At 42.8% G+C, this 1,092,897-nt stretch overlaps 3 protein-coding genes, 2 long non-coding RNA genes and 1 pseudogene across 23 annotated transcripts; 2 read left to right on the top strand and 4 right to left on the bottom strand.

Annotated features, from left to right (window-relative positions):
* Positions 1–91,895: 91,895 nt before the first annotated feature.
* LOC128341324 (uncharacterized) lies at positions 91,896–91,975 on the top strand (annotated as a pseudogene).
* Positions 91,976–143,453: 51,478 nt separating this feature from the next.
* LOC128340726 (vesicular inhibitory amino acid transporter-like) lies at positions 143,454–183,708 on the bottom strand. The gene is made up of 2 exons (XM_053286239.1): positions 183,379–183,708; positions 143,454–145,955 (listed from the first exon to the last, which is right to left on the bottom strand). The coding sequence occupies exons 1-2, from the start codon at positions 183,706–183,708 to the stop codon at positions 144,810–144,812; spliced, it is 1,476 nt and encodes a 491-aa protein (XP_053142214.1). The 3' UTR covers positions 143,454–144,809.
* LAMA2 (laminin subunit alpha 2) lies at positions 147,755–907,451 on the top strand. Of its 12 annotated transcripts, none has more exons than XM_053286200.1 (64): positions 147,755–147,772; positions 433,208–433,378; positions 443,620–443,732; positions 483,463–483,705; positions 517,258–517,437; positions 520,800–520,889; positions 524,994–525,111; positions 526,010–526,188; positions 526,636–526,735; positions 542,961–543,121; positions 547,598–547,738; positions 552,926–553,099; positions 617,795–617,896; positions 622,853–623,064; positions 641,401–641,512; positions 647,237–647,350; positions 654,498–654,625; positions 659,930–660,016; positions 671,262–671,473; positions 682,423–682,529; positions 689,552–689,732; positions 698,960–699,096; positions 709,094–709,330; positions 710,723–710,866; positions 717,436–717,615; positions 718,734–718,922; positions 719,007–719,140; positions 727,103–727,220; positions 744,013–744,147; positions 746,354–746,478; positions 754,732–754,818; positions 756,431–756,624; positions 761,794–761,936; positions 762,379–762,477; positions 770,188–770,299; positions 774,384–774,546; positions 781,886–782,096; positions 787,513–787,629; positions 789,438–789,601; positions 790,067–790,205; positions 800,497–800,599; positions 812,761–812,877; positions 814,727–814,909; positions 819,475–819,629; positions 825,676–825,819; positions 827,197–827,330; positions 837,902–838,061; positions 845,226–845,350; positions 846,510–846,672; positions 848,958–849,102; positions 850,244–850,382; positions 869,120–869,240; positions 872,017–872,193; positions 874,351–874,499; positions 879,401–879,577; positions 882,811–883,015; positions 888,408–888,467; positions 890,253–890,365; positions 893,673–893,862; positions 896,681–896,836; positions 900,380–900,533; positions 901,679–901,809; positions 903,488–903,710; positions 904,677–907,451. In XM_053286200.1, the coding sequence occupies exons 2-64, from the start codon at positions 433,288–433,290 to the stop codon at positions 904,832–904,834; spliced, it is 9,255 nt and encodes a 3,084-aa protein (XP_053142175.1). In that variant the 5' UTR covers positions 147,755–147,772; positions 433,208–433,287; the 3' UTR covers positions 904,835–907,451. The 12 variants fall into 12 exon arrangements, 11 of the variants coding, with proteins under 11 accessions (XP_053142175.1, XP_053142197.1, XP_053142132.1 ...); XM_053286157.1 differs by lacking the exon at positions 147,755–147,772 and adding an exon at positions 252,460–252,840; XM_053286175.1 differs by lacking the exon at positions 147,755–147,772 and adding an exon at positions 252,460–252,840 and having other exon boundaries at positions 756,431–756,486.
* LOC128340732 (uncharacterized) lies at positions 309,463–318,348 on the bottom strand. The gene is made up of 2 exons (XR_008313927.1): positions 318,227–318,348; positions 309,463–309,605 (listed from the first exon to the last, which is right to left on the bottom strand). It is a non-coding gene; the product is annotated as an uncharacterized LOC128340732 (long non-coding RNA).
* LOC128340727 (uncharacterized) lies at positions 584,997–697,249 on the bottom strand. Of its 3 annotated transcripts, none has more exons than XR_008313925.1 (6): positions 697,141–697,249; positions 667,225–667,378; positions 632,401–632,537; positions 623,493–623,800; positions 621,679–621,902; positions 584,997–585,176 (listed from the first exon to the last, which is right to left on the bottom strand). It is a non-coding gene; the product is annotated as an uncharacterized LOC128340727 (long non-coding RNA). The 3 variants fall into 3 exon arrangements; XR_008313924.1 differs by having other exon boundaries at positions 623,493–623,828; XR_008313926.1 differs by lacking the exon at positions 584,997–585,176 and adding an exon at positions 616,873–617,680 and having other exon boundaries at positions 623,493–623,828.
* A 53,456-nt stretch (positions 907,452–960,907) lies between the features above and the next one.
* On the bottom strand, positions 960,908–1,091,023 carry ARHGAP18 (Rho GTPase activating protein 18). Of its 6 annotated transcripts, none has more exons than XM_053286305.1 (15): positions 1,090,598–1,091,023; positions 1,027,086–1,027,288; positions 1,023,302–1,023,537; positions 1,014,476–1,014,548; positions 1,001,846–1,002,006; positions 999,452–999,617; positions 993,554–993,645; positions 991,574–991,651; positions 985,256–985,415; positions 982,134–982,216; positions 981,082–981,288; positions 976,157–976,321; positions 968,391–968,515; positions 965,006–965,067; positions 960,908–964,446 (listed from the first exon to the last, which is right to left on the bottom strand). In XM_053286305.1, exons 1-15 carry the CDS (start codon positions 1,090,639–1,090,641, stop codon positions 964,355–964,357), a joined length of 1,947 nt encoding a protein of 648 aa, XP_053142280.1. In that variant the 5' UTR covers positions 1,090,642–1,091,023; the 3' UTR covers positions 960,908–964,354. The 6 variants fall into 6 exon arrangements, with proteins under 6 accessions (XP_053142280.1, XP_053142307.1, XP_053142269.1 ...); XM_053286332.1 differs by lacking the exon at positions 1,090,598–1,091,023 and adding an exon at positions 1,071,596–1,071,679; XM_053286294.1 differs by lacking the exon at positions 1,090,598–1,091,023 and adding an exon at positions 1,066,344–1,066,637.
* Positions 1,091,024–1,092,897: the final 1,874 nt, after the last annotated feature.

Consider the following 1,092,897-nt stretch of genomic DNA (forward strand, 5'->3'; position numbering starts at 1 on the left):
GGGGGGGATGGGGCGTACAAAGGCACTTACAGAGATAGTCTGGAATGAAATCTGTAGCTTCAGACTGCACAACTGCTATTTTCAGAATATTATTTCTACATTTCGATCTTAGGTCTGTTTATTCTGAAGTAGTGGTTGGGACTTGCTCCCTAAAAACTGAATTTAACTAATCCAAAGTAGTGTAACACCTTCAATTAGTGCTAACTAATAATGTACAAAATACTGAGTAAATTGAGACCAGCGAGCATTGTAAGATAGTCCCCTCAGAGGATGGGGTCACTCTGGGAAGAGCATCTGCATGTTTGCATGCAGAAGGTTCCAAGTTCCCTCCCTGGCATCTCCAAGATGGGGCTGAGAAAGACACTTGCAGGGACGGAGTCACCATTGGGTGAACGGGTTAGGAACAACATAGGAAGAACATGGGAAGCTGCCATATACTGAATCAGACCATTGGTCTATCTAGCTCATCATTGTCTTCACAGACTGGCAGTGGCTTCTCCCGGGCCACACCAAATCAGGGGGTGTGAATGCAGTCCCAGTCACGCCCCCTGCATCTTACATCAGACATGGGGGCATTATTTTGGTCCCAAACGGGGCCGCACGGCCCCGTTTGGAGCCAAAATCGGTCCGCACTGCACTGGCAGCGCAGCCGGAGCAAATCTCCCTGCCCTTAAGGCAAGGGCAGGTCTCTACGCAGAAACCTGCCTGTCAAGTGTCATGCAATGGAAAGCAAAGAGCAGCAGCAGAGTCGCAGGACTTTTATGGTGTGGGTTCCACACCATAACTGCATGTAGCTGCATTTGGCTTTGCCCCCACCACCGCCCCGCTTTTTATGGGGAAGTATCAGCAGGAAAAAGGCAAGGTTGCTTGTGGCGGGGTGCAGCGCAGGCTGATCATCTTTCCTTTTTCCATAGCTAGCCGGGCGCGTCTGATGGCATATACAGGGGGTGGGGCCAGGGGGCCATGGTGGCAGCCGCACACAGGCCGCCACCAGCCTGGCTGTGCTCCTGGACACTCGACTGCAACCTTGGAGAAACCGCTATGAAGACGTTATAAGCTAGATAGACCAATGGTATAAGGCAGCTTCCTATGCTCCTATGAGGGTTATAGGGAAGCCCCAAACATACTAACCTATTTAGAGAACAGGTAGAGGCTAACTGATTTTGCATGGTGTCTTAATCTCGAGCCTCCCCATTACAAAGACCAACATGTTGTCTCTCTACCTTTTCCTGCCACAAGGAAAATGTTCCACCAAGAGTTGGAGACACATCCTGCAGACGTCTAGAGCAGGGCTGCACAACTTTGGCCCTCCAGCAGTTTTTTGGACTGCAACTCCCATAATCCTCAACCACAGTGGGCAGCAGTCAGGGATAATGGGAGCTGTAGTCCAACATCTCCAGGAGGGCTGAAGCTGAGCAGCACTGGTCTAGAGAAACCGCTAGATAGTGGTGTGCACGGAATTGTTCTTGGCGGTTCAGTTTGAATTCAAACCAAACTGCCAGTCTGGGAGTCAATTCATTAGAACTGACCAGCGGTTCAGTTCATCTGGTCAAACCCATTTGGCCCAGTTTGACCCAGCCTGAGGAGCTAGGCATGTAAAGGGGAATCCTGTGAGAAGGGGATTCCTACCACCCAAAGGGTTCCGGGGTGTGTGTGTGTGAGAGGGCACTTTACCACTGGTGGCAGACCAGCAGCGGTGGGTCCTCGGCGGTGGCAGCAGCTCCTCTAGGCCCCACTGATGCTCCACTGCAGCAATGTGGGCCAGTGGCAACCTAGTTCTGGTCTCCATGCATGCATGGAGGCCAGAACGAGGCAGCTGACAGCCTGAGCTACTAAGATGGAGCTCGGCGGGAACTAGAGGAGTTGCCGGTGGTAAGGTGCCCTCTCATCCACCCACTCCACCTACCCTTTGAACCTTTTTAGAGGCAGGAATCCCCTTTACAAGCATAGTCCCTCAGATCGGGCTGTGCTGGTTTGATCCAAACCGGACCCAGTTTGCTTTGAACTCAGACTGGCCCCCTTTTGGAGGGGGAGCTGAACCAATCGAACCAGGCTGGTTTGAATCGAACCTGGTTCGATTCGAACCCCTACTGCTAGACTCCACATTTTTAAAGGGCGTCACACGTGCTTCTCTTTCTCAATTGCCCCTATGACTTCATATATTATATAACTATAGCCTGATCCCATCCGTGTTTACTCAGCTAATAATGCCCTGGTCACACATTATTTTCAACACGTGTACAAAGGTGCTTCATTAAGATGTTTAAAAGCTCCGCTGTAGTCATGTGCAGCAGGGTGAAGGAGGAGGAAGTGCCGCCTCTGCCATGTCCCTCACCTGCATACCTCACCACTCATAATTTGAGCCGGGCTTGTCTAAAGAGGAAAGGGCCCTCCCTGTGCTGATGCACACATCTGTGATTGTGAGGATGGTCCACCCTCACAATCATGGATGTGTCTGCCGGTGTGGTGTGGTGTGATTAGAGTAAACCATCACACCGGGGAGACCTGAGTTCAAATCCCCACTCAGCCATGAAACTCAGTGGGTGACACTGGGCCAGCCACTTATATCTCAGCCTGACCTATCTCACAGGGTTGTTGTGAGGATAAACATAACCATGTACACCACCCTGGATTCCTCAGAGAAAAAGCAGGATATAAATATAATAAATAAAAAAATAAATCATGGAGAAGGCACCTTTACGCTCGTACAACATAATGTCTGAATACAGCTTACATGTTTCACTATTCTAGTGCTAACTTCAAAAGAAGTAGCCATGTTCATCTATTGTAGTAAAACAGCAAAGTGACACTTTAAGATTAACATGTTTATTGTAGCATAAGCCTTTATTATTACTACACTGAGTGCAGTCCACTTCATATGATGCTACCTTATACTGAGTCAGACCATTGTTCTATATAGGTATACACTGAACTGACAGGAGCTTTCCAGGAATTCAGACAAGGATCTTTCCTAGCCCTATTGGAGATGCCAGGGATTGAACCTGAGACTTTCTGTTTGTGTAGCATATGCGGTACCACTGAGCTACAGCCTTTCACCACTCGTCTGCTGCACTTTTATAGGTACTCGCAGCAAAGATGTACATCGTCTAACAGACTGGTCCTATGCAAGTTTACTTGCAATTAAGATTTGCTGCATAGTAGCAGATACTTCCATATGCCAAGAGCTCTTAATTGACAGTCAGCGTTGTGTAGTATGAAATGCTGAATTAGACAGACAACACATTCCCCACTCATCTGTGAATCTTGTTAGATGTGAGCAAATAATCTAGGTTAACCTATGTCCCTTGTTTGTGAGAGTAAATTGTTCTACACTTACACTTACTGTTATACACTGAAAGTTGCAGTAGATATGATGAATAATGCAATTGAACTCATGTCTTATTTTTAGTGGAACATCAATATTTTCGGCATCTGGCCTCATCTGCAATAATCCATGTTTATATATATATCCCTGATCTGAATGATATTACTTTACAAAATCCAGTAAGACTACTCTGGAGTCAGTAGGTTGAGGATGGTTACTGCCTCAATCATGTGGAAATCAGTCCCTTTAGACTCAGTGGGGCAGGTTTCTAGGTAAGGTGCTTGGATTGCACCTGAAGGTTGCAATTCTAGGCATGCCTACCAGAGAGCAAGTTGCATTGAACTTAGTAGGACTTAATTCTGAGTAAATGTGTTTAAATGGCTTTCAGCACTGGACCCCTGCAGTACAACTTCAACATCAATAACCACTGACTTATTTATATATTGCCCTGTCACTTAGTCTTGTAGACATTCTGCCATTTTGTATTTGAAAAAAATGATCTGTGGACAACCATATTCAGGGAGTGGCTTGTCATTTACTATAATATACATTTTAATGTATGCAAATGTACATATACATAGTATACATATACAACCCTATAAATATTTCTTAAAATGATACATGTCCTGTGCATTCAAAGCCAGGAAAGTCTCCTTGTCCTTTGATTCAGAGTATTTAAAAAACACAGTCAACCAGATGAATTGCTTTGAGTGTCCATATCAGTGCCCTGTCATCAAATGAATGGGTATGGGGACTAGTGTTCCCTCTAACAGGGATTCCCAGATGTTGTGGACTACAACTTCCATAATCCCTGAGCAAAAGCCATTGCAGCTGGAGATTCTGGGAGTTGTAGTCAACAACATCTGGGAATCCCTGTGAGAAGGAACACTGATGTTCCCCCACCTCTTCCAGTCCCTGTCACTTGGAAAGAAGCTTCACCCTCCACAGTCTTCCCACAGTTCGGAAACCCAACAAAAGATCTGCCCCCCCCCCCCCGCCCCACAACTCCAGTCAGTGCTGAAGACTCTGGATAATCACTGAATGCTCTGGTTGATGCTTTAAGTTTTGGGCAATGCTTAAAGCTCTTACAGATCCATGGGTTCATCAACTCATGCTGCTAACTACTGCCCAAGAGCTAACCCTTTCCCCATTTTGAGCTGTACTCATAAAGCAGCTGAACCATTGTTGGAACCCTGGTTTACCGGCTCCAGAATCACAAGAATCACATGTCCTGTGTGGGGCACCTTGGTTGTTCTTGGCACCCTGAGTTGGCATGAACTCTCTCAGTAGCACTCTTACACAAGATCTAATGTTGTGTTTTGACTAGCTAAGAGTCCAGCACTCCCTGAACAGAAAACCCAGAGAGAATCTTTCTGCGGCTGTGGTTCTTCCAAAGTGGGCTGGCTATGAGTCTTGCTCATGGGCCTGACCGCTGATGACCCTCAGTGCTTCTCCAGAGTTCTGTGAGCTCGTGTAGTTTTGGATGCTTGTGCAGTTTTGGGGGCCTACTGCCTGTTTGTGCCCTCTGCTAGGAAGACCTGAAGAAGGACTTTCAGCACACCTAGATGCCTCAAACAAAATGTATAGATTTCAAGAGAAATTATACAGGTTCATCTCTCCTCTTCTACCTTTTTGTGCTCTGTATTCTATCTCACACACACACACACACACACACACACACACACACTTCTCCCTTCTTTGTCCTTGTAATTGCTCCTCCTCCCTTTTAGTTTGAATTGTATCTCTTTATTCAACATATTTATATACTGCCACAAACTTACATCTCTGGGAGGTTTACAAAAAAACAACACACATTAAAACAGTAAAACAATTACAATGTTAAATGCTATGTCTAATTAAAAGCCTGGATGAACAAATATGTCTTAACAGCCTTTTAAAAAGTTGTCAGAGATGGCAGAGAATTGTATTTGAGTCCCTATACAAATACACAACAAAAGTCCATGAATTTGAAAATGGTAATTATCAATTAAAATAATAATGAAAGGAAAGCAGGCGGATTAGTTATTACCCAAAGTTCTTGTTGTATTGTGCTTCTGCTATTTTAATAAACTTCATTTCTGAAGCCTTGTCTCAGAGTTCTTTGCTTCTCTTGGGGTACTCTAATGCTGACATTGTTCATTCCCAAACTATGATCCTTGGTTATTGTGCATGTGCAGATTGGTTTCAGAGCTAATTGACTTAACTCAAGTAAAAGCTTAGTGATAGCTGACATATGTCTGATTAAGTGTGGTAATGACTAATTCAACAATATCCGTTTTTTAAAATCTTAAAGCATTCACCCCTTCCCTTGCAACCCATGCTTTTTAATTTAACTCTCTGTTCTCCTCACCCTTGCAAAGAAAGAAAGAGATTGAAGTGGGTCTCATGATCCATGAGACCCACTTTTGTAAGGACTGCAGGGAGAGCGGGCTGAGCCCGCTCTCCCCGCAGACGAGCGGGCAGGGAGCCCTGGGTGGCCAGATCGGCTGCCCACACAGTTGCTGGCTCTGTGACGGAGCCGGCGGGGGGGGGAGCGGGGGCTGAACAGCCCCCATGCGGCCCCCACAAGCCCCAGTATGCCCTGCGCGAGTGCGCAGGGCATACTGGGGAGACCCCCAGAGCTGGGAGGCAGCTTTTTGCCTCCCGGTCGGGGGTCTACTCATGAGTAGGTGCGGCGCGAAGGCGCACAGCGGCTACTCATGATCCTAAAAAGCAGGTTTGCTGGAGCGCCCCATTGTGTGTCTGTAATAGTTGTGTAGAGCCACCTAATGGCGCAGTGGGGAAATGACTTGCCTAGCAAGCAAGAGGTTGCTGATTTGAATCCCCACTGGTAAGGTTCCCACTAACTATGGGAACTATGGGAAACACCTATATCGGGCAGTAGTGATACAGGAAGATGCTGAAAGGCATCATCTCACACTGTGTGGGAGGAGGAAATAGTAAACACCTCCGATATTCTACTAAAGAAAACCACATGGCTCTCTGGTTGCCAGGAGTCAACACCGACTCAAGGGCACAACTTTAATAGTTGTGTAGTGTAAAGAATTTCAGTAGTGCTGCTTTTCTCCTATCTGCATGAAGAGCTTTAGTACTAAAAATAAAACGTTTGAGTATTAATGTGGAGTATGTATGTTTTGAATTATTATAGCAATGGTTTATATGTATAGTTCACATGAACCGCGCAGACAGGTAAGCAGGAAGTCAATATTTACTTAATCAAATAAATGAATGTAGTTGGATTGTAAAACTATTGTAAAAGCCAATAAAATTATAAAATGAAAAAAGAAAAGAAAAAAGAAATTAAAACTTTTGCAGTTTCCACGTGCTCACTCTCCAGCAAGAGGGCTTTCATCAATAGTTCAAATTTATTAATCTATTTTTATTCATTTATTGCACATTATAATTAGAACTGTTTCATAATAATAGCAGATGAGTTAAAATAATGCAATCACAGGAAACCTCGTATGAGATCATCAAAAGGTTGTGCTGTGACTCAAACCTGTAAGTGACAATATACTGGGTTTTGAGGGGTGGACTATGAATAATACCACAGCCTGCATCATCAATCATCATCATCATCATCTCATTAAAAAGTGGTTCTAGGTTGCAGTTCTGTTACTGTCACAGATATTTATTGTGAGTGGGTTTTTAATGACCACTCTTTCAAAGCTACTTTTTTCTTTCATCTTTAATTCCCCCTGTTTGGAGACCATATGCATCATATCTTCAGTAATTTATGTATTTATGTGATATTATACCCACCTTTCAATCAAATTATCTTCCAGTCAGCTTGCACTGGATTTCAAATAGTGATGGACTATATATCTCTGTACATCTACTTGCAGCAATGAAGCTCCTAGAACAGAGGTTCTCAACGTTGGGTCTCCAGATGTTATTGGACTTCAACTCCCATAACCCCCTGCCCCACTGGCCTTTGGTTGGGGATTATGGGGAAGTCCAATAACATCTGGAGACCCAAGGTTGAGAATCTCTGTCCTAGAACAGTGGTTCCCAACCAGGGTTCCTCCAGATGTTGCTGTACTACAACTCCCATAATTCCCATCTACAATTACTGTGGCTGGGGATGCTGGGAGTCATAGTTCAGCAACATCTGGAGGAACTCTGGTTGAGAACCACTGCCCTAGAAGCAAAGCTACATGTTTCCCTTCTTTGGTGAGGGGACGGAGATTTAGCACCACTGACATATCCAAAAACAAGCCATTTTCATGGTCTCCTGGAAGGGCTCAAAGCAGAGCGAGTCCATTCTATTATGCTACCCGTCAATTGCAGTTCAGTCATAAAAACTTTTACAGCCTATTTCAACATTATGTTGAACACTTGTACAATGAGTTCATGGTGTACACACAGGTACAAATCTGTACGCAGGTACAGCTGTTCACTGGTTATGCTGCATGCAGGTACAGTAGTACATTTCCTATCTGAACCATATATTTGAGAGGCCTGTACCTGGGTTAACTTTTAACATGAATGCAGGTACAATCATTCACATAAAAACATGCGCCAGTGTACAGACAGTATAGACAACATAATGTCTGAACAAGGCTTTGGACTTTTGCTGATATAATGACTGCATGGCTTAATTTGAATTAGAATAGGATCCTGGAAACTCTTGTTGACATCTACGCTCAGGTTGGGAACATAAAGAAAGCACAAAGGTTGCCTCAAAGTAGAGATGCACACAGAGGCCTTTTAAGGGCCTCTGAACTGGTTCAAAAGACCAGATGTTTGGCCTGTTCAGAGGTGGGGGGCCATACCTTTAAGGGTGGGGGAGGGTGCCCTTACCCCTCCAGCTGTGTCCCCCCCCCGGCCGAAGCTCCATTTTAAAAGTGTCGGGGCGGCAGCGTACCTCCCTGTCGCCCCATGTCCTCTTCGGCCGAAAATAACAGGAAGTACCCAGTGCACACGCACACATCGAACGTGTGTGTATGCATGTCACACTTGTGCACACAGTGGGCACACGAGCAAGCAAGGGTGACATGTGCGCACACGCACCTGGTCTGCGCATGTGTGCAGCATACTTCCTGTTACTTCCGGCTGAAGAGGGCACGGGGCAGCAGGGAGGTACGCTGCCATCCTGAAATTCACTTTTAAAATGGAGCACCGGTAGGGGAAATCCGGCAAGAGAGGTAAGGGCACCCTCCCCCACCCTTAAAGGTATGCCCCCCACCTCCGAGCCACCTGTCGCAGTTCCATGTACATCCCTACCTCAAAACATGCAAAGAATATATGCCCATCATCACTAAGTAACCACAGACTCCAATTGCCTAGATTTAGGTTCCTTGTTTCCAGTCAGACTTGAGTTCCGACACCCCTCTTATTAGAAAGCAACCACCCACTACTGTCTTATTTGGCCCAACTACTTTTAGGATTTCTTGGTACCCTTGATTTTTACTGCCTCTGCACTTTTAAGAGAAGCCTGATGCAGAAATTTAGCAGGTGACCACATCGCATGTCTATCTGCATGTCAGGAAAAGCTTTACCTTCTAAATGTCATGTATTAGACTGTCCTTTAAGGCATAGGAATGGGGCCAATAAAAAGGTCACAGTTCTGCTAATGTGTAGTTTATTTTAGCAAACATTAGCAAAAAGTGTAGTATCTTTTTTGTTTAACTCCTAAAAACTACAGTGACAACCCCCTGAATTTAGGAACTGAGGTGGGGGGCTCTGGTAATTTAATGGACTAACTGCTCTTCTACATGAAAAAAGCTACTAGGTAGCAGTAGTAAATACCCAGCACAGCACAGAATCTTTTCTTTGTCGTGAAGATGGTAGCATTTTACAAAGATCTTTGCTGTAAAGAGAAGCTTGAATGTTGTCCTGGACGATTTTACTTGAATGGAATGACTGAAAACTAACCCCAATATAGCTGGGAAACAGAAGCAGCTGTGGTTGGAGAAACACTGATTCTTTATCTGACAGAGCCAAGGAAATGCCAAGTTATATTTGGGTAGCAAGTGAACTCCTGATCTCACCCCACTTCTGCTTCCTGTGTTTCAGAACAATAGAGCATGTACTGATCTCAAATCAAGATACCAAAGTTCAAGCAGTTTGTATGAAAGCCACTTTATTTATTATTGTGAATTATTTTTCTCCCTCCCCCCACCCCATTTACGTCACAATATGCAGGACTAGACATATCCCCTCAGGTACATCTATAAAGAGAGTAATTAGGTCATTCCCTTCATTTTTTTGACTCCCTGGGACTTTTCTGTCTGACATGACACCGCTGAACACATGGCCACAGCTATAGCATTTGTTCCACACACTTCCCACCTTTGCTTTTGTGCTTTGTTGGTGAAACTGGTTGGATTGCTATGATGTTTGAGGGTTCTCAGTGCAGTGGTGACCGACGATATTTTGCTGCCTGAGGTAAAGAAGGATATCTTAGATTTTGCCTAGGGTAGAAACAGGGTCTTTTAAGACTATGAGAGGCCTGGGGCAGAATAGTCATTTGGCAGGCTGGGACCCTTCTCTCTGGCTAACATACAGTGGAACAAAAGCACAAAATTTTCACAGTTGTACAACAGCCATTATATATTCAATTAAAGCCCCCCCCCAAAAAAAACCCTTTGGTTTACAGGATAATGATGGGTGTGACTGCTCCAACTGAGCTCCAAAAAGTAAGGAGATCCGATGGAGCATGATGTTCATGCCATTGAGGCATGAGTCCTGATGTGAGTCCAAGATACTGTACTGGCTTATAAAATCATACCCATGGAAACACAATTTGGCTTGGTTCTCCATACTCCAATCCAGTACCTGCGTAGTAACATCACTCACCATATGCTCAGAGGTACATGTTACCAGTTTCTTCTTAAACACTGCTGCCACACCCATCCCACCACCATCGACAGGCACAATGCCACAGCACCCCACCCACACCACAGAACACTTGGCACCACTTCCAACTCCCCAACCTGCACCGCTTACCACCATCCACAGGCACCACAAAACCCCACCCCTAAGCCACAACCCCAGAGCACCATGCCACCCATTGTAGGAAACCTTTTCACTCACCTGGGCAATCTGGCACCAGGGGCGTAGCTATAATTGAGCGAAAGGGTTCAAAGAACACGGACCCCCAGCTCCTGAGGGCCTTCCAGCTCCATCCATCCCTATTTTCTTCATTATCTCCTACATTCTGGGGGGCCGCCAGAGAGAGGGATGACCACAGGCCCCCTCTCCCCTAGCTACGCCCCTGTCTGGCACAACATGACCTTGGTACCCAAGGGTGTGCTTGTGGGGACCTGCACCTTCAGATGCTGCCCCACACCCTGTCGGTACCGAGGCTACAGTGGCGACACGGACACCCGGACACGACACTAGGTGGTGTGTGGTGGAACATCTTCTCAGAGATTCTTCTAACAGGCCTTGGTGCCCGGGGCTTCCAAACCCAAGTCCTGCCCCCTCAAGGATCCAATGCTCGAGCAAGGCCACCTGGATGTCCTCCTCAGTGGTTGCAGGTCCCCTATCTGGGTCTTGTTGTTGTCCTCTCCTGATTCAATAGTGTATGTGCTAGTTTGGAAGTGCTGTCCAGCAGGATCCACAAATTGGACAAGCACTGGTTTGCCCTGGTCCCTGGTATCCCTGGAGGATTTCCCCACACTTTGCAGTCCTTCAGTTGTTGGGCGGCTGATGGAGTTTGCTGAGTCCTCCATGGCCCTTAAGAATGCAGCAGACATGTAGGGCTGGCAGTCACCATGGTTGTTGCCACTGGACCACCAGACCGGCCAGAGGTGGATGGAGCCCCATTCTCCACGTGCAGCCAGATACTTCCCTGGCAAGAGCTTGGAGAGTGGGAACTGGCGCACGGAAGGAAATGGGTGTGCCGGTTGTTACTAGGACATGGCAGTGGTTGTTGCTGGGGTGGCAGTGGCTGGTGGTGCTCGGCTTCAGACTGTGGTAGCAGATGGTGGTGTTGGCCTGCTTACCCCCTGCATGGCTGTAAGGGCAGGCAGCCATCTGACTGGCTCTTGGCCGATAACACGAGCTCTCATAAACCTCCTCTCATGACAGTCTGAGATGTGACTGGTCCAGAGTGAGTTTCATGGCTGCATGTGGATTTAAACTTGGATCTTTTCAGTCCAACACTCTAACTGCTGCACCATGTTAGCTCTCTTTGGTCAGGGTCCAACAGAATCTCTCACCTGCTCATAACCCCAACCCACCAAAAACCACTAAACCAACAAATAAAACCCCAGAACAATTCCCAAGTAAACCATGCTGCTCTGACCTCAGGAACAGAAAACTACCAACACCCTGCTGGAATCCTAGTAGCAAGGTAAGATAAGTCTAGGGCCAAGGATGAATAGTCAGAAGCTTACTCAGCAGTGGGGGAGCTTTCCTTTCTTAGGAGCTTTGCTTTACTGCATGTTTGGGGCATATCAGATACTCCAATACAAAAAGTGGATCCACCCCGACCCCGGACATAAATTGGGCTAGGTTCCAGTATGCAGGGGGGGAACCCAAATTATGTATGGAGTGATTTCTGATATGTTGCGCAGACTTCGGGGTAAATCTGACCAGTTTGTGAATGCACGCTCTCCATTCTGGTGGAGTTGCAAGCCCTGTCTGGGAATGTTGCAAGTTGCAAGCCCCGTCTGGGAATGCTCCAGGTGAATTTTCTACTGTCAGTTTCCTGATCCTTCTGGCCATGTAACCAATGTGAGAGCCGGTTTATCAGGCATTACATGCCAAGATTCACTGCTGACCCTGCTCCTATGGCAAGCCTTTGGTTCCTGTAGTGAACAAGGATCATTCCTGAATCACAAACTCAGATATTTGTGCATAACAGGGCTTTTCTAGATTTCCCAGATATGCAACTCTCAAGTGCTGTTATATAACTTCAGCAAGAGATCTTTGAAGCTGCCACAAGGCTGCAGTCAACATTTTTGCAACAATTTTGTCCAAGTCTTGGAAGTGACTGCCAATTCACGATTACGAAGATGCAATTCTACACATTTTAGCAGGGGGTGGGTGGGGAAATAGGCTTATGCCAAATGTTTCTAACCAGAATTCAAAAGCTCTTATTTTTCCTTAAGGCACGTAAATGAAGTAGCTACTTTTTCTTTTTCTTTTTTTCTTTTTTGCAAGGACATAGCAACTGCTACTGGAAACACTTACAAACTCAAGGATGCACTCAGAGTTTCAAATGTTGAGAAGAAGCTATAGACTTAAAAGATGCCATTATTTATTAACACAAAACTAGATGTTAACAGAGCACTTTTGAAAATCTGGGCACCATTTTAAGTTGCTGAATGGAAGTGATTTGAACTGAAAAACCTTTTAAGGCCTCCCCCACACAATGCATTTCGCTACATCTACGTGTGTGTGTGTGTGTGTGTGTGTGTGTGTGTGTGTGTGTGTGTGATGAGTTTTACTAAAAAGGCAGGTTCCAATTGTATAAATAACTGAATAGACATACAAATACTTGCATAGGCTGAATGTGTAAATGCAGAATACAGGAACACTCAGCTTGGTCAAATGCATGTTTAAATCGGTTTCTATAGTTTTAAGGGTCAAGAAGGTGCCTTGCCTCTCCTGCTTCTTTCCTCCTTAGTAACCAATTCAGACAATCCTTTGATCAAGGGCCCTCCTCCTATGATAAGGACGTGAGTGCATTAAGTATGCACATTTCTCGCTCCCAGCATGCGGGGGGCGGGCAGCATGTTTAATCATGTATGCAGGTGGGCTTTTTCATTTGAACTGCTCCTCTTTACACACTACACAGACTCCTTTAAGGTATTATTTGGAGCATGTGTAGAGTATGGATCATCCAAACAATGGTGGATTACTGAAGAGGCAGAAGAGGCATCTGCCTATGGTGGCAAAATTTGAGGAGCGGCAACTTTTGCCACTCCTCAAATTTTGCCATGTCACTCTGGGGGTGGCAGTAGCTGCATGGAAGCGAGGGGAAATCTCCTCCTTTTCACTCTAAAAAACATCACCACTGACAACACACAAAGGGGTGTGACTCGGGCTCCAAAGCCCAGCAAACTCCTCTCCCCCTCGCATTTCAGGCAGCTGATGTTGCCTGAACAGTTCCCTTGGAGGGAGAGAAAGGGAAATAAAAGACTGTTCAGGCAGCAATGGCTGCCTAAATATACTGAGGGAGAGGAGCTCCTTGGGCTTCGGAGGTGGAGCCCAAGCAAGCCGAAGGCATGATACGCTTCCTGGAGGGCGATGGGGCAGCAGTCAGGCCACCGCTGCTCCTGGCAGCATTTTTAAAGGGTAAGCTAAAAGGGGGCATGCCTTCCCTCCTTGCCCCCCACTCTCCCTGTAGCCAGCTGCAGCAGCGGTGATGTTTTTTAGAGCAAAAAGGGGGAGATTCCCCCTTGCCCCCCCCTGCAGCAACACAATCATCTTTGCCTATGGGCGGCAAAGAGGAGAATCTACCCTGTATCCAAACCACCCCACACAATTTAGGAACAACATCTTCACATGCTAGGAGGGGTGGAAATGAAGGATGTGTGTCCTTGTGGTGCATACATATGTTCTTATCACACAAGAAGCACAAGTCATATCAGATGCATAGTGGTCTGGTTCAGAGACAGGCCACTATAGGCTGCCGCCTACCATACACCCACCGGGCTGAACCACGCCCAGGCATAAGACACACACCAAGACAGGTGTGGTCAGCACCAGGTGGAGAGACAGGTGGGGGTCCTTCAGTCCTTGCCAATTGGCTGGGGAGTAGGGGTGTGCACGGAACCACACAGCTGCGGTCCGGCACTGTGGAGGGGGTTCCTTTAAGGTCGGGGAGGGTTTACTTACCCCTCCCGCTGCTTTGCCCCCTCCAGCGCTCGTATTTACTGTAGAAATTGGGGCGGCAGGATACCTCCCTGCCGCCCCTTGCCCCTCCGCAATGCAAAAGGCTCCGGCAAGCCTTTTGCGCACGCGCACGTTGCGCGCAAGCTGTACATCTCCTCAACGCCGGAGGCCCGGTCTACCTGGCCTCGGCCCCTGCCGGCAAGGGAGAGAAAGCAAGCACACAGCTAGCAAGCAAAGCACTCACTGGCTTGAAAGGACCAATGAGCCACACTCGTCAATCGCAGCTGTGAGCACTTTGTTCACTGGATGGGTGCTGAGAAAATACCCAGCTTGCAACAAAGTACTCATTGAGTGGGGCTAGGTAAGGAGCTGATTGTTTTGTTCCCAGCCGGCAAGTGCTGAGGGAGCAACCCAGGGGCTTTTGTCTCTCTTTGTCCAATAGTGGCTATGCCTCTGGATCAGATGAAATTTTGTCCAGACTGGCCCTAGAGTACCTAAAGAGCCCTTGCTCCGCTGTTTCTACCATAGAAAAGGCAATACCATAGAAAATAGCAGAACCAGCATTTAAGAGCAGTTGTATACATACCTGTCTGGAGATATAGATGTTTTGAAAATCCAAGCCCTCCCCGTCCCCCATATAATATAAAATAATATAATCAGAATTTTAAAAGAGAAAAAAGAAAAAGCTTAAGTAAGACAATAAGGTTGTTCGCACACACATCCACTTCCTCCTCCAGATTCCTGCTCTGTCATTCATTGCCCCAGCACTCATGTGGGTGCACAAGCTGCAGAGGGACGAGGGGCGACAGGATCGTCTGCCAGGCAGCAGGTAGGAGCCTGCCTCCCCACCAGCCCACCCAGCGCCAAATGAAATGGTCGTGTGCACAACCTTAATATATGAAATAATTATGTACAATACAGTTCCAACACAAAGCCCCTGGTGGCGCAGTGGTAAAACTGCCGCCCTGTAACCAGAAGGTTACAAGTTCGATCCTGACCAGGGGCTCAAGGTTGACTCAGCCTTCCATCCTTCCGAGGTCGGTAAAATGAGTACCCAGAATGTTGGGGGCAATATGCTAAATCATTGTAAACCGCTTAGAGCTCCGGCTATAGAGCGGTATATAAATGTAAGTGCTATTGCTATTGCTATTAATCAATGGCATTATATACACTGTAACATCATAAATAATAGTTAACTTTCTTTGTTGTATTTTCTCTTTGTCTTATATTTAATGTTAGTCTCTCAAGTTTCACCACAAACCAAACCTTATTTAGTCATTCTAGAATAGTGGGCATTCCTGAAGGTTTCCACTCAGCAATTATTAAAATACAAGCTTCCAGTAAAAAACTGTTAATATCCTAGTCTGATCATCCTTCATTTCATACACATCTCCTAACAGTATCACTCTTTCATCTAAAGTTTGACAACCACTTATATAACCAACAACATTTCCCCAAGATAGCTTTATGTTTGAATCATATTCAGTCTCACACATCCAACATTGTGAATCTGGTAGATCATATATGTCATTGGCCTAGATGGCATCAAATAGAATCAATAAAACATGTTGAAGGTTTTCCTTAATGTTAACACAAGGTGACGCTGCCCAAGAATGATTGACATCCTGGCTAATGCTGTCCAGATGCTCCTAACCACAACACATGTGCAGTACTAGCCCTTGGCACTTCCAAAGCACAAGCAGATTTGTGCAACGACACAATAGTTTTTGCTGTGTTCTCCAGAAATGCTGTCTGACAACAAAAACATGTCTTGGAGAGTTGCACTGTCCTCAGATGTGTGTTTCTGAGGCCCAACCAGGACAATGGAGAAAGGAGAGCAACTGTCCATCACCAACAAGTTCTGGAGGTGTGCCAAGGCACCCCCTGGCCCTTAGCCAGTGTACCCCCTTGCTCACTTCTGCACCCAGTCGGTGAACGAAGTGCTCGCTGTCTGGGAGTGTGAGGCATGCCCCTCTCCTCCCCAGCTAGTGTTTCATTGAAATGGTTGCTGGGCTGGGGGGGAAAGACCAGCCAGTCAGCATTTCAATGAATTTCAATGAAATGCTGACTGGGGAGGATGGGAAGAGGATCTGAACTAACCCTCTCCTGGGTGGTAGCCATGCCTTCTCCATCAGACATCACATGTAGGAGCCATGGCCCGTACAGCAGCTTGTTGAATCACTGACTGGGAGCAATTTTCCCTGCCTGCTTCACGCGGTGGTAGGGAAAGGAGCTCGCAGTCAGCAGTTCAATGAACCGATGACTGGGGATGCTCTGCAGGGATGCTCTGCCCTGCTGTTAGGAATACATGTGCAGTATTAATCAAAGAGGCTGTTCACACGAGCAGGCTTGCACAGCCCTACCTGAATAGAGCTGCTCATGTGTAGCACCCACAACTCGCCATCTGCCGCTGCTGCTGCTGCCACCGCCACCACCAGATAAGCTTTTTTACACCAGAACATGCTCAGGGAAAGGTGGATTGATTCATTTTTTGTATTTATAGAAGGGGTTTTGAACAAGAAACTTCACACTGACTGACGACCTGCACATACACCATATTTTGCATGGAAGCAGTTTTTCCAGGCTCCCACTCTCTCCTCTTCTTCCTTCGGCTCCACTCCAGCAAAGGTGGCCGCGGGGCGGGTGGGGGGACGGGTTGCAGAGTAAAGAAGCTCTTTACAAGGCAGGGGCAGTGGGGGAAGTGGTGAGAACTGACTTTGGCCAGAGTGCATTTGTTAAAAAACAAAACGAAAGAAAACAACACTGTGCAACCTCCAATGGATTCTTGATCATTCACAAACTAACTGAGGCACAGCAAGTGTCCCTTGCTCCACAGTTCACACACAGACCTGGATCACAAGCCAGCTTGTGATGCATATAGTGCATTTGTAAGGGAGCAAGTTAGAACACATGCCCCTTGCTTTACAGTTCTGACTCAGATCTTTGGGATTGCAAACCAACTTCAGCATAGAGCATTTATTAAAAAAACATTGTTTATTTGGATGTTAACAGCCCCACTTTCACTAGGTGTGAAATACTCTGTGGATAGAGATAACTCTTTCTGCCAGCTTTACTGCAGTAGGAAAAAATTGATTAAAAACCAATGGATTGGCCAATCCACTTCAAATTAAATATTCAGAACCTGCCTTCCCTGCACTAAATCTATGCTCAAGATCAAAGCACTATAACATGCCATTGCAGGAGATCTAAAGTGTGGGACAAAGAAGGGGATGCATTACCCTTCCTTTTAAACAAAGGCAAGAGGCAGGTTCCTCCATATGGAGGTGGAGTGGTGGTCGGGGGGCAGGGGGGGCTTCAGTTCCAGAGGTTTTTGTAATTTTCTTCCATAAAACAAACCAATTATAGGACTTTTTATTTTTAATTTTTTTTAAAAAAAAATTAAAAATCAACAAATTGTCTGTCCACGTTATACTCTGCCCTTCATCTGTGCCTAGTGGCCCTATGGCAAGCCATTCCATAAATATACGAGGGTGGGGGGCAGGATAACCACAAAAAGGAAATCACATATTTTCCCCTGAGAATGTTTTGGAGGGCCCTCAAGACTGCGGCGGGGGGGGGGGGGCAGTGAGGCCATGGACCAGTGCTCCCTAGTTCAGGGGAAAGAGTGCCTCTGACTTTAATGTGTCAGCTTGTGTCAGCAACTGAAACGCTATCATTCTTTCCTGCTTCACTTTAAATTGATTACCAAGTTATTTGCCAACAATTGTAGTATTCTATAAATCTTGGATATAAACTCTTTAGCATTAATGCTTTTCTAGATAGTTTCTTGAAGCATAATAAATTAACCTATTTCCTCCATTGATTGATATGGTTTATTTTACTTCTCACCTGGAAAGTCAAAACTGGGTTGGGGGGTTGTTGGGCACTCAGCTTTTTGAAAATTTCTGCACTACTCAAAATGGTTCCATCTTTAATGGCATCATAATATCTAGTGCATTTATGTTCAACTTCTTCATCAGCTGAGCCTGATTGAGTTACCAGGCCAATGAAAGTCAATGAAATTTTTATTATATCATTTCTGATCTTTTAAATAATGACCAATATATTTAAGGTAGGAAGGTTTAAACTCATCATTTCTGTCTGTTTTGTATGGATTTTTTAGAGCAATTGACTCATTCTGTGTGTATGTAGGTGGTGGTGGTAGGTGGGGGGAGTGGATTAAGTGAAATTGGATATCCCAAACATAGTTCAGCTTCTATAATTGACTGTGGGTCTCCAACATGAAACACAAATTTTGGAAGTGAAAATAAGCACATAACCATTTGACAAGCCTTTCTAGGGTGGGGTGACCAGTGTGATCACCTCGGGCCCCGCACTTGGACGGGCCCTGTGGTCAGTGGTGGCAGCAGTGCCTGCGAGTGGCGAACAACTGCTCACTCAGCAGCCTCGCATCATGGTACCTGCTTCAGCTCGTGGCAGCGTGGCAACCACCTGCCATGTGTGCTTGGCGGGGAGAAGTGGCAGTGCACACAGCACAACAGCAGTGGCTGAGCAAGCGGCGAGCGGCCTGCCTCTCTGCTTGCGCGGCAGCTTTGCGCCACCATGCGCCCGCCTCAGCTCCTGGCTGTGCAGCAGGCAGCCATGTGTACTGGCTAGGGGCAGGGGAGCAGTGGTGGCTGAGTGAGTGGCAAGCAGTCCCGGCAGCACGGCAGGCAGCAGGCGACAGCAGGCAGGCAGCCATGTGCGTAGGCTGGGGCAGGGGGAGAGCAGCTATGGCCGAGCAAGCAGTATGTCTGCCTCAGCTCCATCCTGAAGGTGTGGCAGGTGGCAGCAGGCAGCCATCCATGTGTGCTGGCTGGGGGGGGAGCGCCGGTGGCCGAGTAAGCAACGAGCGGCCTGCCTCTCTGCTCGCTCAGCAGCCTTGTGCCGTGAGCCCACTTTGGCTCTCGGCAGTGCGGCAGCAGCCATGTGTGCTGACCCTTTCTGCTTCATAATCTGCCCAAGTAAACTTGCCTATGGGCGGCTGCAACTCTGTGCACACTTACACGAGAGGAAAGCAGCCCCATGGGTTACACCTAGTAGCTAGTGAGCGAGTGGTGGTGGCCGAGCAAGCGGCAACTAAATCAAAATTGTAAGGGGCCCCTGCACATGCTAATTCGCCCCGGCCTTGTGCCCCCCTAGGGTTGGCCCTGCCATTTGGTGAGCAGAAAGCCAGAGGAGGAATGACTGTCTGGTTTATCTTCAGGAGGATACATGCTTCCCTGGTCTGAGGCCATGCTCTGCTCCAGCTGACATTTCCAGTGCATTACAAATATATTTACTAGGGAGTGAGTCCAAATGAACTCTGGAAAAGTAAGTTGTACTAACTGTTTAGTATTGTTACTAACTGAGACTGAGCTGCCTTTGCTCTTTCTAGTGAGTCTTTTGCATTTTGTATTTGTTTCTGGCTGATTGAATTACCGGGACAATGAGGTTGTGATTCAAACCCATTTCCATACCCAGCTATCTATACAAATGGCCTCCACTTAACCCACACCTTATCTGAGAGCTGAATTTGAGTTGATAATCCTGGAGGGCTTTTTCAGAGAGGAAAGAATGTTCTCCAATCAGTAATCTGAGCAGCTATGGCTCAACCCTTTGACCATTTCTATAGCCTTTAGGCTAGAGAACACTTTGTAGTTTCTTTTGTGTCTTCGACTGTTACCACTGCCAGGGGTGTAACATAATCTCAGGAATAATTGTGCAAGAGTTCTTATTCTAAATAGCCTGTGTTCACTTGCACATTTTCTTAAACATTCACCAGTAGGACAGTACTTTTCCATGCTTGGCTTTTGACGCAAGGTGTTCCTCCAGTGTCCTCCTTGAGTTTAATACTTGAGAAAACGTGACTTCTATCACTTTTAAGCAACAGAAAATTGCCCAGTATTTCCTTAAGTAACCCAAAACCTATTATTTAAGGCTGAAACCATTGAAACAGCTCCCACAAACAACTAGTGGAAGAAGAAGAAGAAGAAGAAGAAGAAGAAGAAGAGGAAGAGTGTATGTGTGTGTGTGTGTTTTAAATGCTGTTGAATTAGATCTGGAATTGTTGCTTAAAAGCTCAAGCTACCAAGAATTTTAGCAATCTAGACATAGAGGGCATGCACACCAACAGCTCCTAAGCTTGCACAGCCCTACCTGGGTAGGGCTGCTCGTGTGCAGTGCCGGGGCAGGTTCATGATGCCATGCACATGTGGGTATGGCCCAGTCTCTGAAGGGCCCACGCGAGCCCTCCAGAGCTCATTCCCAGCCAGCATTTGCTGGCTGGGTGCATTTATTTTCCTTTCTCTTTCTCCAGCAAGGGAGAGAAAGGGAAATAAATGCACCAAGCCAGCAAATGCTGGCTGGGAATGTGCTCTAGAGGGCTTGTGCGGGCCCTCCAGTAATTGGACCATGCCCACATGCATGTGACATCACGTGCAAGAGGTGTGACTGGTGTGTGTGGCGCACGCATGATGAGGCCACTGGGGATGAGGCAGAACCCAGGCCTCTGTTCTCTGGCTCTACCACTGAACAGTGATAATTATGGACATGTGTTTCTCTCACACACAGTCTTGCAGTTGGGGAACTAAGCTCCAAATCATCTGAATGTGTATGCTTAGGTTAGATTGGGCCTAAATGCAATTATTTACCTGGGAAGAGAGCTGGTCTTGTGGAAGCAAGCATGACTTGTCCCCTTAAGCTAAGCCCTGATTGCATAAGAAAGGGAGACTAGAAGTGTGAGCGCTGTAAGATATTCCCCTTAGGGGACGAAGTCCCTCTGGGAAGCAGTGGCGTAACTAGGGAAAACGGTGCCCAGGGCAAGCACTGAAATTGCGCCCCCTGCCGCTGCAACCCCCCCCCGCCACATACATCTGACTGACACACATGTTTCAGAAAACTTTTATTTTAAAAATTTTAAAAATTACAAAAATTACCAATATCATACATGTGGTCAAGCTCCTATCTACCACTTCAGATTTATTTTTTAAAACTATCCAAATTGTGGGGCTATCATTAATTTGTTTGGATAGCTCAGGTTAAAATGCTGGAAAACGACAAATTTCAATATGCTGGGGCTCATGAAATACCCAAATATTATGCGGAGTTGTACTTGGAAAAACTAAAAGAAGTGCCTGTCTAATTCTCTGCTATGCATTGTAGCATCACGATTACACAAGGTTTAAAAATAAATGGAGAATTTTACTTTTCCCAGATACTCTGAAAATAATTAAATAATATGCAGAGTAAACTGTGTCACTGCTTGGAATATATTCTAGTATTTCAGAAAGACAGTAAAAATGAGAGAAAGAGCAAGAAACTCCCAGTGGGCCTTAATACTAAGGATTTCACATTGATTCAAAGACAAACTGACCATTAATAGCCATATTATTAAGATATCACATTTAACTCACTTATCACAAGAAGCAAAGTAAGAGCAAATGGATACAATCTTAGCTCATAAACTTCAGCTCAGTATTCACAAGCCCTTATTCTCTGTACATAGTGCCAATCTGAATATGTGTACAGTGACATATTATATTAATTTTAAAAAAATTACCTGTAGCCCCTTCGGGAGACATCTTAAAGGCTGTGGGGGGTCTGCAAAGTTTCCCCCTCCTCCCACTGGCCTCTAGGGCCTCACAGGCATCATTTGAGCATGTGCGGTGGTCATTTTTTAATTTTTTTTAAAAAAATGGCCGCTGAAAACAAAATGGCCTCTGTGCATGCTCAAATGGCCTCTGCGAGGCGTGGCATGCCCTAGGGCCTCACAGAGGCCATTTGAGCATACCCAGTGGCCATTTTGTTTTTGGTGGCCATTTTTTAAAATTATTTAATTTTAAGAAATTGCGCCCCCCCTTCAAGTGGCGCCCGGGGCACGTGCGCCCCTGCCCCCCTATAGATACGCCCCTGCTGGGAAGAGCATCTAGGCTCCAGGTTCCTTCCCTGATATCTCCAAGATAGGCCTGAGAGAGATTCCTGCCTGCAACCTTGGAGAAGCCGCTGCCAGTCTGTGTGGACAATACTGAGCTAGATGGACCTATGGTCTGACTCAGTATATGGTAGCTTCCTATGTTCCTATGTACCTGATAACTTCACCATATTGAGCCATCATTGAACTTAGTGGGATTTATTTCTAAGAAAACATGCATAGGATCAGCCTGCAATGACATTAATGTGCAATGTCTTCTTATGCATGTTTCTTCCGAAATAACTTGCACTGAGTTCAGTGGAGCTTATTCTTAAGTAAAGAATTGCACTTTGCATATGATTACACTGTTAGTGGTATAAAATGAAAAAGAGCCAGGTTGGTTCATTAAGCTGTGTGAAGCTTCAGGGCCAAATGGAAAAGGATGGATTTGGCCCAATTAGACCCAAATCAAACTATTTCATTTGACCTCAATTCAGGCGAAACCCCCTACCATACTTACTGAACATTTAAAAACAGGAAGACATTTTTTTCCTCTGTTGCTCCCACGATAAGGGAACAGCTGTTCAGCAGTTTATTTTAAAATTACTCCCAGAAGAAGCACTTTTTCTTCCTGCACTCCTGGAAAACACTGGTATTTTGGGCACCATAGTATTTTCATTGGCTGTTGCAATAGCCACAGTTCCTGAAAAGACTACAGTTCCCAGGAGATCTTGTGGCTATTCTCATGATGGGGGGAAACCAGATGAAAGGAGCCCAGCCTGGTTTTACCGCATTGTGAGAACCACCGGGCTCGCAGGCAAGCCCAGTGGTTCTCTGGTGGCTAGCCCACCAAAGAAGCCCAATGGGGTTAGTGAAGCGAGTATTCTGCTAAACCCATTTTCCCAACTGTGAGTCACCATGGCACGGCTCTGAGCCATGGTGACTCGTGAGGAGACCCCAGCCGGGAGGCTAAAACGAACCTCCCTATGCACTCACATGGGGCATCCTGGGACTTCCGAGGGAAGGCGGCCCCTGATTCCTGCAGTCCCTACCAGCTCTGTGACGGAGCTGGTAGTTGTGCAGGTGGCCAATCTGGCCACCTAGCAACAAGTGGCTAAGCCCGCTCTCCCCACAGAACCCTTCCAGGCCCTAAACACGGATCATGTGTAGAGCCTCCATATGTTTTTCAAAGAACTACAGGGAGAGGAAAAGCCCTCTTCACGGGAGTTATTTTCAAAAGTGAAGCCATCAAAGAAACCGTTCCCTTGCCACTGGCTACAATGGAGAGTTAAGGAATATAATGTCTCCCATCTCCTTTACGCTCAGGGGGTAGTGTGGGTTCAGGTGACCAGTCCTAGTCTAATAGGGCCAAATCAAGCTGGAATGGCCACCTGAATAACATTTGAATTGGGGGTGTACTGGTGCAATGGGGGGGGTGCAGTGGTGCACTGAGGCAGTGTCCAATGCAAATAATGACTGCTTTGCACAGCTCTACCATTTGCATGATTCATAGGTTGATGTCTCACTGAGCATTCTGAGGCATTTTTGAAATTATTCATTTTAGAATAATTTTGGACATAATTTTGTGAAGCAAATTATGCATATTTCATTTATTTATTTGATTTATCACAAGGAAGTTTACAAACGTTAATACAATAAAATTCCATAAAATCACAATATAAAAATCAATTAAGACCATAAAAACTTATGTCAGTATAGGGATATACACCATTAATGTGTGGAACATTCATGGCAAGAGAGACTGCTTGTGGATACAGTAACTGGATGACAGCTTGAAAAAAGTACTCAGAAAAAATTGAAGCTGAAGTTAAGTATTGTTATAAATAACATTGTGCATAACATTCCACAACCATTTGAGCCAGTTGATAGCTTGCAGAGAGGCAAACAACTAACTATGAACAAGATATTCCAAGACTCTCCATAGGTGTTTTAGGTGAAGATAGAAATGTCCTTTCATAGAGTTTTTCTTTCTTTCACAAAATGCTGATGTACTACATTAATGTACTATATGTACTACAATTACATATGGGTGAAATTCACCAACCACCAAATAAATTAGCCTAAATTAGCTTTGCCCAGGGTCTTCATGATGACTGATTTCATGATACATTAAATGGGAAAACATGGTATTGTAATCTTGAAGAATGCAGCCAGTTAAAAACACTTTATTAACTAAAGAGCTAGAGAAACAAGAACTCACAGGCTTAGATCTGGGTGAGATTTGCTGTTCTCTGTCAGCCTTTTGAGTGAATCACTAGCTTTCAGTAAGCCTACTGAAATGAGTCACCCTAGTTACTTTGTGTGGTACAAACACAATAGAACAAAAGTAGGCCAAGAAGGTGTCATGAATAGATCCACATGACTTCTGAAGGTGAATTGGCTGTCCCTTCTCAGTAGGTATCTCTGTGGATCCTCATATTTAAATGGTTCATGTCATTATGGGGTGCGGGGAGTTGTAGCTTATTGCTACGATACCATTCAGATCCTTTGGCATAAGCCATGTCTGACTTTGTTATGGCAGGCATAAGTACATTATTGAATGTGTTAAATTAATTTTCACAGACACACTAGTTCTAGGTTCAGTTCTTGGCATCTCCAGGGAGAGCTGAGAGAGACTCTTGCCTGAAACCTTGGAGAGCTACCCTCAGTCAGTGTAGAAAATATGAGATAGATGCAGGGGCGTAACTACTATTAGGCAAAGGGAGACAGTCATTTTGGGGCCCCACTGCCTCGAAGGGGCCCCCAGAGGCATGTCACATGACTCCCCACCTGCCCGTGTTGCACCCGCTATGAATTATGTTGAGTCTCTTGGAGATCGTCAGTAGCAGAGAGTAAAAAAACTAAATTCAATGTGAACTAGATATTCACCGTATTCATAATGGGAATGTGAGTGTGAGTACACTATATATTGTGAAGTGTGTTTGTGTGTGTATATCAGCAAGGGGCCCATTTTAAAATCTAGTCTCCGGGCCCACTCCAACCTTGCTACGCCCCTGGATAGATGGACCAATGATCTGATGCAATAGAAGGCAGCTATATTTCATTGACAAAACATCTTCCTCAAATAACCATAATTTCCTTGCTAACAGGTCCATCCAAGGAGGACAGATGTGCACACCCACTCCCACCCCAATTAAGCACAGTTGAGAGGATTTTAAGAAGGATTAAACAAAAAAGACCAAATTTGCTAGTTCCAGTGTTCCACTTCTACACACACACACACACACACACACACACACACACACACACACACACACACACACACACACACTTTGAAGCTGCAGGGGAAAGAGTTTTAAAGTGATACCAGAGCAGCAGACCACTTTACCATATGAACCTAAGGATTTTCAGTCTCTCTTTCCTCTCTGCAGATGAGGAGCCAGAACCTCACTCCCCACTCTCTATACTGCAAAAAAAGAATACCTAGGATAGGAATAAAGTAAAGTTGTGCTGTTGAGCTTGTGTCGACTCCTGGCAACCACAGAGCCATGTGGTTTTCTTTGGTAGAATACAGGAGGGGTTGACCATTGCCATCTCCTGCGCAGTATGAGATGATGGCTTTCAGCCTCTTCCTTTATCATTGCTGCCCAATAGAGGTGTTTCCCATAGTCTGGGAAACATACCAGTGGGGATTTGAACCAGCAACCTCTTGCTCCCTAGGCAAGTTACTTCCCCGCTATGCCTAGGATAGAACAACCCCACCCCTACCCCCACAAAACCCAACAACCAGGGCAGCCACTGACTGGGAGTCAAATTAACATCCAAATTCAGGTATTAATTGATCAACATTAAGGACCATTAAAAGATATTAGCCTAACACAATGGAAATCTTTTAGGCTAATCTTGTCCAATTGGTTTTACCACTAGTTTTGTTCTCCTTTTTATAATCTCAGAAGAACCACTGAGCTATAGAACCCCGAGAGGCCTATCAGTCCAAACCCCACCTCTCAAGTACCATATGTCCCCTAATCAAAGAGGACTCTGAATTTAAGTTAACCCTCTTGAAAAGTAGAGGCTAAATACAGGTTATACATGTATTTACTCAAAAGGAAAAGGACTCTAAATTTAAGACAACCTCCCAATTTCTAGTATCAAAAAATTGTGGGGGGGGGGGACCTAGTCTTGGATCCTTGTAAATAAAGTATCACAATATCATTTGTAAATGTTTTTTCTCATAGTGCCTCAAACTAACTGATATCAAATAGAATGAAAATAAGGATTAGAATTTTTAAAAATAATAATAAAAAACCATGTTCTCAAATAAGGGTCAGGTTGGTTAGTGGGCTATAATTGTGCTCAGAGTATAATTGTGCTCAGGGAGGTGTTCAGAGTATTTCTGCTTCCAGTGAGTTTTCCTGCAACTTTAACAGTTTTTCTGGGAAGCAACATGGAGTCAGAGAAAGTGATAGTAAATTGTCTGGATGGTTAAGACCTTATGCACACTTATTTAAGTAATTATTTATTTAGAAACTATATCCTCCCCTTCACCACTATACTTTCAGGGCACATACTTGTTTGGAATTACATTGCAGAAAAATCATTCATAGATGGATTCCGCCCCACTCCGGTTGCCTAAAAGCTTGCCTATGAGAAGTCGGGGGAAACAGCCACAGATCAGCCCAGCAGGCAAAGAATCTATATCAAAGCAAAGCATTTCATCACATTCTAGTATGGTCACAAAGCAGAACTTCAGTTATGAGCCTGTAGAGCAAGCATTAGGGGTCGGCCAAGTCACGTACTCGTTCCGAGGGCCTCAAACAGATAAAAAGGCCCATAGCCAACTCCTACCTTTCTGTGATGGCAACAGCAGCATGACTTTGTTTCTGGGCTGAGAAAGTTGCTTCCTCCTTCTTTCTCTCACCCTCCCATCTGCAAATTGATTTTCTCCAGAAATGTCTGTAATGATGCATGGGCAACTTGAGGAAGCCTATTTGCTGATGGAAGGTAGAGATGACAGGATGGGGTTCAAGTCACTTTGCCATAGCATGATTTAAAACGCTGCTCCAGTTCAGGGCCGGCGCCGGACTGGGGTCATTGAGAGGGTGGTGGAATGTATGTGGGGAGGGTGCCAGGTTTTGAGCAGAATTGATACTTAAGGGTGGGAGTATTCACTGCTGCTGAGTGAGGCAGGGCACAGGGGCGCCCCACAGGTGGGACACACTGGGAATATGCCCTGTTGCCCTGTGGGCCAGTCCAAGCCTACTCCAGTTGCACACTGAGGAGGAGCTTCTGATTCTGCTGCCCACTGCCCCTTGAAAAAGCAAGCTTTCTGACAAGCTTTTTGGGAAGCAGTGGTGGACTGTAGTGACAGGTCCTCCTCACCATGACTGCCTGTGGCAAGAGCAGTAGCAACATCTTAGATTTTCCAGATGCTGCTCCACCCACATGCAGTGGAGAAAGAGGACCTGCCAGCACCGCCACTGCTGTCCAGTACGCTTGCCATGGGGTAGTATTCAGTGCAGGGGGTGCTTTGCTCCAAGGCCAGGCAGAGCAGTTTTGATTTTTCATGACTCGGGTCACCAGGAGCAGAAAGCAGCTTTATTCCCCTGATAGGAGCGTTTCGTGCACCTTTCCATGAGAATGATTACCATTCATTCCTATGGAGAAAGTAGAGTATCAGTATACCACACCTGAGGAACAAGCTGGTGGTGAGAGGAATGCCTTTTTTCACATCTGACACTGGGTAACCTGGTTCTCATTGAGAAAGGTCCTACACTGCACCATCACCTCCACTGTGGGTATTCATGCAGCATACATGCCCACAAAGACACCTACCACAATAGTGGTGCACATTTTACTAGTTATAAGACAAAATCAAGGTATTCACAAATCCTTAACTGTACATGCACAATGTCTTGTGTTCCGGGCTTGATTTAGCTAAGCTCAGTCCCAGGAATTTAAATGGGAGAGATGAGCAGCCCAGTCCTATGTGTGTTTACTGAAAATGAATCAGAGCTTCCAGGTTTGAAGGGGCCCTTGAGGAAGCGTTTTCCAGTAAGTCCCCTCCTACTTTTGGTGCTCCACTCCAAAGGTTTGGTAGGGCTTACCTGGTGGTCTTATTTTATTTTTGTAGTGGCTGCAGCTGGGCTGCTTGTGTTTTTGGAAGCAACATTAGTGACTGTCATCTTTTATATCCACAATGACCCTGATATGGTGCAGATCTGGAGCAATTTGTGGGTAAAAGCAATGATGGCTGACTGCTGAAAAGAACTCTGGGCATAAACCGTCCTGGTGGGCATTAGGCCTGGCATCTGCAGTGGGCTGTGTCAGGCACTGTGTGATTACCTTGAGCCTGTAAGTAAGTCTCACAGAGTTCATTGGATCATATTCTCATATAAGCACACAAGGACTCAGGAGCAGAGCCAGCTGAGCGGTGGCCTGCATCCAGCCCCGCTCGGCGGCCCCAATATGCCCATGCGCGTTACATCACGCACATGGGGCATGGCTCGGGCTCCATAGGAGCCGAGAGTCAACTCACCCCTCCCATGCCCAGGCCGCCAAGAGCCTGGGCAAACTCCTTGGCAGTTATTTCAGGCAGCTCCGACTGCCCAATGGAACGTATTTCCCTTCCTCTCTCTCTCTGGAGGGATGGAAAGGGGAAGACGTCCTATTAGGCAGCCGACCCCGCCTGAAATGAAGAGCTGAGAGCTCGTCTGGGCTCTCAGCAGCCCAGGCCATGCTCCCTCACACATGACAAGGCACATGACAAGGGGGCATGGCCTGGGCTGCCGAGAGCCAGAACAGGCTCTCAGCTCTTCATTTCAGGCAGGGTTGGCTGCCTAACAGGACGTCTTCGCTTTTCTCTCCCTCCAGAGAGGGAGAGGAGGGGAAATACGTTCTATTGGGCAGTAGGACTTGCCTGAAATAACCAGCAAAGAGTTCGCCCGGGCTCTCAGCAGCCCAGGCGTGGGAGGGGGGAGTTAACTCTGGGCTCCTATGGAGCCCGAGCCACGGCCTTTCCTCATTGGTGGCCTGGGTTCTTTGAAGCCTTTTGCCCAATGGTGGCTCCACCCCTGTGAAGGTCTACTGCTTAGAGCAGAGTTCTCAAACTTGGGTCCGCAGCTGCTGTTGGACAGTGCCTTTGGCCATCATGGCTGGGGATGGTGCCATCAGAGGACTAAAGTTTGAGAACCCTGGCTTAGAGAATGAGCTTATCTCTCCCAGAGAGATAACTGGAACCAAAGTGCTTAACTTTTTGGTTGGATCATTTCCTTTGGTTTTTATGCTTTTCTAAGCAAAGAACCTTTGAGTGTTGCTTAGTATTTACATATATTTTAGTGTGGGCCTCAAGTATATGGGAGAATCAATCAGTAAAAACTGATTGGGAACAAGAGAAATGGTATTTAGTTAAGGAACATCTATCCAGTTGGAAGTTCTTTTCATCACAACATTTGCCCCCTTTCATGGGGCAAGGTGAGGCAGTTGCCTCAGATGACATATTTTTGGGGCACCACAGGGCAGCATGATACCCCTTGTGGTAGCCATCAGAGTAGCTATTTGGGACTGGTCTGACCTTTGCAAACTTTGCAAAGAGGTTGCCCCCCACCAAGGTAAAGGGGCAGGCAGTGAGGCAAGTCTCATGATCAGTGAGACTTGCCAGAAGCAGGGTCAGCCGCCCACACGACTGCCGGCTCCATCATGAAGCCAGCGGGGGCTGCAGGGATTGGGGGCCGCTTGGCCCCCAGAAGGTCCAGGATGCTTGTTTCAGCCCCCCAGTGGGGGTCTCCTCATGTGTTGCCATGGCACAAAGCCACACCGCAGCAATACACGATTTAAAAAACCGGGGTTAGTAGAGCGTGAGCCCGGTGTTTCTCACGATCAGCCGAAATCAGGCTAGGTTCCCTTAGCCCGATTTTGGCTGATCGTGAAAATCACCTCAGTATGTTGCTGCTCGCCTCAGGCACTGCAATAATTTGGGCTGCCCCTGTTGTTCCCCATTCTAAAACATAGCACCAGCACTAGCATAGGTACTAGTAGAAAATCTGGAGTATTTTAGGAAAGAGAGTAATGACAGCCAAGTGTTCTGTAGCCTCAAGACTCCTCACACTTCTATTATGTCCAGTAGTATTATTTCCAGCAAAGTCATTTATTAAGGACCCAAAGGCCATATCAATTATTTATCAGTATAATAAATTGAGCAGTCAGTTCTTCAATGCAGATAGGCTTCTTGTGATTATTGTTCAGTTCTCAGCAGCATCAGATTTTGTAGATTTCTTTTACCAAAATGAAGGCTCTTTCAGAGGCATATCTAGGGAAAATAGCACCCAGGGCAAGCACTGAAATTGCGCCCCCTGTCCAAACATCTGACACCCATCTTTCAGATAAGTTTACCATATTATCAGCTCAAAAATACAAGTCAAGCTAGTTAATCTTTTAATCTTTCAAAAACTATTTAGCAGTGGATGTAGCCAGACCAAAAAAAAATGCTGGAAAACTACAAATTTCAGTACGCTGGGGCTCATGAAATACCCAAATACTATGTGGAGGTGTACTTGGAAAACTAAACAGAAGTGCCTGCCTAATTGTCTACTGTGCATTGTAGCATCACTATTACACAAGTTTTAAAAATAAATGGAGAATTTGACTTTTCTCAGATACTCTGAAAATGCAGAGTAAATTGTGTCACTGCTTGGAATATATTCTAATATTTCAGAAAGATCGTTAAAATGAGAGAAAGAGAGCAAAAAACTCCCAGTGGGCCTTAATACTAAGGATTTCACACTGATTCAAATACAAACTCACCATTAATAGCTATCACATTTAACTCACTTATCACAAGAAGCAAAGTAAGAGCAAATGAATACAAGCCTAGCTCATAAGCTTCAGGTCAGTATTCACAAGCCCTGATTCTCTGTACATAGTGCCAAACCGAATATGTGTACAGTTACTTATATTATATTAAATTAATTTTTTTAACCTGTAGCCCCTTCAGAGGGCTTCCTAAAGGCCATGGCAGGAGTTTGCAAAGGTTCCCTCTCCCCCCGCTGGCCTCTAGGGCCTTGTAGGGACCATTTGAGCATGGGCAGTGGCCATTTTTAAAAATATTTTTTTTAAAAATGGCCACTGAAAACAAAATGGCCACCATGCATGCTCAAATGTCCTCTGAGAGGCCTGGAATGGCCTAGGGCCTCACAGAGGCCATTTGAGCATGTGCTGTGGCCATTTTGTTTTCAGTGGCCATTTTCTTTTTAAAAAGTTAATTTTTAAAAATGGCACCCCCCTTCAAGTGGCGCCTGGGGCACATGCCCTGCCTGCCCCACCCTAGATACGCCCCTGGGCTCTTTAGAATAGATCCTAAAGTGCAAGCTTTTTAAAACTAACATAACTGGGTCACATCTATTCATTGGCATTATGCTAACTGTAACTTATGAGAGTCTCCTTCAGGTTGCTTCACAATCTGTTTCTCAAAACAAGAGACAGAGCTGTGATTATTCCTGTTATCTTGATAAAAGTGAATGCACTGGATTCAGTAATTAGATTCATATTTGCACATTCTTTCTTTTAACTGGAAACAGGTACAACTGAGGATAGCTTTCTAAAGATAAAATGATCTTAACACACCCAAACAACAAAGTAGAATGATCATTGCAATACAGCAGAAGGAATGCTACTTATTTGTCTGGCATGTTTACCTGTCTAGAGGGAATATACTAGTAAAGTAAATTTATCCAAGAAATGGGTCTGATTTGAATTAATAATAAAAAAGAGTTTGAAACATCTAATGGTGTCACAAATTCTGATACTGCATCTGACTTCTAACTAACAAAACAAGTCTTTATTCTAATGTTAAAGACACAGAGCTGTTCCACATAGTGTTTAGATGTACACCTAAATAAACACTGAATGTTCACATGCTACAAGTATGTATTTATAGACACGTGTCTTACAGGTATGTATCATATAGATATATTCATGAGGAAGCCAGAAGTGATGGCAGTTACTATCAAGTATCTTCTCGGTGCCAACCCTGGTTTCCCACTTCGTTGTGTGAAACTGCCCTCAGGGATGGACTTATAACTGCCAGTATGCTGAATGTTTTAGTAGTATCAAAAACTATATCACAAAACCCATGAACAAGGACAAAGGCAATGATAAAAGAGGCACAACGCAGGTAGTGACCCAATTAAACATGTAATAACAAATACCCACAGGCACCCATATTATGACAATAAATGAATACAGTGATAAGGGCTAAACAAGCCCCACATGATAAAGAATGTTGAACTGGCAACAGTCACTGGAATGCTGGTATATATACGATGATATAAATGGTGCTGCTGTGCTGAAAGACAGTCCTCAAAAATGCGAAGTGCTGCACTCTGCACAAAAACCTTCGCCTGAAAGGCTAGGCACAGAAATCTTGAAAGTAGAAACTGGAATCTTGACAGACTTCCTAGGTTGTGGTCTGTTTCATAAATATCTTCATCAGAAGTATAGTAATCTGTGCATCAATGATCATAATAATGAAGCCCCTATCACACAAAATACATGGTGAAAACATGTAATAAATACAAACACACCATCCTTAAATCTGGAAGAGCCTTGTCACTAAAAGCAGCATCTCACCACCGTGCCTGCTCGGACATGCTATGCTCCTTAATGAATGATGCTTAAACTTAGAGTTAAAAACTCTCCCCAACCATCAATCAATTATATAATGAGTGGGAATATTGGACCAGCTGTGCTGATTTTAATATCCCTTTCTTTGTAATTTAATTATTTAAAGAAAACAGGAGAAGTCACAATTAATATTTAACCCACTGGGTATACATGTATTGAACTTGTGAATAAAAAATGATTCTTTTTGAAGAAGGATCCTCTGCTTATCTTGTTTGTCGAAGGACCTTGGTGTAAATTTTAACAGCACAAAAAACTTGAAATCATCGGGTGAGTGAGATTTCTCAACAAAATGTGGCACTAGTGGGGCATCTAATATACTATGCTTGAGCCTAGATCTGTGTTCAAGAACACAGGTCTTAACAGGTCTTATAGTGCTCCCAATATACCACAGATTACATGGACACACTATGACATAAACAGTCCCTTTCGTCTTACAGCTAGCAAAATTTTTTAAGCTAACATGTTTCTTCAGACCCGGGTCCCAATATTCAGTGGTGGGAAGGCTGAACGAACAAGCTGCACAACTCCCACAGGGGTGGAAATCTTGTGCAGCCCTACTCACTGGTGGTCTTACTGTAAAGTCTGAGTGAGTCAAAAAATTTCTTAGACTCTTGGTTTTTCTAAAGGCCACCACAGGGGTTTTTTTTTACAACCAGGGATATCAGAAACAAGATGCCAATGTCTATAGATAATCTTTTTGATCTGGTAAGATAATGGAGTATAATCTATAGACCAGATCAAATGGTCCAGCTGTTTGTTCGGGGCATCCTGCAATAACTCACTTCGTCTAGTGGTATCTGCTCTAATCTTTGCTCTATGTATAACTTCCTTCGGATATCCCCTATTAACCAATTGTGAGGATAGCAAATCAGCTTCCGTATGGTAATGTATAATATCTGTTGAATTTCTTTTGACCCGTAAAAACTGGCCAAAGGGAAGATTGTCCTTTGAATGTCCAGGGTGCCAGGAGTCATAGTGAAGAAATGTGTTCCTATCTATAGATTTCCTGTATAAAGAGAAACTCAATTTATGTTCTTTATTCACCCAAATATTGGTATCCAAGAATGGAACGATGTGCTGGCTGGAATTATTGGTAAATTTGATATTGGTGTGAAGTTCATTGATCCACCCCAGAAATGACTGAAACAGTGTGGCATCAGTAAATATTATTAAGATGTCATCAATGAAACGCTTATACATAAAAATTTCAGAAAATAATGGATTAGCTGTCTCATTCCAAATGAATGCATCTTCCAAAGAGGACATGAACAAATTGGCCACACTGGGGGCTACAGAACTACCCATAGCAACACCCTTGATTTGGAAATAAAATTGGTCATCAAACCGAAAATAGTTCTTATCAAAAATGAGGTCCACTAATTCTAACAAAAAATATGTGGGAGAATCCTCATTGTACCTCATTTCCAATACTCTCTCTATGACCATTCCGGCCTCCTCTAAAGGTATACTGGTATATAGAGAAGAAACATCCAGCATTGCTATAAGGGATCCTTTAGGAATGCTGACCCCTTCCAACTGTCTAATGAGGTCCTTGGTGTCCCGAATATACGATTTTGTTTTAAACACAAAAAGGTTTCAAAAATGAATCCACATAGATGGCAAGGGGTTCTAGAATCGAATTAGAACTGGATACAATAGGTCTCCCTGGAGCTGGAAAACCATCCTTATGTATCTTCGGAAGGATGTAGAAAACTGGCACCCTAGGGTACTGATTGAATAAACCTTTTGCTAAGTTATCGGTGATAATCCCTAAGACTAGTGCTTCATTAATGACTATTCTCACAAGAGACATAATGTTGGAGGTGGGGTCATAGTAAATAGGACTATAGCTGTCTCTGTCATTCAATAGCCTTCTGACCTCACTCAGATAGTCCCCCTTGTCTAGAATTACAATCACTCCCCCTTTGTCAGCTTGTTTAATGATGATATTGGAATCTTCCACTAATTTATGAAGCGTGTGCCAGTCCTCTGTAGAGAAATTGGACACCCGAGCTCTAATTATTCATCTCCAGATTTTTAATGTCTCTCTCCACTACTTTTTGGAACACCTGAACTGCAGGATACTCTCCACTGGGTATGAACCTGGATTTGGGTTTCACTACATCAGGAATGACAGAGGGTGAATCCCCCCAAAAACATTTTAATTTCAAAAGTCTAACCAATTTGAATAAATCTACCTGGGTATCAAAAACATTGTATCTAGGTCTAGGTACATTGTATCTAGGTCTAGGTATTTGTTATTACATGTTTAATTGGGTCACTACCTGCGTTGTGCCTCTGTTATCATTGCCTTTGTCCTTGTTCATGGGTTTTGTGATATAGTTTTTGCCTCTATTACCTGTGTTCCCCCAGTTTTTTTCTTGTTTTAGTAGTATGACAGTGTAGGAGAAGAATAGCAGTTCAACTCCCATTAACAGAGTAAAGTCAGTTTGGGGAGAATTCAACTGAGCAAGAGGTCTGGAAACAGTTCTTTAAGTTTGAAGAACAACAAGGATATATTTAGAAGTTACAAACAGATGTGAAAAAGCCTGCAGCTTAATTTCAGCTGTAGCTCATGGATGAAGACAGAGACCAAAACAAACAGCCATCTCTAGAGATACAAAATGGAGACTAACACTGGAAGAACAAAGAGGGGAGGAGTCCAACACTCTTATCCATGACTCTAAAAAACCCCAGTGGTCACTATGATACATTGCAGCTGAGAGCTGATGCTGCCATGGTCCTAGCTCCAACAGATAGCTGGGACAAAAGCAGGGCTGCTTCTACTATGAAACAGGTGAAGCAGGCCACTGTGCATCTGTTCTCAAGGGCAGCACCCCCAAATGGCCTTCAGAGGAAGGAAAACAAAATGGAAGGAAGGAAAGATTTTTCTTTCCTTCTCAATTGAAATTGAAGGGGAAGATATTTGAAAAAAGGAAGGAATTTGGGGTATGATTGCAACAAAAGGTGACACAGGTCAAAATTACTATTTGGGAGAGATATTTACTGAAAAGTGTGATTGAGAATAACTTATTTTTAAAAGTGTTTGCTATGGTTTATTTCCCTGTATGTGCTTCAGTGCAATTTCCCCCCCTGATTAGGACCTTTTCCTTCCTAGAGTAATCCTACCCTCTCAGAGATCACATAGTGAACTCAATGACATGACATTATATAGTTAATCTGACTGTAAGCTGCCTTGAGCTTGATGGGTGGGACAGAAATATTTTAAATGATAGATAGATAGATAGATAGATAGATAGATAGATAGATAGATAGATAGATAGATAAGATTAGATAAAATAAAATAAAATAAAATAAAATAAAATAAAATAAAATAAAATAAAATAAAATAGAAATTGGCTTTGGGTTGATGTTACTGAGACCTTCAACTGAAGCACATTCAGAGTAAAGGCATTGTTCCTATATAGCATTTTGTATTTTTTCAAAACAATCCAGGCTGATGAAAATGTGCATGAACATCTTTCCTCCACCCACCTCTGCTGCACTCAACTCAACCATAGTTCCACTACGTTACATTTTCCATACAACTTGTTCAAAGATAAGGCTAGAAACATATATTGAGCCAAGTGGTATATGTTCTCACCTACCTTCCAAAATATATTTCAGCTGAAATGTATCTGCTTAACTTAAGCTTTTGAAGTCATCACCTTCATCAGAACCATACTTCTACCCAAATGAACTGTTCTGTTTCATTTCACTGGAGAGGACAATCCTAGTCTTGGTGTATTGAAGAGAATGTGGAGGGTCATTGTGGATGAATGAGCTCTATGTATCCATCAGACCAAAGAAATTCTGGGTCACAGTGCCTCTTTCACAAATAACAATAATGAGCTTTTGTCCCAGTTTTTTCAGGTTTTTCCAAGCTGACAAAGATTTTACACCTTGTTCTAAAAACCTAAACCTTGTTTAAATCCTTATTCTAAAACACCCTCATTCTATCCACCCTTAATGTAAAGGTGCTACAGACTGTATAATAAAGTTTTAGGTTTAGATTTTGTTGAGCTTGAGGATCTGAGTAAAATATTATTTCATCTGTTTTTGAAAATACAGGTTTTTTGGTTTTTTTAATGACATTTTCCATTGTTGTGCATGTGAAAGAAACAGAATTCATGTACATTTTTTTTGTCAGAAAACTGCTCAATTTTGCTATTACATTCTTTGTTCTGAATTGGCAAGTGACTCACAGTCAATCACAACACATCATCTCATCATAGGCATATTTAAAGATGTGTATTCATTTTTAACACTTAACAAAATGCAATAATAAAGTGTGTGTGTGTGTGTGTGTGTGTGTGTGTGTGTGTGTGTGAGTGATTTGGCAGCTTTCCTTTTTGCTTTCATTACTAGATTTTCCATGTTTTAAAGAGTAACCTGACAAACACTTTCAGTAATAAGGATGAAAACAGCACAGCCAAGGTCAATACTATTGGAGACTGAGTAATAAAACTGTCTTTAGCAAAGGTAGAATAAAAGTAACTATGCTGAAAAGTGAAATCCTGCTGAGAAAGATCAGTGGGGTTCTCTTGGGACATTTCCTCTAAAATCTTGTTTGTTTTCTACTCAAGACGATTAAAGTTACAAAAATAACTTTTTCACTAGTCACCTATACCTATGCAAGTATCAAACTTGCAAACATTTATGTGCACAAAGGCACATTAAATTGAGCACTGTACATATACAAATCAACACATCAACACCTTAAGGTAGTTCTCTTGCTCTCCATCCATGTACTTGTCAAATCAATTGGGTTAACTGATTCCCCTCAGAAATATTGTAGCATAAATAATGTTTAATTTAACTACCCATATTTCCAGTATGAGCTACAGTGACTCATGAGGAGACCCCTGACTGAGGGGCTCCAACAAGCCCCCCAGCCTCAGGGTTTTCCTCAGGATGACCCGTGCACATCCTGGCCCCCAATCTCCGCCACCCCTACCGGCTCCTTGATGGAGCCAGTAATCATGTGGGCAGCTGATCTGGCCACCCAGGGACAGCTCCCTGCTCGTCTGCAGGCTCTACACACTGATCGTGTGTAGACCCTCCTTATGTTTTTTTACTATCTTATTATGTCATCTGCTTTTCTTTAAGCATGATATATTAGCTACTGTTCATACACACACATGAAACTGAAAGCCCAGCCCAATTGTGTGTGTGTGTGTGTGTGTGTGTGTGTGTGTGTGTGTGTGTGTGTGTGTACCGTGGGGATTGGGCCTGATTCAGTGGCAAACCCAACTGGGTAGCCACCCACCAAAATTAGGTTAGGAGAACAAGTACTATCCTAACCCTGTTTCTGTGATTGTCTGCCAGCCTTGGCTGGCAGACTGAGGAGATCCCAGACAGCTTCGGGGAGGATCCCCATAATGTACCACACACTCCTGCATGCATTATTGGAGCTCTGGGGAGCGGGGTGACATGTCCTGGCACCACAGCCCTCCCATCTACTAGCAGCAGCTGGTTGTCTGGGCGGGCAATCCACTCACCGAAGAGGACACCATCAATCATCTGTAGGGAGGTAAGCTCTTTAGGGCTTCCTCCTGCTAACCCTTTTACCCTTTCTCACTGCTCATGAGAAAGGGCTCATTATGTTTTATGCTATTTTATTATGTTTTTATATGTTTTATGACCTGTGGTTACTCAATAAACATACTTACAGTGCTTTGAGTACATACAGTGGGAATCAAGTGGAATTAGTTTGTCTGGAGATGTCTATTATTTGATAATTTCCACAGCCAACAATCAATAAATGAAGCACAACAAATTGTTTTTGTGAAGTATAAAATAATTATATTAATCCATTCACCCAGAGGATGAGTGCATAAGATGAGTGGGTGGGGCCGTTATGAAGAAGGAAAGGTATATTTATCACATATCTGAGCACACACAGTTGCCCCATAGGTTGTTTATTCATTATGTCCTTATCTTGCACTCTCCCCAAGAAACTAAGGATGGCATACATGGTCCCCCTAATTTTATCCTCACAACAACCTGTGAGGTAAGATAATTCCTCACACCCAATCACAAAAGCAAGTACTGGTGTTAATTTTATGGTAAAGCCATTGGAAACCAGATCTAGAAGAAAGGTTCAGTCTTTGTGATAGAATAAGTAGTTTTAAGTAGAACTAATGGATCCTACTTTCTGCTTCTTTTAACATGGTGACTCTTAGCTAGGACTCTCTCCCACGAACTGTGAATCTGATTTATGTAGGACTGTAAACACAAAAGTTATTAGAGGGATATACACATGCATGATGATCTCATAAGCCGCTTTCTCTTCGGAAAGCAGACTAAAAATGTTTGTGTGAATCAGCCCCCAAATAAACAATTTGGCTCTTATGATTCATATGTGGTGCAGAACAAATGAAACTAAGTTACCTGAAGGATTCCAGTGCATGATACTCTTTGTAGCCAAAACCCACAGGGCAAATGGTCCAAATGTAGGTTATCCATTGAATGTTGGCTGTGGGAATGATAAAAGGAGATCTTCAGATAAATTAGTTCCAATGGATTCCCACCACATAGTAGCTTCTGAAAACAATACCTACTGGATAAAAATGACTGCCTAAATGCACAATTAACATTCATTAATTCAGTAGTAATTAGTTTCATTTTGGAATTATCAAAGAATTGTGCTTTTCTTTTTTTGCTTTGCTAAACAGTAGGAAGAGTGACTAGCAATGTGAATGATTTGCACAGAGAGAGGCTTCTGTGATCTTCTAATCCAGCTGTGTTCAAAGTTCCAATGATTGTCACAAAGTGAGCATTTGATGGATTGTGCATAAGGCTGGACTACAGTGCTTTGTGAATTCTGTCAGTCGTTACGGCAGCAATGTACTGAAGCTTGCCTCAATCATTATATCCCCTATACAGGTCTAAATATTTCATATTCCATTCTCCTATAACAAACCTTTCTGTCTTCCCCTGCTTCCCAAATCAGCTTTTATAGTCTTCATTCATGGCCTCTGAATTGAAAAAGAATTCTAAATATGAATATGGTAATTTAACACGGCTTCTCTACCCTTTTATATAGAAAAATAAGCTGAGATTTACAACCCATTTCAAATCACAGTGGTCCCTTTTTATAAGGCAATACCTGTTCACTGTGTGGATAAAAAAACGACAGATTGACATCCCTAAGAAACAGAAGCCCCTCCGTTTATTCAGAGAACAGATATTGAATAGGTTGTGAAAAATCAAGCTTTCCCAAACTGGGAAATGTTTTGTCCTGTTCTAGACTGCTTGAAGGTTGAATCCAATGACTCTTCTGGTTGCTGAAGAAACCAACTAGAAATATTTTAATTGTTCCACAATCTTGTTGATTGATGTGCTCCAAAGGGAGCATTGAAATAACTTAGATATGAATTTCACAGAAAAAGTAGGTATTTACAAATGGCTACAGTGCTACAGATGTATGAGGGCAATTTTTGGGAGAGTTAGATCTACAGGTATTTCAGATAATAAACCATGAGATGGAAACCCCAGCAACCTGATTAGTAGTAATTGTTGTGTGTGTTTTTTATTGTCTGAAAGGTAGAAACCCCATCCCTTCAGCAAGCTGCAATAAAACAAGAAAATGCAATAAAAATCAATAATTAAAATAAATGTTGACAAAAAATAAAAGCAACAACACAATGGGTAAATTTGATTAAATCTGGAAAAAAGCTTAAAAACAGATTTAAAATGTCTCTCAGAACAGGAAAATTTTCATGCTTTCTTTAAAACTCACCTGGAAGACTGACAAAGCTCCTTTGGGACGGCTTTGTAAAGATGGGGGGACACTACTGAAAAGGTCCTATCCCTGGTCCCCACCAACCAAATCGATGTCATTAGCAGACAAGGAACAGGACCTGTGAAGAAGAGTGACAGACCCTGGCAATTCATGTGGGCAAATATGGCCCGACAGTTACCTTGGTACCAAACTGCTTTGGGCTTTGAAGGTCAGAACCAGCACTTTTAATCTGGCTCAGAAGCAAACAAACAACCAATGAAATTGGTTCAACTAGTGGGCCCGGGCACAGAGCATCTGTGCCTCTAGTGCGGCCGGGCCCACCGCCGCCTGCGCTGCAGCCGGGCCCGCCGCCTTACCTCCGCGGCCGCTGGGCCCGAGGGTGCCGCCGCCGCGGCCGCCGGGCCCGAGGGTGCTGCTGCCGCGGCCGCCAGGCCGGAGAGTGCTGCTGCCGCCGCCGGGCCCATCGCCGTGGCCGGGCACAGGAGTGCCGCCGCTGCCGGGCCCAGCCAGGCCCGCCGCCTCGACTCCGTGGCCGGGCCCGCCTGGTTCCCCAGCCATGGCCGCCGCTGTTTTCCTGGGTGCGCCAGGACCAATCAGGCGCCCCCGCAGCCCAGCCAATCAGCTGGGCTGCCGGGACGCATTTCTCCTGGGCACACCCAGGAGAAATATATATATAGATGCTTGTGTCATGACTTATACCCACAAGCATCTTGCAGCAGTATTATGAACTACCTGAGGTTTCCAAACTGTCTTCAAAGGTAGCCCACAAAGGTAACAGTAATCCAATCTGGATGTGACCATTACAGGAGTAAACAAGGTTAGATCAGATTCTCCAGAGACAGAGGGGTACCTCAATTAAAGCTAATAAAAAGCACTTGTGGACACCATTGCAACCTGGGCCTCCAGAGACAGCACTGGGTTCAGGAGAACCCTCAAGCTATAAACTTGTTTTTTGAGGATGAAAGACCAGATTTACCTCACTGTTTCAAACTGGTTTTACTGATCCAGAGCACCTCCGTCATATCTAGATTAAAACCTCATCAAGAACAGCCTCCAGGCACCATTTCAGTTCATCCACTGTCTCTCTGGTATCAGCTGATTTAAAAGATACTGTGACACCTGAGGCTGTTCATGCAGATGACCTTTTCTAGAAGTTTCATGTTTATGCTGAATAGCACAGACAGAATAAAACCCTGTAACATCCCATAGATCAATGGTCAACCAGAAGAGAAGATGTTTCCCAGCAGCACTTTCTGGATGCCCCAGAAAGACTCACCCCCAAGACTCACCCCAGACAGGTCACCCAGAAGGAAACCATGGTCAGTGGTATCAAAAGCAAGAAGAGACCCAGAATCAACAGGGCCATATTCCCCATTGCTATTCTCCTGGCATAGATCATCCATCAAAGTGACCATATCTGGGCTAGTAGCCAGACTGGATAGGATCTAAATAATCAGTTTCCTCCAGAACCACCTGGAGCTGACATGCCACTACACCCTCCACACCTTGCCCAGGAATTACTGAAAACTATTCATGATGACTGGACATGATGCACAGCACCTCAGAGAGGTTGCAAACCATTTGGGGCTGCTGCAGATGTGTAAGATGTGTTTGCTGTTGAGAATGAGTGGTTGCACAATAAGTTGCTGAAGCTATTTTCATTGTGGCAAATGGGAGTAACTGTGGCAATACTGGCCTGACATGGTTCACATTGCCAAGATGCTGGACATCATGTCAGCCAGTTTTTTTTCCCAGAAGGGGCCTAATGACCACCTTCTTCAGTTGGGAATAGCTTCTTCTGTTCCAGGGAGGCATTTGCCAACCTTACAACCTTGGACCTCACCTCAGCACATCCCAGGCCTCCCTCAACAGCCACAAGAGGCAAGCATGCAAGTAGATCTCAGGCTTCCAAGCAATCTGTCTATCTCTCAGGCAATACAATCAAACGATCCAATCTAAGGACCAGATGACACACTGAGAGCATTCCATCCTGGTTCTGCAAAAATCTTAGTGTCCAAGTCAGTGTGGATATGAGCAATATTATTTACAAAATGTGAAACAGCTTTGCTGGACAACACTTAGCGGATATAATGGTGGCAGATTTTTCACTGCCATCACTGCCACAGAATAGGCCTAATATAGGTTCTAGTATGTGTACAATCATTTTCACTATGTGTGTTCTGCCAATGACACTCAAGCCATCTACCAGTCTGTTTGATTTCCCAGCCCATTTCCTCATTCCAAATAGAGACTGGTGATCGGATTGTCTGCTCTCTCAACAGGAATAATCAGGAATAGATTAGGATCCATATGTCTCCAGGGGCAGATCATCCTAACTGGTCCATTACCCTTGCAGAGGTGTACTAGGTCGACCCTCAGTCCAGTTTTCACCAGGAGTGGTGCAGCGGGGAAATGCTTGACTAACAAGCAGAAGATTGCTGGTTTAAATCGCCGCTGCTACTATATCGGGCAGCTGCGATATAGGAAGATGCTGAAAGGCATCATCTCACACTGCATGGGAGGAGGCAATGGTAAACCCCTGCTGAATTCTACCAAAGAAAAACCACAGGGCTCTATGGGTGCCAGGAGCTGAAATCGACTTGATGGCACACTTTACCTTACTTTAGTGGTCCATCTATGACAATGGTACTAAGACCTCCTGAGCAACCCAGGTTTTATTCTAAGGTGCAGCTGGACACATTTTGTGCAGTGAGTGGAAACATTGCACAGTGGGAACTAGGTTTTTGTGCAGCTGGGAATAAGTAAGTAAAGTAAATTTCGATTTTGACTCCTGGCGCCCACAGAGCCCTGTGGTTTTCTTTAGCAGATCGACCGCCCACATGATTACTGGCTCCGTCATGGAGCCATTTGGGGTGGTGGGGTTCAGGGGCATCTCAGCCCCTGGAAGTCCCAGAATGGCCCGCAAGAGTGCACGGAGCCCCCTGATGCCAGGAGGCTTGTTGTAGGGTCTCCGTCGGGGGTTTATTCATGAGTTGCCACACTGCGACCACACACAACCAAAAAACTGCACTCTGATAACCTTGTTTAATGGGGTGGGCATTTAAGAGGGCTGGCTGCCAGGAGCCATGCAGCTCCTGTTGCAGCACACAAGCAGCAGAAACTGGTCTGGGCTTCCTTAGCCCGGTTTCTGCTGTGCGTGAGAATAGCGTGTGTATGTGTAGATGATGCTGAACTTGCAGCAGGGGGGATGGGGGCCTTAAGTCCAGGCTCCAAAATTACCTAGGTGTACCTCTGAGGATGTCACACACTGAAGCTATTCCCACTATCTTTTTTTTTTTTTGCAAAGTCAATTTTTATTAATTTTAAGAATAACAATATTATCATTCATTAAAAATACACACAAAAAGGGAGAACTTCCCGCTCACATTTCTTCATGAATCAACAACTATAAAATTTACCCTTGCTATGATAATAAATCAAAACATAAGTTCAAACCCTTACAAACATAGTTAATCTAACCAACCTGCGATTTATACTAGATTTCAAACCCTGCTGTCAAGTCCATAGTAGGAAAGTAATTCTTTAGATACAACAAAAATGGTTTCCAATCTTCTTTAAAACATTCCAAGTTTTGATCTCTCAACAGTGCTGTAAGTTTTGCCATCTCCGCATATTCCAAAATTTTTATTAGCCAGTCTTCTTTTGAAGGCAGTTCACTAGACTTCCATTTCTGTGCATATATAATTCTAGCCGCCGTGGAGGCATACATAAAAAATATTAAATTGGTTGTAGAGATTGCACCTTGTGTTACTCCTAGCAGGAAGGATTCTGGCTTCTTAGGAAATGTCATTTTAAATATTTTCTTTAATTCATTATATATCATATCCCAATAGGCTTTAGCCTTCCCACAGGTCCACCACATATGAAAAAATGTGCCTTCAAAATGTCCATACTTCCAACATATGTTTGAAACATTTTTATACATTAATGCCAGGTTTTTTTGGTGTCAGATACCATCTATACATCATTTTATAATAATTTTCTTTGATAGCATAACATGCAGTAAATTTTAAGTCATTTTTCCATAACTTAAGCTATTCCCACTATCAGTAGAAAGTGGGCTAAGGGAGCCTAGCCCACTTTCTACTGATTGTGGGAACCACCAGGATTGGGGGCGAGCCCGGTGGTTCCAAGGTGGCTAGCCCACTTAATTCCCCCTCCCCTCAAATGAGGTTAATGGAATGAGCGCTATTCTCCCATCCAAAAGGAAGTGCTGGCACTAATTTGGGCTCTGGACATCTTCAAGCCATACATTTTTGGACAGTATTTTACTTTATGGACAGATCACCATCCCCTGCAATGGATACAAACTATGTGGAACTCTAATTCTAAACTGCAGAGGCGGTCTTAGGAACTGCAAGCGTTTAATGCAGGTAGAACACATACCTGGCAAAGAGAATATCACTGCAGATGCCCTCTTGAGGCAAACCACTGGACACTAAAGTCAAACCTACAAGCTAAACACTGCAACCTTATCCTTTGTTAGGAAACGTGTTCCACTTTAGAAGCGGGGAGATGTGAAGGAATGACTCCTTCCCATTATGTTTTGTGGATGGTTTTATTTGGTTTGTTCTCTGTTCCCTTCCCTCTAAGCCCTGAAGGGGTTAAAAGATTGTAACCTCTGAATGACAGTCAAGTCTGAGGCAGTAAGTTGTATACTGCAGAGTTTTGGAGGGAATGTAACTAAGTGTGCGGATTGGATGTCTCCAGGCCGAGCAGGGATGTCATTAGGGCAGGGCAACCAAGGCGATCACCTCCAGCCCTATGCTCCTGCAAGCCCCATAACTGCTTCCCTACCCTGCAGCTGGTGTGGGCTCTGAGATGACTCCTCGGCACCCCAGGCACCAGTAGCATGGGGCTCACCAGGATCAGAAGGCTTGCGTGCTGTTGAAAGGCTCTCAGCAGGCTGCTACAGATCCCTCTCCACCACCCATCAGCTGTTCAGTTGGTGGGTGGGGCTTCCAGAGGCCTCTCTGCCACCCTCTCTGAAACTCTCCTGTGTGGGCTGGCAGGCTGTCTGCAGACAGCAGAGAAAAAAGGTGGCAGAGTGGCCACCCCTGCAATGCCTTGTAGCCCTATGCCAGGTCTGTGCCTTCTTCCTCCTCAGACCAGCAATGTAAAGTATGGGATTTCCCTTTTGTGGTTATCATCCCATGTATATTTATGGAATGGCTTGGTATAGGCACAGATGTAGGACACAGATGTAGGGCAGGGTGGGAGGGCTCTGTATATTTAATTTGAAATGGATTGCACATTCTGATAATTTTTAGTTTTTTAAAACTTTTCTAAAACATGAAAGAAGTTCTATAAGTCACTTCTTTCATGGGAGGAAATTACAAAAACTTCTGGAACTGAAGGCCCCCCCCCCCCCAATCATTCCACCCCATGTAGAAGATCCTGCCCTTTGGCTTCATAAAAATGGTAAAGCACTCCCCTTTTTTGTCCCACTCTTTAGATCTCCTGGAATGGCTTGGCATAGAGCTTTGATATTGCACACAGATGTAGGGCAGGGTGGGAGAGCTCTGTGTATTTAATATGAAGTGGATTGGGCAATCCATTGATTTTTAGCCTGCTTTCCAGGAGGCTTATGAGATCACCCAACATTCTGTGCGTGTGTCCATGTGTCCCCCACCCCAACGCATCTACTTCGCAATGCCTGGACCAATATGAACCAAATAGGGTACAGTTGTAGGGACACACAGGGATACCTCAAAGGCATAGTTTGTGATGGTTTCATCCTTCCTGATCCAAGATGGTGGACACATAAACCTTTGAGGCACAAGTGGGCTAACTTGTGAACCGCCTAACTGATTTGAACCAAATTTGCTACAGCTGTAGGGACACATAGTGATGCCCAAATGGCATGGTGTGTGATGATGTCATCCACTCCAATTCAAGATGGTGGCCACGTGAACATCTGAGGTGCAAGTGGGCTAATTTGTGGACTGTCTAACCAATTTAAACCAAATTAGGTACAGTTGCAGTGAGTGACACTGCAGGGACACCTCAATGGCATAGTTTGTGATGATGTCATCCACACAGATATGTAAACTTTTGAGGTGCAAGTGGGCTAATTTGTGAACCACTTTACCGATTTGATCCAAAACTGCTACAGCTGTAGGGATGCATAGGAACACCTCAAAGGTGAAGATTAAGATGATGTCATCCACCCCAATTCAAGATGGGGGACATGTAAACATTTGAGGCACAAGTGGGCTAACTTGTAAACCACTTAACCCAAATTTGGTACAGCTGGAGGGACACATAGGGACACCTTAATGGCCTGGTTTGTGATTATGTCATCCACCTCCATCTAAGATGGTGGATGTGTGAACTTTTGAGGTGCAAGTGCACTTTAGGACTGTCTAACCAATTTGAACCAAATTTGATAGAGTTGTAGTGAGTGACACACAGGGACAACTCAATGGTGTAGTTTGTAATGATGTCATCCACCCCAATCCAAGTTGGTGGATGCATGGGCATTTGAGGTGCAAGAGATCTAACTTGTGGACCTCAATTTGAACTAAATTTAGTCATAGAGACCGTGAAAGGAAAGTTGGCTGATTAGTTCTTACTAGAACAACTTGTTAATAATTTCCCCCCTACTGCAGTAAAGCTGCCAGAAAGAGTTTTTCCTATCCACAGAGTACTTCACACCTAGTAAAAGTGGAGCTAGCTGTAAACAGCTGAATAAACAAACATTTATTTATTTATTGTAAATGCACTATGCTCAAGTTGGTTTGCAGTCCAGAAGGTCTGAGTGAGAACTGTGAAGCAAGCGGCATGTGTTGTGCTTTTAACCTTTTCCCTTACAGATGCACTATATATCCAAGCTGGTTGGATATCTCCAAACAAATTCACACACACACACACACACAATTAACACAGTATGTCATCAGTCAGTATGATTCTGTAATCAAATGAAACTAGCTGACCAAGATGCAGAGCATTTGCAACAACTTCCACTAGCTCAAGAACTAATTGGGAACAGAGACTACTTTATTTACACAACTTCCTTGTGCTCCATCCTTATGCTGGTGCAACATCATTGCACAAGTTCTGCAAAAGTCTGCATGCTGCCATTTGTAATTAAAGACATATATTTCCTTTCTGGCTGCAGTTTGCTACCCACTGCACTGAATGCTGCTCTGGAGGGTCTTGCAACCTCCAGGAGCAGAGAGTGGGATGGGCTGCTGTGGAAAAGGGGTTCTACAAGAGCTCTGGTGTGCACATGGTGAGTCTTTGTTGATGTATAGTAACAAAATACACACATTTTAAAGTTTAAAAGAAATCTGCAGAAATCTTAAGGGGTACCAAGTAATGAAGATCCAAGCTTCATACGAGGAATGTCCAGCGCTGCTGACCCACACTTCCCTCATAGTTCTATAGCATTTTGCTCAAGACGTTGTATGCTATGATGTCATTTCCTCAATCCCACAAGCAGCAGCCAATGAGGTAGAGTGGAGTAAGAAAACTCTGGCCACATTGATGCCACATCATCACATACCTTCTTATACTAAATATAAATAACACAGGAGAGACAGGAAGGAGATTGCATCAGGAGGAGTCATGCATTTCTTACAAAGTGTAGTTTGGTTTTAAGAATTCTGAATTATCTACAGATCTGTTGAAAACAATACTGTAGCATCTGACAATTTTTGTTATTTGAAAAACATTTCAGTATACCTAAAGATGTGCAAGACCCACATATTGAAAGAGAAATGTCACCCTGCCAACACTTAAAAGTGTTAATGGCTTCAAAAACTAAACCTGGATGTGTTTGTTCGGGCAAAAAAACCATAAAAATCGAATACCACTATCTTGGAAGACTTCAGCTTTAATCTTAAGAAGAGTCTTTCTATTACAAAGCACTTTTTAAAAGCTGAAAAAACCCTTTATATTTCTATAACATATACAAAAACTGAATAGTTGAATCTGTTTTCATATTGAACAATCTGAAGTGTCACTTTAATCTTTCTAGTGAAAACCTTTCTTTCTTTCTTTTCAAGTCTATCACAGACACACTCATTATGAAAGCATTTTAATTATCCCAGCCTTCTGAACATATGAAGTTGCCTGAGAGAAGGAAGAAAGAAAAGAAAAGAAAAGAAAAGAAAAGAAAAGAAAAGAAAAGAAAGAAAAGTCAAATTATTTATCGATCTGGTTTAATACCGGCTACATTGATGGGATACACTGTCCAGGGTTTAGTACCAGGAGTGGGGGAGGTCTTTCCCTGCTCAACTGTCAGGGTTGGAACTTTTTGTATACAAAGGATGTGCCACTGAGCTACAGCCCCGGGCCCAATACCCACTAATTCTTCAGCCAACCTCTGCATCTGATAATACCACTGTCCTAATTATGGAACTCAGCAGGACCTTTCTAGCCTGAGATCTTCTCAGTCCAATGGAAATGTTCTCATATTCTTCCCTTCTGGGCATGGTGATGACAATGAAAGGAACCAGGATGGCAAATCCAGTTTCCTTCATCCTATCAACTGCTTCAGCCTGGGCAAGCACTGCTGAGTCTTCCAGTAATCAGCTCAGGTGCTAACAGATTGAATATACTCCTATAATTCAAAATTGAGTGAGCTTCCCGATGCTCATAATACAACATGTGATGCCAGGACTTCATGGAGATGGCTATTCTTGTGAAGAGCAAATTGTACAGGCTGTCTTCTGACCTGCACCTCCAGTCATGAGACTGAGGCCACAATCCTTATGCACATCATACTGTGTGGGAGATAAGGGTAAACCCCTCCTGTATCCTACCAAAGACAACCACAGGGCTCTGTGGTCACCAGGAGTTGAAACCGACTTGAAGGCACATTTTACCTTTGCTTGGGAATATACACCAGAGAATTCACATCTTATGTATTTTCTGAATAAACATGTGTTGTAGACTACACCTGGTTTTGCACTCTGTATATGCTCAGAGGGAAAGAGGCAGTCACATCATACATAAACTGAACTAATTCTTGGAGATGGTGACCATGTAGTATCTGGGCACGCAAACAGAGACAGAGGGAAACACACTCAGAAAGTTCAATGGGCTTTATTATAGGAAGTTGCTCATCAAGAAAAAGATCATCCAAAGTAAACATGTTTCCCATTCAAAGTATAGTGCGATGTAAGGATGTGCAGACCGGTCCGGGGGTTCAGTTTCGGGGTCAAACCGAACCCACTCCCTGGTTCCATCAGGACCTGAACTGAATCCCTGGATAACTCCGCAAATGTTGGCCTCTGAGAGGCCATGCCAGGTCTCACAGACGCCATTTGCGCATGTGCGGAAGCCTCCAAAGTGGCCACCATGCCGATTTACAGAGGCCAAAATGGGCCAGTAAACTGATTAAATTCGGGCCGCAGCGGTGATGTGAGAGGCCAGTGGGGGGAGGGGAACCTTGGCAGACCCTCCCATGGCCTACAGGAAGCCCCCCCCCCCCCGAAGCGGCTGAAGGTAAATTAATATTGTTTTTAAAAAATAAAAAATAATTCACAAACCCCACCCCCTGGATCGGACCAGGGGGTTTGGAGGGGGTGCCGGACTGAACTAGTGCAATGTGCCTGACTAGTGCAATGTGTTGGCATGCATGGGCAGTCAGTAATTACAGCTGTCTAGCAAATCATAATAAAAACATTTTAGAGAGAAACAGAGAGAGAAGAAAGAAGGGAGGACTTAGGAAAGGGGATGGCAGTGATTAGTAGGGAGCAGGGAACAGGCTGAGCTGTTGAATAGGCATCTCACCAGTCATAGAGAAGGCTTCAAAGGACTTTTATTTATTTATTTATTTATTTATTTATTTATTTATTTCAATTTCTATACCACCCTTCCAAAAATGGCTCAGGGCGATTTACACAGAGAAATAACAAATAAATAAGATGGATCCCTGTCCCCAAAGGGCTCACAATCTAAAAAGAAACATAAGATAGACACCAGCAACAGTTACTGAAAGTACAGTGCTGGGGGTGAATAGGGCCAGTTAATCTCCCCCTGCTAAATAAAGAGAATCACCACGTTAAAAAGTGCCTCTTAGCAGACTTGTTAGTTGCTAGGCTTGGGAACAATGCAGGCTTCAAACAGTCAAGCAGGCTGGTGGTAAATACTCAGAGCAAGAGAGAGAGGAGAGAGAGAGCGCGTAAACACAAGCCATGGCTGGGTAGTCTTGACATCTCACTACGCAGCAGAAGTAAAAGACAGTCCCTTGTCCATGTCCAATTCCTGCTTTAGCCCCGCGGCTTGAGCAGCTAACTCTGGGGATTACTCTTAAGCAATGATCTGCTGGTTAGGCAAAGCTTGCTGATTTGCCATGTCCAGAAACCCCTTTTTATAGCAGCGGGATCCTACAGATCTGCATTAGGAGTTCTTTCTAGATAGCAATTTCTGTCATGGATCTCAAAAGTGTCAGTCACTCTTATCATAAAACTTCCCTCTCATGACAAAACTGTTTCTTTGTTAGGCTTCAGTTCAGAGCAGCATCCTCTGCATACTGTCTTTTTGTTGTCAGGAAACAATTTTCTTCCTCTGTTTGTTATCCAAACATCTGCATTTCTTAAGTTGTTGGTCTGTCTTTGCCTAAGAGGCAGCCTCCTAGCACCTCTTGCTCCAAAGAGTGTTAAAGTCAAAAGGGGTTGTTTAAGAAGGAAGAAGCTAAGCTATATGTGTGAGACAGCAATTAAATTACTTCTTGTGTACATCTACCTGGTGTGTAATTATAAAAAAGAATGTTCGAAGTAACAGCAAAACCGTACATGATAATCAAGGCATTTGTGAAGGCAAAACAATATAGATGACATCAACATGGTAAACATTCTGTTAGAGGGATTAAAGGATTAGCTTCCATCTTGTCTTAATCATTTCACTCAGAGTTGAGTGAGGCCCTGCCTTTCTCAGACTTTCTCTGAGCTGAACATAGCTATTGGAAATAGGCCTGAGTTCTGAACCAAATTCTGGTTCCAGTCCACTAACCTTGGCCACGCTGGCCATAACACATGCATAGGGTTATGTTCTTATATTCATGGACAGGCCTATCAATGGCTACTAGTCTGAGGCTATAGACCATCTCCAGCTTCAAGCAAGATGCTGCTAAATACCAGTGGCAGGAGAGTAGCAATAGGAGACAGGGCATGCCCTCAGCTCTTTCCTGTGGGTTTCCAAGAGGCATCTGGTGGACCACTGTGTGAAACAGGATGCTGGATATTTATTTATTTATCTATCAAATTTGTACACTGCCCCAAACTTTCATCTCTGGACAGTTAACAATAGATGGGTTTTCAGGTGTTGTTTTTTTTGAAAATTTCAAGAGATGGGGAGGATCGTATCTCAGCAGGGAGCACATTCCACAATCTCGGGGCAGCGACCGAGAAGGCCCGTCTCTGTGTAGGCACCAGATGAGTTGGTAGTAACTGGAGACGAACCTCATTAGATGACCTCAATAGGTGGCGTGGGTCATAGTGAAGAAGATGCTCCCTTAAATACCCAGGGCCTAAGCCGTTTAGGGCTTTATAAGTTAAAACTAGCACTTTGCATTTTGCCCAGAAACCTATTGGCAGCCACTGAAGCTCCATCAGCAGAGGAGTAATGTGGTCTCTCCGAGATGACCCAGAGACGAGCCTGGCTGCTGCATTCTGAACCGTACAAAGGCAGCCCCACGTAGAGCTCATTACAAAAGTCAAGTCTGGAGGTTACCAACAAATGTACCACTGTTTTGAGGTCATTGATTTCGAGAAATAGGCACAGCTCGTGTATCAGCCGAAGCTGATAGAAAGCACCTCTGGCCACCGCCTCAGCATGAGAAATCAAGGGAAGGTGTGGATCCAGAAGTACTCCCAGACTGCAAACATGTTTCTTTTGGGGAAGTGTTACCCCATCCAGAACAGGTAGATCAAAATAGTCTCTAGAGTTCTGACCCAGCACAATAAGTACCTCTGTCTAATCTGGATTCAGTTTCAGTTTATTCTCCCTCATCCAGCCCGTTACTGCTTCCAGGTAGGCATTTAGGGAGGATATGCCAGCTCCTGAAGAAGTTGACATGGAGAAGTAGATCTGGGTGTCATCAGCGTACTGGTAACACCCAGCTCCAAATCCCCTGATGATCTCTCCCAGCAGTTTCATGTAGATGTCAAAAAGCTTTGGAGAAAGTACAGAGCCTTGAGGGACACCATACTTAAGCTCAGATTTTGAAGAGCAACAGTCTCCAATCGACACCATCTGGAATCTATCCGAGAGGTAGGAGCAGAACCACTGTAAAACAGTGCCTCCCACCCCCAACACCCTCAGACGTTCCAGAAGGATACTATGGTCGAGAGTACTGAAAGCCGCCAAGAGATCCAAAAGGACCAACAGAGTCACACTTCCTCTGTCAATTCCCAATTTGAGATCATCCATCAGGCCGACCAAGGCGGTCTCCACCCCATAGCCCTCCTGAAAACCAGTTTGAAATTGGTCTAGATAATCAGTTTCCTTCAAGACTGACTGGAGCTGAGAGGCCACCACCCTCTCAGTTACCTTGCCCAGCCACAGAAGGTTGGAGACAGGCCTATAATTGCTCAACTGAGGGATCTAATGCAGGCTACTTTAGAAGTGGTCTAATGATTGCCTCCTTAAGACAAGGAGGCATCCTGCCCTCCCTCAGGGAAGCATTTATGATTTCCCCCAGGCCTCCTACAACAGCCTCCCTGCTAGATAGAACAGGCCATGTTGGACAAGGGTCAAGAGAACAAGTGGTAGACCTCACTGCTCCAAGCAGCTTGTCCACATTCTCAGAAGTCACAAACTGAAACTGATCCAGTCAAATCACATAAGAAGAATAGCTGGACACATCAGTTCAGACATCAAATTAAGTGTGGGGTCTCCATCTAAGTTGGCCCAAATCCGAGAGATTTTATCTGCGAAAAACTCTTTAAACACATCGCAGTGGGTAAATGATGACTCCAAATTCTGGTTCAAGGGAGGGGGAGCAGATACTAGTCCCCTCACAACCCTGCTGGACGTGAACTCGGAGAGGCAATATGGGCAGAAAAGAACCACCTCTTTGCCGCATGTATCGCCTGAGTATAGATCTTTAAATGTGCTCTATGTCGTAATCTATCAGATTAGAGTTGAGACTTTCTCCACTTGCGCTCCAGTCACCTACTTTGCCGCTTCAGCCCCCATAGATCTTCCATATACCAAGGGGCCAATTTTGAAGTGGGTCGGAGAAGACGCTTGGGAGCAATCGTGTCTACTGCCTTGGTGAGCAAGTTGTTCCAATTCTCAACCAGGGCATCAACAGGATCGCAAAGCCAACATTCAGTCCCTCCAAGGCTTCTTGGAATCTTACTGGATCCAATTACATCTTTGGGCAGACCATTCTAATAGGCCCCTTGGCCTGTAGAGGTGGGAAGCGGCTGTAAGTCCAACCTTAACCAGATGGTGGTCCGTCCATGACAATGGGGAAATCACAGGTGTTCCCATCCACAGAACACCACCCTGATCAGAGTAAAAGACCAAATCAAGTGTGTGACCTGCAATATGTGTTGGTCCAGAGATGGCTTGGGATAGGCCCATAGTGGACATGGGTGCTATGAACTCCTGAGCTACCTCAGACAGATTGGTCCTGAAATGAACAGAAGTCCCCCAGCACCAAAAGTCTAGGAGACTCCAATGCGAGTTCTGCAACCAAGTCCGTGAGCTCAGTAAGGGACTCGGTTGGGCAGCGGGGCGATCGGTACACCAACAGAAGTCCCAATCTATCCCTGGTCCCTAAACTCAAGTACACACATTCAGTATGGTTCAATACCCTAACAGGGACCCTGGTAAGGGAGATGTTATCCTTATAGACGACAGACACTCCACCTCCCCACCCACATCTCCTCACCTGCTCCTCTACAGAATATCCTGGAGGGAGAAGCTGGGACCAGACTGGACCACTAGCATCCCCCAACCAAGTCTCAGTAATACATACCAGGTCGGCCCCTTCATCCATGATCAAATCATGGATGAGTTCAGATTTATTTTGGACCAACCGGGCATTACAGAGGAGCAGAGTAAGGCTATGTGGGTTGTTGGCAGTGCTCCCCAAGGTCAAAGAGCTGGCAGGACAGCCAGAAGGCGAGACAGCTATTATGTTTCTGACTACCCTTCCCCTGGAACAGCCTGCTGATCTGCCAACATTACTTGTTCTATTCCCAACCACTACTGGGATTGCTGCCCCATATTCAACAAAGGCATCCCCTGTCCCCCCATCTCCAGATGAACCCAAACACATTACAACTTCAACCCAAGTCCACAACAGTTTAAAACTGATTAAACAGAAGCCCTCTAGCCCTTGCCCTCATTCTCCCCTGAAGTGGCTCCCCCAAAGGGGCAACCCCCTTTGGTGTCACCCATTCAGTGGTGACCCCACTGACACAAGGAGCCTTCCTATAAAGCCCAAAACTGAGCAGGTGACCTGAGGAACAGCTGAGTCACTCAGGGGCTGGTCCCAATCCTGCCCACACTTCCCACAGATGTTATCCTGAGGCTGCAGCCCTACAGGGGAAGCAGAAAGGCAACAGCAGAAGGAACCCCAGCAACCACCTGGTCTCTCATTCCAGGCAGTACTGGGTGAGAAGTGGATGGACTCTCTTCTTCTCTGCTGGGTTTCTAACACCCTGTAGTCACAAGGAGCCTTCCTTTAAAGCCCAAAACTGAGCAGGTGACCCAAGGAACAGCTGAGTTACTCAGGGCTGGTCCCAATCCTGCTCACACTTCCCACAGATGTTACCCTGAGGCTGATAGGCCTTGGGGCTGATCCAGCAGGGCTTTTCTTATGTTCTTATGGATTGGGCTGCATTTTGTATCTATTGGACACCTTAGAGAATAAGGGTGATTGCAGACATAGTTGGTGGGAACACTTACCCATATGGCTTGGTCTTGGCTTGTTATTATCTCATTGTGATTTGAATCCCACAACATAGTTAATGTGCTCTTTTGAATTACATCCCTAGTATAAAGAATTTATCATCAAGATTATTTATATCTTTTTTTAAAAAAAAGAGATAAGTATCTATATACTAAGGATATAATCCAAAAGAGCATGAATTTATCATCAAGATGATAAATATGGAATTCTGGAATTCTTCATCCAGAATTGTGGATTCTTCAAGCATGCAGAAGAGATGCTAAATGAATGATTGCTAAGTTGATTATTATGCAACATTGAAAGGACAAATGAACTCCTGACTTACAACTTTGGCTAACAAGATATGTGTTTACCATTTTGTCAGGGTGGTGGTGGGGAACAGTTCAAGTGTGGGCAGGAAGCACAAGAAAAGGAGTTTTCAGAAATTTGATCAAATTTCAACTGTGCTTTGAATAAATCTTCCTTAGAAGAAGCATTTTTTAAAAAATTGATGTATTATTCATATGTGATGTAAATGATTAAGATTTTTTCTTTCTTCTTTTCCTGTTTCCCCCCTCATCTTTATTTTTATGCTGTTACCTTTGTAGTTTGAAGCTGAATAATGACAGAACAAGGGATTGGGGTGCATTCTAACTCTGGACTTTCAACATTGGTGATTTTTCTATTGAGTTGAGACATGAATAAGAAAATTGATGAGATGGACTAATGCTTGCCATTTAGGGTTATAGCTCTAGCTAGGCTTAGGTAAGGTAGATTTTGTATTTTAAGCTTTTAGCAATTGTATGTAATTGTTTGGTTCACGAGGCCACCTCCCTGGGAAAAATGACACACCACTATAGTTATATTTTATGATTTAATAAAGCTGTCATTAACATATTAGGCTATTTGATGCTGAGGAGGCTCCTTATCAGCCCAGTGAAAGATTTAAAGCACAAATTTTTGTTTTAACTGGTATTATGTGATGTGCAAATACGTCATTTTTATATTCACTTTGTCAGGTATGGTACCCTCACTGAAAAGCAGACCTCTTGAGCTCTGTAATTGTTTTCATTCCCATTAAAAGAGAGAGACACAAATAATAGCAAGGGTGAAGGCATGCAATCTATAGCATGTCAGCAAATCCGTGATATCTATTAAACCCCTACCTAAACGTGCAATTCCATTGATGGAGCACGTAGGGAGGCTGTTCTCCATCTGCTGTTTTTGCAGATGAGATGCCAAATGTATTTTCAGTTGCTCATAGGAAGAGATAGGAATGCAATTACAGGACTTGTCACTTAAAAGCATAATTTAAGAAAAAGGTGAGTGGCTTTATAAGGATCAGATCACTGCGCAGGAATGATTGCAAATGATATTCATTAACGATAAAGGAGTACATTATTTAAGTTTTATATATTGGTTTATATCTAATAGATGAGGTACAAAATGCCTGTCATTTATCATTCACTAATAATTCAAGGATCTTTCAATCTTTTTTGGCTGACACCTGAACCCTGAAAATTGAGTCTCTTTGGTATTGCTTTTATCAAGTTAAAAACAAACTGTTGCATCTCCAACCAAATCATTAAAAGGCAAGTGTTTTCTATGCTATGGCTAAGACCTCTTAAATATTTTAAAAAGTAGTTGCTAGGATATTCCCCAGTGTTTGTTCATTCTCATTTAGAGCCATTTTATAAAGAAGCATTACATTATTTATTTGCATGTATTTATGTTCATGCACAAAACATCTGCAAAACATTAGAGATTATGCTACTCTGCTTTGCACGTTGCTGCTCCTCTTCTATGAAATTAATGTATTCCCTTGAATACTGCCACAATAATTATACCATGTTTCATGCAGAACAATTGTAGAATGAAATCCACTAAGGACAACTATAAAGTGCTAGGCATAGAGAAGGGAGAAATAACAAAGACATAAAAATGCGTTTGGAGACATTGCACTAGGCTTTAAAAGGCTCAGTGGTGGCCAGTGTATATGGATCCACAAGTTCCACAGTATTATACTGATGTCTAAAGGAGTGCTGGTGGTCTTGTGAAAGATTGCAAATGCACAAATATGTATAGTTGTGTGCTGACACTTTGGGAGCGCAGCCTACATTGGAAAGAATGTAAGTTGCATTCCCAAAGTGACACCAGCAGTGTGGGTCAATTGAAACATTGGCATGTTAACATGACAGAATATGTGGGCCAGTTCCACTGTCTCCCACTTTGGACTTGTTTGTGGCATACTTGCCAACTTCCTTGGCAAGTATTCCACAAGCCAAGTCCAAAGCAGGAGATAGTGTCATTTTAGTAAGTACCACAGCATTGTGCAGTCCCCTGTGACTTTGAGTTGTTTTGCTGCTAGTCCTTTGACCCAGGAAAAATGCAGTGATGCAATGTGGTATGGGTAGCCCTGGCTTTCTTCCAGGCCTATAGGCCCTCCCACGTCTCTCCAGAAGAGCCACAAACTCCTTCTGCTGCCTTCAACCATTTGTGATTTAGGAGATTGTCATGGAAAAAAGTGAGTATGTGTCAACTGCATAGTTCTCTAGCACTGCCATAAGAGGCTGTATTTTAAAAGCTATTTTCCAAGCCTGGCAACAGAGTCTGACTCAGCTTTCAATAAGCTAAAGCATTGCTCTGTGATGATTGTATCCCTTGACACACGTATTAAATGGTACACATATGTACATACATTACTATTTCTTAACCAAAACAAAACAAAACAAAAAACACCTTAAAGTGGATGCTCTTCCTTTCCTGCTCACCACTCAAACGTTTTAAAGGGAAAATTGGTGATGTAATAGGTGTATGTGTCATTCATAATGGAATCTATATGCAGGCATATACTTAGATAAACTGGTATACTTGTACCCAAGTAGAAGTAGTAGAGTATACTACCAGAGGCACACTTAGCCATGGACCATGGGGATTTAGTCCGTGGCCTCCTGTCTGCTGGGGGGCCTCCAAATGTTCTGGGGGGCCTCCCAGAGCACCTCCACACCCCATGCCCACCACGCAAGAAAAATATTTTTTTTAAATGTTTTTTAAAGCGCCGCTATGCAGCAAGAACAGGGGCTGCCAGCAGGTGTGCAGGCACTCGTGGGAGGAAGGCGGAGGCAGGAGCTCCTTCTCTGAGCCCACCTGCCTCCCAAATGACAGATTGAGCCATTTGGGGGCCATTTGGGGCCTTTGCGCGTGTGTGCGCGTACACACACACACACACACACACACAATCACATTCCATCTGATTAACCCCTAAAAACCCTCTAAGATGAAGTTATATCTTTATAATACTCAGTATATAATTAGTGGAGAGGGGAAGCCCTAGTGTTACAGCTGGCCAACTGTGCAGATGTTCCTTGGCTGAGTGCTGAGCATGGCCTAAGAAGGCAATGAGCTATTTTCACAAGCAGCCTCATTCAGGCTAGGGCATCCCAGCCTGGGTTAGGCTGCTCATGTGGAGTGCTGGGATTGCCCTCTACTTTTTACCCTGGCCTTTAGCCAGGGTTAAAGGTGCAAGTGTGTCCTTAATCCCAGCGACAGGAGCGATCCTCATTGAGGGTCATGTGTATGCATGCAGCCTGAGCATACCCCAAGCCAGCTGGCAAGAGTGCCCGGGTGAGAGAGGATCCCTCAATGAGGATCGCTCCTGTCGCGGTGCATTGAGGGATGCTGGAGGTCTTCCTCCTCCGACTCCCTGCGCTGCCACTTGCCATGGCACCACTCAGGAGCCTGCCTCCCCGCCAGCCAAGCTATATGGTCATGTGGTCATGTGCACAACCTTAATGTCTTCTCTCTTTCAATATTACCTGCAGGCCTATCACTGTGTGCGATGTGGTCAGCCAAATGCCTAGAAACGCCTCAGCTCATCTTTCACCCAAGGAAGCAAAAGTTATTCCTATGAGACTAGCTCTTAGGATCCTCCCAGTATGGTGTTCAGAATTCAGTTTAGATTATCTGTTGTGGCATTGGTGTGAATTATGACATCAGCAGCTTCTATTTCAGATAACGACTCTTAAGCTCTTGGGTTTATAGACCCACAATATTCCTGGATTTCATGTCTGCTTCACATTTCATTTGTATAGGTGCTACCTTAGGCTCGGACTGGCCCGCAGGGCAACAGGGGCCAGGTGCGGCCCACCACACTCGGCAGCAGCAGTGAATACTCCCACCCTTAAGTACCCATTCTGCTCAAAACCTGGTGCCCTCCCCACATGCATTCCACCACCCTTTCAGTGCTCCCAGTCCGGCCCTGTGCTACCTTGATAAAGCCTCTGGTAGATCTGCTTTGAGGCCTTATCCTCCTGAACCACATCCATTGCCTGCGAAGAAAGAATTCTTCAGATTTTGGGGATTGCCTTGAGGTATCCTGTTCCTTATCATTCATAGTTGCATCCTATGAGGTTTTATTCTGGGAAGGAGTGAAAACTGCAGATTCATGTCACCATTTATTATGTTGATGTGTGTCCAGCATACATCCATTATTAAATGCTGCTGAACAAGTGCCTAGACAAATAAAACTCTCTTTGTGGTCATGGGTGACACATTTTTAGTGTTTTCAAATATAAGTGCAAATGAAACAAAATAAAATGACAAAGACCAAAATAGGATACGAATTAAAATGCCATGCCTTTGTTGTTTCATTTCCTTTACTACAGAGTGTAATCAATACTTTACAACAGGGTTAATACGCTTTCTTCAAGCATGCTATTATTCTTTCAAAAGAGCACAATAACTTTATTAGTTATGCTGTCTGCAACCCTTCCAATGTGACAAGACTACGTGGGTGTTCAGATCACGAGCAATTCCTGGTGCCCTCTGTTGGAGTATTTCCATGCATGTTAACAATAGCAACTAACACTACACAGCTGCAGGAAATTTTAATGTTGGAAGCTCAAATTTTAATCAGTATAATTAACACAAACAAACAAAACCCACACAGAGATTTACTGTTTCTGCTTAGCAGCAGTTTACTATTCAGATTCCATATTTTGCCAGTCCTTTCCTATACAAATTAGTTTTGTATAATGTTCTTTTCTCCTCATACAAAGATCTTCATAATTAATTCTCTTAGCCAGCCAGCGTGGGGATGTGGCAAGGCAATGCATGCGGGCGAGGGAGGCACCTGATTGGCTGAGCTCCGTTTGGCCAGCAGAGGCATCTGATTGGCTGGGCGCCAGTTGGCCCGGCCATTGTGAGGAGGGGCCCTCTCGGCTGCAGCCTGGGCTGGGAGGCGGGAGTCAGTGGGATGGACTGGCCCTGGCCTGGTGCCAGAGGGGGTAAGTGGGCTTCTATATATTTAATTTTCTTGGGACATGAATGCCCAGGATTTGGCAGTGGAACTCTCGCGACACGCTGTGAGAGTTCTGAAGTGAGGAGGACTGAGGAGGAGAGGGGGGAAGAAAGTGCCGGTGGTGGCCAGCTGGTAGGCGGAGGAGGGGGAAAAGAAAAGCGGCGGCGAGCAGCGGGCGGAGGGAGAGAAAGGCAGCAGCGGGCAGCGGGCGGGGGGAGAGAAAGGTGGCGGCAGGCGCGGGAGAGAAAGGCAGTGGCAGGCAGCGAGTGGGGGGAGAGAAAGGTGGCGGCGGGCAGCAGACGGGGAGAAAAGGCGGTGGCGGGCAGCGGGCGGTGGGAGAGAAAGGCAGCGGGCAGCGGGGGGAGAGAAAGGCAGCGGTGGGCAGTGGGTGGAGGGGGGGAGAGAAAGGCAGCAGCGGGCAGCGGGTGGGCAGAGGGGGAGAGAGAAAAGCCGCCATGGCAGGCAGATGGGAGGGAGAAAAAACGGCAGCGGGGGGCCCTTCTTGGCCGCCCGCCGTGGCTCTGTGGAGGGGGAGGAACGGGAGGGGAGGAGGACTGGAGAGTGCTGGGCCGGAGGGTAGGGGAAGAGAGGAGAGACCAGGCCGGGAAGAAGAGGGAGGGGGAAACAGCCGGCCCCAAAGCGCCGCACAGATGCTCTGTGCGGGGTCGGCTAGTAATGATAATGGAATGAATACGGGTATTTAGAAACTTCTGTAAGGAATCTCTGAATTTAAAGCTCTTGTTAATGTCATTGTTCTATCTATCTATCTATCTGTCTATCTATCTATCTATCTATCTATCTATCTATATTCAAAATCATAAAGTGGTACTTAAAGAGATCTTACTGAGATTTGTTTGCTTATGGGAATCTTAATTCCTCAAATATGTGGAGTGCATTGTCAAATCTGGAAATATCTTTCCTGTAACTGCCATCAAATCATCTGAATGTGTAGGGTGTAATTTAAGACTGAGGTTCTCAAATGCTGTTCCCTGGTGTGTCTTCTGGCTCCATGTATTCCCCTCTATCTCATATGCACACTGTTCAAACACAAACATTCACTTAAAAACCACAGAGATGGAGAATTGGAGTACCTGAGTGAAGAAGAATCAATGGACCTGTGTCAATGTACAAACCAAAGAAGAGAAGCTGAGAGAATGGGAAGGAGCTGAGGGAATTAGGAGAGCTGGTCTTGTGGTAGCAGGCATGAATTCTCCCCTTTGCTAAGCAGGGTTCACCCTGTTCAAATTTGAATGGGAAACTACATGTGAATACAATAAGATATTCCCCTTAAGGGTGTGTGGCTGCTCTGGGAAGAGCATCTGCGTGCTTACCTGCAGAAGGTTCCAAGTTCCCTCCCTGGCATCTCCAAGATGGGGCTGAGAGAGACTCCTCCCTGCAAACATGGAGAAGCCACTGCCAGTCTGGGTGGACAATACTGAGCTAAATGGACCAATGGCCCAACTTGGTATAAGGCAGTTTCCTATGTTCCTATGATGGGAATTAATGGGAAATGGGGCAGGAAAGAAAAGCTAAAAGGACAAGAAGTCAGACAGAGATCAAGAAAGGAGTCAGGAAAGAGCTGTCAGGCAGAAAAAGAGGTGTGAGAGAAAGAAAAGGAAAATGGCATTTGGAGGCAGAAAAGTGCTCATTCAGAGGATGGTGTTTAGCATCTGACCCAGGGTTTGTGCTTTGACTGACTGTTGGCATATGTGGAAGGATTCCCAAATCCCCACACCATGTTTGAGAACACGGAGACTCACTTTATATATAATTGCTTTGGCAATGGAAGCATTTTCCAAGGCTTCATTCCAGTAATTGTGTGTGGAGGCATCAGGTGGGCAAGGCGAATGCCATGGTTCCATCCCATGAAAATACTGCCATATTCTTGGAGAGGTACAATATGGATAGCACTATACAAATTTTCCCAACCACATGGTCCCTCCCTCTAGTTGTTACTGGAGTTGTAATAACTTGAGGAAGGGGTTCCCCTTCTGCTGGGATTTTACAATTGGGCTAGATTTAGGATGTGCATGAACAGATGCACACACTGAGGCTGTGCATGCAAGCAGCTCAACCTGGGTTGGGCTGCTCATGTGCTGCACCAGGATAGAGGCCGATCCCAGCTCTGCCTCCCCTGGAAGTTTGGGTTTTTAACTCGGCCTTTAACCTGGGTGGATGCACCCCCTAACTCAGGTCCAGGATCATGTGTATGCAGCCCGAGCATACAGAGAGTTGGGCACCTAGAGTGACCAACTCATGGGGGAATCCCCCAATGCACTGCACTGCTTGTGCGATGCATTTTGGGATTCCTGGAGGCTGGGACCCATTTTCCCAGCCTCCAGAGATCCACGCTACTGGGAGCAGTGCGAATTGTGTGGGTGCACAAACAGTGCATCCCATATGTTGACTGGGATCATTTGTGAGGAAGGTAAGCTTGATCTTGCCTTACCCCCGCCTCATGCCATCCCCACCTTCAGCAAATGGTCATGTCATGACCGTGCAAAGATATTAGGAAGCATGTATCTCTTGATAAGAGTCTAGAAGATTAACAATTTTCTACCCAAATGTTTAGATTAACCATTTTCTTACTTAGCAAAGAAACTAGTGCAACTCAAGATCTGGAACACCATATCAATGATGCCATATCAAGTCAAACAAAAGATATGCAAGTGTACATGTGTTTAGCACTTCTGCACTTTCAGATTTCCTCTGCATAGTGCATTAAAAGAAGGCAGAAGACATTCCCATTTTTATCATTGCATCCAAATCCCTGGAGTCCAAACCTGATTTCCTATACAATGGCCTGGTATGTGGCTTGATTTTTATTTCTGTGAACCAATCTTGATACCAGAGGCACTCAGTTCTGGATTTTTGACCAAATATTTATGATGTTTTATTTATTTATTATTAAATATTGGTCACAGACTTGAATGTATAAGAGCAGTGAGCTTTTATGCCTGTGAAGATGAGACAAATAAAAATGTGTATCAATTCTGAGAAAATTAACTGATCAGAGAACCTGCCTAAGTTACAAATATGCACACAGTTCCTGTCTCAGTTCTTTCCAAAGTGGTGATTCTTGCTGAGAGTTAACATATTGCAAAGAAATAGCTTTTGAATTAAAAAAATACAGCTCTTTTCAGCAAATGGGTTTTGAGAAATCTCAGTTGAAAATGACTTTTGTATAGTCTTCTGGAAACTAAAGTTATGTGTGCCAGGAATTAGTCAGAGAATCCTGTGTCAGTTCATGCATCATGAACTTGGATTAAGTCTGAATGTAGTTTGACAGCCTCTGTGAATTCCATGCAGAAGAGAATATTTGGAAAGCTACCGCAAGTGTCAGCACGCTGTTCAACAACTTTTGAAGAAAATGGCAGAATTATGCAAAGAATTTCCCCATCAGCTCACAAGCTTATTGATCTTATAATCTACAGTAGGGATGTGCATGGAACCACAGAGGTTCCGTGGTCTGGTGCCAGCAGGGGTCTCCCTTTAAGGGCGGGGGGGTTGCACTTACCCCTTCCACCACTTTCCCCTCACTGGCGCTCCCTTTTTTGGAAACAATTTTGGGGTGGCAGTGTTCCTCCCTGTCACCCCTTCCCCTGTTGTTAGCCGGAAATAGCGGAAGTAACAAGCGTGCGTGTGCCTGCCACCGCCGCGCGCACGCATGCCGCACACCTCTAACATGGCGTCCGGACCGGTTCATGCACCTCCCTAACCTACAGCCAAAAGGAAATTGTGCTGTTGTGGTTTAATTAGGAACAACATAAAGATAACCTGTCCCATTTTTGCTTCTTTTTTTGTCAGGACCTGTTGGTACGTGGAACTTGGACCAGTTTTGGTTTTGCTCAACCCTCCCTTTGGTTTGGTTCGAATTTGAACCCAGCTCAAACCAGTTCTAAAAGGTTCTACATAGGGTATAATGGGGACTCAAACTGGCCCATTATTCTCTATGCAGAGTACATAGGGGCACAAAACCAGGGTGAGTGGTAGGCACCCAGGGGTGCCTGCCACCCCACCCAGTGGTGCCTACCACCCACTGAGTCCCAAAGCAATCAGATACTCCTCTGATTTTAAATGATTTTTAAAAGATTTTCCTTTTCCTTTTTTTGGCATTTTCCCATAGGGAATAATGAGGATTTGAGGATGCCCCAATAGTCCCCCTGGGGGTGTGCCTGGGCACCAAAGGGGGTTTGGATACAAGGCAGGTATGGCCACAACTCCCCCAGGGAGCCCCAAGACAGTGGAGTTCATGGTTTATTTTTTATATTTTAAAAAAGATTGTAGCCTGTTTCAATGCAATGAATAGGAATCCATCCCCCATTTTAAAAAGTGTGTGACCTTAATTGTGAACTCTGAGTAAACAGCAATTAAGGAGGTCAAGTCACACCTTAAATCCCCATTATACCCTATGAGAAAAATGCAAGAAAGAAAGAAAGAAAGAAAGATCTTCAAAAAAAACACCCATTAAACATCGCAGGAGGGTCCAGTTGTTTTGGGGTTTGGGTGGTAGTTGGCAACCATGGGTGCTTACCACCCCAGTCCAGTTTTGGAGACTCAAACCTTTGAACTGGTTCAAACCAGTTCAAATAGTACCAGGCTCTGTTTGTTTTGAACTCAGACCGGCATTGCCAGTTCAATGCCCTGTTTGGCTCGAGTTTGGACCTTTGAACTGAACCAGTTTGAATTCAAACCACTTAAAATTCAAAACTGCTTGCACATCCCTACAACTTGTTTGGTGGCAACTAGGGACTGACCTACTCTGTGGCTGCCCCAGGGCTTTGGAATGCGCTCCCTGCTGAAATAAGAGCATTTGTTTGTTTTTAGGATGACCCGGAAGATGTACCTATTTCCCCAGGCTTTTAACTGAAACCAAAACTTTAAATTTTAATGAGTGTCTATCTATTATGATATTTATTTATTTATTTATTAAAATTTTTATATCGCCCTTCCAAAAGGCTCAGGGCGGTTTACTTTAAAACACCATTAAAATCAATTAACAATTAAAACAGAAATTATAAAACTGCATAAAATAATAATTAACAATTAAAACATCATAAAACACCAATTAAATAGCCAAAACAATTTAAAAACAAGTTTTAAAAAGCTGAGAAAGCTTGGTTGAAGAGATGCGTTTTCAGAAGTTTTTTAAGAATTGCCAAAGATGGGGAGGCTCGTATCTTAGTAGGGAGCGCATTCCACAATCTTGGAAACATTTATGAATTTTAAATGTATTATATTTTATATTATGTTTTAATTCTGTACACCTCCTAGAGATTTCTATATTAGGTTATATAAAAATTAGATAGATAGATAGATAGATAGATGGTGAAAAACTTCTAAAGAGTAGCTGCATCTCTTCATACCTGGCCTTAATTTGAAAGTGAAAGCCCCCAGCAATTTCCGGAGACTTAATACTGCATCAGTCTAGTGCGAGGCCTAATGGCAGGGATACACACACACAGACACAGAAGCAATTAATATTCTGAAAAACAAAGAAGCCATTGCTCTATCAAATAATCCTACCCTTTCTGCAAGGATATGAAGCAAGTGCTCTCTTTCAGACCCTGCTTTCCTGCAGGGAAAGAGAGAGAGGCCACATGGGAAGGCCTCTGTCTCTGATGGTCTCCTCCCTCAAAGCTGTGTCTCAGACGCAAATGACTCTCTGAAGGGAGCAGGAAGGAGGGACGCAGTGGAAATTTTCCGTTTTTCCATTGCGGGATTTTCCATTGCATGGCCATGAGTCCCTAAATGTGCTTGCATTCTCATTGGGACTCCATCTATACCGCCCTTCCAGAAATGGCTCAGGGCGATTTACACAGAGAAATATAATTAAATTAGATGGCTCCCTGTCCCCAAAGGGCTCACAATCTAAAAAATTGTTGTTCTAAAATCTAAAATCTTGTTGTGAGCATGGTTAGTTGTAGTCTCTCACATGTGTTCCTGTACCCACAAGTACTAGTATGGTGTGCCTTCATGTTTGTGCTTAGTTTCAATAAAGAGATGCTGTTTTAAGAATCCCTTTCCCTTGCTGATGCTTGCCAAGGATAACAGAACATGCTGGGGCTCTGTGATCTGAGTGAGTACTCCCTTGGAACCCACTACTAAACAAAAGAATACTTTTAGCCTGCGATCCTATATACCTTTACTTGAGAATAAATTCTATTGAAATCAATGGGACTTGCTTCTGAATAGACAAGACTAATTGTGCTGTTAGCTATGACTTTAAACTGTATATTTGTATGGTTACCACTATGCCAATTGCATTATGTATCTGTGCTATTCTTAAGCTTTGATTTGAAAAACAAATGCTTGAACACCTTACTAAACAAAACTGATGTAAACCTCTTGCCTTATTAAATGCTGCAAGGTGATGTAACTTTTAAACTAGGTGCTGCCTCTTACATAGCTGTAAGGTTGCCATGGCAATATTGATGACTTTACGACAGCTGTATTAATATAGTTTTGATGATGACTGTTTTAAATAGAATGCTACAAACAGTTTCAACTCACATCCAAAGTTGTGTTAGATAGATTTGTCCCCGAATGCAGTGTGGCAAGGAGTTCGAGACAAAAGAGGCAGCACAATTGGTAGGGCTTTATGTGGAGGCTAATATTTCTACGCATTTTTAAAAATATATTGATGGGGTTTTGAGTGTGCCAAACTGGGCAATGGCTTTGCCAGTTTGCCAGGCTTGTAAGAAAAGAAAATGATTGTTATTAAAATGGTTGCCCTCAATTTTAAGACATAACAACTACATTCTTTTTTAAAAAATGGATTTTAGACATTCATAATAATTCATCAACAGTGGGTTGTTTCAACCATGCACCATTTCAACTTCTGCCAACAATTGCTTCAGACTGGTGCAGTCGTGCCTTACAATTCTGCAAGCTATGCTAATGAAACAGAAACACTTTTTAAGCCCCTTCAGTCATGAATGGGCAGACATCCATTTTTCCACGGCAACATGAGAGAAGATCTGCACCAGCTCATCTCTTTGCTTGAGAATTTTCTTCTTTCAGAAGAAGCATGATTCCCACATCTGCTCCCTATCCTGAGGTACAGTAGCCCATAGTATCTCTTAGTGCACATCCTTCTTCAATATGAAAACAGGAATCTTTGCTGTACGTGTTAGCAGTCTTCACCCTTTTGAGTCCTGTAAGGCACTTTTAGCCTGCATCACTGAACCTACTTTTAATTACACGTCTGTAATTATTTGCCTTCTCTCCCTCTTTCCCCCCTTCTCTCTTTCGTCTCTGCTGCTTCCATTTCTCCCTGGCATTTCTCCACTTTAAACAATCATGAACAAAAAAGAAAGTGCTGCTGCTGCTGCCACTGGTGTGACCCACCTTAGGTTAGGATGGACTGCCTAGTGTGTCCATTCTCACCAACAGAATATCAGTGTGGAAAGGAGCAGGTTTGTTCTGAACCCGCAAAATATCCCATCTAGTTCAGTATTATGAACACTTAGTTGATAATCATATCCAGTTATATATCCTTAAACCTATCCAGCTCTCTAACTTAGTTGGAGAGCCCTTCTGCCTGAGAATTTCTTACCCAAGGCTTCATTCATGCATGTAAAAGATATAAAATCATATGTGAAAAGGATATAATCAAGATTATCCTAAATTATTACCATTGGCGTATGTGGGGGAAATTGTTACTTACAGCCAACCTACACATTACAATAAATGTGTAAAGTGTGCCATCAAGTAAATTTTGACTTCTAGCGCCCACAGAACCCTGTAGTTTTCTTTGGCAGAATACAGGAGGGGTTTCCATTGCCTCCTCCTGCGCAGTGTGAGATGATGCCTTTCAGCATCTTCCTATATTGCAGCTGCCCGATATAGTAGCAGCGGGGATTCAAACCGGCAACCTTCTGCTAGTTAGTCAAACATTCCCCCGCTGCACCACTTTATGCTTGTTTCCTCTGCAAGTTTAAATAGGAGGCATGGAAGGTAGGAGTAGGATTCAGGCTGCTGAATCCTACTGGTAGGAGTAGGATTCAGGCTGCTATTCCCCTTAGCGGGGATGCTCCTATTAGTATCAATGATTGTAATCCTAATTTGGAGGATCTAATCCTGATTTGATGAGGGGCTATGCACCCTGATAGTCAGCAGAAGTGATTCTATGCTCTCATGTTCTACCTCCAAAAGCAGTTCTTAAAGGGACAGAACATGTCATTGAAAGACTTCACCAATTGTACCAGTTGAGTATAGTGTACCATAACATAGCTGAATGAAACCCAGTTTTATTCACATTCAAAATACTTAACTAGTTAGTTTCACTGCAAGCTACTTTTAATAAGCAAATTTGATCCACAACAAAGTACAGGAGCATTTGCTATTCTTTCTTCCAAATTGTGCTTGAATGTTTACCTCTCAAGTATAATTTTCAAGGCTTAACTAGTTTTCAAGGCCAAAGGCCTTGTTTTGATTAAGCTCTTGAGAGATGAGATGATCTTTGCCTATTTTTCTTTCTTTTCATAAGTGAAGAAGGTGAGGGAAGTTTAGAACTGTTCTACATTGCATTTCTCATTGTGATATATTAACTTATTTGTAACAAGGGGACTGCAAAATGAAAAAGAGTGAATAAATATTATTCAAACTTGCACCTTTTAGGATTATACTATTAGGTTTGTGCTCAAGATCACAGATCTCACAGGTTGTTCTCACACATTACACTAAAAACACTATTTAAAAAAACACAAAACACTTTTCACATTTGCAGTGAGAATATAAAAGCCTCTTTGAGAGAAAAAAAAGTTGCTTCCTTTTGTGGTTTATGCTGTAAATATTCCATGGCATAAGACTTTTTCTAAGCTATAAAAGATGCATGATTGCTTTCAGTGATTAATAAAATACATTTTAAAGAAGAGAATATAAGCCCCACATTGCTAGAATGCACCCTACAATTAATTCCACATTAGCAACATCCCACCATGCAGAAATAGTGCAAGGTGGAACAACTCAGGGAGGTCATTCACGTGACTGGGGATGAGTGGGGGGAAGGACTTGTTTCACTCACCTTCCCCCCCCCCAGACAATTGACAAAATGTTGCTGGAACGTTTGACAAAATGCTGTCATCCATGCTCCCATGCAATCCATCTCTGGAGAGCCAGGATGACGCATCCCAGCCTCCAGGTATTCCACAATGGAGAGATCGTATATGGAGGATTCCCCCAGGGGATGGGCACTCTGGGCGCTCATCTCTGTGTCTCCTCAAGTTGAACGTAGCCCGAGGAGACACACGAGCAGGAACCCTGGGTTAAGGGAGCACTCACTCCCTTAACCCAACTAGGGACTGGGCTAAAAAGCTGAGCTTGGTAGTGCTGCCCCACCAGGATCAGGCCCAATTTTGGCAGTTCTCACATGCAGCCCAACCCAGGCTGGGCTTCCCTAGCCTGGTTAGGCTGTGTGTGAGAACAGCCTCAGTGTGTGTAAGTGCTTTTATTCTCATGTAGCCCAAGGTGGGATTAATAGTGATTGCTGACGCTGTCCCACCTCTCTGGCATTTCGCTGAACAACAAAGGAGTGAGGATATAAGGTCTCTATTCCATCATCCTTCACTTCATAAGGATGGATTGAGGTGAAAAATCTTCTTGTCTGTAACTAAAGTCTTCATGCTCAGCCCAACGAATGGGAGAATGAAAACACACAGTGCTTTGCAACTTCTTGTTAGAGGAGCTTTGGAAGTTAAACAACTCTCATATTATGTATTCGAAGGAGAAGGAAGCTGCAGCACCCAGTAGCAAGGTCAGATTGTATGTGTAGATGCTAAGACACACATCAGTGTCAGGAAAACCTTATCATAGTTTCATCATTGACATTTATTCTTCTTATCTTTTTGGGATGAATATCTTTATTTTCTCTATCCTCACTAGGTTGCATGTAAGCTCTATGTTTGATCTGAGATCTCTGTGCACCTCTGGAAACAGAAGTTCCATCTATATGGAAATCTTGTACTTATGTATGCCTTCCATCACTTTACACGGTGAGGTTCACTTTTATGCCCCTTTCAGGCCAGGACTGCCTCTCTGAGATATTTTTTTTTCCTCACAAAGAAAGCTAGTATAGCTTATAGCTTTCCTGTTCAAGTACCAAAGAGCTCTTGAAACATGAAGAACAATTTCAGCAGAGTAGCCATGTTATCTGCTGCTGTCTTGTAGCATCTTAAAGACTAACAAATGTAAATGGTTGTCTTTAAGGTGCTACAAGACTCATAGTTGTTCATGAGGAACAATGTTCGTCTCCATTTACATGACTTTAGGCTGCTTTCCTATCCTGGACTAACTGTGTGCAATCTATTCTTTTCTGCCAGCTTTTGGAGTACATCATGTGAACTGCCCAATAACTTATTTTGTATACAGCAATAGATAAATGTATTTAATCATCATCATCTTTTCCAGGTGAGGAAATCGTCTAGGAAGAGCTGCTCTCGTCACATAGAGGGAAACGGCCAAAATGAAACCCTTGATCTATTCTTACTAAGTAAAGATCCATCTAGTCTGAAGGATAGCTAAAGGGCAGGATTAAGAGTTCTAGACATTCCCCAGCCCCACTGCCCTGATTTTCCTCTTTCATTTTCCATTGAATTATACATTATTGAGGTCGTTTCTCAAAAACAACAAGCAATGGAGCCAAGCCTGGTTGTCAAAAATGTTGGGAATTCTCTCTGGTACAAGAATCCCTTTTTCATTATAGCAGAGTGCACAGAGGCACAACACAGCAGAATTTGGTTAGGCATGTGTGTACACTGAGAATAAAGTAACTTGGAGACAGTTCATAGTTTCAAATCAATATATATGGCATTTATTAAAGAACTCTATTCTAGATAAGAAAGTGAGGAGTTAGGATCTCTAATCTAGCTAGCTAGCTGGATGCAGATGGATTCTGCATCTCAGCACACATGGTGCAGGGGAGAGGAGCTTGCATGTTGCAAGATAGAAGAAACAGGGAGAGAAAGGGAGAGAGGAAGGAAGTGGCTGGAAGGAAGGAACTCCCTAAGATTAGCAATCTACATTCCAAAGGGATAGTGTCAGAGCAGTAGAGAATGGATGACCACATCAATGGTCACATCAATATGTTTGGTACGCCTCTTTACATCTTCCTGTTTGAAGAGTTGAATAAAGCTTTGGTTGTCTTCATACAATGGTATGGGCTGTGGTACATCTATACCTAGATCTTTCAGTAGTTGACACAGTCGAGTGTGGTTGGATCTGGATCTGGTGTCTCCTCCTCCTCAATTTCGCTGAGATCAGGAAGCATAATCCAGTCGTCGGGGTGTTTGGTCTGGTTGCTTGCTTTGGTGTAGGCCCCTTCTGAAGACATAGCTCTTTCATTCTCATCAAAATACACCAATCTGCTTATGGTTATCTTGTTGGTGTCAGGATCCAGAATTCTGTAGCCTTTGGATTGCACTGAGTAGCCTACAAAAATCCCTTTTGTGGCCCTAGCCCCTAACTTAGTCCTTTTTTCCTTTGGGATGTATGAGTAAGCCGTACTTTCAAAGACACGCAAATGTGTCATAGACAGCTTATGACCATGCCAAAGTTCATATGGTGTTGTTCCTACAGGCTTTGTGTGCATTCTGTTTTGTATATATGTAGCAGTCATGATGCCTTCTCCCCAGAGTTTCTGTGGGAGGTGTGCGTCAGCAAGCATGCATCTTACCATGTCCAGGAGGCTTCTGTTCTCTGACACTTCATTCTGTGATGGGTTGTAAGCTACCTTGGTTTAATGCACGATTCCATGTTCTCTCAGGATCTGCTGTGTGGCGCTGGGCATATACTCTCCTCCATTGTCTGTGCGCAGGATCTTTGGCTTCCACCCAAATTTGTTGCTTGCCATGGCCACGTAGTCCTGGAGTTTCTCGAGCATCTGTGATTTCTCCTTTAGTAGAAATACATGCGTGTATCATGAGAAATCGTCTATGAATGTGAGAAAATATTTGAAATTACCTATGGTTGCCAGTAGTGGTCCAGATATATCGCTGTGGATCAGCTCCAGGGGTCTTCTGGTCTTCCTTTCACTCTGCTTAGGAAATGGCTGGTTAACTGCTTTGTACTCAAGACAACAAACACAGTTAGTCACAATGTCACATGGTACAAAATCAATGCCATCAACTAATCCCCTTTCCTTCATGTTCTGGATTGACTCATAGCTCCTGTGTCCTAGGCGTCTATGCCACAGTTGCAAGCAGTTTTCATGCAGGCATGACTGAGCAAGGTTCACTTCATTGGGCTGGTATGCTTCAGGTTTGGACCAGGCTGGTCTTTCTCTGTCTGTCTTTGATACCAGTTGCTCCTGCATGCTGTACAGGCCTTTGCATTCAGAGCCTACAAGGCAAACTTCTCCATTCTGGGTAACAACGCATTGTCCATTTCTAATATACAGTTCACAGCCTTGTTTCTCTAGCTTGGATATTGAAAGCAAGGAGCTTGAGAAGTCAGAGATATACAAAACATCTCTCACAAAAAACTCATTAATTGATCCATCCAATAACTTGCAATACAAAATTCCTTCACCTTTCTTCTTTGCTTTAATTGTAGTATTATTACCCAAATGAACCATCTCTTCAGGAATATCAAACAGTTCAGTATAGAAACTTAAATTATTCAAGATATGAACTATGGAACCTGTGTCCAGAATAAACTTTTCATCGCCTTGCATTAGGGAAACTTTGAAATTCTTATTTGAATCATCAGCACGCTTAAAGTCCTTATTTAAATTTCTCTCAGTAAAATCAACTCTTCTTGTCTGATTCTTGGGACAGTTCACCACCTTGTGGCCAGATTGGCTACACAGAAAATATCTAAAGGCATTAGTCCCAGTTGGCCTCATTCCAGGAGCAGTCTCCCTGCTGGCAGTCATGTGATCTCTCTCTCTGGACTGAGTTTCCTTGGCAATGAAGCCAGACCTCTTTGTATGCAAATGTGGGGGCCCATGCGGTTTCCTCTTGCAGCATTCCCTCCCCACCTTGGGTTTCCTCTGGAATGGCCAATTGTTGCTTTAAGAGCAGCAAAGTTACTTGCCAATTCACCTTCATAGCGAGAATTCAAAACTTTCCTTCTGTTTGCCTCAGAAGATATAGTTTCCACTGCTCTCTCAAAGGTTAGAGTGGTGTGGACTTCTAATTGGCCGATTATACTGCTATAGCTGGGAGGCATGCTTAGGAACAGAGCTTCCAGCTTCTGACTCTCTGTAAATTCCTCCCTTGCAGCTTTAAATTGTGCAAAAAAGTCCCAAAGCAATCCAACATGCATGGCAAAATAGTCCCCGTCTTTATACTGGAGATTCTGCATTTTCTTTTTCAAGTTAAAGGTGTATGCCCACGCCTTTTTCATATGCAAGAAATCTAGCTTGCTTAGCATTTCCTTTGAGGTCTCAAGATCACATATAGTAGTAAGATAGTTTTTACTCACAGAAGCAGCTATCAAAGCTTGAGTTTTCGCATCCTTGAGCAGCCATTTCTCTTTCGCAGTTTTCTCAGCAGCTGTAGTTCCATCTGCGGGGGCTTCCTCTTCAGTTATTTTCTGGAGTCCTCCTGCTCTCAATGCAAGCCTCAGTCGGGTTTTCCATTCCAAGTAATTGTCTGGGTTCAGGATAGCCTGAGCTTTCCCTCTAGGTAAGTAGCCATCCTCAATGAGCTCCATAAAAGGGCAGCTGCTGTAGATTAGCAATTCAATGTGTACATGCTAGATCTCACTGGATCTCCTGGAACAAACCTAACTCTTTAGTTGCAGTACATGCAGCTCAAAATAATGGGGCCATAACCTGTTGGGAATTCTCTCTGGTAAGAGAAACCCTTTTTCATTATAGCAGAGTGCACAGAGGCACAACACAGCGGAATTTGGTTAGGCATGTGTGTATGCTGAGAATAAAGAAACTTGGAGACAGTTCATAGTTTCAAATCAATATATATGACATTTATTAAAGAACTCCATTCTAGATAGGAAAGTAAGGAGTTAGGATCTCTAATCTAGCTAGCTAGCTGGATGCAGATGGATTCTGCATCTCTGCACACATGGTACAGGGGAGAGGAGCTTGCATGTTGCAAGGTAGAAGGAACAGGAGGAGAAAGGGAGAGAGGAAGGAAGTGGCTGGAAGGAAGGAACTCCCTAAGATTAGCAATCTACATTCCAAAGGGATAGAGCAGTAGAGAAGGGATGACCAATGTCTTGACCCTCTAGCCCTCTGACTCACTAGTCTGTCCTCCACTGTCTTTGAGACAAGAGACAGCGCAATGTCCTTCACTTCCAACAAAAACCTGGCCCAATCCCCTTGTCTCTCAAATCAAATATGGTCTCTAGACTTTGAGGAGAAAGTAAAGGGTGGCTTCATGAGACCACCGGAAAGTGGCAAGTGCACACTCGTGGCACAAGCCAGTATTTCCACCCCTTTCCATGTCATTGTGACATTCCACCAAAGTCAGTGTCTGGTTCCTTCTGCTGCCTGACCTTTTCCACCCAACTTCAAATTTTGGTTACAGAGGGATCCTGACATTGTCCACTTGACATTGGTGGGTTTCTCTGACATGGAAAGGGGTGGAGGTACAGCTCCAGCTCACTCCAGAAAAGTGCACTCTCCGGGACGCTCCTGCTTACTTCCTAGTGGTCATGTGAAGCCTCCCAAAGAATGGTTTGCCAATGAAGAAACTACTTTCAGCACAGAGAGAAGGTTAATGTTCATTTCCCCCTATTTCTTCTATTTCAAACACATCTTTGAGGGGGGTGGTGTTGGAGGGAACATATACAACACACAGAAAAGAACACCCTGAAAGATAAGTTTGAAATAGAGGAAAGAGGAGGAAAGGAACATTGGAAACACATTCCTCCTCCTGTATATCACTAGTGGAATAGCATTAAGGAGAGGAAGAGGGGCATTCCTCCATTTATGGAGTTTCTAATGGTGGGGTGTCAGTTTTATTCCAGTGTGGGGGAGCATAGGTAGCTTTTGCCCCCTCATTGTTGGCAAATGCAAAATTACTTTTCATTTTAGGAATAAATTACCTCTGTTCACTAGTAGGATAAGGGTTACATGTCTGTATTCTTAGACGCCATTGTCAAGTGCACATATCACATTCCCAAGGCCAGCCAAATCCATAGCCCCTGAGAATAGTGTTCTGAAGAGCTGGCTTCCTTTATTTTGATATTTTCAGGATTATACTTTGTTTTTGCATTTAAAAAAATAGGACTAAGTGGCTCACAATATTTAAAAAATGTATAATATACAATAATATATAAATCCATTTAAGATAAATATTAAACAAACAACAGAATAGCAGCAGAGTCGCTAAACCACAAAAAGAGAGCAAAACAATCATTCAAAAAAAGTGGGCCAAATATTGCATTAAAAGCAATGTCATTACATGATAGTAGATGCCCATCAAAGAAAGGGGAAGGCAGGCCCACATTTCAGGTGTTACCACCAAGAAGGCCCTTTCTCTTGTTCATACCAATCACACTTTGGTCAGCAGTCAGGCCCACGAAAGAGCCTTCTCAGCAGACCACAGAGGACAGGCAGGATCATATAATGTCTTTGAACTATCAACTATCCTAATCCCAAACTGCTTACTGGAACCCACAGTGAATCTACATTCATACATGCAGAAATTATTCTTCAATGCCATGGATATAAAAACTGTGTATGCTTGTGATATCTTTATTATGGTGATATTTAAACCTTTTTGAACCAAACAGTATTCTTAACCATCCAGTTAGTGAACGTATAGGTTAGAATATAACCCCCACAATACTGTGTGATCTAGAAAGAATTGTGCATGTTTGTATGGCTATGAAATGCATGCTGTGATCTGTGTACAACTATGAATAGAAAACACATAATGTAAAAATATACTGACCTTTATTTCAAGTTAACAATTAATTATCAGTAAAGTGCAAACAATGGAATGCAAATGGGCAAGTACCTTTCCCCCTGGGAAATCAGTTGTGTAGGACCAGAAACACACAGATGCATGTACATCATTGGGTGACTCATCACTTGATGACTTACAGATAACTGTGTGATCAGATAACTTTGAAAAACATTGTATTTGAGCTGATTTGAAAGTTCTGTCTGTGGTTCTAGATCCATTCACACATGCAAATAAACATAGGATAAGCATTCATTAAGTAATTGTCCACATGCTGTTGTTAAAGTGGAGTTGTTACTTCAACATTTTCCAAATTAACTAAATGAACAAGCTCTGAATTCTTGATGTGATACCTAACCTTTGGAATATCTTGATTTTCCTGCTTCTTGCTTAACACATTCCAGAAATATCTGTGTGCCTTGAGGAACATATGTTGCATCAGCCACCACCATTTTCCTCTTATCCTACACTCATCTCCTGAAGGATTACTTGATGCCAAGAGAATTTCTTGGGAATTAATTTATTAAAGCACTCTTTTAATTGGGATTGCTGTGTCAGAAGAGAGATTTTAAAAAGGGATCTTCCCTCAAAGGTATTCTGCCTGAGGCACTTTCTACAGTCAAAGAAGAGGTGACAGAGAATTTGCTTTTAATTAAGCCAAGTTAATTAGAAGAAACAGGAAGGTCAGAACCTTCTGTAAAGCAATTTGGTGAAAGAATTTAGCACTATTTTAAGGTTGTGAGGAACAAACGGCAAAAGGCCATATATTCTTTCTTAGAAAAGTGTTTTATCATGGGAACATGATTAAAACATAGGAAGCTGAACATAGGAAGCTGCCACATAATGAGTCAGACCATTGGTTTATCTAGCTCAGTATTGTCTACACAGACTGGCACCTTTGATGTGCCAATGCACCCTTGGGCTATCAAAATCAGGGAAGGCTCAGCCAGTGCATGTGTGAGGGGACACAAGGAATTAGACCAGGGGTGTCTGGCTTACTTGAAGAAATAGGTTTCAAGGATTACAATGAATGTTGTGTCCTGATAAGCAAAGATTAATCCTTCTAACCTATCTACAAAGCAAGTCTGTCTAGCAAGCGTGAGGGGAGAAGGGAAGAGGGGAAAGGGGGAGAGGAGGGGGAAAGTTTGTTACCAAAAGGGGCAGGGAAACTAATGAATAGCCAGTTCATTGGTTCTCCTGTCAACTGTGGTTGCTGGAGTTTGAAGAAAAGATGGATTGTATGAAGCTGGGGTAAGAAGAACTCTGCAGTATTGTAGAGGGTGAAGATGCACCTTCTGGACGTGCCCTCTGATGAATTGAACTAGATTCCAGGGTCTTATACTCCTACTGGCCTTTGATAGTTCGGGGGCGGGGCTCAGCCCTCCCATCCATAAGGTGTGTGATTATGCCATCTTCGACACCATCCTTCTGGGCCCTGATCTCAGACAAAATTCTTCTCTCACCCTCTGGTCCCGTCATCACAAATGGCTCCACATTTTAGTCTGCATCTCATGGCTTGTTACAGGAGGTTTCGTATGAGTTGTCATTCTCTCCCTCACTCTAGTCTTCTCCCTTTTTGATAAGCACTAGCTGTCAAACAACAATTGCTTTCCTTTCTTGTCCCTCTGGCCATCAAGTCTTTTATTAACACTTAATAAAAGTGTTAAGGGGTGAGGTCAAAACTAGGTTATTTTCCCACATAAGGCACATATGCCAGGCCTTTGGAGGAGTGATACAGCAGCACATATCAGAAATACCAATGTTACAGATTTGTACTCATTATTCCCTAAACTATGGCTCTAATACATAAATGTCCTATGAATGTGGGACTCGGGATTCTACTAATTTTGCTTTCAGAGCCATGGTTACAATCAGCAAGGCCGCTGCTAAATCTTTCAGCACGTTCATTATTCAGTGAAGGCAGAGAGTGCAGTGCTCCTGTGCTTGTGCAGGTCATGGATGCCCAGGGTCAGCCACTCAGTCTGCATTGTACTCCATGGGCTCTGAGGAGGAAGATGATGATGCACAAACTGAGGCCTGGAATACCTAATGCCCATGCAATATATGGAAGAGAACAGCCAAGGTTCCCTGCTGGAGCGGGAGTGTGTGCAGAGTGTACACTCTGTGAACAGAGTGTTGTGAAACTCCACAACCAGTGTCTTGGAGCAAGCACAGGACATATAACAGCCAGAGGAACTTTTCTCACATTCCCTAACTGATGTGTTCTCCACCAGTGAAAGAACTTTTTAGAGTTTTCCACCTACACCTTTGCTCAATGATACAGCAGCACAGTTGGTCAGTTGGAAGACTACTATGTGAAGAGCAGACACATCTTGGAGAGGTGAGCAAGCTTTTCTAAGCATCTAGCCCTTCCCCCCTTCAAACCAACAAACAGGAGGAGGGGAGATTTTCAGTGGCTGGTTTCTCTTTAAGGGATAAGTCCTAGTCTCTCTCTGTGTGTTTGTAATTGCAAGGGTTAGAATTTAAAAGGGTTAGATAACTCCAGTGTTTGTTGTTTGTCCCTGCAAGGGTTAGAATTTGCAAGAGTTAGCTAACTCCAGTGTTTGTTTGTCCCTGCAAGGGTTAGAATTTGAAAGGGTTAGCTAACTCTGGTGTTTGTCCCCGCAAGGGTTAGAATTTGAAAGGGTTAGCTAACTCCAGTGTTTGTTGTTTGTCCCTGCAAGGGTTAGAATTTGAAAGGGTTAGCTAACTCTGGTGTTTGTCCCTACAAGGATTAGAATTTGAAAGGGTTAGCTAACGCCAGTGTTTGTTGATTGTCCCTGCCTGGAGGAGGTGGAGTCAACTAGGGCTGTGGGAGGCCCCACATTCCTTTGACTCACATCCTGTGTCAGTTGGAAGACTACTCTCTACATAAGAGGTTTAGGGCCAAGAGCATAGCGAACAGGAATAGCAAACAGGACATAGGAGTTTAGCAGGAAGTGTGCGCAGGAGCCTGGAACAAGCCCCAGTGATCACAAGGAGACTGGTGGAGAAGAGAACGTAAGTACAAATCCCTGCCTAATGTTCTTGGGAAAGGCTGCTTGGACAGTAAATACCTGACCATTACAGCTGAGACCTATCCTTCTAATAAGCTATCTCTAAATACTGTAAACAGCCAACAAAAACAGCATGAAGATAGAAGGCCAGCAGGGGAGGGGGCACTTCCCAGTATATTGTACAGAGTATGACTATTTGCCTCATGGGCAGAAGTCATGGTTGTGTGCTTGGTGCAAGGAGCTCCTGGCTCTCAGGGAGCAAGTTCGTTCCCTTGAGACCAAGGTGGCAGATCTGGAGAAGCTCAGAGAGACAGAGAAGCATGTGGATGAGAGCTTCAGGGATGTGATAGAGACATCCCACTCCAGGGCTGATAGCTTCTCTGCTGTCAGGGAGAATGAGGGTCTCGGGCAAGGAGGAAATCGGTCTGAGGAAGAGGGAAATGCTCCTTTAGAAGGGACCCCTTCCATGGATGATGAACCCATATCCTCTCGCACAGGGGATATTCCTCTGGGGGGTGGGGGCCTTGTAGTGGGTGATTCGATCATTAGAGGTATAGAGAGATGGGTTTGTGACCCGTGTGTTGACTGCACAGTGACTTGCCTGCCTGGTGTGAAGGTTGCGGACATCACGCAGTGTCTAGATAGGCTCTTAGGCAGTGCTGGGGAGGAGACAGCTGTTGTGGTGCTTGTTGGCACCAATGATGTGGGGAAATGTATTCAGGAGGTCCTGGAAGCCAAATTTAGGCTGATAGGAGGTGTATTGAAGTTCAGGACCCCCAAGGTAGCATTCTCAGAAATGCTACCTATTCCACGCACAGGTACAGTGAGACAGGCAGAGCTGAGGGGTTTCAATGCGTGGATGAGACGTTGGTGCCGGGAGGAGGGGTTTAGATTTGTTAGGCACTGGGATACATTTTGGGGTAAGCAAGGCCTGTACAAAAGGGATGGGCTGCACTTGAACCAAGATGGAACCAGACTGCTGGCACTTAAATTCAAAAAGGTGCAGAGCTGCTTTTAAAATGATATCTGGGGAACAGCCGATGGGAGCTGGGGAGTATCTCGTTCAGCAAAAGCCATCCTTTAAAGTGCGAGGGTGCAAAGGTTTCAGATAAAACAGAAGGGGACAGAGCAGTACCACCTAAAGAGCAGACAGGAGACTGTGCCAGCTGGTCAAAGAGTCAAAAGTAAGCTAGCATACATCAGGTGAGAGATTCAGCGTATAGGGGCTTGTATGCCAATGGCAGAAGCCTCCGAACCAAGATGGGTGAGCTGGAGTGCTTGGTTGCTAACACAGAAATAGATATAGTGGGCATAACAGAAACATGGTGGAACAGTGAGAACCAGTGAGACACTGTTATCCCTGGATATACACTTTATAGAAAGGACAGGTAGGAGCGCCTTGGAAGTGGAGTAGCACTGTATGTTAAAGAAGGCATAGAATCTAACAAGCTAGACAACCTGGGTGGACTGGAGTCCTCCACAGAAACCCTGTGGATGACAATACAAGGCCTGAAAGGGAACGTGCTACTGGGGACGTGCTATCGCCCTCCGGATAAAAACGCAGATAGTGACTGGGAGTTGCAGCAGGAAATCAGGGAGGCGTCAAGGAGAGGCAGGGCTGTAATAATGGGTGACTTCAATTACCCACACATAGACTAGGTAAATTCACAGTCAGGTCATGACAAAGAGGTCAAATTTCTAGAAAGGCTGAATGACTGCCCTAGAACAGTTGGTCTTAGAACTGACCAGAGAGAAGGCAACCTTGGACTTAATTCTGAGTGGCACCCAGGATCTGGTGCGGAATGTCAGTGTCATCGACACTTTAGGGAACAGTGACCATAGTGCCATCAAATTCAGCATACATGTGCTGAGAGAATCACCAAGGAAATCTAACACAGATATTTTGAATTTCAGAAGAGGAAACTTCTCTAAAATGAGGAGTATGGTGAAAAGGAAGCTGAAAGGAAAAATCAGGAGAGTCACTTCGCTGCAGAGTGCATGGAGTTTACTCAAAACCACAGTACTAGAAGCCCAGTTAGATTGTATACCCCAAAAGAGGAAAGGTTCCACTAAGTCCAGGAAGATGCCAGCATGGCTAACGGGTACTGTCAAGGAAACCATATAAGGGAAGAAGACTTCCTTCCGTAATTGGAAGGCCTGTCCAAATGAAGAGAACAGAAAGGAACACAAACTCTGGCAAAAGAAATGCAAGGCAACAATAAGGGAGGCGAAAAGAGAGTTTGAGGAACATTTAGCTAAAAGCATCAAGGGGAATTAAAAAAACTTATTTAAATACATCCCAAGCAAGAAAACTGCCAGGGAGGCAGTTGGACCATTAGACAATGAGGGAGTGAAAGGGATTATTAAGGAGGATATGGCGGTTTCAGAGAAGCTCAATGAGTTCTTTGTGTCTGGCTTCATGGCAGAGGATACTGAGCATATATCTGTTCCTGAAGCAGGCTTTTTGGGGATGGTGGCTAAAGAACTGAGCCAGATAGAAGTGACGAGAGAGGATGTTCTAAACTGGAAAAATGGAAAACTAACAAATCACCAGGGCCGGATGGCATCCATCCAAGAGCCCTCAAAGAACTCAAATGTGAAATTGTTTACCTCCTTGCTAAAAAATATAACTTATCTCTGCAATCAGGTTCTGTACCAGAGGACTAGAGAGTAGCAAATGTAACACCGATTTTCAAGAAGAGATCCAGGGGCGATCCGGGAAATTACAGGCCAGTTAGCTTAATATCCATTCCAGGCAAATTGATGGAAAGCATCCTCAAGGATAGAATTGTAAAGCACATAGAAGAACAGGCCCTGCTGGGAGTAAACCAGCATGGCTTCCGCAAAGGTAAATCTTGCCTCACCAACCTTTTGGACTTCTTTGAGAGTGTCAACAAGTGTGTGGATCAAGGTGATCCGGTTGACATAGTATACTTGGACTTCCAAAAAGCTTTTGACAAAGTTCCTCATCAATGACTCCTGAGGAAACTTAGCTGTCATGGGATAAGGGGACAAGTACATGTGTGGATTACTAACTGGTTGAAAGACAGGAAACAGAGGGTAGGTATAAATGGAGAGTTTTTGCAATGGAGGGAAGTAAGAAGTGGGGTCCCCCAGGGATCTGTACTGGGACTGGTGCTTTTTAATTTATTCACAAATGATCTAGAAGCAGGGGTAAGCAGCGAGGTGGCCCAATTTGCAGATGATACCAAACTCTTTCGGGTAGTGAAATCGTAACTGATTGCGAGGAGCTCCAAAAGGATCTCTCCAAACTGGGGGAGTGGGCAACAAAGTGGCAAATGCGGTTCAATGTTGGCAAGTGTAAAGTGATGCACATTGGGACAAAAAATCCCATTTTCAAATATATGCTGATGGGATCTGAGCTGTTGGTGATTGACCAGGAGAGAGATCTTGGGGTCGTGGTGGACAGCTCGTTGAAAGTGTCGACTCACTGTGTGGCAGCTGTGAAAAAGGCCAATTCCATGCTAGAGATCATTAGGAAGGGGATTGAAAATAAAACTGATAATATTATAATGCCCTTATACAAAACTATGGTGCGGCCATACCTGGAGTACTGCATACAATTCTGGTCACCACATCTAAAAAAGGACATTGTAGAACTGGAAAAGGTACAGAAGAGGGCAACCAAGATGATCAAGGACCTAGAACACCTTTCTTATGAATCTAGGCTACAACATCTGGGGCTATTTAGTTTAGAAAAAAGACGACTGAGGGGAGACATGATAGAGGTCTATAAAATCATGCATGGTATGGAGAAAGTGGATCGAGAGAAATTCTTCTCCCTCTCCCATAACACTAGAATCAGGGGTCATCCCATGAAATTGATTGCCAGGAAATCTAGGACCAGCAAACGGAAGTACTTTTTCACACAATGCATAATCAACTTGTGGAATTCTCTGCCACAAGATGTGGTGACAGCCAGCAACCTGGATGGCTTTAAGAGGGGTTTGGATATCTTCATGAAGGAGAGGTCTATTGACAGCTACTAGTCGGATGTCCTAGCCTCAGGGGAGGGGTGCCTCTGAGAACCAGTTGCAGGGGAGTAATGGCAGGAGAGAGGGCACGCCCTCAACTCCTGTCTGTGGCTTCCAGCAGCATCTGGTGGGCCACTGTGTGAAACGGGATGCTGGACTAGATGGGCCTTGGGCCTGATCCAGCAGGGCTGTTCTTATGTTCTTATGTAATGAAGCAGCTTGGTGGTTCAGACAATGCTTCAGTGTCTTCCCAAGCTAAACAAGTTGCAGGGAGAACAGCTGTTGGACAGCTATGTCCAAGCTTTAATCTTATTTATTTATTTATTTATTTATTATTTTACACAGTCAGACAGGCGTTATTGACTCGTTTGTTTTATCCAGACACCGAGTCCTTCCCAAGGACCTGGGATGGCTGAATTTTATTGTCAATGTTGTTGCTGTTATAGATATCATCGCAGAATATAGGCTGTTCCCAGTAAAGTTGCTTTTTGTAATTGGCTTGTGGTGATTTCTGTGGCCCCTATGGTGTTGCAGTGCTCTTCAAGGTCTTTTGGAGCTGCACCCAGGGCGCCAATGACCACTGGGATTATTTTGGTCTTTTTCTGCCACAGCCTTTCAATTTCAATTTGTAGATCTTTGTATTTGGTGATTTTTTTCTCTTTTTCTTCTATTCTGCTATCCCCTGGTATTGCTATGTCGATTATTTTAACTTGTTTTTCTTTCTTCTCGACTACAGTTATATCTGGTGTATTGTGTGGCAGATGTTTGTCTGTTTGTAGTCGGAAGTCCCATAATATTTTTGCATCTTCATTTTCTTCAACTTTTTCAAGTTGATGGTCCCACCAATTTTTGGCTACAGGTAGCTTGTATTTTTTGCAGATGTTCCAGTGTATCATCCCTGCTACCTTGTCATGCCTTTGTTTGTAGTCAGTCTGTGCGATCTTTTTACAACAGCTGATTAGGTGGTCCACGGTTTCATCTGCTTCTTTACAAAGGCGGCACTTGCTGTTTGTGGTTGATTTTTCGACTTTTGCTCTTATTGCATTTGTTCTTAGTGCCTGTTCTTGTGCAGCCAGTATTAAACCCTCTGTTTCTTTCTTCAAGTGGCCATTCTTAAGCCATTGCCAGGTCTTGGTGATGTCTGATTTTCCACTTATATTGTGCAAATATTGACCATGCAGGGGCTTATTTTTCCATTTTTCTGCTCGGTTCTTGATTTGTTCTTTCTCGTAGGCCTGCTTTGTTTCATTGGTGTTGAATAGTTTCTCGTTATTGACCATTTGAAGTGCATCTTCTTTACTGTCCTTGATATATTCTTCAAGGCCTCTTTTCTCCTCCTCTACTGTTTGATGGACTTGCAGCATTCCTTTTCCACCTGAGCTGCGAGGGAGGTATAGCCTATCGACATCACTGTGGGGGTGCAGAGCATAATTGATGGTCATTATTTTCCTGGTCTTACAATCTAGAGTCTCTAGCTCTGCCTGGGTCCAGTCTATCATTCCTGCAGTGTATCTGATAACAGGTATAGCCCAGGTGTTTATGGCTTGTATGGTGTTCCTGCCATTGAGTTTGGACTTGAGGATTTTTCTAACTCTCCTGATATATTCACTTCCTATTTTTCTTTTAACTTCACTGTGTGCAATGTTATCAGCCTGGATAATGCCCAAGTTTTTGTAATGTTCTTTCTCTTCCAGGTTCTTGATGTTGCTTCCATTGGGTAGTTCTAGTCCTTCTGTTTTTCTTATTTTTCCTCTGTTCATTATTACTGCAGCACACTTGTCTAGTCCAAACTCCATTGCTATATCGCTACTGAATATACGGACAGTGTTTAGCAGTGAATTGATTTCTGACTGGGACTTTCCATACAACTTCAGATCGTCCATGTACAGCAGATGGTTGATTTTACTGGATGTTTTAGATGTTTGGTATCCGAGGCCTGTTTTGTTTAGTATTTGTGAAAGTGGGGTCATGGCGATTACAAACAACAGAGGGGATAGTGAGTCCCCTTGGAAAATGCCTCTTCTAATCCTAACCTGTCCAAGTGTCTCGCCATTGATTGTTAACTGTGTACTCCACATGCTCATTGCTTTTTTTATAAATATCGGAATGTTTTTGCTGACACCAGTTGTTTCTAAACATTTTAGTATCCATGTGTGAGGCAATGAGTCGAAGGCTTTCTTGTAATCAATCCATGCAACACTTAGATTGGTTTTTCTTCTCTTGCAATTTTCTAAAATCATTTTGTCAATCAGCAGCTGGTCTTTTGTGCCTCTGGTGTTCGGGCAATTTCCTTTCTGTTCAACTGGAAGCTGTTAGTTAGTTAATAAGTGTTGCATTACTTTATCTGCTATTATTCCAGTTAATAATTTGAACATGGTTGGCAGGCAGGTATCAGTCTATAATTACTTGGAACTGCACCTGTTGCTGGGTCTTTCATGATGAGATGAGTTTTCCCAGTTAGCCATTGTTCAATATCACCTCCTTGCAAAATGTGATTGAACTATTTTGATCAGGGGCGTAGCAAGGTTGGAATGGGCCCAGAGACAAGATTTTAAAATGGGCCCCCCCCACTGAAAGTCCAGGGCCTCCGCACACCCCAGGCCCCCAAGGATTTAAGTCTGATATTCCAAAATAAGTATGCTGCCTGCAAATACATTTCACTGAATACACACACGCACACGTCACAATATATAGTGATATACATTGAGTACTATACATTTGTTTTACTTTTAATGCCTAGAACACACTAGAAAGATGAATGATTAAAATGGATCCCTCGCTGCAGATTAGCCAAGGAGACTTTCAACCATGCAGGGTGAGCCTATGTTTGTTTTCTCAGAATTCTGAACAAATTCAGTCAAGTTTGATTGCAGGAGGTTTTTCACAGGAGGCTTTTAAAGCCCTTTAACACACCTCTCCTCTGGAATAGAGGTGCTGCATTCACATGTTGGCCAGATGTACCCTGAAGTCCCTGCAAGTTATTGGGGAGCAGTTCACACACAAGAAAAATAAAATAAAATAAAAGCACAAGCCATGCTTCACAGTTCTCACTCAGACCTTCTGGGTTGCAAAACAACTTGAACATAAGTGCATTTATAAATGAATGAATGAATGAATGAATAAAATAAAATAAATATAACAATGTTTCTTCCAGAAGTTTTTGTAATTTTCTGCCATGAAACAAGCCACTTATAGGCCTTGTTAGATTTTTTTTTAAGCCAGCAAATTTTCCAAGCTGTTTAAAAATAAATAGTCAGAGACTTCTCAGTCTCTCCCCCCCCCCATATCCAAGCCCTATGGCAAGCAGATCCCTATATATCCGGGTGGGGAAGGTAACCACAAAAAGGAGTTCACACTCTACCTGGCAGCAAGGGGTCTTCTGCTGCAGAGAACAGTGGTGGCCACTCTGGCTGCCTCCTCCTTCCTGGCTGGCTTGGGCCCTACTCGAGTTCAGGCTTCACAGAGGCCTACACCAGACCTCTGTGGAAGCCCCGCCCACCCGCCGATCAGCTGAGAGGCGGGAGAAAAGGAGCTCTTTGCAGCTTGTCTGCTGCTGGATTGCCGGCCAGGAGAACAAGCTGGAGAGACGGCGAACAGGGCAAGTGGCTGAGGAGCCTTGGGGCTGGGCAGGGGGCAATGGGGAGTCACGTGAGGTGCCTCTGGGGGGCCCCTCCAGGCAGTGGGGCCCCCAGACAACTGTCTCCCCTTGCCCGATCGTTGTTACGCGCCTGATTTTGATAGTTGTTTATGAAGGCTTGTTAGGTGTTTAAGCCAAAAGCCATGCAGTTCATCGTCGCCTGGTGCAGTCCAATTTTTAATTTTCTTTGCTCTTTCACTTATTAATTCTGGTGTTATTATTAGCTCTTGCATTTGTTGGTTACATTTTTTGACCTCTTTCACCCAGCCTGCTTTTTTAATTATAATCTATTGGATTGTCCCATAATTTCCCCCAGAATTGCACTGTTTCTTCATTTGGTGTTTCTAAGTTTCTTGCAGTTTCTCCTTCTATGCTTTAGTAGAAACGTCTCTGATTCGACTGGAATTGGAGATTCTGCCTGTGTTGTGTAATTCTGGCTTCGTATCTGCTAATCTTCTTTGACACTGCTGTTATTTGCTGCTTTATTATTTCCAGGACTTCTCTAATCTTCCTTGAATCTAGGTGGTATTTTTGGATCAGATACTGTTTGGTGTTTTCATTCTTCAGCTTCTTGTCTTTCATATCTTTCACTTTACTAGCATCTGATCTAAGCCTGGAGATTTTATTTTCTAATCTAATCTTCCATTTAGGCGATGTACTACATTCTTTTTTTTACAGGTCCATTGATCTTATATCCGAGCTCTTGTGTTGTTGTTGCTGCACTGTACATCAATTGGTTTGTTTTTTGCAAATTCTTGGTTGTTATTTCTGCAAGTGCAGCATTGACATCTTTTAATGCCTGAGCAAGCTGTTTTTTGGCAACTGTTTTTAGAGCTGGAAGTCGAACCCTGGTGGTTGTTTGGTTCATGTTCTCAGTTATTTCTTGCTTTATTTCTTGTTGATTTTCTGTTAAACGGCATTTGGGTTTTTGAGGTAAAGGCAAAGGAGAGGCTGCCTGGTTTTGATTTTGAAACAGTTCAGCAACAGTGGCATCCTCTATTTCCAACACCTCCTCCACCTGCGCCTGAGCAACTTCTTCAGTTGGTGGTAATTCTTCTTCCAGATCTTGAGCCTGTGTTGCTCTTTGCAGCTCAACTTCTGTGAATACTTTATTTCTTATTATGAATCTTCTCTGATCTGCTAGCCTTTGTTCTGTTATTTCTGTATCTGGATGCTTCTCTTTCCAAATTTGGTACATTCTTTTTAAATAACCTCTTCTAGTTGGACTAGACTTGTAATAGCAGATCATTATTTCTTTGTTGGCATTTTTCATATATATTTTTCCAGTTAAGCGATGTTTCTTCCAGTAACCTTGCAGTCTCCAGCCCTGGTTGCTCAACTGAAGATCCTGAGTCCTGTTGCCCACTTGCCACCAGATGTCCAGGGATGCCAGCTCCTGGTGCGGTCCTTGTTGACCCGGGCAACGACCGATCTGGTATAGATTTATTAAAGTTACGTCTCACCATATTGTTGATGGGAGAGGCACTCTTCGTCTGGCTCCACTGGTGAGACCTGCCCAGTATGGTTGGACCTCTGGCATAGCTCTCACCTTCCTCAGAGCATGCAAGCCCCACAACCACGCCAAGGTAGTGCCTCACTGGGGGATGATGATGTTGATGATGATGATTGTTATTATTTTTCTATTTCTATACCGCCCTTCCAAAAATGGCTCAGGGTGGTTTACACAGAGAAATAACAAATAAATAAAAAGGATTCCTGTCCCCAAAGGGCTCAGAATCTATAAAGAAACATAAGATAGACATCAGCAACAGTCACTGGAGGTATTGTGCTGGGGGTGGATAGGGCCAGTTACTCGGCCCCTGCTAAATAAAGCAGAGGAGAGCTGGTCTTGTCATAGCAAGCATGACTTGTCCCCATAGCTAAGCAGAGTCTGCCACCATGTTAAAAGGTGCCTCTTTGCCAAGTTAGCCAGGTATCTTCACAGAATACAATGCACAATAAGCATACAATCCATCTTGGCCACAAACTACTCTTGCATTCATTGTTACAATTAATAACAGTTGCAATTATATGCAAATTGTATACCTTGATACTACCTTGGGACAGACCTGGGCACACTTGAGCCAGCAGAAGTAATGGAATTTTGCTGGAATTCAACAGGAGCGCCCATAATTGGTCAAGACATAAGACGATAACAAACTCTTCAACCCAGCTGCTAAAATGCCCACCAGAAAGAGTTGCCTTAAAATCATTTCACTTCCTGCCAAGCTGTCAAAATTATAGACAAACTACAATGCAGACGCTGACTACATTTGAAAAAGCAATGCTTCTGTCCCAACTGGTGCCAATGGGTGAATTCCTTCTCTTGAATTATGGCATCAGAGTTTTTTCTGAACTCCTATTACAACCCCTCTTTCCTGGGAGGATGTTTAATGGCCTGGAGATAAGTCAAAACAAAGCTTTTGCCTTACAGTAAACTTTCTAGACACTCCAAGACCCTACAGATTAACCCTTTGCTACCAGAAAGGCCTGAGCTAAAATCCATACAGAATGAATTTGCTGATTTAGCCAGACATTTCACTGAAGTGCAGAAGCAAGTAAGGCCCCTCCTAAACCTCATCGATTGCCAGGAGGTGGACTATCTCAAACCAAAACCATCCAACTACCCAATCACAGAACCTCACTTCAACGCAGACACATGTCCCCTAACAACCAAAGAGCCACAACCCAGCAGAAGTTGTCAGTCCACACTAATGATTTTACTTCTGGCAGTGATAGTGACAGTGAGGGGGACATTCTGGAGGCCCTCCCCCCCCCGGGTTGCTCTACAAAATGTGTCCCTCCTCCTGAACTTGTCCTGGAGAAGCCACCCACCAAGGTCGAGGTATCCAAGGAGGGCCTTGCCACTATGAACCCGGAGAGTAAGGAGCTTCCCTCCAGCTTCCAGGAATTCCCTGGCTGGGTCATGACCTGGCCATGCAGAGGCCCACTGGGCATGTGCAGCAGCCTCCAAAATGGCCACTGTAATGGGGTTGAGGCCTAGAATGGGCCAAAGAACACCTGAATGGGGTGATCTGTGGTAGAAGGGATGCTGGCAGGCAGAGGGAAAACCTCTGCGGACCCCTCCCCCCACGCAGCCTTGGAGAAGCCCCTGGAGGGAATAATATCAAAAACATATTTTTAAAAATAGTTTACAGACCACAACCCCTGAATGGCTGGGGGTGGGGTTCAGTCCAGGGTCAAGCCGATCCGGGGGTGGTTGGGTTCAGCCCCCAACTGTTGAACCAAACCGAACACTTCCATACCTGCTTATAATTAAAACTTACCTTTCTCCATAACAGCTGAAACCCTGGGTCAGAACCTTGTGTGCATAGCATAGTCTTTATTTTGGTCTTTGACCAGCATAACAGCAAAATAGATAAAAACAGTTCCTTGTGGGCTGAACTGGAAACTTACACTGCCGACTTTATCCCTTCAAACTCTAATGTACTTGTGGTGATGTGAGGAGAGTTCAGTGTTAGGCTGGGTCCTGATGAGCACACCCTTTACACTCAACACCAGTGCCTCCCACCCAACTTTGAGGCTCACAGATGTCTCCTCACCTGTCTCTCAAAGGACAGGAGGTTAAATTTTGCAGGTTGCTTCTTAGCTCAAGCATCCACCATACTTAACCTTTTCATCTTAAATGGCACACTTGAAAGTGATCACCCAGGCAAATTCACCTACATGTCTGGCTCGAGGATGAATGTTATCAACTACATAATTGTCTCTGGTGACCTGCTCCCATTTGTCGAGAGCCTAGAGATTATACCCGAAGTGCTCACCCCCTGATCGTGACATATTTCCACCCTGCTATATGTAGATGATGCAGCAATATTGTCAAGGACTCCCACTGGACTCAAAAGAGCAGAGGGCCCTAGCACAGTATGGCAAGGAAGACCTGCTGGGACTTAAAACCAAGATCTTGGGCCTTTGCCCAAAGGCCCAAGACCCATTCTTGGTGCATAGATGGACACAAGATTGAACAGGTTCCTTGCTTCAAATACCTGGGGATAGTCCCTCACTCCAATGGCACGAGGAAAGCTCATGGGGATCACATTGCTCAAAATGCACAGAGGAGCTTATCTGCCATCCTTAAATTCCTTCGGACAAGAGGTGGCCATTATATGGTCACCAGCAGCACTCAAACTATTTGAAGCCGAGCCACTAGCACAGCTTATCTATGGCATCCAGCTGTGCCCTTTTCCAATTACGCCCCATTGGATCTCGTGCAATCAAAATTTCTAAGAGCAGCCCTTCAAGTCCCAAGATAAGTCTAATACCACCTTGCGACTGGAGACAGGCTTGATGAAAGTGAAGACTAGAGTGCAGATGGCCATATTCAGCTACTGGCTTTGACTGTCTCTCTGCCCCTTTGCTCTTGCCCCCCTAACCTTGAGCGATGACTTCCAATCCAACTGGAAACAGACAATCACAACTAAAATATCATCCCTGGGCCTCCCCCTCCCCCGCCACATTTGACATGGCTACAATCAGGCCAAAGCTCTCATCAAACAGCTCATAACAGACACAAAGTGCCAGTCTGACTTAGGCAGGTCCGTACTTCCTTGTTAGTGAAAGACCCAGGTATGCAGTATGCAGGTCACCTGCCAGGCACCTCCCCTGTTATGGAGGAGGGGATGGGCAGACATATAGACACACATATATTTCTATACTGCCCCATCCAAAGGCTCTGGGCGGTGCACAAGAGGTAAAATACTACAACAAACAGTATTTAAAATAAAAAGGTTTATACAATATAACAATATAAATACAAATCTAAAACAGTTCAGAGCCATTTAAAACCGATTAAGCAATTAATTGTTTCTCGGCCTTTTGGCTAAGATCAAGTGTAGTATGCAATTAAGCAATTTCACATTAGAGTTTCTTCAAAACTCTTGGATGGATGCCATCTGCACCTGGTGATCTGTTAATTTTTAGTTTTTCGAGACAGTTTAGAACATCCTATTTGGTCACCACAAATTAGCCCAGTTCTTCAGGCTCCAAACTTGAGAAGCTCAGTTCCAGAGTGGGTATTTGGTCAGTATCCTGTGCTATGAAGACAGATGTAATACAGATGAAAGCATATCCTCCTCAACAATCCCTTTCAAGCCCTCATCTTCTAAGGGTATAATGCCTCCCTGGCAGGTTTTCTGCTTCTGATATATTTAAAGAAGTTTTTGTTATTCCCCTTGACACTTCTAGGTATATGTTCCTCAGACTCTCTTTTTGCATCCCTTATTGTCTCTTTGCATTTATTTTTCCAGAGTTATGTTCCTTTCTGTTTTCTTCATTTGGGCAGGACTTCCATTTTCTGAAGAAAGTCTTCTTCCCTTTTATATCTTCCCTGTCTCAACTTTAGCCATGCTGGCATCCTCCTGAACTGTCTCCCATGCAGCTAGCAAACAACTGCCCCACCTCCTGCCCCAATTTCTTAGTTGCTGTTCTGTGTCTCTCCCCCAAGACCCCATTGCCATCTGGAAGTGCCCCTTGCCATTCTGGGGTATCAATAATTGTGCTTGTGCATCACCATGTAGCTTGAGAGTTCTTGCAAAGGCAATGCCGCAAGTGGTATGAGGAAAGGGTTAAAATATCTTTGCCCTACCAAAGGCAGGCGATCAATGCCGAAAAGGCACAATTGTACTGAGCATGACCCCTCTAACATCGTAGCCAATGGCTGACACTTTACGGACGTGCTGACACCCTACAACAGTCTGGCGACACAAGTGGAACAGAGCTTGTCAGGTTTTGGAACTCTGTCATGAACAAGCACCCAAGAGAGAATATTTTAAATGGGGGAAAGAAATGGTTAAGCACACCTCCCATCCATTATTTTTGATAATACTCCTCTCTAAATTGTCCTTTTTGTCCCCAAAGCTTCTTTTGATAAAACTGGCTATCTGGCTTTTGTTGCATGCATATGAGCATAACATATAGTTAGGCCCACAAAGCATGAAAACTTTTACAGTTGGGGGAAAAAACACAACCAGCCATGTTATTTAGTGCAGCAAATAATTTTCTGAAGGCATACAGTAACCATTAATGGGATTAAGTCTGCTGTCCTGCATGTATTCATCCAGAATCCAGAAATAAACAGTTTAGTAAATTACTAGATGCAAGGAGGGTAGCTGGATAACTTTGTTGTCACACATTGCTTTTTGTACCATCTAACAATGCTTTCCAAAACTATTAGTCTGAGAGATTTTGTAGAAATCTTTGGAGACAAATATCCTTTTCTTTTTCTTTCTTTTTTCTTTTTGCTTTCTGGAAATTAATATCAAGAGATTTTACAATATGGAGCCTAGACAGGAAATTGCTATGTCCTTTTGGTGAAAATGTATCATGTAGTTCATTACATCCATCATGTACAATGCCCAGTTCGTGGAAAATTTGTTTTCTGTAACTCTGATAAAGGCAAGATCTATAGGCCTTTTGTTGTGATGAGGTGAGCCATTTCAGCTAGGATGTTTCTCACACATTTTCTCTGGATAGGGGCTCTCTTATAACCCTGATAGAGTGAAAACACATTAAACCCATCAGGAGCTTGTCTGCAGCATGTCCAAGATAAGCATCATATAAAGGACTTTGCCAGTTCCTGGTCTGCTTCTTCTGCAAAACAATGCCTTCCTTTTATCCATTTGCTTCAATTGTTTGTTTTGCTTCCCTTTAAGAATCTTCTGTGTGGTACCTGCCGCTCCCCAAGGCATTTTCTTTCCATTAACTCCTTATTGATTTTCATTTATGTGTACAGATAACAGCATATACATTAACTGAAAGCATCAGCCGAGGAAAAGTTCAGACTTCAAATGAGTTCCATCTTGGTGACAGTGCATTAGCATCTGAATGTTAATCACAACCAGAGACCGGCATATTTACAGGCACACAGTGACATATGGTTTTGTATATCGTGCAGTGAAGTGTGTTAAGTCACATCCACTGTAGAAGGCTACTCATTCATTAGATGTCCAAAGTCTCTCTCTCTCTCACGCACATGCTGTAGCCATGTAAAACGGGTCAAAGGGAGAGGAACCACTGCTGCTGCATCCCTCACCTGTGTGCCACCTCTCACGCTTACAGCAGGGCTCCTCTGAAGAGGGCAGAGCCCTATCCATGATGGTGGGCACCCCCAGACATCACAGGTAGGGCTCTGCACTCTTCAGACGAGCCATGCTATAAGTGAGAATGGCAGGGCACTCAGGTGACTGATGTGGCAGGAGTGGAACTCCCCCCTTCACCCTGCTATACACAGCTACAGTGAGGCTTTTGGATAACTTATGAATCAGGCTTCACTCCCCTGCAAATATTAACGGGTTTTTGGAACTTCTTGTAGTGGGAGAAGTCTTTGAAAATGAAGATAGCATTCACAAGTTTCTTTGATCATGCTGACGGTTGAGTGGCCTCCATGTAGTGTCTTTGTTACAACACTCTGTAATGTGCAATGTGCTACTTTCCTTGTGGATATGCCCTGTCTTATGTGAACCTGCCAGTTGTTTATAAGGTCTCTGTGCCTACTGGCAAGTGTGGAAATAGAACATTCATTTGTGCTTCACATCCATATGCCCTCACCTTGGGCATATGAGAGACTAGTACTATTTCTATCGATCTATCACTTGTTGTTGATAAATAATCTGTACCCACTAGCTCAAAAATCAAAGCATTCATAGCTTAAATTGACTGTATATAGAGATCACAGCAGCCATTTCTGTGACAGCAGCTGCAATTTTGGCACCAAACAGCTTAAATCTGGTGTCATTTTCCAGGTGTAAGTCTGCTGGTGGACACATTGTGCGGCCCTGGAAGTTTCCCAGCCGAATACCTGCCTTTCTGCTCAACCGCTCCCCCTCTAAATCTGTGGCATCCTCTGTGAACATCTAATCTTGGGTGGAAGCACTGTTTCTGAGCTAGTCCAAAATGATGCACCACTATCTAGATTTGTTCTGAAAGACACTCCTGCTTGCTAGATTTGTGTTAGTCACTCTGGACTCCCTCTACTGGACATATAGTTGCCTGCTTCCCCAACTACTAGAGAAGGAAAGGCATCCCATGGCTTCATGGTAGAAGCATTTCCGCCATGCTTTCTGGCTGCCTGAAATCACAGGGAAGTGCTCGCTTGGGCTCTATGGAGCTTGAGGCCACGCCCCCTTTGCATGCATCAAAAAACGCTGCCTGAAAGATGGGCAGGTGCTCGCTCATGAGCAGGGAGGGGATTTCTCTTGTGTGTGCATGATGTCATGTGCACAGAATGTTGTCAGAGGGGCTGCAGGGCGGGGCCAGACCAAGGCTGCCTGAGCCTGAGTTACACTAACTTTCCCCCTTGTGAGTATAATCACATGAATGGCAGAGTTGAGACCATGGCTGCATTGTACCAGGTGTGTGTGTGTGTGTGTGTGTGTGTGTGTGTAATGTCTCCGAGGGAGGGGGCCCCTGCCAGCTGGATAAGAGCTAACTCTTTGTTCTTCCCCTAATGCTTATCTGAAGAAGAAGAAGATGGAGAGGACAGGGGCCCATAGTTGCTTTTTGTCCCAGGACCCACTCCAACTTTGCCATGTCCCTGGCTGAACATATGGGGAAACACTGTGCAAAATAGTGTGCTCTCACCATACAGACATAATGCTCTCACTGTACACATAGCACAGAGACTGTGGTGAAGAGGAAAGAGTTTATCTTATGAGCCATAGGGAAAGATATAGTTTCTAAGGTCTGATGTGCTCAATCCATTTAAAGAGTCAGAGCAGTATCTAGAACTGTACTCAAAATGCTGCAAAAAGCCAACGAGGCTGTTCTCGTGCACAGGCAAAATCGGGCTACTGAAACCAAGCCCTGTCTTGCCTGCAATTGAGAACCGGCGGGATCATGCCTGATCCTGGCAGTGCCTTGGTGGCAAACCTGCTATGTCAGCCACCCTCTTAAATGGGATTAAGAGAGCAAGCACTCTCTTAATCCCACTTTTCTGTTCGTCAGCCAGCCCCGGCTGCTTACAGCCAGGGCTGGGAGACTGCGGGGCTTCCAGCTGATGTCGGGGGAGTCCCCATAATACACCACGCACTTGTGCACGGTGCATTATGTGAGTTTGCGGGGGGGGGCAATGCCTCCTGGCACCCCAACCCTCCGCGCTGCCAGAGAAGGCAGCTGCACGCATGGTGCATGATCTCTGCACCCAGACCAACAGAGTGGATTGTCTGTGAGGGAAGTATGCTTTTTGAGGTTCCCTCCTGTGCCCCTTCAAGCCCTTTTTCACGGATCATGAGAAAGGAGGACTCAATGTGTATTTGTGAGCACTTGTGTGATATAATCCTAGGTACTCGGATCACACACTATAGACCTGATACACAGGGCCCCAAAACAAATTACTATTTAAACCGTAGCACACTTGCAAAGCTCATGCTTAAAGTAATGTCAAGTTTAACCCTTAAGGTCAAACCTGACATTACTTTAATTCATTTTACTTTACTTTACTTATTTCACTTTATTTATTTCAGTTTTTAGAACCTTTGCAAGAAGGATTTGTGATGAAAAATAGATGGAGCAGGAAGTGTAAAATGAAATTCAGACACATATGGTGTTTTCTAATACATTGTGTGGCAATTGTGTGTTAAAATTCACATATCCTAACAAATTCATAGCCATCCAGCACATGTGGAGGCTGCCTCTTGCCTACTGTGAGATTATTAAGAGGCTATGCAGGTACATTATTTGTGCTGTTTTAAGAAAATGGTGGACAGCAAGCAAAACGTTTTCCGTGCTCCTTGTACCTGTTAATAGTAATATAACTTAGATACTGTAGTAACTAAGGAAGATTCCATTTTGCAGTTATGTCAGCACAACCTGTTTCCTCTGAACTGTTTTTAGGGTGTTTTCTCTTTGAAGAATACACAGCAGCAACACTTCAATGGGGAACCACTTGTTTCAACCTGAAGTACATGAACCTGTATTTACTGGTTCTTGATTCGACCTCATAATTTTGTTCAATATAATCCAATACTCAGATAGGCATTCATGTGTTTGTAGGTCACCAGGGATAGTTTGTAGGGATACCAGGGTGATGCTTGGATCCAAGAGCACTCTCAAGCTGCATACTTGTTCGTTCTGGGGAAGTGCAACCCCATCCAGAGAGGAAGATCTATCACATCCCTCGAAGTATGACCACTTACCATGAGTACCTCCATCTTGTTTGGATTCAGTTTCAATTTATTATCCCTCATCCAGTCCATTACTTCCCATAGGCAGGCATTTAGGGGGTTTATGCCATTTCCTGATATTTATGTCATGGCTGTCATCAGCATATTGATAACACCCTGCTCCAAATCCCCTGATGATCTCACCCAGTGGTTTCATGTAGCAGTTAAAAAGCATCGGAGATAGGACGGAGCCATGAGAGACACCATACAATAGCTTTCATTTCAGAGAACAACTATCTTCTAGTGAAACCATCTAGGATCTACCCAAAAGATAGGAATGGAAACACTGGAAAACAGTACCACCTATTCCCAGATCCCTCAAATGATCCAAAAGGATACCATGGCAGGACGGTAGTACTGAAAGCTGCAGAAAGGTCCAAAAGAACCAACAGAGTTACACTTTTCCTTTTTCAGGCCGACCAAGGCTATCTCAGCTCCATAGCCTGCTCTAAAGCTGGTTTGAAATGGATATAGATAATCGATCTAGATAATCAGCAACTTTCAAAACTACTTGGAGTTGATCAGCCACCACCCTCTCAATTACCTTGCCCACCCAAGGGATATTGGAGATGGGTCTACAATTATCCATCTTTGAGGGCTCTAGCTCAGACTTCTTAAGCAAAGTTCTCACAGCTGCCTCCTTCAGACATGGAGGCATCCTGCCCTCCCTCAGTGAGGTATTTATGATGTCAGTTAGGCCATCTCTAACAACCTCACTGCTAAATGTTCTAAGCCATGTTGGGCATGGATTCAGAGGACAAGTCATAGGCCAAACACCTCCAAGGAGTTTGTCCATCCTCAGGAGTCACAAATTGAAACGGATCCAATCTAATTGAACCAGAGGAGTTACCGGACACCTCTTCAATTGACCCGCCATAACCATGGTGTCCAAGTCAGATTTTATTTGCAAAAAGTTGTTAAAAGCATCACAGCAGAATGATGAAAAATCCAAATCTAAGTTCAGAAAGGAGAAATTAGAATTTCAATTTCTAAAAATTCACACTTCTTCTGATAGCTACAGCTTCTGAAGCCTGGCGTTTGTTCTGTATGCTTTGCACCAAAATGCTTGCACATCTGGTTTGTTTGTATAAGTTTTGTGCACCTTTTCCTCTCCAGATATCATTGTCAGCATACAGTATTATTTCATCTAAATTGTGTGATCCTCAAAGAAAGAAACATTTCATATTGAAAGGCTTGCTCTGGGATTGAGATGAATTCCCTTTTCTCTGATTCATTGGAACTACACATACAATTGTGCATACAAACAAGGTCCAGATTGATTGTGAGCAGAGAAATTTAATGCAGCATGTTTGAAACAATATGATTCCTGATTTCATTTTGTCCTCCCTATTTTGGTATATATCCTTTACCACTTTCCTAGATTCTCTCATAGGTGTCTGTTTGGGAGAATTACCAATAAATCCTGTAGATTAAGTTGTTTTGCTTCCTGAAAAGACTAAAAAAAGGAACTGAAGTTCTTTTACATTGAAGCTGACATATGGATGTCTATGGGTGGGAGAAGGAAGAGGGAGTGTTTCATCCTTTGCATTTTATATTCCTAACAATTCTAAAATTGAAATTGAAATTTCTTGAAATGTCTTTGACAGGCATATGTTAATAAGAAGTCATGCCCGTTTCAAACTTGATACCTGGCATTCCACAGCTAAGCAAAATAATACATTCTGTGTAAAGGATCTGAAATTCAGGTTTGGGACATGGCTTACATCTGTTTTAATGTACAGTATACTCCTCTACAGCTTTATACATTAAAGCTTTGGAATTATTATATTGTTATAAACTTGTGGATCATTAGCTGGATGGCAAATTATTTTGTAAGTTCAGTACTAGCTGAGGGTCCAGGATGCCAGGAGATGTCTCTCAATCAAGTATTGATGGTTTTTCCTCTCAGAATAAGGCAAAGAGATATCAGTCATGCAGGTCTGAATGTGAGGTTACATAATCCACTCCTTTTACCCCTCTTGACTTCCCTGCCTCTTGTTCTGAGAAGTGAGTGGCAGTGAATAAATGGCAGGCAGGCAGACAAGGAAAGATTCAGAGACAGAGAGAGGGAGAAGGAGAGGGAGAAGATTTTAGGAACTAGAACGGGGTGGGGGATGCCAGGTAGAAACCTGAAGCAACTTAGGATGAAGAACTTTCTAATGTAACTTGTTCCTGACTTTTAGGAATGTTCTGCTATCTTCCAACTTCTTCCAATGTTCACCTTGTACATTTGTGTAAATAAACTAAATATTACAAAGAACTTTCCAGTGATTGCTTATTCCAAGGTAAACTGTATTCTAAGGTGTGCCACAAACTCCTGGAATTTCTTTCTCACTATTTGGAGAAGTGGGTCAACTGAGGCAGCATAACAATACTATAAAATGCAGTCAAGTACCCAAAAGGGCACAGCACAGGACACTGCAGCCCTCTTTTTACAACACAAGGTGTGGGGAGGTGGATGTGTCAATGATATTAAGATGAAGGAGAGTAACAGACCATCTCCCTACTCCCAAGAGATATTTCTGCAGATTCCCTTGCTTTGGCAAATTGTATTTTATTATGTGCCTCATTTGCTTTTTGAAATTGGCTATTAGGGAGAGTTGAGTTCATATCAAGTATCACAAGGATGTAAAAGTTAGCAAGATTTAGCATAGCAAATCTTGCCATTTCACTGGAACATCAGGCTGTCACAGTCTCCAGTTTCAAAATCTATATTCTTTCACCTTGCATGCAGTTACAGTTAACCCAATGATGTTAGTGCAGAATTCCAGAGTTCCAGCCAAGTGATAACCTTTCAAATTTCCAGGTATCTTGAGAGAAGGGGGAAATGTTCTCTGAATAGTGTCAACTATAAAAACCAAAATTGTAGCACTTGGGCCAATATGCAAGGTTTGCCCCGGAAGGCAACTCAGGTCTTAATTCTAAGTGTGTGCAAACTGACCACCCTTGCCTAGAAGTGTTCTGTGCATGCTCAATTCAAAGACACTTTCTATATATTACTTCATATACTTAGTTTTTTAAAAAGCATGTGGTCAAAGATGTGAGATGATGCCTTTCAGCACCTTCCTATATTGCTGCTGCCCGATATAGTACCAGCGGGGAATTGAACCGGAAACCTTCTGCTTGTTAGTCAAGCATTTCCCCACTGCACCACTGCTTTGTCCTTTCTCCATTGATTTAACCACTTACTGGGTTTGTATAATTTCCCCTTTTTCGCTAAGAGTACATTCTGTAGATGTTATCTCCCAAATGTTAAGGTGCTTCCAAATATCAAATAACATCTCCTCTAGATTCCAGGTATTATGCCTTGTTTGTAATTTGACATAACTATTTGGAACATGCAGACATTTAGTACATGTGCTCTGTTGAATGAGAGAACGTTGCCTCTTGTGATGGTCCTAAAGCAGAACAAGAGCTTTCACACATTGTACCTGCTACTGGGCCAGGGACAGCCTTGTGCCTGGAACACCAAATGTTGTCTTGGCTCACACACCTAGTGGAGGGGGTCAGCCCCCTTTTGAACCTTTGCAAGTTTTGAAAGAGGTACAGGGAGGCAAGGAGGAGAGAATCAGGAGCAAGACATAAGCCAGGGAGTCAGAGACATAGCCAAAGAGTCAAAGCAAAAGAAATAACTAGAAACTAGGACCGGAAGGCAAGCCAGGAATTAAAGCCAAAGCCAAGGGTAAAAAAAGACCAGATAACCAGGAACTGCATGTTAATAATTGACACCTTGATACATGCATATCACTGCCCCATGTGGCAGATTACTGAACTACAATAGCTTAGCATAGAGTTGTCAGCCCGTAAATTGACCCCACCCAGTCAGACTGACCATTGGATCCTCCCAGAACAGGAAGGTTATAAAGATTTCTTTTTGGGAGGAGAATTACAGTCCAGCAGCAGTCAGTGCTCCATCTTGTACTTTACAGTAGAAGGAACTGATGTATCAAAACTGTTCCTGCAGCACAGCAGTTGCTAGTCAGATTGTACTAGTCTTTAAACCTGTAAGTTAATTCCTCATCTGGTGTGACATTTACTTAGGGACAAAAGAGGTTACCTTCAAAAATAGGGCTAGGCAGTCTTCTGTATCCTAATTGATGGTTCACCAATTCCCTCCAAACCCCAGATCAATTTCTTATGGGCTTCCACTTCTTTTCTACTCAGTGTTCTACTCCATTAGAGAAAATGTTTATTGGCAAAGTTGGCTGAATCCAAAGGTGTGCATGGGTCCTTCATCTCTGATGCTTCTACTTAGAAGATATATCCCCCTGCTCTGATCTGGAGCATCAGTTTTAATGCATCCAGTTGCTGTACTACAGCCAAACTGAGTGCTTCTGTGACCAGTCCATACAAGGAGGACCATCATTTGCCCTATAGTCTGCAGAATACATCACTAGACACACAAAAGACTATAAGGCTATTCTCACTAGCAACCTAACCTAGGCTACGACAGCCTAGCCTGGATTAGGATGCTTGTGTGCAGTGGGATCAGGGCTGATCCCAGCACGGCTGCCAAGCCTAACCCTACTTTCAACTCTGGCCTTTAGCCAGGGTTAAGGGCGCAAGTGAACCCTTAACCCTGGCACCAGGGTAGTGTGTATGACGGGGCTGCACACAACCCAAGTACACACCAAGCCAGTCGGCAAGAGGGCCCAGCTGAGGGCGGACCCCTCAATGCACCGTGCTTCTAGAAAGGTGCATTGAAGGATGCTGGAGGACTGCCTCCTCCAGCTCCCCGCTCTGCCAATTGCCGCTGCAGCATCCATGTGCCATGGTGAGTGGCAGAACCTGAATGGGGATGGCAATTGTGGCAGGAGTGGAGGCAGGGAGGTCATGTGCACAAACTTTATGAGTCTTTTTCTGGATCACATCTGACACTTCTCAACATAAGCTATTGTACAGAACTAGAAGACACTGCCTTGTGAACATGGTGGAAGTCATCACAGATAGAATTTTCCATGGAAATCTACCAGTTTCAATCCCTCATGGAATTCTTGAGCAGCATATCTCTAACTGCACAAAAACATCTGCAGGTATTTTGCTTTCTAAAGACATTTCTGCACTTGATCATTGCAAATTTTTGTCATTTCCACTATATCTGATTTGCCTTTTCTGTCTACTAAGGGCTAAGCATGCACTTCAGGTTTCTTGCTGATAAATGCTGAGTTGAAGTTCATTTAGGCAGGAGGTGATCTGAAGGGTCTGCCCTCGGGATATGGTAATTATTGCCTCCACTGGAAGTTGTTTATATTGTTAAAGTTGCATTACAGGCTGGTGCCAAATAATAATTTAATACCATGTGCTCAAGGATAACACAAGACATGCTGATGGCTATTGCTTTGACTTTAATAGGAGATTAAATCAGTATATGGAGGATAGACCTATATTTATAGCTGTTTGCCACAATATCTCAGCATCTTAGGCAGTATACCTGTGACTAAAAGATAATAAGGACAACAAACAGGGGACAATTGTGGTCTTCATGTCTTGTTTGCAGTCTTCCTGGAAGCATCTGGCAGGTCACTGCTAGAAATAGGATGCTGGACTAGATAGATTTTTGGTGTGCTCCCTCCAACAGGTCTCTTCTAATATTCTCAAAATACAAGCCCCAAATGGAACTGAGGAGACCTGAACTGCAGATAAAGCCTATGCTCTGTGCATTCTTTTTGCTTCCTGTCTTTAACCCTTACTCGTTTAGGCACATTGTTCAGTTTTCCAGTCAACCTGATGCACTTTTGCTCCAAGATTCCAAATTCAGGCAGTCACTTCTTTGAAACTCCCAGTATGCTGTTTCCAGTGAAACTACCTCACTTCCTTCTGAGAGAGCAGTAGCTCAAGTGTGTTTTCTTATCCCTCACCATTTAATGCAATTTAAAAGCACAGAAGTGTGCTTTCTTGCTTTCCTGACCTCAGCCTAGAAGGATCCAATATAGATGAAGCACTCATCAGAATTTCAAATCAAGTCTGTTTATGTTGATTGGTAAAGGCATCTAGTTTCCCCCCATCCCCATGACTAACAAGGAAATTTCAAGACAGTGTAAGAAAACATGATGTTCTCGGATTGACAATTTAGCTTTAGGGCCCTGATTATCCCATCTACAGGATGGTGCACGGCAGGAGGAAAGTATGTAAATCCAGCACTCTCCAATCAAATAGATGGTAAAGCAAGCTGCCCTATGTATGAGCTACATACTTATGATTCTCTCATCAGGTCATCAAAGAAGCCTGACAAATACAGACGAGGGAAATGGATTCAGCTATAGGTTTCTGTATATGAAATATTTTCTTTTTTAAACTGAACTGAATTCATAATTACAACCCAGGGCAGAGTTCAGGGATTTGGCAAGTATTATCGAAGCTTCATAACTGTGATGTGATTCAATACCTTTCTTAGGCATCACAAAATCAGCTTGGAAGTGCCCAGTGAAGTCTCATTCATTTCGTTAGGATGTGATTGTGAGAAAAGTCACCATAAGGTTGCCTCCATAGGGATGGAAGCTCCAAATTAGGGCTGAGGTGAATGTTCATGTGCACCTTTAATGAGGTGGAATTTTTCAAAGAAAGGTTACATGGAACTCTAAGGGCTGGATTTCATTATTGATTGAGGCTATTCACACGTGCAGCAGAAACCAGGCTAAGGGAACCGAGCCTGGTTTCTGCTCTGCATGTGAACCACTGGGAGGCGCACACAGCAAGCCCTCTTAGGTAGCTTGCTGCTTAACCCAGGTTTTGGGTGTGAGCATGCCCAAACATTGGGTTCACTGATCGCTTGTCTGCTGTGGCTGCTTGCAGCCGTGGTAGACACACTCGAGGGGGAGAGGGGCTCACAGTAATGCCCCGTGCACTCGCACAGTACATTACTGGGGCTCCAGGAGGTGAGACACTACACAGTGATGCTTCCCTGCACCTGACACCCCTGAGGTTCCTGTGCCCAGCCCACAGAGCGTTCTGCCCGTCCGACGACAGGTAAGTGATCATTTGCAGGGAGAGAGGTCAAACCTACTCTCCCTGCAAACCTCCTCTCAGTGCTTCACACTGCTGCCTCATTGATTTTTACTATATTTATATACAGCTTTTCTGGCAAAGTGCTCAAGGCAGTTTAGAGTTTAAAATAATGGCTTACAAGCGGAAGGCCAAACTCGGACAAACTCGCATTGTATGAGATGCCATGTTCGTGTTAAAGACGTGCTCTCACCATTTATATATAAAGTAAAGATGATGATATGTGGTCTTTACACAAAAACAAGTATATGGGGGAGGGAAAGAAAACTCACCCATCTTTCCTCGGCTTTACCTCACTGTATTCTACTGCTTTTACGCAGTTCTTGCCAGCTGGCTCCAGTACAGGGAGTGAGCTAGGCAGGAAGACAAATGCTTAAAGCTACAGAGCAGTGAGGCGAAAAGGAGGAAAGGGAGATTGTCCTCCTTTCCCATGGACTTGTTATAAATAAGGAGTAGGTCACACCCCACCCCCACTTAATATGTGGACAAGCATATGTTTAACATACATGCAGTTGCTCTGCGCATCTAGTTTGGCCTTAATAAAGATGGCACAAAAGGAAAAAGAAAAAGGCATGTAGATGGGGAGGGGAGGGGGGGAATAAGCCAATGTTGATACCAGTTCTTACATAATGCTATATAAGAACCAAAGAACATCCCTGCTGGATCAGGCCCAAGGCCCATCTAGTCCAGCATCCTGTTTCACACAGTGGTCCACCAGATGCTGCTGGAAAGCCCACAGGCAGCAGCAGAGGGCATGCACTCTCTCCTGCTGTTACTCTCCTGCAATGCTCCTGCCTCTGAGGCTGGAGGTGGCCTATAGCCATCAGACTAGTAGCCATTGATGACCTCTTCTCCATGAAGTTATCCAAACCTCTCTTAAAGCCATCCAGGTTGTGGCATCTTGTGACAGAGAATTCCACAACTGGATAATGTGTACTGTGAAAAAGTGCTTCCTTTTGTCAGTCGGTCCTAAATTTCTTGGCAATCAGTTTCATGGGATGGCCCCCCTGTCCCAGTTATTCACAGACCCCCAACGCATGATGCCTTGATTGGGCTACTAATCCTGCTGTGCTTTATCCAATACATTATTCCTTCTCTTTCTCTCTGCCCCGTCGCCACAACAAAAATAAAAATAAACAAAATCTTCAAAAACTCATAGATGTTCGCTGAAGTTGAAACGCTAATATTTCTTACACCCTTCTTGATGGCCGTATCCCCCCCAGTACTGAAGAACAGAGATCCCATGGATCCGAGAGCAGTCACTTTATACACGTTTCTTTCTTTTCTTTTTTCCAACTTTTAGCTGGGTGAATTTTAGGGGCATATTACAAGCAGGTGGACAATGTGCTATGGTAGCTAAAGCAAGACCAATGTTGGAGTCGGCCAAGGGACAAAAAGTGAACGTGGGCCCTCTTGCTCCCTGTTTTCTTTGGTTCCTGCCCCCCATGTATTTGTTGCAGGAAAACTGTAAGGACATTATGAAAACAAGATCTATATATTTAATTCTTGTAGACGTGCTTCAGCCTCTGTGGGGATACATCCCGGCAACCCAGCTGATTGGCTGGGCAGCGGAGCGGAGGGATGCACCTGATTGGCTGAGGCGCGTCTCAGTGGTGGAGGACAGAGGCGGCGGTGGGCCTTGCCAGGCCATGGAGGCCAGGGTGGTGGTGGGCCTGGCCCAGCTGGAGAGGCCGGCGGTGGCGGGGGCCCTGGCCCGGCCGCGGAGGCCGGAGGCGTTGAGGCCGGCGGCGGCGCGCCTGGCCCGAATGCGGAGGCCGGCAGCTGCGGGCCCGGATGCCAGGCGGCGGCGGGCCTGGCCACAGCGGCGGCACTCGGCCAGGCCGGAGACTTGGGGGGAGAGAGGTGGCGGATCCGGCCCGGCAAGGAGGCAGTGGTGGCCCGGCCGGAGACTGGGGTGGGGGGAGAGAGGTTGCCGGCCCCAAAAAACGCACAGATGCTCTGTGTGGGGGTCGGCTTGTTCTTAGAATGCCTTGTTCTAAGAACAAGATTCTTAGAATCTAAGAAACAAGATTCTTAGAATTCTTTCCCTTCTATGCATATAATATTACAACCCTTCATATAGACATACACTTTCACACACTTACTTGTACATGCATATTCCCCTAGTTCAGGAACATTTTTAACATATATGCCTACTACTGTGACCTTATATATGCATACATACAACCATAGCAATGCTCCTATCCCTATTTGTGCTCTCTCTCTCTCTTTCTCTCTCTCTCACACATACATACACAAACCATTTATTCTCAAGCATGCAGTCTCAGGAGTTATAATTTAGAGCTACCACATCTCAGAAAGGGGGTCTGAAACGTATCAAAGTTGCTCCAAGGACTCTGTATACCACATGAGAAGAAGAAAGAAAGGACTTGAATTTTGAGGGCTGGCAAAATATGTATGTACTCCAAGGACAACAAAATGAGCCATGGCCAGAGGTAGCCCCATGCTTCCAGACATAAGAAATTAGATGCACTGAAAATAACTCAATGCATACTTCTGAGAGGTTTCTCACATGTTTTTATATGGCAGCTTGCACTAGAAAGAATGGGACAAGTGTAAAGACTCTGCTGGAAAATTGAACATGTACTGAAATAATGATAGGTCTGGGTTTACAGTCTAAAGTGACTGCAGTATATGTCAAGCAGAAGGAAAAGCCACAAGTTTGCTATCAATTTAGGTTTATATATCCACCAATCTGATTTCAAACAGGACAACAGAACAGAATACATGGAGTTACCCCTATTTTTTAGGATTTACAGATAAGCATTTCAAAGCCAAGAGAGCTTTTAAAGGGACTTGTCTGTGATCTGATATGCAAAGCCTTATTTTGAAGGAAGTGTATAAAAAAGATGTACTTTTGGTGATGGAGGAGGGGGAAATGTTTAATGTTCATTTTAGCAGTTTGTGAAGCTACTTCCAAGAAGTTGGGGTATGTTAGTCTATTACAAGCTTATAAAAGACACAGAAACTCTTCTCATGATATGAAGCTGGGGTATATTAGTTCATTACAAGCTTATAAAAGGCACAGTATGTAAGTTATTTATATACTGTAACATGCATCAAGCAAAATAATAGTAAATATTATAAGGAGAAACACAGGGATAAAAGAACAATTTTCTCATGTATTTTGCTATATAAGCCATTTTGAGAACTATGTTGCTAAACAAAGCAGTATATAAACATTTTAATAATACTGTATAAGGCAAAGACATAAGGAACACACACACACATACACACACCACAGACAGACAGACACACACACACACACACAATTAAGGCTATAAACAGTTTACTATCTTCAAAAACAAGCACATAATTAACCAAAAGGTGGAGGAGGAGACAGAAACAGCTCAATTTAGTTAGAACATTTCACCCTATTATCTATATATTTAATTCTCCTGGGTGTGCCAGGGAAAAATGCGTCCTGGCAGCCCAGCTGATTGGCTGGGCTGCGGGGACGCCTGATCGGCTGGCGCACCCAGGAGTGCCCGCTGGCGGCGGCACTCGGCCCACTAGCGGCGGCGGCGGGGGAATTTGGCCCGCTGGCGGCCGTGGCTGCGGCACTCGGCCCGCTAGCGGCGGCGGCGGGGGCATTCGGCCCGCTGGCGGCCACGGCGGCGGCACTCGGCCTGCTAGCGGTGGCAGCACGCGGTCGCGGTGCGGGCCCCAGCCCGGCTGCAGATGTGAGGCGGCGGGGGTGGCCCGGCCCGGCCCGGCAGCATGGAGTTGGTGGCGGCGGGACTCGGCCCGCCCGTGCAGATGTTCTGCGCCCGGGCCCACTAGTTATTTTAAAAGCTTTTAATACTTTTTCTAGTGATTAATTTCCTCACAAGAAGGTTGGGGGTGGGGAGGGTTTCCTACAATTTTGTATTAGAGTAGTTTTGGCTTACACTTAAAATATATTTTTTTAAAGTTTAAAAATCTCTCTCACACACACTCACACAGAGTAGACGGAATAGAAATTGTGTGTTGCAGCCGGGGTGTGGGGAGAATATCTCTCTCTCTCTCTCTCTCTCTCTCACACACACACACACACACACACACACACACGAGCAGTGCACTATACAGTATTTGGGGTGAGAGGTAGGTGGGGAAGAAACAACACACTCAAGAGTTCATACAGGGGGCAAAGAGGGAGAAACAAACTGATACACACACAAACCAGATATGTTTTTAATGCTTACTTGCTTTCAGGAGCAAACCTTTCCCTTGTGGCTGGCCTGCTTGGCATGCATTCACATTCAAATGCCAAGTGGGAGAGGAGCACAAGGACGGAAGGAACTGCAGGACAGGAGAGCCAATGAGGCAGCTGCTGCAGGTGCTGTGAGAAGGCAGGGGGCAAGGTTGGTTGACATTTCCATCTCCCTGCCAGGGCAAATAGGGCGGCGTGCCTCACTCAGGAGAGGGCAATGTGGGCGTGCTGTGGCTCTTTTTGATTCCCATTAACCCTTGATGCCCCTTGTTGAGGCCAGTCTGGCCAATGGCTTGAGCTGGCCCTGACCGCATTTGCCATTTTGTTGTCCACTCAAACAGTTTTTTGTTGTCCATCTCAAACAGAGATCCCTTTGGGCAACTCACACAATCTCTTTTGGATTTCACTACCCTAAATAGTTTGGTATCATTTGCAAATTGGGCCACCTTGCTGCTTACCCCTGCTTCTAGATCATTTACAAATAAATTAAAAAGCACCGGTCCCAGTACAGATCCCTGGGGGACCCCACTTCTTACTTCCCTCCATTGTGAAAACTCTCCATTTATACCTACCCTGTTTCCTCTCTTTCAACCAGTTAGCAATCCACCCATGTACTTGTCCCCTTATCCCATGACTGCTAAGTTTCCTCAGGAGTCTTTGATGAGTAACTTTGTCAAAAGCTTTTTGGAAGTCCAGGTCTACTATGTCAACTGGATCACCTTTATCCACACCCCTGTTAACCCTCTCAAAGAATTCCAAAAGGTTGGTGAGGCAAGCATTACCTTTGCAGAAGCCATGCTGATTCTCCTTCAGAAATACCTTTTCTTCTATATGCTTAACAATTTTAACCTTGAGAATGCTTTCCATCAATTTGAGGGGAACAGATGTTAAGCTAACTGGCCTCTAATTTCCCAGATAGCCCCTGTTTCCTTTTTGAAAATCAGTGCCACATTGGCTACTTTCCAGTTCTCTGGTACAAAACCTGATTGTAGGAACAAGTTATATATTTTTGTTAGAAGATGGGCAATTTCACATTTGAGTTCTTTAAGGACTCTTGGATGGATGCCATCTAGTCCTGACTTACCTGTTATCCATGCTGGCATCCTCCTGGACATAGTGAGAGCCAGCGTGGTGTAGTGGTTAGCGTGCTGGACTAGGACCAGGGAGACCCGAGTTCAAATCCCCATTCAGCCATGAAACTAGTTGGGTGACTCTGGGCCAGTCACTTCTCTCTCAGCCTAACCTACTTCACAGGGTTGTTGTGAAAGAGAAACTCAAGTATGTAGTACACCGCTCTGGGCTCCTTGGAGGAAGAGCAGGATATAAATGTTCAAAATAATAATAAATAAATAATAATAATTCCTTTCCTCCTTTTTGGTATACTGTCTAACTGGGCTTCTAATATTGTGGTTTTAAGTAAACTCCCTGCATCCTGGAGCAAAGTGACACTCCTGATTTTCCCTTTCAGTTTTCTTTTCACCAAACTTCTCATTTTAGAGAAATTTCCTCTTCTGAAATTCAAAGTGTCTGTGTTAGACTTCCTTGGTGATTCTCTCCCCGCATGAATGCTGAATTTGATTGCACTATGGTCACTGTTCCCTAAAGGGTCACTAAACAACAACAACAACAACAACAACAACAACAATTTATATACTGCTTTTCAACAAAAGTTTCCAAATAAAATTAATATATAAATAAGAGAATTAGAGAATTAATAGAGAATTAATAAATAAATAAGGTGGATTTCTGTCCCTAAAGGGCTCATAGTCTAAAAAGAAATGTAAGATAGACACCAGCAACAGACACTGGAGGTACTATGCTCGGGGTGGATAGGGCCTGTTACTCTCCCTCTGCTAAATAAAGAGAATCATCACTTTTAAAAGGTGCCTCATTGCTCAGTTAGCAGGGATAACTGAAACTGACATCATGCACCAGGTCCTGGGTGCCACTCAGGATTAAGTCCAAGGTTGCCTTCTCTCTGGTTGGTTCCATGACCAGCTGTTCTAGGACACAGTCATTCAGCGTATCTAGATTTTTGACTTCTTAATAATAATATTAATATTCTTATATTAATATACTATAATATTTATTATAACATTATTATTAATAATATTAATATTAGTAATAACACCACTCTGATAGCTGAGAATGCAGATGATCTGCAAGCTCTAGTAATGAAAGTCAAGAAGCACAGTGAAAAAAATGTTTTCCCCGTGACATTCCATGAATGCTAAAGCTGGACTACAGTTTTGTGTGGAATACTACAGTTAGCTTCATAGAAAAGGACTGCTGAGACTAACGATCTCAGAAAAATTACGTATCATCTGAAGATGGAACTTTACTACAGCTTCTATTGACTCTGTATCTGGTGAAACACTTACAGTTAATCTTCTGATTATAAAGGCAACCACATTTCTTTTTTCCTTCTGTTCTCTGACTTAAAAAGGCTCTGTGTGGTTCTGGAGACTGAAACAGACTAACTGCTAGATTATATATTTTCTATTAAGTATTTCTAAGTAGAACTAATTGAGTCTATTTTCTGTTCCTTTCAACATGATTCTTACCTAGGATCCCTTTCCATGTGCTGTGAATTTGTATCTGATGGTCAACCCATGGATTTCAAAGGGGTGTTGCCTATACTTTGAGTGGGTTCAGACAACTCTCCAAAAGTCTGGTTTCCAGGGAATGCATGCTCCCAGTGGGTGTGTCATCTGAACCCGTCAATCTCTGGTTGCGAAGGCTTCCACCTGACATTTGCCCAACATTCTTCACTCATGTGTAAACTAAATTTGAGATTGGGTGGAGAATGTTGGGTGAATGACAGGTGGGAAAATGTCAGGAGCTATAGGTTGGCAGGTTTGGACAATACACCCACCAGAACTATGCACTCCTCAGGAACTTGAGGTTCCCAGGAAGTGGACTTTCAGCATATCATCTGAACTTGCCCTTCAAGTGGCTGTCATCTTGAAACAAGATGGCTGATTGGAAAAAATTCTCCAGTCAGGACCCCTTAAGGATCACTTCCACATGTTGTTAATTTGGTTGTTAACCAACTGACAGGAGGAGTTATCTTCATTATTCCTCCTGGCATTCCAGACAAATGAAGGACAGCATCCCTTACAGCCAACTGCTCAGGATCAAACGTATTGCCACTAATCCTATGGAATTTGAAAAGGAAGCTAACATCATGCTGACCCAATTTGAACGCAGGGGGCATCCACATAGAATATTACATAAAGCTATTCAGAAAGCTAGATCTAAGAATAGATCTGAATTATTTACCCATTTTGAAAGATCCGCTAGACACTGTCTTACCTGGTCCCTGGAGTTCTCCACTCTAGGGTACCAGATTAAGAATATTATACGCCGTCACTGGCGCCTGGCTGCAGATATTCCAGGATGTGATTTACCACCTCGTATAGCTTTCCGTAATGCAAAAAATTGAGTAATGTTCTAATAAAAGCTGATTTAGATAGGACACAGTTTTACAGAGATGACCTTTATGGATCTTATTCCTGTGGTCATTGTAGGGTTTGCAACTTTGTGATTAATGATAAGCAGGTGTTTATTCCCACCATAGAAAGAACCATTACATTGGGATGTCTTGGCAATTGCAGCACCAGGAACATTGTTTATCTTATCTATTGTCCTTGCTCTGCTGTTTACGTTGGTATGAGCATCAGATCCTTGCGTACCAGAATACTGGAGCATTTATCCAGACTAAAAAATTGTGTTCTGGAAACTCCTTTGACCTCTCATTTCATAAATAAGGGACATTCCCCAGAAGATCTTTAAGTCTGTATTTTATTTAAATACAGATCTAAACCATCTAAAAGAGATGATGCACAAAAAATTTTACTACAAAAAGAAGCAGAATATATATAGATAGATAGATCAATGGGTAAGGGTGGTTTAAATACCCATTTGGACTTGTCTTGCTTTTTATAAGACACTTTGAATGTATCCAGCCTTAATCTATATCTGCACTGTCATTTTGCATCTAGTGTTATGACTGTACCCTAGGAATGGATGATAGATATGTGATGTTTTCCATCTGAAATTATTGACTATTTTTCATTATCTTGGCCATAGGTTTGTCTGAATCTGACAATGTTTGTTTATATATATGTCATTTCCTGAGTAGATTTATGGTTTGAATGTTGTAACATTCAACAATATCTAATAGTCTCCCCTTAAGTACTTGTTCACATGAACTCTATGATGAGAGTTTTATTGTCTCCTCATTAAGTATACTGTATCCCCATCTGGCGTGCATTAAGAGTTAGCTGGTCAAACCTTTATGGGCAGCTGTATATAAGAAGGTCATGCAGTTGGAATTCAGTAAAGATAAGGTTTCAACCTTGAGGAAAGCTTTGAAGAATTACCTTTCGGTGAGATTCAGTATTATATCATGGGAGTATGGAACTTGCTGTTAATTAGACACCATGTTGTCTTACATTTTAAAGCTACTGTGGTATGGTGTTAAACTTATTTATATTGTAGCAGACAGCGATGTGTTTCTATTTCCATAGTCCTTCGTGAGGAAGCAGTGGCGAAAAAAACTGATACCTAGGCAGTTTTCAAGGACTATTCTTATACATTCTGGAAATTTGAAAACACCCATCTCAGCCAGCTGTTTAAGTCTTTGGATCTGGAATTAAGCGTATTACAACTCTTTGTTACTTCACTGACCCATGAGGATCATCTTATCTCCTACGTCAGGCATCCTCAAACTGCGGCCCTCCAGTTGTTGCTGAACTACAACTCCCAGCATGCCTAGACACAATTTTTTTTGTGGCTGGGTATGCTGGAAGTTGTAGTTCAGCAACATCTGGAGGGCCGCAGTTTGGGGATGCCTGTTCTGCGTGAATGGGAATGACCTACTGAGAAAACATCAGAAACTTTACCCATTGGGTCCATATAGGAGCTTAGTTTCTCCTCCTTAAACATCTGCTTTTTCCAGCCTATATATGGCTTATGTATGATGGGTTATATTGACCACTATTTTTCCATATTATATGTATTTCTCCTACCCTATTCATATACTTACACTCTGTGATACTTTATGATTATTTGTGACTTTGTTAAATTAATATTAATATACGATTGTTCTAATCAGCCTTAACTAAGTGATATTGATAAATTAATATATGGATTGACTATATCTTTCATTGAGTATGTGCATTAGTCTTGTCCACTGCATTTGTTTATTCTATCAACACGGTTTTTCTTATTAAGGAGCTAAAGGTTGGCAGATTTGGACAATATACCCGCCAGAACAATGTACTCCTCAGGAACTTGAAATTCCCAGGAACTGGACTTTCAGCATATCATCTGAACCCTTCGAGTGGCTGTCATCTTGAAACAAGATGGCTGATTGGAAAAGATTCTCCAGTCAGGACCCCTTAAGGATCACTTCCACGTGTTGTTAATTTGGTTTGTATCATACTACAAACCCAAACATTATTAGGGGACAGGCACGGACAAACACATATACGTGTACTTATGGTGGACTCACAAAGACACAGATGGTAATCACATAAGCCTCATTCCCTTTGGAAAGTAGACTCAAAATGGGGGAACAGTCATTGTTCTTTTCAGGTTGCCGGCTTGGCTTGTGGGCAATCAATAGCTACAACTTTGTGAGGCTGTCCTGCATCTTAAGAACAGTACACTGCATGTTTTGGGCTCCCTCAGCATGCCCAGCTCTTCCACCCCCTTTTGCTTTGCTTAATACCTAGCCTGCTGAAGAGTTCTGGAAAACTCAAAACGGCTGAATATTTTGTGTGAGTTTGGTCCTAACAAAGGTATTACTATACTTTGGCTTTTGAATTTTATGACTTCAATGAGAATGACTTTATAGTGATTGCAGCTGTTATCCCTTTGCCTCACCTACATTGTTTCTTCTGGGTGCTGGGTACAGTTGCCAGCCACAGATGGTGATGACTGAGTGGTGCAGCTGTCCAAATGCAGTTTAGTTTCCCCGAGGCAGCTGTACTGGGAATCTAGGATATATAGTGTGCCTTATATATGCTGAGTAGACTCTTTGTCTCCTTCTGCTTCAGCTTGTTTCTTCCCATTTATATTACAGTTATAATTGTAAATTGTTATTATTATTATTTGCCAAGCACTAACCATGTGGAGCAACCTGCTAACACCACCATTCACCCATGTGTTGAGGGATTTCCTTGTGTGCTGAGCTCATACTGGACTTATAGTGCTAATTACAGCAGTTTTTTCTCTTCCGTTCTGACTTTCACAATGTGCTGAGTTACATTCTGTGGTGATATTTTCTATGGGTCAGCCAATGCATGCATACTTATGCTCAGTGTTTTAATTGTTGCTTGCACTAATACTCTTTTCCAAAGCATTGTCATGCATCCTTATTTTATACAGTCATCTGACAACTCTGCAAAGTTTCCCCCCACTTGACACAAGTGGTTCTTTTTGGGTAATACTGGGATTGTCTAAAGGAACCAGGCATGCACAAGGTCTATGAACTTTGAACTCAACTATGTATAAGCCTTCTTCTTGAGTTATCTCCCTGTGTTCGATGAATATGGGGAAAAGAAGAGTGTGCCAGCTAGCCACATATGGGCACACACCAGTGCAGTCCCTGGCCACACCCTGAATGTCCCTGCATTCAGTCCTACCTGCAGAGGCTAGTGCTGAGTGCAGTTATCTCACTTATTTTATTATATTTGACCTTTCCATATGATGTTTCCGTGTATTTGTAAAGCATACCACTTGCAGATGGTTTGTTGAGTCTCCTGCTTTCCACCTCAAGAATCTACACTATTAATTCTGTGATAATCTGGCATGCTAGACTTCTCTCGTGGCATTGTGTATTGTGATCATATGGGACTCTCTCAGGTGAACACCCATAGTCCGGCTGAGCCATTTGTTCAGCTGCCAGAGCGGCTAATCTTGTGGAGACTGCATAGGCGTATAAGCTTCTCCGGTTATCTCTTAAATTATTGGCACTCTGGCATCCTTCATATACCAGAGCAATTTTGAGCAACAACACAATTTTGGAAGAGGGCAAAGTAATTCTTCCTAAACAAAAACACGTGACAATATTCAATCTCAGTCACATCCACTCATATATCCATAGTTAAGTGTAACATCTGCATTGGTTATTTCCCCCTGTTTACAACCCCAGCCATTCTTCCTGCATGCAGTGCTTGCCTTTGCAGAGAAGTGTGAAATATGACACACGTAATCATGTCTGAACAGGGCTACTGGCTCTTTCTTTCTTTCTCTTTCTTAGGCTCGTGCAATTCTTCGAATGTTATTTAGTATATTTATGTCAGATATTTAGTGCTGTCTTAGAGTATTTTATTTATTTATTTATTTATTTATTTTTGCATTTATATACCGCCTTTCGTTAAAAAGATAACCCCAAGGCGTTAAACAACAGAGAATAAGTAAACAACAGAGAATGCTGTATTCTCTCAGTATACTGTTCTTAGGGAACATCCACAGAGCATTTGTTCCAAATGATGGTAGCTGCTGATTCAGGTTTTCCCTTTCAGGGAATCTGTTCATTTGGACTTTTAGTCCATCACTCCTCCCCTCAAAACAAGTCCAAATCAGATTAAAAAGTGGTGTTAAAATCAGGTGTCTGTTGTGTTGTGATGACATTTATATACATCACACTGAACATATTAAGGTCATCCACAACAGGTAATTCACACCTATTTTTAGCCAGACAGGGAGGGCTGTGTTGGGGAAAGCAGGAGCACTCCTACCTTCTCCTCAGATGATCTTAGTTTCTTCTGTTGGGAATTCTCTCTGGTAGGAGAAACTCTTTTTCATTATAGCAGAGTGCACAGAGGCACAACACAGCGGAATTTAGTTAGGCATGCGTGTATGCTGAGAGTAAAGTAACGGAGCCAGTTCATAGTTTCAAATCAATATATATGGTATTTATTAGAGAACTCCATTCTAGACAGGAAAGTGAGGAGTTAGGATCTCTAATCTAGCTAGCTAGCTGGATTCAGATGGATTCTGCATCTCTGCACACATGGTGCAGGGAGAGGAGCTTGCATGTTGCAAGGTAGAAGGAACAGGAAGAAAAGGGGAAGAGAAAGTGCAAAGCAGGAAGTAAGTAAGTTAGTCCCTAGGAGTAGCAATCTACATTCCAAAGGGATAGTGTCAGAGCAGTAGAGAAGGGATGACCAATGTCTTGACCCTCAAGCCCTCTGACTCACTAGTCTGTCCTCCGCTGTCATTGAGACAAGAGACAGCGCAAAGTCCTTCACTTCCAACATCTTCATGGGCCAGGCAGCTCCCAGCAGCACCTGTTCTATAGGCCAGCAAAATGCAGTCCTGCCCCCAAATATCCCTACCTGGGAGAGTGCCTTCTTCTGCATGATCTCCACCGCACATTAAGATCATCAAGAGAGGTTTGTCTCCGTACACTGCCAGCTCATCTGGTGGTGATTCGGGAGGGGGCCTTCTCTATAGTCGCTCCTGGGCTGTGGAATGCTCTCCCTATAGACATTTGTGGCTTAACAACTTTACTAGCCTTTAAAAGAGCCCTTAAAACACACTTTTTTTAGCCAGGCTTTTAGTAATCTCTGAATGTATTAAATTTTTAATTGTTGTAATCTTTTGAATGTTTAAAATTTTAATTGTTGTTTAATAGTTGGTTTTATTCTGTTTCTATTGTGTTTATTTTTGCAAACCGCCTAGAGCCTTTGAAGTCAGGCGGTAGATAGGATAGATGCACCATCCATTTCCCCCTCAGCCCGGCACTCTAGGTGCCTGTAGCCCTAGCAAACACATGACTGGGGACCCAAGGGAAAGGGTGTACTTGCGCCCTTCTACCCAGGTAAAAGCTCAGGTGAAAATCCTGGGCTACCTAGCGGAGTAGCTCTGTATTGCATTTTGACTATTCACACATGCAACAAAATGTTGCTTATAAAACACATCCCCCATATTCTTTGTTTTTCAGTGCATAGCATGAAATTTCAAGTTGTGAGAAAACAATCTCTGTGGAAATGCTAACAGAAGTTCTGTGTAGAAAAAACGGTTCCAATCCTAGACACACAGCAATAGCAATAGCAATAGCACTTACATTTATATACCGCTCTATAGCTGGAAGCTCTCTAAGCGGTTTACAATGATTTAGCATATTGCCCCCCAACATTCTGGGTACTCATTTTACCGACCTCGGAAGGATGGAAGGCTGAGTCAACCTTGAGCCCCTGGTCAGGATCGAACTTGTAACCTTCTGGTTACAGGGCGGCAGTTTTACCACTGCGCCACCAGGGGCTCTGTTAGGCCTACATCCAAACTAAGGGCAGACTCACACAACCACCTGTAAGTACTTTTCATGTAAGTATGAGAGGAACTGGAAATTGTGGGAATACACACTCTCACCAAGTGTGTCATGTGAAGCTGCTGGCATGCCCAGTTACTGACTTCTACCTTAGATTTTAGCACCTTTGGCAAGCCAACTTCAGCTCCTGGTTTCCTGGAGAATCTAAGGTGGAAATTGGTAACCAAGCTCATTGGGAGCTTCAGACAACATACCCAATGGAAGTGCATACTCTCTGCCATCCAGTTCCTTTCGTACCTACTTGTTAAGTACTTACAGGCAGTTGCGTCAATTCATTCTAAAAACTGCATGCTGGGAATGCTTCCACATGTGCAACCCTCAGGGACATATTTTTGGGAAGCATAGGTGGATGCACTGGAAAGAGGAGATGGCTAAAAATTGCCCCTCCCTTCCACGCAGAAGTGTTGCCTGTGCGCAACTCTTAGTTTGGATGTAAGTTACTGATTGCAAAATCCCACTGAAATCAGTCAAACTTACTTCCACATAAGCATGTGTAGGATTTGGCTTGGGTTTGCTCATGTTGTCATGAGCAACACATGACAGCTAGTCAAAAATGGCAAATGACAGTAAGCGAGATAGCACACACCAACTCCAGTTAAGAGACTTGGCATATAGGTGTTTATATACCAGTGCCAGACGCCTCTGAGCCAAGATGGGCAAGCTGGAGTGCTTGGTTGCTAACAAAAACAGATATAGTGGGCATAATGGAAACCTGGTGGAACGGTGACAACCAGTGAGACTCTGTCATTCCTGGATACAGATTCTACAGAAAGGACAGGGAGGGAGGGAGGGATTGCGGGTGGAGTAGCACTGTATATTAAAGAAGGAATAGAATCCAACAAGAAAACCTAGGAGGACCGGAGTCCTACACAGAATCATTATAGGTGACATTATGAGGACTGAAAGAAAATGTGTTACTAGGGACATGCCATTGCCCTCCAGATCAAAATGCTAAGAGTGACCTGGAGTTGGAGAAGCACATGAGAGAGACATCAAAGAGATACAATTGTAATAATGGGTGACTTCAGTTACCCTCACATAGAATGGGCAAATTCATCTGTGGGTATGTATGTATGGAATTTCTATACCACCTGATGTAGAAATCTCCAGGCAGTGTATAAATTAAGACTAAAGATATAAAACAGTTAAAATTAATACAATATAAAAATCTCAATAAATGAAAGCACATTAAAATTTCAATTTCAATTGAAAGACTGGGAAACCAGGTATGTCTTCAGGGACCTCCTAAAAACAAACAGAGATGGAGATGCTCTTATATCAGCAGGGAGCGCATTCCAAAGCCCAGGGGCAGCTACAGAAAAGGCCTGGTCCCGAGTTGCCACCAAATGAGTTGGCAGCAACTGTAATCAGACCTCTCCAGATGATCTTAATAGGAGGCAGAGTGCACAACAGAGAAAGCACTCTCTTAAGTACCCTGTACCTAAGCTGTTGAGGGTTTTATAGGTAATAACCAGCACTTTGTATTTCATTTGGAAACATATTAGCGGCCAGTGCAGTTCTTTTAGAATCAGTGTTCGGTTAAACCCAGAGATCAATCTGGCTGCCGTTTTCTGTACCAATTGTAGTTTCCAATCTATGTACAAAGGCTGCCCCACATCAAGTGCATTACAGTAGTCAAGCCTAGAGGTTACCAGCATATGTAGCACTGTTTTAAGGTCATTTGTCTCCAGAAATGGACATATCTGGCATATCAGCCATAGCTGATAAAAAGCACTCCTAGCCACTGCCTTAACCTGAGAAACCAGAGAGAGTTTGAGATCCAGAGCCCTCCCATACTATGGACCTGATCTTTTAGGGGGAGTGTAACCCCATCAAGAACAGGCAGATCTAAACGATTTCTCAGATCCCAACCCCTTACAGACAGTACCTCCATCTTGTTTGGATTCAACTTCAGCCTGTTATCCCTCATCCAGCCCATTATCACCTCCAGGCAGGCACTTAGGGGAGGTCATACATTTCCTGATGAAGTTGGTATGGAGAATAGATCTGGGTGTTCATGAACATATTGATAGCATCCCAGACCAAACCTCCTGACAATCTCTCCCAGCAGTTTCATGTAGATGTTAAAAAGCATTGGAGACAGTATGGAGCCTTGAAGAACTCCACACTTTAGCTCTCTCTTTGAAGAACAACAGTCTCCAAGCAACACCATCTGGAATCTGCCAGAGAGGTAGGAATGGAACCACTGTAAAACAGTGCCACCCAATCCCATCTCCTTCAAGCGACCCAGCAGGATACCATGGCCAATGGTATCGAAAGCTGCCAAGAGATCCAAAAGGATCAGCAGAGTCACACTCCCTCTGTTGGTTGCCAATTGAAGATCATCCATCAGGCCAACCAAGGCAGTCTCAACCCTATAGCCCACCCGAAGGCCAGTTTGGAACGGGTTTAGATACTCTGTGTCATCCAAAACTGCCTGGAGCTAAGAAGCAACCACTTGTTCAATTACCTTGCCCAACCAAGGAAGATTAGAGACAGGTCTGTAATTAGCCAACTCTGAGGGGGTTCAATGCTGGTTTCTTCAAAATAAGTTCTAATAATAGCCTCCTTAAGACAAGGAGGCATCCTGCCTTCCCTCAGAGAACATTTATGATATTTACCAGACCATCTCTAATAATGTGACTGCCAGATGAAATAAGCCAAGTTGCACAAGGGAGCAGGTGGTAGGGTGTACAGTCCAAAACAGTTTGCCCACATCCTCAGAAGTAACAAACTGAAAGTGATCCAATCCAATCTTACAAGTGGAATTGCTGGACACCTCTATGATAGACTCTGCAGTAACTGTGGAGCCTAGTTCAGCACGAATTCAAGAGATTTTATCCACAAAAAAGTTGTTAAAAACATCATAGTGAGTGACAGATGGTTCCAGGTTCAAATTCAAGGCAGAGGGGATGTGAACTAGCTCCTTCACAACTCAAGAAAACTCAGCTGAATATGAATTTGCAGAAGCAATGCGGGCAGAAAAGAATCGCTTCTTTGCCACCTGTACTGACAGAGCATAGAACTTCAAATGAGCTCCATGCTGCAATCTGTCAGATTTGCACTGTGTCTTCCTCCACTTGCGATCTAGCTGTCTACCTCACTGCTTCAGCTCCTGTAGTTCTTTTGAATACCATGGGGCTTACTTTAAAGCAGGTCAAAGAGGACGCTTAGGAGCGATTGTGTCTACTACTCTAGTAAGTTCATTATTCCATATTTGTACCAGAGCACCAAAAGAATCACTAGCAGAGCCAGCTTGAAACTCTTCCAAGGCTTCTTGGAATTCTATTGGATCCAGTAACCTTCAACCCACCTTGCAGAGATGGGCTGTAGTTGAAAGTCCTACCTCAACCAGATGGTGATCCATCCATGACAGTGGAGAGATGTCAGGAATCCCCACCCTGATCAGAGCAAAAGACCAAGTCAAGCATGTGACCTGCATCATGTGTTGGTCCAGAAACCACTTGGGATAGGCCCATCATCATCATGGACAATATGTACTCCTGATCCACCCCTGACAACCTAGTCCTGAAATGGTCATTGAAGTCCCTCAGCACTAACAACCTGGGCCACTCCAATGCCAACTCCGCAACCAGGTCTGTCAGTTCAGTTAGAGACTCTGTTGGATAGAGGGGTGATTGATACACCAACAGAAGTCCCAATTTATCCTTGGTCCTTAGACTTACAGTAGGTACACACACTCAATATAGGCCAGTTCCCTGAAAGGGATCCTGGTAAGGGAAATGCTATTCTTATAGACCACAGCCACCTTCCCTGCCCACATCATCTCACCTGCTCCACCACAGAGCAAGCCATTGGGAGGAGCTGGGACCAAACTGGGCCACTAGCCTCTCCCAACCAGGTTTCCATTATACACACCAGGTCAGCACCTTCATCCATGATCAAGTCATGGATGGTCTCAAGCTTATTTTGGACTGATCTAGCATTACAGATTAATAATGTGAGGTTCTGAGGGTTGTAGGCACTGCTCTACAAGGTCAAAGAGGTGGAAGCCTAATTGAGAGGGAAGCCACAATTAAATTTCTAAATTCCCTTCCCCTATTATGACTTGCTGAACTACCAGAGCCAAATCTTCATCAATTCCCCACTACCACTGGAATAGCTGCACCAGAGACACCCCCTGCCTCCCCATCTCTAGATGACCCAAGGCACATACCTGTACCAGGCTTAGGTAATTACAGGGCAGCAACAATGTAACTAGCAGGAGGCTCCCTTCATGCAACACAACACACTGCCACCAAAAGCTGGGCTACTTTGGCAGCTAGCTTCAGCAAAGCCAGGGGCTTCCTTCTTTTAAGGGCCATAGAATTGAGGGGGGGGGACCCAAACAGCTGACTCTCACTCAGCAAATGGGCAGGCTTGGCCTAGATGCTCAGTGTTAGAGCAATTAGAAGGGCAGGCAACTAGGGAGGTGGAGAGGGAGCCTTTAGCAGAGCCCCTGGAGCTAGCCTAACCAACCTAAACAGGGAAAAGGGGGAAGAAGGCAGATGGAATGCACACAAACCTCCTCCTGATCTCGCCTGCTAAGTGCTAACTCTGTGCAGGGGTGTATCTAGGGTGGGGCAGGCAGGGCACGTGCCCTGGGCACCACTTGAAGGGGCGCACAATTTCTTAAAATTATGATTTTTTAAACAAAATGGCCACCAAAACCAAAATGGCCACTGGGCATGCTCAAATGGCCTCTGTGAGGCCCTAAGGCATGCCACGCCTTGCAGAGGCCATTTGAGCATGCACAGTGGCCATTTTGTTTTCAGCGGCCATTTTTTTTAAAAAAAATTATTTTAAAAAATGACCACTGCACATGCTCAAATGGTGCCTGTGAGGCTCTAGAGGCCAGTGGGAGGAGGGGGAAACTTTGCAGACCCCCCCACAGCCTTTAGGAAGCCCCCTGAAGGGGCTACAGGTAATTTTTTTAAAATAATAATAATATAATATGTCACTGTACACATATTCAGATTGGCACTATGTACAGAGAATCAGGGCTTGTGAATACTGAGCTGAAGTTTATGAGCTAAGATTGTATCCATTTGCTCTTACTTTGCTTCTTGTGATAAGTGAGTTAAATATGATGTCTTAATAATATGGCTATTAATGGTGAGTTTGTCTTTGAATCAATGTGAAATCCTTAGTATTAAGGCCCACTGGGAGTTTCTTGCTCTTTCTCTCATTTTAACTGTCTTTCCGAAATACTAGAATATATTCCAAGCAGTGACACAGTTTACTCTGCATATCGTTAATTATTTTCAGAGTATCTGGGAAAAGTCAAATTCTCCATTTATTTTTAAAACTTATATAATGGTGATGCTACAATGCATAGCAGAGAATTAGACAGGCACTTCTATTTAGTTTTTCCAAGTACACCTCCGCATAATATTTGGGTATTTCATGAGCCCCAGCATACTGAAATTCGTAATTTTCCAGCATTTTCTTGGGCTGGCTACGTCCACTGCTAAATAGTTTTTGAAATATTAAAAGATTAACTAGCTTGACTTGTATTTTTCAGATGACATTAAGGTAAAGTTATCTGAAAGATCGGTGTCAGATGTTTGGAGAGGGGGTGCAATTTCAGTGTTTGCCCTAGGTGCTATTTTCCCTAGATACGCCTCTGACTCTGTGTATTGACAGAGAAGCCAAATGTCTAGACATTCTAAATGACTGTGCCTTAGAACAGTTAGTCGCAGAACCAACCAGAGAGAAGGTGACCTTGGACTTAATCCTGAGTGGTGCCCAGGATCAGTGTGAGATGTCAAAGTTGTAGAACCATTAGGGAACAGTGACTATAGTGTGATCCAATCCAACTTACATACGAGTACAGCATTGCCAAGGAAGCCCAACACAGATGCATTGGCCTTCAGAAGAGGAAACTTCTTAAAAATGAGGGGACTGGTAAAAAGGAAGCTGAAAGGGAAACTCAGGAGAGTCAAACCACTCCAGAGAGCATGGAACTTTCCAAAACCACTATAATAGAAGCTTAGTTGGAATGTACACCAAGAAGGAAGAAAGGTACCACCTAGTTCAGGAGGACACTAGCATGGCTAACAAGTAGAGTCAGTGAAGCTATAGAAGGGAAGAAGATTTCCTTCAGAAAATGGAAGTCCTGCCCAAATGAAAAGAACAGGAAGGAACGTAAACTCTGGCAAAAGAAATGCAAGGAGAGACTAAAGGATGCTTGAGGAGCATATAGCTAGAAGTGTCAAGGGGAATAACAAAAACTTCTTTAAATATATCAGAAGCAGAAAAACTGCCAGATAGGTGGTTAGACCCTTAGATAATGAGGGTGTGAAAAGGAATTTTAAGGAAGATAAGGAGATTACAGAGTGGCGGAATGAGTTCTTTGCATCTGGGATGTGGTGATGGCCACTAGCTTGGAACACTTAAACAGTCTTCTCTCTAATTCCCCCCCCCCCCCCATCTGTGTGAAGAATGGGTTTTGATCTGGACAGCAGTATCAGGGCAGTGTGTGAATTCAGATTGGGGCCTTCCTGATTCAACATGAGCAGGATCTAAAATTAACTGAGCAGACTTTAAAAAACTTGTGAGTGTGTGCACATGTGTACCACTTAGAGGGGAAACTGGCTTAGACAAAATCATGGTGGACAGGTCTATCAATGACTTCTAGTCTGGTGGCTATAGGCTACCGCCAGCCTCAGAGTCAAGTTGCCTCTAAATACCAGTTTCAGGGGAGCAAAAGCAGGAGAGAGGGCATTCTCTTACCTCTTGCTTGTGGGTTTCCCAGAGGCATCTGGTGTGTCACTGTGTGAAACTGGATGCTGCACTATATAGGCCTTGGGGTTGATCCAGCAGGGCTGTTCTTATGTTCTTATGAGAAGGGATGGTCCAGTGGAAAAATTGATGCCATTGTATCCGCACAGCTCAAACAAAATAGTAAGCAGGAGTGGCTGGGGGCGGGAGGGGGCATATCAAGAGGCACCTTTTAGCACAAATTAATAGGTGCTTACCTACACTCCGGCTGCAGCTGCAAACTACACCGAGCAGCAGCATCGTGCCCCACACATCCTGTGACAGCAGATCGGCTCCACCACTCACCCGGCCACTGCTGTGGGGTGGGCTCCATGGAAGCAAAGTGAATGGCGGAGCTGAACTGCTACCACAGGGAGTGCTATTCAGTGTGCTGCTGCTCAGAGTAGTTTTCAGCTGGAGCTGGATTAAGCACTTATTAATTTGTGCTTAAAGGTGCCTCTTGCTGCCCCCCCGCCCCGTGACGCCCACACTGGCTGCTCCTGATAGTAAGCTGGTCTTGTGGTAGCAAGCATGAATTGTTCCCTTTGCTAAGCAGGGTCTGCTTTGGTTAGCATTTGGATTGGTGACGACATGTGAGCGCTGTAAGATATTTTCCTTAGGGGATGGGGCCACATAGTTTGGTGTAAGAGCACCTGCTTTGCATGTAGATCTCAGGTTCACTCCCTGGTGCCTCCACATAGGACTGATAGAGACTCCTGCCTGAAACCCTGGAGAGCCAGTAATATAGACAATACTGAGTTAGATGGGCCAATGGCCTGACTTGGTAAAAGGTAGCTTTCTATGCTCCTATGTTATAAGAGCATATGTTATAACATATGCTATGCTAACCCCTGCTAACTTGGCAAAGAGGCGCCTTTTAATGTGGTGATTCTCTTTATTTAACAGGGGGAGAGTAACTGACCCTATCCACCGCCAGCACAGCATCCCTCCAGTGCTTGTTGCTGGTGTCTATCTTATGTTTTTTTTAAGAATGTGAACCCTTTGGGGACAGGGTTCCATCTTATTTGTTTGTTTCTCTGTGTAAATTGCCCTGAGCCATTTTTGGAAGGGCAGTATAGAAATCGAATTAATAACATCGAGAAGAACTGGGTTCTGATAATGGATATTGCAATCCCAGGGGATAGACAAGTTGGCGAAAAACAACTGGTGAAAACAACTAAATACAAGGACCTTCAGATTGAAATTGAGTGGCTCTGGAAAAAGAAAACAGTAGTGGTGCCAATAGTTGTTGGTGCCCTTGGTGCAGTACCAAAAGAACTTGAACCTCATCTTGACACCTTGGGCATCAATAAAATTACAACACATCACCTACAGAAAGCCACACTCCTCAGGACAGCATGAATACTACAATGCTATCTTTAAATTTTCTTTAATTATCCTAGACTCTTGGAAAGGGCCCGATAATTAAAGTACCAAATCCAGTCAATAACATCTGGCAGATTATGTGTAAATATCATCATCATCATCATCATCATCATCATCATCATCATCATCAGGCTTAGAATTGCTATCTCAGCTTGCTATCCTATGTACACTATCCTGTGCTATCCTTTGAACAAGTCCCATTCAATGCAGTGGGTAAATTTTACTTCTATCCAAACTTGTATAGGATTGGACCGTACAGAGTCACTCAATCGTGTACATAATTTGGCTTCTGATATCCCATTAAAATAAATGAAATTTAATCAGACAAACTGCTTAGGATTTCAGCCCAATTCTGTCCACAGTTTACCATATGCGGCAAAAGCAACAAGTTGTAAACTTTTCAGAGACCAGACCAAAAAACTTTCAAGGTTTTCCCTCTGCCTTCTCGAATACAATACAAATGACTAAAGAATGCAATAAATTTCCTATCATTTTATTTCCCACATAAGCTTCTCAGACCGTAAATCTTGAAATACCATCAGAATTTTTTTGAACTTCATTTCCTTTTCAACTGGAATTTTGAAAGATTAAAGTTTTTCTAACAGAGATAGATTATCCTGGTATTAATAGTAGTGCAAGAAAGCAGGATAAATGATTTTCAGCAGTCAGTTACAAGTTTTTAAAGTTTTATAGTTAATGAACAGGAATACCGAGAACTGAAACTTGATTTAGCGTTTTTGTAGATAGGCATCAGTCTATTATTTGCAGCATAGATAACGTACCTTATGGTTTCCATTTTCCCACTGCTCCCCCCCGCTTCAAAGTAGCTGCTTAGTATAAAATGAATTTTGGATGTACCATTCAGCATTCAATTCAAAGAGTGTATTGCATGGTAATCAGGGTGAACATTTAATAAAAAATGTTGGGGTCTTGAGAACTGCCTTTCAATATCCTCTCCTGATTTAGCTCTAAAGTCTGCTTATCAGCAACCTAGGGAGGAGGGATAGATAGATAGATAGATAGATAGATAGATAGATAGATAGATAGATAGATAGATAGATAGATGTGTGTGTGTGTGTGTGTGTGTGTGTGTGTGTGTGTGTATGTCTCCGGTGGCAGCTTGGAAAACAATTCTCAAATGAAGAGGGAGGGGATCCTATAACTTTCAAAGGATTGTTAATCTTGTGTAGGAAGAATACTAGTGCTATTCCAGAACCATGATGTGCAATAAGTTTCAATTGTACCATTTAAATACTGTATATGGTGCAATAAGAGGTCATTACATTTACAATATTTCTGATGTAGCAGCATCTTCCAGGACTGAATAATTAAAATACAGTTGGGTTGAACCCTGGTGAGCCCCACCTCAAATTAAGTGTACTTGTACTTTTTAAAAAAAATGTTTCCCATCTGTAGCATCCTTGGATGGGTCTAGGAATATTCATGCAAACATTAGACATTTTGTTTGCTAAATGAGTTGGGAGCTGTACTGTGAATTATCCTTGCTTCACAAGATTAATTATCCAGGCTACCTTAGAGAGTGCCTTCTTCAGTATGATCCCTATCACTCGTTGAGGTCATCTGGAGAGGTCCGTCTCCAGTTACTGCTGGTACGTCTGGTGGCAACTCGGAACCGGGCCTTTTCTGTAACTGCTCCTGGCCTATGGAATGCACTCCTGGTAGATATACACAGTTTAGGCTCGCTGTCAGCCTTTAAGAGAGTCCTAAAAACTTATTTGTTTGGCCTTCCAAGGTTTGTAAAGTGTTTTTAAAAGTATTTTAATTGGTTTTAAATGGTTTTAATTGTTTTTGAATTGTTTTAATATTGTTTTTAGTGCTGTGTTTTGAATTGTGTGTTTTTATGTCTTTTTAAAGTTGTTGTACACTGCCCAGAGCCTTTGGATGGGGCGGTTTCTAAATAAATAAATAAAATAGCAGTGCTGGCCTACCAACTTGCCTCTGAATGTTTAGGGATAGGGGAGAGTCATAATATTCTTCTGCTGATTGGATATGAACTTCATGGACATGTAAAAAGAGAGAGAAAGGAAAAGCAGACCATGGATTAAATAGCAGGTAGCATTGCAGGAGTGATAACATCAGAGCATCCCACTGACTAATTGACATGGCAAACCTTAGCTGTGACCCTTGGTGACTTATGCACTCTCCTAGGTCCATGACTCTTTATCTTCTTTCTTATTTTTGGTCAGAGCTAAACCATCAAGAAAGAGACAGTAAACACCACCATTGACCAGATAAAATCCCAAACTGAACAGGGAGGCTTTCTAGCCCTTCCAGGTGAGGATACCTTTGGCCAGTCTGTGTGGGTGGAGTTACTCCAGTATCTGCCAAGCAGGGCCGGATTAAGCTAGTGTGGGGCATATGTTATGAAGGGGCCCAAAATTTAAAAAATGCACATAAATATTGAAACATAAATTATTTACTTGCATAGTAAAGTAATTCAATTTTTTCATTTGCCTAGTTGCCCCCCCCCCACCAACCACTCCATGCCTCCACTCAGCTGAGCCAGCCAGTCAACAAACTTTGCAAAACACACATCCACCCACACCCACACACACACTTTTGTGACTCCTGACCATGGGTTTTCCTTTGGAGTTATTTTCAGGGCCGGGTTAACATAGTAGCAAATGTAGCTCCCCTCAACTGAGCCACTAAACTTTGAGACTCCTCTTGCCGTGCATCTGAGTTACTTCCGGCTTTCTTTTTCCTCTTAAAGGTACACGTTCTCATTGTTTATCTTTACCCTCTCCCAGTCAGTCGGAAAACACTGGCAAAAACACTGGAAAACATTCAACTAGCATCTTCTTTAGCTTCCTTTCTTCCGCCCGGCATTAATAGTTGGTTGTTTTTAAATCTAAACTGCTTTTATTTCTTTTACTCTCTCTGTGTATGTTTTTAAAAACTTTTACAGTTTAAACAAATAAGGACCAACTTCCTGGATTAAGTTAAATTATCTTTGATAAAGATTAAGTCATCTTTGAGACCCCTTTGCAAGCTATCTGTTCCTATTGTTGTTCTTACTACTCACTCCCTCCCTCCTGCTTAACATAATAGATAACCCAATCAACACCATGGTGCCAGGAAGACCTTGCTTAAATGCCCTCGAGTGAGGCAAGAGAATGGGCAGCAGCATGCAATGAGGAAAGTCAGCAGAGAGCACCAAATAGAGAGCAAAAGAAGGGGCAGACTTCAAGCCAGGCGTGCGGGGCCCTAGAAATCACGGGGCCCGTAGAAAATGCTACATTTGCTACTATGTTAATCCGGCCCTGCTGCCAAGGGAAATATTCTATCCTGTAGCCCTGGTGGCTCACCACACCACACAAGGGCAGCTGTGGGCAAAGCTATGGATTCTTTGTTGTAGCCCTTGCAGCTCCTTACATTTCCTTCCATGCCCTCTTCCTTTTGTATCCTTGCCTTAATGCTCTCTTATTTTTGTGTCTTTGCCTCTCTCTCTGGTAAGGCTGTCCTTCCCACCGCACCCCATGCTTTAGCACCCTTCATTCCTTTTCTCTTTGGAGCTGTGACGTGCAATCATTGCTGCAGTTACAATTCAGCTTTTTTACTGACTTAAGTAAGATATACAGGAATGAGTGATTTCCTGTATGTCTTACCTAGTTTCCTTAGAAAAGCCACATCTGTCTGGGCCATAACATCATGCAGAAAGGGATATCTGAAGTACACTTGCCAGCAGTAGTTATGTTTGACTCACACCCATAGCTTGACATGACATATAACAGAATGGTAGCTTTTAACAGCAGTGTTTCCATAAGAAACATTTCAACAAGACATTCACAGCTGTGGTGAATCAGGCTCATGCTGTATTATTATATTGATCTGAAAAGTTAACAATAATCTTAATTTTTACAGGGTTTTACATTCATTTCTAAAAGCCTCTTCAGCCAACCATAGAATAAAATTTTATATGGAAATATTTTGTAGCTGTTTTCATTAAAAATAATCCTATTAACTTCAGTTCACATTTATATAACATTATCCCATATTGAGCCATTATTTCCCTATATTGAGCCATATTGAGGTATTATTAATGTAGGCACATTACTATACTCTTGTAGCCTGCTGATCCTTAATTAGTGTTTTATTTATTGTATGTGCAGTTAGCCAAGTCCTCTTTTCTGCACATAAAAAGAAAAAGTGGACTTTAATAAATAAAAAGACACCCCCACCCCATTCTAGCCACTGAGGTGAAATTTTTGTTCTATTTTCAAGTCAGACTGGTGGGCCTCCTGTGAATTTTGGAAAGGCTGGTCTGGAGAAGATTAAAAGAGAGAGTGGCACTCAACTGACATTTTGCTGTAAGCCCTTGTGTCTTACTTTGAGTGTTTGTTCATTTCCCAGCTGTTGAGAGATCAGAAGGATGAAGATGCATGAGCACACATGGTTTTGCAAAGCCAATGAGGAAAAGCAGAACAATTTCAATGAGCAATACTTCAGACATATGACTGGGAATACAGCCTCTCTTTCTGTCACACAAGCAGAGCTGAGGAAAGGTAGCAGAAGGGACATGCAGTCCAGTACTACATCATGGTGGAAACCTAGGCTGTTGTGCACTTAGCATAATGTTTTATCTTGAAACAAATATATTTGCAAGCTATTAAACTGAATGATCTTGTTAGCAGTTGTTTGATCCTTTAATTAAAAAAAAATTTCAACCTGGAGAGGAGAGCTGGTCTTGTGGTAGCAAGCATGACTTGTCCCCATAGCTAAGCAGGGTCTGCCCTAATTGCATCTGAATGGGAGACTTGATGTGTGAGCAATGCAAGATATTCCCCTCAGGGGATGAAGCCGCTCTGGGAAGAGCAGAAGGTTTCAAGTTCCCTCCATGGCTTGCACCCAGACCCAAGGAGACATGGACACACACTGCTTTGGGTGAAATTGGCCACTTTATTTGGGGTTATAAATCAAACAGTGCCCGTCAGGCACTATAGCTGGGATTGGCGCTCCATCCAGCAACAGTGCGGACCCTAGCGGGTCGGCCAATCCCCTGGCTGCCCTGGCCTAAAAGCCATTGGTGCTAGCACCTTGGCTCCAGGGGGCCCACCACTCCCGAGTGGGGGTGCCCTTCTTCACTGACCTAAGGTCAGGTCTCTGTCATTAACGCCACCTCTCTGACGTTGTCTAGCCATACGGAAGGATGCCGTTTGCAGAGAGGTAGGAGCAAAGCAGCATCCTTGATCTGCCAAGCCTCAAGGGATCTGCCCTTCCTCCTTAAAGCCAAATGCTTACCTAAGGTGCTGCACCGCTTTTTCGCTGTTCCCTGCTGCATTGCGTCTGCCATGGTGGGTGTTAGCCTCACTTAACGCCCCGCACGCCCCACAGACCCTCCAAGACCAGAGCCAATCCCAGCCGTAGATCATCAACAAACAGCCTCATGCCCACGGGCCACGGTACAGGAGGGGCAGTGAGAACCGGATATCATCATGCGGTATGCAGCCGCCCCCTGCTGTGGCCAAAAAAAGTGCAATTGCTGCGTTGACCCCCCATCTGGCTCTGTCCACCTTGTTCTGTTTAATGCCCCCCCTCCATACTCTCTGCTGGGTGATATCAGACCAAATTAAGATCAGACCAGGGCACCAAGTTAACACGACCCCCAGGTCCTGTATTATCTGCTGGGAGAGTGAAATACCCGACTGGCTAACTAGGTCGTTCTCCCCGAAATGTAGTAGTAGGATATCCGGTGCCGGATTGTCCTCCAGGAATTCACGCAGCATTGGCAATAGCTGGGCTCTTCGCATGCCCCGCCATCCGAGCCAATCCACCGAGGCCCAATGCCCCAGCTGGGTTCCAGGCTCTGCACCCTGCACCCACTTGAGTGCCCAAAAAACAAAGAAGTGGCCCAGTATGAGGACTCTGGCACGTCCCGCCGTCGACTGTGGCCCTGCGCAAGAGAAGAAACGTGGTGAGGGAGGTGTAAGGAGGAATAATGATGAGGAAGAAATTACCAGGTCGCACCCCCCAAACCCCACTTAGCGCATGTATTTGCGGTAAACAGCAGACCGCCACCTGCCCAGATGTTGAATTGCAGCGCCCAAGTAGCCCATGTGTGCAGCCACTGAGGCTGCGTTGATGCATGAGTGGGAGGATAGATAATGTGTGGGCACACCAGCAACAACAAAAGCTTTCTTCATCACCACCCAGAATGGAAACTGGGTCATGTGGCGCCTATCGGCATGGACGAAGAGGCACGCCCTCGCCTCTCCCCTGACAGCCAGGTAGGTCCCCAGTGCATACACTGGGCACATACCCTTATCGTCCGCCCTATGCAAGGTCACTCTTTGGCCTCTGTCCCTCTGGTCCGTCTCAGAGAAGTGGAGGTGAAGGACCATGGAGGAAGGCCGCATGGTCAGGTCGCCCGACTGCAACGCCCTGTCCGTAAGACTGCGTGTGCCCTTGGGAAACATTTCACCCACCCTGAAGCCCCCCCAAAGGCTACCAGGGCCACAGCCCAAAACAGGGCCTCTTCGTAGGAGGATGAACAAACCCACCCCATTTGCTGTAGGGTGTGCTGCAGTGCCGCTGGGGTGATAGGCCTACGTTGGTCAGGCTGGGCTGGTGTCTCCCTTGCCCAGCCCTCCAGCATGTGTCTCACCCTGAAGTGAGCCCTCCAGCATGTGTCTCACCCTTGAGCTCTGCAAAACGTTCCGCAAAACCCTGCATTAGTTTTGCCTTTTTGGCTGCCCTGAATATTCTATGGTGGTGTGCCGGAACCCCGGATGGGCCACCCCCTGCCCCGTCCCCTACGGGGGCTGCGCATTTCTTCTCCAGGGTTTGGAGGCGCGCAATAAGTGCTCTGATGGCACCCAGCTCAAGGTCTCCCTCGTCATCAGAACATGAATCCACTGGGATGTGCGGCCTCTTAGGAAGCCTTACAGGCCTGCCGCCCTTCTTGCTTGGGGCCTTCTTTGGGCCCATTGTAGGTGCACCAGGAGCCCAGCCCGTGTACGGGCAAGAGTGGGGGGGGGGTGTTGATGCTGCCCAACGTTAGTCCCCGGGCCCCATCGATCCTAGGTCCCAGGCAGCTGTAGTTGTCAACCTGATGGCCCTCCCCCAACAAGTTCCTGTCTTCTCTCTTTCTCTCCTCCTTTTATTTTATTGATTGATTGATTGAAATTACTGCTTTTTATCCACGCCAGTGGCAATGCAAGCCGATGCCCTGACACTGAGCTATAATCCCTTCCAGCCCCATTTCCTTGCTGCGGCTCTCACCGCTTCCATCCCCCAATGGGCCAGCAATGCCCCCCACTCTAGCCCGTACACCAAACCTCTGGCTGGGCTACCGGCCTGCTGAGTTCTTTCAATGCGCTGCTCCAGTGAAGCACGTGGCTAGGGGGCAAGGGCGCTGCTGTATCCAGGCCAAGTCCAGGGGCCCCTAGCCCCCACATTGAGTGATTGCTGCTGCTACTGAGTGCTGCGTACCCGTGGGCCCCCAAGCAAACAGAGAAGAGAAGGGGGGTTGAGCTTCTTTGCACCCGGGGACCAGGCCTGCTTTGGGCCTGGCCATGAGGGCAGCAATGGAGCTGTGCCTGCAGCGGTGGCAGAGAGACTGTCGCGGGCCGGGCCCAGGAGCCCACCCACACAGAGGCCACAGTCTAATCGGGCCTTATCAGCCCATGCTCGCGTGGCATGTGCCACCCAGTGTGGCCGGCGGCTCCGCGAGGCCCGCTTGGGCCTAGCCAAAATGGCGCTGCATCCGCGGCAATGTTGGGGAGGTGGCTGAGGGCCGGGCTTAATAGCCCACCCTTGGAGCAGCCGACCATCCCGATGCCTCCTTCAGTGGTGGAGCACCAAAGCCTGCAGCTGCCACTACAGCTCCCGGCACAGTGTTCGTGTTCATGACTGGCCTGGGAGCTCACTGGCAGACATCCGCTCTCTGCACTTGTGAGAGATGGACTGAGCCAGCGCGCTGATGGCTCGTTCCCACAGGCCTCGCCCAGGAGGCACGTCAGGGCCAATGGGAGCAAGCCCCCAGCATCACGTGCTCTTCCCAGGTGGGGGCTGGGGCAAATGAGCTGCGCCACCTAGAAGGGCGGCAAGCGGCTGGCTTCTCCAAGATAGGGCTGAGAGAGATTCCTGCCTGCAACCTTGGAGAAGCCGCTGCCAGTCTGTAAAGACAATACTGAACTAGATAGACCAATGGTCTGACTCAGTATATGGCAGTTTCCTATGTTTCCTATGGGGAACAGGGTTTTAAAAAGCTCTATAGTAATAGGGATGGCATAGCACCAGCAATTTGTAATTGTTGCTCTAATTTGCATTTTTAGCCTACTTTCCAAAGGAATGAGATCACCATTCTATGTGTGTCTGACTAATAAATAATTAGATAGGGAGCCACAATCAGGGTCAATGGAAGCCACCAGGCATTGGCTCCTGGGTCTTGCAATGAAGAACATTGTCCTAGGACATCCTGATGCGGGTCTTTTCATACAATCCCCCAACATGAAAATAGATAGTGTTCATGCACATTATAAGCACCCTCTATACAACAGTTTTATATTAAGGAAAAACATGGTGGACAAACACACTGATTTTCAAGATAATCAAATACCATACAGATTCAGTTTTAAATCTTCAATGTATCTTGGATGTTGAAGGAAGCAGAATTTAGACTCTATTCGTTCTGCTTAGAGTTACTTGTTTTATCTGAAACAGACTTCATTCTCCTAAGCTAAGCTCAGATGCTTTAGCAATTCCAGCACACTTACTGTGTAATGGTGAGTATTGCCATATCAGTCTTTAAGTTGATCTCTGTGGCTATTGTCTCTGAATTTCCCAACTGGGGCTTCAGTGTTCCAAAATCATTGGCAAGTTTCTGTTGATGTTAAGCAGTGTATTGCCCATAGCTCTGCCTGGGTTTTTCATGCCTCATTATGTACCCATAGTAGGAATCTATTAGTTTTTAGAAGGTTATGCAGTGCCAGCAAATACAGAAAACTCTTGCTATCTTTGCATTTTCTGCTTTTAAAAATTCCTTTTTAAAATGTACCAACTCATGTACACCTCAGCTGTCGCTACTGGTTTCAACTCATTTTTGCTGTCTCTAGAGTTGCCATCTGGTCAGTTTTAAACATTTTGCCCTTTTTTCCCATGCTTTTCTAAGCTTAGCCACAATGCCATTTAAAGTGTGCATAAATAAACTACATTATGTTATGCAAATGAACGGCAGCAGAGGCATTCTTTGGAAAGCTGTTAAACTCGCCTTCCTCTTCATGTGAACAGCCTAGAGAGGGCTGCATTTACAAGGCTCACCTGAATGTACTGCCTTAGAAGACATTATGAAATGCATCAAGAAATAGACAAACCACATTTGGGTTGGGCTTTTTTATACCTGACCCTCCCCATGCATATCAGATCGGCATTCTGTATATCAGCTTTCTAGTTATTTTATTATGAATACAGATCATGTAAGAGCTTCTTGCTCAACCTATCTCCTTCTAGATGAAAACTAAGTTGCTTTTAGAAAAGGACATCATGCTCACCTGTATCTATATATCGCTATTCATTTTGGTACATTTGGGGCATCTAGTCCCCCCAAATCTTCCCTGTTAATACTGTCAGTCATGTTTTCCGATGGGAGTAATTTTCTACTTCGAAACATTTTTTCTCATCATGTCAGTCACTGCAAATTAATCCCAAGTCAGGGCTGATAATAAATCTTCCATTGTCAGCCTTTGATGATAGGTTGGTCCAAAATTATACATTACTTCACTGGTGTGGATGCATTCACACTACTCCATTAACATAAAACATTTGGAAATCATGTGGGAGACAGTGATCTAGCTGATACACCAGATACAACCATTTCTGGAGGTAAATGACCTTACAACAGTGGTGCATATACTGGTAACCTCTAGGCTTTACTACTATAGTACACTGTATATAGGTGTGTGTGTAGTTTGGAAACCACAATTGGTACAGAATGTGGTAGCCAGTCTGGTCTCTGAGTCAACCCGAAGGGACCATATAACACTTATTTTGAAAGAATTTCACTGGCTGCCAGCATGTTTCCAAATGAAATACAAAGTTCTGGTTTTTACCTATAAAACCCTCAATGGCTTGTGTCCAGGGTTCTTAAGAGCAGACTTTCTCTGTCACGAACCCTGTTGTCTGTTAAGATCATTTGGAGAGGTGCAGTTACGGCTGCCGCTGGCTCGTTTAGTGGTGACTCGGTACCGGATCTTCTCTGTGTCTGCCCCCGGCCTCTGGAATATGCTCCCTGCTTAAATAAGAGCATCTCCTTCTCTGTTTGTTTTTAGGAAGACCCTCAGGATGTACCTGTTTTCCTAGGCTTTTAACTGAAATTTAAATTTTAATATGTTTTTTACTCAGAGATAGTTTTTATCTGTTTTATGATCTGTTTTATATTGTTTTTATATTTGTTATGTTTTAACTTGTACACCACCTGGAGATTTCTATATCCAGTGGTATAGAAATATGATACATAAATAAAATAAATAAATGCCCTCCACTGCACGCCCTCCCCCCGCCAGACAGTGCTAGTAGTATTCATGTGGGAACTTCTCTTGTGATCTGCTCATACAGGTTACTTTAAAACACTTTTAAACACCTGGCTAGCATATTTTGTGACAACTAGTTCCGCTCTGCTGTATATATGAGACCTCAACATTTTTGAGGTCATTTTCTCAGCTACCCATCCTCTGCTCTGCTGCTTTCTTCCAGCTCCTAGAAAAATTTAGCCTAAGGATTCTGTGGAAAGATATTCTAGTCAGGTAGTCAGATCCATAAAAGCTGACCATAACTGGGGGAAAGTTCATCAAAAGACCTTTAAAAAAACCAAAAAATTGGCTGGGAATTACAAAGGAGAAGAAATTGGGGACCATTTTCCTTGATTTGCATGGTCTTGCTTAGTTACATGGTTGCTTTGCTTTATTCAAATCTTTATTCCAAACAGACGTCAAAGTAAATATTTAAGGAAGGAAAGAAACATACAGACCATTTTCTGCAGAAATAATGCTGAAGAATTTGTAGCTTGATTCTTTCCACGTTTCCTCAGGGTAAGTCCTATTGTTGCTAGTGGTACTTAACCAAAAAAAGGTATGTGCTTGTGTCTTCAAAGACTTGAAAGGAATAACACAATATCAATCCCGTGTGCATATTTACTTATTAATAGTGTTCTCCACACAAGAAAGTAAAGCTAATCTGTCACTGACGCTACTGGAGTGATGATTTGCCTCTATAATCCCTGTAACTGCAATCCTTCAAATGTGCCACACAATTCAATGACATACTCTTGCTGGCCACAAAAGTCCTTACAGCTGTCATTTTCAGGGTGTCACTCCTGGCACTGAATAAACTTTTCAGAGAGTCTGGTTTCCTTCCAAGCTGGACATCTCCCATTTCCATGTGTTCATCTTTCTCCTGATTTTTAACTGATCTCTTGACTAGAATTAATGTGTTTCTGAAATTTTCTACCTGTTTCTTCTCAGGCAAAGGGCCAGTTCAAACTATACAGCTCCAGCACACATGATTATGAAGGGGATGCACGGAGAGTGGACCCACTGGTATATTGTCTGGAGATGTGTTGATGCCATCCTGGTGATGGATGCACCAGGAGGATATTGGAGGATGTGTACTCTCAGCATATCACTTTTATAATAGTGTGTGATGGATATTGCACCATCTGAACTAGCCCATTATGAATCATTCATGTCTCTTCCAATGAAGAGGTTACTGAGAACAAGACCCTAAAAGGAACACAGCAAGAAAGGTACCTCATAGGTTGGCAGATTCTTCCAGCAGAAATGGTCTCACAGCATGGTCAAAGGCAGGGGTGTCAAACTGCTGGCCCCTCAAACTGAGGGGGAAGAAGAAACAGAGATGGAAGAAAGAGAAGGAAGACAGAATGAATATGGAGGGCAAGGGAGGGAGGAGGGAGAAAGGAAGGAAGAGAGTGAGAGCAAGGAGGAGGAGAACAAAAACAGAAGTTGGTGAGAGGTGCCTTTCCTTGCATGAGTAGTAGAGGGCATGGGAGTGGGGGAAGCAGGGAGGGGAAGGGAGGGCAGGGGAGCAAGCAAGGAAGGAAAGAATACCAAGATGACCAAAACAGAAGGTGGTAAGAGGCACTTTCCTCTGCATGAGTGGGGGGAGGGGTTGAGTGAGTGAGTGAGTGAAGGGAAAAGGCGGGGTGGGTAAGTCAGTGCATGAGTGAGTGAATGGGAAGGGGGAGGAAGAAAGGAAGAGAGTGAAAGAGAGAGGAGGTGGTAAAGTGGCATGAGGCAGGTGCGAGTAGGCGGCACGAGGTGGGTATGGCCCCCTGGAGGTGTATTGTAATCCGGTCCACCTCCCAATTGAATTTGACACCCCTGGTCTAGGGGCACATGATACAGCCATCTTGCTGAAGCTATGCAGGCTAGTGCTTGCATGGGACCCATGTATGCCACCTTTGCGGATGGGACCATAGCTCAGTGGTAGAGTATCTGCTTTCCATGCAGAAGCTCCTGTTGGAGATGAAGTTCCATTGCATCAACCTTTTGCACCAACTATCCTAATGACCACTAGCAGCATTGGGAGTAGAGATAGTGAGTAAGGGTCTCCCTAACTGTTCTACCTGTCTCTACTCTATGACCCCTGATCGGACTCTTCCGCACTTCCTGTGCTGAGTCACAATCCTTCCTTTCCTACTAGAGAGAAGATGGAAACATCTCTTTCTCTCCAATAAATACTTAGTATTTTGTTCTATACAGATCTCCATGAGCCGGGTCTCACGATCCGTGAGACCCGGTTTCTTTGGGTGAGCGGGGAGAGCGGGCTAAGCCTGCTTTCCCCACTCACGAGTGGAGAGGGAGCCCTGGGTGGCCGGATCAGCTGCCCACATGGTTGCCGGCTCCTAGATGGAGCTGTCGGGGGCTGGGGAGCTTGGGGGCCGCATGGCCCCCGGAAGCCCCAGTATGCCCTGCGCGAGCACGCAGGGCATACTGGGGAGACCCCCAGAGTCGGGAGGTGGCTTTTCGCCTCCCCTCCGGGGGTCTACTTGTGAGTAGGCACAGCGCGAAGCCACACTGCAGCTACTCATGATTTTGAAAAACAGGTTTGCGGAGCACTCACTCCGCAAACCTGGTTTTGGTCTTGAGCGGGTTACTTGCTCTAGAACCACCGGGCTCACAGCTGAGCCCGGTGCTTCTGACAATCTGCAAAAATCGGGCTAGGCTCTCCTAGCCTGATTTTTGCAGATTGTCAGAATAGCCCCCATGTGTTTTCTCTAAATAGCTGCAACAATGAAACCATCTTCTGCTACCTACTCTGTAACTGAAGTGTGTGCTCATTCCTTAGTGCTCTGCTGCTTTACCTACTGGGGGTAAAAATCAACAACGCCTAACAGCTCCCAGGTTCAATCTCTGATATTGCCAGGCAGGGCTGCAAAAGACTCCTTCCTGACAGCTTGGGGAAGTTCTGCCAGTCAGTGCAGATGATACTGATCCAGATGGACCAGCAGTCTGACTTGGTATAAGGCAGCTTCCTATATCCCTAAATTCATGCTATAATAGAAGGTACTTCAAAACGAGTTTGTTCTGGTGTGTTGCTGAACACTTTACACTGAGAATTAGCATTAGAATATGTAAATGATCATTGATCATATGTATCCTGCCTGTCCTCCAAAGACCAACCCAACCTAGCATCTGATGAAGTGGGTTGTCACCTACAGAATCTTATGCAGAATTAAGCCATTTTATGATCTTTTCAGTTAGTCTCTGTGTGCTGTCGATTTCTTTTCAGGTACTCTGTAACATCCTCTAAGGAGTAGAGATAATATTTGGCAGTTATCATATTCTATTCTCACAACAGCCATTTAAAATTGATTAAGCAAAGAGACAGGGACTACCTTATAGTCCACCCCAAAGCTTCATCACTGAACAGGGACCTGAACCCAGATCTTGGTCCAAGTCTAACACACAATTCACTACACAACACTGGCTCTCATAAGTTCTAAAGCTGGGAATTATATTTAGTGTTTCATTTATCTCAAATGCTTGTGCTTGCTTCTAATTTCTTCGCATGTCATTTTACAGCAAGAACAGCCCTTCTAGACTGGAAGGGCAGCTTATTATTTTGTCTTGTTCCAACAGAGTACTGAGAGGATTAGAGTTTAAATCTGACTAAACCTGAAGAGAAGGTTTATACATGCAAGACTGCAGATGGATCCAACATAGCAGGTGCTCTAAATAAAGAATTTCACACACTTGATCCAGGTACGTGCTGCCTGGTATAAGAATATTTGGCCTAAGTGGGAGTTCTCTTTCCACTGAAAAGACCATGAGGTCGTTCACATGACATGGCAGGCAGGGTGGTGGGTGGGCATGGGGGAAGGCTGATTAAGCTGATCTTCCCCCCAGACAAGAGATGGCTTGTTTCTGGGAGCGTGGAGCTCACTCCCAGATGAGCAGCGCTGTGTGCCTGCAGCAAACCGTACTGGAGGCCAGGATGATATGTCGCCTCTGGTGACCCCACAATGCACCATGCAACATGTGCAATGTGTTGGGGGATCCCCTCAGGAGATGGGTGCTCTAGGCACCTGTCTGTGTGTCTGCAGGAACTAAACATAGCCCGCCCCAGTGAACACACGATTCCAGAGCCTGGGTTGAGGGCTTGATCGAGCCCTTAAGAGCACATTTGAAAACAGGGCTAGGTGGCACTGCCTCGCAGGGATAGGGCCCAATCCCTGCGGTTCTCATGTGCAGCCTAACCTAGCCTGCGTTAGGCTGTGTGAAAGAATAGCCTCCACATTTGCATTCACAAAGAAATATTCATGCAGAACTTGTTTGTTGGAATGCATGGATCAACTATTTTGGATAAAGAAGCTGCTTGCCAGCATTAGAGCTCCCATATTTGGAGGGCATTTTTTAAAGACAGGAGACAATCTATGGGCTTGAATGTACATAACAGTTCGCATTGCTTGGAGGAAAAAATTTTTTTTTAATGCATGGAGTCCAGATGACCCCCACATTACATTAAAATTAGGCTGTAATTTCCATTTGGTATGTTTTTGCTTCACTCTTTTAAATAGCTGTAGTCAGTCTAAGCAATGGTACGTCAGCCTAGTAATGTTGCATGCAAACAACCTGCAGAAGTTACACAAGTTGCACACATACAAATTTTGCACAAATGAGGTTGAATCACAGTAATTCCCTTATTTCCAATGGGCTTACTCCTATGGAATGTCATTTGTGTAACTTCCACAACTTTCCCTCATGCAAAGTTTCTAAGCTGTATCATTGTGCAGTATGTCAGCCAGTGTTTAGAGATACATGTTGTCTTGGACCTCAGCACAGTAATTTTGTCTTTATGCAGAAGTCAAGGACTACGTGCAGCAAGAGGTATAATCTTGAGAAAGTTAAGTTCATAAGATGTAAGCATTCAACCACTTATCATGATATCGTCACCATGTGAAGGCCACATGAAGCTATCTCTGCTTATTGAGCTCCCCATACAGTAAACTGTCCTTATGTGCAGTTTGCTATGTGGCTCAGTCTCCACCACATGGTGTGTCCCCAAACTGTCACAAACTGACATTATTAATGAGACTAGCAGCATGGAAATAAATGAGTGTTTTAAGAGCATTTAACTTTAACTAGATCATCCCCTGAGTGTATATACAAGCCGAAGTACATCCAGTTCTAGAAATATGATAAAAGGAAAACCAAACAGATTTGTGCAGTTAACACCTTTGTTTAATTGTGCATTTGTTAGCATTCAACAGGCTAGTCTTGAGAAGTCACTGTTGCTCATGCAAACCAGAAGCATCTCTGCTGAGTAATACAAAGGCAAATACTGTCATTTGAAATTATTTGGCATTCAAGTCTGTTATCCAAACTCCATTTACACATTTTTATTATAACTCAGTGCCAGCTTGAGTGAAAGTGTTAGTAATGATAATTTAACTTTTTGTTTCCCAAATAATTATTCTAATTACCTAACCTAAGATAGATTTGGCATAATAAGATGCTAAGTAGTCATTAAAGTACTCTATCTAGATTGTTTCCCATCATAACGGATTATCACTAATGCAAAATACATTGTGATGCCTATTCTTTTAATAAGCTAATATCTTTTAAAAACTAAAGTCTATTGTAAGGATGTTAATTATGTGTCTGCTTATTGAAGCTGATTTACTTTATTTCAGCTTTTAATTTGCTCAAATAAAATATAAAAAGAAATCAAAGACATTCTTTGCATAAGAAAGAAAATTTATTGCATGTTAACTTCCTCATGACACTTGTGAGGTTTCTACCAAACTACAGGATAATTGCATTCCAGAAGCAAGAGTCTTACAAATGTAGGCACTGAAGGAAGCAACAGCAAAGAATTATTCACTCAGAATCTTTTTTGCCACATAACTCCATCCTGGTATCCTGGAGTTTCTCCTTTACTTTGAGCCATCAAAATATACTTTAAAGTGAACCAACATATTTTAGATCAATGGGCAAAGAAGTCTTGGTACATAGGTTTTGCTTTATGGTCCAGGTCCAATGAATCACTACATTTGAGGATCAGAAAGATTTATGCCCAATTCAGACTGCTAAATGGTCCATAGTATGTGGCTTGGCTCTCTAGGCTGAAACAGCTGGAAAACTGTGTGGCTATGGGACAATGTACACATTGCTTACCACTGTTCTTGAATTATGGCATACTGTAATGTAGATTATGTGAGTTAGTTCATAGGTAGGTTGGATATATGATGGGAAAGTTAATGTATGTCAGAACCCATTTTTAAAGGGGGCTGGATGAGTCAATGTTCAAGACCTCTAAATCTCCACATTAGTACTTGATTAATATTATGCATATTTAATCATTAAGTACCATTGTGAGGAATGGGGAGAAATTAGTGCAATTATGCTGTCTTTTGTTTAATGTCACTTGTCATCATGTATTTAGTCTGATGTTATTTGTGAGAAAAAATGAATTCATGCCAAATGTGATTTTCTATATTATCAGTTTCTAAATGATCAATTATCAAGGGTTAATGCTCATTCGTGTGTGTGTGTGTGTGTGTGTGTGTGTGTGTGTGTGTGTAAGTGTGTGTATGCACAAGCAATAATTTAAGAGCAAACAATAGAAAAGTTAGTTGAAAACCCATGATTCAGAGTATTTTCTGTGAATACTCTTAACAATCATCAGTTTGTCAGAATGACAGTATTTTGTCTGGCTAACAGAATTCCTGAGCAAGAATGACATATTTTTACTTTCAGTCTGCAACAGTTCCATTTAAAGCACTGCATTGATTCCAGATCACTCTAAATGTCCTGAAAAAAATGTTTTGCCCCACAAAGATGGGGTAAGAATTTAAGCCTAGAGGTAAAATACACAAATCTCTAATTATACACTGAGGTCATTCACACAGTCAAAAACTGGGTTCTACCTGGGTTTGGGAGCTGTGTGTGCTCCCAATTTTCAGTTGTGTGGAATCAAGGAGGCTCTACAGACAACCCATGTGTGGAACCTTACCAGGTTCTGTGGGGAAAGCGAGCCCGCTCTCCTCACGGACGATCCCCAGGCTAGCCCTGGGCAGCTGGATAGGCAGCCCATATGACTACCAGCTCCGTTATGGAGCAGGTAGGAGGAGTGGAGATCGGGGGCCACTTGGCCCCCAGAAGTCCTAGGATGCCCCGTGTGAGTGCAGGGACATCCCGGGGAGACCCCCGAGGCCGGGAGGCTTGTTGTAGCCTCCTGGCCGGGGGTCTACTCATGTGTCGCCATGGTGCAGAGCCACACAGCAGTGGCACATGATCAGTAAAAAGCGGTTAGCGGAGTGCGCGGAGCGCTCACTCTGCTAACCTTGTTTTAGGGGAGGGGTTGCTAGGTGGGCTAGCTGCCATTGAAGCTCCGGGCTCGCCTGTTGATCCACCGGGCTCCCTTAACCCCGTTCCTCTCCTTCATGAGAATCGCCTCAAGGTAAGAGGAAAACCTGGGTAGCTTTTCTTTCTACCTTGGTTCCACACAATCACGCCTACCCAGGTTTTCCTCTTACACTGATTTCACACAACTGAAAATTGGGAGCACACACAGCTCCCAAACCTGGGTAGAACACATTTTTTCAGTGTGTGAATGATCTCACTATATTCATAAGCAAAACTGACAAGTCTTTTCCTTACCCCTTCAGAAAAGCCCCTTTGGGATGGAGTAATTGGGAGCAGAGAAGTGGAATGTGTGTGCATGTGTGTACACACTTACCCCTTTCCTGACCACTGCTTGTCTACTCCAAATCAGCTCTCCCCAGCTGCTTTTTCTCCAGTGAACTTCAAAACATGTGATTGCCTCTTGGGTGGTAGATTGAATCTGGAGCGGATGCATGGAGGGTGGGGGAAAGAGCTAAACAGTCCTGCTACACTGATTCTCTCCTCAGAGCAGTTTATATGTCTCATTCTAGTAAGTGTATGGCATAGTTGAACAACCTGCAGCATGAGATGAGCACCACAAGTAGCATGGCAAGTGGGAGTCTTTGGGCCTTCTGGATTAGAGCTCATGGGCCTGCAGGCATGGCTATCACACAGAGCCAAGTATATTTTCTGCTGCTTCTCACCTGTGTTTCACTGCTGTCTTCTCTCTAGCAAAATACACTAGAGGCAAAACTAGCTCAAGATGTGGAAGGGTTACATAAGTACTGTATGGTGGCACTACTGGGATGTATTATCTCTGTATTCCTTTGGGGAATTAAATCACTTTCCATCTTATGAAGTGTGTTGTCCAAAAATCTGCATGCATGTATGGATACCCTGTTGTGAAGACAGCTCTGCAAATACTTAATTCTAAAGATTACAGTTTCCAAATATTACATGGTATTGATGAACCCTTGTTACTTTTATCCAAATGTTCTCAGCAGACCTTTTATGGAACACACAAGACCAGCTAGGCAGCAAAAGATGCCCAGGATAAACACACAAATGTCTGCACATTTTCCCAAGAACATTAGCTTTTCCCATTTAAGCTTCAAATGGAAAAGGGAAGGGAGAAGAAAGGTCACTGCAGCACCTGTTACACTACCTGTTAAACCCATAAGTAGGGCAAAATGTGGTATGAACATGGCCATCAGCAGAGTTAACAAGAGTAGGGAAATTTTTAAACCCACAGTAAGCAATGGTGATTTGTAACTGGATTTGTGGCTTTGAAAAATGTAACCATGCAAGATCTCTGCAATTGCAAAGAAAGGCAATGGATAAGACAGGAGAGCCTTGGTTAAGAGACACAAATTCACCACAGTCTGTAAAGATGATGGGAGGTTGTCCGTAATAACCTCCTTGGTTTCTTCACCCCACGTCAGGAATGCAGTCAGTGCAAAGACTGTCTTAAAGACACAAGCAAAGAAGTGAGTCCAGTTCAACATAGAGCTACATTCACCAGGACTTTTCATACTCCCTTCAAGGGTTGGAAGAAATATTTGTGATGTGTAACTGAAAATGATCACACCTACTGAAACGAGGAAGTTCTCAAATTCCATGGAAAGGCTGAATATTGACCAGGACCACCGGTGTATTTGAGTTAGGCAGTAAGTTATCACTACAAAGATAATAACAAAATGGACCAAGGAGCAGAGAAGGCTAAGTTTGGATACAATTTTGAGAGTTTTGATAAACACACAAGGCAGCAGGGCTGCAAATGCAATTACTGACCATGTTTTCTCAGTTATTGGTAAAGCTGGAAAGCTATGTGACAGCAAGTTCCCACTAACAACCAGATACAAAATGCATGTCATGATCAGTTCTATCACCTGGGTCACATTTACAATTCTGCCACCAAGTTTCGGAAATAGCTTTCTGCAGCAGGCATTCGCGATGTCTTCATATGTGCCTCTCACTCTTACGAGCTGCCCATCTTCATTTTCTTCATACAGGCAAGCGATTAGAATTTTGCCAGTGTAGCAGCAGAAAACTGCAGCCAGGATAATAAGAAACAGCCCACTGTATCCACTGTGGAGTAGAGCATATGGCAGACCTAGAACAAAAATCCCCTAGAGACAAAAACAGAGAGGACAAAAACCCTGAAGCAAAATGTTTACTAGAAACAACCCTTTCAAACCTGCAGCTGTCGACAGTTACTGTTTGCTAATTGCATGGAAGGATCACTGTTACATTAACCTGTCTCCGTAAATAAAAGTTGCCAGAAATGTGTATATTTATGATGAATGAAGTTAGCAGGAAAAATAACTGCTGGCAGAAGCACAGAGATCCAGATAAGCCAGGAAATTGAAGACAAGCAAACCATAGATACAAGCTCCTATTAAATATTAAGGGCTGATGTGATTGTGGGCATAATTTAAAAGGCTCCAAAGCAGTTATTTAGTTGACGTGCATATTAGTGGTTCAATAACTATAAAATCAAAGCGCTTTACCTGCCTCTACACATTTTTTATAAACAGGAAGATGGAACTTTTAGCAGCAATGAAGGATAAACAAATGTGGAGACCTACACATGCATCCACTCTTATTTCTTATCCTGACATATGTCTTCCTAATTCTACATTTGCACATATACCTACCTGGAACGAGGAACTTCATCATTAGGCAAAATGTGCATTCTTTCTGTTCTTTACGTTGTGCAGGCTATCAGTGTTTATATTTCCCCATAATTAGGAATCTGGACACTCCAAATGGAGTAGCAATAATTAAAGCTGTTGGAAATTTTAAATGAATTCTGGATAGAGAAAATGCCCACCATGGTTTTTTAAACGAACAAAAACAACATTGCAGTACATACCTCCATTTTGTTTGTAGGGGCCTCCATTTTGTTTGGCTCCACTTCTGTTGTCTAACTTTCAAAACTTTTAATCAAGCCATGCTCATCAAAGCCAATAATACTTTGATTCACAGAGCCCTAGCTAATAAACAAAAATGATTGGATGTGTTTTTTAAAAATTCTTGGTGACTAGACTAGAATTGCTCAAAAGAAAGGCAGAAACATTTATTCTAAATTTAAATGTATAGTTTTTATCTATCTATCTATCTATCTATCTATCTATCTATCCATCCATCCCTATACAATTTCTCTAAAGTACATACAAAAATTGCTGGGATACCATTCAAAGGAAAGGTTTACAAGTTTTACATCACATCACACATAGTGTGTTTCTCTTATTGCTATTTTATTCACGTTAAAATGGAAACCAGCAACCTGTTGAACTAAAACTATGCATTAAAAAATTCAATTTCAGATAAACAGTCCTCATCGACATTTTTCATTTATACATAACAAAGTCTGAAAATATACCATGAACATCAGTCATACTCCTGTCAGTATTTCTCATCTCATGAAAGATAATTGAAAGAAAGAAAAAGAAGAAAAAGAAAAAGGGACAATTATTTTTGTAGATAAGTTATCCTTAATAGATTAATATCCCAGCAGCAAGTGAACAGCTGTATTATCATACAGACCCCTGATCTTCCAGAGTCAGCTTCTATTCTTCCAAGAGCTTTGGTTGCAGAGCCACTGCCACAGCAAGGAAGGCTGACCCATAAGTTGAAGGTAGGAGCTGTAGAATCCAAGGGAAAGAGTTGTGGTATGCAAGGACAAGGCAGTGGTGTGGAATCAGGAATATAACCAGTTTAATTAAATAGCACAGAGTGGCAAGTGCAGACTGCTTTTCCCTGTTCTTGCTGCTGGCTGTTAGCCCCGCCTCTACTCCAGGAATACAAGTAACTAAAGCCCCATTCAAAAGCTGGCTTGGATCGAGGAATAGATTAATCAAAAACACATCACAGGAGCCTCTCTTCTTATCAATGCTAACACGAGACTGTTCAAGTAGCAATGGCAAGGAATAAACTGCAAGGGGTGAGTTACTTACCATTTTGTGCTTGCTTTGCAAGAGACTGCCTACAGCCTGCATTAAGAGACTCAGTTGGAGAGTGGAAGTGGGAAGAAGGGTCTTTACTCATGGCCCAGATATTCAAAACACCACAGACTGGTCTGGGGCAGGCACTTCTAGGGAAAGCTTATTTTTATTAGATAGATAGATAGAACCCTTTTACCATAATCCTACATAATACACAGCTAACTAAAAATTAAGGAGAGGTTTGTATTGTTACTTCCAGAGAATCATGTAACTGTTGGATTGTGGAATGTTCTAGGCAATATGGAGAAAATGGTAGTATTATTTCTTTTGATGCTCCAATGGATATGGGGCTGGGACAATTACTGCCCAATAAAATCACTCTCCCCCCAAGTCACGTCTCCATTCCCTTTATTCCCCTTCCAGTACATCAATGCCATGGCCAGAATCCGGCAGGACTTTTGAGTATTTTCTTGCTTTTCATGGGTTCTATTGAGCTGCACCCAGTTGCCTGTCTTAAAAGGCCCCAGAGACCCTTGTCTTGAAAATTCCCAGGCCTCTAGTATAAAGAAGGTTATGAAATAGGTGGGGAAACAACTGGAGTTCATGTGGCATAAGACTCATGCTACATCTTGTTGAGCATGCTTTGGAGTTACTTTACAGGCCTGTGATGAGGCAGCAATGGTAACAAAGAAAACTTCTTCCCCCATCCTCACCTTTGCATTAGCAGAATAATATTTAGCTAGTATTTTCCAGGGTGAGTGTTACCAGGGTCTGCTGGACACGTGCTCACTACCATAGTCCATTTCTTTGCTTAAAGTGGGGGAACTTAGCATTAAATGGGTGCAGACCCGTAAACAGCAAGAAAATACTTGTGGCCGTGGTGTTGACATACTGGAAGGGGAATAAAGAGAATGGAGATGTGACTGTGAATACAAATAGTTGTTTTAATAGTGTTATAGGAAATGAAGAAGTGGTTGGTTAGGCACATCAACACATTGCTGTACAAGGAAGGGAGTTAGAGGATTGAGGGTGAGAGAAAAGAGAAAGAGAAAGTCGTTTGTCATAGCTACCTAAATCTAGCCATGGGAATCCTTCTCTCTGGGGAGCTCAGTCATAAAGTAAGTTCATTGCAGTGAATCCAAGAAGTATAGGGTACAGCATCCAATGCTGAGTTGCGAATGCAAGGGCACACCACGCAGAGTGTGGACTTGCAAGAGCATGGTGGCAGTTGCAGGTGGCAAATGCAAAAGCAAAAGTGAGATCCCAGCAAAAGTGTGATCCCATGTTTGCGGGGGATTTTTAATAGGTAGTAACACACCCCAAGGCTTTAACTGACAACTAAAGGAGACTGGTAACTGGTAACTGATTGATTGATTATGAGCCATCAAGTCAGTGTCAACTTTTAGCGACCATATAGATGGATTCTCTCCAGGATGATCTGTCTTCCTTGGCCTTGTTCTCAGTGGTGCATTCATTGTTGTTGTAATCGATTCTGCCCACCTTGCTGCTGGTCATCCTCTTCTTCTCTTTCCTTCAACTTTCTCCAGCATTATGGACTTCTTAAAGGAACTGGGTTTTCTCATTATGTGTCTGAAGTATGATTGTTTGAGCCTGGTCATTTGTGCCTCGAGTGAAATTTCTGGACTGATTTGTTCTATGATCCATTTGTTTGTTTTCCTGGCTGTCCATGGTATCCTCAAAAGTCTTCTCCAGCACCAAAGTTCAAAAGCGTCAATACTTTTTCTATCTTGCTTCTTCAAAGTCCAGCTTAGAGTGCCACAGAAAAAACCATTGTCCAAACAATTCTAATCTTTGTAGGTATAGACACATCACGGCATCTGAATATCCTTTCCAAGGCCTTCATTGCAACCCGAGTGCTAGTCTGCAGTGTATTTCTTGAAAATGGTTTAGTGAATTAAAATGGAATTGCCCTTCAGGAAATTCCTGACTTCAGGAGTTTCTGCTCCTGATGAGGTGCATCCTTGGACTAGAGTTGCTGGAAATTCTTCATATTCTAGAGGCAGCCTGGACTTGAGTGCCAGAGGCTTCTCTTGGCACTCCCTACACCATCTGTACCTGGGGGTGTCAGAACCCATTCAGGCTCTGCCCTTGTCCACTCAACTGGGGTATATGGATGACCAACTCATCACTTACTATAACAACAGTACAAGGAGGGTTCAGCCTCACATCCCCTGGATGGAGATAGCCGAGGATGTCTAGTTCTGGGATTGGGAGGCCCATTTTGCTAGAGATGCTGAGTTTTCCCCGCAGATAGCTCTTCCACCCTGCAGTGTCGCTACAACCAGAGTGGAGGGCTTCATACCTGGCAGTGCCTGGTTGCCTGTGAAATGAGCAAAGACAGGAAGCAGAAAGGAAGGTCCATGCAGTGCGGCTACGATGGGAAGGCTACTACGTCAGCCTGGACAAGGAGACCTTTACCTGGACAGCAGCTGATGACACGGCCCAGCTGACCAAGAAGAAGTGGGAATGTGAATGGAATGTTGCCCAAGATTGGAGGCCCTACTTGGAGGAGAAATGCATTGAGAGGCTGAAAAACTACCTGCACTATGGGGAAGAGACTCTGCTGAGGAGAGAACCTCTGTTGGAGAAGGTGACATGCAAAGTGGGCCATGATGCCTGGGAAAACTACACCTGCCAAGCTTATGGCTTCTACCCCAAGCAAATCAACATCACCTGGAGGAAAGATGGCAAGATCTGGGAGTAGATCACATCCTGTGGACGTGTCACCCCCAGCTTGGATGGGACCTTCAAGTCATGGGTCTGCATTGAGATTGACCCCAAGGATAGAGACCGCTACCGGTGCCACGTGGAACATGTTGGCCTGCTAAAGCCTCTAGACTTGACCTGGGAGGATCCTGCCTTGCTGCCTGTGGAGGTCACTCAGGCAGTGATCATGATGATTGTGGCTGTTGCTTTGCAGCTGGCTGTGTCTTTCTTACACATTGCCTCTGTGCCAATGAAGTTCCTTGTGGTACCCTTCTTGGCGGTCTTTGTTCTCTGCATTGTGCTGCTGTTTTGGAGTGTCTTCAAAATCATTCCTTTGGCAGCCATTATGGAATGCATCTGGGGGTTAATGGTTGCCATGCCACTGGTGTCTGAGATTGGCCCATACATCATCGGGGAACTATGAAGAATTTTCAACATGTGACCAGTGGTCTGTCAGGTGTGCCACCAGGATATGGCTGCAAGAGTCTTCCAAAGCAACTTGGTCTTTCAGGTTTCCTGCTTCTGCTTGACTTTTTTAAAATGGTGATTTTTTGGTGTGTTGTTGTTTTTACTGTTTAACTGATTTTAAGGCATTTAAACATGATTTTTAAGGAGTCATATTGTATATTGATTTTTGCAAACCACCTTGGGATCTTTTATGGAAGGTGGTATAAAAATCGAACTATAAATAAATAAATAAAATATTGGTTATTGATTAGGTTATGTTGGGTCGCTCCCTATATACTCATAAGAACAGCCCTGCTGGATCAGGTCCAAGGCCCATCTAGCCCAGCATCCTGTTTCACACAGTGGCCCACCAGATGCTGCTAGAAGCCTATAGGCAGGAGTTGAGGGCATGCCCTCTCTCCTGCTATTACTCTCCTGCAACTGGTATTCAGAGGTATCCTGCCACTGAGGCTGGAAGTGGCCCATAGCCCTACTCCTTTAGACGAAGGAGGTTTTATGATAAGAGTAATCACCAAGACAATTACCTAAATAGGTTTTTGGAAGAGGGCATCATGCATTCTGGCATATACGGTGCTTAACTTTGACAACAGGAAGGAGGAAATGAGGCAAAAAGGCTTGCACGATCTTGAACTTTAAAAAGTTGGAAGAGGGCTTGCATTCCTTTCCTTTTATCTCTTTTCAACTTTAATTGGGTCTATTCTGCATCTCTCTCTGCCTGTGCTAGAGCAACCAGAGAGGGGCATTTCCTCTGGCCAGGGGTGTAGCTATAATTGAGCGAAGGTGTTCAAAGAACTTGGGGCCCCCCAGCTCCACCTCTTCCTATTTTCTTCATCTCCTTCACTCTGAGGGGCTGCTGGAGAGAGAGTTGAACACGGGCCCCCTCTCCCCTAGCGACACCCCTGCCTCTGGTTTGTTGCAGTCCTTTGCAAACAACCTGACAGGCACCTTTTAGGGAAAGTGCATCACGAGGATGACCCTTTGCCTGGAATGTAACCAGCTTTTCCCTTCCAAACAGACTAAGGGGAGAAAATGGCCGAAAGACTAAGTCTGCAAGGCACACTGAAGCACTCCCAAAATGGCATAGCAAGTGTGGCTAGTAACACGAGAGGACTCTTAACTTCTTAGGGAGGATCCATGCTTACTATGATAATTTTTGGTCAGTTTCTGTTGTGGAAAAAGTCATCACATAATGTGTGTAGTGTTTTGGGATGAATTGAACCAGATAGAAATGCGGCCTGTTTTAATCTGGTTCTGTTCATTCTAAAAATCATTGCATGGGTGCATGTGCCTAGTGGCTGCCAACTACCTTCTATGGAAATCCATATTCAATGAGGAAGATTTTGGATGAACCTTTGGAGAGACTTCTTAACTATAAGAGCAGTGTGACAATGTAATCTTGGGGTGGGTAGTCTCTCCCTTGCTGGAAAGACGAAGCTGGAAAGCCATGTGTTGGGGACTCTCCAGACCGGGATATATTGCATTGAGCCAATGCGGGGGTGCCCAATGTGCTATTTCAGATTCTGCCATCAGGTTTCCCCATACCGTAGTAGCAATGATTAAACAGAAGATTAGAGCTCAACAAACAGCTTAGGGGGAAATATGCAGTACGTTAAAGGTAGTACATTTACCAACTGTACAGGAGTAATTTAAGAACAGAGTGATACTGTTCTTAAATTACACACAGTGGTACAAAGGTTAGCTCCATTAAACTCCTCTCCCCCAACTTTCTACAGCTATTATATCGAGGCAATGTGTTGTAGTAATCCTAAATGCTTTGCAGCTAAGTACTTGAGCACTTTTATGGACCTGAATGAGATGAATAAAATGAATAAAAACTCTCAGGAGTCTCCATAGAGGGACAGAAGGGTCATTCTGTAAACTCTGAAGGGAATATGCTATTACAAAACATTACATTGTGTATAGGTGTCCTTTCAGATATACTATTTTGTGTGCTTGTAGAAAATGTATTGTCCTGGTACACACATAGACAAATAAATATTGGAATTCATGTGAAACACAGTGAGTGCCACCATTTCTCAGATCCCAACCATCATTTGTGTCCAGAATTATTTAATCACATTTCTGTTATTTTTCTTCTTGTGATTTATGTCCTGTCTCCCCCAACAAATAGTTGTATTGCAAAATGTTGCCTGAAGTTGTATTGTAAATGTTGCATGGGGTGGAGGAGTTGCATCACATAGTAGCACATCCGCTGCCTCTGAGAAGCCCACAGGGCAAGAGGTGAGGGCAAACCCTCTCTCCTGCTGTTGTTCCTCTGCAAATGGTATTTAGAGGCATCTTGACTCTGAGGTTGGAGGTGGCCTATAGCCACCAGACTAGTAACCACTGATAGACTTATCCACCATTAATTTGTCTGAGCCCCCCTTAAAGCCATCCAAGTGGCCATCACCACATCTGTGGCATAGAATTCCATAGATTAATTATGTGCTGCATGAAAAAGCACTTTCTTTTGTCAGTCCTAAATTTCCTGGCCATCAATTTCATAGGATGGTCCTTGGTTCTATGCTGTGGGAGAGGGAGAAAAATTTATCTCTGTCCACTCTCTCTACTCCATGTATAATGTTATACACCTCTACGATGTATCCCTGTAGTCACCTCTTTTACAAACTAAGCAGCCCCAGATGTTGTAGTCTTGTTTCATAAGGAAGTGCTCCAGCTACTGAGCATCTTGGTTGCCCTCTTCTGCACCTTTTCCAGTTCTTCAGTTAAGATACAGTGTCCAGAACTGCACACGGTAGTCCAAATGTGGCCACACTATAGATCTGTGCATATGTGAAATTGCCCCCCACTTCCAGTATGCATCTATTAAAACTTCCTTACACTGAACAGCATTTGTCATTTTGTTGCCCACTCAGACAGTTTGGAGAAATCCATTTGAAGCTTCTCGCCATCTGTTTTGGATTTCACTACCCTAAATAGTTTAGTGTCATCCACAGATTTGGCCACTTCGCTGGTTACCTCAACTTTAGATCATTTATGAACAAGTTAAAGAACACCGGTACAGATCCCTGGGGGACCCCACTTTTTATTTCCGTCCACTGTGAAAACTGTCCACTTATTCCTACCCTCTGTTTCCTGTCCTTCAACCAGTTACTAATCTATACATGAGCCTGTTCCTTTATCCCATGACTGCTAAATTTACTCAAGAGCCTTGGGTGGGGAACTTTGCCAAAAGCTTTTTGGAAGTACAAGTAAACAATTGTAGCAGATTAAAGCCTTTGTCTCAGAGCAAGCTCATGGGAGGGAAAGAAATGCTGAATCATTCCTGCTGAGCTGCCTGGCTAGGCTTCTCTTAAAACTATTCTGTATTATTGGTAGGTTCAGAATACTGCTACAGGGACTATAGACTGCTTCCATCTGAGGCTTTCTCAGCTTTTAGGTACAGTTAAGAATACTTAGTAGGATTACAAAATGCACAATTAACTGTTTAATGCACACGCAAACGTTTAATGCACACTTAAATGTTTACAGAGGCTTTTGCAACACCGTAGGTGTATTGAACATAGGCTAGTGTTTCTTATTTCATTTATGTTGCAGGTAAACTATAATAGAACAGTATCCAGAATATGCAGAGCACACAAACCAAAGAAATATAACATCCCGAATGTAAAATCTGACTAAAAAAATGTTTCCCTAGCCTAAACTTCCCTTTTCCTTGAACTCACCAAACTCCTGATGGGACTTCAAGCCTCCTATAATCCTGTCTTCCCAGGCTTTACAGTTATCCTCCTTCAGCCAACCTCCATGGCCACATGTCCTCCTGTGCACTTCCAGCCTAGCTTCTCCCAACAAAGAACTCCCTTCTTCCTGGCAACAGCTCCCTAGGTCCCACCCTCTTTGTATACTGATTCGCTGAGCCCTGAAGTTCACCAATCTGTCAGTCAAGACAAGGGATACATTCCAGTTAACTCTTTAGAGGGAGGGGAGGCTGATCACTAAAACTATGTCAAACAGATCACCTTTACCCACAAGCCTGTTGTCACTCTCAAAGAACTCTGAAAAGTTAGTGAGGCAAGACTTGCCCTTGCAGAAGCCATGCTGGTTCTCCTTCAGCAAGGTTTGTTCTTCTATATATTTAACAATTGTGTCCTTAAGGATGTTTTCCATCAATTCCATCAATTCACAGAAGTTAAGCCAACTAGCCTGTAAATTGCCCCCTGGATCTCTTTTTGAAAATTGGAGTTGCAGTAGCTACTTTCCAGTCCTCTGGTTCAGAGCAGGATCATAAAGACAAGTTGCATATTTTTGCTAGGAAATCAGCGATTTCAATTAGAGTTCCTTCAGAACTCTTGAGTGAATGCCATCTGGCTCTGGCAATTTGTTAATTTTTAGTTTTTCAAGGCAGTTTAGAACATCTACTTTTCACCTCAAATTGGCCCAGTTCATCAGGCTCCAAGCCTGAGAAGCAACGTTCCAGAGCGTGTATATGGTCAATATCCTCTGCTGTGAAGACAGATGCAAAAAAACCCAAAACCCATTCAGCTTCTCTGTAATCTCCTTATCCTCTTAATATTCCCTTTCATGCCCTCATCAGCTAAGGGTCCAACCGCTTCCCTGGCAGGTTTTCTGCTTCTGATATATTTAATGAAGTTTTTGTTATTCCCCTTGACACATCTAGCTATATGCTTCTCAAACTCTCTTTATTGTCTCCTTGCATTTCTTTTTATTTATTTGTTTATCATATTTTTATACCTCCTGATATGTACATCTCTAGTTTTTGCCAAAGTTTATGTCCCTTCTTGTTCTCTTAATTTGGGCAGGACTTCCATTTTCTGAAAGAAGCCTCCTTCCCTCCTATAGCTTCACAGACCCTACTTGTTAACCATGTTTGCATTCTCCTGAACGTGGTGGTACCTTTCCTTCTTCTCGGTATACATTCCAACTGAGCTTCTGTTACTTTGGTTTTGGATAGGTTCCATGCTTTCTGGAGTGATTTGACCCTCCTGACTTTCCCTTTCAGCTTTCTTTTTACTTTTTAAAGAGGTTTCCTCTTCTGAAGTCCAACATATATGTGTTGAACTTACTTGAATATGCCCTATTTGCATATAAACTGAATTGGATCTCACTGTGGTCACGATTCCCCAATGGTTCTACAACTCTGACATCTCGCACCAGGTCCTGGGCACCACTAAGGATTAAGTCCAAGCTCGCCTTCGCTCTGGTTGGTTCTGCAACCAACTGTTCTAAGGCACAGTCATTTAGCCTGTCTAGAAGTTCGGCCTCTCTGTCAATACCTGCATGTTAATTTGCCCAGTCTATGTGAGGGTAATTGAAGTCACCCATTATTACAGCTCTGTCTCTCTTTGATGCCTCTCTGATTTGCTTCTCCAACTCCAGGTCACTCTCAGCATTTTGATCCTGAAAGCAATAGCACTTCACTAGTAACACATTTCTTTTCATTACTCATATTGTCACCTATAATGATTTTGTGGAGGACTCTCATCCTCCTAGGTTTTCTAGCTAGTTGGATTCTATCCCTTATTTAATATATAGTGCTATTTCACCCTCAATCAATCCCTCCCTGCCTTTTCTGTAGAGATTGTATCCAGTAATAACAGTGTCCCACTGGTTCTCACTGTTCTACCAGGTTTCCATTATGCCCACTATATCTATGTTTTCATTAGCAGCCAAACACTCCAGCATGCCCATCTTGGCTCAGAGGCTTCTGGCATTGGTATATAAACACCTATATGCTGAGTGTCTTAGCTGGCATTGGTGTGTGCTATCTCTCTCACTGTCATTTGAGCTTTTTGACCAGCAGTCATGTGTTTCCATCTGCTCTTCTGGTTTATATAAAAAATTTGCACCCTCCTACCTTAGGATATTTTGCTTGCTGAACCAGATACTATCCAGTTCTTATCAGCTATCCCCCAGGCATCATTTTAAAAAACTGCTCTGTGACCTCTTTGATTTTAAATGCCAGCAGTGTGGCTCCATCTTGGTTCAAGTGGAGCCCATCCCTTTTGTAGAGGCTTTGCTTGCCCCAAAATGTATCCTAGTGCCTAACAAATCTAAACCCCTCCTCCCAGCACCACACATTGAGACTCCCTCAGCTCTGCCTGTCTTGCTGACCCTGTGCATGGAACAGAGAATGCTACCCTGGGGGTTCTGTACTTCAGTATGTCACCTAGAAACCTAAACTTTGCTTCCAGAACCTGCCAACTACATTTCCCAACATCGTTGGTGCCGTGCACCTCGACAGCTGACTTCACCCCAGCACTGCCTAACAGCCTATCTAGTTGCTGTGTGATGTCCATGACCCTCATAGCAGGCAGGCAAGTAACCATGCAGTCTGCATGTAGGTCACAAACCCATCTTTCTATGCCCCTAACAATTGAATCACCCTCTACTAAGAAGACCCCAAGCCCCGGAGGAGCATTCTCTGTGTGAGAAGATATGGGCACATCACCCAAGGATGGTTTAGGATTAGAGTTTGCATTAGGGCATCACCCAAGGAAGGGGTCCTTTCTAAGGGAGAACTCCTGTCTTCTTCAGATTGATGTGCTCCTTCTCCGAGACTGTCATTCTCCATGACAGCAGAGGAGCTATCAGCCTGGGAGTGGGATGTTTCTATCGTATCCCTGAGGGTCTGGTCCACATATCTTTCTGGCTCTCTGAGCCTCTCCAGGCTATGGCTACTTTCAAGGAGAAGGGATGTACTCTGTCTTGCCACTCACCACAACCTTCTCCTCGTTAAGAACATAAGAAAAGCCCATCTAGTCCAGCATCCTGTTTCACAAAGTAGACCACCAGATGCCTCTGGAAGCCACAGGCAGGAGTTAAGGGCGTGCCCTCTCTCCCACTGTCACTCCCTTGCAACTGGTACTCAGAGCCATCCTGCTTTAGAGGCTGGAGGTGGCCTATAGCCCGACTAGTAGCCATTGATAGACCTCTCCTCCATGAGGTTATCCAAACCCCTCTTAAAGCCATCCAGATTGTTGCCTGTCACATCTCATGGCAGAGAATTCCACAAGTTGATTATGTGTTGTATGAAAAAGTATCTCCGTTTGTTGGTCTTAAATTTCCTGGCAATCAATTTCATGGGATGACCCCTGGTTCTAGTGTTATGTGAGAGGGAGAAGAATTTTCACTTTCTCCACACCATGCATGATTGTATAGACCTCTATCATGGTTCCCTGCAGTTGTCTTTTTTCTAAACTAAAAAGCCCCAGGTATTGTAGCCTTGTCTCATAAGAAAGGTGCTCTAGGCCCTGATCATCTTGGTTGCCCTCTTCTGCACCTTGTCCAGTTCTACAATGTCCTTTTTTAGATGTGGTGACCAGAATTGTATGCAGTACTCCAGGTATGGCCACACCATAGTTTTGTATAAGTGCATTAGAATATTAGCAGTTTTATTTTCAATCCCCTTCCTACTGATCCCTAGCATGGAATTGGCCTTTTTCACAGCTGCCGCACATTGACTTGACACGTACAACGAGCTGTCCACCATGACCCCAAGATCCCTCTACTGGTCAGTCACCGACAGCTCAGATCCCATCAACGTATACTTGAAGTTGGGGTTTTTCGTCCCAAAGTGCATCACTTTACATTTGTCAACACTGAACTGCAACTGCCATTTTGTCGCCCATTCATCCAGTTTGGAGAGATCCATTTGGAGCTCCTCACAATCCGTATTGGATTTCACTACCCGAAAGAGTTTGGTATCATCTGTAAACTTGGCCGCCTTGCTGCTTACTTCTACTTCAAGATCATTTATGAATAAATTAAAAAGCACCGGTCCCAGTACAGATCCCTGGGTGACCCCACTTCTTACTCTTCTCCATTGTGAAAACTTTCCATTTATACCTACCCTCTGTTTCCTGTCCTTCAACCAGTTAGCAGTCCACACATGTACTTGTCCCCTTATCCCATGACTGCTAAGTTTCTTCAGGAGTCTTTGATGAGGAACTTTGTCAAAAGCTAAGACCAGGTATGCTATGTAAACTGTATCACCCTGATCCACACAATTGTTGACACTCTCAAAGAACTCCAAAAGGTTTGTGAGGCAAGATTTACCTTTGTGGAAGCCATGCTGGTTCTCTCCCAGCAGGGCCTGTTCTTCTGTGTGCTTTACAATTCTATCCTTGAGGATGCTTTCCATCAATTTGCCTGGAACAGATGTTAAGCTGTCTGGCCTGTAATTTCCCGGACCGGCCCTGCATCCCTTTTTGAAAATTGGTGTTCCATTTGCTACTTTCCAGTCCTCCGGTACAGAGCCCAATTATATATTTTAGCAAGGAGGTTGGCAATTTCACATTTGAGTTCTTTAAGGAAACTTGGATGGATGCCATCCGGCCTTGGTGATTTGTTAGTTTTTCCATACAGTTTAGAACATAACCTCTTGTCACTTCTATCTGACTCTGTTCTTCAGTCTCCATCCCCGAAAAGCCTGGTTCAGGAACAGGTATATGTTCAGTATACTCTGCTGTGAAGATGAATGCAAAGCACTCATTTAGTTTCTCTGCAACCTCCATATCCTCCTTAATAACCCCTTCCACTCCCTCATTGTCTAAGGGTCCAACTGCCTCCCTGGCAGGTTTCCTGCTTCTGATGTATTTAAAGAAGTTTTTGTTATTCCCCTTGATGCTTTTGGCTAAATGTTCCTCAAACTCTCTTTTTGCCTCCCTTATTGTCACCTTGCATTTCTTTTGGCAGAGTTTGTGTTTCTTTCTGTTCTCTTCATTTGGACAGGCCTTCTAATTTTGGAAGGAAGTCTTCTTCCCTTTTGTGGCTTCCTAGATGGTACCTGTTAGCCATGCTGGCATCCTCCTAGACTTAGTGGTACCTTTCCTCCTTTTGGGTATATGATTTCCTTCAAGAAAATTTGCTGCTGACTGGGGTCTTACGATGTTCACCTTTTGCAAAGCTAGCCACTAGTAAGCTTTGGTCAAAAAAGCCTCAGGCAAGGAAGGTGGAAGGGAAAGTGAAAGAGAAAGGGGAAAGGAAATAGGGCAGAAGGGGCAGAAATAAAAGCTCATACAGCATGGAAAGAAAGTGAGGGAACAAAGGAAGCATGTAAGAGACAATTACATGCTTTGTAAAGAGACAAGGGGAAAAAACATGCAAGAAAGAGAGGGAACAAACAACCATTATTATTACTAAAAATATGTTACAAGATTAACCATACAACTGCTAAGAGGAAATTTAGCTTAATGTCTGAATTGAAGTGGCTTCTAGGCTGGCCAGAGAAAGGAGGCTCAGAGAAACAGGCTCTTGGATTTAGGAGGGAAGAGACAGACATAGAAGGATCCTAGAGTGGGGCGCAGTGGTTATCATACAACCTTGTTTCTTCCTTTAGTTGTGGATGGACTCTTGTGGTTCGGGAGTGACCAGTGGACCTCTTTCCTCTGGGGTAGACCAGGGAATAGCAAGTAGTGAAGTATCAAGTCAATTAGATAGCAGGGATGGATCCAAAGGGTGTCTGTTCTCATGAAGCCTGCTCCAGGTGTTAGCAAGGAGGGGAGTGTGGACTGGATCCGGCAAGGGAAGTGGTCTGGGAGCTGAAATCAAAGGTGGTCCACAGAGCAAAACACAGCTAAGTGTATAGCAAGTGCTTGTTGCAGCATTAAAGTAATGGGTGACTTCATAAGGTGGTAACCAAGTGGGTAGCACTGGAGACCAAGGGGAGTACACTGGCTCAAGAATCCGGGGCAGTTAAAACCCAAAATGTATCCTGAGGGGACATTTCAATTGACCTTCTTTCTTGGCTAGGGATGTTCCAGGGAATCTCCAAAGATGCCATTGTTTGTGTCTGCTGTGCTGCACTACAACACAATGCGTGAATAGGATGATGCAAATGGAATGGTTGAACATGCAAACACGGGAACTCTTTTCTGTCAGAAACACCTAGTAAACTAATCAGTGTTATAATGGGCACATCTCTGAGTTTTTATGGTACATTTAGTCTCCTGCTGTTAGGATGGGAGTTGCATTCACAAAGCCTTATCTGACTTTCCCGCTGAGGTAATTGGTTTTTAGCTCATTTGAGGCATCTATAGAGAGGAGGTGAACCAAAGGAGGGTCAATCGTACAGAGAGACCTTGAACGGAGAGTTAACTGTTGCGGGTTAACTTTGGGAGTCTACATGGGTGTCCCAGCATGGGGAAGGTGCGAGACAAGTTCCTTTTCTATTTTGGCTGTTTTGCACATGCTAAATCTAGGGGTAACTTTCCCACTGCCTACTGAGTGACTGTTACCCAATATGCCAACAAACAGAGAGCTCGCAATGTTGTGAAACTCCTGAACATGCCAAAAATTGAGACCCATATGCCCACAGTTTCAAAAAGGCAGAGAGGTTTCTGGGAACTGGCAGAAAAGCAGTGCTAGCAACAATACTGAGCTAGATGGACTAATGGTCTGACTCAGTACAGGATCGCTTCCTAACGTTCTTATGTTCATTATTATCCTCAGTTGATAAAAATATATAGACGTGGATATAGAGGGGGGGAAATGTAAGCAATGCGGCCAATTGGCTATGAAATACAAGAGGTAGAGCTGTCCTCACTGTCTCTTTATCCATGCATATATTTCTGGCAACCAGGGATAATACTTCACAGTAGGTTCTAGTCCATAAAATCTTATGCCATAATATATTAACATGTATGTTCACTCTGCTATAAGTATTATTGTTAAAAATATTTATATACCACTTGTCAACAAAAACATCCTCTAAGTAATTTACATCTATCAATATAAATGATTGTTTTCAGTTCTTTACGATTTACTGGATCTCTGTCTGTTCCCCCAACCATGTTTGTAATAGTTATGATCATGGTATGTGACAGATTTCTAAAAGAGAAAGAGTGATTCAAACATAACTATATATTCTGTGTCAAGGATCAGGCTGGTGAGGACAGGTTGACCCATAGCAGTGCCTACAGTGGTAGTGTATTTTATTGATGCTGGGAAAACATGTGGATATGTCAGTAATATCTGCAGGAAGGCATGAGGATTTTATTTATTTATTTATTTATTTATTTATTTACTTACTTACTTACTTACTTACTTATTTAGCATATTTGTATACCACCCACTACTGAAATATCTAGGTGATTTACAACATTAGAACAAAACAATTTATTTTAACGGCAACTTAAAACATAGAAGTTCAAATTAAAATAGCTGAAAACCACTAAACAGCTAAAAAGCTTGGCTGAAGAGATGTGTCTTCATTTGTTTCATGAAGGTCAACAGGGATGGAGCAGCTCTAATCTCAGCAGGAAGTGCATTCCACAGCTCTGGGACAACTACAGAGAAGGCTCGCCTCTCAGTTGTCACCAGACGACCCAGTGGCACCCTCAGACGAACCTCCCCGAAGATCTTAATAGATGGTGGGGTTCATAACGAAGAAGGCATTCTCTTAAATACCCTGGCCCAAGCCTTAAATACCCTGGGCTTTATAGGTAATAACCAGCAAAAAATTTGTTTGGAACCTATTGGTAGTTCTTTTAAAACCAGATTAATATGGTCTCTTTGGGACAACGCAGAGACCAATCTGGCAACAGCATTCTGTACCAATTGCAGTTTCCGGACTATGTACAAAGGCAGCCCCACGTGGAGTGCATTGCAGTAGTCAAGCCTGGAGGTTACCAGCATGTGCACCACTGTCTTAAAGTGACTCACTTCCAGGAAAGGGCACAGTTGGTGAACCAGCCGAAGCTAATAGAAAGCATTCCTGGCCACCACCTACTCCTGAGGTATCAGAGAGAGGGTTGGGACCAGAAGTACTCCCAAACTGCAGACCTGTTCCTTCCGGGGGAGCCTAACCCCATTCAGAACTGGCAGATCTATCCCTTTTCCTGAATTGCAGCTTCCTACAATGAGCACCTCAGTCTTGTTTGGAGTCAGCCTCAGTTTGTTATCTCTCATCCAGCCCATTACTGCCTCAAGGCAAGCATTTAGGGAAGCTATGCCATCACCTGATGAAGCTGACATGGAGAAATATACTTGAGTGTCATAAGTGTACTGATAACACCCTGCACCAAATAACCTGATGATCCCTCCCAGTGGTTTCATGTAGATGTTAAAAAGCATTGGAGACAGAATGGAGCCCTGAGGGACACCATGCAAAAGCAACAGTCTCCAAGTAACAACTTCTGGAATCTGCCCAAGAGGTATGAGCAGAACCAGGCGCGTAACAATGATAGGGCAAGGGGAGACAGTTGTCTGGGGGCCCCACTGCCTGGAGGGGCACCCCAGAGGCACCTCATGTGACTCCCCATTGCCCCCTGCCCTGCCCCAAGGCTCCTCAGCCACTTGCCCTCTTCGCCGTCTCTCCTGCTTGTTCTGCTGGCCCGCAATCGAAGCAGCAGGCAAGCTGCAAAGAGCTCCTTTTCTCCCGCCTCTCAGCTGATCGGCGGGTGGGCGGGGCTTCCACGGAGGCCTCCGTGTAGGCCGCAGTGAAGCCTGAACTCGAGTAGGGCCCAAGCAAGCCAGGAAGGAGGAGGCAGCCAGAGTGTTCTCTGCAGCAGAAGACCCCTTGCTGCCCTGCTTAACCCAGACCAGCATTTGCCAGGTAGAGTGTGAACTCCTTTTTGTGGTTACCTTTCCCACCCCCCCACCCCCATATATAGGGATCTGCTTGCCATAGGGCTTGGATATGGTGGGGGGGAGGGACCGAGAAGTCTCTGAATATTTATTTTGAAACAGCTTGGAAAATTTGCTGACTTAAAAAAAACTATCTAAAAAGTCCTATAAGTGGCTTGTTTCATGGCAGAAAATTGCAAAAACTTCTGGAACAGTATTTTATTAATTTTATTTATTCATTCATTTATAAATGCACTTATGTTCAAGTTGTTTTGCAACCCAGACGGTCTGAGTGAGAACTGTGAAGCATGTGTGGTGCTTTTATTTTATTTTTCTTGTGTGTGAACTGCTCCCCAATAACTTGCAGGGACTTCAGGGTACATCTGGCCAACATGTGAATGCAGCACCTCTATTCCAGAGGAGATGTGTGTTAAAGTGCTTTAAAAGCCTCCTGTGAAAAACCTCCTGCAATCAAACTTGACTGAATTTGTTCAGAATTCTGAGAAAACAAACATAGGTTCACCCTGCATGGTTGAAAGTCTCCTTTGCTAATCTGCAGCAAGGGGCCCATTTTAATAATTCATCTTTCTAGTGTGTTCTAGGCATTAAAAGTAATACAAATGTATAGTACTCAATGTATATCACTATATATTGTGACGTGTGTGTGTGTATTCAGTGAAATGTATTTGCAGGCAGCATACTTATTTTGGAATATCAGACTTAAATCCTTGGGGGCCTGGGGTGTGCGGAGGCCCTGGACTTGGGGGGGGGCATTTTAAAATCTTGTCTCTGGGCCCACTCCAACCTTGCTACGCCCCTGAGCAGAACCACTGCAAAGCAGTACCCACTATGTCCAGTCCCCTCAGGCAATCCAGAAGGATACCATGACCGATGGTATAGAAAGCCACTGCGAGACCCAAAAGGACCAGCAGAGTCACACTGTCAATTCCCCTTTGGAGATCATCTATCAGGCTGACCACCCCAAAGCCCGCCCAAAAATCTGTTTGAAATAGGCCTCCAATTTCAGCCTGTATAGGTTCCCTCACCACCCTCAACAATTCTACTGGATGCAAATCTGCGGACACAATAGAATCACTTCTTTTGCATGTATTGCCAGAGCATAGCTCTTCAATTCTGCTCTGTGCTATCATCAGTCAGATCAAGTCAAGTCCTTCTTCATTTGAACTCTAGTCATCTACCTAGCCATTTCAACACCCATAGTTCTCCTTTGTATAAAGGAGCTACTTTAGAAGCGGGTTGGAGAGGACGCTTAGGAGCGATCAAGTCTACCACCCTAGTTAGCTCATTATTCCAATTTTTCACCAAGGTGTCAACAAGATCACTGGTGGAGCCAACAGTAAAACCCTCCAAGGTTTCTTGGAATCCTATTGGATCCAATAGCCTCCTCGGGTGGACCATCCTAATAGGCCCTTCACCCCTGCAGAGTTGACTAGCAGCTGCAAATTGAACCTTCACTAGCTGGTGGTGGTGGTTCATCCATGACAATGGGGAAACCATAGGAGTCCCCACCCATGGAACACTTCCCTGATCAGAGCAAAAAACAAACAAACCGAGCATGTGACCAGGAACATGTGTCGGACCTGAGACCACTTGGGAAAGGCCAATTGTTGTTATGGCCACTATGAACTCCCAAGCAGCTCCTGCCAATGCAGGCCCAAAGTGTACATTGAAGTCACTCATCACCATCAACCTGGGCATCTCCAATGCCAACTCCGCAACAAAATCCAACAGCTCGGTTAGGATTCTGTTGGGTAGCAGGGTGATCAGTACACCAACAGAAATCCCAATCTATCCCTAGTCCCAAGACTCAAGTACACACACTCAGTATAGGCAGATGCTCTGACAGGAATCCTGGTAAAGGACATAGTGTTCTTATAAACCACAACCACTCCACCTCCCTGGCCACAGCCTCTCATCTGCTCCACAACAGAGTATCCTGTAGGGAAAAGCTGGGGCCAAACTGGGCCACTAGCCTCTCCCAACCAGGTCTCTGTAATGCACGCCAGATTTCCCGGATGTTATGATGAATGTGCATAGAAAAGGGAGTGAGATCATGCTCATGGCCTTGGCACCCCCCCACCCCTGCACTTGGGGCATACTGTGTGCTTTCTGAGGGAGTTAAGTCTATGTCTGTACAAACTCTGCATGTATAGACTCACATGGCTGAGAACCCTAGAAAAAGCAGGAATCCTAAATGAGCATAGCAGACAGTACAGCAGGCTTGATCCAACTCCCCCCACCCCCCACAAGCAAAAAATCCTGGGTAAAAAATGCTGGTTTCGTTTGTGGAGGGGTTAGACTGGATTATTAGTTAAAACTGGAGACATAATGCATTTCAGTCCCATTGGTCTGAATAGCAAAGATTTAAGCAAGTGCATAACTTGCTTAATTCCCTCCCATTGAAATAAATGAACTTAAAAAGCACTTTTCTCTAAGTCATGTTGTGAATGTGGCCTGCAGCAAAGGTGATGTCACATTAGGCGGTATGTGTTTGTTTTCTGCATCTTCTCTTATAGCAAGAAATGTGGTGGAAGAAAAGGTTTATTTCTTCCATTTAACTCTAGCTACCCTCATTCCATACAGTTGACTACTCTCCCAGACGTAGGTTGTGATTTGTCATCCGCTGTACTCTGTGTAATCAGTGTTTAGAGTATTGTAATGTTCTGGAATAACTCTGTTTGTGCATCCAAGTGAATCACTGTGGTTTTTGTGAAGAGTGTGCCATTGTTGGATTTACATACCAAGTGGTGCACAACAGATAAACCATGAACTTAAGGGAAGATGATAATACTGGGTTGTTGTTTTTTAGAAAATCTGTCTGCTTGCCATAATAGTAATGTGTAATGTAAGAATTAATTACATGATTTTCAATTAACAACAAAAGTATTGGGATGTTCTTAGCAGGCAGGGCCGGATTTCTGAAACTATTTTTGTAAACACTAGGGGTCACTCTTCTTTGGTTTAAAAGTTTGGTCAAACTTTTGGCCACTGAGGGTTTTTATCTTAAGATAAATGTTCTGTGGAAGAATATTCTTGCCTAGAAAAATGTTAGCCTTTGGTCTGTCAGTCATGGGGGTCCAGCATCTAGATCCCTTTGGTTCCCCCCCCCCACAAAGTTTTGCTTTCAGTTTCTTAAAGGCTGAATTTGTTTATTCAAGCAAATTATTTACTACACACAGAACAAAGAGGAAAGGAGGGTTTAAGAATTTATGCTTCAGTCTCAGGCAATTGTATATGAAAATGTTTTTCTTCCCCCTCTCCACTTTCTTTAAATATATTGCAGAGTGTGTGGCTGCTGTAACTAGCTGAGATTACCCTCCACCCTTTTGCTTGAGGGCTATATGTGAGGAACAAGAACCTTGTAATTATGGCTTTCATTTGCAGACTACATGAAAATGTGTGTCTTAATAGGAAAGACAGTTCTTGAATGCCTCCTTTAAGCGGATATAATAAATGTAACCTACAGAAGTGCTAATATGTCTTAATATAGTATGTTTAAAAGTCAGGAATCAGTCAGAATGAAAGTCGGAAAAGGCATCAATTCATCTCTCTACATACATTGGAAAGCCCTGACATATGAGACAGAAGCAAGAGGAAGTGAAATATTTTCATTGCAGGCTTAATATAGAATGAATGCTGTTCTTGAAGTGGATATAGGACGTGAACATGTGAAAATACCAGCCCATGTTCAGACATAACACCAAACCATGGTTTTGTGCTATGTGAACAAGCTTTGAGCTCACATGTTTCATCCTTCCCTCTTCACCTTCTTTGATTTTTTAACCCCTTTATTCCAGGTTAGCAAATTATCATTTGCTGTAACATCTAAACTGGGAATGCAATGGGTTTGATTTTCTTCCTCTGGATGAAGACATAATTCATCCAGGGGAAGAAAACTGTAGAATACCACCAGTAGCTTCTGAAAACATATGAACCAAGTGCTTCAGGAGATTGTGTGTTGGCTTCTGTTATGTGAAAAAAAATATTTACATGGGTTCATAAGAGCGGAGAATGGTCTTAGGCAAGTCTTTCTCTTTAAGTCTAGTGGTGCCACAGACCAAGGATAGAAAGGATGATACTTCCCTTGCTGCCATCCTACAGACTACACAGGATTGTTTTCCAAAATAACTAATAATTCTGGTCAATGGTTTTGCACATTGGGGGCCTATATTGACGAGTTCATGTACTGAGCAAGTATAGCAAATGCCTTTGCAGTGTGTGTGTGTGTGTGTGTGTGTGTGTGTGTGTGTGTGTGTGTAATGGGACAGTTGCAACTGTTTTGCTTATAATCAACATTGTTATACTTAATATGAAGCATAAACATGTAACTACGAATAGTCTTAAAACACTCCCCCCATCTCCCACTAAATTGAATTTTGAATGTATCTATGAGCAATCCTTGGAACTTTACTGAAAAATCTTACTCTCCTCAAAATCTGAAATGATTCTCCTGTGATTTTCCTCCTTCTCCATCTTAGCCTGCAAACTGAAAACATTTACCTTCTTCATGGATGTAGGGAAAATAAGGTAAAGATTATCAAGCGTTTTAGAAGTACTATATGAATGATTTGCAACCCTTCATCCACATAAACAACAGAATAACTTTTGCCCCGACCCCAACACTGTCAGATACAACAATTATTTGTCTGGCACTGCACATGCTTATGTGCTGGATACAGTGCTGTGAACTTGCTCATTTTGCCTTTGTGTATGTGTATAGTTCACATTTCATCTGGGATGCACATGCAGAAGTCATGGGCATATTCCTTGCTGTATTAGCACTTACATTTATATACCATAGGTTATACTATAATCTTTATCACATTCATCTTCAAAATAACAGTTATGCTCATTTTACAAATGGAAAACTCAAAGATGACCGATATTTGCCTTGCTTTAAGCTAGTCAAATTTCACAGCTTAGCAAGAATCAGGTATTTCAGATCAAAATCTAGCAATTGGAGTTCAGCACTTTAAACCCTCTAGGCTACATTTTCTCTTAAATGCTGGATCACTGGGAGTCTCTTTGGTCATCCATATCGACAACATCCTTTCATCTAACCAACCTTAGCAAGTGGTCATAGATAGATGCATCTGAAGTAGAAATCTTCATGACAATCAAAATTCAAAGGAGGTGATGAAAAATTTATTTACCAATATTTCCTTTGCAAATTCAGAAAAAGGTAGCTGCTTTAGTATCCATGTACCTATTTCTTCCCCCCAAGTCCTGCTATGCTGCCTCATTGTGGCGGGGTGTGTGTGTGTGTGTGTTCCTGGGAGGGATGAGTGAAGTACGACGGAAGGTATACTCCCAGTAGGGTCATCCAAAGCACGAAGGTCATTTCAGCGGTCCAGCTAAAGCAAGCAGGCACCTTTACTGGGCAGCAATGATATAGGAAGGTGCTGGAGGCAGGTGATCACTTCAGTGACAACAACAAAGGCATCATTTCATATTGCGTGGGAGAAGGCAATGGTAAACTACTCCTGTATTTTACCAAGAAAAACACATGGATAGACAAAATGGAATTATTGTTGAGGTAGTGCCAGATGATGGGCCCCTCAGGTCAGATGGTACTCAACATGCTACTGAGGAAGAGCTGAGGATTTCTCAGAGTACCGATGGTGTTTAGTGTAACCAAGGCAGTTAGACTAAAGCCTTTTGGACGTCTAGCAGCTGATGTTGCCATGCGGGAAAAGAAAATCCAAAGCTGCAAAGACAGAATTACAATGGGAAAAGCTCGACACAGTGAAAGATGAAATGAATTGACTACAGATTGACATCTCGGGCATCAGGGAATTAAAATAGACTGGAATGGAACACTTTCCATCAGAATATCATACCGTTTACTACTCAGGACACAAAATCTAAAGAAGGAACAGTGTTGCTTTCATAGTCAGGAAGGATATAGTAGTAACAGTACTTGGGTACAATGCAGTCAGTGACTGACTAATATCAATTAGATTTCGTGGACAACCCTTTAACATGACAGTTCTTCAAGTCTATGCCCCAACGACTGAGGCAGAAGAAGAGGCAGTAGATGGGTTTTATGCTCAAGTTCAGTCTGAAATTGATAGAGCATACAAGCAAGATGTGATGCTGCTGGTTGGAAACTGGAATGCCAAAGTTGGAAAAGGTAAGGAGGAAAACACAGTTGCACTATATAGCCTAGGAAACAGCAACTAAGCAGGAGAACGACTTATTAGCTTCTGCCAAGCCAATGATCTCTTCATTGCTAATACATTCTTCAAACAACCAAAGCAGCACCTATACACACTCAAGGCACAAATGACCAGGCTCAAACTATCATACTTTGGATACATTATGCGAAGACCCAGCTCCCTTGAGAAGTCGATAATGCTGGGGAAAGTTGAAAGAGAGAGAAGAAGAGGACGACCAGCAGCAAGGTGGATGGACTCAGTTACGACAGCAATGAATGCACCACTGAGAGACCTTAAAGGCCAAGTTGAAGACAGATCATCCTGGAGATAATCTAAGTATGTGATTGCTAAGGAGCCATAGTCAACCACAGTCTGCATCCTAATGTCAAGCAGGTTGACTGGAGCCAGTCCAGGGCTGTGGAAAGCTAAAACTGAATCAAGACTATGAGCTAATATTCCCCAACCAAAGGTCCCCAAAGCCACCTGATGAAACTAGAGTGATGGATCTAGAGACTGGAGTGTACTACATACTGCTCTATGGCCTAAGTAATAGCAGAAGTTCTCCCTCTCCCTCTCCCCCACCCTCCACACACACAAAAGCATTTGACAGGCATGGTATATAATAATAATAATGCATCTGTCAGAAGTAACTGTGGATTATTGTGGACTTATTGACTTCCTGTCTGGATATTCAGTATAGTAAATGGCATTCTGAGGAAGCAGTGGGCATTGTAAAGATGCATCATGCAGAAATTCATCAGAGGCACCTCTAGCAAGTCACTGGGAAAGCGGTACTGTTGAATTTCTGCCCGGATACATCTCTCTCAGCCCCAATGCTGAGCTGAAAGACAAAGGCAGTGTGAGTGCAAGGAGCCTCATTTGTAAAGTAAGTATAATATATAAGATTGTGTTTATACGACACAGAAGTGAAGGTCGGCACCTTAACTTGCAATTTTCATGTTTTTTATAGGGCAAGTGAAAATTGTAGCACCTTAGCTATAATGTTAAACTGTTTTGTTTCTGAATACAGAAGGCAGGCTTAGCTCACACACACACACACACACACACACACACACACACACACACACACACACACGTTTCATATTGCCAGTCAATCACAGAGGATCATGTTTCTTCTTTATTCCCTTCTTTGCCTGAAGAAGGCTCTAAGGCTCGAGCACACATAGACCTGACCGCAGTAGTTCACACCAGGCTAAGTCCCAGCCTGATCCAAATCCTTGAGTCACTGATACAAATCACAAGTGGAGAAGTAAATCTGAATTAATGAGTGCAAACAGGTCATACAATTTTGCTTTTCTGATTTTAGCTTTCTGAGATATGTATCTCGCTGTGCAGTGCAATCGAGAACCAGTATTGAGATATAGCCTCTCGTTCTCTATTCACTCGCATATGATATCACACAATGTGAGCTATGGCAGAAATGGGAAATGCAGTAGTAACTATAGGAGTTCAAGATGTGCTTGTTATCAAGATTCTGCTACCTAAATTAATAACATCACCTTTAACAGATTCACACATAAGCCATTATTAAAGCAGGCTGCACTTGGATGCTAGAAAGATATTTACTTTGGTCTGTTTGTTGTTGTTTTTTAAACAGGTGAATTATTTAGTGTGTGTATACACCAATTAAATAAGCAACAAAATGAATCTCTCCTGCCAGTGAGCAAGACATTCACGGATATTATAAGAAATATCAAAAGCAAGTGAATTTTTGTTGCCATGCCAGAATGCACAGAAGTGACTTAGTTACTATTTCTGACCATAACTTCATAAATGCATGAACCCATATGTGAGATATTTACGATCTGTTTTTCAGAAGTACTAAGGAAACGTTATGGTTCTTCTTACAGAAACTCAGTAGCTCTATTCACACATTGAGGTCATTTTCACAATCAAAAACCTGGGTTTGGGAGCTGTGTGTATTCCCAATTTTTGATTGTGTGGAAGCAAGGTAAGAGGAAAACATGGGTAGAAGTGACTGTGTGGAAGCAAGGTAGGAGGGAAAGCCAAGGTTTCCTCCTACCTTGCTTCTATACAATCACTCCTACCCAGATTTTCCTCTTACCTTGCTTCCACACAACCAAAAATTGTGAACACACACAGCTTCCAAACCTGGGTAGAACACAGTTTTTGATTGTGTGAATGACCTCATTATGTCTAAGCCCAGCAGAGAGAGAAAGGGAGAGTCCATCTAGCTCCCAACCAGTGCTGCCTGGAGTGAGAGACCAGGTGGGTGCTGGGGTTCCTTCTGCTGTTGCCTGCCTGCTTTTGCTTCCCCTGTGAGGCTGCAGCCTCAGGTTAACATCTGTGGGAAGTGTGGGCAGGACTGGGACCAGCCCCTGAGTGACTCAGCTGTTCCTTGGGTCACCTGCTCAGTTTTGGGCTTTATAGGAAGGCTCCTTGTGGTGGAGTCTCCACGAAAGGGGCAACACCAAAGGGGGTTGCCCCTTTGGGGGAGAATGAGGGTGAGGGCTAGAGGGCTTCTGTTTAATTTGTTTTAAGCTGTTTTAGACTTGGGTTGAAATTACTGTAATGTGCTTGGGTTCATCTGAAGATGGGGGGACAGGGGGTGCTTTCGTTGACTATGGGGCAGCCATCCTGGTGGTGGTGGTGGGGAATAGAAGAAGTAATGTTGGCAGGTAAGTGGGCTGTTCCAGGGGAAGGGTAGTCAGAAATTTAATAGCAGTCTCCCCTTCCGGCTGTCCTGCCAGCTCTCTGACCTCGGGGAGCACTGCCAACAAACCACATAGCTTTTCCCTGCTCCTCTGTAATGCCAGGTTGGTCCAAAATAAATCTGAACTCATCCATGATTTGATCATGGATGAAGGGGCCGACCTGGTATGTATTACCAAGACTTGGTTGGGGGAGGCTAGTTGTCCAGTTTGGTCCCAGCTTCTCCCTCCAGGATATTCTGTAGAGAAGCAGGTGAGGGGTCATGGGTGGGGAGGTGGGGTGGCTGTGGTCTATAAGGATAACATCTTCCTTACCAGGGTCCCTGTTAGGGTATTGGACCATATTGAATGTGTGTACTTGAGTTTGGGGACCAGGGATAAATTGGGACTTCTGTTGGTGTACTGATAGCCCTGCTGCCCAGCGGAATCCCTTACTGAGCTCACGGACTTGGTCACAGAACTCGCGTTGGAGTCTCCCAGACTCTTGGTGCTGGGGGACTTCAATGTTCATTTTGGGACCAATCTGTCCGGGGCAGCTCAAGAGTTCACAGCGCCCATGACAACTATGGACCTATCCCAAGTCATCTCTGGACTGACGCATATTGCAGGTCACACACTTGATTTGGTATTTTACTCTGATCAGGGTGGTGTTCTGTGGGTGGGGACTCCTGAGATTTCCCCATTGTCATGGACGGACCACCATCTGGTTAAGGTTGGACTTACAACCACTTCCCACCTCCGCAGAGGCGAGGGGCCCATTAGAATGTTCCGCCCAAAGAGCTTATTGGATCCATTAAGATTTCATGAAGCCTTGGAGGGATTTAATGTTGGCTTTGCCTGATCCTGTTGATGCCCTGGTTAAGAATTGGAACAACTTTCTCACCAGGGCAGTAGACATGATTGCTCCCAAGCGTCCCCTCCAACCCACTTCAAAACTGGCCCCTTGGTATATGGAAGATCTATGGGGGCTGAAACGGCAAGGTAGGTGACTGGAGCACAAGTGGAGGAAGACTCAACTCGTATCTGACAGATTGTGACATAGCGCACAGCTAAAGATCTATACTCAGGCAATACGTGTGGCAAAGAGGCGGTTCTTTTCTGCCCGTATTTCCTCTGCGAATTCACGTCCAGCAGAGTTGTTCAGAGTTGTGAGGGGACTAATATCCACCCCACCCCTTGAACCAGAATTTGGAGTCATCAGTTACCCGCTGTGATATGTTTAAAGAGTTTTTCGCAGATAAAATCTCTCGGATTCGGGCTGACCTAGATGGAGACTCCACAATTAATTTGATGTCTGAGCTGGAGCTGCCCAACGACTCCTCTTATATGATTCAACTGGATCGGTTACAGTTTGTGACTCCTGAGGATGTGGACAAGCTGCTTGGATCAGTGAGGCCTACCACTTGTTCTCTTGACCCTTGTCCAACATGGCTTGTTTGATCTAGCAGGGAGGTTGTTGTAAACAGCCTGGTGGATATCATAAATGCTTCTCTGAGGGAGGGCAGGATGCCTTCTTGTCTTAAGGAGGCAATCATTAAACCTCTTTTAAAGAAGCCTGCATTAGATCCCTCTAAGTTGAGCAATTATAAGCCTGTTTCCAACATCCCATGGCTGGGCAAGGTCATTGAGAGGGTGGTGGCCTCTCAGCTCCAGGCAGTCTTGGAGGAAACTGATTATCTAGACCCATTTCAAATTGGTTTTCGGGCGAGCTATGGGGTGGAGACTGCCTTGGTTGGCTTGATGGATGATCTCCAATTGGGAATTGACAGAGGAAGTGTGACTCTGTTGGACCTTTTGGATCTCTCGGTGGCTTTCGATACTATTAACCATAGTATCCTTCTGGAACATCTGAGGGTGTTGGGGGTGGGAGCACTGTTTTACAGTGGCTCCGCTCCTACCTCTCGGATAGATTCCAGATGGTGTCAACTGGAGACTGTTGCTCTTCAAAATCTGAGCTTAAGTATGGTGTCCCTCAAGGCTCTGTACTTTCCCCAGTGCTTTTTAACATCTACATGAAACCGCTGGGAGAGATCATCAAGAGATTTGGAGCTGGGTGTTACCAGTACGCTGATGACACCCAGATCTACTTCTCCATGTCAACTTCTTCAGGAGCTGGCATATCCTCCCTAAATGCCTGTCTGGAAGCAGTAATGGGCTGGATGAGGGAGAATAAACTGAAGCTGAATCCAGATAAGATGGAGGTACTTATTGTGCGGGGTCAGAACTCTAGAGACAATTTTGATCTGCCTGTTCTAGATGGGGTCACACTTCCCCAAAAGGAACAGGTTCGCAGTCTGGGAGTACTTCTGGATTCACACCTTTCCCTGGTTTCTCAGGTTGAGGCGGTGGCCAGGGGTGCTTTCTATCAGCTCCGGCTGATACGCCAGCTGCGCCCGTTTCTCGAGATCAATGACCTCAAAACAGTGGTACATCTGTTGGTAACCTCCAGACTTGACTTTTGTAATGCGCTCTACGTGGGGCTGCCTTTGTACGTAGTCCAGAAACTTCAGTTGGTTCAGAACACGGCAGCCAGGTTGGTTTCTGGGTCCTCTCGGAGAGACCATGTTACTCCTTTACTGATGGAGTTACACTGGCTGCCAATAGGTTTCCGGGCAAAATACAAAGTTCTAGTTATAACTTACAAAGCCCTAAATGGCTTAGGCCCTGGGTATCTAGGAGAGCGTCTTCTTCAGTACGAACCCCACCACCCATTGAGGTCATCTGAGGAGGTCCATCTCCAATTACCGCCAACTCGTTTGGTGGCTACACAGAGACGGGCCTTCTCGGTCGCTGCCCCAAGATTGTAGAATGCTCTCCCTGCTGAGATACGATCCTCCCCATCTCTGGCAATTTTCAAAAAACACCTGAAAACCCTTCTTTTCACCCAAGCTTTTTCAGCTTCCTAAATTGTGGGGTTTTTAATTTTTGGTTTATTTTAAAATTCAAAACCCGATTTCAGGGGGTTTAGTTACTGTAATTGTTTAATTGTTGTTTTAAAATGTTTTAAAATTGTTAATTGTTATGTTGTTTTTAAATTTGTTTTAGCTCTTTACTGTTTTAGTGGTGTGTTTTGATTGTAAACTGCCCTGAGCCATTTTGGAAGGGTGGTACACAACTCAAATAAATAATAAATAACACTGGTACAATGAGTGTACAGTGAGCACAAGTACAGCAGTACACTTCCTATCTGTACATTAAATGAGCTTGGACCCAGTTTACTTTTAAAATAAATGCACCCCAAAATATGTACAAGTGCACAGACATCTGTACATTGTACAGCACAGTGTATGAATAGGGCTTGAGTACATAACTTTTCTAAGAACTTGGGAAGGAAATTGAAAATAAAAGGATTAAAAAGGAATTTCACCTCTGCTTAAATAATAGCAGTTTTCACTGTACTGCTACCACATGGATATTACTTTAGTTTTACCCATGTAAGTATATTCTGAACTAAAGAAGGGCTGCCATATAAACATGGGGGAAATGCTGATGTTGCATTTTTAATCTTGTGTTATGTGTTGAGTGCAGCAGTTTAAAGGGCCCCCTGACAGAGTACTGCCATCTGACTTTCCAAGATGTAGTCAAAACAATTGGAGCCTGTTGAGTACTTGCAGCCACTTTACAGTCCATTAGGCGGGCAGAGCTGATGGAAAGGAGCTTTGGGGCAGCAATGAACAGGTTTGACTATGTTTAACATGGCAATAAAAGCTGGTTTTCTTTCTCATTCACTCTCACATGGCCAAGCATGTTTTCCTCCATCTGTTTCTCTTTTCTCCTGATGTGAGAAGCTCACAAAAACCCACAAACCTCCTCCCTGAGCTCATGTCTTCGATAATAAGGCAACACCTTCAATGATTAGCAGCCCCTCACCCTCTTGACTCACCTCAAATTCCACTCCCTTTTGGGGAGCAATTTTTCCTGGCAAGCGTTCAGAAAAAGTAGAGTCTTTTTCAGACTTGCATGGAAGAGAGCAAAAAATGTGGATTAGGCAGATTCCTTCCGCATAGTTTCCTGTATGGATAACTACATTTTCCAGTGCTTGCTACACCTGGGATGTAGTTGTTGCAGCTACAGGTGCTAGGAAGAGGGCAATGTGGGGATGGAGGCAGAAGCCTCTAGGGAGAGTCGCTATGAGAACTTGCCAACCACTGACAGCCTATCCTACCAGTGGGTACGTTCAGAGGAGGAGGAAGAGGAGGAGGGGTGTGTAAGGAAGGACTGGCTGCATTGGGGTGATGGACAAACCCCAGTATGAGACACCCGTCAATCTGAAATGTTCTAGTTGCATCATAAAGTGGCGAGTATTTCAAACTGATGGCTTCCTTACTCCAAACTCCCTCAGTTTGAAGTTTGCCCCGTCACGAATAATGAACTTAAAAAAAAAAAATCTTCCACCCAGGGCACAGTTTGAAGGTACAAGACAAAGCCACCTGGAAGATGATAAGGAGGTCTGGGTTCAGTCGGTGCAGATGGGAGACTGCTGGAGATTCTGTACACCACCTTGAGTTGCATGGAAGAAAAGTGGGCTATACATGTAAGAAAACAATTGAATGAGAATTAATAATATCAGTGTCTTTCGTCTGGTGGTAATAAGAAGATTACAGATTCCTGGGGGTGATTTTCTAAATAACTTTCTGAGATCAGCTTCAAGCAGTCAGTTTCTGTACCATGGGAGCAGCTGTGACTGTTAGTTATATTGGAAGCTGCCTTAAACTAAGTCAGACCACTGATCCATCTAGCTCAGTATTGTCTGTAGTAAATGGTAGATCTCCAAGGTTTCAGGCAGGAGTCTCTCGCAGCCCTTTCTGTAGATGTCAGGGATTGAACTGGGGACATTCTGCATGCAGGCACTCTTCCACTAAGCTATAGCCCCATCCCCTAAGGGGAATATCTTACAGTGTTCACATGTAGTCACCCATGCAAATACAAACCAAGGCAGATCCTGCATAGCGAAGGGGACAATTCATGCTCACTACAGTGAGACCAGTTCTCTTCCTTGGGCATCTGCATTCCTGTTGCCATGAGATTGGATACAGATTCAGTCACATAACTTCCCATGATGACAGTGGCTAGAAAGAATTGGAGATCAGTACAGAATGTGGCTGTAATATGTAGTTCAAGGAATATTTGTATCCACACTGTCTGATATCCAGAGCAAAGAAGTGCTGGTGCAGCAAGAGGAGCAGCCTAACAGTACTTCTAGTCTAAATGCACCAGTGCATCGGGGAGGGACAATTTCTGAGTACTGTCACTTCCCCAAAAAGCCCTCTGTGCCACCCAGAAATATGTCCCTGAGGGCTGAGCAAGCACTCTTTCAAGAAATCCCAATCTCTTTCCATCCTCTTGTCATCAACCAAAGAATGGGCAGAACAAACTTGTCGGGAGTTAGATTTTCATCATTTACGCCCCATGTGTTCAGACCCCAGTGTCTACATAAGTAGGGCAACAAGCACTGTCCACGTGTGCTTTGCTACAAATTCTTAGATTAGCAGTGATTTGAAAAAGGAATTTCAGTGTACCGAAAAGGCTATTCCCAGCCATGAGATGGCATTTTTAGACCAGGCTGACTGATGAGCTACCTGTGGTAGAAATATAGCCAGAGACGGATGATGGGGTCCTTCACTTCAGATCCTGCTATGGAATGTTCTTTGTTGCATTCTGTTTGAGGATACTTTACTTCATGGATTCTTTTTCATCATTTACAGATAGTATCAGACATACACGTTTTGGTCCCCAATCCACAAAAGTTGATGGTGACTCAAGACATATGCAGAAAGTGAAACATCCCCCTTCCATGCACACCACACACATAGTTCAATGCCTGGTATCCACATATTCAGTCAAATGTTTAAGCGTCTTTGAGCACATGCATTGCATGCACATAGTCTTTCTACACACCTAAGAACTCTGTGTAGGGTTCCCAGATATATGGAAGGTCAGCACATGTACAAACTTATGTGTGCTGCTGCCTCTTTCATGCATTTGGCTGAATGCACCTTCAGTGGCAGAGCCGGTATATTTGGCCCCTTTCCTCCTCTGCACAGGCAGTGAACATGTAGAATGACATGTGTGCAGCTCCCTTGTCCCATTGAAACCAATTAGCTGTAGCAAATACAAATCCAGTTGCCTCCCATGGGACTTAGTCATGATCAGCTTTAGCTGCACAGGGGCCTTTGTCACTACTTGCATGCACAGGGCAAGAATATATAATGTTGACTTGGAACATTTAAATTCCTGGGGGGGAAATTACATAAACAATTCTGTCTTTCAGTGACATCCAACTCAGCTAAGGGGAAAAGGTATTTATTGGCTTATAATGGGGTTTTTAATGCTCATTGCAGAGCATAAATTGAACTACATTTTAATTCCACGTGGATCCAAAAGTGATGTATCCTTTCCCACCCTTAGTCCCTAAACAATCCAGGTTATAAAACTTTTCCATTTTGATGGGGTTTTTTTTATATTTACTGTTTTGAGAGATTTCAAATGTAACTTGGAAGAGCTACCTCTAATTGCCATGCAAAACACTGTTGCCCTTTCCTCCGGGTAGGGCAAAACAACTGTGTCACTCTCATTTGTTACATTCAGTCTCCACCAGTAAAGAGCAGTCTGATCGCTTTAATAATTCTTCTAAGGCCAACAAAGACTCCCCACCCCGCACGTTCAATTCATTATTATTTCATACAGGCTTCTCTGTCATCACCCCACACTGTCTATCTCTTATTGCTTTCAGAAGAAAAGGAGGATTCCCTAAACGAAGACCAAGGGGGAAACGATTTTTGTTTTGCAGGAAATGGCAATAAAATGCAAAGAAGGATAAGTGCTAATCCATGGGCACTTATATACGCAGACAGGTATTATTGTCCAACTTTACTACTCCCCTTCTTAGTACCACATTTGCTCAGATGCAAATGGAGAGGGGAGCTGGGCTTGTGGTAGCAAGCATGACTTGTCCCCTTAGCTAAGCAGGGTCCATCCTGGTTGCATATGAAAGTGAGACTAGAAGTGTGAGCACTGCAAGATATTCCCCTCAGGGGATGGAGCCGCTCTGGGAAGAGCAGAAGGTTCCAAGTTCCCTCCCTGGCATCTCCAAGATAGGGCTGAGAGAGATTCCTGCCTGCAACCTTGGAGAAGCCGCTACCAGTTCAGGTAGACAATACTGAGCTAGATGGACCAATGGTCTGACTCAGTATATGACAGCTTTCTATGTTCTATGTTCCCATGGTTGCTACCACACCATGTGACTGCTTTGGGATCTGTGTGGGTACAAACATGCATACAGCAAAGATGTCATGTAGGAGCAAAGGTAAAGATTAAGTTAATTTAATACAAAAGCACACAGGATGAGAAGGTAGTGGCAATCTCCAATGCCAGAGACTCTGAACTGCAAGATGCTTGTCTTTAAGCGGAGCACCACATTCCCAAGAATGCATGCTTGAGAGGATCTTAGCATAGAGGGGAGCTAGAGAGAGCTGAGGTGGAAGACAAAGTGAAGACAAATAGAGTCACAGTCTATATACCTGTCCTAAGTTCTGTGTAGCTTGTGAGCAACAATTTCAAAGCTTGTTGGTCATCTTTCTCTGGCTGGAGGGAGGAGGAAAAGCTTTCCTGTGGATTATGGTAGTGGATGAGGGGTCTGAGAAGTTCAGAACACAAGTCCCCAAAGACTCATGCTGATCCACTTCAGGAGGACCTTAGCTGCAAAAGGAGTTGTGGGAAGGGAAAGGGGGCCAAGTCAGCATGCTGTCTGATACAGCAGAAAGTCAGTGGAGGACCACCAGTCCCCCATCAGAAACAACCAGAGTTATTGGCTGGACTTGGGGCACATGGGAGAGGGGGAAAGCATGTATATTGCATATGCTGGCACACACACACACACACACACACACACACACACATACACACACACACACACACACACACGTGTCCAATGAGGGAAGTGCCAATATGCCTATCAGACCAGGATGGTTCTTAATCTTTGTTATTCAGCCAGCTGTTCCTTAGACTGCTGTCACCCTAGTATGGCCATTGCAATCCTTGCTCTTGCACCAGAGAGACCAACTCATACTGATGATTGCACTCCCATGCTCGGAGAGAGCTCTGAGGTTGTGGAGAGAGGGAAGGAGACCAGAGTGTGGTACAGGCTGGCTCCCTTTAACATTCTCTTACAAAAACTGATCACAAGTTTTGGATTTATTGGTTTTGGGATTGTTGGTGCTGTTGCTTTTCACAGTGACAGAATTTACTGCTACCTGCACTGGAATCCCATGTCACACACTGATTTCATAAAGTGAGGATAATCATCTATGCGCAGCTCTTTTGGAAATATACCTGGCTACAAAGGGGGCTTTTTTGGGCAGGGGAAATGTCCCATGCACTGCATTGCAAGTCAAATCTTGTGCAAGTTGGCTTGCTGGCTGTGAGTGAGGATGAAGCTCATGTTTTGTCCTTGTAAGCCTGCATGGTGTCGGCCCTTGTAAGATGTTAAATTAAAGTAGTTGGCCAGCAACAAAAGTAGTTTAACAATATAGTTTGAACTACATAAAGTAGTTTTCGTAAAGTAGCTCGAATTACCATTATATTTACTATATATATGAAACATGGTTTAGCTACTTGTAGCTGACCTACTGTCCATTCTTGCTTACTCTGTTGCCATTGTTTTAAGCAAAGAAAAGGGATTATCTACTCTAGCAAGGGCATCCCTGCTCACTTGGACCCCATACCACTCATCATATCCATAGGCTCTAAGCTAGCAATCATCAGAAGCTGTAGGAGTGCTGCTAGAAAGACTGAATGAGAACCCAATGTCCGAGCCTCCCATGGAAAAAAGGTCAGCCTGGCATATTTTAAGTGACAATAAAGATGCATACATTTAAACATGCACACCCTGAATTTTCCCTCAATATAGAGTCAGATCAACACACATCTAACCTAACCTGCCCACCACACTATGAGGGCCATGAACATATCCATCCCTCTCTCCCTCCTGGTGCAATGAGGCACCTGGTGTTGCCAGGTTGCCTCAGAACACTATCAGTGTTATACCCAAGCCTCCATAACTGGTGGGTACCCCAATCCTGTGCGTATTTGCTGGGAAGTAAATTCTGCTGTATTCTTTGGAACTCACTTCTGATAACACACATTGTCAGTTCTGATCACTTCAGACCACACATACATTTCATGTAACAGTGTTAGGCTTTGAAAACTGGTTAGCTATTTTGAGTCGTAGATTACACACACACATACACACAGACACAAACCATTCTCACCCACCTGCACAGTAACCTTCCCTTCCTCTTAACCACAAGTGGATATCCATGGTCATATTATTAAAATAAAATTGTAAAAATTAGGGGGGGGGATGAGTATCCTAAAAAATCAAGTTTATTGTTAGCTCCTGAGCGACAAGGTATTGAAAATGTCTAATGCGCTTATATGTTTATTCTGCATGTCAATTACATCTGATGGTCTGCCTGCAAGTGGCAGTTTCAAAGATGATGACATAACCCAGGTGACTGAGTTTTTTCTGGGACTTCTTTCTGGATATCAGAGCATGTATGCATTATGAACTGAGCATTTTCAGTTTGCAAGCTACTGGAATTCATATGAAATGTCATGCCCAGGTTGATAATGCAGATGTGGTTATAAAATAAAATTCTTGAATTACAGTTGCAGGTTTTTGTAGTCAGGCCATGGTTTGTTAATATTAACTATTTAAAAAATTACAGCAGTATTCTTTATATGAAATATGCAGTATTTTTTCAACTTCAGTGAAATATCAAAAGGAATCTGAAATGCCTTTGACTTCAAAAACGGGGGGGACAGAGTAAATTTGTCAGTGCCCATACAGTGCCCAAGTAAAGGAAATCGTAAATAACTTTATAGTTGTTTCCTATGATTAAGATGTCTTAAAAGCTGCCAGTGGTATATTCATATGAATTCAAATATTGGCAGAGGTAAATGATAATATTTGTAGGGGTATTCTCTTATGCTTTCCCGTTTCTGAAATTTGTAAGTGCAATGTTGTAAATATGTGCAAATACAAACAACACACTCCGTTCTTAACAACAATCCATATGAAATGTAGGTATATGCATTTATGAAAATAAATCATCATATTTTCTTTTTGCTTTTGGTATACTTCATAAATCCAGGGCTACTTACAGCTTCTATAGCAAAAGCAATCAAGCCAGAATATTTGGATTTAAATATGAGTCGACCCAATAACTATGTCCCATTAACTAAGCTGATTCAATACTCTGGACCAATCGTTTTGTGCACATGGCACAAATGAATGAAGTTAGGATGGCCACAGAACTCATCCTTTACTGGTTTTGTTTTCACTTTAACTTTACCTACTATGAATCAAGGTAACTTGCGTTTAAATAGTGTCATCAGTGTACACCAGGTTCCCAACCTTGGGTCCCCAGATGTTGATGGACTACAGCATCCATCATTCCCAGCCAAAGGCCACTGTGGCTGGGGATGAGCCATCATTCCTAGGCACAGTGGCCTTTGGCTGGGAATGATGGACATTGTAGTCCAACAGTATTCAACGAAACAGGACTGGGAACCCCAATGTATACATTGCTTTACAGATTGAAAGCAATGAAATAAATAAATAATAATTTAAAAAACCAAAGTAAAATATGAAAGCAAAATAAATCAGTCCCTGTTCCAAGGAGCTTACAATTTAAATTTTAACACTGGGAGAAGCAATTAAGGAAGGAGAATAAAAAGAGAGCAAAAAAACCCAAAAGAATGAATGTAAGCAAATACACCGTTTACCTTCTTCATATTCATATATTAAAACAAGTCTAACATATGTACAATATCAGCTTAAGTAAGAATTATTTTTACTTTTATTCAGTTAGTTCATTGTTTTGCATTTTGAATAGAAACTAGAAGTCTTCAGACAGCTCTGAACTAAAGACAAAATAAGAAAATGATGAAAGGGTGACTGAAGCAACAAATGATTGAGCATGGAGTTACCTGTATAGCATTAGTTACATTCCAGCCAGCTTCCCAGGTTGTAATCAATGTACCCTGAACATTCTGCATGTGAGCCTGGGTCTCATTGTCTGGGTCTTCAGAACATGAACCAAACTCCATGGAAGCTGTTCTAGTTGGCTCCAGTCTCATAGTTGGCTCCAGTCTCATAGTTGGCTCCAGTCCCTCTTCACTGTGAGCTTTGCTGAGTTCATCATGTCTGGCAAAATTCACATTTTCTTCATCACTGTATAGACACCCTTTCCATCTCACCATTTTCAAAAACTGGGACTGGGTCCCACTCCTGAAGTGGTTTGAAACAGATGAAAGCATTGGCTTCGGGTAAGCCTTCCTGAGTACCAGAGAGTTGAATGAAGACAATTGTCCTTCCTGAAGTTATATCGGCAGAAGTTATGTTTTGTTATATGATTAGGAATTTTGAAAGATGTGCATTTCACTGTTTTGAGAGCCAATGTGCTATATAAGGGGAAATGCTTCTCAGTCCTTTACTGTATCCACTCCAAATGCTATTCTAAAGAACCCTCTAGATTGGTCCTCCACATGCTGTTCAGAATCACACCTTCCATTCAAGCCCTTCCAGTTGTGGTCATTATGTCAATCACTCAATCATGAAGAAGCTACAAGTGGCTGCCAGAATATGTTCCTGAGTACTATGCAAGCATCTTTTTCAGTACAAGCAACGATGCCTCCATAAAATAATCACTCTCCTTAACAATGATGCTGACAAACACTGATGCTTGACTGAAGCTGACAAAATGAATCCTTAAAATATATTTTGGCTGCAAGAAAATAAATGAGGCACTAGGCAAGTCATGGTATATTAGAAACAGAGTTTCTTTAGACTCAAGCATACATTTACTAACTTATTTCCTCCACACAAAAATTAGGTATAGAACATTTTTAAAATGCAGAATTTCCTTTCTCAAAATGTGAGGTTTCTGTTATTTGAAATCTATGAAAGTCAGTAGGACATGAGAAGTTTCCGCTACATTTGACTTTCTCTGTGGAGTTTGTAAGGAGTTGGATAACACATAATGCTTTCCAAAAGTTGATATAATTTTCACATTATTTTCTATCTATCTATTGTAAGAAATTAAAAAAAAAACACCTATAAGAGCTAGTGTGCATACTAAAGATCATTAGTTGCCTCTTAAGGTTTAACCACCCTGCTCTACTTACAGTCAGGGTAGTTAGAGGGTAGTAGGAATATGTTACAGAGGAATGCTTTACTGGAGAATAGAGAACATAAGTCACTCTTCTCTCAACAATTCAAACTTGGTCCTTAAGTGTAACCTAAACCTCTCTAAAGTTCATAAGATAGATCATTTGGTACACTCTTTTGTTCTGATTCAGTTGTCTCTTTCAGCTGTGGGAGCTTCAGTACATGCATGAAGCCATTCTGCATGAGTATTCCTGGCATATAAAGATCCACTCTCTCCACTGAAATGAATGGGGCACCTCACATTTGCAAGGTTTATGCATTGTAGCACAGAGCCCTAGATCAGAGCATGTGCGGCATACACCACAATTGGTATAATGGTCTTTTTGAGTTCCCAACACGACACCTCCCTACATTTGTCTTTGGAACTCACCCACCAAAAGAACTGGTTCCTCTACTGAAGGATTATTTAATAAATATATTGTTATTTTTAATACATAGTATCCTCTGGCAAATGGGCAGTTCAAGTGGTAACAGTACAAAGTTCATAAAATACTGTTTTACAACCCTAAAATGCTTGCTTGACTAAAACAGTCTTCTGCTAAAACCATTACAAACCAGACACATCACCCAGAAAGAAATGCTGCAAAAAAGCACAGGGGTAGGGGATTTGTGACAAAATGACAGGAAGGAGAGAAGGACAGCAAAGATAGTGATTGCTGGTGTCACCTCACTAAAATATTGTATTCTGCCTCTTGCGGCAACTCTATTGGCAACTCTAATGTGGCGTACATTCCTGCTATCCATCCTTAGGATGACTTGATTTCACTTTTGTTTTAAGATCTTTAAATGGTTGATATTACAGAAACATAAAATATGATTATTCTGCACTTTTCAATTTTTATTACTAATAAAGCGCTGTCAACACTATAGACATTTATATTGCTTGGCAAAAAACATTTGGTTGATTCACTGAATAAACCCTATGTGGAAGGTATAATCTGGTGAGAAGTGTAATTAGCATTTTAAAGAGCCTTTTTATTAGATTGGAATACAGATAAGAATTATTTAAGCACTCTTGACTGAGAAACTAAATTACATCAAAAGCAAAACTTTCACAGTTGTTCATTTTATGTTTGATTTATTCCATACAAAAAAGGGTATTGTTTGCTTGCTACTTGCCAGTGGAACACTGTGTTGCTTTTGAAAGAAATAATTGAAGCAGCTATCTAAGTCCTTGTGAAGAATCTTTTCCCTGGAATACTTTGGATATTTGTCATTTTTACCTCCGCCGTTAAAGGAACCAAAAGTATCAAAATGATCCATATATCTCTAAACATGGATTCATTGTATAAATATATACTAAATATTTTGAGGTCTGATTAAAAAAAATTAATATTAATTTTAATAAAAAACAGGGGGCTGTATCCTACCCTTCTGCAGAACACTGCCCCAGAAATTCCTTGGATATTCATTCAATTCCTTTATATTTTGATTCAAATGACAAAAAGATGACTCCTGTCTCATATTTTAATTTAACAGGGGTTTTCCCCTTCACTATTAAAAGGATTTTCCTATATCACTTCATGGTGACCTAAGGAAACACAAGAGTTTATTAGATGACATGCATTTAAAAAAATTTTTTTAGTTCAGCCTAGTAGGTAGATACTTCAAATATTGTGTTTTTTTTTTGTAGTAAAAGAACTAGGAATTTATCACAAAATAATAGAGTTCAACATAGTGAAGTGATTTCATAGTTAACATTAAAAATGATGTGTTGAGGTAGCAATTAAGAGTAAGATTAATCTGTCAGTTTTTATTTTCACATTAAAAATTGCCCTTTCAGCAAGGTAGAACTTTTCAATGGAAAATTGGACAACTTATGAAAAAGTTAGGTTTTGGGGAGAAGTAAGCTTCTAATCTTGGAACTGTGATGTTCTAGAAAGGAAGTCTCTGGAAGACCTGCCATATCTTTGAAGATATGACATCACTGAAGTAAGGACTATTGTTAACTGCCCAGAGACGAAAGTTTGGGGCGGTGTACACATTTGATAAATAAATAATAAAATAACCCCAAAGTACCTAACTCAGGAGAGCTTCTGTATAAATCTCTCCCTGGTGTTTTCCAGTTTACGCGCTGCAACAGTCTCGTAATGTGTTCACTATTTGCCCCTCAATTTTGCCCATGTTATGACATCGGTGTCACTGTGTTGTCAGCAGAGTACCGTTCATATTTCCCATGCCCTGTTTCAGATTTTATTGTTTTGTTATGGCCCTATAACGTGGCAAAAGTGTTGCGGGAAAGTAGCTGTATTTTTCCATTGTAGGGAGGCTTGTCACGTAGTTTATGCATTGCAGTGTGTGGTGGTGTGAATGGTTATTTTCATTTCCAATATAATTTTTATTTGACTTGTAGGGGGTGGACGAATGCCTAGAAGTATCCAGATCCTCTCTTACAGAAGGGGGGTGGGGTTGGCTTTGAAGGAATTGAGTGGGGCGTACCTGCCCATTCCCGAGCCAGGGTGTGTCGCCCAGTAGGGTGATGGGTAGGACTTCAGAGTTCTGACCTGCTTCTATTGGCCTGCACTGTTCTCTAAGGGTGATTAATCACCTGGTGTTCCAGTCTGCCATGCCTGTGTAATAGTTAATAAAATTGTGGCCCTTTTCATCCATATTAAGTCTACGTGTCTTCTTGAGCTGGGGTCTGGGGACAATGTTTAATTCTTGTTTTAAAATGTTTTTAAATTGTTAATTGTTGTGTTATTGTTTTTAATTTGTTTTAGCTTTTCATTGTTTTACAAGTTTGTTTTAATTGTAAACTGCCCTGAGCCATTTTTGGAAGGGCGGTATATAAATCAAATAAATAAATAAATAATAGGGACCAGTGTTTTTCTGGATGGCCCCATTTTGCATTCAAATCAAGCAACGATGCTGCAAACGCTTTTTATTTTAAAAAGCGAGCTCCTGGAGAAAGCAGCCGTTGCTTTACAGTAAAAGGCAGGCAAAGGCAAGGGAGAGGAAGTTCATGGCCAGCAAGCCAGAGAGAGAGGGAGAAAGCGAGTGGGCAAGTGGGGGTGGCTTGGCCACAGGACCCAGCGGCGGTGTCTGCAGTGGTGAGGGAGAGGCTGGCGGGTGTGCAGTGACAGGGGAGGCTGCCCAGTGCTGCTTGGCTAGCAGGGCACTTCAGAGCGCCTGCTCATGGTCCTGCGATGCCTGCAGCGGTGAAGCTGGCATGCGTGCGTACAGTGGTTGTGGAGGCTGCTTGGCACTGCATGGCCGGCTCAGTGCTTCAGAGTGCCTGCTCGCAGTTCACTGCCTGGAGCTCCCTCCTCCTCCCTCGGCTCACTCGCTCCAGGCCAGCTGTCCCGCCAGCTGTAGGCTGGAGTTACTTGCACAAGGGTGAAATGAAGTGTTACTCCCTGCCCAGCAACTCCATTGGCCAAAGTGGAGCAGGAGGAGGGGCAGATAAATGTGTTACAAGGGAGAATATGGACACTTCCTGCTTTGAAAAAACGTTGCAATGGGCAGAAAATGTTAATGGCAAACAGCCTACCATTAAACATAGAACAATCCTTTACTCTTGGTTTCAAAACTTTTCACTATTCCGTGACACTTTAATTACGTGAGTATTACAAATCTCATAGTCTGGAAAACACCCCTGTGTGTACTCCTTTCTAGGCCTTCAGCGGTGTCTGAGAGTAGAGCAGAGGTACAGCTACTGGCATTAATATGAACTGGGGTATATAAAAGAAGACCACTGTACTCTTGCTCAAACAAAATTGATTAGCAGCTTTGGAAAATACCATTCATTTAGCTGTACTTGGTTTGCAATCTACACTGGAGTTGTTTGGATGTTCTACTTCCAGGAAATCTTTTTATTTTGGATCTAAATAAAAAATTGTGCAGTCTTCTTACAAAGTACTTTCAAGAAATATCCACCATAGTACAATAGGTTAGTAAAAACTCCACTGCACCAATTCATCACTTACAAATTATTGAGTTGAAAGGTGGGAATGAATCTCAGAGATGAAGGCATGAATATTTAAAATCAAACTCTTCTTTTCTTGCTACAATAAAACAATTTATTATTGCCTATTTTCTGTGCTATATCACAGAACCAATATTTGACACTCCCTCCCCCCTTCTCCCATTTTAAAAATCAGATTGCAAATCCTTGTTTGTTTTCATATGCGTACATTTCCAAATATATCCTTTTAAAATAGTAAATGATGTTGTTGGGCCAGGTGGTGATGAGCAGTAGGAAAAGCTTTGCTAGTTTGTATATTCCTGTGCTCTTGGTACATCGTATAGCCCTAAAACCATGTGCCTCAAAAGAAACGGCTCCTACACTTTACTAATTGCATAAGAAGGGACATTTCAACAGTTCTAGTTTTTCTCACTCCTAATGACAATCTTCACCTGTCAGAAATTCCCTCCTCTAAACAAGTAAAGGTTCAAAGGGCCTGTTCTTCTTTGCATCTGGACTATTCATCATCCAAAGGTGACGGCCCTCACACATCACCCCAGCCCCCCAGGAGATGCTATTCAGGTCTTTTTTTTTTTTAAAGGACTAGTATTTAATGTAATATGTAGATTGGCAAAGGAGTAAAACAAGGCTGTATATTTTCTCCTTCTTTATTCAATGTACTAGTATCTTTTAGCCCGTCAAAATAACGGGTGCTAGTCTCCCGAAAATTGATGCCCATTGCTGTGTTTGCCGCCCGCGCCGCCGCCGTCTTTTCCCTCCCCGCGGTCAGGCTGGACCTGCCGCCGCCGCCTCTGTCCTTCCTGCGGCCGGGCCAGAACCGACCCCGCCGTCTTTCCCCTCCCGGCAGTCAGGCCGGACCTGCCGTCGCCTTCTTCCCCCTTCCCGCGGCCGGGCCGTACTCGCCGCCACCGCCTCTGTTCTTCTCGCACTCGGGCCGGACCCGCCGCCGCCACCTCTGGCCTCGCCGCGGCCGGGCCGGTTCCGCCCCCGCCACCAAGAGTGCTGCCAGCCGCCGCCGCCTCTGCCCTCCCCGATGCCTGGCCAGTCCCATCGCCGCCGCCTCTGGCCTCCTTGGGGCTGGGCGGACCCGCCGCCGCCGCCTCTGCCCCCCCCGCGGCCGGGCCAGACCCGCCGCCGCCACCTCTGGTCTCCCCACGGCTGGGCTGACCAACCAGCCAGCGCCTGCATCCTTGTCTCCCTCGGCTCTTCTGCGCACGCGCACCACACATGCCCAGAACAGCCGAGGGAGACACGGACGCAGACACCATCCTTCGTCCGAGACACGGACGCACGCCAGGGATCTTATTATATAGGATATGCTGAACATATACTGAGAGAAGCTGGATTGGAAGAAGATGAGGGTGGTTTTAAAGTTGGTGGAAGAAACAACAATAACCTGCACTACGCTGATGACACCAATATGATAGCTGAGAAGGCGGATGATCTGCAAGCTCTAGTAATGAAAGTCAAGGAGCAGAGTGAAAACATGGGACTACGACTAAATGTAAAGAAGACTAAACTAATGACAACAGGCACAGCAACCAGCCACAGAATTGATAATGAAGACACTGAAGTGGTGGATAGCTTCTGCCTTTTAGGATCGACCATCAACAGTAAAGGATCCAGCAGTCAAGAAATACGCCGCAGACTAGCACTTGGTAAATATCCTTTGAAAGGATATTTAGATGCATGACGTGCCTATACCTACAAAGATTGGAATCGTTTGGACAGTGGTTTTCCCCGTGACACTCTATGGATGTGAAAGCTGGACTTTATTTATTTATTTATTTGATTTCTGTACCACCCTTCCAAAAATGGCTCAGGGTGGTTTGAAGAAGCAAGATAGAAAAAGTATTGAAACTTTTCAACATAGGTGCTGGAGAAGACTTTTGAGGATACCATAGACAGCCAGGAAAACAAACAAGTGAATCATAGAACAAATCAATCCAGAATTTTCACTTGAGACACAAATGCCCAGGCTCAAACTATCATACCTTAGACATATTATGCGAAAACCCAGCTCCCTTGAGAAATCCATAATGCTGGCAAAAGTTGAAGGAAAGGAAAGAAGTTAGGATGACCAGCAGCAAGTTGGACTCAATTAAGACAGCAATGAATGTACCACTGAGAGATCTTAAAGGCCAAATTGAAGACAGATAATCCTGGAGATTACCTATCTATGTGGTCGCTAAGAGCCAACACCGACTTGATGGCACTTAATCAATCAATCAAGATTGGCCATAAGAGGTAAGAATTAAGCACTCTGCTATCTTGTCAGCATGATATGATTTTTTGTCCCTTAGAGGTTTGTGTGTTCAAACCTGCTGGGGTTAAACATATTTGAAGAATAAATATTTATACTTTTCCAGTTAACTACTGGCCTTTACTGAATAACTGCATGACAAACTCTGTCTTCCCTCATTGCCTCTCTGTTGTCTTGTTTTCCCTTCACTGAATCTTATCTAAATGTCAGTTTCTAACTTTTCAGAGCAGGGAGTATGTCCAACTTCCCTCTGAATGACAAGCTTAGCATAATTTGATATGCTGCAAAATAACATACCATGATCCTCTTTTCAAGTCAGCCCTTGCAAAGTAAGACATCTGCAAACTAACAAACACTTGAGCGTATCACTTGACATTCTCGTCAGTTAGAGGGTTATGGCAAATGTGCACTCACGCTTGTTATTTATTGAAAATGACTTTTTTATTGGCCCTCCAATCTTACAGAACAAGAGATCCTTAAAATATATAAAGCTTAAGCAAATAATTTATGATTAATTATTTATCTACTCTATCTAACCTTTTAAAATGGAGGATTGATATTGCTTTAATGCTATCCCTTAATAAGTTCCACATTTAGCTGTGATGTCATTTAAGGAAGGTGTGCGTGTGTGGGTTGGGGCCATGCGTTGGTGTCACTTCTTGGTTTCAGATCACATCTGATTATTCTTCAGGGGCAAGGCAAGTCACCCCTAGATGGGTGGTTGCCCTGGGGGGTGCCATCTGTTAGGGCCCCTGAGCATGGTGGCTCACTGTTTGTTGAGTGTACGGTCTGAAATGAGCCAGAGAGGAACAAAAGTAGAACCAGGAAAGAGTTTTCTCTGTCCAATTTCTCTCTTATTGCAGGGATGGGAGGGAGGTTGGAAAATGATGGAGGGGGAGACCTGGAGAATGGGAAGAATGAAGAGAAGGCTGAATGAAGCTGAGAAGGCTGGTGAAACTTCAGTAGGATATCAGAACGGGGTCAGGAGAGTACTGGCATCAAAGCAACAAAATTATTGAGAGGTAGCTCTTGGTCCTTTTCATGGTTGTTGCTGAGAAAGTTTGGGAACAGCAGGGTTTGTTACACTACTAGGTTCTGCTATCCTGCGGAAGCCACACACAACTTGGCAACAGCGATAAACTAACCAGGAAGAAGCGATGGCACCGAAGACATTCCTCACCCAAGGTACTGTTAGCCCTGCTCAGGAGTGCCTCTACAAGACTGAAATTTCCAAACAAAGATCCTAAATGAAGAAAGCAGAAGTTGACTTTCATGAATCCAAGAAAACTTCATTGACATTCTGTATTTTCAGATGGAATACATGAGACAGAAGCTTGCATTCTTCAGATGTTTATGCCCATGAACTCTAATGTGGAAAAGAAACCAAAGGAAGCCAGGTCTCTGTCAAAGATAAAAATATGTGTTTAAAAATATGTTTGTCAAAAGGCTTGTGAAGCGAATGCTTCACAAGTTCATTTTCTTTGCTTTCATTAGAAATGCTGCCTACATTATAATTAGTTTCTTCTTGGGTTATTTTCCCACCAGCACTTACAGTCATTCTTCTGACATTATAATTTTTTTTAATCTTTGTAGAACACTGTAAATGTACATGGCATGTTAGAAGTACATAAGACAAAAAGTCCATGGCCTGAGGGACTTAAAGTCTAATTCTGAGAGATTGTTGTCAGATTGTTGTTAATTAAAAATTAATTAATAGGATGACAATTTAATTCATGGGGATGGGGGGGATGTCAACAATGAGATCAGTACTTGAAGGCGTCTGGAAAGAAGTGGATTTTAAGCAGGGATTTGTATGGAGGGGATGGCTTTTGTCAGACAAAAAGTGGGAAGCTGTTCAAAGCCTGAGGGACAATATGAAAGAACTGAGAATCAAAGTAGCAGAGACAAAGGAGACAGTAAGGAAAGAGGACTGTGAGGGGTACCGAGGAGAAATAGGAGCAGGCATCAATGGAGTTTTCTGGGATATCCACAGGACCAGGTAGCTGAAAGCATGACATTTAATTATGGTCATTAACTTTTATTTTAAGCGCATAATGTTATCTGAAAACTTAATAAAACCCAATACATTAAAAATGAATATTATTTTCTATAATAAGCAATACCGTTCTCAAAGCACAACAGTCTGGCTTATGGACCTGAACCTGCATCCTAATGAACCAGTCTCCTGGATGGTCATGAGAAGTCCCCTTTTGGGAAGAAGAAAGCTGGCCAACGGCTGTAATTTTTTTAAAAAAAGATTGATTGATTGGGAAGAAGAAAAGGCTGAGCTTCATAATTCAATCTGAAAGAACAGCAGAGACTCTAGTTTGTTTTTGTTTTTGTTTTGCTAATAAACTGGTATATTGCTGATCATGGAACTCTTCTAAAATGGCACCAAGTGAAGCCTTCATGTGTGTGATGAACTGAGATTTAATTTTATAAAAACCATGGGCTGGTTCAGACATCACGTGGAACCCTGGTTAGCCAGGCTACGCATGAAACATCTGGGCCTTGGGAGTGCATGCTCCCCTCTCCTATGCCTTCAAGAAAGTCCACTTCCACTTTAGGTTAAAGTAAGCCAATATCAGTTGTGAAGTCAGATCCCACAGATCTTCTAGCCTGCTTAATTCAAATAAGCTGAGATCTGTAGTCAAGTTTTGAAGTAAGTTACAGATCCCAGTTTATTTGAGTAAGTAAGTTATAATAACTAAGATTGTTGGGTAAAATGTCATGACCAATCTTGGTTAACTTTAAACTAGAGTGGAAGTGGATGCTCGTGGGGGGATGCAAGGGAGGGACTGTATGCCCTCATGGCTAAGAGGCACTGTGCAGAGCCCAGATATCTTGGTTGTGAAAATACAAAAGCCAAGGCAAAGCCAAGGCAAAGCTGAGCCATGAGCAGCAAGTGCACTATCAGCCCATCTTTCTCAGACAAATGGGCAACATTGTCATCTTTGATAGCTCTAGCCACCTCTTCAGGTAAGACTTGAATTTATTCTCTCCCCCTTCCAAAGATTATGATTGGTAATCTTGACAGTGCCAATTTTTTTTTAATGGATGATACAGTGGGTGACATGTTCCACAGCATAGTATTCTAAATCACCTGGTGATGGTGCTGCACAACCAGTACTGCTGCTGTTTGCATCATTGCATGTTGTGTTCAATTTTAACAAGGAATAATAGGAGCAGCATGCAGGAGCGTAATCAGGAGGGGCAGGCAGGGCACGTGCCCTGGGCACCACTCGAGGGGGGCGCAAAATGCCACTGACTGCCCCCCTCACGGTGCCGGGCACCCTCTCATCACCACAAAATTTTAGCTTGCCTGAGCCTGTCTTGATACTGCTTGGTGTGGCACTGCACCCGCGTGTCACTCGGGGCACTGCTGCACTGCCTGCCTCTCAGCCAGCTCCTAATTGTGCGTGCTCCTCCTCTCAGTGTGCTCCTCATTGGTCCGCCGACTGGTTCCTCCTCCTAGCTGGCTCCCCCCCCCCACCTTGCGCTTGTGCAGGGCAGCAGCAGACGACGAGATTGATCTCATTCTCTCACACGTGTTCTGCTGCTTCCTGCATGCTCTGCTGCTTCCTCCCCGGCCAGCTCTCTTCTTCAGTTGGGGCAGATCATTTGAGCAGCCAGGTTGGAGGAATAATAGGATCATCATCATCTCACTCCATTCACACACAACAACAATAAAGTGTGTGTGTAGCATCATCCAGGTGTGTGTGTGTGTTATTATTATTATTATTTATTTATTTTTAAATTATATTTACTGGGTGAGGGGTGGGGAGGGGGGAGGGGGGCGGCAACTGACCTCCTTTCCCAAGAGTTGAGGGCACTGCTAGTTCTCTTGTCTTTGTTGTCTATATTTGTTGTTGGGGCTCTCGGGGTGAGTCTCTCTCTCAGCTGGGGGGTGGGGGCAGCGGGGTAACATCCCCACCCCAACAGTACTGGTGGGACTGGACTGGGACTGGGAGTGTGAGGCAGGTGGTGGTGGGTGGTAGAGAGAGAGCCCTTAGTACTTTCCCCTCCCTCCTCCTTGAGAAGAAGAGCAACCACGGAGGGAGGCCAGGGCCCAGGCAGATTCCAGGCGGTGTGGCAGCTAGGTGGTGCAGGCAGGCAGTGGCAAGGCGGCAAGAAGCTCTCTTGGAGCTGCCTCCCTTCAAGTCTGCCCTCTGCTGCGCTCAGCGCTGCACAAGAGCTCCACGCCCGGGCCGCTCGCTCTGGCTTACCTGGGTAGCTGCCGCCCCGACTCCTCACACGTGTCCTGGCTGAGCTCCTCCCCAATATGGTGATGGGCAGCCAGGGCCTACTGCTGCTTGAGGGGGTGGAGGTGCAGAAATGCTTGCCTGCCTGCTGCTGCTGGGCAGGCGCCGGGCTGGGGAAGGGAAGGAGCTTCTCCACCCCACCCCCCATCAAGGCTCCCGACCTGGTCCCGCTAGCGGGCAAGTCGGCCGCAGCTGACTCCATCGCTCGCTCAGGAGTCGGGCACAAGGCACTCAATTCTCACCACTGCCAGCCTGCCCTGCCACCTGGTCTGCCCTCAGCGGTCCTGCATGTCCCCAAACCCCAGCCAGACCGCAGCCTTAGCCGGGCTTTTTTAAAACGCTGGGATGGGATCTTTCCCGACACCATGGAGCGGATGGGGGACTGGCGGTTGCCATAGAAACTGTGCACATGAGTAAAGGAAAAGTGAAGGGTAAGATCCTGTCCTGCTCCTTGCCTTTATCAGTGGATTTTATTGTGCATGTATGTAGCTTGCCCTATCCCCCTGGGTTATTGGCTTCTGGTTGCCCAAGAAACAAAACCATGCAAGCAGAGAAACTTGTTTTTAAAACGATAAGGAGGCACGCCTTTCATTGAATCCTAAATCACAATATTCTGAGGTTGAAGCTCATTTCCTCCTTTCTACTTAAAAATGTGTGGTAATAAGGATTAAGTACTGTATGGTAGCACACAGAAGGTGAGGTGAGGGCATATTAACCAGGAGGACATATTAACAAGAATGACAGGGGGAGGAATCTTGCTCCAATGTTCGAAGCTTTACTGTGAAATGGAACTATTATTGCAATCATTCTGGGGATTTTGAAAGCACTGCAAAATCCTGAGCAAATACGCTCTCCTTCTATTGCATTTTTTTGCTAATCACAGGAAAGGGAAGTGGCTCAAAGTGACATTAGATATAAGCACTACACATTAAACAATCATACATGCACGCCAAGTAGAAATGCAAAATGATGTTTTCAAACATTTTGCCTTCCACCTGAGGAAGATTTTCATAACAGTCTTTGAAAAACTGACTAGTGACTAATTAGATTGTATGGTGCAAAGGACATGGTTTTACTTCAGCCTGGTCGCGCGATTCTTTCTTCATTTACTTCAGTTCTTGCTGATTCAGCAAGAACTGAAGAAAGAAAGAAATGAAGAAAGAATCGCGACCAGAGGAAAAATAAACCTTACATTCGCAAGTAAAGTTTTATAGGCTACCTTAAGTGGCGCAGCAGGGAAATGTTTGACTAACAAGCAGAAGGTTGCCAGTTTGAATCCCTGCTGGTACTATATCGGGCTGCAGCGATATAGGAAGATGCTATAAGGCATCATCTCATAGTGCACGGGAGGCGGCAATGGTCAACCCCTTCTGTATTCTGCCAAAGACAACCACAGGGCTCTGTGGGCGCCAGGAGTCGGAATTGACTTGACAGCACACTTTACCTTACCCTTTCATTATTTCCTGAATACTTTTAATCTCTCATTTCCAACGTGTTGAAATTATGCAACAAAATATCATTTCCCCCCCTAAGGGTTTAATCCTATATAATAAAAGGCTTGAGTGTGATCCCGTGCGCCCGTGTCTTTTTCGGCAGTTCTGAGCATGCGTGGAGCGCATGCTCAGAACTGCTGAAAAAGATACGGCCGCCCAGACATGGGTGGCCATATTGGCTAAGTTTAAGGGCCAAATTGGCCCATGTATTGGCCCCCGCAGCGCCGCCCGCCCGCCCTCCCAGTTGATTTCTGAACCAAGGCCCCCCCCCTCGATTAAGGGCCAAATCAGCCCAGGCACTTGCCCCCGCAGCTTCCGCCGCCAACCGACCGACCGCCTTCCCAGCTGCCGATACCTCCTTACCCCCGGACCATGTCCTTTGCTTGATCGGAATATCTATTTACAAAAGGAGAGAGGTGCTCGCATGCAGAGCTCCACTCTCTTTAAAGTCTCTTCCCTAACTGGCGCTATGGACGCGAAGGACGCAATAGGCGTCCTTGGCGCCCAAAGCGCCAGTTCGGAAAGAGAGAGGAGCTCTACATGCGAGCTCCTCTCTCCTTCTGTAAATAGATATTCCGATCAAGCGAAGGATGTGGTCTGGGGGTAAGGAGGTATCGGCAGCTGGGAAGGCGGTCGGTCGGTAGGCGGTGGAAGCCGCGGGGGAAAAGTGCCTGGGCTGAATTGGCCCTTAATCGGGGGGGGGGGGCTTGGTTCAGAAATCAGCTGGGAGGGCGGGCAGCCAGTCGGCGGAGGGAGGGGGAATGGCGGCGGGGGGCCAGGAGCGCCGTTACTAGCGCCTGTTATTCAACGGGTCGAAATTCACTTGTAAAATAAATAAAAACACGGGAGAGAATAAAGCTAATTTTATATTTTTGAGGTAATATTATAGTAAAAGACAAGTTTTCTGAAAGATGTGTGTCAGATGTTGGAGGGGGGGGGCGCAATTTCAGTGCTTGCCCTAGGTGCCGTCTTCCCTAGTTACGCCTCTGGCAGCATGTGATGTGAGATCAGCAAGAGTGAGCATTACTGGTGCTGCCCTCCTGTGCAGAACCATCACAGGGTGATTTAAAGCCTTGCAGCAATGTAGGTGAGTCTGTATACCTGCATTACACTGTGGAACATGTCAGCCACTGTGTTTGTGGAACAGTTCAAAACATGCAACATGTCAGCCACTGTGTTTGTTTCCATGTGCAATACATGCAGCAGAATGCCTCTATAAAACAAAATCAAGAATGTATCCACTACTCAATCCATGGCAACTCACACAGGATAATGAGGAATCGTATAGGGACTAAACCTGCCAAGGTAGCATGTGATATCAGTATTACCATATGGTATTGCTGCAATGCAGACCAATACTATAGTGTGTGTAGCTAACCTACTTCCCCAGATTGGCTATCTGTATTTCAGTGCTGGTATAAATGTGTGATGCCACTAAGTCACATGAAATTTGTTCCATGCAGCACCCTTTTGCACATAGTTATTTCTGAATCATGTGTTTTAGATATTACAGAATGATATAGTATACTCGCAATATGCCACTGTAATAATATCCCCTCTTTCTGAATACATGAAGACCTGTCATATCATTTTAGTCAATCTGTTCTGACCGATTCATCCAAAGTGACCATCAAGTCCCACACATGTGACCTATGCATGTAACAGTTGTAAGGGATAGGTGAATGACAGCTCTGGATATGTGCAGAAATTTACAGTGGAGCTGCATTTTGTATGGCTGTGTGAATTAGTTGTTTACTTTGTAGGTTATTATTTGTTTGTTGCAACAGGAATGATGAAGGGTATGGAGGTCAGTTTTGTTTCTGGACTGATTAAATCTAATGGTTGCTTGGCATGATTAAAAACTGAAGTGTGCAAATATGTAATGCAGTTAAAACCAGATACAACACTGTGTAGATGGAAAGAGAACTAAAGATAGCAAGTTAGCAGTACAAGCAAATTATTTATAGGTTGCTCATATACAGATTAATGAATGCTTGTTGCTAGTGACAATTCCAAAGGTGTGTGGCTCCTTTATTGACTTCCTCCTCTATTAGGTAAACCATAAAAAGAACAAACCCAAGAGGCTGTTTGTACGAGCAGCCCTACCCAGGCGTAGGCAGCCCTACCTGGGTAGGGCTGTTCATGTGAAGGAACTGCCTCCCTGGTTAGCTGGGGAATTTAAACTGACCTTTTACCTGGGTAAAAAGCATGAGCCTCCATGCCCTCATGTCTTGCCTGTGGGCTTCTCAGAGGCATCTGGTGGGCCACTGTGTGAAACAGGATGCTGGGCTAGATAGGCCTTGGCCTGATCCATCAGGACTGTTCTTATGTACCCAGCCAGAACAGACACAGATCTGGGCACCTAGAGCACCTGACTCACAGGGGAATCCCTTAGTGCACTGCACTCGTTGCGTGGTGCATTGTGGGATATCTGAAAATGGGACACATTTTCCCAGCCCCCAGAATGTTGCATGGCTTGCAGCAGCACTGGTTGTGTGGGTGTGCAAGCCATGCAGCTGGGATCAACATTGTATCATCTCAGGGGGAAGTAAGATGCTATCCTGTATTCACCCTGCCCACCCTCTCTAGCCCAGCAGAGGGTCATGTGAATGACATAAGAATGTAAGAACAGCCCTGCTGGATCAGGCCCAAGGCCTATCAGGTCCAGCATCCTGTTTCATACAGTGGCCCACCAGATGCTTTTGGAAAGCTCACAAGCAAGAGGTGAGGACATGCCCTCTCTCTGTTGCTTGCCTGCAACTGGTATTTAGAGGCATTCTGCCTCTGCAGCTGGACTAGGAGCCATTGAGAGACCTGTCCTCCATGAAGTTGTCTAAGCCTCTTTTAAAGCCATTCAAGCTACTGCCATCACCACATCCCATGGCTGATAATCCCATAGATTAATTATGCACTGTGTGAAAAAGTACTTCCTTTTTGTTGGGGGTTGTTAATTTTACCCCCAGTAGGTAAACAGCAGAGCACTGAGAAAGAGAAAACACACTCCAGTTACAGAGTAAGTAGCAGAGGATGGTTTAGTTGTTGCAGCTATTTAGAGAAAACACATGGAGATCCTTGTATGACTAAACACTAAATATTTATTGGTTAAATACACTTAGATAGGAAACACTTTCTCTAATCTAAAGGACTACATAGTGGATAGGTAAGGAGAGAGAGAGATGTTTCCATCTGCTCTCTAAGACGAAAGGAAGGATTGTGACTCAGCACAGGAAGTGCTGCAGAGTCAGTTCAGGGGTCATAGAGTAGGGACAGATAGGGAGACCCTGACTCACTGTCTCTACTCCCAATGCCCCTAGTGGTCATTAGGACAGTTGGTGCAAAAGGTCGCTGCACTGGAACTCCATGTCCAATACTTTTGTCGGTCTTAAAATTCCCAGCCTTCAGTTTCATGGGATGACCGCTGGTTCTAGTATTGTGAGAGAGGGAGAAACATTTCTCTCTGTCCACTATCTCTACTCCATGCATAATTTTATACACCTTGATCATGTCTCCCCATAGTCACCTCTTTTGCTAACTAAACAGCCCCAGATGCTGTAGGGTTGCCTTTAAGAGTTGCTAATTAGTAGTGGTTATGTCCAGCTCAGACGTACACAGGTAATTTTGGAGCCTGGGCCTAAAGGCCTTTGGAGGCCACCCCCCTTGCTGGAGCCATGCCCTCCCCAATTAAGCATCATCCCCTTACACACACCATGACACACACACACACACAATATTTTTAATACATGGGTACTTGAGGGCACAAACAGTAACTGAACTCACAATAATTTAAGAATATAAAACAGGGGGACCATTTCAACACACAACTTAACATATTCCCATCCCACATATTTCTTTCCCCACTCCCCCCTCTGTCTCTAAAGCACCCAGAATAGATAATAATCACACTCGACTACCCGGCACAGCATGGGCCGTCAGAGCAGCATGGCGACCACATTGCCCAGGACAGACTAAAGAGGATTTGAGGGCTCTTAGGCAGTGTGGAGGCCCTGGACTTTGGCCCTGGACTTTGGCAACAAAGGTCCAGCTGAAACAATTTGTCACCATATACAGCATGAAATTGTTACACAACCATCATGCAGAGTCAAAATGAAGCGAGTTGAGTAAATGATTCAAACCTGGAGCTTGGGGTAAGAAAATATATGATTGATGTCATACTGCTCATCTGGATTTTGTCAAAGCATCCTTAACTCTCTCTTTTACTGCCTGTATCTGTTCTTTTCCAAACACGCTGAACGTGTGTCAGTGCTAGGTTACAGACAACCACTGGAGGATTTGTCTGAGCATGGGAAAGCCCTGCAGAGAACCAGGAGCGAGGAAAAGGTTTAGGAACTAAGGTCAGGGAGAAGCTGGGAGTCAACACCGAAAGCAAGGGTGAAGGCAGAACAGACAAACTTGAACCAGAAGCAGAAAAAAAGGACCAGAAACTAGGACCAGAAGCAGGGGTGTCTCATCAGTAAGGGCGGGAGGGGTTGCATCCCCCCTTCCACAAACAAAACAAAACAAAAAACAATAGAGAAACCCAAACTTACAAGTAAATCTTCCAAACCATATGCATCTTCCAGCTCTGCCTCCTCCCTCCCTGTAACCTGGTCTTATCCCTTATAACCTGGTCTGGAACAGCTGCTACTCAAGCTATTTCAGCCAGTCTGATTCCTAGGGGCTGCCTCCTGGCGGTGACACTCCAGGAACTAAAAAATAGGTATAAAATACAGGCCCTGAAGCCACCAGGAAGTGTAGTTTTAACCCATTGTTTATTCCCTGGCGTGTCCAATGCCTGTTGATGTCCCCTAGAAAGTAATCTGGCTGCCTAGTTTGAGTTTCTCTGTTAGCTTGTTTGTTTTGTTTTGTGGAGAGGATGGAAGTCCTGCCAGTTCTCCTTTTTGTCGGTCTTTCTCCATTCTCCTTGCCCCTCTTTTTCTGCTGTCTGCTTTCCCTTTCCCCTTCTGCCCCTGCTTTCTATTTTCTCTCCATTTTCTACTCTTTGCTCTTGAATGCTCCTTTCTCCCTGCTTTCTGCCTTGTCTGCTCCCCCACCTTCTGCCTTTTGCCCCTGCTTTCTGCTTTTGCCCCTTGTTCTAATGTCTTCTGTCTCTCTTACTTCTGCCTTTTGCTCCTGCTTTTTTGCCTCCCCCTGCTTTCCTCCATGCTGGCGGTGGTGCAGGGGAATTTATTTATTTATTTATAAATCATATTTTTATACCGCTTGATATGTATATCTCTGGGCAGTGATAAATGTGATAAAATTCGATTGTGAGCCCTTTGGGGACAGGGAGCCATTTTATTTAGTTATATCTATGTAAACTGCTTTGGGAACTTTTGTTGGAAAATGGTATATAAATGTTCACCGTATTTGTATTTGTATAAAATAAATAAATAATATCAGTGGGAGGAGATAGTTGCCCTCTCTTCCCTGCTTGCTTCCCAAATGTACCTGGTTGGCCCCTGCATGAGGCAGAATGCTAGACTGGATGGAGCTTTGGCCAGCTCCTCCAACAGAACTTTCCATATGGTCTTATGTAAGGAATAAGAGACAAGCTTAAAGTCTGAGCCAAAACCTGGGATCAAGCCAAGCACGAATCAGGAAGAACACTGCACCAGGACCAAGAAGAACTTGAAACCCAAGTGAAGTCTGAATCTGTGCCGGAAGCCTTTACTGTATATCCTTCCTATCCTGGAAAGACACAATGAACACCTGGCTGGACATGGTCAGTCCAGACCTGGAGAGCTCCAGCCTGGCAAGGCTTCTGTAGTTCAGCTGGCTGCCACAGGGCAACAGAATGCAAGTTCTCAGATTCCCAGTCAGTTTCTGCTGAACAAGATTTGAGAAGGGGCCAGATTGACCTAGGCGCTTTCCAGATTCAACCCTACAACAGTGTCACTATGGATCTGCTTCCGTACTTCCTGTGTTGTGACATTGCTGTGCTGTCAGCAAGGTGCTGTTCACATTTTCCATGCCTTATTTTGGATTTTATCCTTGCATTACAGTGCTACAGTGTTGCAAGTCCGTTGCAGAAAAATAGCTGTGTTTTCCCATTATAGGAGCTTGAGATTCTGGGGTTCGTTTTCGATATGAACTTGCCAAGTCGAAGCATGTTACCCCTGTTGTAGTGTGTAATCTGGAAAGCGTCTGGGTCCTCCTGACTAGGTGTAAGATACAGTAGCAAGAAGTGCAGAACAGTTTTTGCATAGCAGAGCAAGCTAAAGTCATCTGATTAGATTCATGTACCAAAAATCTCCAGAGCACTTTGAAGCTAAAAATAATATATACAATTATCTTTTAAAAATAAAAATATTGTATACGTCAGTAGACATAACATGAAATCACGAAAATAAAATTACATTATTTCAATATCATCATTTAAAACAATAATATGTTGGTGATCTCAACATCTACAAATATATTACTCAATTATACCCATAAACTATTATGATTACAAGATAGCCATAAACATTAACAAACATAACTTGCAATTGTTAAACATTGCTGAAAATCAGAACAGCTTTTTATCACAATCAAAACAGTATTTTATAAACTCACATGCTACAGACTCTAACATGGAACAACTTGCTGATAACTCACCTAGTAACTTTATATGCTGCTTTGGGTTTGGATTCCTGAGCTTTTTGATTAGGAATCAAATATCTGCAGTTGAATTTTCTTCTTTGTATTGGCTTTTGCAATCTTGGCTTTGTTTCTCCCTCTTTTTGGTATGATGCTTCCAATCTGTTTCTTTGTAACACAGATGTAGGTGTTTCAGGTCCAGAGAGGGTGGCCAGGAGCTCAGGAGATGATCCAATTAGGGCTACTTTTTACTGCCAGCTTCTCATGCCCATACTGATCAGCCACCACTGGGTCTTTCCATCCAATTGTTTATCTCCTCCTCGTAGGGTTTCAAATGCAATTGAGTGGCAAATACCCAAGATATCTAGGAACACAGGAAGCTACTTTGAACATTGGAAACACTCTTTATAATGAGTCAGACCACTGGTCCATCTAGCTCAGTATTGTCTACATAGACTGGCAGCAGCTTCTCCATGCTTGCAGGCAGGAGTCTCTCTCAGCCTTATCTTGGAGATGCCAGCAAGAGAACTGAGAGCCTTTTGCATGTAAGCATGCAGGAGTTCGTCCCAGAGTAGCCCCATCCCCTAAGCCAGAGTTTCTTAACTTTCGGTCCCCAGATGTTGTTGGACGACAGGTCCCATCATCCCCAGTCACAAAGACCATGGCTGGAGACGATGAGAGTTGTAGTCCAATAACATCTGGGGACCCAAGGTTAAGAAACCATGACCTGAGTGGAATATCTTAGTGCTCACATGTAATCTCCCATTCAAATACAAACCAGGATGGACCCTCTTTGGCAAAAGGGACAATTCATGCTTGCTACAACAAGACCAGCTGTCCGCCCATCTGCTCCTCCCACTTAGGTGTGGTATTCACACACATTCACTGTGCTACAGGGGAATGTCTCCAAAAGATCTACAGAGATTTCTGAAGAAAGGGGACTTAAATCTAAAGGCAGCAGTCCTTATATCCCAAATAATCACCTCCCCACCCCTCAAGTGCAGTTGCATGGGATTTAAAGGGCTCCTTCTCTGATTTGGAGCTGACTTGCCATTGACTGGCCTTGCCATTTTCTTCTGCCATTTCCAGTGGGAAGAGAGCCAACAGCCTTAAGAGCCAACAGAGGCCATTCAAACTTTTGCCCAACAGTCAAAGCAGTTGATCTGAAATTCAGAGTCTGGTTTTAGAAAATAAATAAATAAATCCACTTCTTCCATAATGACCTATATGACGTTACTTCTTTGAGGTCATCACAGGGAAAGCGAGGAAAGGTCAACATGGGAAGTGCAGTCTGCTCACAAGTCAAGTGAGCAGTGTAATGCTGAAAATAATACTTATGCAAGGTGCAGCAACAGCCTCCATCAGTTAGGTTTTTCACATTTTGAGAATGTTTTGATACAGTAGGCCAGTAACTGATATCGTTCTTTGTGCATGTGGGAAATGCAGACATGTTGTGGAAAAAAAGGAGAGAACATAGTTTGTCCTTCATTGTCTCAGAAAGACATTCTCTGGAGCCTAACACATCAGAAAACATTACCAGAAGAAAAGATATGATGCATGAGATTTTCTGCATCTTTCTCTTTCTACATCTGCTGGCCCCATTATTTCCTTTACCAGGGGATTAGTGTAGCATCATCATTGATGTTGTATGGAATGCAGAGAGTAGATATGCTACATCAGCACATCAGAAACTCAAAGGGGAAAAAGTCACCCAGATATGCCCTTAGGCAAACTCCAATAATATGAGGATGAAAATATGAGCCTCAATGCATTTGGTAGGCACCAAAGAATAGAGGAAATAACTGAATACAGAAAATGATGAAAAAGCACTTTTAGACATAGCACTAAACACTACTATTTTTGTCTAAAGTTAATACTTGGTTTATCCATAAATTGATTTTAAATCAAATGTGAAAATTGGGAGTATCACCAATAATATATTGATATATATAGTGAATGTTCACACTTTGGTGATTGTCAACATATATATGAGACTCCCAGAAGAATGTGTGTGACTGCTGAGAGGAACATAGGAACATAGAAAACTGCCATATACTGAGTCAGACCATTGGTCTATCTAGCTCAGTATTGTCTTCACAGACTGGCAGCGGCTTCTCCAAGGTTGCAGGCAGGAATCTCTCTCAGCCCTATCTTGGAGAAGCCAGGGAGGGAACTTGAAACCTTCTGCTCTTCCCAGAGCGGCTTCATCCCCTGAGGGGAACATCTTGCAGTGCTCACACATCAAGTCTCCCATTCATATGCAACCCGGTCAGACCCTGCTTAGCTATGGGGACAAGTCATGCTTGCTACCACAAGACCACCTCTCCAAGACCAGAGAGATTTCATGTACGTGACTGTCAATATTCACCAGTGTATCTTTGAGTTTTCAGAATTCATATACAGCAATTGTTTGGGATTACCTCATGAATGCTGACAGTCACAAAGTTTGGGACTTTTGCTTTATTAGACCATCATTGGAGAAATATTTATATTTTAACAAATTCCACACATCATTGTATTATTTATTATTTATTTAACATATTTCTATACCACCCAAACTCACGTCTCTGGTGGTTTACAACAGAAAGGTTAAAACATTAGTTAAAACAGAATAAATGATAACAGAAAAGAGTGACACATTACAACAATGTAAAATGTTAAAATAGTTTTAAAATAATGTTAAAACTATTAATACACTATTTAATTAAAAGAGGCATCTGGGTGAACAGATGCCTCTTTAAAGACTTTAAAAGTTGTCAGAGATGGGGAGGCTCTTATTTCAGCAGGGAGTGCATTCCAAAGCTTCAAGGCAGCAGCGGAGAAGGCCCATTCCCAAGTGGCCACCAGAAGAGCTGGTGGCAACTGCAGACGGACCTCTGCTGATGATGTCAATGGGTGGTGGGATTCATAACAAAGAAGATGTTTTCTTAAATACCCAGGGCCCAAGCCGTTCTTAATTTATATACAGTGAGCTATCCCAGTTTTCTCAGCAGAGGCAGACTAACATTGCTCCATCACAACAAGAAAAAATGTGCACATTGAAGAAAATAAAGAAAGAGTATTAAGAAACCAATCAAATAGTGATGTTACAAAAAGGAAGGAAAAAACTGCTAGTTAGATGGTATCTTTATTTCAGTAGTACTTGGATATACTGCTCTTCTTGTTCTCCTTCATCTTCTCCTTCTTCATATTTATATCCCAGTTTTCAACAAAAGTTCTGAAAGCAGTTTAGGTAGCAAAAGAAAACAAGAAAGCTTGCAATCTTCAACGCACACACGCACCATCAGGAAAGGCACAGAAGAAGCAGTTTGCTGAGTTGAATAGGGTCAGGTGCTCTCCAATAGCTGAGCCTTCTAGCTTAGAACTTTATCTTAGCTTCCAGGTAGTTATAGGGCTGGAATCAACATTTCTACAGAGCAAAATTCAACAGAATTTGAGCATTTCTCCAAAAAAGAACTGGAATTTGAAAAGGGGGCTTCACCCAAGGAAACATTTGAATTCCTTTCATTTCACCACCTTTGACTTATGATCTTCTTTGTTCTCAAGAGTTTACTAAGAAACAATATAATTTTATTTTCTCCTCTTCTTTTCTCCCCTAGAAACACTAAAAACATAATAAATATATTTTAAAATATTTTTCAATATTTTATTTCAATATTTTAAATTTTGTAAAGGACCTAGAGACGTACATATGAGGCGGTATAAAAATATGATAGATAAAGAAAATAAATAAATAATGAAACAAACAGGGAAAGAGACCTGGACTCTTGACCCCATCAAAACTAGGATCTCACTATAAGAGTGAGGCTACAGCCATTGGCACAAATCAATTTGAGCTTGAACTGGGGCAATGCGAGTGATTCAAACTTGAATTGAATCACGCTTAGAATAAAAGGCCTGTTCAAATCAAATTGATCCTGATTTGAGCTCGCATCCATTTGAATGATTTGAGTGCCATTTCGTCTCCATGTTCTTCCCTTGCTGATTGGCCTGGCTTCTGATTGGCCTGAGATCTTCTTGCGTCTTGGTTGGCTTGTTAGCATTCAAATTAAGTGTTAGCATGGGCAACTGTGACCACATTGGCCGCAGGGGGGAGCAGGGAGGGGATACCACAGGAGGGATTTTAAAAATGTATTTAAGGGACTGCTTGGAGGCAGAGAGATGGAGAGACATTTTGTGCCTCAGAGAAGCATCAGAGAGAGAATGTAGCAGCTGATGGTGGCCTGTGGCTGGCTTATCTGTTTTTTGTTTTTGTTGTTTGGCCTCGGACTTATCTGTTTTTTTTCTTCCCTTAACCAAACTGCTTATTTTATTTCTACTTTTTCCACCAGCAGCCCCAGTGGCTTTAGCTGGGTGATTCTGCTACTTTGAATTATTTTTTCTTATTTGGATTTTCTTCTTCATCTTGCTTATAGCCAGCCTGCAGTGGATTTAATAACTGGGGTGCTATGCTGTTTTTTAATTTTTTTTATTTTTCAGCCCCAAGCTACACATTTGCTGCTGCTGTGCCTGCATGGATTCATTTTTTGTTTTTGTAGGTTAACCTGTTTCTGGTGCCCAGCCTGCTAGGCTCTCTCTATTTCCCTACCCCCACCCCACCTGGCCACTGGTTATTTTATTTTTATTTATTTTTATTATTTTTTGGGGGGATGGGTGCCTAACTGGTGCCCACCTGCCTCCTCCGCCAGCTGTTGAGTCCTGGTATCTGCTCGGCCCAAGAATGCCTCCAAGAGCACCCACCTGGAAGATTCCAGCTGAAGATGCTGGAAGCCCCCGGTAGAGGACAGGACACCAGAAGGTAGGACCCCTCCCCCACCTTGGTCAGATTATAGAACCTAAATAGGGCCTAGTTTGGGGAAGGGAGGATCAAGTACTAGAAGGACTGAGCCACCTAATGGTGCAGCGGGGAAGTAACTTGCCTAAGGAGCAAGAGGTTGCTGGTTCAAATCCCCGCTGGTATGTTTCCCGAACTATGAGAAACACCTATATCAGGCAGCAGCAATATAGGAAGATGCTGAAAGGCATCATCTCCTACTGCAATATCCTTCTTAAGATACAGTAACCAAAGCTGTATGCAGTACTCCAGATGTGGCCTCACCATAGATTTGTATAAAAGCATTATAATATTAGCATTTTTATTTTCAATCCCCTTCCTAATGATTCCTAGCATGGAATTAGCTTTTTTCACAGCTGCCGCACACTGAGACACTTTCAATGAGCTGTTCACCACGACCCCAAGATGTCTCTCCTGGTCAGTCACCAACAGCTCAGATCCCATCAGCATATACTTGAAGTTGGGATTTTTTGTCCCAATGTGCATCACTTTACATTTGCTTACATTGTAAAACTGGAAAAGGTGCACAAGAGAGCAACCAAAATGATCAGGGGCTGGGTTGTGCCCCAGCCTCCTCTCGGTCACTCCACCTGGGCAGCTGGTTAGGGGTGACAGCTTTGCCCTTCATCCTTGGGTCACACAGGCAGGACAAATCATGTGCTGCCAATAAATCCAAGGGTGTCCTGAGGAGGAATGGACTCCTTTACAAATGAATCAGCCTGTGTTAGAAGAAAAGGGGGCAAAAATAGTCAGCTCTGGAAGATGACTCTGGGAAACCACACAGTCTCCCTGAGTTGGCCTACCCGATTGACATATGAGTATGACCTAAGTTTGGTACATCCAACAAAATGGATATTTAACTGGTCAGCCCAACTTAAATTCCCTCCCCCCCCCCAGTGAATGGGGAAATTTGTTGCGGGGGGGGGATCACCAAAAATCACTGGTTGGTTCTACAGCCTTGAAACTTGCCACACATGCAGGGATGGAAGTCAGGCCCCCCTGTATGAATCTGAAGAGAATTGGATGGTCTCCTAATTTTGAAAGTTTTGTCAAATGTTTTTTTTTAAAGGCTAAAAATGGTGAAATCTAGCTTGTTTCAAGCCAGAACTTTACAAAAGCTTCTGAAACTGAAGACCCTCCTTGGACCATCATTCCACCAGCATGTGGAGGACTCCTTTCACTTTTACTGTGTGCTTCTGCAATGGAGAAGACACGAATTAATATAAAAGAATGTGCTTTTCCTTTTACATAGGGATGGAATGATGGCCCTAGGGAGGACTTCAGATCCAGAACTTTTTGTAAAGTTCTAGCTTGAAACAAGCCAGCTTTAGCCCTTTTTTCTATTTTTAATTTCCCCCCACAAATTCACCAAAACCAGAGGAGTGACTCATATCTTGGTGGTGGGGGACACAGAGTCCTGCCAATGTGGACTTCATGTGTGCCAGATTTCATAACAATATATCCATCTATTCCAGAAACATAAGTGGGGGGGACAAAAGGGGTATGCTGTTACCCTTTATAGAGAAGCAAAGGGAAGATTCCTCCACAAGTTGGTGGAATGATGGTCCAAGGAGGGTCTTCAGTTTCAGAAGGTTTTTGTTTGTTTGTTTGTTTGTTTGGTAAAGTTCTGGCTTGAAAAAAGTCAGATTTTGCCATTTTTATCCATTTTAAAACAAAAATTTCAAAAAAACCGCACCAAAACCCATGGAATTGACCAATTCTCTTCAAATTCACGACAGTGGGCCTGGCTCTTCTTCCCCATATGTGTGGCAAGTTTCAAGGTTCTAGAAGCAACCAGTTAATTTTGGTGATGTTTTTCAAATTCCCCACTCACCTCTAGGGGGGAAAATAGTGCCATTTTGTGAATTCTGATGTATTTCTGGAATTAATTTTGATATTTCATAATTAATTCCAAGATTACCAATCCAATTTCAGGGGGGAAATTGGATTTGGATTTTACCTATTTTTAACTATTTTGGGCAATTTTGGATAACATCCGAATTTTCAAATCTGAATTTGCATTGGCCTAGTAATGATTATAATAAAATCTGTTCACTATAGTTTCTTAGCAGTCAAGAATAGCTCCTTATTCCATCCTGCCTTGCAACTTCACCTGAGGCCACTTGAGCTTCTGTGGTCGCAGAAGCCCTTAACAAAATTTATGAAGAAGAGGCTACTGGGAGGCTGGTTGACATCTCCTAATTAGGCCTCCATGGCTGCCCCTTGAATGCACTTTCTGTCTGTCTGTCTTGTTTGCTTTGCCTTGCCTCAGTCGGATTCTCTGCCTCTTGACCAGTCTGTTTGCTTCTTCCTTGTTTACTCTTAGATTTCCTACTGACGTAGTTATGTCATTCTTGTGTTCTAGCCTCTTGATGTTCCTCCCTTGCTAAACAGGAACAAAAGGATTTTCCTTTAAGCAGACAAGTACACATTGGTTTGGAAACACACAAAAATGGATTTAGATCAATTCTGTTCATGACTGTTTTTATAAAAAATGGCAACTTCATTTTCTTCTTGAAGACAAACCTTTTGTCCAATTGGCAAAATAAATTGGGCTACACATGATTTTAATTATCTGGTGGTACAACTGGAAATCTATTGTAAAAATCACTGGTACAAAATAATAAGATATTCACCAATACATTATGCTATGAGTTTAAAAAGGAATTGCAAGGCAGATGTACAGGCACTCAGTAAATAATGAGGCACTCCAAATATTACACGTCTACTATGAGAGCTTGTTTTGATTATTCAGAAGAGTTCAAATATCTCCAGTTAATTAAGCCAAAGCAATTAATTCTATATATTAATAACACACCACCTGGGTAACCTATCCAGAATTCCCTACAGAGTGCAACAACTGCTTTTCCTTTATGACATCAGTCACCAGTCATTTCTGTCCAAACAAGATATTTTATAACTTGCTTTGTGTACTATAGGACAAGTGTGGTCTTTTTCAGTGATTTGTCCTAAGGTGTGCCTAGTTAACTCACAGTAGTGGTAGGTAGGAATGTGCACAAACCTGTTCAGAGGCCCTTTTACAGGCCTCTGAACAGGTTCAAACACTGGGTGGGTTTGAGGTTCGAAGGTGTGGGATCTCCCTTTAAGGGCGGGAGAGGGTGCACTTACCCCTCCCCCTGCTTTCCCCCCACCTGTGCTTCGTTTTGGTAAAAATCTTTGGGGCGGCAGTGTACCTCCCTGCCGCCCTTCCTCCTCTTCAGACGGAAGTGGCCAGAAGTATTGGGCGTCCGTGTGCAGATCACGATTGCAGTTGTCTGATGTGTTAGAGGTTGTTGATTTTTACCCACAATAGGTAAAACAGCAGAGTACTAAGGAATGAGCATACACTCCAGTTACAGAGTAGGTAGCAGAGGATAGTTTGGATATTGCAGCTGTTTAGAGAAAACACATGGAGATCCTTGTATGACTAAACACTAAATATTTATTGGTTAAATACACTTAGATAGGAAAGACCTATCTCCAATCTAAAGGACTACATAGTGGATAGGTAAGGAGAGAGAGAGATGTTTCCAGCTGCTCTCTAGGAGGAAAGGAAGGATTGTGACGCAGCACAGGAAGTGCTGCAGAGTCAGTTCAGGGGTCATAGAGTAGGGACAGATAAGGAGACCCTGACTCACTGTCTCTACTCCCAATGCCCCTAGTGGTCATTAGGACAGTTGGTGCAAAAGGTTGATGCACTGGAAGTTCATCTCCAACACCTATTCTCATAGCCTGTTGCACCTGGTCACGACTCCCATCTTCTCACGAAGCATCTGGAATCTGTCTTTGCATAATGGCTTGGTTAATCCATCTGCCAGCATCTCTTCTGTGGGGCAGTACCTCAGCTGGACCACCCCTTTTTCTTGTAAGTCCCGAACATAGTGGTACTTTATGGGAATATGCTTAGTTCGAGATTTCATCTTCTCCATTTGGGAGATCTGGATACAACTTTGGTTGTCCTCAAACATCACTGTGGGCTTTGGTTCCTCGATGCCAAAGTCCAATAGTAGTTGGTGTATCCATACTGCTTCCCTGCATGCTTCACTTGCTGAAACATACTTCACTTCTGTGGATGATTGCCCAACGAGTGACTGCTTGCGGCTACTCCAAGTTATGGCTTCACCTCCATACAGGAACAGGTGTCCACTTGTGGACTTGAGGTCTGTTCTGTCCTCGCCCCAGTCTGCATCCACATATCCCACAAGTTTGGGATTGCTGCTTGCTGGGATCTCCAATACATAATGTGCAGTGCCTTTCAGGTACCTTCCCAGTCTTTTGACCGCTATCCAGTCCTTGTTCGTTGGCACACTCACTTTTCTGCTCAGGATTCCTACTGCTGAGGCAATGTCTGGCCTTGTCATTGTGGCTATGTACAAAAATTTTCCAATTGCCTTTCTGTATTGATTGTTGGCTGGTAGAGGCTGGCTGTCCTCATCTTGCTTTCAGAAATCAGCATCCATTGGCGTGCTGACTTCATTGGCATCTGTCAGTCCCAGGCATTCTAGAAGATCTTTTATCTTCTGTTTTTGGTTGAGAAGCAATGTTCATTTCTCTTCTCTTTCTATTTGGATGCCAAGGTAATATGAGATGCTTCCGAGTTCCTTCACCTCTATTTCCTTGTTCAGGTGTTGAACAATTTCATGACTGTCTTGCCTTTCCTCATGTGCAAGAATCAAATCATCAACGTAAGTCAGAATGTAAGTCCACCTATTGTCTCTGAGTCTAGAATATAGGCAGGGGTCAGCTTTTCCTTGCGTGAACCCCTCCTTAAGTAGTAATTGATTCAGTTTCTCATTCCATGCTCTGGCTGCCTGCTTTAAGCCATAGATGCTCTTTTGCAGTTTGCACATTAGCCCCTTCTTTCCAGGTTCCTCAAAGCCTGGTGGTTGTTGCATGTAGATGTCTTCCTCGATTTCCCCATGTAGGAAGGCAGTCTTTATATCCAAGTGTTCAACTTGCATCCCTTTGGCTGCTGCCACGCTGAGCAATATTCTAATTGATGTGTGTTTCACGACTGGTGCAAAAGTCTCATCATAGTCCTGACCATAGGTTTGGGAGTATCCTTTGGCTACTAGTCTGGCTTTGTAGTGCTGTACATCCCCTTCTACATCCTGCTTGACTCTGAAGACCCATTTGCATCCCACAGTCTTTCTTCCAGCGGGTAGTTCCACAAGTCTCCAAGTCTCATTTTTGTGCAAGGAATCAATTTCTTCCGTTGCTGCTTTTCTCCACTTCTCAGCTTCATCAGCCGGCAACCTTTATATATCTTGCCATGTAGTGGGTTCTTGCATCTCTCCTCCTTTAGCCATGAGTGAGAGTCTGTTAGGTGGAACCCCTTTGTTATGCCTCTGTGAGTGCTTCAGTTTGGGTTCTGGTTGTCCAGCCCCTTCTGAATCTGGCACTGAGTTCTCAGTTAGTTCCCTCATTTGGGAGTCAGTTTCAAAGTTTAGGCTTCGGTGGCCCAATTTTCTGTGCCATGAGAAATCACAATTTTTGTGTTGGCAACTACTTGCCACGTTTGCTTGTGCAGTAGCACAGTCTACTTCAAAAAGTCCATCATCCCGCATGTGGGAAGTCATGATTAACTCATCACCTTTAGAGATGTAGCATGCTTCATTTTCAAAAATTGCTTTACACCCCTTCTTGAGTCCATGCCCAATTGAAATCAAGTTGACTCGTATCTCTGGCACGAAAAGTGCATCAGTTATCTTAACCTCATAAGCTTCAGTAGCAGAGCCACAAAGTATCTTTGCTGTCCCCTTGCCAGCCACGGTTAGCTTCCTTGAATCTGCTAAGATCACAACAGATTTATGGCTTTTATGATGCACGAAAAGTGCATCAGTTATCTTAACTTCATAAGCTTCAGTAGCAGAGCCACAAAGTATCTTTGCTGTCCCCTTGCTAGCCATGGTTAGCTTCCTTGAATCTGCTAAGATCACAACAGATTTATGGCTTTTATCGAGTTTGATGAATAGATTGCAATCACAGATTATATTCTGGGATGCACCTGAGTCCAGGATGAAAGTGTGGCCCTTTGTTGGCTCTTTTAAGGTAATGTAGCTTTTGGCATTGCTCTCCCTTTCAGATAAGCCACCTTGTCCGTGCTTCTCCTCCTCCCCTCTTTGTTTGTCACCATGACTCATCCCTGTGTTTACTTCATTGCCATGGTGACCAGGTCTGTGCCCTCTGAGTTTCCCACTCTTTGAATTATATGCTGATGAGTCACTGAGGCTACTTCCCTTGCTAATACTGGAATTACTTTGCCTGCTGAAATGTGCCAGAGTGCCATCGCTTTCAAATTTCTCCTGCTGCAACTTTATATTAAAATTTCTCAGACTGGACACGACAGAATCAACCTTCAGTTCACAGTGAGACAGTTCAAGAGCGACAATTAGGGGTTCAAAACTTTTAGGCAGGGATTGTAGGATTGCCCCAATTAGAATAATTTCATTCAATTCACATTGGTTACTCTTCAAAAGCCTGTTAATTTCTAAGATATTTGCTATGTGGGCTTCAAAGTCTCCCCGTTCCTGTAGTTTGCTTTCACATAGCCTTTTATACAGGAGAAGAGCTGCGTTTGCAGAGACTTGGCCACATTGCTTTTTCAGTCTATCCCACGCTTCTGAGGCTAAATCAGTATCCCCCACATAGATCAATAAATCATCGCTTATACTCAAAATTAAAAGGCCATACGCGTGTTGGTTTTTCTTGTCCCACGAGGCTTGAGCAGCTTCATCTTGGGCTGGCCATCCCTCCTTGAGCACTTCAAAGATTCCTTTTGTCATGAAGATCTCTTTCATCTTGAGGGCCCAGGTTTCGTAGTTATTGCCATCCAGTTTGGGAAAAGAAGGAGCCATTCCTGAGTAGGCTGTAGTCACAGGATCCATGCTGCAGTTCCTAACTAACTCAGCTGCACTTTCAAAATGAAAAATAAAAAAATAAAATAAACTCTGCTTGTGCCTAGAAGCCTATTGCTCCTGCTGGGCCCATAACCCTGTTAGAGGTTGTTGATTTTTACCCACAATAGGTAAAACAGCAGAGCACTAAGGAATGAGCACACACTCCAGTTACAGAGTAGGTAGCAGAGGATGGTTTGGATATTGCAGCTGTTTAGAGAAAACACATGGAGATCCTTGTATGACTAGACACTAAATATTTATTGGTTAAATACTCTTAGATAGGAAAGGCCTGTCTCTAATCTAAAGGACTACATAGTGGATAGGTAAGGAGAGAGAGAGATGTTTCCATCTGCTCTCTAGGAGGAAAGGAAGGATTGTGACTCAGCACAGGAAGTGCTGCAGAGTCAGTTCAGGGGTCAAATAGTAGGGACAGATAGGGAGACCCTGACTCACTGTCTCTACTCCCAATGCCCCTAGTGGTCATTAGGACAGTTGGTGCAAAAGGTCGATGCACTGGAAGTTCATCTCCAACATGACATGCACAAGGGCATGTGCAATGTCACATATGTGCCCGATATTTCCGGCCACTTATGGCCGAAAAGGAGGAAGGGGTGGGGGTACACAGCTGCCCCGAAGGCTTTTACCAAAACCAAGCACTGGTGGGAGGGAAGCAGGGGGAGGGATCAGTGCACCCTCCCCTGCCCTTAAAGGGAGACACCCCCCCGAGCCACCCCCACCCAATTCTGTGCACATCCCTAATGGTAGGGAGATTATACTGGCTTCTAGCAAGAGAGCAACCACAATCTGTTTAAACACAAGACTAAAATGAAGGGGTTTCAGAAGCTTTAAACAAGAACAGCTGGAGTACAGACTATGTTGCAATAGTCTATGATTTCAATACAATGAATGCATTGTTTGTTGGGAAGGTGGTACATACAAAGTTATTAAATTTTAAAACATAGCTACAGAGATCTGTTTGAAATAACTGTAGACCCTAACGTATCTTCTGTATTCCAAATACTGCCTTTTCATATACATTTTGTTTTGCTTTGGTTACTATCTGTAAAATGACAAATAAATTGTCCAAACCCTCATCTTTTTCTGCAACAGCAAATAACCAACACTTGTTTGCATAAAACATCTTAAATAATGCAGGCTTCAGGGTTTGCTTTTTTCTTGTAAGTGGTGTTTCAGATGAGATGTATGTATACAGCATTGCATTCTTGATTTTCACAGAAAGGGGAAAAGGCTTGGGAATCCCTCCCCCCAGCTTGTTTTTGCAAAAGTCGTGTCTTGCTGAATATTCCTCTTAGCCAGAGAAACAGATTGTTTTTCGTTTTTCTTTCTCTTTTTGCTTTTTTGTAAACGTGACATCTTGGCAAGAAAGCTGTGTGGAAGAAACTAGGAAACACTAAGGGTTCTCTTTACATGTCGTATTCTTTAAGAGAGCAAATGAAGACATGAGGTCTATGAGTAAATATACCACTTAGTAATATCTGAAAACAACTGCAAGAGCCAGATAATGAACATAATGAGGCTATTCCCACGATCAGCCAAAATCGGGCTAGGGGAGCCTAGCCCAATTTTGGCTGATTGTGGGAGCCACTGGGCTCGCAGGTGAGCCCGGTTGCCTCCCGGCGGTTAACCCACCAAACAACCCCTCCCCTTAAACTGGGTTTGTGGAGCGAGTGCTCCGCAAACCCATTTTTAAAAATCATGAGTAGCCGCAGTGTGGCTCCGTGCTGTGGCTACTCACGAGTAGACCCCCTGAGGGGATGCGAAAAGCTGCCGTCTGGCTCCGGGGGTCTCTCCAGCACAGGACATACTGGACCTTCTGGGGGCTGCATCGCTCCCGATCCTCCAAGCCCCTGCCGGCTCCGTCACAGTGCCAGCAGTCATGTGGACAGCTGCGGCGGCCATCCAGAGCAGACTGGCTGGTCATCTGTGGGGAGAGCGGGCTTAGCCCACTCTCCTCGCAAACCCCATAGAGGCTTTTCTCCATGATCGTGAGAAGAGCCTCACAATGTTACAGAACACTTAAGTTACAAGGTCCCACCTCCCTGAACACACTTACTTTAATAGTCACTATAAATTATGAGCATGTTACATTGGGTTATCTGGTGGGATTCAACATGTAAGGCTGTCAAGATAATAGCCTAAAGCAGGTGACATGATAGAGGAAAAATGTTAGCTCTTTCTCCTAACTTGGTGGTCGCCCAAGATTAGAACTTGGGGTCACCTAATGAATTCAGTTGGCAGTAGGTTTAGGATCGACAGAAGGTCAGTTCATATGAGCATCCACCAGCACATATGTTCAGAGCAGGGACATCCCAAGAATAAGTCTGCCCTGATGTGAGTAAAGTATTCCTGATGCAGGATGTCCTTTAATCATATGAGAGTGGTGTTTATCCAGTCTCTCTTCTGCACATGCTACAAAGCCTTGTTTAAACATTTGGATGAATACACACCAGAGAGTGTGTAGGCATGCTCATTATTGATGTCAGAGTGGGGACATTATTGCTTGTAGAGGTGCATGTTCATCTGAACCAGCCTATTGGAAAAGTACGTTTATGGAATGCACTGTTGTAAGCTAAGGTCTTAGATGGATTTAAAGAGGGAACATGACAAATTCATGGAGTTTAGGTCTATCAGCAGGTATTAGCCATGATAGCTGAACCATTTCCCCACCAACGTTCTCAAAGTGGTTTGCACAGAAAAACCTCCAGGTTCAGGGGCACTATATCTCAGAGCAGCCACAGGCCATTGTGGCTGGGCATGATGGAGCTGTAGCCCAACAACATCTGGAGACCCAAGGTTGGGAATCCCTGCCTCGGAACACCAGATGCTGAAGACAAACAGCAAAAGTAGGCGCTTAGTTTCATTCCCTGCTTGTGAAATTCATAAAGGCATCTGGCTGATCTCTATTAGAAACAGGATTCTGAACTAGATAGTCTAATCCAGCACAACTCTTCTTAGGTGAAAATCTGCAGAATCCAGTTCCTAAATCAGGGAAGAGGCCATTTACAGGACAGCAGAATTCATAGTCAGAATCAAGCAAGAAAGCCAGCAGCTGAAGCCCAGCACAATTATGCCATGAATTGTGATCAGGGATTGGAAAGGATCTATATACTTATTTCTCTAAGATGGGCCATGCGTGCAGACATGGCAGAAAGGAGGCGATTGGCTGATGGGGGGGGAGGAAAGGAGGTGATTGGCAGACAGAGGGTGGGAGGCGATTGGCTTACAGTGCGCAAGAGTTCGGAAAGCGAGAAGGCATTAGAGAGGAGTGTGGGCGGCCACTTCGGATCGTGAAGCAGGGAGTGGGGGGGGGGGAAGAGAGTGGGGGGGAGAGAGCAAGAGAGTTGTTGGGGGGGGAGAGCGAGCAAGCAAGTGGGGGGAGAGCGAACAAGCTGTGGGGGGAGAAAGTGAGTGAGTGAATTTGCTGGCTGGGGTCGTGAAGCAGGGAATTTGGGGACTGGGGGTGGAGTTTGTGGAGGGCCAGGGAATTCTGCCTCGGAATTCAGCAGAAGGGGGTGGGTGGCGGTTTGCTGCCTCAAAACGCACCAGGGAGCTTGAGGCCACCTCAAAACATGTCAAGGAGCTTGAAGGCACTGCGGAAAGTGGTTGGGTGGCCATTGTTAGTGCCCGCCTGCCTCACCCGCCGTTGGAAGGGAGTTTGCCAGCTGGGGTTGGCTGCCCAAAGGTGCTGCAGAGAGCGGAGGGCTGGCAGGGCTGGCGTTGTTAGTGCCTGCCCGCCACACCTGCCGGCGGAGGAATGGAGACTGAATGACAGTTGGACAATGACAGGTTGATACAGGCGAGTGAGAGAGTTGGGGAGGGGAGAGCGAGAGAGGTGGAAGGGGAGAGACTGAGCAAGAGAGTTGTGGGGGGGAGAGCAAGCAATATAGTTGGGGGGGAGAGAGTGATGCCTGGGGATGTGGCAGAAAGGAGGTGATTGGCTGACGGGAGAGGGAAGGAGGCGATTGGCTGACAGAGTGGGGGGAGGCAATTGGCTGACAGTGTGCAAGAGTTTGGAAAGCGAGAAGGCAGTAGCCGGAGAGGAATGTGGGCGGCCACTTCGGATCCTGAAGCTGGGAGTGCAGGGGAGAGAACGAGAAAGAGTTGTGGGGGGAGAGTGAGCAAGAGAGTTGTGGGGGGGGGGAGAGCGAGTGAGCGAGTTGTGGGGGGAGGGAGAGAGAGAGCAAGTTGGGGGGGGAGTGAGCGGGTTGTGTGTGGGGGGCGAGCCAGCCAGCAAGTTGCGGGGGAGAAAGCAAGTGAGAGAGTTATGGGGGAGAAAGCGAGCGAGTTGTGGAAGGAGAGAGGGGGAGAAAGCGAGTGAGAGAGTTGTGGGGGAAGAGAGTGAGTGACAGAATTGTGGGGGGGAGAGCGCGAGCGAGATAGTTGTGTGGGGCATGCCACAGGCTCAGTGCTCAACTGCACAGATGCTCTGTGCAGGGTCCGCTAGTAACTTTTTAATGAACTATACACTCAAGTCTCTGTTGAGGCACATTCACAGCCTTGATAAGCCCAAGGACAGGTGGAATCAAAGTCTATACATAATAAAATAATAATAATAAAACTAGCTGAACTGGTGCTGGGCATCTGTGCCCCTAGTTCACCGCCTCCCTTCACCCCGCCGCAGCATTTTTGCATGGCTGCCCCAACCTGTCTCCTTCTCCCCCCGCCTGGCAACAGCTGCCACCTTCTTCTTGGTCCCTGTCCGCTGCCTGCCACCTCCTTTTACACTGCCTGCCCCCCGCTTTCTGGCTGCCCACCTGCCAGCCAGCCAGCCGCCGGTTGCAGCCACCGGTAGCTGCCTGCCTACCAGTCCCAGTTGCTCAGCCACCTGCCGCCAGCCGGCCTGGCTGCCGCTTCCCTCCCGCAGCCAGCCGGCCTGGCCTACCGGTCTCGGTCGCTCAGCCGACTGCGGCCGGCCAGCCTGGCCACCGCTTCCCCTCCACCACTGTCTCCTTCTGCCCACCTGCTGCTGTTTTCTCTGCCGGTCAGCCGGCCTCCGCCACCGTTTGCCACTGTTTTTTCCCCTAGCCAGCCGGCCGGCGCCACCATTTTCTTCCCTCCCACCTGTGGCTATCCAGCAGTTCTCTGAACTCTCACAAGAGCAGCCACACATTGAATTAACCACGGGTATGTCTTAGAGAATTAAATATGATGATGATGATGATGATGATGATGATGATGATGATGATGACGACAATGACTGAAGCTTGGAATAAACAACAGATGTTATATCGGCTAGGGCTAATTGGTGACAAACCTCTTTTTCAAGCAAGGGAAGTGTGGCAACCTCAATATTTACTGGATTTCATCCAGCTCTAATCACGTGATCCTGCTCTAGCATGCAAAACTGTTTGAAACGTGCATACACCTTCCCATATATCCAGAAATGTATCTGTTCTGTAACCACATTAGATGTCTGCTTTAGCATTTAGATCTCTGCTGCTGGTTTGTGGTAGATAAAGGGTACTTTTATAACTTTATAAAATATAATGGGTACTTTTTTCAAGTTTATTTTTCTGCTAATGTCACTGTTTCTTTATAAAGGAAACATATTCTCTTTTATCATAAAGAAATGAACACATGGCTCCCACATGTGACACTTGCACAATGTCTCTCTCCCACTCCTAAAATAAACCAGATCTTCAACACTTCCTAATAAAATGAAGGGAATGGTATCTAGAGAGGTATGCGCAGCATAGACTGACCTTGTAATACTTTAGTTTGCTACAGAGACTTTCCCCCCCTTTTAATGGTATCCATCACTGAAGTGTATCTCTAAGTGCTCAGCAAAATGCATTAGATCCACATGGAGGCATCAATAATACTAGATTTGTTAAAGAATTCTTTCCTGGGTTTTCAGAAGCTCTGCTGACTTTTAAATACCTTTAAAAAAATCATTTATAAACTAATGTCAGATGTAGGAGAAAAGCATTTAAGATTTCACACAGTTGTCACATTGAATAGAGCCGACAAGTGGGCTATGAAGAAGAATTTGGAAGCTAATGATTAATATAAATGGAAGTGATGAAAAGCAAAGCAAAAAATCCTGATGCAAAGCTTACCTTATTGTGCAGTTGCTGAAGCCTTCTTTCCGTCTCCAACTCCAGCATCTAGGGATCCTCAACTAAATATTATGATTCTATAACTCTCAGTGGATTCTGACGGGCAAGATAACTCTTTTTCTCTCAGCTCCTCCTAGCTTTTTCACTCAATTGCTGCCTAGCCTTGTCTCTAAATCTCTGAGGGGATCCAGTCACACATACCCTATACCACAACTATAGGCAGCCATCTCTCCCAGAGGCACCAATGATTTGATGCTGACCTAAGCACAGTACTTCAGTCCTAGACCCATTGGATTTGCTGGGCTGGTTCATACAACCGCTTGAATCTATGTTTAATGTGGGTTACTGATGTTAGCATGATTGTGTGAACCTTCATTCATTGGGTTTATGGCCCGATGAATCTGAGACTCCTGCCTTGGCTTGGGTTCATACAATCACGCCAATGTCAATAATTCCCATTAAAACTAGATTTGAATGATAGTATGAATCAGTCTGTCTCCCCAAATCATGAGCCAACAACATGCTGCACAATGTCACAAGTGGCACAGTCTGCAAGAATTAATGACATATTAATGTCATTAATTTGGAGAGGAATTTGAGGGCCCACAGTCTGGTTATGTCATTTAATCTGGCCTACAATTCTGCCTCCCTCTTCCATATTGTTCAGTTGTCTGCTCCTCATCTCAGTGGATTGCAGGCAAAATCACCTGCAAGTACAAAGAGGCACATGAACACACACTTGTGGCACTGTCTGCTCTGTCATGGTTTTGGACTTGGTTTGTGGCATGCTTGCCAAAAGAACTGGGTATTACTGCCTAAGAGCACTGGTCCCTATGATTCTCCTTACTCCCTGCTTTTTTTTAAAACAGTGCACTGAAGTGGTATTAGAATGGCAAGCCTTCACTATCAGTGGTTGCAGTATACATTCCATAAGCTGCAGTGTCCTACCTTTGGCCTTAGGTATTAACAGGTAGACACAGAAATCTGCACCTGAACATTCATGATCACAATGTGGGAATGGATGGAATTTTTTTAAAAACAAACTTTTTGATTGACTTAATGGTTGCTGTTGCTAAATTCTATGAAGCAGAGTATTTGGAATTATTTTCAGACTGACTTTGAGAGATTCGCTGAAGTTCATAGCAAGCTATATGCATACATGTAGATCTCCCTCTACGTGATTAGGAACCCTAAAAAGCTCCAGCATTCTCAGTTGCTTGGAAAGTGCCTTGTGCAAATACAGTTCTATACATGTAGGCAGTATTCCAGCCTTCAACATGGGGAAGTTGGGAGCATCGACGTCACACACAAGTCACAGACAATTTTATTTTAGCTTAATATTTTAATTGTGTCATTTTTATAGTGGTTTTTAATTTTTGTGTGAACCACCTTGGGATTGTTTTAATGAAAGGCAGTATACAAATTTAAAAATAAATAAATAGATTCCTTTCCCCTCTTCGCATATTCAGGAACATGTAAAAACACTTAGTGTACCACAAGAATAGTGATCATCTCATCCTTATACAATCCCTTGGGAAAAATAATAATTGGATATTAGGTATTGGATGGGAAACTGACTGGTCTAATGTCATAGTTTCTATCTGCCTTATCCCAACTGTATAACTGATTATTTTTCACTACCTTAACAGTGTTTGCAAAAATTTTGCCGTTATTTTTGACTACCAGTTGACAGAATGCCCTCTTTTTGGCAAAGTACTAAGATGCTCCACCTCTCTCTCTCTCTCTCTCTCTCTCTCTCTCTCTCTCTCTCATGCACAGACACAGACACACACAGACACTATTCCCACAATCAGTAGAAAGCAGGCTAAGGGAACCGAGCCTGCTTTCTACCAGTTGTGGGAACCACCAGACTTGCAGGCGAGCCCAGTGGTTCCAAGGTGGCTAGCCCGCCTAATTCCCCCTCCCCTTAAATGAGGTTAACGGACCAAGCGCTCTGTTAAACTTTTTTTTTTTGCTTGTGTGCTGCTGTGGTGCGTGGTGACACATGAGTAGACCCCCAACTGGGAGGCTGCAGCCAGCCTCCTGGCCTCAGGGGTCTCTCCAGAATGCTGCATGCGCTCGTGTGAGGCATCCTGGGACTTCCAGGGCTGCATGGCTCCCAATCCCCTTAGACCCCACCAGTTCCATGATGGAGGCAGTAGTTGTGTGGGCAGCCGAAATGCCCAGGGCCGCAGGCATGATCGTCTGTGGGGAAAGTGGGCTAAGCCTACTCTCCCCGCAGACCCGTCAGAAGCTCTTCTCACTGATTGTGAGAAGAGCTTCAGAGTCTTTTCTCTCTCTCTTCCCCTCTTCCTCTACAGAAACACAGTTAAGGACAAAGGATTGCTAATAAATGCCCCAACTTGTGTGTGGAGGTGGGGTGTGTGTGTGTGCTCCTGAGACTGAGAGATGGTACGCAAAGCTAAGTTTTAATCTTGGCTCCACATGAGGCCTGAACCAGCCCATCAGCTGTGCTGCATGGGGGCCCTGTCTCTGAAGGACTCCCAATTGCTGAGAAAGAGTCTGCTGCATACTACTTGTACTTGTACTACTTGTACTTGTGTCTCTGTTGTCCACACCTTCAAGTGAACATATGGAAGTTGGGAGTGAGGGCAGCAGGTGCAATCCCAGTCCTGTTTCCTTCAATGAACATGTGAAAAAATAGTGAAGAACAGAAGTCTATTCAACTACCAACTATTCCCACCCCCCAGTTATATCTATTCAACACATTTCTTCCAGAGTGATCAGAGCACCCAATGTATGGTCCCCAGGTGGCCTCCTTCCAGACATGTAAAAATATCTGTTTTCACTCCAATAGCAAAACTGTGCCTTTTGACAGTTTTCTGGGCCTAGTATCACCAGATATGCTATTGCATATTTTCTAGCTACACTAACTCACAGACCATATAAATAACTACCCAACACATTAAATTTAACTGCCTGAAACAAAGGAATTATTATAAGCTCTATTAACATCTGGAATGAAGTACAGAGTAAAAAAACAACACACTGCTGTCATGATCTCCTTCAGATAACAAAACATAAAAGCAAACACATACAATTGCTCATATAACAGGGACATTAAGGAACTCTTCAGCCTTCAGTAAGGAAATAATCACTCTAAGCAAAGTCCATCTACTCTCATAAACTACCAGCGACCAGCAGGCAAGCCCTAGAGGATGCTAAACGTGATTTATCCTGGAACAAAAGGGGGGGAAATATTTCCAGAGCTGAAGACCATGAATTCCCTATCAGCAGTTCCAGATGTTTAAGCTGATAATTGTTGATGACTTTGCTGATCACAACTGTCATATTAAAGGACTTGAGAGGAGAGGTGGTCTCAAGCACATTTAAATATGAACAGTGTCAGGAGATGTAAAGAAACCACTCTTGAGGTACCTTTAAGAAAAGCACAGAAGAGGCCATTTCAGCAGGTGCAGCTTTCCCCCTGCATAACAAGCTGCACTTGCTGAAATCTACACTCTTCTGTGCATCTCTTTTGTTCATTCTGCATAGGAAGGGAGGGACTGATTGTGTTGTTGGGACATGTGGGCTGGCTCTCTTCTGCTCCGGACCTCTTCTGCAGACCACGGTTGATTGGCAGCAGCAACAGGGAAGCCTCCAATGAGCCCTTCCCAGAGACCAGCCTGCTGCTGCCTCCCAGTCCTTGGCCTGGTGGGTAGTGGTGAGTGCTGTGTGAGCCCACGAGAGAGCAGGGGAGGGAAGTTCACACTCAGTACAGTCAGGAGGAGGAGGCAGTGCATGGCAGGGTGCACTGGGTGAAGGCATGCCGGGAATGTTCCCAGTGGCCCAGTCCGAGCCTGTCTACAGCCACAAACTCTAGCCTGTATTTCTTCTTTGTTTTTGGATTCTTATTTTGAGTTTACAATTGCCAACTTATTTCATGGTACTGTGTCTGTACACTGTTAACAAATTACTAGTCTCCTCCAGTGAACTGGGCTAACTGGGCAAAGAGGCACCTTTTACCGTGGTGATTCTCTTTATTTAGCAGGGGGAGAGTAACTGGCCCTATCCACCCTGAGCATAGTGACTCCAGTGACTGCTGCTGGTGTCTATCTTGTGTTTCTTTTTTTAGATTGTGAGCCCTTTGGGGACAGGGAGCCATCTTATTTATTTATTATTTCTCTGTGTAAACCGCCCTGAGCCATTTTTAGAAGGGCAGTATAGAAATCAAATTATTATTATTATTATTATTATTATTATTATTATTATTATTAATACCCACAGTGAGGCACTACCTTGGCGTGGTTGTGGGGCTTGTGTGCCCTGAGGAAGGTGAGAGCTATGCCAGAGGTCCAACCATACTGGACAGGTCTCACCAGAGGAGCCAGACAAAGAGTGCCTCTCCCATCAACAATATGGTGAGACGTAACTTTAATAAATCTATACCGGATCGGTCATCACCCGGGTCAACAAGGACCACACCAGGTGCTATAGTCCCTGGACATCTGGTGGCAAGTGGGCAACAGGACTCAGGATCTTCAGTTGAGCAACCAGGGCTGAAGACAGCTAAGTTACTGGAAGAAACGTCGCTTAACCGAAAAAAATATACAAAAAATGCCAACAAGGAAATAATGATCTGCTATTACAAGTCTAATAAAGGTTATTTAGCCTCAAGGTTATTTAAAAAGAATGTACCAAATTTGGAAAGAGAAGCATCCAGATACAGAAATAACAGAACAAAGGCTAGCAGACCAGAGAAGATTCATAATAAGAAATAAAGTATTCACAGGAGTTGAGCTGCAAAGAGCAACACAGGCTCAAGATCTGGAAGAAGAATTACCACCAACTGAAGAAGTTGCTCAGGCGCAGGTGGAGGAGGTGTCGGAAATCGAGGATGCCACTGTTGCTGAAATGTTTCAAAATCATAACCAGGCAACCGCCCCTTTGCCTTCACATCAAAAACCCAAATGCCATTTAACAGAAAAGCAACAAGAACTAAAGCAAAAAATAACTGAGCACATGAACCAAACAACCACCAGAGTTCGACTTCCAGCTCTAAAAACAGTTGCCAAAAAACAACTTGCTCAGGCATTAAAAGATGTCAATGCTGCACTTGCAGAAATAACAACCAAGAATTTGCAAGAAACAAACCAACTAATGTACGCTGCAGCAACAATAACAACACAAGAGCTCGGATATAAGATCAGTGGACCTGTAAAAAAAGAAAGCAGTACATCACCTAAATGGAAGATTAGATTAGAAAATAAAATCTCCAGGCTTAGATCAGATGCTAGTAAAGTGAAAGATATGAAAGACAAGAAGCTGAAGAATGAAAACACCAAACAGTATCTGATCCAAAAATACCACCTAGATTCAAGGAAAATTAGAGAAGTCCTGGAAATAATAAAGCAGCAAATAACAGCAGTGTCAAAGAAGATTAGCAGATATGAAGCCAGAATTACACAACACAGGCAGAATCTCCAGTTCCAGCCGAATCAGAGACGTTTCTACCAAAGTATAGAAGGAGAAACTGAAAGAAATGTAGAAACACCAAATAAAGAAGAAACAGTGAAATTCTGGGAGAAATTATTGGACAATCCAATAGATTATAATAAAAAAGCAGGCTGGATGAAAGAGGTCAAAAAATGTAACCAACAAATGCAAGATCTAATAATAACACCAGAATTAATAAGTGAAAGAGCAAAGAAAATTAAAAATTGGACTGCGCCAGGCGATGATGAACTGCATGGCTTTTGGCTTAAACACCTAACAAGCCTTCATAAACAACTATCAAAACAGTTCAATCACATTTTGCAAGGCGGTGATGTTGAACAATGGCTAACAACTGGGAAAACGCATCTCATAATGAAAGATCTAGCAAAAGGTGCAGTTCCAAGTAATTATAGACCGATCAACTGCCTGCCAACCATGTTCAAATTATTAACCGGAATAATAGCAGATGAAGTGATGCAACACTTATTAACTAACAAACAGCTTCCAGTTGAACAGAAAGGAAATTGCCCGAACACCAGAGGCACAAATGACCAGCTGCTGATTGACAAAATGATTTTAGAAAATTGCAAGAGAAGAAAAACAAATCTAAGTGTTGCATGGATTGACTACAAGAAAGCCTTCGATTCATTGCCTCACACATGGATACTAAAATGTTTAGAAACAACTGGTGTCAGCAAAAACATTCAGATATTTATTTAAAAAGCAATGAGCATGTGGAGTACACAGTTAACAATCAATGGTGAGACACTTGGACAGGTTAGGATTAGAAGAGGCATTTTACAAGGGGACTCACTATCCCCTCTGTTGTTTGTAATCGCCATGACCCCACTTTCACAAATACTAAACAAAACAGGCCTCAGATACCAAACATCTAAAACATCCAGTAAAATCAACCATCTGCTGTACATGGACGATCTGAAGTTGTATGGAAAGTCCCAGTCAGAAATCGAATCACTGCTAAACACTGTCCGTATATTCAGTAGCGATATAGCAATGGAGTTTGGACTAGACAAGTGTGCTGCATTAATAATGAACAGAGGGAAAATAAGAAAAACAGAAGGAACAGAACTGCCCAATGGAAGCAAGATCAAGAACCTGGAAGAGAAAGAACATTACAAATAAGTGGGCATTCTCCAGGCTGATAACATCACACACACTGAAGGTAAAAGAAAAATTGGAAGTGAATACATCAGGAGAGTTAGAAAAATCCTAAAGTCCAAACTCAATGGTGGGAACACCATACAAGCCATAAACACCTGGGCTATACCTGTTATCAGATACACTGCAGGAATAATAGACTGGAAACAGGCAGAGCTAGAGACGCTAGATCGTAAGACCAGGAAAATCATGACCATCAATCATGCTCTGCACCCCCGCAGTGATGTTGATAGGCTCTACCTCCCTCGCAGGTCAAGTGGAAGAGGAATGCTGCAAGTCCATCAAACAGTAGAGGAGGAGAAAAGAGGCCTTGAAGAATATATCAAGGACAGTGAAGAAGATGCACTTCAGATGGTCAATAATGAGAAAGTATTCAACACCAATGAAACAAAGCAGGCCTACAAGAAAGAACAAGTCAAGAACCGAGCAGAAAAATGGAAAAATAAGCCCCTGCATGGTCAATATTTGCACAATATAAGTGGAAAATCAGACATCACCAAGACCTGGCAATGGCTTAAGAATGGTTGCTTGAAGAAAGAAACAGAGGGTTTAATACTGGCTGCACAAGAACAGGCACTAAGAACAAATGCAATAAGAGCAAAAGCCAAAAAATCCACCACAAACAGCAAGTGCCGCCTTTGTAAAGAAGCAGATGAAACAGTGGACCACCTGATCAGCTGTTGTAAAAAGATCACACAGACTGACTACAAACAAAGGCATGACAAAATAGCAGTGATGATACACTGGAACATCTGCAAAAAATACAAACTATATGTAGCCAAGAATTGGTGGGACCATAAAATTGAAAAAGTGGTAGAAAATGAAGATGTAAAAATATTATGGGACTTCCGACTACAAACAGACAAACATCTGCCACACAACACACCAGATATAACTGTAGTCGAGAAGAAAGAAAAACAAGTTAAAATAATTGACATAGCAATACCTGGGGATAGCAGAATAGAAGAAAAAAAATAGAAAAAATCACCAAATACAAAGATCTACAAATTGAAATTGAAAGGCTGTGGCAGAAAAAGACCCAAATAATCCCAGTAGTAATTGGCGTCCTGGGTGCAGTTCCAAAAGACCTTGAAGAGCACCTCAACACCATATGGGCCACAGAAATCACCATCAGCCAATTACAAAAAGCAATTTTACTGGGAACAGCCTATATCCTGTGACGATATCTATAATAACAGCAACAACATTGATAATAAAATTCAGCCATCCCAGGCCCTTGGGAAGGACTTGATGTCTGGTTAAAACAAACCAGTCAATAACACCTGTCTGACTGTGTAAACAAGAAATAATAATAATGTTGCGTGTGGCTCTAATCCACAGTCCACAATCTAATAGGAATTGAAAGATTTTATCCCCTAGAAACAGGCTTGCAAATAATTGTTTTTGCTCTTCTTTTTCATTGTCTTGCACTGTGTTTACTACTTCATCGGATACCCACAGAATGTTTTCACATTCACTGTCACTTCCCATATTTACAGTGTGCACTCTAGGTTTGGGGCTTTTTTGTTTATTATTATCTCTTTTTTCTTTGCATGTTTCTCCTCACAATACTTACATTGCTCTGTGGTGTCCTCTGTTGCCTTTATATTTTGTTTCCACCTCTCTTTCTTGATGACTGTATGAACAGGTTCCACTGTCTGCCTTTCCAGTAGGGATGTGTGATCTGGCTGTGAAACATTGGCACTTCCTAGACTAGACCATACAATGGGGTCAGGACATATCTCGGAAGTGTGCTTCCACACTTCCTGTGTCATGACACAGCCGTCCCTACGGGGACAGCAGGGTGCCATTCACATTTCGAATGCCTTGTTGCAAATTGAATTGCTGTGATATAGAGCAAGGACGTTGTACATACGGCGTGAAAAGTTGCTGGTTTGGGAGGTTGTTAGTTTTTGTGAAACTGCTCCCCCTGCTGTTCACGTTCCAAATGCAACTTGCCCGAACAGAGGCATTTTGCTGCTGTTCCAGCAGCTAGTCTGGAAAGTGCCCTGTTTGGTTCAAATCTGGACCAAATTCAATCCAGTCTGGTCTGGGCTCAGGCTCATCCAACCTGGGTCTGGTTTGTTTGGACTATCGAACCAGGCCAAACCGGCTCATGGGCCAGCTTGGGAAATATATTTTTAGGGATGTATCTGGCAAGGATTCCTCTTTACAAGCAAAGGGCATTCCCTAGAGTAAATGCGGGGCGGGGGGAGAGAAAAGGTAGTTTTTTACCTTAAAATTCAGGCACCAGAGACATCAGAAGTGGTGGCGGGAGCGCCTCCAACCCCCCTGCCAGCCTCCCAAATGATATTCTGAGCTAGCTGTGGCCCAGATTGGGCCTCTGCACATGCACGGATGAAACCTTTGTGACCTCTTCACATGCACACAGGCCATTTGTGTCACCACATGATTTGCATGGTAATGCAAATGGCCTCTCCATATGTGTGGAGGTCACAAAATGGCTGCTGCACATGTGCAGTGGCCCAATCTGGGTCACAGCTAGCCTGGGCTCTCATTTGGAAGGCTGGTGAGGGTTGGAGGAGCCTCCCCGCCCCGCCTCCAATGTCTCTGCTGCGGCCACTTCCACCATCCCTGCTGCCTCAAAGGTAAAAACTACCTTTTCTCTCTCCCAACCCTGCATTGTACAGTGGAATCTTCTGGATTCCCCTTTATAAGTATACCCCCTGAGCCAGCCCGCAAGCTGGTTCTTGGAATTGGGGGTCAGTCTGGTTTGAACTCAGACTAGGATCCCCGTTTGGGGGATTGGTCTGGTTTGAACTCGGGCTTTTCGAACCAGGCTGGCTGGATGTTGAGCCTGGCTCAAAGTGGGCCAACTTGTACATCCCTATTTTCCAGGGCTCAAACCCTGCCCTTGCTTATATACACCCTGCATATTCCAGACATTTTTTAAAAGTCAAGTCCACTTCTTTCAGCAGTCTCTTCACCCAGTGTCCTGGATTCCACACACAATCCTGTCCCTAATCAATGAGTCTTTAATTACCCCAAAATTGCAACAAACTGCTAGGATCTTTAGATTGGTAGAGTACTCCTCAATGCTTTCCCCTCCCCTATTGCTTGATCTATGTTGAAAAAGCTGTACCTTTCCACTATGTCATTCTTTCTGGGATTTCAATGGGCTTCAAAACAGCCCATTATGGTAGCCAGATCCACTGTGCGTGGGGAATGTTTTCAAATGTCTCATTTATCTCTCCCTCCACTCCACTCTCCAATCAAGAATAGGAACAGATAATTTTCACAGGCTCCTCTTTATGTGTTAATATCCACATACAAACTGAACTCCTCTTTCCAGGTCTTCCAAGCCTGTGCTAAGTTCTGTGCTTGTAGGTTTAATATCCCTGGTGGCTTCAGGCCCTCCATGTTATCCCCTCCTTGTTTTGTCCAGTACATTCACTTTAATCTTTCTGATAACTCAAAGTTTATTATTTTTCTTCTTAGGATTCAGTCACCACTGCCACCATGTTTCAAATTGTCTGACTTTTTTCAAATAGCAGACAAGTTCTCTGTCTTTCAAACAAACCTTATCTTTTTATTTAAGGTAAACAGGTTCACAGACTTCTCTCAGTTTGTGTCCACTCTCCTCTACATAGGCAGGAAGTGGGTATTGCCCTTACCTTCTTCCTGGTTCCTCTCATATCCTGTACTTTAACTAGTCTGCTTGCAGTGGCTTTTTAAAATATTGCTACAATATGGATTGCGCCTGCAACACATATTTGCCACAGATGGGAAGTGCACGTTGGACATAGGAGCTTCCCTTCTGGACTAAAAGCAGCTGCAGCGGTCTCCATCAAAGGGTAGAGCAAAGGGTCAAAGCCCCCTCTTTTCTCCTGTACCTGATCCAGACCATCATCACCCTGAATACTGATTAGCAAAAACAAAGCAAATACCAATAAACACACAAGGACCAATTGCATGCTTCAAATTATATCCAGGTTAACCCTGAGTGTCTGGTTAACCCTGAATGTATTTTGCTCATTTCAGTGTTTTCAGAATTTGCATTGATTTGATTCAGTCTGCAGCCTGTAATTCATTTTATATGACCAGTCAGTTCTAAAATATGGACTGAGTTAAAACTACAGCTTGATTTAAATTGCAATGTTAAAGTTAGGAGTAATAATAATACATTCATATAAACTTATTAACCCTGATTCAGATGATCTGCTAGATTTGATTATTAAATAAAACGTTACATAACAGATTTTTGGCTGTGTATGTGTGGTATGGAAAAGAGAGACAGATGAATTCAATATTTAATAGTATCCCCCCAAAAGAGCAGAACACATACAGTCATATAAACAAAACAATTTTCCTTTATCGCTTACAAACACAGAACTAGGCAAATTAGTTTGTATGCTACAAAGGATAGTAGCAGTATTCAGCTGAATAATTAAAGATTCCAAGATTTCAAATCCTTGAGGTTGAAAAAAATGCTTTGACAAAGATGTGTCCTAACAAGATGTGTCTGGTAACCCATTTCACATGTCCCTTATTCAAGGGAAACCTTCCATATATCAACAGCCAAAACATTCCTGAGCAGCTAATTTTGTCCAAAATTTCACCTACTTTCTACTCCTTCCAAAACTCTAGAGACTGATTTCCCAATTAATATCAATTAGTTGTGTTTGTGTGTGTGCGCGCACATACACAAACACAACTAATGTGTGTGCGCGCACATAATATGTAAGAATGTGTGTGATGTTATATGCAAAATATTTTGATAAAAGGCAAAAAGGAGGGAAAGTATCTTCTTCTTTGAATGCTGCAAACCCTTCTAATGCTGCAAACCCTTCTAATGCTGCAAACCCTTCTAACTCTTTAAGGTCTTTGGCCTTAAGTAAAACAGCTATGCAGATGGTGTCCATTTATTACAGGACATACCTTCTTCTGTTTTGATGACTTCATTGCGTTTAAATGTAGGAATGTGTTCTGAGATGTAATTTAGTAACCTGATATTCCCTATTTTTCTATCCACTTTTGGGAATTTTTAAGATATCAGTTGTAATAACATGAGATGTCAATTGGAATAATCTTTAAAGAGCAAGATAAAAGAAGAATAAACTTTGTATAAAAATATTTCTCAAAGTGACCTTAATGTGATATGAATATATTTCCTTACAGAAAGGAATGAGAAGCACCTTTGTAGTGTGTAGATGGAGCATCATGGCCTCAGGAGGTTGCGAGAGACCTCTTATTTTAAGAAACACTTCAGAATTTTAAAATTCCTAAGAGCATAGTCCCTGGCTTAAGCTGGAGAATTGATTTATTGTTCATATGATATGGAATTGTTTAATCCAAGCTTATAAAAGTGTATCAAATAAGTGTATAAAATTAGTTTGGTTCATGTCCCTAACAGAATATAGAGCCACAAGGCTTGAAACAAAGAAAATTGTTCAGTCAGTAGAAGTGTTCAAACCAGGAATGTGGGGACCCTCTAAAGAATGTGAGATAGGAGACCAGAAATAACAAATAACAGAACCTGTCAGGAGATAGATAACATAGATATTCAACTAGTCCATTAGCCAAATCTCTCACTCAAGCAAAAATAAACATCCTGGCACCAGATATCTATAAGGTTATCAGAAAGGCCAAGTAGTAACTCATTTTCCAAGGCTCCAAGTGGCACCTCTGGAATGTGTATGTTTAATTACAAATGACATGTATTAATTGCTTTACTGATATGCTTCTTTGCTTGAAAGGCTTATATAAACTGTCCTATATAAACTGGCCAGCTTCAGTGCACAGTACCTGCCAGACATTCTGAACTGTGCTTTGCCTTTCGTGATCATGAAATAAAAGCTTATTTGAGCACAGCACCCTTGTTGCATTTTGACTTAAATTCAGTCAGGCAGCAAATCTATAGCAGGAAGCTTGTTCAATCCTCTTTGGTCCAGCAAGGTGCCCCATTCTCTATCGACTCAGATAGAAGGATGAAAGCAAGGGGCTGGATCAAACAGGAGGGCAAGATTCCAGAGGATTTTCCCCGCAACACATAGTGTGTGCTGTTAACTGCTATACCACTTCAGCTTCTAAAATACCAATCCTGCCTTCCTGAACAAGGAATTATTCAGCACTGTTGTTTGCTACATGACCTTGTTTATGATGGATAATTCAGATCATTATGGTTGTACATCATAATGGGTGCATTAGACCATATGTTTTCAAAAGTAGTTTACTCAGTAACACTTAACTGTTTTACTGTCCACAATGGCAATTGTTTTCTCATTGAATTAACAGTATTGATGGCATAGAAGTTTACTGCTTATTGCCAGTGTAGCTGTGAAAACCCTCCAAGTTTCTCTTTCCCACTGTGCATTTCACACACCAGGGACAACAATCCTGCTATTGTTTTGATGATCAAATGAAAGAGATGTGAGCATAAAGTCCCCTCTACTTACAGGGGATTGCTGACTTCCTTTCAACTCACTTCAACCTCTTATTCACCCTTTGAGAATATAAACAATTCTGGAATTGTTCAAAGGCTATTATGCTAGGATAGCATAGAATTCAATCAGCCCCAAGTTTATGTAATGGACATGACCAACAATTTGCTGTGTCTTATGTATGAAAGATTAATTTGATATGCCTAGACTAAGGTGAAAAAAGAACTCCTGAGGTGCTCAGAACTGGCCACACTCACTAGCCTAGACACAAAAGCCCTCTCTAGCACAGCCAAGGCATGGGAGAGCCTGTGCTCTCTCTTGCCCAAATACATTCACATTCATTCGTCCCCTTTTCAAAATGTGCTGCTTGGTTTAAGAGCCTAATAAAGTGTTAGAAAAAGGATTAGTTTGTTCAAATATTATGGAATGCGATTCTCCTGCATCCTTTCACTTTAGCTTTGCTACAAAGTTAAACACCATTTGGGGCTTAACCAGCATGTTTAGCCATTAATTAACCATTAATGTTTAATTATTAATGGTAAAACATGCTGATTAAGCCCCAAATGGTGTTTAACTCTGTAGAAAAGCTAAAGTGAAAGATAAAGGATGCAGGAGAATTCACATTAATCAACCAATTTAATTAATTAATTAATTAATCAGCCAACCAACCATTAATTAACCATTAATGATTAAGCAGCATGTTCCTGTTCTAGTTTCTACAATTCATGTGAGTGCCCATCATCTCTCTGTCTCTCTCTCTGTCTCTGTCTCTATCTGTGTATCGGCTTGAGAAATAACAAACCTATGCAGAGCAGCAACAACATGGAAACAACTGCAGGGAAAGCCCTCACACAGTTTATAGGGGACTCTAGGCCTTGTTGTAGCAGACAGTCTCCTGTCCTGGAGATGGAAACTACCTTAGCAAGCTACAGCAGTGTATGTGTTCAACTCCGATCCCTTTGCGTTTCTGATGCAGAACATTGATCCGCTTATCCATGGCAGTAAGAAGCCGCTGAATCAGCCCGGTATAATATAAATCTGGGAGTTTATAACCCCAACCCTATTGCCTGGCCAACATACCAGGACTTTCTGTTGGCTATATTTTGAGTACTAGCAGCAGCCAGCTCCCACCATGGAGAACCCTTTAAAAAACCTGAAATGTGGGAAGTGAAGCAGATGGGCAATATCTGGAAATTTAGATATAGCCCATCTGGTTTTCTCCCTAATTGCTAGGTTAGTTTGCAGTGCTATCAGTGTTCTAAAAAGCTGGTCAACAGAATTCAACAGTACTGATTTGTTGATGTGTTGATTAAGCCTCACAATTCCTAGGTCCATTGCATAGAAACGCTAAGATAGATAATGGGGTAAAATTAGTAGTCACTAACTCCCTCCATTAATCAGTTCTAGCCATTTTGGCAGCTTTCCCTGTGTAACAGACGTAGTGGTTAAATGAAGATGGTAAAGCTTATTTTTAAAAGCATTTTTTAAAAATTGAAAGCGTCAAATGTCATCCCAAGCTGGCTCTAGTTTCTCGTGGCTGCATCACTCTGTGAAAATCAAGAGGCATCCTTTAGCAAACATCTGATAGTCTGAAAATGAAGCAAAATAATTTTGAACAGTGTTTACATTTGCACAGAGGAAAAAATATGTATGGGGTACAATCAGGCAAAGGTAAACTCTTGCATGACTTTCAAGTAGAAGAGATTTAAAAATGGGCTTAGTTATCTTCCACTGAAATTCATAGAGCTTGAAAGGCCTTCGTTATTTGGACTGCGTGCCATAGCTAATATTTATTTAATATTTATTTATTTATTTATTTATTTTGTTTTGTAAGCAGTATTCTGGTTTGATAATTCCATTCCAGTCTTAAACTAGTTATTGGGCAAACTCAAAGGAAGCAGATTGCCTAAACAAAATAGAAGTCAAGGCAGCATGCCGTCTTCTAGGATGTCAGATGTGTCAATATTAAGGCCAAAATTAAATATTCCATGGAGATCTGTGTAATCTCCCCTCAACTTTTCAAAAATGAAGAGCAGCCAATAATTGCTGCAGTCTTGACTGAAGGACTGGCAGATGGAGAGAAGCAGTTCCCTCCAGTAGCTTTTCTGCTCACAATAAGATCTCCTCAGCTGTTTTTCCATCTGTGGTAGGGAAGATAGGAATACGAATATGAATATGAATACGAATATTTATATACCGCTTTTCAATCAAAGCCCCCAAATGATTTACATACAGAAATTAACAAATTAATTAAATTGCTGCCCATCCCCAACGGGCTCACAGTCTTAAAAAGAAACATAAGAAAGACACCAACAACAGCCACTGGAGGCATGCTGTGCTGGGGTTGGATACGGCCAGTTGCTCTCCCCCTGCTAATTAAAGAGAATCACCACTTTTAAAGGTGCCTCTTTGCTCAGTTAGCAGGATTTTTTTAAAAAAAGATACTGATCTTTTTTTCTGTGTGAGTGGAAAAGCTACTTGGGAAGTGATTTTGAGCTGAAAAATGACCCAAGGGGGAAGATGAACCACTCCAGCCTCCCATCCACCAATCTTGCAATCAAAATTGCAGCCTCCAACGATAATTTTTCATTTTTAAACATCCTCCGTCCTTATAACCTTTAGTTTGACCCAGGCAATTCTCCTAGGGAATGGGCTAGCAGCGGGAATGGACTTGCAGTGGTTCCTCTTGTCCCATGAATGGAGCATAGAATCCCAGGAGCTGAGTGAGAGCACCAGGGCGTTTTCCAGATTACACACTTCAACAGTTTTGCAACTTGTCCACTAAGTGTGCTTCTGTATTGCCTGTGTTCCAACATAGCAGTCCCTGCGCTGTCAGTAAGGTGCTGTACACATTTCTGATGCTCTCTTTTGGGTTTTATTGCTGAGCTTCAGCATAAAAAATGTTGCATGTGTGTTGCAAAAATGTAGCAGAATTTCTCCATTGTAGGAGGGTTGCAAAAATGTTTCTGCAGTGTAAGTGACATGGTGTGGATGGTTCATGGTGGGAGGGGGGGCATTTGTTGATATAGCACCTTCCCACTTCAGTTTTATTTTTATCCTTGTATTTCATCTTTTATTTCTTTTTTTCTCATTTTTTATTGTGCAAAGGGGGAACAGCAGGCAGGTGGCCCTTCTCGCTGCCCTCCAGAATGCTCTGTTGCCTCCTTGCCATTTGCCCCTTCCCTTCCTGGAAGTAAGAGCCCCATTCATTTCAGAATGAGCCCTGCTCCCCAGTTGAGATGCTTTTGTCTCGCCATGGCTGCTGCAGCAGCAGCAGCAGCAGCAGCAGCAGCAGAATACAACCACTCGGAGCGTGTGTCTCAGGAGTCCACACAGGGGAGCCGCTCAGTTGGCGGCATGTGTGTTGGAGGCTGGTGGCGGTAGCAGTGCAGAGGAAATGCGATGCTACTAGTGGTGCTGCCGCCACCCTCCCAACCATCAAGTGGCTGGAGAGCCCAGGGTCCCAACCCCAACAGATTTGGGCAACTTGCCCTCACTTGCTGCTGCTGCCACTGCCGCCACTGCCTAGGAACCTCCAGTTCTCTCCCTCTGACCCCTCAGCGGCCTCTTCCTCTTCCTCCTCTGCTACAACTCCAAACACCTCCTCAGCTATTTTGGCAGAGCTTAAGGAGCGGTCATGAAGGAGTGCTCGGCTCCCCTCCGTCTCCTCCCTCCTTCTATTATGGCCCTCTCTGCCATTGAATTTTTGTTTTGTTTTTTTCACTGGAGCACTTGTGCAAGGGTGCAATGGTGCAAGGCTTCAACTAGATTTTTGTTTTGGAATGGCACTTCCCCCGCTGGTGGCTTTACGCAAGGCAGCCCAGAATTTTTTTTAAAGGTCATCACGTTGCACACACTCACTCCCTCTGCAACCCCGTTGGCCCAAAATGGAGCAGAAAGAGGGAGCAGAAAAGGCGGTTCAAGGAGAATGTGGACACCTCCCCCCTGGAAACCACATTGCAGTGTACAGCAGTATGAACAGCCACCAGCCTTCCATGAAGCATTGAACAACCCTTTATCTGCTGTTTGAAACCACTGCACCATTCCATCACACCTTGCTACACTTTCTACTGGTGCAAAGCTCATAATCTGGAAAATGCCCTGAACTGCTGCAGTTGTTAATGGTCATCTCTGCCCCACTTAGAAAATGTAGGATATGCCGCTTCAGCCACTATGGAACAAACAATTGCTTGAGCCATGTATTTATGAATAATGCTTTTAGGCTTTCTTGTGCCGATCATACAGAGCTGGTGATTTGTTTGCTCTTTCTTTCCTGAAGCAAGCCTAATGGAATATATAAAACACTGATATATAATAGGTGAGATAGGGTGGAGTGTAGTAGAGTAGTGAGCTTATTATAACTTGAGGCTGTAGGGGTTATGGACATGAATGTTATGTGTGAGCAATATGGAGGAAAAATAGAACTGAAGCTGAGATGGGGACAGGAAAGAAAATCATCTGTATGCTAGAGAGCTATTTCTACTTGGTCAGACGGTGTCTCTCTACCCTTCGTTTCTCTTCTTGCTCACACACAAATGATCTCCAAGCTGACACTATATTACTTTTTCACAATGCTTTTTCTGATAAAACTATGCTCCTTCCTGGCTTCCCACACAGCACTATTCATGTGTCTCCAGCCTATGTTCTGCTCTGTGTTACTCCTTCTGAGCAGCCATGACCTGATGTTCCTGGCACATACTCCTTCAGCTGCAGTGTGTGCCAGGAACCCTTGAAACCAGTGAGACTCTCCAACAAACAACTCTGGGTTTCTTTCTTTAAAAGAAAAAAAGAAAAAGATGTAGATAGCTAACAACAACAACATTTTAGAAATAGTTAGGCAGAGGCATAATGTCACGAGCTCATTTTTATTTCTGTGTGCCGTGTTCAGGGAATAGGAATTGTCCACGTTATTTGTACCAAATTATGGTACAAATATGATTTCCCTCTTACTTGCTGCTGGTGGTCTACTCTGTGTGTGTGTGTGTGTGTGTGTGTGTGTGTGTGTGTGTGTAGGGTTAGTTAAAAAGTAACAAAGAAAAGGAAAAAGAAGGGCCCTGAGTTTTCAGCATTGGTCTAAAGCTCCTTAACAAATTTTATCTCCTTTCTCTTTCATTCTTGTTTTCCTCTTGCATTATTTGTCATCTCCATGTCCTTCTTTGTGATACCTGCTAGCTTTTATCACAAAACAATGTACTGTGCACAACTGTCTTGTGAGAGTCTAGTTGTTTGATATAACCTATATCAGAGTGGCAGCTGACCTTCATGCAGGACGAAAGGATTTTTAGCATTGCACAGAACTGTCTGAACTCAGGTTGGCTGATAACTCACGGTCAGGTTAGCAACACACCTATCATTGTACTCCCATATGTCTGCATGCTCTCTTTCAAGCTCCACACACAGTCTTTCCCTTTGGAGGGGCCCTGATCCAGGATGTTTCTTGCTTGGCATGATAAACTACTGAGGGAGAGCAAAATGTAGCTACATTTTGGCACTAAAACAGTTTGGGCAGATCTTTCTGACCTTCTCCTTGGAATAAAAGTCAGCCACAACTTAGCATGGAGAATTAACAGCCACCTCCTACATTGTGGAATTGGGATGCATGGCAAGTGTGCACAGTACTTACTAATAAAGAGTACAGCTGTAAACTTATGGCTAAGCAATTTGGAGAACTTTATTAAATCCTGAATGGAAGCCCTCGCATTATAATTTCACATTCCACATTTATTTATTTATTTTGGTGTACACCTGTCTATATAAAAATGCCTCATGTGGATGCTGCAAACCTCTTTGCAAATGTGTATGATACAGATTTACTAATCAGGGAGCCATGATTAGCTGCAGCATCCTGTGGATGTTGCCACACTCAATGGCAACATTCAAGTTTACCTCTGAGTATTATATTACATGTTATACTGTGAATGGATGACCAAAGCAACAGATAAGAGAATAATGGTAAGCGTGTATGATTAGTGTCATATGTGAACAGACTGTCCCAGGCTATGAATGGGAATTCCCAGGTTCAAATCCCCATTGAGCTATGAAGCTCACTGGAGGCCAGTCACTATTATTAGATAGATAGATATAGATATAGATATAGATATAGATATAGATATAGATATAGATATAGATATAGATATAGATATAGATACAATTAACCAAATTAAGAAAACAAGTTAAAAGTCCAGACTAAAACCTTAATCAGAATTAAAAAGTTATTTAAATTAAAAGTTATTTTAAAAGCTAAACATTAAGAAGAATAAAAACTAAAGAACCTACCAGATATAACCAAAGATGGAATATTAAAAGGCCTCTTTAAAACATGTGTTTTAGTTGTTTTTTAAAAACACTGAGGGATGGAGCATGGTGAAGCTCTTTGGGGAGGGTGTTCCAAAGCCGAAGGACCACAACCAAAAAGGCCCTGTCTCTAGTCCCCGCCAACTGGATCTCTGTTAGTGGCAGGGCCATGAGCAGGGCCTGAGATGATGAGTGGAGGGCCCTGGCAAGTTCATATGGGTGAATGTGATCTGACAGGTACCCAGGTTCCAAGTCGTGTAGAGCTTTAAAGGTCAAGACCAGCACCTTGAATCTAGCCCAGAAATGGACTGGTAAAAAATGAAGCTGCCGCGGGATGGGTGTGACACTCATGAAGTGACTTGTGCCCACAAGCATCCTTGCAGCAGTATTCTGGACCAGCTCAAGCTTTTGAACTTTCTTCAAGGGCAACTGCATGTACCGTGCAGTGCTGTAGTCCAATCTGGATGTTACCAAAACATGGGTGACTGAGGTCAGGTTCGACTTCTCCAAGTAGGGTTGTAGCTGGCATACCAGCCTAGCTGGTAAAAGGCATTTCTGCACACTGCCACCACCTATGCCTCCAAGGACAGTGTCCGGTCTAGAAGCATCCCCCAAGCTGTGGACTTTGACTTTCAGACTAGGGATGTGCACAAAACCAGTTTGCTTGGTTCGGTTCAAATTTGAACCGGGTTCGAACTAGGAGGGAGAGGTTTGGTTTTGGTTTTGCCCAAATCCTTCTGGTTTAGTTTGAATTTGAACTTTGAACCATTTCAAACTGGTTTGAACTGGTTTGAACCTCCAAACATGGGTGGGGTGGTAGCTGGCACCCATGGGTACCTACCACCCAACCCCCAAAGCAATTAGACACTTGAACAATTTTTTATGAATGTTGGGGTGGTATTTTTTCCTCATAGGGTATAATGGGATTCGAACCAGCCCATTATCCCCTATTGTGGAGCACCCAGGGGCACAAAAGTGGGGTCGGTGGTAGGCACTCAGGTATGCCTACCACCCTCAAAACCCCAAGGCAATCGGACATTCATCTGATTACTGGTGAATTTTTAAATTATTTTTAAATTCCTCATAGGGAATAATGAGGATTCCAGCAATGTATAGCTTCACGTCGGGTGGAAAGGGGTGGCCTAGAGCAGAGTGTGGTGGGTGGTAGTTCCCAAGGGGGGCAAGGAAGCTACCAGACTTATTTGAAAGGAATTGGGCAAAGGGTCAATTTGTTAACCTATGGGGTTGTTTCTGAAGTGTTCTGAATGTAGATTCTCTAGTTGAACATGAGATTTTCAAAGACAAACCATGAATCCACTCTCATTTGCTACCAGATAATCTACACTCAGAACACCTCAGAAACAACAAAACCCAGTACTCCATGGGTTAGCAACCCATGGAGGTAGTTGGCACCCTCTGTGCACTACACCACCACTCACTCTGGGCCACCCCAGCACCCCCCAAGTGCAGTTATGGGGCAGCTGAAACCTCCATTCTACCCTATGGAGAAAAACCTTAAAGAGGAGTAAACTTCAAAAATCACTTAAAAGTCAGCACTTTGCCCAATTCCTTTCAAATAATTCTGGTAGCTTCCTTGCCACCCTTGGGAACTACCACCCACCACACTCTGTTCCAGGCCACCCCCACCCCCCGACGTGTAGCTATTCATTTGCTGCAATCCTCATTATTCCCTATGAGGAATTCAAAAATAATTTTAAAATTCACCAATAATTTGAGGAGTGTCTGATTGCCTTGGGGTTTCGTGGGTGGTAGGTACCCCTGGGTGGCTACCACTCACCCGAATTTTGTGCCCCTAGGTGCTCCACAATAGGGGATAATGGGCTGGTTTGAGTCCCATTATACCCTATGAGAAAAATACTTAAAAATATTTCAAATATTCATAAAAAATCATAGGAGTGTCCAATTGCTTCTGGGTTTGGGTGCTTGTTGGCACCCATCAGTGCTCCACAATAGGGAATAATGGGCTTGTTTTGAGTCCCATTGTACCCTATGGGAAAAAATATCCCCCCCCAAAAAAAATTCATAAAAAATCATACGAGTGTCCAATTGCTTTGGGGGTTGGGTGGTAGTTACCCATGGGTGCCAGCTACCACCCCACCCACTTTTGGAGGTTCAAACCAGTTTTAACCAGTTTGAATCGAACTCTCCCAGTTTGGTTCAAATTCGAACCTGCAGTCAAACCTGATGGCTGGTTTGGTTCAAATTCAAACCATCGAACTGAACCAGTTCAAATTTTAACTGGTTTGCACATTCCTATCCAAGACCAGATTTACCTCATTATTTGGATGGTCAGTTCTACCAACCCAGAGTGCTTCCATCTTATCTGGATCAGCTTATTTGCCATACAGTCCAGAACAGCCTTCAAGCCCCAGTTCAGAGCATCCACTGCCTCCCTGGTATCCGCTGACTTAAAAGACAGGTAGAACTGGGTGTCATCAACATATTGATGGCACCACCGTATCACATACCTATGGATGGCCTCTCCCAGAGGTTTCATGTAGATGTTAAACAGCATGGGGGACAGAATAGGTATCTGTGGTACCCCATAGGCCAAAGGCAAATGAGTGGAACAGGCATCATGCAGCACCAGCTCCTGGGTATGACCCTCCAGGTAGGAGCAGAGCCATTTTATAACCGTGCCCCCAAGTCTCAAGCCAAAGAGTTTATATACCACCTTGAGATTTTATATTAGGCAGTATATAAATTCAATGAATGAATGAATGAATGAATGAATAAAAAGATGTCTCAGAAGGATACCATAGTTGATAGTATTGAAAGCGGCTGAGAGGTCCAGGAGAATCATCAGAGTCATACTCCCCTCTGGCAATCACCAGGGCGACAAAGGCAGTTTTCATCCCATATCCAGATTGGAAGCCAGACTGGAAAGAATCTAAGCAATCAGATTCATCTATAGCTGCCTGGAGCTGAGATGCCACAATGCTCTCCAACACCGTACTCAAGAAGGGGAGTTTTGAAACTGTTTGAAAGTTATTTGTCATATGGGTCCAATGAGGGCTTTTTTTAAGGAGGGGCCTATTGACTTCCTCCTTCAGACAAGGGGGTACCACCCCTGCTCTAGAGAGGCATTCACCACACCCACCACCTATGGACCCAGCCTCTTCCTAGAAGCCTTCACCAACAATGAGGGGCAAGGGTTGAGTATGCACATAGTAGGCCTCAGCCTTCCAAGCAGCCTGTCCAGCTCCTCAGGCAACAGAGTCTGAAAACCATCCAATATAACAAGACTACTATTACTACTACTACTACTACTACTACTACTACTACTAGGAATATTTATATACTGCTCTTCAACCAAAGTTCTCAAAATGGGTTTCATAGAAAAACAAATAATAAATACATAAGATGGTTTCCTGTCCCCAAAGGTCCCACAGTATAAAAGACCAGATGGTGCATTGGCAACATCCAGTTCCGGTGCCTCAAAAATCTTAGCATCCAAATCAGAATGGATACAAGCAATTTTATCCACAAAATGTAACACAAATTTATCACAGTGGGCTGCCGAGGATTCTGTTTGTTGGTCTTTGGAGTCCTCCCGTAGGAGGCCCTGAACCACTCAGAAAAGCTCCACTGGATGACATTGAGCAGATGTGATGTTGGCAGAAAAGTAGGATTTCTTTTCTGCCATTACTGCCATAGAGTAGGCCCTAACATGGACTCTAGCCTGTGTTTGGTCACATTCATTCTGAAATTTCCACCAACGATGCTCAAGCCATCTACCAGCCTGCTTCATTTCCCACAACTCACCTGTATACTAGGGAGTCCCTTGGACTTGGCGGGTTGGGAGAGGATGCCTAGGCGCAACCGTTCCAATCACCCGAGCCATCTTCTCATACCAGAGGGAGACTAGGATATCAACAGGATCATCCATTCTCTCAGCTTGATCCAACTCAAAGATTTGTTGTGAGCACAAAACGGTGTTGGGGGATCAATGTATGCTGATCCAAGCTTCTTGGAGGAAGGGTAGGATAAAAATGTAATAAATTAGTAAATTAATTAATACTAGCTGATCCGGTGTAGAGCATCTGTGCCCCTAGTTTACCACCATTGCATTCTCCCCCCACCCCACCCCACCCCCTGCAACGTTTTTGCCTGCCCACCCCTGCCCGTCTTCTTCTCCCCACCCCCACTCGTCTGCAGCCATCATTATTATTATTCCCCGCCTGCCGCCCACCCCCATCTCCTTCTTTTGTGCCACCTGGCCACCCCTGCTTTCTGGCTGCCCACCTGCTGGAACATGCCAGGTCTCAGCCACTCGGCCACCTGTCAGTCACCGCCGTTTTATTCAGCCAGCCAGCCGGCCACCACCACCACCGCCATATTTTCTCTCTGGCCCATTCCGTGGCTATCTGTCAGTTCTCTGAACTCTCGTGAGAGCTGCCACACATGGGATTAGCCACGGATATGTCTTAGAGAATTATATATAAAGATTAACTTGAATAAGGTTTGGATAAGGTTGCCAGGTGTTATCCTTGACATATAGCCTGTCCCTTGACAAATATAGCAGGTGTAAGAAAAGAGGCAACATCATCATGCTGTGACATCATGTAGTCTAACAAAGTGAGGAGTGAGTTCAGATTTCTAACAAGCAGCAGAATGGCATTTGGGACATGTGGTGCAGCACTTCAAAGTATTGAACTGCTACTTTGTTCCATGTTCATCTGAAGCTCCAGAGGAAATTAGCCCCACTTATTTCAGTGGGGTTTACTTTTGAGCAAATATGTTTAGGATTGGATGGAGCATATGTTACTGTAATTTGGTAATTTCTATAGCAGTTGCATGCTAGACAATGTGATTTATGATTAGTGAGTGTGTATCTTGCACATGATCACTAAGTGAGTTTCCTGATAGAGAAGGAAACTCTGTTTAACAAGGCTCACCTATATTTAAATTAAATACTCAATCTACTTCAGTATGCAAGTGTGCATCTGTGTATGATCACCTCCTATTTCTAGAGGTATATTTTGGTTGGGACACAGGCATCACAGTGGCATTCCCATCTAACTCATGCTGTGCCATCTAGATCTTTCTACATTTATATCCCCCCCCCTTCTTCTGCCATGGCTGTTTAAATATTTTTTAACACAGAACTTCTCAGTCCAAGTTTCACTCTAGCCGCATGCTACCCTAGTGGCTCATTACATTTTTTACTCTAGTGAATAGATATGGATAAACCTTTTTATCCACATTTGGTTTGGCCATCAACTTGCATTGTTTAGTAGACTAAACACAAATAATCTATTATTGAATTTTCAAAATGACCAGTAAGAACAGCTGCTGTTAGAGATCTTTATAGACCAGTCTTTGTCAGATTGTCCAAAACCTAGCTTTGCTAACTTTCAGAATAGTGAATGCTAATCTTGAATTTATGGTTTTCAATAAGACATTAAGAATTTCTCCCTGCATCATCACTGGGCAAGTGAAGTACAGAAGAATGTTTTCCATATACTTCATAATGACAAATAGTTAGGACAGCTATTGGGCATTATTGATGCCATCATTTTTGCGTTATGTGCGGGGAGATGCATACCAATTTCACGAGTGGATAGGAAGTAATGAGAGTTTGAAACAAAAGTGTAAGTAACCGCAGCAATGCTGTTTTGGTCCCAATCTCAATATTGTTTGTTATTACAAGAGAAAAGAGCTCTGTTCAACATGGATGACTAATGCAGGAAACTAATAGATTATACTAGCTTGACCCGCGCAGAGCATCTGCAGGCTAGTACTTAATTGTTCCCCTCACCCCCTGCCACAGCTCCCCTCACCTCAGAGATCTCTCCACCCTTACCTGAGCCACTCATGCTCCTCCTCCTCATCTCATTGCTTCCATCCCCCTCACCCTTATTGGTCACTCCTCCATCCCTTTACTGCATCCCCCTTTCCCTTCTTGGTCATGGCTGCAGCATTGCTGGTGCCTATTGGCCAAGCTGCAGCCCCCTATCCTCAGGGACCTCCCCACTGAGCCCCACTCCTGAGCCGCACTCCTGCTCCTCCCTACAGGAGGAGCAGCAGCGGCAGCAGTTGACTGGGCCCTTCCTCACCACTATGGCTGCTCGTTCTCCTCAGGCTGCTGACAGGCCCAGGCTCGCCCCTTGCCTGCCTGCCTCCCTCCACCAATGGCCTTGGCATCCCCCAAACATCAGCAGCAGTTGACTGGGCCCTTCCTTGCTGACAATAGGCATTGCCATGGCCACTCATTCCCCTCAGGCCGCTGACAGGCTCGGGCCCGTCCCGCGCCCTTTCTTCTTTCTCTCTTTCCCTCTCTTCTTTTTCTCTTTCCTCCACTCGCTCTTCCCCTCCATCTTTCTTCCCCTCCCTTTTTTCCTTTCTCTCTCTCTTTGTCCCTTTGTCTCTACCTTTCTGAGTTAATAGATCTTGCTTATCTGGTTTCCTCATCTAATTCACATATTGGCAGCCTCCTTCTCCTGAAGGGGCTCTTTCCTCCCTCATGACCCTTCTCTTTGCAGACCCCTGCCCACTATCCTTTTATACATATAGTTTTCTCTCTGCTACAATCAAGAACATGTTCCGACCAGTAACAGTTACATTCCAACTGATCTTAACCATCACAGGCTCCTCCTCCCTATCTGCATATGGAATCCCCACTGCCCAATCACCATGATGCTTCTGCTCTCAAAGGCTCCTCCTCCCTATCTGCATATGGAATCTCCACTGCCCAATCACCATGGTGCTTCTGTTCATAAACTCTTGCGAGATCTGCCAAGCATGGGATTAGCCACGGGCACACCTTAGAGAATTATATATATAGATGAGTCCTTACTCATGAGCAGTTTTGCAGGGAGGAAGCCCAAAAGTGCTTACCTCCTTGCAGATGATTGTTTTGCTGTCCCTGGGTGGGTGGATTGCCTGCCCAGACGACCACTGGCTGCTTCTGATAGCTCCGAGGGTCTGGGTGCCAGGACATGCTGCTCCACTCCGCTCTGCACTGCCCCACCCCCCAGAGCTTAAATAATGCACCATGCAAATGTGCGGTACATTATGGGGAACCCCCTCCCCTCCTCAAGTCTTCTAGCTGTGGTTGCTTGCAGCTGTGGCTGACACACAATTTAAAAACTGAGGTTAGGAAAGTGCTTGCTCTCCTAACCACATTTTGAAGGGTGGCTCTGTAGGTGGTTCCATAGGCAGTTCTGAAGGCTTCAATCCTGGTGGTTCACACGTGCATGCAAAATTGGGCTGGGCTCCCTTAGCCTAGTTTTGCATGTGTGTGTGAATAGCCTCAATCTTTATTTACATACAGCAGAATATTTTGTTATGCAGCACACATTTGAACCAAATTTTGGAACTGTACTAGTGCTGATTTATCCACCACTCCCTGCCTGTTGCCCAGGAGTGGGAGGGGGGGTCCCAAGATCACCATTCCTCAGAAAGCCCAATGTCATCCCTGAGGTCTGACTTGTAGGGGAAGAATGGCAGTTCAGTCCCCAAATAGCAAAACAAAAACAATTTGGTGAGAAAGCAGCAAAGCAAGAAGTCATTCATTCATTCATTGAATTTCTATACCGCCCTTCCAAAAATGGCTCAGGGCGGTTTACACAAAGATATAACAAACAAATAAGATGGAATCCTGTCCCCGAAGGGCTCACAATCTAAAAAGAAACAAGATAGACACCAGCAACAGTCACTGGAGGTACCGTGCTGGGGGTGGACAGGGCCAGTTACTCTCCCTCTGTTAAATAAAGAGAAGCACCACATTAAAAGGTGCCTCTTTGCCAAGTTAGCAGGGGTAAGTCTTGAAAGAGTTCTTTAGTATTGAAGAACTTCAAGGATTTATTTAAAGAAAAGGTTACAAATAAATGTGAAAAAGCCTGCAGCTTAATTTCAGCTGTAGCTCATGGCTGGAGAGAGAGACTAAAACAAACAGCCATCTCTGGAGATACAAAATGGAGACTAACACTGGAAGAACAAAGAGGGAAGGAGTCCAGCACTTTTATACATGACCCTAAAACCCCCCAGTGGTCACTATGAGACATTGCAGCTGAGAGCTGATGCTGCCAGCGTCCTAGTTCCAACACTGCTTCTCATCGGTTCATGCTGCTGTCTGTAAGTCCCAACTTCTCTCTCAAGGTTTTGAAATGATTCCTGGGCAACAGCTTAGTTAGCACAACTGCTACCATTTGTTAACCTGGACAATACATAAATTTTACAAGTCCTTTTTCTTGTGCATCCTGCACATAATGATATTTGGTTTCAATGTGTTTTGTTCTAAATTTAATTTTATCCATTTGTGAGATCTGTCTAGTGCACCCTAAAATGAAAAGCGTATCTTTTGTGGGAGGGATCTTAGCTCAAGAGTCCATATGGTGAAGTAGAAAAACCAAGAAAAAATGTATGTTCATGAAGACTAAGTTTTAAGCAAGTACAATGTGTAAGACTGTAGAATATGTTTCCTGCTTCCATGGTTCAGCAGAGGTCCTAACTTGCTTTTTCCATGTGTGAATACATTTTTAGAAATACTAATTTTTCTCTTAAAACAAAGGGGTTAAAAAACAAAACAAAACCCTGTTTAATGTATGTGATTATCTTTATCACATCTTTATTTTTGCTCTTGCCTGCAAAAACTCATACTATATTAAAATTAGCTTTAAACTGCCCCAGGCCTAACTATACTTACTCAGGAGTAAATCTCACTGAAATTAATAAGTTCCACTTCTAGGTAGCTATGTTTTGGATTGCATTAGGAGCTTTATCTTGCCCATATCTGCCAACATGTCCCTATTTTCCCATTCCCATTCCTACTGTTCCAGTAATTTCAACCCATAGAGGAAGAATGGCATGACAATTGAATCACAGATATTAATTTTAGTTTCTAATGAAATATCTTTTCCCATTAACTTGAATGGGAAAATAAGGACATGTATGTAGGTAGATATGCTAGTCTTGTGCTTCTGTTATCTTGTAGTGTGATGTGACACACCAAGTGAATTGTCCTCTGGGGTGCATTCTAGACACACAAACTATTGTAGCTCAATTTTTGGACCTTCTAATCAATGCAATTCTTTTTTGTGTCATCCTCTTTTTTTCAGTACATTTTTTTCTTTCTCACTTGCTTTTTTTTTTTTTTTTTTTAGTCTTGAAACTTGGCATGCTCCTCAGCTGTCTCAGTTCTGTCATCAAGATCTTTCACTGCCTGTCCTACTGTTCCCGTATTTTCAACCCATAGAGGAAGAATGGCATGACAATTGAATCATAGATATTGATTTTAGTTTCTTATGAAATATCTTTGGCCTTCCAAATCTTTACTAAGTTTTCTGCCCTTGGCAGCATGTAATCCAATCCTTTTAAATATAATCCTCACAGCCATTTGATGTCACCTTCACGACTCCAACTTTGTTACCAGCCTTCCAAAGAATATAAACTATTCTACTAGTTATATTGCCTGATCACTAATGACACACCATGCCCTTCTACACTGTTGAGATAAGACAGCTCTCACTTTTACATTCAATCATTAATGAGGTTTATAATCTGCATAAATAGTAGTAGTAGTTCAGAAATTTCAGTTGCTTCACCAATAAACTTAACTTGAAGGGTGAGAAAATATTCATAACTCTGAGAGTATAAAGGATGGTTAAGATGTGTTTGTGGTTAATGAATCTATTTTAAATTGTCTTGAACATTCATCACAACTCCTGCTTTTCCTATAGTCCCCCCCCCCCGTGCCACATAAGGGTTTCTTATTTCAAATAAGGGATGAACACCCACATGGAGTTTCTTTATGCTGAGTCAGTCCATTGATCCATGTAGCACAGCTTTGTCTAATGTGACTGGCAATGCTTTCAAAGACTGGAAAGATCTCATACAGAGACCTTTCCAGCCCACTACCTGAATTCCTTCTAAGTGGAGATGTGGAGAATGTAACTTGTGTGACCTTCTGTATGCAAAGCATGTGTTCTACCACTGACTTACAGCCCCCTCCTGAAAGCCTTGTCAGTTATTCTCTGTATGTTATTAATTATTATTGTTGTTATATTTTTATATTGCATTTCAACAAAAACATTCTCAAGCAGTTTACATAGCAAAAGAAATAAGATTATTCTCTATCCCAGCAGGGCTCACAATTTAAAAGAAACACACCAGAAAGAGCCACTGGAAAACACTGCTGGGTTTGGATGAAATGTACAGTAGTTCTTCCGTTGTTAAATAAAAGAGAGTCACTACTTTAAAAGATGCCTCTTGGCCCGGTAGAGTCATACCTTTAGTTCACTATATACCTCTACTAATTTCTTATCAGAAGTCCACCAAGTTTGACCATGGAGTCAATGCTGCTTCGTTGGTGAGAGTCTACATCTTTTCCATCTTACATTTTCACAGAAGGATATTGTCAACCCTTACTTATCTTTATTGCACTAACAGGTTTTTAAAAATGTTTTAAATTGATTAAGTCAATTATTTAAAGACTTTTCCAGTGATAAAATACCTGCCTCCATGTCGCCACAATACATTTTAATACATGTTATATCGTGGTCGTCAAATTATAATAGATTCAAGTTGATATTTGAATTAATATGAATCAATTTTGTATCAATTTGATACAAATTATATCAGTTTGATTGATTTTATATCAATTTGTGATTAATCACAAGGAGTGGATCGGAGTAAAGTAAAGTTTGCTGACAAGTTGGTGTTGACTCCTGGCGACCGTAGAGTCCTGTGGTTGTCTTTGGTAGAATACAGGAGGAGTTTACCATTGCCATCTCCCGCACAGTAAGAGATGACACCATTCAGCATCTTTCCTATATCGCTGCTGCCCGATATAGGTGTTTCCCATAGCAGGGGTAGCAGGGGATAAAGCAAGTTATAAAACACATGCTGGTAGTCGAAGACCATCTTATGGAAAAATCTCAGTGTGAAGAGATATATAAGGAAACTGAGAAAAAGGCATTGCGTGTCCTGTTAGACGGTGGAAACAAGCTTCTTCAAGGCCTTTTTGCATGACCAAACAAGTGTTTTGGGAGAGATGGGTTTATGGGATCCTTGTGGAATTCAGTATAATGAAACAGGCATAAGATTTGTTCAATACCCATTTAGTTTGCAATTCAGTTTACTTTTGCTCCACCATATAGGGTGAACACAGGCAACTATTTGCTTACAGAGTAGAGTTTTACAGCAGGGAACTGATAAAGGCAAAGAGGCACTTTTTTAAGTGATGACTCTAGGGGATAAATGCCCTTATTCAATCTCAACACAGCATTCTTCTACAGGCCCCTTTGTTTTTGTTTTTTAAATGGTTTTGAGAAATTTTCTATTAAAAGTGGAGTAGTAGTAAGAAGCACACTGTGAAACATTGCCATTGCCATGTGTATCCCCCTCACAAAGCTGTCTGAAATGGGTTAGAGCAGTGCAGTACTACTAAGAACTGAATATAAGCAACCACGGAAATTTTCAGCTTCACTATTTATCCTCAGCTTAATTCCATATAGATCCACCAAACCCATGTTCTCACCACCTTGATTTATTCATGTTAATAGTGAATTGATCACCAACTGCATCTTTATAGCACTTGGATGGCTGGAAGAAGAAACTAACTTATGTATGTTTCCTAGATCCCCAGGTCTTTCACTGTACTGTCTCAGGAAGCATCTCTTGGTCCCTCCCTTGCTGCCTGTTGACAGTCTTTAATTTGTTGTATAATTTCCACCTTTGCTCAAAATGTGGTGCTCTAATCTGTTCCAGGATCTGGCGTGTCCAGTAGTATATCTGCCACCCCACCTCACCCAGCCACCACCCCGCCTGCACACAAACACATCACACTTCCATCATCCTAATATTTTATTTATGGAAAGCCTTCAAATACTAGGCAGACTGGAAACGGCAAAAGAGGCATGTTTCTGCTTTCAATTGTGTACTCGACAAGTCATTGGGCTGATTTAGTGCCTAGAAACCTCAGAGCTGCAATGGAGTTCTAGATCATTCCATGCAAGCCTTCCACGAGCCAGACCTTTAGCATTCCCACACTTTGATGGCCAAGTTGTGCCCTCTCCCCCCACCCCCGTTTTTCTTGGGCGGGGTGGGGGCGGTCTGGGTGCCTTTTTAAGCACACTCTGACTTGCTGGGTATGACCTTGTCCCCTTAATTTCCACCCCTCAGGCACGCCTCACCCGCACCCCCGTCTCCTTTGAATTTGTGCTCAACACTTTGGAAGGCTTCCCTGATTGTTCATTGTCTCGTGACCCGCAGGCCCTTGGCCGGTGCCTGACTCTGGAGTGGGCCAGAGGGAGTGAGCGCAACACTAGCAGGACAGGGGAGTGTCCTTTCGCGGCCCCCTCCCTGTGGCAGCAGGGGCTTCGCCGTCTCCTCTTCTCAGAAGAAGGCAGCGTCTCTCCTCACTCATTTCATCAGCCAGGAGGGAAGAGAGGTATCGGCCGGCTGTTGCCGCTCTCAGCAATGACGAGGGCACGTTTGCCTCTCCCCTTGGTCCTCCTCACCGCGTTCCTACTAAGCCGGTGCAGCACGCAACGTCTGCAGCAGCAGCAGCAGGTAGCGCCGCAGCAACGAGGTACAGTAAGGGTTGGCGGCATGGGACTCGTTCCTTCCTGCTGTGCATCCTTCTCTCCCTGAGGGGCATCTTGCAAAAAACCCGCCCCCAAACCCAAACATGTCGATCGGTCCCGTATCCTTTGCTTCTTCCTTCTGCTCCTCTCTCCCTGTTTGTTCCGAGTCTTCTCCCTGCGACAGTAATGAAGAGAAGCAGCCAAGTTGGCAGCGAGGTCTCTTTTCTTGCCAGGCAGGGGTAGCATCTCGCAGATGGATTGAAGAGGCACTTTGGAGAGCTGTGAAAGTAAGACAGGCAGGATCCAAGTTTCTCTTCTAGCGAAGCTGCTAAAGAGGCTGCTGGGCTTCGACTCTGCATGAAGGGAAAAGTGCCAAGGTTCTAGCTTGCTTGTGCCGTTTGGAGGAAATTCGATTTCTCCTTCCTTTTGCAAAACAGCTTTCCATTTTCAAACAGAGCGAGTCCTAAGGGCTCTCTGCACACGTTAACAGATGCACATTCAAGCTCCCTGCCCCCACTCCACTTTAAAGTTAGTCGCAGGAATACCAACCCTTTCAGGCTGCTTTGAGCTTCTAAATATAAAGGGGGAGGTGTCAATCTCCACTAAGGAGAAAAAGCTAAAGTCTAAGTGGGGGTATTATTGATTAAAGTATGGTGGTTTATGAACCAGAGAACTTGAGTTCAGCATGCAACAAACAGGCAGTGCCCCACATATGCTGTCAGACCACCATCCTATTATTACTGACTTTGGAAAGTGCATCTTTCCAAAGGACTCTTGAGTCTTGGATTGCAGTCAAGTCTATAGCTCACAGTGGTAGCTCCAAGATGTAGCAATGTTGCAAAGCCTGAACATTATGAAAGATGTCAAATATGGGATACAAAAGCAGACTACTAAGTATCCATTTGTAGACATAATACTATAACTGCATTAAAAGAATGGTTTTGCTTTTTTAAATTAGTATTGATGATTCTACAAGATGATTAATAGGAAAAAAGAATATGAAGACAAGATTAATTTGGGGCAAAACAGCTTTGAAATATTCTTAAGACACATGCAGTTTGCAATGACTACTAAGTAAATACCACTAAGTCAGTTCAGTGGGACTTGCTCCTAGGTAACAGTGCACAAGTTGCAGCCTTAGCTTTGTGTGTGTGTGTGTGTTTAACGGAATAGCCCATGGTAATGAAATACTGGGCATGTTAAACAAATCTAATTAAAAATAGCTTGGATGAAGACAGACCATGATTTTAATATAGTAATCTGAAAGTAATCTAAAACCTCAGAATCATCTAAGGATTTTCTGTCCACCTCAGGTTTTGGTTGAGAGGATTAGACTCTCATAAGTTGTGTTATATTTTCCCTTCTAGAAAATCTTAAGCAGCTGGTTTCTTCTTAATGCTAATTTTAACTCTGTAGAAGATGAGTGGAGATTGTTTAAGGCTACAATCCTATACAAACATTTACCTGGAAGTAAGTTCCATTGAAATCAGTGGGATGACTTCCAAGTAAACTTACATAGGCTTGAGCTGCCCATGTCTTCATAGAATTTAAATACGGTTACAGAAAACTAAAGGAAGAATAACTCATCTAGACATCTTGACTACATTTGGAAATTGACTCACTGGAAAACAGGGAACAGCCAGTCATATTTTAAAATAGCACATTTAAAATACATCATGGCATATATTCACTCCTGGTGTCGTTTACTGCTTAGACAAGGACGTAATTTTCAGCTATAGTAATACTGAGTTCGGCATGATATCTTTAACATTGTTGTCACCTTTTCTTAGTAGGTGTTATTAGTTGTTGTTATTACTAGAGTACCATCAGTGTACATGACAATGAAAAAGTAACAAAAAAGCAAGATTAATGTCCCAAGGAACCTGTAATTTAACGGCGGGTTCTCACAATCAAAACAATTTCAGGTAAATTTTAAACTGGATATCTTGGCAGCATATGGGCTGCTGCCAAGCACTTTGTGAGAACTTTCGCCTGGTCTCTGATTGGCGTGGCTGATTTACCTGGGATCATTGAAGCGGTAAATCACATTTAGCTGGGATCATTCAGGCGGTGGCCAGAGGTGCTTTCTATCCGCTTTGGCTGTTATGCCAGCTGCGTCCATTTCTTGAGATGAACAACCTCAGAACAGTAGTATATATAGCAATAGCACTTACATTTATATACCGCTCTATAGCCAGAGCTCTCTAAGTGGTTTACAATGATTTTAGCATATTGCCCCCAACATTCTGGGTGCTCATTTTACTGACCTTGGAAGGATGGAAGGCTGAGTCAACCTTGAGCCCTTGGTCAGGATCGAACTTGTAACCTTCTGGTTACAAGGCGGCAGTTTTACCACTGCGCCACCAGGGGCTCATATATGTTGGTAACCTCCAGGCTGGACTACTGCAATGCGCTCTATGTGCGGCTGCCTTTGTACATAGTCTGGAAACGGCATTTGGTACAGAATGCGGTGGCCAGGTTGGTCTCTGTATCATCCTGGAGACACCATATTACTCCTGTGTTAAAAGAGCGACACTGGCTGCTGATAAGTTTCTAGGTGCTGGTTATCCTCTATAATAATATGGTAGAGTGTGATCCCATGCCGCCCGTGTCTTTCTCACCCATTCTGGGCATGCGCGGGCAAGAAAGATACGGCCGCCCAGACACGGCGGCCATGATGAGCAGGGAGAAGCGGCAGCCGAGGAGAAGCAGCCGCCGCAAAGCCGGGTGGGGGAAAGAGGCAGAGGGGGAAGCTGGCCGAGGCGGTGGCAAAGCCGCGGCCTCGAGCCAAAGCCGGATGGGGGGGGGAGGCTGACATGTGGGATCCGGGAGGGGGCCAGGAGGGGAAGTCGCCGGAGGCGAGCCGGCGACCGCTTCGGCGGCAGACACGAGCCGGCGGCCGCAGCGCCGATGGAGGCCAGCCGGGGAGGCGGAAAGCCAGAAAGGGGAGGCTGGTGGTGGAGGGGGGCCCTTGTCCAGCTAGGGAGACCGGCCGCGGCATGGAGGCTGGCAGCGGCGGGAGGGGGAATGACGACAGGGGGCCCGGAGCGCACAACTCCCCTAGCGCCCGTTAATTTAACGGGCCAAAAATAACTAGTTACTTATAAAGCCCTAAACAACTTAGACCCTGGGTATTTAAGAGAATGCCATCTTTGCCATGACCCCCATCGCCCATTGAGATCTTCTGGAGAGGTTTGTTTATGGTTGCCACCAGCTCATCTGGTCGCTACTTGGAGACAGGGCTTCACCGTTGCTGCTCCTGGGCTTTGGAATGCACTCCCTGTTGAAATAAGAGCCTCCTCATCTCTGTCAACTTTTAAAAAGGCACAAGACATATTTGTTCACCCAGGCTTTTAATTAGATTTATAGTTTTAATACTTTTAATGTTGGGTTTTAAATGATTTTATGTTAATGAGTTTAATGTTTAAATTATTTTAATTGTAAACTGCCCAGAGACGTAAGTTTTGGGCACGATAGAAATATGTTTAATCATCATCATCATCAATCTTAGATCTGAACTCTGGCTGTCGATCTGGTGGTGTGGCACCAACCAGAGATTGGGAAAAGGTCCTGGGTTTTCATGGCAAGCTAGGCAGGAGCACATGCGCAGCTGAGATATCCCATTTTCATTTATTGGACACTGTACTGGCATTGCAAGAATGTGCCCTAATTTTCAACAGTGGAAAATAAACAGTAAGATGCAAGGGATGACGGAGCAAATGCAATTACATGCACTTGGGCTTTGTTGCAATTGGGGAGGAGGATAAGTGATAGACTCCATAGAAAAAGTGAGTTTTGAAGATATTGAAGGAAAAATAGAGTGTGAGATGGCATTACATAGGTATCTGTGTGCTTTAGTGTCTGTGATGATGGCAGCCAAATGTTAAGCAGAAACCAGGCAGAGCTGATGTATTTCAGAACTGGAAGTGTTGCCACCACCATTATCAGTCTCATGGAAGCATATTTGGCTGTCACAGCTCTTACCATGTGTCATATCTGAAATGCTTGACTAGTCTTGAACCTGGGAAGTTGGGTAGAGATGGAAATATGTATCACATTTCAACCAATACCATTTCCCTCAGTCCACCGGCTGTCATACATAGCTACTGCTTTGCTGTCTTTCCCTCATCCTTGAAACATGGTAAACTTTGAATGACCTGATTGAAGAGGAGAACTGAAAGGCCAGCCAGGCCTTTTAAAATAAATGCACGAACACCTAATATGCAAGAAGTAATGTGGCAAGCCTGCCAGATAACTTCTTTGATCTGAGCAACACAAGGAAACAGTTAGCTGCTATTCCTTGTCATGTTCCCACCTATGCTATGCCTTGTCTCATTCCTTGGGCTTTGCCATTGATAAAAACACTTAACAGAGAGAATGAAATGGAGGGAGGATTTTGAGAAGTGCTAGATTGAGCAGGCTCAATATGGAATCTCTTCATACAGAGTCTCTGCATCTCTAAGATGCATTTGTGAACCTCTCTTTTGCCCCAAATAACTGTTGTGGTGCTCTAAACATGCTACTCCCTGCCATGTTTAATCACACATTCAAAATCTGGCATGATAAAGAAGACAGTTATTCTGCCCTTTCTCACTAGGGAGGTGTTGATCTTTAAACATGTTGTGCTGAGGAGCACTTGGAGATATTTTGATATATTATTGTGAAACATGTCTAAGGCATTTTGGGTCATGACATAGTTAAGACTTCATACAGGATTTCCAGATGGCTATTAAAATGTAGAATTCCAGCACATTATGCACCTCAGACAGTACTTTTGTCTGTAATTCTACTTTTTAACTTGTTTGGAGACTTTTGTGGTCAGGAACCTGGAGTTAATTTAATATTTAGCTCTTTGCCTCATATGTTACTTATTCTTCTGTTGACTGAAATATTTCCCCCTTAGAGTTCCTTCTGAATGTATCTGGGCTGCCTAAGGAAAACAGTGTTTTTAGAGTGTTGTATCTTATATGGTTGAATATTTTGAAGTTCAGAAAAATGTGCCCAAAAGATATATAGTAGTACTTAAAAACCCAGACTCTGCTTCTTCCAGAGTACTCAAATGAAATTTGTGAGAGTGGAGAAAATACTTTATGCAGTTCTATGAAATGATTTTTTAAAAAAGATCTCCAATGCTTAAAAGAGTTGTAAATTTTATGGCCACATTATAACATGCTTCCTATACTTGACTTGAATGTAAGTTTCAGATTCTACTTCTAGCAGATTTTGAAATTGAATGTGTAAATTTGAGCCAGTTTTGAAAATTAGATCATGATTTAGTCAGTACTTGAGCCACAGTATGGTATGTGAAAATCAGATCTGTATCATCTGGCAAAACCATTAGTCATGTACCAGGTTATTTTTTGCATATATTTAATACGGTGTTCCTGTCAAATTCTGGACCATCAATTAAAAATGCAAGAATCAGCACAGCTATGCAAGTGCTTAATGTCAGACCCCTGCTAACTGAGCAAAGAGGCACCTTTTAAAAGTGGTGATTCTCTTTATTTAGCAGGGGAGAGCAATTGGCCCTATCCAACCCGTGCACAGCATCCCTCCAGTGGCTGTTCTTGGTGTCTTTCTTATGTTTCTTTTTTAGACTGTGAGCCCTTTGGGGACAGGCAGCCATTTAATTAATTAATTAATTAATTAATTAATTAATTCTGTATGTAAACCGCTTTGGGAACTTTGGTTGAAAAGTGGTATATAAATACTCAACATATTTGTAATATCAATATTTATTGTTTTTTAAATGCTAGTGTTTTATTGTTTTTTGTTCTTAAATTATAGAAGGAAGGGGATAAAAATATTCTAAGTATATACTTGATTAATGAAACACATTTTCCACAGGGGACAGTGTTCACGTTTTAATATCTTTGTTACAGTATGTAACTCCATAGAACTACTGGGGACATTATATGTTTAAGGACTAAGGCTGTGCTTAGAAATGCTCATGGTAACATCCACATATGCATTGGGGTTTTGGTAAGATTAGCATGTACAACGAACACAGAACTGCAGTGGAAAGTGGCAGTCCTACATAGGACTATTTATGTATGCAGATACAAAAAGCATCAAAATCCACATACCTGCAGTTCCTAGGTGGCCAGAATGACCTCTGAGGTCATTTCTGGCCTCCATTTTGGTGAACAGATCTTCTTTTAAAAAACATTTTCCTCAATTTTTAATGGAAAAATGGCAGTATTGAGGAGGTTTGGGGGACATTGCTGAACACCTGGAGACTTGCAGAGCATGGCACAGTACATTATTTCTCTGACTTTTGCCTTTTTATTGCTTTTTTGCCCTGCAGGAACCTAACCTCCCAATTGCCATTGACTTAAGGTCTCATTATCCATGGAAATTGGCAGGAACCCCTGTGGATAATGAGGGCCATCTGTATATCCTAATACGGGCAACTGTGGCTTGTTCAAATCACAGTTGACTTTGAAACATGGCTTATAACCATACTTTGTGAACAATATCTAATTTAAACAATGACAATTACCTGTATTTGGGCGTAACAGGAAACTATAGTTTGCTAGAAATCACGAGAGGAAGCTTTCAGACTCTTCCCTTTGTGTGTTTGTATGAGAGAGAGAGGAAGGAAGGAGGAAGGCAAAGGCAAACAAAATAGTGAGGCGGATCTCACGATTGGTGACACCCGCCTCCAGAGAGTTTGCGGGGACAGCGGGCTAAGCCCTCCCTGGGTGACCGGATCGTCCGCCCACACGACTGCTGGCTCCATCACGAAGCTGGCGGGGGCTTGGGAGCTCAGGGCCGTGTGCTCCCAGGAAGTTCCAGCATGCTCTGCATGAGTGACCCCCGAGTGACCCCCCGACCTGGGAGAGAACCCCGAGCTGGGAGGCTGCTTTTTAGCTTCCCGGTCGGGGGTCTCCTCATGAGTTGCCACAGTGCAGAGCCCTGCCGCAGCAGCACACAATTGTAGAGCCCAGGTTAGCAGAGCGCTCACTCCGCTAACTTGGGCTTAGGGGAGAGCTTCACAAGCAGACTACCCGCTTTGTGGCAAACGGGCTTGCGTGCGAGTCTGGTGCTTCTCATGATTGGTTAAAATTAGGCTAGGCTCCCCTAGCCCAATTTTAGCCGATCTTGAGAACAGCCTCAGTGTATACCAGTAATCTGCAAAAGGAGAGAATGCTTTACCGTTCTTTAGAACCTTAACCTTTAAAGCCCTAATTGGCTTGGGACTGGGTTACTTAATAGAGTCTATTGCCCCATATGTCCCTATATCTTTTTCAGAGGCCCTCCTCTGGGTGCCCCTGCCAAATAAGGTGAGGTGGGTGGCTGCCAGGGAGAGGGCCTTTTCGGTGGCTGCACCCTGTTTATGGAATAGCCTTTCCAGTGAGGTTCACCTGGCTTTCTCACTTTGTTCTTTTAGATGCCAGGTAAAGACCATTTTGTTCATCCAGGCCTTTTAAATCTGGGGTTTTAAATTCAGCTTTTAAGATTTTATCTGATTTTAAACTAATTTTAAAATGAGTTTTTAATGCTGCTTTGTATTGTATTTTGTATTTTATTTTCACCTTTTTTGTCTGTTATGATTTAATGTGTTATGTGTTTTTGTTGTTTGTATTAATCTTCTGTTGTCCCAGAGAACAATTTGTTATGGGGCAGCTAACAAATAAAGTTTATTATTATTATAGCATCCGTCTCCCCGCCCCACTTTTTTTTTTTAGTAGGATATCACCAAGAAGAAATGTAGTAGTTTAAAACAGGATAGCTTCTTTCATTTTTTGAGCTGATTTATCTGTCTGAAAAGGAACGTTGATTCTATCTGACACAGGAAGTTTGACATTAAGTTACTGGAGAACCGAACTGGAGGGAAATATATGAACCCATTATAACTGTTATGTCACAATCTTAACATACTTCCATTCAAATTGGAAGTCAACAGAAGTTCTAAAACAAGTAAGTAGATCAGATTAGAACATGGACCATGACAACTTTTAAGGAGCCACTGGTAAATTGATTCACAGGCTATTAAGATATTTCTATAGATTATTACCACAGTGAGGTTCATTAGGTCTATGAATTGTGTTGCATCACAGTCCTGAAGTTAGCTACTTTTAACACCAGCTCTGAATAACAAATTCATATAATAAGTGTTGGGCTTTTATTGGAGAACATGAGCCTAGTACAAGTCACTATTGCTTGACTGAACCCATTTTACAGCCATTGTGATGTTACATACTCCATTTGGTGTACGTGTATACTGCTCTGAATTTTCTGTAGGAAGGGCAGATACAACTATGGGAATTACAAACAAGAGGGATCAATGAGCATTTAGAGACAAACTCAGAAACCAGCCCTGCATTTACAGCCTAACCTCTTTGTAGATCTTTTCAGTGCATACTTGATGCGAAATACATGGTTTCCATTTTCAATGGAGCATTATCAGTAGAAAAATGGTGAATGGGAAAGGGTAGTTAACCTTTGCACTTGTATATCTTCTCATAGATAATTTTTAAAAAATTCCTCCTGACTTGACTCCAAAATCAGAAATGAGTCTAAATGGTGGGGTGAGTGCTTCTGGCATAATTGATTCATATTAGGACTTTTTTCTTTTTATGTATTTATATTACCTCTGTATATTAAGGGTGCTCAGGATCATCCAACACAGATTACAGCCCTACGTGGAAAAGGACATGCCAGATGTTCAAGTTGGTTTCAGAAAAGGCCGTGGAACAAGAGACATCATTGCTGATGCATGCTGGATAATTGAGAAAGCCAAAGAATAGCGGGGGGAAGTCAATATGTGCTTTATTGACTACAGAAGAGCCTTCGATTGTGTCGACCATGTCAAGTTGTGGAATATCCTTAGGAAAATGGGCCTCCCAGAACATCTAATTGTTCTAATCAGAAACCTATACACAGAACAGGAAGCCACAGTCCAGTCAGAACATGGTGAAACAGACTGGTTCCAGATCGGCAAAGGAGTAAGATAAGGCTGTATACCTTCTCCTTATTTATTAACCGTATATGCTGAACATATGTTGAAAGAAGCTGGATTAGAAGAAGATGAGCGTAGTTTTAAAGTTGGAGGAAGAAACATCAATAACCTGTGCTATGCTGATTGCACCACTCTGATAGCTGAGAATGCGGATGATCTGCAAGCTCTAGTAATGAAAGTCAAGGAGCACAGTGAAAAAGTGGGAGTATGACTAGATGTCAGAAAACTAAACTAATGACAACGGGTACAGTAACCAGCCTCAGAATTGACAATGAAGACACTGAAGTGGTGGATAGCTTCTGCCTTTTAGGATCAACCATCAACTGTAAAGGATCCAGCAGTCAAGAAATACACCATAGACTAACACTTGGTAGGGTTGCAATGAAGGCCTTGGAAAGGATATTTAGATGCCGTGACGTGTCTACATCTACAAAGATTAGAATCATTTGGACAGTGGTTTTTCCCGTGACACTCTATGGATGTGAAAGCTGGACTTTGAAGAAGCAAGATAGAAAAAGTATTGACGCTTTTGAACTTTGGTGCTGGAGAAGACTTTTGAGGATACCATGGACAGCCAGGAAAACAAACAAATGGATCATAGAACAAATCAATCCAGAATTTGACTTGAGTCACAAATGACCAGGCTCTAACTATCATGCTTTGGGCACATTATGCGAAGACCCAGCTCCTTTGAGAAGTCTGTAATGCTGGGAAAGGTTGAAGGAAAGAGAAGAGGATGACCAGCTGCAAGGTGGATGGACTTGATCACAACAGCAATGAATGCACTGCTGTGAGACCTTAAAGGCCAAGTGGAAGACAGATCATCCTGGAGAGAATCAATCTATGTGGTCCCTAAGAGTCGACACTGACTTGACGGCACTTAATCAATCAATTAAGGGTGCAGTCTGAAATCAGTGAGGAATTGTTGATTTATGCACAGTTTACAAAGGCTGTGCTCTCTGCTAAAGTTTTGCAGTCACATATCCCTTTGAGTCAGAGCCTAATGTCATTACAAGACCTGCAGCAGCTGCAGCAATAATATGCCAGTGAACTATTGTGAAACCTTACCATGAATAATAAACATGCTCTCTCATTCCAGCCTAAGTACTGTTGCTACATCCAGTTCTGCTGTTTATGCATACTATTTTCATAGTTTTCAGGCATAGCTTGGTACTAAAAAGCAGCCAAATGCTTGCCTTTACTTTGTATTCATCGTACATGCCATCGTATTCTGCTGCCATAGTAGCAAGAACAATTCCTTGGATAGCTGCTGAAAAGTCCCATCACATAACATCACTTTTTGTATTACAAGGAAACTTCAGATGACTCTCATGAATTGATAAAATGTGCAAACTTTATAGTGGAAGTGGATAGTCTATGCAGCTGACTCTCCACTAGCTATGCCATCCGCCAAGCCCTTCTTAAAATTTTGAAAACAGACGGTTCAGTGAATGTTGAATAAAAGTACAAGAACCTGACAGATGAAAATACTAAGTATCCCAAATGCACTTGCATTTGGTTATACATACTTAACAAGTAAAAGTATTTTCTTGCAAATATATTCAAATGTCTAAATAATAACAGTACATGCAATTTGTCAAATGATAAGCTAGATAACTTAATAAGATGCATTTTGCCTCAGAGACCAAGCAAACATGGCAGAGCTGACATACAAGCAATTAGTTAGGAAACAGAACATTTTGTTTTGTTTTCTCACTGTTTTGGCTTCCAGTAGGATGTCCAGCTGTCCTCACAGCCATTGTAAATGAAAGTTTAAGTATTGTTTATAATATGCAGAATAACATAAGACACTCTTTGGACAAAACTGTCCCATTCCTCTCTCAAACTGTGACTGAAGGGCTTTGACCCGGACCTGAAGGGCTTTGAAGCCGCCCCCCGGCCACAGTTTTTTTTTTAAGTTAAAGGTTGTTTTTTTTAGTTTTAAAAAATGGAACCTGCATTTTTTGAAAGCTTCTCCCCAGAAGCATACTGCCGCTCCCAAGAGGTGCCGAACTGTGGTGCAATGAACTTCAGTAGTCCTAGCTGCTATGTGCACAGCTGCAGTGTGAGGTGTGTGAGCTGAGCAGGCCTCCTCCACCCCCATGGTGGTGGTGGCGGCAGCGGGCGGAGCGGGAGCGGCCACTGGGCCTGACTATTTGGCCCAGCAGCCCTTGAGAACTGCGAGGTGCTCTAGCGCATCTGCGCAATTGGAATAGAGTGTCACAGGCTTGAGACATTCTATTCTAACTGCGCAGGCACGCTGGAGCGCTTCACAGTTCTCAAGGGCCGATGGGCCAAACAGTCCGGCCCAGTGGCTGTGCCACCTGCCACCACCACCATGGGGGTGGGGGAGGCCTGGCTCAGCCAGCACACCCCTGGTCACGCTCATGGAGGCAAGAATTACTGAAGCTTTTGGCACTGCAGTACAGTGTCAGGGCGGGCATGGGGTGGTGTGGTGGCAGGAGGTCCCCCTGGGACTTTGTATGCCCCCCTGGACCTTGGAAACCACAGACCCCAAGGTCCGGGGTAAGAACGCCTCTGGGGAGAACACATAGGAACATGGGAAGCTGCCTTATACCTAGTTGGACCTTTGGTCCATCTAGCTCAGTATTGTCTACACAGACTGGCAGCAGCTTCTCCAAGGTTGCAGGCAGGAGTCTCTCTCATCTCTATCTCAGAGATGCTAGGGAGGGAATTTGGAATGTTCTGCATGCAAGCATGCATAAGCTCTTCCCAGAGTGTCCCCATCCCCTGAGGGGAATATCTTATAGTACTCACATATGTTTCCCATTCAAATGTAAACCAGGGTGGACCCTACTTTGAAAAGGGGACAATTCATGCTTGCTTTCACAAACCAGATCTCCTTCCTTAATCATTAGACAAAAATTAGTCATTGGAACATATGTGTGTGTGGTGAGTGTGTACACACACACACACACACACACACACACACACCTCCCCTCCCTCCATATATATACATAATGGAATGTGGCTCTTTCATTCTATCACAAGCAAAATAATATATCTTTGAGATAGATTCCTGCAGTTTGGAAACAAAGTCTTCTAAAATAGCACAATTGTCTCCATGATTGATTGACTGATTGATTGATTAAGTGCTGTCAAGTCAGTTTTGACTCTTAGCGACCGCATAGATACATAGATGAGCATAGATGAGCTCCCACCCTGCTTGTCTGCGGGGAGAGTGGTCTTAGCTTGCTCTCCCCACTTAGCTTTACAAACGAGGTCTCACTGATCGTGAGACCCGGCTCAGTGTCTTTTCAGCTGAAATGCTGGGAACTGAGATAGAGTCATCCCTTGCCAACCACGGTTTTAAGGTTTTAAGTGTATGTGAATGGGAAATTTGCATATTCTTGCCATTCTTGCAACCTGGGTATCTGTGGTTGGCGAGGTTTTTTAGTGATTTATTTGGAGAGTTCAGCTATTTTGGCGGTTCAGAGGTCTGATCTGCTCATTCCACTTGATGACCCTTGATGACATTGCTGTCCTTTGCCAGTTGTATTTATTTATTGTTAAATGTATATACTGCCTTTCATTAAAACAATCCCAGGGCAGTTTACAAAAAAATTAAAACAAACCTATTAAAAATACACAAATAAAATATAAAAACATAGATCTGATTAAAAAGGTTTAAAATACAAGCATAAAATAACCATACAAAATACAAAGAAGCAGCAGTAGAGACAATCATATAAAAGCCTGGGTAAAAAGCCAAGATTTCACACGCTCTCTAAAAACTGTGAAGGAGACCGAGGAGCGAATAGCCACCGGGAGAGCATTCCAGAGTCTGGGGGCAACAACAGAAAAGGCCCTGTTCCACATGCACAACAGTAGAGCCTCCCTCATTGTTGGCACCCAGAGCAGAGCCCCCTCAGATGGCCTCATCATGCAGGCAGCAACCCTTGGGAGCAGGCGGTCCCTTAGGTATCCAGGGTCCAAACTGGGCTTCAAAGGTCAAAAGCAGCACCTTGAATTGGACCCGGAAACAAACTGGTAACCAGTGCAGCTCTTTCCAAATGGGTGTGATGTGATCCCAGTGGGCAGCTCCAAATAAAATCATAGCTGCCACATTTTTGCACTAGCTGCAGTTTCTGGATATTCTTCAAGGGCAGCCTCACGTAGAGTGTGTTACAGTAATCCAGCCGTGATGTGACAAAGGCATGGGTAACTGTGGCCAGATCTGCCTTCTCAAGAAAGGGATGCAGCTGGCGCACTAGCCAAAGCCATGCAAATTTTCATGGCACCCCTGGCCACCACCTCCACCTGAGCTTCCAAAAAACAGAGCCGGGTCCAGCAATACCTCCAAGCTGTGTACTTGCTCCTTCAGGGGGAGTGCAACTCCTTCCAGAACTGGTAGAATCTCCTCATCCTGATTGGCTCTCCTACTGACCAACATTACCTCCACCTTATCTGGATTCAGTCTCAGTTTATTAGCCCACATCCATCCCATCACGGCCTCCAGCCCCCTATTCGGGACATCCACTGCCCCCCTAGGATTAGGTGACAAGGAGAGATAAAGCTTAGTGTCATCTGCATATTGCTGACAGCTCAGTTCAAGTCCCCGGATGACCTCTCCCAGTGGTTTAACATAGATGTTAAACAGCATGGGGGACAAAAACAAACCCTGAGGGACCCCATAGGCTAATAGCCATGGAGCAGAGCAATAGTCCCCTAGCACCACCTTCTGGACCCTCCTCTCAAGAAAGGACCGCAGTCACTCCAAAGCAGTACCTCTGATTCCCATACTCGAGAGGTGGTCCAGGATACCATGGTTGATGGTATGGAATGCCGCTGAGCGGTCCAGCAGAACCAACTAGACTCCTCCTGTCTAGTTCCCGGCATAGGTCATCCACTAGAGTGACCAAAGCAGTTTAAGTCCCATTTCTGGGGTGGTAGTCAGATTGAAAAGGGTCTAGATAATCTATATCATCCAAGACCCTCTGTAGCTGGGATGCCACCACATGCTACACCACCTTGCCCAAAAAGGGAAGGTTAGAGACAGGTCTATAGTTGTCCGGGTTGGAGGGATCAAGGGAGGGCTTTTTAAAAATAATGGTCTTACCATCGCCTCCTTGAGGCGTGATGGCATCCTGTCCTCCCTTAATGAAGCATCAATAATCACCTCCAACCATCTGCCTGTACCCTCCCTGGCAGCTTTTATTATCCATGAAGGGCAAGGGTCAAGAGCACACAATGTTGCCCGCACACTGCCCAGGATCTTGTCCACATCCTCAGGCTGCACCAACTGAAAAGAATCCAACACATTAGGACCAGACGGTACCAGAGGCATGTCTGCTGGAACTCTCAAACTCTGGATTCCAAATCAGCATGGATGTGGGCGACTTTATCTGCAAAATGACATGCAAACTGATCACAACGGGCTGTAGTTGTGAACAATTTAAAATGTCTTTGTGATGGGTGTGTGTGTGTGTGGGGGGGGTGTGTGTCAAAAAATTTCCAGTGGTTCGATCTGCTGATTCTTTTTGGTGACTCTTGGTGATATTACAGGATTTTTGTCTGATTTTAAAAAAAGCATTTTTGGGGTATTGTTTCCTTTATTTTTAGGTCTCTTTGTGGTCATGGTTCCCCAACCCCCTGTTTCCCATAGACTTTAATGACGCACCAACTGGGAATTTGCCAACGGCAAGGTTTTGCCAGAACAGAACCCTAGCAGTTGGCGAGGGATGACTGTGCTGAAGTTTGGATTGTCATTAGTGGAGTGTTCATTTTTCTTAGATAGTAACTCACATTCTCAGAAGTTGTGCAGTTACACAGGGCGTTATGCTTGGGGTTCAGGGGTCACTGCTGCACTCCCCTGAAGTAAGATAAAATTCTTTTAGATTCTGTGACCTGGAAAATGTTGTGGGGATCCAGTGTAACCAATGGAACTACTTAGCAATAAGAAATCCTCCTTTAAAAAAAAAAAATCATGACTCGGGAGGAGAGTTAACTCTGGTTATGTCTGAACTCAGCCCATGTGTGTACTTTTCCAAAAGTACTTATCAAGTAGTAGAAAATAATGTTGGAATTAGGTATAAATTTGCAGCACAAAATGTTTTGTCACTTTTTGATAGAATTATGGGATAAAATTGGTAAAGACAAAAAGACAGGCAAAAGAAAGCTACAATAACTCCTTCAAAAGAGTGATGGCTTTGTGCCCAGTAATTGGGACAAATTATTGTCATTCTAAATGAAGCTGAATACCTGGGTTAGGGGTGTTGCTGACCCACTGCTGACCACCCAATAGCCTCCGCACATGCGTGGAGGCCAGATGAGTGACGGAGCTGTGCTGCAGCCACTAATAGGATGCTGAGGGAAGTAGGGATGTGCTCAGAACTGGTTCAGAGGCTCTTTATGGGCCTCTGAACCGGTTTGAAGAACCAGCAGTTCGATGGTAGGGGGTGTCTATCTTTAAGAGTGGGGGAGGATGCACTTACCACTCCCACCACTTCCCCCTGCCACTTCCCCTCTGCCAGTTTTAAAAAAAGTTTTTTTAAAAGCTCATCAGGGCGGCAGTGTACCTCTCTGCCACCCCATTTTCTGGATATGATTTGAAATCTTTGACCTGCCTGTGTACATCGGCACAGAGACTTCTGGTCATATCTGGAAAACAGTGGCAACAGGGTGGCAAGGAGGTACACTGCCGCCCCAGTGGGCTTTTTAAAAAATGAACACAGGCGGGGGGAAAGTGGTGAGAGGGGTAAGTGCTCCCTCCCCCTCTCTTAAAGCTGCGGTTCCGTGCACATCCCTAAAGGGAAGTGCCACTGCAGCAGGAAGTCACGCTGGTAAGGACCTATGTCTTTACTTTTAAAGGTGCCACTCACCACCCCACCCCACCCCTGTCACCGCCTTGAACCGCCAGACCAGTTCATGTGAACTGCCAGACCAGTTCACGGTTGGGCAAACTGGTTTGCCAGAGTGCAGATCAGTCCAAATTCAGACCAGTACTCAAACTATGGCCCGTGCGCACCCCTGGTCTGGTTTGCTGATTTTGTAGGGAGAAATCCTGGATAGAAATAAACAACAAATTTGGGTATGTGGATTGTGACAAGATTGTCTTTGATGTGCAAACTGAATGCTTATTTAGCTGTGGAATGATGGATCACCAGGAGGCATTAAAATGAGATGAAGCTCATTAAACATAGCATTTTAAACATGAATCTTATTTCCAAGCATGCTGGTACCACAGAAGAAGCAGCTTCAAGTGTTTAATGGCCTATACTTACTCTCCCTTCTTGCTCTTCTATATTCTTCACTGTGGTAAACATTCCAGTTGTTGAACAGAAACTGCTGTAATGATCTTCTTTTAATATAAAGGCATTTCCAGTAGTAATGATGTATCAATTTGATAATTTAGGATAGAATTACACAACCGTTGGGGTAAATTGGAGGCCAGGTGAGCTTCTATCCCATCAGAAGCAAACAAGCAGCACCTTCATTTTGGTCTGCAAACCCAGAAAACAGACTATCAGGCTATTGGTTTTTTCAGGAGCTGAGGACAAGAACTCGCTCGCCTGGGTGCCTCCTTTCTTGCCTAGTTCTGAAGAAAAAAGCTTTTGGGTCACAGACAGATTAGTTAGTTATGTCAGTCATACCTAAGCACCTTTAAAATCAGTGGGTAGCCAGGAATAACTGGAGCCCATTAATTTCAATGGGACTTTGTTATGATAAATTTAATCAGATGTGACCCATTTGTTTTTACGTACCGACACATATGTCATACAAGGATGTCTTTAGAGGGGGCATTCTTTCCTCTGTGTATGAGAAGGGGGAATTGTTCTTCTAAGATGGCACCTGGAACTAGTGGCTTCTGCAACTATTATATTAAAATAATTAAAATTTTTAAATGAACTCTGATTAATTGGGAGTGTGTTTTTAATTGATGTAATTGTATTTAATAGACTAATCTAAATACAGATTAATCTAATTAAACAGATTAATCCCATTGATGGAATGTTGCAGCACATATTTATGGCTGGATATACATTTATAAACTTCTATACATGAGTGTAATCTGTGATATAAAATTCAGATCTGTAAAATAACATTCATGAATCTACATGAATGTACATGCAGATTTTTTTTTTAATTTATTCGATTTCTATACCGCCTCTCCAAAAGTGGCTCAGGGCGGATTTAGTAAAACACTTAGGGGAGCTTCTCACGGTCAGCAAAAACTGGGCTAGCAGAGGCTAGCCCGATTTTTGGTGACCGTAAGAACCACCGGGCTCGCAGCCGAGCCAGTGGTTCTTGAGCGGGTAACCCGCTTGAGAACCCCTGATAAAAAGCAGGTTTGCGGAGCAAGTGCTCCAGCAAACCTGCTTTTTATGATCGTGCGTAGCCGTGGCATGCCTTTGCGCCATGCCTACTCACGAGTAGACCCCGGTAGGGAGGCTTAAAAGCAGCCTCCCGGCTCGGGGGTCTCCCCAGTATGCCCTGCGCAGTCGTGCAGGGAATACTGGGGCTTGCTGGGGCTGCGCGGCCCCCGCTCCCCCCACCCCCGCTGGCTCCGTCTCGGGCCAGCTATCTTGTGGCCGGCCGATCCAGCCACCCAGGGCTCCTTGCCCGCTCGTGAGCGGGGAGAGTGGGGTTAGCCCGCTCTTCCTGCTTACCAGGAGAAACCGGGACTCACTGATTGTGAGACCCGGTCCTTACTATATACTAGCTTGATCAGCACAGAGCATCTGCACACTAGTTGCTCTCCTCACCCCCCGTACAGTCCCCTCACCCCAGAGACCTCCCCATTCTCCTGCGTTGCAGCAGCACCATGTTCCTCCCCTGCCTAACCTGCTCCTTGGGCCTCCCTCCTCCACCACCCTCCTGCTCCTCCTCCTCCTCAACTGCCCCGTTGGGCTCCTCTGGTTTCCAGGCTGCCCCCAAGCCACCTACTTCAGCCGCTGCCATCATGCTCTCTCTCACCACAAATGCACTTAGCATGCTGCATGGGCGGGGCTTGTCATGTACTACCTAAGGCTACACACACACACACACACACACTTCTGAGAATATCGTTTGTGGGCAGGCAGTCCTGTAGATTGCCTGTCTTTGAGAGAAGTGGATTAAATAATATAAATCAAGCTATGATGGGTTTCTTCCAGTCACTTTAATGTTATTCTAAATAATTTTAAATGTAACGGAACTCTGAAATGATTTAGTCAATCATACCAGATAATATAGAGGGGAATTAATTCTCAAAAAATGCTCAGAACTCATCAGAATAAAATCTGAGGAATTTGAAAACTTAAAACAAGACTTTAAAAATATTTTTCTCTTCCATACATGTTCATCTTATAATAGGAATGTCTGCTTCCAGGAAGGCTAATTTTAATGTATTAATGATGACATTCTCTGGTTAATGACCCAAGTTATTGCCAGGAGCCAAAAACCCTCCATAGCTGGCTATTAATCTTCAAAAAATGTTTTCTGACTTGGTTGTAATGGCTTAATTGTAGCCTAACTGTTTGAAAATAGAATAATTCCTTTGCATGCTGTCAATCATGTATTCCTGTTAGTGGTGGTAGTATTTTCTTCTTCAGTCAACATCACCTCTTTAAAGAAAAACAAAAGTCTGAAAATTGAAGAATGTGTTTTTAAAATCACTAGAGGACACCCAGATCGATAAAACGCCTGTCATTATATCTTTTCTAGTAAGGGAGATTATTGCCAGCAGTGATAGTGAAGTTGCAGAACTAATTTCCTGCTGTAATGACACTGTACACATCACTTATCATTTATTCATGACTATATTGCACAAAGATTTGTAAGGGACATTGAAAATAAGTCCTTCAGCTGGAACTTTCATTGCAGTGGTGTGACAAAAAACAAGTTCTAATATTGTTTCATATATTGAATGTAAAAGGTGGGAAGTGTTTTCAGCACGGCAGATTGTACTTATAATATACAATTCTAAAATACCATCTCTGATCACCAAACCTATACTGGAAGAAGGAAAAGAATTTTGTGGAATTCTTAATCACAGAATTTGAGGAATAACAAAACTACTGTTAACTGATAGAGGCAATTCTCACGATTGCCAAAAAGCGGCTAAGGGAGCCTAGCCCGTTTTCTGGCGACCGTGAGAACCACCGGGCTCGCAGGTGAGTCCGGTTGCTCTCAAGCGGGTCACCTGCTTAAATAACCCTCCCCTAAGCCCAGGTTAGCGGAGTGAGCACTCCGCTAACCGGGGTTCTATGATCGTGTGTTGCCACGGCGTGGCTCTGTGCCACGGCAACCCATGAGTAGACCCCTGACCAGGAGGCTAAAAAGCAGCCTTCCGGCTCGGGGGTCTCTCCAGCATTCCCTGTGCACTCGTTCCGTAACGGCATGCCCTGTGCACTGGCTCTGTAATGTAGCCAGCAGTCGTGTGGGTGGCCGGTTTGGCCACCCGGAACAGACTGACTGCTCGTCTGCAGGGAGAGCGGGCTAAGCCTGCTCTCTCTGCAAACCCCATTTCGGCGGTTCCCACTGATTGTGGGAACCACCTCATATAGTGCTATCCATGTACTTGGTGCATTACAAAGGAAGAAGTGACAGATTCCTGCTGTGAGGGGCTTACAATCAATATATCAACATAAGAGAAACTGGGGAAGGGAAGGGAAATGGAGGCAGGGACAAATGGGGGAAGAACATGAAAATGCTTATTAAATAGCATGGATTTCAGACTTAGCAACAGAGATCTGGGACAGGAGGAAAATTATCTGATTGAGATGTTCAGGTGGGCTAGAATGGATAACCAGTTGAGATACTCCGCCTGCTGCAGCTCCATTGCTGTAATGCTTAGCTGCTTAGACCATCCATCTACTTTCCCTTGCGGGGAGAATGGAGCAAAGGTAGCTTTCATTTTGGAGCCACTCACAACCCTATTAGTAATGTAGCTTAACAGTAGACATTAGGCTGGTTCACACAATCTTTAAAAGTTGGGCTACCCACATTTTAGTGCTTATGTGAACTCCCAAAAATCTTTCCAGCCTAGGCTCCATTAACGAGGATAATCCAGATTCTCTACCCTGCTCCAAACGAAGATACTCCTTAAGAGAGCCCTCCTACTTTGCTCTTCTGGTCATGTGAACCCACTCACCAACTATCGGCATAGCAGCCATGGCCAGTGGCGCTCTTTGGACCAGACTTCCAAGTGGAGATCCAGTCCTCAGCAGGCCTTGGGGGCCTCCAAATGCCAGCCTGGAGGGCCACTAAATGCCAAGTGGTCCGCTAATTTAAGTGGCAGGATTGTCCATGCAAAATGTGGTATCTATCTCCAAGTCAGTGGGAAGTATCCTATTCAAAATCTCTTCTAAAAATACAAAAAAGAAAAAGAGTTTCTAGCTTTCTCTGAGCATGCTCTAGTATAAAAAATAATAGTGCATTGCAGCTTCTCGGGTGGCAGTGGCAGGGATGGTGGGGGATGAAGTGGGCAAAAGGCTTTAGGTACAGGCTCCAAAATTACCTAGGTGCACCTCTGGCCAGGTGGATGGACTCGATTACAACAGCACTGAAAGACCTAAAAGGCCAAGTTGAAGACAGATTATCCTGGAGAGAATCTATCTATGTGGTCGCTAAGAGTCAACACCAACTTGACAGCACTTAATCAATCAATCACCTCTGGCCATGGCAAGAACAGAGAGCTGTGGCTCCAGGGTTTTCAGCCTTGGAAGTGCCACTCTACAAATAAGTTTGCACTTGTGCAACAAGATCTCCTGTGGCACGTCTTATATTTTTTCAAGATCACAGTTTCAAGCATTCCCATGACTTTGTGCAGCTACTAAATCGTTTTGCATTGGCGCAACTTTGTTGCACAAGCACTTCATTAGTTTGGATGTCAGCCATTATTTTTAACATGTTTAATTCAAGGATATTGTTGAAAAGCAAAGAAGTCCTTTCAAACCACTTAAAGGCTTTGAAGTATTTCTTTAAAAATCACAAATGATTTTAATCACCAGTCTAATTAAAATTGTGTTGCATGCCTTGTGTCCCCCCCCCCGCCTTTTCTTTTTGTGTGAAGGTTTTCATGAAGGCAAATTCAGAAACCAGATGACTACTTGCTTTGATGTAATTTGCAATATGATTCATAAAGAATTAGTATACTTGTGAGACGTGTAAAGCTTAAATGTCTTGTTTTGTAAACTGAATGTATGGTGTCAATAATCTGGAATAGCTGTAACCTATTAGACAGTGTCCGCTAATGTTAATTATATGGGGGTGGAAATATTTCCAGACATTCTGTTCTTTCTTTCATTAACTTGGTCTTTGCAGATAATACCAAAGTATTAAAAGTACTTTTTAGATAGTCTGTGTTCTTAGAGAAAGGTGACGACAATACATACAACTCGTAATGGTATTAGCAGAAAATAAGATTTCTTAACTATGCAAGCATATTTGTTCGTCAGAGTGAAGATATACACACCCAAATGGCAGAGTGGGGGAGCATTATAGCGGCATACCCCTCTCTGACCCTACACATGCCTTAATTCTTCTCTGCAGAACCAGCATAAAGGTTGCATCCGCATATGCTCTTCCTACACAGTTGGGAACCCTGGCCTGAAAAACATTGCCTAACCTGGCATATACTAGTTATATTAATGTAAACTCTGTGCAGAAGAGCTGGTGAGTGTATGGAGATAAGGGTCAAGGCCTGCTATTGTGACTCAACTTCCTTCACCCTCCACACATTTAGTATGTCCGTTGAAAGATACTGTAAAAGATTAACAGCCCTATGCATGCCCTACTTAGTCCAAGGGGTCTTATGTGTGTTTGTGTGTGTATGTTATGAGACATACCAAAATCAGATCCTGAGTAGCAATCCCAGTTAAATGCTGGGATTTAACTGGGATTTCCCGGAAATTCTGGGTTATAACAACACACTCTATTGGAGCAGGTGGGGCTTGTAGATCGTGGTTAATCCTTTAACTGTGATCACTTTCATAGTGAAAACATGGCCACAATAAAAATATAAGAAGGAGTATCAGATAAAAACTGCATTAAAACAATTCAGTAGAGAATTGGAAAGCCTGGGAAAATAAAAAGGTATTTGCCTGGCAACAAAGTTTCTTCATAGTGGGTGTCCGGTGAGTCTCTCTGGGGAAAACAGTCCACAAACAAGGGACCATAATCGAGAAGACAATCCTCTTCTAAGACAATCCTCTGCCCTCCTCAACTCAGGGGGTATTGGCACTCAGAGAAAGGCCTCTGAAGATTATCTTTGTACATAGGCAAGCTTGTGTTCAAGAAATATGTGATGTTATCAGTGGTGTTTGACACTGAAATGGAACTGTATGTTCTTACTTACTACAAAAGTAAGTACTTACTACAAAAACCAAACATGTACTTGGAGAATGTACAGATGTCCCCTGCTAACTGAGCAAAGAGGCACCTTTTAAAAGTGATGGTTCTTTTTATTTAATGGGGGAGAGCAACTGGCCCTATCCAACATCAGCACAGTATTTATCCAGTGGCTCTTGTTGGTGTCTATCATGTTTATCCAGTGGCTCTTGCTGGTGTCTATCATGGTGTGTTTTTAAAAGATTGTGAGCCCCTTAAGGACAGGGATCAATTTTATTTATTTCTCTATGTAAACTATTTTGGGAACTTGTTAAAAAGAGGTATATATATATTCATAATTGTAGTAGTTGGTAACTTGTAAGCTGGTGAACAAGATGATCTATAGAAGGACCATACGTTCTATAACTATTCCATTGTAGCTTTCTGTGAAGATCCGATATTAACTGTAGCTTGAAACTGGATTGTGTATCAGATTGATCTGGCAAAGCTGCTTTGGGCTTAATTCACATGATCATGTTGATCTGTTGATCTTCATTAAAGAGTTAACCTGGATTACTAAGAACATAAGAACAGCCCTGCTGGATCAGGCCCAAGGCCCATCTAGTCCAGCATCCTGTTTCACACAGTGGCCCACCAGATGCTGCTGGAAGCCACAGACAGGAGTTGAGGGTGTGCCCTCTCACCTGCCATTACTCCCCTGCAACTGGTACTCAGAGGCACCCTGCCTTTGAGGCTGGAAGTGGCCCACAGCCCTCCGACTAGTAGCCATTGATAGACCTCTCCTCCATGAAGTCATCCAAACCCCTCTTAAAGCCATCCAGGTTGTTGGCTGTCACCACATCCTGTGTCAGAGAGTTCCACAAGTGGATCACGCGTTGTGTGAAAAAGTACTTCCGTTTGTTGGTCCTAGACCTCCTGGCAATCAATTACATGGAGTGTCTCCTGGTTCTAGTGTTGTGTGAGAGGGAAAAGAATCTCTCTCTCTCCACTTTCTCCACGCCATGCATGATTTTATAGACCTCTATCATGTCTCCCCGCAGTTGTCTTTTTTCTAAACTAAAAAGCCCCAGGTGTTGTAGTCTCACCTCATAAGAAAGGTGCTCTAGGCCCCTGATCATCTTGGTTGCCCTCTTCTGTACCTTCTCCAGTTCAACAATGTCCTTTTTAAGATGTGTTGACCATAATTGTACGCAGTACTCCAAGTGTGGTCGCACCATAGTTTTGTATAAGGGCATTATAATGTTAGCCGTTTTATTTTCAATCCCCTTTCTAATGATCCCTAGCATGGAATTGGCCTTTTTCACAGCTGCCGCACATTGAGTCAACACTTTCAACGAGCTGTCCACCAGAACCCCAAGATCCCTCTCCTGGTCCGTCACCGACAGCTCGGATCCCATCAGCATATACTTGAAGTTGGGGTTTTTCGTCCCAATGTGCATCACTTTACATTTGCTAACATTGGACCACATTTGCCACTTTGTTGCCCACTCCCCCCAGTTTGGAGAGATCCTTTTGAAGCTGCTCACAATCCGTTTTGGATTTCACTACCCGGAAGAGTTTGGTATCATCTGCAAATTTGGCCACATCGCTGCTTACCCCTGCCTCTACATCATTTATGAATAAATTAAAAAGCACCGGTCCCAGTACAGATCCCTGGGGGACCCCACTTCTTACTTCCCTCCTTTGTGAAAACTCTCCATACCTACCCTCTGTTTCCTGTATTTCAACCAGTTAGCAATCCACACATGTACTTGTCCCCTTATCCCATGACCGCTAAGTTTCCTCAGGAGGCTTTGATGAGGAACTTTGTCAAAAGCTTTTTGGAAGTCCAGGTAGACTATGTCAACTGGATCACCTCGATCCACACACTCTTTGACACTCTCAAAGAAGTCCAAAAGGTTGGTGAGGCAAGATGTACCTTTGCGGAAGCCATGCTGGCTCACTCCCAGCAGGGCCTGTTCTTCTAGGTGCTTTACAATTTTATCCCTGAGGATGCTTTCCATCAATTTGCCTGGAACGGACGTTAGGATAACCGGCCTGTAATTTCCCGGATCGCCCTGGATCCCTTTTTGAAAATCGGTGTTACATTTGCTACTCTCCAGTCCTCTGGTACAGAGCCCGATTTCAGGGATAAGTTAAATATTTTAGCAAGGAGGTCAGCAATTTCACATTTGAGTTCTTTGAGGACTCTTGGATGGATGCCATCCGGCCCTGGTGATTTGTTAGCTTTCAGTTTTTCCAGACAGTTTAGAACATCATCCCTTGTCACTTCTATCTGACTCAGCTCTCTAGCCTCCATCCCTAAAAAGCCTGGTTCAGGAACAGGTATATGCTCAGAATCCTCTGCCGTGAAGACAGATGCAAAGAACTCATTCAGCTTCTCTGCAACCTCCATATCCTCCTTAATAATCCCTTTCACTCCCTCATTGTCTAATGGTCCAACTGCCTCCCTGGCAGGTTTCCTGCTTCTGATGTACTTAAAGATGTTTTTGTTATTCCTCTTGATACTTTTGGCTAAATGTTCCTCAAACTCTCTTTTTGCCTCCCTTATTGTCACCTTGTATTTCTTTTGCCAGAATTTGTGTTCCTTTGTTTTCTTCGTTTGGACAAGCCTTCCAATTTTGGAAGGAAGTCTTCTTCCCTTTTATGGCTTCCTTGACAGTACCCGTTAGCCATGCTGGCATCCTCCTGGACTTAGTGGTACCTTTCCTCCTTTTGGGTATACAATCTAACTGGGCTTCTAATATTGTGGTTTTGAGTAAACTCCATGTACTCTGGAGCAAAGTGACTCTCCTGATTTCCCCCCTCAGCTTTCTTTTCACCATACCCCTCATTTTGGAGAAGTTTCCTCTTCTGAAATTTAAAATGTCTGTGTTAGACATCCTTGGTGATTCCCTCCCCGCATGTATGCTGAATTTGATGGCACTGTGGTCACTGTTCCCTAAAGGGTTGATGACACTGACATCATGCACCAGGTCCTGGGTGTTACTCAGAATTAGATCCAAGGTCGCCTTCTCTCTGGTCGGCTCCATGACCAACTGTTCTAGGGCACAGTCATTTAGCGTATCTAGAAATTTGACCTCTTTGTCCTGACTTGAATGTGAATTTACCCAGTCTATGTGTGGGTAATTGAAGTCACCCATAATTACAGCCCTGCCTCTCCTTGACACCTCCCCGATTTCCTTCTGCAACTCCCAGTTACTGTCAGCATTTAGATCCGGAGGGCGATAGCATGTCCCCAGCAGCACATTTCCTTTCAGGCCTTGTATTGACACCCACAGGGTTTATGCGGAGGACTCTGGTCCTCCTTGGTTTTCTAACATGTTAGATTTTATCCCTTCTTTAACATACAGTGCTACTCCACCTCCAAGTTGCCCCTCCCTGTCCTTCCTATAGAGTTTATATCCAGGGATAACAGTGTCCCACTGGTTCTCACTGTTCCACCATGTTTCTGTTATGCCCACTATATCTATTTCTGTGTTAGCAACTAAGCACTCCAGCTCACCCATCTTGGCTCGGAGGCTTCTGGCATTGGCACATAAGCACCTATACACTGAGCCCTGCAGAGCTGATTGTGAGACCCAGAATTTCTGGGCAAACATAATCAAACTGGTGTGGTTAAACTGCATATAACCAGAATAGATAACCAGGTCTGATCCTAGTTAAATGCTGTTTAACCACACCAGTTTGATGAGGATTGCCTGGAAATTCTGGGTTCTCACAACCAGCTTTGTAGGGCTCAGTGATCTTGGTTAACTCTTTTACCAGGATCACCATTGTAGAACTGGGTCTCATGATCAGTGAGACCCAGTTTGGGGCAGTGAGCGGGAAGAGCGGGCTAAGCCCACTCTCCCTGCTCACGAGCGGGCAGGGAGGCCTGGGTGGCTGGATCAGCCACCCACACGATGGCCGGCTCTGTGACGGAGCCGGCGGGAGGTGAGGGGAGCGGGGGCCATGTGGCCCCCGCAAGCCCCAATATGCCTTGCGCGAGTGCGCAAGGCATACTGGGGAGACCCCCGGCTGGGGGTCTACTTGTGAGTAGGCGCGGCGTGAAGGCCCACCGCGGCTACTCACGATCCTAAAAAGCAGGTTTGCTTGAGTGCTCGCTCTGAGTTAGATAAGATGGCGCTGTCCTACCCAGCTCTGCCTCGCACACAGTCACTCCCCCCTCCTCCTACCTAGTTGTTTGCCCAAACACTATCAAAAATTGGAAGAGTGCAGAGCTCCCAAACCTGGGTAGGACATTTCTCCTACCCAGTTTTCAATTGTGTGAGCTGCCTTACTGAGTGACTCTGGGTCAGTTGCTTATCTCTTAGTATAACCTACTTCACAGGCTTGTTGTGAGGTTAAATATGGCCATGTGCATCACTCAGAGCTCCTTGGAGAAACGGCAGGATATAAATGTAAGTAAATAAATGTTATATTTTGACAAACAAAAACCATATACTTTAGAAGTGAAACAGAAGATCTCTTCTGATGATTCGTGAGAAGAGCTCGCTAGTGGTCTGTGGGGAAGAAGGGATTGACATACCTTCCTCGCAGATGATCGGCTTGAAGTCCCTGGGCAGGTGGATCGCCTGCCCAGATGAGCAGTGGCTCCTGCTGCAGCTCCCGGGGTTGGGGTGCTGGTACCTGCCGCTACACCTTACCCTGCCCCAGAGCCCCCAATAAGTGTGTGAGTGTGTTCTGCATTACTGGGGTCCCCCCCCAGGGTTCATGGGAAGCAGCCATGGCTGACACTTGATTTATTTATTTATTGTTTGTTTGTTTGTTGTTGTTAGATTTATATACCCCCTTTCATTAAAAACAAGGCGGTTTACAAAAGTTTTTTAAAAATGATATTGCGCTTGCTCCCTTAACCTCATTTAACTGGGTGGCTCAATAGGCCTGGTGGTTCACACGAGCGTGCAAAACCAGGCTGGGCTCCCTTAGCCCAGTTTTGCACACTCGTGTGAATAGCCTCATTCTGTTCAAATGATATATTAGCTCGAATTCCATAATGGAGACATGCATTGCTTTCATGAGCAATCAGTTTCTGGGAATCATCCCACATTTTGCTGGCTAAAATGAAAGATGTCAGCTGGACATATTGAACATCTGTTTTCAAAACTCTGAGGAACAAAATTGTTCAGAATGTTCTCAGGTTGTACAAAATTAAAATAGCTGGTTTATTTCAGTACATGTTGTCTCTCTGTTTGTCCTTCCATCTAAATTTCCTATTGGAATGAACTCAGCAATATTTCACTTTCTTAATAAAACCCATTTAGCGTCTCCCGCTTTTTTTAAACAAAGGAGATAGCTGTTTTATATATCAAAACATGGGGAATTGTCCACAGTCAGTTGTTAGCGGGCTGTGCATCTGGCTAGTTCAGTGACAGGCAACCGCTCTTCAGCCCTCACCAGACAGGCCGTCTTGCAAAGAGATGGGGAAATATGTGCTGTAGTTGCTAGGCAGCCATAGGATGTGCATCCCAATCATTTTAAGGATCATTTCATATCTAGTGGAAAAGAATTAGTGGGTACACAATATTCAGCATTGTATCGTTGATGTGTGCTGTATAACTGTAAGAGATAATACACACCTTTTAAAAAAAACTGACTACTCCTAATGTTCCAGTCCAGCCCCACATTCACAGCACCAACCTCCAGACCTCCCCACTCTTGAAGGATCTCCTGATTATTGACCCTGACCTTATAGAGCAAATGACTTCATTTTTTAAAAGGCTGACTGAGATGGTTAACATGCTGCATAGCTTCACAGGGGATGTCTCTGGGCTTTCTTTGGTTGTTGAATATAGGTTTCATACTTTGTGCTGTCTGTGGTGTCCAGTAAAACACACTGAAGCTCTTCTCATGATCGGTGAGAAGAGCTTCTCGGCGGTCTGCAGGAAGAGCGGGTTTCCCCTCCCCTCCCCTCGCCTGTTGCTGGGTGGGCGGATCAGCCGCCCAGATGAGCAGCGCTGTGCCTTGCCCAGCAGCATGCCTGGCAGCCCCACCACCCAGAGCCCCAGTAAGCACGAGTGCGCAGTGCATTTCTGGGATCCCCCCTTCTTCCCATGAGACGATGTCCAAAAAAGAGTATGTCCGAAAGACGAGGTTAATGGAGTGCTCGCTCCGTTAACCTCATTTAAGGGGGTAACTACTTAGGTGGGCTTGCCACCATGGAGCCACTGGGCTCGGCCTCAAGCCTGGTGGTTCTCACAAGCGAGCAAAATGGGTCTGGGCCCCCTTAGCCCAGTTTTGCTCGCTTGTGTGAATAGCCTCACTGAAAGTAATTTTCTCTGATCAGATGGGGAAGAAATGAGAGTTACTATAGAGCAGGGCAGCTCAACTTTGGCCCTCCTAAAGATGTTGGCCTGCAACTCCCGTAATGCCTGGTTATTGACCACTGTGACTGGGGATTATGGAACTGTAGAAGGGGGGGGGGGAACTAAGTTGAACAAGCATGCTGTAGAGCCTCTCATTGATTCTCAGTATTTCCTGAGCCTTGACATATGGGAGGAATCAGTTTGGTTTTTCCTCTTTGTTCCCCATTGGATTCTGTGCATAGTCCGCTAAAGGGAGAAGATCCTACTTCTTACTGGACCCACAGCTGTAAATATTCAGGTCCTGTTTTCTTGGCCTCAAAGTAGCATTAAGTATTGAAAAAGGAAATGAAGGAGGGACTGCTACTAACCTTATGAGTCAGCTCCCAGGGGTAGGTTGTTCTTTTAAGCTAATAAACAAATTGTAAATTTCAGCTCATTTTATATGTCCAGGAAATTATAAATAATTGTACAAGTGTTCTAGATATGCATCTGGATTTTGTTACTGCGCTCACATCTTACTAAGAGCAAGCACATCATGAGATATTGGAAATCTGATAACATTACAAGCCTTTGAGCACCCTGCATTCTCATCTGGAGCACAGATTCCTGTAGTATTGCTGATATGCCAGATAAAATAAATGGGTGTCCAAAATCAACCACTATTATTACTGATCTCTTTTAGTTCCTGTGTTGGTGCTGTGATTTGTTGTTAAATGTAACTATACATAAAACTGCAGAAGAATTGTAGGTTTCCCCCCTCACCTTAGAGATTTGCATTAACGTAGGGTTTACTTTTAGATGAAAGGCAAATGTAGCTTACATAGTTGCTTGGTAAAGATAATGTAGTTAATATTGCTTTTCTGCTATGGTTAGGTGTACAAATACTTTGATTCAATAGGACGGACTTCCAAGTAGCTGTTCACTTTCAAGTTTCTCCCTTGGGGATGACATTGTCATTTCTCTTTTCATCCTCCTGACATTAATATTTCTGTGACTAGGCTTCTACACAATCATAAGCTCACAGCTTTCCCCCCCGCCTTCTCTCCCATTTGGTTACAGAAATAAAAAAAGAAACTAGGGCAAACAATCTAGGCTGTAGAATTACACTTTAAATAGAAGATTATGTTACTCGCTCCATGTTCTAGTCTTATAGAAGTTATTCTGTTGTAACGATCAAAACCGGGGGGATACAAAATCCTCCTCTAGCTGTATGGAGTCGCAGGTAGGCTGACACCAACCACTTTTTATATGAGCAGAGTCATCCTTCCAGTGTAATATTCAGGGAGAGTAAAGTGGAAAACCCCTCTGTACAAGAAAGGCTTGAGCAATCTTAGGGCTTCAAGAGCATGTGACTAGGGCAGGACCCAATGAGGAGTGATACTCTGTAACAACAACAGCAACAACCATGATTTATTAATAATTGGATTGGATGATAAGAAAAATGATAGATGCATCAACAATCACTGCTTCCGTTCAAGCAAAACCCTTCCCCATGAACTACAAGAACCATACAGTCAGATCCAAGAACTTAAACAAAAATAAGTTCCCTGATGCACCAAGCTAAACTGGTCCCTATCTTCTCTTCCTACTTCCAGGTAAGGAACTTCCAGTTGATTCCAAGCCCAAGGCTGTTAGTCTCCCCTTTTCTTACAGTAATTGATGATCAGAGGCCTCCAGGGAAGAACTGAACTCTAAGGCTGGTTTTTCACATAACAGGGATCCAGAGACAGAGAATCCAGAGGTCCCCAGACCTAAACGTCCAAATGTGAGAAACCACAGTTCATACCCTAACTCAACCCAAGGGTTCACTCACCAAACTCCAATTTGAACCCTTCTTTTGAAGTGCGGTTCACTGCTCGGACCTCCAGTTTGTGGCTGCCTCCATTATGTCCAAATTCAGTAATGGAAGCAGCCTTCCCTGGGACTGGAGTTGAAGGAAGGAAGCTCTTCCCTATCTCTGTCTGATTGGTTGCCGCAGCTGTCGATCAATCAAAAGAGGAAGCCCAATAGCCAGTTCCCCCTTTTCTCTGCAGACACATAAAAATGCCCTGGATTGCTTTGGGCAACACCTCCTTCCTGTGAACCTCCTTGGCAATTAAGATCTGCAAATGAAGCCCTGCCATCATATGTCATCTTATGGGAAGGCTAGATTGGTCTCCCTGACAACTGCCTTTGCCATTGCAGCCTTAACATTGTGAAATGCCCTCATACGGGAGCCATGTCTGGCTCCTTCCTTACCGTGCTTTTGTAAATGGGTCAGGATTGTTTTTTTGTTTTTCGTTTTGCTTCAGAGTCTTTGATGACAGATTTAATTATTCTATGGCTATCTTTTTGATGTGGAGACCGGTTTCATTGGTGTTACCTTTTTTAAAAGACCTAACATTGTATACCACTTTTAAATACTTTTTTGAAAAGTGGCAGAGAATGAATCTCTAGTTATAAACTTTTCAAGGTTGATGAAAAGAAATGACAGTGCCCTTTCCCAGAGAGATTTTTCTATTGAATTTATTAGGATCCAAAAATAGACACCACGCTCTTTTTTTGTATGTGTTTGTGTTTGCACACACTATATATACCTATATATGCACACTGATTCATTCCAAATGTTTATGACATACAGTGGAGCTGAATGCTCAAGTGCTGCTGACAGTTTCTTTTAGGGTGGCTGCACACTTTTTGTGCTGTAGTTTGCTGTGAGTACAATATTGTTGCTCAAGACAACCTTATAAAACCTGAATGACAGACACCTATCTTTAAATACCACATAGGGTGAGTCTTATGGCACATCACTTATTGTGCCGTAAAAGCTATCTAGTAGGTAATACCAACCATCATTCAACCACATTCAGTACAACAACAAATGCTCTGTCTTGAAGAATATTGCATTTGCCCATGCATAAAATGTGAATTCTGAATTCTGAAACACAAATGGAGTTCTGCTTGTGCAGTTGGGCTTTACTGTCACTTCTTCATCTTGCTGCAGCCCCTTGCATTCCTGAAGAGATGCTTCTGATAGTCAGGGCCCCCCTCCAAAATACAATTTGATGTGGTGTAGGAGGTCACGCAGAAATCAGATACAGGCAAACTTCGGTATTCTCAGAAGTTCTGTTCCCCGCCATTACCGCGGGTAAGGAATCTACAAATATTGAGTTAGGTCCATGCTATCACAAGGGTTAGGTTCCTGGAGGCTGGGAAACTGTGATGAAAATGGGCCAAAACAGGGGTGTGGGCATGCGAAATAAAGTATCCTACCATGGTCCACAGGCCTCCAGAAATGCCCCCCACAGTGCTAAAATATGTTCCCCCCTATGAAAAATCGTGGTTTTAAAACCTTTTAAAAAACAAAACAAGCCACAAAATGGCCCCTAGTCACAAAATGGAGGGTAGAAATGACCTTGGGAGTCATTTCCACCCATCCCTGACCCACAGTTATGTGGTTCTTAAACATTTGTGTGCTGGTTTTATTGCATTTGCTGAGGTCAGGTGCTAATTACCTGACTGAAGATACACAAAACCACGGATAGTGAATCTGTGAATGCCATGGTTGGCCTGCACCCTCAAGATTTGGTGTGTTCCTGGATTCCGTTTGATGCAAACTGTTATGTCCTGAGCACAGGAAATGTGACATCTCCTCAGCAGAGATGTAATGTAACCTTGAGGGAAGATTGTGTGCAATATTCATTTATTCTGCAGAAAAATATTGAAAAATATTTGAAAAATAAATGAAAAATATTCATTTATTCTTCAGAAAAATGATTGTGCAGAAAGACATTCAGTTTGTCTTCAGCCCCCATAAATGTATGTAAAATGTATATACCATTTGAGAATGCTATAACAAAGCTATGCTAGTAACAAATGTAATTCTGTTCAGTTAAACAGAATTAGTAGAACTGGCTTGTTTTGCCCGGAAGAACAATGATGTCCTCGTATTTTTGTAGTTTGACTGTATCTTGTTTTGAAATGAAGCAGCAGCAGCAGCTGTAGCCTTGGGTATCTTTTGAGAGTAGGCGTGGTTCACACCCACCATCTCAGCAGGATAGTTTTGTTTTGTTTGGAAGGAATTTGGACGCCTTGTAACTGAACTCGATGAACACAGAAAAAGTACAAGTTTTCCTTAGAGATGTTCTCGTCCGTTTGTCCTAGAAATGTGAGCCAAAAAGGAAGGTCTTCAGTTTTAATAGTGTCAGACATTAAAAACAGCCCCCGTGAGGAGTTTCAAAACATTAGCTGTTCCTAATGCCACTGTTCTGAACAACATATGGACTGGAAAATCCTTAATGCAAGTGGCCATGTGAAATAATTTGATGGAGAAATTATTCAGGAAGCGTACTTGGACAACAGAATAGCTGGTTGATGAAGCAGAATGAGGGAAGAGCAATTCTTTACAACTTAGGCTGCAATCCTATGAACACTGAGATGGGAAAAGTCCCATTGAACTTAGTAAGACTTGAATCCGAGTTGACATGCTTGGAATTACACTGCACATGTTGCAGTGCTTCCAGGGCTAACTCAGTAGAACTTATATGTAACTTTATTCAGATGGGAAAGGCCTTTAAATCCAAAGAGGCTATTCACACGATGGAGCAAAATCAGGCTAGCGGAGGCTAGCCTGATTTTGCCCCATTGTGTGAACCACTGGGCTTGGCTGCGAGCCCGGTGGTTCCTAGGCGGGTAACCCGCCTAAGTATCCCTTCAAACCTGGTTTTAAAAATAGTGAGTAGCCGCAGCGTGGCTACTCATGAGGAGACCCCTGGAGGGGAGGTGAAAAGCTGCCTCCCGGCTCCAGGGGTCTCGCCAGCATGCTCTGTGTGCTCACGCAGGGCATGCTGGCACTTCCGGGGGCCAATTGGCCCCCACTCCTCCCAGCCCCCACTGGCTCCATCACGGAGCCGGCAATTGTGTGGGCGGCCGATTCGGCTGCCCAGGGCTCCCACCCAGATCGTCTGCGGGCAGAGCGGGCTTAGCCCGCTCAGCTCACCAAACCGGGTCTCACCGATTGTGAGACCCGGCTCAAAGTCTTTCAGAGGTTTGTATCCTAATCATGTGCTGCAGGTGGTAATTTTTGTGGTTTGCAGATAAGCAATGTGAAAAACAACATGGCCTGAAAGGAAGCAAAAACAAAGCATTTTCTGAAGTGTTTGTAAAAGCCAAAAGGAACTCAAAGTTCACTACATGTTATGAACTGGAAATTTTAAAGGAGTTCTATATAGCCTGTGAACCACCAAGCTCTATGCAACCATTGTGATTTATTTTGATCTGTTGATGCCAATACCACCTCACTTCTGCAACCAGTTTTTGCAGTCTCCGGTATTGTGCAAAAACAGAAGGCTTATCAAGCCCCTGATGAGCAACCATACAGGGCTGGTAGACTGTATTTTTCTTGGGTAGGTCACAACCTCTGTGGGTTTTATCTTCATTAATGGTTCTGTCCGTTGTTGGGGATAAGATCATCTGGTACACTTTCACTTCTCATTTGATGTGTTCCCTGCATCAATGAGCAAGTAGGGGTGTGCAAACAGGTTTGAATCCAAGCCGGTTAGACATCGAGATGGTTCAGTTTGAAGCTTCAGGGTCAAGGCAAACCAACCCTAGATCGGCTTGACCCCAGACCAAACACCCACCCACACAGACAGTTGGGGGTTTGCTGAGCCTTTTTAAAAAACAAACAAACTTTTTAAAAACTTACTCCCTTTGGGGGGCTTCCCCGAGGTGGCGGGGGTTGTCCCGTGATGGTTTCCACTCCCTCCACCAGCCTTCCTTTTTGTAAAAATCACCCGGTTCGGTGATTTGACCCTTTCCAGGCCTATTCCCCAGGGCAGTGGCCAGTTTGGAGGCTGCTGTGCCTGCACAGTGGTCTGTGTGGCCAGGTCATGACGAAAAAATGTTTGACGAACCCTCCACAAACCAAACCAAATGGGGTGGTTCAATGGGGGGACAAAACTAAACTGATCTAGTTCAGGACTGGTTCAAACTCGAACCGAATTGGGCCAGGTGGTTTTGTGCCAGAACCTAAGGGGTATACTCGTGGGTCAAATGGACCACAACCCAAAATTTGGCTTTAAAAAAGCCAAATCTGGCAATGGTTAGGGCTTCTTGTTGCTTAGTTCAACCTTGCCAACTGGGACTTGGGTCCAGCTGATGTTGGTGATGCTGACTTGCCTGGCTCTTTCCCATTGAGAGTTGAGTCCTGGCTGTTACTAAAGATTGGGCCATAAGACTGTGCTTTTGGTTGCACACCCAGTCCCCAATAACGCCAGACATGTCACTGGAGGAACTAGGTCCACTTTATTAATTCAATTTACAAATAACCTGCAATGAGGAACAAACTAAATAGAGTGCCAGTACCACACATGTGGGTCAACCTCATAAGGAGGACTGCCCACAGCAGTGTGAAGGACTGAGTGTTGATTCAGCCCAGCTCTAGTTCCAGACATAGTCAAAACTGTGAGGTTTTATCTCTGCTGAGGGAAGGCCAGCCTTCTCCACCCCACCCCCCCAGGCCGCAAAACACTGAGTGGTGGGCCCAGCCAGCCTCTGAGTAGAGCCAGATTGCAGCCCAAGTGCAGCAAAACCCACAAGGGCCTTTCTTCAGCTTCCTACTCACCTTAATTGGTCCTCCAGTCAAATACCAATACAAGACAACCTACCCAAACACACACTCACCTGCAAAGTGACACAAATTTCACCATTTTAAAAAAGTAAAATGGATGTATAGAGGCCAGAGACTAACATTTCATGCTCTTCTATTGTGTGTAGCAAGATAAAAAATTCCTTTTATGTTGAGAAGTTTGCTTCTATTGAGCTAAACTGAATATTTGCTAAGAAAAGTTCTCTGTGGTTCTGTCTACTGTAGGATTTAAAGGGGCAAATACACTTTGTATATGCTCAGGGGCTTTGCCATCAGTTAACTGGTTTTAAAATGTGCGACTTTGTAGACAGCAGCACAGAAAGAAATATATAGTCACTGTTAAGCAGATGACATTTATATCTTATCCTCCATATGGTATATTGGAGTGAAATGCACTTCATGTATGCTCAGAAGCCATGCCTTCTGTTGGCTATTCAAATATAGCAGTCTGAAGACAGGAGGGATACAAAGATACAGACAGCAATAAGTGTGAAAACACTTCAAACTTAGGATGCTAAGGCCAGTATGAAGAGAGTTCTTATCATTTCTTTGTAGTTCCTATCATTCTTTCTTAGCTGCTATAATTCATCCTTAAAAGGAATCTAATAACTCCACCACTCAACACCATAATAGCACCACAACCCACCCCATCTCCCTGTTAATTTTCCTGTGGGCTTTTTCTATGCCTTTGGATATGCTGAAACCTTGTGCTGTAAGAGCTTGGAATATATAACTGACCCCAGGCCATCTTTTCAGTAAGTGCATTATGTCAGCCTGGAGCTTGTGGTCCCTCAGACATTTGCCCCTCTTCTGCCCAGACCATCATTCTGCAGTTAAATTACAAGGATGTGTGATAGAGTGAGAATTCTCAGCAGTGGAAGAGAGCCAGGAGGAGATAATATAAAATGTCAATATTCCAACCTATGCTAGGCATGTCATTAAAAAACAAATTCTTAAATTGCAGCCAAAGTTTCAAAGTAGTCTGCAGCCCAAATAATGAATATGTTCTAACAGAATGTACATGGAGCAGCCAGAGTTGTGCATGCATAGCTCTTCTTTAAGAAAGCAAAAACCCAAATCAGGTGCTTGGATGGAAAGGAGAAGCAGCTGGTGTCTGAAAAGCCCATATGACTGGCCTGCAACCTATGTGACTTGGTCACTTAAATATTACCCCAGATGCATGGAAGCCATTCATAGAAAAACAGCTTTCACATGGCTAAGCTAATGTTTAAAGGGTCTTTCATTTCACACTCAGGAGGTCCATCAAACAATATACAGCCAGTTTGTCTCATTTGGTTTCCTGTTCTCTGCTGTTCCTAGTTCATTTCATTATTTCAGTGAATACTTTTCATGTACCCATACAATTTAAGTAGAACAGGTATGTTTTCAGGCTGGAGCCTAAATATCTGTCATATTCCAGTACAGTGAAGGTTACCTGCAGAGATATACACTTTAACTGCAGTTTCACAGCAGGTCAGTACTTACTGCTATTCAAATACAAGAGAAAATGAAAAAAAGTCAACTATATTTTAGTGACCTGTTGGCATTTAACTTCAGTGCTAGTTCAGATGTAATGTTCCATACATTATTGGCTGTAATTGCAGCTGTTCTATGTGTTTCAAAATGTAGTTTATAAAATACACCTCCCCTGACAAAAGTCTTACCATTGGCTTTATAGAGGATGTCTTCTCGTGAAGAAAAATTACTGTTGACATTTTTCACATAAAGCCACCTTTGCCCTTTACATTTTATCCATGAGAAGATAAGAGCTTTACCCTCAGAGTTAAAGCCCTACACATAAGTACAAATATAACAATGCTTTGGATAAAATAAGGAACAACTGTGAGCACAGGAGTCACTCCTGCAAACTTGCTTTCTATTCCAGTAATATACATTGAATAAACAACAACAACAACAACAACAACAACAACAACAGAATAACAGAACTCATTTGAAGGGCTCAACAAATGCCTAAAGAAGGAATTCTCAACTCTGTCATATTCCAGTACATCTTACTGCTACTTCCCACTTGATGACTTCAGAGCCTTTAAGTGGCTTGAAAGGCCTTTTATGTTTTCCCACAATGGTAATCTTGCATAGGAAAAGGAAAGATTGTGCCCTTGAGTCGGTATCAACTCTTGGCGACCACAGAGCCCTGTGGTTTTCTTAGTAGACTATAGGAGTGGTTTACCATTGCCTTCCTCCCGTGCAATGATGATGCCTTTGCCGTTGTCACTGAAGTGAGCATCTGCCTCCAGTATGATGCCTTTGCCGTTGTCACTGAAGTGAGCATCTGCCTCCAGCACCTTCTTATATTGTTGCTGCCCGATATAGGTGACCACAAATATATATTTACTAGGCACAGTCTGGGAAGCACACCGGCGAGCATTTGAACTAACAGCCTCCTGCTCCCTAGGCAAGCTGCTTCCCCACTATGCCACCACAGCTGATGTTCATGTGTGCATAGCATGATTTATTCTGGTTGCAACATGTCTTTAAAAAACAAACAAACGCTTTAATGTTGAGTTCTAGCCAAGGATGAATATTGGTAACAAATTCTGGTTTTGAACATATGAAACTACCTTGTACTCAGCCAGACCATTGGGCCAACTATTCCAATGTGATGACATTGACTGATAGCAGCTCTCGAAGGTTTTTTAGAAGTCTTTCCAGACTCTGTTACCTGGACTTTATGTACACCAAGTAAATGCTCTATCATTGAGCTGTACATCCTCATTGAATACAGCTTGGAATTATCCCTTGGAGAAGCAAGTTATTGTCACGGGCTGGGTAGGGATGTGAATCAGATCTGAGAAAGCAGTTCAATGATCCAACATTTGTATGCAATGTATCATCTTTTTAAATTGTGAGCCCTCTGAGGACAGGAAGCCATCTTTATTTTATTTTTATTTATTTAACATATTTGTATACCGTCCTAAACCAAGGTCTCAGGGCAGTTCACAACAAAACACTAAACAAAGCATTAAAATCAATTAAATGCTAAAAACAGTTTAAAACAAATCAATTAAAAAATCTAAAATCTAAAAAGTTAAAAAGCCTGGGTAAAAAGATGAGTCTTCAGACATTTTTAAAAAGCCGCTAGAGAGACTCTTATTCCCACGGGAAGTGCATTCCAAAGTCTCAGGGCGATAATAGAGAAGGCCAGTCCTGGGTGACCACCAAGCGACATGAAGGTAGCCACAGACGAGCCTCCCCTGATGTACGCAGTGAGCGATGGGGATCATGTAGAAGAAGATGCTCTCTTAGGTACTGTGGGCCTAAGCTGTTTAGGGCTTTATAGGTTATAACCAGCACTTTGTATTTTCCCCGGAAACTTATTGGCAGCCAGTGCAACTCCTGTAATATAGGAGTAATATGGTCTCTTCGAGATGACCAACCTGGCTGTCGCATTTTGTACTAATTGTAGTTTCTGGACTACGTACAAAGGCAGCCCCACATAGAGCGCATTATTATTTCTTGTTTACACAGTCAGATAGGTGTTACTGACTGGTTTGTTTTATCCAGACATCGAGTCCTTCCCAAGGACCTGGGATGCCAGAATTTTATTGTCAGTTATAGATATCGTCGCAGAATATAGGGTGTTCCCAGTAAGGCTGCTTTTTGTAATTGGCTGATGGTGATTTCTGTGGCCCCTATGGTGTTGAGCTGCTCTTCAAGGCCTTTTGGAACTGCACCCAGGGCGCCAATTACCACTGGGATTATTTTGGTCTTTTTCGGCCACAGCCTTTTAATTTCAATTTGTAGATCTTTGTATTTGGTGATTTTTTTCTATTTTTTTCCTTCTATTCTGCTATCCCCTGGTATTGCTGTGTCGATTATTTTCACTTGTTTTTCTTTCTTCTTGACTACAGTTATATCTGGTGTATTGTGTGGCAGATGTTTGTCTGTTTGTAGTCGGAAGTCCCATAATATTTTTACATCTTCATTTTCTACCACTTTTTCAATTTGATGGTCCCACCAATTCTTGGCTACAGGTAGCTTGTATTTTTTGCAGATGTTCCAGTGTATCATCCCTGCTACCTTGTCATGCCTTTGTTTGTAGTCAGTCTGTGCGATCTTCTTACAACAGCTGATCAGGTGGTCCACTGTTTCATCTGCTTCTTTACAAAGGCGGCACTTGCTGTTTGTGGTGGATTTTTCGACTTTTGCTCTTATTGCATTTGTTCTTAGTGCCTGTTCTTGTGCAGCCAGTATTAAACCCTCTGTTTCTTTCTTCAAGTTGCCATTCTTAAGCCATTGCCAGGTCTTGGTGATGTCTGATTTCCCACTTATATTGTGCAAATATTGACCATGCAGGGGTTATTTCTCCATTTTTCTGCTCGGTTCTTGATTTGTTCTTTCTCGTAGGCCTGCTTTGTTTCATTGGTGTTGAATAGTTTCTCGTTATTGACCATTTGAAGTGCATCTACTTCACTGTCCTTGATATATTCTTCAAGGCCTCTTTTCTCCTCCTCTACTGTTTGATGGACTTGCAGCATTCCTCTTCCACCTGAGCTGCGAGGGAGGTATAGCCTATCTACATCACTGCGGGGGTGCAGAGCATGATTGATGGTCATGATTTTCCTGGTCTTACGATCTAGCGTCTCTAGCTCTGCCTGGGTCCAGTCTATTATTCCTGTGATGGTCCCACCAATTTTTGGCTACAGGTAGCTTGTATTTTTTGCAGATGTTCCAGTGTATCATCCCTGCTACCTTGTCATGCCTTTGTTTGTAGTCAGTCTGTGTGATATTATTATTATTATTATTATTATTATTATTAATTTGATTTCTATACCGCCCTTCCAAAAATGGCATTGCAGTAATCAAGTATGTAGGTTACCAGCAAGTGTACTACTGTTCTGAGATCATGAACCTCAAGAAACGGATGCAGCTGGCGTATCAACTGAAGCTGATAGAAAGCGCTTCTGGCCACTGCCTCAAGCTGGGGAACTAGGGAAAGGTGTGGATCCAGAAGCAGTCCCAGACTGCATATCTATCTATCTATCTCAATAGCTTTGGGAACTTTAGTTGAACGTGGTATGTAAATATTTGTCATATTCATCTGTATTAATAGTAGTAATTACATAGGAGATGAAATGAAGACATAAGTCCAGGTTACCTGAGAGAGTGCTTCCCTACAAGATCCCCACCACTCACCAGAGGGATCCATCTTCAGGTGCCACGGGTTCATCTGGTGGTGACCTGGAATCAGGTGTCCTTCTCAGTTGACACCCCAAGATGTGGAATGCACTCCCCATGGATATGAGAAGGATTATCTTCCTTTCAGGAGACTTTAAAGACCCATCTTTTTAGCCTGGCATTTAATGATGTATAGTTGTTAAAATTTTAATACTAACCTGGTTTAAATTTTTAAAATTATTTTAATTGTTTTATTATGTGTTTTTGATTTCAATGTAAACCACCCTGCGCCACTTTAGGAAGGGCAGTATATAAATCAAACAAACAAACATACCAACCTCTAATGGAGGCGAGCCTTGCTGAATAGACTACTCACAAACCAATTGTTCTGGGTGGAGATCTTCCCACTTAGAGATAATGTTTGGAATGTTTCTCAGAAGTGGCTAATTCTCACATGCCCTTAAAACTGAGGACCATGCAGGAGACACTTATAAGTCAACAAGAGGTTGTGTATCTTTGCACCTGGAGACATCCTGGTCTCTGAGATAGTAAAGAAACATAGCCCATTCACCTTGCAAAGCTACATTTGCATACCTGGATCTTGCCTTTTGTCCAGAAGGACCCACCTAAAATGACTAAGTCCATGTAGCAATGGACTCTGTTGCTTTGCACAGCAACTCCTTGCCCTCCAGGGTGGGATAGCCACCTGGCTGAGTCAATAGTTGCCTTAGGGCACATTTTTAAAATATAAATACCCAGCCAGGTCACAATGGTCTCAGACTATGAGGTCATTCACTCAATCGAAAACTGTGTTCTACCTGGGTTTGGGAACTGTGTGTACTCCCAATTTTTGATTGTGTGAAGCACGGTTAGAGGAAAACCTGGGTAGAAGTGACTGTGTGGAAGCAAGGTTAGAGGAAAACCTGGGTAGCTTTTTCTCCTACCTTGCTTCCACACAATCACTTCTACCCAGGTTTTCCTTTAACCTTGCTTCCACACAATCAAAAATTGGGATTACACACAGCTCCCAAACCCAGGTAGAACACAGTTTTCAATTGTGTGAATGACCTCTCTGTTTGGATCCTGCAATCCTACAGACTCTCACATGTTGTGAGCTGTGGCTGCTGCCCTCTCGCTCTTCATCCCCACTTCTACCCTGTGCTTTACTCCAGAGAAGCCACATTTGCCCAGCCATTGTGCAGTCAACGTGCTCAGGAAGGATAGGTAATACTAACCTCTCCAGCCATCTGTCTCTAAGCCTCCTTGCCTCTTTCTTTGCTTCCTTCCCCGCTCTCCAGGCACTTGGTATTGCAAGCCTCTAAGTAGGTTCTTATTCTGGACTTAAGCCAAATTATCACACTCCTTTAACCAAGACTCTCATTTAGGACTCTAGCAAAATTATTGAATTGCCTAACCAAACCCTCTTTTTTGCCTTCTATAATTCCCCCTTTTTACTCTTAATAAAGCTTTGGAACTTCACCCACGTTTCCACATCTTTTCCAATACACCAAGACTGCTAAATTGATACTGTGTCAGAATTGCTCCCCCAATCCGAGCTATTTCCCCCACTTTAGCCTAAAAGCATAGCTGGAGTGCCTTAGACAATCACGCCGAGGAATTCAGCCTTAGCCAATCACTCCGAGGCACTCCAAGGCATCACTCTGTTTTGATAACAATGGGCTCTTTAAAAAAGAGGAGAGCAGTCCTTCCCTGCTCTCCGTCACCGCATATAGCTTTTTGCTGTCGTGATGCTCATCCCAAGAACCTGCATGTGCCAGCACAGGCACTTACATGGCTTGCGTGCATGCACGGAAGCCATGTGCTTGTTGGCGCCATGCGTGGGTTGTTGGGACAAGCACTTCCACAACAGGTGGCTGTATGCAGCGGCAGAGAGTAAGTGAGGACCTGCTGTCTCTTTTTTAAATATCCCACTCACCCCAACCTTCCCCATGGTGCTGAACCAGTTAGGACCTCGTCCAAACTGATTTGGTGCCAAACCCGTTCATGAACTTTGGTTCATGCACATCCCTAATAAAAGGTCTGTGGTTCCGTCTAGGGAAAACTAGTTGCTGTTTAAGTCCCACTGGAATCCATAGGATTTCACTTCCCACATTTGCCTCACTGATATCAATGGGCATCACAAGCAACCAAGTTTCTTGATTGGGACTGGTGTTGCCAGGCAGTTTAGGTGAGTATGTAATTAATAGCCCAGGCCTACTGTTTTTCTGATACAACCCTCAGAGCAATGTTACATACATGTTTAGAGGCCTGATTGTGATTCTTTAGACAAATAAGGTTCTGTATCTGGTGGTAACGATTTTATCCAAATATTTCATTTTAAGGAAGCATTTTATAAATCCTGAACGCATTGTCTGGTCTTGCTCATATTTTACACTTCAGTTAGTGGTGAGATAGGAATTAGTGAATAACATTCAACTGCCAGCTATGGCAACAGAAATTATAAAGAAAATATGAAGGAAGAAATGTGATCTCGAGAATGGCATAGCTATATGTTAGGGAAATGTTAGGGAAATTTATATCTTGACTGTACAGTGTGCAACAGATAGCATTTACTTTGCACAGTAAATTTTGAAGGGCTGTGTGTGCGTGTGCACGCGCGTGCGCTCGCATCTGTGTCAGAAGTAATGTGGGAAGGGAAAGACAGCAGTAAATTAGTTACTCTACATTTTATTCTATGGCAAAAGCCATCACACAGTGTTTGAATGCAATCAGTCAAAAGCATATCCACAAATCAAGGCAAAATGTATCTCTTTTTTTTTCAAAGAAGATGTGCATTTTTTCAAAATACTGGAAAGAGGCTTCATAGTCCCTTTTCTGAAACAGATGCATGTGTTGCCCTTTCTCATGTCAATTTCTAGGGATAAAAATGAAAATTCTCTGTGGTTCATCTTCATGAGGCAGCTGTCAAGAGTATAGCAGGTATTATTACACTTGAACTCTCAAAGAAAGGTGTCTACATTTATCTCATTGCCCTTAAAAAGAATTCAGCATTTAGGAGTGACAGTGCGTAATGATGTGTTGTTTGGCACTTTGGTACAAAGGGAAAGAAGCAGAGTGTAACATTACTGTTTTGGCTTGCATGGGCATACACACAAGCAATGAATATGAAGGCTTTGCTGGCAGTCAGGAATGGCCTTTCGGCTATTGTTGGCACTTATCATAGCAGGGGTTCATAAAAGCTGAGAAAATAATAGAAATTGTTTCTGCAGCACACCGAGTCTTCCAAGCATCTTCAACAACAATGTACAGTAAGTATAGAAAATAATTGCACTTTAGTTTAAAAATGTTTTCTAAAGCTAGGTCATTTCGCTTCTACTCCTTTACCACTGGCTATGTACCACTTCATACACAACAGAACAACAAAGGTTTGCTATCCTTTGCTAACACAGTTAAGAGTGTTTACAGGGCATTGAAACCTCACCAAATAAATCAATCTCACCAAAGAATTGCATTACATGTCCTAATAGTTGTCCACAAATCAGCTATGTGAGGCTAGGATTTCACTAATTATTTAATGTGCTCATTTATGTTTGTTGTTCAGAAATCAGAAATCAGAAATAAGCTATTTCTTAACCCTGTTTTCCATTCAAACCTATCTTCCCTATACATGATCCCCACCATGTGTTAAGTTCAGCAGGAAAGGTCCATCTTCAGGTGCCAGCAGTTTGTCTGTTGATGACTTGGGAATAGACCTTTTCCATAGCCACTCTTAGATTATGGAATGCAATCCCTGCAGAAATTTGAGGTTTAACAATGCTGATGGCCTCCAAGAGACCCCTTAAAACTCATTTTTAAAAATCTGACCTTCAGTGGTTTTAATTTTTTTTAAAGTTGTCTTAACTTATTTTAAACATTTAACTGTTTTGTTTTGTGGATTTTTTAAAAAAATTGCTTGTAAACCACCCAGGGCTAGCAGATGAGGCAGTATAGGTAAGTAATTAATTTTTAAATATCATTAAAAAAAATTCTGTGCAGTTGATTTTACATGCTGCACAAGTCACTAATTATTTCTTTCATTTTCTTTTTCTGCATGGAGCTGTGAAACTGCTTGGAAACTTACTGCTATACTCAGGCAGTTATTATGATGACAGAGCGATTTTAATTCCAAAAGCAAAAATCAGATTTTCATTGTAGTTCTAACTCCATCCACTTTTATTTATCCACAAAGGGATATCTCCCCACACCTACAATGGACGTAATAATATGTGGATTAGTGTGTGTCAGATATTCTAGTCATATTACTACAGACTCAGTAGTGTTACTCTGGAGTAAAGGGACTTGATAAAAGCATGCTTATTTTTTATATTTCAGCTTCTGAAATACGATATTTTACAACAGGCTGGTTGGATAATTTTGACATTTTGGCACTGAGATTGTTGGTGTGATGTGATGAAAATTGCTGGAATTTAGTTTTTTCTTGTTAATCTTTTTATGTTTGAAGTTCATAAGGATCTTTTCAGGATTCATGTTCTTGAGGTCACTGCTATGAGCAGCAACCAAGGGTTGTATTAATCAGGTCTTTGCCTGATTAGCGCTCATCTGCTAGATATTATATAACTTGGTTGCCTTAATTGTAGCCTAATTGGTTAGTTGGAAATGTAAAATGATCTGTTGCAGGACAAGCTGGCTTAGTTCATGTAAATATTTTAGTATGGACTGCTGCCTACTTGTCTCTATAATATTCCCTGTGCTTGTTCAGTGGGGGCGGGGAGAACCCTCCCTATATATATTGTCTTGATTGCCTTTTTGCTTTCATGCCTTGTCTGCCATGTTAGTGGTAACATTATGCCTGTCTGCTCTGTCTATTTGGTTAACTGTTGCCATACCGCTGAACCTGGTCTCCTTTTTAAAAAAGATCCCGCTTGCTGCTCCACCCCCTGCACCCCCATGGCACCGAACTTTGGTTTGTGCACATTCCTAGCCTTGAATTCATGATTGTTCCATGAACCATCAGCTTGAAGCTTCCATGAACTTATGCTCTTATTTTTGTCCTTCATTTTTAATCCCTTTCTCCCTTGTTTTCTAGGAATTTCGACTTAGCTATGAGCCCTTGCATTACTAGTTTTTTTTCTTTTAAAAAATTATAGTTTGTAGGGATTATATTAAGGCATTAGGAGCAGTCCTAGGCAAGGAAAGTGACATGCATGAGCCAGTTCCAGGAATAGCTGAATTATGCTGTGAGAACTGCAGAATTGCAGTACAGGAGGCCATCGTTATCCAGTTTCGGTCTTCGCAGTTTCATGTATCCATGTTTGGGCAATATATACCTGACGTCATTATAAGTACACAGTTTTCAGGGGTGCAGATTTGCCCTTTTATGGTTTGCCCATGCTCTTGATGCATGTGCTTGTTGGTTAAGAGAGGAGCTTGGAGGAGGATGGTGGAGAGTTTTAGTTTGGTTTGTTTTTTTGCAATTTTTATTTATTTTTCAAATTTCTGTCTCTAGGTGGTTTACAACAACATGGAACAGATTAAAATGAAAACCACTTAAAACAATTAAAAACCACAGTACAGTTTAAAACAGGGGTGGGGAACCTTGGCCCTCCAGCTGTTTTTGAACTACAACTCCCACCATCCCCAGCCACAATTGTGGCTGGGGATGATGGGAGTTGTAGTTCAAAAACAGCTGGAGGACCAAGGTTCCCCACCCCTGGTTTAAAAGCTTGGGTGGAAAAATAAGTCTTTAGAGACTTCTAAAAGATGTCAGAGATGGGGAGGCTCTTATTTCATCAAGGAGCACATTTCAGAGTCTTGGGGCAGCAACAGAAAAGGCCCGCCCTAGTGTAGCCATCAGATGAGTCAGTGGCAACTGCAGATACACCTTTCCAGATTATCTCAATGGGTGATGGGGCTCATGGCAAAGGAGACATTCTCTTAAATACCCAAGGCCTAAGCTGTTTAGGGCTTTACAGGTTATAACCAAGACCTTGTAATTTGCTCGGAAACTTATTGACAGCCAGTGTAGCTCTTTTAATATAGGAGTAATAATGTCTCTCCAAGATAAAGCAGAGACCAACTGGCTGCCACGTTCAGTACCAACTGCAGTTTCCAGACTATGTACAAAGGCAGCCCCACATAGAGTCATTGCAGTTGTCAAGTCTGGAGGTTACCAGCATATGTACCACTGTTCTGAGGTCGTTTATCTCAAGAAATGGATTCAGCTGGTGTATCAGCTGAAGCTGATAGAAGGCACTTCTGGCCACTGCCTCAACCAGGGACCCCAGGGAGAGGTTTGCATCCAGATGCATCCCCAGGCTGCACATCTGTTCCTCCTGGGGAAGTGTGACCCGATCCAGAACTGGCAGATAAAAACCATCTCCCAAGTTCTGATACCTCTGGGTCATGACACACAATAAGTACTTCTGTCTTATCTGGATTCATACTCGGTTTGTTATCTCTCATCCAGCCCATCACCACCTCCCCAGACAGGCATTTAGGGTGGTTATGCCTTCTCTTGATTTGGGTGTCAGCAGCATACTGATAACTCCCTGTACCAAATCCCCTGATGATATCTCCCTACGGTTTCATGTAGATGTTAAAAAGCATTGGAGACAATATGGAGCCCTGGGGGACACCATATAAAAGTCCAGATTTTGAAGAACAAGAGTCTTCAAAGGATGCCATCTAGTATCTGCCCGAGAGTTAGGAATGGAGCCACTGCAAAGCAGTGCCTCCCACCCCCAACTCCCTCAGATGCTCCAGAAGGATACTTGGTCAATAGTAACAAAAGCCTCTAAGAAATCCAGAAGGACCAACAGAGTCACACACCTTCTGTCAGTTCCTAATTGAAGATCTTCCACCTGGCCAGAGTACATTTACAATGACAATATGTATTTTATCTTCACTTTAAAAACGAAACTTAAGTATTGTTCTCTACATAGCATGCTCATTTCAGAACAACTTCCAAACCATGGTTTGTAGGATACAAAAACCTCTGGACTTGCACTCTTTACCTCTTGTGCTGACTTTCGTTCTCTGTTTCCTGAGCAAATTATGACATCTAACTGAACTAAGTATGGCTAATTCTTTCCCTCCCAAATCAAAACCCATTTCAAACCATGGTTTCTGGTTTTAATGTCAAGTATGAAGCAACATTTGCTGGTTGGGACGCATGACAAACTATGGGTACCCCTTAGAAAGAAAATGGAGATAAGCCATCACAATACACAAGAGCCAGGAAAGAGTGCATGTATGTGTGGCTTGTGGGACATATTTTTCGGTGGCGAGGACATCCGCGGGAAGGGTAGTTTATGAAAATTCACCCCTCCTGTGTGAGGGTCAACCTGCATTAGTGTAGAACTCATCCACAGCACCGGCACAACTCACAGAATACTGGTGCTTTGTTTGTTAGGATGTTGGCTACTCTGTGTACTAAGACTTCCTATTAGACAGAGCAACTTAAAAAAAATTGCTCTGTCTGAACCCTAAGCCTGAAGAAGAGTTCTGTAGAATCTGAAAATCTGCTTCATATTTTTTAACAGAATGATATACGCAGTTGTGACATCTTACTTGCTCTGTATATCTCAGGAAGGTTTATATCTCAGGAAGATTTATGCTTCAGACCCATCTTTGGGTCACAGTTCTTCTTAAGTCAAGTGGATATAGGCTACTAGAAAAAGATTCACAGGCTTGAGAATCTGGAGTTCTTGGTACTCTTTCAGTAGGACAAATAAATAGAAAGAGGAAGAAGATAGTTAAATGTGTGTCCTAACTATTGCGACATTGGTTCTGCATAGAACATTCTTCATTTTGTGCAACGATGCAGAGAAATAATCAAATCAAAGTTTATTTTGAGCTTTTTGTTTGCTTTTCACATAAATATGATCAATACTTTCAGTCTAAATTTGACTTATGAGTAATTTATTTTACAAGGATTACAGTGTCGTTTGTTAATGGTTTTAAAATAGAAGCTGAATGAATTTTTAAATTTAAGACTTCTACTGTGGGAGGAAAAAGGCATTGAAGCAACTGTCAGATATTCAGCAAAGGTGTTTTTCTGTTATTTCAATGTGCAGTTTGTCAGACTTTTTTGTAATATTACTTGGAAACTTATTTATGGATTTATTTATGGTAACTATTTATGGATCCTTAGTGTCATATTGGAAATGTATCAACTGAAGGTATACAAGGGTTTCTTAGTTTTGGTGCTATTAAACTCAACTAGCTTAACCCACACAGCATCTGTGTGCTAGTACTGGATTGCTCCTCTCACCCCCTGCCACAGCACCCCATCACCTCAGAGAGATCACCCTCACCTGATAAGCACTCCTGCTCCTCCACCTGATTGCTTCCATCCCCCTCACCCCTCTTGGTCACTCCTCCATCCCTTTACTCCATCCCCCTCACCCCTCTTGGTCTTGGCTGCAGCGTTGCTGGTGCCAATTGGCCAAGCCTCAGCACCCTATCCCCAGAGAGCTCACCACCCTCACCCAAGCCCTGCTCCTGTTCCTCCCCACAGGAGCAGCAGCAGCGGTTGACCGGGCCCTTCCTCGCTGCCGCTGCCAACACCATAGCTACTCGTTCTCCTCAGGCAGTTGACAGGCCTGGGCCCGTCCCTTCCCTGCCTGCCTCCCTCCACCAATGGCCTCGGTAGACCCAAACAGCAGCAGAGGTTGACTGGACCCTTCCTTGCTGCCAGTAGGCACTGCCATGGCCACTCGTTCCCCTTAGGCCACTGACAGGCTTGGGCCCATCACTCACCCTTCCTTCTTTTCCCCTACCTTCTTTTTCTCTTTTTCTCCTCCACTTACTCTTCCCCTCTGTCTTTCTTCTCCTCCCTTCTTTTTTCTTTCTCTCTTTCTCTCTCTCTCTCTCTGCCTTCCTAAGTTAACAGATCTTGTTCATCTTGTTTCCTCATCTAATTCACACAATGGCAGCCTCCTTCTCCTGAAGGCGCTCTTTCCTCCCTCAGCACCACTCCCTTCACAGATCCCTGTCCTCTATCTATCTATCTATCTATCTATCTATCTATCTATCTATCTATCTATCTATCTATACATACGCGCACACACACACACACACACATACACACACACACACACATATATACACACACACAAATACACACACACACATACACACACATACATACATACCTCTCCTCTACAATCAAGAACATCTTCCGACCAGTACCACTGACTGACTGTACAGACAACCCAATCTAGGAGGATTTCCACATTTTTTCTGGATTGGTTTGAAATGTAAATGATTGCAGATCCAGGCTGAAGTGAAAAGTTCAAATATATTGTAATAGAGAAACCAATATTTATTACATAGGAAATAAAGATAAATAGTTTAAAATATGAGATAACTCTAATAGCAAGCAAACGATTGTTAGGCCATAATTAGGTTTTATATGCCATTATTCTTTGCAGTACTTCCATAGTCTTTGATATTATTTTGTTTGATTTAAAAAAGAATTTTGCTTTCGTAAACCACTTTGAAACTTTTGGAGAAACAGTATATAAGTATATTAGTCTAGAGATTCTGAACTGTGGTCCATGAACCAGCAGTGGCCTGTGAGCTCCATGCAGATTGTAAACATGAAACTTTTAGAACTGTTGAGAATATCTGTAATTTGGCCTGCACTTGAACTCTTAATTATTTTTATATGACTTACATGCTCCTATTTATGAGGGGGGGGAGTTGATTAAGTTAATTAATCAACTTAATTAAGTTGATTAAGACCCCAAGTAATTTTCAAGGGGTCCACCAAAACAAAAAGGGTTTGAGAATCTATTCATTAGTATTGATAAATACCTAAATACAACTGATGGGGAGAAAAGATGTTTATACTATTCTATAGGCTTCTCCCCATATTACTCTTCCAAGTTTGCGTTGTAAGAACTTAAATAGGGACTAGAACAAATAAGCTTATTGAATACACATATTTTCAGATTATTATGTTTTTGGCTTATGTTAGTAGTAGTTTGTAAAGCATTGTGTACATTGGTAGCAATGTAATTATAGTGACCTTCATAATGTGCAAGGCAGTTATGGTCTTCCGGATTGGCTACTGCACATATGGTGGTGTAGTGGTTAGAGTGCTGGACTAGGACTGGGGAGACTTGAGTTCAAGTCCCCATTCAGCCATGAAACTAGCTGGGTGACTCTGGGCCAGTCACTTCTCTCTCAGCCTAACCTACTTCAGAGGGTTGTTGTGAGAAGAAACTCAAGTATGTAGTGCACCGCTCTGGGCTCCTTGAAGGAAGAGCGGGATATAAATGTAATTAATAATAAATAAATAAATTAAATAAATGGAAACCAACTCTGGCGATCTTGCACAAGAGTGCAGTTTCACAAATGCTTAAAACAGTGTGCCCACACTTGCATAGCACTGCTTACATTGGAAACCATTAAGTAGCCCTGCGCCATTTCAAGCGTGCTGTTTTAAGAAGTTGCACAACTTGTGCTCTTACATCCACCAGGGCTGGCTTCCATGTGTGCAGCAGTGCTGGGTGAATGGAAATGCTAGTGTGGCCTTTCACATCATGTGGTCAATAATAATACTTAATGGATTTGCAATATGTCCTAACACATGTATCTTCCAGATATGTCATATAGATCCTTTGAACCTTTAAAGATGTTGTGGTGTGTAGATTGTTTTGCTTTGTTTCCTTGGAGAAAAAATAGGACAAATAGTCATTATTTATCCTTAAAATGTGGGAGTCCTCTGTTATTCATAGGCTTACTTAGAAATCTACCTTCCCGTGAATGGCTGATATAAAAAACAAAACCTTGTAGAAGGCCATTGTGTTCGTGCAACATGCTGGTGCAAGCCAGATCCACTATGCTGGGAGCATCTGTTTCAGACTCTCATTCTGCTTATGCAACTGCCCAGGTGCAAGCTGAAACAGTGTGCCCTTGCGCGAAATCCTGCCGCTAGGCAATTATAGTTTTTTCATTATTGCACAAGGCACCACTTGTGCAACACACTGGCTGACATTCTGACTAATGGTGTGCTTGTGAAAGAACATTCCACTTGCACAAGGATGTTGTACAGGTACGTTTTGCTAAGTTGGGAGCTTGTGTTCCAGCCTAGTGCTAGTTTAAGGATGTAGCACAGGATGATGTGCAAAGACAGAAACATCTGTTTGAGACTAGTCTTGGTGCTAGCGGAACATGTTGACGAGTGGCATAACACTGGTTATACAACAACATTGCTCAAGACTGTTTCACATCATCATTGCTTGAGACTGTTCCTAATCATTGTTGCTCAAGACTGTTCTGCAGGGGCATAGCTATAATTGAACTGTGGGGTGAAGTGACAAATGTCCCTGAGCGAGGGGGACCTGCCAGGTGGGTGATAACTCACTCTTCTGAAGCAATGTTAGGGGGCAAGGTGAAGAAGGCAGGGGGTCCCAGTGGGCAGGGGGCTATCTTCATTTTTCATCCTAGGGCCGACTACAGTCTTACTAAGCCCCTGATATTTTGCAACATTGTTGTATGATCTTGTAGATGTCCTAGAGAAGGTCTTCCATGTTAATTGAACTATTCTGGAATGCTGGTGGAATGTCCTGAGACTACTTTTGGGCTTGTGTGGGGAATTAGCGAGACTAGAGTGAACAGTCCATTGCAGAATCAATTTGTGCAAAGCTTTGGTCTGAAAATAAAGGCTTGAAATAGGAATGTAGTTCAATCAGATTTATTTAAGGATTATTGGAGTACAGGAAATGAAAAATGGTTAGGCAATTGATAAAGGCAATAAAACTTTAACTAGTAATATAAATCAGAGATTCACAAAGAGGCGAAGTTTAAAGGTCCAAATGGTGACTAAATCAGCTTAAGATTTGCCAGAGAGAGAGGACCTGGAGTGCAGACTTCAAATTTTGGAAGGAAGGGAGAGATTGCTAGAATACTTTCTTCCAGTTCCTTCAGGTGTTTGTCACCCTTGCAGTATGGGAATGCTGGGGTCCTCCTTCCCAGGAGTCATGCAGAAGGACAGGGTAGAAAAGAGGCAAGTGGGCCACTCGCAAGCCAGGGAACCAGGAAAGTGGCTGATTCTAGGGGTGATTGGCTCTCTAAGGCAGCCAAGCGTGGTGTGTGGTTTGGATCAAACAATAGGTCCAAACCAGGAGCTGGAAGCAAAGCTGGAGCAATGGCTGTGATAGATGGAATTGCCATGGAGATGGTGGGTCCAAAGAAGGAGCACACCATTGTGTGGGGCTTAGGGTTAAAATCGGCACGAACATACCTTCAGGCCAAACACAAGTCACACCTCCTGGTTGCAAGGGGTGACATCCATGGTTAACAAAAGAATACATGCTGTACAGGGGCGGAGCCACCATTGGGCTAAAGGGTTCAAAGAACCCAAGCCACCAATGGCGAGAAGCCGCCGAGAGAGCCCCGCGTTGTGTGGCTCGGGCTCCATGGGAGCCCAGAGCGAACTCCCCCCTCCCACGCCCGGGCTGCCGAGAGCCCAGGCAAACTTTCTGCCAAGTATTTCAGGCAGCTCCGACTGCCTAATAGAACGTTTTTCTATTACACGTGACAAAGTCACATGACAAGGGGGCATGGCCTGGGCTGCTGAGAGCCCGAATGAGCTCTCGGAGCATCATTTCAGGCAGGGTCGGCTGCCTAATAGGACGTTTTCCCCTCTCTCTCCCTCCAGAGAGGGAGAGGAAGGGAAAAACATTCCATTAGGCAGTCGGAGCTGCCTGAAATACTTGGCAGAAAGTTTGCCCGGGCTCTCGGCGGCCCAGGCGTGGGAGGGGGGAGTTCGCTCTGGGCTCCTATGGAGCCCAAGCCACGCCCCGTACACGTGACATCACGCGCACGGGCATTTTGGAAGGGGCCGCTGAACACAGGCCGCTGCTTGGCTGGCTCCGCACCTGATGCTGTATTATTCAGTCATGGGTGTGTGTAATCTTGAAGGACAATAGAGTGAAATGGTTTGAAAAACCTGTATGGGACAGAGTAAATGCATGAGCTCAAAGCTTATATTGTGGGTCAAGAAGACCTTCTAGGTGTGGAAACTGGAATGTCTTTCATGCTAACGAGCCTCTTCCCTGGTCTGTGCCTGACCATTAACACTGCAATAGTGAGGTGGGAGTGATACAGCCTTATCTGAGTTCCTTTTGAGGTGATTAGTTAAATTGATCCTTTGTGCCAACAGCAAGAGGAGTTTGACTATTCTCTTGAGAAATATTCCTTCTCCTTAACTTGTGTCTTATGCAACCAGCATCCTTCTCTGTATTGAAAAATAGAGAGTGGCATGGGGGTATCTTTCAGTTGCATGTCATATTTGACCTGCGGTAAAATTACCCCATGCTGCTTGTGTTGGAGATGGAGTTCCAGTGCATCGACCTTTTGCATCAACTATTCTAATGACCATTAAGGGCATTGGGAGCAGAGGTAGCTAGTGGAGAGGTACCTTACCTGTCCTTGCTTGTCTCTGCTCTATGACCCCTGCTTTGACTCCTCAGGTACTTCCTGTAGTGAGTCAGCCCTCTTCCTTTCCTCCTAGAGAGAAGATGGAAACATCTCTCTCTCTCCCTACCCATTTATTAAGGCTCTCCACATGAGCATAATGGGGTTGGCAGGGAGAGCGGGCTTGATCCGCTCTCCCCACACACGAGCACTCAGCTTGCCCTAGGTGACTGGATCACATGATTACTGGCTCTGTCATGGAGTCATTAGGGTGGCACAAATTTGCTCATTATCCAAGTGCATCATTAATCAGAATGTCAGCCAGGGATGACTCCAGGGGACAGGGAAGAGTATTTCTCATTTTCCCTTTTGCTTCACCACCCACCAAACTGGAACTTTACAGCAAAGTGTCTGATAATACAGTCATAAAGGCTATTCTCACAAGCAGCCTAACCCAGGCTAGGGCGTGCTAGGAATGTTCTGTACACAACAGAGAAGATCATCTTGGGGGAAGGTAAGTTTGGCCATGCCTTCCTCTCCACTGGGCTGCAGGGGTCATGTGTATGGCCTTATAGTATATTATGGTCCTATAGCTTGAATTTATTATTTTAAAAGGCCTGAGTTGTTTAAAGAAGCCTCATTCACTCAATTATTACCCCAGAACAAGCTGCAGAAGTCCATGCAACCAGGTAGGTTAGAGACTTATGAATTGTCTTAATTACAACAAATACTTATAAAAATCCTTGCTGCTTTAATAATATTCTTTGTCACCCCTTTGCTCCTCCAGAGTAGTCATTCTAGAGTCACTCCTGATGTCAGCCACCTTCTGCAAGGGCCCTGCTTGTATATTTGGTATCAGTGCAACTACACAATCTCTTTGTGATTTGTAGTTTGTTGTTTGTGTGGGGTTCATAGAATCACTAATTTCCCCCCTCTAGTAACAGTTGTTATCAGGTTTGTTCTGAAATGTGGTAGTAACCACCTTTTGTGAGTATTCTGTGCTCAAAGTGGAGGAAATTAGCTCCTACCTTAAATTACCAGGGAAAGTTGATTGTGGTATGGATGCACTGGAATTTAGAATAGGTGAGAGAAAAGGAACACAGAAATGTGCCTTGAAAACAAAGAGTTGCTTTATTAGGGCTAATAGGAGTACAGAAAGAGAAAAGAGGATAATTAAGGCAAAGATTAGCACCTAGAAGGCTTTCTAATGAGCTTTCCTCTAAGGGATTTGCAGACCCTCTGGAAATGGCTTAGATTTCACCACATACATATTTACCATGTCTTAGTGTTAAGGTAAGGGGACAGAGGTTTGGGATGAAAGATTTAGAGAAAGAGATGGACTGGAGGGAGGAGTCAAGATGGTGACGAGGTAACAGCCTTGGTTGTTAGTTCAGAAAAAAACATTTTTGTGATCTCCTTTCATCTGTTTGGTGAATTAAAACTTGGGCAGCTCTGTTTTTAAATAAACTAGGGGTCCCCCCCCAAGTATTGATGCTATTTTTTGTTTTGTTTTGTTCCTGGAATCTGTTGTTTATTATTCAATACAGCATATCACCATTGCATTTTTCTTTTGTGTGATGGGGAATAAAAAGATGAGGAACAACAAATGCCAGTGAAACAGTCCAGATGTACTAAAACCAAATTACCAAAACAAGTTAAGTTGAGTAAATATTTGGATTCCCAGAGAGAAAGGGATGGAGTAAGAACACATTCATAGCTACCTGTGATCTTGGTGGGTCCTTCTCTCCAGGGGAGCGATGAGAGGGAGGCTCAAGCACAAGGCAAGATGCCTGAGAGGTGCAAGAGAGTGAGACCCTCCCAAGAGAGGTTTTTTTGAGTAAAAAAACATAGCTTGAGGGCGTGTTTTCTTTAACAAAACAGTTGTTTCACAGGTGCTTTGGAGGGAAATATCCTTGACATGTTATCTACAGAGGCTTATTAAGGGGTAGAAGGAAGCCTGTATTCCTTTATCTTTTGGTTTGTTTACAGCTGGTTTGTTTACAGTTACATTACTGACTTGAAGGCACCAGGAAGCGCCTAATCAGAATGACCTGTAATCTCAGGAATGTAGGTGACTGAAATTTCACTTCCAAATAGGCTAAGAAAATGGCTCTGCTTCTAGTCTGGGAATCCACTGAAGCACAAAATGGCGAACTGAGCAAGCCTGGCAACACAGTGAGAACTGAGAGTTCAATACCTTACTCTCTTGGTAAGCCCAAAGGAAAATAGAAGGAAAAACTCAAAGTCACTAAGATGGGTCATAGCCAAATGACATGGGCTATATATCTGTAACCACAGGAATTCCTTCTCTGGTGACATGACCTAGAACTTTGGTCACCTTCACTGGAAGGATACATGATACATCAATGGAAGACATTGGCTAAGCTGCCACCTGGTGTTACTGTATCATCTTCAGTAGATATTACAGGTTGAAAGCTTAGTGCCTAGAGAACGATATACATGGAAATTTTCACAAGGAAGTGGAGAAGCTTATTAACCTCCTAGCTCTACTTAAGTCTTGAATCTTGTCATTTCTTTTTTATTTCTCTTTCGGGCTCTGTTCTTTCAGGGTCCTGTGCTGCAAGCTGGATGATCCATAAAAAGGTCTATTATAGTTCCACTTCACTGCTTTGTATTCTTAAAAAGAAAACCTAATCCTTACCAATTCCTGTTTTGATCACCTGTTTTGGGGGGCTTCTTGCTTTTTCATTTACATTGTTCATTGGACAGCCCTATGTATAGAAAAGGAGGAAAAAATTCTTTGCTTCTTCTTAAGATACTGCTCAATGCTGGGGGGAGGGGAAGAAAGAATCACAGTACTATAAACAATAGAACAACTTTGCCAATATACTAAAGCAGTGTCAAGTAATGTATCAAGAAGAAGTTCAAGTGTAGCTTGTCCATGGAAGATAAGGAAAGAATGCTCTCTTTTTTTATTATGCCTCTTGATCTTTTCTCCAAGTACATAGAAAATAAAAAAAAACCACCCAATTGAGTTTGCAGGTTGATAGATGGAACGTGACAGGATTTGTTCTTGGCTGGAAATACCTGTGTCAATTTAAATAAAGGTAACAATGCTAAAGAAAAGACAGCTTTTATTAAACAACATATTTTACAATGATATTTGTTATATGTAACATAATGGAAATGTCAAGGTATTTAGGGCTTTGCTCACTTCTCATTAAAGCTAGCCAAAAAGCTTCTGTAGAGTGTGAACCCCCACTTTAAAGTGTATTGGAGTGTAGTTTCCTTTACTATGAAAAGGTTCCCTTATCAACTGATGAGCTGCCAAACTAACTTCTGTGATATCACTCAGTTAAGGCATTTGGAAGCTGTTTCCTTTTTTCTGAGCCAACTGGTGCTTAGTGTGAACAACAGTAAAGCCAAAAGCCGAAAAGTAAGAGGCTTGAAATAGTAGTTTAACAATAACCCTGATATTTCTTCCTATTTCTGCCTCAGCTCTCAAATGCCTGAGAAAAGGATCAAATTCTCAAGGAATATGTTTCTAAAGCAAATTTTGGTCTATGACCGTAAATAAACATGACTGACTGTTTCTAAAGCATTTTACAGGTTGGAAAAGCATAGTCTGAATGCACAATATGTCGTCATTTCTTATGTGTTTTTGTATATGTCATATCCAGCATTAATTTGAAACTGCTATCACTCCTAACAAAAATAGTATCCATATATGTTGCAGGATGGGTACATCATGTAGACAATGTGCATATTACATAGATCATTTGAACAACTTCCCTGTGTACTTTCTGTGTCACTGTTTTACACTCATTAGGTTACACTGGACACTTACTTTACCATCCTGATAAAGGAGGTTCTATTTCATAGGGCCAGGGAGCTCCCAAGATGGGAGAGGTACGTAGCAATAAACCAATAACAGCAAGCATATTGATTGAAGTTACTCATGATTAGTCCCATTGTGTGACTAACATGTCCCTTTAATGTCAGTGGGACTACTCATGGGTAACTTAGTTCGGATGTCAGCCATTTTCCCTGCTGAAATCTTGCCAGAGTGCATTTGCTGTTTGCTTATGACACTGTGTCTAGGTTACGTAGACTGCTTTTTGTGGAGCTGGTGGTGCAAACCATAATTGAGTTTTCAATCTTGATTTGTGGACAATTCACAGTTTGTCCAGTCTGAATGCAGCTGCTAAATTTAGCAGGGTTTTTTGCTGTTAAATCTGAAGCTACAGAGAAAATCAGACCATGTAAGGGGAGGAGGAGGGATTGTATAACAGGGGTCATTCATGTGCTGCCAAACTAGTTTGGAGTTACACCTGGACTGACTTATGGCCAGTCCTTCCTTTGGATAGAATATTGGACTAGGTTAACTTTGTATCTTCCAAGTTTGTGATTTTGGATTAGGGTTCTCTCATATTTTGTCATAATATGTCTCAGCAGTGCAAGAAAAAATGTTTTGACCTTGCTAAATGCAACAATGGAACTGTCCTCATGGCCCTAAACAGAGTTGGAGGAGTCCTCAACCAGGATATGAGATCCTGGTGCACTCCCGATCAGCGTCATGTGTTTGCAGAGTTCAAGGAGGAATGGAGGGAGTGATTGTGTGGTGGAGGGAGTGATAGTGTGGTAGGTGGGAGCTGGAAAGAACTGGTATGGCCAAATACATACTGAGCCAGGTCTCACGATCAGTGAGACCCGGTTTAGAAGGGTGAGCAAGGAGGGAGCCCTGGGTGGCCAGATCGGCTGCCCACACGATTGCCAGCTCCGTGACGGAGCCGGTGGGGGCTGGGGAGCTCAGGGGCCACACGGCCCTCAGAAGCTCCAGTATGCCCTGTGTGCGCGCGCAGGGCATACTGGAGAGACCCCTGGAGCCGGGATACGACTTTTCACCTCCACTCTGGGGTCTACTCATGAGTAACGTGACATGGAGCTGCGCCACGGCTACTCACAATCTTAAAAACCAGGTTTGCAGAGTGCTTGCTCCGCAAACCTGGTTTTAGGGGAGGGGTATTTAGGCAGGTTACCTGCCTAAGAACCACCGGGCTGGCAGCCGAGCCTGGTGGTTCACACGATGGGGCGAAATTGGGCTAGCCTCCACTAGCCCGATTTTGCCCCATCGTGTGAATAGCCTCACTGTCATCAACATTTTATCTAGGGTGGTTAGCTTAACCTCTGTGCTGGGTAAATTGATGGAAAGCATACTTAAGGACAAAGTTGTTAAATAGATAGAAGAAAAGGCCTTTCTGATGGAGATCCAGCATGGCTTCTGCAAGGGCAAGTCTTATCTTACTAACCTTTTGGAGTTCTTTGAGGGTGTCAACAGGCATGTGGATAAAGGTGATGTGGTTGACATAATATACTTGGACTTCCAAAAAGCTTTTGATAAAGTTCCCCACCAAAGGCTTTTGAGTAAACTTAACAGTCCTGGGATATGTGGACAGGTTCATGTGGATTGTTAACTGGTTGAAGGACAGGAAACAGAGGGTAGGTATAAATGGAGAGTTTTCACAATGGAGGGAAATAAGAAGTGGGGTCCTTCAAGGATCTTTACTGGGACCAGTGCTGTTTAACCTATTCACAAGTGATCTAGAAGTTGGGATAAGCAGTGATGTGACCAAACACTAAACAATTTAGGGTAGTGAAATCCACAACAGATTGTGAGGAGCTCTAAAAGGATCTCTCCAAACTGGGTGAGTGGGTGACAAAATGGAAAATGCAGTTCAGTGTAAGCAAGTGTAAAGTGCTACATATTGGGACAAAGCCCCCCAACTTCACATTGACTGATGGTGTCTGAGCTAACAGACTGACCAGGAGAAGGATCTTGGGGTTGTGGTGGACAGCTTGTTGAAAGTGTAGACTCAATGTGTGGCAGCTGTGAAATAGGCCAGTTCCATGCTAGGGATCATTAGGAAGGGGATTGAAAATAAAACTGCTAATATTATAATTCCCTTATACAAATCTGTGGTGCAGCCACATTTGGGGTACTGCATGTAGTTCTGGTCACCATATCTTTAAAAGGATAATGTAGAACTGGAAAAGGTGCAGAAAGAGGGCAAGCAAAATGATCAGGATCCAGGAGTACCTTCCTTATGAGGCAAGGCTACAGCATCTGGAGCTTTTTAGTTTTGAAAAGAGGCAACTATGCGGAGGCATAGGGGTTTATTAAATTATGCATGGAGTAGAGAGAATGGACAGAGAGAATTTTTTCTCCCTCTCTCACAGCACTAGAACCAGGGGTCATCCTATGAAACTGAAGGTTGGGAAATTTAGGACTGACAAGAGGAAGTACCTTTTCACAGAGCACATAATTAATCTATGGAATTCTCTGCTGTGGGAAGTGGTGATGGCCACTAGCTTGGGTAGCTTTAAAAGGGGCTTAGACAATTTCATGGAGGATAGGTCTATCAGTGGCTACTAGATGGTGGCTATAGGCCACCTCAAGCCTCAGAGGCAAGATGCCTCTACATACCAGTTGCATGGGAGCAACAGCAAGAGAGAGGGCATGCCCCTACCTCTTGCCTGTGGGCTTCTCAGCGGCATCTGGTGGGACACTGTGTGAAACAGGATGCTGGACTAGATAGGCCTTGGGCCTAATCCAGCAGGGCTGTTCTTATATTCTTATGGTGTATGAAAAGCCATCCTACCCAGCTGCTATACTATTACTCTCCTATCCTCCTACGTCAATCTTTGCAAATACATGACTACCGATCGGGAGCATACACAACTCTCCTACCCTGGCTGGGCACTCCTTTGACCCTGATTCAGGTCATGAGAACAGCCCCTGTGTGTTGATTCTTGGGCCAAGCCAAGGTAAAAGAGGTAAAGTGAAAGAAGGGCTATACCAATTAATAGTAAGCTTTAAGGTGAAAAGGAGTTTCTGCCTCTTATCACAACTCTCTTGAGTTTTCTTATGAAGTTATGCCTGGCCATTTGAAAATGATGGATTCAAATTAATCACCTTCTACATGGAGTGATGGGTCAGGGAAAGTTAAAGAGAGTTATTCTAAAGTTATTGCTGCTACATTCTGCTTTCTTTCAGAACCATAGAGTAGTTCTTCTCTTAAAGAATTAGTATTTACAAGCTAGCCACTGATGTATTGGTAGACTGTGATATTGTCTCAACTATTTGAATTCTATTCATTCATTCATTCATTCATTGACTTTATATACTGCCTAGTGTAACTTAGAAACACTGTTTGACCTTCAAAGGTTGTGACTAATTGTTGCTTGCTTTAACAATGTGTATTTAAGCTACAGTTGAAAGGAATATCTGTCTTTCAGTCCAAATATTACAGTGCTTTTAAAAAAAGAGTGTTTCAATATCACTATACAGGAGAACCTCAGTATTTGCGGGTGGTGGTGGTTTCCGTTCTCTGCTACTACTGTGGATACAAAAACCATGCATACTGGCAATGGGATTGTGGGGGTTAGGTTCCATGAGAGGAAAACTGACCGAAAATCACCATTATAAATTTTTTGTTTTAAAAATGGGGTTAAAAGGCCCTATAAATGTAGGGGGGGCCTAATGTGCTCCATGGGCCCCCAGCGGTCCAAGAATGCCCCCATAGGAGTCAAAAACTGGCCAAAAATACCACTTTTTTGCCCATTTTTAGAAGGGGGTGAAAGGCCCCAGAAATGTGTTGTGTGTATGTGTGCATGCCTACCATGCTGCACAGGTCCCCAGCAGCCCCCAAGAGTTGAAAATAGACCAAAAATCACCATTTTGTGCCCTTAAAAAGAAAAGCCATAAAGTGGCTTCCCATGTCAGAATGGAGGCCGTAAATGGCCTCTGAGGTCATACCCCCCCCAGCATATACTGAGGTTGGGTCAGTATCCAGCCGCGGATATCCAGTCACAGATACTCGAAAACGCCGCTATTGATGAGGTTCTCCTGTATTGCATATTTACAGATGCAAAGTGTTTACAACATAGTTCTCAATATTTTCCTTAAGGTAATTCATGATTTGAGTGTTGTTTTTGTATACTACTCAGTTATAAGATCTCGTCAGAGTAAAATCTGAATAACTTAGTCTGGATGTTAGCCCCTGTAACCTGGATCCCACTTTTTAAGAAGAACATTGATAAACTTGAATGGATTCAGAGGAGGACAGCAAAGATGATGAGGGGTCTGGAAATCAAGTTTGTTTTCCAATGAATAGTTGTTAAAGGAGCTTGGTATGTTTAGCTTGGAGAAGAGAAGTCTATGGGGAAATGTGATAGCCATCTTCAAATATCTGAAGGGCAGTTGAATTTATTGGATTTATTATCCACACAGAAGGAGTGGGTGTGTTCTCTGTTGCTCCTGAGAGCCAGACTGGAACAAATGGGTTGAAACTACAAAGAAGCAGATTTAGGCGATCAGGAAGCATTTCCTAACTATAAGAGCTGTTTGACAGTGGAAGAGTCTGCCTCGTGAAATGTTAGGTTCTTCTTCACTGGAGGTTTTCAAACAGAGGCTGGAGAGGCATCTGTCAGAGATGTTGTAGCAGTTTCCTGCACTGAGCACAGTTTCCTGCACAGTTATTCACTTGTAATTGGTGTGTAATAAACAGTGGCTATGTGTTTCTTCGGTCTCCTGATGAAGTGCTCATCGTGATATATGTTTGGACTCTTTGTGATCCACCACCCCACTAAGTTGTTTCATGTGCACACAGAATTCTGCATTGTGGTGTGCTCTTCTTTGTTTTTCTAGTTGTGTAAAAATGAGCAGTACTTATTTTCTAAGCATATGTGTTTATGCCCCAAATTTTAAAGGGCTCAAACTTGTACTTGCCCCAAAGTTTGTAGATAGACTATATGATGTTCAGATTAAATGAACAGATTTGCCATTTGTAAATAAAATGTTTGAAATTATTTGCCCTATTTCTTCTATAGAATCCCGAAGCAACTTGTCTATGTTGCTGTCAGAAGCAGTTCACAACAGTGTGCAAATCTCTTTGGCAGTTTAATTTTGTAATCCAACTTCATTCTGAATTCAACATTGGTTTCATAATGTGGCCATTGTTTTCTCATGATATACACTGTGCATCACCATATGGGCTTCTAACAAGCTACATCTGTCTCTGATACATGATACAAAAGAAATATTCCAGGAATGCTCTGACCACTGGTAAGCTACAATGTGTAGAAACATAATGTCCTCTGTAGAGCTGAATAATGACAGAACTGTAATCTTGAGCAACTGGCACTTGCTCTTTTATGTTTCAGAAACAAATTGTATATAGAAGTGATTCTTCCTTTGTTTTCCAAAGATACATTTACAAGAATTCCAAGGAATCAAGACAGAAAATGCATTGGTTTGTGTTTATCTTGGCTATGACCATGTGACATATTGATTGCTAGACTATTAACCACTCTACAGCTAACACAGATACTTTAGATCAGTAAGAAAATTGTCTGAAGCAATGATGTCAACTTCCCATACCAGTTGTCAGTGTAAAGGGGAGACATCACTTCTCAGGGTTCAATTTGAAGAAGGAAAAGACTAGGAAGTAGGGATGTGCAAAATATTTCGATGTCTCAAGCTTGAAACAAAATACCCTTTAAATAAAGGGCCTGTTTCAAGCTCGAAACAAAACAACCCCATTTCGATTTGAAATGTTTCAATGTTTTGAGTGCCATTTTTGAGGCCTGTTTTTCCCTTGTGGATTGGTTTTCTGGCACTGGCTTCCAATTGGCTTCCAATCTCCTTGCTTCTTGGTTGGCTTGTTATCATACAAATCAAGAGTTGTCATGGGCAACTGTGCCCCCATTGGCTGGGGGAAAGGGGGAGGGCAGGGGAGCAGAAAGGAGGGTGTTTCAAAATGTAGGGATCCTATCCTATGATTGATAGGCTGTTAAAAATGTAATTTTCTGTGGGGGTTGTGGGGAAAGGTTAACAATCACCTGCTTGCCCACTTCTTTTGTGGGTGGGTGGTGGGCAGCACCCATCATGCCCTACCACCCAACCCACTTTGCGTTCCTAGGAGCTACCCATGGGGAACAATTAGGTGTTTCAAGTTTCCCCTTTGTTTCCTATGGCTAAAATACTTGAAATGTTTCAAGGTTTATTCCACAGAAACAACCAGGTCAACTGCTCTTTTGACAAAATGTTTCTTCTGTCTGCATTTTGTTTTGAGCTCAAAACAAAATGCAAAACCCATTTCCACATTTTATTGAAAGAATATGTGTTAATTTTATAGTCATATTTGAATATGGTTTTAGATTAAGATACCTTGAGAGAGCATTATCCAAAGGCTTAATTGCCCCTAATGTTTATGTACTTCTCTATTCAGCTGCTACCTCATAGCACAAACTGTGTTATTGTGACAGATCAGGAAAATAAAGTTAAAGCTAGAAAATTTTAATTATTCATTATCCCACAGAACCTGGATTCTCCAACAGAGAAATGTGGCTTGGTCAGCCTTGTAATGTTTTTTTTTTTAAATTGTTGACCTTTTTTGTCACTAACAATTCATTAAACATTCCTTCCCATAATTTAGCTTTCAAGACAATACACACAATGTATAAGAAAACAATAGGAACAACTATAATGTTATTAAGTGAGCTAATCTACCTAGTTCAAAATCATGGTCGCTCATTTAGGAACAGAAATGAGCAGTGGTGGCATATCAAATGCCCCTACCTGTATCTTAAAGCCAATTTAGATAAGATAATTTGATCAAAAAGATTCCTTCAGCATTACAGGCACATGTTAATGCTGTGAGGCAGTGTCATGATAAAGTAACAGTGCTTGAAATGTTGGGGAAACTTTAGTTGACAGTCCACCACTGGAGAGTAACCAGTATAAGTGCATTTTCAGCTGCTTCAAACTCCACATGAAATTATTTCCACATGCAATTATATCAGGGGCGTAGCAAGGTTGGAGTGGGCCCAGAGACAAGATTTTAAAATGGGCCCGCCCCCCCCCCCAAAGTCCAGGGCCTCCGCACACCCCAGGCCCCCAAGGATTTAAGTCTGATATTCCAAAATAAGTATGCTGCCTGCAAATACATTTCACTGAATACACACACACACACGTCACAATATATAGTGATATACATTGAGTACTATACATTTGTATTACTTTTAATGCCTAGAACACACTAGAAAGATGAATTATTAAAATGGGCCCCTCGCTGCAGATTAGCAAAGGAGACTTTCAACCATGCAGGGTGAACCTATGTTTGTTTTCTCAGAATTCTGAACAAATTCAGTCAAGTTTGATTGCAGGAGGTTTTTCACAGGAGGCTTTTAAAGCCCTTTAAGACACATCTCCTCTGGAATGGAGGTGCTGCATTCACATGTTGGCCAGATTGACCCTGAAGTCCCTGCAAGTTATTGGGGAGCAGTTCACACACAAGAAAAATAAAATAAAATAAAAGCACAAGACATGCTTCACAGTTCTCACTCAGACCTTCTGGGTTGCAAAACAACTTGAACATAAGTGCATTTATAAATGAATGAATGAATAAATAAAATTAATAAAATACTGTTCCAGAAGTTTTTGCAATTTTCTGCCATGAAACAAGCCACTTATAGGACTTTTTAGATAGTTTTTTTTAAGTCAGCAAATTTTCCAAGCTGTTTCAAAATAAATATTCAGAGACTTCTCAGTCCCTCCCCCCCCCATATCCAAGCCCTATGGCAAGCAGATCCCTATATATGGGGGGGGGGGCGGGAAAGGTAACCACAAAAAGGAGTTCACACTCTACCTGGCAAATGCTGGTCTGGGTTAAGCAGGGCAGCAAGAGGTCTTCTGCTGCAGAGAACACTCTGGCTGCCTCCTCCTTCCTGGCTGGCTTGGGCCCTACTCGAGTTCAGGCTTCAATGCGGCCTACACGGAGGCCTCCGTGGAAGCCCCGCCCACCCGCCGAATAGCTGAGAGGCGGGAGAAAAGGAGCTCTTTGCAGCTTGCCTGCTGCTTCCATTGCGGGCCAGGAGAACAAGCTGGAGAGAGGCGAAGAGGGCAAGTGGCTGAGAGGCTATGGGGCTGGGCAGGGGGCAATGGGGAGTCACATGAGGTGCCTCTGGGGTGCCCCTCCAGGCAGTGGGGCCCCCAGACAACTGTCTCCCCTTGCCCTATCATTGTTACGCGCCTGAATTATATAATTATTTGACAGTTCATTGTAAATTGGTGGATGATACAGAAGATGGCTTTTTAGATGGATTTTGCATAATGCCTTCTGTGGGAACTTAGGGTGTGAATCTTGGCTTATTACAAACTGCATACTCAAGGTTGCTCTTCTTGCTATCACAACCTACTAAACATTGACCTAGAAACACAGGAGGATCTCTTTCTCTCTCCCTCCCTCCCTCTCTCTCTTTGGCTTGCTTTTAGGGGGATTTGGTTGCCTTCAGCCTCCTTTGTCTCCACAGGTCAAGACTCAGCCAAAATAATATCTTCTTTACTTACAATGTAGGATGAACATAGACATGTGGCAAAGAATTACTCTTCAGAGCATTCAAAAATACAGTCAAACCACTGGTTCAAAATATGAAAGAGAACTTAGTGGAAAAAGGATCAGGCTTTAGAAGAAAAGGTCAGGCACACACACAAAATTAAAACTAGCTCCTAGTTTTACTGATCTGATTACTGATCTGATTTACAGGCATACTCATGATGTAGAATCTTTCGTAGGCAACCTAAATGGGTAGCTAATGGACAGCTGAAAAGTTAACATTCTACAATATTATATGTGACTTTTCAAGTGCTGCTATTGCTGCCCTTGTGGGCAGGGTGGGGCAGAGAATTAATCTCTTCCAGTCATGGTTGTGCCAAGTGGGGCGTGTGTCACCTGCTTGATCAATGTGCACTAGGGTTCCCATGCAAAGGTGATGAACTCACCTTCTGGGTTGGATTATCCTATTGGGTCAATTTCCCTTAGTACATAAGATGTTTTGGTGTCTTGCCCTCAGGCTGATTTGAAAGGACAGGATGTATCAGATCTCCTAGAAATAGGATAATCTTACTAAATTGCACATCTCCTCATGTTAGGTTGACTTAATGGGCATTCTCTGCAAGGGTTCCAAGCCAGGTCCTGTATGACTTGACACATGTTAGCATAATGGAGTCTTTATGCCAAGAAACAGAGATGGCTAATAAGAAAAGAGCAGCCTTTTCCCACACCATCAATTTAGGTTTTGGTTTATTCCCATAATAAATTTATATTTCCAAATGATTCAAGTTTGTTTTTGCAGGGTGGGGGCTATAGAAAATCTCCATGCTTAAATTGTTAGTGCCTGAACACTCATTGGACATAATGTTTGCTTTTAATATTTCCCTTGTTTATAACTGAAACGTTTGGAATATTTTGTGGTTCAGTGACTAATAATGTTTCCATATTAATAATGAAAACTGGAAAACAGCTATAGTGAGTCAATTCAATAATTTGCAAGCAGATGTTACTCCATTATAATGTGTAGCTATTGCCCTGTAGTTTTTTAAATTTTTTAGCACTTCCGAAATAAAATAAAAAACCAAGTGATTGCGCATAATATAGAGGGAGCAAGATAATTTCAATATATTTAGAAATTTCCAGGGAAAAACACATAATAGAAAAAGCAAAGCTGGCATTGATAGCCAAGATTTTGCATGTTTATAGAACCTCTCATTTTTCATTCAAATTTATGGACAATATGCATGCTTTGTGACTTGATTGTAGATGCATGCTTTGTGACTTGATGGCATCATGGCCAAGCAGTTATGGTGCTTCGCTATTTTTCTGAATGTTTTATAATCAAATCTGACTTGGATTCCCAACATATTCATAACAGGTGCAATGGTAGTGCACCAGCTGGTAACCTCCAGGTTGGATTATTGTAGTGCCCTTTATGTAGGTCTGCCTTGGTATGCAATTTGGAAATGCAGCTCTATTTTTCAGAAGCTTATCTAGTGCCGGCTTGCCAGCCTGGCTGGAAACTCATCTCCCTGCCTTTTAAAATAGGGAGAGCCGCTGCAAACGTGGCACTGGCCGGAATTTGCTTGCAAACAGGGCAAACAGGGCACGCAGGGCACGTGACCCCTTTGCAAATGAAACGTCAGATGCAAGGGGTGTGGCTGGGGCATGAGGTGTGGCCCCTGAGAACAGTGGTCCAGGTTCTTTGAACCTGTTCGCACAATGGTGGCTCTGCCCCTGACTTCTGTAGTGATAGGTGATGGCTACAGGATCTATAAAGCACTGACTTCAAGAGGCACCCCATGGTTTAGTGCAGTGTTCTTCATGGTAAGGCCGAGAACCAGTGCTCCCAGCTTTGAGAAAAACACAGTATTGGGCAGAGGTCAACACAGTAAGAAATGGTTCTCACATTGAAGGGTGAGTTGTTGTTTTTTGCCAAAGTGGCCCCCACTTTAAAAATAATGAAGATCACTAGATTATTTGTGCAAAAGGAGGAGAGCTGTTCTTGAGGTAGCAAGCATTAATTGTACCCTCTGCTACACAGGGTTTGCCTTGGTTTACAGTTAGATGGGTGACTACATGTGAATGCTGTAAGATATTCTTCTTTGGTAGGGGTTTCCAACATTTAAAAACAAGTGTACCTCTTCTGTCGCAAAATCTTCAGCTTCGTACCCCATAAAGGTGTGTGTGTGTACACACACGTAAATGTTACAGTTCTGAGAGGCAGACTACTCTAGTCACGTAAATGTTACAGTTCTGAGAGACAGACTACTCCAGTCACTGGCTTACATCCAGACTAAGTTACTTGTGAGTATTCCCACTGGAATGAAGAACACATTTACTTGCCCAATTGCAATGGGAGTGCTAAGTTTCTGGAGGCTGTTGGCTTCTTACTGGTGATCCCACAGATGTGGGGAACAAGATGCATGCCTGCAGTGTGGGGAGACAGGAATATCCCCTGGAAGTACCTCTCAAGTGCCCCTAGAAGTACTAGTACCCCTGTTGGGAATTCCTGCCTTAGGAGATGGGGGCATAGCTCAGTGGAGGGTAGAGGAGCAGCTTGCAGAAGGTTTCAGGTTAAATCCCTGGAATCTCCAGATAATTCTGCCTGAAACCTTGGAGAACTGCTGACAGTCAGTGTAAACAATACTGAGCTAGATGGATCAGTGGTCCTACTCAGTATAAGGCAGCTTCTCATGTTTTTATTTTTATGAGGGGTGGGGGAATTGTTGTCTGAATGCAAAGTAAACCAAATAAACCCTAGTTTAGGCTGGATAAACTAGGGTAGTTTGAAAGTGGTAGCCAAATAGACTGGGATTATTTTTGACCTTCAGTCTTATGGCTATAGAAGGAATAATTTTAGGGGATACTGTATATGAAATTACTATCAACTCATGAGCTTTACAACTGACTACAATCTATAGTACTCTGGGCTATTATTGGAGCAGTGAATAACTGGGAAGCCAGATAGCCTTCTGATGGCTGCCTATGATCTGAGAACTCTTTCTCTATAATGTTCTTTTGTACCATACAAAGTGATGCTCAAAAAAGAGCTTAGGAGCCAAACCATAAGATCAGAAGAAAGAAGTAAAATAGAGGCACTGACATAAGGCATAAAAGCCCATAGAAAGCCCATATGAAAGTAAGGACACTTTCTAACAGAGGCTAGTGTTTCCTGAAAGGAAACCAGCTGTTCCTGTCCTTGCCTGCACAGCATCTTTACAGATCTTCCGTGATTGTGCCTGAGACTGGCCAAGCTATCAAGCATTCACAGTTCTCATTTGCCCCCACTTATAATAGGCTTCCATTATTGAGAAACTTGACCTATGGATACACATAGAAGCAGATGTGCAGGTGCTCTCTCATGCACCCATACATTTCCACGAAGTGAATTACTCATACACTTAAATGCATTCCAGTTCTTTTATGATTTATATTAAGAATGCAAGATGCATGTATCTCTTTTTCATTTCCTGCTATGTTATGACTAATATAATCAACTCTTTTTATAAGATGACAATAGAGTGGATACCCCTGTGCAGCATCGCAATGTGTGCTTTACTGTACCCAACAGAGGAGCAAAAATTTATTCTAAATCTAGCCAGACTATTAATTAAAGATTGGCTAATTAAGAAATAAGCCTTTTGCATAAATTGTCCACTCAGGCAAATAAATGCTCAGGGGGAAAAAACCTTGTCATTCTTTTTTCATGACTTCAGATTATTTGCTCACTCTTGAGGTGGCTATTTTTGAAGTGTGACTTTATTTCAGCTGCACTGGAAGCCCGCCCCCCCTAGATGTTTTAATGCAATAGTTACTCAACAAATCTGTATGAAGGTGTCACTTGGAAAAATGTTCATCACAAAAGATTGGACTGGTAGTTTTCCAACTTGCCATCTTCAGGAAACCTTTTCCATACCAATTTATACCAATTTATCTGCTGAGGAGCCCCTATACTTTGGGAAAGCATTTTGTAGTACATGGTCTGTTCATGTGTAGAACACTGTCCAGGCCTTTTAGGCCTCAGTGTTGCCCTGTATGAAATGAAAAGATGATCCAGAACACACTCGATACTCTCCTGCATATATGCATAGAGATAAATGTATGTTTTAGCACTATAAATGAAGCTGCTGGGAGAGATTTTCAGGAGATTTGGTGTAGGGTGTTATCAATATGCTGATAACACCCAAATCTATTTTTCCATGTCAACCTTATCAGGAGAAGGCATAACCTCCCTAAATGCCTGCCTGAGGCTCCTGGGCAAGATGAGGGATAACAAACTGAGGCTGAATCCAGATAAAATGGGGGTACTTATTGTGTGGGGTCAGAACTTGGGAGATGAGTTTGATCTGCTGGTTCTGGATGGGGTCACGCTTCCCTCAGAAGAAACAGGTACACAATCTGGGGGTGCTTCTGGATCTGAACCTCTCCCTGGTATCCCAGGTTGAGGCGGTGGGCCAGAGGCGCCTTCTAACATCGTCAACTGATATGCCAGGTGCGTCTGTTTCTTGAGATGAACGACCTCAGAACAGTGGTACATATGCTGGTAACCTCCAGGCTGGACTACTGCAATGTGCTCTATGTGGGGCTGCCTTTGTATGTAGTCTGGAAATTAAGGTTGGTACAGAATGTGGCGGCCAGGTTGGTCTCTCGGTCAACTTGGAGATACCATATTACTCCCGTGTTGAAAGAGCTACACTGGCTGCTGATAAGTTTCTGGGCAAAATACAAGGTGCTGGTTATTACCTATAAAGCCCAAAACAGTTAGGCCCAGAGTATTTAAGAAAATGTGGCTCTTCTCACGATTGGAGCGAAGAGCCTCTAGGGGGGTTGCAAGGAGAGTGGGCTAAGCCCCGCTCTTGTCGCAGACGAGCAGACAATCTGTGGCCACCCACATGACTGCCGGCTCCGTGACGGAGCCTGTGGGGGCTGGGAGGATCAGGGGCTGTGTGGCCCCCGGAAGCTGGAGAGACCTCTGTGGAGAGACCTCTGAGCCGGGAGGCTGCTTTTAAGCCTCCTGGCTGCAGGTCTACTCATGAGGAGCCGCACCGTGGCTACTCACGATTTTGAAAACCGGGTTTGTAGAGCGGTCACTCCGCAAACCTGGTTCAAGGGAGCGGTATTTAGGCGGGTTAACTGCCTGCGAGCCCGGTGGCTCACACAGTCAGGCAAAATCGGGCTAGGTTCTCCTAGCCCAATTTTGCCTGATCGTCAGAATAGCCTCAGTGTCTTCTTCACCATGACCCCCATCACCTGCTGAGATCATCTGGAGAGGTTCGTCTACGGTTGCCACTGGCTCATTTGGTGGCTACTCGGAGGTGGGCCTTCTCTGTTGCTGCCCCTGGGCTTTGGAATGCGCTTTCTGATGAAATAAGAGGCTCCCCATCTCAGGCAACTTTTTAAAAGGCACTGAACACTTATTTGTTTACCCAGGCTTTTGATTAGGTTTATAGTTTTTAATACTTTTAATGTTGGGTTTTAAATGGTTTTAATGTTAATGATGTTAGGGTTTACATGATTTTAATTGCAAGCACCCAGAGTCTCAAGTTTTGGGTGGTATAGAAATATGTTAAATAAATAAATTTCTGTGTGTAAACCTATCTAGCAGGAATTTTTCTTTGCATAATCCTGCTCACTGAGCAACCCTGGGCAAAGAAATATGGGGAGGCTGTTCTCATAAGTAGCCAAGCCCAAGCGTGGACAGCCAAGCCTGGGTTTAATTTTCTGTGAGAACTGCTGGGATCCTGCTCCTGGCAGATCTTGGTGGTGAACTGTGTGTCTCGTGCTGACACAGAGATGCCTAGAGCACCAGTCTCCTGAGGATACTTGGAGGCCAAGATAATGAGTCCCGGCCTCAGATTGAGCCACCCTGCTCCGCATTGCACAGAGCAGTGGAGATCATGTGGGAGACTGTCTGCGAGGAAAGCAGGCTTAGCCCGCTCTCCTCTCAAACTCCCTAGAAACTCTGGGCCTAACTGTTTTGGGCTTTATAGGTAATAACCAGCACCTTGTATTTTGCCCGGAAACCTATCAGCAGCCAGTGTAGCTCTTTCAACACGGGAGTAATATGGTATCTCCAAGTTGATCCAGAGACCAACCTGGCCGCCACATTCTGTACCAACCTTAATGTGCTTGCACGAGTTGCACGAGGCTTCAAATGCTCATCTGCGGGGGGGAAGGCAAATTTTGCAAAGCCTTCTGCCCACCTTTGTGTGAATGGTTGTGTGAATTGCCCCAGGCTCTCTTTTTCTCCATGGACAAGATCAGTTATTTCTGATGGGTGGAGGTTGTAGTTTCATAGAGAAGCACAGCAGCCTATGGTTGATCCAAGATTGTCAGTAAGGATTGTGTGGATGAAACTTTCTGAACTTTTTAATGTAGACTGGATTTATCTCAGAAAACCTCCAGAATAATTGTAAACAAGTGCACTACTCTAAAGACATGGAGTCAAACTCTTACCATTAATTCAGTGAGAGATCTTGAAACATTCATTAACTCTTTGTCACAAGTTCTGTTTGTTGATTTGTTTTCATTCTAATTAGTAGCCTTCCAGCAGTATCTTACAGTTTCTAGCTAATGTGTACTAATATTTGAGCTGCAGATACATATGCTTGCTTGGTGCCTTTACCCTTGTAAGTGTGTGACAGGCTCACTGTGCTTAACTATGAATTATTTAGTATCCTGACACTTTCCCAGTCTCAAGCAGTCAAATTGCTGAGGAAACGCATATGTATTTATGAAAAAAAGAAACACAAGACAGTTTAACTTTGTGTGATAAATATTCTTTGGTGATAGCAGAATAAGTCTCCCCACCGTATTTGTGAAGGTAGTTTAATAAACTGATTTACAAGGCTCCTGATCTGCTCTCCAAACAGTAAAAATGCAAGAAGATGAGACTCACTTTTCTGTGATGTAATGTAGTATGGTTATCATAAAGAGATGTCTCAGAACTCCATATCATCTTCTTGAGTATTTATTCTGCCTTTAAACAAAGTGCAATCTGTTCCAAGCAGGTTTGTCTGGCAAGCTGTAGAAATGTCATTGCAGTTCTAATGTTTTTCTTTCTTCCAGAAAGAAGCATAAGATAGGAAACAATTACTGAAAGCTATCCTGTTAGGGTACTAGTGCATTATTGTCCAAATCCTCAGCCATGACCTGGGTGCTTCTGCATTAGAGGACTACTCTTGACAAGCGAAGAACAGGTGTGACCAATCTTGAAGCAAATTCTTTTGCAAAGGTTTGCATAAATTAGGGGAACGACCAAAGGAACCAGTCTTTCTGCTTCTAAAAATGTCCAGTGGACTTTTAGAATTGGAAGGAACATTCAAAGGCTTCTAATCCAACCCCCTGCTTTGAGCAGGTAACTGCTACATAATTCCTGGCAGATGTCTATCCAGTTTCTGTTTGGAAATCTCTCACCCTGCCCACATCCTTGTTCTAGGTATCCCATCTTTACTGTACTAGTCTCAGAGGTGGCTGGAGATGTGCCCGAACACACTGTAATTAATTTTGCTTCTTTGCCTCTCCAGTGGCCACATAGCCCATGGAATTAGGGATAGCACTAATTCCACTGCTCTGTTGCTGTTTTACATATTTTTAGGCAGAGGCATTTTGCTTATACCTATTGGCTTTATTATCTCCGCCACCTAGCATCTGCTTAAGCAGAGAGAAGCAGGGAGATTTAAACAGGTTTACTAAAATTCAAGGGTTGACGATATAGGGGAAAAATAATTTCATCATACTATCATGGCACAAACCCCACTCACAGTAGCAACTCTGAGTCAGATATTGAGGAGAAAGGACCAATGATACCAGGCCAGAATTTGAGGAGGCAGGACCAACCAAGTCATGGATCATGACACCAGACTGTCACTGACAGTGCCATGGAGCTGGAGTCCCTTGGGGATGTGTCCAGGATCTGGACTCTTTGGGGCAACCTCAGAACCCGAACCCATTACAGAGATGGCCTCCTCCACAGCATCACCTCCCTCAATTACTGCACACCAGCACTAGGGATGTGCGAACCGGTTCGGATACAAACCGGGGCGGTTCAGCGGTTCGGATCCAAACCGAACCAGTCATCAGGTTCGGGCTGCAGGTTCGAATTCGAACCAAACCGGGGGTGGTTCGATTCAGACTGGTTTGGGCCGGTTTGGATCGGTTTGGACACCCAAAATTGGTAGGATGGTAGCTGGCACCCAGGGGTACCTGTCACCCAAACCCCAAAGCAATTGGACACTCGTATAATTTTTAATGAATTTTTGAAACTTATTTTTATTTTTTTCTCATAGGATATAATGGGACTCGAACCAGGCCATTATTCCTTATTGTGGAGCACCCATGGGTGCCAACAGCCATGCAAACCCTAAAGCAATCAGACACCCCTATGATTTTTTATGAATATTTGAAATATTTTTAATTATATTTCTCATAGCGTATAATGGGACATGAACCAGTCCATATCCCGTATTGTGGAGCACCTAGGGGCACAAAAGCAGGTTGGGTGGTAGACAGACAGGGGTGCCTACCACCCAAAAAATCCCAAGGCAATTGGACACTCCTCTGATTATTGGTGAATTGTTAAAGTATTTTTGAATTCCTCATAGAGAATAATTAGGAATGCAGCAAATGTATAGCTTCACGTCGGGGGGAAAGGGGTGCCGTAGAGTGGAGTGTGGCACCTGGTAGTTCCTAGGGTGGGTAAGGAAGCTATCAGAATTACTTGAAAGGAATTGGGCAAAGGGGTGATTTTTAAGTGATTTTTGAAGTTTACGCTTCTTTAAGGTTTTTCTCCATAAAGAAGCATGGAGGTGTCAGCAAATGTATAGCTTCACGTCAGGGGCAAAGGGGTGGCCTAGAGCATTGTGGGGTTGGCAGTAGTGCCAGGTAGGGGCAAGGAATCTACCTGAATTTTTTCAAAGGATTTGGGCAGAGGGCTGATTTTTGGTGAATTGTTGAAGTTTACGCGTCTTTAAGGTTTTTCCTCATAATAAGTTATAATGGAGCTTTCAGCAGCCCCATACGTGCATTTGAGGGGTGCTGGGGTGGCCCAGAGCGAGTGGTGGTGTAGTGCACATAGGGTGCCAACCACCCCCATGGGTTTCTAACCCATGGGGTACAGGGTTCTGTTGCTTCTGAGGTATTGAGTGTGGATTCTATGATAGCATATTAGAGTGGATTCATGGTGTCTCATTGAAAATCTCTTTTGCTATCATAGAATCCACCCTCAATACCTCAGAAACAAGAGAACCCTGTACCCCATGGGTTAGAAACCCATGGGGGTGGTTGGCACCCTATGTGCACTACACCACCACTCGCTCTGGGCCACCCCAGCACCCCTCAAATGCACGTATGGGGCTGCTGAAAGCTCCATTATAACTTATTATGAGGAAAAACCTTAAAGACGCGTAAACTTCAACAATTCACCAAAAATCAGCCCTCTGCCCAAATCCTTTGAAAAAATTCAGGTAGATTCCTTGCCCCTACCTGGCACTACTGCCAACCCCACAATGCTCTAGGCCACCCCTTTGCCCCTGACGTGAAGCTATACATTTGCTGACACCTCCATGCTTCTTTATGGAGAAAAACCTTAAAGAAGCGTAAACTTCAAAAATCACTTAAAAATCACCCCTTTGCCCAATTCCTTTCAAGTAATTCTGATAGCTTCCTTGCCCACCCTAGGAACTACCAGGTGCCACACTCCACTCTACGGCACCCCTTTCCCCCCGACGTGAAGCTATACATTTGCTGCATTCCTAATTATTCTCTATGAGGAATTCAAAAATACTTTAACAATTCACCAATAATCAGAGGAGTGTCCAATTGCCTTGGGATTTTTTGGGTGGTAGGCACCCCTGTCTGTCTACCACCCAACCTGCTTTTGTGCCCCTAGGTGCTCCACAATAGGGGATATGGACTGGTTCGTGTCCCATTATACTCTATGAGAAAAATAATTAAAAATATTTCAAATATTCATAAAAAATCATAGGGGTGTCTGATTGCTTTAGGGTTTGCATGACTGTTGGCACCCATGGGTGCTCCACAATAAGGAACAATGGCCTGGTTCGAGTCCCATTATATCCCATGAGAAAAAATAAAAATAAGTTTCAAAAATTCATTAAAAATCGTACAAGTGTCTGATTGCTTTGGGGTTTGGGTGACAGGTACCCCTGGGTGCCAGCTACCATCCTACCAATTTTGGGCATCCGAACCAGTCCTAACCGGTCCGAACCGGTTCAGATCCGAACCAAACCAGGGGGTGGTTCGAACAAAACCAAAACAGAACCACCCCCTCCTGGTTCAGACCCGGTTCAGATCCGAAGTGAACCGGGTGAACCAGTTTTGTGCACATCCCTAACCAGCACTAGCAGCAAACCTGGCAGAAGCAGATTGAATGGAGGAGAAGTGCCAGACTCCAAAAGGCTGCTTCATTATGGCTTACATCCTCTGGGCAGAAGATGTAGCACAGTAGAAGTAGTATGGACTCAGAGGGCTCAGTCTGCCTCTGATTGGTCTTAGTCAACTTCTTCCCTGGGATTCTTCCAAGGTCCTGCAAACTAGCCTTGTCCCTGCCTTACCTCCTTGGATAACCAGGTCAGGGCACACAGATAATTCCAGGATCACAAAACATGCCCATTCTGTCTAACCTAACCTATTAAGTAGAATATGTTTTCATCCTATCCTATGCTAACCTATTTCCTTCAGTCTGTTTTTTTTATCAGAGGCACAGTTCAACTACCACTTCTACAGTTAGCCTTATCACATTGCAGAAGTTGGAATGGCAAATCAATGAGAGACCAGAGGTTTCCCACCCTAGGATGTACAATCATTCAAACATTTGAAGACAAACTTAATTTATTAATGACATGCAGCTCAGAACTGATCTCCTCCAGAGGGAAGCCTGCTCCACAGCAGGATTTCAGCTGTCAAACAGGGCCAGGCCAGGTTACCTGCCCTCTGGTCTATATCTACTGATTGGCCTTTGTCCTCTTACGTGCCTCAACTATTGCTTGCAGCTCTGCTAGTTTCTGAAACCTTTTTGCTGTTTCTGCAAACCATCTGTAGTTAGGACTACAGGTATTCCACAGTCTTGTGCCCTGCTATTGGGCAGTGAAGCAGGAGAACTATATTTTGAGATATGTACATTTCCTCTCCAGAGAGAGGTCCAATAAAAGATTTCACTTGACTGTATTTCTGTTTCCAAGGATACTCAAATGTTATCATCCTTCCAAATGGAAGGCTCCCAAAATGGTTCGGTTCAGCTGTCCTCTGTGTATGGACAGTGATACTTGGAAATAGCTCTTCACTTTGACACTTCTGCTTGGAGATTTGCCACACCATAGCTACACATTCTTGGTGGCTGCAGCACAGATATGGATACTTTCTATTGAACTGTGATGAGCCCCTTTCAGCCATCTGATAATGGCTGCAAGGAGTGCTGTCACATGTAGGCCTGGTCTAAACATGCAGCAGAATGAGACAGTTAAACCCTCAGTTGGTAGAGAATGCTGATCCACTTCACTGGTGGGCTGCTGGGAGAAACTTCTCCATGTAAAATATTCCCAACCAGTAAAGCAAACATCAGTGTACTAGGTAGAAAGGTTTTAGCCAAACTTACTCCCTTTTGTTCCTATTTCCTGCTTGCAAGATGTTTTTCATACGGGGCAGCATTAAAAATGTGATCCATCACCTGCAGTCTGTCCATTCTACTATTGTAACATGCTCAAATTATTTTCACCCAGTTTTATTCTTTGTATAGACCACATTATAAGTTTTTTTTAATGGTCTCCTCAGGGAGACTTTAATGTTTGGACTGGCCTTTGTCCTCTGTCCTTCCTCATACCTTCAAAGTCTAGTGGTCAACAAGGGAAGTCTAGCAAGGCAGCAGGACACAGTCCTGACTGTGAGACACAATTTGGTCAGGCAGAAAAGCACAGTTCAGGAAGCAGGTGGAGTAGCACAATGGACAGAGCCATGAACCATCTTGATCCAACAAAAGACAGGGGCAGACTAAGCCCTGAAATACTCCTGAGGCTAGTCTGCTAGGCTCCATCTCCCTGCTGAGAGAGCAATCTCTTTAAGGGCTAGCTCCTGCCTTGAAGCCTGATACTCTTCCTCCTCGCTAGTTCCTGCCTTGTCCACTCCTAGCACTGATGCACTGATAGTGGAGGCAGTGAGGGACGGGGAGGGGCTGGTTGACCTAAATGCTCAGCCTCTGAGGCTGTCATCTCAGAGTATCTATGCTTCTTGGGCATCGTCACAAGGGTTCCCATCTCTGGAGCTCCCACTGGCTTCAGTCTGGTGTCAGAACTCGAAACCAGTCTTAGTTCTGGTCCTGCTTCCTTAGAGTTAACCTCTAGGATTTCCACAGGCTCTGGACCATCCTTGGGGCCAGGGTCTGGGTCTGGTACAAGTCCTGCCTCTGCAGTGCTGGGTACCTCTAGGATTTCCACAGGCTCTGGACCATCCTTGGGGCCAGGGTCTGGGTCTGGTACAAGTCCTGCCTCTGCAGTGCTGGGAACCAAAGGTACACCTAGGTAATTTTGGAGCCTAGACCTAAAGTCCTTGGGAGCCCGCCCCCCCTGCAAGTAAAGCATCATTTATTTTTTTTACACGTAGATTCTTGCGGGCACAAACCACACTACCCAGGACAGAATAAAGAGGATTGGTGGGGGCAGGGGGTGTGGAGGCCCTGGACTTCAGCCCCAATGTCCAGGAGTAAGATCACCTCTGCTGGGAGCTAATTCTGGTACTGGCTTGGCCTGTTCCTGGTGAGATTGATTGACTGGTGAGGGTGGGACTCATGGCAGCCTTAAAGATGTGATTATACAAGCAAGGTTATCACGCAGTAACCAGCATCTAAACTAAATCACTCCTATTGAAATTAAGTATTTTATAGAGTAACTCCTGGTAGTACTATTGAGTGACTATTTGCATATATTAAACAAACCACTGCAATGGAAACCAAATACTACATTGATATGTGAGATGGGTTTTTATGCTTGGATTTATGTAGGATTTAAGCAATCGTGCAATATGGCAGGAATTGTGTTAGACTCCAAAAACTACTATATAGGATCCTCATTGCAGAAAGATTCCTCTCTGATTCGTGACAGGGAATTGAATACTAAGAAGTATCTTCCAATTTTCCCACACCTGCCATCCCTTCTCAACTTTAAAATGCATTTCAAACTGGATATCATACTGCAGAGAGCAAGGGATGGAAATGAGCCTTAACTAATTCAAGTTTCGTGGATATCTTTCCTGAGTAAGAGCTTGGTAAAGACTTGAGGAATTTCTCTTATGATGTTCTCTTGGTAAAAGATACTGGTAGTTCCTGTATCAATTTCACAGTATAAGCAAGCCATGGTATAATATGACCAGCATGAATGTCTGGATTCTAAGGGGCACACGTTTATATAGAAGTAACAACTCCATATACTTTATTGCATCTACTTGTGCTATTTTGTATTCTGGTACATAAATTTCTACTTTAGAAAACAACAATTTAAACAAACCTTATTTATAGTAAGCCCTCACTTTGATATGGTCGCTAAATTACTTTGTTTATAATATGTTATTGTTTATATTAAAGCAGAATTATTTCCATGGCCATACGATATAACGTCCAGGATATGGTAATGCTGCTTAAATGCCTCTGATTCATTACATATATAAAAGTATAGCATGTGATAGGAGTTAAGCATGGTAACACTCTTCTGCCAAAGGCAGAAAGGTAGTGACATCTGACTTGAGCGTTTTGGACTAGGCAACTTGGAATAAAGGTGCTTTCAAATTTATAAATCAATTGTGTAACTTAAATTGATTATCAAATTCCAATGAATTTGAATCTGAATTTGAATCACTGTCCAAATGCTTAAAAACTTGACTTTGACTTCTAGTTATTCTGCTGCCTAGATGACATTTTTTTCAGGGGTACTGAAAACTATAGATAGTTTTCTATAGTCATTAAATATGACTTGTCATTAAATATGAAACAAAACTCCTGTGATTAAAGCTGAATACTGTGCCAAAAAAGCTTTGTTCATATTACAGCCAGATATTCACGATGTGACTATGAATTTATATCTTAGTTTCTAACACGATGAGCCGGGTCTCACGATCCATGAGACCCGGTTTCTTCGGGTGAGCGGGGAGGGAGCCCTGGGCGGCCGGATCGGCTGCCCACACGATTGCTGGCTCCGAGATGGAGCTGGCGGGGGCTGGGAGCTCGTGGGCTGCGCGGCCCCCACAAGCCCCAGTATGCCCTGTGCGAGCACGCAGGGCATACTGGGGAGACCCCCCAGCTGGGAGGCAGCTTTTTGCCTCCTGGCTGGGGGTCTACTCATGAACAGGCGCGGCGCGAAGGCGCGCTGTTGCTACTCACAATTGTAAAAAGCAGGTTTGCAGGGTGCTCGCTCCGCAAACCTGCTTTTTACCAAGGGTTCCAGAGCAGGTTAGCTGCTCCAGAACCACCGGGCTCGGCTGAGAGCCCGGTAGTTCTGATGATCAGCAAAAATCGGATTAGCGGAGGCTAGCCCGATTTTTGCTGATTGTCAAAATAGCCCCTTTGTGTTGAGTATATTCTCTGTGTTCCTCATGCTCTACTCTCAAAAGCAGCCTACTGTTCAGATTGAGCTTGTTTGTGGAAGAGCAAGCAGCTAAAAAACGATGAACACTGGAATAAATGAAATTTACATACAAATAGAGTGGGTTTCAGAGAGCCATAGACTATACTTCGTGAACCTCCTCCAACCTGCATGGACCTAGAGAGAGGCACCTTTCCAACACCACATGATGGCTATGCGCACTCTTTATGACTAAATCTTGACTAAAGTGGAGGAAATTAGCCCAGTTGGTGCAAACTTGCACACAACTGTGTTCTTAAGTTTAAGGTATCAGGAACATTTATTGTAGTAGGGTAAAGTGAAGGAACAAAGACATGTGCTTTGAAAACAGGAAGGGTATTCACATGTGCATTCCCTGAATCTCCATTCAGCCATGAGACTTACTGGGTGACTTTGGGCCAGTCACTTCTTTCTCACCCTAACCTACTTCACAGGGTTGTTGTGAGGAGAAACCGCTCTGGGCTCCTTGGAGGATGGAGCGGGATATAAATGTAAAAAAAATAAAAATGGAAATAAAATGTGCAGCCTAACTCAGGCTAAGGCAGCCCAACCTAGGTTAGGCTGGGAGCAAGGTCAACTACCAGCACTGCAACTGTGTCAAGCCCCACTTTCAAACCTGGAGTTTAGCTGAGGTTAAGTGAACTTTAGCTAAACCTTGCTTAACCTCAGCTGGCGATCGTCTGGGCGATTGTCGCTGGATTAAACTGTCTCCCCCTCAGCACACCACTGTTTCCAGTGGTGGGGGGAAGGAGTAGCTGTACCAAGCACGGCAGCTGCTCTAACTGGAAGAGCCGCCACACTAGTACTCCGGGGCACCCTGGGATGAGGGAGGGGTAAAAGTCCTCTCACTCCCAGTGTCTCCCTCCTCTGCACCACTGCTCTTGTGGTGTAGCAGAGGGGAAGATGATGGCTGCTTGTCTGCCAGGGGAGGCAGGCGGACTTCTGCCTTCCCCGCAACCTGTCCACTCTTCCCGGTGAGGTTGTGTGCACAACCACAAAGAATTGCTTTATTGAGGGCTAGAAAGGGGTACAGAATAAGAAAAAGTGTGATTAAGCAAAGATTAGTACCCAGTAGGGGTGTTCAAGTTCGACTTCAAGCTGTTTGGTTCGAGAGGGTTCCAGTTGAACAGAACTGGACCTGGTTTGGCCAAAATTTTGATCACATTGGCTCAAAATGTGAGTTAGCACCCCTGCTAACTGGACAAAGAGGCACCTTTTACCATGGTGATTCTCTTTATTTATCAGGGGGAGAGTAACTGGCCCTGACCACCCCCAGCACAGCACCTCGAGTGACTGTTGCTGGTGTGTGTCTTATGTTTCTTTTTAGAATGTGAGCCCTTTGGGGACAGGGAACCATCTTATTGTTTGTTATTTCTCTGTGTAAACCACCCTGAGCCATTTTTGGAAGGGCGATATAGAAATCGAATTAATCATCATCATCATCATCATCACTGGTAAAGGGGAATCCAGTAAGGATTCCCCTTTACCAATAAAAGAGGGACCAGGGGACATAAAGAAAAAGAGTTGGAGCAGGAGTGAAGTAAAAATGTACCTTAAATTTGCTGCTGGTGGCCTTGGGGATAGTTGGGGGTGGCATTGGGGACCCCCCCCACCATTGCTGGTGTGGGCAGGCCCGGTTCGGACCCTTGCATGTGTGCAATGGGGGAAAAATGGCTGCTGCTCATGCACAAAAGCCTCCTCCCCTCCAGAGGTCCGAAATGGGCGCACACAGGGGCGTAACTGTAATAGGGCATGGGGAGACAGTTGTCTGGTGCCCAAGGCAAGTCACATGACTGACTCCCCCAGCTGCGCACCCACCCGGGCTTCCTTCAATTGTATTCATCCTCCAAAATTGATGTGAGTGTTAAGACCTGGAGCTACCAGCACAGCATGTCTTTCTCTAGTACCATTAAATGACTTGCATCGTCCACAATTTACAAAACCTTTAAAAAAATAATTTAGGATGATGTTCTATTGTGGCACATAGGTGTGTGTGTGTGTGTGTGTATACGCTTTTTGTTACCACTATTCAGCCTCATTTAAGATTTCTTTACTTCATGAGCTGAACTTCAGTGAGAGGGGGGCATTTTAAAATCTTGTCTCTAGACCCACTGCAACCTTGCTATGCCCCTGGGCACACATTGGGGCTGCCCACTCCAGCAGGGATAGTTGGGAGTCTCTGACACCACCCCTGAGAATGCCACAGTCACCGGTGATGGCAAATTGAAGGTAAATCTTTACTTCCCTCCTGCCCCAACTCTTTTTCTTTAGGTCCCCTGGTCACCTCTTTTATTGATAAAGAGGAATCCTTACCAGATTCCCCTTTACTAGTATGGCCTCAAACCCACCCACACCCAACCGGGCTTGAATTATAGTCAAACCAGACCTCGTTTGGTTTTGCACAAAACCAGATCTGAACCGGTTCTGTTTGAGGCTGGTTCAACTTGAACCAAACTGGGTTTTCCAGTTTTGTGCACATCCCTAGCACCCAGCATGTTACTGAAAACAGTCTTCCCATAAGGGATTTGTTTGCAGACACTCTGGAAATGGCTTGGGTTGCCCCAGTACACAATTACCATGATTTAGCACTAAGGAAGGCAGGTAGAGGTTTCAGGTGAAAGTTTAGATAAAGAGATAGAACAAAGACTCATTCCTAGCTACCTGCTGTCCAGGTGGGGATCATCTGTCTACCTGGGTGTCTTTCCGCCTGTGTGGGTATGCATGAGTGAAGTGAATCAAGCCAATGAGCCCAAGGCAACCTGTGTGTCTACCCAACTCAGACCATCTTGTCCTTCATGGGGAAGGGTTTTACAGTCCAAAACATAGCCTGAAGGCATGATTTTGATCACTGAAGCTGGACTCACTACTTGGCTTTTGTATCCAGAATTTCAAAAATGCAGCAGGCTAAGGCTTTTCTTCCTTGTGGGCTAAAATGACCAAGCACTGAGGTGCACAAACACAGCAAACATAATGAGCATGGAAACAGCACAGATGTTATTTGTGAGGATCAGCTGTGAGCTCTTCTGAAGGCTCCAGGCCATTAGTAGTGGCCCAACAATACTGACCTCTGATGCTGGTCCTGCATGTAAGTGCTTATCATCTTCCATGGTGAGCCCAGTGATTTCTTTCAATGTACTGTCAGTGGAGCAATTTATTTACAGATCTGTTATTATAAGTAGGAAATACATTTGTACCAAAATAAATTTGGGAGGAGCTTGACCCAAATGAGCATCACAGACCTGGTTTCTAGTGCAGTTTCATAAATATTGTATAAGCTTATCTATAATGGGACTCTCTGCCATAGCTAGGGCAGAGGGGGCCTTGATTGCCCTCCCCAAGTGGCATGTTCCTCCCTCTGGTGGATCATACCTTTTGGTGTGTGACTTCTCTCCTCTTCATCACTGCTGCTCCTGCAAGCTGCTGCCAGTGTTGCTGCCTGCTGCCGCCTGCCATCCAGCTAAGGGAGGCACTGGGAAGCAGAGAGTCCCTGTTCCATCTGGAAGCAGGGAGAGGAATGGAATGGGGCCTCCCTGCTTCCATTCCTAGATGGGAATGGAGGACAAGCATGTGATGCAGATACAGGGACACATACAGAGCTGGTCCTGTGGTAGTAAGCATGACTTATCTCCCTAGCTAAGCAGGGTCTTCCCTGGTTGCATTTGAATGGGAGACCACATGTGAGCACTGTAAGATATTCCCCTCAGGGGATGGAGCTGCTCTGGGAAGAGCAGAAGGTTTCAAATTCCCTCCCTGGTTTCTCCAAGAGAGGTCTGAGAGAGATTCCTGCATGCAACCTTGGAGAAGCTGCTGCCAGTCTGTGTAGACAATACTGAGCTAGATAGACCAATGGTCTGACTCAGCATATGGCAGCTTCCTATGTTCCATTCCCATCTGGCTTCTGACCGGCTGGGAGCCAGATGGCAAGTGTGGAGGAACAGGAGTGATAGTGGTGGCAAGTGTGGAGGAACAGGAGTGATAGTGGTGGTGAACTGTGGGGGGTACAGGAGCGATAGTGTCAGCAAGGAGGACAGGAGCGATAGTGGCAGGGGGACAGGAGTGATAGCAGCAGCAGGGTAACAGCAGAGAGCAGCTGGCTGGCCTGCGAGAGGATGGGGAAGAGCAGACAAGAGAGGTGCTTCCCAGACCCTGGATTGGAGCATGTTCCAAGGACATCTTAGAATGCTCGTAGTGCCACCCTTGATGGAAATGAATGGCATTTCATAGTTCCATGTTCAGTAATAGTGAAGGCTGGATAAGAGAGAGCACAAACAAGGTATATATGGATCATAGGTGGGGCTTTATTTTTCATATTTTCAGGAACATAAAGGTTATTCTTTCAGTGCTGCACTATTAGATTAAATGGTAGAGAACATTGCAGCCCCAGAACTAGGCAAATTGAGCCCAATGCATATCCATTTTAGGAAAAGTGATTTTGCATTCCATTCAAAGCAATGTGGAACCAGGGACAGTCCCAGGTAATTGTGGTCCCCTGAGCTGGACCTCCAGTGGTGTACCCCTCCAAAGTTGCATGCTTCCTTCCACAGTGGTATCTGGTTAGCTTTCTTAGTGCCAGATCTATTGAGGGGAAGCAAGGGACTATCAGGCATGCTGGGCACGATTGCTGCTTTCCTGTTTCCTCTCAGTAGTGTCCAACACCAGGAATACCAATGAGGTGGCAGGTGCATTTCTCTTTCAGCACTGTTATTTTAGCATCCTTGTTACTCTAGCATTCCAACATTCACTGCCTGGTTAGCTTTCTCAGTGCTAGTCATCATTTGCAGATCAAGGGTCGTGCACACTTTCTTGTCCCCCATATCCTCCAGTGGTGTGTGGCACCACGAAGTCTAAAAGGATCCACCTCCTTTCAGTGCTGCTGCCACTGCTGAAAGAAGAAGATGGCCTCTGCTGCTCTCTAAGCCTCCCCATTGGTCCCTATACCATGTCAAGTTTGCTTAGTAGTAGCAGCAGCAGATGTCCTCTTCCTTGAGTGAATAACACTATTTTGATTTCCAAGATGCTTCACATGCTGACATTGTATTTGAGCACTAGGGCATCTGGGAAGTCCAAATGGTGCCAGTCACTCAAGGAGGAGAAAGTCAGCTGATGCTACTGCCCACCATCTCCTTGTAAGCTTGCCAGCAATAGATGTCCTCCTCCTCGTGCAGTCGATTGGGCTTTCAGATGCACCATGACCTGGCTGATTCTGATGCTGGCTCCAGGTGGTACAAATAGAGTGAACCTGCACTTGGATTTACATCTGTTTTAGGCCTACTGTTCTTGATTCAGCAAATGATATTTGTGTGGAAGGCTGCTTTTTGTATGCATTTCCATAGTTAGATTGGGCAAGAAACCATCAAAGGGACTGTGGAGAGGAAGCATAAAAGTGGGTGGATGGATTTACATGTGTAAACTTTAATTTTATTTATTCTCTACATTTGTATCCTGCTTTTCTTTCAAGTCCAGAGTGGTGTAGATGGTTATATTTATCAGGATTTTTGAAGTTTAAAAAGCAGGAACCTCACATCAACTATTACTTTCACTTTTATAGATAACTTCTTTCTTACTCATTGTAATATGCTGGTCTCATATCTAGAAGCAAGTTGACTGAACAAGTTGTCTTGCTACAAGACATAATTTAGCCAAGAACACTAGGCCTTAGAGCCATTTTCCAGTTGCAAATCTCTGTGCCAGGAATGTATGAATTGCATTGATGTCTCCTGCTGCAGATGAGGAATACCATATGCCTTACTGGTTTTATTTTAAGGAGTTGCTTCTTAAAATAAAGTTGTTGAAAAGTTTTATAAATGACTTCAGCAGTCGTTCCCAACTTGGGGGCCTCCAGATGTTGCTGAACCAAAATTCCCATTAGCCCCAGGCTAGCTACAATTTACTGTGATCCCATATTCAGCCCAAATCTTCAGACAACGTCTCTGAGTGATTACATATTAATCATAAAAAACCTGGGGGATAAGTTAAGTTGTGAACTCCAACTTAAGGAAAGGGTGCTGAGTAGTACAGGTGAACCTCAGTATTCACAGGGATTCCGTTCTCCACAATTACCATGAATATTGAATTATTAGGTCTATGGGATTGTGAGGGTTAGGTTCTCAGATGACTGAACATCATGGGGAAAATGGCCAAAAAATTATTTTTAACTGGGCAAAATAAAGTGCCCTAACTTTGCTCCTGCTGCCCAGCAATGCCCTTCAGATCTGAATTGCTGCTGCATTTCCCCACAATTTTTCATGAGAAGAAAGGGTTTTTTTGTCCCAAATGAGCCGCAAAATGACTCAATAAAATGATGACCAGAAATGACCTCCAAGATAATTTCCAGCCATCTCTAAACTCTGGATACGCGAAATTAACTCATTTTGGCCAGTTATTTTTCACGTATGATGAAACTGGGTGCCAATCACCTAACCATGGATATGCAAAGCCACGGATGTTGGATCTGCATATAGTGAGGTCCACCTGTAGTCTACCAGCACTAGTCTGTGGGACCTCCAGAAATGAACAGAGCCACTGAAATAAAGGTGCTACCCAAGTCCATTCCCTTCAAGTGGCCAAAAAGCATATCATGGGTAATGACACTAAACACTGATGAGACATCCAGGACTATCAGCAGGACCTCACTCTTCTTGTCCATCTTCTAGAACAAGTAGTACACCAGAGCAAATTTTATCCTGAAACATTCTAAATGAATATTAGATAACCCCATTTATCGCTAGGACATAATGTAGGAAGACGTCACAGATAGAGCTTCTAATATTACAAAATAGTCTATATTTATAAGCACATCTGCAATTAAAAAGCTATATTTGAAAATTCATGCAAGTGTTTCCTAAAGGCAAACAGCTTTAGCCATCTCATCACCTGGATGAGACTTGTATTTACATGGTGAGTCTCTGTGTGGTTGTGTTGGAACCAGGATCACTGTAAATTATTAATAAACATTGGCATTAATATGGGGTAGAAAAATAACACTTCTGCTATCACATTTCTGCTGATAAAGCATTCACTGAAATTCTATATGGCTGTGAAGCACTGGGAAATGTGTCATTAAATAGTTGAATAGACTGGTGATCAGAGGCGTAACTAGGGAAAACGGCGCCCAGGGCAAGCACTGAAATTGCACCCCCCCCCCAACATCTGACACCCATCTTTCAGATACCTTTACCATAATATCAGCTCAAAAATACAAGTCAAGTTCATTAATTAACAGATATTTTAATTTACAAATTATGGCACGACCTGTAAATTATAACTGCACCTTCCTCCCTTTCACTGATGCAAATTGGTCTATGATGTTTGATGATAAGCATTGGACACCCCTTAATATAGTGTGGTGTACTACATACTTAGGTTTCTCCTCACAACAACCCTGTGAAGTAGGATAGGCTGAGAGAGAGACTGGCCCAGAACCACTCAGTATGAGAACATTCTAGAAATAGTTCTAAACAAGATATATGCAAAAATAAATCTATCTAAGCAGCTTTCATGCATCAGACCCCAATTCTTCCCTTTCTGCATTATAGTCATCAGAATCTGGGCTACAGATTGCAAACTGTGGAAGCTGAACTTTCCATTTAGAGCACACTAGGTTAAAAAGATCCTGTTTTATGTAGCTGTATTCTGACATTCTTTGCTGGGGAACACGAGCGGGGGTGGGGGAGAAGAAAATAATGCAAAAGAAAAGGGGGAAGAGGTAGCCAGACAGATCCGTTTTCTCCCCAGCCTTGTTTTGTTTTCTCTGATTGGATTCACACAGTGGATTTAATCAGCTCCTTTTTTGACTAGAGGGGAATCAAACGGGGGAAGGTGGGGGAGAGGGCGGAGGCACGCCCGACTAGCAGGCAGATCTTGTAGCGGTTTCGTTGGCAGAGACAGCAACAACAAGCTTTAAAAAACCAAAACAAACCCTCTTCACATTTGCAGAGAAGTAAAAGGGGCACGGGCACAACTCAAGAAAGAGGGAGGCAATCATCTCTCTCAGTCAGTAGTACAGCTTCCTCCTAGGTGGACAGGACGCGGGGCTTCTGCAGCAGTTTCCCCCACCAAAAGGTTTTCCACACTCAGTGACAGACCTCCTTTCCTTTCCATCCTGACCACAATGACACCACCACCCCAGCAAAGGCTGGAGGAGACATGGGCAGAGCAGGGAATCATGCGGACTTGCGGAGACACAGTGGGCAGCTTCCCTTAAGTTGTGGGCGAGTGCTTTGGGATCTCGTGCGGAAGCCTTTTTGCTTATGTGATCCCCTCACGCCCCAGATTTTGGTAAAATTACTTTTCTTTGTTCTCTTTTCTTTTTTTTAAACACCCCTTCAGCCTATAATGGTGGGTCTGGCCTGAGGCATAGCGCGCCTCGCTCCGCAGGGTTTCCCTTGCTCGCGACAACAAGAGGCTCACTCACTCTCACAGCGCTCTACAGCAGCAAAACTCCAAACAGTGCGCACTTAACTTTCCATACCGCCGCCACTTGCTAATGCATGCTGAGAAACGAGGCGCGCGCAACCCCGCCCGCCTCTCGCGAGAAGGTCTCCAGAGAGGAAACAGAGAGAGGTCGACCAGGGACCTGCAATCAGCAGTGCTTCCCATTTGCTACAGGTTTCCAAACATTCTGCAGAGGAACTGAAGTTGGCTCCCAGCTCATTTGCAGGTCCTCCCAGGCCAGGCTAGCTCACTTTTGCAGCTTGCGAGCGCTGTTTTCGCTCTCTGCCTTGCACAATCACGCTCTTCAGAAAACTTCAATTATAAAATAAGAAGCTGCAACTAAATTAAATTTAAAGGTGTATTTCAATTCACTGCGAAATGAACTACAGCCTCAAAGGGCGCGGGCTCGTACACACACTCCAAAAGTTGCTACTCGAGAAACTTATTCTCAATGGACAGAGCAGCCAACCATCTAGTCTCTGCGCCAACAGAAACCCCGCTCCGGGAGAAGAGAACCGCCCCCGAGATGCAGACCGGAGATGGGGACAGCAACCTGCATTTCCCCCTCCCCCCGCGCGCGCACTTCTGTATCCAGAGAGCAACTCTCCCTCCAAGTTCTATGGCATTTGTGTTTTGTTGATAGTTTTTTCTTGCTGAAACCTGCTTGTCTTGGACCATAAAAAAGCAGCTGGGTTGAAAAAAAGGACCACATTGAGCCTCGTATGCTTCACTCCGCCTTGCACCCGTTACCATTTTGAAATGAATCAATAAAATAGCACAGAGATAAAGCTACATTACTATACTTATCGCCGAAAGCGAAACTTCCAGGGTTTCTTGCTTTTTTGGGCGTGGGTGGGTCTCTCGGCGGTGAGAGTGACTCACAGAAAACCATTGAGAGCTGTGGGATTCTAACGTAGTTGTGACCGAGTAGCATTTGTCGTTGCCCGAAGGTTGTCCTGCTTCTCTACCTGCCCGGATTTCTAAATGGAGCGAGAGCCGTTTTTAAGAGGTTTCTTTTTAAAAGCCTTCTCTGCAGACGCGCACGCACTTACAGGCATTTTGCTCACCTAGCAAATGCCAACGCCGTGTGCATTTACTTACAGCGCTTAAGTGACCAACAGCAGTTGGGGCGCTCAGTTACTGTGCTGTCGGGGAGGAATGAGCCACCCATTCCCTCCCTCTTCAGAGCGACAGAGGAGAGCGCGCGGAGCCAGGTTATTCCCTGCTAGTACCACTCCAGACGTGCATGCTAAGGCCTCGGGTTGTTGTTGCTGCTGCTCCGCCTCTCCCCCTGTTCCTCCTGCGCCAAAGCGTCTTCTGCCTACCCGCCGCCCCTTTCCTCTACTACTCACAGTAGCGTGCGCCGTCTTCTCCAACCGCTTGTCCTCAAGTCTCTACCTCTATTCAAAATTAGTGCGCAAGAAGGCAGTCGTCCGACGATGACAGCCAGCCCCAGCAACAACGCTCTCCTCTCCTCCGCTCCACGACTGCGCCACGTGCAGGTGAACCGAGCTGGGAGGACGGAGACGCACGCATGCACAGCGCGACTCGGCAGTCGCGCGTGCGTGCGTGCGTGACTACCCTCACCCTGCAAGCCACTAGAGGGCCTCTTTCTGGCTGGCCTGAAGTTCTTCCAGAGCGAGCCTCAGCCAAGGCATAGCAGTGAGTGAGCATGAAAGGCGCCCGCTGCCAAGCCAGCCAGGCCAGCAAAGCAATGGGCGGGGGTGCGGGCGCGACAGCTCGTGGCGGGAGGGGGCACCGCCGACGCACTCCCTTGACTGCTGCTGCGGCTGAGCCGCAGAAATTTGTATTTTAAAAAATATTTAAAAAAATTTTGGGGGGATCAGCGGGGGTCATGGCGGCGCCCCCCACGTGACCCGCAACGATGGCACCCGGGGCACGTGCCCCCCCTGCCCCCCCTATCATTAGGCCTCTGCTGGTGATAGTAGAGAAAGAATACAATCCACTTGAGGATTCCACAGTATTTTGTTGACCTAAATTAAATGAAACATACAGATGTTTGTAATCTCAAGGATGTGGAGAAAGGACAAAAAAGTTTGTCCTCATTTGAGTAGAACAGCGGAACTGGCTTACCACATAATCACTCAGCATTGGTTGAATAAGAAAATATGTGTATTTTGTATTAACTGCATTCAGATGGTTCTTTTTAAACAATGGTTCCACTGATGCATATGAAGTTTTTTTTAAAAAATCCTGCTTTTATTTTAAATGGGAATAATTACTATTTGTTTGTACTAAGTTTGCTTAAATTGTGGCTAATGTCTGACACAATAAATAAGATGAAGCAAGTAGAGATATGAATATCTTTTTGATAATTGCATCATCTTATCTTGATAAACTTCCTGTTTGCATGCTATTCTTCAATGTACATAAAATTGTTAAGAATTTTCATGAACAAAAACATACGTGAAGTTGCTGCAATTTTGGATCTTTGTCTCAGACTTTAATTCTTCTTATGAAAGGGTCCAGAGAATAAATGGGTATTGGACATTACATAGACATTTTTCCCCAGTCAAAAGAAGAGAATAACAATGGGCACAAATCAACAAAATAATTTGTAGAGATGAGCAAACTTTCCTAAGCTCACCTTGGATTAACTTGTACATATTCTAAGGCAGGGTTTCTTAACCTTGGGTCCCCAGATGTTGTTGGACTACAATTCTCATTATCCCCAGCAACAAAGGCCAAGGCTGGGGGTGATGGGAGTTGTAGTCCAACAATATCTGGGGACCCAAGGTTAAGAAACCTTTTTCTAAGCTCTTTGAGATTTTGGTTTTCTTTTAGGGAAGACGAACCACTTGGATCACAATTCCAAGATCAGAAAAAAATGACTCCCACACAGATTCATGGGGTGTGAGGGACTTTAAAAGCGTGTCTTTCATTTGAGACAAGTTCCTAAACGACTTCTCTGAGCTTGGTTCCAGAAAGCTTCATTGGCGAATCTAATGATTATACCTACTGTATTTACCTGAATCCAATAGCTTTGTTTTTCCAAGTTCCTTGATGTTGGAAACCAGTGGGTCATCTTAAATTCAAAGCTCTTCCTTTTAGGTAAATATAGGCTATACACACAATCTGTGTGTAGAGCCTAACTGGGCTCTGCGGGGAGAGTGGGCTTAGCCCACTTACTAGCTCCGTCATGTAGCCAGTAGGGATGGTGGAGATCGGCGGCCACCCAGCCCCCCGAACTCCCAGCATGCTCCACGTAAGTGTGTGGGGCATTCTGGGGAGACTCCCGAGGCTGGGAGGCTTGTTGGAAACTCCCAGTCGAGGGTCTCTGCATGAGTTGCCATGGTGCGAAGCCACAGCGCAGCATCTCACGATCAGGGAAATGGGGTTAGTGGAGTGCTTGCTCCGCTAACCTCATTTAATGGGAGTGGTATTTAGCAGGGTTTGCTGCTGGGAGCCACGTGGCTCCCATTGCAGCACATGACCGCAGGAAAACAGGCTGGGCTCTCTTAGCCCGTTTTCCTGGGGTCATGAGAATAGCCTCATAATATAATCTGTATTTAATCTGTATTTTTAAGGAGGTCATCTTAATTTTTTTAGGAGGTCATCTTTTATTCGAGTCAACATGGTAAGTCCCCTTGAATGTAATGGAATGGGGCTTATCCATGATGGACCAACTTAAGCCCTTCTGATTTCAGTAGAACTGATCATAACTAACTGTTTCTAGATGTCTCTGATTGAATGCATTGCCCAATCCATGCGCTGGGTACCTGCTAGTCCAACTGCTGGGCAACTCTAGAAAGAGAGAAAGGGAAGAGGAGGAAGAGAAGACATAAGAAAGTGGGTGGAGGAGAAAGTGAGGGAGAGAGGGAGGGAGGAAGAAAGAGAGTGAGGAGGAGGAAGACTTAGACAGGGCGTGAGGCTCCTTCTCCCCACACAAGTGAGTGAAGGGCAAGGGAAGGGGAAGAAGGGAGGGGAAGGAAGAGAGAGGAGGAGAAGGAAGGAGGAAGAAGAAGAAGAGAGAAGGTGGCATGATGCAGGCATGGGTCTGTGTTCATCCGCTGGAGGTGCATTGGAATCACCACCTGAGTCCACCACCCAATTTGAGTTTGACACCCCTGCTTTATACATTTTGGGGAAGGACCTGAGTGAAGCTGCCTCCACTGTAGTCTGCTCCAAGATGTCCTGTACTTCAGCCAACCAGTTAATTGTACATTTGGCAGGTCAACATGAAAGATTTTACAGTCAGCAACAAGATTCCACTGGCTGCACTACTCACTTTTCATCTCCATGAGGTTTCCTGTAGGGATGTGCAGAACGTTCTGCAGTTGGAATGTCCACCTCAAAATGGGCTGTATCAATATTTCTAAGCTCGAAACAGTATACCCTTTAAGAAGGGGGCCTGTTTTGAGCTCTGAATTGAGCGACCCATTCCAAGGTGGAACGTACATTCCAAGGTGGAACGTACAGAACGTACAGTTCTGAGTGCCATTTTGGAATCAAAATGGTGCTCTTCTGGCCACCTCTTCCAGTGCAGAGGCTAGAAGAGTGCCATTTTGGATTCCAAAATGGTGCTCAGAATGGGTCAGAACATTCCGATGGAAAAAGGGTCCTTTCATCAGAACAACTGGCAGAATCTTCTGCATATTTTGCATTCCATTCTGAGCTTGGAATGGAGTGCAAAATGTGTTTCATGCACACCCTAGTTTCCTGTAATCTCCCTTTGCCTCCCATGCTAAGCACAATGAGTCATTGCCCAATGGTAGAAACAGCTGCAAATTTAACAGAAACAAACATCAACTTTTACTCCCTAAATTTCAGTTGCTCCTAATATAAATCACAATTTTACCCATTCCTTTCTCTTTGCTCTTTACTCTGGAGCTAGTTAAAGGGTATTAGAAGAAAGAACATTTTGCCATAATATTGTAAATGCTTTTTAAAAAATACATTTTAATGGAATTGAACAGGTTAGCCAGACAATTTGGAGATAGTTTGAAAGCTCCCTGATAACACATTAGTAATGTATGTACAAAATGATGATCTACTGGCAAGGTAAATATACCCATATATGATGTCTCAGCCTAACATATTTTCTTGACTAATTTAATAAAAAGTTGGTCTTTATTCTGTATTGAATGCCCCCTTTTTAAGTGAACTCATATAGGGTAAATTAACAGCACATAAATCCGTTACAAAGTTAATTTAAAAATTAATAAAATCAAGTAAGATACTTACAGCTGCAGCATTTTTAATAATTAGTCATACAAAAAGAAATGGCTTTATGGGGAAAAAAAGTCATTGATACAGCCATTCTAGATACACTACTTCAGAGAAGAAGAAAGTAATTTCCGGAGTGCCTGTCATTTTTATTTTTTTTAAAACCACATTAATTGCCAAATTTATTCATTTTGCTGTGGGCAGAGTATCTGAAAGGTATATGCACAATTTTATGATTTGTGGATTTGAAAGCTTCTGCATGTTCTGTTAGCAAATAGTTTTTCTGTGAGAGTAAATAGTGGCTATTAAAACAACAATAGCAACAAAAGACACACAATTTGTGCCTTAAGAGGAAAGGCCAAAAATGTCTCGTATCCTATTAATTTGAAAAGCAAATTAGAATAATATATTCTGAAATGCAAAATTAGAATAATACTTCCTACAATTTTTAAAGGAAACTCTCTCTTTTTAAAGCATTACATCATAATTGAAAATGTGAAGGTGAAGTGGTTGTCATGGAGCTACTGATAATGCTCAGTGGGCTGTGTAAGTGTGAAATATGATTAGCATGGCACTATATTTCTACATAGTATTCAAGGGGTTCAAACACAAAGTCAAGTGCTACTGTACAGAGGATGGAATCTTGTTTTGTTTTGGCAATGTTCTCCATGAGGGACAGATTACTGATAGCATAAATATACCTCAACAATAATTTAAATATAGCGTTACGGTGGAATGGCAATAGTTGACCATAATGACCTGGGGATGTTTGCCAGCCTGTTTGCATTTGAGATAACAGGGCCTATTGATGATTTCGTGGTCGCTTATTATAACTTAAACAATATCCACATGTTTATGTATAACTAATCTCTGTTGCCAATACACTTCAACTTCTGTTTATTGCTCATAGAAATAGTCTAAATAGTCAGGGACATGGCTTCTGCTCTACAGGGCTGTCAATCTTGCAGGAAAGGGCTGTCCATTATCCTGTATGTTATTGTTCCAATAATTGCTAAAAAGGGGCCAGTTGTAAAAAAAATTATTTACTGGTTGTCTTCCTTTCCTTGTTCTGATATCTTTAGTTTATTTAGGCACACTATATCCCATACCTTGACTAATCATTTGTATAATGTTGGTGAATCTGGATTTTTCCAATTGCTTCTAATTACCAGCCTGGTAGTAGTCAGTAAGTGGGTGATTAACTCCCAATCTTTCCTTAATACCACTGTATTACTGTCACAGAAGAGGGCAGTTAGAAGTTCCAAAGACAAATGGTAACCAGTCATTTCTTCAATATTGTCCATCTCTAAGAAGATTTTATTTTGGGGCAGTTCTAAACTGAGACAACTATTGCCAAAACAGGTGGTGGTGTTTTTTGTTCCAGAAAGCAGCTCTTTTGTTCTTTTACTGTGGTCTTTTTTGTGATCAGTTATTTGCATAAAACGTTATGTATGTTTGACCAGAAGTCATTCATCTTCATTGGTTGGGTGTGTGTTTGTTCTTTTGGGTTGGTTTGTTTGGTTTTTTTTTTTTTACATTTCATATTTGAGTTCAGGCAACATAGGACACTTATTCCTGAACTTAAATCAGGCCTGCACAGCATATGGCTTGTTGGCCGGATCCAGCCAGCAGAGGCTTTTTTCCTGGTCCTCAAGCAAGCCAACCCCTAAAGGCTGCTTTACTGCATGATTCTTCTCCCTAGATTCATCACTAAATGAAGATCTCACCAGCAAAGTTTTTGTTTTGCTGCAGCCAGGTATAGCTGTTGATAATTGCATCATTCTCTCCTCATATGAGGAGAATGATGTGATGATCAACAGCTTATGCCTGGCAGCTACAGCAGAACAAAAACTAACTTTGCTCATGATCCCTTTCACTGGTGCTGAACTAGAAAGAAGGGTGAAGCGAGGTACTGTTCTGCTGCCTGCACGTATGCTAAAGAGGCAGCTGTTTCTCTTTATGTCAATCACTGCAGTATTTAGAATGGCAAGAAGCCAGTTTTAAATGGTGATTTGCCTTGCTGCAGATCACGCCTAAGCACATTTACCCAGAAGTAAGCCCCAGTCAGTACAATGGGACTTACTCCCAAGTAAGTTCACATAGGATTGCAACGTTAGGAAGCCTCTCCTGACTTTTTCTACACATTGCCATCCTGACTTGGAAGAAAGTCCCTTTGTTTGAAATCATTACGATTTACTTCTTTAATTTAGTTTTTAGAATGTATATAAAAGTATTTAGATTTAACCCTAAATACTTTAACTTTGCTTTTTAAAATTTTCATTGACATTATTTTAAGGGAGGGAGGGGGAGACAGGAGGGAGAGAGTTTTGTAGAGTTTGTTGCTGTGAAGTAACCGTTATTGGAATGGTGATTTCTGCATGAATACAGAAAAAGGAAGTGGGGAGTCAGTTTTTAAACCATAATAAGTGAACATTAATGCAAAGGTGGGGAAATGTTTGTGTATAAATGTACAAGTAGATTGTTGGGAGTGCTGTAGTGTGGCATAATGGTTGAAGCAGCCCTGCACAAGCAGCCCCATGCTTCTGTTTTTGTTTTTCTTAAAATGTTATATAGCATAATATTGCTTTAATGCAATATTTAATAGGCCTGTGCACATTCAGAAAATTCAGATTTGACCTGAGCTGAATTTGACAGTTTTGAATTCTAAGGGCTCTGGCGATGTTGGATATTGGATCAGATTCTGATTTCAAATTTAAATTTTGACTCAAATTTGGGCTTTTCCCCACATGTGGGGGTCAGGGCCCCCAACAGTAAATTTGAAGAGAATTGGTCAATCCCCTGAATTTTGGTTAATTTTTTTATTTTATTTTTTGTTAAAAATGGCTAAAAATTGTTTCAAGGCAGGAATTTACAAAAAATGTCTGAAACTGATGACCCTCCTTGGATCATCATTCCACTCCCATGTGGAGGAATCTGTCCTTTGCCTTCATAAAAAGGGGTAACAACATGCCCCTTTTGCCCTCCCCCGTATATTTCTGGCATAGAGTTATAAAATCTGGCAAACATGAAGTCCACATTGGCAGGACTCTGTGTTATTTTTTTCAAAGCAATAGGTCACTCCTGTTTCGGGGTAGTGTTGAGTTTTTGAAATGTTTCTTTAAAATGGTGAAATCCAGCTTGTTTCAAGCCACAACTTTACAGAAAGTTCTCCATCTGAAGTCCCTCTTTGGACCATCATTCTAGCCTTATGTGGAGGGAAAAGGACATTCCTTTGATTTTATATCAATTTTTCTTCTTCTCCATTGCAGGAACATGCAGACCTTTTAAAAGGTATTAAAATGACTTCACATCTTTTAATCCCTTAATGGCTACAAGGGAAAGTTATTCTTTCTAACCACAACATTCAAAGTGCTTTCACTTTTACTGACTATGTGCTTCTACAATGGCGAAAACAAAAAAAAACAAACATAAAATCAAAGGAATATATTTTTTGCTTCACAAAATAAAATGGTGGGTGGAAGCATGGTCCTAGGGAGGGCTTCAGATCCAGAACCTTTTCTAAAGTTCTGGCTTGAAGCAAGCCAGTTTTAGCCCTTCTTTCTATTTTTAGTCCCCCCATCCCCCCCAAATCAGAGGAGTTACCCATAGCTTTGAAAAATATAACACAGTCCTTACAATGAGGACTTCGTGCTTGCCAGATATCATAATTGTATGCCCATCCATTCAAGAGATATAAAATGTGGAGCAAAGGGTGCATGCTGTCACCCCTTTTCATGAAGGCAAAGGGCAGGTTCCTCCACATGCTGGTGGAATGATAGTACAAGGAGGTTCTTCAGTTTCAGAAGTTTTTGTAAAGTTCTGGCTTGAAACAAGCCAGGTTTCACTATGTTTAGCTATTTTTAACAAAATTTTCAAAAATTAATGAAAAACCAGAGGATGCTCAATTCTCCTAAAATTCACTCTAGAGAGCCCTAACCGCCTTCCCTATTTGTGTGGCAGTTTTCAAGGCTCTAGGCCCAACCAGTGATTTTTAGTGAATTTCTTTCTCTTTCCTTATTTCCATATGAGGGAAAAATCCTATTCCATTTTGCTAATTCCAAAATTCTGAAGTATTTCCAAAATTAATTTTGATAATTCAGAATGGAGTCTGACTTTACCAATCTAATTTTTTTTAAAAATCGGGTTAGGATTTTACAGATTTTTTACCTATTTAGGGCAATTTAGATAAAACCTGAATTTTTGAATCCTAGTTTGCATAGGCCTAATATTTAATGCACTGAAAATTGACCTCGGTCTCTGCATACCAAGTCATGGTTGGTTCTGGCCCACCAAGACATTTGTGTTGTGCACCCCTTGCTTTAAATCATAGAATCGTTGAGTTGACCAAAAGGCCTTTGTGACTACAGTACATCAAACTCCACCACCACCATGGCAAAAGCAGATCACTGGCCCTCCACTCCACCATAGATCAAGCCACATAATAGATCCACCTCCGCCATAGATCAAGCCACATAATCAAGATAGCAGAATGTTCCAAAATTACAGTATATCCAAGAGATGCTGTGGTATGCTGGTTTGCACTGCTTGTTCAGCAAAAGTTTCAAGTGAGTGAGCCAAGCTACATCCTAAAGTAAAGAGGCAGGAGGAAAGGAACTGGAACTATTTTGGTTTATAAAACAGCTGATGGTTGAAGTCATACAGTTTCTTTGTTTAGCAATGGCTGTTGTTGTGTAGAAGAAGCACACATCATATTGTAACTTCTTTGTCTGACACAACTCCAGCACAGCTGCGTTTTTCCTTCGGAATATGTACAAGCTGGAGAAGCAAAAGGCATGCATATGGTCTGAACTGGGCTGTGCCTTGGATGCTCCATGTAAAGAGGAAATTCCTTTTTCCTATATTATTTCTAGGGGATTCCTTATGGAACAGTAGGTCAAGTTAGGTGAAACATAGCAAGCATATGACTTATTAAGCTCCACACGGTATTTACTAAAGGGATTACAAAAACCAGAAACAAGTATGCTTGTTTCTACACAGTGTCAGAATGAGGGGGATAATCAGACTTCATTCATGTAAATAGCATTAGCACCAGCTGCATTATCCCTCTGCTTATTATGATGCCGTCTGTGAGCTTTCTGGAAGGTGCTGAATCTGTTCATGTCCCTCCCCACTCAAGGGTATTTCAGCGCATTGACCTGCTCAGCTAAGACTGAATGTACTTGCAAGGCTGTCAAACAATATCTCAGTGTTCTTGCAAACAATAATTGATTTTTATAAAGAGAGGGTCTGGGGCTCAGGCAGACTTGGAAGCTACATCATTTGACCACATAAGTCTTTTCACACATGACGTAGAGGCAAATGCAGACTTCACTGTGCCCTGCGTTATTAAACACTTGGCGGCAAGTGGAGCTTTGCTCCTAGGAGTAAAACCAGGAGCTGTAACCAGTTATAACTCCCTGGCAAGTATCTGTAGCATATTCATGTTTGCAAATAGCTCTTTGTTACCATCACACTTTCATTTTCTAGGCAAATCCCAAAGATGTTTTGAGCATCTTAAAATATGTGTGATATGGCCTCAGATATGCTTCCTTCTAATTTTAAATAAGATGTGGCTGGCTGTGGTGACTAATAACTGGGAAATCTTGTCATATCTACCCTGTATAAATGATAAATGGCACCTATAAGAGCTATGAACGAAGGATACTCAGTGCATGCCCAGATGCACTCTTGGCACTGAAAACATTCTTAGAGTGATGCTTGGTTTCAAATTAACTTCTGTTTGATTTCTAGTGACATTTTCCTGATCTAAGCTGCATTTCTGTACACTGTTAAGTTGGTTATATCCCATTTAAGAGGCCACATTCCTTATATTTTTATTTTTTCCCCAATTAAGTATTGCATATCTGTTGTTGTTCTGGAATACTTCACTGTATGTGAAATTGATTTCATATATAACTCTGCTTCTAAATTTGAGGGGGAGGGGGAGAGATCCTCCAGAAACAAAAGTGGTTCATTATTTTCAGTAGATAAGTGCATGAAATGTAATTCAGATTTAGAGAGAATTTTTTTAGATAACTGGATGATTTTCATTTACCTTTCTGTCAAATATTAATATTTTGTCTTGTTCTTTTAAAAGAAGATAGCTCATGGGGAAAACCAGACAATTTGTATATGTGGGATAAATGCTGTGAGTACACAACATTCATCATTTTCACACTTTTGAAAAAAACACAAACACAATTGCAGTTCATACCATTTGAAACAATTTGGTCAAGATACTAAAGTTATGTTACTAGGTATGAAATAATTCTTATGAAGTATTCCTGTTTTTGAATACACATGCAACAGTGTTCTATGTGTCCATGCTCCCTTTTCTCAACTATGAAGGGGAAACAACATAACATACAGATTCCATTTATACTGAAATCACAGAAAAGGAAAATGATGGGGTGGCTGCCAGAATCATGCCGGTTGCCAGCTTATAAATGAGCAGGCTCCCAATACTGGGTTAGGGTGGTGCCACAGCCCAGTTGCCCTGATAACGGAGTTGCAGTGGCTACTTTGAAAGGCCCCAGATGTCTTGTTTGGGGCAAAGAGCCTAAAGGGCATGAGTGGCTTTCCATACTCTTCTTTGAACAGGGCCAACAGGCATCTGAGGAATATTGGGCCTGCATCCTGGGCTCTCATTATAGAATGGAGAATGGTTCAAGGAAGGTTGCGTGGATGACCGACGACCGCCTACCCTTCAATTCTGAGTCCAGAGAAAGAGAAGCAAGTGATGGGCTAATTACTGACCACATTTGCCTACCCCACCCCCAAACAATGGGAATGTGAGTGGGCAATATACAGAATATACCACTTGCCAAAAGCAATGAACTACAAACTGAATTTTTCTAGAGTGCTGTGTTCCAGTGTTTATGCAATACCCACATGTAACTCATTCTACACTAGGAATGTGTGAGTTTGGTCCCATTCTTGATTGCATTTATCCACTCTGAGTTAAACCAGCTTAAAAGATGCCATAACAAACATTATTTCAATTAGTTGTTTGGAATTCTGCCTTTTTATTTAAATATTTATTTATTTATTTATTTTATTTTATTTATTTGATTTATATACCGCCCTTCCGATACAGCTCAGGGCAGTTCACAACATGATAAAAACAATTAAAAACAAATTAACAATTAAAATCAAACTATTAAAACACAATAAAACCAATAAAACAGCTAAAAGCCCTGAAAATCAGGGCAACAATTTAAAACAGTTTAAAACAATTAATCATTTAAAACTCTGGAAGGCCAGGCCAAATAAGTACATTTTAAGGGCTCTCTTGAAGGACAGCAATGATCTCAGATTACGAATTTCTGCCGGGAGTACATTCCATAGCCCAGGAGCTGCTACAGAGAAGGCCCGCCTCTGCGTCACCACCAGACGAACTGGTGGCAACTGGAGACGGACCTCCTCAGATGACCTTAACGTGTGGTGGGGATCATGTAAAAGAAGGCGCTCTCTCTTTTTATATTAAACTCAGAAACCCGAGTCAATCTGCATGACTCACAATATGTATAACTATAATCTGGCTATTGTTTCATAGCAAATTATTCTTATAACTTAATAAGAAATTTGAATTTTGTTCAGCACTCACAGGAATACACACAACAATACAAACATATATCAGAAAAGAGACAATTGTATAGCCCTTGAATCTCAATCGGATGATCCATTTTTACTCATTATTATTTTGGATCAATGCAGTACATGTCATAGTCTAAAGGCAGCTGAATTGCAGCTACTGTATCCCTGATTTTCATTTCTGGAAAAAAGTAAAAACATGACTGTAGACATTGTTTTCCTCGGGACTTTCAAACACCTCTCTTTAGAAGATCCTAGGGCAAATGGGGTATCTCAGGAGTTTTTTAAATTTTTATTTCCAAAGCTTCTGTTGGCAACTGCATGTATTCCCTGTTTTGCAGTTATATTGCTGATAAAGATGGTAGCACAAACATGGAAAATATTTGTACAAGAATCATACTATATCAGGCGGGGGAGTGTGCATTATTTTCAAAATAATATGAGAAAGTATTTTAAAAAGTAATTTGACTGCACTATAAGCTTCAGTCAAAATACTTTTAAAAATACATGCTTCCTATAGTATGTACCCAGAATGTTGGGGGCAATATGCTAAATCATTGTAAACCGCTTAGAGAGCTCCGGCTATAGAGCGGTATATAAATGTAAGTGCTATTGCTATTGCTATTGCTATGTATATTTATTTATATACATAAATATACACCACCCCAAATTTATATGCCGGGTGGTTTACAACAACATAAAACAAATTAAAACAAAAATCAAAACATTAAAACAATCAAAAGCCACCATTCTAGTTAAAAAGCTTGTGTAAATAAAATTTTGAAAACCATTTGCATGTTTTTGGTTTTTAGTGCAGATATAATGCCATCACCTGTAAGCATCTGTTTTTCAATTGGTTGTTTTGGTTTGAACAGCAGACAGAGAATTATCTTAACTGTCACTTTCATTCGTGAAGACAATGTGAACTGTGGGTTACACACAATGAACATCCAATTTCTGCAGGTTTCTGCATGTGGGAATGGATTTAAAAGGTAAAGTGTACTGTTGAGTCAGTGTTGACTCCTGGCGACCACAGAGCCCTGTGGTTGTCTTTGGTAGAATACAGGAGGGGTTTACCATCGCCATCTCCCACACAGTGTGAGATGATGACTTTCAGCATCTTCCTATTAGGTGGCTACGGGAATAGATTTAGACCAATGATATATCAGCCATGTTATTGCTTCTCTTTAAAGAGTAAAATTGTATGAATTGATGGTGAGATCTGGTGTAGTGCAGTACTTAAAAGTATAAGCTGTGATCTCCCTGAGGGAAATCCAGCTCATGCATGAACTTCACTTAAGCAGGTCAAATATCTCAGCTTTAGCTACTCTATGTATTATGATCATGTATGTGAAGCTTTTCCAACTACTAATATAGCTCATTTATGTGCAATTATAATTATCTTTTTGGTGGTGGTGGGGAAATATGGGACACAAGATGGTGTCATATTTGATAGTTTAAAAAAAAACACCAAAAACCCTGCCAGTTTAAGACCAGAGTTAAGGCGATCTCATTTTGGCTAAAGCTCCACAAAGCCAGGAAATTAGAATCTAAGACAGATAAATATCAGTAATAGTAGTAGTAGTACCATGTGATCCATTAAGGCTGTTATGCAGTGTTACAAATTGTACTCCCTTGCAGCTTGCCCTCCACACACCCACACTTTTCCTTGGTTTTTGAGGCACAAATCACAATGGGGAGGATGGAGTGCCTGACATAAGCAAACAGCCCACATTGTCCTGGCCCTCTACTGCCCTGTGAAACATCTGAGTCTTACTGTTGGGATCATCCATGCCCTAAGTGTGGAGCTCCATGGTGTTAGTTGTGAACAGGGACCAGAAAGAGACAAGAAGACTGTTTCTGATTACAGTTTTCTTTATTGGAGTTCAGGCAGTACAGGCTGAGAACGTGTCACACTGTTGTCACGGGTGACCTGGTGTTTTCATGGTGCATTACTCCATGGCTATTTCCCCGGCTACCTGTGAAACCTTTGGCTATCCTAGGAGGTTTACATAGCAGCCCTTCTGCCTGTAGGGAAATCTATTTACACCCTATCTAAATAATGCATAGTATCCCTTTGAATCAAATTTATTTGAATAAAGTAATTTACTTCAAAATAAGTAGTCTATTAATGTGCATTGTTCTTTTCTAATATGTTATACATTTCTAATATGTTTCTAATATGTTATGCATTTCCTCTAGATGAGGACAGGGCAGATTATTCACCTTAAAAGTAGAAACATCCATATTTGTGAATATCACATGGAGATTCCTTTATTCATGTGTATGAAAGACCTCCTTATGCTCACCCTTTCAGTGTACAAGGTAGCCATGCTCATTTCTTTGCAGTTCTGAGGTATTTTTCCAATTGTGCATAAGGATATTCACATATGCATACCAGTTCTCTTAATCTAATGCTTCATATCAACTCCTTGCACAGTCTTCCCAGGGCTCTCATTACTGTGCTTACGTGATTACCATCAATAGTGGTGTGGGGATGAGCTAGGGTTGCCAGGTCCAGATGGTGAAGATACAGTCAATCCTTGCCAGTCGTGAGGGTTCTGTTTTGTGAAAACCTCGCGATTGGCGAGCCATTAAAATCAATGGCAAACAGGGGGTTAGGGAAATCGGGGTCACAAAAGGACCACAAAATACAGTAAAAATTAGAAAAAAATACCATATTACCACAAGTCAGTAAGAGGAGTGAAGGGGAACCCCCCAATCACCCCAACCACTGAAAATCACTCCCCCCCCGAAAATGCCAAAAAATATCACCAAACTGCGGGTACTTGGGTGGCGTTGGTGAGACCTGCCATAATTTCCCAGTCGCGGATATGCAAAACCGTGATTGGAAAACCCACAGTTGGCAAGGGGTGACTGTTGTTGAAATCCGTCACCAAAAAAGTGGCAATAGTTGGTGTTTATGCTAAAAGTCTCTAAAAAGTTTCCACTTTGCACACAAATTATCATAAATTTTGTATATGCTAATTGGTATAATATATGCATACTTTGCTAAAATGGTGCATTTTATTTTATTTTAGGGGTGGAAACACACCCCTCCACAGTTCAAACAATAGTCTCCCGCACAGTGGTGCATACAAAGAGGAAGCATAACAGTTTTTCTTGACCTGGATTGATGAGTAGAGACAGAGAAGAAGTCCCTGGTAGGGATATTCGTGAACAGGTTTGAACATGTCCTGGCTCGAGAGTTTGACAGCAGGGGGTGGTGGCTATAAGGGCAGGGGGATGCACTTACCCCCTTCCCCCGCTGTGTGCAGCAGGGTACCTCCCTGCCACTCTGCTCCAATGTTATCCAAAAGTAACTGGAAGTAGCAGCTGTGACTGTGCACGTCACTTGCACGTGCATGCACATTGCGCTTGCGTGCACACACATTGTGTGTCTGTGTGTAGTGTGCACAATGTACGCACATGATGCACACAGTCACAGCTGCTACTACTGGTTACTTCCGGATAATGTCGGAGTGGGGTGACAGGGAGGTACGCTGCTGCCCTGACAGGCTTTTAGCAAGATGTGTGCCTGTAGGGAAAACGCGGTGGGGGGATAAGTGCACCCTCCCCTGCCCTTAAAGCCATGCATCCTGCCATTGAACCGGCCCCCACCAGTTCTGTGCACATCCCTAGTCCCTGGGCAGGCTGCCCACTGGTCAGTGTGAGTGTGTTGTGAGCCAAGCCTGATTTGTACACTAGATCTGCCCCAGAGCTAGCATAGAAAATTAGGCTTGTTTCACCAGTGTCACAAAGCGACCAGTTCTTTATGTGAGCATATATAGTCAAAGTGACCATATGTAGTCTGGGTTCGAAGGTAGAAGGAAGACCAAATACACTCATAATTCAATGGGCTATATTGAGTATAACAAGATTATCAGAGCAACAGCATCAGTCTCACTGAACAGGAAGTAAAACAATCAATCATAGCTACTAGTATCAGAGTAGTGTTCCTAACTATCCTATGTGTTGTGTGTGTGTTCTCAGTACTAAATCTTTCTAAAATCTAACACAAATCAGAGATAGATGGAAAGAGGAGGGGTAAAGTAGGGAAGACATTCAGGAACATGAAGTCACGAACATTCAGGAAGTCAGGAGTTAGTAGGGGAAGGAGGAAAGGGAAGACGAGCAGGGACTAGGGGAGTGGAGACTGAAGCTGTAGAAGCAGCATATTTACAAGGTCCTGGTGTGGAACAGCAAGTGTGCATGGCTTGGCTCCGATGCTTGGGAGCGGAGTTCAGGCAGGCCTCATGCATCTGTGTTGGATCTTGCTGGAAGTAGGTAGAAATCACTCTGATCTCTAGCCCTACTGTAGGATCACCAGTGATTTCTTGCCTATGTCAGGAAGAACCTTTGCTTCTGCCTCACGGTTTAGCAACAGGTTCTAGAAATGAGCAGCTTTGCTTGTTAGGCAAAAGCTAACTGATTCGCTGTCCGGTGAGCTGACCTTTTTATGGTTGTGTGATCATTTGATCTCAACATAGAGTCTATTCAAAATTTCAGCATCCTTCTTGGATCTCAAAAGGTGTCAATTGCTGTTATCCTCTGGATTCTGTCTCCTGACAATCTGAATGATCAGATCAGTCTGAATGCCATGTTCTGTTGTCATTAACTGTTATTGGAAAGAATCTTGTTCTATTGACATTCCCAAAACAAATCTGTGTCTCTGAGGGCCATCTCTTGTCCACAGACTTTCTGGCGTCTTCTCTCAAAGAATGTTAAAAGTCAAAGGTGTTAAGAAGGAAACAGGAAGAGCCTAAACTATGTCTGTGAGACAGCAATTTGTAAATCTACTCAGTGTCTAATTATAAAAACATTCCAAAGTAACAGCAAGAGGAAATATGCATTAGACTAGTTAATACATCCAAATTAAATATTGTAGGTTACATCAATATTGCAGATATCTTTTCAGAGAAAAGACAGGATTATCTCCTGACTTCCTAAGGCAATTTATCAGATAACAAAACACCAACACTTTGGCTTGTTTCTTACAACAATGGCCAGGTCACACAGAGCTCTGCTCTGTGATTTGACTATTGTAAACATTCTGCTCCCTCCACCCTAGTCCTGCTAAGCTGCCTCATCGTGGCAGAGGAGGAGGTGTTCCTGGGAGGGATGAGTGAAGTATGCCTGGAGGTACAGTATACTCCCAGTAGTGTCACCCAGAGTATGAAGGTAATCGCAGCTGCCCAGCTAAAGCAAGCAGGCACCTTTATTGGGCAGCAGTGATATAGGAAGGTGCTGGAGGCAGACGATCACTTCAGTGACAACGACAAAGGCATCATTTCATACTGTGCAGGAGGAGGCAATGGTAAACTACTCCTGTATTTTACCAAGAAAACTACATGGATAGACAAAATGGAATGAGTGTCAATGTAGTGCCGGATGATGGGCTCCTCAGGTCGCATGGTACTCAACCTGCTACTGAAGAATTGCTGAGGATCTCTCAGAGTACTGATGGTGTTTATGACGCGATTAGACTAAAGCCTTTTTTGAACATCTAGCAGCTGATGTTGCCATGCGGGAAAAGAAAATCCGAAACGGCAAAGACAGAATTACAATGGGAACATGGAACGTAAGAAGCATGAATATGGGAGAGCTTGACACAGTGAGGGATAAAATGAATTGACTACAGATTGACATCTTGGGCATCAGTGAATTAAAATGGACTGGAATGGAACACTTTCCATCAGAAAATCACACCGTTTACTACTCAGGACACGAAAACCAAAGAAGGAATGGTGTTGCTTTCATAGTCAGGAAGGATATAGCAATGACAGTACTTGGATACAATGCGGTCAGTGACTGACTAATATCAATTAGATTTTGTGGACAACCCTTTAACATGACACTTCTTCAAGTCTATGCCTCAGTGACTGATGCAGAAGAAGAGGAAGCTGAGTTTTATACTTAAGTTCAATCTGAAATTGACAGAACAGGCAAGCAAGATGTGATGCTGGTGGTTGGAGACTGGAATGCTGAAGTTGGAAAAGGTAAGGAGGAAAACACAGTTGGACTATATGGCCTAGAAAACAGAAATGAAGCAGGAGAATGACTTCTTAGTTTTTGCAAAGCCAATGATCTCTTCATTGCTAACACATTCTTCAAACAACCAACGTGGCACCTATACACATGGACATCACCAGATGAAGAGGAATCAAATTGATTACATTATTGGCGCAATGAGGTGGAAGAGCTCAGTTATAACAGCAAAGACATGGCCGGGGGCCAATTGTGGAACCGATCACGATAGAACTGCTCATGTGCAAGTTCATGTCAAGCTAAAGTGGAAAAACAAAGCTATCCAGATTCCACGATATGATCTTGAGAACATACCTACCATTTTCAAGGAGAACATCAGGACTAGCTTGCAAGTTCTGAACCTCATTGATAGGGAACCAGAGGAACTGTGGAATGAAATCAAAGAAGTTGTTAAGGACGAATGTGAAAAGAGACTGCCAAAGACCAAGGAACAGAAGAAAGCAAAATGGATGTCAGAACAGACGCTGAAAATTGCCCAGAAGAGAAGAGAAGCCAAAGCCAAAGTCAAGAAAGATAAAGACCTCAGGAAGGAACTCAATAGGGAATTTCAGAAAGCTGTTAGAAGGGACAAGGAACAGTACTACAGTGACATCTGTGAAGACCTTGAGGATGGGAATAGACACGGAAAAACAAGGCAAGTTTTCCAAAAGATCTCTGAACTCAGAGGGAAGTTCCAATCTCAAATTGATATGTTAAGGGATGTCAAAGGACAGGTAGTAAATGATTCAGAGAAGATCAAACAGAGATGGAAGGAGTATACTGAACATCTGTACAGCAGGGACGTTAACATCCAAGATACTCTAGAAGATATTCCCTATTTGCAAGAACCTCTGGTATAGGAAAATGAAGTTAGATCAGCACTCCGGTCATTACCAAGTCGGAATGTACAGGAATTGATGGAATAGCTACAGAAATATGGCAAGCAACAGAAGAAGAATCAGTCAAGGCTCTAACCAAGCTATGCCATCAGATTTGGAGACTGACACAATGGCCAACAGATTGGAAGAGAGCAGTCTACATACTCATAGCAAAAAAAGGAGACTTAACAGATTGTGCAAACCATCACACAATATCCTTAATTTCACATGCTAGCAAAATAATGCTCAGGATCATCCAGCGCAAATTAGAGCCCTATGTGGAAAGGGAAATGCCGGATGTTCAAGCTGGTTTCAGAAAAGGCCGAGGAACAAGAGACATCATTGCTGATGCATGCTGGATAACTGAGAAAGCCAAAGAATACCAGAAGGAAGTCAATATGTGCTTTATTGACTACAGAAAAGCCTTCGATTGCGTCAACTATGTCAAGCTGTGGAATATCCTTAGGAAAATGAGTATCCCAGAACATCTCATACTTCCTCTTCCTCTTCCTCTTCTTCTTCTTAATTCGATTTCTATACCGCCCTTCCAAAAATGGCTCAGGGCGGTTTACAAAGAGAAATAACAAACAAATAAATAAGATGGCTCCCTGTCCCCAAAGGGCTCACATTCTAAAAAGAAACACAAGTCACTGGAGATACTGTACTGGGGGTGGATAGGGCCAGTTACTCTCCCCCTGCTAAATAAAGAAAATCACCACGGTAAAAGGTGCCTCTTTGCCCAGTTAGCAGAAACCTATACACAGGACAGGAAGCCACAGTCCAGATGGAACATGATGAAACAGACTGGTTCCAGATGGCAAAGGAGTAAGACAAGGCTGTATATTTTCTCCTTCTTTATTCAATGTATATGCTGAACATATATTGAGAGAAGCAGGATTGTAAGAAGATGAGCGTGGTTTTAAAGCTGGAGGAAGAAACATCAATAACCTGTGCCACGCTGATGACACCACTGTGATAGCTGAGAATGCAGATGATCTGCAAGCTCTAGTAATGAAAGTCAAGGAGCACAGTGAAAAAATGGGACTACAACTAAATGTAAAGAAGACTAAACTAATCACAACGGGTGCAGCAACCAGCCTCAGAATTGACAATGAAGACATTGAAGTGGTGGATAGCTTCTGTCTTTTAGGATCAACCATCAATAGTACAGGATCCAGCAGTCAAGAAATACGCTGCAGACTACCGTTTGGTAGGGTAGCAATTAAGGCCTTGGAAAGGATATTTAGATGCTGTCTACACCTAGAAAGATTAGAATCGTTCGGACAATAGTTTTCCCTGTGACACTGTATGGATGTGAAAGCTGGACTTTGAAGAAGCAAGATAGAAAAAGCATTGATGCTTTTGAACTTCGGTGTTGGAGAATAATTTTGAGGATACCATGGACAGCCAGGAAAACAAACAAATGGATCATAGAACAAATCAATCCAAAATTTCACTTGAGGCACAAATGACCAGGCTCTAACTATCATACTTCAGACACATTATGCGAAGACCCAGGTCCCTTGAGAAGTCTATAATGCTGGGGAAAGTTGAAGGAAAGAGAAGAAGAGGATGACTAGCAGCAAGGTGGATGGACTTAATTACGACAGCAATGAATGTACCACTGGGAGACCTTAAAGGCCAAGTTGAAGACAGATCATCCTGGAGAGAATCTATCTATGTGGTCACTATTGATACCGACTTGGCAGTACTTAATCAATCAAACAAACAAACAAACAAACAAACAAACAAACTTTCTGCTAGAGGAAATGCGTGATTAGCCTCCAGCTTTCCCCAAAGCCATTACCTGAAAGCAAAGTCCAGACACATTGGTTTGTCTCTTAGGAGTTGGTCATTTCACTCAGAGGCCTGGCATCAATTGAGTTCTTAATAAAGTAGAATTGGACACAGGCCTTGATTTCACATTATTTTGGATTGGTAACTCTGGGTCCAATGTGGTAGCCAGGGCTGCCACAACAATTGTCACTCTGAGAGGATGAGACTGCTGCAAACACTTGGTAGTTGCTCTTGGCAGCAAATGGGTTTCTGCTACCATACACAGTTCCCTCCTAGTCTAACCATCGTCCTTGTTGTCATGGCACCACGGGTGGTGGCAGCATTTCTTCAGGCAGCAGAGCGGCTGTTGGCTGGCTGACTGCTCAGTATGTGCATGCTGTGCAAGCTCACCGAAGCTGTTGGTTTTCAGGTTGGGTGGGGGACGACTCCCTGTGTGTGTGGGAGTGCCTCTGATTGACTGGTTGCCATGGCACACATAGCAGCAGCTACCTTGGTGAAAAAGAACTGGTTGGCTGTGCGGTGCAGACAGCAGTTGTTGGCCCTGGACTCGGACAACCTCTCCAACATGGAAATAGTTGGGAATCCAGGGTAAAGATTGTCATCTGGCCACCCTAGGATGAGCAGAATATTTACTTGTGGCTGAGACAAGAATTAATACAGTCTACTCTCCAACCTCTTGAGTGAATTCTGTCGTCTAGAATGAATTCTGCCTTCCATATCAAAACATGAGGCTTCTTATGGCTAATGCTCTGGTGTGGTGAGAATTCAGTAACATCACCCCCCCCCCGTATGTAAGCCTTCAAGCATGTATTGGCGTGCAGCAGGACACACACTTGCCTCATGCTATTTACAAGATGGTCTGGAATCTTTTCTTTATTGGAATTTCTGGAATTTGTTCCTGAATGCATTCCAAAATGCTTCTGTCCCAGTCAAAAGTTATAATTCTGACCCAAATTCCATCAGACATCCCATCCCTAGTTAAGAGCCCATAAATAATGCAGATACAGCATTTAGTTGACCACCAAGAAAAGTATGATATCTGTGAAGGTGGTCCTAGTGCTCTAAGCAACTCACCATCTTTCACTCACATTTCTTTCTAACTCAACAAAAAAACCCCCCATTAAATCTTATTACATAAATGGTATTGTTTTTTGAAGTGGCTTTTATTTTATTCTGGTATTTCTAGGTTAATGCACTTTGACATAAGGCTGTTTTCCAGAAGATTGTAAACTAATTTTATTATATATTTACAGCAGAAAGTCAGTAAGGAGAGAAAAATTGTGGCTTGCTGCTTTTTTCTTTTCTTTTTTTAAACTAGATGTCTATTAAAATGAAACATTGAATGGTTAGGGGGAAAATGTTTTAACCTCAAGCTATTGGATTCCATTTTCAAATTGCACTGTAGCTTAATCTCAAGCATCAGTCACTTGCTGCAGACAACTATGTTTTTGATGAGTTCTCCCTTGTATTTTAGTTTTCTGTTTTGGGTTGGCTGAGGGTATCTGTATTATTGTTTCCTTTCAGAACACAGATTGCATCCCTAAACCAGGGAATTATATTTTTTGCTGTTTGAACCACCATAGTGTGTTATACATAAAGAATTGAATATTTTACTGTTGCCTTGCTGGCATTTCTGTCTCACTTGCTCTACCTCTGTCAAATATTCCACAAATTAATTAGATGGCTGGCCTGAAATACCTTTTTTATTACATATTCAGTGACAGAATGTCACATTTTTAGTCTTTTGATGTAAATCAGAGTACAGTGCCTGTAACTGCTGTATTACTCAGTCTTCTCTTCCCCAGGTTCTCCCCCCTCCCCGTTTGTTCATAACCCATTTCATCCCTTTCTGATTTATTTCTGTTACGTGTGTGTGTGGTCATGAATTCTAAGTGTATTCCTATGAATAAAAATAGGTCAGTTGCTTGTACAGATCTGTGGGTGGGGGGGGACACTGATTCCTTTTTAGACTCCTGTCTAAAGAGCTCAAGTTTAAAATACAGATCAGTCAAGGTTGACAATGCTGCTATCAGATAAAGCTCATGAAATGGCTGTGCAGAGTTTTTCCCCCCTTTTCCTTTTAATACTTAGAGCTAAATCCATTTCTTTTGAGGACCATCTTTTATTTTAAGAATCTTTGAGATAGAAAGTGTTGTGAGGAGGGAGGTCTTGCTCCCTGAGTAGTTAAATATAGATATGACATGCTATAGAAGGCCATTGTCAGAAGCCTGTTATCTGTCACTCGGTGGGTTTTACTTTATTCTAACTGTTCTCTCCCATTGAGAAACCCAGTAAGAGCACACCAGCTATTGCTTTATCTGCTGGTTTCTTAAGAGGCAAGAAGAGGGACTCCCTGCCAACAGATAACAAAAATATTTGCAAAGCCATTTAGGTATTTTAAATTCTGGACAGTGCTGTCACATTTTCTCAGTTTGGTCCATATTTATGAAGGCTATATGCTTTTTTCCTTAATGAAACCTGAGCTGTTCCTGAATGCTATAAGAACTGGCTGCCACATGAGAATGCCTTGTATTTAACAATTCTGTAAACTTTTGAGTCTCACAAGTTTGTTTCCTGGTCACACCTGTCTGCTGAGCAAAGATTTTTCATATTGAGGGATATCAGAAACTTTATGTAAAAACAAATATTCACTTTGATTTTTGTACTAAACTGCAGTTGTACATGAGATTAGTTTTGTTTCTATCTCTTAAATTTAGCTGTTGTGTGTGGGGTTGGAGAGAATTAATAATAATACATTTGATATAGTTTTTAAAATACACAAAATTTATAAGCTGTTAGAGGTTATATACAATACCAAGTTAGACATAGAAAGATGATAGAAACACACATTAAAAACCAATAGTAGCATTCAATTATGTTATTTGGACCTAAAGGTTTACCAAGTTCTCCAGGTCATGGTATCACATATATCTGTTTTTAATATAATTTTTGTAAACCATATAACCATCATCTATCACCTAGTTTATTTATTTATTTTTTAAAAATATATTTATACTCAGCCCCTCTAGCACACTGCTAGATACAATGTAAAATAAGACTACTAAAGTTAAACAAATTAAATTAAACAAGTTCAAAGACCAGGCTAAAACCACAATTAAAATTACAATTTTTAAAAAAAGTTTCAAGTTAAAAGTTATTTAAAATGCTTAAAAACTGAGAACCAATTATATGCTACACATACCTCAGCGAGGGCTCATAAAATAAAATCTGAGCACCAATAACAGAAATACTTGGGAGCAGAAAGAATTGTAAAAGAAATATAGGATTTTAAATATCCTATTGATGGTGCTATAATTTTGAAGATCATATAAGTGAGAAAACATAATGTCCCGAAAGGACTTTGATTTCATGCCATGCTTCTGGCTGCTTTTTCTACATAGGAAATAAAAAGTTAATTTCTTCTAGTTAAACACTGCTAAAAACTACAATAGCAAAATTTAAAACTGAACAACATACCCTAGATAATATTCATATCAAGAGAAATAATTATTAATCTTATTATCTTGTTACCCTCTCAGCTCTATTAAAGTCCCCTGTTTGATGTCAACTCTTAAACAGCAGTGGAAGTATTAGAATCAGACACCTTTAATACAAGGATGACATAAAATTATTTGCTGAATCTCCAGCTAGACTCAAGAGCCTCGTAACTACTAAAATTTCCAATGAAATTGTAAAAATGATAACTTGTCCTTGAAAAATCTACACTTCTACACAGAATCAAAGGGAAGAATGAAGCTCTCTATAACAGGAACTACACTTGAGAACAATGACACCTACAAGTACCTGGAGACCAATCACTGCAACCAGATGAAAATTGTCTTATGGTAATCTCTTTAAACAGAATTGTTCAAATAAGAAAACTGGCCTTATAGCTTTTTACAGTAAGAATAGAATAGATGGAATTAATTTCATCCAGGCAGTCCCAGCTCTGTCTTGCTCTCTACTGTTTTGACTGAACTTGGTAGGTTAAGCTGCACAGTAATAAAATTCAAAGAGCATCATCCAAATGCCTCAATGTTTCCAGGCCATGGCCAGCCCTTTAATGGGATCAAGTGTGGTGGCTGCCTCGGGCAGCATTTTGGCAGAGGTGACAGATTTTCTGCTGGCCACTTCTGCTGGCCTGCCACCTCATCCAGAGGTGGTGCACACCGGAACACCATCACTCCTGCTGCCTCTTCCTTCCTGCTCATCTCTCCCTATGTCTTCAAAAGTCAGAGGGTGGTATAGAGAGGCATTTATTGTTGCAATTGTCCTTGCAGCAGTCTTGTAAGGCATCAGCATTATCACGTGCTATAGATCTGTGGCTGAGGTGAAGAAAAAGCATGAAGCCATGAAGTAAATTTGCCGTGATAAGGACATTGTCATAGTTCTTGGTCACATTAGCTCATAACCTTGATTCACATTAGCTGTCTAGTTCTCTGTGCTACCTGTGCTGCATGTCTACTGTACCCATTTTATTTTATTTTATTTTATTTTATTTTATTTTATTTATATTCCACTTTTAAACTTCTCTTTGATCCTGAAAATATTTGGAAAGTGCATTAAAATCAGAACTCATTTAACATTTTTGTACAGATCAAAGTTTGAAATTATTAAATGTAGAGAGCTGGTGAAAAGTTGACATTCTGTAGCATTCTGTGCTACTGATCATGATCACATTTTAAATTCTCAAATGTTAAAATATGCATGAGCATGAAATGCATATTCATTATAAATAAAACCATTTAAATACCAGTCCTTTTTATGAATCTTACCCATGGCTGCTTGGGTAGCCATAGCCCTATTCAGACATCATATTGTACAAGCATACAGATATCTACACTCATGCATGGTTTTTGTGTGAAAGGCTGTACCTGTGTTAAGTTAGTTTAAAAAATGAACCTGGGTACATGCCTCTCAAATACATGCTGCAGACAGGAAATGTACTGCTGTATCTGTGTTCAATATAATATGGGAATAACTGTACCTGTGTTCAGATCTGAATCTTGGTGCACTGTACATTCTTTGTACAAGTGCTATTCAGTATATCTACTCCCAGCCCTTCTCTTATCACATATAGCCCTATTCAGACATGAATAGTTCACATGTTCAGAATTGGGTAGTGTCATGCCCCCACCCAAGGAGATTGGAGAGGAGTGGGGGGCAGGGGACTTACTGGAAAGTGGGGAGTTGCCTGAGGAGGAGCAGGCCAGTGATTTGAATGAGGAGGTAGTTGAGACAGGCCAGGCGAGTGTTTGTTGCAGGAGGAGCCAGCAGGCTGGGTGATCTTTAAAGAGAAAGGTCAGGATCTGAGCCAGAGATTGAGCAGCCACTATCTCCTCGAGAATACAGGCAGGTAAAACATCAACAGCAGGTGACGGAATTACAAAGAAGTAGTTGACTGACTACAAGGCAGCAGGGGCTGGATTGAATCTATGGCAGCTGGTGGGGGTGGAGTGTTGATTAAGTGCATGAGGCTGCTGGCTATAAATTTGGCAGCTTGTACCTTGAACAAACTTCTGGAAACAACATGTCTAATCTGCTTGGAGCTTTTGTCGGAGAGTTTGTGACTCTGGAGTTTGGGCTTCTGAAGTTTACTGGAAAGCATAGGTTATCATATATGTACTGGGTCTGTGGTGCTTTCACTCCTTGTTTCTGTATTCATGGTGAGACTGTTAAAACTTACCATTTATCAGTAAAAGCTGAAACTTGAGCTACAATTCCAACTGGCTATTGTGTCAAATCTCTGGTCAGCTTCTTCAGTAGAGTGAGCTCGTGATAAGTAGGGCAAAAGTGTGTTCTTCTGTTTTGTGATCATGTGTGAGTAAAAAACATCAGGGTAGTAGGCTGTGGAAGTGATTGGGTGTGAGGCTCCTGCTGGGTAGGAGAGGCTCTTTCCTAGCTGTACACAGCTGTTTAATGAGGTAGAATGAAAGGCTCTCCTACCCACCAGGAGCCTCACATACAGTCACTTCCCTTTCCTCTTACCTTGCCTTTTACTTGAACGCAGTTACAAAACAGGTCTGCTCACAGCTCCTGAACTTGGGTAGGATGCTTGTCCTATCCAATTTTGAGTTTGTGAACTAGCCTAATATCTGAATATTAGGCTAGTTATTTATCATGTATGCATGATTTATTTATCATATCATATTTATCATTTATGCATGATAAAAGAAGGGCTGGGCGTAGATATATTCCTTACAATTTAGGTACATATTTCCCTTCTTGCAAGCAACTTATATTTTGGGAAGAAACACCAATTCTGTGGGATTGACACCTTGCTTAGAGCTTGACTGACCTCATAAGCCTTAACAACAGTGATGCTTAGGACTGTGTACTGTAGAGTAATAGTGAAGGTGCATTTTTAAAATTACACATGTTGAACTCAGTCCAAAAAGGTTTTCTTCCAGGAGATAGCTGGCAATACTAGAGCAGGTTTGGTTCATACTTCAGTGGCATGATACTGAATGCTAAGTATTTGTCAGAGGCTTGAAAGGAATCTGACATTTAGAGATAATCCTTGAGATATAGATGTACTCATCATAACACACTAGATATCTTGAACTACATTAAACTAGCAAGATTGAGAGAAGTAGTTGATATCCCAAAGAAGCTGTGAAAGTGCTATGCCAAAAGTTAGTTATGCAACTGCAGTTTATTTTTTAATTATTTATTTAACATATTTTTATACCACCCAAAACTCATGTCTCTGGGCAGTTTACAACAAAGCAAAACAAATAACAGAACAAAGTAAATGACAACAGAAAAGTCAAAACATTAGTTAAAAGAAAATAAATGACAACAGAAAAAGTTAAAACATTACAACAATTTAAAATTTTAAAACAATATTTTAAAACAATGTTAAAACTATTAAGACAATATTTAATAGTTAGTTAATATTTAGCCTAGGTGAACAGATGCATCTTTAAAGACTTTTTAAAAGTTGTCAGAGATGGGGAGGTTCTTATTTCAGCAGGGAGCATGTTCCAAAGCAGTGGAGAAGTCCCATCCCCAAGCAGCCACCAGATGAGCTGGTGGCAACTGGAGATGAACCTCTCCTGATGATTTCAATGGGTGGTGGGGTTTATGATGAAGACGACATTCTCTTAAATGCATTGTTTATGAGAAACACAGCTTTTACTATAAAGACAGTTTATGACAGAGACAGCTGTGTATCTATCTGTAGAAAGAAAAAATGTTTTGAAAACTGTGGTAGCATCCCAGTCCCTGCATTGGACAGACTGTTCATTTTCCCAGTAGCTTCAGAGCTGCGATGAATGGGGTTTTCTCAAGTACTGATCTTCTTCCTTCTTTTAGGCATCCTTTTCTAGACTGAGCCAGGATCTTTGCCAAGGCAGGAATCTTGGAAGGACATAGACCTCAGACAACCCTGAATGGAAAGAGTTCAGGACCTTAGCTGTCTCTTAGCAAGAACCCATAAAAGCTGGTTTTAGCAACAAAGTAGAGATGGTGCTTCTGCAGCTGTCGGGTGTTATATATATATATATTTTAACTGCTGCCCAAGTAGATTGACTTGACCTCACCCCTTCATTAGGGAAGGTTCTGTTGCTTTAATGGAGTCTTGCTTGGTTTTATAAGTGGAACCTGTACTTGGACTGTCAGGTTTGTTACCATGCTTGTTCACATGTGTAAACTACACTTTGTGCACTTATGTTTTTGGACTAACTTGGGGAAAACTGCCCAAAACCAAATTTGCAAATGTGAACCACAAATGGACCATAGTCTGGCCATTCACAAGACAATTTTAAGGACTTGGAAGCAAGGCATTTGAAAACAAGAAATGGTGTGTAGTTATAGAAACATAGAGCACAATGTAAACAATGAGTGACAGTTATGATGGTGGGGAGTCCCAGTCAAGCAGGGTCACCTCGTGTTTGGGTCAAAGGTTATTCCCTGAATTGTCTACATCATGTCTCAAGGAAGGGTCCCATATCTGGAGTCAAGACATTTTGCTTTTTGACCAGGCAACTTCCCTTTGCTGCTTCTTCCAAGCACTCACTCCAAACCTGGTCTGTCCATAAGTACCTGCATGGATTTCTGGCTTTATATAAAGCTGCAATGCTACATCCCTGAAATTTCATATCTCTTTGCATAATATCGGAACATTTTTCTCACTTAGATGCTAGGTAGAGGCTAGTGCATTAGCACCATAGCAACCCCAGTTTGGACTCTCCATAAGCCCTTCCAAGCATGGTCCCTTACTGCTCTCTTTTCTTATCCCTCAATGGCAGAGTAAATCTCTGCACCACCCAACCTTTGCTTCATAAACAAAGAAATGAGGGAGAGCACAGTTTCCCTGCTTTTGAGAAATGGTTCCCCACTGTGTGCAACCACCATAGTGTCTGCAGCTAAAATCATGTGCTGGTACTCCATGAAATAGCTTTGTGACCACACTTCATGCTGAGCTTATTGACATGTGAATGTTGTAACTATTCTTAAGGAAGCACTTTCATGTATATTTGTCCTTCTCTTAACTGATATATGAGGCATAATGTGCTGGTTTCCCACAGAGCATAACCTAAGAGAATAAGCTGCATCTAGTGATCCAGCAGTTGAAATTGGTGTGGTGGTTCTTTATTAGACTTGGCTTGGTGGTGTCAGAAAGCTTACTCTGTTTCTTTATAGTAGTAAGTTTAGTTTTATCCTAATATTTTTCAATGTCAATATCGCAGTATAAAACAACTACATATGTTTTACTTTAGATTTTTTTTTATTTTTCTTGTAAAGCATCATAAACCTGACTTCCATGAAAAGTTATGAGATTGAAAAACAACAGCACCTAAATAAACTGGTGTAAATTGGCCTGACATAGTAAAGAATGTGCTGTAATCTTTGCTGTAATGCTGTAATCTTGCTGTAATCTTTAGCATCAAAATGTTTTTTAAAAATTGTAGCTGTGATGGAAATACAATGTTTTTTGTATGCATTTACATTGTTAGTCGGCTTCCTTGAGTAGCAAGAAGTTTCAGGGGGCAGTGCTACATAGATTCAGGCTTCTGAGCACTGAAGGCTTATGGTATCTTTGTCATATTTCATTTATTTACAAGTATAGAGGTTGAGTATTAGATGGACTTGAAATAACAAATCACTTCTGTAGTCAGCAACAGGTTCCATCAGATATCTGAAGCAAACCTTGAGCTCTAAATTGCTTCAGGTTTCTGCATGTTGTCTCTCTAAAACTCCAGACAGTGTTCATAATTCAACTCAACACTTGCAGGAAGGAAGGCTGCATTAGATGGCTGCTGGAGCATGGACTAGAGGAAGAGGAGACAACAAAGGTGGACTAGGCTTATATTGTCATTGAGCCTGGCAGTCCTGGTGGCAGCTGCTGCAGCCTCTGAGGCTGCAGGAGGATTGACTGATTCACCCATCTAAGACACTCTTCCCACTGCCACTGCTGCTGTGTGTCCCACTGCCACCACTGCTTACTCCTCCTCCAGGCTCAGCTGCTGTTTTATGATGGTGAGAGGAAAAGAGCTCAGCCTGCCCTCCTTCCTTTCCCTTTTCCCAGGAAGAGGAGGAGATTAAGGTAAACTGCCCAATTCCCTCCCCCCTCCCTTCCAAGAAAATGTGAAAAAGAGCCAGGAAGGGATTAGAAGGAAGTGGGTGGCAAGGGTGATCAACTTCCGATTCTCTATGATCAACTGCTCTGTTGCATATCTTTACACTGGTGACTAACATACCACTAGCTTTGACAGCAGCGAGGGTGTTGGTATCAGGTCTTGTTCAGGAACCAAACTGTTTATAATGTTGTTTTCTATGGGAAAACTGGCTCTGAGTTAAGAAGTTTTGATTTAAGACACAGTTTTCTGGAATGAATTGTGTCATAAGTCTGAGGACTTCATATATAGGCAATTAGTGGGTGTATGTTTCATAGGTATATATCAACGGTACACACCCCTTTGCTTCAGCCCTAATAACTATTTGGCATGTTATGCTATTAAGGCTATAAATTAAGCACAACAAAATTGTCTTAAAATAACCACTTTTTTCTAATAGAACCTAGAATATTACCAACAGTGGTAATATGATGAGAAACTTGCCCTACCACAGAAATCTGAAATAGTGCCCCTGTTTTGAATTCTTTAGTGCTATCATGAAAGCATTTGATCTCTTTCCAAATGAGAGTGAAAAACCGAAGTGTTGAGAGTTTTACCTTATTATATAAAGCCTACTTTACATTCAGATTGTTCAAGGTTGCCCTTCTCTTGCCCATACTTAGAGTAGTCTCTCTATCAATCTGCACTAACACTGGCAGGTGGATGCTATATTTTCTTGTATAATCTGAGTGAAACTGTTTTGCATCCTAAAAAAAATGAAATATTGCTTTTTCTGATACGATTTGTGCCATCAAAACTTAATTTCAGTGGATGAAAGCTGAGTGATGTATCACCTGAAAGCAATACCTTCTTCATCTCTTTCCTTGAGAAAATATCTTAAATAATGATGTTGTTGAGTGTGGAACAGCATATAAAACTAAATTTGCCAAGTCCCACAAAATAACTGCACAGTTGTTATATAAAATTGCATGAATTAATATAGTAATATATTTTTTAAAAGTTAATGTGTTCAATTACATTATTTCCATGAGATGTTTGAATTTGACTGTATAGTAGAATTAGCCATTTTTCAGCCAGCTCAGCATGATTGCGATTTTTTTTGCTTTATTTCAAATAATTATAAATTTGAATTAGCAGTAGGTTGACTAGATTACTTTCTAACCTTAATTATGTTTGGAAGGTCCAATTATTTAGCAGTCTGACTCATTTCCCTACCACTTCTCATTGCTATCTGTTTTAAGAAAATAGAACAATACATTCAGAGAATCCCACATTATTTGCCAATCTGATTTTGTTCCTCATTTTGTGTTGTGAAACAATGGCTCTTTGTGTAAGTAACTTGCCCTTCACTTGTTCAGTAGCAGGGACTCATCTGTAAAATGACCTCTTGGGTCACAGAGACTGTTAAGAATAAGTATGATCTCTTGATATGCAAAAGAAGTTCATTTCATATAAATAATTAGGCTAAGCTATTTGGAGTGGGGAGATGAACAGAACATCCAAATACTATAGGAGACACTGAAAATGGAAGAAAATATATTTACATAATAGCTTAACTTGAAAACTCTGGGTAGAATTATTTTATTTCTCAGCAGAAAGCCAGTTGCCAGAGTGATTGCCCAGTATTAAAAAGACAGTTTCACAAAATCATTGTTCTTTAAGAGTAAAGGGTTAGTTCCAACCAGAAAATTAGTTTTGAGATGGTTGCAATTAGAGATGGATAAAATGGGATGTAGATAGTGGCAGCTGTGAAATGCTATAGATGACTGATGGAACAAATCAGTAAGGACAGGCAAGAAATCTTTTTAGGGCATCTGTATGCTTGGGTTGGGATAAAAAAAAAAGTCACATGGAAAGAGCAGCATGTTGTATAACCTTTTCCAGGGAATGGCAGCAAAGAATGTTGAAGAACAGACTGCAGAGCACTCCTTGGGCACAGCACAGATGGTACTGCTAGCCAGGCTCAGCTCTTGAAAAATAAGAAGGGATACTTGCATAGATAAAGTGTTGACTGATGGCTATGGATAGTACCCATCTGCTACATCTAAAGCAGGAAGATGTAGATATTAAATGAATGGACTCTCTTCTTTTCAGGGATAAGAGGCAAGTCAAATAGTAATTAAGTGCTTCAGATCTGTTCACAGAGCTGTTCATGGAGCTGAAAAGAACCTAGTGATTCATCTAATCTAACCACCTGCCCAGAGACAGTGCAGCACTAAAACATAAACAGTGCTTCCTAAACAAAAATACTGGGGTTCAGAAGGAGGACCTTATCTTTATAGACAGATGTCCTTTTTCATCTTATGGGATGATTAGTAGAAACTGCTTGCAATAGGTATTTTTGCTGAAGGCATGGATGATGGAATTTAAGTCATAACTCACCCAACAAAAGTCTGATCTATCAAACAACCAGTTGTGGTTACTGTGAAAAGTCATAAGCTAGCTACCCATTCTACTCTCATGCATGAAAAAGGTAATGGCTTGCCCACTGCAGTTTATTATTCTTGCTACAAAACTTCCGTCATGAACATCTTTCGATCTCCTTCTGACTCCTGCAGACTTACTTCTCTCCCATATGTAGGAGTAGGATGATGGGCAAGTAATTGATTCTGGAGCAGTGTCCTCCAATTGTGTTTAAAATTGCAACACTTTCCTTAAGTCTTCACTTTTGTCATAGGAGAGGAGGTGAAGAAAATAATAATTTGACTTTGAAATTCTGCTTCTTAATAGGTTATTAGTTTTCTGTAAAGACAATATGTCGGTGATGCAATGCGCATATTAACTCCAACTCTCAACAAAAAGACCTTTTATTGCACAAAAAAGAAAAAAACTAAAAGCTGGTAAACATAAAAACATAAGGCATTTCGGTGTACACCAAAATGTCTTATATTTTTTATTTTTACCAGCTTTTAGTTTTTTTCTTTTTTGTGCAATAAAAGGTCTTTTTGTTGAGCGTTTCTGTAAAGAATAAAAAGATGCCTTTACTTCACTTTTCATAGTCTTGTTTGAGGTAAAAAGGGGGAAAAATCATTTCAGGGACATACAGTGTGATCCTGTTCTTGAAGGATGCCTGCTGGGCAAGATAGAATTGCTACTAAATTTCCCTACACTGGCAGAATTCAATGTAACACTGCCGTAGGTGGTATGTCTACTAAACCAGTGGAATAGTTCCAGCATGGATGGAACTGGGATATTCAGGGGGAAAGCAGAGCTTGATCTAAAGTCTCTGCGCATTCAGAGCTTGGTCCTGCCCCCCCCCCCAAACAATAGTGCAATGTTATGCAAACAATAGATGTAGTGTAAGTAAAAACACTCCACTGGAGTCAATGGGAGTGATATTTTGTCCCTTCTCCTGTTTCTTATATTACATTGTTCTTTCACCAAGCTAAGCTTCTGCACAAGATTACCTAATCTGAATTTACAGTTGTTTAGTGTTCATTTTTCTTGGTTTATGTCTCTGTTTCTTTAGAAAGACTTGTTCCTCTTGTTCATAGACACCTGTAAGAGCACATTGTGTGCTGTTATATACATATTGTATGTGGAATCACTGGAATTTGGGGGTTGGGGCATGGGGTGTCTGTAGGTTGAATGCAAATCTCCTATCCATTGGCTTAATGGTGATCTGGCTGTTGTGACTGGAATAGTGCACCTTCCTGTCTCATACTGGATATTTCTTTGGGCTGCAAAGAGCTTGCAAGCTGATTCTGGGTCTCTTAGAGCTGGTCAGGGAAGAGCTCTGGAGCTTGCAACTGCAGATATTGTTGCTACTCTTCTAAGTGCTAGCCCATGGTGCCTCTGACAGGGGAGCTGTGGGAACATTTTGGCAGTATGATCATCCATTGTGCATGGGAGGAGGGATGGTCATCATCATGGCAGCACTGACATTACTGCTGATTGATTCATGTCATCCATATATGTCCATTGTGCGGACGTGGTTTAAAATGTCTATATCTTAATGAGTAGATGGCAGCGCAGTTATATATGGGATTGCAGCTATGTTATGCTGTTGTAACAACAATGTAACCTAGGATTGTGGTGGCTGCCATAGGATAAAGCATCCTGTCATCATTGACTATATAGCTATGACCAAGCTAGATGTCAATGACCAATTCAAACAATTCCTGCATACCCTCTTGAATTATGCCAAGTGATCAGATTTGTTGGTCTCAGATGATATCCTTGGTCTCAGATGTCCCAAATATGTACAGGTGAAACTCAGAAAATTAGAATATCGTGCAAAAGTCCATTAATTTCAGTAATGCAAATTAAAAGGTGAAACTGATATATGAGACAGACGCATTACATGCAAAGCGAGATAAGTCAAGCCTTAATTTGTTATAATTGTGATGATCATGGCGTACAGCTCATGAAAACCCCAAATCCACAATCTCAGAAAATTAGAATATTACATGGAACCAAGAAGACAAGGATTGTAGAACAGAAGAATATCGGACCTCTGAAAAGTATAAGCATGCATATGTATTCAGTACTTGGTTTGGGCCCCTTTTGCAGCAATTACTGCCTCAATGCGGCGTGGCATGGATGCTATCAGCCTGTGGCACTGATGAGGTGTTATGGAAGACCAGGATGCTTCATTAGCGGCCTTCAGCTCTTCTGCATTGTTTGGTCTCATGTCTCTCATCTTTCTCTTGGCAATGCCCCATAGATTCTCTGTGGGGTCAGGTCAGGCGAGTTTGCTGGCCAATCAAGCACAGTACACTGTATACTTTTCAGAGGTCCGATATTCTAATTTTCCGAGTTTCACCTGTATGGTGCCATGATGCATGATAGTTTTGTTTGGAAAACTGAATATTGGTTTTGAATACCCAAACTACAACTTCCAAGTTTTTGGTAAAGTAATGCCCTTCAGTCTGAAAACTGAAATTACGTATGTTTTTGTCATCCCTATAACTTAAAAATCTATTGGTATGTTTTCTTTATGAAGCTGAGGCCAATGAAGCCAGCGTATATACTGGGAATAATGCCCCCCCCCGCATCAATGACAATAGTTGGCCAAGCTCTGATTGACAAAAATATCTGGGTGTCTATATGCATGTAAAAAATTTTCATGCACCACCAGGTGGTTACATACAACCTACTCTCTCCACACAACCCCATATGTCATGGTAATGAGCAAATTTGTTGTTAACAGAAGTATTTGTTGCCAGTCTCTGGGAAGATTCCTCCACATGCTGATAAAATGATGTTCCAAGGAGGGTCTTCAGTTTCAGAAGTTTTTGTAAAGTTCTGGATTGAAACAAGCCAGATTTCACAATTTTAGCCATTTTAAAGAAAGCATCCAAAAATTCACCAAAAATCAAGGGATTGACCAATTATCTTCAACTTTACTGCAGGGGGCCCTGTCCTCCTTTCCCACATGTCTGACATTTTTCAAGGCTCTAGGACCAACAAGTGATTTTTGGTGATTTTCTTTTAAAATTTCTCCATTGACCACTTGGGGGGGAAATCCAAATTTAAGTTGGAGTTTGGATTCAAGTTCTGAATGTGATCTGATATTGCCATAGACTCATATACATTTACCATATACTCATATACCATATACATTTTATAAATGTAGAGGCAGAAGAGCCTTGAGAATAGGGATGTGCAGAAACTGAGGTTTGTGCACTGGTTTGGCAGCAAACTGGTTTGGACTTTTAACCAGTTTGGCACCATGGTGAGGGAGAGGACCAGCTGGATCTTGTAATTTTTTTTTTTTTAAAGGAAAGTCCTTACCTGCTTTCTGCCTCCATATGCAGCTTCTTCTGTGGTGGCACTTGTCCCAAGTACCTCTGTGCAGCGCCAGCATGCACATGGCATCCATGAAAGTGTCGGCACCATTTGTGTGGTCAGCATGTCAGAAAGCAAGTAAGGACCTGCTCTCCTTTTTAAAAAAAGATTCCCCTCCCCTCCCCTCCCCATGGTGCTGAACATCCCTACTTGAGAACAGCATTTGTGCCTTTACTCATTACTCTTGTAATTCTGCTCTCACTTCTTACTGTGATACCAGCTCTTTAAGATGCTGACCTTCACTATATCTCCCACATATAACTCATAAAATGTATTGCTCTGGAGAGCAATGATCATGATGGCCCAATGTACTTTATTGATTATACAGCAGGGTCCTTTTTCTTCAACCTCTGTTTTTGGAGGATGTTAAAAGTAATATTAAAAATCTTCGGCTTGTTCCGCTTGTTTGATTGTAACAGCAAAGAGACCAAATTGATTTGAGCTTATGGAAATGCTATTCTGCTGCACCTGTTGGCTGGCAGCTGTTGAGGGTTATTGCATGTTTCTTAGTCATGAATAGAGTGGCACCAATTATAAATCAGATTTAAACTGGCTACTAACAGAGTTTGTTTAAGGGTTTTTATAGCCAGAGATGTCAACTGCAAAGTAGGAACAGCATATCTCTGCCCTGGGACTAATATATCAGAGAAGATACAAGCAATAATTATGCACACATTAAAACTAGTAGACTCTAATTCTAATATTCTAATAGGAATAGAATATTGCCCCCCCCAAAAAAAACCCACACTTCCTCTCCATGCCCTTAACTAAGACTCTTGTTTAATCTCAAGTGATCTCCTGCCATGATTACTGCAGCTTTCTCCTCTTTTGCTCTTTGTTGCTACCCCTCATGCTTCTTGTGCCCTGGATGCTTCTTGTGCCCTGAATGGCCAAACCATTCATCTCTCTTGTAGTTCAGACCTTACTTTACCTGTGATTAGAAGAGTCACAAACATTTGAGAAACATCTCTATTAAAATGCTTGTAAGCAGGATTGGGCTGAATGCAGTCCTGCTTGAACAGGGTTGCATTTGATCTCACAGAATCACAGAATAATGTCATGGCTCACAGAATAATGTCATGATCATGCAACAGCATGAGGGGTGGTTTTTACCTATCCCCCTTACTGCCCATGATGCCTCCCCTCAAAATGTGCCTGATAATTAGGAAACCTTCAGGGGCATATTGGGGGGGGCGGGGCTTGACAAAAATTGCCCCTTCGTTCCTTGTGCAAGCACAATATTATTCTGTATAGTGCTTCCAAACCTTTCCTGAAATTTGGGGGATGGGGAATCCACTCAGAAAAGGCTATGTGCCTCCAAGCATCCAAGTAAAGCAAAAGAGGTTAAGAAGAGGCAGATGGAACTTCACATCCCATTATTACTGACACTTGAATATGTAATGGACTATCTAAAGCTATTAATACATCACATTCCCAGCAGCCTTCACCAAAATTTCTAGTTTTTGACCTAATTAACAGCTGCACGGCAGTATAAGTTCAACAGGAATAGCTTTTCTCAGCAGCTCAATAATATGAAAGCTATACTTGTTGAATTTCTGTATGTTATAAATCTTAAAGGCACAAAGTTGGTGTGGAAAACAGCAGTGCTACTGTTGAAATGCAAGTTGTGAAACTTGCTGAAGTTTTTGAGACAAATTTAAGGTATGTTGGATGGAAGGTTCCTGTCAAAGGGAACAGCTTCTTATTCCAGATAAATTCATTTGGAGTAACTATTATTCTCTGCATGTTTCTGTACAATTAGAAAAACCACTCCACAAATACATGTACAATACATAGAATTAGTAGAAAATAGTATACTGTTCTATGTGATAATGAGTGCTAAAGGTGTAACTAAAGGCGTAACTATGAAAAATAATTTATTGTTAAGGGATCTTGAGTATGGATCCTGAAGATTCAATCTAGCATCCAGTTATGTGCACATAAATGCACAATTGAAAACAATGGACTGTTTACTGAAATACAACATATGGTGAAGTAGTAATTCTTGGACAGTGGAAGCTGTGGTGATTATGTGACAACTGTTTATTAATTTGAAAATGATCTTTGCATCTTCATAAAATCAGAATATTTTGTTTGGGCTATAATATGCTATTTGGTTTGGATTAAAAGTGTTAAAAGTTTAATTTCAAAATGGCAAAGTTTAGAATCCCATACTTGCAGACTACAGAATCATTCATGTTACAGACATGGAATGAGGATTAGTTCCTCTATAATTTTAAAGGGCATATAAAGTCCCAGAAAGGCAAGACCAGAAGGAAAGGTGGAATTGGAGTGCAAGATAGCTGTGCATTGTCATCAAAGCTATTATGGCACAGCTGTTTTCTCTGTTAAGAAATATTAAATGTAACTTGCTATACCTATGCATGATTATTTAAGCTGTCAGAATTTTAATGTTGCTTGGTAGAACAAGTGTATTTTTGATTACTCTAGGTTCTTAAACATCCTGTGAGGTTTATACTAATACACATCTGTTCTCACTCATTTTATTTTGTTTCGGAGCTCTTGTTTTGCCACTTAAATCTTGTCACATGGGCAAAGCTCACAGATCCCAAGACTCATGTTCTGCTTGAGAAGAATAACTTATTTTGATGTATGTATCACTGTGATGGCAAACAACTCAGCAACCTCTATTACTGTTGAAAGTGTTTTCATCCTTTCTAGTTGCCATGGGCAGTGATATATATATATTTAAGGATCTTGTACACAGAAAATAATCCTCAGGTTTCTTTCATGTTTCCATTGCATTTCCTCCACGTAAATGTCTCTGTGAAGTAATTCATGTGTTTATGCCCCTCTTTGTGAATTATCCTTAGCCTTGTCTAGCATCTACCTGAATGAAACGTATTTTATATTATTCATGGGTGGCAAAGTTTTAGCTGCAGTATTAGATGGTAACACATTTTACTTTCTTTTAAGGATGAGCAAAGCTCACTATGGATTAACTTCATGACCTCTTGATTTGCTATAGAAGTCGTACCTTGCCATTGATTTAGAGATCTCCAGGTTGCTAAGGTGCTTTCATTCTGATTGAACTATGGTGCGGAAATTAATGAAAGGCAGGATTGATAGCAAGAACCATTTTTTTTAAAAAATAGGAAAAACCTCTGTTTTAATTTTTTACATGATAGCACTCATACAGAAAGAAAATTATTCATTTAAACTGAGAATTCTTATTTTTAAAAGGAGCTGGAATCCTGATGTAAGCAGTCAAACAAAATCTAGATCCTCTCAATGTCATAGGAACATAGAAACATAGGAAGCTGCCATATACTGAGTCAGACCATTGGACTATCTGGCTCAGTATTGTCTACAGAGACTGGCAGCAGCTTCTCCAAGGTTGCAGGCAGGAATCTCTCTCAGCCCTATCTTGGAGAAGCCAGGGAGGGAACTTGAAACCTTCTGCTCTTCCCAGAGTGGCTCCACAGAGGCGTATCTAGGGAAAATAGCGCCTAGGGCAAGCACTGAAATTGCGCCCCCTGTCCAAACATCTGACACCCTCCTTTCAGATAACTTTACCATAATATCAGCTGAAAGTACAAGTCAAGCTCGTTAATCTTTTAATCTTTCAAAAACTATTTAGCAGTGGATGTAGCCAGACCAAAAAATGCTGGGAAACTACCAATTTCAGTATGCTGGGGCTCATGAAATACCCAAATACTATGTGGAGGTGTACTTGGAAAACTAAACAGAAGTGCCTGTCTAATTCTCTACTATACATTGTAGCATCACCATTAATTACATAAGTTTTAAAAATAAATAGAGAATTTGACTTTTCCCAGATACTCTTAAAATAATTAAAGGATATGCAGAGTAAACTGTGTCACTGCTTGGAATACATTCTAGTCTTTCAGAAAGACAGTTAAAATGAGAGAAAGAGAGCAAGAAACTCCCAGTGGGCCTTAATACTAAGGATTTCACACTGATTCAAAGACAAACTCACCATTAATAGTCATATTATTAAGACATCACATTTAACTCACTTATCACAAGAAGCAAAGTAAGAGCAAATGAATACAATCCTAGCTCATAAGCTTCAGCTCAGTATTCACAATCCCTGATTCTCTGTACATAGTGCCAATCTGAATATGTGTACAGTGACTTATATTATATTAATTTTTTTAAAAAAATATTTCTTTACCTGTAGCTCCTTTGGGGGCTTCCTAAAGGCCGTTGGGGGGTCTGCAAAGGTTCCCCCTCCCCCCACTGGCCTCTAGGGCCTCACAGGGACCATTTGAGCATGTGCTGTGGCCATTTTAAAAAAATAATTTTTAAAAAAAGGCTGCTGAAAACAAAATGGCTGCCGTGCATGCTCAAATGGCCTCTGCAAGGTCTGGCATGGCCTAGGGCCTCACAGAGGCCATTTGAGCATGTGCGGTGGCCATTTTGTTTTTGGTGGCCATTTTTAATTTTTTTTAAAAAAAATAAAATTAAATGGCGCCCTCCTTCAAGTGGCGCCTGGGCACATGCCCTGCCTGCCCCACCCTAGATACGCCCCTGCGGCTCCATGCTCTGAGGGGAATATCTTCCAGTGCTCACACATCAAGTCTCCCATTCATATGCAACCAGGGCAGACCCTGCTTAGCTAAGGGGACAAGTCATGCTTGCTAACACAAGACCAGCTCTCCTCCCTACCAGTCAAAATAACATACCAGCAATGTCAAGGTTTCTAATGCTGTGATGGCACCATGGTTGGTGTGTTGCATCCTAAATATTTATTAGAGTGGTAAATTTTAAAATTTATCTACAATCTCCTTTGGAGCAAAGCTGCCAAATGGAAACAGTGCCACAGTAGACCAGTATTAACATTTGCTCTGTTGTCAATCAAGTGCTTGGATTGAAGATGTATTATTACACAAACATTGCAAGACTGTTAACATCACCTACTGCAGGCAGATGTGCTGATTTCAAAGGCTCCTTTAAACATCGGTAGCTGTAGCAGCATTTTAGCAGTTTGAACTGGTGTGAGATGTCAAAGCAAAATATCAGTTGCTAAACTCTTGATTAAGTGATATAGATGTGTCAGTCTTAAAAAAAATTATTTTTATACCGCCCAAAACTTATGTCTCTGGGCGGTTTACAACAAAATAAAAACAAAATAAAACATTCATTAAGACAAAAATGGGGGGAGGGGGGACACAAATTACAACATTTAAAAAATTTAAAATAATATTTTAAAACAGCATTAAAACCAATTAAAACAACATTAATTAAAAGCCTAGGTGAAGAGATGTGTTTTTAAAGACTTTTAAAAAGCTGTCAGAGATGGGGAGGCTCTTATTTCACTAGGGAGCGTATTCCAAAGCCTCGGGGCAGCAGCGGAGAAGGCCCGTCCCTGAGTGGCCACCAGATGAGCCGGTGGCAGTTGCAGACAGACCTCTCCAGCAGATCTCAGTGGGCAGTGGGGTTCATGCCGAAAGAGGTGTTCCCTTAAGTACCCAGGGCCCAAACTGTTTAGGGCCTTATAGGTTATAACCAACACCTTGTATTTTGCCTGTAAACATATCGGCAGCCAGTGTAGCTCCTTCAATACAGGAGTGATATGGTCTCTCTGAGATGAAGCAGAGACCAGCCTGGTTGCTGCATTCTAGACCAGCTGTAGTTTCCGGACTACGTACAAGGGCAGCCCCACATAGAGCGCATTACAGTAATCCAGTCTGGAGGTTACCAGCAGATGTACCACTGTTCTGAGGTCATTCATCTCAAGAAACAGACGCAGCTGGCGTATCAGCCAAATCTTATAAAAGGCACTTCTGGCCACTACCTCAACCTGGGACACCAGGGAGAGGCTTGGATCCAGAAGCACCCCTAGACTTCGTACCTGTTTCTTCCGGGGAAGTGTGACTCCATCCAGAATTGGCAGAGCAAAATCATCTCTCGAGTTCCAACCCCGCACAATGAGTACCTCCGTCTTAGCTGGATTCAGTCTGTTTTTTATCCCTCATCTAGCCATTCACTGACTCCAGGCAGGCATTTAGGGAGGTTATGTCCTCTATCAATGATACTGACGTGGAGAAATAGATTTGGGTGTCATCAGCATACTGATAACATCTACACCAAATCTCCTGATGACCTCTCCCAGTGGTTTCATGTAGATGTTAAACAACATCAGAGACAATATGGAGCCCTGAGGCACACCATACATAAGTTCATATTTTGAAGAACAGTAGTCTCCAAGAGACACCATTTGGAACCTGCCTGAGAGTTAGGAGCGGAACCACTGCAAAGCAGTGCCTCCCACTCCCAACCCCCTTGGACGCTCCAGAAGGATACTATGGTCGATAATATTGAAAGCCGCCGTGAGGTCCAAAAGGACCAACAGAGTCACACTTCCTCTGTCAATTCCCAATTGTGGATCATCCATCAGGCCGACCAAGGCAGTCTCCACCCCATAGCCAGCCAGAAAGCCAGTTTGAAATGGGTCAAGATAATCAGTTTCATCCAAGACTGTTTGGAGCTGGGAGGCCACCACCCTCTCAAAATTACCTTGCCCTACCACGGAAGGTTGGAGACAGGCCTGTAGTTGTTCAAGTCCGAGGGATCCAGGGTAGGCTTCTTCAGAAGCAGTCTGATAATTACCTCCTTAAGACAAGGAGGCATCCTACCTTCCCTCAGAGATGCGTTTATAATCTCTACCAGGCCTTCTACAACAACTCCCCTGCTTGATAATATAAGCCATGTCGGACAGTGGTCAAGAGAACAGTTGGTAGGCTGTACCATTCCAATCAGCTTGTCCAGATCCTCAGAAGTCACAAACTGGAATTGATCCAACCTAATCACACAAGTGGAGTCGCTGGACACCTCCACATCAGACACTGAGGTAATTGTAGAGACAGAGTCTAAGTCGGCCCAAATATGCGAGATTTTCCCCACAAAGAATTCATTAAACACATCACAGCGGGTAATCGATGGTTCCAGATTCTGATTCAAGGGAGGAGGGGCACTCACTAGCCCTCTCATAACCCTCCGCCAGACGCGGAGGCAGTACGGATGCAATTTGGGCAGAAAAGAATAGCTTCTTTGCCGTACGTATGGCCTGAGCATAGGTCTTCAAATGGGCTCTATGTTGCAATCTGTCGGATTCAAGCCGAGTCTTTCTCCACTTGCGCTCCAGTCGTCTACCTCGCCGCTTCAGTCCCCATAGTTCTTCCGTATACCAAAGGGTCAATTTTGAAGCAGGTCGGAGAGGACGCTTAGGAGCAATCATGTCTACTGCCTCAGTGAGTTTGCTGTTCCAATTCTCCACCAGGGCATCAACAGGATCACCAGCAGAGCCAACACTAAATCCCTCCAAGTCTTCTTGAAATCCTATTGGATCCAATAACCTTCTCGGGTGGATCATCCTAATAGGTCCCTTGCCCCTGTGAAGGTGGGAAATGATTGTGAGTCTGACCTTAGCCAGATGGTGGTCCGTCCATGACAATGGGGAAATCACAGGATTCCCCACCCACGGAACACCACCCTGATCAGAAGGTGATGATCACTGCACCTAAAATTAATGTGCAGTGTGTGGCAAGCTCTGATGCAATTACTGCAGCTTCCTCTGCATGATGAGTGTACTGAGTCCATTCCTTCTACCACATATCTACTGTAGTCCTTTTCTGATACTCTGCAACCAACTGGGACTGGCTTGAGCATGCTTCTGTTCTTGGTCACAACTGCAGTGGACAGCTAAGGAAAGGGAGAAGGTCCTACATCTTCTGTTTCATATGAAAATAGTTGCATGTCTGATTGTCCTGGACCTGGTGTATGTGTTAGGACTCTTTGTCATCCTGGCTCCCACAGGTGTGTCAGATCCACCAGCATTTCGGACCGATGTGCCCTATCTTGGGCATTATTAGAATGAGTTCCACAACAATAGGAGGAAGCTTTAATAAAATGTTCTTCTGTTGTGTACTCTGTCAGAGATCCCACAAGCCTTTCAGATCTTCCCACCCACTCTCTTGCCCCATCCCAATCCCTCATATGGGAACCCGGTGGGTACAGGAGACAGCAGGCATAATGTCACCTGTGCTCTTCCCAGAGCACTGGAGACAGCCAACTTGCCACTTGCCTTTCTCCATGGCTTCTACAGGAAGTCTCAGACATAAGATGCTCTGAGTTAAAATGAATTGCACTTAAGACTTTTGTAAACTGATGCCTTGTTTCAACTTTACAACACTTGTCATGGGAAAGGAAACTCCACTAGATGGCTGATGGTGCATGGGCTAGAGGAGAAGGAGGCAACAAGACTGGCAGTCCTGGCAACAGCTGCTGCAGCATCTGAAGCTGTGGAGGGGCTGGTTGACTTGCCTGTCTAACATTCTCTCCTACTGGCAGCACTGCTGCTTCAGCTCCTCTGAAGGCTCAGCTGCTGTGCTTCTACAGTGAGAGGAAAGGGCCTAGCCTGTTCCCAGCCCATATACCATTTTCTGCTTGCCCTCCTTCCTTACTTGTCTAACCATTGCCCAAGAGGAGGAGGATATGGGGGTACCGAGTTGCCTCCCTTCCTTCTGCAGAAAAGTGAGAAAGAGCCATAAAGAGACTGGGAAAGGAGTGGGTGCCAAGGAAGAACAACTTCAGATTCTCCATCATGAACTTCTCTGCTTCATGTCTGCATGTCTGTGATTGACCTACTATGAGTTTTGGCAGCAGCAGGAGATGGTGTGGTGGTGCTATCAGGCCTTGGTTCATGAACCAGCCCCTCAATTTAGAACAGGGTTTCTCAACGTGTGGGTCCCCAGATGTTATTGGACTTCAACTCCCATAATCCCCAGCCCCAGTGGCCTTTGGTTGGGAATTATGGGAGTTGAAGTCCAATTACATCTGGGGACCCACACGCTGAGAAACCCTGATTTAGAACATTGCTTCTTAGGGGAAAATAGGTTCTAAATTAAGACATTTAGACTTAAGACACAGTTTCAGAAATCAGGTGTGTTGTAAGTATGTAGACTTCCAGTACTTTAAAATTAATCTCATTGTAGGTCCCCAACTGGCATGTGGGATTTTGGAATTAAAAGAACTATGATTCCCATAGTCCCCTGCACTGGTTGGGTTTCTACAAGGAACTTAAAGCAGGGGAAAGGAACCTTTTAAAGTAGAAGCCATGGAGAAAGGCAAGTGGCAAGTCAGTTGGCTCCAGGCTGAGTGAAGAAACATTGCATCTGCTGTGTCCTGCATCCACCTGGGTCTCATGTAAGAAAGGGAATGGGGAGAAGAAAGGGGGAGGGCCAGGGGAATCCATCTGAATGTCATAAAACTGTTAAATTTCCAACATGATCCAATGAAACCAAGTTTTGGGGGACCATATCAGTCCCTTTGGAAGACTCATTAACGCTTGGGTTGGGTCAAATAGGATTGGGTTTTATGGTTTTGAGCTACGCAGGTCTAGGATATGTGTCCCTACAGTGTTTATCAAGAGTGGCCCTTATCAAAGGGGCCACTAGCAACCTATGCCAGCTCATGATATTATTGGTTTGTTTACCATCAGAGAGATCTCTATAAGAGCACCAGACACAATGGACTTGTTGCCTCAGCATACAAGCATAGTTTACCCTATTGAGTAAATTGACTCACATGGCGAAGCGCTTGTAGGCTTGAATTAATTTGAGTTTGATACACTTGTGGATATTCTTGTGTTACTTTATATATGCTCTTTCAGCCTTGAAATGACTGTTAATTCATGAAAAATGATATGAGCCTACCCGTGTTTCCCCGAAAATAAGACAGTGTCTTATATTAATTTTAGCCCCAAAAAATGCACCAGGGCAATTAGCGGTAAATCAGAAATTACTGCTAGGTCTTACTTTTGGGGAAACAGGGTATAAGTGGCGCATGAGCCTACAACTATAAGTGCTATGTAGGGATGTACAAACAGGTTCGATGTTGAACAGGTCCATGAGCTTTATCTTTTTTTAAAAACCTAAGAAGACTCCATCTGGCGGCTTCTCCAAGGCCATGGGGGGATCTCTGGAGGTTCCTCTTCCCCCTGCAGGTCTCCATTATGCCTCAAATTGTCCTGTTTGGGTGGTCTTTGGCCCATTCTTGGCCTCACCCCTGTGGAGGTGGCCATTATGGAGGGGCCTCTGCATGGCCTGGGTCATGACCCGGCCCAGAACTGGCCAAAGACTGCCCAAACAAGGCAACTTGAGGCAAAATGGATGCCTGCGGGGTAGGGAGAACCTCCAGAGACCCACAGCAGCCTCAGAGAAATCCCCCAGAGGCAATAAGTGTTATATATATATAGATATAGATATAGATATAGATATGATAAAGCTCACAAACCCTCTGAACTAAAAGGGGTTTCAGGGGGGTGCTGACAGAGGGGGTGCCGGACCAAACTGGCCCAGTCCAGTTTGGGTCCAGTTCAGACTTGAACTGAACTGGGCCGGCAGGTTTTATGCACCCCCTAGTGCTATGGACTGAAACCAAAATTCATCAAATATGTTAATAAATGATTAATTGGGAACAAAGAGGTAACATTTAAGGAGAGCATTCTAGTTATCTTTCTGTATGTCACAATTGCAGTTGAGAAGCATTGTTGCCCTTTGGATGCTGCAGCACTTTTGACCTGACACCTGTGTTTCAGATCCCTGTCACTTGGGGTTATTATAAGAGGATTATCTTCCTTGGAGGCCTTCAGGATAGCCTTCGAGACCCATCTTTTTAGACTGGCTTTTAATATAATCTAGTTTTAGTCTCAATTCTAATGAGTTTTAAACTGGTTTAAATGTTTTTTAAAAGAATTTTAATTGTTTTAATATGTGTTTTTGATTTTAATGTGAGCCACTTTAGGAAGGACAGTATATAAATTGAATTAATGAATACATAAATAAATATTATAATTCGTTGACTGCAGAAAATGACCAGTCCTTTCCCCCACAGTCATAGGCGGACATAGTCATATCTATCAAATGCTGCTGAATAAAGTTATGCTACTTCTTAAGCCACTCTAAAGGACAAGATCTATATTTCGACAACTTGCAGTTTCCTGTACAAGCTGAATGATATGTGGCAGTAAGAAATTTTCATATGTATGATATTTGGAAGTGGAGAGGGAGAAGAATTACACAATTTCCCCCCCCCCCATCTCCAAATATAATATTCCATTTGGTGTCTTAATTTAGTACAAATTCTATCCAGTCTGCTTAGGAATTTGTCTGCGACTAATTACTGTGACATCTTGAGAATTCAATAAATACACGATGAAAGCATGAATGTAAATCCTTTCGTGCTGCAGCCCCAATAAGAAGTAAGTGGAAACAGCAGAATAAATTCAGAAAAAATAACATCCAGGACGCCAAAAAGTCAATGTTTTACTCACTAATGTGTCATGTGGCAAAACTGGATACTGCACCATTAGAATGTAATTTATGGAAGATTTGATTAGTGCTGTTTGCCATCCAGAAATTTTGTCCCTGAAGGCTGTATGACCCTCAGAGGCATATTTCTAGATGGAAAGGGGCATTAAGCAAGGCAGGGAGAATCAGCAAAAATCATTCCACCCTCACTGTGCACATGCTCTGCCCAACAAAATATTTGCTGAATGCAGAGCAACCTCACTGCTCAGAGATGCAGCTCTGTTATGGCAGTGGATGCCTTCACAACATGTGAGCCTTGAAACTGATTTTTTTATTCAGTAATCCAAAAAGCTTTTGCTTAAGATAAGATTTAAGATAGCTTTTCATTGTTAAGAAATACCAAGTTAAAAAATTTAAAGTTAACTTCTTTGTCCTTTAAGTTTTAAATACTTTGTACAGTGTCATATATTATGACTGGCACCTGACTATAGAAATGAGGCTCTATGCACCCACACACTTTGCCTTATAGATAGTACTGATAATACTTTATATCAATACTCATTTCTAATTTGTATTTATAATATTTAAACAAATAAAATTATAAAATACCATGGCTGACATACTGTGCAATGTTGTGCATGTAGTGGAATGTAACATTTGAGCAGTTGTGCAAGAACATTGCTGTACAAGCACAAAATATATAAAGGCTTTATACATAAAGGCTGCACTGTCACACAACAATGTGTAATTTCTGATTGTGCTTGTACAACTGTGGAAGTGTTATGTTTCACCATATGTGTAATGTTATGTAGTATGTCAGTCTTGGTATTCATAGGATTAAACATACTTTTACTGATGCTGGCACAAAGGGCACCCTATGAAGATTATTGCTATCCATGTCTTTAACTTATCAGTGCCAGAAATTATGTGTGGCTGTATTATGCCTAATACATCATATTCTAATACTGTCCAGCTTTTACACTGTGCAATCTGAATTTGCACCTGTGTGCTTGTTATTGGGGGTGGGGGGTTTACATTAAGCCTGTTCTCCCAAGCAACCTAACCCAGGCCAGGGCAGCCCCGCCTGAGTTAAACTGATCATGTACAGTGCTGGGATCCACCTTTATTTTTTTTTTTTAATCTATCATATTTTATACTGCCTGATATATACAGCTCTAGGCAGTGTACAAAATTTAAAATGCAAAATAATTGAGTGAAAACAGTTAAAATTTTGCAAAATACAGTAAAAACAATCTGATAAAAACAAATTAAACAATATAAAATTTACTGATTTGATTTCAGTTAAAAGCCTGTGAAAAGAGGTGAGTCTTGAGGGCCTTCCTAGAAGCAGAGAAGGAGATGCACTTATTTCATCAGGGAGCGTATTCGAAAGCCTTGAGGCAGTCACAGAGAAGGCCCAGTCTCAAGTCGCCACCAAGCAAACTGGCGGTAATTTCAACTGGTTCGCTCGAGAAGATCATAATCGGCGACAGGGTTCATGACAAAGAAGGCACTCTCTTAAATACTCTGGACCCAAGCTGCTAAGGGTTTTGTATTTCACCTGGAAACATAGCAGCAGCCAGTGTAGTTCTTCTAAATTTGGTGTTATATGTCTTCTTCGGGATGTTCCAGAGACCAGTCTAGCTATTCTGCACCAATTGTAGTTTCCAGGCTACATACAGGCAGCCCCACGTAGAGTGCATTACAATAGTCAAGCCTGGTTACCAGCATATGCACCACTGCTTTAAGGTTATCTGCCTCCAGAAATGGACGTAGGCAACATATCAGCTGAAGCTGATAAAAAGCACTCCTGGCCACTGCCCCAACCTGAGAAACCAGAGAGAATTTTGTAACCAGGAGTACTCCCAAGCTACGTACCTTATCTTTCAGAGGGCAGTGTAAGCCCATCCAGAACAGGCAGACTAAATAATCTCTCAGGTCTTGACTCCCCTCCCGCCAGAGGGGTAACTATAGGGGGGGCAGGGGGGGCACGTGCCCCGGGCGCCATCTTTTCTGGTCACGTGGGGGGCGCCGCCATGACCAATTTTTTTAAAACTTTTTTTAATTTTTTGTTAATACAAATGTTTCCTGCTCAGTGCAGCAGTGCTGCAGCAGTCAAGGGAGCGCGTCGGTGCCCCCTTCCCCACGAGCGGTCCTTTCCGCGCCGCCTGCGGCCCCCCCCATTGCTTTGCTGGCGCCTGGCGGCCAGTCAGTGGCCTGGCTTGGTGGCGGCGGCAGCGGGTGCTTGTGAGGAAAAACCTAAGGGGGGCATGGGGGGGGCGCCATTTCAGTGCTTGCCCCGGGCGCCGTTTTCCCTAGTTACGCCTCTGCCTCCCGCAATCAGTACCTCTGGCTTATTGGATTCAACTTCAATTTGTTATGCCTCAGCCAGCCCATTATCGCCTCCAGGAACCTTTTATCCAGGGTTAAGTGCATGAGTGCCCCCTTGACCCTGGCTCTGGGGTCGTGTGTGTGTTCAGGCTGCTTGCAGCCTGAGCACACAGAGAGTTGGTGCCTAGAGCACCTGACTCATGAGGATATCCCCTAATTGCACCACACTTGTTACATGGTGTGTTATGGGATATCTGAAGGCCAGGATGCATTGTCCCAGTCTCCAGAGATCTGTGCTGCCAGGAGTAGTGTGAATTGTGTGGCGGTGTGCTGAAGAATGGAATGATGATCTTCTCAGGGAAGGTAGCTTTTCCCCTGCCTTCCCTTCTGGGCACCCTCCCACCCACCCACCCTCCCTCCCTCCCATTTGTGTCAATATCCCTATAATCTATCTTGTGAATGGAAATGCTGCTAGTTGTTGATATAACTGCATTTTTCAGAACACTGCCTTCACTTTTCTAACTCTATAATAGTTTCTAGATGTACCTGACAATTGGTCAACATCTTCATCAGGATCTAAGGACACTCTCTGGAAGGGTTAAATGCAGACAATTTTTAAAAACAACCCATGTGAAATAATGTTTACGATGGGGGTGGGTGGGTGAATAAGCAGACTCTTTTACTGGTATGTTTACACTAGAATTTGTTCAAGGACCATTCATTCTCCACTGAAGCTTGTACTGTTATGCTGCCAGATGTTGTGTGTGTGTGTGTGCACACGCGCGGGGTAATTGTCTATATAGGGGTAATTGTCTATATAGATTGCTTTCTCTGCCTACATGAACCCCATATTTTTTTAAAAAGAAAAAGTAGATTATCTTGCTGACATGTATTACACATATATTTTAATACTGTACAAAGACTATTTGCAAAATGTATATTTTTAATACCGCAAACATTAATTTTGCCATTTTCTGGCAGAAAACCAGATGTACTCCATGTACTGTGTGGATCTCTAAACCAAATGCATTGGTCTCTAAACCAAACAGTCAGAGATATTCTGGTCTGTTAGAAACTCTTTAGCATTTCATTTCACTGAATGATTTATTAGGCTGTCTAACAACTATAATCACACTTCCCTTATTTCCATAAATTGTTCCATATTACAAGTTTTTTTTTCTTTCCCTTTCTTACCTGAAAGGACGCTTGTTTTACATTACAAATGAATTCATTTATTTTTAGACGGTGCTATTTCTGAAATGTTTTTATTGTCTGTTTGCATTGACAATGCAGTATATTCATTTACTCATATGATTTGTCTATACTGAGGACAAAAGGAAGGTGAAGAGTTTTGCATTCAGAAATGGGTTACAATCTGTTGAAGTAGTAAGAGGCTACCTATGATCTGTGATAAATTACAGGAGTAACTCAAAGAGGATTTAGATTTTTAGAGAAAACTTCTGTTTACCAGGTTTTGCAACTAGAGTAGAGGAGACAGAGACGGAAAACGGCTGAGATCCTCTTTCATTCTTCTTCCTAATGCGAGAGTATCTATGTAGATAATGGGTAGAAAGGTGGTGATCTGAGCCAGTGAGGTAGAGAGGCTGGGGCTGGCTATGGCGCGGGCCAGCATTAACGTCAGCTGTCATCCAGGAGGTGGGGCCAGCAATGCGGGGTGCAGGTGAATGGCAATGAGCTGGAGCTGACCCCTGGCATTCACAGTTGATAGATAGTAAACTCAAGATGACATCCTCACCATGTATTTCTAACACTATGAGGTCATTCACGTTACCATTAGTGCCAAGACTGGGGAGGGCTGGGTGGAAGGCAGGACACTATCTACCTTCTCCCACATGATCCTTGCTGCTCCTGCTCTCTGCCATGCTGCGAGCTGACAAGACCAGTGCATGACCAATCCCAGAGCGGTGAGGGAGAGCAGGGAAAGTAGGCTTCATCCTCCCATACCCCAAAATGCACTGTGCAAGGAGTGCAGTGCACTGGGGGATTCCCCGCTGCCAAACCACTCCTTCCTCCTGGCTCTTCAGGAAGCCTGAGCTTCCACATGACTGGGCGGAGAGGTAGGAGGCATGCACAATCCTGGGAGGAGTGATCCTGGCAGTTCTCCAAGCCAGCCCTACCTGGGCTACAGCTCCCCTACTTGGGTAGGGCTAGTCATGAGAACAAACTCTATGTGTAATATTAGCTGAGTGTACAGGTAATGCTACTGTTCTGTTAACTATCGTTAAGCAGTCAGTAGCAGACTATGCACACTTCCCCACCCTCTATATCCTGTCCTTTCCTTTTAAATGATGTTTGAAATGAACTGTGGATATCCCTTATTTCCCTTGTCAAGGTTTACCTTATCAAGATGGTGCAATGTTAGGACTGCACTTATGCTAATTATATTTACTCCTATCCCAGTTAGTTTTTAACCAAGGGTGGAAATCTCTGGACTCAAGAGAAATTAGCCACCCTCAAGAACACCATAAAAATGATCTCTTTGTACCAGCTCTCACCAGTGAATGGACTTCTTCTAGGTAGTGCAGCCACCTCTTGGAGAAGGAACCCCAAAGTTGTGAGGAAATCCCAAATGCTTAACCAGGAATCGCCTTTAAAATAAGGTGCATTCAAAATGTCCCTGGTGCACATTACCATGTTTAGACATTGTCAACAGACTGCCTAACATGTATTTGTCAATAGAAGAACTTGGGAGAAAAAAAGAGAAGTACTAGCCTCTTCAGACATTATAAAATTGCCCCACTGTAGCCATGGACACTGAGGCGAAAGAGGAGCAAGTCCCATTCCCATCAAGTCAAGTCAGTAGTGCACCCCACTGCTCATGCTTACGGAAGGGCTTGTCTGAAGAGGGAAGAGCCGTAAGCATGATGGAGGGTGCTTGTGTGACTGCCAGACTGGTTCGATCCAGTCTCGCAATCACGGAAGCACACGCCATCACGCTTATGACTCTTCCCTCTCCAGATAAACCCCACTGTAAGGGCATACTGCTGATTGACACAATGGGGGTGGGTCTTTCTCCTCCTTTATTCCCCTGTACATGGCTCTAGCGGGGCACTTTTATAATATCTGAATGGGGCTTATGTCTTGGACATATTGAATTCTAGATTATCATGAAACATTCAGGAAGAAATGTTAAACAGTTGGAGATATGGGACTGGACAGGGTAGAAAGGTGGAGCAGATATCATCGACAGGTGATATTGAAAGAAATGGCATTTGATGAGATCAGTTGGGGCAACATGTAAGAGAGAGAATAACAAGGGGCCAAAAAGAGAGACCAGTGGAGAGAGGGAAAGCAGTGGAAGAGATTTTTCTCTGTGGAGTAATAAAAAGAATGCTTAGGCAGTTTGGAAGCTGCTAGCAGTTAGATTGAAATGCAGGATATTTTCACAGAGGGACCTAAAGCAGCTCTTGCTACAATTGGGTTTGCAATGTAAAATAAAGTTTGCTCCTTCACTCCTTCAAGTTATAAATGCCTCTCCTCCTCTGTTTTGTCATCCACATGATAAATGATCAGTGGAGGATGCTCAAAGATGATTTAAACCTTGTGTATGAAACCCCTTTTAGAAACAGCCTGTGTCCAATGCTTGCTATACATTCTATTCTATTTTGTAAGCCCATGCTTTTGAATATATTTTCCAGCTAGGACACTGATGAAAACCAGGCTGAAAGGCATGACAACTGGGTTTAAAAGCTGTAATGCTCAAGCAGATCTCTTACACAGCAGGATTCTCTGATGCTTTACAATGTGTCAGAAAAGAAGGCACAACTAGAGAAGCTAGCAGCATTCAGCATCCTTGCTTGTGTGAGCACCCAGAATGGGTGACCCAGGTAAAACAATAATAAACCAAATTCTCTCTGCAAATGCTAATGAAATTACTTCATGGACTTTCATGAGTTTAATGCAAGGATTATAGAGCATTTGTATCTCTAGGGAAAGCACATCACACCATATAGATAAGCCATTCAGGCCTGTCAAAGGTGTTATATGAAAGCTGCAATGAAAGCACAAATTGTTAGAAGGAATAAGTGAATAAAATAAATAATAGACTAATCCACAACAGCTAAAGTAATGAAGTTTGTGCAGATTTAAAGATGCTTCATTACATTGCTGTCACTCCTGCACACCCATTCAATGAGGGTCAGGGCAAAACATTTTCTCAAGTTGCAGGAGCGCACTTTTTCCTCCACAAAAAAATAATATCCATGGGGGGAAATGTCACACATGAAGCAGAAGTCGACTGTGCGTCGGGGACTCGAGGGAAGGGGTAGGCAACCTTGGCTCTTCAGGGCGCTTTCCAGGTTACACGCTATTCAGCAGGGGTGTAACTAGGGGAATGGGGGCCCGTGTTTGCCCCTTTCCCCACAACCCCTCAGAATGAGGGAGCTAATGAAGAAAATAGGGAGGGGTGCACTGGGGTCCCCTCAGCAGCGAGGGGTGGTGGTGGTTAGAAGCTGGGGCTCCCTGGATTCTTTGAACCCATCCACTCAATTATAGCGACACCCCTGCTGTTCAGCAGTAAAATGCTTCAGCTTGACAGGATCGTTTTGAAAACGTAAATCGCTGGTGCAACCCTCCTACAGTGGGAAAATACAACTATTTGCTACAGGTGTAGCAAATAGCACATAGGGGCAGCTCAATGGTGTCATTTGTGATGATATCATCCACCCCAATTCAAGATGGTGGGCTCACTTGTGAGGATGGTCATTATCAGTTAAGATTATAGTGAAAGGAAAGTAGAGAGATTAGTTTTTCTGAGAACTTATTATGGATTTTTAATGGAATGAAAATTTCTAATTTTAATGGAAAGGAAGGGGACAGAGCTGAGTGCCTTCTCCCCATTTTCTGTCGCTGTCCCTTCTCTTTCCATAACAACTCAGGTATGGGGCTCAGTGGAGGGGGTGAGGTTGGCTACAGTGGAAAGCCCTCACCCCAGTGTCCGCCTTTGCTTTGGGGGCACCCAAAGTGATGCCCAGATGCTGCTAGCCATATCCCTTGATGCCAGCCATGCCCTGTCAACATCAGGGGAGGGCCAGTCTGCCTCCTTCTCAGGGGCGTAACTACCATTAGGCAAGGGGAGGCGGCTGCCTGGGGCCCCCCACACCTCGAGGGCCCCCCCAGAGGCAAGTCACATGTGAAATGAGTGTGTGTGTATCAGTGAGGAGGCAATTTTAAAATTTTGTCTCTGGGCCCACTCCAGCCTCATTACACCCCTGCTCCTTCTCACACTCTTTTTCAGTCTCTCCTGGCTTGCAGCTGGTTTGCTAGATGGATGGCTTTTGTTGTCTTGCAAAAGAGCAAGAGATAAAGCCATCCATCTAGTGAACTGGCTGCAAGCTGGAAGGGTGCTGGGCCTGTCCTGGTGGCTCCCTCCCTCCCCTGCCCATCTCTGGGCTGCTGCTCTACTTTAGCTTCTTGGCATGCTATGCTGGGGTTTTAATGAAACCCCAGTGCAGCATGCCTCAAGCATAATGCAGAGCTATGAGACTGGGGAAAGTGGGGACATTTTAAGCCTCAGCTGCACCCTGCCTAGAAGACAAGACAGAGTCACGAGATTGGGAAGGGTGGGGCAGCAACATGCTGGGGAGGACACCGCAGCAGCAGGCAGTTGAGACCATGTCCATAGGTGGTTGAGGGCATGGACAGAGGCCTGCACTCACCTCCCAAGGGTTTGGGCACCACCTAAGTTCCCGTAGTGGCTGTGAGCTGTGGAGCAGGGGGCTGGTCAGGGGAGAACCCAGTCACCAAGGCAGGAGCTTCCTTGCTCCCATGCTCATCCACACCAGCAGGCTTGGGTATTTACTCAAACCTGCCAGCATGGAGGAAAACAGAGAAGGGGCAGTGGACCCAGTGACAACCCAGCTGTTGACCATGGTGGAGGGGGTGGTGGGCAGCCCTCATGTTTAGCAGCCACCTCTTATTATGATTCTTTTATCGCAGGGTTTTAAATGCACAGTATTTGAAACAAATCAATCATAGGTTTTGATTATAATTCTCACATTTTGTATGGTAACAGTACTTTACTACAACCAGTTTGGTAATATCATTACTACATATGCAATGTATTTATTCTGACACACATGCTTTGTCAATGCAGATTTACAAAGCAGAAGAAATGTCGGAAGGGCCAACCTTTCATTTAGAAGTTAATTGCTCTGTATTGCAAGAGGATTATGGGAAAATCCTTGACTTGAGAAACCCACATACTTCACACTTAATTCTGAAGAGTTCCATATTTTGCACAAAGAAGAATGATTTGGAATGCATGTGTTGAGCTCCATGATGAGCAGAATCTGGTGGTGCAGCTCTTGCTAGTTAAGAACTCTACAGGCTACAAGGAAGGGTTATATGCTTCGGCACTTCCTAATACTTAAAAAAAAGGGAACATAGGACATTGGCAAGTCTGGAAAACAGTGAAGCTAAAAGCAGTGGCCCTGATTTGCCAGCTTTTCCATTGCACACAAAATCTGTTATGTGATAAGAGCTTTGAAACATGTATCTGCAGGGACTGCTAATTAGGGATGTGCACAGATGGATTTTTTTGATTTGATTTGTGCCCCAAACAAATTACCCCTGATTTGTTTTGTATCTAAATCTACCCCTCTAAATCACCCCAGATATGATTTGTATTTGCTTTGATTCAGTTCAGATTCAGACCACTTAACAAGGTCCTAGGGGCACCAAATTTGGGTGGTGGGTAGGTCCCCATGGGTGCCACCTATCACCACTCACATTTCAAAACAGTGGGACACTTGGTTGATTTTTAATGATTTTTTTTAGTTTTTACTGACTTTGAACATTTCCGCCATAGGAAACAATGGGGATTTGAAGTTGCCATATCCTGACCCTAAAATGGAACCCCAGCTTTCTTTCTTTCTTTTTAAATAAAAAAGCTAAGGTCTAGCCCTTGTAAAAGTGGAGCTATGGAGCAAAATGTGCAGTCTTTATTTTGCAAGTGTCTGGATTCTTTGGTGTATAATAACTTTTCCTCCTAATGAATCCCTATGAGGATTCATTGCACACCTTCATTTCTTCTGTTCATTTTGACTGTCACTGGATAGTGCCAACTGTCAACTGCCATGTGCCAAGTACACACCACCCCCTCACACACACACCTGCAAGGCAGTGGGGTACTCATTTTAAATTTTAGGAATATTGAAATGTTTAGATTCTTTGGTGTCTAATAACTTTTCTTCATAATGAATCCCTATGAGGGTTCATTATATGCCTTTGTTTCTTTTGTTCATTTTGACTATCATTGGACAGTGCCAGCTGTCAACTGCCATGTGTGAACTACACCCCCCCCCACACACACTGTTACTCAGTTTATTTTTTAGGTATTTTTGAAGTTTTTAAGATTCTTTCGTATCTTCATTACACACCTTTATTTCTTCTGTTCATTTTGACCCCACTGCTTTGCAATTTGGGGGTGGTGAATTAGTAGCATCCCATGTTCCAACTACCCCGCAACCCACAAGCCACTGGGTACCCAGTTTATATTTTAGGCATTTTTGAGGTGTTTAGACTCTTTAGTGTGTAATGAATCTTTATAGGGATTCATTATGAGGAAACACCAAAGAGCCTAAACACTTGAAAAAAATCCTAGAACATAAACTGAGTAATATCCCACTGCCTTGCGGATGGGAGTGGGGTGTAGTTGGCATATGGCAGTTGACAGTTGGCACTGTCGAAAAGACAGTCAAAATGAATATAAGAAATGAAGGTGTGTAATGAATCCTTGTAGGTATTCATTGAGGGAAAGTTATTGTAGACCAAAGAATCCAAACACTTGAAAAATAGTGACCACATATTTTGCTGCATAACTCCACTTCTACAAGGGCTAGAGCTTAGCTTTTTTAAAAACGAAAGCTGGGAACCTGGGGGAAATTAATAGGAGGGATCTGAGTCTCGATTTGATTCGAATCAGGCACGATTCAATTTGTACCAGAATCTAGCCAATGGACCACAGGGGTGATTTGTTTTATCTCCAAGTCACCTGAATCAGCTAGATTCAGGTAAAAATTGATTTGTACCCAAATCAATTTGCACATCCCTACTGCTAATGATGCAGGTTTCTCCTGACCTAGAAGGCAAGTTTGTACGTCAAGCAGCTGACAAGCGATTTCCTCCTAACTTGCTTTGCTTGGCACAGTGCAAGAGTTTTTCTTTTTTGTGGAGTTCTTCTGTGTATTTGGTCTTAGGCTGTCCAGTTAGTGCTTCATTGTGAGGGAAAGAAGGGTCCTGGTTTATGCAAAATAGAACTGAAGATCTGTGAATAGGTTCAAACATGGTTCTTCAAGAGCCCCCTGATAGGATACCCCTGGGGTGGAACATGTAGAATGGAGCTCTGCTGGCAATAAATGTAGAAATTATTCTTTCACCCTATGATGAGCATGGGTCCCTCTCCCCATTGTAAGCCAAAATGAAGGCAAACTGAATGAGTCTAGTATTTTATATGTTTACAAGATGAACAAACTTGTCTCAAGAGATCCAGTGAAATGTAGACTTGATTACTCAGGAAATGGTGTTTTGGTCATCTGTGTCACTGATGTTGGAACAGATGAACTTTTTCATCACACAAAGTGACAGCAGATCTGTAGATGCTGAGGCACAAAGGCTAGCTGACTGGAAAATGTAACGAAAGAGGGAAAACAAAATCAGATTAATGCTGAGTCTTGAGCTGTCACTCTGCATTAATGTAAGTGGAGGGTGCCCAGAGGGACTGGGTTAGTGGTCTCAGCATTTTAATGTTTTCCGAGGAAGTCCAATATGCTCAGAAAACCTCAATTCCGTCACTGTTTCCCCTCTTGTTGAGGTAGCTAAGTTTATTAGCATGCGTTCTTGGGGGGGGGTGATATGCAGTTGTTGATACCATAATTAGTTTGCTTGGTATCAATAATCTTTATTACGGTCATAGACCAGCATAAGATACAGGAGATGTGTTTGCTTAGTAGTGAAATGGGTCCAGTAGATATACAAGATTCTGTCGTATTTTTGGAACGCCCAACCTTCTAATGATGTGAACATTAATAAGAGATCACTGTGAAACAGAGGGGCCAAAAGGGTTCCATTCATAGAAGTAAAGTGGAGGGAAGACATGTAGGATATAAGAGGCAAAATCAAACTCTTAAAAGGTATAACATGACTATGCTGCATGATTCAGGTGACTTACAGCAAGCGGGTAGGTAGCAGCACCCGATGAAATCAGCAGAGAATAGATTTGTTCTAGATGACAGCAGGGTGCTTTACTTTGATCTCAGTGGTATGGATAGAACAACTGAACAGTAATTTAAGGCAGACTAAAACTGGAATAATATTATTTTGCAGTAGAGAACACTAGTGGGAATAATCATCCATCCCCATACAATAAGCCTCTGAAATATTAAACATATTGTATATATGCAAGTCAGTGAACACAGATCTGTAAGGAACAGTTGTATGGAGCTCTAATTTGAGTTGAATGGTAAGATAAGATAGCCTAGGGGGTATTCTTTAAATGTGAAGAATTAATTGAAATGTGTACTTCTGCTATCTTTACAATGAATGGGAAAATTCTCTTTTTCAAAAAGAAAGGGTTTTTCTTTTATCATGGGAAATTAAAGTAATCTGTTCCTTTTTTCAAATGTTTCATTTACCAATCTCTTAGTTTCATCTCTTTGGCAAAGAATTAGACAGTATAAAATAGGAGAAATGGATTTTTAAAAAAGAATTATATGCAGTATTGTTATAAGTGGAGGAATAAGACTCCAGTGTAAGAGAGGATGTTCAACTTCTTGAGGTTTTATTGATTCTTATGAGTATCATAATGGGGTTTGGATTCTCCATTAGAAGTACTGTATTTATCTTCCTTATATATATTTCTCTAAGACATACCCCTTGCTAATCCCATATGTAGTAGCTCTCACGAGAGTTTGCGAGCAGCTGCTTGTATAGCAATGACAGGGGAGAAAACAGCAATGGCGGCTGGTGGTGGGCCGGAGGAGGTAGCAGGTTGGCCGGTGGGAGGAAGCGGCCGGCCGGCTGATGAGGTGGCGGACAGGAGTTAGTGGCTGCTGCCGGTGGGAGTAGGTGGGCCGGCTGACCAATGGACAGGAGGAGGTGGCAGGCTAGCAGGCGGGCCAGCGTAGGTGGCTAATGGGCAAAGGCAGCCGATGGGAGGGCGGCCGGCCAGGTGGCTGTCTGGCCGACCGGCCGGGAAAATAAGCAGCAGCAGGGGCAGTGGAACGTGGATGGGTGGAGTGGGGGGCGGGGAGAAGATGGCTGTGGCAAACTAGAGGTACAGATGCTCTGTGCCTGGCCCAGCTAGTTATTTATATATTTGTCAAGGGTATTTTTACCCCGCATTTCACCTCCAGAAATTGCTTAAATTGAGTTACATAAAATCTCAAAGAAAACAAACATAAAAAGCAAAAGTACATCAAAATCAATAAAAGAAGGTAGCAATTCATAGTTAAAAGCTGAGAAAAGCAAAGGCTGAACAAAATAAAATGTCTTATGGAGCACACAGACTAAATGCTTGCTTTAAAAAAAATCTTAAGATGGTGTTGGAAGAGTGGTAAAGTTGGAGACAGCCAAGTTTCTAAGGCATGGAGTTATATATTCTTGGCACCACCACAGAAAAGTAGGGATGGAATGGATTTTGCATTGTGTTTTGAGTTTGAAAACAGAACATGTTTTCTCTTTCATTTGTAAGGTGTGTTTCATGTGTAAGGCTTGGAGTTATATATTCTGGGCACCACCACAGAAAAGTAGGGATGCACATGAAATGGATTTTGCATTCTGTTTTGAGTTTGAAAATGCGAAATGGCTAAAAACATTTCATCAAAACAGCGGCCAAACCGGCCGTTTTGACAGAACAAATTAGAAATGTTTCAAATGTTTCAGCTATAGGGAACAATAGGGAAACTCAAAACCCCTTGTTCCCCATGGGTAGCTTTTAGGGACACCAAAGTGGGTTATGTTGTAGGTCATGAAGGGTGCTACCTACCACCCAACCCACAAAAGAAATGGGCAAGTGGGCAATTTTAAACTAATTTTTAACCTTTCCCCCCAAACCCCATAGGATCCTATAGGAGCTACGGAACAAGTTTCCCTATTGTTCCCTATGGCTGAAATAAGCTGCACTTGCAGAGTGCACACACAAGATTAGCACTGCAATTTTCTATGCATTTTAACCTATGCAGTAACCCTGCCTTGAAAAACGCTGCAGAAGCACATAATAAAAGAGAATCTGTTCCTCCCAGTGAAGAACACACATTTAAAACACCGCCCAAAAATAGCCAAAAAAGAATCACTGACCCAGAATTCACTGCCAGCAACAGTGCCTGCGCTGCAGTAACATCATTGGCACAAGTTGCTCTCTCATACACAATTATGACTACTCACTTCCTAGCATTGCAACAGCTGCCACAGCAGTGTCCTTACCAGCAAGCATAGCCATAAGTGCAACTAGAGCAAACATCAGCCACATTTTTACTGAATACACCTTGCAATTTAGATTGCAGAGCAGTCAAGTGAGTGAAGCACATGTTAGGCTTAAGGCCAGACATGGAGCTAAGCACAGCAATCACCAAGAAATAGTTCACAGAGAGAGAAAGAGCTGCCACTGTCCATTTCTCATTACAAGAAATATATCACAAAGAAACCAAACCACAACTCAAGGCAGGCAGGTACCCAAGTTTTGCTTTCGTCAATCTGAGATCCAGCATAACCAGATAATTATAGAGCAATAGCAAAGCATATTATATGCAGTGCTGAGAAAATAAAACCACAGAACCAAACCTTCTTTCCTCCTCTCCTGATGCATCCTCTTCAAGAGTGACACATTTTAAGGGCTTTCTTTGCCATCCAGTCCCTTTGAATACATTTTAAAATTCCCTCCCTATGTGTTCCCCCTATTTCCCCCTCCTCCCAGCCAATGGGGGCACAGTTGCCCATTAGAACACTTGATTTGTATGATAACAAGCCGACCAAGAAGCAAGGAGATGGCAAGCCAATCAGAAGCCAGTGACAGAAAACCAACCAGCAAGGGAAAAACAGGTCTCCAAAATGGCACTTAGAATGCTGAGACATTTTGATTGAAACAAGATTGTTCTGCTCTGAGCTTGAAACAGACCTTTTATTTAAAAATTTATGTTTTGAGCTCAAAACACTTGAAATGGCCTGTTTCAAGCTGAAATGTTTTACTTTCAAAATGTTCTGCATATCCCCACAGAAAATGCCTTAGCACAGGGGTGGGGAACCTTGGCCCTCCAGCTGTTTTTGAACTACAACTCCCACCATAATTGTGGCTGGGGTAATGGGAGTTGTAGTTCAAAAACAGCAGGAGGGCCAAGGTTCCCCACCCCTGCCTTAGCAGATAGTAATCTGAAATTCCCACCAAAGGAAAACCCATCCGCTCCTCTTCTTCCACAGACAAGTTTAGAACTGCTCTTTTTTATAGGAGTGGGAAGGAATGGAAATTAAGTTCGCTTTGCACTTGTTTCGAAGTTTTTATTTCCTTTTCTCTATTGTGTGTTAAATATAGTCAGATACCTACAAATTTTGTAAAGATATGCAAGAGGCATAATGCCAGTCAACCTTCCCACATTTGTAGGCAAAACCAGTAGATTTCAAAATACATTTTAAATTAATTTTAAATGAAGTGACTGGGAGCTCTTACACCCACCCACATAATATACTTTGTCTTTCCTTGGGTAAATGAAACATTATTTTGGACTCTGTGTAATTTATGAAACTATATTTTGTACTTTTTAAGTAAACTTTGCTTCTTTTATCTTCCTGCTTTACAACAAGTAAATCCCTATGAGGATTCATTGCACACCTTCATTTCTTCTGTTCATTTGACTGTTATTGAACAGTGCCGAATGTTAACTGCCATGTGCCAACTACACCCCAACCAACCTGCAAGGCAGTGGGGTACTCAGTTTATTTTTTTAGGAATATTGAAGTGCTTAGATTCTTTGGTGTCAAATAACCTTCATTTCTTCTGTTTATTTTGACTGTCATTGGATAACAAACACCGCCCCCCCCCCACACACACACTGGAGTACTCAGTTTTTTAGGATTTTTTGAAGTGCTTACTGTATATTCTCTGATGTCCTCATTACACACCTTCATTTCTTCTGTGCATTTTGACCCCACTGCTGTTGGGCTGGGGAATTAGTGGCATCCTATTTGCCAAGTACCACCCCCCCCACCAGCCTGCAAGCCGCTGGGGTACTCAGTTTATATTTTAGGAATTTTTGTGGTGTTTAGACTCTTTGGTGTGTAATGAATCCTCATAGGGATTCATTATGAGGAATGGTTATTAAACAGCAAAGAGTCTAAACATTTGAAAAAAATACTAGAACATAAACGGGATAGTACCCCACTGCCTTGCAGGTGTGAGCAGGGTATAGTTACATAGGAACTACATAGGCATTTGATGTATGCTGAGTCAGACCATTGGTCTATCTAGCTCAATATTGTCTACACAGACTGGCAGTGGTTTCTCCAGGGTTGCAGTCAGAAATCTCTCTCAGCCATATCTTGGAGAAGCCAGGGAGGGAACCTGAAACCTTCTGCTCTTCCGAGAGCAGCTCCATCCCCTAAGGGGAATATCTTACAGTGCTCACATGTGGTCTCCCATTCAAATGCAACCAGAGTGGACCCTGCTTAGCTATGGGGAAAAGTCATGCTTACTACCACAAGACAGGCACTTGGCAGTTGACAGTTGGCACTTTCCAAAGACAGTCAAAATGAATAGAAGAAATGAAGGTTTGTAATGAATCCTCATAGGGATTCATTGAGGAAGTTTACTCCCTGGCATCTCCGCAATAGAGCTGAGAGAGATTCCTATCTGCAACTTTGGAGAAGCTGCTGCCAGTCTTTGTAGACAATACTGAGCTAGTTGGACCTGTGGTCTGACTCAGTATATAGCAGCTTCCTTTATTCCTACGTTCCTATAGGGATGTGCAGACAGGTTTGATCCTGAACCAGTTTGATATTGAACCAGTTCGGTTCGATGGTTGTGGGGAAAACGAACCACCCCATTCGGTCCAACCTCAGACTGAACCCCCCCTTGACAGTTCGTGGGTTTCGTGATTTTATTTTTGATGGGAATTTTTAAAAAAACCTTTCTCCCAGACCTCGCAGAGGCCATTTGCACATGCGCGGCGGCCATTTGCCACTGCGCCAAATTACGAAGGCCCAAATGGGCCAAAAAACCTACCGGAACAGCTGGAGGGGGTGATTACGGAGGCCAGTGGGAAGAGGACAACCTCCACAGATCCCTTCCCCCACTGCCCCAAGGAACTCCCCCGAAGGGGAGAAAGGTTTTTTAAAAAATTCCCGCAAAAAAAATTGCGACCCCTCCCCCCCGACTGGACCAAACCTGGGGGGGGCGGGGTTTGAGGAAAAAGGCTTTGTCTCTGCCCAGATGACATTGATAAGCTTGTGCTTTCGAGGAAAGGATACAACTGTTTTTTAGCTGGTGACTGAAAAGAAATACATAGTTCTTACTGCCTTCACCAGTGTGATGCTCTAGTTGTATTTCTAGCTAATTTCTGGAGCCCTTTTGCCCAGCCCAGTTCATGCAGCCATCCTGTCCATGTAACTCCTGCTGTATTGCAACCCCACTAGCACTCCCGTGTGGTCCTCTGGGCAATCCCATTTTGGGGAGCCATGCTTTTTATAGCAGTTTCCATGGGGAATTGCATTCCACATATATTAATGCTTTATTCATGTACGGATTCATGATAATAAAGAAATGCACCTAGAGTATGTAAGAAGTATATTTCCTTCAAGTTACCATAGAGGTCTAGCAATGAGGGGTGATAGTAGGGAGGTTGTTATTTGTCTAGGTGTACTTGCCCCCAAAGAAAGATAGGGAACTACCTTATACCCAGTCAGACCATTGGTCCATCTAGCTTAGTATTGTCTACACTGACTAGCTGTGGCTTTCCACTGTTTTTTTTCAGGCAAGAGTTCCTTCCAGCCCTACCTTCTTCCTACCCCTAACCCCGTGTCAGGTAGATTGAACTTTGATCCTTCTGCATGCAAAGCAGATACTCTACCACTGAGCTACAGCCCCATCCCTGACTAGGGTTGTGCGTTTTTTCCCCCTGTTTTGTTTTTTGGCCCAAATCCGAAACACCCCCATTTTGTTGTTTGTTCGAAACCAGCCAGTCCGAAACACCCCAGTTTTGTTCTTCATTCAATACTGTAAAATTTGAATCTGAAACATATTGGATTTTAAAAAATGCCCCCAGGCAAATCTAGTGGGTGGGGGTGGTAGTTCCCTATGGGTGAAGCTACCACCCAAATTTCAGAGGAATTCGGCGAAGGGCTTAGTTCTAGTGAATTTTTGAATTTTAAGATTTTCCCCATAGGGAATAATGGAGGTTTCAGCAAAAGTAAAACTTCATGTTGGGGGGGGGAGGGGTGGCCAAGAGCAGAGTAGGGTGGGTGGTAGTGCCCAGTGGGGCCAAGGATGCTGCCAGAATTATTTCAAAGGAATTGGGCGGAGGTCTGATTTTAAAAAAAGATTTAATGGAGTGTATGCATCTTTAAGGTTCTTCCCATAGGGAATGATGGAGGTTTCAGCAGCCCCATAACTGCACTTGGGGGGCACTGGGGTGCCTCAGAGCGAGTGGTGGTGCAGGGTTCTGTTGTTTCTAAGATGTTTTGAGTGTAGATTCTCTGGTAGCATATGAGAGTGGATTCATGGCTTGTCATTGAAAATCTCATTTGCTACCAGAGAATCTACACTCAGAACACCTCAGAAACAACAGAACCCAGCACCTCATGGGTTAGCAACCCATGTGGGTGGTTGGCACCCTATGTGCACTACACCACCACTTGCTCTGAGCCACCCCAGTGCCCCCCAGGTGGAGTTATGGGGCTGCTGAAACCTCCATTATTCCCTATGGTGGAAAATCTTAAAGACGTGTAAACTTCAACAAATCACAAATAATCAGCCCTTTGCCCAATTCCTTTGGAATCTGGGTTGTGGCAGCCTGGCAGGCAACCATTGGGGCACTACCACCCAACCCACCCTTCAGCCCCTGAATCCATTCCCAGGCTGGCATGCAGTAGCCATAGCAGGCTGGCAGGCTGGGCTCAGGCTGGCACCAAGGCAGGCATAGGCAATGGCATGGCATCATGGCAACTTGAGGCATGCAATGGTGCAAACTAGTTCTCTCCCTCTTTCTCTTCCAATGAGGCAGAAAGGTATAATGGTGACTACTAACTTGCTGAATGAATTGAAAACCCCTCCTTGAACTCTCCCCACCCTTGCCCCCTTTTCAACTCTTCCCCTGCCCAATGTGGGGTCAATAAAGAGTGGAAAGAGGCAAAAGAGCCAATGGGGAACAAGGAGGGAATCATCAGCAGGTCAGCCCAGGCTATAGGTCACTGATTGGAAGGATGGAAGGGTGGGAAATTCAAAGAGATGTCAAACACAAAATGGAGACTGACTCAGAGATCGCCACAAAATGGAGGTCCAAAACAATAAAATATTTTTCAGCCAAAACAGGGACTTTTTTTTTTGTTTAATACAAAACCTTTGGATCTGGAAAATGGATGTTTTGTCTACAAAACGCCCGAAATGGGCTGTTTTGGGTACAAAATGTTTTGTATCCAAAACGTTTCACACATCCTTATCCCTGACACATATGCTTTAAAAACAGTTAATAAACTCTTCTGTAAATTGATGCTATTCTTTCTTCTACCTTCCTGTATTCATTAGACATATAAACTTATATTCACCCTAGTAGCATTTTTAGATGGCAAAGGAATAAGTTTTGAAATTCAAGTCTTGGGAAGGCAAGTAAAACTTCACTTAGGTGTTAGCAGACGTGGTAATAATCTAATATTCATGAATATTAAAGTAAGCATAGAACAATATTCAATATTGAAATTGCCTTTACGGTGTTTCAAGCCAGATGTCTGTTGGCATTTATAAGCAGGATCGCTGTACTGTTCACCAAGATGCATATTTTTCTGTGCACTAATTCTCAGCTATGGTATGAAGTCATTGCTTTTCTGACAGCCATCTGCTCTGAACTTTCCATTCATCCTCAACATGAATTGGGAATGAGGAAGCCAGCAAACAGTTCTGGAAAGGAAGATGATACTGGATTATTGCACAAAAGTCTTATTCAATTATAGGGTTTCAATGGAATTTACAAACTGTAGGTTTAGCAAATGGGAAGTCTATAGTAAATCATAATTGTTCTACGACAGTTTATCATATATAAAGAAATACTACTTATAATACATATAGTAGTGCAGCCCACTACATGTTCTCTTGACCCTTGCCTGACATGGCTTATACTATCTGGCAGCGGGATTTATTTTAGAAGGCCTGGGAGAGATTTTTAATGCATCTCTGAGGGAAGGTAGAATGCCTCCTTGTCTTATGGAGGCAATTATTAGAACGCTTCTGAAGAAGTCTACCCTGGATCCCTCAGAGTTGAGCAACTACAGGCCTGTCTCCAACCTTCAGGGCAAGGTAATTGAGAGGGTGGTGGCCTGCCAGCTCCAAACAGTCTTGAAGGAAACTGATTCTCTTGACCCATTTCAAACTGGCTTTCTGGCTGGCTATGGGGTGGAGACTGCCTTGGTTGGCCTGATAGATGATCCACAATTGGGAATTGACAGAGGAAGTGTGACTCTGTTGGTCCTTTTGGACCTCACGGCGGCTTTCAGTACTATCAACCATAGTATCCTTCTGGAGCGTCCAAGGGGGTTGGGAGTGGGAGGCACTGCTTTGCAGTGGTTCCGCTCCTACCTCTCAGGCAGGTTCCAAATGGTGTCCCTTGGAGACTAGTGTTCTTCAAAATATGAACTTATGTATGGTGTGCCTCAGGGCTCCATATTGTCTCTGATGTTGTTTAATATCTACATGAAACCACTGGGAGAGGTCATCAGGAGATTTGGTGTAGGGTGTTATCAGTATGCTGATGACACCCAAATCTATTTCTCCATGTCAGCATCATCGATAGAGGGCATAACCTCCCTAAATGCCTGCCTGGAGTCAGAGATGGGCTGGATGAGGGATAACAAACTGAGACTGAATCCAGATAAGATTGAGGTATTCGTTGTGTGGGATCAAAACTCGACAGATGATTTTGCTCTGCCAGTTCTGAATGGAATCACACTTCCCCAGAAGAAACAGGTACACAGTCTAGGGGTGCTTCTGGATCCAAGCCTCTCCCTGGTGTCGCAGGTTGAGGTAGTGGCCAGAAGTGCCTTTTATAAGATTTGGCTGATACACCAGCTGTGTCTGTTTCTTGAGATGAACGACCGAAGAACAGTGGTACATCTGCTGGTAACCTCCAGACTGGATTACTGTAATGCACTCTATGTGGGGCTGCCCTTGTATGTAGTCCAAGATAAAAACAAGGGGAACACGGGTAACAGGCAAAAACTATATAACAAAACCCATGTATAAAGACAAAGGTAATAATAACAGAGGCCCAACGCAGGTAGTGACCAGATTGAACATATAATGACAAATCCCACAGGCACCCATGTAATGACTATCAATAAGTACAGAGATAAGGACTAAACAAGCCCCACACAGGGAAGAATGTAAATAAACAACAGTCACTCAAAAGCTGGTCATAAACAATGATCTGGATGGTGCTGCTGAGCCAGAAGACAGTCATCAAACATGCAAAGTACTGCACTCTGCACAAAAACCTTCACCTGAAGGACTAGGCACAGAAATCTTGAAAACAGAGCTGGAATCTTGACAGACTTCCTAGATAGTGGTCTGTTTCATGAAAATCTTCATCAGAAGTATAGTAATCTGTGCATTAATGATCATGATAATGAAAGCCCAGTAATATAACATTCATGGTAAAAACATGTGTAATAAATACAAACACACCAACCTTAAATCTGGGAAAGCCTTGTCACTAAGGGCAACAACTCACCACCATGCCTGCTTGGACATGCTATGTTCCTTAATGAATAATGCTTGAGCTTGGAGTTAAATACTCTCCCCAACCATCAATCAATTATACAATGAGTGAGAAAGCTAAACCAGCTGTGCTGATTTTACTATCCTTTTCTATATGATTTAGATCAGGGATTCTCAAACTTGGGTCCTCAGGTGTTATTAGACTTCAACTCCCATAATCCCCAGCCTCAGTGGCCTTTGGTTGGGGATTATGGGAGTTGAAGTCCAATAACACCTGAGGACCCAAGTTTGAGAATCACTGATTTAGATTATTTAGAGGAAACAGGAGAAGTCACAATTCACATTTAACTCATTGGGTATACATGTATTGAACTTGTGAATGTTGTATTATTGGGCTTTCATTATCATGATCATCAATGCACAGATTACTATACTTCTGATGAAGATTTTCATGAAACAGACCACTACCTAGGAAGTCTGTCAAGATTCCAACTCTATTTTCAAGATTTCTGTGCTCTTGAATCTAGGCCTCACCCTTTTATCTCGGGCGGAGGCTATGGCCAGGAGCACTTTTTACCAGCTTCAGCTGATTTAAAAATTGCTTCCATTCTTTGAAGAGAATGATCTCCAAACAATGGTGCATCAGCTAGTAAACTCCAAGCTTGATGATTGCAATGCACTCTACATGGGGCTGCCTTTGTAAGTAGTTTGGAAACTTCAGTTAGTTAAAAATGCAGCAGCCAGACTGTTCTCTGGGTAACCCAGAGAGACCATATTATGCCTGTTGTTAAACAGTTGCACTTGCTGCTGATATGTTTCCAGGCAAAATACAAAGTGCTGGTTGTTACCTTTAAAGGTCTGAATGGCTTCGGTCCAGGTTACATTAGAGAGTGCCTTATTTGGTATAATCCCCACTTCATGGTGAGGTCATCTGGAGAGGTCCATCTCTGGTTTCCACGGGTATGTCTGGTGGCAACTCAGAACCAGGCCTTCTCTGTAGCTGCTCTTGAGATGTGGAATGCACTTCTGGCAAAAATTTGTGATGTGGGCTCATTGTTGGCTTTCAAGAGAGCCTTAAAAACTTGTTTGTTTGGTATAGCCTTCCAAGGTTTTTAAACTGTTCTTAAATGTTTTTAACTGGCTTTAAACAGTATTTAAATGTGTTCTGAATTGTTTTAAATGTTTTTGTTGTTGTAGTACACTGCTCAGAGCTTCTGGATGGGGTGGTATAGAAATGTAATAAATGAGCAAAGGATTACACTCCAAATATCTGGTGGGGGGAATCAAAAATCAGGGGTGGGGGCCAAGGCACCCAGATGGGTGCTTCCTAGGGGATTACCTTCCCCCTCCACCTCCCGGTTTTGTGGGTCCAGTCCTTAAAATCCATGTCTGAAGCCAGCTTGGAGAGAAAATGTCTCCAAGATGGCTCCAGACCAGGTTTTTAAGGACTGCATTCCTGAAAGCAGGGGGTGGGGGACAATGTAACTCCCTCAAGCACCCACTGGCCCAATGGGTGCTTGCTGAGGGTTCTTCTTGTCCTCATGCCTCAGCTGTGGGGGTGTAGTCCTTAAAAAATAGCTCTGAGCTGACTCTGTCCCCATCCCCCACCCCCCTGCCGATATTGCTATAGAAAGTCAAAGGCTTTGTGATAGGACATCAGGGATTTTAGTCAGAATTCTGACTATCAGGTCTCCCTTCTATCCTATTGGAAATTGTTACAGGAATGTGTGATAATGGTCATATCTTTCCAGTATTTCAGTTGGACCAATACAATTGCACAGCCCTAATAAACAGTGGTCAACATCTATTAATCGTAAACAGTGGCTGACATCCCATTGAAAATATGTCCCAAAGGGTCACATGAGGGGCCATGAGAGTCCCATGACCCTCAGGGATATATTTTTGGAAGGCAGAATGGGCTTCAGAGGAAAGGACAGATGTGCAAAAATCATTCTTTCCCCATAGTGCCAGTGTAGTGTTAGCCTGGATGTTAGTTTTTAGCTGCAAAATAGCATAGGTGTATTTTGGATGTGTTTCAGAATGAATATTTCATGAATATGTTATATTGCTTCTCAGAAAGGAAGTCTAATATTTTAATTTATATATACACACACACACACACACACACACGGTAGCAGATACATCTTGGGGAAAAGTTAGTAGTTTTGAAAGAGAGAGAATTCCTTGAGGTTAGGGTAGAAAAATGAGCAACAGAAAGAAGCAGCAACACAACAAAAATGCATTAGCTCTCTCTTAAACAAAAAAAGATAACGGTGCTGTTTAACGCTGTAGGAACAGTTGGTCCGATCAGTAAACATGAACTGAAAGGCAGTGGTATTAGGTTTTGTTTGCCTCTGGACAAATAGATTTTAACATCATATTTTCCCCCCAGTCTGTAAGCCCTGTTGTGTCTGGACAGTGATTTCTTAAAATGGAACTTATTTTCCAGTTGTATAGAAGTTTTTTTTTACTTTGTGGATTGAGTGCATTAAGTTACTCCCTGTGGTGCACAGCTGGAAACCATCCTTTACTGCAATGTTTTGTTTCGTTTTGTCCCAGCGCTTTATGTTCCCACACACCAGCATAGCTTAGTACTACAACAGACAAGTATCTTTATTTCCTGAAGATGCTTCTTGGAACATCTGAAACTGTCAGGTTTTTATTGCTTTTGGCTCATTTGATACAAATTTAATGGCATTTCAAAGTTATCCCACAAACCTGGAAGATGAGTTTGTGGACAAGTTAAGATGCAGATTGTTTCGTTTCCTTCTCTGAAGTGCCAAGTGATCTTTCAGTGGAGAAGCAGGGAAGATAATTACACCAAATAGCACCGTGCCAGAATAAACTGTTGAGATATCAATCAGAACTAGAATTATTGAGATAAATTAAGTTCATTTTAATATCATTTATAACATGCATTTTATACTGATAGTGAAGCAGTCTCTGAAGATCTACAGTATATCAGGACTGCACAAGTTCAGCCTTCCAGCTGTTGTTGGACTACAACTCCCATCATCCCCAGCCAGAGTAGCCAATAGTCAGGGATGACAGGAGCTATAGTCCAACATCAGCAGGAGTGTCACAGTGGTGCAGCCCTGATCTATATAGATATATGGAGTGGAGCTTTGTAGCCTTTAAGCTTGGCTTGCTCAGCTTGTGACCCACCTAAGCAGACACAGCTCATCAGCCACAAATTGCATTCCTCCATGAGTTTGATGTTAATCTGCAAATGGAAGGTAAGGGCTGCTCATTTGAACCTGAGAGGCCATAAAATGTGCCTAGTTAGACTAGCTCAGTTTGGTGGGTCACAGATTATGTAAACCTGTTCTAACCACCTGTAATCTTGGATGCCTTCAGGAAAGAACTGATGATGCTCTTTGTTCACTGTTCCACATGTTTTCATTAATTTTATCTAAAGTACAAGGCAGTTAGGAGGAGTGGTGGGAGGGGAGGAAGAAGTGCTAGGTGCTATTTATCATTAAAGGAGAAATCAGACAAGTATTGCTTTGTAGTTGGCTTTTTAATGCATTTCCTTTTAAGATAATCTAACTTGAAGTCATGCCTATATAATATTTTAAAGAGTTTTTAACTTGACATTGGGCAAGGGAACTCACAATATACAGACACACACTCTGTGAGGAGATTCTCATGATCAGCAAAAAGCGGGCTAAGGGAGTCTAGCCCGCATTTTGCTGATGGTGTGCTGCCATGGGAGCCACGCGGCTCCCAGCAGCAAACTGTCAGAATTCCCCCTCCCCTTAGCTGTCTATTTGATTGTGTGCTGCCGTGGCACGGCTCCGCACCACACAACACATGAGGAGACCCCCGCCGGGAGGCTGAAACAAGCCTCCCGACCCTGGGGTCTCTCTAGGATGCCCCGTGCACTTGCATGGGGCATCCTGGAACTTCTGGGGTCTGCATGGCCCCCAATCCCCGTAGCCCCCACTGGCTCCATGATGGAGCCGCCAGTCATGTGGGCGGCCGATCCGGTCGCCTAGGGCTGCTTCCCTGCTCGTCTGCGGGGAGAGCGGGTTAAACCCGCTCTCCCCGCAAACCCCCTAGAGGCGAGTCTCACTGATCGTGTTTTAATTTTATATTAAGTTTGGCTTTTCTAGAGGCTAGAATTGCTATCCTCTTCCCCATGCTTGATCCCACTTTCAATTACGATACAGAGGCTCTGTATCGTAATTGAAAGTGGGATCAGGCATGGGGAAGATGATCGCAATTCTAGCCTCTAGAAAAGCCAAACTTAATATAAAATTAAAACATTTCTATGCTTTAAGAATGCATAGTTACACTATTTGTTATATGCTAAATTATGTATGTTTTCTTGGGTTGAATTTGTTTGAGGATAATGGTACATTGCAACACAAGTTAATTCCTTCCACTTTGAATGTTAAAGCAGACACGTTATAAGGGATGTGAAGGGTGGATCTTCCCATACAGAGTCTCTTTTATTCATGTACTACCATTTGCATGAGTATCAGGGAAAGTAGACGAAGACCACATATTCAGAATGCAAAATTTCTTGCCGGATTGATGACTGCCAAACTTTGCTTCAATACCCATTCCTAACTGGCAGAGTTGTCCTTATTTATTTACAAGATTTATTAGCTACATTTCCACTAGTGATGAAGACAAACTTTAGTGGGCTACAAATAATAAAAAAGTAAAACAACAATCAGAATAAAATAACTTATAATAACAGTATTGCTGCCTAAAAACAGAAACAAAGCATAGCAGGACAACATTATAAGCACTCATGTCAGGGCAAGATAAATGCCTATTTAAATAAAAAGTTGTAGCTTCCCAATGGAATCCAGAGTTCAGAGGGCCATCCAAACTGAATGGGATTCCATGAACTGGGGCAGCCTAGGAAAATAGCCTGAACCATATCATTGCCAAGTCTGATTCTGTAAGAGAGAGAGCCCACAGCAGGCCTCCTGATGATGATCTAAGCAAGCTGGCAGGTTCATATGGAAGAAGGTGGTCCTTAGGGTAACCTAGCTCCAAGATGTATAGGGCTTTAAAAGGTGATCACTACCACTTCTGAACTGAAAAGTGGAAATGAATTAAGAGCCAATATAGATTAAACAGCAAAGGGGTTAAATAACAGTGATAACAGTGTTATCACTGTTAAATCAGTGATATTCAGTGGCAGCCACTTTGACAAAAAACCTTAAATGTGAGAGAGCCTTTTCCCACTGTGCTGATGTCTGCACAGTACTGCCCTTTTCTCAGTGCTGGAGGGGCCCTTTAAGAGAGGCCAAGACCTCTCAGGAACTCTGTGGGGAAAGTGCTGGGAAGGGCTGCATTTCTCAGCACTCTGTGTGTCTTCCAAGATCTATCTATCTATCTATCAGATTTCTGTACTGCCCAAACCTTTGTCTCTGGGTGAAGGTATAGCACTGCATAGTGGGAATGGTCATCTATACATGGTGCATACTATTTAGCTTTGGAAGCTTCACACAGGCCCAATAAACAACTAATCAGGGAGCTGCACTTAAGTTGATGTGGGCTGCCACTGGCTTCCAGGCCTTACAATGAAGAACATTGGGTTAAATGATCCCTGTAGTGGTCCTCCAGTAGTAGGGTTGCCATATTCTGTCTTTCCAAATCTGGCTGCCTAATTTGCATATTATGTAAATTGGCTTGAAGATAATTTTTGAGCAGAATAGTCACTGCACATTTTGCTCCATTACTCCGCTTCTTCAAGAGCTAGCTTAACTTTTTTTTTTTTAAATGAAAGCTGAAATTTTGGAGAATCTGGATGAGCTAAGCAATCTGGGTGAGATGCTTAAAATCTGGGTGAAACACAGTATTTTTGGGGGTATGGCAACTCGATCCAAGAGTAACCCCTGCTAACTTGGCAAAGAGGCACCTTTTAACATGATGATTCTCTTTTATTTAGCAGGGGGAGAGTAATTGGCCCTATCCACCCACAGCACATTATCTCCAGTGACTATTGCTGGTGTCTGCCTTATGTTTCTTTTTAGATTGTGAGCTCTTTGGGGACAGGGAGCCATCTTATTTATTTATTATTTCTCTGTGTGAACTGCTCTGAGCCATTTTTGAAAGGGCAGTATAGAAATCAATCAATCAATAAAATAAAATAAGTGGCTGTAGCATTCTGGACCAAATGTGGATTCCAAGCAGCTTTCAAAAACAGCTCCACATAGAGCGTGTTATAATACTCCTGAAAGTGATTAAGACATACATGACTAGACAGATTTGCCTTTCAAGAAGCTGCAACTGGTTCAAAATCTGGAGCTATGCAAAGGCAGTCTGTATCTCTGCACAGACACCTGGGCATCCAGGAGTAATGCTGGATCCAGGAGCACACCCAGGTTGTGAGCCTGCTCTTTCAGAGGGAGTACATTCAGAGTAGGCTGTACTCCAGAGCAGGATGGGTTTTCCTACTGATCAAGAGCACTTCTATTTTGTCCATATTTAATTTCCATTTGTGAGCCCACATTGTTAGCTTCACAGCTCCCATTCTGGTTCAGAATATCACTGACTCTGAGGCATTACATGGAAAAAAGAAGTAGAGTTAGGAATCATCCACATAAAGGTGGGATTCCAGCCCCAACCTTCAGATGACCTCTCTGAGCAATTAGCAATTTTACTTACATAGGCACACATTTGAGTAGTATATAATTATAAACTTATTCTCCCCACTATCTCTACAGCATGTACAGCACAGTAATCATTGTTTTTGTCCAGGGCTGTAGCCAACACACTTTCAGTTCCCCCTTTTGCAAAGGATAACAATGTTCTGGTTGGTATATTAGTACAGTGGTTTATTCTTAACCACATTCCGGTGGATTTTGCTTAGAACAGAGGCAACGTTTTAAGTTGTACTGCACACAGTCCTGCCAAAGTGAAGTAGCTGCTGCATTGGTTACAAAGATTAATTGTTCCTGTGCAACCTTTTGTTGAACAAGCTGTTGGTTTAATTCAGTTCAGTTTATTTATTGGTCAGCCAACAAGCCCTAACAAATTGTAGGTAGAATATGCTTTTAAATTGTTCCTAATTCTTGTCAGTCAGGAAAACAAGCCAGCTGGAATCTAGGTATAGTATTTATTCATCATACTCTGCTTTAAAGACAGATTCACATCTTGCCCATGATCCAGTTTATAAATAAATCAAGGAAATAAATTCCTTTTGGATGTTGTTTAGCAATGTTTCTTGCATCCATAATTCAAATCACAGGGCATAGCAAGCCAAGTAAAGATGCATATTAGCACTGAGGCTCTCAGTGCTTTGCTACCGTTGATCCATATGCCTTTATGAATATAGCCAAATATGAATTGCCCTAGAAAGTCTGCACTTCCTATTCTTGAAGGGGGGTGGGGAATATCATGCTTACAGCCAAGGGTTATAGCCCTATTCTGAAGCAATCCTGTTAAGCTGCCAGTTCTAAGACCAGCAACAACCTTGGTACTTGAGTTCATAGTAAGAAAGCTTATCCACCTTCTGTTGCTTTTGTGCTATGCCTGCCATCTCTACTCATGCATGCCAGCAGGGGGTTGAATATGACAAGATTCCTTCTCTCTGAAACACTGGGACATTGACAGCGTCTCTTTAATAAAAGATCTAACAATAGTTGCCTGTGTTTATGCTGATAACATGCTACATTATGGGGTCAAATTTTGTTCTCAGTTTGTTCTCATCGTGTTAGCACTGTTGGGAGCTGTATTTTCTTCCAAAGTATTTTGGTGAACTGTTACAAGAATAGCACATATAACATATTTGCATCTCTGTGTAAAATGATAAACGTGTGTAATAATTTACAGCAGTGCATGCAATTAACCTAACTGTATAGTGAGCATATTAATTTCATTCTAACATGCTTAATTGCAACAAAATTAATTGTTCTTCCAACCATTTCAAGTATCTCCCTTGCTGACAATCTGACTGTGAAGCTTCTATTTAAAGAGCGATGATAAATGCTTCTTCCAGGATCAGAGGTGCCCTTACCCCTGGACTTCGGCCCCGAAGTCCAGAGCCTCCACACTCCCTGGGGCCCCCCAAATCCTCTTTAGTCTGTCCTAGGTGGTGAGGTTTGTGCCCTCAAGAATCTACATGTTAAAAAATGATGCTTAACTTGCAACGGGTGGTGGGGGACCAAAGGCCTTTAGGTACAGGCTCCAAAATTACCTAGGTGTACCGCTGTCCAGGATGCCTATAGAATAGTATACCTCTTCAGAGGTCACCCATAACCTGGTGAAGGGGAGCAATTTTGCATGGGCATTTTTATGGACCACCAATAACTTACTTATTCTAGGTTTTTAGATGTGCTTGCTTCCTACTATATCAACAATGTCAACATGCTTTCAGCCATAAATCAAACTAATTTAGTCACTGGATTTTCTAATCATGCAAGCTACAAAATAAATCAAATTGACATTAATAGTAATTGGTTACAGAAATAATATTCTAAATCTTACAAAGTAGATGGTAAGATAAACAGTCCCACAAGTCACTATTAAATCCAACAGGGGTGTAATAAGATTGGAGTGGACCCTAGAACTAAAGTGAAGATGGCCCCTTCCATCATCACCACCACCGTGTCTTTGCTGTAGAATGGTAAGGTAAAACCCCGCCTTGGGGTTTTCTTTTAACGAAAGGCGGTATAGAAATGTAAACATAAATAAATAAATAAATAAGGGCATGGCAAAAAACAAAAAAGCTTCTCTTTGGAACAGCCTCTGTCTCACTCCTATTCAAATAATATCACACACTTCCAACTTACACAGACACCTTCACACACACAATTCTATTCTCATAGTTCTGAAATAAATACATATATAGCTCCTGGAAAGGACTCATCCTTTTTGAAGCCAAGATGAGTCCTGAAGTCAGGAGCAGGTGCGTAATTAGGCGAGAGGGGGCCTGTGTTCACTCCTCTCCCCGGAGGCCCCTCGGAGTGAGGGAGAAAATAGGGAGGGGATGTAGCTGGAGGGCTTTCAGAAGCTGGTGGGCCTGAGTTCTTTGAACCCATCTGCTCAATTATAGCTACATCCCTTTTTAGGAGCCAACAGTGTGGGAGAGTAAAGAGTGAACTCTTTCCCAACCAGTGCCTCCCCAAAGGGGTCTAGGAACCGTTGTTCTAGGTTCCCAGGTGACCCTTTGTCCTAGCTACACCCCTATCTGTGTAATTGGCTGAGAGGGAGCATTTCAGTCAAAAAAGACAAAGTTATTCCTCCACTTCCACATTCAGCATTTTAACTCTTGCACCAGACACTCTGAATATAATGGCAAAAGTTGTTGTATCAATAGATGGCCAGAGCTGTCTTATCTCAGTGGGTTGCCAATTAAGAGCTGAAACAACATACCTGTCTATAACAATAAATATTTGACACAATACACATATATTGTGTGTTGTGTGACCCCTGCTAACTTGGCAAAGAGGCACCTTTTAATGTGGTGATTCTCTTTATTTAGCAGGGGGAGAGTAACTGGCCCTATCCACCGCCAGCACAGTACTTCCACTGACTGTTGCTGGTGTCTGTCTTACATTTCTTTTTAGATTGTGAGCCCTTTGGGGACAGGGATCCATTTTGTTTATCTTTTTTATTTGCTATTTCTCTGTGTGAACCGCCCTGAGCCATTTTTGGAAGGGCGGTATAGAAATCGAATAAATAAATAAATAAAATAAATATTTGAAAGCATTTGACACATTTGATGGTACTTCTGATGACTGGGTGTTGTTCACATGCTGTTACTATATGCCTTTGACCATAGCTCCTCCTTAAATAGGACTACCTTTCAGTTCTCCCAATACACATGTAAAGGATTTTCCTTGTTTAGAGATAGCACACCACTGAATAACAGATACTAGGGATTAAGAGGAAAGGTTCATGACATCAATGTCATATCCCAGTTTTGAGCTCTTAGGGGCATCTGGTTGGCCACTGTTGGAAACAGAATATTGAATTAAATAGGCTTTTGCTCTTCAACACCAATTCTTATGAAATGCTATTAAAACCCCTACTTTCTTAAAGAGGTTGGCTAGGATAGACATCTTTTTTTCTATATTATTCTCGTGGTTGTCAAGAAAGCTCATATTAGGGATGAGCATGAAGCGTTTCATGCACATCTGGGGCAGCAGAGAGTGGGCACTTTAAAAAGAGTAAGGCAGGTCTTACCTGCCCTTCTGTTGCAGCTCCACTGCCCCTGCCGCCCCAGAGCAGCGCTGTTTGTATGAAGCAGTCGGGCTCTCTGTTTGCTGGCTGGGTTTGCTTAGGAAAAAGAAGTTCCCTGTTCCAAGCAGGAAATGGGGATGGAAATTTTGGGAAAAATTATAATATATGAAATACTCCCCCCCCCAGCAACCTTTATGGGTCTAAAGCTTTATGTGCTGCTATATGGTTGAAACGCACTATATACATATTTGTTGCAGTTGTAGTAGTAAAGACAAATTGAGGCTGTTCACACAAGCAGCCCTACTCGGGCTTGGGCAGCCCCACCTGTGCAGGGCTGCTTGTGTGAAGCACCGGAATCGAAGTCTGGGGTCGTTTGTCTGCTTGGTTTGCAAGGAACCTGAGCAGACCCAGAGTTGGGTGCCTAGAGCGCCCAGCTTGAGGCAAAATTACTCAATACATTGTTCTTATTACATGGTGCATTATCTGGAGACCGTCACGCATTTTCCCAGCCTCCAGAATGCCATGTGGTTCACGGCAGCACCCATTGGGTGGGTGCACAAGCCGTGTGGTGTGGATCACTGCTGGATCATCTGGGGGAAGGTAGGTACTACCCTGCCTTCCCCCCTCCCCCTGCCTTTGCCAGCCCAGCAAATGGCCATGTGAATGACATTATTGCTTCTTTAAGAGCATTTATTATGTATAACCTGCTTTGCTCATAACATTGATCATGTTTGATATATTACATTTAGTAGTAATGTATCATTATCAGCACTTTCTGGTTCTTCTGATCCAGTTTCTTTCACATGCTGTAAAAGATGGAGGAATCTGAAGCAAGCAAGAAGCTGGAAGAGTAAAGCCCAGAACACCTTTCCTTATATGCGCCTTATATGAATATATCTGAACACTTTTTCTTAAATATTTTATTCATAATTCCAAAAGAAAATATTCTATAATCCACATAATCCCAGTTTTTCAGAAAAATAAATAAATGAAACAATGCTTCAGGGGGAAACTGACCACCATCCCTCAAATTTTTCCCATTTTCTTCTGGACCTTTACATCTCTAGCTTTTTCATGTACTGAGGATTCTACCTCATCATTCCCATAGGGACAATATTTCAGTGATCATGCTTTCGGCTTTCACAGTAGTGGTGCAGATTGTAACCCTATGTTAATTGAGGGCTTCTTGTGCTGATGAAAAAAATGTCACCCCTCTGCTTTTATTAGACCCTTTGATGGAACCACATTTTTCTCCAAATTTAGAAAAGCAAAATGCATGATGAGTGAAAAGGAAGATTCATAAATAGTACTGTACCCATTAAAAAAAAATTTTTTTTAAAGAGTGCTACTGTGAGAGTTGACTCTTTCCCTTTCTGGAAGGGGAACAGGGTGTAATACCTGTAATAAAAGTGTTATACCTGTAGCCGTGGCTATGCCGCAGCCCCACCAGATGCCGGGTAGAATGCTGCCATTCTGCATGGGATTTGGGGCGGAGCACGGCAGCTTGCAGGTGCTACTTACACAGTGGTAAGCACCTGCTTATTACCTCCTTAAAGGAGCCTCTCGGCACTGCCCTCACCAGCCGCTCCTGCCTGTGGTATCTACACCTTACCAAATCCTTGGTCTTTTGTTGATTCTCCGTGCTCCCATGCTGCCCCACAAATATTTACCAATTCATCTGCCACAGGATCTTTTATTTGCACCTTCATACACCCGTTACTCTACCTGATAAACTGTATCTCAAATTTCTCTCTCTGGATGCCCAGCAGCCACAGCAGACATATTCTTGTTTGGTGTGGGAGTTCTAGGCTTTCTGTTCAGTTTCCTGCACAGCCTAAAAAATGGTTCCCGCTGAAATCCAGATCAGCTTTACTTGCCCGTTGTTTTCAACAAGGATTTTGTTGTGCTCAGGCTGGAGCATCAGGAGCATGATGAGGTCCCAATGACTTCCCCTTTCCCCTTTCTTCTCCCACTTTTGTGGTAATCAGTATGGAAAGGTCTTATGGAAACAGTATCCCAGCCTCAAGGAGCCCTGGGACATACAGTTTCCAGGGCACCAGACACCCATTCTAAGAACTTGGTTGTCCTGGTAAAATTACATTTCCCAAGGTGCCTGATGCCTGGGATACTGCTGTTGCAGTCCAAGGTGCCAGGAAGGGAGGGAGGCACACTGAGTCAGATTACAATACAAGCTAGAGAAGTAGTGTAGGGTTATGTGTACTACAGCTGAGCACTACAAAACTGAGCAGTTCATTTTACAAACGAGGTAAAAGTAATAAGTTATAGCCAAAGTTAATCAGTTACCATAACAACAGCTGTTTGGTCATACTCCATAGTGGTTATGCTTTCTCCAGGCTAAAAAGCAATTAAACATTCTGACCCAATCTGCCCAAAATAAACTGGATTTGTTTCATTTCTCAAGACTACCTTGCAGCTGACTGCATCCATAATGATTAGCCACTTACATTCTGAAAAGTTAAAGTATTTTAACTTTAGCTTAATAATATGTTTGGCTTATCTTGGAGTTATACTTGTGTTCTTATGCAGGGATAAGTGAATTATTATTCTCAGCCAGTTACCCAAACTCAAAGCAGATGTGTGAGCAAGGTGGGGTGGCATATAGGGATGCAGGATTTAATAATCAAATTAACAGATTAAAACCCTTTTGGTCAATTTAAAAGATATACCAAATTAACCAGACAGTGTAATTTTAGTGAAACTAGAAGAGACATAGAGAACATGCACATGAGCAGCCCTACCCAGGCTTGCACAGCCCTACCCAGGTAGGGATGTTGTGTAGAGCACTTTGATCAGGCCCAGTCCCGGCCCTGTCCTACTGGGCAGCCCAAGTTTTTTACATGGGCTATTACTGAGGTAGAAGGGCGCAAGTGCATCCTTCTATGCAGGTCTCCAGCCATGTGAATAATCAGCCTGCAGCCCAAGTGTGCAGGAGGCAGGCAGCAAGAGCGCCCAGCAGTGGACGGATCCCTCAATGCACCACACTCCTGGCACAGTGCATTGTGGGATACTGGAGGACTTGTGAGGAGTCCTCCGGTCTTGTGGTAGCAAGGTAGAGGAGAGCTGGTCTTGTAGTAGCAAGCGTGACTTGTCCCCCTAGCTAAGCAGGTTCTGCCCTGGTTGCATTTGAATGAGAGACCACATGTGAGCACTATAAGATATTCCACTCAGGCAGGGGCATAGCAAGGATGTAGTGGTCCCAGAGACAAGATTTTAAAATGCCCCCGCTCACTGACGCTCAACTCATGAAGTAAAGAAATCTTAAATGAGGCTGAATAGTGGTAACAAAAAGCATAGTAAAATTGTATCTATATCTATCTCTCTGTCTCCTATGTGCCACAATAGAACATCATCCTAAATTATTTTTTTAAAGGTTTTGTAAATTGTGGATGATATAAGTCATTTAATTGTACTAGAAAAGATATGCTGGTAGCTCCAGGTCTATTTTGGAGGATGAATACAACTGAAGGAAGCCTGGGCGGGTGCGCGGCTGGGGGAGTCAGTCATGTGACTTGCCTCTGGGCCCCCCCCCCCAAGGCAGTGGGCCCCTAGACAACTGTCTCCCCTGCCCTCAGGGGATTAAGCCACTCTGGGAAGAGCAGAAGGTTTCAAGTTCCCTCCCTGGCTTCTCCAAGTTAGGGCTGAGAGAGTTTCCTGCCTGCACCTTGGAGAAGCCGCTGCCAGTCTGTGAAGACAATACTGAGCTAGATAGAGTAAAGGTCTGAATCAGTATATGGCAGTTTCCTATATTCCTCCTCCAGCTCCTGGCTTTGCCACTCACTGTGGTGCTGATCGCGTGCTGCATGAGCAGCAGAGCTTTATGAGGAGGGTTCATCGTATGCCGCATGGCAGGTAGGAGCCTGTCTCCCTGCCAACCCTCCCCCTTTCAGTGATGAGAATTACATTATTCTTTCTCACACAAAGAAAATCCTCTTCTAAAAAGATTCCTGCCATGACATGTGTGCATCCTCTTACAAACAAATGACTCCCTCCCTGAGATATTATTTAATACATGAATGTATGCAGATGTACTCTATTTAATTAACCAGTTAAACCTCATACAGTTGAATCACATGACTCCTGCTTCATCCAAAACATGAATTATATTATCTCTGACTCTATATTAGTTGTTGAGCAAGCTGGTTATATTGTGAAGCTATTTTGAAAATGCTAAAATGACTGAAATATCGTACCTGCCTGAAGCAACAATAGCCTCTAACCCTGATTTTATTTTTATTTGTTTTAAACTCCATCAGTAAATTGTTCCATGTGATCCCCATATATTGGATTGGATCTTAACTTACTGCTCTGTGAAAAGAAGTCCTTTCCATTTACAGAAGGAGATTTGGTTCTCATATAAGGACTACTCCATGAGAGCAACTCTCTGTGACCAGATGGAGCCTCTGTTCATGGGGCAGTACACTTGGATCCAATCCACTGTCTAGTCTGGCTGTAAAAGGTTAGAGTATCTGCTAGTGATAATCATAATAAAACTGCATTTTATGTGGGTTTGTAGGGATGCCAGTGAGAATGTTTAGTGAAAGAGAAAGAAAAGATGCATTGTTATGTGGTTCACCCCCATCAGTTTTTCACTTCCTCCTCTTATCGCTGTAATTTACTTTTCCAACATCACATGCTATAAATTCTTTCCCTGCATCAACATATTGTGTGCTGATATGATGTGCCCATTAGATGAACCTATAAGATATACAGTTGAAAGCAGAGTGCTGGTCTTCATGTTATGTCTAAATGATGGCTAGCTTTTATGTTATTCATGCCACAGAGCCTCAGACATAATAATGAGGTTGTATGTCAATCTGGAGATGCCACAAATACTGACAATTCATTTGCATGTTCAGTGCTTTACCCAGTCTTCACTATGTAGCTTCCTCCGCCTCTCCCCCACTGAAGAGAGAAATAAATTTATTTGAACAGTTTGAATAAAAATACAACAGGTGTAACAGTATTGAATTTAAAACACAATAAAAGGGGCTCTGTAATCTATACAGATGTGGCAAGCTACAAATTCAATAAAGTCCTGACTATTGATTGACTGGTTGTACAAATTGGACAAGTTAGCAGCTAATTGGGTGCCTTGCTTAGGCAATATGTTTTACATGGCTTTTAAAGGGAACAGTGGAGTCACTTGCTTAGGATGTCAGAGGATAACTGTACCGTGACCAAAAGGGTCAGTTATTAAACCGCACACAGGTTAATTGCAGGGAAAGACAGGAGAACAGAGGTGACAGATCAAAAGGAATCAGTTGAATAATGCTGCATTAATTCAGCAAGGATAAAGAGAAGAGAAACTTCAAAAACCTGTTAAACATTCCAGCCCATCCTTTGCAATTTTAGTTGAGGTTAGGATTTGTGCTCATTAAAAGTCTGGAACTGGAAGCAAGGAATCAAGTCAGACACGGGGGTGGCAAACATAAGATTCCAATGCAGCTCTCACACAAACTCAAATTCCATCAAATGTTGATGTCTTTTTCAGACCGCCACCCTACATTGACTCTTTGCCATGGCAAATCTTAATATTTTGTAAGAAGAATGTCAGACTTAAATGCTTTGCAAAGCCTTCTGTTGTTCTAATTCAAAGGATATGGCTCACTTTTCCTGGTGCAGGGGCGGGGGGGGGGATTACCTAAATGTGGAGCTGTCAATTGACTGAAGTTTTTATCTGCATTGTCATAAAGCAGTTAAGTAGTTAATTAAAACAAGTGTGGACATTTTTAAAAAAAACACAGGTTGTTCTCTCCATTCCCCACAAGCCATTTCCTAGCACAAGACTGTAATGACACAGATGTGTAAACAGATTTCTGCATCTTTATCAGATTATTGAGCACAAAAATGTTTGAATGGGGCTGAAAGAAAGTTACCTTCAGCAACAACTGCTGTCCACCATACCTGCCAACATGTCCCTATTTTCCCATTCACCTGAATGACAAAATAGGGACATGTTTGCAGCTATGTGTCCACTGGAGTGAGTAGGACAGAGTTTCTACACTGTCCTACTCCAAGAGTGTGGAATTTTACAAGCGATCCAATTCTCCAGCAGTTTGGAAGCAGCTCTTGAGAAGACAAGACTCAGAACAGGGGAGGCAGCAAACTTTTGTTTTCTTTCCTAAAGAAGCAAGCAAGCAAGAAAATAAATAAATCAAAAAGAAAACAAGGGGGAAAGGACAAGATATGTTTGCTAGAGCTAGTCTTTTCTAGAGTTTGATTCTGGATGGCTAATGGTTTATTTTTGACAGGTCATTTCCAGTTCCAGTTGTGCCTAGAAACAAAGGGAAGTAACTGCAGGTGAATCACACAGATTGTAGGAGTGGCCACATTCCTGAGGTGGCACAGTTTGGAAGCAGCTCTTGAGAAGACATGGCTCAGACTGGGGGAACTTGGCTACTCAGAACTTTGCAGTTGACTAACAGATATCAAAGGAGTTGAGTGAGGAAGTGTGCAGGGATCCATACAAGTGTATGCCCCCTTGATCACAAAGGAGACACCCAACACAAGGAGAAGATGAGTACTACTACACTATTGTAATTTTATTGGAGAACAGAGCTTAAAACCTTTAATTATCTGACAACTGCAGCTAAGACCTGGCTTTCGAGTAAACAAGCTTTCTATATTCTAAATAGCCAATAAAACCAGTTATGAAGGTAGAATGGCAGCAGGGGAGGGGGTGCTTCCCAGTGTAATGCTTGGAATGTTGCATGTATGACTGTCTGCCTGAGGGAAAGAAGTTGTAGGTGTGCACTTGGTAGAAAGAGCGCCTGGCTCCCAAGGAACAAGTCCATTCCCTTGAAACCAAGGTGGCTGTCCTAGAGAAGCTCAGGGAGGCAGAGAGGCATGTGGATGAGACCCTCAGGGATATGAAAGAGGCATACCATTCCTAGGCTGATAGCTCCTCTCCTGTCATGGAGAATGAAAGTCATGGGGAAGGGGGACATTCATCTGAGGAAAAGGGAATGCTCCTTTAGAAAGAACCCCTTCCCTGGGTGATGTACCCATATCGTCTAGCACAGAGGATACTTGGAGGGTTGGAGGCCTCCTAGTAGTGGGCAATTTGATTGTTATGGGCACAGAGAGATGGGTTTGTGACCTGTGTGTAGACCACATGTTGATATGCCTGCCTGGTGCAAAGGCTGCAGACGTCATGCAGTTTTAAGCATGGCAGTGTTAAGCATGGCATTAGGCAGTGCCGGGGAGGAGTCATCTATCATGGTGCACATCGGTACCAACAATGTTGGAAAATGCAGTCAGGAGGATCTGTGAGCCAAATTTAGGGTACTAAGTTGCATATTGAAGTCCAAGACCCCCAGTGTAGTGTTCTCTGAAATGCTACCTGTTCAACACATGGAGGGCCAGTGAGACAGGTGGAGCTGAAGGGTCTCAATGTGTAGATGAGACAGTGAAGCCGGGAGGAGAGGTTTTGATTTGTTAGGAACTAGGATACATTTTGGGGCAAGTAAAGCCAATAAAAAAGGGATGGGCTCCACTTGAACGAAGATGAAACCAGACTGCTGGCACTTAAAATAAAAAAGGTCGCAGAGCAGATTTTAAAATGACACCTAAGGGACTGCCAACAGGAGCTGGGTGTTATCTAATTCGGCAAGCAAAATCCCCTAACGTGTCAGGGTGCAAACCCTTCAGATAAACCAGAAGAGTACATAGTAGAACCAGAGGTAGAGCAGAGAGAAACACATTACAGCTGATCAAAAACATCACATGACAGTGAGGGAGATAGTACAGGTGAAACTCGGAAAATTAGAATATCGTGCAAAAGTCCATTAATTTCAGTAATGCAAATTAAAAGGTGAAACTGATATATGAGACAGACGCATTACATGCAAAGCGAGATAAGTCAAGCCTTAATTTGTTATAATTGTGATGATCATGGCGTACAGCTCATGAAAACCCCAAATCCACAGTCCCAGAAAATTAGAATATTACATGGAACCAAGAAGACAAGGATTGTAGAATAGAACAATATCGGACCTCTGAAAAGCATACAGTGTACTGTGCTTGATTGGCCAGCAAACTCGCCTGACCTGACCCCATAGAGAATCTATGGGGCATTGCCAAGAGAAGGATGAGAAACATGAGACCAAACAATGCAGAAGAGCTGAAGGCCGCTAATGAAGCATCCTGGTCTTCCATAACACCTCATCAGTGCCACAGGCTGATAGCATCCATGCCACGCCACATCGAGGCAGTAATTGCTGCAAATGGGGCCCAAACCAAGTACTGAATACATATGCATGCTTATACTTTTCAGAGGTCCGATATTGTTCTATTCTACAATCCTTGTCTTCTTGGTTCCATGTAATATTCTAATTTTCTGGGATTGTGGATTTGGGGTTTTCATGAGCTGTACGCCATGATCATCACAATTATAACAAATTAAGGCTTGACTTATCTCGCTTTGCATGTAATGCGTCTTTCTCATATCAGTTTCACCTTTTAATTTGCATTACTGAAATTAATGGACTTTTGCATGATATTCTAATTTTCCGAGTTTCACCTGTACATGTCAGCACCAGGTAAGAGACTCAGCATATAGGCCAATTTTCTAGACATGGTAAATGACTGTGCCTCAGAACAATTGGTCATAGAACCAACTAGAGAGAAGACGACCTTGGATTTAATCCCGAGTGGTGCCCAGAACCTGGTGTGAGGTGTCAGACTTGTAAAAACCATTGGGGAACAGTGACTCTAGTATGATCCAATTCAGCTTATATGCTTGTGGAGCATTGGCAAGGAAGTCCAACACAGATACATTGGACTACAATAGAGGAAACTTCTAAAAAATGAGGGAACTGGTAAAAAGAAAGCTGGAAGGAAAGGTCAGGAAGGTCAAATCACTCCAGAAAACATGGAACTTATTTAAAACCATAATAATAGAAGCTTAGTTGGAATGTATACCAAGGAGGAGGAAAGGTACCACCAAATTCAGGAGGATGCCATGTGGCTAACAAGAGGACTAGATGGGGGCAAACAAGCTGAAATTTAATCCAGATAAGACGGAAGTGCTCTGAGTTGGTAGAACTGATCATCCGAGTAATGAGGTAAATCTGGTCTTGGATGGGATCACACTCCCTATGAAAGACAAAGTCCGCAGCTTGGGGGTGCTTCTGGATGACGCTGTCCTTAGAGGCACATGTGGTGGTGGTGTGCAGAAGTTCCTGTTACCACTACGGTTGGTACACCAGCTGTGACCCTACTTAGATCAGTTGAACCTGACCTCAGTCACTCATGCTTTGATAACATCCAGATTGGACTACTGCAATGTGCTTTACATGGAGCTGCCCTTGAAGATGGGTTGGAAACTTCAGCTGGTCCAGAATGCTGCTGCAAGGATGCTCGTGGGAACAAATTGCTTCATGAGTGTCACACCAATCCTGCGGCAGCTTCATTGGTTACCGGTCCGCTTCTGGGCCAGATTCAAGGTGCTGGCTTGGGGCTGGGGTACCTGTTGGACCGCATTCACCCATATAGACTTGCCAGGGCCCTCTGCTCATTATCTCAGGCCCTCCTCATGGCCCTACCACTAACAGAGATCCAGTTGGCAGGGTCTAGTAGAGACAGGACCTTTTCTGTTGTGCCCCCTCAACTTTGGAACATCCTTCCTGAAGAGCTTCACCCTGCTCCCTCCCTCAGTGTTTTTTTTAAAAGAACTAAAATCACATCTTTTTAAAGAAACTTTTTAATGCTCCATCTTTGGTTATATCTGGTAGGTTTTTTAGTTTTTATAATTCTACTTTTTTAGGTTTTAAAATAACTTTTAATTTGAAAATTAATTCTGATTGTGGTTTTAGCCTGAATTTTAACTTATTTACTTAATGTGGTTAATTTTATTAGTTTTATTTTACATTGTATCTATTTTATTACTGGAGGGGTGGGGTATAAATATTTTAAATAAATAATACATAAATAGTCAGGAAGCTATAAAAGGTAAGAAGACTTCCCTCAGAAAATGGAAGTTCTGCCCAAATGAAGTGAACAATAAAGTGTGCTGTCAAGTTGATTTCGACTCCTGGAGCCCACAGAGCCCTGTGGTTTTCTTTGATAGAATACAGGAGGGGTTTACCATTGCCTCCGCCAGTATGAGATGATGTCTTTCAGCATCTTCCTATATCGCTGCTGCCTGATATATTACTAGCGGAGATTCGAACCAGCAACCTTCTACTTATTAGTCAAGCATTTCAAGAAACATAAACTCTTGCAAAGGAAATGCAAGAAGACAATAAGGGATGCAAAAAGAACATTTGAGGTGCATTTAGCTAGAAGTGTGAAGGGGAATAACAAAAACTTCTTTAAATATACCAGAAGCCAAAAACCTGCCATGGAGGCAGTTGGACCCTTAGATGATAAGGATTATTAAGGAGAATATGGAGATTACAGAGAAGCTGAATGAGTTCTTTGCATCTGTCTTCATGGCACTGACCACATACCCACTATGGAACTGAACTTCTCAGGCTTGGGCTCAAGAACTGGCCCAATTTTAGGTGATGAGAGAGGATGTTCTACACTGTCTTGAAAAACTAAAAATTAAAAAATCGCCAGGGCCAGATGCCATCCACCCAAGAGTTCTGAAGGATCACAAATGTGAAATTGCTGATCTCCTGGCAAAAATATTTAACTTTTCTCTACAGTCAAGCTCTGTACCAGAAGACTGGAAAGTAGTTACTGTAACTTTGATTTCCTAAAAGAGATCGGCCAGGTGGGGGGATCTGAGAAACTACAGGCCGGTTAGCTTAACATCTGTGCTGGGTATATTGATGGAAAGCTTACTTAAGGACAAAATTGTTAAACATATAGAAGAACAGGCCTTGCTGAAGGAGAGCCAGCATGGCTTTTGCAATGGCAAATCTTCCTTCACTAACCATTTGGAGTTCTTTAAGAGTGTCAACAGGCATGTGGATAAAGGTGATCCAGTTGACACAGTATACTTGGACTTCCAAAAAGCATTTGACAAAGTCCCCCAATAAAGGCTCTTGAGTAGACTTAGTAGTCATGGGATAAAGGGGCAAGTTCATGTGTGGTATGTTAACTGTTTGAAGGGCAGGGAACTGAGAGCAGGAAAAAAATGGGCAGTTTTCACTGTAAGTAAGAAGTGAGGTAAGGAAATATGAAGTGAGGTCCCCCAGGGATCTGTACTGGGACCAATGCTCTTAACTTGTTCACATATGATCAAGAAGTTGGGGTAAGCCGCAAAGATTGTCAGGAGCTCCAAAAGGATCTCTCCAAACTGAGGGAATGGACAACAAAATGGCAAATGTGGTTCAATGTAAGCAAGTGTAAAGTGATGCATATCGGGGCAAAAACCCCCACTTTACATATATGCTGACTGGATCTGAGCCATCTTATTTATTATTATTATTAATTTATTATTTCTCTATGAAAACCTCTTTGAAAACTTTTGTTAAAAAGCAGTATATAAATGTTGTCATTTTCGATGACTGACCAGCAGAGAGATCATGGGATCGTGGTGGACAGCTTGTTGAAAGTGTTGACTTAGTGTGCAGCAGCTGTGAAAAAGGCAAATTCCATGCTAGGCATAGTACGCATGTGCATTAATTGTTGCATCAGTCTGGAATGAAATCTTTGTAAATTTTTGTATATTTACATTGATATTACAGTATCACTTCTGTCTTTCAGGTTTGTTTCCAGCCGTGTTGAACTTGGCTTCTAATGCTCTCATCACAGCAAATGCTACTTGTGGTGAAAGAGGTCCTGAAATGTTCTGCAAATTGGTCGAGCATGTACCTGGCCGACCAGTGAGAAACGCTCAATGTCGGACCTGTGACCAACGCAGTAGGATTCCAAATCGTACGTGTGCAATTTTCATGGCATTAACATCTTCCTTTTGCGTTTATATCGGGTGAGGGGGGTGGGGTTTCATGGATTTTTTCTGAACTTAAAAATTGTATTCAGGAAAGCAGGTTGTAGAATAGCTTATTGTTTGCAAGATTTGATGATAAATTGGTTGATCTGCTTGATTTGTCTTTATAGAGTAAAAGCGTTTTTGAATCCACTTGTTTTGATCTTATCTAGTTCTGTTGATGTGGTTTTTCTCCCCAGCACCACCTTTTTTCAGAAATAGTTAGCATATCTGAAGCCATATCCACAAATGTTTCTGTATTAATCAGCCATGTCTCTGGGTTAATCTACAGATATGACCATGCTAGAAGCATTTCCAATTAGTGGTATAGATACCCATATTTGGAAGTATCCTGTGTCCCTAGTGTTGCAGAATGATTGAGGTATCCAGTGCTTTGCAAGTGGTACCAGTGCCTACTGACATAACAATAGAAGCATGCACATCGGAGGGACCAATGTAGCTATTTAGTCACAACAGAGTTCAGTCATGGAGTTGGGGGAGGGCAAACTTTATCCAGACTTGGACCTGGATTGGGCTGGAAGCCCATACCGTGTGGAGAACATGGAAGCTGAAAATCATTCTTCAGGATGTTTATATGAGATTATTTTTCTATATCCATATATCTATGTGGGGTGGTCAGGTCTTGTAAGAATTGCTGCAGTTAATCAGAATTAGAGTTAGAACAGAACAAGCAATATTTTGAACAGTGAGCTGCTGGCCTAGGTCCTCGCATAAAGAGAGGGGAAAGAGAATGTGTAGGACTAGTAGTTTGAGAGGCAGGAGAAGCTAACAGCTAACATCCAAGTACAACAAGTACAACAAGAGGAGGACCAATTACTGTCATATTGTGGATACTGAGGGCTGAGGGGGTGAGAGCTGTGCTCCTGCTAGTAATACAGGACAGAACATATAGTTTAGCTCAGTGTTTCTCAACGTTTTTGGAGTCATGGACCAGTACATTATACATGCGCCGTTTCCTGGACCATCAGTTAGTAAAGGGGTCACCCCCCTGACCCCCAACCCCACCCCAGGCACCCCCCAAAAACAATATCGGGAAGTTCTCTGGAGCTCATTTCCAGGCAGCCCTCATTCCTGCATAATATTCATTTCAAGGAAGTGAAGTGAACATTATCCAGAAGCAAGGGCTGCCTGGAAATGAGTTCTGGATAGCTTCCGGTGGCCCCTGCCAGCCCAAAATTGTTTTTTTGGGGGGTGTGTGTGATTTTTATTAGTGATGCCTCACGGACCAGTACCCAATGCCTCACGGACCGGCACTGGTCCACGGACCGGTGGTTGAGAAACACTGGTTTAGCTTCTGGTCTCCCAATAGCATAGATGAATTGACATTGGATTCTAGGAACAGGTAAAAGTATCTAGAGGTTACTTTCCTCTTGTCACCAGAGGGCACTTGTCAGTTTGAGGACTAGAAGACATGTGCTACAGACTTGTACAGGGCATGGGGAAATGAAGCTTGGAAATTGCATTCAGCTATACATGCATGGACACTGTACTGCTGATGACACTATTCTTCAGCAAAGGCTTACTGGTGTCATTTAGCTTCTTCAGGATCCTCAGTTTATACTCCCTGTGTTTTTGATTGCCTGATAGGGATTTCAGTCAGACATAGCAGTAGAGCATTTATGTATGTTAATTGTATAGACTCTCACCCTTTATCAACCATTAGCCATTTTTCTGAAGTGTTCCTGATCAATAAACAAACAACAATAATAAAATGAAAACCTAATTATTTCTTGTTTACACAGTCAGACAGGTGTTATTGACTGGTTTGTTTTATCCAGACATCGAGTCCTTCCCAAGGACCTGGGATGGCTGAATTTTATTGTCAGTTGTTATAGATATTGTCGCAGAATATAGGCTGTTCCCAGTAAAGCTGCTTTTTGTAATTGGCTGATGGTGATTTCTGTGGCCCCTATGGTGTTGAGGTGCTCTTCAAGGTCTTTTGGAACTGCACCCAGGGCGCCAATGACCACTGGGATTATTTTGGTCTTTTTCTGCCACAGCCTTTCAATTTGTAGATCTTTGTATTTTATTATTTATTATTATTTATTATTATTATTTATTAATAAAAGACAGTGAAGAAGATGCACTTAAAATGTTCAACAATAGAAACTATTCAGCACCAATGAAACAAAGCAGTCCTACAAGAAAGAACAAGTAAAGAACAAAGCAGAAAAATGGAAAAACAAGCCACTGCATGGTCAATATTTGCACAATATAACTGGAAAACCAAACATGTCTTTATTTTATTATTTATTCATCACATTTATATACCACCCAAACTTTTGTCTCTCACCAACATCACCAAGACCTGGCAGTGGCTCAAGACTGGCAACTTGAAGAAAGAAACACAGGGTTTAATACTGGCTGCACAAGAACAGGCACTAATGCAATAAGAACAAAAGAAGAAAATCAACAACAAACAGCAAGTGCCGCCTCTGTAAAGAAGCAGATGAAACAGTGGACCACCTAATCAGCTGTTGTAAAAAGATCGCACAGACTGACTACAAACAAAGGCATGACAAGGTAGCAGGGATGATACACTGGAACATCTGCAAAATACATCTGCAATGATACACTGGAACATCTGCGGTATAGAAATTGTATGAATGAATGATTAAATAATACAAGCTACCTGCAGCCAAAAATGGGTGGGACCACAAAATTGAAAAAGTTGTAGAAAATGAAGATGTAAAAATATTATAGCACTTTTGACTACAAACAGACAAACATCTGCCACACAATATACCAGATATAACTGTAGTCGAGAAGAAAGAATAACAAGTCAAAATAATCGACATAGCAATACCAGATGACAGCAGAATAGAAGAAAAAGAAACAGAAAAAATAACAAAATATAAAGATCTACAAATTGAAATTGAAAGGCTGTGGCAGAAGAAAACCAAAATAATCCCAGTTGTAATTGGTGTCCTAGGTGCAATTCCAAAATCTTGAAGAGCACTTCAACACCATATGGGCCACAGAAATCACCATTAGCCAGCTACAAAAAACAACTTTACTGGGAACAGCATACATTTTGCGGTGATACCTATAACAACAACATTGATAATTAAATTCATCCATCCCAGGTCCTTTGGAAGGACTTGATGTCTGGATAAAACAAACCAGTCAATAACACCTGTCTGACTGTGTAAACAAAAATAATAAATAATCTCATAGACTGAATGAAATTGATTTTAATACAGCCTGATTATGAATGATGATAAGGAATACTAATTTAAAAACTGGATTCCATACTCACCATTCTCCCAACAGATGAACAGCACTGTCAATGCTACATGCTTATATAACCCTCTCCTGTTTCTCCCTGAGTCTACACTGTAGGGACCATGAAATTAAGGCAAATTTAATCATTAAAAGAAAAGATTTCAGCAACTTAAACAGATCCAATTTTTACATCATAATAAAAATATTTATACCCCGCCCCTCCAGTGCACTACTGCTCGGAGTGGCTCACAACAATAAGATAGACATAGATACAATAAAAGTAATAAAATTAACTAAAAAATTTTTTTAAGTCAGATTAGAAACCACAATTATTAGGTTCAAATTAATACTGAAAATTATAAAAAGCTAAAGAACCTACCAGATATAACAAAACAATAATGGAGCATTAAAAAGCTTCCTTGTATTATGTGTACATAATACACATATGTACTTAAATAATAATTTTTTAAAATTCCCTGTTCAGAACTGACCACAGGAGTCTCACAATTTTTTGAAATCCAGCCAGAATAAATGACGCATCTGCTCCTCTGCAGTTCTTCGGCTCAGTTTCCCTGGCTCCTGGGCCTTTCTCAGATGGTGGGCTTAACCGTGGAATTATGTAGGGTAAAGTAGAGCGAGTTATGAGGTAATATATTAGCTGCTTATAATATAATATAATAAGATATAATAAGATATTCAGAAGAAACCTGGGGTCTGGTCACATAGGACAGCTGTAATAGGGTTCCTGTCGGTCCCTTCCCATTTTTCCCCATGCACCGTTCATATCGTGCACTATTCAAGTCCTTGTAGGGTGCACCACTCCCCAGTGGTACTTTATGGTGAACATAATTAGGCTTTTCTTAAAGCCTTACTTTATGCTATTTTTCTTTTAACATTTGCTTGGTGTTCTTGCGGAACATCCTATGCACCCACACGGCTCACCATAAAGTACCACTGGGAGTCAGAGTTAGAAGGTTTTTCAAAAGGGAGAGACAAGACATTTTAATAAAAGCGGAAAACAAAATGCACCGTGTGGGTGCATAGAATGATGTTCCACAAGATCACCAAGCAAATGCTTTAAAAAAAGTAAAACATGAGGCTTTAAGAAAAGGTCCTCTATCAGCATGGCCCCTCCATACATCTCAAATGAAACATTGGTGTATATTGGATATTAGGGATGTGTCTGAACTGCGGTTCGAAGCACAGTTCGAGCACAGATTGGAAACGGCATGGGGGAGCTTTAAGAAAGAGGAGAGCAGGTCCTTACCTGCTCTCTACCACCCCATGCAGCTTCCTGCTGAGGTGGTGCTCAGCCCAAATACCCCCGTGTGGCACCAGCACACACATGGCATCTGCATATGTGCTGGTGCCTTGTGTGTGCTGGCACCATGTGGGGGTATTTGGGCCAAGCGCTACCCCAGCAGGTAGCTGCATGGGGTGGTGGAGAGTAGGTAAGGACTTGCTCTCCTCTTTCTTAAAACTCCACCATGCCTCTTCCGATCTTTGATCAAACCACATATCGCTACTGGATATATCGAAGTATCCCAAAAAGCCACTGTAAAAAGTGGAACTTGTAAGCATGGATATAATGTGGCTAAGCTCCAGTGTGCAGGGGAAAACCCAAATGGTATATGGAGTGCTCCCCAATATCTCACTTCAGTGTATTGAGTGCTCCCCAATATCTGGACTTCAGGGTAAAACTGCCCAATGTGTGAATGCACACTTGCCCTTCCTGTGGTGAAGAAAGTAAAATTGCCATTTGGGAATGGCCCTGGTGCTGACTCTAGCCCTAGTCACATATTAGGAGTGCCAGCCATGCTTACCGTTACAAAAGTGGGGAGGAAATCCTGCCCTACGCAGTCACTGTCTCCCTCCAGTTGGCCTGTTCATATTTACAGACCCTTTTGTTTGAAGTGGGTGGTGCTGTAAGCATGATGGTCAGCGCTTCCATGAGCTGCAACCTCAGGTGATCCAGGTTGCCTCTCTGGCTATCATGCTTATGGTGCCTCACCCTTCAGACAAATGAGGCTGTAAGAGTGAACAGGCCGGCTGGAGGGGATGAGTGACAACATGGAGTGAGACTTCCTCCCCGCTTTTGCAGTTGCAAGCGTGAGCACGGCTGGCACTCATAACGTGTGAATTGGATTTTTGTGGGTAGGTGAATGATGCTGGAGAGAACGATGCTTCTTATTTTTAACCCGTCAGTCTCTGAAGTTCTTCTTAATCTCACTTATTCTCAAGATCTCCTTTTTCTTTTTACTCAGAAAGTCTATCCCTCAGAATTCTCCTTGTCTTATACAGAGAACTTCTACAGTTCCATATAGAAACCCAGCAGGGCCAAAAGTAATTCAGTGCACTCCCCATTGAATCTACATATATTCTATATATAATGCACTTGATCCATCTAATGATGGCAAACACATATACAGGCCTGCTTCATGGATATGTTAGTTTACTGGGAAAGTAGGGTAGTGCATATAGTGCCCACTTGTGAACATGGATCCTGATCCACAAAGTGGATCCACAAAGGGGATGCATGTAAGCAGCCTTCGGCGCATGGGTAAACTTTGCTAAATCACAGCAAACATTTCTCTTTCTGTCGCCTCAAAAACTTTATACATTTTTGTCAGGTTTGTCCTGACAAAAGTGGGACAACTCACAACCTTATTTTCCATTCTGATATGTTATGGCTTTCTCAGTTAAAAAGACTCAGTGACATCATCACTTGTCTTTGTGGGTCTGTGTTCATCAACACAACTAATAAACATAGGGTGTGGAAGTAATTCTAGAGACTCCTTATCCGATTGTCTCATGCAATCTGCTACTCAGTACAACCTCTTTTAGCCTCTGTAAATACTCTGTGTATTATAATTATAATACTATCTAATCTGCAGTGCAGTCAGCCATTAAAATACATAGTCTTTCATTACAAACCCATTCACATTTTAAGGTTTGCAAAATGTTCGTTTGGCACCATGAACTGTTTTATTTACCCAGAGATAGCCCTTTAATAGGAGTGCCATGTAATGTAACCAGACTTTAAATGGTCTCCTTGGAATTTTGTGAATCTGGTGCACCTCCCCTTAATTACTGTGGAAGGAAATGAACACACGCTCCCTGGTTAATCATATGTGAACACAAATTAAAGACCACACTTTGATGGGTTGCCTGTATAAAGTCCCTTGTCATTCATCACTGAGGTTGGTCCTTGTACTAAGCCTGAGTTCTCTCCTTTTTTGCAGGCAGCTTATAGTATATTTAGTCTCTCCCTTTTAAAAAAAGGAATACATTCCAGCAATTAATCAGTGGTTTCAAATTAATTAAGATTAAACTTCCGTAATGGGATTATAGTTAATTGTATATTCATCTCTCATTCCTCTTTTTCATGACTAACCCTCATATCAATTTGACTTGAGGAGACTGATAGCAAAATTTCCAATTAGACAACTTCTAACTCTATCACCTTGGAGACCTTGGTTTGATTTACAGCTGATTTTTTTCCTAGGATACTTTTAAGCTGATTGCTGAAAAAAAGATCAGACATAGTAAAAAGATCACACAGTACTTAGAGCAAAGGGTCTCCTTTCGTCCCACTCTTGGTATCTTTTTAAAATACAAAGATGATTCCAATAATAACTCAATTCTCTCCTTAATTTTATAACACTGCACTGTTAATGTTTCTTAGTGGTGCTGAATAATTTGATATTTACATAGACGTTATGGCATTTGCAGTTTTAAGACTGAAACCGTGCCTCCCTCCCACAAAGTGCTTTAATTGTGCTTTCAAATGTGTTCAGACATTCTGGTCTTCAGTAATGAGGCAGAATTCCTTTCCTTTGGTGAGTTGCTGGTGTGATACAAAGCAATGAAATGAAATATTAGTTACTGGGTTGGTAGATTTTTTTTAAAATGAGGGAAGTGGACCCCTTCCCCCCATCTTCTCCTTTAGAGCGGTGCAAAGAGGAGAGCAAAGATCAAGCTGTCCCCCTGCTGGTGGGCTCTCCCCTTCCTTAGGGGCCGAGAGACATTTGTTGTCAGTTATTGCTACGCTCTTCCTTGCCTCTTGTATATGGTAAGCAAAATCCAGACAATGATTCTAATGAGTTTACAGTCATAAATGAACAGATTGGACTACTGTAATGTGCTCTTTGTGGGGCTGCCCTTAAAAAAGGTTTGGAAGCTTCAGCTGGTCCAGGACACTGCTGCAAGGATGCTCGTGGGTACAAGTCACTTCATGAGTGTCACACCCATCCTGCGGCAGCTTCATTGGTTACCAGATCGCTTCCAAGCTAGATTCAAGATGCTGGTCTTGACCTTTAAAGCTCTACACGGCTTGGTGCCAGGATACTTGTTGGACCGCATTCACCCATATGAACCTGCCAGGACCCACCACTCAGAATCTCAGGCCCTGCTCATGGCCTTACCACTAACAAAGATCTGGTTGGTGGGGTCTGGTTGGCGGCGGGGACTACAAAGTTCAGGGGTCACAACAAGGGGCCATTTCTGCTGTGGAAATGGAACTCCCTGAAGAGCTTTGCTGTGCTCCCTCCCTCAGTGTTTAAAAAAACACACAATTAAAACACGTCTTTTAAAACAGGCTTTTTAATGCCTTATCTGCTGCTTATACCTGGTAGGTTATTTAGTTTTCATAGTTCTCAGTTTTTACCTTTTTATGAATAACTCTTAATTTGACACTTTAAAAAATGTAATTTTAAATGTGGTTTTGGCATGGTCTTTTAACTTGTTTAACTTTATTAATCTTTTATTTTACATTGTATCTATTTTATTAATGTTGTGAGCCCTCCCAATCAGTAGTATACTGGAGGATGGAGTATAAATATTCTAAATAAAAAATAAATAAATAAGCTCTCGATATATAAAATGTTTTAAAAGAAATATAAATGAAGCTATATGAAATATAATCTGCTGAAATCCACCCTTATCTGCTTTATTCTGTTTCCCCAATACCAGACGTCACATGTAAAAATCTTACATCAGACTTGTAAATAGCGTCTCACTTAGTTGACTGAGGTAAGTATCACCTCCCGATGTCTAGGCAGGGAAGCTCTGCAAACATTGGTTTAGGGGTTTTCTTTTTCATTTTATCCTCCAAATGGCTGACATAAGTATGTGTGGGCAGAAGGCAGTGACTTGTACGGGAAGACGCCTGAAGCTTTTTCACAAGTAACGAAGTATGGAGGTGTACATGTTGTTACATTTATCCAAACACTCTTGTTTTTGAAAAAGCTGCCTGTGAAATTGCCTTCAGAGCTTGGCTTTTGCAAACTTGCAAAGAAAGATTGTCTCTCCACATTTAGTGGTAAGAAGAAAGTGTTCTCTGCTGATTTTTGATATTGGGAAACAACACCAAGGCCATGGAGAAAACAGAGTCTCTTTTTCCATGGTTCTTCCAGACCTTTGTTTGCGTAATGAGTTCTGAGTGGATTGTTTTTTGTTTGTTTTTTAAATAGCAGCAGCAGCAGCAATTCTGCATGCAATTAGATGAGTGGCTTTTCAAACTTACTGGAAGTGCGAATGCAGGTTACTATTTAGGAAAAAGAATTAGAATCCCTGCTGCATATGGCTTTAAACTGACTGTTGCTTACATTACTGTACAAACCAAGCTTTCTTTAAATTCTGTAAGTCATCATCAGATATTTATGTTCTGCACAAACATTGCACTAGTGTACAATCATCATGTGTAGAAGGCAAGAGTGGGATCTTATGGGCTCTTTTACAAGTTCTGTTAAGAGGGACAGAGCCTGTGGGTTGTGATCTAGCTCCTTCTGGGACATGTATTGACTGTAACCAACTATACATAATATGCCCGTTAACCATTTAATTGTAAACCACCCAGAGACACAAGTTTTGGGTGGTATAGAAATATTTAAAATAAACAAATAATATATAAAATATACCATATTGCAGTCATTTACTTGTCATCCTCCCTCCCCACTCTCCTTTTACAAATAGATTGTATCAGTCACTGTTAGTAAAACTGGCTATAGTTTTTGGAAGCCACACATTCTACCGTGTATGATGTCCTCAATTAACTATTGCCTTTTTAAAAAACTTGCCACAATAATTGAGATATATTCATAAGGTGCCATTCATTGGGCAGCATCCTCTGTCCATGGGATATGCATGGGAAGCCTATTAGGGATGTGCACAGAACCGGCTCCGTGTACTCCTGGGAGGAGGAATTTCTTTAAGTGGCAGGGGAGGCATTGCCTTCCTGCCAGCCCCTGCCCCACCACTTTCCCTTCACCAGTGCTCTCGTAAACAGTGGGCATGCGGGACTGCAGTGTCCTTCCCTGTGCCCCAGGCAGCATCACCATGTAAGTGGCTGATGCGCATGTGTGCTGGGCGCATGTGTGTCAGCAACTTCTGTGGCAGCACAGGGGGGAATGCTGCAGTCCCCCACACCCGCTTTTTATGAGAGCACCGGGGGGGGGAGCAGCAGGGCGGTAGGCAGCGCATCCCCTACCCCTAAAAAACCCTGCGCTCCGAACCGGCTTGAACATCGGTCCACGGAACTGGTTCAGCGCTCCTAGAATGGAGCACTGAATGGTTCCATGCATACCCCTAAAGCCTATTTCATATTCATTGTGGAATACCTGACAGATGGTCATCATAATCCACAGCTAAAAGCCCAGTAACTACAGCTGGCCAAAGAACAGTTGTCATGATGTTGTGTTTGGGGTGTCCTATGTAAGAAGACTGAGGAGATGTGTAAAGGAGAGTGCTTGAAGCTCAACTGATAAGGATCAAAAAATGTTGTGGTTTACTCAAGTGGTATGCCATAAAAAGCCCAGAAAAATAATTTTATCTAAGGTGTTATACTCCTTATGGAATAAATAGTACAGAAGATGAATTGAAAGATGAGTCATATTCACTGCTAATTAATGTTTTTCTCCCCTGCATTCTGCTGATGTTCCAACAGAACGACACCCAATAACAAATGCAATTGATGGCAAAAATACGTGGTGGCAAAGTCCTAGTATTCAGAATGGGATGGAATATCACTTTGTGACCATCACTCTGGACCTGCGACAGGTAACCTTTCTTTTTTGTTTCTGCCAGTGTATTTTGGTGAGCAATCGCTCATGTATTTCTCCATAGGCTACCTGCAGTTTATCTTCTGAATTATCATTTGTAAGGCACTGAATACAGGTGAACAATTCAAAATGTGACCATAGCATTTTTCTTCTATGTTCTGCAGTATAAGATGCTAGAGCCATTGCATATGGTAGTTCAGGTGACTAATAATGCCAGTGGCTGGGACTGTAGCTGCCTGCTCCCTGTTCCCCGTGCCCAGCAGAGGAGCAAGACCATCCACCAGCAAGAGGCACAGGGTGAGAGCCTGTGCTGGGTGTGGCTCCTCTGCTGTTTGCCATCTGCTGCTGCTGCCGCCACCTGTGGGACTTCTGGTTGTTTTGTGGGTGGGTGGATATTTTGGGTTAAGCATTGTTTTTATTGCCCTGAGTTTTGCCAGGCCTAGTTGACGAGATGTGTTTGGGCTCTCCTGGGGGGGATAATGCAGGGGGTGCACCTGGCAGCCTTGGGGCAGCTATTGCTGTAGTGGTGGGGAATAGAAGAATTGGCGCTGGCAGAACAGCTGGCCGTTACAGGGGAAGAGAAATTAGTAATTTAGTAACTATTTCTACTTCCAACTGTTCTGTCAACTCTCAGGCCTTGGGAAGCAGCACCAACTACCCACAGAGCCTGACCTTGCTCCTTTGTAATGCCAGGTCAGTTCAAAACAAGACCGAAATTGTTCATGATTTGATCATGGATGAGGGAGCTGACCTGGCATGTATAACTGAGACCTGCTTGGGGGAAGCGAGTGGCCCAGTATGGGCTAAGCTTCTCCTTCCAGGTTACTCTGTTGTGCAGCAGGTTAGGGGAAGTGGGCGGGGGTGTGTGTGTGTGGAGTGGTTGTGGTCCATAAAAGTACTATTTCCCTTACCAGGGCCCCTGTGAGACAGTTGACCTATATTGAGTGTGTATTCTTGAGGCTGGGAACTAGGGATAGATTGGGGATTCTGTTGGTGTACCATTCACCCCGCTGCCCAACTGACTCCCTAACTGAGCTGACAGAGCTGGTCACGGAGTTGGTGTTAGAGTCCCCCAGGCTCTTGGTGCTGGGGGACTTCAATATCCACTTTGGGACTGGCTTGTCTGGTGCGGCTCAGGAGTTCATAGCGGCCATGACAACTATGGGCCTATCCCAATTAATTTTTGAACCAACTCATGTTGCTGGCCACACACTGGATTTGGTCTTCTGTTCGGATCAGGGGGGTGTTCCTTGGGTGGGGAATCCGGTGGTTACCCCATTGTCATGGACGGATCACTACCTGGTTCAGGTTGGTATCACGGTCACAATCCACCCCTGCAGGGGTGATGGACCTATTAGGATAGTCCGCCCAAAAAGGCTGCTGGACCCAGCAGGTTTCCAAAAGGCCTTGGAGGGTTTTGATGTTGGTGCGGCCGGTGATTCTGTCGATGCCCTGGTGGGAACATGGAATAGAGAACTCACCAGGGCAGTAGATATTATTGCTCCTAAGCGTCCCTCCAGGCCTGCTTCTAAGATGGCCCCCTGGTACACGGAGGAGTTGCGGGGGATGAAGCGGCTTGGTAGGCGACTGGAACGCAAGTGGAGGAGAACTCAGCTCGAATCTGACAGGATGCAGCATAGAACCCATTTGAAAACCTATGCAATGGCAGTGCGCGCAGCAAAAAAGCGTTTTTGGTCGGTGCGCATTGCGTCTGCGGGTTCACGTTCGGCAGAGTTGTCCCGGGTGGTGAGGAGTATAATCTCTGCTCCTTCTGCCTCAAATCAGCTCCCAGAGACACTCTGCTGTGACGCCTTTAGTGGGTTCTTTGCAAATAAAATCTCCTGTATTCGGGCTGACTTTGACTCCACTATTTCTGCAGGGTCTGTGAGGGAGGTGTCCAGCAATCCCTCTTACAGTGTTAGGTTGAATCAGTTTCAATCTGTGACTCCTGATGACGTGGACAAGCTGCTTGGAGCGGTACGGCCTACCACTTGTTCTCTGGATCCTTGCCCGACCTGGCAGCTTCGATCTAGTGGAGAGATTGTTGAAGATGGCCTAGTTAATATCATAAATGCATCGCTGGGGGAGGGTAGGGTGCCTCCTTGTCTGAAGGAGGCAATAGTTAGACCTCTTCTTAAGAAGCCTACCCTGTATCCCTCAGTGATGGATAGTTATAGGCCAATCTCCCCTGGCTGGGCAAGGTAATCAAGAGGGTGGTGGCTAACCAGCTCCAGGCGGTTTTGGAGGAAACTGATTATCTAGACCCATTTCAAACTGGCTTTAGAGCTGGCTATGGGGTTGAGACACCCTTGGTCGGCCTGATGGATGACCTTTACCGGGGAATCAACAGAGGGAGTGTGACCCTGTTGGTCCTCTTGGATCTCTCGGCGGCGTTCGATACCATCGACCATGGTATCCTTCTGGGTTGCATGGAGGGGCTGGGAATAAGGGGCACTGCTTTGCAGTGGTTCCGTTCCTATCTCTCGGGTAGATCCCAGATGGTGGAGTTTGGTGACAGTCGCTCCTCAAAGCAGGAGCTATTATATGGAGTCCCTCAGGGCTCCATTCTGTCACCAATGCTTTTTAATATCTACATGAAATTGCTGGGTGAGGTCATCAGGAGATTTCGTGCTGGGTGTTATCAGTATGCTGATGACACCCAAATCTATTTCTCCTTTTCATCTTCAGAAAATGGCACTCACTCTTTAAATGCCTGCCTACAGGCAGTAATGGCCTGGATGAGGGAGAACAAATTGAAGCTGAATCCAAGCAAGACGGAGGTGCTCATTGTGGGGGCTCAGAATCTGAGGGGTGAGTTAGATCTCCCTGTGCTGGATGGGGTCACACTCCCCCAGAAGGAGCAGGTGTGCAGCTTGGGAGTACTCCTGGACCCAGGCCTCACCCTGGTTTCTCAGGTGGAGGCCATGGCCAGGAGTGCTTTCTATCAGCTTCGGCTGATTCGACAGTTGCATCCATTCCTTGAGGAGGATGACCTCAAAACAGTGGTGCACCAGCTGGTAACCTCCCGGCTTGACTATTGCAATGTGTTCTACGTGGGGCTGCCTTTGTACGTAGTTCGGAAACTTCAATTAGTTCAGAATGTGGCAGCCAGATTGGTCTCTGGGGTAACCCGGAAAGACCATATTACACCTATTTTGAAACAATTGCACTGGCTGCCGATATGTTTCCGGGCAAAATACAAAGTGCTGGTGATTACCTTTAAAGCCCTGAACGGCTTAGGCCCGAGTTACCTTAGAGAGCGCCTTCTTCTGCGTGATCCCCACCACACATTAAGGTCATCTGAGGAGGTCCGCCTCCAGTTGCCACCAGCTTGTCTGGTGGCGATTCGGAGGCAGGCCTTCTCTATGGCTGCTCTGGGGCTGTGGAATGCGCTCCCTGCGGAAATCCGTAATTTGAATTCTCTGTTAGCCTTCAGGAGAGCCCTTAAAACGTATTTGTTTGGCCTGGCTTTCCAGGGTTTTTAAATTTTAACCTGATTTGGGGGCTTTTAATTACTGTAAACTATTTAATCCTATTTTAAAATGTTTTTTATATTGTTAACTGCTATATTGTTTTTAATTTGTTTTAGTTTTTATTGTTTTAGTGGCTTGTTTTAATTGTAAACCGCCCTGAGCCATTTTGGAAGGGCGGTATATAAATCAATCAAACAAACAAACAAATCCCACAAGCAACTGCTAATGTGAGCAGCCTACTTGCTTATCACAAGATGGGAAATTGCTTTCTCTCTCTCTCTCTCTCTCTCTCTCTCTCTCTCTCTCTCTGTAATTAGAAAAAACTCACCTTGCATTTTTCTCTTCCTCCAACATTTTTATGTGAATACAAAAGGAGTTATGAGGGGGATCTTTCAGCACTTGTAGTAAGGTCTCCATAGGCTTTTAGACTATTACTTCAGTACACATTTTGTATAAACATTGCATTTCCAGTTATAAGTCTCAAGTTTGGCTGCCATACTAAACAAAATCATTTTTAAATGTCCTTAGAGAAGATACAAAAATATAGTGATCACAAAACAATATTTTGAGTTGTTTCAAAATTATAGATTCCTAAAAATGTGTTTAAATGATATGGGTGCATCTCCTGTTTTCTTTGACCCAGGTAGGCTCTGCAAACTGTGTGTCAGGATTCTTTTCTAAAAACTAATCCTAGTCTATTTAGAGAGCTAACTAGGCTTGAAGCGTTTGCATAAACTGAGTAGGAAGTAGCCTCAGGTTTCTTGTTGCATCTCCTGCCAATCATTTTTTCTTCCTTCTGTAGTCAGCCTGATGAAATGACAGCTGTATAAGTTTCTAGAAGACTGTTACCATTTGATGTTCATAAATGTGCAGGATTATGGCAGGTATGCAAGTAAGAGGCCTTGGGGTGTTAGAAGAGAAGTGGTTTTATTTCCCATTAGCTATTCAAATACAGAATAACTAGTAGGAGCTAGAAATAACACATCACAATTTTAGATTCTCCTGCTGTTACTCAGTATCCAAGAAATTAAAAATAGACTGTGTAGCTAACAGGTTCTGTTAGCTTTGCCCATTCTTTATGGAGTATTCCACATTGAGTCCTGAAACTCCTTCCTTGACGGTTGTGACAGTCCTATACTCCATATGACATAAGGCAGAACATTGGGCAACAGTGGTGGAAATAAGAGAACTTAAACTTAATGCATTTTAGTTGCAGGGTAAGAAATAGCTGAAAGCATTAGAATTAAATTGTTCACAACTTTATTAAGGAACAAGGCATAAATGTGTAATTTTAAATATGGTTTTAGCCTGGGCTTTTAACTTGTTTAACTTTATTAATATTTTATTTTACATTGTATCTATTTTATTAATGTTGTGAGCCACCCCAAGCACTAGTGTACTGGAGGGGTGGGGTATTAACATTTCAAATAAATAAACATCAGGCACGTGCTCATGCACATCATGCTCGCTCACGTGCACGTCGGGCTCACGTGCGGCATGTGCGCGCACATGCCCGATGTGTGCACGCACACCTGATGTGCGCACGCATGCTGGCTACTTCTGCTTACTTCCAGTCCAAGGAGTGGATAGGGTGGCAGGGAGGTATGTTGCCACCCCGCTGGACCAGTTTGCAATGGGGAAAGCGGAGGGAGGGGTAAGTGTACCCTCCCCCACCCTTAAAGTCAAACTTCCCACCTTCGAACCACCAGAACCACTGGTCATTCAAACTGGTTCGGAGGCCCATAAAGGGCCTTTGAACCAGTTCCGTGCACATCCCTATATGAATTTACCCAGTTGTGTAGCAGGGGGTAGCAAGTGCCAGGCTCCTGCCACCACAGGTTGCCACCCCACCGGCCACTGCTCTTCCTCACTTTGTTGCTGCTGTTCATTTCCCCACTTCATTCTGCTGGGATGCACCTCTTCTTTCCTCCCCTTCTTTCCTCCCCCACCTCTGCCTGGTTTGGTGGCATTGTCTGAGAGTGCTCACCTGTTGCCACCTCTACTTGACAGTATACCTTGAAAATGCTGGGCACCCATCCAGAGATGGGAGGTGCCATATTGTCCTTTGCCCAGGCAGCAGAACATCTTGGACTGCTCCTGACCTTGCAGTGATGTTATGTGTGGAGGAGGAGGAGGAGATGCCGTACTACTTTATTTTACTTTTTATTCATAAGCAATCACCCATTAATTTATAGCATGGTAGTTCTCCTGAATTTAAGACCCAAACACACTTCTCTGCAACATTGAATGAAACATTCAATTTGTTTTTCTGATGGGTTTTCATGAATAGGATCAAGGATATGACTAAGACATCAGAAGGGTTCTTTTCTCACTTTCCTTTGTTGGCAAGCAAGAGATTCATCACCAGTGGTTTTACTGATGGGCCGTTATTAAAATGCAACGTCCTTTTATGTAACAGATTGGATGATTTCTGTTCCTACAAGTCATAAGCTGTAAATTGCAGAAATGCATTAGTGCCTGTTATTATTGATAATTATGAATTTACATAGAAAGCTTTTAGCAAATTCTAATGTTATGAAAAACAGGAGAATAATTACTGTTTTCTTCATTAATTTCTTTGCTGACTGTACAGCGTAATAAAATAATGGCATAACATAATAATAAATAATAATGTATTTTGTGCAACAGTCACAGTTTTAACTGCACAGGCAGAAAAATATTATTATTTTCAGTTTTAGTATAATGATGGTGTTCCTTTTGAAAGTACATGTCTACCAGTGCATCCAGACTCTACCCATAATTCTGCTTTTGGATTACCGTGTTTCCCCGAAAATAAGACAGTGTCTTATATTAATTTTAGCCCCCAAAAATGCACTAGGGCAATTAGCAGTACATCAGAAATTACTGCTAGGTCTTACTTTCGGGGTAGGTCTTACTTTCGGGGAAACAGGGTAGTATTATAGCTTCATACAGTTAGAAAAGAACTGGGGACCATTAATTCAAACCCACTGAACATGTGGCATTTGTGTACATTTCTGTATCTTCCAATACACTGGCCTTTATTCAAGGACAGTTGCATAGCATCCACAGAAAAAGATGAGATGTAACATGATGAAAATAAGCTTTCAAAAAATGAAATGTTTGCTAAAGACCCTGAAAGAAAACCAAGGACAGCTTTGGACATTAATGAGTTGCAGCAGAGGCACCCCAGGAGGCTGGAGTGTCTCCTTTTTGTGCTTCTACTGTGACATGGAAAGCACAAACTTGCACATATTCACCCACCCACTGTATAATTTCCACACACATCTGGCACTTTCACATCTCACTGTAGGCAGAAACGCAAATTCCTGCTTGACACATTTTACTGGACACATGCAAGCAGACTTATTGGATATGAAGATTGTTGGAGCATGCCTAGAATGAACCAAGAGCCCTGTTCTTTCCCTTGGTCACTGCATAGTTATTAGGCTTGTGCATTTTGATTCGGGTACAAAACGTTTTGTGCCTGAAAATGGCAATTTCGGAGGTTTTGTAACCAAAACAAAATCAAGAATTAAAAAACAGAGATTTTTGTTTCCAAATCGAAATGACTGTGTTTTGGACCGAATGCTTTGTTCTTTGGGAAAGCATTGAAATTGAAATTGACTTCTCTGACTCAATGACTCCAGCTGAGGCACTGAGTGATTAGCAGAAGATAAGATATGTAAAAAGCTGGCAGAGCTTCCCTGTTGGGCATGAATGGTTTAGTTAAGTATGTGTTGTATTCAGTGTGATTGGAATGCAAACTGACCTTGCAAAGGGATTTGGAAGACAGCATTTTTAGACAGAAATATCCAAATATCTTTGGGAGCTCAATGCAATTCCAAAGCTCTTGCTAAAAGCCATGGTATAAGTTGCATGGAGAAGCTTTTCCAGAAGCTGGTGAGGAAAGTTCTGAAATTACACAGGTTTTGCTTTCCAAAGATTTAGAACGAATCTCTTGACTTGTTCGGGAGTCTTTTGAAGAGCTATTTTGTTTTTCTTCTGATTTTTATGAGTTATAGTGGTGTCTTCTTTTGTTGCCCAAATTGAGCAGTCTAATTGTTCATTAATTTAAGGCCACAATGTAATTTGGTGGGACATGATGTCTAAGCCAGTGGTTCACAACTTTTGCCATTGCAGGGAGAGGTCATCCACATGGGACTACAGGAGACAGAAGGAGGCGGGGGGATACCCCTGTCAATCTATTGACATCCCCAGGAATCTTTGTTGTTGTTGTTGTTGTTGTTACATTTATATCCCGCTCTTCCTCCAAGGAGCCCAGAGCAGTGTACTACATACTTAAGTTTCTCTTTCACAACAACCCTGTGAAGTAGGCTAGACTGAGAGAAAAGTGACTGGCCCAGAGTCACCCAGCTAGTATCATGGCTGAATGGGGATTTGAACTCGGGTCTTTCTTAGTTGCTTCTCTCTTTATGGTAACCATGATCCATGGTTTTGCACTTTCTTAAATGCAGTGATACATCTCAACAATTCTGAACAGTAGGCTGATTTGTTTGGTTTACTGCTCACTCCACTTCAGTTAAATGAACATTTGAAGCTGTTCCATAGTACCAAGGCAGGTCATTAGTCTGTCTTGCTATCCCAAGTGACCTGTGGTCACTGTACCATGGGGAGGGAGTGTTTTTATTGAAAGAGTGCTGGAATCCACAAATGGGTTGTGCTGCTGTGCTAGTGCCACAGGGACAGGCTCTCACCCGCTGCAAAATTCTCAAATAACTGTGCCAAAAAATTAAGTGTCATTGTTGTTCATCATTCTCTTCACTCTTCCAACTTGTTTATGTGGGGCTTCAGGGGCAAAACAGTGGGTTGGGTAGCAGTGCCCCAAGGGGTGGTGCACCCAGATTACAAATAGGGTAAAGGGCTGATTCCTTAGGAATTTTTGAAGTTTATGTGTCTTTTAAGGTTTTTTTTCCCCCATAGGGAATAATGGAGGTTTCAGCAGCCCCATAACTCCACCTGGGGGGCACTGGGGTGGCCCAGACCGAGTGGTGGTGTAGTGCACATAGGGTGCCAACCACCCCCATGGGTTGCTAACCCATGGGCTTCTGTTGTTTCTGAGTGTAGATTCTCCGGTAGCAAATGAGATTTTTAATGAAAAACCATGAATCCACTCTCATATGCTACCAGAGAATCTACACTCAAAACATCTCAGAAACAACAGAACCCAGTACCCCATGGGTTAGCCATCCATGGGGGTGGTTGACACCCTATGTGCTCTACACTCGCTTTGGGCCACCCCAGTGCCACCCAAGTGCAGTTATGGGATTTTCCTTATGGGGAAGAACCTTAAAGACACGTAAACTCTATTAAATCTCTAAACATCAGCCTTCTGCCCAATTCCTTTGAAATAATTCTGGTGGCTTCCTTGCCCCCACTGGGCCCTGCCCCCACTACCACCCACCCTACTCTCCTATGAGCCACCCCTTTCCCCCTGATGTAAAGCTATACTTTTGCTGAAACCTCCATTATTCCCTGTGGGAAAAATCTTAAACTTCAAAAATCCACCACAAATCAGCCCTTTGCCCAGTTCCTCTGAAATTTGGGTAGTAGCTTCCACCCACTGGGGATTACCAACCCCACCCACTAGTTTTGCCCTGGGGCCATTTTTTAAAAATCCAAAATGTTTCAGATTCAGATTTTGCAATTTCAAACAAAGAACAAAATTGGTGTGTTTCGGATTCAGGCCAAAAACAAAACAGAAAAAAAACCCTGCACAATCATAATAGTTATGATGGCCAGCAGCACATTATGCACTCTCGACTTATTTCAGTGCCCAATGTAGGAGTGATGGACTGGTGCTCGTAAAACAATTTTCCTTACAGTTGTCTTTTGGTTCAGAATCACCATGCCCAAGCTGTTTTCTCAGCCCAAGAAGCACGGGGGTCCCTGAATCTTTCCCTGTGAAAATGTTTCTTGGGAATTAGCTGGTGTTGAACTTAAAAAAGAGATAAGAAGCCTTTTTATGTGGTTCTCCTTGTGCTCTAATTCACAGACTCCAAACTGATTTTAAGGTAAAAAAAGGGGGTGCGGGTGGGGGAGGTGAAATCCACAGAACTCTGTGTAGCCTGTAGTATGATCATGGAGCCACTTTTCTGTCTTAAATGGTCAAAACAGATCTATATTTGTTGTAGTTTTGCCCTTCATATAGCTATTTGCTTCATAAGGTTACATCCTAAAATAATAATAATAATAATTGTAATCGCCATGACCCCACTTTCACAAATACTAAACAAAACAGGCCTCGGATACCAAACATCTAAAACATCAAGTAAAATCAACCATCTGCTGTACATGGACGATCTGAAGTTGTATGGAAAGTCCCAGTCAGAAATCGAATCACTGCTAAACACTGTCCGTATATTCAGTAGCGATATAGCAATGGAGTTTGGACTAGAGCCCCTGGTGGCGCAGAGGTAAAACTGCCGCCCTGTAACCAGAAGGTTACAAGTTTGATCCTGACCAGGGGCTCAAGGTTGACTCAGCCTTCCATCCTTCCGAGGGCGGTAAGATGAGTACCCAGAATGTTGGGGGCAATATGCTAAAAATAACTGTAAACCGCTTAGAGAGCTCCGGCTATAGAGCGGTATATAAATGTAAGTGCTATTGCTAGACAAGTGTGCTGCATTAATAATGAACAGAGGGGAAATAACAAAAACAGAAGGAATAGAACTGCCCAATGGAAGCAAGATCAAGAACCTGGAAGAGAAAGAACATTACAAATACTTTGGCATTCTCCAGGTTGATAACATCGCACACAATGAAGTGAAAAGAAAAATTGGAAGTGAATACATCAGGAGAGTTAGAAAAATCCTCAAGTCCAAACTCAATGGCGGGAACACCATACAAGCCATAAACACCTGGGCTATACCTGTTATCAGATACACTGCAGGAATAATAGACTGGACCCAGGCAGAGCTAGAGACGCTAGATCGTAAGACCAGGAAAATCATGACCATCAATCATGCTCTGCACCCCCACAGTGATGTCGATAGGCTCTATCTCCCTCGCAGCTCAGGTGGAAGAGGAATGCTGCAAGTCCATCAAACAGCAGAGGAGGAGAAAAGAGGCCTTTAAGAATATATCAAGGACAGTGAAGAAGATGCACTTCAAATGGTCAATAACGTGAAACTATTCAACACCAATGAAACAAAGCAGGCCTACAAGAAAGAACAAGTCAAGAACCGAGCAGAAAAATGGAAAAATAAGCCATTGCATGGTCAATATTTGCACACTATAAGTGGAAAATCAGACATCACCAAGACCTGGCAATGGCTTAAGAATGGCAACTTGAAGAAAGAAACAGAGGGTTTAATACTGGCTGCACAAGAACAGGCACTAAGAACAAATGCAATAAGAGCAAAAGTCGAAAAATCCACAACAAACAGCAAGTGCCGCCTTTGTAAAGAAGCAGATGAAACCGTGGACCACCTGATCAGCTGTTGTAAGAAGATCGCACAGACTGACTACAAATAAAAGGCATGACAAGGTAGCAGGGATGATACACTGGAACATCTGCAAAAAATACAAGCTACCTGTAGCCAAGAATTGGTGGGACCATCAAATTGAAAAAGTTGAAGAAAATGAAGATGTAAAAATATTATGGGACTTCCGACTACAAACAGACAAACATCTGCCACACAATACACCAGATATAATTGTAGTCGAGAAGAAAGAAAAACAAGTCAAAATAATCGACATAGCAATACCAGGGGATAGCAGAATAGAAGAAAAAGAAATAGAAAAAATCACCAAATACAAAGATCTACAAATTGAAATTGAAAGGCTGTGGCAGAAAAAGACCCAAATAATCCCAGTGGTAATTGGCGCCCTGGGTGCAGTCCCAAAAGACCTTGAAGAGCACCTCAACACCATAGGGGCCACAGAAATCACCATCAGCCAATTACAAAAAGCAGCTTTACTGGGAACAGCCTATATTCTGCGACGATATCTATAACAATTGACAATAAAATTCTGGCATCCCAGGTCCTTAGGAAGGACTCGATGTCTGGATAAAACAAACCAGTCAATAACACCTGTCTGACTGTATGAACAAGAAATAATAAATCATTACATTTTATATCCGGCTTTTCCTCCAAGGTACCCAGAGTGGTGTACTACATTCTTAAGTTTCTCCTCACAACAACCCTGTGAAGAAGGTTAGGCTGAGAGAGAAGTGACTGGCCCCGAGTCACCCAGCAGGTATCATGGCTGAATGGGGATTTGAACCTGGGTCTTTCTGGTCCTAGTCCAGCACTCTAACCACAACACCACACTGGCTCTCAATCAATCAAAATCACAAAATCAATCAATCCTGAATTTCAAACAAAATCAATCCTGTATAATAATCCTATAATATAACACAACACTACAGTCCTATAATAGAATCCTATATAAGTGTTACAATTAGTGACTTGAATCCCATTGAATCCAATGCAGTCCAGGCATGCAAGTTTGGTGGGGCGGGGGTAGGGGAGAGCCCAGTCACCGAGGCAGGAACCTTCCCCCACCCAACTTTCCTCCATGCCAAAAGACTTGGGTATTTACCCAAACCTGTCAGCATGGAGGAAAACAGAAAGGAGAATAAAGCAGAAAAGCAGTAGCAGAAGGCAGAAAACAGAACAATTGGAGTGGGGGAAGAAGGCAGGAAGTAGAAAAGGAAGGGGGAAAGGCAGAAGCAAAAAGCAGAAAGATGGACAGAAGGGGAAAAGTCATTTTTGGAAGGGCATTATAGAAATTGAATGAATGAAATGAAATGAAAGCAGAGATTGCATCCCCACTCGCACCAAACAAGCTAGTGAAAGATCAGATTTACCAGCAGCCAGTGATACCTCCAGAGCAGGGAGCTTCCTCCACCCCTCCTCCCCTGCCTGTAACTTCCTGTTTTGGTCTTATTGGCTGGAGTAGCTGCTACTCAAGCTGCTCCAGCCAGCCTGATTCCTAGGGGCCTCTTCCTGGCCACTCCTGGGAAGAAGGGAAAACCCATATAAAAATATACTCCCAGAAGTAACTCGGAAGAACATTAGTTTAGTTCATCTTTGGGGGCAGTGCTAATAACCTTTCCTCATAATGAAACCCTATGAGGATTCATTATACCAAAGAGTCTAAACACCTCAAACATTCCTAAAATATAAACTGAGTACCCCAGTGGTTTGGGGGTTGGGGGTAGTTGGCACATGGGATGCCACTAATTCCCCACTCACACCCACAAAGCAGTGGGGTCCAAATGAACAGAATTTATTTATTTATTTATTTGATTTCTATACTGCCCTTCCAAAAATGGCTCAGGGCGGTTTACATAGAGAAATAATAAATAAATAAGATGGACCCCTGTCCCATTTAGAAATGGGCCAAATCAATCCAAATCAAATTGAATCCAACGAATAGAATCTGATCAAATTTGAGTTTGCAGATTCAAGTTCTAATCGAATCTGGCTGATTAAATTCAACCTTGAATTGAATCACTTAAAAGCGATTCATACACATTCCTAGTTTTAGGGGGTTGGATGCTATCCTATTTGCAGTTTATCAGCAAAAGTATAACATCATGCTGAGTTTTACCTTAGATATGTTTTAAACTGCTACTTGTAGCCACCAGTTCTATACTTACATGATCTTTTAGAATGCTGTAAGTTGTGTCGAAATCAATGATGCTTATCATATTCCAAGGAAATATAGTTAGAATTTAGTTTTAATCTTGAATGACATCTGTCATTTAGATATCACAGCATTTATGCAGATATGGCACCCTGTTTTAATGGCAACCCCCCAAAATAACTAAGTAAGGCAGGATCATTTCTACCTTTCCATACACAACAGCTGCTTCCCCTCAAGCCATGTGCTCACATGATCCACGTTGCAGTGAGTGGCGCAGCCATCTGCAGACCAGGGGAGCAAAATCCAGACTCCAGATATCCTACAATTCACTGCATGAGCAGGTGTATTATGGAAATCCCTGAGGCTGGGGTTCTCCTTCGCCCAGCCTCTATCATTTTTAGGGCTTCTGGCAGCGCTCTCTCACTTTTAGCCTGGCTAAAAAAACTTGGGTCCCCGCCTGAGGAGCACTGGGATTGGGACTAATCCCAGCAGTTCTCACGATCAGTTCTACCTGAGTGGGTCTAGCCTGAGTAGACCTGGCCATGTGAACAACCTCAAAATGTTGTAAAGATCTGCAATATTGTAGTATACAGTTGGTTTTTGAGACAGCAGAGTCTTGGACAATTTTTTCCCCTGGTTTTGAAATATATGACAGCTAAGCAGTTTATGGGGAATCAGAATCAAACCTTTAAAACTGGATGTTTACAGCATAAATAACAGTATATGGGAATATATGTGGCCACAAGATATGACAGAGTTACTATTGCAGCTGCCATTTATCTTGGAACAGACATTAAAATTTAGGATCTTTGCTAAAGATTAAAACTGCTCCAAGGACTGCAACATTTTATAGCTAACACAGAGTTAGCATGAGGATGAAGATAGTGATAGATCATTTTGAACAATCTCTCTAATGGTTGCATTGGGTTTTTATATTTGGAAATATATAGTCCATTTCTTTATGTTCCCTGTATAAGTAATGTGAGTAAAGTAATCAGTGACTGTGTTCTCACAATCATGGCAATCTTGGTTACAGAGTTTGTCAGGATTGCTGAACCTCATGGAGCTGGTTGTGAGAACACAGATTTCCCAGGCAATCCTGGTCGATCCACTGTGGTTAAATTGGTAGCAGTCAGTAGGAATCTATGCCAGTAGAAGTCTTTTTAATGTGCATCTGCTTTTGCATCTGCTTTTACATGCAGAAGGTCCCAGGTTCAATCCCCAGCATTTCTAGGTAGAATTGGGAAAGTCTGAAATCATGGAGAGCTGTTGCCAGTCAGAATAGATGGTGCTGAGTTAAATGGACCAATGGTCTGAATCTGTAAAAGCTAGCTACCTATGTACCCTATGAGGATGGCAAGTTACTGAAAAGAGCTGGGCATAGAGGAAATATAATAGGGTGTTTTTGTTTCTTTCTTGGTTTGTTTTTTTGCAATACCACACAACATTTGCACTTTTTTGAGAGTCTGGCTTTTATGTTGTTGGTGGTGTTTTGGGTGCCACTCTTTCCCCTTTCATTCCATTATTCAACTCCACATATTCTGCCTTTAGTTGTAGGACAAAGTAATTTCAGGCAAGAAAAGCAGCAAGCAGTATAGTGGCTTTGCTAGTATAGGTGAAATTGCTGGCAGCTACTATATAGCAATCAAGTGGGGAGGGGAATTCTTGCCTTTATAAAGGCAAGTGCTGGAGGCAGCAGTGGAGACAGGAGGTTTCTCTGTTAGCACCATGCAAGCACATAGTTGCTGACTGAATAGTTGCTCCTATAGACACCGGCAGCAGGCGATTGGGGTGACTGTTTAATAGGCAACTATGTGTTTCTACAGTACTGACTGAGGTTTCCCTTGCCTTCATAACCACCTTTTAGTGCTTAAAGGCAAGCCCTTAACTATGTAGTAGCTTCTGATAGCTTCACATAAAAGCCACCTTACTGGCTACTACTGGGAAACTGGAAGATTTGCAAGCATCTCTTTCCACACTTATGGACAGTCTTTATCGTATGTGGCAGTTATCTCAAGCTTTACATAAAGCAAATCCTACACAATTCTAGTGAGAAAATGAAATTTTATGTAGAAAGGGAAAATTGTCGCATAATTTATCTGCATCTATGAACTTTACAAATACGACGAATATTTATATACTGCTTTTCAGCAAAAAGTTCCCAAAGTGGTTTACATTGATATAAATAGATAAAATTATCTGTCCCCAAAGGGCTCACAAGCTTAAAAAGAAAAATAAGATAGACACTAGTCACAGCCACTGGAAGGATGCTGTGCTGGGCATGTATAGGTCCAGTTGCTCCCCACCGCTAAAAAAAGATTAAGAATTGTAAGTTCATACTGCAGCAAAATCACAATATATGGAAGCTCTGTAATGATGAAGACGAACAGTGTTTTTTTTTTTACTGCTTTTCAACAAAAGTTCCCCAAATGGTTTATATAGAGAAATGAAAATAAATAAAGATGGATCCCTGTCCTCAACGGGCTCACAATCTAAAATGAAATATAAGATAGACCACCAGCAACAGCCTCTGGAGGGATGCTGTGCTGGGGCTGGATAGGGCCAGTTTCTCTCCACATGCTCAGTAAAAGAGAAGCGCCACTTTTAAAAGGTGCCCCTGCTCAGTTAGCAGGGGAATGGTCTTCTTAGCCCCTGCAGTCCCCATGGCCACAAAACATTTGAGTGATAAACTTAGAAGCCTTGCTTAGATGTTATGAGTGCCCCAGGCACTCATTGTTTTCACAAAGCAGGAAGTCCCACCATTCAACTGTCAGTCACCCTCTCACACTGATGATCACTGAAGGGGTGCCACCCTAAGCATGATTGTGGTGAATCCACGAGCTGCAACCTGGATCTCAACTAGGCTGCTGCTCACAGATTCGCATCATGCTTACCGCTTCCTTCAGGTGAACCTCTTCCTGCAGATGAATGGTGCTGTAACCATGATTGTCAGCATGAGGTGATGATTGGCAGCGGGGCAACAGGACTTCCTCTCCGCTTTTGCCTGTTGTAACCATGAGCACACAGGGTTCTCATAGGGCTAGAGACTCAGTGGTATTCTTACAGATCTGTGTTTTAAGGAATCCCAAGTAGATATAGAGGAGCAGAATTAAAACCGTTTTTAGGAATTCTCTTTTAAATTTCCAATACTGATACTGGAAATACTTGCATATAAAGTTAATACCGACAATGGGGCGCTTCTCACGATCAACAAAAATCATGCTAGCAGAGGCTATTCCAATTTTTGTTGACCGTAAGAACCACCGGGCTCGCAGCTGAGCCCGGTGGTCCTTGAGCGGGTAACCTGCTCGAGAACCCCTGCTAAAAAGCAGGTTTGCGGAGCGAGCGCTCCAGCAAACCTGCTTTTTAGGATCGTGAGTAGCCGCAATGTGCCTTCGCGCCACGCCTACTCATGAGTAGACCCCCAGCCGGGAGGCGAAAAGCCGCCTCCCGGCTCCAGGGGTCTCCCCAGTATGCCCTGCGCACTTGCGCAGGGCATACTGGGGCTTGCGGGGGCCATGTGGCCCCCGCTTCCCCCACCCCCCGCCAGTCTGTCATGGAGCCGGCCATCATGTGGGCAGCCAATCCGGCTGCCCAGGGCTCCCTGCCCACTTGTGAGAGGGGAGAGCGGGCTTAGCCCGCTCTTCCTGCTCACTGCCCCAAACCGGGTCTCACTGATCGTGAGACCCGGTCCAATAGCTCTTAAGAGAACTAAAGATGGTATAATCACAGCATTGGTTGCAATGATGTTCACATTTATTGTTTTTGTTCCATTGTTATCTCAGATTAAATGGGTTTTGCATGTTCTTGAAGCTCTACAAAACCACTACAAAGCCTGTGAATAGTCATTGGATAATCATTGGCTGGATGTGTGATACCTGTATCCTATGACCTTTAACATTCAGGAAGTGTTATTGTCTATGCAGCCATAACCCCTTTTCACACTTGAAGAGTCCAGTGATTTTATGTAGGTAGGTCTTGCAACAGCAGTGGTTATTGTCAGACATTTGTTAAGATCTTCACTTTTTGGAACCCACTGCTCTGGCTGTTAGGTTTGTCTCCTCTTATTTCTCCCTTCCACATTCTGGAAGATAACCCATATGAGGGAGGAGCATGGGTACACATGTTCACCCCCATCTGGTGCACTGTTCCACCATGGAACAATCTACTTTGTATTCAGTTTGTGCACTTAGGAGTAGTTCATTCTTTTGTGAACTTATGTTGATTGACCCCCCACAATTATGTGGTGTGAGACAGCATGCTGGGTGGGTGGGTGAAAGTACACGCCCATGCTTTTCCCACCACATGAGGCAGAGGGACCACAGACATCTCATCCAGACCAGCAGAGGGACCACAGACATTTCATCCATCTCATCTATAATTCAGCATGTTCCAGATTCATAACACAATCTTTGAGCCACTGCACTATCTATTGATTGATATACTGAAAATTTTTGAAAACTGAATTGTCATGAAATTGGTTTTATTTACTCTAATTGCATTGCTGCTAAGGCCTGGAATCTGTTTTACTGAGACTATAAGAGCTTAATAACTACAGGCCTGTCTCCAACCTCCCATGGTTGGGTAAGGTGATTGAGAAGGTGGTGGCCTCCCAGCTCCTGGCGGTCTTGGAAGAAAGTGATTATCTAGACCCATTTCAGACTGGTTTTCGGGTGGGCTACGGGGTACAGTCTGCCTTGGTCAGCCTGATGGATGATCTCCAATTAGGACTTGATGGAGGAAGTGTGACTCTGTTGGTCCTTTTGGATCTCTTAGCAGCTTTTGATACTATTGACCATAGTATCCTTCTGGAACGTCTGAGGAAGTTGGGTGTAAGAGGCATTGCTTTGCCGTGGTTCCGCTCCTATCTCTCGGACAGATTCCAGATGGTCTCACTTGGAGACTGTTGCTCTTCAAAACTTGAGCTTTTATATGGGGTCCCTCAGGGCTCCTTATTGTCTCCAATGCTTTTTAACATCTACATGAAACCTCTGGGAGAGATCATCTGGGGATTTGGTGCTGGGTGCTATCAGTACGCTGATGACACCCAATTCTATTTCTCAATGCCAACTTCATCGGGAGAAGGCATATCCTGCCTGAATGCCTGCCTGGAGGTGGTAATGGGCTGGATGAGGGATAACAAACTGAGACTGAATCTAGACAAGATGGAAATACTTGATGTGCGGAGTTATTACTCTGGAAACGATATTGACCTGCCTGTTCTAGATGGGGTCACACTTCCTCAGAAGGAACAGGTACGCAGTTTGGGAGTGCTTCTGGATTCAAGCGTCTCCCTGGTATCTCATGTTGAGGCAGTGACCAGAAGTGCTTTTTATCAGCTTCGGTTGATATGCCAGCTAAGTCCATTTCTTGAGATTCATGACCTCAGAACAGTAGTACATTTGCTGGTAACCTCCAGACTTGATTACTGCAATGCACTTTATGTGGGGCTGCCTTTGTACGTAGTCCGGAAACTACAACTAGTACAGAATGCCGCAGCCAGGTTGGTCTCCGGATCATCTTGAAGAGACCACATTACTCCTATATTACAGGAGTTACACTGGCTGCCAATAAGTTTCCGGGCAAAATACAAAGTGCTGGTTATAACCTATAAAGCCCTAAACAGCTTAGGCCATGGTATTTAAGAGAGCAACTTCTTCTGCACGATCCCCATTGTCCACTGCGTTTGTCAGGGGAGGCCCGTCTGTGGCTACCTTCAAGTCGTTTGGTGGCCACTCAGGGACAGGCCTTCTCAGTTGTCGCTCCAAGACTTTGGAATGCAGTTCCCGCTGACATAAGACTTTTCCCCTTCTCTAGCGGTTTTTAAAATATCTTTGAAGACTCATCTTTTTAACGAGGCCTTTTAGCTTTTGTAATTTTAAATATTGTAAATTGTTTTTGTTTTTAGGCAATCTTTTTGAGTTTTAATTGATTTTAATGTTTTGTGCTTTTGTATTGTTTTATGATTGTGAACCGCCCTGAGACTTTGGTTTGGGGTGGTATAGAAATGTATTGAATGAATGAATGAATGAATGAATGAGAGAAATAATATAAGCTCATGATACCTCTTGGAGCTGTTGCTACTAGATGCCTGTGTTATGATTTAGAAAAGATAACACTCACCAAGTTTATGCTGAGCTGAAGTGCTGAGAGACAGCTTTGCAACCATAAAGATTAAAAGTTAATTAAGAATAAAACAACCCTAAACCATTGTCATCTATACTGCTTTGCATTCCAAGGTAGATATTACACAGCCAGTTCTTTAGCTGCAGGTTATAGTGGACAATAGTAATGTGATCTTGATCTCAAATTCTACTCCCAAAATGACAAAGTTATGCATTTGCAACTGACATGTCTAGTGTTTTAGAATAAACATTAGTTAGACCAAACCAGCAGAATAAATACACAGTGGAACCCAGGGTATATCAGTTTGCTGTTGATGTTGCAACTCCATGAAAGACAGGTTTGAAAAAATTAATTAATTATCAAAATATTAAAAGCTATATGTAATTCCTATATACATAGTACTAATATTATAGCTATGCATGTAGCTGTTCAATTGTATATCTCCATGTGACACTGTTCTGCAGGCTAAATTACACAAACGGTTCCTAATGGATTTATTTTGAGCTAGAAGAGCAGGTGGGAGCAATACACAATGAGATTTCCTGCTTCATTGGCTAGTGCTATGTAGATTAATGATTCATTTCAGCACAATATGAATAATATTAGTGTAGTGAATTACCCTTTGCTATAGGCTACAGTTTCCTGTGGCTTATGAGCCATTTGTTAGTGAATATTACAAGTTATGGAAGTGTGTTTTACAGTGTGTACTATAAGACTGAGGCAATTACAGTAAAAATGGAAACTTGTATCTTATCATAAGGACCACACTGTCAAATCCAAGAAAATTCTAGGGAGTTTTTGAGATGTGTTTTGATTAATTCAAGTTTACAATTCATACTGTCCCTTAGACCTCAGAACAGAAAGAAAACACACACACACACACACACACACACACACACCTCAATTACAATATGTGCATGTTATAAAGTATCCTCCTAGCTATCCTTGGTCACTATTTATTTATTGATTACATTTCTATACCGCTAAAACTTGTGTCTTATATGTGTGCCCAAATAAAAATATTTTGCATTTGTTCCCATAGAGACATTTTCCACATGTTATTTAATGTGTTTTATAGATTTTGGCTGTTTGTTTGTTTGTTTGCATTTATATACCACCCTATACAGAAAGCCCCTGAGCAGTTCACAGTAGTCTTCTGAATGCTCTCACATGCTCATTGATCACAATAAAACATAAAAGAAATCTTGCGGAATAAATCTTGATGACTGTCCTAATCCCTGCCCTACAGCAGCTTGGATTCCATACATAAGCCTGGGGAGGCCAGCTAGACAGGCACTGGGCCCAGAGCTAAGCCCTAATACTATGAGATGAGCCCGCCAGGAGTTCCAGGAAGAAGAAAGCAAGCCACACTTGTGAAGCTGTTAACTATCCCATCCCAGTAGGACTTTGCAAACTGCATGATGGACAGCAGAATAGCAGGAGTTTGTTGGGTCCAGCTGCACCAATTAGATAACTGTCTTGAGGAACTTTATAAAGCTATGGTGGGCTGTCTGACATACGTACATTGGTAAGACTACAGAGAAATAGTTGGAATCAAACTGGGTATTGCTGCTGGGCTTTCCTGATGGTCTGCATGGTATGGAGGATGTGGAAGCTCCTATGCTGTGCTCTGCACCTACTGGTGTGGAGGAGAGAGAGAGTAACAAGCAAGAGTCGACAGCAGCAAGACACGGGGCTCATTCTCACGACCATATGGGGGTGGGCTGGAGGGAAGGCACATTCTTACCATATGCCTCCAAGACAACTAGAACCTCCTTTGGGCTCTGCAGCTTGCGCGCCGCCCACATGGACGCTGCAGCAGCGTTCTCCATTGCTGAAATCGGGAGCTGTAGTCTCCACATGTACCAGAATGCCTTGCATGAGCAGCAGAGAAGCAGCCCTTAGTACTGTAGCAGCTCTCCTCTCCCTGGCCCCACTTTCCACAAAACTCTTTGATAAAGAAGCCCAGAAACAGTTGTAAAATGCACTGGTGCTACAGATGAGCCAAAGAAAAAGGTATGGTAGCTCTCTCAATTTATGTGCTATCTCACTGGATCTGGGCTACCCAAGTTCAGAACTGCTGGGTAGGGAAGATTCCCAGTGCCCCAGAAGACCACAGACTCCTGGGTTAATCCCCTCCCACCTAGAAATCTGTGGCTGTGAGAACAACCCTATGTTCTCTGAACCTGGATGCATGGTCAGTATTTGTGAGAAAATGATTATGAGAGAGTAGTGCCACTAGAGTGCTACAGCATGGATTTCATTCTAAACTCTTAATGTAGCTTGGATGTTGAAGGAAGTGGAAAGTAGACTCCATTAGTTCTACCTAGAATTATTTGTTTTAAATAGGGGAGAAACCTAAAACTCTAAAATGTCCCTGTACAGAATTCTCTGCACCCATTTATCTGCGACGTGGCAGGCATAATGTAGGGACAACCATCCCTGCATTTTCACCCCATTTTGCCAAGAAATAAATAAGTTATAGGCATTTAGTTATTCTGTATTATAGTTCAGGGTTTCTTAACTTTGGGCCCCCAGATGTTGTTGGACTACAACTCCCATCATCCCCAGACATGGCCTTTGTGGCTGAGGATGGTGGGAATTGTAGTCCAACAACATCTTGGGCCCAAGGTTAAGAAACCTATAGTTTATTATAGATTGCGCCAAATAAAAGGACAACATTCATCCGACATGGCAAATCAAATTGCCCCACCCATCTCAAAGAAGCTTCTGAATCAACTCTTGGTCTCTGTGTACAGCCCTAGTTGCTATCTCTCTTAGTAACTTGGTGTAGCTTTCCTGCTGCCTCCCCTAATAAATCTGAATTATTCTCTTAGAGAAGTGAGATTGAATGCTTCACATTATTAAGCACAGAACGACTAGTGTAACTGTGTTCTAATATCCATGACTAGTATTCTTAGGCTGCATTTGATAAATGAATGACTGTGGAGCAGTTCTGTTCCAACATGCCATCTTTATGCTTCCGTTATCACCTCATCTTGTTTTTGTATTACTTTCTTTATTGGTAGCCCAGTCAGATTGTATACTATGTATGCCCCCGTAGGGATAGTGCCAAAAAATTGAAAAAGTGATTCAAAGAGAACTTCCGGTTTCCTTCCAAGGTGAAACATCTGGTAATTTTCAAGGGAAGCCAAGCAATAATTTCACTTGTCATGTCAATTTTCACTTGATAAGACAAGTGAAATTTCTCAGGGTGTTTGCATATCGAGACAGAGGTGGCCTGCCAATGAGACGAAGTGCAGCGCTGGCCTCTGGTGGTGCCTGTACCTTGGGTGGTGAGTTGTGGGTATCCTAGCCCACCCTCACTGCAGGGGTCATCTCCTCACCTGCCTTACCAATTGCCACTTCCTGCCTTGTCACCTGCTGCCATTTCCCTGCCAGCTACTGCAATGCTAGGTAGTTGGGTGGATTTCTCTCCCTCCCTCCCTCCCTCCGAGAGGGAGGGAGGGAAAGAGAGAGAGAGAGAGAGAGAGAGAGAGAGAGAGAGAGAGAGAGAGAGAGAGAGAACCCACCCAGTGCTGCAGTAGCCAGCTAGGATATGCTGATAGGTGGCACATGTGTCCTGATGCTGGCCAAGCACCCTAATGCCAACAGATCATTTTGAGAACATATGCATGGCATGTTGGTTAATCTGGTCTCCAAAGAGCTGTGCATAAGTTCTGATGCTGGCATTGGGGGCTTGATCAGCATCAGGGCACAGGCACCACCTATCACAAATTTCCAGTGGCTAGTGCGGCACCAGGCAGCTGGGTGATTTCTCTTCTCTCTTAGTCAGAGTGAGCAAGGGCAGGGGGGAACCCATCCAGTCACCTAGTGCTGCACTAGCCAGCTGAGAAATTGTGATAGGCTGCAACAAGGAGTGGTGAAGCCGGGAGTGGTGACAACCACGGATGGTTCAGGAAGTGAGATGTCTTGACTGGAATTGGTTATCACCTCAGGCGGTGCAGGCATTCAAGCTGGCTCTGTATCCAGAATTCTGTTTCCTGATGTATGCTAGTTAGGGATGTGCCCGGACCGGTCCGGACCTGGGCGGTTCGGTTCGGGTGGGGGGGTTGCTTTAAGAGCAGGGGGAGGGTTTACTTACCCCTCCCGCCGCTTTCCTGCTCTGGCGCCCGTAATTTTAGTAGTAACTGGGGCGGCAGGATACCCCTTTCGCTATGAAAAGCTCCCAGGAGTCCTCTGCGCACGTGCGCATGTCACAGAGACATGAAGCACGCGCACAATGTGCGCGTGTGCAGAGGACTCCTGGGAGCTTTTCATAGCGAAAAGGGGGAAGGAGCGGCAGGTAGGTATCCTGCCGCCCCAATTACTACTAACATTATGGGCGCCAGAGTGGGAAAGAGGCGGGAGGGGTAAGTAAACCCTCCCCCCGCACTTAAAGCAACCCCCCACCCCAGTGCCGGACCGCAGTTTGGCGGTTCCGTGTACACCCCTAATGCTAGTCAAAGACTTGGTGTGCTGCTTTTAAATTTCAGTGTTCCCAGTTTTTATTGTTTTCTGTGGCTCCTGTCTCCTCCATTGCAGACCTGCTTCTTGTGAGTGTTTTGGAAGGTAGGAGAAAATCTCCATTAATCTTGTTCTTTACGAATCCTCTTTCAGTGAATCTGATGAATGGAGACATGAACCAGAAAAGCAACATGGCCCACAACTCATTGGAATGTAAATAACTTGGCATCCTTTAAATAAAAGACTTCTGGAATTTTTCTCAATCAAAGACTGAAGTGAATAACAAAGAAGCTCTGTTAAATACTGCATATATCAAATTCAAAATGGGCTTTGTGTGCTATATTATTAAGCACTGACAGTGCTCTCTGTAGAAAACAATCACATTAACAAAAATAAAGCCCTGCTCTCACAGAATTTTAGTCATTTTCTGGGCTCTTATCTTTTAAACATGGCTTTATTGCATTTTTCATCAATGTTCATGGGTGGAAAAATGCCAAGAAGTTTAAGAATATGCAGTTAATAATAGATTAAATCCATATCATACTGTTCCACTGGAATGAACATACCATGCACATACCTACATGGATATGCACCCCAGTCTATTGTAAGTGACACATTAAATGGAACAAATTTCATGCAATCTTCCCCTGCTGAATCAGGAACCACACAATGCACATACAAAGTGCTTGGATATGTTATTCCCAGGCTGGTCCTCTGCATTACAGAATGTGAACAATGCTTCAGACACTGCATCAGGATCCAAATGGCTGGTGTTATCAGCCCCTGGTAGGAACAGGGCACTGGGGGTTCAGGCTCTCTGCTTCTTAAAAAAAAAGTTACCCAGCTTATTACTGTCAAATCTGGCAGCACCAACGATGTGTTGAGCAACTAGATGAGTGCAGCCATGTACGAGGAGTCCATTGTTATGCAAATATATCCCTGGACTTGGGACCATGGCAACTGATAAAATAGGTTTAAATATATATTTAACAATAAGCTGCCAAATACTAGAATTGGTCCACCTAGCCCAGTGCTGTTTAGTCTGATAGGCAGCAGCTCTCAAAGAGTTCAAGAAGGTCTTTTCCAACTCTTCTACTTGAGATTCATTTAACTGGGTTGAACCTGAAACTTCCATTATGAAGTTTTGTCCTCTGCCTCAAAAGATGCAACCCTTGCCCTCTGCACAACACAAATAGTGTAAAGGTTCAGAACTTGGGAATAAAAATCACAACCTGACAGATCCAATAAAATAAAAAAGAGGAACAAGAAATGAATATAAATGTAAACTCTATTGAAAATGATGAAATCATTTAGACCAGGGTTTCTTAACCTTGGGCCCCCAGATATTGTTGGACTGCAACTCCCAGAATCTCCAGCCACAAAGGCCATGTCTGGGGATTCTGGGAGTTGTAGTCCAACAACATCTGGGGGCCCAAGGTTAAGAAACCCTGATTTAGACATAATATAACTAAATCATGTGAGGAAAAATAACAGAACATGAAATGCACAAATCAACAATGAATCAAGCAGGAGAACTCTATAGTCCGTGATAGATGTAAGAACTCAATTTACAATCAGAACTAGATGTAAAGACAACAGCACCTCAGTGACAATGCTGTTTTCAATTCCTTTTTCAAGTGTTCATAAGAGTTACTATATTCTCCCAAAAGGGTCAATATGGTTTTTCTTGGAACTTCAAAACTTCAATGTTGTAAAGTCTTCTTCATAGGGGACCACAGGTCTTCTCTTATCATGCAACGAAGAGTCTTCAGCAACTAGAGATGTGCACAAAACTGGTTAGGCCTGTTTGGTTTGAATTCGAACCCAATTCAAACCAGAGTGGGTAGATTCGGTTTTGGTTTTGCTCAAACCCCTCCTCGGTTTGGTTCTAATTTGAACCCAACTGCATAGGGTATAATGGGACTCAAACTGAACCCAAAGCAATCAGACACTCCTGCAGTTTTTAATGATTATTTGAATATTTTTCAATTTTTTTGCATTTTTCCATAGGGAATAATGAGGACTCAAACTGGCCCATTATTCCCTATGCAGAGCACCTAGGGGCACAGACTTGGGGTGGGTAGTAGGCACCCAGGGATTTAAGGTTTGTTTGTTTATTTATGTGATTTGATTTCTCCCTGTCCCCAAATGGCTCACAATCTAAAAAGAAACATGATAGATACCAGCAACAGTCACTGGAGGTACTGTTCTGGAAGTGGATAGGGCCAGTTACTCTCCCCCGCTAAACAAAGAGAATCACCATGTTAAAAGGTGCCTCTTTGCCAAGTTAGCAGGGGTAATTGTTCCTCAGGAACTTAGATTGCAGTTTCCAGCTTAGAGCAGTTGGAGTATGTAAAGAGTTGAGCTCCATATAGGATCTGTGCTTGTACTTTGGGCTAGGGATGTGCAAACAGGTTCAACATTCGATAAGTTTGACGTTGATCCTGTTTGATTCAAAGGCCTGGGGTCAAACTGAATCTTCCCTGTTCGGTCTCACCCTGGACAGAACAGCCCCTGGGCCACACAGAGGCCAATTGCGCAGGTGCACAGCCTCCAAAATGGCCGCTGCACCGAGCAAGGAAGGCCAAACAGCTGGCCGAACTGGCCGGAGGGTGGCATAAAAAAGCCAGCAGGGGGAGGGGAACCTCCACGGACACACACACACATACACACACCCCGCCACCTCCAGCAACTCCCCCGAAGGAAGTAAGGTTAAAAAAATTTTATTTTAACCGAAAACATTCACGAACACTCCCCCGCCCGGCTGAACCAAACCATTGGCGGGAGAGTTGAGGGGGTGCCAGACTGAACTGGCCTGGTTGGGTTCAAATCCGGTCTGGACTCTAACTGAACCGGGCCAGCTGGTTCCATGCACACCCCTACTTTAGCCAAAAAGTTTTATTGAGGAAGGGATAGATTGGGCACCCCTGGAGCAATGGAAAGATTGGATGGCTTGTGCACTCTTGTGTGCATTCTGCCTTACATATTCTCTGTGTACACCCCTTCTGCCTGGGAACTGGAATATTACGCCAAGCTATCTGAAATAATTAACTTGTTCTAACCTGTGCCCATTTAGTGACCAGTTCTGAATCTTTGGTTTCTTCACAAACACCAGGATCTTAGTATTGTTATAATTAATTTCTAAAAGTGGTTCTTCACAATAGGTAGCAAGGGAGCGCAGAGCTCTTCTTAGACCTATTGGAGTTTTTGAGAGAATGACAGCATCATAGGAACATAGGAAGCTGCCATATACTGAGTCAGACCATTGGTCCATCTAGCCCAGTATTGTCTTCATAGACTGGCAGCGGCTTCTCCAAGGTTGCAGGCAGGAATCTCTCTCAGCCCTATCTTGGAGAAGCCAGGAAAGAAACTTGAAACCTTCTGTTCTTCCCAGAACAGCTCCATCCCCTGAGAGGAATATCTTACAGTGCTCACAGTCAGGTCTCCCATTAATATGCAACCAGGGCAGACCCTGCTTAGCTAAGGAGACAAGTCATGCTTGCTACCACAAGACAGCTCAGAGGTGTGAGTTTTGGGCGGTCTAAAAATATGTTAAATAAATCAATAAATATAGAAGTATAGCAAGATGTCTGTCTGCTAATTTTGGTGGATGATGGTCTAAATTATCTAGATGGGAGACAAGAGAGTTAATATAAAAGTTAAATAGCAGTGGAGCCAGAATACATCCCTGTCTGACTCCCCTGAATTTTGGCATTCCCTTGGTGAGGTGTCCCTGACCACTGCAATGCATCCTTACACAAGAGTTTTCATATAATTTGAACATCAAAAGAAGCAAACATTGGTCTACTGATGAACTCAGTAGCTTACACCAACGTTTCTCTCTGGGGATCAGGTCAAAAGCAGTTCTAAAGTCAACAAATCCTGCATATAGAGCAAAGTTGGATTTGGAAGTATATTTTTCGACTAGGTGTTGTAGTATTAAAGCAGGGTCCATAACAGAATGACCTGCACGGAAGCCAGTTTGCTTCTCCACCAGGATATTTTCAGAATCCATCCAATCCAATAAACACTCATACATGTGCCTAGCATACATTTTGCTGACTATACTAAGGAGACTAATGGGTCGATAATTTTCAGGTTGCTTCCTTTCACTCTTTTTATAGATTGGGGTTATAATTGCCACTCCCCAGTCCTTAGGGGCACGTGCAGTCCTATCAATAAAAGAAAAGAGCGATGCCAGGACCAGGGCCCACCATGTCAGAGATTTAGCTCAATACAAGCTGTAAATTGAATATCTGCCTCATGTGGCAGTCATGCTCCTAGTAGCCAAAGTGATGTTCCATTACACTTTCTAAATGCTAAAGAGGAAAAAAAATCAATTTTTAATAGATAATATCAGATGACTTTAGAAAGCATGGTAAAAGGTTTTTTTGCTAGGTTTGTTTGTTTGTGTCACTTTGTTATGAAAGTTTAGCTGGAATATACTTCAACAGAACCTTCAAAATAAAACAAACACACAATTCTTGAAGCTGTTTCTTGCTATCCACTCATCCTAAAATGCTATTTGAAAGTAAGCTCCATTGATTTCAGTAGAATGAACTTCCACCTAAATGCACTTAGGATTACAGCTTTAATTAAAATATCCACAGCTTTGGGTGTTACTAATTTTCTTCCCTAGTGATTTTTTCAGCCAAAATTTCTGTTAGTTCTTATTCACTGTGGAACCTAACGAGCCACATACCATTCCATGCAGGGTTGGGGGGGAGGGAGAGTGAGCGTATGATGTCTCTAGGTTTGTTCATTTTGACCTTTAAAAGATAGATTCTGAATTATTTGTTTTGAAGTCATGTTGTATTTTGAAAGATTGAAAGATCTCCCTCTTTTATTAGAACTTCCCAGCTTGTGTGTGAATAGGATTAAGGTACTTGAATTCACACTCACATGGTTTAAGGCTTAAATGAAACCACAGAAGTGAAGAAAATCAAGTTATATGTATTGGGGCAGAATGGTGTCTTCAGCGCACAAAATGCTTAATGTTTTCCCTCATGGGTACTTAACTACCACATTCCTGGTTATCCAATGGACATGTGTGAATTCTGAGCATGCCCTCATGAAATGTGATAGAAACCATCAAAATGGAGGGTTGCCAGAGGTCTCTTGGCTCTCAACCAGGATATTGTGTGTTAATCCAGGCCCGTAACCCTATCCAGAAAGGACAGGTATAGTCTCCCCTCTTGCTAGCTCAGGTCAATAGGTCTACCTGCCTCTTCTGTTCGTTCTCTCTCTCTCTCTCTCTCTCTCTCTCTCTCTCTCTCTCTCTTTTTCTCTCCTGAAACCACAGAACCAGTCTGAGTGCCCAGTTGTCAATGAAGGCTTTTCCAATTTCCCTGCAGATAGAAATCCCTCCTCACATGCAGACCTTTTGGGCAGAATAGGAGTGTGAGACAGGGCTTGAAGGGGCAGGGGAGGAAGCTTCAAAAAGCTTACCTCCCTGCAGACGATCCACTCTGTTGGTCTGAATGTGGAGATTGCACACCCAGATGTGCAGCTGCCTTCTCTGGGAGTGTGGACGGCCGGGGTGCCAGGAGGCACTGTCCCACACCTGCCCCTGGAACAGAATGCCCAGTGCATTGTGGGGATTCCCCTGGTGCCGGCCAGGAGCCCTGCAGTCTCCCAGCGGGGTTAAGAGAGCACTACAGTATGTGCAGCTCGAGGAATCACAGAGATGGGCGCATAGAGTGCCCATTGGAGGGGGTGGGGAATCCCTGTTGCATTGAGGGATATCCGGAGGTTGGAACAAAAAGTTCTGGCCCCAGATCCCTCTGCCCTGCTCTGTGTTTCATGGAGCTGCATGGAGCAAAGCTGTCTGTGTGGGCATGCAGAAGCAAACCTGCTTGGTCGTCTGGGGGGAAGGTAAGTGGAAAGCAGTTTCCAGTAAGTGGGAAGGTAAGTGAAAGGTAAGTGGAAAGAAGCTTTCCCACTGAGGCTGCTCTCAACTTACCTTGCCCCCACGCCCTCCCCTCCCCCCAGGACAGTCGTGAGAATAGCCTCACTAACTGAATGCTCTATTCCAATACTATTTATTGCCCCATATCATACAGATGGGCCTATTTCACACAATCATTTCTATTTAGGTTTAATGTGGGTTACCGACATCCGCATGATTGTATTAACCGATGACAAAGTGGTGTATGGCCTGAGATGAATCTGTGATTCTCACTTGGGCGTTGGTTCACACAATCATGCTAATTTCATTAAACCTAGATGTGAAAAACTGTGTGAACCAGGGCATAATATAGTATGCTGCAGCCAGTTTTCTCTGTAATTTTCTTCATCCGTGTGCGGAATGAGTTTTGTTCTGGGCAGCAGTATCAAGGCAGTGTGTGCACACATGCTTTCAGAGTGGGGCCTTCCTAATTCAACCTGAGCGGGATCTAAAATTTACTGAGCAGACATCAAAAAATTTGTGAGCCTGTGCACGTGCGCACACCTTAGAAGAAACACTGGCTGCAGCTAAAAACAAGCATGGATAAGAAATACCGTATCAGAATGATGGAGTGTATCCTGTATGAAAGGAGCCCACAAAAAAAAAAGTTATGGACCTGGCTGAAAATTTATAGCTTAACACTTTGAAAAAGATATTTTAAGATTAAAAACCAATTTCATTGTTCATTAGAGGAACAGTTAATGAACTGAGTTTGTTTATTTATTATTGGCTGATATCCCCATTTGCCATGCAGAAGCACTACATACAAATCACTGCCTCTGCAGAGTTTAATAATCCAGAGTCCCTTAGCACAGACAGGGAGGTGCAATTTTCACCTATCTCTGCATTCACTGGAAGTGCTCATAAAAATGAGAGATTCCTGCTTGCAAGGTTGGAGAAGCCTCTGCCAGTCTTGGTAGACAATACTGAGCTAGATTGAACAATGGTATGACTCCATATATGGTAGCTTCCTATTTTCCTATGTTCCACAGCGGGGCTATGAATTAGTAAACACAGTAGAGCTGCTTTTCATGCAGCGCCTCCCATGGTTAGTGAGGATGTTGGCTATAACATTTATTTATTTATTTATTTATTTATTTATTTATTTATTTAAATATCCGACTTCCTGAATAAGGCTGCCCACATGCAAGTAAAAACATGTGCAGTGGCTAATGCTTGTGCACATGGGAGGAGGCAGTGGTTGCAATTTCAGTTTCCCTGGAAGCACTCTGTGCCATCTGAAAGCAGGTTACTGAGGACTGTGCAACTCTAAGGGGAACTCTCTACCCTCCTGCCTCCCAAATTGAGTGTGGGCCAGTCTGCAGCACGTTTTGGGGCTTTATGTGTGCACGCAGCTGGCTTGGGGCTGTAGACCTCCCACATTCCACTTGGGAGGCAGGATGAGAACTGGAACTCACCACGCCATCCCACAGCTGCTGCAATTGCCTGCTGCAATCACCACTGACCCCATCCCACCGCACAGTGGCGTATTTTTTAAGATTAAAGGGGGAACTTCCCCCTCTCCCCCCACTGCAGCTGGATTCCACTTTACAAGTGTGGCTGCCGAGCCATTGAGCAGGCCAGACCGGGTGAAAAAGTACTTCCATTTTTCCATCACTTTCATGGGATGAACCCTGGTTCTAGTGTTGTAAGAGAGGAAGAAAAATTTATCTCTGTCCACTCTTTGTCCATGCATAATTTTATTCACTTCTATCATGTCTCCCTGTAGTTGCCTCTTTTCCAAACTAAAAAGTCCCAGAAGCTGTAGCCTTGCCTTATAAGGAAGGCGCTCTAGGCCCCTGATCATCTTGGTTGCCCTCTTCTTCACCTTTCCCACTTCTACAATGTCCTTCTTAAGATACAGGGACTAGAACTGTTCGCAGTACTCCAAATGTGTCCACATTACATATTTGTATAAGGGAATTATAATATTAGCATTTCCCCCCTTCCTATTGGTTCCTAGCATGGAATTTGCCTTTTTCACAACTGTTACACATTGAGGCTATTCTCACAGGCACTGGAAACCGGGCTAAGGGAACCCGCTCTCCCTGCGGAACCTTCTTAGGCTCTCCACACTCATTTTGTCGACACATTCAACAAGCTGTCCACCATGACCCCAAGCTCTCTCTCCTGGTCAGTCACTGACAGCTCAGACGTCACATATACACTAAGCAGTGTATATGTGAAGCTGGGGTTTTTTGCCCCAATATGCATCACTTCACATTTGCTTTCATCGACTGCATTTGCCATTTTCTTGCCACTCCCCCAGTTTGGAGAGATCTTTTTGGAGCTCCTTACAATCTGTTTCAGATCTATCTATCTATCTATCTATCTATCTATCTATCTATCTATCTTTATTACATTTGTATACCGCCCTATCCAAAAGGCTATGGCCAGTGTCTTTAGTTTAGTGTCATCTGTAAATTTGGCCTCTTCACTGCTTACCCCAACTTCTAGATCGTTTATGATTAAGTTATAAACAGTGGTCCCAGTCCAGTTCCCTGGGGGACTCCACTTCTTATTCTCTCCATTGTTAAAACTGTCTATCTTTCCCTACCTATTTGGCTTTAAAGGCCCAAGCCAGTACTTTTAATTGAACCCAGAAGCAAATAGGCAGACTGTGCATCTTGATATAATATAGGTGTGAAAAGGGCCATAGTTCTGCCCCCAAACTAGTACTCTGGTGGCCACATTCCTAAGGTTAAACTATTATTCTGCACTAATTGCAGCTTACAGCACTGAGAAACTGTAACATGGATTTTCTTTTGAAAAAATACAGTCTGATTTTTCAAATTGCCTCTCTAGGTGATTTCAATCAAATATCTATTTTACTTCCCTATCTTAACTCATCTGATAGCACGTTAGAACAAACATCACACTTACTAGGAGCAATACTAAATGAATACTAACCTGTTACGTGGTTGATCTTTAGAGGGAGCAATCATCTTTAAAGCAGAGCTTTGAATATAACCCAGTTACTGAAATGTTGATTTTAGTGCTTCACAGTTTTCTCTCTCCTTCTCTCTCCTCAGCTCAGTGCTATGACCCAATAAGCTGTATGGCTTGATTAATATAAATGCAATGGGAGATTTCAGAAAACTAAACCATTTCTTCCTTGTCCTCCTTCTCCAAAAGCTGGCAGCTGAAAACTGAAAATGGCTTCCCATGAGAATAAATCAAAAAGATGCTCTTGTAAGATAGAGTTGTTTCCTGAGGTATTCAAACAGGAAAAGAACCTTAAATTACCAGGCACTCCAAACAGACCAATTGATTTCAAATTTGTTCATTTTGTGAGAGGGTAAAATACACTCTAGCCGTATTTAAACTGCATTGCATTGTTGCTATAAATGACATCCAGTGGTCTGATTCATTGTGGCTATAACTACTAGCTACAGTTTACTCTGTCATTTTGTGAGAAAAAGAAGAGGGTAGAAGGTTTATGTTGGAAATGCCAGGAAGGGAATGAGTGAGAGCTATAAGACTGAACAACAAAACCACATATTCACATCTTGTGACATTGTCTGTTTATGCTAGTGTGAGCCTCAGGAAATATATAATGTTTATAATGTTTATTGTTCCTGTGAGTAAAGAGATCAATAGTCAGTCACCCAAGGCAACCACCAGTCCCTATATACTCAGTTATATTTTGCAGGTGAACACCCAGATGACCATACTAGTGGAAACCCTATTGACTCTTCTGCAAGACTTTGGTCCCTAGCAGGACAAATTTATTACATGCTATGAATACCTAGATCCCCCCCCCAAAAAAAGCTATTCAGTTCCCCAGTAGGACAACCCATCTTAACTGACTGTTTTGTTGTTTGTATGGAGGAAGCCAAAGGTACAGAATCAACAGCTGTACTGGAGCCTCTAACTTACTTGCTCTCACACTTCCAGTGTTCAGCATATTATACTAACATTTCACTCTGAATTCCAGTTTTGTTTTAAGTAGTAAATACCCTTTGGGGTGATGGGATAGGGAGTGGGAGAATGAGGGGAAGAATCATGTTTCCTTCAGCCTTTTCAGGTTTAATGGCTAATTTGAGAAAATGGGATTTATTATATTTAGCTATTCAATAATGCTATTTAGACATTCATCTTTTAAAACATATTAAGGTCATTCCCATGACCAGTGAACCCCAGGGCCAGAGAGGGGTGGGGGAAAGGTAGGATCATTCCTACCTTCTCCCACTTTACCACCAGTGTTCCTGAAGCCACGCCGCTTGCTGGTCCACACAATTGCCATTGTGGCAAGCAATGTGGCTATCTGGAGGCCAGGGAAATGAAGCCTGGCTTCCAGGAATAACACAATACATTGCACGAGCAGCATGGTGCTTTGTGGAAATGTTAGAGGCTGGGTCGCTCCTTCCCCTAGCCTCTTTATCATTTACATGGCTGCTGGCAGCCCGGTTGGCTAGATGACTGAGCAGTGAGGGCATGTGTGTGCCTTCTAACCTCACTTTTAGCCAGAGTAAAAAATCCAGGCTACCTGGCCAAGGAGCACCAGGATCAGTCCTGATCCCGGTGGTTCTTATGAGCAGCTCCACCAACATTGGTTTATTCTAAACTAAATTAGAAGTAGACACTTGCACAGGCATGGGAAGAGGGAGTGAAAACACCCAAGCCTTGGGGATGTCATGGGGAACCAGGCTTAACCATAACACTGTGTTACATCTGAACTAATTCACTGTGGCTTGACAAAGTCAACTGAGAGGCTTCAGAATCTGCTATAGATAGAATATCTATATCTGGTATAGAAACATGTCACCTTTAAAATAGCAGAGGAAGCCAGAAGCTCCATAATTGCCTTTTTCCCCATCACAATGTTGCAGTCATAGAATAAATGTCACATAAGAGTAGCAGGAGTCATTGTGCTGTCCTCTTTTATCAGCCCACCTATCTGCTTGTAAAAAGATGAGAAAGAATTTCAATGACATCTTGAGATTACTTACAATTACAACTGGTATTCATAGGTATACTGCCTGCCAAAATGGAGGCCCCATATAGCCATCATGCCATATATATTTTTTGCAAATAGAAAGGTATTGAATAGTACTGTTGGAGCTCAATATAGATTGATCAAAACAGCAATATAATATTTCATTTTTTTCTAGTTTTGGTAATGATCAGTCATGGAAATGCTCCACATGCCAAATATTGAAGCATTATTTAAGATCTTTAGAAGCAACAGAAGCCCAGTCCCTTAAGAATGTTATTACCCTAGGCATGTCTAGTTTGTTATTTTAATATTTCATTTAAGGTGCCAGAATAAAGATGATCCTGCCTTGACCCTTGTTTTACTGTTCGTGGTACAATGTAACCAGATAATACAATGCCTTATGAACTCTTGACAGCAGCTTTGCTGTCTCTTCAGTATCTCACATCTTAGACCAGCTTTGCAGCAATTTTCCATCCTTCTCTTGGCCAATGAAAACAGTCGTGGAGCAGAGGAAGGAATTGTTGTTATGAGCTAGAATGGGAGACTGAAATGAGGTCCTTTTTATGTCCCATATATTCGTCTGGGGGGATACTCTCCAACCCTCAGATTTATCAATGTCTATCCATTTATAGCCATGGTTTTCCAAGTTACGATCTATCTTTTTGTGTTGTTCTGTATCGTACTTGTCTATAAACAACTTCATAGATGTTAACTGCCTATAAGCCCCAGATTTAAAAGTAAAGTTACAATCCTCTTTTCATTTCAATTACCCATCCATTGAGAGGTTTAAGTGAGATGAACAGGTGGTCTCTGTGTTGACTGTGAAAGGATTAGACCCGGGCTCTCAAACTTGGATCCCCAGATGTCATTGGACTACAACTTCCATTATCCCTAGCTACAGTGGCCAAGGGTCCATTGCAGTCACACAACACTGCAGTCTTTCAACATCTGAGGACCCATTTGAGAACCCCTGGGTTGGGCAAATTCATGGACAATAAATCTATCAATGCCTATTAGACATGATAAATGGACTCTTCATATTCAGAGACAGAATGCTTCTGTATTTGAGTTGATGGAAGGGGCAAAGTGTAGGGGAGAACTATTGCCTTGATTCCCTCTTGTGTTCGTGGAAGCATCTGGGACATCTGGAATTGGAAACAAGTTGCTAGAATAGATAGGCCTTTAATCTGATCAAGCAGTATTATTCTTACATTCTTTTGCCAGTCCATTTTCTGGTAAGTTAACTATTCTCCTTTCTAGCAGACCTAGCCTTATGGAAATGGATTTACCTTGGGTAAGCATGATTGCTTAATAGCTTACTTTCTGCTAGATCTCTACAAGTCACTGTCAGAGCAGAGGGATGGTCAATAAGAGGAAATGCTCCATGACAAAGCTTTATGTAGCACTTAATAGCACAGTGCTCTCATTTGCGGATACTTTTGAGAGTGAGGCTGTCAGCCTGGTACCTTTTTTTTAGCGTGGCATTAAACCAGAACAAAAATTTAGCTACCACTAAATTCTTTTCTGTTGAGCTCCAAATCCTCTGTTGGGAATCCCCTGAAGTACTTAGTCACAGTAACAAAGTATTAGTGTGAAATCTCAATTTTTCTCCTTTACTCATTTTAGTGCCAACATTGAAAAAAGCTGCCAAGGCACCATGAAAAAACATGAAACAGCTTTAATTATTTAATCTGTTCAACTCTGTAATTATAATGTTCCAGAATTTCAGTCGGTGTGAATTGGCAATGTTCCACTGAAAACGCAAGCTTCCACCAACTAACTATCTGGAACATTGTCTTCTGGTTTCCCACAACAGAATTTTCCTTATCCTTCTCGTTTCCTCTCCTGACTCCAAAATTGAACACAGCACTATATTCCTGTTCACACCATACATTTTTTCAGAAACCCTGAAATGAAATTTATGGTTCTCTGTTGTTTTCAGCAAAACCATGCTAGGAATGGTGACATACAGGCAACCTCTTTCCTCCAAGATAGAATCCATAAGGGTATCTATAGCAGTGCATTACAAAAGTGATGGAGATGAATTTTTATATGCAAACCTGATCACCTTTCAGTGCATGGTAACATTCTCCTTTATGTCATGGATGAATTCTGTAAGTCAGAGATTGATCTCTGGCCCCAGTCCCTGAACTGCACATCTTTGCTGAATATTTTGTCAAGTTTGTGTCTATATGTGTGCTCAGAAGAATTTGCTACATTCTAATCTTATTTATTGATTTAGTTTACTTTTTTAATTGTATCCTGTTTTCTCCCAGAGATTACGACGACAATAATACAATTTTTAAAAAATCAATATCTGTTAAATCTATACCATCATAATAAATAATAGGCCTGTGCACGTTCAGAAAAATCTGATTCGGATTCAGATTTGACCTGATTGAATTTGACAATATTGGATTTGGATTCTATGGGCTCCAATGATATCAGATTGGATTCATAATTTAAATCCAAATTCTGACTTAAATTTGGACTTTTTTCCCCATAGGGTCAATGGGCAAAATGGAAAAAAAATAATTAAACATCACTGGTTAGTCCTAGAACCTTGAAATTTGCCACACTTGAGGGGAAGGATGTCAGAGCCCCCTGTAGAGAATTTGAAGATAATTGGTAAATAGCCCCAATCTGTATAGGGCAGCAGCAGCTAACCCATACTGTGTATTAGGCCTGTGCAAATTTTGATTCAAAAATTCAGATTTTTTTCAAAATTTATGTATTTATTTATTTTATTTAGTACATTTTTATACTGCCCTAACCCAAGATCTCAGGTCGGTTCACAATCAGGGGGAAACTCTGTACAATCTTAATTCAAATTTTTGTAATTTAAAAAATCAGATTGGTAAATTCAGAATTAATTCTGAAATACTAAAATTAATTTTGAAAATACTTCAGAATTTCATTATTAAAATGCAATCGGATTTTCCCCCATAGAGGTAAATGGGGAAATTGAAAACAAAATCACTAAAAACCACTGGTTGGTCCTAGAGTGCTGAAACTTGCCACCACATATGTGGGGAAGGACGTCAGAGTCCCCTGTGGTCAATTTGAAGACAATTGGTCAATCCCCTTATTTTTTGAGTATTTTTGAAAGTTTTTTGGGGGGGAGGCTAAAAATGGTTAAATCTAGCTTGTTTCAAGACATAACTTTACAAAAAAATCTGGATCTGAAGCCCTCCCTAGGACTACTCTCAAGTGGAGGAAAAGGGACATCCCTTTGATTTTTTTCCCCTTCCCCATTACAGGAACAGGAAGACCTTTTAGAAGGAATTAAAAGAATTTCACACCTTTTAATCCCTTAATGGCTAGAAGGCAAAGTGAGAAATTATTTCTAACCACAAAACCAGAAACAATCAAAGTACTTTCACTTTTACTTACTGTGTGCTTCTGAAATGGGGAAGAGATTTTTTAATATAAAATCAAAAGTCCTTGTTCCTCCACATGGTGATGGAATTATGGTCCTAGGTTGGGTTTCAGATCCAGAACCTTTTGTAAAATTCTGGCTTGTAACAAACCAGTTTTAGCCATTTTTTTTAATAGCCCCCCCCCCAATTCTCCCCAAATCAGAAGAGTAATCCATAGCCTTGAAAAATATAACACAGAGTCTTCCAATGTGGACTTTATGTGTGCCAGATTTTATAAGTATGTCTGGCTGCACGTCCCTGTCTTCTTTACCCAGCCAGGCTAGGCTTATCGAGACCGGCCTCAGAGCAGGGACAGTGAGGGGACTGAGCATCACCCTGTTCCTCCTCTGTCCCAGGCTGCTTGTTCCTTGTGTCTGCCTCTCTCCAGGGGCCCTTCACACTCTCCACCAGCCCCCACCTCATCCCTGGCTGGTTCCTTATATGCCTCCTCACAGGCTATGCATCACCTACCCCCAGTTACGCGACCAACACCCCTCTTTATTACCAGTAATTGATTACCCCTTATAGCTGTTGCCAATGCCTCTCCCCCTTCTCCTTCCACCTGCTCAACCCCCTTCCTTCAGGAGGCATGCTGCTGATGTTATCCTCACGTGCCTCCCTTCGGTCTTTTCAGGGCTCAGCTCCTACAAATAACAGCTACAGCTGTTACAGCTCCTACAAATAACAGCTACAAATAACAGCAAGATTGTGCAAGTGTCTGAGCACTGGAACACCATGTTGTTGGAGCATATTCATTTGTCTGTTCTGCCACTTTGGACACATTCTTTTCTGCATAATAGCACCCATATTTGAATATGTAGAACTAGAGATAGTAGACTATGCTGTAAAATATCAAAAAGGAAACATGAAAACATAACAGCTGAAATAGTTCATGGATGCAGACAGTTCCATGAGTTCTATACACTGGTCAGGCTCATTATGCTCAATCAAGGACCATGCAAACATATCGAAAGTTGTATCTGAGCCATGGTTGAGATATTGGGAATAGCTGCATTACTGTTTTCCTCAGATTATTATATTTTGTGCAGATTTCCCCGAATTTAGTGGGTTTTTAGTGGGTTGATGGGAGGGGGGCGTATGGGTATATGTTTAGATTATTCTTGTTAGGTCCTGTAGTAGTGGTTGTAGATTCTTTTCAATCTCGTTGTTCTGCACAGGACAATGACAATAAAGATTTATCTATCTATCTATCTATCTATCTATAATCCCACTTGAGCAGTGCCAGTGAACATAAACAAAAAACAAAAAAACGGTACACAAGCTGCGTCTAAAAATGAAATAATTATCATTAGGCATGTTCAAATTGCCATCAGTTCAGTTCTTTGGAGGGACCTCCAATTAGATGGTTTCATGGGCAGTCCGATTCACTTCTGCTCTATTCAAGAGTTGGCTCTGAATGTGGCTGAAGCTCTGGTTCATCATTCCCTCATTTAGTACAGACTAGGAGAACCTTTTATACTGACCAGGCAAGATCAGGAGATGCAAGGTATTTTCAGTGTTGCAGCTTTTTGAGAGGCTGCTGCAATGACTGCAGTTGCTATCCAGTCTTGTGTATGGAATGCTGCCTTGATGCCAAGGTATAACCTAATATTAGTTCTCAACCAGAGCTAAAACTTAGCTATTGCATAAAGCTAACATTCGCTGGAATCAGCCTGTTTAAAAAGCAGAGGACAAAAGCAAAAAACAAAAGAAAATGTAGATTCACACCAAGTTATTCTGATTGTTTCTTTACTTTCCAGGTCTTTCAGATTGCTTATGTCATTGTAAAAGCAGCTAATGCACCACGACCTGGAAACTGGATTTTGGAGCGTTCGTTGGATGGTGTCAACTACCAGCCCTGGCAATATCATGCTATCACAGACACAGAATGTCTGACTCGCTACAACATTCTTCCTCGCACTGGACCTCCATCGTATGCAAAAGATGATGAAGTTATATGCACTTCATATTACTCCAAGATCCATCCACTGGAAAATGGAGAGGTAAGATGAGAAATACAGCTCCTGTCAATATGGTTGCAACCAAACTGCTCTGTATCCAGTCTATCCTCAACTAGTGCTTAAGATCAGTAATTTTCAATGCTGCCATTGTGTATTTCCTGATTTGAAAACCACTCAGACTTCCCAAAACTTTGCTTGTTCAGCATCATTGACTAAACTAGGATGGGTCAAAGTCAAAGTACTGGAAAAAGCATTAATCAACATCATGTGAGCTTTAAAGACTGTTTGATTCATGGCTGCTCCAGTAGCACTTGCCTGATCCACTTGATCCAATTGTCATTAGGAGTATGGCAGCGCCTAAGCGTGCCTCCATCTCCAACTCTTGGTACAAACCATCCACTGCCCATAAGCCAACAGTGAGAGGCGTATCTAGAGAAAATAGTGCCTAGGGCAAGCACCCGTTGTCCAAACATCTGACACCCATCTTTCAGATAACTTTACCATAATATCAGCTGAAAAATACAAGTCAAGCTTGTTAATCTTTTAATCTTTCAAAAACTATTTAGCGGTGGACGTAGCCAGACCAAAAAAATGCTGGAAAACTACAAATTTCAGTATGCTGGGGCTCATGAAATACCCAAATACTATATGGAGGTGTACTTGGAAAACTAAACAGAAGTGCCTGTCTAATTCTCTACTATGCATTGTAGCTATTACATAAGTTTTAAAAATAAATTGAGAATGTGACTTTTCCCAGATACTCTTAAAATAATTAAAGGATATGCAGAATAAACTGTGTCACTGCTTGGAATATATTCTAGTATTTCAGAAAGACAGTTAAAATGAAAGAAAGTGAGCAAGAAACTCCCAGTGGGCCTTAATACTAAGGATTTCACACTGATTCAAAGACAAACACCATTAATAGCCATATTATTAAGACATCACATTGAACTCACTTATCACAAGAAGCAAAGTAAGAGCAAATAAATACAATCCTAGCTCGTAAGCTTCAGCTCAATATTCACAAGCCCTGATTCTCTGTACATAGTGCCAAACTGAATATGTGTACAGTGACTTATATTATATTAAAGTTGTTTTTTTTTAAAAAAAAATTACCTGTAGCCCCTTTGGGGGGGGCTTCCTAAAGGCCGGGGGGGGTCTGCAAAGGTTTCCCTCCCCCCACTGGCCTCTAGGGCCTTGCAGGGACCATTTGAGCATGTGCAGTGGCATATATATATAGGCTGCTGAAAACAAAATGGCCACCGTGCATGTTCAAATGGCCTCTGCAAGGCCTGGCATGGCCTAGGGCCTCACAGAGGCCATTTGAGCATGTGCAGTGGCCATTTTGTTTTCAGTGACCATTTTTTATTTTAAAAAATGGTGCCCCCCTTCAAGTGGTGCCCGGGGCATGTGCCCTGCCTGCCCTACCATAGATAAGCCCCTGCCAACAGTCCTAGCTTTAAAGCCTTATTTGAGAAGTTGCCTCCCATCTTATCAGTGACTGGGAAGAGGTCTTTTAAGTTTTCCTATTGTGCTAGGCTTAGGGGGAAAGGAACCTAGGCCTCTGCACCAACCTTTTCCCTTTTTAAAAAAAATCACTGATAGCACATGCAGCAGTGTACATGTGTCCCTGGAATATGGAAAGTTATTTCTTATGTTCTTCCATGGGAACTTCATTTGCCCTGCTTCCTGGTGGTCGTGGATGCTGCTGTTGTATGAACCTTTGTCAGTATCTAGGGTCTAAAGGAAGCCCTGCAGTGAGTTTGTCTCTCACTACCAGCGCTGTATGAGTTTTGATAGGGAAAGAAAAGAAGTGTAAGGGGTGGCATTTTATGTCAATATCAATTGGGTCCCAAATCTAGTAGAATCTGAGTCTGATTCAGAATGGACTCATAGGGTCGTAAACCCTTCCCCCCAAATTCATTTGTTGCCATCATTACTAGTAACACTGCCTAACTATAACTGAATATCCTATTCAGCCTAGTGAAGGAATTACCTGTGTTTTGGACAAATAGGATAAAACCCAGAACTAGAATTGCATTTAATTTCACCTACATTGAAATGTAGGCAAATTTGTATGATTCTTTTGCTCAGGAGACTGAGGATTTTTGAGTGAAGCAAAGTTATTTTATACAACAACTAAAGAAATCAGGTTGTTTATATGCCAGCTGTACTTCAGTTGTAGGAGTTGGACAATTTGACTGGTGTCCTTGGACTTGGCTGAGGTGTAAGCTGTGGATGAAGTTTTGGGCAGTATCATTTTCTAGAAGCAATAGCAGCATTTTCAGGTTTAGACTGAAATTATAACCATGTTTCACAAACTTAAGTTGAATATTGCAAACAGAGATGATTTGAATTCAAGTCATTTTTTAAAAAATGGAACCCATTTTTTAAAAAATTAAATCTAAATATATTTTTGACACAATGCACTATATGCAGAGAAAACTGTATATTAGGGTGCTCAGAAAGCTTAATTTTTATCTATTACTAAAAAAAGTCAAAATTTCATTTTATTCTAGTAGTATATTTTTACTATTGTGTGGAATGGAATAATTGATACAGGTGTATTTAATTCCTTATTATTAGTCACAGCCATTCAGTTCTTATTTTTACTATCGCTTTTTGAAAGATCATTGTACAATTTTCAGCTCCACCCAATTTTCATCAATATAATTTCCCCCAATGCTATAAATGTTCCTTTTCACATGACTGAAATAGTCTTCCTTCTCAAACAGGCCTGCATTTTTCATTGTAAACCAAAGATTGGGAGAATTTGAATGACTTTCTGTCATGTCCCATATGATAAATTCTTTAAGTTCTAAGTTACGGCAGCAATGTCATAATAAATCCCATATCATTTAATTATCCTGAAGACAAAATGTGGGGACGACTCGTGTGCTATTCAAAACATATCCCTCTCTCTTAATATTTATTTATAGGGGTGTGCGTTTCATTTCGAATACAAAATGTTTTGTGCTCAAAACAGGCCATTTCGGCTGTTCTGCAGCCAAAACAAAACGCCCAACACTCAAAACAAAAAAATTTGTAGCTGAAACAAAATGTCCCTGTTTCGGATACAAAATGTTTTGTTGTTTCGGCTGTTTTGGAACTCCATTTTGCAATCGCGAAAAGTCTTTCTCCTTCAGTCTCCATTTCGAGTTTTGACATCTGTTTGAATTTCCAGCCCTTCCAGCCTGCAGATTGGCCAGCAAAAGCATGGGCTGATCTGCTGGCAATTGCCTCCTTATTCCTTTGAAGGAAATCTAAGGGTAAAATTTACCCTCATTGACCAGTGGGGCAGTATGCACACTGCGTGGGGCAGTGTGCATTTCATTGTTGTTGTTTCACACTGTTGTGTGAAGATCAATTGCATTTCGGGGAGGGGGTTGCATATGCATGACCTTTGGAAATTTGCCTGGTTCTTTGCAAAGCTCTGTTATTGTTGATGATGTGTGATCTTGATGTTATTTGAGGTGGATTTGGGGCAAAAAGGGGGCTTTGGGCAGAAGAGTGGTTCAGGTGGTAGTGCCCCAATGGGTGCCTGCTGCCACCCAGATTCCAGTGAATTGGGAAAAGGGCTGATTTTTAAAGAATTTCTGAAGCTTACATGTCTTTGGGCCAGATTCGGGGCAGAAAGGGGGCCAGAGGGGCAAAAGAGAGGGTTGGGTGGCAGTGCCCCAAGGGGTGCCTGTCACAACCCAAATTCCAAAGGAATAGGGCAAAGGGCTGATATCTTAGGAATTGTTGAAGTGTATGCATTTTTAAGGTCCCCCCCTAGGGAATAATGGAGGTTTCAGCAGCCTCATAACTCCACCTGGGGGGCACAGGGGTGAGTGGGAGTGAGTGGTGGTGCAGTGCACATAGGGTGCTGGGTTCTGTTGTTTATGAGGTTGTCTGAGTGTAGATTCTCTGGTAGCATATGAGATTTGCAACAACAAACTATGAATCCACTCTCATATGCTACCAGAGAATCTAAACTCAAAACATCTCAGAAACAACAAAACCCAGTACACCATTGGTTAGCAACCCATGGTTGCTATGGATTGGCACCCTTTGTGCTCTACACCACCACTCACTCTGGGCCACCCCGATGCCCCCCAAGTGCAGTTATGGGGCTGCTGAAACCTCCATTATTCCCTAGGGGGAAGAACTTTAAAGACGCATAAACTCCATTAAATCTTTAAAAATCAGCCCTCTGCCCAATTCCTTTGAAATAATTCTGGCAGCTTCCTTGCCCCCATTGGGCACTACGACGTACCCTACTCTGGGCCACCCCTCCCCCACCCAACGTGAAGCTATACTTTTGCTGAAATCTCCATTATTCCCTATGGGAAAAATCTTAAACTTCAAAAATTCACCAAAATCCAGCCCGTTGCCCAGTTCCTCTGAAATTTGGGTGGTAGCTTACACCCATTGGGCACTACCATCCCCAAGCAGTAGTTTTGTCCTGGGGCCATTTTTTAAAATCCAAAACATTTCGGATTCGGATTTTGCAATTTCGAACAAAGAACAAAATTGGGCTGTTTCGTATTGGTTGATTTTGAACAAAGAACAAAATGGGGGTGTTTTGGATTTGGGGCAAAAACAAAACAGAAAAAAAATGTACAACCCTATTTATTTATGTATTTAACATATTTATATATCTCCAACAACTCACATCTTTTGGCAGTTTACAATAAAACACCACAAATTAAAAGTTGTCAGAGATGGGCTGTTTCAGCATTCCAAAGCTTCGGGTCAGAAATGGAGAAGGCCCATAATATAGATATCTGGACATACTGACAAGATTTTTTTTACCCCCAGGTTATGAGCACGGTATAGAGTGCAGAATTGGGCTTTATCAAATTTCATGAAGCCTAGCTTTTTATTTAAAACTCATACCAATTCAGTGTGGGATATACCAAACAATCTTGCATTGCATTGAATCTGATGCAGTAGTGGGGCTGATTGGAACTGCTCCACTGCCAAATTGTCAGATAAATTGGAGAGAGATATTAATATAGTAAATTTAAAGGGGGTATACTACCTTCTCAGAACCCCAGGCACCTATCTGCCTGCAAGCTAAGAGGCAAAACCTTCTCAGAAGAAACTAATATCCCATGCCTCCAAGCATCCAAGCAAAAAAGTCATAATGGGGGCTGCACTTAAAGCTTGTATTATTTTATTTTATTTTATTTTATTTTATTTATATACCACCCTTTTATAGTTTCCTTCTCAGAAATATCTAGCTCTATCTGAAATTAGGGTGGCATCAAGCCCTAACAAGGGCCTACCATTCCAGGGGCTTTTAGCCTATTATGATTTAAAACAAAAAAGTTATAGGCATCTCTTCAAGTTTCCATTATTTCCAGTGGGTGCTGCATTGGATCAGATCCGATTAGGCCCTGTGTACTGGCTTGATTCAATACAGGCTGCCATTTGTATCAGTAAATTTATACAATTTTATCTGAATAAAATTCCCTGATCCTGTACTTTGATTCCTGTTCCCTATCTTCCTGAATTATTTGTTTAGCTTGTTTATCCCATTAATTTAATCATTGTTTTACTCTTGCACTCATTTGCTATTGGGAGAGAGTAGTTCCTGTAACTTGAGTGGAACTTCCCTTTTCCTTCCATCAATGTTCACAGCCTTTTTTTTTTTTTAAGGTACAATCTAGTAAATTGTACTTACCTGACCAATCTAATTTAACAAATTAAATATGCATTGTGTGATGATTCTATCCTGAGCTTATGCTGAAATTGTTGAAATTGAGTTTTTATTTGACATTCTAAGTTTTCACTGCTACTGAACCAGTATACCTCCCCTTAGATATTAGTATCACCTCTGAAACAGATTTGGGTTGATCTTCTGACTGTTTAAATTCTTTTACTGAGTTACTTATTGTCAACAAAACATCACAGTCTCTGTTGCAGTATGTCCCAACGTCACATAAGATCAGCCTTCACTGAACTAATTACTCAAGGGTCAGCAGTTTCCAGGTCCCAGACTGAATGCATCCATTTGTATTTGTAGGGTGCCTTCTATATTCTCTGCTACCAACTATTCTTCTTTGCTCACTCTTCCCTTTCATACACCTTGAAGCTTCAGAAGGAAAGAATTTGCTTCACCACATACCTATAATATAGATATAAACAATTAGAGAAATCAATGGATTGTTCATTTTATTTATATATGATATATAATCAATTCCTGCAGTATAAAATAGTTGACCACTAGTTTATTCTGCTAGTTTCTTTCCAGAGAAACTGAATATCTACAGCACTGATTAGCTGGCTAATCAGTGGTATCATGTAGTTACCTTTTCTATCCCAGAATAGTTTTTTGTTTTTTTCTTTGAAGTTGTAGTGACCAGGCTCCCCTCCCTCTAAGGAGTTAACAGGAAGTGAACTGTCTTGACTGACAGGCTGGTGAACTCCAGGGCTCACCCAATCAGTCCAACAGGTGGATGGGATTAGAGAGCTGTTGCTGAGATTTCTGGGAATAAGAAAGGAAGTCTGCACAGAGAGTGAGGACTAGCATGAGGTCAGATGCCTCATGGCGGAGCTGCAGGACAATATCTCAGGGTAAGAGATTGGCAGGAGGCTTGATTCTCATCAGGAGCTTGGTGAGTTCAAGGGAACAGGAAGCCAAGGCTAGGGGCTTTGGAAGTTTAGGGCAGGAGAAAGTGTTTTAGTAAGAACTTGCATTAGAATTTCTGTTTCTTTGGTGTGTGCTTTGCATTTTTCTAAATATCTGTTCTTTGCAACGGAGTAACTAAGTTTTAAAAGTATGCTGCCCCAGTATCATTTGGGGTTCTTTTGAAGTATTCTTGTAACCAATTAAGTATTTTTAAGTGTTTCTAAAAAGCTGAAAACCTCAGATGGAACCAGTCTGTAGTAACTGAATAAATATGTTTTTTCCTCTGTTCTTTTTACAAGCCTCAGAGAGCTTATTATTGACCCAGCAGGAGGAGGGGGATTTTCTCAGGTGCAGAACACCTCTCAAAGATAGCTTGGCCAAATCAACAATTAACAATTAGCTCCACATGCAGGCAAAACACATGGGAGGAAAAGGTGTTTTTCTTTAGTCTTGCCTATTAGCAAGGAGGAGCAAATTTTTGTATTTGCCTATTACCCAGTTATCAGCTGTGGTAGCGCAGCCAGAAAGCAACATGCCTAGGGAGCAAGAGGCTGTTAGTTTGAATCCCCGCCAGTGTGCTTCCCAGATTGTGCCTAGTAAATATATATTTGTAGTTACCGATATCGGGCAGCGGGGATATAGGATGGTGCTGAAGGCAGATGCTCACTTCAGTGACAATGGCAAAAGCATCATCTCATACTGCACGGGAGAAAGGCAATGGTAAACCACTCCTGTTTTCTAAAAGAAAACCACATGGCTCTGTGGTCACCCGAAGTTGACACCGACTCGATGGCACAATCTTTTCTCCCCCACCCCCCGGTAATATCCAGTTACAGAGGGACCTTGGACTATAGCACCCAGTCTAATGGTCTGGTACTCTACAAGTCTCAGAGTGTTTGGTGGCAGCAGGAACCTACCAGAACTTCTGGGTTTTACCAGAATCTTTTTCTTAGATGTCTGTGTTTTGCAAGTTAAGAATTTTTAATATTAACTGCCCTGAGTAAATTAAAAGGAATTTTCCACTAACCACAATCGACTACAGAAGTTCAGATCATTCCAAAGACATTGTGTTTATAAAGCCAACATCACTCAAAGCACTTTCCCCCCAGATCTGGAAAAGAAAGTGCTTCCACTAGTATACCTTTTAAAAACTTAAACAACTTTTAAAAAGTATCTAAAGATGTATTTTTTCACCCAATCTTTTAAACTAGACATGTGGTTTTAAATTGTTTTAAGGTTTTCATTTCTGTTTTCATTTGTTTTAAAATTAAAACAAATTAATTAATTAACACCACCCAGAGATGGAAGTTTGGGGCAGTGTACAAGTATGATAAATAAATAATTTATAATTTCCTATATCACAACTTGTATTTTACCAAGACATCTAAAACTTGGCATACTGGATTTTATGAGGCTTTTTCAAATGAAAAATTACTATCTTACTCGGGTCCTGTGGGATTTCTGGTTATTCTTCTGTGTTAGAATTCTCATCCAACAATTTATATAAGAGAAAATGTGACAAATTTGCATCACTTTTCCTTTCAACACTAATTAGGACCACATGGTGATTTTGTGAGATTAACATGTAACTGTGCATACACTACCTTTCCTTTAGGTTTAGTAAGAATTCTTCTTTTTCAAAAGCTTTACAAAACTGGCATCAATGTTTTTTTATTCCTGAAATTTTCATTAATCTAAAAACTAAAAATTAGTGGTTACCATAGTGATTTTTGCTTCATTTAATTTGTATTGAACGCTGTTATTTGCATTTAATTTATTTCTTTATAAAAAGCAATTGGTTTCTTGTTTTTATGCATTAGATCTAGTGCCTATCTTTTTATTAATCTTCTCATTTAGAAATTATTCTAACAACATAGACTGTTGGTACCTTTGTGTTTTCTTGGAATACATAGGAGTTCATCTACATTTTCTGATTATCCCATGGTTCTAGATACAGTTCTTGTCACTTAGCAGATTGTGCTTTTATTATCCCTTTTTGTCTGACCAGTGAAACCACAAACCTGTACTGAACTGCACAATTCTGCCAATAAATCAATTTACACCAGACTGATTCACTTAATATATTCATAATATAAATATGAAGTTGTATCCTATATTTATAATTAATATGCTATATTGGCTGACATTATGTGCAATGCAATGCCAGTGTTGGCCATTGGCTGGTGCTGGTGTGCACATGACAGGGAGCCCTGGTATTGTTATGCAAGTGGACAGTTGCACAGCTACCTGAAACTGCACACACGATTGTGCAGTGCTTCTTACATTGTTTCCAATGTAAGTAGTGCTGGACAACTGCGGATGTGCCATTTTATTTATTTTGTTTGTTTATTTAATTTATATACCGCCCTTCCAAAAATGGCTCTGGGCAGCTCTGCAACTGCCTGTTTGCACAACACTGCCTGGGCTGCCTATCACGTGCACAGCAGCGCTGAGCAATGCCCAACACCAGCATTGTTGGGTCAGTTGTTCATTGTTGGAATTGTTGTTCAGTCAACCTGATGAATAACTGAGTTGAGTGGCACATATGCAGGTAGGGGTTTATTTCAATGGAAACCCTGCAGTGAATAAAAATGTGTTAATGAAGCTAATGTTGCTGAACATTGCTTATTCTGCAGCAGGAGTGGTGAGGCATGCTCTTCACTTTCATAAGATGGGATGTTTGGAGATTTTTTTCATTCAGCAGAATATTATGTGATCTGCAATTTACATTTTATTTTCAAGTATGTTTTTTGTCCCTTTCTCTTCTTGTTCTCAGCTGGCTCATGCATTACTAAGTTGATATGCAAATTATATATAGATGTATGCAGCAACAACTATTCCTGGGAATGAATGGACTTCACAGATTAACCATGCCCATATTCTAAAAGGCATGCTTATAAGTTAGAGGAATAATATGGCTGTTGAATAGTAAAGGTGAATAGCTAATGGTCATAATATAAGTCCATTTTTCCTAATATGACTAAGCAGATACTTTTAGCATCTGAGAGCAGATAGTAATGTGGTCTAAGTAGATAATATTATATACCGTAATCCCGGCTAATTATGAATTGGTTTCTGACTTACATTAGTTCAAAAGAAGCCTAACTTGGACATCATGATGCATTATTTTCTTTAATCAATCTGCATATGATTGTACCATAAGATTATAGGTAAAAGCACACTCCCCATGGAAAGATGTAGCATATCAGTGCAGTATTGATTTTTTTTGTAAGTGTTAGAGTGCAGTAAAAGGGTTTTAAAAAGAAATTATCAGTAGTCAGATAATGATACTGCATACTAGAGACAACTATACATGTATCTGTTGGATATGGATTCTGTATTCAAAGATGTAGGTTTTGGCAGCCACACCACCTTCCATTTTATAATTTATTTTATCCTATTATACATAACCAAGTGTTTTGATGGTGCTGTTCCAAATATGAGAGAAAATCTCCAAGACATTATTAAGACTATCTAGTCAACTTCCAGTCTTCAGTATGAAAAAGAAACATAAACCAAAATTAAGACTGAGTACACACACACGTACACACACACGTACACACACACGTACGCACTTCTTAATCTGATGTTACTGGGAAGGGTCAGTTGTTGCAGTGACAGTTATTGAATTTTGTAATGGGATACAACAGCATTCAATTGGCTGATACAGAGATGATGTCAAGTGCTATCTTCAAGGTTGAGGCCAGCTGGGGGGTGTCCCATGTCCCAAGTGTATACCCAGAAGTTTTCTCTTGCTTCCAGCTTTGCTGTATCAGATGGCTTCTTGGCTGTGATAAATGACAAGTCAGATAGGTCGTGCTCGTCTATGTTGCAAAGTTTGTTACTGGTGGTTCTATTTTTTATGATTGGAGATTTTTGATTATGATAATATATGCAAAAGTCATTTGTTGTTTAACTACGTATTGAATATTGCATTATTATTTGTTATTAATATTATTGCTATTGATTAACATACCATGAGCAGTATGTGAGCGGTTTAGAACTGCCCACACTGCTGTGTACCTAAACCACCACTTGCACTATTGTGGAACAGGGCGGTTCTACTGTGACTTAAAATTGCACAAACACAGTTGCACAATTCTTCCTCCATTTTTTACACTCAACTGTGCTTGTGCAATTTTTAGCTACAGCAGAACAGCCCTGTTGCACCGCAGCGTGGATGATGGTTTAAGCACATGCAGTAGCACAGATGATGCTGAACCACCCACATTTCAATGTACTGTATGTGAACCATTATTGTTCTTCACTATGTGAAGAAGCAGGATATAAATTGAATGTATTATATCATAATTCATTCAGTTTATATCCTGCTTCTTCACATAGTGCTCTGTTAAGATCAATACCGCAAGTGGACAGGTTTGAATGTCAATTCAGACAGGGGTTCATGTCCCACAGAAAAACCCAGCAGATAGCAACATGATGCTTAATGTCTCTTTAATGGCGGGGATAGTTAATGGAATTGTAGTGCTCTACTACCTTATAATCTTTCGATAGTCTCGGCACATCACAGTGAAGGCCCTATCTTATATGCACCCCAGCTGAGCCTCAGTAGGTGGTGAACAGGAACCATGGCCTCTCCCAAGGATCACAAAAAGTGGACAGGCTAATATGGGACTCAAAGAACTCAAATGTGAAATTGCCAACCTCCTTGCTAAAATATATAACTTATCCCTGCAATCAGGCTCTGTACCTGAGGATTGGAATGTAGCAAATGTAACACTGATTTTCAAACAGGGATCCAGGGGCGATCCGGGAAATTACAGGCCGGTTAGCTTAACATCCGTTCCAGGCAAATTGATGGAAAGCATCCTCAAGGATAAAATTGTAAAGCAGGGCCTGTGGCAGGATGCCTCTGAGTTCCAGTTGCAGGGGAATAAGAGCAGGAGGGAGGGCATGCCCTCAACTCCTGCTGTCGGCTCCCAGTGGCATCTGGTGGACCACTGTGTGAAACAGGATGCTGGACTAGATGGGCCTTGGGCCTGATCCAGCAGGGCTGTTTTTATGTTCTTATGGGAGCAAGTCATCCTCAAGGATCTTGGCCCAAACCAAATAGTCCTTTAAAGATAATGAATATAACCCAGACACAGATCAGGAGCCATTGAAGTTCATATAGCAAGGGAGTAACATGTTCCCTCCATGAGTCCAGCATCATCCACAGTCTGGCAGCAGCAATTTGCACTGGTTGCCATTTCCAAATTCTCTTAAAGGGCAGCCCTACATGAGCATGTTGCAATAATCTCACTGAGATGCAACCTGGAATGAGTGACAGTGGTCACAGGGGCAGAGCCACCATTGAGCAAACAGGTCTCCCTGCCGTGCTGCGAATGTGGCGCTGGCCAGGGATTGTGCATGCAAAGGAGGCTGTGCAGCCCCATTTGTGAGCTAAACCAGCACCGCATTCGCAGCGTGAATGGGAGTAACTCTCTCTGCCTTTTAGGCAGGGAAAGATGCTCCAGATGCACTGTGAATGTGGTACTGGATGGGGGATGTGGCCCCGTTTGCAAGCAAAGGTACGTCCTCTGCGTCTGATGACAGACACAGGGGTGGGGCTTAGTGTCTGACATCAGACGCAGGAGGCGGGGCTAGGGGTGTGTGGTGGCGGGCTAGACTTGGGCCACTGCTGGCCTCCCTCCACCCCAAGTAGTCAGTTCTCCTTTCTTTGGGAAAAGCCCCCAAAGGACAAGGCTGTCCTTAGGGCATGGCAAGCAGGGCAGCCGCCCCAGGCCCTGCTTTTTTAATCCCCATTATTAACTGGAAAGGAGCCCTACACTGGCTGATTTGCCCCAGGCCCCGCACTCTGCTAGGGCTCTCTAATAATGACCCTGCCAAAGGGCACAAGTCAAAGCTGCACAAAGACACTCCTCATCACAGCAGCTACCTGGCTTTCACAATCAAAGCTGGATCCACCCACAGACTGCAAACATGCTCCTTCGAAGGAAGTGCTACCCCATTCAGAACATAATGTCTCTTGTATTCTAACTAGTATCTTTTATTTTGTTGTTTACATGTTTGTCCCTGTGGAGATCCTGTAGAGCAGGGCTGGTCAGCTTTGGCCCTCCTGCAGATGTTGGCCCACAAATCCCATAATTCCTGGCTACTGGCCATTGTAGCTGGGGATTATGGGAGTTGTAGTCCAAAAACAGCTGGGGGCCTAGGTTGAGCAGGTCTTCTGTACAGAGTGGGTAGGGGGTGGAATCAGAAAGGAAAAGGAGGGAAAGGAGAAGGAGAAAATGGAGTTGTGCCTGAATAAACTCTTGGTTAAAACAAGTTAAGACTACTTCATGTTTATGAGGGAAGCAGCTATCAAACATCTCTTCCACTAAACATCAACATTTCTGTCTTGTGTGGATTAAATTTCAGTTTATTAGCCCATCACCACATCCATACACCAATTCCGAACATCCACTAACTACTTGTGATCAGATTACATCTTGAGATATAACCAGGTATCTATCATCTGCATATTGATGAAATTGAAGCCCAGATCTCTGGACAAGTTCCGCCAGTGATTTCAGGTTAAATAACATAGGAGAGACAATAGAACATTGTATGACCTCATCAGCCGACAGCCAAGGAGCAGAGCAGTAATTTCCCAGTGGAATTCCTGGGCCTAGATATGACTGGAACAGTGTACAGTACCTATAAATTCTGTTCCCTTGAATCTCACCCCACTTGAGGTTTTCTATTTTCTCTATTTCTGCTCTTATGTTTTTATTTATTCTTCTTTTTCCATTTCCCATTCCATCATGTTTTGCCTGTCACCAGCTGCATGACAGATTGACAGATTTGATTCTAGTCATTTACTTCTTTCACATCCATCTTTGGACAATTAATTTTCTCTAACCTTTTCCTCGAGCTATTCTTTAGGCATGGAAGTACAGTGAAGAAGATTGGTATTAAAAGGATTTAGAAAAACAGAAAGTGTAATAATATGGTGAATTCATGTAATTACCTACTGAATTGTTGTAATTACCTGAATCATCTTAACTTCAGAGTCCTCTTCTTTTGGGGTAAATAAGGGTATAACCCAATTTAACCTATATTTTTGAAGGGGCTCATGTTAAATTCAGAGTCATCATATTCAGGTAAACATGGTGTATGCAGTTTCGTGTATGTTTTGGGACATATCTGTTAACTTTTAGTATGATGTCTTTCTACATATGTCTTGTTCATTTTGGTTTTTCTGATCGTATATTTAGTGCAGGTCACATTTACTTTGAAGATCCGCTTATATGAGATAATTTTGTAAGTATGTACAATTATTTTGGCGCAAATAGGAAAATATACTAATGGGCTCTGTTCATAAGTTACCATTCTTTCATAAACGAATGTGCTGTCAAACAAATGGCAGTGACTTCAGAGTCCATGTTTAAAACCTCCACTCATTGACATTAATTTTAACTATGTAAAGATTTTTATTTCTTTTTTGGTCAAAGACCGTAAATAAAGGAGAAGGAGGATGATGATGATGACATTCATTTTCATTTTTCATTTACTTTGTTTTTTAAAAAAACTAATTCCTATATGCATCCTAGGGTGCAATGGAACTTTTTTGGGAAACTCCTGTTACAGGTAAGAAGTATATGGGAAAACAAATAAAACAATGAAAAGAAAACATTAAATGAATGGCAGCAAATAAAGTAAAACAAAAGAACTAAAAAATTATTACATCTTTGCTCACAGAGCCCTGTGTAAACTATTCAATCCAATGCAAGGTGAAAATCAGAATCATGCCAGCTCTTCCTCCCCGCTGCTGGCATGACTGCAGTGCCTCAGTCCACCATCTATGTTTTGGATGTCATGTTTGCTTAGTGGCCTCTACACATAAAGCACATGTATGCACAATGGGTCTATACATGTAGCTATGCAAACATGAATATCCAAGATGCAGACAGTGAGTTGGGCATGGGGTGTACAGTGAGTGTAGTAGCCTGCTGTAGGCATGTTGGGCAAGGCACCAAAATCTTGATTCTACTACTACCACTGTCACTCAGATTGAATTTCTGCCTGCATGGGCCGAAGTGCATAGTTTTAGAAATAACCCTGATTTACTGAAAAATTGTTTCTCAGATATCAAGTTTGTTGTTTGCCTATGTGATGGAAAGTAATTAGATACAATTCTGCATCTTTTCTTTCTATTTTATTTATTTATTTAGCATATTTTATACTGCCCAAAACTTGCATCTTTGGGTGGTCTTAATGGGCAATATGGTAGTTTATTATTATTAGAATTATTAGAATTATAGTATTAGAATATGGTTCTAATTGGCAATATGGTAGTTTTTCAAACTAATAGTTTTCTCCTTCCTTCCTGATACAGAACAAAGATAGGTATAAGGACTAGAAAATCATAAAACCTCCTGCCCTCCTGAAACTGATTTAACTAATGTGTCAATGTTTGTTTAATTTGGCTGGCCCAACATAAGCTTGAAAACACATTTAGAGACCCAAGGAATTCTAGCAATCCACAAATAATCTGAAAGGGGGGGAAATTGCCAAGAAAAAGTGGGTTGTTTTTTTTTGTAACTGCAAAATTATCCACTTACACAGAAACCTTGGAGGGAAGACCCTTGACACTGTAGCAATGTCACTGCTTTCATTCTCCATGTGCTCATCTGCTATCACCTGGATTTGCCTTTAAGTTCCCTTTTTGAAATGTAGGTCTTGACTTGCTTTGAAAAACTCCTTTTTACTTTGTAACTCATTCCTGAGCTGTGCTGGTGTCAGGCCAATAATGTCAGGAGTGCTGAACTCTAGTACTTCTCAATGCCTGGCTGTTAGATCTCCTTCATGCCTTACTGCTTGAACAGGCATTCAAGGCAAACAGATTGGCTGATAGGGAACAGCATAGAGAGGAGAAGGGACTTACAAATGAACTGTAAATTCAATTCTCCCCACAGTCTGATTCAATACTTTCACACTGGGAGTTTCAGATTGTCAACACTATAGGGTCAACGGGTCAACATGTCTACAGGTACTCAAAACTAAAACGTCCCTTCCAGCATGGTTTAAAAATTGCTGTGACATCTTCCTGCTCAGTAAAAGTTGATGAATGTAGTAAACTTAGTAAAAAAAGAAGCTAATACATTTTCATAAAACTAAAAAAAGATAAGTAAGGAAGAAGCTAATACATTTTCGTAAGATAAAACAATTTTCATAAGAAAAAAGGAGGAAGAATTACCCAGTTTGATATTTCCATCTAATCAATGTAGTTGCCCTCACTCAATATGGGTTTCATCTTGTCAGATGAGAAAAGATGGGTTGCATTGCTGAAGGCAAATTCTGTTGCTAGTCCTTGATTGATTGATTGACTGATTGATTAAGTGCCATCAAGTCGGTGTTGACTATTAGCGACCACATAGACAGATTCTCTTCAGGCTAATCTGTCTTCAGCTTGGCTGTTTAGGTCTGTCCATGGTGTATTCATTGCTGTCGTAATCAAGTCCATCCACCTTTCTTGTCGTAAACCTGTCAGGCTAGTCTCAAGTTATATGACACCCAGGAGGCTACCAACTCTGGCATTTAGCTTATCAGCCGGAGCGGATAGTAGACAGAGAGACAAAGTAGGTTATCAGGCAAAGCAGTACAAGCGATCCCACAGCAGAACCAGTCCCAGTTGTAACAATATCTAAGTCAGTCGACCAAGTCCAAATCGAGTTCCACAAGTAGAGTACACATGGTCCGGGGTCAGTGCACAAGCAAAGCAAGCAGAAACACAGCTGGGTAGTACAACAAACATGATGTTGCTTCCAGCACTGCAACTGTGGTGTGGCGGTCTTAAATAATTGGAAACCATGTGCTTTCAATCACTGGTCTCTGACTCAGCAGTTCTCCTTGTTAGCCGGGTAGTTCTGCACGTGTGTCTCCTAATCTCCTCCTGTCTCTTCAACTGGTGCCTCTCTACAGCTGAGATTGGCTGCGTCTCCTCCACAAGAGCTGTCATACTAGGCTCCGTCTCTTCCTCAATGTCCCGTAAATCGGCCCCGCTTGCCTCGGCAACTTCTTGCCTTTGAAGCTGCTGCACTCCCTCCTCTGCTGTTGCACTGCCTGTCTCCTCATATTTGGAGTCCAGTGGCATACCTATGACATTTCTGCTGGACAGCCTCTTTTTCTCTTTCCTTCAACATTCCCCAGCATTATGGACTTCTCAAGGGAGCTGGGTCTTCACATAATGTTTCCTTAGCTGCTGAATTTTACCTTTCTAGAGGCATCTGGTTTGCCCAGTGTTGAAAACAGGTTGCTGGACTTGATGGTTTGATCTAGCAGAACTGTTCTTGTCTTCTTACCATTGCCTGGTCTCACACGTACAAATGGTAGAATCCTAGGCAGTGCTGCACATGGCTTACCTACCTGTGTTTGCCTTGATGTCCTTCATTACGCAATGGAGGATACTAGGGCAGAAATAATAATTAATAACAACAACAAATAAATAAATAAACAATAACAATCTGCCCCATAATAAATGACTCACAATACTAAAACATCCAATAAAACACATCAAATCACACACCAATTTAAAAAACTGTTGTTTTTAAATCAATTTTACAAAGCCTTAGTGAACAGAAAGGTCTTCACCTGGCATCTAAAGGAACAAAGTGATGGTGCCAGGCGAACCTCATTGAGGATGCTGTTGCATAAATGGGGTGCAACCAGCCAAAAAGGCCTTCTCCTTAATAGCCACCTGCCCCACCTTGTTTGGCAGGCCTCTGAAGAAGATATTAAGCTCCAAGTCAGGACATATGGAGCAAAGCACTCTCTCAGGTAACCTGGTCCCAAGCCATTTAGGGCTTTAAAGGTTAAAATTTGAATTTTAACCACTTTGAATTGCACCCAGATACAGACTGGGAGCCAGTGCAGTTTATGAAGCACTGGTGTAATATGATGAAAGTTCCCAGTCCCAGTTAATAATCTTGCAGCTCTCTTTTTTTTTTAACCAATTACAGTTTCTGAACTATTTTCAAAGGCAGTCCCACCTACAAAACATTTAAACCACTGGGAGAGGTAATTCAGAGATTTGGTCTGAGGTGTCATCCATCTGCGGATGGCACTCAGTTGTCTCTACAATAGATTACTGCAATGTAAGTGAGATGAGAGGTTATCAGAGCATGAGCAACTGTGGCCAAGCTATCTCTATCCAGATGCAGTTGTAGTTGGCATATCAGCTGAAGCTGATAAAGGCGCTCTGAACCACAGAGACCCCTTGAGCCTCTAGCAATAATGCTGGATCAGTTAGCACCCCCAGACTGTAAACCTGGTCCTTCAGGGGGAGTGCAACCCCATCTAGAACAGGCTAAACATATGTGCAAATGTGTCACAAGAACATGCTACCGAGGGTTCCAAGACAGCTTGTCCGGGGCCAGATTTCAAGAGGCCCCACATCACCTAGAAAAGCCCCCTGGATGACATTGAGAGGATGCAGTGGTGGATGGAAAAAAACATTTTTTCTTGTTCCATCACTGCCACAGAAGAGGCTTGATAATTAGCTTTAACCTGTGTTTGCTCAGACTCACCCCATGTTTTCCTCCACTTGCGTTCCAACCATCTCCCATGTTGCTCCTTTGCCCTCCACTCAGGTGTATACCAAGGCACTGCATGGGATCTGCTTTGTGGGAGAGGTCATTTGGGAGAGATCATATCAAACCACCCAAGCTATCCCTCTGTTCTAGAGAGCAACTAGAGCTTTGGCAGGAACCCCTGCCATACCAACTGGAAAATTCCTGATATCCCTCAGGAATCCATTGGAGTCCATCACTCTCCGGGGTGTACCATTTCAATAGGTTCCCCTACCCTTGCAGAGTGGTAAAGCTGCTGAAACTCTAAACCTCAGAAGGAAGTGATTTGACCATAAGAAGGGCACAGATGACACATCCCCACTTTCAAATCACCATCCTCCTGCCCAGTCGAAAAAACCAGATCCAGAGTGTGTCCCAATTCATGTGTTGGGCAAACCAAATTGTGGGACAGCCCCATAGTTGTCATGGTGGCCATGAAGTCTTGAGCCACCCCAGACAAGGCAGCCTCAGCTTGGATGTTGAATTCACCCGGAACAATCATTCTGGTAGACCTCAGCACCAAATCTGAGATGAGTGAGCTCAGGGAACACCACCTTTATGAGCTCAGGTAGTGGGGTGGGCAGTGGGGTTGGCGGCTGGGCAGCAGGGTGGGTGGTACACAAATCAGAATACTCACTCTGTCCTGAGAGCCCAACACCAGGCACAAACACTCTGAACTGGCACTGACTTGGACAGGGGGCCTAGAGAGGAAAATAGAGTTTTTATTCATTAAAGCAACCAGGGCTGCCTGGGACAAAAAAGATTTTATTAACTAACTGTGCCTCTAAATAATCAAGTCTAGGCATGCATAAAACCATCTCTCTCTCTCTCTGTCCCTCCAACTTTACTATGAAATATCCACGTTCCCAGAGTAACAGTTACCTTTGGAGTGGAACATGAAAAGAATCCTAATTAAGTTCAAGATCTTGGTTATTCCTCATATGCTGCAAAGAATGAAGCCCTTTTAAAGCAAACTTTGTATTTATTTGAGTTGTGTGTTCCAAGATTTCTGCCCACAGCCACTGCTAATTGGAAGCACTAATCCTGAAGTAAGGAATCAGGAAAGCAGCCACAGCAAGTATGTAAAGACAGCTATGGAACCTTGACAGTGACAAAAGAGATAGTTAAAACAATTAAACGGTAGGCCCCCTGGCAGCCCCTAGTTGTTGATGCAGTCATTTAGAGCAGCTGACAGGATTAGCCCCTTCAGGATAAATTCCAAGGGTGAAGCAGGAACAAACATCGAATTCCTGGAAATAAAACCAGCATTTGCTAACTTGGCAAAAAGGCACCTTTTAATGTGGTGATTCTCTTTATTTAGCAGGGGGAGAGTAACTGGCCCTATCCACCCCCAGCACAGTGCCTCCAGTGACTGTTGCTGGTGTCTATCTTATGTTTCTTTTTAGATTGTGAGCACTTTGGGGACAGGGAGCCATCTTATTTATTTATTATTTCTCTGTGTAAACCACCCTGAGCCACATTTGGAAGGGCGGTATAGAAATCGAATGAATGAATGAACGACAGTAGGCAGGAATCAGCAGAGCCCAGTCACAGGTGCATTCGGGTGAAATCTTCAGAGCAGCAAAATGCTATCCATGATAGTGAGGAAGAGAGTGAGATGGAGTTAAACATAAGCGTTGGAAATGCTGGAACTGACAGAGTTGGGCAAATAGCAAACCTCATCTTCGTCAACAGAGGGTCATCCATAGGACTTATATTTTTGTCACACAATCAGAACACAAACATTTACCAAGGAACATCATACATGAAGTAAGAGGAAACTAAGTAATCATGCTCAGTCCTTCCAACTGTAATGAAAGTCCTGGTGGATCTGCTGGGGGTGCAGCCTCCTTAACTGAATTAACAGCCATGGTGGAGAAGGATCTATTAATGAGATGGAGAAACGAAAAGAGACAGTCTATCCCACCTTGGATGAGCAAAGGGGGAGTAACACCATGATATCCCCTCTGCAACTAGACCTAGAGGAGTCCTCACAGATCAGGCACCAGAGTGTCCAAGAACCTCGAAACAGGTGAGCTAGAATCCAACTTACAATCTGGCAGAGAAGAGAGGCATCAGCCCTGCCACCAGTCATCAGAAGTTGCCCATGGATGTGCACATAGTGTTACTATTCATCGACTCAAAGTGTTCTGAGTCAGAGATGGCAGCCAACCTTGCTAAGTAGTCAACTACCATAACTGTTATGTCAGAAAAGTCAAACTGACAATTAAGGAATTCTTATCATATACTGAGTACGTGGAATATAGCAGAATGGGTGTCTAAGATCTTAGATTTAAGTTTTTGTTAAGTATCTGACTAAATTTGATATATTGCTCCAACAAGAGACCTGGGTTATGGACAAGATGGAGCTTGTTGGGTATTATGTTAAATGTGTTAGTGAGATACCCAGTATGAAAGGGGGTAGACCAAAAGGGGGCTTGGCTGTGCTAGTTGCAGCTGGTTTACAGGTTAAGATTTCCCCGTTACCCTGTCACACCCATTGGATGCTTGTGATTTTACACCAATTTAAGCATGTCAGAATATCATTGGTCAATATTTGTTTAACCCCTCTCCGTGTGCATTCACAGATTAGACAACAGTGGGAGAGCATAGGTAAATGCATTGCTTAGAATCTAAGCCCACAGCCTATCTCTTGACTGGAAGTGACATTAATGCCAGACATGGCCCAAATGATGCAGTGTTATATGCACATTATGAGGAATGCCCCTTGGAGAAACTAGGAGTGGTTCTTTCTTCCACAGATTACTAAGGACAGCAGGTGCAACCTAGCAGGATTCTGCTTGATGCAGCTGGCCACTTGACTAGATCTATGTGCATTGAATGGGGTAGAGTAGGGGACCCCCCTGCTCAATTCACCTTCTGGACTGGGGATAGAATGTCTATAGTAGATTATTGGCTTGCTTCCCGGAACTTGGTCAGAAGTATAGCATATATGGTGGTGGAGCCTCACCCAGACAGTGATCGTCTCCCTTTGAGCCTGGGAATTGTCCTTTCTATCAGCGGTTGGAGGAGACTTACCAGAAATTAATTGGAATTGCCAGAATTATTCATGTTGGACTGTCAGAAGCTCAAAATGGTGACAACCACCATTTTGAAACCAAAATAAAATTTTAATGAGGTGTTCTTGCACAACAGCACCATTCTGGTAATAACAGAACAGCGCTCTTGCACAAGAACACTCTTCTTTCATTGCCAGAATGGTGCTCTTATGTAAGAACACCTCATAAAACAAACAAAATCATTAAAAATATCTGGATTGTCCGATTCCCTTAAAATTCACTATACAGAGTCCTACCAATCTGTACTTCACTGTGTCAAATTTCGAGGTCCTAGGCACAGCCATTTATTTTTCCTGAATTTCCCCCCTGGACCTCTATTGGGAACAATCCAACGGCCAGTCCAATTTCTGACGGGAAATCTGAATCCAACCTGACATCACACTCCCAGGCATCCAAGAACCTGATTCTGATACTTTCAGAACTGGATTAGATTGGGTTTGGATCAGATCCCATTTTTTCCCCCCACACAGCCCTAGAAATAATGTAGGTACTATATATACCTTTGGGGAAAAAAATAGAAACTGTATCTGTGTAAGAAACTGTGAAAGTGTGTATACAGATAATCATGTATGATTATGTCTTTTTGATGCATTCTGCATGAATACATGCTGAAAAGTCATACCTGCATTTTGAGCCATGTAAGCATTGTAATTTCAAGGAACTGCCAGCATCCGTTTTTGCCCTTCCAGTCACAATCTGCATGGGAGAAGCATTGGCTAGACTTTTAAGGCACAATGTTAAGGTTGAACCTATAGTTCTGCACCAAGAGGACAGGAATTAGGTATATAAAAGATTAGGTATATAACAAAAGATGTTTGAAGTATACATTATACTAAAAAAAAGGTATTTAGAATTCTTTCTGTATGACCTTTTCAACTTGAAAAGAGGGAGGAAGTAATAACACAGTTAAGCAAGCATACAGACTTTTGGCATTATGCTAAAAATGACTGGAAAACTATGATTGCTCTAAAAAAAAGAGACAGAAAGATTTACTGCCATTTTCCTTGAGGAAAGTTGGAATGAAGATCTTCTAGTAATGAGACAACAATTCATTTCCATTTTGGCTTTCTTTTGTAGTAGCTTGATAGTAATTAATGTCATTTGTATAAAACAGAACACTGATTAATAATATAATTCATATAACTGTTTAATATGGTGCAAATGATTCAAATGTAACTATTTAGAAAGTACACATTGTTCACAACAATCTAGGACTGTTTAGGGGTAAAATGGTTGGAAAATATATTTGGTCTGCTTATGCCCAATTACAATATTTGTTACCAAGGAAAAGAGATGGTTGCAGATGGACTTTGCTGAACACTGATAATACTGTATATTATTAGCCAATATACAGTGTTTGTTGTATTTTTAATGCGCATACCTCTACAGTTCAAGTGTTTTGAAACGTGTGTCACATCTATACATTTTGCATGTAATTGTATGAGTGCACTCATGGGTGGAGCCACCATTGTGCAAACGGGTTCGAAAAACCTGGGCCACTGCACTTCAGGGGCCGTGCCTCGTGCCCCAGCCACACCTCTGCAGATGACATCAGACATAGGGGTGTTATTTTGCTCACAACATGGCCGCGCAACCCTGTTTACAAGCAAAATCTGGCCAGTGCCATGTTCACAGTGTGGCAGGGAGCGACTCTCCCTGCCTTTAAAAGGCAGGGAGAGCAGCTCTGGCTGTGCTCCAAACATGGCACTGGCCGGACTTTGCTCACAAATGGGGCCGCACGGCCCTGTTGGCAAGCTAATCTATTCCCCCTTCATCTAAGACACAGGGGTGTGGCTTAACTATGCACCCTATGTCTTATGTCAGATGCTTATGTCTGATGTAGGGGGCGGGGCTAGGGGGCCGCAGCGGCGGGCTGAACCCGGGCCGCTGCTGGTCTCCCTCCGCCCCTGAGTACACTTCAACTAAATGCAAGAGGAAGACTCAGACACTGAAGAACAACCACACTGGCTCAGTCATTCTGAGTTTTAATGTCAGCCAAACATTAACATGTAGTGAATTTGTAAGTGTTGAATTAATGTTTTGTATTTATTTATTATTTTATTTATTTTATGCTACATATTTATATCTCGCTCTTCCACCAAGGAGCCCAGAGCGGTATACAACATACTTAAGTTTCTCCTCACAACAACCCTGTGAAGTAGGTTAGGCTGAGAGAGAAGTGACAGGCCCAGAGTCACCCAGCAAGTTTCATGGCTGAATGGGGATTTCAACTCGGGTCTCCCCGGTCCTAGTCCAGCACTCTAACCATTACACTCACACTGGTTTTATGATTCAGCATGTGGCTGAATTGCAATTTGTCCTGACTTTATTATTTAAGACCATACCTATAGAAAATAATGTAAAGAAGTTAGCAGAAGTATTAATGGATCTAGCACCCTCTGAATCTAGAGGGTTTTGGCCCTGTCTATTTATAAAGCAAGTCTAATGAAAATCAGTGCAGTGTAATCACTGAGTGATATTAGGCCATTAATTATTTCTTTGGCCAGCCTATCACATAGGCTGATGTGGGGGGAATAGAAACTCACTATGCCACCCTAAGAGACTTGGAAAAAGGGTGGGGCAAACAAATAATACATAATGAGGATATATTACTTTGCTGCAAGCCAAAAACTAAACAAGCCTATATCAGGTAGATGTAATTAATTCATGAAGAAAGGTGAGCTTTAGTTACTGTATAATTATAGACTAAAATTTCAGAATCATATGACTGGACCTTTAATTTTAAAAATTCAGAAGTTACAACAAAGCTCTTTCCAAAATTAGTTTAAGACTTTTTTGAACTCATCTACCTAATACAGTAAAGAGAGGCTATTACTTAAGCAAAAGAAAAATAGTAGAACGTGTTTTCATTTCACTACCATGAGAATGGGAAATAGATTGTCTTGTCAGTCCCCAAATCTTTGCAGGATCTTGCCCACAATAGATCTGGGCAGTGAGAAGGATGTTTGTGAGCAGAGGCGTAACTAGGGAAAACGGCACCCGGGGCAAGCACTGAAATTGCGCCCCCCTGCCACATCCCCCCCACCGCCCCCCAACATACATCTGACTGACACACATGTTTCAGAAAACTTTTATTTTAAAAATTTAAAAAATTACCAAAATTACCAAAAATTTCAAAATGCACTACATACTTAGGTTTTTCCTCACAACAACCCTGTGAAGTTGGCTTGTATCTCAAACATCAGAATTATGATGCAATGATGATTATTATGATTATGATGCCCCTCCTTCATGCCCTGGTTCTGTTCCTGACTTTCCCTTGTGAGTGACTGTATTTTAACAAAACGAAAACCAAGGACTCCAAAGTAATTCGAGGGACTAGGGTGATAGTGCTAAAGACTCCTTATTCTCCCGCTGTTAAAGAAAGACTCCCCTTTTCCAAAACCGTGCGCTATTTACACCAGAAAAGGTTTCAAATGGAGGGGGAAGCATTTATGCATTTATGCTTTGTTTTATGTTACGATTTCAAAGTTAGAAAAACTATAAAAGGGCCATTTTAGAGAAGATATGCACTGCCTTAGTTGCAAATCCTGCTTTTTTGAGATTCCCTGCAATTGAATAAAGCGATAATATACACCTTTGCTATTTAAATTGGTTGGAGAGTATTTATGACAATAAAAAATGAAATGGCATTTCAGATGCAACATTGGTTGCCTAAGACCACTCAGATTTAACTAATCTTCATCACATTGACAAAAAGAGCAATTAAAATTAAAATCCATGACTAAAACCAAACCACTTTGGGGTTGTTTTTAATGAAAGGTGGTATATAAATTTAACAATAAATGTTTAGCAGTATATACTTTCACCCCCTGCCCAACCTACAATTAATTCCAGCTTATTTTCAAAGGGCTTCTAGTTTTATTTACAAATTGCTTGGCAGCACCAATGTTTAAGTAATCGCTAACTGCTCCTAATGATAGTTTTACTTATTGTTAAATTTATATACCACCTTTCATTAAAACATTCTCTGTTCATCTGATTTTCAGTCTGGTTAATTAAATCGGTGGAGGTTTAGACTTTTCTGATGGGCTGAAACAGCTAATCCATTTTGATGATGACATATAATTAAATTAGCTTGCATTACATAGTGAAAAAGTCCAGGAAGGGAGAGATGGGGGGATGTGGAACCCAAGGTTCCACATCCCCCCCATCTCCCCCTCCCTGAACCTTTTCAGTTAAAACGTGGTAAGATTATAGGGGAGGAAGGACTTGAATGAGGAAAAAGGGGAACTGGTTCGGGCGTTCAGGAAGTTGTTCAGAAGAGGGAGTTGTTCAGGAAGTTTGCTCTGGTGCGTGTCCTCCTCTTGACGCATGCGCAACTGGTGGTGGGGCGCGCCGGGGAGTGAGAGTCAGAGACTTGGACTACGAAGATGCCGTGGTGCCCAGTGCTGGATGAGCAATGCCAATGGGGGGGCGCGCGCCAGGACCGGGGGAGGGGGACTGCTCTGCAAAAAAAAAAATTTAAAAAAATTTCTTTTCCGGCAAATCGGTGGGGGCACTTTTTGGCGCCCCCTGCCAAGTGGCGCCCGGGGCACGTGCCCCCCCTGCCCCCCTATAGTTACGCCTATGTTTGTGAGACAGTATGCTGCTTGAGCATATGAAGTTGAGAGTTACAACAATGGAATTGGAATTCAATCCTGCATCAGAGGAGAATGTCTGTCAGCATCAAAGCTAGAGGGTAGAATTTCTGTACTGAGCAGAAAGCTGGACTAGATGACCTGCAAGCGTCCCTTCAACTTCATGATTCTATAGTAGTCACTTGACAGAGAATGATCTGAAGTCTGTGGTATGCAGGTTACAGATTTTGTTTTATATGTTAACAATGATGTATAAAAGAAAGTTATATTGAATTATATAGGTGTGTGAGATAACCCAAACAATAAAGGGAGAAGAGAGTTTTTATTAAATATAGTTTAAGTATACTTTACACATATAAAGGGTGTGGGTGTGAAACTAGTTTGTACTTTCTAGGTTGTTTATAGCCATCCCTCACAAACTGTGATGGTTCCGTCCCTGGAAACCCTTGCTGTTGGAGAATTTGCGGTAGACCAGCCATTGGTTTCAATGGCAAACAGGGGGTTAGGGGAATTGCGGTTATGAAGCGACTGAAAACAAGGTAGAAAATTGAAAGAATCACCCCCTGACTCCCGAAAATGACCCCCTGTCTCCTGGAAATGACCCCCAACCCCCCCAAATCACCCCAGACTCCCCCAAATTGTCCCCAAACCTCTGAAAATCACCCCAATCCCCAGAAATGACCCCCTGACCCCCCCCATTACCCCTACCTCCCAATTTTTTAAAATGCCAAAACGTGGATACTCACGTCACGGTTGGCAAGGGCAGTCACAATTTCCCAGTCATGGATACTCAAATCCGTGATTGGGGAAACCGCGATAGGCGAGGGATGACTGTACTATTATTCCTGACAGAAGCTCTCTGTCTTTAATGATTGCATGGTTTGCATAGAACCACTAGCTATTATGTATGTACATAGACAAGCAACAATGTTGGGGAAGCTGTACCTGTTGAATTCCTACCTGTCATATGGTTGAAATACAGAGCATCTGTGGGGGGAAATAATGACATTCTTGGTGACTAGCATTTGCGGTGTTAGAGGACTTAGCTCAAGAAATTATTGAAATTATTACAGGTAGTACAATTATTACAGGTAGTACAATTTTCCATGGCTGTCGTGAAAATGTGTCTTATTTTACTAGTTAGGTTAATTGTGTTGTGATGTGGCTAAGCTTGTCTTTTCACTTTCAGCCATTCAGTGGTGGGGTTTCTTGGCCTATACAACTATTGCCAAGATTTAATCACCATGTCACATTGTGAGCAGGCTGAGAGTGCTTGTTCCTCCTGTGCACAATGTTCTATTTATTTTTCCTCTGTTAAATTATAATAATTTATAAAAAAATTTATAGTATATAAATAAAAATAATTTATAGTATAGTTCTCTTTGAAAACAGTTTCTGAGATGCTTTTCCAGTTTATGTTCCAGTTGCAGTGAAATAGGAACTGGCGCTTCAGATACAGATTGTGCTCCAAATTTAAGCTGTCGCTGGCCCTGCAAGACAGATGTTTCATCTGCAAAGACCAACTAAAGAAACTGTGCTAATTCCTTCAATTTTTCCTCTGTCCTCTAATAAACCAGTATTTTGAATCATACATTGGAATAAGGGTAATTGGTTCATTTTTCTGCTAGCACTCGTGCTCACCCAGAGTTGGTTCATGCAGTCGTTTCACCATCAAATTTTCTCCACAGGAGCTTTCCTGTGATCACGTGGGGAAGGTATTGTGTGAAGCAGCAGCACATGAACACATATTTTCTGTAATAATTTCCATAATCATGGCAGTGGTTGTTTGGTGCTATAATGGATATGGAAATTGTTGTAAAAGTGTTTGGCATACTTCTAGTAGCCATCTGAATTTTCCTGACAGGCAACTTCATGATGAAAACTTTTCACTCAGTGACTGATGCTCAAATTTTCTTGATATCCTCCAGCTCAGACTTTCCGGAATGTATTTTATTTTATACACATGCTACTTTTGCCTACTTCTCTTCCGATATTCTTTGATCCTTTAAATCTGTTTATTCCCTGCATTCTACATTTACTAAAATTGCTTAACTAAACCCCTGTGTAATAAGACTGCTGAGGCAAGGGACTACATTGCCCTAAAGACCCTGTCTCTTGACTAGCAGAAAAAGAAAGAGAGAGGAGGCAAGGAAAAAAAAAATGGAGAAAGGGGATGGAAACAGAAGCAGGTACTGAGAGAGAGAGAACGGCAGCCTGGGGAACAAGTCTGTAAGGGCACTGGTTTTACCGCAGATGATGCTAACACCCTCAGTGCTTTCTTCCAGTCCTGCTTTTACATGCTACTTATGAGCACTTTCTTGTTTTAATCCTTCTTGACCCATCAGTGACTTTCAACAATATTGCCCATTCTGCTTATCATTCTTTCTGTCTCTCTCTGCCAGGCTTTTGCGATACTGTCTGGTTTCAGCATATTTTTTGTTATCTCACTGCTTAGTTCTGGAGTGAATGTATCTCTCCCCCTATCTTCTTCTCCTCTCTCAGTAGATGTGTCCCCAAGGCTCTGTAATATGGTTGGATGCCATTCTTTTCTTTTCATACCACTCCTCTGTACAATGTAATGCATATTTAGGTGGGAGTTATCAGTAGTGATGGTGGATGATATTAAACTTTAGCCACTTTAATTCTATCTCCATCTGTTCTTGCTAATATAGCTCTGTATATTCACCATTTTAGCCTGAGTGACTCCTCACAAGTTCTCATTCAATAGGAAGAGAGCATAATTAATTGTGTTTCTTCTACAAACCTCTTGCTCTTACTTGCTCAGCATTGACAATGTTGTGCTCTGCCCTTCATGACATAAATCAATCACAAAATATATACATTTGTTTCTATATGAAGCAAAACAATCTCTATAGAAAGCAATCAATCTATAAGTGAATGCAAAAGCAGATTGAGTTCAAATCAATGACCAACACCCAGAGTAAGTTTCATACTAAAGCAGCATGAGTACTCTATGCCACCAAAAAAATCCTTATGTCATGGCCCCAAGTTTGGACATCCCTCACTGGTGGGGGGTCGGCGGGGAGCACAGACCAGGGTGGGAAGCTTCAGCCACATTGGGCTTATCCTCTCCACCATGGCCAGAGGAGACGCCCTAGCCTTCATCTTCGGACTATGAAGGGCCCCTCTGAACTGCATGGCCTGGTGCAGGCTCCTCAGTCTCATTGGAACTAGCATCTACAGAATAGAGCATTGCCTGTTTAAGGTTTCACAATTCCTGTAGGAGCGGAGCAGAGCAAGAGACAGGAGATGTAGAGTAGAGCTAATTGAAGGCTCTATGCAGGTCTGCTCAACTTAGGCCCCCCCAGCTGTTTTTGGAGTACACCTCCTATAATCTCCAGCTACAGTGGCCAATATCCAGGGATTGTGGGAGTTGTCAGCCCTCATCTGCAGGAGGGCCGAAGTTGAACAGCCCTGCAAAGGGACCACAGCCCTATGTAGAAAGTGCTGGGGAGGACAACATTTCTCAGCATTCCTTGTACTCACTTTAATGGCTCTCCCCTGGTGCTGTGCATGGACCACTCTGTGCAGAGGTAAGAGAGTGCGAGCAGCTGCCTCTGAGCAGGGACAGGGGCAAGGTGGAAATAGTTTTGCTTTGATGCTTTGGAGCCAAATCTTTGCACAGGCCTATTTTTTTTAGCATACCTGCCTATTGCCCAGCTGTGAATAATGAATATGTAGCCAAGTTGTAGAAATAGTAACACTACCATACTTTTCTCTGACATGACAAACATACCCCCAGGTTTAGGAAAAAATTGAAATTATTAGGCTCTCACATAGTCCATTCTGGAATCTGATTATGTCCTGATGTCAGCAGCATCCCTGGATGGAGCAGTATTCACTAGAATGAAACACACACACAAACACATTTGGTAATTGCATCATGTTTCAATAGATCATATATGTCTGCTCAAACCCCTCTTGGCTTCCAGTGTGCATAGTTATTGTTGAAAGCCTCATTTAATATTTTGTTTTAGTTGCAATGGTAATAAAGAAAAAATGGTGAATGACAAATATACTTCAGGGGAATTGAATTTCTTATTACACTGTGATTTATTAATAACCTCTGCTTTGACAATGAGCAATCTCTTTAAATATCTCACAAAAGACATTGTCTTTGACAAATTACTTTTCATACAAAGATGACAAATGCAAGAATTTCACTTCTGTAGAAAAAAGGATCTATGGGAGAAGCAATTTTAAGTTTCAGGTACAAGTGGATTAAATATACTGACTGAAGAAAGTAAAGTTCTGTCTTGCTTAAGCTGTGTGAGTTAGTTGTCCAGCATATAATAGTATTTGCTAAACAATTCATTAAGCTGACATTTGTCTATGCTCTTTTGGGGATTGAGTTAGTTGAAGTAGACTATGACATGAACAGCCCTTGACATTTTGCTGGTGGCTTAAAGCTGTGCATTTTTAAGCAGCTTAGTTCTGTACTCATTAACAATCAATGGAACAGAATGTAATCATTAGTTAAATAAACAATTAATACATTAAGATATCCAGAATTTTTCACTGGAAATGTTTCATGCGATATCTATCTATCTATCTATCTATCTATCTATCTATCTATCTATCTATCTATCTATCTATCTCACATTTTCTTCTTGCAGTTATCCAGCTATGCCAGGAATATTCCAGGATGCTCTATACAGAAGCACTCCTTAGCATACAACAGCCTCATTCTCGATAGTGTAGCATGTCACATTAAACTGCAAGCATGTGGCAATTATTTTCTAAGTGTACCCGGTGCCTGTCTCTTCATCTATGGTCAACATAGCTTATGACTAGTGTGGGTCTCCAGTTGCTGATAAAGGTTATAAGGTTATTATATCTTCATGGGCTAAAAGGCTCAGCAATATAAATGAGTGGAGGAAAGGGACATCTGTCTGTAGTCTAAGCAGCAACTATTAATGAAATACTTGCACATGTTGCATTTCTGCACAATCTTATCCTGCCCATGAATTTCTTGACAGATACCAGAATGCATAGCTGGTTTGGAGTGGCCCTGGGATAAAAAGTGAAGATGGGCTCCTGTTCCACTGCTCTCTTCTTTGGAGAGGCACAAGAGAAAGCAAAGAAAAATCTGTTGCCCAACCAATGGGACCCCCTGCTACCTCAGGGGCCGTGGACATTTGTCCCCACTTGTAGGGATGTGCAAACAAGTTTGATGTTGAATGACTGTCCAGAGGGGTTGCGTACAATTAAAAAAAATTTTTTTTTTACTTACCCACCTTGGGGGAGTTGTTGGAGCTGGCGGGCGGGGGCTGCAGAGTTTTCCCCTCCCCCCACCGAACTCGCTTTATGCCACCACCGGCTCTTTGGCCTGTTTGGGCCTTCCCCCTATGGTGCGGTGGCCATTTTGGAGGCCTCCGTGCCAGCGCAATTGGCCTCTGCATGAACTGAGTCACGCAGAGGCCAATTGCGCAGGTGCGGCAGCCTCCAAAATGGCCACCTCACTGGAGGGGGAAGGCCCGAATGGGCAGCATAAAGGGGAGGGGGAACCTCCACAGACACACACACCCCACGCTGCCTCCAACAACTCCCCTGAAGGGGGTAAGTAAAAAAAAAATTAAATGTTCATGGACCCCCACCCACCCCCTGGACCAAACTGAACCAGTGGGGGGTTCAATGGAGTGCCGGACCAAACTGGTTCAGACCAGAACCGTACCGGACCAGCTGGTTCCGTGCACACCCCTACCCCCTTGTTCATTTGTAGCTATACCCCTAGAATGGTGGTAATTCGTCATTCTAATGTTTACATTCTGCTTATAAATCTCATGCTTATATTTTTGTCTGTTATTCTGCAGGCATCTGTGTTCTCGGTAGGCTTGTGTCAGTGATTTTTGATTTCGTATCTGACTTTCTTAATCTCTTGTGAGAATTGTGCAGATTATACAGTCCCGTGTCATATTCATGCTTAGTTTTGAACCAGCATCTTTTACATTTTCTGTTTATCCTCTAGATTATCAAGAAACATTGAGAGGATTACTGTGGTTGTGCTATTGCGTAATGATAAATCTAAAAAGTTGAACATTGCATCTTTCAGAACACATTGTAACTTGTGGTGTTTGTCAATAACTGATATAAAATGCAGGAAATTCCAACAACAAGTACTATTAGGAAACTTAAACTAACTCTGGTTACAGGACCAAGAATTGCTCTTTGCATCCTTAGATTGTCCAGAAAACCTGCGTCACATGGTGCTCCCTTTAGATCCACGAGGGGCGATGCCTTTTCTCCTTTGACAATTGAACTTGAAAATGGGAGTCTCACCTTAGCTCAGTTCTTTATTGCCTTCTGAAGAATAGGAAGTCCTTTCCTTTTTCAGAAGCCAATAGGCCTGCAGATGTGATAGTATTTTAAATGTTTCACTTTAATCTTAAACTTGAAATAATGTTATGTTGTCGGAATCTCTAGCATGCCCAAGCCTAGTGCTCTTATTATGCAAGTGGTAGGAACTTGCAGTTAAATGCATTTAGTATTTTAGAAAAAATGAGAACTCTCAGCAAAATAAAACATATCTATATCTATACCTATATCTATATATATCTCAGTTTAAAACAACAGCAACAACAACCGCCAGTGAAAACCATCCCAGACTAAAATGTTATAGCTTTTGAATAGAAGGTGAAGCTGAACCTTCTAAGTACTTCAGCCAAGTAGCTGGGATTTTTTTATATGTCAGAAACTACTTGGGTGTGATGGAGCCCAGAGGATTTTCTGGCAAATTATCTCACTTCAAATATCAAAACTGTGAGTAGGAAAAAAACAGAAATGTTTTGTTAAATTCGTCATGAAGATACCATATGTTATATTGGTTTAAAAAGGAACATATGCATGATTTTAAAAATAGAAACCTGAAATTCAGTTTGAAAAGCTTAGGCATCACATCACTTGGGTTCAGCACAAGCTTTTTACTCTTATTGTCATGACCAGTGAACAGACCAGACTTTTAAGAATATAGGTATTCTTAACATTTTCATGTATTATATAATTCATTCTCAAATATTCAAAGTAATCAGAAGTTGATATTTATTTATTTTTCTTAATTAAGAGCTTTTAAGTCACCTAAGAAGACAGCTTTCAGAAGTTAAAATATAACAAAGTGCAGTAAATAATAAATGTAGCATATACATTATTAATGTAAAAGTATTAGAAAGGAAAACCGAGTTAGACATAGCTAGCAAACAACAGCTCTCATAAAACCCTAAGATGTCCTCTGGAGAGAAAGGAGTTGTCATTTGAAGGCAGACAAGGAAGAGAGCATCCAAATTTCAGGAGAAAGGGATTTCTAGGTATGGCGTGGGGGCAGGAGCCACCACAGGGAAGGCCTGTCCATACATCACTTCCAACCAAACTTCATACGTCTAAAAGTGTTTGGTGTGGGCTAAGCAATCCTTCCATATCAAGGTCCCAGAACAGCTTTTCCATGAGGCAATGTGAGGTGTTAGTCACTGTGCCATGGGGCAATGTCTGCAGGTGCTCGATCACACACCCATGGGCACCTGATGCCACGGCCTTCCCCCTCACTGGGCAGGTGGCGGGGGGGGGGGAGAGACATATTTAAAAGACAGGATATCTTTTCAAAGTATTCCTTTTCTCTATCACCATGCTTGAATTAATGTACAAGTCTAGTGTTTATAGACAGACTCAGAACTGTCCTTTCATCTGATTCTAATCATTTTGCTTTGCAGATTCACACATCTTTGATTAATGGAAGACCAAGTGCAGATGACCCTTCTCCCACACTGTTAGAATTCACGTCAGCTCGCTATATTCGCCTCAGGTTTCAGAGGATACGGACACTGAATGCTGATTTAATGATGCTCGCGCACAGAGATCCCAATGAAATTGATCCTATAGTTACAAGAAGGGTAAGCCCTAGCACAGCTGCTAGACTGTCAGAATATAATGCTGCTTTGGCTACTGTTACTAATGTCTAGGGTCCAAAGAATTATGCTTGAGTTTCTGGGACTTTATCTTTATTTTACTTAAACAGCAGACTTCCCACCCTACATGGCACTACTATTAAAATTGAGGGGTGTATCAAAAATGGGTTGTAATACGGCATGAGGATCTATTGTACAAAGAAAAACTGTCAAGTGCCACTGTGTGTACCCATCAGTGTTAAGGACTGAGGAACAGTGTTAAGGAATTTTCCTGCACAGAAGAGCAATATAAAATACTAATGATATATTTAAAATATAATAGAAAGCACATAGGCAAGTTCACTTAGTGTCATTAGTTACATTATTGCACCTTTCATGATCATTCTATTGCAGCATTTGTTAATGAGTGATAAACGAACAGACTGTTTCATCATTTCTGTGCCTGTTCAAGGGGAATTTAATCTATTCTGGTGATTATGAATATTGAACCAAAGGATAGTAGCTATTCCAGATTAACAGTACCTCATATATGTGACACTGATATCTGTCATCAGTGCTTTGAGGTGGTATTGTTTCTACTACTATGTTTTCCCATGGAACAATATTTATGTTTATCTCATGGAACAGTATTTATATCCTGCTTCCCCCTCAAAATAGTCCAATAAATGATTCTGCAAAATAAAAATATTTCTTTTGTATAAAAGAGAAAAACAATTTAAAAAGTTGAAGTTAAACAGCAACTAATTACATGCATCTAATTAACATGCATGCAGCTAATTTAAATGTTATCTATTTGGCATTTAAAGAATTTCCAACTTCTAAAAATACATTGTTTCATAAAATTAATTACTACAACAACAACAACAACAACAATAATAATAATAATAATTTATTATTAATTCGATTTCTATACCGCCCTTCTAAAAATGGCTCAAGATGGTTTACACAGAGAAATAATAAATAAATAAGATGGCTCCCTGTCCCCAAAGGGTTCACGATCTAAAACGAAACATAAGACAGACACCAGCAACAGTCACTGGAGGTACTGTGCTGGGGATGGATAGGGCCAGTTACTCACCCCCTGCTAAATAAAGAGAATCACCACGGTAAAAGGTGCCTCTTTGCCCAGTTAGCAGGGTTGAAGTGATAATGAAGTGATACAACACCAATCAAATTGAGCAGCATCAAAGTTGTAATCAATTTTTTTAAGGTTATGATTCCTAAGAGGTGTGTGGGGGTGTGCGTGCACACACATGTGCATATGTGTGTATGTAGTATACACAACACATATGCATGCATATGTGCACACTCTATGCAAAGCTCTTTGGGCGTCTTGCAATGTAAATGATATAACATATAAATCACATTAAATGCTTTTTATCTTTCCGGGGGGAGAAATATAATAAATTATATTTGGTTATTTGAAAGACTTTTGAGATATAGATACAGCGTATCAGATTAACCTAGTGATAGATTTAACATTAAACATAAGTCAAAATTCCCATATCCTTGTCTATTTTTTGCTCTGGAAAATTCATTGTAAACATTTTTCTGCTTAATTTTTTTCCTCATCTTGCTCACTACTTCTAGCTTATGCTTATTTATTGTCTAACATGTAAATGATTTTTATTCATTTCTGTTCAGCAGAAGGGGAAAAAATCATTTTACACCAAGCAAAAAAAGAAGGGGGGGGGTTATCAGTACAGCCTTGGTATGCAAGATCAATAGAATTCAGTTACAGATCTTTCTCCCCAAAGATATCTATAAGTTTCTTTGGACCTTCAGCATGCTTTCATCCATAGACTTTGGTTCATTTAACTCTGGATTGATTCTTCTATGAGATGTGGTGAGGTGGTTGTCTCATGTGGGGGATTATTGGGGTAGTAATGGGTAAACAAGATGCCACCCACAACCTCCCTTGCTGCCTTCTGCTGCCCACCACAAGCAGCTGCCGCTCAGCAGAGAGCCACTCCAAAGTCATCTTCCACCTCCTTCCCATTCTTCTTTGTTCAGTGGCTGTCACTGCAACTTGACTTGGTATATCCCCATAGCACCTTCCTCACACACCACTGGTCTGGTTAAGAAATAGGAGGTAGAAAGAATTAGGAAAGGTCAACAGGACAGTTGAGTCCTGAAGATGGTCTTGAGCCCAGGGGTGCACAAAGGAGCAGGGGAGGGCACACACCAAGTCAGACAGTGATGGGTGTTGCTGCCATGAGGAAGGAGAAGGAAGTGATGGAGAAGACAGAGGTAAATGTGAATGTTTGTGAGCAGGGGGTGGAATTTGGTTCATGGAAGTCTTGGGCTGCCACTAATTTAACTTGCCACAGCCAGCACTGCTATGAACATTTTAAACAATGAAATTCATTCTGGAATTAGTTCTTGGTTAAAATAAAACAATACATTTGTTATTCTGAAGCCAGTGTATATATGCTTTTTAACTGGGTATGTGCTTTCAGTTAGAAGATTCTAGAGTTTGCAGAGAAAAATGACAATTCTCTCAGTATAAGCCTAGCTGTATGAGTGTCTTTAGGTTGTTTGTCACATGTGATGTATCGCTGTGATAAAATAAACTGAAAAAATGTTTTGGGTTTTGCTCTGAGTACCATTGTAGAAAGGCAATCAGATCCCCCCCCAAAAACACACACACACACACACACATAATATATATATATATATATATATATATATATATATATATATATATATATATATATATATAAACAACACAGGTTCAACTGATACTTTTTTTGACGTTTTCACGGCTGCAATTGCTATAGAGAAGGAAGCAGTTTCTTTTTAAAACAGATTGCCTCATCAACAGGTTGCCTCATCAGTTTTCTTCATCACTAAGTAAGCAACTTACATATAAGTAGTCTCATATATAAGTCTAAAGTCCACCCCACAATGTGGAAAATTTTCTACTGTGGAAAATGGTATTTTTCCACTGTGGCTCCAAATACTCTGCCACAGTTTTGTTGAAGCTCCTGAGAGAGACAGTGAAGAAATTGACAAGAGGAAGCTGAAATTTTTATGAGAACATCAGTAGGTGAAAGGTGGAAATTGACCAGGCGTTTATTGTCACAGACAAACGCATGCTGGAGCAATATAGAGGTGGAGAGTCCTACCGTTATTTTATTCAAAGCCCTAGAATAATAAAATTCTGTATTGATATATTTTCCTAGATATCAGTGGAGACAGGTGTCATTGAAATAAAACATTCATCTTCATATTTCCACACTCATCATTAGGAAGTTGTTCAAGACTAAAACATAGATGACAGTGTTGTACCTGAAGTTTACAAGATAGTTGCAATTTCATTTATTTACCTTTGTTTTCATTTTCAGTATTATTATTCTGTAAAAGATATCTCTGTTGGAGGGATGTGTATCTGCTTTGGCCATGCAAAGGCATGCCCACTGAATCCAGCTACAAACGTATGTATTTTTCTAAATTATCTGAATGTTATATAGCAAAAACAGGAAGGAAGAAATAACCTTCATTTACACTGATTTTAAGACAAAGTCTAGTCTTCAACATACATATTTTCTAAAATGTTTATGTTATGGTTTTAAAAATTATTTTTAGGAAGAATACATTTTAAATGATTTGCAAAGTTTTATCCTTTGCCTGTTGGAAGGAAGTAATGCAGAGCTCAATGAGACTTATTGTCTTGTAGTGTGCCTAGGATTGCAGGCGTGATGCCCAATGGTGTGCATATTTACTAAGTCCCACTGTGTTTTTTTAGATTGCAGCTTTACCTGATTAATCCTCATTAACTGAATTTGTGTTTTTGCATATTTCAAAGCTTCTGTTTGGAGGCCTTGTCAGGCTATTGAAGGAGGACTATAGTCAATCTTAAGCATGGAATAACTTATAGGATAATAAAACTTACTATGCATTGTTATAAAAAGTTTGTCTTTGATGGCCGACATCCTGAATGATGGGTATTCCTAACATCAGCTTTGATGTGGCACATTGTCCTACCCTCAGCAAAGTTTTTCCTCTCCAGCAGAGTGTTTCCAGAGTATGGGCAAACTCCAAAAGTATTTGTGTTCTTGCTCAAGAGTGTACATACTTTGGGAAGCACAGTGGGTAGCGCAGCATGGACATCAGTCAAGACGTCAGCCAATATTTTAACTTACAATCAATATTGGAATTTGGAATAAGTTTTTTTAAAAATGTATTGGCATGTATTTCACTGAAACTATAATGAGCCTTATCTGCCTGTGATTCTTCTTGCTAGAAGGAAAACGATGGTGGCTTTTTAACATCTAGATTTAGATACAAACTGGGGGGGAAAGAAAAGCCATATTATTAACTCACATATGAGAGGAGAGACATGGCATGCCAATATATCTTGAGTGTCACAGCCCTTCAGTACCAACTGAGTTGATTAACTGAGGGGTTCCCAACAAATGGTAAGAGTACCACTGTTGGTTCTTTGAAGAGTCCCAGGTGGTACTCAGCAGGGCCTCTGCTATATGCTGTATTGAGCGCTCTTCTCCCATCCACTGCCCCCGTGTCTCCTCCAGAGTTCTCTGTTGTCCCCCAGATCTCCTCCGGAGCTCTCCTCCACCTCCACCTCTGGTCCTGAGTCTTTCTGACAGAGATTATTTATGAACAAGTTTTTTTTTAAAAAGCACAGGTAAAGTCAATACAGGTTCTTGGGAAATTCCATTTCTTACTTCCCTCTGTTGTGAAAATTGTCCAAGTATTACTACTCTGTGCTTCCTGTTCATTAACCAACAACCAGTCTATAAAAGAACCTGTTCTTCAATTTATTTAGGATATACAAACTTTTGAGAAGTTTTCTCCTTTTGCTGCACCACACATTGCCATTGCAAAACAGGAACTTTCCCCATATGCATTTCCTTTTTCATGTTTCTTTCTTGCCTCTTTCTTCATAGGAAGCATAAAAACGTGGACACAATCTAAGCAAAGCAAAGTGCTTTTAAATCCCATTTATTTCAACTAGATAGATCTAAAATTCATTTACTTGCCCCATTGAAATTGGTGGGGCTTAAAGTGTTTGACTTTTGGTGAACTGTGCCCAGTAAATCCAAATTCTTAAGCCTTATGCTTGGGTGAAATTATGGCCATCAGAATGATTAAGTTTAGAAGCTGCCAATACACTGTAAGCACATTTTTCTTTTTTTTAATTTCACATTTTGCAAACTCTGCATATGATTTCATGCTTATACAATCTGTGTGTATGGTTTAAAGACCTTTGGTCAACCTTTGTTTGTTGAAGTGTTTACAAGACTTACCTTATGCAGCAAATTCCATTCATTTAACAGATGTCTGTAAATAAATTATGGCTGTTAGTGTGACACTTTCTATATATGTATCCGGAACTGAATGACAAATTGGGCAGGTTTGGAAAATTATAAGCTTGCTTGCAACTGTTTTTTGTTTTCCCTAGAGCTTCAACTGAATTAATTAGCTTTAAAGAAGTATAATCAAATACCTAACAGTTTATTATTGTTTTTGCAAATCATTCCCAATAACATATGTAAACTTTTTTTTCAAAACTGCTAAGTTAACAAAAATGACTTTATTGCATTTTTAGTTATTCAAAAGCCTTCCAAGATTTGTTTAAGGGCCAATATACTGTATTTTCGCACCAAGAATCTGTGGATTGTACAGATTTTTTTACAAAAAGTAAAGGAGCATGCGGGAACTTTAAAGGGTGCACGCTGTCTAGCCACACTCCGGTGCTACTTCTCACTCCTGCCTCCACTGCTTAGTATCTAACACTAAGAGGCAACTGAACATCCTAGCACCTTGCTGATGCTAAATTAGAGTCCTGCCTGCAGGTGCACCTCATTTTGTATCCAGCTAGGCGTATGGCTGGCACATCCACCAGCCCTTCCCAAAACAGTGAGCATGCGGGTGTGTGTGTGTAAAAGGTACAGGAAGAGGAGGTGGCAAGGCAAGGAAGGGTGTGAGGAGCAGCTGGGTAGGGGTGTGCACAGAACCAGTTTGGCCAGTTCAGTTTGAATCCGAACTGGATTTGAACCAACCTGGCTAGGGTCCGGTCCAGTTCAGCCATTTAACCAGGCTGAATTGGTCCGGGGGATATTTTTGTAAAGGGAAATCTGATGAAGATTCCCCTTTAGAAGTATAGTGGGTAAGGGACCCTTCCAGGAGTAAGAGGCAACCCTTCTGGGAGTAAGGGGTAACCGGTGGCTTGGTAATAAAGGAGAGGAGCATGCTTGGGGTCTCAGGGAGAGTGAGCATCAGCATCCAGATAAGGACTTTATTCCCTCTCTTGCCACCCCCACCCAGCTACCCTCTTATCATGCTGAACCAGTTTGCCAGAACCGGTTTGGTTAGATCACGGACTGAACTGCCCCCAGTTTGCTCTGCGATCAAAGCCCTGGCCTGCCCTAGTTTAAAGTGAACTGGCTTGGTATGAACCATTTGTGCACACCCCTATGGGTGTGGGCTTTTTAGTTTATTTTTTAACAAGAACCGCTGTGGGCAGGTTTTTGGTGCAAAAATATGGAAATTGTGCTGAATTTTGAACTGCGCTTCAGCATTCTGCACTAGGCAATGCAATCTTCCATTTAAGATCTACATGTTAATTTTAAGACATAGGGCTGGAGCCTTACTCACCACTCTGCTAAAAGAACATCCAACTAAAGTAGTTCTTATGCAGCAACTTAGTAACCATGTGTTATTTAGCCTTGTGCATTCCTGTATACAAGACTGTGCAAAAGATTTAGTACCTCTGTGCTTACCAACATGCAGGGACAAGCTATTTCTTTATTTAAAATATTTATACCCCATCCCTCCAGTACAGTACTGATCGAGGTGGCTTACAGCATTAATAAAGTAGATATCATACAAAACAATACAAATAATAAAACTAAAAAAAGTTAAGACTAAATAGCTATAATTGAACGAGGATGGGACAAATGTCCCTAGGTTCCTGAGGGAAAGGGCCCCACCAGTGACTGACACCTTGCTCTTTGCTTTCCCCTTCACATCTCTCTGAATAAGATGATGGGTGGCTGGGGCCCATCTTCACTGTTTGTCCCAGGGCCTACTACAACCTGCACCCCGCCAATGTGTGGCCTTATGCTGATCTACTAATTCTCTTGACTGGAGTATAGTGCTGCAATTCTGCACCCAGTTATCTGTGTTTTACATGCTCAGACCTTGCATAACACTGTGGTGTGGTTGCTTCTGTGAACTGGTCTGGTCTGCATGGCAAAGTGGTAATATCAGCAATAAGATACATACAACATAGGATATTGTTGCTTGCTAATCCTGATGACACCGAGGCTACAGTGGGGAGGCCCTGTCTCTGTGTCAGGTCATACAAGCCTCTGCTGGCACCTGGCAAATCAGAAGTGACAAGACTTGAGAAGCAGCCTGCTCTTTCACATTTGCTTAGAACTACTCCAGCAGTATGTGTCATCTTGCCCCATCTTCAGGGTTATCAAGAGACAAGAGCGTATTTTTTCTGATATTTTTAGTATGGTCCTTTTTAGCAGCTCTGATGTATTTACTTTCTTTTACAATTCATTTAGAGATCTTCTTGTGAATGTGAACACAACACATGTGGAGAAAGCTGTGATCACTGCTGCCCTGGATTTAATCAGAAGCCATGGCAAGCTGGGACCTTCCTTGTAAAGTATGAATGTGAAGGTAATTGAAAGATTAGATTATTTCATTTGTCAAAACAGAAATAGACAGTCTACATATTCATCACGACATATCCAGGCCTGGCCTTGTAAGCCACTTGGATGGCAGATTTCTGGGAACTGTATATAAACTATCCTATGCTCCTTGGTGAGGGGGACGCGCAGGTATAAATGAATAAACAAACACCCAAGATTGCAAATATCACCTCTAATAGAGACTCCAGTTTAATAGCACAAAAATTCTCCTTTGCCATCTGTGTGACTCTTGTGCAGCTCTGGATATATTTTTCTTTAGAAATATTGAGCACATATAGGTCCCATTAAATTAATGAGAGAGAGTTAAGCATACTCTTAACCATTGCATTGAAATTAATGGGGCACACAAGTTTTTAATTCAGGTTGAATTGTAATTCTTCAGGTTTGTTTATTTGTGTGTAGTTGTATGTATGGTTCATACAGCAAACTTTTCTAATGTGTATAATTCTGGTAAATAATTGTTAACTATCCCCCCCCCCACACACAAACAGTTTAATTGGTTAGCATTTCTAAGTAGCTATCAAAAGATTCAATCATTTCTAATAAGCTTTTAAAAACATTTTTAATAACATCATTTTTAATAGCATTGTAAACAAGGCATTTCCAGAAATAATGATATTCTATTCATCAGCATTTTCATGATCAGTCAGTGCACTGATGAAAATACTGTATGTGTTTGTTTATTAATTTAAAGGCTTGAAAAGGCTCAGTATATTTGAGGCATGTATGCCATTTGTTTCAGTATGTGCAGCACAAGTGTCAAAATGATGAAGAATATTGTTTATATGCTGTAAAATGTTGTTCCTACATGTCTGCAGACTGGAAGTGATGTTTGCTAATACACCTTTCCTGCTTTTTCCCCCCAGCATGCAATTGTCATGGGAAAGCTGAAGAATGTTACTACAATCAGACTGTGGCAGACAGAAAGCAGAGTCTAAATATCCATGGGGAATATATCGGGGGTGGAGTGTGCATTAATTGCACACAAAACACTGCAGGCATCAACTGTGAAACCTGCATTGATGGGTACTACAGGCCCAAAGGGGTAAAGTATGCACCGCTCTTCTATAGTCAGTGACAGGCGCTAGGTTATTAAGTGGAAAATACACACTTTTGATTGCCATTTTATGGAGGTTAAATTCTAATTCTGAAGCCTGCTTGTTGCCTTTCACAGTGGGAAATCTGTAACGGTTCACAAAGATATGAAAGTAAATTGTGTTTATATGATAGAATACACTGGAGGGTCAGGGCCTCAAGCTAACATTTCAGAGTGAACAGACAGAGGATTTAATCCCATAAATAACGCTTTTGTATCAGCAGGAACACATTGTTTCCCAGCATTAAAAAAAATATTATTGTAAATGCCAATAAGAAAAGAGCTGGGAAAAGAACCTTAAATATAATAAGCTGTTGGATGTAATATGGAGCATTTCCTAATTTTGTTACATTGCATTGTCATTAAGTTTAGTCTGTAACATTGCTTTGCTTACAGGTGCTACCAGGTGATCGCAGCCCATGCCAACAATGTCTTTGTAATTCCATTGGTTGTTTAGATGGCACTTGTGTCAAGGATGAGAAGCATGCCAAAGGAGGTGAGATGCTTCTGATGAGTCCTTTTGAAAGGTGTCACATTTACCTGTGCAATTACAAGTATGAGAATCACCCGCTGTATATGTGGTTTGTATTTTAGTTTGAAAACACCTGAATACAGTTTTAGATCTTGCTGTTGCTAACATTTGACTGGAGTGCCTTGCAGTGTCAATTTTTCTGTGGCACAGCCCAGATATCTCTGATAACAGATCTGGATATCATCTACAGTTGTCCTTAGCCTGAAACAGTAGTCCTTCGACTGTGTATTGGTAATAATAGGAGCCCTTGCTCTGAAGTCAGGAATGCATGTTCTGGAATGTGAACCCCTGTTCCAGTTCAAGGTCTCTTGTTTCACACTAAGGACAAGTGTCTATCCATTGTTGGTTTTGAATACATAAGTGAATTCGTGAAAAAATAAAAAATAAACCCTGCAAAATTATAAGTTGGTAATTCAGAAATAGCATCAGCCAGATGATGCATTAAAGGTTTGAGTTGAAAGGTTAGCTTAGCATTGATGAAATTGCATTCTTAAAAAAATTGGAGTACTCCTGTGCTAATAACTTAAAAAAATGTAGCAATGAATACATGGAGGGGGTTAACAGGATCATGCTTATTGGTCCCAACCACCATCAGCCTCCATGCATTGATTGGAACATGTTCAACATGTGGAACTCACATGTGTAGACTCTGTACTTTTAACCGTCAGCCTCTATTTTTGTCTGAGACAAAAAGACCTTCCAGAACCAATGCATATTGAAGTGTACATGCAGAGGGCCCTATGCAAAAGGTTTGAGCAATGTGTGGCAGCTGAATACAGGACCAGCGGGCATAATCCTGTTTTCTCTCTGTTATGTGTTAATTTTGACATTGTTATACAGCTAGTGTTGAAGACAAAAATAATAATAACTTCCCAGGCCAGGGAAAACATTATGAGACACTGGCCCTTTGCAGACATAATGCCAAACCAGAGGTAAATGTGTCAGAGGCTGGAGTTTGTGATAGTCCAAATGCGTGAAGCTGCAGTTTCGTCACCCAACTGCAGCTCTGTTTTCACTTCCAAACCTGAATTTGAACCTTTGTAAAGGTTCAAATTTGTAGTGAGTTTCGCTGCTGAAACCTGAGGTTCAAAGGCACCATTGTGTTACCTGAATTCTGCTGCCGCTATAACCTGGATTTTGTGCACAATCTTCTCCCGCAACCATAGAGAGGTCAGCTCAGAGCAGCCCAGAAATGTTCTAGAGTGGCTGTGTTTCTCTCTGGCTGCCTCTCAGAGCTGATGATCTGCCCTCTGCGGTCTCCTTACCCCTCCGGCCACTGTCTGGCAACAGGGATGCCATGCCTCCTAGAGTTCATGCATTTATTTATTTATTTATTTATTATTTTTTACATTTATATCCTGCTCTTCCTCCAAGGAGCCCAGAGCGGTGTACTACATACTTCGGTTTCTCCTCACAACAACCCTGTGAAGTAGGTTAGGCTGAGAGAGAAGTGACTGGCCCAGAGTCACCCAGCTAGCATTAGAGCAAGCCCACTTGGGGCCTCACATACTCCTGAGCAAAAAAAGAATGAGGGGACAAGATGGAAACAACAGCATAAGTCTCCAACAGTTCATCACTGCAGTGCCTTGTGCACAAATACATTAAGCCCTAATAACAAATAAATGTATGCATTTCTAACCACACACATCTCAATCACCCTCAGTTCCCACATCCTTTCACCTTAATAATGGAGGCTTGATGCCCTATCCCTCTTCCTTTTCCCTCACATGAAGATACCAGAGTAGCACCCCATGCCCTGCTTCTCTAACCATCTACTTGGAAAATGGCCACCTGCTTTGCAGTCTCATTGTTCCACGACAGCTTCTCCATCCACGATTGGCACCAGTACTGCCACAGAAAACAGCCAGATTTGGGATGGAAGCAGGAACATTTGTGCAAAGTTGTGGTCGGAGGCAGAGACTGTGGGCCTCTGACCATGTCCATAATTTCACAGCAGTTCAGGAATAAGACCACCTTCAACTGGATATCTAGGCAGATAGTACAGAGGGGCTTCCAACACACTGGGGCACAGGACAAAGAATGATTGCAGTTTCTGAAGAATAAATTCAAGGATATGACCACCAACAAAAGGCGTGGAGCCAAGGACCATGCCACATTATGACCAGCTGGCATTAGTCCTCCCAGATTGGAGGGACATAACACCCTGGAGTATGGCTGGGAGTGGACACCCCATCCCACAGAAGAGGCAAAGGGCCAGCCAGATAGCACCACCCACCAGCATGCCAGGGTGCTCTCTAGCATGCTGGTGCAAGCAGAGTCCTTGCACAGGGAGCTATGTCAGCCACCACCTTCTCTGTCCATCCAGGTAGTTCCACAGCAGCTACGGCTATGGCAACTATGTCTATGTTACAGGCTTGAGCCACAGAGATTGCAAGCCAGTTATGGAGACCTCCCCTTACAGTGGAGCACATGCATGAAGCTGCTGCCATTTTTCACTTGGTGGACTGTCCCACCCACCACCCCCTCGCCCCAATTTCTCAGTTGCTGTTCTGCGTCTCTCCTCCAAGACCCATTGCTGTCTATAAGTGCCCCTTGCCATCCTGGGGTATCAGTAATTGTGCTGATGCATGACCATGCAGCTTGGGAGTTCTTGCAAAGACTATGGTGCCTTTGTTGTGTGAGGAAAGGCAGTGGTGCCAAAGTAGTGTGAAGAAAGGGTTAAAATGTATTTGCTCTGTCAAAGGTGATCAATCACACAAGAGTCTGCCCCCTTCAACATCATTGTCAGTAGTTACTGCTTTACTGATGTCCTGACCCCTTGCCCACAGACTGGTAATGCGAGCAGTACAGAGCTTGCCGTGCTGCAGCCTGGGAGGACTAGGAAGAGTGAGGGTTCCTCTGTCCAGAAGCCAGAGTTTGCTAAACCACAGTTGATCAATCATCTGCGACATGATTCTTGGCATTCACTGATTAACTACAGCTTCGTCTACTGGTGGTTTGACACTGTGTCTGCACGGGGCCACTTACCTTTAGTGTGACAGAAAGAAAAATTCAACTTTATGCTAGTGAAAGGATCTGTTATTTGCTAACTCCTTCCATTTTCTGAATTTTTAAACTGGAGGCAGTAAGATGGAAGAATAGGTTACATCAAAAGGAATGAAATGAGCCACATGTGAAAAATATATGGCTTCTGTGTTGCTGTGTGGAATTATATTTAATGTACTTACTATGAGAATCTCAGGGGATGACAGGAGAAATCTAGTGCTTTACTTAAAATTTTGTACTTATTATCATGAGAAGAGGAATAGACACTGAAATAAATACACTGAGCCTTGAGGCAAATGGGAAGTAGGTTTTAAAACAGTCTTGAAAAAGTCTTCTGGTTTCAGATTCTGAAAGAATAGATTGTAGACTGTAGTTGTGAAAGGGTAAACAAGTGTTGTGGAAAAATATTGAAGGGGAGCTGAAATATCTACATTGGTGGAATGGGAAGAGAAAAAAAAATACCATTACATCCTAAGGTGAAAACATACAGCTTATGTAAGAGAGATGGGAGACAGGAGATCAACACTTTTAGAAATAACTGGAGCAAGTTTATTGAATATTTGCAAAACAAACTTGATTAGGTAAATTATATTAATCATCTTTTTGATGTTATGATTTAAAGAAATTTGAGATTTTTTTTTAATAAGGCATGTTTTGTGTATTTTTGGCATAGTATCTATTATATATTTTAATACAATTATATTTATTATATTTCAAAATTATATACTGAATATTTTTTAGTTGGTTTGTGCCTGTAAAATAAATTCATACTTCCCAGTAACCTACAGATACCAAATTAGGCATACACAATCCGGCCATTGAAATTAGCTGAATGCACCATTTTTTACACTGGAATATGCTTTGTGAACATTTAAATAGCTCATTGTAGCTTTTTAAATGAATTTATTTTTTATTTTATTTATTTAATACCTTTCTATACCGTCCAAAACACAAGTTCTCTGGGCAGTTTACAAAACAATAAAAACAGCCAATAAAAGATTAAAACATTCCAACAATTAAAATTAAAAAAGTTAAAACTATTAAAACACAATTAAAACCATATCTAATTAAAAGCCTGGGTGAACAAATACATCTTGACTGCCCTTTTAAAAGTTGTAAAAGATGGGGAGGCTCTTATTTCAGCAGGAAGTGTGTTCCAAAGCCTCGGGGCAGCAATGGAGAAATCCCGTCGCCGAGTAGCCACCAGATGAGCTGTTCTTTTGGTTATGAATATCATACTTCCTGATCACCTACAGATACAAAATTTTGTATCAACAGTCCTGCCACTTACATTAGCTGAATGCACTAATTTTTGCAGCTTGGGGTAAGATTTTTTTGAAAATTGTATTTTGTTGAAATTCTGAATATAATTATTTTTTAACTTTCATTGTTCTCAACCAATTTTAACACAATATTCAGAATAATAATTCTATAATCACATCATGCGCAGGAAAAGCAGAAGATTTCTCATATTCAAATGTACCATGATTCAGATTTACCACATAAGGTTATTAGTCAATAAAATGAATAATGTTTGCTGTTGAAATCCTACAAATTTCAAACATTACTTCCCTTTGCAAGCACATAATTTAAAAGATCTATGACATCTGTGGTGGCCTTCAAATAGCTATTTTACCCCTCTGCAAGCCACTTCCCTGTATAGCAGAAGGTGGGGGGTAGTTATCACAGGGCGTTCTTTTGGTTATTCACGGTTTACTAACCCCTCGACTAAATTGGTATACAGTTAGCCACTTTCCCCACTTCTCAGGTGGCAAGCGGGGAGATATAAAGAAGTGGCATGAGAGGCACAGGCTGCTCCATCCACTTTGCCTCTTACACCCAGAGGCGTATCTATGGAAAACAGCACCTAGGGCAAGCACTGAAATTGCGCCCCCTGTCCAAACATCTGTCACCCATCTTTAAGATAACTTTAGCATAATATCAGCTGAAAAATACAAGTCTGAAGGTCACATACAAGTCACATATCTGAATATGTGTACAGTGACTTATATTATATTATTTTTTTTTAAAAAAAAACCCAAAATTACCTGTAGCCCCTTCAGGGGGCTTCCTAAAGGCCATGGGGGGGGCTGCAAAGGTTCCCCCTTCCCCCGCTGGCCTCTAGGGCCTCACAGGGACCATTTGAGCATGTGTGATGGTCATATATATATATATATAAATGGCCACTGAAAACAAAATGGCTGCCGTGCATGCTGAAATGGCCTCTGAGGCCTGGCATAGCCTAGGGCAGGCACCCCCAAACTGGTAGGGGAGAGAGTGGGAGATTTTCATTTGCTTCCTAATTACAAAGAGGTGAGAGAAACTGAGAATCTTTTTGTTTGTGTGGCTGGGAACAGGTCCAATGTTTCCTATGTGTAGGGTTTAGTGCCCGTCCAGTCCAGCATCCTGTTTCACACAGTAGCCCACCAGATGCCTCTGAGAAGCCTACAGGCAAGAGCTGAGGGCATGCCCTCTCTCTTGCTGTTTCTCCCCTGGAACTGGTATTTGGAGGCATCTTGCCACGGAGGTTCCTGGAGCTGGCTTCGCACAGCCTTGTAAGAGAAATGCTTATATCTGTCATGCTAGATTGCTGAAAATGCTTTGCTATGGTTTTGCATGTTGGTTTTATGGGAAGTGTTAGGGGATCTGACCCTGTGTATGTTTTGTACTTTGTTGTGCTATTCCTATTATGCACCATAGACTTGGCTATGTAGCCTACATGATTCCCCAAAACTCACTGGTGATGTTTAACCCACCCTGAAATTTTGGGTGTTGTGTGTTGTCTCATTTTCAGCAGTGTTCAGTAGCAGAACACTTTCCCCACTAGAACAGGTTGTGAGGGGTGGGAGGGAGGATGTGACAGAATGGGCCTTTGTTTGGCTTTGAAACACATTCCAGTTTCATATCAGAACTTCCCTCAATTCCAAAAGCTAATTTTGGCCTGAGCCCACGCCCACTGCTTTTGTGGATTTATTGTATCTCACTTGTTTGTCAGGAATTGTCCTTTTGTTCGGAAAATTCTACCTTAGGGAGAAACATTAAGCTTTTGATTGTTTTGCCTATCTTCAAGAGGGGATAGTTAACCTCTCAAGTTAGGTGAGGGGATGGACTCTTGAGGTTGCTATTTCCAACATGCTACTTTGGTGTTAGTTTAGCTTTGTTAGCTGAGACCCGGCTGCATGGCTTCTGGGAATGTGCAGATTTCACCACAATGCATGTTTTTGTTCTCTGAACTGCAATTTGAGACTTAAGAGCTACCAAGCCTCCCTACTGAGTTTAGCCATAGGAACATAAGAAGGTGTCCTATACTGAGTCAAACCCTCGGTCCATCTAGCTTAGTATTTTCTACACAGACTGGCAGCAGCTTCTCCAGTTTTTGCAGGACAAATCCAAGCACATTAGTATGTTGGATGGATATCCCATTGTCAGATGGCTATTTTTTAGATATAATACTAGTCTAACATCAAGTGGTCCTGTAGAACAGTTGTTTTCCTTTGCTGGGGTGATTCACAGCCCCAGGAGGCACAACCTGAGTGATTTAATCTTTGAAAAACTTGTATTGCTTTAAGGAAATGGAAACAAATTTGGATAAGTAATGAACATCTCAAAATTGTTTCCTTTTTCAGGCATTGTGTTTTGTATTTTAAGCTGTATTTTAAAATACTATTTTATATTTTTATTGGTTGTTTACCAATATGTATCTTAAGTACTTTTTCTGAGTATTTTGCCCATCTCTGTGCACAGGGAGGTTTAAAGTTTAAATAGCAACCCTTCTTGCTTCTCAGCTGACAGAGAGGTTTAAAGTTTAAATAAACAGCAAAAAACCAGGAAGCATCCAATGAAAAAGCAATGAGAAAGACCAAGCCTTAATATACTGGAAAGTGTACATGAGCTTCTTTATTGACATGCATTAATATGCCCAACGCGTTTCAGCTATAAGCTTTCTTCAGGGGCATTTCTAAAATGTATAAATATAAACCCACTTAGTAAAATCTCAAAGGACAACTACATGTATAGTTGACAGTATAGTTAACAAAACATTGCATAAAACATATAATGATGTACTTACATCCAATAATCTTGTGAGATATCTGTTTAAAAAGATGATTGCTTCTTTAGTCTCTACACCAAATGTATGTAAAAGGGAATGAATATATGTAAAAGGGAATGAATATCCACCCTGAGTCCTATGGGAGTAGAGTGACATATAAATCTAACTAACTAAATAAATATAGCCTTGTGACAAAATGCAGTTGTTAACTTATGCTAAGGGCTCATGGGTAATCCATTTAAAAGCACAGCTCTAGCTTGTAGTTCTGCTAAGAATTTGTGGTTAGTTTCCTTACTCTTAAAAGGATAAGCCACTAAAAGGATGGTATTTAAAATAAAAGGAGAAATTCTAGCTCTTCATTCAGTCGCTGTGGGGTCAGAATCTTTAGCTCCAAGATCCACCACATCTCTTGTTCAAACAATGATAAAGTCCTATTGATAAATCTTCTCTACTGCCCCAAATAGTATATGAGTTGTTAGATGACTCTTTTCCATACGATGACTCCTCACTGGAGGGTCTGTTTTCCTATGCTTAATATTATGCAGATGTTCCCCTATCCTCCTCTTGAGGGATTCTGAGGTTTTGCCTACATATAATTTCTTACATGAACACTGAATGATATAAACAACATTCAGTGTACTACAAGTAGTGAATGATTTTAATAAATACTAGCTTAACCCATGTAGAACATCTGAGCGCTAGTACTGTATTGCTTCCCTTATCCCCTGCCACAGCCCCACTCACCTCAGAGATCTCTCCACCATCATCCAAGGTGCACTCCTGCTTCTCTACTTCTCCCCTCCTCCATCCCGTTGCTTCCATCCCCCTCACCCCTCTTGGTCGTGGCCGCAGCGTTGCTGGTTCCTATTGGCCAAGCTGCAGCCCTCTATCCCCAGAGACCTCCCCACCATCACCCAAGCCCCGCCCCTACTCCTTCCCACAGGTGCAGCAGCAGCAGCAGTTGACTGGGCCCTTCCTTGCTGCTGCCACTGCCATGGCCGCTCATTTGCCTCAGGTCACTGACAGGCCCGGGTCCATCCCTCGCCCTTCCTTCTTTCTGTCTTCCCCTCCCCCCTCTCCCCCCCTAACAGATCTTGTTCATCTTGTTTATTTTATTTTATTTTTTATTTGTTGTTAAATTTATACCCTGCCTTTCATTAAGAAAATCTCAAGGCAGATCACAATAAAATTTAAAAACAAGATTATAAAAAAGACACATTAAAATATTGAGCTAAAAATATAAAAACAAATCTGATTTTAAAAAATTAAATTAAAACACTAGCATTAAAACAGTACAAAATACAAGAAGCAGCAGTGGAGACAATCATATAAAAGCCTGGGTAAAAAGCCACAATTAGGTTTCCTCACTTAATTCACAGAATGGCAGCCTCCTTCTCCTGAAGGGGCTCTTTCCTCCCTCACAACCCCTCTCTTTTCAGACTCCTGCCCACTATCCATTTATATAACATCTTCCGACCAGTAACACTTGCATTCCAACTGACTTTAACCATCACAGAATCCTTCTCCCTATCTGCATATGGAATCCCTACTGCCCAATCATCATGGTGCCACAGGCTCCCTATCTGCATATGGAATCCCCACTGCCCAATCACCAAGGTGCTTCTGCTCTCACAGGCGACTCCTCCCTATCTGCATATGGAACTTCCACTGCCCAATCAGGTGCTTCTGCTCACAAACTCTCGCGAGAGCTGCCACACACAGGATTAGCCATGGGTATGCCTTAGACAATTATGTATATAGATTGTTTGTTACTTGATCTCCAATGCCGTTCATTTTACAAGTGTATCAACAGTATACACAGTGACCACATGGATGATGGCCCTGTAGTGCAGTAGCCATGTTTGGATAAACAAACTTACTTTCTCTGGATTCATTTCTGATCAGTATATCCTCTAAGTTATGAGTTCATTTAAAAGAAATAACTGGCTTTTCTTGATTACCTTGTGTATCCTGTAAAATGCACCAGTGTTTTCTGATATTCCTTTATAAGTTGTTGGTGACATGATTAAATGTTAGGCTGAAATTCACAAAATTAGTAGATCCATTTCTTCGTGTTTGTAAAAGATCTTTTTTGTGGAATGGATGCAGCTTTCTTGAAACTCCTATCACCTCTCTAGGACATGAGCAGGTCCCTCGGTGTTCTAGACTCACAGAGAAATGATTGGTCTGTGGAACAATTTCGTCTTATGCCTAAAAATTGTCCATAAGGTAAATCTTCTCCAAGAAGTCTAGAGGGTGAACTATCAAACCTTAGGCAGGTATTCTTATCTGTTTCTTGATTTCTTATAAACTGAGGTCATTAATTGCCCCTTCTCATTTCTAATTAATAAATCCAGGAAATTAATCTCCCTTTTACTGTAATGAACATCAAATTGTATATTGTCATCTCTTAAACTGAAAATCTGAAAAATCAGAAAAATTATAATAAATCCACCTCATCACCCCTCCAAAAGCAGAAAACATCATCGATAAACCCGTACCATTGATTTATGATATTTGGACACACACACACACACACACACACACACACACACACACACACCCCTCCTCTTGACAGTCCAGGATAATTTCCAAGCCTCTCCAACCTCTGACTGCTTGTGGACAGCTTTTTATGACCAGGAGAGATATCTTAAGACATTCACTTGCCAGGAGCATTTCCAGACAGCAGGCTTTACCATGAGTTTACTGTGAGATTTTACTGCAAGTTCGAAATTGCTCAAAAAACCTGATGCAAAAAGGATATTTTTAATTACCCCTCATATAAATCTTGCTACATTCTAACATGCAATGAAAAACCTGAATAATGTGTGAAGTATTCCCGAGAGCTCACAGGGACTTCGGGGTAAATCTGGCCAATATGTGAACACACATCCTCCATTCCAGAGGAGATGTGAACTAAAAGCCCTGTGTAAAAAAAAAAAAAAAAAAAAAGCTCCTGTTGAACCTTTTTTGGGGGGTAAGTAATGGTACCTATCCACTTGGGAAATAAGGAAAGAAAATTCTGTATACTGATGCCAACGATGAGCCAGTTTAAAAATCTGTTTCCGTGAAGTTGGGAAAATTATTTTTTTGTCCATGTTGTTTATGCTAAAAAGCCAATTTTCTTCAATATATGCAAGCTGGAAAAAAGATGGTGATTTGAAGGAAGGGATGAAAAATGCATTTATTTTTCCTATCGATTTTCTCTATATATTTGCAAATTAGTGAGAATGCACATTAGATATCTTGAAATTGATTTTGTTGGTGCAGTCTGTTTGCACAGAAAAATACTTATTTGGAATAAAATGAAAACCTGCTTCTGAGGTATCTGTCAACCCAAGGAAGAATTTCAAAAAATACTCTTATCCTTGAGTATAATGGGGAATATGATGATAATGAATGACTGTCTCCAAATGTATACCTGCAAGTGTTGTCTTTCCTGCATACTGAGGCAAAGAATCACTGGATGTGGCTGTAATGGCAACAATTTCATCTTTGGCTACAGTAGAGCAGTGCTTTCTGTGCTGATACAATTGCCTGCAGCAGAATTGTTAAAGGACGGTCCTGCATGATAATGTTTACTGTGAGTTTACAACATGTTTATGTCCACAGAGTGACCAAGAGCTGACATCAGAGATAAATCTAGATACTAGATATTAGCCCTTTAGATAATATCTCTCTCTCTCTCTCAGACACACACACACACACTCTCTCTCTCTCTCTCTCTCTCTCTCTCCAAAGGTTTTCAGTACCTTTGTTAAATATGAGTCAAGCCTGAAGAGTATCCAACTTGACTATTTGTGATTCAGCTCCCTTTGTTCACAGTGTTCATCATCCTGCCCCCCAGCCGTGCACACACAAACTTAATATCACTTTTTGGCCACCCTTCCTGCCCATACTGCTTGTCTCACATTCATCCATTTCCCACCCACCCTTCATGCTTTCTGCAGTATCCTTTTCTGGATGTAAAAGTTCCTCTCTAAAACATTTAAACAGATGTTTGTATGTGTTACAAGTTCTTCTTGATTAGCCTATATTCAGATACAAAACTGAACATACATCAGTGTTTTGTTTGAATTGGCCTTATGTCCCTCTGTTACCATATTTGCTCTTGCATGTGTACACTACACATGTGTGCATATATGCCTTTGGACTGACTTGGGGGTATTCAGCTCAAAACTAAATTTGCCAGTGTGCATAACAAATGGACCACAGCCTGGACACAGGCAAATGCCAATGCTAGGGTATCCTAGCAGGACTAGATAAAGGAGGGAAGGGGAGTGAGGGCGTGGAAGCTGTAATTGTGTAGTGGCTGGTGGGCACTGCAATGTGAACAGGAGGAGGCAGAGAAGTGGGGCAAGGAAAGTCCTTGCCTTTCTTCAGTATACCAGGAGACACTGTTTCATGTACAAAGCCAAAATGGGCTGACATCCCCCAGGCAAGAGCTGGAGTGTCCTAGCTGCAGTGTTTCTGCCAAAGCAGAGAACAATAAGAGGCCGTGAGGTACTGGTATGGCACCTTGATACTACAAATGCCCACAGCTAACAAAAAGGAGTACTGGGGTTCCCTGACAGTCAGGTATAGGGGCTAGCTTGTAGCAAGCCCATGTAGGGAATAGCCCAGCCCCAAACACTCTTGAGTTCCATTCAGTAGTCTAGTAGCTCTTGGGCAACCAAGCATAAAGACAATCCTAATATGAAAATTAAAACTCTGTTGTTGTTTTTTAAAGACAATCCTTTCGTAGGAGCATGTCGACAATGACTCAAGGTCTCTGGTTTCCTAGGGGTGTGCAATTCGGATTTTTGGGTGATTCGGCTCGGACCCGAGCCGAATCACCCCCGTTCTGTTTTGTGCCCGAATCTGGGTCACCCGAATCACCCTTGATTCGGTTCGGATTCGGATTTAACCCGAATCCGAATCCGAATCGATTCGGGGGGGTAAAAAGGGGCCCAGGGGCAAAATTTTGGGGTGGGGTGGTAGTGCCCAATGGGTAGAGTCTACCACCCCAATTTCGGGGGGATTGGGCAAAGTCCTGATTTTTTGTGAATTTTTAAAGTTTTAGTGACTTTGGGGCAGTTCGGGGGCATATCATGGGATCTGGGCAAAAGGAGTGGGGTGGGGTGGTAGCGCCTAATGAGTGCAGGCTACCACCCCAATTTCAGGGGGATTGGGCAAAGGGCTGATTTTTGGTAAATTTCTGAAAATTTCATGTCTTTGGGGCAGATTGGGGCATATTGGGGCAGAAAGTGGGGTCTGGGGCAGAATAGTGGGGTGGGGTGGTAGTGCCTAATGGGTGCAGGCTACCACCCCAATTTCAGGGGGTTTGGACAAAGGGGTGATTTTTTGAGAATTTTTGAAGTTTTGGTGACTTTGGGGCAGTTTGGGGGCAGAAAGTTGATCTGCCCCAAAAGAGTGGGGTGGGGTGGTAGTGCCTAATGGGTGGAGGCTACCACACCAATTTCAGGGGGATTGGGCAGAGGGCTGATTTTTTGAGAATTTTTGAAGTTTGGGTGTCTTTGGGGCAGATTGGGGGCAGAAAGTGGATCTGCCCCAAAGGAGTGGGGTGGGCTGGTAGATAGTGCCTGATGGCTGGAGGCTACCACCCATCCCCAATTTAAGAGTGATTGGGCAGAGGGGTGAATTATGGTGAATTTATTTGTATGAGGTTAGTCTTCATAAGGTGAAGTGTGCTAAAGTGATTACTTCCTCATATTATTCATAGTAAAGGAAAGTGTGAAAAAGTGAAAGTGGGGTCATGAGAGTTGTTTAATTGAAAAAAATCTCATTTGCTATGATAGAATGAGAATTCACACCTCAGAAAAAACTTCTGAGGTGTGAATTCTCATTCTATCATAGCAAATGAGATTTTTTTCAATTAAACAACTCTCATGACCCCACTTTCACTTTTTCACACTTTCCTTTACTATGAATAATATGAGGAAGTAATCAATTTAGCACACTTCACCTTATGAAGACAAACCTCATAAAAATAAATTCACCAAAATTCACCCCCTGCCCAATCACTCTTAAATTGGGGATGGGTGGTAGCCTCCACCCATTAGACACTATCTAGCAGCCCACCCCACTCCTTTGGGGCAGATCCACTTTCTGCCCCCAATCTGCCCCAAAGACATCCAAACTTCAAAAATTCTCAAAAAATCAGCCCTCTGCCCAATCCCCCTGAAATTGGTGTGGTAGCCTCCACCCATTAGGCACTACCACCCCACCCCACTCTTTTGGGGCAGATCCACTTTCTGCCCCCAAACTGCCCCAAAGTCACTAAAACTTCAAAAATTCTCAAAAAATCACCCCTTTGTCCAAACCCCCTGAAATTGGGGTGGTAGCCTGCACCCATTAGGCACTACCAACCCACACCACTATTCTGCCCCAGGCCCCACTTTCTGCCCCAATATGCCCCAATCTGCCCCAAAGACATGAAATTTTCAGAAATTTACCAAAAATCAGCCCTTTGCCCAATCCCCCTGAAATTGGGGTGGTAGCCTGCACCCATTAGGCACTACCACACCACCCCACTCCTTTTGCCCAGATCCCATGATATGCCCCTAACTGCCCCAAAGTTACTAAAACTTTAAAAAATCGCCAAAAATCAACCATGAACCAAATCACCCGAATTTTTTTTGCCCGAAATTCGGGTGATTCGGCTCGTGTCCGAAAAAATTCGGGGGACATCGGGGGTGATTCGGTTCGGCCCCGAATCACCCGAAATTGTTCGTTTCGGGCACAGATCGTTCTGTGCCCGAAATTTTTTGCACATCCCTATGGTTTCCAAAAGTGTCCTGGGCAGTCCAGTCCAGGCCTCGCCATAGCAGAACTATGCAAGCTAATCTCAAGGCTAGTGATTTCAGCTCAGTAACAGTAGGCACTTGGCTAGGTAGGCTTCTGGACAGTAGGGGGCAGAGCTTGCTGCCAAGCTCTCATGGCAGCAACCTTACAGAGACAGACAACCCTCACTGAAGTCACAGAAGCCAGACACACATTTGGGGAACAGAGCCTTTTTATAGGGTTATGTCTGTCTACTACAAAGCTCTGAAGGAAGGAAAATTTTAGTGTAACTGGTGCATCGACACTACTGCTTGATCCTGCTGGCACCTCGTCCCTTTCCGTGCTCTACTTCTGTTCCTTCCATAGGAAACCAGAGTTTCCAAAAGGGAGAGGAAGGAGGAAGAATCCAACACCTTATCAAGATCAATTTTTCTAATAAAGCCCTGCCTGAATGATACTATTCTTATATTACTTGCATCCCTACTCTTTCTCCTCCTACATCTTAAATACTCAATTTCTAGTCTTCCTTCAATATTATTCCTCCAATCTCTCTCTCTATTTTTCCAAGGCATACCCATCGCTAATCCCATGCATGGCAGCTCTCACGAGAGTTTGCGAGCAGCTGCCTGGATAGTGACGGGGACGGGGGGAAAATGGCAGCGGCTGGCTGGCGGGTGGGGAGGGAAAGCACCGGCCAAGCCAGCCAGCGAGGGAAAGCACTGCTGGCAGGCAGGGAAGGAAAGCACCGGCCAGGGCAGCCGGTGAGGGAAAGCGCCACCGGTAGGCAGGGAGAGAAAGCGCCGGCCAGGCTGGCAGGCAGGGAAGGAAGGAAAGCACTGGCGAGGCTGGCTGGCGAGGGGAAGTGGACTCGGAAGGGGAGAATGGATGGAAGCTGAAAGGGGGGCAGAGAATGGATTGGGGATGAAAGGGGAGATGAAGATGGGGAGGAAAGACACGGAGAACTAGAGGTGCAGATGCTCTGCTCTGGATCAGCTAGTATAGTTTAAAATCCTCTGTATATGGTTGAAAGTCTATGAAACCATCAACAAACCCTTCACATAAACATACCCCTGCTAACTTGGTAAAGAGGCACCTTTTAATGTGGTGATCCTCTTTATTGAGCAAGGGGAGAGTAACTGGCCCTATCCACTTCCCGCACAGTACTTCCAGTGCCTGTTGCTGGTATATATGTTATGTTTCTTTTTAGATTGTGAGTCTTTTTGGGACAGGGATCTATCTTATTTATTTATCATTTCTCTGTGTAAATCACCCTGAGCCATTTTTGAAAGGGCGGTATAGAAATCGAATTAATAATAATAATTAATAATGAAGTTGTTCTTGTGACCTCGCGCTGATGCTGGGGAGGTATGTAGGGAAGGGAGGAGCTCACCTGCCTTCCCTGGCAGATGAGCGTTTTTTATCTTTGACTTTGTCACACTCCATGCCCACACAAGTAATGACATGACATAAAGGCAAAAGCGGGGAGCATCTTCCTTCTTCCCAGAGTAACCCGCACCACAAGGACGGTGCTTGGTGCGACTGTTCTTCCCCCCCTGGCTCACTGCCGGAAATGGTGGCAGGCTGGGTGGAAACCATTTTACCTGGGGATGATTGTTCACAAGATCCCCTACAGAGGTAAAAGGAACCAGAGTTGTTTGACCTTGGTTAAACACCGGGTTAAAAAGTCAGGCTACCCTCTTCTGCAGCAACTAGGAGCCCTCTGCTCTGAGTGCTGCCCTCTGCCGGCAGCTCATGTTGTGAGAACAGCCTCAAAGTCTAATTGTAGTAGAAGAAAAGAAATTGTGATTGAGGAACGATGAGATACTCAAAGCTATCTAATTAGACCATGGCTGCATTGGGATTTGAATCTGGAGTCTTCTCTCTCCAAACCTAGTGGTAATGCATAGAAGTGTAAATGCACTACCTTGTCTCCACTTCTTCATCGAGGAAGATGATCTCTACCCTTACCAGAGTGTGTTGCTAAGCAATGGAGGCATTGTATAGGTTGGGACAGCACTTGGATGCATGCAGGCTCCATGTCTGGAGAGTTGCTAACAGTATCTAGAAGGGTGCAGGTTATTTATGCTGTCAGTGCATACAGCACTTCTGTCCAACCGCAGCACTGTTTCTAAGGACTCTACTACTGCCAGCACTTCAGATCAAAAATGTTATACTGCCAGTGATTGATAATCACATTTTTTAAATTAATTTTTTAAATGAAAAAGAAAATATTGTTGTTTGCACTGTTTATAATAAGAACTCTTTTTTTGAAACTTTTTTTTAAAAAAACAATCAGCTTCTTTAATCTGAATGATGCCCAGCTGAGCTTGGTGTTTTATTTTGTTGCAGGAATGCTTCCTGGATCCTGCCACTGTAAACCTGGCTACGGAGGCAGGAGGTGTGATAGATGTGCACTGGGTTACAAAGGCTTTCCTTACTGTGTACCTTGCAACTGTTCCCTGAAAGGCAGCTTAAATGATGACCCTTGCCTAGGACCTTGCATCTGCAAGGTATGGATTATAGCCTTTTTTTAAAAAAGTGAATGTAAACTTTTCATCTGTACTAAGAGAGATTAGAGCTTTTCCTTTATCCATTCTTGTTTTGGTAAGTAGTGCCGGCAGCATCTGAGTGTCAAACAATTCTGATCCTCTTTTGAAGTAAGTATTCTGGTGGGAATGTGATTTCTTCATGTCAAGTCACAGCAGCAAGGTACTCTTATTAAAACAGGCTTTTTAAAGTAAACCTGTTCAAGTAATTGTTGGAGATCCAGCTCCAGATGGCATCAACCTTTTGCACCAGTAACCCTAATGGCCACTAGGGGCATTGAGCATAGAGATAGTCAGGGTCTCCTCTTTCCTGCCTTTATGACCCCTCTATTGTACTCAGGAACCTCCTGGGAGTGACTTCCTTCTTCTTCTTCCTCTTCCCATAATGCTTCTAGCTCTCTCTCTAACCACCATGCTTCTCTCGGGCTCTCTCTACTACCATGTGCCCAGTAGTTAGATACAGGTATTTTCTGTTACCATGTACTTCTAAATAAAGTAGTATTTAGGTTTTACTGGCTTCATCACTGGTTTTACTGGCTGCATATTAAGGTTAAGGTAATTAACCATACATGAACTTCCTTGCTCTATCTGTCTATCTATCTGTCTGTCTGTCTGTCTATCATTACAATCTGTTGCCTCTGAGACCCTGTTAGCATCTGCTGCAATGGGAGTGAGTTAGCTCCTGAAATACTCTCCTATATAAGTAATTACACCCTCCCAACAGCAATCCTACCATGTAAAGTACTCAAGAGCTTAAAACTACATTTATTTCTAACTTCATTCAATTAGATTGTGCACAACTAAATGCCAGTGGAACACATATATACAGAATGAAAAGTGCTGACTATAACAAGTGCTTTGATATCCATTCATACCGAAAACATATTAAGACTGCTCTCATGCACAGCCTAACCCAGGCTAGCACATCCTAGCCTGGGTTAGGCAGTGCGTGTGAAGCTCCAGGATCTGCACAGATCCTGGTGCTCCTGCCCAGCCTAACCTTACTTTCAAGTCCAACTTTTAGCCAGGGTTAAGGGCGCGAGTGTGCCCTTAACCCAGCTTCTGGGCATAAGCATGCCCTTAACCTGGCTTCCAGGATCGTGTGTGTGCTTGGACCGCTTACAGCCCAAGCACACACAGAGATGGGTGCCTAGAGATCCCATCTCACAGGGGTATCCCCCAATGCATCACAATGCACTCATCATGCGGTGCATTGTGGGATACATGGAGGCCGGGATTTGTCATTGTGGGATACATGGAGGCCGGAATTTGGTGCAGTGTGGATCGTCTGGGAGCATGGTCTGCGCTCCCAGCAACGTTTTCTCTATCATCTGGGGGGAAGGTGAGTTGGACCCAGACATGTGCATCCCTAGGTGGTGTACATAAGTTAAAATACAATATAAAAACAAGATAAGGTTCTTTTTTGAAAAACCCACATTTCATCATAATAAACTTCATCTGGATCCTGCCCACAGGTTCACTATGTGATCCCTGACTGGGTGGGGTCACATAGTGATGAAGCCAGTAAAACCAAAATCATGTCCAAGGAGCAGCAGATCAGGGAAACAATGGTTGTGAACAGACATGGGTGGGAATTGTGAAAGTGTAGAAGGTAGGAGTTTGTTGCTTTGTGTTTGTTTTGTTTTGTTGGCAGATGTTTTGCACCTTGAAATAGCAACACTGGCATTAGAAGTCAAGCCACATTGTAAAAAAGAAAGAAAAGTGCAGCACTTGTGAAAACTATTTTCACTTCAGCGGTGTTGATAGCAATGTTTTCGTACAGACACAGGTTTTGGATTACTGCACTCATAACCATATTTTATATTTTACATTTTCTGAAAGATTCTTAGGAAATCTCTGGGGTGTTCTTTTTAAAATAAACCTCAGTTGAGGCCAAATGGTAATTTCTTGGGGTACTACAGCAATGTGGGAGCTGATTCCCATAGCATACTGTCAACTTGAAAGTCTAGAACCACAATTGCATAGGTACTTGCAATTTGGCAGCAACAGAGAGAGTGAGTTGATTTAGAAGGATGTGCATGATTGGCCCTGTCCAAATAGTTCTGGATTTCCAAACATTACCATGGCTGCACAGAAAGAAGCCAAGCAGTTTTCTGTATCATTGAAATAACACATGAAAGGCTCCTTTACACAAAAGAGTCATGAAACAGGGTTGTGAAAGTATATAGGCAGAACAATGTTCATTGCAATGCATTCAGATTATTAAGTATTAAACAAGATGAGATGTTATATATCTGGCACTCCATTCTTAAACAGATTACATGAAGATTTTTAACTCTCTTCTTTAGGTTTAAGCTGCAAATGAAATAGTAGACACCTAAGAATGAGTGCCATAACTTGAGCTCATGAGTTTTAGTATTCACCAACAAAAAATAAGAACAGCCCTGCTGGATCAGGCCCAAGGCCCATCTAGTCCAGCATCCTGTTTCGCACAGTGGCCCACCAGATGCTGCTGGAAGCCTACAGGCAGGAGTTGAGGGCATGCCCTCTCTCCTGCTGTTACTCCCCTGCAACTGCTACTCAGAGGCATCCTGCCTTTGAGGCTGGAGCTGGCCTTTAGCCCTCCAACTAGTAGCCGATGATAGACCTCTCCTCCATGAAGTTATCCAAAGCCCTCTTAAAGCCATCCAGGTGGTTGGCTTTGAGCAAATGCTTGGAGCAAATGAACTTAGAACCAAAACACAAACAAAAACACTACAAAGGAAGAAAGTATCTTGTATTTTCAGGATGATGTTTTCCAACTAATATTTCTAATTATTTATTAATTGCCTATCTACAATAATAAATAATATACCTTAATTAGGACCGTGGTTGGATTATTTTGCTCAACAAGTAGATTTGCATAGCAACAAAAATAGCATCAAGTCAACAGATTCCGTTGACAAAAATGAAACTAACTTTCATGTCCAAACATTAGAGTGCACAACATATAGTCATGTTCTATATCTTGAATGCTATATTTCCCTATATCCTTAAATCTCTGATCCAGGCCATTGGATATGAACAACAGGTTTTAAGGGAGGAGGATGATTTTTCTGGCACTTCTGTCAGTAGTGAAAGGAAAAGCATGAAAAGGATTTTTCTTAGCATGAGATTAGTAGGCTCATAGTAACAAAATCTGTATTTAACATCTGTTCTCTTTGTCTCTTTCTGATATTAAATTTGTTCATTTTCCTTTTTCCCTCTTTCCTCAATAGCTTTTCTTTTGAGAAGTGTCATAAAAGTCCAGAATTCTTTTTAGACTTATTCTTCAAATTTGTCTAGTGTCTTCTCCTGAAAGGCAAGCGAGTTATTTTCATTGGGTTTGTGTTGGTAAAGCATCACAAGCACAATACTGGCTGTAAAAGGACAGACATCCTGTCCGTGGAGTGCTTAGCCATTGCTGGCTTGCAGTCAACCATATTTGTCCATCTGTGCATGGCACAGAGCACTGAGGCCAGGATAGAGATGATGTATAAAATAATTTCAAAGAACGTCTTTTTGAAATTAATTCTCGGTTTGGTAGATTTATGGCTGGTGGGTCGTGGGGAGATGACTGAGTTTTGGATTTCTGCAAATTGCAGTACCAGCTATTCTTTAGAGCACCCACTTTGGTTTGTAACTGAATTATAACCAATCAGCTCTTAGATGTGATCCTCTTATTGGTGAACTGATGTAGCACTTGAATTCCCTGATAGCTCGTTTCAGTAGATGCTTTCAGAATATTGATGAAATCAGTGCTATACAGCAAGGAAATGGGGTCCTGTTCAACAGTATGCTTTGCATAACGGTGAAGGCAGCCCATATCAACTACAGTTTGCAGCAGTTTATTGCATAGCTAAACACATTGGGTAGCTGAACATATCAAAATCTTAAGTGTTTAAGTTCCTATGATATCATTTCCTTCCATTGCCCATTTATAATTTCTAATGAAGGAGATCTAACAGCGTTACTGCAAATAAATGCAATTGTTTGAAGAGAGGAAAATGGGTTAGGGTATAAATAACACTCATGTGTCATGACATGTCTCTTAAAACTATGTTTTGGCTCAAAATATAGTAGGGGCTCACATGAGGCTTCCACGGTGTAGAATCTACCAACTGTGGGAGAATGGGGTTGGGTCTTTCTGCGACACACACTGAATATCTGCCCTGCCAGGGGACCTCTCAGATGTCGATGTGTTGGACATAATGGTTATGTGCAGAGTCTGACACATGTAGACTCCATCAGCATGTTGAGTAACCTGTGACAAATTAGGCCAGAATGATGTTCTTCCACCACCGAGCACACACTGCCCATAGATTGGACTCTTGTGCAAACCACAACTGACAGATTTCCTTTTTTCCTTTTGCAGTATTGCATTAAAATGAAAAAGCAGCAGAAGCAGGTTGACTTCGTCCTGATATAAGAAAGAACTAATATTCCGATATTCATTTCCAGGACCATGTTGAAGGAAAGGACTGTGATCGCTGTAAAGCAGGCTTCTTTAACCTGCAGCAAGACAACCCCAGGGGCTGTGAGGCATGCTTTTGCTCAGGAATAACAAATGCCTGTGTGGGCTCTCGCTGGACCTACAACACTGTAAGAAAAGACAGAGTAAATGTATATGTACGATTAGTCTGTTATCTCTCTCTTTTTAAAATGCTTTTATTTGGGCTAGCTTTGTGCAGTGTTTTGACAAATTCTGCTTTGTTCTTGCACAATCCTTTCCCAAGAATGAAACAATGTTGCTCCTCAAGTAGAATCCAAATTTTGTTAATCAGGGAGGTTTTCTATAATGCATACCAGGGACAGAAGTGCAGGCAAGCCACTCAAGGAAATTACTGTTTGGGTGTAGGTGAGAAGTCTATGAGACAGGCAGAAATGTTGAGGTTTTTAAATCCAGCTCCTATGCTGTCAGTCATTTATACCGTTAGACTGGACACAGGCTTAAAACTCTCTGAAATGAAGAAAAATATTCCTGTTGTCTCATACAGATGAGTGAAAAATTCACACACACCCATAAAACAGAACAGGATAAGCAATATCTTATTTGCCACTATTTTTGTTATTTTATTGGAATATTCAGCAAGAAAAATGCTTGCTGAACTTAATGCTTGTTGAACGTAACATGCTCATAAAGCATTAAAGCTTCTCAAGGTATTTCAGAACTGTAGTCTGAGATTACGATTATATTTTTTTCCCCTTGACTGAGAGGGAGTCTACTGTAGAATCACTGACTTCTCCTCCTCATGCACACTGCTCTGCAGTTTGCAGCACAGACAGTTGATTTGTATCATTGTGGGTCATCCATCAGTGCATTATCGCTGGAGAAACCTGAAGTTATGGGAAGCATGATGTTGCTTTTCCAGAAAAACTTGGAAACATGACAAAAGGCGGAGAACATTAGCATGGATGAGAATTCTGGCATTGCTACCCTAAAAGTAATGTTGTAGTATGCCGATGATGTGGGAAAGCACCGTTTTAAAGGGTGAATTGCAGGAGAATTGGTACTGACTCCTAGGAAGTGTGAAGAATTGTGAATATGGCTTTGCCAATATTGTTTTTGTAGGTGTAAAACTTCTGCATTAAACGAGTACAAATTAGCTTAAGGGACATCTGAAGTACTAGAAGAGAAGACTAGATGGACAGGGAGACTGATGTAAGTCAAGATTCAAATGAGCTAAAAAGCTTTTGCATCGCACTTATACTGATTTGGGGCATGAAAAGGTATTCACCATTACTTGCTCTCTGAGCACATGGTTAAGCCCAGTTTTGTCACTCCTCTTGAACAATTTGAGCTCACCCACTTGGACTCTATAGAAAAGTGGTAAACACATTTAACAAATAAAAAACTACCTGCTCAGTGGCTTCAGGGTACCACCTTACCACGATGTTACAAGCACCATAGTCACACATGTTCAATACACATACAGTCTGTGTACAGTACGAGAAACAGATTGTGTTCAATGCACATGCAGTAGTACACAACCTGAATTTGAGGGAGACTGTACCCAGACTAACTTTGAAAATAAACACATGCAAAGTCATTCGCACACACAAACATGTACAGGTGTACAGACACCTGTACCTACATATAACTTAATGTATGATTCAGGCACATGTGTTGAGTTTTTCAGGACACATGAGGCTGGTTCACGTGATCTTTAGTAAGGCAAGGACATATGTCCTATCCAAATTTTGTGACTGTGTGCTTTTAAAAAATAAGGTGGGGAGGAAGTGATCACCTGTGAGGCTTGTGCTGGGTAGGAGGACTCCATGCTACCCAGCAGCTGTACCCAGCTGTTTAATGAGGTAGGAGGAAAAGAGGGAGCCTCACCCCAGTGGGAGCCTAGCAATCATTCCCCCCTCGCCTTGCTTTTTTAAAGTAAAGTGTGCCGCCAAGTTGATTTCGACTCCTGGTTCCCTTAGAGCCCTGTGGTTTTCTTTTGGTAGACTACAGGAGGGGTTTACCATTGCCTCCACCCACGCAGTTGAGATGATGCCTTTCAGCATTCTCCTATATCTGTGCTGCCCAATTTAGTACCAGCTGGGATTCAAACTGGCAACCTTCTGCTTGTTAGTCAAGCATTTCCCCACCGTACCATTAGGTGGCTTTAAAGTACATGTTCACAAAATGGGGACACACACAGCTCCTGAACTCGAATCAGATGCTTGCCCTACCCCATTAAAGATTGTGTGAACTAGCCCATGGTGAGCTGGGGAGGTTATGGAGGACACGATGATGATGATGATGATGATGATGATTACATTTATATCCCGCTCTTCCTCCAAGGAGCCCATAGCGGTGTACTACATGCTTGAATTTCTCTTTCACAACAACCCTGTGAAGTAGGTTAGGCTGAGAGAGAAGTGACTGGCCCAGAGTCACCCAGCTAGTTTCATGGCTGAATGGGGATTTGAATTCAGGTCTCCCCGGTCTTAGTCCAGCACTCTAACCACTACACCACGCTGGCTCCACGATGAATTAGGGCAATAAAGAATTTAACTTAACTTAAGTTCTGATAATGTGGATTCCACATTTGAATTAGTAAGAAAAGTTCTGATTCCCTTGGACTTCTCAAAACCCATTTCGCTTTAAATAGCTGTATGTTTTAACTGTATTTTCTAAGTATATAAAATGAGATGTCTGCTGGGCTCATTTTTCGCTTCTGTAATCGGGTTGTTCTTTCAGCCTGCAGCTGAGCCGCTTCACAGCTCTGGTGGTATTCAGTCACTGGAGAGCAATCAAAGGCCTGGAGCATGCTTGTGTTCTTTCAATTTGCTCATGAATTTCATAATTTTAGAGGTTTCCAGGGCAAGGGCTTCACACCCAACATGCCTCTTTTAAAGATGATGCAACTGAAATGATGTTTGATCTCTGTGACAAAGATTTGGAGCAAGAAAACCGAGAAGGGACTGTTAAACAGTTGGATGTGCATCTGATAGTCTGCTGAACTCTCACTTTATTCTTTCGTGCTGAAGGACACTGCTGAGTTCCTTACAGCAGGGGTGCACAACATATGGTACACAAAGCGACTTTGATAGCTAAGACATTGTAAGGATTGTCAATTGTAATTTTTTTTAAAGAGAAAACTTCTAGCTTTTGTATGTTCTTGGAAACCTTGAAAATGGGATGGCTTGTCTTTCTTTTATGGTTTTGGTAACCCAGAAGGAAATTATTTGGTATTTTAAGACAGTTGTCCACTAATTTCCAACAACTGGGACAGAAATATCAGGCAATATCAAGGATCAGTCTTAAGGATGAATGCAGCAAGCTGGTTCTGCCCTGAGGAGTTTTGACAGAAATCATTCTGCTCTGCTCAAATTCTGGACTCTGCCATGAAAGTTGGAATGGGCTCCACTCCCCAGCCAGTTCAGTAGTTGATGGATTGGATGGCCCATGAGATGCAAGGCAAACATTTAGCGATAGACCATTGGTACTGTCCTGCTATGATGCAGGGTGAGAGTGTTTCTACCAGCCTCTTCCTGCAGAGCAGACTTTTGAATCAGAGATGCAGATTGGAGACCAGGAGGGCAGGTCTCCAATCTAGCAAAGGGTAAATTTAAAACCCACCCCTTTGGAAATCAACACCACCTTGGTAGAACTACATTCCATTCCTACTATGAATACACCCAGAGGTTACCCCTTTCATTCTTTATTATATTTGTTAATTGTGAAACCTGGTAGTTGCAAATCCGATCCTATAGATTTAAGCTGATAGATGACACCTTGAGGTCATTCTCACAACCGCAGTTCGGAGGGCAGATGGAGAGGCAGGCTACTGTCTGCCTTCTCTTACATGATCTCCCAACCCTTCCAGGCTCTGCTGCTCACCTGGCACATGATTGGCACCAAAGAGAACAGCAGAGCTGGGAGCCGGAGGAGGATGTTCTCTTGAATCCCACAATGCACCATGCCAGGAGCAGCCCAATCATACACATGACTGGGTACTATCATAGAAGGGTGTGCTTGCACCGTTCTACCTCAGTAATAGCACAGGTAAAATACTCAGGCTACCTGGTGGGGCAGCACAGAGATCAGGCCCGATCCCGGTGCTCTACATGAGCATGAGCATCCATCTTCTCTTTCATTCTCACACAGAGTCACTATCTGATACATCTTAAATAGAAACTGGCCAATTTTGCCATAAGCAGTTGCATCTGATCTTCTATTTTATTCAGTGTTTTCAACATAGTGTTTATGCCTTTTTCATAACCTTAACAGATGCAAAATTCCAATTAATAGAAGTTTCTGCTGTAATACTCATATACTCATAATTCCTAAAAAAAAATCATTCCTAATTTGTTACCAAGGTCAAAATATATTTTAAAAAGCCCTTTGTGAGCCCTTGAATTCAGGACACAACCAGACAAGACAGCAGGTGATCTGTGGTTGGATATGTGATTTATTATTTATTTAAGATAAAATTAAGCCACTAAGAGTCCCAATCTGAACTGAGATTACAGTGCGGGGGAAGCAGTGTGTAATTCTGCACCAGTATGTAATTCTGCACCAGTATGTTTTGACCCACAAGACAAATAAAGGTTCCAGGTGGAATTCCAATTGAAAAAATGACCGAAGAGGAAACAGTTTAATGCCCCCCCCTGCCTGCACCATGGCTCTGATCTGAATCACTCCCCATTTGGAGATCTTTCTTGGCCCCTTTAAAAAATGCAGGGAATCCAGTCATGGTTCATTCATATCTCATGTAGTTAGACACTTAGAAATAATGTTAAAAACTCTTATTTCAAGATTTCCATACTGTTGCCAGTTAAAACTCAATTATGACCTATTTAAAGAATTATCTTCTGCTCACCCTCCCCAATGTAACAGTGGGATGACCAGAAATTCCTTTAATCTTCTGTACACATCTACTAGGAGAAAGATGGCATGTCCTTTTCTTTATCCTGGCTGGGTTCACATAATCACAAGCATCCCGGTTAAAAAGTGAATCAGAAGTAGTGAGCCCAGTGGAGCTGAACCTGGAATTTCAGGAAAATCTTGATCAAAGATATATATTGTTACATGTTGGTTAACCAAAGGATTCCTCTGAAATTCTGGGTTCACACAATCAGCTCTGCTGGACTCACTAACTCTGATTCACTTTTTAACCTGGATCTTTGTGATTGTGTGAACCCTGCCACTGTCTTCTTATAAGGGAGTTTATCTAAATATTGGGCTGCAAACAGTTTTAACTTATGGCCATCACGGCAAAAAAGGAAAGAAGTAGATTAAGCAGGTTTCAGTGTGTAGATCTTAAAAGGTATTTTCTTTTCTCACTCTAGATTATGGACATGAATGGCTGGCACCTGACTGATGTAGCTGGTCTTGCTAGAGTTACTCCTCAGCAGGACAGCTTTGATGGACCACAGCAGCTTAGCATCAACAATGTGGCTGCAAGGAGTGTTCTGCCGCTAATTTATTATTGGAGTGCACCCAGTCCTTATTTGGGCAACAAAGTAAGTGCAGATGGTCTTTGCCTGGGTGTTAATTTGATTTATTAATAGCGAAAGATGTAAGTAATTATTTTTTTTAGTTCTCATTTATGAGAGCGATATTTGACCAGTAAAATTGCTTGCTGAAAGCAACTGATATAGGCATACAGAGAATCCCTGTGAGACACAAGGCAAGGGGTAAGTAAACGAAGCAAAGCACATCTGTTCCCTGGGCTGCCTGGCAGCTTTTGGTTTCAGATGTGAGGAGGCTCATACCATTTGCAACCCAGAATGAAATGAGTGATCTGTTTTGTGTGGATAACGTGTTTCTTTCCAGCAGGCTTATCTTCCTTACCACACCTTCAGATTTTGCTGTTTCTTTCTCACTTTGTAAATACTGATGTTGACAGCAGATCAGATGTTGAGGGGGTGTGCTATAAAAATGAGTAATGCTTAGTGAGAAACTTGAATGCAAGGAGTACTACCCTGGGATTCCAAAGATGGTGTGCTAAAATGTTTACTAGTCTTATTGCATTGTTTAAAGCCATGTTCTTCACTGAAAGGCCTGCGAGCCACTAGTGACCCCCCATCAACCCTAACCCTGACTAATGGTTTATTGGGCCTGTGCAAAGCTTCAGCCAAAGCTGAATACTCTGCACAGCCCCTCTGGCACCATGTGGAGGTGACCATTCCCACCATGCAATGCTGCACTTTGCCAAGCACAAGTAGGACTCCTTTAAGGGAAATGGTGCCCTCTTGAACCCCTGCACCATCTTGGGAGGCATGCACAGTGCTGGGGAATGTAAGCTTTCCCAGTGCTTTCTCCATAGAATTTAAAGGATGGCTCCATCTTTCTTTTAGCACTCTTAGCACTATGAAAAGTACAATACAGTGCAGAGGTCAGCACAATTGAGAAATAGCTCTCACATTGAAGGGTTGGGGGATTTTTTTGCGAAAGTGGCCCCCACTTGAAAAAAATAGACCTGTGGCATAACTGTGGCATTAAAAAAAAAAAAAAGACATTCTGGTCCTCATGCTACTCAAGCTAATGGTAATTTCCCCAAAGCTAAGTATTAAGTATTATCTCGGCCCAGAGAACTCCTTTATGCTCACTCTGGAACACGGACTGACAACCCACAGCATATGTGCCGAGAGTGGCATATGAGGTGATTCTTCATGGCATGGAAAAAAAGCCATTTTCCTGCTTGCCCCTCACTCTTCCCCATTCACGTGCATTCAACTGCACATGCCAACTTCATGTGCTGAGACTTTTTCCATCCCAGCTTCCAGCCTTGAGGAATCTCCCTCCCCTCTCTCTCTCCCTTCTGCCCAACCCCCACCATGTGACTGTCCCAGATATTTCTCCTGCCTTGGCTGTGTGGGTGTGCACCCACATCTGACAATCACAGTGTGGGTAGACAGCTTGTTGAAGGGTTAATGGGGAGGGAGCTTGTGAGGTGGGGTGAGGGTCTCTGGGCTGGGCTTGACCTGGCTTGGGCATGGAGCGGGTGCATGGTGCTTTCTAGTGGCAGCGTGAGGGAGAGGAGAGCTGGTCTTGTGGTAGCAAGCATGACTTGTCCCCATAGCTAAGCAGGGTCTGCCCTGGTTGCATCTGAATGGGAGACTTGATGTGTGAGCACTGCAAGATATTCCCCTCAGGGGATGGAGCCGCTCTGGGAAGAGCAGGAGGTTTCAAGTTCCCTCCCTGGCTTCTCCAAGCTAGGGCTGAGAGAGATTCCTGCCTGCAACCTTGGAGAAGCCTCTGCCAGTCTGTGAAGACAATACTGAGCTAGGTAGACCAATGGTCTGACTCAGTATATGGCAGTTTCCTATGTTCTTAAGCCTGTGAGCAGCCCCACTCCTAACATCGGCATGAGAGTGGGCCACTCCGCCTCCTTCATATGCGATTCCTCAACCTCTCCTGGCTGGCTTGCCGCCTGTTCACTAGCTGGGAGTTGGAAAAAGGATGAGAACTTGGAAAAGGTTGCTGACCCCTGCTCTAAATAAACATATAGAAGAACAGGGCTTGCTGAAGGAGTACCAGCATGGCTTCTGCAAAGGTAAATCTTGCCTCACCAACCTTTTGGAGTTCTTTGAGAGTGTCAACAGGCATGTGGATAAAGGTGATCTGGTTGACATAGTATACTTGGACTTTCAAAAGCTTTTGACAAAGTTCATCATCAAAGACCCTTGAGAAAACTTAGCAGCCATGGGATAAGGCGACAGGATCAGCTGTGGATTGGTGACTGGTTGCAGGACAGGAAACAGAGGGTAGGAATAAATGGACAGTTTTCATAATGGAGGGAAATAAGAAGTAGGGTCCCCCAGGGATCTGTACTGGGCCCATGCTTTTTAATTTATTCATAAATGTTCAACAGATTGGGGTAAGCAGCAAGGTTGCCAGATTTGCAGATTAAAATAAACTATTTAAGGTAGTGAAATCCAAAATTGTAAGGAGCTCCAAAAGGATCCCTCTAAACTGGATGAACAGGTGCCAAGCTTTTTAGCTATTTAACAGTTGTGGTTTTGTTATTAGTGGCATCTGGTGGGCCACTGTGTGAAACAGGATGCTGGACTAGATAGGACGTGGGCCTAATCCAGCAAGGCTGTTCTTATGTTTTTATATATACTAATCCTTGGCAAAGGTAGTTTTCTGCTCACCAGTTAAGGACTCGTATTCCTGAAGCAGGGCCTAGACAATCTAGAATTTCCAGATTGCCCTCCAGTTGTAGGGACTGATGTTGCACTCTCTTATTACCTCCTGTGCCTGAAGAGGGCTCTGAGGACTGAGTGCAGAAGGTTTCTCATTAGCTTTCAAGATGTGACCTTGCTAAGTGAGCAAACGGACACCTTTTTAACTGGTGATTCTCTAATATTTAGCAGCAGAAGAGCAACTGTTCTATTCATTCATTCTGTGAAAACTGTCTTAACTTTTGTTGAAAAGTAGTTTATAAATTTTCTTAGTAGCATCAACAACCACCACCTTAGGTCATGAGACTCCAGTTTATTTTCAGAAGTTGCTTATCAAATGACACAGAATACTGATGTTAGAAAAATAGTAATCGTCCCTACTGATTATGAAGACGAAGTCCTATGGTTCTCTGGAATGTGCCCTCTAGTTTTGCAGCTTTGGGGGTGTTAAGAGAGCTTTTGATCCTTAATACCAGAGTAACCTCCTGCAGGTGGCTCTTTGCATACCACAGTGCTACAGAGGCAAGATGATCCACATTGTGGATCCATAGTGTTTGCTTGGGCGGGGGGAGACGTACCCACCCTTTAAAATAATCGTTTAACAGTATATTGAACACCTCCATCCAAATCACAACATGTAAGTATGGTCCCAATTATTTCAATGCAAGTTGAATTGAAGTATTGTGTTTTGGATAAGGGTAATTGGATTTCGTCTGAGTAGACCCTTTGTGTGTGCATCCAGGGGCGCACCTAGGTCCAAAAGCAACCTGGACCTGAAGGGCTTTGGAGGCCCCCCTCCGCTGCCTCCCCCACCATGAGGCTGGCCTTAATTTTATTTTCTTTTTTAATTTGCTGCCACTCCACCGCTGTTCCTGTATCTGGGGAGGGGGGTTCCAAATGATTAGGGAGCTCCCCAGAGCCCCGCCGCTGCCCCACACCTGTCCTTCCACTGCCCCGTGCCTGAGCTGGTGCTGCCCCCTGCTAATATTTGCGATCTTCACTGCCAGGGGTGAGGAGTGAGCAGTGAGCGGAGCAGGCCTCCCCCCTGCAGTGGTCGCTGCCTGTCTGGCAGACGTGCCTGCATGGTGTTAATACAGAATGTTGCATGCTGTGACATCACCAGCATGCAACATTCCCTATTCACACTCACTGCTCACCCCCCACCCCCTGGCAGTGAAGATGGGAAATACTGGCGCAGGGCAATGGAGCGGGGCAATGGCGTGGTGGTGGGCAGGGCTCTGGGAGGCCCCTCAATCATTCAGAGGCCCCCCAGGAGGCAGGAGGCCATGGACCTGGTCCCCGAAGTCCATGGCTAAATCTGCCTCTGTTTGCATCAGGGTTCTTGTGTGAGTTGTATCAGTTGGGTTTGTAGTATAGATAATGTTCTGTCTGTTACTGAAATGCCAAGCATCTGAATATTTGTAAAACTGAAACCCGAATTACTGAGATCCACCCCCATCCCCCATATCATCTAGTGTTAGTTTATTTGAAACTCTAGGAACATTTCCCCTGGTAGTTTTTCCAGGGTTCTCTACTTAGCTTTTTCCTCTTGGCTGGAAATCAGTATGACAGAAGGTAAGTGAGCAAGTAAAGATTAAACTGCATCACTTCCAAAGAATATGGACATCTTGTTCAGGGCTGTAGATTGCTAAAGAGACTCAAATCTAGTCAGCATGAGCAAGGGTCGTATTTGTTTTCTCCCACAGGTAATGAACATTTCTTGTGCTTATGGCAGCTGCTTTGCAGATAATTTTTCCCCCACTCAGAAAGCAAAATAATGGAAAGAATGTGTGCCATTTGTCTGAACATGGAAGGCATTTTTCCACTTGTAATTTGGAAGGACTTTGTGGTTTACTGTCAGACATCTCTGTATGAATGAAACAATTTGCCTTAATAACTGAACCATATAAATTTTTGATACTACAGTAATACTGAAAGCGCTCACAAATTACCATAGTGCATCTTAACTGTCATGTTGCATCATGTAAATTATAGCCATGATGACATACTTAGCTGTGGTGATTTAGTGTATTGCTATGGAAATGGAATATTGCAGGTTATTATTTGTAAACTCAATAAAACATTTCTCTAAATAGCTGAAACTGGATTAAACCAGCCTTTCTAGAAGATGTTTGTTTATAGTGCTGTAAACACAATAATCTCATAGAATAATAGAATTTTGCAGTTTGGAAGTGACCTTGGAGGTCTTCTAATATTCAACCCCTGCTCAGTGCAGTCAACTGCTCTATGCATCCCTGACTGATGAAACCTCCAGCAAAGGAGAAGCTAACCCTGTGCAAGAAAGACTATTCCATTGTTGAGCAGCTCTTACAGTTCAGACGTTCTTTCTAATGCCTAGTCTAATTCTGTAGAATTAATTATCTATCTATATATTTAATTCTCTAAAGCAGGCATCCCCAAACTGCGGCCCTCCAGATGTTGCTGCACTACAACTCCCAGCATCCCTAGACACAATTTTTTGTGGCTGCGTATGCTGGAAGTTGTAGTTCAGCAACATCTGGAGGGCCACAGTTTGGGGATGCCTTCTCTAAAGCATACCCATGGCTAATCCCGTGAGTTTGTGAGCAGAAGCACCTGACTGGGCAGTGGGGATTCCATATGCAGATAGGGAGGAGGAGCCTGTGAGAGCAGAAGCACCATGGTGATTGAGCAGTGGGGATTCCATATGCAGATAGGGAGGAACCTGTGATAGTTAAGGTCAGTTGGAATGAAACTGTTACTGATCGGAAGATGTTCTTGTTTGTAGAGGAGAGGAATATATATGAGTGTGGATAGTGGGCAGGGATCTGCAAAGGGAAGGGTCGTGAGGGAGGAAAGAGCCTCTTCAGGAAAAGAAAGCTGTTGTTGTGTGAATTAGATGAAGAAACAAAATGAGCAAGATCTGTTAACTCAGGAAGGGAGAGAGAAAAAGAAGGGAGGGGAAGAGAGAAAGAAGGAAGGGCGCAGGACCGGCCCAAGCCTGTCAGTGTCTTGAGGGGACCGAGCAGCCATGGCGGTGCCTGTTGGCAGCAAGGAAGGGCCCAGTCTACCACTGCTGCTGTTTGGGGCTACTGAGGCCATTGGCAGAGGGAGGCAAGCAGGCAAGCAAGAGAAGGGCCAGGGCCTGGGCCTGTCAGCGGCCTGAGTGGAACAAGCGGTCATGGCAGTGGCGGCAGTGAGGAAGGGCCCGGTCAACTGCTGCTGCTGCTCCTGTGGGGAGGAGCAGGAGCAGGGCTTGGGTGAGGGTGGGGAGGTCTCTGGGGATAGGGGGCTGCAACTTGGCCAACAGGCGCCAGCAACACTGAAGCCACGACCAAGAGGGGTGAGGGGGGTGGAATAAAGGGATGGAGGAGTGACTAAGAGGGGTGAAGGGGATGGAAGATGGAGCTACAGGAGTGTAGCTCAGGTGAGGAGGGAGAGATCTCTGCGGTGAGGGGGGCTGTGTGAGGGGGTCTCTGGGGTGAGGGGATGTCATAAATCTGTTGACAGGGCTGACCTGACAGGATTTACAATCCCTTCAGCTCTACTTCTGTGAGTCGAATAGAAATTCTGGAGATAAGAGTAGCAGCTTAGCTGAACAAACGAAAGCGAAGAATGACTCACAAAGATAAAGTAGTATAAACAAAATAAAGTCCCTTGAAACTAAACTAGGTACCCCCCTCTATGATAACTGAGTAATAACTGAAATGAAGGAGCAAGGAATGAACAGAACAAGGACAGGCTGAAACAAGAAAGGTTGAATGATTCTAAATACAAGGAACACTGTCTGCGGAAGACAATGTTGCTGACAGTACTGTCCCAGGAACAGCGTCTGCTTAATATAGGGCTCAAGATAACCGGCAGCCAATCAGGCTTTCCTGACTCAGCATTTCTATTTCCTCTCCTGTGAGATCTTGCGCCTGCATGTCTCCCACTGAGCCTTTCTCTTGAGACATCTTCTTAACACAGGTGAAATTCCAGCTTCCTCCTGATCAGTCTCCTCAGCCCTCATCTCTGCCAGCTGTTCTGTCTCCAGCCCAGCTTCAGAGTCCATTCTCACAGCCAAGTTCTCCTGCTGTGATTCTGAGCCTGCTCTCCAACCAAGTCCTCCTGCTCCTCCTCTGACTCTTCTGACTCAGAGGTCTGGGCCATGACAGGGGAGCAATCAAGTACTAGCACGCAGATGCTCCGCGTGGGTTAAGCTAGTTTTTATGATTTCCCCTGTGCAAATCAAATTCAATTGCACAGGGGAAATCATAAAAATAAGTGATTCTACAGAAATCTCCATTGTAACTAGTGACAACTCCATTGAAACTAATACTTAGGTTAGGTTCTGCCATTGAGTCAGTGTTGACTCCTGACGACCACAGAGCCATGTGGTTTTCTTAGTAGAATACAGGAGTGGTTTACCATTGCCTTCTTCCATGCAGTATGAGGTGATGCCTTTTCAGCACTTTCCTGTTGCCCAGTATAGGAATTTTCCACCCATATTCTGGGAAACAAACCAGTGGCGATTTGAACCAACAGCCTCCTGCTCTCTAGGAAGATTGCTTCCCCACTGCACCATTTTCTAATACCCTTTTAGCAGCAACAGTTCATTGCAAAAAGTTAGTATTTTGCCTTCCTGGCTGTACTTTATATGGCCCTTTTGTCCGGAAATTAGACTCTTCAAATATACTCTGAAGGAAGTGTTACCCTTTGAGAAGCAAGTTTGCCTAATTTGGGGCAAATAAGTATTTTGCCATTTTAGTTTTTTACACAGTTTGGATAGTTTCTATATACTGTGCAATTCAAGGTGAATTTTAAAGATACAGGTTCTACATTTTTGTAGCTTAACTCCAATTCGCTCCAGGCCCCAACCCAGACACATAGATCCTCATCATCAATAAAGTACTGACTGAAGTACATACACAGTATAATAAAACATTGCAAGAAAACTTCATTACTCAGTTGTTGAGATCACATATACCCAAGGCAAATCATAAACAGAAGAGGTACACCGGCATTGCGGGTTTGGTACAAAATTTTCAGAAAAGGATTCAAAAAGTGCAAATCACTAAACAATAAAACATGAGATAATTAAAAATAGGGTAAAAGCCAAGACAGTAGATAACATGGGGCGAGGGGCAACATTCACAAAACCTTGAACAAATTGAGACATAAACATCTGAAGCAGCCTTATATGGAGTTTGACCATCAGCCCATCAAGTACAGGACTTGGGCTGACAGTAGCTCTCAGGCCCTGAGCAGCCTTTGCCACCCTTGCTTCCTGAGATTCTTTTAACTGGACTCACTGGAGTCAACAGAAATGCCAAACTCATGTCAAGACACCATTGTTTAAAGAATGAAAGAACCTTACTTTAAAGGACACAAAAAATAACTTGCTACCACTAGAAATCTTATGGAAATCATCTTGTCATGTATCTCAAGCAAAATACATAGATAAGAACTTTGCCTCCTGATATTAGGTCTCAAATTATACCTAGCAAAATATTATATATATTATCTATACTCTGTGATCTATGTGGCAACATAATTGTTGAGACAAAGCCCAAAACAACCAAATACCTCTGGGCAAAAAACGCAAAACATTCATTGGACAAATGCTGCCTAATGAAAATAAGAGACACAAGTTTTACTTTCAGAAAGAAGCCACACGTCTCAGACACAGCTATTTAATACAGATATAATAACAACCCTTTAATTGTATCAAAACCTCTCAGTTTTTTTATTCCTTTTATTTATTTAAAATATTTATACCCCAACCCTCCAGTACATTACTGCTCAGGGTGGCTCACAACATTTATAAAATAGTTACAATATAAAATCAGACTAATAAAATTAACCAAATTAAAATTCAAGCTAAAACCACAATCAGAATTAGCTTTTAAAATTTCAAATTAAGTTCTTTTAAAAGCTAAAAACTAAGAATTATAAAAACTAAAGACCAAAGAACCTACCAGATATAAGCAACCGGTAAAACATGAAAAAGCCTTTTTAAAAAGATGTGGTTTTAGTTTTTTAAAAATAATAAAGTTCACAGCCTATTTGTGAGATGTCTAAACAAAAATCTATTGGATGCAACAATGAGGCACACACAACTTCATGAATGCAATATAGCTGAAGTCTGAAGGCACATGGATCTATAATGCTGAAGGGACTACTGTTTTATTTCTTTTAACATTTATATTCCAATCTTACTTCAAGGAGCCCAGAACAGTGTGCATGGTTACATTTCTCCTCACTGAGAAACAGGCTGAAAGAGAAGTGACTGACCCAGAGTCACCCAGTAGGTTTCATGGTTGAATGAGAATTTGAACTCAGTCTGCCTGGTTCTAGTCCAATGCTCTAGAAATTCTCATAAAAGAGAGGATGTTGGGGTGGGGGCAGCAGACCATATCTAAATGGTGAAATAATGAGTGGGGGGAGCATAGTAAAAATGCTTATTTACTTACAATTTCTGCTGCTTGGCTGAGTGTGTGGTCCTCAATGAGACTGCGGCTGTGTCTGTCTCCCAAACTGCCCTCACCCCGAGGGACAGAGCAGGACTAACAGCCTGTAGCCACACCACACATTACATTAGTTCATCTGATGAAGTAAATATCATGCCATCTCTAAGTACTGGAATATGTCAACCAATCCTGCAGCTTCACCTGATCATTTCTTGGGGTTGTTACCAGGTGATGTTAAGACATGCTTTAACACTTGACAATAGAAACAATGATTTCGTGTCATTTCAAAAGCAAAACATGAATGAAGTGGAAGGGGAAATGACAATAAGCCTTTGGAACTGCAACAATGATAGACTGAGATAAGATTCATTGTCTTAAGCAATTGGTTGTCATTTGAAAAATGTGGACAGAGGCTAGCAATGCTGTTGGTTGAGTTGCTCCCAGACTTGGGGAATTCAGTGCACTGTGCAGCTTGGGATGGCAGTGCTTGTCCAAGTGGCAATGGGTCAGGCTCCATCCTAGAGTATCGTACAGGTTGCTCGGCACCAGTAGCACTGAATGTCTCCTGAATCTCCTGTTCCTGTGTGTGTCATGCTCCCATGTGGTCATGTAATCCAATGGGATTATTTCATCCTCATTGGAAACCTCCTTTTGCATGGAGAGCTTCTATCTTGTCCAGGAACATCTCATTTTCCTTTAAAGGTTTCAGTGCAGAAATGCATGTTTCAAGCCTTTCACTTCCATCAGGGGCAGGGCTACTAGCTTGCACTTTATGTGTGTGTAGTTCTGAGATTTACTGTCTAAGGCACTATAGAACAAGATTTCTGCATAAAAAGCTTATGAATAACCTATTGCTAATTTCACCTCCTCTTCTTTCGCTGTAGTTCTTGCACAGTGGGAGTTGCCAAGATTCTACTTTCCATCCCTGTTAATATACCTGATTGCGACATATTACCATCCATGCAGAGCTGTCAGAAATGAGAAATAATTTCATACTTTCATTTCTTTACAGTTGGATATTTCTTTGATGTTTCCTTATCTCTCTTTGAGCTACCAATAAAAATACTTCCTTGTATTCAGCTGCTCAAGGCTGATGTGAAGACTGATCGCAACAGGCCACCCTGTATAGGCAGAACATCATACAGGTGGACCTCATTATCCATGGGGGTTCCGTTCCTGCAGATTACCACAGGTAACGAAACCATGGATAATGAGTCATTGAAGTCTATGGGATTGCGAAGGTTAGGTTCCCAAACTTCAAAAAAAAGTGCTGAAAGATCACCTTTAAAATGTGAAAATGGGCCATGCTCCACTGGTCTCCTGGCATCCACCAATGCCTCCCCACCATGCCCTCCTAAAGTCCCAAATGGCGGGGGGGGGAATGGTGGCCGGTAATGACCTCCACATTAATTTCCAGCCTTCTAGGAACCATAGATATGTGGGTTTTAACTAGGGATGTGCAAAAAATTTCGGGCACAGAACGATCTGTGCCCGAAATGAGCAATTTCGGGTGATTCGTGGCCGAACCGAATCACCCCCGATGTCCCCCGATAATTTTTGGGCCCGAGCTGAATCACCCGAATTTCGGACCCGAAAAATTCGGGTGATTCGGTTCATGGTTGATTTGGGGGGATTTTTTGAAGTTTTAGTGACTTTGGGGCAGTTTGGGGGCATAGCATGGGATCTGGGAAAAAAGAGTGGGGTGGGGTGGTAGTGCCTAATGGGTGGAGGCTACCACCCCAATTTCAGGGGGATTGGGCAAAGGGCTGATTTTTTGGGAATATTTGAAGTTTTGGTGTCTTGGGGCAGAAAGTGGATCTGCCCCAAAGGAGTGGGGTGGGCTGGTAGATAGTGCCTAATGGGTGGAGGCTACCACCCATCCCCAATTTCAGAGTGATTGGGCAGAGGGGTGAATTTTGGTGAATTTCTGAGGTTTGTCTTCATAAGGTGAAGTGTGCTAAATTGATTACTTCCTCATATTCATAGTAATTGAGAGTGTGAAAAAGTGAAAGTGGGGTCATGAGAGTTGTTTAATTGAAAAAAAATCTCATTTGCTATGATAGAATGAGAATTCACAACCTCAGAAATTCACCAAAATTTACCCCTCTGCCCAATCACTCTGAAATTGGGGGCGGGTGGTAGCCTCCACCCATTAGGCACTATCTACCAGCCCACCCCACTCCTTTGGGGCAGATCCACTTTCTGCCCCCAATCTGCCCCAAGACACCAAAACCTCAAATATTCCCAAAAAATCAGCCCTCTGCCCAATCCCCCTGAAATTGGGGTGGTAGCCTCCACCCATTAGGCACTACCAGCCCACCCCAATCTTTTGGGGCAGATCCACTTTCTGCCCCCAAACTGCCCCAAAGTCACTAAAACTTCAAAAATTCTCAAAAAATCAGCCCTTTGCCCGATCCCCCTGAAATTGGGGTGGTAGCCTGCACCCATTAGGCACCACCACCCCACCCCACTCCTTTTGCCCAGATCCCATGATATGCCCCCAAACTGCCCCAAAGTCACTAAAACTTCAAAAATTCCCCCAAAATCAGCCCTTTGCCCAATTCCCCTGAAATTGGGGTGGTAGACTCCACCCATTGGGCACTACCACCCCACCCCACAATTTTGCCCCTGGTCCCCTTTTTCCCCCCGAATCGATTCAGATTCGGATTAAATCCGAATCCAAACCGAATCAAGGGTGATTCGGGTGGCCCATATTCGGGCACAAAACAGAACAGGGGTGATTCGGTTCGGGTCCTGAACCGAATCACCGAATACCCAAATTGCACACCCCTAGTTTTAACCCTTTCGTATCCGTAGATAATGAGGTGGTATGCCTTTTCATGGACCACAAATATGCAAAACCACCATTAGTTACTGCATATAGTGAGGTTCATCTGTACTGGTTGCCCACTGGCACTGACTGTCGGAAGCTTTCCAAAATACTCACACATATTACTGATGCAACATTACTGAATTGACCTAGGGAGAGGAAAGGAAGTTTAGGAAGATGCAGATTGACTGGAATCACTCAGATACCTTGTCCAGAAACTTACCTTTTCAGTTCCACACACTCACCCACATACAGCTCAATGGTAGTTAGAGTAATCAGAGGTAATTAGAATGCAAAGAATTTTTGCCAGCCAGAGTAAGATATCACTAAAGCACCCTGTAATGATCAGCCAATAACAGACTTTCCTTTCCTCTAAAGAGTGAACCGTAAGTGTACCCTTTCCTGACTAACAGGCTAGGGATCAGCCACTCAGCACATGGTAGGTGGGACCTAGAGGGCCATGAGAGAGGAAGACAAGGGTTTCTCCATCTCAGAAGAAGCTAGGCAGGAGATGAGAGAGGATGGGCAGAAGGCTTAGTGAGCAGCAAGGGAGTTTTGCTGCCTCATGGTTAACAGCTAGCCTGGAGAATTCTCTCATGGAAGGACGTCTGCGGATCCCTGAGAGACAGGATTGCAAGAAGCTTGAATTCTCTCCTGGAGTTTGGGGTGAGTTCAAGGGGGAAGGGAGTCAGGGCTTTTGGCTTCTGAAGGGTTTAGCCAGAGAACAATATGTTAGTTATCTCACGTTAGATTACTTCCTTTGGTGTACTTAGCAAATCCTTACAACTGTTCTATTGTGTTTTATCTGTAATGTAACCAGCTAAGAGAAACTGAGCCAGTCCCCTTTCCAACTAGGGTGTTGCAAAAGTCTCTGTAGACTCTCCAAGGTGCTTTTTGTATTCTCTTCCATTTATGTTCTTTGTAACTGGGTAACCACGATTTTAAAGTGTGCCGCCCCAATATCATCTGAGGGTGCGCTTTGAAATATTATTGTAGTTACTGAGTGTTCCTTTTTCCTGTAATGAAAAGCTGAGAAAGCCTCAGACAGAAGCAGTCTGTAGTATCTATCTATCTATCTATCTATCTATCTATCTATCTATCTATCTATCTATCTATTTCTCCTAAACGTACCTGTCACTAATCCCATGTGTGGCAGCTCTCGTGAGAGTTTGTGAGCAGTTGCCTGGGGGACAGTGATGGGGATGAGGAGAAAATGGCAGCAGTGGTTGGCTAGTGGGGAAGGAAAGTCCTGCCAGCAGGTTGGGAGGGAAAGCTCCCGCAGCCCAGCCCAGCTGGCAGGGAGGGAAAGCTCCCACAGCCCAGACCGGCCGGCAGGGAAGGAAGGCCAAGCATAGAATGGACTGGTGCTCAAGGGAGTGGGGAAGGACAGAGAATGGACTGGGGCTGAAGGGAGGGGAAAGGATGGAGAACGGACTGGGGCTGACGCGAGGGGCAAAGAATGGAGAATGGACTGGGGCTGAAGTGAGGGGGGGAGGAGAATGGACTGGGGCTGAAGGGAGGGGGGAAATGACAGGGAGAACTAGGGGCACAGATGGTCTAGTGACAGATTAGCTAGTTTTGAATAAAGCTTTTCTATTTTTGTTCTTCCTATTTTACCTGCCTCTAAGTAGATTTTTAACTCAGGAAAAGGGGTTTTACTCTGGTGCAAACACGTCTCAAGTTTGATTACTCAGCAACTCACTACCAAGTTTTCTCACCATGTGGAAGCTGCACGTGGAGGGGTTTTTGTACTTTTCCATTGGTAAAGAGAAGAAGAGGTTCCCTGGAATTTTGCTAACACCGGTGGGGGGTGGTGTTTAAACTACTAAAAAGTGGGTGTGCTGGCAGTGCTACTGAAGAAGCAGTTTAAGTTTAGCCTTTGTTGAGGAAACATGGAGGGAATAATTCAGCATTTTTCTTCCCCTCACATGAGCTTGCTTTGAGACAAAGGCTGGGTTAAATCTGCTACACACCCAGGGAAGGCAAATGTACAAGACCCAAGGTAGAAGAGTGAAAACCAAACCCAGATGAACCATTTCTCAATATTCCATAACAAGAAAATATTTCCGAAGGCCACAGATTGGATTAGATTATCTTTGTTTTGCATGTTTTTGTGCACAGCCTGGAGTATAGTAAATGTTTCTAATAAATAAATAATTAATAAAATATTTAGGGTCCATCAAATACATGATTCAAAAGATTATTAAAAAATGGCGTAGTCTCTTAGGACTATGACTATTCATGATTTTAAAAAGTGATTATGCAACTTTGGAATAAACAAGCAATTATATCTGTGTTTCAAGGCAGCTCTGCATTTTATGCAGCAATTCTGATTCTTGCAAAAAATGCTTAAACTATGGGTGACAGATGTACACGTGGTCTTAAACAGCCATGTACATGTGCTTGGGAGGCACAATCCGGTTCTGATGCAAAGGCATGTATACAGATGGATTTTTTAAAATAACTTTTATAATTTTTCAAAGTCAAATATAAAAGTTGCATTCCTTGTAGAATTAAAGATGCTGATCACATGAGTATGAAAAACATTACAAAAATGGAGGGGGAGGAGAAATAACCCTCCCCCAGACCCGCTGGCTGTGGGATCCAGTGTACCGGGAGCAAGCACAATGTTATGTAAAAAATTGCATAATGTAAGAAGCACTATTATTCCCGCTCCCACCCCCATTGTACTTTGCTTGTAAAAAGGGGGAATGCTATACCAGATAACAAATGGTACTTTCAAGACAATTAAAAAGGTGGGGAAGGAGGGATGGATGTGATTAGTAGTATCTTTCAGCAAGAATATAAAAAGATGCAAACCAATGCAGAAAGGTTTCCCATTTGGTTGTGGTTTTGGTTGTGAGTAAAGAAACTTTCCAGTAGAAATTATGGACCTAGAAATATATGTCTTTGTTCTTAATAAGCTATTTTAAAATGTATTGGAATTTGTATAAGTTCCAAGTCCTAGAAAAAAAATGTTAGGTTACAATCCCTCCATTTCCTTTAACTTCTTCTAAAGAAGATTATCTCTGGCAGAGCAATTAAAAGCACTAATTGGATTACAAAGAAGTAAAGTAAACTTTTTCAGCCAGGCTGGAGGATATTCTACAGTAATCGAATGCTGAGTACCTCTGAGACTGTGCAGATTGAAGAGGCATGTAGATACCAATCAGAAATCCATCCAGCTGTCTCTTGGGATAGGCATAATGTTTGTATAGCATGAGAAATGTGTATGGATGTGTGAATGTGTATATATCTGCAATGAGAACAGGCAGTGTTCAGGCAGGTCTATTAAGAAGGAAAAGACAATAATGCTCCCCCCAAATAATTGTAAATATATTCAGTAAGGTAAGACAATCATATGTGTGTATTCATGCATGTCATCCGCTCTTGTAGCTGTCACTCCTGTCGATCCAGAGTTGTGAGGTAATGCCCCCCCCCTCCGATTCAGGGAAACTGCTGAAGTGTGCGTTCAGGCTTCAGTTTGAGAGATGGGTTCATTTATCATCATAATAAGCTATTACCATTGATAGGTCACAACTCATTGAGGAGACAGTCAGTCTAATTGGCGCAACTCTCTCAGCTTTCAGTTTGCCTCAAGGAGATGAGCGGTACTTTGCAGGTAATATTCAGTCACCCAACAAACGGCTTGGTTAATAATTCATCACATCTCAAATTGGGGAAAGATAGTGGAGGGGTTCGACCCACATGACTCCCCGCTTCAGTCTGATGACAGTCTTGACCTTTGCCCCCTCTTTTTTCCATTCTTGGTCCTCAGAAGGCAGACGGAAGGTTTAATAAAAAGTTAATGAAACTCTTGCCTTCCGGAGATCTGATGTATTTTATTTTATTTTTTTAAAAAGGTCTCTTGCTCATGTATGTTTCTTTTCTAAAGGAATTTGCTGTCATTAACCTGAGCCTCTCTGGAAAATGCAGTCTCACATCTCATCCTTTTCCTGAAGAGCCAAGTATGATAGTGAAAGCTAATGACAGAGAAAGCTATCGTTCTTTTGATGCACTGTTGTAGCCTATGGATTAATCACACAGTATAGACTTATGCAGACATCTTTAGCTATCAAGTAATGAAACATTTGAGAAGATAAAGATCTCTAAGAAGTTAAATGGCAATTTACACTCTTAGTTGGAATTTAGGCAATCATTTCAAATACTGAATCATTCCTGCTACTTAGAAGTCTTTTATTCTTGCTTTTTAAATTTTATTTGTTTTCCAAAATTTGTATCAGATGACAATTTAATACTAGTGATCATTTCTAGTTTCTGATTGGCTTGATATTACTCTTTGGAGAGTTCTGCTTTCAATTTTCATTTGCCAGACCCTTTTCTCCAAATAAGAAACCTTCATTTTTCATTCAGTGGATTTCATGACCCTATGATATTTTTGCTCCTTTTTGCTGAAGCTACATGGTGGACTGATATCTGGTCAACTATGCTGGAAAAAGTAGATTAACTTGTATATAAACCTTTAGCTAAATGCATGGTATCAGGCATCTCAGCCATTCTTTCTTAGCCAGAGGGCTTAATTTTAGGGATTCACATTCTAAAATTGAAGGTAAAATAGAGAGCAAGAGAAGGTGAGGCTGAATATTTTGTCATTGGGCTGTCTGTTTGTTCTGGTTGTGGGATGAAGATTTATCTTCAGTTTACTCTTTTTGGCTGCCTATCTTTTGATGCCTCCCTTTAACTGGACTTGATGTGTTACACCTGCCAGAGGATGCTGTGGGTGTGGTGCGTAGCTTTCCCTCCAGCTAATTGAGGGGAGGCAAATAGCCATTGGCATAGAGAGCAAGAAAGTCATTTAGTGCTTATTGGTTAGTGCTGGGCTAGCTATATTTATGTGTTTGGGCTCTGGTACAAATGAGGTAGTGGAGAGGGACTTTGTGGGGGTTAGGAGCAGCTATTTCAGGAGTGGTGGTGAATAGATTTGGTGTTGGCAGGATGGCAGGCTGTTACAGGGGAAGGGACATCAGAAATTCCATTTCTGTTTCCCCTTCAGCCTGTCTTGTCAGCTCACAGGCCTAAGTGAATAGTTACAACTACCCACAGAACCTGATCATGCTCTTCTGCAATGCCAGATCAGTTCAAAATAATACTGAAACCATCCATGATTTGATCGTGGATGAGGGAGCCGATCTGGTTGGGGGAGACTAGAGGCCCAGTTTGCACTCAGCTTCTCCCTGCTGGATACTCAGTTGTGGAACTGGTTAGGAGAAGTGGGCAGGCGGGTGTGTTTGTGTGGAGTAGGAGTGTGCACAAAGCCACCTGGCCCTGTCAATCTGAAGTTCAATCTGAACCCAAACTGTACTGGGTCAGTTTGGCTTTGACCCCGTTCAGGAACACACACACACACACACACACACACACACGTTTAATTCGGTTTGGGGGTGTTTAAACATTTTTAGGATTTTTTTCCTTTTAACTTACCCCCTCCTGGGGGGCTTCTCCAAGTTGGTGGTGGGGTGACTGCAGAGGTTCCCCCTCCCCCCCACCTTTCCTTTTTGTAAGAATCACCCAGTTTGGGCATCTTCAGCCCTTTCCGGGCCTATTCTCCAGTGTGGTGGCCATTTTGAAGTCTGCCATCCCTGTGCAGTGGGACCCTGTGTGGCTGGTGGGGGGAGGGCTAACCTCCATGGACACCACCACCACCTTGGAGAAGCTGCCCAGAGGGGGTAAGTTAAAAAGAAAAAGAAAAAAATTCCCTCAGAAATCTTTTACTAACCCCCAAACTGGGTGTGCGTGTGTTCAGTCTGGGGTCGAGCCAAACTGGGGGTGGTTTGGCTCGACCCTGAACATTCAAACTGAACTGGTTTGGTAACTAACTGGTTCGGATTCGAACGTGTTTGCACACCAATAGTGTGGAGTGGCTGTGATCCATAGGAATAACATCTCCCTTACCAGAATCTCTGTGAAAGAACTGGCCTATATTGAGTATATACCTTGGCCTGGGGACCAGGGATAGATTGACTATTCTGTTGGTGTATCGAGCACCCTGCTGCCCAACAGAGTCTCTAACTGAGCTGACAGAACTGGTTGCGGAATTGATATTGAAGTTGCCCGGGCTTTTGGTGTTGGGGACTTCTGTGTTCACTTTGGAACTAGCTTGCCTGGTCTCAGGAGTTCATAGCGGCCATGACAACTATGGGCCTATGCCAACTGGTTTTAGGACCAACACATGCAGCTGGTAAAACCCTCAATTTGGTTTTTTGCTCAGATCAGGGTGGTGTTCCATGGGTGGAGACTACTAGACTGTCTCCATTGTCATGGACAGACCACCATCTGGTTAAAATTGGTTTCATGACAACAACCCACCTCTGCAAGGGTTCAGGGCCTATTAGGATGGTCCACCTGAGAAGGATCCTATAGGATTCCAAGGGGCCTTGAAAGGTTTTAGTGTTGGTTCTACCTGTGATTCTGTTGATATCCTGGTGGAGACTTGAAATAGGGAATTTATCAGGGCAGTAGACACAATTGCCCATAAGCATCCTCTGCATTCTGTGTTGAAAGCAGCCCCATGGTATACAGAACAGTTATAGGAGCTGAAGTGGCAAGCAGGGGTGTAGTTAGGGGAGAGGGGGCCCGTGTTCACCCCTCTCCCCTGCGACTCCTCAGAGTGAGGGAGATAATGAAGAAAGTAGGGAAGGGTGAAGCTGGGGGACCCCCAGGAGCTGGGAGGCCTGGGTTCTTTGAACCCATCACCTAAACTATAGCTACACCCCTGGTGGCAGGGGAGAAGACTGGGGCGCAAGTGGAGGAGAACTTGACTCGAATCTGACAAGATATGACACAAAGCCCATTTAAAGGCTTATACTGTGCCCATATGTGTGGCAAAGAAGCAATTCTATTCTGCACATATTGCATCTGCAAATTCACGTCCAGTGGAGTTGTTCAGAATTGTGAGTGGATTGACTCAGGTTCCCTAATCTGAACTTGAATTTGGAGACTTAATCATCCCTCTGTGATGCCTTTAATAACTTTCTTGCATTCCAACTTGGACTCTACCATTACTGCAGAGTCAATGGTAGGGGTGTCCAGTAATTCCTCATTTCATTAGAATGAATCAATTTGTGACTCCTGAGGATGTGGACAAGCTTCTTGAAGGTGTTTGGCTTACCACTTGTCCTATGGATCACTGGTCAACATGGATTATAACATCTAGGGAGGCTGTTAGAGATGGCCTAGTTGACATCATAAATGCCTCACTTGGGGAGGGCAGGATTCCTCCAAATATGAAGGAGACAATTGTGAGACCTCTACTTAAGAAGCCTGCAATAGAGCCCTCAATTATAGATAATTACAGGCCGGTCCCAAACCTCCCTTGGTTGGGTACAGTGATTTAGAGGGTGGTGGCTGATGAACTTCAGGTAGTTTTAGAGGATAATGATTATTTAGACCAATTTCACACTGGCTTTAGAGCCATCTATGGGGTTGCCTCTAAAGGCATGACCAGCCTGATGGATGATCTATATCAAGGAACCGACAGGGAGAGTGTGACTTCGTTGGTTCTTTTGGATCTATCTGTGACTTTCAATGTCACCAACCATGGTATCCTTCTGAATTGTCTGGGGGATTTGGAAGTAGGGCTTATTGCTTTGCAGTGGTTCTTTTCCTATCTCTCAGGCAGATTTCAGATGGTGTCATTCAAGGATAGTTGCTCTGTGAAGAGAGCTATTGTTTGGTGTCTCTCAGGGCTCCATCCCATCTCTGATGCTTTTTAACATCTGCATGAAACCTCTGGGTCATCAGGGCATTTCGAGCAGGGCGTGATCAATTCAACAACAAATAAATATGCTGATGACCCCCAAATCTATCTCTCCATGACATAATCATCAGGAAATGGCATAGCTCCCCAAATGCTTGCCTTCATGCAGTAAGGGATGGATGAGGGATAATAAATTGAAGCTGAATCCAAGCAAGACAGAGGTACTAATGGTGAAGGGCCATAATTCAAGGGATGTGATAGAACTTCCAGTTCTGGGTGGGATTGCAGTCCCCATAAAAAGGACAGGTATGTAGCTTGGAATTGCTTCTGGACCCAGGCCTCACCTGGGTATCTCAGGTGGAGGCTATGGCCAGGCACTCTTCCTATCAACTTTTGTTAATACAACAGCTGTGTCTGTTCCTTGAAGATAATGATCCCCAAACTGTGTTGCACCCACTAGTAAGGATGTGCAAATTGATTCAAATTCAAATAGATTTGACCCAAATCTGGATGATTTGGGTGGGTACTTGGCAGTTTCCTAAAGAAGGCAGAAGAAACTGTGTAAAGTAAGAACTGTATGAGTGGTTTCCTAAATAAGGTAGAACGTGCACTTGGGGCCGAGCCAAGGAGGGCGAGAAGCCACCCCGGCAGCTGTGCTGGCAGCGTAAGGATCTTACTACCTCCCTTGCTGCCCCCGCCCCACTGGACATTCCTTGACAAACCAGTTTGCCCGAACCAGGCCTGAACCTCAAAACCGTGGACTGAACCTCAAAACCGGCTCTGTTCAAGGCGAACCGGTTCCACAACAAACCATTCATGCACACCTCTGAGTGAAGGGCTAAAGCTGGCAAAAGGTGGCACATTACCTTCGCTTCTAGCAGTGAAAGGCAGTAATCTGACCCTGGGTCTTGGGCAATGAGTTATTCCTAACCCTGCCACTTGCTGGAAATCCCTGTTAAAAGGAACACTGTACCATCTAGACATGGTTGTTGATCAAAACCTGAAAACATGAGCCATCTCTGTTAAAGATTTAGAACAACAGTCAGGAGTTATGCGAGGATTCCAAGTATCATTTTCTCTGTCTCCAGGGCCTCCACACACCCCAGGCCCCCAAGGATTTAAGTCTGATATTGCAAAATAAGTATGCTGCCTGGAAATACATTTCACTGAATACACACATGCACACTTGACAATATATAGTGATATACACTGAGTACTATATATTTGTGCTACTTTTAATGCCTAGAACACACTAGAGACACTAATTATTAAAATGGCCCCCTCACTGCAGATTAGCAAAGTAGACTTTCAACCATGTAATGTGAGCCTATGTATGTTTTCTCAGAATTCTGAACAAATTCAGTAAAGTTTGATTCCAGGAGGTTTTTCACACAATGCTTTTAAAGCCCTTTAACACACATCTCCTCTGGAATGGAGGTGCTGCATTCACATGTTGGCCAGATTGACCCTGAAGTCCCTGCAAGTTATTGGAGAGCAGTTCACACACAAGAAAAATAAAATAAAATAAAATAAAATAAAAGCACAACACGTGCTTCACAGTTCTCACTCAGACCTTCTGGGTTGCAAAACAACTTGAACATAAGTGCATTTATGAATGAATGAATATAATATTGTTTGTTCCAGAAGTTTTTGTAATTTTCTGCCATGAAACAAGCCTCTTATAGGCCTTTTAAGATAGTTTTTGTTTTTAAAGCCAGCAAATTTTCCAATCTGTTTTAAATTAAATATTCAGAGGTTTATCAGTCTACCCCCCACCCCCACCCCCATATCAAAGCCCTATGGCAAGCAGATTCCTATATATCCGGTGGGGGGGGGGTAACCACAAAAAGAAATTCACATTCTATCTGGCAAAAGTTGTGCTGGATGGTCTGGGCAGAGGGTCTGCTGCAGAGAACTCTGCCTGCCTCCTTCCTTGCTTGCTTGCTTCTGGCCTGCTGGCCTACTTGAGTTGGCTTCAGGGAGGCCTGCACAGAGGCCTCTCTGGAAGCCTTGCCCACCTGCTGATCAGCTGAGAGGCAACGAGAGAAGGAGCTGTGTCGCAGTTTGCAGGCAGCTCCGATCCTAGGCCAGAGGGCAAGGTAAGCAGGAGGGCAAGTGGCTGAGGGGCCTTGGGGCTGGACAGATAGGCAGTAGAGTGGGGGTGGCAGGCACTGGTGTGGCGCCCCCCCCAGTGGTGCCTAGGGCACGTGCCATGGCTGCCTCCCCAGTTACGCCCATGCAATCACCTCTGAGGGAAGAGCATTCTTAAGCTCAAAATGTGTCCGGCAGTGATGGAATAAAGAACAGATTAATATTTATTCAGCACCTATGGGGATTTTCCCCCCTCTTTCCCCTTGGCTCTGGGGAATCTGGCATCCCTACTGGTTCTATGAGGAGGCATGAAGTTGTTAACTCAACATTGTGCTATTTCATAGTTATTGAGCATTGGGCAGTGCAGCAATGGGCCATGATGTCAGTTTTCCAAATTGAGCACTGCTAGCTACTGCACAGTCATTCACCTGAATAGTGTTTACAGATCTCATGCCTCCTCTGTCACCTCCCCATTTCCTCCATTAAGAGCAGTGGGTTCACTTCCCCCTTGCATGAGCACTCAAAAAGCAGGTGTCCCACTGTTGTCATTGTAGGCTCCTAACATCCATTATTGTGGCCACACAAATCCTCCAGATAACCTCTTTTTGCTAGTAATGAGCCAGAATTTTATAGTGTTTGATTTTTGGTTGGGCAATCTCACTTTCAAAGGAACAAAATGTTTTGACAGATACCTAGTTAAAATAGCATGTAAAATTTCTGATCTTGGTTGAAATCGTTGGTGCATTTATGCTCTGCCATTTTCTAGAGCTCAGGTTTTTCATCAGCATTGCAGTATCTCACGTTCTTGTGGGATCTTCTTCTTCTTCTTCTTCTTCTTCTTCTTCTTTTAATTAATGGGAATAATTTTTTCAAAGATGTCCATGTGTATTTTATTGTTTCTTTCTGTTCATATCATTGAATATATCCTGTGAACTGTATGCAAACATTGTTAGGATGCTCAGCATGGAGGAAGTGTTGTAGTTGCTGCTGCTTCTAAGGTCTCCATGATCGGCAACAATTTTCATAAAAAATGTTAAATTATACAGCCAACATGGCTTTGTGCTGGAAGCATCACAATATTATGTGCTGATGCCCCAATATAGTTATATCAGTTTGTGTTGGGAAGAAAGTGGCATTAACTAATTAAGGAAACATGCAGGTGCAATATGATTATGCAATTGCCTCTTGATTATGCAATCAAGAATCACAGACTTTCACCACTTGTCCGCTTGCTCCAATTTCAAACAATCATAACAAAAAGCATAAAAGGGAATGCAGTGAAGCAGGCCAAAAACTAGACTTCATTTTTGAAACTGGAAAAACAAGCACTAAATATATATCTATATCTATATCTATATCTCCTTTGTTACTGTCCTTAAGAAGCCCTGCCATTACGGAAGTGGTGGCTATCGGAGGAGGAGAAACAACTCTTCTCTTTCTTAAAGGGGCTGTGTAAGCCCTCGGTTTTAAAGGGCTGCACCCATTATTTGAATGCTGAATCATGTTTCAAGCACATCCCTAAAATTAATGACTGAATAACTTTGCATTTTCAGTTTAGAAAGCTTACCACCTGATTATTTCAAAATATTTCTTTGTGCATTAACATTTTATTAAACTTCTCTTACACTTACACAAATATAAACAGAAAATAAAAGAGAAGAAGCTGTGGCATTCAGGGGAGTCTGAACAGGGGATGTCTGAACTGATGAAGTAGCAGGATGGGTTGCTTTGCTGCTCTTTATAACACACATCTTGGGGAAAAAAGTCCCTCTTTGTGTATATCTCCTGCTTTATATAGTCAAAACAAAGAGTTAGAAAAATTAAGTGCTATTTTATCACTTCTTTATCTCCAATTTGGTGTTTTCTCCCTCTCCCTCAGAAAGAGAGATAGAACAAATAGAGAGGGAGCTGAAGTATGAGTGGGACAGATAAAGAGGGGGGGGGACAAAAAAGGAGTTTAGTTGAACAAGTGAGCCTCACAATGATGTCTGGGCACTGCTTTATCAAGTTTTCTACTATGTTGATGTCAATTATGGTTGGGAAGACATTTCTAAATAGAAAATTATATATTTTCCTGTAGTATGAGTTGCCCCATGCACATAATCTAGTCATCATGCTTGGAAAAATGTGTGAGGTCTCATTCTTTCCAGCTTTATGGTTGATGCTGTAAATTAGGACACTGTGTTGAAAATAAATCTCATTGAAATCAGTGAGTGTTACTTTGCATTACATGTGTTATGATCCAGATTGCCATAGAACTACATTCAGAATTTTGATAATTCTATGTTCTACAGCTCAGGGCCAATCTATAAGTTACTTTAATTAACCATGTAATTTTCCCTTGCATGAGCGTGTGTGTTTTTAAAATAGTAGTTGTCTAGGGATGAGAGGCATCAGGATTTGGATGATGGTACGCACAGAGGGAAGGTAAACCAGAAAAGCCAAAGTAAATGTCTCCCACATGCATTCTGACTGAGTTATCTTCTTTTCACTGTTTGGGATTGACTACTGTCTCCAAAACCATTTTTAAAGGATCAATTGAAAACACTAATAATAGCATCAGCAGCAGAAGTGGTATATATTGAAGGTACCTTATCATTGTTGACTTACTGAGGCTGGTTACCAGGGTGATTTAATTTCAGCTGAGGCAATTTAGATCATAATGCAAATGAAAAGTAAAAAGACTTGATTCATATCACCAATTAAAATTAAGATTTAATCTCTTTAAAAGCACCACCAAATTGTATTCCCATGGTTGCCATATAATACAAAATATGTCAGACCATATTTTTTGTTTCATTCATCTTCCACCATTTTAAGCTTAAAATTAGGAAGAAGGAAGAGAGAACTCTTTAATTCAAGGACCAATTACTATCTCATGGGGTAAAATCTGAGGCTGCACTGTGCATATTCTACATAAACTAAGACCTGATTCCTGCATACATTTTTTCTGATACCACTAAGTTTTCAAGATTCATAGCCTGACTACATCTGACCTTGGCATGAGTAAGGCCCAAATCAGATCATTTTCCTCTTCTTTTACTTTCTAGGTGGTTACAGATGTAGTCTGCAGAAGAACTCATTATTCTGTACCACCAACAGAACCAAGAAGTAATGGTGGCTTCAGCTACTTATAGAGAGAGATTGTACAAGAGATTGTTGCATCTGTAGCCACTCACATATTCCCTATCATACATTCTCTATCACTCCTCTCCCACCACATTTTTCATCTTTAAATCTCTTTCACATGTACCATTTTGTTACCAGGTTTGTTTTGAAGTGTGGTAATAACCACCCTTCATGACTATGCTTTGTTTAAAGTGGAGGAAATTAGCTTCCAATAGGTGCAAATTGGTATACAGTTATGTTAACCTTAAATACTAGGGAATGTTGATCTCAATATGGATGCACTGAAAAAAGTATACAGAAATGTGCCTTGAAAACAAAGAGGTCATTCACACAACCAGAATCTGGGTAGGACAAGTGTCCTACCCAGGTTTGGGAGCTGTGTGTGTTCCCAATTTTTGGTTGTGTGGGAACTACTTAGGAGGAGGGAGAAGTGATTGTGCAGAATCAAGGTAGGAGGCAGCTTTTCCTCCTACCTTGGTCAAATGCTGAGTATGAAAACTGGGTAGGACAGCATGTCCTACCCAGCTTTTCCTCCTACCCTGGTTCCACACAATCACATCTCCTTCCTCCCACCTAATAGTTTGCTTCCATACAACCAAAAATTGAGAGTACACACAGCTCCCAAACCTTGGTAAAATTTTGTTTGTTTAATTATTGTGAGCCAGCAAGACTCACATAACTGAGTTAACCTTAGGCAATGAGAGCTAATATGTTAGCCTAATAGAAAAGCAAATAGCTCCAGGAAATTCTAAGAACTAACCACAATGTCCAAAATTATAAATGTGAAATAGTGGAATACTAGGAGAAATCCTGCTTTTCTATATCTTCTATATTTCCTCTTGTAAGGACTTCATTGTTTCAGTTTATTTGTACTGTCTTAAGAACAGCAGACTAAAATATTTTTTAGAATATAAACTAATTATACTCTGTAATTATTCTTAGGCTGTTGCAAACATACTAGGACAACCATAATTTAATTTCATTAGTCTGATTTAATTTGAAACCATTGTAATTGTTTACAATTTTGAATTATAAGAGCCCTTGGGTTGTATGGTGGGGAAGAAACTCTGTTTTATTTTGTCTCTTTTATTGCCTTTGTAGCAGTAGTGCAACTTGGTTTAATTCTGTGGATTTTTTAAAAAAGTACTTTTTCTATGCAATGCAGTAAATGTATTCTGTACATAACATTGCCAGTGGTACAGAAATTGTCTCTTCTGTTCACTACTTCTGACAGAACACCATATTCTGGAAAATTGGGATTATTGGTTCTTGTTTCTGTAGGCTCCAGCCTTGAGATATGATGTTGGGCTAGATGACTGTAGGGTGAACTACAATAACGTGTGGCTGCTGTCAGGTTGTATGTGACATCTCAGACAGTGCACTGTAGCATGCATATGCTTGATATACCTCCTGTTTATATAGCTTGTTCAGCATTATCAAGCACCTGCATGGAAACTATAGTACCTGAATGGAACACTGCAAATAGAGTATTTTTTCCAACCATGCAGTTCTGTAGTTTTGTGATTGCATTGCATTTTTTCAGGTGTGCTTTTTTTTTTTTTTGAGCATCAGAGAAGTTATTTATTCACTCATAATTCAGTAACTGTACAAATTACATTACATAACATTACATACAAATATTGGTGAAGCTTTTACCAAGACCGGAGAACACAAAGGGCTTGAATCTGTTATCTGTTATATATTTGTTTCTTTAGCTTTTTGGTGTAACTCATCTTTTAGTGTTGATTCTCACAATACACTTATGAGGATGACTATCAATGTTCCCATTTTAGGACCTGGAAACTAAGACCACCTGACTGATCTGAGATTTGAATCTGATCAGAGATTTGATTTTTATTTCCAAGTCTACTCTAGCCCTGTCCATGTGATCAAATGAGTACTGAACACTTGTAGGGGCACTGTGATCATGGAAGCATTCTCCAGACACATTTCCCATGTTTTCATTGGAGTTGAAAGCATTGACTCACTGTGTGGCAGCTGTGAAAATACATATACATATAGAACTTTGTGTACAGGCTCCTTCTGCGGACGTGGGGAGTCTTCCATCATGATTTTGTCCTGTCCTGCAGTACGATTCAGTATCTCATGTGAATAGGACTTATGTCCACTGGTTCATGATGACACATAATTGTCATTTGTTAGGATCAATAACTGTTTGTCAGCCAATCATCCTAAATTATTATTGTTTCTAGATTGGGTGGCTAAACTGACGCTCTGTAGACCGTGGCTTAGGGGTGGGTTATTAATGGGCCTGCATTTCATGCCAAACACTTAGTTCACTAACTTTGTTAAGGAAGGAGGCCCATGTGGGCACTTGGAGCATTGGACTATGATGGACTGTACGTGTGTGTTAAGGCAATCATACAGGTTATGATAGGTTGTATGGCATCTGGAGCAGACGACTACATCATCTCCAACACGATCTATGATTAAGTAACAACAAATGAGTCCTAACAACTGTTTGCTATGTAAAGGTCTATATGGGGTATGAGGGTCGCTGCCTCCCATTGTGATAAAGCTGATCTATATAGTCTCCAGGGTGTAATACCTTGAGTGTTTCTTGCATCCAGTTAATTGGATTCAGGCTGACCCTGGCTGCTTGGCTGATGCCAAGGTTTAGGGTGAGCTTGTCTACTTGCTGTGCAGCTATGCTGGCTATTTGATCTATGACCGTCCCGGTAGCCTGAGGATAGGACGTGATGAAAATAGCAAACCAGGACACAACCATTTCTCTGTTAAGAGGGCCCATCTCAGCAGCTACTGATGGGGTTTCAGTTGGCGACCATGCTCTAAGCGTGGCCATTTCCTCAACAGGGGGCTGTCCCCTGTTAATGGTTGCTTCAGTATGACTGTAGACCATGGGCGCTATGGGTGCCACGGGCAGCTCTCTCTACCTGGGAAAGCGACTTCTTCCACTCCTGCCAGCAAGGCTGAATCTGGTGGTTCCATGGAGCACTCAAGGGTTTCCTCTTTTGCACCACCCTGGTTACCACAGCACCCTGGTGCAGGCCTACTACAAGAGGGAGAGAGAGGGCTTAGGGGCCTCCTTCTCCAGTTTTTATGGGGGAGAAGGAGAGGGAGCTGGGGAAGTTGGTGAAGGGGGAGGTGGTAGAGGGGGCGGGGGTGACATGGTGACATGACAGAGTGTGGGAAAGATGGGTCTTCTCTAAAAAGAAATCTGCAGCATGTTTATTAGCATTTCTCTCTTTCTCCAGTTGAACAATATACTCTTGCAGGCTACAGCATTGAGTCTCTAAACCTTTGTTAACTCTTTAAATTCAGCGAACCTTTCTTTAAAAACAATATTCTCATTTGAGAGAACATTGCTAAGAAACTCTGAATCTTGGAGGCGGGTGGTGTCATGAGAGCTCAGAGGAAGGCAGCCATTATGGGCCAGGACTACTTTACAGTGTAACAGGAAGAGACAAGTTCCACAAAGGTACAGGCAGGAAGAAGGAAGGGACTCTGCCTTAATTGCCTCCAATTAAGATCACCACTAGCAAATGCTAGTGCCACCTACTGGCTGGACATATTAGAACAACATTTCCACACAGGTGGTGACTCTGTCTAACTCTGCAGTGAGCCCTTTACTGAGTGCCGTAGCTTCTTTTAAATCTGAACTGAGAGCATCTCTCTCCTTGATACACTCACGCAATTTCTCTAACTCTTGCAACAAACTCCTTCTTCCATACCAAAACACATGCAACAACTTTCTAACTGACCAAAAAGCCAAATAGAGAATAAGGGCAGCAACAACCAGCATAACCAATAAGCCAAGTAAACCAAAGGTTTCCCAAGTGGAAACTAGAGACTGATACACCCAAGTTTGTACATCTAAACAAGGTTCTACCACGGGACAAGGAGGGGGCAGTTCTGGTACTGGGGCAGGCTCCACAACTGGGGAAACCAGACAAGAACTCTTCTCTCTTCCTGTGAGAGACTTCAAAGCATTACATATACTAACAAGCAAATGTGAAACAAGTTTCCACACCATCATAAATTGAAAAACCAATAGGAGCACAACAAACTTGAGTAAAATAGGGAGGGCCATGGGGAGGTTTCATGAAACTGCACACAAACAAGGTGTGAGACCCGAATCCTACTGCTTCTGCCACACACTCAGGTGCAGAACCTTTAAAGGCAGTCAGTGGATTGGGGTTCAATTGGGGGTATGCTCGTATGCACCTGTGCAGAGTAGAGCAGGCTTTCCTGGTACCATGTGATGTACAAGGATATTTTCTGCGGTGGGAGATTTTAAACCCAAATGAGAGTTTTTGGCTCTCAAGTCATGAGACTAAATTGCTAAATTTGCAGGTTGTACTGAAGCACAGTGTGTGTCGTGCACAGCATTTCTCTGTGAAATGGACTAGCTAAAGCTTCCAAAAGCAAGAAAAAAGCAAAGTACTTGGGGAGCTGGGCTTAGCTTCCCTACCGGAGGCTGAAGCCAAAATTAGGGAAGGGAGCTTGCTGCCACAGTGGTGATGCAGATCTAAGAGGGAGCTAGAGCAGACACCTCTCTGTTGAAGGCTACAAGTTAGGGAAGTCTGCTGGTAAGGAAAGTGCCAACACACATAAACTTAGAGCACAAACTTAAAGCACAGTCACAATGCAGCTTAGGAACAGCGCAAGAACTTGTCTAACTAAACTTCTTTAACTTAGAGCCTTAAAGATTCAAGAGTGCTAAACTGACTTCACCTCTAACAGTCTGTGGGCAAGGTTAGTACAATAGATAGAAACAGAAACGGAGCATAAAATCAAAGCAGAAAAGTCAGGATTTCCCATACCAAACTTTGTGTGACCAATTTTTGAGTTGTTTTTTTTTGGCTTGGCCCATTTTAGATGTTCAAATGTACTGCCCAAAATTTCTCCACCAATTATGTTAATAATTAATGGAATTGCTCCATGGTGATTGGCGAACACTGTGGAGAACTAGCAAGCTGGGGTGGAGCAGTCCTACGTCAGAATAATTTTTGTGCAAAGTTCTGGTCCTGGGGAAATGAACTGACAGAGAGGTTGAAGTTCAAAATAAAATGAGGTATAGCAGAGTTGATTAAAGCAATATTACTACTGAAAATAAGTTACAAAGATTGACCAGATACTTGCAAAGTGGCAATTTAGCTTGGTGTCCAAATTAAATGACTTCCACACTGGCTAGAGAAAATGAGGCTGTAGAGAAACAGGGTTTTGGATTTAAGAAAGAGCAAGGATAGGGAGAGCCCAGAGGGGTGTAGTGATTATCATACAACCACATCCTTCCTTTAGTGGCAATTGGACCCTTGTGGCTCAGGTGTAACTGAAGGACCTTTTCCCTCAGGGATAGAACCAGGCAGTAGCAGAGAACCAAAAGCAGCCCGGGAGTTAGGCAGCATGGGTAAATTCAGAAGGTGTCTTTTTTTCGTGCAGCCAGCTTCTCGTAGCAGCAAGGCAAGCTGGGTAGATTGGGCCAAAGAGGAATGCCGATTTGGAGGCTGGAAGTGTGAATGGTGTGAAGAGCAAGGCACATCCTGGTGTTATGGCAGATGTCAAGTCTATCGCTCATACAGCGTTTGACTCCAGAGTGTAGAGACCAAATGAAGCACACTGGTTCATGAAACCAGGGCCAGTTAAAGCCCAAAATGGACCCTGCGGCAAAATACTGGCCACTCCTTCTTCCTGAAGAGGGAAATTGTGGTGGGTCTCCAAAGGATTCATTGGTGATTCTCTTTATTTAGCAGGGGTTGAGTAACTGGCCCTATACTCCCCCAGCACAGTACTTGCAGTTACTGTTGCTGGTGTCTAAATTATGTTTCTTTTTAGATTGTGAGCCCTTTGGGGACAGGGAGCCATCTTATCTTATTTATTTTTTCTCTATGTAAACCGCTTTGAAAACTTTTGTTGAAAAGTGGTATATAAATATTTGTTGTTGTTTGTTTGTTTGCTGTGCTTGACTAAAAAAACAATGGCATGAATGATCATGAACAACCTGTATGTAAACTGACTGAATGGACGTGCAAGGGCGGTATCTATTAGGTTCAAAGGTCCCAGTAAACCAATCAGTATTTTTAATGAGTGCATCTCCCGAATTCCTTTTGCCCATTTAGCTCTTTTGTGATGAGGAAGGGAGTTGTGTTCACAGTGCCTTATCTGACTTTCCTGCTGAGGTGATCAGTGTTAGCTTCTTTGAGGTAACTGCAGAGGAAGGGAAGTAAAGGTTCTATCTTTAGACAGAAAAATGTTGAAAGTGAAGTTAACTTGCAAGCTAATTTGGGTCTGCTTAGACATATTGAGGCTATTCACACGATGGGAGAACCACTGGGCTCGGCTGCAAGCCCGGTAGTTCTTAAGCGGGTCACCCGTTTAAGTAGCCCTGTCCTTAAACCAGGTTTGCTGAGCGAGCACTCCGCAAACCCGGTTTTTCTAATCGTGTGTTGCCGCAGCACAGCTCTGCGCCGCGGCAACTCACAAGTAGACCCCCGACCTGGAGGCTCAAAACCAGCCTCCCAGCTCAGGGGTCTCTCCAGCATGCCCTGCGTGCTCGTGCAGGACATGCTGGAACTTCCAGGGGCCACGCAGCCCCCGATCCCCCCTCCCAGCCACCGCCGGCTCCTAACCCTCCTGAGGTGGGTCTCCATGATCGTGAGACCCACCTCACAAACTTGCAAGCTAATTTGGGTTTGCTTAGACATATAGGGAAAGGCACAAGGCTAATCCCATTTCAATTCACTTGGCAGTTGTTGAATCTGGGAGTGATTGCCCCACTGCCTGCTAAGTGACCTTTCTTCAATATGCCAATAAATGGTGGACCCACAATCCCATGATACTCTTGAGCATGACTGTAGTCCCAAACATAAGCAGAGAGGCTTTGGGGAGCCCACAAAAAGGCAGTGCTGGCAACACGCAGCCACAGTTTATTGCTGTTGAAGATTATGGGAGTTCTCCAACAACAGCTGGAGAACTCTGGTTGGCTACCGTGGCTCTGAGTCCTCAAATCTTCATCTTGAACTTCCACAGTTAATGCCAGATGCTTGAAAATTACATAATAAAAATTTATTTTAACATACTTATTCATTGCTATGCAGTGTTTTACAGTTTTTAAGTTCCTGAATTTAGTAACCTGCTTGTTGTTAGAATATAAAGTGGCGTAGGAGATGCCAGCAGCTCTTTAGAGAAATCGTTTTCAAAAACCATAGCTTCCATCAGGACTGTATCTTCCTTTAAAAAAAAAAAAAGACATGAAAATTTAGATAAAGACCTTTCTCAGGCACACAGTGAAAATCAGTAAAAATGTTCTCATAATTTGGAATCAGATGGCAGCAATCATGTTTTATAATTAAGAGATAATCTCCAAGCATCTGATATTAATTGTGGGAGTACAAGATGGAGATTTGAGGATGGAGAGACACATTAAGAATTTATGACGATTGATCTTGGCATTTCAGCTTTAGTTTATTGATTGTTTTAGTTACACTGCCTCATGTTTTTCTTCTGTTTTGTATTTGTTTTTTTCCATGCACCAAACATTCACAAACAATTCAATCAAACAGAACTCAACTTATTTACATCCAAGTACAGCCTCTGTCTATGTAAAATATGTTTAGTTGCCAAAGATACAATGAGGCCATGCACACAACCTGTTTTCTCGGAGCCGGGGAGGGACAGGGGGAAGGCAGGATCTGTCCTACTTCTCCCACACGATACGCACTGAAGCCCTGCTTGTTAGACTGCACTCGCAGACAAGAGCCACTGCGGAGACCAGCATGGCAGCAGGGAATCTAGGGGAAGGACACCCGGCCTCTGGATATTCCACAGCGCGCCACACAATCAGTGCAGTGCATTGGGTGAATCCCCCATGAGCTGGATGGTCCAGTGGCCTGGCTCTGTGTGTGTTCTGAGCAGCCCAAGCACATACATGACCACAGCACCAAGGTTAATGGTGCACTCATGCCCTTAACCATGGCTAAAGGCCAAGGTAAAAAGTTGGGCTACCTACGAGGGTAGCAACAGGATCGAGCTTGCACCACGCGAGCAGCCAAGCCCAGGCTCAGCTGCCCAAGCCTGGGTTGGGCTTCTTGTGAGAACAGCCTTTATTTGTGCCATCTACCTTGTTTTGGCTATTAATTTTCTGATTCTCATGTCATTAGAAATTAAAAGATGTTATTACTCGGAGAGAGCAATACAAAAATATACACATATATTGCATGCTATCATTTTAAAAGAAAACAATTACTTTGTGTAATAACAAACATGCATATGAATTTGGTTCCTGGCCTGTCTACTAGGTCCTCCTAGTTTAGTTTGGTGTCACATTTCACAAGCCTAGTACAGGATGAGGTTCAGGATGGTTTCAAACATCAGTTTTGCCCTTTGAGTGGCAATGCTGGGATTGTCATGAGGTTAGTTTGAACTGTGTTTTGGGACGTGAGCACGCACATATTAACTCCCCGCCCCCGGTGTGCCATCCTGCAGATTTATAATTGGGCAAGATGACAGTTTGCCCCATGTAGTTATGCATCTGCAGGATGGTGTGCTGGAAGTGGGCAGTGAGTCCTGTGCACTCACGTCCCTTCATTCATTCATTCATTCATTCATTCATTCATTCGGTGTGATCTGACATCTGCACCACCCCATGGAAACCCTTGCCAGGAAGGGATATATCAGAAGATGGAGCCTGGTCAGCCCAGAGTTTAGTGGAAAGGAGACATGGTTGACAACATTTGAGTGGATGAGCCATTAGTAAGAGCATCACGTGGCAAACTGTGATCGAATATCACCAGTGATACACGAACTTGGTAGATTAATGAAAACACCTTTGTTTATTTTGCAGCAGCTATCTCCTATATTATATCACTAGAATATATTGATATTTCCCTGCAAAACTAGCCTATAAACTTCCCTATTTAACTGCTATATCTATATAAGCCTTTAGTCTCTATAACTAGGCTTTTTATTATGTATATACTGCATGGCTTTAGTTATATTTAAATTATACTGTAAGAAAGTAAACACAATATGAATATTAGCATGTCTCACACATGGTGTCCTAAAGAGTTTTGCTTCATCTAAAAACACACTTTATTGCACAGTTAACGAGGCAGGATTCATACAGTTACAACAAAATGTATGCATTGCATTCAAACATTACTGAAAGTGGATGTTCATTCCATAATTTTTCCTCTTCTTTTCTGGTAAGCAGCTGAATCATAATTGTTCTCATCAACGTATGTATACATAAATATTGGAATCCAATATATGGAGTCCAATATTTATGTACACATATATTGATTTATTTTAAAAAATACAGAGTGGCTTACAACAACATCTTCTAAACCCATAATAAAAAGTCAATAAATATGTTATTAAAATGTTTTATTTTTTTAATGAAAAGGGAAAGCAATTGAAGACCTTCTAAATTCCTGGATTCCGTTGTTGATGCAGAGTCTTTAGCGGGGGTATCCAGTAACTTTTCTTGTGCGGTTATATTGGTTCCGTTTCAGTTTGTGACTCTTAAGGATGTGAACAAGCTGCTTGGAACTGTGCGTCCTACCACCTGTTCTCTTGACCCTTCACCAACATGTCTTATATCAAGCAGGGAGATAGTTGGAGGGAGCCTGGTTGAGATCATAAATGCTTCTCTGAGGGAAGGTAGGATGCCTCCTTGTTTAAAGGAGGCAATTGTTAGATTTATTTTGAAGAAGCCTACACTGGATCCCTTGGAGTTGGGCAATTCTAGACCTGTCTCCAATCTCCCATGATTGGCCAAGGTGACTGAGTGGGTGGTGGCCCCTCAACTCCAGACAGTCTTGGATGAAACAGATTATCTAGATCCATTTCAAACTAGCTTTTGGGCTGGTTATGGGGTGGAGACTGCTTTGGTTGGCTTGATGGATCATTTCCAAAGGGGAATTGACAGAGGGAGTGTGACTCTGTTGGCCCTTTTGGATCTCTCGGCGGCTTTTGATACCATCGACCATGATATCCTTTTAGATTGCCTGTGGTGACTGGGTGTAGGGGGCACTGCTTTGCAGTGGTTATGCTCATACCTCTTAGGCAGATTTCAGAAGATGTTTCTTGGAGACTGTTGCTCTACAAAGCGAGAGCTTTTGTATGGTGTCCCTCAGGGCTGCATTTTGTCTCCAATGCTTTTTAACATCTACATGAAACCACTGGGAGAGATCATCAGGGGATTTGGTGCAGGTGTTATTGCTTATGACACCCAAAATTACTTCTTCATGTCAGTTTTATCAGGCAATTGCATAATTTCCCTAAATGTCTGCCTTAAGGAAGTAATGGGCTGGATGAGGGATGAGAAACAGAGACTGAATCCAAACAAGATGGAAGTGCTTACATGAGGAAGCTGCAGTTCAGGAAATGGAATAGATCTTCCTGTTCTGGATGGGGTTACACTCCCCCAGATGGAACAGGTTCACAGTTTGGGTGTACTTCTGGGCCCAACCCTCTCCCTGATATCTCAGGTAGAGTCAGTGGCCAGGAGTGCTTTTTATCAGTTTCAAGTGGTTTGCTAACTGTGCCCTTTCCTGGAAGTGAGTGACGTTAAAATAGTGGTGCACATGCTGGTAACCTTCATTCTCGACTACTGCAATGCACTTTACATGATGCAATGCACTTTACATTGTGCCTTTGTACATAGTCCAGAAACTGCAATTGGTGCAGAATGCTGCTTCCAGATTCTGGAACTGTTCCGGAATGTCCCACAGAGATCATATTAATCCAATTCTAAAATATCTAAACTGGCTACCAATAGGATTCTGGGCAAAATAGAAAGTGCTGGTTATTATCTATAAAGCCCTTAACTTGGGCCCATTGTAATTGAGAACACCTTCTTCGTTCTCTTGTTGTCATACCATGGGCTTGGGCCCATGGTAATTAAGAGAACACCTTCTTCATTATAAACCCTGCCACCTATTAAGATCTTCAAGGGAGGCTTGTCTGAGTGTGCCACCACCTTGTCTGGTGCCGACTCAAAGACATGCCTTCTTTGTAGTTGTCCCAGGACTATGGAATGCACTTCCTGCTGTGACTAGAACTTCTCCATCCCTGTTGGCTTTTAAGTGACAACTGAAGAAACATCAGCCAAGCTTTTTAGCTAGTTGGTGTTTTAATGGATACTAGCTGACCCCGCACAGAGGATCTGTGGAGTTATGCAATGAGCCTGTGGCATCCCCCCGCAGCGCTCTCACTCACTATCCCCTCCACAGCGCTCTCGTTTATTCGCTCCCCCACAGCACTCTCGGTTATTCGCTCCCCCCAGCAGCGCTCTCACTCGCTCGCTCCCCAGCAGCACTCTCACTCGCTCGCTCCCCCGCAGCCCTCTCACTCCCCCGCGGCCCTCTCGCCCACCCGCTCCCCCCCCGCGGCCCTCTCGCCCGCCCGCTCCCCCCCACGGCCCTCTCGCCCGCCCGCTCCCCCCCCGCGGCCCTCTCGCCCGCCCGCTCCCCCCCGCGGCCCTCTCGCCCGCCCGCTCCCCCCGCGACCCTCTCGCCCCCCCGCTCCCCCCCCGCTGCCCTCTCGCCCGCCCGCTCCCAGCCCTCCACCTCTGCATCCTGACCGCTGCCATTATTTCTCTCGGTTTCAATGCTGGAACTCTGGCACACTCTAGAGCATCTGCGCGTTAGTACTTGATTGCTCCTCTCACCTCAGAGATCTTCCCACCCTCACCCGAACCCTTCTCCTGTTTCTTCCTCCAAGAGCAGCAGCAGTGGTTGACCGGGCTGTTCCTCGCTCCTGCCACCACCATGGCTGCTCGTTCCCCTCAGGCTGCTGACAGGCCCGGGCCCATCCCTTGCCTGCCTGCCTCCCTCTGACAATGACCTTGGTAGCCCCAAACAGCAGCAGTGGTTGACTGGGCTCCTCCTTGCTGCTACTGCTGCCATGGCCGCTCATTCCCCTCAGGCTGCTGACAGGCTCAGGCCTGTCCCTTGCCCTTCCTTCTGTCTCTCTTCCCCCTCCCTTCTTTTTCTCTTTCTCTCTCCTCCACTCGCTCTACCCCTCTCTTTCTTCTTCCTCCCTTCATGTTTTTTCTCTCTCTCTCCCTCACTCCCTGAGTTAACAGATTTTGTTCATCTTGTTTCCTCATTTAAGTCACACAACGGCATCCTCCTTCTCCTGAAGGGGCTCTTTCCTCCCTCATGACCCATCTTTTTGCAGACCTCTGCCTGCTATCCTTTTATATATATAGATAGATAGATTCTTCTCCTCTACAATCAAGAACATCTTCCAACCAGTAACAGTTGCATTCCAACTGACCTTAACCATCACAGGCTCCTCCTCCTTATCTGCATATGGAATCCCCACTGCCCAATCACCACAGTGCCACAGGCTCCTCCTCCCTATCTGCATATGGAATCCCCACAGCCCAATCACCATGGTGCTTCTGCTCTCACAGGTTCCTTCTCCCTATCTGCATATGGAATCCCCACTGCCAATCAGGTGCTTCTGCTTGCAAACTCTGTCAGCCAATCGCCTCCATTCTACCACGTCCCCACGTGTGGCCCGTCTTGGAGAATTAATAATATAGATTTTAATCTGGTGTTTATATGTTTCAACTGTTAAGATATTGGTTTGCTTTATTTTTGGTTTGTTTTATGTTATAAGCCACCTAGAAACTTTGGTAGTGGGTGGTATACAATTTTATAAAATAAATAAATAAAATCATGATCATGAAGGTTTTACCCTCTTTTCTTAAAAAAAAAAAAAAAAATCAGGGGAAGACTTTGTCAGGCCTGCTAAGGAAACACGGAGGCTATTCAAATGTGCGGAGGAAACTGGGCTAAGGGAACCCACCCAAGTTTTCCCACGTGTGTGAATTGCCTAAAGCCGCACGGCTCCCAGCAGTTAGCCCGCTTAATTGCCCCCCCCCAAATGAGGTTAGCAGAGGAAGCACTCCACTAACCCCATTTAGTTGATTGCGAGTTGCCATGGTGCGGCGCCATGCCACAGCAACTCACAAGTAGACCCCCAATTGGGAGGCAACAGCAAGCCTCCTGGCCTCTGGGGTCTCCCCAGAATGCTCTGCACACTTGTGCAGGCATCCTGGGACTTCTGGGGGCCAGGCAGCCCCTGATCGCCGTTGCCCCTACCGGCTCTGTGACAGAGCTGGTAGTTGTGTGGACAGCCGATCCAACTGCCCAGGGTGGGCTAGCCCCTCGTGCGTGGGGAGTGCAGGCTTGACCTGCTCTCCTCGCCAAACCCTATTAGTCTCTACACATCAGTTGAGTATAGAGCTTCAAGGTGTCAGGAGCTACCTGATAGATCTACAGCTATGAGGCTATGTATCTACAGCTGCCTCATTGGGCAGACTGCAACAGCCTTACCAAAATATAGAATTCTCAAGTCTTGAATCTTGCCAGAACAGGAAGGACTACAGAGGCTTCCTGGCTGGACCAGGCCTTTGTCTCAGTAACAAGGTCACTTTGCTCCTGGTGCACTCTGCTTGCTAATCCTGATTTTATTCAAACCCTGTGTTCGACACTGATATCCAATTTGACTTCTGATTCTGGCTTTTGATCTGTTTGCTCAGTTTGATCCTTGACTTCATTTCTGAGCCCCCCACCCCCCGCCCCATTATAGCTTGATTCAGGCTCCTAGTTTTTGAGCCCTAGCAGTGTTTCCAGCTCTTACTTTGTTTCCCATATCTGGTTACTGGCCCTCCCTACTCGCTCCTCCCTATTTAACTGGATTTTTTTGTTTTTATTGCGATTATTTTTGTTGTTGTAGCCCATGGGAAACTGAGATAATGAACTAATTCAGTTAACCACAGTGTTGTCTTGGGGTCCCTTAAATATATGTGATTTTTCCATCACCAAAAAGCAAGTTGCGAATTCTTACATGTAAAACAAGACATTTAGGAACAATGATTTCAGATCTGTGGGGGGGAAATATTTGCAAGGATTTACAATAAAGACAATTGCACAAATTAACGAAGGCCAGTGGTGTAGCCGCCATTGAACAAGGAGTGGGGTGGGGGGACAAATGTCCCTGGGCTGCTGCAGTTGGGGGGGGGTGGCACCACAGTGCCCCCTCACCTCTGCCACACAGCATGCCCTTGTCTTCCTGCTGCACTCACCTGCCAAACAAAGCACTCGCCAACTTTCCCCCTTTTTTGTTATTTTGATTTGATTTGGTGGGTAGAATTAATTGTGTTAGTTCTGTGTTTTTGTATCTATGCACAATTGAAGCCTGGCTTGTTGTGCATTTAATTGGGCATGGTGCACCATGCTAGGATGTGAACACACAAAACAACAGTTCAGAAAATGTCATCAATGTACAAATGATGTTATATCTATTTTTAGAGGATAAGTATCCCAAACATGCCACTGTTCCGCAAGGCCTAAATATCAGCCAAAACAATTAGGAAATTTTTGCACATGTCTAGTCTTCAGATTATTCATCTTTATCTAGTCTACTGCAGCCCACAGACAGATGGTGGTTAGAACTGAGACAACTGCTCCTCCTAGTTATGATATCAATGAAAAATAGAGTTCTGGATTATTTCTCCCTGAAGCTCATAAAGATGTCATTTGAATGAATCTGTTCATATGAAAGTACACAGAGGTATAGATATAGGCTTTATTTCAAAAACTGCTCTGAGAATTTTAAAGTCCATCACATTTGCATCCCAAGTTCCAAGCAGTTGATGGCAATGTTATGATGACCTATCTCATTTTATCCTCTCGATTCCCCGGGATGGGTTGAGACTTGCTCATGGCTACTCAGTGAGCTACATAGCTAAAGGAGAATTTGTAACCAGATCTCCCTCTAGTTACAAATTCTCCATAGCCATGAAGTGCTAATGTTGTCCTTTGTATTTCAGTGCAATACTTTCATACATTCTTACTGTCACTGAAAACAAGTTTTTCAAGTTCCTTGCCCTAGATTAGTATGACTACTTGACTAAACACACTTTGTTTAATTTATGCAGTAAGTTTCAGACAACAGCTGCCTTTGACATTAATCAAATAAATAGACTTGATTATGTTTGGTCAGCTGCATCTTATTATTTAAATATTTGGCTTCATTACATTTAATTTATTGTTATTGCAAGCTCTCTCCAAGGGCAGAAAATAGAGTTTACACTGCTTTGTTTTTTGATGCCTTTTTAAACAGCACCAGGCCTAGAGTTAGGGACCATGCACTTTTGCTCTAGATTAAGCTGAAATAACCACAACACTGTTTCCCATACTCTCAAGATCTACTTACATAACCAGATATTGAGAGAGAACTCACAAATTCACTCTGACCTATGACTTGTTTAGCTGTTCAAGAAGTGATTCTTAGGTTAGTTGAAAAGGAGTCAACTGTATCTCTTCACTCACTCCTTTTAACCCAGGAATAGTGATCACCAGCCAGACTGTTATTTCTGAGTAGATGAATTGCACAGATTAATTGTAGAGAAACAGAGTGGTGTGTATATGAGCTAAGATAGTGAATGAGAACTAATGTACAGCTAAAACAACCTGGATTTTTGAAAATATACACTGGGCTTGTGTCAGAAATAAGTTTGTGTCAGAATCAGAGTGTGGGTGGAACAAGGTTACCCCCCCCCAGTAAGCCCAGTGGATGTTTGCTGGGGGGTTTCTTTCACCCCCGCCCCTCTGAATCTTGACTGAGTACTAAGCCCATGGTCACTAACTTGATGGAGCATTATACACCAGCCACTAATTAGCATGCATTGCAAGAGTAGGGTGGCAGGAAACCACTTTTTTTGCCTATATTATAATCAACTTGACTTTGACGACAGAAGGATGTTTAACTATGTTATGGAAGAACTAATCCTCATCAAGAGATTTTTTAGTATATACCCAGGGCTCAGCAACCTATGGCACACATGCCAAAAAGCGGCATGTGAAGTGATTTTGAGTGGCACTTTGGCCCTGTGCCATCATGCTTCCCCCAACTGTACTCAGTAGCCCAAAGTTGCCAGTGCCTGCCAGATGCTGTGGCTGCTTTTTCTTTCCTCCTCTCCTCCTGCAGTGTTCCTGTAATTTGAAGAAGAGAAACTTGCTTATGAGGAACTTGGCTCTTTGATACCTGGCAGGGAACATAGCAGTAGAGGGGCAGCAGAGCATCTTGCCAGGTAACAAAGAACTAAGCTATTAATCACTCTCCATGTTAGAGTCAGGGCTCGAGGTGTGCAAGCAGGCAGTGCAGCTGAGGGCTTCTTCATGCCATGGCTCTTGAGGCATCTGCTGGTGCTTCCTTGGGCTTCCTGCCAGTGGGAAGTCTTCCAGAAATGCTCCCACTACTTCTCAGTGGACAGACACACAGACATACACACACCAGGTTCACACTGCTTGCAGATGCTAAACAAACTACCCCTCTTCTCTCCCATGCCTCCTTTTCTTTCCTCTTTTAGTTGTGTGTGTCCGTGTTCACACATGCATAGATGCCAACTTGCTGCAACATTTCCTCTTTGCTTCCTCTAAGCATCCCCTGCACTCTGAATAAAAATTAGGGCTTTAATGTAGGGTTTTAATTATTTTAAGTTCAGGCTTTAAAGGAAGTTTCTAACCCTTGTGAGCGTGTGTGTGACCCCTACAGCTCAAAAATGAGTCCTGTGCTTGTAGAGTTGAGCTGCTTCAGTCCATAACTTAGTGATGTTAAAATGTATGATATTACAAGCATGTGAAAATGTAATTTAGAGTGATTAAATGAAGATTTGGCACACTACTACTGAGAACTTGCTGACCCTTGGGATTTATCTATAAGCTGACTCTCCTGGTCCTTGTTCTTATACTTGCAGCCCCAGTTCCTTCCATCCATACTTGCAGACTGGTTACTCTACTGATCCCTAAGTCGATGCCCACATGCTCACATCCTGATCTGCTATCATTCCAAAAGTGCAGCTTTGAGCACAACTTGGCAGTCTTATTGCCATGTGTTTAACTTTGTTTGTTGCACTCACATTTTTGCTCCTCTACGTTTTAGCAACAAATGCTCTTCAATTCATGCTAAAACACAATGAGGCTATTCTCATGACACAAGCTTACCCTAGGCAGCTCATGTCACCTGGAGTGCAAGGCTCCTGGTTGCTCCAGAAGAGGGTAACTCGACTTGTTAACCTGGCATTTTACCAAGGTAAAATGAACCTGCGGTTGGTTTTTCCTCCAGGTAAAAATGCTTTTGCCCAGCCCACCACCATTTCCAGCAGTGAGCCGGCGGGGGGTGGGTGGGGGGGGGAGCGGCTTCACTCATGGCACGTGGCACTCTGGGATGCAGGAGGGGGAAGTTCTCCCACTCCCACCTTTTACTTTGCTGTGTCACCGCTCGTGTGTCTAAGGCAAAGACGATTACGTCCATCTGCCAGGGAGGGCAGGAGAGCTCTTACCTTCCCTGCAGACCTCCTCAGAGGCAGTGTGAGGTCATAAGAATGAGCTCAAAGCATTTTTTTTTCAGAATATCAATGCATTTTCCCCAGAATGCTAAAATCCTCATAATTACTAAAGAGTTCCATCATTATGTTACATGCACAGGATGAGGACAGCAGGATTCTTCTGGGAAAGTATACAACATCAATTATGATAAATAATGGGTGTCATTATGATCAGTGTCAATACCAAATTAATTCCAAATGAATTACTGAGTCAGGAAAGCATAGTAAAGTTAAATATAATAATTAAGAGGGTTTGTGAAAATCTAGCATTTTTATATGGACTGCTTTGACCTTCTTTGGGGTTGTTCGAGCATCAGGAGCCTGTCCCCAATTTTAAATCTGCCTTTGCAGTCGGAAATTTGACTTTTCAGGAAATTATAAACTATTGACCCAGGTATGTGTCTGCAACTCTTCATGTTGTATTAAAAAAAATATATTGAAAATGCTAGAGTTGTCCTTCCGGATAACCCTCTATCTTGTTTTGAGCATAGAAATATGGGCACAAACCCAGCTCCAACTATTAATGTATGATGTGGGCATATTTCTCATGGTTTATATATTACTTAATTTCCAGTGTCAACACAAATGATCCTATGATTCTGTTGAAAATTTGTACTACTTTCAGATCATCAGAATAAATATTGTCCAAGAGTGAGAAGACATGAATGGCTTTGTCCCCTTGACCTTGTTTTGTTCTTAAGGGAAAGTGAAATAAATATAAGAAAAAAACAGCTGTCATTCAGGATAGATTTGACACAGTTAATAATATTAGCTATGAAATCATTCGTTTTTTCCTATAAAGGAATCATTTCTAACATGTTGTCAATTGTGTGATCAGGAATTCTTGCAACCCACAGTACACTTTATTTAATACTTGTATATTAATTTTAGTTGCAAGCATGTTGATTTTGATTAGTCCAAAAACTAGGATGGTGGACTTGATGAAGAAAGTGTGTGTCTATATTTATGTTCATGCCATAATATACTGTATTTGTGGTGTAGCTAAACAAACAAAAAGTAAACCAAGATTATAGGCTCAGATTTCACATGAGACCACAGCTGTGACAAACCAAGGTTCATTCATTCATTCAATCAATGTAGTTGATCTAAGATTGTAATAAATTTTTATTGAACCAAGGTTGACAAACCAGCTTCAAATCTGTAAAGATTGTGGTTTGATTGCACAGAATAAACTGCAGTTAATTGACTGCTATGAATTTGGACATACAAACCAACCACAGTTAAACAAAATAAACCAAAATTCCCCAAGTTTTTGCACACTCAAGGTGTGTATACACACACACACATACACACACACACACACACACACCATCATATTATAGGCTTCTATAGCCACAGTCAGAATTTTTTAAAGGCAGTTATATTAATTATTTATAGAACCCAGAAACCAATTCAGTGGACAGAATCTTCTGTTTGTATAAGCCAGTATGTCTACATTCTGCTCAGTGGAGTTAGGTCAACTTAAGGGTAATTTATAACTGCAGGCAAGCCATATTTGTAATTTGCAATTGCATGATTACTATATGTATTAGTTACCTGTTGATGTATTATTTTGCTGATATCTTATTGTACAATATGAAAAAAGCCAACTATATCAAGACTTCCAAACTGCCATTTTCTTTCAAAGTATACAAAATTAAGTTACTTTCTTTGTTGTGTTCTCTGTGCAGTTCTACCTATGGAATCTTCCCTTGTTGCAGGGTTCTGATGACCAGAAACTTCTAGAGCTGCCTAATTTTTATTTTTATTTTTTGGGGGGTACAAGTCCCACCCTGAGATGTGACAGGTGTGGCTTATGTCCCTTGCCTCAGTTCCAAGACCGTGGCAGCATGGAAAGATAATTGTAGAAAGTTCTGTCACAGGGAGAGGTAGGGTTATGTGACTGCACAGATAACCACTCAGAAAGCATCCGTTATAGGGTTTGTTTTTTTTAAAAACCACTTTTCTTCTATAATTAAAAAAATCTGATTTTATTTCTTACCAAGTAAGATGACAATTGCAAATTAATTGAAGTAATTCAAAAACCTAAAAAAATTACCTTCTACCTAAAAAATGGGTGACAGCAGATTAGTGATGGAAAAGTCGGAGGAAATGAGAGCAATCTTCATCCTCTAAAGGCTGAAGATTAGTTATGTCCGTAGCAGTCACTTAATAAGTTCTCACATGTGAAGCTGCATTATCTACTTCCTTATCTTTTTTCGGATCCAGCAAGGTTACATCAATATCCTGAGGAAATGTAACTTTCTATTTTAAGATTTTGTTACATGGCAGGATATTATCTTCATTCAGCATGTTTACAATTGTGGTATTAATTTGTGTCTGCTTGTGCTAGTTTGAGAACAGTTGCCCTAGTAACTTTAGAACTTAACCCACTGATTCAAGATAAAAATGTTCTTGATTTTATTTTGTAAATTGTGATATCTTCACCTTTTCTTCATTTTAAATTCTGGGGGGAAATGACAAGGAGATAAAACAAGTAGTCTTTTTAACACTTTAATGGCATATATGTGTTAAAGGAATGAGCTGTCTGCCTCCATTCAAAATGTAGCAAACAACACAGATAGGTCCAACTCACTTTGGGCTGAATGTGATTAATACAAATAGTCCCCCTTTCAGCATACTTCTAGATGACTTGAAATAGCCAAGTTCATGCACAACCATGGTTAATCCTGATTCTGCATAGCATCCATGACCCTTGGGCTCACTTTCCCCTCTCTCTTTGGTGTGTGAGAAGGAGAAGCTTTCAGTTTCAATCCTCTGTTTAGAACAATCCAGAATTTGCCATGATATCTGAACTCACCAAACCCCATCTTGTCCTAACCAGCTTGTAAACAAGTATCATCTCCCAGTATCATGTCCTAATCTGTTCACAAACCCTGGTTAGACTAAACCAGGATTTTCTGTGTTCATGTCATAACAGATCCCAACTGGTTCTAAACTGCATAGAAGCTTCTCGCCTCCTCCCTCACACATAGAGTTAGGATAAAGGGAAGGAGCAGCAGCGGCTGGTGAGGGCAGTCGCAGGGGTGGTGGCAGCAAGAGGCACCTTTAAAAATAAAGTAGCATCTGCTTCCCAGTGTTACTACAGCACCTGCAAACTGTCTCAAGCAGCGGCACTTCACCCAGTATCCCGTGCACGCCAGCAGTGCTCCATTCAGCATCCTGCATGGGGTGGCGGTGCAGCCCTGCCTCTGTGCATGTGCAGAGGGCATTTGCGTTGTCAGCTTGGTGTTGCTGACCACACAAATGGTCTCTGTTCATGTGCAGAGGCCAGGGCTGTGCCACTGCCCCACACAGGATGCCAGGTGGAGCACTGCTGCCCCACATAGGATACCAGGCATTGCTGCCTGAGACAATTTGCAGGTGCTGTGGTAATGCTGGTAAGCACTTCCTAATTTATTTTTAAAGGTGCCTCTCACCGCCCCCTACCCCATCTTCAGTGGCCACTACTGGGAAGGAGGGAGCATATGACCCCAAGGTTCACACCTATTCATGCATGTTATGCTAAACCACAATTTAGTATTGCATCTGGACGTTACTTTAAAAAAAGAAAGAAAAGAAAGCTGACATTTTGGAGGACCTTAAGGGGCAATTCCCCCTGTGTATACTACTACATTAGCGTTCCTTCCTTCTCTTTCTCCCTCTAGCTTTCCCTCTAACAGAGATTCCCAGATGTTGTTGACTACAGTTCCCAGAATCCCCAGCTGCAATGGCTTTTGCTTAGGGATTATGGGAGTTCTAGTAAACAACATCTGGGAATCCCTGTTGGAGGGAACACTGCTTTTAATCTTCAACTCATCTTTCAGTCACCTCAGCAAGGTAACATAATATGCACCAGTGATGGTATGCCCCTTTTGTAGATACTCCACAAGCACCACCCCCTCCACATCCCAAAAAATGGTTGACATGACCTTGCCTGTTGATGGGATAGACTTGGCATTCTTTGGAGATACTTGGCATTAATTCAGGAGCGAAACTACCATTGAGCAATAGAGTTCAAAGAACCCAGGCTGTCAATGGGAAGGGTCAGGTGAGATGCATCATGCACGTGGCATTATGCACACATGGGCATGGCCCAGTCTCTGGAGGGCCCGCCCCAGCCCTCTGGAATGCATTACCAGCCAGTGAGGAAGAGGAAGTGAAATGCACCCAGCCAGCAAATGCTGGGCATCACTGGCAGGGCCACTGATGGGGAAGGACACAGGCTGTCATTCAGCTGGTTTCGCCAGTGGGGGGACTCAAGATGTCTCCATTGCTTGAACTGCTGCTTACCCTCAGGTGTGAAGTGATGAACCCATGTTTCATCAACAGTTAGGAAACGTTGCAGGAATCCATCTGGATTGGCCAAAAACAATGCTAAATTATCCTTGATGTCCGTGTTCCCTCTAACAGGGATTCCCAGATGTTGTTGACTACAACTCCCATAAAAGCTATTGCAGCTGAGGATTCTGGGAGTTGTGGTCAACAGCAACTGAATCCCTGTTAGTGGGCCCCCCCCCTCTCTTTCTCACGTATACACACACCTACATTATGATGATGTATTTTTCTATATAAAGCCAATTGCTGTTGGATCATTCACAAATCACCATCTTTTTTCTTTTTTGCAAATTATCTGTAGTTTAGTCTACTGGCTAGCTTGTAGTAATTGTTTTTCAGATACATAAACAATTCTTTATGCTGACATTTCTAACTTTCCTCCTATAAGCAAGATTGTATCCAGCTGAGCTTTGAGCAGTACCAAACCCCATTAATCATTTCAGAAGATAAATTCTACCAGTCCCAAAGAAAACAGATCTACAAATTCTGCATTGCCTACTAACTGTACGATTAATAGAACTGTAGAATCTCATAAATTATAAATGAAAAGGAACGGTTAAGTTTTCTAGTCCATGTAGATATATGTGTGGATTCCAGCAGTATTAGTCACCCATTGCAGTGCACACACTATCTACTCTGTAGTAGCCTCATTAACTTCACTGGCAGTATTGTGGAATAAGTAGTTTGTAGCTTGTGGCAATTTACTTGTTATCCTTTAAAACATTCTGAGAAACTGCTGATACCCATGAGTCAAAATGTGATCCTCAAAAGGTTTTTCACCATTCCGCTGCTAAAGTAAATGACACATTTGTGCATAATCATTCAGGAATGAAACTCACTCAGCCATGTTAAATACTGCTTGACACAATGTGTATTCTTATAGTTCTCCATAAAAGAGAATCTCTTCTCAATTAACAACCAGTATTATGCAGAGTTAGTTGTGTTTGTAAGCCCATTAATTTCACTGGGTTTAAGCACAACTAATTCTGCAAAGATTGGCTTGTTGATTGCAGCTAAAATCAGTGGAATAATAGAGTAGCAACTGGTATTTAACATACCTTTAAGTAATTTATTCAACCCAAGCATTGCATGACTTTATTGCCCACAGTTCTTAGTGATATATTATAACATTATGTCAGTTGTTATAAAATCAGTGAATGTGACAAGCAGACCCCACCAAACCAAATGTAGCCCATCATTCCAATAGATCAAATAATACAGTTATTAAAAGCATCCAGCAGCCCACAGAACATTACTGATGTTCAGCTCAGCAGTTTTAAGTTCTATAGGCCTGGCTTACAAGAAATGTAGCAAAGGAAATATAGGGCACACCTTGATGTTTCTAATTTGGGGTAATTGGGCATACCAAGATATGCTGGAGCTTTAATCTGTTCTAGTCCTGCACTAGTTTGCATGGTTGAAAGGAACCAATGTAGCACAAGACTATGCAAGCTGCTTTCTTGAGGTAGCATAGGGAAGCTCCCTTCCTTAGTAACAAACAAGGGAAGTCAGTAATGTGGATAATGAACATGCTGCCCAAGATACAGACTATGAGGTTATTCACATGGATGTGCAGAGTTCTGTGATGTGATGCCCACTGAGGAAAATGGGCCTCTCGTCACACAGCTGTGTTTGCACAACTTTAAGTCGGAGTGGAACCACTTTGTTCTGCAACAGCATGCAGCAGCTATGTTTTGTTGCATGGTATGCAAGTGACACTCTATGAATGCAAAAGCTGGACTTTGAAGAAGCAAGATGGAAAAAGTATTGATGCTTTTGAACTTTGGTGCTGGAGAAGACTTTTGAGGATATCATGGACAGCCAGGAAAGCAAACAAATTGATCATAGAAGAAATCAATCTAGAAATTTCACTCAAGGTGCAAATGACCAAGCTCAAACTCCCCAAAGGCCTCACAATTTTAAAAGAACATGTGGAAGACACCAGCAGCCACTGGAGGGATCCTATCCTGGGGCTGGATACTGGGCTGGTTACTCTCCCTTTGCCAAATATATAATAGAATTTCCTTTAAAAGGTGCCTCTTTAGGAGGGGTTATTAGAACCTAATTTTACTCTCCATGTTGTGTCTGGTCCCAAGTCATTACCAAACGAGCCAGTGGCAACCATAACTGGATATCCCCATATCTGAACTTGATAGGCAGCAGGGTTCATGACAAAAGAGGCACTCTCTTAAGTATCCTGGACCCAAGCCCTTAAGGGCTTTATAGATTATAATTTGCACTTTGTTGTTTTGCTTGGAAACATAGCAGCAGCCAGGGCAGTCCTTTTAAAATCAGAGTTATATGTTCTATTCAGGTTGTCCCAGAGACTAGGCTGGTTGCCACATTCTGCACCAGTTGTAATTTCTGAACTACGTAGAAAGTCAGCCCCATGTAGAATGTAAGATTAGAATAAGAAAAGGTAATGGACCAAAACTCAACAAGACTGGCAAGATACTAACTGTTTGAGGAAGTCAGAAATGCCTCAATGGCTAGTTCTTAAGAAACCTTATGTTGTTAAAATTCAGTGACTAGATAACCTCTGAAGAATATATATGTCTTTAGGTATACAAAATTTCAGGGTTATATTCACCACAAATAACCTTTAATGCTGTGGGCTTGAATGAAGTACCATCTACTTTCTATTTAAATAGAAAGCTGTCTCAAAGTGAGGAAATAAAGTAAGATATACAATCCCTTCAAAATAACACTTAAAAAAATAACCTAGATAGTTTTCAAAGAAAATTATGCCTAGATAGTTTTCAAAGAAAACAATGTGACGCAAACTAAAATTGTTTAAAGCTGCATAAATATGTGTACCACCCACAAGAGTGTGAGAAGAGGACTGGTTTATATGCCATGATAGATATTCTCTGCTTTTGTGCCCTGCTTTGAACTTTGAACAAATTTCTGTAAAGTCCTGGGAGCCTGACTTGAAGGAGCAAAAAGTCAGTTTTCTTAGGAAAGGACAAACAACACTGTGCTCTTAGATTACTCCTGTTGTTTATGAGAACAATTCAGAAAAGAAGGAAGTTGCAGACAAAGTTTTTTTTAAAAGTTAATTTAATAGTGCCTGATGACTGATACTTCCAAGTCCATATGGTTTCTTCTGTGAATCAATTACTTTACTAATTATACGGGAACAGGCGTGCTTGAATAGTTAAACTGGAGATGTCAAATAGCATTTTGATGTTGTTAGCCAAGAACGTTCTAAATGCTAATAAAGTACATACATCCACTGTCTGAAATTTGGGATGGAACATCTACACATTGTGCCAAATCTTGCCAGATCTTTGCAGATCCATTGAGAAATGGCTGGGTCAAACAACCTCCCTATCCCCAGCACCCCTCCCCCCTATTTGGCTCCTTTAAATGCATCCAAATATTTAAGGGGATAACAGAGAATGTATCCTCCTTTTTCTTTTTCTTTTTCTTTTGGAAAATCCAGTGTTTGTCAAGTTATACAGTTTAAAAACCTGAATGCAAATTAGTTCAGTAAGGGCAGTTAATGCAGCTCATACTAAGTTGATTCTGATTTAACTCTTCTGTGTGGAACCACTTCTTTAAATAAAGATGGCCATCCTCAGGTTTAAGAAGGCTTGTAGCTGCTAAATAAAGTAGAATAGAAAAGGGGGACAGAATTCTGTTTGAGATGAGCTGAAATGCTTGTGATGTGTGTGTCTGAAAGAAGGGAGAGATCCTTATGAGCTTGTGGGTTTTTGAGTATATGTGCTACTTATGCAGCTGTATACAGCTCAGATATCAGATACTAATGCGAATAGAAGTAGATGGTTGTGTCTTCATTCCTGTGCTGTAAACCACTGCATCAACCTATACTGATATGCTTTAACAAAGTTAACTTAATCACTTTAATCATTTCCCCTCTTTATTGTATTCTGATATAATAGCTCTTTTAACCACATTTCATCTTCAGGTTAACATTAATCTTTCCTTCAGGATATATCATTTGTATTAAATCTAAGGTACCATGAGATAGTGCTAAATCAAAGACTAAAGCAAAACATTTGAATTTATAGCCATAGATTTTCTATTTCTAAGTCCATATAGCTTACATATGTGCAAAAATATACCTTGAAAGGAAGGTATATTTTAGAAGGTTTGCAGAGAGAGCGGGCATAGCAGACGATCGCCCGCAGAGCCTTGGGTGGCTGGATTGGCTGCCCACATGACTGCTGGCTCTGTCACGGAGCCGGCGGGGGCTGCTGGGATCGGGGGTTCCTGAACAAGAAGTTCCAGGGTGCCCCATGCTAGCGCGCGGGACAGCCACGGCAATACATGATCAGGATGAAGAGGTTAGCAGAGCACTCGCTCTGTTAACCTCGGCTAAGGGGAGGGGGGATTAGGCGGGTTAGCTGCCGGGAGCCACTTGGCAGCACATGACCGCCAAAAAGCGAGCTAGGCCTTCCTTAGCCCGCTTTTTGGCGATCGTGAGAATCGCCTCACTGACATTTTATAAGAACAAATTAAATTAAAAGTAAGTATTTGGTACTGGTGGCCTACTAGAGAACCTTCCCACTTTTCTTCCACCACAAAAACTTGGAACAAGTACTCATGATCAGCATGATGTCGGGTGTTTGTGCAATATAAGCCCAATAAATAAAAATACATTTAGGTTTGACCAAGGATTTGAAACTAGTTTTCCCAGCCTCAGCCATCTTTAGGCTTGATTCAAAAGTGGTGCAGCCATATGAAAAGCACCTTTCAGTTTAATGTTCTGTGTCACAGTCTTAAAAAGTGCTTACATCATGAACTAGCACATATTCATACAAAACCTATGTGCCAGCTGCTCACCCAACAAAGTCACCTAGTGCCTTTGATGAGCAATCTTTGCACATATACAGGCTAGCACATGGTATAATGTTTATGTTGACCATGTGGTGGATACAATAGGCTAGTTGCCTGAACAAAACCATTTAAAAATGGTTATTATAACTATTTCAAAGATAAAATAAGGTAAAGTAAAGCCCCTCCACCCCTCAAAGTGTCCTTTCAAAATTGATCTAAAAGCATTGTGGCTACTCCTGAAGTGCTTTGAAGTGAGTTCTGTCAATTATTTTATTGCATTTGTGGGTGGCAGAAAGGATTGTATTCATTTGCAAATTCGTATGAAAGTGCCCACAGCTAAATCAAAGAACAAGAATACAAAGGAACCTGTGCCAAGCTTTCATCTCAGTCTTTAAATCTCATGTTAATTAGCATGATCATAAATTTGTAGTTAGACACAACTCAGATGTTTGTTCCTTCCCTAAAACATGAGTTAAACCACTACAAATCTTTAATGGGAAAATGCATGAGGAAGACAGTATTGCCAAGTATTTTTAAATTACTGCAGAATTAAACTTGACTATTCCTTAGCACAAAGAGCAAATAACTGCCATGTTTACATTGTTTTATAACTTTTTCTTTAATGGGTTTTTTTTTTGTTTCCTTTTATTTCTTATTCTTTTGATATGGTAGTCAAGAACTTTGCTTGGTAGATGAATTATAACTATATATATTAAAGTATCATTACTTTCAACATAATCTGTTTCTTTGGAAACTCAGATATTAAAAAGTCCCAAGAACAGAACACACAGTATTTCTGCTTCTTGCTCATTGCTGTTTCCTTTCCTTTTCTCCTCCCGTTCTTTTAAAATGCATTTAACCTTAAAATAGGTTTCTTCAACTTCAACAGAGAGTAATGGATATTTTTTATGTCAGGTCAATTTACAAGATGGATGCTGCAGTTCTATCAGCCTTGCTACCCGCAAAAATAATTATTGTTATTATTTTGCATTCGTGTATTCTCTTTCATTCCAAATAATTCAAACTACTTACAAGCTGTGGTGTATACAGCAAGAAACCACTTTGCCCACCATTAGCATACCATGCCTTCTCTGGTGAAACACAGCAGTAGTATATCTTGAGGAGCTTGGAGAAAGAAATGGGGATAATAGTTTCCAAATGACACTGTATGCTAGGATTTAATGTAGGGAGAATCGGGCTACTGAATAGTAATTGAGCTTGTACTTTGAAGCTAACAACTCTACTCTCTCCCCATAAAGAGTAAAGCTAATGGTCACACAAGTGTTATTTTTCAACTCACTTACATAGGGAATATTTAATTGACCTTGGCTGTACTCATAAAAGCTTGAAACTGCTTTATATTGACCCAGACTATGGGTCTGTTTAGTTCAGTACTGTTTATTCTAAGACCAGCTCTCCAAGATCTTTCACAAGCCTAACTGGTGAGGCTAAGATACAAGCTTCTGCATGCAAAGCATAAGCTCTGCCACTGGGCCTAATGGGAGGGATGGCATCCAGGCACTCAAAAAACAGCTTTCCGATAGTCTTCAAAATGTAGGAAATATGCACAATATTTAACCTCCAATGCTGAAGTCCTGGGGTAGTTTTAAAATTAGTTTCTCAGGTTATTTATGATGAGTCACTGTAGTGGGATAGGTGCTCAACATTTCCATTTTGGCCCTTGCTACAAGTTCACATCAGTCTTACAAGTTATCAGGACTCACAAAGAGTCTGACCCAAAGGAGACCCTCTCAAAGTAGGAGAAGCACACATCAGCTGAGACCCTGAGGTCTGACAAATCCCCCTAGCTCTCTCAGACTCTAGCAGCCAGAGCTTGTTATGACTCCTTTAGTCAGCCCCATGAAGGAGTCCTGGAACCTGGTGCCCCCAAATGGGGCTCCTATCCTACTCCTATAACCTTCTGCATCACTCCCAGGAGCAGAGAGGGTGCCATGCCAGGGCCAAACTCCAGTTCTGAAGGTAGAGTGCTTGCTTTGCTTCTTGTGTTAGAGGTTGTTGATTTTTACCCACAATAGGTAAAACAGCAGAGCACTAAGGAATGAGCACACACTCCAGTTACAGAGTAGGTAGCAGAGGATGGTTTGGATATTGCAGCTATTTAAAGAAAACACATGGAGATCCTTGTATGACTAAACACTAAATATTTATTGATTAAATACGCTTAGATAGGAAAGACCTATCTCTAATCTAAAGGACTACATAGTGGATAGGTAAGGAGAGAGAGAGATGTTTCCATCTGCTTTCTAGGAGGAAAGGAAGGATTGTGACTCAGCACAGGAAGTGCTGCAGAGTCAGTTCAGGGGTCATAGAGTAGGGACAGATAGGGAGACCCTGACTCACTGTCTCTACTCCCAATGCCCCTAGTGGTCATTAGGACAGTTGGTGCAAAAGGTCGATGCACTGGAAGTTCATCTCCAACATCTTGGGGCTTTCCTCCTAATAGTTCTACTGGGGAGATGGTGGGTGGAGGCCAGCTCATGTTCCCACTTTGAATCAGGGCCAGCTAAAGTCCAGGAAAAGGTGGGGTTCCTCCTGCCTTCTATATAAGCCCTTCACTTGGAGCTAGCCTTTCCTGAGTATGGGACCTGGACACATGCATTGGCCCCCTGGAATTGAAGTCAGTGGCAAAATGTTGAGGTCAGTTTGCAAGAGATAATTTGAAACTCTCTAGAGACAATTGTGGTTTGTTGTTTCACTCTCCTTGCCGTGTTTTTATTGCTAGGTGTGTGAGAGATGTCAAAGGCTTATAGCTGTGCAAGATACAAGCTGTCAGTGTGACAACATGAAACAAAGGCAATTATTCTCTTAGGTCTAGGGAATATCTCTTAGGTCTAGGTACACAGTCTTGTCCTAGTCAAGAAAACAGCAAGCAATCCCCCCCACCCACACACACACACTGCCAGCTGTGACTGTTATATAAGAAAGCAAAGCATGACAGCTCTGAAGGTTTCCAGCTAATCTGTATGGCCTGTGAAGAAGACAGTGACAGACTTGAGTCACACAGAAGGAGTGCATTGATGGTAGTGTTAATGGTCTGGTCGCTTTTTTTAGGTGACACACACAGGCCTTCTGTTAATAGGATTGTTCCCAGACGCAGAGAAGACTGTTAATCTAGGGCTCAACTGGTGCCAGAAGTTAGCTGAGGAATCTGTCTTCAAAAGAATATATAGAGACATAGACATAAGAAGTTGCCTTTTATGGAGTCATCTGGCTCAATATTGTCTGCACTGACTGGTAGTGGCTTCTCTAAAGTGGCAGGCAGGAGTCTTTGCCAGCCCTGCCTGGAGATGCCTGGGATACAACCTGAGGCCTTCTGCACTGAGCTACAGGCACTGACCATACCAAGACCTAGTTTGCTTCAGCTATACCATGTGTGCCCTTAGACCATGCTCTGATACTCTAGGAATGTTACCTATAAAGAAAAGTAGTTCAGAGTACTTTTATTTTGTCAGTGAGTGACTGCAAGCTCTCCCACATCCATCAGCATAAGAATTAGGGCTTTTTATAGGGCAGATGGCAGGCTTCCATACAGGCTCACATCATGGCATCTATGCTCCCAAATTAGGCACTGTGTTAATACGTATGTATGTATGTATGTATGTATGTATGTATGTATGTATGTATTCGGTTTCTATACCGCCCTTCCAAAAATGGCTCAGGGCAGTTTACACAGAGAAATAACAAATAAATAAGATGGCTCCCTGTCCCCAAAGGGTTCACGATCTAAAACGAAACATAAGACAGACACCAGCAACAGTCACTGGAGGTACTGTGCTGGGGATGGAGAGGGCTAGTTACTCTCCCCCTGCTAAATAAAAGAGAATCACCATGTTAAAAGGTGCCTCTTTGCCAAGTTAGCAGGGGTTCTTGGTTTTAACATTACTTACAAGTGTTTATTGATTATGTTTGCCTTTCTGATGGTTTTAGAAAATAATCACTCAAGGGTGAGCAATCTGTGAGCATTTAATCAGTCTGATTATGAAGCCACCCCCTCCCCTCCACCCTTTGGTACAAGATAGCCAGCAGCATTAAAGGCCAATGGTAGGTTTACTGCCTGTGTCCATTTGGAAGTCTCTTGCAGAGACCAAACAAAAAACTAAAATGTTCTATCTGTGTGGTCAACAAGCTAGATATAACTTTCACTCTTATAGTTTTTCTTTGTATACTTCAAGAAAAGAAAAATAAAATATCTCCTTAACTATACACCTGTTTTGGTGCTTTCTAATTATTGAATTATAGTTTATTAAGAGCAAAGCAACTGTTGCAAAAATATATTCAGCACCTGGTGAGCTTGTCCTTTTCCATTTCCCCACTTTCAGGATGAGACAGAGGTTTGGATAATATTTATAATTCTGATGAAGTACTTAGATTTTTAATAACCCTTCAGTGAGGGAAACCTGGCATATTCTGCAACAGTGTCACAGCTGTCAGCATTATTTTTTGCCAGAACTGGGTGGTTTCCAAGGGCTAATTCAGGCCTCATTGTCACCACTGTAATTGTAAAAATGTATGGGTATATTACACCTGTCTACACCTAGAAGGATTGGAGAATATGTCTGGGACAATGGTTTAATTACATATTAGATGGGTAAATTGGGAATTAATACACAGAAATAGCAGTCATGTAGAATCATAGGTTCAAAGATATTTATATAGGCAAATAAAGTATGACAGCAGTTGTGGCACTCCTCTCTTTTGATGTACGTTTGTTTCTGTTTTGTTGTTGATATTGGCTTATCTACCGGAGAGGCCTGCAGCTCAGTGGTAGTGCATTCAGAAGATCCCAGGTTTAATTCTTGGCATCTTCAGACAGGGCTGGAAAACAGCATGTCTGAAATCCTGGACAGCAACTGCCCGTCGATGCCAGACAATACCAAGTTAGTTAGACCAATGCCCTGTCTCAGTATAAAGCAGCTTCCTATGTAACCTATAACTTCCATCCAAATGCAGTTAGATTTCCTTCTGTAATATAAATAAAAGCTTCTAGAGCCCCCTTTCTTATAATTAGGGACCCGGGCAGGAGGGTGCGGGAGGAGGGAGACTACAGCAGCGTACCTCCCCTGCAGATGACTGGGTGCATGGATTGCATGCCCAGATGATCCGCTGCTGCCACCACAGGCAATGCGGAGTTGCGGGGGCCGGAACGCATCCCATGGTGCATTGTGGGCATCCCTCCAGCGATGGGCAGGTGGCCTTCAGTTTCTCGGCGCCGGCTGAAAGAAGCCAGCACTGACACACAGTCAGTTAAACGGGGTTAAGGGAGAGTGCTCACTCCCTTAACCTCATTTAACAGCCGGGCTTCATAGCCAGGTCTGCTGCTGAGGAGCTGCCAGGAGCTGTGTAGGTTCTGCCAACAGTTCTCACGGCCAGCCAATCCAGGGCTTGGTGGCCTTAGCGCTGCTTTGGCTGCTCGTGAGAACAGCCTCAATGAATAGATGGCAACAGCTTTTTCTTTAAGATAAATGTATAAATGTAATAAAGTATCAACTTTATGCACAGATGTGTGTGCATTAGAGATGGGCAAACTGCTCGAGTTTACATCAGCATGTAACTTCCAATAGTTTGGAAGGAAGCCAAGCTATTTTCCAGTACAGTTGGAAATAGCATGATTCGTATCTGAGCCAAATCCGAATTCACTCCCCACTTCTCCTTCAACAAAACTCACCCTGAAATCCTGGAGAATTGAACCCTTAACCCCGAGAGCAGGCATCTCATGGGGGTATCCCCAGTGCACTGTGCTCATCATGAGGTGTGAGATGCATGGAGGCCAGGACTCTTCGTGCAGCAGTGCAGATAATCTGAAAGCACAGTCCACACTCCAGCAGCTTTTCCTGGATGATCTGGGGGGAAGATAACTTCTGTGAAGCTTTTCCCCACCTGTCACCCCCCCCCGTCTCCTAGTCATGTAAATAGCCCTAATAAATTGCATTCCCAAAGAGTTGGTGTGCAACTAAATATTGTGCCAGGCTGAATAACTAAAAACTAAACTACAGTAATCCCTCGACCTACGAACTACTCAACTTTTTTTTCGAGTTACGAACGACAAAAAAGACCGGAAGTAGTTGCCAGTTTAGAATCAGCTTCCTCGACCTACGAATGTTTAGATGCGGCTTCCTCGAATTACGAGTGTTTTGAGACTTCCGTGGTGCGCTCCTCGACTTACGAAAATTTCAACCTCCGAACATGCGTTCGGAATGGATTATTTACGTAAGTCGAGGGACCACTGTATATTTAAAACTAAAAACTATATTTAAAACTAAGCTGCTGGAGCTTCCTTAGATACCTGCAGTAGTGCAGGCCAGTCAGAAACACTATATGCTATGCAACATGCGGGCCAATGTGTTATTTTTTGTCTATGTACAGAATAATAGGCTGCTGATACTGGATCTCAGCAAACCCGATACAGGATACTCTCTAGCCCAATTCAGACATACAAGTGCACAGCTGTGTGAGAAGCTTTTCATTTTCATTTTAAAAGTGAACCTAGGTACAGGCCCTTCAAATGCAAAGGCAGTGTACTTCAGTGCCTGCGTTCAGCATAACATTTGAATGATTTACCTATGTACAGATATGTACCTATGTACACTGCACACTCGGCATATGAGTGTTGAACATAATGTGTGAATGGGTCTTCTGAGATGTAGAAAATGTTCACATACTTTTTGTATTGAAATACTGAAACTCTTCTATCTTCTCCAAAAATTGTTACGAAATAAACAATGAATTCAGCTGGACTGAACCATGAGCCTCGTTTTATATTATTTTGTGCCTTGACTTCAAATTCAAGAGGGTCTGCTTAAAATAATATGCTCCATATAATTTAGGTCCTGGAGGTCTTCTACTCCAACCTCCTGTGCAGAGTAGGAACATAGTCTGTTCTATAATAATCTTATTATGTAACTCTATTTTAACTTTAGATATCTGTAATAGTCTTATTCCAGAATAGGGGCAACAGCATTTTCCCTGTTTGCCTTATGTGCAGAAATATAGGGTAGGCACTGAGGAATGATAATAGGGTTTGCTCTATAGCATAATGAAAATATTTACAAGGACAAGACTTTTAAAAAATGCCCTAGTTCTATATACTTATTCAAACAAAAAAAAGAGAGATATTACTTTTATCTGTTGCACTAATACAAACTCTGGACAAAGGTCTTATCAAAGACAGAGAATTCTTTTTAAACACATGCTTTTTGTAACAAACGGAAACAGAACTATAATACAAAATCATAGCTGAGAATTTATATTAAAACTGTAAAACCTATATACTTTGTTTCCATGGTAAGAGCTTCATTAGAATTCACTTCTACATCTCTCTATTCGCCCTTTTCCCTAAATGCAACAAAAACATAGAAAATTCTCCTTATGACTTTCCAACCAGTACTTGTTATTTCTAAAAATGCTAATCCAACCCAGGGCTGGATTAATGATGGAACATTCACTTAAAACATAAGCGCGTAAATTAAAGCAAACAGATGTTCAAACATTCCATCTGTGCATCCTGTAACCCACACAAGGCACATGCATACTTACTGCCCATCTGTTAAGGTAGCGTATTCTCCATTCAGTACTCTGTCACAGGTGCCAGTAAGTTTGGGGTCAGGTGACAGTTATTGAAGAATAAGATTCTACTCCTTTCACTAGGATATATTCCACTTACTGTGCACTGAGTTATGTAGCATTCAGTATGTTTGTTTGTATTTGATGGTTCCTTGGTTATTCATGTTTGTCTGGATTTTTGCCTGAAACATAAATGCTGAGACTGATATTCATTTAAGATACATTTCAATGAGGGCCTATAAAATTAAGGAGAGAATCAAATAAAGCTTCATAGGATGGTATATGTCTTCAGGACAGTCTTCTGTCATTTTGTCTCAATATGGTATAATGGCACTTAAGATGGGAATTAATTGTAGAGTATAAACAAATAATAATATACCCATGTCTGTCCAACTAGGGCAGTAGGTGGGCATGTTAATCGGAATAAATGTTATGGATTGTAGCTGTATTTTATCTCTAATAGATATTATTACACACCAGGTTCTCCATTCAAAAGCATGAGCATGTAGCTAGACAGTGTGATGAAAATCTAAATCACCGAATGGACATCGCACATGCAATTTGCTTAACTGAGCATTATCATAAAGCAATTAGGTTTGAGTTTAGACGGTGGGGTTTTTGTTCTTGTTGACAGATCCAATTATAACCTCAAACCTACTGCCTATTCAGGACATTTACCCACAAAGTGAATATGTAGGTTTTGCATTGGAAGTGGACAACCATAATATTTGTGGCATTCATTACTCAAACTTCTTTTGTGGATCCAGGTTGTGCTTTATCAAAAGACCAAACTGAAGTCCACATTAAAAAAGAAAGAAAGAAAAGAAAAATAAGTGTTCCCCAACATTATCGTATGCAAATTACCATATACAGAACTTCTAATTTTCAGTCAGGCCTTTATAACTGCACTGGACTATGCGTTATTTATTTCAGGCTGGACTTTGCATTATATATGGAGCTGCTGTTCATAGTATTTATTAGAAGAGCTTTTCTTTTAATACATTCTGCAGCAGAATAAGTCTATTCACTTCCTGGAAAAGATGGGCTGAAAGCATACAGTATACCAATGCACAAATACCTTCATTGGATTGCCTTTTAGGAAGAACTGAAAGTGTTGACATATGAGATTCTAAATGGTTTGATTTTAAATGTCTATGACATGGCCTCCTGTTTAGATCTCTAAATGATAGGGTTGTGTACAGGCGTGGAGCCAGCCGAGTGGTGGCCTGGGTCCAGCCCTGCTCGGCGGCCCCCTCCACATACGCGCATGCGCGTGATGTCATGCACACGGGGGCATGGCTTGGGCTCCAGAGGAGCCCAGAACGAACTACCCTCTCCCATGCCCAGGCCACCAAGAGCCCAAACAAATGCAGCAGCACGGTTCCCCAAGAACAATGGGAAACCCCACTCTCCCACGCCTTCCCAGCCAACTCCCCGCTTCCATGCCCAGGCTGCCAAGAGCCCGAGCGAACTCTCTTGCTACTCCAGTTATTTCAGGCAACGCCAACTGCCCGATAGGATGTTTTCCCCTTTCTCTCCCTCTCTGGAGGAAGAGAAAGGGAAAAATGTCCTATCAGGCAGTCGGCGCTACTGGAAATAATTAGTGGAGAGTTCACCCGGGCTCTCGACGGCCCAGACATGGGAGGGGGGAGTCCACTCTGGGCTCCTCTGGGGCTTCAGAGCCATGGGGCTTCGGTGGCCTTTTTCATTGGCGGCCTGGGTTCTTTGAACTCGTTCACACAATGGTGGCTCTGCCCCTGGTTGTGTATGGATGAAATTATTGGATCTGATCCTATGCAAATGATTATTGAATTGTGCATCTGATCACTGTACCAGCATAAATTGAATCGTTCAGTGCATTGTCGGGTTAGTGCATCATTCCATAGGAAATAATGGGAAATCATTGAAATGTCTGTAAATATATTATCTTAAGTAAAAATGAGATGAAACTTTCAGGCATGGTAGACCTTTCTTAGAGTTGATGGTGGACCCTTCTTAGTATAATACCACCTTAATTACAGTGAAATTTCAGAAAAGCAAGCAAACCTCTCTCCTCTTTTCACATTTTTGCACTGACTATATACATTCAAATGAGTTCAACAATATTCAGTTGCAAATTATCTCCGCTGGAAAGCCATACATTCCCAATGCTTCTCTCAAGAAACATTGTGATTAGATGGGAGATTAACAAATTGCAGTGTATTTGGAACAGCTGCAAGCTTGAAGTATTGAAGGAAAGATGTCAATCACATAACTGCTTCCTCCCCCCAATTCATTGTTTTCCATATATGGCACATCACCAGATTCAACAACAAGCAGGTTTTGTGACATCTGCAGCAACAGAGAAAAGCATGTAAACGGCCATCCAATCATTAGAAGGAGTGTATGATACTATATGGAAAATATTGTAGTGGGGACAGTACTACTACTACTACTACTACTACTACTACTACTACTACTATGGATATTTATATACCACACTTCAACCAAAGTTCTTAAAGTGGGTTACACAGAAAAACAAATAATACATAATTAAGATGGTCCCTGTCCCCAAAGGGCTCACAATCTAAAAAGAAGCATAAGGTAGATACAACAGCCACTGAACTGGGGCTGGATAGGGCCATTTGATCTCCCCCTGCTAAATATAAAACACTTTAAAAGGTGTCTCTTTACTCAGTTAGCAGGGGTATTTAGTTAGCAGGGGTACCACAGTACTGAATTGGATCCAATTATTGTTATGATGATGATATGATAATGACCCACACTTTTCACTGCCTAACATGGTGATGGTGGGGTGATCTACTCACGTTGGTGCAGGGCTGGCTCCCACACTGCTGCAGGCTCGCAGTGAGTCACCAGCAGTGTTGAGAATTTGAGCAAGAGGGCAGATTCTTCAAGAAGCTCACCTGCACTCTGGAAGTACTAGTTAGAACAGAAACCAATCAAGTGCAAATGCCAAACATCACCAGCACCTCACTGGAAGCCCACAGCAGCACATGTAGATCTACTGCCAGGCTGTAGCAGTGTGGGTGGATTGCCACTGCCCTCATTAAACTGTGGGACATGTGGGCCAATGTATTTACTTACAAGTTCACTATTTGTGAGTTGAATCATAATAGCAAGAGCTTTCTCATTGGGACTTCCTTCTTAGGGCCAGCCAACAAATATTCAAACATACTTATCTACTTGTGGTCCCAAAGTCTGTCTGCTGCCTCCAATGCAGTCTGCTGTCTTGCTTCATGGTGGGGCAGGCCCTGTATATCACTTGCTATGTATGTAACTATGCATGTCAGTAACACATACTTGTACGATTCATAGAATCATAAGTTTTAGATAAGAATCATAAGATTATGATTCATAGAATCATAAGTTTTGGGAGAAAACCAGTTCCTTGTATTGTATATGATTGGATGCCTGACTGTGCCGATGTAGTCAATTTTAACACAATAATTTCTTATTGCTTTTTTCAATTATTGCATTTCCTTTGAGAAGGTCAAAAATTAGAGCCTCTATGAAAAAAAATCTATTGTGATATTTGAATTACACAGCTCAAGATGCCAGGAGAAAAGAGCACAAGTTTAATATTAAATATTAATATTGCTGTTACACTTCTAGTGAATGTCCAGAGAGATATATCTTAATATGTATTTGGGCAGTACAGGCTACCAGAATTGTGTAAAATCCTGCACAGTCCAAGCTGAAATTAAATGAACTTCCCAGTGGATCTTATTTCTGCTTATGGTGATGAATTTTTTTGCCATTTGCTAGTGGAACCTTTAAAGAATTATAAAGAAACATAATGTCAAAGGATTCCTAAAGTGGTCCATATATACTATATTTTAAATGAGTGAAAATGATTATTGCTATATTTGCTGCTGTTATTTGTTTAGCATCAATAGTGTACTTGAAGATGCAGATACTTGAACAGAAAATGACCCACTCTGTAAAAACCTGATTTATATTTCATTAGAACAAGGAGCATCACACAATAAAAGCTCTTTCCTTTCATTTCTTGTGGTTTCATACATTCAAACACACTATACAAGGGGGGAAAGGTATGATTAATGATTATCAAAGACAGCACATTATTCCCATTGGAACAGCCTTGAGTATTATCAAACAATTCCCCTCCCTTCAGAGTCCTCTCACAGTGCTCTTGATCGGCAATATGGATGGGAGGGGGTGGAGAGAGAGAAATTAGAATCTTAGGCCTTTTGTTACACTTGAATATGAAATATGGCTTAATTTACTTTCTAAAAATGGTTTTATTTCTAGTGCAAGCACCAAAGCACAACTGCAGCATTTGCTGTGGATCTTGTGTTTGTGATTTGGTTTTGACGTCTACCCTAAGAACAGTTTCTGCTGTTTGCTAGTTTCCTGAAACACCATGATCGGTGTCCCTAAAAATATATTGTTAACAAAAATATATGCATACAAAATTTATTACACAGATAAGGGGAGGCTTGAGGTTATTTGAGGTCATATCATATTTGGAACATCTGAAAGAAAAGGCAGCATTCCTTTTAATTTAATGTGTGGGGCTTTGTGTGGCTGTGATGTCCAAGTCATCCCATGGTGGTAACTCCACATGTAATGGGTCAGTACCACCAGTGAGAATCATTAAGTAGGACCACAAGAGACCACAGGGGCAGACAAATAGTGCAATTTCCTCAGTTTTCGGTTGTACTTTACAAGCAGTATTTAGTAGTCCTCCAGACTGGGTGACTGGCAGGCCCTTAACACTAGCCTTGGGTGTGTGAATCAGGGCATGGGGAAAGGAGGGGAAGCAATTCATGACAAGTAAGTAGCATACAGCTCCAACTCCTCCAGTCAATTTTGACAGTTTACTATCATCCACAAAAGACATAGCGAATTACGTCATGTGCGTAATTTTTTTAATATGACAATTGGGATGTAAGGGTCAAAGTTGCTAATGTAGGTCACAGCTATATTTATTATTTATTACGACGCCATCCAAAGGCTCTGGGTGGTGCACAGCAAGTAAAATACAAAAACAAAACAAAAACACAACCATTTAAAACAAACAGGTTAAAACAATATAACAATTTAAAACAGTTCAGAGCAATTTAAAACCAATTAAAAGTACTTAAAAATAATTTTAAAACCTTGGAAGGCCAGGCCAAACAAGTAAGTCTTTAGGGCTCTCTTGAAGGCTAACAATGAGCCCAAACTATGAATATCTGCCTAATATATAGCAATAGCAATAGCAATAGCACTTACATTTATATACCGCTCTATAGCCGGAGCTCTCTAAGCGGTTTACAATGATTTAGCATATTGCCCCCAATATTCTGGGTACTCATTTTACCGACCTCGGAAGGATGGAAGGCTGAGTCAACCTTGAGCCTTGTATATATTGCATTTTTTCAAATGTAGCTCCTGTATACCAGAACTTTGGGCAGTGTTGGGGGCGGGGGGAATGTGCACACGTGCATAGATTTCCAAACTGGAGAACACTTTGGTTGGAACCCTGCAGCCTCTGGAGGGGCATGTGGGTGTATGTGTAGGGAGAAGGAGCAGTTCATAGTGATTCCTTCCTTGGGGATCTATATCATCTATATGTCCTTTCACCAGAAGTCCATACCTTGAATGCAATGTAATTTTAAAAGAATAGTGCAAAATGGTTAAACACATATTTTTCTGTTATGTGATCAACATCATCTTCGTCTTCTTGTTCTTCTTTTAATAAAAACCACAGATAACAGCTGCAGGAGGAAATCTGAAATTTACTATTTCGTATGACCTCACAGGGGAGGAAGATGCTGCTGAAACAATGCTTCAGCCTGATGTTATCATAGAGGTAGAGTATTCCTTTCTCACATCTCATGATGTGTTCTATGAAAGAGTAATTTGTTAAGCTATGGTATGAGCCATTGTCAGTGGTACACAATCACCTGACCTCATAAGGCTAAAACACCCCAACAATAAACTCAGTTATTATCAGACTATTTTAAACAGAATTAACAAAAAGGGGTACTTTTATATCATGCAAAGAGGCACTTCTAACATACATTTTAAAACACATTGATCATCATAAAGAAATATTGTGATACATACAGTATATTTTAATATGAACTTATTGTGATTTAAGAAGACTTAGCACTTATGCTGCTTTTGTCCCCACACCCTGTATTTATTTGTCTAACTTCTCTGCTGTTGCAGACTCAGGGCTTACAACCCCGCCCCCCTTTTTCCCCGTTTCCCTGAGATAGAAAAAGTCCTAATGAAACAGCTGTCTTTTTCAGAATGCAATTGCATTAACAGCTCGTTTGTCTGGTAGGATAAAACAGCATCCAGATTTCACATAGTCAAAATGGCTTCCAAAGCCCTGGGAACCTTCTGCTCCCAGGCTCATAAGTTAAGTTCCATATATTTGAGAAGCCATCTAGTTTCGAAAATATCCATTTGCCTGTTACTGAAAATTTAGCTTTCTAAAAGAAGAGCCTGAGCCACAGAGATGGTTCAAGGAAAGCCCTGCCTGCGTTAAGGAGCCTATGGGACTAGAGCAGAGCTGCACAACTCAAATGCCCTGGTGGGCCAGAACCATCCACAACTTGGCGTGCAGGGGCCGAGGTCAAATTTTTAGCACATTATTACATAAAAATTAAAAATATTATTAATTACTTGTGGATCTATTCCCACGGTCAATGGACCCATAGTTTTAACCAAGGATGGTGGCCAGAGAATAGGTCCTGTCTCTGCTCAGTCAGTGGGGCCCTGGAGTGCATGCCAGCCCCAAACAAATGCCAAGTCCTCTCCTCTCCCTAAATTGTTGTTGCTGTCAGGCTGCAATGCTAGGCATGCTTACATGGGAGTAAGCCTCACTGGGCACACCATGGAGTATATTTCTGAGAAAGCATGCGCAGGATGGCACTATGAGGCAGTTGCCAGCTCCTGTGTTGCTGCAGGATACCTGGGGCCAGTTAAATAGTCCCTGTGGGCTGAATCCAGCCCCCAGGCCTTATGTTGTGCAGGCCTGGACTAGAGCATGCTGACAGCACCCCTCTTTTTGTTTGCTTCCCCTCCCAGGCACACTTTGCCAATCCGCCATTGTTCAATAACTCTTACGTAGCAGCAGCATGCATCCAGCTTCGCTCCCTGGGGTCCCTTGCTGCTTCTGTGCTGCTGCTCCAGCAGGCATCATCACTGCCTCATTCCCCCATTCTCTCTGGCTGCCATTGGATCCTCAGTATCACCACACTTCTCCACTGTGTCTCCAGGTTGGGGTGAACAGTGGCAGCCAGAGAGTGATGGACATGGGTGGGTGTGCCAGCCAGGACACTCCCCTGTGTCCATCACTCTCTGGTGAGTAGGCAAAGGGTACCTGAAGCAAACAAGTGTGGTGCTGCTGGGGAGCCAGTGGCAGCCACAGAGGACTGGGCAGGCAAGGGAGGCAATGGCAATGAGGCAGCAATGTGTCAGCAGCAAAGGACCCCAGGGGGTGGAGGCAGGTGCGTGTTACTGCCTTCATGGTAGCAAGCGTATGACTACTGGGTAGGCAAAGTGTGGCTGAGGGAAGGGTGGCACATCTCCTGGATGGGGCTGTGGCAAGGGCAGGCAGAGCAAAAGCTGGGAGGGAGGAGAGAGGGGAAAGAAGGAAAAGTGACGGTAGCAACAGAAAGTGGGGAGGATGGCGGCCGTGGACCAGCTGCAGGCAGGTGGGGTGACGCCTGAAGCAGATTGCTTGCACTTGCTGCCCCACAGCACATTTGTGCCTGAAGCCATCGGCCTGTCTGGGCAAACCTGTAAATTGAGACCAACTCATTTACTCGCCTATGTTCTGGGGCCTGAAAATTTAACAGAAGCACTGGCTCCCACTCTTAATAGGGTCACTGATTGACATCCAGACTATGCCAATGTGCCTGAGATTTCTGTTGCATAAGGGGGACAGAGGCAATTTTGGGCAATCTTCCCGTCCCTTTAATCTTCAGGGATAGGATCAGTAGGCACAAGCAGTTGTAGAGGTAAGGGAAGTGTGCTGAAAATCATCCCTCGCCCTTCTCATGAAAACCCTGGTGCTCTGGCATAGGTCTCATCTGGATAGCAGCCAGTATCCCTGGTTGTGCTTGTTCCTCTGTCCTGCAGTCAGTTGGTTGCTACACCTGTGGACTTCTGTAATTTCTGCGGAAATGCCTGCAGGAATTAATGAACTCTGGGACTTGTAGTTCTTAAGAGACCATGGGCTTCCATGTTTGGAAGCCCATGTTTGGAAGACCAAACAGTGTTTTATTTCAACTTCCGCTCAAATTGTAATGGGAAAAGGTATGAGCTGTCCACACGAAGTTCAAGTTCATTGTGCAAGTTCTTAGTGCCATCTGCTGACCACCTGTAAAGAAATCCATGAAAAAGCTGTATCTTTTCAACACTTACTTTTAGTTTAATTTGGAAAAGACAGAGCCTTTTCACAGATTGTCAGCAGATGGTGCTAAGAACTTGCACATCGTGTGAACACTTCATTACATTTCCCCTTGGAATTTATGCTGAAGTTGGAATAAGTGGAAAAGTTCCATATCACACAAGAATGCATACTATTCTCTGTCTTTCAAACAAGGTGTAGATTTTCCTGTAGAAGTGCTCTCTTGCTGCGTACTCACACAACAGGAACAACAGTTTTATCTCAACTTTAACTCATAGGCATAACATTCTGTCATCACCGTTCTGAATGTGGGACTATAAACACCACATATGGAGTGGCCAACCAAAACGAAAAGGGCACTTCACTTTAGGGCAGGATTTATGATAGCTTGAGGGGAAATCTCCCCATACTTGATATGCCCCCAAAATGTCCTGTTTCTTATGAATTATTTGTATAGTACCATCAATGTACATGCAGCTTGATGAAGTATGATAAACAAGACCTCTACCTCAAAGAGTTTGCATTATAATCTAAACTCAGCTGTGGGGAAGACAATAGGCCGGGGGGAGGGGGCAAACAGTTGGCTGATGGGCTGGATTTTATTCCGATGCACCTCCAGGGGGCCGCACATAGCCTTGCACTGCCTTCTGTTGCCTCATGCCTGCCTTGTACCCACCTTGTGCCTCCTTCTGCCTTCCTCCTCCTCCTTCCTCTTTCTCTCACTCTCTTTCTTCCTTGGTCTGCCACTTAAATTAGCAGAATGCACTTATTTTTACACCACAATATGCTTGGTGAACACTTCTTTTTTGTAGCTCTTTGAAGAAATTCTGAATATCATACTTCCCGTTTACATACAAGTACCAAATTTTGCATGAACACTGCTGCCTTTTACACTAGCTGAATGCACCCCCACTTTTTTTTACATCAGACTGTGCTAAAAGGAATTTTAAATGTTTTTTTTCTTTTTTCAGAAAAAGTTCTGAATATCATATTTTAACTGTTATTGTTCTCAGCAGAATTTTTGTACTCAAAAATGACCTCAATAACTCGGTTTGGAGTTATTGAGGTCATTTTTGAGTACAAAAATTCTGCTGAGAACAATAACAGTTAAAATATGATATTCAGAACTTTTTCTGAAAAAAGAAAAAAAACATTTAAAATTCCTTTTAGCACATGAATAACATCATGCCCAAGAAAAGCAGAACCCTTCTTTTCACCCCGCTTACCCTCTGCTCACTCCATTCACTCCTGTGGGGAAGGTACCTCCGGCCATCTTCTTTCTTCCCCCTCCTTCCCACTTCCGTTCTTCCTCCCTCCCTTGCAGAGAGGAAGCCTCCCTCTTTCTCTCATTCTTTCTCACACATGGCAGGGGCTGGGGAAGGAAGGAGCGGCTCACCAGCAGTGGGAGAAGGTTCAGTTCATCTTCCCTGCTAGCCATGCTATCGACATGCTGCATGGTGAAAGGGGAGAAAGGAAGAGGAAAGGAATGGGTGACTTGGCTCCAATCAGCATGGCATGGGGAAAAGGAAGATGTGGCTTGTGGTGGAGGGAAAAGGTTCAGAAAGGAAGGAGCGGCATGGCTCCACTCATTATGGTGCGGGGAAAAGTAAGACGTGGCTAGAGGTGGGGGAAGGTTCCGTTCACCTTCCCCCCACCCTAGGCATGCCCTTGTATGCCGCACAGCTGATAAAAGTGAAAAGGAAGGCACAGCACAGTGCAGTGCAGCATAGTGAGGCGGGGGGGAGCAAGGAGTGGCTTGCCTGTGGTTGGAGGGTCTGAGGCTCAAGGGTCAGAGGAAGGAGCTCTGCAGGCTGGGGGTTTGACACCCCCGCAATAGGGAAAGGAACAAAGAGAGAGAGAATGTTATGTACACATTATTAGGCTGAGACAGCTTAAGGGTTAAAGTATGATAATACACAACAAGAGATTTAATCCAGTGCAAAGGCAAGCATGCTTCCCTTTTAGTGAGATAATTGCAATAAGGCCCATTTGTTATTTCAATGGATACTGATTTGAACTTGAAATAGTAGCAAAGTATAATTTTGACTAGGATACCTGCTGTGTAGTCAGTTTCCACTATTTTTAGGCAGCTGCATTATTGTATTTATATGTCTTCCTAATTAATAATGGGCTTCAGTTGGAAATCCGAATTTTTTCATGCAAATCTGCGACATGACTTCCAACAGGTTGTCTTTATTTTGCATGCATTATTTTAGTTCCACCATCATCCAAGTTTCCACACACAGAGTAGTATTAAATTTTACTAATAAACATCATGTATTTGAAATATACTTTGCAGCACACTTTTATACTAAGGCTGTACATTCTCTATTATGATATAGCATCATATGTCATTTCTTTTAAAATGTTTGCATCCATAACATTTTTTATAATTATTAGGGAAGTGGCTTGAGAATCAGGACATCACAGGAGGGGATTCACTTGAACCCATTTGAAGAGCACACTGAAGAAGTGTTGATGAAGCACGACTTATTTATGCTGCATGGCACTGACTCCCCGGTCAGCAAAAGGGAATTCATGACTGTGCTGGCAAATATAAAGAGAGTTCTTATAAGAGCCACATACAGCAATGGGATGAATGCCATCTACAGGTAATATATAAAACTGCATTGTCTGTCCACACTTTTGGGGAAATATTGTCTTTGTTCATAGTGGAAGTTCTTTTGAGAAGGTTGATTACAATTATTCTCAGTGTCACCTTCAATTTTCATTCAGTTTCAGATAATTTTGCTTTTTAGATCATTATCACTCACCACCCCCCGCCCCGGCTTCCAATAGCAAATACAGCCTAGAAGAAAAGTAATAAATTGTTAAACAACCACTAACAACATTTAGATTCAGAGTAACTAATCTCTGGTCCAATTTCTTTTTGATTCCAGTTTTCGGAATGATGTGTTTACTAAAAATTAAGGGTTGATTATTCTTTTCCATGATTTCCAATGCTCTAGTAATGTGCTGGTGCTGTATAAACATATTTAAAATAAGTCATATCAGGGGCATTATAGTGTTGGTGACTTACTGGATACTCTCAGGGTGATTTTCAGTCTGTCAGCAAGCCATTCTGCTTCCCTTCTTTCTGTGGATGCTGCTCGTCTGATTGGTGAGCTATATAGTGGGGTGGCCACGTCATTCTCATCTGCTCTTCGTTGGGGTGCTCAGGGTTTTTCCTTGCTCCTTCTCCTCCTCTTTCCAGTTTTGTTCCTCACAGTCTCCTTTGATAACTCTCCAGAGCTGTTGTTAGGTTTTTCAAAGATCATGGACCCGGGCCAACAGCTCCATCCTTTGATATTTATTTGTATAGCACTCGCAGTGCAATCCTATAGATATCTTCTTGGAAGGAAGCCAATGAGGATTACTACAAGGTAAGTGAGTATAGGATTGCAGCATCAGTTAATAAGACAGTGAAATGATTGCACTCACAGTGCAAGGACTGCAGTCCTCCAGCAATGCCACAGCTAAAATGGGGATTTCAATCCCCTTTCTCTTCTGCAACCAATACCCCACACAACTGAACAATTGAGAGACATTGTGGCACAATGGTTATGGTTGGATTAAAACTGGGAGGCCTGGGTTCAAATTATTACCCGCTCACTAGCTGACCCTAGGCCAGTCATTCTCCCTCAAGCTAGCTTACCTCACAGGATTTTTTGTGAGGATAACATACAGAGGTGAAAACATGTACTTGGAGTCATCTGCCACTGTGAGGCAATATTATATATTGCTCTCCAGCTAACCTTAACCTACCTCATAGGGCTGTTGTAAGAAAAATGAGATATTCCAACTTGCACCAACCTGAGCTACCTGAGAAAGTGTGGCACACAGGGGCGGAGCTGTAATTGTGTGCACGGGTTCCAAGAGCCCTTGCGCACTGGATGCCAGGGACGCCATGCTCACTGTGATGGACACCCTCTGCCTCTTCTCTCCCCACCACCCATGTGGGGCACCCCTTTTCTCCCAACCATATGCGGCAAAGGTAGCAATCCTAATGGAGCGGCCTGGGATAGTAGGCTGCCCTGTCCCCACTGTTCTCTGCCCACTGTACACACAGGGCACCCCTTATATTCCTACTGCAGGCATGGTGGCCAGCTAAGAGGCAATGACAGGGCCACCTCAGGCTGCTCCATCAGGGCCACTGGCGTACATGTGGTGGGGAGAAGAGCAAGCACCCCACACACGCAGCAGGGAGATAAGAGCTGCCATGGCGGGGGCATCACTGGGTTGGGAGGGGGGTCTGAACATGGGTCACCTATGCCTTCCCATCCCTACACCACAGGTGGCACATAAATAAATACATACATGCATCCAACATATGAAAGAATTATGTATAACTGATATTCTAATGTTAATTTTTAAAGATCTAAAACCAAATCTAAATATTTTTACTTTGTGAACATTGAACGAGAGAAGAACAGGGAGACAGGAATTCTGTGATGTGATGAGGCTGCAGAGATGGGGTAGGAAGAAGGGGGCAATTAAGAGAGAAAAAGGCAAAGGAGTAAGGATGGGCACAAACTGGTTTGGCGCCTCCTTAGGGAAGCGTTGAACCGGCTCGGGCACCCACAGCCTAACCGGTTCGATGGGATGGGAAGCAGTTCCCTTAAGAAGCAGGTAAGCAGGTCCTACCAAAGGCTGTGTGCAAGCTGCAGGGAATAGCACCATAGCTGTGCACGGCCTTTGGTAGATAGAGTGCTGCACATGGGAAAGGGGTGATAAGAGCAGGTAAAGACTTGCATACCTGCTTTTTAAGGGGACTGCGCCTTGCCCACAGCTGCCTGAGCCCGTTCGGGCACATCCCTACAAGGGAAGGGTTCACTGGAGAGTAAAGGCTGGTGTTGAATCCTATCCAGAATATTTTATGTTTTGTTTTTTAGAAGTTTGCTGCCAAGGAGAGAAGGGTACCTGGAACCTTCTGCATGCAAGGATGCAGGCTCTCTTCCCAAAGCAGCCCCATCCCCTAAGGGGAATATTTTACAGTGTTCACACATGTAGTCTTCCATTCAAATGGAAACCTGGGCAGACCCTGCTTAGCAAAGGGGACAATTCATGCTTGCTACCACAAGACCAGCTCTCCTATAAGCCAAGCTCCCTCCCCCTAGAATAGTTACAATTTTTATTCTAGATTCCAATTGCCTGGTGAATCTATAGATCAGTATGTCACAGCATTGTGTGCCTTGAGTGTAACCTCTGAGATTGCCAGCTTTAGATTGTTATCAAAACAAACTACTCCAAACTGTGTGGAGCAAAAAAAAAATTGCAATAGCAAAAAAATTGCTATTGGAAACTTACCTTGGATAACGTTATAGAGATGGCTAGGAGAGTGGAAAATGTTCTTCACTGTGCCAAATAGCTATTTTTGGTAGCCCAAAACAAACAAACAAACAAATCCAGGCTGTTCAGTCTAAATCTTTCCAAACCCAATCTTCTCATATGGCACTGCCCCAGAAAGTGGCAACACACACACACACACACACACAAAATAGAAAATCTACCACTGCCATCGATGTGGAGACTCTGCCCACAAAGCCGATTGTGCTAACATGGAAGGTCACTTGCAACAAGTGCAAAAGAAGAGAACACTTTGCTAAGATTTGCACATCTGCAGTCCACTCCATTACTGTTTCACCATATGATAAAGGATGAAGCAGATGAACCACTTCCTGATAACATGTCTAAGTGTGACAGAATCAGAGCCTGCTTCTCCAGACTATGAAGTTAAACGTAATGGCTATGAAGAGAGGATGCTGGCTGATTACGGTTGTCTACACACTATTATTTCCCATATGCTTTACAAGAAACTCCGTACTACATCAGATCTGCACCTGCAGCCTTCAGATATCCACCTGTGGGGATACGGAGGTGTCCCTATTGCCATAAATGGATACTTCACTGCTGTCCTGGAATACAAAGGACATGCTGCAGAAGGGAAAGTGTATGTGTCACAAAAAATAGTCTCGATATTGGGCTGGAAACATCAGAAAGATCGATGGATAATGTTAGACCCAAATAGCACGGAACCCATATTACAAATGATGGAGCATCCATATGTTGATATGACTGCTGATTTCTCAGATATTTTTGCTGATATGCCTGGCACTGCCATACATTTCAAACATAAAATTCAGATGAAGGCAAATGCAATACCTGTACTACACAAAGTGAGCAACATACCTGTAGCATTGTGCCAACCACTTAAAGAGGAGCATCTAAGACTATAGCATGCTGACATCATAGAGCCTGTTGATTCATCAGAATGGATCTCTCCCATTGTGCTTGTGTGGAAATAAAATACTACACTTTGAATGTGTGTAGATTTAAGAGATGTGAACATGGTAGTAGATTGTCATCCATTACCCAATATCAATGAAATGCTGCTTACTCTGAAAGAGGCCTCTGTGTTCACAACTTTGGACTTGTCTTCAGCCTATCATCAAATTCCTCTCCTTAAAAGTTCTTGCAAAAACACAGCCTTTATTACCCCAGAGGGTCTTTTTCAATACAAAAGACTGCCCTTTGGATTAGCCTCTGCAACTTTGGTATTTCAAAGAATCGTGCATGCAATTTTTGGGACTATGGATAGAATCACTTACTTACAGGATGACATTTTAGTATATGGAAAAACCATCAAGGAGCATGATGCTAAACTGACAAAAGTCTTAAGAAAACTCCGACAATATGGACTTACTATCTCTGCAGAGAAATGTCAGTTTTGCACACACTCAGTGATGTACTTGGGACACACAATATCTCAGAGTGGCATACATCCCAAAACAGACTTGGTGAAAGCTATTCAGGAAGCACTAGAGCCACACAACAAGGATGCACTTCATTCATTTTTAGGACTCTGAGTATTACTCTAAGTTTACTAGACAATTTGCCTCAGAAGTTGCTCCATTGTATCTTCTTTTTAAAAAGAATGTAGCATTTAACTGGAATGGATCCTGCAAGGCTAGTTTTCAGACTATAAAATTGGTCATTGCTGAAAGCCCTGCTCTCACTTCTTTTGATGCCAAGAGCCACACTACTGTAACCACTGATGCTTCTGAATATGGTTTGGGTGCTGCCTTGACCCAGCAAAAAGGGGACAAGGAAGTTACAATTGCTTTTGCTTCCAGCTGCGTACTGCATCAGAGAAGATGTATTCTGTCATTGAAAAAGAAGCTCTAGCATGTTTCTGGGTGGTGAGACACTTATTTGTTGGACAGAAAATTCACTTTACGGTGAGACCATAAACCCGTATCTGCTTTATTTACCACTTGGGGATCAAGTTGAGCAACCCCAGATTAGCCAAATGGATCACCAGACATACGGATTTTGATTTCCAGATGGAATATCTTCCTGGTTTTCTAAATACACCTGCAGATTGTTTATCTAGACTTCCACTTCCAGACCAAGAGGAGATCCCAAAAGACAAGGATGAAGGAGTCATAATTGTGTGAATAGCTTCATCTGCTCATGGAGTGATCACATCTTCTGAATGTAAAGCGGCCCTCAATATTGATCAAGTGCTTACGGAATGCAAACCTTACATAACTAATGGGTGGCCATGAAAAACAAGGTACCTGAACAACTTCAGCTATACATGCACGTAGCAATTGAGCTGTCTCTTCTCAATGAGCTGGTGGTGAGGACTGATAGTTTGATGGTGCCAACTTCCTTAAAAGCAAAAGTGACCGAAATTGCCCACAAAGATCACCTGGACATGAGCTTGACTAAAAGGTGAATCAGAGAAAGTTTATTGTGGCCAGGTAGGGACAAAGACATTGAAGATGCGATCAGGCACTTTGTGGCTTGTGCTGTATTTGACAAGTCACAGAAGACTTTTGCCACCCCCTTGACTCCCAAAGGGCTCCCAAAGGGCTCACAATCTAAAAAGAAACATAAGCAAGACACCAGCAACAGCCACTGGAGGGATACTGTGCTGGGGTTGGATAGGGTGTAGTTCTCCCCCTGTTCAATTAAGAGAATCACCACTTTTAAAAGGTGCTTCTTTGCTCAGTTAGCAGGGGAAAGTATCCCCCTGTTCAATTAGCAGGGGAAAGTGCCTATTTGCTCAGTTAGCAGGGGAAATATTCCAGGTAGCCAAAAGTTTCATTACTTTAACATTACTACAAATAAAGCGGTCCAATTCATTGCTGCAGTTTTTGTAAGAGAAGGTCTTCCTAAAGAACTAGTGGCTGACAATGGGACACAGCTGAACTCATTTGAAATGGAGCAATATTTGCATAACCATGGGATAAAACACAAGACTATTTCCTTGTACCATCCTCAAGAGAATGGCTTAGTGGAAAGAATGAAACAAAGTTTACAACTGTCTACTACACAAGAACAATCCTGAAAAGAGGCAATATGTGAAACTCTATTTGCTTATCAAACTACTCCTCATTCTGCTACAGGAAAATCACATTTTGAACTGTTAAGAGGATGCAAAGCTACCACCACACTTACACAATGGCAACAACTGATAGGGCTTTCCTTGCCATCTCACCCTGAGGATGTAGAGATTCCTGATCGGGTAAGGGAGAAGCAACTAATATACAAATTTGTATGTGGATCAGAAACGGGGTGTGAAACAATCACACACACAAAATCCAAGGAGATTCTGTCACATTGGATGAGGGGAAAAATGGAACAGTTCAGGATTTTCCAACATGCATACTATGAGGAAAGAGGGAAGGGAGCCTGGTCTCGAGAGAAGACTGGAGAGGACTTTGATCTTGCCTCCAGTTTTGACCTCACAGAAGAGGCTGATATACGTGACGGGCAATCCCTTTTACCAGAAACAACATCACTAACAGCTCCTGTGCCAAGAATTAGGAGAAGTGTAGTTCCGTGTTGTTGGGACAAAGATTGTAATGAAGTTTTCATTCAAAAGAAGTGTGCATGACAGGAGGCCACCTAAAAGACTTCAAGACTTGGTCACTGAATTTTAAATCAATTCAATTCTTTTTATAGAAGGAAGGGATGTGTTGCATTCCTGCTAACTGAGCAAGAGGCACCTTTTACAAGTGGTGATTCCCTTTATTTACCAGGGGAAGCGCAACTAGTCCTATCTGTCTTCAGCACAGCATCCCTCCAGTAGGGATGTGCAAACTGACTCGAGTTAGACCTGGTTTGAATTCAAACCAGCTAGGTTCTGAGGCTTGACCCAGAACTGACCTGGACCCAGTTCAGTTCTAGTTTGAGCCGAGCTGGCTGAGCTGGTTCAGGGATGGTTTGAAGCCCCCACTGTACAGCAAAATTGCTTTGAAATGTCACACAAATAGCCTGTGCGCATACACAGAGGTCAGACAAATGGCCTTGATGCATGTGCAGAGACCTGAAATGGGACAAAGAAGGACTGGACCTGGACCAACCCTTTGTACTTGTTGGGCAGCCAGCTCTGTCCTACCCTACAGCAGTACCCATGTCTTTAGCAACGCAGGACAAAAAACTCTCCTATTCAGCTGCTGTTTAGCAGATGATCATTCCCTCCCTCTCCTGCCTTGCTTTTTATTCACAGATGATCAGAATATAGGAGTGTGCACTGCTCCCAAACTTGGGTAGGAGGCTTTTCCTACAAATTAATGATCATGAGGACTAGCCTACTCTTTCTGTCTACCCACTCTCCTATAATTCTCTCTGCTGGCTGGGGCTTGCCTCCAGGTATGGTGAGTCAAGAATGTATGCCTGCCAGGAGTGGGCTGGTCCTGGAGCGTGTTGGTTTAGTCCTTCCTTTCCCTTCAGTCTGCCTGGCTGGTATTGCTTTCACAGTCTAGGATTTTTGCTTCAGACTTTAGGGTCACAACAATGCTGCATCCCCTCCCTTTCTGTTGCACTTACTCTTCTTAACAACTTATATTCTTGTATAATTGAGACCTGGTTGGGAGAGGCTAGTAGTCCTTTGTGGGCCCAACTTCTTCCCACAGGGTACTCTGTGGCTGAACAGGTATGGGGAAGTGAGCAGGTGGGGTGGAGTGGCTGTGGTCCATAAGAATAACATCTCCTTCACCAGAATCCCTGTGAGAGAATGGACTTTTACTGAGTGTGTGTACACCTTAGGTTTTGAAATTGGTTCTGCTGTTGATTCTGTCACTGCCCTGGTGGATACCTGGAACAAGGATTTCTCATCTTGTTTACTTCCTATACTCTGTGCATTATTGTATAGACCAGGCATCCCCAAACTGCGGCCCTCCAGATGTTGCTGAACTACAACTCCCAGCATCCCTAGACACAATTTTTTGTGGCTGGGTATGCTGGAAGTTGTAGTTCAGCAACATCTGGAGGGCCGCAGTTTGGGGATGCCTGGTATAGACTCTGAAAGTCACTGATATGTTCCAATGTCTTCCCTGCTATATCATTATGGGCTTTGGTAGGCAACTGCACAACTCCCCAAGTTTCTGCTGTAAATCCTAAGTCTCTATCTGCAGTACTTACCTTTGTACTTTCCTTCAAGCTTTTCTCTCTTTCCCACATAGGATTTAGTTTAAAACACGCTTGATCAGCTTTGCAGACTACTGCAACACACGTTTTCCCCCTCCAACTCTTTGTGAATTGCAACTTATCTTCTGCCAGCAGTAGTTCTTCATAAAAGCTTAGGCCATGGTTCCAGAAATCTCTTTCATGGACATCATCTGCATAACCATTCATTTGCCCAAAATATTCTTTTCTCTTTTTTTAGTCTACTTTTTACAGGAACAATTGACAAGAACACCACCTCAGCCCACCTTCCTTCCCAGAACTTTGTAGTCAAATATGATATACTGACAGTGGAGTTTGTTCCCAGGTGGATGAATTTAAAAAGGCAGGCTTGCTAAATCTTGGCAACCTGTCCATCACATCCTAGATCCATGCACCAGAGAGACAACATATTTCATGAACTCAACAAATCTGGGCAGCACACAGCTGCCTCTTTACACAATCAGGAACTGTCCACAGAGCCCTTTCTGTCCATCTTCTTACCTCTTTTTCATGCCTTATACCAGCAAAAGGTATTCCATCAATAAAGTCAGAAGCCTTTACTGATGGAGTACCTTTTGCTGGTATAAAGATTGTTCTTCGATAAAGATGACCTATTTGATCTATATTTGATTATCTATATTGTGCCCCTCAGAGACATATTTTCAAGAGTAAGTTAGCTTCAGAGGGAAGGGGAGATTGACAAAAATTGTCCCTCTCTTAGAATAAGGATGTGCACAAACTGAGGTTCAAGCACAGGTTCGGCACCGAACTGGTTTGGTCAAGGTCCGAACTGGTTTGGCACTGCGGGGAGGGGAGTGGCAAGTGAGGGCTTTAAGACAGAGGACAGCGGGTCCTTTCTGGCTCTCCCCCATCCAATGCAGCTTTCTGCTGGGGCAGTGTGTGTCCCAAGTACCCGTGCATGGTGCCAGCACGCCAATTCGGCTCTGCAAGGAGGGGAGTGGTGAGCTGGAGCTTTAAGAAAGAGGAGAGCAGGTCCTTGCCTGCTCTCTGCCACCCCAATGCAGCTTCCTACTGGAGCAGTGCATGTCCCAAATACCTACGTGTGGCACCAGCATGCACATGGTGTCTGCGCATGCACGGGTGCCATTTGCATGCTCAGCAACACCATGCTGACCATACAAATGGCATCTGCACATGCACAGATGCCATGTATGTGTAATTGGGACACGTGCCACCCCAGCAGGAAGCTGCGTGGGGTGATCGAGAAAAGGTAAGGAACTGCTCTCCTCTTCTGTAAAGCTCCCACTCACTGCCCCCCACTCCCTGTGGTGCTGAACCTCAGTTCATGCACATCCTTATCCTGGAGTGATGCTGCATCAGCATTTGTTAACCACAAAGTGTATATTCTATGTTTTTGTCACATGCATTAAAATTTGTTAATTACAATTCCTTCATTTTACAATATATAACATGCATATTAAGTCTGTATTTTCCTTTTGTTTGTACTTTAAGCAGGGGATAAAGAATACCTTCTTAATGTGGGCATGTAAGCGTGACATCTGTTCACACTTCTTGTCGTAGTATCAAGAAGAAAGTGTTAGAGCAGCTGTTCATATCTAGCTCCTTGGAGTATCCTAGCTTCAGTCACTTATGAATACTGCTGATCCTGTTTAAGGCATAGACAGCTGAATCAGAAATAATTACTTATTGAATCTAGGGCTATATGGGTTATTGGAACTGTAAGGAGAAGAAACTGGAAGTTAGTACAGAAGACAGTGTCACACTCTTATTACTGTGTTCAGGAATGGAGCCAGCTGAGCGGCGCCTACATCCAGCCCCACTTGGCAGCCCCCTCCAATACGCCTGTGTGTGTGATGTTACGTGCACAGGGGTGTGGCTCGGGCTCCAGAGGAGCCCAGAGCAAACTCCCCCCCCCACGTGCTGAGAGCCTCCCCCCTCCTGCGCCTGGGCCACCGAGAGCCCGGGTGAACTCTTCGCCAATTATTTCAGGTAGCTCCGACTGCCCGATAGAACGTTTCCCCCTTCCTCTTCCTCTCTGGAGGGAGAGACAGGGGAAAACATCCTGTCAGGCAGCCGACACTGCCTGAAATGATGAGCTGAGAGCTTGTTCGGGCTCTCGGCAGCCTTGGCCATGCCCCCTTGTCACATGCAAAGGGGGCGTGGCCTGGGCTGCCGAGAGCCCAAACGATCTCTCCCCTCCTCATTTCAGGTAGCATTGGCTGCCTGATAGGACGTTTCCCCCTTTCTCTCCCTCCAGAGCTGCCTGAAATAATTGGCGAAGAGTTTGCCCGGGCGTGGGAAGGGGGAATTTGCTCTGGGCTCCTATGGAGCCCGAGCCACGGGGCAGGGCTCGGTGGCCTTTTCCCATTGGCGGCCTGGGTTCTTTGAACCCTTTCGCCCAATGGTGGCTCCACCCTTGACTGTGTTGTTTTTTGTTTGACTTGAATATCTGCTGGTTTGGTGGCAGTCATGCAGAGACTGGAGCAATAAATGACTGGAGCAATAAACTGTTCCTGGCACTTTCAGGAAAGTCTGAAAAGTCATTTCAGCCCATGTGGCATCAAGAAGTGTGAAACTGCTTGGCCAGTACCCACATATAGCAAGTATTCAGATTCCAGACCTAATGAAAATAGGCACTATTCAGTGAATACAACTGTGGAATAATGTTGCGTGAAATGTAGATGATGTAACCCAGAGGCTTTCCTGTAGTACTGCATAGTGGTGATTGTTTTGTTTTTCTTTAAACTCAGGATGCAACAGTTAATGTAATAGCAAATCATAAACTGTGCAGCTATTGCTTCAAATGTGGTATATCTTTTAATCTTGTTTGCATTTAGAAGTCAACAGTTGTCTGCTACACTAGCAGTAATAATAAATATTTGGTCTAGATGCTGGAATTTCTCAAGTATCTCCAGGATCCAGTGTCCTGTTACTGCCAATACTGTGTACTTTAATGTCTGCAGAATGGCACAAAGGAATAGAAATTACTATACTGAAGTGGGGGGAAATTGCACTGAAGCTTTTTTTTTCAATGAATAAAAACTGTTAAACTCATTAAAATACCATTTACCAAATAGCAGAACCTAATGAAAATTGGAACTGTTCAGTGAATATAAATGTGAAATAATACGGAGAGAAATGTTCTGTGTGTAACTGTTTCTCATTGTTCCAAATTACATTACATAGCACTAGAAAGAGACAATCTGTGGTTCAGTATGCAAATAAGATAATAAGAACACTGGTACATTTTGTGTTTATAGATCTTAAATCCATTGATTTACTCTTGGCCTTTTAAAATCTTGGTAATATTTCTTTCAGTGCAATCCTATGCAGTCTGTTCAGAAAAGTCACACTGTGTTGAAGGAGCTTATTTCTGGGTAATTGTGTGTAGGACTAAAGTCTGAAACTTGGTATTGATTTGTTTTGACTCTCTTTAAAACTAACTCTACAATTAGATTGCAACACAAAGACAAAACTAGAAAAATGAAAGAGAAATTTCTGGAAGCTTGTGTATTCTTTTCTAGGTTAGGCTGTGTATTTAAGAGATTCTAATTTAATCTTAACTGACAGCAGTTGGACAAATTTACATGGAGTAAGTGGAAACATCACAAATTGTATGAAATGGGGGTTTTTTGGTAAATAAAAAGCCTGTACATGCTTTAGTCAACAAGTGTTTGTTTTATACTTGTGGTGAGAGCATCTTACTATGAGACAGTTAATAAACTGACACACAGTGCATTATCGACTGAGCGCATTTCTCAGAGCTGTGGACAAGGTATGGAATTTATTAACCAAAACCAAAGACTAAGAAATTTTTCTGTGGGCATTGTTGTGACTGACTATGGGAAAACATAGAATAATTAGGTTGAAAAAGTATTATTATGTTACCATTATCAGTGAGATTAGGATTGAGAAATGCTTTGAGAAGTGGCTGACATCCTGACTAAATTATTTGACTGATGCCCTATTGACATTAAGTACTCCTTAAAAGTAACCCCCAAATAGCACTACTGAGTAATAATCCAGATGTCGGGCAGTAATTACCAGTACATCCATTGGTTTTAATTTTTAAGTCATGCATAGTTAGGGAAATACTTTGTTATATGCATCTAAATAATTTATGGATAAAAATGGCTTAGCAGCAGTGCAAACATAATGGCCTTGATCTCTTAACCACATACCAATGACTATTGTGTACTCCCACCCAGCAACCCTTCCCCAACCTTCAACCAGTTCCTACTACATCAGAAGCAGGAAACCTGCCAGGGAGGCGGCTGGACCATTAGACAATGAGGGAGCGAAAGAGATTATTAAGGAGGATATGGAGGTTGCAGAGAAGCTAAATGAGTTCCTTGCATCTGTCTTCATGGCAGAGGATACTGAGCATTTACTTGTTCCTCAACCAGGCTTTCAGGGACTGAGGCTAAAGAACTGAGTCAGATAGAAGTGACAAGATGGTATTCTAAACTGTCTGGAAAATTTAAAAACTAGCAAATCGCCAGGGCCAGACAGCATCCATCCAAGAGTCCTTAAATAACTCAAATGTGAAACTGCCAACCTCCTTGCAAAAATATATAACTTATCCATACAATCATGTTCTGTAGCGGAAGGCTGGGAAGTAGCAAATTTAACTCCGATTTTCAAAAAGGAATCCAGGGGCAATCAGGAAATTATAGGTGGATTAGCATAACATCTGTTCCAGGCAAATTGATGGAAAGCAATCTCAAGGATAAAATTGTTAAAACTCTTGAAAAAACTTAGCTGTCATATGATAAAGGGGGAAGTACATGTGTGGATTGCTAACTGGTTGAAGGACAGGAAACAGAGGTAGGTATAAATGGAGAGCTTTCACAATGGAGGGAAGAAGTGGAGTCCCCCAGGGATCTGTACTGGGACCGGTGATTTTTAATTTATTCATAAATGATCTAGAAGTAGGGGTTAGCAGCAAAGGTGGCCAAATTTGCAGAAGACACCAAATTATTTAGAGTAGTGAAATCCAAAACGGATTGTGAGGAGCTGCAAAAGGATCCCTCCAAACTGTTTGAGTGGGCAACAAAATGGCAAATGCAGTTCAATGTTGGCAAGTGTAAAGTGATGCACATTGGGACGAAAAACCCCAACTTCAAGTATACGCTGATGGGATCTGAGCTGTTGGTGACTGACCAGGAGAGGGATCTTGGGGTCGTGGTGGACAGCTCGTTGAAAGTGTCAACTCAATGTGCGGCAGCTGTGAAAAAGGCCAATTCCATGCTAGGGATCATTAGCAAGGGGACTGAAAATAAAACTGCTAATATTATAATGCCCTTATACAAAACTATGGTGCGGCCACACTTGGAGTACTGTGTACAATTCTGGTCACCACATCTAAAAAAGGACATTGTAGAACTGGAAAAGGTTGCAGAAGAGGGCAACAAAGTTGGTCAGGGGCCTAGAGCACATTCCTTATGAGGCAAGACTACAACACCTGGGCCTTTTTAGTTTGGAAAAAATACGACTGTGGGGAGACATGATAGAGGTCTATAAAATCATGCATGATGTGGTGAAAGTGGATAGAGAGAAATTTTTCTCCCTCTCACACAACACCAGAACCAGGGGTCATCCCATGAAATTGATGGCCGGGAAATCTAGGACCAACAAACAGAAGTAATTTTTCACACAACACATAATCAGCTTGTGGAATTTTCTGCCACAAGATGTGGTGACAGCCAACAACCTGGATGGCTTTAAGAGGGCTTTGGATAACTTCATGGTCTATCAACGGCTAGGAACATAGGAAACTGCCATATACTAAGTCAGACCATTGGTCTATCTAGCACAGTATTGTCTTCACAGACTGGCAGTGGCTTCTCCAAGGTTGCAGGCAGGAATCTCTCTCAGCCCTATCTTGGAGAAGCCAGGGAGGGAACTTGAGTGGCTTCATCCCCTGAGGGGAATATCTTGCAGTGCTCACACATCAAGTCTCCCATTCATATGCAACCAGGGCAGACCCTGCTTAGCTATGGGGACAAGTCATGCTTGCTACCACAAGACCAGCTCTCCTCCTCTACTAGTCAGAGGGCTATAGGCACCTCCAGCCTCAGAGGCAGGATGCCTCTGAATACCAGTTGCAAGGGAATAACAGCAGGAGAGAGGGCATGCCTTCAACACCTGCCTGTAGGCTTCCAGAGGCATCTGGTGGGCCACTGTGTGAAACAGGATGCTGGACTAGAAGGGCCTTGGACCTGATCTAGCAGGGCTCTTATGTTCTTATGATCCGGAGCAATTTACCCTCTCCTCCCTCAATGAACATTCAGGAATATATTATGATCACTGACCTTAAGAATCATTGACGTTAACCAGATTACCTCTTAACCATTATTTGTTAACCAGGGTTTGAATCCTGGTTAATAACTATGGAGGATTGGTGCCAGCGTATTCCCCTAGGAATTGTGGATTGATTGAGGCTGTTACATCTGCACCAACACTTAATGTTCAGAACATTATTTAGATTACTGATCATTTTTTCCTGAAAATGTGGATGAATATTAGTGTTTTAATGTTATAATCTGCAAACATCAAGGCAGTTGACAATTCCTGTGTCTGAAATTCTTGCTGTTAAAGAGCCACTTCCATCATTTCACATTCATGAGCTTCTTCCTATATGTTAATTATAAGCAGTAGCTCTGCATGTATTTACAGGCACAGGAAAGGTTTCAAGTCTACTTGCCGCTGAGATAGACGTTAATATCCCGGAAACATGGCCATACAGCGTACAAGATTTTAATCTCCAGTATCATGCATGTCTACTTAGAAGAAAGACTCATTAAAGTAATTGAAACATGCTCACAAGTAAAAGTGATTAGGCTGATTTTAGGGAACAATCCAGACAGTATCAGATCTTGTGAAATCCCACTGAAATAAGTGAGGTTTAAGCACTGTTAGCATGAGCCCAGCCTTGAGCAGTAGCACAGAGTCGGATCTTGAGGAGTAGGGAACAGTTAGGCCAGAAGAACCAACCTGAGCCTGTCAGCTGGAAGACCTTAAAAGTGCAGACACTAGATCTTTTATGCTTGTGTTTTAAATTTTCTAATCAGATATGTTTTATATTTTAAGCTTAATTATTTTAATTGTGTCACCGCTTTGGGATTGTTTTAATGAAAGGTGGTATATATATATTTTAATTAATTAATTAATTAATTAATTAAATGGTATGCAATGAGCCTGATTCTGAGTCCCCCAAAGATGGTGGTGGTGGGGAGCTTTCCTAAAGGTGGATCCTCTTCCATACAACATACCTTGCACTCTTCAAACCCTGCACAACATTGTCAGTCACGAAATGGAAGATATTTGATGGGGTCATTGGAGGAGGGCTAGACTCCTGCCTAGACTGCCAGAGGACTACCCACCAGAGGACTACAGTGCTCACTACCTGTGAGCAATGTAAGATATTCCCCTCAGGGGATGGAGCTGCTCTGGGAAGAGCAGAAGGTTCCAAGTTCCCTCTCTGGCTTCTCCAAGATAGGGCTGAGAGAGATTCCTGCCTGCAACCTTGGAGAAGCTGCTCCCAATCTGTGAAGACAATACTGAGCTAGATAGACCAATGGTCTGACTCAGTATATAGCAGCTTCCTATGTTCCTAATAAATGTTCCTACCCCTGTAAATCTTTCTGCTCTTCAGGCTGAGGCTGGAGGTCACCTCCGACTCCTATCAAAGCAGGTTGTCACTGGGAGCTATCCAGGGTGCTGCATCTCCCACTGCCTCACCTCTCATCGCATCTCATGTTACCTCACTGGTTCAAGACAAAAATCTCAGATGATTAAATCTGTTTTCAAACCTCACACACACAGTATAAGCTGTAGGAGGGAGTAGGATTGCATCCACTAGCTATCCATGCTGGTCATGCTTGCTGATTACACTGCATAGGAAACATCTGTCTAGCTCAGTATTGTCTTCACAGCCTGGCAGCGGCTTCTCCAACGTTGCAGGCAGGAATCTCTCTCAGCCCTATCTTGGAGAAGCCAGGGAGGGAACTTCGAACCTAGATGCTCTTCCCAGAGCAGCTCCATCCCCTGAGGGGAATGTCTTACAGTACTCACATTTCTAGTCTCCCATTCATATGCAACCAGGGCGGACCCTGCTTAGCTAAGGGGACAAGTTGTGCTTGCTACCACAAGACCAGCTCTCCTACACAGGTTTGGCATTAGTATGAAAGAGACCAAACTGAATGCATAGAGCAAGGGTTCCCAACTGGGAGTACATGTATACCCATGGATACTTGAAGGTCTCCCAGGGGGTACTCATAGCCTTCCTGCCTCTCCCTGCTGGCCAATCAAGTTTCCAGACCAGAGGAGGAGCTCTCATTGCATATAGCTTCATCCCTTTAAAATAAACACCAAATGTACAATTTCTGGTCTGTATCCAGATTGTCCCCTCCCCTGGCAGCTGCATTTTGTTAAAGAGGTGATGTTTCCAGTATTCAGCACACATTTCTTTCTGGCCTTCACCAGAAGACAATCCGGATGGAGTAGCAGCTTCTTACAGTGGAAGCTGGGAAATAGAGAGATTGGATTCAGTCTGGATTCAGTCTGGATGCTCTTGTATCCCTTAAAACAGATCAATGCTACGAAGGGATCCAAGCATTTTTCTTAATCATGACTGGGAATGAGAGAAGGAGGGGAGCATTTGGACTGAGTCTAGGTGCTCTAAATCTTGCCTAACAGATGCTTGGTTGCTGTTAAAGTTACTCCCAAAACAAACCACTTTGGGCCAACTCTTATCTAGTGCTTGAATGGAGGAGAGAAGGCACAAGCTGCTCCAATAATAGCCCTGCCATTAGCAGGGACGAGTGAGAGAATGCTTGAATGAGTCTGTCTGTCACTTGCTCTCTGCCCATCATTGCAAGTGTGTTTTTGGCACTGGATGCAAATGCAATACTGGAGAGCCAGTGAGTGACCAACGGGCTTGTACACTTGCTTGCTTGCTTGCCTGTCCCTGCTGCAGGAGCAGCATTGATGACAAAGGGACAGGCAGGTGAAGCCAGACACAATGAGCAGGGACCGTGCACAAGAGAGCAACACCAGCAACAGAAAGATGAAAGGTGACACCAAGGCACAAGGCTAGCAGAGTATGCCTTGGGAGGGAGATGATGGTGAGGTAAAGGGGGAAGAGGGGTGGTGTCAGCAGCCAGCAGGGCTTACACCAGTGAGCCAGGGCCAGTGAAGCAAAAAAAGCAAGAAGGAACTGGCAACAGGGACCAGCAGGCAGGTGCGTGACACCCAGGTCAGGAGGCAGGTGACCACTTTCATCACCCTATGGCATTAAATGGCCATTGCCTCATTTAGCCTCATTCAAGAGGTGGCCCTGCACACTGGGTCAACTGTGTTGGATGCAGAGATGGCATTCTGGATGTGGAACTTAAATTCCTGTATAGAAAACTGCTGTGTCCTACACAGCAGAGACATGCTTTGCTTCTGTCACCAAATCAGGGCAAATGTGTGCTTTGAAAAAACACCACACACATTTCATCTCTTTTTTTATTGCTTAATAGCCTGTGGGGCATTGAAACTGAGAAGAGATCCCCTTTGTTTCTTTCGAATGTAGTATTTTCTACACCTTACAAAGATTCAGCTTCAAGAGTCAAAGTGGAATGATATGCTTATCACCCTTGACACTGCAGAGAGGTGGCAGCTCCAGCTGCTTACCTCTGCACAGAGTGATCCTGTGCATAGCCCTGGGGAGGGCCCTTAAAGGGAAATGGAGCTTCTGGAAGCCCCATAGAGCTCCATGGGGAAAGCGCTGGGAAGGATTTCATTTCCTAGCACTCCCTGTGCACTTCTCAAGATGTAACTGGGGCTTCCTGCAGTTCTGCTTCCCTTTGAGGGCCCTTCCTGGAACTGTGCATAGGACCATTCTGTAAGCAATGGGGGCAGCTATCCCTGCACAGGGTCAAGGAAAACATGCACATCAGTCTGCTTTGACGGAGCTGAATCTCTGCACAGACTTAATATTTTCCTCTGTGTAGTATTCTATTTTCTACAACAAAACAGAAGTTAAGAAGTTGGGTTATTTATGTATGCCCTATAAACATAATTTCAGATTTCAATACTTTTCTAAACTTTTTATTTTACATTTTTCAAAAATTATAGAATGTTGAAATAAAAAAAAATGATAATTTTATCTTTGAAATTCCTTAGCTATGGCATTTGACAAGTAGTCTCTACTTTCATATGGATCTGTAATGGATGTAAAAATATTCAACTTGCAAGCTAAGCACAGTCCTCCTCTTGCTGATACGCTTGTTGTGACAGCTTTGTAATGTGGGCCTGCCACAGTCTAAACATGAATGATATGAAGAAAGAAGAGATAGGTATTTCCATACATTGCTTCTACCTCACTTTAAGTAAATAAGCTGTAGCAGGCAATTTTGCCACTTAAGGGTCCTCCTCCCCCCCCCACTTTGGAAACATTTTAAGATTAATGCTTCCTTCATACGTAAATGGTAATCTTTATATCTTATTCTTACTCCTAGGTTGAGTGGTGTCAGCCTAGAGGCTGCAGATCGCTTTTCAACTGGGGAAAAAGATGCATCTGCTGTAGAAGTTTGCCGGTGTCCTCCAGGTTATTCTGGAACCTCCTGTGAAGTGAGTGTCCTAGTATACAGTTATCCACAGCTGGATGTGATTGGATTTTCCTTTTTTATTTTTCTGGGATGGTTGTCCCATTGGTTTAGAAAGAACAGCCTTGTTGAAGGTTATACATGCTCATATTTTCAGAATTTTCACCCAAATGCTATATAGCATACACCCAGGGTGTGTGCGCATATGCTTAACTAACTCGTAAAGGCATGGCTCACGGTGGCTTGGAATGCAAAATTCTTCAAAAACGTGCCTCTAAGGAAGCACATTAAAACACAAATATGTTATATTTCATAAGGCTATAAAGAGTATGCCATTTATACAGGCACTCTAGGCCTTTACTTGTCAGCTCTCTTTTCCTTTAAAGCGTTTGTGGTTTTATAAAGATATTATTTAGGGCTTGAAGCCTTGATTCATTGGAAATGTTTTCACTTTTTTACTTGGATTAGAAATGCTAATCTGCTGAAGGGGTGGAATTAAAATAATAATTAATAAATGCTAGTAAAATATGTTGTAGGCTGTTCTAGTGCTTCAAAATCCTGTTTGACCAAAGATGACATTGGCACAAAAGAAATTAATGTGTAGGCCATAGCTAATGATGCTTCTGACCTTCCTTGAAAATTTTTGAGGCTCTCTACATGAGCAGTGTGGAAAGCCGGATAGGGTTTGGTGGGGAGAGCGGATCAAGCCTGCTCTCCCCGCAGACGATCATCCAGCCCTCCCTGGACGGCCAAATCAGCTGCCCATGCGATAACCAGCTCTGTCACGGAGGTGGTTGTGGCAGCAGGAATCGGGGTCTGCCCAGCCCCTGAAGGTTCCAGGATGCCCTGTGCAAGTGTGTGGTGCATTCTAGGGGGACCCCCATGCCGGGACGGGAGGCTTGTTAGAGCCTCCTGGTTGGAGGTCTCCTCGTGAGTTGCCATGACACAGAGCTGTGCCATGGCAACTCACAATCATGGAAACAGGGTTAGCGGAGCACTCACTCCACTAACCTCATTTAATGGGGGGTACTTAGTGAGGTTTGCTGCTTCAACCGGGAGCCACGGGACTCCTGTTGCAGCACACGACTGCTGGCAAGTGGGCTGGGCTCCTTTAGCCTGCTTTCCAGCATTCATGAGAATAGCCTCATTGTGCTTTCTGCCAAATATCATTATGAATCTCCAACGATATGGCTAGGAGCATGAACAATCACAATTTTTAGCTAGAGAGTGTACAGTCTTTGAAACCCATCTGAAGTATGTACAAACAGAGAGGTGCAATTGGATGAAACAGCCTGTGTATCCAAGACTTTTATGTTTCCAATTTCTCCATTTGCAATTTATCTTTTATCTCAGAGGTAGCAATTGTACTGACCTCTTGTCTACAGTCAAGAGCTTTGGCTCACAGGTGGAATATCTACTTCTTAACTTGACTCTTCTGAAATTCTGACTCAAGTGTTGCGAATGTTCCATCTCAGCCTTGATAAACTCTCATCCTATTTAATTAAAGTTTGTCTTGCCCTTTTTTTGAGGTCCCTATGTAAACCTTCCTAAATGAAGAGTCTTTAACTGAAAACCATATTTTACTGTTAGATGTTTTTAAGCGTGCAAAATATTCCAGAATCCTTATCAACTTTGCAACAGTATTAACAGCACCTTAAAGTACTGGAGTTGACTTTTCAAGCCTTAAGTGTCTATGTCCAGTTGCTGACATCCTGACTATTTAAGTGGGTGTGTGTTATAGCACTTCCAAGCACACAGCAGGATCACCCCTGCATCTCCATCATTTTCCTTTCTCGCATGATTTTGCACAATGGAGTCAGAGGGCACTTCTCCTGGAGCACTCTCTTGCACTCCCAACACCTTCCTTTGCAGCAGAAAGAGGTTCACTAAGGTTGGCCTCAGTGGCATGTTTCTACTGCCACAGAGGGCTTTGAGAGTACTGGAGAGCACTCCGGGAGAAATACCCACTGGCTCTTTTGCACAAAAATTCACATCTAAGGGAACTGACAGAGCTGCAGGGGCAGTTTCAGTCCTGCTGCAGGCTCAGAGGTGCTATTTATGTGCCGCTTCAGCAGTCAAATGTTAGCCAGTGTGTTAGCCAACGTGTCTACTTTATGCATCTACATATTGGTGTAGCATAACACCTAATACCTTATTCAGTGGATTACTGGATACTTTCTACCAAGGGAATAATTTATACATTTGGTCTCACTAACTATCTGTGCCCCTCACAGACTGCCAGTGAAAAAATAATGATCTTCTTCAATTCATTTAAAAGCATGTGTTTATTATGAGCATCCTGCTTACAATTTAAACTGGGTCAGATAATAAGGTGTTGCTTCTTTGCCTGATCCCCAATGGCCACATCTCTTTTAATCAAGGGGAAATGCTTGCACATACTGAGAACCCTTTGAATTGTTCAGGGAAGGACAGAAGTTGAAAAAGCAGGGACCAAATAAACAAGATGACTTTTAGAAAAATACTTTCACCTACTTTCTTTTGTGTGGCATGGAAATTTTTCAAATATTTATCTGCGTAAAACCAAATATAACAAATTAGTCTGTTTTCAGATTTCCTGCTGCCAAACAAACATTTATCTTAGTTTCTTGTAAGCAGTCTTGCATAACAGACCTTCAAGTATTCTTGCAATAGTCTGGGTACTCAAGCTTTCAGCTTACCGTAAGGGGCTTTTATGCTCTTTTTCTAATGTTACCTTGAGTCTTGAGTCTTCAGTATGGGGTGGGGGGAGGCAATCAGTATTAATTTGCATACATACATATGGACATGTCAGTCCTGATGAGAGGAAATACTAAGATGAATAAATGAAATAGATATTAAAAGACTGAAGAAGACAAGATTATAACCATGGATAACGGAACCGCTGATACCAAGTCATTAAGGCAATGGGACTTGGAGGGTTAGGTTCCTGGAGGCTTTGCAAAGGGCAAAAACCGGCAACAAGGGGCCCTAAAAACTGGGGGGGGGGTGTACACTGCTATGCTCCATGGGTTTATAGGTGTCCAGCAATGCCCCCCCAGTCCCAAATCTGAGTTTTTTCCCATTAAAATTGCAGGTTAAAAAAAAAAAACCCAGCCCAAACCAACGAGCCACAAAATGGCTTCCCCCCTCAAAATGGTGGCCGGAAATGACCTTGGAGGTAATTTCAAGCCACCCCAAACCCATGGGTATGCGAAATTAACCCTTTTTGCCAGTTGTTTCCTCTGTATGCTGAGGTCAGATGCAAATTACCCAACCGCGGATACACGAAACCATGGATGCTTGATCCACAAATGGCAAGGTTCTCCTGTATCGTGATATCTTTATGTATTCATTTACAACATTTGTATACCATCTTTCAAATAAGGTTTTTCCAATGTTACAAGTAAAAACATAGAATAACCACAATTTCAGGATAATTACAAGGGTATACTATGTGAAGTTATGCAATATCAAAATTATCTATTCAAATGCAACACGATCCCTTGTCAATCGAATCCCTGCTAACCTGGCAAAGAGGCACCTTTTAATGTGGTGATTCTCTTTATTTAGCAGGGGAGAGTAACTGGCCCTATCCACCCCCAGCACAGTACCTCCAGTGACTGTTGCTGGTGTCTATCTTGTGTTTCTTTTTTTAGATTGTGAGCCCTTTGGGGACAGGGATCCATCTTATTTATGTATTATTTCTCTGTGTAAACCGCTCTGAGCCATATTTGGAAGGGCGGTATAGAAATTAAATACATCATCATCATCATCATCATCATCATCATCATTATAATCTATGGCTTCACATTGTTGCTTCCCAAACTTTCTTTGCTTACAGAAACAGCCTTGGTTCTGGCCAGAAGCAATTGTGTCTTATGAGGGAAGCCTAGCTAGAATGTTTTGAACACTCAGAGCTGTAAAATCATTTGTAAAATAAAAAGCAGGAAAGAACTGCTGCCTGGCATTTTATTCTGAAGTGCAAGCAGAACAGTCTTTTGCTGAAGAATCACACCTGCAAGATGTCATCTTTGTTGAGAAATGTCTGTTCATATAATAGTGTACTGAGTTCAACTGATTTTTTAAAAAATAACATTTTTGTATAGGGATGCTCCTACATATAAAAACTGAATACTTTGTATAGCAAAGTACAGGTGGCCCTTATTATCCGCTGACTCTGTATCCGTGGTTTCGCATATCTGATTGGGTCTCAGAGGTCCAATTTCATTGAAAAGAAAAGTAGGCAAAATTCGCCTATCTGTGGTTTTGGGTGGCTGGAAATGACTTCCAATGCCATTTCTGGCTACCATTTTCTAGCAGAGAGCCATTTTGTGGCTCCTAAAAATTTATGTTGGCAAATATTCAACCCTTTTTGTGGTTAGGGAGGGGACATTGCTGGAGGCCTGGAAAATAAGGTACTGTCCTTTTCTGTCCCTCTTGCTTTTTTGCCCCCCCCCCTTTTGTTAGGAACCTAACCCCACCCCGTTGCCATTGTCTCAAGGTTTCATTATTCGTGGTTTCCGTATTTGTGCCTATTGGAGAGAACGGAATCCCTGTGAATAACAAGGACCACTTGTATCCTGCACTCCCATGCACACAGTTGCATGGCAGCCAATTCCCCATAGTGTAACCCTGCACCACAGGAGAGTGCATGCATAAAGCAGTTATGTAGGTATAGCTGACCACATAGGTCTTTTCTGGTGGGCTGCCTATTGCTTGGGAAAGATGCATGCAACATATCCATATAATTCTGAGAGTCACACAATGTCCCAGCGATATGGATGTATCATGGGAAACCAGCTCTCAAACCTGTGCACAAAGGGGATTGGAGGCAGCCTTTCTTTTCTTCAAGTGTGTATGTTTGGCTGCTTCTTCTTTTTAACCATTGGCCAAAATAACTCAGCTGATATTTTAGGTGTGATCTAAGTCTCAAGAAAAGAATGTTCTCTTCTGTTCTCTTTTTGTTCTCCTGTTCTCTCTCTTTTTTTCTTTCAGTAATTTGTCCTCTGACTATTTTCAGCTTATACATCCTGACGTGTGAAGCTGTTATTTCCACTCTTCATTTCTTTGCTTTTATTTTACAATTTCAGAAGAAAGACCAAGCTAATGCCTCTAGCCTTATATCGATCAGTTTGGTTAAGGTCAGTGCATAGACATCATGCCAGGAAGACAACTTTTCTAGAGGTGTTTTAGTCCTTTTCAGTCCTTAACCCTTATCACAGGGGTTCTCAGACTGTGGGATGATTCTGCCTTATGGGGTACAGAACACCTGAAATGGGGTGCCAAGCTCCAGGGCGAGGGAAGGTCCTGAGGCTTGGGAGCTTCACCAGCCAAGACGTAGGTGGACATCCTCTTTGAGTCACACTGGCTTGAATGGGGGTGGGGTGAGGTTGCCCATTATACCAACCTATTTTGGGAAGGGCAGTTTTTTCCTTCATGTTTCCCTATGTGTGGTTTAGAAGGGAGTTGGAGACTACTACTTCTGTTCCTCTTTCAAATGCCAGTGTTGGATTAATGCCCAAGCTTTGCTAATAAAAGCTGGCTGCATATAGAATGCTTTGCTGTCCACCAGTGATTGGTAGGTGCTGAGGTGTTAGGGAAGGAACCAAAAGCCAAAATTGGCTAAAAAGGGAGAAACATGAGAGAAGCAAACAGTGTGAATAACAGTGTCTATCGAGTTCCTTTTCTGGAGTTTGTCAAATTTAATCCTGTGTTGCCTTTTGCTTTAGTACATATTACTAGTATGAAAACAGTGTTTCATCTTTTGCAGTCTTGTTTGCCAAGGCAGAGACGAGTTAATGGCACCATTGTTGGTGGAATCTGTAAGCCATGCACATGCTTTGGTCACGCAGACTCTTGCGCTGATATCACTGGAGAATGCCTGGTAAGTGATGACTGACAGCATGGAGATCAGCTTTGTATACCAATGCAATTGAATTAACTACCTCAGGGACCATGAGTACTTAAGGAAAGAAGCAGTGATTTGACAGGAGAGATCTTTATATTGAACTGCTTTTGAAGTCAAAGAATATCTCAGTATCATGATAGAGTAGCTATTACAAATAAAGGCAAACGAGGTTGCTTTACATTAGTCTCAATAGATAATAAGATAGGCCTTCCAAAAAGCAGCAAAGGCAGTATATCAACAAACCCAAACAGAATGGTTTTTTTTACCCCATCCAATTTCTCTTGTGGATTTTACTTCATTCATAGAAAAGCAGGGAGTAAAGTAAATGCTATTATAAGGTAACATGTGGCATTTTGCAAAAGGCATCAGTAAATATCAAAGATATTCTTAAGAAATAAAATTATTTATGAGGGAGACACATGTGAAGAGTACATTTGAGCTAAATGGAAAACTGCTTTTTCTTGACAGAATGCATATATTTGCTATAGCTGCCCACTAATTCTGCAATTAAGCACATTTATTATCCAGAATAATCATGCCCAGTGCACCACTATTTCCAGACTGCTCAGTAGCTATTTCGAATGGGTGAATTATGCTGAATAGACTGTTCTGATTAACTCAAGGGCATTTTAGTTTTATATTGTCTGACATGGCATGAAGCTTGAAACAACATTTCTCATTTCATTAGTCTTGCAGAAATGCAATTTGAGCCACTGCCAATTTAGCAGGATATCATACTCTTGTTTCCCTGCAGAATTCAAGCCAGCTCTACACTGTGTGTATTTTAAAGTGTTCTTTCCACTGCTGCCTTCCCTTTTTTTTCACAAGGAAAATCTTCAGGGGGAAATTCAAATGAAAATTTAGGGGTTTTACATCCAATTTGACATTTGTAATTATCATTGGCTTTCCTGTTTTCCTCTGTACAAAATATTTAATTGTTCTGCAGCACTGAATAAAATAACTTAAATGCATGGATTTTTCCAGATTGTTTTTTTATGAATAGATTCTTTAAAACGTATTCTCACATTATCTCAGCCTTAAAAGAGTACCTAGAAAAACACTGAATGATAGCTATAGTTCAAAAGGTATCACTTAGGAAAGCCCACCAGGCAGAAATTGATTTGTTTGTACTCACCAGTTTTCAAAAATCTACTTCATTGCTTTTTCATTATTCTAGTCTTCTAATGCTAACATCTATTGAAATTAGTTAATGTTTGTACCTAAAGTGGTTGATTATTTGGAACTCTGTACTTCAGAATGCAAGTCAACAATTCCTTTGCTCACATGGCTGGCTGCAGTTCTGGAACCATTTGCGTCACTCACTCTCCATGTTAAAAACAAACAAAAACCCTAGCAATTACTCTGTTGTGTGAACAGAAGTTTCAGCTTCTTGCCTAGCAGTAGGCCCAGCTCCCAGCGTTTATCATTAAAACCCTAAGAAACATAGGATTATTAATGCTAAAGTTAGTCATGGATGAGTCCAGTTGAGAGTAATAGGACTTGAGTTCTTTGCAATGAACTTCTTTCACTGGTCTCAGTGAGACTCAATCACAGTTTACTTTAACTGGATTGGGGTTATTATATTTTTAAGGTATGTGCTTAAAGATTTTTTTGTTTACGTCTTCATTTGAAAATGCTAAGTTGCTGCTAAGTAGCAGCTTGTTGATTTTGATATATAGAGCTTTGCTATTAGTTATCTATAGAAGCTTTATTTGAAAGAAATACTACATTGGTGAGAAGAACAGGAAAAAGATGCACACCTTAGGAAAACATAACATGTAACATTCTATGTAATCCATCTGCATTTATCCAGTAGTTTCTCTGAACTCTTCACTGTGGCATCTTAAGTGTGCACTATATCATCTAGTACAGGACAAATGCACAGAACTAAGCTTTAAAAATCTATCTGGGGATTTCTTGTGGGCTGTAAGTGAAGTAGGATTGGTTGATACCCATGCAGGCTGTTAAATGCTGCAATTCAATTTGGATCATAAGCCTTTTGAAGTCAGAGAGAGAAGTTTGAGTGGTGAAAAAGGGGGAATGTTTCACATCAAAGGGATTTTTTTTCCTATTGAGATGTACTGAGCCTTTTGGCCTCCTCATTACTATTCATGGTGTTTTTTCAGTAATACAACAGACAATTTAGGCAGCTAATTTACTGATATGTTACATCTTTTGACTCTTCCCTTGCTTTGAAATATAATTGAAAAGAAACTGAAATATGTTTCTTTGACTCATAATAAGAGCTCAGATCAACTGCTGTAGCCTAGGTCTGTAATGCAAATCCCATATCTAGCACACATCTTGGAGAAACCTACAAAGCCCTTTGATTCCCAGCTCAGTCATGTAGGGAATTGTTGCATCATATATTCACATTGTTATTGTGATATACATGAGAACTGTTTTTGTAGATAGCACAAGTTCTAAAAACAAAGAAGTTCCATTTTGCCATGATACATATGCAGTGTTCATATGTATATAGGCACTGCATGTGCATACTGTGGAGAGATATTAAAATCTATTCTTCGTGAAGAAGAAATGTGTTTTAGTATGTATTGATGTTGTATGCAACACAAATAAGTCTCCATTACTTGAGGCTAGTTTCAAAGAGGTGTACTCTGAAATAGGGATGTGCAAATTGATTCAGATACAAATCGATTTGTACCCAAATCTAGCTGATTCAGGTGATTCAGCGACAAAACGAATCACCCCTGTGGTCCATTGGCTAGATTCGAGTACAAATCGAATCATAGCTGATTCGATTCAAATCGATTCAGATTTTGGATCTGTCCTATTAATTCCCCCAGATTCCCAGCTTTCATTAAAAAAAAAAGCTAAGCTCTAGCCCTTATAGAAGTGGAGTTATGGAGCAAAATGTGTGGTCACTAAAACTCTTTAAGGTTTTTCCCCATAAGGTATAAGGGAGGTGTATTGCTTCACGTTGGGGGAAAGGGATGGCCTAAAGCAGTGTGGGGTTGGTGGTAGTGCCCGGGGGTGGGGGGGCAAGGAAGCTACCAGATTTTTTTCAAAGGATTTGGGCAGAGGGCTGATTTTTGGTGATTTGTTGAAGTTTATGCATCTTTAAGGTTTTTCTCCATAGGAAATCATGTAGGTTTCAGCAGCCCCATAACTGCACTTGGGGGGCGCTGGGGTGGCCCAGAGTGAGTGATGGTGTAGTGAACAGAGGATGCCAGCCACCCCCATGGGCTTCTAACCCATGGGGTTGAGGGTTCTGTTGTTTCTGAGGTGTTCTGAGTGTAGATTCTCTGGTAGCAAATGAGATTTTCAATACAAACCATGAATCCACTCTCATTTGCTATCAGAGAATCCACACTCAGAACACCTCAGAAACAACAGAACCCTGTACCCCATGGGTTAGTAACCCATGGGAGTGGCTGGCACCCTATGTGAACTACACCACCACTCACTCTGGGGCACCCCAGAGCTCCCCAAGTGCACTTTATGGGGCTGCTGAAACCTACATGATTTCCTATGGGGAAAAACCTTAAAGATGCGTAAACTTCAACAATTCACCAAAAATCAGCCCTTTGCCCAATCCCTCTGCAATTTGGGTGGTAGCCTCCACCTATTAGGCACTACTACCTCACCACACCCTTCCACCCCAGATCTCGCTTTATGCCCCAAATCTGTCCCAAAGACACTAAACCTTCAACAATTCACCAAAAATCAGCCCTTTGCTGAATTCCTCTGCAATTTGGGTGGTAGCCTCTACCCATTAGGCACTTAACTTAAACTGAGTAGTAGCCCACTGCCTTGTGGGTGGGTGTAGGGTGTAGTTGGCACATGGTAGTTGACAGTTGGCGCTGCCAAAAAGACAGTCAAAATGAATAGGAGAAATGAAGGTGTGTAATAAATCCTCATAAGGATTAATTGAGTGAAAGTTATTATACACCAAAGAATCCGAACACTTGAAAAATAGTGACCAAACATTTTGCTCCATAACTCCACTTCTATAAGGGCTAGAGCTTAGCTTTTTTTTCCTAAATGAAAGCTGGGAATCTGGGGGAATTAATAGGACAGATCTGAAACCCGAATCAATTTGATTTGAATCAGCCACGATTCGTATCTGAATCGAATCTGGAGTGATTCGGATGGGTTAGATACTGCTCCAAATCGAATTAGGGCTGTTTCGATTCAGTTACAAATCGAAACAGAGAAAATCTGAATTGCACACCTCTACTCTGAAAAAATGTTGTGGAGGAGGAAAAACAACCCCTTGGGGATTGTCTGAGCCTTAGGGTCACCTTTGAGGCAGTCTCTCCCACCCCCACCCCATTTTTCAGAATGTGCCCTTTCAAAGAAACCTCGGGCTAAGCAGTGGAACGTACCCACACAGCTTAGCTTCCAGGCTTGTTTCAAAGGGGTACACATTGGAAAATGGGAGGATCAAAGATCGCTTTATGAGGGATCCTCATAAAGGGTTGTCTTTTCTTCTCTTTTCTCAGGGTGCATCCCTTCAAAGAAACCTCAAAGCTAAATAGCAGAGACTTCATATGCTGCTTAGCTCTGAGGCTTCTGGCAGGTGAATGCCCACCCTTCAAAAATGTCCACTTGGCCCCAATTTAATGTAACGGAGCTCAGTCTCTCCATTACATTGAACTGGAGTTGAATTCAATGCCACAGCTGCAGAGGCTGAAGGTTGGGCAAGGAAGTAGAACGCACATGGGTTCTCCAAAGAGGGTTGGCTTTTCTCTTCCATCCTTGGTTTTTTTCCTTTTCTTGCATCCCTATTTAATGTAATAGTCTCAGCAATTCTTCACTTACATTTTAATATGAATTGTAGAAGAGTTTGGGGGCTTGCAAAGTTTGCCTCTCCTTGGGGAGCACCCAGTATTAATTTCTGAGCCACAGTCAGGAAAATGTTTGCTGCCATCTTCTTCAATTTTATACCTAGAATTCACTGAAGGCTTTAGCCCTGTTTAGATATATAGAAAAGTGAGGATTTCACTGTCCTTAAGGGAGCACTTGGAAGTTCCACCCCTGTGCTGATGCACTCTGAAATCCTGTCCTGCCCACTCTCCATGGTTACAACTTTTGTCTGAAGAGACAAAGACTGTATGAGAGGCTAAATCATCCTTGTGATGTGAAATGCTGGCACCCCAGGACACTCCACATCACAGAGAGAATCTCTTCTCACATGCAGTGTTTGTCTCTTTAGACAATCTGAATTTTTTTTTTTGCAAAGAATGTGTCTATTAATAGACATTCATATTCTATCAGCTCTGTAACAGAAACTGAAATCTCACCCATTCCTTTCTTACATATTTTATTTGTGGAAAGGCAGATTATTTAAGAACCCTTGAGTATTTACTAAATAACAAGGTCTTTCACACAACCTTGCTAGGGAGGACAGGTGGGCTGCATGGAAGGCAGGAGCTTGCCTGCCCAGTGCTTTCCCTGGTGGACAAATGGCCACTGTCCTCCCCTCCCACACAAGTGGCAGCATAGCGAAGAGAAATGCTGGGAGTCGAAGGACTTTCCCCTCCTGCACCCTATCTCGTTAGAGATGGACTAACTCTGGACTCACACTGCACTCAGTGTGGCTGCTCCTCCTCCTTGGCTTCCTGCCAGACATGGCGGTGGGCCAGGGAGAAGCCATTTAATCCAGCGGCGATCACCCAGATGATAGATATTGGTACCACAGCTTCTCTTAACCTTGGCTAAATGCCAGGTTAAAAAGTGGGCTTTGCACAGGGGCAGTGCCAGGAGCAACCTCACTCCCAGCACTTCACACGCACAGCCTAACCCAGGCTGGGCTCAGGCTGCACATGTGAATATCCTTAATGGCCATTAGGATTACTGACAGTGAGATTGGTTGCAGAGTAAGCTTCAACGGAAGAAACACTGCTATGCCCAAGAAGCATTTAGGGTGGCTTTCATAGCTGAATGCAAGGTTCTTTCAGCCTAAATCTGATTTCAAAAGCCACATCCATATAGATATAGATATAGAAATAGAAATAAAAATAGATATAGATGTATAAAGGGCCATGTCAACTAGTGGAGCAGAAAGTGGTTCCAACTATGCAGCAGATCATCAGGGCAGAAATCTTTAGGGTATTAATATGTCATCATGCAAATCAAACCATGTAATTAAAAAAAAAAACCCTTCAGAGAGATACTTACGCTGGAGTTACATGACTTAACTTTAGAAAATAGTTGCCAGGTTTTAAAGTCTTTAAATATAAATTAATAAGGCCTTGGTGGAGTTGGAAACAAAAATCTATTATCTTCAGTTGGGAGCAGCAAAAGTGTGTGTGTGTGTGTGTGTGTGAGAGAGAGAGAGAGAGAGAGAGAGAGAGAATAGTTCTTAAGGGACAGCTCACATTATTAACTTTTCCAACTGCTTGCTTTAATTTCTACAGCCATATCAGTCTGGTTTCCAGCTTGATGTGGGAGCCTGGTGTTGGAACTCCTTAGCTGCCCCATTGGATTATTTTTGGCAGGGATTAGATAGAGATGCTATTTCTATAGATATTGGTACCAGTGTACCTTCTAACAGGGATTCCCAGATGTTGTTGACTACAACTCCCAGAATTCCCAGCTACAATGGCTTTTGCTTGCAGATTATGGGAGTTGTAGTCAAAAACATCTGGGAATCCTTGTTACAGGGAACACTGATTGGTACCCAGGATTGACCGCTGAAATGTACTCTGTGTGACTGCTGTTGAATGGTGTTCATAAGCTGCAACTGATGAGAATCCAGCCTCCTGTTTCCTGAAGGGGAGGTGGAAGAGATTGCTTCCCCACCCTTCCAAAGAATTAGTGCTATATTCTGTTCCAAATAAAAGGCTAAAAGACGTCAGTCCAAATATCCATTAGCAGTATTATGGTGATAGTTAGAATATTGGGCTTAGATCATTTCCCACTCAGCCACAAAGCATAGTGGGTGGACATAGGTCAGTTACTATCTTTCAGCTTAACCTAGCCTACCTCACAGAGTTACTGTGAGGATAATTGGAGGGAGAGGGCTTTGATCCAGCAAATGAACAGCTATGGGATACACAGGTATAGACAGTAGACTATGTATCTTGTTGTGTTTTTGCCAACTCTTGTTCAATGGTATTCTGAAAAGATGGTTTTGTGTCTTCTCTTGCCTGGTTAGGGCTGCAAGCACAACACAGGTGGCCTATATTGTAATCATTGTCTTCCTGGTTTCTATGGAGATGCTACTGAAGGGAAACCTGATGACTGCCAGCTGTGTGCCTGCCCACTAAGTATACCTTCAAACAAGTAAGTTGCAAATTCAGTAAGTAGAAATAGTATTTAGCATCCATTGGTAACTAGTGGAACAAATAATAGATCAGCTAGTATTAATATGCAATGAAAATGCAGAGTTATACTATTTCCTTGCTTGCATTCTAGAAAAAGAAATATGCTGCGCAACATAAACTTCATTTCTTTTACATGTAATTAGCCTATCTCAAATTCTGATTTTTTCATGATAGTCAGAAAGGCCAATTCCATGCTAGGGGTCATTAGGAAGGGAGTTGAAAATAAAACTGCTAATATTATAATGCCCTTATAGAAAACTATGGCACAGTCACACCTGGAGTAGTGCATACAATTCTGGTCACCACATTTAAAGAAGGACATTGTAGAACTGCAAAAGGTGCAGAAGAGGACAACCAAGATGATCAGGGGCCTAGAGCACCTTCCTTATGAGGCAAGGCCACAGCACTTGTAAAGGCCTGGGTTTTTACCCAGGCTTTTACATAATCGTTTTTACTGCTGCTTCTGGGTGGTTTTGTTTGTTGTATTGTTTTATGCCTGTTTTAATATGTTTTTATACTTTTAGCATGATGTTTTTATTGTATGTTTTTAACTTTTGTAAACCGCCTTGGGGCTATCTTTTAATGAAAGGTGGTATAAAAATGCAAAAATAAATAAAAATAAATAAATAAACACCTGGGGCTATTTAGTTTAGAAAAAAGAAGACTGCATGGAGACATGATAGAGGTCTATAAAATCATGCATGGAGTGGAGAACACTAGAACTAGGGGTCATCCCATGAAATTGATTGCCAGGAAATTTATGACTAACAAATGGAGGTACCTTTTCATACAATGCATAATCAACTTGTGGAATTCTCTGCCACAAGATGTGGTGACAGCCAACAACCTGGATGGCTTTAAGAGGAGTTTGGATAACTTTATGGAGGAAAGGTCAATCAATGGCTACTAGTCGGAGGGCTGTAGGCCAGCTCCAGCCTCAAAGGCAGGATGGCTCTGAGTACCAGTTGCAGGGGAGTAACAGCAGGAGAGAAGATATGCCCTAACTCCTGCCTGTAGGCTTCCAGTGGCATCTGGTGGGCCACTGTGTGAAACAGGATGCTGGACTAGATGAGCCTTGGGCCTGATCCAGCAGGGCTGTTCTTATGACTATCTATTTAGCATTCCTGGCTTAGAGCACCATGAAGAACAAATGTGTCTTAAGATCATTTTGAAAACTGTCAGAAATGTAGGGCTCTTGTTTTAGCAAGTAATGTATTCCAAAGTCTCAAGGTGGCAACAGAAAATTCCTATTCCTGATAGCAGCCACCCGAAGAATTGGTGGCAACTACATACCAAAACCTCCACAGATACCAATATGTTGTGGGGCTCATAACAAAGAAACCATTCTCTTAAATACCCTGGACCTGAGCCATTTGTACACTGTATACAAATATATACATGGAGCCAAAAGACACTTTGCCCCATACCTGTACACATACCATGTTACTCCTGAACATTTTGATTAAGATCCCATTTGACCTATATTTTGGGGATATCTATATCTTATTTGATCTGGCTGCTATTAATATGGGCTTGGCCACACATTTAACTGGGGATAGTATTTGGTGCCTGTTTATTGCCAAGCATAACATGCTAAGGGCTGCATAACACTTCTGAAGGGCTCTCGTCATTTCCCAGTGCTGCTGGACAAAAAATCACTCCCATATAGCCTGAAAATCCCATATAAAAATCACTCCCATATAGCCCAAAAAATCACTCCCATATATCACTCCCATATAGCCTGAACTGACCACGCACAGCCACAGACCGAATCCCTCCTGAAAAGCTCTTAAGATGAACGGGCAACCAAATGCAGAATGCCCGGCGCTACCTGGAAGCTGGCAAGTCCCGGGGCTGGAATTTGGAGCCGAGAAGTCCTTAAGCACTCTTGCGAGAGAGTAATAGGTAGTGTCACTTTGCTCCTCTGCACCTTCCCACAGTAAGGACTTAAAAGGAGATGCTTCATACTGCTAACAAGGGAAGGAAATTTGAAGCATCTCTAGCCTTCCCAGTCCTGGCTGCTGCTTGCACGGTGAGATGAGGTGAGGTCCAGTCCCCTTTTCGCCAGAAATCATCTTCACAAAAGTGATTAGCTTTTGTTGTCCCTTTTCAGTCCCTCCTGCGGGAAGGAGCAGGGGAGCGAAGTGACTCCACCTATTAATCGCTCGCAAGAGTGAAAAGGCAGGAAAGGAGCGCTCGATCAAATTGAGCTTCACACATGACTCAAACTCACCTGAGAGCTGTGCCTTCCCTGGGCCCTCTCTGTGTATCTCTGCTGCACTCTGTTTCTTGAGGTCCCCCACCAAAAAAAAAGACTTGCTCACACCTTGGACTTTGTCCTAGCCTCTGTTTCAGATGATCTGCCTGCCTGGTCTGTCTCCAGCTTAACTTGGAACATTTTTCTTGGATTCCTTGAAGTAAAACAAAGTATTTTCCTCATTTTTTTCTTGGAGACATTGGAGAGAGTCAGGGCTGGAGGAGGATCTCCTGCAAGCCGTAAGGTCTCGTTCTCTCCCTGTCCCAGCCAGACACTCCACCCCCGCCCTTGCAGCAATTAGTGTCTGTCTTCCCCCCCTCCCCCGCCATTCGGAGTCAGCAGAGGCTGATAAAGATCTCCCGAGACTAGCTCTCTGATGGCTTCTCTCACCCCTGTCCATCACCCCCACCAGACACAGTGAGCGGGTAGGTTGACGGGGAGGGGCTCACTACAGCTGAGCTGAGCCTGATCAGAGGTGGCAGGGCAAGTGAAGTGAGAGCAGGCACTCACTGCAGCCAAAGCGGAGTCAGCAGACGGTGTCCCCAAACCTACAGCACCCCCCTTTTTGGTCCAATTTGGCCAATGTCTGGAGGCGGCTTTGCTGCTAGCTCTGGCTCAAAATACCACTAGTGCTAGGTGTGAGTGGAAGAAGAGAGAAGAGGGGAGAGTCAATGGAATGTGACCACGTATGTGCACCAAAGATGAGGAGAAGAGGGGGAGAACAATAAGGGAGGAGGGCGAGAGGCAGAGCCGAGGAGAAGAAGAAGAAGAGGCAGGGAACAGCAAGACACAGGAGTGCCAAAGAGAGGAGCATCTGCAGAAGGTGGCAAAGGCAGCGAGCAGCTTCTGTTTACCTTGCACTGAGCATGACATGATTGCCTGCTGTACGCCTTCTGCTCACGGCCATGAGGGAGGCAGGCAGGCAGGCGGGCCTAACCCACCCCTGCCCATACGGAAGAGAGAGGGTGGATAGGCACAGCTGGTCTTGCCTTTTGAAGGCAGGGAAAGCCCCCCTATCGCCGTCCTTGCCACACCGAGGCCACCGGCCATTGCACAGCCCTTCCAGCAGGCCAGCTGCAATTGGGTGGGTACCACGGCCACAGGGGATGGGTGTGCTGACTGGCCTCTGGGGGGCCCTTTGAGGCAGTGGGTCAGGAGACAACTGTCTCCCCTTGCCTAACAGATGGTACGCCCCTGCAAGTGAATCTGTTCACAAGAGGCTTCCCAAACAAGCTGTCGTCATAGCAGCTTCTCCAGGAGTAGATCTGCTTGTGAGGGATCTACTCATCCTGTCATGCTAAGGTAAAGACTAAAGGGTTTCCTCTCCAGCAAATCTACTTGTATATGTAAAATATGATTGCAACATGTGTGGATGTCAGAGTCCAAGAGATGCCTGCTGCTTGACCATTCTTCAAAATTTCAGAGGTCTCCACTTTGGGGTGTCTTTTTAAAAAATGCAAACACTATATGTGTCCTCAGCCTATGAGCAAAATGGTTGCTGTCCTCGACTGACTAGGTCAGATTCTCTAGACTTCCACATAAAGCAAAATAACTAGAAACCAAAATATATCTCAGAATGTGAGCTGCTAGACTTGGCAAATGTGTACTTTATATTGTTAATGTGCATTGATTACTTGTGAATTCATAGGACACACTAGGAATCTGAAATATATGTCATAAAACTGCAAAGATTCATCTCTGTGGAGGGATGATGATTGCCAACAATTGCTTGTATTTATTCCTCCACTGCAACTATGTTTAACCAAGCTTTGTCCTAAGGCTTCAGGTCTACTGCTGGGTAGTTTGGAAAATGGACCGGCTGTGTAGCACAAACAAACCTCTAAGTGAAATAAAAGGAAGAATAATTGAGTAGTGATCTCTTCAAAATAGTAGAGTGACAGATATCCTGTTGTTACAAATGGCTTGTATCTTCCTGTGTGCCAGCAGATTACCTCATTATGATGTGTCAGTCAGATACTAGAGGGGGAGAAAACACAGAAAACAAAATGCTACGAGGCAGAAATATGCAGCAAGAGTAAAATCAAATCCCAGGGTATTGTAAACATGCAAATGATTGGGTTGCAGAGATATAACTGTTATTGCTACTATATTTGTAAAAAGAGAAGAATGTATGAAATAATAAATATAAAGCTATAACTCTTATCTATGCAACCATCTTGAAACTACTAGGTGGTAGTGTTAGGTGGTGGTCAACTACTAATATAGTGGACTACCTGATTCATTAATGGTACACTGATAAGTTTACAAAACGTTGTTCTCTAAATTAAATAATCCAGATAACTGCAGTCCTTTGGTTCCTTACTCACAATCATATTAGAATCCTAACCTTCCATCATAGCAGGACCCAAAAGGATAGACTATATCCACAACTTTCACCACCCCCTTTTATGAATATGACTGATTATAATGATTGTGTCATATATCCCCATTTAGCAATCTTAATTGTGCACCTATAGATTAGGCCCTGGCAGATGTGGAAAACATTATTGTACATTTTCATTTTCCCTGTTCAATACACAAAGTTATTTTACTAATCATTAATCTGAATTTACAGAGCTTTCCAATCAATTTTAGAATTTCAGAATAACAAATCAGCGACAATGAGATTTAACTGGGGAGTGTACAGTAGGCTAGTCTGGGATAGTGTGCATTGCCTGGCCCTTGAGGGCTCAGACAAACAGCTGTACATTCCTCCTTTTAAATGGTGTAGCAGCTCATTGATAGACTAAAGTCCCATAACAACATGTCATTTGGATGCTGCCACCCATTTGAGCTATATCCAGTGTCGGCAGAAATAGCAGAGTCATTCCAAACTCTACTGGCTGGAGCCAAATCTAAGCCCCATGTGTGTGATACCAGAAAGACTTTCCCTATACTCTGTTTTGAAAGCAGCACTCTCTGAAGGAGGAGAACAACTATGCTGTTACTGAATTTCTTTTTGTGTTTTCTCTGTGTTCCTCTTATTGCTGTTCATCAACAACGTAGTTTCAGTCCAACATGTCATTTGGAACGAAGTCATGGATTAATATGTGATGAATGCCCCCATGGGTATGCTGGCTCACGCTGTGAGAGGTAAGCAAGTGTCACATGGATATCCCCTCCTTTTATAACGCTAGTACTTTATGAAATAGTTCCTTTTAAAGCATCTCTACCATAGCTTTTTAAATCAGCTGTAGTATTCATAAACACTTATGTTCCTATTGTCTGCCCCACAGACAGAATTGTAGAGTGATGACATCATGTCAGGGTCCTATTTTAATGAGAAATGTCATTGTCTATTCCAGACTTATTCAACTGCTAAGTAAGCCAGCAAAACTGTTCCTTATTTAATTTTTCAGGTAAATGATAAGCTATAATATCAAAGAAAGTATTTTTCATGGAAGAAATATTACCTGATGGGATTACTATTGCCAGATTTTGTGCATCTGTTGGTTTTCATTATCGTCTGTGTGTCTTCCAAATTTGGCTTGAATATTGAGAGCATATTTAATCAATTATTCATTGAATTGCCATTTCATCCCCTTACACTGGATCAATAAATGCTGTTGTGGAAGCTAGATTTATTTGTCATAATTATTTTTATGTCCACATTTTAAAATGCTGCTGCTCCATCTCCACTGAAGTTCCTTATTTGGCAAGAGGAATTCCTGGGCTCCAAATAAATATTTGGAGGCAAAGACAAAGTCTTGTTGCTTCCACAAGGAGTCAGAAAGGACAGAAGAAGAAATTTGGTATGGGGTCAGTCCTTCACTAAAGGAACACCATGAAACTTTGCATCTTCTTTCTGTGCCTCTGCTCTCACTTTTTTTTGCTATACTGTTTGAATAATGGGTTTGACATGACTAAGCTTTTGAGTGAAATACATCAAAAAATGCTGTTCCCCACAAGTAAAGAATACTTGCTAGTTGGATTCTGGTGTGTTGAATTCTGTTGTAGGTTTTTTAGATTTTTCTTGCCAATTTAATAGACCGATACATTACACAATATATCACTAAAACAGGCAAAAGCATTGTACAGAATCATTTACTTAAAAAGAAAGAAAGAAAAGAAAGCATTATTTGATCTACCCACTATCCTAAGATTTCAAGGCGGCCAACTTTAAAATGTCCCTAGTATGCTACAGTAGTAGCATAGTATAGTAACATGCTTTGGGTGGATTTAGATGGCCAATTAAAGTTTATTTCATATTATTATAATTAGCTTATCATGGGCATCTCCCCCCCCCCTCGATTCATGGCTACTGCCTACATCTGGTGAAAGTTGTTGTACTTATGACTAGGGAAATGTAAAGGAGGCTGATTCATTGTGGAGTCATGGTCAGAATGATGTTTGTAGTTACCTTGTGATGACTTATCTTGTGTTGAAACCAAGCAGACAAACCAGGAATTGCAGACAGGACCAAAATGCATCAGGACCAAGATGACTTAATACTAATGCAAAGTCTTAGTCCAAATGGGGAACCTTTTATACTCTTCCTGTTCTGGAAGGATCAAGTGAACAGCCTAGCTGTGCTGTGTTCTGGTATGGCTGTTGAAGTTTAGCAGTCAGCTACGTGGGGCACCTGTATAACCCAGCTAGCTCCTGGCAAGGGCCTAAAGCTTCTAGCTAGCAAAATCTAGAATTACTGTCTTTCAGCTTTTGAAACTTTAAATATGAAGATAGTGACATTTGAAAATAAGAGTACAGTACAGGTGCAGCTAATGTGGTAGGCATACAAGATGAGCAGACTGGTCATGACTATGGTCTATGAGCAGAGCTGGTCTTGTGGTAGCAAGCATGACTTATCCCCATAGCTAAGCAGGGTCTGCCCTGGTTACATATGAATGGGAGACTAGAAGTGTGAGCACTGTCAGATATTCCCCTCAGGGGATGGAGCTGCTCTGGGAAGAGCAGAAGGTTCCAAGTTCCCTCTCTGGCTTCTCCATGATAGGGCTGAGAGAGATTCCTGCCTGCAACCTTGGAGAAGCCGCTCCCAGTCTGTGAAGAAAATACTGAGCTAGATAGACCAATGGTCTGACTCAGTATATGGCTGCTTCCTATGTTCCAAAACCCTATTTAGTTTATTGAACACTAATAGGGCACATAGAAAAAGGAAGCCAAATGTAGAATGCCCAAGAGGTTTTTGAGATATATTCTAGAAAGTCATTTAGCCAAATCCTTAACAGGGACAGAAAGATGAAACTTGCTTGGTTTTCTCTAACAACAAACATGTTTGCATATGTGTCCAGTTCACTGAGAAATGAAGCAGAAGACTCAACACTGTCCATCATTTTTGTACAGCTATATGTTGTAAAAGCATGTGCCACAAAGCCGACTCCTGCATTCACCCACTTAGCTTAGTGGCTGCTATTTCTGTCTAGCTGGCAAGTCATTGCTCTCCTCTTAAACGCGGGGGCTGTGGAGTTAATGAATGCAAGAACAAATCAGCTGAAGAGTACTTTTGTGACAGTTTGTCAATGTAGAGGTCACTGACAGCTCTCATCAGCAACAAGTAGTATTTCTGAGTGGAGTATAATCCATAGATCAGCAGCAAGAACATAATTTGAATAAGCATTGGGTTTCCTTAATTGTCACAAGTTGCATAAAAATGCCCAAGGCTGCTGATTATAACAAACACATCAGCATTTACAAAGCAGCCTTTACATGTTATTAAATGTGAATGAGTAATAGCTGCAGGGATTTACATGGAATCTCTTGTTTTAGCTCTTGGATACTGCCCTGAGTGATACATAGCTATTAAATTAACTGGCTTAAAATAATCATAAAGTGTTCTATATACAGTTTTGTCTGGCAGCTGCCAACCATGATTTCTCACTCCTAAAGTTGTCAACAAATCTGCTTTTCTTTCTAAAGAATGCTAGTAAATTAACATACTTCATAAGGTTTTTGTCAGAATCATTGTCCCAATGATTTACATATAGACTGTTGGGCTGCATTTATTCTTGTTTTTGTTGTTGTTTTGTTTGTTTTTGGAATGGCTGTTGCCAGATCTCTTGCTTCTGCACCTATTGCTAAAAAAAAAGGTCCTGTTCTGTATGCATCTTCCCCAACTTTGCTACTATTGCTTCTTTGCAGTTCCCTATCTTTTCCCCTATCAGTATATTCAGAATGCTTCTTTTTTTCCTGCCACCGAGCTATCATCATCCTTCTCTTTAAATCACTGAACTGGCTCCTTTTTTGCTTTTTGAAACAATTTCAAACCCTAATCCTTACACTTGAGTCTTTCCATCTATCTGCCTTTGGCTAAATACAGTTCTTATCTTTCTCTATTCCCTGTCTCATCATCTTCACTCTGAACAAGCACATCTGAAGGGTCCAGGATGTAGTGGGAATTTGCAGGACAACACACACACACACACACACACAGAGAGAGAGAGAGAGAGAGAGAGAGAGAGAGAGAGAGACACACACACAGAGTAAGAAAAGGAACCCGTGAATTCATATAGCCAACAAAAATGTAAGGTCTAGGGCTTGAAATTATTTCACAACACACGAAGCTAGTTCAGTGATTTAAAGAGAGTGATAATGTTATCTTATTGGTGAAAAGACAGAGGAATTATGAATTTTCCAAGGGGAGAGATAACAGAAGAGTAAGTGTAGGGAAGTGTTTGCTACAGACTAGAGGAAAAATAACCCCATGGCAAGAGTTTTAAAATGTACTTTGCAATAGATCAAAAACTGAATGTATCATTTGGTAGCTGCAGTTTTTAAAAAAGAAAAGGAAGAGTATTATTGTGTTTGTGAAAGAACATTATTGAGTTTGGTGCATCTAACAATGTTCCCTCTGAAACAAATGAGTCAACGACTGCTATTAGTTTCAAAAATCAGAGTACATCCACAGTCCTAATGACTTTGCCTCATTCCTGCTGAATGATAACCATTTTCTCAAGTAATCCACTTTGAATAGCATAATCTGATGCTTTCTGATTCCATGCTGTTTGTCTGTAACCTAAGGGTGGCATTTTGAATGGATATATCCTAGGGAGGAAATGGCTTCATAGCTGTCACAGCTTAGATGTACCTGGCAGATAGATGTGGATGATCTTACTTCAGGATATAGCTACTGCTAAGAGGATGGGTAATAAGTAGAATGTCTTTTTTAAACACACACACACACACACACCAAACAATCTGTATTTTTGTTTTTCTGCTTATTTTTCATTACCTTTCTTATAACTCTTGTGTTACAGTCAGCACTGGATTTTTTAAAATATCTATTTTCCCTGTTAATATCAGATATTAATTTTCTGTATAATTGTCTTATTCTCTGAATTTTCCCATAGGCATAGCACAATGAATCAGAAGAGAGTAATTGAGATGGAAACATTCCAAAAGTGAATATGTAGTTATAGTGAAAGTAGATTACATTCAGAGTTTACCAGAAAATCTGGAACCAGGAAAATGAGAGAAGGTAGTGTAAATCAGAGTAGACTCATTTTCGTCTCCCACCCCCACCCCCGCACATTAGAAGGATGTTCAGGGTTCGTTGTGTCTCATTTGCACACCAGTAGAATATAGCTTTAAGAGCCTTTGAAAGGTCTGGGAGACCAAGGTTTATATTAACTTTAATTAGCAGAGTCTGAAGTGATGAGAATACCAAAAAAAAAAAAAATGATCACAGTCATTAGAAGATGAGTTATTTCTGATTAGTAGTTCAGTAGTCATAAATCCTTGTGGTATTCTTCTTATGACCGGCTTTGCAAGCTTTTTGCATTATCAGATACAAGGCTAAGGCCTAAAACGAAATACAAATGAACAAAATGAAAGTAGCTAAGCAAAGGGGAACATGATTTGTAATTGAAGAAGCTATCCATGTTGCCTGAATATGTGGAGAAATCATATTGTATGGGCTGAGAATGCTTCAGTTGAATAGGATATAATATTGTATTGAACTGTATTGGTGGGGAATCGGGGGGCTCACCTTAATCAGAGTGACGGGCTTCCCTTCTGTCTTCTAACTGAATATTTGCTGGCTTCCAGGCAACAGTAGCACTTTTCAAATGCCACCATTTTTTCCCTGGCAATCAGCCTACAATGCACAATGTTGTGTCCTTTCTTCAGGGCACCACTGAAAAAACATTGCCACCCCCTCTAACTATAGAGCGTGGTTAATTCCCACCCACCCCACTCATGCCTCAGGGACTTCCTTTCCTGGTGCATTGTGGGTCATTTGCCAGGGGCAAATAGGCAGTGTTTTTAAAGCAATGCTGCCCAGAAAGCAGCAGATTTCTCATTAGAGAGAAGGGGAGCCTGCTGTTCTGACGGAGGTAAGCTCCCCACGATGCATCAAACGGAGCTAATGTATGAACTAGATTTGATGCATCACACTCCCTGTGTGTCATCAGCACAATGAAAATATAGTATGAATAGGAACTGATGCCTATTATTTGCTTGATGCACAGTCCTATTGGAAAGACTGATCCTCCATAAATACACCGAATTCCATTTTAAAGCCATCTATACTCAGGTCATCAAAACATCTTGTGGAAGTAAATTCCAATCATTTATGCACTGTGTATAAAAGTACAAAAGAAGAAGTATCTTTGTCTGTCTTGAATCTGCTGCTAGTCCGTTTTATTTGGGTGACCCTGACTTCTAGGATTATGAGAGAAGAAACACTCATTTTTCTGTAGTGGTGTTAAACCAAATCTATTTATGAGCCAACAGAGAGTCCTATCACATCAGATAGAAGCATCATTGGTTTGGTGTACACTCATCTTTATCTTGTTCTGCGGCTTGTTTTGGTCAAACAGATATTGCATGCATTTGAAACAACACAAAACCTGCAAAATTGTTATCCAGAAGCAACAGTGGGATAAAAGATATGAATCTCTTTACCATTGACAATGCTACCTCTATCATAGCACTTTTAGTTTTCTTAAAAACTATCCTGTCTCTCCAGCCAAGAAGTTAATTATCTGCTGAGCTCCTGTGCAATTGTCCTTTAGGCCAATGTCCCTGGGATGAAAGATGGCCTATACATTTCTTTAATTCATTAAGTACACCTACTTTGCAAACAACCACTTTCTAAATGAGGCATCAAACTAGAAGCAGGACAAAATTCTGTGAACACACCCTTAGAAACTTTGATATTTTAGTGTGCTTTGAAGTATGGATATACCTGAGAAAGATGGGTAGAAGACAATAAATTGTAGGAGCTGAATATACGTGGAGAATCATGGATCAATGAGAACAAATTGAACATGATTTTCAGTCAGTTGCAATGCCAAACAAAGATTTTTCACAATTTGATTGTTCTCATCATTGTATGATTTTATCTCCCAAGCAGGGGCATAGCTAGGGGAGAGGGGTCCTGTGTTCTTTCCGCTCTCCTGCAACCCCTCCAAGTGAGGGAGATAATGAAGAAAATAGGGAAGGGTGGAGCTGAGGGCCCCCAGGCTCCTTGAACCCATTCACTCAATTATAGCTACACCCCTGCTCCCAAGCGTTAGCATGTCTCTAACCTTTAAGGCTCTAAATAGCCTGGGACCAGAATACCTGAAACAACACCTATTCACATGAATCTGCCCAACCAACCATTAAGATTTTCTTCAGACACCTTGCTCAGAGTAGTGCTTCCAGCTTCTAAAGTTCTTATTCTTCTTTCTGTCTAGACAGCTTTGAGGGCTTTTTGTTTAAAAGTGATAAATAATAAAAATAAATGGCTGACATGATAGGCAGTGATCCATCAATGGAATCAGAGCTGCATTGAGGCAGGGAGCCTTCCGAGTAGTTGCCCTACAGGCTTGATGGTTGGAGCGATGCATGGAGAGGGAGTCTGGGAAGAAATTTTCACTTCTCTTCCTCCCCACAAAAGCAGCGTTCACTGCCAGAGATGTGTCAGTGATGGCTATGCAGCTCTGGTACCTGCCAAACAAATCTCAACTAATGACAGGCCAAAGAGCAGGGGTTCAGTGCCCAGTCTCATAGGCTGGACAGGTAATAAGGGTTTAGACAGTTCTTTAGACAGCATGGTCATGAACTACTTGGACCTGGAAGCAAATTGTAGCCAATGGAGTTGACACAAGGCAAGTGTGATGACACAATGGAGTTGACACAAGGCAAGTTAAGCCATGCCGTAGCAGAATGCCACCTATCAGTGGCATTCTGGATCAACAGAAACTTCTGACCCCTTTTAAAAGCAGCCACACATTACAGTAGTTTACACCCCTGCTCCCTGCTGTTTACACCCCTGGATATAGATCTAGCAAATGGGCGGGGGGGGATCCTTGGCACATCAGATGAAGTTGATAAAATGTACTTCTGTCCACAGTAGTCACCTGGGCATCCAGGAACAGTGTCAGGTCCAGGAGTACTCCCAAGCTGTTCACTTGCTCTTCCAGGGCAATTGCAATCTCATCCAAAATGGGGGCAATGGGGTATTTTCCTAAATTTCAGAATTCCTTGTGTTGTCAACTGTTACTCATGCAGTACCTATGGAGGGGAAACCACAGCTCTGTTAGTTTTCCTTAAAAAGTACTCTAAAGTTAGCTGAAAACTGCAATCCTTGAAAGACACTGGAAATGCACCCCATTGGGTGGTGCGATTATGACATCACTTTCCTGTTCTGCTCTGAGGCAGAGATACTGCAGCTTATTCTACTGCTTTCTTCTTTGATGCTAACTAACAGGCCCCAAACTTGTTAAGGTGAAAAACGTAAGGGTGGGGGAGATTCATCCAACTTTGCTGACAACTAATGAGGGCATCACAGCTCTGATTTGGGTGAGATACTGCTGAGGAACTAAGGAGCTCTCTCTTTCTCTGATACTGCAGAACATTGGTGAATGAGGGGGTGGTACCTCTGATTTGGGGCGATACTGGAGGGGGGCTGAGGAACTCTCTACCAGCCTCTCTCCTGATCCTGGGGGTGGGAATGGAGTGTGAGGAAGTGGAAGGCAACCTACAGACAGCATCTTTGCAAGGGGGTGTTTACTTAGCTACTCTGAAAGACCAGGAAAGCTGTGTTTCCTGAGTAGGGATGTGCACGGAACTGTGGAGGCGCAGTCTGGTGCCAGCGGGGGGGGGGTGTTTGCACTTACCCCTCCCGCCGCTTTCCCCCTGCCAGTGCTCCGTTTTTTCAGTTTTGGGGGCGGCAGCATTCCTCCCTGCCGCTCCTGCTCCCGCTGTTGACCGGAAGTAGCGATTGTGTGTGCACCCGCCACCATGTACACATGCCCACTGTGCACATTGCACGCTGCGTACGCACGTTGCGTGCACACGTCACACACGCAGCATGTGATGTGTGTGGTGGACACGTGTGCAGCGCTGGCAGGTGCGTGCACGGTGGCGGGCGCACACCCAATTGTTACTTCCAGTATTTCCAGACAACAACGGGGGCAGGGGCGGTAGGAGGAATGCTGCTGCCCAAAAAACATTTTGAAAAAATGGAGCACCGGAGGGGGAAATGTGGCGGGAGGGGTAAGTGCAATCCCCCTGCCCTTAAAGGGATAGCCCCGCCCCACCCCACCCAGCGCCAGACTGCTGGTCTGGCCCACGTTCGAACCAGTTCAGAGGCCTCTATAATGTCCTCTGGACCAGTTCGTGCACATCTCTATTCCTGAGTCTCTCCCGTGTTCCTAAAGGGGAAATACCATTAGCTTTTGGTGGGGGGAGAAGATAGGAGCAAAGAGAGGGGTGGCTAACAAGTGTGGGGAAAGTAAAGTGTGTGTGTGGCGGGGGAGACACTGATCTTACAGTACTGCAGATCAAGAGATATCAGGCAGATCTGTGGCACCACGTAAATTAAGGCAGTGATACCACCCCACAACTACCACCACCCCTGGCAAGGAAGATTCCCTCTGTCTTGGAGTGCCTGCTCTTTAATGTTGGGTGTGAGGAGGGAGAACACTCTGCAGTTAGCAGTAATGCAAGAAATACAGTTCTGCAGTTAATGGTGGGAAAAAACAAAAGCCCAAGAATACCCTAACATTGGTGCCAACACATGTGCACTATTTTTGATTCTACCACCATTAACTGCAGAGTGTGTTTCTTGCATTACTGTTGACTGCAGAGCGCCCTCCCTCCATACACCCAGAATTAAAGAGCAGGGATTCCAAGGCAGATGGAATCCTTTTTGGCCAGGGTGGTGGGGGTGCTTTTATCCCTCCCTTAATTTAAGTGGAGCCATGGCTTCCGCTAGGGCCCCCCCAACTTTACTTTCTCCACACTTGTTAGCCAGCCCCCTCCTGCTCTGCTCTTGTCTTCATCTTCTTGGCCCTCCCAGCTTAGGCTATCATCCCTTTAGGAACATGGGAGAGACTCAGGAAACACCATTTGCTTGGTCTTTCAGTATACCTAAATAAACACTCCCAGGGGCGGAGCCACCATTGAGCGAACAGGTTCAAAGAACCCGGGCCACACCCAATCAGGGGCCGTGCTTTGTGGCCCCGACACACACCCCGCATCTGACATCAGACGCGGGGATGCTAGTTTAGCTCCTGAGCGGGGGCCGCGCAGCCCCTTCGGGAGCTAAACTAAGGCTGGTGTGGCGTTCACAGCGCCAGTCAGGAAGAGCTCTTCCCTGCTAAGCCGCTCCTGGCTGCGCTGCCTAACTAGCTCCTGAAGGGGCCATGCAGCCCCTTTGGGAGTTAAAAGGCTGATGCTGCTTTCACAGCACAGCCCAGGAGCAGCTCTTCCCTGCAGGGAAGAGCTGCTCCTGGGCTGCTCTGCGAAAGCAGCGCCAGACTTAGTTTAACTGCCAAAGGGGCTGCATGGCTATACCACGCCCCCGCGTCTGACATCAGACATGGGGGCGTGGCTATCCCAGCGTGGTCTGACATCAGACGCAGGGGCGGGGTTAGCAGAGCTGCCGCGGCAGCCACACACAGGCCACCAGCAGTCCTGCTCCGCCACTGAACACTCCCTTGCCAAGATGCCGTCTGTTGCTTGCCTTCTGCTCCCTCCCACACACACACTCCAGCTCCACTCCCAGGATCACTAGAGCCTGTGGTAGAGAAAGAGTTCCTCAGCCACCCTCCGGTATCCCCCCAAATCAGAGATGCTAGCCCCTCATATACCAGAGGCCTGCAGTATCAGAGGAAGAGAAGCTTTTTCCGTTCCCCAACCCTGACAGCAGTGGCAGTATCCTCATTAGCTGGTAGCAAGATTGGATGAATCTTCCACACACCCATGTAGTTTCTCCCCCTAATAATTGTGGGACCTATTAGTAGACAGCAAAGAAGAAGATTGATGAATCAGTATTATCACGAAGCAAGTTATAACTGTTTTACATAAATACATGCATACATGTGGGGCTTGAAGGAGCTTCTCTATTGATTAATAGTGGGGTTGGGGGACTTATTTTCATGCTTATCTGGATTCTGGTAAAATGTAATTGGTGGCAATATCAGCCAGAACATTAAGAGGAAATTGCCTGCTTACATAGTTTAAAAGTAATAATATACACTCTAATAAGGTATATAACACTTTTGACATATTAACATAAATGACACGGTAGCCATAAAAAGGAATTTATTGGTAAGTTTTTGTCAGTGTCTGTATTTCCCTTCAGGGCCTTTAATGAGGACCTGTGGGACATTCTGACATTCCATGTGTGTCGTGGATACCGATTAAATGACCCAGCCACATTGATGAGGGGCAATTGCATGAACCTTCTGGGAGGAGGGCCGATTCCATGGAAATGATCCTTTCTGGTTGAGTCATTACAATATTCTTCCAGCCATGTAGGAACTGCTTACAGACAAACAGTTCCCACGTGGCTTTGAAGTATCTAAGAGCACATTAATTAGATATAATTAAGTATTTCCTACTTTGTGTGCATGTTGAATTCAACACATTCCTTTGTAACAGATTTATCCTTTATTATGTATGCTATTGGATTCTGCAACCATATTACAAGGGTTTTTGTTTGCTTCCTTTCTTAAACAGGCATTTTATGCTGGGGAAGGGAATGTCAGCCTTGCTGTTGAGTTCGCATACTACAGCTTGCTTTTTCGGTTGTTACAGATGATGGGCTGTATTACAAAGAGTTCTCAATGTGAGCCTGGTTTCCTCTAGTGTGCCAATGGACAGATTTCACATTATACTTTTGTCTCATCTTCAGTTCCAGTGACAAGGCTCTTCCCCTGCTTCTCCACCTACCACCCACTGAAATCTAATAACTAGTGGAGCTGGCAGGATTTCAGCTTGTAATGAATATACAGTGCTATAAAAGGAACTAAAAAAAAGATTCAAAGGAGGGGGGGAATCCAGAAGCACTTGAAAGAAAATCAAGCTATAAGACAACAGCAGTATAAACATTCTTTTTGTGCCAACAGGGCAAAGTAAATACTTGAAGATGTTCTGTCTGTTGCCCTAGGTGTGCGGAAGGCTATTTTGGACAACCTTTAATACCAGGGGGCTCGTGCCAGCCTTGCCAGTGTAATGACAACCTTGACTTCTCCATTCCTGGCAGCTGTGACAGCTTGTCTGGGGCTTGTCTGATATGCAAGCCAGGTACAACAGGCCAGTACTGTGAGAAATGCGCTGATGGATATTTCGGAGATGCTCTTGATGCAAAGAACTGTCAACGTAAGTCCTGAAGTCTTGCTTCTCCTGTCAAAATGCATTCATTCCCTATGGGCACAGCTCTTGAGTGTCTGTCACATACAACATGCATTTATTTGCATGGTATTACGCACAGTAAAGTCACATTATCTGAACCTTGGTAGTTCAAATTTCCTGAATTACTATCCAAATTCTATGTTTGTTTATTTAAATATGTATGCTCTGAATAATCTCATGGTCATGTGTTCTGTATAATCAGCACCCTCCATTTCATCTGAGAATGTCCCATCCCATGCAGATAAATTGGACTATACTATCTATTGACATAGGTGCAAAATGGGAATTAATGTTTGTGTACCTAATTACATCTTCAGCCTCTATTTTGGTGTTTCAGATTGATTCATTGGAATCAATTATGAAAGGTGTTTTTCCTCCTTGAATGTATGTATTATTAACTTCTTGTAGAACATCAAGGTCTTTCATAGTTGGGCACAAGATGTTGGGGATCGTGTGTTCAAATTTTGCACATAAACACACATACCACACCACTCACTCAGATGTTCTTTTAGAAGGCACGTTTAGTAAAGAATTTTTCCTCCACAGCAAACCAGTCAGTTTCTGAATTTGGTTATGTGGCTTGGGAGCGGGAGACAGAATTGCTGTCTGCTGTATCTTGTTGCTGGGCTTTCTTGCATGTTTCTGTACTTCTGCCTGCTTTGCATCTTTTGCTTTGCTTATGGCACACTGCTCTGGATGAATAGGTTATCTGGGGGAATGAATAGCCTTGTCTCTAAATGGGAGGACAGACTAAATATCCAGCAGTCTTTTCTTTTCTATGGTCTGCTCAAGGCAAGACCTTCTCCTTCCAATTCAAACTGCTTATATAAGAAATCAAGGACCCCAGCGAGATGAACCCCAGACATTTTCTACATCTCTTTGGTGCTCCTAGGCCAGAACTAAATGTTATAATGTGAAAGAGGCTGCTACAGAAAATGGCAGCAATCCTATGTCGAGGTCTCCATCCCCATAATATTATTTGTGTCCTGACATCATTAAACTGAGTATTTCCTTGCCTCTGCTAATGGCAGCCAGTGTTATGGACGATAAGACAACTTGACACAGTAACTGACATCCAGATTAAGGAAGCACTGGTGCTGTGTGAGAAGCGTGGTATTCCTGGTCCCTTCTCTATTTATGCAACACATTAAGAGGCGGGGGACAGGAGAATATGTCTCTGAGGGCTGCATGACCTACAGGAGGTCATCAAAATTAGTTGCTGCTGAGTTAGTTAAAGCCAGCAGGATTTCTGCCACTTCTCATTAGGGATGTGCACGAGCTGAGGTTCATGCACAGGTTCGGTGCTCCGAGGCACCACTGTGGGGGACGGGAGAGAGGCAAGCAGCACCTTTAAAAGGGAGTACAGCAGGTCCTTACCTAATCTCCACCGCTCCATGCAAGTTCCTGCTGAGGCATTGTTCCCCCCACCAGCCCGCATGTGGCGGCACACACATGGCATCCACGCATGCACAGAGGCCATGTGTGTGCCACTGCTGCATCGGCTGTTGGGAGGAGGACAGCCACAGCAGGAAGCTGCATGGAGTGGCAGCGAGCAGGTAAGGACCTGCTGTACTCCCTTTTAAAGGTGCTGCTTGCCGCCCCTGCCCTCCCCTCAACAGTACCTTGGTGCACCAAACTGGTTCGGCACCAAACCTGTGCACAAACCTCGTCTCGTGCACATCGCTGCTTCTCATGTAGCACTGGCACTTCCTTAGTCTGAATGTCAGCAAGCATTGTCATTTTTAGTGACATTCTGATGTTTATCATTATTTTTTCATTCTGCCTTTATACTCAGTTGTCCTGATTCTAGCCAAAGGGATATCATTGTGTCTGGCAGAAGCATGTCAATGTTGGTAAAAAGAAGAGAGCGTACAAAATACTACTGCACATTTTTCTCCATTGTGTGATTCATACGGTATAAATATATTTGATCTATTTCTAAAAGGTGTGTATGTGCTTTTGCATGTTTAGGATATTTAAAAGTTCCAAATTTAGAAGCTGCATCAGAGTTCATTAATAATTCACCGGCCCGTATCTCAGGACTTGCTCTTTAAAGATATCATTTAAAAAGCAGTGGGTTTGAAAAATCAAACTAAGAGCAGAATTGCAGCTTGCAGCTCTCAACATTCCTTGAGGCATTGACACGGCTGAAACTTTGAACATTTTCCCAGCAGAGACAACTCTATCTGGAATGAAAATTCTGAAAACATACAATTAAAAAAAAAGATATATTTTAATGTATTCTTAGATGCTCTGTTTTTTGTCATTAACTGTGTAGAACAGTGGAACATTTCAATATATTCATGTCCTTGTGCTTGTAGCTACCTCATATTTATTTTTCCTATTACAACTTGATTTTCTCATTGCATATTTCTTGGGCAGGCTTCCATGAAGTTTGCCCCGAAGCTGTGAAATCAGACGGACTGTGCCTTTACTTTGTTGCTTTCATTTTTTCCTGTTCATTAAAGAATCAAATTTGTTATTGGGAACTTGCAAAGCAAGAGTCTTGCTCTCAAATAATAGCTGAAAATTTCTTTTCTTTTCCTCCTCACCAACAGTTGCAGCATAATTCACATTAGCCAATTCAGATGATAGCCAAACTTTCTTGCCATTTATTTTCTTAAATAAATCTAAAAGAAAGCCATTAAACAAATACAATTCAAATAGATCTGCAGTGTTTCAAAACTGGCGGTGTTGCAGCGGCGGGGTGGGGGAGAGGATGTACCTCTTTAATCATGATATGGCCTGATAGATGATCTCCTTGATTGGCCATGATATGGCCTTGGTCGGCCTGAGGGATGATCTCTAACTGGGAATTGACAGAGGAAATGTGGATCTGTTGGTCCTCTTGGACCTCTCAGCAGCTTTCAATACTATCGACCATAGTATCTTTCTGGAGCATCTGAGGGGTTGAGCGTGAGAGGCACTGCTCTGCAGTGGTTCCGCTCCTACCCCTCGGGCAGATTCCAGATGGTGTCCCTTGGAGACTGTTGTTCTTCAAAATCTGCTGCTCTTTGTAGTTTTTATTGCTTTTATGCTTTTGTTTTAAATTTTTAATCAGATCTGTTTAATATTTTTCCCCACTTAATATTTTAATTGTGTCTTTTTTACCATCTTGTGTTAAAAATTTTTTGCTGTAAACCGCCTTGGGATTGCTTTAATGAAAGGCAATATATAAATTTAACAATAAAATAAATAAATAAATAAAATAACCTATGAAGCCCTAAACGGCTTGGGCCCTGGGTATTTAAGAGAATGTCTTCTTCATCATGAACCCCACCGCCCATTGTGATCATCAGGAAATGTCTGTCTGCTTTTGCCACTGGCTCGTCTGGCAGCTACTGAGGGACGGGCCTTCTCTGTTGCTGCCCCGAGGCTTTGGAATGCACTCCCTAGTGAAATAAGAGCCTCCCCATCTCTGACCATTTTAAAAAAGTATTTAAGGACACATCTGTTCACCCAGACTTTTAACTGATATTGTTTTGATGTTTTTAGAATATCGTTAAAAAACTTTTTTAATTGCTGTGTTTTAAACTTCTTGTTTTTGTTCTAACTTACGTTTTACCTTTGTTTTTATCTGGTTGTAAACTGCCCAGAGATGTAAGTTTTCGGGGGTATAAAAATATGTTAAATAAATAAATAAATCCACAATTTGGTGCAGCAACAGATGGGGGAAGATTACACTTAAAAGTTTATTAGAAAAAATAAAGTCCCAAAGGTTGTGTCTGTATGATCTTCTGTATTATTTAGGCCATTCCAGAACCAGTGTAGTTTAATGCATAGAATGATGATCTTAGACTGGGGAAATCCAGTTTTAAATTCCTACTCAGCTCTAAGATTCACTTGGTGATAATCACACCAAGAGACTTTTTCTGAAACTTGCAGGACGAACCAGCTGCTCAGGTCTTGTGGTAAAGGGAGGAGAACTGGTCTTTGGTTAAGGGAGAAGACTTGGTCTATGAGCATGAATTGCCCCATTTGCTAATAGGAATGTGCATGCAATACTTTGTGCAGATCCCAGAGGTGCCTTTAAAAGGAGGCAAGCAGGTCCTACCAACCTGAAGCTCCTGCGAGCCTCACCCACCTCGCACTGCCCCATTGCGGTGCTGTCCTCCCAAAAGCTCCTCCGTATGCTGCTGGCTCCTTTAAATTCTGATGGAATTTAAACTCCATCATCATACAAATGGCGTTGGCGCATGCACCAGCACCATTTGTGGGGCCAGGATGCTGGTTCTGACCCTGCAAATGGTGTTGGCACATGCCTAGCCTAGCTTTTTTACCTGGCAGTTAATTGGAGAAGGGATCAAGCATGCTGTTAACCCGGGCTCTGGGATCATGTGTCTACTTGGGCTGGAGACACAGAGACAGGCACCTGAAGGAGCACCTGTTTCCTGGGGGAATCCACCAATGCACCGTACTTGGCCTGGAGGTAGGGACATGTCATCCCGGCCCTCCGGAGCTTGATTGTCTGGGAGCGTGGTCCACGCTCGCAGCACACCTGTACTGATCATCTGTGGGGGAATATCAGGTTTACACAGCCTTCCCCCCGCCCACTAGGTTGTGTGAATAGCTCATGTGTATCAGAAGTATCTTTGAACTTTACATACAGTGAGCATTCAAAAAAGTTATACACATCTTTTCTGTACATTCCTGTTAATAATTGTAAGTTAATTTAGCATGTTAGCATAAGCATAATGCTTGGTAGTGCACATGCACTACCAATCTCAAGTTTTTAATTACGGTGTGCTACCAGTGTTGGTAGCTGTACTGCCGCCGCCCCTGCTTGCTTATACAGGGTTTCCTACAAAAAGCTTCCACAGAGTCAGACATTTTGTTTTTCTTTTATTCATTAAAGTTTTCATTTCATTTCAGTTTTTTTCTTTCATTCCAAACTCAAGTTTGCCAGAGCCTCTCCAGATTATCCCACTGAGCAGTGGGGCTCACAGCAAGGAAGACTTTCTCTTAAATACCCAGGGCCTAAGCTGTTTGGGGCTTTATACTGTAGGTTATAACCAAAACCTTGTCTTTTGCTCAGAAACTGATTGGGAGCCAGTATAGCTCTTTTAGTGTAGGAGTAATATGGTCTCTCCAAGATGACCCAGAGACCAACTTGACTGCTGCATTCTGTACCAACTGCAATTTCCGGATGACATACAAAGGCAGCCCACATAGAGTGCATTGCAGTAGTCAGGTCTGGAGATTACCAGCATATGTACCACTGTTCTGAGGATCTCCCCTTTCATGAACAAACAAACCAGCCTCCTGGCTTGGGCCCTAAGGACACATACTGCTCCAACACCGCAACAGGACCGGCCGAGGACCCCTGAGCCACCGACAGGCAAACAATTAGCCCCTTTCCTTTCTGGCCCGTTTTTGAGGAGTGTAAGACAAGCCGCGCCCTGCCTTGAAGGAAGGACAAGTCGTCCTACTGCAGGCAGCGGACTCTAGGGGACCGGCTGCTGCGAGGCAGAACCTCGCTCAGCCGAAAAGCACAGAAAAATGACACCAAGGTAGCCACACGAAAAAAGGTCACTTCCCAGGCAGACCTACAACAGGAGGGCAGGTGACTAACAACGGCTGACACCAAGTCCAGCGTGAGCAGCCTCCTCCTATCTGGGTAACTTGGTAACCCCCTGGACCAGCTCTCCAACATCCTCTGCACCCAGGGGTCTCCTGAGCAATCCCACACCCCCTGGCTTGCGCTTCAAAAGACAATGCTGCTACATGACCAGTCAGGGTGGACACAGCCCTCCCCGCTCTATGTAGGTGAACTGAGAACTGGATCAAGTGCTCTACTGGGATGGGTCAGGCTTCTGCTAGGCCCCCACCCTTCCTGGAGACCACAAAGGCGGCCACCTTAGATGAATAACTTGCCCAGGTACTGGGCGCAACGGATGCCGCTAAGGCCCACTGGGCCTCTGCTTGCCAAGTTGCCACAGGGGTGCTGGCATGGGCTCCAGGTACCATGCCACCTCAGGTGCTAACTCCCTGAACCTGTCCAACTGTCATAAATCTGTTAGCTCGGCTAACCCAACAGGATTTACAACCCTCTTCAGCACTCCCTGGTGCGTTAACAGAAAGAGGCAGCGGAACTGCATGAATGAAAAATAAAAGGCTCACAAAGAAAAACAGTAAATGAATTAAGTCCCCTGAACTGAACTAGGTACCCCGCCCCCAACAATAACTGAGTAATAAGTGAAAGGAAAACACAGAGCAAGGAATGAATTAGCGAAGGACGACAGAAGCAAGGAATTAACAGAACAAAGCAGGAAAGCATAAACAAGGCAAACTGGAACTCAGACAAAGTTTTTGAATTCAAATAGCACACTATCTGCAGCCAGTGAAAAGTTGCAAACAGCATCTGAGCAAGTGAGACTGCTAAATATATATGGCTCAAGAGAACCAGCAGCCAATCAGACTTCCCTGAGTCAGCACTTCGGCTTCCTCTCTTGTGATCTCCTGCGCCTGCGTGACTGCCACTGAGCTTGCCTCTTGAGACGCCTTCTCAAAACAGGTGAAATCCCAGGCTCCTCCCTATCAGAAATCATGTCTGGCAGCTGTTGTGAATCCTCAGCTCCAGAGTCTGATCTCCCTGCCAAATCCTGTTGCTGTGCCTCTGAGCCCTTACTAGCAGGCGAATCCTGCTGCTCTGACTCTTCTGAGTCAGATGTCTGAGCCATGACACCAACTGAAACTGGGACAGCACATCAGTAATGCTATTTTCAAGCCCTGGGACATGCCATGACAAAAATAAAATGTTAGCATTAAGACACTGCAGCACAAATGCCCACAGCAGCCTCATAACCCACCGTGACCGGGAGGTCTGGGATTTAATCACCTGGACCAACACCTGGTTGTCACACCAGAACCGGACCGTGGAGTCAGCAAACTCCCCGGCCCAGAAGTGCACTGCCACGACCATCGGGAAAAATTCCAGTCAAGTAAGATCCCGTGTAACTCCCGCACGCATCCACTCTTCAAGCCAATGTGCTGCGCACCACCGTTCTCTGAAGTATACTCCAAAACCTACCCCCCCCCGGCCGCATCGGAATGTACCTGAAGATCGGCCTCGAGGAGCTGCTCACTCCTCCAAAAGGAAACCCCATTAAAGCCCAGCAAAAAAGCCTCCCACACAGCCAAGTCAGCCCTGACTCCCTCATTAACATGAACCCTGTGGTGTGGGGCCTTCAGGCCCGGCATGAGGTCACCCAGATGCCTCAGAAAGGCTCAGCCTGGCACAACAACCTTGCAGGCAAAATTAAGGTGTCCAACGACCACCTGCAATTCCCTCAGTGTGGCCTTACGCGCTTGCCCCAAAGATCTAACTAATCCCAATAGAACCCCCAACTTCTTCAGCAGCATGCCACCGTATCCAACTCAATCCCAAAGAAAGAAAGCCTGATGACTGGACCTTCTGTCTTACCCTGTGCCAGTGGCACACCCAACTCGCTAGATAGCTGTATGAAACACTGCAACAAATGGTGACACTCGAGGGAACTACCCCTCCCAGCAAAAAGAAAATCATTAAGCTAATGCACTGTGGAAAGCAAGCCCGCCTTGCACCTCACTGCCCATTCTAAAACCGTGCTAAACGCCTTAAAAGCAGCACAGGAAACCCAGCAACCTGGTCGAAGTAAAATCTTCCTGCATAGGTGAAACCTAGCAGGTCGAAATCTAAAGGATGCACGGGCAGCAGATGGAAGGCAGACTCAGTATCGCACTTGGCCAAGAGGGCCCCCACCCCCTGTTCCCTAACCATCCTAACCGCCACGTCAAAAGACATGTAGCGGACCGAACATAGATGGTCTGGTATGCCATCATTGACAGAAGACCCCCTAGGTTGAGAAAGGTGGTGGATCAGGCGAAATTCACCTGGTGCCTTCTTGGGAACTACCCCCAGGGGCAACACCCTCAAGCTAGGAAAAGGGGGGTAGTCAAAAGGCCAGTATACCCACCCAGCTGTCACCTCCTTGTTGATTTTCTTGAGTACCACTGCCTCCATCCCCATCACAGACTTAAGGTTACAGGACGTGAAAGCTGCCGGCTTTGACGTGGAAGGATTCCTAAAACCTTCCCTGAAACCCGCAATCATATATGCTGCCGATTCCCTATCAGGATAATCAACCAGACAGAGCTCCAAAACTTCCAGCCTAATTGGGCTGGGCCCCATTACCCGCAGGGGGTGAGGGGGGCGGCTTTTTGTTGTTACCTGGCCGGAACCTGGTACCTGATCCCCTGCCTCTAGCCCTGGGGCATGTAGAGCTTGGGTGTTTGGCTCCGCACAGCCCACACACATGCCGGAAATGGCAGGCAGGCCAGGAGCAGCTCCCCCCAGTATTATGTTCCCAGCACACCAGGTGGGGTTTAACCCACTGCTGGCCTGCCCCGGTTACAAGAGCGGCTGTCTGGGGTCTGGAGAGCAGGTGTCCGCTATCAGACCTATCACCTTCTACCGGGCGGGAAGGGAACATAATTACCAACCATAGTTCCTGTAAAGGAGCATCCCATGGTAGGGAGGGGTCCAGGGCAGCCCGCATACGAAAACTTGCATTGTAATGGACCCAAGCTGAACCTGCAAAATCACAGACTGCCCTGTGTATGATGTCCATGTATTTCAGCAATGCCGGACCCTTAGCTGGATGAGCCCTCACGATAACCCCCATATATACTGTGAAGCCAGAAAGCCAGTTGTTCCAAGTCTTTCCAACCAGCTTTCGTTTAGTGGCTTTGTGCTCCTTGCAAGATCCCCCCTCCTTATGTTTAACTTCTGGCTCATGAAAGAGGAGGCTAAAGATATCAATGTACTCACCTTTTAAAATCTTTCCCCTAGTTGCGGGCAACAAATGGTCCCCCAAAGGGAGCCCCATAGCCCCATAAGGGGCATGCTGTGGGGATGACATAATCCCCATAGGATAGAACCCAGAACCAGTGGCAAGACCAGCCCCTGAAGGCCCTGAAGGGGACACCGCCCCCTGCCACACCTGCTTTGCCGCCCCCTGAGTGCTGGGTATCACCCCTGGTAACCCTGTTATGGGGCCCAAACCCCAAGGCTGTGTGTAAGGTGTCCAGAAGGGGTTGGCGCCCCAGCCTCCCACGGCAGATATCGATCAGGGATACACAGGCCACTGGCTGGTATCACCTTGAGGTGTAAGTGCATATGGCTCACCCGTGGAAGATGGCACTGGAGGCTCCATTGGACTGGCATCCACAGGCATTGGGAACACAGGAACCATTGAGTTGGGGTCACTCGGGACCGCTGCAGCAGGATCCACTGGCTCCTCAGTACCTACAGGGCCTACAGGTGTGCCTCCTGCCTCCAAAACCCCCAACCTGTCAGATAAATACTTTAACAATTGAACTCTCGTTGCCCCCCCAGTGTGTTTGATGGGCTTTTTCGGGACCCCTGATGAGCCTGCCCCTTTATCCACGGGCACCACCCTGGCCTGCTCTAAAGCCTCCATCTGCTGAATGAGGCCCCTGATTAAAGCCATCTCCCCATTATCATCATCATCATCATCAGAGGAAGACGTCTGTGGCGCAGGATGCCTGGGAGGCTGAATAGGTCGACCCCCATTTTCCCTTTGGTCTTCTTCGGAGGCACGACCCCAGAATACAAGGCCTTGCAAATGAGCTGGCTTAGTACCCAGCAAAATGGACCAGAAAGCCTCACCACCAAACCAGACACGGCCCAGACCAAGGGCTATCGGTCTACCCCAGGCCCTACAGGCCAAACGCTCGCTCTTAGGCCCCCAAAACGAAGCCACCCAGGTATCATACTGCCTGTTCCCGGGCCCACCAAAACACCCACTGACCGCCTCCCAGCTGCTGCTACCGCCTGTTCACAGACCCACCAAAGCATCCCCGCCCAGCTGCCGCCTAATCCCCGGGTCCGATAGCCCCCCCGAGGAGCTGAGGGCGCCAAACCATACCACCCAGCTGCCGCTCCGCCGAAGCTAGCCCTCAACCCGGGGCCTGCCAGCCTTCAAAAGACTGCCACTGCTGCAAGAGAGAGCCGCCACCAATCCAGGGGCCTTCAGCTGAAGGCCTCCCCCACTCCGATGCCGCCCAAAAAGACCCGAGGAGGAGCCACGACTGCAAGCTCCTTCTCCGTTGGATCTTCAAACAGACTGAAGGTTTGGGGCGGGGAGCTGGAAGGGCCTGATGCAAGCCCCGCCCCTTGCATGCAGATGGGCCAATCAGGAGTCTTCTGGGGCCTCGTGCACTGCCGGGCTGGGACAAATCACCCTCCCCTCTGCACGAGGCCAAGGGGAGGGACATTTGGCTCACACAGTTTCCCCTGGAATGTGAAATACAAAGGGTTGTTGGCTATGTCTTCCCATCTGTGTAGATGAGAAGGCTGGAAGCCACTGATTCCAATTTAGAACAGAAGTGCAGAAGTTGGCCTTGCAACTTGGTATGGTATATTTCATATCTTTCAGACAGCTTTTTTTGAAATCTGGTCTCAAACAGTATAAAATGCATGTTTGTATGTTTTTTTATTCAGAGCCTACATAGGTGAGGAATAGAGTCAGAGGAAGACGACAAAGAAATCGCTCCCAAAAAAGGAGCAACGTTTAGATGCTTTTTTAGTAATAAGAAGGAAAATAAGTTCATGTAGTGAGAATGATGCATAATCAGACCATAAGTGTTCTCAGTTTGAAGAGCAGGGATTGCAAGTATCAAGAGTGTGGAGTGTCTCAAATCATTGTTTTTAAGTCAAATGGCAGAAAATTTTAGTGTGCACCACCAACTTAAGCCATTACCCTCTGGTTACCAGAGCTAGGAGCTTAGCCAGCTGAAAAGCTTTGAATTTTCAACAATCAGTGTGTATGTACAGTATAAGTAGAGTTCATTTTATTTTATATTCATTTCATTTATGCCCCAAATAGGCCATGACATTTGTTTGTTCTTTGTAGCTTGCCGCTGCCATATGAATGCCTCATTCTCAGATACCTGCAATTCTAAGACTGGACAGTGTGATTGCAAACCCAATGTTGTGGGACGCCGATGTGATGAGTGTAAGGTAAGCAATAAGAATTTTAAGAAATCCTAAGAAAACCATTAGGTCTCTGGTCTTAATGTATTCCTTCACTTCCTATTTATTATATCAGAACTCTTTTTGATTCAAATAAAGTGTAAGGGGTAATTTTGGACATAGAAGGAAGGATATTAAATGACATATTTCAAAAGCTCAGTGTTCAGTTCTCAGGCTTTCTAGAGTAACACTCAGCACTAATGGATCATGCTGTTTTCTTTGCAAAGAACTCATCCACTTTTAAAATCTAAGTCAAGCAAAATAAATATACACTATGAATATTTAACACTTATAAAAAGAACACATTTCAATTCTGTGAGAAAATATATTGACAGAATGGCTGACTTGCCAAAAAAAGACCAACCCCAGAATGGCTGTACCTTTTATGTGAAATAGTTTTCTTTTATGACTTTTGATGACATGGGTTGAAAATTAAATATTCCTTTCCATCAGAGCACTTAGACATATGCATAATTCTAAGGTTTCAGTCCTATGGACATTTACTTAGGAGAAAGTATCAGTTAAATTAGTTAGATATATTTCTGAGTAAACATGCACAGATTTAAGTTGTGTCTCAGTGTTTCTACTGAAGTCTAAAGGACACAGTAGCCAGGATGTTTAAAAAAAAAATTAAAAGCCCTATTTGTACATTATGTTCAACATTAGTACAATCTGTACACAGGTATAAATCTGTACACAGCTATAGTTATGCACATGTTATGTAGAACACAGGATCATTAGTACAATTCCTATCTACCTTGCATTTGAGGGACCTGTCCAGGTTGATTTTGAAAATGAATGCAGGCCTAGTCATTCACAAAAAACATGTACAAGTGTACAGACATCTTAATACAGGTACAACATAATGTCTTAATAGTGTGTTCAGACCTACGTATTCCTGTTTTTGCTGTCCTATTCATTTCAATTAAGTGTGTAACTAACTCTCAGATTAGGTACTTAGAACATTTCTTAACCTGCCTTCACCAGCATTCAGTGATTCAGTGTTTTCAGTTGATTGGATCCAAAGGTGCCCTGAATGAATGGCACTTTTGCCCATGCAAGGAGACCCCCTGATTTGAGCTGATTCCCCCCTTATGCTGAAGGCCCTTGTTCCACATTCCATGGCATGCTGTAGGGTCCCTCAACCCTCATGAATGGGTTAAAATGTCACAGGGGGCTGCAGTGAGCAGGAGAGGGTGAGAAAACTCCATTGTGCAAGCAGAGTTCTGTTCATACTTATTTGAACCCCCCACCCCCAAATCTGTGTGTTGATTTAATGGGTACATAATCATTCACATGTTTTAGAAACTGTAATCTGCCATGGAATCTCCTGCTCCGGTAATATGTGGAGATGGGGCTGTAACTCAGTGGTAGAGCATCTGCTTTGCATTCAGAAGGTCTCAGATTCAATCCTTGGCCTCTCCAGGTAGGCCTGGGAAAGTATCTTGCTTGAAACCTTGGAAATCCACTACCAGTAGACAATACTAAGCTGTATGGTCAATGGTCTGACTTGGTATAATGCAGCTTCCTGGGTTCCTATGTTTTTCCTCCTTTGAAAAAGTTCTATAAAGATGTGTGGAAGTGGTCCTATTAAACAAGGATTACTAAGGAGTGCAGTGGGAAATAAGAAAGAACTCCATTGATTTCCGAGATTCCAAGATTGACTTCCAAAATAAGAAAGAACTCCATTGACTTCCAAGATTGACTTCCAAAATAAGAAAGAACTCCATTGACTTCCAAAATTCCCAGTTGGGAACAGAAGGCCCATCTAGCACTGAGAGGTTAGATCAATTATTGCTTTGTAATCAATCTGAATGCAAATAACTGCCTCACACCTTGACACAATGATACCTTATCTTAGTTTTTCTAATAGCTATTTTCATAACTTCTCTCTCTGAATTCACAATGCAGAGAGAAGGGAAGGTAGGAGCAGGCTAGCAAGCCATGCTCTCCACCCCTATGTGCGCCCCAGCCATACTTCCAAATGTCCCCATATTCAGTGCTGAACACCAGTTGAGATTCTCACTATGGGAACTTGGTTGCCCAGGGTTCCGTCACCCCCCACTCCTGCATTCAGTGTTTTCCTCTGCATCTGAATGCAGAGACATTTGGGGGGCATATTTAAGGGAGTCCATTGGGACAGTGGCATAATCAGCCAGTGTGCTCCCATTCCTTCTTTCCCTATATTAAATGAACATGTAGAGAGAGAGGGAGAGCTTGTAAAGATGGCCAGTAGAAACACTTCAAATGAGTGCCTTCAGTAGAGCAAGTATCACAGTTTGTTCTACATGAGTAAATACAGCATGCAATGATATCAAGAAGTGAATCAGCAATGTGGTCCGAATGCTACCTGCAGAAGAATTTTTCCTCTTCTCCTGTGTGAATGTTTCATTAACGAAATTTAAAATTCTATAGTTGGGTGTACCATAATAAGTCATGAAGAGATCCAGAAACTTCTTTAAATGTAAAAGCTGAGATTCTTGGGACTGTAATAATAGTAACTGATGATAATCCCAGAATTTGTGTGTTGGGTTAAGTCAATACAAAATGGTAACGTAACCAGAAATCATGGGTTGTAATTCAAAGCAAGGTTGTGTGTAGCCATTTATACTTTTACACATGTGGAAGTTATAAAACAAAATGTGTGGTTGTCTGCAACAAAAAGCCATTGGCTGTCATCCAGTCTAAGGAAGCACTCATGCAGCAAATGTGCAGGATCGATTTTTGTCAATCGCCCTTTCCTTCTGAAGCCTGAAATGTGACCCCCTAAAACATATGTCCCTGAAAACTGTGTGGGAGAATTGGATTTCTGTTCTGCATTTTCATTTTACATTCTTAGTTGCTCTGCCAAAACACAGCTCCTTTGCTGAATAGCACTTTCTGATAGGCTTACTTGATCTTTTTCCTCTGCATTTATTCTTCTGCCTTTTCTTTAATCGTTGTTTTCTAACTTCTATTTCCCCATTTCTCTTTAAAAGCCCAACTACCTTTGGGCTCTGGAAAAGAGATTCTGCATACCATGTGGCTGCAATCCACTGGGGTCCATGTCACTGCACTGTGATGTGTCAGGGAGATGTATCTGTAAATCAGGATTCACGGGCAAACGATGCGAGCTGAGCAGGCAGGTGTATATCCAGAAGGAGAGCCCAGCAGCCTCTCAGCAAATCAAAGCACCTCCTCAGAGATGGGGCTTCCCCAGTGCAAGTGGATGCCCTAGGGGTGCTTTCAAACCCGCTGCTTTGGTAATAATAATTTAAAAAGGACTGTGTGCAGCATGTATTGCATTCTAGTGTGTACCTGTGTGGTGCTACTTTAGTATATTAACAGTGTAATACAAATAAAGGTCATTTAGCCATTTTGGCAAACTTCAAAGCATTATCTAGCAAAATGTACAATATATGCAGGACACATATTTGAGAGAAAGTCTCATTGAACCTAGCAGGACTTACTTCAAGTTAACATGCATAGGATTAGGTTGTAAATCATTCTGGAAACGCCAAAGAGCTCACATATTCATGCATATTTACTGATAAGTTGAAATACACAGTGCTAACCACAGGCCAGCTTGGTAGTCATGCCGACAGCCTGAGCTGCCATTTTATCTCCTGGCTCAAGTGCATTATATTTGGGGAGCCGCTTTCTCAAATTTAACACACTGGAAACCTGTTAACCCAGCCTAGTAGTTCATTTCGCCATAATATGCTCTGACTTCAAGCCCATAGAAATGCAATTTAACTAGGTGTAACATCTGATTAGATATGCCCAATTGGACATGCTACTCTTAATGCTCTGATCAGGTGGTTTAGTTGAGCCTTCCCTCACCCACAGCTCCTAGGTTACTTTGGCAGGTTTTTATTCCAGCTTTGGTAAGGACATGGATGTGGTTTTAGGCATTATTGCAAGTCCCATATTGTATAAGAGTTTGATGTGTCATTAGAACCACTTTAAGAAGTCTTTCCGAAGGGAATGATTAGGCACATTCTCTTCTCTACTTCCCTTTCTCCTTGCACATCAAGATGACAAGCTTCCAAAAGCATAGTTTGCCTTTTCATCTGAACCTGGCAAACTATGGATTGAATCACTGGATTGGAGGGACCCTTGAGATCAGGAAATCCAGAACTATAGAACCTTCAATAGATGGCTGTCCAGCCTCTGCTTGAAGACCAGAGGTCTTTCCCATCTACCCCTGCTAATTAGTTCCACTGACTGTTAAGAAGTTTCTTCCAATGACCAGATAAAATGTACACTGCTTGGTGCAGACCATGGTTTGCCCATAAAGCAGGAATGCAAACTAGGGTTCAAGCATGTGATGTGGGGATGGGTCGTAGCTGCTGTTCAAGATAGACTAGTTCAAAGGACTCTTGGGTGCACATAACTAGTTGAATCATAGAGGCCCTTATATTTCACAGAAAATTAAATAGATTTGTTTAGATTATTCACAGAAAGAAAAAAATGAATAGAACATGGGGGTTTTCACGTGCAGCTGAACTGCCAGGATTGAGCCACCAAACCCAACTTTCTGCCCTGGCTCACTGCTTATGTGACCACATGAGCTGCTTGCAGCCCAAGCAGACACAGAGACAGGCACCTAGAGCTCATTGTGTGGTGCATTGTGGGATACCTGATGCCATGCGGCTTGGTAGGCCAGCAATAATTTGGGGGGAAGGTAAATTCAGTGCAACCTCCCCACTCCTGCCCACACGCCCTCCCCACCACCAGTCATGTGAATAGCCCTTTAGTCTAAAAGGGAATTTATTTTTGTCTTTTACCCTTATAAATAGAATTTATTACCTCCTATCAAACTGTTTATTTAAAGACTAGTCGCATGCTGTGCTGCACTTAACTTCATCGTATTATTTTGAATGGCTGTTTGGAGATTTTTCTCTCTGCTCCTTTTTTCTTTTTCTTTTTGAAAATTATAAGATGGTTTCACATTTAATTAAAGCTTGGGATTTAATTGCACATCACTGAAAGATATGCTGCTGCTGTAATCACTGCAGTACACAGAAGTGAAAACGTGGATAACAAAAAAGCGTGAACATTGTTGATCTTACTTGGCTTTGCATGGAGTACAACTTCAGCCTCTAAGCCTGTAATCTGAACAAAGCAGGCTAGTATCCTGCTGAAGAAGGTCAACCTTTACGTAGCAAATTGCAAGACTAATTTTAGTTACTTATACAGTGAACATGGCCTTGATACCCAATACTTTATGAATAATTTGGGGGGTGGCTGACCAAGGCCACAACTGCCACCCCTTGAGGAGTATGCTTGCAAATCTGTTGTGAAAGATGCAGCCATCTTTTTTTACACACTTCTTACCTCTGGGTTGGCAACTGGAAGGCTGGGCAGCACCCTTTAGGGCAGTGTTCTTCATTGTAAGGAGGGGGGCAGTGGTGACGAATCAATCCTAAGTGTGGCTCCCTGATTTATTGTGTATTGGGCCTGTATCAAACTTTGGTCAAAGCTGAATACTCTGCACAGTTCCCTGGCACCATGTAGAAACTACTGTTCTCATTGTGCAGTGCTGTGCTTTGTCCAGCACCAAGGGGGTGCTCATTTAAGGGAAGTGGAGCTTTCGTGAGCTCCTGCACCATCTTGAAAGGCATGCACAGAGTGCTGGGAAGTGCTGCCCTTCCCAGCGCTTTCCTCCTAGAAAGAGAGGGCTTCGTCTCTCTTAAACGGCCCAGCACTGAGAGAAGCACAATACTGTGCGGAGAAATGGCTCTCACATTGAAGGTTGGGGTTTTCTCTGTTTTTGTTTTTTGCCCAAGTGGCCCCCTCTTGAAAAATAGTGACAATCACAATCTTCGGGGCTGTACTTAGAACAGAAGCATTCTGTTGGTTAGCCCCACAACAGGATTCCAGTGGCATACCTTGAGTTTATGGAAAGTACCACTAAAGTGGCCACTGACTGCAATGGGGCTCCTGCTGCTGATGTTTTATGGGTATTCTTGGATAAGCATTGCTGTTGCAATAATACTTACTGGTAAAACAAGTTCAGCTTCAGTTATATTAGTGGATCCTAGCTGATCTGTACCAGCTGGTACCTCAGACTTCTTAATTGGTTTTAGCAGCATCGCATGTAATGATTTGAACTGATGCCCCAGAAGAGAGCCAGAGCAGATATCTCAGGTATTACATTATACTGAATACCTGATGAGAATGGATGCATGAGATTTCAGATTAATTTTGGAGCTTATGAAGCTCAAAGCTGGATTCTTTATAGTTCAGATTTTTGCATTTTAATACACATTTCAGGACCAAACTGGATGAGGTGACACGGATCTGTGATTGGCTGTCCCATATATTTACATTGTGGTGACTAATTGCCACACAGAGGGCCCTGATTCAGACTATGAATGTGGTGTCGGTATGAGGATTAATCTTTTCCAGCATATCATTGTCCCAATGACCCTGCAACTGTTATTTACCCCATTAGAGAAAATTCATGTGAACACTGCCTGTGCATGTAATTTTTCCCAAATGGGGCAAATAATGGTCTTCAGGGGGTGGTATTTTCAGCAGAAAACCAGGGGGGAAACCTCCACCTGCAATGTGCTCCTGTGTTCAGTGTGATCATATTTACACATGAACACCCCATGGCTGTTATTTGCCAAAATCGAAAGAAATTGAGATGGGAGATCAAACATCACAAATCTCTGACATCTCATCAAAAGCAGCATTAGCTGCCTTAGCTAACTTTTATTAGTGACTGCATGCCAGCATTAAAGCATGTAATGTGTTCTTCTGCATGAGTGTGAAACAGCTAGACAAGTTCACTAGAAGAGTGCAGTAAATCAGCACAGTAAACCAAGTCATTATAATTGTAGTAGTTGCTGAGCTGTTTGCTTATTTTAATCATCTAAGGTAGAAATAATTAAATTCACTGGCTTGCTCTCATCTATTTGTCTCCCTACAAATTCATTCTTTGCTTTTTTTTCCCTCCCTCCTGAATTTGCTTCTTGTTTTTATTTCTGCTGAATGATTTTCCTTTTTGTCTCTTGTGACAGCGTGGAACTTTTGGAGTACAGTCATCCAGAGGCTGTGTTCCTTGCAACTGTAATTCATTTGGATCCAAATCTTTTGATTGTGATGAGACAGGACAGTGCCACTGCCAACCAGGTGTTGGAGGAAAGAAGTGTGACCGCTGTGCGCATGGATTTTATGGCTTTGAAGAAGGAGGATGTACTCGTACGTATATAATCAAGTTACATTTAATAGCTAAGGAGCTTTATTTTATTATTATATGTAGGGAGAGCCGTTTCAGGACTTACACTGCATCTGAGAGGGTCTTATAATACAATGCCAAGGATCTGTGGGATTCAACTTCAGGGGAATTGGTTTTATGTAGGGTAGGCTTTATTATATTTTTATTTTAACAATTTATATGTGGCCTTTCAAGATGCTCAAGGCAGCTAACGGCTGTTTAAAAAAATAGCTAATAAAACTTTCACAACTGAAAAGTCAGTATCAAAACATACATTAAGCACTACAGATGGTGTGATTAACTTCCTAAGGCCAACCCCCACAAATGGGCTTTGCATTTCTTCCTAAAACTCAGGATTCACTTGTCGCTTACCAGAAAGCATTTCTTAGCACCTCCAATATAGGGATTTCAGCAAGCCGCTCCACCCCTGCCCAAATATTATAGCAGATGGGAAATAAAGAGCCATACAGGAAGAAGTGCTTTCTCAAATTTGCAGTTCCCAAACCATGAAGGTTGCTGTCTGTGGCCACATAATTCTGAATAAGACTGCTGTTCTTAGACAGATAGGCATTACTTACACCAACTGTTAAAAGATCAGTTTGCAACTCTCCTAAAGATAAATGTGACAACTAGGTCTCAGTAGAGCAACCAAGAGGTTATGCTTAATGGATGCAAAAGTCAGTGTTTACATATTATGTTTCAAAACCAACATGTGCTGCTTGGTTGCACATCTCTTCTTTTTCTACTTCGTGCATCAGAGGGGAAATGTAAGGAAGAAACATCCTTTGCCAATCTCAGCAGGGGAAAGCTGAGCATGTTGAAGCATATTATTTTGCAGCATAGGTCTAAGTTGGCCCTAGGTTCACTTACAAAGTGTAATATGGGGAAATGACAAAATATTGTCATAGTACCCACTGTACCTCAAGTCTTGCTAGTTTTTACATCTTTTAAATAATCAGGAACAGGTACGCAGTCTGGGGCTGCTTCTGGACACAAAACTCTCCCTGGTGTCCCAGGTTGAGGCAGTGGCCAGAGGTGCCTTTTATCAGCTTTGGCTGATACACCAGCTGCGTCCATTTCTTGAGATAAATGACCACAGAACAGTAGTACATCTGCTGGCCACCTCCAGACTTGACTACTGCAATGCACTCTATGTGGGGTGGCCTTTGTACATAGTCTGGAAACTGCAGTTAGTCCAGAATGAGGTGGCCAGATTGGTCTCTGGGTCATCTCGGAGAGACCATATCACTCCTATCTTAAAACATCTACACTGGCTGCCGGTAGGTTTCCAGGCAGAGTACAAGGTTTTGGTTATAACCTATAAAGCCCTAAACAGCTTGGGCCCTGGGTATTTAAGAGAACATCTTCTTCGCTATGAACCACACCGCCCATTGAGATCATCTGGAGAGGTTTATCTCCAGTTGCCACCAGCTTATCTGGTGGCTACTCAGGGAGGGGCTTTCTCCATTGCTGCCCCGAGGCTTTGGAACACACTTCCTGCTGAAATAAGAGCCTCCCCATCTCTTACAACTTTTAAAAGGGCAGTCAAGACACATTTGTTCACCCAGGCTTTTAATTAGATACTGTTTTAATTGTGTTTTAATTGTGTTTTAATAGTTTTAACTTTTTAATTTTAATTGTTGAAATGTTTTAATCTTTTATAATCTTTTATTTATTATTTCTCTGTGTAAACCGCCCTGAGCCATTTTTGGAAGGGCAGTATAGAAATTGAATTATTATTTCTTGTTTACACAGTCAGACAGGTGTTATTGACTGGTTTGTTTTATCCAGACATCGAGTCCTTCCCAAGGACCTGGGATAGCTGAATTTTATTGTCAATGTTGTTGCTGTTGTTATAGATATCATAGCAGAATATAGGCTGTTCCTTATTATTATTATTATTATTAGTTGTTGTTGTTGTTTCTATTGTTTTGTAAACTGCCCAGAGAACTTGTGTTTTGGGTGGTATAGAAATATATAAAATAAAATAAAATTAAATTAAAATAAATAAGAGAGCGAGACCACCATATATGAGATAAAAAAACAGAGATAACAAATTAGAAGTTTCCATAGGAGCTAGTCTGTGTTGGTTTAAAACCACAACTAGCAGCCATGGGGGCCCCCAATCAGGATTCTGGAGAAGATGAGGGGATTAACCCATTCTCGCCATGCTGTGATCTCGATGAAAATCACCTGTACTCTAGCTACTATTTGTCCCAAGAGGAAATATGTTATGGGCACAAATAGCAACTTTCTCCCAGGGGCAGATAGTGTTTTCGGGAACAGGGATATTTGTTGGGACCATAACACTGGAGGAAAGGTCAGAGGCGTATCTAGGGAAAATAGTGCCTAGGGCAAACACTGAAATTGCGCCCCCTGTCCAAGCATCTGACATCCATCTTTGAGATAACTTTACCATAATATCAGCTGAAAAATACAACTCAGGCTCGTTAATCTTTTAATCTTTCAAAAACTATTTTAGCAGTGGACTTAGCCAGATCAAAAAATGCTGGAAAACTACAAATTTCAGTATGTGGGGGCTCATGAAATACCCAAATATTATGTGGAGGTGTACTTGGAAAACTAAACAGAAGTGCCTGTCTAATTCTCTACTATGTATTGTAGCGTCACCATTACATAAGTTTTAAAAATAAATGGAGAATTTGACTTTTCCCAGATACTCTGAAAATAATTAAAGGATATGCAGAGTAAACTGTGTCACTGCTTGGAATATATTCTAGTCTTCCAGAAAGACAGTTAAAATGAGAGAAAGAGAGCAAGAAACTCCCAGTGGGCCTTAATATTAAGGATTTCACACTGATTCAAAGACTAATTCACCATTAATAGCCATATTAGCAAGACATCACATTTAACTCACTTATCACAAGAAGCAAAGTAAGAGCAAATGAATACAATCCTAGCTCATAAGCATCAGCTCAGTATTCACAAGCCCTGATTCTCTGTACATAGTGCCAATCTGAATATGTGTACAGTGACTTATATTATATATTATTATTTTTTTACCTGTAGCCCCTTTGGGGGGCTTCCTAAAGGCTGGGGGGTATGCAAAGGTTCCTCCTCCCCCCACTGTCCTCTAGGGCCTCGCAGGGACCATTTGAGCATGTGCAGTGGCCATTTTCAAAAATCTTTCTTTTAAAATGGCCACTGAAAACAAAATGGCCACCGTGCATGCTCAAATGGCCTCTGCAAGGCCTGGCATGACCTAGGGCCTCACAGAGGCCATTTGAGCATGCACGGTGGCCATTTTGTTTTGGGCAGCCATTTTAAAAAAACAGAATTAATTTTACAAAATGGCGCCCCCCTTTAAGTGGCGCCCAGGGCATGTGCCCTGCCTGCCCTACCCCTAGATACACCCCTGGGAAAGGTTTAAAAACTATCATTTCCCATGCTGATCCAATCTGGATCAGAACAACCCATTGCTGCCATTCTGAGAAGAAAAGAAAAGTCATGACATGTTTACCATCACATGTGGTTTGACCCTGAGTTAGCAAAGAGACAACCTTTTGGGGCAGATGAACTATCTACAATTATATTTGGAGTCATGGTTCCATAGTATTGTGTCACTTTTCTAGAAGAATGGATCTATAAAGGCATGTTTGTTGTTGTGTAAAAGTGTGAACATGTCAGCACTTGGTAAGGGGAAGAGGTCACATCTTGGATTCGCTGAAGAGATAATGTGAAATGAAAAGGAATCAGTAACTATGGTCTGAGACTCTTAGTACGAATGGGAATGGAACTGTGAATGAGCTTTGTGATTTTTCATTATTTTTGCAGCTCTTTCAGGTTTGGAAAGCTATGTTCTGTCATGAAAACATTCTGCCAATAGATTCCCATTTTATTTTCATGTCTGGGTTAGATCCATCTTCCTCACTAAAAATAATAATAATCATCTTTTTATACATTTCAGTAATGGAAATAAATGATGCACTGATTGTTTTGTCCATTGTTTTCTTAATTTGTTCTCTTAAATCACAAGGAGAAAATAATGTTATGTCAGTGTGGCAAATGAAAATGGTAAGATTTGGGGAGAAATAACAGATATTATCTAAAATGCTTTGATGTTATTCCTGACCCATGAAGACCCCACATCAGGGGCTCTTCATTCTCTTTACTGCTGATGAGTGCCTTTGAAAAGCATTCATTGATTGAGAACTTTCTCACATGGAACTCGGTAGGCTAACATGGTCCCCTGTGGGCACAATGAAGTTGCTGGATTTGGACAAATAAAGCAGATCTACATATTAAAGTATGTATGACGCGGCCATACTGAGTCAGACTATTGACCATTTAGGTCAGTACTGGCTCTCTGGGGTGTTTCCAGCAGCACCTGTAAATGCTAGGGATTGAACCTGTAACTTCCATATGCAAAGCATGTGCTTTACCCAGGGCCAGCTCAAGCATCCATGCTGTCTGAAGCAAGCACCCATGCCAGCCTGGGTGTTGTACACCGCAACATCACCCAGGCTCATCACTGCTCCCTGGCTTGCTGCTCCTTGCTGTCATTGGTTGCCATTTCCCAGCCAGCTAGTGTGGCAGATAGATGGGTGATTTGCTCTGTCTCACAGTGAAAGAAAAGAGAACCCAGTCAGCCACTGCACTAGCTGGCTGGGAAATGGTGATGGGCAGCACCTGCACTCTGCTGCTGTCCAGGCCCACAAATGTCAGCACGTCAGCATCAGGCACATGTATGGCTGGTGAGACAGCAGATCAACCAGCTGCCATTGCAACTAGTTGATCTGACCTCTGACAGGCAGTGCATGTGCCCTGTTGGTGACGTGTTGCCATTAGGGGGTGTGGTCAGCATCAGGGGGCAGGCGCTGCCCATTGCCATTTTCCAGGTAGCTAGCACAGCACTAGGTGGTTGGGTGGGCTCTCTTCTCTATTGCCGATTGATTGATTGATTGATTGATTGATTGAATTTGGAATGAGCAAGAGAGAAAATAACCAATACAGCCATCTAGTGTTGTGCTAGCTTACTGGGAAAAAGTGACAGGGATATGCTAACCGGCTTGAGGTCAAACCAGTTTGCATCGAACCATGCCTGTTTGATGGCTCGCCCTCAAGCCAAATGGCCTGGTTTGGTTTGGTTTGGTTTGGTTTGGCTCAACTTTGTGCCGAACCCGCCCGGGCCAGCTTGGGGGTTCTAAATGTTAATTTTAAAAACAAACAAACTCACCACCATGTCCAGGTCTTCTGGCAGCCTCCAGGGGAAGCTGCCGTGACCATGTGGGGGGGCGATCTCAGAAGGTTCTCCTTCCCTCCACTGGCCTCCACCGGGTCATCTACAAACCGTTAAGGCCTGTTTTCTGGCCTTTCCTGTACTCTCTTGGCTTGTAGCGGGCATTTTGAAGGCTGCCATGCATGCATACTGGCCATTTGCATGCCCACATTTACAATCTGGGCATGCAAATCGCCAGGGCGCATGTGCAGTGGCCTTTGAAATGGCAACTGCGAGCTGGGAGAGGGCCGGAAAGACTACAAAACAGGCCTTAAGGGCCTGAAGAATACCAGGGGAGGCCAGCGGCAGGGGGGAACCTTCTGAGACTCTTCTGCAGCTGCAGCAACACCCTGCTGGAGGCCGCTGGATGACCTGAACCCGGCACTGAGGTTTTTTGGTTGTGTTTTTTTAATTAACATTTAGAACCCCTGAGTCAGCTTAAATTCAAGCTGAGCCGTGTGTGTGTGTGTGTGTGTGTGTGTGTGTGTGTGTGTGTGTGTTCAGGAGTATGCAAAACCTAACATGCCTGGTCCAGTTCGAGTCAGGTCCAAACTTGAACCGTTCTGGGCAAACCTATTTTGTGCACACCCCTAGTGACAGGGGTGAAGCAATGACCCCGGGTGGTGGGGTTGGGCAGGATGTCTATAATTTTGCCACTCCAGGCTGTAGGTGCCTCCTGATGCCAGCTTGCCTCATTGGCACTGAGCTACAGCCCCATCCCCAACAAATTATATATTTCAAATTCAGCAACTGATAACTTTTAGAAAGTTTTATTTCAGAAGGGAAAGAAGGGAAATTGGAAGCCTTTTTGTTTTAAAAAGGAAGTTGCTTTTCTTATAAATGTATACTGCTTTTTTAAAAGTTAGACCAGACTAGTTCTACCATATTATACATTCTGACACAAGTGATGAAAAGGAGTACTATAGAGAAAGCTAAGTGTATAAAATATATTGGCCTTGATTCAGAAATGTTCCTGTATAGCAACAGGCTGAGTGCCTATTGCTGTACACAAAGATTATCTTTAGTCGCTTTGCCAAACAGGACTGTTTGGCAGTATTGTCAGCTTTGACAGCATTTTGGGGGGAAAGAAAGAGGTACCTGAACTCATTCTGTCCATCACAGAGATTACAGTATTGGCTGTCTGGTGTGGATTGTACATGTACAAGAATGCCATGTATGCAGGTTCTTAGTATGGGAAATTTCTCCTCTGTATTAGCCACATTCATGCCCAGTCAGGTAGATTTGCACCTTGTGAGATTGGTGCCATTCTGATGTTAAATCTGATTAAATAAATGTTGTTTAGTATTGTAAATCCTACACAGGGGCGTAGCAAGGTTGGAGTGGGCCCAGAGACAAGATTTTAAAATGGGCCCCCCCCCCAAAGTCCAGGGCCTCCGCACACCCCAGGCCCCCAAGGATTTAAGTCTGATATTCCAAAATAAGTATGCTGCCTGCAAATACATTTCACTGAATACACACACACGTCACAATATATAGTGATATACATTGAGTACTATACATTTGTATTACTTTTAATGCCTAGAACACACTAGAAAGATGAATTATTAAAATGGGCCCCTCGCTGCAGATTAGCAAAGGAGACTTTCAACCATGCAGGGTGAACCTATGTTTGTTTTCTCAGAATTCTGAACAAATTCAGTCAAGTTTGATTGCAGGAGGTTTTTCACAGGAGGCTTTTAAAGCCCTTTAAGACACATCTCCTCTGGAATGGAGGTGCTGCATTCACATGTTGGCCAGATTGACCCTGAAGTCCCTGCAAGTTATTGGGGAGCAGTTCACACACAAGAAAAATAAAATAAAAGCACCACACATGCTTCACAGTTCTCACTCAGACCTTCTGGGTTGCAAAACAACTTGAACATAAGTGCATTTATAAATGAATGAATGAATAAATAAAATTAATAAAATACTGTTCCAGAAGTTTTTGCAATTTTCTGCCATGAAACAAGCCACTTATAGGACTTTTTAGATAGTTTTTTTAAGTCAGCAAATTTTCCAAGCTGTTTCAAAATAAATTTTCAGAGACTTCTCAGTCCCTCCCCCCCCCATATCCAAGCCCTATGGCAAGCAGATCCCTATATATGGGGGGGGGGGGCGGGAAAGGTAACCACAAAAAGGAGTTCACACTCTACCTGGCAAATGCTGGTCTGGGTTAAGCAGGGCAGCAAGGAGTCTTCTGCTGCAGAGAACACTCTGGCTGCCTCCTCCTTCCTGGCTGGCTTGGGCCCTACTCGAGTTCAGGCTTCAATGCGGCCTACACGGAGGCCTCCGTGGAAGCCCCGCCCACCCGCCGATCAGCTGAGAGGCGGGAGAAAAGGAGCTCTTTGCGCTTGCCTGCTGCTTCGATTGCGGGCCAGCAGAACAAGCAGGAGAGACGGCGAAGAGGGCAAGTGACTGAGGGGCCTTGGGGCTGGGCAGGGGGCAATGGGGAGTCACATGAGGTGCCTCTGGGGTGCCCCTCCAGGCAGTGGGGCCCCCAGACAACTGTCTCCCCTTGCCCTATCATTGTTACGCGCCTGATCCTACAGAAATATATTATAACAAAACAAAAACCAGCTCTGAGTGTTGGCATTTGAGGAACAAAGATGTGTAAGAGGTATCAAGAGAGTCTATTTGTATTTTTAATGAGTTCTGGGATTTAGTTTTGCTAACTAGTTGTTTTTGTAAGAATAACTTCATAACAGCATATCAGTTAATCTTTTTAATTAATGACAATTTAAAAGGAAATAATACTGAAATCTGAAAACCCTGAGAAAAGCCACATTTTACCAGTCTGCTTAAGAATCATTCATAGAGATGCATGCACGCCCATGATGACTGCAGTGAGCTTTACAAATGTGTAACTGGCTTCAGGACTTCAGCCAACAATTGTCTATACAAGCAGAGGAGCAAAGAGTCTGATGGTACTTTTATATTATCAAAACTAAGCAGATTTCTAGTCAGTACCTGAGTGGGAAACTGACTGGTAATCCCATGTTAGGGCAAAACTAGATCAGACTCCCGATATTCATCATCAGATGTCTTCACTTCTTTAAGTGGATTGGATTGGTACTGCAATGCTGAGGAGCAGTTTTAACCCTTACCCTCTGCACCGTTTTCCTAGTATGAATCATGCTGCCCTCTCACCCCCAGGCAGCTTTTTGCTCTTTTAGGAACATTTTGTAGCCAGAATAGAAATCAAGTAGATATTTGAATGGCCCTAATCTTTTCAATTATGTTGTCTTGGCATATATCTAAATAGTGTATTCGGTATATTTAGTTTATTATTAGAAAAGAAGACCCAAGAGTAAATTGACCCATATGACTGAAGATCTAGAAATACCCACCCCTAGCCCGAAGTGGTTGCAGTCTTCTGATCACAGAAACACCTGCCATCATGGTTACAATGTTGGCCTCTTCAGACGAATGCTGCTGGAACCATGAGCAGGACATGCAAGGGAGAGAGTGATGCACCAGGCAGAACTTCCAGCATGCTTCTGGACATCTGTACTTGTTACTTTTTAATAGCTGTACACATCTGAATAGGACTAATGTATCTCTTTCATCCTGGAAACAAGGCTGTTGCTCAGTGGTAGAGCATCTGTTTTGCATGCAGAAGGTCCCAAGTTCAATCCCCAGCACCCCTGGCTGGGAAATACTCCTGCCTGAAATCTTGGAGAGCTGCTTCCAGTCAGTGTAGACAATAATGAGCTAGGTGGACCAATGGGTATATTGGGTATATGGCAGCTTCCTGTGTTGTTGTTTTTGTACACATCCCAGTTGAGACTATGGCTCAAGGCTTAGTTTGCCTCCCTCCGTCCATTGTTGGGAACAAAACTGTTGTTGGCTCCTCCATAGGAGACAACAATCAAGATAATGTTATGATGATGGGAATTGCTGTCTTATTAAGCTGCGTGTGTAAAGAATATTGTTTTCCTTCTTCTTCTCTATCTCTCATCCTTTGCCATGAAGCTTGTGAATGTTCCCATCTTGGGAATAACTGTGATCCGCATGATGGCCGTTGCATCTGTCCTCCCAATACTGTAGGAAATAGATGTGATAAATGTGCACCAAATCACTGGGGTCATGACATGATCAGCGGGTGCAAGGTGAGTGGATCTGTATTTTCTCTCTGGGTGTGTTTTTCCCCTTTCTGTGTAGTAAAATGCTAGAGTTAGGAGCCAAAAGACAGTGGAAGTTTCCCAATGAATGATAAAGCTGAATTTGCTTTTGTAAGTATTGGCATTGACCCATATGACTGGATAGTCTGTATTTGAGAACTGGAGCTTCTTTCTCCAGTGTTACAACTTTGTACATACAGTACCTTTTTTTATCCATTATGACCTGAAGTCAGGATGCAACTTACTTGAATTAGAACATTTTATTTCTATAAATTAAAGCATAGTCAACTTCACAATTTAGGTGTATTATATTGCATTGTGTTTGTGAGTGTTTATTTGTTCCACGCACACTCTTACAATAATTCTGAGCATCTCATTTAGTGTTTGGTGTCTCTGGACAGTATTAGGTCTGCATTTGCAGTTAGTTTTTCCCTAATTAAAGATGGCAACCAAAAATGCCTGAAATGCAACAAATTTAATGTAAGAAAGGACAGATCTGAGTTACAAGATTTGTTAACTCAGGAGAAGATTCTGTGAGTTTCATATCTGTCTGAATTTCCGTTTAAAAAACTGTTTGGAGATCAGAAACAGATCTATGTCATAATGTGTAATTTGATGCTCAGTCTGATCTGTCTCACAGACTCATTGAGAGATGTCCTATAAAATGGGATTGTCTCTTTGCACACTACCCTGAACTCCTTGGAAAAGAATTGGGGTACATATTTGATAAATAAATTAAAATAAACATGGAGGATCAATTTTTCTATAACAGCTAGCATCTAATACAAATACTACTACTACTGTATAGTCCTGTTTTCTCTGACCTTTGATTTACCTTATGGATTACCTTCCGTGTATTTGTCCAGTTTAAACAACTAGTAATTGCTACATCTCATGGTAATGAATCCATAAGTGCCTTTTGTTAAGGAGTATGTTATTTTTGTCTGTTCTGAACTAAATTTGAAACTGGTCATAGTGAGGGTCATAGTGATCAAGTGGATAGCATGCTGGATTTAATTTGGCTCACCTCCCACCTTTGCCGTAGGCTCACTGTGTGATCCCTCAGTGTCTTGAAGTGTCAGTTCCCTCATTAGCACAATGAGAATCAGAGTGACCCTCTACTGGGGATAGACTGAGAATGAACATGATAAAGATTATAATTTCTTTGCGTAGTAGAAGTGCTGTATCATTAAAGCAGCATAAAGGTGTTTAATTTAACATTACTGTGGTTTTTGTCAGTGTATGTTACCTGAATGCAAGCAATAAAATGCCATAATGTCCCCTTATGAAAGGCTGTTTTTCATGGTCGTTCAAAACCGTTAATTAATGCAGATAATTTATTTTCTTTTTGAGTTTTAAAGCTCCTCTCATGAAACCTGCCTTTCTTCAGCACACAGATCACCAGGCTTCAGCAAACCAGCTTAATAGGGGTGAAGACCCTTGTTTCAGCTCTGGGATCTCCTCTATCTATCTTCACCTTGTCTATTATATGAGTGCATTAGTATGGCAACGACTATGGCACTCTCTAAATTAATAAAGATATGTCAGCCAAGTCTCCCCTTTTAACACATTGCAACTAATTTCTCCAAGGCAAGGTGTGATTACCTCCTCTCCACTTTAGCTTTTAGTGGCGCTGATTTCAGAGCCCGTCATAACTCACTGGCAGGGGAATATTGCACAAGGCTGCCTTCTTGCAAAACAAACATTGCATTTGATTGTAATGTACTCTGCATATGGTGAAAAATTTGCCCAGTAGGCATTATCCTCTGGTATTACTTTCTGTACAGACTTCCTGCTCCAAATAGTTTTTAATTCTTAGACTACACACAGCATCCTGCTAGGCTATTCTTAACCATTAGTAGTCCCAGCTACATACAACTCAGGTTTTGACTACTGTATAACCTAAGTCAACAGAGCTGGGTACCTACTCTTTCAAATTCAGTTTGAGGGGATTTTGGTGTGAATAATAAAATATAGCTTTCCCAGTCATTGTTTCAAGAGCTTGCCAGCTCTAATTCAGTTTTAGTGAGAGCACCCATGCCTGTCATTGTGTCAACCTTTACCTTTGGTTATAATATAAACAACAATTCTAGATACAAAATTTCTCCTATGCAGTTGTGTAAATGGAATATGTGGTGCTGGTACTGTTTTATTGTGTATGTTTACAACATATTTTTAAAATTTCCCTTTTTCCCTTGATAAACAACATGCCATTACATTTTAAATATTAATAATACTTTAGATAACCTGTTGCATTATTTAAATCAATGTAAGATAGGTGTATTCCTAATATTTCCATCACCATATGTCTGTGGTACTAGGCAAGGCTCAGCCTTGATGTTAGAAGTATCTTTATTATTGATTCAAAAGAAAGTTTCAAATCATAAATAAAAAAATTAAAATTTGGGGGATTATCTTGTCAACTAGAAAAGGATGCTTGTTGCAGGGTCCATTATTTCTTTGATTTTGTGTGATAGTTTCTTTGTGATGAAGTGCTTCTACACTTTGATTCACATAGAGAATGTTATCCAGCTGTGCAAGATTTATCAGCCTCCAAATGTTGATTACATTATAGCACACTGCTACTGCAGTTTCTTCATCTTATTCTCTATCTGTCTGTCTATCTATCTATGATATTTAAATATATTTATACTGCCTGTTATGTTTATCTCTAGGTGGTGTACACAATTTAAAACACATCTGTAGCAGAGAGAGGATTTAAGCCCAGTCTTTGTCTCAGAGCAAGCCCACGTGGGGGGAAGAAAAATGCTGCATCATTCCCTCCATGTTTGCTCAACAAAGGCTGTTCCTTTAAAACTTAACCGTTCCTTGGTAGTTACATCGCTGCCACCATGCCCACTTTTTAACAGAGTTCCCTGGTGTGGGTGAAACTCCAGGGGGAAAACTCCTCCTCTTTGCCAATGGAAAAATACAAAAACCCCTCCAATTGCAGCCTACACGTGAAGAGGACACTTGATAGTGATTTGCTGAGCAATCAAACTTGATTTGCCCCAGAGTAACATGTTTGCCCCAGAGTAAAACCCCTTTTACTGAGCTAAAAATCCACTCAGAGGCAGGTAAAATACAAAGAACAGAAAGAGAAAAACTTTATTCAAAATACTACAGACTGCTTCAGCCTGAAGATCGCTCAACTTTTGGTTACAGGTAACAGAAACACTCAGTACTTGCAAGAATACTTCAAAAAGCACTCCCAGATGATATTGGGGTGGCACACTTTAAAAATCATGCTTACCCAGTTTCATAGAACATAAATGCAAGAAAATACAAAAAGCCCACTTGAGAGTTTACAGAGATTTTTGCAACACCCTAGTTGGAAAGAAAGGGCACAGGCTCAGTTTCTTTTCATTTGTTACGTTACTAATAACCCAGTGTGGTCCCAGCTTCTTCCTCCAGGCTACTCTGTTGAGGAGCGGGTGAGGGACCGTGGGCGGGGAGGTGGAGTGGTTGTGGTCTATAAAAATAGCCTTTCCCTTACCAGGATACCTGTTAGGGTGTCGGACCATATCAAATGTGTATACTTAAGTCTAGGGACCAGGGATAGACTGGGACTTCTGTTGGTGTAGCGATCACCCCGCTGCTCAACAGAGTCCTTAACTGAGCTGACGGACTTGGTCTCAGACTTGGTGTTGGAGTCCCCCAGGCTTGTGGTGCTGGGGGAATTCAATGTTCACTTTAGGACCAATTTGTCTAGGGCAGCTCAGGAGTTCATAGCGGCCATGATGACTAGGGGCCTATCTCAAGTGGTCTCGGGGCCGACGCACATTGCTGGTAACATGCTTGATTTGGTCTTTCACTCTGATCAGGGTGGTGTTCCATGGGTGGGGAATCCTGTGATTTCCCCATTCTCATGGACGGACCACCATCTGGTTAAGGTCGGACTCACAATCAATACCCACCTTCGCAGGGGCGAGGGACCTATTAGGATGATCCGCCCGAGAAGGTTATTGGATCCAATAGGATTTCAAGAAGCCTTGGAGGGATTTAGTGTTGGCTCTGCTGGTGATCCTGTTGATGCCCTGGTGGAGAATTAGAACAGCAAACTCACTGGGGCAGTAGACGTGATTGCTCCTAAGCGTCCTCTCCGACCCGCTTCAAAATTGGCCCCTTGGTATGCGGAAGATCTACGGGGGCTGAAGCGGCGAGGTAGACGACTGGAGTGCAAGTGGAGAAAGACTTGGCTTGAATCCGACAGTTGCAACATAGAGCTCATTTGAAGATCTATGCTCAGACGATACGTGCGGCAAAGAAGCGATTCTTTTCTGCCAAAATTGCATCTGCAAGTTCACATCCGGCTGAATTGTTCAGGGTTATGAGAGGGCTAGTGAGTGCCCCTCCTCCCTTAAATCAAAATCTTGAACCATCGATTACCTGCTGTGATGTGTTTAATGAATTCTTTGTGGGGGAAATCTCTCTTATTCGGGCCGACTTAGACTCCGTCTCCACAATTACTTCAGTGTTTGATGTGGAGGTGTCCAGCAACTCCTCTTGTGTGATTAGGTTGGATCAGTTCCAGTTTGTGACTCCAGAGGATGTGGACAAGCTGATTGGAATGGTGCGGCCTACCACCTGTTCCCTTGACCCTTGTCTGACATGGCTTATGTTATCTGGCAGGGGAGTTGTTGTAGAAGGCCTGGTAGAGATTATAAATGCGTCTCTGAGGGAAGGTAGGATGCCTCCTTGACTTAAGGAGGCAATTATTAGACCGCTTCTGAAGAAGCCTACCCTGGATCCCTCGGACTTGAACAACTACAGGCCTGTCTCCAACCTTCCGTGGCTGGGCAAGGTAATTGAGAGGGTGGTGGCCTCCCAGCTCCAGACAGTGTTGGATGAAACTGATTATCTTGACCGATTTCAAACTGGCTTTCGGGCTGGCTATGGGGTGGAGACTGCCTTGGTCAGCCTGATGGATGATCTCCAATTGGCAATTGACAGAGGAAGTGTGACTCTGTTGGTCCTTCTGGACCTCTCGGCGGCTTTCGATACTATCGACCATAGTATCCTTCTGGAGCGTCTGAGGGGGTTGGGAGTTGGAGGCACTGGTTTGCCGTGGTTCAGCTCCTACCTCTCGGGCAGGTTCCAGATGGTGTCTCTTGGAGACTGCTGTTCTTCAAAATCTGAACTCTTGTATGGTGTGCCCCAGGACTCCATATTGTCTCCAATGTTGACAATATGAAACCACTGACTACATGAAACCATCAGGAGGTTTGGTGCAGGGTGCTATCAGTATGCTGATGACACCCAAATCTATTTCTCCATGTCAGCATAATTGGGAGAGGGCATAACCTCCCTAAATGCCTGCCTAGAGTTTGTGATGGGCTGGATGAGAGATAACAAACTCAGACTGAATCCAGATAAGACAGAGGTACTCATTGTGCGGGGTCAGAACTCAAGAGATTATTTTGATCTGTCTGTTCTGGATGGGGTCACACTTCCCCAGAAGGAACAGGTATGCAGTATAGGGGTGCTTCTGGATCCGAGCCTCTCCCTGGTCTCCCAGGTTGAGGCGGTGGCCAGAAGTGCCTTCTATCAGCTTTGGCTGATACTCCAGCTGCGTCCATTTCTTGAGGTGAACAACCTCAAAACAGTGGTACATCTGCTGGTAACCTCCAGACTGGATTACTGTAATGTGCTCTATGTGGGGCTGCCCATGTACATAGTCCGGAAACTACAGTTGGTCCAGAATGAAGCAGCCAGGCTGGTCTCTGGGTCATCACGGAGAGACCATATAACTCCTGTATTGAAGGAGCTACACTGGCTGCCGATATGTTTCTGGGCAAAATACAAAGTGCTGGTTATAACCTATAAAGCCCTAAACAGTTTGGGCCCTGGGTATTTAAGAGAATGCCTTCTTCAGTATGAACCCCACCGCCCAATGAGATCTGCTGGAGAGGTCCGTCTACAGCTTCCACGAGCTCGTCTGGTGGCCACTCAGGGACGGGCCTTCTCCGCTGCTGCCCCGAGGCTTTGGAATGTGCTCTCTAGTGAAATAAGAGCCTCCCCATCTCTGACAGCTTTTTAAAAGTCTTTGAAAACACATCTCTTCACCCAGGCTTTTAATTAATGTTGTTTTAATAGTTTTAATGCTGTTTTAAAATATTATTTTAAAATTTTTAAATAGTTGTAATGTGTGTCCTCCTCCCCCATTTTTGTCTTAACAAATGTTTTACTTTGTTTTTATTCTGTTGTAAACCACCCAGAGACGTAAGTTTTGGGTGGTATAAAAATGTTTTAATAAATAAAATAATATAAATAAATAAATAATAATTTAAAAAACACACAATAAACCAGTTGTAAGGATTTGCATAGCACAAAAAGAAAGAAATCTAATGCAAGCTAACTAACAAACTGTTCCCTCGCTAAACCCTTCAGAAGCCCCAAAGCCCTGGCTTCCTTCCCCCTTGAAATTCACCCCAAACTCCAGGAGAGAATTCAAGCTTCTTGCAATCCTGTCTCTCAAGGATCTGCAGATGTCCTTCCATGAGAGAATTCTTCAGGCTAGCTTTTGATTATGAGGCAGCAAAAGCTCCATTACTGCGGCTTACTCGGCCTTCCACCTGTCTTCTGTCATCTCCCTCCTAGCTCCTTCTGAGAACAAAGACCCCCTTCATTTCCTGCCGCAAGGCCGTCCAAGAGCCACCCATCACATGCTGAGTGGCTGATCCCTAGTGGTCACTGCCTGTCAGTCAGGACAAGATTCACGTCTGGTTCATTCTTTAGGGTAAGGGAGGGCCGATTGTTATACTGCCCTTCTGAAATTGAGACAGGCAGTAGGAAACTGGAGTTGACAACTCCTGTCGCCTCATATGGGCATAGACGATCCGGGAGCTCAGAGGTTCGCTGAGAGGTGGTGAGTCGGGGCTCACTTGGGTTCTTTCCATATTAGAACCTGCAATGGGGTCACATTGTATCTTGGAAGTGTGCTTCCACACTTCCTGTGTTGTGACACCACAGTCCCTACATGGGCAGCAGGGTGCCATTCACATTGCCAATGCCTTGTTTCAAATATAATCACTGTGATATAGAGCTAGGATGTTGTATATCCAGCATAAGGAAGTTGCTGTTTTTTCAGGTTGTTAGTTACTGCGAGACTGCTCCCCCTGCTGTTCATATTTTCAGTGCTACTTGCCTGAATGGAGGCATTTTGCTGCTGTTGAGCAGCTTGTCTGGAAGTGCCAGGCTCCCTCAGTTGTGCCAAACTTGGGTCTGCCTCCTGCTCTGGCCGGAACTCCTCGGCATTGCTGCTGATGGTTGCTCCTGGCATCTCTGCCTGCTCTACCTTCTCCTCCACAGCACCTCCCTCCTGGTCACTTGCCTGCCACAGGTGCTCTGGGATGGGGGCCTCAGCCTCTGTTCTGGGTTGTAGCTGGACTTCTCCATCTCAGTGCTCGACTGGATCCTGGCCTCTCCCCAGTGCTGTCTGCCAGTGTGACTCCCATCTGGATAGGTGGTGCTGGCTGGGACCCGGTACCTTGGTTCAGCCTCTCTGCTTCTACCACTACTGGAACTTTCTCTCCTGGGTGAAGAGTCTCCCAAGTGTAAACAGCTAAATCTTCTCCTATCAGCATGGCACAGAGCTGCTCATCTCCTATCACAGCAAACTCCCATTCTTCTTCCCATTCAGGCAACTGTACTGGTACCTTCACTATGGGCATTTCGGCCAGCCTCTGGTGAAGTGAACCTGCCTCCAGGAGGCCTGGGCAAGCTGATGGGGGCCTTGACAAGCAAGGGGTGGATGGCTGATATCATAGCCCCAGTGTCGCTCAAGGCTGTGACTTGCTGGCCATTAACCCAAATATTCTCTCGCCACCTGGGTGGAATAGCCTCCACCACAAAACAAGGGGTTGACCCCTTCTGGGCCACTGCCGCCACTGGGCTCATATGCATTAGGGCTCATGAGCATATCTGGGCTCATGAGCATATCATATGCTCATATGGGTTCATGTGCATTAGGAAGGCTTTACCCTGAAGACTGTCCCTCCTGAAGTGCCCCACATAACCCAGCATATTTAAGGTCATTTAAAAACATATGAACAGCCCTGCTGGATCAGACCCAAGGCCCATCTAGTCCAGCATCCTGTTTCACAACAGTGGCCCACCCGATGCCACTGGAAGCATACAGGCGGGAGTTGAGGACATGTCCTCCCTCCTGCTGTTACTCCCCTGCAAGTGGTACTCAGAGGCATCCTGCCTTTGAGACTGGAGGTGGCCTATACCCCTCCAACTAGTAGCCATTGATAGATTTACCTCCAGGATCCAGGAGCACTCCCAAGCTGCATACTTGTTCTTTTGGGGGGAGTGTAACCCCATCCAGAACATGCAGATCTAAAGAATTTCTCAGGTCCTGACCCCCCACAATCAGTATCTCTGACTTATTTGGATTCAACTTCAGCTTATCATTCAATTTTATCTTGGTAATCATTCAAGTATAAGCAAAACTTTTAAGATGGTACTTAAGATACAGTACTTACAATTTTTCTTCATACTCTAAAAAGCATAGTCAGTGGTCACCTTGACTTCTGCAGTATGTAAGCAGTAAGGCTTACATCTGTTTTGCTGGCTTTACAAATTCTACTTGATGCTCCCACATTTTGCCTTTGTTTTTTCAGCTAAAAATTGGACTGGGGAGGAATGCAGCCAGGTAAAAATTCAATAGTGCAACTTTTGCACCCCCAGCCCCAATAAAGACAAGACACAGTTAGTTGGAGTAAAATAGGGCCACTTTATTAATGTACAGCAGGATAGGACTTGCAACGAGGTGCCTAACTAACCAGAGTGTGGCTACTCCTCCCATGAGGGACCACCTCCTAGGGTGGGCCATCCCACACCAGGGCGAAGGACCAGGTACTGTTTCAGTCAGGTGCCAGGTCCTGACTTCCTCTTACCACAAAGCTTCCCCGCACTGAGTGGGGGCCACCCAACCACCCCCAACTCAAGCCGCCAAACTCTGAGTTGGTGAGTTGAGCCACACACACACACCTTCAAATGGAGTCCATTCCCAACTTTCCATGCCACAAGAACCCTGAAGGGCTGTTCCTTACCCCCCACCCCCACCCCAAATTTCTCTCCAGCTGAACACCATTAATCAATCTACCTACCTAACACCCACACTCTCCTGCCAAGTGACTGGTTCCCTCAGTGGCTACCTATGACCCAAACCCAAAGGACTCAGTGAGAAGTAGGCAAAAAAAAGGCTGTGCCTAGTTCCAATCCGTTGCAACCCCAAGAACTCCTACTTGGCCTCCAGTGGGAGGGTGCCAAGCTGCAGAGCAAATGCCTGGAATGGAGGCTGCTGGGACCCTAACCCCTGCCATGTGGAGGGAGAGGCAAGATAGTGCCTATGCCTGCCTCATGTGATGGGGCACAACCTCACCCCCCCCCCCGCCTCATTGTGTTGGCGTGGTGGTGGGGACCAGTATTCCAATCACTTTCTAGAGATGCATCCGATAAACAACAGGAGCTAGTTAAAGCATGCACAATTCAAATTGTCCAGTTGCCAAGGATTGTGACTAAGAAAAAAGACAGTAACAAGCAAACAATCTTTCATCCCCCCCCCCACCAAATAACAACTCTAATTAGGCAGGTTTTTAATCAGCCAACGGACACTTCTGAAGCTATGCATGAAGAAGCATGGTGAGATGAACAAAATGTAAACAGTATATATAGATTTGTCACACTTACACTTCCAAATTGGAAGCAACATTGCTGCTCTCCAAGATACCAAAGCACTTATTCAGTTAACTTAGAAGAAATAAATTTCAAGTGACAAAATATGTAAGGCTAATGTTTTAAATATTTGATATATACTTCCATGTTCTTTTTATCGACACAAATTAGTTGTCTTGCCTGCTGTAACAAAGGTGTTCATCACTAGATATTGTTCTAAGCAAGCTTGAGAAAACTGTTGTCCTTTGGCTTGCTTTTCTAGAGGCATTTTAAAAAGAAAAATCTCCACTTTTCACTTTAGGCTTGTGACTGCAGTGTTGATGGATCCCTCAGTTTACAGTGTAATCCTGATACTGGCTGCTGTTTCTGCCGCCCAGAATTCTCTGGGGATAAATGCACTGAATGCAGGTTGGGACATCGAAATTTCCCACAGTGCCTTGCTTGTGTATGTTTGACAGCAGGAACTGAGCCACATACCTGTGATTCAGAAATGGAAAAATGTTCATGTGCTGATCACACAGGACAATGCACTTGTAAGGTGAGAAAAGAATTACTCATGGAGTATTTATTCATCTTGTTTCTTATGTGTGTCCCTTGTAGCACCTTTCATGCAGCTCAGTTGTAGGGGTTAACAGAGGTTGCAGATTAATTGACAGTATGTGCCTTGGACCAGTTCAGGCATTAACTGGGCTAGTACTGAAACTTGCAAAGTATAGGCGCTGGTGAGTCTGTTGCCCCTCCACTACACACACATCTCATTGTGTGATGTATGGGATTCAAATACATAATAGCATGAACATCATGATTTCCATCTTTTCTGAAAGGGATGAATCATGCTAATTGGGCCATCATCGATTTGGGCTTCTGTGGGTTGTGCTCATGTCACACATTACATTGTTTGTGTGGTTGGATGCATAGTCAATCCACTTCATGTATAGTGGCACTGTGTCATTAAGTATCTCTTCATAACTGTAATTATTTAAAATGAGACTACTTGGAATGACTATTTCCTGGTTTTGTTTCTATTAATCTGATGTGGTGAGCACATCATCTTAAGAAGCTACAAATTTAGTCTTTAGAAGCTACACATTTAAATTTATTTATAAATTTACTTATTTAAGAGATATTTCTAACTATTGTAAGTTCTTTTACAATAGCTACATGCTCGTCTTAAGTTATAATGCTCCTAAAATAGCTAAAAACCATTTCAGGAATAATTTAAGAAACACAGTAGAAATAAAGATAGCCACATTGACTAAAGGCTGTTTTTGCTTAACTTAAAAAAAAAAAAAAAGTTGGAGGGAAACACTCATATAATTTGAGCTTTAGAGTAACACAAACATACAAGTTATGGGGTGCTTTGTAAGACAAGAAGCAAATTTATAGTGAAACTAAATTTGGAATGTAATTACTTAATATTTCTCCGCTGGTTGTTATTTTCAAGCCATTTAAGCCAAACTATTAGTATGGTTTTTATGTCAGCTTCGTCCAGTTTATTAAAATGGAATCTACGTCAAAGACTTGTTAAACAAGAGTTTAACATCTCAAACCTACGTACAAGCTGTACCCCCTTTTTTAATACAGTCCATTAAATGTACTCTGTACATGCTCTGGGGCACTTGCTTACTCCCCATACTGCTTGGCTATTTCAGAACACTAATTCAGATGTAAGACAGCAAGCAAGCATGCAAGCAAAACATTTTTCCGTTGTCAAAGTGTATCAAATATTGGACATTATTCTGCAAAAATCAGCATGCTAAATGCATGTTTTTATCCTAGAAAGCAGGGACATGGGGTGCTTTGGCTAAATGCTGTAAATAGTGGTGTGTCTCAAGAAGCCCACTGTGACAGCTAGCCTTAGGTGTATGTGTATTTCACTGTGTGGAAATGAGCTGCCATTGTCTCTAAAGCTTTTCTCTTTTTCCAATAGGTTAATGTGGAGGGTGTCTATTGTGACAGGTGCAAACCTGGCACGTTTGGACTCTATGCCAGGAACCCACTTGGCTGCAGCAGCTGCTACTGCTTTGGCCTGACGTCTCAGTGCAGTGAGGCAAAGGGGCTGGTCCGTGTGTGGGTGAGTAAGGGACTGCTGAGCCGTGTAATATGATAATGTTGTTTCCTGCTGGTGTCTTTTAGTCAGACACAGAGATGGAACTAGTAAGTGGAGAAAAACATTTAAGCAATTTTCCCCTGTGTACTTTGAGAAGTGGGTAGAAGACCATGTTCCATTAGGCAATCAGGGGCAAACCATGGGGGGGAAAGTCACTGATAAGGTAATAGATGTCAAGCCCTAAGGTAAAGCTATTAAAATGCAGAAAAAGTCAATGTAGTCAAGTGAGAGAAAATTGTTCCATGAGAATATAGCCTTCCAGAATTTTGTTTCTTACCTATGAGGCAGTGAGGAAAATCAGAATCTTTCCATTTTACTTGGAATAACCATGCAGTCAGGGGTGTACCGTCCATTAGGCAAGGGGAGACAGTTGTCTCCTGGCCCGCTATCTTAAAGGGCCCCCCAAAGGCCAGTCATACACACCTGTCACCCATGGCTGCGGTGGCCACCTGACTGCAGCTAGCTGCCTGAGCGGGCTGCGCAATGGCTAGAGGCCTTGATGCGGTGAGGGCAACGATTTGGGGGAGGGCTCCCTTGCCTTCAAATCAAGACCTGCGCCTGTGTACCCTCACTCTTCCCATCCGTTTCCATGGTGCCCCAGCTTGTTGATCCCCTGCCTGCACCCATTTGCCCCCACCTGACACCACCTCTTTCTCCCCTCTCCTCCTCGCTCTCTCCTCCCAGCCGGTTCTCTTCCTCCTCTCTAGCTCCAGCCATAAACCTCCTCTGAAATCTCGCGGGAGAGTCCAAAGTCCCCTCTTATGAGAATTCCGTATCTGCTGGTGGAGGTGGATGGTGGAGGGGAGGGGGAGGGCGGCAGTGCAACTGTCACAGGAGCAAAAGCCACCATTGGACGGAGCTGCAGCCGGGATTGTAGGCAGCAGATCTCACAACAGAGAGCACTACTGGGTCAAGAGAGTGTGGTGCTGTAGCTCTAACAATGTTTTCTCAATTTTCACAAGACCTCTTTCAGATAAGTTATTTCTTTATAATGCATCTGAAGTCTTATTAATCACAATTCTAAAATTGTTGCACTAATAGACATATTAACTTTAGTCAGTAGTAGATAACGCCAGTTTATGAATAAATGTGCAACCAGATTCATCTCCCAGATGTCCTATATAGCCAGCATCTCTTGCCCGCCCCTCACCCAGTGAGAAGCAGTCTCTTTCCATGGCACCAGGAAGAGTGGAGGGGGCTGAGTGAAGTGCTGGGCAGAGGCTGGTACTGCTTATGCGCTCTCCATTAACTTTGCTCTCATTAACTATGCACAGCGGTGTAGAAATGTAATAAATAAATGCCATTATCCAGCAAAACCTTTCCAAATATACATGCAGAAAGTTGGGAGGCACACTGTGCCTGTGCCTGTGCCGACCCTTCTCATTTAGCAGACACTTTCCCATCCCTCTAAGTGCTGTTTAAGCTCACTAAAGTTCAGAGAGTTGGATTCAGACTTGGGAAATGAGTGTGCTCAACTACCATTCACTGAGGGCAAGTTACAAATCTGTCAGACTTAGTTCCCCATCTGCATAAATGTGGCCCAACCCAGCCTTGCTAGACCATTGGAAGTGTTTGTCCATGGTTTGTCTTTAGACAAATGCTGGAAGCATGGACAACCTCTGGAAGCATGGTGGTGCTTCTGCGTGCATCAGCATGGGGAATAATCCCCAAGGTGTGCTCTCAGGACACTGTGCATGAGTGCAGTGTCCCTGCTTTTTTTTTTTTAAGCATCTGAAGAGGGCTGTAAGTGTTGTCTAAGTGTTGTATAAATTAGTGATAGTCAGCTTCTTTGCCCTTGGGCACTGGACAATCCAATGAGAGGAGTTGGATCACATGCCCCCATTCTCCATGCAAGCATTTGAGTGTCTCTAAAGAGTCCTCTTGTGTACATGCATTGGGCTGTCCCCACATGATTCAGAATGCTGCTTTTACAGGTTTCCTGATTGCTCAAGGAGAGCCTGCTGTGTATACAGTTAGGCATGCAGTTCTGTGCCCACTCACTGTTATGCACATGGTCACTTGGTGTTCTGATCATTATGTGTTGACTGCATTTGTGAAGCAGGCTGATAATGCTTCTTGGATGATGAGCGGGATCTCAGCATGCTAATAAAAGGACACAAAGAGCCTTGCAAGATAAGCCCCCTGTGACACACATTTGGTGGATGCAGAGCTGAGGCCAGATCAGCATTCTCTCTAATTCTTTCCATCTGTGTGCAGTATGATTTTTGTTCTAGGCGGCAGTGTGATAATACTATTTGCACCATACTAATTTGAATATTGAAGTATTATCACTTTAAGTAACTGTTTGATGAAACATTGCCTTGTTTTTATTATACTTTGTAATAAAATAGAGTAGAATTGTAAAATATACTTCTTTTTCCTCCCATATTTATGGTGCATATTTATGGTGCTTAGTCATTAATAACTAGTTTCAGTGTTGAGTAATAAGCTGCAGAATAAGAGAAGTAGGGGCCTGGGGGTGGGGGGAGATTAATTTTTTTGTAAATTAAAAGGGGGGCAGCCACTTTTTTCTTTGTCCCAGTGCCCCCCCCCGCCACCGTGTACTGAGATCTGTTCTGCACCTAGTAGAAGATGAAGGAGAGGAAGACAGCAAGGGTCCCATTTTAAACTCTTGTCTCTGGGCCCACTCCAACCTTGGCATGCCCCTGCATGCAGTGCTGGTATAGGAGAGGCTATACCTGATTTACTGTTCATTTTCCTTGTAATTTGTAAAGCAAATTAAGCACTTGGAAATGTTTCTTTAGTAGTGACGTCCAGGGCCGGACTGGGGGCACTGAGAGGGTGGTGGAATATATGTGGGGAGGGGGCAGGTTTTAAGCAGAATGGGTAATTAAGGGTGGGAGTTGGGGCGCAGGGGTGGGGCGGGGTACACCAGGTGGGGTGGGGCAGGTGGGGCACACCGGGAATATGCCCTGTTGCCCTAAGGGCAGTCTGAGCCTATTTCTCACGGACAATCGGAAGGAGAGAAAGTGGGGCTCTCCGGACAGGGAGAGGGCGAAAGGGGAGCCGGGCAGCTGGCACGGGGAGAGCCCAGAGAGTGCAGGAGGGTGCACCAGGCGAGGGTGCACCAGGAAAATGCCTTGCTGCTCTGTGAGCCAGTCCGAGCCTGGTGACGTCTGCCCTTAAGACTTGCCACTTTCTTAATGGGTAGGCAGATTGTTCTCTCTGTCTGCATATAGGTCAGAAGAACTATGCTAGAAGGCAGGAGAAGCACCACAGTACTATAAATAAAGGGTTGGGGGCAGTGTTCCCTCTAACAGGGATTCCCAGATGTTGTTGACTACAACTCCCATAATCTTCAAGCAAAAGCCATTGCTGCCGGGGTTTCTGGGAGTTGTAGTCAACAACATCTGTGAATCCCTGTTAGAGGGAACCGTGGTGGGAGGGTGAGGTGGATCTAAATTATCTGGGCTGGAAAGATGGCAATAAAACTGAGATTTTAAAATTGCAAGATGTTACATGGTCAAACAAACAAAAAGAACAAATAAGCATTGATGAGTACCAGAGCGGAAAGACTGGTACCAGCTAAAATAATTGGGGGGCTTTGTTGAATAACAAACATGAATCAACCCTGCAATGCTATGGCTCAAAAAAAACAATTGCAGTCTCAGGTTGTAGTGAAAGCAGTGTATTAAAGACCAGGATGCAGTTTCTCTAGTGACTAGGCACTTAATCAAAAGAGGAGAAAAGTAAGACATAACAACTACACAGGGTTTGCTTTTGTTGCTGTTGGTTTTGTGCCACAGTTCTGATGCTCCACATTGATCCTGAAACTTTGTTTTGACTGGCAGTGATTAGAATAATCCCCATGTGTTTTATGGGGATCAGATGTCCTGATTCAGCATACCTGCTACTCACAAAACCTTCCATCTGTAAGAAATAATACTGCTCCACCCAGCACAGCTTAGTCCTCCTTTGGAGCACTGTGACCTGCTCTTATTACCAGAAAACACCCAAAGGTTCAGAAATGACTCAAAGGAAGCTATTGAAGGTTATAAATTGCTGAAAAGCAGGAGTCCAGCAGTAAAATCAAATAAGAAGACTGCTTGTGATAACCAAGAGAAGAGAAGACTGATAATTTTCAAATATTTAGAAGTAGGCTTTTAGTCAGGAAAACAGAATAGGTATTATAACTAATTTGTGCCTGCACATAACTATATACTTTACTAAAAATGGAGTGTCAGTAAAAAAGCTGCATTTTAAAACTTTGTTTCTGATCATTTTTTTTAAAAAAAGATATTTATGTGGCGATTCAAATTTGTTTAACATTGAGCAACATCCAGATTAAGTTAATCATAAAACCCATTGAAATTAATCTAATTTAGCCTATGACAAAACATGACATCTTGTCTCACTGATTTCAGTGGTGCTTGGTCATGAGTGACAAACCAATCTGGATATTGCCTATTATTTACCAAACATAAAGATTCATAAATATGCCATTTACACTTAGTGTAAGAAAATTTTGCCTAAGAATTGAGGGACAATCTGAAGCATAATTTATTACTCAGACAGGAAGTGCAAAGATTTGTACAGTATTATTACTTCCCTCCCATCCCTTTTCAAGGTACAATTTTGTTTTTTAAAAATATATAGGGAAGAAGAAAGAGAACAGAATTCCACAAATGTGAAATCTTGAATGCACAGCCTTCAGTATGCTAATGGTTTTATCCAGTTTTCTCAACTGCACATGGAATACAAAATTTGTAGACTGAGATTTGGGACTATTATACAGCTGCCCTTGCAGTGCATGGAAATTTAAGCTTTCAACATTCATGTTCCATTTTGCTTCTGCAGTGATCAGAAACTTACATAGAACTCACATCACGATTTTCAAATAGTCTGAATATTAGAAAAGGAGACAGAAAAGGGTCAGTACTAAAATGTGTGGAGGAGCAATTGAACATCCTGATCTGGCTCACACATAAATGTTCCTCACTTGAAGACTGCAGTGGTGATCTGCATGTGAATGAGCCATTACAGATCAAGACACCAGAAACAGAACTTCCGTATCACCTCAATGCTATGCATTGGAATAGTTCACACTTTCAGCCTTGAGTTATCAATTGCTGAGAAATCACATGATGAGAGAAAGTGACATACATACAGTTGGCCATCTGATATTTTATGAAAGATGCTGATAACAATGAGACCTTTTAAATAGCAGGTATGGTTCAGTTTCGTTGATGTGACATGGTTTGTGCTGAAAGCAGAATATAGCTGACTCATTAAAAACAATTCATTAAGATAATCAAGGTATCACCTCTGCACCTTATAGATCAGGTACAGGTCCAAATGTGCATGATTTAAAATATTGATAAAATTGTCCTAATGATCAGTTATCTTTCTTTGAATTCTTATATTTAAATTAGGCTTTCAGCTTGACATCATAGTCTCTCTGAACATTTAGGACTTCTAAGTACGTATTCCAATCTATCTTTGAATAGACTGAGTGCAACTGGCAAAACCCGATAATACCAGGTACCATGACACTGAGGCATACATTTCAAATGCATTGTGCATTAACCAGTTTCATGCTGATTAGTATGGGAGCCAGAGACACCTTCATAGTGAAGTCAGGCACTTCATTTTGGCATTAGCACTTCAAAGAAATGTGCTGTCATACTACTGAATCTGCTACAGATATGGATAGAAAAATAATAATGTCAGCTCAAGTTCTCTTCTCTTCTTCATTGCCAAGATTGGCATTTTGTGGAGTTCCACAAAGAGAATGATATTTTGAAAGATGTTTTTCTTTGCTTAATTTAATTGCCATATCTGCTTCTTTACCATCATACCACCAGCATATCTATATAGTTTTGGATTTCCCCCGTATTTATTTAATATTCTACATGATTTCTGCAAGAAAGAAAAATAATTAGTGTGAAGTTCTTTCAGATTTTTTTGATTACTGTTATAAGTTTGGTTGACACATTCTTGGGAGTTCTTTCATAAATTTTTATTTTAAACTGGGTCAAGAAAAGATTTCAGTCTTGGGAAAGAGGAAAAATATGGCATGACATGAACAAAGTAGCAGAAGATAGATGTGGAATCTTGGACAGTCCTACAACAGGCATAGGCAACCATGATCCTGGGCATCTGTCTTGATTTGTGCAACCCTGGTATGGAAAGTACCAGAAAGGAATAAGCTTATAGAATATGATTGGTTAAGAGATGATAGACAAACTGTAATGGTATGAACAAGTTTGCTTACATTTCAATCACTTCTGGAAGAGCAATTGGGAGGTGAATGACTTTGTGTTAGGTAAACTAGGTTTTCTGTGTGGATATTTTATTTCATTCGTATTTGTTAGATTATTTGGGTTACTACGTATATTTTAGTATATATTCTTTGTAAATTGTTTTATGAACCTTTTATTACTTGTTTAATAAAACAATTAAACCAAAAAACCCCACAAATTCCATAAATTTATATTTAATAATAAATTAACATTGTTTTATCAGCAAATATAAAGTTTTTTTAAATTATTATCCTCTTTAATTGCATATAGTTAACTTTGAAGCCAGATCAGGTGATCCTTCCCCTAGTGGATGAAAATGTCCAGCACCGAACTACCCAAGGAATTGTATACCAATATCCAGAGACAGTTGCAGATATTGGATTAGTGATGCAAGAGCTACGCTCTGAACCACTTTACTGGAGACTTCCAGAACAGTTTGAAGGACGGAAGGTAAAGAAGATTAATTCTAATAGGGGCTGATATTTTGAAGATCTGTTTCTTACTTTTCCTAAAATTAGGATAAACCAGTTTAACAATAAGAGGTTTTCGTCAGAGCAGGAACACTACATCAATAACTATGAATTCTGTTGTACTTCCATGCCTGTAAAATAGACAGTAGAAAAAGAAATCTCTTGGAAACCTTGATTAGAAATTGTGGCTTGTAGATCTGTGAAAAGCTGCAGTTTTTCAGCAAGTGGTTGTCTGATATTACTGTTAGTAGTAAAGCTTACTTTAAATTAAGTGGTGTTTTAGCATATATTAGAGTAAATGGGGAAAAATCATGAAATAATGGCAGAACTCTGTTTATGTATTGTTTTCCTAAGTATAGATCAAGGCCATTATCATTTCTGTTTGTTTTGTTTTGGACATTTATATGTTGCTTTTCAGGCACACCTCCTAAAATAATTTTCATAAAAGCTTCAATAAGGAACGATATACATCAAGCAACATGTTTAGATATTTACATATTGAGCTCTTTAGGCTTCATCACTTCTGTCCTCGGAGCAAAATGGTCCCTGGTAGCTCTGGGGTGCTAGCTGGGGCAGGAAGAGGCCACCTCAGCTGGAACATGGGAACTGGATGGTGGCAGCTCCCCAACCTTCTGTCTACTTTCTTCCTCTCAGAGCAAGATGGTCCTTGGTTACTCTGTGGTGGCAGTTGGAGAGGGACAAGCCACCTTGGCTGGACCATGGGGGGCTGGATGGTCTCACTTCTCTTTCTAATAACCATGGTAGTTAGGGTCACACTGAGGCCAAGCTGATTTAAAATAGAAGTCATCCAATTACTTACAGCTTCATAATATAATGACTGACATCCTCACCATCAGTGCAGGAGCACAGCAGTGTGCAAAGCCCTCCACAGTGTTGAGCAGTGTTTAGAAATCCAGAGGGCTGGCAACTCTCAGGTCACAGACAACAATTCCAGGGGGAGGGTGGAGTCGGCAAAAATTACCCCCCTGCCTGTGCAACACTGTTTTAATATTCACATCCAGTGGGATTTTTAAAAATGTCATTGTATTTGGTATTTATTTCCAGACAATATTTATACAGTTTGTCTTGTTTTGTTAGCTGACAGCATATGGGGGAAAGCTTAAATATGCGATCTACTTTGAAGCACGAGAAGAGACCGGCTTTGCAACTTATAGCCCCCAAGTCATAATCAGAGGTGGGCTTCCCACTTATACTCGAGTTATCGTCAGGCATGTCGCTGCTCCTTTGATTGGTCAATTGACAAGGCATGAGATAGAAATGACAGAGGTAATTTTTCAGCCCATCCTGTTTAAGAAGTTATGTCATTAGCACTTTGGAAACAGTTAAATTAAGTTCTTGTTTCTTTTTCAGCATGAGTGGAAATATTATGGTGATGACCCAAGGGTCAGTAACTTTGTGGCTCGTGAGGACTTCATGAATATCTTGTACAATGTTCATTACATACTTATTAAGGCTACTCATGGCAGCTTCATGACACAAAGCAGGTAATCATTTCATATAATGTCTTCATAATGTTAGTGTCAACTCTAGTCATAAATTCCCACCTAATTTTAATCGTGGATTCATTTTTGCAAGAAAAGACATTGGTTACAGTCTGGCAAAGAATAATGCACGCTTTGGTCCACTGATATCAGAAATCTTAGGCATTGCTAATTGTGGGTTGTGGCCATAGAATAAGATAGTTTACTACCTCTTTAGGAGTCTGCTTCTTGATAAGAATGAAAGAAAAAACCCATTGTGTTTGAGCTGTGGGTAGAGGAGAAGGGCTTCAAGGTCAGAAGATCTGAATTCCGAGCAACAACAAGCTTGAACAACAGAATCTCTTATTCTAGAAATGAAGCACTGCTTTTCATCAACATATATATTCAATAAAAAGCACAAAAGACTGGAGAAGAGTTATTACACAGGGGATTTGGGGGGGGGTGCGCTATGCTGCCCCTGCAGGATCAGAAGGGATGTTATAAAACAGGCAGTTTAATCTGTGACAAAGGAAAGACAAAGCATTAATCCAATAATAAAACTTTATTAAAATTAAAGGAAAAGGAGAAAACATACCAAGAGGGGCATTCCTACATGCCATAGTACACTCATGTCAATTGGCCTGTCAAAACATCTGCATCAGATCTTTTAGGTAATAAACATCAGATCTTTTAGGTAATAAAAATCTAGCCGCTATTGATCGACTGTGGATTCTTGCATAGGCAGAGTACTTGGTATAGCAAACGTAAAAAGTTGCCTTATATCATGTTAATCCATTGGTCTGTCTAGTTCGGTATTGTCAACCCTGATTGTTAACAGCTCTCCAAAGTCCCAGACAGAAGTCTTTCTGAGTACCTGCTCCATTGAACTCTAAGGAAAGGCTTACACTTGGCCTTCTAGGATAGGGATATGTAGATGAAGGCGGACAAAGGATTCTGGGTTTGGGCCAGATTGATGGTTCGCTATGACCAGGGATGCCCTTAGGCAACCAGACCCAGGCCAAGAAACTTTCTCTCAGCCCCAGTCCAGCTTGCCAGTTGGGGGATCATTACTCTCATGAGAGACTGAATCCACAGGGGAAGGGCACCTCAGAAATGAAGTGCTTCCAGTTTTTCTATGGATCACTCCTCTCATTAGTTTGTGCAAACCCACCTGAACCAGAGGGCCTCACTTTTGTAGGGCTCAACCACTTCACATCCCAGACCTCCCCTTTACCACTCAACCCTCTCGATTTCCAAGGGGTTCAGATTGTCCTAAGTACCTGAGCGGCTTTGGGTTAGAGTTCAGGAAAAACCGGGGATGGAATCTATGTTCTCGGGCAGGTTAGGCCCAATTAGGCCTGATATTGCGGCATATGCAAATTGGCTGTGGCAGGGAATTCTGGGATGGGGCACCTGACTCTAAAGGTGGTTCCTGGCAATCCAGGTGGACACCGCCAGTGGAACTGAACTGGGGATTTTACAGATGGAAGAAACGGTTCTTAAATGGGGTATTTTAAAGTCCTTGTTCACAGAAGGATGTTACTCCGGGACTCTTCCCTGGAACTTGGGAGAGAATCCCAACCACTATGGAAAGTAAAAGCCCAATAGCCTGCATGCATTTTGCCATGGTTTGACACTCTCATGAGAGCAGTGGTGGATTAACGGAGAGGCAGAGTAGGCATTTGCCTACAGCTGCAAAATTTGAGGAGCAGCAATTTGCCCCTCCTCAAATTTTGCTGCCCCTCTCTGTGGTTGCAGCAAGGATGGAGTGGGTGAGGAGGAAGTCCCCCCCTTTACCTTATTTTTTTAAAAGGCAAACCTTTTTTGTTTAAGGTAAAAGGGTGGCAAAAGCATTTTTGCCTACAGGCGGCAAAAAGCTTAATCCACCCCTGCATGAGAGAGTGGTCCATTGAAAGTGGCATGTTTTGTCATAACACATTATTAGTGGCTTCCTCCTTTCTTCCTCCCTTGATTACCCTACTCATGAGTTGGCTGAAGCTTAGCATCTTTTCACCCCCAGGGAAGAGGGCTGGGCCTCTTCTTCCCCAACAAAACCAGTAAAAGACAGACTTTAAAAGGGGGAAATCCCAAAACCATCCTAGTCTATTCCTAATCATTTAGTCCTATAATCCATACTCAATCACTCATACTGAGGATAGCAGGGGGTCTTGGGAAAGAAAAATAGAAAAACTCCTGGAGGCATGGGAAGGGAAGGCTGGTGCATCTCCTAACATACCTGTTGGATGCATGAAATAGTGTGAAGTTATGAATCTGGAAGCAAGTCTGGGAAGCAAGAGAGCAATGGGCTTGTATGACCCCTTTTTATAGACCCCCTTTTATAACCCATGTCTGGAAAATTCCAGGGAATTCCTACCCATCTGGTGACAGAACAAAAGGTGGTGCACGAAGGCCAGAAATATGTAAATGTGGCAACCCTGGCACCAGTCAATGTGAATGGGCCATCTGCTAAGATGGGTTTTGATGGTCCCCTTTTATTTATTCTAAGGACTGGACGATCCTGGATGGCTCTTAATGCCTCTCTGAGGAATGTAGGAAGGAATGCACTCGTGTATTATTGAAACAGACAAGAGACATTTTGATGGAAATTTTGATCTATAAGTGGAAATTTTGATCTATAAGTCTATGGAAATTTTGATCTGTAAGTCTCAGAAGGGCTTGGAAGATTTTTATATGGAAAATCAATTTTGGGGTGTTGGGGGTCACACAATAATGACCTTGAAAGGTGCTAGGCCTGTGGCCAGGTTCCTTGAACACATGATTTTTCCTGTTTCTTCCTTACTGGTGTATACACACATCTCTTCTGGACTTCAGAATACAGGTCCTCCATGCCAGTCATTTCATGAAGGGGTGCAGAGGGCTGTCCAGATACTCCAGACAGCAAACTTCCATAACAGGGTGTTCATGGAAAATACTCAAAAGATCATCATGGAACATTTCTTGAAACTGAACATTAGAAATACATAACTGAGGTATTTCTGTGTTGATTAGAAGTACATAGCTATATTGAGTTTCCAGCCTATAAGTATCTGACATGGGCAAATCTGTCTTTTGAGTAGCTAAAAGGGCTAAAATGATTCACACTTTTCCAGAGGTCTCTAGCCAACATACATGGAGGTTTCAAGGAAATCAAGATTAATTTCTGGGCATCCAAGAAATTAATCCATTTTTTTCTGGATTAATTATGAACAAGTGTGGACATGCAACAAAATGTAGCACTACACCTCTGCTTTACATGTGTGACCTGAGTCTGTGATTGAGCATGATGACAAAACAGAAGTTAGCAACAAAGATTGGGGTCCCTGCTCTAATTTAGCAATAGCAATAGCACTTACATTTATATACCGCTTTATAGCCGGAGCTCTCTAAGCGGTTTACAATGATTTTAGCATATTGCCCCCAACATTCTGGGTACTCATTTTACCGACCTCGGAAGGATGGAAGGCTGAGTCAACCTTGAGCCCCTGGTCAGGATTGAACTTGTAACCTTCTGGTTACAGGGCGGCAGTTTTACCACTGCGCCACCAGGGGCTCTTTTGGGGTCTTAATCCATGTGCAAATTTCTCCTCCCTGTTTTCTGGGTTTTGGGGGGGGATGAGGGCACTGGTGCTCAGTCCCAGCTTCATTTCAACTAGCCCTAAAGTTTCAAGTTTTAATATTAAGAAGGCTCTTGAGTCTTGTGTTACTTCTACTGAGTTGGCAGTTTACTAAGAGTACAGCATGCCTGTTACCAGAGAGTTTCTGGTAAGGTTGTTTAAAATGGACACAGGATCAATCTTTGGTTCTGATATAGAGGATATGTTATGGGTCATAACAATGGGGATGGTGGGGGGGAGACGCCATCACAGCCATGGCTCATACTTGTAAGTACATTTTTACTCCCCTCCCACCCTCTATACATAGGAAATCCCTCCCTGCCCTGTACTGGTAAAGGGGTATCCTCACCAGATTCCCATTTACCAGTTGAACTCAAACAGGGTCTGGCTTGACCGGGCCAAAACTGAGCTGGGCTGGGTTGCCTTGAATCCGGTGCAGATTCAAGCCAAATCGGCAAATCTGGTTTTGTGCAAATCCTTCTTGTCTTGTTGTGGTTATCTGAAGCTCCATAGTGTTGCCATAAACTTGGGGAGTAGTGAGGAAATTTCTTCAGAATTGGTCCACCACACATGGGAGGGCATAACACCAAGAGATTAACTGTGTTAGTCTCCATCAGAAACTAAAGAGGGATACATCCCAAATTCTTTATGGGGTGCGGATCGGTCCTCTTGAAAATTTCTCTCAGCTTGAAACAGTACAAACTAAATTCCTGAGGGCTATTTTTCAGGTACCCAGGGGTACAGCAAATGCCGTCCTTCATAGGAAAGCAGGGGTCACCACTCTGAAAGCAAAAGTATGGTTTTGCATAATTAAATTTTGGTTAAGCCTGGCCTTCTTTCCGGCGGGTCTTGCCCCTTTAGTGTTATCAGACAGTTTTGTGTCCAAATGGAAATTAGCTCTGGAATTACAGTTGCATCACTTGGGCATGTCTCAAGAAGCTCTTAATGGGCGAGGATTAGAGCAGGCGCTTTGCTTTGTGAAGCAACGGCTCCGAGATATAGATTTGCAGGAGTAATCTGCATGGCTGCCCAAGGGAATATACTTAGGTTCTCAAACTTTTAACTATAACCCGCTGAATATTTAGACCAGATCTTGGTACCAAAATTTAGGAGATTTCTGACCCTTGCGCAATTGAACTTTCTCCCTTCGGCAGTACTTGATGGTAAATTCAAACAAGTTCCTTATGATCAGCGCAGTTGTCCTTGCAGCTCAGGGGATGTAGAGTCTATCACCCATGTTATTCTTTATTGCCAATTTTATAAGGACGCTCACACCAAATTTATTGCTCCTATTTTAGCCATTTATCCTGGTCACACAGACCAATTTTATTTGGAAATTATGCTGGCCAATTTTAAACCTGTAATTTCAGATAATGTGTCAAAGTTCTGTTTTGTGGCGTCGAAGCTCCGTAAAGAGTGTATTAGTAATTTGAAAAGTTTGTGATTTTGTAAACTTTTGAAATTCTTGAATTTTCTTATTAATGCTATTAATTGTTATTGTTTGTTAATCTGGTCTGTGACCGCAGTAAACATACTACTAAAGAGGGTTACATCAATAGTGAGGGAGCCACAGAGTTCCAGCATTTCCTTCTGTGAAGACTATTAGACACCTTTTCCCTTCAAAAGCAGAAGGAGTTGTTGACTCTTTGAAAAAGGATCACTGGTAGCAGAATTGGGAAATACTTCTGCCTGAGTCCCTAGAAATCCACTGAGAGAGAAAAATACATTACTAGATGGACCAAAAAGATAGTTTCTACATCGTTATTTCTGCTTCACTGACATTTTAAAGGTATTGTGCAATCTTGAGCAGTATGGAAATAAATAAATAACCACCCTGAGCCCTTTTGGAAGGGCAGTATATAAATTGAATGAATGAATGAATGAATGAATAAATAAATGAATAAATAAATAAATAAATAAATATGGGGCAGTTTATATGTGTGATTCTTTTCAGCAGCCATTTTATGCGTACTGCGCAAGTGGCATGCATGGTGATGACAAAGGGTACAGGATAGGTGGAAGGAGAAAATTAGGAAGCCTGCAGGGGCCATAAACATAAAACCATACATTTCTTACTACTATTCCTGAATTTGTTGTTGGCATATATAAAAACGTGATTGTTTGAAATGTTTGTAAATGAAGGACTGCAGATCACTTATTGCAGCAAAACATTATAAAGAAACCTCATGCTTGACAGTAGGTTCAAGTGTAAAAATAGCTTAATTCCAGTGGTAGCTCTATATTAGCTATGTAATTTAGCAGCAACGCTAATCATGTTTCTGCATGAAAGCGACGCTATTACACTGAGTGATTCAGAGGCTGCCACTGAAAAGCTAAGCCAAACATTTTTCTCCTGCTGTGTTAATTTTGTTGTTCCCCTTTTCACATTTACTGCTCAAAATTGAAACATTTCTTACATTAGATGGCTGTTTTCCCTTTTCAAGCAAGTGGACTAGGACAATAAATCTGTTTGAACTGGAACTATGTGTTCCATGGGTGTTAATTATTTCAAAATTCCTAATATTGTGTGGGTTTCAGCATTTGGATTAAAATCCAAGTATGCTCCCAACAGCAGTCAAGCCTTGCTTTCCATAAGCACCCTTTTCAACAAACAGGTAGCTTTTGTAGAAACCAGCTGTGATGCTTTATGCATCTAGCTGCTCTCTTAATACTTTTGTCTCCAAAGTGTTGAGGCTCCTTGTAAGAAAAGAACATAAACTGCTGTGAAAGTGACCAGACAGGCGTGCTCAACTTGTTCCCCTCTATTGTGTTTCTGAAATTTCTACTGCTTGTTTTTTCCAAAGCATTCTTTACATCTTACTCATATCTAGTTCCAGTGCCATTCCTGCAACTCTGTTCCCCACCGTACACCTATACATAGTCAAAGCATTCTTTCCCTGATTCCATGTTGTACATTATTTGCATGCAGTACCTTACCATGGGGAATCAATTCTTCACACTGTCACAACTTGAAATAATGGGGAGGGGAGGTTTTGAGAGAGCTGGAGAAAATATGTTTGCCGTCGAGTCACAAGCAGCTCCCACCACCACCCCAGTTTGGGCCTGTTGTCAGAAAAGCAAATGGAGCAAGGCTGATCCTGAGTCATTTAAAAAAAAAATATTAGTCAGATGGACAACTTTTACAGTGGACTTTATCATGAGATCTGCCGGCTGTGGTCCTGAACCAGCAAAAAATCTCTAGGGCTTCAGGCACGCTCTGTGCCGGATTTCAAGAGTTGTCTTGATCCTCACAAGCCATTTCTGCATACAAACACATTACTACTGAGACACAGGCAAGCAAGGAAGTTATTTAAAGCAACCTTCACGTACCAATTGTTTCCTGTGTGCAGAGTTCTTGTGATGGTGAGCATTGAAGTCACAGTAGATTACTGGCATTGTATATGGGACAATTCATTATGCCTTTCTTTCTATTCACATGCTCTTAGCTTTATTCCTGTGCACCATATCCACAAATGGAGATGCATATTTACTTATTAGACTTATATGCCACTCGGTAGGGGGCCAGCATGACAGCATCTCCGCTAGGCCCCACCAGCCCACCCTTTCAATCTCTTTAGAGTTAGGAATCCCTGTTGCTTGTAAAGGGGAATCCTCACTAGATTCCCACTTACAAGCATAGCCACACGAACTGAGCTGAACTGGCACAATCTGAACTAGACCTGGTTTGGTTCAAACTCAAACTGGTCCCCTTTTGTGGGGCCTGGTCTGGTTCGAGCTTGAAACAGTCAAACCAGGCCAGTTTGAATTAAACCGGGTTCAATTTGAACTGGTTTTACACACCCCTAAAGCATGTTGGCAGCTTGCTTCATGAAAAGCTTATAATGTGAGAAGATTGTAATCAGGGTGACATTTACGGTAGCAAAGACTCACCCATGCTCACAAAAATTAAAACCTTTTCTGGAATGATAAATTGATATGTGTTGGACCATTTGTTTGAGTGTTGTCGTGAAACTGGGATGGTATTAGATTCTGGCTGCAGATCTGAACACTCTTTCATAAAAGCAAGTTGCCAGTGTCTTTGAAGTCTGTTGCACATCCTGTTAGCGTTATTTTGTTTGCAGAAAGATCATCCTGCTATTTGGGCTCTAAATTAAAAAGAAAACTTTTTTTTTGTAAATATACTTTACATTTGTTCCACTGGTGTAGACCAATAATGGATAAAAAAGGAAAGAGGTTAAAGACAGCTTTGATTTGTTTTCAAGACAGAATAAAGTAAAACTTGTTTTTTCTTATTGGATGATGCCAACAGGCTTAAAGTAAGTAAAAATAGCAATATTCTCCTGCATCAGTTATTCTAAATCAATGCTGAAGAGTTTCATTCGCTAGTTTTAATCTTCTCTTCTCCTGCCAGAATTTCTGAGATCACCATGGAAGTTGCAGAGCAGGGAACTGTATCTGGAAGGAGTTCTCGTGCTCAGCTGATTGAGAGATGTGACTGCCCTTTGGGTTATTCTGGCTTGTCATGTGAGGTACAGTAGCTCTTCTATTCTACATCTCTATGTTGTATTCAGTTTATCAGTGGTTCCTCTCTCCTGAATTTTGGTTTAACTAGGACCTTTTCAAACCATAACAGTCGCAGCACATGAAGAAGGAGGGGACGTCCTCTGTGGACATTCTGACATCTTCCCAGTGCCTCCTTTGATTACGTGTGGAGGCTGTCGATCTTAATGACCACTAAACATGCACTATAAATACTTGTTTAATCAAGTATTTGAAGCCTGTGTTTAGCAGCCCTTACAGGATCAAGGGACATGCCAGGAAGACGTCAGGACATCCATGGAGGAAGTCCTAACAGGCACATGGCCAGCACACTCCCTCCTCCTTCACGTATGCTGGGGCTGATAACATTTGAACTGACCCTAGCTGAATTTCTAAAACATATTTTGACATCTTATTGTTTGCTGCAATGTTCAGCTCCTTTAGTTCATCTGCACCTCCCTTTCTCTTCTGCATTGCCAATGCACTCTTGAGCATTTGTAATACACCACTTGATATAAACATATTGTTTTTTGTGAAATTTTATCAATGCACACAAGTGTATATGTTCATCAGTAAAAACACTGCACAGGAAGAATCCTGATACAGTCATACATATGATCACACCAAGACTGCTTTTTGCAGTGTGTTATCAGTGCATACATCAATAATGTAGGGTGGAGGCAAACATAATGAATAAACTGGGAAGCTGTGGCAGGCTGCAATGCACAGAACCCTATACAAAATTCTGAAATAAAAACACAGAATGATGGAGCCATAATATTTCGGCTCCACTTCAGAAACCAGACTCAGCATAATTGTGGGGAAAATTCAGATGGAGAAGTTTTCAGAAGCCTCCCTAAAGTGTGTAAAAACAGAACTTTCTAAGGCTTGATGAGACAGAGGCATCATTGGCCTTGCTGTTAATTTCACACACATTCCTTTTTTCTCATTGTCATCTTTGATATAAATGACAAAAAAGTTTTTGCCGATGAATAAATTGCTACAAAACCCAGCAAAATTTGTTTAGCAAAAGCAGTTATAGGATCTCTGTCTTATATCACCTTTGTTATTTTGAAAAATCTTTTCTCTGTTTGAATCCTCATATTCTGCAGTCTTCCCAATTATATTGTCAGGGGTGCACCTAGGTAATTTTGGTGCCCTGACCAGCCTTTCCGCACCACCACCCCCATGGCTCCCCTGTGAGGCCCCCAAAACCTACTGGTGGGGAGGTCCTGTTACGTCAAACCTACATGTGTTTTTTTAAATCAAAGCTGCCACGTGGCCGAGGGGTGGCTGCCGGGGGGTGGGGGTGGGTTGAGCCAAGCAGTCATTGTCCTCCCCCCACCAGCGGCGGGAGCGTTGGCTGGGCATGTTCTTTTGGCCCAGCGGCTGTTGTGAACTGCAAGGTGCGCCTGTGCAGTTCAGAGAGAGATCGTCGCAAACCTGTCTCTCTGAACTGCACAGGTGCACCTCGCAGTTTGCATCAGCTGCTGGGCTGAAAGGACATCTCCAGCAGTCGTTCCCGCCACTGCTGGGTGGGAGGAGGATGACTGCTTGGCTCCCCTACCCCACAGCTGCCCCTTGGCCCTGTGGCGGCTTTGATTTTTTTTAAAAAAATGTGTAGGTTCACCACAGCAGGCAGCGGTGGGCAGGCATGGGGTGGCTGTAGGATGCCTCCCAGCCATTTGGAAGCCCGCCCCAGACCATGGTCCAGAGGCCATGGACCAGGTCCCCATGGTCTGGGGTTTAGAGCACCTCTGTATATTGTACAACTTGTATTGTTGTATTGTTTTGATGTCTTGCTCCACCAAAACTAGACATCAATTTATTTATCTAGCTATATTGCCCTGTTTGAGTACTTGGCTGAGGAAGTTAGTTATAAGTTTATTTGGTCATTGACCAGCAAAAGGCTGAGGAATTTGAGTCACTCAAGTTGCAGTCCTAAATATAGTTGGAACTACATTCAGGGTCAGATTATCAGACATGGAGTTGGATTTAGAAAAGTGCAAACGGAACTCCACTTACAGAGTGGAGATTTCTCTTATCCCCCATCTGCTGTAATCTTTGCACCCACTGAAAGGCCACTTCTGAAGGTTGGGATTCTTTAGAATACCATGTGATGTTTGCACTTCTGCTGCAGGAGAACAGGAATTATGAAAAGCAGGCAGTAGAGGAGACACAAGAATTTCAGGAGGGCATTTCAAAGGGGTGATTCTATTTGTTCTTCATTGATCTTGCGTCCGTGAAGAACAAATATGATCTAGAGTTTGGGGTGCTTTTGGACATTACAAAACTTATAGAAGATCATGAATGCTACTGTCTATCTTCTTATAGGTCACAAGGCAGCAACTAAAGAAGACAAAATAATATGACTGGTTCTTTATAAAGCTATGAATTCTGCCCAGTGAGTTATCAAACATGATAAAGAAAGAGAATACACCAATACAGTTATAACATTGCTAACACAGAAAGAAGTGAAGAGAAGTTAAGGACTAGCCCAGACCTTACTGTATTTTATATGATGAATCTCTGCACTTTACTTTCTATCTGGTGTAGAACTCTCTGCATTATCAGAAGTGTTAACAAGTAGTGCTACATGTTATAGGAGCAAAAACAACAAAGGGTCTTGTAAAACCCTTCAAACTGTAGTGTGGGCTTTTGGGAGGTAGAGCTCACTTTATCACATTACAGAGAGCCACCATGGAAAAGCCATACTACATGGATCAGAAGCTTTACATGTAACACTGAAGCTAAGCATGAGAGGATGGGGTGTGTTCCTGAAGAGGACATAGGTTTTGTCAAAGTGATTCAAAATGGAGAAATGCATACAGCAAGCCTTGCAAAACTAATTAACTGAAATATTCTAGGAGCACATGACTAGTTGCCACTGAATACTTTTTCCTGGTCAAGGGTGGACTTTGGTCTGATTGTGCAAGGGAATTATGTCAGCTGGTCATGTTAATTAGAGGTATTATTAGTGAAAATAACTGGTTTGATTTGAGACATAGGTTCTTCCCATTAGCTGAAAATAAGGGACAACTGGAATCCTGCTAGGGACAGACAATTTTGGGCTGAAATAAGGGACATCCTTGCTAATAAGGGATTGTTGATAACCCTAATCCTGCCTTTGCATGATGTCTGAACCAGTATCTCAGGTACAGAATTCTATACATTGCCCCTCTGTTCTACCTGTTGTTCATTGAATGAACTCAAGATCGTCACTTCAGAAACCTTCATCAGATCTGTGGGGCCGAGAGAGAAACCTGTTGTTGGCGGGGGGTAGGGGGTGGGAATGATCCAAGTTGATGTTTGAAATACCTGTGTATTTATTTTATTTACCTTTAGGTTTATAACCTGCCTTTCTCTTATTAGCTCTGATTATATTACGTTTGTATTCCATCCCTTCCTAAAAGCTCAAGTCAAATAACTAGATCAAAATAAACATACATAATAAATAAATGAATGAATAGTTAAACAGAAGTTACCACACTCTTTTTCATCCTGCTTATTGAATGTCAGCCCAAGTTTTACAGTATTTCTAGAAAGGAGATGGGCTTGGACTTCGACGCCTAAAAGTTCTATTATTTCCAAACAGCCACTCTGTGTGCTTTTGCACAAAAATTGTTTCATAGGGCAGCCTCAGTTGATCGTAATGTGATGGCACACAGGAGACAAGATACCCTTTGATTTATTTAGGGCTTAGGCCACTCAAGATTTAAAACCAACGACTTGAATTGTGCCCACTACAACATTGGAAATTGCCTTGTACTGATTTAGATCACTGGTCTGTCCAGGTGCGGAGGGAGGCCAGTGGCAGCCCAGGCTCAGCCCGTCGCTGCGGGGGGGCCCCCAGCACCGCCCCCGGCATCAGTGTCTGACATCAGATGCAGGGAGCGGTTTGCCCTGAAGGGCAGTGGCCTGGGTTCTTTGAACCCGTTTGCTCAGTGGTGGCTCCACCCTGGGTCTGTACTGTATTGTATATCTTCATAGTCAGTATTGTCTGCACTGACTTGGCAGCAACTTGCCAGGGTTTCAGACCAGGGGTCTTTCTCCAGCCCTTTGGTTAGGTGCCGGGGATCAAACCTATGCAAAGAATGTGTTCTGCCACTGAGGCACAATGCCTCCCTGGCCCAGGGGACATAGAGGAGACATACATAGGAACAGACCTGCTGGATCATGTCCAAGGCCCATCTAGTCCAGCATGCTGTTTCACACATTGGCCCACCAGACACCACTGGAAGCCTACAGGAAGGAGTTGAGGGCATGCCCTCTCTCCTGCTGTTACTCCCCTGCAACTGGTACTCAGAGGCATCCTGCCTTTGAGGCTGGAGGTGGCCTATAGCCCTCCAACTAGTAGCCGTTGGCAGAACTCTCCTCCATGAAGTTATTCAAATCCCTCTTAAAGCCATCCAGGTTGTTGGCCTTAAGAGGTTAAAGCTTTAAGAGGTCTTAAAGGTTGTTGGCTGTCACCACATCTTGTGGCAGAGAATTCCACAAGTTGATTATGCGTCGTGTGAAAAAGTACCTCTGTTTGTTGGTCCTAAATTTCCTGGCAATCAATTTAATGGGATGAGCCCTGGTTCTAGTGTTATGTGAAAGGGAGAAGAATTTCTTTCTATCCACCATCTCCACACCATGCATGATTTTATAGACCTCTATCATGTCTCCCCGCAGTCATCTTTTTTCTAAACTAAATAGCCCCAGGTGTTGTAGCCTTGCCTCATAAGAAAGGTGCTCTAGGACCCTGATCATCTTGGTTGCCCTCTTCCACAACCTTTTCCAGTTCTACAATATCCTTTTTTAGATGTGGTGACCGGAATTGTATGCAGTACTCCAGGTGTGGCCGCACCATAGTTTTGTATAGGGGCATTATAATATTATTAGTTTTATTTTCAATCCCCTTCCTAATGATCCCTAGCATGGAATTGGCCTTTTTCACAGCTTCGGCACATTGAGTGAACACTTTCAACGAGTTGTCCACCACAACCCCAAGATCCCTCTCCTGGTCAGTCACTGACAGCTCAGATCCCATCAGCATATACTTGAAGTTGGGTTTTTTTATCCCAATATGCATTACCTTACACTTGCCAACACTGAACCCATTTGCCATTTTGTTGCCCACTCACTCAGTTTTTAGAGATCCTTTTGGAGCTGCTCACAATGCGTTCTGGATTTCAATACCTGAAAGAGTTTGGTATCATCTGCAAATTTGACCACCTTGCTGCTTACCCCTACTTCTAGATCATTTATGAATAAATTAAAAAGCACTGGTGCATCCCTGGACACCCCACTTCTTACTTCCCTCCATTGTGAAAACTCTCCATATATACCTACCCTCTGTTTCCTGTCTTTCAACTAGTTAGCAATCCACACATGTACTTGTCCCCTTATCCCATGACTGCTAAGTTTCCTCAGGAGTCTTTGACGAGGAACTTTGTCAAAAGCTTTTGGAAGTCCAGGTATACTATGTCAACCGGATCACCTTGATCTACACACTTGTTGACACTCTCAAGGAACTCCAAAGGGTTCATGAGGCAAGATTTACCTTTGCAGAAGCCATGCCGGTTCTTCCCCAGCAGGGCCTGTTCTTCTATGTACTTTACAATTTTATCCTTGAGAATGCTTTCCATCAATTTGCTTGGAATGGACGTTAAGCTAACCAGCCTGTAATTTCCCAGATCGCCCCTGGATCTCTTTTTGAAAATCGGTGTTACATTTGCTATTTTCCAGTCCTCTGGTACAGAGCCTGATTGCAGGGATAAGTTATATATTTTAGCAAGGACATCGGCAGTTTCACATTTGAGTTCTTTGAGGACTCTTGGATGGATGCTATCCGTCCCCGTTGATTTGCTAGTTTTCAGTTTTTCCAGACAGTTTAGAACATCATATCTTGTTCTTTAGCCTCCATCCCCGAAAACCCATCTGACTCAGTTCTTTAGCCTCCATCCCCAAAAAGCCTGGTTCAGGAACAGGTATATGCTTGTACCCTCTGCCATGAAGACAGACGCAAAGAACTCATTTAGCTTCTCTGCAGCCTCCATATCCTCCTTAATAATCCCTTTTACTCCCTCGTTGTCTAATGGTTCCACCACCTTCCTGGCAGATTTCCTGCATCTGATGTATTTAAAGTTTTTGTTATTCCCCTTGATGCTTTTAGCTAAATATTCCTCAAACTCTCTTTTCGCCTCACTTATTGTCACCTTGCATTTCTTTTGCCAGAGTTTGTGTTCCTTTCTGTTCTCTTCATTTGGACAGGACTTCCAATTTCGGAAGGAATTCTTCTTCCCCTTTATGGCTTCCTTGACTTTACCTGTTAGGCATGCTGGCATACTCCTGGACTTAGTGGTACCTCTCCTCCTTTTGGGTATACAGTCTAACTGGGCTTCTAGTATTGTGGTTTTGAGTAAACTCCATGCATTCTGGAGTGAAGTGACTCTCCAGATTTTCCCTTTCAGCTTTCTTTTCACCATACTCCTCATTTTGGAGAAGTTTCCTCTTCTGAAATTCAAAGTGTCTGTGTTAGACTTCCTTGGTGATTCTCTCCCCTCATGTATGCTGAATTTGATCACACTATGGTCTCTGTTCCCTAAAGGGTTGATGACACTGACATCATGCACCAGGTCCTTGGTGCCACTCAGGATTAAGTCCAAGGTCGCCTTCTCTCTGGTTGGTTCCAAGACCAACTGTTTTAGGGCACAGTCATTCAGCGTATCTAGACATTTGACCTCTTTGTCATTACCTGACTGTGAATTTCCCCAGTCTATGTGTGGGTAATTGAAGTCACCCATTATTACAGCTCTGCCTCTCCTTGACGCCTCCCTGATTTCCTCCTGCAACTCCCAGTCACTGTCAGCGTTTTGATCTGGAAGGCGATAGCACATCCCCAGTAGCACATTTCCTTTCAGGCCTTGTATTGTCACCCACAGGGTTTCTGTGGAGGACTCCGGCCCTCCTTGGTTTTCTAGCTTCTTAGATTCTATCCCTTCTTTAACATATAGTGCTACTCGCCTCCAAGGCGCCCCTCCCTGTCCTTTCTATAGAGTTTATATCCAAAGATAACAGTGTCCCATTGGTTCTCAGTGTTCTACCATGTTTCTGTTATTCCCACTATATCAATTTCTGTGTTAGCAACCAAGCACTCCAGCTCACCCATCTTGGCTCCGAGGCTAATATGGACCACAGGTCTTCTCCTGCATCCCTGATGCACAGTGCTGAGCTAGCAGCTGCCATACATCTGCCACCCCCTTTTAACTCCTGCTGGTAAGGACATTGGATTTCTCCAGCCCTTGCTCAATCCTCCTCAGCAGAAGCTTATTACTCTCCAGTGAAATATGTCATGAGCCACCACTGCACTAGCCAATCAGCACATACTGCAGCCTGCTTTCCCCTTCTTTCAAATTTACAGAAGCTATTTTTCATTACTTGTCATGGGAAAGGAAAAAAGCCATTTGTTTAAAGTGATGAAGGTGCTTCTTTTTTTATTTTCAAAGTGAAAAGTTACTTCAGGGTTACAGAACAAATAAATCCAGACTTTGACAAGTGTGTTCATACAATTACTCATATCAGTCTGAAAGGTGGTGAGTACAGAAGCAGAATTTTTAAAAATGTATTCCAAGAAGTCCAATGGTTCTAAAACGTTAGATCAATATTCCCCCTAATTCAAGAGGAACACAGAAACCACCTATTGGGAAATCTCAGAGATTAGGTCCTTCCAAGTCAACTTAAGGCAAACTTTGCCTGTTGCTTTTCAAACTGCTGTATTAGTGTGCTTTGAGAAGAGCTTTAGACATTCTATAACACATTTGCATAGAGTTGTTTTTGTTACTATTGTTCTTTGACATGGTATCAGCCTCGTACAGAAATGGGCTTTGCGCATGCATGTAGACCACACTGGAATCTTCCAAGTTTCTGCTCTCCTGTATTGGCAGGAACCCTGCCCCCACCTGCTATATGTGGCTGCATAACTCCTCATCACCTCAGTCTTTCACTGTCTGTGCTTCAGTCAACACATAAGAACAGCCCTGCTGGATCAGGCCCAAGGCCCATCTAGTCCACCATCCTGTTTCACACAGTGGCCCACCAGATGCCACTGGAAGCCACAAACAGGAGTTGAGGGCATGCCCTCTCATTGGATCTTTGGAGCTTCAAGCTGCAAATAGAAGAAAATTGTTTTTCTATTTGTTCTCCCTCTCCCGTTGCCCTTGCCTCCTTATTTTCTATATGTTTTTTGTGCCTAGTGTTTGTTTTCCCCTCAGTGTTTTGTTTTTCTCAGTTCCTCACCAGGATTGGACGCTTAGGCTTTGCTCACGTCGCAACGCAAGTGTGACCACTTTTTAAAAGCATGTTCACTGTGGGACTAAATTACCTTCTTCGGACATCCACAGCAAGTGTCTTTATTGTTTGGGGGAGTCACGTATCATTGAGGCCTGCTCCCACTGCCAAAAATTTACCAAACAGGTGAGGAAGAACAGGGCCTGTTGCCTTCTTTAGGCACTGTGGGAACAAGCGTTGCGTTCCTCCCAGGAACTTCCAGAGGTGCCACTAAAATGTCCAGTGGCAACGTACCTCTCTCCTCTGATCTGGATGCTGCTTTGGCGATTCAACTCTCGCCCAAGTCTCAGTCGGTACCAACAACTCTGGTACTGAAGCCTACTTTGCCACCTGTGCCAGCTACTCTGTTGCCTTCCTCAGCATTGTTGCCTCCGACCCCATTGCCAGTGGGGTTGATAACGCTATCAGGGTTGATACCCAAACCTTTGGCATAGAAGCTTTCAGTACCTACAGCTTCCACAGGCTCCAATGCAGTCTTAGAAGCCAAGAAAAAGAAAGAGATCTCATGCCTGCAGCCACCTTTACAGCACTTGTCATACTTTCCAAAGTGTAATCTGCCAGCAGAGGCCAAATTGGGCCCGGAGAAGCCAAAAAAGAAGAACCAGTGAGGCACTGATCAGCGAATGCCTTGTCCCCAGTCACTGATGCCCCAGTCATGAGCACATCTTGGTCTTTGACTACAAGGGAAGTGCCTGCGCCGACGCCAGTTCCAAACAGAGTCAACACTTCCCCAGACTATAGACCAACGTGGCCTCACTCTCCAGGTCAGGGGCAGGATGACAAGCCAGAATACCCTGTGTCAGATGCCAGTGACTACATCCCTGATGATTGGGACCGAACACTCCCACCACTGAGGCTGAGGCACCACTCGCCCCCTGAGGCTCCCCTAATATGCAAACGTGAGATGCATCATCAGAACCAAGACTCTTCCTCAGATCAACACCACACCCCCGACTGGGACCATTATGGCCCCCATTACGTGACAACCAGAGTGACAACTCACTATGGAACTCTCTCTACTCTTAGGCCTATAGAAAGGACCATTATCAAAACCGGGATTTAACTAACCATGAACTATGGTCATTCTTGGCATGACTGTGATAGATACAGGTCGACATATTGTTCCAGTTAGTATTGAGAGGACCTAGATACTGAGATGACTTGTATGTCTGGGGTCGTATGGACTGCTATAGCAATTTTCATCAAGCCCATCTCAATCCCAATCTCGTTCTCAGTCTCGGTCGGTCGGCTGTGGACTTAGCCCTTGTTTTAAGAGGCATTTGGAGCAACAAACTTTCCCTCGCTTGTGTGAGGACATGACAATGAAACCTCAAAAGCCTTCTGAGAAGACGACACATAGTGAAGTTGACAAATTGACAACTACCCTTGTCCTGAAAGCTTCTTCATTACTGGGTGATCTTCACGTGCCTTTGGCACCTGAGGGAATTGAACCCATCAAGCCAGATTGTTTGGGTTCAAGTCAAGACGAGGAATCGAAATAAGAAGTGCATTCCCCACAATTGCAGCTGACTTCTCTGGGGTCTTTCCCACAAGATCTCCTTGCCAACTCGAAGCCCATTTCACTGCTGGAGGATCAAAAACTATACTCCGATTATGTCTCTAGGGTGGCCATGGCACTCAACCTCCAGAAGGTGCAAAAGATGAAAAACACTTCCTGGGCTTTGTCCTTCTTGTCCAATATGTCCAAAGCACCTAGACAATACAAGTGGCCAAATGACCAAACCTCCAAATCATCCTCCAAGCAATCTACCTTGGACCGTTCCTTTCCCCCGTCATTCTGTTGAGTGTGCTGCAAAGGTCATGGCTACTTTGGTTGCCATTTGGAGGCATGCTTGTCTCAGGTCATCAGGTTTGACATACAAAGCACATGTGAGGATTGAAGATTTGCCCTTTGAGGTTCAGGCACTCTTTGGCAAGAAGACTAATGAAACCCTCCAAAAGGTGCAAAAGATGAAAAGCACTTCCTGATTTATGTCCTTCTCGTCCAATACAAGACATCTAGTCTGACAATCGAAGTAGCCAAACTACCATTCCTCCAGATCATCCTCCCAGAAATCCACTTTGGGCTGTTCCTTTTGCCTGTCTAGGTTTCCACCTAGGCTGAAGTCTTTGTTTCAGTCTGACAAACTGGCCTCTCAAAAACTAAGGCCTCTGCCTTCCCTAAAAACAATGACTTCCTACCATGGGCGACAGGCACCTGCCTAGCCCCTTTTTGCACCGCTTAGGATTCCATCACTTCTAATTAATGGGTCCTTACTATCATTCGCCTTGGTTATGCTTTCGGGTTTGTTCACGGACCCTCCCATTATCGAGTCATTATCATACCTCCTACTCCCATCCTAGAGGAGGAGGTCAAAACCCTCCTACTAGCGGATGTGATAGAGAACATACCCACAAATCCTGCACAAGGTTTTTACTCCTATTTATTTATTTATTTTAAAAAAATATACCCCGGCCCTCCAGTACACTACTGCTTGGTGGAGGGGGTGGGGGTCATAACATGACTATTATTTTACAGTCCCAAAGCATGGCAGGGGTCTCTGACCTATATTAGATCTCCAAGATTTGAACAGATACATCACTTACACACATTTTTGCATGCTTTCAGTCCAAACTATACTGTATCTGCTCGAGTATCAGATGTGGCTAGCATCCCTGGACCTGCATGCTTACTATCACATCTCCATTCAGCTGCAGCATTGCAAGTTTATGCACTTCAAAGTTGGTGGCAGACATATCCATTCGAGGCTCTCCCATCTGGCCTGGCATCATCCCCAAGGGTCTTTATGGTCCCTGTAGTTGCTTTCTTGCTGAAGGAAGGAGTAAAAATATTTCAATTTCTGGATTATTGGCTGATCCCTGCCGACTCACCTCAAAAGATGTGAGCCACTGTCCAGAAGACCATTATGACTTTGGTGTCCCTAGGACTCCAGGTCAATTACAAAAAGTTGCAACTGGCTCCTACCAAGCACATTCAGTTCAGTAGTCTGATTTTTGACACTCGCCTAGATTGTATCTTCCTTCAGAATGCTTGAATTCACACTCTTATTGCTTTGCCTACCTTCGTAATGTCTGGAAAGGCTCACCATTTAAAGACCATTCAGCACCTTCTGGGTCACATGGCCATCACTACCTATGTATTGCCCCATGCTCACCTCCATATACAGGTACACGTGCTTCAGAGATAGCACCTCGATGCCTTCAACTCTCACAGGGACTCCCCGAATGTCATCCTTAGACCTACCAATTACATCCAAGTGGCCCATCTTTGTCATCTGTTGTACTGCATCCCTTTCCAACCCTCTTTACCAAGCAGGGTGATCACCTTAGACACTTTGGAGAGTGGTTGAGGTACACAAACAGAAAGGTTACATCTGAGCAGTCACTGGATTCCCACAGAGCACCACATACATATCAACTACCTGGAGTTGCTAGCCATTTCCCATGCTCTTAAAGGGTTCCTTCCTCTGATCCAAAACTTGTCAGTAACCATCCAAACAGGCAATACCAACTGCCAAAGTCTACGCGAACAGACAGGACGGAACAGCCTCAAGGTAGCTGTTGGCCTTAACCATAGACCTGTGGCAGTGGTGCATCAATCACAGGGTGATGCTGTGAGTTTTCCACATACAGGGTACAGACAAACTGCAGGTGGATGCCCTCAGCAGGTCCTCAACTATGTCTCATGATCAACTCAGTTATGCCACTCTCCTTGATGTCTTCAGTCATTGGGGCAAACCCACACAAGACGCTTTTGCCACGGAGGACAATGCACAGTACTATTTGAGAGCCAGGAAAGGAACCAACTCATTGGAGGAAGTGTTTGCCCTGTCTTGGAAGGGAGATCATACTTACCTGTTTGCTCCAATCCCATTAATTCCAAGGATACACTTAAAGATCACGAAAGAATGAGTGAAGTGAATTTTGGTAGTCCTGTGGTGGCCCCAGAGGCCATGGTTCCCATGGCTATGGCAGATGGCCTTAGAGTACATACGGCTTCCATGTTACACTCACCTTCTTTCTCAGGTTTCAGGTCACATCCTGTATCCAAATGTGAAGTTACTCCACCTGATGGCATGGAGGATCTCATCATCTTTTCCCTAGATCTCCAAGAAATCCTCCAAGCATCTTGAAAGCCTGCAACAACAAAATCATGCTCTCATAAGTGGAAAAGGTTCCTTATGTTTGCAAATCCTTACAAGTTCAGCAAGTTTGTTCTTATCTATTGTACCTGAAACACTCAGGGTTAAATTATCTTTGTTTGAAGGGTCACCTGGTGGCAGTTGCCACCCACTCTCCTAAGACTGAACATTCTTGGTTCTGCCATCCCACAATCAAACAGTTCCTTAAGGCCCCCTCTCATGTCTTCCCTGACGACCCAGTCATGACCCCTGTATGGGATCTGGCCTTGGTTCTGAATGGTATATTGGGCTCCCCCATTTGAGCTTCTAGTCACTGTGGACCCACATTTAGTTACCTGGAATGTTGCATTCCTATTTGCAATCACTTCAGTGTGCAGGGTAAGTGAGTGTGTGGATGCACCGTACCTGATTCCCCATGCGGACAAGGTGGTCCTGTAGCCCGATGTGCAGTTTCTGCCCAAATTGGTTTCATCCTTCCATCACTTGTTTCATCCTTCCATCAACTTACCTGCTTTCTTCAAAAACCCGTCTACACTGGCGGAATGCAGGTTACACCTCCTTGACGTACAGCGGGCCTTGGCTTTCTATCTCCAGCAGTCAGTGGCATGGAGGCAGTCTAAGTTCTTGTTCATATCTTATGATGGACAGCGGTGCGGATGTCAGATTTCTGTGCAAACCTTGTCTAGGTGGATAGTCTACACGATTAAACTCTATTGCCAGTTGGCATGTAAACCACTACCACCTACCATCACATTCCACCAGAATGATGGCATTTTCTGCAACCTTTGAAAGAGTGATTCTGCTGGAAACTAGGGGTGTGCAATTCGGATTTTCTGTGTTTCGATTTGTAACCAAATCGAAACAACCCTGATTCGATTTGGATCTGAATCTGACCCATCCGAATCACCCCAAATTCGATTCGGATCCGAATCATGGCTGATCCGAATCGAATCAATTCGGGTTTGGGGTCTGTCCTATTAATTTCCCCAGATTCCCAGCTTTCATTTTTTTTTAAAAGCTAAGCTCTAGCCCCTATAGAAGTGGAGTTTTGGAGCAAAATGTGTGGTCACTATTTTTTAAGTGTTCAGATTCTTTGGTGTATAATAACTTTCACTCAATGAATCCTTATGAGGATTCATTACACACTTTCATTTCTTCTATTCATTTTGACTGTCTTTTAGACAGTGCCAGTTGTCAACTGCCATGTGCCAACTACACCCCACTCCCACCCACAAGGCAGTGAGGTACTACTCAGTTTAAGTTAAGTGCCTAATGGGTAGAGGCTACCACCCAAATTGCAGAGGGATTGGGCAAAGGGCTGATTTTTGGTGAATTGTTAAAGGTTTAGTGTCTTTGAGGCAGATTTGGGGCATAAAGTGGGATCTGGGGTAGAAGAGTGTGGTGAGGTGGTAGTGCCTAATGGGTGGAGGCTACCACCCAAATTATTATTATTATTATTATTATTATTATTATTATTAATTTTTACATTTATATCCCGATCTTTCTCCAAGGAGCCCAGAGCGGTGTACTACATACTTGAGTTTCTCTTTCACAACAACGCTGTGGAGTAGGTTAGGCTGAGAGAGAAGTGACTGGCCCAGAGTCACCCAGGTAGTTTCATGGCTGAATGGGGATTTGAACTCAGGTCTCCCTGGTCCTAGTCCAGCACTCTATCCACTACACCATGCTGGTTCTCTAATTGCAGAGGGATTGGGCAAAGGGCTAGTTTTTGGTGAATAGTTGAAGGTTTAGTGACTTTGAGGCAGATTTGGGGCATAAAGTGGGATCTGAGGTGGAAGAGTGTGGTGAGGTGGTAGTGCCTAATGGGTGGAGGCTACCACCCAAATTGCAGAGGGATTGGGCAAAGGGCTAGTTTTTGGTGAATAGTTGAAGGTTTAGTGTCTTTGAGGCAGATTTGGGGCATAAAGTGGGATCTGGGGTGGAAGAGTGTGGTGAGCTGGTAGTGCCTAATGGGTGGAGGCTACCACCCAAATTGCAGAGGGATTGGGCAAAGGGCTGGTTTTTGGTGAATAGTTGAAGTTTACTCATCTTTAAGGTTTTTCCCTATAAGGTATAATGGAGGTTTCAGCAGCCCCATAAGTGCACTTGGAGGGCGCTGGGGTGGCCCAGAGTGAGTGGTGGTGTAGTGCACATAGGGTGCCAGCCACTCCCATGGGGTTGCTAACCCATGGGGTACAGGGTTCTGTTGTTTCTGGAGTGGTCTGAGTGTAGATTCTATGGTAGTAAATGAGAGTGGATTCATGGTTTGTATTGAAAATCTCATTTGCTACCAGAGACTCTACTCTCAGAACACCTCAGAAACAACAGAACCCTGAACCCCATGGGCTAGAAACCTATGGGGGTGGTTGGCACCCTCTGTTCACTACACCACCACTCACTCTGAGCCACCCCAGCACCCCCCAAGTGCAGTTATGGGGCTGCTGAAACCTACATGATTTCCTATGGAAAACTTCAACAATTCACCAAAAACCAGCCCTTTGCCCAATCCCTCTGCAATTTGGGTGGTAGCCTCTACCTATTAGGCACAGTACCTCACTGCCTTGTGGGTGGGAGTGGGGTGTAGTTGGCACATGGCAGTTGACAATTGGCACTGTCTAAAAGACAGTCAAAATGAATAGAAGAAATGAAGGTGTGTAATGAATCCTCATAAGGATTCATTGAGTGAAAGTTATTATACACCAAAGAATCCGAACACTTGAAAAATAGTGACCGCACATTTTGCTCCATAACTCCACTTCTATAAGGACTAGAGCTTAGCTTTTTTTGAAAAATGAAAGCTGGGAATCTGGGGAAATTAATAGGATAGATCTGAAACCTGAATTGATTTGAATTGAATAAGTCGCGATTCGATTTGTACCCGAATCTAGCCAATGGACCACAGGGGTGATTCGTTTTGTCTCCGAATCAGCTAGATTAGAGTACAAATCGATTTGTATCTGAATCGATTTGCACATCCCTACTGGAAACCATTTGCCAAGCAGCCACATGGGCTTTGCCACATTCCTTCATCCAGTACTGTGCCATTGATGCTCAGGCACACACGGATATGGCTTTTGGCAGAGCTGTTTCTCAATTAGACCCACTACGAGGTAAGATGGCTTGCTATGCACCTATTTGTGTAAAATACAGAGATCGCATCAAATAATGCCTAGTTGCTTATCTGTAACTTTGGTTCTTCTAGTGGTCATCTGTCCTTTTACACACCCATCCTCCCCGCCCGGGCCTCCTGAAGGCAGACTCCGTGACTGAGGGGATGAGGAGTGGTGCAGCCGCATACAGAGCTTGGGGACGGGGTTCCCGCCAGAACAGGAGAGCAGAAGCATGTGCAAAGCCTATTTGTGTAAAAGGACAGATGACCACTAGAAGAACCAAAGTTGCAGGTAATCAACTTGTCGTTATTAATTCCACTATTATTTTGTAAACCATCTAAAACTTCTTGGGTGTATAGAATTAATAAAAGGTGAAATAGGTCCTGCCAGCAGATTTCCAACCTAGGCAAAGATGAGATGCATTATGGAGGAATGAGAAGGAAAGGAAATCACAAGATGGAGAATTGCTGTTCTTTGAAAAAAAAATCTATCAGCTTTAATAGTAATTTTCAGTGAGCTTGCAAGTTCTTGCTGCTGGGTGGAAAAAATAGGAGAACTAGATAAATCTTATTTCAAAAGCTAATGGTCTCAGGACATGGTAGCATTTTTATTATTTAGAATTATTTATTTTTATGGCCTTTGAATTATACAAGTATAAATAATGTAGCCATGAAGACATATTTTGCTGTGTATCGTTGGGCATTTTCTTATTATCTATCAGGCAGTGTGTAGGCAGATATTAGCTTGTCATCTCGGAAAAACACACCAAAGACAATGGGAAAACAGAGTGCTTCTGCTCACTTTGCACAGCCAACAGAACAATATTTGTTTCTTTCTTTTTTAAAGCATCCTTCTCAGGAAATAGTGGGATGGATGGATGCATGACGTACAAGGAGGGAGCATCTGAATAAAAGGCTTCTCAAGCTACAACATTAAAGCCTGGTGCTGTTGTGATACCCCAGGGATTTGGCAGCTGAGTTTTCAATTAGGATTGGCTCTGTTACTTCTAAAGTGCACTGTGTATTGTTTGTAAAACAGCTTGAGGCTTGCTATTGGAATGGGGAAGGGCAGATTGCTTGTCAAAATACTGGGGATGAAGATATGTTTGCAGTCCTCTTTAATCCTTCCTACCCTATCCACATTATAATGAAGCTGTGTATTCCCCTATCTTCTTGCAGACATGTTCCCTGGGCTTCTACAGAGTTCCTTCTACATCCCCTGGCAGAAGGCCAGGTCCAGCTTTAGGTGCCTGTGTTCCATGTCAGTGTCATGGACACAGTGACACATGTGATCCTGAAACCTCAACATGTCAGGTATAGAGCTTATGCTTTTCCATATTATTTTCTCTTTCTATAGAGTTCAAAATGGCAGCCATTGGATAACAGATTTGTATTTATTATTATTAGAAGATCTATCCATTATTATGGTTGTTGTTATAGGGTGTGTGTGGGGGGGGGGGGGGGGGGAGAGCGCGAGAGTGTGCTTTTCAACCGAAAATAAAAAATAAAATTCCTCAAAGTATTTTACGGAGCAAACAGAGGCGTATCTAGGGAAAATAGCACCTAGGGCAAGCACTTACATTGCACCCCCTATCCAAACATCTGACACCCATCTTTCAGATAACTTTACCATAATATCAGCTGAAAAATACAAGTCAAGCTCATTAATCTTTTAATCTTTCAAAACTATTTAGCAGTGGACGTAGCCAGACCAAAAAAATGCTGGAAAACTACAAATTTCAGTATGCTGGGGCTCATGAAATATCCAGATACTATATGGAGGTGTACTTGGAAAACTAAACAGAAGTGCCTGTCTAATTCTCTACTATGCATTGTAGCATCACTATTACATAAGTTAAAAATAAATTGAGAATGTTACTTTTCCCAGATACTCTTAAAATAATTATAGGATATGCAGAGTAAACTGTGTCACTGCTTGGAATATATTCTAGTCTTTCAGAAAGACAATTAAAATGAGAGAAAGAGAGCAAGAAACTCCCAGTGGCCTTAATGCTAAGGATTTCACACTGATTCAAAGACAAACTCACCATTAATTGCCATATTATTAAGACGTCACATTGAACTCACTTATCACAAGAAGCAAAGTAAGAGCAAATGAATACAATCCTAGCTCATAAGCTGCAGTTCAGTATTCAGAAGCCCTGATTCTCTGTACATAGTGCCAAACTGAATATGTTTACAGTGACTTATATTATATTAAATTTAAAAATTATTATTGTTTATCTGTGGCCCCTTTGAGGGGCTTCCTAAAGGCTGGGGGGGTGTCTGCCCCCTCCCCCCGCTGGCCTAGGGACCATTTGAGCATGTGTGGTGGCCATTTTTTAAAATATATTTTTTTAAGGTCACCGAAAACAAAATGGCCACCGTGCATGCTCAAATGGCCTCTGTGAGGCCTGACATGGTCTAGGGCCTCACAGAGGCCATTTGAGCGTGCACGGTGGCCATTTTGTTTTTGGCAGCTGTTCTTTAAATTTTTAAATTTTAAAAAATAGCGCTCCCCCTTCATGTGGCGGCTGGGGCACGTGCCCTGCCTGCTCCACCCTAGATACACCACTGTTAGCAAAAGAAAAGAGAAAATTTTATTTTATTCACACAGTTCAGGAAATATGTTCTGCTGCATATATATCCACTTTTACAGTGGAAAATGCCAAACAGTATGGACTAGATAGATGTAATTGTAAATATGCAGCAGCCATGTGCTGTGGAAACCTGATTTGTCACATCTCCTTTGCACATGTTCTGTTTACTCCACACTAAACTGTGCCATGTTTAACAATGAAAACATTAAACTAACAACCTCATACAAGGGCAGTAATGATGTTTGCAGGAAAATAGAATGGGCTGATAAGGGACTGGGGAAGGTAAGAGAACAGTAAGGTAAAGGTAAATTGTGCCATTGAGTCGGTGTCGACTCCTGGTGACCACAGAGCCCTGTGGTTGTCTTTGGTAGAATACAGGAGGGGTTTACCATTGTCATCTCCCGCGCAGTATGAGTTGATGCCTTTCAGCATCTTCCTATATCGCTGCTGCCTGATATAGGTGTTTCCCATAGTTTGGGAAACATACCAGTAGGGATTTGAACCAGCAACCTCTGGCTTGCTAGTCAAGTAGGCCAGGTTTATCCATTTGAAATAAAGAGCCAAAACTTTTGATAGAGATTTCTAGTAAGTATAGAATGTATGGTATAGAATGTATTGTGACTTTTGTATTCCCCTGGATACCAGGTGGTGGGACAAATTGCTTGTGAGCTTTCAGAGAAATTCCACTGTTGGAGAATGCTGGACTCGATGGACCTTTTGGTCTGATCCAGCAGGGTAGTTCTTATGTTCTTTGTTTTTTGTTTGGATTGTTGTTTTTGCAGCAGGAAGTCCCCATAACAAAAGCATCAGTGATTACAATGATCACAAATGCACATATCCCTAAAATCTCTCCAGTATCCAAGAATGTTGGTTTTTTTGTGACTTACACAAAATATCTCTTCACTGCTTCTGCTTCATAGGGCTGCCGTCATAACACTAGTGGTGACCACTGTGAAAAGTGTGCTCTTGGGTTCTATGGGATTGTTAGAGGAACTCCTAATGACTGCCGACCTTGTGCCTGCCCTCTGGCTGTTTCCAGCAACAAGTAAGAATGCATTACAAATATACCTTTGCCTTTAGTTTAGATCTCCCTTGTGGTCTGCCTAGGTCAAATGTCCATGATTTAAAAAAAAACACACACACACAAACCACAAAAAACACAGTGCATAAACCCACACTAAATAGTGCCTGAGCCACCTCTGTGAAATTATCTTGCTTTAGGAATTGCTTCCAGGCTAATTAACTATGTAGAAATTCATAACGGGTGGAAAATGTAATTGTCAACGGATAATGAATGAACATTATAAAAATTATTCTCACAAGTGAAGCTAACACAGAGCTCTCAAGTTCAGTGTAGTCACAAGGGAGCCATAGAGAGACTTATGCTCATATTTTTTGCTTCTTTAAAAGCATTACAATGCCTTGCTATGAGCGTTGTAATTTATCGCATTCTTATTTAATGTTATGTTGGTTTGGGACAACTTGTGAACAATCAAATAATTTAAAGGAGATGCTATCATGCTGAATCCATTTAGTTGGGTATGTTATGCTAATGACCTTCCCATCCCATTATTATTCTGCAAATATGACTTAAAATAGTATTACTTTTATGCTGAGAGGTCTCTACCTTTTTCCCCTTTCCCTTTCCTTTTCTATTTTTTCCCCTCACTCTCTATTTTTTATCCTGTGTCCGACAATGGGTGGATTCAGATGATATGAAAAAAGCTGAGTCCAACTTCTGGTGGGTTTGGGGGATAAGTCGATATTGGTCATATTGTGTGAACCTGCCAATGTTTCTGGTGTGGTGCTCCAGCTTCCACCATGGAGCTGATATTCACCTTCACATGTAAACACCTATCCAATGTATGCAGTGTTGACCTCTGTCTTTAGCAAAACCCAATACTTCACTGTTTTCTCTGAATATAATTTTTGTCCTTTAACACAGTGGCTGAATTGTAAATTGTATGGATGGATGTAACTTCATATGAGGTAACTGTTTATATCTTATATGTATATACCTCATATGGCCTCCAACCATCCTCTAGCTATGAGTCTCAGATTGACCCATGTGCATCAGTGGAGGAAGGCAGTACCATGTCTGCATTCCTGTGGTCAGTAAGCCTTTGTAGGTGGTGGAGTTCCTTGTGGATGTCAGAGATATGTCTGCAATAGACTGTCGGATTGAAATGATTGTTTGATGAACAGAAGAGCTGCCAGTTACATTATTTTCACCAATCCTGTCTTCCTGCTGCAGCCCCACCTCATGCCACATATCCTTTTCTGGAGGATTCCCCAACCCTCAGGAGTAGATTTTTGAGATTCTAAAGGACTGCAGTGAGAAATAGTAATTGATAATTTCAATTCCTTTTTCATAAAGAGAACTTCTTTGGAACATAGGAAGCTGCCTTATACCGAGTCAGACCATTGGTCCATCTAGCTCAGTATTGTCTATACAGACGAGCAGCAGCTTCTCCAAGGTTGCAGGAAGGAGTCTTTCTCAGCCCAATCTTGGAGATGCCAGGAAGGGAACTTGGAACCTTCAGCATGCAAGCATGCAGGTGCTCTTCCCAGAGCAGCCCCATCCCCTAAGGGGAATATGGGAATATCTTGCACTGCTCACATGTAGTCCCCCATTTAAATGCAAGCCAGGGAGGACCTTCCTTAGCAAAGTGGACAATTCATGCTTGCTACTGCAAGACCAGCTCTCCTCCCATGGAGGATGATTCATGGCAAAGCAAATTAGGATACAACCAGAGCATACAGTCTTTTCAGTTCTTCCAAATATTATTAACTAGGCAAGCTGGGGGAGGGAACCGATTTCCTTATACAGAAATCAGTTAAGTTCCTTTGACCTATATTCTTGTAACTTAAACATGCCTTATTGTTACATATACTGGATGTACGTACACTGGATGTACATTGCAAGAAACATGCCTTCTGTTACACTACATTTACTTTGCTTTGAGTCAGGTTTGTCCAGTATAAGGAAGCTGCCTTATACTGGATCAGACTATTGGTCCCTCTAACTTAGTATTGTCTACACTGACTGACAGTGGCTCACCAAAGCTTCAGGCAGAAACCTGTCCCAGCCCTACGTGGAGATGCCTGGGACCTTCTGCATGCAAAGTAAATGTGCTACCACTGAGCGATGGGTCAGTGCCAGATTATATCAAAGTACCCTGGCTTAATTAGGTTATGGATTGTTGTACAAATCTAGATTTTTTAAAAATAAAGAAATGATGAATGCAAAGTCCTGCTTTTCTCTCTTCAAAATGGCTGGATTTTAAAATTCCTTCTTTCAACAACCCTAAATGAAATTGACTTACTTCTTATGCAGAGAAATGGGAACAGTAACAGATCTGCCTGCACGGCTGGTAAGATTTAAAAAGCACGCTCGTGCTGCTGCTGCTGCTGCAGAGGCGCGTCTGTTCACTTCTTAATAAGTCCGGCACAGTTGCATGCTGTGGCAATACTTCAATTGGGAGTAATTGAAGTATCATTGTGCAGTTTCACAGGAGTTGTTAGGCGTAGGGGTGTGCAATTCGGATTTTCGGTGTTTCGGTTCGGACCCGAACTGAAACACCCCTGTTCTGTTCTGTGCCTGAATTTTGCCCACCTGAATCACCTCCAATTCGGTTGGTAGTGCCCAATGGTTGGAGGCTACCACCCAAATTTCAGGGGGATTGGGCAAAGGGCTGATTTTGGGGGAATTTTTGAAGTTTTAGTGTCTTTGGGGCAGATCGGGGGGAGAAAGTGGGATCTGGGCCAGAAGAATGGGGTGGGGTGGTAGTGCCTAATGGGTGGAGGCTACCACCCCAATTGCAGAGTGATTGGGCAGAGGGCTTATTTTGGGTGAATTTCTGAAGTATACGCGTTTTTAAGGTTTTCCCCCTTTAGGTAGAATGGAGGGTGTATCGCTTCACATCGGGGGGAAAGGGGTGGCCTAGAATGGTGTGGGGTTGGTGGTAGTGCCAGGTAGGGGCAAGGAAGCTACCTGAATTTTTTCAAAGGATTTGGGCAGAGGGTTGATATTTGGTTAATTGTTGAAGTTCACATGTCTTTAAGGTTTAGATTCTATGATAGCAGATGAGAGTGGATTCATGGTGTGTCATTGAAAATCTCATTTGCTATCACAGAATCCACACTCAGAACACCTCAGAAGCAACAAAACTCCAACAACTGAAATCACCAAAAATCAGCCCTCTGCCTAAATCCTTTGAAAAAAATCAGGTACCTTCCTTGCCCGTACCCCGCACCACCACCAACCCCACCCCACTCTAGGCCACCCCTTTCCCCCCGACGTGAAGCGATTATACCTAAAGGGGGGAAACCTTAAAAACGCTTAAACTTCAGAAATTCAGCAAAAATCAGCCCTGCTGCCTAATCCCCCTGGAATTCGGGTGGTAGCCTCCACCCATTGGGCTCTATCACCCCACCCCACTCTTCTGCCCCAGATCCCACTTTCTGCCCCCAATCTGCCCCATAGACACTAAAAAATCACCAAAAATCAGCCCTCTGCCCAATCACTCTGTAATTGGGGTGGTAGCCTCCACCCATTGGGCACTACCACCCCACCCCACTCTTTTGGCCCCAGGACCTTTTCAATTAAAGTGAAAGGAAAGCAATTTCTGCATTGAAATCAATGGAGGCAAAAAGGCGGGAAATTCAAAGAGACGTCAAACTGAAAACGGAGGGGGAAGAAGAAGACAAGGCTGGCACTTTTCTGGGGCACAAAATGGAGACCTGAAACACCCGGAAAATTCAGACCCAAAACGGGGTGATTTGTTTTGGGTCCGAAATTTATCGGAACTCGTCAGGGGTGATTCGGTTCGGCTCCGAATCACCCGAAATTGGTCGTTTTGGGCACAGATTGTTCTGTGCCCGAAACGTTTCGCACATCCCTAGTTAGGAGCAGAACAGGCTCACCTCCGCAGCAACACAGGTGTGTTTTCTTTTAGATCCTCGCAGGAGCACAGGCAGATCTGTTACCATCCCTGTTTCTTTAAATGTGAGCCAGTAATACTTTTAAGTCTCTACATTTTAAGACGTTTTCCTATTTCCATAGATTCAGCATTGAGTTCCAAATGCGATGAGTTGCTTTAAAAAAAAAAAAAAAGGCACAGTGGAGAATGTGAATTGCTTGGTGGGTCTGTTTTTACTGAGTTGAAAATGTGTTGGATAATGAGTTTGTGAGTAGTAGATCAATTTGTTTACATTTTTTGCAAAGGTGTAATTTTATTACTCATTGAAGCACTATTGATTTAATGCATTATAAGCAAGTTAGAGGATGATGCTGACTGCACTATAGCAAAGGAGAAGTTTTTGTATGGAGCTGCAACTGCCACAATGCTTTTTCAGCATTATTAATCTGGCTCAGCATTTGCTGCAAAAATACTTGGAAAGGTATCTGCTCTTATTCAGGTCAAATAGTATCTGCTCTTATCCAGGCCAGATGGAGTGCCTCCTCTCTCTCTCTTTCTCTCTCCTCATATTCCAACAACCACTGAACATATTAGTTGCATTTCAGATAGCCACATGACCACAGGGTTTATAGTGTTTCAAACAATTCTGTGTGCACCCGTTGTAAAGATTCTTTCAGAAAATTCCTGTAATAGACTTGCGTAGTTGGTTAAGACCCATGACTGAATAGTCTTATGCAGGCACATTCATGGGCTGATGTGGTCAATACTGGTAACAGTGTTCATTTAAAATAAATCTCAAATTGTTGTTGTTGTTGTTGTTGTTATTTATTACATTTATATCCCGCTCTTCCTCCAAGGAGCCCAGAGTGGTGTACTACATACTTAGGTTTCTCCTCACAACAACCCTGTGAAGTAGGTTAGGCTGAGAGAGAAGTGACTGGCCCAGAGTCACCCAGCTAGTATCATGGCTGAATGGGGATTTGAACTCGGGTCTCCCCGGTCCTAGTCCAGCACTCTAACCACTACACCACGCTGGCTGTGAGTGACTCACTTTGATATGCTTATACATAATAGAGTGGTGGTCATCTTTTATACATAAAATAGTGGTCATCATCCTGACTAATGAAGCACTGGTGTTTTTTGAGATATGCTGTGGGGCAGACAAGTTGCTGACCAACATATTACTGGTACTTGTGGGGGGGGGCAACTTTCATCAATCTTTCCTTGCCTCTGATGTCCTCTGTGTCACTGAAAATATACCCCTGAAGGCTGCATGGCCCTCAGGGACATATTTTCAGGTGATATAGAGGCTTCTGTGGGAAATGGAAATTGTTGAAATTCACCCCCTGCAGGGTTACTGCCAAGTCAGTTGATTGCATCTGTAGAATAGGTGCATTGTTAGTCAGGATGTCAGCTGGTATGTTTTGTTAACTTCTTGAACACTAACTTTTAAAGTGGCAAATTCCCCCCCCCCCCCCAGACCTATACTATATTACCTTAAGACATCCTTGTTGTTTTATTTTGTTATGAACTTTTTGGTGGTGACAGCTGGCTTCATCAGGTTCATTCCTAAGATGCTGTTCCACTCTGAACTGAGGAAAGAAGGAGACACTACACAAACCCATTTAAGACGAGAACTAAGACTAGAACGATCTTCAGGTGTGGGTCTTTTCCATATTAGCCTTAGAGTCCAAATGTGAAGTGATGACATCATCAAAGATGACATCATCACGGTTTCCTGCTTTCAGTTTGTGCAGGGTTTTTTGTATTTTTATTTAATAATTTATATACGACCCCATACAAAAAAAAGTCCCTGCAGGGTTCACAGTATAAAACCATTAAAACAATTTAAAATACAATAAAAAATTTAAAACCAAAGCTTTAAAACTATAAACTAAAAGCCTGACCAAACAAGTATGTTTTTAGGTTGTCTTAAAAACTTTCAGAGAAGGGGAACTCTAACTTCATTAGGAAGCACTTTCCAGAGTCCCAGGGGAACTCTAGAAAAGGCCCAGTTTAGAGTCACCACCAGATGATCTTAACAAGTGGTGGGGTTAATGAAGAAAAAGGTGCTCTCTTAAATACCTCATACCCAAGCCATTTAGGGCTTTTTAGGTAATAACCTGCACTTCTCCTGGAAAATTATTAGCAGCCAGTGTAGTTCTTTTAAAATGGGTGTAATATGATCTCTTTGGGCAACCCTGGAGACCAACCTGGCTGCTGCATTCTGAACTAACTGCAGTTTCCAGACTGTGTACAAAGGAAGCCCAATGTAGAGCACATTGCGGTAGTCAAGTCTGGATGTTACCAGCATATGCACCACTGTTTTAAAGTCTCCAGAAATGGATGTAGCTGGCAAATCAGCCAAAGCTGACAGAAAGCACTCCTGGCCACTGCCTCAACCTGAGAAATCAGGGAGAGGTTTGAATCCAAAAGTACTTCCAGACTATGTACCTGCTCTTTCGGGGGGAGTACAACCCCATCCAGAACAGGCAGATCTAAACCACTTCCTAAGTCTTGATCTCCCACAATGAGTACCTCCGACTTGCTTGGATTCAGCCTCAGTTTGTTCTCCCTCATCCAGCCCAATACCACCTCCAGGTAAGCATTTAGGGAAGTTAAGCCATTTTCTGATGAATTTGACATGGAAAAATAGATTGGGGTATCAATAATAATAATTAGCAGCAGCAGCATACTGATAACACCCTGCACCAAATCCCCTGATTATCTCTCCCAGTGGTTTCATATAGATGTTAAAAAGCATTTGAGATTATATGGAGCCTTGTGGAGCTCCATACCAGAGCTCTTGTTTTGAAGAACTACAGTCTCCAAGCAACACCATCTGGAACCTACTTGAGACATAGGAGCTGAACTACTGGAAAGCCATGCCTCTCACTCGCAACCCATTCAGGCGCCACAGAAGGATACCATGGTCGATGGTATCAAGAACCACCAAGAGATCCAAAAGGATCAACAGAGTCACACTCTCCCTGTCAATTCCTAGTTGGAGATTATCCAGCAGGCTGACCAAGGCCGTCCGAACCCCATAGCCTGCCCGAAATCCAGTTTGAAATGGGTCTAGATAATCTGCTTTCTCCAAGACAGCCCGGAGCTGAGACGCCACCCTCTCAATCACCTTGCCCAACCATGGAAGATTGGAGACAGGCCTATAATTGCCCAAATCTGAGGGATCCAATGCAGGCCTCTTCAAGAGTGGTTTAATAATTGCCTCCTTGCAACAAGGTGGCATCCTGACCTCCCGCAGAGAAGCATTAATGAACTTAACAAGGCCCTCTCCAATAACCTCGCTGCTAATCATGTAAGCTATGTTGGGCAAGGATTAAGAGAGCAAGTGGTGAGGCGCAGTGTCCCAAGTATCTTGTCCACATCCTCAGGAGTCACAAACTGAAATTGATCCAATTTAACCATACAAGAGGATCTGCTAGACACCTCCACAATAGACTCTGCAGTAACTATAGAGTCTAGTTAAGCTCGAATACGAGATATTTTATCTGCAAAAAACTGATTTAAAATGTCATAACGGGTAACTGATGGATCCAAATGCTCATTCAGGGGAGGAAGGGCATGTACTAGCCCTCTCACAACCCTAGACAACTCTCCTGGATCTGAGCTTGCAGAAGCAATGCTGGCAGAAAAGAACTGTTTATTTGCTACACACACTGCCAGAGCATAGATCTTCAAATGCACACTGTGTTGTAATCTGTTGAGTTTGAGCAGAGTCTTTCTCCACTTGCGCTCAAGCCATCTACCTTGCCACTTCAGCCCCCGTAGTTCTTTCATATACTAAGGGGCTAATTTAGAAGCTGGTTGGAGAGGGTGCTTAGGAGCAATCATTTGTATTGCCCTAATGAGTTCATTATTACAAGTCTGAACCAGGGCATCAACAGAATTGCTAGCAGAACCTGTAGGGACACATATGGACGGCTCAAGGACATAGTTTGTAAGGATGTCATCTGCTCTGATTCAAGATGGCAGACATGCTCTGTTGCCAGATTTGGCTTTTTAAAAGCCAAATTTTGGGTTACGGACCGTTTAACTCACGAGTATTCCCCTGAGGTTCTGCCCACCCTGCGAGACACGTGAGCATTTGAGGTGCAAGTGGGAAACAATTTGGACCAAATTTGGTACAGTTGTAGCAACATATAGGGACACCTCAAATGCATAGTTTGTGATGATGTCATCCACCCCAATTCAAGATGGCGGGCGGATGAACCTTTATGGCCCAAGTGGGTTAACCTGTGAACTGTGAACTGTGAACTAACCAATTTTGACCAAATTTAGTCCAGTTGTAGGTATAGTGAAAATAAAGTAGGCAGATTAGTTCTTACTAGAACACTTGTTTATTTCTGTTTAAGTTTTAGTCCCTCATGTGTTATGGAAGGAGTCCGTGATTACCGATGTACTGCTTGCCCACCTGGATATGAAGGACAGTACTGTGAAAGGTAAGGTGTTGAAAGGTAAAGATTAGGATAAGAATGAATGAAGCAGTGAATTCAACTCTAGAAAGCAAACAGTAGAAAAATTTTTATTTTTAAAAAATGTGAATCTAATGAGAAGGGGGCCCTTTCATAATCAATCATGTACTTTCATAAATTATTGTAATCTATAACTGGATTCACATCACCAATTAATAGTGTAGTTCTAATATGATAATCTTATAAGATGATCTCCTAATCATTATTTTTTAAAACTACATTTCTGTCCTGCTGTTATCCCAAGGAGCTCAGGGTGTTATATACTATGCTGCCTACTCCCATTTTATCCTCACAACAACCCTGTATGGTTGGTTAGGCTAAGGGATAGTGACCAACATCCTGACTAATGAAGTGCTGGTGCAGTAGAAGTGCTGGTGCACTAGACCAGGGATTCTCAACCTTGAGTCCCCAGATGTAATTGTACTTCAGCTCCCATAATCCTCAACTGAAGGCCACTGGGGCTGGGGATTATGGGAGTCCAGTAACATCTGGGGACCCAATGTTGAGAATCCCTGTTCTAGACTATGGATGCCTGGTCCCTGGGCCTAGTCCCTGGGCCTCCAGGACACGTTTTCAGATGGCACAGACAGCTGCAGAAGGAAGGGGAGATTGTTCCTTTCCCTGCATGCACCAGTGCAGCCATGGTCTAGAATTCACTGCTGCACTTGGAATAGTCTGGATGCCTGCTGGTGACTGACCCAAAGTTACCAAGTGAGGCTCAGTAAGGATTTGGAATTATTAATATCTGTTTCTTATGAAAATGAAGCCCATGATGGCTAGTACATGATAGAACTTGCAGATGACAGATCTATTCAGTATTAGTTGCACCTTTTGGTAAATAAACGGGAAGTAAAAAGAAAAGGAATGCACTGTGTTAGAACAATTCAGAAATATGTAAGCTGGCTCATGAGGTCATGAGATTTCCAAAAAGAAGGCAGAATCTATTAGGTATGTATTTAGATACAGAATAGTCCATTTCAGGACAAAGTTTGACGAGATAATATAATTTGTGTCTCTTCCATTTCCATGGGACCTTTCACATATATGATAAATAAATAAGTATACAACAGATTGGGCTCTCTGTACCTCTGATATTTCCATAGTGGTTAATGTGGACTGTATGCATAGTGATTGGTCTCCTTTAATAAGAGGAAAATATTGTGCACACCACCCAAATCCTACATTACATAATGGAGAGCCAGTAATCATGTCAACTAAACATACTCGTGGTTGGGATCCAATCGTTCCCTCTCTCCCAGTCACGTAGAGAAATCATACCACCCTTTTTATACAGGCTTTTGGCCAGTGAGTGGCCCCCTGGCTCTCTTTTCTCCCCATGTGTTTTGTTGTGTTTTGTTTTATCATAGCTGTGTTTTGTTTTATCTTATCAGGAGGTTTTTATTGAAGTTTTGTTGCTGTGTTTACTTGGTTGTTAATCGCCCTGGGGTCATCAAATGAAGGGCGGTATAGAAATTTTTTTTAAAAAAACACACATACTAAAATGGTTCACAGAAAACCATTTTACACAGAAAATACTTAAAACTTAATTTTCTTTTTATTACAACTTTTCAACTTGTAGATGTTCCTCTGGCTACACTGGGAACCCAAGAATTCCAGGTGGATCTTGTCAAGAATGTGAGTGTGATCCATACGGTTCACTGACTGTTCCTTGCGATCCTGTCATTGGACAGTGCACGTGCAAGCCTGGATCTACTGGCTGGAAGTGTGCAGGCTGTGAACCCCGGCATGCTCGTGAAGGCATAGCATGTGTTTGTACGTATATTAACAGCACCTCTGAAATTTGTGGTGGTTTGTTTTGTTTTTCAAAAGTGAATTTTCCTAATTATGTTTTTGGAGAATGTTTCTGAAAATAGGTCTCATGCTTCTAATATCCTAAGGGTCTTCTGTCTCTGTTGAGTCTTCAGCTGCTTCATACAGGTTCATTGTAGACCCTGAGCCGATTCGAGCATGTGCTTAGGGCAGAAACATGCCAAGAAGGCACTCACCCTGGCGTCACTAAAGGATGTGCCAGTGTGCTGTTGGGACAGCCTTTAATTGCATGAGAGGGGTGATCATCTGAATTGCCCCCCTCCAAAACAGGGTTTTGAAGTGTGAGAGGGGCAGTTCAGATGATCACCCCTCTCATGCAATTAAAGATTGTCCCAATAGCACTCCAGGACGACCTTTAGTGATATCGGGGTGGGCATATTCTTGGTGTGTCCTCACCCTGAACATATGATCTGGACATTCATACGAACTGGCTCAGTGAATGGTCATGTACTCACACTGTCTGCTCTGAGAGCTGAAATAATCTGTTGGGTGGGAAACTGGTGTTGGAGCCAGGCCAAAATTTCCCACCACTCTACTTCCCGCCAGCCTAATTGGTGCAGTAGGTAATTTTAGAGCCCGGACCTGAAGGGCTTTGGAGGCCCCCCTTAAATATTTTTCAAGATAAAAGGGAAAGAAACCTGCATTTGGGGGAACTCCAAATGTCCTGGGGGGCCTCCTCAGAAGCCTGCTGCCATTCCGCGCCCGCCACACGGATCTAAGCCATTTTCACTGCCATGTGTGTGGCCGGGGAGTGGGGGGGGGTGAGCCGAGCAGGTCTCCCCTTAGTGGTGGGCACAGCAGCTGGTGGGCTTGTCCGTCCAGGCCTTACTGAGCACCAGCGCAATGCTCTAGTGCTCCTGTGTAGTGCGAGCATCCAGTGTCACCCCCAAAATGCAGGGGGTTTTTTCTTGAAAAAAAATTTAAGGGGGAGGCTGGTATTCATGGTAATTCATGGCTGTTCACTGTAATTGCAGTGAACAGAACCCCTGTGAATACCGAGGTCCACCTGTGATTTTTTAAAAGATTTAATATAGTCTTATAAAAACTTATTTGTTTTAAAGAGTGTGCTTTCCTGTGAAGCATTTCACTTTAAGGTAGGTCTGAATTGTATTGTACTTTTTATGAAAAGTGGATTTGTGGTGAAAACAGAAAGTGCAGTGTCTTCTGCTAACCCCTCCCTGAAATGTTGCCTGATTTTCTTCTTTCTTGTGTGTACCACAGTAATGATCTGGATATAATGCTGCATTTGCTGATTCTTAACACAAAGTTACACTGACAGTTTTATAGATCAAACAATGAAAGCATTTAGTCATGTATACATTATATAATGATCATCTTGAAACATTTTCTGTTGCCCCAGTACATTCCAGACTGTACTGGAGTAACATTGCCCTATTTTACTAAACTGTGAACCTTCATTACTTCTTTTAAACCCAAGCAAGAGGTTTTAATTCATGCGGAACATGCACAATTCACTTAGCAGGCAATAGTTGCTTTGTTCATTCAGAGTACTTTAATGTCTTTATAACCAATTTACATTCTTTCTATCATGCTAAATTAAGTTGGTTTTCATTTGCATTCCAATTCATGATATTTATTGCTAACTATTTCTAAAAACGTTGAGGTTAACTAGAAATAGGTTGTTTAAATAAAATACTGTATGTCAGTATTAAATTGGGAAAACCATTAATACGCTAGCTATCTGTTGGTTAAACAAAGTGTATGTGTGTGTATTTTCCTAGCTGTTTGAAAGAAAACAGTATTCTGCTATTTATCTGATTTACAGTTTCTCAATGCCTGCCTGACAGATCTGTATGACTCCTTGACCAACTAGAATAGATGTTGGTATATAAAACACACAGCTCACTGTAAAACCCATATGTTATTTATGGAAATGTGCTTTCTCTTTGTGTTCCATACACAAGCACACAAATGAGAAGACTGTGGCCATTAATAGGTTTTTCTGACATGCAAGCATAAAGTAGAAAATATTGCCCCCTTACTAGAGCAATTACAGTGCACTTCAGTTCAAGCAACAAATTAGTGGGAGGACTGCATAGAGTTGAAGGCAAAAAGAATTTAGTGAAGAAAGGGAGTAACTGAAAATAACATCTTGGTACCTCCTTGTGTAACTTGACAATTGCTTTCTCAGTGCACTACATCGATTTGCCTCCTATCCAATGATTTGCTTTAGTTTGGTTCTGCTTCTGCAGCTAATATTGTTTTAGGGTCATTCTGACTGAAACTGCATCATACAGTACTTGATTTTATAATGAGAAATGTTTGTCATGACTGAATATCAGAAAGAACAGGAAGGGAGGAACTTAGTGTGTACTCCTGCTCCAACTAGGTACCATAGGCTCATGGAAGCATGTTTCCATAGATGTATCCCTAACTTGATGAGGAATTCTATGTGCAAATGAGTACTACGTGCACAATTCTGCAGCTTTGATCTAGCAGCAAGGCCTGGGTGCACATAAAACATAAAATCAGCTGTACTCACATCCATCATTGGATGGTGGTGGAGGGGCTTAGTACTTAGTCACAAGTCACTTGAGCATTTGACTGTGTCATGGTGACAACATTGTACAGAAAGCCAAGGAGCTTTTCTTCATCGTTGGGGCTATAATCAACAGTTGTCATCCCAAACAAGATAAAAGTCAATTGATGTGTCCCTCTAAAAAAGTGAACTGCTGATCTACCATCACACTTAATATTTTTCAAAAGATGCGCCTTTGATTCATAAATGAAAAAATGCCTCTAATAATTGGCAAGGAGAATTTTTTTAAAAAATGCAAGATTTCTTCAGCAACTCCCTTTTTGTAGTGCCTAACATAAGGTATAATGCCCAGCAAGATCCCCAAAATGTACATAATTCCAAGAGCTTTTTGTTATCAAGCCGTTTCAAAGAGTTTCCAAAATGGAGTCAGTCACATGTTAACTGGCACTCTTACATGACCAAGCAACTATGTGCTGCATCTGGCTGAAGTGTTTAGAAGTTCAGCTTGTGTTTTGTTACAGCAGTATCTGGGTAGCATCTGAGGTTAGTCGAGGCCAGGATTTGCAGATGATGCAGTGAAGAAAACTAGGCCTCTCATGTCTGGCATATGTGAGTCTGGAGAAAATGGTTTCTTCAGACTGTTCTGTGAGCATTTTCTTTCAGCACAAGAAGCTTTCTATCTCACACTGGATCATTGTCACAGGGAAAGGCTGGATGACAAAGACCATGACCTCTCTTGGATCTGCCAGGAGACTTCTTTTGGATTTCATAGGTCTCTCGCTTGCTTTTGAAAGTTTGTCCTGTCAGTATTAGTGGACAGGGCTCCTTTGCCAACGAGGGCAAAGATCTGAGAATGAGACAATCATAGAAAGTAGGCAGAACAGATTTTCACGGAGATGGTGGAAAAGTTTCTTTCATTTAATGGGCTCCATCATGTGCAACAGGATTTCTACCCATGAAATTGAAAAATCTTGCAATAGGTTTTTGTTATTATCTTTTGGGTTCTATTAAAAATATGTATTAAATGTATTTAAAACCAATAATACATACACAACAAATACCAAACCATTTACCATCAATAAGTGACATTAAAACCAAATAGAACATAAAATTATAGGAGCTCCAAAACTTTGGTTCTACTACTACTACAGCAAATATTTATATATCGCTCTCCAATCAAAGTTCTCAAAGTGGTTTGCATAGATATAAATAAATAAATAAGATGGCACCCTGTTCCCACAAGGCTCACAATCTAAAAAGAAACATAAAGGTAGACACCAGCAACAGCCACTCGAGGAACGCTGAGCTGCGGTTGGATAGGCCCATTTGCTCTCCCCCTGTTAAATAAAGAGAATCGCCACTTTTTAAAAAGTGCCTCTTTGCTCATTCAGCTTCTATTTCTTGCAGAACTGAATAAAGAAGAGATACCATTGTTTCTGAAATTGAAGAACCACATTGTGTTTCCCTTTCGATAAGTTTATTGATTGGATTCAGATTGCAGCCCTTTATTTATTTATTTATTTGATTTATATACTGCCCCTCCAAAAATGGCTCAGGGCGGTTATACAACTCATGTTTTATGTAAAAAATATAAGCATGGAAGTTTAAAAAAAAAAAAGTCACCTGACAGACTCCTACAGTCTTAAAAATCTCTTGCTGCTCTTATTTGCTGACTCTTATGCCTGTCTCCACAACATTTAAATGGTTCCCCCACCACCCAGTTTAAGCTTCAACTTCTTCCATTACATATTTGAGTTAACTCCTTAGTCCTCATTCATTCACTACTGAAAAGTTTAGTGTGTATGTGTGTGTGTGTGTGTATGTGAATGAATTTGATGTCTTTACATTTATCATTGGGATACCCTTATCTCTGCTCTCAATTTTAAACATACATTAAAATATAGAAACATAACTGATTCAAAACAACATCTTTCAGCATAGTACAATATTTCTTTCTCTTAACTTTATATAATACATAAATATCCATCCCATTTCTTAAAACCCTCCCTCCCTTTTAGGTAAACAAACAAAATAAAATAAAACATAAAAAGAACAAACCAAAAGCAAAGACTCTCACAGAATCACCCTGACCATTAATTTTTGCAAAAGTATCTTTCACAATGCATGCAGTTCCAAGAACAGATTCCAAATTTCCTGAAATTTGTCAGGAGCCTCTCTCTTTAAATAAGCCGTTTTCCCCCACAGGCATCCAAAAGCAGTAAATCATAAATCCACTGTTCTATCTCAGAAGTGTCCCTTGCTTTCTATTTTCCTGTCTAAACATAGATGGTCCTCTTAACTGGAATATGCTTGTGACTCTGTAAAAACACAATGTCCACTGACTTCCTATATAATGCATAATATTGTATATCGCATTGTCCTGTTATCAAGTTGTTGACAATTAAATGCCCATATATCCCATCTGCTGCTCACATCTTTGTTTTCCTCCTTTTACAGCATCATGGCAATTTAAGGCACCAGTTATTGGAGTTTACTGGCCTTATATTTTGTAGAATTTTATATGCACTGTAAAATATTTCTGAGTTCAAATACCAAGCATCTGCCTCAAATATTTAGCAGGAATAAATATTCTTTATTGTCCTTTCCTACAGTTTGTGATGATGAGTGCACTGGAGTCCTTCTCCGTGACTTGGATCAGCTAAACCAGATGGCTCTGAGTGTCAATCTCAGTGGCCCTCTTCATCCGCCGTATAAAATGCTTTATTCTTTCGAAAATACAACACAGGAATTAAAGGTATACTCAAAAGCATCACAGCTTTAGTTTACACACATTTTTGCTCTTAGATTTGAGAAAAAGATGAATTAATGGTTTAACCACTTCAGCTACATTGGTTAAACAGTTATTGCAATAAATTATTGGGTTGGATAAACTGTGTAAACTATGCAGTGGTAATGAATGTTTGTTCTCTTGAATAGAAGGAAATGGATTGCAAGCATAGGTGGAGTGAAGTACGTACAGTTAATGTAAAACAATGGTTCTAAGTTGATAAGTTATGTAGTACACATAAAGGGTACTGAATAAGCTGTACCACATTCATATGTTAGATAAACAGCTTTGGATATGTCTGCAGTGAAAATAATGAATGTCAAAAGAGAATTCTGAGAGTACTTTAATGTTGTGTCTTCCTGACTATGTTGAAATCCATAATATAAAATGTTTCACTGTGTTACCACAGCATTTACTGTCACCTCAGAGAGCACCAGAGAGGCTTCTTCAGTTGGCACAGAAGAACTTGGATAGCCTTGTGACAGAGATGGATGAGCTTTGGACAAGGGTGAGCCCACTGAGTAATGGGGTATATCTTGAATTCAGATTCAGGCGATATATCTGAATTCAGATTCAGAACAGTGTTTTGAGACCCATTCTTATGCTACCAGAACAATATTAATGCCACTTCCCCAGGGGACTATCCCATTCCATACTGGCAATGTCTGAATATAGGAAACATGCAATGAGCTAATAAAGTGGATACTTCCCAGTGGCCATGCTAGTGCGACCTGCTCTCAGGGATAGTATGACATAATGAAGGAATGGGCCATTAGTGGCAAAAAATTAAAAAATTAAAAAGCTGCCTGAAGGGCTTTTAAATATATATATTATTATATTTTAAATACATTATTTAAAAAAATATTAATGTACTTTTTAAAAAATGTTAAGCAGTATTCTGTTAATGGTGTGCAAATGTACATTGCTGCTAGTATGTCATGGCTAATAGAAAAGGATATTCAGAGGCATACTTTCTACCAAAATTTTATATTTTATTATAAGACATCTAAAAAAAAAAATCAAGGGTTTCCCCAACATGTGATGCCCTCTTTATCTGGAAAGCAAGCTGGTTTCTTTTTCAACATATAATGACTTTTGCAGCCATAAAAGTGCCAGGAGTTCTATGAAACTAAGGGGGCTGATTCAGACATTATGCATAGCCAAGTTGTACAGGTGAAACTTGGAAAAATAGAATATCGTGCAAAAGTCCATTAATTTCAGTAATGCAAATTAAAAGGTGAAACTGATATATGAGACAGACGCATTACATGCAAAGCGAGATAAGTCAAGCCTTAATTTGTTATAATTGTGATGATCATGGCGTACAGCTCATGAAAACCCCAAATCCACAATCCCAGAAAATTAGAATATTACATGGAACCAAGAAGACAAGGATTGAAGAATAGAACAATATCGGACCTCTGAAAAGTATACAGTGTACTGTGCTTGATCGGCCAGCAAACTCGCCTGACCTGACCCCATAGAGAATCTATGGGGCATTGCCAAGAGAAGGATGAGAGACATGAGACCAAACAATGCAGAATTTCTGAAGGCCGCTAATGAAGCATCCTGGTCTTCCATAATACCTCATCAGTGCCACAGGCTGATAGCATCCATGCCACGCCGCATTGAGGCAGTAATTGCTGCAAAAGGGGCCCAAACCAAGTACTGAATACATATGCATGCTTATACTTTTCAGAGGTCCGATATTGTTCTATTCTTCAATCCTTGTCTTCTTGGTTCCATGTAATATTCTAATTTTCTAAGATTGTGGATTTGGGATTTTCATGAGCTGTACGCCATGATCATCACAATTATAACAAATTAAGGCTTGACTTATCTCACTTTGCATGTAATGTGTCTGTCTCATATATCAGTTTCACCTTTTAATTTGCATTACTGAAATTAATGGACTTTTGCACGATATTCTAATTTTCCGAGTTTCACCTGTATTTAACTTAGGTTTATTTACCAAGCCAGAATTGGTCCCACAAATTATAAACAAAATTTGGTTTGGTAAGCCATACCTTGTTTGAGTTCTGCCCCCAATCCTGCTCTTCCAAAAGTGCCTAGGTTTCGTCCGAGCCAGCTTTGTTCAGGCCTTCTGCTGGCAAGGCATTGGTTCATCGCCTACTCTCTCACCATTGGTCTGATTAGAAAAGAGATGTGGACTCTGAGCACAAGCTTTTTTGGAAACATAGGAACTACTATCAGTCTCCACTGACCAAGCAAAGTTAACCATGTCCTACCCACCAAGAATATCAGAAATCAATGCTAATGCTTTTTGGGGTGTAGAGGCAATAGAGAGTAGGAAGTGAGATAAATCTTAGAATGGGAGATATGAGTGAGCAGAGAGTCCAATGAAAGGAGCCAGAAGGGGGAGAAACAATTGAAGTACAGGTTTAACTATTGATTAAATCAGTGATATGAGTTTAAGTGGCAAGGCAACCTGGCAGTAACTGGATTCCCTGCGCAAAGAAGAGATGGACTGAGAGAGTATGTAGAACAGAGAATGTTGCAGTGGTGGGAGGTGAAACTGAAGCAAATTTCCTGAAGATGCAATATTTACTAGGGAGGAGATTTTAGGGAAGGACTATTGTGGAGTATTAGAGCTTTGGTAGGGACAGAGAAGGCAGAAAGAGCTACATAGAGGGCTGCAACTATGAGGAACACTCATTCATGAATGGGCCTTCTTCATGTTCCTTTGGACTTTTTCCAGCTCTCATGTGGTTGTGAAGCCATGGATTGTCTGAAAGGTTATGGAAGCTACCTCTCTCCAAGAGACTTACGTAAGCCTTTCTATGTAATGGAGACTGGTGAAGCACAATTGGATGGGCTGTCAAAAAAGAAGAAGAGCTTTTTAGTTCCACTCTTTCTAGTAAAGGATGAAATACAAGACAAAAGAGAGAAAAGGACTGGGTTGGGAAAAAGATTTCAGCAAGGTCTGTACTGTCTATGGTTGCAGTGGTAACAGGCTGCTGCTAGGGATGTGCACAGAATTGGTTATCTAAGTTAAGCTTGAATCCAGATTGGATTCGAGCTGCCCCTGGTGGCTTTTGCGCGATCGATCTGGATCCAGTTCTGGTCTGGCCCGCAAGCTGGCTGAGTATACCCCCAGGCCAAGTATACCTCCAGGCCAGCTTGGGGGTATACTTGGAGGTATAGCTCTGCTGCGGTAGCATATACATCGGAGGCAGCAGAAGGGGCTCATCCAACCACCTCACCGGCCTTCCAAATGATAGTCCAGGCTGGCTGCAGCTAGGAGTCCCCTTTACAAGTACAGGGGACTGCCTATCCTAAGAAGAGGGAATGGGTGAAAGGCTTTTAAAAACCTTCAATTGAAACCCTGGGGGCGATGGTGGCTACTATGGCAGTGGAGATATTGGAGGCGGTGGCGGGGGCTTTTGCAAATACCCTGCTGGCCTCCCAAAAGACAGTCCGGGCTAGCTGTGGCCCAATTTGGGTCTCTGTGCACACGCCACCTCCGGGGTATACTCAGGAGTATAGCTCTGCTGTGGTGATGGAGACATCGGAGGTGGCAGAAGGGGCTTCTCCAACCACCCCGCTGGCCTCCCAAATGACATTGCAGACTGGCTGCAGCTATGATTCTCCTTTACAAGTACAATATTCCCCTTTACAAGACCATGATGGCGGTCACTGCAGCAATGGTGACATCAGACATACTGGCAGCTGCCCCTCTGGCCTCTCAAATGACAGTCCTGGCCAGCTGCCTGGATGGTCATTTGGGAAGCTGGCAGGGTGGTTGCAGGAGCCCCCACCTCTACGTCCAATGCAGGGGCGTAGCTACCATTAGGCAAGGGGAGGCAGTTGTCTTGGGGCCCCACTGCCTCGAGGGCCCCACCAGAGGCACATCACATGACTCCCCACCCGCCCATGTTGCACCCCCTATGAATTATGTTGAGTCTCTTGGAGATTGGCAGGAGCAGAGAGTAAAAAAACTAGATTCAATGTAAACTAGATATTCACCATATTCATAATGGGGATGTGAGTGTGAGTGCACGATATATTGTGAAGTGTGTTTGTGTGCGTATATCAGCGAGGGGCCCATTTTAAAATCTTGTCTCTGGGCCCCCTCCAACCTTGCTATGCCCCTGGTCCAATGTTACTGTTGCTGCAAGCTCTGTCCAGGCATGGTATTATTGTGAGAAAAGCCTACCACTCTGGCTGTTTACAGGCCATAGCTGTTTCTAGTATGTTACAGGTCATATTGTGGAGTCAACAGATGAGAGAGCCATTGCCACTTCTCATTCTGCCTGGGCGTTCTTCATACAGCAAGCTTTACCCCGAGTTTACTGCCAGGCTTTACTGTGAACTTGAAGGTGTCCCCAAAAAACAATGCAAAAAGTGGATTTTTAAATTCCAGTTATAAATCAGGCTACACTCTAATACACAGTGAAAATTATTATTATTATTAGTAGTAGTAGTAGTAGTAGTAGTAGTATTTTTACATTTATATCCCGCACTTCCACCAAGGAGCCCAGAGCAGTGTACTACATACTTAAGTTTCTCTTTCACAACAACCTCGTGAAGTAGGTTAGGCTGAGAGAGAAGTGACTGGCCCAGAGTCACCCAGCTAGTACCATGGCTGAATGGGGATTTGAACTCGGGTTTCCCCGGTCCTAGTCCAGCACTCTATCCACTACACCACACCCGAAATGTGTGTGAAGTACTCCCTGATAGCTCACAGGGACTTTGGGGGTAAATCTGCCCGATATGTAAACGGAGGAGATGCTAAATAAATATCTTCATTCCAGAGGAGATACGAACTAAAGGGCTTCAAAAGCCCAGTGTGAAAAACACCTGGTGGTGATTTCTGTGTATTTTGAAACCTATAATTAGTTATGTGGAAGAGGCTGGTTCCATTAACTGTAAGGTACCACCAGTTTTGTGTCTCTTTCTTTCTCTAGCCAGTAACTCTATAAACAGTCAGCAAAACAGAATAAGCAATGGCAACAAAATCTATTTATTTCTCACAAAAAATCTTTATTTTGCTTATATTAAGTTATAAAGTACCAAAGGAAGATATAGAAGGACTTTATTTTTGTGTAATTTGTCTTTTTAAAAATTTCCATTACTATTTGTTTTTCCTGTAGATGTAAAAGCCCTTTGGTTTATTCCAGTTTGTAATCCAACAGAGGCACAGAAAGATAGAGAAAATACTGCGTTAAAATCAAATCGTAGTTATGACTTAGAGCCAATCAAGCAAACTTTATTTAGAAGGGAGGAGGGGGGAAATCTGTTATTAAAAATGCCTTTATTTTGTAGGCAGTAAAATCCTCTCAAGATGACACCTTTGTTTGTTATTCCTTTTATTAGTAAAGAGTCTGAACTATGCAGAAATTGGAATTTCATTAGTTAATCAGATGGAGAGAATTATATTAATATAAAGTGTGCCATCTAGTGGCAAAGAAAATTTGGAACTGATTTCAGCAATGGTGAAGTTTTGCTCTAGAAAGGTGGTGCCTTGCAGAATATTTATTTTGTTTTATTAGAATTTTAGAACAGCTTTTTGGCCAGAAGATCCCCCTCCCCAGCAGCTTACATCTATTTGAAAATATAACAATAAAAACATCATTCAAATTACTTTTAAAAAAAAAGCTACATAGCAGCAAAGAACGCAGTAAACAAGAGAGCAAGAGGGCCTCAGAACAAGGGGACAACTGAAGATTAGGTGAAACAGAAAGTCTTAATACTTTTCTAAAGGTCAAAGGAGAAGCAATGTGAGGAAAGGAGTTGTATCACGTGAGCACTGGAACCAAGAAGGCTCTGCTCCTATGTACTTAGCAGTTGCACCCCTGATAGTGGTGTCTCACCCAGTGATCATAGCAGGTGGTCCTTTAGATATCCTGGTCCCAAATTTTTAATAGCTTTAAAGGTAATAACTAGCACTTTTTGAATTGGGTTCAGAAATTAACCAGGAGCCCCAAAACACAGATCAAATTGCCACAGGGTAGCATACTCTGAATAACATGCCAGTCCGTACTCTCACAGCAGCATTATGCACCAGCTGCAGTTTCTGCCCGTAATTTTTTTTTTTAATTTAGTGCCACCCATGTGTATGGCACTTTACAACAGATGAGAGGACAAATCTCTACCTAGAGGTTGGCAACCTAGAAATTGACAAAAAGGAAAGAACTGAGGAAGTGGAAGAGTGGAAACAGGGTAAATAAGAGAAGAATCTATATATTTAATTCTCTTAAATGTACCCATCGCTAATCCCATGTGTGTCAGCTCTCGCAAGAGTTTGTGAGCAGCTGCCTGGATAGCGACAGGGACGAGGCGAGAAAATGGCAGCAGAGGGCCAGCTGGGGAGGAAAAGTGCCGACCAGGCCAGCTGGCAAGGGAAAGTGCCACCGGCGGGCTGGCGGAGAGGGAAAGCAAACTGGGAGGCATGTGAAAGGAGAATGGACGGGGGCTGAAGGGAGGCAGGGGGGGATGAAGATGTGGAGGAGAGACAGGGAGAACTAGGGGCGCAGAAGCTCAGCACCGGATCAGCTAGTATTCAATTATTTCATGTACACATACTTCAGTGTCATCGTAATAGGGCATGGGACCAGGGGGATGCATTAAGGCTTCATGGAAAAGGTGAGTTTTGAGGAAGGGTTTGAAGAAAGTAAGCAAGGAGGCAGATGATCTGGGAGGAAGGTTCCAGGCATAAGGGACAGGATGGGTTAAGGCCTGAGTTGTTTCAGGGAGTAGGAGACCTTCAGATGGCTGAAGGTGGTGGAGCTGAAGAAGTAAAGGTCACAGGCAGGAGTATAACAGCATGTGAATGTGCCAAGATAAGGTGAGGCAAGGCCATGGAGGGCTTTGAAGGTAAGGGCAAGGAGCTTGTTCTGGATCAGACAATAAGCCAGTGTAGGAATTTAATGTGGGGAGGGGCAGTGGCGTGGGTAGTTTGTAATATGATTAGAGAGGTGGATATTTGGAGAGCAGGATGCTGGATGGAGGTGAGAGCTGCCTCACATAGAATGTATTGTAGTCATCTAAGTTGGTTATGACCAAGGCATGTGAGACAGTGGCCGGATTGGTGTCCTCCTAGAATGGTTGCAATTGTTACACCAGCTGAAGCTTTGCAGAATCACTACTGGCCACATCCTAGACATCCAGGAGCAATGTTGGCTTCAAGACACTTCTGAGTGTCCTAATTCCTTAGAAGAAATGCTACCACACACTTGGTCTGACTTTTAGGTCTCGGTGTGTTAGCCTGCATCCAGTCATACTCTAGTTTGGAATATTTGAGCTATCCGGTGTACCCTGTGCTTTCAAGGTCAGCTGATTGCAGAGGGTGAAGACAGATGGCCACTTACCATGTGCATTTAATTACCTGTACTGTCTTGACAAGTAGTGCGGAGAATCTTACTAGTGCATGCAAGCCCTACTTTTTCTGGACTTCTGATCATAAACAGCAGCGCACTAGGATTTTTCTCACCATCTGGCAAGACAGTACAGATTTCCAGCTTATGAACTGGCAACATGCATACTGTTGTTCCCTTGGTAAACAATCATCCATAATCATCTAGAATACAGGTAGATAACCTGGGCTCTCCAACTGTTGCTGAACTGCAACTCGGGATGATGGGAGTTGTAGTTCAGCAACAGCTGGAGAAGATTGCCTACCCCTGATATAGAATAACCAGTCCAAATAGCTACAGTGAAGTACAGTTGCTATGTCATTTTATATCCTTACTTCTAAGTAGTAAAATATATGGGAAATGGAAATAATAGTTTTCATAAGACCAATTTTTTAATACCTGAAAGTAAATAAGTATGTACAGGCACTTCAATAAGCAATACTGTGAAGTACTGAAATTTGTGCAGCTGAAGTGCCTAATTAAACCCTTAAAGTTTCATAATTTCAGTGGGCCTTCAGTGCTTTCATTATAGATTATGCATTACATTTTTTAAGGATATCTATGAACGAAGTAAAACAATAACCTCATCCAGTATCTCTTTGTGTCCTGATATTCCACATGTTTCCAAGAACCAAGCAGAAAGCCTCTAATTCCTTTTTAATGGTAGAAGTAATAAAACGTAATTGTGTACTTCGGAAGAGTGTGTGTCACTTCCAGTCTATCTGATCAATAATTCATTGATTGCCTTTTGCTTGAGGTAAGGTTTCCAAGTAGATTCAGACAGATGGAGTATCTCCTTGTCATGTTCATTAATTACACTTTCCTTTAATCTGTATCGCCAGGCGACCAAGGTGACAGCAGATGGGGAGCAAACTGGACAGGATGCTGAGAGGACTAATGAGAGAGCGAAGAGGCTTGGACAGTTCATCAAGGGTACCCTCCAGGCTGCAAAAGGTATTGGAGAAGGGAAAACATGCCAATAGCTTCTCAAGGAAAGTGAAGCTACACATTTTAGGAATAAGAACACAAAACATTGACCAACAGGTCATGAGCGGAAAGAAATCGCGCTGGACTTAAACGAGTTAAATTAGAGAAACTGCAGCCGAATAGCTGCAGACTTCCTGAAATCTGTGGGGTGCAGTTTGTTACAACTGTTAGTGGATTGGCAATTATGAGCACAGTATAGCAAGAAATTGAATGTGTTCCTGTAGGAATGTTCTAGTCCTTGAAAGAATAGCTATTATGATTAAATAACTAATGGGCAACTTCTGCTTTACTGTTGTTTATTTTCAAGGCAGTAAAATTTTCATTTGGGAGGGAAAAAGCCCTGCGTCGTTTTAGTGTTCGGCTTGGTGCATTACGAGTACCTCTTTAATTTCTCAAAATGGCTTTAAAATGCATTACTACTTGCTGTTAATGAACATCTGCTACTTAGCAGCTGCAAATGACTGCTAGCCATACATATCCTCTGAGCAGCTATGCCCCTGCAAAGAATTTGATTCTCTGAACTTCAAAGTGTAGTTGGAAGCCATAACTAGATGGTATCAAGCAACATTTTTTGGAGGGGCAAAAAAGATAGAATTGCACTGGTACCAACCTTTGAACTGAACCGAGCCTTCTTTATTCTCTTCTGTTTTTCTTTTCCAGCTCTATTTTTTTTTTAATGGGGCAGTCAGAACTGCCTGCAGTGTTCAGTTTCTGTCATCTGTCATGCAACTGTGTGCTTGCGCAGCAGTTACATGTGCACACACAAAACTGTCTTCAACAAGCAGTAATTGTGCTGACTGACAGTTCAAGGATATGGATACTGAAAGGATTTAATCAGTCCCCAGTTCCCACTTCCAAATAGACAATGGGTACAATTACTGCTTTTTGAAGGGGTTTCTATATCCTAGCAGTTGAACTGAAAAGGGAGAAACTCTGCATATGACACCTCTGGTTCCTAATACAGTCAGAGATACAGAAATGGAATGACCCCTTGCTTGATCTAGGCAAGCATGTGATACAACTATGCTGTTCACTGTTCCTTTCCTAATTCCTAATGCATTGTTTGTAAGTCACTGGCTGACATCCACAGCAGCAGTCTGAGGATGCAGCAGAGCTGAGTCCTTGATGAGAGATATAAAGGCTGTTCTCACAAGCAGCCTAACACAGGCTAGGGCAGCCCAGCCTGGGTTAGGCTGCTCATGTGGAGTGCCGGGATCACTCCCGATTCTGGCACTCCACCCGCCCAAGCCTAACCCTGCCTTTCCCCCTGGCTCATAGCCGAAGTTAAGGGCATAAGCATGCTCTTAACCCCGTTGCCGGGATTGTGTGTTTGCTTGGGCTGCTTGAAGCCTGAGCAGACACAGAGATGGATGCCTAGAGTGCCTGTTTGATGGGAGAATCCCACAAGGCACTCTGCGCATCACGCAGTGCCTTGTGGGGTATTTGGAGACCAGGAAAATGAGTCCTGGCCTCTGTTGATCTGAGCTGCCAGGAGCAGTGCGGATTGTATAGGCACATGATGGCATGCTGAAGACATCACCAGCAATTGTCTGAGAGTAAGGTAAGCAGGAGCATGCCTCTCCCCCCCCCTCCCCGATCCACTATTCACACATGTCCATTTGAATAGCCTTGCTATGTCCTTGCAGCTAGAGGACTTGTGTTTTTTCTGAGATTTATTTTTGGAGAGCATCAGGGCCATCAGAAGGATGGGGGAGATCAGAAAAATCATGCGATGTTAGTATATGAGCCAATACATTTTGAATGTTAAGTGAATTTCAAGGACTGTGGCTAGCACATTTTACACATTAAATAGATTATGATCCAACTAAAGTAAAACACTGTCCCATTAATTTCAACAAGAGAAGGCCCATGTTTAATTGTCCCATTGAAATCGATAGGACCTTTATACTTAATTTTGATTGGATCATGCCCTCTTTTTTTTTGTAGTCATGGTTTACAAACATGTGAGAAAAGTTTCTTTATAGAAGACCAAGCAGTTCCTAGGGGATTAGAAAGCTCCTCTTTTCAATTTTCCCACCCTTTCAATTTCCTTTTATACTATATGGAATAGTTTCCTGTTTTTAGAAGGATTGTTGCTTCTCTATATAGACCTACCTGGTGTTATACCCCATACAAGAGTGCTGTACTACATTACCTTTCATTATTATTATTTATTATTATTTATTTGATTTCTATACAGCCCTTCCAAAAATGGCTCAGGGCAGTTTACACAGAGAAATAACAAAAATTAAGATGGACCCTTGTCCCCAAAGGGCTCACAGTCTAAAAAGAATATTAGATAGACACCAGCAGCAGTCACTGGAGGTACTGTGCTAGGGGTGGATAGGGCCAGTTACTCTCCCCCTGCTAAATAAAGAGAATCACCATGTTAAAAGGTTATCTTTGCCAAGTTAGCAGGGGTGAGATTGTTTCACCCAAAGATTGTTTCTTGACTTATGGAGGCTTCCTTTAAAATTTAAAATTTTGGGCTGACATCCCAACTAACCAAGTGAGGATGCAGCAGGAGGCTGCTCTAAATGCAGCCAGAGGCTGCTCTAAATGCAGCCAGAGGCTGCTCTACTATCACAGTATACATGCATAGCGGGAGGGAGCAATTTTTGCTCATTTCCCCCTGCCTCCAGAAGTGTTCTATACCTTCCAAAGATATGTCCCTAAGGACTGCATGACCCTCAGGGACATAGTCTTGAAAGACCCAGAGCACTTCCAGAGTCAGGGAAATTAAGCAAAAATCTCCTACCTCAACACACTCTGTGGTACTGGGGAAAACTTCCTCTGCATCTTTGCTTCGTTAGTTAGGTGGTCAGCCAGAGTATCTATTAATACTAATGTCTCAGCCTGGTAATTTCCCCCCAGTGCTGAATATCATTCGTAAAGATCACAGTTACATTTAGAGAAACTAGATATTGCTAAATTAGCATCTCCACACTAAACTGCCATGTGCTGTTGTAGCATCCTTTTTGGTGATTTCTCTTTTTGCTGGTATAGCAAGTCTTACATTGAGATTATCTGACATATTATTTATAATAACATTGATTATGTACTAACCATACAATGATTTATGTTTATTGTATGCTCATGACTTCCTGCTCTAACCAAAGATCATTAATCAATTCCAAAATAATTTGTTTTTCAATCTACCTGAAAAAATGATAACTTTTAACAAACAGACTTTGAAAATAGCCCCAAATCTTTCATTAGCTGTTGTTTGTCCCCAAATTTCCCTAAAATTATATTCAAAATGTCAATCTCTAAAGAATCCATTACTTTAGCAGAAAAAGAAGTGTGGTTAGCAAAACAGAATGAAATGTTTGACTTGCAAACATTTTCAAGTTTTACTTTTGTGATTTGGCTTTAAAAATATAAATAAAGCTTATTGGTAATTTTAAGGGAATTGTTTTAATTGTCCGTTCTATTCTTTTTAACACCTTGTTTTTTCACATTCAACATGATCCATAATTTGAGGATGGGGAAGAAATCAAGTTGTAAATTATTATTAATTTGAAAATATTATGGAAGGAAATTAGAATAAGAACTCTGTTTTGAGAATTTCCTTGCCTCTAATTTATTTCAGTGCTAAGATATATCTGTAGCAAAGCTTGCTATCTTTTGTGTTGTGACTTGAAAACGGTTCATTAAAACAAGAAAGGTGAAAAATAGCTTTCAAAAGCCAAATAATAAATATGTCTCTCAGATTTTATACAACCCATCCCTGTATACCTAAGTGAGATGAAGCTACTATATGGCCAAACTATATTTCAGCCATGCTGGGCAAGGATGATGCAGATTCGGATAGTGGTAAGTCAAAGACACCCCACCCCAAAAATGCTGCCTTCCCGGTCTGTATTGGTGGGGTGCATGGCTGTTAAATAAATTCAATACATTTCCCAGGGAGCTATGGTCTCTCCCTAAACAGTCAAGAATATGCTAGAAAACATGTAGTTCAGAGCACCCACCACAAATTGCAGCCTACTTAATAAAAGTGATGATCATTTTCTTCTGTTGACACCTATATTTTGCTTCCTTTCTTCAGCTGCAAATGTTACTGCTATAAGATTGAATGAAACCCTTGGAATCCCAGACAAGACCCTGGAGAAAAGCCTTCAAGAATTAAAGAGTGATGTTGACAAAATGATGGCAGAGCTCAGGAAGAGAAAACTAGATGTTCAAGAGGAAGCAGCCCAAGATGAGTTAGAGTGAGTTGTAAATTCACAAGTATAAGTTGCCTTAGCAGATGAGTTAGTAGCTCAGACTAAGGAACATGAGCAATCAATTCAGACTTCAATGGAATTTGAAATATCAGTGGAGATTCCAGGCCATTCAAATTAAGAGACCAGAATAATAAGGATTTCATTTTCTGCTTCAGAATTGCCAGAAGGTAGTATCTTATCAACACAGGAACATTATCCTTATGTATAGCAGCCAATAATGTCTCACCTAGCCAGACTGTTTGCATTGGGATCCTCACATTCTACTGTCAATATAGTCAGGATTTGTAGCTTTGAAGACACTTGCCAGATAATGGTTAGCTGAGAGTACTATTTGTTTTTATTACGGTCTCAGACCAGCACAAGGTAAAAGGAGCATGTAACAGGTGGCATTAAAAGCAGATAAAAGCAATAGTCTATGCCTAGTAGCATAAGTTACTATGAAATTACTATAAAATTAAAATCTATGAATGTCTGTAAAGAGCTATAAAATTTCCAAAACAGTAGCATGTGACTGTAAAGTCACGGTAGGGCTAAAATCTATGAAATGCTGTAGAAAGTTACATGCTATAAACTATAAATTGCTCCAGTGCTAAAATCTGTAGAAGATAAATTAAGATTTTAAAAGCAGTAGGGCTGAATGACTGAAGAAGTTAGTTCTTGCTGGTGGTCAGACCCTGGTGAATTCTGCATGCTGCTGTGCATAACTTTGCAACATTGTATGTTATAGATGGATTACAGCCTGAGAATAATAGGGAGACTTAGTATTGGCCTGAGCGTCCTGACCTTTCAAGTAGTGGGGCTTCAGCAGGTGTTGTTATGTACCTTAGACTTTCAGAGAGAAGAGAGTCTGGGGACCTATCTAGGTCAGTTTGGCGTTATGTGTCCATTACACACCGTTTGATGTGTCCTGGCCCACTCGTAACCCAAGGAAAGTAGGTGGGGATGAGAAAGTCCAAGAAAAGATAGTTTCACAGATAGTAATCACTTCCATGCGGATTGGAAGCCATCCATCAATGTTGAGGGGGCTAGGCTCATTGCGGAGAGGGATAATCTCAGCCAGTAGTTGAGTATGGACAGCCAGACTCTGACCTCCACTTTCACCGGGTCTGCTTCCAATTGTAGAGCGGTATTAGAGACACTATGGGGGACTTGCAGTACTGCTCTTGGGAATTTGTACTGGACGAGTTTGGGGGGCAAAGTTAGAAGGGGCTAAGCTGGGCACTGTATAGAGGCTGTGCCATCGACCTAGCTTCAAATAACTTAAGGGCTGCGGGTATGTATTGGCCTCCTTTTGATTGGAATAATTTTAGAATGTCAGTGGTGTTTTTCTGAGCGTTTTGAGCAGCATAGCCACCATGGGCCTTCCAAGTCCCAGAAGCAGAGAAAACCACCACCAGGTATTTGAAGGACGAGACCTGGTCATTGTGATTTCCCTTTATATGCCAGGAATGTGTTCTAGGTCTCTTAGTGAAGACCATGATTTTGGTTTTATGGTAATTTATTTCCAGTAGGTCTTTTGGGAGGGGGCGGTATTAGATAAAGGTCCTCAGAGTCCCATGGGGATCCTTGAGAAGATAACCTTGCATCATCATAGAGCAGGGTGGAGATACATTTCTCTGCCAGCTTTGGGGTGGGGTGGGGGGTGGAAGTCTGCTTAGGTGGCTCACCAAATCATTTATGTAGAAATTGAATAGGAGAAGAGCGAGTATGCAACCTTGTATGATGCCCTTCATCTAATGTGCCAGAACATCATTAGATAAGTGTTCTTGAGGGTTGCATCTAACCTTCAGGAATGTGTCATCATACAAAGTACAAATGAGAAATAGCAAGCATTGGTCAATCAAACAGGCTTCTAGTTTTTCCCATAGTTTTGGGCTGTCGTCATGGTGAGATGGAGTCGAAAGCGGACTTGAGATCAGTGAAGGCTGCATACAGAGAGACTAAGTCGCGAGTGGAGTATTTTTCAATTATTATTTATTTATATACCGCCCTTCCAAAATGGCTCAAGGGCAGTTTACAATTAAAACAAACCACTAAAACAGTAAAGAGCTAAAACACATTAAAAAACTACATAACAATTAACAATTTTAAAACATTTTAAAACAATTAAACAATTACAGTGATTAAAAACCCCGAAACCGGGTTTTTAATTTTAAAATAAACCAGATATTAAAACCCTGAAAATTTAGGAATCTGAGAAAGCTTGGTTGAAAAGATGGGTTTTCAGGTGTTTTTTTGAAAATTGCCAGAGATAGGGAGGATTATATCTCAGCAGGGAGCGCATTCCACAATCTCGGGGCAGCGACCGAGAAGGCCCGTCTCTGTGTAGCCACCAAACGAGTTGGCGGTAACTGGAGACGGACTTCCTCAGATGACCTCAATGGGCAGTGGGGCTCATAATGAATAAGACACTCTCTTAGATACCCAGGGCCTAAGCCGTTTAGGGCTTTGTAAGTTATAACTAGCACTTTGTATTTTGTCTGGGAACCTATTGGCAGCCAGTGTAACTCCATGAGTAAAGCAGCAACATGGTCTCTCTGAGATGACCCAGAGACCAACCTGGCTGCTGCGTTCTGAACCAACTGAAGTTTCCGGACTACATACAAAGGCAGCCCCACGTAGAGCGCATTACAAAAGTCAAGTCTGGAGGTTACCAACAGATGTACCACTGTTTTGAGGTTATTGATCTCGAGAAATGGGAGCAGCTGGCATAACAGCCGGAGCTGATAGAAAGCACCCCTGGCCACCACCTCAACCTGAGAAACCAGGGAAAGGTGTGAATCCAGAAGTACTCCCAGTCTGTGAACCTGTTCCTTTTGGGGAAGTGTTACTCCATCTAGAACAGGTAGATCAAAATTGTCTCTAGAGTTCTGACCCCGTACGATAAGTACCTCCGTCTTATCTGGATTCAGCTTCAGTTTATTCTCCCTCATCCAGCCCATTACTGCTTCCAGGCAGGCATTTAGGGAGGATATGCCAGCTCCTGAAGAAGTTGACATGGAGAAGTAGATCTGGGTGTCATCAGCGTACTGGTAACACCCAGCTCCAAATCCACTGATGATCTCTCCCAGCAGTTTCATGTAGATGTTAAAAAGCATTGCAGAAAGTATGGAGCATTGAGGGACACCATACTTAAGCTCAGATTTTGAAGAGCAACAGTCTCCAGTTGACACCATCTGGAATCTATCTGAGAGGTAGGAGCGAAACCACTGTAAAACAGTGCCTCCCACCCCCAACCCCTCAGACGTTCCAGAAGGATACTATGGTCGATAGTATTGAAAGCCGCCGAGAGATCCAAAAGGTCCAACAGAGTCACACTTCCTCTGTCCATTGCCAATTGGAGATCATCCATCAGGCCGACCAAAGCAGTCTCCACCCCATAGCCCACCCAAAACCCAGTTTGAAATTGGTCTAGATAATCAGTTTCCTCCAAGACCGACTGGAGCTGAGAGGCCACCACCCTCTCAATTACCTTGCCCAGCCATGGGAGGTTGGAAACAGGCCTATAATTGCTCAACTCTGAGGGATCTAATGCAGGCTTCTTTAGAAGAGGTCTAATGATTGCCTCCTTAAGACAAGGAAGCATCCTGCCTTCCCTTAGAGAAGCATTTATGATTTCTACCAAGCTGTTTACAACAACCTTCCTGCTAGATCAAACAAGCCATATTTGACAAGGGTCAAGAGAACAAGTGGTAGGCCTCACCGATCCAAGCAGCTTGTCCACATCCTCAGGAGTCACAAACTGAAACCGATCCAGTCGAATCACATAAGAGGAGTTGTTGGGCACCTCCAGCTCAGACATCAAATTAGTTGTGGAGTCTCCATCTAGGTCAGCCCAAATCCGACAGATTTTATCTGCGAAAAACTCTTTAAACACATCACAGCGGGTAACTGATGATTCCAAATTCTGGTTTTAGTGGGGGGGCCGATACTAGTCCCCTCACAACCCTGAACAACTCCTCTGGACGTGAACTCGCAGAGGCAATACGGGCAGAAAAGAACTGCCTCTTTGCCGCATGTATTTCCTGAGCATAGATCTTTAGATGTGCTCTATGTCGCAATCTGTCAGATTCAAGTTGAGTTTTCCTCCACTTGCGCTCCACTCACCTACCTTGCTGCTTCAGCCCCCGTAGATCTTCCGTATACCAAGGGGCCAAATTTGAAGCGGGTCGGAGGGGACACTTGGGAGCAATCGTGTCTACTGAGCAAGTTGTTCCAATTCTCAACCAGGGCATCAACAGGATCACCAGCAAAGCCAACATTAAATCCCTCCAAGTCTTCTTGGAATCTTAGTGGATCCAATAACCTCTTCGGGCGGACCATTCTAATGGGCCCCTTGCCCCTGCATAGGTGGGAAGTGGTTGTAAGTCCAACCTTAACCAGATGGTGGTCCGTCCATGACAATGGGGAAATCACAGGAGTCCTCACCCACAGAACACCACCCTGATCAGAGTAAAAGACCAAATCAAGCATGTGACCTGCAGTATGTGTCGGTCTAGAGACCACTTGGGATAGGCCCATAGTGGTCATAGCTGCTATGAACTCCCAAGCTACCCCGGACAAATTGGTCCCGAAATGAACATTGAAGTTCCCCAGCACCAAGAGTCTGGGAGACTCCAACGCGAGTTCCGCAACCAAGTCCATGAGCTCAGTAAGGGATTCCACTGGGCAGCAACACCAACAGAAGTTCCAATCTATCCCTGGTTCCCAAACTCAAGTACACACATTCAGTATGGTCCGATACCCTGACAGGGACCCTGGTAAGGAAGATGTTATCCTTATAGACCACAGCCCCTGGTGGCGCAGTGGTAAAACTGCCGCCCTGTAACCAGAAGGTTACAAGTTCAATCCTGACCAGGGGCTCAAGGTTGACTCAGCCTTCCATCCTTCCGAGGTCGGTAAAATGAGTACCCAGAATGTTGGGGGCAATGTGCTAAAATCATTGTAAACCGCTTAGAGAGCTCTGGCTATAGAGCGGTATATAAATGTAAGTGCTATTGCTATTGCTATTGCTATGTTGCTTGAATGAAGGAAGTCTTGTGGACAATGCACACAGGGTAGTGGAAACTAACATTCCCAGTCCACCCATGGGCCTGCCTCTGCCCATTCTGGCTTCTCCTCTCAGTGAGTGTGAGCTGTAACCCTAAGTGCTAGGTCTGTGGATGTCTGGTTTTCCTGTACCATTATGATGTCATGCATGGAGCTACAGATGAAGGAGACATCCCTATAGCTGGAGTTCCAGCCGGCCATATTCCAGGTCAGGAGGGAGACCTTATGCTGGTCTTTTGGATATCAGTCTGTATTGGTATTGGCAGGCGCCAGTGTAGGGATTCCCAGTGGGGTAGTGATGGGTTGCGTTCAGGGAGCCACACAGTCGAGGGGATAGTCTCTCTGAGGGTTTTGCTGCAGCTCGTTCGAGCTGTACTTCCAATGACACAGGCAGAAACTGGAGATTGTTATCGTCATGATTCTGGCATGAGGATGGTGGAAGCATGGAAACTTGAGCTCTCAGCTCAGAGGCCGCCAAGTCTCTCTCTGAGCATACGGACTCCACAGAGGAAGCAAGCAGCTCCTGCATCTCAGGCAAACAAACTGGGGAGATTACAGTGATGTCCTCAGAATCAGGATCATTGGCAAACAACATTCCAGGGCCCATAGCAGACAAGATGGTGTCCCTGGGGTTTGTGTGTGGCGATTGCTGCTTTTGGGGTGATGGGCATGATTTAGAGGTCCTTTCCTCTGGGGTAGCAGTGTCTGTCTGTAGGGTCTGAAGCTATACAGCAGCAGTTGGAGGTTTACATAGTGAGGTTATGAGCTGGAGCTAGATTAGATCGTGGAGTCTCTTCTTTTGGGGTTTCTGTGTCTATGAGAGCGTTTGAGGCTCTTCACCATCAGGAGGGAGCATAATCCTGGGTTTGGGCTGGGCAAGCTCTGGGATATCCCTGCTCCTTGAATTAGCTGGTCAAGTGGCCTCAGTGATGTCCCAATTGCTGTCTTCGAGCTCTGCAAAATCAGATAAATGTACTGATCATTTCCAAAATGGCCACCGCATGTGCAAATGACCTCTGCGAGGCCGTGGGCCATGCCAGGCCTCTCAGAGGCCATTTATGCATGCGTGACGGTGGCCAAACTGGCCACCGTGTGCAGTTATGGAGGCCCAGATGGGCAAAAAATAGTCCTTTTACCTGGCCGCGGTGATTTCAGAGACCAGTGGGGGGAGGGGAACCTCCCCGCTCTCTGCCTACAGGAAGCCCCCCAAAGGGGCTACAGGTATTTTTATTTATTTATTTATTTATTTATTTATTTATTTATTTATTTATTTATTAAATTGCAACCCCCCCTGGACTGGGGGGGGTTGATGGGGGCCGAACTTGGCCGGTCTGGTTCAAGTCCAGTCCAGACTCGAACTGAACTGGGCCAGCCAGTTCCATGCACACCCCTACTATGTGACCTTCAGGTGAAGGCTGATGGTGGAGGGTGTCCATGTCATTGTCGCTGTCTGTTGGTTCAGACTCTGAGCAGGGAAGGAGGCATGTCAGTGGCTGTCCCTGTTTTTAACTGTTACAAGTAAATTCCCCAGATCTGTGAACTCTAAGATGAGATTCAGCAAGGTCATTTGCAGGCTATTTACTAAGGCCAGAATGTGTTTCTTTAGCAACTTTATCATCAAGGTCACTTTCAGCAGGAATGTTTTTGCTCTTGGTCTTTGTTGCAAATAGAGGTTGAATGATACTGTCTTTTAAATACTCTATTGGGTCTAATGTTAACGTTATGGAGAAGGTGCCATCCCATCTGAAGGAGCTGGTATGGGAGGGTGGAATGTATGAAGGTGAGGATAATTCTCTTTAAACCTGCATAGCCTGGAAGAGATTGGATTGAGTCCAGGTCTACAGATCTGGGATGGCAGTTTAAGAGTTGACTCATAGAGTTAGTAATCATTTTACAATGAGCCCATCTCCCAGAGTTAATAAGGTTCATTTCTATTTGTTTCAATCCAGGGAGATTTGAAGTACAGTTGTGCCCTCAAGTCAGTGTTAACTCCTGACTCCACAGAGTCAGACCACATGGTTTTCTTTGGTAGAATACAGGAGAGATGTACAATTGTCTTGCGCAGTGTGAGATGATGCCTTTCAGCACCCTCCTATATCATAAAACAGAAAATTGGTATAAACATCCAACATTGATGTAGACCATTTTGCTGTGTGTCTTAACAGTTTGCAAAGTAATCTAAATCCATTTTTAAAATATGCTGTCTATATATGCTGTCATAAGCATATAGAATTATTATAGACCTATTAATGATGCAATATTTAATGTTTTGCAGAGCTGCAGAAGACCTCTTGAAGAGGGTGAATAAATTGTTTGGAGAGCCTAGGAAGAAAACAGAAGAGCTTCAGAATGAAGTCAGTGGAAAGTTGGCAGATTACCAATATAAAGTTGATGATGCTCTCGACCTGCTGAGAGAAGCAACAAATAAAATTAGGGAAGCAGATAGATTATCTGCAATCAACCAAAGAAATATGACAGCAGTGGACGTGAGTGTCTGATCAACAGATCTCCTTTTTAACCATTTATCTGATAATCAGTTCAGGTACAAACTATGAAATTCAGGCTATCCTGTAACTGTATTGTCCTTCTCCCACAAACTACAAAAATAGCTTAGTGAAAATATTTTCAAGTTAATGGACAAGATTAAACTATGGTTTAATTTAGCACCATGCTTGAATTACAAGTATGAGCAGGAAAGAACCCACTATCTTCTATTCCCTTTAGCTATGGCTTTAGAAAGTGACCCAGGAGTCCATGATTTGACCCAGAGGCACTTTTACCCTGGGGGCCCCCAAATCCTCTTTAGTCTGTCCCAGGTGGTGTGGTCGCCCAGCAGAGCATGATGGTGCTTAATTTGCAGCAGGTGGGGCGCGGATGTGTGTGTGTTTGTGTGCTCCAAAGGCCTTTAAGTCCAGGCTCCAAAATTACCCAGCTGCACCTCTGATTTGACCCCTTAGCAACCAGCCCCCAGGATCTGTCCACCACTCTCTGTGGCTACGTGCCTCTTGAGGAGAGCAGTCTGGTCTCCACCCAGCACTACTTGATTGATTAGACTGTCTATCTAGATCAACCCACCTGTTGTAGTGCCTCCCCAGAAAGGATCTGCCTTTAGCTAGTCAGCTTGCCTGTGACTGCCCCTCTCCACCCTGCACATGGTTTGGTCATATAGTCCTTCCTGTCAATTAGAATCTCTTGCCACACACCCAATGGTCCTGGCTGAGTCTATCCTTTAGTTTCTGCTCTGTCCAAATTTCACCCATTTATCTGATTTCTGTTCTGCTTTCTTTCACTAAACATCCCCAGATATTTTCCAATCACCAAAAGAAGAGAAGGAAAATCTGCAGAATACATCTCTTTCAAGTATTTGCATGTGTTTCCTATCAAACCTGAGCCTTTTGGAAGGGTGGTATAAAAGTTTGATAGATAGATAGACAGATAGATAGACAGATAGATACCTACCTACCTACCTACCAACCAAAACACTGACTGAGGAAACTTTCTAGCCTAGTGAAATAGCCTTACTAACTGTTTTAAAATTTGCCTATCTGGAGCAATCACAGATTCCAAAAGAACCCTGGCCAGTGGTCCCAAGCTAAGCAGATTCAAGCAGAGTACAGCAGGGGAAAGAACAATAGAAGGTTGTGGAAGAGGAAGTCCAGTTTGCATGGCCATCGGGAACCACACAGAGAAGGACTGGGCCTTGCCTCTTTGGGCTGGAGGATGGGCTGTGCTAGGCTGTTCTGTGCTTGCATAGGGGCAAAATGTTTGCTGCAAAATAAAATGCCTAGCCTCTTTGCTTTTTGAGGCCCCAGAATGGAGGACCTTAAATTTTATATGATTAAAATATCTGTATATTATGAATGAATTAGAGCAATCCAAAACAAGGGAAGCCTATATACGGTCCCAACGTGCATTTAAACACACACACACACAACATTATTTTTAAATCTGTCTCTGGTCCCCTGCACATGAGGCCAGTTAATCTTCAGTATTAGTATAGCTGCACTTTCTCCTTCTGTTGCACTTGAAGTAAGGAATTAAATGGGCATATGTAAATTCTGATTATAAATCAAAGTACCATATATCTTTTGTAGTTAGTAACTGTTGTAAATGATTTCCCTTGATTTAATTTTAATTGCAAAGTCTTGAAAGCACATTATACTGTACATTAACAAGCGCTTAGCCTTGACAGAAAGAGCAACATCAACCTCAAATGAAGACAAATGTTTCAGTTTCTTGTTTGTCTCAGTCAGTTTCTGCCTAAAGGCAGTTATTAGTCCTATGATGCTAGTTTTCATAAAATGCTTGGCGGGCTAACAGTTGTCATATCTAAAAGGTAGATCTAACCTGTTTTTCTTTTTAAAAGTAGAAACAGGGAGTGGGGAGATGCAAAGGGATAAGAATGGTTTCTTTGTACACTTTTATGATGTACAAACTGCCACTCATTTGGCATGTTTTTCCTAAACCAAAACTAGAACATTGGTTTTGCCTAGCAAAATCCGGGGTTTCTCAGTGTGTTTTCTCAGCTGCCATAAAACTTGATCTTGTACCTAAAGAAACAGTTTCATTAGCACTGTTGAGATGTTAGGCTGTATGCAGGCGCGTAACAATAATAGGGCAAGGGGAGACAGTTGTCTAGGGGCCCCACTGCCTGGAGGGGCACCCCAGAGGCACCTCATGTGACTCCCCATTGCCCCCTGCCCAGCCCCAAGGCCCCTCAGCCACATGCCCTCTTCGCCTTCTCTCCTGCTTGTTCTGCTAGCCCGCAATGGAAGCAGCAGGCAAGCTGCAAAGAGCTCCTTTTCTCCCGCCTCTCAGCTGATCGGCGGGTGGGCGGGGCTTCCACGGAGGCCTCCGTGTAGGCCGCAGTGAAGCCTGAACTCGAGTAGGGCCCAAGCAAGCCAGGAAGGAGGAGGCAGCCAGTGTGTTCTCTGCAACAGAAGACCCCTTGCTGCCCTGCTTAACCCAGACCAGCATTTGCCAGGTAGAGTGTGAACTCCTTTTTGTGGTTACCTTTCCCGCCCCCCCCCCCATATATAGGGATCTGCTTGCCATAGGGCTTGGATGGGGGGGGGAGGGACCGAGAAGTCTCTGAATATTTATTTTGAAACAGCTTGGAAAATTTGCTGACTTAAAAAAAACTATCTAAAAAGTCCTATAAGTGGCTTGTTTCATGGCAGAAAATTGCAAAAACTTCTGGAACAGTATTTTATTAATTTTATTTATTCATTCATTCATTTATAAATGCACTTATGTTCAAGTTGTTTTGCAACCCAGAAGGTCTGAGTGAGAACTGTGAAGCATGTGTGGTGCTTTTATTTTATTTTTCTTGTGTGTGAACTGCTCCCCAATAACTTGCAGGGACTTCAGGGTAAATCTGGCCAACATGTGAATGCAGCACCTCCATTCCAGAGGAGATGTGTCTTAAAGGGCTTTAAAAGCCTCCTGTGAAAAACCTCCTGCAATCAAACTTGACTGAATTTGTTCAGAATTCTGAGAAAACAAACATAGGTTCACCCTGCATGGTTGAAAGTCTCCTTTGCTAATCTGCAGCGAGGGGCCCATTTTAATAATTCATCTTTCTAGTGTGTTCTAGGCATTAAAAGTAATACAAATGTATAGTACTCAATGTATATCACTATATATTGTGACGTGTGTGTGTGTATTCAGTTAAATGTATTTGCAGGCAGCATACTTATTTTGGAATATCAGACTTAAATCCTTGGGGGCCTGGGGTGTGCGGAGGCCCTGGACTTTGGGGGGGGGCATTTTAAAATCTTGTCTCTGGGCCCACTCCAACCTTGCTACGCCCCTGGCTGTATGAGTGTACAGATGTCTGTGTACTCGTACATGTTTTAGTGTGAATGACTGTATCTGTACTCATTCTAAAAGTGACCCTGGTTTCAGGCCCCTGAAGTGGACTGTACAGATAGGGAATGTACTGCTGTACCTGCTTTCAACACAACATGTGAATAGCTGTAATAATATTTTAGAACTGTCATCTGTACCTCTGTATACTGTATACTCATTGTATGAGTGTTTAACATAATGTGTGAATAGTGGCGTTGTGTGTTTAGAGAGGGGGACCACTTAAATGGATAAATGGAGACCCATGAAAATCTTCAGACTTTTTTGTTGTTGCTTGCAGTACCAAGTCTGTATCCCTTGCCTGTTGGCACACACACATTGCTCGCCTCTCTTATTGCATACTCATTTGCACAACACCTGCATATTTCTAGTGATGTGCACGGACCGTGGAGGTGCAGTCCGACGTCGGGGTGGGGGTTGTACTTAACCCTCCCGCCACTTTTCCCCCTCCGGCGCTCCAGTTTGTGGCAAAATCTTTGGGGCGGCAGCGTTCCTCCCTTCCTCCCCTGCCCCCTTGTTGTTTTCCAAACCCGGAAGTAACACGGGCGCATATGCACGCTGCCGCCGCGCATCACCAACGTGTGCGCATGCACCGCGCACGTCGCAGTGATGTGCGTGATGTGCACGGCGGCAGGTGCATGCGCCCATGTTACTTCTGGGTTTGGAGAACAACAAGAGGGCAGGGGTGACAGGGAGGAACTGCCTGCCCCAAAGATTTTGCCACAAACTGGAGCGCCGGAGGGGGGAAAGCGGCGGGAGGGGTAAGTACAATCCCCCTGCCCTTAAAGCAACACACACACACACCCTGCTGGCAGTTCGTCAGACCGCCGGACAAACAAACCGGTTCACAGGCCTCCAACATGGCCTGCGAACCGGTTCGTGCACATTCCTACATATTTCATTTGAGCACATCACACAGATGCACTCCATTCACACATTCAGCCTTACGGCAGTCACTGCTGAGATAGCATTGTCTCATATTGTATTGCATTTCCTAGGGTCCTTCATGCTCAAACTTTTATTCCTTCACAATTAGAATTATTTGTGAGCTTTAAATTATTTATTTAGAGGATCTGGATCATGTATTTTGACCAATGGTCTTCCAGGTAACTTACAATAGATTTCTGAAATAATTTTAAAGCCAACAACAACAAATACCACCCATGTATTAATGGACAATTCAGCAACAGTAATACCACAGCAGCTTAGCCAATAACTGGCTGCTAATTCTGATTTCAAGGCATCTGTGCCATCTTAGCAGTTCAGCCGCTTGGTAGGGAGGTCTCTGATCTACATATGTTTTCCCCACCACTTTCATGGTCTTATGACTTTGGGGAAAACATTGATAAAACTATTTTTTTAAAATACTATATGCTCTGTGCTTTAATTTGATTCCTCAATTCTCCTATCTAAAATGTGTTAGATTACTGAAAATGGAATTTATACTAGATGTTGAGGAGAACCAAGAATATATAATACTAGCTGATCCGGCACAGAGTATCTTTGCCCCTAGTTCTCCTTGTCTCTCCCCCCACCTTCATTTCATCTTCAGCCCCAGTCCTGTTCCCCTCCCTTTAGCCCCAGTCCGTCCTCTCCCCCTCCCATTCCGCTTTCTCTCAACGCTCTCCAATGGCGCTTTCCCTCACCACCAGCCAGCCAGCCAACCTGACCAGCACTTTCACTCACCACCCGCTTGCCAGCCTGGCTGCCGTCCACCCTTCCCTGCTATCCAGCAGCTGCTCGCAAACTCTCACGAGAGCTGCCATGCATGGGATTAGCAACAGGTGCGTTTAAGATATATATATATATATATAGAAGATATTTGTTTGCTCAGCTTCTCATGAAGTTTCCTGGATATCTGTTATTAGGGTGGAAGTTCAAAGGTCACTTTCAAACACCTCGTATTTCATAATGCAAATGAAGCAATGCTGCTCAAAATAAACAATACTAGAAATTTTATTAAATGTGAGACTACATCTGGAAAAATATATGTGCATTCTGTTTTCCTAACATACACAAATACATATTCTATAGAAAAAGAAGCAAGCTGTAGAAGATGAAAGACAAGAGGCTGAAAATACACTAAAAGAAGGGAATGACATCCTTAATGAAGCTAATGACCTTGCAAATGGAATCAACTTAGCTGTGGAGGTAAACTTGATATATTTGGGGGACTGGTGCAATGAGATAGAATGGGGCCAATTAAAAAATACTCAATAAAATTTGATTAACATTTCTTGACATGAATGTGTTTTCAATTTAACACACAATTTTCAATGTGTGTTGAAATCATTTTTAACATTACTCAGATATATATGTCTGTCTTCACCCTAAATTGGTTTCTAAACTAATCTGGGATAAAACAAGCCCTCTTCAGATGTGATGAGTACCGTGGGCACTCACACAAGGGCAAAAGTGGGAAGGAAGTCCTGCTGCCCCATTGTCAATCACCCCTTTGTGCCTGACATACACACTTACAACACTGTTTGTCTGAAGGGAGAGGTGCTGTAAGCATGTTTAACGGTGATTCTGTGAGCTGCAGTCTCAATCAATCAAGGTTGCAGCTCACGAAATCACCATCGAACATGCTTACAGAAGCCTTCTGCATCTGAAGGAAGATACAGATGACCAATTACCAAGTAGTAACTTAACATAATGTGCATATAAGCACTTAATATAACATATAAGCATTTATATCATCCTGCCAAGTAGGAAAGAAAACTTGACCAAGTTCTGGTGTGGGTATGTAATAAAATAGTTGTCCTAGTACATGTGGACAACTGGCTTTTCTAGTGGTTACATGCATATCAGTAAGTTGCTATTTGGTGTATGCTTACCCATATCTATCCACTGCCATGATATAATATGAGACTGCCCCGGACCAGACTATTTGAAAAATAGTGTTCTATTCCAGCTTTTTAATATAGTCCAGATGCAATTTCACACATAATCAATCAGTTCTAGAATAATATGCAAGGAATCGCAGTTTTGTGTTCCACTGCTTAAACACTCTTGTTTTGTGGCTTTCAGTATGTGGATGGTGTTCATGATAATATAGGCTGACTGTCTGATGAGATAAAAGATATAATAGATGATCTGCAAATCATCTATGCAAATATGCAAATTGATGCCAAAACAGTGTGTGCATTTATGGCTAATGGCTTGTTCCCATAGTTTACTGAACTAATTACTTTTAATTTTAAAGCAATATCACACTAGGAAAATATAAACTTTCTCTATTAGTTAGTTAATTAAGCCTATTTTATATTTCTCTAATCCTCCACTAAGATTAGTGAAGCTGGTGTAATTGAAGGAGCCTAAGGGTTTTTCATTTGGCAGTAAAGTGCAGGATTTTTAAAGCTTATGCAAAAGTTTCTAACATCCTCTTACTTATAGTCCACACACTTCATACTCCTTCCTAACACAATTTGACTCTGGCCACATACTTAGCATGAGGCTTCTGTTATTTTCACAGTGCCAACTGCCAGCCACCACTTGAATTCTAAGAACCACCTGTCCCTTCTAATACTACTTTAAAGAAGTTATGAAAAAGGATGGATTTACAAGTGCTGTCCAGCAGATGGTGCTGTGGAAATTACATGAGGTCCGTGCTTATTGTGTGGCCAGAAAGTCCAGAAATACTAGAAAGGAGCATTGACACCTATGGAAGTGTGTGGACTGTAGCATTAGAAACTTGTGCAAAAGGTTTAAACAGTAAAGATGCACTTTACTGCCATCTAGAAAACCTCCTTATATAGCTCCGTGCATTCAGGTCTGGCAAAGGAAATCTAATCCTGGTCCATATCTAAATGAGAGACAACCTAGGAACTCAAAACAACATAGCAATGAATTCTATTCATATTAATTGATATAAAATAATTATAATATGGGAAAATAATTTGCAAGGAATCACAATTATGTGTTCCACTTCTTAAACACTCTTGTTTTGTGGCTTTCAGTATGTGGATGGTGTTCGGGATAATATAGGCCGGCTGTTTGATGAGCTAAAAGATAAAATAGATGATCTATCTCAAGATCTCAAAGACAGGAGACTTCCAGAAAAAGTGTTGCAAGCAGAAGCTCATGCCACCCAGCTGAATGATTCATCTGCAAAACTGGATGGGTATGTTAATCATGAGTTTGTCATTACATATATCAAAATACTAGAAAGAATTAGCACAGAGGTTGCTGTAAAAAAATTAATAAATTGCTTGTTTCATCCTTTTAAACTGTAGATCAGGGGCTCTCAAACTTGTCCAAAAATACCTTAAGGCAGCAAAGATATCAGCTTGCAGTGTTCAATCTTGTCTTCAGGTTAATGACAAGCAGTCTAAAAGAAAAGCTGGATCTTTCTGAAGCGCCTGGAATCATTGAGATTATCAAAGGCTTCGTGTGTAGCTGCATTACTGCTTGTATCATTTAACATGTCATTCATTCTTCAACAACTTCTGATGCTGCATTTCACACGTGGCTGCCTCCATCTTTTCTGGTTGGAATCAAGTTGGTGGATTCAAAGAGGGAACATTCAATGCACTTCTGGGATTGTCCCAGCAGTTCTTAAAATTTAACTTATTTTGCTTCTCAATAGAATCCTTGAGGAAGCTAAGAACCTTTCACTCAATGCCACAGTAGCTTTCAAGGCATACAGCAATATCAAGGACTATATAGATGAAGCTGATGGAATTGCCAAAGGAGCAAAAGCTCGTGCCAATGAAGCTATACAACTGGTAAGAGAAAGTAAGAGTATATCTTTTGGGCAGTGCTCATTGTAGGAGATCAGAATTTGAGGGATGAGTTAGATCTTCCTGTGCTGGATCAGGTAGCACTCCCTTGGAAGGAACAGGTACACAGTTTATTATTTTTATAATTTTTACATTTTATATCCCGCTATTCCTCCAAGGAGCCCAGAGTGGTGTACTACATACTTATGTTTCTCCTCACAACAACCCTGTGAAGTAGGTTAGGCTGAGAGAGAAGTGACTGGCCCAGAGTCACCCACCAAGTATCATGGCTGAATGGGGATTTGAACTCAGGTCTCCCCAGTCCTAGTCCAGCACTCTAACCACTACACCATGCTGGAGTGCTCTTGAATCCAGGCCTCATCCTAATATCTTAGGTGGAGGCTATGGCCAGGAGTGCTTTCCATCAGCTTCAGCTGATTCAACAGCTACATCCATTCCTTGAAGAGAACATTCTCAAAACAGTGGTGCATCAGCTGGTAACCTCCAGGCTTGACTATGGCAATGCATTTATGTGGGGCTGCCTTTGTACATAGTTTGGAAACTTCAGTTAGTCAACAATGCAGCAGCCAGAGGGGTCTCTGGGGTAACTCGGAGATAACATATTATCCTTGTACTTAAACAGTTGCACTGGCTGCTGATACGTTTCTGAGTGAAATACAAAGTGCTGGTTGTTACCTTTAAAGCCCTGAACGGCTTAGGTCTGGGTTATCTTAGAGGGTGCTTTCTTCTGTATGAGCCCCACCACATGTTAAGGTCATCTGGAGTGGTCCATCTCCAGTTGCCTCTGGTACTTTTGGTGGTGACGCAGAACCAGGCCTTCTCTGTAGCTGCTTCTGGGCTGTGGAATGCACTCCCAGCAGAAATTCGTGGTTTGGGAGAATTGTTGGCCTTCAAGAGAGCCCTTAAGACTTATCTGTTTGGTATGGCCTTCCAGGGTTTTAAAATTGCTCTTAAATGTTTTCTGTTTTTAATGGTTTTAAAGTGTTTTAAATTTGTTTTTATATTGTTTTAAGCTGTTTGTTTTAAATGATTTATTGTTTTTTTAATTCTGTTGTGCACTGCCCAGAGCCGGATGGGGTGGTATAAAAATGAAATGAAATGAATAAATATATGAAGAAATAGAACCTAGTGTCCTCTGCACCATCTACCTTCCTGACTCTGACATAATCTTTCTGATTTGCAAACAGATACTTATCAAGTCCCAATTATGTTATCATTTGAAGCTTGTCACTAGACTAGAAGGGTATTCACATGCACAGCCTAACCCAGGACAGTCCAGCCTGGGTTAGGCTGCGTGTGTGAAGTGCTGGGAGCGAGGTCACTCCTGGCACCACCCCCGCCCCAAACCCTACTTTCAAACCAGCATCTAGCCAAGATTAAGTGAACCTGTGGTTCACTTAACCTCAGCCAGAGATTATCTGGTGATTGCCGCCAGGTCCAACAGCTTCCACCAGTGCACCACCATTTCCAGCAGCAAGCTGGGGGAAGAAGCAGCTGTGTTTGTGCCCTGGGACACCCTAGGATGTGGTGGGGGGAGTTCTCCCACTCCCGGCATTTCCCTCCCCTGCATCACTGCTCCTGTAGGTGCATGGTGCGGTGGAGGGCAGGATGGTGGCTGCTTGTTTGCTGGGAAAGGCAGGTGGCCTCCTGCCTTCCCCACAGCCTGCCCACCTTTTGACTCTGCTGTGTTCTCTCTCTCTCTCTCTCTCTCTCTCTGTAATAGACCTGAGGAATACTCAAATGGGAACAGACATTATAATTAAACCTTCATGTAAAGGCAGTGCAGTCATTGTTGCATAGGATATTGCAGCAGCCATAATGCTGTGGCCTGGGGCTGCTGCAAACTTGGAAAGCAGCCCGATGCTCCTAAGAACTGGCAGCTGCACAAGCAGCACTACTGCCAATTTCCCCATTGTGAATAGGGAAACCAGCAGTATTACTGCTTGTGTGTTGGTCTAACTCACATTACTAAACTTATATTAGGTGATCTTGTAAGTTGAAAATGAACTACTGGTGGTAGCTGTTGTTTTTGTTGTTGTTTCTAGCATTTCTATACCAAGTGTATCTGTCACAAAGCAATATGTGCAATATGTCAAAATATCTATCAAATCAAAACAATTTAAAAATTACATGACATCCATCAAAACATAGTCACGAAAGCCTTCAGGACAGTGACTGATGTCCTGACGAATGATGTGTGGGCATCCTAATATCAGCATCCAGCTCCCATAATGGCCTGCTGTGATTCCAAAATGTAGATGGTATTGTGCTCTTGAGCAAAAGCACAAATACTTTCAGAGGTTCACCCATGCACTTTTAGACTGGAAACGCATTGCTTGACCCTTAGTGATGTGTTTACAATCTAACAAATCACTTTTGGAGTGCGAGCAAGCTCTGTAAAGTCTTTGCACTCTTCACAACAGCAGAATACTATCCACACTTCAGTAGACCAAGATAGGGGCTAACGAAGCATAGGTGCTGTTGGGAGCACCTATATTTCATTCATCAGGATGTTAGCCAGTAAAAGCAGAAAAAGAAACAAATCTAAATACTTTAAGTGAACACTAAATGCCTTCTGGAAGAGCCAGGTTTAAACACCCATGAAAATGCCAACAGGGAGTTGGCTAAACAGTCTCCCAATAGTGGCATATTTATTTATTTTATTTATTTATTGTTAAATTTATATACCGCCTTTCATTAAAGCAATCCCAAGGTGGTTTACAGCAAAAAATGTAAACACAAGATGGTAAAAAAGACACAATTAAAATATTAAGTGAAAAAAATATTAAACAAATCTGATTAAAATTTTAAAACAAAGGCATAAAAGCAGTACAGACTATAAAGAGCAGCAGCAGAGAATCAAATAAATGCCTGGGCAAAAAGCCAAGATTTTACACTTTTGGTAGAAGAAAATCCTTAAGGTACCAGAGCCTTGCAGTAAGATCAGGAGAAATTGTTTAGTTAGAAATTGTTTACCTGGAGCAATGGTTCCCAACCTGGGTTCCTTCATTTGTTGATTAACTACAACTCCCAGCATCCTCAGCCATAATAAATTGTAGCTGGGGATGCTGGGAGTTGTAGTTCAGGAACATCTGGTTGCCTATTCGCTACCGAGTTCAATTTAAGGTCATGGTTTTGACCTTCAAAGCCTTGTGGGGTTTGGCACCTGTTTACCTACAGACGCGCCTCTCCCATCCAGTTACATCCCATCCGGTCAGATCTGGTCAGATGGCCCTTTTGTTGGTCCCCGATTTCCTAGAGGTTTGGGGAGCTAGGAACCCATGAAAGGGCCTTCTTGGTTGCCGCCCCACTTCTCTGGAATTCCCTTCCTCTGCAGATTCGTTTAGCTCCTCCTTGTTGATTTTTAAATCTTTATTGAAGACTTTTTTTTTCACCAGGCTTTTACCCTGTAGTTTATTTATCCCCCCCCCCCCCCCGTCTTGTTTTGCAAGTTTTGCAATGCTGTCTTGTTTTGCAAGTTTTTGTACACCACCCAGAGTCTTCGGAGTGGGTGGTATATAAAATGTTTCAAATAAATAAATAAACAAACAAACAAACAAACAAACATCTGGAGGAACCGAGGTTGGGAACCACTAACCTAGCGACTGTGGATGAGATGTACAATAGACCATTTTCCAAGTATAGGATCATGTTTAATCAAGGTGGTACAAAATGGAATGTTGCTAAAGTAGATAAAACAGGTTCCTGTTCAAAAAAATGTTAAACGTCTCCTTAACTTTTTAAAAGATGGAAGCCAAATAAATAAGCAAGTTCATGTTAGTCATACCTTTTCTATATATGTGTCGCACAAGTTGTGACTCACGCTTACAGCTCACCAGCCATGTATTGTGGCCTATCAGGCAATCCGAAGCAGGCTTAAAAACCGGGATGTTTATCAAGACTCTGGAAGACTACCAGATATTTGGCTTAGTGGGTCACAAGCTGGGCTGCTTATGTGAAAGGCATTTGGAAGGTATAAAATCTTGTGCTTGTAGGCACAATAATTACCTGAACTTTCACATACAATCATACAACTTTCTTGTCGTACAATTTAATACCTACCTGCTCTTTACAACTAGAACCAGTTTGTTTTTAATTATGTATGTGTTGCATGGGTATGACCCATGACACAGTATTAAATGTTACTTTGTTATCAGCAGCATATTATGGCAATATGGTTTGTTTTATGATATAACCCAAGTTCAGTCATCTAATCAGATAGTAAGAGTCTGAGTGCTTCTTAGTGAGTGGATGATTTAATTAAGAGTAATTCTATCCCTCATCTTCTACTATTTGAATACAACAAATGCACAGGAATTATTGCAGAACTTACAGATTATTTTCAGATAAAATTCCACTGTAACATCTTTTACTCATAGGATGACACACACACAGCCTATTCCAGCAGCTAATGGCATATGCAGAAACTTCTGTGTTTCTACATATGCAATGAGACATTTATTTAGTCGAAAGAGAGTGTGCCCTTCTTTGTATATGGAAGTGCCCATTCTATTCAGTTAACTGGAAAGCCAGTTCACATCCTCTACATCTGGCAGACATTTTAGTTATTTTAAAGTCTCCAGAATAGCTGTGTAGTACAACTATAGCTTTGGTTTTGGTCAAAAGTAGTCGAAGATAGAATTAATATTATAGAAATGAACTCTGGGTTACCTTAATCATTAAAAAAGCTATTTCTACCAAACCACCCCAAGTGTGGTTACTTCAGCAATGCTTTTGGTAAATCTTTAGGACCAACCACATTTCCAACTATAAATGGAAGAAGAATTGCTGTAAATTATCTTGTATGTCAATTCTTTAAAAAAAACAAAAAACCTTTTTTGAGTGAGTTTAGTAGAGCTTACTCCCAGATATGTGTGTGTGTGGTTAAGCTTTTTTTTAGCCCTGAGTGTCTACGCAAGAGCCACATGTGTGCAACAGAGTATCTATGGAGCATTATGCCATGGAATATGATTTTTTCCAGCACCACTTTGTTCTCTAAACTGATTTTAAAAAAAAATCATTTGTATGTGGTCCAAGAGAAGACTTGTCATCATGCCTTTTGTTGTTATCCTTAAAATGTTTGTGTTGGCTTGTAAACCAAATCTGTAATCAGTTCCAGACCTTTGAAATGCAAGCTGAAACCTTCTCAATCATATCCACCCCAAGAAGGTCATTAATTTCCCCAAGAAACCAGTATTAGTAGATGTAGTGAATAACAGATTTAAGCCAGCCCACATGAAAAATGCTGCACCATTCCCTCCATGTTTGCTCAACAAAGGCTGTTCCTTTAAAACTTAAAATTGTCCCTTTGGTAATCACTTCCACCACACCCACTTTTTAACAGAGTTTAACCCCAAGGATTAAAATTCCAGGGAAACTCTCCTTCTTTTACCAATGGAAAAGTACAGAAAACCCTCCACATGCAGCCTACACGTGAAGAGCAAACTTGGTAGTGTGCGCTGCTGAGCAATCAAACTTGAGATGTGTTTGCACCAGAGTGAAAGCCCTTTTCCTGAGTTAAAAATCCACTCAGAGGCAGGTCAGATACAAAGAACAAAAAGTGAAAAGCTTTATTCAAAAATACTACAGACTGCTTCAGTCTGAGGCTTTCTCAGCTTTTAGTTACAGGTAACAGAAACACTCAGTACTTGCAAGAATACTTTTAAAGAGCACTCCAGCTGCTATTTGGAGTAGCACACTTTAAAAATTGTGGTTATCTAGTTACAAAGATAATTTAAAAAGCACCCACGGTTGCAAGGAACCTTTAAAGGCACCTTTACAGGGTACAGAGATTTCTAGAGCCCCCTGGTTGGATAGAAAGGGCTCAGGCTAGAGTTTCTTAGAAGGTTACATTACAAGATAAAACACAGTAGACCAGGTGTAAGGATTTGCAAAGCACCAAAGGAGAGTAAATAGTCTCACGCAGGCTAGCTATCACACTATTCCCTGTCAAAGTCTTTCTGAAGCCACAAACTCTTGGGTTCCTTTCTCCATGAACTCACCTGAAACTCCAGGAGAGAATTCACGCTTCCTGCAATCCTGTCTCTCAAGGAACCGCAGATGTCCTTCCATGAGAGAAGTCTCCAGGCTGACTGTTGGCCATGAGGCAGCAAGAGACTTAATTGCTGGCGCTCACGAAGCCTGCTCCCCATTTTCTCCTGGCTCCTTCTCAGAACAAAGACCCCCTTCACTTCCTGCTTCCAGGCCTTCTAGGTCACTATGTGCTTAGTGGCTGATCCCCAGAGGTCACTGCCTGACAGAAAGGACAGGGTTCACTCTTTAGGGTAAGGGAGAGGCCGATTGCTACAGGAGTTAAGCTGAGAAGACAGAAAGAGGCAGGCAAATGCGCCAGATGCCTTTTCTTGTTCGGCCTACTGTCCTATCCCCAACAATTGGGAAGGTATGAGGGAAAGAGAAGAGCAGGCAGGACATCAGGCACCTGCTCCTGCCAATTTTAATTAAGTGCCTATTTTTTAATTTATCTATTGCATTTTATGAATGTTATGAATTACTGTGAGGACTCCAGTCAAAAAGCAGAATATAAATCTACTAAAAAAAACAAGCAAATAAAATCAGTCTAAAGATGTCTGTGAGTGAAAAGTCACCAGTATTTCCGGTATTATGAACCCATTCTCTTCTGGACTCACAGCTGCCCAAAAAGAAAGTACATACTACCTATATACATCCCAAATGCTTGTTTGGTTTGCTGCAGTTCCCCTTCTGTTGTTGATTGTTTGGTCAACTGAAAACAATCACTTGCTCTTACAAGCATTTATACTTGATAGACAGTAGGAATGTGCGTAAAATGGATTTTGTGTTTTGTTTGAGCTTGAAACAAAACACAGATGGCCGAAATGTTTAATTGAAACAGTGGTCAAGCCAGTTGTTTTAACAGAACAAAACTCAAAAAGGTTTTGAGTGTTTCAGCCATAGGGAACAATGGGGAAACTCCCAACACCCCTTTGTTCCCCACAGACATGAAAATCAGTTGGGTGGTAGGGCACGATGGTAGGGCACTACCACCCAATCCCACAAAAGAAATGGGCAAGCAGACGATTTCAAACAAATTTTTGACACTGAAATCTTCTGTGTTTCAACGTTGATACGTTTTGCACATCCCTATTAGATAGATCATGGATACCCACATAAAACTGCTCATAGATCTATACAAATGGTTTACAAATAACAACAAAGCTTTTATTTCAACCACATGCATGACAGACTGTGAATTGATATTTTATATATCATTACACATTTCAGTATACAAACACCATCAAACTTTCACCGTCATTTTACATTAGTGGGATTGAGTTGATTCCAGAAATACATACAATATTCTCTTTGTAGATTTATGAAAACATGATTATCTATCTATCTATCTATCTATCTATCATATTTCTATACTGTCTGATATATGCATCTCTAGGCAGTGTACAAAGTTAAAAAATAGTGAATATAAAACAATATAATGCCAGTTAAAATGCACAAAACAAGTAAAGCAATCTCAAATGATAAAACCCATTATAAGTATTAAAATACTAAAAGCCTGGGAAAACAGGTACATCTTGAGGGTCTTCCTAAAACAAACAGAGGAGATGCTCTTATTTCAACAGGGAGCATATTCCAGAGCACCAGGGCACCTACAGAGAAGGCCTAGTCCCAGGTTGCCACCAAACAAGCCAACAGCAACCGTAACTGGACTTCTCCAGATGATCTTAGTAGGTGACATTGTTCATGACAAAGAAGTTGCTCTCTTAAGTACCCTGGACCCAAGCCGTTAAGGGCTTTATAGGTAACAACCAGCACTTTGTATTTCGTTCAAAAACATAGCAGCAGCCAGTACAATTCTTTCAAAATCAGTATTATATGGTCCCTTTGAGTTGACCCAGAGACCAGTCTTGCTGCCTCATTCTGTACCAATTGTAGTTTCCATACTATGTACAAAGGCAGCCCCACACAGAGTGCATTACAGTAGTCAAGCCTAAAGGTTTCCAGCATATGGACCACTGTTTTTAGGTCATTTACCTCCAGAAATGGACATAGCTGACGTATCAGCTGAAGCTGATAAAAAGCACTCCAGGCCACTGTCACAACTTGAGAAACCAGAGACAGTTTGGGATTCAGGAGCATTCCCAAGCTACATCCCTGATCTTTCAGGGGGAGTGTAGCCCCATCCAGAACAGGCAGATCTAAACCATCTCTCAGCCCCAACCTCCCACAATCAGTTGATTGATTGATTGGTTAAGGGCCGTCAAGTTGGTGTCAACACTTAGCGAACACATAGATACTCTCCAGGATGGTGGTGGTGGTTTATTTATTTGATTTCTATACCGCATTTCCAAAAATGGCTCAGGGCAGTTTATTAATTATTATTTATTTATTTATTAGATTTATATACCACCCTTCCAAAATGGCTCAGGGTGGTTTACACAGAGAAATAATAAATAAATGAGATGGATCCCTGTCCCCCAAAGGGCTCACAATCTAAAAAGAAACATAGATAAACACCAGAAACAGTCACAGGAGGTACTGTGCTGGGGGTGGATAGGGCCAGTTACTCTCCCCCTGCTAAATAAAGAGAATCACCACGTTAAAAGGTGCCTCTTTGCCAAGTTAGCAAGGGGATCTGTCTTCAACTTGGCCTTTGAGGTCTCAGTGGTGCATTCATTGTTGTCTTAATCGAGTCCATCCACCTTATTGCTGGTCATCCTCTTCTCTTTCCTTAACCTTTCCCAGCATTATGGAATGCTCAAGGGAGCTGGGTTTTCGCATAATGTGTCCGGAGTATGATAGTTTGAACCCGGTCATTTGTGCCTCGAGTGAAAATTCTGGATTGATTTGTTCTAGGATCCATTTGTTTGTTTTCCTGGCTGTCCACGGTATCCTTAAAAGTCTTCTCCAACACCAAAGCTCAAAAGTGTCAATACTTTTTCTATTTTGCTTCTTTGAAGTCCAGCTTTCATATCCATAGAGTGTCATGGGGAAAACCATTGTCTGAATGATTCTAATCTTTGTAGGTATAGCAATAGCAATAGCAATAGCACTTACATTTATATATAATACCGCTCTATAGCCGAAGCTCTCTAAGCGGTTTACAATGATTTAGCATATTGCCCCCAACATTCTGGGTACTCATTTTACCGACCTCGGAAGGATGGAAGGCTGAGTCAACCTTGAGCCCCTGGTCAGGATCGAACTTGTAACCTTCTGGTTACAGGGCAGCAGTTTTACCACTGCGCCACCAGGGGCTCTTTATATAGATACATCATGGCATATATTTATTTGTTATTTCTCTGTGTAAACCACCCTGAGTCATTTTTGGAAGGGCGGCATAGAAATTGAATTAATAATAATAATAATAATAATAATAATAATAATAATAATAATATCCTTTCCAAGGCCTTCATTGAAACCCTACCAAGTGCTAGCCTGTGGCGTATTTCTTGACTGCTGGATCCTTTACTGTTGATGGTCGATCCTAAAAGGCAAGCATTTAGGGAGGTTGTGCCATTTCCTGATGAAGCTGGTATGGAGAAATAGATTTGGGTGTCATCAGCATATTGATAACACCCTGCACCAAACCTTCTGATGGATGGTCTCTCCCAGTGGTTTCATGTAGATTGGAGACAGTATGGAGCCTTGTGGAACTCCATTATAACAAGTCTTATGTACACTCTTAGTGAGGAGACCATTTGTGTCTAAAGATACTTCCACTCATGCAAGCCCCACACAAGCACCACCCCCTGCATTTCTGTCATTTGTTCTCCCAAAAGGGTATGGAAATATCCTTTTCCATGCCATGCCAGAGGGTCACCCAACTCTGAAGAGCAGCGTTTTGGATAGTGTGGTTGGTTTGCCAAGATGAGGAGGGGAATATAAAGCCCCGTGGACAGAGTTATTTGATCATCTCCATGTTATCTTCATATAGATGCACAAACACTTTATAGACCTAAGAATATTTAAAATTGATTTGAAACATTCTGCTCCCCAGTTCAGTCCTCCTTCCATTATATTTGTAAAGTATTTCTTTCTGTTTCATGACCATTGGCAGCTTTGGGGTTTTTTAAAGCCACATTAATAAGAAATTTATTTTATTAGTTCTGTGATATAGGGTGAATATCAGTGATTTGAGAATATAATTTAAACACATTGATTATTATTTCAAATTTTCATGACTCTTCAGCTAAATTGCTCTGTTTTACTTCTTTAGGATTGTAAACTTCTGACCTTTCTACTTAGCATATATTTCAGTGACACTGGTTGTTTTTCCCTATAGGCATCTGGACCAGAAGGATCATTAAAGGATGGTGCCAAGAGCTCTCTACAAAAAAGCTTCAGGGTTCTTAATGATGCCAACAGGCGTGCAAATGATGTTAAAGGTATGCATTTTCTTTTCCCTGAGATAATTGGGCTGAAAAGCTAATAAGATCTGCTGTGGTCTTAGTGCACAGAAATCTCTCTAGGAAAATATTTTGATTTATTATTCTATCCCTATCTTCAGAACTCAATTCTGACATGAACTGTGTACTCATCTAAAGCTTCAGGCTCTTACATTTAGGTTTAGATCCTACTTCAGTCCTGATCTGCCTTGGAAACCTAAGGCAAGTTACAGTTTTTCAGCCTCTGTTTCATGTTTGTACGAGAAAGTAGTAACACTAACCTAGTTTATATATGGGGCTGAGAGGATGATGGATAAAACAAAATGTTCTTTCCTCAGGGAAAGAGGGGTGTATGTCAAAATAAATAAGGGCTGAGTTTGGGAGCTGTTGGATAGATGAGAGAGCCCAGCATTAGTAGATCAGTGGGCCCCAGAAGAAAAGTTCAGGAAGGAGGAAAAGTGTCATTCCAGCTACAATATCATTGTTCACACATTCCGCAACCTATCTAAAGGACTTAGGATGAGTTACAAGATATCTTGGGTTGCTTCCATACTGAAGCCCCTTAATGCTGCTAAGCTGTTGCTCTTACACAAACAGCTGGAATCAATATTAAAATGGTAGTTCCATACTGCATTAAATATAGTGCTATTTACTCAAATCCACAATGTGCCAGTTCAGACAATACTCTATCTGCACTGGAAATACTCGGGCTACATTTTCATGACCAGAACGATGGCAAATAAAGAGTTAACTGCGATCAGCAAACCCTGTGTGCTCCTGCAGAATGTGTCATGACTAGCCTTTAACCTGAATCTTTAAGCAGGATCCAATCCTGGTTAGTGATTCTGGTTAAATACTGGTTAATTGCAGCAATTTAATCGGAATTGCTCCAAAAATTCCAGACTGTTAATTGTCATCATTCTGATCATTAAAATGTGTATTTGCAATCACCTCTATCAACATGTAACTTTTCTCTAGTATTACCTTCATTTAATGTGTAATTGTTGCTGGTCTCTGACTGTAATAAAGGTGACTTGACTTGACTTGACTAGTATTACTAGGGCCATATTTTCATGACTCGATGGCATGAAAACCCGAGGTAACAATGGTTAGTTGTTAACCCCATGCCAACAGAGAATGGCACCTTGAGCGCTGGCAGCAGGGAGAGGCATGCACACTTGCAAAATGTGCACCTTCTCACAGGGAAAAAGCCCCTAAAAATAGGAAAAAAGAGCTAAAACTGACTTGTTTCAAGTCAGAATTTTTCAACAGGTTCTGGATCGGATGCCCTCCCTAAGACCATCCTTCCTCCCCCATATGGAGGGTAAAGGACATTCTTTTGATTTTATATTAATTTTTGACTTCCCAATTACAGAAGCACACTGTCAGTACAGGCGAAAGTACTTTGAATGTTTCTGTTCTTGTGGTTAGAAAGAATTTCTTAATTTCCCTTCTAGCCATCAAGGGATAAAAAGGTGTGAAGTCATTCTAATTCCCGTAAAAGGTCTTCCTGTTCCTGCAAGAAAAAAATTAATATAAAATCAAAGGAATATCTTTTCTCCTGAACATGAGGGTGGAATAATGGTCCAAGAAAGGGTTTCAGATCCAGAACATTTTGTAAAGTTCTGGCTTGAAACAAGCCAGATTTTACCATTTTTAGCCATTTTTCATAAACATTTTAAAAATTCACCAAAAATGTGGTGATTGACCCATTCTCTTCACATTCCCTACAAAGGGCTCTAACCTCCTGACCCACATGTGTGGCAAGTTTCAAAGCTCTAGGGCCAACTGGTAATTTTTGGTGATTTATTTAAAAATTCCCAATTGACCCCTGTGGGGGGGAATCTGAATTTAAGTCAGAATTCGATTTTGAATTCCAAATCAAATCTTTTATCACCAGAGCATATAGAATCAGAATCCAATATTGTAAAATTTGGATTGGGTCAAGTCAGAATCCAAATCTTCTGAACACGAGCAGGCCTACTGTTTAATATATGGAGCTATGGAAAATAAACCCTTTTAAATATGTGTAAATGACTGGAAGGGATCACACCCACTGAAGGTAGCAAAGGATGCTTGGTAAAAATTTATAATGTACCATCTGAAAAGATATTGCTTCTCTTTTTGTCCTTTCTAGAATCGTAAATAGAAACAAATTAGCAGGCTTGTGTATTTCTACTGTCCATAATCAGTGTGAAGGCTACCTACAGGCTTCTTCCAGGAAGGGTGGTGGAGAGTGATTGCTAATCCCATCATTTCCTCCACCTCTTATTTAAAATAAAAAGTTGCACTCTTGTCCATTAGAGAAAGGAGAACTTTAAAAATCACTTACAAACCAAGCTGACTTGCATGTGTCTTCCCTCAGCAGCACACTGACAAAATCTACATAAATGTAATGGGGGAGTTGATACTGCAAACTAGCACTGCAGCCAAGAAATGGCAGGGCATTATCAGCAGACCACTCCTCTTGCTGAGTGTCAGTTTGGCTCTTTCAGCCAGCACTGAACAGGCTTGTGATGCAATTGTGTGCTTTAAGGGGGGGGGGGGAGGTGCCACAAATCAGGGTCTTGGAAAAGACAGGAGGCACAGAAAATGCCTAATTTGTAATAATTTGGCAACAGTGTCATGCTCTGTAAAAAGTGACAGGACTAGTATCCACCACTATGCAAAACAAGGGCTAGTGTAGAAGAAACCTTTCCTTTGTGCTACTCTCACAACACTCATTCAGGTAGATTAGTGTTGTCTGATGTTGATTTGTTCAAGATCATCAGCTATAACAGATAGCTCCTTGTTCGACTTGTCATAGATACAACTGAATCTGATGAAAATGACCTGTATAATATTGCAATAAATTGTGTTTTAACTTAACCTAATACATTTATGCCTCTACTCCTTATCAAAGGTTTACTCCAGTTTCAGTACTAGCTGAAGTTCTGTCTTTCTGAAGCTATTTAATCCCTTCATGTAAAGTTTTAAATTAGGTACTCATATATGATCGTGAAACCCTATTACAGGTTAATTGGAGGGTTATGAAGCTGATTTTTCTTTATCATTAAATGGTTCTGATAGTGATGAAACTGCTTTGTTAAGACATAAAGTTTTAATGTTTTTCTCAATGCTCAGTCCTCTATATATGGTAATATATTGTCAGACATTTCACCTGCCCTGCAGGACCCAGTTTTAACCTGAATATAAAGCATAATTTGAGTCTGATATTAATTGTTTTTATTTTCCTTGTGGCTTTTGCTCCAAAATTATTATTATTATTATTATATTGCTGTTATTAACATAATTCCTTATCTGTGGCTTGGCATTTCTGGGTTATGAAGTGTGCTGAGGTAAAAATATATAGAATAAAGCCTTCTTTGCATTATCCAAAATCCCTATAGGAAACCCGGAACTGAAAAACAAATGATAGGGACTGTATAAAGAGCTAGTAGGAAGACGTGATCATTAGTTTAGAATTTCTCTCTCTGCACTACAGGTAGTACATTAGTTAAAGTAATGAAAACCCGTAAACCACTCAAGTAATATATTCTCCAGGAAGCCTGGCCTGGGTTGTGACAGAGATGGGAATGTTTTCTTGCTACGTTATGACATCCACCTGATTTGTAGCCAATTACATAAGGTATAAAATGGCTGTTAATCAGGAAAATGCCATATATTACCACCCAAAATTGCTGAAATAGTCCTTACAGAGCAAAACGTCTGACGGCAGCTATTAAAATGGAGATTTACTCATTTCTCTTTCAATCCTTCTCTCTCTCACTCTCTCTTTCTCGCTTGAAGGGAAAAACTAGTCGGAGAAGTAGATTTTACAGCCAGCATTTTGTACAAGTGTGATTTTCAAGATCTTGACAATGAATGAGTGAGTGCTGCTTTCCCTTGCTCCATGTCAGGATAGAGTAGGGTTTCTTGTTTTGCCAGGAACCAATCTGAAAGCAAGACTAATGGGAAAAGAAATTTTGAACATATTTTCAGATATTTTATTTATATAGAGACTTTTAGCTAAAGAAGATTAGATAATAAATATCAGGTCAGATTGGTCAAGGGCAGATTGGTGACCCACTCACTCAAGTCTTGCTCATGGCAATCCCTTCATATCAACAATTTGTAATATAATGAGAATTGTATTTTTGAGAAGCTTGTTAGAAAAATCATTTCTAGTATGTAGGTACATTTTGACTTGTTCATTTGGCAATGGATTTGAAAGGATCGCCTTGTATAAATACCTATAAAGTAATGACATATTAGGTTTATTGCTCTACTAGAAACTCAGTGAGTCCTTTCTTACATGCAGTGAGAAGAGGCTACCTGTTTTGCAGGGAGGAAGTCCAAAAGCGCACCTCCCCACACACGAGTAGGCTGCCGTTGACGAGCACTAGATCCTGCCAGTAGCTCCAAGGGTCCGGGTGCCAGGACACACCACCCCGCCCCCGGAGATTCAATAATGCTCCACGTGAGTGTGCGGTGGCTGACACACGATCATTCAAAGGGGGTTAGGAGAGCACCTGCTTGTTAAGAAGGGAAGTTCCATATGCTGGTTTGCCGCTGTGGTGCCGCCAGGATCGAGCGCAATCCCAGTGGTTCACACATGCGTGCAAAACCGGGCTGGGCTCCCTTAGCCCAGTTTTGTATGCGCATCTGAGTAGCCTCAATGTCTTGAATCCTAGCAGTTCATTTGCAATAGGAAGCTTCTTCCATGATTGAAAGGAAAGTTGCACTCACTCAAAAACCACTTCCACGAACGAAAGTGCAACTCTCTTTCCATTCAGTGCAACTCTCTTTCCATTCACAGAAGGAGTTGTTGTACACACTTGAACCCATGTCCTGTACAGATGCTCACCTGCAATTGGGTGTTCAGTTGGGATACCAACTTGGGAAAACTGTTCTAGAAACTAAGGAAATCATTTAGGATGCTAGGGAAAATCTTTTCCGTACCACAGCCAACTCTGCTAGCTGGCAAACCAGGTAGCTCCCCACCTGGTAAAGAGAGACCAGAATTACTAGCACCAGATCTGCATGTGTGAATAACCATGGATCAGATCCAGACAGTGCAGCATTTCTTAAGGGTACCCCAGAGCCAGAAACGGGCAAACAAAGCCAGAAACTGGACTGTTTGAAAAGAAAGTTTACTTTGTATGACCACAATGCAAAACTCAGGCATTTGGCAACAATCAAGATAGCTCTTGGGGACAGGGAGGGAGGGAAAGAGAAAAGGGAAGGGCAGAAGCTTAGAGAGCCTTGCAGCTGGCTGCAAGTGTGGAAGTGGGGGAAGAAAGATGATGATATCAACTTTCGATCACCAGGGGGCGGGATCTCATCGGGGGAAGTCCAATGTTCCTTACCATAGAGGAGATCACCAACATAGGAGGCAAGGAGTCATTTGAGTGCCAGACTGCCACTGGGTTGCAAGCGAGCTAAGGTGGAAGGGAGAGCAACTCTTTAAAGGCAGGGAGAGTAGCTCCCGGCCACACTGACAATGCATCGCTGGCCGGTATTTGCTCTCAAATACAGTCCCGTGGCCCCATTTGGGAGTGAAGCCACGCCCCATGCAGGGGGCATTTTTCTGTGGAAGTCCACGGATGGAGGGTGGCTGGGGCACCAGGTGCAGCCCCTGATTGGCAGCGGCCCGGGTTTTTGAACCCATCCACTCAATGGTGGCTCTGCCCCTGGATAGGATGCAGCTTCTGGGTTCACATAGCCTTAAAGAGGGACTGTTAACAGGTCTGTATGGAAGCAGAAATGCACCTAGGTAATTTTGGAGCCTGGACCTAAAGGTCTTTGGAGCTCCCCCCCACCGCCCGCCTGCTGCAAATTAAGCATCATTTTTTAACAGGTAGGTACTTGAGGGCACAAACCACACCACCTAGAACAGACTAAAGAGGATTTGGGGAGCCCCAGGGGGTGTGGAGGTCCTGGATCTTGGCACCAAAGTCCAGGGGTAAGAGTACTTCTGCATGGAAGTCTGGTAGTAACCACCCTTCATGATTATGCTTGGCTCAAAGTGGGAAAAATAGCTTCGAATGGGTACAGCCAACCACTATACTAAGCTCAAAGTACTTTGGGAAAGTTTGTCATGGCATAGACATGTTGGAAAGGACAGAAGAGAGTAGACATGTGCCTTGAAAACAAAGAGTTGCTTTATTGAGGAGAAATAAGTATACAGAAAGTGAAAAAAGAGTAGTTAATCCTGAAGCACATTAGCGCTGGAAAAGGGGCAGAGGTTTGAGGGTGAAAGAAAGAGAAAGAGGAAAGCCATTTTTCATAGCTACCTACTATTGGAAGTATGGAATTGGAAGTATGCTTCCAATTTCCCCTTAAATATGCTTGACTAACAAGCAGAATGTTGCCGGTTCGAATCCCTGCTCAGGGGTTTAGCTATAATTGAGGGATGGGTTCAAAGAACCTGTGCCCCTGAGCTCCTGAGGGGCCCCCAGTTCTACCCCTCTCAATCTTCTTCATTATATCCCTCACTCCAAGGGGCTGCCGGAGAGAGAGTTGAACACAGGCCTCCTCTCCCTTGACTATGCCCCTGTCCACACTGTACTAAATCAGGCAGCAGCGATATAGGAAGATGCTAAAAAGCATAATCTCATACTGCACAGGAGGAGGCAATGGTAAACCCCTCCTGTATTCTACCAAAGAAAACCACAGGGCCCTGTGGGCGCCAGGAGTCGACACTGACTTGATGGCACACTTTACCTTTAGTGGAGGTATATTTTATTTGTCTGTGGTTTTTACAGCTTTTAAAAGTTATGTGAGTGGTTTCTTTTTCCTCCTTATTTTGTGATATGTATTTAACTCTTTTTTGTGTAATGATTATCTTTCTGTGTATTCCTGGACCAAAAAAATAACCCAGAAGTTTTTGCCCTGACTTGCTCTGCAACAGCAACAGCAGCAGCAGCAGCAGCAGGGATATCAGCAAAAATGAACCACTTTTCAGCTTTAATCAGTGCCATCAGAGTATACATTTAGAGCAGAGTTCAACAGATACATAGCTATGCGGGTCACTCATAAACACATACAAATACCAGATTTTTCTGTGGAAGTTCCTTGCACATCTCTTTATACTTACTGATGTTATCTTATCAAAGCCATTTAGTTATAAAGGTAGGAAAAAAGCAGATATGTTTCAGCTTGGGCTTTGCCAGTGCCATGACCTGAACATGGTAATCTCTACATCAGAGAAGTTGTTCTGAAACTATGAGTTTGACCTTTATCCTGCACCATCACAGGAAGGTATTCGGGAACTCACTCTTTCACATATGTCTATACAGTATATGATGAGGGGGAGAAGTCCCCAGACACCATGCTTCATTCACGTCTAGAAATGACATACTGCTGACAGCTGCAAAACTGTTCCTAGGGTTTCCTGGTCTCCCTAAAGCTTCTACAGAGAGCATTACTCTCTGGCCTTTTTGCATGCTGTAATATGGGGTTGTCATGCTGCTGCATATTGGTGAGCCCACTCTACAGTCCTTCAAAACAAGTACACTCCATTGCTTGGTCAGATACCTGCCCTCCCTTTCATCCTCTGCTCACTTGATTATCATTCAGCTATTTCACAAAAGCCATCAGATCTGAAGGAGTGCCATAAATTGTAAACTAATTGTGTTTATAGGTGCATCTTCAGGAACAAACATAATAAGCTTTTTCATTCTTGAAAATAATCTGGTATGTAACTTAAGTACTGTATGCCAGTGTGTGCACTGATCCTGCTATCATCTGTGTTGTTATATGTAGTTGCTTCTTCTTTACAGACTTCCCTGTCTTCATTCCAGCAGAATATGTAGGAACTTGATTCACCTTCTCCAAAAGCAACTAGAAGATTATTTCTGTTGCATATAAAATAAATTCATACAAGACATACTAGGTTAAGTGCTATAACAACAAAGCAATGCTTAAAATAAAATGGTCTCTTAGTGTAAATTTCACTACAGGTGACTTCAAAATATGGCCTTTTTGAACATTTATCATCAGTATAGTACAGCAATTTCTTTAAATATTTATGGTGATTTTAGGAACCCTATCCTCCAGTGTGCATTGGATTCCCTTGGGAAATTTATTTTGGCTTTTTCTTGCTAATATTTAGGAAACAATTAAAATGTATTTGAGATATTAAGCGGAAAAAATACTAAACAGAGTCTGAATATTGGAATTTCAGAGATCCACAGAGATTAAACTTATTAAAAGCTATAAAAATAGTCTGGTTCTATGGTTACCAAGTTTCCAAGCATGGTTATTCTGAATTGTAAAAACTGATTAATTGGTATAATTTGGCCAAGACACCCAGGAGGGAAGCAGTCAGTATAACAGACACTGGGCAGAACTACAAAAAACCGCTAGCAGAAATAGGAGCTATTTTTTTAAAAGCATAATATAGGTATATATATATATATATATATATATATATATATATATATATATATATATATATATAGTGGAGGCAAGTAAGCCCTTACTTGCTCTCTACCACCCCATGCAGCTTCTTTCTGGGGCGGCGCTCATCCCAAGTACCCCCTGTTACTAGCTGAGCTTATTCTGCCCAGTTCCCAGAAGTCTCCCTGTTTAAGCTACATCTCCAGGCTTGGAGATTACACTTTTGCTATGCTCAGGAGCTGCACCACAATGTGAGCTCCCAGTTTATGTTATACATGGGGACAAGTTGCTTAGTTGGCAGTGGACTGGTCACCCCTAGATTTGGGCTGCAAGTAAAACATATTACAAAGGGGATTAGCTTCACACCCCCTCTCCCTATGTGGGAGGCCCGGCCAAGCAGACTCCAGAACTAGCTATTGTGAGTTATCTGGCTTCTTCTGAGGTCATTTTGGACTTAGGATGAACTCTAAAATTCCCCCCATCCTCTCACAAGAGACATAGCACCTGTTATTAACAAAGCAGTTAAGCTAGGAAGGGAAAGCAGATAAGACAAGTGCACCTCCCTGCGGCACCAAGCCCGTGCTTGAACCGCGGTTCGTGCACACCCCTAACCTTGAAGCAATATTAGGAAAATAGTATTCCAGAACAAGTAAAGACACATTAAAAACTCTAGGAAATATAGTTTAATTATGCAAGAAACTATCCTTGTTAAACATTTATCTTTGATAAAATATATTATCTACACCCACGTCCTAAACTAATTAACTTGGGAGTGTTGTCAGTTCCATGTCTGTATTTTCTTATCTCCCTTTCTAGCAGGCATTTGAAAATAGGCTATAATTTATTATCTTAGAATCAGACCAGGCCAAATGACAAGAAGACATTTCCATTTGTTTTCAGAAAACATGCAGAAAAATGTTCAGATGTCATGTTTTCCCATTGATTTATTTTCCTGTGTTGCAAATATTTCAGGCGTGAGCCTCCTCCTAATACCTTATTTGGCAAATGCTTGTGTCCTTTTAGCAGAGACTCTTTTACAGTCCAATTAAGAAGGCTCTGGGACATTGTATAATACAATATATCTAATATTGAGGTGTCCATAGATGTTTGAGTTCTCTGTAATTTGACACCTGCAGCAAGTGATCTATATATGACTTATGGGTCATTTCCCAGGTTTTGCCATCAATCTGGTGCTTTTGTTTCCAAGAGGAAAGTGCCTCCTTGATACAAATTGCCTTCTCCCTGCTCTGCACTACCATGATGTCCTATATCAATGTGAATAAATAATGAAAAGTGTTTCTAAAATGATGCTTCAGCACTAATCAGCATTTTCTTTGCAAAACTACACTCCTGACTTTTTGAAATATGTATTTGCAAATATCCACAAATCTAAGCTGGAATGTATCTTTAGACAGCCCCAAAGAAATCATTTTTAATGGAAGATGTCATCTTGGAAAAGCACCCCTGTCATGCAAAATACGTTACAAAGAATACTGAATCATACATCCCCAGCACAGTATCCCTCCAGTGGCTGTTGCTGGTGTCTGTCTTATGTTTCTTTTTAAGATTGTGAGCCCTTTGGGGACAGGGAGCCATTTTATGTATTTATATCTGTGTAAACTGCTTTGGCAAACCTTTTGTTGAAAAGTGGTATATAAATATTCATCGTATTCATATATAAAAGATGACATCAATGCCATCAGTAGCATATTGAATTTTATCATTGTACATACAATTTGACAGTTTTTCAGATTTTGACCTTTTATTTCATCTACAAATTAATTTTTGCTGTGCATGTAAGAAGAAAATAAATTGTCAATGTTGCCTCAAGTATTGATCAGATAAGAGTTAACATGATTCCATGATGGTGATGATAGTGACAAAAAATAAGCTTCTTTTTTTTTAGCCACCCCATAACAAATTGTTCTCTGGGTGGCTCACAACACAACATTAGAGCATCCAATAAAAACACATAAAACACATCAAAACAACACACCAAAAAACCCACACCCCACATAATAAAAAACAATTTTAAAACTTGGTTTTTTTAATCAATTTTTTAAAATCAATTTTAAAAAGCCTTAGTGAACAGAAAGGTCTTCATGTGGGCGAACCTCACTGGGGAAGGTGTTCCATAAATGGGGTGCAACCACCAAAAAGGACCTCTCTCTAGTAAAGCCACCTGCCTCACCTCATTTGTGAGGGGCACTCAGAGCACGGTCCCCAAATAAGAGCTTAAGGTCTGGGTTGGGACATATGGGGCAGGGTGCTCTTTCAGGTAACCCGGTCCCAAGCAATTTAGGCCTTTAAAGGTAAAAACTAGCACTCTGAACGGGACCCAGAACCAGATTAGGAGCTAATGCCTTTCAGTGGGCATTACGTTGTAGCAACTGCACTGCATCAAATAAGTGCAATGGGAATAAGATAAGTAAAACATTCTCTTTGTGACACTGTTCTGACCTCGTTGATCTTCTACACACACACAACCACACACACACACACACACACACACACACACAGAGTCAAGAACTGAGAAATTCTGGGGTTACCACATAACAATTTCAGCTATTGATCCGCACAGATGATATTAAGAGGACCATCCTGGATCTTCTATTTAATTATACCATTATTGCAGCATTGTACTGTGAGTCTGTAATTTCATAGGCAAAGAATTTTGTATATTAGGCTGAAATCTTTCTACTAAAATTCTGTAAACACCATGTTTTATGTACTCCCAAGAAGCAGACAAGATACTCTGCTGCAGAAAAACAACAATCTTATGACACTTTAAAGGCCAACAAATTTATTATTGCATTAGCTTTAATGGATTACAGTCTACTTCACCAGTTGCATGTCGTATAATTCACAGTAGGTAGGTATATATACACATATATGCACATGTGAGTAGAGAAAAAAGAAAAACACAGTGTAAGCAATGGAGCCCAATGGCCATGAAATGCAAGAGGTATGGGCTGTGACAGTTCTCTGTTTATATGTAAAATAAGCACAGTGACAGTTCACAACAGCAGTATTGCTAAGTTAATAAAGCCTATAATGTAACAGGAAACAATTGTCTCAATGCCAACTTGAATGACTAGACTCAAAATAGAATCAAAATCTTGTGCTAAAATACATAAGTCTTAAATGTGCCACATAATTCTTTATTATATAGTGTAAGTCTGAGAAAATCAAGGCTATGGATATCACAGAAATTCTTCACCTAAATTTCAGAAAATATGATTGGTCGTTCTTCACTGTTAACATTATATAAGTTCATCTCACACCTTAAAGGAAGGACTTGAAGAGTAATAAAAAGTTATGGCTACTGACTTGTCATATGATTTACGCTCTGAACTCCCTCAAACTTAGTTTAATAGTTAATCAACTGATCACAAACTAATAGTGTTGTGAATAATGTTGGACTTGAAGCACAGACACTTGGCTTAAAATTTCTTCTTAGCCATAAAGGTCACAAAGTTTCCGTGAGTCAGTCACGTTCGTCTAAGCTGCCTCATTGGTTGTTACGAAGATAAAATGGGATAATCTCTATGCTACTTGAAGTATCTTGAGCTCCTTGGAAGAGTATTAACTAAATAAATAAACACACACATCAATTAAAGAAATAAATTAAATCGATGGTATGTGGCACCGCTGTAATAATTAAAGATGTCACTGGAGAACATTTCAGCTCACAATTCATGTAATATTTATAGTACACATGATATGTAAACATAAACCAGAAAATTAAGAATTAAATCTTTGATTTGTGCACTCTGCAGAAAATGAGGATAATCTAAAAGGTATGCAGAATAGGTTGAAAGATGCTGAGGAAAAGAACTCCGATCTTCTGAGAGTTTTGAACGATACCCTGGGAAAATTGTCAGCAATTCCAAATGGTAAGTAATATGGCTGAGATGAATTATCATCTGTGAAAATTTTCAGGGTAAAAGAATTTGAAATGCATACTGCTCCTCCCAAACCCAAACATGCCTTCCCATCCACCCCTCATTTCTTCCTGACTTTTGCAATTACAGTATTCCCTGTCCCTGCTGTTCTTGATTTTCTCTTTTCACTTATTAGTGAAAATTGGCATGATCCTTGACAATCAGGGATCCCATAGTGAGTGAAATTATGTCATGCTACTACATAACCAACCAAAATTTCCATCTTGGCTTCTCTAGACAGGAAGGAATGGGACTCTGAATTGCTTAGATGATCAGGTGAATCCCCTCTTATTTCCTCTACTGCTCTGTGTTTATTTCATCACTCACCCCTTTCAGCTTAGCATCAGAAACAGGGAATGTTGGCAACTTGGTTTGGTAATGCAGCTATGTACCGTCTTCCCCCCACCAATGTACAATATGCTAATACCCCATCCCTGTTTGTTTCACCTTGCAGTATCATCAAAAAGAAGGGGTTCCCTGTCACAACCCACAAACAGGCCTGTGTGAAGATTCAGTTTGGCCCTAGTAAAAATATTATTGATATGCTGCTCATCTTGGTTTAGCTACTGTATGTTTCTGTGTTTAACTTTAACTTTTTTGGAGGGAATTTTATGTGCCCTCTATTCCATAGGTTCTCTCAACCATTTTAGCTTTTGAGGATGCTGGTGTGCTGTGTGCCACAGAAAAAAGAAATACTTGGTATTCATTTCTTCTTTGATCTGGCATGAGCTGTCACTTTCTTATCTTTCTCAGGAGCCCATTATGGAAGCTTTTTTTTTTTTTTAAAGGAAGAAAGACAATATACTGCCAGCCAGTCCATCATTTCTAACGCTTTTACTCATTTCCCAAAGTACCTCTACCTGTCTTTACTGTAGCAGTCTAGTACCGAGGCAAGAGCAAATATTCGGAGAGTCAAGCAAAACTCACAATTGCCATGGAAATAGCTAACACGTAGGAGAGTAAAATTAATTGGTACACTTTACAGCCAAGGGCTGTAAAAAGAAGCCAGTATCTGCTGTCATCATTCTGCCCATATGTGAAAACTGGCAGGACATTACAAGGATGTTACTATTTCCCATTGGAAAGAATATTGCCCCATAGTAGGGGGAAGTTACATAAGTGTGTCTTCAGTGTGCCAAACTATGCTGAAGCATCTGTGCTTTTTCCTTTGCCAGTGCAGGTGACAACAGGGGTTCTTTTAGGAGTGTAGAAGGAGGGTTTGCAACTAACAGGAAACCATGCCCAGAAGCTGGCTCCCAGGAAAATACCATACTTTAAGCCCATATTTTAATAATGTGTACATTTGGATTTCAGGCATAGTTCATGTGAACTTGATTTTTTTTAACGTTGCATTTTTCAGAGTTCACAAACCAACAATACAGGACTCTCTTGAATGGAATATTGTTTCTTCATAATATACTTAGCTAGCCAATACTATTCACTTGAGCAATGTTTGAGGATGACCACACTTTCTGATGAGAACTCAGAACAATATGAAAAAAACTCACTAATCAGTTTTGGCCATTCTTAGCATAAACAAGTTCGCTGAGAATATAGATCTGGCCAAAATGGTCTGTTCTCTTGGATTAGTGACAATATAATAGATTTAGCTTTTTCTTCCTTGTTTTTTATCTAATTAATTATTTTACACTTCTCAACTACACCACATTGTATCTCTTCAAAATCAAAAGGTTCATCCCACAGCAAAGTATTGTTACCTATGAATAAGCATGGCAAATTCTAACCAAGCATGCATGCAATACATGGCAAGCCTCATTTTCCCCCTCCTTTCTGCTTACAGATACAGCAGCCAAAGTGCAAGCAGTCAAAGATAAAGCCCAGCAAGCTAATGATACTGCAAATGATGTATTGGCTAGGATCAGAGATCTCAACAAGAATCTCCTTGGTTTAAAAGACAACTACAGAAAACTGGTCGATGATGTGGCCAAAACAAATGATGTGGTGAAAGATCCCAACAAAAACAGTAAGGTCATATTTTGCATATCTACCTTTGTGGCTGTTGTTTTGTTTTTTAAATGTTGTCTGCACAAACTTCTGAAATTAAAGATAACGCCTACCAAGCTATGATTTAAAGCACTTTCGTACAAATGCTATGACATTCTTACTAAGCTATCAGGAACAAAGCACAAATAGATATACATTGGTGTACGGGCAACCAGACAACACTTCATACAGTATGTGTTACCTTGACTGGCTGTTTTGCAGCCTTCAGATAGCACCTAACTGGCAGTATGTTTCAAGAATTCATTCTCTGGGATGTTAAAACATTTTCATTAATATGAAGAGCATCAGCTCTGAATTTAAAAAATGGAAAAGTCCTTGAACAATCCTTCCCAGTTCAATGGAAATAATGGCGAGCTTTTGTAGTATGGGCATATCAACTTGGTCTATGAGCTAACCTTTAAAAGGGAAAGCATGAGAGAAGAATTTAATTAAGCTACCCTTTGGTTGTAGAAAATGTATTGTAGCCTCTTGGGTAATACAGCTATGTTAAGAGTATATTTTATGCTGATCCCTAGTTATTATATTCACTGAACAGCACTATGATGTGTGGTGGGAGAATTGAGCAGGAATATTTCCAGCACTATTTTAGTGACCTTTAGCTTTGCAATGACACAGTGAACAACCATTTCCATTTAAAGTCCCATATATATAGTTGAGAAACTTAGAAGTATTTAAATTTCAGAGCCTTCATCAATCAAAGGTATTTGATACAGAAGCTCCGACATTCCATCCAAAAATACCAAATTCCATATTAGAAAATGCTTTGTTCCATGCTTCATATATTATACATAGTTACACAGTTTTGGGAATTGCTTTGTTTTATTATATGCTGCATTTGGATGTTTGCCTTGAATATTTATGTATGTGAAGGACTTGGAAAAAAGAGTTATGATTCTTGAATCCATGCAAAGAGGAAAGGTGAAGAGACTTGCAGGGCTATAGAAATGCTTTAGGGTTGGAGGCAGTACCTGATAGTTGTGCACTAGTACTACTATAAATTGAATTTTTGCATTTGCATTTCTGACCTCTGCCAATATCACCAAAATTCTCATTATCTTCCTTCTTAGAGAGGAAGTGTGAAAGTGTTTTAAGCTCCAACAATGAGAACTTGTAATGTTTTGCCTCAAAAATAAAAAGAAAGAAAGAAAGCGGAGAACCTCACAATTCCACAGTATCAGCCAAATGCCATAAGGTGCATCCCCCAAAATTTCTGAAGCCAAGCAAATTTTTAGAGTCCATAGTTGCATAACCTTTGGAAATACTAGACCTCGTAATCATAGTAGTACAAGACCAGGAGGGGTGCCTTTCAGATTGACACACTTGTCCATTTCCTCCTTTTTTTTCTTTCTTCTTTAGTCTCTTTTGCTCCTTCTTCTTCGTTCCTCCTTTTTCCAGCTCAAATTTTCCCTCTCTCCCCTTTGCAGCAGCACCAACTACTCTTAGCATTATACCTGCACTAAGTTGAATTCTAACCATAGCTGAATCTAAGTTTGAAATCCTCACAAGGTTTAAGATCTATGATTAGCATTCAATCTGGCAAACTCTTAAAGCTAACCACAATTAGCAATTAGAAGGAAAGTGGTAATTGGAGAAGGATTAGGGAGGAGGGAGGCAGGAAATAAATAGTAAAAGCCAAGGTAGAAGAAGGAAGCAGCAGGAAGAGAACCACAGCTAAGAGAATGGGAAATGTTTAATCTGCACTAAGTTGTTATGACACCAGACGAAAATCGCCAGGTCTCTCCCCCCACACCCTCCTTCAATAGCTGAAGTTCACTTAACTGATCAGATAGTGCTGATCAGTTAAGTGAACTTCAGCTATTGAAGGAGGGCGTGGGGGGAGAGACCTGGCCTATCTGATAAGCACAACTGATCAGATAGTGCTGATCAGTTGTGCTTATCAGATAGGCATTTTAGAGCCAAACTGGATTCATGACATGGTGAGGACAAGGAGTTAAAGCCCTGCCTCCCTACCCCACAGTTCAGATCCAGATTGTGATTCCGTGAGGCTGCTAATTAATGTCACACCTACTTTGTCCCTTAATTATCTTGCTCTAGTGACAATATATATAGGTGCTCTAATGTGGGGATTAGGTGCATCCTATAGAAGGGGTGGAACAAGGGTTGGTTTCCATCAAAACTCAGTCTAGGGAAAGCTATGGAAGGTTCCTGATGAGACTCTGTACAGGCACAAAAGCCCTATTGGTGTGAATGGCACAGAGACCATGTAGAAGATCTGAGGAAAATACTCCACTTACATCAAATTCATTTATTGATTGATTAAGTGCCATCAAGTCAGTGTCAACTCCTAGCGACCACATAGATAGATTCTCTCCAGGATGATCTGTCTTCAACTTGGCCTTTAAGGTCTCTCAGTGGTGCATTCATTGCTGTCATAATCAAGTCCATCCACCTTGCTGCTATACTATTATACTAGCATACTATTATGTGCTTTACAGTGAACAACTCTAGTAATCCACTTAATTATGTTGGTGAACTTACTTGAACTTACTTGAACTTGGACTTACTCTTACAAGGTTTTTTCTTTTTCTTTTTCTAAAAAAAAAAAAAACCACCCTCCAAAACTTGCCTACAGAAATCAGTACGTATAAGGCTTTAATTTTATTACTCTTGCAGCCTTTTTTTCTCTGTATGTTTATATGCTCTCTTTATTTTTTCAAATATACTTGCATGGTATCCATGCAAGGTATTGCATACAGCAGTTTATTCAGTGCTCCAACATTACACTAACATAATTTATTCCAGCAGCCTATAGCACATAAAAAGGACAGAATCTCCTGTTACATGCTCTGCTATTACATGTTCACATTTTAAAGCCATAAATGAGAAAAGGAGAAATTACAGTCACAGGACAGCAACTAGACTAATTTTGTGCAAGTATAAAAGCTGTTGCACTAGAGTAAGGACACAGCACATTCACACCTGTCCAGACTAGCTCTTGAGCTCATGCAACTTCTTCCTCAACTTCTTGCATTTGCCCATATATGTGCAAATGGGGAAGTCATTGTACAACATGCATTTGTACTCTACTGCTAGTGGCAGCACAACACTGCAACCATAGAAAGTTCTTCTGCAAGTTACCACGTTGGGTGCTACTCATGATATCCAAGAACTAGTTATGTGTTAACCAATAATACTTTCACTTGAGATAGTAATCTAAAATGCTGGCAAGGGTACATGCTGGCATGTTTAAATGGAGGCATGATGTATTTTCTTCCGCTCTTTCTCAGGATGGTTGACCCAGAAACTTCCAGTTAAACTGATTGTTGATAGGTTCAGGACAGAGAAGGAAGTGCTTCATGTCATAATGGGCAGGTTTAGATGTAGTGTGGAATCTACTCAACATCCTTCGACCCTTGTTGCTCCATGCAGCATCCCTCAGCTCAACCCTGGAAGCACTTGCTACACACACACACACCTCCATATGAGCATCTCCTTCCTCCCTAAATTAGGACAAGCCGAGCTTGGTCATAGCATCTGATCCCATCAGTCTCCGCTTATTCTCAGCTACTTTCTTCAGAGAACCCAAGTTCTGAAGCTGAGGGCTGAAGTTAGTTTCAGATCTGAGGTTCTCTGAAGAAAGACCTAATAATAGGCTGATTTTGGTGGGTTTGAACGTTGCAACTAATCTCAACTTATCCTAATTTAGAAAGGAAGTAGACACACTGGGATGGGAGGAAGGAGTGTACACTCCCTGGACTGAAGGAGATTGTGCAGAGCTCGGCTTTAACTGAGGTTCTGTGTTATGGCTGAACCCACCCGATGTATAATTAATTGTGTCTAGAGGTACAATATCTACAATCTTAAATGGCATTTTAAAAGATTAGACCAGTTATGAAGAATATCAATTACTGTGATAACTAAATGAAATGTCTGTGTTATACTTCTGAGTTCCAGATGCTGGAAGCAAACGGGATGAGTATTTATCATGTCTTGTTTGTGAGCTTCCAGGTAGTATCCATAAAAACAGTTCTTTTATTTATAGGTTAATTGGTTGCAAATGCAGAAGAAAGTTCCAAGTTCTCTGCCACTTTCTACAACATCATTAGTTGTACCTTTCTATCTGGACAGTTACCTTTCTATTTGGAGTCATTTGACACCGCCAAATAGTTTCAAATTAGTTTCTTTTTTCTAATTTAAGAGCACATAACTAATCAGTGCTAATTTGTTTATTAACTAATGAAAACTAATGAATTACCGTTTGTACTAAGGCAATAATAAAAAAGGAGACTTCTGAGCTCTTATCTCTCCATACGCTGACATCTGACAATTCTATCCTACATAGCATCAGGGCTACCTCTGACAAAAATGTAACCGCAGATACTATTTATTTAACCAGAATTCTCCTCTTAACTTTGCTCCTGTTTTGCTTTTAAACCAAGCTCTAAAACAATTACTGAAATTATTTTGCGTAATCAATGTCTTATAGCAATTTTCTCAGTGTTATACTATTGATATTTGCATCCATTGTTTAATCTCTTACATTTTTTCCTCATACATATAAAGTTGCTGATGCAGATGACACTGTTAAAAACCTGCAAAAGGAAGCAGATCGGCTGCTCGATAAACTCAAACCAATCAAAGAACTTCAGGATAACTTGGGGAAAAATATCTCTCAGATTAAAGAACTCATAAATCAAGCCAGGAAGCAGGCTAATACTGTAAGCCAATTTTTTTTTCTTTTTATCTTGAACATTATTTTTATTATTGTGTGCCACTTTTAAAATGCCTCCATTGTGTAAAGAAGACTCATTCACTCACTCAGCAGCCGAAGCCAGTGAAGCCAGGTAGGTAGGAGGCTCCTGCAGCCTCCCCGAAGCTAGGCCAGCTCTTTGTGTCCTTCCTGGCCAGGAACTGGGCTGAGTGAGACCATGTGCATGTGCAGGGGCTAGAGGGTCATCTCCCCTGCAGATTTCAGCTGGCCTCTCTTTCTTGCCATATGGTCTTGGGCAGGAGGAGAAAATTAGCCAGGAGAGTAGACTGAACGTTTGGCCTAATCCAAAAATACAGCAGCATTTTCTAAGAGGAATCCGGCCCATTTTCTGAATAAACTTGAAAATGTCAAGCAAGGTTCATTAATAAGTTAAACAAACTAGCATTATTTACCTTACCTCTATAAGTATTTAATGTATAGTAAAATCCTCAGTGTGACCACCTTAAGTGGCGCAGCAGGGAAATGCTTGACTAACAAGCAGAAGGTTGCCAGTTCGAATCCCTGCTGGTACTATATCTGGCAGCAACGATATAGGAAGATGCTGAAAGGCATCATCTCATACTGTGTGGGATGAGGCAATGGTAGACCCCTCCTGTATTCTACCAAAGAAAACCACAGGGCTCTGTGGGTGCCAGGAGTCGAAATCGACTTGATGGCACACTTTACCTTTTACTTTAAAATGTTTACTTCCCTAATAATGTTCTTTGCCACACCTTTGCTCCACCAAACTAGTTGTTCTAGAATTGCCCCTCTTCATCATATGGGTAGAGTATCCTTTTATTATAAGTTACCTACTAGTTATCACATTTGTTCAGTGGCTTGAACGTAGGGGTTATTTATTGACAGACATTAATATAATATATAGTATATTATGTATTATATATTATTTATTTGTCTTGCTTATGCCTATAATCCATGATACACCACTTTGGATATATTATGCAGGAAAGTGGTCTAAAATGCTTTGGAATTTGCATAAATAAATAATAATGTATAATAAATAATATATTGCATAATAAAATATTGAGTACTACTTGCTCAAACATTATATTAATCATTCTGACTTGATAAGGGCCATGTTACTTGCAAAATACATAAATTTTGTTATCAGCAGGCATAGCTGCTGTATATAGAACCTGACAACACCTTTTTAGAATGTTAAGTGGAATTGCTTCCCCATTTTCTTGATTTTCTTCACCTTGTGTCCTTGGGTTAACAGCATCATTTTCTAGCTTCATTACTGAATCCCAAATCTGTCTTCCCGATGTAATTACATTTTAAACGGAGGGATCATCTGGTAATGCTAAACTTATTTGCCATATGACCCACAAGAATCGGTAAAGAAAAATCCTTAGAGATGAATATTTGGCAAGATCCTGTTTAATTCAGGCCAAAGCAGCATGCTGCCTGGAGTCGAAATACCAAAGTGAATGTGTGTGCAATAACAATGACAAAACAGCATCTTCACTTGATAAAAAATGCTCCATATAAATAGAGGCAAGCAGCAAATTATCTAAAAAACCCGATAATTTCAGCGCTATTTTCCTAATGTTAATCATACCTCTGCCTCCGCTATTATTTACCCCTCTATGTAGCTAGAAATGTCCACAGTGATGGCAGTCAAGCTATTCACACCAAATGGCATCATAACTTTAGAATACATTAATTTTTTCCAGCGCTAGTTGGTTTAATCATTCTTTTTATTTGATGTTTTCATTGCCATGTTCACCCAATACCTTTAATTTTTTTTATAATTTTCACAAATTTTGATACAGGTATATAAGTTTAAACATAAGCAACAAATCCCCATTCTGCATTTTTATTGATAATGACATGAGGGGTTGTTTTGATTGTTCTGGATTGAAGATCTAGTATATATCTGCCATATTATCACACTCCTTAAAACAAATAATGGATTGTCATAGTTGTGTTTTTTACATTGTCACATATTCTAATTAGCAATTCTTACTGTAAAATAAATCGTGTTATGCATCAGTGTAAAGTTGGTGTGGTGTTATCAGCTGCCAAAATAATTCCACAATGACAGCATGTTAGGGCTGTTTTCTCTTCAGAGAAAACACATTTAGGATGGAAGAGTTAAGGTGGAAAATATTATCATTCTTTTTTCAAAAACTTAATGTGTGGGGCAAAGCCTCCCTCCACCCCCACTGGAATACACTTTGCTACTTCTGTGCTCCTCCTTTCTTTCTAGTCCCACTGTTGGGTTTTTTTATTCTTAATTTCCTCCAGTAGCGATGGGTTTATTATGTCCTGATCAGCTGCTTCCCCCCTGCCCAGAAAATGAAGCACACACCAGAAATCAAATTAACATTTTATTTGAGTTACATTCAAAATAGGTTAAAGGAGGAAATCTTAAGAGGTTTAAACATATTAAGGGATTCGGTAGGCATTTCAGCACTCCTGCTGAATCAGTCTGCAAATCAGTCTCAGCAAAGTAGTCTCAGCAATACAAAAGATAAAACTTCAAAACTGGAGACCCAATGAAAAAGAATTTAAAAAATATAAAACTATAGTTTAAAAAAACTAAAACTATAGCCATGGGTCGGTCTACCTAGAGAATATTAAGAGAAAAATCAAGAGAGGTACAGCCAGAGCTTTAAGCCCAAAGCAATGAAAAAGCAAAAAGCAAAGGAGGAAGAAAAAGTTAGAGTGGAGGGACAATTCTCAAAATCTAATCCGTGATCCAGACTTATATAATCTCTTGTTCGGGGGGAATGTCCTTTCCTCCCAAAAGCTTGAAGTACTTCTTAAGTGTTGATAGGCCATGTCTAATTGCTAGATACTCATTTTGATTAGAACGATGTCTTTTTAGAATGATTAGGTAATGATCAATATTGCCTTGTTTTCAAGAATTATGAATTGCTGTGCTGACTTCCATAGTTGTATATTTGGATTCAATTATATTTAATTATATTTGGAGCAATTATAAGCCTGTTTCCCATCCCCCATGGTTGGGCAAGGTAATTGAGAGGGTGGTGGCCTCTCAGCTCCAGGCGGTCTTGGAGGAAACTGATTATCTAGACCCATTTCAAACTGGGTTTTGGGCGAGCTATGGGGTGGAGACTGCCTTGGTCAGCCTGATGGATGATCTCCAATTGGGAATTGACAGAGGAAGTGTGACGCTGTTGGTCCTTTTGGACCTCTTGGTGGCTTTCGATACTATCGGCCATAGTATCCTTCTGGAACGTCTGAGGGGGTTGAGGGTGGGAGGCACTGTTTTACAGTGGTTCCACTCCTACCTCTCAGACAAATTCCAGATTGTGTCGATTGGAGACTGTTGCTCTTCGAGATCTGAGCTTAAGTATGGCGCCCCTCAAGGCTCTGTTGATGGAGCTACACTGGCTGCCAATAGGTTTCTGGACAAAATACAAAGTGCTGGTTATAACTTATAAAGCCCTAAACGGCTTAGGCCCTGGGTATTTAAGAGAACATCTTCGCTATGTGCCCCACCGCCCATTGAGGTCACTTGCGGAGGTCCACCTCCAGTTGCCGTCAACTCGTTTGGTGGCTACACAGAGATGGGCCTTCTCAGCTGCTGCCCCAAGATTGTGGAATGCGCTCCCTACTAAGATACAAGACTCCCCATCTCTGGCAATTTTAAAGAAACTTCTGAAAACACATCTCTTCAACCAAGCTTTCTCAGCTTTTTAAAACTTGTTTTTAGATTGTTTTGGCTATTTAATTGGTGTTTTATGATGTTTTAATTGTTAATTATTATTTTATGCAGTTTTATAATTTCTGTTTTAATTGTTAATTGATTTTAATGGTGTTTTAATGTAAACCGTCCTGAGCCATTTGGAAGGGTGGTATACAAATTTTAATAATAAATAAATTATTTCATCAGTCAATTGACTATTACCTAATGGCTAATGCTCAACAGAAAAAGACCCTTTCATGTTATTTGTGGCTTTTCTTGTTAGAAAACAAGCTGTTTACTGGTGTCTGATTCGTATAAATGACATATACCCATCTAAATGCATCTAACTGACCCATATCCAAGCTACTTTCCCTGTTCTCTACAAAGAGCCAGCAAAGCAAATTTGCAAATTGTCAGCTTAGAAACAGATCTGGACTGGTGTTCACTCTAACAGGGATTCCCAGATGTTGTTGACTACAACTCCCAGCATCCCCAGTTGCAATGGCCTGTGGCTGGGTATTGTTGTTATTGTAGTCACCAACATCTGGGAATCCCTGTTAGAGGGAACCCTGATCTGGATCAAAGTTCAGTTATGGACTCTTGAAAATGCAAGCCCCCTACTCCTTTATCACCACTGCAAAGATAACTGCTGCATTTTTGGTGATCATACACTTATCCACTTTTAATGGAGATGTATATGACACACACTTGCCTGTTTGTCAATAGATGCTTGCTTACTCCTTCACCAAGATGGTATTTTATTTTAGACCATAAATTTTAAAAAACCAAATGCAATTGTTTATTTCCTTATTTCTTCATAAACTTTAAAAATGCAATTGTTTTCTTTCTTATTTGTACCAAGAATATGTAAATTCAATAAAGCAAATGGTCCAGGACTTTATTGAGTCCTTTATTACATTCTCATAAATGCCATGGTCTTTTTTCATAATGGTAATAATATTACTGTAAACATCAAGTGAACTTCTAATGAGTATAAGATAATTAGTTTTAAGAGTTTAAAAGAATCCTCTGGGACACAACTAGCAACAATAATAGTAGAACTAAAATACATGAAAGGCTTCCATAATGCAAATATAAGATGGAAGAAAGGGCTAAATTCAAAATATAGTAGCACATGTTCCATGGTTATCTTTTTTTTTAATTTGTTTTTTTCAATTTCATTGAAACAAAGAAAAAAATACAGTATCATAATATTTCTTTAAGAAAGTACTAAAGAGAAAACATTATAAATATATTAACAGTTCTGAGAAAGTTCAGCAGCAATGATCAACATATGATTATGCCTGATCAACACTTGGTTTCATAAAGCTGGATACATAAAGCTTCACAAATCAAATCTAGACAATGGGAACAAATGATGTCCTTGCCAGATATTAAAGTTTATAAAGGGATCCCAAGTTGACATAAATGACTCAGTTGAGACTTCATTCATGTAAGCCGAAACTTTGGAAACTGAGACATAATCCCATAATTTCAAGAACCAATCATTTAAAGAGGGGATTTCAGAAACACACCAATTGTAAGCATATAAAATCCTGGCTGCAGTAATCATATATAAAGACAGCTCATTACATTTAAAAGGAATATAAAGTTTTGTCATACTTAAAAGAAAGATTCCTGGTAGAAAAGGAAATTTAACCTCTAAAATTTGTTCCATTTTCTCGTGAATTTGCTTCCAAAACTATTGAGCCTTATTATAAATCCACCACATACGGAAAAATGACTCTGGTTGATTATTACATTTCCAACATTTTTTTGAAAATGAATTATCTGCCTTATTAATGATCGGGGGAGTCATGCACCATCTGAAAAACATCTTATATCAGTTTTCCCTTAAGTTGTAACACAATGTAAATTTAATGTTTCTTTTCCACTGGTATTCTCAATCAGAGATATCAATCGTCCTGTTGAAATTCTGCATCCGTTTTATCATGCACTCATTAACCTGCTCCGTTCCATGTTTATCATTGTGAGTTTATTAGATATTTTCTTTCTGAATATATTCAGCACTCAGCAAATGAGTTGTCATAGGTGACCCTTATTCACTGCCACACACCCTGGTAATTCTTATAGCAAAATAATTGCATTATGATGTCAGTGAAGAATGCCAGATAAGATTTCCAATATCCATAATCAAAACCCAGCATTCAAAAAGGAAATTGCAATACATTCTGTCTCAAGGGAGCATGTGATGGGAAGGTGACAAGTATGTAGTCCATTGCATTTCTGTATGAATAGCTAAGCATTTCATTGGCAGTAATGAGCTGTATAATCTGAGTTCTCCGTCTTTCCCCCCCCCCCCCCACCCATGAAGATTAAAGTATCTGTGTCTTCTGGAGGCAACTGTATTCGCACATATAGGCCAGAGATAAAGAAAGGAAACTACAACACTGTTATTCTCAATGTAAAGACGACAGTTCCTGACAATCTGCTTTTTTATCTTGGAAGTAACAGATTTGTAAGTATGGATTTCTATTTTCCTTTATGAAAATTTTACAGTCAGATCTATGAACTGACACTTGTAGAAGATGAAAATGTCATCATAGAAGCAGCATAAGGCCAGAAGCACTATGAATACTAATTGTAGCTCCCAGTAAAAGCAAACAAAAATAAAATGCAGTCGTTTTGAATGATTAGAGGTTTTAGAAATTTCCCAGCTGGCAGATATTTTTGGTATTTGCTGGGATTCTGGTGTGAATACCATTTAGTTTATATAAGCTGAATCAAAAATTGAGGTAGTGTTGTAGTACATGAGCCAGCTGGGGTGGTCTAGGGGGATGAATGCTCATTATGATTTTTGACAAGGTCTATACTCCTAGAAATGGAAAATAAATGTCAGAATTGCAATATTTTCAGCTTTCAGTGTGTTATCAGGCTTTTATAAGCACATAAGAACAGCCCTGCTAGATCACACTCAAATCCCATCTAGTCCAGCATCCTGTTTCACACAGTGGTCCACCAGATGCCTTCAAGAAGCCCATAGCCAGAGGATGAGGGCTTGCCACTTCTCCTGCAGTTGCTCCCCTGTAACTGGTATTTAGCAACATCTAGCCACTGATGCTGGAGGTGTCCTATAGCCACCAGATGGGTAGTCATTGATAGACCTGTCCTCCATGAATCTGTCTAAGCCCATTTTAAAGCCATCCAAGCTAGTGGCCATCACTACATCCTGTGGCAGAAAATTCCATAAATTAATTATGTGCTGTGTGAAGAAGTACTTCGTTTTGTCAGTCCTAAATTTCCCAACCTTCAGTTTCATTGGATGACCCCTGATTCTAGTGTTGTGAGAGAGGGAGAAAAATTTCTCTGTCCACTCTCTCTACTCCATGCATGGTTTTATAGATCTCTATCATGTCTCTCCATAGTTGTCTCTTTTCCAAACTAGAAAGCCCCAGTTGCTGTAGCCTTGCCTCATAAGGAAGGTTCTCCAGGCCCCTGATCATCTTCCGTATGAGGCAAAGCTACATAATTATCCTGACCATTGGGCCCGCAGCAGCCAAATTTGCAATGATGTTTTAAAAGCTTTTAAAAGTTTTTTAAAACACAGGAACTTCTATAAAATTTTATCAATGTTGTCACAGGAGTGGAAATGAAAAATGGCAAGAATGTCTTCCAAAGAGAGTACAATTTGTTCATTGCTCCCATAACCCTGACCTGAATCCTTTCCTCTGTGCGAAGTGATAAGCTTCTCGCTGTCCTCTGATCACATTCCACACATCTAATTCACTCCCTCTTCCTTGCCTTGTACTTTTGATACTGCTTTTGCTCAAAAATACTAAATGCTGTTGTTTCTCAAATACTGTTGGTTTGTGTTTTTTTAATGTCTTGATCCTAGACTGACTTTTTGGCCATAGAAATGCGTAAGGGCAAAGTAGATTTCTTCTGGGATGTAGGATCTGGTGTTGGACGTATTGAGTATCCAGATCTGACAATTGATGATGGGTTTTGGTACCGAATTGAAGCATCAAGGCAAGTACTCCATTCTTTCTTATAAGTTTCCACCACCATGTTTGAGTTCAAGAGGAAATGCCATGTGTAAATTCACCCTTGAGATTCAATCTATGATGGTATGGAACAAGGAATTTTCAATAGTGATACAGCAATCAAACAGTTATGCATTTTTTTCTGAAGAAATTAATGCCTTCCATTTTTTTTGAAAGTGTGTTTAAAAAACAACATTACAGGCAAACCTCACCATATTTATTTATTTATTGTTAATAAATGCGGCCCTAACATCCTTAGTCAGGCAATTAACACCCGACCTCGGTATATGCAGTGGGGAAGGGATTAAATTTCACAGTGCCGAGGTGGCCAGAAACGACCTCTGAGAGAGGAGAGCTGGTCTTGTGGTAGCAAGCATGACTTGTCCCCTTAGCTAAGCAGGGTCTGCCTTGGTTGCATATGAAAGGGAGACTAGAAGTGTGAGGACTGTAAGGGCATCCACCTTTAGGGGATGGAGCCACTCTGGGAAGAGCAGAAGGTTTCAATTTCCCTCCCTGGCTTCTCCAAGATAGGGCTGAGAGAGATCCTTGCCTGCAACCTTGGAGAAGCCGCTGCCAGTCTGTGAAGACAGTACTGAGCTAGATAGACCAGTGGTCTGACTAAGTATATGTCATAAATCTGTTAGCTCAGATAAGCCAACAGGATTTACAACCCCTTCAGCTCTCCCCCTTTGAGTTAAACAGAAAGTAGCAGCAAAGCAGCATGAAGGAAAATGAAAGACTCACAAAGATAAATAGTAGTAAATGAATAAAGTCCCCTGAACTAAACAAGGTACCCCCCTCTATGATAACTGAGTAAAAACTGAAAAGAAAACAACAGAGCAAGGAATGAATAGAACAAGGGACAACAGAGCAAGGAATTAACCGAACAAGGGACAACAGTGCAGGAAGAACAGAACAAGGGCAAACTGGAACTTGAAAGGTTGAGGAATTCTAAATAGGAACACGGTCTGCGGTAAGCGAAAGTTGCTGACAGCCATCTGTGCAATAACAGACTGCTTAATATAGGGCTCAAGATAACCAGCAGTCAATCATGCTTTCCTGAATCAGCACTTCTACTTCCTCTCCTGTGATATCCTGCGCCTCCGTGTCTCCCACTGAGCCTTCCTTGGGACATCTTCTCAAAACAGGCGAAATCCCCGCCTCCTCCTGATCAGCCTCCTCAGCCCTCATGTCTGGCAGCTGTTGCGATTCCGTGCTGTGCCTCTGAGCCAGCACTCCCAGCCGAGTCCTCCCGTTCCTCCTCTGGCTCTTCTGAGTCAGAGATGTCTGAGCCATGACAGTATATGGCAGTTTCCTATGTTCCTATGAGGTAATTTCTGGCCACCATTTTGGAAAAAGCCATTTTGTGGCTGATTTTTAAAAAAACTCCAATGAAAAAATATGGGGAAATGGCAGATGTTTGACTTTTAGGGGGCATAGTTGAACAGCTGCAGACACACGAAGCATGATTGGGCACTTTGTTTTGATTATTTCTGTCATTTCCAACCCTTTTTCATAGCCCCGGGAACCTAATCCCCCTAATTCTCATTGCCCTAGTGCCCCATTATCCGTGAGTTGCCACAGCTTCCATGTTAGCCTTTACCCCGTTCTAGTACTAACATTCATTCATACTAACATTAATTTTTCCAAAGAATTCAGATTATGTTGTTCCCAAGCTCTTTCATTCCAATAGCTGATAGGATAAGAAAAATTACTCAAAGTAGTTACTCATTCCTTAAATTGTCCTTTAATTTCAATTTAATCATTTTCCTCATCATGTAGGCTGCAGTGTATTTTCTGCAGGGTAGTTATCTCCACTGCCCTTCAAGTGCTGATTTATCATGATTTTTAGATGTTTCCTCATACTTTCTTCTTGAAGCATTCAGGTATGACATGACTAGCAATATAGTCTCAGCTGGTTTGGAAGTGTGGTTTTTAATGTGATTGACAATGGTATGGAACTCTGCCTCTCTCCCTCATGTGTCTGCCCTGCTGGCATTGCCTAGTCACAAATCATTTCTCTTTACTAGCTCTACCAGGTTGTTGTTGTTGTTTTAAAATATTTGCTTTATGCATCTATGAACACATAACTCCTATTACTTTTAAACTTTGAGGTTGTTCTCACGACCTGGTGGGCGGGGCAGCGGGAAGCCCACCTTTCCCACAAATGATCTGCAAGGAACATCTGGGCACAAGGATTGTATGCCCAGACAGTCCTTTGCTGCCCCAGGGAGCGGGGAGGCACAGCAGCTGACATTGCCCCGGACCCTGGAAATCCCACAATGCACCATGTACGATGCATTGTGGGGATCCCCCCGGGGCTAGCTGGGACTCCCGCAGTGTCTCAGCACTGGCTACAAGCAGTTAGACACGGCAAAGGGCGCAAGAACGCCCTTAACCTCAGCTAACTGGTGGGCTTCTTTGATGGGTTTGCCGCCAAGGTGCCACCAGAATCTGCACAGATTCCAGCGGTTCTTATGCGCAGCCTAACCCGGGCTGGACATCCCTAGCCCAGGTTAGGCTGCACATGACAACATCCTCTTTGATTTTAGAAAAGCAATTTTAGAAGTAAAAACCTAGTGCCTTCCCCTTCCCCTTAAAAAAGCCCTGCTCCAAGCCAAAAGCACTGTACTCTGATCAGGAATAAAAGTGGGAGGTCACTTTGCGAGGAGAAACATACTGAGAGGAGGCAGAGAATCATTAGTTTTTGAAAACGTGCCTTTGTTTATATGTTTCTGCATATACACAAATGAGGTTGGCAGGCTATCTTAGGAATGGGAGCATTTCTCAACACTGTTGCCCTCCCACAAATATTTGCTTTATGAATCATGGGGCAAGAATCAGAGTGTTGATGAATACAACCACTCTTGAGATACTTTCCTTTTCATTTGCATATCTGCAGAACTACATAAACAAGGAGATATAAACAACATCTCTGTGTCCTCTCATCCCCCTGCTTCATTGTCCTTACCTCAGGTGCTTTCTCAGAGCTGGGCTTTTTGAGGAGAAGGGGCGCTATCCTGTTTTACTGGTTTAGCAGTTCCTATTTCTTCTCTTCCCCACCCCACTAAGTTTAAAAGTTCTTAGGAGACTGTACATTGGAGTACAGGCTATTCCTGCTCTTAAAAGAAGTGGATGTCCCCTACCATTTCCCCCTTGCAAGGACTATTTTTCCTGCATTTACTCTATTCTGCATTAGATGGGGATAGGAAATCACTATACAGGCAATATTGTAAGGCTGTAATAGTGTAAGGAAATCACTGTACAGGCAATATTATAATATTGGAATGGGAATTACTTGAGTCAACCTACCTGTATTGCACCAGGGGGCCATCTGTCTGTCATGTGCCACTCGCTTCCACCTTTGCTGTGAGGATGTGAATTGCAGGTTAGTAGTAGTCTAGGATGTACATTGCAGGTTGGTAGTGCAATCTGTGAAAATACAGTTGTTGTAAACCCACATCCAGCCTGCCTTGATAGCACTAAAGGATCCTAGTGTGGAAGCACACTGAGTTAATTGTACTTCCTTTCCTTTCTGTGTTTCAAAATCCAATCCCACCCTTAGCCAGTTATTGAGTAGGCTGAAGAAGATCTTTTTTTGCAGTCCTCCTATAATCTGCCCTTAGTCTCAATGAATCTTCTTCCCAAAATCTCTTCATTTGTTGTCAAAATGGAAATAGATTGTCTGTCACATCACAGTATACTGATTTTTACTCAATATGCCATCTTCACACACACACACACACACACAAGCTTATTTTCAAGCTGACAGTGTTTGAAAAAATATTATTTAAAAAACCACTTAGGTCGGTTCAGGCTGAAAGGTATTATGAGTCACTATTTAGCTCCTTTGATTTTTGGAATTCATAAACAGCCGTATTTCACACTTACCTTCAAGATGTAATGTTTGATAGGTATTATTTTTCTGTCTCCTGAATATGTAAGGTATAAGTATTCCTTTTAGTAGCAGCACTATAGACAAGCCAATACACAAAAAACTCCCCGGTGAAAAAGGAGGTGCTTTTGCTGTGGCTGGTGACTATGGAATGCTGCCTCTCTTCTTTACCTGTGTGCCCCTCTGCCATTGGGGCAGAGTGTCCCTTTACTTTCTGGCCATGGTGTCCCTTTACTTTCTCAGTTATTAAAAAAAAACAAAAACCCGTTCCTGCCATATATATGTGCTTGCAGGGGCGTAGCTAGGGGAGAGGGAGTCCGTGTTCACCCCTCTCTCCGGTTGCCCCTTGGGGTGGGAGAGATTATGAAGAAGATAGGGAAGGGTGGAGTTGGGGAGCCCTCAGGATTTCAGGGGCCCAGGCTCTTTGAACCCATCTGCTCAATTATAGCTACGCCCCTGTGTGCTTGAGAGTTGCAGGACATATTTTCAGGAGGGACAGTGCAGAGTGAAGGGAGATCCACGAAAATTGCCCCTCCTGCATTGTTCTCACACAACATTTTTAAAGGTAAAGTGTGCCATCGAGTTGGTGTGACTCCTGGTGATCACAGAGCCCTGAGATTGTCTTTGGTAGAATACAGGAGGGGTTTACCATTGCCATCTCCCAGGCAGTATGAGATGATGACATTCAGCATCTTCTTATATCACTGCTGCCCAGTATAGGTGTTTCCCATAGTCTGGGAAACGTACCAGTAGGGATTCGAACCAGCAACCGCTGGCTTGCTGGTCAAGTAATTTCCCCACTGAGCCATTAGGTAGCTCAACATTTGTTAGTGCATGTGAAATTAATCTGGATGTCCACTATGTTTTTTAAAAAAATACTGTAGAAATTTTTCCTTTACCATAATTAAGCAGTTCTGCACTTAGAACCAAAAATGTTGTGTGTGATATAATGAGCACTGTAGTAACACTAATTACTTGCAAAACTAATTATAGTGTTAACAGTAATCTGTGCTATATGTGCACAGTAAGTATATAATGCCTTTTTCTAGTGATCACTGCCAAAGTCCAGTAATTTACATAATATCAATTTAAAATAAAATCTGATGAAGGGTAAATTGAATTGAATTCTCTTCTGTCAATACATTTTATTTCTACACACTGAATCTCAACTAAAATTGCTTTAAACTTAATGAGGCTGTTGCAGAGGGTGCCTTAATTTCTCGTAGGCCAGTAGCAACTCACACACACACGCACACACACACACACACCCCTGGGAAATGATAACTTTAAACTACTTAATGAAATAAGATATTTACCTATTCAGAAGAGAAGAGCTAGGTAGAGATTTAAGTGAATATGTATATCCAGTTAAACCTAGTTCTGTAAAAATTCATGTTAGAATAGATATTTATATGTGTCTTCATAATAAGGTAAATTGAGGTGTCCTTTATACATGTCAGCAGCAGTGTGCAACCTGTTATTCTATCACTGCATCCAATAGCACTACTGTAACATTTAAAGGCCCAGAACCATGCTACTGAGACCAATTTTGTAAGTGCTCATGCAATCACCACCTGGGTGCTTTCCAGATTACATGCAACAGTGGTAGTTTACTTTGGCTTGGCAGGTTCATATTGAAACCATAAATAATGGGTGTTGCACAAAGCCACCAGCGGGGGGGGGGGGCAGTCTTTTCTAGCTTGTGCAAACCTCCTACAATAGAGAAATACAGCTGATTTTTTTTAAAATTATTATTATTTTTTCAATGTTATAGCACTGTACCGCAAAGATAAAACCCCAAAGAAGGCATTGGGAATGTGAATGGCACCTTACTGACAGTGCAGTGACTGCAGTGTCAAAACACAAACAGTATGGATGCACACTTAACAGACATGTAGTGATACTGTTGTGTGTAATCTGGAAAGTGCCCAGGGCAGGATTGGGAGTTCCCAGAATTTGGAGCAATTACTCCCAATTCTGGGAGTAATGGAAAGGATTGGTTGGTGCTCCCAACTGAGTGCCTGGACTTGAAATGTGGTATATATAAGTCTTTCTTAGAGATAGAGAATTAAGATCTTGCAGGAATACAGCCCAGTTACTTAATTAAAAACAGCTTTCGGTCTGGCATTTCAACATGAACTTGTCATCCTCAAAGTCTTCATTGTTAGTTAAATCAGTCAATCCTGATATAAATGTGGATAACTTTAAGGAATTGGAAACAAGTTGCCAGATCACAGTTAGAAGGAGCAAAAAGGTGGTAGCAACCAACAACAAAGAACAGAAGAAGCAGGATGAAAACCCAGAAATAATAATAATAATTATTATTATTATTATTTTAACATTTATATCCCGCTCTTCCTCCAAGGAGCCCAGAGCGGTGTACTACATACTTGAGTTTCTCTTTCACAACAACCCTGTGAAGTAGGTTAGGCTGAGAGTGAAGTGACTGGCCCAAAGTCACCCAGCTAGTTTCATGGTTGAATGGGGATTTTGAACTCGGGTCTCCCCAGTCCTAGTCCAGCACTCTAACTACTACACCACGCTGGCTCCTTAGAAATGCAATAAGGATGAGAATATTTATTATACAGGAGTATCTCATTATCCACGGGGGTTCCATTCCTGCAAATTATCACGGGTAACAAAACTGTGGATAATGAGTAATTAAGTTTATGGAATTGCAGGGTTAGGTTCCCAGACTAAAATAACCAACCCCCAAAATGCTAAAATAGGCCAAATACGAAAACAGGCCAAAGTGCTCTGCTCTGCTCTGCAGACCTTCAGGAGTTCAAGGATGCCCCCACCCCCACCCCAGCAAATCCCAAACTCTCCAAAATTCAGTCGAAAATCATGGGTGTTGTTGTCCTTTTATACAAATGAGCCATAAAATGGCTCCCACACTCAAAATGGTGGCAGGAAATTACCTCCGAGGTCATTTCTGGCCACCTGCAGATATGCAGAATTAACCCCTCCCCCCACGTATGCCAAGGTCAGGTGTCAATTACCCGACTGGATACACAAAACTATGGATGCTGAGTCTGCAGATAGTGAGGTAAGTCTCTAGTAATAATCGTTTATTACAATCAATAGACCAAATTAGAATACTGATTGTGAAAAGCCCGATGTAAATACATTTTGAGCTTACGTCCTCTTTTTTAACAGATACACTGACTCTTTCAAAAGGAATATATTGTTCTTCACTTGTTCACAAACAATTTCCCATGAGAAATTGTTTCTTGCTTGTAAAAACCGGTCTGACACTCCTGCCTCCCCACTGCAGTTCCCCTGGAAAGTCACTCTGTGACCCTGGAAAGTCACTCCTGAGGTTTGGAGAACCGATGGAAATGGTGCTGAATGTGGTGTGGGAAGCTTCAAGGGGGTGGCGGGAATCCACAGAAACAGGGTACAAGCACCTTCATTAAGTGGAGAAAATGCTTTCAGAAGGTGCTTGTGCTCAGTTTCCGAGGATGTTTCTCATCCTCTGCAGTCCCCTGCACTGTATCATACACTGTTCTCAATATTCAATATCAGCTTTTTCAGGGGGTTGGGGAATGTTGAAGAAAGGCAAGAAAGATCACTTATACTCATGCCATTGCACAAGCCAGAAGCAGCCAGTGAGAGCAGTGCTGGGGTGGGGGGCAGCAAGAGGTACCTTTAAAAAGTCATTAGTGGCAATACCGCCAGCACCTGAAAGCTGCCAGGAGCAGCGGCACCCTGCATGTTGGCTGCCCCCAATACTGCGCTCACCTGGCCTTTGTGCATGTGCAGTGGCCATTTGTGTGGTCAGCACCGTACTGACTACCCAAATGGCCAGCACGCAGCCTCCACATGGGGTGCCAGGCAAGGAGGCGCTGCTCCTTGAGGCTTGCAGGTGCTGGCAGTATTGAGCTCCTTGAGGCTTGCTGTAGCTGGCTGCGAGTAATGACTTTTTAAAGATACCTCTCGCCATCTTCACCAGTCGCCTCTGGCACAAGCATTTGGGTCCAACCCATTCTCTTTGCCGTGCTTGCCAATTCAATAAATTAAGAGCAACTGGTGGCACAGATACTGGTTAGAAATGAGGCTCTCTTTGCCTCTCATATTGTCTGCTGGCCTGCTGCCCACACAGAAACTCATTCAATCTCAGGGCATTGTTTTTAAGTAGGGGAGCAGGAACAGTCTTGCCTACCATATTTCAGACTGCATCCAATTGGTCCTTAAGAGTACCTAGCTATGGTGGTTATGAAGTATAAATCATAACCATAACCACAACAAATACTCTTTAAAATACACTGTTTTGGTTTGGAATTTGATCTTGAATATATTCAAGAGCAGGCCTTTGAACTATGCTATGAATATTACCTATCCTTGAAATATTTTGCCCCTCTACCAAAAAATAAAAAATAAATAAATTGTCCCAGCAAGGGTATGGTGGGACAGATTTCATATAACACAAAACATTAACCTCTAATACAAGTATAGTGTATTTCTTCTTCTAGAAGCACCTATATTATATTAATTTTGAAATAGAAATGTGGAACTCAGTTATTATAGGAGCATTTATGGTTAGAAGTTGTATCTGATAAAGATTCTAAACGCATTACAAGTTAGTTGTCTATAGCAATTAACTAGTCTGTCTAGAAAATATATGAATACTTGTTCATATTTTGTTAAGTATGTTATACAACATCATAATTATTCTCTAGGAATACTTTTCATTTTACAGCTTAATTATACTGTAGGCATCACTTGAACTGTTTCAGCCCTTTTGCTTGTAATTTGCATGACAGTGCAATTTATGTTATTTCCTAGATAATATTCACCAGGGAATGACGTGCATATCCTGTTAACATTATCAACATGTTGAGGCAAAACAGATTGAAATGTAAAGGCCTGACATTTCCAAAGAAAGAAAACCTCAATAAATATTTCTGCTCCATAATAAAAATAAAGGGAGTTGGTGATGCATGAAGCAAAATGTCCAAGGAACAAATAAATGCATTAAAAGATTGTTTTGTTTTTAAGTGTTCAGAGGAGCATTTTCAGTTTCCTAAAAAGACTGGGATCCTAATCTTCAATCTGTACTGTTCAAATAAACTTTAGATAGAACTCTATCCTTGTGACTAAAACAAGGTATAGGAAAGGAAAATATTTTTGAAAGAGTGATTTGTTAGGGGTTTGGTAGACCATAAGTCATTCACACAACTGCTCAGGCTGAAGTTGGGAAAGGCTGGGCGAAGGTAGGATACTACCTGCCTTCTCCCCACATCACTGTCATTGCTTATGAGGGGCACCGCTCACATGCACACTTATTTATTTATTTATTTATTTCATTTCATTTCATTTCATTTTATATCCCGCTCTTCCTCCAAGGAGCCCAGAGCGGTGTACTACATACTTAGGTTTCTCCTCACAACAACCCTGTGAAGTAGGTTAGGCACTGCAGCAAGCAGAGAGGAAGCAAAGCCCAGCTACCATGAACTGCACAATGCATTGTGGGAATTCATGCTGCCGGGTCACTCCTTCCCTCCTGCTCGATGGTCCAGATGGCTGCAGCAGCCTGAATGGAGCTGCCGGCAGCCCACGGGCCTACATGACCGGGCAGTGAGGTAGGGAGCATATGCGCATCCTCCTGTCTCACTTTTCGCCCGGGTTTAAAACCCAGGCTACCTGGCAGAGAAGCACTGGAATTGGAAGCAATTCCAGCAGTTCTCACAACCAGTCCTACCGTGGCTAGCAATGTCCTGCTGGTAGGGCTGACAGTGAGAATGAACTCAAAGTATACCAGTACATAGTGGTTAATGCATATTGCTAACAAGTTCCCTCTATCTAATTAAGATTGTAAAGGGATTATGGGAAGCCGCTTTGAAGGAGAAGAATGTAGCACTCTGTCATGGGCAGCCCACATAATACTGCCAGGTAGCCCGGGTTTAAAACCCAGGCTAAAAGTGAGGTAGGAGGATGCGCATATGACCCCTACCTCACTGCCCACTCATGTAGGCCAGCGGGCTGCCAGCAGCTCCGTTCAGCTCCGCCAACTGGACCATAGAGCTGGAGGGAAGGAGTGACCCGACAGCATGAATTCCCCCAATGCATTGTGGAATGCATGGTGGTTGGGCTTCGCTTCCCCTCTGGAGCATTGCACTGCTTGCCACAGCGCCAATTATGTGCGCATGTGAGCAGTGCCACTCATAAGCAACGACGATGATGTGGGGAGAAGGTAGGTAGCAATGTTATGCATGCAGTGGAATGTAACATTTGCTTAGTTTTGCAAAAGTAACAATTCTGCAAATAGTGTTGCACAACCATGCAGCCTTTATATGCAATGGCTGCACTGTCATTCAACTCCATTCGCACAATTTCTGCTCTTGCACCACTGCGTAAACATTACATTCCACTGTGTGTGTAACATTGCATGGTATGTTAGCCATCAACATCAGTGGCTTCACCTCACAATTTCCTGCCATCAAGGACACTTCAGTCACACAGCTTCTGGCTACTCTCAGGAAATCAGCAGCTAGCTGGTTATACTGAAACCTAGCAATGTCTCCTTCTAGCTAAAGGTTGTGTACAGAAATCTGCAAAATGTTGTCTTGAATGCGAGAACGTTATTATTGAATCAGAACAGCTGATTAATTAATTAATGGTTAAATTTTGCATCCTCCATGATTTTTTCTCTCATGAAGGAGTGGAAGAAGCGGCACAGTTTCCGTTCAGGCGTTGGATGGCCCTAAAGCCAGCATTGTACCAGGCACCTTCAGTGCAGTTGCTCCACCTGGCTACACAATCCTGGATGTGGATGCAAATGCTATGTTGTTTGTTGGAGGTCTAACTGAGAAAATAAAGGTAATGGTCCTCTTTTTAGCTGTTGATCCTTCACTCTTTTTTCTTTTTATATTTTTCTTTCTTTTAAACTGAACAGTGAATATTCCACATAAAGTACCAAATGATAAATCATTTGCTCAGGAGTAGTCTTGGAATAGTGCATAGACTTTAAAAGTATCTTCTTTGAAAGATACTTAAAAAGAAGTGGCTCTTAAGTAGCTCAACTAAAAGCCAAATTAACTTAACTGTAAGCCAAATTAAGTTGCTAACACTATTATAATTTGCTTCAACAGAATGGCTCCACAGTTTTTGTAAGTGTTGCATGTTGCTTTCTGTTTTTCATTGTTTAACATCAAAGTCTGTTTTTAAAAATCAATACACCACTGAAGGGCTCCATTGTAGGGGTATCCTTTTGTATGTTCACTATCACAGTCAGCCTGTTTTCATGAAAAAGAGGCCCGGTTAATTGCTTCTTTTTCACATGTCAGCATCATACAGCACCATAGAGTCATTGGTATCTTTGAGCACATAGACTGATGGGAAAGCTGAATCATGGAAATACCTACAAGTGATTTCTGCAATGGAAACAGTTTGAAAAACCACTGCCATGATTGTGGAAATGACTTGTCACTATCCATGATCCTTTGGTTGGCACATTAGAGAGCTCCACATATAGTCATGCTTGAGAATGGGATTAGCCTTGGTGTCATAGGAACATAGGAAGCTTCCATATACTGAGTCAGACCATTGGTCTATCTAGCTCAGTATTGTCTTCACAGACTGGCAGCGGCTTCTCCAAGGTTGCAGGCAAGGATCTCTCTCAGCCCTATCTTGGAGTAGCCAGGGAGGGAACTTCTGCTCTTCCCAGAGTGGCTTCATCCTCTGAGGGGAATATCTTGCAGTGCTCACACATCAAGTCTCCCATTCATATAGCAATAGCAGCACTTACATTTATATACCGCTTTATAGCCGGAGCTCTCTAAGCGGTTTACAATGATTTTAGCACATTGCCCCCAACATTCTGGGTACTCATTTTACCGACCTCGGAAGGATGGAAGGCTGAGTCAACCTTGAGCCCCTGGTCAGGATCGAACTTGTAACCTTCTGGTTATAGGGCGGCAGTTTTACCACTGCGCCACCAGGGGCCCTGCTTTGCTATGGGGGACAAGTCATGCTTGCTACCACAAGACCAGCTCTCCTCTCCAGCTCTGCCTGTTTACTGTTAGTCCTTCCTTGAGGTTCTGTTTCTCTCCACTTTGTTCGTGAATTGTTCAGTGTTTTGTTATGTTCCTATTCATGTATATGGATACAACAAATGTACATATAAACTGGAAACTCCTTCATTCTTTCCATTCCTACAGCTCTGTTTACACAGGTTAAAAGAGGGAAGCCACCTCTTGTATGGCATCCTGAGGGTTGTCTGAATGACAGTAGGATTGGTGAAGTAAAGACATAGTAAGAGATTGCTAGTAGGAATGTGTGAACTGGCTTGAAGTTGAGCTGGTTTGCACTTGAGCCGGCCTGGTTCAAGTGCTCAACATTGAGCCAGTCCAGGCTGGTGTCAGCTTGAGGTCGAGCCGAACCCCCCAGGCCGGTTTAGGCCCGGTTCAGGCCAGTTCAGGGATGCCCAGAACTTCTTTTTCTTTTAAAAAATTGTTGATGCTACTGGGCCCTCAGGGGTGCTGCCACAGCCACGGAGGAGATCTCCAGCTGTTCCCCCTCCCCCCGCTGTCTGCCCCCCTCAGTCTTAAAAGGGCTGGTACAGCCTATCTGGGGGCATTTTGGCCCTTTCTGCACTGGTGACGGCCATTTTGGAGGCCGCTGCGCATGCACACTGGCCATTTGCATGGCTGGGTCATGCCCTGGTGGCGGTGAGTAACAATTTTTAAATGGAAAAAAGTCCCTGGCAATGCTGAACTGGCCTGAACCAGTTCTAAATCAAACTGAGCCGGGCCCCTATTTGGGGTGCCAGAACTGAGCATGCCCAGTTTGTTTCGAATCTACTGGTCAGACCGATTTTGTACACATCCCTAATTGCTATCAGTTTTTCATTATAAAGGTAGGCATGTATTTTACTTAAATGTCCCTCCCAGAAGAGAATGCTGCTTCAGACAATATTTCTGAGCATTCTGAACACACTTGCTTAGAAATAAGATCCATTGAAATTAGTGGGACATACTGCCATATAAATCTTCTTTGATACTAAGACTGCCAGAATCCTATTATTTGAGAATAAGCTTTCTTCCAAATATGCATTGCTAGGATCTGGTTGTAAGGGTAATTGGAATTTACTTTCAGGATATTTCTAAAATGAAAAAGGTAACAGAACTAAAACTGTGCAAACTGCAGTGAATTACAGGATTATACCCAACCTTTAAAAGTATTTCCATTAAACAGCTACTAGAGATTGTACTATTGCAGAACACTCCAATTATACCATAACCTAGAAAACTGCTTGTGGCATGCCAAAAAGATAAGTATCTGCTGGAAAAAAATGCAATTACTTATAATTGCATCATTCTGTGACCTGCTGTAACAAAACAACAATTAGACCAAGATAGCACGGCATTTAGAACAATTAGAGCAGAGACACCACGTATGGACATGGCCCACATTAGGACCCACTCCCATATCCCAGAACTGACACAATAGTAGCTGAACTGGTGATTTATGGTGATGCAATATGACCCTTGATACAGTGATGCGGTATAATGATACATGTATTGTGTTGGTGGATATAGGGTTGAGGCAGAATGGTGTAGGGCAGAAGAAGCTGTGGTTCAACTATCCCATGCCAAATGAGGATTTAATTCAGGAAGCAAAACAGAAATTGCACTGCACTGCTGACCCTGGCAGATTACCAGAGGTGACTTTTTCATAAGGCCAGATGAGGCAGTTGCCTCAGACTGAAGATTATTGGGGCAGCAGCATGGTGGAAGGTGTCCACCTTCCCACCTTCCACCGCGTCACCTGTCTTCCTCTGCTGTCCCTAACCATGGGAGCAACTCTTCACCTTATCTTCTGCCTGACCTCGTCCTCCTCTTTACTCCCATCTCTTGTGTTGGCACTGGGTATGCATACCATCATGTGCTGCTCGGCCAAGTAGGAAGGAGAGGTGTGTGTGTGAGAGAGAGAGACAGAGAGAGAGAGTAGTAAAAAAGAGAAAGGGAGGAAGGGTTCACTAAAGGGAGCGGCATCATTGGGGGCCCTTCCTCCAGTGCACAGATATCTTGGGCTGCCACTGATGATCCTCAAATCTTTCTGAGCTGGCTGGAATCGATGAGGTTGAGGCACAGTATCACAGCAGTTCTATTCCTTTTTGACTAGCTGATATTGGATGGTGGCTCTATATGAAAGTTGTTGTATCCCTTGATAAAACAAGGGTGGCTGCAGCAATATTGTAGAACCCTGCATGTTCTCTTTTAAATAACAGAAGAATTAAACACTATACATCTCTATGACTAATGCTCACTTTGTCAACTGCTTTTTTAAAAAGGCAGCTATTGCTAATGGCAACAAAGTGTGTAACCCTCTGGGGACAATTTTTGATTGCTTGGTGATAACAACTGTTGTTGATCAAAATTCTAATAAGTTTGTGGCAAGAGCAAAATAAAATCAATCATAACTTTTGACTCTGTTCCATACTAGTGCATTTCTTTCCCCTGATATAGATATTTGTTTAATTATACAATTTTCACTTTGGGGCTTTTAAAATATATTAGTAGGTGTTAGCTATTATAAAAGTACAGTATAATTTAATGTGGAAACCGTCCTTTCTCCTCCCCAAACTGGGAAACAGGCACCAGCCTGGGGATCACTGCTTGCAGATGGGGGCGGTACGGGGTGTCTCCAGAAACCCATCTGAGGTTAGTGTGTACTGCACAAAACCAGGCATTGTGTCAGACTGTGGCTCTGTGCACCAGCTTTGGAACAAGTAGGTTATCCATCCTTTGGGTGGAAAAAATACCTTAGGGAAGCTCAGCCAATGGCAATATTGGAAGAAAATCTAGCCCCCTCATATCAGCTTGTCTAATAAAACTGGAATTATTTTTATTTATTTATTAGTAGACCATTATCTCAGTCCAGTGATGTCTATATCTGTGGTTCCCTTGCTCTGATGGGCTGCCCCATTAATTTCAATGGAGAAGCAAGATCTGGATGCATATTTTATGTGTTATGTGTTCAGTTGTGTTCACTGCAATGAAATGAATGAAGCAGCCTTCATGAATTAGTATGCATGGAACTCCAGCTTTAGTGCCCTACCAGCAACACTAGCACTGAGCAAGTTGGTTCTTTCTTATCTCTGCCCGGGACACAACACAAAGTTTCTGATAGTGGTCAATCTACCAATTCCTTGTGGGGAGTGTATCCGATTGCTTGTGGGGAGGTAGCAGATATAGTTAAGACCTTTCATGTGCCCGTGCATATATTAGGGATTTAATGTGACACACTGATCTACATATTGCTTTTTAAAAAATTGAGCCTAGTACCAAGTGGTTTTCTGACCTTATGAAGAACACCAGTTATTGTTTTATAGATTATAAAAAGAGATTATAAAAAGGTCTACCATGTTTTGAAAGGGATGACAGTCACCATTCCATAAAAATAAAATCATAAGATGAAGTTTTATGAAAACCGAGGGTGTGGAGAGGCAGTATAAGCAAATGGTTCATTCTTTATGGGTTTAGATGGTATAGGGCCACAATGTGCACATACTCACACATTTGTATCCCAGCCATAAGCTCTGAAGCAGCATTCATGTTAACTGCATAATGTCAGAGACTGCATAGACACTCAGTTGGAACGAAAAGTATTCCATCTTCCAAAGACCCCTGCATCAATAGCCCAGTATATTAGATGATCCAATACTGCCAATTAGTCCGAAAATACTTACATTTAAGTGTCATCTTGTCTCTATCCAAAATATATTTTAGCAAAATCAACACATTAAAAGGATTATAGCCTTCCTTTATACATCTGTATAAGATAAACATAATTGTTGCTGCAGCATCCAGTCACTTCGTATATGGACAAAATCAAGCTTTGCATAGATTTAGCAGATTGTCATGTTGCCACTTGTTTGCATGAAATAGCTAAAATTACTGTTCTGTCCAATGATACTTTAAATGTACTGTGGCCAGGACAGACTGTAACCCTAAAGATCTGCACTGCACACTCATGTCAGGGAATATAAAGCCTGCTTATAAAATGGTAGCACTGTTGTTTCATATAAGTTTATGTAATTCTATATTTTGTATTTATTTCTGTTTCTGTACGTGGTATTTTCTATATGAGGCTATCACACTATTCTTGATGGGGAGGGAAGGTTTCGGTAACTCTGTTAAAATGCACTTGACTTTTTCACTTAAGTGATCAAAATGGGGGAATTTGTCCAGGAATATAATTGAAAAATATCCTTTGCCACTCTGTCTTTTCTCAACTTGCTACTTGTTTGTTCTTTTAAATGTACTTTTTGAGTTTGACTCAAACAGAATGCACAGTACTTATGCTTCATGAAGTTTCCTAAGTGGCATTAAATTCACACTTTGCCAATTAAAACATTCGCTATGACCTTGGAACAGATCACCCAAATGGTTAGACTTTCAAGTCATGCTTGTCTTTGAAAGTCAAGTTCCTCTTCTCCATATGCTCACACATTAATATTTTTAATATTCATAATTGCTTCATGAAAAGTAGCAGGTGCTTGTGTGTCTCAAATTGCTAAATATCTGGAATTGAAACTAGCTCATATTGATGAAGTGAAACATAAAAGAAGATTGGATACTTTTGAAAAGGACAAGCTGAGCTTTTCTTGGAACAAACACTTGTCCAGCAGTCCAAATGACCTTAGCCAAGTAGCTTTTGGGTTTTTTCTTTCTTTAAACACTTCTAAAAACTGTGAAGAGCTGTAGGGTTTTTTTTACAAAATAGTTTTATAGTTTATTCTGAAAATACCAAGTACAGAACTACATACAAAAGAGAAATACATGCAATTATAAGTGAACTATTATTTTATGTACTTCAAAGACTAAGGATCACAAAATAGGAAAACATCTACAAATATTGATGTCAATATTTCTAAAAATCAATATTCTAAAAATCAATAAAAGGCTCATGAAATTTGTCTTACCTGTCTTCCATCTCTTAGTCTAAAGATCTCAGTTTTGATAACTGGGCTGTTTGCTACACTTGTTTATCCACTCCTTTTGAGTAGATGATTGATTTAGGACTTCTCTGTTTTTTTCATGGCAACTAATTTCACCACTATTAGGAAACTGGAAATCACAGAATGGTGTATCTAAGATATACTCAGTTGGGTGAATTTAAATAATATTATTTGCAGGTCAAATGAATATCATAAATAGCTATTCTCTTAACATCCCTTTTGATTTGCATCCCAAACATCTGAAAAATGGGACATGCATAGTATGTCCTATCCTATGGGACTATTTACATTACTATGAAGGCTTCAACCTGTCCCCCACTCTGATGCTGGGCAGTTAACTACTTAATGGCCATGCTCCCAGAACATAAGATACCTTCACCACTCAGGTATCCATTGTTAGATTTTCTAAGGTACACAGGCAAAGCTCCTTAGATGAGGTTCTCAGGCCAGAAGTTCATCTCTTCTGAAGGGATCTTGGACAGTAGATGAAAGCAATTTTTTGTCACGAAGGCATTCAGGAGCTTCAGGCATATTAAAACATTCAGAAAAAGGTAGATTAACTCCTCAACACTGCAGCCTCAGCTTGTACACACTTTACAGTGATTGAGAACCATAAAATGATGAAGGATCCAGGTAGGCCAAATGGAGTCCGCAGAGAACATGGAATGTTCTCCATAGCCAAATCTATCCATGATCATTCTTGGGAATACTGTAGGCCAAGCTACTTACTTCACTTCATCCCCCAGAACCTTCTGGTAGGTGTGCCTTCCAGGTTCCCCTCAAAATCACCAATCAGCAAAGAAGACCTGACAGTGTCCCCATGCTAGCAGTGGCATACCTGCTTTGTGCACAGTGGACCATGTCTATTTGTTACCATGACTGAATTGTTTCTACCCTTAGCTGGCAATCCAAAAGTACTTGGTGACTATATGACAATATTATTGCTCATACAATAGTAATGCCATGTTGTCCATTAATAAGAAGATCAGAACTCAGCCCAATATGCTTTCTATTTCCAGAAATCTGAGGCTGTAAGAGTCACCACATTCACTGGCTGTATGGGAGAAGCTTATTTAGACAGCAAGCCCATAGGACTGTGGAATTTCAGGAACATTGAAGGAGACTGTAAAGGATGTGCTGTCAGGTAAGATTCTTTGGTTCATTTGTCAATTTTAATGCTTCTGAAATGTTATTATTTGAACAAAATATTGTTATAATTTTATTACAGTAGTAGGTACTAAAAAGCACTTAACATTTCTTTTAAAATCACAATAATGCACTTCAAAGGTTATTAAACAGAAATGAATATTCATGTTGAATAATGCTACATGAAATAGTTACATAACCATCAAATACAAATGGAAGTGAGTGCCAGGATTGAAGCTAATCATTTAACTCAAAACTTTAAAAGGCTGATTTCCATGACCATTTTTATATTGAGGATGACATATTGAAACCACCATGATTGGACTTTGTTGGCACAGGGACCAAAACTGTTCAAGTTCTATCATGTATTTATAACATAGATCAGGGTTTCTTAACCATGGACCCCCAGATGTTGTTGGACTACAACTCTCAGAATCCCCAGACACGGCCTTTGTGGCTGGGGATTCTGGGAGTTGTAGTCCAACAACATCTGGGGGCCCAAGGTTAAGAAACTCTGACATAGATTGTTTTATTGATCTCTGATTAGGCCACCACACCAAGCAACAACAAAGACTACACACTAGGGATGTACACAAACCAAGATTTGTGCACTGGTTAGGCACTGGTTTGTACACAAACCAATATTTGTGCACTGGTTCGCTACCAAACAATTGCACAATCCTCCCCAGTTCGACGCTGAGGGGAGGGGAGCGGTGAGTGGGATCTTTAAAAAAGAGGCAAGCAGGTTCTTCGTTACCTGCTCTCCACTGCTGCATGTAGCTTTTTGCTGCAATGGCACTGCCCCCAAGAACCCGTGCACAGTGCCAGAACACACATGGATTCCGTGTATGCGCAGGCACCATTTGCATGGTCAGCAACACCCAACCAGTGCACAAACCTTGGTTCATGAATGAATGGCTTTATTGCAAAAACCTTGATTCATGTACATCCCTACTACACACACACACACACACACACACACACACACACACTGATTTCCCCTCCTGAAGGTAACAAAATATATATAGGATCAGAACAATTCAGAAATTATATCTCTATGAAACAGCTCTGAATCCCTATAATTGCTTTTTGAGTTATTCATTTAGGAAAATCTGGCAGATCCTGCTGAGATTTAGAACATTGTTTTGCTTTCTTAGCCCACAGATGGCAGATGGCGAGGGAACTGTCCAGTTTGATGGAGAAGGTTATGCTGTGGTGAGCCGCCCAATAAGATGGAACCCAAATATTTCCATGGTCATGTTCAAGTTCAAGACCTTCTCTTCCACTGCTCTTCTTATGTACCTTGCTACACAAGACTTGGTAAAACTAGCCTAAATGCTTTTGTCCTCTTCTGTTAATGTTATGGAGTACCCAGTACCTTGTAAACAGGGATTAAGATATATACCATTAGGCTAATGATAGATGTCAACTCAGTGAACACCGTGAGTTTTATGTCCAATGTGAGATTAGTTATAACTAAATCAGGATGGTTTTTTGAATACAGAAGCTTGCATAATACATATTACAAGGAGTATTCTTACAATTTTTAATGTACATTGCTTTTTATGTTGTATTGTAAAATACTCATTGAAGCTCTTCACACGATTAGTGTGAAGAGCCTCTAGGGGATTTGTGGGGAGAGCGGGCTTAGCCCGCTCTCTCCGCAGATGAGCAGACAGTCTGCTCTGGACGGCCACCCACACAACTGCTAGCTCCATCACGGAGCCGACCAGGGCTAGGGAGTTCGGGGGCCACATAGCCCCCAGAAGCTCCAGCATGCCCTGCGCAAGTGCACAGGGCATTCTGGAGAGACCCCTGAGCCAGGAGGCTGCTTTTCAGCCTCTCAGTCGGGCGTATACTTGTGAGGAGCCACGGTGTGGAGCCGCGGCATGGCTACTCACAATTTTTAAAAATGGGTTTGCAGAGCACTCGCTCCACAAACCCAGTTTAAGGGGCAGGCTACCTAAGCGGGCTAGCTGCTTGTAAGCCACTGGGCTCACATGCGAGCCCGGTGGTTTACACGAGCAGCAAAAATCAGGCTAGGCTCTCCTAACCTGATTTTTGCTGCTCGTGGGAATAGCCCCATTGTTTGCCTTCATAGTTCTTGCTAATAATATTTTACCGGATACTTACTTTTAATTAAATCTTTTATATGTAGTTTGTTAGCCACCTTGAGTATTAAGAAAATTAGAGCACAAATCAGCAGAATAGATATGACTCTTCTGTGTGTGAGTGTGCTGTGCTCACAGACCAGTGGATCGCCTTTAGGCTCAACAGATGCAATGTGCCAGTAGCCAGCCTCTACCGTATCTCCTGTGTCACTTATGCTCTGACCTTTCAGCAATCCAGATCGAGTAAACCTCCATGGAGCAAAGATACCTCCTAACCTCCAGTGAAAGGCTGAGCATGCTTAGCTGACCCCTAGCCTGGTCACATAGCCCTTTGGCCCCATCAAGCCCTATAAAACTCTTGCCTCCAAGCTAGCCTGACAGTTAAATCCCAGAGATACTTGTGAATATCTGAAAATTCAGATAGATCATCAAATATTGACACATAAAAGTGATTCTTAGCATTCACTTATGTTTGGTGCCCCCCACCCTTTTGATCACCCTTCTTTATCTCTACTCTTCATGTTGTGTTGGAGGTTGCTTCCAAAGTTTTTCCCTGGAATTTGGCAATGGCTTGATGAGAAAAGGATCAATTTCCTGAGATCCGCACATAGTTGATCGCATAGCCCTTTACTGGCCAACATCTTGTAATGTTACTAGCCTGCTTCCAGTGCAGTGGATGGTGCCAATTCACTCGCACTGCTGTGGGCTTGCAGTGAAGTGCCAGCAATCTTGCCCTAGTGTGCTCACACTACACAAGTGCTAGTTAGATCATAAACATGTTGCATGACTGTCAGCTTGACTCAAAGTATTTGTGCTCTTGGCAAGGCTGCCGGCACTGCACTGCAAGCCCACAGAAGCATGTGTGGATGCTTCTCTGGATGTTGACCATTGTCTCTTAAAATGTGGTCCCCATGAGGAAGACAGCACTTGTCACCTTTCTAATTATTTTAAACATCTGTTTAATAGTTTTAATTAGATAAAGGAAATTGAACCAATCTGGTTCTGTTGGTTTTTTTTTTTGTATTGTTCTGTTCTCAGTGCAAAATATTACTGTAAAACCATAATCAAAACAATGTAATACAAATACTTTCATACAATTTCAATTTCTCCTTTATCCGGAAATATAAAACATGAATATATATACTTTTTAAGGAGCAACTGCAAAAGAAGAATATTAATTTGGAGCTGTGAGCTAGAAGTTATTTATTTCTCAAATCATCTTTTTTACATTAACTGGATCTGCATATCAGTGATTAATGGAAGCTAGTCTCACTGCACTGTACCTTGCCATTAACAATAGGTTACTGCCTGATTGAAAATTAAAGAGCAATGTCTTTCCAGTTTCTTCTGTGACCTTCACAGGAATTGAGGCAGCAATAAATGAGCCCTGCTGATGATGTCTTTGCACTGTCTTAACTTTTTAAAAAAATATTATTTTGTATCAAAAAATAGAACCTGTCTTTCAGTAATATTTCAAATGTTTCTCATTAACAGAAAGATTTCATGAGTATAGAGCTCAGTGATGGGCGTATTAAAGTCAGTTATGATCTAGGTTCAGGAACAGCTTCTGTTGTCGGCAACCAGAATCACAATGATGGGAAATGGAAATCATTCACCTTGTCAAGAATTCTAAAACAAGGTGAGTTCTTGCAGTGATAACATCATAAACGTCCTAATTATCTTATCCAGCATAGCTAACTATCTAATCATGGAGAAGATGATGTACAAAATTGCTGGGTTTAGAAAGTTGTAAAAGAAAGTGATTTAGCAACTTCTTCTGGTAAAATTACAGATGGCTTGGGTTAGCTATGACTGATTGCAGTGTCAAACAGGTCTCTTATGATTTTCTTTTGAAAATGGTAGCTTAATTTTTCAGGCATAATTCTACCTTACAGCTGCCTAAATTACACTCTAAAATGCATCTGAGTGAAAAACGTTTTTTCTTCATGCAGTGCCCTGATGTTGTTCAAAGTTCATAAAACAAACCTACGCTATTTCTGTTAGAATGTAAATTGGTTTTGTGCTTCATGGTGCCTTTTATAACTTGTATCACTCAAAGTGCTTCAAAAGGCAGTGAGTTAAGTGCTGGGAGGGCAGGGTTTCTGACTACAAATACACACTTTTTTGTTAACACGGTAGTCTGCAGCAGCACAAACAAGTCTTGTGGCACCTAAGACCAACACATTTATTCAACATAAGCTTTCAGGGCTACAGTCTGTTTCATCAAATGCATGATGCATTTGATGAAGTGGACTTCCAGTCTATGAAAATGTTCTCCAACTCCCACCTATATGTCTGTTGAATAGCCTAGCAGAGTTTGTAAGGACCAATCCAGAAAACTGCCAGAAGGCTCTTTCCTGTCCACTTTGCTAAGCATTGCAAACTAAAGGGTGGTGAGGGTGGGGGTGGTTAACAACTTTGAAAAAGGCTTTTAAGAGTTATTTGTACATCCAGCCTTTGAATTATAGAATTTAACTTTGTTTTTAAATTTTTAAATGGTTGTAATGTTTTAATCTTGCTTTAATGTGTGTTACTTTATTGTAAACTGCCTAGAGATGCGAGTTTTGGGTGGTATATAAATATGTTAAATAAATAAAATAGTAGTAAACTGATCATTAGAAAATACTCTTAGATTTATTTTTCAAGGAGTTTATTTTCTTTTCTTGGGGAAAAAAACCTTTAAGGGTATGAACATACGCCTTTGCTCAAGAAAATAAAAATATTTGAAACTTTCTCTGCAGGTCCGATTGATATTAAACTTTCTCTCTAAATTTTCTCAGCTAACATATCAATTGTAGACATAGACTCCAATCAGGAAGAGAGTATATCAACAATTTCAACAGGAAGACACTTTGGTCTCAACTTGAAAGCCAATGAGTCAATATATTTTGGTGGATTGCCAACACGGAAAAACCGAAGGTAATGAGATTTAACACACTGTAAAATTATATAGGAAAACTGTTCTTAGTACTTTAAATTTTCTAAATAATCCAGGAAAACAGAACCCTCCCCATTTTTTCTGCTGTGCCAAAATAGCAGATAACGCTTTTTGCAGAAAAAGAGAAACATGTTCATCAAAACCAACACTTTCCTTTAGGAAGGCTGAACCTTGAGAGAAATGTTAGACCCTGTAGAATACAGTAACACAACAGCCTCTACCATTGCCATCCACCTTGCCTCCAAAGTTGGCCTTCTCCTCACCTCTGCTTTGTCTTTCTCCCATCTGTGTCTCTGTTGAAAAGCCCTGTCAGCAAGGGCTATTCGATCTAGGAAAGAAAACTTTAGAACCCTCCCCAATTCCTTCAGAATCTGCTTTTAAATGTCAGTTTATATTAGAAAAGGCTGTCCACTATTCTAGTTTTTATTTTTCATTTAATATTTCATTTATGATGGAACCTACGGAAGTGTATAGAAGGTTCCCAAAGCCAGTACTCCACCAAAGGCCCAGACACGCTTATTGTGTACCTTCTGGCCAAGCATACATCCTTGCTGCAATTCACATTTCTCCTGGGTATAGGATGTCTAATGCATGCACTGAACTCCATCATTCTGGAATAGTTTTTCCATTAATGTAAAGCGAGAGAGCAGGAATTGATTCAAGTGCACATTTCTTGTTCACACAGATCAGCTTCCTTCTTTGGGGGAAAATGGGACAAAGGATCCATATATTCAGCTCAGTGCATGCTGATCTCTGGATTAGGGCATGTGACAGGAGTACAGTATGTTGCTAGCCTGTGTAAAGCCAGTATTTCTCAGATTGCCACACTTGCCTCACTAGTGCTATGGTAACTGAAGGAACAAAACTTCCTTATAATAAAATAGATGGTTGTAGTCTGGAAAACCACAAAACTAGGACTACCTTCAAACCAAAGCAGTGGCACAGGAAATGTGTCTCCATAGTGCCATTCCACACCACTGTGAGGCAACCATGTGAGTAGGACCAATAGAGTGGGTCTTTCTGATTGGGTGGGAAAGACCCACATGATTGATCTTGCCAACATGGCTTCTTATTGCACACATACTCCACACTAGCACATATTGGTTATTGAAGGATGGCTTCCACACTGGTTAAAAGTTGGCCTGTACAAAGTGGTTCTGATATTCCCAAGAAAGCTTTTGACCTTTTTTTTTTTCCCTTTCAAACAGCTTCATCCTATGCCACATGGTAAACTATGTTTGCAACTCAGGGCAGTTTCAAAAGTAGTTCCCAAGGTATCATGGAAAGCTTTTGTTCAAATAAAAATGTCATATATATTGATTCTTGTACAAAATACTGAAGTAGGGCTGTGCACAAGCCAAAAATATGCAAAAGCAGAACTGCATGCTGCCAAACTGGTTCGGTTGAACTGGCCAGTCTGGTCCATTTGACCAAACCGGTTCAGCAGCTAATATTTGTAAAAAGGAATCCAGTGAGGATTACAAGTACCTTACAAGTACTCACTGTAGAGACAACTCAATGTGAATCTCCAGCAAACACTTTAAAGCAGCTCCCTGCTCTCTCTTCGTTCTCCAACAAACCCAATAGTGCCCCACACTTCAAAGCAGTTCCCAGCTCTCTCTTCGCAAACAAACCAACCCGATAGTGCTCCTCACTTCAAAACAGTTCCCTGTTCTCTCTCTATGGAGCTTGGAAGTGAGTGAAGGAGGCGCAGAACAGCCCGGCCTGCACTTCAAGTGCCCCACACTTCAAAACGGTTCCCTGCTCTCTCTATAGGGATGGGAAGTGGGCGAAGGGGGCAGAGAGCAGCCCACTCCTGCCAGCAACCAGCGGACACACAATTATTACTTTATTACTTTATGTCTCCTCCTACCTCTGGGATACAGCACATCAGAAGGCAGCTCACAAAGAAGGTAAACAAACCCATAAACAGTTATATGAAAACATTTGGTCCAACATGCTAAAACACAAATGATAAAAATCAAGTTAAACTTAAAACAGGAGACTAAAAGAAAAAGTAAATTAAAAGCCTGATGAAAGTGTGGGGCACTTCAAGTGCCCCGCACTTCAAAACAGTTTCCTGCTCTCTCTATAGGGATGAGAAGTGGGCGAAGGAGGCACAGAGCAGCCCGCTCCTGCCAGCAACCAGCAGAAACGCAATTATTACTTTATTTGAATTTGAGTCGCAACCAGCAAGCCTGATAGTGCCCTGAACTTCAAAACAAATGCACTTCAAAACAAAACAAGCCATCACCTCTTATAGGCCCATATAACTGCATGAATATAACCGCTCCCCTCATTATCATAGAGTTTGCATACAAATCATTTGCATAAAAACAGTTATAACTTCAAGCAAACACTGTAAATTTATACATTTCCAGAGCTTGCATATTAATAGCATTTTATTGCACTATGGAATTCCGTGCTAGTGTTTGGCTCTCCTTGTAATTGGTGTGGGTTTTCCAAATTTGGCGGGCTGTTTGTGAACACTTACAGTTTCATAACTGGCTTTTATTCTTATGTCTAAATTTACAGTGTTTGCTTGAAGGGGCGGGCTGTTTGTTTGCGAAGAGAGAACAGAGAGCTGCTTTGAAGTGTTGTTGGAGATTTGCATTGAGTTGTCCCTGCAGTGAGTTGGCCGTGTTGAGGTGTCCCACAATGAGTTGGCCGCAGAGATTTGTCTCATTCCCACAGGTAGGGGCAGTGAGAGAGGTAGTAAGATGCATACCTGGCCAGCAAACCTGACCACACCTCCTAAGTGTGTGCACTGCCTTGTTTAGGATGCTGCCTGCATGGCAGTGGAGTGGTTCTGGCCTTCTTGGATGCACAGAGGCCATTTGCATGGTGTCTGTTCATCCACAGATGCCTAGAGCGATGCTGGAGGAAAACTGGGAGCGAAGATGATCGAATACGGTTGCGTTCCTATGTCCAGGTGTATACCGTGGCAATGAGAGTGGCGAAGTCTGCTTATTTCTCTGCTCTCATTGCATTGGCGGAATCCCGTCCAGTGGCATTATTTCAGATCACTCGTACCCTTTTGGAGAAACTGGAGAAGGAAGATCTTCCGAAGGGCTGCTGTGATGTTTCTGCCAAATTCTTTGTCGTTAAGGTCGCTTATCTCCACTTTGAGTTGGACTCTGATTGTGCTATGTCCATTGAGGTGATGGAGGTAATGTCTTGTGATGTCATTTGGGATATGTTTCAGCTTGTGGAGGCTGATGATGTGGATAGGGCTCTCTGTGGTATGAGTACAGTGTCTAGTTTGCTTGATCCTTGTCCCTCCTGGTAGATTTGTTTGGCCGGGGGCAGGGGTGAGGTCCTGGGTCCAGGAGCTAGTGAATTCATCACTCAGGGAAGGAGTAATCCCTCTAGCTTTGAAAGAAGCAGTGGTCCATCCTCTTCTGAAGTCTTCTTTCCATGACCCAGAGATATTAGATAATTTTAGACCTATCTCCAACCTTCCTCCAAAGGTTTTGAAGAATGTTGTTGCTGCTCAACTACAGAGAATCCTAGATGAAGTGGATTTCCTTGACCCTTTTCAGTCGGGGTTTAGGCTATGGCACAGCAAGGAAACAGCATTGGTCGCTCTGATAAATGACCTCTATCAGAGCCTCAATGAGGGGAGCATGCCTTTCTTGGTTCTATTAGATCTCTCAGTGGCTTTTGATACTATCAACCATGGTATCCTTTTGGATCGTCTGCAGAGCTTGGGAATCAGGGGCACAACCAGTGTTGTGCTGATTCCGTTCCTACCTTAGTGGACGGTTTCAGACAGTTTGCATGTGATGTGAGTGCTCTAGCCCATGGCCTCTCCCGCTCGGAGTGCTGCAGGGCTCGGTCCTCTCTCCCATGCTTTTTAACATATATATGAAGCCGCTGGGTAAGGTGATCTGTCGGTTTGGGGTGAGGTATCATCAGTATGCTGATGATACCCAATTGTACATCACTAACCCGGGCCGATCCAGGGATGCCATGAATATGTTGACTGAATATTAATATGTTAGTCTGAAGGCTGTAAGGGTTTGGATGGGCCAAAACAAGCTCAGGCTTAATCCCAAGACAGAGTTGCTCTTGTTCAGCTCACGAGCTGGCCAGGTTCCAGTTCCGAGTGAAAGAGCAGGCTCGCGATTTGGGGGTTATCCTGGACTCACGGCTCCTGCTGGAAAAGAAGGTGGGAGCTGTGGCCAGGGGAGCCTTTGCCCAGCTTTGTCTGGTGGGCCAGACGAACCTCGACCGGCAAGCCCTGGCAACCATAACTCATGCCCTCGTCACCTCTCGGTTGGACTACTGCAATGCGCTCTACCTGGGGTTGCCTTTGAAGATGACTTGGAAGCTTCAGCTGGCCCCTGTGAAGTCGTCTCTGGTGGGCCTTCTCAGTGTTCCGGGCCCAGGGGAGGTACGTGGGGCCCAGGCTCGTGGGAGGGCCTTCTCTGTTGCAGCCTCCTCTTTATGGAACACTCTGCCTCCGGAGATTTGTAATGGCCCCTCTCTTCTGTCCTTTAAAGAGCTCCTGAAAACTTCTCTCTTTTGCCAGGCTTTTAGTTTTTAATGTGTGTGTGGGGGGGGTTCTTTTTCTTTTTTCTTTTTTCTTGTTCTCCCCCCCTTTCCCCCCTTCTTCTCTTGTCTTCATTGTTGTTTTAATTTATGTAAACCGCCTCGAATCTAAGGAAGTCAGGCGGTCAATACATTTGCTAAATAAATAAATAATTTTTGTGACCACACAAGGCTGGAATCGCTCCGCCACCGCACGGGTGGCTTTCTAAACAAGGCAGCGTACATTCTTGAGGTCATGCCAAGGAGGGTGAATGCCAAACCAATCTGGCAGCAAACCATTCGTGCACACCCCTATACTGAAGTAGCTTACTTGTTTGGCTTGTGTGTATGTTTCAGAGAGGATCAGGGACTGTTACTGAAAATAGCAATTGCTTTACATTATTGGAATTAAAACATACTATTCTTAAGCATCTTTTTAAAAAAAATCATATTCTATTATTTTTTTCTTTTAAAAAAAGATAACATACATTACAAAGGTATCAAACATCCAATAGGCAATCTTTCTGAAAACCACCGCACTTTATATATTGTATCAGGACTGAACTACCATTACAGCTAAGCCATTAATACCCACTGCTTCAAAGCTCGTTAAAGCCCACTGTTTCTCTATGCATATTGAGACCAGAAAAGTGCAGTTTGCTTTAGGTGTGGAGGATCCTTAACCCTGCCCTTACCTGCGATCCCATTTCAAATATGCGTCTGGATCCTGGGTTGGAGGAAAAGGTACTAGGAAAGAGTTTCTGGTAAACACTAGCAGACAGGGGAAGTGCCCATTATTACTGCCCAGTGTTTCTCTGCTGCAAACCATACCTCCCCAGTCCCAGCTTGTACATGCAAAGGAGCAGACATACTCTAAAAAAAGATGGCTGAGGCAAAATGTATATTTCCATTGCTCCACCCTGCAATATATTTTAATTCCATTTTATTCACTCATGAACTCAGTACTTACTGAACTGCTTTTTCAGGAAAAATATTCCATTACAAATTTTATTATGTATAAAAGATATGCAGTATACTTTAAAGTCAATTTTGATACTGAAGAAAGTGACAAGGAGCTGAGATGTAATACATGTTTAACTGTTTTGAAATAACTTCTGTAACTTTTCTGAAGTCTGAGGGAATCTTTCTGCATCGCAAATATCTCTGTGTTACAAAGTGCAGATACTGTTTGATACAGGCAACCCTGTTTGTCTCTACCAGCTTCATCTCTATATTGACCAACAACAATAATAAAGTGACCTTCTGGTATGCAGATAAATCTGGAATGATAAGCTGTCAAATTGTTACAGAGTCAAGCAAGTTGTCATTTTATTGCATTTTTAAAATTTTTGTTTTTTGTTTGTTCTAGACACAGATTTTTTTTTTAAAGCAGAAATTAGTAGTACAAATTTAAAACAGCCAGAATGCATATTAGCAAAAGATGAAGCCCAACAACATACAATACAATTGTGTTTAGTATCAAATGGGAAATACAGTAGAAGCATTGCCTCCCTGGTTCAGCATCCTCTATATAACAATGCTCTGACAGGTCAGAAGGGAACATGAAAACTATGGTCTTCTATTGATGTCTCAGCATCAGAGGTATACCGTCTCTGTATATAGGAGTTGTGTTTAGCTCTCTTGCAAGGTAGCTTTTGAGAAACACATTCTTCATAAATGTGTCTGATTATCCTTAAAGCTAGTAAGTTTCACCACATTTTAAGGTAACCAATTTCCTAATTATATCTTGAGGCGGGTCTCACGATCAAGACCCGCTTTTGCCAGTTTTGCGGGGAGAGTGGGCTAAGCCTGCTTTCCCTGCAGACGAGCAGGGTGGGAGCCCTGGGCAGCTGGACTGGCTGCCCACACGACTGCTGGCTCCATGACAGAACCAGTGGGGGCTGGGGAGTTTGGGGGCCACGTGACCCCCAGAAGCTCCAGAATGCCTTGCGCGAGTGCGCAGGGCATACTGGGGAGACCCCCGAGCTGGGAGGCTGCTTTTCAGCCTCCCACCGGGGGTCTACTTGTGAGTAGCCACGCTGCGGCTACTCACAATCCAGAAAACCGGGTTTGCGGACTGCTCGCTCCACAAACCCGGTTTAAGGGGCAGGCTACTTGAGCAGGTTACCCACTCAAGAACCAGGGGGCTCAAGAACCACTGGGCTCAAGAACCACTGCGCTATTCTACAATTGTGTGAATAGCCTCCTTGTATGAAGGATTGAACACAATGCTAACCAACTTCATTAGATAACCCTGAAATCTGATGATATGGGATATGTTAGATGCCACCTTAGATCTAAATTTCACCTTACCTGCCTGCAGATCTACTACTAGTTAATCTACTTTCACACATGATGTATTATACAATACTGAAATTATATCTTCACTCTGTCAGTTTTGTGAAGCATGTATTTGAAATTGCCCTTTCCTCTTCCCTATCCCCCATCCCACTAGGCTTCCCTGGTTGTAAGCCATTTCCATGAAACCAGTAGGCCTAAAGATACAGCAGAAAAGGAAACTATTCTCACAACCAGGAGAAATCAAGCTAAGGGGGCCTAGCCCAATTCCTCCTGGTCGTCTGCTGCCACTGGAGCCATAGAGCTCCCGCCAGCAAACTGCCAAAAGTACCTTTCCCATTAGACGAGGTTAGTGGAGTGATTGCTCCACTACCCCTGTTTGGTTCATCATGTGCTGCTGCGACGCAGCTCCGTGCCATGGCAACACACGAGGAGACCTCCGCCGAGAGGCTAAAACTTGCCTCCCAGCCCCAGGAGTCTCTCTGTAATGCCCCACGCACTTGCGCGGGGCATCCTGGAATTTCCGCGGGCCGGCTGGCCCCGAGTCCCTGCCGCACCTACCAGCTCCGTGACAGAGAAGGCAATCCTGTGGGCAGCCGATCCGGCCACCCAGGGACAGCTCCCTGCCCGTGTGCGGGGAGAGCAGGCTAAACCCACTCTCCCTGCACTAACCCGAATGGTGCTTCACACCAGTTGTATGAAGCACCTAAAGAACTACTCTACCCCAATAGATCCGATGACACAGGACAAATCTAGCAGCTGAGAAGTGTGACATCCAGCAGCCTCTGTTGTTACCGTAGGAGATCCCAGTATGTGGTAGATTTGCGCCAACTCCTCCATGCATTATCTTTACCAACAGTTCTATGTGTTTTCCCTGTCCGTAGAGAAAGGGGGCATATTGTAGGGGAGAATCTCCTCTCACTCTTCCCCGCAACATCTAACAGACCATATCAACCCGTTATCACATGCACGCTATCACATACACACTAGTGTTGGCTCATGGCTTGGGTTTAAGGCTAGAAGGACAGAGTTGATGGTTCCCTGTTATTTTTTGACAAGCTTTATTGATTTTTTCCAGGAGGTTTCTCTGGGCAAATGCCTCTCTTGTATGCAAGGCTAATCCACACATGTTTTGTTAATAGTATATAGATTTGAATATAACTATATGTGTTTCTTCAGGTAGCCTATATGAGACCAGTCTGAAAAAATTGTATCTTTATAGGAATGGGGTTTACTATCAATATTATAATTACAAATAAAATTGTTTTTTCTCTCTCCCCATCTCTCTCTCTCTCTCTTCATTTCTATCCTAGTATGAAATCAAGGTAAAAGACATCCAATTTAAACCAATACGTGCATGCTTTCTGCTTTGCATGGATTCAGTGCAGCTTGCAACAGGTGGCAAAGCAAAAAGCAATTTCTGTCTGCATTTATTCCAGCTGTTGTTGCTCTGGGGCTGTTCATTTGGCAACAGATCCTGCTGCAGCAAATCAAGATACTCTTAAATGCTTAGCACCGCCTTGCCGTACGCTGTGCGCACACTTGCAGCAACAAACCCTTAGCTAGCATCTTCACACAGCTGTTTACATCTTGCTGTGTAAGCAGGGGCGTATCTATAGGGGGGCAGGGGGGGCACGTGCCCCGGGTGCCACTTGAAGGGGGGTGCAATTTCTTAAAATTAAATAATTTTTTTAAAATGGCCACCAAAAACAAAATGGCCACTGGGCATGCTCAAATGGCCACGCCTCGCAGAGGCCATTTGAGCATTCACAGTGGCCATTTTGTTTTCAGCGGCCATTTTTAAAATATATATATTTAAAAATATGACCACCGCACATGCTCAAATGGTGCCTGTGAGGCCCTAGAAGCCAGTGGGAGGAGGGGGAAACTTTGCAGACCCCCCACAGCCTTTAAGATGTCCCCCGAAGGGGCTACAGGTAATTTTTTTAAAAAAAAAATTAATATAATATGTCACTGTACACATATTCAGATTGGCCCTATGTACAGAGAATAAGGGCTTGTGAATACTGAGCTGAAGTTTATGAGCTAAGATTGTATCCATTTGCTCTTACTTTGCTTCTTGTGATAAGTGAGTTAAATGTGATGTCTTAATAATATGGCTATTAATGGTCAGTTTGTCTTTGAATCAATGTGAAATCCTTAGTATTAAGGCCCACTGGGAGTTTCTTGCTCTTTCTCTCATTTTTACTGTCTTTCTGAAATACTAGGATATATTCCAAGCAGTGACACAGTTTACTCTGCATATCATTTAATTATTTTCAGAGTATCTGGGAAAAGTCAAATTCTCCATTTATTTTTAAAACTTATGTAATCGTGATGCTACAATGCATAGCAGAGAATTAGACAGGCACTTCTTTTAGTTTTTCCAAGTACAACCCCGCATAATATTTGGGGATTTCATGAGCCCCAGCATACTGAAATTTGTCATTTTCCAGCATTTTAACCTGAGCTATCCAAACAAATTAATGATAGCCCCACAATTTGGATAGTTTTAAAAAATAAATCTGAAGTGGTAGATAGGAGCTTGACCACATGTATGATATTGGTAATTTTTGTAATTTTTTTTAAATTTTTAAATAAAAGTTTTCTGAAACATGTGTGTCAGTCAGATGTATGTTGGGGGGGTGGAGGGGGGGTGCGGCGGGGGGCGCAATTTCAGTGCTTGCCCTGGGCACCGTTTTCCCTAATTATGCCACTGTGTGTAGGATTGTCTTTTCTTTTTAATTAATTATATCAGGTTCTTGCTGGAAAAAGGAATCCAAGTACAGGCTCCATTTAAAAAAAAAAAGAATTCTCTTGGAGTTTTTGCTCAGCGTGAAGGAAATTAGTAACTAAACATGTTCAAAACCCTATGAGAATTGAATGTCAATATCAAAAGAGGATTTATTTTCAAAATATGTTGAGAAGCGCTTGGCTCTAATGTTGTGGTTCAGGCTAGAAAAGTTTCTGTTTCTAGCGTATGTGTTCTCCGTGTATGTTTATGATCATAAGAATTGCCTTACAGGAACAGACAAGAAGTACAGCAATTAGTTTCAGCAACAGGCAGCAAAATGTCTCTGATTACTCACAAACAGGACTTGAAGGTGTTTGACAAAAATCATTCCCTCCTGCATAATTGGAAGTTCTTCAACTTACGGAGACCAGAATTTGGATATAGCTCTGTATGCATCTTTTAAAATATATACAGCATTACTACTGAACTTGCACTTTAAAGGGGAAGACTAGTATTGGAAAGAGACTTTTAACAATTTTGCATCAGGACACCTTATCACTGATAGTTTCCCCACCAGTCTCTTTTACCACCGCTGGAGAGAATATATGAGCACCTGTATCTTTTCTCCAGCAGGATTAAACCAGCTATAGGTAGAAGGAGACTTTCAGCAGGAAATCAGTGTGAGGGTGTAAGCCCCAAAAGCCCCTTTCCTCAAGTACTAGTCTCCCCATTCAAATTGCAACTTCAGCAGCTACATTCTATATATTTAATTCTCATAGGTGTGCCTTGGAATGTGCATCCCAGCACCCAGCTGACTGGCTGGGTGGCAGAGGCACTTGATTGGCTGAGGTGCACCCAGGAGGATTGGTTGCCATGGCAACAGCAGGCCCGGCCGCGGAGGCAAGAGGTGGCGGGCCTGGCCTGGCCACGGAGGCAAGCCGAGCCAGCGGCAGGCCCGCCGCGGAAGCAAGGCCCAGGAAGTGGGGGAAGAAGGGGGGGGACAGAAGTGGTGGTGGGGAGGAGAGGTCGCTGGGGCCAGCACGGGCTGGCCGTGGTCAGGAAGTGGAGACTGGGACAGAAGGGGGGGGGAGAGGTAACCACCGGCCCCAAAGAGCACACAGATGCTCTGTGCGGGGGTCGGCTAGTCTAAGAATAAGAATGGAGCCACACATAATATGTGGTTCTTTTCCAGAGCCCCTTTAGTATACAAGCAGATCCTCTGATACAGATGAGTTTCATACAAAATTAAATACAGACTTTAAGTTCAATAATAGCTTAGCCTTTTTATATAGGAGTAAACACTAACGTTTGGGAGATGTTGTAAGAAACCCTGAAATAAGAGTTCTGTGCTCTTAAAGGCTTCACATAGAGGTAAAGCCCATCCATACCTTTCTAGGGACTGACATATTGACATATAGAAAATGTAATTTAAGTTGGATTGGAAAATGAAAGTTTGCCTTTGAAACTCAAACTACAAAGTACATAGAATCCCATGATTCAATCCTGGGATGGGTGGTTATTTAAATTGAATAAGAGTAGGGCATGCAAATGACTGGGCACGCAAATAGCCAGTGTGCATGCATGGTGGCCTTCAAAATGGCCACCATGACCCAGGAGAGGGCCATTTCTTGGCAACAGGGATGAGCTCGCGGGAGTCACAAAGGGCGGGGCACGCCGCTGCTCAGCCCTGTTGCCCGCTGGCTGGCGCATGCACGCTGGGCGCCAGCAAGCTGCTTCGGACGGCTGGGCCGCACCAGCGTCCGGAAGAAGGAGGGAGAAGCGGAGGGAAGAAGCGGCTGCGGCAAGGGCGGGAGGCACTATGGGCGGCTGGGGCAGCACACAGCCCGGCCAAGGGGAAAGAGTCCCCGGAACAAAAAGTAACAAAGAGTAACAAAACTAAGCACAACACAAACCCAAAACCCACACAAAGTAACACACAGTAACACAAAGCACTACACACACCCAGGAGACAACACTACGAAATAAAAAAATAAAAACACAGACTGAGGCAGCGGCCACAGGCGGACCCCGCACCTCCCCCCCCAAAAAAAACAGAGCAGAAAGGAACCCCCACCCACAGCCAAGGGCAGGGGGGGGAAGCAGTTATTTGCGCTCGCGCCCACAAGCTGTCAATCCAACGGTCACCAGCAGAGGAGTGCTTCAGTGCCACAAGCACAAAGCAGCAGCCGAGCTCAAAAACCTTCTAAAGAGAGACACCTGTAGACTCAGGAGGATAGCCCTTCTCCACACTAAAGCCCGGAGTTGGCAAGGCTGAGGGAGAGGCACTCTGGACATGCTCAGGTGAGCCGTGAGAGAGCAGAGAGAGCAAAGTCAGCCTTTGAATAGGAGGGAATTTCAAAGGCCATACCTCCCCTACATCCCTGCTGATTCAAGCTACCCACCCAAAAAAACCAGACTTGAAAAATTGTCAGAACTTCTAACTGAAAAACCAATAAAAAATAAAAATAAAAAACCACCACAGCATCAGGCAGAAAATAATTGACACTGCTTTACTAAGTACACCTAGCCTTTAATAAAGAGGAAACTCTGAAGGGTAGACCACCCTATATTATACCTGCATCCAGCAGCCAAGGGGGGAAAAAAAACCCAAGACAAAGCATCTTGCAGAAACAGTATAAGGCAAAAAAGGCAAACAAACAAATAACCCAAAACACATAAGCCAGTACAGAAAAACAAATATGGCCAACAAAAACCAGGAAGAGGACAAACATGCCAAACCCAGAGGACAAAAAACAAAACAAAACCAAAGACAAACAAGAGATAGAGGAAGAAATAATAGCACAACAGATGCAGCTTTAAAAAAAGGGCCACAAGAGAAAAACAAAGACGAGCACAAAGATTAATTGAAGATTTAAAAAATAAACATGACAGAGCCAAGCAAAGATGCAAAGAAAGAAGAGAAAAGCAGAGTCCAGAGGAACAACTATTAAAGCACAAGCAATACGCACAAACAGAAAGAGCCAAAAGAAGAGAAAAGACTGCTGCTGAACGACAATTACGACGACAAGAAATAATCCAAAAGAAAAGAGTTCAGATCAAGGAAACAAGTGCAACAAAACACACAACAACATCTCCCAATGACATAGCAATTAATATGGAAAACAACATTGCTACACACACATGTCAAAACATAGAGCATAGCAAAGACATTGACAAAACACAGAAAGAGGACAAAAAAACCAAACCCAAAAGACAGAGACAACAAACCAATGACACACAACAAATAGAGGGGGAGACAACAGAACACCAGGAACAGCTGAACAAAAAAAAGGCCACAGGAGAGAAACAAAGACGAGCAAATAAAACAATAGAGGAGAATAAAAAAGAACATCAGAAAAACATTCAAAGACGAAAAGAAAAGAGAGCAAACAAGACTCCAGAGGAGCAACAATGACAACGCACGTGAGACGCCGACAGAGAAAAAACCAGAAGAGAACAGACTTCACAAAAACAACAGATACAATGACAACAACTAACATGTGCAGCAATAAACACAACAACAATAATAAATAACATATCAAACATAAAGGAAGACAACATCCGACCACACACATGTGGAAAATTGGACCAAAGATGTGAATTCTGTAATGCTAAACATTTTGAGGGCGAAAGACCCACAGACCGAAAATTTACACAATGCTGCTCAAAGGGGAAAGTAAACCTACCCCCCATTAAAACAAATCCATTCATCCAGCATCTTATGACAGGACAACAACACAGCAGGAACTTCATGGAGAATGTCAGATCAATTAATAGTGCCCTAGCATTTGCCTCCATGGGAGCAAACATAGTACCACCACCAGGCCATGGCCCGTACTGCTTCCAGATACACGGCTCAATTTGCCACAGAACAGGCACGCTGCACCCACAGCAGGGCCAAGAAAGACAATATGCGCAATTATACATCTTAGACCCCACTGAGGCCACAGAAAGAAGATTGCAAAATAAATCCAATACAAAAATAAAACCACAACTTATGCAAGCACTAAGTACACTTATGGCAGAGAACAATCCATTTTCTAAAGCTTGCAAAATGCTACACCAAGTAGAAACAGAGTGTCAAGAGGATGCAAACCAGACAGGCAATGCTATTAAGGAAGTGACCTTGAGAATGACCGTGAGAACAACCCAAGACATTATAATGCACCACAGCATAATGAGGTAGCATTTATTTTCCAAAATAACGATGGTGAACCACCACTGGAAAGAGATCTACTAATCCACTGCAAACCAAGTGCAGGCAAACCAGACCAAAAAATAACACAAAGGATTAGTGTCCTAGATCCCAATCTAGAGCCCATGGTGTACCCATTGCTATTCCCCTATGGAGAACAAAGCTGGGGGATAGACATACCTTTACAACTTAGGCCACAAGCCTTAAAAGATTTAACAAAACAGCCACGTGCACCAAGAGTACGAGTCACCCAGATGCAGTACTATGGCTACCATCTATCCATCAGAGACGACTTCAACGCCTTCCTAAATGCTGGACGCCTAATGCAGCAATACATGGTAGATGCATATGTCAAAACTGAGGCCAACAGACTCAATTTTGTCCGGCAAAATCAACCGAAATTGAGAGTGGAGAAATACTCAGGATTGATGGACCACTTAAATGAAGCAGCCAATGCAACAGGCCAAATCCCCGGAAAGACATTTATTTTGCCGTCCTTATTTCCAGGTAGCCCTAGAAACATGCTCCAAAACTATCAGGATGCAATGGCAATTGTCAGAAAGTACGGAAAACCAGATCTCTTCATTACAATGACATGCAACCCCAAGTGGGATGAAATTGCGGAAAACCTAGAACATGGCCAAACTGCTGCAGCACGACCAGATTTAGTGGCAAGAGTCTTCCACCTAAAACTGAGATCACTAATTGATGACATCTGCAAGAAGCATATATTTGGCCCACCCACAGCCATTGTGTATGTCATAGAGTTCCAAAAAAGAGGTTTGCCACATGCACACATACTGCTCATCCTAGCAGAAAACTATAAACCAAAAACCGAAGCCTCCATAGACAACATAGTATCTGCAGAAATCCCAGACATTGAAAAAACACCGCGACTTCATGCAATCATTACAAAGCATATGATCCATGGACCATGTGGAACTCACAATCAGCATTCACCATGTATGTCCAATGAAAAATGCACAAAAGAATTCCCAAAAGAATACCAACAACAGACTATTGCAAACAAAAACGGTTACCCCAAATACAGAAGAAGAAACACTGGTGAAAGCAAAATGCAAAAAGGAAAACCAATTGATAACAGGTGGGTTGTACCGTATAATCCTTTCCTAGCCCTAAAGTATAACTGCCACATCAACGTTGAAGTCTGTGCTTCAGTTAAGAGTGTAAAATACCTTTTCAAATATGTATACAAGGGCCATGGTTGCGCAAAAGTGGTGATCCAAGAACAAGACACTTTGAACCATGATGAAATCAAAACCTACATGGATTCAAGGTATGTCAGCGCGCCAGAAGCAGCATGGCATCTAAATGGATTTGAGATGCATTACCAATCCCATACAGTACACAGGCTAGCAGTTCATCTCCCAAACGAACAAGCAGTAATTTTCAACCCCGAAAACATTGGCACAGCAACCGACAGAGCAGCAAGTCGTGAAACACAATTGACAGCATGGTTCAAATTGAATCAACAAAACGAGAAAGCAAGAAACATATTATACGCAGACATCCCATTATATTATGTCTTTGACACTGCAAACAGCACGTGGAAATTACGACAACGTGATGCAGACAAAGTAATCGGCAGAATGTATTCTGTAAATTTACCATCAGACCCAGAGCGCTACTGCCTACGCCTCCTACTGCTACATGTCCCAGGAGCAACATCCTATGAAAACCTCAGAAGCGTAGATGGAAATGAATACCCAACTTACCAAGAAGCTGCCAAAACAAGAGGGCTCATAAATGACTAACAAGTGTGGGAAAGTACACTAGAAGATGCTGCACAATACAACATGCCCAAACAAATCAGAGAACTCTTTGCCTACATCTGTGTCTTTGCATCCCTCCAAAACATGCATGAGCTCTTTACAAAATACGAACAATACCTCATTGAGGATTATGTCCATAAACATATGCTACACAATGCAGAGTGCACAATATGCCGTGACCTCGCCCTACAAGAAATTGCCATACTCCACGGAAAGAAATGCACAGACTTTGGCTTGACATACACCATACAAAATACAGAGCAGCTTACAGATAGATACAACCAAGCCTATGAAAGACAAACAGCAGAGGTGATGTCAAGAACCTTCAATGATGAACAAAAAGCAGCCATAGAACAAATATTAGCAGCAAGCCAAAATGATGAGGTTGACCACCGCTGCTTTTTCTTGGACGGCCCAGGAGGCAGTGGAAAAACATACTTATATAAAACCATACTCAGCACAGTGCGTGGCCAAAGTGAAGTCGCACTCCCTGTAGCCTCCACAGGAATAGCAGCTAACCTACTACAAGGAGGCAGAACATACCACTCCCAATTCAAACTGCCAGTACCAATACTTGAAAACTCTGTATCTAACATGCGCCTCAATTCTCAGGATGCTAAAAACATAAAAACAGCAAAAATAATCATTTGGGGTGAGTCAACGATGGCACCCACGCAAGTACTAACAACAGTAGACAAACTAATGCAAGAAATCATGGAGAACAACAAGCCCATGGGAGGTAAAGTATTTTTACTGGGAGGAGATTTCCGACAAACACTTCCAGTGGTGCCACACGGAAGCCAAACACATATCGTTGAGGCCTGCATAAAATTCAATACGCTGTGGCCCACATTCACAATCCTCAAACTACAAAAAAATATAAGATCCAATGACACAGAATTCAGCAAGTGGCTAATCACAGTAGGCAATGGAGACACACCACACATTGAGGGATTACCAGAAGACATCATTGAAATCCCAGCAAGTATAATATGCAAAGAAGATATCGTGAGACAAATTTTCGGAAACAACATTCAAGTACAAGACATCCCAAAAATAGCAAACAGATCCATCCTATGCCCAAAGAACAATGATGTTGAGACCATCAATGACCAGGTGCTCAACATTTTGGAAGGCGAAAAAATGACTTATCTGAGTGCAGACACCATAGATGACTCCAACGAAGAAGATTCCAAAAACTACCCAACAGAATTCCTCAATGACCAAACGCCAACAGGAATGCCGAAACATACCCTCACCCTGAAAGTAGGCACAATAATAATGCTCCTCAGAAACCTAAACACCAAAAAAAGGATTATGCAATGGCACCCGCCTCATTGTGAACAACCTAGAAAAGAATATCATCATAGCACAAGTAATTACAGGATCAGCAAAGGGAGACATGGTGTTTATTCCAAGAATTGATTTGGCACCATCTTGCACAGACTTGCCATTCACCTTAAGAAGACGGCAATACCCAGTAAAATTGGCTTTCGCTATAACAATAAACAAATCACAAGGACAAACCCTGGAAAAAGTCGGAATCTATTTGCCTGAACCAGTATTCAGCCACGGTCAATTATATGTAGCGTTATCCAGAGTCAGAAGCTTTACAGACGTCGTGGTCAGGGTGCTGGAAGGCCCAGAACAAGGAAGACTAATAGCAGGCTCAGAACAAATATTCACCAAAAATGTGGTGTATAAAGAAATACTATGAGGGCGGAGGGGGGGAACCAAGAAAAAAAAATAAAGAATATTAATCACACAAAACACAGCCTCATAAGTATGTAAGAACAAAATAAGGGAGAAGGAAGAGTGACAAAAAAAGGGAGGCAAAAAGGAGAGACACAGGGACAAGGGAGAGGGGAGGGGGGGAGAAGGGCGGAAGAAGACAAAGACAAAGAGAAAGTGAGAAAGAAACAGAGAGAGAGAGACGGGTTAAAAAAAAAAAACCAGGGACACACACAAACACACACAAAAAAGGAAAAGAGATGAAGAACGCATGGGGGGGGGGAAGGCTAGCGCCCGTTATTATGACGGGCTTAAAAATACTAGTAGATTATAAAAGAATACTAAAATAACATAGTGGGTAGATGATGGGAAGCAGGCTTTAAGCACAATGCAACAAACCATGGGAACGTTTTTATGAACACTTTAAAATATAAAACTGCAGACAGGATTTTGTCCATTTTTATGTTTTATATAGCACCTAGTTTGTTTCAACATACTTAATTAATGGATTGGATCCAAAGAACTGTGAGTGGAAGGAAAATAGCCACTAGCACTGTTCCACCAACATACGTGCAAGCATTTAGGCAAGAGTTCACATAGCAATATCGTAGGGTAGGTTCCATACTAATTCTTATGCATTTGTGAGGAGGTAGCACAAGTTCGTGTGCAATATCTTGATATCTTTGAACTGAGTTACACATTTCTCAAACAACATTCTATCCAAAGTTGTGAATCAGCCCTTCCCTCAACAGAAGATCTTCCAGATGGCAAAAGCCACTTTGGATCCGACCATTAATATTAAAATGCTGAGTAATTCCTACAGCCAGGAGGAGGAAGAAACATGAGAGTGGACTGGACTTTTCATCTTTGTTATGACAATTCACATAAGCATGGGAGGGGTTTTTTCCCCCCTTTAAGTACCCTTGTATTTGTGTGACTCAGAGCTAGAGTTGCTAAACCTCCTGGACTGGTCTGGAGTCTCCAGGAACTGACATCAAACTCTAAGTGAATATTGAAAGCAGTCCTAGAGATTAATGATTTGATATTGGGGAGAAATACGTGGGTGGGGGAAACTTCCAGAAATAGCTTTAGTCAGAGGTGACAACCCTATTCACCATCAGAACAATGCATAATTCTGCTGGTGTATATGCTACTTTCTTCATGTGCCAGTGGCTGTTGCTATTATATTATATTATTATATTATATTTATTTATTATTTCTCCCTTACACACACCAAATTTGTCCCATGGGATACACGTATCATGTGTCGCTTTCTCTGAAATGAATCAATCTTTGAAACAGAAAATACAGAAAAGTGTTTCAGCCCTTTTGTCCTTTCAGCCCTTTACCATGTATGCATGCTACTGTGCTGACTACAGATTAAAAAACCTGGTTTAACTTGAAAGTAAATATCTGTTGACCTTATATTTACAGACCTGAAGTAAACACAAAGAAATTTGCAGGCTGCCTCAAAGATATTGAAATTTCTCGGACGCCATACAATCTTCTGAGCAGTCCTGATTCTGTTGGCCTTACCAAAGGGTGTTCGCTGGAGGTTAGTTATCTATCAGTCAGTGCATGTCTTCTTAACAAACAACGGGTGTAAATCATGTGGTGAGGAAGTCACCATGTGATCTCTCTCTCTCTCTCTCTACACACACACACACACACACACACACACACACACAGAGGCTCTACACACAGTGTGAAAAGCCGAAAGGGGTTCAGGGGGGAGTGTAGGTTTGACCCGCTCTGCCCACAGACGATCACTTAGCCTTCCTTGATCGGGCGGATCACCTGCCCAGATGAGCATGCCCGCCATGGCTGCTTTCAGTTGTGGCTGACACACGATCAATTGAATGAGCTCCGCTAACCTCGTTTAAAGAGGTGGCTCCGTAAGTGGGCTTGCTGCCACCTCATAGCTCCCGGCGGTTCTCACAACCAGCAGAAACTGGACTGGGCTCCCTTAGCCCGGTTTCTGCTGGTCGTGAGAATAACGCTAATGCTTTCCCTACCCTCTGTAACTCATGTTTTTGTTCATCTCGTGGAATTGCAAGTAAGGCAATTCCACATTTTACCTCATATACTCCATGACGAGCTGCTTCCATGTGTTGGTTCTCCTTACCTCACAGAATCATAGGATTCTAGAGTGTAAAGTCACCTTTTTCTTGTCCAGCTCTGTTGAGTGCAGGAAATGGCTACAGCATCCCTGACAGATGGCCATCCAGCCTCTTCCTAAAAACCTCTAACAAAGGAGGGCCCACCCCTGCCAAACAACTCTTACAGTTAGAAAACTCCTTCTAATGTCTAGCCTTTACCTGCTTCCTTATAATGAGAGTACAAGGCTAGTGGTTCTAGCCTTGTCCTTAAGAACCACAGAGAACAGGTCCACTCTTTCCTCTAATTTGAAGACAGCTATATCTCCCCTTAGTTTTCTGTCCTCCAGGCTAAACATACCCTGCTCACAGAACTTAGTGTGCAGACATTTCACCATCTTTGTTGCCTTTCACAGAACCCTTTCCAGTTCATCGATGCTCTCTTTACCATTCCGTGTTTAACACTGCATTCCAGCTGAGGTCCAACTAGCACAGAATAGAGTGGAACTGTTCCTTCTTGTGATCTAGACACAATGCCTCTGCAGACCAAGATCGCATCAGCTTTTTTAATGCAGCATTACTTACATGATCAGTTTAGCTGCAGTATCATCATAAGGTCTAGCATGGCTTGCCCCATGGCCCCTCTGGTTCACATGGAGTTTCTGTGCCAGTGATAGATGCATCAAGAACATCTGATACTGGCAAGGAGACTGCACACTTGACTGGGAGGGTCTGCATGACAATCCACACTATAATTATGACAGGGTAGGGAGAGTTTCCTTGCCATGACAAAGTGTCATGCCATGGGGCTCAAGGAACACATAGACTGGTTATAACAGCAACTCTATAACATGATTTAAAAGATGTATTACGGGGGGGAAGGGCGGGGGGAGAGAGAACTTGTAGTCTTCTAAGCATTGTTTCAAGATAAGACTTGTTCATTTCAGTGGATTGCACAGATGCTGTCTTTGATAGAAAAAGTTCATAACAATGCCTAAATATCATCTGAAATGGTGTTACTATCAGCTGTGCCTAAGCAAGCATATAAAAATGGTGATTCACTGACACAGTCCACCTCTTCAGTTTATTCCCAGTGTGGAAAGTAGTAGAACCATGGGCAGTACATGGGACAAAGAAGGGCTAGCAATGTTGGGACAAAGAAGGAGAGTCACATACATTGAAATGGGGAAATGTGATCAAGGTGAAGGGAATTGAAGGCTTTTTAAAGCGTGCCATATTTTACTATTACAGTTTTGAGCCGTGGAAGAGTTTCTGCAGGTTACTCACTCACCAAACATAATGGACATTCTCCTGGTAACTGTTTCCAAAAAGAGACCTGTACACTGCCAACTTGCTCCCATGGTTTAAACATGCAAGAAATTTTCTGGGAAGTGGTCATATACATAAATACTGACTGGCATCTAGAACAATGTACCGCATTTGGGATGACATTGCACTAGTGCAAAGCTGTTGCGATAGCTATTTGCACTAATCTGTAGCTTGCATTCCAGACTAGTGTTGCACAACCATGGCACACCTCATTTCTTTAAAGGGGATTTTTGTACAATATTGCTATAGTGCAAGTCTGCAGATCCCCATTTTTAGTGCAATGAATCCATCCTCTTGTGCAACGTCCCTTGTTCCACATGCAGTGCATTGCTCTGAATATCAACAAATTGCCATGACATTTATTATTATTTTTAAATGAAGTGACTTGTAGGACATTCTTGGCTAGAGTTGCCAGGTTGCAACCCAGGCAGTTGTTCTAACCCTCTAAATTCCCCATTGCGGCCCTGGCAATTGCTGCCTGTTTTCTCCCCAGTCTTGTCATCTACCTCCTCCTCTTCCCGCTGTGTGGCACATGTCGACTCTGGTTTTTTACAGCTAGTGGGGAAGGAATCACATGACAGGATGGGAGGAAGCAGCAGGAGGATTCACAGTTTCCTCATGTTGCTCTTTATTGGTGGTTTAAAAAGGTACAGTGCAGATTTCTGGGTTGTAACACACCAGCCCTAGCCATGACTGGAAAACGTATTGCTGGAAGCAGCCTTGACTCTATAGCCATTTGGGGCCAAAATCTAAAGTTTCTTAATGTTTTCTTCTCCTGAATGATATTGACAAATGTTTGCGCAGCACTTTGAAATGTAAACTGCTGTACTTATTTATGAGGAATTGCTATTTAAATCCAGGTTCCCTGTTATGGGCCATATCAATTCAGCTCTTTCTCCCCCACAGAACGTCTACGTAGTCAGCTTCCCCAAACCAGGCTTCGTGGAGCTGCCACCTGTCTCCCTTGATGTGGGAACAGAAATCCACTTGTCCTTCAGCACCAAGAATGAATCTGGTATCATCCTCTTTGGCACTAGTGGAGCACCTGTAGTCTCGAGACGGAGACGCAGACAGAGTGGGCAGGTATGGAACGATACCAGTGATTGGCTGACATTGTTTTTAGCAGCGTCATTGGCAGGAGACGTTGGCCAACGTCTGGACTAGCACTGAATGCAAGTTCCAGACAAGCCACTGTTGCTTGAGTGGGAGAAGGGGCAGTCTTCACTGATCTCTGATTCCCTCTGAAGCCCACTGTGTGTCACAAAAATATGTCCCTGAGGGTCATAGCGGTTATCTGGGACTCTCACTTCTGCCCACAAGTAGTGCTAGTCCAGATGCTGCCTAGGGCTCAAATCCTGCACTGCCAAATGGATGGTTTCAACTAGTGGTTTCCCTTGTGTGAGAATAGCAATAAGATGGAGAATCAGGAAATTTAACATTAAGATATCATATCTTTATAGGGAGGACAGTATTCTGAGACAGTCTTATGATTCAGACCATTGGTCCATCTAGTCCAGTATTGTCCACCCTGATTGGGAGCAGCTTCCCAAAGCTGGAAGCAGAGGTCTTTCCTGTTCAACTTCCTAGATTCTTTTTTACTGCAGCTGCCAGAGACTGAATGCAAAGCCTATGTATGCAAAGTCTATGTATCTACTGTCCCTCACCTTCATGCCTCTTTAATTCTGGCATTCTATATAATTTTTTAAAACTAATAGAACCTGGCAAAAGTTCCAGGACATGGTCTAAGGACATGTCATACAACAATCTTGCTGAAACTTAGCCAGGGAGAACTTGATCTGCGTATGATTGGAGATTATCTGACTGGAGATTATCTAGGAACCCTACCTTGAGTTTAATGGAAGAAAGTTGGTTAGGAAAAATGCATACGCAATCTTCTCTGGGTCGCAGGGTTTACAGGTCACTATTTGGGGTTTTTTAAAGGCTTCCATGAATTCCCCTCCACCCCTTTACCTTAGTAATCAGTCAACACAGCTCAAATTGTGGTTAAATTTTAAAAACGATACTGAGGTCATTCACGCAATCAAAAACTGTCCTACCCGGGTTTGGGAGCTGTGTGCTCTCCCAGTTTTCAGTTGTGTGGAAGCAAGGTAAGAGGAACACCTAGGTAGAAGTGATTGTGTGGAAGCAAAGTAGGAGGAAAACCTGGGTAGCTTTTCCTCCTACCTTGTTTCCATACAATCACGTCTACCTAGATTTTTCTCTTAACTCGCTTCCACACAACCTAAAACTGGGAGTACAAACAGCTCCCAAATCCGGGTAAAACACAGTTTTTGATTGTGTGAATGACCTCACTGTATTTGTTGTGCATATAATATTGATTTACTGTAACTCCACACTGTTTTGCTTACCCTGAACTGTCACTGATTGTATTTCAACACTTTTAATATGACCATAATATTCTGAGCCCTTTCTATAGAAGATATTTTGTTAGGACTTATATAATCGATTGATACATCGGTATATTATAGATAATATTATGTTGCTGGTATCACTATGCCTGTAATCATGTTCTCCCAACTTAGTTGCCTGGGAGAATATCCAGCCGGATCTCCTTCCTCAGGCAGCCCCGATCTTCTTCTTCCTCTCACTGAAATTGGGTGCCACAGAGGAAGGAAGGGAGAGAACAGTGGGTATTCAGATATAATGACTACCAGTTTCTAATGTACTAATGTGAATACCTCTCCCTTGTGTCTTCAACCTGCCTTTTATCCACAAAAGAACATACCCTGCATCCCCCAGTATGAATGAGGTGGGTGCATACATTACTTAATGTATGTTGTTGTTTGATTTACCTCCAAGCCTTGCTTGTTGTTGCCTTTGATTGGGATGAGATGGGCTTTTGGTGGTGATGGGTATCTTAAAGAAGCAACATTTTTTCAGGTGCTATTGTCCAAATAAATTAAAGTAGAAAATGTTGTCTTTCAGTGGTTTCTGGATGCCATGCCTCTCTTCTCTTTTCTAAGAGTGTACTCCTAGAGAAAGAGTTTGGGTGTCAACGTTATTACTAAAGACCACAATAAATGCATGGTAATTTCAAAACAGTCATCGGGGCTAAAATCTTGAGTGCATTCTTGACAGGTTTCTGACACAGAAATATGAAAGAATTTGTGAGGTAATGTGCTATGTTAGAGAAAGATCCGAGAAGAGCACAAAGTTAGAACTAAGAATTTTCTTGAAAATGCCAGTTCTCTAAGTTGTAATTGCTTTTATTCATTGCAGCCCTATTATGCAGTGTTCCTGAACAGAGGTCGACTAGAAGTTCACGTCTCTGCTGGAGTAAGGGACCCTCGCAGGATCACCATCAAGCCTGAATCTGGCGAGTTTCATGATGGTAGAGAACATTCCATCCGGATAGAGAGACATCCTGGGTAATAAATAATAATATAAGGGTACTGTATTAACCCTGAGCATCTATTCCGATCAAATAACTGAAACTATGAGAAGGGAAGAATGGAATCACCATGCAGCTTTCATTTAAAAGTCATCCTCTGACAGTGATAATTTCATTATGGCATAGGTCATTCTTTAGAGTAGGCATTGCTGCTTAAGATTTTCATTAATCTAAATTGCTATGTTTAACCTTTGATACTTTTTGCAAATACACTTTATTAATCTAATTTGTGTGGCTCAGGAATTGGATCTTGAACTAATATTAAGGAACAACTTTCAAAGCGAAGGAGATGCACCTAATGCCAGTCACACTTAATTGAAACTAAAACTTCTTTATAAGTTTTTCAGAAAAACCTATCAAGGGAGAAAGTAGGATTCTTCCCTTCTACCCGGAAGTGTTTTTAAAGTGTAGGGGCTCAAGGCAAGCAGGATATTTATTTATTTAGTTAGTTAGTTATTTGATTTCTGTACCTCCATTCCAAAAATGGCTCAGGGCAGTTTACACACCTTAATCATAAATACTGTAAATAAGATGGATGGATCCCTGTCCCCAAAGGGCTCACAATCTAAAAAGAAACATAAGATAAACACCAGCAACAGTCACTGGAGGTACTGTGCTGGGGGTGGATAGGGCCAGTTACTCTCCCTCTGCTAAATAAAGAGAATTACCATGTTAGAAGGTGCCTCTTTGCCAAGTTAGCATGGGTTAGCAGGATATAATGAATGTTGTGTCAAGCAAAAGTAATTGGGTGGTATGGTATGGATCTACTGGCAGCCACACGGGAAAGAAAGAGGTGGCTGTGTGTGTAGCTGTGCTGATCAGGCCAGCACTGAAGTTGTGTGCAGAGCAGCAGGACAAGACAATTCCTCTTTCCTTGCTGTTCCCTACCCACACACATCCCAGCGGTGACTGAGTTAGCCATCCCCCCCCCCCCGCTTGCAGAGGATGGAGAGTATGTCAGTCACTTACAATAACTGATGTGCTTTGTCCTCCTCCTACAAACAAAACAAAGGAAGAGGAAGCATGGCATAACAGACTGAGAGGAGTAGGGAAAATCTGCTACCTCCAGATTGGCTTCCTGAGGCAAACACCTCCATCTGCTCCAAGTTAGGAGACTGGAGAAAACCCACATTAATATTTTGAAAAGTGGAGGGGAGCAGATACCTGTTTCTGTTTTGTTCTCATTCCTCCTTGACCTGTTGCCATTAGAGACACCTTTCCCCCCTGAGACAGTTTTTCATCTTCTGAGTTTGGGACCTACTTTGCTTCCATCCCATATGCAGACACAGCATAATTTTCTGAGAAGTGGTTGAGGCCTGCACAGCAGACATTCAGTGAGGCATGAGCTGCAGTCCAATGCAAACCTATCTAGGAGTAAGTCTTATTAAACTCAATGGCAGTTCTGAATAAAATTACATAAAACTGAAAAAATAGATTAGATAAAATTTACTCCTTAAATGGTGAGGGAGGACTGTGTAGGCTGATCAAATTAAAGTTAAAAATTACATTCAAATCATCTTGATACAATAGCAGCACTGTGTTCTTCAGGACCTTTTGGCCTCTACTGGTGCCTTGTTTTATTAATTATTCCTCTGTGGGTTCCATCCCTGCTAGCCAATCGTTGATGGGGGTTCTGGCCCCTGCTGCTGCCCTCACACTTCCATGCCCTTCTGCAAACCAGGCTTTTAAAACAGTAGGGCATTTCTTCAGTTCGGAAGGTGGCAATGCTGGGTGCGGTCCTCAGTGTGAACTGAAACAGTGAAAGCCAACCCATAAATCATGACCTTTATATTCTAACTGCAACAGAGTGTTCTTAATTTTGCCATATTTTTAATGGGAGTGTTAAAGATGGGTTTTTGACATGACACAGATTGGAAGCATGAGTGACTAATGTTTCCTTTCACCATACTTGGAAATGTGGGCATTTTCTCCACACTCATGCAGTCTCCCTGTGCTTCAGGGTGAGTTCTTCCTGTGTATTAGATCTGAGCTGAATTGGAGGGGCCAATATTCATGGACACTGGTGTTCCTGAAAAATTGCTCTCCCTTTTGCCATTGAGCAGGTAGTGGAGGAGGAAACATGCAGCTGGGTGGCACTTCCTGTCTTACCAAATGTACTGCAGCAAAATACTAAAGGGCTGGCCTGGTTATCTTAGCAACAAAGCTGGATTTCTTTCCTTAGCCTAGTGAGAGCAATGTGGCTTCATTTACGCATTGATGTTGCCATATAATGAAATCTGATTGGCTATGGGAAAACACAATGACTGCAAATGCTCAGGACCAAAAGTGAAAATTTTAAACTGTCTAAGGTTTTTCAGGAACATTTCGCAGCCCCCAAAAGTACTCTTTTTGTGGCAGCTGTTCATGTGTCAAACTACAAACAGTACAGCTACAAAGCAAATCTCCAGATGAAAGCTGTAAACATGGTTGGAAGAAGTAAGAGTTTCTCATATTTCCATTTTGCATGGCTTCTGAAGCCTTCACATGACATAATGGTTTGGAGGCCAGAAATGATTACTTCGATTATTTCTTTTTAACCTCTGGTTGCTTTAAAAAGTCAGAAACACACACACACCTTAAAAAATGTATTCATTTACATTTCTTTCTCTATACATTCCTTTTTGTCAGAACTCCATCTTTCTCTGACCCATGACCTTATCAAAAGCACCCAAGTAAAAAATCCTCTCCAGCTGGACTAGTACCTCGCAATAACATATCAGGTCAAAACTTCAAAATTCTTAAAGCCTGATTGTTTCTAAATTTTATTTTTTTTTTATTTTTTTGAAAAGGCCACCAGTATTCCAGTGACAGAATGCAAGCTGAGAGGTATCGAAAATGCTGCAATATCTAATAGATAATGCCAAAAGAAATTCTTTTGATTTAATAAAATCAAAATGATGTATAGGGTAATGCCAATTTGTTACCTTGTGAAGGCAACTCTCAGAACATAATTGTTTTTACACCACCCTCTAGTGGTAGTTGAGTGAAATGCACTTTAAACTTCTGTTTCTGAATTGTTCATGACTCTTTGCCCAAACATATGTACAACAGATTTAATTTTCCCATAAACTGGATTGACTATCAGTGGGGGGGAAATCATTCATTAAACAAACCCCTTCATCTCCTAATCCTCATGAAGGCTTTACTTTATTAAAAACAGAGGACATTTTTGAAAACCCTTCAGAAAGCTAATTGCCCATATAATTATAAACTAATTGCTTCCCATTCCCAGATAATTATAGGATAGCGTTGAGGAATACAGCATATCATTGTGTTCTGGTCTTCTGTGCCAGAGTGCATAAACATTTTATCTGGTAACTTGGAAATAGAAAAGGGCCTTGCAAATTGTTAAGAGATTTAGCCAGCAATGTCAGCTATAGGACAATATCATCAGCACCAGGGTTGTCCAGTTTTGCTTGGCGGTTGCTAGCATATTGGTATATCCAATATGGGTTTATATGGTGGTTGTTATAGATTCACACTGCTGGGAAAATGCAGTGGGACAACTAAGCCCAGCTGCTTGCCTTAGACAGAAGATCCAGCACTTACTGTAGCTAACCCTGACAGTTGCTTCTCCAAACTTTGACATGCAGTCACTGGGCATGAGCACCTTATTCCAAAGGTCAACTACTCTTGCACCTGGCCCTGATATCTATGTCCACCTTTCGATTCTTACTCCAGCATGAATATGACATCTTAAAGTCCTCAATGTTATCATCTTGTGTTAGTGAACTTATGACACTTCAAGCCAAATTGCTAGACACAGCTGTGCTTTGCCTTTAAAGATGTATATGGACTATGGCAATAAAGGGTTGAAATTGGAATGGTTCATCAGTGAGCTCTCTGTGTCAGTCAAATTGTCTGCAGTTAAATTAACATGGGCTCACACAGACATGTCCACCCACCAAAAAAAACCTTGATTCTTACATTATGAAATTGTTTATGAAAACAACACCCGGGGTGGAGGCAGCAAGCGCAGCAATATTCGCTTTCCTAAACTTACAATTCTACCAAGGGCCCAATTGAATTCAGCAGGGGCCTACTGTGACTTTAATCAAGTCATTGGCACTGGCATATAACTAGCATGGATTGGAAGAGTGATCCAGATTACAACTGTGGCAAGGGGTGGGAGTCTTTAGCCCTATTCCCTCTAGTACAAATCCAGATTGCTTTCCCCCATGTGTGCTCTTTGCCCTAGAAAAAACCTTCTTTCAATGAGAAACATTCTTCCAGGGCAAGTTGAGTGTACTGCAGAGAAACCAATCCAGATCAGGACCATGGTGGAAATTAGGGCTAAGTAGCCCTATCTTCCCTGCCACAGTCCTAATCTGGACTAGTCCCTGCCTCCGCATGCTATTTACAGGGGGAAAGGAAGGACAAGAACACCAAGCCCAATTTCAAATCACAACTAGTTTTGTCCTTAGTCATAAATAAGATGCAATAATCAATTAAGTTTATCAAGCTCTCCAAACGCTTTCTTTTAATTTTAAAAAAAGGTTGTTCAGGCTGCAGATCATTTAATTTTTTAAAAAAGGTTGTTCGGGCTGCAGATCAACAGATGAGGCATGGAACAGCTGAAGTTGCATACTTGTCACCCTTTTAACAAAGCTGAGCCCAGCCAGCCAGCTCTTTGGTGCAGAATTAGGAACAGAAGGAATTGCATTCAGCCTTTTGGTCCCCCTTCCAAAGAGTCAATGGACATGCGTTCAGCTTTATTTACAAGGTTACATATAAATGGTCTCAGCTGCTCCATTTGTAACCTGCTGGATCCAGAAGGGGACTGACATGCACAACATGCATTTCAAATGCCGCTTCCCACCCTCAGCACTTGCCCAATTAGGCTGTTCATATATTAACTTTATTATTATTATTTTGTAGGTTGTTTCTCATACAGGTTGATGAAGACAGGAGCCAGTCTCAAAGACTCCCAACAAATCAGTCTATTTCCACTAAGAAACTCTTTGTGGGAGGGACACCACCTGAGTTTCACACAGCCCCTATCAGAAACATACCTCCCTTTGACGGCTGTATATGGAACCTTGTTGTCAATACTGTGTAAGTCTATATTGATGTTGCTCCCAGAAGCTAACTAAAGTGATAGCCATTCTACATCCCAGTCTTAAATGTTTGTGACATATGCTTGCCAGCAATATCTGTCTGGTATAATCCTGAAGTAATACTGGTCAAGAAGCTTCACTTGAGCATCCTGCTATACTCAATTCCCATATTAATTTTTGACAAAATAGAGCAACTATGTCGATACTAACTTTTTTCATGGCATGACAAGAGCTTATTATGAGATCCGATATGAGATTCAAACAAATTCCCACCATTCAAATTGGATGCTAAAACTCAACACAATTAAAAATGAATGTATGAAAACTGGATGTTAGTTGCTGAACAGTCCTCTGATATAAATTAATCACATGGGAAACACTAATTATGAATTATATCTCTTATTTTATTTCACATCTTCCAGCATGTGTCATGCAAATTGGCATAGTTGAGGTGCCCAAGTCTTGGGATGAATATGCCACAAAGTGTTCTCAAATGATTCTCATGGTGAATATGTGAGGTTGGAAATTCCAAGAATATCCTGCTGGACTTCCAATTATTCTTAGAATGTTCTCTGAATAATTCTCATGCTGTGGCTTCATTTGCAAATGAAAAGCTAATCTGCACCTTTTTTCAAATCATTTACCAGCAATTACCAGTTAGGCATCAGGAATTATTGTCTCCCAGCAGGGAGACAGAGTCATGCCTTCTCTATAGTATGAAAATAAGAATATTTTTTTAATCGATTTTTGATTAATCTGAGCACGGGATTGGCTCAAGGTCACCAGGTTAGCTTAGTGGTTGAGAAGAAGAACTTGACATGGGTTCTTTTCCCACTGCTCTGAAGAAGGTAGTGTAGCCATGTTCAGAGTTATACAAACAGATTGGTACCTTATGACTCTAAAATTATATTATTTCCCGGTAGGTCCCCAGCTGTGGCTGGACTCCAACACCCATCACCCTATTGTCTATCACAGAAGGGCATGATGGAAGCCACAGCTGAAGACTCAAGCTTGATAACCTGTCTTTTGAAATTTAAATTCTGCCCTTTCTCCCTGCAGCTCCCTGAAGTATCTACACATATTTACAAGGAATTTTAAAGCAAACTATAGTAAAGCCTCACCTCCAACCTTTTACCTCACCTTGAGGTGAGCCTTCTACCTCACCATGAAGGCAGGAGGTGAGTCAGGAGGCAAGGCAGGAGGCTGGAGGTGAAGGGAGGTGGGAAGTTCGAGCCAAGGTGGGGCGAGGTAGGAGGCTCAAGGTGAGGCGGAAAGCGAGGTTGGAAGCGAGGCGAGGGGGAGAGGTGCAGAAAGACAGGGCATGGTGGGCTGGAGGCAAGAAGAGGCAGGAATGAAAGAGAGGTTGTGGAGGTTCAGCAAGATGGGAGGCTCAAGGCAAGGCTGGAGGCAAGGTGGGGAGGAAGGTGGGAAGCTTGAGCTGCAGCAAAGAGGCTGGAAGTGAGGTGATGCAGGAGCCTGGAGGCAATGTGGGAGAGGCACGGCAGGGCATGAGGCAGGCATGAGGCTGGAGGTGAGGCAAAAGGCTCAAGGTGAGGCTGGAGACAGGATACTCAAGGCTGCTGGTGAGGCTGGAGGCAAAATAGCACAGGAGACTAAGGCTGATGGTGAGGTGGGAGGCTTGCAGACTCGAACCAATCCGGTCATGTTCAGTTTTGTGCTCCCCCTTCTGAACATACCCCCGGCCTAGCTCGATTTCGAGCTGGTTCAGGGGTTCTAAGGTTTTTTTTAAATATAGATAGATAGATAGATAGATAGAATTGCTGCCAAGTCCAGAGTGGCAGCCACGGGGGGGCGTGTCCTCTGTCATATCCCCCTCCCCCACCATCCTCCCGCTCTAAGAAGGACTGGTTTGGCCCATTTTTGGGCTGTTCTGGCCCTTCCTCTGGTGGTGGTGGCCATTTTAGAAGCCACTATGCATGCTCAATGGGCCCCTGCATTGCCGGGTCATGTGTGGCAGCCACCGACCCAAACCCAGCGTTGAGTCTAAAAACAAAAACTTTTAAAACCTAGAACCCCCATACTGGCTCCAAGCCAGCTGGGGGGAGGGTTCAGCTCAAGGTCGAGCTGAACCAGGCCTGGTCAGACTTGAGGATGAGCCCTTGAGCTGGCCCAGTTCGATGGCGAACCAGCTCGACCACAAGCTGGTTCTCACATCCCTAACTCCAGGGAACTGCAGGGAGAAAGGGCAGGGTTTAAATTCCAGAAGACAGTCCTCACAGCTGAGGACCCACAGATAAATAATAGAGTTTTAGAGTCATATAAGTTACCAATCTGTTTGTATAAATCTGAGGATGGCCACACCACCATCTTCAAAGCAGTGGGAAAAGAACCCATGTCTGTCAGAAGCCAGTGCCAGACAACCAATCAGCAAGGAAAAAAACAGGGCTCCAAAATGGCGCTCAAAATGGCGAAACGTTTCAGTCTAAATGAGCTTGTTTCGTTCAGAGCTTGAAACAGGCCCTTTATTTAAAGGGCATTTTGTTTCAAGCTTGAAACACCTGAAATGGACCATTTCAAGTCGAAATGATTTGATGTCAAAACGTTTTGCACATCCCTACTCTCCAGTTCTAGTCCAACACTATACCACACAGGCTCTTCAAACTGAGATCTTATCAAATAAATCCAGAATTATCTTTAAAATTCTGTGCTATTTATTATTTGTTTGTTTGTTTGTTTGATTTTTATATTGCCCTTCCAAAATGGCTCAGGGTGGTTTACAATTAAAAACAGAAACCATTAAAACCAATAACAATTAAAACAGAAATATAAATATGAACACAAATTTAAAAACATCTTAAAAACAATTAAACTATCAGAACAATTAAAACCCTGAGAACCAGGTTAGCATTAAAACAATTAAAGCTAATTAAAAACCCTGAAAGGCCAGGCCAAACAGATGGATTTTAAGGGCTCTCTTGAAGGTCAGTAAGGAATTAAGACTGCAAATTTCTGCTGGGAATGCATTCCACAGCCCGGGAGAAGCTACAGAGAAGGCCCACCTCTGAGTATCCACCAAACGAACCGGTGGTAACTGGAGACGGACCTCCTCAGATGACCTTAATGTGTATTTAAATGCATAACAAAAATTCCTAACCTTTGAATATTGTTTATGGTAAGACAGTTTGTAAGTTTTTAAATAAACAGTAAATATACCAGACAAATGGATTTTATTGAAGAACTGACACCACTGATTTCATTATATGCTTTCAGTCCAATGGATTTTGCCCAGCCAGTGTCCTTTGAAAATGCAGATATTGGTCAATGTCCCGATTTAGGACCAGAGGGTGGCCCACCGCATGAAAAAGAGGATGAAGATCGTACAACAGGCTTGATCCCTCCTCAACCAGACATTACAGAGAAGAAAGAAAATGCAATTTCTCCTTCACCACCTCCACCACCCTTACCTCCTTCTCATGTAAGTGTGCTTGTTTTCTATTATAAGCGTGGGGGGTTGTAAATCACTTATTATTAGGACAGGAAATAGTGTCTGCATAGTTGCATGGCGATGGTGTATTAGTAATTCCTTGAATTCATAAATTAACACTTTATAAATAGAGGTGTTATGAAGGATTCATCCAACATCTTATTAAAATTCTTCTACAGGGAATACTGGAATTCAGAATCTGCTGCCACTTAAAAAGTGTATACTGTATTGTTCACTTCATTCAGAAAAGCACCAAAATATTGTCTTGAAACATAAACTAACTTTTCCCATGTGCAGTTGCCAGAGTATCTTTCATATACAGATCCAACTGGTCCCCAGGACTGCATTCTAATATTCCTGTTCCAGGAACAACTAGCCCTTATAGGCAACCTTGGAAAGAACAGAGCTACCAGATGTACATACAAGAGTCATGTACAAGCCCTCAGTCAATGCATAGTTAATCTCACTCCCAATATGTATTTCTCTGAAGTATGTCAGGAGAGGCACACTAAATAGCACAGGTGACAGGCTACGTGGCTTCTCTATCTTCTCCAGCTAGTTTATTTCTGTCAGGACTCAAGCCTAGAGCTGGACTGAAAGATGGAAAAGAATCAACCAAATAAATGTTGCTGACCATGCACATGGCCACCACGCATGCACGGTAGCCATGTGCATCCTGAAGTTGCATGCAGGCAGCTGGGTGAAGCCCTGTGGCTACACGCAGACTTCTGAGTGGCACAGCGGCACACTCAGAAGAGCGATGCACTCGGAAAAGCAGCAGAGCAGTGGTGGAGCAGAAAAGGAGTTGCTTTATTCATGCTTAAAAGTACTGCTCCTCGCCCTGCCAAGATGAACCTACTGGACGCGCCAAATCTATTTGTGCGCATCCCTAGCACTAGAATTTAGAATAGGTGAGAGAAGGACACAGACACATGCCTCGAAAACAAAGAGTTGCTTTATTGAGAGGTAATAAGGGTACAGAATGAGAAAGGGAGTAATTAAGTAGAAAGCTGAAAAGAGTCTTCCCATAAAGGGTTAGCAGACTTTCTGGTAATGGCGTAGGTTGCCCCTCACACACTTTTACCATGTCTTCATGCTAAGGACAGGAGTTTGGGGTGAAAGATTTAGAGAAAGAGATGAAGACATTCATAGCTACCTGTAGTCTAGGTGGGGTCCTCCTCTCTGGTAGTGTGATGACAGGAGGCTCAAGCACAAGGAAGATGCAAGAGGGGTACAAGAGAAGAAGACCCTCATGGGAGACAGTTTTGTAGTCATAGCTTGAGAGCATGATTTGGCGGGGAGTCAAGTAGTTTGCGTACTTGTTCCATAGGATTCTGTACTGATCAAGGTTGCATCCTGGGTGTTGTCACTTGGATGCTTCTCTTAAACAAAAGCGTGCTTCACAGGTCCTTTTTTACAAGTAGTAAACTGAATAGAATTGAGAGGGGGAGAGGTCTCTCTGGCCTTACTTACCAAACTGATAAATAGTGAGGAGGAAACGCATGTCCTTGGACTGGCCTGACTCTCTGTATGTGCTCGAATGCAATCAGAGTGGCATAGCCCACTCCCATTACAGTCACATTAATTGACCTAGGGGCACCAGGAAACACCTAATCAGAACGACCTGTAATCTCAAAAATGCAGCAGGCTGAAACAGGCTGTGTTTCTGGTCTGGGATGCACTGAAGCACACAAAATGGCAAACTGAACAAGCCTGGCAATGAAGTGGCCCCCACTTGAAAAGCAGTGGCGATCATTACATCATGATTTCCAAGTGCTTTTGCCATAAGCTCAGTTTCAATGTTAAGGCTCTGTAGGCTTTTCTGAACCACTCATTGAGGCTTAGTGGTTGTCCATACTTCCTACTAGCTCAAGCATTGAATCTGCCACCAGCTGAAGTGTGAACACAGACTTGCACGGGATACAACTAGCATGTCAAACTGGAATAAAATAGGATGAATTTAGCATGGTGCAGATTAATCCTCTCCATCAGCTGCTGTAGATTCTGTGGAAGTATTCTGAATACAAAAGAATTAAGGGGTGCCAAATGAAAACGGCAGGACTGAGGTAATTAAAACAATTCATGTTATGACCTTTATAATGCATAAACGTAGACAAGCTTGTTATCAGGTAGCACGTCCAAGAAGGGCAATGGTTAATATAAATCACGAAAATATATATTGACAAATTCCTGTTGTTGTTTGTTTCAAAAAGGAATATAGTATTTAATATTTTAAAAATATCTTAAATTTAATCAGTATTCAGAAATTTGTTTAATAAACCAACTCATTTTCTTCTTCTTCCCTTATCACAAACTGGACCCAGATTACAGTTCTCACTGTATCCAGTAGCTATGAGGCTCTCCATACTCTGATAACATCTGTCTTTCTTTTTGGGGGCAGAAATTATCACATTAGGAATCACTTCCAAAAGTAGTCTATTTGGCTTTTCTGCTTAGAAATAAAACTATAGCCATGATGTGTTTGTGAGGTAGATGCCAGTACAGTAAAGTATGGACTGTTCACTAACTTAGTTTTACCTGTACCATCTTTCAAATGGCAATGGTTTTTCAGTTTTCAGTGAGCTGGCTTGCATGTGAACCTGTCATCTAAAGGGGAAAGGGTTTTGAATGCCATTACTCCATCTCTTCTCCTTTCCTAGAACTTATTATAGGTCATTGCGTTAACATTTCAGTCAAGCAGGTGACAGTGGTCGGTTACCTGCTTGACATCAATGTGACACTTTCATCAAAGTTACTCCAATAGAAACAGAAGCCATTGTGGGATGATTTCACTATCTCTATATTTTATATAATGTGATTTTGAATCTAAGCTCATGGCTTTGGGGTGGGGTTTACTCGCACATGATTTGTTAACATGTGGATCAGTTCCCCTAGAACCCTTCATATCATTGTTGATGACTGTGTACCTTAAAATGGTCTGTCTAAAGCAGGGCTGCACAACTGTCTAAAGCAGGGCTGCACAATGCTGGACTACAGCACCCATAATCCTTGACTATTGGCCACTTGGCTGAGGATTATGGCAGTTGTCGTCCAAGAACAGCCCTTTGTTGGGCCAAGGTTGTGCAGCCCTGGTCTAAAGTCTCTTAAAATATACCAGGGTTGTTTTTGAGCCAGTATCAATAATGATGGAAGATAATAAATACATCTTACTGATTCTATATATGTGTGTCATAAAGCAACACTTTTTATTAATTCTCACTAGGTGGCGCAATGGTGACATATGGAAGCCAGTACATTATTTCAGTTCCCATTTATCTTTGAAAACCTAAAGTTCAATAAAGTTGACCATGCAAACCAGCCAGATTTCTGATCTAAAGCTGGTACCCAATTTTCAGGTCATACAGAACTGAAGCACAAACGTAAATGGTTTCAGCCTCCAACATGAAACAAGATTTGAACTGAAATTTTATTTTAAATTTCCTAAAGGTCAATGCATTAGAAAATAGAAGAAATGTGCCAGCTTTTGATAAATAATAGGAGGCATATTCATTGGATATGCATCCCTTCCTCTTTTGCAATAGTGGGTTACAACATGCATATTGTAATAACTGTATTGCCTGAACAAAATCATTAAACTAACTACCACTTGCCATTTCTCTTTAGAAAAATATAAAACTTCTGCAGATCCAAAACAACCGTATATCAGTTAATTGATCAGACTTGCTAGTCTAGTGACATGATTCTCATTTAGGGTGAGAAATCGTTCATTGAGGATCGCCATTGCTCAATAGCAGTGCAGCTGCTTTACATATAGGTTGACTCCCTGGCATTTTCATTCAAATGGACCTCAGATAGGTTTGGTGAAAAAGACGCCCATACTTGATACATTCTGTCATTTGTAATATAGTAGTATGATGGCAGATGAGCCAATGGACAGTACTCCATATCACATGCTCAGTTTATGTCATTAAATTTCATCTGCCTTTTGAACCATTCAGTATCTGAGTTGAATTCTAGCTTTGGTGAAGTGCAGTTCCGTTGTCAGGAGCACCTTCTGAAATGGTAGGAGTGTTTCATCAGGCAAAGCATTCTTGTGCAAGCACAACTCTCTTTTCTTTCCCAAAAAGAACTTCCTTTTTTTTTCCAAATTCAATTTTTATTGATTTTAACAATAGTAATATTATCATTAACAAATAAACAAATGTGGACTTCCCGCACACATCTCTTCGTGAATCATCAGCTATAAAATTTACCCTTGCTATAATAATAATTCAAAACATAAATTTAAACCCTTACAAACCCAGTTAATCTACCCAACCTGCAATTTTTACTAAATTTCAAACCCTGCTGTAAAGTCCATAGTAGGAAAATAGTTCTTTAGATACAACAAAAATGGTTTCCAATCTTCTTTAAAGCATTCTAATCCCAAAAAGAACTTCCAACAAAAGAGCATTGTCCGACCTAAAGTAAATATCCAATCCAATGGTTTTGGAAGGACAAATTATGTTAGGATCTCTGAACAAGGAACCTGAATGCAGCAGTAAGATTTTCCCATTAAGTTGAGATAATTTTACTTGAGATCCCTTTGTCAGTAACAATCAGAACCAGATTAAGGTTATGAGAGAGCCTAAGGCTAATGGGAGAAAAGGACTGGAATGGAGGACCTAAAAATTTATGGCCTAAACCTTCAACTTTATGAGCTTATGGATTAATCTGGAGCTGGTAACCATCATGAATGCCCCTAGCATTCTTAAACACTATAGATTTAGATCACAATAAGCCTTTACTGTTGAAATAGCAAAAGATGTGTTCTTTTTAAAAATTATTTTCAAGGTGCCACAAGACACTCCTCTCTGTTGTTTTGGAAGACCAACATGACTAGCTCTTTAGAATGTGTTATTATTGAAATGTTATATTATTGAAATCTACTACATCAGTGTAGCTCCATCTAACATTCAGCAACCTTAAGATTATGCCTGACTATTGCAGAATTTGAGCCATAGATATCTCCATTCTTTCTTCTTACTTTCCATTGTATTGCTTGCTGTCTTAGGCTTTTTGACTTTATACTGTACAGATATCTTTATCATATATGCCACTGATACAAAATGATTTGGGTTGCTGGGCGCTGCTTCTCCTCTCTCATTTACTTGCTACTGTATTGTACTTCATTATGTGCTGCACTTAATGCAGGTTTAAGCAGGTCTTCATTTGCACTTTGCATAGGGGCTACTCTTCATTTTCAAGGAATGTTGATTTTTTTAAAAATAAGCAGAATAACCACCATCACTTTCTGCTGAAAATGCGCTCTGTGTGTGTTTGTGTGTGTGTGTGTGTGTGTGTGTGTGTGCGCGCGTGCACGCTGAGACAACTTGATATCAGTGATTGCTGCTTCTGCCTCATGTTCTTTACTGCTTCTCAGGATTTGCTTGCTGCTGAAGTGAAGAGTGCCACCATTTCAGCTGACTATGACGCTGTGACGGTATCTCCTACTGTTTCTCCCCACCCCCCACCCCCAGTTTTATTTAACATTGCTGTGTGAACTGCTGTGCTTTTTCAGTGATTATGTTCTTCCCTTTGCACCTTAAATGGCTTTTCCCCCATGGCAGTGCAGCTTTGTCTGCAGACAAATGTGTAAGATCCTCCATCAGTATTCTTCCCATTTGCTCAAACAGCTCTGTTGAGAGCATCCATTTCCTGTCATACAGAAAATGTCAAAGTCAAGTCAAATCAAAAAAGGTTTCCAGCAAAACCAAATAATTAAAAGGTCCCTCCTTGAAACTGTTCTGTAGTCCTGATTTGGCTCTAAGTCCTATCAAGATTAGAGCTTTTTAAAGTTGTACTCCCAAGCATTTCTGAATGAACATGGATATGTTTAGCAACTCCCTCTGGAGTAGCCCATTGTAGTTTGTAATACAAGTTTGGCTTCACCATGCATCTTGGTCTTATTTCCCAGTCCGAGCCAATCAAAGCTATTGCTATGTGGACTATATATATTATATATACACCCATAACAGATTGTAACTGACAGGAAAATTATATAGCTGAGTCAAAACAAGCCTTCTTCAGAAATTATCAGAGCAAGGAGTGCTCACACTTGCAGAGGAGAAAGAGAGGTGGAGGTCCCACCCCGCCACTGTCACTCACCTCCTCTGTGGGTTGCATACCCTTATGGCATCGTTTGAAGGGCAGGTGCTGTAAGCATGTTCACCAGCAATTCTCTGTGAGCTGCAACCTCGATTGATCGAGGTTGCAGCTCAAGGAATTACCAGTGAACACACGCCTCCCCCTTCAGCCAAATGGCACCATAAGCGTGTACACCCCACAGATGGAGGTGAGTGACAACAGTGGAGTGGACCTTCTGCCTCCTTTTACCCACTATAAGTATGAGCGCTACTTGCACTGAAAACAACTGAAGTGGGCTACAGATGTAGACACTGAATGTGCAGGATAAGGGAGGGAAATATTTCATTGCCAGTTGCCAAAAGGCTATACCCACACATCTGTAACAGAGCACTTGAGACATACTCTTCGTTCAGCCTCCTGGTTCAATGGTAGCACCAAACCAGGAAGTGTAACAGGAAGTATCTCAAAGGAAAGAAATCTTCCTATACCAGATTTAGAGTGACTGTGGCTGCTTTGAACATGACAGTAGCTGTACTGCCCATGCTGATCTCTCTTGTCCCTCTGAACTAGCAGCAATTACCACAATCATGTGAAGATTGTGTGGATAACCCATGTGTTTATTCAGAGCATCAGGTTCCAAAAACACTACCTCTGGAAGTGCCTTTAACATTTTTGTGCCTTCTATTTTTGTCTTCTAAATTGCACCTTCTATTTTCATCTTCTCAATTGCACTTGAGAAGAGAATGTTAGTCTATAATAACCATTTGAAGATCAATTCCTGGCCATTGTGAAAATTCCTTTGCAGGGGACAAAATTTCCTGGAAGATATGTCCTTTTAAAGTATAAATGTCCTGTTTCCTAAGGGATTTTTTCTAATGTCTTGAAAATGCTTTACAAAAAGAACTCCACAGTTTGCTTTCTCTTTCTGATGAATTGGGATGGAAACTAACTTAAGGATGTGACTATTAATAGGTCCATAACTATTGAACAAAATATTTAAATAAACAAACACACATTCTGGACCGTAAATTCTCTTTTGTCCTGAAGCATTATTGCTTTCTGGGGCGGGGAAGAAGAGCTCATTTCTAAACTAGTAATGCATAATGAAGAAAAGTATGTGATAGCATCTTCTTTCTTTCAGGGCTTTTGTGCTGCTGATGTGGAACCAATTACCTTGAAAGGTGGCAAGCAATTTGGTCTCTCAAGGAACAGCCATATTGCAGTTGCATTTGATGACACCAAAGTTAAGAATAGGTATGCCCAGTTTTGAGATGAAGTGGTAATCCCTGTGATAGTTCCATGGTGCACAGAAATCTGGATATGTTAGTAAACAGGGAAGCTAAGCAGATATTTACTTTTCTTATCACCATACATAGAACAATTGTATTAATTTTTCTTGCCCTCCTAGAGTTCACTTTCACTACTAGATGCTAACTTAGCAAGACGTCAACTTAACCTTAAGGCCATCTCCTGAAATTTGTATGGCTGTTCAATCTGGGTCCCATTGCTCTAAAAACTCAATAGGATAAAGAGAAACAAAGCCAGAATACCAAGGAGAGATAATTTAATTAGGTCTATATGTACCAAAAGTCACAGACAAAGAATAATATATTTTTTTACCAGAAGTCACTAGTTTCTTGGAATTAATATTGCAACCTGCAGATGCTAAGATTCTCTATATTTTGAGTTATGAATTATAAACCTTATTCATAAATAGGAAAACATGCTAAAATAGTTGGATCATCACTTATCATCACTGCCTCAAGATGTTTATACTGGGCAGTATATACATTAAATAAATCCATCCATCCACTTTATTACGGCCAACGGCGAGATAAAATAAAACAACTACAGAATAATACAATCAGGTTACAGCGTAAAAGCAGATAATAATACAATAAAACAAAAAGAAAGCAAATATTAATACAGTAAACCTTCACCAAATTTCTGCTACTCAAACCCTGCATCACTCCTTTCGACCCTCCTGTGCCGTAGTTTGCCTGCTATAAAGCAGAACTTTGCAACTCTCAAGGAAATCGAATCGTTCAAATCCGCCAATAAAAAGTCTACTTTCACTTGCTCTGAAGCTGACCCAAACTGACAATACAGGGGTAATTAACTCTTCTCTGAGATCCCTATAGAAACTGCATTTCAACAATATATGCTCAGTAGATTCCACTTCTCCTGCCAAACATGGACATAATCTCTGGTTATAGGGAACCTTATGAAATTGCCCTTCCATCACTGCCGACTGCAACACATTCAGCCTAGCCACTGTTAAGGCCCTACGATGCTCCACATAAGTTATCTTTCGTAAGTATCGTGCCAAACATTGTCTATTTATTTGGGTTCCCATCCGTACTCCATAACCCACTTTATTGATATCGCTCTGTCTGGCTATGTCACTTATACGCTGGTTTATAATATCTCTGGCCTTGGTAAACCCTAACTCCCTTATTGCTGGAAGTGAAAACCCCAACCCCACTTAATTTCCTATCAATTGCACTTTTCCATCTGGTCTTGTAATCATCCAGCAGAACCAGTGGGGCGAGGCCAGCTGGGGGGAAAAAACAATTTAAGCCAATAGCCAGAAATGGCTTTCCAGATTCTGGCTTCGACAGGAAGCCATCCCACTTCTAATCTAAGACAAGCATTGGGAGCCGAATGAGCTACCCTCAACATACCCAATTAATACCCATTAAACAAACAAACAAACAAACTATTGCCTTTTGTGAAATGAGGTGGCAAGTTTTCATCTGAGTTTAATTTCTCTGCTCACATAAACACTGTGCAGCTTAAGCCCTCAATAACTCTGTGCAACCTGGATAATTGCATTACTTATGTTGCAGATAAAGACTTAGGCATGTTCAGAAATGGGATGGAAATATTTTAGTCTTTAAAATTTTTGCTTGCCTTTAATAATATTACTGTTATAGGAAAATATATTTATTTTTCCTGTGACAGTAATATTATATTACTAGCTGACCGGGTGCAGAGCATCTGCGCCCCTAGTTTTCCCTGACTCTCCCCTCCCCTCACAGCCCCTTCTCCCTGACTCTTCCCCTAGGTGTCTCTGACACCCACCCAGCCTTCTTCTCCCCCCCCCTCCAACCACCTGCAGTTTCTGGTCAGCTTTCAAGCTGGCCCATTCCCTCCTGCCACTGCCTCCTTTTCCTGGCAGCCCAGCCACCTCCTTACCCCAGTAGTGGGCAGGGCCTACCACCACTGTCTCCTCCCGCCGGCCACCTCCGGCCAGCTTCGCACACCATCCAGCCGCCTCCTCAGCAGGGCTTTGGCCACCCAGCCACCTCCTCAGGCCAGCGGGGCATTAGCCACAGCCAAAGTCAGGAACTCTCAGGAGTGGTGCCAGCACTCTCGCCAGAGGTTGCCACACATCCCCGGCCCGTCTTGGATAATCTATTATATAGAGCAGAGTTTCTTAACCTTGGGCCCCCAGATGTTGTTGGACTACAACTCCCATAATCCCCAAGCAAAAGTCATTGCAGCTGAGGATTCTGGGAGTTGTAGTCCAACAACATCTGGGGGCCCAAGGTTAAGAAACCCTGATATAGAATATAACAGTAATATTATAACAGTATAAAATAATAGTATATGTATTTATTGTTTAATTTATACAATTTATGCCTTTCATTAAAATAATCCCAAAGTGGTTTACAGTATAATTAAAATAATACACAATTAAAAGTACAAATATTCAGTTTAAATATAAGAATAATATATCTCTATTTAAAAGTTTAAAGACCTTTATAAAACAAAACAATACAACATAGAGCAGCAACGGCAAAAAACAGATCTCTCATATGAAAGCCTGGGTGAAAAGTTTTTAGAAAATGTTTTAACTTGTTTTCTAAAAACTGTGTTGGAGATTGAGGAGCAGCTACCAGTGATGGAGACTGAGGAGGAGATACAGCTGCAGGAGAACATTTCAAAGTCTGGGGGCAATGATTGAGAAGGCCCTGTCCCAGGGGCGTAACTATAATAGGGCAAGGGGAGACAGTTGTCTGGGGGCCCACTGCCTTGAGGGAGCCCCCAGAGGCAAGTCACATGACTGACTCCCCCAGCCACACACCCACCCGGGCTTCCTTCAGTTGTAGTCATCCTCCGAAATTGATGTGAGTGTTAAGACCTGGAGCTACCAGAACAGCATGTCTTTCTCTGGTACCATTAAATGACTTGCATCATCCACAATTTACAAAACCTTTTAAAAATTAATTTAGGATGATGTTCTATTGTGGCACATAGTTTATATATATTAAAAAAATACTATGCTTTTTGTTACCACTATTCAGCCTCATTTAAGATTTCTTTACTTCACGTGCTGAGCTTCAGTGCGGGGGGGCCCATTTTAAAATCTTGTCTCTGGGCCCACTCCAACCTTGCTACGCCCCTGCCCTGTCCCACGTGCTCAACAGCCAAGCTCCCTCATTACCGGCACACAGAGGAGAGCCCTCTCTGATGACCTTGTCAAACAGGCAGAAACCTTGGGATTAATGCTTATTGAGAGTTAATTTATGTTTTTTCTTCTTTCCCAAATTTGTAGTCTCACTATTGAATTTGAAATCAGAACTGAAGCTGAAAATGGGTTGCTTTTTTATATGGCACGCATCAATCATGCTGATTTTGCCACTGTTCAGATAAAGAATGGGTTTGCACACTTCGCTTATGACCTGGGACATGGAAACACCAGCACAATGATTCCTAGCAAAATCAATGATGGCCAGTGGCACAAGGTATGAGTTTTGGACCAACAGGTAAATAATTGTTTGTAGAACTACAAATGTACAGTACAATGACAAACTCAAATAGGATAGCCCTGAAGCAACAACAAACATTTTAAAACAACAAAGGCACAAATGGATATTCTTAAAGGGCTTATAAATTCAGTGCTACTCCATATGTTTCAAATGAGTTTTTCATCAGAAGCACTGCTTGTGACCTTTCCAAGGGAATCTGTGTGGCAGCTGTTGCAGACAGGGTGCTGGATTATTTGGACTCGTGATCTGATCCAACAGGGCTCTTCTTATGTCTGTATTGGGGAAGAGCAGATCTCTTGAATGCTCAGCTGGTTCTTGGCACAGCTCTAACATAGGCTTGATGGCCAAGGAGATGGGGGAGTCATTGTAGGGATTCCATCTTTTTCTACAAGACAGCTGTCTGGTTGGGCTCTGATGTTGTTGAGTGTTGAGCACTAATGACAAAGTAAGGATTCTGTTCCAGCCACCCCACTGCTCAGCAGGCTCCCCATCTGAACTGATGGATGTAGTCTAAAGCAAGGGGCCACCAGGCTGTTGGTTTTGAGGGACCTTAAAATTCATACCCAGGCTCTACTGCCTGGGGCAGCTCAGGACTTCACAACTGACATGATAACTATGGGGCAGTCTCATAGGTTACAGGCCATGGCAGGTCACACTCTTGACTTAGTGGCCAGAAAAGTGGGGGTCTGGATGTGTGGGAGCTTTTCCTTGCCATGGTCAGACTACCAGATTTTAGACTTTGTTGCCTAGTTGCATATGAATGGGAGACTACATGTTTAAACACAGTAAGAAATTCCCCTTAGGGGATGAGGCTGCTCTGGGAAGAGCACCTCCATGCTTGCATGCCAAAGGTTCCAAGTTCCTTCCCTGGCATCTCGAAGATAGGGCTAAAAGAAATTATTACCTGCAACCTTGGAGAAGCTCCTGCCAGTCTGTGTAGATAATACTGAGCTAGATGGACCAAGGTCTGATTCGATATAAGGCAGCTTCTCCAAGGCTGCAGGCAGGAATCTCTCTCAGCCCTATCTGGATATTCCAGGGAGGGCACTTGGAACCTTCTGCATGCCAGCACACAGATGCTCTTCCCAGAGCAGCTCCATCACCTCAGGGGAATATCTGACAATGTTCACATGTAGCTCCAAACCAGGCATAGGGGTGCTCCTGGGAGCCCCCAAACAGGCTATCTCAGTAACAACTTGCAGTGATGACTCCCCTCTGCAGGAGTTGTAGGGATATTAGACTGGTCTACCATAGAGGATGATGGATTGTGAGGGATTCCTGAGAACCCTAGAAAAGTTGCTAGTATGGCAGGTACTCTTGCAAAGCCCTAGTCATGCTGTGGTAGATGGAGATGATACAGGCAGTAGACTGTATCAGTCTCAGTAGTATGATGGCTATAGGTCACCTCCAGCCTCAGTGGCTATAGGCCACCTCCAGCCTTCAGAGCCTCTGAACACCAGTTGCAGGGGAGGACAGCAAGAGAGAGGCATTCCCTCACCTCTTGCCTGAGAATTTCTCAGAGGCATCTGGTGGGCTACTGTGTGAAACAGGATGTTGGACTGGAAGGGCCTTGGGCCTGATCCAGTAGGGCTGTTCTTGTGCTTTTAAACACAATCGCCCCAAGTGCCCTCTCATTCAATGTAATATTTGTTCCGCTCTTTGGTTTACTGGAGAGTTAGGAGCAACAAAATAGGAAGAAATATGGCTAGAATGCAGGTGGTATATTCACTGTGAATATGACTTTAGAAGAGTAACAAGCTCACATTACTAAGCCTAATCTATACTGAAGAAACAATACATCCACTGCATGCTCAGTGTCATACAGCACTTTTTCTGAGTATTTATTATTTATTTATTTATTCGATTTTTATATCGCCCTTCCGAGCTGGCTCAGGGCGGTTTACAATTAAAAAACACAAACCATTAAAAAAAATTAAAACAGAAATACAAATATAAACACCAATTTAAAAACATCTTTAAAAAACAATTAAACTATCAAAACCATTAAAATCCTGAAAACCAGGTTAACATTAAAACAATTAAAACTAATTAAAAACTCTGAAAGGCCAGGCCAAACAGATGGGTTTTAAGGGCTCTCTTGAAGGACAGGAATTAAGATTACAAATTTTTGCTGGGAGTGCATTCCACAGCCCAGGAGCAGCTACAGAGAAGGCCCGCCTCTGAGTCGCCACCAAACGAACCGGTGGTAACTGGAGATGGACCTCCCCAGATTGCCTTAATGTGCGGAGGGGATCATATAAAAGTAGTAGTTTAGAGCCTACTCCAACTCGACCCTCAAGGTGTTCACGAACGATTGACTGTTGGTTCAAGGGGGAGGGGAACCTCTGTAGACCCATCACCACCTCCAGCAACTCCCCGGAGGGGGGTAGAGGTTAAAAAAAATTTAAGACAGTCAAATGTTTGCGAACCCCCCCAACATTCGACCCCGGACTGTTGATCCAAACCGGTTTGACATTGAGCCAGTTCACACATCTCTACAATATATATGACATTTTATAGCGTTTCAAAAACAAAAACATAGGCAAGCAACTGCCCTCCAAGAACTTACATTCTAAATGATCCCATTTATCTGAGAAGCATGCTTGCAGACTGAGATTAAACATCACTCATTCTAACCAGAAAGAAGTTGTGTAGGAAGTTCAATCCAATATGTGCTTACCCAGAAGTCCCACTAAATCAGCAGGGCTTACTCCCAAGCCAGTGTATATAGGCTTCAGCCATAGTACTTGTCACAAAAGATATGTAACAATGTACTATAATTCTGTCTTTCCAGATAAAAATATTCCGAAAGAAGCAAGAAGGCACTCTTTCAGTTGATGGTGCTACAAACAGGACCACTAGTCCAAAGAGAGCTGATATTTTGGATGTTGTGGGAATGCTGTTTGTTGGAGGATTGCCCATTAACTACACAACTAGAAGAATTGGTCCAGTAAGGAATTAAGATGCCTTTTTGTGTTTGAAAATTTTTCACATATTTTAGTTATGTGTTGGCCAGTGCTGTAAAAAAATGCATTTAGTTCTAAGCTTCCATTTGAACTTAGGTTCTTTCCCACATCAGCATCATCCATCCACAGAACCCAACAATGCTGGCATGGAAACGACCCCTATCGTTCAGATGGGCCAGGATGTTCCTTTCAGAGGTAGTACCAGAGTGGCTCCAAATTGGAGCCTCCAATAATGCATGAACTGAACCTCAACTTGAACTTGGGTGTTTATCACCCAAGGGGGATACCAATTTGGTTGAATATGGGTCAAGCAAGGATGAAGATCTGAACCATGATGGGGGTGGCGGTGGGGGCTCACGGAGTGTGGTGCTTTGGCCATCGAGGATCATGTCCAAAGCACATCTTTTATGGCCTTCGCAACCACAAGATGTGTTAGTGAGCTAGATGGCATTTGGTTGGCTTGCTGCTACCACCATGCCTGTCATGTGCACTTCACAGGATCATATAGTTGGACACTGTTGGAAACAGAATGCTGGGCCACATAGACCCCTGGTCTGACTCTAATTCAACAGGGCTCTCTGGTTCTTATGAGCTTTACTTTTAGACATAAAATGTGTACACGCCTTGTTGACTGCCTTTCCCCTCCTTTTCATTTCACTTCATCCACTCTGGCCAAGCATGAGGAACAAAACCTGGTTCCCACTAACCATTCAAACTACAAAGGAAACAGTAACAGGAGAATTTCTGAGGGAAAGCATGACTATACAGTCAAGGCCTTGGTGTCATAGTGACTCTGTGAGGCTGTGCTGGCCATACTTCCCACAATGAAAGACCTTTAATGTACTGATTGACCCTCAGGGAGAGGACTGTTCTTGTGATAATGCATTGTACTTGCATATGAATTCCAAAATACGAATGCATTACATGTCAAATCTGAAGTATGTACAATGTATTAGTTCTCCTCAGTCCTACTTAAAACACACATCAGGAGAGTGTAGTTTTCCAAATATATTTTGTACTCTGGCATGCTTAAGAGTAAAAAATAAAAATCTCTTAAGAACCAGCCCTGAGAAAGAACGTAAGTACAATCTAGTAATAAAACCATTGGGCCATATTTGGGGAAAGTGTATTGTTTAGTAATGGGAAATTAGGGGACATCTTTGGGTGCACAAAGGAAGAACACCATTCAGCTCCATGACATAGCAAACCAACTCTAGCAAGCTTTTTCCTGCTTGTGAAATGATTTTTCCTGCTTATGAAATGGAAGAAACATCCACTCTTAACATGGCTGCACATTGGTTCAAAAGATATACAACTTACCAACGTGTGTGTGTGTGTGTGTGTGTGTGTGTGTACACACACACACAAATGGATGCACACACATAGCTTCTTTGGGTGGCATTGGACATGGGTACATTTATTTATTTGATTGATTGATTGATTTCTATACCACTCTTCCAAAAATGGCTCAGGGCAGTTTACAAAGAGAAACAACAAACAAATAAGATGGTCCCTGTCCCCAAAGGGCTCACAATCTAACAAGAAACATAGGATAGACACCAGCAACAGTCACTGGAGGTACTGTGCTGGGGGTGGATAAGGCTAGTTATTCTTCCCCTGCTAAATAAAGGGAATCACCATGTTAAAAGGTACCTCTTTGCCAAGTTACCCAGTAAGAAGAATCTTTAACTAGTTGGTGAGGCTTGTCATTGACCAGGCAAAACCATTTTGCATAGATTATATTGCTAGGAAAGTTCAAGAAATGAAATCCAGGAGGCCTTCTAATACCTCTGGAGTTTGTGGAAGCCGTGAAGTTGGCATACTTGACCTAACCCAAAAAATGGGGTTAGATTCTTTAGCTGAACAATCCACTCTCATGGCAAGAGTGGATGGAGTAGCCTGCAAGTGGAAAGCAGCTATTTAAACTTTAAACCTCCCTGTGCATCAGCTGAGAAGCAGGGAAAGTAGCTTTTACACTGTACACCTTGCTATGCATCAGCTGAGAAGCACAGGAAGATGTTGAGTTTAAATAGTCACTCTCCCTGCTTCTTAGCTGATTTGCAGGGAGGGCTAAAGAAGCAGCACAAGAGAGGATGGAGCAGCCTACACCTCTCGTCCCACTTCTATAAACCTCCCTACGCACCAGCTAAGAAGCACGGAGACGGGCCATTTAAACTATATCAGTTGGCGTGGGGGTTGAAAACCATGAATAACCTGAACTAACCCCCACGATAACTAATGGGTCAGTGACCCTTCTATTTTTTTTAATCTCTGTGCTGAATGAGTTTTGTTCTGGGCAGCAGTATCAAGGTAGTGCGTGCGTATGTGCATTCAGAATAGGGCCTTCCTGATTCAACCTGAGTGGGATCTAAAATGAACTGAGCGGACATCCAAAAACCTGTGAGTGCACACACATGTGCACGCCTTAGAGGGAACAGTGTATTGAGCCACCTGTATATGTAATATGTACTCTAAGGCGTACCCGTCACTAATCCCATGCGTGGCAGCTCTCATGAGAGTTCACGAGCGAGCTGCCAGCAGGGGAAGAGGAAAGCAGTGGTGGCGGCAGATAGGCTTGCAGGTGAGTGGGGGAGAAAACAGCAGGGGGAGGGCGGGGGAAGAAAACAGCAGAAAGCGAGCAGCGGTGGGAGGTTATGGGGGAAGGAAATGGCAGTGGGGAATGAAAATGGGGGGCGGGGGGGCTGAGAACAGAGGGGAAACCTAGAGGGAGAGGGAAGGAGGAGGAGAACTAGAGGTGCAGATGCTCTGCATCCAGCCTGGCTAGTTTTGTATTAATGTGCTTGCAAAAGGGAAGTAAAAGAACAGTTTGAAATTTCTAGGATTTCAACAGCAAACATTATTTTATTGAATTACCATATATGGTAAATTTGAATCATAGTAAATTTGAAACTGAGAAAGATCCTCTGCTTCTCTTGGGCATGAACTATTGATCTGCTTATTGAGTTTTTAAAATCTTTTGAGAACAATTAAAATATGATTATTATATTCAGAATTTCATCTAAAAAATACAACAAAAAATTTAAACCTTTCCATCAGTATATTCTAGTGTAAAAAGTAATGCATTTTGATAACTTGAGTGAATGGATTGTTTGTGCAAAATGTGGTACCTGTAAGTCATTGGGAAGTATGACTTTATTTCACACAAACAAACCAACAAACAAAATCTTCCAAACATATAATAGATGCAATCTGATGTGGTGTTATACCATAAATTTTTATTAGAAAATGACTAAGCCAAAAAAAAAGTGACCCAGAGTTTGTAAGATCTGATCCTAAGTATTTCAATAACACCACATAATTCATCTGAAAACAAACTGAAATTTGTCTCACTAACATCAAATACGTTATAGAATGTTATATTCAAGGCTCCTTCCTTTCAGCATTCCAAGCTCAATGAATATAAATGCTGGGTACTGCTGGTGACATATTTTAAATCTTTCAGTTGGGGAATGAAAGCATTCTTGAATGCTCTTTATACTAACACCTTCTTTTTCATCTTTGCTCAGATCGTATATAGCATTGATGGCTGCATTCAAAATTTTCAAATGACCGAGTCTCCTGTTGACCTGGATAATCCTACGTCCAGCTATAACGTTGGAAAGTGCTTTGCCAATGCTCAAAAAGGAACATACTTTGTGGGAACAGGATTTGCCAAAACAAGTAATGCTTCACAATTTTCTTTTTAAATGAAGCATCAGATAATTTTCTAAATAGTTCTTTAGAAATCTGCGGCTGATCCCGCCTAAGCAGACAGTTGCCAAAGGAGGCGTACACATTGCAGAGAATAAAGGCTGAAAGGGGAAGGAGTGGAAGGAAAGATATAGAGAAATTGGCAACCACACAGAGGCATTACTTTAGGTGAAAGACTCACAGAAAATGATTTCGTTATTTCAAAGTAATATTATGGCTATTAGTACAGTGAATTAGGCCTTCACAACATTGTGACCACTGTAATTAAAAAAATGGATTCTAAAGGATAGAAATAAAGAACCCTGTCTGAAAGCACAGGAATGTCATTTCAGATTGCTTGTGCAGTTAACCATTGCTCCTTTGGCCAATCTAAACACATTTACAATTTTCTGGGGGGAAATGGTACTAATTCTATTAAAGAGTGTGATTTGCATAGCTGATTCAATTGCATTAGGGGAAACTCAAACAGTCTCTCTCTCTTTCTTTCTTTCTTTCTTTCTTTCTTTCTTTCTTTCTTTCTTTCTTTCTTTCTTTCTTTCTTTCTTTCTCTCTCACTCACACACATACACACACATACTTTTTCCATGGCTAGATCTTTCCCTTGGCTACCATGGCTAGTGAAATGTCAGTACTAGTCAGAGATGTCGGGTGGAAAATTCTCCAAAACTGATTTTTTTTCCAGTGGAATTTTTTATTTTTCTAAACTTGTATTGGTTGGCATTTGGACTAGCATTGCACACATACAGCAGTGCAAGCTGTGCCATTGCTTGAGTAGGCAAAGGAGTGACTTTTCCCTTCCATCTCAAGCCATCTATGTGTCACCAAAATATGTCCCTGAAGTCCACATGACCCTCCCTGCCCGCCCCCGGATGATCCCAAGAACCTCTTCAGCTGCCCCTGTGCCAGCGTGGAGTCAGCAATTAAAGAGCTGCTGCTGCCACACCACTATAGGCAGTTGCACCATTTTCTGCTGCCTCCTCGTGGTGGGGGACCAGAATTTCCGACATCCTAGCCCGATTTTACCGACTTGCACAACCCTAATATGCATATCTGCAAAACCCAAGAAGTCACTGATGTTGTATTGATAGTGTGTCTTTTCAAACTTCATTTCCCAGTTGGAGCATATAAAGTGGGGACAGATGTACAAGTGGAATTTGAGTTCCGTACAACTCAGACAAATGGTGTTCTTTTAGGAATCAGCAGTCAAAAAATGGATGGACTTGGCATTGAACTGGTAAATGAAAATGTAAGTGTGGAATTACCAAACTTGTATCACATCATATTGTGCTTCTCATCTGCTACATAACACACTTTTTAAAAAGTTCTGTGTTATTGTTCATGTTGTTGTTACTCAATGCTCTTTCACTTTATGTGAGCTTTTCAGGGACAAGAACAAGTTTTTAAGAAAATTATATACTGTATATAACAAAAAATATAATTTCTAAGCCCATGGGAGGGGTACCTTGATCCAGAATGGGCACTTTTTGCTCATGGGAAAGTTTGTGCATGCTTATCCCACTCCTGAATCAAGAACTACTTGGTCAAATAATTGCTATATGCATGCTTTTTATTCTGAATCACTCTATCAACAACCAAGCCCATGTGCCCAGTTCTTGTGAGTGGATTGGGAGCTCTAAACACAGCTCTGGTTAGATTGTTGGCATAACACAACAGATTACCTCTTTGGGGGCACAAGAGATGGAATGTACCCCCAATCCTATCCAAAGATAGTTGGCACTATGAGAGCTGACAGTGCCAGCCATTAGATCACATGTATTGTAGTAATATGAATGTATCTCACTGCTGAGCATGCGAATCTCTGGATCTGCACCAGGTTAGGCTTCACATTAAAATACCTTTGTATGGAATTTGATTTGTCAGTAAGCATATCAAACTGGAAAGGTATGCATTTAATGAAATTATCTGTAAACAATAGGTATGAGGTGAGGGAAAGAGAAAAAGAGGCTGTTCTCGTGTGCAGCCTGATGTTAAGCTGCATGTGAGAAACCACTGGTATTGGGTCCACAGAGCTGGTGGGGGCTGCAGGGATTGGGGGTCGCACGGCCCCCGGAAGCGCCAGGATGCCCAAGCCCAGGAAGCTGCTTGCAGCCTCCCGGCCAGGGTTCTGCTCATGTGGTGCCGCACATTATGGCAACACACGAGCAACAAAATGCGGTTAATGGAGAGCTCACTCCGGTGGTTCTCATGCTCCATGGAAAGAAAGCTAATCTCCCTTAGCCCGCATTCTGTTGATTGTGGGAATAGGAACATAGGAACATAGGAAACTGCCATATACTGAGTCAGACCATTGGTCTATCTAGCTCAGTATTGTCTTCACAGACTGGCAGTGGCTTCTCCAAGGTTGCAGGCAGGAATCTCTCTCAGCCCTATCTTGGAGAAGCCAGGGAGGGAACTTGAAACCTTCTGCTCTTCCCAGAGCAACTTCATCCCCTGAGGGGAACATCTTGCAGTGCTCACACATCAAGTCTCCCATTCAGATGCAACCAGGGCAGACCTTGCTTAGCTATGGGGACAAGTCATGCTTGCTACCACAAGACCAGCTCTCCTCTCCTCAGTATATATAGCCTCAGTATATCCATAAAGTTAGACTCTCCTTCCAAGATTGCTTCCTAATGTGTAGCTTCCTAAAGCTACACATTACAGTAATTTCAAGTGAATCTCTGTGTACAGCACAAGTTCATCCATTTATATTAAGTAAGTATTTAATCAGTATTTATACTAATGTATGATCTGTACCAAAAACATGACATACAATAATTTGTGTTTACATACTTTGTATGTCATGAAACAGCTTTAAGGTAGTTCAGGTATTATAGCAGCCAGGCCTATTAGCAGATTACATTTTTGTGCTTTCTTTTTGTAGTCATTGGTTTTCCTGATTGTTTCTGTAATTTGCTCTCCAGGTGATGTTCCACGTTGATAATGGTGCAGGTCGTTTCTCTGCCATCTATGAACCTGCTGTTCCAGGTAGTTTGTGTGATGGACAGTGGCACAAGGTTATTGCACACAAGATAAAGCACCGTTTAGAGCTGACAGTGGATGGATACCGTGTAGAAGGTCTCAGTCCAAATGCGGCCTCCACATCAGCAGACACTAATGATCCTGTCTTTGTTGGAGGATATCCTGGTGAGTACACAAACTAGGTCCCCAATGGTTTATAAATATATTTCAAATAAATGTGTTTCATAAGATAAAATTGGCAATTTGACCTAAGAAAATACAGACATACACAGTATCTGCATCAAGCCCCATGCTTCATGAGTATCCAGAACCAGCATCAGAGGATGCAAGTATCTATGTGATGCTATGCAATGCAGTGCTATGCAAATAGTTGGTCCAGTCAGTTCTGACAGTGTTATTTACCAGTTTGCAGTGATTAGGCAGTGTTGATAGCATCAACCTAACCATCTATTTGCAGGCTCTTACATAGATTCTTGTCCACAACAGAATGTGTATATAACATGAGGATCAGCATACCAAAGCTCTCATTTTTTAATTACAATCTAAATTGGATTAGGTCTGGAGCAATCAATCAATCAGAGTGAATTTTGTTCTTTACCCTCAAGGCCAGTTATGCTGTTTCTGACCAACTTCATTAATAGCATCCAAGAGCTTAGGGCAACTAATAGAGCACCAGTTACCAGCAGTTATATCCTCATCCAATAGTTAATTTGATAAACGATAGCTTACGCATCTTCTTCCCAAGGCTCAAACTTGGGGGAAGGAATTCCAAAGTACAAGGGCAGCCAGCAGAAATGGCTTTCTGGATGCAGTCTCTTAAGTAGGTTTGATCTCTCCAATATACCCATGGTAACAATCATTAAAATTAGAGATTTAACCAGTGCTTACAATGGCTCACATGAAGAAAATTACTCAAAGTAGTCCCATTAAAATTAAGAGAATGAATCAGGGATTGCCTATCTTGTTCTTTGAATTTCAGTGGAACCACTTTGAGTAATTTTCCTCATGTCAGCCACTGTTTTCTACTCACAAATGGTACATAGAAAATGAAATATGGAGAATAAGTTGCCTTTTAGGAGGGAAAGAGATTTGAATAATAATTGCTTTCTTTTCTCCCCACCACCACCACAGATGGCCTCAATCAGTTTGGCCTGACCACTAATATCCGTTTCAAAGGCTGCATTCGATCCTTGAAGCTCACCAAAGGGACTGCTAAGCCTCTTGAGATCAACTTCAGCAAAGCCTTGGAGATAAAGGGAGTTCAGCCTCTGTCATGCCCTACAAATTAACAAGACATCATTAAACTCTGATCTAGGTCTGACCACTTAAAAGGGAAAAAAGACCTCAGATATTTAAAATAAAAACCCTACATATACATGCAGTACCTTCATAATAAAAGGTCCTTGAGCAAACATTTTGACTTCAGTCTGTGATATATTCAAAATGGTGCTATTTCAGGGTGTGCTTCCAGAACAAATATTAAATTAGAACAATTTTTCTCCTTGGAGTGAATAAAGCAGCAAGTTACCTCTATGGGATTTGTCAAATCTTTTCCTCAGGTTTGAAGTGAAATGATTTAGTATAGTTTTGCTGAACGGAGTGTATAAATGAAAATCCATGGCTCCCATAGTGGAATGGGAGCACTTTTTAAAAGCTGTGATACAACATGTATGTTTAGATCAAGACAAGCAGCTATGAGTACTGTGTACCCCAATTCCCAGTGTTGACTGAAAGCAGTGGGAACCAAATGGGATAATAATGTCATTTCCCCACAATTTCCCCCTGATATGACTATCTCTAGAACTTTAGCTTCACTATTAAGGGTGTGCATGGACTGCAGTTGGAATACTGCTCTCAATTTGGACCGAACCGTGGTCTGGCAAACCGGTTCGGCTGAACCACAGACCAGCCTGGCGGTTTGAGGCTGTGCTGGGAGTGGGTGCAGCAAGCAGCACCTTTAAAAATAAAGACACAGGTCCCTATCAGCGTGACTACCGCTCCAGGTCGCTTCCTGCTGATGCAGCGCTCCCCCAGCAGCCCATGCATGGCAGCCGCGCAACTCGGTCACTCACCAGGCCTCCGTGCAGGTGAATGATGGTGCTGCACCACCAAACCGGTTCACCAGACTACAGACCAATCTGAATTCGGACCAGTACTCAAATTGCTGTGCACATCCCTATTTACTATTTGCTACTTCCCACTTGAGTTTGGGCTATAGCACAAAAAACCAGCAACTTCTTGTTTTACCTTAGAGCAGCTGGGGCCATTACAGTCAAATGGATATGCTGGTGACTGGGTCATTGGCTTTTTTGGCTTCCACTGTGACATCTAAAAGATGCAAAAGTAGGCCTTTGAATACTGTTCTGAATCTTGCCCCTCTGCCAAATTTTTTTTGCCTCTGTTACCAAATGCCAACTGGCACTCCCATGTCCTGGGTCTGTGTGTGTCCTCCGGAACATTGTCAAGTCCCTGGCTCATCAGATAGGATTTTATCTGAAATGGCCAGTTGCTGTAGTTTGAGCCATCCGGCTTGGGAATGCTGAGTCTAGTCTGGCTGGAATCCATGCTGTCTCTTTGTCACTGTAGCTGTGCCTTATCAATCCTGAGATCAGATTTGAGTCCCACCCACCCACCTACCCACACACACACAAAAACCCTGTTAGGGGCTAGGCCCGTAACCCTGTTGGGGGTAATTACTTATACAGCTTTGCATTTCAGGAGCTAACTCACTCCCATTATAGCAGAAGTTAACAGAGTCTCAGGGGCAACAGCTTTTAAATGATAAGCATGGAGATTCATGTACGGTTAAATTAATCTACTTTATTCAAAAGTCCATGAGGATAGGAAAGACCTATATCTAACCACTGGCTACATGGTGGTCAGAGAGAGACCTATAGAAGCATAGTGCTCAGAGAGAGAGCTAGAAGCTTTCTGGGAAGAAGAAGGCGGCACTCATTCCCAGGGAGTTCGAGTACATTCTATCCATAGAGGGGGTCATAGAGGCAGAGGTAAACAGGAAAGAGAAGGACACCCTAACTATCTAGCTCTACTCCCGATGCCCCTAGTGGTCATTAGTTACTGATGCAAAAGGTTTATGCCATCTGCAGCTGGCTCTCCAATAGTCCTTACATCTCTTATTATGAAGTACAAACTATGATACACGGCCACATACTGTTCCTTGGCTATGCATCTCTCCACCAGAGGGTGCAAGATCTGACCCTCATGCCTCTCTCTGCAGGTTTTCCCTTTGGATATTACAAAGGAAACGGGAAAAGTAGATGCACTAGTCACTTCCATATATGCAGCTCCCACTTAAGCATAATGGAACATAAGTCCACTGGTGCATCCAGTTCAGTAGTGTCTATGATAACTAGGCACAGCAAGGTTTCAGGCATTAGTCTTTCCCAGCCCTACCTAGAGATACCAGAGATGGAACCTGGGACCTTCCTCAAGCAAATCAGATACTCTACCACTGAGCTACGGCCCCATCTCCAGTTGTCGGAAGTTGCTCTCCATTAGATCTGAAAGTGCTTAAGCACCTTCTTCTTGGCCCAACATGTTGCACTTTGGTAACGTCACAGTCAGACAAATATGCATAGTTTCATCATCAAAGTGTTGGGCTACTTCAAAAAACCAAACACACACTACCTTTAAAAACAGTACTGTTTCATTGTCTCTCAGCTTATGAATTGTAATGTCTTCCATGCACTCTGCTAGTGTTTCCTATACTGTTTGTTTATATATTGTTCCATGATACACAAGAGCAAAGAAATTTTTTTGTATGTCTGCTGATGGAGAAGGGGAGGGGAGAAAGGGGAATGGCAAGGTTCACTGCCTAACCAGTTTGTGTAACGTTATTACAAAGAACATATTGGACTGAAAGCTTAATATATCATTTGAACAGCATGAGAATGTTATGTGTTTCTTTTGAAAATATAAAGATATTCACAAACACACTCTGGAAAGAGCAAGCAGACACGATTTTCAAACTTCGGAGATACAAGTTTAAATAGATCTTATTACAAATGTTTGGTGATCACGATACTGCAATACAGTGTATTTATTTCACATGAAACACAGGGGTCCACACATTTAGGATTCGCTCATTGGCCAGCCATTATTTGTGCTCAGCACCAACGCCCTCTCCTGCCCCCAGACTCTTTCTGGCACACAGGCAGAGGTCTTAAGAGAAAAGCGGGTCTTCTCTCATTTGCACAGGGATAGGAGGAGCTTAAAAACAGCAGGAGCACTCTCCTACTACTCAAAAGGAATGTCTGCTGTTTCTTACCTTCTCAAAAGTGGATGTGGAAATGAGACCTTTGGGGAGGAGATCTGTGTGCTGCTGAGTGTCCTGCATGCCAGAGGAACAGGGCCCTCTCCACTGCCAAGCTGGCAAGTGAATTGGTTGATGCCAATTCTTAAAAAAAAATTAAGCCAGGGAAGACAATGACATTCAGAAAGGCAGCAGAGTGGAGGTGAAGTAATATTTTAAAAAGGATCAACACAAGGCATTGAACACTGCATTCTATAAGTCGTGTTGTTAAAAAGTCTCTGAGCTTCCTTGTGAGTTGTTGTGGAGCAATGATATTTTAAATATATAAATAATAATAAAACTATGTGCTGGCTGGTTGGCAAGTTTGAAAGTTCGTGGCACACTTTTTCGGTCATGAAAATCCAGATGAAAATCATGGGGTCAACAAGATGGTGGCTAGCTGTGCTCTCATTTTGGCACTGTAGGCTCAACCAGGAGTGCACAGGATATGTCTAAAAGCTAAGCAAGCACCTTCATGCTTAGGACCACTGTTCCCTCTAAGAGGGATTCCCAGATGTTGTTGACTACAACTTCCATAATCCCCAAGCAAAAGCCACTGCAGCTGGAAATTCTGGGAGATGTAGTCAACAACTTCTGGGAATCCCACTTAGAGGGAACAGTGCTTAGGACACACACAAACTCACTCAAAGCTGATCAGTACTGCACTGGTCCTGGTTAGCTGCTACTTGACTCAATGGGAGGGATCCCCTTCCCCTTAGTGGCCAGGTAGCAGGTGACTAGCATGGATCTGTATGAGTGTGCAGATTATAGTACTCTTTGGAAGCAAAAGCCCTTTTCCCCATCCCTACTTTAAGGTTTCCTTAGGGCCTTCGGGTTTCCTTCTCTTCCCTGACATTCCCTAGGCAATAACAGGTCCTTCAGGGCAGGCAGAGGGATCACTGTGGGCTAAAGTAGCATCTGAGTCACTCACAATATATATGCCAGCACCTTTAGGCTCTGGGAGAAGTCACATGGTGACACAGCAGTGAGAGAGAGGGGAGGGAGGAGTGGCTGTGTACTCCCACCCCAGATTGGAATACAACACAGAGCAAAGCTTTTAGAATTGTTTTCAGTCCCCATCCCTCACAGAATCCCTGACAGATGGGCATCCAGCTTCTATTTGAAACTTACACAGAAGAACTCACTACTGTGCAAGGCAGACTGTTCCTCTCTGTTAGAGAGAGAGACAGAGAGAGAGAGAGAGAGAGAGAGAGAGAGAGAGAGACTCATCTTTTAGGCATCCTGGCATGCACAGTTTCCCCAGCACCAAGTACATGCATGAAGAGGGCAGCCCCCATCACCTCAATGCAGTATGACGGCAATGCTAGACAGTGGCTGGGGAACACCCAACACCAGCAGCAGCAGCAGCAAGAGATAGAGCCAGACATTTGGCAAATGCCAGATGTGGCTGATAAGAGAAACTCCTCCAGAGAGTCATCCCTGATCTCACCAGGCCTGAAAAGGGAACCAGCAGAACTGGTTCCCTGTTTTCTGGTGTCAAGATCATGGTGGCTAAGAAGGGGTTAAGGGGACTCTAGTTCACTCTTCTGAAAGTTTAAAGTGAGCCATCCCCAGGGGTGCTCTAGGCACAAGTGGAGCCATAGGACTTCATTTGCTAGCTCTCCCAAGTTCAAATCCCACAGTCAGGAGTCTAGCGATTCTAGCAGACCCAGAAAAAAAAAGCTAGGCTGCCTACACAAGGGGGCCGGGACAGGCATCAGGCTAAGGGTCATTAATCCCATCTCAAGCCCAGACAAAGGGCTCAGTGGCTGTCATACTGCACTCTTGTGTACATCAGCTTATTAACACTGAATGAGCACAAATTGTGTTACACAAGATTAAGTCCATTGTTCCTAATATGATGCAATTTGCACAGGCTGCACAAATGCGACATAGTAGAACGGCATACTCCAGTGTCAAATGTCAGCCAGTATGTTGTGGCCCTCAACATTCTAGGATTCAAGAAAAAGGGTACTTATCCTCACACAAACAAAACAGCAGCAGCTTCAATAGAGTTTGAATTGCTGGTGATACTACTTCTTTTCCTCAAGAACTTGCCAGGAGATTGCAAGACATGCTGCAAAAATTTCCTGGCACATTCTAGAGGGGAAACTATAGCTCAGAGAATGTATTGATGGCCTAGGTTCTGCACAAGGAACTTCCATAGGACATTACAGCACATTTCTTGAGGAGACCAGCAATGTCTGCTGCTTTCCAGAGCGCTTCTCTTGATAAGATCTACCAAGGGGCAATATGGGTATCTTCAAAATGTTCAAAACAGTTCCATATAGTAATTGGCCCTGGCTCCTGTGGTGGGATAGGAGATATATCCCTGAAAAGTATTGAGACAGTCCTCTCTGCTGTCCTTAAGAAAGCGTTGCCAACTAGGGACTTTATAACAGACATGCAACTATTTGGGGGACCAAATGACTTTTCTAACATTATTTTATTTTTTTATTTATTACATTTTTATATCCCGGTCTTTCTCCAAGGAGCCCAGAGCAGTGTACGACATACTTAAGTTTCTTCTCACAACAACCCTGTGAGGAAGGTTAGGCTGAGAAAGAAGTCACCACCCAGAGAACTCGCGTTTTGGGTGGTATAAAAATGTGATATAATTATTATTAATAATAATAATAATAATAATAATTAGTAGTAGTAGTAGTAGTAGTAGTAGTAATAGTAGTAGTAGTGAGGCACTCCCCTGCCCCAGTGAGGCACTACCTTGGCGTGGTTGTGGGGCTTGTGTGCTCTGAGGAAGGTGAGAGCTATGCCAGAGGTCCAACCATACTGGACAGGTCTCACCAGAGGAGCCAGACAAAGAGTGCCTCTCCCATCAACAATATGGTGAGACGTAACTTTAATAAATCTATACCGGATCGGTCGTCACCCGGGTCAACAAGGACTGCACCAGGTGCTGGAGTCCCTGGACATCTGGTGGCAAGTGGGCTACAGGACTCAGGATCTTCAGCTGAGCAACCAGGGCTGGAGACTGCAAGGTTACTGGAAGAAACGCCACTTAACCGGGGGAAAATATACAGAAAATGCCAACAGGGAAATAATGATCTGCTATTACAAGTCTAGTCCAACTAGAAGAGGTTATTTTAAAAGAATGTACCACATTTGGAAAGAGAAGCATCCAGATACAGAAATAACAGAACAAAGGCTAGCAGACCAGAGAAGATTCATAATAAGAAATAAAGTATTCACAGAAGTTGAGCTGGAAGAACTGCAAAGAGCAACACAGGCTCAAGATATGGAAGAAGAATTACCAACAACTGAAGAAGTTGTGAAGGAACTCTCTGCCACAGGATGTGGTGACAGCCAACAACCTGGATGGCTTTAAGAGGGGTTTGGATGACTTCATGGAGGAGAGGTCTATCAATGGCTACTAGTCAGAGGGTTGTGGGCCACCTCCAGCCTCAAGGGCAGGGTGCCTCTGAGTACCAGTTGCAGGGGAGTAATGGCAGGAGAGAGGGCACACCCTCAACTCCTGTCTGTGGCTTCCAGCGGCATCTGGTGGGCCACTGTGTGAAACAGGATGCTGGACTAGATGGGCTGTGGGCCTGATTCAGCAGGGCTGTTCTTATGTTCTTATGCTCAGGTGGAGGAGGTGTTGAAAATAGAGGATGCCACTGTTGCTGAACTGTTTCTAAATGAAAACCAGGCAACCTCCCCTTTGCCTTCACCTCAAAAACTCAAATGCCGTTTAACAGAAAAGCAACAAGTACTAAAGCAAAAAATAACTGAGCACATGAACCAAACAACCACCAGGGTTCGACTTCCAGCTCTAAAAACAGTTGCCAAAAAACAACTTGCTCAGGCATTAAAAGATGTCAATGCTGCACTTGCAGAAATAACAACCAATAATTTGCAAGAAACAAACCAACTAATGTACAGTGAAGCAACAATAACAACACAAGAGCTCGGATATAAGATCAGTGGACCTGTTAAAAAAGAAAGTAGTACATCACCTAAATGGAAGATTAGATTAGAAAATAAAATCTCCAGGTTTAGATCATATGCTAGTAAATTGAAAGATATGAAAGACAAGAAGCTGAAGAATGAAAACACCAAACAGTATCTGATCCAAAAATACCACCTAGATTCAAGGAAAATTAGAGAAATCCTGGAAATAATAAAGCAGCAAATAACAGCAGTGTCAAAGAAGATTAGCAGATATGAAGCCAGAATTACACAACACAGGCAGAATCTCCAATTCCAGTCGAATCAGAGACGTTTCTACCAAAGCACAGAAGGAGAAACTACAAGAAACATAGAAAGACCAAATAAAGAAGAAACAGTGCAATTCTGGGGGAAATTATGGGACAATGCAATAGACTATAATAAAAAAGCAGGCTGGGTGAAAGAGGTTGAAAAATGTAACCAACAAATGCAAGATCTAATAATAACACCAGAATTAATAAGTGAAAGAGCAAAGAAAATTAAAAATTGGACTGCGCCAGGCGACGATGAACTGCACAGCTTTTGGCTTAAACAACTATCAAAACAATTCAATCACATTTTGCAAGGAGGTGATATTGAACAATGGCTAACAACTAGGAAAATTTATCTCATAATGAAAGACCCAGCAAAAGGTGCAGTTCCAAGTAATTATAGACCGATCACCTGCCTGCCAACCATGTTCAAATTATTAACTGGCATAATAGCAGATGAAGTAATGCAACACCTATTAACTAACAAACAGCTTCCAGTTGAACAGAAAGGAAATTGCCCGAACACCAGAGGCACAAAAGACCAGCTGCTGATTGACAAAATGATTTTAGAAAATTGCAAGAGAAGAAAAACCAATCTAAGTGTTGCACAAGAAAGCCTTCGATTCATTGCCTCACACATGGATACTAAAATGTTTAGAAACAACTGGTGTCAGCAAAAACATTCAGATATTTATTTAAAAAACAATGAGCATGTGGAGTACACAGTTAACAATCAATGGCGAGACACTTGGACAGGTTAGCATTAGAAGAGGCATTTTCCAAGGGGACTCACTATCCCCTCTGTTGTTTGTAATCGCCATGACTCCACTTTCACAAATACTAAACAAAATAGGCCTCGGATACAGGGGCGTAACTATCATTAGGCAGGGGGAGGCAGTCATCTCGGGGTCCCACTGCCTTGAGGGGCCCCCCAGAGACACCTCACATGACTCCCCATTGCCCCCTGCCCAGCCCCAAGACCCTTCAGCCACTTGCCCTGTTTGCCCTCTCTCCTGCTCGTCGTCCTGGTCGGCAATCAAAGCAGCAGGCAAGCTGCTTTTCTCCCCGCCTCTCAGCTGATCGGCGGGTGGGCAGGGCTTCCAGGGAGGCCTCCGTGTAGGCCTCAGTGAAGCCTGAATTCGAGTAGGCTGGCAAGCCCCAGGAAGAAGGCTGGCACAGTCAGAGTGGCCACTACAGCTCTCTGCAGCAGACCCTCTTCTGCCCAGGCCAGACAGCTCAGCCTTTGCCTGGTAGAATATGAATTCCTTTTTGTGATCACACTCCCCCTACCCCCTATATAGGGATCTGCTTGCCATAGGGCTTTGATGAGGGGGGAGACTGAGAAGTCTCTGAATATTTAATTTAAAACTGATTGGAAAATTTGCTGGCTTAAAAAAAACCCTCTAAAAAGTCCTATAAGTGGCTTGTTTCATGGCAGGAAATTACAAAAACTTCTGGAACAAATTTATTTATGTATTAATTCATTCATTCATTCATTCATTCATAAATACACTTATGTTCAAGTTGTTTTGCAACCCAGATCTGAGTGAGAACTGAGACATGAGTGAGAACTGTGACGCATGTGTTGTGCTTTTATATTTTTTCCCCTTAGGGTAAATCTGGCCAACATGTGAATGCGGCACCTCCATTCCAGAGGAGATGTGTGTTAAAGAGCTTTAAAAGCCTCTTGTGAAAAACCTCCTGGAATCAAACTTTACTGAATTTGTTCAGAATTCTGAGAAAACAAACATAGGCTCACGCTGCATGGTTGAAAGTCTCCTTTGCTAATCTGCAGCAAGGGGCCCATTTTAATAATTAGTGTTTCTAGTGTCTTCTCATTTGCTCAATTTTGTACATCTGTTTTTTGTATGTTTTGAATGAGGACAGAAATGTGAGAATAAAAGTCCCCTGCTAACTGGGCAAAGAGGCACCTTTTTCTCTTTGTAAACCGCCCTGAGCCATTTTTGGAAGGGCAGTATAGAAATCGAATTATTATTATTATTAAAAAATTTCTCAGCGGGGGGGCCCATTTAAGAATCTTGTCTCAGGGCCCAGTCCAACCTAGTTACGCCCCTGCTCGGATACCAAACATCTAAAACATCAAGTAAAACTAACCATCTGCTGTACATGGATGATCTGAAGTTGTATGGAAAGTCCCAGTCAGAAATTGAATCACTGCTAAACACTGTCCGAATATTCAGTAGCGATATAGCAATGGAGTTTGGACTAGACAAGTGTGCTGCATTAATAATGAACAGAGGAAAAATAAGAAAAACAGAAGGAATAGAATTACCCAATGGAAGCAACATCAAGAACCTGGAAGAGAAAGAACCTTACAAATACTTGGGCATCCTCCAGGCTGATAATATTGCACACACTGAAGTTAAAAGAAAAATTGGAAGTGAATACATCAGGAGCGTTAGAAAAATCCTCAAGTCCAAACTCAATGGTGGGAACACCATACAAGCCATAAACACCTGGGCTATACCTGTTATCAGATACACTGCAGGAATAATAGACTGGACCCAGGCAGAGCTAGAAACGCTAGATCGTAAGACCAGGAAAATCATGACCATCAATCATGCTCTGCACCCCCGCAGTGATGTAGATAGGTTATAACTCCCTTGCAGCTCAGGTGGAAGAGGAATGCTGCAAGTCCATCAAACAGTAGAGGAGGAGAAAAGAGGCCTTGAAGAATATATCAAGGACAGTGAAGGGTCAATAACGAGAAACTATTCAACACCAATGAAACAAAGCAGGCCTACAAGAAAGAATAAGTCAAGAACCGAGCAGAAAAATGGAAAAATAAGCCACTGCATGGTCAATATTTGCACAATATAAGTGGAAAATCAGACATCACCAAGACCTGGCAGTGGCTTAAGAATGGCAACTTGAAGAAAGAAACAGAGGGTTTAATACTGGCTGCGCAAGAACAGGCACTAAGAACAAATGCAATAAGAGCAAGAGTCGAAAAATCCACAACAAACAGCAAGTGCCGCCTTTGTAAAGAAGCAGATGAAACAGTGGACCACCCGATCAGCTGTTGTAAAAAGATCGCACAGACTGACTACAAACAAAGGCATGACAAGGTAGCAGGGATGATACACTGGAACATCTGCAAAAAATACAAGCTACCTGTAGCCAAAAATTGGTGGGACCATAAACTTGAAAAAGTGGTAGAAAATGAAGATGCAAAAATATTATGGGACTTCCGACTACAAACAGACAAACATCTGCCACACAATACACCAGATATAACTGTAGTTGAGAAGAAAGAAAAACAAGTTAAAATAATCAACATAGCAATACCAAGCGACAGCAGAATAGAAGAAAAAGAAATAGAAAAAATCACCAAATACAAAAATCTACAAATTGAAATTGAAAGGCTGTGGCAGAAAAAGACCAAAATAATCCCAGTGGTCATTGGCACCCTGGGTGGAGTTCCAAAAGACCTTGAAGAGCACTGCAACACCATAGGGGCCACAGAAATCACCACCAGCCAATTACAAAAAGCAACTTTACTGGGAACAGCCTATATTCTGCGACGATATCTATAACAACAGCAACAACGTTGATAATAAAATTCAGCCATCCCAGGTCCTTGGGAAGGACTTGATGTCTGAATAAAACAAACCAGTCAATAACACCTGTCTGACTGTGTAAATTAATAATAATATATAGTAGTAGTAGTAACTGGCCCAGAGTCACGCAGCTAGTATCATGGCTGAATGGGGATTTGAACTCGGGTCTCCCTAGTCCTAGTCCAGCACTCTAACCACTACACCACACTGGCTCTTCACATTAGGAGGAAGAGAGACTATTTTGGAGACCAAACAAATTTTTTTGCATGTGTTGTAGTGTCCGAAGTTTTGGGGAGCAGCTGGGACACACTACTCTCATGAGCAGCTTATTTTTCTCTGTCGCTTTCCTGGTCCTACAAACCATCCATCCAGTGGAGAAGTGGTGGTGGCCGTGAGAAGTTAGCAGTTAGTTAACTAACTTTACTCAGATAGCGGTTCCGCCTGCTGACTGAGTAAAAAGGCACCTTTTAAAGTGGTGAATCTTTTCTGTTTTTCATGGGGAAAGCAACAGGTCCAACCCAACCCCAGCACAGCATTCCTTCAGTGGCTGATGCAGGTGTTACCTTGCGTTTCTTTTAAGATTGTTTGCCCTTTGGGGACAGAGAAGCATCTTATTATTTATTTTTCTTTGAAAACCACTGTGAAAGCTTCTGTTGAAAAGCTGTTCAAAAGCTGTTTGTAGTAGCAGAGAACAGCAAGCGAGTGGGAAACTGTGCATGCACTGCTGTGCCTGAGCATGCAAAGAGGCTTGCTCAGCAGCTAGCTGGTGACCTTGCCTCAAGCCAAGAGGTGAAGTTGCTGGCCTGGCTGGGGAGAGTAGGCTGGGTGACCCATGGGGAAAGAGGACAGAGGACTGGGGGTGTGTGTGGTAAACCTAACCAAGAGATGAATTTATGGTTAAGAGAAGCAGGGGCCTTGAGAACTCTGCACCCAGACAGCAGACTGAGCAGGCATACAGCTCACCTGGTCATCAACTTCGCTTGGTGAGCTGTATTTATTCCTAAGTTATCCACGTTTTATCAAAATATGCATATTTAATACCAATAGACATATGCAAATTTTATACAAAGTGGAGACTTTTGGGGTGCAAAGCATCCTCTATTTCCACTTTTGCGGTGATGGATATCAACTTTTTTCACCATCTGCACCTGGCAACCCTACCTTAAGAACAGAAAGTAAAATTCCCATTTTCCCAGAAGAAAGGCAGCAGGACATTTAAAATCCCATAACATACAACATGTTCTCATTATTACATGACCATTGATGCTCTCGTGTTAATACTCTGCCTTGGGCAGCTACAGAAGAAGACGCCATGAATCTGACAGAACAGATATTTTCAAGCCAAATGTCAAAAGTCTCAACCTGACTTTCCAGATCAGAGGGGGAAACAGTGGTGGGGCTAGGCGAGTGGGGTCACTGAAGAGCTGAGGATCCCTCTCCGGCACTTAGGCCTCTGATAACACTATGTTCTGCAGACCCGGATGGCTTACCACACAGGGCAGCAGCAGGGGCGTAGCTAGGGGAGAGGGGGCCCGTGTTCATCCCTCTCTCTGGCAGCCCCCCAGAGTAAGGAAGATAATGAAGAAAATAAGGAGGGGTGGAGCTGGAGGGCCCTCAGGAGCTGGGGCCCGTGTTCTTTGAACCCTTTCGCTCAATTATAGCTACGCCCCTGGGCAGCAGCACACAGATCTACAGACTCCCGTTACCAGTCCTGGCAGCTCATGACAACACATCCTAAAGTGTCCATGGATTTGCACACTTCACTGAACTAGAGCCCACCTTGTCAGCTCAATGAAGGTTGTCCTCAGCTGGCACATAACTACATATGGATGTTCAAACATGTCAGTAAAATACACAAAATCACATGGTGGCCCATTCCCAGTTGGAACCATGGTGTGTGGGGAGAGGGGATGAACCCTTGCCGCCTCTGCTGCAATTCCAATACAGAACACGCCCCTTCAGCGGCTGTTTGCCAATCGACGCTTCACTCCTGGTGGGACACCACTCTAGATAAGATCCATGGCAAGCCCCCCCCCCATAAAAAGGCACAGCTAAACTGATGCATTTAACATCACACGTACCATTAGAACTGGACAGCCAGTTTCACACGGCTCTCCTAATACATAAAGCACATCTCAATAGTAGTGGTGAACACAGGCCCATCTGAGAGCATTTCACCCTGTCATTTTTCAGAACCCTACGTAATGGTTGTCAAAGACATGGTAACCCTTGCTGTGCTTTTATTGAACGCATAAACCTATTTTTCTGCTTATCTTAAAGAGCAGCTTTTAAACAAACCCCTCCCCCATCTTTCCAAATATTAGGACCACATACTTAACAGGTAACCTTTGAATGGATATACAATAGACAAACTGGGCCATGTACATACACATGTCTGGTCCTCTGTTTTACAGATGGCAAAAATGATCTGAATGGCTTGATTAAATAGCTGTTTCTGTTAAAGTGTTACACTAATTTCATGAATGGCGATTTTGTTTGGGTTCTTTTGGTAGGATCTCAGACATTATTTGAGGGCTTTTTCACCCATATAATTAAAGAGAAAGGGCCCTGAAAGTTGGCAATGATGCTTTTATTTCTACTTCTTCCTTATTCTGATTTGGAAAGTTTAGTTCTGGGGTTTGAAAGACTCCTATCACAATACTTAAAATGTAGACTGCAGTCCAGGAAACAAAATGTGATTAAATCAATGGACACTTTTGTATGTGTGTAAACCGACACGAGAGAAATTCATACATAGAAGCTTGTATGGATACACTTACTAGATAAGGGTGTCTGCATCTTTACTAAAGAACTATAGACATTGGGTTCAATCACCTGTTGTACAAGTGCAACAAAGGTTGCAGAAGAGATCATTCCCACCCTCTCCAACCCACTGCAGTTCTGCAAGCTCCAGGAGAGCTGCTCCCGAGAATCTGAGACCCTTGGAAATGGTATGGGGTTCACCATGGGGCTGCAGTGGTGGGGCGGTGGGGTAGAATTGTCAAAAATCAGGCAGAAAGGCACCTTAAACAAGCAAAGCTCCACTCATGGACAGTATCTCCACCCAATGCCCAGGAATTTTCCTATTCCACTTCAGCCCCCTGCCCTGCATTCCACACAGTTCCCAGTGATTTCCCAATCTTCAGAAGTGGCTTTTCTGAAGGAGGCTGCAGTGGAAAGGAATAAGAAATATCCCTTTCATGTTTTTGGTTCCACTCACACAAATTTAGATCCAACACATTACCTTTGTTGTTATGAATTTATATTCCAAAATCAAATTTTGCCAGGAGCCTTGCAGGGAGGAGGACACCTTAACATCTGCTTCCCAGAGACAGCTGCTGCCCAGTGGTGAGAGCCTGTTTAGCTGCTGTCTGCTATTGTCAGCCTGCCAGCCTGGGTGCCCCCTAACGTGTGGGTCTGCGGCTGCCGTGCTGTGGGTGAGTCTGTGCAGGATTGGGGCCAGAGGGAGTGAGTCAGCAGTTCTCAAGGACCAGCTGCCTAGATTAGCCATCTTCCTGGGCTTATAAAAGGGCTGCTACCATGTGGCGGAGGGCCTGCCACTGGCAGGGTTGCCCCTTTGGGGTAGCCACCTTGGGGGGTGATGAAGGCCAGGTGGTATTTTTTGGCTTCTGTTGTTTTTTTTAGGTCCTAGGTGTTTCAGATGTGTCTTGTTTGTCTGCAGATGGGGAGACAAGGGGTGTGTCCACTGACTGTGGGAGTAATGGCAGGTGAGAGGGCATGCCCTCAACTCCTGACTGTAGGCTCCCAATTGGCATCTGGTGGGCCACTGTGCGAAACAGGAAGCTGGACTAGATGGGCCTTGGGCCTGATCCAGCAGGGCTGTTCTTATGTTCTTATGTGGGGTGGCTATTCCGGTGGTGGTGGGGAATAGAAGAAGTAAAGTTGGCAGGTCAGCGAGTCATTAGAGGGGAAAGGAAGTCAGAAATCTATAAGCTGTTTCCCCTTCCGGCTGTCCTGCCAATTCCTTGACCTTGGGGAGCAGTGCCAACCTCCCACAGACCCTCACTTTGCTCCTCCATAATGCCAGGTCTGTCCAGAATAAGTCAGAAACCATCCATGATTTGATTCTGGATGAAGGGGCAGACCTGGTATGTATTGCAGAGACTTGGTTGAGGGAGGCTGGTGGCCGAGTCTGGTCCCAGCTTCTCCCTCCAGGGTATCTGTTGAAGAGCAGGTGCGGGGACGTGGGAAGGGAGGTGAAGTGGCTGTGGTCTATAAGAATAACCTTTCCCTGACCAGGATCCCTGTTGAAGTGTCTGACCATATTGAATGTGTGTACCTAAGTTTGGAGAACAGGGATAGACTGCTACTTCTGTTAGTGTACCAATTGCCCTGCTGCCCGAAAGAGTCCCTAACTGAGCTGACGGACTTGGTCTCGGGTTTGGCATTGGAGTCCCCCAGGATCGTGGTGCTGGGGGACTTCAATGTCCACGTTGGAACCTATTTGTCTGAGGTGGCTCAGGAGTTCATAGAGGCCATGACAACTATGGGCCTATCCCAAAGTGTCTCAGGACCAACACACACTGCAGGTCACACGCTTGATCTGGTCTTTCACTCTGATCGGGGTGGTGTTCCGTCGGTGGGCACTCCTGTGATTTCCCCATTGTCATGGACAGACCACCATCTGGTTAAGGTTGGACTCAGTTACACCCCACCTTCGCAGGGGCGAGGGACCCATTAGAATGGTCCGCTCAAGAAGGTCATTGGATCTAATAGAGTTCTAAGAAGCTTTGGAGGGATTTGCTCTTCTGGTGATCCAGTTGATGCCCTGGTGGAGAACTGGAACAGCAAACTTACCAGGGCAGTAGACATGATCGCTCCTAAGCATCCTCTCCAACCCGCTTCAAAATTGGTCCCTTGGTATATGGAAACTATGGGGGCTGAAGAAGCAAGGTAGACAACTGGAACACAAGTGGAGGAAGACTCATCTTGAATCCAACAGATTACAACATAGAGCACATTTGAAGATCTCTGCTCTGGCAATATGGGTGGCAAAGAAGCTATTCTTTTCAGCCTGTATTGTGTCCACAAGTTCACATCCAGCGGAGTTCTTGAGGGTTGTGAGAGGGCTGGTAAGTGCCCCTCCACCTTTAAATCAGAATTTGGAACCATCTATTATCTGCTGTGAGGTGTTTAATGGTTTTGTGTGTGGATAAAATCTCTCATATTCAAGCCGACTTGGATTGATTGATTGATTGATTTTTATTATTTATTTAGCGCATTTTTATACCGTCCCAACTCAAGGTCTCAAGGCGGTTCACAACAAAAACAAAACATTAAAATCAATTAAATACTAAAAACAGTTTAAAACAAATCAATAAACTATCCAAAAGTTAAAAAGTTAAAAAGCTAAAAAGCTAAAAGGCCTGGGTCTTTAGACCCCACAATTACAGCAGTGTCTGAATCGAAGGTGTCCAGTGACTCTTCCTATGTGGTCAGGCTGGATCCGTTTCAGTTTGTGACTCGTGAGGATGTGGACAAGCTGCTTGGAGCGATACAGCCTACCACCTGTTCTCTTGACCCTTGCCCGACATGGCTAATACTATCTGGCAAGGAGGTTGTTGTAGAAGGACTAGTAAAGAACATAAATGCTTCTCTGAGAGAGGGCAGGATGCCTCCTTGTCTTAACTAAGCAATCATTACACCACTTCTGAAGAAGTCTGATTTGGATTCCTCAGAGCTGAGCAACTATAGGCCTATCTCCAACCTTCCATGGTTGGCCAAGGTAATTGAGAAGGTGGTGGCCTTCCAACTCCAGGCAGTCTTGGATGAAACTGATTATCTAGACCTGTTTCAGACCAGCTTTCGGGTGGGCTATGGGGTGGAGACTGCCTTGGTCAGCCTGATGGATGATCTTCAAATGGGAATTGATAGAGGAAGTGTGACTCTGTTGGTCCTTTTGGACCTCTCGGCGGCTTTCGATACTATCGACCATAGTATCCTTCTGGAGCATCTGAGGGGGTTGGGGGTGGGAGGCACTGCTTTGTAGTGGTTCCACTCTTACCTCTTTGGCAGATTCCAGATGGTGTCTCTCGGGGACTGTTCTTCAAAAGCTGAACTTCAGTATGGTGTCCTTCAGGGCTCCGTATTGTCTCTGATGTTGTTTAACATCTACATGAAACCGCTGGGAGAGATCATCAGGAGATTTGGTGCAGGGTGTTATCAGTTTGCTGATGACACCCAAATCTTTTTTTCCATGTCAACATCATCAGGAGAAGGCATAACCTCCCTAAATGCCTTCCTGGAGGCAGTGATGGGCTGGATGAGAAGTAACAAGCTGAGCCTGAATCCAGATAAGACGGAGGTACTTATTGTGTGGGATCAGAATTCAGGAGATGATTTTGCTCTGCCAGTTCTGGATGGGGTCACACTTCCCCAGAAGGAACAGGTATGCAGTCTGTGGGTGCTTCTGGACATAAGCCTCTCCCTGGTGAAGAGAATCAACTTGTAGAATTCTCTGCCACAAGATGTGGTGACAGCCAACAACCTGGATGGCTTTAAGAGAGGCTTATATAACTTCATGGAGGACAGATCTATCAACGGGTACTAGTCGGAGGGCTACCTCCAGCCTCAAAGGCAGGATGCCTCTGAGTACCAGTTGCAGGGGAGTAACAGCAGTAGAGAGGGCATGCCCTCAACTCCTGCTGTAGGCTTCCAGCGGCATCTGGTGGGCCACTGTGTGAAACGGGATGCTGGACTAGATAGGCCTTGGGCCTGATCCAGCAGGGCTGTTCTTATGTGTCCCAGCTTGAGGCAGTGGCCAGAGGTGCCTTTTATCAGTTTTGGCTGATACGCCAGCTGCATCAGTTTCTTGAGATAAATGATCTCAGAACAGTAGTACAACTGCTGGTCATCTCCAGACTTGACGACTGCCATGCGCTCTATGTGGGGCTGCCTTTGTACTTAGTCCAGAAACTGCAGTTAGTCCAGAATGCGGAGGTCAGAGTGGTTTCTGGATCATCTCAGAGAGACCATATCACTCCCATCTTAAAAGATTTACAGTGGCTGCCGATAGGTTTTCGGGCAAAGTACAAGGTTTTGGTTATAATCTATAAAGCCCTAAATAGCTTGGGCCCTGGGTATTTTGAGACGCCTTCTTTGCTATGAACCACACCGCCCATTGAGATCATCTGGAGAGGTTTGTCTGCAGTTGCCACTGGCTCGTCTGGTGGCTACTCGGGGACGGGCCTTATCCATTGCTGCCCCAAGGCTTTGGAACAGACTTCCTGCTGAAACAAGAGCCTCCCCATCTCTTACAACTTTTAAAAAGGCAGTCAAGATGCATTTGTTCACCCAGGCTTTTAATTAGATATTGTTTTATTTGTATTTTTAATAGTTTTAACATATTTAATTTTAATTGTTGGAATGTTTTAATCTTTTTATCTGTTGTTTTTATTGTAAACTGCCAGAGACTTGTGTTTTGGGCAGTATATAAATGTGTTAAATAAATAAAATAAAATAAATTTTCTACTTTGAATCAGCAAGTTATCCAATATTTCAGTTTGAACTTCAGAAGGCAAATTTCACCCAGTTTTGATTTGCTTCATGATTTGGTATAAACAAAGGCATTTCAGAAAATAATGCATAAATGCTTTGTTGTAAACCACCCATATGTTAAATAAATAAATAAATGGATGAATGGATGAATGAATGAATGAATTCAGTAAACATGACAAAGGGGAGGGGGGAATTCAATAGAGGATTCTGTATGAACTTCATATAGAAATACTCCTGAGAGACATCACAAGTGCAGAAGTGGACTTCTGCTTGTGCAGTTAGAACTGGGTATGTATGTGAGCAACCCAATCCCACTTGTGTGGCTTCCCCATTGACCCAACGGCTGGGACTGCACACATTGAGCCTCTTCAAAGGTCTCCTCTTAACCTTTACTACTTCATTGAGTGGGAGGAAGACCCAATTCAATCCAGCCACACTCCCTTTCCCTTTCAATCAGCTGACTGGTAGGATTTTTGTCCTTTTTGAAAGAACTGCACAAATGCAGGCCTAACTGCTCTGGCCTTTACATTGGGACATCATTCTGGGACTAGCCACAGAATGGCAAAACATGCCGTAATCATAATGTAAGTCGTTCTTGTTTCTGTAGAATTATTTTCTTGTATGAACTTCAGAACACATTAGAGTTCCCCTCTTCCTTCCCCACTAGCACTTGCCTTTCCCATTCGTTTTGGTAGAAAGTTTGCTGAACACAAATTAAATTGATCATATCTGTTTGTCTTCCCTTAATTAAGAGCAACTTTCTAATAACGACATGAGCTGCTGGGTCTCGAGTGGTCTCACTTTATCTGTATTGCAAATTAATTATACTTAACACTCTGTCTTCCTTTTCTTCTTAATTTAATATAGCAGGGGTAGGGGGTGGGGTTGCTTCTGGCTGTCATTCCTAACAAGCACCACCACAGCAAGTCTGCTCTTGGCCTTCCAAATCTTGTTTTGAGTTATATGTAGATGAAATTCTCAGCCTTCAATCTGATCCTCGTGCCACCCCCTGACCCCCAACCACTTCTGCATGCCAGTAATTGTTAGCACAACTTGCAAATGCCAACCAATAAAGCAGAACATTTATTTATTTTAATTGGTATCCAACCTCTCTCAGAAGGGCTCATAGCAGCATACTTGAGGATCACAGAATGTGGCCTTTCCTCATTCAGAAGGCACATGTTGTTGTTGTTGTTGTTGTTGTTGTTGCATTTTTATATGGCTTTTCTGCCTTGACAAAGGCACCCAAAGCAGTTTACAATTTTAAAAAACAAACACACTGCCTCAATACTACAGCCCATAAAAAAACTCATTCCTCATACTAATGAAAAAAATTAGAGAACACACTGCCAGAGACTGATCAAACTCAGGCCTGCTTAGGTTTATGGAAATGGCTTCTAAGATTTGTCATCAAGAGCTTTCTACAGCTGAGTCCAATTGACCAGATGGTCAAAAATTCACAACTTTTGCATTCCACTAAATTTGAGTTAATAATACTTTTTGCATTGTCCTCTTAGAAGTGTTAATATTTAGTCTCTACAGATAAATTCATTTCAGTAGCTACTAGGAAGGCCAGATTCTGTTAGGGAACCAATTGTTCATCGACTCCATAAAGCCAAAGAGAGCCAGCTTGGACCAGATGGGATGTGCAGTCGCTAAAAGAACTTCCCCCATTACCTTAATCTGGGCCTGCCTGCTTCAGAGCAATGCTCATTCTCTCTTCAGGAGTTTGAACATCCATACGAACACTGATGCCCCCTTATACTATTTCCGATCATTGGTCCAAGACAATCACTCCACTGGCAGTAGCTCTGTCTCTTGTCTTGTCCTTAAAGCAGTCCGTTCCTGGAGGGCAGACTAGATATTATCGCAGCAAATCAATGTGTGTCCAGCTGAATCTATAGAGCAGGGAGGTGAGAGGCCATTGAAAGTACAGCATGCACAAGCATGAGAGGGAGCAGAAACTGCCCCATAGCAGTTGTTTTCATCTCATTAGGGATTACAGGGAAGAAAACAGCTGGGTTCAGGGGCTATGGAGCAAAAAGCACAGACAAGTCAAGAGGTCTGATCATCTCTCTCTTCTACCCTGCTTAGAGCTGGAGCTGAAATTTCTCCAGAGTGAATTTAAAAAGAGAATTCCAGGCTTCCTCTAAGGAAAAACTGGAATTCAAAGAGAATGTCGGGGTTACTCCCAAGGGAAAAACATCAGTGAATTTGCTCAGATGGTTATGCCACATCCCTGCAGATCCCTCTAACCCTGATCCTCTTAATATGGATTTAGTGGCAGACTCAGCTCACAGGTCTGCTGCATTCAAGCCTAGTCCGATTTTCTTCAGGGTCATGATCAAGGGGCCAAGTGTGCTTCCAAACACAGAGTCCTCCACTTCTGTTTCTTCATGCATGATTAAAAGACAAAGTACTTAGACCTTCTTGTACATTGGCTAGAATTAGCCTTTCCCCTCAATGGCCTCTAAGACAGACTGTCATTTCATTGCAAAGAGCCAGACTTTGCACTTAACCATAATACTTATTTTTCAAACCTTGCCATAAACTGATTCTCAGAGGGCTGGCAAGTAAGGTAGCAAGTAAGGAAATGACAACTTTAAGGAGCACTTATTTAAACTACTTTCTATTCATATACTTCTCGAGATACACATGCAAAATCCTCTGCCAATGTTCTGATTGCCCTTTCTGGATCAGAGCAATGTCTTTTATGCACATTTAAACTAATTTCCCTCACACTGATTGAGTTCCAATTCAGTCACCTGCTTAACTGTGAAGGCACCAGCTGACTAAATGCAATGCATCTGTGTACAGAACCATTATCTGTAGAGCTTAGCCCATGAAGAACTTGGCTCAGAAGCCATGCACCTCTCCAGGTGCTCATCTGCAGTACCAATTCAATATCAGTTGCTGGCCCGAGGACTTGCTAAAGCTCATTTAAAGGGTAGCACAGTGGGATAAAATAGCTCTATCAAGCACAACAACCAAATCTCATTTTCTACTCTAATGGAATGGAACTACAGCAGAATGATACATTTAAACATCCTTGTTAGTACTTACGTTAACTCAGCCATGACCAATCAAAGATCTTTGCCACACTGTCACTTCCTACTTAGGTGGGAGGCGATAAAAGGTCTGAAACACTTGTAGCAGCACATGCTTTATGACAGCTATGCTCACTAGCTGGCTTATCACTTGCAGAGGATCATTGATTTGCAATGCTGGAATGATTACTTTAAAACAAATACCTCTTTGTCTGACAAGGAAATATTAAACTAGCTCTGTGAAGCAAGCACTACGATACTTAGTCCCATGGAAAATTAGCAGAAGATTCACTATTGATTTCAATAAGGATTCAGATTTAACTGAACAGCTTAATTGTGTGATTCATATAATTTCACTTAAGCAAGTTATTTTCAACTCTAAGATAATGGCACCAAGAATAATTTGCACCAGGAGTTAATGCTTCATCACAATTAGAAAATGTGGCATTTGAAAGTGTTCAACCATCTCAAGCCCATTGGCAGAATGTTGAAATCCTTAAAATGTGTTATGAAACAGAACAAATGAGAAATGAAAATATAAAGGCAATCTGACACTAGAATGTAATTGCATCTTTTGATGATCACCAAACTTCAATCAGCTTTTGGAGTCTAAATTTTCTACCCTCAGTCCAACTAGTGGCTATAGACATGTGCAAGCGACCTTCTGAGCACATTATCTCTAGCTTGATGTGGGGCTGCACACAGATGGGTGGTGCATGCATGATTGCACAGGGCAAGGTCAGCAACCTGCACTGCATTCATGTCACTCTATCAAGAAAGCTATAGAGTGAAAAGGCTATTCATTTTATTATAAATACTATTTTCTTAATTAGATATAGTTTTTAAGAAGAACTATTATTGTGTATTTTATAGTTTTATGGGACTTTCCATTCAAAAGATCGTTCAAGAAGTTTCATCATCACTAACCAATCTTGCCTCACATTTTCTCTAGGCCAATTGTTGGGAAAAATCTTTTTGCGTGTGTTGTTGTTTAAGATATTTATACCCCCGCCCCTCCAGTATACTACTGCTTGGGGTGGCTAACAACATCAGCAAAACACATACAATGTAAAATAAAAAATTAATAAAGTTGATTGATTGATTGATTAAGTGCCATCAAGTCGATGTCGACTCTTAGCGACCACACAGATAGATTCTCTCCAGGATGATCTGTCCTCAACTTGGCCTTTAAGGTCTCTCAGTGGTGCATTCATTGCTGCTGTAATCGAGTCCATCCACTGTGCTGCTGGTCGTCTTCTTCTTCTCTTTCTTTCAACTTTTCCCAGCATTATGGACTTCTCAAGGGAGTTGGATCTTCGCATAATGTGTCCAAAGTATGATAGTTCGTGCCTGGTCATTTGTGCCCCAAGTGAAAATTCTGGATTGATTTGTTCCAGGATTCATTTGTTTGTTTTCATGGCTGTCCATGGTATCCTCAAAAGTCTTCTCCAGCACCAAAGTTTAAAAGCATCAATGCTTTTTCTATCTTGCTTCTTCAAAGTCCAGCTTTCGCATCCATAGAGTGTCACAGGAAAAACTATTGTCTGAACAATTTGAATGTTTGTACGTGTAGACACGTCACAGCATCTAAATATCCTTTCTAAGGCCTTCATTGCTACCCTACCAAGTGCTAGTCTGCGATGTATTTCTTGACTGCTGGATGACGGTCAATCCTAAAAGGCAGAAGCTATCCACCAATGTCTTTATTGTCCATTCTGAGGCTGGTTGCTGAACCCGTTGTCATTAGCTTAGTCTTCCTTGCATTTAGTTGTAGTCCCATTTTTTCACTGTACTCCTTTCATTACTAGAGCTTGCAGATCATCCACATTCTCAGCTATCAGAGTGGTGTCATCAGTCTAGCGCAGGTTATTGATGTTTCTTCCTACAACTTTAAAACCACGCTCATCTTCTTCCAATCCATCTTCTCTCAGTATATGTTCAGCATATATATTGAATAAAGAAGGAGATAGTAGACAGCCTCCTTTGCCAATCTGGAACCAGTCTGTTTCACCATGTTCCGTCTGGACAGTGGCTTCCTGTCCTGTGTATAGGTTTCTCATGAGAACAATGAGGTGTTCTGGGACACCCATTTTCCTAAGGATATCCCACAACTTGACATGGTCTACACAATCAAAGGCTTTTCTGTAGTCAATAAAACACATATTGACTTCTTTCTGGTATTTTTTGGCTTTCTCAACTATCCAGTGTGCATCAGCAATGATGTCACTTGTTCCTCAGCCTTTTCTGAAACCAGCTTGAACATCCGGCATTTCCCTTTCCACATAGGGCTCTAATCTGCGTTGGATGATCCTGAGCATTATTTTGCTAGCATGTGAAATTAAGGGTATTGTGTGATAGTTTGCACAATCTGTTACATCTCCTTTCTTTGGTATGGGTATGTAGACTGACCTCCTCCTATCTGTTGGCTACTGTGTAGTTCTCCAAATTTGCTGGCATAGTTTTGTTAGAGCCTTGACTGATTCTTCTTCTGTTGCCTGCCATATTTCTGTAGCTATTCCATCAATTCCTGTAGCCTTCCAACTTGGTAATGACCGGAGTGCTGATCTAACTTCATCTTCCCATACTAGAGGTTCTTGCAAGTAGGGACTATCTTCTAGAGTCTCTTGGATGTTGACATCCCTGCTGTACAGATTTTCAGTATATTCCTTCCATCTCTGTTTGATCTTCTCTGAATCAGTTACTATCTGTCCTTTGACATCCCTTAACATACCAATTTGAGGTTGGAACCTTCCTCTGAGTTCAGAGATCTTTTGGAAAACTTACCTTGTTTTTCTGTGTCTGTTTCCATCTTTACAAATGTCATTGTCATACTGCTCCTTGTCTCTTCTAACAGGTTTCTGAAATTCCCTGTTAAGTTCCTTCATGAGGTCTTTATCTTGCTTGACTTTGGCTTCTCTCCTCTTCTTGGCAATTTCCACCATCTGTTCTCACATCCATTTTGCTGTCTTCTGTTTCTTGGTCTTTGGCAGTCTCTTTTCACATTCGTCCTTAACAACTTCTTTGGTTTCATTCCACAGTTCCTCTTGTTCAGAACTTCAAAGCGGTTCCTGATGTTCTTCTTGAAAATGGTGGGTACATTCTCAAGATCATATCATGGAAGTTAGATAGCTTTGTTTTTCCACTTTAGCTTGACTTGGAACTTGCACATGAGCAGTTCGTGATCAGTTCCACAGTCAGTCCCTGGCTACATTTTTGCTGTTATAACTGAGCTCTTCCACCTCCTTGCACCAATAATATAATCAATTTGATTTCTGTGTATTCCATCTGGTGATGTCCATGTGTATAGGCGCCACTTTGGTTGTTTGAAGAATGTGTAAGCAATGAAGAGATCATTGGCTTGGCAGAAACTAATAAGTCATTCTCCTGCTTTATTTATTATTTATTTATTTGATTTCTATACCGCCCTTCCAAAAATAGCTCAGGGCGGTTTACACAAAGAAACAACAAATAAATAAGATGGCTCCCTGTCCCCAAAGGGCTCACAGTCTTAAAAAGAAACATAAGACAGACACCAGCAACAATCACTGGAGGTACTGTGCTGGGGGTGGATAGGGCCAGTTACTCTCCCCCTGCTAAATAAAGAGAATCGCCACATTAAAAGGTGCCTCTTTGCCAAGTTAGCAGGGTTCATTTCTGTTTCCTAGGCCATACAGTCAGACTGTGTTTTCCTCCTTACCTTTTCCAACTTTTGCATTCCAGTCTCCAACCACCACCCGCACAACTCGCTTGCATGTTCTGTCAATTTCAGACTGAACTTGAGCATAAAACTCATCAGCTTCCTCTTCTTCTGCATCCGTCATTGGGGCATGGACTTGAAGAACTGTCATGTTAAAGGGTTGTCCACGAAATCTAATTGATATTAGTCGGTCACTGACTGCATTGTATCCAAGTACTGTCATTGCTATATCCTTCCTGACTATGAAAGCAACATTGTTCCTTCTTTGGTTTTTGTGTCCTGAGTAGTAAACGGTATTATTTTCTGACTGAAAGTGTCCCATTCCAGTCCATTTTAATTCACTTATGCCCAAGATGTCAATCTGTAGTCCATTCATTTCATCTTTCACTGTGCGGAGCTTTCCCATATTCATGCTTCTTACGTTCCACATTCCCATTGTAATTCTGCCTTTGCAGCTTCGGATTTTCTTTTCCCACATGGCAACATCAGCTGCTAGACGTCCAAGAGGCTTTAGTCTAACCACGTCATAAACACCATCAGTACTCTGAAAGATCCTCAGCTCTTCCTCAGTAGCAGGTTGAGTACCATCTGATCTGAGGGGCCCATCATCCGGCACTTATAGTAGATGGCACTAGATCATGTCCTTGATGTAAACCCCTTTTGTATAATTACCCTTTAACTTTTTGGAACTTCATACTCCGTCTCCAAACCTATTTTTAATCCTCACGAAGCTTGTTTTCTTCTAAAGGGTGCCTCCAACTTTCTTTCACACCCTTCTCCAAACAGTGGTTATAATTAGAGCAATTAAATTCAGCCTATGTTTTCCAGATGAACTTCTGTTATTTCCATTCCTACTTATAATCTTGTCTTCTTAGAAATCCGATGCCTAACAGCTCTGTCCACGTAGATTCACTTACATAGATTGCTTGAGGAAGATTCTGTCTCCTCCCCGGCCAGACAGCCTCGCAACAGAATCAGCTTTTTGCATCGCAGTTGCTGCCTTTAATCCAGATGCAATTTGGAGGTTTATGGTGATGAATAGCCTCCAGAAAACCTTCCTCAGCCCCTCTCTAGCAGAACGCTAAGAGAAAGCTGGTCACCGTTTCGGCACCTAAACCGGAAGTCCCTGTACTGCAAAACAGTCTCATGGTTCCTGGAGTATCGGTGGGCGGGGGAGGGGGGCGTGATATGGACAAGATAAATAAGAGCTATTAAAACCTAATTAGATAACTAATTTGTGGAACAACTGGGGGCAATTACGACAAGGGGCCAAAATTAATGCTTAGTCTTTCCAAAATCCCTTTCATCGTCAGAATACTTCTTCCACACTAATTCATTCACTCTGCTAAGTACAAAAGTAAACAGACACACAATATTTTAAGTTTACAATAATTTCACTTTAGGATATTTTACAAAGTCTAGTAACGCTGTGTTTGGCTTTCAACAAGATTAGTAATCTGGAGTTTTTAAGCTTTAGAACCAGACTAACCAGAAGAATAAGAAGTTTCAAAAAGTATATCCATAATTATTATGAATGACATTTTAATATTAAATTGATAGCTGAATTCAGCTATTAATACCTGGCGGGCTCCAGGTTTCAGGGCACCTCCTCTAACCTGGGTGGGTCCAATCATGTTGCTCCACCATCACATGAAGATCACAGAAGTTGTCTCAGGAATCAACCGTGTGTTCTTCTAAAAGCCCTGAGAGGCTGTCCAATTATGCCAATAGCAGATGCTGGTCCTGATCCAACTGCAGCTTCCCACCTGGCTTACTTTCTGTGATTTAATAACAACCACCACCAACAACTTTGCTTGCTACCCCATAAAAAATTGTTCATAGCGGTCACAACCCGGTCCCAAAATGAAGTTCCTCAACAACAACAACTTGGGCAACTCCAAAGCCAGTTCCACAACCAGATCCACCAGCTCAGTTAGGGACTCTGTTGGGAGTGGGGTGATCACTACATCAGCCGAAGTCCTAGACTATTCTTGTTCGCTAGGCTTAGGTACACACATTCAATCATCATTATACTTAATTCTCTTAGCCAGCCACCAGCCATGCGTAGGGATGTGGCAAGGCTATGGAGGCATCTGATTGGCTGGGCACCGGTTGGCTGCCGTTCGATGGACTCATGGCAGTGAGGAGAAGCAGGCGAGGAGGTGACAGGCCCAGCCAAGGAGGGGAGGTGGTGGCGGTGGGCCTGGCCGCGGTGGGCCTGGCCGTGGTGGGCCTGGCCACGGTAGGGAGGCAGCAGCAGTGAGGAGGCAGCAGCAGGCCCGGCTGCCAGGGTGAGGATCCGGCAGCAGAAGGGGAGGGGACGGGCCAGCTTGAAAGCTGGCCAGAAACCGGGGTGGGGGGGAGAGCGGGCTAGGTGGGCGTCAAAGATGCCTGGGGGAAGAGGACGCAGAAATTCTCTTAGCCAGCCACCAGCCATGTGTAAGGATGTGGCAAGGCGCCGGTTGGCTGCTGTTCACCGGACTCATGGCAGCGAGGAGAAGCAGGAGAGGCGGCGATAGGCCCAGCCAAGTTGGGGAGGTGGCGGCGGCAGTGGGCCTGGCAGTGGTGGGGAGATGGTGGTGGCGGGCCCGGCAGCAGCAGCGGGGAGGTGGCAGCGGCGGGGAGGTGGCAGCGAGGAGACGGTGGCAAGCCCAACCATGGTGGGGAAGTGGCAGCGGTGGGCCCGGCCACGGTGGGCCTGGATGCAGTGTGGAGGCAGCAGCAGCAAGGAGGCAGGAGTGGGCCCGGCTGCCAGGGTGAGGAGGCGGCAGCAGAAGGGGAGGGGACAGGCCGGCTTGAAAGCTAGCCAGAAACCGGGGGGGGGCAGGCTGGGTGGGCATCAGAGCTGCCCGGGGGAAGAGGTCGCAGAAATTCTCTTAGCCAGCATGCGTAGAGATGTGGCAAGGCACCTGATTGGCTGGGCGCCAGTTGGCTGCTGTTAGCTGGACTCATGGCAGTGAGGAGAAGCAGGCGAGGCACCAGTGGGACTGGCCAAGTTGTGGAGGCGGCAGTGGAGGGCCCGGCCGCGGCAGGAAGATGGCGGTGGCGGGCCCAGCAGCGGTGGCAGGGAGTTGGTGGCGGCCCGGCCACGGCGGGGAGATGGTGGCGGGCCCAGCCGCGGTGGGGAGGCAGCAGCAGCGAGGAGGCAGCAGCGGGCCCAGCTGCCAGGGTGAGGAGGCAGCAGCAGAAGGGGAGTACACGGGCCGGCTTGAAAGCCAGCCAGAAACCAGGGGTGGGGGGAACGAGACGGGCGGGCATCAGAGACGCCCAGGGGAAGAGGGCGCAGACGTTCTGTGCCGGGTCTGCTAGTATAGACTATTTCCCTGACAGGGATCCTGCTAAGGCAGATGGTATTCTTATAGACCACAGCCACTCCACATTCCCACCCATATCGTCTCACCTGCTCCAATTCTCAACTGCTCCAATTAGAAACAATTCTGTTTCTAAACCTGGTTTTCATGTGCAAAGCCATAGCCTAAGACGTGGGTCATTGTTTTTGTGTTGGTGCTGGGTCAGTTAAGATAGACACACAATACAAGAAAGGAGGTTACCCTGGCCTCAGTCCAATCTCAAACCTGAAATAAGGATATACTACTACTACTACTACGGATATTTATATACCGCTCTTCAGCCAAAGTTCACACAGCGGTTTACATAGAAAAATAAATAATACATAAACAAGATGGTCCCCTGTCCCCAAGTGGCTCACAGTCTAAAAAGAAACATAAGGCAAATACCAGCAACTGCCACTGGAGGGATGCTGTGCTGGGGCTGGACAGGGCCAGTTGCCCTCCCCCTGCTAAATATAAGATAATCACCACCAGATTGCATTTTTAGTTAAACTAGCCTCAAAGTGACCCCCCCCAGTCTGCAATATTGACTATACTGCAGAGTTATCATAAAGTATGTCTCTCACACACCCATAGCCCACATAATAAACGGCAACAATTTTAGACATTTAAAAACCTCAAAAATATTTCATTTTCCACAAAAAATAAGATCCAAGTTAGAAACAGTAAGAACATTTGTCTTTGCTGCTACCTTTTGTCTATTGGGGGCAGGGGGAGACTGACACCTATGCTCAATCACAGTAAACCAACAATTACAATTTTAAAATGATTAATTAAAAAAAATCCTCCTTTGTTCTCTATGGGCAACTTTTATTTCCGCCCCAGGGAAGAGGGAGGAAGCTTCAGAAAAAAACTATTTTCAAAGAGTGTAATTGCCATTAAACTTAATATCATGTAGGATATCACTTCTTCCTATATATGTCAATCATAACTGAGACTTCCATTACTGGTTAAAGACAGTAAACGATTGGGGCAGATTACCAAGTAGGCTAATTTCTCACAAAATGATTGAGGCAGAATACTGTCTGCACATGCAGCCCTCGCATTTCTGCTGTATACATATCACTTTACACAGAATAAGAAGAAGGCTCTCTGTCCCCAGCAGACTCACAGTCTAAAGAGAGGCAGAGGAGGGAAGTTGAAGCAGGAGGAAATAAGGGCAGAACATGTGATTATTTGATTAGAGTTAGCATTAATTATAGTATCAAGGACACAGTTCTTGGCTAGGAAGAGCCAAATGGAGTTGGTCTGTGCTAGGCCAGTGGATGCAAACTTGGGGTCTCATCTCTCCCTCCCTATGAAGAAAAGGGAAAGCCTTGTAGGCCTTTTGGGGATAACACAAGTGGGACATGATAAATGTTTACAAAAGTGTGAATGATGTGAAGATAGAAGAGAAGTTTCTCCCTCTTATAATACTAGAATTTACAGACACAGAAAAATTGGCTAGTAGACCAAAACAAGAACTACAAGACTTTTTCACAGGGTTTATAGATTTATTTATTTATTTAAATCAAAGCCAAGAATATGGGTCAGCTTACAGCCCAAACAAGCACCAGAGGGCATGACCAGGCCAGAAGAGGAAAAATCCTGCCAAATAACAAAACTAGTAAGGCAGGACTTTTAACCCTTAATTAAAAATCCAAATTAAACAATAAAAAAGAGTATGGCAAATGTATTTTAGTATTAAGTATGATTTAAAGAAATTTAGCACTGCTACTTACATTTTCCAAGCAGCAGTTTGTTGAATACTTCCTTTTACCATTTATCATTATTGTGCAGGCACCTGAATCTCCTGACTCTCAGATTGACTCCTAGCCCTTCCTCTCACTCCAGGCAGCGTGGGCATCCATCTGCTTGCATTTTGATTGGTTCTCTTATTCCAGACAGACCTTTCCTATTGGCATGTTTAAGATTACTGGGTTGACCATCTCTACTGCTTTCTGAATCTGAAGGGGGTGGCGGGGGGAGCATACTTAGATGCTGAACCTCTCCGTAATGTATAGATGAGAATAGGAAACCGTTTGGCAAAGAAATGCATTTTATGATAAAAGTAGATGGGAGCTGAAAGAAACACCTCCCTCTCCTCTCTTAGCTGACATGTCCCAAGTAGCAAGTCAGCATTAGATACAATGCACTCACATTGCCCTCTAGACTCAGAAGTTGGAACAAATCTTGAGGGGGAGAAGCTCCATAGGTTAGCTGGCTGCTATCCCTCAAACTGAGTACTGTCTACTTTATATCCCAAGCAGGGGTGTATCTAAGGTAGGGCAGGCAGGGCACATGCCCTGGGTGCCACTTGAAGGGGGTGCCATTTTTTAAAAAAAAATTAAAAATTTAAATGGCCACCAAAAACAAAATGGCCACTGTGCATGCTCAAATGGCCTCTGTGAGGTCATGGCAGGCCTCACAGAGGCCATGGGAGCATGCATGGCAGCCATTTTGTTTTCAGCAGCCACCACACATGCTCAAATGGTCCCTGCAAAGCCCTAGAGGCCAGCGAGGGGAGGGGGAACCTCTCTGCAGACACACCCCACAGCCTTTAGGAAGATCCCTAAGGGGCTACAGGTATTTTTTAAAAAATTTAATATAACATAAGTAACTGTACACATATTCAGTTTGGCACTATGTACAGAATCAGGGCTTGTGATTAATGAGCTGAAGCTTATGAGCTAGGATTGTATTCATTTGCTCTTACTTTGCTTCTTGTGATAAGTGAGTAAAATGTGATGTCTTAATAAAAAGGATATTAATGGTGAGTTTGTCTTTGAATCAGTGTGAAATCCAGGTATTAAGGCCCACAGGGAGTTTCTTTCTCTCTTTCTCTCATGTTAACTGTCTTTCTGAAATACTAGAATATATTCCAAGCAGTGACACAGTTTACTCTGCATATCCTTTAATTTTTTCAGAGTATCTGGGAAAAGTCAACTTCTCAATTTATTTTTAAAACTTATGTAATAGTGATGCTACAATACATAGTAGAGAATTAGACAGGCACTTCTGTTTAGTTTTCCAAGTACACCTCCACATAGTATTTGAGTATTTCATGAGCCCCAGCATACTGAAATTTGTAGTTTTCCAGCACTTTTTGGTCTGGCTACGTCCACAGCTAAATAGTTTTTGAAATATTAAAAGATTAACGAGCTTGACTTGTATTTTTCATCTGATATTATGGTAAAGTTATCTGAAAGATGGGCGTCGGATGTTTGGACAGGGGGGCGCAATTTCAGTGCTTGCCCTAGGCGCTATTTTCCCTAGATACGCCTCTGATTCCAAGACAGAAAGTTCTTCAGATCAAAGTGGTTAGCTAATGCCCCCCTGAATACTCATCACACATCACACTCAAGGCAGGCAGAGGAGCAATGGAATGCATGGCCTCTGGGCAAGGAAAGAGGTCTCTGACCCTTCTTCCAGGCATCACAGGCCTGTCTGTGAAACTCTGAATAATATGTTCAGAATCATAGGAAGGTGCTCAGTTATGCTAACTGTCTTACTATCTTCAGATCTGCAGTAAGTGTGCAGGGCTGGGAGGGTGAATGGAATTTCTTTGAAATTTGACACATCCGCATAAATTGTTACACCCCAGGACATAAATTCCAAGCTGCTGTACCAGGCAGCCACCTAATAGCCCTCTCAGGCCATTAGGAAAGGCTGTCTCAGGCTACCAGTAAGAATAGGAGAGGACTTTTGTAAGGATCACAGCCATTAGCTGAAGCTTTTATGGAGTGGACTAAGAGGGACAGACCTACAGGAAGTGTGAAGCTACCTAAAAGAAGCAAGGAGTCTTGTCCTGCAATTTGTTCCACAAGCACAGCCTACATACAGCGTAAAGGACAGCAATGAGGAGGGCAACAAGAATGGTTAATGAAATAAGTGGACTCTTTAATCGCCTCCTCCCTGCTAGAACCAAAAAGGAAAGTGGCAGGGGATGTCCTCCTCATTGAAAACTATGAGTCTGTGTATAGCAATGTTTTAATGGGGAAATACTGTTTCCCTTACATGCCCTACCTGCAGTCTGAAACAATTCAGCCTAGATAAAGGTTTACCACATCATTGAGAACTGGGCCTAAAAGCCACTGTTCACATGAAACAATTTCCTAACAACTTTTCTGCCTCCATTTTCTTTTCATTTTTTTTAGTTATACTTTTCAGAATCCATAAAAGGGCATTTAATTTATCTTCAGCATCACTTATCTTTTTCCAACACTGGTGAATCTTGATATGGCTGGATATTCGTTTTGCATTTCTCTAGTTTCATGCACCAGTATTGTATTGAAGGCTATTACCATTCTAACAGCTACTTGAAAGTTCCTTATGGTATTCCAATACATTTTCAAAACAGGCTGTGATCCAGCTAAACTAAAAGACTTTTAAGATCTTTTTATTTGAATTAGAAAAGAAAAACATAGGATTAAATACCTCCAGTTGAATTATTTATTATCTTATTTTAAAAAATTTTTCCTGCCTTTCTTTGTGAAGATGCAGGATGGATGTTAATAATTGATAAATAATATAAAAACAATAATAAAATACACAATTATTAAAAATAAAGAATTAATAGGACTTGAATGTGCTCAGCTTTCTATATCATGTAAACAGTTTTTTGGAAATTCCAGTAAAAACAACATATGTAATACAAGCCGATTTCTATATAAATTGCTTTACTTGGGTGTGTTGAGAGAAATTATCAACACACCCACTCCCTTCTGCTCCCACTTTCCAATATACTCTTGCTTACTGACCATTTTGAGAACACTAGCAGGGAAATATAACATTGGTTTTGGCCTAACTTGAACGCAGCAACAAAACTGGAAAACCTGCTAAGTTTTTCTTTTTTAGAAAAACCCATCATATTCAACATGCATATTAGTGAACAGATCTTTCCCTTTAAATCTTAGAAGGCTATCTAGTTCATAAGCAGAGATGTGAACTCACTAAGCCACTACTTTAATAGTTATATTGTTGTTTTTATTCCCACCATCACCCCGGATTCTTTCCTTGCCTAAATAATAATTTGTCATGTTATCTGTAGGCTAATTTAAAAGGCTGACAGAGGAACTACAGTTCCTTCAAGGCACCTATGTAATAACTGAGGAAACACTCTGAAACCCCAGAAATGGCAAATATATTTAAGGTAATTCACTGTGAATAGACTTGAGCCACTACCATCTATTTTGTTATTGTATTTCTAAATTGCTTCCATGCAGTTCCCTTTCAGAGACTCCATTCAATCTCTCTGTATTGTTTTAAGAACCTGTCTGGAGTAATGCCAGCTGACAGGGGAAAGTAATTATTTTATATACTATATATATTATGGTTGTCACAGTCTTTAGTAAGGTGTATGAAAATCCAGAAGAGCAGTTACAGAAGGGAGAAGATCGGTCACTTTCTATTTCACCTGGAAATAGGTACTTATGATATGTTAACATTCATTGCTGGTCAAAGTCACATTTTCTCTCGATCCATTAATCATAGTCCAGCTATGGGCACATGAGCTTTTAAGCCTCATTGGGGAGTGACTCATCCATTTTATTCAATTCTCATTATAATTATTTTAATTCTATGTACCTGTGATGGCAGGTGAGACAAGAGATGACACATGGTGGACATTTGGCTTTACCAACAGGGACCATATTGCTTGTGATAAAAAGGCTACTACCAAATAATATTAAGTGCATTATACTGATATGGCAGACTTTATAGTGACATACATGTTTTCTATGTAGGCAAGTTGTCCCCAATCCTCCTACTGACATGGAACATAGGAGCTGCCTTTTACCTAGTCAGACAATTGGTCTATCTAGCTCAGTACTGTCTACACAGTGGCTTCTCCAAGGTTGCAGGCAGGAACCTCTCTCAGCCCTATCTTGGAGAAGCCAGGGAGGGAACTTGGAACCTTCTGCATGCAAGCATACAGAACAGAAACTCTTCTCAGAGCGACCCCATCTCCTCAAGGGAATATCTTATATATCAGGGGAATATCTTACAGTCCTCATACATGTACTGTCCCATTCATATGCAACCTTTGATACTGTATACACACACTCATAAGGCAGGATGCCTCCGAGTACCAGTTGCAGGGGAGTAATGGCAGGAGAGAGGGCACACCCTCAACTCCTGCCAGTGGCTTCCATCGGCATCTGGTGGGCCACTATGCAAAACAGGATGCTGGACTAGATGGGCCTTGGGCCTGATTAAGCAGCGCTCTTCTTACGTCCCATACCAGTCCAGCAGTGGTATGATAACAAAACAGTGTTGGTTTACATTACTGCATTACACTGGCATGGGTCAGAACATTAGCCCAATGCCATACAGTGTCACACTGCACTGACACAGCAGTCATTGCATCCAATTTTAAAAATGTATATGCTTCACATAGGGGCTCAGAGGATTTGACTTTGGGAGACTGAAATCTCAGTTATAGTCCAGAGTTATGAGATTGTGAGCCCCCTGGAGATAGGGAACTGTCCTACTTATTTTTAATATTTATTTTTCTAAGTAATTCACTTTGAGAACTTTTGTTGAAAAACAGTATAAAAGTATTTGTAGTGATATCAGTAGCAATACAGGCACAGGGCATGGACTACACTAACTACTAAGACACAAGCCACCTAATGGCGCAGCGGGGAAATGCTTGACTAACAAGCAGAAGGTTGCTGGTTCAAATCCCTGCTGGTACTATATCGGGCAGCAGCGATATGGGAAGATGCTGAAAGGCATCATCTCATACTGCGTAGAAGGAGGTAATGGTATGCCCCTCCTGTATTCTACCAAAAGAAAACCACAGGGCTCTGTGGGCGCCAGGAGTCGAAATCGATTTGACGGCACACTTGACCTTTACTAAGACACCACCAGGAGTAAGAAGTAACTTGAGTACATACATGCAGTGGACGGCACCAGATGGTATTTGGACAGCACATAGACGGTTATGTGCTTGTGTGAGGAATCTTTAGATGCCAGTATGAGCACCAACTAATGCCATAATCAGACTGCTCACAGAAAAATACTGTGCAGGTACACAAGGAGCAACTGTGTCATGAGGCTACATGAGGAGCCTGTCTCAGGCAGTAAGTGCACCATACAACAGCAAGTGCCGATGCTCCCACCTCCTCTCCTCTGCCTGCTGCTCTCCTCTATACATTTCTGCCCAATGGTTCTACCCCTCGCTACCTCATCAGACCCAACACCACCCTTCTTCCTCCTCCACTGGCTTCACTTTCCGAGCACGCTCTGCCCCCTGACCCATGCCACTGATTGAGGATCTAGTTGCAGCGTCATCTGTAGGTCTCTCCTCATTGTCTCCGCTACTCTAGCACCAGCACTTGTGCGATCTCTCTTCTGCCATTTCTTCAGCAACAGACAAGAGAGAGGATATTGGGGGGGGGGTGCTGGCGCTGAGGCAGTAGTGGGCATAAAAAGAGGCCAGAAGCTGAAGCTGCAGCTAGATCGGACAACAGTGGCATAGACCAAAAGGTAGAGCATGCCTGGAAAGTGGGACTATTGGGATAGTGGGGCAATAGCAGAGTCTGTGGGGCAGGACTAGCAAGGTGGCAAAGCAGCATCAGTGCCATCTCTGGCTGAGGGGGCAGTGTAGCATCAGCGCCAGGCTCCAATTCAGGATGTGGGCCAGTGATGGATAAGTAGGGCAGATATACAGGGGGCGGAGCCTCAAGCAATCAAACGTAATGAGCCAGTCCTGGTGCACTAAGAGGACTATATTATGTGCTTTTATTGCAAGACATTTTGTTTTGTTTAATGTTTTTTTTTTATCTAAAGATCTTGCTTGTTTCTGTGTGCACTCATAGAAATCACCTTCATGTTGTCATGAAATTTGCTTCTTCATTCACAGATTTCTCTATTCATACTGGTTTCAGTGGAAGAACCCACCTCCATTTTCCCACTGTATGAGGAGCAACTATAATGTTTTGGTTTCCAGACAATCTGCATGACATTTACAGGCATTTGTGGACCACCACCCCACCCTGTGAAATTTCAGGCAGATATCAAAGATCCGTCTTAGAGGATCTCTCTCAATCTAAATGAATGGTAAATAGAAATAAAAAATTGGAATTGTGTCATATAGGATAAGTTAAATCTGTGCAAGCTGCATTCATTCATATAAATTGCTTTAGTATAAACAAAGGCAGAGAGTGCATCCTAGCAAACACTCCTAGCAAACACATCCTAGCAAACAATCCTAGCTTAACCCCCAACATGCTAGAGTATAGAAGGATGAACGGAAGGATAATGGAAAGAATGAAGAAGGGATAATGAAAGGAATGAAGCAGATCCAAATGCAGACATGGATCATGGTTCTCTTTTGACTGGTTTGGGCCACTGTGTTTGGTTTAGACTGAATGACAAACAGGACAAAATGGGTCCTGCTCCTCATAGTATATAGCATTCATTTCTAAACAAATGCACATGTCTAATATTTATATTGGCTCTCTAACTACAGGCACTGTGGTTAGATAAAAGATAGAGGACAATTCTCCAGCTTGTGACCCGGAGAATGTCTGCCAGTTTTTCCTGTCACTTTAAGAACACCTCTCGCTAGAGGATTTTTCAGGGGTCAGACATGTAAATAGACCAGACATTTGTAAGCCACAGGAGGACTGCACCAACTGTGACACTGATCCCTTTTAGTCCAAAATGACAGACCACATTATTAGAAGGGTATCATACTTCACAGGAGGGATTGTTCTGCAATGCAACATTGCTCACTGAGACATTCTGAGGAAATAAATAGCAATTGAGGTGTTCATTGTAGGGGTTCAGAATTTGAGAGATGAGTTAGATCTTCCTGTTCTGGATGGGGTTACACTCCCCTGGAAGGAACAGGTATGTAGCTTGGGAGTATTCTTGGATCCAGGCCTCACCCTGGTATCTCAGGTGGAGGCTATGGCCAGGAGTGTTTTCCATCAGCTTCAGCTAATTCAACAGCTGCGTCCATTCTTTGAAGAGAACAACCTCAATGAATTGTGCATCAGTTGGTAACCTGGTACATCAGCTGGTAACCTCCAGGCTTGACTATTACAATGTGCTCTCCGTGAGGCTGCCTTTGTACATAGTTCAGAAACTTCAGTTAGTTCAAAATGTGGCAGCTAGTTACTGGTCTCTGGGGTAATTCAGAGAGACGATATGTCTGTTTTGAAACAGCTGCACTGGCTGCTGATATGTTTCTGGGCAAAATACAAAGTGCTGGTTATTACCTTCAAAGCCCTGAATGGCTTAGGTCCAGGTTACCTTAGAAAGCGCCTTCTTCTTCATGATACCTACCGTACATTAAAGTCATCTGAGGAGGTCCGTCTCCAGTTACCACCAGTACATCTGGTGGCAACTCATAGGAACAACATAGGAAGCTGCCATATACTTAGTCAGACCATTGGTCTATCTAGCTCAGTATTGTCTTTACAGACTAGCAGAGGCTTCTCCAAGGTTGCAGGCTGGAATCTCTCTCAGCCCTATCTTGGAGAAGCCAGAAAGGGAATGCCTCCATTCAGGCAAGTCGCATTCAAAACATAAACAACAGGGGTAGCAAGTCTTGTGGAAACGAACAACCCCCCCCCCAAACAGCAGCCTTTTTACACTGGATATACGATGTCCTAGCTCTATATTGCAGTGATTAAATTTGAAACAAGGCATTGGAAATGTGAACGGCACCCTGCTGTCCACGTAGGGACTGCAGTGTCACAACGCAGGAAGTGTGGAAGCACAAGATACAACGTGACCCCATTGCAGGGTCTAACCTGGAAAGCGCCCTGGCCTTCCAGGGTTTTTAAACTGTTTTAAGTGTTTTAATTGTTTATGGTTTTAAAATTTGTTTTGTATTGATTGTTCTTAAAATGACCAATTTATGGGTTTTGTTTTTGTTACTGTGCACCCAGAGCTGCTTGGATGGGGCAGTGTATAAATATAATACATGCATAAATAAATAACCACCTGGTAGCCACTGAGAGAACCACTGCTGCTGTTACTATCACCTCAAAACACAACAATGGTGCAAGAAACTTGGGAATTATGAGTCTGGAGGCCCCTTTTGATTATGAATTTTCTTCCAATTTTGGCCAAAATTTGAGAAGTTTTCATCTAGCCACTTTGTAATCTCTGCATTTTTACAATTCTGGCCTCCTGCACTCCTACTTTTGTACTCGGTTGTACATCCAACACACCATGGGGAGCTGTCATTGGAGATTCAATCCAAGCAGCTTTTATCTTCTTCAATTAATTTATTTGACTCGGGCTATATTTTTTATTAAGTTAGAAGAACCATCTAATAATACTCAGCTAGCTCACACTGCTTTTCATAGAACATTTTCAATAAAAGATTCAAATGAAGCAGAAGGAGAACTCCATATGGATACCAACCCAAAGCTGCCCACCTGCTTTGTCCTTCTGTGGAGCTTCAAAAATAAAAAGAATGGCCAAGGCAGTTCTTATCGTTGTAAAAGAAATAACCCTTTTTCTGAATTAGCCACATTTGTGCTTTCCATGCCAAGCTACTGAAATTTGCTGGGAAGATGCATAACTGACAGACTACTAGGCGGCAGGGGAGACAGTGGTTGACATCCAAACGTTACTACTTTACAACGGAGACAGTGGTTGACATCCAAATTAACACTGTGCTGTCACCCAAGAGCAAGCAGCAGTTTTCAATTATCTCCCCTTCCCTCTGAAGCTTGCTGTGCTTCCCAAAAATATCTCCTGAGGGCTGTGCAATGGTGCAGCATTAGTCTGGATGTCAGCCACTGTTGCATCAGTGCAGTGCTGGTCTGGATGTCAGTCAGTGTTTGGAATGTGCCTCACAAACACAGCATGGGCTCAAAGAAAACAAATCTAACTGTTTGCAGTGCTCAGCTATACATTGGACCAGTTCAGATGTCAGGCAGAAACAAGATTAAACCTTGGCTTAACTCACAATTTCTCAGCCTCGGAAGCCCACGTTCCCCCACCCTAGTACAAGTCAGAAGAATTTATCTTCTGAATCTGGTTAGAAACACACCAAGGTTGCTAATCATGCCCAGATTGATTGTTCCTGTCTTAAGCTAATCAACGTACTTAAAATAAATCACAATCTGAACCCAGGCTTTGAAGTTTGAGTGTTGTACAATTCTTTTGACTCACACATGGGCAGGGTAAGGGAGTGCATGAGAGATGAGTATGAAATGAAGCCAAGATTTCCTCTGGACGCTACTTGTTGTCTGAACTGATCTACTTTATTGCCTGCCAAATATCCTGTTTGGATACAATTTCTCCTGTGGCTCTTATCTTTTCACCAGATTCTACCCCCACTTTGATAACTAAAGCACTTCACAGCCTTATCCTCCTCCTCGAAGGGGATGAGCTTTCCTGAATCAAATGATCTCTAACTTCTGTCAGGTTTCCTTCAGAAATCAGTTTAAAAGCTGCTCTGCAGCCTTTTTGATGTTAAGCACTACACAAAGGACTGTTGGGTGAATATACGGAAATGTTCACCATTCATCCCATGGTGTTTGGGCTGGACTTGTGCCTTTGGGCTTTCTAACCTCTAGTCCAACATATATCATATTACCACTGAACTGCAATAAAGTACACAAACTACCACTTTGCAGCAAACATACTTACGAAGATGCTGATATCTTGCTGAACTCAAATTGAGATGTCAGGAGCTGCCCTAAGTCAGAACCAGAAGTTTGGACATCTCATATTTGCATGAGGAAGTTTTTATGAGATAAACAAATATTAACAGAGGCACTTACTTATGGTTTATAGGAGCTCACAAGCAATGCTATAGGGTTTTATGCATGATCATGTGTTTCAATTAAAGTAATGTACATTGCTCAAAGCAATGTCTGTGCATTCAGTGCATGGCTAACTATGCATTAAAAGATACACCCTGCACATTCTGTTAACTGTAAAACATGATAGCTTATAAAAGTCAGTGGATATTGTTTAATGGCAGGATGAACTTGGGAAGGAAGGCTATGGATAGATTGCAAATGCCTATAGTATAGGAAATTCTTCATCTCCCGATAATGAAGAGTAGCTAGCTTTTGCTCAGTTTTTATCAATAAACATCTTTCATCAAATAAAAATCATGTCTGGCTCGACAAACTGGCTTTCAGCTATTCCAACTTGCCAATTGATTCTGAAGTAAATTTTAGTTATTTAACTTAGTGCCAAACTTGCCTAGGGAGCAAGAGGTTGTTAGTTTGAATCCCCGCTGGTATGTTTCCCAGACTTTGGGAAAAGTCTTTGGGAAACTTTGGGAAACACTTATATTGGGCAGCAGAGATATAGGAAGACGCTGAAAGGCATCATTTCATACTGCATGGGAGGAGGCAATGATAAACCCCTCCTGTATTCTACCAAAGACAACCACATGGCTCTGTGGTCGCCAGGAGTAGACACTGACTTGACGGCAAAACTTTAAGTATGTAAGAAGTATAGCAAGCAGATTTTAGTCTGCAGTTGACTGAAGTGATGTTCTTTAGCCTTTATGGTTCAAGTCAATCACATATATACATTCTATTAAAATAATACTAGGAGTAACTTATTAGGAAAGCCAAACTTTCATTAAGCCTAGACTAAAACCTCGGAGCAAAATTGTGCTCCTGATACTTCCACTTTTCAAGTGCTTGAAAGGATACTTCACTTTTCAAGGCATATATTTTACAGCTTCCTAATGCATTTAGCTATAAAAGAAAAAAAGGACACATATAGGAAATGGAAGGAGCAGCATATAATAATAGGAACATAGGAAGCTGCCTTATACCAAGTCAGACCATTGGTCCCTCTAGCTCAGTACTGTCTACCCAGACAGGCAGCAGTTTCTCCAGGGTTGCAGGCAGGAGTCTCTCCCAGCCCTATCTGGAGATGCCAGGGAACTTGGAACCCTCTGCATGCAAGCATATAGATGCTCTTCCCAGAGCAGCCGCATTCTCTAAGAGAAACATCTCAGTGTTCACATGTAGTCTCCCATTCAAATGCAAACCAGGGCATATCCTGCTTAGCAAAGAGGAGAATTAATGCTTGCTAACACAAGACCAGATCTACTCCCATCAAGGAAGAGTACAATCAAGGAAGAGTATACACACACACACACGGCCCAAACCATTAGTGCTGGTGTCAGGAAAGCCAAGGATCAGCATAAGCTGAAGTTTGTGAAAGATGCTAAAAACACAAAAAGGGATTTTATGCATATATCTGAAACAAGAGGAAGGTCAAAAGAAGCAGTGAATCTGTTGCTTGGAGAAGATGGTGAAATGGTAACTGCCAGAAAGAAAGATGAGCCGCTTAACACCTATTTTGTATCTGCCTTTCCTCACAAGGGAAATGTAGTCCAGTCAGGCAACAGATACACATATGAAGAAAGGAGGGGATTGCACCTCAAAGTACATAAAGTGATGATTAAGTTAACACCTAGCTACATAAATGAGTTTAAGTCTCCTGGAGGCTTTATAGAAAACCTGATTTTTAATTCAAATCCATTCTGGATTGGAGTGTGCCAGCCCACATATTAGTGTTGTTTACCCTGACATCCCTGCCGGCTATTGTCCCTGCCGGCTATCTGAGATGACTCGACTCTGCTTTCCCACAAATTACCGTTAAGAATTATTGCGCATTCTTCCTTGGCCCGATTTATATCTGGGGGTAAAAAAAATCCTCTATTTGCAGCAGGTTTTCTTTTTTTAGCTGAGATTTCTGGTTTCCCCGCCGCTTCTCCTGAGATATGTGGAATGGCCGTTAGCAGTAATTCGGCTTTTTTCAAAACACAATGAAGGGGAGTTTGACAGCTGTACTGTCTGCTCCGAATGATTTGCAATTGTGAGCACTGAGGGCGGGCGTGGGGGGGGGGGAAATGACCCAGAGTTCAGTTCGGGTGCCAGCTATCATTACTTCCCATCTCCCAAGGACTGAGCAAAACGCTGTCTGAATCCAACCGAAAGCCAAGTGAGGGGGCTGGGAAAGGGGTGGAAACAGCCCTCCTCAGAGGATCCACTGCTGCTGCCACTGAGAGCAAGAGGAGGACGGGAGGAGCATGCAAGCTGCTGGTTTGGCATTACTAGGCAGTGTGTGATCACTGGTGGGGGCAGGAGTTTGAGACACCAGGGAAAATGCAAGTTTTCTGCAAAAGATTCAGTGGAGGAGCAGCTGCTTCTTCCCACTAAAATCTCTGGGTTCTAAATAATAGATCTTTGTCCAGCCGGGATGCACGCCTATGCTAGCTTCTCAGCTCACAAGCAGAAAGTTCCTTCATGAAGCTTCCTCTTCCTCTTCCCCTTCCCAGCTTCATTCTGCTCCCCTTACAGTAGCACAGGTAGAGAGAGGCAGAAAGAGAGAAAGCTGCACAAAAGCTTCAGTGAATTTCAGCAGCCCCTTCTCTCCATGACAAGCCACCTGGGATGGCTGCTTCTTAACCCTCTGGTGCCAGCTCTTCCAGCCAGGAAGTGCTGTGGTTCATTCCCCCAGGGAGGGGGTGGCTCAGAAGAAGCAGTAACCAACAAGTGCCTCGCTAAGTGTCACATCGCCTCCCATTCCTCTCAAAAAATACCCCCCCCCAAGCATGTGGCAGCAGTCCTCACAAGCATGGAATAGAAGCAAATACATACTGCAGCCCATCATACAACTGCACCTTGCAAACTCAAAGTCAACAACAACACACATGGTGCCAGGCTTGGATCCCTGTCTTCTGCCCCCACCCTCACCCTCCCTGCTGTGCTGCTACATCTCAGCTCCCTCAGGGGTTCTCTCTCCCCCACTCCCACCTTCTCTGTTCAGGGTGGCTGGCACAAAAAGGAAAGCAAGCAGCCCTAAAATGCCCAGAGCTCCCTATGCCCCCACCCCATGCCTGTGTAGGGAGGGACTGCTTGTGTTGTTGGGGACATGTGGGCTGACTCTCTTCTGCTGTGGACCACGGTCCATTGGCGATAGCAGCGGCAGCTGTGAAGCCTCCCATGTCTGTCTTCTGCTCCTCCTCCCGTAGCTGTCAAACTAACAGCTATCATCATCATCATCATCATCATCATCATCATCATCATCATATTTATATCCCGCTCTTCCTCCAAGGAGCCCAGAGTGGTGTACTACATACTTAAGTTTTGCTTTCACAACAAACCTGTGAAGTAGGCTAGGCTAAGAGAGAGACGTGACTGGCCCAGAGTCACCCAGCTAATATCATGGCTGAATGGGGATTTGAACTCCCCGGTCCTAGTCCAGCACTCTAACCACTACACGACGCTGGCTCTTCCAACCAATCACAAATCACATCAGAGAGAAGGAGAGCCATGCTCTCCTTCTCTCTGATGTGATTTGTGATTGGTTGGAAGAAAAACCCAGACTAAGCTAGTGGAAATGTACAAGAAAAAGATCTGCCAGGGATTGCAGAGAATAGCCAAGCCTATGTGAACTATCACTTTAAATCCCCAAAATAAACATCTTGTTAATCTGCTGAGAAGCAGATTCACTCTTCAGCTACCCCAGGGCATGAAGGCATGTGTGAATAACTCCCAGGACCAGCTGAATTACACCCCCAAGAATGGGGCTTGCAGGTGTTATCTCAAAGTCACTATCTGTAATCTTGGAGAACTCCTGGAGAATGAGTGAGGTGCCACAGGAACCAAGATGTCCTTATTTTTCATAAGGGGGTGGGGGAGCTGGGAAACTACAGCTCTGTCAGCTTGATGTCAATACCTGATGTAGTGACTGACTTTTGGGTTGTTCAGAGCCCCCAGGTCCTTCTGGGCAGGCCCTGACTGGTATACTGCGGACACCAGCTGGTTTACTGACCCTCTCCCCTTAGGGCTGACAAGACTGGGTTGAACAGGATACCCAGTCCCCCTCACAGTTTCTCCAAAAGCCCGGAACTGTAAACTGATCCATTGGGATGCAGTATTAGCAAGCTGGGGTTCCTCTGGCCCAGGGTTAGAGAAGCATGTAACTGGGGGCCCTCCTTTCCCCACCGAGCACTCAAAAAACAATATTAACCATTTTTAAAAAAGCTTTATTGTCACAAAGGTATATGGATTAGGGCAAAAGGGAAAAAAGAGAAGAAGGCTTCAGCCATGTTAATACATCCAGTTGCAGGGGAGTAACAACAGGAGAGAGGGCATACCCTCAACTCCTGTCTGTGGCTTCCAGCGGCATCTGGTGGGCCACTGTGCGAAACAGGATGCTGGACTAGATGGGCCTTGGGCCTGATCCAGCAGGGCTGTTCTTATGTTCAACACAGAAAAACAAAATAAACTGATGCAAACTAACTTCAATTACTGTCCCTGCAGTACCTTTTATCCCGGGTCTTTGGGGCTGTTATTCTCCACAGACCTCCAAGTAATCTCCTCAGCTCATACTGGGCAAGGTTCCAGGGAGCGACACTGAGAGGCACTTTCCCTACCTTAGCCAGTCTCCTTCCCAGCCTCCAACTCTCTCTCAAAAATGCTGAAGTGACACAAAAGAAGAGACTGTTCCCTCCTTTCAAAAGAGAGGGAATAGTCAACTCCCAATTGAATTGGTCCCCTGTGAGTGGCTGCAGCCAATCACAGGGTTCAGTATGTGGTCTGACCATGACATCATTAACCCTGGCAACCAGGCTCATATTATATTAGCTCCTTGCTCACTACACCTGGCAAGGTCCTTAACAGATTATTAAGCAGTCTGTCTGTGAGCACTTAGAAAAGAATCTGGTGATTAGGAATGTACCCGAACCATGGTTCAAAACATGGTCCAAGCAAGTTTCAGGAGTAGTGTTGGGGAGCTTTAAGAAATAAGCTTCTTGCTGGGGTGGCACTCAGTCCACGCATGCACAGGCACCATTTCCATGGTCAGCGACAACATGCTGACCACACAAAATGGCATCCGCACATGTGCAGATGCCATGTGCATGCTGGCACTGCGTGGGGGTTCTTGGACCGAGAGCAGCCCAGCAGGAAGCTGCACAGGGCAGCAGAGAGAACATGAGGACATCCTCTTTCTTAAAGCTCCCCTGTGCTGCTCCTGAAACATGCTTGAACCACGCTTCAAGCCATAGTTCGGGCACATCCATACTGGTGATTACTAGGAACCAGCATGAATTTGTCAAGACCGCCATGCCAGAAAAATCTGATCTTTTTGATAAGAGTTTCTAGTTTGGTGGGTCATGGAATGCTGTGGACAGAGGCTATTCTCACAACCTCTCAAAAGTGGACAAAGGGAGCCCAACCTGCTTTTGAGTGGCCATGAGAACCACCGGGCTCGCGGGTGGGTCCAATGGTTCAGCAGCGGCTAGCCCACCTAAATACCCCTCTCCTAAAATGAGGTTAGCGGAGCGAGCACTGCACTAACCCCGTTTCTGTGATTGTGAGTTGCCACAGTGCAGCTTCACACCATGGGGACTCACAAGGAGACCCCCAAGCCAGAGGGAACAAGCAGCCTCCTGGCATCAGGGAGTCTCGCCAGAATGCCCCGCACACTCATGCACGGCACTCTGGGACTTCCAGGTGCCAGGCAGCCTCCGATCCCCATCCAGCTCCATGAAAGAGCCGGTAATTGTGTGGGTGGCCAATTCAGCCAACCAGGGAGGACTGGATACCCATGTGCGGGGAAAGCAGGCAAACCCACTCATTAATGGCTCCACTCAATAATGGCTCCCCTCTGGAGGGGAGGTATTTATTGAGTGGGATGCCACAGGGCTCTATCCTGGGCCTATGCTCTTACGTATTTTCATAAATGACTTGGAGAATGAATTAGGATGGGTGCTTACAAGATTCACAGACAAACAAAGCTGGGGGGAACAGATAATAGCAATAGCAATAGCAGCAATAGCACTTACATTTATATACCACTCTATAGCCGGAGCTCTCTAAGCGGTTTACAATGATTTAGCATATTGCCCCCAACATTCTGGGTACTCATTTTACCGACCTCGGAAGCATGGAAGGCTGAGTCAACCTTGAGCCCCTGGTCAGGATCGAACTTGTAATCTTCTGGTTACAGGGCAGCAGTTTTTACCACTGCGCCACCAGGGGCTCTTATAAGACCTTAGAACACAGAATCAAGATTAAATCTAATCTGAACACACCTGAATACTGGGCCAAAACCAACAAGATAAAGCTCAACAGAGCTTTAATGTAAAGTCCTGCATTTTGGTAAGAAAGAAAGGCGTGCTACTTGGCAGCAGTGCATGTGAAAGGCACTTGGATGCCTTAGTGGACAAGTTGAACATGGGTCAATAGTGTGATGCAGCTGCTAAAAATATTCAAGCAATCCTCGGCTGCATATAGAGAGGCATAGTGTCAGACAATAAATAATAACTTTGCTCTGTTCTGTGCTGGTCAGACCTCATGTGGAATACTCTATCCAATCCCCATTCCTGAATTTTAAGGACACTGATAAACTGGAACAGGTACAAGGAGAGCAACAAGGAGGGCAACAAAGATCATGATGAGTTCTGAAGCTACTGTAAGTTCTATGAGGAATGTTGCTGGGTATGTTAAATAGCCTGGAGAAGAGAAAACTAAGCAGAGATATGATAGCTGTCTAAGTATCTGAAGAGCTGTCACACAGGAGTAGACCTTTTCTCCTCTGTTGTTCCCGAAGGCCAAACTAGGACTAATGAGTTGAAATTACAAGAAAGCAGATTTAGGCTAGACATGAGATGGAATTTTCTAACTGCAAAAGCCACCTAATGGCAGAGCAGGGAAATGACTTGACTAGCAAGCCAGTTCAAATCCTCTCTGGTATGTTTCCCAGACTATGGGTTTCCCAGACTATGGGAAATACCTATATCGAGCAGCAGCGATAGAGGAAGATGCTGAAAGGCATCGTCTCATACTGCACAGGAGGAAGCAATGGTAAACCCCTCCTGTATTCTACCCAAGGAAGACGACAGGGCTCTGTAGTCACCAGGAGTCGACACCAACTCGATGACACACTTTGCCTTTAAGAGCTGTTTTACAGTGCAATCACCTACCTCATGTAGTGGTGGGCTCCCCTTCACTGGGAGTTTTCAAACAGGTAGACAGGTACCAGTCAGAGATGCTTTGGCAGTTTCCTGCACTGACAGTGGGTTGGACTAGAAGACTTCATTGGTCTCTTCCAACTTTGAAATACCAGGATACTAAAAAGCACAAGGTACTGCCGCAGCCTTCCTTTGTGGGTTCTATTTTTTCATAGCAGAACAGGTGAAGACCTCACCTTGCTATATTTGGGGAGAATCAGCTTTCTGGGTCCTTCACTGGCTGGCAATGGCAGCCACTCAGTGTTTCAGTAGGCATCTCTGGCAGACAAAGACAAATGATCAGCATTGAAGGCATAGTATTACCAAAGGTAAACCGACTGTCAGCAAAGTGCTCTCCCTTTATTCTAGGGCTGTTGAGCGAGGGCCTTGGCTATTTTCTCCTGCAACTGTTAACTATCCAATCACCACTTCTTAGGAACTGCTCAGGGTGAAGGACAGATTGCAAGCTGCAAAGTTTCAGCACCGGCTATATTAGCTGCAGAAATGAGCAGGGCACAGCTGCTAGCATGCTTAGGGCTTTTTGGACTCTGACACTTCTCCTAGAACTAGTCCCATCTGTGCTATATTCCCATAAACTTGCAAAGAAAGAAATCTTTTATCGACACCATAAGCCTGCAGAACTCACAATGCTTTTGAACAAGCTCTTTAAACACACGGTGAGCACAGCAGCTACACGTGGAGGATTCAACAGAGCATTACTACTTTCCCCTATGTGCATACACTTGTGTACACAAAACAGCATGTCCCAGCCATTTCCATCCCTCGCCTCTCTATGTGTGCACACAGGCATGCCTGCAGGCAAGCAGGAAGCACAATATGTGGAATGGGAGGTCTGTGCAAATATCCTTATCCAAGCTTTTCCTTTACCCAGTACAAATGTTCAAAGACAGAAGAGCAAATGGGGAGTGGTTGGTGTGCACAGACCTTCCTTTCCCCATAATAAGAATAGCCCTGCTGGATCAGGCCCAAGGCCCATCTAGTCCAGCATCCTGTTTCACACAGTGGCCCACCAGATGCCACTGGAAGCCTACAGGCAGGAGTTGAGGGCATGCCCTCTCTCCTGCTGTTACTCCCCTGCAACTGGCATCCTGCCTCTGAGGCTGGAGGTGGCCTATAGCCCTCAGACTAGTAGCCATTGTGGGTTCTAAGTTGCTGGCTGTCACCACAGCTTGTGGCAGAGAATTCCACAAGTTGATTATGCGCTGTGTGAAAAAGTACTTCCGTTTGTTGGTCCTAAATTTCCTGGCAATCAATTTCATGGGATGACCCCTGGTTCTAATGTGAGAGGGAGAAAAATTTCTCTCTATCCACTTTCTCCAAACCATGAATAATTTTACAGACCTCTCATGTCTCCCCACAGTCTTTTTTTCTGAACTAAAAAGCCCCAGGTGTTGTAGCCTTGCTTCATAAGAAAGGTGCTCTAGGCCCCTGATCATCTTGGTTGCCCTCTTCTGCACCTTTTCCAGCACTACAATGTCCTTCTTTAGATGAGGTGACCCAAGTTGTACGTACATGGTACTCCAGGTGTGACCGTACCATAGTTTTGTAAAAGGACATTATAATATTAGCAGTTTTATTTTCAACCCCCTTCCTAATTATCCCTAGCATGGAATTGGCCTTTTTCACAGCTGCCGCATATTGAGTCGACACTTTCAACGAGCTATCCATCATGACCCCAAGATCCTTCTTCCGGTCAGTAACCTACAGCTCAGATCCCATCATTGAATACATGAAGGTGGGGGCTTTTTGTCCCAATGTGCATCACTTTATGCTTGCCAACATTGAACTGCATCTGCCATTTTGTCGCCTACTCACCCAGTTCAGAGAGATCTTGGAGTTCCTCACAATCTGTTTTGGATTTCACTACCCTAAATAGGTTGGTGTCATCTGCAAATTTGGCCACCTCACTGCTCAGCCTAACTTCTAAATCATTTATGAATAAATTAAAAAGCACCAGTCATGGTACAGATCTCTGGGGGACCCCACTTCTTACTTTCCCCCATAGTGAAAACTCTCCATTTATTCCTACCCTGTTTCCTGTCCTTCAAGAAGTTACCAATCCACACATGTATTTGTCCCCTTATTCCATGACCACTAGGTTTCCTCAGGAGTCTTTAGTGAGGAACTTTGTCAAAAGCTTTTTGGAAGTCCAGGTCTACCATGTCAACTAGATCACCTTGACCCACACACTTGTTGGCACTCTCAAAGAACTCCAAAAGGTTCGTGAGGCAAGATTTATCTTTGCAGAAGCCATGCTGGTTCTCTCCCAGTAGGACCTGTTCTTCTATGTGCTTAACAATTTTATCCTTGAGAATGACCCACCTCTCAGTCTGCACACATGCCAGTGGGCACACATTGGTAGGGTGAGGAGGAAAAACAGGATTCTGCTGAACACAACAAGGATCCTCAGTGCATGGGTAGTACAATCCTGGTGCAAGTGGCTTATGTCCCTGATAAACACACTCTCTCTCTCTCTCTTTCTGATCAGCCTCAACAGACTGCTTTGGAATTTGGGATGGAAGCGGAGGGTGACAGCCCATGGCAACTGAACAGCTAGAATTAAATAGCTACTCTCCAGTCTCAATGTATTTCAAGTGGCTTGAAATCCCACCCAAGTACTGTTTAAATAAGGCAAACTAATTGGCTGCCAGCAGAAACTTTTAATTAGCTATAGTTTCAACAAGGTTTAACAAGCAGTATCTGATCTTTCACCCACTGCAGTCAGGTCACTGCTACAATGGGGAATACATGCTGCTGAGAGTCACAAATTGAGCTGATAATTTTAGTTGAGAGCCATTGAAACATGCTTCTCCCACCAGCACATTTCCATTACAATCCTTACCATTATTGCTACTTATCTCCTGGGCAGCTCTGTGGCCAGGGCTCAGTACATTATAAGTGCCAACAGGGCTCACTTCTTAAAAAAAAAAAAGTTGGGGTGGAGTTCAGTTCTTAGAAACCATTGCTAATACTCCTGTCCTATAATAGTAGCTGTGTAGGGTGGTACTTGGGACAATGTGTTCTTCACTCATAAGCACCCTCTATTATAGAAGGTGCTTATGATGGTATATAATATAGCAAAATGTCCATAATGACAACATGAACATGAGGAAGAAGGTTAACATAAGAACAGCCCTGCTGGATCAGGCCCAAGTGTGGTGAACACACTGGTGGGATTGGGACCAGCACTGAGGGCCCAAAAGGCTAAGCTTAGGCCTGTATCTGGAATTGCTGTTTTGCAAGAAACTGGAGTGTGAACTTTGGTACTGCTGAACCAAAGTAACTGAATGGAATTGCTTATTCTATAGTCAAGGACCGACAAGAGGGGAAGACTCACCCCTCCCTGCCTTGAAGCTTGTTTGTGCATTGTGCTATGCCGAGGTAATCATGGGAACTAGCTTGAAATCTGCTAAGAGTAATCATATTTAGAAGGTCTTAGGAAGCCACATATAGCTAACAGTACCTACATATTTTAGGGGTACATTATATTCACACAACTAGCTGCTGAACCTCTTTGTATGCTATCTCTTAACATATTTCTTGGGACTGAAAGGCGCCAACCCTGCTCTGAAATGACCACAAGCCTGTCAATCTGGACAGAAAAAGGAATGTTTTGAGAACAAGCTTCATCTGAGTCTGTAAACATGTGCTGGACACAAACCCCAAGAATAGTAGACTCTTTCACCAAATATGGTAAGAGAGTCCAGTAGGGGGAACCGGGTTGTTTATTTGTTGACTGGAGACACAGAGAGACAAGATATGACTGTTTCTGATATGAAATATGGATAACAGGCCGGGAGGAAGGTATAAGAAGGGGGACACCCCCACATGAGGCATGGGAAAGCATGCTTTCACTTGTGGGAGGGATAGCATGTAGCCCCTAACTTGTGTCTAGCAGATTGCTGGAATTGCCCCAGTCTCCAAGAGTGGAGGGACTTCCATTTCTGCATATTCGCTTGCTCGGCAAGCCACCTGGACAGATGGAAACCTCCCTGCACATTCAGGACCTTCATTCCTGAAACCAACGCTGGCCTATGGACCCAGTAATTATACTTGCAGATATGCTTTCAGTCCAGCATCTTCTAAATTAACATCGCTGCCCAACTCTCCCCCCCCCCCCCACTTGTCCTATGGGTATCTCTCCTTCCCCCTTCTGCTCCCCAGAAAAGTCTCTGTCTTTTCTTTAGCTGTCAGCTTTTCTCCTCCATCTTCCCCCTTCCTCTGTCTCAGCTCACTTATTCTGGACTGTTGGCCTGAGACCAGAATGAACACCTCCTCCCTCCTCTGTTCTTCACTCATTCCCCTTCTCCCTCCTTTTGTCAGGCCTGGACTCCCATCCCTCTCTGTCCCTATCTCTCTGATTGAAATTGAAACTGTCTAAATGTTGTGTCTTAGCTAAGGAACAGCCATCAGATTAACACACACACATGCAGATGCAGATGCAGATGCAGACACACTTCATTACTAGAGAGAGAGAAAATGTTTCAACTGCTATGCATTTTGAGTAAAGGGAAATGATTTTAACTGTTACTGAAAACATGAAACTACATCGGGGAAGAAAACCAATTGATTGATTTTGCTTGTGTGCTTAATTGCTTAGATGTACCTTTTGCCCTAATAAAACTTATTAAACTACAACTGCATGTGGCATCTCTTCTCCTCCTCATTCCTGATTGCTCCAGGACCTCAAAACCTAACTAGGGGTAGCCTCTGTTGGCTAAGTTGGGAGAGGCTGTGTGCTCCCTCTCTCTCTTGCAGGGAGGGGCACTGCAGCCTGCTCACAACACAAGGTCATCTAGTCCCCCATCCTGTTTCATACAGTGGTCCACCAGATGCCTTTGAGGAGCCCACTTCTGCTGTTGCTTCACTTCTACTGTTGTTCCTCTGCAACAGGTATCGAGAGGCATTGTGCCTCTGAGGCTGGAGGTGGCACACAGCCATCAGACTAGTAGCCATTGATAGACCTGGAGGCTCCTCACACAATCAGTGTGAAGAGCCATAAGGGGGTTTGCAGGGAGAGCGGGCTTAGCCGGATCAGCCGCCTACACAACTGCTGGCTCCGTCACAGAGCCAGTGGGGGCTGCGGGGATTTGGGGCTGCATGACCCCCAAAAGTTCCAGGATGCCCCACGCAAGTGCGTGGGGCATCCTGGAGAGACCCCGAGCCCGGGAAGCTGCTTGCTTCTTCTCTGTAGCTTCTCCTGGGCTGTGGAATGCACTCTTGGCAGAAATCTGTAATCTTAGTTCATTATTGGCCTTCAGGAGAGCCCTTAAGATCTATCTGTTTGGTCTGGCCACCCAAGAATTTTAAACTGTTTTCAAACCATAAAGGTTCGACCTGGTTTTCCAAGGTTTTCCAAACTGTTTTAATAATGGTTTTATGTTGTTTTTACAGTTTTTTAATTTAAATGGTTGTTTTCAGTTTTGTTTTAATGTAAGCCACCCTGAGCCAGTTTTGGAATGGAGGTATAGATATCAAATAAATAAATAAATCTAAGCTGGTGGGCATCACCACATCCCACGGCAAGGAATTCCATAGATTAATTATGTGCTGTGTGAACAAGTACTTCCTTTTGTTGGTCTTAAATTTCCCCGCCTTCTGTTCCATGGGATGACCCCTGGTTCTAGTGTTGTGAGAGAGAAAAGTTTATCTCTGTCCACTCTCTCCACTCCATGCATAATTTTATATACCTCAATCATGTCTTCCTTTAGTCGCCTCTTTTCCAAAGTAAAAAGCCCAAGATGCTGTTGTCTAGCCTCATAAGGAAGGTGCTCCAGGCCATTGATCATCTTTGTTGCCCTCTTCTGTATAGACTTATACAGTCCCTACAAGTCTATTCTGCCAACCTAATTCTACTTTAGCCACTACCTCCTTGGTCTTTAATCTCTACAGTATCTACTGTGCTGCATGGTAGGAACAAGCTTGATGACTTGATAGCACACCTGGTGCATCCAATGCAGACCATGATGGGAGACTAATAGGGGTATGCGGTCAAAACACATGATTCCTATGTGCACCCTGAAGTGGTATGATCTTCTGAAAGGGCTATAGCACATGTAGAGCTATACATTTGAATAACCTCTGTTCCACATTTCTTTGTTGAGTAGACCACTGGGACAGCTAAAGTGTCTGTTATTAGATACTTGTCTAATGCTGGAGACCAACTATTTTTTAACAAAGTTGAGAGTGGTGCACTTTATCACTCCTTTTGTGGTACATTTCTTTTGAATAACTGATGCCTCTGGTAAGCAGATATTGGTGGTGTTTCAAAAACCTGTTTGTGTAGAGAAAATATTAGGATGAGTACTTACATGAGCCCCTGGTGGTGCAGTGGTAAAACTGCTGCCCTGTAACCAGAAGGTTACAAGTTCGATCCTGACCAGGGGCTCAAGGTTGACTCAGCCTTCCATCCTTCCGAGGTCGGTAAAATGAGTACCCAGAATGTTGGGGGCAATATGCTGAAATCATTGTAAACCGCTTAGAGAGCTCCGGCTATAGAGCGGTATATAAATGTAAGTGCTATTGCTATTGCTATTGCTATTATACCACTGCAAATAATGCCTTTATCATCTCATCATCAACAGTGGGGTAGGGGGTGGAATCCTATAATCTCTCTTCTCCAGCTATATAAATCTTGGTCAGATTTCTGATTTTATATCCTGCTCAGACAACTTTTTTTAAAAAAATCTACTTTTAAAGAGCTGGTTTTATAGAATGTTGGTAGTAGATGCTAAACTGAAATGTCTTTCGCCTCCCAAAAGTCAGATAATCCATTTTTTCACTCATAGTTGATTCAACCTAGATGGACTTGAACCATCTATATTTCAGAACAAGGCAAACCATTCTTGTGTAATGGTAACCCAACCGTTAGGTTTACCAACAATTAGAGTGCAGAATTAAGGTTACTATTTGAGAAAAAGCTTGCTTTTAAATATTTACCCTGTTTTCCTGTGCCAGACAATGCATTTTCTAATGGCTAACTGAACAACACGAACTGTGTAGCTAGCAGGCATACATATGCTGTACATAATGAATGATGGTTCTCACTGTTCATGATAGGTTAGGAAGGCAAGTCTTCAGTAGTTAAGTGGGTTTTCCGAAGAGGAGATGTAGATGACAACATTGCTAAAGGAAGATTAAAACTTTCAGCACACATGCACTTTATACCAATTTATAGCATTTTGAGCCAAACCTCTTATATTTTATATTTAGGGACATGTAGCAACCAGATTTCAAGATCTTTTGTCTTCAATGTATTTGTCTCCTGCATTCAGGCAGTATTGATGGATGGCCACTTTAGCAATAAATGCCCAGTTTTCTAGATGTTTTGTAAGATTTCAACCATTCCCCACTTCTGGGTGTTTGCTTTTTAACCTTTGAGCTTCGTTATAGAGCAATGCTGCCACCTATGGGGGCGGTACAGCAAGTCCTACCATTCAACTGAAAGTGCAAGCCAATATTCAGAGCAAACATAAATAAGTAGAGGTAAAACCCAAAGCAATTCAAAAGTGCCACATTTCAATATATGGGGTGACAGACAGGGATTTGTATAGAAATACAACATCATTTAGACTTGGAAATAAAGATGTAGCTATCATAACCTGTTACTGCTACACAAACTATCTTACCAAAATAATGAATTGTTATAGGAACACAAGACAACAGTTTCATACTCAGAGGTGTAATCACCCAGGGGACAGAAATGCAGTAATACAATATTAGTAATTAGCTAATGGAGAAAGAAAAAGGGAAAACCAAATAGATGCTTCACATCTGCAAAATAGTAATAAAAATAGAAAATTAATGGTAGCAGAGAGTTGATTCTACAAAACACGAAACAGAACATGGAAGACAGCCTTGGAACCCTTCCTTGGGACCAAATAATGCTTAAAATGGCAAATACAAGCTTTTGAATTACATAGCACTGTTCTTCAAGCTGACTGTTCAGGAAAATAAAGTTGTTTCTGCACCTAGTCACGATGTATAAAGGACCAATTTAACTGAACGAATGCTCCAGTAAATTGAAGTACACCTTTGAGAGGCACAGAAGATCAATGTGGTTACCGCTGAGTATGTCTTTTATCCACCCAGTCAGAAAGGCTATTCTCACGACTGGTGGAAAGTTGGCTAAGGGAGTGGTTGTGAGGATCACCAGGCTTGCGGGCAAGCCCAATGGCTAGCCCATTTAATCCCCCCTCCTCTAAAATGAGGTTAGCAGAGCAAGAGCTCCGTTACCCTCATTTTCTTGATCGTGAGTCTCTGCTCCCCCCAACCCAGAGGGAACAACAAGTCTCCTGGCATCGGGGGTCTCCCCAGAATGCCCCGCGCACTCGTGCAGGGCATCCTGGGACTTCCAGGCCTGCCACCCCTACCGGCTCCATGATGGAGCTGGTAATCATGTGGGCGGCCAATCTGGCTGCCCAGGCAGGGCGGCGTGCTTGTGTGCATTTCAGGGTACACAAGCAAAGACTGTTAAATCTACATCAGCAACAACCAGAGGATGATAGCTATAATCAATTAAATAAAGTGGCACATGTGTTCTCATGTATGTGGCATTAGATACTTGCCAGAGAGATCTCTGGATTGGTTTCTTCCTGACCTTGAAGACCCTTTACAGGGAATATGGATGGATGCATGCACACACACAAAAGAAGAACTCAGATCAACCGCTTTGCATCTAAAACATCTCATTTTATATACACATCTATCTGTGTGGAAACAAAGATACAAAAAACAAAACAAAAAACCAGCAGTCAGTTCAACTACAGAGTATCTTCTGTGTATATTTAATGTAAAATCTAATAATTAATATGAAAACAGTGTTAAGAAAAATTCATTTAAGTATAAAAGAACTTTTAAAACAGTAATACAAAGATAATGGCACTAACCCAGCAGCCAAAGTTATTTTTAAAAATCAAATCTACAGGCCATTTGTCATTTTTAAACAATCACTACAGTTGTTCTCACCAACAGTAACTGTGCCCGATTCAAAAAGCCAGCATTCGCTTTGCAGTTCATTCTGGTTTGGAACAGCTATAGCCTGTAAAATATTATACGTGCAGTTCCTCGATTATGTTTCTACATTATCTTTTACATGTGTCAGGTTGCAGATTCAGAAATATCAACTCTGTGTCATAAATATTCCTCTTTGTCAACAGCAACAGGTGAGGCGTTTTGCTGACAGGAAGGGAAGACCCGCCCTTCCTAATAGCCATTGAGAGATCACAGAAGAGATAAGAGGCACTCTGTATGCAGGAGCTGAAAACCAATTAGGAAGCACTGGTACTTGCACGGTATGAAAAAGTCCCCTGCCGTGGTTGCCAAGTGGCTAGCATCCCCCAGCAACTTGTTCCTGTGCTGAGAGCTGCTAGACAGGCAGCAACCACACACTTGCCTGGTGCTGAAATGAGCTGCCCCTTCCCGCCTCCATCATGACCTCCCAACTATTACCGGTATGAGCAAGCTGCTCCTTCCCCCCTTCATAAATTTGCAGTGGTAGCCCATAATTATAACCAGAGAACCACCTAACTGGCAGCTGCTACTCTTTTCCCATTTGTTACTCATTTCATACTCATGTACCTTTCCCCACTGCTTGGAGACAGTTTTATGGCAGGAGACAAGGGCACAATTAACCAAGAATATTCCCTGTGCAAATTGCCTGTGCAAATCCATTCCAAAGTGTCCCCGTGCTACACTTATTCTTTTCAGTGTCCCTGTCCATATAAAATCTATGAAAGGCATGGTCTCTCTGTCAGTTCATTACAGAGCCAAAAAGGCTGAAATTGTTTTAGCAATAGAACAGGGGGTACTTGGCTATTGTCTTAGGTCGACAACAAAGATGATCTTATAATCAGTGGCTTAGCCACCATTGAACAAGAGGGGATGCATGTCCTGGACTGCTGAGTTTGTGATGGTGCCCCCTCGCTCTTCCCCCAGGGCATTTCCCTGTCCTCCTCCATCCAGCAAATGAAGCACCAGCTGCTGAGAAGGCGTGGAAGAGCAGTGGTGCCTCCTCCCTTCCAGGTGCTGGCCATGCCCTACATCAACATCTGTCCGACACTGATAAAAGGGACATGGCTGGTGCACACTCACATGTATGCAGGCAGGCAGCAGTGGGGGTGGCAGCAGTAGCCTGTCCCCAGGCCACTGGTGAGCTACTTAAAATGAACATAGCAAGATATCATACAACTTGCACCTTACGTGCAATATTTTTCTTCTATCCAGTTTGCCACATGTTGCGGAATCCCCAGGAAATGGTTCTTTTGGTTATATTTATACAGTCTCACATTTTTTGGTTTTGCTTTATGAAGAACTAAAAGTGCAGCCATTTATAAACATGGCTATACGGCTTCTTGCCATTCATTTGCTGTGAACCCCACCTATAACAAGTAACTATTAATTTGCATACAGTCTGCTATACAGGAAAATAATATACTATTCTTAGGGGGCAATATGCTAAATCATTGTAAACCGCTTAGAGAGCTTCGGCTATAAAGCGGTATATAAATGTAAGTGCTATTTTACATAACATGCCAGGAGTTGACCCCACCGTCATTACCATGTAGTTCGAGCATACTTTCAAAGACAATGAAAAAATTATTTTTCCGCAGCTGGAGATCCAGGCATCTGTGGAACCTTTTTAACCCTTCCCACTTGTAACCATCCAAAAGTATGGTCTATTTACACCATCCCTGGTGAACTGGTGTGAGAAAAGCCACATTTTAAAACTCCCCTGCGATGTTTATCCTCAACCTCCATCTAGTAATTTTTTCTGGGAACTTTGCCATTGAAAGAATGCTTTAATAAGGCCCTGGAGTCTGAAAATGGTGCCATGATCATGTGACTCTTAGCAAAGTAAGCAACAGTGACATAGTATGTTCTACAATAGACTGTAAGCATCTAAGCCATAACAGGTCATAAATGCTCTCTTTGGATGTTGCTCGTTTTAGACCACATGATATTGGCATTCACCTGTTTTAGATGACAATGCTAGTTTTGGATATAGCTAAGACATTGTGGGGGGTGGGGGGGATATGATCCTTTGCTGGGAAGTCCATTTAGATGAGCAGCCATGAAATGAAGATCAGACTTTGGACACTTCACAGATTATACTTTTACTACATGTGTAGATTGCCCAGTAAGAGTATTACAAAAATATCCTTTATGGTGTTTACTTCACATGAAATAATTTGCATGTGGATGCTACACTATTTTGTTCATCGAAATGTGTTGCATACAGGAAATGTGAGACATGCAATGCAGTGCTAACTCTCTATGAATATTTATATTTGTAGCTCCTCAAGAAGAGATGAAGAGAAAAGGATGCCATCGAGGACTGTAACACTCCATAGTTGCTATATGGAGGCAGGGGAGATACTATGCAGTGCTTTTTGCACTTACAACAATTCATTATTTAGTCATCTTGATAATAGGAATTACTGGCAGGTAAGTGTAGCTTTATCAATAGGTGTACATATTTGTTTGGGAAAATATTCCTTGAAACAGTCAGGTACCTTCTCCAAAACTGTGGGGAATGTAATGTGAGAGTTGAACCTGAGATAGATATAGATATAGATTATATAGAGGGTGTGTGTGTGCACGCGCGAGCGCGCACGTGTGAAATATATGCCTGTGGGAAGCTTGTAATGACATATGTTGTGCTGCTATTGCTGCATTTATAAATGGAATAAGAGCACCATTTATTTTACACTGGTTTGGTGGACTGACCCAACAAAGGTGTTTTTCCGAAAAGATTATTTATAGATCTCTTTGTTAAGAAAACTCCAGCCCTTCATTAACAAATGAAGATGTAAACCTGAAAAGGTAAAATAATTCAGCAGGACCATACCAAAAGAAACAATGGCTACCAAGACAAAGCACAGTACATATTCTCCCTACGCAACAAAATCAGTAATAATATCACATAGATATTCACCCTGCCAGTTTTCCTGCAATAGCAAGCATCCACTTGGAAATGTCTCCTGTAAGCCAACTGTAGCACTGACAATACGCTTTTCAACAGTGCAATACATTTTAAACAACAAAAGACTACATCATCTTTTTATTTGATGTGTCTGAACATCTGAATATTAAAAAAAGTCAGTCCACATTATTTCTTTAGCAGTTTTTAGATTTTATAACCCATTCTGCATTGGGGTTTAGCTGATACAAATCCTTCATGTAGGTATCATCATCAAGGCAGCGTTCACCTGTTAGGAAAACACATTTATTATTATGTAAAATTCAGAAGAAGTTTTATACCTGCCTTATACTGAGTCAGATCAGACGAGCTCAGTATTGTATACACTGACTGACAGTAGCTTCTCCAAGGTTTCAGGCAGGAATCCTTCACAGCCCTACCTGGAGATGCCAGGGATTGAACCTGGGATCTCCTGCAGGCCAAGCAGATTCTCCACCACTGAGCTATGGCCTCATCCCCAAGAGGTGGAATACATGGTTCTCCCTTCCAAGCACCAACACCTGCTTAGCTTCAGCAAGGTGGCTGTATCATATGCCTTTAGACGACAGTCACAGTTTGGGACCCAGTCATGTCCATATTTTAATGTTATTTAAATTACATTGTAATGCATACAGAATCGTCTAATTTAGCCTAATCCTTTACAAGTTAGCTTTTCATATGCATTGAGATTCAGGCATGGAAACACTTTAATACAAGCAATCCCCAACATGCATATCTGAAGCAATTCAGACTATTCCACATGCTTTAACTCAAGCCTGAATTAACATGAAGTCTATAAACAGCCTTACCAATATTTCCTCCAATTTCATATAAAAACACCTCTTCTTTCTTCACAACTTGGACAGTTCCACTACAAAGAAATATTAACAGAACTGAGAAATTCTCAACAGCTCGGGAAATTGCCAGTGCACTAAAATTATATTTCCATTTCTGTCTTTCCCCATCTGTTAACTTACTGAAATAAATAGTAATGTATCATACTTGAATGGTAATAGAAAAAGGAGCCATACACTAGAATACATTAGATGGAAGCTACATTACATATATTCACAAAGCGCAGCGGGTAAATAATTTGCCTAGGAAACAAGAGGTTGCTGGGTCAAATCCCCGTTGGTATGTTTCCCAGACTATAGGAAACATCTTTATCAGGCAGCAGCGATATAGGAAGATGTTGAAAGGCATCATGTCATACTGCATGAGAGATGGCAATGGTAAACTCCTCCTGTATTATACGAAAGAAAACCACATGGCTCTGTGGTCACCAGGAGTCAACACCAACTTGATGGCACAACTTTAGTTTATAATCTTTCTCCCCATTGATATAGCAAGTCATTTGGTTTTGCAACATTTAACTGGATCCCATTAATTGTTTGCATCACTGTTAAAATAAATGTTCATGCTCTGTTTCGTTATTCTGGCATTGTTGCATAATTATACTATTTGCATTATGATAATTGCTTTTAGCTTGCAGAGATAGTAATTTTGGTGGGGGTGGCACAATAAGAATGATTTCACCTATAGTACTAGGTTTCTTATTGCTCTAATGCTGCCATAACTATAAACATAATGGGAGGTTAGCCTTCTTGAAGAAGCAAGGCATTTGCTGTGCTGTTCACTCCCATTTTGAAAAGACAGGGGCGTAATTATAATAGGGCAAGGGGAGACAGTTGCCTGGGTGCCCACTGCCTTGGGGGGGCCCCAGAGGCAAGTCACATGACTGACTCCCCCAGCTGCGCACTCACCCGGGCTTCCTTCAGTTGTATTCATCCGCTGAAATTGAGGACCTGGAGCTACCAGAACAGCATGTCTTTCTCTAGTACCATTAAATGACTTGCATTGTCCACAATTTACAAAACCTTTTAAAAAATAATTTAGGATGATGTTCTATTGTGGCACATAGGTGTGTGTATGCATATATCTACATTATTATTTCTCCTGGGTGTGCCTTCAAATGTGCGTCCCGGCCGCCCAGCTGATTGGCTTGGCGGTGGAGGCCCTGATTGGCTGGTGCACCCAGGAGAATTGGCCAGCGGTGGGCCAGGCCGTGGCGATGGTGGGGGGTCCGGCCCAGCCATGGAGGCAAGGCGGTGGGCCCGACCGCAGCGGCAGCACTAGGCCCAGCAGCCTGGGCCTGTGCCCACCCAGAGACTGGGGCTGAAGGTGGAGGTGGGGGGAGGGGTAGCCGGCCCAAAGTGGCCGGCTGCAGAGGTTGGCAAGCAGCAGCAGTGGGCCTGGCCACAAAGGCTGCACTCGGCCCGGCAGCAAGCCAGGCCGCGGAGGTGCTGGGCCCAGCCACAGAGGTGGCTCTCGGCCAGGCGGCAGTGGGACCAGGTGCCTGTGGAAGGCTGGGGTGAGAGAGAACCGGGTGGCGAGACTTCCCCGTTCGCCGCCTGGGAGGAGGAGTGGTGGCGGGGCCCTTTTTGGCTGTCTGACGCTTGGTAAGGCAAGTAAAATGGGGAGGAGGGAAGGGGGAAGAGAGTGGGGGAGGGCAAGAGAGCAGGGAGAGGGGGAGGGCAAGAGAGTGGGGGGATGGGGAGGGCGGGCAGGAGAGACTGGGGCAGGAGGGCGAGAGAGAGGGGGAGGGAGGGCAAGAGAGAGTGGGGAGGGACAGGAGGGGGCAAGAGAGTGCGGCAACAGGGAGGGGAAGAGGAGCAAGAGTGTGGGGCAGAAGGGAGGGGGAGGGGGAGTGGGGAAGGAGGGAGGGGGGGAACAGCCGGCCCCAAATTGCGCACAGATCCTCTGTGCGGGTTGGCTAGTATATATAATTTTACTATGCTTTTTGTTACCACTATTTGCCTCATTTAAGATTTCTTTACTTCATGAGCTGAGCTTCAGTGAGCGGGGGGGGCGGGGCATTTTAAAATCTTGTCTCTGGACCCACTCCAACCTTGCTACACCTCGTGTAAAGAACATGAACTGTGAATCCAACTTCTAGAAAACTGGGTAGGAGTAGGTTTACTTGTGTTTGCTGTTTTTTTGGTGTTTTTTTTAAGGGCTAATTGTGGAACAATGAAGTGTTTAGCTTAGAAAGAACACACACACACACACACACACACACACACACACACACCCCTGCCAAAATTTGTTTAAACATAGCTAGGAGAGGCTTGCACTTATGGTGATGTCACAATACATATCCTTGAGAGTTACACAAACACACGAAGAATGGTGACATTAATAAGAGGAAGAACTGCCATTAACTAACCCAATTGCATAATGAGTGCTAAGCTCTTTGGGATGGATCACCTGGAGGAAAGCCCCCTCTACCCCCCATTTCTAAAGAGTTACAAGTGAGCAGTCATTCTCAAAAACATGCGATTTTTATATGACTCCTTGTAGCATTTCAGGATTTGAAGTAATTCCACAATCTGAAGGGTAGTGCATGCATGATACTGACCTAAGACGACATTACAGTGAAAACACTCTGATGTTATGACAAAGGACTGAACCCCAATATCCCTCTGAATGGGCAAGGAGTACATCTGCTTATTTGCATGCCCAATCCCCTCTTTCATTCCCTCCCCTTCAGTGTGCCTCCAAGAGTTAACTCCAGAAGGTCAGGGACCTCAAAGAACAGCTTTCAGAGAGTGCAATAATTGGGGAGGGTGGAAGTTAGCAACCTCCTTGCTTGAGCAGAAGTATCTTTGTCTCACACAGCAAAACCTCTGGCTTCAAACTGTTGTATGCCAGGTAGCAAATGCAAAACGAGCTGCTAAGAATCAATTACATATAAAACTAGGAAGATCTATGCAGCACAAGTTTTCCTAAGAAAACTGTTTTCCGCTTTCTTTCCCCTCCCCACCATATCCTTTTAAAATTACTATCTGCACAAAATATATCTATAAAAGAATCAATGCTCCACAGACACAATTTGTCAGCTAGCTACTAAAACAAAAATTAGTTCTTACCCTACAGGAGGTACTATTGCATATCCAAGGGTGCCTTGAAATATGTAACCAGGTATGCTCGTTAGAAAGAATCTTGAAAATAACTCAAGATGGTAAAAATAAGTTTAGCCTATGGACTTGTAAAAATGGCAGAAACAGTTAACAATTAGAAGTACCTTGAGCTGAAAGAGAAAAGGGGTCCCCCTGCTGTTAAAAAAAAAAGAAACAAAAAAACCCTCAAACTAAAAATGAAGTGTTTGGGAAGTAGAGCTAGAGAGGTGTTTACCTTTTCTGGCTGAGAAACCTGGCAACTACATCACCAGCTTTTAGTTCTTCTGTCAGCTGGATTGCCATGGAAACTTTGGAAAGATGAGGCGCTTGCACCCGTATTACTCCCTGAGGAACATCAGCCTGCAAAGCAATAATGAAATTGGAACATAGCAGCTTGCAGCTGGCTTTGAGGAGCTTCTCAGCACACCGTGCAGAATAATTAGTTTGGACAGATCACATTCTGAATGCTCAAGTTAGGCATATTGTTCTACTCAGAGCAGAACCAACCATTACTCACTATACAATTTACCAAAGTACTTACAGCTTTCTATCTTCTTCAGAGTGAAGAAACACACTGCTGCATATACAGTCCCAGAAATTGTTACTACCACATTTAGACAAGAGTTCTAGCACATTATAGTGTGCACATTTGAGGCATTATGTTTACATATGAATCAGATTCTGTTCTGCACTGAAGGGGGACAATTCATGTTTTGATCTGTGATTTTACTATCATCCGAGCATTTTTGGATCAGTTTAATGTAATGTTTTAACCAAATGTCATTTCCTCTTTCATATGCATACTAATAGACCTTTTGTACAGGTTTTATTCAACTCTTGATTGCAAAATGTGAATAAGTGAGTTGGTGTTTAAGTTCAAATAAGGTATCTCACATCAAATTATAAAGGAAAATCTGTTTTAAGAATAGGTTCTTTTCTGATTGAAAATGCAACATGTCTGTATGCCATTTTACAAAGCTATAACTTATTAGTTGTAGTCCTTATAATAACCTTTCTAGGCTTTTTATGCCACCAACAACCTGGCTCCTCACAAGGCTAGATTTAATAATATGATAAAAGGCATGAAAATACTAGAAGAATCAGTACTAAACAGAAGTGATGGTGCGGGGTTTTAAGAGTTTTTTCTTTTCTAATTACTCTATTTGTAGAAAGATTAGAACAAAAATAGTAGTTTTGTTATAACCAGGGTGTGATAACCAGGGTTATCACACAATTAAAGAAACATTTCAGTGAAATCCCATACAGAAGGAAGCCCTACTGTGTTCAATGGGGCTTACACCCTACTAAGGATATTTAGCTCAGTTAATCAGATGAGTTTTTATAGATTAATCAGTTCGATTTAGACAAGTTGACATATGACTCAGTTTTGAGGGAAAGGCTGCTTTCTTAGATGGTATTGCTCCAACATGCATATGTACCATCTTAGAAGAGGCATTATCTCCTGTGTGAGAGTAAAAGGGAATGCTTCTTCTAAGATGCTGCATGCATCTACAGTCTTAGATGGATATAAGGACTTAGATAGAAGTCCTTATATTGGATTGGATCCGAAGGTTCACTACCTCCAACTGAAGGACTCCTTTGATTGGTGGAAGGGAGCTTTTGGATCCGACCTATTAAACCAGGGTAGGCAACTTTGGCTCTCCAGCTGTTGAACACAACTCCCATCATTCCCAGCCACAATTTATTGTGGCCGGGGATGATAGAAGTTGTAGTTCAACAACAACCTTGCAGAGCCAAGGTTGCCTACCCCTGCATTAAATGAATCGGGGGTTTTTAAAAATGCACTGCCCGGTTAATCCAAAGAGTTTTTCCTCAATCCCACTTATTTATTTATTTAACATATTTGTATACCACCCAAAACCAAAGTCTCAGTCTAAAGACATAGCATGCCTTTAGCAGAATGATTTAAAAAAAATAAATCTATTAATCTAACCAGTAAATTTATTAAAGGCTACAGCCTGAGTGAACCTCATCAGATAAGGAAGGAGAATGCTGACTTCCCTCCTCCACAGCAGCCATGTCAAGCTCTCTAGATGATCCCTTGACTATTTGTTGGGGCATGGGGGACAGCCTGCTTATGGGGGACAAAATTGTGTGTGGATTGTACACAAGAGGTAAAAGAAAGGATAGATTATTTAAGTTGCAACCTCGTATCTTCCCTAACTACCAACATCAAAAAGTGAATAAAGAAGGAGTAGGTTAAGAGCATCTACACCAACTAATCTTCTTCCAGGTGTGCTTCAAAGAGGCCAGATATTGTGGCTACAAGGAACAATAATATTTACATTGTGTTCCTTTAGGACATTGCTGTATATCCAGAGCTGCCACAACCAATATTGGTAATTTCCAGACATTCTGGAAATGGAATTTATCTAGAACCACACACTCTTTGAGCTTACCTGGGAACTACTGAGGTAACCAGTATTCAGCACATTGAAGCAGCACTGTGTAATGATCTCCTCTCGCTTCACAGGTGCAGAAGAGACTAGGGCACCTGTATCATTAACAGGTAACTGGAATTGGGGCAGGTACAGTTTTTCCTCAATCCCACATAGCAAGAAATATATGTTCTTTTCCATCATTTTCTAAAGTTCTCCCTGCTGTGCATGAACTGCATATATCCAAATCCATGTACAATGCAGCTTTTCTTTCTTTCTTTCTTTCTTTCTTTTTGTAGAATACATCTATATAATTCTATATAATTAATTCTCTTAAATGTACCCGTCGCTAATCCCATGCGTGGCAGCTCTCACGAGAGTTTGGAGAGCTGCCGGACAGTGACGGGGACAGGCCGCGGGGAGAAAATGGCAGCATCCAGCCAGTGGGTCAGGAGTTAACAGCGGTGGCCAGCTGGGAAAATGACGGCACTGGCAGGCGGAGAAGGCAGGGGCGGGCGGCAGGAGGTTGGGCAGCTGGGTGGGCAGCCGAGAATCGGCCAGCTGGAAAGTGGAATTCCTGGTCAGCCAGGTGTGGGGGAGCGAGAGAAGAAGCCAGAAAGCGAGGGGGGGGGGGAGAAGCGACCGGCCAGCCAGAAAGCAGCAGGAGAAGGAAAAGGCAGCGGTGGGTGGGCTGGGAGCAGATAGTGGTGGGCCAGTCCGGCTGCCAGGAATTGGTGAGCAGGTGGGAGGGAGCGGGCTGGCTTTCCATCTGACCCACCAGCCAGAAAACGCGGGCAAGAGGTGGAGGGAGAAGCGGGCTGGGTGGCGGAGGCACAGATACTCTGTGCCTGGCTCAGCTAGTTCAAAATAATTTACTTGTAAGATTGTTGCAAGGTTTTTTAGTTAGTTTTAATTGTTTTAATGCTGTAACCTGGTTTTCAGGGGTTTTTAAATTGTTCTGATTGCTTAATTGTTTTTTATGATGTTTTACATTGTTTATATTTCTGTTTTAACTGTTATATAAATTATTTTAAACTGTTATTGGTTTTAATGGTTTTGTTTTAATTGTAAACCACCCTGAGCCCCTTTGGAAGGGCGGTATGAAAATAGAATGAATGAATGAATGAATGAATGAGCGAGTGAGCGAGCAAGCAAGCAAGCAAAGATATTCATGCTTTCAAAGAAAGTTAGTCAGGATTAAGCCCCATTGAAAATTAAGCTAGTCACAACAAACTAGCAATTGATTTCAATGATGCTTGGTCACAACTAACTTTCTTCGACTACAGCCCAGCCCACTGACAAGTATTACTTGAAACTCTTCATTCTATGTGCCACACTTTACCTAACACAGTGGCTCACATACCATGAAAGTGTTCTGCTGGTGTTTTGCACACCGTGGGCCGTGCCGAGTCTTCCAAATGCAAGCTGCACTAGAGCAACTATTTCCAATGGCCGTGCAATGGTGTAACTCCCTTGTGCAATTTTGGCATTTGTGCAAGTGCACTCTAGCACAACTTGCATTTCAAAGATGCATCAGCTCCTGTGGTACACAAAACAGCCAAAGAACCTAAAATTAATCAAATAACTGCAACAATTGTTTTATTTTGCTTTTCTGCACCACTAATTATCAAGCTGAAAAAGCATGGAAGAAATGTGAGCACATACATGTTCCTACCATTCTGTACAGAAGGCCTGCTCAACTTAGCCCCCCCCCAGATGTTTTTGGACTACAACTCCCATGTCCCCCAGTAACAGTGGCCAACAGCCAAGCATTATGGGAACTGTAGGCAAATATCTGCAGAAGGGTCAAAGTTGAGCAGCCCTGCTATACAATGACAGATCCTGTCTTTGAAAGCACTTACAGAAGGACGTTGTGCTAGCTACTTGCACTAAGACTGGAACTAGCATTCCAAACTAATGTACTAGCATCACAAGCATACTAGCACAAAAGGTGCAACTGCAGCACATCTCATTTATTTTAAACAAAACTGTGTGCAGTTGTGCAAATCCCTGTGTGTTTGTTTTTAATGCAACTAGATCATCTTCATGTGCCACAACTTTGCTCGTTGCACAAGTGCTTTGTTATTCAGAATGACAGCAAGCATTCCTACAATTAAACAAAAGTTTAAACTGAACATTCTTTTACAAACAAGTATTACAGATACTTTCTTTTCTGTGGAAAAAATGTGGCTTGTTCAGGAGGATCGCAAGGAGAAAGCCACTTCTCAAGAGAGGCCACATTAAAGCTCATTTGAGCTTTGCCAGAAGGCACCTTGAAGATTCTGATGCCAAATGGAAAAAGGTCTTATGGTCAGATGAGACCAAGATTGAACTATTTGGCCTCAACACCAAACAGTACACCTGGCGTAAATCCAACGCAGCTCACCATCCACAACACACCATACCTACAGTGAAGCATGGAGGTGGCAGCATCCTGTTGTGCGGGTGTTTCTCTGCCTCAGGGACTGGAGCTCTCGTTAGGGTAGAAGGAAAAATGGATGGGGCAAAATACCGTCAGATTCTGGAAGAAAACCTGCTACCCTCTGCCAGACAGTTGAGGATGGGCAGAAGATTCACCTTTCAACATGACAACGATCCGAAGCACACAGCAAAATTGACCACACAGTGGCTGAAGGAGAAAAAAAGTGAACGTCCTCCTGTGGCCCAGTCAGAGCTCAGACCTAAATCCCATAGAAAATCTGTGGGGAGATTTGAAGATAGCAGTCCACCAACACCTACCATCCAATGTGACCGAACTTGAACAGTTCTGTATGGAGGAGTGGGCAAATATTGCTCCGTCTAGATGTGCAAGGTTGATAGAGAAGTATCCCAACAGACTCAAGGCTGTTATTAAAGCAAAAGGTGGTTCAACAAAATATTGACATTGGGGGGGTGATCCTTTTTCAATCTCAGTAATTCTTGTTTTTTATTTCTGACACTTTTTCTGGACTGTAATTGTGATGTTTTTCAGTTGGATGTTATAGGTTGCATTGGATAAGTACAGCTGGTGAAGGGAATTTTCTTTGTGTTTTCATTTCAGGATGTAAGGGAACCAGAATTTAAGGTCTATCAAAGGGGGTGATTCTTTTCAATACCCACTGTATGTTTTGAGGATTCAAGATAAGGGGTTATTACGTTTCTGGATCAGGTGGAGTTCAATAAAATTAGAAGGGAACTCCTCAACCTTTTTTTGTGGGGGGAGCTGCACTCCTGAACTTTAAGAGAGTCAATCTGCTTTGAAAAGGAGCAGAGCTAATCTGCACTGGGCCCAGCATGGCTGCTATTTGAAAAAAAGATAGCAGCTCAGTGATGCTTGTAATATCATGTGTGTAGTTTGACTTTCACGCTTTGCACTGAGTTTTAACAGCCTAGATCAGGCTTGTACCAAACTGAACACGTCTACCAACCATATATTGGGGTCTGCAAGCTACTTGACAATCCCACTCCTCCCCATTTTTGTATCTCACACAGGTAGCCAAGAGAAGGTTTCTTAAGCTCCTAATGTGCATGCATGGCTATTGGATTGAGTTTGACACAAGTTGTGCATGCCTGAGTTAGAATTAATCTGTTCTATATTCCAGTTGCATTTGGGGAAGCCCAATGATGTGGGCCTTAATATTTTTCCTATGCCTTTTTGGTACTGAAAAATTACAAATCTAAAATTAAAAAAAATTGCAAAAGAGAGAGAAGATGGAAGAAGCAGTAGCAGGATCCCTCATGTCAAACACAGTAGATTTCCTTATGCATATATTCACATTCCTTTTGTTCATCTATAAGGCGTAAAACTTAATTACACAAGGATTCAATGGTGCAACAGTGGTAGCCACATTTGTTTGTTTAGGTGGGTGCCCCATTCACATATAAAGCAGGTATATGTGCTAATGTTAACATCAAAGGGGATATGTTTTTCCTTAGCCTTATACCGAAACTGAAAAGGCAATTAATCAAAGGAAAGTAAAAGAGAGGGGAGACAGGGAAAACTTTAGCTCCCTCACCCACACACCCCTCAATGCTAAAATTAGACACTCCCTTCTCTCATTTTATACCTGAATGGGGCAGATATATGAACAAGTATAATTGTCATTGTTGCATCTTCTTTGGACCCAAGATCCTCTTGGATATGAAGGGATGTTTTTCAGACCAATGCAATTTTACATCTTTCCACAAGATGTCTCTAATTCACTGAGATTGTGAATATGAAAGGCCTTGTAGTAGAAGATAGAACTTGTTACAGTAATCCAAAGAAAATTTATATTCAACACACTACAAAGGATGAGCATTTGTTGTTAATTTTGTTATGCATCACCTTAATATTATTCTGACCTTAATACAGGCTGGATATAACAAATAAGGAAAAAAAGGTTATGCTTTACCAATTGAAAACAACCATCCAGCAGGTGTTTGCTCCAAATACTAATCCATGCACTGAAGAGCAAAATTTTAGAATAGTTATGTACTAAATGTTTAAAGGATAAGGGATACATATATGTATAGTTTCTTTTTTCTGCTGCTATTATGGATGCTTCTGTGAATTTCAGAGGGACTAATTGTGATTAAATGTGTTTGAATTTATTGGTATTTTAATATGTTGGGCACTGTTCCACATGCCACTTTCACAGCAGCAAACATAATGGAGAAGGTAGAAAGAAACCTTTATCATTGCAGAAGTGGCCTTCCAATTTCCTCTGCTATGACTGGCATACAATTTAAAACAGGTTGTGAAACTTCACCTTGAACTCTGAAAATTAATCAGGCAAACCAGGGATGACCAAAACAGAACATCTTGTATAGTAGTTACAGTATATTTGTCCTTTGAGAGAGAGTCAAGGCTTTCTTACTGTGTTCTTAGATTGTTGAACAATAAATAGTAAGAACACATTAGACTATACAAAGTAGGTTAGAAGATGCACAGTTTCCCATTGATGCTGCACAACTTGAAAAGCAGCCCTGATGGTGTGCAGAATGGCTTTAAGGTGCTTCTGCACAGCAGCACAGGGCTCCTTTCTTTGGTCTCCAGTGGAAAGGAGTGCTGTGCTGCTTCCTGGAAGTGCTTTAAAAGCATTCTGCAACAGTCCCATCACTACACTGTCAGGGTTGCCTTTGAAGTCATGCAGCAGCCCCAGGATGTCCTTAGCATCCCTGCACATCATGTAGCCCAGTAGCTCCAAATAAAGCTTAGCTCTTTGGGGACAACATCAGTTTCAAGAGCCTAAGAGTGCAACATTTGAAGTGTTGCAACGACAGCCCTTCAGAACTGGAACTTCTAGCCAGTTTTAATATCTCGGTTAGTAATTCCATACCTCTTACTAGTATCTGAGGGACTATTTAAACAGGATGTGCTTTTCATAGGATAACTACAGCTCCCATCTATTTGGCAGAAAGAAAGGAATCTTTAGAAATGTCAGAAGTGGCATTCCATTTCCGCTGCTGTAACTGGCACATAATTTATACCAGGTCATGAAAGAGAGGCAACTGCCAATATGTTAGTAGCTATAACATAGTAAGGTACTTTGTTTTGATGATATGGATATAACTTAAGTAAACCCATAGTTTAATGGTGACATCTATAATTCTTACTAGTCAGAAGTTGCAGCTTGCTTACATCATTGCCAGTTTTCATATCACTGATGCTTTTCTCTTGCTTCTCATGTTTTTCTCGGTCATAAGCCATTTTTTTCAGCAGTTTCTTCACTGCTTTGTCCTTTCTCTCCTTTCTCTGACTTTCCATGTTTTGCTTTCTTACTTGGTTCACAAGAAATGTTGGAATCTAAGCAAACATATAGTATGCTGTTAGCAACACTGGTATCGCTTCCTTGAAGTATCATAAACCCATTTTAGATCCTTCTAATGACAAAGGGATCAAAAAGGAATATCAAATGCCATCGTTTATGTCCAGCAAGAATGAAAGCATCTTTTAAAAAAAAATTGAATACATAGACATGAATAATAAAGCTGATACATGACATTCATTAACCATCCTTCCAGATATGTAAATAATTAGATGGAGGAGAATGACTGAAATTATCTTGATTTGTGAACAAAATGAAATCTGACCATAACATGAAAAAATCATTAGAATTAGCTTGACCCACCACTTGAAGGTGGATAATATGGGGCAATTTTTCAGATATGTCAATATGCCACATAAACTGATACCAAGATGTCAAAGACATGGTTTTATACTTCCAGTGCTGAGCAATGGATAATCTAGCTGCAGATAACATAAAAACTATAAGGTCCTTAGACAATAATGACAAATTAGCTCCCAAAAATACACTTAACAGAGCCAGCTCTGGTCTCATATCTAACCTCGGTTGTGTAATTTTACCCATTTCTAAAAATATCTCTGACCAAAAGCCAAAAATACTGGGACAAGACCACCATGGATGGAAGTATGTTCCCCTATTTCCACAGCCATTCCAGCATAATGGGGACATACTCTTATTAATGTGGGATAATCTAGAAGGGGTCAAATACCACCTGTGAAAAGGCTTAACAAAGTTCTCTCTAATTCGGGAAGAGGTAGAAAACACTGGCTTCCATTTCAGTATTCCATTCCATTGTGAGTCACGAATAGTTTGTTGTAGGTCATTTTCCCAGGCCAACTTAAGGCCAATTAAAGGATCAGATATTTGCATTATTAGAATATTGTATAATCTAGAAATAAGTCCCTTAGAAACTTCTGAAGTCTTTAATATTAATTCCTCAAACATAGTCAAATTCCTATTAGCCTGTTTAACTGTATCAGGATGTAAAATAAAGGACTGAAACTGAAGAAAATTTAACCAAGAGTAATGCTTATTCATAAACTTCTCCCGAATTGGTTCTAAATCAATTGGCTTATCCAAATAATAAAAATCCTTTAATCTATTACTTGGCGTCTTTGGAGGTGTTGCAAATAGATCAATGAAAGCATCTTGATAGAACTCTTGCCTTAACATTTTAGGCTCAACTGAAATACGTAAGTAGAGAAATGAGGTGTGAAATATAACCACATAAGCCCGTTCCACATAGCAAGCTGTAATGGTGTAGCTCAGTGATCTTCACTATTTTTCAAATGGGGGTCACTTTGGTGGGGGGAAAAAAACCAAACTTCAGTGCAAGAGCCATTTCCCTTCATGCTGATCCCTGCACACTACAGCACTTCTCAGTTATGGGAGAGCCCTGTAAGAGAGAGGGAACCGTCTCAAGAGCTCTATCAGGAAAGCCCTGGAAAGGGCTATACTTCCCAGCACGCTCTGAGTGCCTTGCAAGATGGTGCAGGAGGATGGTTCCCTTAGAGACACCCCACTGGTGCTGGGCAAAGCACAGTGGGAATGGCTACCTCTAACTGGTTCTAGGGGGACTGTACAGAGTATTCAGCTTCGGCTGAAGCTTCACACAGGCCCAACGCTATAAGTCAGAGAACTGTACTTGGGACTGATGAAGAAGATAAGAGTGGTCTTGCTGGGTCAGGCCAAAGGCCTATCCAGTCCAGCATCCTGTTTCATGCAGAACCCCACCAGATGTCTCTGGAAAGCCCACAGGCAAGAGCTGAGGGCATGTCTTTTCTCCTGCTGTTGCTCCCTTTAACTGGTATTTAGAGGGGCATCTTGCCTCTTAGCCGGATGGTGGCCTGTAGCCCTCAATTTAATAGCCATTGATAGATTTGTCCTCCATGAATTTATCTAAGCCCTTCTTAAAGCCATCCAGGTACCTGTCACCACAACTTGTGGCAGAGAATTCCATAGCTAAATTATTAGCTGTGTGAAAAAGTACTTCATTTTCTCGATCCTAACCGTGGTGTAACTGATCCAGTTCTTGAACTGGGAAGAAAGCAGCAGAGGTCCACAGTGAAAACCACAAGCCACAAGCCTATCCAGTTTAAACCAAATTATGCCCCCCACCAGTAGATGTTTAAAAACAGTAGCTATGGGGGCCATCACATATGCTAAGGGGGCAGGGACCCTGGCTCCCCTATATTCTGAAAACTGGGATGATCACAATTCAGTGTTCACATACCATCACAATGCAGGAAGGTTGCAGTCAGAATTGAGAAGTCAGAATGGCCAGTGAACAATTCCACTTGAATTGCATGCTCTCTACCACACTGCTGTTTGTTTGTGTGAATAAGGGCTCAGAAGAGTGAGACTGAGCTTTCAATAGTGTTTTATGGAAACAACCTTTATAGGGCACCATTTGTCCCAAAGCACAATTCACCCATTACAACGTTTTCAAATCGCTTATTTAGAAATGTAGTTTACTTCTAGAGAGAAAATGCTTTCTGCAATAGAGTTTCTTCTGAAACATAAAATAAAGTTAAGCAAGGATTTTTTTTAAAAAATTGTGAGGACTAAATAATCAAATATTCTTTAAAATATATAATACAGATTATTCTCTAAATGTTTCTATGAAGACTTCCTTATATGAAAACTTGTAGGGATGTGCATGCAACCGGTTCTGTGCACTCCCAGGAGGGTCGGGGGTTTGCTTTAAGTGGCAGGGAAGGCGCTGCCTACCTGCCAGCCCCTGCCCTGCCACTCCCCACACCTCCCCCCAGCTGTGCTCTTCCAAGAAGACGGCGTTCGGGGCTGAGGCGTGCCTCCTTGTAGCCTGGACCAGTGTCGGCATGCAAATGGTCTGGGCTGCAAGGAGGCACGCTGCAGCCCCATGCACCTGCTTTTTGGAAGAGCGCTGGTGGGGGCAAAGTGGCGGGGCAGGAAGATACCACCTTCCCTGGCATTTAAAGCAACCCCCCACCCCACAAAACCAGTTACTGGAACTGGTTCGGCACTCCTAGAATGAAGCACCGAACGGTTCAGTGCACATCCCTAAAGACTTGTCACCATCTGGACTACATAAGAGAGACACAGGATTTTTCACTCTTGATTTTAACACTAAATCTTTTATATTGAAAATATACTCAACTTGTTTTGCGAAAATCAATGGAGAGAGAAAATATTCCACACACTCCAATATTGTGCCTGGTTCTCAGAAGGGAGTGGAGTCACCTGCATCATGTGTGGGAACACTCTCACCGTGCGCATGCATATATACACACACACACACACACACACACACACAAAAGTTCTGAGGCAGTTCCTTAAGGACAGCCCTGAAAGAGGTGGTGGTCTACCCTCTCCTGAAGCCTTCTCTCGACCCTGACAATCTGGATAACTATTGTTTGATCTCCAAGCTTCCTTTTCTTGGTAAGATTTTGGAGAAGGTGGTTTGTGCTCAGTTGATGAGAGTCCTGGAGGAAACTGATTTTCTGGACCCTTGCCAGTCGGTTTCATGCCACAGCACAGCACTATGACCTTTATTGAAAACTTGATGTGGGAAGCACACCTCTCTTGGTTCTCATTGATCTCTCAGCGGCTTTCGATACCATCGACCACACTATCCTTCTGGAATGCCTAAGTGGGCTGGGCCTTGGGGGCATTGTTCTTCAGTGGTTCCGGTCCTATCTTACTGGGCGATTCGAGTCGGTGTTGATGGGGATGAGTGTTCTGCACCCTGGCCCCTTTCTTGTGAGGTTCCACAGGGCTCAGTCCTTGCTCCCATTCTAACAGCTACATGAAGCTGCTGGGCCTGGTCATCTGTCAGTCTGGGGTAAATTTTCATAAATATGCTGATGATACTCAGCTTTATATCTCTACCCTTTGCCAAACAGGTAATGCTGTTCATGTTCTGGCTCTATGCCTGGAGGCTGTCAGGACCTGGATGGGCCAAAACAAGCTCAGGCACAGTCCCTCCAAGACCGAGTTGGCTGTTGTTCAGTCTGTGATCTGGCCAATTGCCGTGTGTCAGTTTCTCTCTTGATGGGCTTGCGCTTCCCTTAAGAGAGACAGTTTGTGATCTGATCTGGGGGTCCTTCTGGATCCGCGGCTCCTGCTTGAACAGTAGGTGGAGGCTGTGGCCAGGGGTGCCTTTGCACAGCTTCAGCTGGTTCACCAGTTATGGCCTTTTCTTGACCAGCAGGCCCTGGCAACAGTAACTCATGCCTTTGTTACCTCTCGCTTGCATTACTGTAATGCACTCTACCTAGGGTTGCTTTTGAAAACTATTCAAAAGCTTCAACTACTCCAGAATGCAGCAGCCTGCCTCCTCATGGGTGGCCATAGATTTGAAAGTGTTACACCTCTTTTATGATCACAGCACTGGTTGCCTGTTCGCTTCCAAGTCCAATTTAAAGTGGTGGTTTTCATCTACAAAAACCTTATGGGCTTAGCACCTGTATATCTCTGGGATTGCCTCTTTCTGCCAGCTGTATCCCATCCTGTGAGGTCTTCTCAGCTGGCCCTCCTTAGTGTCCCGGGCCCTGGTGTAGTGCGTGGTGCCTGGGCCCATAGGAGGGCCTTCTCTGTCACCACCCCTCTTCTTTGGAACATCCCCCCCCGATTCATTCAGCCCCTCCTTAGTGGCTTTTAAGGCCCTTTTCCACCAGGCTTTTGCTATTGTTCACCGCCTACAGTCTTTGGAGGAGGTGATATACAAGAAATTGTTAATAAATAAGCAAATTGGGTTTTTTTAAAAATACAAACTTACGGTCCATAAAAGGTTTTGGTATTTAATCATGAGAAGCATGACATTTGCCGTCCTAGCTGCCATAGCAAACTCATTTTGTTCTGTGGTCTTGGAGCCCAAACCACGAAACATGAAGAGGTTTGGCACCATTACCATGGCAACATTCTTTAGGGTCATTTTGTTTTTCTCTCGATGATCAATTACCCTTTGAAGAAATTCAAGCAGTGCCTGAAATGAGAGCAGCATTAGTTGTAGGCAAGAACACACAATAGTGAAACACCATGTTCAAAAAGCATTCTTGAAATTGTTGTTACTGACCAACATGCATACTCTCTGTTCCACTTGCATCTTCTGTGTTTAAACCTTGTCCAAAAATCAAAGCCAACTTCCATTGACTTCCAGTAAAAAGACAGATAAGTGATGTTGCGTGGTTCTTTATTCTAGAACAGGAGTAGGCAGCCTTGGCTCTTCAGCTACTGCTGAACTACAGCATCCCAAGCTACAATAAATTGTAGCTGGGGATGATGGGCGTTGTAGTTCAAAAGCAGCTGGATAGTCAAGATTGACTAAAGACTTTGTGGCTGACTATAGTCCTATGCATCTTATACATGTGTGCACCTGGTCTGCATGCCCAGAAAAGGGATACCAGATTGATTCTGCTAGAATCATCCTTTGCTGAAGCTGGAAGATTTGGATAAACCCCTCCCTTCTGCTGCCAACTCTGACCAGCTGGGGGAGCAGGCTGAGATTGAGTTGAACTGAATCAGCAAGAGGGAAATTAAGTCTGGGCAGTGGAGTGTACCCTGGGGGACTAGGAGGAATAATTGTTATTAAGAGAAAACAATAATCAAGATGGGTCTAAAGTCTATACAGCAAAATAAGGAGGAATACAGGATGACAAATGTCGCTTATTGGAAAACCAAAAGAAGGAACAAAAGTGGAGTTGGAGAGAAGAGGAAGAGTAATTTAGTGATACCTTTACATCAACCCCAAACATGCATAGCAGTTCCTGGATTCAATGTATCAATGACCATGTGGAACTGGGTTGTAGAAGCTGTTAAAAATGGTCTAACCTTTAGAGTATATCTGTTTCCATCGGGAAGAAGGAGGACCAAAAGATTCAATGCTTGCAGTTGATGCTTCTTTTTTGGAAGTTCTGCCAGTGAAACAAGCAGATGTCAGTTTTTGAATCATTTGCATTTTCCTCAAAGACATTACTATGCATGAAATTTCCTTGATAATATAAAACTGATACCATTAATATGCTACACAAGTTTCAGAATCATGATAAAAGATTGACAGATACTTCACTTTGTCTTCAGATGCGGTTTCATGACTCAGCTGTCATAGGATTAATTATTTCTCAGATAGTGCCTTTCATCTCCCTTAGCTACTTTGTTTCACAATGCAATGTTTTTTAGTATAACAATATTTTAAAGACAGAAGAAAAATTTGTGCCAGCTGAGACTGTCATTTATGCATATGAATATGAAAGATCTTTATGACACACACTGAAGTGCAATGTTCTTTGTTGAGCAAACGGTTGGAATGGTGTATAGCAAGTAATTTATGGTGCTGAATGCAAGATAGGAATCACAAATCACTATGGATTTCTAAGCTATTAGAGCCAAACAATAATGTTAAAGCCAATGTTTAACAGGCTTGAAGAACTCTCAGCAAATATTCTCTTAAATATAATTTTTTAAAACTTGAATAAACATTGTAATTTGTATTTATAACCCAGGCACTAATGCAGAAGATAAGCATACTTGAACATCTAAGACTAAAAAAATATAAATAGCTGCCTACAACCAGCTATGGGAAGTAAATCTTCACAGGTACAGATTAGGGATGTGCATGGAACCGTGGCGGGGAAGCTCGAAGGCAGCGGGGGTGCTGCTTTAAAAGCGGGGGAGGGTGCACTTACCCCTCCTGCAGCTTCCCCCCGCCGGCATCCATTTACTTGCAGCCCATTGGGGTGGCAGTGTACCTCTCTGCCGCCCCATTGCCCCTGTTGTCCGGATATGACCAGAAGTTTCGCGCGGTGGCTCATGCACAAGCGCTGAGACTTCCGGGCAATGGGGTGGCAGGGAGGTACGCTACCGCCCCGATGGGCTTGCAAGTAAATGGATGCTGGTGGGGGGAAAGCGGCGGGAGGGGTAAGTGCACCCTCCCCTGCTCTTAAAGCTAGACACCCCCCGCTGTCGAACCAGCAGAACCGCCATGTCCATACACATCCCTATTATAGATGCTGATTAGATCCATGCGCACCTGATTTCCATGTTATTCTGCTCATGCAAAAAGAACACTCACAAATGAGAACAAGTGACAAGACAACCAGCCTTTAGACCTGTAGTTTAAGATTTTCTTAATTTCTTCTTCTGTTCCCAAATGTGACATTTTGACTGTGCGCTTGTCTGTTCAGTGACTGTAATAAAGATTCTGACATTTTACACACATCTAAATCTGCCAAAGATACCCTAAGCTAGCACAGAATTGTAGAAAGAATTAAATCTATAGCAATTACCTTCTTTTGTAGTGTATTGGTTTAAGTTGGTATGCTTTTATTTTCAGTTTTAATATTTCCAAATAGGAATCCAAATATCTTCCTAATGATTACAATATACAGGTGAAACTCGGAAAATTAGAATATCGTGCAAAAGTCCATTAATTTCAGTAATGCAAATTAAAAGGTGAAACTGATATATGAGACAGACGCATTACATGCAAAGCGAGATAAGTCAAGCCTTAATTTGTTATACAGTGGTCCCTCGACTTACAAACTACTCGACATAAGTATTTTTCGAGTTACAAACGGCAGTTTTAGATCCGGTTTTAGATGTGGTTTTTTCGACTTACAAATTTTTAGATGGGGTTTCCTCGACTTACAAATTTTTAGATGGGGTTTCCTCGACTTACAAATTTTTAGATGGGGTTTCCTTGACTTGCCTGCCTGTTTACTGCCTGTTTATTCTTGAAAAGAAATGTTCCTGTGCAGTTTGCAAGCCTTACTGGGGGTCTGGGTCTTTTTTCTAGGCTCCGGAATGCATTAATCCGTTCCCAATGCATTCCTATGGGAAACCACTTTTCGACTTACGAATTTTTCGACTTACAAATGTGCATTCGGAATGGATTAATTTCGTAAGTAGAGGGACCACTGTAATTGTGATGATCATGGCGTACAGCTCATGAAAACCCCAAATCCACAATCCCAGAAAATTAGAATATTACATGGAACCAAGAAGACAAGGATTGTAGAATAGAACAATATCGGACCTCTGAAAAGTATACAGTGTACTGTGCTTGACTGGCCAGCAAACTCGCCTGACCTGACCCCATAGAGAATCTATGGGGCATTGCCGAGAGAAGGATGAGAGACATGAGACCAAACAATGCAGAATTGCTGAAGGCCGCTAATGAAGCATCCTGGTCTTCCATAACACCTCATCAGTGCCACAGGCTGATAGCATCCATGCCACACTGCATTGAGGCAGTAATTGCTGCAAAAGGGGCCCAAACCAAGTACTGAATACGTATACATGCTTATACTTTTCAGAGGTCCGATATTGTTTTATTCTACAATCCTTGTCTTCTTGGTTCCATGTAATATTCTAATTTTCTGGGATCGTGGATTTGGGGTTTTCATGAGCTGTACGCCATGATCATCACAATTATAACAAATTAAGGCTTGACATCTCGCTTTGCATGTAATGTGTCTGTCTCATATATCAGTTTCACCTTTTAATTTGCATTACTGAAATTAATGGACTTTTGCACGATATTCTAAAGTTTCACCTGTAGCAGTGTATAATAATTGATTCTTTTTTCAATAGACTGTATTTTTTATAAACTGGTATTCTCTTAGCTGTGGTTCTTCACTATGAAATATAAAATCCTATCTTATGAATTCACCAACACTTGACTGAGCAGTGTGGGGTATCTGAGCAAAGAAAGCAGTGCTATGCATTTGTTTTTAGATAAATGCATGCTAATATACCATTTGCACATAATTTTGTGCAAATGGCAATGCAGGTCAATGCAGGTCAATTGTGTCTAGAAAGAAACACAGCGAAACTGGCTGTTGGCTCAATGGAAACCATTTTCCAGAACTGTTGAAACATGTCTATTCCACGTGTCTAATGTGCAACTTACACAATCACCTCTCTAAAGCTGAGCTAGGAAGAATTTTGCTTACTCTGTACATCTTGGAAGGCCTTGAGATACTCCACAGTGAGCAGTGGCTGAGGCAATTCTCTGATAAAGAGTTTGAGAAGACTTGCTGCATCATGTTGCTTTACATTTTCCCAGTTAAAAGTCCCTTCATAAAACTTTGCTTCTAACTCTTGGCAAAGACTCTGAAAGACAGACAAGCAAAAAAAACCCCAGACAAATAATATAGGAAGTGTCATAAATTTCATGTGTAACAATATTTTCTGTTGTCCTTGGATGCTATCATACTTATCCTAAACATTTATGATAAAAGGAATGCATAAGAGTTGTGCTAATTTGTTTGCATTTCCTAGGTATGTAAAGCAATATATATAACTAGAATGTAACTTGACAATGGCAATGACACTCCTCTGCTTCCGATTTCTCATTAGCAGCACAAAAAGACATTCAAAAGGTGACTTTGGACTCATGTATAAAAATGATCTAAATCTATAAATGAATACTTCACAAAGCCTATTTTTAGACAAATAGATTATATTTATGAGCTCATCAGTGTTGGGTCAAATAATGTGCAGAGTAATCCTATGCATGTTTATTTAAAAGTAAGTTCCAGCAGGTTAAATAAGATTTATTCTCCAGTAAATGCATTTCTGATTGTAGCCAAACACATCATGGATGCATTTCAAACTGCACTACTATTAGAAAGTCATCATATCCACAATCTAGTTAAGTGCATAGCTTCTCTGGCCTTAGTGCAACTCTTCTCAGACAGTTTCATGACCTATTTGGTCATCTGAATAAAATTTAAAACCTCTCCGCTATACTAAAGATAGAAACTTATATTAGCCTTCTAATAATCAAGTTGCTCTCCAAGGATGAAAGAAGACCGTTACCAAATATTATATGTTTCTATTTTGAAAGTATTTTAGCAGGAGTGCTGAAATATTTCTTTAATTTTTTTCCTTAAAAGCCTTTAGTGAATTTTTACTTCTTCTTTTTGACATCTACTGCTGCTTCAGTGCCATCAATTCATAGTTACGCTTTTCACTCCTTCTTGGAATGATCTCAGCCAGTCAGGGGTGCAGTTAATGAGTGGATGACATCACAATGCTACATTGGGTAGAGTAGATTTAACTACATCCAAAAATTAAACCACAAAAGTTATTTTCTGGGCTGTGAAATGAAGATTGTATTTGGAAAACTCAATTGTATCCAACAGTATCTGTCTTATCATAGGGACTATTCCAAGTGTAAAGAATGCTTCCAGAACAGGCAGACATCGTTGTCTCTTCTCAGAGCAATCCTCCTGCCAAAGAACTACTGAGCAAAAAGACACTTTCAACACTGATGAAAATGTTTGGGAAACCCACCCCCTTCCCTCTTTTCAGCAGAGCCCTAGAGGGACCCAATGATTCTAAAAATGATCTTCTGCTGATCAATGATAACAAAGACAAATACAGCAATTATCTTATCTGTCTTTAGTCAACATTCCCTCTTGGTAGAAGATTTTGCATGCTATAGCTCCCAAAACTTAATTGCAACACATAAATAGCAGAATTTCAGCTGGAGAAGCAGTATACTGTATTATATTATAGATATAATACCATACATATTATAGATACAAATGCTTCAAAGTTGTTTGCTAACCCTTCCCTTTCTTCTACCTCAAGTTCTGCAAGAGTTGCACTTTTCATTTCAAAAGGTTAGTGTCATATCTCAGTTCAGCCATTTGCTAAGGCAACATGATCTATATGTAACAAAATATTACAAATAACTTAACAGAGCATTCACATATTCCCAAATAGTGTAATTAACCTGCCCCAGAATTAATTTCTACTAATTACTGGACTGTTTTATTAGATGCATTAGAACGGCATAATAAAATAATAATAATAATTCATCTATTATATTAATTCTCCTGGGTGTGCCTTGGAATGTGCGTCCCAGAGCCGAGCAGATTGGCTGGGCGGCGGATGTGCCTGATTGGCTGAGGCGCACCCAGGAGTATTGGTTGCCATGGCGGCGGCCCGGGCATGGAGGCCAGAGGTGGCGGGCCAGGCCTGGCCACGGAGGCAAGGCTCAGGAGTGGGGAAAGAAAGTGGCGGTGCGGGGGCAAAAGTGGTAGTGGGGAGGAGAGGTGGATGGGCCTGGAAGCAGAAACTGGGGCGGAGGGGGGGAGAGGTAACCGCTGGCCCCAAAGAGTGCACAGATGCTCTGTGCGTGATCGGCTAGTTGTTGTTGTTGTTATTATTGTTGTTGTTGTTGTTGTTATTTTACACAGTCAGACAGGTGTTATTGACTGGTTTGTTTTATCCAGACATCAAGTCCTTCCCAAGGACCTGGGATGCCAGAATTTTATTGTCAATGTTGTTGCTGTTATAGATATCATCGCAGAATATAGGCTGTTCCCAGTAAAGCTGCTTTTTGTAATTGGCTGATGGTGATTTCTGTGGCCCCTATGGTGTTGAGGTGCTCTTTAAGGTCTTTTGGAACTGCACCCAGGGCGCCAATTACCACTGGGATTATTTGGGTCTTTTTCTGCCACAGCCTTTCAATTTCCATTTGTAGATTTTGTATTTTGTGATTTTTTCTATTTCTTTTTCTTCTATTCTACTATCCCCTGGTATTGCTATGTCGATTATTTTCACTTGTTTTTCTTTCTTCTCGACTACAGTTATATCTGGTGTATTGTGTGGCAGATGTTTGTCTGTTTGTAGTCGGAAGTCCCATAATATTTTTACATCTTCATTTTCTACCACTTTTTCAATTTTGTGGTCCCACCAATTTTTGGCTACAGGTAGCTTGTATTTTTTGCAGATGTTCCAGTGTATCATCCCTGCTACCTTGTCATGCCTTTGTTTGTAGTCAGTCTGTGCGATCTTTTTACAACAGCTGATTAGGTGGTCCACTGTTCCATCTGCTTCTTTACAAAGGCGGCACTTGCTGTTTGTGGTTGATTTTTCTACTTTTGCTCTTATTGCATTTGTTCTTAGTGCCTGTTCTTGTGCAGCCAGTATTAAACCCTCTGTTTCTTTCTTCAAATTGCCATTCTTAAGCCATTGCCAGGTCTTGCTGATGTCTGATTTTCCACTTATATTGTGCAAATATTGACCATGCAGTGGCTTATTTTTCCATTTTTCTGCTCGGTTCTTGACTTGTTCTTTCTTGTAGGCCTGCTTTCTTTCATTGGTGTTGAATAGTTTTGCATTATTGACCATTTGAAGTGCATCTTCTTCACTGTCCTTGATATATTCTTCAAGGCCTCTTTTCTCCTACTCTACTGTTTGATGGACTTGCAGCATTCCTCTTCCACCTGAGCTGCGAGGGAGTTATAACCTATCTACATCACTGCGGGGGTGCAGAGCATGATTGATGGTCATGATTTTCCTGGTCTTACGATCTAGCGTCTCTAGCTCTGCCTGGGTCCAGTCTATTATTCCTGCAGTGTATCTGATAACAGGTATAGCCCAGGTGTTTATGGCTTGTATGGTGTTCCCACCATTGAGTTTGGACTTGAGGATTTTTCTAACTCTCCTGATGTATTCACTTCCTATTTTTCTTTTAACTTCACTGTGTGCAATGTTATCAACCTGGAGAATGCCCAAGTATTTGTAAGGTTCTTTCTCTTCCAGGTTCTTGATCTTGCTTCCATTGGGCAGTTCTATTCCTTCTGTTTTTCTTATTTTCCCTCTGTTCATTATTACTGCAGCACACTTGTCTAGTCCAATCTCCATTGCTATATCGCTACTGAATATTCGGACAGTGTTTAGCAGTGATTCAATTTCTGACTGGGACTTTCCATACAACTTCAGATCGTCCATGTACAGCAGATGGTTGGTTTTACTTGATGTTTTAGATGTTTGGTATCCGAGGCCTGTTTTGTTTAGTATTTGTGAAAGTGGGGTCATGGCGATTACAAACAACAGAGGGGATAGTGAGTCCCCTTGGAAAATGCCTCTTCTAATGCTAACCTGTCCAAGTGTCTCGCCATTGATTGTTAACTGTGTACTCCACATGCTCATTGCTTTTTAAATAAATATCTGAATGTTTTTGCTGACACCAGTTGTTTCTAAACATTTTAGTATCCACGTGTGAGGCAATGAATCGAAGGCTTTCTTGTACTCAATCCATGCAACACTTAGATTTGTTTTTCTTCTCTTGCAATTTTCTAAAATCATTATGTCAATCAGCAGCTGGTCTTTTGTGCCTCTGGCGTTCGGGCAATTTCCTTTCTGTTCAACTGGAAGCTGCTTGTTAAATAAGTGTTGCATCACTTCATCTGCTATTATTCCAGTTAATAATTCGAACATGGTTGGCAGGCAGGTTATCGGTCTATAATTAGTTGGAACTGCACCTTTTGCTGGGTCTTTCATTATGAGATGGGTTTTCCCAGTTGTTAGCCATTGTTCAACATCACCTCCTTGCAAAATGTGATTGAACTGTTTTGATAGTTGTTTATGAAGGCTTGTTAGGTGTTTAAACCAAAAGCTGTGCAGTTCATTGTCGCCTGGCGCAGTCCAATTTTTAATTTTCTTTGCTCTTTCACTTATTAATTCTGGTGTTATTATTAGATCTTGCATTTGTTGCTTACATTTTTGACCTCTTTCATCCAGCCTGCTTTTTTATTATAATCTATTGGATTGTCCCATTATTTCCCCCAGAAATGCACTGTTTCTTCTTTATTTGGTATTTCTACGTTTCTTGCAGTTTCTCCTTCTATACTTTGGTAGAAACGTCTCTGATTCGACTGGAACTGGAGATTCTGCCTGTGTTGTGTAATTCTGGCTTCATATCTGCTAATCTTCTTTGACACTGCTGTTATTTGCTGCTTTATTATTTCCAGGACTTCTCTAATTTTCCTTGAATCTAGGTGGTATTTTTGGATCAGATACTGTTTGGTGTTTTCATTCTTCAGCTTCTTGTCTTTCATATCTTTCAATTTACTAGCATCTGATCTAAACCTGGAGATTTTATTTTCTAATCTAATCTTCCATTTAGGTGATGTACTTCTTTCTTTTTTTACAGGTCCACTGATCTTATATCTGAGCTCTTGTGTTGTTATTGTTGCTGCACTGTACATTAGTTGGTTTGTTTCTTGCAAATTATTGGTTGCTATTTCTGCAAGTGCAGCATTGACATCTTTTAATGCCTGAGCAAGTTGTTTTTTGGCAACTGTTTTTAGAGCGGGAAGTCGAACTCTGGTGGTTGTTTGGTTCATGTGCTCAGTTATTTTTTGCTTTAGTTCTTGTTGCTTTTCTGTTAAATGGCATTTGGGTTTTTGAGGTGAAGGCAAAGGGGTGGTTGCCTGGTTTTGATTTTGAAACAGTTCAGCAACAGTGGAATTCTCGATTTCCAACACCTCCTCCACCTGCGCCTGAGCAACTTCTTCAGTTGGTGGTAATTCTTCTTCCATATCTTGAGCCTGTGTTGTTCTTTGCAGTTCTTCCAGCTCAACTCCTGTGAATACTTTATTTCTTATTATGAATCTTCTCTGGTCTGCTAGCCTTTGTTCTGTTATTTCTGTATCTGTATGCTTCTCTTTCCAAATTTGGTACATTCTTTTTAAATAACCTCTTCTAGTTGGACTAGACTTGTAATAGCAGATCATTATTTCCTTGTTGGCATTTTTCGTATATTTTTTTTCGGTTAAGCGACGTTTCTTCCAGTAACTTTGCTGTCTTCAGCCCTGGTTGCTCAACTGAAGATCCTTAGTCCTGTTGCCCACTTGCCACCAGATGTCCAGGGACTATAGCACCTGGCACGGTCCTTGTTGACCCGGGCGACGACCGATCTGTTATAGATTTATTAAAGTTACGTCTCACCATATTGTTGATGGGAGAGGCACTCTTTGTCTGGCTCCTCTGGTGAGACCTGTCCAGTATGGTTGGACCTCTGGCATAGCTCTCACCTTCCTCAGAGCACACAAGCCCCACAACCACGCCAAGGTAGTGCCTCACTGGGGGATGATGATGATGATGATGATGATGATGATGATGATATAATTCTTTACCTAAGCCTTAACTGAATAAAGGAAGAAAAAAATATATGCCAGCACACCTAAAAAGCCTGACTTTGTGAAAAAATCAGTTCTGAAAATGTAATGAATACATTTTGATAGACAAGACTATATCTTAAGCCTTCATTTTGCCACTCAGCTCAAATAAATAACTGTACAATTGGCCTAAAGAGTAATTTTTATATGATATGAGTGAAATGCCTTACATATTCCAGTGCTGAAATGTTTTTCCATGGAGTTACCAAGGTTTTTGTTAAAGTAATAATGGTTTTGTTAAAGTAATAATGAACATAGCACACTCTTTCCAGAGCAGAAAGTTGATGTTACCTTTATTCTTGCTGCAACACCTGGTATTCGAAGAAGCCCTTCTGTATCCAGCCGTCCTTCTTCTATATGGGAAATAAGCTGTAAATAAAAATGGAGAGCCCTTTAACCTTGTGAGTGGCAATTAAAATGCAGCCAGAGGTAAGAGAGTGAAGTTTTGATATTATGACGTGCCTCACCTGCTCATAAGGATTGTAGTTTTAAATAAGCTCTGAAGTCTCCTTGTGTATGTGTATATGTATATGCATGTACATACACACTTGTATATATTGTACATATACCCTTGTATACGTGTATGTATGTATACACAGACACACACTCTACAGATTTCTTTAGGATACCAACTATGATCATAAGTACACTTAGCTGGAGTAAGGGTGGCAAGAACTGATGAGAAGTGAGGCCATTTCATACTGGACCCAGAATAAAGAGCACTTCCAGATGGAAGTTTATTCCATTATGCACTGATTATTACAGGGGATTTTATCAGGTGTCTAGATTATGTTTTTGACATCCTGGGTGTGACTGGTACTATTCCCATAAACACACCCATTTATTTTTGTTACTCTGACTTGAAGATGCTAGTGTAACAACTTGCGCAATGAGCCAAGGTGTAGATGAACCATAGTGCAACTTTTCTGGATCTGAGGAGAAGTGGGTTCTTTGCATGATGCTTCAGAAGGATGAATTCCAAGGGCACACTTCACCCACTTCCACACTTGAGCATACCTTTGCCACTTTACTTCCAGTCGTTGTCATTTGCTCATGTGTTTTCAACCAATGCCCGTTTCGTGCTATTACAAATGTCTGCTTCCACTTTTATTTTTACATGTGCAGCCAAAGTGGTGTATCTGCAACACCTTCTCTGCCTCCCCATTGCATTCCCTCCACAATCATTCTTTTATTTTTTTAAAAAATTGTAATAAAATATCAGCGATTCTCCCCCCAGTAATATATTCTTTATTCTCACCCCACCAGATACTCACAAAAGCGCCAACTAAAACACAAATCTTAAACACAAAATAAAAAGGCAGAAATTGTTGTTTCAACTGCCCAATCTATGAATGTTTACTCAGAAGTCCCACTATCTTCAGTGGGACTTACTCCCAGAAAAGTGTGTAGAGGATTGCAGCAGTCATTTAAGGGGACTGTTCCAGCTGCAGAAAATTATTTCAGGCAGTGATTTAAAATGTCCAGAAAAGCAGGAGACATTTAAAATCACATTAAACATTTGTTTCTTTGGAGGAAATGGAGGCACGTCAAACCAGTGCAGTTGCACTTTAACACCCCACCCCACCCCAAGCTCCACAGGAATCAGAGAAGGCACAGCAGAAGAGACCTATGTTGTGGAAACTTGATAAGCTGGAAGTGTACAACTTTTTTTAAAAAAAAAATAGCCACCTTAGGTAAACACCCCTCTTTCTCACATGCCTACAATAAGCACTGTGGAGAGGGGACCAGGGGTGGGGAGGTACAGACAACCAAGTGGCAATGTTCCATCCCTAGTTTGGGAAAGCAGACTTACAAATACTAAACTTGTGAGAACTGCATGTGGAAGCTCCATTTTTCTACCACATGTAGCTCAATGCAGAAACCCATCTCTACTTGGAAGCACCCCCAGGCTCTACATGTGGTGGAATATAGCTGTGAGCCTTGGATTCACCCCTCCCCAAACATTGTGTGTGAACTGTGGGTGGAATGTTCTTGCACAGATGTGTATGCACAATAGGCATCAATCTACGGAAAATGCTTTACATGCAATGGGGGATACACACAATTTGTTCCTGTGCCACCCCAAAATGTAGAGCATAATGTTCCCTCATATTGCTAAGATATGTGCTTATGAACTATCAAAATTAGTACAAAGCTCCATTCTCCAATTCTCTAAAATAGAATTATATGCCACACTTCAGGTACCCAGAATATGTTGTAACTGGAAAATAAAAATCTGCTGATGTCCAGAAGTTAGCCATGTCTACTCACCTTTTGAAAGATCAGGGGGATCCTGATACCTGGCATCCTCTTTTGATCTTGTTCAAGCAAAACTGGCAGTGAAACACCAAAAAGACCAGATTCTGCATAAAGGAAGACAAGACAAGACAAGACACTGTTCACATCTCTTTTAGTTCACGAGATGGCAAGTTCATGAGCATATTTTCAAAGAACCTTTCCAACTCATTCACAGCTACTGAGCTTCTATTTTGTACATTCAGGCAGACAATTAAGAGCCAAACTACATGTTGCTTTTAGTACATACTGTGCAGTTGTGTGCTTAATTAGTTAAAAGAGTGAAGGCAGAAGGCCAATCCAGATGCGAATCACAGAGAAGGAAGGCGGTTCTAACCCTTTGCCTCTACCATGTTCCAATTCAATTATCAATTGAATTGATAATTCAATTGAATTATTCAATTATTCTTTAAAAAGGAGATATTCTTGCAAACCCTCAATGTCTGATGCTGGCTACTGCGATGTAGTGGTTAAAGCATGTATCAAGGCATCCCCAGTTCTGAACTGGGGATACCTTGATACATGCTTTAGCCACTACATTTAGCCACTACATTTAGCTACAGTTAGGCGAGCCACCGTTCTCTCAGCCTCAGTCCCTCATCCGCAATGTGAAGATAGGTATAAAACCATATATTACAGGACTACTGTAAGAAGATTATCATAGGAGTCTATTATGTGTTTTTTGAACATGTGAGATGGTCCACGTAAATGCTAAGTACTATTATTACAGGCATGCTATTACTGACAGTAGTACCAATCACCAATAGAAGCTGATGAATTGAGTATGTGTTTGCGACACTTCTACAAGATCCTTACACTTTTCATTTTTCTCTTAATAACCCATGATGCTCTACTGTTGGTGGGAGGACTTTCCAGAACAGAATATCATCTGGCAAAGTAACGTAGAACAAGATGAAGAAAATCAAAATGGGCTTTGTAAAAGTAATTCTGAAAATAAAGAATCTGCAGAGACCCTCAATTTCACAGGAGTGAAATGAAATAGTTCCCCTAAACTGGACAATATCCCCAATTCAAAAGGCACTGGCACATCTTTCTTCTACAGATTTGTCATTTTAGGAATGCAAACATGCAGGGAGGTGGGGGGCAGGTGTTCCAAAAATTTCATGCAGCTTGTTTTGCCCTGGAAAAAGGTTATTTTCCTCGGGTGTGAAATGAAGATTGCATTCAGAGAACTCAGCTGTACCCTGCAGTATCTCTCTCATCACTCAATATTGCTTTCAATTACTTCGCTACTGCACTGTTATCTGTGCTGAACATTGGACTGGAAGTTTTGGCCCAGGAAGGTATTTGATTAACTGGCATCACGTTTCAAGTTCTTGTAAAACATTAAAGAAAAGGTCAGAAATACAGGGAACTAACAAAATGGTAACATTTCCTGCACACAGAAACCTATTGGAGTCGTAATCTGTTTAGTGCTGCAGCTGCGAATTCATATCTGTATTGTATTTTATTTAGGTTTTATTTTTAGTTTGTATCTGTTTTTAATTTTTTAAGATGACTTACACTATAGTTTGATGCAAACATAGGCAAACATCTTTTTAAATAAATAAAATTTTGATATATCTAGTGGGTGCGGCTCAGGATTTCATGGCCTCCATGGCAACCATGGGCCTGTCTCAATTGGTATCGGGCCCTACCCATGTAGCAGGACATACTCTGGATCTGGTTTTTGCCGACTGGGAAATAAATGATCTGGAGGTGGGGGAATTTGAGACCACTCCCTTGTCATGGACAGATCATCATCTGGTGGGGTTTAGTTTGACTGCTCCGTCTGCCCTCTCTGCAGGGGTGGTGGGCCGATTAAGATGGTCTGCCCCCGGAGGCTTATGGATCCGCTTGGATTCCAGATGGCCCTCGGGGAGTTTCCAGTGTCCAGAGCTGGTGACCCTGTCGAGGCCCTGGTTGATCTCTGGAATGGAGAGATGGCCTGGGCCAATGACACGGTTGCTCCTAAACGCCCTCTCCAGCTTGGTGGAGCCCGATCTGCTCCTTGGTTTTCCTCGGAGCTTAGGGCGATGAAGTAACTCGGGCGACGGCTGGAACAACGCTGGAGGAAGAGTCGCCACGAATCCGACTGAACACAGGCTAGTAGTCCCATTTTAGGGACTACTCCGTGGTGGTGGGGGTGGCGAAGAAATGCTTTTTCTCCGCCTCCATTGCGTCTGCTCAGTGCAGACAAACAGAGCTGTTTCATGTGGTAAAAACCTTGCTCCACACATCCCCCCGGACAATGGGGGAGGAGTCATCTACAGCTCTTTGTGATCAGTTTGCCTGTCACTTTGCAGATAAAGTCGCTCGCATCCGTGCTGACCTGGACTCCAGAGTTTTGGCAGTTCCGGCAGACATGCCTCTGGTACCATCTGGTCCTGTTGTGTTGGATTCTTTTCAGTTGGTGCAGCCTGAGGATGTGGACAAGATCCTGGGCAGTGTGCGGGCAACTTCGTGCGCTCTTGACCCTTGCCCTTCATGGCTAATAAAAGCTGCCAGGGAGGGGACAGGCAGATGGCTGGAGGTGATCGTTAATGCTTCATTAAGGGAGGGCAGGATGCCATCGTGCCTCAAGGAGGCGGTGGTAAGACCACTATTAAAAAAGCCCTCTCTTGATCCCTCCAACCTGGATAACTATAGACCTGTGTCTAACCTTCCCTTTTTCGGCAAGGTGATGGAGCGTGTGGTGGCGTCCCAGCTGCAGAGGGTCTTGGATGATACGGATTATCTGGACCCTTTTCAATCTGGCTTCCGCCCCAGGTATGGGACTGAGACTGCCTTGGTCACTCTAGTGGATGACCTACGCTGGGAACTAGACAGGGGGAGTGCGTCCCTGTTGGTTCTGCTGGACCTCTCAACGGCGTTCGATACCATCAACCATGGTATCCTTCTGGGCCACCTCTCAAGTATAGGAATCGGAGGCACTGCGTTGCAGTGGTTCCGGTCCTTTCTTGGGGGGAGGGTCCAGAAGGTGGTGCTGGGGGACTACTGCTTGGCCCCGTGGCCGTTGGCCTGTGGGGTCCCGCAGGGATTGGTCTTGTCCCCCATGCTGTTTAACATCTACATAAAACCGCTGGGAGAGGTCATCCGGGGATTTGGACTGAGTTGTCAGCAATATGCGGATGACACTCAGCTCTATCTCTCCTTGTCATCTGATCCTAGGGAGGCGGTGGATGTCCTGAATCGGGGGCTGGAGGCCATGATGGGTTGGATGTGCGCTAACAAACTGAAATTGAATCTGGATAAGATGGAGGTACTGTTGGTCAGTAGGAGAGCCAATCGGGATGAGGAAATTTTACCAGTTCTGGATGGGGTTGCACTCCCCTTGAAGGAGCAAGTACGCAGCTTGGGGGTACTACTGGACCCGGCTCTGCTTTTGGAAGCTCAGGTGGAGGCGGTGGCCAGGGGTGCCTTTGCACAGCTTCGGCTAGTGTGCCAGCTGCGTTCCTTTCTTGAGAAGGCAGATCTGGCCAGGGTTACCCACGCCTTAGTCACGTCACGGCTGGATTACTGTAACATGCTCTACATGGGGCTGCCCTTGAAGAATATCCAGAAACTGCAGCTAGTGCAAAACGTGGCAGCTAGGGTTTTATCCCGAGCTGCCCGTTGGGAACACATCACCCACATCATTTTGAAAGAGTTGCACTGGCTGCCGGTTCGTTTCCGGGTCCAATTCAAGGTGCTGGTTTTGACCTTTAAAGCCCTTAACGGTTTGGGCCCGGGGTATTTGAGGGACCGCCTGCTCCCAAGGGTTGCTGCCCGCTTGACGAGGACATCTGAGGGGGCCCTGCTCCAGGTGCTGACAATGAGAGAGGCCCGGCTGTCGTGCACTTGGGACAGGGCCTTCTCTGTTGCTGCTCCTAGACTCTGGAATGCTCTCCCAGTGGCCATTCGTTCCTCGGACTCCATCACGGCTTTTAGAAAGCTTGTAAAGACTTGGCTTTTTACCCAGGCTTTTACATAATCGTTTTTACTGCTGCTTCTGTGTGTTTTTACCTGTTGTATTGTTTTTATGCCTGTTTATATATGTTTTTATAATTTTTAGCTTGATGTTTTAATTGCCTTTTATTGTATGTTTTAACTTTTGTAAACCGCCTTGGGGTTGTCTTTTAATGAAAGGCGGTATAGAAATGTAAAAATAAAATAAATAAAAATAAAATCTCCAGTCTCACAAATTTTACAAAGGTTGTACTCAGAATAGGTTGATCTGCTAACAAACACAAATTCAGTTTAACCATTTTAAAATATAATATCCACATACCAATGTTCAGCACAAAACCTGCCAAGCCAATGCAAAAAGTCAAATATAAACTATTACTTCAAAGTTTGTTCATAAGTCAAAAGAACTCCAAATTCATTCAATCTTAGAAGTCAGAGTGTCAATTTATCCAATTAAAAAACTGTTCTTTGTGAGTACAGGTTTTTTGTTGCATGTCTGTTTTGCAGGATGTTTGTTGCATTCAAACTTACATGCAAGTACACAATTACATATTTCGAAGCAGAAAAAACCTTACTATAAATATTGCTTTAACTTTCTTTGACCTGATGATCATCATCATCAAGGAAAAAAAGCTGTTTCCTCACAATTATCCCAGGTGCCCAAATCTATATTAGATCTAAAGAGAAGGTACAGAGGCTTATGCAGCAAGATAAGATGATTTACAGAAATATTAATATTCTGAACAACGAAAGCTTACTAAGGCAAGAGCACGTTTGCCATGGTACAATTTTAACCTGGGAACATGTAGGTGTGCACCCACACACATACACAAAAATTCAGACAAATGCCCCAAAGTAAAGAGTAGCCATAAATTTTCCCAAATGGATTAAATCATATGCTTAAATAAAAGGGACTGCCTTTGAACAGGAAATGGGAGTGCCATCCCACAAAAAGAGAAAAACTGCATGGTCTCAAAACTGAAGTAAAAAAAGCATGCCAAAATAAATCCATCAAGAAACATCATAAAGCTGTAGTTTTCAGTTTTCCAAAGTTGGAACACTGCAGTTACACAGTTATGTAGCATAAATGAAAATCTCACTGAGAACCTTCAAGTGCCAATCAGTCATATTAAACTGTTACTGTAGTATAGCCTAAGGACCACAACTCTCTGGATGCCTTTGGACAAACAAAAATAAATTATGGTTGAAAGCCCTGTAATAGTTAAGGTTCCAAAGAATGAAAGTGGTTTAAAGGGAAGCTCAAGCAATGGGAACATGAGCGCCTAGAACAAGAAAGTGGTAAGATGGAAGCCTCAAGGACAAGCACAGTAAAAAGATGAATACAAAACAAGTAAATGGGCACTACTGATACACACCCAGAGACAAAAGGGTAAAAAACCCGTTACAATATAGAAATGTTTGGAGAAGCATACACTAGTATTAGTGGTTAGATGCCTCTATAATCCAGTTGCCTGTCCCTGTACTACAGCTTTAGCTACTATATGGTACAACTGAGCCACAGTTCAGCATATTTAATTTGCATTCATTTTAGCTGGAGAGATTTAAAAATAAATGTTTAACACTGCCATGGAAATGTAAAAGTGTTTCACTTATGTGGGACAATGCCTATCTCATAAATATATCTATACCAGTAATTGACAGGGAAATGTTTATGTTATAAACCCTGTTGATATCTAGGACAATCCCTAGATCCCGGACTACAGATCAGGGCAAAATAACTTTAGTTTTCTCCACAAAACGAAAACAAGAAGTCCTCTGCCTTACCAAATTGTTGCCTAATTGTAGAGGTTTACAGTTTTAACATGTAACAAATGCTGGCACCAGGAGCCCCCATGCTGGGGGAGGGGGAGTGACTTCAACGCTACTCATATAACACACACAAAATGTCACACAAAGGCAACTCACCTTTTACTTTCATTTTTATTGTTTTTTGTGGTTTAAGTTCTGTTCCAAGTACATCAAAGAGAGCAGTCAATTCAATCAATGCTAATGAATGGACTTTCTTCATATCCTGAGGTGCAAGGTCTCCAATCTTTGTAGTACCTGTTTTGTCCTTTGGCAATCTAAAATCCTAATCAAAGGTTTAGCTCATAGCATACAATTCCAACTTAAACTGATTACAAAAAGAAAATTATAGCTCCTGGTTGGTTCAACTTACTATATGACTACCTCCAGTAAATAAGATACTTTTGAGATGATACACTGATATGAGCAGCAATAAAGAGATAGGCATTTATTGAGCATAAAAACATATGACCACAACTTTACTGAAAATCAATCAATTAGGTAGCTGGATTACATTCACACTAGCTATAACCCCATGGGGAACTGGCCAAAAGCAATTGGGCCCTATCCCACAGCCTACTAGCTAAAATCTAGACATGTCATCCTGCTACCCTGCCAAATTGCGACAGGGAATACTAAAATTAAGCCAAATTAAACCATGTAAACCAGCTTATATGACTACCTTAGTGCAGTAGACAAGATTCTTTTGAAATGATACATGGATGAATAATTGTTTCAAACAGTATATTTATTGCAAGGAATCCCTTTTTTTTTTTTTTTTTTTTTGCTATAAGAAATTTACTGCAAGCTTCTGGTTAGGAATCTTTCTCCTCTCCTTCCCACACCAGATACTACCAAAATTACAACTTCACTATGAACTTGTAATCTGTATATAGTTGGATTTCAAATTTTCATTCAAAGGTGGGGGAGTTGTCTTTAAGGGTGGGGGAGGGTGCACTTACCCCACTCCACTCCACTCCACTCCCCCCCCACTGGCACCTGGTTTTTTGAAGGTCCATGGGGGCGGCAGCATACCTCCCTGCCACCCCATTGCCCCCTTGACCGGAAGTACTCAATGTGCCTGCCAGGAGAGTACTTCCAGTCAAGGGGGCAACAGGGTGACAGGGAGGTACGCTGCCACCCTGATGGACTTTTTTAAAAACCGAGTGCCGGCGGGGGGGGGGGGCAGAGGGAGGGCTAAGTGCACCCTCCCCCACCCATAACTGCTGGTCATTCGAACCAGTTCAGAGGCCCACAAAGGGCCTCCAAATTGGTTCTGTTCACATCCCTATAGCAGAGTACATGTGTTGCATGCATTAGGTTCCAGCTTCAATCCCTAGCATCCCCAGCATCCCCAGGTAGAGCGGGGAAAGATCCTTGTCTGGAACACTGGAGGGCCACTGCCACTCAACACAGACAATTCTGAGCTAGATGAACCACTGGTCTGACTTTGGACAAAGCAGCTTCATATGCCCATATGATGGATCTTTTTAAAAGTACAAGTGAAGACCGTTATCTGCAGGGTTTCCATTCTCCACTACAATGCAGATAATGGAACAGCGGATAATGAGTCATTGCATCAATGGGACCCAGGTTAGGTTCCTGGAGGCAAGAGGGAAAGGCTGAAAATAGCTAGAAATATAAAGTCAAAATAATAGGGGGAAAGTGCTGCACCGTGTTCTGCAGGTCACCAGATGTCCAGCAATGCCCCACAAAAGGTCCAATTCCACCATTTTAAGAACAAAAATTGTGTGTGTGTGTGTGTGTGTGTGTGTGTGTGTGTGTGTGTGTGTGTGAGAGAGAGAGAGCGCGCGCGCATGAGAGAGAGCGCAAATGAACCACAAAATGGTTCTTGTTCTCAAAATGGTGGCCACGAATGACCTTGGTGGTCATGTCTGGCTACTCCAAAACCACAGATATGCAGAATTTAACCCCTTTTGTTCCACGTATGCCAAGGTCAGATGTCAGTTACCAGACAGGTTTCCCTGTAGACTGATGATAAACCAAGCTTTGACCAGAAAGGATGATCACGTAATATCAATGGAAACTGCTTTCTTGCCTAGAAAAGGATTTAATGGTCTACAAAAATAGCAGCTGAAATAGTAAAACTGTTCCTGGACTGTGTCTTCAAATTGCTGGTTGCAGCATGTTTGAACCTTCCCTAATTGCCCCCCCTAATAATAATAATAATAATAATAATAATAATAATAATAATAATAATAATGGCACATAGAAAACTAGTACATAAGGCACACTAGACTAGAACTCTTCCCCTGAAACCTAGCTTTCCTTGTGTGGTGGGTTTGAATGTTACTCCACCAGCAGTTTGAAACAGTACAGTCCAGAAACTGTTTTACCACCTCATCTGCTCTTTGTATCTGAGAAGAATAATACATACATAGCATTATCAATATCATCTGTCTCCAAATAGTCATGCAACATTGTGGATTTGTGGAAAAATAAATAAAATTATAAAATTAAAGAAGCTAGTACAAGAAAGCAAAAAGCACCTACTGGAAGCAGCGTGTCATCCTCTTTGCCCTTTGCCACTTTGGCTACTGGATTATCTTTGAGACTAGCTGCCTGTTCGGAAAATGATATTTCCAAATTGATGTCTGTCTCAGACACTGACATATCCTTTCTTGAGCTGTTATCACGGATACAATTACTCTGTGCTGAATATGGTGGGAAAAGAGAGAACACACACACACACACACACACACACACACAAAAGTTATTCAGTTTAAATACCTTTTCTTCTTCATTTGAAATTCATGCAAATACAGACTTGCCACCGCTACTACCACAACCAAGTAGTTTTTATGACTAATAAATGATTATAAGTAACCCATTTTTTCCTAGTTGATATGAATTCACCCCTTTATGGAATGTGGCTGCGTTTAAAATTACATTTGATAGACATTTAGAAGCTTATCGTGATGCCTACCTGCCTTCCTCAAAGGAAGGCCACTTCAGATCTGGTCCTCACAAGCAGCAGAATGCAGTGGCATAAATGGACAGAACAAATTCAGACTGAAGGTAGGAGATGCCATCTTTGAATACTATCTAGTGCTAAGAAAGTTCCACAAATAGAAAATCAGCCAAGTAGGCAAGGAGCAAGGCTAGAACTAGGGATGTGCGAACAGTTCGAAGGGTGTTCGGTTCAACAGTTCTGGGACCAAATTGACACCCTGCCCCATTTGGTCTGACCCCAGACCAAAACACACACACACACACACACACACCCCGATGGTTCGGGAGCATTAGCGATTTTTTTTTATTTTACTTTTTCTTTTAACCTTTAGCCCATCTAGGCTTATTCTAGGCCATGGGAGGGTCCTCAAAGGTTCCCCCTCCCCCCACTGGCCTTGGTCATCACTGTTGCGGCCCATTCAGCCGCTTTTTTTGCCTGCCACCGCGCATGCACAAATGGCCTCTGTGAGGCCTGGCATGGCCCAGGGCCTCTCAGAGGCCATTTGCACATGTGCGGCAGCCAAAATGGCCACCACGCAAACATACGGAGGCCTGAACAGGCCAAAAAAAGTGGCCAAATGGGCTGCAGCAGTGATGACCGAGGCCGGCGGGGGGAGGGGGAACCTTCGTGGACTCCCTGCAGCCTAGAGGAAGCCCATGAAGGGGCTAAAGGGTTAGAAAAACCTTAAAAAAAGATTGTGAACCCTCCTCCCTGGACCAAACCAAACCAGGGGGGTTCAAAGGGGTGCCGGATTGAATTGGTCCAGTCAGATTTGAGTCTGCTCCAGACTCGAACCGAACTGGGCCAGCCAGTTCCGTGCACATCCCTAGCTAGAACCTCTCTCCATGATTACCCAGTTCTACATTTGCAAGTTAATGGGTGTCCTTTGTGTAGTGTATCTTTGAGTCATCTGAAACAATAAAATGCATTCTACCACCTCAACCTGATGCATGCATTGACCAAGCCTCATGCTTACAAGCAAATATGTGCATTCTAAATATATGCATATGTGCATTTTAAAATTCTAAGCAATCACCAGCTCCAAGTCATATGTACACTTTTGAAAGATGTACAGACAAACCACATTACTCGTGGGGGTTCCATTCCTCACCTACTGTTCCTCGCCTACTACCACAAGTTATGAAATCATGAGTAATGAGGCATTGTGCCTATGGGAAATAGGGGGTTAGGTTCCAGAAAGGAGGGAAAAAAAACCCAAAATGTGGAATTGCTTACTGTACCCCAAAAGCTTAGAATGCCCCTCAAAATCAATTTAAAAGAAGCAACGAGCCCGTGAGGATGGCATGTGCCCACATGTACCCCAAAAAGCTTGAAATGCCATCAAAAAACAAAACAACAAGAAAAACAAAAAAATCACAGAAAATGTCCATTTTTTAAAAAGCAACAAGCCACAAAATGGCAGCTGGAAGTGACCTCCACAGTCACTTCCGGCCCTCTAGGAACCACGGATAGGTTTTAACCCTTTCATATCTGCAGATAATGAAAACGGGTGTCAATTAGACACCTGTGGATACACAAAACCACGGATGGGGGAATCCATGAATAGCAAGGTTTCGCTGTATACATTTCTGGCAAAAGAAATGCAAGGAGACATTAAGGAATGCAAAAAGAGTGTTTTAGGAGCATATAGCATATAGCTAGAAGAGTCAAGGGGAATAACAAAAATGTCTTTGAATATATCAGAACCTGAAAGGCTGCCAGGGAAGGAGTTGGACTCTTAGGTGATACAAGTGTGAAAGGGACTATTAAGGGGGATAAGGAGATTGCAGAGAAGCTGGATGATACAGTTCTTTGTATCTTTACATAAGAACATAAGAACAGCCCTGCTGGATCAGGCCCAAGGCCCATCTAGTCCAGCATCCTGTTTCGCACAGTGGCCCACCAGATGCCGCTGGAAGCCACAGGCAGGAGTTGAGGGCGTGCCCTCTCTCCTGCCATTACTCCCCTGCAACTGGTACTCAGAGGCACCCTGCCCTTGAGGCTGGAGGTGGCCCACAGCCCTCTGACTAGTAGCCATTGATAGACCTCTCCTCCATGAAGTCATCCAAACCCCTCTTAAAGCCATCCAGGTTTTTGGCCGTCACCACATCCTGTGGCAGAGAGTTCCACAAGTGGATCACACGTTGTGTGAAAAAGTACTTCCGTTTGTTGGTCCTAGACCTCCTGGCAATCAATTTCATGGAGTGACCCCTTGTTCTAGTGTTGTGTGAGAGGGAAAAGAATCTCTCTCTCTCCACTTTCTCCACGCCATGCATGATTTTATAGACCTCTATCACAGAGGCGTAACTAGGGAAAATGGCGCCCGGGGCAAGCACTGAAATGGCGCCCCCCCCACTGCGCCCCCCATCGCCCCCCCCAACATACTACATTATACTTAGGTTTTTCCTCACAAGCGCCCGCCGCCGCCGCCAAGCCAGGCCACTGACTGGCCGCCAGGTGCCAGCAAAGCAATGGGGGGGGCGCAGGCAGCGCGGAAGGGACTGCTCGTGGGGAAGGGGGCACTGACGCGCTCCCTTGACTGCTGCAGCGCTGCTGCACTGAGCAGGAAACATTTGTATTAACAAAAATTTAAAAATTTAAAAAAAAATTGGTCATGGCGGTGCCCCCCATGTGACCAGAAAAGATGGCGCCCGGGGCACGTGCCCCCCCTGCCCCCCCTATAGTTACGCCTCTGCTCTATCATGTCTCCCCACAGTCGTCTTTTTTCTAAACTAAAAAGCCCCAGGTGTTGTAGTCTTGCCTCATAAGAAAGGTGCTTTGGCCCCTGATCATCTTGGTTGCCCTCTTCTGTACCTTCTCCAGTTCAACAATGTCCTTTTTAAGATGTGGTGACCAGAATTGTACGCAGTACTCCAAGTGTGGTTGCACCATAGTTTTGTATAAGGGCATTATAATGTTAGCCGTTTTATTTTCAATCCCCTTCCTAAGGATCCCTAGCATGGAATTTGCCTTTTTCACAGCTGCTGCACATTGAGTCGACACTTTCAATGAACTGTCAACCACAACCCCAAGATCCCTCTCCTGGTCCGTCACCGACAGCTCAGATCCCATCAGCATATTCTTGAAGTTGGGGTTTTTCATCCCAATGTGCATCACTTTACACTTGCTAACATTGAACCGCATTTGCCATTTTGTCGCCCACTCCCCCAGTTTGGAGAGATCCTTTTGGAGCTGCTCACAATCCGTTTTGGATTTCACTACCCGGAAGAGTTTGGTATCATCTGCAAATTTGGCCACATCGCTGCTTACCCCTGCTTCTAGATCATTTATGAATACATTAAAAAGCACCGGTCCCAGTACAGATCCCTGGGGGACCCCACTTCTTACTTCCCTCCATTGTGAAAACTCTCCATTTATACCTACCCTCTGTTTTCTGTCTTTCAACCAGTTAGCAATCCACACATGTACTTGTCCCTTTATTCCATGACAGCTAAGTTTCCTCAGGAGTCTTTGACGAGGAACTTTGTCAAAAACTTTTTGGAAGTCCAGGTAGACTATGTCAACTGGATCACCTTGATCCACATACTTGTTGACACTCTCAAAGAAGTCCAAAAGGTTGGTGAGGCAAGATTTACCTTTACGGAAGCCATGTTGGCTCACTCCCAGCAGGGCCTGTTCTTCTAGGTGCTTTACAATTTTATCCTTGAGGATGCTTTCCATCAATTTGCCTGGAATGGACGTTAGGCTAACCGGCCTGTAATTTCCCGGGTCGCCCCTGGATCCCTTTTTGAAAATCGGTGTTACATTTGCTACTCTCCAGTCCTCTGGTACAGAGCCCGATTTCAGGGATACGTTAAATATTTTAGCAAGGAGGTCGGCAATTTCACATTTGAGTTCTTTGAGGACTCTTGGATGGATGCCATCCGGCCCTGGTGATTTGTTAGCTTTCAGTTTTTCCAGACAGTTTAGAACATCATCCCTTGTCAATTCTATCAGACTCAGCTCTCTAGCCTCCATCCCTAAAAAGCCTGGTTCAGGAACAGGTATATGCTCAGTATCCTCTGCCGTGAAGACAGACGCAAAGGACTCATTCAGTTTCTCTGCAACCTCCATATCCTCCTTAATGATCCCTTTCACTCCCTCATTGTCTAATGGCCCAACTGCCTCCCTGGCAGGTTTCCTGCTTCTGATGTACTTAAAGAAGTTTTTGTTATTCCCCTTGATACTTTTGGCTAAATGTTCCTCAAACTCTCTTTTTGCCTCCCTTATTGTCACCTTGCATTTCTTTTGCCAGATTTTGTGTTCCTTTCTGTTCTCTTCATTTGGACAGGCCTTCCAATTTCGGAAGGAAGCCTTCTTCCCTTTTATGGCTTCCTTGACGGTACCCGTTAGCCATGCTGGCATCCTCCTGGACTTAGTGGTACCTTTCCTCCTTTTGGGTATACAATCTAACTGGGCTTCTAGTATTGTGGTTTTGAGTAAACGCCATGCACTCTGGAGCAAAGTGACTCTCCTGATTTTCCCCCTCAGCTTTCTTTTCACCATACTCCTCATTTTGGAGAAGTTTCCTCTTTTGAAATTTAAAATGTCTGTGTTTGACATCCTTGGTGATTCTCTCCCCGCATGTATGCTGAATTTGATGGCACTGTGGTCACTGTTCCCTAAAGGGTCGATGACACTGACATCACACACCAGGTCCTGGGTGTCACTCAGAATTAGATCCAAGGTCGCCTTTTCTCTGGTCGGTTCCATGACCAACTGTTCTAAGGCACAGTCTTCACGAAAGAGGTTACTGGCCATATACGCGCTCTGGAATTGAGCTCCTCGGGCTTGGAGGCAGAAGAAATGGGCCAATTTGAGGACATGAAAGAGGTTTCATCACCTCAGTTTTTCAAGAACTGTCTTGAAAAACTGAAAATTAACAAATCACCAGGGCCAGATGGCATCCACTTGAGTTTTGAAGGAATTCAAATGTGAAATTGCTGATCTCCTAGGAAAAATATTTAACTTTTCCCTTCAATCAGGCTGTGTACCAGAGGACTAGAAAGTAGCCAATGTAACTCTAATTTTCAAAAAGGGATCCAGGAAACTACAGGCCAGTTAGTCCAGGCCAGGTCTGTGCAGGGTAAATTGATGGAAAGCATACTTAAGGACAAAATTGTTCAACATATAGAAGTACAACTCTACAATGAAGGAGAACCAGCATGGCTTCTGCAAGGGAAGTCTTGCCTCGCTAACCTTTTGGAGTTTTTTGAGAGTGTTAACAGGCATGTGGTTAAAGGTGAACCGGTTGACATAGTATACTTGGACTTCCAAAAAGCTTTTGACACAGTTCCTCACCAAAGGCTGTTGGGTAAACTTAGCAGTCATGGGATAAGAGGACAGGTTCATGTGTGGATTGGTAACTGGTTGAAGGACAGGAAACAGAGTGTAGGTATAAATTGAGTGTTTTCACAATGGAGGGAAGTAAGAAAGTGGAGTCCCCCAGGGATCTGCTCTTTAACTTGTTCATAAATGATCTAGAAGTTGGGGTAAGCAACAAAGTGGCCAAATTTAAACTATTTAGGGTAGTGAAATCCATAACAGAATGTGATCTCTCCAAACTGGGTGAGTGGGCAGCAAAATGGCAAAATTTAGATCAATGTAAGAGAGTATAAAGTAATGCATAAAGTTGGACATAAAGGTGCAGAGATTCCATTTCTGTCAATTTCTGTGGGTAATGTAACCATGGATAACAGAGCATTAAGCCTATGGCGGTTGTTGGGGGCGGGGGTTAGGTTCCTGCAGGAGCAAAAACTAGTCCAAAAAGTCTGAAAGCGGCTAATATAATTGCAACAACGTGCTGAACCATGCCTTACAAGTCTTCTGCAGTCCAGCAATGCCTCCAGAAGACACAATTCCTCCATTTTATAGCAAAAAGTCATGGTAAAAAAAGATTTCCAAACAAGAGCCACAAAATGGCTCCCATGACATGAACTTAGGGCGCCATATGCATACACTAAATATAATGTATGTAGTGGCCTTGAAGAATTGTGCATTCCCTATATTTAAAAATCTGCCTATCCACATACATGTGGTTCCCCAAGTATCTGTCCTGGGACCAGTGCTCTTTAACTTGTTCATAAATGATCTAAGATTTGGGGTAAGCAGCAAAGTGGCCAAATTTGCAGATGACAACTATTCAGGGTAGTGAAATCCAAAACAGATTGTGAAGCACTCCAAAAAGATATCTCCAAAATGGAGGAGTGGGCAACAAGATGGCAAATGTAATTCAATGTAAGCAAATGTAAAGTGATGCATATTGGGGCAAAAACAACAACAACCCAACTTTGCATATTCACTGATGGGATCGGAGCTGTTGGTAACTGAACAGGAGAAAGATCTTGGAGTCGTGGTGAACAGCTCATTGAAAGTGTTGACTCAGTGCGCGGCAGCTGTGTAAAAGGCAAATTCCATGCTAGGGATCATTAAGTACAGGATTGAAAATAAAAATGCTAGTGTTATAATGCCCTTATACAAATCTCTGGTGCGGCCACATTTGGAGTACTGCATACAGTTCTGGCCACCATATCTTGAGAAGGACATTGTAGAACTGGAAAGGGTGCAGAAGAAGGCAACCAAGATGATCACAGGCATGGAACAGCTTCCTTATGAGGCAAGGGCACAGCATTTGGGGCTCTCTAGTTTGGAAAATAGACAACTATGGGGAGACATGATAGAGGTGGGGGCACACCTAGGTGATTTTCATGCCCGGACCAGCCCTTCCATGAGCCACCCCTGCCATGAGGCCCTACCCCAGTGAGCACCCCTCGCCACAAGGCCCCCCAAACCTACAGGTTTCTTTTTTAAAATATCAAAGCTACCAAGCGGGCAAGGAGTGGCTGTCGGGGGTGAGGGGGGTAGCCAAGCAGTCAGCCGCCTCCTCTCCCCACCCCAGCAGCGGTGGGGGAGGAGAAACCACTGGGCACATCCTCTCAGCCCAACAGCTGTAGTGAACTGCGCAGGAACGCCTTCTCAGGAGAGGAGGAGGTCGACTGCTTGGCTAACCCCCCACCGGCCGCCACCCCTCGGCCGTGTGGCGACTCTTATTTAATCAAACAAAACATGTAGGTTCGCTGTGGCGGGCAGGCGCGGGGTGGCAGTAGGAGGCCCCCCAGACATTTAGAGGGCTCCCCGGACCTTGGAGGCCACAGACCAGGGCTCCAAGGTCCGGGGGTTAAACACCTCTGTATAGAGGTGTATACAATTATGCGCGGAGTAAAGAGAGTGGAGAGAAAAATTTCCCTCTCTCACAACACTAGGGGTCACCCCATGAAACTGAAGTTTGGGAAATTTAGGACCAACAAAAGGAAGTACTTCAAACAGCATATAATTAACTTATGGAATTCATTGCTACAGGATGTGGCAATGGCTACTACCTTAGATGGCTTTAAAGGGGGCTTAGACAAGATCATGGAGGACAGGTGTATCAATGGCTACTAGTCTGGTGGCTATAGGCTACCTCCAGAGGCATGATGGTCCTAAATACAAGTTGCAGGGAACAATGGCAGGAAAGAGGGCAAGCTCTCACCCCCTGTCTCTGAGCTTTTCAGAGGCATCTGGTGGGCCACTATGTGAGACAGGATTCTGGACTAGATGGGCACTGAGCCTGATCCAGCAGGGCTGTTCTTATGTTCACATAGCTTTGCCATGGAGTAACAGGCAATTATACAGATCATCTGCCTTTCCTCCTTCCATTAATCATTTTAGGATATTTGACTCTCCTTCTCCCTTTTTTTGGTCACATAAAAATCAATCAGGTCATCCCTAGCTTAAAGATGATGCTCCAGTTATCACAACTAATGAGCTCTCCAAGTCGCAAGAGTCAACATAGTAAGGTTATAATAATTTTTCTGGCATGATGCATGTGTGATAACATTAAGTTTCTTTCTAAAATGTTTTTTGTTAATTCTTTCGTGAAATATTTTTAAAGAAATGAGAGGATTAGTTCTTTTTGCTCACTGCCTTAAGCCACAACATTTCCCACTTTTACTAAAATGTTTTTGGTTTTGAATTTCACTTCAAGGCTATTTGATATCTTGATAACAACAAGCACATTGCTGTTGCTTTTGGAAAAACAAAACATCCAATCAAACTTAACACAACATTGATTATTCACTCATTATTTTTGAAGAGCCCCTGTCATAATCCAGAAGCAGGTGCTGCAGTCTGACCCAGCTAAATCTGGACAGTTCTGCAAGCAGAGCAGCTTTCCATTCTGTTCTGATCTTGAAAGCAAAGCCCCACTTTACAGTGACGTTGCCAGAAGCCAGAGCCTAATCAGAATGCACCAAGGCTGCCTTAGCCATGCCCTTTTCATTCAGAGCTGTAGAGAGTTAGCATATGGAAATTGCTTTCAGAACTTTCCATTTCTAAAGAGCTCATCAGAGGCGCTGGGGAAAAAGAACCAGATGTTATGAAATGCTTAAATAACTGCCTGGTAGTTTTCCAGGCCAAGATTCTACAGTAGAGTTTAGTAGCATAAAGTGCTGCACTCTCTCTCTCTCTCTCTCTCTCTCCCTCTCCCAGCCTTGTGCTGACCCAGCAGTTTGGCAGTGTTCCCATCTTTGAAACTACTGCTGAATGGCTGTCTGGGGGCTGAAGTCGGCAGGTGGGGAAGGATTAATATGTGCCTTCAGGAAAATTAGCATTTAGCTGATGATATCTTTGCATTTCTGAGTTCAGTGGTCCTTTTTAAACTTGAACTAGGATTTTAACAATATATTCTTTAAAAATGCCACATCTCTCTCTCTCTCTCTCTCTCTCTCTCTCTCTCTCTCTCTCAATGTATATGGTTCTGTGGCATTATTGCTCATAAGGTAATATTCTTGTTTTACTGCTAGTCTAGAAGCACTCTTTTTCTTTTCCTCTTACTACCACCTCCTCTTCCTCTTCTTCAGGCATTAGCTATATATTGGCATTCATGGCTATTATACAGCAATCTGTTTTTAGAATTTTTTATTGTTGTTGTTTACACAGTCAGACAGGTGTTATTGACCGGTTTGTTTTATCCAGACATTGAGTCCTTCCCAACGACCTGGGATGGCTGGATTTTATTTTCAATTGTTATAGATATCATCGCAGAATATAGGCTGTTCCCAGTAAAGCTGCTTTTTGTAATTGGCTGATGGTGATTTCTGTGGCCCCTATGGTGTTGAGGTGCTCTTCAAGGTCTTTTGGAATTGCACCTAGGGCGCCAATTACCACTGGGATTATTTTGGTCTTCTTCTGCCACAGCCTTTCAATTTCAATTTGTAGATCTTTGTATTTTGTGATTTTTTTCTATTTCTTTTTCTTCTATTCTGCTGTTATTGCTATGTCAATTATTTTGACTTGTTTTTCTATTAATAATAATAATAATAATAATAATAATAATTATTATTATTATTATTATTATTATTATTATTCCTGTGCCTCCTTATTCTACTTTAAGTTTCCTTGCATCTCAGACTGGGCTGCATATATGCAGTTCATCATGTAGTCTTTGATTCAAAATGCAAAGACAGCCAGTACTGCATGCTATCATTCCAGTGTTTTAGAATTTCCACAAACACTTCTGCAGTTTCAGGAACTCTAGTTTCCCTAGTTGGGCACAACACTGTTCAGTGTACCTCAGAATAATTATTATATGCATCTACAACTGCCTGATTTATTTAACTGTCTTAATTCTGTGATTGCATTTCACAGGGCCATTGTGTTTACACAGCTGGTCAAATAGTTATATCGTATGAAGTTGTACTATTAGCCAATTTTACCATTTATTTTATTGTCCTATTTGCCCATTTTACTGCAGCTTTAAAGAAGAATTGGTTAAAACAGGTCAGTTCACATGTAATATCAAAACATGGCTTGGTCTTACACAGAGTAAACATTGTTTGCTTCTCATCCCTTGAGCACTCCAGTTCATTCATTTGCTTCCTAATTTGCAGTAAGTCATAACTGACTGTAGATTCCAAACAGGATAAACTATGGATTTGCATAACCCAGAAGCCCTTTTCACATGTGCAATGCACATGCAGTTATTGACACATTATGCTCAATTCATGTACAGTAGTACACTTCATATTTATGCCCTGCGTTTGAGGGGACCTCTACCCAGGTTCACTTTTAATATGAATACATGTACAATCATTTACACGAAGACATGTACATGTGTACAGATCTATATGTACATACAACATAATGTATGAATAGAACTAGTTTTTCTGCAAACCAGAAATGGAAACCATTAACAAACCATGAATTCAATCCAGAATAAGTCAGAATGCTTATGTTCCATTGAAATCAAAGGAACATAAGCACAAGACACTCTCTCTCTCATTGAGTCCTATATGTGTAAGTAGAGCAGATCTATGGACTTCCCAGTTATGTGATGATGAAACAACACTGTGTGTTTAAACCTGTAGAGCTTTATATGCAAAAAATATTTTAATCAAGTATCTTAAACAGGATACATTTTAGTCCAAGTATTTCATTCCTATACTCATAAAAACATCTGACACCTAGCAGATGCCTAATGTTAACATAAACAAGATTAGGTAGTAATTTTTTTAAAATGACTAAGCTAAATGCTGGATGTTTCAGTATCTAGTAAACTGGATGATTAATGGTTCACAGTAAATAATGCCTGAAAACTACATCAGACTGGATAAAGTTTCACGCATGCTAAAAGCACTTAAAGGCACAGAACTCAAAAGGATGAGAGGCAACTACCGGTAGCCCTCGTGATTCACATATCTATGGATCCAGTTTCTTTATCTGTGGTTTTTTTAAAAAAGGCAAAATTCGCCTATTCGTGATTCCTGGGTGGCCGGAAATGACTTCTGAGGTCATTTCCAGCCACTGTTTTGCAGCACTGAGCCATTTTGTGGCTCTTTAACACTAACACTAACACACACACACACACACACACACACACACACACACACACAATTTCCCACCAAGAATTTAAAAAAAATCTCAAAAAATTTGGAGGATTTGTAGGTTTTTTTGCGGGGGGGGTCTTTCTGGAGACCTCGAGAGCAAGGTACTATGCTTTATTCCCTTTATTTCTGTTCTCGACCTTTTTAAAGCTCAAGTAACCTAATACCCACAATTCCCATTGACTCAAGGTTTCATTATTCAGAGTTTCCATATGCCGTATAACTGGCCAGGGTCTGTTGTAACAATGCCAGCCATATTGCATAACAAGTATTGCTTTTCTTTTCCAGGGCTCAGATGCCTGAGCTGAATGAATGAATGAATGAATGAGTGGGTAGATGAATGAATGAATGAATGGTGGGTAGAGAAAAGAGTGCACTAGCACAGAGGATAAACTGATTTGTTGTTGTACCTTTATTTATTGTAAAGCATTTTTTCATCAATCCCGAGGAAGAAAGCCAAGCATGCTTTCATACAGGGGTGTGCAGAACTGGTTTGATCATGAACTAGTCTGCTGCAAATAGGGCCGGTTTGATCGTGAACCACTTCGAACCAATTTGTCAACCTGATCGGCCCAGCCTGTAGGTGCAACCGGACTGGTTTGGGACCCAAAGATCAATTCAAATTTGGAACGAACTGTGGCAAATGGTCCATGCACACCCCTACTTTCATCAATCAATAAAACTGGCTTCAAAAATTAACCTTAAATTTGTTATGATTGTTATCACCAGCATTCCCTTTAAGGTGTGCACCCACAAGTAGTAGTAGGTGTTGTTTTTTTGTCAACTCAGTTAATTTTAGATCCTGTTCAGATTGAATCAACAAATCCCCACTCTGTCCATGTGTGTACGCACTGCTTTGATAGTGCCGCCCAGAACAAAACTCATCCTGCACACAGATGAAAAAAGTTAGAAGGAGCAATGATGTCACACATTCCACAAAATACCCAGATATTTTTTTTTTTAAATTTTTTAAAGAAGTAGTAAAGAACAAAAACATGGTAATTATATATCAGTTTGTCTTTGGACACAGGACAGAGAACCACATGACTAAATCCATATATCTGGTAGGCAGTTCTTTTGACATTTTAAGAGAAGTTTCAAGAACTTACACAAGTCTTTCACTGTGCCTAAAAGAGCTCTCTGAATAGTAGGACTTATTTTTTTGGTAAGTACTTTTAAAAGTGAATCTGTTCTGCAATATATCCTGCTATGCTAATAAGACAATACAGATAACCTGTTCATATTTACCCTCTTTTGCTTCCACCAGCATGTCATATAGGTTTTCTCTTGTTTCCATAGACTGGTACTCACTGCCAGTTTCCTAAAATGTAGAAAGTAAAGAGTGAATAATAGGATAATTAATAATTGTTCCCACCTGATTTTAGAAGTCAACACAACTAAATCAACTTTGTTCATGGTCAGCTTCATGCCTGGCGTCTTTGTAAGATACTTCACAATCATAACTAAAACTCATAGTTGACAGACAGAGCAACTTGCTCACTCCCTATACAAAACTTCCTTTTCAAAACTAACAAGAATAACAAGCAATAATAAAGTAACGATGCTCCACTCTAATAAGCATAATTAATTAGAAAGCGTATATAAAGAAATATACTCTTGCATCACTCCCAACAGTTTCAAGTAGACTTGATGGCATAATTGAGCTGTAGGGGCAAACAGAAGTCACCTCACAGACCATCTTTCAATAAGCTAATTTTGCACCTCTGTCAATGGACTCTCTACGAAAGCTAGATTCAGGGAGCCAATAAATTAATACCCATGATACTGCATCTAACCAATCCCAGGAAGACTTTAAGGCAGTGGCATATAGCTAAGTCAAAGGGGGCCCAGTGTTCACCTATCCCCCAGTGGCACACCCCTTACCTGCAGCAGCACATGCCAAAGGTGCACGCCTTCTCCCCTTACCATGGGCTATGGCACTACAGCTGCTTCTGATGCCAGCACTGCTGCTCGCTGCCACTTGCCATCCAGCTCAGGGACCACTTGGGAGGTCCCTCTCTGCTTCCAAGTGGCCTCTGTGCCGGGAGGGAATGGAGGGCATGCATGCACCCTGATGCCAGCACAAGGCACATGTGCACCATCCATTCCCAGCCAGCTCAGAGGCTGCTCAGAAAGTGAGAGGAATGGAATGGGCCCTCCCTGCTTCTGAGCAGTTCCCAAGCTGGATAGCAAGCAGCAGCAGCACAGATGACAGTGGCTGAGATGGGCAGCAGTGGGCGGCAGGAGCCACTATGGCAAGTGAGGGGAGGGAGTGACTGCTGAGGGGCCTTCAGTAGCCCCACCCCTCCAGGGGCCTGTGTTCTTTGAACACCAGTAGCTCCACCCCTGGTTTAAGGCAAAATTTACTTTACAGTTTGTTTATTTAAGGTACAGTCTAAATGAAAACATCTATATCTCAATCCTGATAGTGGGGAGAATACTACTTGCTTCACTCCTGCACCTCTGGAAGAAAAAATTAGTCAGATTATGGACATTTTGCTAGAATATGAATACCAGCAGTATTGGTCAACATAAGATATGTATTTACTCTGTCCCCTCTGAAGCCGCAAGCTTTTTGTATGCATGCTTATCAAGCACAAAGACAAGTCTGAAATGCATGCATCTAGTTCCTTCAGTGAACAAGGATTATGACCAAAGAAACTACTCCACATAGAGAGTTTTCTGGCTCTATTTTTCTCCCTCTGCGCTCCATGGCATGACATTTCATTAACCTTGAGATCTTGCTCTTGCACGATATTTTAGAGTGTGCAACACATTCTAATATTTACAGAAAATACAGCCAAAATATAAAAACAAAAAACTTTCATGTAAAAGGAGTACACAGAACTGAGAAATCCACCAGTCTGGAAACATCCAGAGAACTCTGTACTCTGGATGCCCTGTACCAGGCAGTTTTTAAAATGTACTTTGTGCCCGACACTGCAGTTACATGCTTCTACAATTATCAATTGGCTTTCAAAGTGCAAGGCAGCCAGCACACTAACCCTAGAACAAGTTCACTTGAGCAGGCCACTGCCTTTGCACTGAATCTTTCTTTGCCCTTGCCTCTCCCCCATGAATTCCTGATGTTGGGATCCTTTTATCTCAGTACATTTAGCATTACTGCCATTATGGGGGGTGGGGATAGGGATGGGATGCTTTAAGGAAATCCAGAAACTCTATCCTGACTGTCCCCCTTGAAATCAAAAGCATGCCCCTCCACAGCATTCCAGAAGAGTAGCTAAAGGGGCTATCACAAAAGGTGCTGGCCTCCTCTAGTCCCCTATAATTTAGGCACTGACTCCTCTTCTGTTGATTCCTAGCTTATCAAACCCTAAAATGGAGTAGGTAAATAGGAACATATTATTAGGAGAACTAATATAAATGAGGCTTTGTATACAGAATGCTGGCTTCCTTTATGCTATCTGCTACCCACAGAACTTCCCATACAGAATAATTTAAGTATGAAACACTGCTGTGGAGGCCCCGCTGATTTATTCCCTAGTAGGCATAGGCATAGTCTTTATTTCAGTCTTTGGCCAGCATAACAGCAAAACAAACAAAAAAAGTTAAGACAATCTACTCCTACAAGGTAATAAGGGATCTCTATAAAACTACCTAAAAACATAACATAGTGAGTAGAAGAAGTTAAAAGTTAAGACTATGAACATAACATTATATATAAAAATTAATCAACACAGGTATCAGAATGATACTGAGTATAAAGGAGGCAAGACAGCAAAATTTGTGCCTAATACAGAACGGTGTTACATCTCATTCCATATCTTATTCTATACTATGTATGGCAACAGCATATCCAACAAGTTGACGGAACATACATACAGGCGCTAAAATGTTTAGTTCTTATTTAACTCTGAACGAATTTTGTTAGCTATGAGGCAGAACACGGCCACATTATAGGATCTAAAATCATTCTGATCTGTCAAAAGGAAATTAAGATTTTAAAAAAATCAGTACAGCCTGCATATGTGCTAATATATAGGAAGATAAGCTTATGCCATATGCCATGATAGTACTGACAGTACAAGAGTACATGAGCTGTTGTTTCAATTTCACTGGAGCCACAGGGGCAAATATGTTCTCTGTATGGAACTGTTTGATTTTTTCCTTCCATCACAGCTGTGTGCAAGCATTGCATTGGGCCAGTGTCAGAGCTTTGCACTACTTTGGGACTATTAACTGGTTTAAATAGTTGGCAGGGGTAAAACTCAAAATTTGATTACCCCAAAAGACACCAACTTATTCCTAAGTAAGCATGCATAGGATTGTAGTCTACGAAAATGTTCCTTTACGTCTGATCATTACTAACTCTAGCTATTGCTCCTTATCTGGCTTTTAGTGTCAAGTTGCTCAAGAAAAAATGTGAAATTTTAATCATTCTCACAGATACATGCAGTATAATCATAGTAGTACATCTGCCATGTATTCTGGTTTTTTGTTTAAGAAGTAAGAGGCCAATGGAATTTTGCTGCTGCATGCCCTCTTTAGATACATACAAACTGAGAATATAATAACAACTAGCTGGGCCAGGCAAAGAGCATTTGCGCCTCTAGCTACCAGCCAGCCGCCACCTCCCCCCGCCCTCCGTTGTTTCTTCTTCCCTTCCCCCCTTGCCGGCTTCTTCCTTTGCCCGCCCACTGGCTGGCTTCTTCCACCAACTTCTTCCTCCCCACCCACCTGCTCTTTGGCCGGCCGGCTTCTTCCTTTCTGCTGGTCGTTGCTAACTGCCGCCATCATCCCCGCCCCCCCCCCCCCCGTCTGTCCCAGGGCTATCCAGAAGCTCTCCGAACTCTCACGAGAGCTGCCACACATGGGATTAGCCATGGGTACGTCTTAGAGAATTAAATATAAAGAAGTTGTGCCTCAATGACAAAAATATAGATGAACTTGAGGCTATTCTCAGGGTCATGCAAAATTGGGCTAAGGGAGCCTAGCCCAATTTCGCATTCACGTGAGAACCACCGCGCTTGCAGCCAAGCCCGGTCTCATGAAAGTGGATCACCCGCTTAAATAGCCCTCCCCTAAGCCCAGGTTAGCGGAGCAAGCACTCTGCTAACCCGGGCTTTCTGATCATGAGTTGCTGTGGCGTGGCTCCACGCCGCAGCAACTCACAAGTAGACCCCCAACCGGGAGGCTGAAAAGCAGCCTCCCAGCTCAGGGGTCTCTCTAGCATGCCCTGAGCACTCGTGCAGGGCATGCTGTAGCTTCCAGAGGCGGTGCATCCCCCGATCCTTCCCAGCCCCCACTGGCTCCGTAACGGAGCTGGCAGTCGTGTGGGCAGCCACTTTGGCTGCCTGGAGCAGACTGCCTGCTCGTGTGCAAGCCCGCTCTCTCCGCAAACCCCAACCAGGCTCTTCTCACCAATCGTGAGAAAAGCCTCCCTATGTCATTGGTTACACTGCAGACTGAAAATGCAATTAGATGTAAAAGGAATACATAGCATCTTTTTGTGCTATTGATTCATAGCTAATTTTGAAACATGACAGGTACTGTTACCAGTCGAGCTTATTCTGCTTGTTCCCAGAAGCCTCCCTGGTTACAACTGCATATCCAGGCTTGGAGATTGCACTTTTGCTATGCTCAGGAGCTGCCAGTCTATGTTATACATGGGGATAAGTCACTTAGTTGGCAGTGGACTGGTCACCCCTAGATTTGGCTGCAAGCCTCACAAACTGGAAAGGGGATTAGGTCCACACTGCCTCGTTCTGTGAGGGGGGCCAGACAAAGCAGACTCTAGGACTAACTACTGCAAGTGTCTGGCATTCAAGAACATTTCAGCCTTGGAATGAAATCTAAACTCCCCTCTTCCTCTTGCAAGAGAGATAACACCTGTTAACGAAGCACTCAGGTCAGGAAAGCAAGGAAGACAAGGCAACAGACTCCATTACAATAGGGATGAGTTGGTGATGTAACTTTGAAGAGGTGCCCATTGCAACTCTTGATAGAATTATTGGGAAGCCCTTCCAGCACAGGATATTCTTTAAATGCACCTGCACATTCTAATTGTCCTCACAATTAGCCCTGAATGCCATAGGCGATTCACACACATTCCTACCCAGGAAGGACTAAGACACAATGCATTCCAAAAAAAGGTTGTCTGGGCTCCACTGTTCAGTAGAACAGGACAAAAGGCATGTGTCCTCAAGGCATGTTTTGGGATATAAGTATCTCTAATTCCATGACCCAGTGTGCTTCCTTGTGTAATTACACTTGGGACTCCCACTGAGAAACATCGTAGTGTTCCCTTGTGTCTCTCACTCTGGACCCCAGCAGACAGTAACAAGAGACCCCAGCAGACCACCTTGGTGTTCCCCGCTCCAGTACAGGTGATATAGCCTCTTGCCTAGCTTCTTCAGGGCTGAATCTATCCCTTTCTTTTATTTCGGAAATCTTGCCCCTCTATCTTAAAGTACATCTCTAGCCTGTTTGGGAATGTACACATAATTTGGAACTTTAAATTAAATGTGCCTTGCAATAGTCCATTTCTTAGCATATTTGTAGTGCCTTTAAACTAGGGACACAAAGTAATTTAGTCTGATTTTATTTTTTAATAAACTCCTTTCTGATTAAATTAAAACCTCTCTCAAGCCGATTTTCTTGAGTTCATACACTTGGACAAATTAAGGCTGATTGGAACTGTCTCCCCTTTTGAGCTAAATTCCCCACATTCGCCCAAACTAGGGGTGCAGCCAATCACCCTCGAGGCAGTTTCGTTAACAGTACACAGTGGCACACCTAGGTCATTCTGGAGCCCAGACCTGAAGGGCTTTGCCGCAAGGCCCCCCTTAAAATTTAAATAAATAAATAAATAAATAAATAAATAAAACCTTGCTGACTGAAGGTGCCCCTGGAGACTGTGGCTGGCGAACAAGAGGTTGGCCTTGAGTGGGGGAGGCTCCTTCTCCCTCCTGTGGGTGTGAGGGTCAGAAGCACACAAGGCTGCCATGGTAACAGACAGCGCTCTGTTCATTCATTACCTCCTTTCCTCCTTAATGCCCACCCGCCAACTCCAGGAGGCATAGCAAGCAGGTGGGTATCGCTCTGCCCTCAGTGGGACCATCCTCAGAGGGGCACATGGCTGGGTTTGGAGGCCCCAATGAGCCCAGGCCGGAGAGCTGCTGGGACGTGGCCGAGCCAGAGGAGCGGCCAGCCTCACCAAGCCGCCAGCCTCACTCTTGGAGCAGGCAGGGGAGCCTTCTTGGAGGTGCGCCTTGCTTGCTGTCCTGCAGCACCGGTGGAGAGGCCTGGGATGCAGCAGTGGCCATGCGCCCTGTGAGGAGCCCCGGTTGGGGCCTTTCAGGGAGGCAATGCCTCCAGAGACAGTGGCAACAGCAGGCCAGCAGTGTCCCACAAGAAAGGGGGGCAGCAGGCCTCTGGGGAGGCCCCCCAGAACATCTGGAGGCCCCACCCAGAAACAGGAGGCCACAAACCAGATCCCCAAGGTCCATGTCTAAGAGCACCTCTGCAGGTATGTGCAGATACCCACTAAACAAAGAAGATAACTTCCCCTGCCTTCTGAGGCTAAATGGACTATGCAGACTACAATTGCATGGCTAATATCTTGATGCCCCACAGGCCACAATCGTGCTTTAGCACTGGCTGAACACAGGGAATGGGATCAGGATCATACATTTCAGACCACTATCCATTCAGCAGAATGACTGTGAGTTCCTGCATGTGCAGCTGTACACTTACTGGTAGTTTCTCTCAAAGTGTGTGAAGAGAGACCTCCCAGTTGTGTGAAGAGACACCACCAGTTCACATGCAGAAACCTTTACAGACTTAAGATGTCACAGAGGTTGCAAAGGCACCAACCACTCCCAAATTTCACGAAGATGCAAACCCTCCAACAGTCATTCCTTTGCAATGCTAGAAATATGCTGGTATACCACATACTGCTTCATCGTTGCCCCAAGCAACCACATCAGTGCATTTGTGCTATAGGGATTCAGCATTTATCAAATGCACTTCTGATCCCTTTATAAGGCTCCAAGAAGTTTTTCACACGAGGCTTTTAAAGCCCTTTAACTTGCATCTCCTCCAGAATGGAGGGGTGCATTCACATATCGGCCAGATGTACCCCGAAGTCCCTGAAAGTTATCAGGGAGCAGTTCACACACAATTCGGGTTTTTCTCAGCAGATTAGAGTGTAGCCCAATTTATATCTGGGATAAAAAATAGATCTACTTTTTGCAGCGGTTTTTGGGGACAACTTCAAGTTTGCAGTAAAGCCTCCCGGTAAACTTGTGGTAAAGCCTAGTAAAGTGTGCCGTCCAGTCAGTTTTTACTAGGGGTGTGCAATTCGGATTTTCCGTGTTTCGGTTCGGACCCGAACCGAAACACCCCTGTTCTGTTCTGTGCCCGAATTTTGCCCACCCAAATCACCCCTGATTCAGTTCGGATTTGGATTAACCCGAATCGGAATCGATTCGGGTAAAAAAGGGTCCTGGGGCCAAAAGAGTGGGGTAGGGTGGTAGTGCCCAATGGGTGGAGGCTACCACCCAAATTTCAGGGGGATTGGGCAAAGGGCTGATTTTTGGTGAATTTTTGAAGTTTTAGTGTCTTTGGGGCAGATCGGGGGCAGAAAGTGGGATCTGGGCCAGAAGAGTGGGGTGGGGTGGTAGTGCCTAATGGGTGGAGGCTACCCCCCAATTGCAGAGTGATTGGGCAGAGGGCTGATATTTGGTGAATTTCTGAAGATTACACGTTTTTAAGGTTTTCCCCCATTAGGTAGAATGGAGGGTGTATCGCTTCATGTCGGGGGGGAAAGGGGTGGCCTAGAGCGGTGTGGGGTTGGTGGTAGTGCCAGGTAGGGGCAAGGAAGCTACCTGAATTTTTTCAAAGGATTTGGGCAGAGGGCTGATTTTTGGTTAATTGTTGAAGTTCACATGTCTTTAAGGTTTAGATTCTATGAGAGCAGATGAGAGTGGATTCATGGTGTGTCATTGAAAATCTCATTTGCGATCACAGAATCCACACTCAGAACACCTCAGAAGCAACAAAACTCCAACAAATAAAATCCTTGCCCCTACCCCGCACCACCATCAAGCCCACCCCACTCTAGGCCACTCCTTTCCCCCCGATGTGAAGTGATTATACCTAAAGGGGGGAAACCTTAAAAACGCTTAAACTTCAGAAATTCACCAAAAATCAGCCCTCTGCCCAATCCCCCTGGAATTCGGGTGGTAGCCTCCACCCATTAGGCACTACCACCCCACCCCACTCTTCTACCCCAGATCCCACTTTCTGCCCCAATCTGCCCCATAGACACTAAAACTCTCAAAAAATCACCAAAAATCAGCCCTCTGCCCAATCACTCTGTAATTGGGGTGGTAGCCTCCACCCATTGGGCACTACCACCCCACCCCACTCTTTTGGCCCCAGGACCTTTTCAATTAAAGTGACAGGAAAGCAATTTCTGCATTGAAATCAATGGAGGCAAAAAGGCGGGAAATTCAAAGAGACGTCAAACTGAAAACGGAGGGGGAAGAAGAAGACAAGGCTGGCACTTTTCTGGGGCACAAAAAGGAGACCCGAAACACCCGAAAAATTCAGACCCGTTTCGGGTCCGATATTTTTCGGGAATCGTCGGGGGTGATTCGGTTCGGCTCCGAATCCCCCGAAATTGGTCGTTTCAGGCACAGATCATTCTGTGCCCAAAACGTTTTGCACATCCCTAGTTTTTACTCCTCGCAACCACAGAGCCATGTCATTGTCTTTGGTAGAAGACAGAAAGTGCCCAGATGGGGCCATTCAGCTCCACTGCTGAGTAATTAAATTAACTGCTGAATGAGGAGGGGAAACTTTGCAGTGGGGCTGAATAGCCCCATCCCAGCACTTACTATGCCCCTTTGCTTCTGAGCCAAGCCAACACAGGGGGTGTTGGCTTGGCTGGGCACGCTAACACACTAACACACACACAGAAATCAATTAAGAAGGAAGCCATTGGTGGGACCTTGTCACACGGCCACCAATGAGCTCCCTATGCACCTGTTTGCTATACTGCTTTTTACAGCCAGGCCAAACCACCAACACCCGAAATGAGGAACTTACTTTTTCCTTTGAATCATTTTGCTGCTTGAAGATATCTCTCACATCAGGAACTTGGTATTGTTTGTTTTTCTTCCTCATGGTCTGCGTGACAGTCTCCACTCGCTTCTGTACTGCTGCAGCCTGAGTACGGGTCAGTGTAGCCAAAACCACCATGCTTTCCTGAGAATCTCCAGCAGCTTCCCCAAAGAGATTTGATAAACCTGCTTCTTTTAGCCACTCTTCTTCCATTTCTCCCTCTGGCCCAAATAAGACATATGATTGAAAATATCACAACATGCATTTGGTGCTGCACACATTTTAAAAAGGAAGATACAAGTCATACAAATTATTCCCAATTACTTGTATAAGCAAAGGGGCGGCAACTCAACTGTGCCTCCCATGGTAGTCCCTTTACTTAGTCCCTTAAAAATCCAATGGGATTCTTTAACTTGCCTGTTAGCAAGGTAAAGCAAGGTTAGAACTGGAAGTTTTATTGCTCTCTTCCGGTAGGGAAAATTATAAGGAGCAAGTGATGGCAGTGATAAAATCTACCAGAGAGTCTTAATTTATTTTTAATAAAGTTTAAACCCAGTTGGCTTGCCAGGTAACAGGGAGGGTGACTCTGATAATTCCTCTCGCGTGAGCTGGCTAGGTCAGTTCCATATATGGAGAAATAAATAGGTTGCAATAAGGACAAAGTGGAAATGGGGGAGATATCTTCTCACCGCTCCAGACAATGGAGATGCCGATCAAGGAGAGAGGTAGGGAGAGAGAGAGAGAATGTTTTGGGTCTGCCTTAGTTTGGCCCCTTTTTGCAGTCCGATAAACAGTGTGCACACAAAGCCATTGTCTCTCCTTCCCTGAATATCGTCTGTATAGTAATACAGGGCTTCTGATACAAGTGGCTCCCAAGAGAAAATAAAATGTTCTGCACTAAGAACATGGCTAACAGTTCAGCATGGCTCAGATTAGAGTCACATTTAATGTATTGGTTTCCCACTTTCTTTAGTTCTGTATCCATTTTCCCCTTTCCAAATGCAACTGCTAGTACATTAATTCAGCTCTTCATTAGTTGAATTTAATCAGAGGCTATCAAGGCTAATGGGTGAACTTAATGTAAGTGGGTGTCTGTATTGCAGGATTCCATTGTCTTTGCTGTTATTTTGTCTACTCCTTAATGATTTCCAGGAAAGCAATAATTTTCTTACTGTTTCTAGCTAACATATAAATATTGGACTCAAAGGAGGTACTGCAGACAAGCCATTAGTCATTTACTATATATAGGAATAACTGGTTCTGCTTTTTAATGCTTTTCATGCCTTTGGGACACAAAATGAATTCATATCAGTAGTGCTTATACATAAGGAGGAAGTACAGTAACAATGTCCTGGTTTGAGAGAAATTCCATGGCATTAGCACAGTAACTATTAGATTTAAATAATTTTCTCTGAAATAGTTACCTAAATCTTGGTATTTCTTGTTTTGGTTAAACTATTATTAAACTCTAATAGGCAGCCTGACAGTAGTGTGAAATTCTCAACAAAAGCAAACTTTATATTGTTAAGCATTATCAATAAATATCCTCAGCTTGAGTTCTAAGCGAAGATGGATATGAAGAGAGTCAAGTCAGAATTTATTTTACATCACAAATGTAAGCTTTTATAGCACCTTTCCTTTGTGCCTTTCTTTAGAATTCCCTTCACTGCAAAATTGGTTTTCAACTATTTTGAACTGCTTACATTCTGCTTTTTTTTGTTTGCAATTCAAGTATTTTAAAGTTCCAGATAATGATATTTTTGGATGATATTTCATTCAAAGTTCTACCTATGTATATATTGCAACTCTTCTATGCAAAAACTTATTGTTTTCTGAGGTATGATTTCAGTGCAAATCAAATACATTTTTATAGAAGATGCATGCCTGCCCATTTTTAAAAACCCTGCTAACCCCTGCTAACTGGGCAAAGAGGCACCTTTTACCGTGGTGATTCTCTTTATTTAGCAGGGAGAGAGTAACTATCCACCCCCAGCACAGTACTTCCAGTGACTGTTGCTGGTGTCTATCTTGTGTTTCTTTTTAGAATGTGAGCACTTTGGGGACAGGGAGCCATCTTATTTATTTATTATTTCTCTGTGTAAACCGCCCTGAGCCATTTTTGGAAGGGCGGTATAGAAATCGAATTAACAACAACAACAACAAAGAACAGTCTTATGACATGCTATCAAACATCACTAATCATACACTGTCTTCCCTTTCTCCCTCTCTCCCTCAACCGTGAATGGATGGTTTTCCATTGTATATTCAAAATCAAATTGTCCTATAAAGTTCAAAATGGCATAATCTGAAAGTGCCATTGTAGTTTGCCATAACCAGCTGAAGAATAAAACTACCAACCATTTCGAGGAAAGACCAAAATCTCTTTGACTGTGATTACTAGATGTTGTACCATGAGAATTGACTCGGCTCAGAAAATAATTTCTTGAAATTTCCGTGACCACTATCAAGGCACTGGCTCTAATCCAACAACAGTAACTGATAACTGTATGTGAAGCAAGAGATGGAAATCCTTCCTCTCTGCAAAGGGGGAAAAAGCCTTGCTTTTCGTGAATGCTACCTCTAATCCCATGCAAATCAGTAGAGAGGTGGACTCAAGTAAACCAGTTCATAACCTGCTTATGGTCTACTCAATGTTAAACCTGTAAATAAACAAACATTACTGAATATCCTGGAGAGGGAGTGCACACACTGCTTTTAAAAAAATGTTTAAAAAGAAAAATCTTTTTATAGTGGTGGAATATTGCTGCATGTGAATGGATAGCCTTGCAGTCTTTGTTATGTAGTCCTTTAATTGTAGTTATATATACTAGCAAGTATGCACACATACCCACTTTTTTTAAAGTATGTGTGTGTGGGGGGGGGCACTGCAAGCTTCTAAAAGAAGCATGAAAAGGCAAGGAAAAGTATATTAGCAATTACCAGTGATGCAGCAGGCACCATCAAATAGGTATTCACACCACAATGATACAGGCATCATTGCCTGGGTGTAAAAGTTAGTTTATTTTATCTCTGGTCAAACGACTTTGCAGGTTTTTTGAAGCACTATAAAACCCTGCAAATCCAATGCAGGGTGCGAGGCAATAGTGAGATGAGTGTACACATCTTGGCCAACAATACAGCAACAATGCTTCTTATACTCCCTTCAACTCAATGAAAAAAATGTTATCTGTCTCTAGCCAATGATTATTCTACAATAATGCTTCTAAGTCTTTTAGAAGTTTTAATTGTTTTGTTTTGTTTTATTTATATTCCACCTGACTCCAACAGCTCTAGGTGGTTCACAAAATACAATAAAACAAACTGTTAAAAACAGCAATTTAAAACATTCAAAGATTACTAAAAGCCAGGGTGAAAAATTGTGTCTTAAGTCCTCTTTTGAAGACTGGCAAAGATGTTAAGCCACAAATGTCTATAGGGAGTGCATTCCACAGCCCAGCAGCAACTACAGCAGCAACCCATTCCTGAATCACCACCAGATGTGCTGGCAGCATACGGAGACAGACCTCTCTCGATCTTAATTTGCCGATGGGATCATGCAGAAGGTGGCGCTCTCCCAGGTAACCCGGTTATTGCTTGGACACAGTCACTGGGTAGAAGATTTGCAGAGGCACTAGTCAGCTTTCACTGACCTCACTCATAAATTAGATCTAGTACTCGATACCAGATGCAAGAACTGAAGAGTCTAAATTCAAGGCTTCAAAACTTCATAACCAAACTAACAACGATATAAAGTCTAATTTTTAATTACCATCAGGCTCCTTCACCATAACCACTTCTTGTTCTTCATGATTAGTGTCTCTGGTTTCATGGATGTTTTCAAGTTCTTTCCAGTAGTCATCCATAGATAATACATCATCAAGGGAATCCTGAGAACCTGAGCGATCGTAAAGGGGTTTCCCTGAGGGCTTCTTCGAGTTATCATGGTTCATCGTATATTGGCCAGATCTCCGGCTAGACCACACAAAGAAAAAAACACCAGATGTAATCATGTTGTGTAGAGTTTACAGTTAAATTAATAAGGGCAGTAAAGAAAACTTAATACTGAAATGCATGCTAAGTTATAAAATTGAAAGTTTACATTTTTCTCAACTTTGTAAGTCCCGAGTACCACTAAACATTTTATGTTTATTTTACAATGAGTACATGAGCCAGCTGAAGTGGTCAGTACCATCAGGATGGAGGAATTCTTATCCTGGTTTTTGACAAACTCTACACTGCTATAAATGGAAAACAGATGATAGCATTGCAATATATTATTCAGCTTTCAGTGTGATCATGTTTTTATTCTCCTGACCATTGATGATACAGAAGCCAAAATTTGCAGTGGTGTTTAAAACACTTTTTAAAAGTTTTTAACACACAAAAACTATGATAAAATTTTATCATTGTTGTCAGAGGAATGGAAATGACAGTTGGCAGGAATGTCCTCTAAAAATTGTACTTTCTGAGCATGGAGAAACTACAATTTGTTCCTTGTTACTCTAACATTGACCTTAACCTTCACTCTGTGCAAAAATGACTACAATTTTACTTAATTGTTTAGGGGCGGAGGAGGGTAGATATAAATAAGGGGTGAACACACAGAGAAAGCTGTATCTGCAACAATGCTATTTAGCTATTGCCAAAATTAGATTAGATTGCCAAAATTAGGCGAGTAGCCATTGCTTTCAATTAGACTTATAAAATCTATAATTGTTTTAAGTTGTTTTAACTTTGTTTTCAATCTGTGTTGTTTTATTGTAAACTGCCCAGAAGCGTGAGTATTGGGCATTAAAATATGCTAAATTTATAAATAAAAATCACTATGAATTCACTATGAAAAATCACTATTTGTGTCCTGAGGTGGTATTGATGGTCAAAATGTGTTGGTCTAGTTCATAGATTAAGTGTTGGGAGAAGTGGGTGTGTGTTTGTGTGCCTCATTTCTCAAATTCTGAATTGTTTTAAAAATAAAGTCCCTTGTGGTTTTTATCAATATTCTACGTTCCATCAGTATTCATACAAAAGAAAGGATTTCTTTTTCCTGCAGCAAGGCAATAACTAATTGAATCGTCTATCACTTTGTGGCTGCGTTTAGAGATAAACACTTCAAATATGGATAAACTCTCCTGGGATGACTTGTGTTAAAATGAGAAAGCTGCATATCCTGGAATAAATATATTGAGTCTGATCTTTGGATCCTAAGCAGGGCTTTAGTTTATGCAGTTCCCACTAAATAATGTAGTTTTCTATATGACCCTTTCTAATGCAGCAGAGGCAAGAGCTGTGAAGCTAAACACGCAGTTGTGTCGTGGCTAACAGGCATCCTCTCTGTATGCATTTTTAACCTATACTGTACATTCTTCTACTTAGCTTCCTGTTCCAACAAATCTGCTTGAGTTTCAGCTAAATCTTGCCGTTTCCTATTTTTCTCTTTATGTATAAGAAATATAAACCAATTTTACTGTGTAAATCCCACTTTCAGACTATTTCAAATACTGTATTTACTATTACCATTTTCATGCTTAAAAAGGACAATACAATTTAAATAATATTTCAAGTTTCTAGGCATGCAGAATAAATTTTAGACAGCAAAATAATCACCCACCTGGAATGTTTATAGCCTTCATTCTAATAGAACTAGGGAGGACACCACTAAGCCAGGGTTAAGGATTCCCTATGAAAATGCTTAATGCTAGTATGCCCTAAATAAATTGCTAGTAATGTGTGTTTTCTTTAGCCTTTTACACCCTTTTGGGGTGGGGAGGATACTGAGCTGTTTACCTAGCAGTGAGTAACACTATATATTTAAGAAGCCAATATTGCCAGTTTCTCTTCAAATGTTAACAAGTAGCATAATACAGTTCAACATCTTTAGAAATATTGGTATTTCTGTTTTCAGTTTAGATTAACATTTCTGAAATTGTTTGGGTAACATTTTCTATTAGCAGCTCCTGCATGATGGAGTAACATTTAAATAACCACTTGAGCAGGAGCCAATCACATGGGTCTTTCTTCTCATTTGGGTGTCAATTCAGTGATTGGGATTAACACCATTGGCCTTTGCCCAAATGGATAATTTGGAAATGCTACTCCAGAATGTGGACGCCACCCACAGAAAAGTGATTAGGATCATATTAAGAGCCCCTGGTGGCGCAGTGGTAAAACTGCTGCTCTGTAACCAGAAGGTTGCAAGATCGATCCTGACCAAGGGGCTCAAGGTTGACTCAGCCTTCCATCCTTCCGAGGTCGGTAAAATGAGTACCCAGAAATGTTGGGGGCAATATGCTAAATCATTGTAAACCGCTTAGAGAGCTTCCAGCTATAGAGTGGTATATAAATGTAAGTGCTATTGCTATATTAAAAGCAAAGTATCTGTTCACAAGTAGTGTATAAAAAACAAAGCACTGAAGATCATAAATAAACTTAGAGAAATAAATTTAAAAGCATGTTACCGAGGATCAAAAACATGTCCCCGAACTTAGTGTGGGGCATGCTCTGGAATCTAAAGGCTCTTGTGTAACTGTGCTCATGCAGAGGGATAGCAGGAGTAGCACTGAGGCTCCCATTCGCCCACCCCACCTCCCACAGTCCTTAGAAGCACAAGTGCTTCTTTAATCAGGATGTCAGCCATCTTTTCTAACCTCATTCTGGAAAAACCATAAGACAAGCAAGTATTAACTTAACCTTGTTTTTCATTAAAAGATAAAGAATTATGAGTTGGTTTTGTTGCTCCTATGATTTATATTATAGCATACTGTAAAATAAATACTATAGTCACACAATATACAAAGCTTTATAATTATTACTGGTGATATATAATTGGCTTTACCACAGCATGACAAAAGAAAAACCTATCTGGAAAGCTATTTAACTGACTCAGTACATAAATTCATCTCTCAGTTAAACTGGTTCAGCAACTGGAATGAATGAATGAACGGTAAAATAAAATATTTCTTTGAAGTTGTATTTCTTTACACACTGATACCTTCACACTATGAACTACTGTTCTTGTATCGTTGCGTATTCCAAACCTGAAATTATCACAGAAGATGTATTTGAAAAATGCTAATAGAAAATACAGCTGTTCACCTGACCAAAACAGATATTAATCAGGATATGTACTACACCTTTCAAACAATTGCACATACTTACTTACTCTTCCTGTTACTTAGGTAAAAAGAGCAAAGGAAAGCAATTTTGAGCAGACAAAAGGTGAGAGGCCAGAATGTTTAGCACAGGCCTTGCTACGTACTTAAAAGAACGAGGACCTGGGCCCACAGGCGAGAACCTGGTATATAAAAAAATACTAACATATCCTCACACCAAATAAACCAACCACTAAAGGAAACATTTTCAGCAACAGCAAGCTGAAAATGCTTATGCTGGCTGACATCCTACCAAGGGAAGCACCCAGGTATGGAGCAAAATTAGAGTGGGGCCTCAGACAAAAACTGAAGACAGGTCCCTGTCCTCCCTTCTGCTTCAGAGAGGCATGAGGGGAAATGCAAAGAGCAAACTGTTATTCAGTCAGTAGGCCCCCTCCCTCGGGGTCCCAGGGACATTTGTCGCCCTCCGTGCTCCTGTTAGCTTCACCCTGGAAGTATACATGCAGCAAGAGGATCAGAATAGCAGTGTTTCCAGGCTAACTGCAGCAGCAAATTTTTGACAACCTCCCCTTCCCAGACAGACCTCTGTGCTAGCTGAAAATATGTTCCTGAAGACTATGCACTCCTCAGCAATGTATTTCTAGGTTGGTCCAGAAATGGGACTTCCTCTAGGTCCCCTGGCCTCCCTACAGAGGTGCATGGTCTGGCTTCCATAGGGAAGTCCAGGAAGGAAACAGTGCTATCACTGAAGCTAGGAGTCACCTAGGGAACTAGTTAAGGAGAAAGCACAGTTGCAGCTTCTCACTCCACGGGAGCATGGGCAGAAGGACCCCGATACTCCAGAAGGAGCTTTCCTCATGAAGACTCTAAAGCACTCCCAAGACTCCCAAAGCAAGCAGTCATAACTCCCACTCCTGCCTGTTCTTGCATTCCTGACCAGCTTCTGGGCTAACTCAGCCCTGCCAGGTCCTTCAAATCCCTAGAACCAACAAGCCAAAATCCTTAAAGTCACTACTTTAAAGAAAACCTAATCTTCCTGTCTAGCTCTCTCGAAACCTATTGTTCTATTATTCTCCACTAAAAATCACACACACCCACACCCGCCCAGCATCAACCTAGAGGGGCACTGATTTAGTCCCTTTTTACCCTATAACATTGGCCAGCCAAAAGCCACCCAACTCCACAATCTCTGGGATTGATTCTGGAGGTTTTGAAGATCTGCTCCCTGATCATCATACCTCATGGTCTTCCACAGAAAATTTGGTTCCCCCACCCCACCCCCAGCTTCCTTAACATCTGACAGGTAGTACAGGGAGAACTCCTTTCTTCCTCTGCTCCCAAAAATGTTCTATTTTTTGTTCCTAAATTTCCCCTCTAAAGTTCTCCATCCTTGAGTACTTGTGTGTATATGTATGCGAGTGCCTGTAGTTGCACCAGGCTGGGCTAGGATGGTTTTGGTGAGATTTTTAGATCTATTTTTCACCAATAAAAGCTGGGAAAGGAGGTCAACTCCTCCCCTGGATTAAGAAGGGTAGCCCCAGTATTACCAGGAGCTCCTGAGCCTATGAATCTGCCCAAAGACAATGGGGCTCATGAAAAATAGGTCAGCCACCAAGCAGAAGTCCTACATAAAGCCTGCAGCCTGCTTGGTGTGTAACCTATAGTCTCAGGATGACATTCAGTGGGATTAATCTCACCGGCAAGTGGATCACTCTCTCATGAGAGCAGTGTACTCTCTAATTTTTCTCATCTGTGTGCAGAATGAGTTTTGTTCTGGGCGGCAGTATCAAGGCAGTGTGTGCACACATGCATTCAGAGTGGGGCCTTCCTGATTCAAGCTGAGCGGGATCTAAGATTAACTGAGCAGACGTAAAAAAAAAAACTTGTGAGAGCGCGCATGTGTGCACACCTTAGAAGGAACACTGTATGAGAGTGTAAGCCATAACAGGACCATAGGACTCCGACTATAAATCCAATCAGAGTGAATTCTAGCCTTCTTCTTCCGTCAAAAGTACCTGTGGGGTGTCCTTTCCAGTGACAGTAATTTATGCCACATGCCCTCCGCTCTATGTCCCTATTTGCCTGAACCACCATAGCTTTAGAGCAGTCCTCCATTTTCCCAGTAGCAGCCCCGATGGTTCTACTGAACCTTTTCTCTCCGGGGTCCATCTCCCTGCTTCCGCCACCACACTTGGCCAGTTCTTTGACTGACATTCCTCTCTCTCCAATTTCTTTCGGACTTCTCATCTAATTTTCACCTCTTGGCGGATCATACACTACCACGCCCCTTCCCCATCTATCAGCAATAGCCTTCGCTAAGTAACTACAACAGAGGTAAAGTATTTGAGCCTGGACATGGATGTCATCTAAACTGCCCACATAACATGAGAATTCCCCGGTCAATGTCACAATCAAGCCTCTCTGTTTGTACACAAAATATATTTTTATTAAGACTTTTAAACCTGTGGTTGTGGCTTACTTCAGAAAAGTCAGGTTGCTTACATTTAACAGTAGTTCTTGTAGTGGTCCATTGTCCTTCACACTTTGGATGTTTGCGCCTGTGTAGACAGGACCTTGGAACCTTCGAGAGCACTAAGCTATAAGCTTTTGGGCAGTAGCCCCACCCTTTTGGTGACACACATATAGCCCCTCACAGATTACCTCCCTCAGTCCTTGACCACCACGATCATACATAAGAGGTAGATGACTGCTACAGCAGGGAGGTGCGAGGGTCGTGTGAAGGACAATGGACCACTACTGTTACAGGTAAGGTAACTACTGTTACAGGTAAGCAACCTGACTTTCTTGTTAGTGGTCCTATTGTCCTCCACACTTTGGAGATGGGTGAGCTATTCACCAAGATGGCAGAAGAAGTGGGCATCTACCAAAGAACTGTGTCAAGGATTGCTGCTCCAAACTGTGAATGAGCTCTTGATCTGGTGTCCAAAGCATAGTGGCGCACAAAGGACAAGGGTCCTTTCCATGTTGCTGCCCAACAGACGCCATCTAACAGAATTCAATGCAGTTAAGCCATAGAAGTCACCACTGCCCTTGCAGAATGCATTCTGGCTGTGACTCATCCCACAGCAGAGCTGCTTAGATTCCTGAAAGCACAGCATACCAGAGCCAGTACAGGGCTTCTGGGATAGCTGGCAAGTGGAGTGGCTATTAGGGCTGATGTAAGGCCCTCTCCCACAGCAAAGCACAGTGGCATGTAGCGCGTTTGCATCGGGTCTGTCTAGTAGAGCCCCAGCAAATAGCATAGAGGTCAGTTTAGTGGGACTCTCCAAGACATGCTAAGGCTAAGCACTCCTTGTGCATGTCTGAAATGGGGCAAGTAAGGCAGCTCTTAAAAGAGATTCGAGCAGCCATATACTGCTTCAGGACTTCTGAAGAGAAAAACCTTAAGCAGAGGGGGAGCAGTTAAATAAAGACATAAAATGAGAATAACTGGTGGGGAAAATGAGAGGATGGACAGAACAAACGAAAAACTAAAGAGAAAGGGTGAGAGCTTTATTTGTTTGACAGCTCTCCTCACATGAAGTGCAGCAGAAGGTCTCCTGAAGTCACTATCACAGAAGACGACTGAGGGAGGTAATCTGTGAGGGGCGATGTGAGTGTCACCAAGGGAGTGGGGCTACCATCAAAAAGCTTATCGCTTACTGCTCTAGGTTTCGAGGTCCTGTCTACACAGGCACAGACATACGAAGTGTGGAGGACCATAGGACCACTAACAAGAACTGCCTGCTTTACAACCTCATGAAGGTCCCTGCAAGAGGAAAAAGGGTTCCCCTCGTAACAGGGTGGCACAGAGGGCTACTTTTGATCCTTTTGTACACCAGCACTTAGTCAGGATGTCAGTCATTGTCTTTTAAAGCAACCAGGTCCTCACTCCATCATCCTCTGCAAAGGGTTGCCTTTGCTCTCCCTTGTCCTCACTCCATCTGTAAGTGGTGGCAGTAAGCTCAGCATACTCTGTCCTAGCCACTGCTTGCCTCATGGTAGTAGAAATAAACAGAAGAGGAAGGCACCACTACCTACATGCTTCATTTGCAGGAGCTTCAGAAACCTACTGTTTGAATTGGGAGTGCACATACTGTGTAGTAAGTAGGCTTCTGCCATCACACTGTGGGGCAAGGGGTACCTGCAGAAAATGTAGATGCTGTACAGTGTGCACAGCAGGGGGTTGTTATGAGTAACAGTGTGATACAGAAGCTGTTAAAGTAACTGGGTGTAACTTGTCAAGTAGTGTGGAAAGGTTAATTGATAATTGCCATGGGGCACATGCCCCAGTGTACCAATGCTGTCAGCACTCCTGATAAGGAGTCCTCCTCCTCCTTCTGCTTGTTACTCATAACCATCGGCTCCAATGCTGCTTTTAGTTAAACACAAGCACAAAACTTCAGGAGACTCTTCACATGTCTCCCACATACTGTCTAGTTTGGCACTTGGATTCAAACATCTGGAAACAAATCAGCCAAAAGGAGGCCCAGGAATCAATGCACATATTCCATTTTTGCTCAAAAGAGCGCAAGTTTCTCTTTGCCCGAAAGAGCGCAAGAAGGGTGAAGTGAATGGCAAGGACTCACTTCTTATTTTTGCTTCCTTCTGTTATTTCAAACACTTTCCTGTTCTGCAAAAAAAAAACCCCGAAAAACCAGCATGATCCCAAAAGCACTCACTTGTTTGCTGGACTCACAGAACTACACATGGGCATCAATTTCAGGTCCAGTTGTCATAGAACTATTTAGAGCAGAGGATTTAAAGAATAAAGACATGAGTAAATATTCTCAGAGGCTTTCCTTTGGCATTTAGCCAATACATTCTCTTGCTTAGTTGCAAGATAAACATAACCCTTTACAGAGTCCCAAGTGTTTACCACAGTCATGATAAGGAGTCACATTTCTTCCTTTCCTCTTTTGGGGGATGATTCCATTACAGCAGCATTACACGCTACTGTACCATCACTGTTTTTAAATCAGTTTACTCAGTTCATACCCAGCTTGTTTTCAGCTGAGCTGTCTCTACACAATTATTGCCTTTTATATACAACTTAATTGCACCCCCCAAAAAAGGTATTATAATAGTCTTATCTAAATGCTTCATTTGCCACGCATGATCCATCCCTTTAAGTACTTCTGCTAGGCTACCCTTAATGGAAATTGCTCAGAAATGCCACAGCAGCAGTTTCATAAAAAAGAAGAGCTTGGGTAGCTACAATGCTGCATTAGATCAGATCTCCCTGCAAATCCACTCCCCACTTAGAATTGTATTTTCTTTTAAAAGCTGCTTGAGTAGATAATTTTATTGCTTGTCCAATGGCCAACATTCCAAATTAATAGCATGTGTACAGAGGAACATTATGCACATGCAACAGGGGAGGGGTGATTTTCACTGATCTCCTCCTTCCTTCTGCAGCCAAGTGTGCCTCCCCAAAACACATCCCCAAGGGTCCCACAAACCTCAGGGACATATATTCAGGAGTCACAGAGGGCCTGTACACTTTCCCAAGTCATGAAAAGAAAACTTGTTCTTCAATAAAAATGTGTAACTGTAGTATATACAGTCTTTTCACAGAAATGACATTATCCAGTGTGGTCTAGCCTAGAATTTTGAGAGTACTGACCAAGGGAAATGTGGGTTCCAAATGCTTGCTCAGTTAAAAAGCACCATTTGTGGCCTTGGGCAAGCCTAGCCCTCTTCAAGTTCAAAAACTACTCTCCTCAATCCATGGAATGTGGGGAAAGGGAAATGGGTACAGTCTGCCCTTGGATGTTCCAGTGTTCAGTGTTTGTCTCCACCGGGTGGCTCTGAACCTGGGGTGGGTTCAGGGACTCCAAATTCCATGGAGCCTCTCTGAAGATAAGTGGTGAATACAGAGAGGGCTGGGGGCACATCATCAGCGAAACATGACTAACTAACATGCTCCTGTTTCCCTCTCCCTGCATTTAACCAATACGGGAAGAGTAACTTCTGAACAGGGCTTCTCTCTCCCTTCCCGCCCAACACAACCTGTTTCTCAGAACTACTTTGAGGTGATGTACTCCCATGGGCACTGTACAAAGCACCTGCTTTAAATGTGTGAAATAACTTCCCTGGGTCAAACGACCCAGCTGGTACCTACACATAACAGGACATAAACACCTGGCTAGCAACTACACAACTGTATCCCCCTTCATATTGTCTAGTTAGTAGACCTTACTCATGTCCTGCCATCACATTGTTCTGGTTTCCCCCCACCCACATACTGTTGCTCTTGGTAGCAGCAGGTAAACATTAAATTTCATGATCTCAGGAAACAAGTATGTTCTACGAGATATAAAACAGCAGGAGTGGGAGCTAGATGCACAACTGCTTTTTAGTAGCAGCTGCACATTTAACATCACATCTAATCTGATGTCAGGTCTTGAGAAAGCAAAAGGATACATAGCAATGAGAGATGGCACAGACTGGCACCCCAAGCCAGAGCCCTGCACACATACCAATGCACCAATCAATGGCGGATTACTGCAGAGACAATTGCCTACAGTGGTGAATCCTGGAAGGCAGCCGATCTTGGAACGGGGGAAAAGTTTTTTCATTCTTTTGGAACTTTTAATTCTTTTTTAAAAAAACTTTTAAAACTGTCACTGCTGGTGGCAGCAAGTGATTAAGCCTCTTGCCACCCAACCGGTACAGTGAGGAGGGTAGGGGTGGCGAGGATGAAACCCTCCCTTTTTTTTACTTCTAAATGCCACCGCATTGGTGGGATGGGGGCCAGTGAAGGCCACACAGTGGCGGCTGCAGGGAGCGCAGGGGGATGAGATGCGAGTCCCCCCCTTGGCTTGCAAGCCCCCCCCCCCGCATGGCACAATGGTGTGACTGGGAGGACTGTGGGGGGGGGAGGAAGTTTCCTCATTTTACCTTAATAGCAATAACAAAACAGCAACAAATATTTATATGCCACTTTTCAACAAAAGTTTCCAAAGCAGTTTACAAAGAAAGAATAAATTAAAAAAAGATGGCTCCCTGTTCCCAAAGGGCTCACAATCTAAAAAGAAACATAAGATAGACACCAGCAACTGTCACTGGAAGTACTGTGCTGGAGGTGGATAGGGCCAGTTACTCTCCCCCTGCTAAATAAAGAGAATCACCACGTTAAAAAGGTAGACAGCTTCTGCTGTGTGGAAGATCTGGAGTGAGGGAGAACTCCCCTCCTCCCTCTCAAATGAGTGGCATGGGGGAACTTCCCACCACCACCACCACAATCCTCCCAGTCGCCCCATTCCACTGGACAGGAGCATTTTAATGTAAAGGCCAAGTGGGGGGGAGGAACTTGCCTCTCATCCCCCGGCACTCCCCACAGCCACCACTGTGTGGCCTTCACTGCAGTGGCATGTAGAAGTAAAAGGGGGGGGCATCATCCTCACCACCACCATCCTCACCACCCTCCTCACAGTGGTGCGGGCGGAAAATCCTTGGCCAAAAGGCTTAATCCACCCCTGGCACCAACGAAGTACTTGTGCACATATGCTGAAAGGACTAGGACAATCCTAGACACAGGAGAGCACGATTAGGACATGAACTGTTAATAGAGAACATGTTGTGACACCTCAAAAGAAATTGGTACCATTTTATTTTATTTATTTATTTATTAATAATCCACTTAACACCTATATCTCAAGCAAGAGCATACAACTTAAAAGATTAAATAAAACTCAATAAAAACAATTAAAGCTATTTATAAAATCATAAAAATTTAAAAATAAATTGTTTTAACCAAAAAAAATTGAAATCGTTTTAGCAAAAGGCCAAAGAAAACAGGTGGGTCTTAAGTGGATTTTTTTTTTTTTAAGGCAGCCAGAAATGCAGTTCTTATACTGACAGGGAGTACATTCCAAAGCCCTGGGATAGCCACAGAGGTGTCTTGTTCCCACACTGCCACCAAACAAGATGGTGGCAGCCATAACCGAAGAAGGCACACTCTTATATAACCTGGACCCACTCATGGTACTTTAATACATTTCTATTTCTATTTCTAAATTCTTAAGTACTTTAAAAATAACTTTTCTGGCAATGATCTAGGTCCATGTTGTAATTAATTAGGTGGATGAAATACACATGTAGGGTAAAGAAGAGTCATGAATTAACTAATGATGAATGAAGCATGTTTTAGCAGAATTGGTAGTATTTCTATGCTAGTATTCCTATAGGTAGTATCACTTAATCTTATTACTTATTACTTTATCATTTAATAAGGTAGAGCCAGCATGGTGTAGTGGCTAGAGTGCTGGACTAGGACCGGGGAGACCCGAGTTCAAATCCCCATTCAGCCATGATACTTGTTGGGTGACTCTGGGCCAGTCACTTCTCTCTCAGCCTAACCTACTTCAGAGGATTGTTCTGAGGAGAAACCTAAGTATGTAGTACACTGCTCTGGGCTCCTTGGAAGAAGAGCAGGATATAAAAATGTAAAAATTAATAATAAAATTAATACAGTGTTGTGTTTCAACTTTTAATCTGTTTATTTATATTAAAAACAGGTATGACTCTCATACCACAACAAATTACCATCCTTAATGTAATCAAGTACAAAGAAAGGGGAGGGGACTTAGTTACAATCTAAGAAAAACAAGTGTTAATATACATGGATTTTCAAGTCAAGACCACCAGATGTCTCAAAGTCTGCTCATTTCTCCTTTAGCTCCAACATTTCTAAATCACCATTTTCACATTGTTTATTTTTATGGAGTGAGATACCAATGATGCATACTTTTATAGTACGGTAGCAGTGTTAAGTACAAGGCAAGGCTGGGGAAAAATATCCCATATTTTTCTCACTTAGTCAAATTTATTGTCCTACACAGGAAGATGTCTATTTATTGTATCATTTGAAGGGTGATAAAAAGATCTTTTCGCTGCAGATAAAGGAGAGAAAATATATCACAAAAAAGGGGACAAAAGAGAACACACATTTGCATATGCTAATTTATGTGTATAGTTGCAATTTAGAAAGGATTACTATAATTAAAATCGAACAAAACAATTTATCACAGACAATGATCAAGTATCCTGTGTGCCTGCTTCGTCTGCTGCTCAAGTGCTAACCATATTTTTCTGTTCCATTGGTTTTTTTTAATTATCAGACAGTGAGTTCCTTGAGGTTAGGAAGTTTTCTGCTTTATCTAAGGAAAATATCATTTACTCCTAAGTATAAGGAGATGTTTTTAATCACTACTAATGGTTAGACTAAGACAGTGATTTGGACAAGGCTCAACATTTTTTCCCCAATAGACTGCATTATTTCTTGGTTTTTGACTTCCTAATGCTTCTAAAAGGTCAAACAGCTGTACCCCACATCAACTAACTATCAATATTACAACTTGATAGTTACTAATAGGGGAGCAAGATAGGCTGGATGCCCTTTCTCCCATGTCAAGGTACCCTGCCTTCCGTCGTAGGTGACCTGTCTTCCAGGCTGCCTAACCATTGATCAGTCACAGCCGACAGTGCTGATTACATTGAGAGACCATGCACAAGTGTGCTTACTTTGTTTATTTGTTTAACTTCCAGTTTTGGCCCTCCAGCCCATCTTGCTCCCAAGTGTGAACACCTCATCTTGTTCTGCCATGCCCACCACAGTTTGTGCCAGCTTCACTTTCACCAGATAAATCTCACACACAACATGCAAGACATCTGAGCTCTGCTTCACTGAGTGGCCTGGTTATTGGTTATTACTCCTCCCCAGTCACACTGGGGAAGCGCAGCCTGAAAGGAAATTAAGAAACCATCCTGTTCTGCCACATTATAGGAAGCCATAGCAACTGGAGGTGTCAGCAACAACCTAGAAGAGCCCAGTGGCAATGAGGGAAGATCAGAAGGGTATGTGTTGTTGCTGCTGTGCAACATGGGGGCCCCTCTTAAGCCCAGGGCCCTGATCGCCGTTCCTTCAGACAGACCTGGACTGATACGAGCCAATATCAGAACCTGGAAAGCCATTCAAAAAAAGGACTGTCCAGATCAATAAAAAATTTAAATTTTAATGTGTTTAATCTATTGTGATTTTTATCTGGTTTAATGAATTTTAAATGTTTTATATTTTATATTATGTTTTAATCTGTATACTGCCTAGAGATGTCTATATTAGGCGGTACAGAAATTCAACAAACAAAATAACATGCATCCACCTGCATCTGAGAAAACCCCAGAAGCCATTGCACGAGTCACATCATTGATTGTTTTCAACACAAAAATAGAGTTATCTGACAAATCAGGAACCATCAAGAGCACACAAAAGCTATGGCTTGTTCTATAGCTCTTCAACATACTGAAATAAAGGGACGCCCATTGTATTCCATTTACAAAACACACAAATGTTTTTCATGGTCTAAGAATTGTTGCTTTACAATGAGGCAAATCTGGTAATTCAGTCACGATTAAAACTGTAAAATGTCATATTCCTGGATCTGACATTTCTTCATCTCCAAAACCACGTACTGTATCATTTTGGTCACACTGAAAAAAGGCTGTAAAATGAGTGCTGCGTAGGAAGCACGGTATATTATTTTGCATCTCCAAGTATGTGAGCATCAGATTTGCATCTCCTCTTGCAAATTAGGTGTATCGGTTGAAAATGCAAATATAATATGTGTGATGCACCTTGTACCACTTTTAAAATGTGATTGACAGATACTGGGTGCATTGATATTGCTTAATACTAATAATTATTATTCTACAGAGCTTCTTCAGCTTTTTTGTTGCTGTTTCCTAAATATGAAGTAGTAAAAAGAGAAGCTGAAAACAGGGAACCATCCAACATAATAAAAGAAAAGAAGCAAGGTCCTCAAATAGCAGATCGGCTATATTACAGCAACAGCTAGATATGCTTATTAGGATTTGTATTGGTCATCTTGAAAGTTACAGACTAAAAGCACTCTTCCTTCATGAACTTTAGTGGGGGGCATTTCCCAGCCAAGTTTACTGTGAACTTATATCTGCATATTTTATTTTTTATAAAGTATTATGGACCATACGTTTGCAAGAAGAGCTTGGCTAAAATTATGTAGCACTTTATTGGTCTTAAAGGTAAAGTCAAGTTGTGCTGTCGAGTCGGTGTTGACTCCTGGTGACCACAGAGCCATGTGGTTTTCTTTGGTAGAATAAAAGAGGGGTTTACCATTGCCCTCTCCTGCACAGTATGAGATGATGCCTTTCAGCATCTCCCTATATCACTGCTGCCCGATATAGGTGTTTCCCATAGTCTGAAACATACCAGCAGGAATTCGAACTGGCAACCTCTTGCTCCCTAGGCAAATTACTTCCCCGCTTACCCACTTTATAAACAACATATTTCTACGTACTGCCTACATTAACTCTACCTCTCCCACCTATTTTCATACCAAAATATATCTGTGACTACAAGGGAAGTTGAATTGGGAAACTTACATAGAGCTCAAAAAGCTCAGCTTTCATTTAAGGCAAAGGTACAAACATTGCCTGGGTCCTTCTCCTGTCATTCTAACACTTTGCCTGGTTTAGCAGGACTAATATGGAATACTTTGGCTATGGTGCCTTTTAAAGTGGTGGCTCTCTACTATTCAGCAGGAGGACAGAACTGTCCCTATCCAACCCATCATGGCATCCTTCAGTGGCTGTTTCCGATGTCTCCCTTCTATTTCTTTTTAGATTAAGAACGCTTTGAGGGCAGGAAACCATTTTCTCATTATATGGCTATATACATCTCTTTAATAATCTTTTTTTAAAAAATAAAAGGCATTAAATTATTTTTAGTAATGATATTCTTATAAAACCTGGAAGACAATAAATAAATAATTATATTAAAATAAATAAATCAAATTTGGGTTAAATGTGTTAACCCAGGTCTTCTAACCAGGAGCACTGAAAGTGGTCAACTCAAATCTATCAGCTCTGAGGATTTCACTGAATGCCTTCACACAATAAACTAGCAGGCATTGCATAAGAACAAATGAAAGACTAGTTAGGCGACTCAAGAACTGAGCTTTTTTCTTTAATGTCCCACACACAAACTCTCCCCAATGGTTTGCCATATCAAACTCTGGTCAGGCGTCAAGTTTGTATGCATGTCACATTTCTATCCTTATCAACGAAAAGCAAACAACATGAATGACGTTATCAGAGAGATCTGCTTAGTCTGCCAGAAATCACTTAATTATAGAAAGCAATAATCCCTGTCAGACCTATAAGGTGTTGTAGAAGAAATCTAATCTTATTACAGTATAGTCACACTACTGCCATCATTGCAGTGTTGTGTATCAAAGGTTAAGTAAGCACAAAAAAGGATGGTTTTCTTCCTGGGACTCCTCCCCTACACAGAAAGGCCAGATTTACGATTTGCTTTGTTCACAGATATTTCTCCTAGTAACTATGGGAAGAGGAATTCTGACTCCGATAAAGTTTTTATAATGAAAAGTGGAAGAACTTTGCTTCTGCTCATTCATTCTTCCAAATAATCTTTTATCAATGACCTTTTAAAACTGCATGTACAACAGAAGGCATCATGTCACAAAATCTTGAACTTCAGCGCGTCCATGATCCTTAGGAAATCTCCAGATTGGTTTGTGCCAATTTAGGACCAACAAACAGAGGTATTTTTTCACACGACACATAATCAACTTGTGGAATTCTCTGCCACAAGATGTGGTGACAGCCAACAACCTTTAAGACCTCTTAAAGCTTTAACCTCTTAAGGCCAACAACATGGATGGCTTTAAGAGGGATTTGAATAACTTCATGGAGGGGAGTTCTGCCAACGGCTACTAGTCTACTAGTTGGAGGGCTATAGGCCACCTCCAGCCTCAAAGACAGGATGCCTCTGAGTACCAGTTGCAGGGGAGTAACATCAGGAGAGAGGGCATGCCCTCAATTCCTGCCTGCGGCTTCCAGCAGCATCTGGTGGGTCACTGTATGAAACAGGATGCTGGACTAGATGGGCCTTGGGCCTGATCCAGCAGGGCTGTTCTTATGTTCTAACAGATGCAGAAATACATGCATGTAAATCACATTTAGCCATTATTGTATACAAACACTAGCAGATAGGCTGGATTCCTGCTATAAACCACATGTTCAGTTGACCATTTGGCAAAGAGCACAAGCCTCAAGACACTGCTTCATACACCTAATTCTGCCATTAAGGAGTTATACACCACTGGATGCATTTTAAAGGTAAAGTGTGCCATTGAGTCAGTGTTGACTCCTGGTGACCACAGAGCCCTGTGGTTGTCTTTGGTAAAATACAGGAGGGGTTTACCATTGCCTCCTCCCACGCAGTATGAGATTATGCCTTTCAGCATTTTCCTATATCACTGTTGCTCGATACAGGTGTTTCACAATCTGGGAAACATACCAGCGGGGTTTCAAACCGGCAACCTCTGGCTTGCTAGTCAAATCATTTCCTGCTGTGCCATTAAGTGGCATATGGATGCATTTTACTCTTGCTCAAATTTTACAGCCCTTTCCTCATCTCCTCATCATGCACACAGGTTAATGCTTGTGGATCTGTAGCACAGATGTATATAACAACATTATTGTTGTGTCTTATTTCCTGAGGATGGGGAAGCATACTTTGAAGGAAACAGGAACACTTGTTCTGGACAATGCCTTAAAGGATATAATCAAATATCTTTACATGATAGCTATTTTAGTATTTTTCTATATACGGTAAAATAAGTTCTACAATGATACACAAACAATAGATTCACTACTGCAGACCATTCCCTCTTTAGGAGATGGGAACAACATCATATACAAATATTAAAATAAATAAAATCTTAGTTCCTAGCTACATTGAAAACAGGAAACAAAACGCCTTCTGCAGAGTACTTCATTAAGTGGTTGCATTGAAATAAAATGTCAGTGGCTAGAAGCTCACAACTATGGCAGCGTTATCCTGAGTGACTCAGGCAAGGTGGACATTGGTCAGGAAATGAGTAGGAACAAGAGAGCAAAGAAGTGGACATGGATCTAATCAGGACCTGGAATGGTCAGCAGAATGAAGAAGAGGACTCTGGCTTAAGAAGACAAAACCGATTTTCCCGGCCACCTTACTTTAAAAAAAAAATTCAAATTGCATCTATCTCAAAGTGGATAGGAGAAGGAAACGATGCTGAAGGACAGGGCGAGGGGACTGAAGGATGGGGATAGTGCAGGGGCAGAGCTGTAATTGTGCACACAGATTCCAAGAACCTGTGTTCATCTGCCGGCAAGGCTGCCACATGGCACTTCTTCTCTCCTGCTGCCGTCGAGGGCACCTAAAAGCAGGGTGGATAAAAATCAATGATTTTTTTTTTTAATGGATTTTTTTTTATTTAAATTGGATTTTTTAAAATAAAATGCTTTTTGAGGAAAATATATTACCATCCAAAGGTTATTCCATCATGAAATAAAGATTAGTTTTTTAATTATGTAGAATAAGGCTGTATATGTTTAATTTTTTTGGTAAATAAATTCCATTAATCCATTCACAATGTCATGCTCTTCCAGAGGTTTTTGTAAGATTATTGGGCAGTTTCTCTGCCTACAAGATATTATCACAGATGCTTGGTTTACTTTTGCAGTTCTCAAAACTGAATTTGACTCAGCAGAGATCACATGCCTCTTCTTCACAGCAAAAATGTTATGACGTGAACAGAGTTGAGAAAAAGACCTTAGTCCTATTGTTCTACAAACCTATGAATACAGAATCAACCCCTTCAGTGCTAAGTTTCAAGAAGTTCAGTGAAATAGAATAGAAACAATATTTTTCTGATTGTTTGGAGTGGAATAGATCTGCACAAGAAGAAAGTGAAACTAAGTGTGAGGAGGGAGGGGCAAGCAGACAAGCAGTACAAAATGAAAGTGAAACTTTCTGAGCACAATACTGCATAGCCACAGACAGACAAGTCTTTGGATCTTTTTGTGTGTATGACCTGAGGTTTATCACATTCTTTCCTTGGAGGAAAAAACCTATAATGGCAGCAGGCCGTAAAAGAGACCCAGTTTGGCAATATTTTAATGAAGTTCCTTTACCTATCGGTAAGGCAGGCATGCGTGCAAAATGCAAACACTGCAACAAAGAAATGCAAGGCCTGGTGGCCCGAATGAGGCAACATCATGAGAAGTGCTGTGATGAAGATGACCAAAGAAACACATTTGAACAGGCAGGATCTTCAGGTTGGTAAACATTTTTATTGAATCATATAATATTTCTAAAGACTGCCTTGAACTGTCATGTTTGAGCAAAATTATATTTCTTATTATTACTGCATGTTACTGTCATTTGGTACAGTTATGAAGAAAAGCAAATATTCCTTTTGGGGCAGTGCTGTGTACAATAAGCAGAAATTGTATTAACAATAAAATAACAGCATTGACTTTTTTGTTTAGGGGAATTCATGAATTCTGGAAACTATCCACCTTCAAGATCACCATCCTCCTGTTCTACAGTTTCAGAGTTATCCATCCAGGATAGTGCTTCATTAGCATCATCATCAGACACCCACAGCCACATATCACTATCACCTAAAAGAAAGAAAAAATCCTTCCCTCCTGGAACCACCATAGATAAGTTTGTGATAAAAACTAGCAGATTAGAAAAAGAGTTAATTGATGAAAAAATTGCCCAGTTTGTTTATGCAACGAACTCTCCTTTCCGTCTGACTGAGAACCCACATTTTATTAATATGGTTCAGTCACTGAGCCCAGGATACAGTCCACCCAGCAGAGCAGATGTTGCAGGGAAACTGCTGGTTAAAGTGTATGACAGAGAAATGGAGCAATGTGCAACAGCTCTGGAGGGTAGAATTGTTAACCTAAGTATTGATGGGTGGAGTAATGTCCACAATGATCCTATTGTACGTGCTTGTATAACAACAGAAGAAGGGAAAGTCTTCCTTGCACAAACAATTGATACGTCAGGAAATGCACACACAGCAGAATACTTACAAGAAGTGGCAGTAAAAGCTATGTGAACAAAAATTCAAATGTCTAGTACGCAGTTTGGTCACAGACAATGCTGCAAATGTATCCAAGATGAGAAGAAATTTAGAAGAGCAGGAAGGGAATACAAACTAATAACATATGGTTGCAGTGCTCATTTGCTGCACCTCTTAGCCAAAGACTTAAGTGTTCCAGAAATAAAGACTAATGTTGTTGAAATTGCTAAATACTTCTGTAACAATCACTTTGCTGCAGCAGCTCTGAAAAGGATGGGTGGAACCAAGCAAACGCTCCCACAAGATGTTAGATGGAACTCTGTGGTGGACTGTTTTGAGCAGTATATCAAGAACTGGCCTATTCTGATGACAGTTTGTGAACAAAATCGAGATAAAATAGATGGCACTGTCACGGCCAAAATCCTCAACATTGGGCTTAAGAGAAATGTTGAACATACGCTGAGCATCCTGAAACCCATCTCTGAATCTTTAAACAAAATACAGAAAAATAGCTGTTTTATTGCTGATGCTGTTGAAATTTGGAAGGAACTGAGTGAAAAAAACAGAACTACACATGGACAGAATTAAATTACAAGCATTAAAAAAAACGAATGGGACAAGTACTGTTTCCAGCTCATTTTTTGGCAAATATTGTCAATATCCAGTACCAGGGTCAAAACTTAAGTGCTGAGGAAGAGGAGTTAGCTATGACATGGGTATCCAGCAATCATCCATCTGTAATGCCAACTATAATAAACTTCAAAGCTAAGGGGGAACCATTCAAGAAATATATGTTTGCTGAAGATATTTTAAAGAAAGTCACACCAGTGAACTGATGGAAGTCACTTAAGCACTTGGATTTAGAGACTGTTCAAGTAATGATTTCACTTTTAACAGCAGTAGCTTCTTCTGCAGGCGTTGAAAGAATATTCTCTTCCTTTGGACTCATTCATTCTAAATTGAGAAATCGTTTGGGACCCGATAAAGCAGGAAAGCTTGTTTTTCTTTTCCAGATTATGAACAAAGAAGAAGATGAAGATGACGAGTGAGCTACAGAGGACAGTATTTAAGTTTTTCATGTGTAGGCTGGGCTGACAGTCTAAGTTTCTTAAAGTCGTAGCCATTTTGATAGCCGAGGCTGAAGCGTCATGTACCTTTTTAAGTAGTGTGTCGCAGCGTCTGTCCTCTTGGGATCTGAGCTGTTCTTGGCCTTCAGCATGGACCAATGCTCCGGACACCAGCTGTGCGACCGGCGGATCTACCTTAGGTGTGGCAAGCATGCTAGTTATCTCTGCAGGTAAGACATAATGTTTTTTAGGTAGATTTCCGACAGGCTTGGTCGATGCTGGCCGTTGCCACTCTGAGCACATCACTTTCTGAAAAAGAGGTGGAAAAGGAACTACTGGGCTCGCTGGTTCCAGAGAAGGGAAAACTTGTAAGTCTAGCGTAGAGGTTGGCTGGGTCGTGGTCGCAGGATCCGTAATGTCATTAATGGTGCGCTTGGCTTTGGATAAAAGCACCTCGAAATCTGTTGATGAAAAGAGCCTGATAGAGTTAGAAATGGGCGGAGCAACCTCTTCCTCAGAGAGCTCTCCTTCTTCTCTGTCTGAGTCTATGGGCCTGTCGGGGTCCGTAGGTACCGGTGGTTCAGAGTTGCTCTCAGATGAGGGGGAAGATTGATAGGGTCTGGTTTGAGCAGTAATGGGAACCTGTGTATTAATTGGACCCTGAGCAATAATGGGGACTTGCGAAGTAATGGGGACCTGTGTGGTAACGGGAACCTGTGTATTGGGTAACGGAGAGAAGGAAGAAGGAGCGGGCTTTTTTGCCTTTTTGCTCTTCTGGGGAGATGGAGGAGAGGAGGATGAGGAAACTGAATCCCTACGTCTACGTCTGGATTTTCGTGGGAGTAGCCTGGGCAGAAACAGACCCCTTTCGGAGAGGGGAATGGCCCTGCGGCGTGGACTGGAATCAGGGGAAGAAGAGGAGAGTCTTCCCTTGCCGTGCCTATCAGCCCTCTCCCTATGTCTCGCCCTAGGTTCTCTTTGTACATTCAGAGGGATCTGAATTAGATTATCAGAGGTAGATGGGCCAGGGATGGCCTGGAGTGGGACTCCCTGATCAGCCTGTGCAGTCAGCCCTGCCCTATGAGCTATCGGAGCCGCAGGTGGCTCAAGGGCAAATTCCCTCTGCAAAAATTCTTTGAGCCACTGGGTGGCGCCAGGGGAGAAAGGAGGTCTACTCACTGTCTGCGAATCCCGAGTAGCTCCAATAGGCGGCTGGATCAACAGCGGGGAGGGAATGCGCGGGCAGGCCGGTTCCCCCTCAACCACTGGGCCCTCCAGGGGCGGAGGAATTGGTGCCGGGATAATGCCCACCGGGCCCCGGTCGACCACCTCCAGTGCGGGCCGTTTGGGCGCGCTAGACGATTTGGCGCCATTTTTGTGGGACTTTGCCTTCGATCGGCGGCAAACCGCTTGGAGGAGCAGCCGTTCACTGAGGCGTCTTCCCAGCTCCGTTTTCTTGCCCTTAGAGTCCTTCTTCTTCTTGCGTTTTTGAGGTGAAGAAGGCTCTACATTGTGCTTGGTTTTCTGCCTTGCCTTGGAAGGCTTGCTAGAACTGGCGGGAACGCCATTTTGTCCCGACGCCAGAGCGTCGGCTGGAGTAACGGGCGATATAGCCGCGGTGTGAGATCGCTCCGTTGGGAGCGGGAAAGTGCAGTTCGCGGCGCCCAGGTTCTGCGGCGGCGGTGCTCCCTCAGAGAGGGATCCCTGGAGCAACTCTGCAGCATGTGCGAGCTCCATTAGGACGGCAACGAAAGGGGAATTTTTTTTTTATTTTTTTTTTATAAAGGATAAATCAAACCGAATTGGAACGTAAAAAGAGAAATTTATGGCTTACAGTTTTGGAGTCGAATGCAGCCGATTCCCTTCCCACCCTTGCACAAATAGAAGGGCGTAGAGAGCAAGAATAAAGATCGTGTTAATTCGAAATCAGTGTTGGAAGTTCCAGAAATAGAGAGAAATATAGAGCTCTTCCTCAAACGTCCTGTCCCGAGCGAGACAGAACTGGAACTGGGACTAGGAGGCGGTACCGCCCACAATCAAGTCACATGGTCCAGTTCTGTCTCGGGCATGCGCAGTGCACTACCCGTACTGAGGCTCTCCTACTCAGGGGAAAATATATTTTTTTTGTTTAGCCAAATTAGTTAACAAACACGGATGTTTGTTTAAGCAAATAACATATGCTGTAATGTTATTGTTTCAGTTGAATAAATCTATTTAAATTGTTATTATTAAGGTAATGATTATTTTTCTCCTTCCTAAGTACAACAGAAAAGTTGTCCAAATATGAATGATTAACCTATTAAACTGGGGATAAAAAAAACTAATATGAAAAGTTGTTATTCTAAAAATCTTCATCTACTTGCATATTAAAGTTATACCAGCAAGAATTAGTCTTTATGCAGAAAACTATGATTTAAATCAAGCCTTACTGACTAGTGATTTAAATCGTAATTTAAATCGTGAATTAAATCAGTTTGATTTAAATCAAATCCACCCTGCCTAAAAGCACCTCTCCCTGCATGCGGGCTCCCTGATGGAGCAGCCCGGAGTAGACTGTCCTTCCCTCTCTGCTCAGCAGGCCACCGCACATGCATGACAGCCAGCTGAGTGGTCTACAGTCTACACAGCACTCAGCTGCCTTGCCAACCACTCAAATGGCTGTCATGCAAGTGCGGCATCCGGTTGAGCAGCAGGGGCAAGGTAGCCTAACCCGGGGTGTTCCATCAGGGAGGCCACCGTCATGCACATGGTAGAAAGAAAAGGGGCACCACGCAGGTGGGCAGCCCCAACACGGGCCGCCTATGCCCTCCCTATGGCACTGGGATAATGGTTCATAACTATCCATTCTCCCTTACCTTCAAAAATGGGACAGCTATTATACACACAAATATAGTAAGGGACAGCCACATGTAGAGGATTATGACAAATTATCCAACGTACACCAAGGCCTTCAATATGGATTGTAACCCACAATCAGGTAACACCCTTTGGCCTAAGGATTCTCACACCAACAATACCACTAACATCTTTTATTTTCCTTAAAAATAACACCCAGGGAAGCAAAGTGAGAAGTGGATTGTGTGTAAGAGAGCAGTGCATACATCTTCTCTGGCTATAGTTTGCCGAGACAGAGGTGGAGTCAGTGCTTAACTTGTAAATAAAGAGGTGATGGGGCTTTAAGCTATGTGAGGGATATACCACCACTGGGAAAGCTCTGCTTCTTATTTTTCAATGTGTGGAGAAAAGGAGGAGCAATTTTTCAATGATTAGGGGAAGGGATGTACACAAACTGAGGTTTGTGTACAGGTTCAGCAGTGCCAGGCTCAGAGCAGTGAGTGGGATCTTTAAAAAGCAGGAGAGCAGGCCCTGCTGGAGTGGTGCTCCTCCCAAGAACCCAGGCGAGGCACCAACATACACATGCATGCTGGCACCATGTGCGGGTTCTTGGGAGGAGCACCATCATAGTAGGAAGCTGCATGGAGTGGCAGAGAGCAGCTAAGGACCTGCTCTTTAAAGATCCCACTTGCCGCTCCCACCCCCAGCACCGCTGAACTTGTGCATGAACTATAGGTGTACATGAACCTTGGTTCATGGCTGCACATCCCTATTGAGGGGGAAGCACACTGTATATCTTCAGAGGAATCTATTACTTTTTTGTGTGCTTAACAATTCTGTGCCATGAATTTATGGAGTTATATTGGGCTAGTCACCTATTGCTCCGCCTCAGTATTCATCTCCAGTGATATGGGACAGATGTCCTTTAAATTATAAAAATGCAGTAGTGTGCATATTTGAAGAATTTGTGCAAAATAAAGACACACTTCCCAATGACCTAAAGATACTAAATTGTGCATACATTTTGCACAATCCTGCCACTGAAATTAGCTGGATGCACTACTTTTTAATACCAGAATATGTTCAGGAAAAGATTTTTTTTTTAAGAATTCTGAATATAATCATTTCTTGTTCTCACATCATGCCCAAGAAAAGCAGATCTTTCTCAGATTCACATTTACTATGATTTAAATTTACCATATATGGTCATTACTCAATAAAATGAATAATTTTTGAGTTGAAATCCTACAGATTTCAAACTTTTTAAATTCCCTTTGGCAAGTACATTAATTAAAAAATGTATTACATATATTTAATTTCTTGAACTTTCCTATAAGTGCAATCTATGCAAAAATGACTTGTCCAGTTAATGATGGGCATCACCTACTAGTTAAACGTATTTGATTTGTGGCTTCTGCCTCGCTGCCCCATCTACTTGCATTCTTTTTTAAATTCCTGCTTGTGACACATTTGAATAGAAATCATACTGACCTGCCACTGGCAGCCAGACTCCACCCCTAGCCTCCCTCTCATGTGCCTAATTTTTCATCTGTGAATGCTAGCAAGTATGTACAAGACAAACAATATTTTAAAGATATATAAAAGTTGTTCACACAACCAAAAATGTCAGGGCTGGGGAGAAGACAGTACACAACCTGCCTGCCTGCACACAATCGAGGGTTCATCTGTGCTCTGCCATGCCACACACAATTGGTGATGTGCAGAGGTCCAGAGCAGGAATTCCTCCAGTATCTCATAATGCATTCCGCAGGCAGCTGAGGGGCTGCCTCCGTCAATTCCTGGCCACTCTACGGGCTGCACTCATTGGTGGAGAAGGAGTTGGGCTGCCAGGTGCTTTAGCATATGATCAGGGCTATGAGGTAGAAAGGGGCTTTCCCCCTTTTAACGTGGTTAAAAGCAAGGTAAAATTATGGGGTAGCTCTGCTCTGGAGCAGCTGTGTTAGAGCCGGTCTCGAGACTCTACTCAAGCCTCTCTGCTGTGGTTTTCCCGCTCCTACCCAGTTTTGGCTGGTCATGTGAATGACCTTATAGAGTTACAAGCATTGGTTTGGATCAGAATGTGCACTTGTGTGAATGGAAGGTATTTCTGGGGGCGATTTCTTACTTCCTTTTACAGTTCCCCATGCCACCTGTTTCAGAGCGTCCCTCCAACCCACAGGAGTGAATTTTCAGATGGCACAGGATACTGCAGAGGGAAGGAACAACAGCAAATAAACCCCATTCCATGAGCACTGTTCCATTCAAAGAAGCCATCCAATTCCCAGGGCTAATGCTAATGGGACCATTAGTCACTCATGCTAGTGGGAATAAAACCATTTTGGATTTATTTTGATGTGAACAGAATTTGAAATCTTACATTATTGGCTGGGATCCCTCCTGGGCTATAATCCACAAGCCACTTCCTCTGAGGCTCTCACACTGGATAATTTAGTATGATTGCATATCTTGGTGATGCTTCACAATAAATCATCATCTTTGCACTAAGAAACTGAAATTTTCCATTATTACTCTTTCTCCATACATCTCCATTCCACCTCAGTTAAAAGTATTTCCAACATCTACTATGAAAATCAATTGTCTTAAATAATTAGAACATAACAGCGGGTGTTGGAATTGCAATACCATCTGGATTATTCCTAGCCAAGGGTTAATCTTACCTTTAGACCCGAAAAGGGGGGGTGGTCCTATTCTAATGCTAAAACCTTCTCTGTATACCAGTTCTTAGTCACACAGACTTCTCTCTCTCTCTCTCCATCCATCAAGACATGCAACTCAGCTAAGTTTTTCTTATTTTAAGTAACATTTCCTACAGTTATGAATTATGTTTCTGAATGGTTTCTTCAGAACTGAACTCTGCTAACAGCAAGGACCTTAACTCAGAAATCAGGCAAACAGCTGGGCCAGATTTTGATGTGTTAACAGTTCAGATGAAATATAAGCACATAATTCCAGGCAGATTTCATATGGAGAACTGCATACACAGTTTTGACACTTGCATTCAACTTTTAGTTCTCAAGTTTTATAGGTAGTTGCCTTATACCAGGTCAGACCATTCACCGATCTAACTCAGTATTGGTTATACTGACTGACAGTGGCACTCCAGGGTTTCAGAAGGATATTTCCCATCCTACCTGGAGATTCCAGGGATTGAACCAGATGCACTTCCACTAAGCTACCATTCTTCCCTGCTACAAGCAATAAAAATACACATGACCAAAACATAAAAATAAAACCCACCATTGAAAACTAAGAATATATGGAATATCAATTCAGATTCTTGAGTAATCATTGACAGAAAAAACCTCCTACAAATCAAAGGACTAAAGGAAAATGTCTTGTGCAAACACATAGCAAAGTTTCTGCTAACTTTAATGGAGTTTATTCTAAGACTCCATCTTCCTCAGAGCGGCATCTGTGCTGCCTACTGGCATCTCCTTTAAAATGGTTAACAAAAACAACCACACTTCCTTTTCCTTGTACTTTGTTCAGCTGATTAAAAGGCTTGTTAGAGCAGTCAGTATCGGAGACAAAAATTCCCCAAGCGATTGGCTGACATAACACACTGTCTTCACAATCATGTTTGACTTTCACAGTAATATAACTAAGTGGAAGGAAGCTAGTAATCTCTGTATGAAAATGTAAAAATTGCCTAATATTGAGGCAGCTGTAACTGCCCGGGAACCCTGCCCTCCATCCACACTTCAAAGCAAAAAAAAAAAAAAATTAAAACCCTTCATTTATTCAGACATTTTACTGAATATTGCTAAGAATATAATTCTGTTATTGCAGAACAATGACATTAACTAGTTTGTTTTTTAAAATTTATTTATACATTTATATCCCGCTCTTCCTCTAAGGAGCCCAGAGCAGTGTACATTCTTATGATTATCCTCAGTCCTTTTAGCAATAGCAATAGCAGTAGCACTTACATTTATATACCGCTCTATAGCCGAAGCTCTCTAAGCGGTTTACAATGATTTAGCATATTGCCCCCAACATTCTGGGTACTCATTTTACCGACCTCGGAAGGATGGAAGGCTGAGTCAACCTTGAGCCCCTGGTCAGGATCGAACTTGAGGATCAACTATCTTTTTTGTTGTTCTAATACAGTTATTTAACCATTACTTTTGGTCAAACATTTTTTGACCAGTCAAATACCCAATCCCATATGCATTAGGCACTAGATGTGCACCCTTACCTATTTGCTTTAACATCCATGGTTAAAGGTTGTTTGGTATAATTTGACTATCAAATGAAGAGGGTTTCACATCAAGGTCAATATTTATTCTGTGTGTCATCTTTACACATACTGTATTATTCTTTCCCACACAATATTATAAAAAGTGGGAGAAGATTCTATGGGAGAAGAACTGGTCTTGCGGTGGCAAGCATGAATTGCCCTCATTGCTAAGCAGGGTCTGTCCTAGTTTGCATTTGGATGGATGACTACAAATGAGCACCGTATCCTATAAGATATTCCCTTTAGGGGACAGGTCTGTAGCTCAGTGGTAGAGTACATGCTTGCATGTAGAAGATTCCAGGTTCACTTCCTGGCATCTCCAGATAGGACTGGGAGAGTTTCCTGCCTGAATCCTTGGAGAGCTGCTGCCAGGTACGGTAGACTGTAGACAATACTGAGCTAAGCGGACTAATAGTCTGACTTAGTATAAGGCTGTTCCCCATGTTCTTTGCATCAGAACACTTAAGTCCTATTACTGCCTTTTTCTATTCTTGATCAGGTTGTCCCCAACATTTCTCACATTCTTCTGCAGAAAAGAAGTACAATAGCCCAAAGAGGATCTCGATCAAAGAAACATTCTAAGTTTACTCTTAAAAATATCACCTTAAGGACATTTCTCTGTTTCGCAGTGAGAAATGTCACACTGAGAAGGAGGTGTGACATGCACAGAAACACTGAAGATAATCCTAATCAGAAGAGGCAGTGTTTACCTACGCACACTCCATCTCTGTTTACAGAACCTGCATTTGTGGAACACAGAAGATTGTTCTAGTCCAAGTTCAACTTTGTTTTGCTACCAGAAAAGGAACAGAAGAAAGTGGCACTGCTTCCTACAGAAGACAACCAGAAATAGCTTAACATACAGTGAAGGGGCTCAGCCCCTTCAAAATGAAGAAATATCTATATGATATTGAAAAGTAGAGTTTTCTACAAATGATGGCAGTCACTTAACACAACCAAGTGCACATTAAGCCTGCTATAAAGTTAAGAATCTACTGCCAATTCATCCTCAAATTATTTTTGAGGATGAATTGTATAGTGTTTCGTTTAGAGTGAACAGCAACAACAAAAGAATTTGGTTGCTGTGGGTCCAACTGAAGAACACAGGAGCACTCAACTTGTATCAGTGTATAAAATTTAAGGAGAAATTCCATATTCAAAACATGTATTTCAAAACAGTTTTTCAAAATTCCAAAGCAGTTTCAGAATCTTCAACCAAAAACTGTCTATTTGGAGGTGAGAGAGAGAAAAGAGCCACAGCCTTTGAACAAGAAGTTTTGCCTATACAAATATGTAAAAGTCTTGCTCAAATGTAAATATTTTTACTCCACACCATTATTTCAAATTAATATGGTATTTTACTTTCTTAAGAGTGTGCAGCTTATAGTACCAGTTTCATGATAACCTCTGTCAGGTCACTGACATTTCTTTCTTGCAGGCACACATAAAATTATCAAGAATTCACATGCGGGTGTTTGCATGATCTCTTTTTGTATGTGATCACACACACACACACACACACACTAGTGAAACAATGAAAACCATCTCTACAAATGAGAATGTGATCTATAGGTATCAGATTGCTACCTTCTAGACCTATGACACTTGTTAGCACCTTTTTAATCACATTAATTTACTGAAAGACAAAGTATCATTGTAACCCTTGACACATCAGATAAAGGGAAGCACTCTATTCCATCAAGCTTTTCATGTGGTTTGTCTCTCCACTATTTTGCCAGATAACAACTTGCTGACTCTATTGCACAGAACAACTAGTCCAAACTAGATGAGCAGACATTCGATGAGACTGAAAGAGTGCGTCTCCTGCAGGTTTTTTTAAAGGGGCAAATCAGCTGCAAGGGACCTCCAATTAAGAAAGGGGCTGTGGTGTTGGGAAAATGGGAGTCCCATGCCATTTTCTCAATCCAAATAACCTACTGGAGCTGCCAGTTGTACTGTGAGACAAAACATACACGTGCCAGCAAACCACCCAATACCAAATTGTATCCTTCCCAAAACATTGTAAGATTATCCCACTTCGAACTTAGGAAGCTAAGTTTGGAAGCAGCTCTTGAGAAGAGAGCTGGTCTTGTGGTAGCAAGCATGACTTGTCCCTTAGCTAAGCAGGGTCCACCCTGGTTACATATGAAAGGGAGACTAGAAGTGTGAGCACTGCAAGATATTCCCCTCTGGGCCGCTCCGGGAAGAGCAGAAGGTTTCAAAGTTCCCTCCCTGGCTTCTCCAAGATAGGGCTGAGAGAGAGTCCTGCCTGCAACCATGGAGAAGTCGCTGCCAGTCTGTGAAGACAATACTGGGCTAGAAAGACCAATGGTCTGACTCATATATGGCAGCTTCCTATGTTCCTAAGACCAGGCTCAGACCAGGGAAACTTTGCTACCTAGAGCTTTGAGAACAGGAATTTGCTAACAGATATCAAAGGAGTTTTGCAAGGAGTTTAGTGGGGAAGTGTGTGGGGGAGCACACAAATGCCCCCCCTTTATCACAAAGAAGATACCCAGCATGAGGAGAAGGTGAGTACTACCCCATTCTTGTAATTTTATTGGAGAACAAAGCTAAAAACCTTTACTTAGCTGACAACTGCAGCTAAGACCCAGCTTTCAAGTAAACACACTCCATAAAAGGTAGAAAGCCAGTGGGGGAGTGGGTGCTTCCCAGTGTTTTGCACGGAGCATTGCATGTATGACTATCTCCATAAGGGGCGGAAATTGTGTGTATGCACTCAGTGGCTCTCAAGAAACAAGTTCGTTCCCTCAAAGCCAAGACCTGAAGAAGCTCAGCAAGACAGAGAGGTATGTGGATGAGACCTTCAGGGATGTAATAGAACAGCGCTGCTCAACTTTGGCCCTCCTGCAGATGTTGGCCTACAACTCCCATAATCCCTGGCTATTGGCCACTGTAGCTAATGCTTATGGGAGCTGTAGTCCAAAAACAGCCAGGGGGCCTAAATTGAGCAGACCTGTGATAGACGCATCCCAAGCTGACAGGGCCTCTGCTGTCATGGAGAATGAAGGTCATCGGTGTGAGGGTGACTCAGCTGTTCCTCGGGTCATCTGCTCAGCCTTGGGTTTTATAGGAACACTGCTTGTGACTCTGGTTGCTAGAAGCCCAGCAGAGGAGATGAAGAAGTCTATCTGCTTCCCACCCAGTGCTGCCTGGAGTGAGAGACCAGGTGCTGGGGGCTCCTTCTGCTGTTTCCTGCCTGCTCTTGCTTCCCCTGTGGGCTGCAGCCTCTAGGTAACATCTGTGGGGAGTGTGTGCAGGACTAGTACCAGCCCCTGAGTGACTCAGCTGTTCCTCGGGTCATCTGCTCAGCCTTGGGCTTTATAGGAATGCTGCCTGTGGTGGCAGGCCCACCACCGGCAGGGTCGCCACCAAAGGGGCAAAACCAAAGGGGGTCTCCCCTTTGGAGGAGCCACTTCATAGGACAACAAGGGCGAGGACTAGAGGGCTTCTTTTTAATCAGTTTTAAGCTGCTTTGGATTGGGTCGAAGTTGCTGTAATGTGTTTGGGTTCGTCTGGAGATAGGGGGACAGGGGGCGCCTTCGTTGACTATGGGGCAGCTATACCAGTCGTGGTGGGGAATAGAAGTAATGTTGGCAGGTCAGCAGGCCATTCCAGAGGAAGGGTACTCAGAAATTTAATAGCTGTCTCCCCTTCTGGCTGTCCTGCCAGCTCTTTGACCCTGGGGAGCACTGACAACAACCCACACAGCCTTAACCTGCTCCTCTGCAATGCCAGTCCAGTCCAAAATAAACCTGAACTCATCCATGATTTGATCATGGATGAAAGGGTCAACCTGGTATGTATTACCGAGACTTGGTTGGGGGAGGCTAGTGGTCCAGTTTGGTCCCAGCTTCTCCCTCCAGGATATTCTGCAGAGGAGCAGGTAAGGGGACGTGGGCGGGGAGGTGGAGTGGCTGTGGTCTATAAGGATAACAGCTCCCTTACCAGGGTCCCTGTCAGGGTATCCGACCATACTGAATGTGTGTACTTGAGTTTGGGGACCAGGGATAGATTGGGACTTCTGTTGGTGTACCGATCAGCCTGCTGCCCAGCAGAATCCCTTACTGAGCTCTTCGGGACCAATCTGTCTGGGGTAGCTCAGGAGTTCATAGCAGCCATGACAACTATGGGCCTATCCCAAGTGGTCTCTGGACCAACGCATATTGCAGGCACACTCCTGATTTGGTCTTTTACTCTGATCAGGGTGGTGTTCTGTGGGTGGGGACTCCTGTGATTTCCCCATTGTCATGGACGGACCACCATCTGGTTAAGATTGGATCTACAACCATTTCCCACTTCTGCAGGGGTGAGGGGCCTACTAGAATGGTCAGCCCAAAGAGGTTATTGGATCCACTAAGATTCCAAGAAGCCTTGGAGGGATTCAATGTTGACTTTGCCGGTGATCCTGTTGATGCCTTGGTTGAGAATTGGAACAACTTGCTCACCAGGGCAGTAGACATGATTGCTCCCAAGCGTCCCCTCCGACCCGCTTCAAAATTGGCCCCTTGGTATAGGGAAGATCTATGGAGGCTGAAGCGGCAAGGTAGATGACTGGAGTGCAAGTGGAGAAAGACAAGACTCGAATCCAACAGATTGCAACATAGAGCACATTTAAAGATCTATGCTCAGGCAATACGTGCGGCAAAGAAGTGGTTCTTTTCTGCCCGTATTGCCTCTGCGAGTTCAAGTCCAGCGGAATTGTTCAGGGTTGTGAGGGGACTAATATCCACCCCACCCCTTGAACAAGAATTTGGAGTCATCAGTTACCCGCTGTGATGTGTTTAAAGAGTTTTTCACAGATAAAATCTCTCGGATTTGGGCCGACCTAGATGGAGACCCCACAATTAATTTGGTGTATGAATTGGAGGTGCCCAACAACTCCTTTTATGTGATTCGACTGGATCGGTTTCAGTTTGTGACTCCTGAGGATGTGGACAAGCTGCTTGGAGTGGTGAGGCCTACCATTTGTTCTCTTGACCCTTGTCCAACATGGCTTCTTCTATCTCGCAGGGAGGCTGTTATAGACGGCCTGGTGGAAATCATAAATGCTTCTCTGAGGGAGGGCAGGATGCCTCTTTGTCTTAAGGAGGCAATCATTAGACCTCTTCTAAATAAGCCTGCATTAAATCCCTCAGAGTTGATCAGTTATAGGCCTGTTTCCAACCTCCCATGGTTGGGCAAGGTAATTGAGAAGGTGGTGGCCTCTCAGCTTCAGGCGGTCTTGGAGGAAACTGATTATCTAGACCCATTTCAAACTGGTTTTTGGGCGGGCTATGGGGTGGAGACTGCCTTGGTCAGCCTGATGGATGATCTCAAATTAGGAATTGACAGAGGAAGTGTGACTCTGTTGGTCCTTTTGGATCTCTCTGCGGCTTTTGAGACTATAGACCATAGTATCCTTCTGGAACATCTGAGGGTGTTGGGAGGCACTGTTTTACAGTGGTTCCACTCCTACCTCTCGGACAGATTCCTGGTGTTGATTGGAGATTGTTGCTCTTCGAAATCTGAGCTTAATGTGGTGTCCCTCAAGGCTCCATACTTTCTCCAATGCTTTTGAAACTGCTGCATGAAAGTAGTTCATGTAGCATTCTCCAATGCTACATGAAACTGCTGGGAGAGATCATTAGGGGATTTGGAGCTGGGTGTTACCAGTACACTGATGACACCCAGATCTACTTCCCCACATCATTTCTTCAGGAGCTGGCATATCCTCCCTAAATGCCTGCCTGGAAGCAGTAATGGACTGGATGAGGGAGAATAAATTGAAGCTGAATCCAGACAAGACAGAGGTACTTATTGTGCGGGGTCAGAACTCCGGAGACTATTTTGATCTGCCTGTTCTAGACGGGGTCACACTTCCCCAAAAGGAACAGGCTCACAGTCTGGGAGTACTTCTGGATTCACACCTCGCCCTTGTTTCTCAGGTTGAGGCAGTGGCCAGGGGTGCTTTCTATCAGCTGCAGCTGATATGCCAGCTGCAACCATTTTTCGAGATCAATGACCTCAAAACAGTGGTACATCTGTCGGTAATCTCCAGACTTGACTTTTGTAATGCGCTCTACATGGGGCTGCCTTTGTACGTAGTCCGGAAACTTCAGTTGGTTCAGAATGCAGCAGCCAGGTTGGTCTCTGGGTCATCTCAGAGAGACCATGTTACTGCTTTACTGATGGAGTTACACTGGCTGCCAATAGGTTTCCGGACAAAATACAAAGTTCTAGTTATAACTTACAAAGCCCTAAATGACTTAGGCCCTGGGTATTTAAGAGAGCGTCTTCTTCACTATGAGCCTCACCGCCCATTGAGGTCATCTGAGGAGGTCCGTCTCCAGTTACTGCCAACTTGTTTGGTTGCTACACAGAGACGGGCCTTCTCAGTTGCTGCCCCAAGATTGTAGAATGCACTCTCTGCTGAGAGATGATCCTCCCCATCTCTGGCAATTTTAAAAAAAACACACCTGAAAACCCATCTTTTTGCCCAAGCTTTCTCAGCTTTTAAAATTTTTTAGGTTTTAATTTCTGGTTTATTTTTAAATTGTTAAATTGTTTTAAGTTTTTATATGTGTTTTTAACTTGTTTTATGCTATTGTTAACCGCCCAGAGACGAAAGTTTGAGGCGGTGTACAAATGTGATAATAAATAAAACGACATTCCAGGCATGTTCTGCACAGAAAGCACATCCCTGCCCCACAGCCCAGTAGTATAATGGAGAATGAATATTACTGGTCTCCTTGTAAAACTCTAATGCACCACAGGACACCAACACATTTGTATCTCACCTCTTTTCTCCAAAATGAAGGCATCTAACATGAGCATGGTACAAAAAATTCCAATTAATTTCTAAAAAACAACAAATACATTAAAATATCAGAAAGAAATAATACTTCTTTTCCCTTACAATTTCCTATCTGTTTTCAATTTCCTGTACAATATCACAATAGTGACTGCAATTTGATGTTTTCCCTTTTTCCTTTCAAGTTTTATTAATTTTATTAGAAACCAATTAATCATGTAAAAGCAACAGAAAACTCAGGAGGATATCTAGATAAGGTCAATATATATGTTTACTTTCTTCACATTCTAAACAATTCTACATAATATTTCCACAGGCAATCATAATGAATGTTAAGCTTTAAAATAAAACATAATGATGTCTTTTCTTTCTACCTCAGAAGAATACTTTGATACAACTTGAATTTGTGAGGAGAGATATGTGAAACCTAGAAATAAAACAGTTCTTTGGAGGAAAGCCAGTGAGCACATTTGGACTGGCATAAGGTTAGAAACCAGAAGTAGTAGTTCAAACACACACCAACATCCCTCACTTCCTTCCCACTCCCATCCTACAGGAGTGCTAAGTATATGACAATGCCAGCAAGAGATTAGCCTCATGGGATAGGATGCTCAGCTCTGAAATTCAACAACACAAATGCTGATCTCATCAAGATTATGTGGTCACTTCCTCTATACAGTGATCTTTGCTCCAAAACAGAAAACTGATGCACAATCGTAAAAGAGAAGGGAGAGATGAATCATTACAGTTCCAACTTTTTAGAGACAATCTCAAATATAAAGCCAGGGTTATATTCTGAAGCAAATATTTTCATACTCCATAAGTAAGACTAAAATAAGCCTTTTCAGATTTTCTGGTGTAGTTTGTCACACATTGCAACATCACAAACCACATCTAGGCATGTGGCAAAGTGAATCAACAGTGGAAAGAAAGAGTTCCTCAACAACAAGTCACACTTATTTTTGTTGCATTTCTATCCCACCTCTCCTCCAATGACCTCAGAGTATTGTAAATTGTTCTTCCCACCTCTGTTTTATCTTTACAAAAACCCTATGAAGTAGGTCAAGCTGAGAGGTAGTGACTGGCCCAAGGTCACCCAATGAGCTTCATGGCCAAATGGAAATTTGAACCTGGGTCTCCCTAGTCCTTTAACATTCTAACCACTCTCAGATTTTGCCCAGTATCTTGAAAGGTATACAAGTCTGGGTTAAAAGAGATTTTTTTTTTAATGTGCCTAATAAATCCTTTATGCTGGAATCCTACATACATTTACTAGGAATTAAGCCCCACTGAACTCAGTGAGATGTCGGAGTAAGCATGCTGAGGACTGCAATGCAGGATTATTTTTAAACATTCAAACTTGCTTGGGACTCTGATTTAACTATAACCATAGAACCAATCCCTGGAATCTCTAGGAAGGGCTGGAAAAGACTCCTGTCTGACAACATAAGGCAACTTTCTATGTTCAGTGCAGAAGACACCTGCTTAACCAGGGCAGTAAAGGAAAACGGTGAGCATTTTTGCTACTATATATTCAATTCAAACTACAAGCAGGTGAACCAGATATATATATATATATATATATATATATATATATATATATATATATATATATTTTTTTTTTTATTTTTTTTTTTTAAGAGAGACACAGGGGGCATTCTGAATTCTAAGACCACCTTTGGGCTGCACATCGACTTATCAGAAAGTGAAAGGAATTATTAAGATTAAAGTGTACAGAGCACAAGAATCATCAACAGGCGTTCAATGATTTTAAGCTGGAAATTAGGAAGGTTTTTGGTTTTTACAGAAGTTCAGATCCGCTGTAGTAGTCTTTAGGAGAGTTATGGTAATTAGTACCTCCTGTTGGAAACCCCTGGTGTAATTAATTACCATAACTCTCCTAAAGACTACTACAGCAGATCTGAACTTCTGTAAAAACCAAAAACCTTCCTAATTTCCAGCTTAAAATCACTGAACGCCTGTTGATGATTCTTTGAGAGTGTGCTCCCCAGAAGTGAGGGAGGAGGGTGTGTGCCCTGTTGTCCCCTGCTACAAAATTAGTGAAGATCACTGAATTAGGGAGCTACTGCAGTTACTGGCTCTGAGTACCCCCTGGGAGCTCTTCAAGTACCCCTAGGGGTATTAGTACTCCTGTTGGAAACCCCTGGTGTAATTAATACCCCTAGGGGTACTTGAAGAGCTCCCGGGGGTACTCAGAGCCAGTAACTGCAGTAGCTCCCTAATTCAGTGATCTTCACTAATTTTGTAGCAGGGGACAACAGGGCACACACCCTCCCCCCTCACTTCTGGGGAGCACACTCTTTCCCACACCTTATGCCATGGGCTTGTGCTTGGCCCAGCAGTGCACACCCCAGCAGTGAAGGGGGAGGGCATGTGTTGCTGCTGCAGCCAATGGGCCAAGCACAGGCCCATGTCAGAAGGCATGGGGGAGGGTGTGTGCCCCATTGGTGAGGCGGGAGAGGCAAGTCAGGGGCTGCTAGTGGGGTCTGTGCAGGCTGCCAGCAGCCTGCAGGCTGTGCAATGAAGAACACTGCCCTAATTGTAACACATTTGGGTTTTAATATGTGTGTGTACACAGGGGCGTAACAAGGCTGGAGTGGGCCCAGAGACAAAATTTTAAAATGGGCCCCTCGCTGATACACACACACACACACACACACTTCACATGTGACTTGCCTCTGGGGGGCCCCTCAAGGCATGGGGGCCCCCAGGCAGCCGCCTCCCCTTGCCTAATAGTAGTTACGCCCCTGGTACACACACACTCGTTTAAATATTGCAGTTAGGAGGTGGGCTACTCCAATCACTGGTTTACATCCAGATTAAATTACTCATAAGGTTATTGAATTAATAGGACAAGTTTGTAAACATTTTAGAATGTAGCCTTGTCTTCTGGAGACTGTCACAACTAGAGAGAGGATGCTAGAAACAGGCCTCAATAAATATTTCATCTCAGGGAGATCTAGTGGCTATGTTTTAATTCAAATTGTAAATGACTGTCCTATATGGAGCCAGGAAGAAGAAATTCAGGCTCTACTGGCTAAGGGCCACCTTAAGTGGCGCAGCAGGAAAATGCTTGACTAACAAGCAGAAGGTTGCTGGTTGAAATCCCCACTACAGGGCTCTGTGGGAGCCAGAAGTCGAAATCGACTTGACGGCACACTTTACCTTTACCTACTGGCTAAAGCGGTGGTGACCTTGAGCAAGTCATTTGCAGCCTTAATTTTCTCTACGAGCTTCCTCACACTGACCTGGATGTCTTGGAGGAAAAATAGAATTGTGTGTCTCGATTTACTTTTGCAAGTCACCTGGAATAATCTGCCTTGGCATAGTGTTTCCTCCTTGCTCCTCTCTGTGAGTGACACACTGCCGTCTGAAAATGTGACTTCTGCCTACATCTTAGACATATTTCCTTTAAAGAAAGTCACATTGATTTCAGTGAAGTTTATCTCAATGTCACGTGGAAGCCTTTAGGTGGAGCAGAAGGAATTAATTTCAATGACTTTCTGGTGCTAGGTCCCTCCTAGCCACGTGTGACCCAAGGACTCATACTGGGACACTTCTGCTTGAGCCAGCATTTGCATTACCCTGAAAAGGATGAAGGCCAGAGATAGGATTGGAGTAAACCCCACTGAGCACAAGACTTGCTTCCCAGTAAATATGGTTAGAACCGAACCAATTTTTGGAATGGCGGTATATACATCAAATAAATAAAATAATAAAATAAAATTTTTATATTATGGCAGCTATGGGGTTTATCCTGCAATGCAAAGCAGGATCTTCGAGTCAATGAATCCTTACTCCTGCTTCATGCCTTCTCCATGCATTTTTTAAACATTAAAACGATTCAGAAGCATAGTTATGCACATGGTAAAAATGCACCAATCCTACTAAAGCCATTTGCTCTTCCATCGCAATTGTCAGTTTTAAACCCAGTTTCAAAGATCCTGCCAAGGATCATGCTAATTTATTTTCAGCCTGAAAGCAAATTTTCATCTTTAGCTACATGCAATCAGTATTTTCATGCATACAGAGTGCACACCCTCAGAAGCAGCAAAAGAGGATTACTGAGATCATTTGAAGGGAAAATAAGATTTGGGAGGTGGGGCGTGGGGGGGGGGGGGGCAGGGGAGAAAGCCAAAGTACACATACCAGGAAAAACTATTTGCATTTCCGTGATCTACAGAAATTTATTCTTACAGATATTTTATCCTTTGGAAAACAAAAGAAAATCATGCATTTTAAAATAAATTGAAAGTACTAGCACTTTTTTTCTCTGCAGACAGCATCCAAGACCTTGATGTTATGTATATTGTATATTATTTTGTGCTAAGTCTCTGCAATCTACAATGCTCCCTCTCACATAACACTAGAACCAGGGGTCATCCCATGAAATTGATTGCCAGGAAATCTAGGACCAACAAAGGGAAGTACTTTTACACATAACACATAATCAACTTGTGGAATTTCTGCCACAAGATGTGGTGACAGCCAACAACCTAGAAGGCTTTAAAGGGGGTTTGGATAACTTCATGGAGGAGAGGTCTATCATCCACTACTAGCTGGAGGAATGCCTCGGAGTACCAGTGGGGGGGGGGGCGTTAACAGCAGGAGGGAGGGCATACCCTCAACTCTGGCCTGCAAGCTTCCAGCAGCATCTGGTGGGCCACTGTGTGAAACAGCATGCTGGACTAGATGGGCCTTGGGCCTGATCCAGCAGGGCTGTTCTTATGTACACCTGTTCCATATTAGACAGCAGCACTCAAAATGTGGGCACCACACTTCAAGGGTGTTAGCCTTTGCTGACTTTAAACTCTTAGTCATATGACTCGAAGCAGCCCTTTAACACAGGCAGCCTTCTGTACCTGGCTCCATCCAGCCTGCCTACGTCAACAGGTAGACCGAAGCAACTCCCATTTTAACCCATCAGCACAGACAGCTGCCAGTGCCGGCACTTGAGTTTTCCTCCAGCGGGCAACCGACGGAACCCTTACCTTAAGGGGGACGCGTCTGCAGCCTCTTTGACACTGCTTGCTGCTGCTTCGGCATTGTTTCCGCTGGGATGATACGCCGTTAAAACAACTCCCTGGGAGGTAGTGGACCACCGGCTCATTATGTGAGCGATGGCATAATTATTTCGAGAGCTCCTAAAACAAAATGCACCGGGAAGGAGAGTCCCTGCTACCTCGCCCGGCAACTTCGCCTATTAGCATCCAGCGACCCCGCCCCTTGGAGGCCGGCGCTGCAAGCAGGGTTTGTGGGTGGAGTGGAGCACACAATCCTCCTTCCTGTCTTCTTCCTATTAGATTCCATGACTCAGGGCAGTATTGTAAACCGGCGACCCTTCTGACTCCCACCCACCCTTCCCTCTCCCGGCGGTTTCCTCGTTTGTAACTGAATTATTTACGCATGTGAGTGGAGATGTATGCCAGCCATCTGCATAAGCAATAGATAATGTCTTATTCACACTGCCGAGTTGCAGAGAAGGGATTTTACTTGTGGTTTTCTTCTCCGCCCTGTTGTTTTGCTTCTCTCTCTTTTTTTCTTTTTCCTCCCAGCTGATTACTTCTCCTGCGTAACGTAACATAAGTTGCAGCGTTTCTTAACCCCTTGTTTACAGGTTTTTGCAGAGTTTCCTCCATGCCTGCGGCTATACGTTCAATGCAATAGAAAAGCAGGAAAAGTGTCCTATAGAGATTAGTAAAGAGATTTCCGGGCGCAAATATACTACTCGGGTAGAGATATGCAGTGCTTTATTTGGAAGTAAAGTATTGCTAAAATCTATAATCCAAAATAGGTGTGAGGCACAGGACAGTTTGGACAAAAAAGTGAAAAATGGCTGATCCCCTTATTTTGGATATATAAAATCTGGGAAGTTTACTTATTCCAGTCTCCAGTTCTTACTTGAAACTCACAGTAAATCACATTGAATTCACTGAACTTATTCCCAAGTGTGCACAGGGTTGCAGCCCTAATTATTTAGACTAATTTCCTATCCAGCAACCTGGGCTATACACAGCACTTCAAAAAAGTACTAAATAAATTTGTCTAATTTATTCTGAAAATGAATTTTAAAAAATTTCTCTAGTGCCTTTTCAGTTTAGCCTCATTGTTTTAACCTTAATCATTTTTACATTTAATATCCCGCTCTTCCTCCAAGGATCCCAAAGCAGTGTACTACATGCTTAGGTTTCTCCTCATAACAACCCTGTGAAGTAGATTAGGCTGAAAGAGAAGTGACTGGCCCAGAGTCACCCAGCAAGTATTTTGGCTTGAATTGGGATTTGAACTTGGGTTTCCCAGGTCCTAGTCCAGCACCACTACACCACGCTGGCTCATTTTCTGGGGGCTTTTCTTGGTGTGCTTTTCTTGCTATACAGCACCTCTCATCAACCTATATATGAGATCTAATAATTGCATGTTTTGAACGTTTCAACTCTACATATGATTGTGAGTGATTTTCATGCTGCTGCTGAAGAATATATGGATTCTTCATATATAAGACAATGCAAATCTTCCTCCTGTTCTGCAGACCAAAGATCTTTATGTTAGCCTGGTGTCGCTGATCAAATAGCAGACTTACAGAGCAATCCTAAGCATATTTAAAAGAGAAGTAAGCTCCATTGACTTAAGTGGGGGTTTACTTTCAAGTAAGTAGATTGCTGTCATCAGGGAAATCTATGTTCAAATCCAACCTCCAAAACTGCAAAGAATAATAGAGTTTTAGAACTGGAAGAGTCCTTGGAGGTCTTTTCATCCAGGCCCCTACTTGGAGATCACTTCATCCATGAAGCTAATTGGTTACTTTGGACAATAACTCTACAATCGGCCTAGCCTATCTAATCTGGTAATTGTGAGGACAAAGTGCAGGAGAAATGTATGATATCTTTGGAGGAACTCTTTGGAGGAAGGGTTACATAAAAATTAAATAGTTAAACATGAAACTAGAAAGCTTGTCTTCTCTGACAAGTGAAGTTAGTTCCAAGTGGTGTCATCTTCCTATGAGTGGAATCCATGTCTGTTGACATCCACAGGAATTTTGCCTTGATGTTCACCTAAGATGCTGCCTGCATCTTGTGTTTTCTCTCAGATAAACCCCAGAAATGTCTCTTTGACAGCCAGTTGCCCAATCCTATGCACAGTTGGTCACATTTTAACTCACTGATTACAGTGGGCCTAGGTGCACTTAATTCTGCACAAAAGTGAACTCTTTTAGCAGAAATTCATACATGACCGACTCAACTGTCTCAACTGCTAGATTTCCAAAAGACAGAGCAGACTTAGCACTGTTGTATGCCCAGTCAAGGAAATGCTGGAATGGAGGGACTTCCTGTTCATATTGACTTTTCATTATAATGTATTAAGAAAGGAGTTGTAGTGCAGAAGTTATTGTTTTTCTCCCATGTTTACTAATAGGAAAGGATCCTTTCCCCTTGTCTGGTCACTTAGGAGGAATAAAAATCCCCAGGAAGAAAACACTTTAAAACAAAATGGCTAACAACAAAGGGTGTTTGGGTAGCCAGGCTAGTAAACATTATGGGGGGTAGATATTAACTGTTGTGAACACGTGTGTTTGCAAATACAGGTAGGGTGGGCCAGTGAGATTTTGGAACCCTAAATAAAACATTTCAAACTAACTTGCACACTGCTATAGATTCTGAAATTTTGGAGCATGGTAGCCATTCCTCACCTGTTCTGCCTCACCCAGAAACTGGTTAAGTTGGCTTTCACATAGCATGGCCAGATGTCCTCTCTCTCTCTCTTTATTTACTGGTAACGTGAATATTTTGGGGTCTGTATTACTTTTTTTTATGTGGGGTGTCCAGAGTTATGTGGGGTGTCCAGAGGGGGTGTCCAGAGTTTGGGGGGCAGCTGGGGTTTTTTTTTTAATACTGTTGGCTCAATGTAGGAACATATGAAGCTGCCTTATACTGAGTCAGACCATCAGTCCATCTAGCTCAATATTGTCTATAACAGACTGGTAGCAACTTCTTCAAGGTTGCAGGCAGGAGTCTCTCTCAGCCCTGTCTTGGAGATGCCAGCGAGGGAACTTGGAACCTCAAATGCTCTTCCCAGAGCAGCTCCATCCTCTAAGAAGAATATCTTACAGTGCTCACATGTAATATCCCATTTAAATGCAAACCAGAATGGACCCTGCTTAGCTAATGGAACAATTAATTTATTTATGTATTCTTTATTTTTTTATGCAAACTGCTTTTTATTCGTCGTATTCATAAGTGTTATATAAATGGTGGTGGTGGTTGTAGTAGTAGTAATGCTTGCTACCACAAGACCAGCTCACTGGTGCTGGTGAGCACCTTCTCGTCCGCCCCTCCCCGCCAGGCTTAACCTAGCAGCTTCCATTGTTCAGTGGGGAATCCGCAGAGGACCTTCCACAGTGTGGAGATCACTTGGTGCTGACTGCTGCTTGTTGGAAACTCCAAGTGTGCACCAATTTAACAGGAGAATGCAAGGATGTATACACAAAGTTAGGAACATAGGAAGTTGCCATATACTGAGTCAGACAGTCTGTTTTCACAGACTGGCAGCGGCTTCTCCAAGGTTGCAGGCAGAAATCTTTCTCAGCCCTATCTTGGAGAAGCCAGGGAGGGAACTTGAAACCTTCTTTCTAAGCAATAAACTACTGGGGGCTGCAAAGTTTGGACAGAAGTACAAAGAGCAATAACTGGCTTACCAGAAAATTGGAGGAGAGTAGGGTGGACAGATGGGGCAGAGGAGATATTTCTCAAATCTTCAGTAGTTATGTAGGAGAAGGTGTATATAGCTGAATTATCTCTTTTACAAAGCTACTGAAGGCAAGTAAACATGTCTTCTCTTCCATCTATCTACCATAATCCTGGGCAAACACTGTGAGTCTTCTGATGTGAGTGTTGCAACCTACTGTCTCTGAACCCAGTTTGTGTCTACGGCTTACCGAGTACTGTTGTTATGTTACATCCAGGCCAGCGGTGGCCTGGGTTCAGCCTGCCGCCGCAGTCCACCTAGCCCCGCCCCCTGCATCAGACATCAGTGTCTGATATCAGACCCAGAGAGCGAAGGTTAGCCATACCCCCTGAGTCTGATGACAGGCTCAGGGGGAGTAGTTTAGCCATGAGGTCCTCTGTTTAGCCACGGAGCCATGAGGCCCTGTTTGGGAGCAAAATCAGCCAGCACCACATTCGCAGTGTGGCTGTAGCTGCTATCCCTGCCTGTGCAAATGCAGCATTAGCCTATTCTTCTCTCAGTCGGGGCTGCACGGCCCAGTTTGTGAGCTAAACTACACCCCCACAGCTGACATCAGATGCTGGGGTGTGAGGCACAGCATCTGAAGGGCACAGCCCGGGTTCTTCGAACCCGTTTGTGCAATGGTTGCTGCGCCCCAGTTACATCATAATCTTTGAAATATGTCAAAACAGAACAGGTAATGGTGGTAATACCGTGGCGGGTGAGTGGAACAGATCTCTTTTACCTTCACTAGCTATGTAGAAGAAGGAATTTTAGCAGATGTGTAATTGATTTCCCTTTCCTACATAGCTATTAATGGCTATTGAACACTCTTCTACTACCTTCCCACTGTATTTGAGGTGGGCCTAATCTGCTTTATTTTACACAGCTTTTTTTAAAGGCACTGACCACATTGTTTTACAAAAAAAGTAAATTGCATATGTTAATTTAAAATATAAGATCACTACCTGCTGCCTGTGCTGATTATTTAAAAATATATATCTTTTCATCCCACCATAGTTCTGTGGTGCAGACAAGCTGGTTATGGAGGCTGGGTACTACGGTTACATAGTTATGGAGGTACCCTGCTACTTGCCAGTGGAGAAGCAAGAGGAACAGGGGCCTGTGCTAATTTCTTTCTTGGTAGTCTTGCTGGGCACCTGCAGCACAGTGATACCCCTTGAACATGATGTCATTGGGGTGCCAGACGTCATGGGGTTTGGACCATTGGATGTGGCCAGAGTCCTGGAGGGCCTGCATGAACCCGTTGTAGTCTCACTCCCAGATGGCGTTGGCATATTTCCCTTTCTCTCCCTTGAGAAATGTCAGCTAGGAATGAGCTCCAGAGGGCTCACAAGGGCCTTCTGGGGCTCTGGTCATGTCCCCGTCTATGTGATGTCATATGCAAGGGGCCACAACCCCAGAAGGGCCGCTTGAGCCCTCTGGAGCTCATTCCCAGCTGGTGTTTGTACTCCCCCCTCCCCATTTTCTCCCTTGCAGAGAGAACAAACAAAACACTCACCCAAACAGCAAACACCAGCTGGTAATGATCTCTGGAGAGCTTGTATGGCCTTTCTGGGTCTCTGGCCATGGGAGGGCCAAGTCAGGCCACCCAGCTCCTTTGAACCTGTCTGCCCTATTTTAGCTCCACCCCTGCTGCTTGTAGTTGGATGAAGGGCTGGTGGTAACCCCAACCAGGAGGTGACTTTTAAGGTTAAGAAGCAGGGGCTTTGAGAACTTAGCACCAAGACTGCAGACTGAGCAGACACATTGGTTGCTTGGTCAGACACTATTACTACTACTAATAATAATAATATACCGCTCTTCAACCAAAGTTCTCAAAGCAGTTTTCATAGAAAAATACAAAAATAAGATGGTCCCCTGTCCCCAAAGTGCTCACAAACTAAACTCATTGGCTCCCTCACAGTAGTGAGTTGTATTTATTCTCAAATGATCTTATTTTTAAAAAATATATGCCTATGATGTATATGATAATGCCAATTAACATATGCACATTTAACATATGCACATTTATATAAAGTGCCCTCTTCTGGAGGTTGTTTGTTTGTTTGTTTTTTGTTTTTGCAAAAAGTGCCCTCTATTTCCACTTTTTTGGCAATGGATTTCCTCGTTTTTGGCCATCAGGATCTGGCCAACCTACCTTCACATGCTTTATCAATTCCCATAGTTTTATCAGCCAACCACCCCTCTCTCTAATGCTGTGCAGCCTGTTCCTATACATGTTTGCTTTGAAATAAGCTCTAGTACGTTCATGGGAGCTTCTCACTTCTTAGGCTGCAGTCCTATACACAGCTTCTTAGGAGTCTCTGCCTGGATGACAGGATCTCTGTAATAGAAGCTCTTGGGTAGCTGCTGACTGGTTGTAGTTACTGAGGAATGAGGAAAAGGCATTCCCTTCATCATTACTACACATGCCCCAAGGCTAAGCCCTGAGACTTTAAAAAGATTCTGAGCTAATTGCTGCTAGTCAGTGGCACATATGGAGTAGTTAAATAATTCCTTCTGAAAGAATGGTTATTTGATTGTATCTGGAATTTCGTGGCTGTAGAGATGAGGCAAAATATCCATTTGTAGAACCAAAATATATTTTATAAGCTGCTCACACAGAATTCATCATTTTAACCTTACAATTCTATGAGTGTGACTGTCCCAATGTCACCCAGTAAGCTTCATGACTAAATGGAAATTTAAACTTGGGACTTCCCAGTCCTCATCTGACACTACAACCACTCTACCACACTAGCTCTGCACAGAGTCAGGATATAAACACATTCCCCCCAGCACTCCACAAGTTCCTGTTGTGGAAATTTGAATGATTCACACTACACGTAGCAGTTGCAGGGGTGTAGCAAAGTTCCCGGCGGCCAGGGGACAAATTGGAGCTATGGGGCCTCCAGTGCCAAAGCCACTCCCCCTGCATCTGATGTCAAGCACAAGGGGTTGGGCAACCTAACCTAACCCTTCTCCGCAAGCCTTCCCCTCCACTGGCTCACCTTCTGTGAAGAGCGGGAGGGTGACCAGCAGCAGCGCAGACTCGACAGCATGGAGCTGGGCTAGGTGCAGGACTGCCAGGGGTTGCCGTCCTCCGCTGGGAGCAGTGACAGCGGATGGGGGCTGGGCAGCATGGCTGTGGCGGCCAGCAGTGGCAAGGGGCAGTCCACTGCCTGGGAGGAGGAAGCGGGGCGACGGAGGAGAAAGGAAGCCCAGCCCCAGCACACTTCTTCTCTTCCCACCATACTCTGAAAGAGCGCACGTGCCCCAGCTGCAGAGCACCCTTGTCCAATAGACCCTACGCCCATGCTTGGGGGCCTCTCAAACCCTGTGGGCCAGGTGCCATCATCCCCTCTTGTCCAAAGGAAGCTATGCCCCTGAGCAGTCCTATTGCTATTTATGTGCCAGCTGGAATGTGGACACCCATGATATTACTGGTGTCCTCCCCAGACCAGAAGCATTTGTTGAGATTTTCAAATCTACTTTTTGTGTGTTTTGTTACAATGCATGTGCGGAGTTCCTTCCTTTCTGTAATAATAATGGATAAGGGATTGCTCATCTCTGCCCTGCCCCACTTCAAGTTGAACACCAGCAAACTATATTCTCCCATTTTTCATTTATTTTGGGAACTCTTCCTTTTTTTTCTGCACACTGTGCGCACCACTCTAGCACTTAAGGAGACTATTTCCAATTACTGTTTAAAGTTGATGAATATACAGCTATGCAACGGTTTTGGAGCCTATATGGGTTCTGCCAGCTTCAAACCCTATTGGCCCAAAGCAAAATGCCCCCCGGGGCTGAAGTGGGGTCAAAGCAAACTGGGCCAAAACTAATGAGCCCCTTGAAGCTTTCCTTCAGTGCCCCTCACTCCCCCACCCCTAAGTTACTTACTAGGACTGACAGGGGCAAGGAACCAAAGCCGTAGTCCTTCCCACCACAAGGAAGCAAACAGCTACATTTTGCCGCTCTACTTTTAAAAGGGCACTTTTCTCTTTCCCCATAGAATCCAGGGAATAGTGTGAGTGCTCCTGGGATATGTAGTCTTTTATGAGGCTGCAGCCAAAAGACTACAAATCCCTGAAGCACCCACACCATTCCCAGGACTTGATGGAGAAAAGGTGTCCTTTTAAAAATCAAGCTGTGGAATGCAGCTGCTTGTTTCCTCACAGCAGGGAGCAAAGAGAAAGTCTAGGGGTTTTCTCTTTACCTCTGGTAAGTAGTTAGGGGAGGGGGTGAAGCTTTGCTTTGAGCTGCCAAAGAGTTTGACAGAGTTAAGCAGGTCCCTTGAAAGTGGGGCTGAAGCAAACTGAGGACCCTTCAGAAGCTCTGAAGTGGTCCCCAAAGCAGCCCATCTTCATATAGGCCCAAAGGTGGTTCCAGAGGGGTGGGCCCCATTCCTGTTTCAGAAATCTAATGTGTGGGACACAGCTTGCCTACCCATAAATGCACTTTGTTCCTTTTGTGCCCCCCTCAAAAAAAATTTCTGGTGTTGTCACTGTGCAAGCCTAGTAAACATAGATCACAGTTGGTAGGAGGAACTAACAGGGCATTGTCAAAAACACTAAAATGGCAACATTATCCTTTCATTTTCCAACAGATGCATAATTTCATTATGGGCTGAATCCAAAGATCCCATGCATGAGCAGAAGGACTGCACTGCCCCCACCCAACATTCCAGTGTTAGAAGTGCCCCTGGAATGACATGTAGTGGTGGAGGACTGCAGCTCAGAAAAGTTTGGTAAACGCTGCTCTCTCCTCCCCTCCCATGTGCAAGCCAAAGTACTTTCTTCTTGCTCACTGAGATCTTTGCTATTCCCCACCAGACATAGTGACAGTTTTCTACCCCCCAAAAAAATAAAAAATTGCAAGCTCTACTGTGTTCAAAAGGCATGAATAGGAATGGCAATTGTAAGGGTTCACACCTTAAGACCAATGATTGTAAAGAGACTTGTCAAGGGCAAAGTTTCTTGTTCTTTTAAAAAATATCTTGGGGTCACAGAGAACAGCAGCATTGACGTAAATAATAAAGCTGGCAAATCAAACTACAGTTAATGCAAAGGTACAACATAGCAGCACAAACTGGGTCATCATGCAACCTTGTAAAAAGATCACTGGGTTTTAAAGCAGCATGTATTTTTCTTCCTGTACTACCACCTAAGGCCACTTGTCTAACTTTCTTTAATTAATGTTACGTGTAAGCATGGACTTTTCTTGCTTCCATGAGGAAGTGAAGTATATTTATACAGAGGGTGTTTTTTTTGTTTTTTGTTTTACTGAACATTAAAAGAATTCAGTGAAAATTGTATTTTTAGCAATTTATACTATGTCTGCATGCACATAGGGCCAGATAGTGACCTTCCTTACCAAATCTAATATTTATTTAAGAAGCAAATTTGCACTGGTGCTTTAACAAAGCTAAATCTTATCTTTCCTTCCTGACCATTAAATAGAAGCACAGCAGTAAAGTGGATGGGCAGAACAGCTGGTGAGGCAATTCTGTATATTCATCATTTTAGACTTCTGCCCTTTTGAGATGTGAGTTGTTCTCTTAAAGAAAGATTAGTAGTAAACATAGGTAGGAATAAGCAGCTACAAATTATGCAAAAATAATACACATACTAATTAGAATGCCATTCTAACCACATTATGGAAGTTCTGAAAAAAGTAATCTGCTTGGGGTTTTCCCTCACTTATGAAATACTAAACTTAAACATTTTGATATTTTGAAATAATTGACAAGAGATTGGTAACCTATTGATAACTAAATGCATTAGAATGGATTAAGTTGTATTTAAGAGAGTCAATCACTTGATAGTTTGCTTTTATATAATTAAAATTAACCCTAATTTAGACGTTCATTTCTTCCTGTCCTATCTATTTATATATACTATTTATTTATTTATTTATCATGTTTTTATATCGCCCAAAACGCAAGTTCTCAAAACAATAAAAAGATTAACACATTAAAATTTAAAATCTTAAAACTATTAAAACACAATTAAAACACAGTTAAAACAATGTCTAATTAAAAGCCTGGGTGAACAAATGCGTCTTGACTGCCTTTTAAAAAGTTGTAAGAGATGGGGAGGCTCTTATTTCAGCAGGACATGTGTTCCAAAGCCTCGGGGCAGCAATGGAGAAGGTCCATCCCCAAGTAGCCACCAGACGAGCCAGTGGCAGCTGCAGACGAACCTCTCCAGATGATCTCAATGGGCAGTGTGGTTCATAGCAAGGAAGGCGTTCTCTTAAATACCCAGGGCCCAATCTGATTAGGGCTTTATAGGTTATAACCCAAACCTTGTAATTTGCCTGAAAAGTTAGCCAGTGTAAATCTTTTAAGATGGGAGTGATATGGTCTCTCTGAGATGACCAGAGACCAATCTGGCTGCCGCATTCTGGACTAACTGCAGTTTCCGGACTGCGTACAAAGGCAACCCCACATAGAGCACATTGCAATAGTCAAGTCTAGAGGTGACCAGCAGATGTACTACTGTTCTGAGGTCATTTATCTTATTTGTTATTTGTGCCATCTTATTTATTTGTTGTTTCTCTTTGTAAACTGCCCTGAGCTATTTTTGGAAGGGTGGTGTAGAAATCGAAATAATAATAATAATAATTATTATTATTATCATTATTATCATCATCATCATCATCATTATTTATGGAGCCAGCATGGTGTAGTGGCTAGAGTGCTGGACTAGGACCAGAGAGACCCGAGTTCAAATCCCCATTCAGCCTTGATACTTGCTGGGTGACTCTGGGCCAGTCAATTCTCTCTCAGCCTAACCTACTTCACAGGGTTGTTGTGAGGAGAAACCTAAGTATGTAGTACACCACTCTGGGCTCCTTGGAGGAAGAGTAGGATATAAAATGTAAATAAATAAATTTATCTCAATAAATGGACACAGCTGGCGTATCAGCTGAAGCTGATAAAAGGCACTTCTGGCCACTGCATCAACCTGGGACACAAGGGAGAGTTTTGTGTCCAGAACCACTTCCAGACTGTGACCCCATCCAGAACAGGCAGATCAAAATCATCTCCCGAGTTCTGACCCCGCACAATAATTACCTCCATCTTATCCGGATTCAGCCTCAGCTTGTTACCTCTCATCCAGCCCATCACTGCCTCCAGGCAGGCATTTAGGAAAGTTATACCTTCTGCTGATGATGCTGACATGGATAAATAGATTTGGGTGTCATCAGCAACTTGATATCAACCTGCACCAAATCTCCTGATGATCTCTCCTAGCGGTTTCATGTAGATTTAAACAACATCAGAGACAATATGGAGCCCTGAAGGACACCATACCGAAGTTCAGTGCCTCCCACTCCCAATGCCCTCAGATGCTCCAGAAGCATACTATGGTTGATAGTATCGAAAGCTACCAAGATGCTGGCTTTGGGTGCCAAGAGGCACCCAAAACAACCTACAGAGTCATACTTCCTCTGTCAATTCCCAATTGGAAATCATCCATCAGGCTGACCAAGGCAGTCCCCACCCCATAGCTCACCCGAAAGCCAATCTGAAATGGGTCTAGATCAGGGATTCTCAACGTGTGGGTCCCCAGATGTAATTGGACTTCAACTCCCATAATTCCTACCAAAGGCCACTGGGGCTGGGGATTATGGGAGCTGAAGTCCAATCACATCTGGGGACCCACACGTTGAGAAACCCTGGTCTAGATAATCAGTTTCCTTCAAGACTGTCTGCAGCTGTGAGGCCACAACCCTCTCAATTACCTTACCCAGCCACAGAGGGTTGGAGACAGGCTTGTAGTTACTCAACTCTGAGGATCCAAGACAGGCTTCTTCAGAAGTGGTCTAATAATTGCCTCCTTAAGGCAAGGAGGCATCCTGCCCTCCCTCAGAGAAGCATTTATGAATGCTACTAGGCCTTCTACAACAACCTCCCTGCCAGAGGGAGGGCAAGGGTCAAGAGAACAGGTGGTAGGCCATATCGCTCCAAGCAAGTTGTCCACATCCTCATGAGTCACAAACTGAAACTGATCCAGCCTAACCAAATAAGAGGAGTCACTGGACACCTCCAGTTCAGACAGTGCAGTAATTTTTGGGTCTAAATCCAAGTTGGCCTGAATACGAGAGATTTTATCCACACAAAAATCATTAAACGCGTCACAGCGGGTAATAGATGGTTCCAAATTCTGATTCAAGAGAGGAGGGGCACTCACTAGCCCTCTCACAACCCTGAACAACTCTGTTGGATGTGAACTTGTGCATACAATATGGGCCAAAAAGAATCGCTTCTTTGCCACCCGTATAGCCAGAGCATAGATCTACAAATGTGCTCTATGTTGTAATCTGTTGGATTCAAGTCCAGTCTTCCTCCCCTTGCGCTCCAGTTGTCTACCTTGCTGCTTCAGCCCTCGTAGTTCTTCCATATACCAAGGGGCCAATTCTGAACTAGGTTGGAGAGGACACTTTGGTGCGATCATGTCTACTGCCCTGGTGAACTTGCTTTTCCAGTTCTCCACCAGGGCATCAACAGGATCACCAGCAGAACAAACACTAAATCCCTCCAAGGCTTCTTGGTACCCTATTGGATACAATAACCTTCTCGGGTGGACCATTTTAATGGGCCCATTGCCCCTGCGAAGGTGGGGTGTGACTGTGAGTCCAACCTTAACCAGATGGTGGTCTGTCCATGACAATGGGGAAATCACGGGAGTCTCCACCCACGGAACACCAGCCTGATCAGAGTGAAAGACCAGATCAAGCGTATGACCTGCAATGTGCGTTGGTCCCGAAACCCCTTGAGATAGGCCTATAGTCGTCATGGCCGCTATGAACTCCTGAGCCACCCCAGAAAAACTGGCCCCAAAGTGGACATTGAAGTCCCCCAGCACCACAAGCCTGGGAGACTCCAATGCCAAACCCAAGACCAAGACCGTCAGCCCTGTTAGGGATTCCACTGGGCAGCAGGGCAATTGGTACAGCAAGAGAAGTCCCAGTCTATCCCTGGTCCCCAAACATAGGTACACATATTCAATATGATCAGACACTTCCACCGAGATCCTGGTCAGGGAGAGGTTGTTCTTATAGATCACAGCCACTCCACCTCCCCGCCCACGTCCCCCGCACCTGCTCCTCAACAGAGTACCCTGGAGGGAGAAGCTGGGACCAAATTGGGCCGCCAAACAACATCATTCAGTCCATTGTTCCATGACTGATTTCATTATCAAAGCCAATTCATAGTTATAATTCTGTCTACATTTTAAATTATTTACCTGAGTGCATATATTCCTCTTAAGCAAGACAGCATGTTTTCAGCTTCACTCTTTGTCTTACAAATTGTTCTAAAAAGCATGTTGGTGCACTCTGGTGGTTGCTTTTTTAACTACTTTAGTAAGCAAATAACAAGAGGAGAAACAAACTGTAGAAACTTGAATGATATCTTTCTTGGAACACATATAGGCAGTCAACGAATAGCACTATCCTAAAAGCACTGAACTCCTGTGCTTGTTTATTCAGAAGCAAGTGAGTGTGGTAAGCATTTCAGCCATTAATAACAAATGAATTGCAATACATTGAATATTCAAAGGACATGACTGAAAAAATCTCTTGTGTCTAGCCACCTGGGTGTCTAAAACCTAACGTTGACAGATAAGAACATGAATTGTTTCTAGACCTATTCTGTAAAATGTGTCATGAATAGGCTTCACATAATCAACAACATAAGGTCTCAAGATAATGTTGTTTGGGGACCAAAGAAAACATATAGAACAGGGTTTCTTAACCTTGGGCCCCCAGATGTTGTTGGACGACACCATCTCCAGACATGGCCTTTATGGCTGAGGATGATGAGAGTTGTAGTCCAACAACATCTGGGGGCCCAAGGTTAAGAAACCCTGATATAGAATATAAACAACTACATAATGAACAAATAACATAACCAGCCTACAACCTGCTCTTACTATCTGCACATACACAGAGAACTTGAGGCCAAACTACACACTGAGCCAGGTCTCATGATCAGTGAGACCTGGTTTGGGAAGGGAAACAGGGAGAGCGGGCTAAGCCTGCTCTTTTCGCACACGAGCATGGCGGATTGGCTGCCCACACAATTGCCGGCTCCGCGACGGAGTGGGCTGGGGCTGGGGAGTTTGGGGGCCACGAGGCCCCCGGAAGTTCCAGTATGCCCTGCACGAGCACTCAGGACATACTGGAGAAACCACCAGAGCTGGGAGGTGGCTTTTCTCCTCCCCTCTGGGGGTCTACTCATGAGTAGCCACAGTGCAGAGCCGCGCCACAGCTACTCACAATCAGAAAAACCGGGTTTGCGAAGCGCTCTCTCTGCAAACCCGATTTAAGGGGAGGGGAACTTAGGTGGGTTAGCTGCCGGGAGGCAACCGGGCTCGGCTGTGAGCCCAGTGGCTCCCACGATCATCCAAAATCGGGCTAGGCTTCCCTAACCCAATTTCGGCTGATCATGGGAATAGCCTCATTATGTTATTAGTTGCAGTCTCAATTCAGATTGCCCCCAAAGAGCTGCTTTGTTGCAGATGGGAACCTGCCAGTGCAAATTTACCTCAAGGGGCAAATGTTGGGACCATGGTAGGGAGAAAATATTAAATGGCAGATGCGGTTCAATATTAGCAAGTGTTAAATGATGAAGTTGGGCCAAAAAACCCACACCAAACTTCACATAAATGCCAATGAGATCTGAGCTGTTGATGATTGACCAGGAGAGGGATCTTGGTAGACAACTCATTAAAAATGTCGATACAATGTGTGGCAGCTGTGAAAAAGGCCAATTAGGAAGGGGGTGTAAAATAAAACAGCTAATATTATGCCCTTATACAAAACTATGGTGCAGCCACATTTGGAGTGCTGGGTACAGTTCTGGCCACCATACCTCAAAAGGGACATTATAGAACTGGAGAAGGTGCAGAAGTGGACAACCGAGATGAACAGGGACCTAGAGCACATTCCTTATTAGGTAAAGCTACAACAGCGGGGGCTTTTTCGTTTAGAAAAAAAGATGACTGAGGGGCAACATGATAGTGGTTTCTAAAATTATGCATGGTGTAGGTGGAATTATGCAGGTGGAAATAGTTTGCACTTGCTTTAAATTGGTCGTTTGCCATCTGCTGGTTGAAATATAACACTGCTTCCCTGTAAAAGCATTTCCGGGAATTAACATAAGATAAAACTTGTAGTATCAGCTGGTTAGTAAAGTGTTTCAGAGGGTAAGGCAAATTGTATCATCTTCAGTACTGACAGGTGGTTGGTGGCTATTTGACCACCTGCTGTAATTTACATGTCAGCTAGATTTGTAAAGTGGCATGATTTTTAGCCTACTTTAGGGATGTGCACGGACAGCTTTGGAGGCCCTTTTATGGACCTCCAAACCAGTTTGAAAGTCTGGCAGTTCAGCCGTTTTGATGATGGGGGGGATAGCTAGGACTGGGGAGGGCGTTCTCCCCACCACCACCGCGGTTCCCCACCCGGCACTGTGTTTTAAAACGGTTCCACAGGCTGTCAGCATACCTCCTTGCCGCCCCAGTGCGCATTGGACAGGAAGTACCAAGAAGTGCCCAGTGTGCATGCGTGAGTACAACATGTGCATGCGCACTGGGCACTTCTGGGTACTTCCGGTCCGACATACACGGGGGTGGCAAGGTGGTACGCTGCTGCCCCATGGGACCATTTTAAACCACAGTGTCAGTGAGGGAAATGGGGGGGGAGCACCCTCCCCGGTCCTTAAAGCTGTCCCCCCCACCTTCGAACTGGCAGTCGCCAGTTCCATGCACATCCCAAGCCTACTTTTCTTAAGCAAAGTAAGCTTATAAGACCACCCAGCTCGTGTGTGTGTGTGTGTGTGTGTGTGTGTGTGTGTGTCCCTCTATCATCTTCCAGAGGAGCACCTAGGTAATTTTGGAGCCTGGACCTAAAGGCCTTTGGAGCCTCCCCCCCAGCTTCAAGTTAAGCATCATCCCCCCCCACCACACACACACCCCATCTCTCTCTCTCTCGCACACTCTCTCATTCACTCACTCACTCACTCACACACATACACACAAACACCATGACACACGCAGTATTTTTAACACATGGGTTTATTATTTATTTTATTTTTTTACATTTATATCCTGCTCTTCCTCCAAGGAGCCCAGAGCAGTGTACTACATACTTGGGTTTGTTCTCACAACAACCCTGTGAAGTAGGTTAGGCTGAGAGAGGGAAGTGACTGGCCCAGAGTCACCCAGCAAGTCTCATGGCTGAATGGGGATTTGAACTCGGGTTCCTCGGTCCTAGTCCAGCACTCTAGCCACTACACCATGCTGGCACACGTGGTTTGTGCACCACGAGGGCACAAACAGCAACTGAACTCACAAGAATGTGAGAATATAAAACAGGTATATTCATGCAAATATGCATTAGCAGAAACATTTCAAAACGCAACTTAACATATTCCCATCCCACATATTTCTTTCCCCACTCCCCTCATTCTGACTCTAAAGCACCCAGCACAGATCACAATCACACTCGGCCACCCACTGCAGAACCAGCTGGCAGTACAGTGACCACACTACCTAGGACAGACTAAAGTGTATTTGCAGGCCCCCTGGGAGTGTATTTGCAAGCCCCCTCGGCCCCAAAGTCCAGGGCTAAGAGCACCTCTGTAACTTCACAATGCCTGGATCAATTTGACCAACTTGATGAACTTGCAGGAACACCACAACAGCATAGCTTGTGATGGTGTTGTCCACCCCAATTCAAGATGGCAGACACTTGAATGTTTGAGATGTAGGTGGGCTAACTTGTGAACTGCCTAACTAATTTGAAACAAATTGGGTACAGTTATAGGGACACCTCAATGGTGCAGTTTGTGATGATGCCATCCTCCCCATTTCAAGATGGCAGGAACATTTGAGGTGGAAGTGGGAACCAATTTGAACCAAATTTAGTACAGTTGTATGGACACACAGGGATATTTCAACAGTGTAGTTTGTGATGATGTAATCTGCCCAAATTTGGCTGAAACGTGAACGTTTGAGGTGCAAGTGGGCTAACTTGTGAACTGCCTAACCTATTTGAACTAAATTTGGTACAGTTGTAGGGACACAGACACCTCAATGGCGTAGTTTGTGAGGTCATCCTCCCCAGTTCAAGATGGCAAATGCATGAATGTTTGAGGTGGAAGTGGGCTAACTTGTGAAGCTGGTAATTATCAATTAAAATCATAGTGCAAGTAAAATAGGCAGATTAGTTCTTACTAGAACTTCTTGTTAAAGAGCTGTGGCAGGGTCTTCTTGGCAGTAATGTAATGTAGAGAGTAACTCCCTCTCTAGGGATTAGAAGGGAAGATGTTCCTATTCTGGCAAGTGTGTAGATGGTAGGGTTTGCTGTTCTGACTAGACTGGTAATTTTATGTTGCTGCTGCTGTGTATAACATGGTTTTAAGGTGGTATAAATGTTAAGGTTTTTTTAACTAAATATATTATAGTTTTTTTAAAAATGTTTTCATTTTGTTAGTGTCCCTGAGAGCCATAGCTCATGAAGCACAATGTAAATATGATAAATTATAAAACACCTGGCAGATTCTGCATCTACTAGAGTTGCTAAATTGCATCTTGGAGAACTACTCTGTGGCTGACATCCAGATTAAATTACTTGACAGTACTACTTTATAGTAACTCTAAAGAACTACTTAATTTCAATGGGGCTTCCGTTGAGTAATTTAGTCAGGATATCAGCCAGTATCTTTAACAACTCCACAGCCTTGTAGAGGGATGTAGACTCATACTATTTGGTCCACACTCCTCAAATGATTCCATTACCAATCTTCTGTTAAGAAAAACAAAAGAGCTACTTGTTGCTACATAAGAGAGTAAGATTAATATATTAATCAATAGTTCAGAGAGGAAATAACAACACAAGCCCATGATATACAGATCTAGAACCTATGAATGTGTTAGTTCTGACATGCTGTTTTATCACCTAGTTGGTTGTTCCTAGCAGTGGATGAGTTCCCCTCAGTTTGTCTAATAAGCTGCCCCCACCCCCCAGCCCGACCTTTCTCAGATAATTTTATGGAATTGCTTGGACTTTCTGAAAGTCATATGAGAAACCATAGAGACCAGCCTTAAGGAAGCTCCCCCAACCATGGGTACCCCCTTAAAAAAATATTATTCTAGCAAAGGGTATATGGTGGATAGCCCTCCAGGGTAGGCTGGGGTGGAGGGCTTTAGCAGTTTCAGATTTCATCTACACAGCTTGGATGCTTCTGGGATTGCCAATTGCTGCTGGGGAACCTGGAAATATAGTTCCTAATTACTTCTAGTTCATTGGATTGAGCCAGGAGCTATTGGGAAATTCTCTCACCCTTAGGAACCAATTCCGGGAGCTGCAGCTGCACCAGCTGAAAAGCTGCAATGGGAAGTGGGGGGACTGGGGAAAATGGTATGTGTGAGCTTTCTTGCCCTAGCTCCATTCTGATGCCACCCATTGTATGCAGTGAGTATGCATTCTATGGGAGGCACACCCAGCCCCCATTCTAGACAATGTGTGGGCATGTTGCAGTATGCTTAACACTGGGCTTTCCTGCATAAGGACTCATGGGGGAGCAGCCAAGAGAGTAACGTAAAGTAAAGTGTGCCATTGAGTCAGTGTTGACTCCTGTGACCACAGAGCCCTGTGGTTGTCTCTGGTAGAATACAGGAGGGGTTTACCATTGCCATCTCCCATGCAGTATGAGATGATGCCTTGCAGCATCTTCCTATATCACTGCTGCCCAATATAGGTGTTTCCCATAGTCTGGGAAATATACCAGTGGGGATACGAATCGGCAACCTCTGGCTTGATAGTCAAGTCATTTCTCCACTGCACCATTAAGTGTCTATTAAAACTCTTGGGGGAGAATCCTGCGTGCAGAATGGAACATGTATGTTGAATAATACTTTTATGTCTAAGATAATTGAATGGTCCTTGTTACATTAATGGGACCATTCTTTCAACAAAAGATTTTGAAAACTACTGTCTCACTTCATTTATTGTCTCATTAATTTCAGTGGGAGAATTAAGTACTTAAAGTTATCCAGTTGAGATCAAAGGGACTAAATAGCACTTAACTTTGTTGGATCATGCACCAAGTATGCATTTGTCCCAAGTAATACACTAAAACCTTATAGAATTCCTGCATAGTATGGCATCTGATAATAGGTTTAAAAAGAAAGGTAGATGAATCTATGAATTAGATAACTTATCTGTTGAATATGTAGAACAAACATGCCAATATACTAAACACAAATGATGAATCACTGCTTAGCAACCAGAATCATCTTTTCCTTTTCTGACCACGTTTGTTTGACTAATAAAGCAGCCCATTATTCCCTCCTTATCAAAGTTGCCATGCCATTGTCAGAAAAGAATAAGATGTTCTGTTATAGGACATCTTGTATATATTAACATTCCTTTCATTTGCATTCAAATGCAAGGGATGTTTACTATGGTAATAGCAAATTCACTGAAATTTAGATAACACTGAAAACTCACCCAGATCATAAAAGGTCTGAGTTCTAATTTTAAAAAAGCCTGAGGAATTCAGATAAGTATTCAGTGACAATGTTAAATCTTTATTAGAAATATGTTGGCTAAAAAAAATGGCAAATATTTGAATAATTTCTTCAAAACAGATCACAACAGAGAAAATAATGTTCCTATTTTGCTTATGAAAACAGTAGATTAAAGATGTTCCAATCCACATCTTCACACAGGGGCAATATTGTGTGTGTGTGTGTGTGTAGATATAGATAAAGATTGTGTACGCTTTTCATTTTAAATCAGACTTGTTAATTGAAGGGTAATGAATCATGATGGCTGTAGTGATGGTTTCTCGGTGACTGATACTTAATGTATTCCATACTAGAAAAGTTGCCGGTTAGTTGGTGTAGCAGATAAAAACCAATCCCCATTAGTGGAATTCCATGGACACACCAGAGCCCTTGTAAGATATTGTTTAATCTGGTAAAAGAGCACAGTATAACCTCACACTGATAGCATGAGATTTCGTGAGACTGCTTCATTAGAGGTACAGTACTGGTAGTTAAGGAACTGTACAGTGTACTAGCACCACTCTAGATGCTGCCCACCAGGGTATTCTACTACAAAATAGGAGTTTGAGGTACCAATGTATAACATTTCTCTCATTAAATTTTGAATTGGTGCAATTAAAAGGGAGATGGTGGGTATTGGCAAATTTAGCAAATTTAGTCAAAAGGAGCATCAGCAGTAGTATGCTTCTTCTAAGGTCGCACTTGACCAACATAATATCCTCATGCGATTATTAATTTGTATCGTTCTTATGTAATGCACTGTACAAATACCTTTTGTAACACTGAGTGGCCATTTGTTTATGAATACCGTCTTGTCTTTTATTGGTCTGCCACATCTTTGTCTTGCTCCGTTTGTTCAGTGTGTTCCATATTAGTCATTCGGATCTGTTCTACCCATTTCTGTCTCCTTTGTTTTTTGTTCTCAAGTATTCTTTCACATTAGTTCTCAATTTATTTAATTACATGTAAACATCTTTTTATAGTGCATAATATTTTTGTCAACAGAGAAATATAATAAAAATAGGAAAATGCTTTTCTTGTTTTATATTTATATAAATATATCCTTATATATTTGTTTATGTTAATTTAGATTACACCCAATTTGAATATAAATATTACCATCTGAGTCTTGAAAAGTAAGTATATGTAATTCTATGGCATGTCTAAAATGCATAATTGCTTAGGTTAACTGGCAGCAAGAGAGTTCCAAGCAGATCAAAACAGATTGTTTTTACAATTAAAGCTATGCTTTTCACACATCCTTTCCCAGAAACTATAGCAGCCCAAATTATCAGTGCCATCCTCAGGCCATCAATTTTCAGTTTAATTTGCTGAAGCTGAATAGATTTGTTTCTGGGCTAGCCCAGATATGCTTCTAGGAAGGAAATGTGAAGGCATACATCAGGTGGTATCCTGGTCTTGTGGTAGCAAGCATGACTTGTCCCCTTAAGCTAAGCAGGATCTGCCCTGGCTGCAAACGAAAGGGAGACTAGAAGTGTGAGTGCTGTAAGATATTCCACTTAGGGGATGGAGCCGCTCTGGGAAGAGCATCTAGGCTCCAGGTTCCTTCCCTGGCATCTCCAAGATAGGGCTGAGAGAGATTCCTGCCTGCAACCTTGGAGAAGCTGCTGCCAGTCTGTGTAGACAATACTGAGCGAGATGAACCTATGGTCTGACTCAGTATATGGCAGCTTCCTATATCTTAGTGTGAGTTGTGCCATTTACTTCAGTGAGATGCAGACGCAACTTGCAGAAGCATTTTCTTATTGTCCTAGCCTACTGCTTTGAAGAATAAATAATTTTGCTTTGAAATAATAATTTGAAGAATAATTTACTTTTTTGTATTTTTGACTTCGCTTAGCCTTTTCTTCACACACAAGTGCTGAGATATTTGTAGGTTTTGTCTCTGATAACATAAAATAACCATAACTTTTCAACCATTTAACAAGTTAACCTAATTTGTGAACAATAAAACGAGATATTGGATTTTTTTGGTTTCAAGGGCAAAACCCCTTAAAACTATGCTAAGGGTGGGGCAGGGGGAGAAATGTGTAATGATTCTGCAGAACAAGAAACAGCACTTATTCTAAAACACACACTTTGGTATTTTGTTGTTGTTGTTTTAAATAGCTTGTTAATAATAAACTTACAATACAGAGACAGTAGGGTGGCTAATAAAGCCACTCATACACATAAAACTGGGTACTTAAGGTAGCAAATATCATTCTGTGAGAATGTGAACAGAAAGAAGCGTATTTCTTTGTCTAATATTAATTGGTGGCTCTTATCTCCGTTTTACTTACAGGTGCAGAACCTGTTCTATTCTAACCTGGTTCAAACAGAACTGGAGCAGTTTGAACTCTAACCAGCCCCTGAAAAGGGAATGCCAGTCCAAGTTCGAACCAAACCAACCCCAGTTCTGATGGAACTGGTTAGAGGAGTATACTTGTAAAGGGGAATCCAGTGAGGATTTCCCTTTACAATAGCACTAGCAATAGCACTTACATTTATATACCGCTTTATAGCCGGAGCTCTCTAAGCGGTTTACAATGATTTAGCATATTGCCCCCAACATTCTGGGTACTCATTTTACCGACCTCGGAAGGATGGAAGGCTGAGTCAACCTTGAGCCCCTGGTCAGGATCGAACTTGTAACCTTCTGGTTACAGGGCGGCAGTTTTACCACTGCGCCACCAGGGGCTAAAAGCAAAGGGACGGGGGGGACCCTGCCTTTAAAATACTTCTAATGGTGGCTGGAGTGGCAGCGAGATGGCACCTTACCACCGCCAGCTCCTCTAAACTATGGACTGGGTCCGGCACTGCAGCATAGCCCAGTTATGGCCTCCACAGATGCGCACAGATGCGCACACCAAGCCGTGCAGGTATGCTGGAGTGCTGGACCTGGTCTTGAGTTTAGAGGAGCTGCTGCCAGTGGTAAGGTGCCCTCCCGCCACCCCTGGCCGCCATTAGAAATATTTTAAAGGCAGGGTTCCCCCCTTTGCTTGTAAAGGGGAATCCTCACTGGATTCCCCTTTACAAGCATACCCCGCAAAACGAATGAACGAGTTCCAAACTGGTTCAACCCTTGAACCAAACCAGGGGCTGGTTCAACTCAAACAGGCTCACAGACTAGCAGTCTGGTTTGGATTCAAACTGAATCACTAGAATTGATTCTGTGCACACCGCTACATACAGGGCTATGGATGTTCTTAAGTCACCTTTCCAGTTCCAGGAATGGGTTTGGCACCATGACTAGTCAACTAGTCTTACGATTGCCTAGAAGAATTATATTAATTCTTACACCTCACTTTTACAGAACTAGCATTAATTAGCAATGAAGCAATTTGATTTCCAAAAGTAACAGTAGTAATTTATAGCACCAATAAATACTACTTTTTATTACTAACTGTACTTGTCATGTAATATATGTCCCCAATAAGAGAGAGAAAATAGCTAATACTGTTTCAGTACTAGTTTTTTGTAAGGAATACTAACTAACATCTGACTAAATTACTCAATGGAAATAGTTCTTTAGAGTAAGTTCTGAGCAATACTTCTGAGTAATTTAGTCTGGATGTCAACCACAGTTTTCATTTTAAACTTCTTGTGATGATTTTGAAATTTAGCAGTGGAAATTACATTTAGCCTAATACTGCTACAAATAAAAGAGGATTGTGCCAAGAGCCTTCTCTCATCTCTGTTCAACTTACAAAACTTGCAAGGGTCAGTTCTGAAAGGGAGCTGGGAGTCAAGGATGTGGGGCAAGGCAGCATCAGGTGCCTCACCTCAAACACCACAATATCTTGGATGGCCCCATTCACAACTCTGAATGTAAGATTAGCCCCTTTAAAAATAGAGGTTAAATATAGATTATAACTATATTTACTCCAAAGGAATAGGACTCTGAATTTAAGATGACCCTTAATTTCTAAGGTCAAATAACTTGGGGAAAACAGAGTCTTGGATTCAGGTAAATGCAGTATAATTTATCTATACTGTACAAAACAGAAGCAGTCTAAATTTGACACTGAAGAGCATCAATGTGTCCCCAAAAGATGTCAGCTAGCAAACAATGCATTTAAAAACACATCACAACCGAAGCTTCTCAAGGATCTACCCATGGTCCCTAAGAACAAATGATATGGTATCTGTATACTTGCTCCCATGGGGCAAATGGAAGATGAGGGAAATTTTAATCAGGGAAATGATTAAAATCACCCGGTGGGTGAGGGGCTTTATTCCTCCGTTCCCCGGTGCCGTATTTTCTATTCCTGCAGTTACTGTACTGTTTTAAAACGTTTAAGAAAGATCACGATCACATGCACATCTTCATATGTCTGCTTGGGTCCGGAGGAATAGAACGCACAGGCTGCAATTACATGTTGGGAGGTATGCCTGACTGACACAACGTATGCGTGCTGGAAAGAGAGAGACGCGTGTGTGCGGAATGAGTTGCAAGTCTGTGGCTGCCACCTGCTCTGCACGCTAACTTGGCTGTGAGCTTCATTAAACACAGTGGGACTGACTTCAAAATAAAGCAGGCATTAGATCACGGGTGCGTGTGACACGGGGGTGGGGGTGGGGGAGCGCGCACACTCCGGACTTGTGTGAGCATCTGTGGAGAAAAAAAAGGGGGTGAGAGTTAAGTGGGGAGAGACGTGTGTGTGAGAGAGAGAGTGTGTAGCTGTGGCAATATTGTGTGCCAGAGAAGATGCGACTGAGTGAACGTGCATGAACGTGGAGTGCATGAGAGAAATATTCCTTTTAGATCTGGAGGAGTGGTGGGGCCGCCGGGGAAATGAGAGGAAGATGCTTGAGAATAGCATGTCGAAGGCGCTGTGGAGGAGACTCTCTCCGCCTAGGAGGGCGCGCGGGGCCGCTGACGGGCTGCGGAGTCGCGCGTTCTGCTGCGCCTAGAAGCAAATGTGCCGTCTTACCTGAGGTGCAAGTAGTGCACCAGCTTGGTCACCATGGTAACCATCTTGGCTGGGTCCACCTTCGTTCTCAGCCTGAGGTGGCTGCAGAGAGTCCCGGAGCCAAGGCAAGAGGAAGGGGTCTGGCTGGCTAGGCTTTCCAGGGGGGGCTCCAGGCACCCGGCGCCGCTCTTCCCTTGCTGCCGCCTCCTAGCTTTGTGCCCCGCAGAAGGAAAAGCAAGACTCACGAAGAGCCAGGAGGTGGCTTTGGCTCGGAGGTTTTCAGCTGTCCAGCATGATTAGCGCCGAAGAGCCCTTGTCCCCTACTCTGTAGCTACCGCTGCTAACCGTATGCCAAGGGCAGAGATGGGCGAGCAGGCAGGCGCACAGCTGTAGGCACCAGGCAGGACCCTGGCACTGCTGGGCTCCCTCCCGAGTGTGGCTCCTGCTGCTGCTACATGGAGTCCCTCTGTCTGACTTAAGCACGCGCTGTGCAGCAATGGGAAGGATTGCAGAACGCCAGCTGTCGTCTAATCATCACTCCAGAGGAGTGATTCGAGTGACCTGCTGCAGCCTGCAAAGCATTCCATTTAGTAGGATTGCTACATTGATTTCCCCCCCTCCCCCGTGTGGACATATTTGTAAAAATTCACAGGCAGACATTCATGAAATGCAGTTTCTCTCTCTCTCTCCCCCTCCCCTCACACTATAGAAACGGTGATTTTCTGGGTGAACATTTTGCCTGTCCTGCAACTAGAAGAGCTGTGGGTATAGAAACTGTTGTTGTTTACAATGGATATCCCGCAAAACAATGAATATTTGAGAATCAGTGTACTCCTACTGGAAACATTTTGGATTTAAACTTAGGAGACCTGCTTTGAAATTGCATTTTAACTGTGAACTCGAGACCAGTCCATTCTGCTGTACTGCTTGTGGAAGTTACACTTCGTTCTGTGCACATGGTTTCTATATTTCTATCTGCTCACATGTAAGGGGCTAGCTAACCTCAGCATGAGCAGAACCTGTCCTGATAACTTGCATGCCACCAAACCACCCCAGTGTGGAAGATGCAAGGGCATGTGTATTTCCAGAGCTGCTCCTACATTTAAAAAGAAAAAAGAAAAGGCATGATACCTACATATGATGGGTTTCATTCTTTTTACATGAGAATGCTCATCACATGTGGTGATTGACATGTGGTGCTCAGTGTTTTTCATTTATGGAACGTGTTTCATCCATTTTCACATGGGAGTGCTTTCTGTGTGTAAAAACACCAACATTATAGATCCAGTGTGCATTCACACAAGAGTTTTTGAAGAGTCTGAATATAGATCCAGTTTATTTCCAACATGCACCCACTAGATTTACCAGCTTTTCCCTGTAAACGCTCCTGTGCTTTTAACAGTTTCCTGATAGGCAGAAATGCAATTGGTGAAATTTTTCTGGCATCATATCAGCATATCATGAATTGAAGATTATCTTCATAATTTGTAGGTTCTTATCCTGAAAGGCATCATCTCACACTTCGCCGGAGGAGGCAATGGTAAACCCCTCCTGTATTCTACCAAAAGAATGTGGGCACCAGGAGTTGAAATCCACTTGATGGCACATTTTACCTTTATGAGCCCATCAAAATCACAGAAGGACAAATTGCATAATGTGTATATATACATATATGTATATTTATAATGTATATATGAAGAGACATTCACATTTTCACAGGCGTGTGAATTCTGGGTGGGAGATCGGATGTGGCACAATCTCTCCCTAAACTTAATAATATATTCATCAGCTCAAATCAGCTCAACATCCCTTTGAAGGAAGGCTCTAGAATTTAAAATCTGTAAAGTTGATTAAAAAACCAAAGGCACTACATGCACTATCACACTTCTGCAGCTTTTACTAAGGGCTTTATCCTTTGATACCTAATGAAAGGATACAATGCAGAGACAGTATGTACACTGTCTGGAGCTGTGATTAGCTAACAAAAAGGAGAGATTAAAGCTTTAGTCATCATCATTACCTGAACAGATGGGTAATTGTATAGGCCCTTAAATCTAAGACATAAATGGTCTAATTACATCATATTTTGAAAGCTCCAAAATATCAAGATTGATCTTTTAAGTGTTGATACTGATTAATAAAATTTTAATTTTGTGGTGTCATTCAATGCATATTGGATTGTAATTAATAATGTATATAATTGGATTACAGGATGTTGCAGGAATCATCTTATCTCCCATATTATTTAACACCTATATCATGAAATCACTAGGGGAGCTTGTTTGGAGTTCTGGGATGTAGTGTTATCATTATGCTGATGT

The sequence above is a fragment of the Hemicordylus capensis genome, chromosome 1 (assembly GCF_027244095.1).
Source record: "Hemicordylus capensis ecotype Gifberg chromosome 1, rHemCap1.1.pri, whole genome shotgun sequence".
Taxonomy (NCBI): domain Eukaryota; kingdom Metazoa; phylum Chordata; class Lepidosauria; order Squamata; family Cordylidae; genus Hemicordylus; species Hemicordylus capensis.

Bases quoted from the DNA above. Each gene is read 5' to 3' on its own strand.
- LOC128340726 (XM_053286239.1), bottom strand. From the start codon at position 183,708: ATGCTTTCATCTGTTTCAAACCACTTCAGGAGTGGGACCCAGTCCCAG. The intron at 145,956-183,378 runs GTAACTCCATGC...TTTTGTCTCTAG, and splicing joins ATGTAACTAATGCTATACAG to GGGATTTTTGTTCTAGGTCT.
- LAMA2 (XM_053286157.1), top strand. From the start codon at position 252,729: ATGACGAGGGCACGTTTGCCTCTCCCCTTGGTCCTCCTCACCGCGTTC. The intron at 654,626-659,929 runs GTAAGTTGCAAA...TCAACAACGTAG, and splicing joins CTAAGTATACCTTCAAACAA to TTTCAGTCCAACATGTCATT. The intron at 896,837-900,379 runs GTAAGGAATTAA...ATCTTTGCTCAG, and splicing joins CAACTAGAAGAATTGGTCCA to ATCGTATATAGCATTGATGG.
- ARHGAP18 (XM_053286294.1), bottom strand. From the start codon at position 1,066,462: ATGAGCCGGTGGTCCACTACCTCCCAGGGAGTTGTTTTAACGGCGTAT. The intron at 1,023,538-1,027,085 runs GTAATTAAAAAT...TATTTGGGCCAG, and splicing joins TATGGTGAAGGAGCCTGATG to AGGGAGAAATGGAAGAAGAG. The intron at 976,322-981,081 runs GTAAGTTTGTAT...ATGTTTGCTTAG, and splicing joins ACCAAAACCTTTTATGGACC to ATTCCAACATTTCTTGTGAA.